The 965,466-nt window shown below is 43.1% G+C and overlaps 1 protein-coding gene across 1 annotated transcript; it reads right to left on the minus strand.

Moving 5' to 3' along the window:
• Positions 1-215,474: 215,474 nt before the first annotated feature.
• On the minus strand, positions 215,475-744,119 carry KCNIP1 (potassium voltage-gated channel interacting protein 1). The gene is made up of 9 exons (XM_044277299.1): positions 744,059-744,119; positions 607,552-607,596; positions 542,883-543,007; positions 497,760-497,829; positions 458,778-458,848; positions 359,412-359,519; positions 302,835-302,939; positions 217,192-217,254; positions 215,475-215,543 (listed from the first exon to the last, which is right to left on the minus strand). The coding sequence occupies exons 1-9, from the start codon at positions 744,117-744,119 to the stop codon at positions 215,475-215,477; spliced, it is 717 nt and encodes a 238-aa protein (XP_044133234.1).
• Between the last annotated feature and the right edge of the window lie 221,347 nt (positions 744,120-965,466).

The following is a 965,466-nucleotide window of genomic DNA, read 5'->3' on the forward strand; positions in this document are numbered from 1 at the left end:
ACTTATGTTGCGGCTGGATGTCATTGAGGAGTCTAAAAGTGAGTGGGCCAGTCCAATAGTGTTAATACCCAAGCCAGACGGGACATTGAGGTTCTGTAATGACTTCCGCAAACTTAATGAGGTGTCCAAATTTGACGCGTATCCCATGCCCCGAGTGGATGAGCTTATTGAGAAGTTGGGCCAAGCCCGGTATTTTTCTGTGTTGGACCTCACCAAAGGGTACTGGCAGGTACCCTTGACAGAGGCTGCCAAAGAAAAAACGGCTTTTGTCACGCCAGAGGGGCTGTATCAGTACAAGGTATTACCCTTTGGTCTACATGGCGCTCCAGCCACGTTTCAAAGGCTAATGGATATTGTACTCCGTCCACATCGTCGATACGCTTCGGCGTACCTGGACGATATTGTTGTCCATAGCACCGACTGGGAAAGTCACCTTCCTAAAGTACAGGCTGTAGTGGACTCCCTTCGAAAGGCGGGACTAACAGCTAACCCAAAGAAATGTGCAATAGGGTTAGAGGAGACTAAATACCTTGGGTATGTCATTGGACGTGGAGTCCTTAAACCCCAAGTGAGCAAAATAGAGGCGATACGGAATTGGCCCCGACCTGCCACCTCTAGACAAGTAAGGTCATTCCTGGGAATAGTGGGCTATTACATGAGGTTCGTTCCCCATTTTGCCACTTTAGCGGCTCCTTTGACAGGGCTTTTAAAGGGACGGAAGTCCGTGATAGTCCGCTGGAATGACCAGGCGGAAGAGGCTTTCTCCGCTTTGAAGTCGGCCCTGTGTGGGTCCCCGGTTTTGGTGACGCCCGACTTCAAGAGGGAATTTGTGGTCCAGACTGATGCCTCCGAAGTAGGCCTCGGTGCGGTACTGTCTCAGGAAGTCAATGGGGAGGAGCATCCCGTTGTCTTCCTAAGCCGTAAGCTCACTCCAGCGGAGACCCGGTACAGTATAGTGGAGAGAGAGTGCCTGGCCATCAAGTGGGCACTCGAGTCTCTCCGCTATTATCTGTTGGGGAGGAAATTCCGTCTGGTGACCGATCACTCCCCTCTCAAGTGGATGAGCCAGGCCAAAGAGAGGAATGCTCGGGTCACCAGGTGGTTCTTATCGCTGCAAAACTTCAAGTTCACAGTAGAACACAGGGCAGGCCGGTTACAGGGAAACGCGGATGCCCTGTCCCGAGTACACTGTCTGGCCTGTGTTCACCCCCTCAGGGTTGAACAAAGGGGGGAGGTATGTAGGAAGGCGCAAGGGTCCGTCATTGACGGAAGGTACGTGTCACCGAGGTTCCTGGCCTCGGTGAGATAAGAACTGGTTATTTTATGTGTCAGCCGCAGCTAGTGCTCGCTGACACTGTTTATTCTTAGTGTGGCTGAAAAGCCGATCCGGGCCGGTTCTCATTGGGAGCAGCCAAAGAGCAGGGTGGGTGGCTGTTCCCCGCGTCCAGGCCAGGTTTTGGGCTGGGGTTTAAAAGCTCAGCCAGAAGCTCAGCTGGGTGTGGTATGTTCCTCCAAGTGAGAGTAGAGCTGTGAAGGCTCTGGGTTTCTAGGAGCTGCATGAGAGCCACCAGCTGGAAGCCAGGCGCCCTAAAAGCCTGCTGTGGATATCCAGGTGACATGTTTGTTTGAGTTTGCTGGACTTTTTGCTGGGTGAAAAACCACGGAGGAATTCCTGCGGTGTGAATTAACACCAGGACAAGTGTTTGTGTTATTTTGTTCTTTGTTGTGTGAAAAAACACTGACTTTTGCTTTACAACCTTGTTTTTGCCTCTGTACTGCGTCCGCTTACCCTGCCTACCAGAGCGAATCCCTACAATAGATAAATAATAAATGACCTTCCAGTCATTTCTCTAGCCATATGCCTGTTTTCAAACACTGCAAAAACTTACCCTAGCCTCTCCGAAGAGAAAGCTACTCGGTTGTGTTATCTACATAGTGGGTTCCTCGCTCCCATAAATTGTGAGGTGGTGGCAGTTAAACTACCCTGTGTGTAGTTCCGGTCTGGTCGCTCACGCGCTTACTGGCGGTCAATCGGCGGTCCAATCCCTGCGCTTTCAGCCTATCGACTGTACGGACTCAAGTTAGACTGTCGGTGTGCTGAAAGTGGCCGGGAGGCCTGTTTGCGGATTGACCACTAGGGGCGCTGTGACGGTTTCGTGACGTATTGTGGCCGCGGCGGTCGCAGTTCGTCACATATTGGTGGCAGCAGTGGGATTCCTTTTTGCATGTGTTTAGAACATCTGAACAGAGATTAACTAATTTACCTCTGTCAGAACCAAACCAATTTGGTGGTGGTGTGGCTGAGTGCAATACATTTATCTGTGTGTACAGAGAGACTGTGTAGTCCAGTACCCTCCCCGAAATCTTGTTTTCTTTATCTATCTTTTATTTGGCGTGAAAATGTCCGGGGAATACAAGAAAATGGCTTTGGCAGATCTGGAAAATCTGTGCCAAGAACGGGGCATTGAAGTCGGTCGCAAGACGAAGACCGACCTGATAAAAGACTTGTTCCGATGGGATAACCAACAACTGCGGCTGTTGGATGTGTCTACTGCGGGAGACACCGGCCCATCTGACTCAAGTCCTGAGGAACCGGAGACTGAGAATCCTGACTACTCGGAGGGGGAACATCCTGCGGGCCCTGTTGGCCCCCCAGCGCAGTATTTCAGTATGGATCCTAATTTTTCTTTAAGTACTCGCCCGGAAGCGGCCAGTACCAGACTATCTATTTGTACGGACCCTATGATGCAGCAGGCCCTCCAAAAACTAATGGACACTGACCCGGTAAAGTACCTGCAGTACATGGCGGAGCGAGAAGAACGCCGAGCTGAGAGGGAGGCCGCTGCTGCAGAAAGCCAACGTCGGCATGAACTGAGCATGGCCAGAATACACCAACCCAGCCGAAGCTCATCACCCAACTTTCCTGCAGAAGGAGCAGCATCACACGTGAGTGCAAAATTTAAATTTGCTCCCATTGAAAAGGACACTGACATAGACTTGTTTTTGCGATCCTTTGAGAAAGCCTGCCGTCAGTATCGTCTGCCCCAAGAGCAGTGGGCCAGACACCTGACACCCCTGTTGCGCTACAAAGCGCTGGACGCGTTTGCGGAGTTATCAATGGAGCAGGATGAAGATTATTCCGCCATAAAAAACGCTATCATTGCTAAATACCAGCTGACCCCTGAAGTCTATCGGAAAAGGTTTAGGTCCTTACAAAAGGATCGTACGGACTCATCCGGATGTGGTCAGCAGCTTACGCACTACATTCCGCCACTGGACTTTAGGCCTAACAAAAGGGTCTTATGACATCCTAGAGGACTTGATGGTGCTAGACCAGCTTCTTTGTATTTGCCCTGCGGATGTGAGACAATTTGTGCTAGAACGGAAGCCTGCATCAGCAAACGCTGCTGCAGACTTAGCTGAGACTTTTGTCACAACCCGAGTGCCCGATCTGCGTAAATCTGCACCATCTCACTGGAGAGGAGGTCTGCCCAATGTCAGGGCAGACCCCCCTGCCTCTGTGGGCCGTCCACCACAGAGACCACCAAGTGCAGCTACTGCTTCCAGACCTGGGGCACCTAATGGAATCACCTGTCACTACTGCCGCAAGCCTGGACATATGAAATTCAACTGTCCTGAGCGGAGACAGCCACAGCCAGCATCTGAACCACCTGTACCTCGCCCACGATGGACACAGCCAGCCAGCGCATCCCAGCATGAACCATCATCTTCAACTGTTTTGTTCGCCGGTGGGGAGGAGATTCACCCCATCACCAGCAATCACCAGCTTGTTACAGTAAATGACCAGCTAGTCACCGGTTTCCGGGACACGGGAGCCGATGTCACCCTGGTGCGTCCGCACCTTGTGCCCACAAAGGACATCATCCCAGACAAGTATCTCACCCTCACTGGGGTGGGGGGCACTCTTTCTCACATTCCCCAAGCCCGGGTTTCCATCGACTGGGGGGTGGGTGTTCAAGAAAAGGTAGTTGGTATCCAAGACCAGCTACCAGTTCCTGTTTTGTTGGGGTCCGATCTAGGCAAGCTGGTATCCTATTATGAACCCGCCACGAACCCCTCGGGATCCCAAGAAGGGGGTCCGCCCTCTGCCCCCACCCAGGTGCTTGGCACCCGGGGGCAAAAGTCTGGGGGAGAGGGGTTGAATGTATCCAATATTAATGTTAATGATATGCATGATGTACCTGCTAATGTGATTTCTACATGTGATATTGAAAATGCTAATCTGCCTTGCTCCGAAGTCATACCTGTCCTAGCTGTGACTTGGAGTCGGGCAACCCAAAACTTGAACGCAGAACAGGGGGAAGAGGCTCCGGCCTCCTCCCACTCCTCTGACCCCAGGGAGGGTGACTGTCAGCCGCAGGCCTCATACGCCACGGGCCAGCTGGCTGAAACGGATCAGGCGGCCTTCGAGCACGCACTTCAAACCGATCCTAGCCTCGAGGGTCTCAGAAAACAGGCTGCTGAGCCCCTCGCGGATGGGGCGGGTTCAAAGTGTACTGGGAAGGTGGGAAGTTGTATAGCGAGGCGATACAACCCACCGAAGGCGAAATGACCGTGAGTACCAAGTCGCTTGTGGTACCTAGTGCCTTCCGGGGGCATGTGCTGAAATCCGCACATGACATCCCCTTGGCAGGGCACCTAGGAATTCGCAGGACACTTGACCGTATTCAGGGGCATTTCTACTGGCCTAGAATGAGGATAGATGTCATCAATTATTGTCGCTCCTGTACGGTTTGTCAGAAGGTTAAACGAGCTGGGAATCCGCGCAAGGCTCCCCTGTGTCCACTGCCAATCATAAGTGAGCCATTTCACCGAGTGGCAGTCGACATAATTGGACCTCTGCCCATTCCCAGCCTCAGCAGCAAGAGGTACATCTTGACACTGGTGGATTACGCGACTCGCTACCCAGATGCGGTCGCCCTCTCCTCCCTGAGGGCAGACAAGGTAGCAGACGCGCTAATCTCCATATTTTCACGTGTAGGGTTCCCTGCGGAGATGCTCACAGATCAGGGACCCCAGTTTATGTCTGAACTGATGGACGCCCTGGCGGCAAAGATCCAGATGACGCACCTCGTCTCCAGTCCATACCACCCGCAAACCAACGGCCTCTGCGAGCGCTTTAATGCGTCATTAAAGCAGATGCTGGCCACATTCGTTGAGTCGCAGGGTGGGGACTGGGAACGGTACCTGCCTCATCTGCTGTTTGCCTACAGGGAAGTACCGCAAGAGTCCACCGGGTTCTCCCCGTTTGAACTCCTGTATGGCAGGAACGTCCGAGGGCCACTACAGCTGATGCGAGAGACGTGGGAAGGCAAAGGTGATCCCACGGATGTCTCTGTAGTGGATTACGTCCTGAAGTTCAGAGACAAAATGGAGTCACTCTCTGCCATGGTAACGGAGAATCTGGCCCAGGCCCAGGCCAAACAGAAACTATGGTACGACCGCACCGCAGGAGACCGGGCATTTGAAACTGGAGACAAAGTCTATGCCCTTCTCCCCATACGGCACAATAAGTTACAGGCGGCATGGGAGGGGCCATACACCATAGAGAAGCGTTTAAACCCCCTGACATACTTGGTGAACATGGGGGGTAGAAAACAGAAAGCCTTTCACATTAACATGCTGAAGGCTCACCACGATAGAACCCAGTATGTACTCCCAGTGTGCAGCCGGTTAGAACAGGGCGAGACAGACCCTCTGGTAGATCTGCTGGCTGACACCCGGGAGACGGACGGGGACATAAATGTCAACCCGCAGCTCTCCCCGTCCCAGAGAGAGCAGTTACAGGAGGTGTTAGGTCGGTACCACCGGACCTTCTCAGGTATCCCGGGACGGACCAATCTGGTCGCTCACCGGTTAGATACCGGAGCACATCCCCCCATCAAACAATCCGCCTATCGCGTCTCTCCGGAGGTGCAGGCGGACATGCCGCGTGAGGTGGGGGAAATGCTAGAACTGGGGGTCGTTCAGCGGTCCTGTAGTCCATGGGCGGCACCCGTCGTCTTGGTACCCAAGAAAGACAAGACGACGCGGTTCTGCGTGGACTACCGGAAGTTGAACGCTGTAACCACTACGGACGCCTACCCCATGCCTCGCATCGATGAGATGCTAGATAAGCTGGCGGCTGCCAGCTATCTATCAATCATGGATCTGAGCCGGGGGTACTGGCAGATCCCTCTTGCCCCGGACGCGCGGCAGAAGTCAGCCTTTATCACTCCCTTCGGGCTCTTCGAATTTACGACGATGCCCTTTGGAGTGAAAAATGCGCCTGCCACGTTCCAGCGGGCTATGAACGACCTGCTGGAGGAAATGCAACCGTTCGCTGCAGCATATTTGGACGATATTGCGGTGTTTAGCCCCACCTGGGAAGAACACCTCAAACATCTGTCCCAGGTACTGCAACGGCTGGCTGCAGCCAATTTGGCAGTTAAGCCAAGTAAGTGTCAGATCGGCATGACGGAAGTCCAGTATTTAGGGCACCGAGTGGGAGGGAACACCCTGAAACCGGACACGGGAAAGGTTGACGCCATCTTAGCGTGGCCTCGGCCTATCACCAAGCGACAGGTTCAGGCATTCCTGGGGACCGCGGGCTACTGTAGGAAGTTTGTACCGGCCTATAGTGCCATCGCGAAGCCCCTGACGGATGCCACTGGTAAGAAGCACCCGAAAGTGGTTACGTGGACCCCTGAGTGTGAGAACGCTTTCCGGGCCTTGAAGCAGGCGTTAGCTAGCGCCCCTGTGCTTCAAGCCCCAGATTTCAGCCGTCGGTTCATAGTGCAAACCGACGCATCAGATTACGGTCTCGGCGCTGTCTTAAGCCAGGTGGATGGAAAAGGGGACGAGCATCCTCTTCTGTACCTGAGCCGGAAACTTCTTCCCCGAGAAGTCTCCTACTCAACTACAGAAAAGGAGTGTCTGGCGATTGTGTGGGCCCTGCAGAAGCTTCAATCCTATCTGTATGGCCGCTCCTTCACAATCATTACGGACCATAATCCTCTCAGTTGGCTGAACCGTACTGCGGGGTCCAACGGAAAGCTCCTACGTTGGAGCTTGTCGCTGCAGCAGTACGATTTTACCATCCAGCACAGGGCAGGCAGCAGACATCAAAATGCGGATGGCTTATCCCGGTGCAACAGCGATCCAGACCGATCAGCGCAGGTTAGCGGCGACGCCACCGTCTTGCGGACGGATGTCTAGCCACAGACGCGGGGGGAGGTGTCACGGATGATCCGCGAGAATATTGAACTGTCCTCCCAATATTATCAATATTACTCTGCCTTATTGATCAGTAGGTCTATTACACAGTAATTATTTCCATAGGCCCCAGAACCTACAATTTGATTATTCAGAGCGTCTCCTTCTGTCCTTCTGTTGTACCCAGAGAACAACATAGTCCTTTTGTTCAAGTCAGTCAATAGATGCCCAGCAGATAATGCAATTACAGCTGGCTTCCTCAGGTTGACAAAAGAACTTCCCTGTCTGCAGAGATATCACAGCTAGGTGTGAAGACTGCACCTGGGGGGGAGACATTTGGTGTCGCTGCCATAAGGGGTCTGTAAGCTGGCTTGCTGCAGACAGGCCGGCACCAAGGTTTTCCCAGACTGCAACATGAATCTGAGATATGATTTTTACCTTTTTAAGAGAGCCCATGCATCTTACGGACGTAAAAATTACATCATCGTGTCACTCAGAATTCACTGACATAGGACAAACATAACTCTAAGATGTACCCAGGTAAAGTTATGGTGTTACCCCCATCATAGAACCAGTTATAATAGTAATATTTGGTATCCCTGAACTCCATATTTTGTGGGGAATGTGAATATGTGCGTGTTACTTGTGTACAGCGGAGACATCCCACGATATGGCACATGCCATATTTCAGAACTGACATTCACCTCAGGAATACAGCCTGCCCAGCAGGCGGACTCTCAATTCCCCGCCTTGATTCTGAGACCCTTTATAACAAAGACCTAGAATCTGCTAAAGGAGTTCTCCACTTTTAACACCTAAAGAGGGCCTCAGCCAGAGAACCTGTGGGCTGTAGGCATATTACACTGGACAAAGGCTTCTTGGACTTTACCCCTGCAACGGACTATTTCACCAACAGACATCTTTTCTGCGGAAACTAAGTATTTTCTTTCTTTTCTCCCTTTTGTTTATTGGACTATACTTTCCTTGATTATTGTGTTAATAATTACTGTGCATCGTGATAATTTGTATTGTATATAGATATATAATAAATGACCTCCCAGTTATTTCTCTAGCCATATGCCTGTTTTCAAACACTGCAAAAACTTACCCTAGCCTCTCCGAAGAGAAAGCTACTCGGTTGTGTTATCTACATAGTGGGTTCCTCGCTCCCATAAATTGTGAGGTGGTGGCAGTTAAACTACCCTGTGTGTAGTTCCGGTCTGGTCGCTCACACGCTTACTGGCGGTCAATCAGTGGTCCAATCCTTGTGCTTTCAGCCTATCGACTGTACGGACTCAAGTTAGACTGTCGGTGTGCAGCAGTCACTTTCAGTCTGTGGTAGTTTCTATCCTAGGAAGGGGCAATAGTCTCGGAGCATTTAGGAGACTGATTGCTTTGGATTAAAAGCTGTTCTTTAGCCTAGTGGTGCAGACATGTAGGGCTCTAAGATGCCTACCGGAGGGGAGTGAAAAGGCTGTGGCTGGGGTGAGTTGGATCCCCGCAGATAATTTTTGCTCTGTTGCTGCAACAAGCAGTGAAGATGTCAACCAGTGATTCTTTAAAAGCTGCTTTTAAAAGTGCTAAACCCCATTTGCAGTTGTGCATCTATACAGGGGGGGGGGGGGAGAGAGCAGATCCTGCACTTGTGGTCCACTGCTAATGGCACTGTGCACCTGTCTTTGTTTTTGTTACATTATTTTTTACTGTTTATCACATCTACACATTTGCTATCCTGTGTAAGGTGTCCATTGTGGTACTTGTGGTCCGCTGCAGGCATCCTCCATTGTATGCATTTTTGCTGGGGATTGCCATTAGCAGCGGACCACAAGTGCAGGATCTGCCCCCCTTGTATAGCTGCACCACTGCATATGGGGTTGATCACTTCCTGCTTTTTATTACCACGCCAATCTATAGTTTGCATAATAAATTTTTTGGAGGTTTATAAACTCCTAGTCTGAATGTGCCTTTATTTCTATCCACAGGCAGCATTCTGGTGCACATGTGAGGCTGGGGCTATATCAGCCAGTCTTGGGTGGGGATCAGAGCTCTCTCCCTCCTCCCACTGTATGTATGGTCACATGCTGGAGAATACTGGGAGATTGACTGTGAGTCGTACCTTGCGCTTGTGTAATTTGCCCACTGGCTCCTGGTATTGCCCATACGGCCCAGGTAGGTTTAGCATTAGGTGCCGAGCTACTTGAGAAACCTTGGCGCGGTGCTCGGGCTCAGACATGTCCTCCAAGCAGGATATGTTGGCTAATCTCTCAATTTTACACCAGTACAATGGTTAGTAAGACCGCAGTGTGCACCTGTCTTTGTTTTTGTTATATTATTTTTACCAGTGATTCTTCCAGCCATTCTGATGATGCGCTTGAGGGTCTTCTTGTCCTCAGAAGAGCAGCCAGAGTACCACACTGTAATGCATTATGTGATAACAGATTCTATGGTGCACCTGTAAAAATTGACTAGCAGCTGTTTTGGGGGGTTGTGCTTTCTTCAGACTTCTCAGAAAATGAAGCCTCTGGAGGCCTTTTTTGGTAATTTCTGTTGTGGTTTTTATCCATGACAGGTCCTAACTAATATGAACTCCCAAGAATCTGAAACTATCTCCGCATTTCCACCATTTATGCTAATTGGATGGTGTCCCTTTAGTTTATTCTTCGTAAAATCCAGAATCAGCTCCTTTGTTTTCTTGGTATTGAGAATGAGGTTGTTCTTACTCCATCTCTCTAGGTTCTCAACCTCTTTCCTATAGGCTGTTTCATCATTGTTGGAGATTAGGCCTATCACGGTCATGTCATCTGCAAATTTTATAATGGTATTGGTATTGTGAATAGGTTTGTAGTCATTTTTGAAGAGGGACTAAAGAAGAGGGCTCATCACACAGCCTTGGGGTACCCCAGTGTTTAGTGTTAAGGAGGAAAAGAAGTGCTTACCCATGCATACGATTTGTGGTCTTCTTGTAAGAAAATACAGTATCCATTTGCACAGGTGTGAGCTGAGACCCAAGTTGTTCAGTTTTGTTGCCAACTTGTTGGGAAGGATGGTGTTAAAAAAAACATTCAGCATTTATGTTCTCCAGTACTTCTGTTGCTGGAGCACAAGTACCACAACAGGTGGGCAATACCATCCAGACAGTGTCAAAAACAACAAATATGCAGAACGTCCCAGAATCAGCGTCATCAATGCACTTAGGGACAAATACCTCCAGTATGACAGTACAGCAGAACTTGGGCCCTACATCAGCAAGGCAGCCAAATGTAAATATGTTTGCGGTAGCATCCACAGCCCCCCCCCTTTTTTAGGACAGAACGGTGTCCTACTGAGAGATAGGGAAAAATGGGGGTACAACGCAAAATGATAAATAATGGGGATCTGATTGGGCCCTACACCAGAGAAAATTCATGCCCACTATAAAGGTGTGGCTAGGACAGATAAAATGGTTAAGGAACCAAATAAGGCCCAGGTTATAAATCTGTCAACACTGTCTTTAACGGAGGCACAAATTAAATTACTACAAAAAGGTCTCACATTTACACCAGCACCAAGAGTTGATAAATTTACTTGGTTGAAGAATATAAAAAATTTTTGCACGAAAGTTAGAACTGCACAAGCAATTTGTAAACACAACGTTAAATACAGGTAAATTGATCCAGAAAGAACAACAAGCACTGATGACCCTGGAGAGTCTTCAAATGGAGAGTGAAGACTTTGTCTCTGAGATTGATTCTCCGTTAACAGATCTGAAACCCAGATCCAGATGGACGCCTCCCTTCTCACAGTATAAAAATATTGAAGCCTTTGTAGAATTGGTATCTCAAGAGATTGAGAAATTGCTAATAAAAACTGATAAAATTCTGAGAAACTCTGAGGAGTTGAAGCACTTGATGAACTGTAGGCAAATAAAAATATTGTTATAAAATCAAGCGACAAGGGAGGTAATATAGTGGTCCAAGATAGGATAGATTATGATCAGATGGTAGAAAGTCTGGTGGATAAAAAAAAACATGACATTTTGGGAGAAACCCTACAAATAAATACCTGAGTGAACTACAAAAAAATTTGAGGACAGCCAGGGATCAGTGCTTGATATCTAAAGAAGAATTTGAATTCCTGTACAATAAAAGTCCAAAGATTGCAAACTTCTACGAACTTCCAAAAGTGCATAAAAATAAGAGACCGATACCGGGACAACCGATAGTCTCAGGAAATGACTCGTTGACTCAACCTGCTAGTAAATACGAGGATTTTATATTGAGACCTTTCGTCACATCATTACTTTCATATATCAACGACACAAGCAATGTACTTGTAAAAATTACTGTTATTACTTTGACCAAATCCACGTTTTTAGCTAGCTTAGATGTACAGTAGAGTCCTTCTACAGAAATATCAAACATGAAATTGGCATTAAAGCAGTAAAGTACTTTCTGGATACAAAAAGCACATGTTTTCACAAGCACAATGAATCTATATTGATTTTGTTGAGATTTATACTCACTCACAATTATTTTCTATGCAACGGTACCTTTTATCATCAGACGAAAGGTACCGCGATGGGGACCACTTGTGCACCGACTTTCGCTAATCTTTTTCTATGGAAATGCGAAGATAAAATTGATTTTTTAGAGACACTTTCATAATTTACGAAGTCACATTTTATTTTTGGGAAGATTCATTGACGACGTGCTGTTGTTCTGGGAAGGAGAAAAGCCTGAATTTGTAGAATTTATTAAAAGACTGAATATCAATGACATATGTATGCATTTTACCTTTGAAATTCACCCAAATGAAATTTGCTTTTTGGATTTAAAAATAAAAGAAAGATGGAGATGGGCATCATAAGCCTACCTCAACGAATAGTCTCCTCCATTGAACAAGTTGTCACCCGACAGCACTAAAGAATGGAATACCAGTTGGGCAATATTTTAGAGCTAGGAGGAACTGTACCACGGAGGAGGCTTTTAAAAGAGAGGCAGATGATCTATTTAAATGCTTTAGGGCTAGAGGTTACCCACGGAAAACCCTTAAAAAGGTTTACAACCGATGGAAGAGTCTGAAGAGAGAGGATCTCTTATCACAAAAATAGGAATGACCGTACACATGAACCAAAGTAATAAGATGCATTGGAACATACGACGGTAACCACCAACAAATAATGAACATCTTGAAAAAACATTGGAAAATACTTACCAGTGATTCGTCCCTGAGTGTGGTATTATCACCATATCCCAGTGTAACCTATAGAAGAGGACAAAATCTTACGGACAATTTAGTTAATAGCTTCCTCCCTAAAATGCAATTGAGTAATGAATCTTGGTTAAAATCAAAAATTACGGTGTCATTCCTATGTGGGGAACTGTACTCTATGTAAATATTTACTCAAGATCAAGAAATTCAAAAACCCGGTGGATGGGTGTAAATATGTCATTCGAGATTTTTTTTTATTGTCGAAGTAGTGGGATAGTATATATGGCATCCTGTACCTGTCTGAAACTATATGTGGGCAAAACGGTGCAGGAACTAAGAAGAAGAATATCAGGACATATCAGTACCATAAATACAAAAAAGGATACTTCTCTTTACAGACATATTGCATATGCCCATAATAATAACCTACAACAACCTGCAAGATAGATCTATAGACTACAAACCTTAAGTCCAAAAGGCCTAAATGAGGGATTTTCATATGCGGCCTTTATTTAAGGAACTTCTTAAGAATAAAACGGATAGATATAATTAATAAATACATTTTGGTAGTGATAAGTTTGGATAAATTATGTTAAATAGGCCTGCACAATTGGTTTTCATTATCCCCGGGTTTCCATATAAAACCGTGATTCAATATAATATAAAAATAACATGATTGAGTATGATTTATTAAAATAGTGTTATAAATAATTTTATACGGTTAAATAAATTCATTATTCATTATTACAATACCATAAGCAATATCAAGTAGCAGTGAACATCACAATACACAATAGCATGATCATGTAAAAAATAATTTATGAATATATCAAACAATTATGAATTGACGTTACATCATAATAGATATGTTAAATAGGATATATAGATTAATTTGGTAATATAATAGATTATTGAATTAACTCTGTAACACAAATTGAGTTCACTGTAATCACATTAATTTGTGTATAATAAAGTGTTTTGAGTTTATAATGAATTAAATATATAGGATAAATTTTTCAATTTTATTTAATTATGTTTAATTATACTTTCACATCTTTTTTGCCCCATTGGATATGGGGTTAATGTAGTTTATATCAAATCCAATCATGTATCAAATAACGTAGTTCATGTTTAATCAGGTATTGTATAAGTATAAGTTAAGGTAGTTTATATCAAATTCAATCATGTATAAAATAATGTAGGTTACATCTGTATTTAATCAGGTACTGTATAAGTATGTCCCTCATTTATACTGTAATAAAGCTTATAGATGCCCCAAAATCCCTGAGCAGTCTACTTGTAGACACAATGTATATGCTGAGGTACTCTAGTATAAACGAGTTGAATGTATAAGGAATTTATTCAGCCTAGCTCCCCCCTCATTGAATATAGCGCGGTGAGCACAGAGAAAAGGGAGGGGGCAGAGCTGGAGTGAGTAGGAGACAGGTAGAGGGGCTGGAGCGCAGGCGTCACACTGACTGCCTGTCATTCATGGTAAGAGGGACAGCGAGTGGTTGATGGAATGAATGTTTATTTATCAGGGCTATGTCAAGTGTGCGGACGCCAGTACCTTTATCTCCCCTGACGAAGCCACACATGTGGCAAAACATGTCGGGAGGGGTGGTGTAGTGCATTTAGTTTTAGGCAGAGGACAGTGGAGGGTTTAAATTAATCAATACAGGGACAGTGAGAGGGCATATGTGCAATAGTAGGTGTGTGATATAGACACCCAGTGCTTAAATTGTGTGTGTATAGAAGACACGCTGTATCAGTGTGCTTGATCTGGTAGCCACATTGTATCAGACTGAGCAATGTAGGCTTGTATGAATATGTATTCAGCAGTGTGCGTTTATGATATGCAAGGCAATTGAAAAGAGAATGCAGCTTACAAGAATAATGAAGCTGTATGATAACAGACTGTCAGATAATGTGGTCTATCTGAACAGCACTGACAATTAGTAGAATTATCATGGTTATAGAATAGCATGGGTACAGGGGCGTAGATAGAAATGACTGGGCCCCATAGCAAAAAAATTATGGGCCCCCCCTCCCGGATCTCCCACCCCCACATACCTATTGGACCTCCCACCCAAACACTCCTCCCGGATCTCCCACCCCAACATCCCCCCAAGTGTCGTCCACAGATCCCCCCCCCAAGTGTCGTCCACAGATCCCCCCCCAAGTGTCGTCCACAGATCCCCCCCCAAGTGTCGTCCACAGATCCCCCCCCCAAGTGTCGTCCACAGATCCCCCCCCCCAAGTGTCGTCCACAGATCCCCCCCCAAGTGTCGTCCACAGATCCCCCCCCCAAGTGTCGTCCACAGATCCCCCCCCAAGTGTCGTCCACAGATCCCCCCCTTCAGTGTCGTCCACAGATCCCCCCCCCTTCAGTGTCGTCCACAGATCCCCCCCCCCTTCAGTGTCGTCCACAGATCCCCCCCTTCAGTGTCGTCCACAGATCCCCCCCCTTCAGTGTCGTCCACAGATATCCCCCCACCCCCTTCAGTGTGGTCCACAGATATCGCCCCCCACCCAGAGCCGCTTCCTAGCTAATTTTCTCACTGCACTTGCCTCTGTGAAATTGAAGAGAAGCGCCGTAATCTCGCACAGGTGCACTGGCAGAGGCCAGGAAGACGGTGCATGCGCACTTCGAGGCCTCTGCCAGTGCTCCTGTGCGAGATTATGGCGCTTCTCTTCAATTTCACAGAGGCAAGTGCAGTGAATAAATTAGCTAGGAGGCGGCGCTGGGCGGGGAGATTGCAGGCACAGGCAGCATCGCTTTGCTGCCTGTGCCGTTCGCAGCGCGCCCTGCGCTGATAAAGTTTGGTCACTGCGCGGGCCGCATGACACGGCTTTGCGGGCCGCAGGTTGGGCATCACTGTACTATACTGTATATGTGTGATGTAACTCTGTTGAGTTCTAGCTTGGCCAAGAATGCATAAGTAGCCAATGAGGAGGGGGGAGAACAAAACGATTGGACAGTTGAAATCCAATGTTCCCGATCCTTATTTCTCCCAACATCAGTCATTAGGGGAAAGTCAAGAGGCTGCATACACATTAGATGGTTGGCTTAACGCATGGAAATTGGCAGGTTCAGCTGTTAAAAGATTTAATGTGATGGCCACATTCAAAGGCTAATGTGAATACAGCCTTACATCACTGGTTTATCATTTGATACATATGTAAATCACAATATAAGCACAATCTTTAGATCCGCTTTAAAAATGACATTAGGTGATTGCATAACCAATAAAACCCTAATATAACATTAGTGGTAATATAAGAAGTGGCGTCTGATTGTAACGGTGAGGCATTTTCAGCATCTGCTTTGTCACCTGGAAGTCGTCGGTAAAATACTGGCTTCACTTAAAGCAGTATGTATTCGATAAAGGTCCTGTGCCTGCATGGTATTGATGGCACCTAGGCTGCGTACACCAGATATGTGATTTATCTGCCTCAAAGTGGCAGAACAGACGTGGAAATTAGCAGATATGCATCACATTGTAACATTTCACTCTTTGTAGGAACAATCAGAGCAGGGTACAAGGATGAAGTGATACAGCTACTGTATTCTGTCAGTGGAATATATACAGAGGAAAATCCACTTGCTGATTTTATGTACATTAGTGCAGTATGACATTCTCTCATTGTGCAAATCTGATTGTTAGGATGACTTCCATGTTACCAGCGTATGGGAATCCACAGTCCCACTAATGCAGATCTGCTTCATGAACAATATTATAGGTATCGTTGACTGTTAATTTGGGCATAACATAAGACATGGATACCAGCCAGGCTCTCATAGTAGTAAGTATTCTGACTATAAAGGGAACTCTAAGGAACACCATAGTGTAGTGACAATACATACTGATCGCTGTGGTCTGTCCCTTATGGATTTGTATATTGGTTTTTAACTTACATGTACATGTTATATGCCCCCTCTCCACTGCCTACCTCATCTTCTGCTTGTGCGGCAGTGCGCCCTGGGCCCGCCTGCTCCTGTCCTGACCTGACTACTCCTTCCTTGGCTTCCCCCCAGCCAGGCCCGAGCCGTGGACCGCCCAAGCCCCGCCCACTACAGCCACGGACCGCCCAAGCCCCGCCCCACCTGGCTGCCTGTGTTAAAAAAAAAAACTGAATGCAGTCCGGACGGGCCCCCAGTGGCGTAGGGCCCCATAGCCACTGCTATGGTTGCTATGGTGATCCCTACGCCACTGCATGGGTAGCACACATCTCAGACCAAATACAACTGGTGTATTTACACCCCCACCCAATATGATATCTGCTGAGTAGTAGCAGAGAGTGTATAAAGAAAGCGCTATATACCGCTATATAGACTCTAAGAGGTGTGACAGTGAATAAATACTCATAATAACAACACCACACAAACTAAATAAAAATAGTGTTTATTTAAACACAAATATTTCCCTCCAGTGGCATGCCCGGGGGCGGTCCACCCCAGGTGCCGGCTCTCACCGGGGTGCCAGCAGGCCCAGAAGCAATGAGCGCTTCCATCAATACAGATGGAAGCGCTCATTGCTGAAGCACTGACACCCACATACTGCGGCAGGGCAGGGAGCGGAGCCTGAAGCCTATGTGGTAGTGAAATCCCGGCGCAGGTGCACGTAATTACATCATCGCGCATGCCTGTGCTGGGGCTCAGCAGCAAAGTGCCAGGACTCTGCGAGCAAGCGCGGGTAAGTATTTAACTTTTTATTTTTTTATTTTATGTGCCAACTTTGGGGGACATGAGGGGGCTGGGGTGCACACAGGAGGACGTATGGGGGGAAAATATGGTGGGATACTGTGTGGGGGCAATTTTTTTATTTTATGTGCCAACTTTGGGGGGCATGAGGGGGGTGCACACAGGAGGACATAGGGGAGGATATGGTGGGATACTGTGTGGGTTCAAATTATTATGGGAGGGATTACTATGTGGGGGGAAAATTACTATATGGGCAATGTGGGGGACAGTACTGTGTGGGGGGCACTACTGTGTGGGGGCAGCGTGGGGGACACTACTGTATGGGGCCAGTGTGGGGGACACTACTGTATGGGGGCAGTGTGGGGTACACTACTGTGTGGGGGACAGTGTGGGAAACACTACTGTGTGGGGGCAGTGTGTTGGACACTACTGTGTGGGGGCCACTACTGTGTGGGGGGCAGTGTGGGGGACACTACTGTGTGGGGGACACTACTGTGTGGTGGCAGTATGGGGGATACTACTGTGTGGGGGCAGCGTGGGGGACGTTGCTATTGGGGAAGCACTGTAGGGGCCATTCTATTATTTTTGGGGACACTATACAGGGATTATTACCTGGAACACAATATAGGTTGTTATTATTACTGTGGGCACTCTAGAGGACATTATAGCTGCTGTAGACACAATAGGGACAATTTATCAAACTGGTGTAAAGTAGAACTGGCTTAGTTGCCCATAGCAGCCAATCAGATTCCACCTTTCATATTTGACAGCTCTTTTGGAAATCCAGTTCTACTTTAAACCAGTTTTATAAATGACCCCAATTATGTCTATTAGGGTCACTATTTTTTCAGCAGTATAGTACCTGGGACATTGGGGAGCACAACTGGCACAGTATTGGGAGTGGCAGCAGGATGACACTGTGGGGAAACCAGGATGGGGAGGTTGATGGAAAAATTGAGAAATCTAACGTGTCTGTGTTACAAACTCTGTAGAGACGAGATGTGGCTGAAAGAATTTGTCATGGCAGTCTAACAGAGGAGAAGAGGAAAGAGAAGGTCTACATGACAGGAGATGTCCCTGGATGTAAGAGGTATGTGGTCAAGTATTGGGGGGGGGGGCAGAGAAATGACCCGCCCCTGGTGCCAAACACCCTGGGCATGCCACTGTTTCCCTCGCTCCAGTTATTAATAATAACCATTGGTGACCCTGTTCCACTGTCCTCTGATAGTTTTATTTGCACATGATTTTCCTTTATTCACATTTATAATGTTTTAAGGATGAAAAAATAAAGATGTAGTTTTAATTTGTACATATATTGGGTTGGGACCCCTAAAGGAATTTCTTTATGGTCAATTTTGTTGAAATTATTTCAAGGGTCCCATCTAGGGCCTTCAATTTGATTAATTGGGCAGGCTATATCCAACCACCAAAGATCCCAGTTCCTGGTAGAGAGAGAGAGCGGAGATGCGAGGCAGCCGATGATGGGATGAGTGGCACAGTTAAAGCTTGGCACTAGTGGGCAGAGGGCAGTGGCAGAGAAGTGCTGTCATTGTGACTGGCAGAACCGCCACAGCAGTCCACAGCTGAACACCCGTGACGGTCCCGTCCCATTGCGATTCGCGCTCCTCTGTTGCCGACTAGTTCCCGCCAGGCTCCAGCACAAACCAGAATTAATTGGCCAATGCAGCTTGACGTCACTTAAGAGCGCAGCCAGTCACAGTGTGATCCAAACATGGCCCTGCCTCCTTGAAATGACCATGTCTGAGCGCCGCGGTACCGTTCTTAAAAAGAAGGACTTCTGGCCGTCTATTCTGGCATTGCGCTGGACGGAGGACCAGGAGTCTAAAAACCGGACAGTCCGGCCTAAATCTGGACGTCTGGCCACCCTACCATAGGGTCTGCAGGAACACCTCATATATTCTGAGCACTTCATATACAGGCCACAATATAGGGTCTGCAGGGAGAACCTCAAAGGAGCCATAATGGACTATATACTAGCTCTTTTGAGGTTCTCCCTGCAGCCCACATACTGTAGCCTGTTCAGTAGTGAGGTGCCTAAAATGTATCGGCTCCTTTGATCGTCGGTACATACATTTTAGCTTGTTCATTACTGGGAACTTGAGCACTCCTGAAGGAATGCTTTCCCTGCTCACCACATTAAACATCATATTTCCAATATTTCATCATGATGCAGGGAAGAAACGTCATGCTATGAAAAGCACAGTCAAACTAAAATAAAATGCTTAATCGGCAGCATTCATCTTGTCCATTATATATTAAATCTACTTTTTATTTCTTATTGGGTAAAAATCTATATTTGTATTTTGTGTTAAGCTAATTGAAACGAATTGCCTTCAATCTGAATTTCAGTAAAAATTAAGTTAAGTTAGAATGTACAGGTAATTAGACTTTCCAAGGATGCTGCATATTCTAGGCTCTTCAGCAAAGAACAGTCTAATATGTACAGGCTGCATGGAGAAGAATCAAAGGCGCCTATACATTCTAGGAATTTAAAGCTCTGAAGCAGCTACAATGTATGAGCTGCAGTGCAAAACTCAAAGAACTCTGTACATTCTAGGCATTTGACTGCTGAACTGGCCAGAATATATGGGCTGCTGTGAGCTACTCAACAAAGCCTGTACAATCTAGGAACAACCCATCAAGCACAGCCTCCGTCTGGGTACTTCCTGCTCCTCCAGAAACCTCCTCCCCTTACACAGGCAATAAGTGATTTGCTCAGTGCAGTGTCAAACCTGCATTTGCAGTTTGCTATCACACTTGAGTTAGCTATCTTCCTACCTTACAAACTAAATAGGTTAATAGTATTCCTCTAATAGGCAACTCCAATATAGACTTTTACCACCTTATGCTTTGTTGCCATCTACTGACCAAGGTAAGATGTTGCAGTAATTATGCAATAACAACATAACACAGAATAATACATTTAAGGTCCCTTGCCTCACATCCTTACACTTAGTTGACATGGTTCAGGAATTGCCTCTGTGCCCTCACGTGTCCTGAACCTGCCTCTTGCTTTTGCTGCTCCTTCTCCTAGCCAAGTAATGATAGCTGCTGGTTCTGCTCCGCTTTTCAGTGAGGATGAGCTTGGTGAGGACGGTCAGCAGTTACAGGCCAGCACAGACTTGGAGACTGTGGACTCCTCTAGGCTTGCATCTACCGATGATGACAGTCGGGTGGAAGCAGGGACATGTGCAAGAGACAGGTCACGATGATACAAGTGACGACCAAATTTATGTAGATGATGATGTAGGAATGCTTGTAGGAGCCAGGTGAAGAGGGTGCATTATTAGGGGTTGAGGGTGGCAGCATGCCAATGGAACAGTAGAGTGGAAGCAGTGGGAGATCTGCAGCCAAACACGGGAGGGGTACACTATCTGCTATTCAGGAGACTACCTGTGAGGAGCACACTAGCAATGCATGGATTCATAAAAGCAGTGGCAGGCAGACATCACTCAGTGGTAGTGCGGACATTTTTCAACAAGTCGCTGGGGGATATTATCGTGGCGATATGTAGGATATGTGGGCAGATGGTGAGGCGTGGCCAGGGTGCTAATGTTGGCACGACGGCCCTGCGTCAACACATGGATCGTCACCATAAAGTGGCCTGGGAAAACCGTGCCACTCATTTAGGCCCCTTTCAGATGAGCGAGTGTCTTGCTGCGGACTTGCAGCGAGGCACTCGGCCTAAACTCCCAGCACTGCCGGGGTCACATAGCATTATATAGATTTTTTGATGTTCTGTAACCCTTACAGTTCTGGAACGTATTAGATGACACTGACAGCATTATATCAGTGTTATCCAATACAACTATTTCTTAATGCAGCAGATGGACAAGTCTACTCCCCGGTGTCACTTCCATGTTAGCTATTGGCAGCTCATGCGTGACATGTACCATTTGTTCAGGCCTTTTGAGGAGGCCACTTTATTTGTCAAGATAACAATAAACAATTTAGAGAAGCTACACCAGCAACGGTTCCGAAACGCGTCTAGTGCGAACTAGTGTGAACTGGACCCAGCTAGTGGTGCGTTATCTCTGTCTCTGCTTAAAAGACTTTTGTTCATTTCATCTGGAGCCATTCTGTGAGTGAGCGCGGTACCGGCAGTGGTATAATACCATCATAGTGGACTGACTTATATCAATTGGTGCACTATCGTTCAACGTTTTTATTGAATAAGAAATGAATCCTGCACCGGCGCGGCTCTGCTACATCGATCTCCGCTACTCCGATCGGCGCAGGTGGATGACATCACTGACCTGGAAACCATTCTCAGGTCAGGTCACGTGAGACACCGAGAAGGACAAGCCGAGTGACTACCTCGTGGCAGGAGGTAGGAAACTAACGCCGATCGAAGGGGGTCCGGCCATAGCATCAAGTAATGTTTGGATGTCAAGACCTCGTACCGGTGACCGCAAACTGAACATTTTGTGAACGACTTGTGCTCAGATTATCGGCAAGTTAACATATAATTATCTGAACATTTATAGCTGCAGACAGACACCACGTAGTAAAATCAAGAGGTCATATTTGGAGTACTCCTGTCATTTAGGTATATGCGTGAGCTCTGCATTTAAAGTACCTATATAACCATACTGATATGTTGACATGCAATTAGGATATGTATAATAACATTTAGTAGGTAAATACATTTTAACAATTGTAATAATTTTAATATTTGTAATAAATGCAAAAATACTGTGAGCCAGTCTCATTGTTTTTTAAATTCACTTTATTTTTCAGTTGGCAGATCTACGGGATGAATCATTTAATTTCACTTCATGTCCTGGAGATGATCACAAATATGATTGGCGAGGGAACAGAAAACGTGGTACCTACATCTCACGGCCACCTGAGCACTATGGAGGATGAGGACGAGAAGGAAGACATAAGCTGGAGAGCGATGAGGAAGATGAGGAGATGACCCCGACAGACCATGACAGTATGCAGTGGAGATGGAGGCAGGGAGGCTCTCCGAGTCTCTTGTGCAAATGGCCAGATGCGTGCTTTCTTGTTTGCGTAATGACAGCCGCATTGTCAGGATTTGGCAGAAGGATGAATTCTGGCTATCTACACTGTTAGACCCTCGCCACCGGTCAAAAAGTAGGGGCGTTTTTTAGAACTTCTGAGGAATGCATAAATGGACTACTATAGAGATATGCTGTGTAGTTAGTTGGTCGCTGCCTGTGAGCGCCATTGCCCATGACTTATGTGGGATGTGGGAAGTTCTGGTGTATTTCTGTTTGATAAATGACCTCCTTTATCTCTGTTTTGAATCCATTGTTGTTTTTGGCTTACAAATACTGATAAAAAAATACTGACCAAATACAAACTGTGAGAAATAGGTTTTATTTCTTTATATAGAAGGTGAACATTCTGTAGTACACATTTTCGTCCACTAGATGGCCACAAACCAGATGTATGAGCCATGTGTGCATTCCTTTGTCTTAAGGTCACTAGGGGAGGGGAAAGGGGGGATTAGGTTGCAGTTTTCAAATCTACCTATGAACTTAGAGTTGAAGTTGCTGAAACCACTCCTATCAGGTTAAAGGGACACTGACAGGCCCAATTAGCTCATTTAGGTATATATATGTCAGTACAGGTCTTATAAAGTCTATTAAAATTATCTAAGTATCCCCCCTGTCCACCTTATAAATACCGAAATATAAAGTTTTATAACCTGCTTGTCCAGTCTCCAATCTGCCCAAGGGGCGGCGTTTCATCTCAAAATGCGCCCAGCCAGCCGCTCCCAACTGCCGTTCTGAAGCCCCGCCCAGCTCATCAATATTCACTTCGCTGGGCGGTGGCTACAACTCTCCCGACTCAAGATCCTGCGCACGGCCCATTTAATCCTCTGGGCACGTCCTCCGTCCAATCTTCAGCGCATGCGCCCGGCCGGGGTCACATCGCGCCTGCGTACAGAGCGCTGCAGCCCCTGCTTTATGCGCATGCGCCGGGCACTTGAGTCGGGAGAGTTGTAGCCGCCGCCCAGCGAAGTGAATATTGATGAGCTGGGCGGGGCTTCAGAACAGCAGTTGGGAGCAGCTGGCTGGGCGCATTTTGAGATGAAACGCCGCCCCTTGGGCAGATTGGTGACCGGACAAGCAGGTTATAAAACTTTATATTTTGGTATTTATAAGGTGGACAGGGGGATACTTAGATGATTTTAATAGACTTTATATATATACCTAAATATGCTAATTGGGCCTGTCAGTGTCCCTTTAAGGAGCCAAGGGTCTCTTCTTAAGGAACACTCCTTTTGTAATGTCATGTCTATTATTTAAGTGAATGTAACTTGAATAAAGGGTCTCTACTGGCTCAGGGGGATGAGGAGATGCTTTCATGAAACCAACTGGTGTGTCTGGTCTCATTATGAAAACAGTATGGTACGTACATACTTATACTTTTAATTGATTTGGCACCACACAAAGAAGATGAGAATCGCATGTATTACAATAACATTTTTGGCATCCCTGGTTGGACAGAAAGCTTGCATAACTTCAGATTCAAACGCCACAAGAGGACTTGCGCAAAACCATGACACGAGGTCACAAGCTGCAGCAAAGGTAAGAAGTCTTATTCTTACAATACCCTTTCTGAGCCTTTTGCCCAAGTAGATTCTCAAGAGTTGAATTGGTGTTTTTGCTATAGAAGGGTTACAATTTTAGCTGATCTGTCCTTTAGAATGAAAGAACCCATTTCAATATTCCTTCTTTGTGTGGCTTTTCATGTGGTAGGACGTGCTGAAACTAAGCGGGAATTGATAGACAGCTGAGTCGGATAGCCGTGACTTAGAATTGGACCTAAGCCAAGCTGTGATGAGAGTTTTTGGAGATTCATGAGTAGTGAACCCCCTGGGAATTGAGTAGGATTAACACCAATTGCATAGTAGTGTGTGTACCCTAATTAGGTTAGATAGCAGCCGAATATCTTTAAAACGGTGTGTTCCGTAGGATAAGATATCACTTGGATATCTTTAAGACTATATGAGTTCCAAAGGGTTGATAATGGCTGCATATCTTTAGGACTGTGTGTCCCTATTATGAAAAATAATAAGCAATTGGAAGTTATTAAGATTTTGTATCCCTACAGAGGTAAATAGGAGCAGGGGTCTTCACCAAAGGAATTGTAGGTTCGGTAGTGATTAGATAATTGTTAAATCTTTGGGTAACTGCTCAAGCGGGTTCGATAGTAATCAGATACCGTTTGATCTGTATATAACCACAAAAATGGGGCAATTTTAATGTCACAGGATATAATGAGGAGATGTTAACAGCGGCACAGCTAATGCAAGAGAGAGGAAAATGTTTCATTTAAAAAAGTTGAAAGCATTTTGTGGGGAGGGAGTAGTAGTTCTTTCCCACCTCTAAATAAAAATTCACTTGACTGTCTCCAATTAATAACCAAATTTGTGAGTTTCTGGTAGATAATTTCAGTTTCTTGGAAGATGGATCATCTCGGACAGGAGATGCTGTTCCTACTTAATCTGATGTTGTCAAGAAAGAACCACTCCCTCCAGCAATGTTAGTGCAGGAGACAGAGCTGAAGAAACTCGCTGAGGTTTGTAAGATGGCTGAGGGTAAGACTGCTAACATCAATATTAAGCCAGATATGCCTTCGGTATCACTCATTATTATGGTCTAATCTGGTGAAGCAGAGATTTTTTTTGATCCATGGGTAAGCCAATCAATAATGAATGCTGAGTGTATGAAAGATGTTTGATGCCCTGATGCTGCCGGAGAAGGTATTACCTGAAGCCTACACTAAGTGGAAGTCTGTGTGATACAAGATGGCTTAGGGCCAGTGGACTTCCAAAAGTTTGTCTTTTTCAGATACAGGCTACAAGGGCTGAAAGGAAACATCAAATGATAAAGGTAGAAGTGATGATTGAGAATGGACTCTGTATAGTTGGTAAGAAACTTTTCAAAAAGGCACTCTACCTAAAGAGGATGGATTTAGAACATGGGCAAATCAAGAGAGAGAAGGTGTGATTGGGTTCTGTGGTGGATGGCTCCTGCGTTCAACAATGCTGCCACTAGGTTAGTTAAAGGTGAATGCTGTAATAATGATGGGAAAACTATGGTAGTTCCAGTAAGGCATATGCCAAGGTCATCTTACCCATTTCAGAGACTGCAGATTTGCTACATTCAGAACAAAGGTAGAACAGTGTGAATATGTCTGTGGCTGTATTGATCTCTTTCCAGGATATTCAGAGATTTGGCCTGTAGCAAAGGCTACAGCTAAAAGATACTGACTGAGGTAAGAGTACCTACCCCTGGGGCTTTTCTCCATCCGGTACACATCTGACCGGAAGATAGGCCTAAGTCCTTATGAAGTACTCTTTGGGAATGCCCCTAGATTAGGTCTCTATTTCCCCAACAGCTCCAGATGCAGCATACCAACTGTGGATATTGGAGATTAACAGAATGGAGCATTAGTCTGAAGTGTTAACTTGGGAATATAAACCAGTGGAAACTACCTCTAGAGTCAGTTAATGTGAAGGTTTGTAGCAAAGTATGTCCTGAAGGGAACACCACCAAACAGTTGTAAACATAATGAGTGTAATCCTGCAATGTTGGTCAGGGAAAAACCTCCAAGTTCAGTTGCATCTTTGGCTCCTACATCCTTACCTATAATTGGCATTAAATATTTGGCCAATTTAAAAATATGAAGACAAACTGGCTTTAGAGACAGGATTTTATACAGGAAAGCCCTTTGGTGGTTTCCCTCCAAGACATTGTTCATGATCAAGTACTGATGCCATTTATTCTATTCTCACCTCCTGAGTGAGATCAAATCAGTAAGCAACACAATGTCCGGTCACGACTAAGGAGGTCACTCCCTACATCCTTTGACTCACATGGATGCCATAGGAGTCTGTAGAAGAGTTTCTGACTAATTTAAAGCTAAAAGTCAGATAGCTACAGGATTTGAGTCATTAATTCCCATGATTAGTAGCAATAAAAAAATGTAGATTGGGTTAACATCTCTATTGTCATCAACAGAGATTTGTGATTTACACCTGTGATGCTGTGAAGGGAATGGCGGAACAACTGAGCTCTTTTCCGGAAATGACTCTACAGAACCAACTGGTCCTTGACAGCAGAAAAAGGAGGGGTCTACAAGATGGTTGGAAGTTCCTACTGCATCTACATTCCAGACAACATTGCCCCTGATAGAAGGATCACTAATGATCTGAAGAAACTGATGAACTTTATCAAATGAACTGACTAGAAAAAGTCAGAAATGAATCACATCATGGCCAGAACAATGTTTTGGGAACTGGTTCAGCGACTACAATGTTTTTAGCATTTGGTTTTAAGAGGATGTTATATAGTTCTCCGTTTTAGAAAAATTGTTTTTAAAAATATTTAATGCCCACATTATGTATATGTGCTGTGCCCCTGTCAAAGACAAAGATTATTCCATCCTGAAGTAAATAAAATCTTGTTGATGGTTGCGGGGTAAATAGGACAAGGTGAAGGCAAGTTGAGGGAGTTGAGGGGACCTGGTGAAGCATAAAGGAAAGCCCAGCTCTTCGCTGTTAAGAGCGTTGGAAGAGTACCTTGCTTTGCCTATTCACCCTTGGTCTATTTCCAGCAAAAGGAGGGATTTGTGAGATATAGGTTTTATTTCTCGCTATATATATAAGGTGAACATTCTGTAGTACACAAACCAGATGTATTCAATGCGGAGTGGATGAGCCTAGGGCTTAAGAAAATAGGGCACAATAGGGTAGTACGTCATAGTTTATGGATAGGACAGAAATGCTTAGCGATAAGAGGCTCACCTTTTAGGGTTGTGCTATGGTAGGCACAACTCTACTGAAGTCATATCAAACAAGACACGATTGCCTTTTGGGTGTGCAGCTGCAGGATGAAGGATGAAGGAAAAGAGAGATTCTGCTCTTCGGTGCTCCAAAACCCAGTCACGACAAACTTGAGTGTCAAACTTCTGTTATTCCAATTAAAAAGTTATCATTATAAAACAACGCGTTTCGGGGAATTAAGATCCCCTTCCACAAGTTGGATAATTGGATACAAACTTAAGGTACATAAGGGGGTATATATAGTGTAAACAACTGCCAGAAAACCGCATGAAGGGGTGGGGTTGGTATTCAGGAAACACACCTAGTTTTTTTTCATGGACAAGGATTCAAAGCATACAGTTTAAAATACATTCGCTCAATTAAAAATGTTTTAATGTCTACTTGTATTCAAATCTTATTAAAAGATAAATATCACTGAGGTACGACTACCTAAAATTTAACCTTTATTTTGGTCAGTTAAAATTCCCTGGAAGAGGAACGACTAGTGCAACAAAACACAACACAAATACAGTCCAATTAACACACGGACGAGCAGGATCAGACAAGCGGATCAATATGAGAGGGAAAAAGGGGAGGAACGCATCAGGGCAACCCGTGCCATAACAGTATCTGTCCCTACGATATCCCTTTATAACTCCTCCTCAGCCCGGAGATGTGTCTTGATGGTAGGCACACTCCGTCCACGTACCTATGCTGTCTATCCTTATGGTGCCCTTTATATACTATCCCATATGGATATCTGGGTAATAGTATATATAGAAGATATCGGTTGTACAATCACGTGTCCCGACGCGTTTCCCCCCTTCCTCTCATTGAAGGGGTTCATCAGGGGACAAAAACCATGTCAGTCAAACACATAAAGTGTTCAACAGATATCAATGAAGATGGATCATAAGTCTGGAGGCCACAACCAAAACCAATTAACTGACTATACAAAAGTCCGCACGCGGTTATGTTAAGATAAACAGACTCCCCACCAGTAAAGAGTATACTTAGCTGGTCCACTGGAAGGATATCCAAGTCAGCGGTTCTAGGTGAACATCTTGAAAGGGCCTCCAGGGGGCAAGATATGTTGTAGCTCCAATTTCTGTGGAGTTCCCACCGACCCTAAATAGCCAGATGGGGCTTGTCCCAACTAAAGGGACCAATCAGGGATGCTGGTGTTAATCATGTGATCCTGCCATAGGGAGGGGCCAATCTAGGTTACAGTAATCCTGCTAAAAGTCCTCCTAAATAAGGGGGACATAACAAAATTAGATCTACCTCCTTAAATGTAGGACCGGGCTACCGGTAAGGCTGCTTTCACACTAGCGTTCGGGTGTCCGCTCGTGAGCTCCGTTTGAAGGGGCTCACGAGCGGACCCGAACGCAGCCGTCCAGCCCTGATGCAGTCTGAATGGAGCGGATCCGCTCAGACTGCATCAGTCTGGCGGCATTCAGCCTCCGCTCCGCTCGCCTCCGCACGGACAGGCGGACAGCTGAACGCTGCTTGCAGCGTTCGGGTGTCCGCCTGGCCGTGCGGAGGCGTGCGGATCCGTGCGGATCCGTCCAGACTTACAATGTAAGTCAATGGGGACGGATCCGTTTGAAGATGCCACAATATGGCTCAATCTTCAGGCGGATCCGTCCCCCATTGACTTTACATTGAAAGTCTGGACGGATCCGTACGAGGCTATTTTCACACTTAGCTTTTATATGCTAAAATAATGCAGACGGATCCATTCTGAACGGAGCCTCCGTCTGCATTATTATGATCGGATCCGTTCAGAACGGATCCGATCGAGCGCTAGTGTGAAAGTAGCCTAAGCCGCATAATTATTGTCAATCTACGTAGCCACTACGCTGAAAAACGATCGGGCCGTCAAAGATACAGATGGAACGCACGCCGAGAGGTAAAATGGCCGTGCGTTCCACCTCCAACCAATGGGGACAGAGCCCCATTAGTCCTCTGTCATGCGTCACCGGAAGTAGGTAGATGGAGCGCACGTCGCTCAGAGATGACCGCGCGCTCCATCTACAGCCAATCAGGGGCCACCGCCGCTTCATACAGTGGGGACGTAGAGGTAACAGCTGACCCTGTAAAAGCGCAGTGCCATTCATTGATAAATCCAGCATCCAATATATTTGAACAAGATGGGCAGCAATTGGGGATAAGTAATAGCAGACCTCATATATATATAATGACGGTCGTAGGGATATCGAAATATATGTCCGCCAGATAGTTACTTAATTAACCCTATTAATCACAGGATATAGAGATGGGGCAAGAAACCATAAGATCTTTGCGATCTGGATCTATCAATGAATACATATAATAACCGATCACTGTAATGGCATCATGGTGCCAAATGCACTTATCATGCACCGGCCACTTCATAGTTTTAACAGGACATCTTTAATGGTGAACTACCACATATTAATAAATAACGGTGTATTGTCCGTCGATGCTATGTTAATGGTGCAAAACCGGATATTGAATTGGATGTCATATGGGTAATAGATAAATGTCACCCCTAAGATAAACACGAATATGACACTTTACGTGTCGATAATAAATTCTATCCATTATAATAGGATCAAGTGCATGGGAGTATATCGAACATTTCCAATAGCGTCTGTATAAACCCAAAACTATCGATCTATAGAAAACATGTAAAAGCGAGTTTCTCATTCAAGCCCCTAGGGGACTGGGACCGCAACCGATGAATCCATTCGGCTTCCTTCTGTAGGATCTTACGGTCCCAGTCTCCTCTCCTAGGGGATGGTCTGATGATCTCTAAGGCCGCGAATTTAAGTGATTTTGGATCCCCCTTATGGCATTCCCAGATATGGTTAGTTACAGGGGTTTCTTTCCGCTTTTTAATATCATTGATATGCTCAAGGATACGTCTACGGAATTCTCTAAAGGTTTTTCCCACATAGTCAAGCGGGCATGTACACTGCGCCAAATAAATCACTCCTTTGCTCCTACAATTCGAAAAATCTCTGATGGCATAATTAATACCAGTCGCCGAACAAATGTTGATTTTTGTGTTGTTGATATAGCTGCAGGCCATGCATGCCCCACAGCGGAACGTTCCCAATGGCTTACGATCCAATCTGGGGTGTGCTCGGCAACAAAAAACGGTATTCCACATCCGAAATGACCTTTCTAGAGAGGCCATCCTTCAAAATATTTTCCAGTTCTTTCAGAAAGATATCTGTGGGGTCAGAGGGCAGTACTCGATAACAACAACGATCGTTCAATAGGCGTTCACACATGTGTTTGTACTCTATATGACCCATAATCACTAAATTCCCGCCCTGATTTCCTTAAAACCAGGGCTGTCTCACATAGATTTCACAACGATTTTGTGTTGACGCTTTTGGAATTTGTTCTTACTCATAACTTTTTTCTTTTCGATACGCGCGTCTTCCACTAGCTCAGGGGGACAGCGATGGGGAGTTCATGTGCCCCATCGTATGCTAATCTCTTCCTGGGCTGGTGGGAGGACAAAGTGGTTTTTCCAGACACACAGACCTGGTGGGTAGATAAGATCACACTATGGACAAGATGCATCGATGATGTGTTCATAATATGGAACGGTAATGATGAGGAATTTGCGCTATTTGTAAAGGCACTTAATATCAACGATTTAGGTCTGGCGTTCACATCCGAGTTCCACCATGAGTCTCTCACCTTTTTGGATATCAGAATCACCAAAAAAGGAGATAGACTAGTTACCTCCACTTTTAGGAAAGAAACCGCCACCAACAGCCTCCTTCACTGGGAGAGTCATCACCCCATGAGTCTTAAAAGGGGTATTCCACGAGGGAAATACTTGCGTATGAAAAGAAACTGTTCTAATCATGATAGTTTTTATCAAGAGTCAAGAAAACTACAAGATCGTTTCAAAACTAGGGGTTACCCACAGAGTGTACTCCGGGAAGCTTTCCAGAGTGCGGTCTCTAGGGATCGCGAGACACTATTGGTACCAAGGGATTTAAATAACAAAGATGGTGACATTATGAGGATTATCTCTACCTATGACACCATGAATAAGGAGGTCCGAAAAATTATCACTAAATACTGGCCTATCCTTCTGATGGACCCTGGGGTTGCCGATGTGCTTCCCTCACGCCCGAGCATTACCTTTAGGCGGGGCCGGAGTCTTCGGGATCGCTTAGTACATAGTCATTACGTACGACCAACCCCTGAGGGCACATGGCTGGATCGTAAGCCATTGGGAACGTTCCGCTGTGGGGCATGCATGGCCTGCAGCTATATCAACAACACAAAAATCAACATTTGTTCGGCGACTGGTATTAATTATGCCATCAGAGATTTTTCCAATTGTAGGAGCAAAGGAGTGATTTATTTGGCGCAGTGTACATGCCCGCTTGACTATGTGGGAAAAACCTTTAGAGATTTCCGTAGACGTATCCTTGAGCATATCAATGATATTAAAAAGCGGAAAGAAACCCCTGTAGCTAACCATATCTGGGAATGCCATAAGGGGGGATCCAAAATCACTTAAATTCGCGGCCTTAGAGATCATCAGACCATCCCCTAGGAGAGGAGACTGGGACCGTAAGATCCTACAGAAGGAAGCCGAATGGATTCATCGGTTGCGGTCCCAGTCCCCTAGGGGCTTGAATGAGAAACTCGCTTTTACATGTTTTCTATAGATCGATAGTTTTGGGTTTATACAGACGCTATTGGAAATGTTCGATATACTCCCATGCACTTGATCCTATTATAATGGATAGAATTTATTATCGACACGTAAAGTGTCATATTCGTGTTTATCTTAGGGGTGACACTTATCTATTACCCATATGACATCCAATTCAATATCCGGTTTTGCACCATTAACATAGCATCGATGGACAATACACCGTTATTTATTAATATGTGGTAGTTCACCATTAAAGATGTCCTGTTAAAACTATGAAGTGGCCGGTGCATGATAAGTGCATTTGGCACCATGATGCCATTACAGTGATCGGTTATTATATGTATTTATTGATAGATCCAGATCGCAAAGATCTTATGGTTTCTTGCCCCTCCTCTATATCCTGTGATTAATAGGGTTAATTAAGTAACTATCCGGCGGACATATATTTCGATATCCCTACGACCGTCATTACATATATATATGAGGTCTGCAATTACTTATCCCCAATTGCTGCCCATCTTGTTCAAATATATTGGATGCTGGATTTATCAATGAATGGCACTGCGCTTTTACAGGGTCAGCTGACCGAATGGGGGAAGGCATATGTTACCTCTACGTCCCCACTGTATGAAGCGGCGGTGGCCCCTGATTGGCTGTAGATGGAGCGCGCGGTCATCTCTGAGCGACGTGCGCTCCATCTACCTACTTCCGGTGACGCATGACGGAGGACTAATGGGGCTCTGTCCCCATTGGTTGGAGGTGGAACGCACGGCCATTTTACCTCTCGGCGTGCGTTCCATCTGTATCTTTGACGGCCCGATCGTTTTTCATCGTAGTGGCTACGTAGATTGACAATAATTATGCGGCTTACCGGTAGCCCGATCCTACATTTAAGGAGGTAGATCTAATTTGGTTATGTCCCCCTTATTTAGGAGGACTTTTAGCAGGATTACTGTAACCTAGATTGGCCCCTCCCTATGGTAGGATCACATGATTAACACCAGCATCCCTGATTGGTCCCTTTAGTTGGGACAAGCCCCATCTGGCTATTTAGGGTCGGTGGGAACTCCACAGAAATTGGAGCTACAACATATCTTGTCCCCTGGAGGCCCTTTCAAGATGTTCACCTAGAACCGCTGACTTAGATATCCTTTTTTTTTTTTATTTGATTATCTTTATTAATTAATATATCAAAACATTACATATAGAAAAAAGGATGCAATTCCCCCCCAACCCCAATTCCCTAACCCCTCCCCTCTCCCCCTACCTGTGGTGCGTCAAAAAAAAAAAAAAAAAAGGGGGATTTTTTTTTTTACAACTAATCAAGTCCTCCAACCACCCCATATCTTAGTCCACTTCTCCTCAGCTTCCCTCTGTTTATACATGATTTTCTCATAATTTTTTACTTTATCAATTAGATTTATCCATGTATTTATATCTGGAGTATATCGAGCGAACCAGGTCCGACTGACCAACACTCTGGCCAACATCAGTATCCTACTCAGGAGAAACTTTTGATACTTATGATTATTTATTTTGGAAAGATCATTAAGCACGAATACTTGTAGTTCAAAAGGGATTCGTATTTTTAGTTTATACATAATACAATTATTTATAGTATTCCAATAGTTTATGAGTTCTGGACAAGTCCATATCATATGAAGATAATCCGCTCCTGCAGCGTCGCATTTAGGGCAGTTAGACGTGTCTCTTAATCCACATTTATTCATCCATAAAGGAGTGATATATAATCTATGGCAAATATAAAATTGTACTAAAACATGGTTGAAGTTCTGGGATAGTGAGCCTAAGTTCCCAAAAATATTCTCCCACCCTTCTAATTGTAAATTCGGACAATCCACCTCCCACGCTCTTTGTCCTGGTGACTGTGTATCACTAAACCGTGCCTTAAGTAGTAACTTATATATATTTGAAATCTTTATTCTAGACAATGTACCCCCTACCCAATCATTCAAAAAAGATGAATTATCTATATCCAACACCAGTTTATCGTCCAGACTGGATAGTACTGAGCGCAATTGAAAATACCTAAACCATGAAAGGTTTTCTATATTATGTGTCATCTCTATAAATGGTTTAATATCTTTATCCTTAACTACCTGTGAAATATACAAAATTTTATTCTTCTGCCAAAATGTGTCGGCTGCAATATCATCTAGCCTTTGTAAATACAGATTATGCCAAAGAGGCGTAAATGTAAGTGAACCCTTAACCTTCAACCATGTCCTAGTTATAGCCCACACTTTCAGGAGTAGTTTTATAGTCTCTCTGTAGCCTCGCTCATAGCTCTTTAATAGCCCGGATTCCAACAGGGTAAATATATTATTGTGAGCGTGACTGGTTACCAACTTCCCCAGCAGTGCGCTGTTCTCTGATTCATAGCACATCAATAACTGGGCTGCGATAAAATACCCTTTAAGGTAAGGGAGATTTAAACCCCCGCACTCCACTGATTTATACAAATATTCCAACTTTATTCGAACTCGCTTTCTTCCCCATATTAAATCATTAATTATTCTTTCCATGAGTTTAAAATACTTATCTTGTATCCAAATAGGTGTATTCCTGAGCACATAAAGAAATTGTGGTAATATCACCATTTTAACCAGTGAAACTCGGTCAGCTCTGGATAGGGGAAGTCTCAGCCAGATCCCTATTTTAGCTTTAATCCTTACCATTATGGGGATCAAATTAAGTTGTACAAAATTTTCAACCCGGGGTGATATAATCAAACCCAAGTATTGAAAAGTGTCAACAATGTCCAACTGTGTCACAAGAACCTCTTTCTGTGGCAGGGGGTCTATTGGCATCAAACTGGTCTTGGCCCAGTTTATAAGAAGACCGGACACCTCACCAAATGCTTTAACCATTTGAATAATCCTAGGAAGAGTAATTTCCGTATGGTCTATAAAAAAAAGAACATCATCCGCATATAAGGAGATACGGTCTTGTGATCCTAGCGTACCAAATCCTTTAACCTGATCGTCCTGCCTGATGGCCATCGCAAGGGGTTCGATATAAATATCGAATAACAAGGGGGATAATGGACAGCCCTGTCGCGTGCCTCTATTTAAATCAATACTACTACTCAGGATTCCATTAAGACTCAGTTTTGCCCTTGGAGATCTATACAATAACTTGAGAGTACCTATAAACTTTTCCCCAAAGCCCATCCTTGCCAGGACCTTCCAGAGGAAGCGCCACTCCACCCTGTCAAAGGCCTTGGAGGCATCCAATGACAGGATGGAGCGAGCGGTCCCCCCAGGGGCCTGAATATTAGAAAAGAGCCGATGCAAATTATGATGTGTGCCCTTGTTTTGAATAAAGCCACTCTGATCAGGGTGGACAATAGAGGAAATGACCCTAGAAAGCCTTGTAGCCAGAACCCTCGCAAGAAGCTTTACATCTGCATTAAGCAGTGAGATTGGTCTATAAGATTCTAGATCTAAAGGGTCCTTGCCTTTTTTTGGAATTAATGTTATTACGGCTTCCATCATTGAATCTGGCAACTTCCCATCCTCCATTGATTCAGAAAAGACTTCCAACAGTCTAGGGAGAATACAGTCCCCATATTTACTATAGAATTCATATGGGAGTCCATCTGAACCAGGAGTGGAATTGGCTGAGCATAATTTAATAGCTCCCTCAAGTTCCTGAATTGAGACCTCTAGTTCAAGTGCTTTCTTTTGCGCCTCAGTAATAGTTGGAAAGACGATCCCGTCAAGATAGGAATCCATCTTATCATCTGTGATCTTAGATTCAGCTTTATACAAATCAAGGAAATAGTCCACGAAGGCCTTCTCTACCGGACCCTGTCTAGTGACCATCCTACCATCAATCAGTCGAACCTTATCTATATATTTTTTGGATTGTTGGCTTGAGATTACTCTGGACAAAAATTTACCAGGTCGCCCTGACTCCGTAAAGTATTTTTGCCCTTTAAAAAAAAGGCTCTGTTGGGCCTTGTCCAATAAAAAATTAGAATATATTTGTGTGGCTCTTTGCATATTTTCCCTATTCTCCTCCGTCTTATTCATATAGAAGGATTCTGTCGCCAGTGATGCACGTTCTTCTAGATTTTTCTGTTTTTTCCCGTACTCCTTTCTGAGGTTCGCAATGTTACTAACCATCAATCCCCTCATATACGCCTTGAAAGTATCCCATACCACTTGAATTTTTGCTGAGCCATAGTTATTATCCCAAAATCGGCCAATTTCATTTTGGATTATTTCATGTGTCTTTATAACTGATAACCAATAAGGATTTAGTCTAAAAGGAGGTTTTTGTGTGTATCTTTCCTGAGATAAGCAGAGTTCAAGTAGTAACGGAGAGTGATCCGATATTGACCTCGTTTCATATTTCATTCGCTTTACCAGTTTCACATGTTTACTACTTATCAGTGCAAGATCTATTCTAGACATCGATTTACCTGCTTTACTAAAACATGAAAAAGCCCTTTTCCCCTGTCCTAGATATTCCCAAACATCTTCAAAACCAGCCTCCAGGCAAAACCGTGCCAGGGGAGACCCCTGAACCGGACTATCACTCCTGACACTCGTAGAGACCCTATCACGTAGAGGATCAATGACACAGTTGAAATCACCAATAATCAGTGTTGGACACTCTGGCCATTTATCCATAAATAATACCAAAGAATTAAGAACCGAAAAGGAAAATGGCGGTGGAATATAGACAAAAGCCAAAATACATATCTTCCCCCTTAACCTACAATATAAAAAGATAAATCTCCCCTGATGGTCGACAGAGGATGCCTCACAAACGAAATCAATAAGTCTATGTATCAAGACAGTAACACCTCTCGAGTAACTGGAGAAAGTAGAATGATACGTGTGCGCAGCCCATCCCCTGTCGACCACCCTAGAGGTCTCTTCAGTGAGATGGGTCTCTAACAAGCATACTATTGCTGGTAAGTGGACCTGAGTCAAGTCAAAAACCGCTTGTCTTTTTCCTCTATCCCCCAAACCGCGTATATTCCAGGCAATAATTCTAGTCGACATTATCAACAGCGGTTAAATGGGAAAAAAGGAAAAAGAAAAAAATATATATAATTTGACGCACCACAGCCCAACCCCAACCCCCACCCCCCAACCCCCCGTACAGGTAATCCACCACATATTGTAGTAGATTTCTCTCCTATGACCATCCCTCCCGCACTCCCCCCACTCGGCCACTCCTATTAGGAAGCGGAGAGAAAGAAATTTAGGGGTATAAGCCCCTTATAACAATTATTGTTCCCACCACATCCTAAAACAATTAAGTCATAGATTATTTCGTTCAAGCCAATCCACGGCTTCTTCCGAGGTGTCAAAAAATAGAATATTGTCATTGAAAATAATCCGCAATTTTGCTGGGAACATAAGAGAATATTTAATATCCCTTTCTCTTAGCCTCTTTTTGACAGTCATAAATGTGCGTCTCTTTTCTTGTATGTCTTTTGAGAAATCTGGAAAAAAGGCCAATCTGTTACCATTATATACAACCGGTGAACATTCCCTCGCCCTTCTCAAAAGGATATCTTTATCCCCTGTGGCCAGTAACTTAACAAGAAATGTCCGAGGTTGTCTCCCTGGAATTGGTTTACCCCCTGGGACCCGATGAGCTCTTTCTATCATAAAAAAAGGGGAAAACAAATCTTTCCCAAAATTCTCAAAAATTAACTTCTGTATGAATTGGGTTGAGTTCTTCTCTTCTGCACCCTCTGGAATCCCTATTATTCTCACGTTATATCTTCGTGACCTATCCTCAAGGTCCACCACCTTTTTCTTCAGAAGGTTACACTCTAGTTTAAGTGTGGAGACTTCAGTGTTTATTTTTTTGGATTCATTCTGTATCAGGGCAACGGAGCTCTCGAGGTTGTTAACTCTGTCTCGCATTTTTGACAAATCATCTTTTATTAGTCCCACATCAACTTGGATAAACCCAAGTTGGGTTGTAACAGCCTGTATTAAATCCCCATTTTGTTTGACCGCTAGCAGTATTTCTTCTAGCGGAGAGGAGTTGTCATTAGGGATAACTTCCCCCATTATACCGTCTTCCTCTTCGGGGTATCTGGAGGCTTTTTGTGGTTCTATCTCAGTCACCTCTGAGTCGTCATTTTTTTTAGTGACAAGTTCCTTTTGTCCGCCCCTTGTATTAACCCTCGGAGACCTCAGGAACTGGTCTATTTTTGTTGTTTCAAAAGTTTTGGACCCCAATTTCTGACTGGAGAGGTCAACCGAGCGCCTACTAGCTTTTGGAGCCATACCCTGTTCCTGTATATCCTTTTTTTTTGCCTCTTTCTCTCCTTTTATATTTGTATCTCTTCTTTTTCTTTTTTTTTTTCCTTTCCTTTCTTCTTCCTTCTTTCTTCTCCTTTTCTTTTTTTTCTCCTTTTCCCTCTTTCCCCCCTTCCTTTTTTTTTAATTTTTTTATATTTTGTGTTCCTTTCCCCCTTTTTTTTTTTTTCTCTTCTTTATGCTCTTTCTCCCCTTTTTTCTCTTTTTTTCCACTTTCCACCTTATACTTTATAGTTTATTCCTTTTATATTTGTAGCCACCTCGCTTTTTTCCTCAGAAATGAGGATGGGTAACAATAAGCCTTAAATGTGTTTTAAGATGGTAAAGTAGTTTTAGTTAATAAGTAGCATCAGAGGGAGAGGACATAGGGGAGACAAAAGAGGGAGGACAAAAAAAAAGGAACAATCTCACCGGTTTTCAACCTTCCCCGACCATCCCAGGATTGGAAAGTCATGAAACGCACCGGCAGCAAAAAAGAAGAAATCACAATCTCCACCAGCCTGTCAAAGTAAGGTTTGTAAGGTTGATCCCAGCAGTGCAAAGGAGGAGGGGAGGATGGTCAACGAAATCTAGAGGCACGAGGAGGGGTTCGGATATAACAAGGAGATCATACAAAGCCCCCTGAAGAACCCTCCAGCAGCCCGTCAGTCTCCACACACGGTTAGTCACAATCACAGGGAGGTTAGTCACAACGGTAGCAAGCAGGAGGGGAAACGGATCGGTAGAAACTGGAGACACGAGGGAGAGGTCAGGTATATGTCGGACGATCAGCAGAAGTCCCAAATGAATTCCAACAACCGGCAGAAGCTGAGGACAAACTCCACACACGTTCAGCAATCTTCCAGTGGACCAGCTAAGTATACTCTTTACTGGTGGGGAGTCTGTTTATCTTAACATAACCGCGTGCGGACTTTTGCATAGTCAGTTAATTGGTTTTGGTTGTGGCCTCCAGACTTATGATCCATCTTCATTGATATCTGTTGAACACTTTATGTGTTTGACTGACATGGTTTTTGTCCCCTGATGAACCCCTTCAATGAGAGGAAGGGGGGAAACGCGACGGGACACGTGATTGTACAACCGATATCTTCTATATATACTATTACCCAGATATCCATATGGGATAGTATATAAAGGGCACCATAAGGATAGACAGCATAGGTACGTGGACGGAGTGTGCCTACCATCAAGACACATCTCCGGGCTGAGGAGGAGTTATAAAGGGATATCGTAGGGACAGATACTGTTATGGCACGGGTTGCCCTGATGCGTTCCTCCCCTTTTTCCCTCTCATATTGATCCGCTTGTCTGATCCTGCTCGTCCGTGTGTTAATTGGACTGTATTTGTGTTGTGTTTTGTTGCACTAGTCGTTCCTCTTCCAGGGAATTTTAACTGACCAAAATAAAGGTTAAATTTTAGGTAGTCGTACCTCAGTGATATTGATTGAATAACTCTACGACCACCCGCTTTATCTATAATTAGAGCTTTATCTTATTAAAAGATACATTCAAAAGGACCTTTGGTCTGGGTTAAGGACCTAGGTCATGTGATCGCATAATGAGGTCACATGTCTTGGTTTGGTACATGTGACCGCTGCTATGCAGAGAAGGGGGGTGGAGAGAAAGGGGAATGGGTTGAGGTAGATGGGACAGGCTTTGCCGTCCGTGCGATCATGTGACCGCAGTGTGGACTCGATCTGTGCAGGCTGGGATAGAGGGTGCTTTATCAGAAGAAACTGTGCTGGGCATATGATAGTTTCCTAGTCGCACTGTGTCTGTGTTAATCTGGTTGGAGGGGGGATGGGGGTGGAACTGAAAGTGTCTGTGTTAGGACACTGTTATCATGGTAACTCCGGTCACGAAGATACTGGAAGGATACTGGAACATTCTTAAAAAGAAGGAACTCACCGGTGAGCTCAGCAACACCAAAATACCCGGAAGACCGCGGAAAACAACTGTGGTGGATGACCGAAGAATTCTTTCACTGGTGAAGAAAACACCCTTCACAACAGTTGGCCTGATCAAGAACACTCTCCAGGAGGTAGGTGTATGTGTGTCAAAGTCAACAACCAAAAGAAGACTTCACCAGAGTGAATACAGAGGGTTTACCACAAGATGTAAACCATTGGTGAGCCTCATAAACAGGAAGGCCAGATTAGAGTTTTCTAAACGACATCTCATCTGTCCATAGAACAACATCCCATGGACAGATGAGAGCAAGATCAACTTGTACCAGAGTGATGGGAAGAGAAGAGTATGGAGAAAGGAAAGGAACTGCTCATGATCCTAAGCATACCACCCCATCAGTGAAGCATGGTGGTGGTAGTGTCATGGCGTGGGCATGTATGGCTGCCAATGGAACTGGTTCTCTTGTATTTATTGATGATGTCACTGCTGACAAAAGCAGCAGGATGAATTCTGAAGTGTTTTGGGCAAATATTATCTGCTCATATTCAGCCAAATGCTTCAGAACTCGTTGGACGACGCTTCACAGTGCAGATGGGATAATGACCCAAAGCATACTACAAAAACAAGCAAAGAGTTTTTTAAGGGAAAGAAGTGGAATGTTATGCAATGGCCAAGTCAATCACCTGACCTGAATCCGATTGAGCTTGCTGAAGCCAAAACTGAAGGGAAAATGCCCCAAGAACAAGCAGGAACTGAAGACAGTTGCAGTAGAGGCCTGGCAGAGCATCACCAGGGATGAAACCCAGCATCTGGTGATGTCTTTGCGTTCCGGACTTCAGGCTGTAATTGGCTGCAAAGGATTTGCAACCAAGTATTAAAAAGTGAAAGTTTGATTTATGATTATTATTCTGTCCCATTACTTTTGGTCCCTTAACAAGTAGGAGGAACATATGCAAACTGTTGTAATTCCTACACCGTTCACCTGATTTGGATGTAAATACCCTCAAATTAAAGCTGACAGTCTGCAGTTAAAGCACATCTTGTTTGTTTCATTTCAAATCCATTGTGGTCATGTATAGAGCCAAAAATGTTAGAATTGTGTTGATGTCCCAATATTTATGGACCTGACTGTAAATGAGAAATAATAATTATATATATATATATATATATATTGAATTCCACGGCACATCCAGAAAAACGTGAGTTTATAGATACAGCAACGTTTCAATCCTCTCAATGGGATCTTTCTCAAGCAATACTATTGCTTGAGAAAGATCCCATTGAGAAGATTGAAACGTTGCTGTCTCTGGTGAATAAACTCACGTTTTTCTGGATGTGCCGTGAAATTCAATATTATATATATATATATATATATATATATATATGTATATATATGTATATATATTGATTGCATGATCACAACCAGAATTGTATCATAAACAAAAAAGTGGGAAAATTGGCTATGGATAGATTGGATTTTGGAACTAATAATATAAAATATTGGCTGAAAGCAGAACCAACTAATAAAGAAAGGATTAGGGAGATTACATCTGAACAAGTTACAAACCAGAATTACATGCAATCAATCACCTTAACCCCTGAGAACCAAACATACCAGCAGATAAACACAAATAACAAATACAAAAAACATTATAAAAAACCTGATAACAACCACATATACACCAATAGCAACAGGCACAAGAACAACCGGAATTTCGGAACCAATGATAAACCACAACAACCAGTATATAACCAATCCTCAAAACACACCAGGAATATACCTCTGATCCAGAAATCATAGCGGAGTGTGCGCCACTAAATCTGCCCCCAACCCAGTTCACTGTTCACCCCAACTCATCTCTGGAATCCACGCTAACATCTCCATTGTGTCAGATCTGGAAGCAGATTCCCTCATTATCAGCCTTACTCCACCTAGAGGAGCAGCCCACACTAGACCAGGACCCAATATATTCAACTGCCAGCAGCATCAGTTACCAATCATTACTCCAGTTAAGACTCCCACCAAGATGTATCGGATCTTAAAAAGCCCCATAACGACCACCATAATCCAATTTTTTCATCTGCTAAAATACAAACCGGGAAAAAGAAAAAATGTAGAAAAGGACAGGGGAGGCATTGGCAGCAAAAAGAAAACAAGAGCAGAGACCAGGACGAAACCAACCTTACTGCAGGTATCTTCAATCTATCCAGTCATATGATCACTAAGAAGAAAAGGCCTCTTTTTTTTGTCCACCCTCAAAGACAGATGACTTCGGACTTTTTTGGGATCTCAATCACTTTTTTTAAAATTAAGTAATTTTTTTTATTAGCATTTAAATAATACAAACATAAGGCCCCAACCCCCACATACCCTCCCCCCAAAAACCATCATTGTGATGCCCTCCATCTTCCATAGCTTTAACATTCGGTTACACCATCACAACCGCATGATAAGTACACAGGCTCAGGCCCCATCCCTACCACAATCCCACAAAATATTGTCACCACCAGACATCTGAGAAGCTCTGTCAGACGTTCTTCAGAACCTCCTGCTTGAGGTTCCTTTTGTTTTGCTTTCGTTTTCTCATCTCATTAGCCTCTCTCAGCTGTCATGTAGTTGCACTGATTGCATCCCTTTAAATCCCTTCCCATACTGCATCATTTTGCGTTTTATACAACTTCCTGGAGTGTGTGCATGCTGGATGCTACTACTGAGTCTTCTACAGATAAGTTTTGTTCATTCATTTTTGTTTTCCTGTTTGCTGGATCCTAGGTGACCCTGACTCCCTCCGTATCAAGTGTAGGGAGCCGGTGGTCGTGTCCCCTCACTATTATAGGGTGTTCAGGTGTTATACAGTTGAGGAACAAGGATATGCAATCATCTACCATTGAGATTTTTGCATAGGTTGAGCAGTTAGGGAGAGAGCCAGGTCTATTGCAGGGCTTACCCTTTGGTTCCTTAGTTTTGGATCCAGTCAGTGGGATCTTCATTTTGTGTCTTCTAGTTTTCTGTGCACCTTCCGCGACAAATATTGAAAGAAAAGCTGTGATCTTATAATTGGAATATACATTTGTTATCGGCCTTAACCTCCCCACTTTACATTACACATCGTAGAAACATTCCATGCCTCCTGTAAGAAATCGCCAATCACCGAGCCATATATGTACAATAAGCGATAGTACCCTCACACTATTCCCAGACGGTATCTCTGAAGTTCCCTGGATGCCAGCCCGGGGGCATCAATCCAAAGAGTCCAGAGCTTTTCAAATATGGCAATTGCCCCCCTCTTCCTATAGACCCCTCGTTCCAGATTAAGTAACCAATTAATCTTGGCTATAAATTCGGTTTTACTAGGACTACCCTCCTCCAGCCAATGTTGAGCAATCAGCTTACAAGCCATATACAACATTCTGGCCACTGCTATCTTCCTGGGTTCAGTGATTGGCAAGTCCTCCACATACCCCAATATGCAGACAAATGGAGTCACATCCAGTGTAACTTCATACAGAGAGTTAATGAGATGCAGCACCTTGCACCAAAAACCTTCCAGTGCTGAGCATGACCACAGCATGTGCAGCATACTCGCATCCTCCTCCCCGCATTGCGGGCATTTGGAGTCCAACCGAAGTCCAATATTAAACAGAAACTGAGAAGTTCTATAAACCCTATGTATTAGATATAAATGCGGCAGCCTATGGGCCTCGCTGAGAGAGAGCTGCGGAATTCTCTCCGATATCTCTTGCCACTGAGTTTCCTCTAACGGCCCTATCTCTGCTTCCCATTTTGTCCTACTATTTATCGAATGGTCTTGCAGAAATAGATCCAGCAAAGTCTGATAGAGCAAAGAAATAACTCCAGAGGAGTAATCCCTCTTCTCTATAAACGCAATAATCTTGTTTTGAAGTACCGTGCTCAACATACCGCCATCATGGTCAGCCCGGAAGGCATGGCGCAGCTGCAAGTACCTATAGAAATCAGAGGACTGCAATCCAGTTTCCGTCTGAAGTTGCTCATAAGATTTGAGACCAGTATTATCAATAAGTTGGTGGATTCTAATAATGCCCCTGTTACGCCAACCCCCCATTTCCTGCAAAGAGCCTAAATGAGGCAACCACGGAGTGCCCCATATAGAAGTATACTGCGTTACGCCTTTAATGCCCTGCATGTCCCTCACTTTCCACCATGTTTTATGCAAGAGGCGCAGTGTAGGGAACACCACACCCGACAGCTTTAGCTTATCTGCCTCTAACGCCTCATAGAGATTTGATACCACCAAAATTTCTCTCAGTAGTAATGTTGGGTATCTCCCTCTCCTCTTTCCCAACCCCTTATATGCTGTAATTGGGATGCTAGGAAATACACCCACGGGTTTGGAAGAGCCAATCCCCCATTAGTTTTACCTGCAGTATTTCCAGCTGCAGTCGTGCTGAGCTCCCCCTCCATATAAGCTCCCTAAACAGCCTATTAATTGAGTGAAAAAACCTGAGCGGTAACCATATGGGGGAATTATGTAATAAGTAAAGCAGCTGCGGCATCCAGATCATCTTGATAAGATTAATCTGTCCTACTACTGACAGCGGCAGCTTAGACCAGACATTAAGTTTTTGTTTGAATCTGCCCATGAGGGGAGACAAATTTAGTTTCTCATAATCAGTAAGCTTTTTAGACACCACCACCCCTTAGATACTTGAATTCACTCAACACCTGTAATCCTGACTGAGCATAATCCGCCGAGTGATCTACACGATCTATAGGAAGGAGGGACGATTTACTCCAATTGATAACCAGGCCAGAGTATTGCCCAAAAGTGCCAATCACATCCATAACTACTGTAAGGGATTCTCTAGCCTCGGCCAAGAACAGTAAGGCATCGTCCGCATACAATGCTATTTTCTCCTGAGACCCGCCCCGATTAAACCCAATGATGCCAGCATGACTCAGAATCATAGCCGCCAATGGCTCTATAGCCAGGGCAAATAGCAACGGAGATAGGGGGCAGCCCTGCCTAGTTTCCCTATAAAGCCAAAATCCTTCTGATAAACATCCATTCACCCGTACTCGAGCTGTAGGCCCACTATAAAACAACCGTACCCATGCTATGAAGTTATCCCCCAAACCAAACCTCTCCAGTACCTCCCACAAATACTCACACTCTATACTATCGAACGCCTTAGCGGCATCTAAGGAACAAATGACTCTATCCCCTGGGTTATCTACCGGAATCTGCCTGTTAAGGTAAAGGCGTCGGATGTTAATCGCTGTAGATCTGTTTGGTAAAAATCCTGACTGATCTATATGTACAATGGAAGAGATAACCTTAGAAAGGCGCAGAACTAGCATCTTGGCCAGTATCTTTATATCTGTGGGTAACAATGAGATTAGCTGGTAGGAATCCGGAAGAAGTGGATTCTTCCCTGGTTTAGAAAGAACCACAATAATAGCCTCTTGCATTGAAGCAGGAAGCGACCCAGTCTCTGAGGCCTCCTGGTAAACCTTCAGCAGCTGGGGCAGTAAGATGTCTCCAAACTTCTTATAGATTTCCACCGACAGCCCATCAGTACCTGGTGATTTATTATTTGCCATAGAGGCTACTGCCTCCTCGAGTTCCAGCAATTGCAGCGGGCCATTTAGATATGCACTATCTGAGTCTGACAACTTAGGCAGGGATACCCCCTGCAAATACAGTGATATATCTTCCCTAGTATAATCTAGACGCGATTGGTACAGATCAGCATAAAAGGTCCGAAACACTGACACTATGGCCTGGCTATCCACTATGTCCCTTCCGTCCTCCCCCTGTAAAGCTGTAACATAAGCTGACGCAGACTGCGCCCTAGCCACAATGGCCAGTAGGTGGCCCGCCTTCTCTCCCTCATCATAATACTTCTGTCGCTGAAAAGATTGTTTTGTACGTGCAAGTTCCACAACGTGCGAGTTATATGCCTGCTTCCGGACGGATAGAGATAACTGATCAACCTTCTCCACATACTGTGCCTCCGTCACCCCCACCTGATCCCTCAAAAACTCTCCAAATGTCTACTTTTAAGCTTGGCCCTGCTAATCCCTTGATTAAGCGTACCCCTTGCAGCTGAGCCTACATTTAAAGTAAAATATTCCTGTATAGTGGAGCTAACATGGGAACAATCAATCACCTGCAGCCAAAAAGAGTTAAATGTCCACAACCGTTGAGAGACCGGAACCGCGGGTGTGGTGGACAATCGCAAAAGCAGAGGGGAATGGTCAGACAAAGCCCTAGCCAGGTATTTCACCTCCTCCACCTGCCTACACACCAACTCAGATCCCAGCGCCAGATCAATGCGTGACAAGGCCTCATGTGATCTGGTATAGCAAGAAAACGGATGCACTTTGGGATGACGGACACGCCACAAATCTATCAGGGCCACTTCCTCCAGCAAACTACCAAAGGATGAAACAGGACCCTCAGCGTCCACCTGCGTCCACCTGCGTCCCCCCACATCTATCCCAGTAGGGGTGTATAGTGTTATTGAAGTCCCGAACCATAATAACTGGAATGTCAGGGTTACTATTTTTTTAATCAAATCTTTATTTGTTATGATTTTCATCATAGATAAGACAGGTATAATGAATTATAAGATAACACAACAGCTCCATAACGAACATTTCTGGTTACATGTATCGTACAAAAGTTACATGCGAGGGTTTACTTGACAAGTTCAGACTAAGCAGCCACAAATAGCATACAAATAAGGCACTAGAAGGTTAGAAAACTATAGCTTGCCGTTATGTTTGACTAAGTTACAATGCACATCATTACATAGCCCACATAAAAATACACTCTACTTGTCACCTTACAAAATCACCCAATATCTCTGAGGTAGTATGTCCCAAATGATCATGTACCCCACCCGAATCCATATAAAACCTAGAGGTAGGATATGGGATTCCCTCTACGTAGTAGTTAAGATAGAAGCATACCATTCCCTCCATTTACCCCAGGACATTACAAACTTGTCATGAGACAAAGATTCCCAGCTGGTCAATTCTTCTAGCTGACATATCTCCTGGACCTTGCACATCCACTCCCGCAAACTCGGTACTTCCTTAGATAGCCAATATTTTGGTATCAATAGTTTAGCAGCTGCTATCAATTGTGCTGGAAGAGAGTGCTCTGCAAGTTTATAGTTGCAATCTGGCAGGTTGAGGATAGCTACTGAAGGATTCGAATAGAAAGTATAATCCCTTCTATCTCCATGAATCGACCGCCACACATCCACTACATGAATGTCCCGCAACCGTGTCTGAAGGGACTTCAGTGCCCTGAACGAGATAGCTGATTTCTTGGATGAAGAATCTAGTAGCGGATTTAAGGTCAGATTAAAATCCCCTCCAATAATCAGCCAACCAGAGGCGAAAGCGGCTATCTTGTCCAGGATGTCTATCAGCCAATGAACTGTTTTTATATTTGGTGCGTACAGGTTGCATATTGTATATTTGGTATGGCCTATCTCGCAGTTTAGCAGAAGATACTTGCCTTCCGGGTCTGCCAATTGTGAATGGAGGGTGAGCGGAACATTCTTTTTAAACCCTATACTGACACCCCTGGATGCAGCTGTATCAGAACACGAGTGATACCAGTAATGAAAAGCAGAGTTACCCAGATTGGGTATACGATGGGTTGTGAAATGTGTTTCCTGCAGCATGATAATATCTATCGCTGCTTTTTTAATGCTCCGGAAAACACGGCTCCTTTTGACAGGACTATTGCAGCCATGCACATTGTAGGTGGCAATATTAAGGACTAACGGTGCCATCTATATGCTATAGTATGAAATAGCATCCCTTGCTATTATATGAATAACCAGAAGGTGGAGCACAAAACAATAGTTGAAAATAACAACCAACCAAGTATGAATCTTGTACATACAAAACATAACAAGAAACCCGTAAAAGTTCCTATTTCGTGGAGGGGGTAGGGAACTAATGAACATCAGTATTCCCTGATTGGCCTAGATTCCCCCTACAGCCTATTGTTCTGATAATATGTAAGGTATAACCACCTATCATTAAACATATCATGTGGTCAACCCTTCTAACCTGAGAAAAGAAGCATTAGAGAAAATAGGATAACAATAGCTTCATAAACATACGAGTAGCTAGAGAATATGGAAAGCCTAAAAGGAGGGGAGGGTAAACTGCTATAGAAATAATACCCTGGAGAACAATGTCCCCTTTTGCTTACAAGGCAGCGAGCGTCCACTTGACGGTCTGAGCTTCCAGGTGTCCATATCTCTGATAGCTGTCTTCTTATTACGACCAATTCTCTGTTGCTTCGGCTTCTGCCAATGAGAGACTTGAGGCAATGGAGGTAAGTCCTCCTCAGCATGGACAGGGAGCCAGGAAGGGACATCCACTGGTGCCAGATCCAGCATTTCCCAGATTGGTGGTAAGTCTGCTGGTGTCCTGACAGTGAACCGGCGATTCCCTGCTGTAATCAAAATGCCAAAAGGGAACAGCCACCTATAAGGCAACTTGGAGGACCGGAGAAGATCTGTTAGCGGTTTAAGCATCCTTCTCTTTTGAAGTGTTGAAACCGCCAGGTCTTGGTAAATTTGAATGCTTCTCCCTTGTAAATGTACATCTTCTTTAGCCCTTGCTTTTTGTAAAATTTCCTCCGTGTCCCGGTAGCTTAATAAGCCACAGATGATGTCTCTAGGATTCTCAGAAGACCCAGGCTTAGGCCTCAGTGCTCTATGGACCCGCTCCACTGTAACTCCTTTAGCCCGGTCTGGACCTAGCAGAGAAGTGAATAGCAGACCCATGGTGCTCATCAAATCCTCCTTCTCCTCTGTTTCTGGTAATCCTCTAATTCTAATGTTGCACCATCGACTCCGATTTTCTTGATCTTCCATCTGGAGGAGTAAACTATTCATGGCTCTAGTATGCGCCCCTAGAGAATCTTTAACTGCTGTGTTGAAAGATAGCATGGCGTCTTGTACCATGCTATGGGACTCGACTCTGTCCCCAATATGGCGGACATCCGCCTTGATAGTAGCAAGATCTGCTGCGATCGGGGCCAGCGCTTTGTGGAGTGTTTCTTCCAGAATGTCACGGGTGAGTGCGGTTGAGTCGTCTCTAGTTTGTGACCCACATACCTCTCCCGACTCTGTGAGCTGAGTATCATGACTCGCATCGCTAGAGGCTCCGTCTTCCCCATGCCGCTTCTGCGCCATCTTGCTTGAGCGTGCGGGTGTCTGGGGAGTCGATTTCTGGAGATATTTCTCCATGTCAGGTTGTTGAGGAGGGTCCCTTTTTTGATCGGCAGAGGCTCTACCAGGATCCTTGGGTTGGATCTTCATGCCGACACTCAGGCAGTGATAATAAATAGGCTGGAGTGGAATCTAGTAGCGGGAGCTCCACTCTCAAGCAGCCGCCATCGAGCTTGGTCAGGCCACGCCCCCGTCAGGGTTACTATTAATTAATATCAGGGCGGCTCTCAACACCACACTACTATACGTGGAGGTATATATAGTGATACCAGAAGGTACTCCTGCGTGTAGATAGTGCAGTGTATACATAGAAAGCGGCAGTCAGGGTCGACACTGGAAGACTGAACCTGGAAAGAGATTGACTTATGAACCAGGATGCTAACCCCACGGGAATAGGTAGAGAACACTGAATGAAATGTATGGCTCATCCATGACCTATGGAATGCCTGTGCCCCTTCCTGCAGAAAATGGGTTTCCTGCAAACATTCCAGCTAACAATATTAAATACATTAGCCATATTTAAATACTAGGAACATGACCCAGCTAATAACATAACGTAACGTGGGTATTGTAGGTACAAAAAATACTATGGCAGTAGTGCACCGACAGGCAAGCATGATATCACAGATACAGAGCATCAACACAGATATACTGTAAATAATCCCCCCCCCCCAAAAAAAAATCGTAAAAACAAAAACTGGAACCAAAAAATCGTGCCTGCATTGCGTCCTCCAACAGACTGAGGCACAATTCCTCCATGAAACCGGGTACAACAGTAACGTTACAACCTCTCTACTTCTGCTGAGCGAGATTGACCCCGCCTTAAAAGGATACACGTGCTCCGTGGGCAGTTCAGTAGTAGAACAGTAGAGGGATAACCTTCCAACAGGTCACCTAGTAAAAACTAAGGATAAAAACTTGAAGTAAACGGACGACCATCATCTCTCCTCCTGTCGCAGCTGACGTTCATGCTGGTCGATCCACGTGGCTGCATCTCTCGCTGCATTGAAGAAATGAACAGATCCCAGAGCAGCCACCCGCAGACGTGCTGGGTACAGGGCCATCTTTAATATTGATTGGACCCTGGGCAAAAATTTACTTGGGCCCCCTGAATCCCGCCTTCCCACACCTTAGCAAGCAATCACGCCCTCCACCACAACACACACACACAAAAATCCACACATCTGGTAGAGTACAGTGAATGACTGTAAATACTTCCAGTTCTGAAGACTCCAGCAGCTCAGGATCAGTGCTCTGGGCTCAGGTTGGAAGTAGGCACCGCTCTGCAGGAAGGAAACCAGGGCTTGGCTCACGCTAGTGTTACAGTGCACCCCAGCACCCCACAGTATGCAGTATAGCACCCTATAGTATATAGCACCACACAGTATGCAGTATAGCACTCCACACTATACAGTACCCCACAGTATATTGTAGAGCAGTATAGCAGCCCACAGTATACAGCACCCCACAGTATAGCACCTCACCGTATACAGCACCCCAAACTATACACGATACAGCCCCCCACACTATACAGTACAGCAGTATAGCACCTCACACTATACAGTACCTCACAGTATATAGTAGAGCAGTATAGCAGCCCACAGTATACTACACCTCACAGTATAGCACCTCACTGTATACAGCACCCCAAACTATACACGATACAGCCCCCACACTATACAGTACAGCAGTATAGCACTCCACACTATACAGCACCCACAGTATACAGACCCCCACAGTATACAGTACAGCAGTATAGCACTCCACAATATACAGCCCCCCACACTATACATGCCCCCCACACTATACAGGCCCCCCCACACTATACAGGCCCCCCACAGTTTACAGCCCCCCACAGTATACAGCCCCACACAGTATACAGGCCCCCACACAGTATACAGGCCCCCACACAGTATACAGCCCCCACAGTATACAGCCCCCCACACTATACAGGCCCCCCCCCACAGTATACAGCCCCCCCACAGTATACAGGCACCCACACAGTATACAGCCCACCACACAGTATACAGCCCCCCACACAGTATACAGGCCCCTCACAGTATACAGTCCCACACAGTATACAGGCCCCCACACAGTATACAACACCCCACTATACAGTGTTTACAGTATATTAACATAACAGCCCCTGTCACCTTTTTCTGATGTAATCTTCACACAAAAAAGCTCCACAGTTAACTTCTGCAACACTCCTGCTAGGACCTGTGATGACCTCATAGCCATGTGACCAGTAATACTGCTAGGTTACTGGTCACATGGTGATGATGTCATCTAAGGTCCTAGATCACATTCACCGCTCTAACACAGTACGATGCCTGGACTCAGTGCCGGCAGGCATGGCATGGCAGCTCCCCCTGTGTAGCTGACAGCCTGACACCCGGGGCAGTGGCTAGCAGGGCTCAAGAGGCAGCTGCCTTGGGCCCCCCAGGAGCAACTGGGCCCGGGGCAGCTGCCCCTTTTACCCCTTGGTAAAGACGGCCCTGGCTGGGTAAATCATAGAGTAGGACACTTGTAAGGAATGAAATCGCCGCTTGACATCTAGGAACTGTCTCCGCTTCTTCTGGACCTCTGAGGAAAAGTCCAGAAAAAAACGCAACCTTTTGCCCATTGATAACAATGTCGGGGCGGTTTCTGGCTGCCCGTAATATGGCATCTCTGTCCCGGTAGTGAAGTAATATAATCAAAACAGGACGCGGGGGTGCTCCCGGTGGCAGCGGTCTGGTGGGAACTCGATGCGCCCGCTCTACCGCATACAACGGTGAAAGCACCTCAGTGCCAAATACTTCTTTAAGCAAATTTTTTCAGGGATCCCCAGAAGTCACACAGTCTGCCATGCCTCTTCACTGGAAGCGTGCCGGCGCCATCTTGTAACTCCCGCTGGGCACCACCAGCCTCCTCCTTGTGCTTCTTGCCGGCTCCTCCAGCCATGGGGCTTCTTTCAAATGCGGACCAGAGTAAGTATTCTCTCAAGGATTAACTTTAAATATGTTTGTGCCGCCGATAAAGCCCACGGAGCAGGCTATTTAAACAGTATGAGTGGGAGCCGACACACACTGCAGCCGCTCACATCCCTGGTCAGGCCACGCCCCTCATGGATCTCAATCACTTTGTAAGAAAATTAATAATCAAATGACATTTTGAAATACTCAACAAAACACAGAGTGGAATGAAACCTAAGGAACCTTTGCCCACCACTGAAAGGAAGGATGATACAACAGGATTTATACCATCAGGACTGAAACCCCTGTCTAACTTTTATCCGACCCACCATAAAGGGAACTTTGTAGACACCTTCTACACAATAGTGTCTGAAGAATTCCGTCATATTAATGACAAAGTTATCCTCAAACAGAACCTTAAACCATTTATAAAAACTAGGGAAACAAAAATATTATGAATCGTAACGCCGACAAAGGAGGGGCCATAGTCATACAAAACAGAGACGATTACATTAGGGAAGCATTAAGGATCCTATCTGACACCAACTACTACATTCCCCTCCAGGGGGACACCTCCACACAGGATAGAAAATAATTTACTGCACTAATAAAATCAGCATCGCACCTACTTTGAAAAAAAGAAAAAGAATATATCATGGTGAAGGATTCCACCCTTTCCACTTTTTACCATCTCCCTAAAATACACAAGGATCTAAAAAATCCCCCAGGCCGGCCTATAATCTCAGGAGTGCACTCACTTACTCGCAATTTATCCTACTACATAGATACATTCCTACAGAAATACGTGACTAACCTCACATCGTACCTAAGGGACACCATAGCCCTTATAACACAACTAAAGGACATCAAATGGGATGAGGAATACAGGTGCCTGACCCTAGATGTCTCGGCATTGTACTCCAATATCTAACATGAGTTGGGAAAAAAATGCACATACAAATTTTTTTATGCGGACCCGGCTATTCCTGTGGAATAAAAGAACTTTATCCTCGGCAGAATACAGTTCATCCTCACCCACAACGTGTTTAAATTCCAACACAACATCTACAAACAAATATGAGGGACTGCTATGGGGACGAGATTTGCACCAAGTTTTGCAAACCTCTTCATGGGGGCCTTTGAGGAATCATATATACACAAATCACACTTCTGGAATGATAACATAATCTACTATAGGCGTTATATAGACGATTTGATTTTCATCTGGAAAGGGGACGAAACGAGCGCGCGAAACTTCATTTCCCATTGAAACTTAAACGATTGAGGGAGTATCATTTACGGGCACCCAAGACACCTCACAAATCAAATTTTTGGACCTTGCAATTTCATTGGAGAATGAGAACATAATAACAAAGACATTCTTCAAAAAAGTAGACAGGAACAGCTATCTGAACTATACCAGAACTCACTACAAGAAATAGAAACGGAACATACCCTACAGCCAATTCAAACGAATTAGACGGAATTGCACACTGGAAGATGATTTCAAACAACTGAGCGCAATCCTGACTAACAGATTTTTAGAGAAAGGGTGCCCCATGAGTATTGTTACTGCAGCACAGAGTAAAGCTGCAAACTTAACACAATTAGAATGCTTGGAACCCAAACTAAGGCTACTTTCACACTTGCGTTCGTCGGTCCGCTCGTGAGCTCCATTTGAAGGAGCTCACGAGCGGACCCGAACGCCTCCGTCCAGCCCTGATGCAGTCTGAATGGAGCGGATCCGCACAGACTGCATCAGTCTGGCGGCGTTCAGCCTGCGCTCCGCTCGCCTCCGCACGGCCAGGCGGACAGCTGAACGCTGCTTGCAGCGTTCAGCTGTCCGCCTGGCCGTGCGGAGGTGAGCGGATCCGTTCAGACTTACAATGTAAGTCAAAGGGAACGGATCCGCTTGAAGATGACACCATATGGCTCAATCTTCAAGCGGATCCGTCCCCCATTGACTTTACATTGAAAGTCTGAACGGATCCGCTCAGGCTACTTTCAGACTTAGAAATTTTTCTAAGTTATTAATGCAGACGGATCCGTACTGAACGGAGCCTCCGTCTGCATTAATATGATCGGATCCGTTCAGAACGGATCCGATCAAGCGCAAGTGTGAAAGTAGCCTTAAAAAGTCTAATGGAACTGACAAATACCAATACAACTTCATCACCACCTTCAGTGAAGGTCATAATAAGGTCAGATCCATTTTAGCCAAATATTGGTATATCCTGAAAAAGGATCCCATTCTACTGCACCAACGCTGACCTACAGATGAGCACCCACACTGAAGAACTTATTAGCCCCAAGCAAACTCAGAGATACCATAAATAGAAAAGAAGAACCAAGAAACCCACTGAAAAATGGAAGCTGGAGATGCAAACAGCCCAGCTGTAGAATATTATGTGAAAGAAAAAATCCAGAGGAGTAATCCCTCTTCTCTATAAACGCAATAATCTTGTTTTGAAGTAGCGTGCTCAACATACCGCCGTCATGGTCAGCCCGGAAGGCATGGCGCAGCTGCAAGTACCTATAGAAATCGGAGGACTGCAATCCAGTTTCCGTCTGAAGTTGCTCATAAGATTTGAGACCAGTATTATCAATAAGTTGGTGGATTCTAATAATGCCCCTGTTACGCCAACCCCCCATTTCCTGCAAAGAGCCTAAATGAGGCAACCACGGAGTGCCCCATATAGAAGTATACTGCGTTACGCCTTTAATGCCCTGCATGTCCCTCACTTTCCACCATGTTTTATGCAAGAGGCGCAGTGTAGGGAACACAACACCGGACAGCTTTAGCTTATCTGCCTCTAACGCCTCATAGAGATTTAATACCACCAAAAATTCTCTCTGTAGTAATGTTGGGTATCTCCCTCTCCCCTTTCCCAACCCCTCATATGCTGAAATTGGGACGCTAGGAAATACACCCACGGGTTTGGAAGAGCCAATCCCCCATTAGTTTTACCTCTCTGCAGTATTTCCAGCCGCAGTCGTGCTGAGCCCCCCCTCCATATAAGCTCCCTAAACAGCCTATTAATTGAGTGAAAAAACCTGAGCGGTAACCATATGGTGGAATTATGTAATAAGTAAAGCAACTGCGGCATCCAGATCATCTTGATAAGATTAATCCGTCCTACTACTGACAGCGGCAGCTTAGACTTTCTCATAATCAGTAAGCTTTCTAGACACCACCACCCCTTAGATACTTGAATTCACTCAACACCTGTAATCCTGACTGAGCATAATCCGCCGAGTGATCTACACGATCTATAGGAAGGAGGGACGATTTACACCAATTGATAACCAGGCCAGAGTATTGCCCAAAAGTGCCATTGAGTAAACGATTGAGGAAGTATAATTTACGGGCACCCAAGACACCTCACAAATCAAATTATTGGACCTTGCAATTTCATTGGAGAATGAGAATGAGAATTAAACATAATAACAAAGACATTCTTCAAAAAGGTAGACAGCAACAGCTATCTGAACTATACCAGAACTCACTACAAGAAATGGAAACGGAACATACCCTACAGCCAATTCAAACGAATTAGACGGAATTGCACACTGGAAGATGATTTCAAACAACCGAGCGCAATCCTGACTAACAGATTTTAAGAGAAAGGGTGCCCCATGAGTATTGTTACTGCAGCACAGAGTAAAGCTGCCAACTTAACACAATTAGAATGCTTGGAACCCAAACTAAAAAAGTCTAATGGAACTGACAAATACCAATACAACTTCATCACCACCTTCAGTGAAGGTCATAATAAGGTCAGATCCATTTTAGCCAAATATTGGTATATCCTGAAAAAGGATCCCATTCTACTGCACCAACGCTGACCTACAGATGAGCACCCACACTGAAGAACTTATTAGCCCAAAGCAAACTCAGAGATACCATAAATAGAAAAGAAGAACCAAGAAACCCACAGAAAAATGGAAGCTGGAGATGCAAACAGCCCAGATGTCTCTGCTGTAGAATATTATGTGAAACAACCTTCTTTTGAATAAAAATAATGGGTCCTCACACCCAATCTCCACAAACCTCAACTGTAGCTCTACACATGTCGTCTATATACTAGAATTCCCATGCAACTAATATATGTGGGACGGACCATACAGACCCTACGGAACAGAATAGGACAGGTCAAATATAAGAAAACAATTCCCAAAACACAAGGTTACTCCCATCAAGCAAATCCCTGCCCACCAAAGGAATGATATCCAGTATATCAGGAGAAGAGAGATGTACCGGATCTTCAGCTTAAATAGTCTAAACCCATATGGCCTGAATGAGGCCCTTGAAATTAATCTGTAGGCCTCTCACGTTCCCAAATCTACAGGTCCCAAATAAACAATAACCCCCGACATTGAAACTCATCCATCAATCACACACACCACGCATCTGAGCAAAAGTGACAAACAAAACACATCCCTCAAGATACTTCAGTCCCACCATATCAATCCACGCGCACCCTCTCTCTACAATCATCCAAATATGTCTCCAAAATATATCATCCACGCATCCTCTATACTAACATCTTGTCCATTACATACATATATGAGGACACAATTGATACTCTTCTTTTATTCTCTTGTAACCCCTATTTATCCCACACATGGACACATAGTCAATACCCTTTAATTTCATATAAATATACCCTTTATTTAATTTCATATCACTCCCAATTTCCCACTTTTTAGCGCACAGCAAACAACATCCAGGTCCGCAATCCCGCACCATCATTTTGGTGCAAGAGAAGGAAGAGAAATGTGTGTGTGTGTATATATATATATATATATATATATTTATGCATATATATATATATATATATATATATTGTGAGAGAGTGACTGGAAAAATAGTAGAGAATCGTTATATTTCCCCTAGGTTTCTTTCATATACCATGTACTATGCTACAGGAGGTGGATATCTCAACTAGGAAACTGGGTGAGATATCAGAAATCCAGGAAAAGCTGGTCTGCCTTAGCAAAGCATAGTTTGCTGAGGACTTTGGTAAATGGTGTTGTCGGGCCTGGATTTTATTGGAATGAGGATGCAGGTTGGTAGCGGGGCTCCTCATTCCCTTCCTGTCCAGAACAGGTTTCATATAGAGCGTTTAGCCAGGCGATGGAGCTCAGCTCATTTCTGGGCTATAAAGGTTTGCACTATAAGCATGTCTGGGTGGGGACTGGTTGAACTGAATGGCTTTCACCATTGCTACAGAAGTCTGCTAAAGCAACAAAAAGGACACTGTGAGTTTATTTAGAATTGTGTTGTGTGGCTGGTAGTAGGCCGCCCGTATAGAAAGGGTGATTTTATGTTTAGTTAGTGCTCAGCCGAGCAGGAATTTATTTGGTATCTTTAAGTAATATTGGAGATATGGCACTCAATATCTGGAAAGTTTGCTCAAACAAGTCACTTTATTGATGCAATAACTTTTTTAAGAAATAATTAAAATGTCATACAAAGTACGTAATTTGTACAGAAATTAAATAACATAATGATAAAACGTCACAATTGACAATATAAAAAATCACTTATAGTGTATATATACACACATCAGACAGCGAATGGGTGCTTATCTGTAATCTGATTGAATGGATCCAGAAAGTTAAATTCCCAACACTAGAGCACTGAATATGTTATTGCTCAGTAGTTTTCAGTTGAGAAATTAATCGAATGTCACCATTAATTCGGTATAAAATAATCGCCGATTATCATTATTGTGGTGCCGTCGCAGGATTTTGGGATTTAATTGTAGAAGTTATTCCGAATATGCATATATCACAGTTCATGGAACTTATCGGATTAAAGTTCAGAAGTTGTTAGCTCTAGGTGGCGTCCCACCTTTTTTCAAGCTATTTAAATCCCTTACCTCCACTTCTCAGTACGGTTTGTTCAGTCACCGTTTCCTCAGCGTCCCAAATATTCGATTTCTCTTTACTTGTAAATCAGAGTGTATCACTCTGAGGAGTTTTCGAGCTTGATGTAGGACGAGTTGGTCACTTAGGAGGTTATTGGTAAGGGAGGTGTAGCTGTAGATCTCCTTGCGTACGCCAAAAATGGTGGTAATGTGGGATCCAGATTCCTCCCAGACGCGTTTCGAAGTCCCAAGGGGTGCTCACTTCTTCCTCAGTGGTGACCTGGCTCCCCCTAAACCACCTTTTTTATACCATCTTTGTTGATTGGTTCCAGATGTCCCAAAGATCAGTCCTGGATCACAATCCAGGTACCATAGTGACAAAATCTGGTCTGGATTATTACAATATACTATACTCAATGATAAAATTGAATATTTTTAATAATAAAGTAAATTCAATCAGAGATATAGCTCCCACATTTCTTCCATAAGTATAATACATCGAAATCTTGCTATTTTTGAAAAAAACGCATATGCGGTAATGATGCGGTTTCCATGTGTTTTTTTTGGGTCGATGCGTTTTTTTCGGAAAAGCTGCTGAAATTACATCCTTAATCATTTACATAAGGGATTTAATGTTATTTGCTTCCTTACTCTCATTATTCACAATAACATGAATTAAAATGTATAAATGAATATAAAAATATTTAATTAATAAAAAATATAGTAAATAAATGCACCTTCACATATTTTTTACATCTAAAAGTAGATGAATCAAACTGACTCAATCCAACATGGAGGACTGTTGTCAGATTGGATGAACACGAGATTGTGGCTGAATAGGCGGTGGGTGCCGTCCACCAAGACACGGTCCGATGTACATGATTATTATACCATCCGACCATGTGTCGGTGGAAGGCAACCACCCCAAGTTTTCATCTGCTACAAGAAGCCAAAGATTTCTAACTCTGCATTTAGTCCATGTGGTATAAGGGTGTCCAGTTCAAAGATCCATCTTGATTCTATTCTGGACATTTTCTCCACATGGTTACTGTAGAGGGGGAATATTAATCACCAATATTATGCGAATATCGATAATTAATATTCCTAAATAGGAGGAGCCACCTGGTGATGACTCCGCCTATTTATGCCTTTATATAATAAATAACAATATCTTCGCTATGCCTTACACTAATCACTATACTAACTGCATGCGCCTTACTCACTACCACTAACAAGTATACACTACACAAAGGGTACAAATATAACGGTATTTAATACACCAAGCACGCAATACAGTAATTACACAACACAAAATACAATACTCAACTACACTACACGTTCCCAAATTCCACCCACAAACTAACTATACAATACACACATACAAGTATAACAATCCACCCGCCTAGCTCTATACTGTCCCTACAGTTTGTTTGCAGAGCAGAAGCATGCTCTACAGCGCAGCAGTGCAGGGGTTCACCAGGGGTTGCAGGGGTTAACCAGCGGGGCTAACTGCAAGGGTTAACCAGGGGAATGGGTTAACCAGGGGTGGTACACAGTATAGGGGTCAGGGTTATGCCAGGGGTTAAGGGTATGGTTAAATCAGGGGCACAGGCACAGCAGGGAAAGGCCTGGCAGGAAATCAGGGGCGGGGGCACAAAATACCAGAACTGGGGTTCTGGCAGGGAAGGGGTTGAGGAATCAGGGGCACAGCAGGGGTTACTGGCAGTGCTGCAGAACAAGGGGCAGTATGGGGAACCAGAGGTGGAACAGGGTATGATCGTTGGTGGGGTAGCGGTATACTCAGCCCTCCAGGGATATCGTCTTCCGGGGGGGGGGGGGTCCGCTCTTCTTGAGCGCAGGATCGCGCTCTCCTTCAGGAGGGGTCCGCTCTGTTCCAGGTCAGCGGGCAGTGGGGGGGTCCCGAACCTCCTTCCGGAGCGCAGGACTATCATATCAGGTGGGGGTCCCAATCCCTAACTATTCGGAGGGCGAGACGCGCTCCTCCACGTGGGGACCCTGACTCTAACTAACCTCCTCTGAGCGCAGGACGCGCTCTCCTTCCACGTGGGGGCCCTGACTACTCTAACTTCCTGAGTGCCGGGCTGCCGGATATTTAAACCCGGCCGCCCGCACTCCCGCGCTGCTGAATCTGAGCTCTTTGTATCCATCAGGATGACCGGACCCTTGTCCAGTCATTCTGATGCAATTAGCCAGATTGCATCGGTTTGAATGCTTGGGGCACATTCAAACCGATGCACCTGGTTTCAGGTGTAGGAGGGGGGGATACGTATAATATACATGAGTATGGATGCTTGGGGCACATCCATACACATGTATATACATTAATGTTAGGGACATAAGGGGGCACATATATTATAAGGGGGCACAGATATTACAAGCCCCTACATATAAGGGGGCACAAGCCCCTATAGGGCACAGATACTATAAGGGGGCACAAGCCCCTATATATCATAAGGGGGCACAAGCCCCTACATACATTATCAGGGGGCACGGCTCCCAGGGGACACATATTTCCCACAGGGGCCAACATGAGCCCCTGGGGATCACCATGGGCAGACGTGCGCAGATGCTGGGCACATCTGCGCACATCATCCCATGATACTATGTCTAATGTATGCACATATATACCATACATGCCCGCACATGTTTGCGGGCATGCATGGATATATATGCATACGTCTCAACCGTTCCTCAACAGTTACCTCCTCTCCAATCTACTTCCACTTTCTCTATCGCTGCAAAACATAGATCTGTTTGTTGACCGTGATGTTCTTTGAAATGTTTTGACAGTGGGTGGTCCATGTGGCCTTTCCTAATATTATTAAGATGTTCTGCAATTCTTTTCTTTAATGTTCTTTTTGTCCTTCCCACATAGATTTTATTGCATGGGCAACTTATTATATAAATAACACTGGTAGTGTTACAAGTGAGGTATTCTTTTATTTTATGTCTGAGTTGGTTAGTCGGGGATATTATTTCCTGTGTCTTTCGTGGAAACTTAGTCGATCGGCAGTTAATACAAGTGCCGCATCTATAAAAACCTTTGATATCCAACATTGTCTGTATCGTAGGTTTGTTGGTTTTCTTCATTTTTATTGTCGGAGCTACCTTTAATCCTAAATTGGGGGCCTTACTATACACAATGTGTGGTGTAATCGGGATCAATGTGTCATGGAACCATGAACCAGACGTACAACAAGAGATAAGTGGAAATCAGAAGGCTTTATTGAAAATCAAGCTGTCAGGCAAAAGTCCAAACGGATGGCTAAACCGAAGCAGGGTCTTGCGAAGCCAGAGGTCAGGAACCAGAAGGGTAGTCAGACGAAGCCTGGATCAGGAACCAGCAGGGTAGTCAGACGAAGCCAGGATCAGGAACCAGAAGCAGCAGCAGTCTTAGAAGCATGTGAACACAGGAGGACCAAGCAAGGAACTGAAGCCACAGACCTCCTATATATATGAGCTAGGCATCCAGCTCCTCCCAGTGGGAAGGAGAAGCCGCAGGGTGGGAGGCTACAAGAAACCCAGAAACCAAGATGGCCGCCAGCACATGTCAAACGAAGGAGAACAGCAAGAAGGTAAGACCATGACAGTACCTCCCCCTCAAGGGCCCCTCCTCCACGGAGTAAAGAACGGTTTCTGAGGGAAGCGTGCGTGGAAGGCTCGGAGCAAGGCAGGAGCATGGACATCTGCGGAGGGAACCCAGGAACGCTCCTCTGGACCATAACCACGCCAATGGACCAAAAACTGCACCCGACCGCGGACCAAGCGTGAGTCCAGGATATTGCTCACCTCATACTCCTCACGATTGCCCACTTGGACCGGACGAGGCCGAGGAACCGAGGAAGTGAAACGATTACACACCAGTGGCTTCAACAGGGAGACATGAAACACGTTGGAGATCCGCATGCCAGGAGGAAGCGCAAGGGCATAGGCTACCGGGTTTACCCTGCGAAGCACTCGGAAGGGACCAACAAAACGAGGCGCCAGCTTGGGAGTGGGCACTCGAAGGTTGAGGTTGCGGGTGGACAACCATACGCGGTCTCCGACCTGGTAGGAAGGAGCGGGCGCTCGTCTGCGATCAGCCTGGAGTCTCTGGCGCCGCGCAGAGACCTCAAGGGACCTCTGGATCTGTACCCAAGAAGCACGTAGGACGGAAAGGTGATCCTCCACAGCCGGAATATCCTGGGGAGAGAATACCTCCGGTAACACGGCAGGTTGGAACCCATAATTGGCCATGAAGGGAGACGTCCCAGAGGAAGAGTTCACCGCTGTGTTCCTGGCAAACTCAGCCCAAGGCAGGAGGTCAACCCAATTGTCTTGGTGATCGGAGACATAGCAACGAAGGAATTGCTCCAAGGCCTGATTGGATCGTTCTGCGGCCCCATTGGACTGAGGGTGGTAGGCCGAGGAGAAAGAGAGATGAATTCCCAACTGGGAGCAAAAGGCGCGCCAGAACCTGGACACAAACTGACTCCCCCGATCCGACACAATCTCCTTGGGCAAACCGTGCAACCGGAAGACCTCCCTGGCAAAAATCGTGGCCAACTCTTGTGCAGAGGGTAACTTCTTGAGAGGAACACAGTGGCACATTTTGGAAAACCGATCCACAATCATGAGAATGACCGTATGGCCTCGGGATGCAGGGAGGTCCACAATGAAATCCATCCCCAGGTGTGACCATGGACGCTCCCCGGTGGCTATGGGTTGCAAAAGACCCAACGGAAGGTGCCGAGGGGACTTACTCTGGGCACAAACGGAGCATGCCGCTACATATGCGGCGATGTCGGAACGTAGAGAAGGCCACCAGAACAGACGTGAAACAGCCCAGGACAGCTGATTCTTTCCAGGATGCCCCGCGGCCTTGGAGTTATGGTAGGTTCGCAACAACCGAGTGCGCAACTCCTCAGGCACAAAACATCTGCCGTTGGGTCTCCCAGAGGGAGCACCAGATTGAGCCGCCAAAATCTGCTCACCCAGGGGAGAGGTCAGGCTGGTGCGAATGGCGGCCAGGATCTGATTCGGAGGTATGACCGAAGTCGGAATCGACTCCTCCCCGGACAGCTCGGAGTACTGCCGTGATAAGGCATCCGCTCTGATGTTCTTGGAACCGGGTAGGTAGGAGACCACGTAATTAAAACGTGACAAGAACAGAGCCCATCTGGCCTGACGTGGTGTCAATCTCTTGGCCTCAGAGAGGTAGGTCAGATTCTTGTGGTCCGTCAGGATGAGAACCGGAACCACCGAGCCCTCGAGCAAGTGCCTCCATTCTTTAAGGGCCTGCACGATGGCCAATAACTCCCTGTCACCAATCTGATAGTTGCACTCCGCGGAAGACAGTTTCCGGGAGTAAAACCCACAAGGAAGCAGAGGACCCTCTGGTGTTCTACGCTGAGACAGAAGGGCGCCTACTCCCGTCTCAGACGCGTCCACCTCGAGGACAAAAGGCAACCCAGGGTTGGGATGCGACAGAATCGGAGCCGACACAAAGGCGGACTTTAGAGCCTCAAAAGCTCGGATGGCCTCGAGCGGCCAGACCTGGAGATTACTGCCCTTCCTGGTCAGATCCGTGAGAGGCTTGGCTAGCATGGAAAAGTCCCTGATGAACTTTCGATAATAATTGGCGAAGCCCAAAAAGCGCTGCAGGGCACGAAGACCACTGGGCTGGGGCCACTGTAAGACAGCCGAAACCTTCTCAGGATCCATGGAGAACCCCTCAGCGGAAATGATGTAACCTAAGAAGGTTACCTGGGATCTGTGAAATTCGCATTTCTCAAGCTTACCGAACAGCTTGTTCTCTCGTAACCGTTGCAACACTCGTCTGACATCCAGAATGTGGGCCTCCATGGATTCAGAATATACCAAGATGTCATCCAAATAGACCACCACACACTGCTGCAACAGGTCACGGAAAACATCGTTGATGAATTCCTGGAAGACTGCGGGCGCATTGCACAACCCAAAGGGCATAACCAAGGATTCATAATGACCGGTCCTGGTGTTAAACGCGGTCTTCCACTTATCGCCCGCCTTGATCCTTACCAGGTTATATGCCGCCCTCAGGTCGAGTTTGGTAAAGACCGTGGCCCCTTTGAGGCGATCGAACAGCTCGGAAATCAAGGGTATCGGGTAAGCGTTCTTGATCGTGATGCGATTGAGACCCCTGTAATCGATGCAAGGCCTCAACTCACCGCCCTTCTTTTTCACAAAGAAAAATCCAGCCCCTGCCGGGGACGAGGATTTGCGAATGTGTCCGCGTGAAAGCGCCTCCCTCACGTACTCCTCCATGGCCTCATTCTCCGCTACCGACAGTGGATAGACCTTGCCACGAGGAGGAACGGCACCAGATTGTAACTCTATGGCACAATCGTATGGGCGGTGCAGAGGTAGGGCAACCGCACGCACCTTATCGAATACATCCCGGTACTCCTCGTATTCAGGAGGCAACAGAGAGTCCGAGGAAGTACACAGCAACTTGACAGACCCATGGATGCAACTAGCCCCACACTGCGGTGACCACGAGAGGATCTCGTCCGATCTCCAATCGAAAGTCGGATTATGCTTCTGGAGCCAGGGGTACCCCAAGACCACCGAGTAGTGTGGAGACGAAATAACCTGGAGACAGACCGACTCTCTGTGAACGGCACCAATGGCCATCCCCACTGGAAGGGTCTCCTGAGTCACGTGTGGCGGCAGAAGGGGTCTGCCGTCTATCGCCTCAAGAGCCAGTGGAGAACCTCGAGGCTGCAGAGGAATGGAATTGGCGGCAGCGAACACACTATCAATGAACAAACCACCAGCACCAGAGTCCACCAACGCCTGGGTCGTCACCGAGCCCCCGACCCAGGAGAGGACAACAGTAATCAGTGGTTTGTCAACACGGGAAACCGGGGACGAGGAGACTCCACCCAAGATCTGCCCCCGACAGGATCTCAGGTGCGAGCGTTTCCCGGACGGTTCGGGCATGCCAACCGAAAATGCCCACCGAGACCACAGTACATGCATCGGCCCTCGCGTCTCCGGAGTACCCTCTCCCCCTCGGACAGGCGAGCAAACCCCAGCTGCATGGGTTCACCCCCAGACAAGTCATCCCCAGGAGGCGTGGGAGGAGAGGGAGGCACGGGTGGGACAGCAAACGTAGGCGCCAATCTGTTAGAAGACCTCCGCAGGCTCTCCTTAAAGGAAGGTCTCTCCCTGAGTCTGGTGTCAATCAAAATCAGGAAAGAAATAAGAGACTCGAGCTCCACTGGTAGGTCCTTAGCTGCAACCTCATCCTTCAAGGCATCCGAGAGACCATGAGAGAAAGCAGCGACCAGAGCCTCATTATTCCAGCCCACCTCTGCTGCCAGGGTACGAAACTCAATGGCATATTCAGCTACGGATCGTGAACCCTGTCTGATGGACATAAGGAGCTTCGCAGCAGAGGCAGCACGAGCCGGCACATCGAATACCTTCCGAAGAGAAGCAACAAAACCGGAAAACTCGGCAACCACCGGATTGTTGTTCTCCCATAAAGGGCTGGCCCAGGCCAAGGCCTTGTCCGAGAGCAGCGAGATCAAGAAGCCCACCTTTGATCTCTCAGTAGGAAAGGCATGTGGCAGCAACTCAAAATAAATGTCCACCTGGTTAAGGAAACCTCGGCACTGAGTTGGCTCTCCCCCAAAGCGCTGTGGAAGGGGGGCATAACCGGTCATACCCCGAAACACCGCAGGCGCAGCAACAGGTGTCGGGGTAGACTCTGGCGCAACAACCGGAGCGGCAGTAGGAGCGGGCCCAGGAGCGACAACCGACCCATCGGCAACGGAAGCTAAATGAGCCGTGCGTTCAAGCAGGGTTTGCAACGCCACAGCGAACCGACCCAACAGGTGATCCTGCTGATCAAGTCTGGCAACCAGCGTAGGTAGCGAGGGTGGCCCTGTACCGTCAGAATTCATGGCTTGGTCCTAATGTCATGGAACCATGAACCAGACGTACAACAAGAGATAAGTGGAAATCAGAAGCCTTTATTGAAAATCAAGCTGTCAGGCAAAAGTCCAAACGGATGGCTAAACCGAAGCAGGGTCTTGCGAAGCCAGAGGTCAGGAACCAGAAGGGTAGTCAGACGAAGCCTGGATCAGGAACCAGCAGGGTAGTCAGACGAAGCCAGGATCAGGAACCAGAAGCAGCAGCAGTCTTAGAAGCATGTGAACACAGGAGGACCAAGCAAGGAAATGAAGCCACAGACCTCCTATATATATGAGCTAGGCATCCAGCTCCTCCCAGTGGGAAGGAGAAGCCGCAGGGTGGGAGGCTACAAGAAACCCAGAAACCAAGATGGCCGCCAGCACATGTCAAACGAAGGAGAACAGCAAGAAGGTAAGACCATGACACAATGAGCCTATCAATCTATCTTCTTTAAGAAAATGCCAATGTTTTTTAATTATATGTTGTATTTTTCGGTATTGGGCATTAAAGGGTAAGACCATTCTTATAGTCCCCTCATCTTTATTTTTCTTTTTCACTTTAGTTGGATTGAAGAAGGATTTTCTGTCTAATTCTCTAACCTTACTTAGAGATGAATCTACTAACATTTCTGGGTATTCTCTAGTTACAAATTGTTCCTTCATTTTGCATGCTTCCTCTTCAAATTGCTCCTCTTTAGTGCAATTACGTTTTATGCGTCGGAACTGTCCATATGGTATATTTAGCAGCCATCTAGGTAGATGTCCGCTGGTATAGGGGATCATACTATTTTTCGCAACCTCCTTCAGAAAGGTATTACAGATTACTTTTTCACCTTCAATTTGAATATTTAGGTCCAAGAATTCGATGTTTCCATCATATATCTTGGATGAATGGTGTATATTTCTGTCATTCCTGTTTAATCCATCTATGAAGGAGGTTAGCGAACTAGTGTCCCCATTCCATACTAGAATAATGTCGTCAATATACCTATACCATAGCACCAGGTCCGTCCCCAGTCGCGGTAAAACAGACCTCTCCTCCCAATCTGCCATGAAGAGGTGCGCATAACTGGGGGTGAACCTGGTGCCCATGGCGGTACCGCACTTTTGCACATAAAAATTCGAGCCAAAACAAAAATAATTGTGGGACAGAATGAAGTTAACACTTTCTTCTAGGAAGCTTATCTGTTCTTTTTTGAGTCTACCTTCCATTAATAATTGATCCTTCATAGCTATCGTCCCCTGTTGGTGGTCAATAATTGTGTATAATGACCGTACATCTAATGTACACATTGTCCACTTGGGGTCAAATTTTAACTTTTCTAGAATGTCTATAACTTGTGTCGTATCTTGGATGTAAGTTTTCATATTTTTTACTGTCGGCTGGAGGTGGGTGTCAATATATTTTGACAAATTACTTGTAATTGAACCAATCCCGGAAATTATGGGTCGACCGGGTGGTTGTATTGGGTTCTTGTGTAACTTCGGCAGACAGTAAAACATTGGCATTCTTGCCTGTGTATCACATATAAATTCATATTCTTGTCTATTTATTACATTTTGGGAGATTCCTCTTTCACACAGTTGTTTCAACTCCTCTTGATAGACTTTAGTCGGATCGACTTTTACTCTCATATATGTAGTCTCATCCTCCAATTGTTTAAGACATTCCTTATTGTAATCTTCCTCACCCCAAATAACAATGGCCCCTCCCTTATCTGCTGATCTAATCACTATTTTTTCTTTCATTTGTAGTTCCTTTATGGCTTTTATTTCCTGATTCGAAATGTTACATCCCCTATTGTTATTTTTGATCTTTCTTAGGTCATATTCAACTGATTGACGGAAAGCAATAATTTCCTGACTTAATTCCTGTATAGGATACTTCTTAGATTTCTTTTTTAAGTCTGTATGGGTATATTCTTGTGTAACCGTCACTGGTCTCTCCACAGGGTTTTTAAGGTGGTATTTTTTAAGACATAACTTTCTAACAAATTTCTCGACGCCAATATTTCTGCGTGGGTGCGAACTTTAGCCCCTTGTTTAATAATCGCATCTGTGTTTCTGTTAGTGTTGTATTACTTAAATTGACCACTAAGTTTTGTGTCATATCTTCTATCTGTGTTTTCGTGCCCCTCTTCCCCTTTCCCCGTCGTATCTTCTTCTTTTTCCCTCCCAATGTGTATCTCTCTGTTCCCGTATTGGGGATCTGTGTCTTGTGTTCTGAATTTCTTGTTGGCCTGGTGGTTTGTGTCTCACCCTGTTCTGTATTTCTTGGTGAGTTGGTGTCCTTTGTCTCATGTAATTCTGTGCTCTTTCTCCATAATTGTAAATCTGATCTGTCTGTGTCGTAAATTGTAATGGTGTGTCACAATCTCGTGTTCATCCAATCTGACAACAGTCCTCCATGTTGGATTGAGTCAGTTTGATTCATCTACTTTTAGATGTAAAAAATATGTGAAGGTGCATTTATTTACTATATTTTTTATTAATTAAATATTTTTATATTCATTTATACATTTTTATTCATGTTATTGTGAATAATGAGAGTAAGGAAGCAAATAACATTAAATCCCTTATGTAAATGATTAAGGATGTAATTTCAGCAGCTTTTCTGAAAAAAACGCATCGACCCAAAAAAAACGCATGGAAACCGCATCATTACCGCATATGCGTTTTTTTTCAAAAATAGCAAGATTTCGATGTATTATACTTATGGAAGAAATGTGGGAGCTATATCTCTGATTGAATTTACTTTATTATTAAAAATATTCAATTTTATCATTGAGTATAGTATATTGTAATCATCCAGACCAGATTTTGTCACTATGGTACCTGGATTGTGATCCAGGACTGATCTTTGGGACATCTGGAACCAATCAACAAAGATGGTATAAAAAAGGTGGTTTAGGGGGAGCCAGGTCACCACTGAGGAAGAAGTGAGCACCCCTTGGGACTTCGAAACGCATCTGGGAGGAATCTGGACCCCACATTACCACCATTTTTGGCGTACGCAAGGAGATCTACAGCTACACCTCCCTTACCAATAACCTCCTAAGTGACCAACACGTCCTACATCAAGCTCGAAAACTCCTCAGAGTGATACACTCTGATTTACAAGTAAGGAGAAATCGAATATTTGGGACGCTGAGGAAACGGTGACTGAACAAACCGTACTGAGAAGTGGAGGTAAGGGATTTAAATAGCTTGAAAAAAGGTGGGACGCCACCTAGAGCTAACAACTTCTGAACTTTAATCCGATAAGTTCCATGAACTGTGATATATGCATATTCGGAATAACTTCTACAATTAAATCCCAAAATCCTGCGACTGCACCACAATAATGATAATCGGCGATTATTTTATACCGAATTAATGGTGACATTCGATTAATTTCTCAACTGAAAACTACTGAGCAATAACATATTCAGTGCTCTAGTGTTGGGAATTTAACTTTCTGGATCCATTCAATCAGATTACAGATAAGCACCCATTCGCTGTCTGATGTGTGTATATATACACTATAAGTGATTTTTTATACTGTCAATTGTGACGTTTTATCATTATGTTATTTAATTTCTGTACAAATTACGTACTTTGTATGACATTTTAATTATTTCTTAAAAAAGTTATTGCATCAATAAAGTGACTTGTTTGAGCAAACTTTCCAGATATTGAGTGCCATATCTCCAATATTACTTAAATTTTTTACTTTCTGGTGTTTGGAGTTCACACCTAGATATTGAGCACCTCTCTATCCCACGGAGTAGTAGAGCCACTCCATTTTGCTAATTTTTAACTCTTTATAACTCCAATTGGAGTAGAGCTCACTAGGTCCACTGGGATGGATATCTGGAATCATGCTGAAAGCAAGAGACTAAATGTAGAGGCGTTTAATTTTGAGGTTTCTGAGGCAAGTGTGACCATTTGTAATCAATCAACCACTGATTTATTCAGGGAAGCTGAAACTCTGCTGTTAAAACAACTAAGGCAGAGATGGGAAATTAAATCCCTACAACAATATATCCATTGTGATATTATCCCAAGGGGACTGAGTTTGAGTGAGATACCAGCTCAGGACCTATGGGACCCTGAATTTGAAATCGAATGGAACACGTTGCTGAAAGAACAGTCTAAAATGTTGATATTGCTAATTATAAAAAGGAGGACTGTGATGTTGGAAAATATAATGAGTCAATTGAATCTAGTAAAAGATCAAATAGATAAATTGTCCAGGGATGATTAATACGAGTTGTGGCAACAAAGGTTAATAAAAAGTCTTGATAAAACAGAACAAGAAATTATAAGTAGGAAGTCCAAAAAAATAATGAAAAATTATTCGGACAACAAACAAGAGCCAAATAGACATATGACAACACAAAATAGTAATAAGGACATAACAAGGGAGAGACAAGAAAAAGACGACCGGAGTAATAAATACACTATCCCGGTTAGTAACAAATTTGATTTACTGACAGAGGAGCATTTTTTAGATGTGACCCCTTCACATCACAGGGTACGCACACGAGAGAGGTCACAACATTCCCCAGTACGGAATCACCAACAGAATTCACCAGGGACACACCATTACAATTTACGACACAGACAGACAGATCAGATTTACAATTATGGAGAAAGAGCACAGAATTACATGAGACAAAGGACACCAACTCACCAAGAAATACAGAACAGGGTGAGACACAAATCACCAGGCCAACAAGAAATTCAGAACACAAGACACAGATCCCCAATACGGGAACAGAGAGATACACATTGGGAGGGAAAAAGAAGAAGATACGACGGGGAAAGGGGAAGAGGGGCACGAAAACACAGATAGAAGATATGACACAAAACTTAGTGGTCAATTTAAGTAATACAACACTAACAGAAACACAGATGCGATTATTAAACAAGGGGCTAAAGTTCGCACCCACGCAGAAATTAAACCATTTCGATGCCTATATTGGCGTCGAGAAATTTGTTAGAAAGTTATGTCTTAAAAAATACCACCTTAAAAACCCTGTGGAGAGACCAGTGATGGTTACACAAAAATATACCCATACAGACTTAAAAAAGAAATCTAAGAAGTATCCTATACAGGAATTAAGTCAGGAAATTATTGCTTTCCGTCAATCAGTTGAATATGACCTAAGAAAGATCAAAAATAACAATAGGGGATGTAACATTTCGAATCAGGAAATAAAAGCCATAAAGGAACTACAAATGAAAGAAAAAATAGTGATTAGATCAGCAGATAAGGGAGGGGCCATTGTTATTTGGGGTGAGGAAGATTACAATAAGGAATGTCTTAAACAATTGGAGGATGAGACTACATATATGAGAGTAAAAGTCGATCCGACTAAAGTCTATCAAGAGGAGTTGAAACAACTGTGTGAAAGAGGAATCTCCCAAAATGTAATAAATAGACAAGAATATGAATTTATATGTGATACACAGGCAAGAATGCCAATGTTTTACTGTCTGCCGAAGTTACACAAGAACCCAATACAACCACCCGGTCGACCCATAATTTCCGGGATTGGTTCAATTACAAGTAATTTGTCAAAATATATTGACACCCACCTCCAGCCGACAGTAAAAAATATGAAAACTTACATCCGAGATACGACACAAGTTATAGACATTCTAGAAAAGTTAAAATTTGACCCCAAGTGGACAATGTGTACATTAGATGTACGGTCATTATACACAATTATTGACCACCAACAAGGGACGATAGCTATGAAGGATCAATTATTAATGGAAGGTAGACTCAAAAAAGAACAGATAAGCTTCCTAGAAGAAAGTGTTAACTTCATTCTGTCCCACAATTATTTTTGTTTTGGCTCGAATTTTTATGTGCAAAAGTGCGGTACCGCCATGGGCACCAGGTTCGCCCCCAGTTACGCGAACCTCTTCATGGCAGATTGGGAGGAGAGGTCTGTTTTACCGCGACTGGGGACGGACCTGGTGCTATGGTATAGGTATATTGACGACATTATTCTAGTATGGAATGGGGACACTAGTTCGCTAACCTCCTTCATAGATGGATTAAACAGGAATGACAGAAATATACACCTTTCATCCAAGATATATGATGGAAACATCGAATTCTTGGACCTAAATATTCAAATTGAAGGTGAAAAAGTAATCTGTAATACCTTTCTGAAGGAGGTTGCGAAAAATAGTATGATCCCCTATACCAGCGGACATCTACCTAGATGGCTGCTAAATATACCATATGGACAGTTCCGATGCATAAAACGTAATTGCACTAAAGAGGAGCAATTTGAAGAGGAAGCATGCAAAATGAAGGAACAATTTGTAACTAGAGAATACCCAGAAATGTTAGTAGATTCAATTCTAAGTAAGGTGAGAGAATTAGACAGAAAATCCTTCTTCAATCCAACTAAAGTGAAAAAGAAAAATAAAGATGAGGGGACTATAAGAATGGTCTTACCCTTTAATGCCCAATACCGAAAAATACAACATATAATTAAAAAACATTGGCATTTTCTTAAAGAAGATAGATTGATAGGCTCATTGATCCCGATTACACCACACATTGTGTATAGTAAGGCCCCCAATTTAGGATTAAAGGTAGCTCCGACAATAAAAATGAAGAAAACCAACAAACCTACGATACAGACAATGTTGGATATCAAAGGTTTTTATAGATGCGGCACTTGTATTAACTGCCGATCGACTAAGTTTCCACGAAAGACACAGGAAATAATATCCCCGACTAACCAACTCAGACATAAAATAAAAGAATACCTCACTTGTAACACTACCAGTGTTATTTATATAATAAGTTGCCCATGCAATAAAATCTATGTGGGAAGGACAAAAAGAACATTAAAGAAAAGAATTGCAGAACATCTTAATAATATTAGGAAAGGCCACATGGACCACCCACTGTCAAAACATTTCAAAGAACATCACGGTCAACAAACAGATCTATGTTTTGCAGCGATAGAGAAAGTGGAAGTAGATTGGAGAGGAGGTAACCATGTGGAGAAAATGTCCAGAATAGAATCAAGATGGATCTTTGAACTGGACACCCTTATACCACGTGGACTAAATGCAGAGTTAGAAATCTTTGGCTTCTTGTAGCAGATGAAAACTTGGGGTGGTTGCCTTCCACCGACACATGGTCGGATGGTATAATAATCATGTACATCGGACCGTGTCTTGGTGGACGGCACCCACCTCCTATTCAGCCACAATCTCGTGTTCATCCAATCTGACAACAGTCCTCCATGTTGGATTGAGTCAGTTTGATTCATTTTTAGATGTAAAAAATATGTGAAGGTGCATTTATTTACTATATTTTTTATTAATTAAATATTTTTATATTCATTTATACATTTTTATTCATGTTATTTATACATTTTTATTCATATTCATTCTTCTATTTCCCTCCCAATGTGTATCTCTCTGTTCCCGTATTGGGGATCTGTGTCTTGTGTTCTGAATTTCTTGTTGGCCTGGTGGTTTGTGTCTCACCCTGTTCTGTATTTCTTGGTGAGTTGGTGTCCTTTGTCTCATGTAATTCTGTGCTCTTTCTCCATAATTGTAAATCTGATCTGTCTGTGTCGTAAATTGTAATGGTGTGTCACAATCTCGTGTTCATCCAATCTGACAACAGTCCTCCATGTTGGATTGAGTCAGTTTGATTCATCTACTTTTAGATGTAAAAAATATGTGAAGGTGCATTTATTTACTATATTTTTTATTAATTAAATATTTTTATATTCATTTATACATTTTTATTCATGTTATTGTGAATAATGAGAGTAAGGAAGCAAATAACATTAAATCCCTTATGTAAATGATTAAGGATGTAATTTCAGCAGCTTTTCTGAAAAAAACGCATCGACCCAAAAAAAACGCATGGAAACCGCATCATTACCGCATATGCGTTTTTTTTCAAAAATAGCAAGATTTCGATGTATTATACTTATGGAAGAAATGTGGGAGCTATATCTCTGATTGAATTTACTTTATTATTAAAAATATTCAATTTTATCATTGAGTATAGTATATTGTAATCATCCAGACCAGATTTTGTCACTATGGTACCTGGATTGTGATCCAGGACTGATCTTTGGGACATCTGGAACCAATCAACAAAGATGGTATAAAAAAGGTGGTTTAGGGGGAGCCAGGTCACCACTGAGGAAGAAGTGAGCACCCCTTGGGACTTCGAAACGCATCTGGGAGGAATCTGGACCCCACATTACCACCATTTTTGGCGTACGCAAGGAGATCTACAGCTACACCTCCCTTACCAATAACCTCCTAAGTGACCAACTCGTCCTACATCAAGCTCGAAAACTCCTCAGAGTGATACACTCTGATTTACAAGTAAGGAGAAATCGAATATTTGGGACGCTGAGGAAACGGTGACTGAACAAACCGTACTGAGAAGTGGAGGTAAGGGATTTAAATAGCTTGAAAAAAGGTGGGACGCCACCTAGAGCTAACAACTTCTGAACTTTAATCCGATAAGTTCCATGAACTGTGATATATGCATATTCGGAATAACTTCTACAATTAAATCCCAAAATCCTGCGACTGCACCACAATAATGATAATCGGCGATTATTTTATACCGAATTAATGGTGACATTCGATTAATTTCTCAACTGAAAACTACTGAGCAATAACATATTCAGTGCTCTAGTGTTGGGAATTTAACTTTCTGGATCCATTCAATCAGATTACAGATAAGCACCCATTCGCTGTCTGATGTGTGTATATATACACTATAAGTGATTTTTTATACTGTCAATTGTGACGTTTTATCATTATGTTATTTAATTTCTGTACAAATTACGTACTTTGTATGACATTTTAATTATTTCTTAAAAAAGTTATTGCATCAATAAAGTGACTTGTTTGAGCAAACTTTCCAGATATTGAGTGCCATATCTCCAATATTACTTAAATTTTTTACTTTCTGGTGTTTGGAGTTCACACCTAGATATTGAGCACCTCTCTATCCCACGGAGTAGTAGAGCCACTCCATTTTGCTAATTTTTAACTCTTTATAACTCCAATTGGAGTAGAGCTCACTAGGTCCACTGGGATGGATATCTGGAATCATGCTGAAAGCAAGAGACTAAATGTAGAGGCGTTTAATTTTGAGGTTTCTGAGGCAAGTGTGACCATTTGTAATCAATCAACCACTGATTTATTCAGGGAAGCTGAAACTCTGCTGTTAAAACAACTAAGGCAGAGATGGGAAATTAAATCCCTACAACAATATATCCATTGTGATATTATCCCAAGGGGACTGAGTTTGAGTAAGATACCAGCTCAGGACCTATGGGACCCTGAATTTGAAATCGAATGGAACACGTTGCTGAAAGAACAGTCTAAAATGTTGATATTGCTAATTATAAAAAGGAGGACTGTGATGTTGGAAAATATAATGAGTCAATTGAATCTAGTAAAAGATCAAATAGATAAATTGTCCAGGGATGATTAATACGAGTTGTGGCAACAAAGGTTAATAAAAAGTCTTGATAAAACAGAACAAGAAATTATAAGTAGGAAGTCCAAAAAAATAATGAAAAATTATTCGGACAACAAACAAGAGCCAAATAGACATATGACAACACAAAATAGTAATAAGGACATAACAAGGGAGAGACAAGAAAAAGACGACCGGAGTAATAAATACACTATCCCGGTTAGTAACAAATTTGATTTACTGACAGAGGAGCATTTTTTAGATGTGACCCCTTCACATCACAGGGTACGCACACGAGAGAGGTCACAACATTCCCCAGTACGGAATCACCAACAGAATTCACCAGGGACACACCATTACAATTTACGACACAGACAGACAGATCAGATTTACAATTATGGAGAAAGAGCACAGAATTACATGAGACAAAGGACACCAACTCACCAAGAAATACAGAACAGGGTGAGACACAAATCACCAGGCCAACAAGAAATTCAGAACACAAGACACAGATCCCCAATACGGGAACAGAGAGATACACATTGGGAGGGAAAAAGAAGAAGATACGACGGGGAAAGGGGAAGAGGGGCACGAAAACACAGATAGAAGATATGACACAAAACTTAGTGGTCAATTTAAGTAATACAACACTAACAGAAACACAGATGCGATTATTAAACAAGGGGCTAAAGTTCGCACCCACGCAGAAATTAAACCATTTCGATGCCTATATTGGCGTCGAGAAATTTGTTAGAAAGTTATGTCTTAAAAAATACCACCTTAAAAACCCTGTGGAGAGACCAGTGATGGTTACACAAAAATATACCCATACAGACTTAAAAAAGAAATCTAAGAAGTATCCTATACAGGAATTAAGTCAGGAAATTATTGCTTTCCGTCAATCAGTTGAATATGACCTAAGAAAGATCAAAAATAACAATAGGGGATGTAACATTTCGAATCAGGAAATAAAAGCCATAAAGGAACTACAAATGAAAGAAAAAATAGTGATTAGATCAGCAGATAAGGGAGGGGCCATTGTTATTTGGGGTGAGGAAGATTACAATAAGGAATGTCTTAAACAATTGGAGGATGAGACTACATATATGAGAGTAAAAGTCGATCCGACTAAAGTCTATCAAGAGGAGTTGAAACAACTGTGTGAAAGAGGAATCTCCCAAAATGTAATAAATAGACAAGAATATGAATTTATATGTGATACACAGGCAAGAATGCCAATGTTTTACTGTCTGCCGAAGTTACACAAGAACCCAATACAACCACCCGGTCGACCCATAATTTCCGGGATTGGTTCAATTACAAGTAATTTGTCAAAATATATTGACACCCACCTCCAGCCGACAGTAAAAAATATGAAAACTTACATCCGAGATACGACACAAGTTATAGACATTCTAGAAAAGTTAAAATTTGACCCCAAGTGGACAATGTGTACATTAGATGTACGGTCATTATACACAATTATTGACCACCAACAAGGGACGATAGCTATGAAGGATCAATTATTAATGGAAGGTAGACTCAAAAAAGAACAGATAAGCTTCCTAGAAGAAAGTGTTAACTTCATTCTGTCCCACAATTATTTTTGTTTTGGCTCGAATTTTTATGTGCAAAAGTGCGGTACCGCCATGGGCACCAGGTTCGCCCCCAGTTACGCGAACCTCTTCATGGCAGATTGGGAGGAGAGGTCTGTTTTACCGCGACTGGGGACGGACCTGGTGCTATGGTATAGGTATATTGACGACATTATTCTAGTATGGAATGGGGACACTAGTTCGCTAACCTCCTTCATAGATGGATTAAACAGGAATGACAGAAATATACACCTTTCATCCAAGATATATGATGGAAACATCGAATTCTTGGACCTAAATATTCAAATTGAAGGTGAAAAAGTAATCTGTAATACCTTTCTGAAGGAGGTTGCGAAAAATAGTATGATCCCCTATACCAGCGGACATCTACCTAGATGGCTGCTAAATATACCATATGGACAGTTCCGATGCATAAAACGTAATTGCACTAAAGAGGAGCAATTTGAAGAGGAAGCATGCAAAATGAAGGAACAATTTGTAACTAGAGAATACCCAGAAATGTTAGTAGATTCAATTCTAAGTAAGGTGAGAGAATTAGACAGAAAATCCTTCTTCAATCCAACTAAAGTGAAAAAGAAAAATAAAGATGAGGGGACTATAAGAATGGTCTTACCCTTTAATGCCCAATACCGAAAAATACAACATATAATTAAAAAACATTGGCATTTTCTTAAAGAAGATAGATTGATAGGCTCATTGATCCCGATTACACCACACATTGTGTATAGTAAGGCCCCCAATTTAGGATTAAAGGTAGCTCCGACAATAAAAATGAAGAAAACCAACAAACCTACGATACAGACAATGTTGGATATCAAAGGTTTTTATAGATGCGGCACTTGTATTAACTGCCGATCGACTAAGTTTCCACGAAAGACACAGGAAATAATATCCCCGACTAACCAACTCAGACATAAAATAAAAGAATACCTCACTTGTAACACTACCAGTGTTATTTATATAATAAGTTGCCCATGCAATAAAATCTATGTGGGAAGGACAAAAAGAACATTAAAGAAAAGAATTGCAGAACATCTTAATAATATTAGGAAAGGCCACATGGACCACCCACTGTCAAAACATTTCAAAGAACATCACGGTCAACAAACAGATCTATGTTTTGCAGCGATAGAGAAAGTGGAAGTAGATTGGAGAGGAGGTAACCATGTGGAGAAAATGTCCAGAATAGAATCAAGATGGATCTTTGAACTGGACACCCTTATACCACGTGGACTAAATGCAGAGTTAGAAATCTTTGGCTTCTTGTAGCAGATGAAAACTTGGGGTGGTTGCCTTCCACCGACACATGGTCGGATGGTATAATAATCATGTACATCGGACCGTGTCTTGGTGGACGGCACCCACCTCCTATTCAGCCACAATCTCGTGTTCATCCAATCTGACAACAGTCCTCCATGTTGGATTGAGTCAGTTTGATTCATTTTTAGATGTAAAAAATATGTGAAGGTGCATTTATTTACTATATTTTTTATTAATTAAATATTTTTATATTCATTTATACATTTTAATTCATGTTATTGTGAATAATGAGAGTAAGGAAGCAAATAACATTAAATCCCTTATGTAAATGATTAAGGATGTAATTTCAGCAGCTTTTCCGAAAAAAACGCATCGACCCAAAAAAAACCGCATGGAAACCGCATCATTACCGCATATGCGTTTTTTTTTTCAAAAATAGCAAGATTTCGATGTATTATACTTATGGAAGAAATGTGGGAGCTATATCTCTGATTGAATTTACTTTATTATTAAAAATATTCAATTTTATCATTGAGTATAGTATATTGTAATAATCCAGACCAGATTTTGTCACTATGGTACCTGGATTGTGATCCAGGACTGATCTTTGGGACATCTGGAACCAATCAACAAAGATGGTATAAAAAAGGTGGTTTAGGGGTAGCCAGGTCACCACTGAGGAAGAAGTGAGCACCCCTTGGGACTTCGAAACGCGTCTGGGAGGAATCTGGACCCCACATTACCACCATTTTTGGCGTACGCAAGGAGATCTACAGCTACACCTCCCTTACCAATAACCTCCTAAGTGACCAACTCGTCCTACATCAAGCTCGAAAACTCCTCAGAGTGATACACTCTGATTTACAAGTAAGGAGAAATCGAATATTTGGGACGCTGAGGAAACGGTGACTGAACAAACCGTACTGAGAAGTGGAGGTAAGGGATTTAAATAGCTTGAAAAAAGGTGGGACGCCACCTAGAGCTAACAACTTCTGAACTTTAATCCGATAAGTTCCATGAACTGTGATATATGCATATTCGGAATAACTTCTACAATTAAATCCCAAAATCCTGCGACTGCACCACAATAATGATAATCGGCGATTATTTTATACCGAATTAATGGTGACATTCGATTAATTTCTCAACTGAAAACTACTGAGCAATAACATATTCAGTGCTCTAGTGTTGGGAATTTAACTTTCTGGATCCATTCAATCAGATTACAGATAAGCACCCATTCGCTGTCTGATGTGTGTATATATACACTATAAGTGATTTTTTATACTGTCAATTGTGACGTTTTATCATTATGTTATTTAATTTCTGTACAAATTATGTACTTTGTATGACATTTTAATTATTTCTTAAAAAAGTTATTGCATCAATAAAGTGACTTGTTTGAGCAAACTTTCCAGATATTGAGTGCCATATCTCCAATATTACTTAAATTTTTTACTTTCTGGTGTTTGGAGTTCACACCTAGATATTGAGCACCTCTCTATCCCACGGAGTAGTAGAGCCACTCCATTTTGCTAATTTTTAACTCTTTATAACTCCAATTGGAGTAGAGCTCACTAGGTCCACTGGGATGGATATCTGGAATCATGCTGAAAGCAAGAGACTAAATGTAGAGGCGTTTAATTTTGAGGTTTCTGAGGCAAGTGTGACCATTTGTAATCAATCAACCACTGATTTATTCAGGGAAGCTGAAACTCTGCTGTTAAAACAACTAAGGCAGAGATGGGAAATTAAATCCCTACAACAATATATCCATTGTGATATTATCCCAAGGGGACTGAGTTTGAGTAAGATACCAGCTCAGGACCTATGGGACCCTGAATTTGAAATCGAATGGAACACGTTGCTGAAAGAACAGTCTAAAATGTTGATATTGCTAATTATAAAAAGGAGGACTGTGATGTTGGAAAATATAATGAGTCAATTGAATCTAGTAAAAGATCAAATAGATAAATTGTCCAGGGATGATTAATACGAGTTGTGGCAACAAAGGTTAATAAAAAGTCTTGATAAAACAGAACAAGAAATTATAAGTAGGAAGTCCAAAAAAATAATGAAAAATTATTCGGACAACAAACAAGAGCCAAATAGACATATGACAACACAAAATAGTAATAAGGACATAACAAGGGAGAGACAAGAAAAAGACGACCGGAGTAATAAATACACTATCCCGGTTAGTAACAAATTTGATTTACTGACAGAGGAGCATTTTTTAGATGTGACCCCTTCACATCACAGGGTACGCACACGAGAGAGGTCACAACATTCCCCAGTACGGAATCACCAACAGAATTCACCAGGGACACACCATTACAATTTACGACACAGACAGACAGATCAGATTTACAATTATGGAGAAAGAGCACAGAATTACATGAGACAAAGGACACCAACTCACCAAGAAATACAGAACAGGGTGAGACACAAATCACCAGGCCAACAAGAAATTCAGAACACAAGACACAGATCCCCAATACGGGAACAGAGAGATACACATTGGGAGGGAAAAAGAAGAAGATACGACGGGGAAAGGGGAAGAGGGGCACGAAAACACAGATAGAAGATATGACACAAAACTTAGTGGTCAATTTAAGTAATACAACACTAACAGAAACACAGATGCGATTATTAAACAAGGGGCTAAAGTTCGCACCCACGCAGAAATTAAACCATTTCGATGCCTATATTGGCGTCGAGAAATTTGTTAGAAAGTTATGTCTTAAAAAATACCACCTTAAAAACCCTGTGGAGAGACCAGTGATGGTTACACAAAAATATACCCATACAGACTTAAAAAAGAAATCTAAGAAGTATCCTATACAGGAATTAAGTCAGGAAATTATTGCTTTCCGTCAATCAGTTGAATATGACCTAAGAAAGATCAAAAATAACAATAGGGGATGTAACATTTCGAATCAGGAAATAAAAGCCATAAAGGAACTACAAATGAAAGAAAAAATAGTGATTAGATCAGCAGATAAGGGAGGGGCCATTGTTATTTGGGGTGAGGAAGATTACAATAAGGAATGTCTTAAACAATTGGAGGATGAGACTACATATATGAGAGTAAAAGTCGATCCGACTAAAGTCTATCAAGAGGAGTTGAAACAACTGTGTGAAAGAGGAATCTCCCAAAATGTAATAAATAGACAAGAATATGAATTTATATGTGATACACAGGCAAGAATGCCAATGTTTTACTGTCTGCCGAAGTTACACAAGAACCCAATACAACCACCCGGTCGACCCATAATTTCCGGGATTGGTTCAATTACAAGTAATTTGTCAAAATATATTGACACCCACCTCCAGCCGACAGTAAAAAATATGAAAACTTACATCCGAGATACGACACAAGTTATAGACATTCTAGAAAAGTTAAAATTTGACCCCAAGTGGACAATGTGTACATTAGATGTACGGTCATTATACACAATTATTGACCACCAACAAGGGACGATAGCTATGAAGGATCAATTATTAATGGAAGGTAGACTCAAAAAAGAACAGATAAGCTTCCTAGAAGAAAGTGTTAACTTCATTCTGTCCCACAATTATTTTTGTTTTGGCTCGAATTTTTATGTGCAAAAGTGCGGTACCGCCATGGGCACCAGGTTCGCCCCCAGTTACGCGAACCTCTTCATGGCAGATTGGGAGGAGAGGTCTGTTTTACCTGCGACTGGGGACGGACCTGGTGCTATGGTATAGGTATATTGACGACATTATTCTAGTATGGAATGGGGACACTAGTTCGCTAACCTCCTTCATAGATGGATTAAACAGGAATGACAGAAATATACACCATTCATCCAAGATATATGATGGAAACATCGAATTCTTGGACCTAATATTCAAATTGAAGGTGAAAAGTAATCTGTAATACCTTTCTGAAGGAGGTTGCGAAAAATAGTATGATCCCCTATACCAGCGGACATCTACCTAGATGGCTGCTAAATATACCATATGGACAGTTCCGACGCATAAAACGTAATTGCACTAAAGAGGAGCAATTTGAAGAGGAAGCATGCAAAATGAAGGAACAATTTGTAACTAGAGAATACCCAGAAATGTTAGTAGATTCAATTCTAAGTAAGGTGAGAGAATTAGACAGAAAATCCTTCTTCAATCCAACTAAAGTGAAAAAGAAAAATAAAGATGAGGGGACTATAAGAATGGTCTTACCCTTTAATGCCCAATACCGAAAAATACAACATATAATTAAAAAACATTGGCATTTTCTTAAAGAAGATAGATTGATAGGCTCATTGATCCCGATTACACCACACATTGTGTATAGTAAGGCCCCCAATTTAGGATTAAAGGTAGCTCCGACAATAAAAATGAAGAAAACCAACAAACCTACGATACAGACAATGTTGGATATCAAAGGTTTTTATAGATGCGGCACTTGTATTAACTGCCGATCGACTAAGTTTCCACGAAAGACACAGGAAATAATATCCCCGACTAACCAACTCAGACATAAAATAAAAGAATACCTCACTTGTAACACTACCAGTGTTATTTATATAATAAGTTGCCCATGCAATAAAATCTATGTGGGAAGGACAAAAAGAACATTAAAGAAAAGAATTGCAGAACATCTTAATAATATTAGGAAAGGCCACATGGACCACCCACTGTCAAAACATTTCAAAGAACATCACGGTCAACAAACAGATCTATGTTTTGCAGCGATAGAGAAAGTGGAAGTAGATTGGAGAGGAGGTAACCATGTGGAGAAAATGTCCAGAATAGAATCAAGATGGATCTTTGAACTGGACACCCTTATACCACAGTGGACTAAATGCAGAGTTAGAAATCTTTGGCTTCTTGTAGCAGATGAAAACTTGGGGTGGTTGCCTTCCACCGACACATGGTCGGATGGTATAATAATCATGTACATCGGACCGTGTCTTGGTGGACGGCACCCACCTCCTATTCAGCCACAATCTCGTGTTCATCCAATCTGACAACAGTCCTCCATGTTGGATTGAGTCAGTTGATTCATCTACTTTTAGATGTAAAAAATATGTGAAGGTGCATTTATTTACTATATTTTTTATTAATTAAATATTTTTATATTCATTTATACATTTTAATTCATGTTATTGTGAATAATGAGAGTAAGGAAGCAAATAACATTAAATCCCTTATGTAAATGATTAAGGATGTAATTTCAGCAGCTTTTCCGAAAAAAACGCATCGACCCAAAAAAAAACGCATGGAAACCGCATCATTACCGCATATGCGTTTTTTTTTTTTCAAAAATAGCAAGATTTCGATGTATTATACTTATGGAAGAAATGTGGGAGCTATATCTCTGATTGAATTTACTTTATTATTAAAAATATTCAATTTTATCATTGAGTATAGTATATTGTAATAATCCAGACCAGATTTTGTCACTATGGTACCTGGATTGTGATCCAGGACTGATCTTTGGGACATCTGGAACCAATTAACAAAGATGGTATAAAAAAGGTGGTTTAGGGGTAGCCAGGTCACCACTGAGGAAGAAGTCAGCACCCCTTGGGACTTCGAAACGCGTCTGGGAGGAAGTCTGGACCCCACATTACCACCATTTTTGGCGTACGCAAGGAGATCTACAGCTACACCTCCCTTACCAATAACCTCCTAAGTGATCAACTCGTCCTACATCAAGCTCGAAAACTCCTCAGAGTGATACACTCTGATTTACAAGTAAGGAGAAATCGAATATTTGGGACGCTGAGGAAACGGTGACTGAACAAACCGTATCTGAGAAGTGGAGGTAAGGGATTTAAATAGCTTGAAAAAAGGTGGGACGCCACCTAGAGCTAACAACTTCTGAACTTAATCCGATAAGTTCCATGAACTGTGATATATGCATATTCGGAATAACTTCTACAATTAAATCCAAAAATCCTGCGACTGCACCACAATAATGATAATCGGCGATTATTTTATACCGAATTAATGGTGACATTCGATTAATTTCTCAACTGAAAACTACTGAGCAATAACATATTCAGTGCTCTAGTGTTGGGAATTTAACTTTCTGGATCCATTCAATCAGATTACAGATAAGCACCCATTCGCTGTCGGATGTGTGTATATATACACTACAAGTGATTTTTTATACTGTCAATTGTCACGTTTTATCATTATGTTATTTAATTTCTGTACAAATTACGTACTTTGTATGACATTTTAATTATTTCTTAAAAAAGTTATTGCATCAATAAAGTGACTTGTTTGAGCAAACTTTCCAGATATTGAGTGCCATATCTCCAATATTACTTAAATTTTTTACTTTCTGGTGTTTGGAGTTCACACCTAGATATTGAGCACCTCTCTATCCCACAGAGTAGTAGAGCCACTCCATTTTGCTAATATTTGGTATCTTTGCCTGAATGTAAAGGCCTTATATTTTGTTTGTGGACGAAAATAAAGAAAACAGGCAAATCCCTGTGTGAACTGTGCCATTGTGTCACCGTCTCTGATTGCTGTGCCTACTACTATTGCGCTAACCCCCACAATATGTATATATATGATTATATTTTTTTTTTTTCTCTCATTTATACTATTATAATTATTTTTTTCATTTTTTATATTATTATTTATTATATATCAACTCATTCATAACATTATTTAATATTTATTATTTATTTTTTACTTAATCTTCCATATATAACTCCACGAGTTTTATTATTTATTCCAGCCCTCAAACATACAATCTACCTACTGTCAAGCCACTCTCAAACTCCCCCCCTCCCCCTCCCAGTACAATACAAGAACACATATGCACATCCAACAACCCCCTTCCCCCTTCCAGTATCTTCGTGACCGGAGTTACCATGATAACAGTGTCCTAACACAGACACTTTCAGTACTTCTATCGCGGCGCTGCAACGATTCTTTCCTAAGCCAGTGGATGTGCGCTTGCACAGCGCCCGCGCACCCTCCTCCAGCTGATTATTGTGCAGCTGCGTCACTTCCGGTATAGACTTTTCGCAAGGTATAGAGATCTGGCAGAACACCTGCCTGCACAGATCGAGTCCATACTGTGGTCACATGATCGCATGGACGGCAAAGCCCGTCCCATCTACCTCAACCCATTCCCCTTTCTCTCCGCCCCCCCTTCTCTGCATAGCAGCAGTCACATGTCCCAATCCAAGACATGTGACCTCATTATGCGATCACATGACCTAGGTCCTTAACCTAAACCAAAGGTCTTTTTGAATGTACAGTAAATGCCCCGAAAATGAATATATCACTAATAAAATATGGATACAAGTTCTTTTGCACTTCTTTTAATAAGATTTGAATACAAGTACGCATTAAAACATTTTTAATTTAGTGAATGTATTTTAAACTGTATGCTTTAAATCATTGTCTATGAAAAAAACTAGGGGTGTTTCCTGAATACCAACCCCACCCCCTCATGTGGTTTTCTGGCGGTTGTTTACACTATATATACCCCCTTATGTACCTTTAGTTTGTATCCAATTATCCAACCTGAGGAAGGGGATCTTAATTCCCCGAAACACGTTTTTTAATGATAATCTTTTAATTGGTATAAAAGAAGTTTGACACTCAAGTTTGACTGGGTTTTGGAGCGCCGAAAAGCAGAATCTCGCTTTCCCTTCATGCAAACCAGATGTATGATCCACGTGTGCATTCCTTTGTCTTTATGTCACTAGGGGAGGGGGAAGGGGGATTAGGTTGCAGTTTTCAAATCTACCTATGAAATCAGAGTTGAAGTTGCTGAAACCACTCCTATCAGGTTAAGAAGCCAATGGTCCTTTTGTGATGTCATGTCTGCTATTTTAGTGAATGTAACTTAAATAAAGGGTCTCTTCCTGCTTTTGCTCAGGGGGATGAGGAGATGCTTTCATGAAACCAACTGGTGTGTCTGGTCTCATTATGAAAGCAGTATGGTACGTACATACTTATACTTCTAATTGATTTGGCACCACACAAAGAAGATGAGAATCGCATGAATTGCAATAACATTCATTTGAAAGAGACCATAATAGTCCGTGCAGGAGTTTTTTTCCTTGTTGAAAAAAACTGATTTCAGACGTAAATACCAAAACGGATGCAAATTGCGCATAAGGTCTCTTTAACACAGTCCCCACACAGACCCAATCCTGGTTTTGGCTTACAATTACTGATCAAATACTGAACGTCTGAAAGAGGCTTTATGTATACTTAAAATTCAGGCTTTGTATGTTTTTATTCTTCTGTCAGCTCAGAAGAACAAAAAAAAAAATAAACAGTGATGTGAAAACAGCCTTACTGTCAACTACTGCTGCCACCCTTCACACTCTGTCATGGGGCCACTACTTGAATCTTGGGGCACTGCAGGGTTAAGACCACAGCGATAAATTAGACCTCATGGTAATATTGGCCTGTAATTCTGACATAGTAACATAGTATATAAGGCCGAAAAAAGACATTTGTCCTTCCAATTCGGCCTGTTATCCTGCAAGTTGATCCAAAGGAAGGCAAAAAAAAAACTGTGAGGCACAAGTCAATTTTACCCACTTAAGGGGGAAAATATTCCTCCCCGACTCCAATCAGGCAATCAGAATAACTCCCTGGATCAACGACCCCTCTCTAGTAGCTATAGCCTGCAATATTATTACACTCCAGAAATACATCCAGGCCCCTCTTGAATTATTGTACTCATAATCACCACCTCCTCAGGCAGAGAGTTCCATAGTCTCACTGCTCTTACCGTAAAAAATCCTTTTCTATGTTTGTGTAGAAACCTTCTTTCCTCCAGACGCAGAGGGTGTCCCCTCATCACAGTCCTGGGGATAAATAGATGATGGGAGAGATCTCTGTACTGTCCCCTGATATATTTATACATGGTAATTAGATCTCCCCTCAGTTGTCTTTTTTCTAAAGTGAATAACCCTAATGTTGATAATCTTTCAGGGTATTGTAGTTGCTCCATTCCAGTTATTACTTTAGTTGCCCTCCTCTGAACCCTCTCCAGCTCTGCTATGTCTGCCTTGTTCACAGGAGCCCAGAACTGTAAACAGTACTCCATGTGTCATCTGACTAGTGATTTGTAAAGTGGTAGGGCTATGTTCTCATCACAGACATCTATGAACCTTTTGATGAAACCCATTATCTTATTGGCCTTGGCAGCAGCTGCCTGACACTGTTGTTTACTGCTTAGTTTGCTGTTTATTAAAATTCCTAGGTTCTTTTCCATGTCAGTGTTACCGAGTGTTTTACCATTTAGTATGTACGGGTGATTTGCATTATTCCTTCCCATGTGCATAACCTTACATTTGTCAGTGTTAAACCTCATCTGCCACTTCTCTGCCCAAGCCTCTAATCTATCCAGATCCATCTGTAGCTGTATATTGTCCTCTTCAGTGTTAAGTACTTTACACAGTTTAGTGTCATTTGCAAAAATTTATATTTTACTGTGCAAACCTTCTACAAGATCATTAATAAATATATTGAAGAGAATAGGGCCCAATACTGACCCCTGAGGTACTGAGTGTGTACCATTAATAACCACTCTCTGTTTTCTATCATTGAGCCAGTTACGTACCCACATACAGACGTTTTGTCCCAGTCCGAGCATTCTCATTTTATATACTAACCTTTTATGTGGTACAGTGTCAAAGGCTTTGGAGAAGTCCAGATATAAATGACATCCATTGATTTACCACTGTCAAGTCTAGAACTTACCCCCTCATAGAAACTGATTAAATTAGTTTGACATGACCAATCCCTCATGAAGTCATGCTGATATGATGTTATTTGCTTGTTTACATTGAGATCCTCCAAGATAGCATCTCTTAGAAAACCTCCATACAGTTTTCCCACATCAGATGTTAAACACGCCGGCCTATAGTTTCCGGGGTCTGTTTTTGCACCCTTTTTGAATATTGGCATCATTTGCGATGCGCCAATCCTGTGGAACACTCACTGTCAGTATAGAGTCTGTAAATATCAGAAATAAGGGTCTCGGTATGACATCACTTAATTTTCTTAGGATCAGGGGTGTATGCCATCTGGTCCTGGTGATTTGTCTATTTTAATCTTTTTAAGTCACTGTTGTACTTCCTGGGTCAGGCAGGGCACTTTTAATAGGGAATTTACTTTTACATTCTGCATTTCATCTGACAGTTTATTTTCCTCAGTGAATACAGTGGAGAAAAAAATATTTAATAGCTTTGCTTTCTACTCGTCGCTCTCTGCAACTTCCTCCTCATTGCTCTGTAGAGGGCCGACACCTTCAGATTTATACTTTTTACCATTTATATAATTGAAGACCATGCTCTCTTTGGCAATTAATCTCTTGGTCTCTAGTTTGGCGGCTTTTATTTGTTTTTTACATATTCTATTTTTTTTCCTTATAATTTTTCAGTGCTTCCTTGGTACCCTCCTGTTTTAGTGATGCAAATGCTTTCTTTTTGTCATTTATTGCTTTCTTTATAGTTTTGTTTATCCACATTGGTTTCTTCTTATTCCTTAACCCTTTATTCCTATAAAGGTATGTACCTCTCACAATTAGATTTTAGGATGCTTTTAAAAAGATCAATTTTCTGGCGGTATTTTGAATTTTGAGGACTTTGTCCCAGTTAGTTATGCCTATGGCCTCTCTTAGTTGGCTAAATTTAGCTTTTTTGAAGTTTGGTATTTTAATTCCTCCCTGTAGAAATGCTTGTTTGAAGGATAATTGGAAGGTTAATACTTTATGGTCACTATTTCCCAGGTGTCCCCCAACCTGCACATCTGTTGTTCTGTCAGGTCTATTGGTAATACTAAGTCCAGTATTGCCGTCCCTCTAGTTGGGTTCTGAACCAGTTGGGAAAGGCAATTGTCGTTGGTTATTGCCAAGAACCTGTTTCCTTTACAAGATGTACAGCTTTCAGTTTCCCAGTCTCTATCTGTTTAGTTGGAGTCTCCCATAATAACCACCTCATTATGATTTGCCGCCTCGTCTATCTCGTTTAGTAGTAGATTTTCTGTGGACTCTGGTATATTAGGTGGTTTATAATAAATTTATTAGTAATTTATTTTTGCTGCCATGTATTTCTACCCATAGTTCATGTCCCTCACTTATATCTTCTCGGACTGTGGGCTTTAGACAGGACTTTTACATAAAGGCAGACCCCTCCCCCTCTCAAGTTTTGACGATCCTTTCTAAACAGACTTTAACCTTGTACATTAACTGCCCAGTCATAGCTATCATCCAGCCATGTCTCAGTTATTCCAACTATGTCATAGTCCTCCTCACATATCACTAATTACAGTTCCTCAGTTTTATTAGTCAGGCTTCTGGCATTAGTTTACATACAGTTAAGGTTTATGTATATGTTTTACCCTACACCTTTCCTTCTGAACTGTTCTAGTCCCTCCTTCCATTCCTCCCCCCAGTCCCACTACCTTGCCCCCGGACTCTATCTGCACTATCTTTCCATCCTATAACATAATTACCCTCCCTCCCAGTCCCTAGTTTAACCACCTCCCGACCGTTGTACGCATATATGCGTCCGGGAGGTGGTTGCTTTATTCCTCCTGGACGCATATACGCGTCTTCTCGCGAGACGCGAGATTTCCTGTGAACGCGCGCGCACAGGCGCGCGCGCTCACAGGAACAGAAGGTAAGCGAGTGGATCTCCAGCCTGCCAGCGGCGATCGCTCGCTGGCAGGCTGGAGATCCGAATTTTTTAACCCCTAACAGGTATATTAGACGCTGTTTTCATAACAGCGTCTAATATACCTCCTACCTGGTCCTCTGGTGGTCCCTTTTGTTAGGATCGACCACCAGAGGACTCAGGTAGGTCAGTACAGTCCCACCAAACACCACACTACACTACACTACACCCCCCCCCGTCACTTATTAACCCCTTATAAACCCCTGATCACCCCATATAAACTCCCTGATCACCCCCCTGTCATTGATCACCCCCCTGTCAGGCTCCGTTCAGACGTCCGCATGATTTTTACGGATCCGATCCATGTATCCATGGATCCGTAAAAATCATGCGGACGTCTGAATGAAGCCTTACAGGGGGGTGATCAATGACAGGCGGGTGATCACCCATATACACTCCCTGATCACCCCCTGTCATTGATCACCGCCCTGTCAGGCTCCATTCAGACGTCCGCATGATTTTTACGGATCCGATCCATGTATCCATGGATCCGTAAAAATCATGCGGACGTCTGAATGGAGCCTTACAGGGGGGGTGATCAGTGACAGGGGGGTGATCACCCTGATTACCCTGATCACCCCCTGTCATTGATAACCCCCCTGTAAGGCTCCATTCAGACGTCTGCATGCGTTCTGTGGATCCGATCCATGGATCCATGGATCCGTAAAAAATCATGCGGATGTCTGAATGGAGCCTTACAGGGGGGGTGATCAGTGACAGGGGGGTGATCACCCTGATTACCCTGATCACCCCCTGTCATTGATAACCCCCCTGTAAGGCTCCATTCAGACGTCCGCATGCGTTTTGTGGATCCGATCCATGTATCCATGGATCCGTAAAAAATCATGCGGATGTCTGAATGGAGCTTTACAGGGGGGGTGATCAGTGACAGGGGGGTGATCACCCTGATTACCCTGATCACCCCCTGTCATTGATAACCCCCCTGTAAGGCTCCATTCAGACGTCCGCATGCGTTCTGTGGATCCGATCCATGTATCCATGGATCCGTAAAAAATCATGCGGATATCTGAATGGAGCCTTACAGGGGGGGTGATCAGTGACAGGGGGGTGATCACCCTGATTACCCTGATCACCCCCTGTCATTGATAACCCCCCTGTAAGGCTCCATTCAGACGTCCGCATGCGTTTTGTGGATCCGATCCATGTATCCATGGATCCGTAAAAAATCATGCGGATGTCTGAATGGAGCTTTACAGGGGGGGTGATCAGTGACAGGGGGGTGATCACCCTGATTACCCTGATCACCCCCTGTCATTGATAACCCCCCTGTAAGGCTCCATTCAGACGTCCGCATGCGTTCTGTGGATCCGATCCATGGATCCATGGATCCGTAAAAAATCATGCGGATGTCTGAATGGAGCCTTACAGGGGGGGTGATCAGTGACAGGGGGGTGATCACCCTGATCACCCCCTGTCATTGATAACCCCCCTGTAAAGCTCCATTCAGACGTCCGCATGCGTTTTGTGGATCCGATCCATGTATCCATGGATCCGTAAAAAATCATGCGGATGTCTGAATGGAGCCTTACAGGGGGGGTGATCAGTGACAGGGGGGTGATCACCCTGATTACCCTGATCACCCCCTGTCATTGATAACCCCCCTGTAAGGCTCCATTCAGACGTCCGCATGCGTTCTGTGGATCCGATCCATGTATCCATGGATCCGTAAAAATCATGCGGATGTCTGAATGGAGCCTTACAGGGGGGGTGATCAGTGACAGGGGGGTGATCACCCTGATTACCCTGATCACCCCCTGTCATTGATAACCCCCCTGTAAGGCTCCATTCAGACGTCCGCATGCGTTCTGTGGATCTGATCCATGTATCCATGGATCCGTAAAAATCATGCGGACGTCTGAATGGAGCCTTACAGGGGGGGTGATCAATGACAGGGGGGTGATCAGGGAGTCTATATGGGTGATCACCCCCCTGTCATTGATCACTCCCCCCCTGGTAAGGCTCCATTCAGCCATTTTTTTTGGCACAAGTTAGTGGACATTTTTTGTTTGTTTTTGTTTTTTCTTACAAAGTCTCATATTCCACTAACTTGTGTCAAAAAATAAAATCTCACATGGACGCACCATACCCCTCACGGAATCCAAATGCGTAAACATTTTTAGACATTTATATTCCAGACTTCTCACGCTTTAGGGCCCCTAAAAAGCCAGGGCAGTATAAATACCCCACATGTGACCCCATTTCAGAAAGAAGACACCCCAAGGTATTCCGTGAGGGGCATATTGAGTCCATGAAAGATTGAAATTTTTGTCCTAAGTTAGCGGAAAGTGAGACTTTGTGAGAAAAAAAAACAAAAAAAATCAATATCCGCTAACTTATGCAAAAAAATAAAAAATTCTAGGAACTCGCCATGCCCCTCATTGAATACCTTGGGGTGTCTTCTTTCCAAAGTGGGGTCACATGTGGGGTATTTATACTGCCCTGGCTTTTTAGGGGCCCGAAAGTGTGAGAAGAAGTCTGGGATCCAAATGTCTAAAAATGCCCTCCTAAAAGGAATTTGGGCCCCTTTGCGCATCTAGGCTGCAAAAAAGTGTCACACATGTGGTATCGCCGTACTCAGGAGAAGTTGAGGAATGTGTTTTGGGGTGTCATTTTACATATACCCATGCTGGGTGAGAAAAATATCTTGGTCAAATGCCAACTTTGTATAAAAAAATGGGAAAAGTTGTCTTTTGCCAAGATATTTCTCTCACCCAGCATGGGTATATGTAAAATGACCCCCCAAAACACATTGCCCAACTTCTCCTGAGTACGGCGATACCAGATGTGTGACACTTTTTTGCAGCCAAGGTGGGCAAAGGGGCACCTTTCGGATTTCGCAGGCCATTTTTTACACATTTTGATTGCGAGGTACTTCTTACACATTTGGGCCCCTAAATTGCCAGGGCAGTATAACTACGCCACAAGTGACCCCATTTTGGAAAGAAGACACCCCAAGGTATTCCGTGGGGGGCACGGCGAGTTCCTAGAATTTTTTATTTTTTGTCACAATTTAGCGGAAAATGATGATTTTTCTTTTTTTTTCTTTTTTCCTTACAAAGTCTCATATTCCACTAACTTGCGACAAAAAATAAAAAATTCTAGGAACTCGCCATGCCCCTTACGGAATACCTTGGGGTGTCTTCTTTCCAAAATGGGGTCACTTGTGGGGTAGTTATACTGCCCTGGCAATTTAGGGGCCCAAATGTGTGAGAAGAACTTTGCAATCAAAATGTGTAAAAAATGCCCTGCAAAATCCGAAAGGTGCACTTTGGAATATGTGCCTCTTTGCCCACCTTGGCAGCAAAAAAGTGTGACACATCTGGTATCGCCGTACTCAGGAGAAGTTGGGCAATGTGTTTTGGGGTGTCATTTTACATATACCCATGCTGGGTGAGAAAAATATCTTGGTCAAATGCCAACTTTGTATAAAAAAATTGGAAAAGTTGTCTTTTGCCAAGATATTTCTCTCACCCAGCATGGGTATATGTAAAATGACAGCCCAAAACACATTCCCCAACTTCTCCTGAGTACGGCGATACCAGATGTGTGACACTTTTTTGATGCCAAGGTGGGCAAAGGGGCACATATTCCAAAGTGCACCTTTCGGATTTCACCGGTCATTTTTTACAGATTTTGATTGCAAAGTACTTCTCACACATTTGGGCCCCTAAATTGCCAGGGCAGTATAACTACGCCACAAGTGACCCCATTTTGGAAAGAAGACACCCCAAGGTATTCCGTGAGGGGCATGGCGAGTTCCTAGAATTTTTTATTTTTTGTCGCAAGTTAGTGGAATATGAGACTTTGTAATGAAAAAAAGAGAAAAAAAAAAATCATCATTTTCCGCTAACTTGTGACAAAAAATAAAAAATTCTAGGAACTCACAGTGCCCCTCACGGAATACCTTAGGGTGTCTTCTTTCCAAAATGGGGTCACTTGTGGCGTAGTTATACTGCCCTGGCAATTTAGGGGCCCAAATGTGTGAGAAGAACTTTGCAATCAAAATGTGTAAAAAATGCCCTGCAAAATCCGAAAGGTGCACTTTGGAATATGTGCCCCTTTGCCCACCTTGGCAGCAAAAAAGTGTGAGACATCTGGTATCGCCGTACTCAGGAGAAGTTGGGGAATGTGTTTTGGGGTGTCATTTTACATATACCCATGCTGGGTGAGAAAAATATCTTGGTCAAATGCCAACTTTGTATAAAAAAATGGGAAAAGTTGTCTTTTGCCAAGATATTTCTCTCACCCTGCATGGGTATATGTGAAATGACACCCCAAAACACATTCCCCAACTTCTCCTGAGTACGGCGATACCACATGTGTGACACTTTTTTGCTGCCAAGGTGGGCAAAGGGGCGCATATTCCAAAGTGCACCTTTCGGATTTCACCGGTCATTTCTTACACATTTTGATTGCAAAGTTCTTCTCACACATTTGGGCCCCTAAATTGCCAGGGCAGTATAACTACCCGACAAGTGACCCCATTTTAGAAAGAAGACACCCCAAGGTATTCTGTGAGGGGCATGGTGAGTTCCTAGAATTTTTTATTTTTTGTCGCAAGTTAGTGGAATATGAGACTTTGTAAGAAAAAAAAATTAATAAAAAATCATCATCATTTTCCGCTAACTTGTGACAAAAAATAAAAAGTTCTATGAACTCACTATGCCCATCAGCGAATACCTTAGGGTGTCTACTTTCCGAAATGGGGTCATTTGTGGGGTTTTTCTACTGTTTGGGCATTGTAGAACCTCAGGAAACATGACAGGTGCTCAGAAAATCAGAGCCGTTTCAAAAAGCGGAAATTCACATTTTTGTACCATAGTTTGTAAATGCTATAACTTTTACCCAAACCATTTTTTTTTTTGCCCAAACATTTTTTTTTTATCAAAGACATGTAGAACTATAAATTTAGCGAAAAATTTATATATGGATGTCGTTTTTTTTGCAAAATTTCACAGCTGAAAGTGAAAAATGTCATTTTTTTGCAAAAAAATCGTTACATTTTGATTAATAACAAAAAAAGTAAAAATGTCAGCAGCAATAAAATACCACCAAATGAAAGCTCCATTAGTGAGAAGAAAAGGAGGTAAAATTCATTTGGGTGGTAAGTTGCATGACCGAGCGATAAACGGTGAAAGTAGTGTAGTGCCGAAGTGTAAAAAGTGGCCTGGTCATGAAGGGGGTTTCACCTAGCGGGGCTGAAGTGGTTAAACACTCTTCCAACCTTCTAGCCATCTTCTCCCCCAACACCGCTGCCCCTTCCCCATTGAGCTGCAGCCCATCCCTACGATAGAGCCTGTAGCTGATAGAGAAGTCGGCCCAGTTTTCCACGAACCCAAACCCCTCCTTCCTACACCAGTTGTTGAGCCACTTGTTAACCTCCCTAATCTCACGCTGCCTTTCTTGCGTGGCTCGTGGTACAGGCAATATTTTGGAAAACACTACCTTTGTGGTCCTTGACCTAAGCTTTTGACCTTAATCCCTAAAATCATTTTTAACCCTTTCATGACCAAGGGTCATTGATGCCCCAGTGTCCAGGTCAAAATTAAAAAATCTGACATGCGTCACTTTATGTGGTAATAGCTTTGGAACACTTTTACTTATCCACGCTATTCTGAGATTGTTTTCTCGTGAAACATTGCATTTCATGATAGTCATATATTTGAGTCAATATATTTCACCTTTACTTATGAAAAAATCCCAAATTTACCAAAAATTTTGACAAATTCACAATTTTCCAAATTTCAATTTCTCTGCTTCTAAAACAGAAAGTCATACCTAATACAATATTTATTACTTAACATTCCCCATATGTCTACTTTATGTTGGCATCATTTTGGAAATGTCATTTTATTTTTTTAGGATGTTAGAAGGCTTAGAAGTTTAGAAGCAATTCTTACAATTTTTAAGAAAATTTCCTTTTAAAGGACCAGTTCAGGTCTGAAGTCACTTTGTGGGGCTTACATAGTGGAAACCCCCATAAATGACCCCATTGTAGAAACTACACCCCTCAAATTACTCAAAACGGATTTTACATACTTTGTTAACCCTTTAGGCGTTCCACAAGAATTAAAGGAAAATGGAGATGAAATTTCTAAATTTCACTTTTTGGGCAGATTTTCCATTTTATAATTTTTTTTTCTTTAACACATTGAGGGTTAACAGCCCAAAAATACTCAATATTTATTCCTGATTCCGCGGTTTACATAAACACCCCACATGTGGTTGTAAACTTCTGTACGGGCACACGGCAGGGCGCAGAAGGAAAGGAATGCCATACTTTTTTTGGGAAGGCAGATTGTGCTGGATTGGTTTTCTGAATGCCATATGTTTTTTATTTTTCTGCCGATCGTCTTGTGCAGGGGCTTGTTTTTTGCAGAAAGTGTTGAGGTTTTTATTGGTACCATTTTTGGGTACATAGGATTTTTTGATCATTCATTATTACACTTTATGGGGCAAGGTGACCCCAAAATTGGCTGTTTTGGAACAGTTTTCATTTATTTATTTTTACAGCGTTCATCTGAGGAGTTAGGTCATATGATAGTTTTATAGATAAGATCGTTACGGACGTGGCAATACCTAATAAGTATACTTTTTCTTATTTATTTAAGTTTTACACAATAATAGCATTTCTGAAACCAAAAAAATGATGCTTTAGTATCTCTATAGAAAAAATAGTCGGCACTCACTCAGTATGCACGTTGCACGGGATAGGACTGAAATCCACATATATTCAAGGAAAATCCCAGCAGTCGTGTCTTCAATCAATAGGATATTTATTTCATCAAATTAGAAATGTCCACAATCCTGGACGCGTTGCGGCTAGAATGCCTTCATCAGCAGATACAGGTATACAAAATGACCTAGTTTATATAAAGGGATATACTCCTCCCCTCATGACAACATCTCCCACTCCCATTACCTGCACAGGTGATGGGAGGGGTGTATAATTAACAAAGAAAAAACGCCCATTAGTAAATCACAAAAAATGGGTCTGTGTCTCAGATTAAGCTTCACAATCACATGTATGCAAAAAAAATGATATTAAATCATATACACTTTTATATATATATATATATATATATATATATCATACATTGCCAGGTATATAAGGCCCCTCACCGAATATTAGAAGTCTGAAAAAAAGAACATAAGCATAATATTAGCTTATTAAATATGCATAATCTCATAGTCGCTATTAAGGCCTCTGGGATGTAAAGTGTCCAACGTGTGGATCCAATACGCCTCTCTGCGCAGTAACAGCTTCTTTAAATCACCTCCTCTCCTAGGTCTTTTGACCTGTTCCAAAACTTGGAATCTCAACTGAGAAATCCCATGTTTGCACTGTTAAAAATGAAATGGAATAGGTAACAATACATTTTTTGTGCGAATGGTCGATTTATGTTTCCCAATGCGATCCCTAATCATTTGTGTAGTCTCCCCAATATACAATAAGCCACACGGGCACTTTAATAAGTATATCACATTAGTAGATTCACATGTGAAAAAACCTTCAATAGAGAAAGGGCGCCCACTATGGGGATGAAAAAATGTAGAGCCTCTGATTATATGGGAACATTGGGAACAGTGCAAACATGGGAACGTGCCCTTGCGTTGCGTCGCTAATACAGATTGTTTCAGGGTCTTCTTTGTACTTCCAATATCTGAATGTACCAATTTATCCCTATAACTAGGATTCCTCTTATTGCATATCAGTGGATTTTTAAACTCCTCAATACAGGGGTAAGCCTTCTGTAACAGAGGCCAATGTTTCCGGATAATATTGTCTAATTTCTGGTTATAGGGATGAAATTTATGTACCAATGCCACCCTAGAAGATGTATCTCTAGATGATTTACCAGATTCCATAAGTGTTGTTTGTGTTTGACTCAGGATGGAACGGGGATAACCCCTTTGTTCAAATCGCTGAGTCATTTCATTCATCCTGACAAATTGCATGTCAGGGTCAGATACAATGCGACGCACTCGCTGATACTGAGATTTAGGGATTGCTCTTTTCAATGCTGGTGGATGAGAGCTTGTGAAATGAAGAATGCTGTTCCTATCCGTATCCTTCCTAAATAGATCTGTAGATAACCTACCATATTGATCCTTTATCACCATGGTATCTAGAAAGCTCACTCTTTCACTATCTTGAACCAGTGTAAATTTTAAACCCTCGTATGCATGGTTAAGATGGTCAAGGAAGGTTAAGAGGGTCTCATGTGGCCCCGCCCATATGCAAAAGATGTCATCAATAATTCTTTTCCAAACAAGGATAGTATTTGAATACCATACGGTGTTATATACTTTTAATTCCTCGAATTGTGACATATATGCATTTGCATAGGGCGGGGCCACATATGACCCCATCGCGGTCCCCCGCCTTTGTAGGTAAAAGTCATCTTCAAACATAAAGTAGTTTTCATATAATACTAATTTCAATAGTTCCAACAGAAATTCCTGTTCATCCTGAGTATACTGACTCCTACCTAATAATGATTTGACTGCTTCAACGCCAGTAGCATGATCTATAGAGGTATAGAGACTTACCACGTCTATAGTTACTAATAGACTGTCAGATGGAACTGTTTCTAAATTGGCTATTGTGTTGAGAAAGTGCTGTGTGTCAGACAAAAAAGATTTTGTATCCTTAATTAAAGGAGTCAAAGTTTTTTCCAACACAATAGCCAATGGTGATAATATAGAACCTACAGAAGCCACAATTGGTCGCCCTGGGGGGTCAATTAAGGTCTTGTGCACTTTGGGCAAAACATAGAAAACTGGGGTAATCGGTGTATGATTAATCAAAAAAGTGTGTCATTTACCATCAATAACCCCTAAAGGATAAATATTGGTTAACTAATTGCATAATTTTATCTTTGATACGAAATACCGGATCCCCTGATAATTTCATATAAGTCTCTTCATCCGAAAGTTGACGCATTATTTCTGTAACATATTTTGCCCGATCCATTAGTACAATAGCACCGCCTTTATCCGCAGGCTTCAAAATAAGACCTTTATCCTCCATCAATGACCGAATGGCCATATTTTCCTGCAATGTCACATTATGTGAAAAACGCAATTGTCCCCTCTTTATCAAATCCAGCTGGCTCTGAATGTCTCTGTTAACTAAATGAATATAAGTCTCTATAGGATGATACACCTTAGGGGGTATGAAGCGGCTCTTGATCTTAAGACTTAAATCAGCAAGACGTAGACCTGAGTGTCCCTCCTCAACCCCATGCACACTATGCGGTTTTTCTAGAGACTCCAAAAAATGTGCCTTGAGTCTCAATTTGCGAAAAAATTGATTCAAAACAATGTCAAACTGAAAGGAATCAAATGAAGTGGATGGACTAAACGAAAGTCCTTTCTGCAGCGCAGTCATTTGTTCAGTATTAAGACTTTTAGAGGACAGATTAATTACAAGAGACGGGCTCTTACCTGAGAGCGCGTCTGAATCATCTGGCTCGCTCCCATCATCTCGCCGGCGTCTCCGGTGCTTCCGGCCTGCGCGCCTCGTGTGTCTCTTCCCCCTCCACGCGGACGCCGACCGCCCTTCCGAAAAAAAAAAACGCGAGTCTCCTGTGGTCCCGTGGATTCGTTCCCTGAACTGGAGGTATATGATCCTGGTTTTGCAGGTCTTCTGTAGCCCCCTCGCTGGCGGGATGATGTGTCTTGCCATCTGTAAACTTTATTAAGATGGTAATCCTCACGGTCGCGTAGAAATTTCGATCGTTTTTCGATCCTCAGTCTCCTTTTTGTATATAGCAATCTGTGAATCAATGGATTCTTTAAGTTGTTGAAATTCCTCAGATGTTATCGAATCTCTCAGTTGTTGTTCAGTAGTGGCGATTTGTGTTTGTATCTCAGTAATAGCAATCTGTAAACGATTGTCAATAACTAGAGATCATAGGAGCATTTGTTTATAATGCGTTCAAAATCTTTACAATATTCAAGATCTTCTGGAAAGAAGGTCGGACGCAGATGCACCCTGAGGCCTCTTGGAATTCTTTTTACCTTTTGGTATTCGGCCAATGTAATAGCATGTAACTCATATGATGTGAGCCGTCTGAGTTCACGTTCCCAGTGTCGTTTTTTAAATTCACTAGTTGGTATATTCTGAAAATCTGAAGTCGATGTCACTTGGGAAAGGATCCTTTCAGCATCAGCATTATCAAAGCTTAATGTCATCGAGGTCGTCATTTAGGGTGGTGCACGGCTCAGAGAATAATTCACAGAAAAAATAGTCGGCACTCACTCAGTATGCACGTTGCACGGGATAGGACTGAAATCCACGTATATTCAAGGAAAATCCCAGCAGTCGTGTCTTCAATCAAGATATTTATTTCACTTTTTCGGAAGGGCGGTCGGCGTCCGCGTGGAGGGGGAGGAGACACACGAGGCGCGCAGGCCGGAAGCACCGGAGACGCCGGCGAGATGATGGGAGCGAGCCAGATGATTCAGACACGCTCTCAGGTAAGAGCCCGTCTCTTGTAATTAATCTGTCCTCTAAAAGTCTTAATACTGAACAAATGACTGCGCTGCAGAAAGGACTTTCATTTAGTCCATCCACTCCATTTGATTCCTTTCAGTTTGACATTGATTTGAATCAATTTTTTCGCAAATTGAGACTCAAGGAGCATTTTTTGGAGTCTCTAGAAAAACCGCATAGTGTGCATGCGGTTGAGGAGGGACACTCAGGTCTACGTCTTGCTGATTTGGGTCTTAAGATCAAGAGCCGCTTCATACCCCCTAAGGTGTATCATCCTATAGAGACTTATATTCATTTAGTTAACAGAGACATTCAGAGCCAGCTGGATTCGATAAAGAGGGGAAAATTGCGTTTTTCACATAATGTGACATTGCAGGAAAATATGGCCATTCGGTCATTGATGGAGGATAAAGGTCTTATTTTGAAGCCTGCGGATAAAGGCGGTGCTATTGTACTAATGGATCGGGCAAAATATGTTACAGAAATAATGCGTCAACTTTCGGATGAAGAGACTTATATGAAATTATCAGGGGATCCGGTATTTCGTATCAAAGATAAAATTATGCAATTAGTTAACCAATATTTATCCTTTAGGGGTTATTGATGGTAAATGACACACTTTTTTGATTAATCATACACCGATTACCCCAGTTTTCTATGTTTTGCCCAAAGTGCACAAGACCTTAATTGACCCCCCAGGGCGACCAATTGTGGCTTCTGTAGGTTCTATATTATCACCATTGGCTATTGTGTTGGAAAAAACTTTGACTCCTTTAATTAAGGATACAAAATCTTTTTTGTCTGACACACAGCACTTTCTCAACACAATAGCCAATTTAGAAACAGTTCCATCTGACAGTCTATTAGTAACTATAGACGTGGTAAGTCTCTATACCTCTATAGATCATGCTACTGGCGTTGAAGCAGTCAAATCATTATTAGGTAGGAGTCAGTATACTCAGGATGAACAGGAATTTCTGTTGGAACTATTGAAATTAGTATTATATGAAAACTACTTTATGTTTGAAGATGACTTTTACCTACAAAGGCGGGGGACCGCGATGGGGTCATATGTGGCCCCGCCCTATGCAAATGCATATATGTCACAATTCGAGGAATTAAAAGTATATAACACCGTATGGTATTCAAATACTATCCTTGTTTGGAAAAGAATTATTGATGACATCTTTTGCATATGGGCGGGGCCACATGAGACCCTCTTAACCTTCCTTGACCATCTTAACCATGCATACGAGGGTTTAAAATTTACACTGGTTCAAGATAGTGAAAGAGTGAGCTTTCTAGATACCATGGTGATAAAGGATCAATATGGTAGGTTATCTACAGATCTATTTAGGAAGGATACGGATAGGAACAGCATTCTTCATTTCACAAGCTCTCATCCACCAGCATTGAAAAGAGCAATCCCTAAATCTCAGTATCAGCGAGTGCGTCGCATTGTATCTGACCCTGACATGCAATTTGTCAGGATGAATGAAATGACTCAGCGATTTGAACAAAGGGGTTATCCCCGTTCCATCCTGAGTCAAACACAAACAACACTTATGGAATCTGGTAAATCATCTAGAGATACATCTTCTAGGGTGGCATTGGTACATAAATTTCATCCCTATAACCAGAAATTAGACAATATTATCCGGAAACATTGGCCTCTGTTACAGAAGGCTTACCCCTGTATTGAGGAGTTTAAAAATCCACTGATATGCAATAAGAGGAATCCTAGTTATAGGGATAAATTGGTACATTCAGATATTGGAAGTACAAAGAAGACCCTGAAACAATCTGTATTAGCGACGCAACGCAAGGGCACGTTCCCATGTTTGCACTGTTCCCAATGTTCCCATATAATCAGAGGCTCTACATTTTTTCATCCCCATAGTGGGCGCCCTTTCTCTATTGAAGGTTTTTTCACATGTGAATCTACTAATGTGATATACTTATTAAAGTGCCCGTGTGGCTTATTGTATATTGGGGAGACTACACAAATGATTAGGGATCGCATTGGGAAACATAAATCGACCATTCGCACAAAAAATGTATTGTTACCTATTCCATTTCATTTTTAACAGTGCAAACATGGGATTTCTCAGTTGAGATTCCAAGTTTTGGAACAGGTCAAAAGACCTAGGAGAGGAGGTGATTTAAAGAAGCTGTTACTGCGCAGAGAGGCGTATTGGATCCACACGTTGGACACTTTACATCCCAGAGGCCTTAATAGCGACTATGAGATTATGCATATTTAATAAGCTAATATTATGCTTATGTTCTTTTTTTCAGACTTCTAATATTCGGTGAGGGGCCTTATATACCTGGCAATGTATGAGATATATATATATATATATATATATATATATATATATAAAAGTGTATATGATTTAATATCATTTTTTTGCATACATGTGATTGTGAAGCTTAATCTGAGACACAGACCCATTTTTTGTGATTTACTAATGGGCGTTTTTTCTTTGTTAATTATACACCCCTCCCATCACCTGTACAGGTAATGGGAGTGGGAGATGTTGTCATGAGGGGAGGAGTATATCCCTTTATATAAACTAGGTCATTTTGTATACCTGTATCTGCTGATGAAGGCATGCTAGCCGCAACGCGTCCAGGATTGTGGACATTTCTCATTTGATGAAATAAATATCCAATTGATTGAAGACACGACTGCTGGGATTTTCCTTGAATTAGTATCTCTATAGTCTGAGAGCCATAGCTTTTTTTTTTTTGGGCGATTGTCTTAAATAGGGTATTATTTTTTGCGGGACGAGGTGACGGTTTGATTGGTACTATTTTGGGGGTCATACGCCTTTTTGATTGCTTGCTGTTGCACTTTTTGTGATGTAAGGTGACAAAAAGGGCTTTTTTTTTTACACATTTTTTTTTTAATGGTGTTTATCGGACTGGGTCTATCATGTGATTTCTTTATAGAGACGGTCGTTACGGACACGGTGATACCTAATATGTGTAGATTTTTTATTTTTTAAAGGAAAAGGAAATTTTTTTAATTTTACATTTTTATTTATTTATTTTAACTTTTATTTTTATTTTAACTTTTTTTTTTATCAAGTCCCTCTTGGATCTTGAAGATCCAGTGGGGCTGTACTATACTTTGCAATGCTCTTGCATTGCAAAGTGTAATACATTCAGATGCCCTGTAGGTGGCAACAGCGGACGCTTTTGCAAAGCGTCCGGTTGCAAGAGCCCCCTCCCACTATTAACCCCATGGATGCCGCTGCCGCGGCATCTATGGGGTTACAGAACTTACAGCAGAGTGTCAGCATAGAGCTGACACTCTGATGATGGCGGCAGCTCAGGAATGGAGCCGCCGCCATCAAACACAGCAGGGGGGCAGACGGGGGGGGGGGGGGGCAGCGCTGGAAGGGGGACGGGAGGGAGGGTGTCACGCCAGCAGGGGGCGGACTCAAGGAGGGGGCAGCACTGTGGAAGATGGGAAGATGGGGCACAGATGCAGGGGCTGCACAGATCGGGGGGGGCCTGCACAGATGAGGGGGGGGCTGCACGGATCTGGGGGGCACGAGGACACTGTGATTTCAGGCTCTCTGCAGAGCGCAGATCAGAGCCTGAAATCTGCATTTTTTTCACTGCCGCGATCCGATTGGTTAGTCTGCACAGACTAACCAATCGGATCGATTGCCGGCAAGGGGCCAGATTAAAGAGCTGCCCGAACGTTTATATACGTGGTAGCTGCACGGGGTATGTGCAGCTATCACGTATATATACAGATTGCGGTCGGGAAGGGGTTAAGGACTCTCCACCTTCCTCTAACTTTGTCATTGGTAAATCTACAGCTAACAGAAGGGATTAAAAAGCATGTATTTGGACTGCCACTACTATATTGGCGCTGCCTCCCTTTCTTTATTTTGTTCCACTAGGGAGCCATCGCACTGCAGGGGTGCACACAGATTTTCTGCTTTACTGAAAGGGTGCTGTATGCTTTTCTTTTTGTTTAACAGAAGGGATTAGCTATGAATCTTGGTGCAATGCACAGTGATGAAGACAGCAATAAATTAAACCTGTAATACTGATGGCACAGTACCTACAGAACAGATTATGAATGTGGATGCACTAAAATGAAATGTACACAGCGATACTCTTCACATTGAGATTTGGCCACCATGTGGGATAAATATGATTAGGCAGAGTGGCCTGGGTATACCTGATTTACTGCGATTCGTAGCAAATTATTTCGTAACGAATCAAATTTCGTGTCGAAGTTTGATCAAATAAAAATTTTCAAAACTTCAAAACCATGGCCACTGCAAAGGAGACAAGGCATAGTTAATTTTGAAGAGGAAGCAGCACAGGAGGGTGCTGGGAGTTGGACCCTGATATTGATTACCTATCCTGAGGAGAGGTCATTAATATTAAATCACTGCTCAACCTCTTTAAAGGGAATCTGTAACCCCGATTTTGGAACATTATCTACAGTAATACATGAGCAGTCCTGCAGATATGGAGTCCAGGTCACTATTTTTTATTTTCCTACTGCACCCATTCCCCAGCTGTCAGCACACAGAGCTGCATTGAAATACATTGTCAGGACTGCTGTGCATGTACAAAGGAATCCTCTCGATTATGTTAGAACACACAGCAGCTCAGACTAAGTATTTTTGCACAGCTTTGAGTTCAGAAAGTAGGGTAACGGGGCAGTAGGCAAATAAAAAATAGTGATCTGGACTACTTATCTGCAGGACTACTCATGTATTACTTAAGATAATTGCCCACAATCGTGGTGACAGATTCCCTTTAAATACAGGAAAAATATTTTTTTTCAAAAAAAGGGGGACAAAACTCAACCATACCAGTATTTTTAGTTGAGAAAGGTGGCAACTCTATTTGTGGCTTATATATACCTGTGCATCAACATGTAGGACAGATTTATTATTCAATCAAGGCATTTATGTAATTAACACCTATATAAATTAGGCTCCTTCTTAGACATCCATACACATGGGATCCAGCAATAATTGTCATTGGTTTGGTTTAGGAACCAATAACCTGTCATCGGAGTGACATAAGTCCATCATATTATGTCACTATTTGTAAATATTGATAACAATGAGAATGATCAATAACTCATAATGATATTATTTAACTTATTTATTCACAATGAAGATGACATTTATGAGAGCACTGAATATAAAGGATTAATATTCAATCATATCTGCAATTTTAACTTGAAAGCTGGTAAGTAAAATCTCCAAAGCCATGCCAATGCTGAATCTACAGTAAGAACTCCTGTTGCTGTGCCGAATCAGCGTTGGGGAATACAGCAATGAGTGTTGAATCTGTATCAGCGAATATAGCAATGAATGCTCCAGATCACGTGACCTAAACTGAATCCCTGTTTGATTATGCAGGGCTAGCAATGCGATCACGTGACTTTGGGTCCGTCCGATCATGTGACCTTCAGCAATTTCATCATTAGGTCATGTCTGTCCTCTACTGATACAGACAAGGCGTGGCACTCTTGTCTAATATTAAGGTGGTGCTTGTTGTGCTGGCTTCCCAGCCAGAATCGTACAATGACAGAAAAAACAACAGCACTCTAAAAAAATTATTTGCAGGCTTTTTAATTTCAGGCAACAATCTCTATGGTGATAATAACAGCAGCTAATTCAACTGTAGTAACTATAGCAATATTTGTACCAAAGCGCATGGTGGACTGAAAAAAGGAAATATGAGAGTCTAAAATGTAGACTTTATAGTGAAGCAAACACATGGGTGTGAATACACCATACAGCTCTATCAATTTTCCATATACTTCCTCAATGGCAACTTGGTAAGTGTTTTTGACATTATGGGGGCACCCGGTTCCGATTTAGTTTACTCTTTTGTAACTTCTATTTTTTGTTTACACATTTTAGACTCATATTTCGTTTTTCCAGTCCACCATGTGCTTTGGTACAAATACTGCTATAGTTACTACAGTTGAATTAGCTGCTGTTGTTATCACCATAGAGATTGTAGAATGTATCATTTTATATCTCAATATTTAACCTGAATGCTGATTCAACAGATATAAGACGTCGTCGGACCTCTGTTATGGCAATATATTCAATTGAATTAGGCTGAGATTGTTAAATATTCATATTTCCGCAACATTATGTAATGTCTTGTATTATGTATGTAAGGTACCGTCAAAATATGTTTATGTTCGGTATATACTACCTTGATGTTACATATACCTGTAACTTATATATTATTCTTGCCTTATTATCACACAGTGTTGGATGAAGGTCTTATGACCAAAACGTCACGTTTTGTGGAGTTGCTCTGAAATTAAAAAGCCTGCAAATAATTTTTTTTAGAGTGCTGTCGTTTTTTCAGTCCTCCACTGATGACAGAGGGGACCCAGTCGTTAGGCATATACATGTCAATCTTGTTAATGTATGTAGTCCCCTGATGATGTTGCTGCTTCAGCAAACCATGTTGGGGCGGGCAGTAGCTTGTCAATTGCTATTTTAATAGCACCACGTCGTATTGTTGCACAATCAACTAGGGCTCTGAAGCCTAGTTGTTAGATAGAATGAATATGTGATATAGAGATACAGTGCTGCCCATAATTATTATAATAATAATTTTTTTTACAGGAAATGACATAGGTGTCTCCCAAAAGATAATAAGACGGTGTACAAGAGGCATTATTATGGAAAAAAAAATATAATTCAGCTTTTATTTACATTTGAGCAAAAAGTGTGCAGTCCAAAATTATTACCCTTCTCAATAATCAATAGAAAAGCCTTTATTGGCTATTACAGCAATCAAACACTTCCTATAATTGTAGACCAGCTTTTTGCATGTCTCCACAGCTATTTTTGCCCATTCATCCTTAGCAATGAGCACCAAATCTTTCAGGTTGGAGGGTCTTCATGCCATCACCCTGAGCTTTAGCTCCCTCCACAGATTCTCAATTGGGTTATGGACTGTGGCTGGGCCACTCCAAAACATTAATGTTGTTGTCTGCTAACCATTTCTTCACTTTTGCTGTGTGTTTTGGGTCATTGTCATGCTGAAATGTCCACTGGTGCCCAAGGCCAAGTTTCTCTACAGACTGCCTGATATTGTCGTTGAGAATCCTCATGTATTGCTCTTTTTTCATGGTGCCCTGGTCCATTGGCTGAAAAACACCCCCAAAGCATTAGGTTCCCACCACTATGTTTGACAGTGGGGATGGTGTTCTTTGGGTTGAAGGCTTCTTTTTTACGCCAAATGAGGGAAACAAATTATGACCAAACAATTCAATTTTGTTTCATCTGACCATAACACAGAAGACCAGAAGTCTTCTTCTTTGTCCAGATGAGCTTTTGCAAAGGCCAAGCGAGCTTTTGTGCACCTGGTCTGTATCCGTGGAACCCAGCAGTGTGCAGTGCCCATTGGATTGTCTGCCTTGAGACATTGCCACCAGCAGAGCCCAGATTCCCCAGGGTGGCCTTGGTGGTGATCCTTGGATTCTTTTTCACCTCTCTAACTATCCTCCTGGCCAGCACAGGTGTCACTTTTGGCTTCCGACCACATCCTCTGAGATTTTCCACAGTGTGGAACATTTTGTATTTTTTTGTTTAAATGTAAATAAAAGCTGAGAAATGTATTTTTTTTTCTCCACAATAATGCCTCTTGTACATCTTCTTATCTTTTGGGAGACACCTATGTCATTTCCCGTCAAAAAATTACTTGCTGGTTGAATAAAAGTAACTTTAATTCAAAATTTGCCAGGGGTATGAATAATTATGGGGAGCACTGTAGGTAGTGATGCGAACAAGTAGGAGCCTCTAGTCTACGGAATAATACTGTGAGGCTATAAAACAAGTAGACTCTGACTCAGATACTATTAGGACGTAGGTGCAATAAGGTTTTAACATATTTAGTTCTGCTTTTGTTTCATTTAATTAAAGGATACATTTTAAAGGGCCTAATAGAGGGAGGCTGGTGAATTATTAGGCTGTGTCCTGTATATTGCTCTACTATATACAGGTATAGGCTGGACCCTTGTGTGCATGAGGCTGAACTAAACTGTAATTTTGGTTCCCTTCCAATCCGCATTTTCTCTAGATCGGACACAGACCCATTCATTTCAGTGTGGTCTCAAAAAATGCATACAGGTCATGGATGTCATCCCTGTACTGTCTGCATAAGTGCAGCCATTCCACAAATTATAGAACATGTCCTATTCTTGTCTGTTTTGTGGAAAAGAATAGCCATGTCTATAATAGGGACAGAGAAAAGTGTGCGATGCAGACAACCAGTATACCAATTTTGCAAATCCGCAGTTTGCGGACTGCAAAATACATATGGTCGTGCATGTATTCTTAGGTTTGCTGCAGTGCTAGTGCGGGTAACCATTCTGGCAGTGGATGTGCATTTGCTGGGCAGGTCATAGAACAGTTTTATCACAGATAAGAGGGCTTATGACTTTTATAACTCAGGCTTCATTTCTCATTCATATCATAAACGTATATAATTATTTTTTTATTTTATTAGTAATCATATTAAATTCCAATCTCAGTCAATGTCTGAAGGAGGTTTTAGATTTTTACTTATTCTAACAAGATCAGTTAATAAAAGCAGAAACATTTACAGGTAACAGAATATCTACAAATAACCTGGGAAATAAAAATAATCAGACATATTCATTCAAATAATGCATTCAGGTAGTAAATCCAAATTTAATGGAGGCGAACATGTGGAAGTTGTTGGTTCTGTGGATCTATATAAAATGGTTTTCTTCATTGAAAAATGTTTAAACTATCAGGATGATACATTTTTCTGAGGTTTCTTTTTGTTTTGTTTCACAAGGTGGAATATATGGTTGTTCTCCATAATAAACATTGGTCTTCATGCTACATAACATTCTCAAATAGTTGCAATGACCTCATAATATTGTGATCCTAAAAATAGAAAAAAAAGAAAGCAGTTAAAATGTGAAGAAAGACTACCTCACTGTAAATAAATAGCGCTTTATATAATAATTCAATATTTTCCTTAAAGAAAATTATATAAAGAAAGTGTTATTGTTTAAAATCTCATTTTTATGGTGATATTTTTTTTACTAATTTTAAGGTCTCTAAAATAAAAAAAATTACCCAGACACTTCTTGTTCTGTAGAGATCAGTTCTAAAAGTCATGGTCACTGTCTACACCACATTTTATAAAGTTGGATGTTGGAAAGTTGGAAAGATAGAGATAGCTCACGGGGCAGGGCAGTGAATATCAGGTGCGGGACTGCCTTGAGCAGCAAAGCTATTCAAAAATATGTCCCGAGTGGTAAAAAGACCTGAATATACAGGTACACATCTTTTAAATCTTGGAAGATCATAACATCTCTTGGTTTTAGGAAGGAAATCACCAACTTAAATTTTCTAGATCTTACATTTCTTCTGGATATGGTGATTAACATATCAAATCAATGATTATACTTTATTCCCCAGAGGGTTTTGGAATGAGCTACAGTACATAGAAAACACCCAACCTTCTCTTTAAATGATGTTTCTTAAAATTATTTTTGGTAGAAACTCTTATGTAAAGTTTATAAAAATGATTACCTTGAGGAAGCAAGGGGACACGTTGAATAAACCTAAGAGGAGAGTTCCAAAATCAATTCACAGACCGTAAGGATCATATTTTAAGATCCAAAGCAGAGATGGGCGAACCTGTCGAGATTTAGGCCAAACCAAATTGTTTCCAATTGCCCTGGAAATTGGTATAACATTCACTCGTCTCCTAGGACTTGGAATGTTTAGGAAATTTTTTTTCTCTTTGTTAATTTTCTATTAATTTTTACTTTTTCTCTCCCCCTCAACACTCCCTAAGCTCTTGAATGACATGACATCAATAGTAAATCTGTTCTATTATGTTGAGGAGACTGAACTGGCTTTTGCTGCTTGTGCCACAGTGAAATGGATCTCTCTGCAGGGGCAGAGAGCAAGCTGCATACACAGTGTTTCCTGGTAAAGTAATGTGTGCCCCTTTTTGGAGGGAGAAAAACATTTTGTATTGATAGTGAGGGTCTAAAAGTATGGCTATCCAGGAATCATCAGACTGCAGGATGTCAACAATATGCCTGTCAGTGAGTAAGAAAGCAAGCATACAGCTCGCCATTCTCGAGTGACGGTGCCATCGTCATCCTCATCCTCTTGCTCCTCTCACCCTTTCTCTAGTGGCAGCTCCTCAACGTCCTCCTCCATGGGAGTGTCTCTTTTAGTGTTGAGCGCGAATATTCGAATTACAATTTTTTTTCTCGAATATCGCAATTTCGAGATTTCGCGAATATTTAGAATATCGTTCTATATATTCGCGAATTCGAATATTCGTATTTTTTTTTTATTATAATATTTTTTTTCTTTCCCACTTCTCTAAAGTTGTTCTTACCTGTCCTTTGGATTCCTGGCTGCTCCAGTCAGTGGTGTTTTCAACTTACTGCTATATTCCATATTAGCTAAATTACAATCTAATCTATATGTGTATTTTACGAAATTTCGCAAGTTGCGATGCGAGTAATATAACACGAAATAATCGCATGAAGATTTCAATTTAGCACTGCTATATTCCATATTCTAGCCTAGTATGGAATATAGCAGTGCTAACTTAGCACAGCTATATTCCATATTAGGCTAGAATATGGAATATAGCAGTGCTAAGTTGAAATCTTCATGCGATTATTTCGTGTTATATTACTCGCATCGCAATTTCGGCTTTTGCAAATGTTCTTAATATTGCTCTAACTTCGTCTTTTAGAATATTACGAATATTCTAAAAGACGAAGTTAGAGCAATATTACGAAATTTCGTAAAATACACATAGATTGTATTTAAGCTAATATACTGCTATAGTAATATTTTTTAATAGTGTACATATTTTACAAAACTTAAGTTCAGAAGAGGCAAAAAAAAAATTAGAGGCAAAAAAAGGGATTATAGCAGTATATTAGCTAAATTACAATCTATATGTGTATTTTACGAAATTTCGTAATATTGCTCTAACTTCGTCTTTTAGAATATTCGTAATATTCTAAGAGACGAAGTTAGAGCAAATCACGAAATTTCGTAAAATACACATATTAGCCTAGCCATAGTCAATTAGCATAGGAACGTTGCCTTATACTATCAAGATAAATAATCGCAATACGCGAAAAAAAAAAAATCGTATATTATTCGCGATAATTGGAATAATTACGAATATTCGATTTCGACGAATATAACACGAATATTCATTCGAATATTCGTGAAATATCGCGAAATCGAATATGGCACCTCCCGCTCATCACTAGTCTCTTTGTGGGTCCCCAACAGCTAGTGTGTGGGCAGCAAGATGCTTTAGCGGTTCTTCTGCCGTCGTCCCCTGCTGCACGAGTCAGCATCTGTTCTAAGGTAAATATGAAGAGGGTGGTGATGGAGATTTTTCATGCCAGTTATCCCTGCTGACAAACTTTGTGGCCTCCTTTAAGGGCTTCAGCACTCGACAGGTGTCTTGGATGAGCTGCCACTGCCTGACCTAGAAACACATGCCCCATGTTACCTTAGCAGGCAGCATGACAAAATTGTTCATGGCTTTCCACTGCTCATGCAGACACTCTAACATGTGCAATGTTGAATTCCAGCAAGTTGGAACATTGTTGATTAAACAGTGTAGCGGAAGATTGTTCTGTTGCGGCAAGCCCTGGAGAGAGTTATTGGACAGTCTCCTGGACGTTGGTAGCAAGCAGTGGCGTAGGGATCACCATAGCAACCATAGCAGTGGCTATGGGGCCCTACGCCACTGGGGGCCCGTCCGGACTGCATTCATTTTTATTTTTTTTTTAACACAGACAGGCAGCCAGGCAGGGCGGGGCTTGGACGGTCCGTGGCTGTAGTGGGCGGGGCTTGGGCGGTCCGCGGCTCGGGCCTGGCTGGGGGGAAGCCAAGGAAGGAGTAGTCAGGACAGGAGCAGGCGGGCCCAGGGCGCACTGCCGCACAAGCATAAGATGAGGTAGGCAGTGGAGAGGGGGCCGGAACGGGGGCGTATAACATGTACATGCAAGTTAAAAACCAATATACAAATCCATAAGGGACAGACCACAGCGATCAGTATGTATTGTCACTACACTATGGTGTTCCTTAGAGTTCCCTTTATAGTCAGAATACTTACTACTATGAGAGCCTGGCTGGTATCCATGTCTTATGTTATGCCCAAATTAACAGTCAACGATACCTATAATATTGTTCATGAAGCAGATCTGCATTAGTGGGACTGTGGATTCCCATACGCTGGTAACATGGAAGTCATCCTAACAATCAGATTTGCACAATGAGAGAATGTCATACTGCACTAATGTACATAAAATCAGCAAGTGGATTTTCCTCTGTATATATTCCACTGACAGAATACAGTAGCTGTATCACTTCATCCTTGTACCCTGCTCTGATTGTTCCTACAAAGAGTGAAATGTTACAATGTGATGCATATCTGCTAATTTCCATGTCTGTTCTGCCACTTTGAGGCAGATAAATCACATATCTGGTGTACGCAGCCTAGGTGCTATCAATACCATGCAGGCACAGGACCTTTATCGAATACATACTGCTTTAAGTGAAGCCAGTATTTTACCGACGACTTCCAGGTGACAAAGCAGATGCTGAAAATGCCTCACCGTTACAATCAGACGCCACTTCTTATATTACCACTAATGTTATATTAGGGTTTTATTGGTTATGCAATCACCTAATGTCATTTTTAAAGCGGATCTAAAGATTGTGCTTATATTGTGATTTACATATGTATCAAATGATAAACCAGTGATGTAAGGCTGTATTCACATTAGCCTTTGAATGTGGCCATCACATTAAATCTTTTAACAGCTGAACCTGCCAATTTCCATGCGTTAAGCCAACCATCTAATGTGTATGCAGCCTCTTGACTTTCCCCTAATGACTGATGTTGGGAGAAATAAGGATCGGGAACATTGGATTTCAACTGTCCAATCGTTTTGTTCTCCCCTCTCCTCATTGGCTACTTATGCATTCTTGGCCAAGCTAACAGTGCATATGTATGGGAGGATAGGGAGAGAACTGTTGGCTGAATGATCCTTCAGCCGACATTAGAACTCAACAGAGTTACATCACACATATACAGTATAGTACAGTGATGCCCAAACTGCGGCCCGCAAAGCCGCGTCATGCGGCCCGCGCAGTGACCAAACTTTATCAGCGCAGGGCGCGCTGCGAACGGCACAGGCAGCAAAGCGATGCTGCCTGTGCCTGCAATCTCCCCGCCCAGCGCCGCCTCCTAGCTAATTTATTCACTGCACTTGCCTCTGTGAAATTGAAGAGAAGCGCCATAATCTCGTACAGGAGCACTGGCAGAGGCCTCGAAGTGCGCATGCACCGTCTTCCTGGCCTCTGCCAGTGCACCTGTGCGAGATTACGGCGCTTCTCTTCAATTTCACAGAGGCAAGTGCAGTGAGAAAATTAGCTAGGAAGCGGCTCTGGGTGGGGGATCTGTGAACGACACTGAAGGGGGGGGGGGATCTGTGAACGACACTGAAGGGGGGGATCTGTGGACGACACTGAAGGGGGGGGATCTGTGGACGACACTGAAGGGGGGGGGATCTGTGGACGACACTGAAGGGGGGGGATCTGTGGACGACACTGAAGGGGGGGGGGATCTGTGGACGACACTGAAGGGGGGGGGATCTGTGGACGACACTGAAGAAGGGGGGGGATCTGTGGACGACACTGAAGAAGGGGGGGGATCTGTGGATGACACTGAAGAAGGGGGGGGATCTGTGGACGACACTGAAGGGGGGGGATCTGTGGACGACACTGAAGGGGGGGGATCTGTGGACGACACTGAAGGGGGGGGGGATCTGTGGACGACACTGAAGGGGGGGGGGATCTGTGGACGACACTGAAGGGGGGGGGGATCTGTGGACGACACTGAAGGGGGGGGGATCTGTGGACGACACTGAAGGGGGGGGGATCTGTGGACGACACTGAAGGGGGGGGGATCTGTGGACGACACTGAAGGGGGGGGGATCTGTGGACGACACTGAAGGGGGGGGATCTGTGGACGACACTGAAGGGGGGGGAATCTGTGGACGACACTGAAGGGGGGGGAATCTGTGGACGACACTGAAGGGGGGGGAATCTGTGGACGACACTGAAGGGGGGGGAATCTGTGGACGACACTGAAGGGGGGGGAATCTGTGGACGACACTGAAGGGGGGGGAATCTGTGGACGACACTGAAGGGGGGGGGAATCTGTGGACGACACTGAAGGGGGGGGGAATCTGTGGACGACACTGAAGGGGGGGGAATCTGTGGACGACACTGAAGGGGGGGGAATCTGTGGACGACACTGAAGGGGGGGGAATCTGTGGACGACACTGAAGGGGGGGAAGGGGGGGGGAATCTGTGGACGACACTGAAGGGGGGGGGGAATCTGTGGACGACACTGAAGGGGGGGGAATCTGTGGACGACACTGAAGGGGGGGGAATCTGTGGACGACACTGAAGGGGGGGAATCTGTGGACGACACTGAAGGGGGGGAATCTGTGGACGACACTGAAGGGGGGGAATCTGTGGACGACACTGAAGGGGGGGAATCTGTGGACGACACTGAAGGGGGGGAATCTGTGGACGACACTGAAGGGGGGGATCTGTGGGCGACACTGAAGGGGGGGATCTGTGGACGAGACTTGGGGGGGATCTGTGGACGACACTTGGGGGGGGGATCTGTGGACGACACTTGGGGGGGGGATCTGTGGACGACACTTGGGGGGGGGATCTGTGGACGACACTTGGGGGGGGGATCTGTGGACGACACTTGGGGGGGGGATCTGTGGACGACACTTGGGGGGGGGATCTGTGGACGACACTTGGGGGGGGATCTGTGGACGACACTGAAGGGGGGGGGAATCTGTGGACGACACTGAAGGGGGGGAATCTGTGGACGACACTGAAGGGGGGGGAATCTGTGGACGACACTGAAGGGGGGGGAATCTGTGGACGACACTGAAGGGGGGGAATCTGTGGACGACACTGAAGGGGGGGGGGAATCTGTGGACGACACTGAAGGGGGGGGAATCTGTGGACGACACTGAAGGGGGGGGAATCTGTGGACGACACTTGGGGGGGGGATCTGTGGACGACACTTGGGGGGGGGATCTGTGGACGACACTTGGGGGGGGGATCTGTGGACGACACTTGGGGGGGGGGATCTGTGGACGACACTTGGGGGGATGTTGGGGTGGGAGATCCGGGAGGAGTGTTTGGGTGGGAGGTCCAATAGGTATGTGGTGGTGGGAGATCCGGGAGGGGGGGCCCATAATTTTTTTGCTATGGGGCCCAGTCATTTCTATCTACGCCCCTGGTAGCGAGCTGGTGTATTTTTCTAAAAAGTGTTGCTCAAGTAGGTGCACCATTCAGGGAGCATGTATTTCACCCAGGTTCAGGGCGGCCATTGTCGCTGACCACATTGCCCAGTTGGAGTCAGTGTGGGGTTGGTAGCAAGTGGGATGCTTGCTGCTTGATGCACTTTAGAAAATTAGAAACAGCTCCAACACTGCAAGGCAATGATTGACTTAACACGTTGACAGGAAGGAGGGGGAAAACATGCCATGTGATGCCCTGCTGCTGTTGGGGACAGAGTGTCCATGGAGGTGGAGTTGAAGGAGGCAGATAAATACCTGGTGTGGGAGCCAGGCTGACAATCGTGGGTGTGGGTGGGAGATCAAAAGGCCTTGTTGCTGGGGTGCTGCTGCAAAAAACATTGACCCAGTGGGCCATGAGAAACATTTACCGTCTCTGCCCATAACAGCTGCTCCAGGTATTCACCATGGTGTGCACCTTGCTACTTAGTGACAATCGCAAGGAGTGGTCCACGTTCACCACGTGAGAGTATAAGTCAGGGATTGCTTTTTAGGAGAAATAATGCTGGCTAAGTATCTTCTAGTGAGACTGAGCGCATTGTTGACAGTAAGGAGTTGTTTCCTGGCAATGCATTGCATTTTGTCCGGCAAACACAAACAGAGCTGAACGCTTATTTTACTCTTGCAAAACTTGCACATGGCAATGCTTCTGTGTTCCGGCAGTGTGGAGAAAAACTGTCAGGTGGGGGATACTCACACAGAGCTAGAAGCAGACAAGCTCTGGCATCTTTTGGGCCTGCTGCAACTTCAGTGTCAGTGGCATCACCAGATCACCGTCGCCTCTGCTTTTTATTGATGTCACTGCCACCACCCTCCTCCTCTGATTTTGCCTCCTCCATCAGACTGTGAGGTAACATGGTGGGGTTCCAGGCCACTGCCACTGACAATACTGTAGCTCTAGGTGCCACTATTACTACCACCAAATCAGCTAGGCTTAGGGTCCCCAGCTTCCTCCTGAACACACCTCCTCAGGGCACTCCAAATGCTGATTGCTCTCATACGAGTTAACAGGGAGACTCTTGACTATACAGTGTATGTCTTCGGGCATAGTGAGGTTTTGTTGCCAGTTTTTAGGGAAATGGAAGGTACCCTACTAGGATGGGTTAGAAAAGACAGACAGGACTCCCCTCAAAGCCTTCTCTGGGGCTGCAAGGAGGATCAGCTGGAGGAATACTGTGAACCCTGACTCCAAGGCACAGTGTCAGACTTAGAAGTTACCTCCACGTCATCCTGCTGTGACTGAGAGGAGGAATGAGTGAGCCATGCAATCCACAATCTCATCCTCTTTCTTCTCAGTGATAATACTGCATCTTACCAAACCAGGGACAATTTAGGACTAGGACTACTACGACGACTACTACTAGGACTAGGACTACTACTAGGACTAGGACTACTACTAGGACTAGGACTACGACTACTACTAAGACTAGGACTACTACTAGGACTACTACTAGGACTACTAATAGGACTACTACTAGGACTACTACTAGGACTACTACTAGGACTACTACTAGGACTACTACTACGATGACTACTACTACGATGACTAGGACGACTACTACGACTACTACTACTAGGACTACTACTACTACTAGGACTACTACTAGGACTAGGACTACTACTAGGACTACTACTAGGACTACTACTAGGACTACTACCAATCTGCTTTTGGGGAGACAAGGCCTGGCCCTGGGTCTTTCGTTTGGAACCCTTTCATATTACTGAAGTTTTTTTGGGCCTGATATACATAGTCACACAAAGTATGGAACGGTTTGCAAGTCTCTTTTATGGAACTTAAAGACAAAGAGGCACAATAAAATATCCTTCCCTTTACACAAAGGGATGAATCACTGCAGCACTCAGTGTCCTCAAAAGTATAGAGGTTTTATTCACCAACTGTGCAAAGTTTCGACTCCAAAAAGTCTTTCTCAAGCTATGCTAAGCTAAAGGATGAAATCCTTGCTCGTGTGGGGGTTAACATGAATGTCCGTGTGCAACAGGTGCACACTTGGACATTTGCAGAGCACCTACCTGCTCTGTCGCAGATGTCTGCACAGATCGTGGAGCACACAGTGCTAGACAAATACATCTGCTCCTTACCTCCTAGGATCCAGCACTGGGTTTGTCAAGGAGACCCAACAGATGATAATCAGCTGGTCAACCTGATTGAAAGATACAGAACGACAGAGGATCTACTCTTGCCTCCTGGACACATTAACCCCCAGAACAGCAAAAAGCCTGAATCGTATTAGTTTTCCTAAAGGGATAAAAAATGCCATTAAGCCCTTAAGGACCGGGCTAATTTTCACCTTAAGGACCAGGCAATTTTTTGCAAATCTGACCAGTGTCACTTTTTGTGGTGATAACTTTAAAACACTTTGTCTTTTCGTCACATATTGTACTTCATGACACTGGTAAAATGGAGTAAAAAAAAAAAATCTATAAAAAAAAAACAAAATGTACCAAAAATTTGGAAACATTTGCAAATTTTTAAGTTTCAATTTCTCTACTTCTATAATACATAGTAATACCTCCAAAAATATAGTTATTAGTTTACATTCCCCATATGTCTACTTTACTTTTGGATCATTTTGGGAATTATATTTTATTTTTTTGCGGATGTTACAAGGCTTAGAAGTTTAGAAGTTTCTCAGAAATTTTCAAAAACCAACTTTTTAAGGACCAGTTCAGGTCTGAAGTCACTTTGTGAAGCTTTCATGATAGAAACCACCCAAAAATGACCCCATTCTAGAAACTACACCCCTCAAGGTATTAAAAAAAACTGATTTTACAAACGTCGTTAACCCTTTAGGTGTTCCACAAGAATTAATGGAAAATAGAGATACAATTTCAAAATTTCACTTTTGGGCAAATTTTCCATTTTAATCCATTTTTTCCAGTAACAAAGCAAGGGTTAACAGCCAAACAAAACTCAATGGCCCTGATTCTGTAGTTTACAGAAACACCCCATATGTGGTTGCAAACAGCTGTACTGGCACATGGCAGGGCGCAGAAGGAAAGGAATGCCATATGGTTTTTGGAAGGCAGATTTTGCTAGACTGTTTTTTTTTTTGGACACCATGTCCCATTTGAAGCCCCCCTTGATGCACCCCTAGAGTAGAAACTCCAAAAAAGTGACCCCATTTTAGAAACTATGGAATAGAGTGGAAGTTTTGTTGGTACTAGTTTAGGGTGCATAGGATTTTTGGTTGCTCTATATTACACTTTTTGTGAGGCAAGGTAACAAGAAATAGCTTTTTTTGGCACCTTTTTTTGGTTTGTTATTTACAAAATTCATCTGACAGGTTATATCATGCAGTATTTTTATATAGCAGGTTGTCACAGACGCGGCGATACATAAATAAAAATATTGTATACATATTAGGTAAGTTTTACACAATTTCATTTTTGAAACAAAAAATAAATAAAAATAAATCATGTTTTAGTGTCTCCATAGTCTGAGAGCCATAGTTTTTTCAGTTTTTTGGGCGATTATCTTTAGGTAGGGTCTAATTTTTTGCGGGATGAGATGACGGTTTGATTGGCACTATTTTGGGGTGCATATGACTTTTTGATCGCTTGCTATTACACCTTTTGTGATGTAAGGTGACCAAAAATGGTTTATTTAGCACAGTTTTTATTTTTTACGGTGTTCACCTGAGGGGTTAGGTCATGTTATATTTTTATAAAGCCGGTCGATACGGACGTGGCGATACATAAATAAAAAAAAGTATACATATTAGGTAAGTGTTTACACAATTACAGCTTATTTAAAACAAAAAAAAATGATGTTTTAGTGTCTCCATATTCTGAGCCTTTTATTTTTGGAGGCGATTGTCTCAAGTAGGGGCTCATTTTTTGCGGGATGAGGTGACGGTTAGATTGGTACTATTTTGGTGGGCGTACACCTTTTTGATCGCTTGCTGTTGTACTTTTTGTGATGTAAGGTGACAAAATTGTTTATTTAGCTCAGTTTTTATGTTTTATGGTGTTCATCTGAGGGGTTAGGTCATGTGATATGTTTATAGAGCCGGTCGATACGGATGCAACTATACCCAATATGTCTATATGTATTTTCCCTATTTTTTGTTACAATTTTTTTTTTACTTTATTTTTGGAAAAGGACGCTCTTAGGCTTCTGTAAATAACAGGCCCCAAGCCTTGGAATGGCTTGGGGCTGCCATGGCAATGATCGAGTCCCCGCCACAGCACAGCGGGGACCCGATGCATCAGGTGAGGGCGGCATATGCATCAGTGCTGACCGCGGCATATGAGGGGTTAATCCACCGGCATCAGCATTATCACCAATGCTGGTGGATGCAGCAGGGATCCGGCGGTCAGTACCGGCCGGATCTCTGCTGCTGACCAGGGGGGTTCGCACGCAGGGAAGGGGGGGGGGGAGGGGGAAAGAACGACTGCAGGACGAGAGCCAGTTGACTGTCTTTGTTTGCATGTCCTGTTTGTTCTGCTGTTTATGAGACTGAAAATCATGTGCATGCAATAAAAGCAAATGGATGTACTATTAATGCTCTACTGGACCCTGGAAGTTTGGTTACCCTGCTGCATGCCAGTCTTACATTGGGGTCTTGTGTATTCACAGGGACACTAAAGAATATCCCGCTGCCTTGGTCACACTAGAGACTGAATATGGAACTGCCTGTCATGAAGTGGGCATGATTAAGTCTCTGATGCACAGTGGGATCCTAGGGATCACACTGTGATCCCTAGGATCACAGTGACCACTGAACCCAATAATTTTCCCTTAGAGGTTTTTGCTGGCGAGACAGAGGAGCTGGGGGGAAGGTGGAGATATGCCTGATTTAGAGGTACACTGGGATAATTTTGCCACCGTTCAACTCAGAGATCCCACGTTATTAAAAGCAAGGGAAAATGGTAGTCATAAATTGTGTGCCTCAATTTCTAAGGGTCGATAAAATATGCCCCCACATAGCTATTAACCAAGATTTGTTGTACCAGGTTGATAAAATAAGCGGGGAAGCTGTTGAGCAGCTGATAGTGCCCCAGATGTACCGTAGAATGGTGTTAGACCTGTCTCATAAGCATGTGCTTGGTGGACACCTAGGCTGTGACAAAACCAGAGAGCACCTTTTACAGAGATTTTTATGGCCCGGTGTGTCTACTGAGGTACAAAGGTACTGTGATTCATGCCCTGAGTGCCAGCTGACCGCACATATGCCACATTTCAGGAGTCCACTGGTTCCTCTACTTATAGAGGTTCCCTTTGACAGAATTGCAATGGATCTGGTTTGCCCTTTAGTAAAGTTCGCTAGAGAACATCAGTATATTCTGGAGGTGTTGGATTACGCCACTCGCTATCCTGAGGCGTTCCCATTAAGAAACACCTCTTCTAACACCATTGCGCTGGAATTCTTTAACATATTTACCCCTAATGGTATGCCTAAAAGGATACTCTCCGATCAGGGTACCCCCTTTATGTCCTATGAAGGAGTTGTGTAAACTGTTAAAAATTTAGAACACTTGCGTACATCTATTTATTACCCGCAAACTGAAGGTCTTGTGGAAAGATTTAATAAGACATTAAAGGGTATGTTAAGGAAGGAGGTCAGCAAGGATGGGAAGGATTGGGACTGTCTTTTGCCATATCTTATGTTTCCTGTCCGTGAAGTTCCTCAATCATCCACAGTTTTTGCCCTTTGAACTTGTGTATGGCAGACATCCACGTGGTCTCCTTCACATAGCAAAGGAAACCTGGGACCCCAGCGCTGCAAGGCACCAGTGCTAACCACTGAGCCACCCGTGCCGAGTATAATTGAACATATCTCCCTGATGCAAAACAGAATTGCTGCTGCCATGCCAATAGGGAAAATGCATTTAGAACAGGCATAAGAGGCCCAAAGCCAGGTGTATAACTAGTCCGTTACGATAAAAACCTTTAACGCAGGGGACCGAGTGTTGGTTTTAGTGTCCACGTTAGACAGCAAATTTCTCACTAAATGGCAAACTATAAAGGTGTGGGTGAGGTAAACTATACTATGTCTGGTAAGACAAAGCCAGACAGTTGTACTATGGGAACCTCATTAAGCCCTGGAAACACAGAGACTGTCAGCTGTGAGTGCCCCCTGCAGTGGTATTCCTGAAGTGCATGTGTCAGATTCTCTGTCGAAGTCACAGAGACAGGAGGCTAAGGAGCTAGTGCAGAGGAACACTAACGTGTTTTCAGAGCTGCTAGGGCGGACAAACATCATTAAGCACGACAGGTATTGGTCACCGAGCCACAGGTATGGGTCCATTTGAAACCTTACAAGGTCCCTGAAGCTCGCAGACAGGCCATATCTGAAGAGGTAAAGAAAATGTTAGACCTTGACGTGATTAAAGAATCAAAAACGTGCGTGGTCCAGTCCCATAGGGTTGATTCCTAAACCCGATGGCACATTACGCTTTTGTAATGACTTTCATAAGTTGAATGAGGTGTCAAAGTTTGATGCGTATCCTATGCCATGAGTTGATGAGCTCCCTGAGAGACTTGGTCATGCTAAATATTTCTCCACTCTTGACCTAACCAAAGGCTACTGGCAAGTTCCTCTCACTAACTGTGAGAAAGAGAAAACTGTCTGTTACTCTAGATGGGCTGTTCCAATAGGTCTGCCTACCCTTTGAGTTACATCGGGCTCCAGCAACTTTTCAAAGATTAATGGACATAGTCCTTAAACCCCATTGTCGGGAAAGTAATTTACTGAAAGTAAAAGCAGGGGTGCACCACCAATGAGGCCAGGTGAGGCGGTCACCTCAGGCAGCTCCAGGTAGGGGCAAGAGGGGGGCAGCGGAAGGGCAATGGGCAATGAGCGCTTTTATTGTGGAAAAGAGGTTAGGTTAAGAAATTGGCATGGGGGGGGGGGGGTCAAGCTGTACTAGACTCTCAAAGTGGCAGGTTTGACAGCAAACCCTAAAAAGTATACTTTGGGCCTGAAGGAAACTTGTTACCTGGGGTACATAATTGGCAGAAGGTGGTAAAGCCTCAGATAAAGTTGAGCCTATCCAACAGTGGCTGTAACCAAAAAGCAAGTAAAAGCTTTTTTTAGGAATAGTGGGGTACTACCTTATTCCACACTTTGCAAGCACAGCAGCCCCGTTAACAGACCTTACTAAGGAAACTAAATCTGTCATAGTCAAGATGTCACGCTCCCTACTGTGACAGAGATTACAAGATCCGAGAGACTGGCTCCTCATCCGAGTTCCTGCTCATCCATTTTCTATTGAAGATAAGTGTACTTTGTCACGAACTATGGATCCGATCGCTCCGGATCCCACAGCTCTGACGTAGTGGTCTGTGATGGAGTCTGCGCACACACAGAGATCTCACGTGACCGGGGTATTACCACTCGGCTAACACCCCCCACTACACTTCGGTAACTGCCACCACGTGGGTTCCCGGTCCACGAGCCGACTATCCGGGTCATTCACTATCACACAGATCAGTGGATGAACCGGATATCACTTACTGACCAACCGCAGTCAATCACCCCCAGCTACAATTCCTAAATGCAATTTAACTAACTACCTGGTAACGTCTCTTCAAAGGCAAGGTACGTTGTTCAGCAGCTTAGAATATGGAAGACTTGGCTATTTAGATTTTATCATCTTTAATAAGCGGTAAAAAGCAGTGCATACAAGTCTAATGAAAATGACTATAAAACTACAGAATAATAATAACAATATAAATAATCACGACAGTTCAAATGAAAGGGAAAAAGATGAAAGAATACTTAGTTTCTCTGCAGGGTTTCAGATGGTCGTTCATATGTCCTTTTTGAATCCTTGCTAACCCAGTTCAGTATGTATCAGGGGAGACCCTCAAAGTTCTTCTGATACAGGGATATGCCGTCAATGTCCAATTAAGTGTCTGGTGATGTTCCATGGGTCTCTCTCCTCTGTCCTTGTGCATGGATTTTTATGAACTCTGCCATGGGCAGGAGACTTACTCCTGTCAGCCAATGGCAGCAGAGTGACTGTGAAGCCTAGGGAATGGCCCCCAAGTGTTTTATGACCCCATCAAAGTTCAGTTCCTACAATGAGGATAAGACTTAAGCTCGTATCTTCTTGATACATCGGCATATTTTTATACAGAATACATATTTGCGATCCTTATTTATTTACCTACAGAATGAGACCACACACGGTAATGCTGGGACCTGTAGTTCTTCTACCACCCATAGGTCAGCTAAGGAATCACATCCTGTAGTCATATTTGATACCCAATTAACCACAATACTCTGTAGAGCCTGGATCTGGTGTCAGAAAGGGCATAAGTTGATTCATAAATTAAATATGAAAGTGGACTGGTTTTATGCCCAGAGCTAATTAAGGGCTATTAGCTCTCCTCAAACCAGACCTGGAAAATAATGACGTCACGCTCCAGCCAGGCTTGACAGCGAGCTTATCTTATCTCATAGGACAGGATGAGGCTACTTTCACACTAGCGTTCGTCGGTCCGCTCGTGAGCTCCGTTTGAAGGGGCTCACGAGCGGACCCGAACGCCTCCGTCCAGCCCTGATGCAGTCTGAATGGATGCGGATCCGCTCAGACTGCATCAGTCTGGCGGCGTTCAGCCTCCGCTCCGCTCGCCTCCGCACGGACAGGCGGACAGCTGAACGCTGCTTGCAGCGTTCGGGTGTCCGCCTGGCCGTGCGGAGGCGTGCGGATCCGTTCAGACTTACAATGTAAGTCAATGGGAACGGATCCGCTTGAAGATGTCACCATATGGCTCAATCTTCAAGCGGATCCGTCCCCCATTGACTTTACATTGAAAGTCTGAACGGATCCGCGCAGGCTACTTGCGCACTTGCAAAATTTTTAAAAGTTATTAATGCAGACGGATCCGTACTGAACGGAGCCTCCGTCTGCATTAATATGATCGGATCCGTTCAGAACGGATCCGATCAAGCGCAAGTGTGAAAGTAGCCTGAGCTGGGCCTGGTATAGCTTTTATGACCTTTTATTGCTGGCCTTACAGAGTAGTGGTAATAAAAGTGTCCATCTATATCATAGGCGACCCAGGCTTCAGAAAGATGAGCGTTCACAGTTTTTTACATAGGCCAGAAGCATATAAGATGGCTACCCAGAGGAATTATGTATGTATGCCGGCACATACTTCTATTTGTATTTTGTTGTTCCCATTTGCTCGTTGTTTACTAGGCCTCAGGGAGACGCTGGTTCGTTCATCTAGGAAGGAACCAGTGGTCTTAGACCCTGTCACTACTCCTAAGGATATTCAGTGTTACTAGGGCCTAGGTTTATGGTGTACATACAGGAGTCAGGGCTAGGTTTTGGGTTCCCTAGGTGGTGACCGTTACCGTTTGCCTTTCCCTAGCTGTGAGGCCTATTTTATGGTCATTTTCCTTCTGTTGTCATTCTATGTACCTCCCATCCCCCTACATTGTGACATTATCTTTTTTTTTTTTTTTTTTTTTAAATATATCTTTATTTTCATTTATACAAAAAGAAACGTACACATTCCAATCACATCATAGATTTAAATATCTTCAAGTCATATCTTCAAAAGTACGTTTCCATTTTTTCCTGAACAATTATTTTATGCTATTTTTCTCCCCCTCCCGCGTTACCCCCATTCTTTTCCTTTTACTTAAACCTTACCCTCCCCCCACCCTTATGAGAGGGGGGGGGGACACACGTGTATACCGAAGAAAAAATAAAAATAAAAAATTATAATAAAAATTAGGTAACTCCTGCCCTAAAGCATCCATTTTTTCCAAAGATCCTCAATATTTTTTTTTCCGTGGCCCTCCATCAATCGTTCTTCCTTAATAAAATGATCCACCATTTTCCTTTTATCTCACCATCGGAGGATCTGCCCCCACCCATTTCTTAAGTATAATGAGTCTAGCTTGAAATAGCACTTTACAAAGAACCACTCGTATATCTCTATTTAAATTCAGATGTTTAGTTGCCCCTAAAATGCAAATCACCGGATCTTCCGGTATATAAACCTTCAGAATTACATGTACTGTCTCCAAAATTTCCCTCCAGTATCTAATCAACCTGGGGCATCTCCAGAAACAATGTATTAAATCAGCATTCTCTCCTCCACATTTTGAGCATGCATCCGAGACTCTCACACCCCTTATCTTCAATAACCGTGGGGATCGGTGCAACCTATGCACTACAAAAAACTGTGAGATCTTATGTGAGCCCCTATTGGAAACCATTGAGTAACTTCTGAGGGCATCTTCCCATTTATCTTCAGTAAGGGATTGGAGTTCGTCCTCCCATTTTTTTCTAGCAAGTATTAGAATTAGTTTCTTTTTATTCTCCATCAATATCTTATATCTTCTTGCAGTTATACCTCCTCTTTCCCCTTCTTTAGTAAATTTATATATTATATCCGATTTTTCTATTTGATATTTACCCTCTTGAAGGGCTATCCGCAGGGCATTCCTAAGCTGAAAATATTTATACTTATCTTTTTGGGGGATCCCAAACTCACCAACTATTGTATTGAAGTCTTTCAATTTACCCTGTTCCAATATCTGACTAAGATATTTTATCCCTTTTTTTCCCCCAGTCTATGTAACTCTTAATCGTGTCTAATTCCTTAAGATTTATGTTTTTCCAAATGGGTGTGTAGTGCAGAAACCCTTTAATCTCTAATAATTTTTTGATCTCCACCCATATATAATTTAATAAATTCAGTATTCTATTACTTGTGCTCTTTTTAACCAACATACCAGATTCTAAAACCTCCAAGTGATTCCACTCTTCTTTCCACCCTAATCTATTTATGACTTGTCTAGCAACCAAACCATTCAAAGTACCTTTTATGTGACCATATTGTGTTATTAAATAATAAAAAAAAAAAATTTGGAACAGCCAAACCACCCTCACTTACTGGGAGCTGCAACACTTCTTTTTTTATCCTGGGGATGGCACCTTTCCAAAGAAAGTCCCCCATTAGACCAGTGTTTCCCAACCAGTGTGCCTCCAGCTGTTGCAAAACTACAACTCCCAGCATGCCTGGACAGTCTTTGGTTGTGCGGGCATGCTGGGAGTTGTAGTTTTGCAACAGCTGGAGGCACACTGGTTGGGAAACACTGCATTAGACTATCAAGTACCTTAAAAGTACTCTGCGGTAACCTCAACGGGGCATTTTGGAGAACATAAAGAATTTTAGGGAGAAAAATCATTTTTATCAAATTTACACGGCCCTGTATTGACATCGGTAAACGACGCCAAATGTGTATTTTAGTCCTAAGTTCTTTTAGTAAGGGGAGTATATTTAGTTTTTCATATTCAGCTATATTTCCGGAAATTTGTATACCTAAATATTTAAAGTTGTCATGTTTCTTTAACACATGAACCCCTAAATCCCTCTGTAGTTGTGCGTCACCTAACATCAACATATGTGACTTCCCCCAGTTAATATTTAAACCGGAAAAAGAACCGAACTTATCTATTATATCAAGCGCCCTATTTAACTGATCCCCAGTGTTATACATAAACAAAAGAATATCGTCTGCATACATCAGAAGTTTTTCTTCTCCACCCTCATATTGAAAACCTTTAATCTCTCTATCATTTCTTATTATACATGCTAATGGCTCGATTGCAATAGCAAATAGTAATGGTGAGAGAGGGCATCCCTGCCTAGTGCCCCGATGTAGGGCAAGAGGCAGGGACAAGCTCCCATCTACCATCACCCTAGCTCTAGGATTGTGGTATATTAACTGAATCCAACTTATAAATTCCTCACCTATACCGACCCTTTTTAATACAGCCCATAGGTAGTCCCATTCTATACAATCGAATGCTTTTTGGGCATCCAGTGAGAGCACAGCTTTTTCCCCAGACTGTAATTTATTAGCTTCAATATTTAAAAACAACCTTCTTATATTTGAAAAAATCGTTCTCCCCGGTATAAAGCCTGTCTGATCTAGATTTATAACTCCCCCAATCACTTTCGACAACCTCTCGGCCCAAATCTTTGCCAAAATTTTAACGTCCGTGTTTAGGAGAGATATTGGCCTATAGGATCCCGGGTCAAGTTGTTCTTTGTCCTTTTTTGGAATTAAAGTTATAATTGCCTCTTTCATGGATTCTGGTAAATTCCCCATTCTTTTGGCCTCATTCAATGTTGTTTTTAACTCTGGTAGTAACACCTGGGAGAACTCTTCATATATTTCAAAAGGAAGTCCATCACCCCCCGGTGCCTTATTCGGCTTTACCTTGCTCAGAACTTCCTTTATTTCTGCCATCTGTATTTCTTTTTCTAAGTATTCTTTTTGGGGCTGGGATATCTGTTTAAGAGGTATCTTATCTAGGTATAGGTCCAGATCTTGTTTTGAATATTGTGCCCTAGATTTATATAGTTCCTGGAAATAGTCTATAAACACTTCTTTAGTTCCTTCCGGTGTGGTGATTATTTCACCCATTTTATTTTTAATTGCCGCTATCCATGATTTCCCTCTTTGATTTCTTACTATACTTGCCAGAATTTTGCCTACCTTTTCTCCCTCTGAAGCTAAGCTAATCCCTTGAAAAAGTAGTTCTTTCTTACTTCTCTCCATTTGATATACCTTTAATTTTTCTTGATGTTCCTCCCATATTTTCCTGTTATATTCTGTAGGATGTACTATATAGGTCATTCTTGCTACCTCAACTTTTTTTTCTAGTGCATTACTCAATTCTCTAGTACTCTTTTTCCAATAGTTCACCTTTTTAAAAAGCAATCCTCTTAGATATGCCTTAGCAGTATTCCATACAATTAATCTAGTAGCAGTGCCATTATTCTCTAGAAAAATTTTTTTAGTTCTTCCATTATGTTCTCTTTATTTGTAATCCTTGTTAACCACTGGGAGTTAAATTTAAATGGTGGCAAGATATTTTTTTTTAATCAAATTTAATTCAATAACTACTGCACTGTGGTCTGATAGGGCCATAGGCAAATACTTTTTCTTAATCCCATTTTGAGATATTACATTTTTATTTCCGAAAACCATGTCAATCCTTGACCAAGTTTGGTGTGTTTTAGAGTAGCAGGAGTACATGATTCCGTCTGGGTTTTGAAGACGCCAAAAATCCACCCAGTTAAACTCTTGGGCTAATTTAGAAAAATCCACCTTTATTGCTCCTCCACCAGACGTTCTATCCCTGAGTGGGTCCATTACCACATTATAGTCACCTATCGCAATCATCTTAGCTTCTTTTCTATTCAGCATAAATCTATGCAATCTATACAAAACATCTGGTTTATATGGCGGTGGGATATATATATTTGCGATTACCATTTTAACACCTTCTATATTGCAATATAAGAAGAGGTACCTACCATAGTCATCCACCTCTACTGCCAGAAACTCAAATCTAATCTTATTGTGTATCAGAATTGAGACCCCTCTAGAATATGTAGTATACACTGAGTGGTAACCCTCCATTATCCATCTCTTCTGCAACCATCCTAGGGATTCTTTATCCAAATGTGTCTCTTGGAGGCAGATGATGGCTGGCAGGAACCTCTTCAACCACTCAAGGATAGCATATCTCTTTACTCTCTCACGTAAACCCCTCACATTCAACGAAAGGATCCTAAGCATCTAGCAGAGGCGGAGCAGAACAAAAAAAAAGAAAAAATATAAGAAAAAAAAAAAAAAAAAAAAAAAGAAAAAACACGTCCCCCTCTCCCCTCCCTCCCGAGATAACACCCCTCCCTCCCAAGATAGCACCCCTCCCGAGATAGCACCCCTCCCTAAATAGCCCCCCCTTCGACTATACAGCAGTCGGGGCGACTCCATATCTCAGCATATGGACTCTTTTAGCCCTCCCCCCTGCCTCAAAGACCCTCCTCGTCCGCCCACTCGCTAACTTCCTCCGGCGCCTGGAAAAAAAAACAGTCCTGCCCTTGTACTCTACCCTTAGTTTTGCCGGGAAAAGTAGGCTATATTTTAAACCTGCCTCCCTCAATCTTTTTTTAACTGTAATGTATTCTTTCCTATGGGCATTGGTATGCGCGGAATAATCTGGAAACAGTCTTATCTTTTTACCATCTTTTTGATATTTTTCCGAATTTCTAGCATCAGATAATATTGCATCGCGGTCCCTGACCAATAGGCATTTAACCAATATCTGTCTGGGGTGCTCCCCCGGAATCCTTTTTTTCATGGGGACCCTATGTGCTCTTTCAACACAAAAAAGCGGGAACCAGGCCTGTCCTGAATCTAAGGTCGCTCTCCCGGATAGATTTTCCAGGGTATCTGACAATTGTATTCATCCTAACTCTTCTGGGGACGAGAGTCAAAGAGTGGGTATAATCATTTAATTACTTAAAGGTGACACTCAGTCTTGGGCTTTTTCGTTGCCAACCGGATCACAGTCCCTCCGGTCAGTAGATTATTTTTTCAGAGCTCTAGGTCTTATCTACTATGACCCAGATCGGATCTCCCTGGCCGAGACCAAGTTGTGTGGCTTACGGCAGGGAGAGTGTTCTGCGGAGACCTATTGCTCTGAATTTAGGAGATGGGCTACGGATACGGAGTGGAATGATCCAGCTCTCCGTAGTCAATTCTTTCAAGGGTTATCTGAGAGCCTGAAGGACGCGTTGGCTTTTCACAAATCCTGACTCATTGGAAGCGGCCATGTCTCACTCTCAGGACGTACTATCATATACCCCTCCGACATTTTGGGTAGAGAGACACTTGAGTTCATGTCTGGTGATGAACCAATGCAGCTGGGGGGAGCTAATCCTGGACCTGGTGATAAGAACTTTAGGCTTAAAGGGGTTGTCCGAGTTATGAAAAAAAATATATATAGCACTGAAAATCTGATATATAACCGAGCTAAGCAAGTTTTATGCAAAAAAATAAAATAAAAATATATATATATATTTGCTAATTTCCCTGGTTCTTTTCTGGCCCTTGGTTTACGTGCAATAAAAACAACCTCTGCCCCTCCCCCTGCTCTGCTAAGGGAGTAATTACAAGAGCTGCCCTGAGTGACATGTCTGCCTGCTGGGAGACTGTAGCATGTTGTATGTGTAGGACTACAAGTCCAAGCTGTATAATGACACTGCTAAGGGAGTGGATACAAGAGCTGCCCTGAGTGCTGGGAGAATCAACAGCAACTTGTATGTGTAGAACTACAAGTGCCACTTGCATAATGACACTGCTAATACACACAGGATCTTTCCCCTACCTTCTTGTGCAATGCTCTCTCTAGTATGTCAGCTCCAGTGCCCAGCATTGTCTCCTCACTGCCTGCAGAGCTGTGCAGCTGAAGGGGTTAAGAATCCTAGCAGAGTAGACGGCAGTGAAGGAGGGGGCGTGGCCAGCACAGTGACATCTCGTTTATAGGCTTGTAAACAACCTTTATCAGAGCAGGGAAAGAAGCTGACATCACAGGTCATGTGATTCAGTGAAATCTGAGAAACCAGCCACTAGAGTTAAAGTAAGTTAATTGGAAAGCTGTTACTTTTGCTTAGTTAGGAACAGGCTCGCTCTGTTTCGGTTATTCCAGGTTGTCCAGGCTCGCTCTGTCTGTCATTCAGGATCACCCAGGCTCGCTCTGCCTCCGTCATCCTGGATCACCTAGGCTCGCTCTACTTCAGTCATCCTGGGTCGCCCAGGCCCACGTTGCCTCTCTCATCCTGGATCGCCCAGGACCATGTTGCTTCTCTCATCCTGGATCACCCAAGCTTGCTCTTCCGCTGTCATCTGGACCGTCACGTCACTAGCTACCCAGTGCCTTCCCGAATCGCTCAGGTCATTTAACAGCCCAGCTCCGGCCTGAATCACTCAGGCCCTTGTTACCTCCCGTGTCATTCGGTTCAATTAACTATTTCCCTCCTACAGCGTGGGTAGTCTCCTTGCCCACTTATTCAGGCCTACCCCGCACTGGCTCCAGGCACAGTTCAGCCAGATAGATCTTGGAGGGTGATAGGCATCCCTCCCGACTCCACGCCAATGTACACCTCAGCCCCTACCACAAATATATATATTAAGTTGGCTTATTGCTGCCTATTCAGACCCCCAGTTTTGTGTGTAAATATATATATATATACATATACACACACACACACACACACACACACACACACAGTACAGACCAAAGATGCTAAGCATCTCTGGGAACTCCTTCAAGACTATTGGAAGACCATTTCAGGTGATTACCTCTTGAAGCTCATCAAGAGAATGCCAAGAATGTGCAAAGCAGTAATCAAAACTCTTCTGATGACCACTAGTTTTTCTTTACTTAGAATTTGTATTATGGCAAGAAAAAAAGCAGCTAACAGTCTATTCATTAGGACTATCAGCTGTGTATCCACCTGACTTCTCCACAACGCAACTGATGGTCCCAACCCCATTTATAAGGCAAGAAATCCCACTTATTAAACCTGACAGGGCACACCTGTGAAGTGAAAACCATTTCAGGTGACTGCCTCAACCCCTGGACAGCGACCAATCAAGAATTAACCCCTGGACAATGAGCAGATAGGAATAAGTATCATTAACCCTTGCAAATCCCTATAACCCCTGCCCTATACCACCAATGCTGCATTAACCCCTGCATTCCCTATACCACCAACGATCCCTATACTGCATTAACCCCTGCACTCCCTATACCACCAACTAAGCATTAACCCCTGACATATACCACCAACGCCCTATACCCCTATACCCTTGCTTCCCTGCCCTGTATTCCATTTACGCCTGCATTGCATTAACCCTTGCTCCTCTGCCCTGTATTCCATTTACCCCTGCATTGCATTAACCCCTGCTGCTCCCTTGCCCTGTATTCCAACCCTTATTGTGTTATTAACCCCTTTGATTCCCCATAGGGACAGAGTGTAAAGCTAGGTTGGGATTGTGTTAGCGTAGTGAGGACCATATTAGTGTGGTATTATAGTGTGATTATATTATATTACTGTGTGCTGCTATAAATTTATATAGCTATTCCATTGATATAGATAGATAATTTATAAGCAAATTAGACTGTAGAATTGTAGTGTGTTAATAAATACCTTTTATTTAAGCACAGTGTGTAGTCTTTTTATTGTATTAGGCACCGCCGCAATAGCCGCAGGTAGTTCAGTATAGAGCAGGGCAATAAGAGTGTAGTTTGTATTTTAAGGTATAAATAGGCGGAGTCATCTCTAGATGACTCATGCCTATTTATGAATATTAATTATTGACATTAACCAAAATATTAATTAATACTCCCTTAACTTTGGCGAGCCAAGCACGCTGCTAATAATTTGTGCCTGTATTTGGCTTTGGTGAAAGAAGTCTTTTATTCTGTGAATTAGTCAGGCAAGAGAGACGCGGTCAGTGGTTTCTGAGCGTCCAGTGCCTGATAATTCAGACAGACCGCGGTTTTTCAATCAGAGCTAGACATGGGCCAAAATCTACCTCAGAGAATTTCAATCTTTTTGATTTGTGTAGTAAGTATTTTCTGATTCCCTTATGTAGTGTCCCACTAGGTAAAGGTGGGCACTACACAAAAGGGGTTAATGTGTTTTATTGCATTGAATGTCATGTGCATGTATTTCCCTGTATTTTCTGGGTGTCAGGCCTGTCAGGGTGCAGTTTAGCCTCCCAGACGTTAGAGGGAGCTAGAGAGCCCTGGATATATATAGGAAGGCCCAGACAGGGGAGTGTTAGTGTATTCCAGGGGACTAGAGGAGTTACCTCGTCAGCCTGAAGCTCCTGAGTAGAGTTGAGCGAACACCTGGATGTTCGGGTTCGAGAAGTTCGGCCGAACATCCCGGAAATGTTCGGGTTCGGGATCCGAACCCGATCCGAACTTCGTCCCGAACCCGAACCCCATTGAAGTCAATGGGGACCCGAACTTTTCGGCACTAAAAAGGCTGTAAAACAGCCCAGGAAAGAGCTAGAGGGCTGCAAAAGGCAGCAACATGTAGGTAAATCCCCTGCAAACAAATGTGGATAGGGAAATGAATTAAAATAAAAATTAAATAAATAAAAATTAACCAAAATCAATTGGAGAGAGGTTCCATAGCAGAGAATCTGGCTTCCCGTCACCCACCACTGGAACAGTCCATTCTCAGATATTTAGGCCCCGGCACCCAGGCAGAGGAGAGAGGTCCCGTAACAGAGAATCTGTCTTCATGTCAGCAGAGAATTAGTCTGCATGTCATAGCAGAGAATGAGGCTTCACGTCAGCCACCACTGCAACAGTCCATTGGCATATATTTAGGCCCAGCACCCAGGCAGAGGAGGGAGGTCCCGTAACAGAGAATCTGTCTTCATGTCAGAAGAGAATTAGTCTGCATGTCATAGCAGAGAATGAGGCTTCACGTCAGCCACCACTGCAACAGTCCATTGGCATATATTTAGGCCCAGCACACACACAGGCAGAGGAGAGAGGTCCCGTAACAGACAATCTGGCTTCATGTCAGCAGAGAATTAGTCTGCATGTCATAGCAGAGAATCAGGCTTCACGTCACCCACCACTGCAACAGTCCATTGGCATATATTTAGGCCCAGCACCCAGGCAGAGGAGGGAGGTCCCGTAACAGAGAATCTGTCTTCATGTCAGCAGAGAATTAGTCTGCATGTCATAGCAGAGAATGAGGCTTCACGTCAGCCACCACTGCAACAGTCCATTGGCATATATTTAGGCCCAGCACACACACAGGCAGAGGAGAGAGGTCCCGTAACAGAGAATCTGTCTTCATGTCAGCAGAGAATTAGTCTGCATGTCATAGCAGAGAATGAGGCTTCACGTCAGCCACCACTGCAACAGTCCATTGGCATATATTTAGGCCTAGCACACAGGCAGAGCAGAGAGGTCCCGTAACAGACGATCTGGCTTCATGTCAGCAGAGAATCAGTCTGCATGTCATAGCAGAGAATGAGGCTTCACGTCAGCCACCACTGCAACAGTCCATTGGCATATATTTAGGCCCAGCACACACACAGGCAGAGGAGAGAGGTCCCGTAACAGAGAATCTGTCTTCATGTCAGCAGAGAATTAGTCTGCATGTCATAGCAGAGAATCAGGCTTCACGTCACCCACCACTGCAACAGTCCATTGGCATATATTTAGGCCCAGCACCCAGGCAGAGGAGGGAGGTCCCGTAACAGAGAATCTGTCTTCATGTCAGCAGAGAATTAGTCTGCATGTCATAGCAGAGAATGAGGCTTCACGTCAGCCACCACTGCAACAGTCCATTGGCATATATTTAGGCCCAGCACACACACAGGCAGAGGAGAGAGGTCCCGTAACAGACAATCTGGCTTCATGTCAGCAGAGAATCAGTCTGCATGTCATAGCAGAGAATGAGGCTTCACGTCAGCCACCACTGCAACAGTCCATTGTCATAAATTTAGGCCCAGCACCCAGGCAGAGGAGAGAGGTCCCGTAACAGACAATCTGGCTTCATGTCAGCAGAGAATTAGTCTGCATGTCATAGCAGAGAATCAGGCTTCATGTCAGCCACCACTGCAACAGTCCATTGGCATATATTTAGGCCTAGCACACAGGCAGAGGAGAGGTTCATTCAACTTTGGGTAGCCTCGCAATATAATGGTAAAATGAAAATAAAAATAGGATTGAATGAGGAAGTGCCCTGGAGTCCAATAATATATGGTTATGGGGAGGTAGTTAATGTCTAATCTGGACAAGGGACGGACAGGTCCTGTGGGATCCATGCCTGGTTCATTTTTATGAACGTCAGCTTGTCCACTGCAGAAAGACGCAGCAGTTGGCACCTGTGTTTCGTCATCATCAGAGACATGCTGAGGTGGTATTCCCATGTCCACATCATCAGGAAACATAAGTGGTTGTGCGTCAGTGCATTCTATGTCTTTCACCGCTGGGGAAGGGCTAGGTGGATGCCCTTGGGAAACCCTGCCAGCGGAGTCTTCAAACAGCATAAGAGACTGCTGCATAACTTGAGGCTGAGACAGTTTCCCTGGTATGCATGGGGGTGATGTGACAGACTGATGGGGTTGGTTTTCAGGCGCCATCTGTGCGCTTTCTGCAGAAGACTGGGTGGGAGATAATGTGAACGTGCTGGATCCACTGTCGGCCACCCAATTGACTAATGCCTGTACCTGCTCAGGCCTTACCATCCTTAGAACGGCATTGGGCCCCACCATATATCGCTGTAAATTCTGGCGGCTACTGGGACCTGAGGTAGTTGGTACACTAGGACGTGTGGATGTGGCAGAACGGCCACGTCCTCTCCCAGCACCAGAGGGTCCACTAACACCACCACGACCATGTCCACGTCCGCGTCCCTTACTAGATGTTTTTTTCATTGTTATGGTTCACCACAACAACAAATATATTATTTGGCCCAATGTATTGTATTCAAATTCAGCGGGATATAAATTTGAGGCCTTGTATTTAGGCGCTGGGTGACCGGTATGGATTTAGTGACAGAATTAGACTTGGAAATGCACAGAAGCGTGTGTGTGAAGTTATTCTGAATGACCCTATGTGCACCTTGAATATTATATACCCTTTTAGGGATAGATTTCAAATAGCTCTGATATAGCAGAAACCACTAAATTATGAAATTGCTAAATTGGGAATTGTATTTCAACCCAGAACAAGAAATGTGCTTGAACGGACACTAAATAACTCGCCCAGCTACAGCACTAAGGACAGATTTAGCTGGATATAAATTTGAGGCCTAGTATTTAGGCGCTGGGTGACAGGTATGGGTTTAGTGACAGAATTAGACTTGGAAATACACAGTAGCGGGTGTGTGTGAAGTTATTCTGAATGACCCAATGTGCACCTTGAATATTATATACCCTTTTAGGGATAGATTTCAAATAGCTCTGATATAGCAGAAACCACTAAATTATGAAATTGCTAAATTGGGAATTGTATTTCAACCCAGAACAAGAAATGTGCTTGAACGGACACTAAATAACTCGCCCAGCTACAGCACTAAGGACAGATTTAGCGGGATATAAATTTGAGGCCTAGTATTTAGGCGCTGGGTGACAGGTATGGGTTTAGTGCCAGAATTAGACTTGGAAATACACAGTAGCGGGTGTGTGTGAAGTTATTCTGAATGACCCAATGTGCACCTTGAATATTATATACCCTTTTAGGGATAGATTTCAAATAGCTCTGATATAGCAGAAACCACTAAATTATGAAATTGCTAAATTGGGAATTGTATTTCAACCCAGAACAAGAAATGTGCTTGAACGGACACTAAATAACTCGCCCAGCTACAGCACTAAGGACAGATTTAGCGGGATATAAATTTGAGGCCTAGTATTTAGGCGCTGGGTGACAGGTATGGGTTTAGTGCCAGAATTAGACTTGGAAATACACAGTAGCGGGTGTGTGTGAAGTTATTCTGAATGACCCAATGTGCACCTTGAATATTATATACCCTTTTAGGGATAGATTTCAAATAGCTCTGATATAGCAGAAACCACTAAATTATGAAATTGCTAAATTGGGAATTGTATTTCAACCCAGAACAAGAAATGTGCTTGAACGGACACTAAATAACTCGCCCAGCTACAGCACTAGGGACAGATTTAGCTGGATATAAATTTGAGGCCTAGTATTTAGGCGCTGGGTGACCGGTATGGATTTAGTGACAGAATTAGACTGGGATATGGCCAAAAAATAAACAGACTATTGCTGGTTAAATACACTTGGTGTGACAGCTTCACCCTGATGTAGGCTTTAGCCAAAAAACAACCACACCATTGAGGGTTAAATGCACTTGGTGACAGGCGCAGCTTGCCCCTGATTTAGTATATGGCCAAAAAATGAACAGACTATTGCTGGTTAAATGCACTTGGTGTGACAGCTTCACCCTGATGTAGGCTTTAGCCAAAAAACAACCACACCATTGAGGGTTAAATGCACTTGGTGACAGGCGCAGCTTGCCCCTGATTTTGTATATGGCCAAAAAATGAACAGACTATTGCTGGTTAAATGCACTTGGTGTGACAGCTTCACCCTGATGTAGGCTTTAGCCAAAAAACAACCACACCATTGAGGGTTAAATGCACTTGGTTGCAGCTTGTGCTGGCGCACCACAAGACACAAAATGGCCGCCGATCACCCCAGAAAAATGTGACTGACAAACGGTCTGTGCAGCCTAAAAACAGTGAGCAATTGAGGATCAGCAGCTCAATGATCCACAGCTGCAGATCGATCAGTTAATCAAGTCCTTTGGAGGAGTTAATCTGCCTAATCTCGCCCTACTGTCGCAGCCGCAACCTCTCCCTACGCTAATCAGAGCAGAGTGACGGGCGGCGCTATGTGACTCCAGCTTAAATAGAGGCTGGGTCACATGGTGCTCTGGCCAATCACAGCCATGCCAATAGTAGGCATGGCTGTGATGGCCTCTTGGGGCAAGTAGTATGACGCTTGTTGATTGGCTGCTTTGCAGCCTTTCAAAAAGCGCCAAGAAAGCGTCACAAAAGCGCGAAGAAAGCGACGAACACCGAACCCGAACCCGGACTTTTACGAAAATGTCCGGGTTCGGGTCCGTGTCACGGACACCCCAAAATTCGGTACGAACCCGAACTATACAGTTCGAGTTCGCTCATCCCTACTCCTGAGGCTAAGCTTAGCGCAGTTGAGATACCCCAGTAGTAGGAGAGTACCTCCTGGGAGCAACCTGCAGTTTCTCTACCAAGAGAGGAGAACACAACCAAGTACAGATAAGTAACCTGATGGACAGAGACACTATAAAGTGAAGAGCAAGGGTCTATACTGGAGGAAGGAATTTATACCAAGGATTTAAGCCAGCACTTAGGCATCCGGGCCTTGGGATCCAGCCAGCTAGAATAGCTGAGGGGATAGAGCAGCATTGCACTGCAAAGCATTAACTGTTTGCCCTCCATGTATCTTGCATGATTTATACCTGCCATCATTGTGAAGTAAGCCTGCTTGGGACATTGTGTTCAAGGGACTGCATCATCTGTAACTTCTGTAATAGACTGTACAAAGTTGGACTACTTACCGTTTACCAAGTAAAGCAACGTTTGGTTCACCATACAATCTGTGTACCTCAATTTCTATCCCTACCAACCGGTGTGCCACCGTTACAGGCACTGGCGTCTCGATCCTTAAAGGGACCTTGCCTCAGGTACTCTAAACACCTGCAACAACCAGGGCACCTCACCCAACATCAGGCCAGGTCTCTACACCCAGAGTGTGCCCCAGAGGACCTAGTGTCTGCCTCTCATTCACTGCTGCATGCCTGCCCAGGGTCCTCCAAAAAGTGAGTAACCCTTGATTGCCCATACCGTGACCTCACTGTCGCTATACCCTGCAGGTCTGGCGTGCTGCACTTACACGCCCACTGAACACTGGAGAGAAGTCGTCACATACATCACTGAAGAGAGAACCATCATCATTGGAGCTGAACAGAAGTAGTCTGGCTGGTTGGGAGAAGGTGTTCCGGATATTGAAGGACCTCCTCCATGCAGCAACATAGGACAACAAATAACGGCACCAAAGAAGATGGCCTCTCGTCAAAAAGTGAGTATGGACTACTCCACACTGCAACACCTCAACAAACGTAGCACATACAACCCCATCATCCCCAACACTTACAAATCCACTGAGCTGCAATGGTCTACTGAGCTGCTCTCAGCCTTGATACTGCAATCCAGCTGAGGCCAGCTAGGGAGCCATCCCTTATGGATGTGGCTATGATTATTGAGCAGTGTAGACAGGATACACTGAACAATAAGAAATCCGTCAAAGTGAGGGAGCGTGTACCTGTACACGTTACATCTCAAGATGGACGGGTACAGCACACCAAGTCTAATTCAGCTGCTCGCCTCACGGCCCCGCCATTGGAAAGAACAGGAGGCATTCGATGCTTCCTGTGTTTACAATACAGGCACATAAAGATGAATTGTCCACAATGGCCATGTAATAACCGGACAAATCCTGAGAGAACGGGCAATAATAACGGCTTCAAGATGAAACCTAATTATGCCAAATCAGTGGGGGAATATGTTGATAAAAATCTGGGACATTCACAAGGCCAGAGACCAAAACGTGTGGCTGTTGTGAATACCCCAGTGCATTCAGTAAGGGGTGTAGAATCCAAGGAAGTGTCCAAGGCAAGATCCCACAAGTGGCAGTATGTACCTCACAGGTACTTACTGGGAGTCTGGTAGAAATTGATTGAAGATCAAGGGTCCCTAAAGATCTGGCGCCAGTATGTTCCATCATACTGGATTCTTCAGGGAGACCTCACATAAAAGCCAAAATAGTACATGTTCGGTGTACTCCCCCAGGGGTTCCACAGTAGTCCCACGTATTTTCACCAGGCATTGGCGGCCGTACTGAGTGTTTTTATGGCTGGAATGTCTTCTGCAATATGTGGACGACTTGCTCTTGCACACAGAAACCATAGAAGAACACTTGGTCCTGTTGTAAAAGCTATTGGGACTCCTGGCCAGGTCAGGACTCAAGTTGAGTCCCCACAAGGCAAATTTGGCCAAAATAGAGGTGACTTTCCTTGGGGTCCAAATTTATTTTGGAGCCAAAAGAATCGTGGCAGCCAAAGTGGAAGCCATGGTAAAGTTACCTAGGTATGGCACTCTACAAGATTTGAGAAAATTCCTGGGAGTCACCAACTTCATGAGGGAGTTTATAGAGGATTTCACTGCCAAAGCAAAAACCTCTCTATGAACTCCTCCGAGGAGAAGACCCTTCAATCAAAGGTTGGTCTGATGCACAGGAAGAGGCCTTTTCTACTTTGAAAAGGGACCTCTCCTCTGCCTCTGTACTGGCCACTCCCCATCCTGAAGGGGAAATTGCCATACAGGCGCATGCAGGGACTGACGGAGTCTATCTCAGCGGTCCTCCTACAGCAGATAGAGTATGAATCTAGACCGCTGGGATACTTCCCCAGGTTACTTTCGCCCGTCGAACGATGGTTCGATGAGTGGCAACTGGCAGCCATACACTATGCCGTCAAAACCACCGAGCATATTGTAGGCTTCAGGCCCCTCACCTTGCAGACTCCAGAATCTCCATTGGCCCTCTTGCTCCGTGATACACTCCCTAGAGTCTCCCAACAGAGATTCGGGAGGTGGATTATGGATCTCAGTGGCCGGAGTCTGCAGGTGAACCACAAAGCCAAGTATTTTCTGTCCCAGTTACTGAACCTGACTGGAACCGAACATGACTGTGGCCAACCCGTGCAAATCAACGCGCCACAAATGTTCAGGACCGATAGACATCCAGAAGACAGAGTCATCTTTGTTGATGGCTCTCGATTCTACATGGATGGGACCTATGTCACAGGTTTTGCTGTGCTGGATGAGACCACAGGTACCCAGAGTCTCGCCAGTTACCTGGTCACATGTCGGCACAGAGGGCAGAACTGGAGGCGGTCAAGGAAGCGCTGCTTCTTCAACCCCCAGGGAAACAAACTATATATAGCGACAGTTCATATGTAGTTCGTTCTCTCACCCTGCACCTGGACACATGGAAAAGACAAGGATTTGTGGACATCCAAAACAAACCTCTGGCTCATGTGTTGATTCTGAAGGAACTATGGGAATGGGGCATGGCACACACGACGGAAGCAGCCATCAATAAAATCCCTGCACATCAGAAAGGGGTCGAGCCTTTGATGCTAGTCAACAAGGCGGATGAATTGGCCAAACTAGCGGCAGTGTCTGGGATCCTTCAGGAAACAGGCACTGAGCCGCTACCAGCTTACCGGATTGCAGTTCGTACCAATCGGAAAAAAGGCCCGGTGTAATTTGAGGAGGAACAAGCCAAAGATCCTCTTCTAATGACACCTCACATCTGCACAGCATCCCTGGTCAACACAACAAGGGATCCTGTGTTACGATACCGGTACACAGCAACTTCCTCTTCCTGTGGTTCCGCAGCATCTGCAAACAGAGCTGACGAGATTGAACCACCAACTGTTTGGACACATTGGCCGAAATAAACTCTTGTCTCTCCTGAGAGACAAATTGTACTGGCGGGGGATGTCCAATACAGTAGAGGAAGTTACACAACAGTGCCTGGTATGTGCTCAGGTTAACCCAAGGGCGTCAGCCCTGAAGCCGGTGTTGCAGCGAATTCCTCCTGCAGATGGTCCATGGTCCGCAATACAAGTTGATTTTATTGGACCTTTACCAACAGGAAGTTGTAACTGTCGTTTTGCACTAGTGGTAGTGGATGTCTTCTCTAAATGGGTAGCAGCCATCCCCACAGTCAACGATTCGGCTGCAACCACTGCCTGTGTTCACTGGGAACAGGTTCTGTCATGATGGGGTATACCCAGAGTGATAGAATCAGAAAGAGGAACCCATTTCACAAGTAAGGTAATGAAAGCACTTTGTGGTCTTTTAGACATAAAGCAAAGGTTTCATGTGCCTTACCACCCTCAGTCTGCGGGCATCGTGGAGCGGATGAACCAGACCATTAAGACACGACTTTCCAAAGCACTACTGGAGAAAGGTACCTCATGGGTAACCTCTCTTCCAGCTGTGCTAATGGGAATCCGAGCTACCGAGGCTACCGGTATCATACCGATTGAACTCATGACCGGACACAAAATACCCCTATGCCTGCCCAATGAACCTCTAGTGTCTGAGCCCATGAAGAATCCCATCGCTAGAGACATGTTTCTCCAACAGGTTCAACAGAACCTGAAAGGGTTATTGCCTCATGCAGAAATATGGCTGCACAAACCGTATCTGGGGGGGGGGGGGGACACCAATGCCCTCTGTAGGAGAGCTGGTGATGGTAAAAATGTTCAGTCAGACCGGTCCATGGGACGTAAACTGGGAAGCACCCTATCAGGTCCTTGAAGTAATGGGTGACAATGCTGAAGGTGCAAAGGCATATGACCACCAAGAAAAAAAGTCACGTAGGTGGCAGGATGTTTTGTGGATCCATGTGGATGGTAGAAAATGGTGGAATCCATGTGTACTGATTTACATATACATTTAATTGATAGATCACGGGAGGGAGACTCGCCAAGGTTCCGACTAGCCAGAATAGATTTAGGAAACCTCTGAACATGGCACATCTCCAGCTTGTGACACTGGTGTTAAGCATAAAGATGACAGGCTCGGCCTCTTCGGGGGAGGGCCTGGGAGGTAATAATGGTATGGCCAACATATCAATTAGTAAACCCGGTCTTTTAATGGTGGAATGTTTGGATGGCAAAATCCTTGAACCATACGAGAACTTCTCCTTTACACCGGGACAGTGGTATCTGTATGGTTTTCAGAGGGAGGGTTTTGCCAAAGGTGTTACTCAACATTAAACTCTTGTGGAGAATGTGTCTGCTATACAACATGACTTACATGCTCTCTGCCTCAAGGAATTCAAATATTATCAGGACTCAGACCCTACCCCTATCAAATATTTAAGATGGGTGTCTAGGGACCCTCACAAGCAGGTGGAAGCCAACACTACCACGGTGTTCTGTACCAAGGAAGGGGTTCTGAGTCCTGAAGATGTCACTGGGGCAAAGTATAGTGGCTGGTATATCCTTAAAGCTACCTTCATAAGGAAGGCTAGCCATGATGGGTTTAAGGTAAGGACATTCCCAGATGATCATCACTAGAGAATCCAGTTATGTTCAGGGACATGTGTCCATGGATTACAGACAAATCAGTATAGTGATGTTAAAGTTAAACTGCAGTAACTCTGGTCAGGCCCTATGGAATGACCAGAGTGGTCCAGAAAAACTGGAAGGCTTTTACCGAGCTAAAATTTTAAAAAGGTACAGACTGATGCCAAGGATCCTAGGTATGCTCAGTTAAAGGGATCTCCATCCATATGGTCTTTAATGATCACCATCATGAGAGACAATAGTGTTCAGGAGGTGACTGGATACTATTTTGTCACCTATGCCTACTGGGAACAAGATACCCAGATGGTAATGTTGGACACTAATCCCTGGAGTTGGGATTTAGTGTGCAAAGGGGTTGATACCCCTACTGTGGATGGATGGTACCCCTATGATTGAGGAATACCGGGGTAGGTATGCATCTTCCGATTGGGAAGACCCCAGTGGCAGTGATATTAACTTTAACATCAATATAGATGGTTTGTTTAAATGGCCTTTTTGCGATGCAGTAGATGAAGGGTGCTGGACATTTACACAGAGGGTCTATCTGTCCAAATCCAAACCTGTAGGAAAACTAGCGTTACAGGCTGGAGAAAGTGACCAATGGTATCCGTTCAGAGGTAGAGGGCAAGTTTGTGTAACAATGGTGAGGATCCCCTATGAAATGACAGGTCTCCAACCTGTGAAATTGCATTCAGACTCTTGCAAGGCCCCTATCCATCAATTGGCAAATCCATCAGGATGACAGTTGAGGAGCTATAGGAAGATCATCACGGGTGCAAAATTAGTCCTATTTACCTGGAGAATTTCCATGGATGACTTCAGAGTTGATCATTGGGACCACAGATGTGGTGAGTTTGTGAGAAACCAAATTGACATAAGAGGTTGGATAGAGGCGGGGCAAGAGGTAAGAAAGGATGACCTCGGACACAGGAAACACAGGGGGAGAAGAGATCTGGTAGCCATGGAAATAGGCGGAGGTGCAGTGGGAGTAGGCGCCCTGAACACTATGGATATGTAAGTCCTGAGAAGTAAACTTGGGGATGTTGCGCGACATGCCGGGGAAGGATTCAAGACCCAGCTTGATGTAAACCACGTCCTAAAAGGGTTTACTGTATTCACACATAGAGGTCACTACCTCTCTATCTTCTGATGTACGAGAGAAGTTTAGAAGGTTAGTTGTGGGTCTCTTGGAGGAACAGGATAGAACTCACCTTGCTCTGGCCTGTAGGCAAGTCCAAAGTGAACTCTCGGACAACCTTAAACATATTGTATTATCATTGTACGGCGGCCACTTCCATTTCAACCTCCGTCAATGGGTAAGTTCTCTTATATCTCCTTTTGCAGCCAATTACACCAACTGGTGGGTAGTCCAGTGGCACAGATGTCGGAATCTCACTTGCACTGCTTCGTCATTGGCACCTGCATCTAGCCATCTTAGACAGGGATACAGTGCCATTAACCTAAGAATTGTTATAAATAACCGGACGGTACTTCATCCACAGCTCCCCTCGGGCATTCTAACCTATGAGAGAGGCCATCCTTATCTGTTAGACACAGAAGGATGTTGGGAGAAAGAGGATGCTATACTCTGTCAAGGTAGTCAGAATCTGGTGCTTAGACACTAGTGTTGGAACACTGAGGGGTCCTGTGAGATGAAGGCCAGCCCAATACCCTTTTCCCCATCTGAAATACTTGGGACGGGGGTATTAGTGTTGGTACCAAAAGCAAAATATGTCTTATGCAATTAATAGGACTAATTGCACAGAGAGAGGAGAACTCCCCGGAGCGTATTGCACCCTTAGTCCAGTCCTAGGTTTAGACGTCGCAGAGCAGCAAGGAAGGACACCGATCACCCCAGAGAAGAGACTCAACATCCGCCCTAATGTTCCAGAGAGACTCCAGAAGATTCCTCTTGGATTTGGGATTGAACTCAAGCATCTCCTGCTAGACTTCAACCAAGAGGATGAAATACTTCAGAATCTTTGAGAGACAGAGAAACAGGCCACCATTCAACGATTGCATGACAAGAGTAAAATAACTGCGATCGCTACCGCCTTAGACAAGGACTCCAAGGTTTCCTGGTGGGAAGGTCTGTTCGGCTACAGTCCGAAGGCAACATCCTTCTTCAACCTATTGATACACCCGGTGATAGTTCTTCTGGTTCTGGTAATCATCATGTACATGGGATTGTGTCTAATTTAGAGGAGGGTCAAGAGACTTGCGGACCAACTAAACCAGACAAAACTTCACGAAGTTAAATCGTAGGAGGCTCAGGACATAGCTCCAACAAAGTCCTGAAGCCAGGGATCTCATGGACACATTGTTTCTTATGAGGATACAGGATGAAAATCAAAAGCCATCCTGAAACCCCATGGTGTGGTGTGTGTATATGTATAGTGGTGGTGGGGGGGGGAATCAGCCCAAACAGTGACTTCAGGTGTCATTTAAACAATAGTCTTTTATTTTGTTAAACACAGACTTAAATGCTTGCTTACTTCAGCGGGTAAACACAAAGAAACAGTCCATATGAAATGGTGAAAGAAGAAGAAAGAAGAACTTATCCACAGCAACACACCACACAGCTTTATTCCTTGTCTGTTACACTTCCAGACTAGGAACCACACCCCCAGCTCTCCTGGGATTCCTGGCTTAAATAGGCCAGCCAACACCTTGCCTGGATACGTGGGAGTAGTCATCCCACCCTGCTCTTTGACTACTCCAATGAAACCTGCCCCGGATCAGCTGCAGCTAAACTACTTCTAGCAACTGTCAGTAACCTAGGGTTACTGACAAAACATTACCGGTTCATTTCACTGAGGCCAGGCACCTCAGTGACACGTATCTATCATCTATTATGGCACCTTGTGTCTTCTCACATATCCCCCCCCCTTGGTCCAAAGCTGGGGGCTTGGACATCTTTAGCCCCCAGACAGTGTACCCTTGACAGGGCGTCCGCATTCCCTTGCATCTTGCCTGGCCTGGCTCAACCTTCCCCCTGGAAGATGTGGTCAGCGTCAGAGGCTTCCCTTTATTTTGCCAGACACATGCCATCAGTGCTCGGTTTGTTACCCATACTGACATCTTGCCCAAGAGACATTGGGCCAGATTTATCATTAGCTCAGGTCAGAATAATGGAGTGAAAAAGTCCCAAACGCTAAAACTGCGCACAAATTTGCGACTTTTTTTCTGCTTTGTACTATGCTCGCCAGTTTTCTGAAAAGTGGGCGTGTTTTCTTATGTAAATTAATCTGTAGACAGATTTACTATTGGGGCTATTTAAAAAGTCGCAATTTCACTCCAGTGAGGACCATGCTTATCTTATGAGACTTTAATAGAACATGCGACTTTCATAAAAACGTGCAACTTTTTTGTAAGGATGTGCGACTTTTGTAAAGCTGCTTACTGATGGATAAACCGCTACCGTCAAACCACATTTATTACAGTCTTAAAGGGCCGATCATAAATTAGACTTGGCTAAAAATGACTTTAACCATATGTTAAAGTGGAGTGAGCTGTCAGAGTAAATGATAAATCTGGCCCATTGTCTACAAGGTTCCCATGTCCATGTGACAGGCAGACCATTTTTTTTAAAATATCTCTTTGACTTACACAGCTGCTTCAGCCGAGCACGCTTCTTACAACTCGCCTCTTTTTGTCTCTTTATTTTAACAGCAGATTGTACATTTCTTTTTCCTTTACCCTTAGAATTTCGATCTCGGCTTCTGGAAGTCCCTTCAGAATATATTTTTATGCAAACGACAGACTGTTTGACTTCGCTGGCTCTTGCAGATGCTTAGGCCTTTTCTTCTTGTCTTTGCAAAGCTCCGTCAGCAGAACTGGCTTGTCCCCGCTCGCTTCTTTTTCAGCAGTGGTTTTCTCAGATGGTGCCTCAGTTTCAGGGTCTTCTGCCTCTTCACTGGCTCTCCCCACTTCGGCTTTACCCTTGATCTCTGGAACATCCAAGGATTTCTCCCACTTCAAGAGCTTGGTCTTAGCTTCCTTGGCCTCTGTCTCTTTGCACGCTTAGGCTTCTCCAACTCATAGATGTCATCTTTTGAGCTCATGAGAGCTTCCATCTCTGCTCTGAGTTGCTTGTTCAGCCTCTCTAATTCATTTAGCTCATCAAGCACTTCTTCAAATGCTCTAGCCAAGGAGAGGACATTGGACTCTTTCTCCTGAGCATCAGCCTCCGCTGGATCACGTTCTTTGGCATACCGAGCAAATATGTATTTCTCTTCAGCCAGGAGCTGGCCAAACTTCTGTTCCTTCTTAGTTTTTCGCACTAGCTTGTTGGAAGCACCCCACTCTTAGGCCTCCTGTTCCAGCGGCTCTTTACTGTGTTCTGCTGCCGCATCAGACAAAGGAGTACCACCATTCTCCTTTAGACACTTTGGTCTTGAAGAGTCCCTGGGTGGAAATGCCACATTGTTGATGTCTACTACAGACTTGCGTGTCTTTCTGGAGTCTTTCCTCTTCTCCGGGACACCAGGCAGTAGACCCTTCAGTTCACTCATTTTTCCGGGGTCTCTTCTTTTGACCCTTGTGCAGCCTTCTTCAATGTCTTTATGATGACAACTAGTCCCTTCTCTATCGTATCTAGGGACCGTGTGGAGAGAGAGAGAAATCATCTTCATGATTGCAGCTGTACTGACAGGTCAGGTCATCTACTGCTGCCTCTCTCTCTGAGTTGCTATCGGCCACGGCACATGCGTCACTTATATTACTTGTGTCCTCATTATCAGTTCTGACCTCTAGGGGCACCGATGCGCTAATCCCCACATTGAACACTTCCCCAGCAACCATAAAGCCCTGTGGGTACTGCATATCCATATACGTGCTGTACACCCTCTGGGCTCACAACATTAACCAGCATTTTTGTATCACATATATTTTTACCAGGAGGGGGCACTTCTCTCCTGATCACATCCTGAAAGGGAAAAGGCATGTCATCATATACTTCACATGACCTCACATTTTCATTTTTCACTTCAACTACATCACTGTTTTCAAGAGTAGGCAACGGCAGGCTTATCCACAGCAACACACCACACAGCTTTATTCCTAGTCTGTTACACTTCCAGACTAGGAACCACACCCCCAGCTCTCCTGGGATTCCTGGCTTAAATAAGCCAGCCAACACCTGGCCTGGATATGTGGGAGTAGTCATCCCACCCTGCTCTTTGACTACTCCAATAAAACCCGCCCCGGATCAGCTGCAGCTAGCAGCTAAACTACTTCTAGCAACTGTCAGTAAACTAGGGTTACTGACAAAACATTACCGGTTCATTTCAATGAGGCCAGGCACCTTGGTGACACGTATCTATCATCTATTATGGCACCTTGTGCCTTCTCAATACATATAGTATTAGGTTTTAATATGAAGGTTCATGATGTAATACAATGTCCTGAAGCCTCATAGTATTGTACATATATTGTTTTTGTATGTTTGTCGATTGTGTACCCATAGACACTCTAGGTACAAATGTGTGACAGCCTATACCCAGGGAAACTCGTCCCACGCACTGCGGTGAATTATAATTTGGCTGTACACATTTCCATCCTATAGTCGTTTCCTATTGACACGGGGGTCTGTGACCTACCTGTGTCTTTGGAAGTGAAAAAGATATGCCAGGTTGCATGAGTCTCTATGGGTACACACACTAAATCTAATTTGGTGGTGTTGGGAGAGATGTGACCCGTTTTTGGGAATGGGGAAGAGTAGATTCCCTAGGGACAGGCCCCCTCCTTTACCAAGTTCATTTGCCACATTAACCCCAACAATGGTGACGTTTGTAAGGGTTGGACTGAATGGTAGAAGTGCAGTGTTCTTACCCTCTTACCAGAATTCCCAACCTGCCTTGTAAAGACCTACGTATCTGTCCATGGAAGAACCTCCCCAACAACTGATTCTTAAATCAAGATGGACGTCATACTTATGTTGACCTTATCCCAGAAGGAGGTGCTACATGAGATTGAGGGTAAAGTAATTCCAGAATCATTGGGAGTGACTGACGCCGGAAGATTGGCACTGACATTGGGGGTGGCTGACGCCAGAAGAGAAACACTAAACAGAAAGAAAGAAGGCCAGTCCACGGTTGTTGCGCCATTTCCATATGTTTTATTGGGAGTGGCTGATACCTGAAGAACATATTGAAAGATACCAAGAAAGTTCCAGACCAAGATCCAGAGAGAAGATGGTGTATTCTGTGGATAGAGATGGCTGGTTATGGTGAAGGGCAGGTAAGAGGTGTTGGTCACGATGGGTGATGTCTAAGTACCTAAGGAGCAGATTATACAGGGTGGGCCATTTATATGGATACACCTTAATAAAATGGGAATGGTTGGTGATATTAACTTCCTGTTTGTGGCACATTAGTATATGTGAGGGGGGAAACTTTTCAAGATGGGTGGTGACCATGGCGGCCATTTTGAATCCAACTTTTGTTTTTTCAATAGGAAGAGGGTCATGTGACACAAACTTATTGGGAATTTCACAAGAAAAACAATGGTGTGCTTGGTTTTAACGTAACTTTATTCTTTCAGCATATGCTGTGAAGATACGAGATGTGCAGCACCATAAACTACTGGAAGCCTGTGCTAGCATTTCTCCTGCGGTGTTGCTATCATTGTGTGAAGAGTGGGAGAAGAGGGTTGCATTGACAATCCAACACAATGGGCAGGACATTGAACACATTTTATAAGTGGTCAGAAACTTGTGAATAACTCAAGAATAAGGTTACGTTAAAACCAATTGTTTTCCTTGTGAAATTCCCAATAAGTTTGATGTGTCACATGACCCTCTTCCTATTGAAAAAACAAAAGTTGGATTCAAAATGGCCAACTTAAAAATGGCAGCCATGGTCACCACCCATCTTGAAAAGTTTCCCCCCTCACATATACTAATGTGCCACAAACAGGAAGTTAATATCACCAACCATTCCCATTTTATTAAGGTGTATCCATAAAAATGGCCCACCCTGTACTTCTGTCCTTCCTAAACTGTCACCAACAGTAAGTGCGGTTGAGGAGGCAAATACATCCCAACCCTTCCCCCAAAAGTTTATTTCTCAAAAGGCTTCATGTTGGAGCCGAAACGTCACGTCACCACTGGGTGAATAAACAGTTTCCTTTTTTCACTTTACTGGAGTGCTGCTCAATTTTTCATTCGCATTATCCTGGGATGCTATTCCCACTGGAGCTTGCACCCGATTTTCAAACTTTGAGGTTGGTGCTGCCATTATATATATATATATATATATATATATATATATATATATATATACATACATACATACATACATACATATACACACACACACACACACACACACACACACACACAGTCACCTAAAGAATTATTAGGAACGCCTGTTCTATTTCTCATTAATGCGATTATCTAGTCAACCAATCACATGGCAGTTGCTTCAATGCATGTAGGGTTGTGGTCCTGGTCAAGACAATCTCCTGAACTCCAAACTGAATGTCATAATGGGAAAGAAAGGTGATTTAAAGGGAACCTGTCACCGGGATTTTGTGTATAGAGCTGAGGACATGGGTTGCTAGATGGCCGCTAGCACATCTGCAATACCCAGTCCCCATAGCTCTGTGTGCTTTTATTGTGTAAAAAAATGATTTGATACATATGCAAATTAACCTGAGATGAGTCCTGTCCCTGACTCATCTCACATACAGGACTCATCTCAGGTTCATTTGCATATGTATCAAATCGTTTTTTTACACAATAAAAGCACACAGAGCTATGGGGACTGGGTATTGCGGATGGGCTACAACAGCAGAAGACCCCACAGGGTACCACTCATCTCCACTACAAATAGGAAAAAGAGGCTACAATTTGCACAAGCTCACCAAAATTGGACTGTTGAAGACTGGAAAAATGTTGCCTGGTCTGATGAGTCTCGATTTCTGTTGAGACATTCAAATGGTAGAGTCCAAATTTGGCGTAAACAGAATGAGAACATGTATCCATCATGCCTTGTTACCACTGTGCAGGCTGGTGGTGGTGTAATGGTGTAGGGGATGTTTTATGGGCACATTTTAGGCCCCTTGGTGCCAATTGGCCACGGGCTACCTGAGCATTGTTTCTGACCATGTCCATCCCTTCATGACCACCATGTACCCATCCTCTGATGGCTACTTCCAGCAGGATAATGCACCATGTCACAAAGCTCGAATCATTTCAAATTGGTTTCTTGAACAATGAGTTCACTGTACTAAAATGGCCCCCACAGTCACCAGATCTCAACCCAGTAGAGCATCTTTGGGATGTGGTGGAACGGGAGCTTCGTGCCCTGGATGTGCATCCCTCAAATCTCCATCAACTGCAAGATGCTATCCTATCAATATGGGCCAACATTTCTAAACAATGCTATCAGAACCTTGTTGAATCAATGCCACGTAGAATTAAGGCAGTTCTGAAGGCAAAAGAGGGGCCAACACCGTATTAGTATGGTGTTCCTAATAATTCTTTAGGTGAGTGTATATATATATATATATCTATAGGATCCATAAAAGAAGTTTCAGGCAGCACTCCTGTCGTTTTACTCAGCCGTAGCTGTGTGGTGCCGGCGGTGGTCCCTCGATTCGAGACGTAAAAAAATGAAGAAAATCCGCAGCACTCCTTGAAGTGTAGAAAAAAATGTGTAGTTTTATTCACACATGTCAAATAAGACAACGTTTCGGTTTTCTCACAGAACCTTTTTCAAGTCAAGTGAACATAAAGTGCATAAGTGCTAGTATAAATACATCATCACATTGTAGTCAATTAGTCATCAACCAATACAAAATCAGTGCACTCCCATATTTAGGGCATGTTACAATTCATTCCTTCTCTCTCTGTGCCTAGATAGAGACTAATCACAGTGCTTCTCCATTCATGATTCACATTTACTACATACAAGTGCCAAAATTAAAGTGCAAAGTGCAATATAAACCCTATTTCCTAAGTTACCTTGCTGTGGTTATATATGAAGGAACAGGAGGAGATGGCGTCTGAACTTGTGTGGAGGCACGCCACCGCTCGCGTCTCTCCCTCCTCAGTGCGCATGTGTCAATTCCATCCCCACTGACAACGCAGTACATAACCTCTCTGCGTCATCCGAAGGCGGAGATCTAACGTCATGACGTCAGATCCACTCCGTCAGCCACCACCACGCACGCATGCCTGCCAGTGAGCCGCGGCAGTGATCCACGCCAAGTCATAGATCTCTTCCGCCATTTTACTCTAGGGCAATCGTTTGGGCATTGTCTTGCGCCTTTAACTCCTTCTGTTCCTTCTTACCTCTTACCAACCAGCAAAGGTACAGGCTTGAACCATATTTTCAAAAAGAGCATAGAATATTCTATCATGAATTCGTCATGTAACATCCATTGGGTCCACCCCATACATTATAATGAATACACACAGAAGTTAGATCAGTGAAAGGGCATTATCCAACCATCCCTCCTGTCACCCTAAATTCGACATTTAACCCTTTGGGTTTCAGAGTATCTAACCGAAAAATCCATCTAAGCTCGGTTTTCTTTAAGATGGTTAAACGGTCCCCTCCTCTGTCCAATGGTTTTACATGATCCAAAAGCATGAATCTCAACTCACTCTCTTTATGATTTTTTTCGGCAAAATGTTTCGATACGGGCAAATCACGTCTTTTATTCCTGATAGATTGTCTGTGGTTATTCAACCTCGTTTTTACATCGCATGTGGTTTCGCCCACGTATAGCATCTTGCATGGACACCATAAAACATATATCACCCATGCTGAATCACATGTGAGATAATGCCTTATCTTGAAGATTTCTCCCGTGTCTGGATGCGCAAACGCTGATCCTTTTTGCATCAGTTTGCAATTAACGCATCCCAGACATGGGAAAGATCCCAAGCGCTTCGTCTTCAAAAAAGTCTGTCTCAACTGACCCTTTTCGGGCAATCTGGAACGCACCACTTTATCCCTAATATTGCCCGCTCTTTTATATGCCATCATAGGCTGTTGTTTAAAGGCCTCTATGTTGGGATGTCCACTGCTAAGCAGCCCCCAATGGCGTCTCACTATTTTTTCAATATTGGGGCTCAATTCATTATAAGTTGACACAAACGGTAATCTGTCATTGGCCTGTCTTGGTTTCAACATCAATAGTTCCCTTCTAGGGATATCCCTTGCTCTATCAGGCATGTTTCTTCACTAACCCGCTAGGGTACCCCCTAGTTATGAAGGATTGTTGCATCTTAGACAATGCTGAAGTCATATTTTCGTCCTTATCAACTATTCTCCGCACTCTCAACATTTGACTATATGGCAAAGAATTCAGCATTCTCCTAGGGTGTCCACTCGTAAAGTGTAACAATGTATTCTTATCGGTGGGTTTAACATTCAAATCCATGTGTAGTTGTTCATCCTCAATATACACCTGCGTATCCAGAAACTGGACCCGGTCAGCCGATGCCGTTAACGTAAATTGGATCTCCCGATCAAGGGAGTTCAAAAATGCGTGAAAGTCCATCAGCTGATCCATGGTGCCGGTCCAGATGAGGAAAATGTCGTCTATGTATCTCCACCACGTCAAAACTCGATTGAAGTGGGGAGATACATAGACGAGACGCTCCTCAAATGACCGTACAAATATATTTGCGTAAGTGGGCGCGGCATTGGACCCCATTGCCGCGCCCCTTACCTGCAAATAGAACTGCCCCTGGAACTCAAAGTAATTGTTCCTTAGGGACAACTCCAGTAGTGTCAGTACAAACTGCTGAACTGCAGCGGGATGTTCTGAACTTTGCAACATCTCCGCTACAGCCCTCAAGCCCTTTTCGTGATTGATCGAGGTGTATAATGACTATCAATATTTCGTCCCATATATTGAATGAGCATGAATTGAAGGTTTTAAACAAGGGATTGTCCTTCTGTCCACAGGCTAAGCCTGATTGGTTTCAGTTGGAACTGGACTTGAACCGCCTCTTCAGGAACCTTAAACTGAAGGTGTGGTTCGACTCCGGTTCCTCTGCAGCCATGCATACCAATGATGTGAACGTATCAGATATTGGGTTAACATTGAAACAATTTGGGTTACATCTTAAAAGTGATTTTTTTCCTATTGTAAACTCGCATGCTTTAGAGTGCTTCATCGAGGCTGTGAAGAGAGATGTCGCCCTGTTGAGACAACAAACTAAAATAGATGAATTTGCTAAACCTAATATTACGACACAAGAAATGTCCGCTTTGGAGGGATTGTCCAGGAACCACGATCTCACCATCAAGCCTGCGGACAAGGGTGGTGGGATCGTGGTCATGGACACCTCCCAGTATATAGGAGAAATAATTAGGCAGTTAAGAGAACCGGGTGTCTATGAGCCTTTGGCCCGGGACCCCAGGTTTGATATTGCCAGAAAAATCGATACACAATTGAGCATTGCGGAACAGAATGGTGTCATAGATAAACAACTTAAAGAGTTTTTGGTGGTGAAATCTCCGGTTACACCGACTATATATGTATTACCCAAAATACATAAAAGGCTGATCGACCCCCCAGGTCGGCCAATAATTTCTGGCAGGAATTCGTTTCTCTCAAACATTAATGTCTTTCTTGACAAAATGTTGAGGGAATATGCGTTGGGTGCAAGATCATATATTAGGGATACTGGGGATTTCATCACCAAAATTAGTGGGACACGGATCCCGCCAGGGGCGATTGTAGCATCTTTTGACATTGTGTCATTATACACCTCGATCAATCACGAAAAGGGCTTGAGGGCTGTAGCGGAGATGTTGCAAAGTTCAGAACATCCCGCTGCAGTTCAGCAGTTTGTACTGACACTACTGGAGTTGTCCCTAAGGAACAATTACTTTGAGTTCCAGGGGCAGTTCTATTTGCAGGTAAGGGGCGCGGCAATGGGGTCCAATGCCGCGCCCACTTACGCAAATATATTTGTACGGTCATTTGAGGAGCGTCTCGTCTATGTATCTCCCCACTTCAATCGAGTTTTGACGTGGTGGAGATACATAGACGACATTTTCCTCATCTGGACCGGCACCATGGATCAGCTGATGGACTTTCACGCATTTTTGAACTCCCTTGATCGGGAGATCCAATTTACGTTAACGGCATCGGCTGACCGGGTCCAGTTTCTGGATACGCAGGTGTATATTGAGGATGAACAACTACACATGGATTTGAATGTTAAACCCACCGATAAGAATACATTGTTACACTTTACGAGTGGACACCCTAGGAGAATGCTGAATTCTTTGCCATATAGTCAAATGTTGAGAGTGCGGAGAATAGTTGATAAGGACGAAAATATGACTTCAGCATTGTCTAAGATGCAACAATCCTTCATAACTAGGGGGTACCCAAGCGGGTTAGTGAAGAAACATGCCGATAGAGCAAGGGATATCCCTAGAAGGGAACTATTGATGTTGAAACCAAGACAGGCCAATGACAGATTACCGTTTGTGTCAACTTATAATGAATTGAGCCCCAATATTGAAAAAATAGTGAGACGCCATTGGGGGCTGCTTAGCAGTGGACATCCCAACATAGAGGCCTTTAAACAACAGCCTATGATGGCATATAAAAGAGCGGGCAATATTAGGGATAAAGTGGTGCGTTCCAGATTGCCCGAAAAGGGTCAGTTGAGACAGACTTTTTTGAAGACGAAGCGCTTGGGATCTTTCCCATGTCTGGGATGCGTTAATTGCAAACTGATGCAAAAAGGATCAGCGTTTGCGCATCCAGACACGGGAGAAATCTTCAAGATAAGGCATTATCTCACATGTGATTCAGCATGGGTGATATATGTTTTATGGTGTCCATGCAAGATGCTATACGTGGGCGAAACCACATGCGATGTAAAAACGAGGTTGAATAACCACAGACAATCTATCAGGAATAAAAGACGTGATTTGCCCGTATCGAAACATTTTGCCGAAAAAAATCATAAAGAGAGTGAGTTGAGATTCATGCTTTTGGATCATGTAAAACCATTGGACAGAGGAGGGGACCGTTTAACCATCTTAAAGAAAACTGAGCTTAGATGGATTTTTCGGTTAGATACTCTGAAACCCAAAGGGTTAAATGTCGAATTTAGGGTGACAGGAGGGATGGTTGGATAATGCCCTTTCACTGATCTAACTTCTGTGTGTATTCATTATAATGTATGGGGTGGACCCAATGGATGTTACATGACGAATTCATGATAGAATATTCTATGCTCTTTTTGAAAATATGGTTCAAGCCTGTACCTTTGCTGGTTGGTAAGAGGTAAGAAGGAACAGAAGGAGTTAAAGGCGCAAGACAATGCCCAAACGATTGCCCTAGAGTAAAATGGCGGAAGAGATCTATGACTTGGCGTGGATCACTGCCGCGGCTCACTGGCACGCATGCGTGCGTGGTGGTGGCTGACGGAGTGGATCTGACGTCATGACGTTAGATCTCCGCCTTCGGATTGACGCAGAGAGGTTATGTACTGCGTTGTCAGTGGGGATGGAATTGACACATGCGCACTGAGGAGGGAGAGACGCGAGCGGTGGCGTGCCTCCACACAAGTTCAGACGCCATCTCCTCCTGTTCCTTCATATATAACCACAGCAAGGTAACTTAGGAAATAGGGTTTATATTGCACTTTGCACTTTAATTTTGGCACTTGTATGTAGTAAATGTGAATCATGAATGGAGAAGCACTGTGATTAGTCTCTATCTAGGCACAGAGAGAGAAGGAATGAATTGTAACATGCCCTAAATATGGGAGTGCACTGATTTTGTATTGGTTGATGACTAATTGACTACAATGTGATGATGTATTTATACTAGCACTTATGCACTTTATGTTCACTTGACTTGAAAAAGGTTCTGTGAGAGAACCGAAACGTTGTCTTATTTGACATGTGTGAATAAAACTACACATTTTTTCTACACTTCAAGGAGTGCTGCGGATTTTCTTCATTATATATATATATATATATATATATATATATATATATATATATATATGTTTGTGGATGTGCCCCAAGCATCTATAATATATATATATATATATATATATATATATATATATATATATATATATATACACACACACACACACAGATGAAACTCAAAAAAAATTATATTATCGTGCAAAAGTCCATTTATTTCAGTAACGCAAAATAAAAGGAATTGCATTAATGCAGCTTAAAATTAGAATTTTGTGAAAAGGTTCAATATTCTAGGCTCAAAGTGTCACACTCTAGTCAGCTAATTAATCCATATCCCCTGAGCAAACGGTACCTCAAAATTGTGACTGGGGTTTCATAATCTATAAGCCAAAATCATCCAAATTAAAACAAATAAAGGCTTGAAATATATCTCGCTTTGCATGTAATGAGTCTATCTCATATGTTAGTCTTATCTTTTAAGTTGCATTACTGAAATAAATGAACTTTGCACCGTATTAAAATTTTTCGAGTTTCACCTGTGTGTGTGTGTATATATATATATATATATATATATACACACACACACACACATACATACACCCCCCAAACAGCGCCGGAGATGGCATGCCTAACAGGTACATGGGAACAAAGTTCCCATGGCCTTGTGGGCCGCTTACCTCCGGCGCTGTAATTAGCGCCAGAGTTATGCATTATCTTCGCAGGCAGGTGGATCAAAGGATCCCCCTGCCTGGAAGCGCACGCCAAAATGTGCGGGTTGGTGCAGTGATGTCATATCACAGCACCAGCCCACGTGGACTGGGCTGAGAGCAGGAAGACGGGAGCGAGCACGGCTGGGTTTAAATACCCTGGCCGTGCGATGCTCAACCCCTGGACAGCAAGCAATCGAGAATCAACCCCCTGGACAATGAGCAGATAGGAATAAGTATGATTAACCCCTGCATCCCCTATAACCCCTGCCCTATACCACCATCGCTGCATTAACCCCTGCATTCCCTATACCACCGATCCCTATACTGCATTAACCCCTGCATTCCGTATACCACCAATGCAGCATTAACCCCTACCCTATACCACCAACGCCCTATACCCTTGCATTAACCCTTGCTCCCCTGCCCTGTATTCCATTTACCCCTGCATTGCATTAACCCCTGCTGCTCCCTTGCCCTGTATTCTAACCCCTGAGCATTATTGTGTTAACCCCTTTGATTCCCCATAGGAACAGAGTGTAAAGCTAGGTGGGGTGGGCTGCTACTAAATAGGGTGTAAGTAATTGTAATTAGATTCTGGGGAGGACATGGGATTGTGTTAACGTAGTGAGGACCGTATTATAGTGGTGTTATAGTGTGATTACCGTATATTATATTACTGTGTGCTGCTATATATACAGTACAGACCAAAAGTTTGGACACACCTTCTCATTCAAAGAGTTTTATTTATTTTCATGACTATGAAAATTGTAGATTCACACTAAAGGCATCAAAAGTATGAATTAACACATGTGGAATTATATGCATAACAAAAAAGTGTGAAACAACTGAAAATATGTAATATTCTAGGTTCTTCAAAGTAGCCACCTTTTGCTTTGATTACTGCTTTGCACACTCTTGGCATTCTCTTGATGGGCTTCAAGAGGTAATCACCTGAAATGGTCTTCCAACAGTCTTGAAGGAGTTCCCAGAGATGCTTAGCACTTGTTGGCCCTTTTGCCTTCACTCTGCGGTCCAGCTCACCCCAAACCATCTCGATTGGGTTCAGGTTCAGTGACTGTGGAGGCCAGGTCATCTGGCGCAGCACCCCATCACTCTCCTTCATGGTCAAATAGCCCTTACACAGCCTGGAGGTGTGTTTGGGGTCATTCTCCTGTTGAAAAATAAATGAAACTAAACGCAAACCGGATGGAATAGCATGCCGCTGCAAGATGCTGTGGTAGCCATGCTGGTTCAGTATGCCTTCAATTTTGAATAAACCCCCAACAGTGTTACCAGCAAAGCACCCCCACACCATCACACCTCCTCCATGCTTCACGGTGGGAGCCAGGCATGTAGAGTCCATCCGTTCACCTTTTCTGCATAGCACAAATACACGGTGTTGGAACCAAAGATCTCAAATTTGGACTCATCAGACCAAAGCACAGATTTCCACTGGTCTAATGTCCATTCCTTGTGTTCTTTAGCCTAAACAAGTCTCTTCTGCTTGTTGCCTGTCCTTAGCAGTGGTTTCCTAGCAGATATTCTACCATGAAGGCCTGATTCACACAGTCTCCTCTTAACAGTTGTTCTAGAGATGTGTCTGCTGCTAGAACTCTGTGTGGCATTGACCTGGTCTCTAATCTGAGCTGCTGTTAACCTGCGATTTCTGAGGCTGGTGACTCGGATGAACGTATCCTCCGCAGCAGAGGTGACTCTTGGTCTTCCTTTCCTGGGGCGGTCCGCATGTGAGCCAGTTTCTTTGTAGCGCTTGATGATTTTTGTGACTGCACTTGGGGACACTTTTAAAGTTTTCCCAATTTTTCGGACTGCCTGACCTTCATTTCTTAAAGTAATGATGGCCACTTGTTTTTCTTTACTTAGCTGCTTTTTTCTTGCCATAATACAAATTCTAACAGTCTATTCAGTAGGACTATCAGCTGTGTATCCTCCTGACTTCACAACGCAACTGATGGTCCCAACCCCATTTATAAGGCAAGAAATACCACTTATTAAGGCTACTTTCACACTAGCGTTCGTCGGTCCGCTCGTGAGCTCCGTTTGAAGGAGCTCACGAGCGGACCCGAACGCCTCCGTCCAGCCCTGATGCAGTCTGAATGGAGCGGATCCGCTCAGACTGCATCAGTCTGGCGGCGTTCAGCCTCCGCTCGCCTCCGCACTGCCAGGCGGACAGCCGAACGCTGCTTGCAGCGTTCAGCTGTCCGCCTGGCCGTGCGGATCCGTCCAGACTTACAATGTAAGTCAATGGGAACGGATCCGCTTGAAGATGACACCATATGGCTCAATCTTCAAGCGGATCTGTCCCCCATTGACTTTACATTGAAAGTCTGAACGGATCCGCTCAGGCTACTTGCGCACTTGCGAAATTTTTCGAAGTTATTAATGCAGACGGATCCGTACTGAACGGAGCCTCCGTCTGCATTAATATGATCGGATCCGTTCAGAACGGATCCGATCAAGCGCAAGTGTGAAAGTAGCCTAAACCTGACAGGGCACACCTGTGAAGTGAAAACCATTTCAGGTGACTGCCTCTTGAAGCTCATCAAGAGAATCCCAAGAGTATGCAAAGCAGTAATCAAAGCAAAAGGTGGCTACTTTGAAGAATCTAGAATATGACATATTTTCAGTAGTTTCACACTTTTTTGTTATGTATATAATTCCACATGTGTTAATTCATAGTTTTGATGCCTTCAGTGTGAATCTACAATTTTCATATTCATGAAAATAAAGAAAACTCTTTGAATGAGAAGGTGTACCCAAACTTTTGGTCTGTACTGTATGACTTTTTGATCGCTTTTAATAGCAGGTAGGTAGGCAAAAATGGCAATTGTCACTTAAAAAACAAAATAAAAAAAATTGATGGGGTTCCTCTTGTGGTATATATGATATGATAATTTTAGTCTCTGAGTAGATATATTTACGGTGAAACCAGATTTATATAGTTTTTTTTAAAATTTACTATTTCATGAGCGAGCACCAAAGTGTTCGGGTGTTCGGTCCAAACACATAGCGATATTCATGCACTCGGACGAACACCCGGGTATAATTGAAGTCAAAAGGAGACAACCAGGCACCCACTGCTTGGATGAGGGGAGGGTGCCTGGTTCATGGGAAAAGGTCTAATAAGTGATGGAAACACCTCTGAAATCGATCAGGAACAGCAGAGGGACCATGTCTGAATGCACCTTGGACTCCAATGTCCCTGCTGGGAACCACGTTGTACGCCACTTTTACAGACTGCCAAAAAAAAAAAAAACACCCAAAACCCAGCCCCCCCCCCCCCCCAAAAAAAAAAAACTTTAGTGGAAAAATTGCTAGGAAACATTCTTTCCAGTATATTCAACTGTATATACAGTGTAAGTGCTGCCAAAAATTACAAGGAAGAAGCACTCCAATACAGCCTGTATATCACAGAAAGGAGGGCCTCATTCACATGGTGCTACAATTGTTCAGGTACACTGCTACACTCCTAAAGCCTATGCACTAAGTGAAAGGGCTGCCAAATATTACAAGGAAGAGGCACTCCAATACACCCTTTCGTACACATAAAGGAGGGTATTATATACACCCTTGAAAAATTATCCTTGATGGCCTGCTGGTGACCTTCAAAAACATTCAGAGTGAGGGTATGCTGGTGACCCTATAAAAAATTGGGGGCGAGTGCCTGCTGCTGAGCTGACCTTCTAAACCATTATAGGTGAAGGCCTGCTGTTCATCTGACGCTCTAAAACATTGAAGGTGAGGGCCTGAAGGTGAGCTGACTGCATAAAACATTGAAGGTGAGGGCCTGAAGGTGAGCGGACCCTATAAATAATTGTAGTGAGGGCCTTTTTGAAGCCAGAGGGAAAACAAACCAGGCTGGTGTAGTGAGCTGCATCTATATTTATTTATATAAGGAGCTATATAACGCGGGTTTGACCGCGACGCGTGGTTGATTAAGTCAGGGACTTTAGATTCAGGGACTTCAGTGGGGGATTGTAATTAGCCAGTTTCTTAGTACTACATTATATTGTATTTTTTGCTTTGCTGGTGTAATCCCCATTTAGTATGTGTTGCACAATTGACAACGCAGTCCAGTGCACATCTTGCATGATGTATGCAGTCCTGGAACAGGAGTTCAAGGGTGCATATCTTTGTTCAAGATGTAATCTTCAAAAACGTTTCCCTTCTTGGGACAGTAGGCCATGCTTCAGGGTGCGGTTGCTGGCGGGGTGTCATGAAAGTGTCCCATGCCTTGGAGAGTGTTGCCCTGCCTTTGTTGCAACTGGAGTGTGTTCCCGGCATCTGCCTTCCTCGTTTGCCTATGAAAGTACGGACTTTGCCACCAGCTTTGTCAGATGGAAATGTTTGGAGCAATTTCTCAACAAGGACCTTCTGGTATTGCACCATTTTACTTGCCCTCTCCACCACAGGAATGAGAGATAAGAAGTTCTCTTTGTAGCGGGGGTCGAGAAGGGTGAACACCCAGTAATCCGTGTTATCGAAAATGGTTATAACACGAGGGCCGCGGGAAAGGCAGCCTAACATGAAGTCAGCCATGTGTGCCAGAGTAGCAACAGGCAAGTCGTCTATGTCGACGTCAGGGTGACTCCATCTCCTCATCCCCTTGTGCCCATCCACATCGAACTGATGGAATGAAAGTTCTGTCAGTAGTACCCTCTGTAGCAGAGGCAACTGTCTCCAGCTCCTCCTCCTCATGGTCCAATTAGCGCTGAGAAGACGAAATGTGGGTGGTCTGGCTATCACCCACACTAAAGTCCTCCCCCATTTCCACATCTGCCACATTCAAAGCATCATCCTTAATTGTGAGCAGCGATCGTTTGAGTAGACACAGAAGTGGGATGCTTACGCTGATTAACCATCTGTGTAGATTCATCAAAGTTTCTTAAAACCTTACAGAAGTCTGCCATCAATGCACCCTCGCTTGTAAATAGTGGAAGTTGACTCGAAAGGCGACAACCATGTTGCAGCTGGTATTCCACTGCCCTCTGCTGCTCACAAAGCCTGGACAACATGTAGAACGTAGAGTTCCAGCACGTGCTCACGTCGCACAACAGTCGTTGAGCTGGAAGACCCAAGTGCTGCTGCAGCGTTGACGGACCGGCTGAAGCTGTGGACAACTTGCGGAAATGGGCACACACGCGGCGCGCCTTTACTAGTAGCTCTGTCAAATTTGGGTATGTTTTAATAAACTGCTGAACCACTAAGTTTAATACATGCGCTAGGCATGGCACGTGCATCAGGTTGCCGAGTTCTAAAGCCGCCACCAAGTTACAGCCATTGTCCCACACAACCATGCCTTGTTGTAGGTTGAGTGGCAACAGTCACAGCTCGCTCTGGTTCCTTAAACCCTGCCACAGCTCTGCAGCGGTGTGCTGTTTGTCCCCTAGGCAGATCAGCTTCAGCATGGCCTTTTGACGTTTTCCCACAGCAGTGCTACACTGCTTCCAGCTACCGACTGATGGCTGACTGCTGGAGGTAGAAGTGGTGGAGGTAGCAGCAGAAGAGGAGGAGGAGGAGAAGTAGGGGTTGGAGCCAGTAACATAGCTTCTGCGGACCCTGATGGATGTAGGGCCCGCAATCCTGGGCGTTGCTAGCACCTGTGCCATCCCAGGGTACAACTCGTTCCCGGCCTCCACAACATTCACCCAGTGTGCGGTCAGGGAAATTTAGTGTCCCTGGCCACCAGCACTTGTCCATGTGTCCGTGGTCAAGTGGACCTTCCCAGTAACTGCATTGGTCAGGGCACGGGTGATGTTCTGGGACACATTCTGGTGTAAGGCGGGCACGGCACACCGTGAAAAACAGTGGCGGCTGGGGACTGCTGGGGAAGCTTATATGGCAACATTTCAAGGGCCAGTAATTTTGAAAGTTGCGCATTTAGTGCTATGGACAGTGGGCGGGTGGAAGGGTATTTCTGCTTGCGTTCAAATGCCTGGGGTAAGGACAATTGGACACTGCACTGGGACAGGGAAGTGGATGTAGTTGCTGATGGTGAATGCGAAGGCCCAGGTGCAGGGCGCCTTCGACTGTGGATCGAATTTTGGACCCAGGCGTTCGGCCCACTGATTAGGGTGCTTGGATGCCATGTGGCGGATCATGCTGGTGGTGAGGTTGCTAATGTGAGCGCCCCGGGTCATTTTGGTATGGCACAGGTTGAAAACTACCACTCTTTTGTCGTCTGCACTTTCCGCAACAAAGTGCCATATTACGGAACACCTACCCTTGGCAAGGGAGGTTTACGCATGTGGGTGCTCCGTGTAACCATTGCGGGCCTGTTTGGTGTGGGCTGACTTCTCCCTTTTGCCACACCACTGCCTCTTACAGCTTGTTGCGGTGCTGCAGATCCCTCCTCGTCTGTACTGCTTTCCTCGTGCGGCTTTTCACCTTCCCAAGTTGGGTCAGTAACCTCATCGTCCACCACCTTCTCTTCCACTTCCTCATCCCCATCCTCCTGACTTGACCTAACCACAACCTCAGTGATTGACAACTGTGTCTCATCCTCATCCACCTCGTGAACAAATAATTGACGTTTACCACCCTCATCTTCTTGACCCTGTGATAGGTCAAGAGGTTGTTAAGCAGGGCACAAGATCTGTGCCTCTTCAAGCATACTTGGCCAGAGGGCCAAATATAGTGATGGCGATGAAAATAGTTCCCCGGAATGTCTGTGTGATGTATCAACTGTTTGTCCGACTCCTGACTCTACATGGTGGGAGGAAGGAGGATCAGAGTGGAGGATTCTATGGACCAGACTCTTTGCTAATGAGACTGGTTTTGGTGGAAGAGAGGGTGGAAGAATTATCTTCTGCCATCCAACCGACCACCCGGTCACACTGGTCCGACTTGGACAGTATTGTCCTGCAGCGCCCAGTTAACTGTGAAATCAAACTGGGTATGGTAGATTTTTTCCAGTTTCACCGGCAGCTGGCACAGTTTCATTGTGCCCAGGGCCACGGCCTCTGCCTGAACCGTCAGCAACACGCCCACTTCCCCGTCCCTTAGTGCTCGTCTTCTTCATATTAAAAGGTTTATTCAATAGATGTTGGACAGCTTATTTAAATTTGCCCCTAGCAAAATAATTGTCTGCTGAAATACTGTATATAATGTTCGTGGATTGAACGCACACACAGATGTGCCTAAAACTAGTAAAATTTGTCCCAAATAAAAGTGATTCTCTGCTGGAATACTATATATGCTGAACGCACACACAGATGTGCCTAAAACTACCGTATTTTTCGCCATATAAGGCTACTTTCACACTAGCGTTCTGCTTTCCGCTCGTGAGCTCCGTTTGAAGGAGCTCACGAGCGGAGCAGAACGCCTCCGTCCAGCCCTGATGCAGTCTGAATGGGTGCAGATCTGCTCAGACTGCATCAGTCTGGCGGCGTTCAGCCTCCGCTCCGCTCGCCTCCGCACGGCCAGGCGGACAGCTGAACGCTGCTTGCAGCGTTCAGCTGTCCGCCTGGCCGTGCGGAGGCGTGCGGATCCGTCCAGACTTACAATGTAAGTCAATGGGAACGGATCCGCTTGAAGATGTCACCATATGGCTCAATCTTCAAGCGGATCCGTCCCCCATTGACTTTACATTGAAAGTCTGAACGGATCCGCTCAGGCTACTTTCGCACTTAGAAATTTTTCTAAGTTATTATTAATGCAGACGGATCCGTACCGAACGGAGCCTCCGTCTGCATTAATATGATCGGATCCGTTCAGAACGGATCCGATCAAACGCAAGTGTGAAAGTAGCCTAAGACGCACCGGCCCATAAGACGCACCTAGGTTTTTGAGGAGGAAAATAAGAAAAAAATTATTTGAACCAAAAGGTGTGCTTTTTGTGGGTTTTGAACTAATGGTGGTCTGTGGATGACACTATTATGGGGGCATCTGTGGCTGGCACTGTTATGGGGGCATCTGTGGCTGGCACTGTTATGGGGGCATCTGTGGCTGGCACTGTTATGGGGGCATCTGTGGCTGGCACACATAGCATCTAGTTTTGTAATGGCAGCGGGGCCCGGTGCAGTCACTGTATTCTATTGCATCGGGCCCCGCTCACTGTAGTAATCCCATCTATAACTGTAGGCATTGTTTAACAATAATCTTCCACACATCCATTAATCTTCACTTACTAACGTCTGTATCAGACAGGAGGCCGGGCAGGCGGGCGGGCACTAGCAGCATAACTCACTATGTCACGCGCCCGTGCTGCCTGTTTCATTCATAAAGTGGGCGGAGCAGGCGCGTGACGTAGCGAGTTATGCTGCCAGTGCCTGCCCGCCCACCTCCTGCCTGATACGGACGTTAGTAAGTGAAGATTAATGGATGTATTGAAGATTATTGTTAAACAATGCCTACAGTTATAGATAGGATTACTACAGTGAGCAGGGCCCGCTGCAATAGAATACAGTGACTGCACCGGGCCCTGCTGCCATTCAAAACTAGATGCCGGTTCCCAGCCCCTCCTCACTGATACACCCGCTGGCCGTGCTGTGCAGCATGCGGTCGGTGGTGTATCATTGCAAACTGCAGCATTCGCCCCATAAGACGCACTGCAATTTCCCCCCACTTTTGGGGGGGGGGGGCATCTTATAGGGCAAAAAATATGGTAGTTAAATTTGTCCCAAATAAAAGTTATTCTCTGCTGGTATACTGTATATAACGTTTGTGGACTGAACGCACACACAGATGTTGCACAAATTAGGTTAATTTCCACCTATAAAAAATTCTATGATGGCGCGATGTATATCTCACTAGCAGGCACACTCTAATGAATAAGCCCCTTTTTATAATGTATCCTAAACACACTGCTATCTGATTGCGTACTGTAGATCTCATTTGCAGACACACTCTAGTGAATAAGCCCCTTTTTATGTCTCCTAAACACACTGCTTTCTGATGGCGTACCGTAGATCTCACTTGCAGACACACTCTAGTGAATAAGCCCCTTTTTATAATGTCTGCTAAACTTACTGCTTTCTGATTGCGTACTGTAGATCTCATTTGCAGACACTCTAGTGAATAAGCCCCTTTTTATAATGTCTGCTAAACTCACTGCTTTCTGATGGCGTACCGTAGATCTCACTTGCAGACACACTCTAGTGAATAAGCCCCTGCCTACTGTCTGCTCTCCCTGACACTGGATGTTCTGAGCACGGGTCATCGGCCCCTTTATAAACATGTGTTCCGGCCAGCCAATCAGTGTGAGGTTAAGCTAACATGGCTATGGCATTACACTGAAGGGAATTACTTACCTGAACATTGATTGGCTGCTTAGGAGGCGCCAAACGTGCGGGGAGGAGACTCGAGCAATGCGACAAGCACACATGGTATTCAGCCGAGTACTGCCACGTGCCGAGCATAGGGATGCTGGAGCCGAACCGGTACTCCACCGAGCATGCTCGCTCATCACTATATTTCATCATAAATCACTTTTGTGTTTAAAATAAATTTTGCATCACCATATACTAACATCCTTAACATTTTTATTTTTTCACCAAAGTAGCTGTGTGGGGGCTTGATTTTTGCGAGACAGGCTTTAGTTTTTATTGGTCTACATATGTCTTTTGATCACTTTTTGTACTATATTTTTTGGGAGGTGAGGTGGGCAAGAATAGTAATTCTGTCACTATTTAAAAAAAAAAAAAAATCATGGCGTTCACCACTTGGGATTAGTAACATGATACTTTTATGGATCAGGTCGTTACAGATGCAGCAATACCAATTATGTGTACGTTATTTTATTTTTTCATTTTCTAATCAATTGTAAATGTGTGAATATGGGAAAAGGCTATTTATTTTATTTTTATTTAATATTTTATTGTTTTTTTCATTTTTATTTTATTTTATCAAGACCCACTTGGATCTTGAAGATCCAATGGGCCTGATTTCTATACAGTGCACTGCAATACTTTTGCAATGCACTGTACACATGGCATATTTATATTTACTGAGCTGTGTGGGTGATCATTTTTTGCAGAACAATCTGTAGTTTTTATTGATAACATTTTGGAGCGTGTGTCACTTTTTGATTACATTTTATTACATTTTCTTGGGTAAGAGAAGCAATGAAAAAAATGGCAATTTGGCCATTTTGACCCTTTTTTCTGTTACGCCATTCACTGTATTGGAAAAATACTGGCAATTTTGGTTGCAGTGATACCCATGATGTTTATTTATTTAGGTATTTATTTTTTTATTATACTGAAAGGGGGGTGATTTAACTTTTATATTTTTTATTTATAAATTTTTTAATAGTTTTTCACTTGTTTGTAAAGATTTTGAAGCTCGTATTTGATCGTGCAAAATATATTTTTTTATTTTTTATTATGAACAATCAGGGTTTTTCTAAATGCCTTTTTTTACTTACTATTGCTCATTTCTTATGTTGGCCTGCCATCTGGTGGCCAAAATAAGAATTGCAGCTTTCATGCCCTCAGCCTCTTCAGCGAGGCGGAGTGCATTGAAACCAATTACCGGCATCCTCATTGGCCTCAGATGATGCTAATAAGAAGCCAGGAAGTGGGAGCTTCTGGGTTTTTGACCCTTTAGATGCTGTGATCTCACTTGATCACGGCATCTGAAGGCTTTAATTACTGCGATCAGCATTATTGCTGGTCGCGGTAATTAGCCAAGGGACTCTGCTGTTTGAAACAGCGGATAGCTGCTGGCCATGACACCCGCTGCACCTGAGAGCGGGCACCATGTTTGCCTATCGTTCCAGCGCCGTACATGTATGGCACTGGTAGCGAAAGGGTTAAGACTGCTGTGCTTTAGTTGGTTAGTCTCTGCATACTAACCAATCAGAGAAAATCTCTGGCAAGGGACCACTCTAGTCCCTTGCCGCCTTCTCCCGTGTCTCTGCTGTGACGGTCATGTACACTACCTACAGGGGGGAGGATAGTGACCACTGCGCTCCACCCTCACCCCTGGCCCTGCCTACTTGCCTCGCAAGTCCTAATGACAGGGGACAACTAGACAGCAGTCCCTAACTTAGGATACGTGCTGGGAAGACAGACAAGACAAATAACGGAATGTGAACGGACCGGGTCAATATCTACAGAGCTACGCAGTACTATTGAATGAGCAGAGAATAGTCAGGAAAAGCCAAGGTCAAATACCAGGAGAGAAACAAAGTACCAGAGGAGTCCGCAAAGAATCGTCAGGTGGAAGCCGGGGTCAGGATACCAGGAAAGATTCTCAGTACAGGAAGAGCAGGCAAAGGATTGTCAGGGAACAGGATCAGGTAGTATTCAGTAGTCCAACAAAATGCCAGGAACCTAGAATTAACAGGCAACCTGTGGCCAGCAGGCTGCCTGTATTTATAGTGGGGTCTGAGGGTCATGTGACGTGGCCAGCGTCACATGACCGTCAGACAGACAAGTAGAGCACAGAGTCATCAGCTCGGCGCTCAAGGCAGACCTAGGAGCAGGGAGCCTCCCAGCTAGCAAAGCTGCCCTGGGAACGAGGCCAAACACAGATCCTCGCTCCTGAAGCTAAGCAGCAGGTCTGCGGCTGATGGGAGACTGAGTGCGCCCTTGGCGCCCCGCGACATCTGCTTTATAAAGTGTCACAGCCCCTTTAAGCAGTTTGGACGTGACTGGACATCCAAATGTGCTAAGTTACATACATAGTTAATGCGGTTGAAAAAAGACAAATGTCCATCAAGTTCAACCAAGGGGTAGGTGGGGATGCGAGTCCCAGATTTCTACACGTTTTCATAAGCATTTATGTTTTTTACTTTTAAGAATTCATCTAAAGAATTCATAGAAACTGTCCACTGCTCCTGCTGTGACCACGTCCTGAGGAAGTCTATTCCACAGAATCACAGTTCTTACAGTAAAGAAGCTTTGACGCTTCTGGAGACTGAACTTTTTCTTCTTCAGTTGGAGGCAGTGCCCCCTTGTCTTTTGAGCACATTTTACATGGAACAGCTTTTCGCCGTATTTTTTGTATGGCCCATTTATATACTTAACTTGTACAGATTAATCATGTATTACATCCCTGCCCCACGAGTCCATGCCTCGTTTAATGAATGGCAATATCCTGGTGGCCTTAGAAGCAGCTGATTGCATACTATAATTTTATCTACCATCCATAAGGACACCTAATATTGTTATCCTGCTGCTACCCCAATATTGTACCCACTGTGCTCCCCAATGCCCCCACACACTATACTGCAGCAATAAAATTGCCATACAGATAGTCTCCCCTTCATACTAATACTGCTCAACAAAGTCCCACTAATACTAATAATTCTCTCCCAGAGTGCCCTCATTAGTAATAGTGCCCTACTAGTGATAATGCTCTCTAAAAGTATGTAGCCCTATTAGCAATAGTGCCCTCCATATTGTGCCAAATAATGACAACACCCCCCAATAGTACCTCCGGTAGTAGTAATTATGCTCCATAATAGAAATAATGTTTGTCATATTGCCTCCAGCAGATATAAAGCCTCCCATAGCAACAATGATAACCCCCCTTAGTGACCCAGAAGTAAGAATGCCTTCAAAGTGGTCCCAGTATTGGTAAAGACCCCCCCATAGTGCTCCCTGAAAGTAATAAAGGTCCCTATATAGTGCTTAGTTACAATGCTCCCATATAGTGCCCAGGGGCGTAACTACCATAGCGGCAGACCATGCGACTGCTATGGGGCCCAGAGCAAGAGGGGGCCCAGTTGGAATAATCCCCTCTTGGTCAGGACTCTACCCTCTAAAGGAACAACCTTTAGCAAATGAGGCAGTGGAGAAGATGGTCCAAGGGTCAGTAATAAGGGTTTAGGCCTGGCCTGGTTTGATCCTTGCGATGGGGCCCTTACTTCTCTATGTACGCCACTGATAGTGCCCCCAGTAATTATAATGCACTCAGTAACTTAAATGCCCGCCATAATGCCCCCAACAGCTTAAACATTCCTATATAATGCCCAGACATTTAAATTGTTCCTTATGGTTTCCCCAGTAGTTTAAATGGTCCCCTAACATGCCCCAAGTAGTAAAACTGGTCCCCTAATGTGCCTCCAGTAGTATAAATGGTCCCCTATAGTGCCCCCAATAGTACAAACGGTCCCCTATATGGCCCCAGTGGTATGTATCTCTATGCTGAAAAAATGAAAATGGTTTGTACTCCCTGTCGTGACTCCGTAAAATAGGGTGCACACCTCTTCCAGGCCAGCCTGTAGCCTGAGTTACTTAGCTGTGTTTCGGTGCAGGCAGTGTGCTGCGAGATGATATCATCACGTCTGCGTGCCCCAGATCACATCATCATGCTTCGCGCCGCTTACAGTTGCAAGAAAAAGTATGTGAACCCTTTAGAATGATATGGATTTCTGCACAAATTGGTCATAAAATGTGATCTGATCTTCTTCTAAGTCACAACAATAGACAATCACAGTCTGCTTAAACTAATAACACACAAAGCATTAAATGTTACCATGTTTTTATTGAACACACCATGTAAACATTCACAGTGCAGGTGGAAAAAGTATGTAAACCCTTGGATTTAATAACTGGTTGAACCTCCTTTGGCAGCAATAACTTCAACCAAACGTTTCCTGTAGTTGCAGATCAGACATGCTCAACGGTCAGGTGTAATTCTTGACCATTCCTCTTTACAGAACTGTTTCAGTTCAGCAATATTCTTGCGATGTCTGGTGTGAATCGCTTTCTTGAGGTCATGCCACTGCATCTCAATCGGATTGAGGTCAGGACTCTGACTGGGCCACTCCAGAAGGCGTATTTTCTTCTGTTTAAGCCATTCTGTTGTTGAATTACTTCTATGTTTTGGGTCATTGTCCAGTTGCAACACCCATCTTCTGTTGAGCTTCAGCTGGTGGACAGATGGCCTTAAGTTCTCCTGCAAAATGTCTTGATAAACTTGGGAATTCATTTTTCCTTCGATGATAGCATTCCGTCCAGGCCCTGACACAGCAAAGCAGCCCCAAACCATGATGCCCCCACCACCATACTTCACAGTTGGGATGAGATTTTGATGTTGGTGTGCTGTGCCTCTTTTTCTTCACACGTAGTGTTGTGTGTTTCTTCCAAACAACTCAACTTTGGTTTCAACTTCCAGGTGCTCTTGTGCAAACTGTAAACGTGCAGCAATGGTTTTGGGGACAACAGTGGCTTCCTCTGTGGTATCCTCCCATGAAATCCATTCTTGTTTAGTGTTTTACATATCATAGATTTGCTCACAGGGATGTTAGCATATGCCAGAGACTTTTGTAAGTCTTTTGCTGACACTCTAGGATTGTTCTTCACCTCATTGAACAGTCTGCGCTGTGCTCTTGCAGTCATCTTTACAGGACAGCCACTCCTAGGGAGAGTAACAGCAGTGCTGAACTTTCTCCATTTATAGACAATTTGTCTTACCGTGGACTGATGAACAGCAAGGCTTTTGGAGATACTTTTATAACCCTTTCCAGCTTTATGGAAGTCATCAATTCTTAATCGTAGGTCTTCTGAGAGCTCTTTTGTGCGAGGCATCATTCACATCATTCTTGTGAAAAGCAAACCCAGAACTGGTGTGTGTTTTTTATAGAGCAGGGCAGCTGTAACAAACACCTCCAATCTCATCTCATTGATTGGACTCCAGTTGGATGACACCTCACTCCAATTAGCTCTTGGGGATATCATTAGTCTAGGGATTTTCCACCTGCACTGTGAATGTTTACATGGTGTGTTCAATAAAAACATGGTAACATTTAATTATTTGTGTGTTATTAGTTATTAGCTGACTGTGATTGTCTATTGTTGTGACTTAGATGAAGATCAGATCACATTTTATGACCAATTTGTGCAGAAATCCATATCATTCCAAAGGGTTCACATACTTTTTCTTGCAACTGCTACATCCTGATAGAGCTGCACCAGGAAGTAACTCCGGCTGCAGGCTGGCCTGGAAGAGGCCTGCAACCTACTGTGCACAGCAGCCGCAGCATCAAATCCACAGTATTCATGGTGCATGCTTAAGATATTTCACAGACAGGCATTTTTCTGCCGGATGCTGTGGATGGCAGAAAAAAAAATACCCTGTTTTCCCTTGCGCCTCCCCAACGACACTGATAAGAAGATGATCTTGCCTCCCGAGGACAGGAAACAATACGGAGCCCCGGTACCTCCTCCTACCTGCACCAGTTATTGCTTCCTGTCCCTCAGGACGTGCGGATGCTCCTCTGATGCCAGCATGGAAATCACAGCCTGGATCTTCCAATTGTAAGGGAGGGATGAGCAGAGAACGGAGGCTCTGGGTGGGGTGTTGGCCCCCCTTCTCCATTCCTATGCATTAGTCCTCACATGGAGGCAGCCCGGGCTATTTGCTTTTGCATGAAAGGATCGGTGCAAGTGCTGGCAGGCGAGAATCCTCTGTGGGCAGGAGGATTCCCTACCTTGGCGAACAGGAAATTATGTGGTATGAAGCACCCTCCATCTGGCGTGCCTCTCACTGGAACTCGGAGAGCGCGAGCAGGGGGAGCATGCAGGGGGAATGTAGCTTCAGTTTCCGGTGCAAAATAAAAAGAGTGTTGGTGAAGGCCCCTTTTTATGTTTACGGGGTCCCAAACTACTCCCCCTTTTCAGGTTAGAGAATACAGTTTTCAAAGTCTAGGGGTGCAGAGTCTGCAAGAAAGAAATGTGCAGTCTGTATAAAAGGGTTGCCCTTCTCGTGTAAAAATCCACTATGTTTGCGATGTATAGAGAAGGTGGTAGCGGAGGACTTCCCATCCTTTATGGAAAATCTGAGAACCCCAATCAGGGACAAAGTAAACTCTGCAATAGAGTCGCGCACAACCCCAGCCTCTCCTTATCCCTCTATGTCTAAGGCTACATGCACACGACCGTGCTGTTTTTTGCGGTCCGCAAACCGCGGATCCGCAAAAAACGGAAGCCGCCCGTGTGCCTTCCGCAATTTGAGGAACATAACAGGCGGACCATTGTAGACATGCCTATTCTTGTCCGCAGAACGGACAAGAATAGGACATGCTATATTTTTTTTTGCAGGGCTACGGATGTGGACAGCACGAGTGCTTTTGCAGCCCCATTAAAGTGAATGGGTCCACATCCGAGCCGCAAAAACGGCAGCTCGGATGTGGACCAAAACAACGGTCGTGTGCATGAGGCCTAAGTCTGTGGACCCTTCTACTGATGCATTTGAATTCGATGAAGTGGAGCTTTTCTCGGAAGGAGACTCATTCTTCTGATGATGGATCAGGTCGTCCGTTATGTTTGCCAGAAGAGACATAGTGTGTCTTAGAAATATTTAAAAAAAAAAGCCAATTCAGAGCCACTATGAAGTTGGAAGACAATAATGGGGTTCTGCAGTTCTTTTACACTGATGACCTTTCCTCTGGATAGATCATCAACATCTAATCGGCGGGGATCCGATACTCGGGACCCCTGCCAATCAGTTGTTTGAGAAGGCAGTGGCACTGGCAGAAGCGCTGCAGCCTTCTCGCTGTTTACCCCAGGTCCAGTGATGTCACGACTAGTATAACGGGCCTGGGTGCAGCTAAGCTCCATTCAAGTGAACAGAGCTTATTCCCGCCCAGGCCAGTGATACTAGTTGTGACGTCACTGGACCTGAGGGAAACTGAGAGAAGGCAGCGGCCCTCCTCCACCGATCAGATGCCAATGATCTATCCAGAGGATAGATCATCAGTTTAAAAGACTTGCAGAACCCATTTAAGGAACATCGGTCAGTACAGGACCAGATGTTGCAGGGTTTAGGAGGGAGAAGGAAGAGAGTTTTCCCTATACATGAGAATATTAAAAAGCTCATTGCTAAGGAATGGTGGGATCCAGAAAAAAGGGCAGCAACATCTAGCGCTTTCAAGAGAAAATACCCGTTTGCTTTTTCTCAAGATAGATGCACCAGTAGCTAGAATTTCTAAAAAGTCCTCTCTCCCCTTTGAAGAAAATATGGGTAAAAGACCCTATGGACAAAAAATTTATTTTTATATTTTTAATTATTTATTAAAACATACTTGGGAGACGGGCACTGCAATGCTTAGACCTGAAATAGCCACTACTTGCACTGCTAGATCCTTGTGGGTTTACTCATTTAGAAAGGCACCTCTCCGCTGGAACACCTAGGGAAGAGATTATTTCTTCAATTCTAGTGTTAAAACAGGCATCAAACTTTCTTGCTGATGCCTCAGCAGACATGGTTAGGTTGTCGGACAGATCTACTGCCCTTTCAAACGCCACACATAGGGCTATTTGGTTGAGGTCTTGTGACTCGGGGTCAAAGAGTCGTCTGTGTTCTATTCCTTGTGAAGGAGATAGGCTCTTTGGCTCCGATTTTGATGATATCCTGGACAAGCCCTCAGACAAAAAGAAGTGCTTTCCATCTGAGTCCTGTTTTTTTAAACAAAGAAATAATTTTCGTGCCCAGAACCGTGTTAGGTAGGACCAGAGGAACCTTGGAGGAGAAGGGCTTCCTCTTCAATTCTGATGTGTCGTCTAAAAAATCCCAATGACGCCTGAAGCAAGGTGGGAGGCAGGCTAAAACATTTTCAGGAGGCCTGGTCAGAAATAAATGCCTCCCCTTGGGCATTAGATATAATAAAGTCTAGCTACAAAATAGAATTTCAGGGTCCTCCCACAGTAAGATTTATGGCCAACAGACACCCCCTGAATCCACTGCAGGGAGTTCTACTAGAAAAACAGATTATTGTAAAAATCCCGATAGCAGAGCAAAGACAAGGGTTCTATTCCCCACTAATTCTGATAAAAAGAAATAAAAACAAACAGGTCTTTCAGAGTGATAATAAACTTAAAAAGCTTAAACCGTTTTATTACTCACAAAAAATTCAAAATTGAATCCATCAGATCTACAGTAAATCTTCTAGGAAGAGATTAGTTCATGGCTAGCCTAGGCCTAGTGGATGCTTACTACCATTCAATATCCGGCTCAGCAATATCTAAGATTTGCAGTTTTCATAGGGGAACGGCTATGTCATTTCCAGTTCCAGACACTCTATTAGGTCTCTAACTTCAACAATATCCTCAGTAACATGGGCTCAAGCCCACACAAGGATTCTTCAGTCCTTCCTCTTGTCAAATAGGGACAGGCAGTAATTATCTTTGGAGAAGAAAGTCATGCCTAACCTCAGTAAAGAGATACTTCCATAGGTGCTTTAATTAGGGTGCTTAGACACAGTGCCGTTCTGACATGCAGTTAGGATGCAGTTGTTTTTATTGTAGCAATGCAGAACACCAAGGTTTAAAGAAGCAGCTAAACTAACTCAATTGAAAACTGCATCCTAACTGCATGTCAGAACTGCACTGTGTTCCATCATCCTTAAAAATAAAAAATGCTAAGTTTCCCATGCATGGTGTGATGTGTAAGGTAACTGCTAACTGCTAGACTGCATCTGTGCTTGCAGTAGTTTAAAGGGCAGGGGAGGACTGGGGACTTAAATTGGCCCTAGAAAAAAGAAACCTAAAAGTGGGCCAATGTTGTTGGTGTGTCCAAAATTATAGAAGGAGGGACAACAGGCGGGGCCAGCAATACCATAATTCAGCAGGACAAAATACCACTCCAGAACCAATACCACGGTGCAGCACAAAATACCCTCACAATGTCACAGTATTCAACTGTATCACTGTTCTGAGGACGGCGATGCAATTGATTTCAAGAGGGAACCTGTGGCAACCGGTAAGATGCAAAAGTACCTGATGCTCCTACATTAATGCTGAGAGATTCAGATCATTATGTATCTGGCTGGTGGCCATGAAAAGGGCTGACCTGGGCATTGGCCCATCAGGAAATTTTCCTGTACGGTCTATGGCTAGTCTGCCCCTGTTTAAGGGCATCTGTCAGCAAATTTGCACCTATGAAACTGGCTGACCTGTTGCATGTGCGCCTGGCAGCTGAAGGCATCTGTGTTGGTCCTATTTTCATATGTGCCCACATTGCTGAGAAAACTGTACTATATACTAGTACCATATACCAGTAATTTCCGTTTCATAAATCCTCCATGACATTATAGTGAGATGACGCTCCTCGAACCAGGTAGGGACAGAAAGAATAAATGTTACCCTCCTCCGGCTTCTCAGCGTCTTTCTGGACCAACAGTCTACAACGTTTAATATCACTCATACCCATTCATTCAACATACTGAATGTGGGAAATTAATTACTAACTAAAAATGTATGTTAACAAATGCCTGAATGCGAGGATTGATATGAAGTAAAGGGGCAATTGTGGGTGAGGATTTTGATGATGTTGAAAACTTATCGGTGGAATTACAAAGGCGATATTTTTTTTTATAATTGGTGTAATATATAGACCCCCAACATCATAGATGAGCTAGAAGTTTAGCTGTATTACTAAATAGAGCGGGCTACACAGGCTAGGTCTGTGGTCATAATGGGAGATTTTAACTTCCCAGACATTGGCTAGGTCATGGTTCTCTATGAACTGTTAAAGGCAGAAAATTCCTCAGCTTATTGCAACACCACTTTATGGGCCAGTTTGTAGAAGATCACAATAGAGATAATGCTCTGTTGGATCTGTTAATTTCTAACAATGCAGGCAGTGATGCACCACTAATGAGGCCAGGTGAGGCGATCGCCTGAGGCAGCACCAGGTAAGGGGAAGAGGGGGCAGCCGAAGGGTCATGGGCAATGAACACTTTCATTGTGGTGAAAGGGATAGGTTTAGAAATTGGCATGGGTGTGCGCATTTCCGTTTTTGCCTCAGGCAGCAGAAAGGCTAGGTGCATCCCTGAATGCAGGGCTTGTTTAAAATGTTACTATTTGTGAAACATTAATAGTGATCACAATATAATTATATTCCCAATAATATTGCTGATACTGCGCTTTCCCTACACTCAGAAAGCATGCAAGACCCCGCTGCTAAAAAGGTTACTGTGATGATTTGATCAGTCTAAAATACCTTGCTGATAACTTCAAATCCTTATTCCTTTAGTGCGCCGGTAGCGAGTTATTGCAGGCAAAGGTTTGGTGCCTGGACATGGAAGTAGCGCCCCGGCTGGTGGCGCGGCTCCGTCAGTGCATGATCATGGTTCGGGCTCACTCGGAGTATCCTGTGACGACACTTCTGCAACTACGGATTGTTGCAGAGACCACAATACACATCGACGCGTTTCGGACAGTACGTTGTCCTTCGTCAGGAAGATTGATTGATCATACTAGGCACTACCCTTATATCTGCTTGCTCCTGCCCTCACTCTTTTAACCTGTTGTGTGCTGTTTTCTCATAATCACTTTAATAGAGATTAATGAATTCAAATTTATTCTACCAAACATACTTTATATTTATTATTGCTTTGGGTGTTTTTACAGATTTTAGTCAAACATAAATAGTTCTATCTCTGTATTCAGACCAGATGGTACCAGGGTATTCATATTAAAGATCCATTTAGTTTCCACTCTAGACATATCTTTAATGAAATCTCCCCCTATTTTTCTTTACCACTTCTAACCCACAAAATCTTGATCCTAAAAAATTTCCCTTCATGTTTTTCCTTATAGTGACACGATAATGGGTGCCCCTCAAATTTCCTTTTGATGTTGTACATGTATTCCCCTATTCTTTTTTTAAGCTGTCTCTTTGTACGGCCAAAATACATTTTATTACAGGGGCATATTATAGCGTATATTACACCCCAACTTGCACAAGTAATCAATTCTTCAATATTTTGTATATACGATCCCTCCGTATTCTTTATTTGTGTCTGAGCACTATTTCTTTGTGATTTCTCGCACCCTAAGCATTTTTTTACATGGGAATACCTTTTAATAGGCCTTCTACCTTTTGGTGTTTAACCTTCATAATACTGGTAGTTGTGCAGTAGATGCAATCGCATATCCAATATTTTTTGCTTTGCGATAAATTAATTTTGGTGTAGAGGGGATAAATTCCCCTATTATTTTATCCTCCTTTAGAGTGTCCCAATACCTATAGACGTATAGACGAATCTCCGTACAGTATTAGTGTGAAGTTTTGAACGAAGCCACTTTGGATTAAGCATCCTAAGCTTGCTTTGCTCAGCTCTACTTAGAATCATATAAAAAACGTATGTATCATTGTGGTCATGTGAAAGCTTAGCGCTATAGTGGTTTACCATGCATGCAAAGATTCCAGGGTCAAATCCCAGGATAGATAGTTTTCTTTCTGTTATTTTTTTTTTTCTCTTACTTAAAACCATATTAAAAGGCTATACTATAATAAATAACAATTTGTAACAATCTGCGACTTATCCCCACTCACACCAGGTCTAAAATTGTGGGTGTGATATGGGCGTGGAAGGGGCCGGTAGGCCCATCCCATTTACCATTTTCTACACCTGTTTCAGGCGTAGAAAAAGGTCTAAATGTAACACAGCTCGTAAGCTGGCTTACATCTAGAACTGGCGGAGAATCCGCTGACGTTATGAAGAGGCCAGCTCCTATACTCTGATACCCCTAAATAAGATCCAGTGTGACCAAATGCCATCAGAAGTCAACTAATTAGAAAATAGTCTGCCTGCGTGTAATTTTTTCTCAGTATAACTACAGCCATTCTGTGAAGGCCTCTGAGGTTGAGATATATATATGTATATATCCCAAGCTCTGAACATCACAAGAAGCACTGTTTAATCCATCATCTGAAAATGGAAGGAGTATGGCACAACTGCAAACCTACCAATACATAGCCATCCAACTCAACTGACAGGCCAGGCAAGCAGAGCACTAATTAGAGAAGGAGAAAAGAGGTCCATGATCACTCTGGAGGAGCTGCAGAGATCCACAGCTCAGGGGGGAGAATCTGTCCACAGGATAACTATTAGTCATATACACCAAAAATCTGGCCTTTATAGAAGAGTGACAAGAGAAAAGTCATTTTTGAAAGCAAACCAAAATAAGTGCCATTTGCTGTTTGTACAAGCCATGTAGGGGACACAGCAAAAGCGTAGCTATAGGCTCATGGGCCCTGGAGCTAGAGTTCAGCTTGGGCCCCCCTTACCTCAGTCTTTTTATGTGGCATAAGGGTCTTTGGGCCCCTTCAGGCTCCTGGGCCCGGTAGCTACTGCTACCTCTGCATCCCCTATAGCTGCGCCTCTGGGACACAGCAAACACGTGGAATAAGGTGCTCTGGTCAGATGAGTCCAAAGTTGAATTTCTTGGCCTAAGGCAGGCATCCTCAAACTGTGGCCCTCCAGCTGTTGCCAAACTACAACTCCCAGCATGCCCGAACAGCCTACAGGTATCAGCCTACAGCAGGGCATTGTGGGAGTTGTAGTTTTACAACAGCTGGAGGGCCGCAGTTTGAGGATGCCTGGCCTAAGGGCTCTTTCACATGGGCGTCCCGTATTTGCTCGAGATGCGTTGCGTGTGCTTTGCAGGAAACCCGCACGAGTGCGCACACAATTTCAGCCAGTTTTAACTGCGATTGCATTGCATTGTTCAGTTTCTATCACGTGGGGGCAATGTGTTTTGCACGTGCGTGATAAAAAACTGAATGTTGTACCCGAACCCGGACTTCTTCACTGGTGGCCGTTCCGATCGGAGCCCCAGCAGTGTAAGCCTGGGGCTCAGATCGGTTACCCTGGCAGCCAGGACACTACTTGAAGCCCTGGCTGCCATAGTCGGCTCCCTGCTGCTGCGTGCACAAAGCGCAGAGCAGCAGGGAGAGTGTGAAGTCCTATTCACCGTGATAGAGCTCTATCAGGGTGAATAGGACAAGGGACGAAAGATCCCAGGTTCTAGCCCCTAAGGGGAGGAATAGTTACCGTATTAAATAAAAAGTAAAAAAAAAAAAATGTAAAAAAAAACAAACACCAAAATATTTAGTTTAAATCACCCCTTGCCCAATTTTACATATAAAATATATAAAAAATAAAAATATATACATATCGACACGGCCGAAAAAGTGCGTACTATTAAAATATTTAAAAATATCTCCTAAGCGGTGAACTCTGTAACAGAAAAAAAAATATATAAAAAACTTGCAATTTGCCATTTTTTTGTCACCTTGTCCCAACAAAAATTAGGTTAGGATTGTTCTATTATGGTTCAGACGTTCCATAAAATCTGGAATGCATGTGGCTTTTTTTGTGTTTTATTTTTTTTTTACGTGCACGAGTATTGCAATACTTTTTTATGGCATCGAAATAGAGTCAAATTTTAGTATCGTTACAACCCTAGGTAAGACTAGTGTGTTTTTATTACAACGTTATTATATGTATTTTAAATTTGGCGACTAAAAATGTTATTTTGGCTCCTAAATTTTTCAGGTTAGGAGCCAATAGCTCCTTAATATATTTTTTTGTCTGGAGCCCTGTGGTGAGCGCGATTACGTCATCAAAGGTCCTTTTGCAGGTGCTGAAAGAAGAAGAAAGAAGACGATGTCGGCTGCGACATGACCTGTTGCATGTGTACTTGGCAGCTGAAGGCATCTGTGTTGGCCCAGTGTTCATACAGTATGTGCATGCATTTATGAGAAAATTATGTTTTAATATGCAAATCAGCCTCTAGGAGCAACGGGGGCATTACCATTACACCTACAGGCTCTGCTCTCTCTGCAACTGCTATGCCCTATTCACTTTGATTGACAGGGCAAGGCGTTATATTTTTACTGCCTGGCCCTGTCAATCAAAGTGCATAGGATGTGGCAGTTAAAGAGAGAGCAGAGCCTCTAGGAGTAATGGCAGTGCCCCGTTGCTTCTAGAGGCTCATTTGCATATAATAAAGCCTAACACAGATGCCCTCAGCTACCAAGCGCACATGCAACAGGTCAGCCAGTGTCATGGGTAAAAATCTGCTGACAGATGCCCTTTAACCGCTTAGGGACTTAGGACGTACCGGTACGTCCTAAGTTTAAAAGTAGATTGCGTCGTAGCGGGGGTTAATTGTGAAATAATTCAGCGGGCATCATGTCACAACGCCGGGGGGGGTCATGTAACCCCCTCGTATCAGCGATCGTCGGCTTTTACCTGGTGCGGCGGCGGTGGTCGGCAGTGCCATCGGGTCCCCATGCGGCTGTGGAGGGGACCCGATAGCATTGAAGGCAGCGCGATGTCTAAGGAAGGCATCGCGCTGCCTTCCGGTGACGAGCCTGTGAAATCCAGCCCCCTGGATCTCACAGGCCGGAAGCAGTAGGAGTAATAAACACAGTATTACTCATACAGCCAATGCATTCCAATACAGATGTATTAGAATGCATTGTAAAGGATTAGACCCCCAAAAGTGCAAGTCCCAAAGTGGGAAAAAAAATAAAGTGAAAAAAAAAGTTGACAAAATAAAGTTTTCCCCCCCAAAAAAAACTGTGCTAAATAAACCATTTTTTGTCACCTTACATCACAAAAAGTACAACAGCAAGCGATCAAAAAGGCGTTTGCCCACCAAAATAGTACCAATCTAACCGTCACCTCATTCTGCAAAAAATGAGCCCCTACCTGAGACAATAGCCCTCAAAAAAATAAAACTATAGCTCAGAATATGGAGACACTAAAACATCATTTTTTTTGTTTTAAAAAAAGCTGTTATTGTGTAAAACTTACATAAATAAAAAAAAGTATACATATTTGGTATCACCGCATTCGTATCGACCGGCTCTATAAAAATATCACATGACCTAACCCCTCAAAGTGTAATACCAAGCGATCAAAAAGTCATATGCACCCCAAAATAGTGCCAATCAAACCGTCATCTCATCCCGCAAAAAATGAGACCCTACTTAAGATAATCGCCCCAAAAAAATATGGCTCTCAAAATATGGAGACACTAAAACAAGATTTTTTTTGCTTCAAAAATGAAATCATTGTGTAAAACTTACATAAATAAAAAAAAGTATACATATTATACGATTATACGATTATCACCGCATCCGTGACAACCTGGTCTATAAAAATATCACATAATCTAACCTGTCAGATGAATGTTGTAAATAACAAAACTTTAAAACGGTGCCAAAACAGCAATTTCTTGTTATCTTGCCTCACAAAAAGTGCAATATAGAGCAACCAAAAATCATATGTACCCTAAACTAGTACCAACAATACTGCCACCCTATCCCATAGTTTCTAAAATGGGGCCACTTTTTTGGAGTTTCTACTCTAGGGGTGCATCAGGGGGGCTTCAAATTGGACATGGTGTCAAAAAAAAAACAGTCCAGCAAAATCTGTCTTCCAAAAACCGTATGGTATTCCTTTCCTTCTGCGCCCTGCCGTGTGCCTGTACAGTAGTTTACGACCATATATGGGGTGTTTCTGTAAACTACAGAATCAGGGCCATAAATATTGAGTTTGGTTTGGCTGTTAACTCTTGCTTTGTAACTGGAAAAAAATTATTAAAATGGAAAATCTGCCAAAAAAGTGAAATTTTGAAATTGTATCTCTATTTTCCATTAATTCTTGTGGAACACCTAAAGGGGCAACAAAGTTAGTAGAATCAGTTTTGAAAACCTTGAGGGGGTAGTTTATAGAATGGGGTCATTTTTGGGTGGTTTCTATTATGTAATCCTTCGCAAAGTGACTTCAGACCTGAACTGGTCCCTAAAAATTTGGTTTTTAAAAATTTCTGAAAAATTTCAAGATTTGCTTCTAAAATTCTAAGCCTTGTAACATCCCCAAAAAATAAAATATAATTCCCAAAATGATCCAAACATGAAGTAGAAATATGGGGAATGTAAAGTAATAACTATTTTTAGAGGTATTACTATGTATTATAGAAGTAGAGAAATTGAAACTTGGAAATTTGCAATTTTGTACAAATTTTTGGTAAATTTGGTATTTTTTATAATTAAAATGATATTTTTTTTACTTCATTTTACCAGTGTCATGAAGTACAATATGTGACGAAAAAACAAGAATGGCCTGGATAAGTCAAAGTTATCAGCACTAAAAGTGACACTGGTCAGATTTGCAAAAAATGTCCAAGTCCGTAAGGTGAAATAGGGCAGAGTCCTTAAGGGGTTAATATTATATGGAGCTAGAAACTGAATCCAATAATTAAGATGTGGACTAACAAGGGAATCACAATAGGGTGATACATTGGGATGATGGGTTTTATCTCCCTTTTTATGCACCCTAAAAATCGCATTTGCTTTTATAGCTGCTGCCTGACATTGAGCTCTGTTGTTCTGAGTTTTATTCCATTAAAGGGTTTCTGTCATCAAATAAAATGGGTTTTATCTGGCTGACATGTCCTATGTCACTACGTGCCGCCGTTTTTAGAAAAACTAACAATTGTAATATGCAAATGAGCCTCTAGGAGCAGGGGGGGGGGGGGCGTGGCACCTGCTCCTAGAGGCTCCATTCGCTTACTTCTTTCCATGCACTTCTACACTTGATTGACAGGGCCAAGCCAGCGTGTGTCTCTTGTCTGACGGGGAAATCTCGTGCCTTAAATGTTTAAGTGTCTCCATAGTCTGAGCCATAGTTTTTATGTTTTGGGCGATTGTCTTAGGTAGGGGCTCATTTGGTGATAAGGTGATGGTTAGATTGGTTCTATTTTGGGGGGTATACGCCTCTTTGATCCCTTGGTGTTGCACTTTTAGTGATGTAAGGTCACCAAAAAAAGGTTTATTTAGCACAGTTTTTATAAAAAAAAAATTGACGATGTTCATCTGAGGGGTTAGATCATGTGATAGTTTTATAGAGTCGGTCAATATGGACGCGGCAATACCTAATATGTGTACCCCCATTTTATTTATTTTTTCCCTTTATTTTGGCAAAAGGATTTTTATTTATTTTTTTACTTGAAACTTTTAATTATTTTTTGGAAAACTTTATTTTTTCAACTTTTTGTTTCCCTTAATTTTTCTCCCACTCTGGGACTTTATCTAACTTTTGGGAGTCTGATCCCCTTTACAATGCATGACAATACTTCTGTATTGTCATGCATTGGCTGTAAGTGTATTACACACTGTAATACACTTACAGCCTTCCTGCCTGTGAGTTCTAGGGGGCTGAGTTTTCACCTTCTTGCTGCCAAGCTGCCTAAATCTCGTTTATACAATCTCTCCCAACCTGAAAGGGTCGCTATGGGTGCTTATATCTCTGAGAACCTGAGAAAAGGACACATACGACCCTCGAAGTCACATGTTGCCGCTGTTTTTTTCTTTGTTAAGAAAAAAGATGGTTCTTTAAGACCATGTCTGGATTTCAGGGAGCTGAACAGTATCACAATTCGTGACCCTTATCCGCTTCTTCTGATCCCGGACCTGTTTAACCAGATTGTTGGGGCTAAAGTTTTTTCCAAGTTGGATTTAAGAGGGGCATACAACCTGGTCAGGGTCAGAGAAGGAGACGAATGGAAGACGGCCTTCAATACCCCTGAGGGCCATTTTGAGAATTTGGTTATGCCTTTTGGTTTGACAAATGCTCCAGCCGTCTTCCAGCATTTTGTGAACAGCATTTATCATTTAATGGGGAAATTTGTACTAGTGTATCTAGATGACATTTTGATTTTTTCTCCTGATTTCAAAACTCATAAGGACCACCTACGTCAGGTCTTGCTCATTCTGCGGGAGAATAAATTGTACGCTAAACTGGAAAAATGTGTGTTTGCGGTTCCAGAAATTCAATTTCTGGGGTTTCTTCTCTCCACTTCTGGTTTTTGCATGGACCCCGAGAAGGTCCATGCTGTGCTTGAGTGGGAGCTTCCTGAGAATCAGAAGGCACTGATGCGCTTTTTGGGTTTTGCCAATTATTACAGGAAGTTCATTTTGAATTATTCCTCTGTTGTTAAACCACTCACTGATATGACTAGAAAGGGGGTAGATTTTTCCTCCTGGTCTCGGTAAAGGCGCGTAGAGCCTTTTCTAGTATCAATTATCAGTATCAGTATCAATATCAGTTTTCTTCCGCTCCCATCTTGGTACAACCTGATATTTCTCTGCCTTTCATAGTTGAGGTGGACGCTTCTGAGGTGGGTGTGGGTGCGGCTTTGTCTCAGGGTCCCTCTCCTGCTGAATGGTGACCGTGTGCCTTTTTCTCGAAGAAACTCTCCTCCGCAGAGAGAAATTATGATGTGGGTGATAGGGAGTTGTTGGCCATCAAGTTGGCTTTTGAGGAATTGGCTAGAGGGAGCCAGACACCCTATTACCGTGTTTACCGACCATAAGAATCTGGCCTACTTGGAGTCAGCCAAGCGTCTGAACCCGAGACAGGCCAGATGGTCTTTGTTCTTTTCAAAGTTTAATTCTGTTGTCACGTTCCGCCCTGGGGTTAAGAATGTGAAGGCGGATGCCCTGTCACGTTGTTTTCTGGGAGGGGGGAACTTTGAAGACCTGGGTCCCATTTTGGCTGAAGGGGTGGTTGTGTTGGCTCTTTATCCTGAATTGGAGGCAGAGGTTCAGGCAGCCCAGGCAGAGGCTCCTGATCTTTGTCCTCCTAGGAGGTTGTTTGTGCCTCTCGCTTTACGACACAAGGTTTTTAAGGAGCACCACGATACTGTCCTTGCTGGGCACCCGGGGGGTAGAGCCACAGTGGATCTCATTGCTCGGAGATTCTGGTGGCCGGCTCTTCGTAAGTCGGTTGAGGGTTTTGTGGCAGCCTGCGAGACCTGCGCTTGTGCCAAAGTCCCTCATTCACGGCCATCGGGTCTTCTCCTCCCGTTACCCATTCCTTCCCGTCCTTGGACACATCTGTCCATGGACTTCATTACGGACCTTCCTCGTTCCTCGGGGAAGACTGTGATTTTGGTAGTAGTAGACCGTTTTAGCAAAATGGCTTATTTAATTCCTTTTTCTGGGTTACCCAATGCTAAAACGCTGGCGCAGGCATTTGTTGATAACATTGTCAAACTGCATGGCATTCCTTCAAACATAGTCTCGGATAGGGGCACGCAGTTTGTTTCCAGATTCTGGAAGGCCTTCTGTTCTTGCTTGGGGGTTCAGTTGTCGTTCTCTTCTGCTTTCCACCCTCAGTTGAATGGCCAGACAGAGCGTGTCAATCAGAATCTGGAGACATATCTGCATTGTTTTGTGGCGGAGAATCAGGAGGATTGGTGTTCTTTTCTCTCCCTTGCTGAGTTTGCTTTAAATAACCGTCGTCAGGAGTCCTCTGATAAGTCACCTTTTTTGGTGCATATGGGTTTCATCCGCAGTTTGGGACATTCTCTGGAGAGGGGGCTTCTGGTTTACCTGATGAGGAGAGATTCTCCTCGTCTTTGTCATCTATTTGGCAAAATATTCAGGATAATCTAAAGAGCATGAGTGAGAGATATAAGCGTGTGGCGGATAAGAGACGTGTGCCTGGTCCGGACCTGAATGTTGGTGATCTGCTATGGTTGTCTACTAAGAACATCAAATTGAAGGTTCCCTCCTGGAAGTTGGGTCCTAAGTTTATTGGGCCTTACAAAATCTTGTCCGTCATCAATCCTGTTGCCTACCGTCTTGATCTTCCTCAGACTTGGAAGATCCATAATGTTTTTCACAAGTCCCTATTAAAACCTTATGTCCAACCCACTGTACCCTCCTCTTTGCCTCCTTCTCCGATTGTGGTTGATGGTAATCTTGAATTTCAGGTCTCTAGGATTGTGGACTCTCTCTCGTATTGTCCACGGTTCTCTTCAGTACCTCGTTCATTGGGAGGGTTATGGTCCTGAGGAGAGGATGTGGGTTCCAGTGGCGGACATTAAGGCCACTCGTCTTCTCAGGGCATTCCATAGGTCCCATCCTGAGAAGGTGGGCTCTGAGTGTCCGGAGTCCACTCGTAGAGGGAGGGGTACTGTCACCACCAGATCTTTGAGAAGTTCTGATAGACGCTCTTCAGTACCTCCTGCATGATCTTCTTTTGTTTTGATTTTGTTTTGACATCTCTCCTCCCTCTCCCAGCTGTCATCTATTAACAGTGATTGCCTCCCTATATATCTCCTCCCCATACTACCTCACCTTGCGGTTTACAACTTCCTGGAGTGTGCTCATGCTGCAAACTGCAACTGATGCTTCTACAGATAAGTCTGTTCATTTATTTGTGTTTTCCTGTTGCCTTGATCCTAGGTGACCCTGACTCCCTCCGTATTAAGTGTAGGGAGCCGGTGGTCGTGTCCCCTCACTATTATAGGGTGTTCAGGTGTCATACAGTCGAGGCACGAGGGCATGCAATTTTCTATCATAGAGATCTTTGCATGGGCTGAGAAGACAGGGAGAGTTTCAGGGATTAAATAGGGGTCACCCTTTTGTTCCTTAGTTTCGGATCAAGCCAGTCGGATCCTTATTTGTAACTTCTTGTTTTCTGTTACACCATCCGTGACAAAATCTGACATTTGTCACTTTATGTGGTAATAACTTTTAAACGCTTTTACTTATACAGGCCATTCTGAGAATGTATTCTCATCACATATCGTACTTCATGACAGTGCTAAAAATGAGTTTAAAAAAAATGTTTTTTATTTATAAAAAATACCTATTAAAAAAAATTTGGAAAACAATTCTCTACTTCTATAACAGATAGTAATACCTCCAAAAATAGTCATTACTTTACATTCCCCATATGTCTACTTCATGTTTGGATCATTTTGAAAATGACATTTTATTTTTTGGGGACGTTAGAGGGCTTAGAAGTTTAGAAGCAAATCTTAATATTTCCAAAACCCAAATTCTTCAGGACCAGTTCAGTTATGAAGTTACTTTCTGGGGATTACATATTAGAAACCACCCATAGGTTAAAAGCCAAACAAAACTCAAAATCTATTATGCTGAATCTGGGGTTTACAGAAACACCCCATGTGTGCTCAAAAACTGATGTATGGGTGCACAGCAGGCTTCAGAGTGGAAGGAGCACCATATGGCTTCTGGAGAGCAGGATTTAGCTGGAATGGTAATTGGGAGCTATGTCGCATGTGACGACACCCTGAGGTGGCCCTACAGTGGAAACCCCCCAAAAGTCACCCCATTCTGGAAACTAAACCCCTCAAGGAATATTTCAAGGTGTGTAGTGAGCACTTTGACCCATCGGGTGTTTCACAGAATTAGGAAACGCTTGGCTGTGAAAATGAAAAATGTAAATGTTTTCCCCAAACAAGTTGCTTTACACCCACATTTTTCACTTTCACAAAGGGTAACAGGACAAAATGCACCTCAGATTTTGTTCCCCATGTCCGCCCGAATACGCCAACACCCCATAGGTGCTGCAAAAATGATGTATGGGTGCATGTCAGGGTCCAAAAGGGAAGTAGCGCCATAGAGCTTTTGGAGAACAGATTTGGCAGGATTGGCTTTTGGGAGCTATGTCGCATATAAAGACATCGTGAGATACCCCTTAGGTGGAAATCCCCAAAAAGTGACCCCATTCTGGAAACTACACCTCTCAAGCAATATTTCAAGATGTGTAGTCAGAACTTTGTCCTCAAAGGTAAAACATGGAATTGGCTGTGAATATGCCAACACTCAAAATGTGCTCATAAAATGATGTATGGGTGCATGGCAGGGTCCTAAAGGGAAGTAGCGCCATAGGGCTTTTGGAGGACAGATTTTGCAGGATTGACTTTTGGGAGCTATGTTGCATATAAAGACACCCTGAGGTACCCCTAGAGTGGAAATCCCCCAAAAGTTACTCCATTTTCTCCCCATTTTGCCAACACCCCGTATGTGCTTGTAGCCTGCTGTATTGGCACACAGGCAAAGTGCAAAATATGTTTTTTGCAGGCCTGAATTGGCAGACATGGATTTTAGCTGCCATGTCGCATTAAATTTTTTTCCAGAGGTCCCCAGAGATGAAAAACCCCAAGAAGTGACCCGATTTCGGAAAGAGCACCCCTGTATGAACATTTTAAGTGGTGGAAAGGGTACTTTTTTACCAAACAGGTGTCTCACAGAATAGATTATGTAGTGGTTGTTGGAAAGTGGGTATGCAAGTGAGGTGGACTAAATCAGAGATATGGAAATATTACAGGGCGCATAAAGGATGAAATTAAAAATCCATGGATGAGTGGTAGGTTTGGAAGCAATCTTTCCTGCAGAGGCCTGGTTTCTCAGGGCAGGTGTCGCACTGATAAATGGTGTCCTTTCGTATTCCTCTTTTGTAACAAACCCGACATCTTTTTTGGGTCTTTCCCCTTTTTGCTGTTTGTGGCACTTCACCAGGGAAATGTTGTCCTGGTACAACACAGGCACCATGACCTCCTGAAGTACTTAGGCCCTCCCCTTCCTGACTTTGGAAAATTAGGGCCTTGATTACCGCCTCTTGGAATTGAAGATGTAAAATGTACGCATTGTAAAATGGTGCATTAGCTGGAGCGTTGTTCCAGCCAATTTCAGCGCTGGGAGGGGACATCAGTGTCTGATGTCCCATCCCTGACCTTGAAGGTGACATGGGCTGACCTCTAGCCGAGCCCGACTGCGGCTCCATACATTGCCGGCGCTGGGATGGGCTGGTCTTCACTAGCCAGCCCATCGTTCGTGGATCATAGTAGATGTCTACAGCCAGCTGAATGTTCAGCAGGCTATACCACCACATTTTTATTGTTGGTATCATTTTGTAAATGCCATTTTTTTGTTGTTGTTAGATTTAATCTACAATTAGATGTACAATTTTAGATGCAGTTTTTAACATTAAGAATTTCCAAAACCCACTTTTTAAAGGACCAGTTCAGTTATGAAGTCATTTTTGGGGTTGCCCACAGCAACCAGATTCCACCTTTAATTTTTGACAGCTCCTTTGCAAAATCAAGGGTGGAATCTGATTGGTTGCTATGGGCAACCACTTGTACTTTACACTAGTTTGATAAATGACCCCATTTGTGGGGCTTACATAATAGAAACCACGCACAAATTACCCCATTTAGAAACTACACCCCTCAAGTTATTCAAATATGATTTTACAAAGTTTGTTAACCCTTTAGGTGTTTCAAAAGAATTAATGGAAAAAAGGATACATTTCAAAATTTCACTTATTTTTGCCGATTTTTCATTTAAACCCATTTTTTCCTGTAAGACAGTAAGGGTTAACAGCAAAACAATATTTATTTCCCTGATTCTGCAGTTTACAGAAACACCCAATTTGTGGTAGTAAACTGCTGTATGGGCACATGGCAGGGTGCAAAAGGGAAGAAGCAACATATGGATTTTGTAGGGAAGATTTTACTGGGATAATTTTAAGTTGCCTTGTTGCATTAGAAGACCCCTGAGCCCCCTGTTGCACCCTACAGTAGAAACTTCCATTTTGGAAACTACAGGATAAGGTGACAGTTTTATTGGTACTATTTTGGGGTACATAAGATTTTTGATTGCTCGATACAGCCAAGGTAATTAAAAAAAATGGCTGTTCTGGCACAGCTTTTATTTTATTTCTTTTACGGCGTTCACCTGACAGGATAGATTATGTGTTTTTTTTGTAGAGCAGGTTGTTATGGATGCGACGTTACCAAATATGTCTATTTAATTTTTTTTGTTTCAGTTTTACCTGATAAATAAAATAATCATGTTTTTGCGTCTCCATTTTCTAAAAGCTATATTTTTTTATCATTTTTTGTGGGAAGAGTTGACATTTCTATTCGTACCATTTTACGTCATTCATCTGAGGGGTTAGATCATGTGATATGTTTATAGAGCAGGTGATTACAGATGCAGCAATACCTAATGTCTATTTTTTTTTATTATTTCATTTTTACACAATAAAGGTATTTAAAAAAAAAATCATCATGTTTTGTGTCTCCATTTAATTTTTTTTTTTTTATTTCTCTGCCGATTGTTTGTGTAGGGCCGGCATGCTCAACCTGCGGCCCTCAAGCTGTTGTAAAACTACAACTTCCACAATGCTCTGCTGTAGGCTGTTCGGGCATGCTGGGAGTTGCAGTTTTGAAACAAGTGGAGCGCAGCAGGTTGAGCATGTCTGGTGTAGGGGCTCGTTTTTTGTGGGATTAATTGACATTTCTATTGGTAAAATTTTTTGGGTACATATACATTTTTTTGATAGTTCAATATCATACACTTTTTGGGGGCAATTTGACCAAAAAAAATTCTGTTTCGGCAGATTTGTTTACGGAACTCATCTGAGGGGGTAGGTCATGTGATTTTTTATTAAAAATTGCTTGATAAAAGGAAAGGGGCACTTTTTTTTTTAGGTAAACCTTAATTTTTTTATTTTTATAAAGCACTGTTTTGTAACTTTTTTTTCACTTTTTATTTTTGTCCCAGTACAGGAACATTTCAGAGTCTGATCACTGTTTGAATGTAGTACAATACATGCTATATTGTACTACATTGACTTTCAGTGTAATACATTGACAGTGTGCATCACAGGCTTCTGTACATGGCAGACCGTGAGGCCATTGAATGGCCAATCGTATATGCCGCAGTCAGCGTTGATTGTGGAATATAAGGGGTTAATCTGTGGCATCAGCGTTTACAGCAATGCCGGCAGATACATCAGAGTCCTGGCTGTCATTCACAGCCTGACCTCTGCATTGATCAGGCACTCTCAGCTCCAGTGCCTGTCCTTGTATCAGTACGTTAAGCAGGAAGTTAAAAACACACTGCACCGTTGGATGTGTTATGATTTTTCGTATTCCAAAGCTTCCAAAAATTGTCCCCTATCATGGACAGATGGTGTTATGGAAAAAATAAAATGTGAATTGTTGGGGGACCAACCATATAAAAATTATGCCTTTCTGGGTCAGAATGCCTGCCATACGACACAAACGTATTAATTGTCAGTTGAAAAAGTGACTTGTTGCAAAATAGCCTAAAACCAATCCCCTCCTTTTTAACCCTTTCGCTACCAGTGATAGGCAATAATGCCTGCTCGCATGTTTCAAACTGCTGAGACCTGCGGCTAATTACCGCAACTGGCAATAATGCCAATCGCAGTAATTAAAGGCTTTAGATGCCATGATCAAGTGAGATTTCACTTCCGGGAGTGTTACTGGTATTCCCTGTGGCCAATGGGGATGCCGGTAATTGGTTTGAATGCGCTTAGCCTCTCTGAAGAGGCTGAGAACATTCAAACTGGAATTCTTGTTTTAGCCTCCAGATGGCAGGCCAACATAAGAAATGCAATATAATAATAAGCAATTCTCAGTAATAAGTCCAGTTTAAAAATACATAGATTGTTCAAAATTAAAAATAATAAAAAAATATATAGTTAGGCTTAAATATGAGCTTCAAAATCATTACAAAATGAAAAAAAGTTATAACAAAAGTAAAAAAATATAAAAGTTTAAATCACACCCCTTTCCGTATAAAAAAAAAAATGAATACCTAAATAACAAAAAATATAAACATCATGGGTATCACTGCAACCAAAAACTCCAATACTATTAAAATATAAAAATATTTTTCCAATACGGCAAATGGCGTATTAGAAAAAAGGGTCAAAATGGCCAATTTGCCATTTTTTCATTGGTTCTCTTACCCCAATTTTTTTCAATAAAATGTGATCAAAAAGTCACACACACTCCAAAATGATATTAATAAAAACTACAGATTGTCTTGCAAAAAATGGGCCTCACGCAGCTCAGTAGATATAACTATAAAAAAGTTATGTACTTTTTTCAAAGTTTACATTTACAAACCGGATACCAAAAAAGTTGGGACACTAAACAAATTGTGAATAAAAACTGAATGCAATGATGTGGAGATGGCAAATGTCAATATTTTATTTGTAATAGAGCGTAGATGACAGATCAAATGTTTAATCTGAGTAAATGTATCATTTTAAAGGAAAAATGCGTTGATTCAAATTTTCACGGTGTCAACAAATCCCCAAAAAGTTGGGACAAGTAGCAATAAGAGGCTGGAAAAAGTAAATTTGAGCATAACAAAGAGCTGGAACACCAATTAACACTAATTAAGTCAATTGGCAACATGATTGGGTATAAAAAGAGCTTCTCAGAGTGGCAGTGTCTCTCAGAAGCCAAGATGGGTAGAGGATCACCAATTCCCACAATGTTGCGCAGAAAGATAGTGGAGCAATATCAGAAAGGTGTTACCCAGCGAAAAATTGCAAAAAGACTTTGCATCTATCATCATCAACTGTGCATAACATCATCCAAAGATTTTGAGAATCTGGAACAATCTCTGTGCGTAAGGGTCAAGGCCGTAAAACCATACTGGATACCCGTGATCTCCGGGGCCCTTAAACGACACTGCACCACAAACAAGAATACTTCCAGAATCCATTCAATCACAACATCATGGCGGCGTAGGAGAAGGATCTGGGTACTGAAATGGCCAGTCTGCAGTCCAGATCTTTCACCTATAGAGAACATTTGGCGCATCATAAAGTGGAAGGTGCAACAAAGAAGGCCCAAGACGATTGAACAGTTAGAGGCCTGTATTAGACAAGAATGGGAGAGCATTCCTATTTCTAAACTTGAGAAACTGGTCTCCTCGGTCCCCAGACGTCTGTTGAGTGTTGTAAGAAGAAGGGGAGATGCCACACAGTGGTGAAAATGGCCCTGTCCCAACTTTTTGGGGATTTGTTGACACCATGAAATTCTGATTCAACATATTTTTCCCTTACAATGGTACATTTTCTCTGTTTAAACTTTTGTTCCGTGAGTTATGTTCTATTCTGAATAAAATATTAGAAGTTGGCACCTCCACATCATTGCATTCAGTTTTTATTCACGATTTGTATAGTGTCCCAACTTTTTTGGAATCCAGTTTGTATTTTTACACTATTTAGACATAAAAAACCAATACATATGGGGTATCGTTGTAGACATACTGACCCAAAGAATGAAGGGCATGGGTCAGTTTTGCCACAAACGGAACGCCTTGCAAACAAAACCCGTAAAACGGTGGAGGAATTGCGTTTTTTTCCAATACCAAACAATTTGGAATTATTTTACGGCTTCCCACTACATTGTATACCATAATTAGAAAGTACAACTTGTTCTTCAAAAAATAAGCCCTCATACAGATATATGAATGGAAGTATAAAAAAGTTATGGCTCAAGGATGATAGGGAAGAAAAATGAAAACAAAAAAACGAAAAAATAAATAAAATAAAAATAAAAAAATGCTGGTATCCTAAGGGTTAATTGGGAGCAGCAGCAGTGCAGTGTAGATGTGGAAACTGTTGGCTGGTGCAGATGATGCAGAGAATAATCAGACATATACTAGGATTCATTTGTATTGAAGAGACATACAGCAGAGAGCATGGTGCTCATGTTAGCACAGGAGATATAGAAAAACAACAACCATAGATAATAGGAAAATGCAATAACAGATAGTCAGCACATAGAACATTATGATAGAGTATTTGTGTATAGTGACATCTAGTGGTCAGACTCAATACTTCAAATACATAGGCATACAGGGAAATAAACCAAGCAATGTATAACATAGCATGAAACAATGTTCAGTCTCCAACACCCCTTCTCATTGTGAAGTGCTTAATTAGACAAACAGAGTCTTCTTGTTAGATCCATATGTCTCTTTGCAGGCAAAGGCTTAGTAAGGATGTCTGCTAACATTTCCTCAGTGGGACAGTATCGTAGATCCATCTGTCCTTGCTCTTGCAAGTCTCTTAAGAAGTGATATCTCACATCTATGTGTTTGGTTCTCGGGTTTATCCGCTCTGTCTGTGCGAGTGCTATACATCCTTGATTGTCCTCATAGATTGGCGTGGACTCTGTCTGGTTGTGATCTAGATCTTCCAGCAATTGTCTCAACCAGATTACCTCTTGCCCTGCTTTGATGCGTGTCACTGTGGACTGTTTTCTGGTGGTCCAGCTGATCATCCCGTCTTTGAATAGAAACAGGTGTCCACTGGTGGATTTCCGATCACTGGGGTCACCTGCCCAGTCTGCATCCACATATCCAGTCAGACCACTTTTCCCTGTTGATGAAAGTTTTAGTTTAAAGTCTATTGTTCCCTTCAAATAGCGTATGATCCTTTTTGCTGCGTTCCAGTCCATCTGGGTTGGCTGGGATACTTTTCTGCATAAGAATCCCACTGCTGTGGCTATGTCAGGCCTTGCCACTGTAGCAATGTATAGTAACTTCCCCATTGCTCTTCTGAATTGTGAGTCATCTTGCAAGGGGTTAATTGAGTTGTTTAATTCTTTAAGATAATTTGTCTCCATAGGCGAGTTGACTGGTTTGGCATCATTGAGCCCAAAAGTTTCAATTACTTCCTGTATTTTGTGACTCTGGTTAATAAGAAAACTACCATCTTCTTCTCTTTCTATCTGCATGCCTAGGAAGTGTTTGACATCACCTAGATCTTTTGTTTCAAAGTCCATGTTTAAGACCTCCAGCAGTCTGGAACAATCCCCTTCTTGCTCATAACATACTAACAGATCATCTACATAAATGAGTACAAAGATCCACCTACCATTTAGTTTCTTGGTGTATAGGCAGGGATCGGCCTTGCTCCTCTGAAAGGATTCTCTCAAAAGCGCCTCATTAATCTTCATGTTCCATGCTCTGGCTGCCTGCTTGAGCCCGTAGATCCCCTTCTTAAGTTTGCATACCTGTTCTGGCTTTTGTGGGTCTACAAAGCCCTCTGGTTGCTCCATGTAGATGTCTTCTGTTAAGTCACTGTGTAGGAAAGAGGTTTTTACATCAAAGTGCTTTACTAGCATTTGTTTTGTAGTTGCAACTGTGAGTAGAGCTCTGATTGTGGTAAGTTTGACGACTGGGGCAAATGTCTCATCGTAGTCTTCTCCATATTTTTGGGAGTATCCTTTGGCTACGAGTCTCGCTTTATATCTCTCAACTGTACCATCAGTGTTGTACTTGACCTTGAAAGTCCATTTACAGCCAATTGCCCTCTTTTTGGCCGGCAGTTGCGTTAGCACCCAAGCCTGCGTGTCCTGTAGTGAGATGATTTCTTCCTCAGCTGCCTTTATCCATCTCTTGGCTTCCCTCTCCGGGAGTTGTGTTATGTCTTTCCAACAAGTGGGTTCTCTTACGCAGGATGTTTCTACTTTGTACGAGTGTCTGTTGGGGGGTTTACCTTTGTTTTCCCTCATTGAGCGTCTTGGTTCAGCATCATTAGCTGGTTGTCATGGAACCATAAACCAGACGTACAACAAGAGATAAGTGGAAATAAGAAGGCTTTATTGAAAATCAAGCTGTAAGCAAAAGTCCAAACGGATGGCTAAACCGAAGCAGGGTCTTGCGTAGACAGAGGTCAGGAACCAGAAGGGTAGTCAGACGAAGCCTGGATCAGGAACCAGCAGGGTAGTCAGACGAAGCCAGGATCAGGAACCAACGGGGTAGTCAGACGAAGCCAGGATCAGGAACCAACGGGGTAGTCAGACGAGGCCAGGATCAGGAACCAGAAGCAGCAGCAGTCTTAGAAGCATGTGAACACAGGAGGACCAAGCAAGGAACTGAAGCCACAGACCTCCTATATATATGAGCTAGGCATCCAGCTCCTCCCAGTGGGAAGGAGAACCTGCAGGGTGGGAGGCTACAAGAAACCCAGAAACCAAGATGGCCGCCAGCACATGTCAAACGAAGGAGAACAGTAAGAAGGTAAGACCATGACAGTACCTCCCCCTCAAGGGCCCCTCCTCCGCGGAGTAAGGAACGGTTTCTGAGGGAAGCGTGCGTGGAAGGCTCGGAGCAAAGAAGGAGCATGGACATCTGCGGAGGGAACCCAGGAACGCTCCTCTGGACCATAACCACGCCAATGGACCAAAAACTGCAACCGACCGCGGACCAGGCGTGAGTCCAGGATATTGCTCACCTCATATTCCTCACGATTGCCCACTTGAACCGGACGGGGCCGAGGAACCGAGGAAGTGAAACGATTACACACCAATGGCTTCAACAGGGAGACATGAAACACGTTGGAGATCCGCATGCCAGGAGGAAGCGCAAGGGCATAGGCTACCGGGTTTACCCTGCGAAGCACTCGGAAGGGACCAACAAAGCGAGGCGCCAGCTTGGGAGTGGGCACTCGAAGGTTGAGGTTGCGGGTGGACAACCATACACGGTCTCCGACCTGGTAGGAAGGAGCGGGCGCTCGTCTGCGATCAGCCTGGAGTCTCTGGCGCTGCGCAGAGACCTCAAGGGACCTCTGGATCTGTACCCAAGAAGCACGTAGGACGGAAAGGTGATCCTCCACAGCCGGAATATCCTGGGGAGAGAATACCTCCGGTAACACGGCAGGTTGGAACCCATAATTGGCCATGAAGGGAGACGTCCCAGAGGAAGAGTTCACCGCCGTGTTCCTGGCAAACTCAGCCCAAGGCAGGAGGTCAACCCAATTGTCTTGGTGATCGGAGACATAGCAACGAAGGAATTGCTCCAAGGCCTGATTGGATCGTTCTGCGGCCCCATTGGACTGAGGGTGGTAGGCCGAGGAGAAAGAGAGATGAATCCCCAACTGGGAGCAAAAGGCGCGCCAGAACCTGGACACAAACTGACTCCCCCGATCCGACACAATCTCCTTGGGCAAACCGTGCAACCGGAAGACCTCCCTGGCGAAAATCGTGGCCAACTCTTGTGCAGAGGGTAACTTCTTGAGAGGAACACAGTGGCACATTTTGGAAAACCGATCCACAATCATGAGAATGACCGTATGGCCTCGGGATGCAGGAAGGTCCACAATGAAATCCATCCCCAGGTGTGACCATGGGCGCTCCCCGGTGGCTATGGGTTGCAAAAGGCCCAACGGAAGGTGCCGAGGGGACTTACTCTGGGCACAAACGGAGCATGCCGCTACATATGCGGCGATGTCGGAACGTAGAGAAGGCCACCAGAACAGACGTGAAACAGCCCAGGACAGCTGATTCTTTCCAGGATGCCCCGCGGCCTTGGAGTTATGGTAGGTTCGCAACAACCGAGTGCGCAACTCCTCAGGCACAAAACACCTGCCGTTGGGTCTCCCAGAGGGAGCACCAGATTGAGCCGCCAAAATCTGCTCACCCAGGGGAGAGGTCAGGCTGGTGCGAATGGCGGCCAGGATCTGATTCGGAGGTATGACCGAAGTCGGAATCGACTCCTCCCCGGACAACTCGGAGTACTGCCGTGATAAGGCATCCGCTCTGATGTTCTTGGAACCGGGTAGGTAGGAGACCACGTAATTAAAACGTGACAAGAACAGAGCCCATCTGGCCTGACGTGGTGTCAATCTCTTGGCCTCAGAAAGGTAGGTCAGATTCTTGTGGTCTGTCAGGATGAGAACCGGAACCACCGAACCCTCGAGCAAGTGCCTCCATTCTTTAAGGGCCTGCACGATGGCCAATAACTCCCTGTCACCAATCTGATAGTTGCACTCCGCGGAAGACAGTTTCCGGGAGTAAAACCCACAAGGAAGCAGAGGACCCTCTGGTGTTCTACGCTGAGACAGAAGGGCGCCTACTCCCGTCTCAGACGCGTCCACCTCGAGGACAAAGGGCAACCCAGGGTTGGGATGCGACAGAATCGGAGCCGACACAAAGGCGGACTTTAGAGCCTCAAAAGCTCGGATGGCCTCGAGCGGCCAGACCTGGAAATTACTGCCCTTCCTGGTCAGATCCGTGAGAGGCTTGGCTAGCATAGAAAAGTCCCTGATGAACTTCCGATAATAATTGGCGAAGCCCAAAAAGCGCTGCAGGGCACGGAGACCACTGGGCTGGGGCCACTGTAAGACAGCCGAAACCTTCTCAGGATCCATGGAGAACCCCTCAGCGGAAATGATGTAACCTAAGAAGGTTACCTGGGATCGGTGAAATTCGCATTTCTCAAGCTTACCGAACAGCCTGTTCTCTCTTAACCGTTGCAACACTCGTCTGACATCCATAATGTGGGCCTCCATGGATTCAGAATATACCAAGATGTCATCCAAATAGACCACCACACACTGCTGCAACAGGTCACGGAAAACATCGTTGATGAATTCCTGGAAGACTGCGGGCGCATTGCACAACCCAAAGGGCATAACCAAGGATTCATAATGACCGGTCCTGGTGTTAAACGCGGTCTTCCACTCATCGCCCGCCTTGATCCTTACCAGGTTATATGCCGCCCTCAGGTCGAGTTTGGTAAAGACCATGGCCCCTTTTAGGCGATCGAACAGCTCGGAAATCAAGGGTATCGGGTAAGCGTTCTTGAGCGTGATGCGATTGAGACCCCTGTAATCGATGCAAGGCCTCAACTCACCGCCCTTCTTTTTCACAAAGAAAAATCCAGCCCCTGCCGGGGACGAGGATTTGCGAATGTGTCCGCGTGAAAGCGCCTCCCTCACGTACTCCTCCATGGCCTCATTCTCCGCTACCGACGAGGTAGGAACGGCACCAGATTGTAACTCTATGGCACAATCGTATGGGCGGTGCGGAGGTAGGGCAACCGCGCGCACCTTATCGAATACATCCCGGTACTCTTCATATTCAGGAGGCAACAGAGAGTCCGAGGAAGTACACAGCAACTTGACAGGCCCATGGATGCAGCTAGCCCCACACTGCGGTGACCACGAGAGGATCTCGGCCGATCTCCAATCGAAAGTCGGATTATGCTTCTGGAGCCAGGGGTACCCCAAGACCACCGAGTAGTGTGGAGACGAAATCACCTGGAGACAGACCGACTCTCTGTGAACGGCACCAATGGCTATCCCCACTGGAAGGGTCTCATGAGTCACGTGTGGCGGCAGAAGGGGTCTGCCGTCTATCGCCTCAAGAGCCAGTGGGGAACCTCGAGGCTGCAGAGGAATGGAATTGGCGGCAGCGAACACACTATCAATGAACAAACCACCAGCACCAGAGTCCACCAACGCCTGGGTCGTCACCGAGCCCCCGACCCAGGAGAGGACAACAGTGATCAGTGGTTTGTCAACACGGGAAACCGGGGACGAGGAGACTCCACCCAAGATCTGCCCCCGACAGGATCTCAGGTGCGAGCGTTTCCCGGACGGTTCGGACATGCCAACCGAAAATGCCCACCAAGACCACAGTACATGCATCGGCCCTCGCGTCTCCGGAGTACCCTCTCCCCCTCGGACAGGCGAGCAAACCCCAGCTGCATGGGTTCACCCCCAGACAAGTCATCCCCAGGAGGCGTGGGAGGAGAGGGAGGCACGGGTGGGACAGCAAACGTAGGCGCCAATCTGTTAGAAGACCTCCGCAGGCTCTCCTTAAAGGAAGGTCTCTCCCTGAGTCTGGTGTCAATCAAAATCAGGAAAGAAATAAGAGACTCGAGCTCCACTGGTAGGTCCTTAGCTGCAACCTCATCCTTCAAGGCATCCGAGAGACCATGAGAGAAAGCAGCGACCAGAGCCTCATTATTCCAGCCCACCTCTGCTGCCAGGGTACGAAACTCAATGGCGTATTCAGCTACGGATTGTGAACCCTGTCTGATGGACATAAGGAGCTTCGCAGCAGAGGCAGCACGAGCCGGCACATCGAATACCTTCCGAAGAGAAGCAACAAAACCGGAAAACTCGGCAACCACCGGATTGTTGTTCTCCCATAAAGGACTGGCCCAGGCCAAGGCCTTGTCCGAGAGCAGCGAGATCAAGAAGCCCACCTTTGATCTCTCAGTAGGAAAGGCATGTGGCAGCAACTCAAAATAAATGCCCACCTGGTTAAGGAAACCTCGGCACTGAGTTGGCTCTCCCCCAAAGCGCTGTGGAAGGGGGGCAGAACCGGTCATACCCCGAGACACCGCAGGCGCAGCAACAGGTGTCGGGGTAGACTCTGGCGCAACAACCGGAGCGGCAGTAGGAGCGGGCCCAGGAGCGACAACCGACCCATCGGCAACGGAAGCGAAATGAGCCGTGCGTTCAAGCAGGGTTTGCAACGCCACAGCGAACCGACCCAACAGGTGATCCTGCTGATCAAGTCTGGCAACCAGCGTAGGTAGCGAGGATGGCCCTGTACCGTCAGAATTCATGGCTTGGTCCTAATGTCATGGAACCATGAACCAGACGTACAACAAGAGATAAGTGGAAATAAGAAGGCTTTATTGAAAATCAAGCTGTAAGCAAAAGTCCAAACGGATGGCTAAACCGAAGCAGGGTCTTGCGTAGACAGAGGTCAGGAACCAGAAGGGTAGTCAGACGAAGCCTGGATCAGGAACCAGCAGGGTAGTCAGACGAAGCCAGGATCAGGAACCAACGGGGTAGTCAGACTAAGCCAGGATCAGGAACCAACGGGGTAGTCAGACGAGGCCAGGATCAGGAACCAGAAGCAGCAGCAGTCTTAGAAGCATGTGAACACAGGAGGACCAAGCAAGGAACTGAAGCCACAGACCTCCTATATATATGAGCTAGGCATCCAGCTCCTCCCAGTGGGAAGGAGAAGCCGCAGGGTGGGAGGCTACAAGAAACCCAGAAACCAAGATGGCCGCCAGCACATGTCAAACGAAGGAGAACAGTAAGAAGGTAAGACCATGACACTGGTTCAGTTTGTTCCAGTCTCTTCTGTGACACAGTATCACTCTCGGGTGTTTGTTCCATAGGAAAAAAAAACTGCTCAGCGTTATCTGGTTCTTCTGCTCTTGGCATGGCTGGCTCCGTTACTTCATTTCTCAGGTCCTCGATAAATGTTACGCTGCTGCTGATTGTCACTTTATCGGTCTTTGGGTCTAGGATTCTGTATCCTTTGGTGTTTTCGGCATAACCAACAAAGACACCTTCAATTGCTCTATTTTGGAGCTTGCTGCGCTTTTCTCCCGGAATGTAAGCAAAAGCTTTGCTTCCAAATATCTTGAGGTGTCCTATGCTTGGTTTTCGACTGTGCCATAGCTCGTATGGAGTTTTGGTCGTTGCCTTGGAGTGTAATCTGTTTTGTAAGTAGGTGGCCGTTTGTGCTGCTTCTCCCCAATATTTTTCAGGGAGTCAACATGCATCTGATCATTTCAGTCAGAGATCTGTTTTTCCTCTCTGCTACCCCGTTCTGCTCTGGAGTATATGGGACAGTCTTTTGATGTTCTATTCCTAGTTCCCTGAGTGTATTCTCTACTTGAAACCCGGTGTACTCGCCACCATTATCACTTCTGAGTACTAATGGTTTTCTGTGAAATGTATTGCTTACTTTGGTAACATAGTCCTTCAGCTTGTCGAATACTTCTGACTTGTTCTTCATTAGGTATGTCACTGTAAACCTTGAGTAGTCGTCTATAAAAGTTAATATGTATTTATTTCCTCCTGGGGTGGTTGTTCTCATAGGCCCGCATACATCTGTGTGTATTAGGTCGATCGGTCTTGTTGCTCTGCTTTCACTTGCCTTTGGTGGGGTTACTCTGGTGGCTTTGGCCTTGATGCAGCATTCACACCTTAGCGTGTTTGGGCAGCCTGTTAACTTGAAGCCTTTCGTTAAATCCCGTCTGGCCAGCTCCTGTATGCTGTCAGGGTGCCTGTGGCCCAGACGTCTGTGCCATAAATAAATACAGTTCTTGTGCTTATGTGTGCAGAGCTTTGTTTCTTGCTCAACAACATCAAGTTCATAAAGGTGCTTACCCGCTTTAGCTGTTGCTATCACTCTTTCCCCATCTTGGATAGTGCATTGGTCACCTTTAAACATTGTGGTTAGTCCTTTGCTTGCCAGTCGCCTGACTGATATAAGGCCGCCATTGAGCCTGGGAACATACAATACATCCGTCATTGGTATTTTTAACACTTGTCCAGCCTCATTTTTACAAGTGACTATTCCATATCCTGTTCCTTCAGCAGTTGTGCAACTCCCGTCTGCAAGATATATGGTTTCTTTCTTGTCTGGATTGAGCTCTACGAAGAATTCTCTATCGTTAGTCATGTGACTTGTTGCTCCAGAATCTATATACCATTTATGGTTGGTGACAGCATCTGTCACTTTAAAAGTTCCGTGCCACGCTGCTTGGTCGCTGTTTTTTATCATGGTTATGAGTGCCTGATTGGGATCTTTTTCCCTCTGCTCATTCCTCCACAATGGACAGTCGCGCTTGAAATGCCCAGCCCTGTTACACCGGAAACATAGTTTGGCCTTCCAGCTTGGCATCTTAGTGTCTGTTGCTTTAAGAGCTGCTCCTGTATCGCTCTCTTGCCTGTGAGAAGTTTGCTCCTTTCTGCGCTTGTATTCATCTGAAAGTCGAGATTTCACCAACTGTAATGTGAGTTCTGCTTCAGATCTTGTCTCTAATGCATTAATCAGAGGGTTGTATGACTCTGGCAGGCTGCATAAAAGTATTGCTGTCACATGGTTATCTTTGATCTCCTCTCCGAGGTCCCTGAGTTGTGCAACAATCTCCAGCACGCTTCTTATATGTTCTTGCATATCCCCTTCTGGAGTCAGTTTTGACTGATACAGCTTCCTTAGTAAATATAACTTGTTGTTTAAGCTAGAGCTCTCATGTAATCTACGGAGTGCATTCCACATACCTTTGGCAGTATCTTCCCCTTTTATGTGGATAAGCTGTTCATCTTCTACCAGTAGGGCTATTGTGGCTCTTGCCTGTCTGTTTTTCTTATCCCACTCCTGGTTGTCTACATCCGGCCTGTCTGTGGTGAGGACATCCCATGTGTCATCTTTGCTCAGCAACATCTCCATCTTGAACTTCCACATCTGGTAGTTGTCACTATTTAGCTTAGTGATCCCCAGTTTAAGATCCCCGCTGCTAGCCATGTTTAATGTACCTTGCTCGTATTCCAAGCACCTGGATACCTCAGAGCAGATTTCCTCCGCAGCTTGATCAAAGATGGTGTGCAGATGAAGACTAGGCCTCTGTTCCGACTGTCTGATGATTCACGTTGTCTGGGCCCATAACCTTTGTTGGCTGGTGCAGATGATGCAGAGAATAATCAGACATATATGGATGGCTGTAGTTTACTAGGATTCATTTGTATTGAAGAGACAGAGAGCATGGTGCTCATGTTAGCACAGGAGATATAGAAAAACAACAACCATAGATAACAGGAAAATGCAATAACAGATAGTCAGCACATAGAACATTATGATAGAGTATTTGTGTATAGTGACATCTAGTGGTCAGACTCAATACTTCAAATACATAGGCATACAGGGAAATAAACCAAGCAATGTGTAACATAGCATGAAACAATGTTCAGTCTCCAACAGAAAGGGTAGGGTATTAGAGACATATGGCACATATTGGCAGTCAGTAGCAGTCTTACAGAAGATGATGGTCGGTTGGCCACAGCAGTGGCATGATGGCAGCGGTGGTATGATGGTGGCAGCAGCAGCAGCCATACACAACATGATGGTTGGCAGGCAGCAACAGTGGCAAGATGGGGCACCACCAGAAAGGCCAGATCTATTTATTGACCTCAGCAGACTGAATTAGAAAATCCTCCCATATCCAGGCTTGGTTTATTTTGACAAAAGTGATGTTTTAGACACTAGCAGAGGACAACTTGGTCTGTTTGGGTGTCACCACGGCTCTGAAAACCCTCTGAATTGACACAGGAGGCTTGACAAGAAAGATTGTGTATGCCAGCCTGCCTGTCCAAAAATCCATGGGGTCAGGGAAAAGGGTATGCACCACCTGGCTGTTGATGCGGGAACTGTAGGCTTCCACATGGCATGGGATATGGAAAAACTGCTCCATCATGTTGAGGAGACTGAAATGGCTGGGATCTGCAGCCACCTCCATCTCCTTCTCAGGGCAGTACAAACACTGACAGCTGTAACACAAGTCGTCAACATAGAGACTATCTGCTGTAGGGAGTAGTAGGCTTTCTACTAGGAAGGGGCAATGAAGACTAAGCAGACTCCATTGAAACTCTTTTCCGGGCTGCAAGGAGGAGGAGCAGGATAAAAACTGTGACCCCCTTTGCACAAGGCACAATTTTAGACTCCAAAGTTACCTCCACGTCATCCTGCTGCGAGAGGAGGAATGAGCCATATAAGCCACAATCTCATCCTCTTTCTCCTCAAAGATAATGTTGTGCCTTTCCGAAGCCAGCAGGAACGACTGTGGCCTACTACTTCTGGACGGATAACTGGTGCTGTTACTATCCACATTCTGGCTCTGGGTCTTTGTTTGGAACCTTTCTGTAGCCCTGACATATTTGGGCCTCTTAGACAATATTGTACGCTGCCCTGTATATTGGTGTAGTTATCTCGTATATGCTGTTTTTAATCATTTCAAATTCCCCCCCCCCCCACAAAAAAAATTGAAAAAATAAAATAAATTGGTGATTGAAAACATTTGACATAAATAAAGTAAATTGATTTTTGCCTAAATGTGTTATTACTCAGAGATAATTTTACACTGTGTATTGGTGTAGTAATCATGTACACTACTGACAAAAAGTTTGGAATATTTGGCTTTCGGGCAAAATTTATGGAAAACTTCACCCTACGGTGATATTATATCATGAAAGTAGGGCATTTAAGAAGAAGACTGCAATGGTGATTTACTCATTTCAAACAATTTATTGAAACAAAAGCCAACAACAGTGGCATTTATAGCTGCACAAAAAATTTCAGAGTCAAAAACTTGTCATGTGGCCTTGAGCATCAAGGCCACAACAACGTCCCATGACAACAACGTCCCATGCTGTTCACAAGTCAACTTATTTTCTGCTGAAGAAGAGTGGCCCTCAGGTCATTGAGGTGATGGGGTACAGAGTTACGAGCCTCATTGTAGCGACTCAGCTGATCCCATGGGATTCAGGACTGGAGAAAGTGCAGACCACTTCATTTGAGGTACCCAAGTCTCCAGCAGCCATTCCCTAATGATATGACCTTAATGAGTGGAGCATTGTCGTCCATGAAGATGAAATTAGGCCTGTATTGTTCATGCAGAGGCACAATGACTGGATTAATGATATTATTCAAGTAGTATAGGCTTGTCGCGGTACCATTCACATGTTGGGGATGCAACAGCATGTACTATTTACAGTATTGTGTATCAATATCACTTTACCAGTAGATGGCACTGTGTGTTAAGGTTAGCAGTTGTGTATATCTGTAAAAACTTGTTGGTTTCTCTTCTCTCTCTCTTTATTCCAAGATGGCTACTGTTACAGTTTGCTGAAATGTCTTTTAAGTTTGGACCTAATCCATACCAGTAAACCAAGTTCTGCCTCATCACAAGCTACTAGTGTCTTCTCTTATACATAACCAACAGGTTATGGGCCCAGCTCTAGACACTAGAAAAAGGAAAACTACAAGCAAGTAAGTACTGCATCTACGATCCTACCAAATCCTATGAGAGGAAACAAGAGCTGCATCCAATTCACTGAAAGATGGCAAGTGCTTCAGATATGAAGTTTACAATAGCAAAGCTCAACAATACCAACTACCAACTATGGAAGTTTAAGCTTGAAATGTTGTTATCCAAAGATGACTTGATGACTTGTGGCAGGTACTAGATACACACAGACCCAATGACAACCCAGAAGAATGGGACAGGAAAAACAGGCAAGCAAAAGCAGTCATAAGCCTGTTAGTGGAGAATGATCAACTCATTCATATAAGGAAAGAAAACACAGCTAAAGGTATGTGGACTGCATTACAAAAACTGCATGAACATGCAAGCCTAAACAGTAAACTATGTCTGCTGCACAAACTGTATAAGATGAGGCTGAAAAAAGGGCAGCAAAATGGGTGAACATGTAAAGACTATGCTAGAGATTGTGGACCAGCTAGGTGCAATAGGTGAAGAAATGAAAGACAATCATGTAGTAGCATTACTGCTATGCAGCCTTCCAGAATCATACAGTGCCCTTATAAATACGCTAGAAACTAGACCAGAAAATTAACTAAAATATGTAAAGGGAAAACTAATTGATGAATTTCATAAGCAGAAGAAAAGAAAAATCTGCATAGTGAAGAGAACAAGAGATCAGAGACAGCTCTGAAGGTGCATGAAGACATAAGACAAAGCAAAGAAACGTTTTTGTGGCAAAAAGGACGGTCATCTGAAAAAGAACTGTTCAATCTGGAAAGCTGAGCAGCGAAAGCGGGAGCTACCCACAAGAGAAATAGCTAAAGCGGTCATGAAAGAAAATGAAAGTGCATCATGGTGTGGTACTTTTAAGTGACTCAGAATAGTACCTCACACGTATGGTACATTGTTTCAGGGGCCACAAGTCACATGACAAGCGACAAGACATTCACAGAAATTGATTTTAGTGTAAAAGACAAAGTCTTCCTAGCAAATGGGAAAAGTATTACAGTGGAAGGTAATGGTCAGGGGTTTCTGAACTGCAAAACACCATCAGGGGGCAAGAAGAGCATCCTTGTAAAGAATGTTCTGCATATTGCAAGTCTAGAAGGAAGCCTCCTATCAGTTAAAACGCTTGCAAGCAATGGACTCACTCTCCAGTTCAGAGGTAATGAATGCACAATTCAAAATGGAAAGCAAATTCTAGCAATTGGAAGGTTAAATGAACATCTGTACAAACTTGTCACTGAAAGTAAGAAGGCTAAAGCGGAAATAACCATAACCCACATGACAAGTGCATCCACCTGTGGCATAGAAGATTGGGGCATAGAAACCCAGAATCTATAAAGGACTTTGCAAAGAGAGGTCTATCAGAAGACATGAAAATATAGCCTTGCCACACATTCAGCAAATGCACTTGTTGCATCAAAGCAAAGGCCACCCAAACCTCTCTTCCAGAGATCAGTCAGAGAAAAAACATTAAACCCATGGAACTGATACACAGTGATGTGTGAGGACCAACGAAAACCACCACACCCGGCGGGAACAGATATTTACTGACTTTCATCAACGATTATTCTAGGTATACAATAACGTATCTAATGAAGCACAAAAGTGAGACATTAGAAAAACTTCAAGAGCTTGTAGCTATGACAAGCAAAAAGTTTCAAAGGAAACCAGGAATAATGCACACTGAAAATGGAGGGGAGTACAGAGATGGAATCATACCTAAAGAAATAAGGTATTATACACCAAACAACTGTACCATACACTCCTGAGCAAAACGTCGTAGCAGAAAGAAAGAATAGCACTCTTGTAGAAATGACCAGATGTATGATTTTAGATGCTGCCTTACCTAACAAATACTGGGGAGAAGCGATAATGACTGCAACATACCTACAAAACAGGCTCCCATCAAAAGTTATTGAGAGTACACCATATGTAATTTGGAATGGATCAAAACCTAACGTAGTGAACATCAGAGTTTTTGTCTGTAAAGCATATGCCCACATTCCAAGTGAGAAACGCTCGAAGTTTGAGAACAAAGCCATAGAAGGCATTCTGGTGGGCTACAGTGAGCATAGTAAGAGATATAGAATCCTTTGTTCAAAAACCAACAAAAACCCACGCGAAACAGGACAAGAGCCAGAACAACAAGTGGAATTTACAATCAATGAGCCAGTAGAACACACTGAACAATAAATCATAAGATCCTCTCGCATGATAAAAGGGATACCACACCGCAGGTTATCATACACTGCTAAAACACATTAAACATAGGAGCCAACATCCTGGGAAGACATAGAAACTTTGCAGAGAAGGGAAGCAGATCAGTGGAGAAAAGCAGCTGAAGAAGAAACAAAGTCACTTCAAGAAAAGACTGCTGGTACCAAAATGAGGATGGGGCAAGGGAAAACTAGGAAAAGGAAGCCACCGGCCCCCCTACTAATTTTGAACAAATAAAACTCGGACAACTTAGTTTATAAACCAAACTTTTACTGGGTGATGATCGGCCACAGCAAATTGTTTCCTTATTACAAAAACGGTATCAAAACCCCACCTCCTCCACGAATCACTTCTCCGATGCGGTATACCACCCTGGGTCCCCAGGTCGTACGTTCGCCAATAACTGTTTACCACGATCTTTCTTTCAAATTCCGCCACGGAGGAGGACCGTGTCTCACACGGGATTCCGACCACCACCCAGCAAACTAAAAGCTTGTTCAATGCCATCCTGCAAACCCGACAAAAAGATATCCAGACCTATATCTGTGAGATGTACCCCATCCGGCCTCATCAGAGGTCTATTATCGCCCTCCAACTGCCAATGCCGGACCACTATTCCTCCCTTTGAACGCACAAATCGGGACATTCGGGCATTCAACGTCCTCCTGCATTTCTCCATAGCCTCCCCGTCCCTGGCGCCATGCCAAACTACTCTCGGCACAACCTCCGACCATACAATCACTAGCTCCGGGAAGAACGCCGGGAAGCGCTCCAAATCAGACCTCATCAAAGCCATTAGCTCCAACATCCTCTGGGAACACAGGTCATTTCCCCCCGCATGTAATACCACTATAACCGGCCCCACCGATCTACGCCCAATCTCCACCACTTCTGGCAACACTTGCGCCCATCTCAGCCCCCAAAGACCTCTCCATTGCACATCTACTTCCCTGAATCCCAGGCTGCGACCTCCAGGCCTGCATTCCGCCCTCTGCGCCGCCCAGAATATGTAGGAGTGCCCCACCAACCAAATCACCGGACGACCGACTCCTGCGAAGAAAAGAATCAGTAAAAACACCATAAGTCAAACACATCATATATATATATATATCATTTTTAATATTATTTTTTTTTATTTTTTTTTATTTTAACTAACTCACCAACAAATCCGGCCTTACATATCGCGCAAAGCAGGACGACCTCCACCGCCCAATTCGCATAACTTCCGATTCCGGCAATCCTGCCCTAGCCGCCTCCGTCGCCGCACCTATCCGAAAGGAGTGAGTACCGAATTCCCCCGGATCCAACCCCAACTGCTCCAAGCATTTACGCAACACTGAGGCGAACTGAAATTTCGTCAAGGGAAACCCGTCGGCATGAACGAAAAAATTCCTCCCACTCCCCCTTACAGCCATGTACTCCGAAACCAATCTAACAGGGCACGCCCCGCTATCAACCGGGTGGATAGGCAACCATACTCCATTACCGAACTGATCGGTCTTTGAACGACGAACCCGGACCCGCAACGCATTATTGTTAAAAATCACATCCGACCATAACAAACCTCCCGGCCGCGAGCTGGAAGGGGCAACCACTTCCCCCACCCGTAACGCTGCAAAAAAGGCCACGCTAAAACACGCCGCCACCAAAGCCCTCTCAAACCCTGAAGAACACACGACTCGACACACCTCTACCAATCTTCCCAGCAAGCTAAACGAAATTGGCCGTCTACTCTCCCGCACCACATATTCCTTCTGCCACCCTTTCAACGCCTGCCTGATCAAGAAATTCTTCGTCACATCAGGCAATCCCTGCAGCTTGAGATAAAAACCCACACCGGCCAATTTACGCCGGGCAACTGGAGCAGAAACCCCTTGACCCCATAACCATAACAGCCACTCTATCGTAACCTCCAGACACACTCCCCCCCCCTCCGACACTTCCCTATTACCTTTCACCGTCAACCACTCAGCCCAGGCCTTACCATGCGCCTGCCAGGTGGCAGGAGTCACCGAAGAGCTGACCAACGGCATCAATTGTTGAGCACCAGACGCCACAGGAAATCCGGGAACACTCGACCATCCCTGTCCGCCTCCGGAAGAAGATCCCGAAAAACCTGCCAACGGAACCGAGAAAGAGCGTCAGCGATCCTGTTATCCACCCCCGGAACATGGCGCGCCCTAAAATAAATATTGCGCTCCAAGAACCTTAGCACCAAATGCCGAAGCAATGCAAGGACCGGTAACGATGAAGAAGACAACCTATTAATACATTGAACCGTACCCAAATTATCCGACCAAAAGCACACATGACGATTCTCCAGCCTGTCACCCCAAATCTCAACCGCAACCACAATAGGGAACAACTCTAGCAACGTTAGGTTACTTACCAACCCCAAATCTCTCCACTCATCCGGCCACGGAGATGCACACCATTCCTTACCCAAAACCGTACCAAATCCATAAGAGCCAGCCGCATCTGACCACAGCTCAAGCTCGCAACTAGATATTTCCTGCAAAATATAACACGTGTGGCCATTGTAAGAACATAAAAATTCACGCCACACTACCAAATCAGCCTTGAACGACTTGGTCAGTCGAATGCGATGCCGCGGGGACACCACTCCCCGTGTTGCCAAAGACAACCGCCGCGAAAAAACACGCCCCATAGGCATAACCCGGCAAGCAAAGCACAACAAACCCAAAAGCGACTGCAACTGCTTAAGAGTCACCTTCCTCACCACCAAAAACCCCTCAATCAAAGACTTCAACCCAACGAACTTCTCCTGCGGTAAACGAAAGACCATGGCCACCGAATCTATTTCAATACCTAAAAAAGACAACCGCGTCACCGGACCCTCCGTCTTCTCAGCTGATATGGGGACCCCAAACCGCTCCATCAATGACAAAAAGGCGGATAACAGAGCCTGACAGCCCCCCCCCCACCCTTGGGCGCCACAAACAAGAAGTCATCGAGGTAGTGAATCACCGACGAACAACCAGACTCAAAACGCACCACCCACTCCAAAAACGAACTAAACAACTCGAAGTAGTGACACGAAATGGAACAGCCCATAGGCAAACAGGTATCGTAATAGAAGAAACCCTCAAAACAGCCCCCAAGCAAATGGAAACAATCCGGATGAATAGGCAGGAGCCTAAACGCCGATTCCACGTCCGATTTTGCCAACAGAGCCCCTTTCCCAGCTTCCCGTACCAACGCCACCGCCCGATCAAACGATACATACGACACTGATGCCTCCTCCGGAAGTATAGCATCGTTCACAGATGCGCCCTTCGGATGAGACAAATGATGTATCAGCCGAAATTTACCCGTTTCCTTCTTCGGAACGACCCCCCACGGTGAAACCCGCAAATTAGAAAAAGGGGGTTGCACGAAGGGACCCATAATCCTACCCGCTGCCACTTCCTTCTGCAGCTTATCCCGGAGAACCTCCGGATATTCCCTAGCCGATTTGAGATTTTCGGAAAACAAAGGGGACCTATTGAGAACAAACGGTATGAAAAAACCTTCCGAAAAACCCTTCCGCAAAATGTCCGCCGCCCCCTTATTGGGGTACCGGTCTAACCAAGGGGCCATCCTTACCACGCTGACCGGGGTCCTTCTGTTCAAATGGGGTCTACCTCTCCCCTGGGATCTAAGGCACCGACCCGCGGGATGGGGGCCCCCGCATGCTGAACATTCATGCCTGTACCTACACAACCCCGCGTATTAACAGTGCCCCTCGTTGTACAACCAACAAGCCCCCGGGCATCTAACGGCCACTGGCGCCTGGGCGACTGAGGCCACGGCTCCAGCGGCCGCCCCTGGAAAGGAAGGCGGCCGAGTCGCCGTCATCAAACGTAGCCAGACATCCGTGGCTTTCACACCCCAACCCATTCCCGGCTGCAAAGCAAGACGCCTCCGAAATTCTTCATCATACTTCCACCAAGCACTACCCCCATGCGCTTTGTACGCACTATAAATAGTGTCCATATAAATAAACAGTTCAGAGCACCGCTCCGGGTGCCGCTGACCCATCACACACCCCAAAACCGCAAACGCCTGTAACCAATTATTCATCGTTCTAGCCACCTTCATCCGTTTGTCATAAGGCTTGTCCACAAAACGCTTCTCCTTATCCACTCCATGCTGGTCCACCGACACCAGGGACCATATGTCCACATATTGGTGGGACCAGATCTTCTCCCTCACCGAATCCTCTAAATGAGCCCCCAAAGGACTAACGCCACAGAAACAGGAATCCTTATGGATCCCAGCCAAAACCACTGAAGGCTTCGTCACCTGACCAGAAGCCGTCCCAGGCGTCTCCGCCACTCCCGCCGGAACCGCAGAAGGGCCAGGGGGAACAGGCAACCTATCTAACAAAGATTGCAATAACGACTCCACACTCACATTAACACCTCCCCCTCCCCATGCCCCCGCATAATGACACTCACCAGAAGCCGGAACCGCCGGCGGAGCTATTGCAGGTACAGGCACCGCATCTCTGTGTACTGCCACCGAAGCCAGGCTAGGTGCCCTGGAACTCTCACCAATCGCTGGTCGTCTACGCCCGGACCGCGGTGTACAATCAGACTCTTCCGAGGCTCCCGAGGATCCCTCCGAAGATGACGGGGACCGCCACCGGGAAGATCTGGACCACCTACTGAACCGGGATGACCTGGATCGCCGACTGGAACGCCGCCGTCTGCGGCTGCGCCTCCCCCGACGCCTATCCTCTCTGGCGGGGGTGGGGGACAAAGATCTCTCCCTGCCTCTGCTCCGGCCCACCAAAGAAGCCGCTGTAGGAGGGGTGGGATGAGGTTGTAAAAGCGGGGAAGGGGTACCAGTGCCCAGGACTGCAGCACCAACCCCCAAAGAAGCACCCCCACTAGGAAGGGCCGGACTGACCTCCGCACCACCCATACAAGGGGGAGCTAAGGAAAGGACTGGCGCAGGTAAGGGGGGAGGAAGGGGGGGGCAGCCTGTGATGGCGGCGGGGTAATGGAGCGGTCATCCGCCGAAAGCGCGCCAGAGTGAGCAGCCCCCATGATCGCCAATGCGCTCGCCTGCCACGCCGCGACTCCTATATCCCGGGGTGAGGGGGGCGGAAGGGGAGGAGCTACACTGCGGCCTACTTCCGGTTCCAATCCCCGGCCTGGATCACAGCAGCCGCGTGAAGCGGCCGAACCGGAACGGCCAGAAGACACGTGCCGCAATCTCGCAGGAGGACGGCGACTACGCGCCGAGCGCCGCAGACCCCGACCCCTCCCAGCGTAACACTCACCCAGCGGCGTCTCTAGAGGAACCAGAGGAGCAGAAACAGGAGGAGCGGAGGCAGAGGAAGGATCAAAGCTGCGCAAAAAGGAGCGCAGCCATCCTTCCCCCTCCGCCTGAAAAAGCGCCAAGAGAGAAGCGCGCAGCGCCTCATCACCCGCGGACATCCTGGAGAGTCAAACCGGAGGTAAGCACTTACCAACACGGCTTACCCTGTCAAGAGGAAGTGACGACCACTGTCCTCCTCTATATAAACCTGCCTTACTCCTCCTACCACCGTCTCCTCCTCCATACCCTCTCCACCTACATTTTCCTTAACCCCTTATCTCCCTCAACTACTATAACCTAGGGGCCTGTTCCTCAACCCCGAGCCAGGGAAACTAAGGGAGGGGAAGGGGGGACCAACAGTCCCTCATCACCCTCCATACCCAGTCGGGTGCTCTCCATAAAACCTGGTCACTAACAGAACTCCCTACTGGTCGCAAAATGGACTTTTAAAGTGAATTACGATGCAGAAGGAAACATCTATAGATACAAAGCAAGATTAGTTGCCAAGGGATACTTTTAGAGATTATAATGAGACATTGGCTCCAGTTGTGAAACATTCCACTATAAGAACACTCCATAGCATTGCTGACAGAAAGGGAATGCAAGTGAAGCACCTAGACGTCAAAACTACTTTTCTGTATGGAGACATCAAGGAGGAGCTATACATGGAACAGCCACCAGGATTTAAGAAAGGAAAAGAACCTTGTATGCAAACTGCAAATGAGCATCTATGGGCTCAAGCAAGCGACAAGAGTGTGGAATGAAAGAGTGAACGAAATACTCACAAAATAAGGATTCTCAAGAAGTAAAGCAGATCCATGTCTGTATTCAAAGAATCAAGAGAACAAATGGACATACATCCTAATTTACATTGATGAATTCTTGACGTGTTTTGAACAAGAAGGGGACTATGACCAAATAGTTCACAAACTGAAACAAAATTTTGAAATGAAAGAGTTGGGGAACATTACTCACTACCTAGAAAGTCAAATCGAGCGGGAAGAGGATGGAATCTATCTACTTAACCAAAGTAGAAAAATTACAGAAATATTAGAACAGTTTCACATGCAAGATGCAAAGGAAGCGAGAACACCAATGGAATCAGATTAGCTGAAAAACAATGGAACAGAATACTTGTTACCTAACAATGATTATTATCAGAGGGCAATCGGAAATTTGCAATACATCGTGACAAGACTAGACATCGCCGTAGCAGTGGGAATACTTTGCAGGAAAGTCGCAACACCATATCAACGTGACTGGAACGCAGTAAAAAGGGTAATTCAGTACCTAAAGCAAACAAGTCTGATGGAGCTGCGACTTCCAGCATCGTCAAACCCAAAACTGATTGGATATGCGGACGCTGATCGGGCTGGAGACACCACTGACTGGAAATCTACAAGTGGTTACATCTTCCAGTATGGACAAGGAACAATAACCCAAGGTGTGGCATATCAAGGTGCTGATTAGACGCACAGGTGTGCCTTAGACTGCCCACAGTAAAAGGCCACTCTAAAATGTGCAGTTTGATCACACAGCACAATGCCACAGATGTCATAACGTTTGAGGGAGCGTGCAATTGCATGCTGACTGCAGGAATGTCTACCAGAGCTGTTGCCTGTACAATGAATGTTCATTTCTCTACCATAAGCTGTCTCCAAAGGCGTTTCAGAGAATTTGGCAGTACATCCAACCATCCTCACAACCGCAGACCATGTGTAACCACACCAGCCCAGGATCTTCACATCTAGCATGTTCACCTCCATGATCGTCTGAGATCAGCCACCCGGACAGCTGCAGCAACAATCGGTTTGCATAACCAAATAATTTCTGTAAAAACTGTCAGAAACTGTCTAAGGGAAGTTCATCTGCATGCTCGTTGTCCTCTTTGGGGTCTGGACCTGACTGCAGTTCATAGTCGTAACCGACTTGAGTGGGCAAATGCTCACATTGGATGGCATCTGGCATGTTGAAGAGGGGCTCAGTTCACGGATGAGTCCCGGTTTTCACTGTTCAGGGCAGATGGCAGATGGGGTTATGGTGTGGGCAGGCGTATGTTATGGACAACGAACACCGGTGCATTTTATTGATGGCATTTTGAATGCACAGAGATACCGTGATGAGATCCTGAGGCACAATCCACGACCATCACCTCATGTTGCAGCATGATAATGCACGGCCCCACATTGCAAGGATCTGTACACAATTCCTGGAAGCTGAAAACTCACTGGACATGTCACCTATTGAGCATGTTTGGGAAGCTCTGGATTGGCGTATACGACAGTGTGTTCCAGTTCCTGCCAATATTCTGCAACTTCGCACAGCTATTGAAGAGTGGACAAACATTCCACAGGCCACAATCAACAACCTGATCAACTCTATGCAGAGATGTATTGCACTGCATGAGGCAAATCGTGGTCTCACCAGATCCTGACTGTCTTTTGTGTATGTAGAAAATGTTTCAGATCTTTGAGTTCAGCTCATGCAAAATGGGAACAAAACCGAAAGTGTTTCGTTTATATTTTTGCTCAGTGTAAATTACAGCAAACAGAATAAATCAATCATAATAATATCTTACCTCTTGACATGACTCTATGAATTCATCCAAGGTTACAATTCCATCTTTATTTTTATCCATTTTCTAAATAAAAGCAAGAGAGAAAACCATTAAAACATTTTAAAGGATTTTAAAGTTTATAAAGAATGAAATGTGCACAGAAACCAAGCTTACTCCATATATGGCGTGGCCGTGTAATAATCTTTCTAATAAGCGCTGCCTGTGGTAAGGGCTGATCTTTGGGGTGTGCGACCTGTGCGATTCCTGAAGATGGTCCCCTTTTCCAGGCATCCAGAACGATTCATCCAGCTTCCAGGTGCCCCTTTACTAGCTGAATGCCATAGTGAAGCAGGGAGCTGTCAGCTCCCTGCTTCACTGTGAGTCAGCCTGTTCTCTCTACAGGGGCAGGCATGATGTAGTGACACATTGCGCCTGCAGAGCTGTGTACAAAGAGCACACAGGACTGGAATCTGCCTGTCCGCTCTCCAGTTCAGCAGGAGTGATGATGTCATCACATTGTGCCTGCTACTGGAGAGAGCGGGGTGTTCATTGCTCACAGGGGAAAGGAGGCTGCAAGGTATTTTTTTTATTTTTTTTATTACTGGATTGGGAGCACTTAGGGGACAGACCTACTAAATTGGGGGTATTAAGGGGGCAAAACTACTGGATGGGGCACTAAAGTGGGCAAAACTACTGGGTGGGACAATAAAGGGGGCAAAACTACTGGATGGGGCAATAAAGGGGGCAAAACTACTGGATGAGGCACTAAGAGTGCAGAACTACTGGATGGGGCACTAAGGTTCAGCATTACTGGATTGGGGGCATTAAATGACAGCACTACTGGATTGGGGCACTAAGGGGGGCAAAACTACTGGATGGAGGCACTAAGGGTCAGCATTACGGGATAGGGGGCATTAAGGTGGAAAAACTACTGAATGGGGGCATTAAGGGTCAGTATGACTGGATTGGGGGAACATACGAAGCAGCATTACTGGATGGAGCACTAAGGGGCCAGAACTACTGGATAAAGGAGGCACTAAGGGTCAGAATTACTGAACCCACTGTGCCACTGACTAGCAATACTCCAGAGGGGTGTGACTAAGCAACTACTCAGATTTCACTAAAGCCTCAGATGGTGAGGATAGGCTTGACCATGGGTAGTTGCCAGGGGCTACTCTGGAGCGTAAACTAGTCAGTGACAGCTGGTCCAGGCAGACCAGGAGGTACCTGCGAAGGTACCGACAGTACAGACGTAGTAAATCAGGCAGGGTCGTGACCAGGAGAAACAAGACAGGAACTGGAAGATGATGCAGAGACGTAGTCAGGACGAGCAAAAGGTCAAGGAAGGTGACAAAGGAGCAAGGTCAGACAATCACCTGACACAAATCAGCCCCGCCCAGGGGGTGATGCGTACTGCCACAACCGAAGCCGAGTTCAAGCAGTGTTCAGGTGAATGGAAGTTGTGGAGCAGAATCTTCAAAGGTAATACTAACCACACAGGCAGAACCCAAAGCTGCAGCAGAGACAGGGAAGCAAAGACCACGATCACAGATGAGTACGGTTCCTGGAACCGCAGAGGTAAGCAGAAGGACAGCATCGCACAGAGGACGCTGTTACAACTGGATTGGGGGCACTAAAGGGACAGGACTACTGGATGGGGCACTAAAGGGGCAAAACTACTGGATGGGGCACTAAGGGGGCAGGACTACTGGTTGGGGGCACTAAGGGTCATCATTACTGGATCTGGGGAACTAAGGGGGCAGCACTACTGGAGAGCGACAGTAAGGTGGCAAAACTACTGGATGGGGGCACTAAGATGCAGAACTACTGAATTGGAGGCACAAAGGGGGCACAATTTATGGATTAGGAGCAGTAAGAGGGCAGCACTATTGGATGGAACACTAAGGGGTCAGAAATACTGGATTGGGGGCACTAGGGGGTGTTGCTAGGGTCTGAAAACATCTGGGGCACAAGCCCACTGTATCACACCCCTGTGAAGCCATGCCCCCACCCCATGAAGCCACACCCCCATTGCCTGGGAAGGGGGGACTTCACAGTAGTTATTAACCCCTTTCAGCAGTCCCCCCCCCCCTTTACAGTAGTTATTAACCCCTTTCAGCAGTCCTCCCTTCAGAGTAGTTATTAACCCTAGCAGTCCGTGAATGGAGGACTGCTGAAAGAGGTTAATAACTACTGCGAAGGGCCTAGCCGTCTGGGCAACCCCACAGATCATCCCCCCCCCCCCCTTTGTACTTTAACCCCTTTCAGAAGTCCCGCCTTCACAGTAGTTATTCGCCCCTTTCAGCAGTCCCCCCTTCTGTGAATGGGGGCCTGCTGAAAGGGGTTAATAACTACTGTAAAGGGCCTAGCCGTCTGGGCAACCCCACAGATCATCCCCTCAGTAATCCGTATCCTGCAGTAACTAAATTTTAATTCAGCGCTCATCTCATTACTATCTTGACTTACACACTCAGATCCAGTAACAGGCAGTGCGCCTAGTGGGAGGAGCAGGCGCGTGACGTCAGTGAGCGAGCGCCGCCCGCACTGCATGTTTCTGGAGCTGAGTGTGTAAGATAGTAATGAGATCATGAGCGCTGTTTTAAAGTTCAGTTACTGCAGGATACGGATTAGGATGGCGGCCAGGGGCATTGCTAGAGCTGACTGGGCCCCACAACAAAATTTTGTATGGGGCCCCTCCTCCATGACTATCCTGGCATCCTATATGTGCATATGTAAGGGAAAGTTCACATCACATTTTTGCCATCTGTTTGATGTTTATATTGGAAAATGGGATACAAAAGCGCAGCACACTACTCTTTGTATCCTGCAAAGTCTGTTAAATGTATACATTAAGGTATCATTATATATTTTTTACAACGGGGCTCTATGGTGACAGATGCCACTGTATGGTGTGAGTCTGAGTCACCTGTTAACATATACATTTTATGTATACATTACCAGGGGTCAGCAGCCTTCGGCACTCCAGCTGTTGTGAAACCACAATTCCCAGCATGTTCCATTAATTTCTATGGGAGTTATGAGAAGAGCAGAACAATAATCCATGCTGGCAGTTGTAGTTTTACAACAGCTGGAGTGCCGTAGGTTGCCTACTCTTGCATTGGACCAATGGCAAAAGGGCGCTTCTCATGTTTCCAGGTCCACTGTACCAGCAGGCTATGTAGGTTTGGCTCTTGATATTTGACCTTATTTTGGTCTGTCTTTATCCTCATTTCTAGTGGTCTTACCTTACCTTACATTTGCTTCATGGGATTCATTGTATTGCTATTTATGCTGGTTGATAACGCATATATTTATTTGTGGTAACCCAGTGGACCTGTGTGTGTCGGTTACATTGATCTTATTGCATACCGCACTTTGTTCTATATTGTATACAATTTTTTAATGCGTGTCTGTTGTTGTGTCTAATAAACTTTATATATATTTTTAATATTCTCTTATTGTTGGATGTGCATCTATGGGGTGGTTCTTTTTGACTCTCTCTCGGGTCAGGTTATGTGTTACATGCAGTTGCACCACCCCTTGCACTCCCTGAACTATTTGGTGTGCCCCCTATCTCTTTAAATCAATGGCAAAACGTGATGTGAAACCAGCCTTAGTGTGCCAAGATAGTGCCAAGTGGCAAGCACTAAAGGAAGAGATGGGAGGCTGCAATGTACTGCATGCTGTAGTACAGAAGGCTGGCAAAGCGCACAGCCTGGTCCTGGCAATATGTAGTGTGGACTGTATTCTACAGTCTGGAATCTACAGTAAATACTGTAAAGATATTAGCCCTACCCTCGAATAATAATAGATTTAGTGACTATATAATCACCAACATATAGAGACTAAATAATACAGCTATATTGGATAATATATCATACCATGACTGGATAACAAAACAATATAACGATATAACGTTATAGCTCCATATCATGACTAGATAACACTGCCATTCAGTAACTGAATAACGCTGCCATACAGTGACTGGATAGCACTGCCATACAGTGACTGGATAACAGGGTATAAGGGGACACAATACAGTATGTGACCGGGGCACAGTACAAGGCAGGGGGCACAGTACAGCATAGCGGGCACAATACAGGGCAGGGGGCACACACAGTGCAGCATAGGGGGGACAGTGCATTATAGGGGGTACAGTACAAAGCAGAGGGCACACACAGTGCAGCATAGGGGGCACAGTGCATTATAGGGGGTACAGTACAGGGCAGGAGGCACACACAGTGCAGCATAGGGGCATAGGGCAGGAGTCAGAATACAGCATATGGGGCATAGTACAGGGCAGGAGGCACACACAGTGCAGCATGGGGGCACAGTACAGGGCAGGAGGCAAAATACAGCATGGGGGTACAGTACAGGGCAGGGGTATACACAGTGCAGCATGGGGGGTACAGTACAGGGCAGGAGGCACACATAGTGCAGCATAGGGGGTACAGTACAGGGCAGGAGGCACACACAGTGCAGCATAGTACAGGGCAGGGAGCACACACAGTGCACCATAGGGGGTACAGTACAGGGCAGAGGCAGAATACAGCCAAAACATGCACCTCAGATAAAGTATCACCAACACCTATGGTCTATCAATGTGCATAAAGAGACCAGTGGTTTATGGTTACTTTTTCCTTACTATACTGGGACAGTCCTAAATACAAGAAGCGCTGTCTTCCGTATCTACATCAATGCTAGAAATGCTCCATTCCCACGTCCTACTTCAGGAGATGATAGTTCCTAGTGCGCAAAAAGAGCTTTCATGATGTCACAAGCACATGATCAGTCACATGAGTGGGCGGAGTCAGGCTCCGGGGCTGTGCTAAGGTTGCCTCCTGTACGGGATTGACCCGGACAGTCCGGGTTTGTAATCCTGTGTCCGGGTACAAGCCTTTCTCAGACCCGGACACAGGATTAATTTTAAACTGCAGTGCAGACTGTCTGACTTGTTCGCTCACGGTCCTGACAGCTGGCTGTGAGTGAGCGTCGGCGAGCTGTGAGCGGCCGGCACTCCGGGACCGGCTCGAACCTGAATAGGACGAGGCTGCTGGTCAGCATGGATTGGAAGCTGGGGTCTGCGGGTGTTCAGGAACACGAAGACGCTTCTGAAGGAGAGCAGCAAACCCTCGCCCCACAGCAGGTAGGTCGTACCGGGACTGAGCTGCTCTCACTCCCAGATCAGGCTGGATAACAATGAGATGAGCCGCGGGCCTGTGCTCCTCCCGTCTCCCCGGCTCTTCTGCTGCTCTCCTTTCCTATCACGATACCTCCCCTCTCCCCCGATCTCCGTTACCGGGCCCAGGAAAGCTGCCGGACTCTCACACAACACTCTACAGTCAGTGTGCCGGCCCCGAGTGATGGTTCCCGGGGGATTAGGGCCACTTTACTCTAACTGGGGGTCACTAATGGGGCATTATTCTTATTGGGTGGCACTAATTGGGGCATTACTCTTACTGGGGGGCACTAATAGGGGCATTATTCATTCTGGGGCACACTAATAGGGCCATTACTCTTACTGGGGAACACTAGTGGGGGCATTACTATTACTGAGGGGGCATTACTATTAATGGGTGCATTACTATTACTGGGGGCTCTAATGGGGGAGGCACAGTATGACAGCGACTTCACACCTTGTGTTAAGCCACGACCCTACAACCACACCACCTTTGGGGTGTGGCTTAACGTGCCTGGTATTTTTTGTTGGGAAAGGTGGCAACCCTAGGCTGTGTAGGAGATTGTGTGGAAATGACTGCGCTGCTCAGATTCAGTCACACACAGGACGGGCGGTGATGATGGACAGGCCAGGCCCCCAATGTTGCCGGCGCAGCACTGTATGTAAAGGTGCATGGCATGAAAAACTGCATTAGATAATCAAGACACTTGGTGTCAGGATGCCGGGCCCTGAAGCAGCCGCTTCCCCTGCTTCCCTGGTAGTTACGGCACTTTGAGCCGGCATAACATTCGGGGGCACTGGTCAAAACATCCGGGGCTTAAGCCTCGAATGTTTTGACCTAACAACGCCCCTTCTAAGGGGTCAGAACTACTGGATGGGGGCACTAAGGGGGCAAAACTACTGGATTAGGAGCACTAAGAGGACAGATCTAGTGGATGGGGCACTAAGAGGGCAGAACGACTGGATTGGAGTCACAGAGGAAACAGCACTATCAGATGGGAGCACCAAGTGGGCATCACTACTTGAGGGCACCAAGGGGGCCTTTTACAGTGTAGGGACACTAAATAGGCATTTTACTCTTTGGGCACAATTAAGGGGATTAACTACTATCTGGGGGCACTAATGGGTCATAACTACTATGAGGTGAAACTACAGGGACATAACTAGTAGGGGGTGGCAGTATGTGGGCATATTTACTGTGTGTGGGCACTAAGGGGGCGTAAATACTGTGTGGGGGCATTATGGGGAATAATTGCACTAAAGGGCACTAAAGGGGCATAACTAATGTTCAGGGGCACAAAGGGGGCATTCTACTCTGAGGGGTCCCTTAAAAGGCATTCTACTGTGTGAAGGCACTAGCATTGCATTCTTACTATGAGGGAGCATAACTGCTGTGAAAGAGCAGGCACATGCCACAGTTGCAACATTCTGCAGATATCTTTATAGCCACCTTCTGGAAGGGCTTGAATCTGCAGACTGTTGAAGGTGGCGCCTACATCACAAAAAAGAGCGATATGGCGAGGCGGTAACCAGTAGTTCCCTAATGCACTATTTGGAGCCTTTTTTTTTCTGATGCCGATGGTAACATTCCACAGATGCAGGCCTGTGCAGGAGTGGTTATAGCATGAGGCACACTATAGGGGGCACAGAACATGAGGCACACTATAGGAGGGCTCAGAACAAGAGGCACCAAAGAGGAAAAGGCACTATATAAAGGGGGCATAGATCCTGGCATTATATAAAGGGACACTTTATACAGTGGGCACAACACATGTGGCACTCTATACAGGGGTTGCAGAGCATGAGGCTATATATACATGGGGCACAGAGTGTGTCTTACTACCATTAAGAGCACTGTTTGTGATGCTTTATTTTCAGGGAGCATAGCATGTGGCATGTTTTTAGGAGCACACTGTATGCTGCTATTATATTGAAGGTACAGAATGTGGCACTAAGATGATTTTGTGTTAGTATATAGGTTGCTGATGTGTTGGTAAAGCAAGAAGCTGAAGACATCTTTCTCTGCCAGTCAGGGGAATGTCAGCTCCAGTAAGCAGGGGACCAGGAGAGCAGGCCAGGCCAGACAGGTGCTAGTAGTGGGAGACTCAATTATTACAGGGAAATCTGTCACAAAGACCGGGATCGTCGAATGGTGTGTTGTCTTCCTGGCGCTCCAGTATGACACATTGCGGATCGGGTTGACGGATTACTGGGAGGGGCTGGAGAAGATCCAGCAGTCATGGTCCATATCAGAGCTAATGACAAAGTTAGAGGTAGGTGGAGCGCCCTTAAAAATGATTTTAGGGATTTAGGTCAAAATCTTAAGGCAAGAACCTCAAAAGGTAGCATCTTCCGAAATACTACCTGTTCCACGAGCCACATAACAAAGGCAGCAGGAGATTGGGGAGGTTAACAAGTGGCTCAAGAACTGGTGTAGGAAGGAGGGGTTTGGGTTCTTGGAAAACTGGGCTGACTTCTCTGTCGGCTACAGGCTCAGGATCTCAATGTCAGCCTTCCTCAATGGGGAAGGGGCAGCTGTGTTGGGGAAGAATATGGCTAGAAGGTTGGAGGAGTGTTTAAACTAGGGACTGGGGGGGGGGGGATAATTACATTATAGGGTGGGAAGATAGTGCAGATAGAGACCAGGGGCAAGGTAATGGGAATGGGGGAGGAATGGAAGGAGGGACTAGAACAGTTCAGAAGGATAGGTGTAGAGTAATAAAATATACATATATTATACTATATTATAATATACAATATACATATATGTATACTAATGCCTAACTAATAAAACTGGGGAAGTGGAATTAGTGATGTGTGAGGAGGACTATGACATAGTGGGAATAACTGAGACATGGCTGGATGATAGATATGAACGAGCAGTTACAGTACAGGGTTACAGTCTGTTGAGAAAGGATCGCCAAAACCGACGAGGGGGAGTGGTCTGCCTTTATGTAAAGTCCTGTCTAAAGCCCACAGTACGAGAAGATATAAGTGAGGGACATGAACATATGGAGTCACTGTGGGTAGAGATACATGGAGGCAAAAATAATAAATTGCTAATAGGAGTTTATTATAAACCACTTAACCCCTTAAGGACCAGGCTCATTTTCACCTTAAGGACCAGGCCATTTTTTGCAAATCTGACCAGTGTCACTTTAAGTGCTCATAACTTTAAAACGCTTCGACTTACCCAGGCCGTTCTAAGATTGTTTTTTTCGTCACATATTGTACTTCATGACACTGCTAAAATTGGGTCAAAAAAGTTAATTTTTTTGCATAAAAAAATACATTTTTTACCAAAATTTTTGAAAAATTAGCAAATTTCAAAGTTTCAGTTTCTCTACTTCTGTAATACATAGTAATACCCCAAAAAATTGTGATGACTTTACATTCCCCATATGTCTACTTCATGTTTGTAGCATTTTGGGAATGATATTTTATTTTTTGGGGATGTTACAAGGCTTAGAAGTTTAGAAGCAAATTTTGAAATTTTTGAGAAATCTTCAAAATCCCACTTTTTATGGACCAGTTCAGGTTTGCAGTCATATTGTGAGGCTTAGATAATAGAAACCTCCCAAAAATGACCCCATTCTAGAAACTACACCCCTCAAGGTATTCAAAACTGTTTTTTCAAACTTTATTAACCCTTTAGGTCTTCCACAAGAGTTGATGGCAGATGGAGAAACAATTTTGAAATTTCTATTTTTTGGAAAATTTTCCAATATAATCAATTTTTTCCAGGAGTAAAACAAGGGTTAACTGCCAAACAACACTCAAAATGGGTTGCCCTGATTCTGTAGTTTGCAGAAACATCCCATATGTGGTTGTAAACTACTGTTTGGCCGAACGGTAGCACATAGAAGGAGGGGAACACCATATGGGTTTTGGAAGGCAGATTTTGCAGGACTGGTTTTGTTTATACCATGTCCCATTTGAAGCCCCCTGTTGCACCCCTAGAATAGAAATTTCAAAAAAGTGACTCCATCTAAGAAAGTACACCCCTCAAGGTATTCAAAACTGGGTTTACAAACTTTGTTAACCCTTTAGGTGTTCCACAAGAGTTAATGGCAGATGGAGAAACAATTTTGAAATTTCTATTTTTTGGAAAATTTTCCAATATAATCAATTTTTTCCAGGAGTAAAACAAGGGTTAACTGCCAAACAACACTCAAAATGGGTTGCCCTGATTCTGTAGTTTACAGAAACACCCCATATGTGGTCGTAAACTACTATTTGGCCGAACGGGAGCACATAGAAGGAGGGGAACACCATATGGGTTTTGGAAGGCAGATTTTGCTGGACTGGTTTTGTTTATACCATGTCCCATTTGAAGCCCCCTGTTGCACCCCTAGAATAGAAATTTCAAAAAAGTGACTCCATCTAAGAAAGTACACCCCTCAAGGTATTCAAAACTGGGTTTACAAACTTTGTTAACCCTTTAGGTGTTCCACAAGAGTTAATGGCAGATGGAGAAACAATTTTGAAATTTCTATTTTTTGGAAAATTTTCCAATATAATCAATTTTTTCCAGGAGTAAAACAAGGGTTAACTGCCAAACAACACTCAAAATGGGTTGCCCTGATTCTGTAGTTTGCAAAAACACCCCATATGTGGTCGTAAACTACTGTTTGGCCGAACGGTAGCACATAGAAGGAGGGGAACACCATATGGGTTTTGGAAGGCAGATTTTGCAGGACTGGTTTTGTTTATACCATGTCCCATTTGAAGCCCCCTGTTGCACCCCTAGAATAGAAATTTCAAAAAAGTGACTCCATCTAAGAAAGTACACCCCTCAAGGTATTCAAAACTGGGTTTACAAACTTTGTTAACCCTTTAGGTGTTCCACAAGAGTTAATGGCAGATGGAGAAACAATTTTGAAATTTCTATTTTTTGGAAAATTTTCCAATATAATCAATTTTTTCCAGGAGTAAAACAAGGGTTAACTGCCAAACAACACTCAAAATGGGTTGCCCTGATTCTGTAGTTTGCAAAAACACCCCATATGTGGTCGTAAACTACTGTTTGGCCGAACGGTAGCACATAGAAGGAGGGGAACACCATATGGGTTTTGGAAGGCAGATTTTGCAGGACTGGTTTTGTTTATACCATGTCCCATTTGAAGCCCCCTGTTGCACCCCTAGAATAGAAATTTCAAAAAAGTGACTCCATCTAAGAAAGTACACCCCTCAAGGTATTCAAAACTGGGTTTACAAACTTTGTTAACCCTTTAGGTGTTCCACAAGAGTTAATGGCAGATGGAGAAACAATTTAGAAATTTCTATTTTTTGGAAAATTTTCCAATATAATCAGTTTTTTCCAGGAGTAAAACAAGGGTTAACTGCCAAACAAAACTCAAAATGGGTTGCCCTGATTCTGTAGTTTGCAAAAACACCCCAAATGTGGTCGTAAACTACTGTTTGGCTAAACGGCAGGACATAGAAGAAGGGGAACGCCATACGGTTTTTGGAAGGCAGATTTTGCTGGACTGGTTTATTTACACCATGTACCCTTTCAAGCCCCCTGATGCACCCCTAGAGTAGAAACTCCATAAAAGTGACCCCATCTAGGAAACTACGGGATAAGGTGGTTGTTGTTTTGGGACAATTTTTGGGGTAAATTAGATTTTTGGTTGCTCTATATTACTCTTTTTTGAGGCAATGTAACAAAAAAATTTAATTCTAAAATTGTTTCTACATTCGCTATTTAGTTTTGTGGAACACCTAAAGGGTTAACATAGTTTGTAAAGTAATTTTTGAATACCTTGAGGGGTGTAGTTTCTTAGATGGGGTCACTTTTTTGGAGTTTCTAGTCTAGGCTACATCAGGGGGGGCTTCTAATGGGACATGGTGTAAAAAAAAAAAACTGTCCATCAAAATCTGCCTTCCAGAAACCGTATGGAGTTCCCTTCGTTCTATGCCCTGCCGTGCGGCTATATAGCCATTTACGACCACATATGGGGTGTTTCTGCAAACTACAGAATTGGGGCAATAAATGTTTAGTTTTGTTTGGCTGTTAACCCTTGCTTTATTACCGGCAAAATGGATTTAAATTAAAATTTTGCCCAAAAATAGGTGTTTTGGCACCGTTTTTATTTTATATTTTTAACACCGTTCATCCGAGGCGTTTGGTAAAAAGTTATTTTTATAGCGACGACTTTTACGCACGCGACGATGCCCAATATGTATGGCTCTCAGACTTTGGAGACACTAAGCAGGCATCCTAAAACTGCGGCCCTCCAGATGTTGTAAAACTACAATTCCCACCATGCCCTGATGATGGCTGTAGGTTGTCTGGGCATGCTGGGAGTTATAGTTTTACAACATCTGGAGGGCCGCAGTTTGAGGATGCCTGCACTAAAACTAATATTTTTTGGGGAAAGAAAAATTGTTTTCGTGTCTCCAAAGTCTGAGAGCCATAGTGTTTTATGTTCTCTAGTGAACTGTTGGGGATTATAAAAATTTAGTACTCCATGGAAGTGTGATACTCCCTGAAGCAATCGATAATGCAGAGGCCCGGATGATCGGGGCACGTGTCACATTGAGTTGTGGTGTCCTTCCGTATCCCCCTCTTGTGACACACTCTGCACTTTTTTTGGGTTCGTCCCTTCTTTCCAGTATGGGGGACCACACCTGGAAAGTGTTGGCCAGGGACGATCCGGGCGCCTCCAGTTCCCGAGGTACTCCGGCCTGCTCTTTCCCGGTCCGAAAAGATCAGGTCTTTGAGGACTGCCTCATAGAATTGGAGGAATGTCCCTGTGCTGCCAGCGCTTCGGGATAGTACAAAAGAGTTGTACATGGCAACCTGCACCATGTAGACCGCAACTTTTTTGTACCATGCCCGGGTTTTGCGCATGGCGTTATATGGCGTGAGGACTTGATCAGAGAGATCAACTCCTCCCATATACCGATTGTAGTCGACGATACAATCGGGCTTGAGGACCGTTGCCGCGGTACCTCGCACAGGGACTGGGGTGGTGCTGTTACCGTGGATTGTGGACAGCATAAGGACATCCCTCTTGTCCTTATACCTGACCAGCAACAGGTTTCCACTGGTAAGTGCACGGGTCTCACCCCTGGGGATAGGTACCTGGAGGGGGTAGGCAGGGAGGCCGCGTTGATTTTTCCGCACGGTCCCACAAGCGAACGTGGATCTGGCGGCAAGGGACCTGAACAAGGGAATGCTGGTATAAAAGTTGTCCACGTACAAGTGGTAACCCTTATCCAGCAGTGGGTACATAAGGTCCCACACGAGTTTCCCGGTAACACCCAGAGTGGGGGGACATTCTGGTGGTTGAATCCGGGAATCTCGCCCCTCGTACACACGAAATTTGTAAGTGTACCCTGAGGTACTCTCACAAATTTTGTATAGCTTCACGCCATACCTCGCCCGCTTTGTGGGAATGTATTGGCGGAAACTGAGTCTCCCCTTGAACGCAACGAGAGACTCATCAACCGCGACCTCCCTTCCAGGTACGTAGGCCTGCTGAAATGTGGCCCCAAAGTGATCGATGACCGGCCGTATCTTGTACAGCCGGTCATAGGCAGGATCACCTCGGGGTGGACATGCTGCATTATCGGAATAATGCAGACATTTCCGGATGGCCTCAAACCGGTGACGTATCATGACCATACTGTACAGTGGGGTCTGGTACAGGACGTCCCCACTCCAGTATTGCCTGACACTGGGTTTTTGGACTAGACCCATATGCAGCACGAGGCCCCAAAATGTCCTCATTTCGGCTGCACTGACCGGCGTCCAGCCACCGGGTCTAGCCAAAACTGAGCCTGGGTTTCGAGCGACGAACTGTTGGGCGTACAGATTCGTCTGCTCCACCATCAAATTCACCAGTGGGTTACTGAAAAAAAAACTAAAAAAGTCTATTTCAGTAAACCCCACTGTGGGAATCTGGATTCCAGGATTGCCAGCGAAATCCGGAATCTCAGGCTCAAAGTCCACTGGGGGACACCAGCTAAGTTCATCGGCAGGGGGCTCCGGTGAACTTATTTGGTGGGCCGGGAAACCAGTACGAACCCCAGGGCGGCTCGTACTAGGGTGGGCCACAGGATCCCTAGCATGTGTGGCCCCTGGCTCCGCCTGGCGGCGTCTCCGCTGCCTTGGTGGCTCATCGTCATCCGATGATGATGAGGAGGATGCGGATGACAAAAGGAACGTGGGGTCATCCTCATCCTCACTGGGGCTCTCAGAGTCGGAGGCAATCTGGGCATATGCCTCCTCGGCCGAGAACACCCGGCGGGCCATGGGTGTGTGTGTGTGCGTGTGTATGTGCGTGCGTGTAAACCTTTATTCTATGTGCGTGTGTGTGGGGGCACGGGTGTTCACGTACTAAAAAGTCCAGGCAAAAAAAAGTGTTAGGAAAAAAAAAAAAAAAAAAGTTCAAACTTGCTGATCTGCGGTTCAACGCTGATCAGCGGTCGGTGGGGTGGTGGGGCGGGCGATGCGCTAACAGTGGACGGACGCTAAAAAGTGCCGGCCAGTCAGCGCACGCAGAAAAAAAAAAAAAGTGGTGGTGGGGGAAGGGTCTGGTGGTGGGGGGAGGGGGTTGGTGGGGGGGAGGGGGTTGGTGGGGGGGGGGGGGCTGGTGGTGGGGGGGATGCGGGGGGGGCAAGTGGCAGGGGGGGTCTGGGGTCTGAAAGTTGAAAAAAAAAAGTTTGGAATAAATGTGCTTTTTTTTTTTTTTTTTTTTCTAACTTTTCCCTTCTATCCCTGCCTAAAGGTGCCTCTCCCTCACTGACCCTAACCTACCTGGGTGGCGATGGGTGCAGGAGGGTGATGGATGCCGATTTAGGGGGACACAGGAGCTGGTGCTGGACGATGCTGCACGGTCAGGGTGCTGGACAGGAAGAGGAGGGGAGAGAGGAGCGCAGGAAGTTTGAATCTCGCGCCTCTCTCCCCTGCACCAATCAGCACCCTGGACAGCGGCGTTCAGCACCAGGGCCAGCTCCGCCTCTGCAAATCCTCGGACTGCGATTGGTGGTGTAAAATTACGCCACCGATCGCAGTCTTTTTCCGGTTCATCGGGTCACAGGACACCCGAATGGACCGGAAACGCAGAAAACCGCAGGTCTGAATTGACCTGCGGTTTTCTGCGATCGCCGATACGGGGGGGTCCAATGACCCCCCCCTGCGTTGTTACGGGATGCCGGCTGAATGATTTCAGCCGAAATCCCGTTTCGATTAACCCCCGCGGCGCCGGAATTCAGATTTTAAGTCAGGACGTACCGGTACGTCCTCGGTCCTTAAGGACTCGGGAAATAGGGCGTACCGGTACGTCCTCGGTCCTTAAGGGGTTAATATACCAGAGTCCACAGAACATCTACTACTAAATGAAATTAGGTTGTTATTTTGGGGGACTCCAAATACCCAGATATAGACTGGGTAACTGAAACCTGTATATCTCATAAAAGGAAACAGGTTCTTGGCAATAACCAAAGACAACTACCTTTCCCAACTGGTTCAGGACCCGACTAGAGGGACAGCCATACTGGACTTACTATTAACCAATAGACCTGACAGAACAACAGATGTGCAGGCTGGGGGACACCTGGGAAATAGTGACCATAAAGTAATAACCTTCCAATTGTCATTCAAAAGAGTGTTTCTTCAGGGAGGAACAAAAATACCAAACTTCAAAAAAGCCAAATTTAGCGAACTAAGAGAGGCCATAGGACTAACTAACTGGGAGAAAGTCCTCAGAAATAAAATACCGCCACAAAATGGGATATTTTTAAAAGCATCCTAAAATCTAATTGTGAGAGGTACATACCTTAAGGGAATGAAGGGTTAAGGAACGAGAAAAAATGATGTGGATAAATAGAACTGTAAAGAAAGCAATAAATGACAAGAATAAAGCATTTAAATCACTAAAACAGGAGTGTAACGAGGAAGCACTGAAAAACTATAAGGGAAAAAATAGAATATGTAAAAAACAAATAAAAGTCGCCAAAAAGTTGGCAAAGAGAGCAAAACTAACCCTAAAATGTTCTTCAATTATATAAATGGTAAAAAGTATAAATCTGAAAGTGTCGGCCCTTTACAGCGTAATGAGGGGGGAGTTGCAGAGAGTGATGAGGAGAATGCAAAGGCTATTAAAAATTGTTTTTCTCCACTGTATTCACTGAGGAAAATAAACTAGTATAGTTATACTATAGTTATAGTAAACTAAATAATCAGATAAAAATGCAGAATGTAAAAGTAAATACCCCATTAAAAGTGCCATATCTGACCCAGGAAGAAGTACAGCGGCATCTTAAAAAGATTAAAATTGACAAATCGCAAGGACCAAATGGCATACACCCCCATATCCTAAGAGAATGAAGTAATGTCATAGCCGGACCCTTATTTATGATATTTAAGGACTCTATACTGACAGTAAGTGTTCCAAAGGATTGGCGTATAGCAAATGTGGTGTGATCTTGTAAAAGGCTTGCACAGAAAAATAAAATTTTTGCAGATGACACTAAACTGTGTAAAGTAATTGACACGTAAGAGGACAGTATACTGCTACGATGGATCTGGATAGATTGGAGGCTTGGGCAGAGAAATGGCAAATGAGGTTAAACACTGACAAATGTAAGGTTATGCACATGGGAAGGAATAATGCAAGTCACCCGTACATACTAAAAGGTAAAACACTGGGTAACACTGACATGGAAAAGGACCTAAGAATTTTAGTGAACAGAAAACTAAGCTGTAGAAACCAGTGTCAGGCAACTGCTGCCAAGGCCAAGAAGATATGGGTTACATCAAAAGCAGCATAGATGCCCATGATGAGAACATAGTTCTACCACTTTACAAATCACTAGTCAGACCACACATGGAGTACTGTGTACAGCTCTGGGCTCCTGTGAACAAGGCAGACATAGCAGAGCTGCAGAGGGTTCAGAGTAGGGCAACTAAAGTAATAACTGAAATGGGGCAACTACAGTACCCTGAAAGATTATCAAAATTAGAGTTATTCACTTTAGAAAAAAGATGACTAAAATGGGAGATCTAATAACTATGTATAAATATATCAGTGATCAGTACAGAGATCTCTCCCATTATCTATTTATCCCCAGGAATGTGACTGTTACAAGGGGACATCCTCTGCATCTGGAGGAAAGAAGGTTTGTACACAAACATAGAAGAGGATTCTTTACGGTAAGAGCAGTGAGACTATGGAACTCTCTGCCTGAGGAGGTGGTGATGGTGAGTTCACTAAAAGAGTTCAAGAGGGGCCTGGATGTATTTCTGGAGTGTAATAATATTACAGGTTATACAGTGGGATGTGAAAGTTTGGGCAACCTTGTTAATCGTCATGATTTTCCTGTATAAATCGTTGTTTGTTACGATAAAAAATGTCAGTTAAATATATCATATAGGAGACACACACAGTGATATTTGAGAAGTGAAATGAAGTTTATTGGATTTACAGAAAGTGTGCTATAATTGTTTAAACAAAATTAGGCAGGTGCATAAATTTGGCCACTGTTGTCATTTTATTGATTCCAAAACCTTTAGAACTAATTATTGGAACTCAAATTGGCTTGGTAAGCTCAGTGACCCCTGACCTACACACACAGGTGAATCCAATTATGAGAAAGAGTATTTAAGGGGGTCAATTGTAAGTTTCCCTCCTCTTTAAATTTTCTCTGAAGAGTAGCAACATGGGGGTCTCAAAACAACTCTCAAATGACAAAGATTGTTCACCACCATGGTTTAGGGGAAGGATACAGAAAGCTGTCCCAGAGATTTCAGCTGTCTGTTTCCACAGTTAGGAACATATTGAGGAAATGGAAGACCACAGGCTCAGTTCAAGTTAAGGCTCGAAGTGGCAGACCAAGAAAAATCTTGGATAGACAGAAGCGACGAATGGTGAGAACAGTCAGAGTCAACCCACAGACCAGCACCAAAGACCTACAACATCATCTTGCTGCAGATGGAGTCACTGTGCATCGTTCAACCATTTTGCGCACTTTACACAAGGAGGTGCTGTATGTGAGAGTGATGCAGAGGAAGCCTTTTCTCCACCCACAGCACAAAAAGTGCCGCTTGAGGTGGGCTAAAGCACATTTGGACAAGCCAGCTTCATTTTGGAATAAAGTGCTGTGGACTGATGAAACTAAAATTGAGTTATTTGGCCATAACAAGGGGCGTTATGCATGGAGGAAAAAGAACACAGCATTCCAAGAAAAACACCTGCTACCTACAGTAAAATATGGTGGTGGTTCCATCATGCTGTGGGGCTGTGTGGCCAGTGCAGGGACTGGGAACCTTGTAAAAGTTGAGGGACGCATGGATTCCACTCAGTATCAGAAGATTCTGGAGACCAATGTCCAGGAATCAGTGACAAAGCTGAAGCTGCGCTGGGGCTGGATCTTTCAACAAGACAATGACCCTAAACACCACTAAGGCATTTATGCAGAGGAACAAGTACAATCTTCTGGAATGGCCACCTCAGTCCCCAGACCTGAATATAATTGAAAATCTGTGGTGTGACTTAAAGAGAGCTGTCCATGCTCGGAAGCCATCAAACCTGAATGAACTAAAGATGTTTTGTAAAGAGGAATGGTCCAAAATACCTTCAACCAGAATCCAGACTGTCATTGGAACCTACAGGAAGCGTTTAGAGGCTGTAATTTCTGCAAAAGGAGGATCTACTAAATATTGATTTCATTTCTTTTTTGTGGTGCCCAAATTTATGCACCTGCCTAATTTTGTTTAAACAATTATAGCACACTTTCTGTAAATCCAATAAACTTAATTTCACTTTTCCGGTGTCACTGTGTGTGTCTCCTATATGATATATTTAGCTGACATTTTTTATCGTAACAACCAATGATTTATACAGGAAAATCATGACGATTAACAAGGTTGCCCAAACTTTTGCATCCCACTGTAGCTACTAGAGATGGGTCGTTGATCCAGGGAATTATTCTGATTGTAGTCGGGAAGGAATTTTTTTCCCCTTAAGTGAGGAAAATTCGCTTCTATCTTACAGTTTTTTTTTTTTGCCTTCCTCTGGATCAACTTGCAGGATTACAGGCCGAAATGGATGGACAGATATCTTTTTTCGGCCTTATATACTATGTTACTATGTTACATCTCAGTGGCAAACTCAGCAGAGACAAGTTGTGGCAGGGAGAAGTCATCATGATGTCTGAAGTGGATGGAAAGATGAATGAGGAAAGACAAGAACTTAGGTGGAAATGTCACCTGTAAGTCACTAAATTTAAATGTTTATTCTGCCACTGTGTCTGATCAGTGCTGTAGTCACTTATATGGTATACAGGGTTTTGTGAATCTACCACTCCGAGCATACCTTTACACCTGGTTAGGCCATGTTGGGACCAGTAGTTTCACACCCTTATATGTCAAGGGCTAACATGAATATGTTGAAGAAAGGCAGGGACACAACAGTCTCTTCAACACGGTTTATCGCTTGTTCCAGCCAACTTACAGTTCAGTTACAGCCGGGTCAGGCAATCAGTCCACAGGCCAGTGTTTCCTTCACACGTGCCTTTCAGTGTGTGATCTGCAGCATCTCACTCAACAGACACACCCTGCCTCATGCTACTGACTTTTAAATGCAATCGTGGACATGGGCCAAGTATAAACCCCGGAGTGGATCGTGGGAAGTAAGCACCCACCAAGCTCTTTGCTCACTCCCAGTAAAAGCCAGGACCGGATTAGCTGAAACCAGCTATGCTAGTTAACAAGACCGTCCACTATCTATCCTAGTGGACGCACAAGCTAATGGCTTTTACTCCACCAAGGCCAGGTACCTTGGTGGCATGTCTCAGGTGCACCTCAGCAAACCTCAATATGCATCTCCTTAATAGGTTTCCTGCACCATTCTCAGAGATGCATACCGTACTTCATATATGAGGCCTGTTACTGCCTCACATACCCCCCCTCTACTCAAACCTGTGGGGGTGAACACCTACACCAAAACATTATGCTCGTGACAGGGCATCAGCATTACCCTGCTTCCACCAAGAAATTAAAATTCTGCAAGTAGAGAAACCACCTAGTTACCCGAGCATTTCTCTCCTTTGAATTCCTGATCTAGACCAATGGTGAATGGTCCCTCACCAGGCAAAAATGTCGCTCCAGCAGGTAGTACCCTAAGGACTACAAGGCCCACTTGATAGCTAGGCACTCCTTTTCTACTACGGTGTTGTTCTTTTCTGCTGGGGTAAGCTTTCTACTCAAATAAGTGATGGGATGTTCATCTCTGTTCACTTTTTGTAACAGAACGACTCCTAGCCCTACTTCAGACTCGTCCGTTTGGACAATGAATTCGTCCTTAAAGTTGGGGTTGGACAGGACGGGTTTTTCACATAGGGCCAATTTCAGGGCATGAAATGCTTCTTCTGCCTAAGGATTCCACCGAATCCTGACTGACTTCTTTCCTTTTAGCAGATCGGTCAGGGGTGCAGCCCTCCCGGCGAAATTGGGTATAAATGCCTATAATACCCAATTATGCCGAGAAATGTTTTGACTTGCTTTGTTGTGAGAGGTCAGGGCCAATTTTGAATGGCATCGACTTTGTTTATTTGAGGTTTGATGATCCCACGGCCAATCACGTACCCCAAATAACGAGCCTCCTCTAGCCCTGTGGTACTCTTTGGAGGATTTGCAGTCAAGCCCGCATCTCAGAGTGAGTCCACAACTGCCTGCAAATGGGACAAATGAGACTGCCAGTCGCCAATATGGATAATGATATCATTCAAGTAGGCTGATGCATACTTCCTATAAGGTTTTAAGACTATGTCCATTAGCATCTGGAATGTGGCAGGGGCCCCATGTAACCCAAAAGGCAAAACTACATAGTGGTAAAGTCCCTCCGGTGTGACAAAGGCGGTCTTTTCCTTTGCTGACTCTGTCAGAGGTACCTGCCAGTAACCCTTGGTTAAATCCATGGTTTTGAAGTACTGGGTCTGGCCCAGTCTTTCAATCAGCTCGTCAACCCGGGGCATTGTATAAAGGTCGAACTTCGACACTTCATTCACTTCAAAATCGTATCGACCTGTCTGGCTTTGGAATCAACACATTGGGACTGGCCCACTCGCTCTCAGATTCCTTGATAACTCCTAGGCCAAACATCTTCTATAATGGCTTGTCTCCAGGCCTCTGGCACACAGTACTGTTTTACTCGTACCCTTACCCGAAGCTCGGTGACAATGTCATGCTGGACCACCGATGTACGACCGGGCTTTTCTGAAAAGACATCGGTATTCTGCTGCACTAACTTCCTGACCTCCCATTTTTGTTGTTTGGACAGGGTTTTTGCTATTTTTACACAAACCTCTGTCGGGGCTGACATTGGAGCGTCTACACTAGGTCCCAACCAGCGCCTCATTGGCTTTTCTATTATACCCCCAGCTCTGAACTGCATGGGTATAGTTCTCGGACTCTATGTTGACCTCTCCCCGCTTGATCAGGTTCATGTCCTGAACCCGCTGAGGCTCTCTTTCATGTGCCTGGTTCACGCTGTATGTCACAACACCTTCATCAACCCTGCATCCGAGCTCACTAACCATAGAACACTATGGAGGCTGCTTATCCGCACCTTGTATGTGTGGTACACCCTGTAGCACTTCTTCACTTTCCTGCACATTTATCACAGTGGGTTCCCTCAGCTGGGTGCTTTCAACATCAATAAGCATCTTTAAATCACATACATTTTTACCAGCAGGGGGAGATTCTTCCCTGATCACAACATGCAAAGGAAAGGGGGTGTAATCATCATCATCATCATCTATTTTAGATGACCCCACACTTTTATTATGCATTACAGTTCATTTGACATGTTTACTCTGCACCTTATCTGCCACATTGTTTTCAATGGTTGTTTCACCTAAACCATTGTGTATACTGTGAATATCCCTTACACCTTCATTTAAGGGGATAGGTACAGGTTCTGCAGGAGTCTTGTCACTTACTGAAGAAGTGTCTCCATTTCCCCACAACAAGGGGAAATCACAGCCCAACATTACATCATGCATGAGCGTATTTGCAACATCAAGGTCATAAGTCCCAGTTCCCATTGGAGTCTCACACTCAACGAGAGCCACCGGATAGTTCTCGCTATCCCCATGTATCTCCAGCACACTTAGCATTTTTGTCCAACATGTCCCCAGCCACCAAGCTGGCATGTACCAGGCTCATCTGGCTCTCTGCATCCAACAATGCTTGGACTGGACTGCCATCCACCACCATGTCACGCATTTTTGTCGCTGGTTCTAGACCCAGTGTGTAACCACACCTACCAACTCCAGGATAGATGGGGCCTCTTGCGGCCTCACCGGCCAATACCTCTAGGGGAAACCTATCGAGGTTACACTCTATCCCTATGATGGGGACCCCTATAACCGGTACCCCGGAATCACGGTCTTTGGGTTTAGGACCTGGAGAGTCTTTCTCCACAAGAGATCTCGCTCTGTCCTTCCATGAGGACCAGAATATGGGTAAGTCTCTTCCCAAAATAGCCCCATATGTAAGATTCTTTACCACTCCCACCAGATGCTGTGTCTCCCCGCCCGGCGCGGCCATGACATCCATCGCCGCCAGACACTCTTGGGTATTCCCATGGATACCGATAACAGAGATCTTTTGTTCAGAGGGATTTTTCTGAGAAACCAGTGACCCGTGCACTAGGGACACTAGACTCCCGGAGTCTAAAAGCGTGTTAATCTGATACCCGTTAATGGACACATGGCACATGGGAGGTTCATTAGTGCTCAGCAGGGTGGCTGTGGTACAGACAGGCCTGGCGTAGAATAAGGAGCAGCAAGAAAACCCGCAGTCAATGGGTTTAGTGGTCATGGTGCAGTTATCGGCCCTATGTCCAAGCCCCTGGCACCACCAGCATCGGATAAAAGTGTCTTCACGAGCCCATGGGGCACGCTTAACCACTTCAGCCCCGCTAGCTGAAACCCCCTTCATGACCAGAGCACTTTTTACACTTCTGCACTACACTACTTTCACCGTTTATCGCTCGGTCATGCAACTTACCACCCAAATTAATTTTACCTCCTTTTCTTCTCACTAATAGAGCTTTCATTGGGTGGTATTTTATTGCTGCTGACATTTTAACTTTTTTTGTTATTAATCGAAATGTAACGATTTTTTTGCAAAAAAATGACATTTTTCACTTTCAGCTGTAAAATTTTGCAAAAAAAAACACCGATATCCATATATAAATTTTTCGCTAAATTTATAGTTCTACATGTCTTTGATTAAAAAAAAATGTTTGGGCAAAAAAAAAAAATGGTTTGGGTAAAAGTTATAGCGTTTACAAACTATGGTACAAAAATGTGAATTTCCGCTTTTTGAAGCAGCTCTGACTTTCTGAGCACCTGTCATGTTTCCTGAGGTTCTACAATGCCCAAACAGTAGAAAAACCCCACAAATGACCCCATTTCGGAAAGTAGACACCCTAAGGTATTCGCTGATGGGCATAGTGAGTTCATAGAACTTTTTATTTTTTTGTCACAAGTTAGCGGAAAATGATGATTTTTTATTTTTATTTTTTTCTTACAAAGTCTCATATTCCACTAACTTGCGACAAAAAATAAAAAATTCTAGGAACTCGCCATGCCCCTCACGGAATACCTTGGGGTGTCTTCTTTCCAAAATGGGGTCACTTGTGGGGTAGTTATACTGCCCTGGCAATTTAGGGGCCCAAATGTGTGAGAAGAACTTTGCAATCAAAATGTGTAAAAAATGACCGGTGAAATCCGAAAGGTGCACTTTGGAATATGTGCCCCTTTGCCCACCTAGGCTGCAAAAAAGTGTGACACATCTGGTATCGCCGTACTCAGGAGAAGTTGGGGAATGTGGTTTGGGGTGTCATTTTACATATACCCATGCTGGGTGAGAGAAATATCTTGGCAAAAGACAACTTTTCCAATTTTTTTATACAAAGTTGGCATGATGATGATTTATATAGAGGGAGGCTGCACTGGTCACATTTAATACTGGGGAGGGAGGGAGGGAGGGGGGCCGCACTGGCCACCAATGAGTTAAATACAGGGGGGGAGGGGGGTCTGCCCCCTGCTGCCTGGCAGCACCTGCCAGGCAGCAGGGGGCAGTCATGTACACAGTCGTCAGTATATTCTAACTTGAAGCGTCCCCATCACCATGGGAACGCCTCTGTGTTAGAATATACTGTCGGATCCGAGTTTCACGATGTAACTCAAATCCGATGGTATATTCTAACATAGAGGCGTTCCCATGGTGATGGGGACGCTTCAAGTTAAAATATACCATCGGATTGGAGAAAACTCCGATCTGATGGTATATTAATAGGGGACTGAAAGTCAATGGGAGACGGATGTTGAAATCGCCATGCGCTTACTTCGAGTTATATTAATCGCATTGCGATTTCAACTTGGACCTGGTTTACTATGGTTGGCTTGGTAGAATTAGCGAATATGACGAATATATTCGTTATATTCCACAAAACGAAAATAACGAAGTATTCGTCAACTTCGCTAATTCTAGCAATCATATAGGAAAGTTTACTATAGAGAAAGCTAAGTTTAATTCGCTATGCGATTATACGACTGCTTTTATTTAAAAATAAATAGAATAATTATAATACCTGATAATTATTATAATTATTCTATTTATAAAAAAAAGCTAAGTAATATAATCGCATAGCGAATTAAACTTAGCTGTCTCTATAGTAAACTTTCCTATATGATTGCTAGAATTAGCGAAGTTGATGAATAGGTAGCTAAAATGAAGATGCAGAATACTTCAGTTATCTTCGTTTTGTGGAATATGATGAATACATTCGTTATCTTCGTTTTGTGGAATATGACGAATACATTTGTCATATTCACTAATTCTACCAAGCCAACCATAGTAAACCAGGTCCAAGTTGAAATCGCAATTCGATTAATTCAAGTTATAATAATCGAATTTCGATTTTTAACTTAGCACTGCTATATTCCATATTAGGCTACAATTAACGAATATGGAATATAGCAGTGATGAGTTAAAATCGAAATTCGATTATTATAACTTGAAATAATCGAATTGCGATTTCAACGTAATTCTCAAATCCGACAGTACATTCTAGTATATGGAGACGTTCCCATGGTGATGGGGACGCTCCATGAGCACGGAAGTCGGCAGAAGCGGCAGCCAGGAAGCCAGGAATCCAAAGGACAGGTAAGAACAACTTTAGGGAAGTGGGAAAGAAAAAAATATAACAATAAAAAAAAAAGAATATTCGAAATATCGAATTTATATCACTATATTCAAAATATTTGCGAATTAGCGAAGTGACGATATTCGCGAAAAAAATTCGATATTTGAATATTCGCGCTCAACACTAGTAATGGTTCGTTAATTCGACAATGGTTAATCAATTCGACACACACGTCCCCGGATAGGGGATGTAACAGGGATCAAACTGATAGGAATAGTACTAGTTAAGACACCACTCATATAGGGTGTCACAGCACATTGCTCCGTGCACGCGCAGTGCCCCAAGTTGGGAGTAAGAGGACCTACCAAGCTGCTTTTTCCATCTCCTGGTTCCTAAAATCAATTCAGTTTGGTGTATCAGACCAGATTTGGTCTGTCACTGAAGAGGACAGTATACTACTACAGAGCGATCTGGATAGATTGGAGGCTTGGGCAGATAAATGGCAGATGAGGTTTAACACTGACAAATGTAAAGTTATGCACATGGGAAGGAATAACGCAAGTCACCCGTACTTATTAAATGGTAAAACACTCGGTAACACTGACATGGAAAAGGATCTAGGAATTTTAATAAACAGCAAACTAAGCTGCAAAAAACAGTGTCAGGCAGCTGCTGCCAAGGCCAATAAGATAATGGGTTGCATCAAAAGGGGCATAGATGCCCGTGATGAGAACATAGTCCTACCACTTTACAAATCATTAGTCAGACCACACATGGAGTACTGTGTACAGTTCTGGGCTCCAGTGAACAAAGCAGACATAGCAGAGCTGGAGAGGGTCCAGAGCAGGGCAACTAAAGTAATAACTGGAATGGGGAAACTACAGTACCCTGAAAGATTATCAAAATTAGGGTTATTCACTTTAGAAAAAAGATGACTGAGAGGAGATCTAATTAATATGTATAAATATATCAGGGGACAGTACAGAGATCTATCCCATCATCTATTCATTCCCAGGACTGTGACGAGGGGACATCCTCTGCGTCTGGAGGAAAGAAGGTTTGTACACAAACATAGAAGAGGATTCTTTACGGTAAGAGCAGAGAGACTATGGAACTCTCTGCCTGAGGAGGTGGTGATGGTGAGTACAAGGATTATATATAAAGGAATTCAAGAGGGGCCTGGATGTATTTCTGGAGTGTAATAATATTACAGGATATAGCTACTAGAGAGAGATCGTTGATCCAGGGATTTATTCTGATTGCCTGATTGGAGTTGGGAAGGAATTTTTATTCCCCTAAAGTGAGGAAAATTGGCTTCAACCTCACAGGGTTTTTTTTGCCTTCCTCTGGATCAACTTGCAGGATGACAGGCCGAACTGGATGGACAAATGTCTTTTTTCGGTCTTATGTACTATGTTACTATGTTACTGTGAAGGGAGTCGAAGGTACCCGGCCCAAATTTTTTTTCACAAAAGGCTATCCCTGATATGGGATGTAACAGGGATTAAACTGATGAGAATAGTACTACAGAAAATACCACTCATATCGGGTGTGACAGTAAATTGCACGGCGCAGACGCAGTGACCGTGCCGTGGATTCAAACAAAGGGGAGGGAGCCAGCGTTTTTTTAACCATCTCCCCGTTCGAAAAATCTATTTAATAAATGGATCCCAGATTGGGGACCATACAGGGATTAAACTGATGAGACTAGTACTACAGAAAATACCACTCATATCGGGTGTGACAGTAAACCATCTCCCCGTTCGAAAAATCAATTCAATTCACCTTTCGGGGACCCTTGGTGTTGTACGTGGCTGGGTGGAGGAAGAAACCTTCAATGACATCAACGGGACATGGCTAGCTTGGTATCCAACCTTGTGCAAATGGGAAGTTTTCTGTTGGACAAATGGACTGTTTGTGGTTGTTTGCGGTGCATTAAAAGGGGAGTATGGTCTGTCTGTGAAGCGGGCGTAACCCTTACACTACCTGATTGATACAACATCATACCTGATCGTATACACACACTGGATGTTTTAAACCACGTTGTTCAAAAAAATGTAGGATTGTTAGGTGATTTATGCCCTTTATGGATTAAAATCCAACTCTGCGTCAACTATGACATTTTCCATGGTAGTTTTGCCGTGGATCCCCCTCCGGCAGGCCACAGTCCAGGTGTTAGTCCCCTTGAAACAACGTTTCCATCACTACTGTAGCTAGAAAGAGTCCCTGTGGGTTTAAAAATTCGCCTGCCTATTGAAGTCAATGGCGGTTCGCCCGTTCGCGAACATTTGCAGAAATTTGCGTTCGGCGTTCGCGAATGGAAAATTTTATGTTCGCGACATCTCTACCATTGAATTCCATTATACAAACAGTATTTGTAGTCCCAAGGCCCATGGAGCGGGAGTAGATGGATGTGCTCCCTCATTCCAAGCTTGCTCAGCTAACTCACACTAGAGCTCTCTAGAACTCCCCATGCCGGAAGGGAGCAGACCAGAACACCCCTGCCAAGAGGGGAAGAAAAGGGTGGTTAGCCCAGTTCCTGCCAACCATTCATCCCTCTAGCTGGAATACAGGGCCAAAACATGAAAATACATAACACTACACAACTACATATATATAAACCATTGCAGATACCCCCAGGTTTTTCTCAAGAAAATTAGTGCAGATAAAGACAAAGGCTGGGCTACAGCTAGACTGTGAGACTTTAGATTTATTTATTGTGTGGCAGCTGTAGTCCAAAGAAGTAAACTGAGGTGGATGCAATCTTCTACAATGCAGCTGTCACTTGAACAGGTTGTCTCAATTCAGCAAATGGCATTTATCATGTGGAGAAAGTTAATACAAGGCACAAGGGAAGAGCCAGCTCTTTCCACTTCCACTCTCCACTGAGAAGATTGGGTGTAATGGCCGGTGTCACCACCATCATCATCATTCTTTATCTGCTCCAAATCCGACTCCTCTTTCTCAAGTGGCAGCATCTTCTCCTACTTCTCCATGGGAGTTTCTCATTGAGGGTCCTACAGAGCCACAAGTTGCATAAGCGTTAGTGTCTCTTCAAAAATACATATGAGGGGGGGTGAGGGACAACTGCATGAATGGTATGAGCTGCCACTGCCAAACTTGAAACAACTCATGCTACCTGCTAAGGTGCTCTGGTTCATGACCAAATCATTCATGGCTTTCTGCTGCTTGCACAGATGCTTAAGCATGTTCAAAGTTGAATTTCAGTGTGATGGAATATCGCAGATTAAGCAGTGTAGCTGCAGATCATTCTGATGCTGAAAGTCCTGGACAGCGGGACAGTCTCCTGGACATTGCCAACACCTTGCGCAAACCAGTGCATTTTTTTTAAAAGTCTACGCAGCGAGCATGTTTTATTTTTCCCAGGTTCAGGGCGGCCAGGATGTTGTGCCCATTGTTGCCCAGTTGAGGTCTGTGGCATGACAGCCAGTGGAATATTTGCTGCTTGATGTACTTTAGATGCAACTGCTTGCAGGTATGGCTACTGTCACCCAGGCCGATCAGCTCCAATACGGCATGGCAATGTGTGAATTAACACATCTGATAGGAAGGAAGGGTAGTGCCAGCGACGATGTTGCTGCTGTTGTGTATGGGACTATGTCCATGGAGAAGGAGGTGGAGGAGACAGATAAGAGCCTGATATGGGAGTCAGTCCAATGATATAGTGCAAGGGGGTCAAAAGGACCTGGCCATGTTGCTGAAGTGCTGTCTCTCTACTGCGGCAAAAAATATTGACCCAGTGGACCATACAATATATGTACAGTACCTGCACGTGTCCACCATTGAGTGCAGCTTGCCGCACAGCAAGAATAGCCGACATTATCTGCCACTTGAGAATGGGCACCTACTACAGTGGTACTGTAGCAACTGAATCGCCAGCAATGTGACCAGGTGGGGTTCAGCTTGTAAACAAGCTAAATGCTGGTGGAAAATGTTTTTCATTGCCAAACATTCCATTATAGATGTCTCATGATGGAGCCAAGGACAACAAGGAGTCTTAACAGGAGAAGAAGGTGGTTATGATTATGATGTTGGTTGGCTGCAACAAAGAGGACTAAGCAAAGAAGGACAAACTTGTTCTGATTGGAAATGCTGGCCAGTTGTATTTTCCCAAAGGATCTGGTGATGCCGCCTCATGTGCTGCAATAGACCTCTGGTACCTATGAATGTGTTTGAATGGCCAGGGCTTATTTTAATCCTGCAGATCTTGCACACGGCTCTGGTTTTGTGTGCTGGCCTTTGGGTGAAAAAGTGCCATACAGGAGTTGCTTGCAAAGAGCCACAGGCAGTCAAGCTGGGCTTATCTCTGGCACGCTTTGGGCCTAACCCACCCACAGTGTCAGCGGCATCAAAAGATCTAAAACCAGACGTGGCCCTGGCTGTTCTTTGGCCTCACCCTCCCTGTCATTTTTTTTCAGACTGTGTGATATCATGGTGGGCCCCAGGGCCCAACTCCCCTGCGCTGAGTTTTCCCCAACTGCCACTGTTACTGCCCCAACCACCAATGCTGTAGCTATGGGTGCCACTATTACCACCACCGTCAACACAGGTATTTAGGCCTAAATTCTTTATCCTTCACATTGTTTTGCTGGCCTATGTATTGGTGCTGAGCACCTATATGCTGGTTTTATTAAATTGAACTAAAAGTCCCAAAAAATTAAATTTCAACTGTACGGAAAAATAAATGAATGTTAACGGATGATTGAGGGCTTAGGCCTGACACTCAATTTTATGTTAACTCTCACAGGTAAATTGCTGCCCTAGCCTGGGTATTGTTGTACTGATCACCTATATGCTGGTTTAATTAAATTGAACAAGTCCACAACTGTGTGGAAACTGAATATACGAAAACGGAATATTGAGCTTGACCCTTAATATCTCATCAACACTCACACTGTTTTAATGAAATTGAAATTGAACCCCATGTGGAAAAGAAATTCACGTAAATGGACGATTGAGGCCTGCCACTGAATTTCTAGTTATCACTCACAGGTAGATTGCTGCCCTATCTTGTGTTTTTCTGCAGTAATCATGTGTATATGCTGGTTTAATTAAATTTTATATTTAACCAGAATAGAATAAGGAGCACTCACCAATATTTCAGCAGCTATATTGCCAACATTGTCCATAAAAAACATACTGGATGCAGGTACAGCACAGCTCACAGGCAACAGCCGCTTTGTGCACACTACGCTTCCTCAGGCCGCACGTGATGACGTTGGTGTATGCGTGTATTAACCCTCTCGCCGGCATCATCACCATAGTAACATAAGACAGCTTTAAAAACCGTTAAAATAATAGAAAGTTCGGTTTACACAAATACTACTGTCATTTTTATTGTTCAAACCAAGAGGGCCCATTGCGTTCAATTAATAAATATGCAAATATGCAAACAGAATCATGTTGGACAAAAGTTGCATTTGTTTGTAAAATATGTGACTATATTATTCACTGCGTTCTACACTTGCTTCCACTACGTTTGAGCCTTGGCTTAGCTGGTAGGGGGCTGGCCTCCCAGTGGCAAGACATATTCACAATAATTTACACCAGAAATAGTGTATAAAACATCAGTCTTAATAAATTTCTTGAATGTGTTAAATTTTTGTAATGAAGCTCAGTGGAAGAGGCAAATGTATGGGTTTACTGTGTGTCTGAATCTGTTGTATAAAAAAATAAGGGGGCATGGGTTGTGTAACTAAGGAAGCTTTAGGTTTAAAAATCTGCCAGAATTCTGGTGCAGAAAACTGGCATACCTTCCTTGCACCATGACCATATTTATTGTTTCAGATATTTTTTAGACATTTTTATGCTTCATCCGACAACAGATCTTGGATTAGAAAAAGGGGGCTTGCTATAAAATGTGACAGTGTGTGTCAAAAACAATTAGATGGTGTAAAGTTAGACTAGACAGTCTACGAATGTGCCTGTTTTATCATCAAGAATAAACTACGAAATCATAAACTACGAAATCTAACACTAAATCTGACACAGTGTAAAGGGCATCTGTAAGGAGATTTGTACCTATGAAACTGGCTGACCTGTTGCATGTGCACTTGGCAGCTGAAGACATCTGTGTTGGTCCCATGTTCATATGTGCCCGCAATACTGAGAATAATGATGTGTTAATATATGCAAATGAGTAGAGAGGAGATTTGGACGGTTCGCCGAATTTCCCAAAAAGATTTGATTTGATCCAAATTTATTGTTGTTATTGCTGTTGAAAAACATCTATTTGCTGGCTGTTGAGAGCCTGTATATTGGTGTAAAACACTGTGCATTGCAGAAACATGCATAGGTAGTCAGCTGTGGTAGTGAAACAATACTGTGAGTCAGTATGACACTCAGATGACAGGCATCACTCTTAGAATCAGTTCACATGTCACTTATTTGGTCATTAATGGGCCAAAACTGACCAAATAACTCACGTGTGAACCTCACCTTATGTTAGCGACAGGTTTAAAAAAACGTGCAGATTCTACTGTAAAGTAAAAGAGCGCACTCCTTTTACATCATCGTCAGCTGATTCCACATAGATTTCTACAGAACCTGTTCTGTCACACACTGATACAAGTAGCGTCCCCCTGACAGAGTGGAGAGGGTGTCAGGAGTAATTTTATGTTGACGTCACTGTTTATTTTGCCCTTCTTCTGATCTGTCATAAGAACAACCCCCAAAAATGGATCCTTTCTTTTGAGCATCTGCCTTCACATGGTCAGCATTTGGTCAGTAATTCATCAGTATTGCTAAAGCCAAAAAAGAAAAACAGGAGTGGATCCAAAACAGAGATGTGATTGGAAAGTTTGCATGTCTTCTGTGTTTTGTACTCACTACTGCTTTTGGCTTCCAAATCATGAGCAAATCCTGATGCAAAATAGGGACCGTACAGGCCTTACGGCTGCTCCAAAGGCAGGATTCATTGTGTTTCTCATTTTTCCGTTCGTCTGACAGATCATAAAAAGGGTAAAATAAATGGTGATGTCAGCAAGGCCAAACAAGAACAATAGCGGCTCTGTCATAGAGTAGTGAGGGTGGCAACAGCATGAGGAGTCCACACAGTGGCCCAGTGACAGAGTTGTGAGGGTGGCAACAGCATGAGGAGTCAACACACGGGGTCATCTGCCTGGTCTTTCTCATCACCCTCTAGTTCCCCTTGCTCCTCCTACTCCTCCTCTCCTGTCACTTCTGCAGAAAAAATACCAATTTCTGTATACATTGCTTGTAAATGTCTTCCTCCTCCAGTTGGACCCCCACAGGGCTCATATGGCTGTGAGATATAGGCGCCATGTCTCCTGCTCCCTGGCCAGATGCTGACCAGCTAGATTTAGCAGCTTCTGTTACAGGACATGAAGCAGTGGAATGATATTGTTCATCCCGTAGTCCTGGCAACTGACAAATAAAGTAGCCTCCTCAACGGGCCTGAGGAAGCGGCAGGTGTCACCACTGGCTAACGTCAAAGTTACACAGGGGAGTGCTCCTGTCTGCCTGCATCATCAATAAATTGTTTATGGCCTTCCTCTGCTCATATAGTCAGTCCAACATGTGGAGGGTGGAGTTCCAGTGGGTGAAAATGTCAGCCGTTGTTGGGGAATGCCATTTTAACTTTGCAGCTCAAGAAGGGTGTACTTTGCAGTGTAAGAGTGGCTGAAGTGCATGCACAGTTTCCTGGCCATTTTCAGGATATATTGCAGATGTGTGAAAGACTTCACGAACTGCTTTACAACCAGATTAAATATGTGCGCCATGCAGGCGCATGCCTCAGCCCTCCTTGACGCAGCACCAACACATTGCTCTTCCCATTGTCGATGACCATGGTTCTGATTTTCAATTGGCAAGGAGACGATTTCTTGATGGAGGACATGGAGCAGTTCCTCCTCTGTGTGACCAACCTACAGAACAGATTGACACTGCCATGCCCTGCACATGTGGTATGCTGGAGGAGCACTCCGAATTATGCCTGCAGTGGAGGCTGAGGACAAGGTGGAGGATAAGGAGGCAGGGGAGGACATTGGCGCAAGACCCAAAGCTTGAGAACTTGGAGGCGGCAGTGCCATCACCTGGCAAAGTTGCTGGCGTGGCTGGGCAGAAACCACATTTACCCAGTGGGCCATAAAGGACATAAAGGACATATATTGTCCTTGACTGTAGTTACAGCTCCACACGTCAGTGCTGCCGTGAACTTTAGCAGGCACCGACAGGCTCAAGGACTGGCCCACCTTCTGTTCAATATACGTGTGCAGGGCTGGTACTGCCTTTTTGGAGAAGTAATGATGGCTTGGGACTCACCACCATGGCTTGGCACAAGCCATCAGTTCTCTGAAAGGTGCAGACTCCACCACATGGAAAGGGAGGGATTGTAGTACCAGCAAATTGGCCAGGAGCACATTCAGCTTCTGCCCCGTTGGATGAGTGTGCACACTCTGTTGTCATTTTGCAATCATCTCTGTGATTGATTGCAGACAAAATGAGTGATGAGGAGTAGTAGGAGTAGTAGCAGGAGCATCAGGACCAGTAGATGATGGGAAGGAAACACAGCTCCCTTCTGCTGAGGTGGTGGAGCCTTGACTGCAGGAAAAGGGGTGTGGGCCACTGGGTGATAGCTACTTTTTTCTGGACATGTACACTTGTGTGTTGCGGGCAGTCTACCCCGGGCACGTTTGACTCCCGACCTCCCACTACTGCCACCCCGCTGACTCATGGCCACGCTACCACCATGCTGGCTCAGCCACTGCCTCACGCGCAAGCTGCCACCCTCCTCTCTGGATGATAATGAAGCCCCCTCTTCACCCAGCCCCCAGATGCGATTGGCTACATCATCACCACTTCTGTCTGCACATCACTGATGTCACCCTCGCCAGTCTCAGGGCCACGTGCCTGACCGCTCGCAGCACCAGCTCCCACATGACTCTCATCGTCACTACTTTCCCATCTACCGGAGAAAGCAGTGGATCTCTCCTCCACATCTTGGCTGGGCAGTAGCTGCTGACTGTCTTCTAGAAGCTTGTCCTCACTGAAAAGTGGAGCCGAGCTGACAGAATACAATACTTCTAGTGCTGAAGGAACAGAAAACGACAGAGGCAGATTAAGGACAGGTGGCAGCATGGAGCTTGTCCTCGGGCCATGACAACTAAGCATCGTGTCAGAGGAATCTACTGACTCCTGGCTGAGGGTGTCTGATGTCACTTGCGACGAAGTAGAAGACGGAGTCAACCATTCAAAGACTGGTGGGTTGCTGGTCAAAACACGACTGCTAGAGAACACTGGCAGCTCTGGCCTATCGCTGTAACTGCTGCTACCACCCCCCTTCTTCTGCTGCTTTTTGGCCACTGCCTGTTCCCTTAGAAGGGCCTGTCACCTGTCTGTCCAACATACTGTAAGTTAAAAGAAACTGCAAGGTTAAAAGAGCAATAGTATCAGGCCGCAACTTCACCCTAAAATCAAGGAGGAATGGATGTACTTATATATAAACTAAATACACTCTAAAACTGGTTGCATCAGACTGCAATTTCACCCCATAAGCAAGGATGAATGGAAGTACTTGTATATCAACTAAATACACCCTAAAACTGGTTGTATTAGACCGCACTTTCACTACAGAAGCAAGGTTGAATGGAAGTACTTATATGTCAACTAAATACACCCCAAAACTGGTTTATCAGACTGCAATTTCACCCCAGAATCAAGGAGGAATGGATGTACTTATATATAAATAGTGTTGAGCAAACCCGGACCGACATTTTGGTGTCAGTGTACCGAACCCAGATTTTGGTGCCAAAGTCCATGTCTGGGTTCGTTGTTCAGAGTTTAAATAAAGCTTGTTGAAAGGCTGCAGTGCAGCCAATCAACAAGCGTTTAAGCTGTGGAAACTTGGAGGCCATCACAGTCATGCCTTGTATTGGCATGGCTGTGATTGGCAGGTGCACCATGTGACCATGCATGCATAAATGCTGGATCCCATGATGCGCCACCATTCTGCTCTAACTAGTATAGGGACAGGAGGACGCGGCTGCAGGGAGAGTGTTAGGCCTTTATTACATTTTTAAAAAGTGTGCTGGTGACCTGTAAGCATTATTGATCAGTGCCATACAGCTCCTTTGCACCAGTGAGACAGAAATACCATACTTAATCATGCTGTTCGGTTTGAGGGTAATAGTTAATCAGTCTGTTAATTGTGTTGGTAAGACATACCTATTTTTTGGGTGAAATAATCTTTACTTGCCACTGTCACAGAGGAAAATAATAGTTAATCAGCCTGTTAGTTGGGTCAGTGAGACCTACTTATTTTTTGGGTGAAAAAACACTGTACTTGCTACATCACAGGGAAATATAATAGTTAATCTGCCTGTTAATTGGGTCGGTGAGACCTACCCATTTTTGGGTGAAAAAACACTGTTCTTGTCACTGGGAAATACAATAGTTAACAACTTCCAGACCTGGCCATTTACCCCTTTTCTTGACCAAGCCTAATTTAGCAAATCTGACATGTGTCACTTTATGTGGTAATACATTTGGAACGCTTTAACTTATCCAAGCCATTCTGAGATTGTTTTCTCATGACACATTGTACATTATGTTAATGGTAAATTTGAGTCAATATATTTTACCTTAATTTATAAATAAAAAAAATCCAAAAGTTTGCGAAAATTAGAAAAAAAATCACTGTTTTCTAAATTTGAATCTCTCTGCTTTTAAGACAGATAGTGATACCTAATAAAATACTTATTAGTTAACATTCACCATATGTCTACTTTATGTTGGCATCATTTTGGTAATGTAATTTTATTTTTTGGGATGTTAGAAGGTTTAGAATTTTTGAAGATTTTTATTTTTTTTACATTTTAAAGAAAATTTCTGGGGGCGGAGCCTAACTGCTGAACAAGACCGAGGTCTGAGAGAGAGCTCCTGCCTCACAGACCCATGCCTTCCAGCAAAAACATATCAGAGACATTGATAATATAGTCAAGATAGGACGATAGAGACCCAGGGATGCCACTGGAACACCCAAGGAATAGAAATATCAAACAGAAATGGATAGATTTCTCAGAAGAAAACTAGCGGCATCCCCAGCTCGTTCAGACAAGATGCCGCTACAGGCATATGGGCAGGACTCTGAAGGAGAAGAGGAAGCAGACTGAGACTGCACACAAGCACCAGGAGAAGCTGCGCAGGTGGAAGATAGGGGCGCACTTACAAAAGCCTTTGTCAAAGCCACACTGTCCCAGGCCATGGCTCTGCTGATTCAGGAAATCAGAGACTTTAGTCAAGATATGAGAGCTTTGGGGCATCAGGTGTATAACTTAGAAAACAACCAAAGCCTCGTCGTTGCACATAGCGCGGCCCTAGCACAATCATTAGAAACTCAGATATTCTCACTCAATAATGCCTACCTCATGATTAAGGATCAAAAAAACAGTAGCCGCTGGAAAAATATCAGGATAAACGGGCTGTGTTACCAGAGGATCTGGAAACTACTGCCATGAAGCATTTCATGGATCTACTGGGAGAAAACAGAGCAGAAGCCATCACTATAGAAAGGATCCACCTGCTCTCTCCGTCCCACGGCACCGCAAGGAGAACCACCTAGAGATGTTGTTTGTGGGCTGCTGAGCTTCAAAGACACCGCGGCCATGCAAGCTTCTTGCGAAAAGAAAGATCTCAGGTATGGCAGACTCAGCAGTTCTCCTCTTTCAAGATGTGGCCCTCTCAACTTTAGCTAAATGCCACACCCTGAAACCGCTTACCGACCATTTGCGGAATCAAAAGCTATTATACAGGTGGCTATTTCCTTTCGGGCTCACTTTTACCAAAAATGGATGCCGATGCGTCGTCCGCAGCCCCAAGATCTAGACACTGCCTAGAGCATATTGGAAATTTCCCCGCTGGCCATAGAACCTTGGTTCCCAGTGGATATTTCTATGGCTAAGCTACCATCACTACCTACCTTGGATCCCAGGGAGATAGTCTCTAAACATAAGGCCCCCAACAGTAACAGGTGCCTACAATGAGCCACAATAAATTCCCCAACATTGCTATGGAGATAATGGACAATTGTAGGGATCCCTAGAGTCCAGTTAAACATACCAGACACTTTTCAGTCTTATTAGTGATGGCCTTATTTTTCAAGTGCCATCAGATGCCTATATAATACTTGAAAGAATCAAGGATTCACAAGTTTAACAGAGACCAACATAAGACGATGCATCCATCAATATAGTTGTCTGGGACCTGGACTATTGCCACCAGTATCCATCCATAGTTTACTTCCTACAATGTCCGTGGAATCCTATGCAACACCTCGATGATCAGCAAAAGAGGTGCTACCACAGATATCTGTGAACTGACCTAATGTTATGGCATTATATACATCTCCGACATAATTTCTTCTCCCCACTACTGATACCTAATGTATAGCTGTGGGATTGCGGGTCTGTGGGATTGTGTGTTAGAGCTGATTTTAGCATGCCTCCCCTTCTCACCCTCAGCCCCCCTTCCCTCTGTTTTCTTTATTATCCCTCTGTCAAACAGGTATATTTGTTTCAAAGGCACGGGAGTAAGGATTAGGGTTAGGGTGATTGCCCATCTCTGCTAACCCCTACACACCTTGTAACAGTGGTCTATCTTAGGGACCACCCAGGTACTTTTTCTTCTTGCGCTCTGGTACCTGCTATGTGACGCAGAATATGGCGCTACTAGAAAACTGAAACTAATATTGTACATGGCACATAAAAGTTAGAACATGTTATTCTGTTCTTGTTTTATATTATGTTTTTATACATTGCTTTGCCTTGGATGACCTCTCTGAAGCTCAAAAAGACTATCACATCTGGTGTTAAATTGCGACTATAAACAACTACTTTTAATGTCTGGGGCTTCAACACCCCTCAAAAATGGTCACAAATCCTCACTCTCTTGAGAAGAAACAAGGCCGACATTTGTTTTCTACAGGAGACCCATATTAAAACAGGCAATATCCCCAGAATTTCTCATACACATTACTCACAAGGATTTCAATGCACATACCAAACAGCTGCTGGGGGGGGGGGGGGGGCAGTATTGCGATTGGGAAACATATACTATTTACCCTTATGGTAGTACAACAAGACCAAGATGGTTGATTCCTCTTTATTAAAGAGAAAATTGGGCAAGCTCTAGTATCTATGGCAGACCTTTACACTCCAAACACTCACCAGCACATCTAAGTTCCAGGAATTTGCTGAGGGAATCAAAATAATAGGAGGGGACCTCAACGTGTCACTGAATCCTTTATTGGATGCCTCTTCAAACACCTCAACCGAACCCCAAAACACATTAGCGGGTATTCAAAAGATATTCAAAAGATATTGAGGGATAATCATCTCATTGACACCCAGAGAACACTTAAAGGGGTTGTCCGGGTTCAGAGCTGAACCCGGAAATCCCTCCATTTTCACCCCAGCAGCCCCCTGACATGAGCATCGGAGCAGAACGGCCACTCCTAGGGAGAGTAGCAGCAGTGCTGAACTTTCTCCATTTATAGACAATTTGTCTTACCGTGGACTGATGAACAGCAAGACTTTTGGAGATACTTTTATAACCCTTTTTCAGCTTTATGCAAGTCAACAATTCTTAATCGTAGGTCTTCTGAGAGCTTTTTTGTGCGAGGCATCATTCACATCAGGCAATGCTTCTTGTGAAAAGCAAACCCAGAACTGGTGGGTGTTTTTATAGGGCAGGGCAGCTGTAACCAACACCTTCAATCTCATCTCATTGATTGGACTCCAGTTGGCTAAAACATCACTCCAATTAGCTCTTGGAGATGTCATTAGTCTAGGGGTTCACTTACATTTTCCACCTGCAATGTGAATGTTTACATGGAGTGTTAATAAAAACATGGTAACATTTAATTATTTGTGTGTTATTAGTTTAAGCAGACTGTGATTGTCTATTGTTGTAACTTAGATGAAGATCAGATCACATTTTATGACCAATTTGTATGACCAAATCCATATCATTCCAAAGGGTTCACATACTTTTTCTTGCAACTGTATATATGTTACACAGCTCTACTATAGGCCATATTACGGTTTCAGATCACGCACTAGTGACAACCCTGCTCTCCTTCACTAACCTATCTCCTCGAGAATGGATGTGGCGCTTAAATGAGACCCTTCTAGACTCCAATAAAAATCTATCAGATATCTCCTGTAAATGAACACATTACTTCCAAGACAACAAACCATCAGATACATCCCAGGCCATAGTCTGGGAAGCCCACAAGGCTTTCATACGCGAGGAATTTATAGTGCTGGGTCAAAGCTTAAAAAAGACAGACAGAAAAAACTTAAAGGGCTTCTGTCACCCCACTAAAGTAATTTTTTTTTGGGGGGGGGGGGATATTTAAATTCCTTATACTGCGATATATGAAAATATAATGCTCTTACTTACTTTCCTTCAGCAGTTTTTTCAAAAAATGAACTTTTATAATATGGAAATCAGGTCTCTACCAGCAAGTAGGGCGTCTACTTGCTGGTAGCCGCCGCAAAAAAACGCCCCCTCGTCCTGTTGATTGACAGGGCCAGCCGCGATCTCCTCCTCCGGCCAGCCCTGTCAGCATTTCAAAAATAGCGTGCCTGTGTTCATTCGGCGCAGGCGCTCTGAGATGAGGAGGCTCACCTCCCCAGAACTCCCTCAGTGCGCCTGCGCCAATGACATCACCGAAAGAGAAGACATCATCGGCGCAGGCGCACTGAGGCGAGCCTCCTCATCTCAGAGTGCCTGCGCCGAATGAACACAGGCACGCAATTTTTGAAATGCTGACAGGGCCGGCCGGAGGAGGAGATCGCGGCTGGCCCTGTCAATCAACAGGACGAGGGGGTGTTTTTTTACGGCGGCTACCAGCAAGTAGATGCCCTACCTGCTGGTAGAGACCTCATTTACATATTATAAAAGTTTGTTTTTAGAAGAAACTGCTGAAGAACAGTAAGTAAGAGCATTATATTTTCATATATCACAGTATAAGGAATTTAACTAGCCCCAAAAATATAAAAATGACTTTAGTGGGGTGACAGAAGCCCTTTAATTCTCTGCTGAGTCAAATTTGCTCTATAGAAATCATTCAGAAACAATCTAAATTGACGCTAGCTCAAGAAGAACTTCTTCAACAGCTAAAAGAGCTTCTTAACATAAAATGTGCAAAAGCATATCAATATGCCGAATTCAAGCAATACAAACATCGAGACAAGGGAAACAAACTAATGACTTATTTGATTAAAAAACGCACTAAAACACAATATATCTTGACCATAAAAACAAGGATAGGATTGATGACATAGCAGAGGAGTTCTGTGCTTGCTACACAACACTATACAACCTAGACACCACCCATCATACCTCATCAGATAGACATCAGGACACTGACAGGGAAACCCAAATTGACAAGTTCCTCAGCACCCTTAATCTTCCTACACTAAATGCAGAGGAGTGCTCACCCTTACTGGCTCCCATTACAGAGGAGGAGGTTAAACAAATTATCAAGACTATACCCATGGGTAAGGGTCCAGGACGAGGTGGTCTTATAGAATATTATAGAAAACTATTTCCCACACTGGCTCCCCACTTAACCAGTTGGTGTCAGGCTCTTGCTAAAGGAGTACCTCTCCCGAAGCAAGCACTTGAAGCTACTATTACCATAATCCCTAAAGAAGGTAAAGACAGCAACGAATGCAGCAACTATAGACTTATCTCATTACTAAATTTAGATATAAAAATATGGGCCAAACTACTAGCATCTAGACTTTATGCCATAACCCCTAATATTGTCCACCAGGAGCAAACGGGCTTTGTCGTGGGTCAAGAGGGAAATTTCCAATCATGTAGACTTATCAATGCTATCACTTGGGCCAAGAGACAAAAGTTACCCCTTGTGCTTCTAAGCACCGGTTCCGAAAAGGCCTTTCATAGAGTTGATTGGCTTTATATGCAGCGTGCCCTACACATATTTGGAATACCGGCCTCCTTTATTCAAGCGGTTATGTCCTTATACCACAAGCCTAGTGCTAGGGTAAGAGTTAAGGGAACTGTATTGAGGTCATTTAATATCACCAATGGGACACGCCAGGGGTGTCCACTATCCCTTTCGCTGTTCATACTGGTAATGGAAACTTAAAGGGATTTTTCATAATTTTACTATTGATACATCACAGATTATACAAAATATACAAGGCCTCATCTCTTATGGAATACAGTACCCCGAATTAGCACATCTCACATCCTTTGCAAGTTGCCAGACACAATAGCACCGTCCTCCCTTAGAAAAAGCTATTTAAAATCACACCTCACATACAATGACAGCAATCTATGACAAGTCATTAACTTATTAGCATTTAGATCAACCTGGTCAATATGTAAAATAACCCTTTCATGTATTGTATATAGCAGATACCAGATTGTTTAACAGAGTTTCACTTGTATCTTGCGAAACATTATGTTCCCCCCCCCCCCCCACCCCCCCCAAGTATGTGCTGTGAAATAAAGATTTCAGGTATTTGATAACCCAAATTCAGTCTGGGCTGCTCTCTATCTCCTGGCCAGAAGCAAACCGGATATTCGTTGTACAGGGAAATATTCACAGGTTGGAGGTCTGATGCCTCATCATATAACCATTATAAACCTGCCTGAAGGAAAAACGCTAACAGAAACCCTACTACAGGCTTTTCTAGACAACCCTCTTATAAAAGGCTTGAAAGTAGGCAAAACTGAACATATATGTGCTGATTTTGCAGACGACCTGCTACTATTGATTACAAATCCTATACAGGCATTTCCACAAATTGTAGAACTCTTTAATACATTTGGCAGTGTGAGCACCAAACCTGCATACATTAGAGCTTGGGAAAGAGATTTAGATAGAACATTTACCCCACAAGAAATAGACCGGATACAGATACACCAAAGATCTCATGGTTTTTCTAGATGTATAAAGATTCAAGAACACGCTTCCAAAACAATGACTCGTTGGTATAAAGATCCAAACAAACTATTTCAAATGGGGTTGGCAGGGTCAGGCACATGTTGGAGAAGCCAAAATAATAAAGCCACTGTGGGCCACATCATGTGGTACTGCCCGCTCCTACATCCTTATTCGAAGCAGATTGCGAGAAAATTCATCTAAATATTTGGGTCCTCGATCCAACTGTCCCCCCAATCAGTACTACTCCTTCAAAGCAATGGCAACCTGCATTATCAGATCTTCCAACTCTCTTAATTCAGGCGGCTAGACTGCTGATTCTATTGTACTGGCTGCAGACCAACCTTCCTACTTTGGAACAAAGGAACACAAAAATAGACCAGATATACTTGATGGAGGAGCTGGCGAGCTGGGCAACCAGAACACATTCTAATTTTACTCAATTATGGACTCCGTGGCGGGCATTTCGACATCCACATATAGGATGACTATATACCTCACCTTCAAATCAGCCTATATTAATTTAGCACTGACCTATCTGTGACCCACATGTTTCGATGTTCAGATATCTCAGGACTTTTCTGCAGACATGACACCAGACGACAACATACTATAAGAAAGAACAACACTAGTAATTTTCCTTAAACTTTTCAGTACTATGCTTGTTTAGAAGATATCCAAGGCTGTTTGTTTACTTGTCCTAGTTATAAGGACTTCTGTAGACCCCCCCTTCTTTTCCCAAAATCTTCCACCTTCCCCCCACCTTCCAACACATCTTACCCCCCTCTTTCAACCTCTTTTCTGGTGCAAAAGCGTGTAATGCTAATATTATACAGATGTACAATTTTTCAATGGTTGTACCACTTTGTTACTGTATTGTTAATATAACTGTATATCTGGAAACTTTAATAAAAAGAGACTTGTTAAAAATATTTTTTTCCAAAATCAACTTTTTTAAAGGACCAGTTCAGTTCTGAAGTCACTTTGAGGAGCTCACATAATAGAAACCACCCAATCTAGAAACTACACCTCTCAAACTATTTTATTTATTTTATACACTTATATAGCGCTCCTATATTCCCCAGCGCTTTACAGACACTAACATTCAACTGTCCCCAATGTAGCTCCCAATCTAAGTTCCCTATCAGTATATATTTGGAGTGTGGGAGGAAACTGGAGTACCTGTAGGAAACCCACGCAAACTCCATGCAGATGTTGTCCTTAGTCGGATTCAAACCTAGGACCCCAATCGAACCTAGGACACCTGTTGTCCTTGGTCAGCTTTTTGCAAGGCACCAGTCCTAACCACTTAGCCAATGTGCTGCCCATGAATTAAAGCAAAATAGATGTGAAATTTCAAAATTTCACCTTTATTTTGCAGATTTTGCATTTTATTTTTCATGCAACACATCAAGGGTTAACAACAAAACAAACCTCAATATTTATTACCCCCAACTCGGAAGTTTGCAGAAACACCCCATATGTGGTAGTGAACCGCTGTATGGGCACCCAGCAGGGCATAGAAGCAAGGTGCGCAATATGGTTTTTGGAGGGCAGATTTTGCTGGAATGGTCTTAGGGCGTCATGTTGCATTTAAAGAGACCCTGAGGTATCCCCACAGTGTCCTTATTTTTTTAAACTACACCACCCAAGGAATTTTAAGGGGTGTAGTGAACATTTGACCCAATAGGTGCTTCATAGAATTTATAATACTTGGCTATGAAAAATTTAAAAAATTTTTACAAGAAAATTGTGTTTTAGGCCCAAACTATCTTTTTTACAAAAGATAACAGGAGAATATCCCCCCACAATTAGCTACCCATTTTCTCCTGAATACAGTAACACCCAACTGTGGTCATAAACTGTTATTTAGGTATAAACCAGGGCTCAGAAGGGAAGGAGTAGTATTGTCACGAGGGTGTCAAGAGCCACGCCTGACTCCGTTGTACCCGGGGTCAGGAGGTCGCAGCGGTTGGCTGCACGCTCTATGTCAGATAGGGAAGTTTCCTTATTGTAGCTTTCTGGGTTTGCTTTACAAACCCTTTTGGCTCACTCAGGGATCCGTAGCTCCTTCTCTCAGCTGTTCCTTGTCCAGCACTCCCAATCCTCCTTATATTCCCCTCTCACACTTCTCTGGTTGCCAGATATAGAGCTTCCTGCCTGGACATCTATTCTGACCCACTGGAGCTGTGTTGCTGCGTTCTCTGAGTGTTGCCTTAGAACGCTACCCTCCGGATCCCTGTTGGACCTTTGTGGACATTGTTGCCGTCCACCTGGGTGTTTGTGTTTGTCTGTGTTTGTCTGTCCTCTCCCTGGTGTTTCCCTCTTAGTGCAGTGGTGAGGACTAGCGATCCCACCGGCCCGTTCATTATCTAGGGCTCATTTCAGGGAAAGCCAGGGTTTAGGCACGTGATCGCCGCACGGGTGAGGAACCCGTCTAGGGACGTCAGGGCAGGCAGGTGCCAGCTGCAAGGTGAGTTAGGGGTCACCACCTTTCCCTCTCCCTTGGGCAGGGCTTTCCCTGTTTTCCTCCCTGTGCGTGTTGCCGGTCATTACATTATATCTGGCCCTTATTTTTGTGTAGGTAAAAAAAAAAAATAAAAAAAAATTTTTTTTTTTTTTTACCTACTTAGAATCCAGTATGGATCCAATTGCTGCTCTGTCCGAACAATTTCATGGCCTGTCTTTGGAGGTGGTAGGATTGAAGGCGTCGGTCCTCCAGCAACAGCAGCAATTACAACAGACCGCAAGCCCAGCGGTTGCTACTGGTAACCAGGTTGTTGCGGAACCCAAGGTCCCTCTCCCTGACAGATTTTCTGGGGGAAGGGACAAGTTTTTGACGTTCCGTGAGGCCTGTAAACTATACTTTAAACTGCGTCCTTACTCCTCTGGTAATGAAGAACAGCGGGTGGGTGTTGTTATTTCCCTGCTGCAGTCCTGGGCGTTCTCTTTACCTACTGATTCCCAGGCTCTTCGGTCAGTGGATGAGTTTTTCGGGGCCTTGGGTCTCATATATGACGACCCTGACCGAGTCGCACTGGCTGAATCAAAATTACGGAGACTCCTACAAGGAGAGCGGCCGGTAGAGGAGTATTGCTCTGACTTCCGTAGGTGGGCTACGGATACCCAATGGAACGACCCGGCTCTCAGGAGTCAGTTCTGCTCTGGATTATCCGAAAGGGTTAAGGATGCGCTTGCATTGTATGAGACCCCCTTTTCCCTTGATGCAGTTATGTCCCTTTCTATCCGTATAGATAGACGCCTTAGGGACAGGTTGAAAAAAACGGAGCCATTGGTAACCCCTCCCAAGCAGCAGTTAGTCTGTACGGACTTAGACGAGCCTATGCAGCTAGGAGGAACTACTCGTCAGGTCCGTCCTCCTGAGGTTCGCCGTAGGCGTGGGGGTTGTTTTTTTTGTGGGGAGAGGGGTCATTTCATTAACGTCTGTCCTTCTTTCCTCAGAAACAAAAAAAACGTCGGAAAACTACTAACCCCAGGCTGTGTGGAGGATGTCAGCCGGGGGGTATACGTTTCCTCCATACGTACATCGCAATTTGTGTTGCCAGCGGTTATTGTTTTTGGTGATAAGACAGAGACTGTTTCTTTCTTTCTAGACAGTGGAGCAGGGGTAAATTTGATAGATGCCCATTTTGCCCGCACTATGGGTTTGTCTCTCTGTACATTACAGAGACCTATTCCCATATTTGCTATAGATTCTGCTCCTCTGTCTCAGAGAAACCTCACCCACATCGTTCATAATTTACACCTTCGGGTAGGGGACCACCATAACGAGATGCTCTCATGTTATGTTCTGGAGGGGCTTCCCACTCCAGTGGTGCTGGGCCTTCCCTGGTTGGTAGCGCACAATCCAGTGGTGGATTGGCAGGCCAGGGAGATATTGGAGTGGAGTGAGCCGTGCAGAGAAAATTGCTTAACCCCTTAAGGACACAGCCCTATTTCACCTTAAGGACCAGGCCATTTTTTGCAAATCTGACCAGAGTCACTTTAAGTGCTGATAACTTTAAAACGCTTTGACTTATCCAGGCCATTCTGAGATTGTTTTTTCGTCACATATTGTACTTCATGACACTGGTAAAATGAAGTCAAAAAAATTATTTTTTTTGCACCAAAAAATACCAAATTTAACAAAAATTTGGAAAAATTTGCAAATTTCAAAGTTCCAGTTTCTCTACTTCTGTAATACATAGTAATACCCCCAAAAATTTGGATGACTTTACATTCCCCATATGTCTACTTCATGTTTGAATTATTTTGGGAATGATATTTTATTTTTTGGGGATGTTATAAGGCTTAGAAGTTTAGAAGCAAATCTTGAAATTTTTCAGAAATTTACAAAAACTCAATTTTTAGGGACCAGTTCAGGTCTCAAGTCACTTTGCGAGGCTTACATAATAGAAACCACCCAAAAATGACCCCATCTAAGAAACTACACCCCTCAAGGTATTCAAAACTGATTTTGAATACGTTGTTAACCCTTTAGGTGTTGCACAAGAGTTATTGGCAAATGGGGAGGAAATTTGAGAATTTAATTTTTTTGTCAAATTTTTCATTTTAACCCATTTTTTCCACTAACAAAGCAAGGGTTAACAGCCAAACAAGACGGTATCTTTATTGCCCTGACTCTGCCGTTTACAGAAACACCCAATATGTGGCCGTAAACTACTGTACGGCCACACAGCGGGGCGTAGAGTGAAAGGTGCGCCGTTTGGTTTTTGGAAGGCTGATTTTTATGGACTGGTTTATTTACACCATGTCCCATTTGAAGCCCCCTGATGCACCCCTAGAGGAGAAACTCCCTAAAAGTGACCCCATCTAAGAAACTACACCCCTCAAGGTATTCAAAACTGATTTTACATACGTCGTTAACCCTTTAGGTGTTGCACAAGAGTTATTGGCAAATGGCGATGAAATTTGAGAATTTCATTTTTTTGCCTAATTTTCCATTTTAACCCATTTTTTCCACTAACAAAGCAAGGGTTAACAGTCAAACAAGACTGTATCTTTATTGCCCTGACTCTGCTGTTTACAGAAACACCCCATATGTGGCCGTAAACTACTGTACGGCCACACAGCGGGGCGTAGAGGGAAAGGTGCGCCGTTTGGTTTTTGGAGGGCTGATTTTTATGGACCGGTTTTTTGACACCAAGTCCCATTTGAAGCCCCCCTGATGTACCCCCAGATTATAAACTCCATAAAAGTGACCCCATCTAAGAAACTACACCCCTCAAGGTATTCAAAACGGATTTTACAAACTTTGTTAACCCTTTAGGTGTTGCACAAGATTTAATGGAAAATAGAGATACAATTTCAAAATTTCACTTTTTTGGCAGATTTTCCATTTAAATTTTTTTTTTCCAGTTACAAAGCAAGGGTTAACAGCCAAACAAAACTCATTATTTATGGCCCTGATTCTGTAGTTTACAGAAACACCCCATATGTGGTCGTAAACCGCTGTACGGGCACACGGCAGGGCGCAGAAGGAAAGGAATGCCATACGGTTTTTGGAAGGCAGGTTTTGCTGGACTGTTTTTTTTTACACCATGTCCCATTTGAAGCCCCCCTGATGCACCCCTAGAGTAGAAACTCCAAAAAAGTGACCCCATTTTAGAAACTACGGGATAGGGTGGCAGTTTTGTTGGTACTAGTTTAGGGTACATATGATTTTTGGTTGCTCTATATTACACTTTTTGTGCGGCAAGGTAACAAGAAATAGCTTTTTTGGCAGCGTTTTTTATTTTTTTATTTACAACATTCATCTGACAGGTTAGATCATGTGGTAATTTTATAGAGCAGGTTGTCACGGACGCGGCGATACCTAATATGTATACAATTTTTTTTATTTATGTACGTTTTACACAATGATTTCATTTTTAAAACAAAAAAAATGTTTTAGTGTCTCCATAGTCTAAGAGCCATTGTTTTTTCAGTTTTTGGGTGATTATCTTAAGTAGGGTCTCATTTTTTGCGGGATGAGATGACGGTTTGATTGGCACTATTTTGGTGTGCATATGACTTTTTGATCGCTTGCTATTACACTTTTTGTGACGTAAGATGACAAAAAATGGCTTTTTTTACACCGTTTTTATTTTTATTTTTTTACGGTGGTCACCTGAGGGGTTAGGTCATGTGATATTTTTATAGAGCCGGTCGATACGGACGCGGCGATACCTAATATGTATACTTTTTTTTTATTTATGTAAGTTTTACACAATGATTTCATTTTTGAAACAAAAAAAATGATGTTTTAGTGTTTCCATAGTCTAAGAGCCATAGTTTTTTCAGTTTTTGGGCGATTATCTTAAGTAGGGTCTCATTTTTTGCGGGATGAGATGACGGTTTGATTGTTACAATTTTGGCGTACATGCGACTTTTTTGATCACTTTTATTACCTTTTTTTGGGAAGTAAGGTGGACAAAATTTCAATTTCATCATAGTTTTTTATTTTTTATTTTTATGGCGTTCACCGTTCGGGTAAAGTAACATGACCGTTTTATAGATCAGGTCGTTACGGACGCGGCGATACCAAACATGTGTAGGGAATTTTATTTTTTTAATTTTTAATCAGTGATAAATGTGTTTTTTGATTTTTACCTTTTTTTCACTTTTTTTTTGACCCAGACCCACTTGGTTCTTGAAGATCCAGTGGGTCTGATGTCTGTATAATACAGTACAGTACAATATATATTGCACTGTACTATATTTTACTTACACTGAACAGATCTATGCTTTCAGCACAGATCTGTTCAGCACCATGGACAGCAGGACGCCTGAGAGGCGTCCTGTTGCCATGGGAACCTTCCCCGTCTGCTCAGTTATGGTCAGAACTGCGCAGACGGGGAAGGGTAAGGACGGGGCTCTGGGGGGGGCTGTCTGGGGGCTCTCTCCCTCTCCATCGGGGGGCTGCAAAGGCACTGCAGCCCCCCGATCGGAGAGGGAGGGAGCTCCCTCTTACTGTTAACTTTTTCCATACAGCGGTCCGTACGGACCGCTGTATGGAAAGGGTTAAACGGCTGACATCGCATCACCGATGTCAGCCGTTTATACCAGGGTGCCAGCAATGTGCTGGCACCCTGGTATACCCACTGTACACCAACGATTACGCAATAGGAGGCGGGCGGGGGATCGCGATCCCGCCTGCCGCACCGCCCGCCTCCCGCACCGCCCCCACCGCCCGCAACACCCCCCCTGCACCTCCCACCGGGCTAAAATCATTCAGAGGTGCAGGGGGGGGTGATAAATATATATTTTCGCCACACTAAAGTTTCTGATCGCCGCGGTCAGGGACCGCAGCGATCAGAAACTGCAGAAAGCGCAACAAACCGCAGGTCTGAATTGACCTGCGGTTTGTTGCGATCGCGGACATGGGGGGGTCACGGGACCCCCCCGCGCATTTAGCCGAGGTGCCTGCTCAATGATTTGAGCAGGCACCTTGTTCCGATCACAGCCGGCCGCACGGCAGTGATCGGAACAACACATGACGTACCGGTACGTCATGTGTCCTTAAGGACTCGGGAAACATGCCGTACCGATACGTCATGTGTCCTTAAGGGGTTAAATAGCAATTGCTTAGTCGCCTCCATAACTACCCTACCTACATTTGTTTCGGACTTTGAGGACGTTTTTTCTGAAAAGGGTTGTCAGAAGTTACCACCTCATCGTCCTTATGATTGCCCGGTTAACCTTATTCCCGGCGCAAAATTACCCAAGACCAGGTTATATAATCTTTCAGGTCCAGAGAGACAAGCCATGAAGGATTATATCTCCGAGAGTTTGGCTAAGGGACACATCAGACCCTCTTCTTCACCCGTGGCTGCAGGGTTTTTCTTTGTTAAAAAGAAAGATGGGGGCCTGCGTCCTTGCCTAGATTTTCGTGAATTAAATCGGATAACCATCCGAGACCCATACCCTCTTCCTCTCATTCCTGACCTGTTTAACCAGATTGCGGGTGCTAGGTGGTTCTCCAAACTCGATCTTAGGGGGGCCTACAATCTGATTCGTATTAAAGAGGGGGGTGAGTGGAAAACAGCTTTTAACACCCCTGAGGGGCATTATGAAAATCTAGTTATGCCTTTCGGCCTGACCAATGCTCCTGCCGTCTTCCAACATTTTGTTAATGACATTTTTAGTCATCTAATAGGCAGGTTTGTGGTAATATACCTAGATGATATCTTAATTTATTCGTCTGATCTGAAAACACATGAGGAGCATGTCAGACAAGTACTACAGGTCCTACGGACGAATGAATTATATGCTAAAATTGAAAAATGTGTTTTTGCCGTTCAGGAGATACAATTCCTAGATTATTATTTATCTGCGTCAGGTTTCCGTATGGATCCTAGGAAGGTCCAGGCAATTTTGGATTGGGATCTTCCTGAGAACCTCAAAGCACTACAACGGTTCTTGGGCTTCGCGAATTTCTATAGGAAATTCATTAAAAATTATTCGGTGATCGTAAAACCCCTTACTGACATGACTAGGAAGGGGACTGATTTTTCTAAATGGTCTGACGCCGCTAAAGTTGCTTTTTCCTCTCTAAAAGAGAGGTTTACCTCAGCACCTGTACTAGTCCAACCTGATGTCTCTCAGCCTTTTATTGTTGAAGTCGATGCATCAGAGGTGGGAGTGGGGGCTGTGCTGTCTCAGGGTCCGTCTCCTGGCAAATGGCGTCCTTGTGCTTTCTTTTAAAAAAAAAACTATCTGCAGCAGAACAGAACTACGATATTGGCAATAGGGAACTGTTAGCTATTAAACTTGCGTTTGAGGAGTGGCGTCACTTTTTAGAGGGGGCAGTCCACCCCGTCACTGTGTTTACGGACCACAAAAATCTGCTGTACCTCGAATCAGCTAAGCGTCTCACCCCTAGACAGGCTAGGTGGTCGCTATTTTTTGCCAGGTTTAATTTTGTGATTACCTATCGTCCTGGGGTAAAGAATACCAAGGCTGATGCACTATCTCGTTGTTTCCCTGGAGGGGGTAATGTGAGTGATCCGGTACCCATTCTACAAAGAGGAGTGGTTGTCTCTGCAGTACACTCTGTTTTGGAGGGGAAGGTGTTAGAGGCCCAGGGGGACGCCCCGGTCTCTTGCCCCTCAGAGAAATTGTTTGTACCGTTGAACCTACGTCTCGAATTATTAAAGGAACATCATAATTCGGCACTTGCTGGGCACCCGGGTAGTAAAGCAACCTTAGAGCTATTGTCTTGTCGTTTTTGGTGGCCAAGGTTGCGTCAGGATGTATTGGATTTTGTGTCTTCTTGTTCTACCTGTGCGCGCGCAAAAGTTTCACATACACGTCCTGCAGGGTCTCTATTACCACTCGTCATTCCCAGTAGACCATGGACACATCTGTCTATGGATTTTATCACTGACTTACCTTTGTCTGCGGGTAAAACAGTGATTTTGGTAGTAGTGGACAGGTTTAGCAAAATGGCACACTTTATTGCGTTACCCGCACTACCTAATGCTAAAACTCTTGCTCAGGTATTCGTCAGTGAGATCGTGAAGCTTCACGGGGTCCCCTCCGATGTTGTTTCGGATCGGGGAACCTAGTTTATTTCTAAATTTTGGAAAGCTTTTTGTTCCCGTTTGGGCGTTCACTTGTCCTTTTCCTCAGCTTTCCATCCTCAGTCGAATGGACAGACTGAGCGTACCAACCAAAACCTGGAGACATATCTAAGATGTTTTGTGTCTGAAAACCAAGAGTTGTGGTCGTCATATTTACCGTTAGCTGAGTTTGCCATAAATAATCGCCGTCAGGAATCCACTGGCAAGTCACCTTTTCTTGGTGCATATGGTTTTCATCCCCAATTCTGTACTTTCAAAGAGGGGGGGTCTTCTGGGGTTCCCGAAGAGGAACGGTTTTCGTCATCTCTTTCATCAGTATGGCAGAAGGTGCAAGCTAACTTGAAAAATATGGGAGGTAAATACAAATGCATGGCTGATAAGAGACGGTCGCCAGGTCCGGACCTAGGAGTGAATGACTATGTGTGGTTGTCTACTAGGAATATCAAGTTGAAGGTTCCCTCTTGGAAACTGGGTCCTAGGTTTATTGGTCCTTACAAGATTGTAGCCATCATCAACCCCGTGGCTTTTCGCCTGGAGTTACCTCAGACTTTTAAAATCCATAATGTCTTTCATAAGTCGTTACTCAAAAAATATGTTCCACCTCTAGAACCGTCACCGCTGCCACCCCCTCCTGTTGTCGTGGATGGTAGTTTGGAATTTCAGATATCCAAAATTGTTAATTCTCGTCGGGTCCGCCGCTCTCTCCAATATCTGGTGCACTGGAGAGGTTACGGTCCCGAGGAAAGAATGTGGGTTCCTGCGTCTGAGGTAAACGCCGACAGGCTAGTCCGGATTTTTCATGCCTCTCATCCTGAGAGACCTGGTCCTGAGTGTCCGGAGGCCCCTCGTAGAGAGGGGGGTACTGTCACGAGGGTGTCAAGAGCCACGCCTGACTCCGTTGTACCCGGGGTCAGGAGGTCGCAGCGGTTGGCTGCACGCTCTATGTCAGATAGGGAAGTTTCCTTATTGTAGCTTTCTGGGTTTGCTTTACAAACCCTTTTGGCTCACTCAGGGATCCGTAGCTCCTTCTCTCAGCTGTTCCTTGTCCAGCACTCCCAATCCTCCTTATATTCCCCTCTCACACTTCTCTGGTTGCCAGATATAGAGCTTCCTGCCTGGACATCTATTCTGACCCACTGGAGCTGTGTTGCTGCGTTCTCTGAGTGTTGCCTTAGAACGCTACCCTCCGGATCCCTGTTGGACCTTTGTGGACATTGTTGCCGTCCACCTGGGTGTTTGTGTTTGTCTGTGTTTGTCTGTCCTCTCCCTGGTGTTTCCCTCTTAGTGCAGTGGTGAGGACTAGCGATCCCACCGGCCCGTTCCTTATCTAGGGCTCATTTCAGGGAAAGCCAGGGTTTAGGCACGTGATCGCCGCACGGGTGAGGAACCCGTCTAGGGACGTCAGGGCAGGCAGGTGCCAGCTGCAAGGTGAGTTAGGGGTCACCACCTTTCCCTCTCCCTTGGGCAGGGCTTTCCCTGTTTTCCTCCCTGTGCGTGTTGCCGGTCATTACAAGTATCTAGATTTTCTAATATGGAATTTTCTGTCATCACTCAGATCTCCACCTCCTGGCTCAAGATATTTATGTCTTATATTGGCAGAGTAGAGAAATATACCGGCCACACCCCCAAAAATTGCTAAAGGACACACACAGAATTGACAGACAAATTAAAAAAAAAAAAAAAAAACAGTGTTGGCTTCTTCCTCCACCTCCACCACACAAAAAGAACAACAATAAACCAATGTGGATAAATAGAACTGTAAAGAAAGCAATAAATGACACAAAGAAAGCATATAAATCACTAAAACAGGACGTAGCGCAGAAGCACAGAAAAACTATAAGGAAAAAAATAGAACATGTAAAAAACTAATACAAACCGGATTCCAAAAAAGTTGGGACACTATACAAATCGTGAATAAAAACTGAATGCAATGATGTGGAGGTGCCAACTTCTAATATTTTATTCAGAATAGAACATAAATCACGGAACAAAAGTTTAAACTGAGAAAATGTACCATTTTAAGGGAAAAATATGTTGAATCAGAATTTCATGGTGCCAACAAATCCCCAAAAAGTTGGGACAAGGCCATTTTCACCACTGTGTGGCATCTCCCCTTCTTCTTACAACACTCAACAGACGTCTGGGGACCGAGGAGACCAGTTTCTCAAGTTTAGAAATAGGAATGCTCTCCCATTCTTGTCTAATACAGACCTCTAACTGTTCAATCGTCTTGGGCCTTCTTTGTTGCACCTTCCTCTTTATGATGCGTCAAATGTTCTCTATAGGTGAAAGATCGTGACTGCAGACTGGCCATTTCAGTACCCGGATCCTTCTCCTACGCAGCCATGATGTTGTGATTGATGCAGAATGTGGTCTGGCATTATCTTGTTGAAAAATGCAGGGTCTTCCCTGAAAGAGGTGACGTCTGGATGGGAGCATATGTTGTTCTAGAACCTGAATATATTTTTCTGCATTGATGGTGCCTTTCCAGACATGCAAGCTGCCCATGCCACAAGCACTCATGCAACCCCATACCATCAGAGATGCAGGCTTCTGAACTGAACGTTGATAACAACTTGGGTTGTCCTTGTCCTCTTTGGTCCGGATGACATGTCGTCCCAGACTTCCAAAAAGAACTTTGAATCGTGACTCGTCTGACCACAGAACAGTCTTCCATTTTGCCACACTTCATTTTAAATGATCCCTGGCCCAGTGAAAATGCCTGAGCTTGTGATCTTGCTTAAAAACGGCTTCTTCTTTGCACTGAGTTTCAGCTGGCAACGGCGGATGGCACGGTGGATTGTGTTCACTGACAATGGTTTCTGGAAGTATTCCTGAGCCCATTCTGTGATTTCCTTTACAGTAGCATTCCTGTTTGTGGTACAGTGTCGTTTAAGGGCCCGGAGATCATGGGCATCCAGTATGGTTTTACGGATGAATCTTCGGATGATGTTATGCACAGTTGATGATGATAGATGCAAAGTCTTTGCAATTTTTCGCTGGGTAACACCTTTCTGATATTGCTCCACTATCTTTCTGCGCAACATTGTGGGAATTGGTGATCCTCTACCCATCTTGGCTTCTGAGAGACACTGCCACTCTGAGAAGCTCTTTTTATACCCAATCATGTTGCCAATTGACCTAATTAGTGTTAATTGGTCTTCCAGTTCTTCGTTATGCTCAAATTTACTTTTTCCAGCCTCTTATTGCTACTTGTCCCAACTTTTTTGGGGATTTGTTGACACCGTGAAAATTTGAATCAACGTATTTTTCCTTTAAAATTATACATTTACTTAACATTAAACATTTGATCTGTCATCTACTTTCTATTACAAATAAAATATTGACATTTGCCCTCTCCACATCATTGCATTCAGTTTTTATTCACAATTTGTTTAGTGTCCCAACTTTTTTGGAATCCGGTTTGTAAAAGCGGCTAAACTAGAGACCAAGAGATTAATTGCCAAAGAGAGTAAAACTAACCCTAAAATATTCTTCAATTATATAAATGTAAAAAAGTCTGAAGGTGTCGGCCCTTGAAAAAGTCGCAGGGGGGAGAGGGGGGAGTCGCAGAGAGCGACGAGGAGAAAGCAAAGCTGTTAAATATTTTTTTCTCCAATGTATTCACTGAGGAAAATAAACTGTCAGATGAAATGCTGAATGTAAAAAATAAATTCCCCATTAAAAGTGTCCTGTCTGACAAAAATAGACAAATCACTAGGACCGGATGGCATACACCCCCGTATCCTAAGGGAATTAAGTAATGTCATAGCCAGACCCTTTTTTTTGATATTTGCAGACTTTATACTGACAGCGAATGTCCCACAGGATTGGCACATAGCAAATGTGGTGCCAATATTCAAAAAGGGTCAAAAAAGAGAGCCTGGAAACTATAGGCCGGTAAGTTTAACATCTGTTGTGGGTAAACTGTTTGAAGGTTTTCTAATAGATGTTATCTTAGGGCATCTCAATGGAAATAAGCAAATAACGCCATATCAGCATGGCTTCATGAGGGATCGCTCAAGCCAAACTAATTTAATCAGTTTCTATGAGGAGGTAAGTTCTAGACTTGACAGCGGCGTATCAATGGACTTCTCCAAAGCATTTGACACTGTACCACATAAAGGGTTAGTAAATAAACTGAGAATGCTCGGACTGGGAGAAAATGTCTGTATGTGGGTAAGTAACTGGCTGAGTGATAGAAAACAGAGGGTGGGTATTAACTGTACACACTCAGATTGGGTCACTATTCTCTTCAATATATTTATTAATGATCTTGTAGAAGGCTTGCATAGTAAAATATACATTTTCGCAGATGACACTATACTGTGTAAAGTAATTAACACTGAAGAGGACAGTATACTACTACAGAGGGATCTGGATAGATTGGAGGCTCGGGCAGATAAGTTGCAGATGAGGTTTAACACTGACAAATGTAAGGTTATGCACATGGGAAGGAATAATGCAAGTCACCCGTACATACTAAATGGTAAAACACTCGGTAACACTGACATGGAAAAGGATCTAGGAATTTTAATAAACAGCAAATTAAGCTGCAAAAACCAGTGTGAGGCAGCTGCTGCCAAGGCCAATAAGATAATGGGTTGCATCCAAAAGGGCATAGATGCCCATGATAAGAACCTACCACTTTACAAATCGCTAGTCAGACCACACATGGAGTACTAGAAAATAATCCAGCTTCCAGGATGGTAGTGGTAATATGTGATAATCTTTATTTCATAGGTGCAGAATAAAATCCAGCATGTACATCTACGCATTTCAGATCGTCAAGTTCTGATCCTTACTCATGACCACATGGAGTGCTGTGTACATTTCTGGGCTCCTGTGAACAAGGCAGACATAGCAGAGCTGGAGAGGGTCCAGATGAGGGTAACTAAAGTAATAACTGGAACGGGGCAACTACAGTACCCTGAAAGATTATCAAAATTAGTGTTATTCACTTTTTAAAAAAAGACGACTGAGGGGAGATCTAATTACTATGTATAAATACTGTCAGGTCCATAAATTTTGGGACATCGACACAATTCTAAGATTTTTGGCTCTATGCACCACCACAATAGATTTGAAATTAAACAAACTATACATGCTTTAACTGCAGACTGTCAGCTTTAATTTGAGGGTATTTACATCCAAATCAGGTGAATGGTGTAGGAATTACAACAGTTTGCATATTTGCCTACCACTTGATAAGGAACCAAAAGTAATGGGACAATTGGCTTCTCAGCTGTTCCATGGCCAGGTGTGTGTTATTCCCTCATTATTCCAATTACAATGAGCAGATAAAAGGTCCAGAGTTCATTTCAAGTGTGCTATTTGCATTTGGAATCTGTTGCTGTCAACTCTCAAGATGAGATCCAAAGAGCTGTCACTATCAGTAAAGCAAGCCATCATTAGGCTGAAAAAACAAAACAAACCCATCAGAGAGATAGCAAAAACATTAGGCGTGGCCAAAGCAACTGTTTGGAACAATCTTAAAAAAGAAGGAATGCACTGGTGAGCTCAGCAACACCGAAAGACTCGGAAGACCACGGAAAACAACTGTGGTGGATAACTGAATAATTCTTTCCCTGGTGAGGAAAACACCCTTCACAGATGGCCAGATCAAGAACACTCTCCAGGAGGTAGGTGTCATGGCGGACAAGCACTCAGACACACAGATAAACCAACAACCAGGCTCTAGGCGAGAAGCAGGGGAAGGGTCACCTCCTAGCTAATCCCTGACTTCTCTCCCTGCACTGCTCAGCCCACATTCAGACCTTGGTGGTAGGAATGATGTGTCCCCGTGCCTGGGCTAAAACACCCTAAATTCCCTGAGATGGTGAAAAGGGCAAATAGGAGCAGCCTGCTCGCACAGAACCTGGATGGGCAAGATGACACAAACACAACCTAGACAGCAAACAACATAAACTGAAACCACACTTATCTTTTCTGAGCTGGAACAGACAACCTTCCTTCCTTGCTTTCAAGGCCAGACTGATTTCTATACCCCGCCCAGATCACTGGAATTGAGAGCTATTTAAACTAATGATTCAAGACAATTAAATAAATCTCTGTATAGGATACCGGCCCCTCAAGCGCTGCAAATCCAAGGACAATGTGAGAAAGAGAGTCCACAATATGTTGTAATGCAAAAAGGATTGCGCTGCTAGAGGAAGTTCTTTTACTGTTTCAGTCGATTCTTATGCTTGTGTATTTGGAAAAAGCCTTCAATTAAATGGACCACATACAAACATCTGTCCCAGCAATAGCATGGAAACCTTTTTTTCACATTTTTTTCAGGTTTCCATGCTATTGCTGGGACAGATGTTTGTATGTGGTCCATTTAATTGAAGGCTTTTTCCAAATACACAAGCATAAGAATCGACTGAAACAGTAAAAGAACTTCCTCTAGCAGCGCAATCCTTTTTGCATTACATTTAAACTAATGACCCCACCCAGTGCACCTGATGGGAGGCGGATCCAGCACGACTCCAAAACAAAACACTAAACACGTGCTGCTATTCTGGCCGACCTCCGCACATAGTCAGAGCAGGGCATGACAGTACACCCCCTTCTACGGGTGACCTCCGGACACCCCGGACCAACCTTATCCAGATGGGATCTATGAAAAGCCCTCACCAGTCGGCTGGCACTGACATCCAGCGCCGGAACCCACATCCTCTCCTCAGGGCCGTATCCCCTCCAGTGTACCAGATACTGAAGGGAACCCCGAAGAACTCTAGAGTCGAGAACCCTGGAGATCTCGAACTCCAAATTTCCATCGACCAGAACAGGAGGAGGAGGCAATGGCGATGGTTCCACCGGTTTCACGTATTTTTTCAGTAAAGACCTGTGGAACACATCATGGATCCTCCAAGTTTGCGGAAGATCCAGCCGAAACGCTACTGGATTGATCACCGCAGATATTTTGTACGGACCAATAAATCTTGGACCCAGTTTCCAAGATGGCACTCTCAACTTAATATTTTTAGTGGACAACCACACCAGATCACCCACACACAGGTCCGGACCAGTCACACGTCTCTTGTCAGCCATTCGCTTATACCTCTCACCCATCTTCTCAAAATTCCCTTGGATCCTCTGCCAGATGGAAGACAAGGCAGAAGAAAATCTCTCCTCCTCTAGCATCCCAGAGGAACCAGTCCCAGAAAAGGTACCAAACTGAGGGTGAAAGACGCATGCGCCAAAAAACGGCGACTTACCGTGGACTCCTGCCTACGGTTATTCAAAGCAAATTCTGCTAGAGACAAGAACGAGGACCAGTCCTCCTGATTCTTGGCCACAAGGCACCTCAAGTAGGTCTCCAGGTTTTGATTAGTACGCTCTGTGTGTCCATTCGACTGCGGATGAAAAGCCAAAGAGAACGAAAGTTGAATGCCCAGCCGAGAACAGAACGCCCTCCAAAACCTGGAGACAAACTGCGTGCCCCTATCGGAGACCACATCCGAAGGAATACCATGCAATTGCACAATATTATCCACAAAAATCTGCACAAGAGTCTTGGCGTTAGGCAGACTAGTTAAAGATATAAAGTGAGCCATTTTACTGAAACGGTCAACTACCACCAAAATTACTGTTCTCCCGGAGGAACTCGGCAGATCCGTAATAAAGTCCATAGAAAAAAGGGACGAGACGGAATAGACAATGGAAGAAGTGAACCAGCCGGTCGAGTATGAGCAACCTTTGACCGAGCACAGGTTTCACAAGCTGCCACGCAATCCTCAATGCCCTTAAAGGGAACCTGTCACCGGGGTTTTGTGTATAGAGCTGAGGACATGGGTTGCTAGATGGCCACTAGCACATCCGCAATATACAGTCCCCATAGCTCTGTGTGCTTTTATTGTGTAAAAAACCTGATTTGATACATATGCAAATTAACCTGAGATGAGTCCTGTATGTGAGATGAGTCAGGGACAGGACTCATCTCAGGTTAATTTACATATGTATCAAATCAGGTTTTTTACACAATAAAAGCACACAGAGCTATGGGGACTGGGTATTGCGGATGTGCTAGCAGCCATCTAGCAACCCATGTCCTCAGCTCTATGCCCAAAATTCGGTGACAGGTTCCCTTTAAGTAACCCTGGCCACCAGAACCTCCGGGACACCAGATCACAGGTGGACTTACCTCCAGGATGTCCAGCAAGGACAGTATCGTGATGTTCCTTGAAGACCTTGTATCGCAGGCCCTCAGGAACAAACAACCTCCCTGGGGGACAAGAACCAGGAGCCCCCTCCTGGGCTCCCAACACCTCCATCTCCAATTCGGGGTACAGAGCAGAGACCACCACCCCATCAGCCAAAATCGGAGCAGGATCCTCTGAATCACCTCCCCCAGGTAAGCTGCGAGACAAGGCATCTGCCTTGACGTTCTTAACCCCTGGGCGAAAGGTAACCACAAAATTGAACCTGGTAAAAAACAGTGACCATCTGGCCTGTCTAGGGTTCAGACGCTTGGCAGATTGCAAGTAATCAAAGTTCTTATGGTCTGTATATACCGTAACGGGGTGAGACGCCCCCTCCAACCAATGACGCCATTCCTCAAAGGCCAACTTGATAGCCAGCAACTCTCTATCTCCAACATCACAATTCCTCTCGGCGACCGAGAGCTTCTTGGAGAAAAAAGCACACAGGACCCATTTGCCAGGAGATGAACCCTGCGACAGCACTGCTCCAACCCCCACTTGAGATGCATCAACCTCCACAATGAATGGCTGAGACACATTGGGCTGCACCAGAATGGGAGCAGACGCAAAACGCTCCTTAATAGCCGAAAAGGCCTGCAATGCCTCAACCGACCAAACAGAGACGTCAGCGCCCTTCTTAGTCATATCAGTGAGAGGTCTTACAATGGTGGAATAGTTCGAAATAAATTTCCTATAATAATTAGTAAACCCCAAGAACCGCATCAAAGCTTTCTGATTCTCTGGTCGTCCCATTCCAGAACTGCCCGGGCCTTTTCGGGGTCCATACGAAAACCAGAGTCAGAAAGCAAATATCCCAAGAACGGAAGCTCCTGCACCGAAAACAATTTTTCATTTTTCCAATTTAGCATATAATTTATTCTCCCGAAGGATCGTCAAAACCTGTCTCACATGATCCTGATGGGTCTTCAGATCAGGAGAGTAAATTAAAATGTCATCCAAATAAACCACCACTGAACCTCCCCACCAAATGATGAAAAATGTCACTGATGAATCGCTGAAATACTGCTGGCGCGTTCGTCAACCCAAAAGGCATAACCAGATTCTCAAAATGACCCTCGTGCGTATTGAAGGCCGTTTTCCACTCATCCCCCTCCTTGATTCTGATCAGGTTGTAGGCCCCTCTCAAATCCAACTTGGAGAACACCTTGGCTCCAACAATCTGATCAAAAAGGTCTGAAATCAAAGGAAGGGGATATGGATCCCGGACCGTAATACGGTTCAATTCCCGGAAATCCAAACACGGTCTCAGCGATCCATCCTTTTTTTTTGTTTACAAAGAACAAGCCTACTGCCACCGGAGACTTAGATGGCCTAATATGGCCTTTTGCCAAACTCTCGGCGATATACTTTCGCATGACCTCTCTTTCGGGTTGAGAAAGGTTGTAAAGCCAAGATTTTGGCAATTTAGCCCCTGGGATTAACTGGACAATCTTAGTCTCGATGAGGGGGCAATTCCTGAGCCCCACCCTCTGAAAAGACATCTGCAAAATCTGAGAGATACTGAGGTAAAGCCGTAGTGGACACACCAGAGATAGATGTGCCAAGACAATTATCCGAACAAAACTCACCCCAACCAATGATTTGTCTCGCTTGCCAATCTATAATTGGGTTATTTTTAATCAACCATGGCAACCCCAAAACTATAGGAGGTGGCAAATCCTTCATGACAAAACAAGAAATAATCTCAACATGTGAATCACCCACCCCTAAGTGAATACCATAAACAATGTGAGTAAGACTCCTTTGAGAAAGAGGGGAAGAATCAATTGCAAAAACTCGAATCTCATTCTCTAAAGTGCAAGTACTTAGTCCCAGATTTTGAAGAAAAAGAAAGTCAATTAGGTTTACCCCAGCACCACAATCAAGGAATACTTCAACAAAAAAAATTCTTGACTCTAGCGCCACCACAGCTGGAAGGAGAAACCGGGAACTGCAGAGAGCTTGCATACCTGCCTGCTCCACCACACCATTCACGCTACCAAGTGTCAGGGAATTTTTTTTTTTCTTTTCTCTTCCACCTGCGGTTTAACAAAAGGACAAGCAAAAATAAAATGACCACTCTTTCCACAGTAGTAACACAGTTTGTGCAATTTCCTAAAGTCTCTACTATCAGAATGGCAAGAAACCTGACCCAGCTGCATGGGTTCCTCTGCTACCCCAGAGTTACCTGTAACATCACCCGGGGAGGCAGTAGAGACGAAACCACTCACAGAAGGGATCCCTTGCGCAGAGAGAGCCCTACACCTTACTCTGATACGTCTATCTAACCGTACTGCTAAAGACATGGCATTCTCCAAAGAGTCTGGGTATTCATGAAAAGCAAGGGCATCCTTCAATCTCTGTGATAATGTGATGGATCGCTGGGTTGCGTTCCAGCCTGGAACGCACCGGCCGCTGGGCCGTCTAATCGCGCCGCCCACTCACACTCCGGCCGATAAATAGGAGTCAGTGGCTGTACAGGGTGTTCCACTAATGGAGTGCGCACCCTGTCAGCTCCATTCACGCAAGAGGACGGAATCGCTGAAGCGGGTCTGGAACCCTATACCTCAGGGAGGACTCACCACCATCTGCTACGGGCTCCCACACTGCTGCCTTCCTCTTGGAGGACTCACCACTATCTGCTACGGGCTCCCCTACTGCTGGTTCCCTCTCGGAGGACTCCTAAACTGCAAGTATATGCCTGTTAACAGGCTCCGCTGTTAATGTGGAAGTTATACTAACTTGAAGAATTGCTGCCACCCAGTGATGAGAGTTGATATTGCAGTTATATACTAACTTGAAGAATTGCTGCCACCCGGTGGTGAGAGTTGATATTGCAGTTATATACTAACTTGAAGAATTGCTGCCACCCGGTGGTGAGAGTTGATATTGCAGTTATATACTAACCTGAGGAATTGCTGCCACCCGGTGGTGAGAGTTGATATTGCAGTTATATACTAACCTGAGGAATTGCTGCCACCCGGTGGTGAGAATTGATATTGCAGTTAAATATTACCTTGAGGAATTGCTATAAAACTACCTCCTGGCCTTCTCAACTAACAGGAGACCTTCCTCCCCATTAATTAATCAGTTTATGTGTATTGCGGTACATGATTTTGGTAACCCCAACCTCTCCGCCTAAGACTGAGAGAGCCGCCTGGGGTTCAAATTGAGCAGCCGCAAAACACACAGCCAGCACTTAGGCAGTCTGGTAAATAGTTGATGTCCATTGACTCTGCAGTTGAGATCCTAACTAATCAACTTGGTGCGTTACATATTAGTGGAACCCTCATGGATCCAGCAGAGCTCGCTGGACACCTGGTCGCCCTCACAGAGAGGATGGGGACCCTCAATGAGACCGTACAAACCCTCAAGTTAGAAAATCAGACCCTACGGGAACTCGTCACTCAGGGCACGGGTCACCCCCGAGATGGACCAGAACCCAAGGTCAGCCCACCTGAACTATTCTCGGGAGACCGGAAGCAGTTCCGTGATTTCCTGAATGCATGCAAACTAATGTTTGAATTACGGCCCCGGACCTATCCAACAGACAGAACAAAAGTACTTACAATGATCTCGTACCTCAGGGGGAGCCCAGAGCATGGGCCAATACATATTTAGAAAAGGAAGACCCGGTCCTGGATTCCTTTCCCCTGTTCCTTGAAACAATGGCCCTCCTCTACGAGGACCATAGCAAACAGCTGACCGCAGAGACCGCCATCCGCAGCCTAAAGCAAGGAAGATGACCCGTAGAAGACTTCATTGCGGAATACACTCGTTGGGCCCGGGAGACTGAATGGAATGATCTCACTCTTAGGAATCAGTTTCGTCTCGGTCTCTCTGAGGCCCTGAAGGACGAATTAGCCCGAGGAGAGTTACCACATACTCTTGACGCCTTGATGCGTAAGGCCACCACCATTGACAGACGTTTGAGGGAACGCAGGGCCGAGAGACTCTCAGGGTTCATACCCACCCCGAGACAGTCCAGTCCGGGTCCTGCAGCAGAGATGATGGAGATCGGGGCGATTCGGGGTCCTTTGACTGAGAGGGAGAAAGCCAGGAGACGTAACCTCAACCTCTGTTTATACTGTGCGTCTGCCGACCATACAGTTGATGGATGTCCCGTCATACGAAAGAAACACGAAGGTAAGAGGATGACGTCGTGTACCTTAGGCAATAGGAATAATAGCACAGGTGGTTACATATACACGTCTCTCACCTTACAGTGGGACCAAAACCGAACTATCGTTGAAGCCATGGTGGACACGGGAGCTTGTGGGAATTTTATCGATATGCATCTGATAGAGCGAAATAAAATTCCCCACACGAGAAAAAACGTTCCGATATCCTTGAGTTTCATTGACGGTACCACTTCTAGACCTGTCCACAGTCAGACTCAACCCCTCCTGGTGACATGCGAAAATAACCACACAGAATTCTTATCCTTTGATATCATACACTCTCCTTTGTTCCCCGTGATTCTAGGGTTGCCATGGCTGCGGTTACATCAGCCGGCCATCCTGTGGGAACAGGGGAGAGTTGGGTTTACCTCACCCTATTGCATGGAGACCTGCTTCCCTCTCAAGACCCTCATGCATGTGGGAGTGAACCAGGTCCCCACCCAATACGCAGAGTTCGCGGAGGTATTTTGTGCAAAGAAGGCGGAATCCCTTCCGCCCCATAGATCTTACGATTGCCCCATTGACTTGTTGCCGGGCAGTGAGATACCCACAGGAAGAATCTACCCCTTGGCACAACCAGAACTTGTTCACCTCAAACAGTACCTGGAAGAGAACTTACGGAAGGGTTTCATTCGGCCTTCAACCTTCCCGGCAGCCGCAGGGATGTTCTTCGTAAGAAACAAAGACTCAAGCCTAAGGCCCATCATCGATTACAGAGCGTTGAACAAAGTAACAATCAAAAATCGGTACCCCCTGCCGCTAATATCCGAACTCATAGAAAGACTTCAAACATCCACAATCTACACCAAGTTGGACCTAAGAGGTGCATACAACTTGATTAGGATCAGAAAGGGTGATGAATGGAAGACAGCCTTCCGCACCCGGTACGGACTCTTCGAGTATACTGTGATGCCCTTCGGATTGTGCAACGCTCCTGCCACATTCCAAAACTTTATAAACTACATCTTTAGGGACCTACTGGACGTATGTGTAATCATCTATCTAGATGATATATTAGTGTATTCCGACACCTTATACGACCACCAGAGACATGTCCGTTGGGTACTTGCACGATTAAGCGCTCATCGCTTATACGTCAAACCGGAAAAGTGCATATTTGAGACTACTTCCCTTCCGTTCCTCGGATACATAATATCCCTCAGGGTATCCAGATGGATCACTCAAAGATCACTTGCATTCAAAACTGGCCGATCCCGACCTCCAGGAAAGCCCTTTAGCGATTCCTGGGGTTCTCAAACTTCTATAGGAAATTTATCAAGGATTTCTCAGCTACCACTAAACCGCTAACCCGGTTAACTAGTGTCAATACGAAATTTGTTTGGTCCATCGAGGCACAAACAGCGTTTGATTTACTAAAGAACAGATTCACTACGGCACCGATACTGACCCTTCCGAATCCGAACCATCATTACGTGCTGGAAGTGGACGCTTCCCAGGCAGCCATAGGAGCGGTCCTGTCCCAGCGAAGCTCCTTCTCAACCCCGTAACATCCTATCGGGTTCTACTCCCGGACGCTAAATAACGCCGAACTTAACTACCCCATAGGGGAAAAGGAACTCCTCGCCATAAAATGTTCTCTGGAAAACTGGAGGCATTTACTTGAAGGTTCAACACACCCCATCACAATATACACGGATCACCGTAACTTACAGTATCTGAAAACCAGTAAAACACTGTCAGGCCGTCAAGTACGGTGGAGTTTCTTTTTTGACAGATTCAATTTTCAAATTACATACCGACCAGGCTCAAAAAATGGGAAGGCCGACGCCCTATCACGCCTGGCTGAATGTTGCGCCGCGGACACGGCCCCCACATGGATCATACCACCAAAGAAACTCGTCCTCGCCACAGTCGGGTTGGAAACCCAGCTCAAGGATGCTTTGAATATGGACCATGCCAACACACCCCCAGGTCTTTTGCAGAACCAACAAGGTTTCCTCTACAAGGATAACCAACTGTACATACCACCCTCCCTCACCACCCAGGTGATCAAACTCTGCCATGACTCACCCCTCGCGGGGCACCCTGGCATAGCCAAAACCATAAACCTGATACGCAGGAACTTCTGGTGGCCAAAAATGTCCAAAGAGATTGAGGTATAGGTTTCCACCTGCGAGACCTGTGCCTCATGCAAAAGTGACAGGAACCGACCATATGGTCTACTAATGAGTCTTCCCATAGCCAACAGACCCTGGGAATGGGTTTCGATGGACTTCATCGTAGAACTCCCCCTTTCTAGAGGAAACAACACCATCATGGTGGTAGTAGATATGCTGACTAAGATGGCACACTTCGTGGCCCTCAAAAAGTTACCCTCCTCCAGGGAAACAGCCGAGGCCTTCCTGTCCAATATCATAAAGTTACATGGAGTTCTTAGCCAGGTCATATCAGACAGGGGTTCGCAATTTATATCCAAATTCTGGAGAGCGCTCTGTTCCAGACTCCAAATCGACCATCGGATGTCTAGCGCCTATCACCCCCAAACTAACGGGCAGACAGAAAGGGTGAATCAGTGCCTAGAACAGTTCCTCAGATGTCACTGCTCATTTCTCCAAGATGACTGGGAAGGCCTACTTCCCCTCGCCGAATTCGCCTATAACAATTCCATGAATTCCTCCACTTTACATAGTCAATTTTTTGCTAATTATGGATTCCACCCCAGGTCTCTTCCTCAAACCAGCCTTCCCACAAATGTTCCAGCAACAGACGATTATCTAACTACTCTGCAAACTACCCTCAAGACGCTGAAAGACAACCTCCAACGGGCAAAGGAAAGACAAAAGACCTACTACGACCGCCGCAGAAGAGGAGATCCTTCCTACCAGGTCGGGGACTTGGTATGGCTGTCTACGAGAAACCTTCGGTTGGGGGTACCTTCCAAGAAATTGGGAAAACAATTCTTGGGTCCCTTCCCAATTGAAAGGGTTATCAACCCCAACACGGTGAGACTCACCCTTCCCCCTCGACTACAGGTACATCCCACATTCCATGTGTCACTGTTGAAGCCGTTTAGACCTAGCCCGTTCCCATCACGGGATCCTCAACCCTCGCCCCCGATAGACGTCCAAGGTGAAGAGGAATTTGAAGTCGAACAGCTCCTCGATTCCAGGAGAAGACGGGGGAGGATCCAGTACCTCATTAGATGGAAGGGGTATGGCTTCCAGGATGACTCTTGGGAAGATGTGCAAGACGTTCATGCTCCCAGGCTCCAAAAGTTGTTCCACCGGAGGTTCCCCGACCGACCCTCCCCTATTAGGGTACCCCGGAGGGGTCCCCTTGGGGGGGGGGGTACTGTGATGGATCACTGGGCCGTCTGATCGTGCCGCCCACTCACGCTCCGGCCGATAAATAGGAGTCAGGGGCTGAATGGGGTGTTCCACTAATGGAGTGCGCACCCTGTCAGCTCCATTCACGCAAGAGGACGGAATCGCTGAAGCGGGTCTGGAACCCTATACCTCAGGGAGGACTCACCACCATCTGCTACGGGCTCCCACACTGCTGCCTTCCTCTTGGAGGACTCACCACCATGTGCTACGGGCTCCCCCACTGCTGGTTCCCTCTTGGAGGACTCCTAAACTGCAAGTATATGCCTGCTAACAGGCTCCGCTGTTAATGTGGAAGTTATACTAACTTGAAGAATTGCTGCCACCCGGTGGTGAGAGTTGATATTGCAGTTATATACTAACTTGAAGAATTGCTGCCACCCGGTGGTGAGAGTTGATATTGCAGTTATATACTAACTTGAAGAATTGCTGCCACCCGGTGGTGAGAGTTGATATTGCAGTTATATACTAACCTGAGGAATTGCTGCCACCCGGTGGTGAGAGTTGATATTGCAGTTATATACTAACCTGAGGAATTGCTGCCACCCGGTGGTGAGAGTTGGTATTGCAGTTATATACTAACCTGAGGAATTGCTGCCACCCGGTGGTGAGAATTGACATTGCAGTTAAATATTACCTTGAGGAATTGCTATGAAACTACCTCCTGGCCTTCTCAACTAACAGGAGACCTTCCTCCCCATTAATTAATCCGTTTATGTGTATTGCGGTAAGACTGAGAGAGCCGCCTGGGGTTCAAATTGAGCAGCCGCAAAACACACAGCCAGCACTTAGGCAGTCTGGTAAATAGTTGATGTCCATTGACTTTGCAGTTGAGATCCTAACTAATCAACTTGGTGCGTTACAGATAACCCCTGACAAAACTGACTACGTAACGTGGGATCATTCCACTCTGATTCAGTAGCTCATCTCCTAAACTCAACACAGTAAGCCTCTGCAGTACGTTCACCCTGAAATAAATTACATAATCTCGAGACCTGATCTGGGTCATCGTACATTAATCCCAGAGCCTTAAAAAATTCCTCCACCGACCAAAGGGCCCGAGAATCGGGCGGCAGAGAAAAGGCCAGGATTGTGCGTCCCCTTTAAGCAGAGAAATGATTATACCTATCCTCTGACTCTCATCACCTGACGACTGTGGCGAAACCAACCTCGCCACTGGGTTTTGGAGAGGGCTGTTTAAAAGCCTCTTGCCTCAGGATTATGGCCCATAGTAACTTGAAAGGAGAAGACAGACTGGCCGCACAGCTTAAATCTGTCTGTAGAATTGTATTTTATGTTATTATGCGTTCGGTTAAATTGTATGTTATGTGAGGGCACCCAGATAGCTAATAGTATTGTATTCGTGTATTCTGAGTGCCATTCACCTAATGATATGCACTCAGACTTGAGCTATCTGGGGATATGTTAAATGTCTGTGTTTGCTGTAGGGGTGTGCCATTGTGTGTGTAAATGGTGATGTCTATCCTGTTGTCTCCACATGTGTATTGGTGATCTCCCTTTGTCCTGAGAGATAATTGGATTGCTTCAGTTGTCTTTGGGACAGAGAGGAGGAAACCATGATGCATTGTGGGGATATGTTGTATCTGTCCTGTGTCGCAGTCTCCCTTCTGGTCCTCTAGGGGGCAGGAACGATTGGTTGCTGTATTTACATTGTGTGTGTTGTGAATTACTGATTGGTTGGATTTCAAAACCCTGTGGGCAGTACTATGTTTGTTTTTTTATCAATAAAAGAGGCTGTACTTGAAGTACAGTCAGATCACTGCTGACCCTCAAGACGGAGCCTTGTCTCGTTATTGGGGGGATTCCCTGTATGCTGTTGGAGACTGATTGCCAGGAGTGTAAGCTGACTGATACGCTTTTACTGTTCGTCTGCCGGCAGCTACTTGTGAGGTTCCAGTTTGGAGTGCTATGTTGTATCCAGTTCGGGAGGTTGGTGTTCTGCAGTAGCTGTGCCTGTCTCTCGGAAAGGGGCATATCGCCTAAACGGATTTTAACCCCTTGTCTGTTGAAACGGTCCGTTACATTGGTGGCAAGCAGCGGGATCGTTCCTACAGCCAGAAGGACAGCTACAGGAGACACCATTTCTGTGGATTCTACGCATGTCTCAGTACAGTGACCCTAAAAGCACCAGGATGGAACCAGCAGTGGATTACAGATACTCTGTGGAGGAATTTGACCGTATGATGTGGTTGCGGCTGAACTTCTTCGGACCCAATCCAGGTGAGAAATACGTGAAGTTCGTGAGGAGTCTAGTGTCTAAGACCCTACTATACCGGGCAGAAGGTGACGGTCAGCTGCCACGTTGGGTGGACCTCCATCGGAGGTTACGGTTGCGGGACAGTGGGAGCCTAGTCTCCATTCCCCAGCGGCAGTGTGAAGTGCAGGGAGAGGAGAGCAGCGGCCTCCCTCCCCAGCGGCAGGCTGAGTTACAGGGGGCAGAGGTAGTTGTTCCTGCCCCCCAGCAGCAGAGTGATGTGCCGGGAAGGCAGTGTGAAGTGCAGGGAGAGGAGAGCAACGGCCTCCCTCCCCAGCGGCAGGCTGAGTTACAGGGGGCAGAGGTAGTTGTTCCTGCCCCCCAGCAGCAGCATGATATTTTGGGAATTGGGAGCCTAGTCTCCATTCCCCAGCGGCAGTGTGAAGTGCAGGGAGGGGAGAGCAGCGGCCTCCCTCCCCAGCGGCAGGCTGAGTTACAGGGGGCAGAGGTAGTTGTTCCTGCCCCCCAGCAGCAGCATGATTTTTTGGGAATTGGGAGCCGAGTCTCCATTCCCCAGCGGCAGACGGAGTTACAGGGGGCAGAGACAGTCGGTCCTGTCCCCCAGCGGCAGAGTGTCCTACAGGGAATAGAGAGCCCAGTCTCCTTTCCCCAGCAGCAGGACACTGTATTGGGAGCGGAGGCGGTCGGTCACCCTCCCCAGCGGCTGGAAGTATGTATGGGAGAGGAGCTCGTTACCCCCTCCCCCCAGCAGCAGCATGATTTTTTGGGAATTGGGAGCCGAGTCTCCATTCCCCAGCGGCAGACGGAGTTACAGGGGGCAGAGACAGTCGGTCCTGTCCCCCAGCGGCAGAGTGTCCTACAGGGAATAGAGAGCCCAGTCTCCTTTCCACAGCAGCAGGACACTGTATTGGGAGCGGAGGCGGTCGGTCGCCCTCCCCAGCGGCTGGAAGTATGTATGGGAGAGGAGCTCGTTACCCCCTCTCCCCAGTGGCAGCTTAACGCACCAGGGGGAGACAGTAAGCCCCACAACTGTGCAGATGGGACCGTGGTCTCTGCACTTACAGCACAGGGGGTAGGGACAGTTGTTCCTGTCCCCCAGCAACAGGGCAGTTTAGCCAAAGGGGAGACAGTCGGTTTCCCCCTCCAACAACCAGACTCCAACCAGGCTTCTTCCGTGGTAACGCTGGCACCAGGGCAGAGTACCGCTGATCCCTGCCCACAAAGCAACCTCCACTCCAAGCCAGGGAGCAACTCAGAGACCGGGAGTACCAGCTACCAATATAACCTTGGTGGATTCACTGGACAGATACAGCCTACTAAATTCTACAGGTCCAGTATTGGGTTGTGGGTGGGCTGCCAGACTAACTCAGGCCGACCGGCGTGAGGTCAGGTATCTGGTTAGTCTTCTCTGGGGGGGGGGATGTGTGGCGAAACCAACCTCGCCACTGGGTTTTGGAGAGGGCTGTTTAAAAGCCTCTTGCCTCAGGATTATGGCCCATAGTAACTTGAAAGGAGAAGACAGACTGGCCGCACAGCTTAAATCTGTCTGTAGAATTGTATTTTATGTTATTATGCGTTCGGTTAAATTGTATGTTATGTGAGGGCACCCAGATAGCTAATGGTATTGTATTCGTGTATTCTGAGTGCCATTCACCTAATGATATGCACTCAGACTTGAGCTATCTGGGGATATGTTAAATGTCTGTGTTTGCTGTGGGGGTGTGCCATTGTGTGTGTAAATGGTGATGTCTATCCTGTTGTCTCCACATGTGTATTGGTGATCTCCCTTTGTCCTGAGAGATAATTGGATTGCTTCAGTTGTCTTTGGGACAGAGAGGAGGAAATCATGATGCATTGTGGGGATATGTTGTATCTGTCCTGTGTCGCAGTCTCCCTTCTGGTCCTCTAGGGGGCGGGAACGATTGGTTGCTGTATTTACATTGTGTGTGTTGTGAATTACTGATTGGTTGGATTTCAAAACCCTGTGGGCAGTACTATGTTTGTTTTTTTATCAATTAAAGAGGCTGTACTTGAAGTACAGTCAGATCACTGCTGACCCTCAAGACGGAGCCTTGTCTCGTTATTGGGGGGATTCCCTGTATGCTGTTGGAGACTGATTGCCAGGAGTGTAAGCTGACTGATACGCTTTTCCTGTTCGTCTGCCGGCAGCTACTTGTGAGGTTCCAGTTTGGAGTGCTATGTTGTATCCAGTTCGGGAGGTTGGTGTTCTGCAGTAGCTGTGCCTGTCTCTCGGAAAGGGGCATATCGCCTAAACGGATTTTAACCCCTTGTCTGCTGAAACGGTCCGTTACAACGACGATGGACGAAAATACAATTTGCAAGACTCTCTAAAACTGATAAAGTCATCCGTACCCCCTGCAAATCGATCAGGAAGAGCCACTTTGGGCTCCACACAAATTTGACCTGCACCTGATGCCAGAGCATTCTGACACCGTGTGACTGAACCACATAGCTCGGCAACCTCTAGGGATAGCCCCTGCATGCGGTCAACTAACGCATCAATTGACGCATCACAAAACCGCTGAGCAATTGTAACATCCCAGAGTATGTCACTAAAACTCTGTCACCCTGCTACATGATGTTAAAGTGTATATGTGTTATCATCTTGTGTAATCTGACATTACATTTGCATTATCTGGATTTCTTATGACTGTTTTAGGTAAATTGCTGTAATTCTTCATGTACACCAGTAGGTGGCGGCAATGTATAGGCAGTCTATAGAACAGTTTAGTATATCTAGACCGGAATAGTCCATTCCAGTCTAGGCTCCCCTGTGTGAGCAGAAGTTGGACGTTCCCATTTCCTGTATCATGAGGAGGAGTAGGAAGTCTAGTGAGTGTACCAGACACCCCTGTTGGGGTAGGTTGTGTGGATAGGAGCTCCCAGAACAAGGGATCCCAACCCCGGATCCAACCTCGGCTGAGGTTTAGGATCCATCTTCCCAGCCTGAGTCATCTACCTCAGCTGGACGACCAGAGAAGCAGCATCCACAGAACAATAGATCTCCAGGAAGAAGACACCATACCCTGCGAGCTGTCCTGTGAGTACAATTCCCAAGTCCAGGAGAAGCCAAATACCTCCTCAGCTAGTCAGGCCCACTACCAAACAGAATACAGACAGAGCAGAAGACTAATACCTGCCAGATCTATAGGCGTATGTACCAGAAGCATATGAGCCAGGATACAGGAGTCCAGCCGTACCAAGGTAGGAGACACCGTTGTTACTATACAGAGACATTATCCCCCTCTGGCATTCCTCGCCTGGTATGAGCTGTAACATCTTAAAGGGCCCTGCTACAGTACCTGCGCAAGCTGCAACTGGCGTCACAAACTTTTACTCATATAAACTGACCCACTGCATAGCAACTCCACTGACCCAGTGTCCTGCTCATTGCACAATGACAGTCAAAGTTTGGCGGGTTGTAATGTCACGGCAGACAAGTACTCAGACACACAGATAAACCAACATTCAGGCTCTAGGCGAGAAGCAGGGGAAGGGTCACCTCCTAGCTAATCCCTGACTTCTCTCCCTGCACTGCTCAGCCCACATTCAGACCTTGGTGGTAGGAATAATGTGTCCCCATGCCTGGGCTAAAACATCCTAAATTCCCTGAGATGGTGAAAAGGGGAAATAGGAGCAGCCTGCTTGCACAGAACCTGGATGGGAGAGATGACACAAACACAACCTAGACAGCAAACAACAAAAACTGAAACCACACTTATCTTTTCTGAGCTAGAACAGGCAACCTTCCTTCCTTACTTGCTTGCTTCCAAAGCCAGACTGATTTCTATAACCTGCCCAGAGCACTGGAATTGATAGCTATTTAAACTAATGACCCCACCCAGTGCACCTGATGGGAGGCGCATCCAGCACGACTCCAAAACAAAACACTAAACACGTGCTGCTATTCTGGCCGACCTCCGCACATAGTCAGAGCAGGGCATGACAGTAGGTGCATGTGTGTCAAAGTCAACAATCAAAAGAAGACTTCACCAGAGTGAATACAGAGGGTTCACACAAGATGTAAACCATTGGTGAGCCTCAAAAACAGGAATACTAGATTAGAGGTTGCTAACCGACATCCAAAAAAGCTTTCACAGTTCTGGAACAACATCCTATGGACAGATGAGACCAAGATCAACTTGTACCAGAGTAATGGGAAGAGAAGAGTATGGAGACGGAAAGGAACTGCTCATGATCCTAAGCATACCACCTTATCAGTGAAGCATGGTGGTGGTAGTGTCATGGCGTGGGCTGCCAATGGAACTGGTTCTCTTGTATTTATTGATGATGTGACTGCTGACAAAAGCAGCAGGATGAAATCTGAAGTGTTTCGGGCAATATTATCTGCTCATATTCAGCCAAATGCTTGAGGACTCATTGGATGGTGCTTCACAGTTCAGATAGACAATGACCCAAAGCATACTGCAAAATCAACCAAGGAGTTTTTTAAGGGAAAAAAGTGGAATGTTATGCAATGGCCAAGTCAATCACCTAACCTGAATCCGATTGAGCATGCATTTCACTTGCTGAAGACGAAACTGAAGGGAAAATGCCCCAAGAACAAGCAGGAACTGAAGACAGTTGCAGTAGAGGCCTGGCAGAGCATCACCACGGATGAAACCCAGCATCTGGTGATGTCTATGCGTTCCAGACTTCAGGCTGTAATTGACTGCAAAGGATTTGCAACCAAGTATTAAAAAGTGATAGTTTGATTTATGATTATTATTATAGTCCCATTACTTTTGGTCTCTTAACAGGTGGGAGGCACATATGCAAACTGTTGCAATTCCTACACCGTTCACTTGATTTTGATGTAAATACCCTCAAATTAAAGCTGACAGTCTGCAGTTAAAGCACATCTTGTTTGTTTCATTTGAAATCCATTGTGGTGGTGTATAGAGCCAGAAATGTTAGAATTGTGTCGATGTCCCAATATTTATGAACCTGACTGTATATCAGGGGTCAGTACAGAGATCTATCCCATCATCTATTTATTCCCAGGACTGTGACTGTTACGAGGGGACATCCTCTACGTCTGGAGGAATGAAGGTTTGCACACAAACATAGAAGAGGATTCTTTACGGTAAGAGCAGTGAGACTATGGAACTCTCTTGATATGAAAGCACAATGAAATTCCAGCACTCACGATTTTGGTAGCTAAAATCTTCGTCTTTTATTCAGGCAGTAGACATATAAACAGGACATCCACCCACAAGTGCAGCAACCTTGACGCGTTTCGAACAGAAGTTCTTAGTCGTAACAATGGTTATTTTTCAATACAATTTTTTTTTTAATAATCAGTGACTTTGTATAGATGCATGAATTTTCAATTGTGAAACACATGAGCAGTGCCTCACCTGGAAAACAAGAGGTTAAAATGTTCCCTGCCTCCTACACTCCCCCACCCCTCAGGTGAGGGGAAAGTAATTATTCTTTAGTTCAGACTGGTATAAAGGTGCCAGAGGAGACACTGCTCATTGTTACGACTAAGAACTTCTGTTCGAAACGCGTCAAGGTTGCTGCACTTGTGGGTGGATGTCCTGTTTATATGTCTACTGCCTGAATAAAAGACGAAGATTTTAGCTACCAAAATCGTGAGTGCTGGAATTTCATTGTGCTTTCATATCAAGAATATATGGGCTTGCCAGCCTTTTCCGTGCACGCAGGTGTTTGAACAATTGGGTGAGCTGGACTTTTCTTTGTGCATATGGAACTCTCTGCCTGAGGAGGTGGTTATGGTGAGTACAATAATGGAATTCAAGAGGGGCCTGGATGTATTTCTGGAGTGTAATAATATTACAGGCTAAAGCTACTAGAGAGTTGATCCAGGGAGTTATTCTGATTGCCTGATTGGAGTCGGGAAGGAATTTTTTATTCCCCTAGGGAAAATTGGCTTCTACCTCATAGTTTTTTTTTTGCCTTCCTTTGGATCTACTTGCAGAATGACAGGCCGAACTGGATAGACAAATGTCTTTTTTCGGCCTTATGTACTATGTTACTATGTTACCGCCACGGCCACAACCTCCTCAGCCTCTGATTGTTATTTTTTTTTAAATGTATTTTATCTTATTTTAAGCCATTTCCCTGTCCACATTTGTTTGCAGGGCAATTGTACTGCTCTTACACCCACTTTGGAGCCTTTTGCAGCCCTCTAGCCCTTTCTATAACTTTTTTACAGGCATTTTAGTGCCCCAAAGTTCGGGACCCTATTGACTTAAATTGTGATTATTATTCAGGGTCAAGTTTGGGTCAAGTTCGGAACCCGAATTGAACTTTGAAACAAAGTTTGGCCGAACCCCTCGAACCTGGACATCCAGCGGTCCACTGATCCCTATATATAAACTAAATACACCCCAAAACTGGTTGTATCAGACTGCAATTTCACCCCAGAAGCAAGGATGAATGGAAGTACTTATAGATAAACTAAATACACCCCAAAACTGTTTGTATCAGACAGCACTTTCACTACAGAAGCAAGGGTGAATCAATGTACTTATAGATAAAATAAATACACCCCAAAACGGTTTATAATCCAAAACAAGGAGAGACGTCCAGCTTCCCATAAAAATAGCCTTTATACTTTTTATACCTTTAAAGCGATAAAATATCCAATGATACAGTACAGACACACAGCGTCTACGCATTTTGGATCTTAAAATGTCAAGCTCACTCATGTCGTTTCTAAACACTGTCCCTAGTTCACTGGAAAATGGTGGAGACATAGCAGGCCGAGGCTTTTTATGGGGCTTTGACATCACAGGGGCTGGCTGATTGTCTGTCTTGCTGCATGCATGGCATTGTGGGTGATCCCTTGTTCCTGGGCTTCTTACCTCCTCGTTCTAACATGTGCAGCAGCCATTTTAGAAGAAATTCTGATTTGTTACCATGAAGCGCAAGGAAATTCGACTTCCGTACGAATAAATTTTTTCCTGAAATCCAGATCGAATTCTACTTTGTTAACTTCGATTCGCTTATCTCTACAAATGAGCCTCTTGGAGCAACAGAGGTGTTTCCGTTACATCTAGATGCTCCGCTCTCTCTGCAACTGCTGCGTCCTGTGCACTTTAATTGACAGAGCTGGGTGTTATGTTTTCACTGTCTCGCCCTGCAATTAAAGTGCAGAGGGCGCAGCGGTTGAAGACAGAGCAGACATTAGCCAGTTTCATAGATACAAATCTGCTAACAGATCCTTAAGCTGTCTAGACTAAGTATACACTGCTTAACTATTAGACAGTACTAGTAAATCTGCACCAGTGGTGTGCCAAAATATCGCCAGCATTTTGGCATAAAGTTGTGGTTTAAAATAAACCAGCTATATTGTAGTATAAACCTAGACTATACAGTCTAAAGATGCACCAAATGTATCCTCCAGCATCAGCTACTGTGATAAATCTAGCACACATTTTACCCGTAGGATACCAGCACCGTAGCTGTACGGCACTGGGAATTGGGTTTAAAATACCAGCGCCATAGAGCTACGGCGCTGTGTTCACCCGGTCCCTGAGAGAAATTGCTCAGTGACCGGGTGATGATGGATGCTCAGGACGGCAGGCAGCCATCTTCCCAGGGGGCATAGGGAGGTTTTTCCGCCCCCTGCAACATGGATTGCTGCTATTGGCCGATTTCTGCAGACTGACCAATCGAAGCTCCGGATCATTTTTTATTCATCCAGGAAGCTGCAAGAGGGGTGGAACATGGTATGTACAGGGTTGACTGGTGCTGAACTAGTCAGCACCTGTCTCCCCTGGGGCAGGCAGGGGACACCAGTGTTTGGCGTCCCCTGCCAGTGATGCTATTGGTTGGAACAATTCTCCAGCCAATGGCAGCGCTACAGCTGCACAGGAAAGGGCAGATCCTCCCTGCATGCAGCCATTCTAGCTGGTGACTGCATGCAGAGTGGACTTATGCCCCTCTGTGCTGTATCTGATCTGCTGGGATTTGTGGTTCCACACCACTGCGCTTTTCCTGTGATTCTACTTGCTGAAAAAAGAAGAAAGAAGCAAGAAAAAAGAAGAAAATAAGAACATCTGGAACTGCTGCAGTGACTTTTTTCCCCATTTGCATTAGTTCCAGGTCCCTAAACCACCCTCTGTTCCTGTCCCTGCCCCCCCCCCCCTCACTGTTTCCCATCCCCTATTTTTTTTTACGGATGCCAATTGGTCTGTGCGCTTTTTAGTTTTTTTTATTATTCTTTCTTTTCCAAGTAGAGCTTCAACATGCAACAAGAAGAGATGAGAGTGAGACAAAACATTTTTTGAGCATTCATACTGTTACGTCACACTGTGTGCCTTTCCTCCAGACTGAGACACACCTAAAATCCAGCAGCAGGATTAAATAGGATCCCTGGACATGAGCATGCCCCAAGTCCCGGACTGGAACCTGGGAAACAGGCACCCACCAAAAACATTGCCTGTTCCCAGTAAAAGCCTGCCCTGAACTAGCTGAACCCAGCTATTCTAACAATTTTCTGTGTCCACCAGCTAACTTAGTGGACACCTAGACTAGGACTTTTACTCCACCAAGGCCGGGCACCTTGGTGGCGCATTCCTGGTAAGCAAGCCGCTTTAGAATGCTTCCTGCAACATTCTGGGTGACACATATCTCCCCTCATAGATGACTCCTGTCACTAACTGAAATAAATCAATTTCAGTTAGTGTAAGTTTAGTGTCAGTTTAGCATTTTGCATGAACGTACCATCTGCGTGCATGCATTTTGAAACCTTAAAGCACTGTAGTGATTTTTTTATACAGTGCTTGCACACACGCACGATCTGTGTGCGTGCGTGCTGCGGAGCACCGATAAATATTTATATCAGCACATTTTTTAGTTTATTTTTTTTTCTGTGAAAAAAGACCTGCAGTTAGTGGTAGGTAGTTATATATATATATATATATATATATATATATACAGTCCTGATCAAAAGTTTAAGACCACTTGAAAAATTGCAAAAAATCTTATTTTACATTGTTGGATCTTAACAAGGTTCCAAGTAGAGCTTCAACATGCAACAAGAAGAAATGAGAGTGAGACAAAACATTTTTTTGAGCATTCAATTGATTGAAAATAACGATTAAACTGAAATAGGCTGTTTTTCAGCTGATCAAAAGTTTAGGACCACATGCCTTTAAATGGCCAAGTCTGTGCAAAGATGTGGATTCATTGTCATTTTCTGTCAGGTAGTCACACATTGTGAAGGCAAAGGCAAAAAAACTCTCCCTTTTTGAACGTGGTTGGGTTGTTGAACTGCATATGCAGGGTCTCTCACAATGCGCCATCGCTACTGAGGTGGGACGCAGTAAGACAGTCATTTGGAATTTCTTAAATGATCCTGAGGGTTATGGAACAAAAAAGTCAAGTGGAAGACCCCCAAAAATGTCATCAGCACTGAGCCGGAGGATCCAATTGGCTGTCCGTCAAGACACTGGACGATCCTCGACCCAAATTAAGGCCCTTACTGGTGCTGACTGCAACCCCATAACCATTGGACGGCATCTGAGACTGAAGGGCTTCAAAAACAAAAAACGTCTTCAAAGACCTCGTCTCCTTGAACGCCACAGAACTGCTCATTTGGACTTTGCAAGAGAGCACCAACCATGGGACATTCAAAGGTGGAAGAAAGTTTTATTCTCTGATGAGAAAAAATTTAACCTTGATGGTCCTGATGGTTTCCAACATTACTGGCATGACAAGAAGATCCCACCTGAGATGTTTTCTATGTGCCACAGTGGAGGGGGTGCCACAATATTCTGGGGTGCTTTTTCCTTCAGTGGAACAATGAAGCTTCAGGAAGTGCTGGGCGTCAAACGGCTGCTGGTTATGTCCAGATGTTGCAGAGAGCATTTCTCATGACTGAGGGCCCTCGTCTGTGTGATTTTTCAACAGGACAACGCCACAGTACACAATGCCCGCAGGACAAGGGACTTCTTCCAGGAGAATAACATCACTCTTTTGGCCCATCCTGCGTGTTCCCCTGATCTAAATCCAATTGAGAACCTTTGGGGATGGATGCCAAGGGAAGTTTACAAAAATGGACAACAGTTCAGACAGTAGATGACCTTCGTGCGGCCGTCCTCACCATTTGGAGAAATGTTCCCACTCACCTCATTGAAACACTTGCATCAAGCATGCCGAAACAAATATTTGAAGTGATAAACAATAACGGCGGAGCTACTCATTACTGAGTTCATGTTTGGAAGTTAGATTTCTGTTTTGGGGGGGTTTATATATTTTTTTGGAGGTGTGGTCCTAAACTTTTGATCAGCTGAAAAACAGCCTGTTTCAGTTTATTCGTTGTTTTCATTAAATTGAATGCTCAAAAAATGTTTTGTCTCACTCCCATTTCTTCTTGTTGCATGTTGAAGCTCTACTTGGAACCTTTTTAAGCTCCAGCCATGCTAAATATCATTTTTTTGCCATTTTTCAAGTGGTCTTAAACTTTTGATCAGGACTGTATATATATATCAATTTCAGTTAGTGTCAGTTTAGCATTTTGCATGAACACACCATCTGCGTGCATGCATTTTGAAACCACTGAGCACCGATCAGTAGTGTCCATTACTGATCGCGCCTGCTCATTTTTCACTGCTTTTTTTTGTGTGCAGAAGATACTTTTTTTTGTTCACAATTGCAATATTTTTTCTCCTTTTCTCCTTCTCCCTTTTTTCTCCTAAATTTAATTTCCAATTTATTACAAGCTGCTTCACGTGTGAAAACACTTCATACACACCCCACACTAAATAAAGTTTTACATATTTCACACGTTACACCCCAATAAAATAAAAATGGCCCATCCATTCCAACAAGTTTACTCAGCTGAAGGAGCATACGCCATGCTTGCTTCTGATACTGAGTCAGCCAGTGAGGGAGAAGAGAATGCCACATTCCTCTACTCCTCTACACCCTCCTCCTCATCATCATCCGGTGATGAGGGACCCTCTAGAAGGCGCCCCAGGGTAGCAGTGGAGACAGCCCCCCAGAGTGACCCCATATGGACCCCACCCCCTGAGGATCATCAGCCCCAAATTCCTGAGTTTGTGGGCAGCTCAGAAATTCTGATAGATTGTTCGGGCTTCACAGAAATTGCATTTTTTTAAATATTTTTCTCTGAAGATTTAATAAATTTGATGGTAACCCAAACAAATGTATACGCCCCAGCAATTTATTTCCCAGAACCCCACAACACCATACGCTAGACCCAAGGTTGGACCCCAGTAAATGCAGCAGAGATGATGACCTTTTGGGGGCTCTTGCTGCATATGGGCTTAGTAAAGAAAACCAAAGGTTAATCAGTATTGGAGTGCGGATGTCTTGTACCACACTCCAATTTACAGTAATGCCATTTTTGCATTACAACCATAATGCACAGTGCCCACCCCAGAAGGACCCCGCATTTGACCATCTGTTAAAAATTAAGCCCTTCCTTGACCACTTCAACGTAAAGTGCTCAGAAGTGTACACACCAGAACAAAATGTCTGCATAGACGAATCCCTATTACTTTTCAAAGGGTGGGTGAGATTCCACCAGTACATGCCCAGCAAGCGGGCAAGGTATGGCATAAAAATGTGAGAGTAGTCTGTGAGAGTAGCTCTGGGTACACTCACAAGTTCCAGGTTTACGAAAGGAGGGACACCTGGATTGAACCCCCAGAATGCCCCCCTGTCCTAGGAGTTAGTGGGAAGATAGTGTGGGTTTACTGCACCCACTGCTGGATAAGGGTTACCATCTCTACGTGGATAATTACTACACCAGTCTACCACTGTTCCAGTCCCTAGCTTCCAGCGGTACTGTGGAGTGTGGCACAGTACGCTAAAATCTGAGAGGACTTTTTAGATCCCTGGTAGGGCAACCACTAAGAAAAGGAGAAAGCCATGCTCTCCTCAATCAGAACACGTTGGCGGTTAAGTACAAGGACAAGAAGAATGTCCTTTTACTGACCACCATTCACAGTAACACAAGCTCCTCTGCCGCTGTATGAAGTACCACAACCACTGTCCCCAAGCCAGACTGCATCCTGGACTACAATAAACACATGGGGGGTTGATTTTTCAGATCACGTTCTGAAGCCCTACAATGCCACATGAAAAACAAAAGTGTGGTACAAAAAGCTGGCCGTACACATTTTACAGATGACGCTGTACAATGCGTTCTAGCTATTTAGATCTAGAGGCATAGGCGTGTGCAGCCTATTGCATTAGGGTGTGCACCCTAAAGCACAAACACACACACCATATGTATATATGTATATATATATATATATATATATATATATATACAGTTGCAAGAAAAAGTATGTGAACCCTTTGGAATGATATGGATTTCTGCACAAATTGGTCATAACAATAGACAATCACAGTCTGCTAACTAATAACACACAAAGAATTAAATGTTACCATGTTTTTATTGAACACACCATGTAAACATTGACAGTGCAGGTGGAAAAAGTATGTGAACCTTTGGATTTAATAACTGGTTGAACCTCCTTTGGCAGCAATAACTTCAACGAAATGTTTCCTGTAGTTGCAGATCAGACGTGCATAACGGTCAGGAGTAATTCTTGCCATTCTTGGGATGTCTGGTGTGAATCGCTTTCTTGAGGTCATGCCACTGCATCTTAATCGGGTTGAGGTCAGGACTCTGACTGGGCCACTCCAGAAGGTGTATTTTCTTCTGTTTAAGCCATTCTGTTGTTGATTTATTTCTAAGCTTTGGGTCATTGTCCTGTTGCAACACTCATCTTCTGTTGAGCTTCAGCTGGTGGACAGATGGCCTTAAGTTCTTCTGCAAAATGTCTTGATAAACTTGGGAATTCATTTTTCCTTCGATGATAGCAATCTGTCCTGGCCCTGACGCAGCAAAGCAGCCCCAAACCATGATGCCCCCACCACTATACTTCACAGTTGGGATGAGGTTTTGATGTTGGTGTGCTGTGCCTCTTTTTCTCCACACATAGTGCTGTGTGTTTCCTCCAAACAACTCAACTTTGGTTTCATCTGTCCACAGAATATTTTGCCAGTACTGCTGTGGAACATCCAGGTGCTCTTGTGCAAACTGTAAACGTGCAGCAATGGTTTTTTTGGACAGCAGTGGCTTCCTCTGTTGTATCCTCACATGAAATCCATTCTTGTTTAGTGTTTTACGTATTGTAGATTCGCTAACAGGGATGTTAACATATGCCAGAAACTTTTGTAAGTCTTTAGCTGACACTCTAGGATTCTTCTTCACCTCATTGAGCAGTCTGCACTGTGCTCTTGCATTCATCTTTACAGGACGGCCAATCCTTTGGAGAGTAGCAGCAGTGCTGAACTTTCTCCATTTATAGACAATTTGTCTTATCGTGGACTGATGAACAGCAAGGCTTTTGGAGATACTTTTATAACCCTTTTTCAGCTTTATGCAAGTCAACAATTCTTAATCGTAGGTCTTCTGAGAGCTCTTTTGTGCGAGGCATCATTCACATCAGGCAATGCTTCCTGTGAAAAGCGAGCCCAGAACTGGTGTGTGTTTTTTATAGGGCAGGGCAGCTGTAACCAACACCTCCAATCTCATCTCATTGATTGGACTCCAGTTGGCTGACACCTCACTCCAATTAGCTCTTGGAGATATCATTAGTCTAGGGGTTCACATACTTTTTCCACCTGCACTGTGAATGTTTACATGGTGTGTTCAATAAAAACATTTAATTCTTTGTGTGTTATTAGTTTAAGCAGACTCTGATTGTCTATAGTTGTGACTTAGATGAACATCAGATCACATTTTACGACCAATTTATGCAGAAATCCATATAATTCCAAAGGGTTCACATACTTTTTCTTGCAACTGTATCTATAGCCTTTATGCCTCATTAGCCCCTATTATAAGCCCTTATGCCTCATTAGCCCCCATTATGCGTCTCATTAGCCCCCATTATGCGTCTTATTAGCCCCCATTATGCCTCTCATTAGCCCTCATATGCCTCACTAACCCCAATTATGCCTCTCATTAGCCCTCATATGCCTCATTAGCACCCATTATGCCTCTCATTAGCCACCCATTATGCCTCTTATTAGCCCCCATTATGCTTCTCATTAGCCCCCATTATGCCTCTCATTAGCCTCCATTATGCCTCTCATTAGCCCCCATTATGCACCCAGCAGCCTAATTTTTTATAAAATAAAAAAACACTTACCTCACTGCTCCTGGACAGCCGAGAGCCAGGAAGCGGTAAGTACAGAGCGTTCACCGCTTCCTGGTCCTCCGGTACTAATGAGCGCTCATTAGTATTTGCCAGCCAGCGAGTTTAAGAGGCAGCTGTTGGAGGTGACATAATCTCAATTTTGAGGTTTGATTAGGGTGTGCCCAGGCACACCTGGCACACTCCGTGCACACGCCTATGTCTAGAGGCCATCCAAAAACATTCCTACAATTTCAAGAAGTGGTGATAAAGGCTCTAATTTTTTCAAACCAAGCAATAAAAGTAAAAATAAATTCCCAGTACTTCTGTAAGTTACCCTGCCCGAGTTGTACCAGGGCAACATTTCCCTGGTGAAGTCCCCCAAACAGCGAGAAAGTGAAGGACCCAAAAAAGATGCAGTGTGTGTTCCAAAAGGGGGATAAGGAAAAATACCATTCACCATTGCGAAACTTGCCCTGAAAAACCTGGCCATTGCATCAAGGATTGTTTCAGAATCTATCACTCATCCATGGAATAATTTCATCCTTGATGTACCATGTAATTTTACCACCTTATAACTGATTTTGTCCACAGAGCTTAAATATCCACTTTTCACCAACCACTACATATTCATTTCTGTAATACAACTGTTTGGTCAAAGGTGACCACTTAAAATGTTTGTACTGGGGGTTCTCTTTCCAAAATGGGGTCACTTCTTGGGGTTTTTTATTTCTAGGGACCTCAGGAATATTTTAACATGCGACATGGCACCTAAAATCCATGTCTGTTTATTCAAGCCTACAAAAAACATATTTTGCACTTTGCTTCTAGAGTCCAGCTATGCGCCCATACGGCAGGCTACAAGCACATATGGGGTGTTGCCGTATTCAGGTGGGAATGGGTAGCAAAATGTGGGTGCATTTTGTCCTGTTACCCCTTCTGAAAGTGAAAAATGTGGGTGTAAACAACTTTTATGGAAAAAAAAATAATTTTTCATTTTCACAGCCAAGTATTTCCTAATTCTGTGAAACGCCTGATTGGTGATTGGTGGAAAATTCACAAGTGTGAAGCTAGACCATTTTAGTGAAACAACTGGGGCTGTGAGTGTCCGGAACCTTGCATTGCGCAGGTGCCCGGTACTGCTAACAACCAGAGATCACACGTGGAACAGTCAGTGTCCGGAAAGCCGCACTGCGCAGGCACGCAGTGTTATTAGTAACCGGAGACTATTCGTGGAGCGGCCGATACCTGGACTGTATGCCAACAGACGTCACCGTGTAGATACTATCAACATCAGGCACGAAGCGCACAAGCGCTATAAAAGAAAACTACCCATTACACTACAAAGACGGCAAAGCGACTGGACACGTAAGTGGACTTGCGCTCCATCACTGTTTATCATTTAACGCAACTATCAGTGTGAATTGACACTGGACACTCACATATGCCCCATAGAACATTCCACCATCCTGTTGAAAATACATCAATTAAGAAAATTTAAATGAAAACAACATAGGGCTGCAGTCCAAATATTATAGAGTAAGCTGCGAGTGCTCCGCAGCTTAATAGAAAGGAGGGACCGTGACTATTATAATTTTATTGCTATTTTAGATTCATAATTGTATTTTGATTTTATACTGCTATTTAGTGTGCTCATGTCAGCACACCAGAGTGCATATCTTTATGTATGATTGGCCAATATCTGGCATAATTTTATAGGTTGGGTTTAAATTTGATGTAATTGACTTCTTGTGAGCTGGTCATCTTTTTGTATATTTATTGTCTAGCTATTGGATGGTAGCAGGCCGTGCTCTATTTTGGTGAGCTTTCCATAACTATTTTTTTATGTGGGGAATGTTGACTGATAACTATTTTATAAGGTATTATTATCTGTCTTAAAAGGAGAGAAATAAAAATTTTGAAAATTGAGAATTTTTCCAAATTTTTGGTAAATTTAGGATTTTTCATAAATAAAGGTGTAATATATTGACTCAGATTTATGACTGTCATGAAGTACAATGTGTCATGAGAAAACAATCTCAGAACGGCTTGAATAAGTACTGAAAGGGTTAACCTTCTACACTGGCCAACTAGGCAGGCGATCACTGAGAGCAAATTGGTCATTCCAGATAGTTGCCTCATCGTTGGAGAATGTGAGAGCAGCATATACGTACATAAAGCAATCACCTCCTCTGCATAGGGACAATCAATCACCACTGCAATAGCTCATCCACATACAGATTCAAGGTTTGCGGGTTACACAGGATGATTATGGGTGCCACATTAACAATGCTTTCACTTGGTGATCTGTGCTACATTTATACGTATCAATTATCAGGAATGAGCATTAATAAGAACTTCATTCCCAATAATCGTCCCATGTAAAATTAGAAAGTCTGCCCCTTTGTGTGTGTTGTGAACTCAAAGATGCACATTTTCTGATCAAAATGGAGGAGAATTCTGGCTCAGATCGATTGTTCTGAGTTCATAGTTATCCACTGAGGATGAATATACAGTATATTAAAGATACTATTACGGTTTCATGTTAAATGAGATTGGATTGCATGTCTTTTGTCACTTGACTACAATTCATTAATAACATTCAATAAAAGGAATTATATAGTAACCTGAAAAAATAATTCCACGTGTTGCTTGGGGGCATCTTCTTTGAGTACAGGGTAGGTATATTTACCCATCATGTCATATATGGCCTTAACTATATCCATCATTTCCTGTTTGAAAGAGACAGAGAAGAATTATTTATATGCAAATAGAAAGCAATTTTTTTTCTGCTCACCTGCCAAAACAAAGTGGTCTGTGGTCAAATGCACAGATCTCATGGCTGGCTCCCAAGAAGTATCCATTTGTAATGTCAAAAAAGTTCAGCCCAGCAGTTCAAAATACAATTCGTTATTATACATATACAGGTCCTTCTAAAAAAATTAGCATATTGTGATGAAGTTCATTATTTTCTGTAATGCACTGATAAACATTAGACTTTCATATATTTTAGATTCATTACACACCAACTGAAGTAGTTCAAGCCTTTTATTGTTTTAATATTGATGATTTTGGCATACAGCTCATGAAAACCCAAAATTCCTATCTAAAAAAATTAGAAAAGGTCATGAAAAGGTTCTCTAAACGAGCTATTAACCTAATTATCTGAATCAACTAATTAACTCTAAACACCTGCAAAATATTCCTGAGGCTTTTAAAAACTCCCAGCCTGGTTAATTACTCAAAACCGCAATCATGGGTAAGACTGCCGACCTGACTGCTGTCCAGAAGGCCATCATTGACACCCTCAAGCAAGAGGGTAAGACACAGAAAGAAATTTCTGAACGAATATGCTGTTCCCAGAGTGCTGTATCAAGGCACCTCAGTGGGAAGTCTGTGGGAAGGAAAAAGTGTGGCAGAAAATGCTGTACAACGAGAAGAGGTGACCGGACCCTGAGGAAGATTGTGGAGAAGGACCGATTCCAGACCTTGGGGGACCTGCGGAAGCAGTGGACTGAGTCTAGAGTAGAAACATCCAGAGCCACTGTGTACAGGCGTGTGCAGGAAATGGGCTACAGGTGCCGCATTCCCCATGTCAAGCCACTTTTGAACCAGAAACAGCGGCAGAAGCGCCTGACCTGGGCTACAGAGAAGCAGCACTGGACTGTTGCATGTCATTCGGAAATCAAGGTGCCAGAGTCTGGAGGAAGACTGGGGAGAGGGAAATGCCAAAATGCCTGAAGTCCAGTGTCAAGTACTCACAGTCAGTGATGGTCTGGGGTGCCATGTCAGCTGCTGGTGTTGGTCCACTGTGTTTTATCAAGGGCAGGGTCAATGCAGCTAGCTATCAGGAGATTTTGAAGCACTTCATGCTTCCATCTGCTGAAAAGCTTTATGGAGATGAAGATTTTATTTTTCAGCACGACCTGGCACCTGCTCACAGTGCCAAAACCACTGGTAAATGGTTTACTGACCATGGTATTACTGTGCTCAATTGGCCTGCCAACTCTCCTGACCTGAACCCCATAGAGAATCTGTGGGATATTGGGAAGAGAAAGTTGAGAGACGCAAGACCCAACACTCTGGATGAGCTTAAAGGGAACCTGTCACCGGGATTTTGCGTATAGAGCTGAGGACATGGCTTGCTAGATGGCATCTAGCACATCCGCAATACCCAGTCCCCATAGCTCTTTGTGCTTTTATTGTGTAAAAAAAACTATTTGATACATATGCAAATTAACCTGAGATGAGTCCTGTCCCTGAGATGAGTCAGGGACAGGACTCATCTCAGGTTAATTTGCATATGTATCAAATAGTTTTTTTTACACAATAAAAGCACACAGAGCTATGGGGACTAGGTATTGTGGATGTGCTAGAGGACATCTAGCAACCCATGTCCTCAGCTCTATACACAAAATCCCGGTGACAGGTTCCCTTTAAGGCCGCTATCGAAGCATCCTGGGCCTCCATAACACCTCAGCAGTGCCACAGGCTGATTGCCTCCATGCCACGCCGCATTGAAGCAGTCATTTCTGCAAAAGGATTCCCGACCAAGTATTGAGTGCATAACTGAACATAATTATTTGAAGGTTGACTTTTTTGGGATTAAAAACACTTTTCTTTTATTGGTCGGATGAAATATGCTAATTTTTTTAGATAGGAAATTTGGGTTTTCATGAGCTGTATGCCAAAATCATCAATATTAAAACAATAAAAGGCTTGAACTACTTCAGTTGGTGTGTAATGAATCTAAAATATATGAAAGTCTAATGTTTATCAGTACATTACAGAAAATAATGAACTTTATCACAATATGCTAATTTTTTTTAGAAGGACCTGTAGTAGGACACCCAAAAATTTTGAAAACCAAAAACTGATTGCGCATTTCGGGTGTATAAGCACCCTTAGGCCTTAGGTTCACATTTCTGTTTCAGTGTCACATCCGTGAAAAAAAGCGTACGCGTTTCATCCGTGAAGCTGTCCGTGAAGGATCTGTGGTTGGTCCGTGTGTCTGTTTTTACCATCCATGTGTCATCCGTAATTCACTGACGTTGCTTAGCTGAAAATTAAATTTCAAACAATCTCCTATTAGTCTTCAGTGAAAAACGGACGCAACACGGATGTGTGTCAGTGATTTTCACGGACCCATAGACTTCAATGGGCATGCTTGGTCTGCATCACGGATCAAGGTAGTGCTTGTCCTCATGATTTTTTTACTGACCCACAGTCGATAAAAAAATTATGAAATGTGAACAGACACATTTAAATCAATGGGTATGTGTATTGTCCGCAGAAAATGCAGATAGCACATGTCAGTGAAAAACGGAAATGTGAATGAAGCCTTAGGGGTGGGTCAGTAAAAAAAATCGTGACATGCACTACTTTGATCCGTGATGTGGACCAAGCACGCCCATTGAAGTCTATGGGTCCGTAAAAAAATCACCGACACACATCCGTGTTGTGTCTATGTTGCGGATGTTTTTCACTGAAGACTAATAGGAGATTCTTTGGAAATTAATTTTCAGCTAAGCAACGTCAGTGAATTTTGGATGACACACGGATGGTGAAAACTGACATGCGGACCAACCACGGATCCTTCACAGACAGCTTCATAGATGAAACACATACGCTTTTTTTCACGGACGTGACACTGACACGGAAATGTGAATGAGGCATTAGTCATAGCATAAAAATTACTGCACTCCAATATTTTTCTAATATCAATGCAAACAGGGAGAGGGGTGTTTCCACATGAGACAGGAGGTACGTTGAGGATACACAGGTTTATGCAATCCAGTAATTGGCCCATACCTATAATAATACAACACCTGATGAAGGGACTGGTGATGTCTTGAAAGCTCGCTATGTAACAGCATTACTTCTATTTTTGTTAGCCATTAAAAGGTATCAAACCTGCAATACTCATTTTGTTTCTCTTAATGAGAGCACTAAACTAGTTTTCTATTGGCTAACAAGGTACCAGACTTTTTCCTTTTTCTTATAATAATAATACTAATACATGCATGCATTATGTAAATACATTATAAACATAAGACAAATCTGTTTTGTAGGAAAAGATTCAGTAAAACCTGCAATTTATTCATTTGTATCTCTGCTTTTTGTACCTCCTGTGAACAGCACTGGTACAGGAGGGAGGAGTTATCAGTGATTGATGGCATTGGTGTATAAGTGTGTATATATAACGAGATAGCTCTCAGTCACTGATAACACCTCCCTCCCATACAGTGCCGTACCTACCATATAGGCAGACCACACAGCTGCTATGGAGCCCGTGAGGAAGAGGGGCCCGCAGTGGAGGAGAGGCCCCGCCCTCTAATTGCTCCTGTCTATCTTTCTAAAGCTAAAGGACCTTTGATGATGTCATCGCAGGTCCTGTAAGGGAACTGCACAGTGTAAAATGTAGATCGCAGGTTAAAACAGTGCATCTGCCAGGACCTGTGATGACATAATCTTCAAAATCACAGGTCCTGCAGGATCTAGCAAAGGAACTGCACCAAAAATGGCATCATCACAGATCCTTCAACCACTAACAGCAAGTATTAGAAGTTTACCCCCCCATGCCCTGTTTATCCATTGCTCACTAATGTATTATACTTCAGACAGTTACAATGACAACTACCTCATGTACCTCACACAGTGACCATATGTATAACTGACCACGTATTTCTGTAAACACTGCATCTATGCATCTACTGTATTATACATTGTATGTCTCACATCAATACACTGCTCTGTATGTATATATACAGTATATACAGTGGAATGCGAAAGTGTGGGCAACCTTGTTATTCGTCATGATTTTCCTATATAAATCGTTGGTTGTTGCGATAAAAAAATGTCAGTTAAATATATCATATAGGAGACACACACAGTGATATTTGAGAAGTGAAATGTAGTTTATTGGATTTACAGAAAGTGTGCTATAATTGTTTAAACAAAATTAGGCAGGTGCATATATTTGGGCACCACAAAAAAGAAATTAAATCAATATTTAGTAGATCCTCCTTTTGCAGAAATTACAGCCTCTAAGTGCTTCCTATAGGTTCCAATGAGAGTCTGGATTCTGGTTGAAGGTATTTTGGACCATTCCTCTTTACAAAACATCTTGAGTTCATTCAGGTTTGATGGCTTCCGAGCATCGACAGCTCTCTTTAAGTCACACCACAGATTTTCAATTATATTCAGGTCTGGGGACTGAGATGGCCATTCCAGAACGTTGTACTTGTTCTTCTGCATAAATGCCTTAGTGGATTTTGAGCAGTGTTTAGGGTCGTTGTCTTGTTGAAAGATCCAGCCCCAACGCAGCTTCAGCTTTGTCACTGATTCCTGGACATTGGTCTTCAGACTCTGCTGATAGTGAGTGGAATCCCTGCGTCCCTCAACTTTGACAAGGTTCCCAGTCCCTGCACTGGCCACACAGCCCCACAGCATGATGGAACCACCACCATATTTTACTGTAGGTAGCAGGTGTTTTTCTTGGAATGCTGTGTTCTTTTTCCTCCATGCATAATGCCCCTTGTTATGGCCAAATAACTCAATTTTAGTTTCATCAGTCCACAGCACCTTATTCCAAAATGAAGCTGGCTTGTCCAAATGTGCTTTAGCCCACCTCAAGCGGCAATTTTTTGTGCTGTGGGCGGAGAAAAGGCTTCCTCTGCATCACTCTAGCATACAGCATCTCCTTGTGTAAAGTGCGCCAAATGGTTGAACGATGCACAGTGACTCCATCTGCAGCAAGATGATGTTGTAGGTCTTTGGTGCTGGTCTGTGGGTTGATTCTGACTGTTCTCACCATTCGTCGCTTCTGTCTATCCGAGACTTTTCTTGGTCTGCCACTTTGAGCCTTAACTTGAACTGAGCCATTTCCTCAATATGTTCCTAACTGTGGAAACAGACAGCTGAAATCTCTGAGACAGCTTTCTGTATCCTTCCCCTGAACCATGATGTTGAACAATCTTTGTCTTCAGGTCATTTGAGAGTTGTTTTGATACCCCCATGTTGCTACTCTTCAGAAGAGGAGGGAAACTTACAATTGACCCCCTTAAATACTCTTTCTCAAGGCAATTTGAGTTCCAATAATTAGTTCTAAAGGTTTTGGAATCAATAAAATGACAACAGTGCCCACATTTATGCACCTGCCTAATTTTGTTAAAGCAATTATAGCACACTTTCTGTAAATCCAATAAACTTCATTTCACTTCTCAAATATCACTGTGTGTGTCTCCTATATGATATATTTGAGTGACTTTTTTTTATCGTAACAACCAACGATTTATACAGGAAAATCATGACGATTAACAAGGTTGCCCAAACTTTCGCATCCCACTGTACATACACACACCACATATATTACATAGTATTATAGATGCAATATGTACAGATATATAATATATCCAGCAGTGTACTGATAAGTCAGGTACGAGGTATAATATATATGCAGTGTTTACAGATATATTGTATATACAGCAGTGGACTGATATGTGAGGTACGAGCTGTAATTTATACCTCATACCTCATGTCAATACACTGCTGTATTTTCTATATACCTATACACGCTGCATGTATTATACCTCGTACCTCACATATTACACTACTGTATATACTATATACCTGTACACACTGCATATATTATACCCTGTACCTCACATATCAGTACACTACGGTATATACTATATACCTGTACACACTGTATCTATTTGACCTTGTACCTCACATAACAGTACACTGCTGTATATACTATAAATCTATACACACTGCATATATTATACCTCATACCTCACATAACAGTACACTGCTGTATACACTATACATCTGTACACACTGCATCTATTATACCTCTTGTGTGCCAGGGTTGTTTTGTAATCCCAAACCGGCCCTGATGACATAAATTATAAAACGCAGCAGCAAGAATAGTTCATGGAACAAAGAGAGAGGCCTGGAACGGGTAGTGGGAGGGGCTATAAAAGGGGAATGGGGGCCCAATTTAGATTCTTGCTATGGGGCCCAGTGATTTCTATATACGCCCCTGCTCCCATACCAGTGCTGTTTACAGGAAGTGGTAAAAGCAGATATATAAATGTTTTACTGAATCTTTTCCAACAAAACTATTGTTGAGGAAGGGTTGATACGCATGCGTATATATACATATATGCATGCAAACACGTGCATGCATGTATAATATATATATGCATGTGTTAATCACTTTATAGGAGGATGTGCGCAGATGTTCCCAGCATCTGCGCACATCTGCCCTTAGTGGCCCACAGGGGCTCATGGTGGCCCCTGTGGGCTATATGTGCTGTGTCCCTTTTAATATATATAGGGCTGTGCCCCCTTATAATATATATGCCCCTTTATAATATAATAGATCCCCCTTACAATAATACATGCCCCCCATATCCATAGGCCCCAATATCTGCAACCAGGTGCATCAGTGTGAATGTGCCCCAAGCATTCACACTAATACAATCTGGTTGATTGCATCAGAATGACCGGACAAAGGTCCGGTGGGCGGCCCGGGAGTGCGGGCCGCCGGGGATAAATATCCGGCGGCCCCGGCACTCAAGTAGTTAGGGTCGGGACCCCCACCTAGAACGCGAGCGCATCCTGCGCTCAGGAGTAAGAGAAGGATCGGGACCCCCCCACCTTAGAGGAGAGCGCATCCTGCGCTCAGGCAGGTCGGGAACGCGATCGGCGCTCAGGGGGACAGAGCGGTTTCCCCCTGTTGGAGATAATCACCCTGGACAACGAGCAGAACCCTAAGTATCACCCCCTTATTTCCTGACCCCCTGCTTAACCCTATAATCCCTGATCTATCCCCCTTATTAAACCCTTGCCGCACCAACGTTTAACCCTTACACCCCTGAGTCTGTGCCCCTGATTTACCCTGGTGGCCCTGATTCTGTGCCCCTGATTTCCCTGATACCCTTGCTGTGAGTTAACCCTTACACCCCTGAGTCTGTGCCCCTGATTTCCCTGATACCCTTGCCATTAACGCCTACAGTGCCCAGACCTCAGCAGCATTGCTGCTGTCCTTAACCCCTACCCTGCTGCCACAATACAGAGAGTTAACCTCTTCAGTGCTCTGTTCTCTGTAGAGCATGCCCCTGCTTTGCAAACAACCCTTTTACCCTGTATTCCTTGGCCTGCAGGTATTAACCCCTGCAGAGCCACTGTTGTGTTTAACCCTCGTCGTACCCCATAGGGATAGTATATAGTCAGGTGGGGTGGGCTGTTACTATACTTGTATGTGTGAACTGTATAGTTAGTTTATGGGTGGAATTTGGGAATATGTAGTGTAGTTTAGGATTGTATATTTGTAGTGCTGTGTATTTACTGTATATCGTGTGCGTCAAGTGTTAATAAATACCGTTATATTTGTACCCTTTGTGTAGCGTGTACTTGTTAGCGGTATTGAATTAGTTAGGCGCATGCAGCTAGCGTAGTGATTAGTGTAAAGTATAGCGAAGGTATTGTATTGTTATATAAAGGTATAAATAGGCGGAGTCATCACTAGACGGCTCCACCTATTTATGAATATTAATTATCGATATTTACACAAATATTGGTGATTAATATTCCCCCTTTACATTGGCGAGCCAGGCCTACTGCGTGGATTTTGCGTTTATTTTTGGTCTTGAGGCTGAGGGTCGCTGGTACTGTGAATTAGCAGGCAGGAGAGATGCGGTCAGCGGAGTGTCTGAGCGTCTAGGACCCGATAATTCAGACAGGAGAAGCGATACTTCCCTTAGAGTACCAGAAATAAAACAAAATCTTTTGCAGGGAATCTATAATCTATCTGTGTACTAATATTTTTGTATTTGCTTTACACGGTCACCGTCGCTGGGGTAAGAGAAGAAGGATACGTCACGGAAAGAGATCCATCTTCGTTGGAGGTACATATAAGTCCGGCTGGTCGGGAAGAAGCCATCCGGAAGAAAAGGACTTCTTTCAAGCAGCTGCAAGGGACGGAAAAGTACAGCACCAAAAAGAAGATGGAGGCTCAGAAAAATGTGAGTATGAACTTCTCCACACTCCAACACTTAGCCAAAAACAGCACATTTAACCCCATCTTCCCCACCACATACAAGTCAGCAGAAATGCTGTGGTCCGATTTGTTAGCACAGGCTTGTAGTTATGACAAGCTTTGTGTTAACAAACGGATGGTGTTTAACAAGGCCACCAAACGGCTTCAAATGCTAGCCAAACTCGTTCATACGTTTGAGGCTAGCATCTGTAAGCCAAAGGAAGTGGCGCTGGTGTCTCAGTCAACTGAGACAATTCCTCCGGCCGTTCACTGCCAGTGCTGTGCTAGTAATTCGGACCAGGTTTTGGCATTACGGGCACAGGTGGCGGAAAATGTGCAGTCTACTGTTGACCGAGATGCGCAGGTGGCTAGGATACAGTCACAGTTAGTAGAGCTGCAGAGGCAGAAGGAGGAAATTGAGGCTAAGTTGACTCAGTCTTATACTGAGGTCAAGGCCTTCAAGGAGCAGACTGCCTCTACTAATGTGACGGTAGCCAAAATGAAGGCTCAGGTTGCTGTAAGCTCCCAGATAATGACTGGCATGCAACAGGTCATCACCAAGTTGGTTCCGGCCCTTTCTTTTCCTGTAAAGTCAGGGTCGAAATCTCCCAAAACTTTGCCCTATGCAGGGAAAAAAGGGGGGAGAGTAGTCTGTGACTGTCACGGAAGGTGTACAGGAAACAAGACAGTGCAAAATGAATATATGACTCACTGGATCCAAAACTAAGGAACAAAAGGGAGACCCCTGCATAAGACCTGGCACTCACCCTGACTGCTCAGCCTATGCGAAAATCTCAATGGTAGATGATCGCATATCCTCGTACCTCGACTGTATAACACCTGAACACCCTATAATAGTGAGGGGACACGACCACCGGCTCCCTACACTAGACACGGAGGGAGTCAGGGTCACCTGGGATCCAGCAAACAGAAAATCACAAATAAATGTACAGCACTTATCTTGTAGAAGACAGGAAAATAGGATCAGCATGCACACACACTCCAGGAAGTTGTATAAGCCGCACACTAATGCATTATGGGGAGGAATTTAAAGGGATGCAATCAGTCCAACTACATGACAGCTGAGAGAGGCTAACGAGATGAGGAACTGAAAACCAGAACAAAGAAAACTCAAGGAGGAGGTTCTGAAAGGCTTCTGTCAGAGCTTCTCAGCTGTCTGGTTGTGACAGTACCCCTCCCTCTACGAGTGGACTCCGGACACTCAGAGCCCACCTTCTCAGGATGGGACCTATGGAAAGCCCTGATGAGACGAGTGGCCTTAATGTCCGTCACTGGGACCCACATCCTCTCCTCAGGACCATAACCCTCCCAATGAACGAGGTACTGGAGAGAACCGCGGACAAGACGAGAATCCACAATCCTAGAGACCTAAAATTTAAGATTCCCATCAACCATAATCGGAGGAGGAGGCAAAGGCGAGGGTACAATGGGTTGAACATAAGGTTTTAATAAGGACTTATGAAAAACATTATGGATCTTCCAAGTCTGAGGAAGATCAAGACGGTAGGCAACAGGATTGATGACAGACAGGATTTTGTAAGGCCCAATAAACCTAGGACCCAACTTCCAGGAGGGAACCTTCAATTTGATATTCTTGGTAGACAACCACACCAGATCACCAACATTCAGGTCCGGACCAGGCACACGTCTCTTATCTGCCACCCGCTTATATCTCTCACTCATGCTCTTTAGATTATCCTGAATCTTTTGCCAAATAGATGACAAAGACGAGGAGAATCTGTCCTCATCAGGTAAACCAGAAGACCCCTCTCCCGAGAAAGTCCCAAACTGCGGATGAAACCCATATGCACCAAAAAATGGTGACTTATCAGAGGACTCCTGACAACGGTTATTTAAAGCAAACTCAGCAAGGGACAAAAAAGAACACCAATCCTCCCAGATTCTGATTAACTCGCTCTGTCTGGCCATTCGACTGCGGGTGGAAAGCAGAAGAGAATGACAACCGAACCCCCAAGCAAGAACAGAAAGCCTTCCAGAATCTGGAAACAAACTGCGTGCCCCTATCAGAGACTATGTCTGAAGGAATACCATGCAATTTGACAATGTGATCAATAAATGCCTGCGCCAGCGTCTTAGCATTGGGCAAACCAGGAAAAGGGATGAAATGCACCATTTTGCTAAATCGGTCCACCACCACCAGAATCACAGTCTTCCCCGAGGAACGAGGCAGGTCCGTTATGAAGTCCATAGACAGATGTGTCCAAGGACGGGAAGGAATGGGTAAGGGAAGGAGAGGACCTAATGGCCTTGAATAAGGGACTTTGGCACGAGCGCAAGTCTCGCAGGCTGCCACAAAACCCTCAACCGACTTACGAAGCGCAGGCCACCAGAATCTCCGAGCAATGAGATCCACTGTGGCTCTTGCCCCCGGGTGCCCAGCAAGGACCGTATCGTGGTGTTCCTTAAAAATTTTGTGTCTTAAAGCGAGAGGCACAAACAACCTCCCAGGAGGACAAAGATCAGGAGCCTCTGACTGGGGTGCCTGCACCTCTGCCTCCAATTCAGGAAAAAGAGCAGAGACCACCACACCTTCAGCCAAAATGGGAGCGGAAGCAAAACTCTCCTTGATATTAGAAAAGGCCTTACGCGCCTCTACCGACCAGGAAAAAAAATATACCCCCTTTCTGGTCATATCAGTGAGTGGTTTAACAATAGAGGAATAATTCAAAATAAACTTCCTGTAATAATTGGCAAAGCCCAAAAAACGCATCAGCGCCTTCTGATTCTAAGGAAGCTCCCACTCAAGCACAGCGCAGACCTTCTCGGGGTCCATGCGAAAACCAGAAGCGGAGAGAAGAAACCCCAGAAATTGAATTTCTGGAACCGCAAACACACATTTTTCCAGTTTCGCGTATAATTTATTCTCCCGCAGGATGAGCAAGACCTGACGTATGTGTTCCTTATGAGTTTTGAAATCAGGAGAAAAAATCAAAATGTCATCCAAATACACTAATACAAATTTTCCCATTAAATGATAAAAAATGCTGTTCACGAAATGCTGAAAAACGTCTGGGGCATTCATCAAACCAAAAGGCATAACCAAATTCTCAAAATGGCCCTCAGAGGTATTGAAGGCCATCTTCCATTCGTCTCCTTCTCTGACCCTGACCAGGTTGTATGCCCCTCTTAGATCTAATTTGGAAAAGACTTTAGCCCCAACAATCTGGTTAAACAGGTCCGGGATTAGAGGAAGCGGATAAGGGTCATGAATAGTGATACTGTTCAGCTCCCTGAAATCCAGACAAGGTCTTAAAGAACCATCTTTTTTCTTAACAAAGAAAAAACCAGTGGCAACAGGTGACTTCGAGGGTTGTATGTGTCCTTTTCTCAGACTCTCCGGGATATAAGTACGCATAGCGACCCTTTCAGGTTGGGATAGATTGTATAAACGAGATTTAGGCAGCTTGGCGCCTGGGATGAGATTAATAGGGCAATCGTACTCCCTGTGCGGGGGCAAATCCTGAACTCCATTCTCAGAGAAGACATCCGAAAATTCAGAGAGAAAAGGTGGTTCAGTCTTAGTAGAAACCTCAGAAACAGATGTCGTGAGGCAATTCTCTCTGCAAAAGTCACTCCAACCATTTATTTGCCTCGCTTGCCAATCAATGGTGGGGTTATGTTTAGTGAGCCAGGGTAGCCCCAACACAAGAGGAGTAGGTAATCCGCTAAGGACGAAACATGACACATCCTCAACATGAGCATCACTCACAATTAAACGAATATTGTGAACTATGCCCTTTAATGATTTCTGAGAAAGTGGAGCGGAATCAATAGCAAAAACAGGAATATCCTTTCCCAAAGTGCATACCTGGAAACCATGAGTTATCGCAAAATGATTATCAATAAGATTGACAGCTGCTCCACTATCTACAAAAATCTCACAAAAAAATGTTCTTGCTCTCTAGCGCCACCCTGGCAGGCAGGACAAAACGGGAACTACAAGCAAACGGAAAACCTTCAATTTCTGCCTCAACCCTGACAATAGTAACAGATGGAACATTTTTTAAAGATTTTTTCCTTTTTGTTTCTTTATTACTCCCAGAAAACTGCCTGAATCTCCTAGACGGACAAACATTTCACAAATGATTTATACCTCCACAACAAAAACAAACCTTCCCATGCGGGCTGAATCTTCTATTGTCAGAGGCAATCAACCCCAGCTACATGGGCTCCTGCTCAGAAGGGGCTGACAGCGACTGAGACCCCTGCGCACAGAATGAGACCGCTGCACTGTCCTGGGACTGAGTATGACAGGAAGGAGAGATCTCTCCTCTCTCTCTAAGACGCCTGTCAATACGAACGGCCTAAGACATAGCAGAGTCCAAGGAGATAGGCCTCTCATGAAAGGCAAATGCATCTTTCAATCCCTCTGAAAGACCATGGCAAAATTGACTTCGGAGTGCAGCATCATTCCAACCAGTATCAGCTGCCCATCTCCGAAATTCTGAGCAGTATATCTCTGCGGATTGTTTACCCTGGCATAACAGACGTAGTCTAGACTCAGCCAAAGCAACACGATCCGGATCATCATATATCTGACCCAGGGCTAAAAAGAATTCATCCACTGAACGGAGGGGCCGTGTCCCCACCGGCAGCGAAAAGGCCCACGACTGAGCGTTACCCCTGAGCAGCGATATAATGATCCCCACCCTCTGTTCCTCATCACCAGAGGAATGGGGAAGAAGGCGAAAATGGAGTTTGCAAGCCTCTCTGAAACGCACAAAATTCTCACTACCCCTGGAGAACGTATCCGGGAGCGAGATCTTAGGCTCAGAACAAACTCCATGAAGGCAAGCTGAACCGGTCACTAGAAACTGAGAAAGAGTCTTACGGAGATCAGCTACCTCCAATGAAAGACCCTGTAAGCGTTCAGTCAAAAGTGAAACCGGATCCATGCTTGAGACGGTTTTGGCGGCTTAAAATGTCACGGAACGTGTACAGGAAACAAGACAGTGCAAAATGAATATATGACTCACTGGATCCAAAACTAAGGAACAAAAGGGAGACCCCTGCATAAGACCTGGCACTCACCCTGACTGCTCAGCCTATGCAAAAATCTCAATGGTAGATGATCGCATATCCTCGTACCTCGACTGTATAACACCTGAACACCCTATAATAGTGAGGGGACACGACCACCGGCTCCCTACACTAGACACGAAGGGAGTCAGGGTCACCTGGGATCCAGCAAACAGAAAATCACAAATAAATGTACAGCACTTATCTTGTAGAAGACAGGAAAATAGGATCAGCATGCACACACACTCCAGGAAGTTGTATAAACCGCACACTAATGCATTATGGGGAGGAATTTAGAGGGATGCAATCAGTCCAACTACATGACAGCTGAGAGAGGCTAACGAGATGAGGAACTGAAAACCAGAACAAAGAAAACTCAAGGAGGAGGTTCTGAAAGGCTTCTGTCAGAGTTTCTCAGCTGTCTGGTTGTGACAGTGACAGGCCAAATCACCAGACCAAGCCTGTCCAGACTAACAGAGATTTTTGCCTGACTTTGGGGAAAAGTAAGATTGTGAAAAGTGCCTCCCTGAAGATGGAACAATTCAGGGAGCGCGGTTGCAGTGTGGACGGACCTAAGCCATGCCGGGCAAACATCAAATGTTTTGCGTGTGGTGGCTTGGGTCATATAGCAAAGCACTGCAAAACACACAAGACAGTAAGCCCAATCAGGTGCTTCAGGTGTAGGAACAAAGGACACATTGCAAGGAATTGCCCTTGTGCAAGTAATTGCAATGTGTCCAGTGATGGGATTCAGGTAACAAATTGTGCAGTGGGGTCTAGTCAGCTTGGCCATAAAGGGGTTACCTCTCGGCAGCATCACCAGTTGCTGAGGGGTCAGAGTGGCCAAGCTAGGCTAGGCAACATTTGACACCCCTGTACTATTTGTTACACAGTTTGTTCCCTGTGTATGTCCATGTTGTGTGCTTTGTTATCTGTTTGTACGTTCTTCTTGATGTTGATGGTGGTAGTTCTTGTCTATGAATGTGTTCCATCATGCTGATTTATGTAGTGTTGTAAGTCCCGTCTGCTGTTTTTGTTTCATTCTGTGTCCCCTTGGAGTGGAACAGTGTTATACTGTGGATCGAGAACGTATAGGTTCGCGAGCAGATAATTTCACACAGGAAATCCTGCTAGTCGGGAGAAGGCATAAGGACCTTCTCCATGCGGCACTCAAAGGATGATGTGATATTATTCTGGGCAACCAGGGTCTCAGATCGATACGGATGACACTGTTGTGCTCAAGGTTTTCGGTAGGGCTGTGTTGCACTGGGGACTGGGGCAGACAGACAACATTGGTGTAATGTTGTGCTGCGCACTTAATTCTAGTCCGAGCAGGTAGCACAGCTCTGATAGGGATTGGACGCGGAGTGTTTGGCAGCAGAGTGTGGACTGTGTTCTTGTGTTGTGGGGTCCTGGGGAGCCAGGGCATGCCTACGCCATTGGTTCTGCGGGCCTCCACAAGATGGGATCACAGGGGGAAGTCAGCCTGGGTACACATGAGTGGACAGGGATGCGGTGCCATCAATAACAAGATGGTGCTTTGTCCACAGAACTCCAGTTATCCTAACCTAGTAGGGTGGCCATCCTTATCTGTTGGTGCAGAGGGATGTGTAGAAGAGGACACGATCCTCTGAAGGTAGGGTGTTCAGACACCAGTGTTGGGATAACGAGGGGTCCTGTGAGATAAAGGGCAGCCCAATACCTTTCTCTACCCATGGGTCAAAGGTATTGGTGCTGGGAATTTTTTACATTTAATTGCACTGTTAGGGAAGAAATTCCCCCGGGAGCGCCTGGTATTTTCTTCTGCCATAGATGTGATTTTATATGGAGCGAAAGAAAAACCCAGGAGATGCCACAGAAGAGGCCAGCTATTCCCCCTGACACTCTTGTGTTATTACCCAGTGAAACTTCTTCTGGTTCTGGTCATCGTCATCTACATTCAAGGTCAAGGGACTTATTGACCAAATACACCAGAACCAGACATAACTTTACAGAACTATCCGGAGGAGGAGGCTCAGGACATAACTCAAACATTGTTCCTGTAGCCAAATATTGTATGGACACACTTTGTTTTCTATGAGGGTTCGGGACGTATAACTTGTACTACCCTGAAACCCCATAGCACATTGTATTTTGTTTGTTGGTCGATTGTGTACCCATGGACACTCTAGGTGCAAATGTGTGACAGCCTATATTTGACTGTACACATTTGCATCCTATAGTCGATTCCCATTGATACGGGGGTCTGCGACCTACCGGTGTCTTTGGAGGTATAGAGATATGCCAGGATGCATGAGTCTCTATGGGTACACACATATAATGGAATTTGGTGGTGTTGGGAGGGATGTGACATGTATTTTGTGTGAATGGGGATAAGGTTAGGATAGGCACAGGCATCCTTTGTTTGCCATTTGCCACCTTTAACCCTGGAACGGGGAAGTTCTTAAGGGAAGGGCTGGATGTGTAGTGTGGCGGAGGTGTTCTGCGCAGTAGAATTTAGGTACTATGACATCACCGCTTAAGAGTCTGACCTGCCTTGTAAAGACCTATTAATCTGTCCATGGGAGAACCGCACCCATCAAGATGGAAACAGATGTTGGACGAAAGTGGTGATTGAAGAAAGTTGGGACTGAGGTTGTGAGGGTAAACCCGCTCCAGATTCCTTGGAGGCGGGCCATACCTAAAGATCGGCAGAACTACCAAGAGACTGTGGGGGTGTGGTCACTCCAAAGTGGGGGTGGCCGACACTGAAAGACTGTTAAAGAAAGGCCAGTTAAAGACTGCGAGGGTAAACCTGGTCCAGATTTAGGGTGGAGCGGGGCGGCGACACCTGAAGATCGGCAACTACCGAAAGACTGTGGGTGTGTGGTCACTCCAAACGTGGGGAGTCGAAGAAGTTCCCGCGAGAGACTGTGTATCCTGTGGACGGAGGAGTAGGTTACGGTGAAGGGCAGGTCGGAGAAAACTGGATGAGGGATGTCTAAGTACCTAAAGAACAGTGCACACTACAGTTCTTCCTGAACTTCCACCAAGGATGGGGTTGAGGGGGGCAAATATCTCAACCCTTTTTCCCCAAGATATTGTCGTAAAATTTCGACAACAGGGGGATTGTTGAGGAAGGGTTTATACGCATGCATATACAAACCGGATTCCAAAAAAGTTGGGACACTAAACAAATTGTGAATAAAAACTGAATGCAATGACGTGGAGATGGCAAATGTCAATATTTTATTTGTACTAGAACGTAGATGACAGATCAAACGTTTAATCCGAGTAAATGTATAATTTTAAATCAAAAATACGTTGATTCAAAATTTCACGGTGTCAACAAATCCCCAAAAAGTTGGCAATAAGAGGCTGGAAAAAGTAAATTTGAGCATAACGAAGAGCTGGAAGACCAATTAACACTAATTAGGTCAATTGGCAACATGATTGGGTATAAAAAGAGCTTCTCAGAGTGGCAGTGTCTCTCAGAAGCCAAGATGGGTAGAGGATCACCAATTCCCACAATGTTGCGCAGAAAGATAGTGGAGCAATATCAGAAAGGTGTTACCCAGCGAAAAATTGCAAAGACTTTGCATCTATCATCATCAACTGTGCATAACATCGTCCGAAGATTCTGAGAATCTGGAACAATCTCTGTGCGTAAGGGTCAAGGCCGTAAAACCATACTGGATGCCCGTGATCTCTGGGCCCTTAAACGACACTGCACCACAAACAGGAATGCTACTGTAAAGGAAATCACAGAATAGGCTCAGGAATACTTCCAGAAACCATTGTCAGTGAACACAATCCACCGTGCCATCCCCCATTGCCAGCTGAAACTCTACAGTGCAAAGAAGAAGCCCTTTCTAAGCAAGATCCACAAGCTCAGGCGTTTTCACTGGGCCAGGGATCATTTAAAATGGAGTGCGGCAAAATGGAAGACTGTTCTGTGGTCAGACGAGTCACGATTCGAAGTTCTTTTTGGAAATCTGGGACGCCATGTCATCCGGACCAAATAGGACAAGGACAACCCAAGTTGTTATTAACGCTAAGTTCAGAAGCCTGCATCTCTGATGGTATGGGGTTGCATGAGTGCGTGTGGCATGGGCAGCTTGCATGTCTGGAAAGGCACCATCAATGCAGAAAAATATATTCAGGTTCTAGAACAACATATGCTCCCATTCAGACGTCATCTCTTTTCAGGGAAGACCCTGCATTTTTCAACAAGATAATGCCAGACCACATTCTGCATCAATCACAACATTATGGCTGCGTAGGAGAAGGATCCGGGTACTGAAATGGCCAGTCTGCAGTCCAGATCTTTCACCTATAGAGAACATTTGGTGCATCATAAAGAGGAAGGTGCAACAAAGAAGGCCCAAGACGATTGAACAGTTAGAGGCCTGTATTAGACAAGAATGGGAAAGCATTCCTATTTCTAAACTTGAGAAACTGGTCTCCTCGGTCCCCAGACATCTGTTGAGTGTTGTAAGAAGAAGGGGAAATGCCACACAGTGGTGAAAATGGCCTTGTCCCAACTTTTTGGGGATTTTTTGACACCATGAAATTCTGATTCAACATATTTTTCCCTTAAAATTGTACATTTTCTCAGTTTAAACTTTTGTTCCGTGATTTATGTTCTATTCTGAATAAAATATTAGAAGTTGGCACCTCCACATCATTGCATTCAGTTTTTATTCACGATTTGTATAGTGACCCAACTTTTTTGGAATCCGGTTTGTAAGTCTATGGGCAGCATAACTGATCTTTCTTGGTTTCCATTATGCAAGAGTCCAGTCCTACATAACGGAAACCAGGACGGATCCGTTATGCTGCATATAAACTTCTATTATGACGGAATGCAAAACGATAGCTTTTATGAGGCATTCTGTTTTGCTTTCTATCATAAAAGAAGTCTATGGGCAATCATAACAGATCCATTTGGTCGACAGAACTTAGTTTTCCGTTTTGCATAACGTATGTCTTATGCTGTGAATTTATGTTCTGCTGTGAATTTACATTGCCATACAGAGATTTACAGGGTGTATTATTAGGAAATATATATATATTATTAGGAAATATATGTTCGCCTTATTAGCCGTTCTTATTAGCTGTTATTAGCCGTCTTGTTAGCTGTTCTATATGTACGTCTTATTAGCTGTTCTGCGGTGAATTTACATTGCTATACAGTTATTCACAGGGTGTATTATTAGGAAATATACGTACATCTTATTAGCCGTTCTGCTGTGAATTATATACATTGCTATACAGCCATTTACAGGGTTTATTAATAGGAAATATACGTAGGTCTTATTAGCCGTTCTGCAGGGAATTTAAATTGCTATACAGCCATTTATGGAATATATTAAACACTTCAGCCCCGCTAGGTGAAACCCCCTTCATGACCAGGCCACTTTTTACACTTCGGCACTACACTCCTTTCACCGTTTATCGCTCGGTCATGCAACTTACCACCCAAATGAATTTTACCTCCTTTTCTTCTCACTAATAGAGCTTTCATTTGGTGGTATTTTATTGCTGCTGACATTTTTACTTTTTTTGTTATTAATCAAAATGTAACGATTTTTTTGCAAAAAAATGACATTTTTCACTTTCAGCTGTGAAATTTTGCAAAAAAAAAACGACATCCATATATAAATTTTTCGCTAAATTTATAGTTCTACATGTCTTTGATAAAAAAAAAATGTTTGGGCAAAAAAAAAATGGTTTGGGTAAAAGTTATAGCATTTACAAACTATGGTACAAAAATGTGAATTTCCGCTTTTTGAAACGGCTCTGATTTTCTGAGCACCTGTCATGTTTCCTGAGGTTCTACAATGCCCAGACAGTAGAAAACCCCCACAAATGACCCCATTTCGGAAAGTAGACACCCTAAGGTATTCGCTGATGGGCATAGTGAGTTCATAGAACTTTTTATTTTTTGTCACAAGTTAGCGGAAAATGATGATGATTTTATTTTTTTTTCTTACAAAGTCTCATATTGCACTAACTTGCGACAAAAAATAAAAAATTCTAGGAACTCACCATGCCCCTCACAGAATACCTTGGGGTGTCTTCTTTCCAAAATGGGGTCACTTGTGGGGTAGTTATACTGCCCTGGCAATTTAGGGGCCCAAATGTGTGAGAAGAACTTTGCAATCAAAATGTGTAAGAAATGACCGGTGAAATCCGAAAGGTGCACTTTGGAATATGCGCCCCTTTGCCCACCTTGGCAGCAAAAAAGTGTCACACATGTGGTATCGCCGTACTCAGAATAAGTTGGGGAATGTGTTTTGGGGTGTCATTTTACATATACCCATGCTGGGTGAGAGAAATATCTTGGCAAAAGACAACTTTTCCCATTTTTTAATACAAAGTTGGCATTTGACCAAGATATTTTTCTCACCCAGCATGGGTATATGTAAAATGACACCCCAAAACACATTCCCCAACTTCTCCTGAGTACGGCGATACCACATGTGTGACACTTTATTGCAGCCTAGGTGGGCAAAGGGGCACATATTCCAAAGTGCACCTTTCGGATTTCACCGGTCATTTTTTACAGATTTTGATTGCAAAGTACTTCTCACACATATGGGCCCCTAAATTGCCAGGGCAGTATAACTACGCCACAAGTGACCCCATTTTGGAAAGAAGACACCCCAAGGTATTTCGTGAGGGGCACTGCGAGTTCTTAGAATTTTTTATTTTTTGTCACAAGTTAGCGGAAAATGATGATTTTTTTTTTTTTCTCTTTTTTCCTTACAAAGTCTCATATTCCACTAACTTGCGACAAAAAATAAAAAATTCTAGGAACTCGCCATGCCCCTCACGGAATACCTTGGGGTGTCTTCTTTCCAAAATGGGGTCACTTGTGGCGTAGTTATACTGCCCTGGCAATTTAGGGGCCCATATGTGTGAGAAGTACTTTGCAATCAAAATCTGTAAAAAATGACCGGTGAAATCCGAAAGGTGCACTTTGGAATATGCGCCCCTTTGCCCACCTTGGCATCAAAAAAGTGTCACACATCTGGTATCGCCATACTCAGGAGAAGTTGGGGAATGTGTTTTGGGGTGTCATTTTACATATACCCATGCTGGGTGAGAGAAATATCTTGGCAAACGACAACTTTTCCCATTTTTTTATACAAAGTTGGCATTTGACCAAGATATTTTTCTCACCCAGCATGGGTATATGTAAAATGACACCCCAAAACACATTCCCCAACTTCTCCTGAGTACGGCGATACCAGATGTGTCACACTTTTTTGCTGCCAAGGTGGGCAAAGGGGCACATATTCCAAAGTGCACCTTTCAGATTTTGCAGGCCATTTTTTACACATTTTGATTGCAAAGTTCTTCTCACACATATGGGCCCCTAAATTGCCAGGGCAGTATAACTACGCCACAAGTGACCCCATTTTGGAAAGAAGACACCCTAAGGTATTCCGTGAGGGGCACTGCGAGTTCCTAGAATTTTTTTTTTTTTGTCACAAGTTAGCGGAAAATGATGATGTTTTTTTTTTGTTTTTTTTTCTTACAAAGTCTCATATTCCACTAACTTGCGACAAAAAATAAAAAATTCTAGGAACTCACCATGCCCCTCACAGAATACCTTGGGGTGTCTTCTTTCCAAAATGTGGTCACTTGTGGGGTAGTTATACTGCCCTGGCAATTTAGGGGTCCAAATGTGTGAGAAGTACTTTGCAATCAAAATGTGTAAAAAATGGCCTGCAAAATCCGAAAGGTGCGCTTTGGAATATGTGCCCCTTTGCCCACCTTGGCATCAAAAAAGTGTCACAAATCTGGTATCGCCGTACTCAGGAGAAGTTGGGGAATGTGTTTTGGGGTGCCATTTTACATATACCCATGCTGGGTGAGAGAAATATGTTGGCAAAAGACAACTTTTCCCATTTTTTTATACAAAGTTGGCATTTGACCAAGATATTTATCTCACCCAGCATGGGTATATGTAAAATGACACCCCAAAACACATTCCCCAACTTCTTCTGAGTACGGCGATACCAGATGTGTCACACTTTTTTGCAGCCTAGATGCGCAAAGGTGCCCAAATTCCTTTTAGGAGGGCATTTTTAGACATTTGGATCCCAGACTTCTTCTCACGCTTTAGGGCCCCTAAAAAGCCAGGGCAGTATAAATACCCCACATGTGACCCCACTTTGGAAAGAAGACACCCCAAGGTATCCAATGAGGGGCCTGGCAAGTTCATAGAATTTTTTTTTTTTTCGCATAAGTTAGCGGAAATTGATTTTTTTTTGTTTTTTTCTCACAAAGTCTCACTTTCCGCTAACTTAGGACAAAAATTTCAATCTTTCATGGACTCAATATGCCCCTCAGCAAATACCTTGGGGTGTCTTCTTTCCAAAATGGGGTCAGTTGTGGGGTGTTTGTACTGCCCTGGCATTTGAGGGTCTCCGCAATCATTACATGTATGGCCAGCATTAGGAGTTTCTGCTATCCTCCTTATATTGAGCATACAGGTAATGAGATTTTTTTTTCCGTTCAGCCTCTGGGCTGAAAGAAAAAAATGAACGGCACAGATTTCTTCATTCGCATCGATCAATGTGGATGAAAAAATCTCTGCCAAAAAAAAAAAATGGAGGGGAAAGGCGTCTGCCAGGACATAGGAGCTCCGCCCTACATCCATACCCACTTAGCTCGTATGCCCTGGCAAACCAGATTTCTCCATTCGCATCAATCGATGTGAATGAATAAATCATTGCCGGGATTTTTTTTTTAATATATATATATATATATACAAAGTGCTTGCCAAAGCATAGGAACGCCGCCTCCTCCTCAGCTCGTATGCCTCGGCAAACGTATCTGTCACTGCAGAGGAGAAAATCCCGTCTTGCAGCGCCACATACACCGACTTGCGTGTAATCTGACAGCAGCGCAATGCTTCTGTCAGAATGCACATCGGTGCTGCAGCTACTATATCGGTTGGTCCACCTGGAAGGTAAAAAAAGAAAAAAAAAAAAAAAAAGAAAAAACCAGGCCACAACGCAATAATTTTATTAACTTTGGAACAGAACATGTAACTTTAACTTTTGGAACTAAACATTAACCTGTTTGCTTACCTGTTTTTTTTTTTTTGTTTTTTTTTTGTTTTTTTACCTTTATAGAACAAACCTCTCCTTCCCCATGGGTCAATGTGCAAAGCGCAAATCGCCCAAAGATGTGGCGAAGTGCGTTATGCACTTTGTCCCATGTGAAAGGAGACGTTTGCAGCAGCTGTGAGTGAATGGGCCCTAATAGCCCTGTGTGCCTATCCTGGTGAGATGATCCCTATGCTAGGTGTACCTGTGTGTGGTACTTTCGAAAACACTCCCCTAAGCATAGGGCAGGGTGGTCGGGACAGTCAGGACAGAAATAGCGGGTGTCACGCCTTATTCCACTCCTGCTACAGACACAACATTTTTTTCGGGGTGGCGGTCGGTTTGAGGTACCAGCAACGACACTGGGGAAGTGTCGCTCGTGTAGACGGCTAACTACACTGGTGGATGGGGCCACGGAACCTCCTGGATACAGGAGGTTCGCGATGATCTCTTCCTGAAATTTGAGGAAGGATCCAGTTCTCCCAGCCTTACTGTAGAGAACAAAACTATTGTACAGAGCCAATTGAATTAAATATACAGACACCTTCTTATACCAGCGTCTGGTGCGTCGGGAAACTAAATACGGAGCCAACATCTGGTCATTGAAGTCGACCCCTCCCATGTGGAGGTTATAGTCGTGGACTGAGAGGGGCTTTTCAATGACACGGGTTGCTCGCTCAATTTGTATTGTCGTGTCTGCGTGAATGGAGGAGAGCATGTAAACGTCACGCTTGTCTCTCCATTTCACCGCGAGCAGTTCTTCGTTACACAGTGCGGCCCTCTGCCCCCTTGCAAGACGGGTGCTAACGAGCCGTTGGGGGAAGCCCGCGCGACTAGTTCGCGCGGTACCACAGGCGCCAATCCGTTCTAGAAACAAATGCCTAAAGAGGGCCACACTTGTGTAGAAATTGTCCACATAAAGATGGTACCCCTTGCCGAATAAGGGTGACACCAAGTCCCAAACTGTCTTCCCACTGCTCCCCAGGTAGTCAGGGCAACCGACCGGCTCCAGGGTCTGATCTTTTCCCTCATAGACCCGAAATTTGTGGGTATAGCCTGTGGCCCTTTCACAGAGCTTATACAATTTGACCCCATACCGGGCGCGCTTGCTTGGGATGTATTGTTTGAAGCCAAGGCGCCCGGTAAAATGTATCAGGGACTCGTCTATGCAGATGTTTTGCTCAGGGGTATACAAATCTGCAAATTTCAGGTTGAAATGGTCTATGAGGGGCCGAATTTTGTGGAGCCGGTCAAAAGCAGGGTGGCCCCTGGGACGGGAGGCGGTGTTGTCACTAAAGTGCAGGAAACGCAGGATGACCTCAAATCGTGTCCTGGACATAGCAGCAGAGAACATGGGCATGTGATGAATCGGGTTCGTGGACCAATATGACCGCAATTCATGCTTTTTTGTCAGGCCCATGTTGAGGCCGGCAGGCTGCTGACGAATTACTTTGCTTCGAAATGCCGGCCCGCGATGCGCATGCGCGGGCCGGCTGTGACGTAATCTCGCGTCTCGCGAGAAGACGCGCCGATGCGTCCAGGAGGAACAAATCAACCACTTCCCGGACGCATCGGTGGGTACAGCGGTCGGGAGGTGGTTAATAGGTATTATACGTACTTATTAGCCGTTCTGCGGTGAAGTTACATTATTCTACAGTCTTTTTTTGGTGTATTAGTGGAAACAAAAGTATGTTTTATTAGCCGTTCTGCTGTGAAGTTACATTGTTCTGCATCTTTTGTTAGGGTGTATTAGTGGAAAAAAAAGTATGTCTTTTTAGCCGTTCTGCGGTGCTTAAATAGTTGACTCGGTCTTTGACTTGGTTGCAAGTGACATCAGACACCCCCAGCCAAGAGTCAGTGTTTTCCTCTGACTCGATGCTTAGTTGGCATGGCCCTGTGCCCCCAACTGTCCTCAACCTGCCTCTGTCATTTTCTGCTCCCTCAGCGTGAGAAGTATTATATGCTATAGAAATATAGGAAAAATTACAGAGGCTCTACTGATAACAAAAACACGGATTGGTGCTCTCTCCAATATGGCAGTACCTAATGCCAAATTTTGGATATATTATAGAATTACGCAGGATGGAGGGCACTCAGATGGCTGGGTATATATAAGGAGTCAGATATAGTATATAACTTATTATTTATTATTAGCATATAAAATTAGTCATATAGGGTTAAAACCACTCAATCATTCAATAGTGGTGGTGTGGTGGTCACAAGATAGAATGAATATACCCTGTATAACTCACAACTAGATAAAATATTGGGGTGTATAATGTATACACATTAAAAAGGAGGACCTGCTTATGCAGGTGATCAGTCTGCATACAGGTCCTAGATAGGATTTGTAGACGTGCACGGTATATTAAAATCAGATAAAAATCGTGCTGATATAAGTTTGTTTGTATCCCAAGGGAGCAGTCACTTTACAGAAAGGAAAAAAAGAGAAGGAACAGTCTTACCCCGTACAGCTGGATCCAGAGAGCTGTTACAAAGGGGTACCTGTGTTGACGATAGTCCGATCCTGTGTAGAGTTGGTGCGCACGTGGTCCTCGGCGTCCTCGGCGTGTTCTTCTTTCGCGGCTTCCAGGGTCTATGCTGTCTTTCTCGTGTTCCAGGAAATTTCGGTTCTGTATAACCGGAAGTGACGATCTTTTGTATCAATCGATAAGCCGATTTTTTCAGCGGGTTATAATCTGAATATTCGCCTGTAGTTTGTAAGACGGGTCTCTCTCGATTTATTCAAAGTCCATATACTATCCTTTAAACCAAACTGCGTTTTGGTGCACTCTTGCACCTTCATCAGTGGTGGATAGCACTGCTGATCTCCTTCCTTTTTATAGGGGAGGGATCATTGGGATATCTGAGTTGGACTGAAACTGTGGAATGGATATGATATCTTGATAAGCCAGTGGGGTATAGAAATTGCCTATAATTTTGGCCATAAAGTTGTATTCATGTAATTATATAGAAAATGTTGATAACTTCTAATTGCTATTGATTACATGATATCAAAAAGTATAGCAGTTATGAGTAGTCATCAGATTATTTGATATAGAAAAATGCATCAGCATAACAGTCAGCATCAGAACAATTAATAGGGTATAGAAACAATTGTGTCTAAACGATAATAAATGTATAAAATCGGAAATATAATATTATCATAGAGGGAATTATAATCGACAGCATAGAATATTTAGTATATAATTAATAGAAATCAATAAAAATATAAAAAAGGAAATTCGATGACAGATAAAAATTCAATATAAATATCCAATAAAAAATTCAATAAAAAATAATAAAAAATTGATAAAAAATTCAATAGAAAACTCGATAAAAAAATTCAGTAGAAAATCACATAACTTCCTCTTGTTGGTCGAGATAGTCATTGGATATGTATATTGGTTTTTAGATATGTGGATGGGGAGAGGGGCCCAGCGGGGAGAGGCCGTCGAGATGCTGATAGACAGACAGAACTCGACGGACCGTCCCCGGAGGGCACATCCCCCTAAATATAGATGAATATAATTTTGAAGTACTATCCGATACTCAAAATATGATGCCACAATATAGATCAACTTCAGATCTGTTCAAAGAACTTGAGAAATTATTGCATCGCCAATTAAAACAAAAATGGGAAATTAAATCCCTAACTGATTATCTTGGGAGAGACATTATCCCAAAAGGTCTTCAAATAACAAAATAATTGGCCAGCGATTTATATAATGAAGATTTCTACATTGAATGGCAGTCCTTCTTCAAAAATCAATCTAAAAAATTAATACAAATGATTATACAAAGAAGGACACAAATACTTGAAGAAATTGTCAAAGATATTTTGCAGCAATTATTCAATTGCCTCAAGATGATGAATATGCTAAATGGCAGGAAATAATCTGCAGAAGTTTAGATGACCTAGAGAGGGAAATAATAAAGAAAAAATCAAAAAAATTTAAATATACTAAATATGATAGAACAACAGCAAGAAATGCGCACATTAGAGAAAGAACACCAATGACACAAATAGACAGTAGGGAAAAAAGTATACAGGATAATAGAACACACAACCAATACAGTATACCCATAACAAATCGGTATGAAGCACTATCGACCCCGAACTTTTTAGACCACACCCCACCTCACCACAGAATGAGAACACGACAGTCACCTCCACAGTCCCAACACAGGGGACAAGAAAATCACCAAGATCTCGAATACCAAATACACGATTACAATTTACGACAGAGACACCACAATCACCAATACAACATGAACAATCATCCTCAGTTTCGACACAATCACGAACAGAGACACATGAAAGACCAACACAGGAGACAATCGCCACCGAGAACACGGTCTCAAAGAGACACAAGAAAACACGAAGAGGACGTACACAAAAGAGACAGGGAATACAGGACACACAGATAGAACAAACTTCAATTGTGAATCTTAGCCAAGTAAACCTTTCTAATGCACAAATAAAATTATTAAACAAAGGAATTCAGTTTTCACCAACAACAAATCTAGATACATTTTCTACATATATCGGCATAGAAAAATATATTAGGAAGTTATGCCTAAACAGATATTATATGAAGAATCCCATAACTCAAACAACCACAGTATCTAAATATGAGCATACAGAGTTAAAACCCAAGTCAAAAAAACTTCCAAGGCAAGAAATAAGTCATGAGATTGCGGCATTTAGGAAAAATATGGAATCAGACATAAGAAAATTGAGCAATAAATCTACATATAACAATTTAACAAGATTGGAGACAAACGCTATTAAGGAATTACAAACCACTCATAATATCACAATTAGACCAGTCGACAAGGGTGGAGCGATAGTTGTATTAGACACAACCCTGTACAATTCAGAATGCCAGAGGCAATTATTAGATTCTACCATATATAGAAAATTAAAATCTGATCCAACAAATACTTTCTACAATGATTTAATTAAATATTGTAATAAAGGCCATATGAATGGTATACTCCTGGAACAGGAGCATAAATTTATTATTAACACCCCAAAACGTCTACCGGTTTTCTACTGTCTGCTGAAAATTCATAAGGATCCTGTATTATCACCACCAGGCAGGCCTATAATATCGGGGATAGGCTCCATAACATCAAACCTCTCACAGTATTTAGATAAATTACTCCAACCTGCGGTCAAAAAGATTCCTTCGTACATAAAGGATACAACGGACATAATTAAAACATTAGAGCAACTGGAAGTCCAAGAACACTGGTATTTGGGCACAATGGACGTAAGCTCATTGTATACCATTATAGACCATGAGCAAGGCTTAGAAGCCCTCAAACAACAATTAATAATAGCCAATACACTGAATTTAGAACAAATAGAATATTTATTAGAGGGAGTAAAACATATTTTAACACATAATTATTTTTACTATGATTCAAATTTTTATATTCAAGAAAGAGGTACAGCCATGGGCACCAGGTTCGCCCCCAGTTACGCAAATTTGGGGGGCGGGCCTGGTGCTCTGGCGTCGGTATATCGTAGACATTATTTTTATCTGGCAGGACACTAAGATACTTTTAAATACATTTTTAACTCAAATTAATATTAACGATAGAAATTTAAAATTTATCACCAAAATTAGCAATTCTGAAAATTTAATTTCTCGATCTAAAAATAGAAATTAAAGGGAGCAAATTTGTATGTAGCACATATTATAAGCCTGTAATGAAAAACGGATATATACTTTATACTAGTTGCCACCTGCCCCGCTGGCTACTTAATATTCGAACAAGCCAGTTTAGAAGGCTAAAAAGAAACTGTACTCTGAATGAAGACTTTGAGAAAGAAGCCGTAGCACTACAGGAACAGTTTCTAACAAAACAATACCCAACAGAAACTATAGACTCAGCCTTAACTAAAGTCAGAGATATGGAGAGGAAATCTTTCTTTGAAAACAAAAAGAAACAGGAAGAAACCGGGGAAAAAACACAAATAATTATTCCGTTCCATGGACAATATAAGAAAGTTAATGCATTGGTGCGCAAACACTGGCACCACTTACAAAGGGACAAGATTATAGGCCCTTCTCTCCCAAATAATCCTTTAATTTCCTACACCAAAGCACCTAATCTAGGTCTGTTGATTGCCCCCACTATAAAAAATTTGAATAAAAGTATTAAATCTAATTGGCTCAATCTAAAGGGCTTCTATAGATGCGGGAGTTGTAACAATTGCAAACTAACACACTTCCCAAAAAAAAACACACAGGTCCAATCAAGGCAAAACTCTTTTCAGTCATACAATCAAAGATAGTCTGTCCTGCAATTCCTCAGATGTTATCTATATTTTGGAATGTCCGTGCCACAAACAATATGTGGGGCGGACTAAAAGACTTTTTAAAAAGAGGGTAGCCGAACATATTGGCAACATCAAAAAGGGCTATAAGAACCATATATTGTCTCATCATTTCAAAACACATCATAACAAAGATCCCTCCGGACTAACCTATATAGCATTGGAAAAAAATAAAAAATCTTGGAGAGGGGGAAACCATATATCAAGTATGTCAAGAGCAGAATCTCGTAAATTTTTTTAATTTGAGACCATTACCCCGGCCGGTTTAAATGCAGAATTAGAATTATTTGGATTTTATATGGGGATGTGCCCTCCGGGGACGGTCCGTCGAGTTCTGGCTGTCTATCAACATCTCGACGGCCTCTCCCCGCTGGGCCCCTCTCCCCATCCACATATGAAACCAATATACATATCCAATGACTATCTCGACCAGCAAGAGGAAGTTATGTGATTTTCTACAGGATTTTTTATCGAGTTTTCTATTGAATTTTTTATCAATTTTTTATAATTTTTTATTGAATTTTTTATTGGATATTTATATTGAATTTTTATCTGTCATCGAATTTCCTTTTTTATATTTTATTTCTATTAATTATATACTAAATATTCTATGCTGTCGATTATAATTCCCTCTATGATAATATTATATTTCCGATATTATACATTTATTGTTTCTATACCCTATTAATTGTTCTGATGCTGACTGTTGCATTTTTCTATATCAACTAATCTGATGACTACTCATAACTGCTATACTTTTTGATATCATGTAATCAATATCAATTAGAAGTTATCAACATTTTCTATATAATTACATGAATATAACTTTATGGCCAAAATTATAGGCAATTTCTATACACCACTGGCTTATCAAGATATCATATCCATTCCACAGTTTCAGTCCAACTCAGATATCCCAATGATCCCTCCCCTATAAAAAGGAAGGAGATCAGCAGTGCTATCCACCACTGATGAAGGTGCAAGAGTGCACCGAAACGCGTTTGTTTAAAGGATAGTATATGGACTTTGAATAAATCGAGAGAGACCCGTCTTACAAACTACAGGCGAATATTCAAACAGATTATAACCCGCTGAATTGATACAAAAGATCGTCACTTCCGTTTATACAGAACCGTAATTTTCTGGAACACGAGAAAGACAGCATAGACCCTGGAAGCCACGAAAGAAGAACACGCCGAGGACCACGCGCGCACCAACTCTACACAGGATCGGACTATCGTCAACACAGGTACCCCTTTGTAACAGCTCTCTGAATCCAGCTGTACGGGGTAAGACTGTTCCTTCTCTTTTTTTCCTTTCTGTAAAGTGACTGCTCCCTTGGGATACAAACGAACTTCAGCACGATTTTTATCTGATTTTAATATACCGTGCATATCTACAAATCCTATCTAGGACCTGTATGCAGACTGATCACCTGCATAAGCAGGTCCTCCTTTTTAATGTGTATACATTATACATCCCAATATTTTATCTAGTTGTGAGTTATACAGGGTATATTCATTCTATCTTGTGACCACCACACCACCACTATTGAACGATTGAGTGGTTTTAACCCTATATGACTAATTTTATATGCTAATAATAAATAATAAGTTATATACTATATCTGACTCCTTATATATACCCAGCCATCTGAGTGCCCTCCATCCTGCGTAATTCTATATTATATGCTATAGGCTCGGCTCCACTTTTCAGCAAGGATAAGCTACTAGAGGACAGTCTGCAGCTACTGCCCAGCCAAGATCTGGCGTAGACATCCGTCGCTTCCTCCGGTAGGCACGCAAGTAGTGATGATGAGTCTCGTGTGGATGCTGGTGTTGCGACCGGTCAGGTTCCTGGCCCTAAAACCATTGAGGGGCACATCAGTGACGTGCAGACAGTAGTGGATGATGATGTATCTGATCGCACTTGGGAGCCAGGTGAAGAAGGGGCTTCATCATTATCAGGAGAAGTGGGTGGCAGCTGAGCCAGCAAGGTGGTAGCGTGGCTGTGAGTCAACTCCACCCGCTATGTAGGAGCCTACCTGTCACGATGGTGTCAAGAACCACGCCTGACTCCGTTATACCCGGGGTCAGGAAATCGCAGCGGTTGGCTGCGCGCTCTATGTAGAAAGATAGGGCTGTTTCTTTATGGTAGCTTTCTGGGTTTGCTTTGCAACCCTTTTTGGCTCACTCAGGGATCCGTAGCTCTTTCTCCTCAGCTGTTCCTTGTCCAGCACTCCCAACCTCCTTATATTCCCTTCTCCCACTTCTCTGGTTGCCAGATATAGAGCTTCCTGCCTGGACTTCTATACTGACCCACTGGAGCTGTGTTGCTGTGTTCCCTGGTTGTTGTTCCAGAACGTTACCCTCCGGATCCCTGTTGGGCTTTTGTGGTCTGCTGTTGTCGCCCACCTGGGATTATATGTTTGTCTGTATTGTCTGTCCTCTCCTTGGTGTTTTCCTCTTAGTTTCAGTGGTGCGGACTAGTGATCCCACCGCCCCATTCACTACCTAGGGCTCATCTTAGGGAAAGCCAGGGTTTAGGCACGTGATCGGCGTACGGGTGAGGAACCCGTCTAGGGACATCAGGGCAGTCAGGTGCCAGCCGCCAGGGGTCACCACCTTTCCCTCTCCCTTGGGCAGGGCCTTCCCATTTCCCTCCCTTTGCGTGACGCCGGTCATTACACCCTGCCCGGAAAGTAGTGGTGCAGTGGTTCACGGAGGCAGTGGTAGCTGGCCATCCTGATGCTGCTACTACCACCACACTATGTCACCTTGCCACTCTGTAGTCTCCTGATGCTGCTGCCACCTCCACACTATGTCACCTTGCCCATCTGTGGTCTCCTGATGCTGCTGCCACCTCCATACTATGTCACCTTGCCACTCTGTGGTCTCACGATGCTGCTGCTACCTCCACACTGTCATCTTGTCACTCTGTAGTCTCCTGATGCTGCTGCTACCTCCACACTGTCATCTTGCCACTCTGTAGTCTCCTGATGCTGCTGCCACCTCCACACTATGTCACCTTGCCACTCTGTGGAAAAGGGCATTTTTTAACTTGAAACAGCCTAAGAGCTGGATCTCACAGGCTTCCATAGAAGGCAAGCCCGGTTGCAGTGCGGGGACCCCATGGAGATGCAGAGGGCACCCGTACCCTACGCAAACCCTCCTCATGCCACTGTCAGCTTTGACCACGGCATACAAGGTGTTAATACGTCGGCATCGCTGTTTTCACCGATGCCCGCGTATGCAGCAGGAACCTGGCTGTCAGTGACTGCTGGATCCGTGCCGCTGATCGGGCAGGTGTAGGTCACAGGTCCTTATGCCACGTCCACCAGCTCCGTACATGTACAGCACGGGTCCTTAAGGGGTAAATCTTTGCTCATAACTAAGATCTTCCAGGCTATTTCTGAGTTTAGTTGCCCTCCTCTCTACTTTTTCTAACTCCAGGGCATAATTTTTATGGACTGATGCCCAGAACTGAACTGTGTATTCCAGTTGAGGCTGCATCAACACTTTGTATAGTGGCAATATTACACCCCTGTCCTGTGAGTCCATACCTCTTTTAAGACAAAATTCTGTTGGCCTTAAAGGCAGCTGACTGGCATTGCATTCTTTATATACCCGACAGCATGCTGTTATTTAGACTATGATCTACTAATACACCCAGATCCTTCTGAACAAGTGACTCTCCCAGTTTTACTCCCTCTAGGACAGATTCACCGCACAACAATGATTTTGCTACTGAGAGAAAAATGTGATTTATACTAAAATGAGTGCGCTGATTCCAAATATGAACTCAGAATTTGCCTGACACATCTAGATTTTAACCCCTTAAGGACCCTGGGATTCTTCATTTTGGCGTTTTTGTTTTTCTCTCCCTGCCTTCCCATAACTTTTTTTATTTTTCCATTCATAATTTTTTGCAGGACAAGTTGTACTTTCTAATGGCACCATTTACAGTTGCATACCATGTAGTAGGAAGCAGGAAAAAAAAATCTAATGGGGTAGAATTGGGAAAAAAACCAATTCTGATAATGTTTTTTTTTTTTTTCATATCGCAAATTTTTTGCATGCATTTTCCGATTACCGATTTTCGCATTTAAGAAAATAATGACTGGCGATCACAAATTCGCAAATTCGCGAATATATGACGAATATTTGCCAAATATCGCAAATTCCAATATTGCCCCTGCCGCTCATCACTGATCCTTGGATACGATCATGAAGCCAATTTTCTCTCACCTCTTTATAAAAACAAATCAGGCTAGTTTGACAGCTTCTGTTCTTAGTAAAACCATGTTGGCTATAACTTATTATATTATGGACAGTTACATAATCCTGTATGTAGTCCCATAGAAGGCCCTCAAATTTTTTTTGTGGTGAAGACCTAGCACCCTTTTTGAAAATGGGCACCACATTCGCCTTGCGCCAGTCTCTTCGTACAATGCCTGTCATTAAAGAATCTGTAAATATTATGAACAAAGGCAAAGCAATAACTGAACTGAGCTCCTTTAGAACTCTAGGGTGCAAGCCATCTGGACCTGGGGCCTTGTTCACGTTAAAGTTTTTTTTTTTAGCATATTAAGGACCATATCAACAGGCAGCCAGGTAAGTATGTTATTTGAGGTATTTCCACCAGTTGCACCACCCTCATCTAACTGAGCCACTGTGTCGACTGCTCATGCGGTTGCCACCTCACCACTCTGTGACTGGGCCACTGTATTGACTCCTCATGCATTTGCCACCCTCCCCACTCTGTGACTGACCACTATGTTAACTCTCATGCAGTTGCCACCCTCCCCATACTGTAACTGGGCCACTGTGTTGACTCCTCATGCAGTTGCCACCGCACCACTCTGTGACAGGGCCACTGGTGTCTCTGTTTGGCCTTGTTGACATCACCATTTAGTTTACCCATCTTCTGATCTGTCAGGACGGAAAAATGATAAACACAATGGATCCTGTCTTTGGAGCATCCATTAGGCCAGTATTACACAGTCCCTATTTTGCATCAGGATGTGTTCATGGTTTGGAAGCCAAAAGCAGGACTGGGTGCAATACACAGAAAAAAATAACTATATCGATTCACATTGATTCCTTTCTACAAGATAAGGTTAAAAAACTAAATAGATGCCTGTTAGACACTACTGACTTCCTAGAAAGATTAAATACAGAAACCAGCGAAGGGGTAACATATTTATGTACCCTTGATGTACAAAGTCTATATACTAAGATTCCCCAACAGGAGGGTCTGCAATGCATCAGGGAGATCCTTATGCAGGATGCAACAATGGATAACAGGACCATAGCTTTTCTTATGACCCTCCTAGAATTCAGCCTCACTAAAAACTACTTTCAATTTGACGATTCCTATTACTTGCAGCTGCGGGGGGACTTCTATGGGGTCCTCCGCAGCACCAAGTTTTGCAAATATTTTCATGGCCATGTTTGAGGAAAATTATATTTTCAGTACAGGAAAATTATCTGCCACAACCACATGGTTACGTTATTTGGACAATATTTTCCTTCTATGGAGAGATACTGAACAATTCCTATTGACATTTATTGAATACTGTATCTCAATTCATGTCACTAAACAATTACATTTCAACTACACTACCATCCTACCACAATACAATTCCTAGATGTAGAAATCATAAAAGAAGAAACAGGAGGTTTTAACACCATATTATACTCCAAACCTACCGATCAAACAATCTATTGCTTTACACTAGCCACCACACCCCATATATTTTTAAAGGTATACCAAAAAGTCAGCTAATACGAGCTAAACGTATAACTAAAACAAATCAAGATTATTAAAAACAAAAAAAAGCCATATCTAAAAAATTTCTAGACCGAGGATACCCAAAAAATATTATCGATACAGCAGAAAAAGAATTTGAACATATTCCAAGAGATACCCTATTTATCAGGAAAAAAAATTAAAAATGCAAATGAGCACCCAGTATATATAGGCGTCATGCGACTTTAATTAAAAAAACTATTAATAAATACTGGGATATCTTGCAACATGATAAAAAAATATGATAACCTTTTTAAATCAAAACCTAACTTTGCTTACCAAAAAGGGTGAACAATAGGTGATAGATTAATTAAGGCAGATGTAAAAATACAAAAAAAAGGATCGACAATCCTTCCTAGACACACAAAAAAGAGGCACATTCCCATGCTTGTCATGTATGAACTGCAGCCAAATTATAAAAGGAGAGTTCATCAATCATCCCAGGAAAGTATATAGAATTCCTATGTGCCACTATACTACATGCATGACCAAAAATACCTTGCAGCATGTGGTATATAGGACAAACTAAAAGAGGAATACGGACAAGACACAAATCCAACATAAAAAGATACGTGGAATCCACTGATAGCATAAGAGAAGAATAAAATTTATACCAAGAAACTACATTGTTGCAACATTGTTATGAAAGGAAACATATATGGAACGAAAAAAAACGGGCAATGCTAGAATATATTAAACCTGGATCTACTCCAGAAAATAATAAGAATAAATTGTTGCAGCATGAAACTAGATGGATTACAGAAATGGAAACATTAAAACCAAAAGGTATGAATGACATCTGTAATTTTAAAGTATTTTTGTGAAATGTCAATTTATAACCAAATAAATGTTTTTAGACACAAATTGAAATTCGAGACAGACTACGCCCATGCCCTAGAATATTTAAGGCTGTTGGTTACACCTGATCTTCACGCATGAGTAAAGGGGCGTGACCCCCGAAACGTTGCGCTTGAATATCTGGTTTACAACTCGGCGAACTCTGAACAAGTGGGCCTGAGAGCCATGCAACAATTTTTTATTGTGAAAAATAAAGTAAAGAAAGTACTATGAGGTCTTCTGAAGTGTGAGCAGTATCCTTCTCATCTAACAACAAATATTCAAAATGTTATATGGCTGAATTGTATATGAAGTCTGCAAAACACAGAAGACATGCAAACATTCCAATCACTTGTCATCTCTATTTTGGATTCACTCCTTTTTCTTTTTTACCTTAACAATACTAATGGATTACTGACCAAACGCTGACCATGTGACGGTGGATGCTCAAAAGACAGGATCAATTTTTTGGGGGTTGTTATTATGAGGGACCAGAAGAAGGGCAAAATAAACAATGACATCAACACAAACTTACTGCTGACACACTATCCACTCTGTCATGGGGCCACTACTTGTATCAGCGTGTAACAGAACAGTTTCCTTAGAAATCTATGTGGAATCAGTTGTGTAAAAGGTGTAAAAGGAGTGCTCTCTTTCACTCTAGTGTACAATCGTAGGCCACTGCGTGGTTCTTTATACCTGATGCTAACATTGACCTGTAAGGATAAGTTCACACTTGAGTTATTTGGTCAGTTTTAGCCACGTAACTGACTAAATAAGTGAAGTGTGAAGTAATTCTAAGAGTGACGCCTGTCACCTGCCTGTCATACAGATGCAAAGTAACTGATTCACTACCACAGCGGAATACCTATGCATGTTTCTGCAATGCACAGTGTTCTACTCCAATATGCAAGCTCTCAACAGTCGAGAAATAGCTGATTTTTAACCTTATTCATCACAAATAAATTCAAAAATTCCAAACCGTCCAAATCAATTTTTTTTTTTAATTCGCTCATCTCTAGTTATTATACACATAGAACAAATGCAACATGGTTGCGTATAATGATCCCAAACCACAAAGTGAACCACAAATGTGATAATTGTTCACACTTTAATCCAATGCATACTAGGAAAATGTTCCGTGCAGGTCCCATATTAAAAACAGTGAATCAGCTGATTACATGCAAGTTGGATTTTGTTGTGTATGTAGTGTTTTGCACATGTGACATTTATCATATTGGCAAAACTATTTTCTTATTACATAGGTGATTTCATGAGCATATATATTCAGTCTGAGCCAGGAGGAATTGCAGCAGCATCTTAAAAAGATTAAAATAGACAAATCGCTGGGACCAGATGGCATACACTCCCATGTCCTATGATAAATAATCAATGTCATAAACAGACCCTTATTTCTGATATTTAAGGACAGGGAGTGTTCCACAGGATTGGCACTTAGCAAATGTGGTGCCAATATTCAAAAAGGGGTCAAAAACAGAGCCCGTAAATGATAGGCTGGTAACCTTGTTGAGGGCTTGCACAGTAAAATATTAATTTTTGCAGGTGACACTAAACTGTGTAAAGTAATTAACATGGAAGTATACTGCTACAGTTGGCTCTGGATAGATTGGAGGCTGTGGCAGAGAAGTGGCAGATGAGGTCTAACAGTGCCAAATATAAGGTTATGCACATGGGAAGGAATAATGCAAGTTATCCATACATATTAAATGGTAAACACTTATTAACACTGACATGGAAAAGTACTTAGGAATTTTAGTGGACAGCAAACTAAACTGTAGAAGCCAGTGTCGGGCAGCTGCTAAGGCTAATAAGATAATGGGTTGCATCAAAAGGGGCATACAGTCAGGTCCATAAATTTTGGGACATCGACACAATTCTAACATCTTTGGTTCTATACACCAGCACAATGGATTTGAAAAAAAAAACGAACAAGATGTGCTTTAACTGCAGACTGTCAGCTTTAATTTGAGGGCATTTACATCCAAATCAGGTTAATGGTGTAGGAATTACAACAGTTTTCATATGTGGCTCCCACTTGTTAAGGAACCAAAAGTAATGGGACAATTGGCTTCTCAGCTGTTCCGTGGCCAGGTTTGTGTTATTCCCTCATTATCCCAATTACAATGAGCAGATAAAAGTTCCAGAGTTCATTTCAAGTGTGCTATTTGCATTTGGAATCTGTTGCTGTCAACTCTTAAGATGAGATTCAAAGAGTTGTCACTATCAGTGAAGCAAGCCATCATTAGGCTGAAAAAAAAACAAAAAACATAAGAGAGATAGCAAAAACATTAGGCATGGCCAAAACAACTGTTTGGAACATTCTTAAAAAGAAGGAATGCAGCGGTGAGCTCAGCAACACCAAAAGACCCGGAAGACCACGGAAAATAACTGTGGTGGATGACCGAAGAATTCTTTCCCTGGTGAAGAAAACACCCTTCACAACAGTTGGCCAGATCAAGGACACTCGCCAGGAGGTAGGTGTATCTGGGTCAAAGTCAACAATCAAGAGAAGACTTCACCAGAGTGAATACAGAGGGATCACCACTAGGTGTAAACCTTTGGTGAGCCTCAAAAACAGGAAGGCCAGATTAGAGTATGCCAAACGACATCTAAAAAAGCCTTCACAGTTCTGGAACAGCATCCTATGGACAGATGAGACCAAGATCAACTTGTACCAGAGTGATAGGAAGAGAAGACTATGGAGAAGGAAAGGAACTGCTCGTGTTCCTAAGCATACCACCTCATCAGTGAAGCATGGTAGTGATAGTGTCATGGCGTGAGCATGTATGGCTGCCAATGGAACTGGTTCTCTTGTATTTATTGATGATGTGACTGCTGACAAAAGCAGCAGCATGAGTTCTGAAGTGTTTCAGGCAATATTACCTGCTCATATTCAGCCAAATGCTTCAGAACTCATTGGACGGTGCTTCACAGTGCAGATGGACAATGACCCAAAGCATACTTCTTTTTTAAGGGAAAGAAGTGGAATGTTATGCAATGCCAAGTCAATCACCTGACCTGAATCTGATTGAGCATGCATTTCACTTGCTGAAGACAAAACTGAAGGGAAAATGCCCCATGAACAAGCAGAAACTGAAGACAGTTGCAGTAGAGGCCTGGCAGAGCATTACTAGGGATGAAACCCAGCGTCTGGTGATGTCTATGCGTTCCAGACTTCAGGCTGTAATTGACTGCAAAGGATTTGCAACCAAGTATTAATAAGTGAAAGTTTGATTTATGATTATAATTCTGTCCCATTACTTTTGGTTCCTTAACAAGTGGGAGGCACATATGCAAACTGTTGTAATTCCTACCCTGTTCACCTGATTTGGATCTAAATACACTCAAATTAAAGCTGACAGTCTGCAGTTAAAGCACATCTTGTTCGTTTCATTTCAAATCCATTGTGGTGGTGTATAGAGCCAAAAATGTTAGAATTGTGTTGATGTCCCAATATTTATGGACCTGGCTGTAGATGCATATGATGAGAACATAGTCCTGCCACTTTCCAAATCACTAGTCATACCACACATGGAGTAATGTGTACAGTTCTGGACTCCTGTGAAAAAGAAACAGAGCTGGAAAGGTTCAGGAGGAGGACAACTAAAGTAATAACTTGAAAGATTGAACAACAGAACCTAGAAAGAGTATCAAAATTAGGATAATTCAGTTTAGAAAAAATGACGACTGAGCGGAGATCTAATTACCATGTACACTGGGTGATTAGGAGTGATGAGACAAAAGTCAATAGACTGAGGTCTGATGGGTGCAAATGGGTCTGGAAGAAACAAGGGAAAAGGGGGCTAACGGATCAAGAAATTTAAGGAACTGTCACGTTCGGTGGAGGAAGCATGATAATATTGGGTTATTTCACAGCCAAAGGCTTTGGATACGTGATCAGGATTGATGGTGGTCTCAATGCTGAGTTATACAGTGCCTTGCAAAAGTATTCACCCCCTTGACTTTTTTTTCGTATTTTGGTGCCTTACAACCTAGAATGAACATGGATTGTTTGAGGATTTGCATCATTTAATTTACAGAACACGTCCACAACTTTGAAGATTTTTTTTATTTTATTGTGAAGTAAACAACAAATAGGACAAAATAACAGAAAAAGTCAATGTGCATAACTAGTCACTTCCCTAAAGTCAATACTTTGTAGAGCCACCTTTTGCGGCAATCACAGCTCCAAGTCACTTTGGATAAGTCTCTATGAGCTGGGATGTTTGCCCATTCCTCCTTGCAAAACTGCTCCAGCTCCTTCAAGTTGGATGGTTTGCGTTTGTGAACAGCAATCTTTAGGTCTGACCACAGATTTTCTATTGGATTGAGATCTGGGCTTTGACTAGGCCTTTCCAACACATTTACATGTTTCCCCTTAACCACCTCCGGACCGCCTAACGCACATGTGCGTTCCGGAGGTGGCAGGCTGGCGCACAGTCACGCATATATGCGTCATCTCGCGAGACGCGAGATTTCCTGTGAACGCGCGCACACAGGCGCGCGCGCTCACAGGATCGGAAGGTAAGCGAGTGGATCTCCAGCATGCCAGCGGCGATCGTTCGCTGGCAGGCTGGAGATCCGAATTTTTTAACCCCTAACAGGTATATTAGACGCTGTTTTCATAACAGCGTCTAATATACCTCCTACCTGGTCCTCTGGTGGTCCCTTTTGTTAGGATCGACCACCAGAGGACTCAGGTAGGTCAGTACAGTCGCACCAAACACCACACTACACTACACTACACTACACCCCCCCCCGTCACTTATTAACCCCTTATAAACCCCTGATCACCCATGATCACCCCATATAAACTCCCTGATCACCCCCCTGTCATTGATCACCGCCCTGTCATTGATCACCCCCCTGTCAGGCTCCGTTCAGACGTCCGTATGATTTTTACGGATCCACGGATACATGGATCGGATCCGCAAAAAGCATACGGACGTCTGAATGGAGCCTTACAGGGGGGTGATCAATGACAGGCGGGTGATCACCCATATACACTCCCTGATCACCCCCTGTCATTGATCACCCCCCTGTCATTGATCACTCCCCTGTAAGGCTCCATTCAGACGTCCGCATGATTTTTACGGATCCATGGATACATGGATCGGATCCGCAAAACACATGCGGACGTCTGAATGGAGCCTTACAGGGGGTGATCAATGACAGGCGGGTGATCACCCATATACACTCCCTGATCACCCCCCTGTCATTGATAACCCCCCTGTAAGGCTCCATTCAGACGTCCGCATGCGTTTTGTGGATCCGATCCATGTATCCATGGATCCGTAAAAAATCATGCGGATGTCTGAATGGAGCCTTACAGGGGGGGTGATCAGTGACAGGGGGGTGATTACCCTGATCACCCCCTGTCATTGATAACCCCCCTGTAAGGCTCCATTCAGACGTCCGCATGCGTTCTGTGGATCCGATACATGTATCCATGGATCCGTAAAAAATCATGCGGATGTCTGAATGGAGCCTTACAGGGGGGGTGATCAGTGACAGGGGGGTGATCACCCTGATTACCCTGATCACCCCCTGTCATTGATAACCCCCCTGTAAGGCTCCATTCAGACGTCCGCATGCGTTCTGTGGATCCGATACATGTATCCATGGATCCGTAAAAAATCATGCGGATGTCTGAATGGAGCCTTACAGGGGGGGTGATCAGTGACAGGGGGGTGATCACCCTGATTACCCTGATCACCCCCTGTCATTGATAACCCCCCTGTAAGGCTCCATTCAGACGTCCGCATGCGTTCTGTGGATCCGATCCATGTATCCATGGATCCGTAAAAAATCATGCGGATGTCTGAATGGAGCCTTACAGGGGGGGTGATCAGTGACAGGGGGGTGATCACCCTGATTACCCTGATCACCCCCTGTCATTGATAACCCCCCTGTAAGGCTCCATTCAGACGTCCGCATGCGTTCTGTGGATCCGATACATGTATCCATGGATCCGTAAAAAATCATGCGGATGTCTGCATGGAGCCTTACAGGGGGGGTGATCAGTGACAGGGGGGTGATCACCCTGATTACCCTGATCACCCCCTGTCATTGATAACCCCCCTGTAAGGCTCCATTCAGACGTCCGCATGCGTTCTGTGGATCCGATACATGTATCCATGGATCCGTAAAAAATCATGCGGATGTCTGAATGGAGCCTTACAGGGGGGGTGATCAGTGACAGGGGGGTGATCACCCTGATTACCCTGATCACCCCCTGTCATTGATAACCCCCCTGTAAGGCTCCATTCAGACGTCCGCATGCGTTCTGTGGATCCGATCCATGTATCCATGGATCCGTAAAAAATCATGCGGATGTCTGAATGGAGCCTTACAGGGGGGGTGATCAGTGACAGGGGGGTGATCACCCTGATTACCCTGATCACCCCCTGTCATTGATAACCCCCCTGTAAGGCTCCATTCAGACGTCCGCATGCGTTCTGTGGATCCGATCCATGTATCCATGGATCCGTAAAAAATCATGCGGATGTCTGAATGGAGCCTTACAGGGGGGGTGATCAGTGACAGGGGGGTGATCACCCTGATTACCCTGATCACCCCCTGTCATTGATAACCCCCCTGTAAGGCTCCATTCAGACGTCCGCATGCGTTCTGTGGATCCGATCCATGTATCCATGGATCCGTAAAAAATCATGCGGATGTCTGAATGGAGCCTTACAGGGGGGGGTGATCAGTGACAGGGGGGTGATCACCCTGATTACCCTGATCACCCCCTGTCATTGATAACCCCCCTGTAAGGCTCCATTCAGACGTCCGCATGCGTTTTGTGGATCCGATCCATGTATCCATGGATCCGTAAAAAATCATGCGGATGTCTGAATGGAGCCTTACAGGGGGGGTGATCAATGACAGGGGGGTGATCAGGGAGTCTATATGGGTGATCACCCCCCTGTCATTGATCACCCCCTGTCATTGATCACCCCCCCCCCCCCCCCCCCGGTAAGGCTCCATTCAGACATTTTTTTTGGCACAAGTTAGCGGAAATTTTTTGTTTGTTTTTGTTTTTTCTTACAAAGTCTCATATTCCACTAACTTGTGTCAAAAAATAAAATCTCACATGAACTCGCCATACCCCTCACGGAATCCAAATGCGTAAACATTTTTAGACATTTATATTCCAGACTTCTTCTCACGCTTTAGGGCCCCTAAAAAGCCAGGGCAGTATAAATACCCCACATGTGACCCCATTTCGGAAAGAAGACACCCCAAGGTATTCCGTGAGGAGCATATTGAGTCCATGAAAGATTGAAATTTTTGTCCTAAGTTAGCGGAAAGTGAGACTTTGTGAGAAAAAAACAAAAAAAAATCAATATCCGCTAACATGCAAAAAAAAAAAGAATTCTAGGAACTCGCCATGCCCCTCATTGAATACCTTGGGGTGTCTTCTTTCCAAAGTGGGGTCACATGTGGGGTATTTATACTGCCCTGGATTTTTAGGGGCCCGAAAGTGTGAGAAGAAGTCTGGGATCCAAATGTCTAAAAATGCCCTCCTAAAAGGAATTTGGGCCCCTTTGCGCATCTAGGCTGCAAAAAAGTGTCACACATCTGGTATCGCCGTACTCAGGAGAAGTTGGGGAATGTGTTTTGGGGTGTCATTTTACATATACCCATGCTGGGTGAGAAAAATATCTTGGTCAAATGCCAACTTTGTATAAAAAAATGGGAAAAGTTGTCTTTTGCCAAGATATTTCTCTCATCCAGCATGGGTATATGTAAAATGACACCCCAAAACACATTGCCCAACTTCTCCTGAGTACGGCGATACCACATGTGTGACACTTTTTTGCAGCCAAGGTGGGCAAAGGGGCACATATTCCAAAGTGCACCTTTCGGATTTCGCAGGCCATTTTTTACACATTTTGATTGCAAGGTACTTCTTACACATTTGGGCCCCTAAATTGCCAGGGCAGTATAACTACGCCACAAGTGACCCCATTTTGGAAAGAAGACACCCCAAGGTATTCCGTGAGGGGCACGGCGAGTTCCTAGAATTTTTTATTTTTTGTCACAAGTTAGCGGAAAATGATGATTTTTCTTTTTTTTTTCTTTTTTCCTTACAAAGTCTCATATTCCACTAACTTGCGACAAAAAATAAAAAATTCTAGGAACTCGCCATGCCCCTCACGGAATACCTTGGGGTGTCTTCTTTCCAAAATGGGGTCACTTGTGGCGTAGTTATACTGCCCTGGCAATTTAGGGGCCCAAATGTGTGAGAAGAACTTTGCAATCAAAATGTGTAAAAAATGCCCTGCAAAATCCAAAAGGTGCACTTTGGAATATGTGCCCCTTTGCCCACCTTGGCAGCAAAAAAGTGTGACACATCTGGTATCGCCGTACTCAGGAGAAGTTGGGGAATGTGTTTTGGGGTGTCATTTTACATATACCCATGCTGGGTGAGAAAAATATCTTGGTCAAATGCCAACTTTGTATAAAAAAATGGGAAAAGTTGTCTTTTGCCAAGATATTTTTCTCACCCAGCATGGGTATATGTAAAATGACACCCCAAAACACATTCCCCAACTTCTCCTGAGTACGGCGATACCAGATGTGTGACACTTTTTTGATGCCAAGGTGGGCAAAGGGGCACATATTCCAAAGTGCACCTTTCGGATTTCACCGGTCATTTTTTACAGATTTTGATTGCAAAGTTCTTCTCACACATTTGGGCCCCTAAATTGCCAGGGCAGTATAACTACGCCACAAGTGACCCCATTTTGGAAAGAAGACACCCCAAGGTATTCCGTGAGGGGCATGGCGAGTTCCTAGAATTTTTTATTTTTTGTCGCAAGTTAGTGGAATATGAGACTTTGTAAGGAAAAAAGAGAAAAAAAAAAAATCATCATTTTCCGCTAACTTGTGACAAAAAATAAAAAATTCTAGGAACTCGCCATGCCCCTCACGGAATACCTTGGGGTGTCTTCTTTCCAAAATGGGGTCACTTGTGGCGTAGTTATACTGCCCTGGCAATTTAGGGGCCCAAATGTGTGAGAAGTACCTTGCAATCAAAATGTGTAAAAAATGGCCTGCAAAATCTGAAAGGTGCACTTTGGAATATGTGCCCCTTTGCCCACCTTGGCAGCAAAAAAGTGTGACACATCTGGTATCGCCGTACTCAGGAGAAGTTGGGGAATGTGTTTTGGGGTGTCATTTTACATACTGTATACCCATGCTGGGTGAGAGAAATATCTTGGCAAAAGACAACTTTTCCCATTTTTTTATACAAAGTTGGCATTTGACCAAGATATTTTTCTCACCCAGCATGGGTATATGTAAAATGACACCCCAAAACACATTCCCCAACTTCTCCTGAGTACGGCGATACCAGATGTGTCACACTTTTTTGCTGCCAAGGTGGGCAAAGGGGCACATATTCCAAAGTGCACCTTTTGGATTTCACCGGTCATTTTTTACACATTTTGATTGCAAAGTTCTTCTCACACATTTGGGCCCCTAAATTGCCAGGGCAGTATAACTACGCCACAAGTGACCCCATTTTGGAAATAAGACACCCCAAGGTATTCCGTGAGGGGCATGGCAAGTTTTTAGAATTTTTTATTTTTTGTCGCAAGTTAGTGGAATATGAGACTTTGTAAGAAAAAATAAAAAAAATAAAATCATCATCATTTTCCGCTAACTTGTGACAAAAAATAAAAAGTTCTATGAACTCACTATGCCCATCAGCGAATACCTTAGGGTGTCTACTTTCCGAAATGGGGTCATTTGTGGGGGTTTTCTACTGTTTGGGCATTGTAGAACCTCAGGAATCATGACAGGTGCTCAGAAAGTCAGAGCTGTTTCAAAAAGCGGAAATTCACATTTTTGTACCATAGTTTGTAAATGCTATAACTTTTACCCAAACCATTTTTTTTTTTTGCCCAAACATATTTTTTTTTATCAAAGACATGTAGAACAATAAATTTGGCGAAAAATGTATATATGGATGTCGTTTTTTTTGCAAAGTTTTACAGCTGAAAGTGAAAAATGTCATTTTTTTGCAAAAAAATCGTTACATTTTGATTAATAACAAAAAAAGTAAAAATGTCAGCAGCAATAAAATACCACCCAATGAAAGCTCTATTAGTGAGAAGAAAAGGAGGTAAAATTCATTTGGGTGGTAAGTTGCATGACCGAGCGATAAACGGTGAAAGGAGTGTAGTGCCGAAGTGTAAAAAGTGCTCTGGTCATGAAGGGGGTTTCACCTAGCGGGGCTGAAGTGGTTAAAGGGGTTATCCGACTTAAATAAATCTATTCTAATTGCTTTTATTGTAGACCAGTGAATGATTCTTAAAATCACTTTCATCACCTATCTATCACTATTTGGCCAGTTCAGTTCTGGGTCATGTGACCCCCGACATCAGCAAGCTGGCTCTGCTGATGACGTTTCGTTTACAGCCTTTTCCCTGCTTGAGGGAGTGTCCAGGCTCTGTAAACCAGACGTCAGAGCCTCTGGTGCCCTCCCCCCTCCAGCACTCCTCTCACTGCCTCGGCTCTGCTCTGCTGATGACGTTTCGTTTACAGCCTTCTCCCTGCTTGAGGGAGTGTCCAGGCTCTGTAAACCAGACGTCAGAGCCTCTGGTGCCCTCCCCCCTCCAGCACTCCTCTCACTGCCTCGGCTCTGCTCTGCTGATGACGTTTCGTTTACAGCCTTCTCCCTGCTTGAGGGAGTGTCCAGGCTCTGTAAACCAGACGTCAGAGCCTCTGGTGTCCTCCCCCCTCCAGCTCTCCTCACACTGCCTTGGCTCTGCTCTGCTGATGACGTCTCGTTTACAGCCTTCTCCCTGCTTGGGGGAGTGTCCAGGCTCTGTAAACCAGACGTCAGAGCTCTGGTGCCCTCCCCCCTCCAGCTCTCCTCACACTGCCTCGGCTCTGGTATGCGATCTCTCATGCTCAGTACATACCAGAGCCGAGGTGATCTCTTCTCCGGCAGCAGGGTATGTCATTCCCTCCTGCATTCACTGGGGCTAGAGGTGGCAGTTTGTAAACGTTCCCCTCTGCATCTGGGGATCGTTATTACAGCCCTGGTCCCCCCCCCCCCACTAGTACACATTGAACACCCCCTGGGAAATATAAATAAATATATCTCTATATATGACAGCTGCCCCAGCAAACCCAGCTCTACTACATCTATACACATGACAGATGCCTAAACACACCCAGCTCTGCTACATCTATACACATGACAGCTGCACCAGCACACTCAGCTCTGCTATATCTCTATATATGACAGCTGCCCCAGCAAACCCAGCTCTACTACATCTATACATGACAGATGCCCAAACACACCCAGCTCTGCTACATCTATACACATGACAGCTGCACCAGCACACTCAGCTCTACTATATCTCTATATATGACAACTGCCCCAGCAAACCCAGCTCTACTACATCTATACACATGACAGCTGCCGAAACACAGCCAGCTCTGCTACATCTATACACATGACAGCTGCCCCAGCACACTCAGCTCTGCTATATCTCTATATATCTATCTACTGTATAGATGTAGCAGAGCTGGGTGTGCTGGAGCAGCTATCATATCTAAAGATATAGCAGAGCTAAGTGTGCTGGGACAGCTGTCATATAGAGATATAGCAGTGCTGGGTGCGTTTGGGCAGCTGTCATATGCATAGATGTAGCAGAGCTGGGTTTGCTGGGGCAGCTATCATATATAGAGATATAGCAGAGCTGAGTGTGCTGGAACAGCTGTCATATAGAGATATATCTGAGATACTGCTATATCTGTATATGACAGCTGTCTCAGCACATTCAGCTCTGCTATATCTCTATATATGAGCAGCTGTCATGTGTAAAGATGTACACTTAGCCAGCTATAACAGTAGAAGTCTCATATTTTTTCAGTCAGCTGCAAGGCAGCTGGTATGGTCTAGTGGTTAGCTGCTTTGCCTCTGAAGCAGAAGGTCGTGGGTTCAAATCCCAGCAGAATCTTTTCTCAAATACAAGGACTGACTCCATATAAGGACATACAGGGCGGGACAGAATACAAGGCGGGACACAGGAAGAGGCTGCATCGCATCGCTGACATGGAGGTAAGTAGAAGTGTTTATTATTATTTTTTTAATACCCGACTGTTACTGCCATGGGGGAGCGGGAGGCACCTGATACTGGCAGTGGCACCTGATACTGGCAGTGGCACCTGATACTGGCACATGGGGGGAGGGGGGTTGGCACCTGATACTGGCACCTGGGGGGGGAGGGGGGTTGGCACCTGATACTGGCACATGGGGGGGGGGGAGAGGCACCTGATACTGGCACATGGGGGGGAGAGGGGTTGGCACCTGATACTGGCATATGGGGGGGGGAGGGAGAGTGGCACCTGATACTGGCAAATGGGGGGGGGGAGGGAGAGTGGCACCTGATACTGGCACCTGGGGGGGAGGGGGGTTGGCACCTGATACTGGCACATGGGGGGGAGAGGGGTTGGCACCTGATACTGGCATATGGGGTGGGGGGGGGGAGAGAGGCACTTGATACTGGCACTTTTTTTGTGGGGGGGGGGAAGATGGCACTATGATACTGGGACATGGGGGGGGGGAGGCACCTGATACTGGCACCTGGAGGCACTTGATACTGGCACATGGGGGGAAGAGAGGAAGCTGATACTGGCACATGGGGAGGGGGAGGGAGAGAGGCACTTGATATTGGCACTTTTTTTGTGGGGGGGGGGGAGATGGCACTATGATACTGGGACATGGGGGGGAGGAGAGAGGCACTTGATACTGGCATGTGGGGGGGGGGGTTGGCACTATGATACTGGCACATGGGGGGGAGAGGCACTTAATACTGGCACTTTTTTGGGGGGGAGATGGCACTATGATAATGGGACATGGGGGGGAAGAGAGAGGCACTTGATACTGGCACATGGGGGGGTTTGGCACTATGATACTGGCACATGGGGGGTGGGAAGGAGAGAGGCACTTGATACTGGCACATGGGGGGAGATGGCACTATAATACTGGGACATGTGGGGGGGGAGGCACTTGATACTGGCACATGATGGGGGGGCATCTATGGGGACACTTACTGGCACATTATTGGGGGGCATTATGGGGGACACTAGGCCGGCAGCCTATGAGAGGCCGGACACTGAGGGGCATCTACTGGGGCACTATATATGGGGCATTTTATACTGGTACATTATAGGGGGGCACTAGCAGGAAGGGGGAGAGGAGCACTATGGGGGAATTTACTGGGGGCACTATATAGGGGTATTTTATACTGGCACATTATGGGGGCACTATGGGGACATTAGCTCAACTGGGGGCATTACAAGGGGGTATTTTTGCACTGTCACATTATAAGGAGAATTATTACAACTGGGTGGGCATTATGGTGGGCTTTATTACTCCCCCATGGTATGACCCCCTAGTAGCAGCACCAGCCTCTCCCTGCTCTGTGACCCGTCTGCCCCTTCTCCAAATCCTTATTATGAAATCTTTCTCATTAGGATAAAACACAACATCAGCTCCGCCGAGCCCCCGGCCAAAGTGTGGAAGTGGTGTCCGAGATCCCCAAGGGCCAAGCCAAGAAATTGTAAGTGTTCATATGAAATATGTTTATGTTATACACATATAGCCTACACTGTGCCCCACAATGTACAGTATACCTCTATATTGTGCCCCACAATGTACAGTATACTGCTACACTGTGCCCCACAATATACAGTATACCGCTACACTGTGCCACACAATATACAGTATACCTCTACACTGTGCCCCACAATATACAGTATACCACTACACTGTGCCCCACAATATACAGTATACCACTACACTGTGCCCCACAATATACAGTATACCTCTACACTGTGCCTCACAATATACCTCTACACTGTGCCACACAATATACAGTATACCTCTACACTCTGCCTCACAATATACAGTATACCTCTACACTGTGCCTCACAATATACCTCTACACTGTGCCACACAATATACAGTATACCGCTACACTGTGCCACACAATATACAGTATACCGCTACACTGTGCCAAAGGAGCGGGGTTTACACAGGAGGAGGGAGATGCGAAGCGCGCTGAGTGGGCCCTTACAAATATTTTCTGTGGGGCCCAGTCACTTCTAGTTACGCCCCTGGCCTTGTTCACAGGAGCATAGAACTGTACACAGTACTCCATGTGTGGTCTGACTAGTGATTTGTAAAGTGGCAGGACTATGTTCTCGTCATGCGCAAGTCAGTGTTACCTGGTGTTTAACCATGTACTGGTGACATGTATTTTTCCTTACCATGTGCATAACCTTACATTTTTAAGCGTTAAACCTCATCTGACACTTCTCTGCCCAAGCCTCCAATCTATCCAGATCCATCTGTAGCAGTATACTGTCCTCTTCCGTGTTAATTACTTTACACAGTTTAGTGTCATCTGCAAAAATTGACATTTTACTGTGCAAGCCTTCTACAAGATCATTAATAAATATATTGAAGAGAATAGGGCCCAACACTGACCCCTGTGGTACCCCACAATTGACAGTGACCCAATCTGAGTGTGTACAGTTAATAACCACCGTTATACTGATAATACTGATAATGCAACCATCTGCACCCGGTATGAACAGATCCGGTTGATTTATCTTTAACATACCCAAGGCGGATCAGTCATGAACTCCATTGAAAGTCAATGGGGGATGGATCTGTTTTCTATTGTGTCAGATTGTGTCAGAGAAAATGTATCTGTCCCCATTGACTTGCATTGTGGGTCATGATGGATCTGTCTTGCTCCGCATGCCAGGACGGAAAGCAAACCGCGGCATGCTGCGGTTTGCTCTCCGGTATGAGAACAGAACGGAATGCACGTGATGTGATCTGACAAAATCTTTGGTTTCACTTGTTTTCAGTCTTGTTGCTGGTAATGACCTTCTTCCCTGCAGATTCCTGCGAGGGTGCAACCGCAACAGGCTTACCCGCCTGACACTGCTTTTTCCACATAGTCACATCCCCTTGCCAGAGTTCCTGGCCTCTGCAACTTATCACCTACCGACCCAGCAGGTAGCAACTTGTATCGGCTCACTGTCACGGGGTCTACTGGACCAATAAACACAGGAACATTCTTACCGCCTGACGTCGTAGATTCGGTAGTCTCGGGAGACGAAGATATTCCCAGCATGTCTCTACTAAGATCACCAGCCTTCTCTTGGTTCCCGGTATCCCGAACACCGGCAGACTCCTTACTGCAACCGTTTCCACAGGAAACAGCATGGCCTGGAGTCCCGACTTTTCCTGGACGGTCACTCCAGCCGCACTTTTTAGGACTCTGTGCATAGTCGCAGGTAATATAGGAACTCCAGAAAACTGCACTGTTCTCCATCTTCTTGTCTTCCTGATGGTTCCCCTTGGCAACGGCATACATCCGCTTTTTCACCAGAACTCTGACCGTAGAACAAGAAGTACTCTCCCCGTACCATATCTGCCAAAATAAGCGAAGATCCTTGCCCAGCATGAATTCTGGCCTCAGGGTCTCGCACTTTAATAGCTCCCACTGCATGGAGCCATAGTCCGTCACAAAGGTCAGTGACACCTTACTTTTTGTCTCTTGCACTCTTGTTATAAAGTTCAGAATTTCGGGCAGGACCCAAGATACTTGCTGGCAGGAGTTTGGTATAATCCCCGGTGGGATTTCCCAGATCACCAGTTTGCACCACAGAAAAAAAAAAGTCCAGATTATCACCAGCAGCAGATGCTCCAATGAACAAACAGGCTCCTGAGTTGTTGTTGCCTCTAGCAACCACGTTGCCTTTTACTTTTCAGCACGGACGCCTGCCTGTATCCTTCACCAATTGTGAGGGATTAGCTCTTTTTTGGGGGTCATTCTCACAATTATGTTCACAACAGCCGGAGGTTTATTTTCACAACAACAAAGCATAAATGAAGCAAAACAAACAGCTGCCCGTCTAGGCACTTGCTAATACAAAAACACAAGCCCTGACTCATCTAGATTGAGCGCTGTTCACATGTGGAAAATAAATGCGGCTTTCTCCAGCCATACAGTCCAGGTGATCCTTCAACACCTTTTTAGGGGATTGTGGCCCAGTAGTCCTCCCGACTCTGGCCTTGCAACCCTTGTTCCCAGGTGCTACAGCGGCCCACAATGTCCCGGCTAGCACCTAGCCCTGTGGCCCCTCAGCAAGATGAAAATGGAGATTTGATCAATTCCCTAAGGAAGATGATCAATTCACGGAAGAAGATGTTCCCTAAACAAAGTAAGTTATTTGATCATCAAATCCCTTATCTGTTTTAGTGAAAAGTTTAATATTTTTGATAATATAATAATAATATGAAATAATATTGTTTAGATATTAAAAGTATTTATTTAGTAAACCATGCATTAATAAATGAAGAGTAGGTAATACAACAATAGTCATTGAAACACAAATTATTAAAGAAAGTAACTGATTTGATCATCAAATCCTTTAACTGTTTTAATGAAAAGTTTAATATTTTTGATAATATAATAATATTAAATAATATTGTAAGAAATAGGTACTTAAGCAGATATTTTTAAAAACAAAAAGGATATTTTTTGTGAAATTTTAAACATTTTTAGTGAATGTAATTAATAAATAATAATGTTCATTCATTTTTATTAAAACATGTTGATTTGTGGCATCTCGAGTTACTTATTTTTACAGGCACATCTTTTTGTTTTACATTGTATTTTGGATTGTTTACAAGAACACTTCATAATTTCTTGACCTCCAAATAAGGTTAATTTTCCTGCAATCTCACACAGACTTAGGTTAGTTCTGGGAACTGTTTTGGTAAATGTTGTAGTAGCTATTTGAAGAACATCTCTAGGTAGCCAATCTTTTATAATTCCAATTGAGGTACCAATTTGGTATAAATTATTTTTTAGATCTAATACGATCCCCACAATGTTATTTCCATCTAATGGACCTCTAGCTACCTTAAAGGGACACTGACAGGCCCAATAAGCATAATTATCTCTCTCTCTCTCTCTCTCTCTATATATATATATATATATATATATATATATATATATGCACAGGTCTAATGTGTATTAAAAACATATAAGTATAACCCCTGTCCACCTTATAAATACATCAAACTCATTAATATTCACTTTGCTGGGCGGCTTCTGCTGTTCCCGACTTTCCGAGATCCCACAGCTTTCTACTGGGCATGCGCGGGATCTGTTGTAATTCCTACACTGTTCACCTGATTAGGATGTAAATACCCTAAAATTAAAGCTAACAATCTGCAGTTAAAGCACATCATGTTAGTTTCCTTTCAAATCCATTGTGGGGGTGTATAGAGCCACAAATTCTAGAATTGTGTCGATGTCCCAATATTTATGGACCTGACTGTAGCTGTATGATGGCTTATTTTTTTGCGGGACAAGTTGTACTTTCTAATGCCACCATTAATTATGGCATAACTGACCCATGTCCTTTATTTTCTGGGTCAGTATGATTATAACAATACTCCATATGTATAGGTTTTTTATGTCTAAATAGTGCAAAAATAAATTTAAACTTTGATAAAATTATTATTTTTTTTACCTCACCATATTCTCACCCCATAACTTGTTTTTATACTTATGTCTACTGAGCTGTTTAGGGGCTCAATTTTTTTTAGGACAATCTGCACTTTTAAAAAAAATAGAAGAAAACCTGCACTCCAATAATCTTTGCTGGTAAGGAATTTATTGGTCACTCATATTAGGGTGACGCATGTTTTGGCACTCACAGGTGCCTTTTTCAAACAGAAAGTGAGCAGCTCAGAGGACTCATACTAGCTGCTCACTTTCTGCTCACTTTCTGTTTCAAAAAGGCACCTGTGAGTGCCGAAACACGCGTCACCCTAATATGAGTGACCAATACATTCCTTACCAGCAAAGATTATTGAAGTGCCGGTTTTCTTCTATTTTTCTGATTTCCGGGATTACATCCACACGAACCGAGCACCCATCGACCAGCACGCAGTGCCGCCTGACTTTATCACACAGTAATGTGTAGTTTTTATTGATACCATTTTGGAGTGTGCGTGGATTTTTGATCACATTTTATTAAATTTTTGGCTGCAGTAGAATTTTTTTTATATTTTAAAAGTATGGACGTTTTTGGTCACAATGATACCATTATGTTTATATTTATTGTTATTTAGGTATTATTATTTTTTATTATACAGAAAGGGAGGTGATTTAAAGTTTTATATATTTTTATATATTTTTTACTTTTTTATTTTTTGTGATGATGTTCAAGCTCATATATGAGCCTATAAATAATGGTTTTTAACTTTTGTTTTTGTTCTATCAGGGATTTTTAAAATTAGATTTACATTCGAAATTGCTAATTTCGTATCCTGGCCTGCAATCTGGTGGCCCAAATAAGAATTACAGCATTAACAATATAAGCTTCATTAGCGAGGCATACAGTATTCAGCGCAACTACCGATGCACACATTGGCCGCATGGGGCATCAGTAGGAGCTTCTGGGTTTTTGCGCATTTAGATCCTGTGATCTCACTTGATCATGGCATCTAAAGCCTTTAATTAGCCGCAAGTCTCTGCTGTTTGAAACAGCAGAGATCTGCTAGCCATGGCAGGCACCATGTTTATGCAGCGTCCCACATATGTGTGTAAAAGGGACACTGTAAACATCTGCCTATTTATCTAAGGTATTTGCAATGTATGGTATTTCCTAATTATCAGGCTGGCAATGTCATTACACCCATTCGCCGTTAGGTGGTGCTAGCATCACATAGTATATATAGCTTGGGGTGTGTTAATAAAGTTGGTTGAAGTAAAGTAGTTAGTGTGAGAGAGGAAAGCAGGTGTATGGAGGAGAGAATCAGGCCTTATCCACCATGTAGCTGCAATTTCTTTCCTCCAGGACCTGATCAATCCTGGAGAGGAAAAACTAAGGGTACTTTCATACTAGTGGCAGGGGACTCCGGCAGTCGGGGGACACACGTGAACTAGCAGCAGTACGGATCCAACAGGTTGTTTACCCGCCGAAACAGCCTGCCGGGGTCCCCTGCCGCTAGTGTGAAACTAGCCTAAGAGTAGTTACAGCAGCTTAGCACTGGACAGTAAGTCTACGTTTAAATATGAGGCAAGCATAGTGAAGGTTAGAGCTGAGTCTGGCCTATGGACTTCACAAGCACAAGTGACCAAGAGTAACTTTCCAAGTTCCTGGACTCGACTGGATTAAAGGCCTTATTCACTAGAAGCCTTCCCGGATATAGTGAACCTGAATACCTCAGGAGAGCATCCTGCAAATAATGTTGCAGAGAGTTTGCCTGCTTCGAGGGAGAAACGCCCTTATTGGATAGCTGAAGATAAGTACAAAACAGCATATTTAGTACCAGAGTGCTATAGTTTGGACTAAGAATAATTACAGAAGTCTTGCCTGTAAAGTGTCAGCCTTAAAGAGAACTGCTCAACTGACAATTGCCTAAACCTGATAAAAGGAATACTATTGAAGCTATTTCTGAGTCATCACTCATGCCATACAAATGAACTGTATCTGTACTGACTACCTCAAGACAATTGATCCAGTAAATATTCAACTGTTTGATTACAACTGACTCCTCATGATTACTACTAATACTCTCAACATTTGCACCTCACGGTGCTGGCGTCCCGAACACAGGGGCCCAGCCACCAAAGCACTCTAAACACATACACCATCAAGGACACCTCAACTTCTATCTGGCTGGTGTTCCCTGCAATAGAGAGTGCCCCGGAGGATTTAGTGCTGTCTTCCCATCCACTGCACTGCCGGCCCAGGGAGGCTCTGCTAACCGTGAGTACAAACAACTACTACCCCCATCAGCCCACCGTATCCTCACGTGTTTGCCCTGCGGTACAGCTTGTTCCATTTATACATCGCTCCACCGGTTAAATGTGAAAATAATAATACCTTATGGCTGTTGGAATGCAGTGATGCAAATTGGTGGTCCAGACTAAGGTGTCATGCACACGGCCATTGTCAGCCGTGGCCCGCAAATAGCGGGTCCGCAGTATGCGGGCACCGGCCGTGTGCACCCCGTATCATGGATGCGGACCCATTCACTTGAATAGGTAATCCGGAGCTGCGGTGTGTAACGGAAGCACGTAACCCCACTAAAGCACTATGGTGTGCTTCTGTGGTGTTTCTGTCCGTGCCTCCGCACTGCAAAAAATTGTTCTATTTTTGTGCGGTGCGGATGGATCACGCACTCATTCAAGTTGAATGGGTCTGGAACCATCGCGGCTGCCGCATGGATGGGGCCCGTGCATTGGCAAATTGCGGTCCCCAATGCACGGAACGGGCACACAACGGCAGTGCGCATGAGGCCTAACTTATATTACCATTAACGCCACATAATTATTTGGTACATTTAATTTACTACACCTGGACATGGGTATTCATTAAATAATGATAACTGATAGAGCCCACTCCAAATGACATAACATATTAACACCAATTTCATACTGGGCCTGTCCTCTGATCAATTTCGCATCAGACTTGCCAAAGTATAGACAACCCTAGAAGTGCACTTCCATAGATGAGTCCTAAGGAATGCATTTTCCAAATATGGGGCCACTTATTAGAGTTTTCAACTGTACTGGTATCTTAGTGGCTCTGCATAAGCAACATGGCACCCATAAATCCAGCAAAATCCATGCTCCAAAAGCCAAATGGTGGCTCCTGTGTTCTCAGCACTAAAGTATGCTTAAAAATTTGGTTACATTCACATATGACATAGTTATATGAGATGTGTGTATTTGATGGCACAAGCTGGGCACAAAAGAGCGCACTGCAACCCTAGATAAATGACTTGAGGATTGTAGTGTCCAAAATGGCTCTGCAACTGTTGGCCAATGTATAAATCATCAAATTAGACTTCATGCGCATGGTGCTGTTTTACTCCTGAGAAATCCATTATAATATATACCTCTTTGTTGATGTATCCATCTTTGTTTAAGTCATACAGATTGAAAGTCCACCTCAGCTTTTCACGAATCGTTCCTCTTAACAAAATTGACAAAGCAGCTACAAAATCCTACAAGAAAAATACTTTAAATTAGTGGTGTGGTAACAGTCATGAGAGTCAGCAATTGTAAATCAGGTGTTCTCTCAATTCAAAAATGATAGAGATAAATATGTCTGCAGGCAATACTAACGATGGAAAATCTGCTAATCTAATATTAACCTAACTACCTAGAACTAAATCATTGCTGGCTACATGTATGAAACAGAATCTGAAAAGCCACATGAACCATTAAATTATTAAAAAACTATCATTTCAAATATCTTTATTGAATGAATACCGATAAAATGCATACAATTAGAAAGGTCAGTGAAGAAAAAGGAGGAAAATTTGGAAACTCTGTATCAGCGCTGTCAGCAGGAGTCTGGTACTAGGTAAGTATTGGTAAAAGCAGGAAGTCATTTATTTTCAGTCGATGCATTTCAAGGGCAGAGCGCCCCCTTCATTAGGACAGTAATACAGATGACATACATATACAGAGATTTTTTTTAATGATTTTTAGCGCGCAGGCCAAAAGGGGGAAAAACCTGGGCGTGTTTTTGCATAATCCTCTATGTTAGTAGTCCAATGGAGGAGTTTCTGTTGTGTGAGTAAGTGTTTGTAAACATAGAATCTATTGAGTTTGTTCTTATTTACATTCTGGTTCGGCGGTATGCTCGTATAATAGAGATCATGAGTGATCGTGTGTTTCTCTTGTTGCACAAAAGATTCTGCGGTCCGCTATGCGCAGGGGTTCATTAATGAATATTGGACTGGTATCATGATATTTCATGCTTATCTAAGGTAAGTTACAATGTTACATGGGGCCGTATAGGAAGTATCAAAGCTCCAGAGTTCAAGAGACGTTCTTGTTTCACCACGGCAGCACTAGTTTTTCTCCCTTAGGCTGGGGCTGGAGGCTCTCAGTTGTGAAGCTGGGTAAAGAATAGGCTCTATGTAGGAAAGGGAAACTGGGTACACCATTATATTATATTATATTATAATGGGAATATATGTTAATTCAAAAATTAATCTGAAACTGGGGCTGTCGGCTGTCAGATGGAGCCGGTGCCCAGAAGTTTTGACGCTGGGTGAAGGACAAGCTCTGTGTAGGAAAGGAAGCTGGGTGAGGTATCCGTACTATACTGGGAATATGTTCTAGTTCATAAATCAATCAGCATCAGTGGTTCAGGGGAGCCTACCTGCGCAAAGAAATAGCTGCTACAGGAGGTGGAATAGGGTGTAAAACATCAGTTTTCTTTGTACTATATAGGCAGGGGCGGATTAAGTGCATGATGGGCCCAGGGCTGTCTACCTACTCGGGCCCACCCTCCCCCCTCTATTTTAGTTTTAGTTTAGTTTTTTATATGAAGAGGCTGCGGTGCATCGTAAGCGCCACAGTCTCTTCCTAGGCGCAGCTCTGTCCCATATGGGTGATTGGGACTGAGCTGCAATACCAAGCACAGTGCTATCAAATGGACAGCGCTGTGCTTGGTAAGGAGCAAAGAGGCTGCAGTGCTCACTGGAATGTTGTGGTCTCCTCAAACAGCTGATTGGCTGTGGTGCCAGGAGTCTGACCCCCACCATCTCATAACTCTCTGAGTACAGATATCATAGATAATTACCTGCATCCCTATGTAACACCCCACATAACCCAGTGAATATAACACATAACACAGTGAACTATTGTGTTATGTGTGGTGTTGCATAGGACTGCATGGAACATCTACTACATTAACTGCACACAGAAAGTTATCACTGTTATCTGGGCTATTACATAGGACTGCAGGTAACAAAAAAAATTGTTCCCAAATTTAAAATACATATGATTATGATAAAAAAAAAAAAGACTTGGAAAAGAAGATGAGACACAGGTCACAGTAGTGAGCCAGGTCTACATATAGGGGAATACAGAATCACATACCTGTTACATCCAGTGACATCTCCTGTCATGTAGATCTTCTCTTTTCTCTTCTCCTCCGTTTGACCCAGACCGCCATAACTAATTCTTTCAGCCACATCTCGTCTCTACAGAGTTTGTTACACAGACACGTTTGAGTTCTCATAATTGGGGTAATTTATTAAACTGGTGTGAAGCAGAACTGGCTTAGGTGTCATATAGCAATCAATCAGATTCCACCTTCCATTTTCCAAAGGGGCTGTCAAAAATGAAAGGTGGAATCTGTTGCAATGGGTAACTAACCCAGTTCTACTTTACACCAGTTTGATAAATTACCCAAAAGGTCCCTATAGTGTGTACAGCAGTTATAAAGTCCCCTAGAGTGCCCCCAGTAATAATATTATCCTATATTGTGCTCCAGGTAATAATGCCTGTATAGTATCCCCAAAAATAATGTCCCCTAATAGAATTTCCCCCACATTACCCTATATAGTGATTTCCCCCACACTGCTCCATATAGTAACATTCTTCCACACTGCTCCATATAGTAAATTCTTCCACACTGCCCCATTAACCCCTTAAGGACCGAGGACGTACCGGTACGCCCTATTTCCCGAGTCCTTAAGGACCGAGGACGTACCGGTACGTCCTGACTTAAAATCAGAATTCCGGCGCCGCGGGGGTTAATCGAAACGGGATTTCGGCTGAAATCATTCAGCCGGCATCCCGTAACAACGCAGGGGGGGGTCATTGGACCCCCCCGTATCGGCGATCGCAGAAAACCGCAGGTCAATTCAGACCTGCGGTTTTCTGCGTTTCCGGTCCATTCGGGTGTCCTGTGACCCGATGAACCGGAAAAAGACTGCGATCGGTGGCGTAATTTTACACCACCAATCGCAGTCCGAGGATTTGCAGAGGCGGAGCTGGCCCTGGTGCTGAACGCCGCTGTCCAGGGTGCTGATTGGTGCAGGGGAGAGAGGCGCGAGATTCAAACTTCCTGCGCTCCTCTCTCCCCTCCTCTTCCTGTCCAGCACCCTGACCGTGCAGCATCGTCCAGCACCAGCTCCTGTGTCCCCCTAAATCGGCATCCATCACCCTCCTGCACCCATCGCCACCCAGGTAGGTTAGGGTCAGTGAGGGAGAGGCACCTTTAGGCAGGGATAGAAGGGAAAAGTTAGAAAAAAAAAAAAAAAAAAAAACACATTTATTCCAAACTTTTTTTTCAACTTTCAGACCCCAGACGCCCCCTGCCACTTGCCACCCCCCGCATCCCCCCCACCACCAGCCCCCCCCCCACCCACCACCCCCTCCCCCACCCACCAACCCCCTCCCCCCACCACCAGACCCTTCCCCCACCACCACTTTTTTTTTTTTCTGCGTGCGCTGACTGGCCGGCACTTTTTAGCGTCCGTCCACTGTTAGCGCATCGCCCGCCCCACCACCCCACCGACCGCTGATCAGCGTTGAACCGCAGATCAGCAAGTTTGAACATTTTTATTTATTTTTTTCCTAACACTTGCCCATTTTTTTTGCCTGGACTTTTTAGTACGTGAACACCCGTGCCCCCACACACACGCACATAGAATAAAGGTTTACACGCACGCACATACACACGCACACACACACACCCATGGCCCGCCGGGTGTTCTCGGCCGAGGAGGCATATGCCCAGATTGCCTCCGACTCTGAGAGCCCCAGTGAGGATGAGGATGACCCCACGTTCCTTTTGTCATCCGCATCCTCCTCATCATCATCGGATGACGATGAGCCACCAAGGCAGCGGAGACGCCGCCAGGCGGAGCCAGGGGCCACACATGCTAGGGATCCTGTGGCCCACCCTAGTACGAGCCGCCCTGGGGTTCGTACTGGTTTCCCGGCCCACCAAATAAGTTCACCGGAGCCCCCTGCCGATGAACTTAGCTGGTGTCCCCCAGTGGACTTTGAGCCTGAGATTCCGGATTTCGCTGGCAATCCTGGAATCCAGATTCCCACAGTGGGGTTTACTGAAATAGACTTTTTTAGTTTTTTTTTCAGTAACCCACTGGTGAATTTGATGGTGGAGCAGACGAATCTGTACGCCCAACAGTTCGTCGCTCAAAACCCAGGCTCAGTTTTGGCTAGACCAGGTGGCTGGACGCCGGTCAGTGCAGCCGAGATGAGGACATTTTGGGGCCTCGTGCTGCATATGGGTCTAGTCCAAAAACCCAGTGTCAGGCAATACTGGAGTGGGGACGTCCTGTACCAGACCCCACTGTACAGTATGGTCATGACACGTCACCGGTTTGAGGCCATCCGGAAATGTCTGCATTATTCCGATAATGCAGCATGTCCACCCCGAGGTGATCCTGCCTATGACCGGCTGTACAAGATACGGCCGGTCATCGATCACTTTGGGGCCACATTTCAGCAGGCCTACGTACCTGGAAGGGAGGTCGCGGTTGATGAGTCTCTCGTTGCGTTCAAGGGGAGACTCAGTTTCCGCCAATACATTCCCACAAAGCGGGCGAGGTATGGCGTGAAGCTATACAAAATTTGTGAGAGTACCTCAGGGTACACTTACAAATTTCGTGTGTACGAGGGGCGAGATTCCCGGATTCAACCACCAGAATGTCCCCCCACTCTGGGTGTTACCGGGAAACTCGTGTGGGACCTTATGTACCCACTGCTGGATAAGGGTTACCACTTGTACGTGGACAACTTTTATACCAGCATTCCCTTGTTCAGGTCCCTTGCCGCCAGATCCACGTTCGCTTGTGGGACCGTGCGGAAAAATCAACGCGGCCTCCCTGCCTACCCCCTCCAGGTACCTATCCCCAGGGGTGAGACCCGTGCACTTACCAGTGGAAACCTGTTGCTGGTCAGGTATAAGGACAAGAGGGATGTCCTTATGCTGTCCACAATCCACGGTAACAGCACCACCCCAGTCCCTGTGCGAGGTACCGCGGCAACGGTCCTCAAGCCCGATTGTATCGTCGACTACAATCGGTATATGGGAGGAGTTGATCTCTCTGATCAAGTCCTCACGCCATATAACGCCATGCGCAAAACCCGGGCATGGTACAAAAAAGTTGCGGTCTACATGGTGCAGGTTGCCATGTACAACTCTTTTGTACTATCCCGAAGCGCTGGCAGCACAGGGACATTCCTCCAATTCTATGAGGCAGTCCTCAAAGACCTGATCTTTTCGGACCGGGAAAGAGCAGGCCGGAGTACCTCGGGAACTGGAGGCGCCCGGATCGTCCCTGGCCAACACTTTCCAGGTGTGGTCCCCCATACTGGAAAGAAGGGACGAACCCAAAAAAAGTGCAGAGTGTGTCACAAGAGGGGGATACGGAAGGACACCACAACTCAATGTGACACGTGCCCCGATCATCCGGGCCTCTGCATTATCGATTGCTTCAGGGAGTATCACACTTCCATGGAGTACTAAATTTTTATAATCCCCAACAGTTCACTAGAGAACATAAAACACTATGGCTCTCAGACTTTGGAGACACGAAAACAATTTTTCTTTCCCCAAAAAATATTAGTTTTAGTGCAGGCATCCTCAAACTGCGGCCCTCCAGATGTTGTAAAACTATAACTCCCAGCATGCCCAGACAACTTACAGCCATCATCAGGGCATGGTGGGAATTGTAGTTTTACAACATCTGGAGGGCCGCAGTTTTAGGATGCCTGCTTAGTGTCTCCAAAGTCTGAGAGCCATACATATTGGGCATCGTCGCGTGCGTAAAAGTCGTCGCTATAAAAATAACTTTTTACCAAACGCCTCGGATGAACGGTGTTAAAAATATAAAATAAAAACGGTGCCAAAACACCTATTTTTGGGCAAAATTTAATTTAAATCCATTTTGCCGGTAATAAAGCAAGGGTTAACAGCCAAACAAAACTAAACATTTATTGCCCCAATTCTGTAGTTTGCAGAAACACCCCATATGTGGTCGTAAATGGCTATATAGCCGCACGGCAGGGCATAGAACGAAGGGAACTCCATACGGTTTCTGGAAGGCAGATTTTGATGGACAGTTTTTTTTTTTACACCATGTCCCATTAGAAGCCCCCCCTGATGTAGCCTAGACTAGAAACTCCAAAAAAGTAACCCCATCTAAGAAACTACACCCCTCAAGGTATTCAAAAATTACTTTACAAACTATGTTAACCCTTTAGGTGTTCCACAAAACTAAATAGCGAATGTAGAAACAATTTTAGAATTAAATTTTTTTGTTACATTGCCTCAAAAAAGAGTAATATAGAGCAACCAAAAATCTAATTTACCCCAAAAATTGTCCCAAAACAACAACCACCTTATCCCGTAGTTTCCTAGATGGGGTCACTTTTATGGAGTTTCTACTCTAGGGGTGCATCAGGGGGCTTGAAAGGGTACATGGTGTAAATAAACCAGTCCAGCAAAATCTGCCTTCCAAAAACCGTATGGCGTTCCCCTTCTTCTATGTCCTGCCGTTTAGCCAAACAGTAGTTTACGACCACATTTGGGGTGTTTTTGCAAACTACAGAATCAGGGCAACCCATTTTGAGTTTTGTTTGGCAGTTAACCCTTGTTTTACTCCTGGAAAAAACTGATTATATTGGAAAATTTTCCAAAAAATAGAAATTTCTAAATTGTTTCTCCATCTGCCATTAACTCTTGTGGAACAGCTAAAGGGTTAACAAAGTTTGTAAACCCAGTTTTGAATACCTTGAGGGGTGTACTTTCTTAGATGGAGTCACTTTTTTGAAATTTCTATTCTAGGGGTGCAACAGGGGGCTTCAAATGGGACATGGTATAAACAAAACCAGTCCTGCAAAATCTGCCTTCCAAAACCCATATGGTGTTCCCCTCCTTCTATGTGCTACCGTTCTGCCAAACAGTAGTTTACGACCACATATGGCGTGTTTTTGCAAACTACAGAATCAGGGCAACCCATTTTGAGTGTTGTTTGGCAGTTAACCCTTGTTTTACTCCTGGAAAAAATTGATTATATTGGAAAATTTTCCAAAAAATAGAAATTTCAAAATTGTTTCTCCATCTGCCATTAACTCTTGTGGAACACCTAAAGGGTTAACAAAGTTTGTAAACCCAGTTTTGAATACCTTGAGGGGTGTACTTTCTTAGATGGAGTCACTTTTTTGAAATTTCTATTCTAGGGGTGCAACAGGGGGCTTCAAATGGGACATGGTATAAACAAAACCAGTCCAGCAAAATCTGCCTTCCAAAACCCATATGGTGTTCCCCTCCTTCTATGTGCTCCCGTTCGGCCAAATAGTAGTTTACGACCACATATGGGGTGTTTCTGTAAACTACAGAATCAGGGCAACCCATTTTGAGTGTTGTTTGGCAGTTAACCCTTGTTTTACTCCTGGAAAAAATTGATTATATTGGAAAATTTTCCAAAAAATAGAAATTTCAAAATTGTTTCTCCATCTGCCATTAACTCTTGTGGAACACCTAAAGGGTTAACAAAGTTTGTAAACCCAGTTTTGAATACCTTGAGGGGTGTACTTTCTTAGATGGAGTCACTTTTTTGAAATTTCTATTCTAGGGGTGCAACAGGGGGCTTCAAATGGGACATGGTATAAACAAAACCAGTCCTGCAAAATCTGCCTTCCAAAACCCATATGGTGTTCCCCTCCTTCTATGTGCTACCGTTCGGCCAAACAGTAGTTTACGACCACATATGGGGTGTTTCTGCAAACTACAGAATCAGGGCAACCCATTTTGAGTGTTGTTTGGCAGTTAACCCTTGTTTTACTCCTGGAAAAAATTGATTATATTGGAAAATTTTCCAAAAAATAGAAATTTCAAAATTGTTTCTCCATCTGCCATCAACTCTTGTGGAAGACCTAAAGGGTTAATAAAGTTTGAAAAAACAGTTTTGAATACCTTGAGGGGTGTAGTTTCTAGAATGGGGTCATTTTTGGGAGGTTTCTATTATCTAAGCCTCACAATATGACTGCAAACCTGAACTGGTCCATAAAAAGTGGGATTTTGAAGATTTCTCAAAAATTTCAAAATTTGCTTCTAAACTTCTAAGCCTTGTAACATCCCCAAAAAATAAAATATCATTCCCAAAATGCTACAAACATGAAGTAGACATATGGGGAATGTAAAGTCATCACAATTTTTGGGGGTATTACTATGTATTACAGAAGTAGAGAAACTGAAACTTTGAAATTTGCTAATTTTTCAAAATTTTTGGTAAACTTTTTTGACCCAATTTTAGCAGTGTCATGAAGTACAATATGTGACGAAAAAACAATCTCAGAACGGCCTGGGTAAGTCGAAGCGTTTTAAAGTTATGAGCACTTAAAGTGACACTGGTCAGATTTGCAAAAAATGGCCTGGTCCTTAAGGTGAAAATGAGCCTGGTCCTTAAGGGGTTAAGTAATTTGCCCCCACACTGCCATCCATTAAGTAATTTGCCCCCACATTGCCCTTCATTAAGTAATTTTCCCCCACAGTATTAATTTATTCACACTGCCCCCACAGTATTAATTGTCCCCCACATTGCCCCCACAGTATTTATTTCCCCCACACTAGTAATTTGCCCCCTCGTAGTAGTTTTCCCCCCACTGTCCTTTCAGTAATATTCTCCTGTGCCCCCCAGTAATGTCCCCTAAAGTTGGCACACAAAAAAATAAAAGCTAATACTTACCTGTGTCCCAGTCGGCGCTTACTCGTAAATGCTGCACGTCAGTGTGCTGCGACCTGGCACAGGCGTGCGATGACGTCATCACGCCTGCCTGCTCCAGGATTTTACTACTCGTAAATGCTGAACGTCAGTGGGCTGCGTCCTGGCACAGGCGTGCGATGACTTCATCATGCCTGCCTGCTCCAGGATTTTACTACCACCTAGGCTTCAGGCCTACTAGGCCTGAAGCCTATAGTGGTTATCAGGAGGCAGGGAACTATGTGCTCCCATGCCCCGCCGCAGTTTGTGGGTGTTTGGGTCGGCGTTGGGCCCCCCCAGCGATGCCGGGCTCCGGGCTACAGACCCAAACTCCCCAATTATATTCCGCCACTGTATATAGGGTTCACCTAAGTATTGTGTTGAAATATGGGGCGCATTTATTTGGGGCATATCTCAAATACCCTATTGTTATAAAATAATTAATAGAGAAGGTGGGGAATGCAAAAAGAAGACATAATAAATAATAATAAAAAATAATGAATATAAATAGTAAATATAAATAATAAATTAATAATGAAAGGTCTGTATATATTGGTATGTTTTGGTGTGTTATTTGGATATATTTTGGGCTACTAGAAGGTTCAAGTATTGTGGGACCATTCATATTTCAATAGAGATAATTTTATAGTTATTATTGTGGTTATAATTTCATATCTAGTTATCTTCAAATAACAAATAGTATCACAGTAATTATTTCATATTATATTATTATTTTTATTTATTATTAAAGCGCCATTCATTCCATAGCGCTGTACATATGAACAGGGGTATACATATATAGGGGTAGATTATCTTCAAAAATTATAATAAAAACATAGTATGATTAGCCCAGGTTAAAAAGATATATTAAAATATACATTAAAAGATGATTTCACTAATCTCATTTGTAGATCCAGTATACGGTACCTCACATTTTTGGAGGTTGCTGAATCTATTAAATGGGTTTTCAGGTATGTAGTGTGAGGGATTAGCTCTATCTCTGGGAGTTTCGGCCGCAGATATCTATCTGAAAACCGTGTAGCAGTCCAAACAGTGCATTTATTTTGGCACACCAGCAATACAGAACAACTAAACAATCAGGCTTGTACATACAGGGGTCGCAGTTGCAACGGGGCTGGCACTCCAGGGGGCCCGGCCGCCTGTGGACCCCTGGCCCCTGCAGTAGTGCTGTATGTACCCAGGGCTCAGTATTCCTGGATTCTGCACGGCTCGCCCCTTACCCTCCCCGCCCGGCGCTTCACTGTCCTGAGCGCATACAGCGTAAGGACGTAGTGCGCGCACTATGACTTGACGCTGCGCCCGGCCTGGAAGACAGAAGAGCGAGCATGACTTCTGCCGGAGAGGAAGAGTAGCCGCGGCCCGCGGTGCAGAGCAGGTAAGTATGTTAGGGACGATGATCAGGGGAACTGCTGCGGGACCCACACTGATCCCCAAACTGACTGCAGTGGAGGGGAGGTGTTTGGTCAGATTGCCCCTGGTCTAATGATTTGGTTTTGGCTAAGTCCCAAAGATGCGGCAATAATCATGGGGTTACTTGTGGGGGCCAAAGAACAAAGGAGAAGAGGCAGCACCAAATGCACACCTCTGCGGTGGGGAAAATGGAGCATGGGATGAAGGCTGAGCACCAGGGGGCACAGACCGCTCCGCCCACTGACACGATTTACCTGGCCACGGACGTGGTATCACCTCCTTATCTGGACACAGTGGGCACTATGTAGCAGTATTTATCTGGGCACAGTATGACTCTGTCAGTGGGCACTATAAAGCAATATTTATCTGGGCGCAGTATGACCCTGTCAGTGGGCACTATATAGCAGTATTTATCTGGATCCAGTATGACCCTGTCAGTGGGCACTATATGGCAGTATTTATCTGGATCCAGTATGACCCTGTCAGTGGGCACTATATAGCAGTATTTATCTGGATGCAGTATGACCCTGTCAGTGGGCACAGCAAGCAGTAGTGGGGGGGGGGGGGTTGGAGGCAAGTTGGGGGGGCGGAGGTGGGTCGGGGGGGCAGCGACAGGGAGGGGGCCCCTTGGATCAGTTTTGCACCGGGGCCCCATGGATTGTGTGTACGCCACTGGAAACAATAAACAAACACCTGCCCGGCTGGGCTTTAACTAAACTTACGATACTGGGAAGGACTGGAGAAGATCCAGCGGTCATGGTCCATATCGTAACCAATGACAAAGTTAGAGGTAGGTGGAGAGTCCTTAAAAATGATTTCAGGGATTTATTTCAAAAGCTTAGAGCAAGCACATCAAAAGGTAGCATTTTCCGAAATACTGCCTGCACCACGGGCCACACAAGAAAGGCAGCAGGAGATTAGGGAGATTAACAAGTGGCTCAAGAACTGGTGTAGGAAGGAGAACTGGGCCAACTTCTCTATCGGCTACAGGCTCTATAGTAGGGGTGGGCTGTACCTCAATGGGGAAGGAGTGTTTAAACTAGGGACTGGGGGGAGGGAAATTACATTATAGGACGGGAAGATAGTGCAGATAGAGACCGGGGGGCAAGGTAGTAGGACTGGGGGAGGAATGGAAGGAGGGACTAGAACAGTTCAGAAGGAAAGGTGTCGGGTAAAAAATATACCTAAAGCTCTCAAATGTATGTATACTAATGCCAGAAGCCTGAACTAATAAAACTGGGGAACTGGAATTAGTGATGTGTGAGGAGGACTATGACATAGTGGGAATAATGGAAACATGGCTAGATGATAGCTATGACTGGGCAGTTAATGTACAAGGTTACAGTCTGTTTAGAAAGGATCGTCAAAACAGGAGAGGGTGGGGGGTCTGCCTTTATGTAAAGTCCTGTCTAAAGCCCACACTCCGGGAATATATAAGTGAGGGACATGAACATGTGGAGTCACTGTAGGTAGAGATACATGGAGCTAAAAAGAATAATAAATTACTAAAAGGAGTTTACTATAAACCACCTAATATACCAAAGTCCACAGAAAATCTACTACTAAACGAGATAGACAAGGCGGCAAATCATAATGAGGTGGTTATTATGGGGGACTTTAACTACCCAGATATAAACTGGGAAACTGAAACTTGTTTATCTCATAAAGGAAACAGGTTTTTGGCAATAACCAAAGACAATTACCTCTCCCAACTGGTTCAGGACCCGACTAGAGGGATGGCCATACTAGACTTAGTATTAACCAATAGGCCCGACAGAACAACAGACGTGCAGGTTGTGGGACACCTGGGAAATAGTGACCATAAAGTAATAACCTTCCAATTATCATTCAAAAGAGTGTTTCTACAGGGAGGAACAAAAATACCAAACTTCAAAAAAGCTAAATTTAGCCAACTAAGAGAGGCCATAGGCCTAACTAACTGGGACAAAGTCCTCAAAAATAAAAATGCAGCCACAAAATGTGACATCTTTAAAAGCATCCTAAAATCTCATTGTGAGAGGTACATACCGTGTGGATATAAAAGGTTAAGGAACAAAAAGAAACCCATGTAAATAAATAGAACTGTAAAGAAAGCAATAAATGACAAAAAGAAAACATAAATCACTAAAAGAGGAGGGTGGCACAAAAGCACTGAAAAACTATAAGGAAAAAAATAGAACATGTAAAAAACAAATAAAAGTGGCCAAACTAGAGACTGAGAGATTTATTGCCAAATAGAGTAAAACTAACATTAAAATGTTCTCCAATTATATAAAAATTATTATTATTTTTTTTTTTTATCATATTTTATTTATAATGCAAAAATACATATCCACATAACATTTATAATATTATAAAGTCTAAGATCGTCCCCAACCCACCCCACCTATCCCCCCCCCTCCCAACCTTGCAGGAAAAAAGAAAAAAATATAATAAAAAGAAAAATTCCAAATTAATTAAACCATATCCCAGTCTTCCCACAGTTTACCCCATTTTAAATAGGATCCTCTTTATTTATACAGAATCCTCTCATAGCTTTTCACTTTCTCGACCAAGGACAGCCAGTTACTGCAATCTGGAGCGGAGGAGCTAAACCATAGTCTGGAGACAAGAAGCCTGGCCAAGAACATAACCTTAATCAATAATTGACGTTTTATGGGCTGATAATTAACCTCCGATAAGTCTCCCAAGACCCATATCCTGGGAGACAGAGGAACAACAATGTTAAGTTTACGAGCCAAGGTGGTCTGGACCGATCTCCAGTAGCTACCCACCATTGGGCAGTCCCAAAACAGGTGTAAGTGGTCTGCCTCGGAGTCGCCACAACGTGGGCAATCGGAGGAAGCTCTAAGTCCTCTTCTATATAACCACATAGGTGTCACGTATATTTTGTGCAAAATGTTAAATTGTACAACAGTGTGATTGAAATTATGTGAAACATGTTTTAAACTTTCCCCTATGTTCTCCCAATCTGGGGGACCCACCTCTAAGAGTAACGAAGACCAGGACCTCTGTCCTGGTGAAAGAAGACCCAAGAAAAAATGTTTCATTAAGTGTCTATAGCAATGTGATATTTTAATTTTCGTGACAGCTTTCTTAGTAATTAAATCGTGTAAGAATTCAGGAGTATCTATAAGAAAAAGGTGACGATTCAGAGTGCTAGAAAGTGCAGACCTCAATTGGAAATATGCGTACCAAGCCACCTCACCCAAATTTGCCCTTTGCCCTAATTCCATCGAAGACAGAATTTGTCCACCACTAACCACCTGATGTAAGTACTCAACATTCTTAGTCCTCCAATACTGGCAGCAATTCAAGTCCCCTAAGTTCAAAAGCTTTGGATTATGCCACAATGGGGTGCAAATAAGTGATGCCTTAACTCCACACCAGCTCCTAATAACCCGCCAGGTCTTTATAGCCATTCTGCAGAAGAGTGTATACCCGGTCTGTATATTTGATAGGTAGTCGGACTCCAATACAGTAAAGAAATCCGTAAAACCTGAGTCTTTCACCACTTTACTGCAAAAACGGCTAATTTCCCAGTCGTTAAAAAGGCAGAGTTGAGAGGCCATAAAATAACCCCTAAAATAGGGGAGGTTAAGGCCTCCCTGGTTATAAGGCATGGAGAAATAAAGCGCCTTCAATCTAACACGCTTCCTCCCCCATAGTAGGTCGTTAAGCATCCGCTCTATCAGTCTAAAATACTTATCTGCAATCCATACAGGCGAGTTGCGCAGGACATAAAGAACCTGTGGCAGTACTACCATTTTTATTAAAGAAATTCTATCAGCTCTTGTATGCAGAATTTTTTTGCCATATCTTGATTTTAGCCCTCAGCTTTATCAGCAGGGGAATCAAGTTAACTTGTAGATATTCCTGAGGTTTGGCAGAAACTGAAATCCCCAGGTACTTTATTGATTCGGAGACTGTTAACTGGTTATACCAATCGCCTCGCAGCTTGTCTATAGGGAGGAGAACAGTCTTCTCCCAATTGATCTCCAGGCCAGACGGAGCAGAGAAAAAAACAACCAAATCCATTATGCGAGGGAGAGTGGTTTCTGTTTGATGAAGGAAAACCAAGATGTCATCTGCGTAAAGAGATACACGGTCATGCTTCCCCATTATACCGAAGCCGGCCACCTGCAGATCCTGCCTTATACTGGCTGCTAAGGGTTCAATATAAATATTGAACAAAAGAGGGGAGAGAGGACAGCTTTGGCGGGTGCCTCTTCCTAGGGTGAAGCTCTCTGTAATCGTATCGTTAATCCTGATCCTAGCAGCTGGGGAGCTATATAATAACTGAACCATCGCCATAAATCTAGGGCCAAAGCCCATTTTTTTCATCACCTCCCAGAGAAAAGTCCACTCCACCCTGTCGAAGGCCTTAGTGGCATCCAACGACAGGATGGAGCGGGCACTGCGCCCCGGGGACTGAATATTCATAAATAGCCTATGCAAATTATGATGGGCGCCCCTTTTTGGCATAAAGCCATTTTGGTCTGGGTGGATAATAGCGGATATGACCCGTGAAAGCCTCCTGGCCAAAACTTTGGATAATAGCTTAGCGTCTGTGTTTAGTAACGAGATTGGTCTATAAGAGCTCATTTCTATCGGGTCCTTGTCCTTTTTAGGAATTAAAACAATAAGAGCCTCCATCATAGTGCATGGTAAGCTCCCTGCCTGTATTGCCTGGGAAAAGACCTCTAACAGCTGAGGGAGAATCACATCGCTATACTTGCGGTAGACCTCATATGGAAGGCCGTCCATACCTGGCGACGAATTCCCCGAGACAGATTCCAAAGCCTCCTGGAGCTCCGAAAGAGATAACTCCTCTTCCAGATATTCTATTTGGGCTTCGTTTAAAGTAGAGAGTGAAATCCTCTCCAGGAACCGCGTCGCCAGGTCGGGTGACAGGCCAGAAGAGGGACTGTATATCTGAATAAAGTATTGTAGAAAGGTGTCCCTGATTCCTTCTGGATCTGTTATAATTTCCCCCGCTATATTGCGAATCGAGACAATAGATTGATTTTTCTTGTCTTGTTGTGTGATTATCCTAGCTAACAACCTGCCAGGGCGTCCAGACTCCGAAAAATATTTTAAGCCCTTGAAGAATACTCTATGATTTGCTTTCTCTATTATATATTTATCCAAGGAGCAGCTGGCCTTCTGCATCTCTTTACCTGTTATACTCGGTAGGTTGGCTAGTGAATCGCTCAGTTGTGCATGCAACAGCCTTGGCCAGTTCCTCCTCTTTTTTTTTAAATGTTCTCTTTACTGCAGCAATCTCGCTTATAAAGACCCCCCTCAGATATGCTTTCAGGGCATCCCATACTATATTGATGTTGGCAGAGGGGCGATTCACCTCCCAAAAGGAGGATATCAAAGATTTAATGGACTGAAGATTATCCATAATAGTAAACCAATATGGATTCAACTTAAATCCTAGCCCCATATTATCCTTGTTCTTCCCAGTGCAAACCTCAACCAGTACGGGTGAGTGGTCCGAAATTGTTCTTACCCCATATCGTATCTTACGGATGTTGCTCAGATTACTCTCATTAGTAAATGCTAAATCAATTCTAGACATTGCTCTACCGCCCCTACTAACACAAGAATATACTCGCTTACCTCCGCCAAGATATTCCCATATATCCACCAGTCCAACCTCCAGGCAGAATTGTGGCAGCGGGGAAGTACATAAATTCCTCACGCGTTCTGCATCTAATGTGAATCTATCTTTATTGGGGTCCATTACTGCATTAAAGTCCCCCATCAGAACTAGCCGGCATTCTGATCTCCCTTCAAAAAAAGTGTTAGCTGGATCAGTGGATACATTGAGAAAGGCGGAGGTATATAAAAGAAAGCAAGGATATAACTATAGCCATGCAGCTTACCATGCAAAAAGATAAATCTACCCTGGTCATATATATAGGATTCTATAAGGGTAAAGTCCACAGAATTATGAATCAGAACTGAGACGCCCCTAGAAGAGCTACTAAAAGTAGAGTGATAAGATTGAGAATACCATCCCGTTGTCAAACGGGACACGGTTTCTTTAGTAAGATGAGTTTCTACCATGCAGATAATTGCTGGAAGATATCTTTTAAGTGCATCCATAATAGCTTGTCTCTTGACCCTTTCCCCAAGCCCTCTGATATTCCAGGTTACAATTCTAGTGGACATCCTTCACTGTAGCAAGAAAAAAACAAAAACAAAAAAGCACAAAAGCAAAAAAAAAACAAAAAAAACACACAACCCCAAACCTGCAAGGTGGGTTCCCCCTTCCCCTCTCCCCTCTCCATTGATCCACCCGATCTAGTCAGCGAACCTCTAAACCTCCGGCCATTCTCCCCTACCCTAGCCCCCCCCTCCCCTCCATAATGATATTGCGCAGTTTCATATGCCCATTTGCTCCATCCAGTCTAGCGCTTGTTGTGGTTTTTCAAAGAATTGGGCAATTCCCTTGTAAATCACTCTTAATTTCACTGGATACTGTAGAGAATATTTAATGTCCTTAGACGCCAAACGTTTTTTAATCTCTATAAAAATGTCTTCTTTTTTCCTGGGTCTGCCGAGAAAAGTCTGGAAAAAAGAGCAATTTAGTGCCCTGATATTCAATAGATGTGCATTCTCTTGCTCTTTTCAATGCCATATCTCTATCAGCAGACAATAATAATTTCATTATAATTGCTCGCGGCGGCCTCCCTGGGGTAGGTTTCCCCCCTGGTATTCGATGGGCTCTTTCTATTTGATACATCGAGGAAAAGTAATCACTGCCAAGATTGTTCAAAACCACATCTTTAAGTTGTTCCTCTAGCTGTCGGCCTTCGACTCCTTCTGGAAAGCCAATTATACGGACATTATTTCGCCTTGCCCTGTTTTCCAGATCCTCCAGCTTATTTTGTAATGATTGATTTTCTGAGGCCAGGAGCGCGGTTTTGGATTTTAGCATTTCCACATCGGTTTGCAAGGAGTCGACTATTTTTTCAACATTATGGACTCGCTCCCGGATATTTACAAGGTCTTCTCTTATTGAGGCAATGTCACCCTGCACTAAACCCAGCTGGGTAGCCATCCCTTGCGCTAAGGTGCCGTTATTTTCCACGGCGCACAAGATTTTAGTCAAAACTGAAGGATCGTATTCAGTTCGCATTTGTGCAGCTTGCGTTTGTGCAGAGAGACTTTCCTCTCCAATCTCATGACCTGCCTCTACTGATCCGTCATCGGATAGTTCATCAGTTTGGGGAATTTTCGCAGGTTTTTTTAAGTTCGCAGTCACTTTTATTTTAGCTGTATTCTTTTCATTTGGGAGGGGTGATTTCAGGAACTTATCTATTTTATTCTCGGGGGTCTTAGACACCATCTTTGCTGCAGAGGAATCCACTGACCGTCGCTTTGGGGCCATTTTCTTCCCCCTCCCCCTTTTCTTTTTTTTCTTCCCCCTTTCTCCCCTTCCCCCTCCTCTTTACTCCTCTCGTCTTTTTCTACCCCTTTTTCTCCCTTCCCTTGCTTTATCGCCCTTCTATCACCTCTTCTCCAGACACCACAAGGGGGAGCAAGACCAAAAAGATTTTTACTGCGGTGTAGCGGGGAACTTAGCGAAAAAAAAAAAAAAAAAAAATAATAGAGTCACAAACAACAAATAGCAGTGTTCTCACGTGTCCGGCACGACCGCGGTCCCAGTATGCGCCTCGAGCCTAACAGAAAGTCCAGGGCCGGCCAAAAACGAGGGTACACGGAATCCTTGCTGGTCGCCCGGATGGTTAAGTAAGCCAGATGATGAGCCAGGGAATCTTCTCCAGAAATAGCCGTCCAAATGCCTGCCTCTGACCGCAAATGAAAGCCCAGGTCCTTGAAATAGAAGCTTCATAGATGCCTGAAGTCCCGAGAACCACCAGCAGAGGGCAGGCTGCAACAAGCTACAACAAGCCGAGAAGCAGCTGATTACAGGCGAGTGCCGCGCGCCAGGATAGAGAGCCGGGAACAAGCAGAGAAGAAGACCGCAGAATCCTCAAGGGAAAATCAGAGGACGAACCCCCAGGCAGCGACACCGGCCAGCGGCTAGTAGAACAGCCGGCAACCCAGCCAGCAAAGAGGGAGGGACGCCGACACCAGCGAAAGTAAGCCAGGGAGCTGCCACGTTCGGGGCATCAGCTGTTTCGGCAGGAGCCCGGAGGGAGGAGGCTAGCGAGGAGGGAGAGCGAGACGCGTCGCTCACATCACGTCATCACGCCAAAGGCTAAGGTTAAGGAACAAAAAGAAACCCATGTAAATAAATAGAACTGTAAAGAAAGCAATAAATGACAAAAAGAAAACATAAATCACTAAAAGAGGAGGGTGGCACAAAAGCACTGAAAAACTATAAGGAAAAGAATAGAACATGTAAAAAACAAATAAAAATGGCCAAACTAGAGACTGAGAGATTAATTGCCAAATAGAGTAAAACTAACATTAAAATGTTCTCCAATTATATAAATTTTAATAAATCTGAAGGTGTCAGCCCTTTAAAGAGTAATGGGGGGGGGGGGGGGAAGTCGCAGAGAGTGACGAGGAGAAAGCAAAGCTGTTAAATATTTTTTTCCCCAATGTATTCACTGAGAAAAAAAAAAATGTCAGATGAAATGCTGAATGTAAAAATAAATTCCCCATTAAAAGTGTCCTGTCTGACCCAGGAGGAAGTACAACAGCGACTTAAAAAGATTAAAATAGACAAATCGCCAGGACCGGATAGCATACACCCCCCGTATCCTAAGGGAATTAAGTAATGTCATTGCCAGACCCTTATTTCTGATATTTGCAGACTCTATACTGACAGGGAATGTCCCATTGGATTGGTGCATAGCAAATGTGGTGCCAATATTCAAAAAGAGTCCAAAAACAGAGCCTGGATACTATAGGCCAGTAAGTTTAACATCTGTTGTGGGTAAACTGTTTTAAGGTTTTCTAAGTGATGCTATATTAGAGCATCTCAATAGAAATAAGCAAATAACCCCATATCAGCATAGCTTCATGAGGGATCGGTCATGCCAAACTAATTGAATCAGTTTCTATGAGAATTGACAGAGGCGAATCAATGGATGTCATATATCTGGACTTCTCCAAAGCATTTGACACTGTACAACATAAAAGGTTAGTATATAAAAGGAGAATGCTCGGACTGGGAGAAAATGTCTGTATGTGGGTAAGTAACTGGCTAGAGTGATAGAAAACAGAGGGTGGTTATTAACGGTACACACTCAGATTGGGTCACTGTCACTAGTGGGGTACCTGAGGGGTCAGTATTGGGCCCTATTCTCTTCAATATATTTATTAATGATCTTGTAGAAGGCTAGAATGAGGTTTGACACTGACAAATGTAAAGTTATGCACATGGGAAGGAATAATGCAAGTCACCCGAACGGCAGACTAAGCTGCAAAAAACAGTGTCAGGCAGCTGCTGCCAAGGCCAATAAGATAATGGGTTGTATCAAAAGGGGCATAGATGCCCGTAATAAGAACATAGTCCTACCACGCTACAAATCGCTAGTCAGACCACACATGGAGTACTGTGTACTAGGGATGAGCGAACTCAAACTGTATAGTTCGGGTTCGTACCGAATTTTGGGGTGTCCGTAATACGGACCCGAACCCGGACATTTTCGTAAAAGTCCGGGTTCGGGTTCGGTGTTCGTCGCTTTCTTGGCGCTTTTGTGACGCTTTCTTGGCACTTTTTGAAAGGCTGCAAAGCAGCCAATCAACAAGCGTCATACTACTTGCCCCAAGAGGCCGTCACAGCCATGCCTACTATTGGCATGGCTGTGATTGGCCAGAGCACCATGTGACCCAGCCTCTATTTAAGCTGGAGTCACATAGCGCCACCCGTCACTCTGCTCTGATTAGCGTAGGGAGAGGTTGCGGCTGCGACAGTAGGGCGAGATTAGGCAGATTAACTCCTCCAAAGGACTTGATTAATCGATCGATCTGCAGCTGTGCATCATTGAGCTGCTGAAATTCAATTGCTCACTGTTTTTAGGCTGCCCAGACCGTTTGTCAGTCACTTTTTTCTGGGGTGATCGGCGGCCATTTTGTGTCTTGTGGTGCGCCAGCACAAGCTGCGACCAAGTGCATTTAACCCTCAATGGTGTGGTTGTTTTTTGGCTAGAGCCTACATCAGGGTGAAGCTGTCACACCAAGTGCATTTAACCAGCAATAGTCTGTTTATTTTTTGGCCATATACTACATCAGGGGCAAGCTGCGCCTGTCACCAAGTGCATTTAACCCTCAATGGTGTGGTTGTTTTTTGGCTAAAGCCTACATCAGGGTGAAGCTGTCACACCAAGTGCATTTAACCAGCAATAGTCTGTTTATTTTTTGGCCATATACTACATCAGGGGCAAGCTGCGCCCGTCACCAAGTGCATTTAACCCTCAGTAGTGTGGTTGGTCAAGCTGTCACACCAAGTGCATTTAACCAGCAATAGTCTGTTCATTTTTTTGCCATATACTACATCAGGGGCAAGCTGCGCCTGTCACCAAGTGCATTTAACCCTCAATGGTGTGGTTGTTTTTTGGCTAAAGCCTACATCAGGGTGAAGCTGTCACTCCAAGTGCATTTAACCAGCAATAGTCTGTTTATTTTTTGGCCATATACTACATCAGGGGCAAGCTGCGCCCGTCACCAAGTGCATTTAACCCTCAGTAGTGTGGTTGGTCAAGCTGTCACACCAAGTGCATTTAACCAGCAAAAGTCTGTTCATTTTTTGGCCATATACTACATCAGGGGCAAGCTGCGCCTGTCACCAAGTGCATTTAACCCTCAGTAGTGTGGTTGGTCAAGCTGTCACACCAAGTGCATTTAACCAGCAATAGTGTGGTTATTTTTTGGCCATATCCCAGTCTAATTCTGTCAGTAAATCCAAACCGGTCACCCAGCGCCTAAATACTAGGCCTCAAATTTATATCCCGCTAAATCTGTCGTTACCGCTGTACTGTTGTGGCTGGGCAAGTTATTTAGTGTCCGTCAAAGCACATTTTTTGTTCTGGGTTGAAATACAATTCCCAATTTAGCAATTTCATAATTTAGTGGTTTCTGCTGTATCAGAGCTATTTGAAATCTATCCCTAAAAGGGTATATAATATTCAAGGTGCACATAGGGTCATTCACAATAACTTCACACACACGCTACTGTGCATTTCCAAGTTTAATTCTGTCAGTAAATCCATACCGGTCACCCAGCGCCTAAATACTAGGCCTCAAATTTATATCCCGCTAAATCTGTCATTACCGCTGTACTGTTCTGGCTGGGCAAGTTATTTAGTGTCCGTCAAAGCACATTTTTTGTTCTGGGTTGAAATACAATTCCCAATTTAGCAATTTCATAATTTAGTGGTTTCTGCTATATCAGAGCTATTTGAAATCTATCCCTAAAAGGGTATATAATATTCAAGGTGCACATAGGGTCATTCAGAATAACTTCACACACACGCTACTGTGCATTTCTAAGTTTAATTCTGTCAGTAAATCCATACCGGTCACCCAGCGCCTAAATAATAGGCCTCAAATTTATATCCCGCTAAATCTGTCGTTACCGCTGTACTGTTCTGGCTGGGCAAGTTATTTAGTGTCCGTCAAAGCACATTTTTTGTTCTGGGTTGAAATACAATTCCCAATTTAGCAATTTCATAATTTAGTGGTTTCTGCTGTATCAGAGCTATTTGAAATCTATCCCTAAAAGGGTATATAATATTCAAGGTGCACATAGGGTCATTCAGAATAACTTCACACACACGCTACTGTGCATTTCCAAGTTTAATTCTGTCAGTAAATCCATACCGGTCACCCAGCGCCTAAATACTAGGCCTCAAATTTATTTCCCGCTAAATCTGTCATTACCGCTGTACTGTTCTGGCTGGGCAAGTTATTTAGTGTCCGTCAAAGCACATTTTTTGTTCTGGGTTGAAATACAATTCCCAATTTAGCAATTTCATAATTTAGTGGTTTCTGCTGTATCAGAGCTATTTGAAATCTATCCCTAAAAGGGTATATAATATTCAAGGTGCATATAGGGTCATTCAGAATAACTTCACACACACGCTACTGTGCATTTCCAAGTTTAATTCTGTCAGTAAATCCATACCGGTCACCCAGCGCCTAAATACTAGGCCTCAAATTTATTTCCCGCTAAATCTGTCGTTACCGCTGTACTGTTCTGGCTGGGCAAGTTATTTAGTGTCCGTCAAAGCACATTTTTTGTTCTGGGTTGAAATACAATTCCCAATTTAGCAATTTCATAATTTAGTGGTTTCTGCTATATCAGAGCTATTTGAAATCTATCCCTAAAAGGGTATATAATATTCAAGGTGCACATAGGGTCATTCAGAATAACTTCACACACACGCTACTGTGCATTTCCAAGTTTAATTCTGTCAGTAAATCCATACCGGTCACCCAGCGCCTAAATACTAGGCCTCAAATTTATATCCCGCTAAATCTGTCGTTACCGCTGTACTGTTCTGGCTGGGCAAGTTATTTAGTGTCCGTCAAAGCACATTTTTTGTTCTGGGTTGAAATACAATTCCCAATTTAGCAATTTCATAATTTAGTGGTTTCTGCTGTATCAGAGCTATTTGAAATCTATCCCTAAAAGGGTATATAATATTCAAGGTGCACATAGGGTCATTCAGAATAACTTCACACACACGCTACTGTGCATTTCAAAGTCTAATTCTGTCAGTAAATCTATACCGGTCACCCAGCGCCTAAATACTAGGCCTCAAATTTATATTCAGCTGAATTTGAATACAATACATTGGGCCAAATAATATTTTTGTTGTTGTGGTGAACGATAACAATGAGGAAAACATCTATTAGGGACGCAGACGTGGACATGGTCGTGGTGGTGTTAGTGGACCCTCTGGTGCTGGGAGAGGACGTGGCCGTTCTGCCACATCCACACGTCCTAGTGTACCAACTACCTCAGGTCCCAGTAGCCGCCAGAATTTACAGCGATATATGGTGGGGCCCAATGCCGTTCTAAGGATGGTAAGGCCTGAGCAGGTACAGGCATTAGTCAATTGGGTGGCCGACAGTGGATCCAGCACGTTCACATTATCTCCCACCAAGTCTTCTGCAGAAAGCGTACAGATGGCGCCTGAAAACCAACCCCATCAGTCTGTCACATCACCCCCATGCATATCAGGGAAACTGTCTGAGCCTCAAGTTATGCAGCAGTCTCTTATGCTGTTTGAAGACTCTGCTGGCAGGGTTTCCCAAGGGCATCCACCTAGCCCTTCCCCAGCGGTGGAAGACATAGACTGCACTGACGCACAACCACTTATGTTTCCTGATGATGAGGACATGGGAATACCACCTTAGCATGTCTCTGATGATGACGAAACACAGGTGCCAACTGCTGCGTCTTTCTGCAGTGTGCAGACTGAACAGGAGGTCAGGGATCAAGACTGGGTGGAAGACGATGCAGGGGACGATGAGGTCATAGACCCCACATGGAATGAAGGTCGTGACACTGACTTTCACAGTTCGGAGGAAGAGGCAGTGGTGAGACCGAGCCAACAGCGTAGCAAAAGAGGAAGCAGTGGGCAAAAGCAGAACACCTGCCGCCAAGAGACTCCGCCTGCTACTGACCGCCGCTATCTGGGACCGAGCACCCCAAAGGCAGCTTCAAGGAGTTCCCTGGCATGGCACTTCTTCAAACAATGTGCTGACGACAAGACCCGAGTGGTTTGCACGCTGTGCCATCAGAGCCTGAAGCGAGGCATTAACGTTCTGAACCTGAGTACAACCTGCATGACCAGGCACCTGCATGCAAAGCATGAACTGCAGTGGAGTAAACACCTTAAAACCAAGGAAGTCACTCAGGCTCCCCCTGCTACCTCTTCTGCTGCTGCCGCCTCGGCCTCTTCTGCTGCTGCCGCCTCGGCCTCTTCCTCCGCCTCTGGAGGAACGTTGGCACCTGCTGCCCAGCAAACAGGGGATGTACCACCAACACCACCACCACCTCCGTCACCAAGCGTCTCAACCATGTCACACGGCAGCGTTCAGCTCTCCATCTCACAAACATTTGAGAGAAAGCGTAAATTCCCACCTAGCCACCCTCGATCCCTGGCCCTGAATGCCAGCATTTCTAAACTACTGGCCTATGAAATGCTGTCATTTAGGCTGGTGGACACAGACAGCTTCAAACAGCTCATGTCGCTTGCTGTCCCACAGTATGTTGTTCCCAGCCGCCACTACTTCTCCAAGAGAGCCGTGCCTTCCCTGCACAACCAAGTATCCGATAAAATCAAGTGTGCACTGCGCAACGCCATCTGTAGCAAGGTCCACCTAACCACAGATACGTGGACCAGTAAGCACGGCCAGGGACGCTATATCTCCCTAACTGCACACTGGGTAAATGTAGTGGCAGCTGGGCCCCAGGCGGAGAGCTGTTTGGCGCACGTCCTTCTGCCGCCAAGGATTGCAGGGCAACATTCTTTGCCTCCTGTTGCCACCTCGTCCTTCTCGGCTTCCTCCTCCTCTTCTTCCACCTGCTCATCCAGTCAGCCACACACCTTCACCACCAACTTCAGCACAGCCCGGGGTAAACGTCAGCAGGCCATTCTGAAACTCATATGTTTGGGGGACAGGCCCCACACCGCACAGGAGTTGTGGCGGGGTATAGAACAACAGACCTACGAGTGGTTGCTGCCGGTGAGCCTCAAGCCCGGCCTGGTGGTGTGCAATAATGGGCGAAATCTCGTTGCAGCTCTGGGACTAGCCAGTTTGACGCACATCCCTTGCCTGGCGCATGTGCTGAATTTGGTGGTGCAGAAGTTCATTCACAACTACCCCGACATGTCAGAGCTGCTGCATAAAGTGCGGGCCGTCTGTTCGCGCTTCCGGCGTTCACATCCTGCCGCTGCTCGCCTGTCTGCGCTACAGCGTAACTTCGGCCTTCCCGCTCACCGCCTCATATGCGACGTGCCCACCAGGTGGAACTCCACCTTGCACATGCTGGACAGACTGTGCGAGCAGCAGCAGGCCATAGTGGAGTTTCAGCTGCAGCACGCACGGGTCAGTCGCACTGCGGAACAGCACCACTTCACCACCAATGACTGGGCCTCCATGCGAGACCTGTGTGCCCTGTTGCGCTGTTTCGAGTACTCCACCAACATGGCCAGTGGCGATGACGCCGTTATCAGCGTTACAATACCACTTCTATGTCTCCTTGAGAAAACACTTAGGGCGATGATGGAAGAGGAGGTGGCCCAGGAGGAGGAGGAGGAGGAGGAGTAAGAGGGGTCATTTTTAGCACTTTCAGGCCAGTCTCTTCGAAGTGACTCAGAGGGAGGTTTTTTGCAACAGCAGAGGCCAGGTACAAATGTGGCCAGCCAGGGCCCACTACTGGAGGACGAGGAGGACGAGGATGAGGAGGAGGTGGAGGAGGATGAGGATGAAGCATGGTCACAGCAGGGTGGCACCCAACGCAGCTCGGGCCCATCACTGGTGCGTGGCTGGGGGGAAAGGCAGGACGATGACGATACGCCTCCCACAGAGGACAGCTTGTCCTTACCCCTGGGCAGCCTGGCACACATGAGCGACTACATGCTGCAGTGCCTGCGCAACGACAGCAGTGTTGCCCACATTTTAACGTGTGCGGACTACTGGGTTGCCACCCTGCTGGATCCACGCTACAAAGACAATGTGCCCACCTTACTTCCTGCACTGGAGCGTGATAGGAAGATGCGCGAGTACAAGCGCACGTTGGTAGACGCGCTCTTGAGAGCATTCCCAAATGTCACAGGGGAACAAGTGGAAGCCCAAGGCCAAGGCAGAGGAGGAGCAAGAGGTCGCCAAGGCAGCTGTGTCACGGCCAGCTCCTCTGAGGGCAGGGTTAGCATGGCAGAGATGTGGAAAACTTTTGTCAACACGCCACAGCTAACTGCACCACCACCTGATACGCAACGTGTTAGCAGGAGGCAACATTTCACTAACATGGTGGAACAGTACTTGTGCACACCCCTCCACCTACTGACTGATGGTTCGGCCCCATTCAACTTCTGGGTCTCTAAATTGTCCACGTGGCCAGAGCTAGCCTTTTATGCCTTGGAGGTGCTGGCCTGCCCGGCGGCCAGCGTTTTGTCTGAACGTGTATTCAGCACGGCAGGGGGCGTCATTACAGACAAACGCAGCCGCCTGTCTACAGCCAATGTGGACAAGCTGACGTTCATAAAAATTAACCAGGCATGGATCCCACAGGACCTGTCCGTCCCTTGTCCAGATTAGACATTAACTACCTCCCCTTAACCATATATTATTGTACTCCAGGGCACTTCCTCATTCAATCCTATTTTTATTTTCATTTTACCATTATATTGCGAGGCTACCCAAAGTTGAATGAACCTCTCCTCTGTCTGGGTGCCGGGGCCTAAATATATGCCAATGGACTGTTCCAATGTTGGGTGACGTGAAGCCTGATTATCTGCTATGATATGAAGACTGATTCTCTGCTGACATGAAGCCAGATTGTCTGTTACGGGACCTCTCTCCTCTGCCTGGGTGCTGGGCCTAAATATCTGACAATGGACTGTTGCATTGGTGGCTGACGTGAAGCCTGATTCTCTGCTATGACATGCAGACTAATTCTCTGCTGACATGAAGCCAGATTGTCTGTTACGGGACCTCTCTCCTCTGCCTGGGTGCTGGGCCTAAATATCTGACAATGGACTGTTGCATTGGTGGCTGACGTGAAGCCTGATTCTCTGCTATGACATGCAGACTAATTCTCTGCTGACATGAAGACAGATTCTCTGTTACGGGACCTCTCTCCTCTGCCTGGGTGCTGGGCCTAAATATCTGACAATGGACTGTTGCATTGGTGGCTGACGTGAAGCCTGATTCTCTGCTATGACATGCAGACTAATTCTCTGCTGACATGAAGACAGATTCTCTGTTACGGAACCTCTCTCCTCTGCCTGGGTGCTGGGCCTAAATATCTGACAATGGACTGTTGCAGTGGTGGCTGACGTGAAGCCTGATTTTCTGCTATGACATGCAGACTGATTCTCTGCTGACATGAAGCCAGATCCTCTGTTACGGGACCTCTCTCCTCTGCCTGTGTGCTGGGCCTAAATATATGCCAATGGACTGTTGCACTGGTGGCTGACGTGAAGCCTGATTCTCTGCTATGACATGAAGACTGATTCTCTGCTGACATGAAGCCAGATTGTCTGTTACGGGACCTCTCTCCTCTGCCTGGGTGCTGGGCCTAAATTTATGAAAATGGACTCTTACAGTGGTGGGTGACGTGAAGCCTGATTCTCTGCTATGATATGAAGACTGATTCTCTGCTGACATGAAGCCAGATTGTCTGTTACGGGACCTCTCTCCTCTGCCTGGGTGCCGGGGCCTAAATATCTGAGAATGGACTGTTCCAGTGGTGGGTGACGTGAAGCCAGATTCTCTGCTATGGGACCTCTCTCCAATTGATTTTGGTTAATTTTTATTTATTTAATTTTTATTTTAATTCATTTCCCTATCTACATGTGTTTGCAGGGGATTTACCTACATGTTGCTGCCTTTTGCAGCCCTCTAGCCCTTTCCTGGGCTGTTTTACAGTCTTTTTAGTACCAAAAAGTTCGGGTCCCCATTGACTTCAATAGGGTTCGGGTTCGGGACGAAGTTCGGATCCGGTTCGGATCCCGAACCCGAACATTTCCGGGAAGTTCGGCCGAACTTCTCGAATCCGAACATTCAGGTGTTCGCTCAACTCTACTGTGTACAATTCTAGGCTCCTGTGAGCAAGGCAGACATACCAGAACTGGAGAGGGTCCAGAGGAGGACAACTAAAGTAATAATTTAAATAAGGCAACTACAGTACCCTGAAAGATTATCAAAATTAGGGTTATTCATTTTTTTTAAACTTATCTACTAGGTATAACAATGGTACATCACACCCAAAAATTGGTGAATTTGAACAGAAAAATGTAATTGACAAATTTTTATTTTTACCAGTCTACTAGGTATACCAGTGGTACATCACACCCAAAAATTGGTGAATTTATAAAGAAAATATAACTTACAATTTTTATCTATTTTTTCCAAGTGTACTAGGTAAAGCAGTGGTACTTCACAACCAAGAATTTGTGAATTTCACCCAAAAATGTAACTGACAATATATTTTTTACCAGTCTACTAGGTATAGCAGTGGAACATCACACCCAAAAATTGGTGAATTTCAACTGAAAATGTAACTGACATTTTTTTTTTACCTGTCTACTAGATATAGCAGTGGTACATCACACCCAAAAATTGGAGAATTTGAACAGAAAAACGTAATTGACAAATTTTTATTTTTACCAGTCTACTAGGTAAAGAAGTAGTACATCACACCCAAAAATTGGTGAATATCTCAAGAAAATGTAACTGACAAGTTTTTTTTTTTTTCTGTCTAATAGGTATAGAAGTGGTACATCACACCCAAAAATTGGAGAATTTTTCAAGAAAATGTATACTGACAATTTTTTAGTTTTTTAACTAATCTACTAGGTAAAGCAGTGGTACATCACATCTAAAAATTGGTTAATTTCACCAGAAAATGTAACTGAAAATGTAACTGACAAAGTGGTAAATCACACCCAAAAATAGTTGAATTTGAACTAAAAATGTAACTGACAATTTTCATATATATATTTTCTTGCCTAATAGGTATATAAATGGTACATCACACCCAAAAATTTGTGAATTTCTCAAGAAAATGTTACTGACAAATATTTATTTTTACAAGTCTACTAGCTATAGCAGTGGTACATCACACCCAAAAATTGGTGAATTTATCAAGAAAATATAACTGAAAATTTTTATATTTTTTTACTGGTCTAAAATTTATAGAAGTGGTAAATCACACCTAAAAATTGGTGCATTCATAAAGAAAATGTAACTGACATTTTATTTATTAACCAGTCTACTATATATAGCATTGGTACATCACACCCAAAAATAGTTATATTTCTCAAGAAAAAGTAACTGACAATTTTTATATTTTTTTCCCCTGGTCTAATAGGTATAGAAGTAGTACATTACACCCAGAAATTGGTGAATTTCTCCAGAAAATGTAACTGACAAGTTTTTGATTTTTTTTCCTGCCTAATAGGTATAGAAGTGGTACATCACACCCAAAAATTGGTGATTTCCTCAAGAAAATGTAACTGACAAATTTTTATTTTTGCCAGTCTACTAGGTATAGCAGTGTACCATCACACCCAAAAATTGTTGTATTTCTCAATAAAAAGTAATTGAAATTTTTATATTCTTGTTTTCCTTGTCTAATAGGTATTAAAGTAGTAAATCACACCCAAAAATTGGTGAATTTCTCAAGAAAATGTAACTGACAAATTTTTATTTTTACCAGTCTACTAGGTATAGCAGTGTACCATCACACCCAAAAATTGTTGTATTTCTCAATAAAAAGTAACTGAAATTGTTATATTCTTGTTTTCCTGGTCTAATGGGTATAGAAGTAGTACATCACACCCAGAAATTGGCGTGTTTTTCAAGAAAATGTAACTGACAAATTTGTATTTTTACCAGTCTACTAAGTATAGCAGTAGATCATCACACCTAAAAATTGGTGAATTTCTCAAGAAAATGTAACTGACAAGTTTTTGTTTTTTTTCCTGCCTGAAAGGTATAGAAGTGGTATATCACATCCAAAAATTTGTGAATTTTTCAAAAAAATGTAACTGACAATTTTTTTTCCTGTCTAATAGAATAGAAGTGGAACATCACACCCAAAAATTTGTGAATTTCTCAAGAAAATGTAACTGACAATTTTTATATTTTTTTTACTGGTCTAAAATTTATAGCATTTATTACATCACACCCAAAAATTCTTGGATTTCTCAAGAAAATGTAACTGACAATTTTTATATTTTTTTTTACTGGTCTAAAATTTAAAGCATTGGTACATCACAGCCAAAAATTCTTGGATTTCTCAAGAAAATGTAACTGACAATTTTTATATATTTTTTTCCTGGTATAATAGGTATAGCATTGGTACTTCACACCCAAAAATAGTTATATTTCTCAAGAAAAAGTAACTGACAATTTTTATATTTTTTTTTCCTGGTCTAATAGGTTTAGAAGTAGTACATTACACCCAGAAATTGGTGAATTTCTCAAGAAAATGTAACTGACAAGTTTTTGATTTTTTTTCCTGCCTAATAGGTATAGAAGTGGTATATCACACCCAAAAATTAGTGAATTTTTCAAGAAAATGTAACTGACAATTTTTTTTCCTGTCTAATAGGTATAGAAGTGGTACATCACACCCAAAAATTGGTGAATTTTTCAAGAAAATGTATACTGACAATTTTTTTGTTTTTTAACTAATCTACTAGGTATAGCAGTGGTACATCTAAAAATTGGTTAATTTCACCAGAAAATGTAACTGAAAATGTAACTGACAAAGTGGTAAATCACACCCAAAATTAGTTGAATTTGAACTAAAAATGTAACTGACAATTTTTATATATATTTTTTCTTGCCTAATAGTTATAGAAATGGTACATCACACCCAAAAATTTGTGAATTTCTCAAGAAAATGTTACTGACAAATATTTATTTTTACAAGTCTACTAGCTATAGCAGTGGTACATCACACCCAAAAATTGGTGAATTTATCAAGAAAATATAACTGACGATTATTATATTTTTTTACTGGTCTAAAATTTATAGAAGTGGTAAATCACACCTAAAAATTGGTGCATTCATAAAGAAAATGTAACTGACATTTTATTTTTTAACCAGTCTACTATGTATAGCATTGGTACATCACACCCAAAAATAGTTATATTTCTCAAGAAAAAGTAACTGACAATTTTTTTTTTCCTGGTCTAATAGGTATAGAAGTAGTACATTACACCCAGAAATTGATGAATTTCTCAAGAAAATGTAACTGACAAGTTTTTGATTTTCTTTTTTCCTGCCTAATAGGTATAGAAGTGGTACATCACACCCAAAAATTGGTGAAATTATCATGAAAATATAACAGACAATCTTTATATTTTTTTTACTGGTCTAAAATTTATAGAAGTGGTAAATCACACCTAAAAATTGGTGCATTCATAAAGAAAATGTAACTGACATTTTATTTTTTAACCAGTCTACTATGTATAGCATTGGTACATCACACCCCCAAAATAGTTATATTTCTCAAGAAAAAGTAACTGACAATTTTTATATTTTTTTTCCTGGTCTAATAGGTATAGAAATAGTACATTACACCCAGAAATTGGTGAATTTCTCAAGAAAATGTAACTGACAAGTTTTTGATTTTTTTTCCTGCCTAATAGGTATAGAAGTGGTATATCACACCCAAAAATTAGTGAATTTCTCAAGAAAATGTAACTGACAATTTTTATATTTTTTTTTTACTGGTTTAGACATTTTCTTGAGAAATTCACCAATTTCTGGGTGTAATGTACTACTTCTAAACCTATTAGACCAGGAAAAAATAAAATAAAAATTGTCAGTTACATTTTCTTGAGAAATCCAAGAATTTTTGAGTGTGATATAATAAATGCTATAAATTTTAGACCAGTAAAAAAAAAATATAAAAATTTATAGCATTGGTACATCACAGCCAAAAATTCTTGGATTTCTCAAGAAAAAGTAACTGACAATTTTTTTTTTTCCTGGTCTAATAGGTTTAGAAGTAGAACATTACACCCAGAAATTGGTGAATTTCTCAAGAAAATGTAACTGACAATTTTTATATTTTTTTACTGGTCTAAAATTTATAGAAGTGGTAAATCACACCTAAAAATTGGTGCATTCATAAAGAAAATGTAACTGACATTTTATTTTTTAACCAGTCTACTATGTATAGCATTGGTACATCACACCCCCAAAATAGTTATATTTCTCAAGAAAAAGTAACTGACAATTTTTATATTTTTTTTCCTGGTCTAATAGGTATAGAAATAGTACATTACACCCAGAAATTGGTGAATTTCTCAAGAAAATGTAACTGACAAGTTTTGATTTTTTTTCCTGCCTAATAGGTATAGAAGTGGTATATCACACCCAAAAATTAGTGAATTTCTCAAGAAAATGTAACTGACAATTTTTATATATTTTTTTACTGGTTTAGACATTTTCTTGAGAAATTCACCAATTTCTGGGTGTAATGTACTACTTCTAAACCTATTAGACCAGGAAAAAAAAATATAAAAATTGTCAGTTACATTTTCTTGAGAAATCCAAGAATTTTTGGGTGTGATGTAATAAATGCTATACATTTTAGACCAGTAAAAAAAAATATAAAAATTTATAGCATTGGTACATCACAGCCAAAAATTCTTGGATTTCTCAAGAAAAAGTAACTGACAATTTTTATATTTTTTTTTCCTGGTCTAATAGGTTTAGAAGTAGTACATCACACCCAAAAGTTCTTGGATTTCTCAAGAAAATGTAACTGACAATTTTTATATTTTTTTTTACTGGTCTAAAATTTATAGCATTGGTACATCACAGCCAAAAATTCTTGGATTTCTCAAGAAAATGTAACTGACAATTTTTATATATTTTTTTCCTGGTATAATAGGTATAGCATTGGTACTTCACACCCAAAAATAGTTATATTTCTCAAGAAAAAGTAACTGACAATTTTTATATTTTTTTTCCTGGTCTAATAGGTTTAGAAGTAGTACATTACACCCAGAAATTGGTGAATTTCTCAAGAAAATGTAACTGACAAGTTTTTGATTATTTTTTCCTACCTAATATGTATAGAAGTGGTATATCACATCCAAAAATTTGTGAATTTTTCAAGAAAATGTAACTGACAATTTTTTTTCCTGTCTAATAGGTATAGAAGTGGTACATCACACCCAAAAATTGGTGAATTTTTCAAGAAAATGTATACTGACAATTTTTTTGTTTTTTAACTAATCTACTAGGTATAGCAGTGGTACATCACATCTAAAAATTGGTTAATTTCACCAGAAAATGTAACTGAAAATGTAACTGACAAAGTGGTAAATCACACCCAAAAATAGTTGAATTTGAACTAAAAATGTAACTGACAATTTTCATATATATTTTTTCTTGCCTAATAGGTATATAAATGGTACATCACACCCAAAAATTTGTGAATTTCTCAAGAAAATGTTATTGACAAATATTTATTTTTACAAGTCTACTAGCTATAGCAGTGGTACATCACACCCAAAAATTGGTGAATTTATCAAGAAAATATAACTGAAAATTTTTATATTTTTTTACTGGTCTAAAATTTATAGAAGTGGTAAATCACACCTAAAAATTGGTGCATTCATAAAGAAAATGTAACTGACATTTTATTTTTTAACCAGTCTACTATGTATAGCATTGGTACATCACACCCAAAAATAGTTATATTTCTCAAGAAAAAGTAACTGACAATTTTTTTTTTCCTGGTCTAATAGGTATAGAAGTAGTACTTACACCCAGAAATTGATGAATTTCTCAAGAAAATGTAACTGACAAGTTTTTGATTTTTTTTTTCCTGCCTAATAGGTATAGAAGTGGTACATCACACCCAAAAATTGGTGAAATTATCAAGAAAATATAACAGACAATCTTTATATTTTTTTTACTGGTCTAAAATTTATAGAAGTGGTAAATCACACCTAAAAATTGGCTGCATTCATAAAGAAAATGTAACTGACATTTTATTTTTTAACCAGTCTACTATGTATAGCATTGGTACATCACACCCCCAAAATAGTTATATTTCTCAAGAAAAAGTAACTGACAATTTTTATATTTTTTTTTCCTGGTCTAATAGGTATAGAAATAGTACATTACACCCAGAAATTGGTGAATTTCTCAAGAAAATGTAACTGACAAGTTTTTGATTTTTTTTCCTGCCTGATAGGTATAGAAGTGGTATATCACACCCAAAAATTAGTGAATTTCTCAAGAAAATGTAACTGACAATTTTTATATTTTTTTTACTGGTTTAGACATTTTCTTGAGAAATTCACCAATTTCTGGGTGTAATGTACTACTTCTAAACCTATTAGACCAGGAAAAAATAAAATAAAAATTGTCAGTTACATTTTCTTGAGAAATCCAAGAATTTTTGGGTGTGATGTAATAAATGCTATAAATTTTAGACCAGTAAAAAAAAAATATAAAAATTTATAGCATTGGTACATCACAGCCAAAAAATCTTGGATTTCTCAAGAAAAAGTAACTGACAATTTTTTTTTTCCTGGTCTAATAGGTTTAGAAGTAGAACATTACACCCAGAAATTGGTGAATTTCTCAAGAAAATGTAACTGAAAATTTTTATATTTTTTTACTGGTCTAAAATTTATAGAAGTGGTAAATCACACCTAAAAATTGGTGCATTCATAAAGAAAATGTAACTGACATTTTATTTTTTAACCAGTCTACTATGTATAGCATTGGTACATCACACCCCCAAAATAGTTATATTTCTCAAGAAAAAGTAACTGACAATTTTTATATTTTTTTTTCCTGGTCTAATAGGTATAGAAATAGTACATTACACCCAGAAATTGGTGAATTTCTCAAGAAAATGTAACTGACAAGTTTTTGATTTTTTTTCCTGCCTAATAGGTATAGAAGTGGTATATCACACCCAAAAATTAGTGAATTTCTCAAGAAAATGTAACTGACAATTTTTATATATTTTTTTACTGGTTTAGACATTTTCTTGAGAAATTCACCAATTTCTGGGTGTAATGTACTACTTCTAAACCTATTAGACCAGGAAAAAAAATAAAAAAAATTGTCAGTTACATTTTCTTGAGAAATCCAAGAATTTTTGGGTGTGATGTAATAAATGCTATACATTTTAGACCAGTAAAAAAAAAATATAAAAATTTATAGCATTGGTACATCACAGCCAAAAATTCTTGGATTTCTCAAGAAAAAGTAACTGACAATTTTTATATTTTATTTTCCTGGTCTAATAGGTTTAGAAGTAGTACATTACACCCAGAAATTGGTGAATTTCTCAAGAAAATGTAACTGACAAGTTTTTGATTTTTTTTCCTACCTAATACGTATAGAAGTGGAATATCACATCCAAAAATTTGTAAATTTTTCAAGAAAATGTAACTGACAATTTTTTTTCCTGTCTAATAGGTATAGAATTGGTACATCACACCCAAAAATTGGTGAATTTTTCAAGAAAATGTATACTGACAATTTTTTTGTTTTTTAACTAATCTACTAGGTATAGCAGTGGTACATCACATCTAAAAATTGGTTAATTTCACCAGAAAATGTAACTGAAAATGTAACTGACAAAGTGGTAAATCACACCCAAAATTAGTTGAATTTGAACTAAAAATGTAACTGACAATTTTTATATATATTTTTTCTTGCCTATTAGTTATAGAAATGGTACATCACACCCAAAAATTTGTGAATTTCTCAAGAAAATGTTACTGACAAATATTCATTTTTACAAGTCTACTAGCTATAGCAGTGGTACATCACACCCAAAAATTGGTGAATTTATCAAGAAAATATAACAGAAAATTTTTATATTTTTTTACTGGTCTAAAATTTATAGAAGTGGTAAATCACACCTAAAAATTGGTGCATTCATAAAGAAAATGTAACTGACATTTTATTTATTAACCAGTCTACTATATATAGCATTGGTACATCACACCCAAAAATAGTTATATTTCTCAAGAAAAAGTAACTGACAATTTTTATATTTTTTTCCCCTGGTCTAATAGGTATAGAAGTAGTACATTACACCCAGAAATTGGTGAATTTCTCCAGAAAATGTAACTGACAAGTTTTTGATTTTTTTTCCTGCCTAATAGGTATAGAAGTGGTACATCACACCCAAAAATTGGTGATTTCCTCAAGAAAATGTAACTGACAAATTTTTATTTTTGCCAGTCTACTAGGTATAGCAGTGTACCATCACACCCAAAAATTGTTGTATTTCTCAATAAAAAGTAATTGAAATTTTTATATTCTTGTTTTCCTTGTCTAATAGGTATTAAAGTAGTAAATCACACCCAAAAATTGGTGAATTTCTCAAGAAAATGTAACTGACAAATTTTTATTTTTACCAGTCTACTAGGTATAGCAGTGTACCATCACACCCAAAAATTGTTGTATTTCTCAATAAAAAGTAACTGAAATTGTTATATTCTTGTTTTCCTGGTCTAATGGGTATAGAAGTAGTACTTCACACCCAAAAATAGTTATATTTCTCAAGAAAAAGTAACTGACAATTTTTATATTTTTTTTCCTGGTCTAATAGGTTTAGAAGTAGTACATTACACCCAGAAATTGGTGAATTTCTCAAGAAAATGTAACTGACAAGTTTTTGATTATTTTTTCCTACCTAATATGTATAGAAGTGGTATATCACATCCAAAAATTTGTGAAATTTTCAAGAAAATGTAACTGACAATTTTTTTCCTGTCTAATAGGTATAGAAATGGTACATCACACCCAAAAATTGGTGAATTTTTCAAGAAAATGTATACTGACAATTTTTTGGTTTTTTAACTAATCTACTAGGTATAGCAGTGGTACATAACATCTAAAAATTGGTTAATTTCACCAGAAAATGTAACTGAAAATGTAACTGACAAAGGGGTAAATCACACCCAAAAATAGTTGAATTTGAACTAAAAATGTAACTGACAATTTTCATATATATTTTTTCTTGCCTAATAGGTATATAAATGGTACATCACACCCAAAAATTTGTGAATTTCTCAAGAAAATGTTACTGACAAATATTTATTTTTACAAGTCTACTAGCTATAGCAGTGGTACATCACACCCAAAAATTGGTGAATTTATCAAGAAAATATAACTGACGATTTTTATATTTTTTTACTGGTCTAAAATTTATAGAAGTGGTAAATCACACCTAAAAATTGGTGCATTCATAATGAAAATGTAACTGACATTTTATTTTTTAACCAGTCTACTATGTATAGCATTGGTACATCACACCCAAAAATAGTTATATTTCTCAAGAAAAAGTAACTGACAATTTTTTTTTCCTGGTCTAATAGGTATAGAAGTAGTACATTACACCCAGAAATTGATGAATTTCTCAAGAAAATGTAACTGACAAGTTTTTGATTTTTTTTTTCCTGCCTAATAGGTATAGAAGTGGTACATCACACCCAAAAATTGGTGAAATTATCAAGAAAATATAACAGACAATCTTTATATTTTTTTTACTGGTCTAAAATTTATAGAAGTGGTAAATCACACCTAAAAATTGGTGCATTCATAAAGAAAATGTAACTGACATTTTATTTTTTAACCAGTCTACTATGTATAGCATTGGTACATCACACCCCCAAAATAGTTATATTTCTCAAGAAAAAGTAACTGACAATTTTTATATTTTTTTTTCCTGGTCTAATAGGTATAGAAATAGTACATTACACCCAGAAATTGGTGAATTTCTCAAGAAAATGTAACTGACAAGTTTTTGATTTTTTTTCCTGCCTAATAGGTATAGAAGTGGTATATCACACCCAAAAATTAGTGAATTTCTCAAGAAAATGTAACTGACAATTTTTATATTGTTTTTTTTACTGGTTTATACATTTTCTTGAGAAATTCACCAATTTCTGGGTGTAATGTACTACTTCTAAACCTATTAGACCAGGAAAAAAAATATAAAAATTGTCAGTTACATTTTCTTGAGAAATCCAAGAATTTTTGGGTGTGATGTAATAAATGCTATAAATTTTATACCAGTAAAAAAAAAATATAAAAATTTATAGCATTGGTACATCACAGCCAAAAATTCTTGGATTTGTCAAGAAAAAGTAACTGACAATTTTTATATTTTTTTTCCTGGTCTAATAGGTTTAGAAGTAGTACATTACACCCAGAAATTGGTGAATTTCTCAAGAAAATGTAACTGACAAGTTTTTGATTTTTTTTTCCTACCTAATACGTATAGAAGTGGTATATCACATCCAAAAATTTGTGAATTTTTCAAGAAAATGTAACTGACAATTTTTTTTCCTGTCTAATAGGTATAGAAGTGGTACATCACACTCACAAATTGGTGAATTTTTCAAGAAAATGTATACTGACAATTTTTTTGTTTTTTAACTAATCTACTAGGTATAGCAGTGGTACATCACATCTAAAAATTGGTTAATTTCACCAGAAAATGTAACTGAAAATGTAACTGACAAAGTGGTAAATCACACCCAAAATTAGTTGAATTTGAACTAAAAATGTAACTGACAATTTTTATATATATTTTTTCTTGCCTAATAGTTATAGAAATGGTACATCACACCCAAAAATTTGTGAATTTCTCAAGAAAATGTTACTGACAAATATTTATTTTTACAAGTCTACTAGCTATAGCAGTGGTACATCACACCCAAAAATTGGTGAATTTATCAAGAAAATATAACTGAAAATTTTTATATTTTTTTACTGGTCTAAAATTTATAGAAGTGGTAAATCACACCTAAAAATTGGTGCATTCATAAAGAAAATGTAACTGACATTTTATTTATTAACCAGTCTACTATATATAGCATTGGTACATCACACCCAAAAATAGTTATATTTCTCAAGAAAAAGTAACTGACAATTTTTATATTTTTTTTTCCTGGTCTAATAGGTATAGAAATAGTACATTACACCCAGAAATTGGTGAATTTCTCAAGAAAATGTAACTGACAAGTTTTTGATTTTTTTTCCTGCCTGATAGGTATAGAAGTGGTATATCACACCCAAAAATTAGTGAATTTCTCAAGAAAATGTAACTGACAATTTTTATATTTTTTTTACTGGTTTAGACATTTTCTTGAGAAATTCACCAATTTCTGGGTGTAATGTACTACTTCTAAACCTATTAGACCAGGAAAAAAAATAAAAAAAATTGTCAGTTACATTTTCTTGAGAAATCCAAGAATTTTTGGGTGTGATGTAATAAATGCTATACATTTTAGACCAGTAAAAAAAAAATATAAAAATTTATAGCATTGGTACATCACAGCCAAAAATTCTTGGATTTCTCAAGAAAAAGTAACTGACAATTTTTATATTTTATTTTCCTGGTCTAATAGGTTTAGAAGTAGTACATTACACCCAGAAATTGGTGAATTTCTCAAGAAAATGTAACTGACAAGTTTTTGATTTTTTTTCCTACCTAATACGTATAGAAGTGGAATATCACATCCAAAAATTTGTAAATTTTTCAAGAAAATGTAACTGACAATTTTTTTTCCTGTCTAATAGGTATAGAATTGGTACATCACACCCAAAAATTGGTGAATTTTTCAAGAAAATGTATACTGACAATTTTTTTGTTTTTTAACTAATCTACTAGGTATAGCAGTGGTACATCACATCTAAAAATTGGTTAATTTCACCAGAAAATGTAACTGAAAATGTAACTGACAAAGTGGTAAATCACACCCAAAATTAGTTGAATTTGAACTAAAAATGTAACTGACAATTTTTATATATATTTTTTCTTGCCTAATAGTTATAGAAATGGTACATCACACCCAAAAATTTGTGAATTTCTCAAGAAAATGTTACTGACAAATATTCATTTTTACAAGTCTACTAGCTATAGCAGTGGTACATCACACCCAAAAATTGGTGAATTTATCAAGAAAATATAACAGAAAATTTTTATATTTTTTTACTGGTCTAAAATTTATAGAAGTGGTAAATCACACCTAAAAATTGGTGCATTCATAAAGAAAATGTAACTGACATTTTATTTATTAACCAGTCTACTATATATAGCATTGGTACATCACACCCAAAAATAGTTATATTTCTCAAGAAAAAGTAACTGACAATTTTTATATTTTTTTCCCCTGGTCTAATAGGTATAGAAGTAGTACATTACACCCAGAAATTGGTGAATTTCTCCAGAAAATGTAACTGACAAGTTTTTGATTTTTTTTCCTGCCTAATAGGTATAGAAGTGGTACATCACACCCAAAAATTGGTGATTTCCTCAAGAAAATGTAACTGACAAATTTTTATTTTTGCCAGTCTACTAGGTATAGCAGTGTACCATCACACCCAAAAATTGTTGTATTTCTCAATAAAAAGTAATTGAAATTTTTATATTCTTGTTTTCCTTGTCTAATAGGTATTAAAGTAGTAAATCACACCCAAAAATTGGTGAATTTCTCAAGAAAATGTAACTGACAAATTTTTATTTTTACCAGTCTACTAGGTATAGCAGTGTACCATCACACCCAAAAATTGTTGTATTTCTCAATAAAAAGTAACTGAAATTGTTATATTCTTGTTTTCCTGGTCTAATGGGTATAGAAGTAGTACTTCACACCCAAAAATAGTTATATTTCTCAAGAAAAAGTAACTGACAATTTTTATATTTTTTTTCCTGGTCTAATAGGTTTAGAAGTAGTACATTACACCCAGAAATTGGTGAATTTCTCAAGAAAATGTAACTGACAAGTTTTTGATTATTTTTTCCTACCTAATATGTATAGAAGTGGTATATCACATCCAAAAATTTGTGAAATTTTCAAGAAAATGTAACTGACAATTTTTTTCCTGTCTAATAGGTATAGAAATGGTACATCACACCCAAAAATTGGTGAATTTTTCAAGAAAATGTATACTGACAATTTTTTGGTTTTTTAACTAATCTACTAGGTATAGCAGTGGTACATAACATCTAAAAATTGGTTAATTTCACCAGAAAATGTAACTGAAAATGTAACTGACAAAGGGGTAAATCACACCCAAAAATAGTTGAATTTGAACTAAAAATGTAACTGACAATTTTCATATATATTTTTTCTTGCCTAATAGGTATATAAATGGTACATCACACCCAAAAATTTGTGAATTTCTCAAGAAAATGTTACTGACAAATATTTATTTTTACAAGTCTACTAGCTATAGCAGTGGTACATCACACCCAAAAATTGGTGAATTTATCAAGAAAATATAACTGACGATTTTTATATTTTTTTACTGGTCTAAAATTTATAGAAGTGGTAAATCACACCTAAAAATTGGTGCATTCATAAAGAAAATGTAACTGACATTTTATTTTTTAACCAGTCTACTATGTATAGCATTGGTACATCACACCCAAAAATAGTTATATTTCTCAAGAAAAAGTAACTGACAATTTTTTTTTTCCTGGTCTAATAGGTTTAGAAGTAGAACATTACACCCAGAAATTGGTGAATTTCTCAAGAAAATGTAACTGAAAATTTTTATATTTTTTTACTGGTCTAAAATTTATAGAAGTGGTAAATCACACCTAAAAATTGGTGCATTCATAAAGAAAATGTAACTGACATTTTATTTTTTAACCAGTCTACTATGTATAGCATTGGTACATCACACCCCCAAAATAGTTATATTTCTCAAGAAAAAGTAACTGACAATTTTTATATTTTTTTTTCCTGGTCTAATAGGTATAGAAATAGTACATTACACCCAGAAATTGGTGAATTTCTCAAGAAAATGTAACTGACAAGTTTTTGATTTTTTTTCCTGCCTAATAGGTATAGAAGTGGTATATCACACCCAAAAATTAGTGAATTTCTCAAGAAAATGTAACTGACAATTTTTATATATTTTTTTACTGGTTTAGACATTTTCTTGAGAAATTCACCAATTTCTGGGTGTAATGTACTACTTCTAAACCTATTAGACCAGGAAAAAAAATAAAAAAAATTGTCAGTTACATTTTCTTGAGAAATCCAAGAATTTTTGGGTGTGATGTAATAAATGCTATACATTTTAGACCAGTAAAAAAAAAATATAAAAATTTATAGCATTGGTACATCACAGCCAAAAATTCTTGGATTTCTCAAGAAAAAGTAACTGACAATTTTTATATTTTATTTTCCTGGTCTAATAGGTTTAGAAGTAGTACATTACACCCAGAAATTGGTGAATTTCTCAAGAAAATGTAACTGACAAGTTTTTGATTTTTTTTCCTACCTAATACGTATAGAAGTGGAATATCACATCCAAAAATTTGTAAATTTTTCAAGAAAATGTAACTGACAATTTTTTTTCCTGTCTAATAGGTATAGAATTGGTACATCACACCCAAAAATTGGTGAATTTTTCAAGAAAATGTATACTGACAATTTTTTTGTTTTTTAACTAATCTACTAGGTATAGCAGTGGTACATCACATCTAAAAATTGGTTAATTTCACCAGAAAATGTAACTGAAAATGTAACTGACAAAGTGGTAAATCACACCCAAAATTAGTTGAATTTGAACTAAAAATGTAACTGACAATTTTTATATATATTTTTTCTTGCCTAATAGTTATAGAAATGGTACATCACACCCAAAAATTTGTGAATTTCTCAAGAAAATGTTACTGACAAATATTCATTTTTACAAGTCTACTAGCTATAGCAGTGGTACATCACACCCAAAAATTGGTGAATTTATCAAGAAAATATAACAGAAAATTTTTATATTTTTTTACTGGTCTAAAATTTATAGAAGTGGTAAATCACACCTAAAAATTGGTGCATTCATAAAGAAAATGTAACTGACATTTTATTTATTAACCAGTCTACTATATATAGCATTGGTACATCACACCCAAAAATAGTTATATTTCTCAAGAAAAAGTAACTGACAATTTTTATATTTTTTTCCCCTGGTCTAATAGGTATAGAAGTAGTACATTACACCCAGAAATTGGTGAATTTCTCCAGAAAATGTAACTGACAAGTTTTTGATTTTTTTTCCTGCCTAATAGGTATAGAAGTGGTACATCACACCCAAAAATTGGTGATTTCCTCAAGAAAATGTAACTGACAAATTTTTATTTTTGCCAGTCTACTAGGTATAGCAGTGTACCATCACACCCAAAAATTGTTGTATTTCTCAATAAAAAGTAATTGAAATTTTTATATTCTTGTTTTCCTTGTCTAATAGGTATTAAAGTAGTAAATCACACCCAAAAATTGGTGAATTTCTCAAGAAAATGTAACTGACAAATTTTTATTTTTACCAGTCTACTAGGTATAGCAGTGTACCATCACACCCAAAAATTGTTGTATTTCTCAATAAAAAGTAACTGAAATTGTTATATTCTTGTTTTCCTGGTCTAATGGGTATAGAAGTAGTACTTCACACCCAAAAATAGTTATATTTCTCAAGAAAAAGTAACTGACAATTTTTATATTTTTTTTCCTGGTCTAATAGGTTTAGAAGTAGTACATTACACCCAGAAATTGGTGAATTTCTCAAGAAAATGTAACTGACAAGTTTTTGATTATTTTTTCCTACCTAATATGTATAGAAGTGGTATATCACATCCAAAAATTTGTGAAATTTTCAAGAAAATGTAACTGACAATTTTTTTCCTGTCTAATAGGTATAGAAATGGTACATCACACCCAAAAATTGGTGAATTTTTCAAGAAAATGTATACTGACAATTTTTTGGTTTTTTAACTAATCTACTAGGTATAGCAGTGGTACATAACATCTAAAAATTGGTTAATTTCACCAGAAAATGTAACTGAAAATGTAACTGACAAAGGGGTAAATCACACCCAAAAATAGTTGAATTTGAACTAAAAATGTAACTGACAATTTTCATATATATTTTTTCTTGCCTAATAGGTATATAAATGGTACATCACACCCAAAAATTTGTGAATTTCTCAAGAAAATGTTACTGACAAATATTTATTTTTACAAGTCTACTAGCTATAGCAGTGGTACATCACACCCAAAAATTGGTGAATTTATCAAGAAAATATAACTGACGATTTTTATATTTTTTTACTGGTCTAAAATTTATAGAAGTGGTAAATCACACCTAAAAATTGGTGCATTCATAAAGAAAATGTAACTGACATTTTATTTTTTAACCAGTCTACTATGTATAGCATTGGTACATCACACCCCCAAAATAGTTATATTTCTCAAGAAAAAGTAACTGACAATTTTTATATTTTTTTTTCCTGGTCTAATAGGTATAGAAATAGTACATTACACCCAGAAATTGGTGAATTTCTCAAGAAAATGTAACTGACAAGTTTTTGATTTTTTTTCCTGCCTAATAGGTATAGAAGTGGTATATCACACCCAAAAATTAGTGAATTTCTCAAGAAAATGTAACTGACAATTTTTATATTGTTTTTTTTACTGGTTTATACATTTTCTTGAGAAATTCACCAATTTCTGGGTGTAATGTACTACTTCTAAACCTATTAGACCAGGAAAAAAAATATAAAAATTGTCAGTTACATTTTCTTGAGAAATCCAAGAATTTTTGGGTGTGATGTAATAAATGCTATAAATTTTATACCAGTAAAAAAAAAATATAAAAATTTATAGCATTGGTACATCACAGCCAAAAATTCTTGGATTTGTCAAGAAAAAGTAACTGACAATTTTTATATTTTTTTTCCTGGTCTAATAGGTTTAGAAGTAGTACATTACACCCAGAAATTGGTGAATTTCTCAAGAAAATGTAACTGACAAGTTTTTGATTTTTTTTTCCTACCTAATACGTATAGAAGTGGTATATCACATCCAAAAATTTGTGAATTTTTCAAGAAAATGTAACTGACAATTTTTTTTCCTGTCTAATAGGTATAGAAGTGGTACATCACACTCACAAATTGGTGAATTTTTCAAGAAAATGTATACTGACAATTTTTTTGTTTTTTAACTAATCTACTAGGTATAGCAGTGGTACATCACATCTAAAAATTGGTTAATTTCACCAGAAAATGTAACTGAAAATGTAACTGACAAAGTGGTAAATCACACCCAAAATTAGTTGAATTTGAACTAAAAATGTAACTGACAATTTTTATATATATTTTTTCTTGCCTAATAGTTATAGAAATGGTACATCACACCCAAAAATTTGTGAATTTCTCAAGAAAATGTTACTGACAAATATTTATTTTTACAAGTCTACTAGCTATAGCAGTGGTACATCACACCCAAAAATTGGTGAATTTATCAAGAAAATATAACTGAAAATTTTTATATTTTTTTACTGGTCTAAAATTTATAGAAGTGGTAAATCACACCTAAAAATTGGTGCATTCATAAAGAAAATGTAACTGACATTTTATTTATTAACCAGTCTACTATATATAGCATTGGTACATCACACCCAAAAATAGTTATATTTCTCAAGAAAAAGTAACTGACAATTTTTATATTTTTTTCCCCTGGTCTAATAGATATAGAAGTAGTACATTACACCCAGAAATTGGTGAATTTCTCCAGAAAATGTAACTGACAAGTTTTTGATTTTTTTTCCTGCCTAATAGGTATAGAAGTGGTACATCACACCCAAAAATTGGTGATTTCCTCAAGAAAATGTAACTGACAAATTTTTATTTTTGCCAGTCTACTAGGTATAGCAGTGTACCATCACACCCAAAAATTGTTGTATTTCTCAATAAAAAGTAATTGAAATTTTTATATTCTTGTTTTCCTTGTCTAATAGGTATTAAAGTAGTAAATCACACCCAAAAATTGGTGAATTTCTCAAGAAAATGTAACTGACAAATTTTTATTTTTACCAGTCTACTAGGTATAGCAGTGTACCATCACACCCAAAAATTGTTGTATTTCTCAATAAAAAGTAACTGAAATTGTTATATTCTTGTTTTCCTGGTCTAATGGGTATAGAAGTAGTACATCACACCCAGAAATTGGCGTGTTTTTCAAGAAAATGTAACTGACAAATTTGTATTTTTACCAGTCTACTAAGTATAGCAGTAGATCATCACACCTAAAAATTGGTGAATTTCTCAAGAAAATGTAACTGACAAGTTTTTGTTTTTTTTCCTGCCTGAAAGGTATAGAAGTGGTATATCACATCCAAAAATTTGTGAATTTTTCAAGAAAATGTAACTGACAATTTTTTTTCCTGTCTAATAGAATAGAAGTGGAACATCACACCCAAAAATTTGTGAATTTCTCAAGAAAATGTAACTGACAATTTTTATATTTTTTTTACTGGTCTAAAATTTATAGCATTTATTACATCACACCCAAAAATTCTTGGATTTCTCAAGAAAATGTAACTGACAATTTTTATATTTTTTTTTACTGGTCTAAAATTTATAGCATTGGTACATCACAGCCAAAAATTCTTGGATTTCTCAAGAAAATGTAACTGACAATTTTTATATATTTTTTTCCTGGTATAATAGGTATAGCATTGGTACTTCACACCCAAAAATAGTTATATTTCTCAAGAAAAAGTAACTGACAATTTTTATATTTTTTTTCCTGGTCTAATAGGTATAGAAATAGTACATTACACCCAGAAATTGGTGAATTTCTCAAGAAAATGTAACTGACAAGTTTTTGATTATTTTTTCCTACCTAATATGTATAGAAGTGGTATATCACATCCAAAAATTTGTGAATTTTTCAAGAAAATGTAACTGACAATTTTTTTTCCTGTCTAATAGGTATAGAAGTGGTACATCACACCCAAAAATTGGTGAATTTTTCAAGAAAATGTATACTGACAATTTTTTGGTTTTTTAACTAATCTACTAGGTATAGCAGTGGTACATAACATCTAAAAATTGGTTAATTTCACCAGAAAATGTAACTGAAAATGTAACTGACAAAGTGGTAAATCACACCCAAAAATAGTTGAATTTGAACTAAAAATGTAACTGACAATTTTCATATATATTTTTTCTTGCCTAATAGGTATATAAATGGTACATCACACCCAAAAATTTGTGAATTTCTCAAGAAAATGTTACTGACAAATATTTATTTTTACAAGTCTACTAGCTATAGCAGTGGTACATCACACCCAAAAATTGGTGAATTTATCAAGAAAATATAACTGAAAATTTTTATATTTTTTTCCTGGTCTAATAGGTATAGAAGTAGTACATTACACCCAGAAATTGATGAATTTCTCAAGAAAATGTAACTGACAAGTTTTGATTTTTTTTTCCTGCCTAATAGGTATAGAAGTGGTACATCACACCCAAAAATTGGTGAAATTATCAAGAAAATATAACAGACAATCTTTATATTTTTTTTACTGGTCTAAAATTTATAGAAGTGGTAAATCACACCTAAAAATTGGTGCATTCATAAAGAAAATGTAACTGACATTTTATTTTTTAACCAGTCTACTATGTATAGCATTGGTACATCACACCCCCAAAATAGTTATATTTCTCAAGAAAAAGTAACTGACAAATTTTTTTTTCCTGGTCTAATAGGTTTAGAAGTAGAACATTACACCCAGAAATTGGTGAATTTCTCAAGAAAATGTAACTGAAAATTTTTATATTTTTTTACTGGTCTAAAATTTATAGAAGTGGTAAATCACACCTAAAAATTTGTGCATTCATAAAGAAAATGTAACTGACATTTTATTTTTTAACCAGTCTACTATGTATAGCATTGGTACATCACACCCCCAAAATAGTTATATTTCTCAAGAAAAAGTAACTGACAATTTTTATATTTTTTTTTCCTGGTCTAATAGGTATAGAAATAGTACATTACACCCAGAAATTGGTGAATTTCTCAAGAAAATGTAACTGACAAGTTTTTGATTTTTTTTCCTGCCTAATAGGTATAGAAGTGGTATATCACACCCAAAAATTAGTGAATTTCTCAAGAAAATGTAACTGACAATTTTTATATATTTTTTTACTGGTTTAGACATTTTTTCGAGAAATTCACCAATTTCTGGGTGTAATGTACTACTTCTAAACCTATTAGACCAGGAAAAAAAAATATAAAAATTGTCAGTTACATTTTCTTGAGAAATCCAAGAATTTTTGGGTGTGATGTAATAAATGCTATACATTTTAGACCAGTAAAAAAAAAATATAAAAATTTATAGCATTGGTACATCACAGCCAAAAATTCTTGGATTTCTCAAGAAAAAGTAACTGACAATTTTTATAATTTTTTTTCCTGGTCTAATAGGTTTCGAAGTAGAACATTACACCCAGAAATTGGTGAATTTCTCAAGAAAATGTAACTGACAAGTTTTTGATTTTTTTTCCTACCTAATACGTATAGAAGTGGTATATCACATCCAAAAATTTGTGAATTTTTCAAGAAAATGTATACTGACAATTTTTTTGTTTTTTAACTAATCTACTAGGTATAGCAGTGGTACATCTAAAAATTGGTTAATTTCACCAGGAAATGTAACTGAAAATGTAACTGACAAAGTGGTAAATCACACCCAAAATTAGTTGAATTTGAACTAAAAATGTAACTGACAATTTTTATATATATTTTTTCTTGCCTAATAGTTATAGAAATGGTACATCACACCCAAAAATTTGTGAATTTCTCAAGAAAATGTTACTGACAAATATTTATTTTTACAAGTCTACTAGCTATAGCAGTGGTACATCACACCCAAAAATTGGTGAATTTATCAAGAAAATATAACTGATGATTTTTATATTTTTTTACTGGTCTAAAATTTATAGAAGTGGTAAATCACACCTAAAGATTGGTGCATTCATAAAGAAAATGTAACTGACATTTTATTTTTTAACCAGTCTACTATGTATAGCATTGGTACATCACACCCAAAAATAGTTATATTTCTCAAGAAAAAGTAACTGACAATTTTTTTTTTCCTGGTCTAATAGGTATAGAAGTAGTACATTACACCCAGAAATTGATGAATTTCTCAAGAAAATGTAACTGACAAGTTTTTGATTTTTTTTTTTCCTGCCTAATAGGTATAGAAGTGGTACATCACACCCAAAAATTGGTGAAATTATCAAGAAAATATAACAGACAATCTTTATATTTTTTTTACTGGTCTAAAATTTATAGAAGTGGTAAATCAAACCTAAAAATTGGTGCATTCATAAAGAAAATGTAACTGACATTTTATTTTTTAACCAGTCTACTATGTATAGCATTGGTACATCACACCCCCAAAATAGTTATATTTCTCAAGAAAAAGTAACTGACAATTTTAATATTTTTTTTCCTGGTCTAATAGGTATAGAAATAGTACATTACACCCAGAAATTGGTGAATTTCTCAAGAAAATGTAACTGACAAGTTTTTGATTTTTTTTCCTGCCTAATAGGTATAGAAGTGGTATATCACACCCAAAAATTAGTGAATTTCTCAAGAAAATGTAACTGACAATTTTTATATTTTTTTTTTACTGGTTTATACATTTTCTTGAGAAATTCACCAATTTCTGGGTGTAATGTATTACTTCTAAACCTATTAGACCAGGAAAAAAAAATATAAAAATTGTCAGTTACATTTTCTTGAGAAATCCAAGAATTTTTGGGTGTGATGTAATAAATGCTATAAATTTTATACCAGTAAAAAAAAAATATAAAAATTTATAGCATTGGTACATCACAGCCAAAAAATCTTGGATTTCTCAAGAAAAAGTAACTGACAATTTTTTTTTTCCTGGTCTAATAGGTTTAGAAGTAGAACATTACACCCAGAAATTGGTGAATTTCTCAAGAAAATGTAACAGAAAATTTTTATATTTTTTTACTGGTCTAAAATTTATAGAAGTGGTAAATCACACCTAAAAATTGGTGCATTCATAAAGAAAATGTAACTGACATTTTATTTTTTAACCAGTCTACTATGTATAGCATTGGTACATCACACCCCCAAAATAGTTATATTTCTCAAGAAAAAGTAACTGACAATTTTTATATTTTTTTTTCCTGGTCTAATAGGTTTAGAAGTAGTACATTACACCCAGAAATTGGTGAATTTCTCAAGAAAATGTAACTGACAAGTTTTTGATTTTTTTTCCTACCTAATACGTATAGAAGTGGTATATCACATCCAAAAATTGGTGAATTTTTCAAGAAAATGTATACTGACAATTTTTTTGTTTTTTAACTAATCTACTAGGTATAGCAGTGGTACATCTAAAAATTGGTTAATTTCACCAGAAAATGTAACTGAAAATGTAACTGACAAAGTGGTAAATCACACCCAAAATTAGTTGAATTTGAACTAAAAATGTAACTGACAATTTTTATATATATTTTTTCTTGCCTAATAGTTATAGAAATGGTACATCACACCCAAAAATTTGTGAATTTCTCAAGAAAATGTTACTGACAAATATTCATTTTTACAAGTCTACTAGCTATAGCAGTGGTACATCACACCCAAAAATTGGTGAATTTATCAAGAAAATATAACTGAAAATTTTTATATTTTTTTACTGGTCTAAAATTTATAGAAGTGGTAAATCACACCTAAAAATTGGTGCATTCATAAAGAAAATGTAACTGACATTTTATTTATTAACCAGTCTACTATATATAGCATTGGTACATCACACCCAAAAATAGTTATATTTCTCAAGAAAAAGTAACTGACAATTTTTATATTTTTTTCCCCTGGTCTAATAGGTATAGAAGTAGTACATTACACCCAGAAATTGGTGAATTTCTCCAGAAAATGTAACTGACAAGTTTTTGATTTTTTTTCCTGCCTAATAGGTATAGAAGTGGTACATCACACCCAAAAATTGGTGATTTCCTCAAGAAAATGTAACTGACAAATTTTTATTTTTGCCAGTCTACTAGGTATAGCAGTGTACCATCACACCCAAAAATTGTTGTATTTCTCAATAAAAAGTAATTGAAATTTTTATATTCTTGTTTTCCTTGTCTAATAGGTATTAAAGTAGTAAATCACACCCAAAAATTGGTGAATTTCTCAAGAAAATGTAACTGACAAATTTTTATTTTTACCGGTCTACTAGGTATAGCAGTGTACCATCACACCCAAAATTTGTTGTATTTCTCAATAAAAAGTAACTGAAATTGTTATATTCTTGTTTTCCTGGTCTAATGGGTATAGAAGTAGTACATCACACCCAGAAATTGGCGTGTTTTTCAAGAAAATGTAACTGACAAATTTGTATTTTTACCAGTCTACTAAGTATAGCAGTAGATCATCACACCTAAAAATTGGTGAATTTCTCAAGAAAATGTAACTGACAAGTTTTTGTTTTTTTTCCTGCCTGAAAGGTATAGAAGTGGTATATCACATCCAAAAATTTGTGAATTTTTCAAGAAAATGTAACTGACAATTTTTTTCCTGTCTAATAGAATAGAAGTGGAACATCACACCCAAAAATTTGTGAATTTCTCAAGAAAATGTAACTGACAATTTTTATATTTTTTTTACTGGTCTAAAATTTATAGCATTTATTACATCACACCCAAAAATTCTTGGATTTCTCAAGAAAATGTAACTGACAATTTTTATATTTTTTTTACTGGTCTAAAATTTATAGCATTGGTACATCACAGCCAAAAATTCTTGGATTTCTCAAGAAAATGTAACTGACAATTTTTATATATTTTTTTCCTGGTATAATAGGTATAGCATTGGTACTTCACACCCAAAAATAGTTATATTTCTCAAGAAAAAGTAACTGACAATTTTTATATTTTTTTTTCCTGGTCTAATAGGTTTAGAAGTAGTAAATTACACCCAGAAATTGGTGAATTTCTCAAGAAAATGTAACTGACAAGTTTTTGATTATTTTTTCCTACCTAATATGTATAGAAGTGGTATATCACATCCAAAAATTTGTGAATTTTTCAAGAAAATGTAACTGACAATTTTTTTTCCTGTCTAATAGGTATAGAAGTGGTACATCACACCCAAAAATTGGTGAATTTTTCAAGAAAATGTATACTGACAATTTTTTGGTTTTTTAACTAATCTACTAGGTATAGCAGTGGTACATAACATCTAAAAATTGGTTAATTTCACCAGAAAATGTAACTGAAAATGTAACTGACAAAGTGGTAAATCACACCCAAAAATAGTTGAATTTGAACTAAAAATGTAACTGACAATTTTCATATATATTTTTTCTTGCCTAATAGGTATATAAATGGTACATCACACCCAAAAATTTGTGAATTTCTCAAGAAAATGTTACTGACAAATATTTATTTTTACAAGTCTACTAGCTATAGCAGTGGTACATCACACCCAAAAATTGGTGAATTTATCAAGAAAATATAACTGAAAATTTTTATATTTTTTTACTGGTCTAAAATTTATAGAAGTGGTAAATCACACCTAAAAATTGGTGCATTCATAAAGAAAATGTAACTGACATTTTATTTTTTAACCAGTCTACTATGTATAGCATTGGTACATCACACCCCCAAAATAGTTATATTTCTCAAGAAAAAGTAACTGACAATTTTTATATTTTTTTTTCCTGGTCTAATAGGTATAGAAATAGTACATTACACCCAGAAATTGGTGAATTTCTCAAGAAAATGTAACTGACAAGTTTTTGATTTTTTTTTCCTGCCTAATAGGTATAGAAGTGGTATATCACACCCAAAAATTAGTGAATTTCTCAAGAAAATGTAACTGACAATTTTTATATTTTTTTTTACTGGTTTATACATTTTCTTGAGAAATTCACCAATTTCTGGGTGTAATGTACTACTTCTAAACCTATTAGACCAGGAAAAAAAAATATAAAAATTGTCAGTTACATTTTCTTGAGAAATCCAAGAATTTTTGGGTGTGATGTAATAAATGCTATAAATTTTATACCAGTAAAAAAAAAAATATAAAAATTTATAGCATTGGTACATCACAGCCAAAAATTCTTGGATTTCTCAAGAAAAAGTAACTGACAATTTTTATATTTTTTTTCCTGGTCTAATAGGTTTAGAAGTAGTATATTACACCCAGAAATTGGTGAATTTCTCAAGAAAATGTAACTGACAAGTTTTTGATTTTTTTTCCTACCTAATACGTATAGAAGTGGTATATCACATCCAAAAATTTGTGAATTTTTCAAGAAAATGTAACTGACAATTTTTTTTCCTGTCTAATAGGTATAGAAGTGGTACATCACACCCAAAAATTGGTGAATTTTTCAAGAAAATGTATACTGACAATTTTTTTGTTTTTTAACTAATCTACTAGGTATAGCAGTGGTACATCTAAAAATTGGTTAATTTCACCAGAAAATGTAACTGAAAATGTAACTGACAAAGTGGTAAATCACACCCAAAATTAGTTGAATTTGAACTAAAAATGTAACTGACAATTTTTATATATTTTTTTTCTTGCCTAATAGTTATAGAAATGGTACATCACACCCAAAAATTTGTGAATTTCTCAAGAAAATGTAACTGACAAATTTTTATTTTTGCCAGTCTACTAGGTATAGCAGTGTACCATCACACCCAAAAATTGTTGTATTTCTCAATAAAAAGTAATTGAAATTTTTATATTCTTGTTTTCCTTGTCTAATAGGTATTAAAGTAGTAAATCACACCCAAAAATTGGTGAATTTCTCAAGAAAATGTAACTGACAAATTTTTATTTTTACCAGTCTACTAGGTATAGCAGTGTACCATCACACCCAAAATTTGTTGTATTTCTCAATAAAAAGTAACTGAAATTGTTATATTCTTGTTTTCCTGGTCTAATGGGTATAGAAGTAGTACATCACACCCAGAAATTGGCGTGTTTTTCAAGAAAATGTAACTGACAAATTTGTATTTTTACCAGTCTACTAAGTATAGCAGTAGATCATCACACCTAAAAATTGGTGAATTTCTCAAGAAAATGTAACTGACAAGTTTTTGTTTTTTTTCCTGCCTGAAAGGTATAGAAGTGGTATATCACATCCAAAAATTTGTGAATTTTTCAAGAAAATGTAACTGACAATTTTTTTTCCTGTCTAATAGAATAGAAGTGGAACATCACACCCAAAAATTTGTGAATTTCTCAAGAAAATGTAACTGACAATTTTTATATTTTTTTTACTGGTCTAAAATTTATAGCATTTATTACATCACACCCAAAAATTCTTGGATTTCTCGAGAAAATGTAACTGACAATTTTTATATTTTTTTTACTGGTCTAAAATTTATAGCATTGGTACATCACAGCCAAAAATTCTTGGATTTCTCAAGAAAATGTAACTGACAATTTTTATATATTTTTTTCCTGGTATAATAGGTATAGCATTGGTACTTCACACCTAAAAATAGTTATATTTCTCAAGAAAAAGTAACTGACAATTTTTATATTTTTTTTTCCTGGTCTAATAGGTTTAGAAGTAGTACATTACACCCAGAAATTGGTGAATTTCTCAAGAAAATGTAACTGACAAGTTTTTGATTATTTTTTCCTACCTAATATGTATAGAAGTGGTATATCACATCCAAAAATTTGTGAATTTTTCAAGAAAATGTAACTGACAATTTTTTTTCCTGTCTAATAGGTATAGAAGTGGTACATCACACCCAAAAATTGGTGAATTTTTCAAGAAAATGTATACTGACAATTTTTTGGTTTTTTAACTAATCTACTAGGTATAGCAGTGGTACATAACATCTAAAAATTGGTTAATTTCACCAGAAAATGTAACTGAAAATGTAACTGACAAAGTGGTAAATCACACCCAAAAATAGTTGAATTTGAACTAAAAATGTAACTGACAATTTTCATATATATTTTTTCTTGCCTAATAGGTATATAAATGGTACATCACACCCAAAAATTTGTGAATTTCTCAAGAAAATGTTACTGACAAATATTTATTTTTACAAGTCTACTAGCTATAGCAGTGGTACATCACACCCAAAAATTGGTGAATTTATCAAGAAAATATAACTGAAAATTTTTATATTTTTTTACTGGTCTAAAATTTATAGAAGTGGTAAATCACACCTAAAAATTGGTGCATTCATAAAGAAAATGTAACTGACATTTTATTTTTTAACCAGTCTACTATGTATAGCATTGGTACATCACACCCAAAAATAGTTATATTTCTCAAGAAAAAGTAACTGACAATTTTTTTTTTCCTGGTCTAATAGGTATAGAAGTAGTACATTACACCCAGAAATTGATGAATTTCTCAAGAAAATGTAACTGACAAGTTTTTGATTTTTTTTTCCTGCCTAATAGGTATAGAAGTGGTACATCACACCCAAAAATTGGTGAAATTATCAAGAAAATATAACAGACAATCTTTATATTTTTTTTACTGGTCTAAAATTTATAGAAGTGGTAAATCACACCTAAAAATTGGTGCATTCATAAAGAAAATGTAACTGACATTTTATTTTTTAACCAGTCTACTATGTATAGCATTGGTACATCACACCCCCAAAATAGTTATATTTCTCAAGAAAAAGTAACTGACAATTTTTATATTTTTTTTTCCTGGTCTAATAGGTATAGAAATAGTACATTACACCCAGAAATTGGTGAATTTCTCAAGAAAATGTAACTGACAAGTTTTTGATTTTTTTTTCCTGCCTAATAGGTATAGAAGTGGTATATCACATCCAAAAATTTGTGAATTTTTCAAGAAAATGTAACTGACAATTTTTTTTCCTGTCTAATAGGTATAGAAGTGGTACATCACACCCAAAAATTGGTGAATTTTTCAAGAAAATGTATACTGACAATTTTTTTGTTTTTTAACTAATCTACTAGGTATAGCAGTGGTACATCTAAAAATTGGTTAATTTCACCAGAAAATGTAACTGAAAATGTAACTGACAAAGTGGTAAATCACACCCAAAATTAGTTGAATTTGAACTAAAAATGTAACTGACAATTTTTATATATTTTTTTTCTTGCCTAATAGTTATAGAAATGGTACATCACACCCAAAAATTTGTGAATTTCTCAAGAAAATGTAACTGACAAATTTTTATTTTTGCCAGTCTACTAGGTATAGCAGTGTACCATCACACCCAAAAATTGTTGTATTTCTCAATAAAAAGTAATTGAAATTTTTATATTCTTGTTTTCCTTGTCTAATAGGTATTAAAGTAGTAAATCACACCCAAAAATTGGTGAATTTCTCAAGAAAATGTAACTGACAAATTTTTATTTTTACCAGTCTACTAGGTATAGCAGTGTACCATCACACCCAAAATTTGTTGTATTTCTCAATAAAAAGTAACTGAAATTGTTATATTCTTGTTTTCCTGGTCTAATGGGTATAGAAGTAGTACATCACACCCAGAAATTGGCGTGTTTTTCAAGAAAATGTAACTGACAAATTTGTATTTTTACCAGTCTACTAAGTATAGCAGTAGATCATCACACCTAAAAATTGGTGAATTTCTCAAGAAAATGTAACTGACAAGTTTTTGTTTTTTTTCCTGCCTGAAAGGTATAGAAGTGGTATATCACATCCAAAAATTTGTGAATTTTTCAAGAAAATGTAACTGACAATTTTTTTTCCTGTCTAATAGAATAGAAGTGGAACATCACACCCAAAAATTTGTGAATTTCTCAAGAAAATGTAACTGACAATTTTTATATTTTTTTTACTGGTCTAAAATTTATAGCATTTATTACATCACACCCAAAAATTCTTGGATTTCTCAAGAAAATGTAACTGACAATTTTTATATTTTTTTTTACTGGTCTAAAATTTATAGCATTGGTACATCACAGCCAAAAATTCTTGGATTTCTCAAGAAAATGTAACTGACAATTTTTATATATTTTTTTCCTGGTATAATAGGTATAGCATTGGTACTTCACACCCAAAAATAGTTATATTTCTCAAGAAAAAGTAACTGACAATTTTTATATTTTTTTTCCTGGTCTAATAGGTATAGAAATAGTACATTACACCCAGAAATTGGTGAATTTCTCAAGAAAATGTAACTGACAAGTTTTTGATTATTTTTTCCTACCTAATATGTATAGAAGTGGTATATCACATCCAAAAATTTGTGAATTTTTCAAGAAAATGTAACTGACAATTTTTTTTCCTGTCTAATAGGTATAGAAGTGGTACATCACACCCAAAAATTGGTGAATTTTTCAAGAAAATGTATACTGACAATTTTTTGGTTTTTTAACTAATCTACTAGGTATAGCAGTGGTACATAACATCTAAAAATTGGTTAATTTCACCAGAAAATGTAACTGAAAATGTAACTGACAAAGTGGTAAATCACACCCAAAAATAGTTGAATTTGAACTAAAAATGTAACTGACAATTTTCATATATATTTTTTCTTGCCTAATAGGTATATAAATGGTACATCACACCCAAAAATTTGTGAATTTCTCAAGAAAATGTTACTGACAAATATTTATTTTTACAAGTCTACTAGCTATAGCAGTGGTACATCACACCCAAAAATTGGTGAATTTATCAAGAAAATATAACTGAAAATTTTTATATTTTTTTCCTGGTCTAATAGGTATAGAAGTAGTACATTACACCCAGAAATTGATGAATTTCTCAAGAAAATGTAACTGACAAGTTTTGATTTTTTTTTCCTGCCTAATAGGTATAGAAGTGGTACATCACACCCAAAAATTGGTGAAATTATCAAGAAAATATAACAGACAATCTTTATATTTTTTTTACTGGTCTAAAATTTATAGAAGTGGTAAATCACACCTAAAAATTGGTGCATTCATAAAGAAAATGTAACTGACATTTTATTTTTTAACCAGTCTACTATGTATAGCATTGGTACATCACACCCCCAAAATAGTTATATTTCTCAAGAAAAAGTAACTGACAAATTTTTTTTTTTCCTGGTCTAATAGGTTTAGAAGTAGAACATTACACCCAGAAATTGGTGAATTTCTCAAGAAAATGTAACTGAAAATTTTTATATTTTTTTACTGGTCTAAAATTTATAGAAGTGGTAAATCACACCTAAAAATTTGTGCATTCATAAAGAAAATGTAACTGACATTTTATTTTTTAACCAGTCTACTATGTATAGCATTGGTACATCACACCCCCAAAATAGTTATATTTCTCAAGAAAAAGTAACTGACAATTTTTATATTTTTTTTTCCTGGTCTAATAGGTATAGAAATAGTACATTACACCCAGAAATTGGTGAATTTCTCAAGAAAATGTAACTGACAAGTTTTTGATTTTTTTTCCTGCCTAATAGGTATAGAAGTGGTATATCACACCCAAAAATTAGTGAATTTCTCAAGAAAATGTAACTGACAATTTTTATATATTTTTTTACTGGTTTAGACATTTTTTCGAGAAATTCACCAATTTCTGGGTGTAATGTACTACTTCTAAACCTATTAGACCAGGAAAAAAAATATAAAAATTGTCAGTTACATTTTCTTGAGAAATCCAAGAATTTTTGGGTGTGATGTAATAAATGCTATACATTTTAGACCAGTAAAAAAAAAATATAAAAATTTATAGCATTGGTACATCACAGCCAAAAATTCTTGGATTTCTCAAGAAAAAGTAACTGACAATTTTTATAATTTTTTTTCCTGGTCTAATAGGTTTCGAAGTAGAACATTACACCCAGAAATTGGTGAATTTCTCAAGAAAATGTAACTGACAAGTTTTTGATTTTTTTTCCTACCTAATACGTATAGAAGTGGTATATCACATCCAAAAATTTGTGAATTTTTCAAGAAAATGTATACTGACAATTTTTTTGTTTTTTAACTAATCTACTAGGTATAGCAGTGGTACATCTAAAAATTGGTTAATTTCACCAGGAAATGTAACTGAAAATGTAACTGACAAAGTGGTAAATCACACCCAAAATTAGTTGAATTTGAACTAAAAATGTAACTGACAATTTTTATATATATTTTTTCTTGCCTAATAGTTATAGAAATGGTACATCACACCCAAAAATTTGTGAATTTCTCAAGAAAATGTTACTGACAAATATTTATTTTTACAAGTCTACTAGCTATAGCAGTGGTACATCACACCCAAAAATTGGTGAATTTATCAAGAAAATATAACTGATGATTTTTATATTTTTTTACTGGTCTAAAATTTATAGAAGTGGTAAATCACACCTAAAGATTGGTGCATTCATAAAGAAAATGTAACTGACATTTTATTTTTTAACCAGTCTACTATGTATAGCATTGGTACATCACACCCAAAAATAGTTATATTTCTCAAGAAAAAGTAACTGACAATTTTTTTTTTCCTGGTCTAATAGGTATAGAAGTAGTACATTACACCCAGAAATTGATGAATTTCTCAAGAAAATGTAACTGACAAGTTTTTGATTTTTTTTTTTCCTGCCTAATAGGTATAGAAGTGGTACATCACACCCAAAAATTGGTGAAATTATCAAGAAAATATAACAGACAATCTTTATATCTTTTTTTACTGGTCTAAAATTTATAGAAGTGGTAAATCAAACCTAAAAATTGGTGCATTCATAAAGAAAATGTAACTGACATTTTATTTTTTAACCAGTCTACTATGTATAGCATTGGTACATCACACCCCCAAAATAGTTATATTTCTCAAGAAAAAGTAACTGACAATTTTAATATTTTTTTTCCTGGTCTAATAGGTATAGAAATAGTACATTACACCCAGAAATTGGTGAATTTCTCAAGAAAATGTAACTGACAAGTTTTTGATTTTTTTTTCCTGCCTAATAGGTATAGAAGTGGTATATCACACCCAAAAATTAGTGAATTTCTCAAGAAAATGTAACTGACAATTTTTATATTTTTTTTTTACTGGTTTATACATTTTCTTGAGAAATTCACCAATTTCTGGGTGTAATGTATTACTTCTAAACCTATTAGACCAGGAAAAAAAAATATAAAAATTGTCAGTTACATTTTCTTGAGAAATCCAAGAATTTTTGGGTGTGATGTAATAAATGCTATAAATTTTATACCAGTAAAAAAAAAATATAAAAATTTATAGCATTGGTACATCACAGCCAAAAAATCTTGGATTTCTCAAGAAAAAGTAACTGACAATTTTTTTTTTCCTGGTCTAATAGGTTTAGAAGTAGAACATTACACCCAGAAATTGGTGAATTTCTCAAGAAAATGTAACAGAAAATTTTTATATTTTTTTACTGGTCTAAAATTTATAGAAGTGGTAAATCACACCTAAAAATTGGTGCATTCATAAAGAAAATGTAACTGACATTTTATTTTTTAACCAGTCTACTATGTATAGCATTGGTACATCACACCCCCAAAATAGTTATATTTCTCAAGAAAAAGTAACTGACAATTTTTATATTTTTTTTTCCTGGTCTAATAGGTTTAGAAGTAGTACATTACACCCAGAAATTGGTGAATTTCTCAAGAAAATGTAACTGACAAGTTTTTGATTTTTTTTCCTACCTAATACGTATAGAAGTGGTATATCACATCCAAAAATTGGTGAATTTTTCAAGAAAATGTATACTGACAATTTTTTTGTTTTTTAACTAATCTACTAGGTATAGCAGTGGTACATCTAAAAATTGGTTAATTTCACCAGAAAATGTAACTGAAAATGTAACTGACAAAGTGGTAAATCACACCCAAAATTAGTTGAATTTGAACTAAAAATGTAACTGACAATTTTTATATATATTTTTTCTTGCCTAATAGTTATAGAAATGGTACATCACACCCAAAAATTTGTGAATTTCTCAAGAAAATGTTACTGACAAATATTCATTTTTACAAGTCTACTAGCTATAGCAGTGGTACATCACACCCAAAAATTGGTGAATTTATCAAGAAAATATAACTGAAAATTTTTATATTTTTTTACTGGTCTAAAATTTATAGAAGTGGTAAATCACACCTAAAAATTGGTGCATTCATAAAGAAAATGTAACTGACATTTTATTTATTAACCAGTCTACTATATATAGCATTGGTACATCACACCCAAAAATAGTTATATTTCTCAAGAAAAAGTAACTGACAATTTTTATATTTTTTTTCCCCTGGTCTAATAGGTATAGAAGTAGTACATTACACCCAGAAATTGGTGAATTTCTCCAGAAAATGTAACTGACAAGTTTTTGATTTTTTTTCCTGCCTAATAGGTATAGAAGTGGTACATCACACCCAAAAATTGGTGATTTCCTCAAGAAAATGTAACTGACAAATTTTTATTTTTGCCAGTCTACTAGGTATAGCAGTGTACCATCACACCCAAAAATTGTTGTATTTCTCAATAAAAAGTAATTGAAATTTTTATATTCTTGTTTTCCTTGTCTAATAGGTATTAAAGTAGTAAATCACACCCAAAAATTGGTGAATTTCTCAAGAAAATGTAACTGACAAATTTTTATTTTTACCGGTCTACTAGGTATAGCAGTGTACCATCACACCCAAAATTTGTTGTATTTCTCAATAAAAAGTAACTGAAATTGTTATATTCTTGTTTTCCTGGTCTAATGGGTATAGAAGTAGTACATCACACCCAGAAATTGGCGTGTTTTTCAAGAAAATGTAACTGACAAATTTGTATTTTTACCAGTCTACTAAGTATAGCAGTAGATCATCACACCTAAAAATTGGTGAATTTCTCAAGAAAATGTAACTGACAAGTTTTTGTTTTTTTTCCTGCCTGAAAGGTATAGAAGTGGTATATCACATCCAAAAATTTGTGAATTTTTCAAGAAAATGTAACTGACAATTTTTTTTCCTGTCTAATAGAATAGAAGTGGAACATCACACCCAAAAATTTGTGAATTTCTCAAGAAAATGTAACTGACAATTTTTATATTTTTTTTACTGGTCTAAAATTTATAGCATTTATTACATCACACCCAAAAATTCTTGGATTTCTCAAGAAAATGTAACTGACAATTTTTATATTTTTTTTACTGGTCTAAAATTTATAGCATTGGTACATCACAGCCAAAAATTCTTGGATTTCTCAAGAAAATGTAACTGACAATTTTTATATATTTTTTTCCTGGTATAATAGGTATAGCATTGGTACTTCACACCCAAAAATAGTTATATTTCTCAAGAAAAAGTAACTGACAATTTTTATATTTTTTTTTCCTGGTCTAATAGGTTTAGAAGTAGTAAATTACACCCAGAAATTGGTGAATTTCTCAAGAAAATGTAACTGACAAGTTTTTGATTATTTTTTCCTACCTAATATGTATAGAAGTGGTATATCACATCCAAAAATTTGTGAATTTTTCAAGAAAATGTAACTGACAATTTTTTTTCCTGTCTAATAGGTATAGAAGTGGTACATCACACCCAAAAATTGGTGAATTTTTCAAGAAAATGTATACTGACAATTTTTTGGTTTTTTAACTAATCTACTAGGTATAGCAGTGGTACATAACATCTAAAAATTGGTTAATTTCACCAGAAAATGTAACTGAAAATGTAACTGACAAAGTGGTAAATCACACCCAAAAATAGTTGAATTTGAACTAAAAATGTAACTGACAATTTTCATATATATTTTTTCTTGCCTAATAGGTATATAAATGGTACATCACACCCAAAAATTTGTGAATTTCTCAAGAAAATGTTACTGACAAATATTTATTTTTACAAGTCTACTAGCTATAGCAGTGGTACATCACACCCAAAAATTGGTGAATTTATCAAGAAAATATAACTGAAAATTTTTATATTTTTTTACTGGTCTAAAATTTATAGAAGTGGTAAATCACACCTAAAAATTGGTGCATTCATAAAGAAAATGTAACTGACATTTTATTTTTTAACCAGTCTACTATGTATAGCATTGGTACATCACACCCAAAAATAGTTATATTTCTCAAGAAAAAGTAACTGACAATTTTTTTTTTCCTGGTCTAATAGGTATAGAAGTAGTACATTACACCCAGAAATTGATGAATTTCTCAAGAAAATGTAACTGACAAGTTTTTGATTTTTTTTTTCCTGCCTAATAGGTATAGAAGTGGTACATCACACCCAAAAATTGGTGAAATTATCAAGAAAATATAACAGACAATCTTTATATTTTTTTTACTGGTCTAAAATTTATAGAAGTGGTAAATCACACCTAAAAATTGGTGCATTCATAAAGAAAATGTAACTGACATTTTATTTTTTAACCAGTCTACTATGTATAGCATTGGTACATCACACCCCCAAAATAGTTATATTTCTCAAGAAAAAGTAACTGACAATTTTTATATTTTTTTTTCCTGGTCTAATAGGTATAGAAATAGTACATTACACCCAGAAATTGGTGAATTTCTCAAGAAAATGTAACTGACAAGTTTTTGATTTTTTTTTTCCTGCCTAATAGGTATAGAAGTGGTATATCACATCCAAAAATTAGTGAATTTTTCAAGAAAATGTAACTGACAATTTTTTTTCCTGTCTAATAGGTATAGAAGTGGTACATCACACCCAAAAATTGGTGAATTTTTCAAGAAAATGTATACTGACAATTTTTTTGTTTTTTAACTAATCTACTAGGTATAGCAGTGGTACATCTAAAAATTGGTTAATTTCACCAGAAAATGTAACTGAAAATGTAACTGACAAAGTGGTAAATCACACCCAAAATTAGTTGAATTTGAACTAAAAATGTAACTGACAATTTTTATATATTTTTTTTCTTGCCTAATAGTTATAGAAATGGTACATCACACCCAAAAATTTGTGAATTTCTCAAGAAAATGTAACTGACAATTTTTATTTTTGCCAGTCTACTAGGTATAGCAGTGTACCATCACACCCAAAAATTGTTGTATTTCTCAATAAAAAGTAATTGAAATTTTTTATATTCTTGTTTTCCTTGTCTAATAGGTATTAAAGTAGTAAATCACACCCAAAAATTGGTGAATTTCTCAAGAAAATGTAACTGACAAATTTTTATTTTTACCAGTCTACTAGGTATAGCAGTGTACCATCACACCCAAAATTTGTTGTATTTCTCAATAAAAAGTAACTGAAATTGTTATATTCTTGTTTTCCTGGTCTAATGGGTATAGAAGTAGTACATCACACCCAGAAATTGGCGTGTTTTTCAAGAAAATGTAACTGACAAATTTGTATTTTTACCAGTCTACTAAGTATAGCAGTAGATCATCACACCTAAAAATTGGTGAATTTCTCAAGAAAATGTAACTGACAAGTTTTTGTTTTTTTTCCTGCCTGAAAGGTATAGAAGTGGTATATCACATCCAAAAATTTTTTCCTGTCTAATAGGTATAGAAGTGGTACATCACACTCACAAATTGGTGAATTTTTCAAGAAAATGTATACTGACAATTTTTTTGTTTTTTAACTAATCTACTAGGTATAGCAGTGGTACATCACATCTAAAAATTGGTTAATTTCACCAGAAAATGTAACTGAAAATGTAACTGACAAAGTGGTAAATCACACCCAAAATTAGTTGAATTTGAACTAAAAATGTAACTGACAATTTTTATATATATTTTTTCTTGCCTAATAGTTATAGAAATGGTACATCACACCCAAAAATTTGTGAATTTCTCAAGAAAATGTTACTGACAAATATTCATTTTTACAAGTCTACTAGCTATAGCAGTGGTACATCACACCCAAAAATTGGTGAATTTATCAAGAAAATATAACTGAAAATTTTTATATTTTTTTACTGGTCTAAAATTTATAGAAGTGGTAAATCACACCTAAAAATTGGTGCATTCATAAAGAAAATGTAACTGACATTTTATTTATTAACCAGTCTACTATATATAGCATTGGTACATCACACCCAAAAATAGTTATATTTCTCAAGAAAAAGTAACTGACAATTTTTATATTTTTTTCCCCTGGTCTAATAGGTATAGAAGTAGTACATTACACCCAGAAATTGGTGAATTTCTCCAGAAAATGTAACTGACAAGTTTTTGATTTTTTTTCCTGCCTAATAGGTATAGAAGTGGTACATCACACCCAAAAATTGGTGATTTCCTCAAGAAAATGTAACTGACAAATTTTTATTTTTGCCAGTCTACTAGGTATAGCAGTGTACCATCACACCCAAAAATTGTTGTATTTCTCAATAAAAAGTAATTGAAATTTTTATATTCTTGTTTTCCTTGTCTAATAGGTATTAAAGTAGTAAATCACACCCAAAAATTGGTGAATTTCTCAAGAAAATGTAACTGACAAATTTTTATTTTTACCAGTCTACTAGGTATAGCAGTGTACCATCACACCCAAAAATTGTTGTATTTCTCAATAAAAAGTAACTGAAATTGTTATATTCTTGTTTTCCTGGTCTAATGGGTATAGAAGTAGTACATCACACCCAGAAATTGGCGTGTTTTTCAAGAAAATGTAACTGACAAATTTGTATTTTTACCAGTCTACTAAGTATAGCAGTAGATCATCACACCTAAAAATTGGTGAATTTCTCAAGAAAATGTAACTGACAAGTTTTTGTTTTTTTTTCCTGCCTTAAAGGTATAGAAGTGGTATATCACATCCAAAAATTTGTGAATTTTTCAAGAAAATGTAACTGACAATTTTTTTTCCTGTCTAATAGAATAGAAGTGGAACATCACACCCAAAAATTTGTGAATTTCTCAAGAAAATGTAACTGACAATTTTTATATTTTTTTTACTGGTCTAAAATTTATAGCATTTATTACATCACACCCAAAAATTCTTGGATTTCTCAAGAAAATGTAACTGACAATTTTTATATTTTTTTTACTGGTCTAAAATTTATAGCATTGGTACATCACAGCCAAAAATTCTTGGATTTCTCAAGAAAAAGTAACTGACAATTTTTATATTTTTTTCCCCTGGTCTAATAGGTATAGAAGTAGTACATTACACCCAGAAATTGGTGAATTTCTCCAGAAAATGTAACTGACAAGTTTTTGATTTTTTTTTCCTGCCTAATAGGTATAGAAGTGGTACATCACACCCAAAAATTGGTGATTTCCTCAAGAAAATGTAACTGACAAATTTTTATTTTTGCCAGTCTACTAGGTATAGCAGTGTACCATCACACCCAAAAATTGTTGTATTTCTCAATAAAAAGTAATTGAAATTTTTATATTCTTGTTTTCCTTGTCTAATAGGTATTAAAGTAGTAAATCACACCCAAAAATTGGTGAATTTCTCAAGAAAATGTAACTGACAAATTTTTATTTTTACCAGTCTACTAGGTATAGCAGTGTACCATCACACCCAAAAATTGTTGTATTTCTCAATAAAAAGTAACTGAAATTGTTATATTCTTGTTTTCCTGGTCTAATGGGTATAGAAGTAGTACATCACACCCAGAAATTGGCGTGTTTTTCAAGAAAATGTAACTGACAATTTTTTTTCCTGTCTAATAGGTATAGAAGTGGTACATTACACCCAGAAATTGGTGAATTTCTCAAGAAAATGTAACTGACAAGTTTTTGATTATTTTTTCCTACCTAATATGTATAGAAGTGGTATATCACATCCAAAAATTTGTGAATTTTTCAAGAAAATGTAACTGACAATTTTTTTTCCTGTCTAATAGGTATAGAAGTGGTACATCACACCCAAAAATTGGTGAATTTTTCAAGAAAATGTATACTGACAATTTTTTGGTTTTTTAACTAATCTACTAGGTATAGCAGTGGTACATAACATCTAAAAATTGGTTAATTTCACCAGAAAATGTAACTGAAAATGTAACTGACAAAGTGGTAAATCACACCCAAAAATAGTTGAATTTGAACTAAAAATGTAACTGACAATTTTCATATATATTTTTTCTTGCCTAATAGGTATATAAATGGTACATCACACCCAAAAATTTGTGAATTTCTCAAGAAAATGTTACTGACAAATATTTATTTTTACAAGTCTACTAGCTATAGCAGTGGTACATCACACCCAAAAATTGGTGAATTTATCAAGAAAATATAACTGAAAATTTTTATATTTTTTTACTGGTCTAAAATTTATAGAAGTGGTAAATCACACCTAAAAATTGGTGCATTCATAAAGAAAATGTAACTGACATTTTATTTTTTAACCAGTCTACTATGTATAGCATTGGTACATCACACCCAAAAATAGTTATATTTCTCAAGAAAAAGTAACTGACAATTTTTTTTTTCCTGGTCTAATAGGTATAGAAGTAGTACATTACACCCAGAAATTGATGAATTTCTCAAGAAAATGTAACTGACAAGTTTTTGATTTTTTTTTTTCCTGCCTAATAGGTATAGAAGTGGTACATCACACCCAAAAATTGGTGAAATTATCAAGAAAATATAACAGACAATCTTTATATTTTTTTTACTGGTCTAAAATTTATAGAAGTGGTAAATCACACCTAAAAATTGGTGCATTCATAAAGAAAATGTAACTGACATTTTATTTTTTAACCAGTCTACTATGTATAGCATTGGTACATCACACCCCCAAAATAGTTATATTTCTCAAGAAAAAGTAACTGACAATTTTTATATTTTTTTTTCCTGGTCTAATAGGTATAGAAATAGTACATTACACCCAGAAATTGGTGAATTTCTCAAGAAAATGTAACTGACAAGTTTTTGATTTTTTTTTCCTGCCTAATAGGTATAGAAGTGGTATATCACACCCAAAAATTAGTGAATTTCTCAAGAAAATGTAACTGACAAGTTTTTGATTTTTTTTTCCTGCCTAATAGGTATAGAAGTGGTATATCACACCCAAAAATTAGTGAATTTCTCAAGAAAATGTAACTGACAATTTTTATATTTTTTTTTTACTGGTTTATACATTTTCTTGAGAAATTCACCAATTTCTGGGTGTAATGTACTACTTCTAAACCTATTAGACCAGGAAAAAAAAATATAAAAATTGTCAGTTACATTTTCTTGAGAAATCCAAGAATTTTTGGGTGTGATGTAATAAATGCTATAAATTTTATACCAGTAAAAAAAAAATATAAAAATTTATAGCATTGGTACATCACAGCCAAAAATTCTTGGATTTCTCAAGAAAAAGTAACTGACAATTTTTATATTTTTTTTTCCTGGTCTAATAGGTTTAGAAGTAGTATATTACACCCAGAAATTGGTGAATTTCTCAAGAAAATGTAACTGACAAGTTTTTGATTTTTTTTTCCTACCTAATACGTATAGAAGTGGTATATCACATCCAAAAATTTGTATATTTTTCAAGAAAATGTAACTGACAATTTTTTTTCCTGTCTAATAGGTATAGAAGTGGTACATCACACCCAAAAATTGGTGAATTTTTCAAGAAAATGTATACTGACAATTTTTTTGTTTTTTAACTAATCTACTAGGTATAGCAGTGGTACATCTAAAAATTGGTTAATTTCACCAGAAAATGTAACTGAAAATGTAACTGACAAAGTGGTAAATCACACCCAAAATTAGTTGAATTTGAACTAAAAATGTAACTGACAATTTTTATATATTTTTTTTCTTGCCTAATAGTTATAGAAATGGTACATCACACCCAAAAATTTGTGAATTTCTCAAGAAAATGTAACTGACAAATTTTTATTTTTGCCAGTCTACTAGGTATAGCAGTGTACCATCACACCCAAAAATTGTTGTATTTCTCAATAAAAAGTAATTGAAATTTTTATATTCTTGTTTTCCTTGTCTAATAGGTATTAAAGTAGTAAATCACACCCAAAAATTGGTGAATTTCTCAAGAAAATGTAACTGACAAATTTTTATTTTTACCAGTCTACTAGGTATAGCAGTGTACCATCACACCCAAAATTTGTTGTATTTCTCAATAAAAAGTAACTGAAATTGTTATATTCTTGTTTTCCTGGTCTAATGGGTATAGAAGTAGTACATCACACCCAGAAATTGGCGTGTTTTTCAAGAAAATGTAACTGACAAATTTGTATTTTTACCAGTCTACTAAGTATAGCAGTAGATCATCACACCTAAAAATTGGTGAATTTCTCAAGAAAATGTAACTGACAAGTTTTTGTTTTTTTTCCTGCCTGAAAGGTATAGAAGTGGTATATCACATCCAAAAATTTGTGAATTTTTCAAGAAAATGTAACTGACAATTTTTTTTCCTGTCTAATAGAATAGAAGTGGAACATCACACCCAAAAATTTGTGAATTTCTCAAGAAAATGTAACTGACAATTTTTATATTTTTTTTACTGGTCTAAAATTTATAGCATTTATTACATCACACCCAAAAATTCTTGGATTTCTCGAGAAAATGTAACTGACAATTTTTATATTTTTTTACTGGTCTAAAATTTATAGCATTGGTACATCACAGCCAAAAATTCTTGGATTTCTCAAGAAAATGTAACTGACAATTTTTATATATTTTTTTCCTGGTATAATAGGTATAGCATTGGTACTTCACACCCAAAAATAGTTATATTTCTCAAGAAAAAGTAACTGACAATTTTTATATTTTTTTTTCCTGGTCTAATAGGTTTAGAAGTAGTACATTACACCCAGAAATTGGTGAATTTCTCAAGAAAATGTAACTGACAAGTTTTTGATTATTTTTTCCTACCTAATATGTATAGAAGTGGTATATCACATCCAAAAATTTGTGAATTTTTCAAGAAAATGTAACTGACAATTTTTTTTCCTGTCTAATAGGTATAGAAGTGGTACATCACACCCAAAAATTGGTGAATTTTTCAAGAAAATGTATACTGACAATTTTTTGGTTTTTTAACTAATCTACTAGGTATAGCAGTGGTACATAACATCTAAAAATTGGTTAATTTCACCAGAAAATGTAACTGAAAATGTAACTGACAAAGTGGTAAATCACACCCAAAAATAGTTGAATTTGAACTAAAAATGTAACTGACAATTTTCATATATATTTTTTCTTGCCTAATAGGTATATAAATGGTACATCACACCCAAAAATTTGTGAATTTCTCAAGAAAATGTTACTGACAAATATTTATTTTTACAAGTCTACTAGCTATAGCAGTGGTACATCACACCCAAAAATTGGTGAATTTATCAAGAAAATATAACTGAAAATTTTTATATTTTTTTACTGGTCTAAAATTTATAGAAGTGGTAAATCACACCTAAAAATTGGTGCATTCATAAAGAAAATGTAACTGACATTTTATTTTTTAACCAGTCTACTATGTATAGCATTGGTACATCACACCCAAAAATAGTTATATTTCTCAAGAAAAAGTAACTGACAATTTTTTTTTTCCTGGTCTAATAGGTATAGAAGTAGTACATTACACCCAGAAATTGATGAATTTCTCAAGAAAATGTAACTGACAAGTTTTTGATTTTTTTTTTCCTGCCTAATAGGTATAGAAGTGGTACATCACACCCAAAAATTGGTGAAATTATCAAGAAAATATAACAGACAATCTTTATATTTTTTTTACTGGTCTAAAATTTATAGAAGTGGTAAATCACACCTAAAAATTGGTGCATTCATAAAGAAAATGTAACTGACATTTTATTTTTTAACCAGTCTACTATGTATAGCATTGGTACATCACACCCCCAAAATAGTTATATTTCTCAAGAAAAAGTAACTGACAATTTTTATATTTTTTTTTCCTGGTCTAATAGTTATAGAAATAGTACATTACACCCAGAAATTGGTGAATTTCTCAAGAAATGTAACTGACAAGTTTTTGATTTTTTTTTCCTGCCTAATAGGTATAGAAGTGGTATATCACATCCAAAAATTTGTGAATTTTTCAAGAAAATGTAACTGACAATTTTTTTTCCTGTCTAATAGGTATAGAAGTGGTACATCACACCCAAAAATTGGTGAATTTTTCAAGAAAATGTATACTGACAATTTTTTTGTTTTTTAACTAATCTACTAGGTATAGCAGTGGTACATCTAAAAATTGGTTAATTTCACCAGAAAATGTAACTGAAAATGTAACTGACAAAGTGGTAAATCACACCCAAAATTAGTTGAATTTGAACTAAAAATGTAACTGACAATTTTTATATATTTTTTTTCTTGCCTAATAGTTATAGAAATGGTACATCACACCCAAAAATTTGTGAATTTCTCAAGAAAATGTAACTGACAAATTTTTATTTTTGCCAGTCTACTAGGTATAGCAGTGTACCATCACACCCAAAAATTGTTGTATTTCTCAATAAAAAGTAATTGAAATTTTTATATTCTTGTTTTCCTTGTCTAATAGGTATTAAAGTAGTAAATCACACCCAAAAATTGGTGAATTTCTCAAGAAAATGTAACTGACAAATTTTTATTTTTACCAGTCTACTAGGTATAGCAGTGTACCATCACACCCAAAATTTGTTGTATTTCTCAATAAAAAGTAACTGAAATTGTTATATTCTTGTTTTCCTGGTCTAATGGGTATAGAAGTAGTACATCACACCCAGAAATTGGCGTGTTTTTCAAGAAAATGTAACTGACAAATTTGTATTTTTACCAGTCTACTAAGTATAGCAGTAGATCATCACACCTAAAAATTGGTGAATTTCTCAAGAAAATGTAACTGACAAGTTTTTGTTTTTTTTCCTGCCTGAAAGGTATAGAAGTGGTATATCACATCCAAAAATTTTTTCCTGTCTAATAGGTATAGAAGTGGTACATCACACTCACAAATTGGTGAATTTTTCAAGAAAATGTATACTGACAATTTTTTTGTTTTTTAACTAATCTACTAGGTATAGCAGTGGTACATCACATCTAAAAATTGGTTAATTTCACCAGAAAATGTAACTGAAAATGTAACTGACAAAGTGGTAAATCACACCCAAAATTAGTTGAATTTGAACTAAAAATGTAACTGACAATTTTTATATATATTTTTTCTTGCCTAATAGTTATAGAAATGGTACATCACACCCAAAAATTTGTGAATTTCTCAAGAAAATGTTACTGACAAATATTCATTTTTACAAGTCTACTAGCTATAGCAGTGGTACATCACACCCAAAAATTGGTGAATTTATCAAGAAAATATAACTGAAAATGTTTATATTTTTTTACTGGTCTAAAATTTATAGAAGTGGTAAATCACACCTAAAAATTGGTGCATTCATAAAGAAAATGTAACTGACATTTTATTTATTAACCAGTCTACTATATATAGCATTGGTACATCACACCCAAAAATAGTTATATTTCTCAAGAAAAAGTAACTGACAATTTTTATATTTTTTTCCCCTGGTCTAATAGGTATAGAAGTAGTACATTACACCCAGAAATTGGTGAATTTCTCCAGAAAATGTAACTGACAAGTTTTTGATTTTTTTTCCTGCCTAATAGGTATAGAAGTGGTACATCACACCCAAAAATTGGTGATTTCCTCAAGAAAATGTAACTGACAAATTTTTATTTTTGCCAGTCTACTAGGTATAGCAGTGTACCATCACACCCAAAAATTGTTGTATTTCTCAATAAAAAGTAATTGAAATTTTTATATTCTTGTTTTCCTTGTCTAATAGGTATTAAAGTAGTAAATCACACCCAAAAATTGGTGAATTTCTCAAGAAAATGTAACTGACAAATTTTTATTTTTACCAGTCTACTAGGTATAGCAGTGTACCATCACACCCAAAATTTGTTGTATTTCTCAATAAAAAGTAACTGAAATTGTTATATTCTTGTTTTCCTGGTCTAATGGGTATAGAAGTAGTACATCACACCCAGAAATTGGCGTGTTTTTCAAGAAAATGTAACTGACAAATTTGTATTTTTACCAGTCTACTAAGTATAGCAGTAGATCATCACACCTAAAAATTGGTGAATTTCTCAAGAAAATGTAACTGACAAGTTTTTGTTTTTTTTCCTGCCTGAAAGGTATAGAAGTGGTATATCACATCCAAAAATTTTTTCCTGTCTAATAGGTATAGAAGTGGTACATCACACTCACAAATTGGTGAATTTTTCAAGAAAATGTATACTGACAATTTTTTTGTTTTTTAACTAATCTACTAGGTATAGCAGTGGTACATCACATCTAAAAATTGGTTAATTTCACCAGAAAATGTAACTGAAAATGTAACTGACAAAGTGGTAAATCACACCCAAAATTAGTTGAATTTGAACTAAAAATGTAACTGACAATTTTTATATATATTTTTTCTTGCCTAATAGTTATAGAAATGGTACATCACACCCAAAAATTTGTGAATTTCTCAAGAAAATGTTACTGACAAATATTCATTTTTACAAGTCTACTAGCTATAGCAGTGGTACATCACACCCAAAATTGGTGAATTTATCAAGAAAATATAACTGAAAATTTTTATATTTTTTTACTGGTCTAAAATTTATAGAAGTGGTAAATCACACCTAAAAATTGGTGCATTCATAAAGAAAATGTAACTGACATTTTATTTATTAACCAGTCTACTATATATAGCATTGGTACATCACACCCAAAAATAGTTATATTTCTCAAGAAAAAGTAACTGACAATTTTTATATTTTTTCCCCTGGTCTAATAGGTATAGAAGTAGTACATTACACCCAGAAATTGGTGAATTTCTCCAGAAAATGTAACTGACAAGTTTTTGATTTTTTTTCCTGCCTAATAGGTATAGAAGTGGTACATCACACCCAAAAATTGGTGATTTCCTCAAGAAAATGTAACTGACAAATTTTTATTTTTGCCAGTCTACTAGGTATAGCAGTGTACCATCACACCCAAAAATTGTTGTATTTCTCAATAAAAAGTAATTGAAATTTTTATATTCTTGTTTTCCTTGTCTAATAGGTATTAAAGTAGTAAATCACACCCAAAAATTGGTGAATTTCTCAAGAAAATGTAACTGACAAATTTTTATTTTTACCAGTCTACTAGGTATAGCAGTGTACCATCACACCCAAAAATTGTTGTATTTCTCAATAAAAAGTAACTGAAATTGTTATATTCTTGTTTTCCTGGTCTAATGGGTATAGAAGTAGTACATCACACCCAGAAATTGGCGTGTTTTTCAAGAAAATGTAACTGACAAATTTGTATTTTTACCAGTCTACTAAGTATAGCAGTAGATCATCACACCTAAAAATTGGTGAATTTCTCAAGAAAATGTAACTGACAAGTTTTTGTTTTTTTTTCCTGCCTTAAAGGTATAGAAGTGGTATATCACATCCAAAAATTTGTGAATTTTTCAAGAAAATGTAACTGACAATTTTTTTTCCTGTCTAATAGAATAGAAGTGGAACATCACACCCAAAAATTTGTGAATTTCTCAAGAAAATGTAACTGACAATTTTTATATTTTTTTTACTGGTCTAAAATTTATAGCATTTATTACATCACACCCAAAAATTCTTGGATTTCTCAAGAAAATGTAACTGACAATTTTTATATATTTTTTTACTGGTCTAAAATTTATAGCATTTATTACATCACACCCAAAAATTCTTGGATTTCTCAAGAAAATGTAACTGACAATTTTTATATTTTTTTTTACTGGTCTAAAATTTATAGCATTGGTACATCACAGCCAAAAATTCTTGGATTTCTCAAGAAAAAGTAACTGACAATTTTTATATTTTTTTCCCCTGGTCTAATAGGTATAGAAGTAGTACATTACACCCAGAAATTGGTGAATTTCTCCAGAAAATGTAACTGACAAGTTTTTGATTTTTTTTTCCTGCCTAATAGGTATAGAAGTGGTACATCACAGCCAAAAATTCTTGGATTTCTCAAGAAAATGTAACTGACAATTTTTATATATTTTTTTCCTGGTATAATAGGTATAGCATTGGTACTTCACACCCAAAAATAGTTATATTTCTCAAGAAAAAGTAACTGACAATTTTTATATTTTTTTTTCCTGGTCTAATAGGTTTAGAAGTAGTAAATTACACCCAGAAATTGGTGAATTTCTCAAGAAAATGTAACTGACAAGTTTTTGATTATTTTTTCCTACCTAATATGTATAGAAGTGGTATATCACATCCAAAAATTTGTGAATTTTTCAAGAAAATGTAACTGACAATTTTTTTTCCTGTCTAATAGAATAGAAGTGGAACATCACACCCAAAAATTTGTGAATTTCTCAAGAAAATGTAACTGACAATTTTTATATTTTTTTTACTGGTCTAAAATTTATAGCATTTATTACATCACACCCAAAAATTCTTGGATTTCTCAAGAAAATGTAACTGACAATTTTATATATTTTTTTACTGGTCTAAAATTTATAGCATTTATTACATCACACCCAAAAATTCTTGGATTTCTCAAGAAAATGTAACTGACAATTTTTATATTTTTTTTACTGGTCTAAAATTTATAGCATTGGTACATCACAGCCAAAAATTCTTGGATTTCTCAAGAAAAAGTAACTGACAATTTTTATATTTTTTTCCCCTGGTCTAATAGGTATAGAAGTAGTACATTACACCCAGAAATTGGTGAATTTCTCCAGAAAATGTAACTGACAAGTTTTTGATTTTTTTTTCCTGCCTAATAGGTATAGAAGTGGTACATCACAGCCAAAAATTCTTGGATTTCTCAAGAAAATGTAACTGACAATTTTTATATATTTTTTTCCTGGTATAATAGGTATAGCATTGGTACTTCACACCCAAAAATAGTTATATTTCTCAAGAAAAAGTAACTGACAATTTTTATATTTTTTTTTCCTGGTCTAATAGGTTTAGAAGTAGTAAATTACACCCAGAAATTGGTGAATTTCTCAAGAAAATGTAACTGACAAGTTTTTGATTATTTTTTCCTACCTAATATGTATAGAAGTGGTATATCACATCCAAAAATTTGTGAATTTTTCAAGAAAATGTAACTGACAATTTTTTTTCCTGTCTAATAGGTATAGAAGTGGTACATCACACCCAAAAATTGGTGAATTTTTCAAGAAAATGTATACTGACAATTTTTTGGTTTTTTAACTAATCTACTAGGTATAGCAGTGGTACATAACATCTAAAAATTGGTTAATTTCACCAGAAAATGTAACTGAAAATGTAACTGACAAAGTGGTAAATCACACCCAAAAATAGTTGAATTTGAACTAAAAATGTAACTGACAATTTTCATATATATTTTTTCTTGCCTAATAGGTATATAAATGGTACATCACACCCAAAAATTTGTGAATTTCTCAAGAAAATGTTACTGACAAATATTTATTTTTACAAGTCTACTAGCTATAGCAGTGGTACATCACACCCAAAAATTGGTGAATTTATCAAGAAAATATAACTGAAAATTTTTATATTTTTTTACTGGTCTAAAATTTATAGAAGTGGTAAATCACACCTAAAAATTGGTGCATTCATAAAGAAAATGTAACTGACATTTTATTTTTTAACCAGTCTACTATGTATAGCATTGGTACATCACACCCAAAAATAGTTATATTTCTCAAGAAAAAGTAACTGACAATTTTTTTTTTCCTGGTCTAATAGGTATAGAAGTAGTACATTACACCCAGAAATTGATGAATTTCTCAAGAAATGTAACTGACAAGTTTTTGATTTTTTTTTTCCTGCCTAATAGGTATAGAAGTGGTACATCACACCCAAAAATTGGTGAAATTATCAAGAAAATATAACAGACAATCTTTATATTTTTTTTACTGGTCTAAAATTTATAGAAGTGGTAAATCACACCTAAAAATTGGTGCATTCATAAAGAAAATGTAACTGACATTTTATTTTTTAACCAGTCTACTATGTATAGCATTGGTACATCACACCCCCAAAATAGTTATATTTCTCAAGAAAAAGTAACTGACAATTTTTATATTTTTTTTTCCTGGTCTAATAGGTATAGAAATAGTACATTACACCCAGAAATTGGTGAATTTCTCAAGAAAATGTAACTGACAAGTTTTTGATTTTTTTTTCCTGCCTAATAGGTATAGAAGTGGTATATCACACCCAAAAATTAGTGAATTTCTCAAGAAAATGTAACTGACAATTTTTATATTTTTTTTTTACTGGTTTATACATTTTCTTGAGAAATTCACCAATTTCTGGGTGTAATGTACTACTTCTAAACCTATTAGACCAGGAAAAAAAAATATAAAAATTGTCAGTTACATTTTCTTGAGAAATCCAAGAATTTTTGGGTGTGATGTAATAAATGCTATAAATTTTATACCAGTAAAAAAAAAATATAAAAATTTATAGCATTGGTACATCACAGCCAAAAATTCTTGGATTTCTCAAGAAAAAGTAACTGACAATTTTTATATTTTTTTTCCTGGTCTAATAGGTTTAGAAGTAGTATATTACACCCAGAAATTGGTGAATTTCTCAAGAAAATGTAACTGACAAGTTTTTGATTTTTTTTCCTACCTAATACGTATAGAAGTGGTATATCACATCCAAAAATTTGTGAATTTTTCAAGAAAATGTAACTGACAATTTTTTTTCCTGTCTAATAGGTATAGAAGTGGTACATCACACCCAAAAATTGGTGAATTTTTCAAGAAAATGTATACTGACAATTTTTTTTGTTTTTTAACTAATCTACTAGGTATAGCAGTGGTACATCTAAAAATTGGTTAATTTCACCAGAAAATGTAACTGAAAATGTAACTGACAAAGTGGTAAATCACACCCAAAATTAGTTGAATTTGAACTAAAAATGTAACTGACAATTTTTATATATTTTTTTCTTGCCTAATAGTTATAGAAATGGTACATCACACCCAAAAATTTGTGAATTTCTCAAGAAAATGTAACTGACAAATTTTTATTTTTGCCAGTCTACTAGGTATAGCAGTGTACCATCACACCCAAAAATTGTTGTATTTCTCAATAAAAAGTAATTGAAATTTTTATATTCTTGTTTTCCTTGTCTAATAGGTATTAAAGTAGTAAATCACACCCAAAAATTGGTGAATTTCTCAAGAAAATGTAACTGACAAATTTTTATTTTTACCAGTCTACTAGGTATAGCAGTGTACCATCACACCCAAAATTTGTTGTATTTCTCAATAAAAAGTAACTGAAATTGTTATATTCTTGTTTTCCTGGTCTAATGGGTATAGAAGTAGTACATCACACCCAGAAATTGGCGTGTTTTTCAAGAAAATGTAACTGACAAATTTGTATTTTTACCAGTCTACTAAGTATAGCAGTAGATCATCACACCTAAAAATTGGTGAATTTCTCAAGAAAATGTAACTGACAAGTTTTTGTTTTTTTTCCTGCCTGAAAGGTATAGAAGTGGTATATCACATCCAAAAATTTGTGAATTTTTCAAGAAAATGTAACTGACAATTTTTTTTCCTGTCTAATAGAATAGAAGTGGAACATCACACCCAAAAATTTGTGAATTTCTCAAGAAAATGTAACTGACAATTTTTATATTTTTTTTACTGGTCTAAAATTTATAGCATTTATTACATCACACCCAAAAATTCTTGGATTTCTCGAGAAAATGTAACTGACAATTTTTATATTTTTTTTACTGGTCTAAAATTTATAGCATTGGTACATCACAGCCAAAAATTCTTGGATTTCTCAAGAAAATGTAACTGACAATTTTTATATATTTTTTTCCTGGTATAATAGGTATAGCATTGGTACTTCACACCCAAAAATAGTTATATTTCTCAAGAAAAAGTAACTGACAATTTTTATATTTTTTTTCCTGGTCTAATAGGTTTAGAAGTAGTACATTACACCCAGAAATTGGTGAATTTCTCAAGAAAATGTAACTGACAAGTTTTTGATTATTTTTTCCTACCTAATATGTATAGAAGTGGTATATCACATCCAAAAATTTGTGAATTTTTCAAGAAAATGTAACTGACAATTTTTTTTCCTGTCTAATAGGTATAGAAGTGGTACATCACACCCAAAAATTGGTGAATTTTTCAAGAAAATGTATACTGACAATTTTTTGGTTTTTTAACTAATCTACTAGGTATAGCAGTGGTACATAACATCTAAAAATTGGTTAATTTCACCAGAAAATGTAACTGAAAATGTAACTGACAAAGTGGTAAATCACACCCAAAAATAGTTGAATTTGAACTAAAAATGTAACTGACAATTTTCATATATATTTTTTCTTGCCTAATAGGTATATAAATGGTACATCACACCCAAAAATTTGTGAATTTCTCAAGAAAATGTTACTGACAAATATTTATTTTTACAAGTCTACTAGCTATAGCAGTGGTACATCACACCCAAAAATTGGTGAATTTATCAAGAAAATATAACTGAAAATTTTTATATTTTTTTACTGGTCTAAAATTTATAGAAGTGGTAAATCACACCTAAAAATTGGTGCATTCATAAAGAAAATGTAACTGACATTTTATTTTTTAACCAGTCTACTATGTATAGCATTGGTACATCACACCCAAAAATAGTTATATTTCTCAAGAAAAAGTAACTGACAATTTTTTTTTTCCTGGTCTAATAGGTATAGAAGTAGTACATTACACCCAGAAATTGATGAATTTCTCAAGAAAATGTAACTGACAAGTTTTTGATTTTTTTTTTCCTGCCTAATAGGTATAGAAGTGGTACATCACACCCAAAAATTGGTGAAATTATCAAGAAAATATAACAGACAATCTTTATATTTTTTTTACTGGTCTAAAATTTATAGAAGTGGTAAATCACACCTAAAAATTGGTGCATTCATAAAGAAAATGTAACTGACATTTTATTTTTTAACCAGTCTACTATGTATAGCATTGGTACATCACACCCCCAAAATAGTTATATTTCTCAAGAAAAAGTAACTGACAATTTTTATATTTTTTTTTCCTGGTCTAATAGTTATAGAAATAGTACATTACACCCAGAAATTGGTGAATTTCTCAAGAAAATGTAACTGACAAGTTTTTGATTTTTTTTTCCTGCCTAATAGGTATAGAAGTGGTATATCACATCCAAAAATTAGTGAATTTTTCAAGAAAATGTAACTGACAATTTTTTTTCCTGTCTAATAGGTATAGAAGTGGTACATCACACCCAAAAATTGGTGAATTTTTCAAGAAAATGTATACTGACAATTTTTTTGTTTTTTAACTAATCTACTAGGTATAGCAGTGGTACATCTAAAAATTGGTTAATTTCACCAGAAAATGTAACTGAAAATGTAACTGACAAAGTGGTAAATCACACCCAAAATTAGTTGAATTTGAACTAAAAATGTAACTGACAATTTTTATATATTTTTTTTCTTGCCTAATAGTTATAGAAATGGTACATCACACCCAAAAATTTGTGAATTTCTCAAGAAAATGTAACTGACAAATTTTTATTTTTGCCAGTCTACTAGGTATAGCAGTGTACCATCACACCCAAAAATTGTTGTATTTCTCAATAAAAAGTAATTGAAATTTTTATATTCTTGTTTTCCTTGTCTAATAGGTATTAAAGTAGTAAATCACACCCAAAAATTGGTGAATTTCTCAAGAAAATGTAACTGACAAATTTTTATTTTTACCAGTCTACTAGGTATAGCAGTGTACCATCACACCCAAAATTTGTTGTATTTCTCAATAAAAAGTAACTGAAATTGTTATATTCTTGTTTTCCTGGTCTAATGGGTATAGAAGTAGTACATCACACCCAGAAATTGGCGTGTTTTTCAAGAAAATGTAACTGACAAATTTGTATTTTTACCAGTCTACTAAGTATAGCAGTAGATCATCACACCTAAAAATTGGTGAATTTCTCAAGAAAATGTAACTGACAAGTTTTTGTTTTTTTTCCTGCCTGAAAGGTATAGAAGTGGTATATCACATCCAAAAATTTTTTCCTGTCTAATAGGTATAGAAGTGGTACATCACACTCACAAATTGGTGAATTTTTCAAGAAAATGTATACTGACAATTTTTTTGTTTTTTAACTAATCTACTAGGTATAGCAGTGGTACATCACATCTAAAAATTGGTTAATTTCACCAGAAAATGTAACTGAAAATGTAACTGACAAAGTGGTAAATCACACCCAAAATTAGTTGAATTTGAACTAAAAATGTAACTGACAATTTTTATATATATTTTTTCTTGCCTAATAGTTATAGAAATGGTACATCACACCCAAAAATTTGTGAATTTCTCAAGAAAATGTTACTGACAAATATTCATTTTTACAAGTCTACTAGCTATAGCAGTGGTACATCACACCCAAAAATTGGTGAATTTATCAAGAAAATATAACTGAAAATTTTTATATTTTTTTACTGGTCTAAAATTTATAGAAGTGGTAAATCACACCTAAAAATTGGTGCATTCATAAAGAAAATGTAACTGACATTTTATTTATTAACCAGTCTACTATATATAGCATTGGTACATCACACCCAAAAATAGTTATATTTCTCAAGAAAAAGTAACTGACAATTTTTATATTTTTTTCCCCTGGTCTAATAGGTATAGAAGTAGTACATTACACCCAGAAATTGGTGAATTTCTCCAGAAAATGTAACTGACAAGTTTTTGATTTTTTTTCCTGCCTAATAGGTATAGAAGTGGTACATCACACCCAAAAATTGGTGATTTCCTCAAGAAAATGTAACTGACAAATTTTTATTTTTGCCAGTCTACTAGGTATAGCAGTGTACCATCACACCCAAAAATTGTTGTATTTCTCAATAAAAAGTAATTGAAATTTTTATATTCTTGTTTTCCTTGTCTAATAGGTATTAAAGTAGTAAATCACACCCAAAAATTGGTGAATTTCTCAAGAAAATGTAACTGACAAATTTTTATTTTTACCAGTCTACTAGGTATAGCAGTGTACCATCACACCCAAAAATTGTTGTATTTCTCAATAAAAAGTAACTGAAATTGTTATATTCTTGTTTTCCTGGTCTAATGGGTATAGAAGTAGTACATCACACCCAGAAATTGGCGTGTTTTTCAAGAAAATGTAACTGACAATTTTTTTTCCTGTCTAATAGGTATAGAAGTGGTACATCACACCCAAAAATTGGTGAATTTTTCAAGAAAATGTATACTGACAATTTTTTGGTTTTTTAACTAATCTACTAGGTATAGCAGTGGTACATAACATCTAAAAATTGGTTAATTTCACCAGAAAATGTAACTGAAAATGTAACTGACAAAGTGGTAAATCACACCCAAAAATAGTTGAATTTGAACTAAAAATGTAACTGACAATTTTCATATATATTTTTTCTTGCCTAATAGGTATATAAATGGTACATCACACCCAAAAATTTGTGAATTTCTCAAGAAAATGTTACTGACAAATATTTATTTTTACAAGTCTACTAGCTATAGCAGTGGTACATCACACCCAAAAATTGGTGAATTTATCAAGAAAATATAACTGAAAATTTTTATATTTTTTTACTGGTCTAAAATTTATAGAAGTGGTAAATCACACCTAAAAATTGGTGCATTCATAAAGAAAATGTAACTGACATTTTATTTTTTAACCAGTCTACTATGTATAGCATTGGTACATCACACCCAAAAATAGTTATATTTCTCAAGAAAAAGTAACTGACAATTTTTTTTTTCCTGGTCTAATAGGTATAGAAGTAGTACATTACACCCAGAAATTGATGAATTTCTCAAGAAAATGTAACTGACAAGTTTTTGATTTTTTTTTTCCTGCCTAATAGGTATAGAAGTGGTACATCACACCCAAAAATTGGTGAAATTATCAAGAAAATATAACAGACAATCTTTATATTTTTTTTACTGGTCTAAAATTTATAGAAGTGGTAAATCACACCTAAAAATTGGTGCATTCATAAAGAAAATGTAACTGACATTTTATTTTTTAACCAGTCTACTATGTATAGCATTGGTACATCACACCCCCAAAATAGTTATATTTCTCAAGAAAAAGTAACTGACAATTTTTATATTTTTTTTTCCTGGTCTAATAGGTATAGAAATAGTACATTACACCCAGAAATTGGTGAATTTCTCAAGAAAATGTAACTGACAAGTTTTTGATTTTTTTTTCCTGCCTAATAGGTATAGAAGTGGTATATCACACCCAAAAATTAGTGAATTTCTCAAGAAAATGTAACTGACAATTTTTATATTTTTTTTTTACTGGTTTATACATTTTCTTGAGAAATTCACCAATTTCTGGGTGTAATATACTACTTCTAAACCTATTAGACCAGGAAAAAAAAATATAAAAATTGTCAGTTACATTTTCTTGAGAAATCCAAGAATTTTTGGGTGTGATGTAATAAATGCTATAAATTTTATACCAGTAAAAAAAAAAAAAAAAATTATAGCATTGGTACATCACAGCCAAAAATTCTTGGATTTCTCAAGAAAAAGTAACTGACAATTTTTATATTTTTTTTCCTGGTCTAATAGGTTTAGAAGTAGTACATTACACCCAGAAATTGGTGAATTTCTCAAGAAAATGTAACTGACAAGTTTTTGATTTTTTTTCCTACCTAATACGTATAGAAGTGGTATATCACATCCAAAAATTTGTGAATTTTTCAAGAAAATGTAACTGACAATTTTTTTTCCTGTCTAATAGGTATAGAAGTGGTACATCACACTCACAAATTGGTGAATTTTTCAAGAAAATGTATACTGACAATTTTTTTGTTTTTTAACTAATCTACTAGGTATAGCAGTGGTACATCACATCTAAAAATTGGTTAATTTCACCAGAAAATGTAACTGAAAATGTAACTGACAAAGTGGTAAATCACACCCAAAATTAGTTGAATTTGAACTAAAAATGTAACTGACAATTTTTATATATATTTTTTCTTGCCTAATAGTTATAGAAATGGTACATCACACCCAAAAATTTGTGAATTTCTCAAGAAAATGTTACTGACAAATATTCATTTTTACAAGTCTACTAGCTATAGCAGTGGTACATCACACCCAAAAATTGGTGAATTTATCAAGAAAATATAACTGAAAATTTTTATATTTTTTTACTGGTCTAAAATTTATAGAAGTGGTAAATCACACCTAAAAATTGGTGCATTCATAAAGAAAATGTAACTGACATTTTATTTATTAACCAGTCTACTATATATAGCATTGGTACATCACACCCAAAAATAGTTATATTTCTCAAGAAAAAGTAACTGACAATTTTTATATTTTTTTCCCCTGGTCTAATAGGTATAGAAGTAGTACATTACACCCAGAAATTGGTGAATTTCTCCAGAAAATGTAACTGACAAGTTTTTGATTTTTTTTCCTGCCTAATAGGTATAGAAGTGGTACATCACACCCAAAAATTGGTGATTTCCTCAAGAAAATGTAACTGACAAATTTTTATTTTTGCCAGTCTACTAGGTATAGCAGTGTACCATCACACCCAAAAATTGTTGTATTTCTCAATAAAAAGTAATTGAAATTTTTATATTCTTGTTTTCCTTGTCTAATAGGTATTAAAGTAGTAAATCACACCCAAAAATTGGTGAATTTCTCAAGAAAATGTAACTGACAAATTTTTATTTTTACCAGTCTACTAGGTATAGCAGTGTACCATCACACCCAAAAATTGTTGTATTTCTCAATAAAAAGTAACTGAAATTGTTATATTCTTGTTTTCCTGGTCTAATGGGTATAGAAGTAGTACATCACACCCAGAAATTGGCGTGTTTTTCAAGAAAATGTAACTGACAAATTTGTATTTTTACCAGTCTACTAAGTATAGCAGTAGATCATCACACCTAAAAATTGGTGAATTTCTCAAGAAAATGTAACTGACAAGTTTTTGTTTTTTTTCCTGCCTTAAAGGTATAGAAGTGGTATATCACATCCAAAAATTTGTGAATTTTTCAAGAAAATGTAACTGACAATTTTTTTTCCTGTCTAATAGAATAGAAGTGGAACATCACACCCAAAAATTTGTGAATTTCTCAAGAAAATGTAACTGACAATTTTTATATTTTTTTTACTGGTCTAAAATTTATAGCATTTATTACATCACACCCAAAAATTCTTGGATTTCTCAAGAAAATGTAACTGACAATTTTTATATATTTTTTTACTGGTCTAAAATTTATAGCATTTATTACATCACACCCAAAAATTCTTGGATTTCTCAAGAAAATGTAACTGACAATTTTTATATTTTTTTTACTGGTCTAAAATTTATAGCATTGGTACATCACAGCCAAAAATTCTTGGATTTCTCAAGAAAAAGTAACTGACAATTTTTATATTTTTTTCCCCTGGTCTAATAGGTATAGAAGTAGTACATTACACCCAGAAATTGGTGAATTTCTCCAGAAAATGTAACTGACAAGTTTTTGATTTTTTTTCCTGCCTAATAGGTATAGAAGTGGTACATCACACCCAAAAATTGGTGATTTCCTCAAGAAAATGTAACTGACAAATTTTTATTTTTGCCAGTCTACTAGGTATAGCAGTGTACCATCACACCCAAAAATTGTTGTATTTCTCAATAAAAAGTAATTGAAATTTTTATATTCTTGTTTTCCTTGTCTAATAGGTATTAAAGTAGTAAATCACACCCAAAAATTGGTGAATTTCTCAAGAAAATGTAACTGACAAATTTTTATTTTTACCAGTCTACTAGGTATAGCAGTGTACCATCACACCCAAAAATTGTTGTATTTCTCAATAAAAAGTAACTGAAATTGTTATATTCTTGTTTTCCTGGTCTAATGGGTATAGAAGTAGTACATCACACCCAGAAATTGGCGTGTTTTTCAAGAAAATGTAACTGACAAATTTGTATTTTTACCAGTCTACTAAGTATAGCAGTAGATCATCACACCTAAAAATTGGTGAATTTCTCAAGAAAATGTAACTGACAAGTTTTTGTTTTTTTTCCTGCCTTAAAGGTATAGAAGTGGTATATCACATCCAAAAATTTGTGAATTTTTCAAGAAAATGTAACTGACAATTTTTTTTCCTGTCTAATAGAATAGAAGTGGAACATCACACCCAAAAATTTGTGAATTTCTCAAGAAAATGTAACTGACAATTTTTATATTTTTTTTACTGGTCTAAAATTTATAGCATTTATTACATCACACCCAAAAATTCTTGGATTTCTCAAGAAAATGTAACTGACAATTTTTATATTTTTTTTTACTGGTCTAAAATTTATAGCATTGGTACATCACAGCCAAAAATTCTTGGATTTCTCAAGAAAATGTAACTGACAATTTTTATATATTTTTTTCCTGGTATAATAGGTATAGCATTGGTACTTCACACCCAAAAATAGTTATATTTCTCAAGAAAAAGTAACTGACAATTTTTATATTTTTTTTCCTGGTCTAATAGGTTTAGAAGTAGTACATTACACCCAGAAATTGGTGAATTTCTCAAGAAAATGTAACTGACAAGTTTTTGATTATTTTTTCCTACCTAATATGTATAGAAGTGGTATATCACATCCAAAAATTTGTGAAATTTTCAAGAAAATGTAACTGACAATTTTTTTTCCTGTCTAATAGGTATAGAAGTGGTACATCACACCCAAAAATTGGTGAATTTTTCAAGAAAATGTATACTGACAATTTTTTGGTTTTTTAACTAATCTACTAGGTATAGCAGTGGTACATAACATCTAAAAATTGGTTAATTTCACCAGAAAATGTAACTGAAAATGTAACTGACAAAGGGGTAAATCACACCCAAAAATAGTTGAATTTGAACTAAAAATGTAACTGACAATTTTCATATATATTTTTTCTTGCCTAATAGGTATATAAATGGTACATCACACCCAAAAATTTGTGAATTTCTCAAGAAAATGTTACTGACAAATATTTATTTTTACAAGTCTACTAGCTATAGCAGTGGTACATCACACCCAAAAATTGGTGAATTTATCAAGAAAATATAACTGACGATTTTTATATTTTTTTACTGGTCTAAAATTTATAGAAGTGGTAAATCACACCTAAAAATTGGTGCATTCATAAAGAAAATGTAACTGACATTTTATTTTTTAACCAGTCTACTATGTATAGCATTGGTACATCACACCCAAAAATAGTTATATTTCTCAAGAAAAAGTAACTGACAATTTTTTTTTCCTGGTCTAATAGGTATAGAAGTAGTACATTACACCCAGAAATTGATGAATTTCTCAAGAAAATGTAACTGACAAGTTTTTGATTTTTTTTTTCCTGCCTAATAGGTATAGAAGTGGTACATCACACCCAAAAATTGGTGAAATTATCAAGAAAATATAACAGACAATCTTTATATTTTTTTTACTGGTCTAAAATTTATAGAAGTGGTAAATCACACCTAAAAATTGGTGCATTAATAAAGAAAATGTAACTGACATTTTATTTTTTAACCAGTCTACTATGTATAGCATTGGTACATCACACCCCCAAAATAGTTATATTTCTCAAGAAAAAGTAACTGACAATTTTTTTTTCCTGGTCTAATAGGTTTAGAAGTAGAACATTACACCCAGAAATTGGTGAATTTCTCAAGAAAATGTAACTGAAAATTTTTATATTTTTTTACTGGTCTAAAATTTATAGAAGTGGTAAATCACACCTAAAAATTGGTGCATTCATAAAGAAAATGTAACTGACATTTTATTTTTTAACCAGTCTACTATGTATAGCATTGGTACATCACACCCCCAAAATAGTTATATTTCTCAAGAAAAAGTAACTGACAATTTTTATATTTTTTTTTCCTGGTCTAATAGGTATAGAAATAGTACATTACACCCAGAAATTGGTGAATTTCTCAAGAAAATGTAACTGACAAGTTTTTGATTTTTTTCCTGCCTAATAGGTATAGAAGTGGTATATCACACCCAAAAATTAGTGAATTTCTCAAGAAAATGTAACTGACAATTTTTATATATTTTTTTACTGGTTTAGACATTTTCTTGAGAAATTCACTAATTTCTGGGTGTAATGTACTACTTCTAAACCTATTAGACCAGGAAAAAAAAATATAAAAATTGTCAGTTACATTTTCTTGAGAAATCCAAGAATTTTTGGGTGTGATGTAATAAATGCTATACATTTTAGACCAGTAAAAAAAAAAATATAAAAATTTATAGCATTGGTACATCACAGCCAAAAATTCTTGGATTTCTCAAGAAAAAGTAACTGACAATTTTTATATTTTTTTTCCTGGTCTAATAGGTTTAGAAGTAGTACATTACACCCAGAAATTGGTGAATTTCTCAAGAAAATGTAACTGACAAGTTTTTGATTTTTTTTTCCTGCCTAATACGTATAGAAGTGGTATATCACATCCAAAAATTTGTGAATTTTTCAAGAAAATGTATTCTGACAAATATTTATTTTTACAAGTCTACTAGCTATAGCAGTGGTACATCACACCCAAAAATTGGTGAATTTATCAAGAAAATATAACTGAAAATTTTTATAATTTTTTACTGGTCTAAAATTTATAGAAGTGGTAAATCACACCTAAAAATTGTTGCATTCATAAAGAAAATGTAACTGACATTTTATTTTTTAACCAGTCTACTATATATAGCATTGGTACATCACACCCAAAAATAGTTATATTTCTCAAGAAAAAGTAACTGACAATTTTTATATTTTTTTTCCCTGGTCTAATAGGTATAGAAGTAGTACATTACACCCAGAAATTGGTGAATTTCTCAAGAAAATGTAACTGACAAGTTTTTGATTTTTTTTCCTGCCTAATAGGTATAGAAGTGGTATATCACATCCAAAAATTTGTGAATTTTTCAAGAAAATGTAACTGACAAATTTTTGATTTTTTTTCCTGTCTAATAGGTATAGAAGTGGTACATCACACCCAAAAATTGGTGATTTCCTCAAGAAAATGTAACTGACAAATTTTTATTTTTGCCAGTCTACTAGGTATAGCAGTGTACCATCACACCCAAAAATTGTTGTATTTCTCAATAAAAAGTAATTGAAATTTTTATATTCTTGTTTTCCTTGTCTAATAGGTATTAAAAAAGTAAATCACACCCAAAAATTGGTGAATTTCTCAAGAAAATGTAACTGACAATTTTTTTTTTTACCAGTCTACTAGGTATAGCAGTGTACCATCACACCCAAAATATGTTGTATTTCTCAATAAAAAGTAACTGAAATTGTTATATTCTTGTTTTCCTGATCTAATGGGTATAGAAGTAGTACATCACACCCAGAAATTGGCGTGTTTTTCAAGAAAATGTAACTGACAAATTTGTATTTTTACCAGTCTACTAAGTATAGCAGTAGATCATCACACCTAAAAATTGGTGAATTTCTCAAGAAAATGTAACTGACAATTTTTATATTTTTTTTACTGGTCTAAAATTTATAGCATTTATTACATCACACCCAAAAATTCTTGGATTTCTCAAGAAAATGTAACTGACAATTTTTATATTTTTTTTTACTGGTCTAAAATTTATAGCATTGGTACATCACAGCCAAAAATTCTTGGATTTCTCAAGAAAATGTAACTGACAATTTTTATATATTTTTTTCCTGGTATAATAGGTATAGCATTGGTACTTCACACCCAAAAATAGTTATATTTCTCAAGAAAAAGTAACTGACAATTTTTATATTTTTTTTTCCTGGTCTAATAGGTTTAGAAGTAGTACATTACACCCAGAAATTGGTGATTTCCTCAAGAAAATGTAACTGACAAATTTTTATTTTTGCCAGTCTACTAGGTATAGCAGTGTACCATCACACCCAAAAATTGTTGTATTTCTCAATAAAAAGTAATTGAAATTTTTATATTCTTGTTTTCCTTGTCTAATAGGTATTAAAGTAGTAAATCACACCCAAAAATTGGTGAATTTCTCAAGAAAATGTAACTGACAAATTTTTATTTTTACCAGTCTACTAGGTATAGCAGTGTACCATCACACCCAAAAATTGTTGTATTTCTCAATAAAAAGTAACTGAAATTGTTATATTCTTGTTTTCCTGGTCTAATGGGTATAGAAGTAGTACATCACACCCAGAAATTGGCGTGTTTTTCAAGAAAATGTAACTGACAAATTTGTATTTTTACCAGTCTACTAAGTATAGCAGTAGATCATCACACCTAAAAATTGGTGAATTTCTCAAGAAAATGTAACTGACAAGTTTTTGTTTTTTTTCCTGCCTTAAAGGTATAGAAGTGGTATATCACATCCAAAAATTTGTGAATTTTTCAAGAAAATGTAACTGACAATTTTTTTTCCTGTCTAATAGAATAGAAGTGGAACATCACACCCAAAAATTTGTGAATTTCTCAAGAAAATGTAACTGACAATTTTTATATTTTTTTTACTGGTCTAAAATTTATAGCATTTATTACATCACACCCAAAAATTCTTGGATTTCTCAAGAAAATGTAACTGACAATTTTTATATTTTTTTTTACTGGTCTAAAATTTATAGCATTGGTACATCACAGCCAAAAATGCTTGGATTTCTCAAGAAAATGTAACTGACAATTTTTATATATTTTTTTCCTGGTATAATAGGTATAGCATTGGTACTTCACACCCAAAAATAGTTATATTTCTCAAGAAAAAGTAACTGACAATTTTTATATTTTTTTTCCTGGTCTAATAGGTTTAGAAGTAGTACATTACACCCAGAAATTGGTGAATTTCTCAAGAAAATGTAACTGACAAGTTTTTGATTATTTTTTCCTACCTAATATGTATAGAAGTGGTATATCACATCCAAAAATTTGTGAAATTTTCAAGAAAATGTAACTGACAATTTTTTTTCCTGTCTAATAGGTATAGAAGTGGTACATCACACCCAGAAATTGATGAATTTCTCAAGAAAATGTAACTGACAAGTTTTTGATTTTATTTTTTTCCTGCCTAATAGGTATAGAAGTGGTACATCATACCCAAAAATTGGTGAAATTATCAAGAAAATATAACAGACAATCTTTATATTTTTTTTACTGGTCTAAAATTTATAGAAGTGGTAAATCACACCTAAAAATTGGTGCATTCATAAAGAAAATGTAACTGACATTTTATTTTTTAACCAGTCTACTATGTATAGCATTGGTACATCACACCCCCAAAATAGTTATATTTCTCAAGAAAAAGTAACTGACAATTTTTTTTTCCTGGTCTAATAGGTTTAGAAGTAGAACATTACACCCAGAAATTGGTGAATTTCTCAAGAAAATGTAACTGAAAATTTTTATATTTTTTTACTGGTCTAAAATTTATAGAAGTGGTAAATCACACCTAAAAATTGGTGCATTCATAAAGAAAATGTAACTGACATTTTATTTTTTAACCAGTCTACTATGTATAGCATTGGTACATCACACCCCCAAAATAGTTATATTTCTCAAGAAAAAGTAACTGACAATTTTATATTTTTTTTTCCTGGTCTAATAGGTATAGAAATAGTACATTACACCCAGAAATTGGTGAATTTCTCAAGAAAATGTAACTGACAAGTTTTTGATTTTTTTTCCTGCCTAATAGGTATAGAAGTGGTATATCACACCCAAAAATTAGTGAATTTCTCAAGAAAATGTAACTGACAATTTTTATATATTTTTTTACTGGTTTAGACATTTTCTTGAGAAATTCACCAATTTCTGGGTGTAATGTACTACTTCTAAACCTATTAGACCAGGAAAAAAAAATATAAAAATTGTCAGTTACATTTTCTTGAGAAATCCAAGAATTTTTGGGTGTGATGTAATAAATGCTATACATTTTAGACCAGTAAAAAAAAAAAAAAAAAAATTTATAGCATTGGTACATCACAGCCAAAAATTCTTGGATTTCTCAAGAAAAAGTAACTGACAATTTTTATATTTTTTTTCCTGGTCTAATAGGTTTAGAAGTAGTACATTACACCCAGAAATTGGTGAATTTCTCAAGAAAATGTAACTGACAAGTTTTTGATTTTTTTTTCCTGCCTAATACGTATAGAAGTGGTATATCACATCCAAAAATTTGTGAATTTTTCAAGAAAATGTATTCTGACAAATATTTATTTTTACAAGTCTACTAGCTATAGCAGTGGTACATCACACCCAAAAATTGGTGAATTTATCAAGAAAATATAACTGAAAATTTTTATAATTTTTTACTGGTCTAAAATTTATAGAAGTGGTAAATCACACCTAAAAATTGTTGCATTCATAAAGAAAATGTAACTGACATTTTATTTTTTAACCAGTCTACTATATATAGCATTGGTACATCACACCCAAAAATAGTTATATTTCTCAAGAAAAAGTAACTGACAATTTTTATATTTTTTTTTCCTGGTATAATAGGTATAGCATTGGTACTTCACACCCAAAAATAGTTATATTTCTCAAGAAAAAGTAACTGACAATTTTTATATTTTTTTTTCCTGGTCTAATAGGTTTAGAAGTAGTACATTACACCCAGAAATTGGTGAATTTCTCAAGAAAATGTAACTGACAAGTTTTTGATTTTTTTTCCTACCTAATACGTATAGAAGTGGTATATCACATCCAAAAATTTGTGAATTTTTCAAGAAAATGTAACTGACAATTTTTTTCCCTGTCTAATAGGTATAGAAGTGGTACATCACACCCAAAAATTGGTGAATTTTTCAAGAAAATGTATACTGACAATTTTTTTGTTTTTTAACTAATCTACTAGGTATAGCAGTGGTACATCACATCTAAAAATTGGTTAATTTCACCAGAAAATGTAACTGAAAATGTAACTGACAAAGTGGTAAATCACACCCAAAATTAGTTGATTTTGAACTAAAAATGTAACTGACAATTTTTATATATATTTTTTCTTGCCTAATAGTTATAGAAATGGTACATCACACTCAAAAATTTGTGAATTTCTCAAGAAAATGTTACTGACAAATATTTATTTTTACAAGTCTACTAGCTATAGCAGTGGTACATCACACCCAAAAATTGGTGAATTTATCAAGAAAATATAACTGAAAATTTTTATATTTTTTTACTGGTCTAAAATTTATAGAAGTGGTAAATCACACCTAAAAATTGGTGCATTCATAAAGAAAATGTAACTGACATTTTATTTTTTTAACCAGTCTACTATGTATAGCATTGGTACATCACACCCAAAAATTCTTGGATTTCTCAAGAAAATGTAACTGACAATTTTTATATATTTTTTCCTGGTATAATAGGTATAGCATTGGTACATCACACCCAAAAATAGTTATATTTCTCAAGAAAAAGTAACTGACAATTTTTATATTCTTTTTTTCCTGGTCTAATAGGTATAGAAGTAGTACATTACACCCAGAAATTGGTGAATTTGTCAAGAAAATGTAACTGACAAGTTTTTGATATTTTTTCCTATCTAATAGGTATAGCAATGGAACATCACACCTGAAAATTGCTGAATTTCTTAAGAAAATGTAACTGACTAGTCAACACAAGAACATCCCGTTTGTCCTTGTATTTTAGCAGCATCAAATTTTCTGAGCAAACAGCCCTGCTTTCCCCACGACGCACTGTCTGATCTATAAAGGATTTAGGGAGCCCTTTTTGATTTCTTCTAATTGTGCCACATGTGACTATGCCTCTGGCAGCAAGGCACTTCAGGAGAGGGACACTTTTGTAAAAGTTGTCCAAATACAGATGGTATCTGGTATTTGGTCCAGCAGGGGGTGGACTAAATCCCATACTATCTTCCCACTTATACCCAGAACCGGGGGACAATCTGGTGGCTCAATTTTGGAATCTTTTCCCTCGTAAATACAAAAGCGCAGTGTATACCCAGATACACTTTCACAGGCCTTATACAACTTCACACCATACATAGCCCTTTCATTGGGCAGGTACTGGCGGAAATGTAATCGGCCTTTGAAGTGGACCAATGATTCATCCACTGAGAGACATTTTTGGGTGGTATATACTTACCAAATTTGGAATTGTAGTGGTCAACCACTGGCCTAATTTTAAAGAGTCTCTCATAACTGGGGTTGCTTGGGGGTTGGCATTCATTATTATTGCTGAAGTGTAGGAATCTTAGAAGAGCTTCGAAACGGGCCAGGGGCATGGCAAGACTGTGAGCGACAAATTTGGGCCTAAAGCGAGATATTCTTGTAAAAAATGACATTTTTCATTTTCACTGCCAAGTCTTTCTAAATTCTATGAAACGGCTATTGGGCCAAAGTGCTCAGTGCACCCCCTGAAAAATTCCTTAGGGGGTGTATTTTCCATAGTGGGGTCACTTTTGGTGTTTTTTAACTGTTGGGGTGCCTCAGGGTGTCTTCAAATGCGACATGGTACTTGAACATTATCCCAGCGAAATCTGCCTTCCAAAAGCCACACGGTGTTCCTCCCATTCTGAGCCCCACTGTGTGCTCATACAGCACTTTACAACCACATATAGGGTGTTGACGTATTCAGGAGAAAATGGCTAACAGATTATGGGGTGCATTTTCTCCTGATACCCCTTGTTAAAATGACAAATTTGGGCCTAAAGCGTGATATTCTTGTAAAATATGAAATTTTTCATTTTCGCTGCCAAGTCTTTCTAAATTCTATGAAACGGTTATTGGGCCAAAGTGCTCAGTGTACCCCTTGAAAAATTCCTTAGGGGGTGTATTTTCCATAATTGGGTCACTTTGGGTGTTTTTTAACTGTTGGGGTGCCTCAGGGTGTCTTCAAATGCGACATGGTGCCTGAAAATTATTGCAGCAAAATCTGCCTTCCAAAAGCTATACGGTGTTCCTCCCATTCTGAGCCCCGCTGTGTGCTCATACAGCACTTTACAACCACATATGGGGTGTTTCTGTAAACTTAAGAATCAGGGTAACAAATATTAAGGTTTATTTTGCTGTTAACCCATGCTGAATTGCAGGATAAATGGATCTAAAGTGAAAAATCTGCAAAAAAAGTGACATTTTTAAAATTCACCTCCATTTTCCATTAATTCTGGGGGAACACTTAAAGGGTTAACAACGTTTGTAAAATTAGTTTTGAATACCTTGAGGGGTGTAGTTTCTATTATATAAGTCTCACAAAGTGACTTCAGACATGAACTGGTCCTTAAAAAGTGGGTTTTGGAAATGTTCAGAAATTTTTTTAAAACTTCTAAAACATTTCTAAACTTCTAAGCCTTCTAACATCCCAAAAAAATAAAATTACATTTACAAAATGATGCAAACATGAAGTAAGCATATGGTAAAAGTAAAGTAATAACTATTTTGTAAGTTACCACTGTCTGTCAGATAACCAGAGAAATTCAAATTTAGAAAATTGCGCATTTTTCCAAATTTTCTGTAAATTTTGGCTTTTTTTTTATAAATAAAGGTGAAACATATTGACTCAAATTTACCACTAACATGAAGTACAATATGTCACGACAAAACAATAAGTAAAAGCATTCCAGAGTTATTACCACATAAAGTGAAACATGTCAGATTTGCAAAATGTGGCTTGGTCCTTATGGTGAAAACTAGCTTGGTCTTGAAGGGGTTAATAATTGAATATGACTGCAGTATATAACCCTGGAATTTCAAACATCTTGATGCTGCAAGGGCGCAACAATTGTGTATTTTGCCCAAAAAAGGGTGTTTTATTAATAGAAGAATATAACCCCTGCATATAAAGGTTGTATCTCACACGCCCTGACCCACACTAGGCTGCAATTAAAGATTTGTGCCAAAAATGGGTATTTGATTAATAACGAAATATTACAGCAGTATATAACCCTGGAATTTCACACGTGCTGATGGTGCAAGGCCAGAAAAATTGTGTATTTTGGCAAAAAAGTGTGTTTTAAAAAACTCAGAAAAATATGGCTGTATTTCTAGCTCAAATTGCACACTGACTAATCCTGCAAATGCACCAGATGTTGTATATTGCCAAAAAAGGGTGATTTTATACAACCAGATAATTAGTGCTGTTTTCAAGCTTGGATTTCAATGTCACAAAAGCTCAGATGCAGTGATGGTGCACTGATCTTGCATAAAATGGCCACTGGGCTCAGGGCAGGATAAAAAAATTGTGCCCTGCACCCACACAACAAAATGTATGTAGATCGCTGAGTTAGATTCACGTTTTGAACAAAGATTCTCTCCTATTCTCTCCCTGAAATCACCAGCCGCCTCCTCTCCCTACACTGTTAACAGCAGAGTAATGTGCAGCGCTACGTGACTCCAGCTTATATAGAGGCTGGGTCACATGCTACACTGGCCAATCACAGCCTTGCCATTAGTAGGCATGGCTGTGATGGCTTCTAAGGGCACACAGTTAAACTCTTGTTGATTGGCTGCTCTGCAGCCTTTCAAAAAGCGCCAAGAAAGCGCCGAACACCAAACCCGAACTTTTACTGAAATGTTCGGGTTCGTGTCCGGGGTCCAAAAATCCTAAAGTTCGGGTTCGCTCAACCCTAATAACAATCACAATTCACCGCAGATGTCACGAGGGTGTCAAGAGCCACGTCTGACTCCGTTATACCCGGGGTCAGGAAGTCGCAGCGGGTGGCTGCGCGCTCTATGTCTAAAGATCACGTGGTTTCTTAGTGATTGTTTTATGTGTTTGCCTTGCAATCCTTTTTGTCTCACTCAGGGATCCGTAGCTTCTCCTCCTCAGCTGTTTCTTGTCTGCCACTCCAAACCTCCTTATATTCTCCTCTCACACTTCTCTAGTTGCCAGTTATAGAGCTTCCTGCCTGGACTTCTATACTGACCCACTGGAGCTGTGAATCCTGGTTGTTGTTCCAGAGTGCTACCCTCCGGATCCCTGTTGGGCTTTTTGTTGTCTCCTGTTGTCGCCCACCTGGGATTATATGTTTAGTCTGTATTGTCTGTCCTCCCCTTGGTGTTTTCCTTTAGAGCTAGTGGTGCGGACTAGTGTTCCCACCGCCCTGTTCACTATCTAGGGCTCATCTTAGGGAAAGCCAGGGTTTTAGGCACGTGATCGGCGTACGGGTGAGGAACCCGTCTAGGGACGTCAGGGCAGCCAGGTGCCAGCCGCAAGGTGAGTCAGGGGTCACCACCTTCCCTCTCACTTGGGCAGGGCCTTCCTCTTTCCCTCCCTCTGTGTCACATATGTGATAGTCAAGCCGATCGTGATAGCAGAACGGCTAATGGGACGTACGTATATATTGCCTTTTTATACACCACGTAAATGGCTGTAGTACAATTTTACTTCACCACTGAGTGGCAATTAAGACATACCTTTTTTTTCTGATTAATAACCCCCCCCCTTCCCAAAAAAAATATATTGTCACAATTCACCACAGAACGGCAATTAAGACGTATTCTTTTTCCTATTACTACACCCCCAAAAAACAAAATATATCAATCACAATTCACTGCAGAGCGGCTAATGGGACGTACATACATTTCCTTTTAATACACCATGTAAATGGCTGTAGTACAATGTAACTTCACTGCTGAAAGGCAATTAAGACATATATTTTTTTTTCTGACCGCAGAAAAGATAATAGGAAGTAGGTTTATTTTCCTTCAATACACCCCATAAATGGCTCTATAATGTAAATTTACTGCAGAACAGAAATTAAGACCTATTCTTTTTCTTATTTCTACACCCCCCAAAAAAAAAATATAACAATCACAATAAACCGCAGAACGGCTAATTTCCTTTTAATACTCCAAGTAAATGGTTGTAGTACAATGTAACTTCACAGCTGAATGGCACTTCAATTTTTTCTTTTCTTTTTTTCCTATTAATACACCCCCCCCCCCCCAAAACGGTAAAACAATGCAAAATCAACGCAGGACAACTAATAGGACGTACGTATCTTTCCAATTAATACACCCCGTAAATGGCTGTATCACACAGAACTTGCACCCCACTCACAAACAAGGTTTGCTGGAATTAGAGTAGTGCAAACAACCTAAAAGCAACAGTATAACTGCAATTTGGATCCCCAATTAGTGCAGCAAGGTGTAATAGAATCTCTCCTATTACCCAGGCTGTACACTCTCCTATTGCACCCTGTTCTCCTTTTATAGTGTAGACCAGGGATGCTCAACCTGCGGCCCTCCAGCTGCTGTAAAACTACAACTCCCACAATGCCCTGCTGTAGGCTGATAGCTGTAGGATGTTCGGGCATGCTGGGAGTTGTAGTTTTGCAACAGCTGGAGGGATGCAGGTTGAGCATGCCTGGTGTAGATGATGCCTCCCTATCCTTTCCCCACACCTTGACTATCTATCCCTGAACTTGTAAATCATTTTTTCAGCACAATGAAGTCTTTCCTAGCACTGTCCCTAGCGCCTGCTGACGTCTCTCCTTGCACTAAGCACACTGGAAAATGGCAGAATCCAAAATAGCTGATCCGCCATTCCCAGAGTTCTTTGCTCCATGTCCTAACACGTGCAGCAGCCATTTTAGGAAAAAATGAGATTCTTTACCATGAAGCGCTAGGAAATTTGGATTCGGTGCGAATCAAATTTTTCCTTAAATTCAAATCAAATTCCACTTCGTCAACTTCTATTTGCTCATCTCTAGTGAAACCAGCAACAAGAGTTCTTCTCTTTCTCCCGGTGAACCTTGCTGCTGCCAGGCCGAATCCACAGGTAGTACAGTGTCACATCAGTGTCCTTCACATCATCGTCATTGCTTTCTGCTTTTCCTGCTCAGAGTCCTCCTCCACTACTTTGTCAGCCATCGATAATGGTATGCGGGGTGAAGAGGATGCCAAGGTTGGGTCCTCAGTGACAGATATGTATCACCATTATTTGGGTTGTAGTGCCTTTAAGAAAGCACTACCTGGGATCCAGTACCCACAGGGTTAACTCACTCTCCTGATAAGAAGACAAGGAAGTGAGTGAGGGGTGGTGTGGTGGACAAACTGCTGTGGCTGGCTGTGAACAGAGCTGGAAACTTTGGCAGGAAAGCCGACTGAAATCTACTACGGATTAAAAAGAACCCAGGGTAAAAATACCTTTATTTTGAACGGACTGTTCTACTGATTATGTTGTGCTGAATGAAGCAAACTTTAAGTTTGGTTTGTTTTCCCCTTGGCTGCTGGAAGCTGTACCTAGTTTTGTTTTGGAAAATAAACATCCGTTTTCTTTAACCCTGGGCTGGCTCATGCACCTGGTTTATTGGAGCAATCTTCCCCCATATTACAGCCACTGAAATCCGAAGGTGCACAAGCTTAATTTGCACCTGGCCAAGTTGCTAGAGGTGCAGTAGCTGCCATACCATTAGAGTCCAGTCTGCTGCCTTTAGGGATCTGATCATGTGGGGTCAGCTTCACTGGAAAATACCTAGCCTCCATTATTTCTCCCAAAAAGCCATCTGTACCTTATACTCTCAATGTTCCTTTTGGCAGAAATAAGGCAGCACCCCAGCAACAAGGTTGGGTCTTTTTGACCCTTCCATGTCTGTATCAGCCTCTATCCCACACCAGGGACTTATCTGCCTCCTCCTTCTTCATGAACAGCCTCCTGTCCCGAACAGCAGCAGTGCACAGTATCGCTCCCACCCCCTTCCTTCCTACTACATGTGTCAAGTTAAGGGTTGTCATGTAGTGTTGGAACTAATCTGCCTAGTAAACAGTAGTTGCACAGGCAAGAAAACTGCTTTAAGCAGCAAACAATTCTGCTTGGCTGTCACCCCGCCAAATCCAACTGGGTAAGGTAGAGGTAAAATAGTGGATGCACTAGACCAGGGGGAAATAGCACATGTTCCCTGCATGGCTCACATAATTAACCTAGTCATCGCTTTTTAAAAAGTACACTTATAAATAAGAAATGACTTACCTCAAATTTTACTGACCCAGACTGGGCAGCATCAAATGCATTAAATAGATAATGTGCATACATGCTTGCATCTGTGGAGTAAAAATACAAAATATAGGTTATTAGGGAAAATAACATATTTTATACATATAATATGTTATACATAACTCTTCAGGTAAAAGCTGACAATAGTTATTTATTAAGGTTATAGACACATGTAGCAGCTGAAAACCAAAACATCCTCCAGTTCTACCTCAAATCAGCTTGGTTTTCAAATGATTAATAATGTTTATTGTACCACCTGAGGAAGCAGGTGTGAAATGAGTAGAAACTGATGTGGACCCTGCTGTAGTATACCCATCATGTCTCTGCTTTTAAAACAGATAGTGATACCTCATATAATAGTTATTACTTTACATTTCCCATATGTCTACTTTATGTTTGGATCATTTTGTGAATGCCATTTTATTTTTTGGGGACGTTAGAAGGCTTAGAAGTTTAGAAGCAAATCTTGAAACTTTTCAGAAAATTTCCAAAACCCACTTTTTCAGGACCAGTTCAGGTCTGAAGTTACTTTGTGAGGCTTACATAATAGAAAACACAAAAAAATGGCCCCATTTTAGAAATTACACCCCTCAAAGTATTCAAAACTGATTTTACAAACGTTGTTAACCCTTTAGGTGTTCCACAAGAATTAATGGAAAATGGAGATGCAATTTCCGAATTTCACTATTTTGGCAGATTTTTCATTTTAATCCATTTTTTCCAGTAACAAAACAAGGGCTAACAGCCCAAAAAAAATTATTCTGTAGTTTACAGAAACACCCCATATGTGATCGTAAACTGCTGTAGGGGCACACAGCAGGGCGCAGAAGGAAAGGAGCGCCATGTGGTTTTTGGAAGGCAGATTTCACTGGGATCATTTTAGGTTGCCATGTCCCATTTGAAAATCCCCTGATGCACCCCTAGAGTAGAAACTCTAAAAAAGTTTATTTTAGGGTACATATGATTTTTGGTTGATCTATATTACACTTTTTGTGAGGCAAAATAACAAAAAATTGCTGTTTTGGCACGGTTTTTATTTTTTGTTATATACAATGTTCATCTGACAGGTTAGATCATGTGCTATTTTTATAGAGAGCAGGTTGTTACAGATGCAACAATACCAAATATGCCAACTTTTTTTGGTTGTTTGTTTCAGTTTTACATAATAAAGCATTTTTGAAAAAAATTATATATTTTAGTGTCTCCATATTCTGAAAGCTATAGTTTTTTTAATTTCTTTTTTGGGCGACTGTCTATTGTTGGGGCTCATTTTTTTTCAGGATGAGATGATGGTTTGATTTGTACTATTTTTAGGGTGCATATGACTTTTTGATCGCTTGGTATTGCACTTTTTGTGCTTTGTTAACAGTTTTTTTTTTCCGGTGTCCAAATGAGGTATTAGTTCTTGTGATATTTTTATACAGCAGGTTGTTACAGGCGCGGCAATACCTAATGTGTATTTTTATTTAAGTTTTACACAGTAAAAGCATTTTGGAAACAAAAAAATAATAATCATGTTATCATGTTTTAGTGTCTCCATAGACTGAGAGCCATAGTTTTTTAAATTTTTTGGGCGATTGTTACAGGTAGGGTATAATTTTTGCATGATGAGATTGACAGTTTGATTGACACTTTTGGGGTGCATATGACTTTTTGATCTCTTGCTATTACACTTTTTTGTGATGTAAGGTGAAAATGGCATTTTTTTTACAGTTTTTACTTTATTTATTTTGTGTTCACCTAAGGGGTTAGGTCATGTGGTATTTTTATAGAGCAGGTTGTTACGGACGCGGTGATACCAAATATGTCTGTTTTTCATTTTTTTCCGATTATTTTTGTTTGTTTTCTAGTGATTGTTCTCCTTTCTTATGTAAAAAATAAATAATTACATTTACATAAGAAAGGAAAATAAAATCAATGCATCATGTGAAATTTAGGCCTTTAATGGATCTTTTTCAAATGAACATGATTATAAAGACAGTAAAATGAATATGGAGAACTGTTCACAAAAAATATTAGAAATCACATAAAAAACGCACAGGTGATTTTTGTGTTATGGTTTTATTTTAGTTTGGGTATATCTTTGCATTATGTTTTTATTTTATGTTCTTTTTATGTTGCATACTATCATCTGATAATATATGATAATGTAAAATGCCCTTTTAGGAGGTCCACCATCTAGTTAAGTATAGATTTAATTCCAGTCCAGGTATTGGAAAATATATCAATTATGGCAAATACCGCCCTCCTAATTAATGAACAATCTTATAAAAACTCAATCAAGCAAACACTTATCTATTACCACTGAGGAAGGAGCATGTTAGCTCCGAAACGCATTTGGTAAGTAGAAGTGCGGTTTTCTGCGGCCCTTTACAATTGTCACTCCTATTTCTATGCATCTTTCTTAGTTTTCTACATCCTAGAAGTACATCGGAATCCTCCCTTTGTAGTTCAAACAGAGGACCGCTTGACCAATAGACGACAGAGGCAGGCTGAGGATACTGCCCCCAACCATGGGAGAGAGGAGTTTTGAGTAGCTCAGCGGCCCAAATACAGTGAGCCTGCATCAGCATAAGCAGGGCACGGATCGGAAAAGACCCCATATCGGCATATAGAATTTGCAGTGGTAGCGTACAATTACAGCATTTTTCCCTAGCAGGTTAACATTTTGTAATGTCATTGATATGGAACTTGTTTCTGTAGTTCAAGGCATGGAAGGATTTTATGACAATGGCAGCACATCAGGCCAAATATCCAGAACAATCTAAGAATTTTAAAAAATTGTAGCACTCTCCCAAAAAATTTGTGAAAAGAAAAAACGCTTTATTGCCCCTGTGGTCACAGTTAGGGATGAGTGAACTTGTGTTTCAAATTCGGCGTACAAGGTTCGGGTTATCTAAGAATTTTGTTATGGATTCCGCTACCACAGACCATAACTTATGGACCGTGGTAGAGGAATCCATAACAGAATTCTTAGAGAGTCTGAACCTTGTACGCCGAACTTTAACCCCTAAGTGACCACCCATACGCCTTTTTACTGCGGTCACTAAGGGGCCTTAGGCTGGGCCGCCGCTTTTTTACGGTGGCCCAGTATAAGCGATGCACTGGTCTCCCATGCAGTGGGGAGCGTGGGCTTGGCTCTCACAGGAGCGCCGATCGAAGCTGTTTAACACTTTACATGCCGTGGGCAATGGCGCACGGAGCATGTAAAGTGCTGACAGAGGGAACAGACTCCCTCTGTCTCCCATTGGCACCCCACAAATGCGATAGCAAGGTGACGATGTGCGTGAAGGCTGGCTGGGGCCTCTCTGGCGCAGCCTGTTGGTCAATGTCAGAATAGCACTGACATTAAAATGCAATGTACTATAGGGATAATACATTGCATTTTTAAATCAATCAAAATGGTGTCTGTTATAATCCCCTTGTGGGACTATTGTGGGACTATTAAGTGGTAAAAAAAAACACACAAAAACCCCACATTTTTTCAATAAAAAACTCCCATTAAAAAAATTATGCTTTTTTCTCCATTAAAATAATAAAAAATAAATTGAAAAAAAATCTCCCCCATATGTTTGGTATTGCCGTGTCCATTACGACTCGGACTACATAAATATCACATAAATTATCCCCTACGGTGAATGACGTAAAAAAAAATGAATTGCTAATTTATTCTTAGTTGCCACCGAAAAAACGGAAATAACAAGCGATCAAAAAGCGTCATTTACTCTAAAATGATACCAATGAAATTTGTCCCACAAAAATCAAGCCCTCACACAACTCTATAGAAAGAAAACTAAAAAAGCTACGGGTCTTGGGAAGCGGCAATGCAAAAACATTTTTTTCTTTAAAAAAAAAAAAGTGGGTTTTATTGCAAAAAAGTAGTAAAACAGAAAAAAACTATATGTGTTTGGTATTACTGATCCAGAGAATAAATATATTATGTTAATACCGAAAAATTAACGCTGTAAAATTTATAACGTAAAAACACTGTGGCAGTATTGCTGTTTTTCCCATCTCCCTCATAGAAAGAGTTAATATAAGTTAAACAAAGTTATGTGTACCCCAAAATGACGCCATTAAAAACTACAACTTCTGCTGCAAAAAACAAGCCCTCATAAAGCTATAAAACATTGCAACCACAGGGGTGAATGAGTGCTGTAATTTTATATATATATATATATATGTGTGTGTGTGTGTGTATATATATATATATATATATATATATATATATACACTCACCTAAAGAATTATTAGGAACACCATATTAATACAGTGTTGGACCCCCTTTTGCCTTCAGAACTGCCTTAATTCTATGTGGTATTGATTCAACAAGGTGCTGATAGCATTCTTTAGAAATGTTGGCCCATATTGATAGGATAGCATCTTGCAGTTGATGGAGATTTGAGGGATGCACATCCAGGGCACGAAGCTCCCGTTCCACCACATCCCAAAGATGCTCTTTTGGGTTGAGATCTGGTGACTGTGGGGGCCATTTTAGTACAGTGAACTCATTGTCATGTTCAAGAAACCAATTTGAAATGATTCAAGCTTTGTGACATGGTGCATTATCCTGCTGGAAGTAGCCATCAGAGGATGAGTACATGGTGGTCATGAAGGGATGGACATGGCCAGAAACAATGCTCAGGTAGCCCGTGGCATTTAAACGATGGCCAATTGGCACTAAGGGACCTAAAGTGTGCCCAAAAAACATCCCCCACACTATTACACCACCACCACCAGCCTGCACAGTGGTAACAAGGCATGCTGTATGCATGTTCTCATTCTGTTTACGCCAAATTCGGACCCTACCATTTGAATGTCTCAACAGAAATCGAGACTCATCAGACCAGGCAACATTTTTCCAGTCTTCAATAGTCCAATTTTGGTGAGCTCGTGCAAATTGTAGCCTCTTTTTCCTATTTGTAGTGGAGATGAGTGGTACCCGGTGGGGTCTTCTGCTGTTGTAGCCCATCCGCCTCAAGGTTGTGCGTGTTGTGGCTTCACAAATGCTTTGCTGCATACCTCGGTTGTAATGAGTGGTTATTTCAGTTAATGTTGCTCTTCTATCAGCTTAAATCAGTCGGCCCATTCTCCTCTGACCTCTAGCATTAACAAGGCATTTCCGCCCACAGGACTGCCGCATAATGGGTGTTTTTCCCTTTTCACATCATTCTTTGTAAACCCTAGAAATGGTTGTGCATAAAAATCCCAGTAACTGAGCAGATTGTGAAATACTCAAACCGGCCCGTCTGGCACCAACAACCATGCCACGCTCAAAATTGCTTAAATCACCTTTCTTTCCCATTCTGACATTCAGTTTGGAGTTCAGAAGATTGTCTTGACCAGGACCACAACCCTACATGCATTGAAGCAACTGCCATGTGATTGGTTGACTAGATAATCGCATTAATGAGAAATAGAACAGGTGTTCCTAATAATTCTTTAGGTGAGTGTATATATATATATTTGTGGTCAGGGCGACGGTCCCTGGATGCGGAAGCTAGTGCCAACCTCTGGCTGGTGAATGCCGGAAGCCTGTAACGAGGATAAGCCTAAAAGGGGCCCTATCCCAAGGGAAGAGCTAATAAAAGGGGAAGGGAGGGAGGGGTACCTGGCTGCACGTCCCGTCCCTCTGCACTCCTCCTCCTCAAATAGCCAGGAGGCGGGGCCTATGCCCCTCCCACAAATACAGGCTGCACGGCAGCCTTAACTACTTGTGGTCAGGGCGACGGTCCCTGGATGCGGAAGCTAGTGCCAACCTCTGGCTGGTGAATGCCGGAAGCCTGTAACGAGGATAAGCCTAAAAGGGGCCAAAAAGGAGACACAATCGAACCATGAAAAATTTATTATCTCATTACAAGGCAAGGGAACAGAAGGCATCACGGATTTCGGATTGGGGGTTCGGGACGTACCTGGCGAAACACGATGACCTCCAGCGCCCCATGCACCTTATGACATGAGGGGGTATCTGGTGCCTGGATGCCGCCGAGGCTGCCCCAATACGAAAAGAATGCCCCGAGATGCCCTTAGGGTCGTGACCTAAACCGGTCACCAAAGCACGTACATGTGACATGAATTGAGGTGTGGACAATGGCCCTCCATTGAAAGGGAGTAGGGGGCTGTCCGCTGCCGCCGCCTACAGGGCCACAGATAACTGATGCAGTACCTTGACCGGGCACCAGGCGTTGTGCGAGGGGTAGAAAGACACCAGGGTTGGAGGCCCTGTCTGGGAGGTCTTGGTAGATGGAATGCTCAGCACAAACAGATCGCGGTGCCAGGACAAGTGCTGCTTCTGGAGATGACGGCCATTGCGGACAGAGGTGGTGAATTCCCCTGGACGAAGGAACCCGTAAAACCCTAGATAAAGGGCGGCCTTGATGATAGTGCTGATTAATGGCCCAAAAGGATCACCATCCAGAGCCAGGGACAATTGCCTAAATAAGGATCCAGACATGGGTTGTCGGACCACCGGCCTGCTTGCCCCAGTTTTCTCAATGCCCCGGAGCGTGGCCTTGATGGCTTGTGATGTGAAGAATGAAATCCGGCCCGGATTGTCCAATGTAAACTGGTGTTGCACTCCCGCCAGATACAGGCGGATGGTATTGTGAGCGAGTCCGGAGTCCGAGGTTGGTATGGCAATGAGCGATGAAGGCCATGATGAATGATACGTCATCCACATCGCCCTGTGGGTGACTGTCGGCAAATTTCTTAAACAGATTACAGCCCGTACGGTAGTTCCTGATTGTATTGTCAGACAAGCTCCGGTGCAACAGATCCTTCGCCTTGCTGATCAGCGATGTCAGTCCCACACCAGGTCGCTGTATGCCGGAACCTCCGCCCCTGTTCCATCCGCGAGTGGCATGTTCTGAAAGAAGATATCGATGTTAAACCTGGATAGCGCATCAGCAGCCGTATTCTTGGAACCCTGAATGTGCGAGCACTCGAAGCAAAAGTTGTGTACCATGGACAACCACACCAGCCTACGCATAAGGGACATGATCTTTGGGGATTTGGCTCTGCCATTGCGGACAATGTCGACCAGGTCCTGACTATCGGTAATGAATAGAACCCTCGAATTTGCCCAAACGTGACCCCATACATGAGCTGCTGCCACTACTGGATACATCTCCAACAAGGGAGAAGACCGAAGGGCATGCACGTCCAGCATAATCTGGGACGGCCAGGCCCCGGCTAGCCAGTGATTACCAAATATGGCCGCAAAGCCCTTGGATGCAGCCGCGTCAGAATAAACCGTGGGCGAGGACGGGTCCCGGGGGGGAATAAATAACCTGATGCCGTTCCATGAGGACATGAACGTGCTCCACATGGACAGGTCTGCCATGGCTTGTTGGTCCAACCGGACAACACTGTCCTGTTCCGGGGCTGATGGTAGGAGCAACAAGAGCCGAGACACAAAGGTGCGCCCCTGGGGCATGACCCTCATGGCAAAGTTCAGCCGGCCCAGCAATGATTGGAGACTTGATTTGGTCAGGAAGCAGGATCTTGCCGCCTCCTGGATGGCCAACCGGATCTGTTGCAATTTTTCCTCAGGGAGCCTTGCTTCCAACTTCACTGAATCCAGAATGACCCCCAGGAAGGTGATTGTTGAGGAAGGACCGACAGTCTTCCCTGCGGCGACCGGAACCTGCAGCGCCAAAAACAACTCCAGCAGGGAGGATAACCCGGAGGGCTGACAGGAGGGGTATTCCACCAGCAGGAAATCATCCAAGTAGTGGATACACATAGGAGCCTGGCCATGCTCCACCAGGATCCAGTGCAGGGCCTGGGCCAGCCGGTCAAAAAGCCAAGGACTGCTTTTCGAGCCAAACGTAAGACGATTGGCAAAGTAGTATTTGCCTGCCCATTTGATGCCATAATATTGCCACAGTTGTGGGAGGATCGGGAGCAACTTGAAGGCATCAGCAATATCAGTTTTTGACAACCAGGCCCCCCTGCCGGCTTTGAGGATGAACTGAATGGCCTCATCGATAGAGGAGTATGTCATGCTGAACTCTTCTGAAGGTATGAGAGAGTTGATACTAGGGATATGCGAGGAATGAGGAGCCGAGAGATCGTAGATTAGCCTCTTTTTATTTGAGCCTTTCTTGGCCACCACTCCAATCGGGTTGACCCTCCATACTTCAAAAGGGATCGAGTCGAATGGGCCGATGATGAACCCTTTATCCAACTCCAGGGATAACGCCGCTTGCACCGCCTCAGGATTTTGTCTGGCAGAGAGAAGGTTCTCACATTCCCAATTTGCATGTGGCAGGGCCACCAATCCCGTGTGGAACCCTAGAGACAGTCCAGAGATCAAATGACGCACGAACTGCCGATCGTCATGACCTTCCAGGAGCACCTCCAGGAGCTCCACATTGACGTCGGTCAGTCATGCTTGCTTGGCAGTTTTCTTGGGACAGGTGGACCTGGGATGTGCCCGAAAGCAGATCGTGCATACGTGCAGGGCCCTGCACCCACTGAACATGCAATGACCGAAGTTGAAATTATTGCATATCTGGCTCTTGCCCAGATATACAATAGGCCTGCCAAATTTGTCCATGAGGGCCGGGCCCCTGGGAACACCCGATGTTCCCGGCAGGGCTCTGTCCGGACGCGCTGACGCCTCGTTGGGGCACCATTCTGTCGCATGAAAAATCGACTGACATGCGCCACAAGTGGGGGCTCGGAGACCAGCAAAATGCCTGCAGAAAAGCTCCATATCCAGCACAGCCCAATTGGTCATGAACTGGAACTGTGCTAGGGAGGCTGCGGCCTTTGCCGCGAAGGACCGGTGGTAGTCATAAAACGCCGAGCCCCCATACTTGTGACCCAAATCAGTGACTTGGTATAAATAGGCGTCGAGCTCCTCCCTCCTACTCGGCTGCGCCGAGCAGATGACGTCTCGGAACAAGCTGAATGCAAGAACAAATTCTGGTATGGATAATTTGCGGTTCAACCTGGCATCTTTGGACCTCATGACCACAGACACTTCCCCGCAATCAATTGTTCTGTGCTCGTTGGCATCGTGTGATGCTATGAGGATAGATGCCAGGTTCACCTCGTTGCCCGCCAGTATGTCTTTCCTAATGTTCTCGGCCACAAAGTGAGCTGGGACAATGGCCGGCGGGTTAGAGGACATACCTGAGGAACCCGCCACTGGCCCCGATACCGCAGTCACGGGTGCCACCGCCTGTGAAGTGGAGGCGGCCCTGGACTCCAGCTCCATGACCCTGTGCTGGATGTCCGCTACTGAGGTCGCCAGACTCCCCATCGTGGCATTTAACTGGGCCAGAGATGCCTGTATGGTAGGCACTGCCAGCTGCTCACTGGGTGAAACCGGGCTAGACACCAGTAGCCTGTAAAGTTCGGCTTTCCTGGCCGAAGCCGGGTGACTGATGCCCCTTCTATTTAGCTCTGCCACGAGCTTCGGAATGGTCCAGCTCCTTAGGGATCCATGACCTGCCAGACTGGAAACCACGGACCCGGAGATGGACGAGGCGTCATCGATGTCTGAAGCCTGGGACATGTTGACCGTGTTGTGATAAAGCCCTGGATATTACCTGAGGACAAAACCCTTGTTACTCGTGTGAATACCAGGCGTGCCTAGAACATCCCGGTGGTCCGCCCCTTTAATACCCCTACCAGTGCGACTGCCCCTGGACTAAGGCCGGCCTAACGGACCAGAATTGCTACTTACCTGGTTATGGAATTTGATGACAAAAAAGGGGGTACCGAAACCGTACTGGAGGCTCGTACCACTGACCGAGGTGGAGGCCTTTTTTTTAAAGGAAGCCGAAGGCACTGAGACCCCAACGTGCTGCCGTAAAAATAAAGCAAATATGAAAACCAAATGTGCCGGTACATTACCAACCTGGTTGCGACCGGCTGTACCATCTACCTCTGAGGGAACACACAAAACAACAACATGGCCTTTTTTTTTTTTTTTTTTTTTTTTTTTTTTAAAGGCTGCAGACTGAAGTGCCGTCAACCAGTTAAGCAGGCCGCTAAGGGAGGATGCGAGCCCACCCTGGCGAAAAGACCCTGTGGATGTGCTAGACAGGACACCATGCCACCGAGGTGGCTGACGTGACATTGTCTGAACGCTTCAGACAGACGTGCAACGAGACGAGGCAGACAACCTGGACGTACCAGGCATGACCACGTGCCACCGGGGTAGCGGACGTACATTTGACCAACGTTTAAAAGCACCTGTGGCAGACATACTTTGCCTGAACGTTTCAAGCAGACATGTAACAAGAGACGAGTATGGATCCTGGACGTTCCAGGCGGGCCCCCGCTGTCCCGGAGTGATCACCACAATAACACTTGAACGCTTCAAGCGGACGTACCACATAAGATGACAGACACCCTGGAGCTCCAGGCAGGACATGGAGTGGAGGACGTATTACTGCCCGACTGCCACCAGCAGACGTACCATGATAACCAAGTAACCAGCCTGGGCTCCAAGCAGGACCACATGCCACTGGAGTGGCGGACGCACCGATGCCTGAACGTTTCAAGCAGATGACCACGATTAACAAGGTGACAACGTGGGGTCCCAGGCAGGACCACATGCCACCGGCGTAGCGGACGCAACGATGCCTGAACGTTTCAAGCTGACGCACCACAATAAACAGGTGACCCACAATGAACGACGAGACACCCTGGAGGTTCAGGCATGACACGGATTAGAGGACGTACCATAGCCTGAACGCTTCAGGCAGACGTACCACAATAAACAGAGCGACAACCTGGGGTTCCAGGCTGGACCCCATGCCACCGGAGTGGCGGACGCAAGGATGCCTGAACGTTTCAAGCTGACGCACCACAATGAACATGCGACTTACAATGAACAAGTGACACCCTGGAGTTCCCTGCCACTAGTAGAAAAGCAACATTTCAAGCAGACGAGCAACAAGAGAGACGGGTATGACAACCTGGACATGCCAAGAGGGCCCAAATGTCACTGGTGCGGCGGACATCACATATGGGAGACGTGTGAACGTGCCTGCGGCCAAACCCCCGTGACATGTACCATACCCGTGTAGCAATCATGACGTACCACCTACTGCAAGTAAGGAATCCTTGGAATGGCGTGGAGCGTCAGATAACCGACCAGAATCAGATACTGGTTGTGACTGTGGAGCGTCGGATAACGAGCCGGGAGAACCCACCAGACCGAGGCTTGCGGGAACGGGACGTGCAGGAGCCAGACGAAAACCGGAAGTACCAGGTACCTGGCTGCACGTCCCGTCCCTCTGCACTCCTCCTCCTCAAATAGCCAGGAGGCGGGGCCTATGCCCCTCCCACAAATACAGGCTGCACGGCAGCCTTAACTACATATATATATAATCACACTGCTTGTCCCAAAAAATAGTCGCCACCTGGATTTAACTAAGCAAATAGTTATGAGCCTTCTATTGGATAATTACTACATGGGCGATTATCTTTCAGCTGGCAACAAGTTATTTAACCCCAACTGGTGCAATGAGTTGCTTCTCATTTCTTAAACAACCATGTCGAAAGACACATCTTGTGGTCGTGGAAAAGATGTTAATCTGTTTGAGAAGGGTCAAATCATTGGCATGCATCAAGCACAGAAAACATCTAAGGAGATTGCAGAAACTACTAAAATTGGGTTAAGAACTGTCCAACGCATTATTATAAAACGGAAAGGATAGTGGGGACCCATCATATTTAAGGAAGAAATGTGGCGGGAAAAAAATCCTGAATGATCATGATCCGTGATCACTTGAACGTTTGGTGAAATCAAATCGAAGAAAAACAACAGTAGAACTCAGGTCTATGTTTAATAGTGAAAGTAAGAGCATTTCCACACGCACAATGCAAAGGGAACTCAAGGGATTGGGACTGAACAGCTGTGTAGCCATAAGAAAACCTCTAATCAGTGAGGCAAACCAGAAAAAAAGGCTTCAATTTGCTAGGGAGCATGAAGATTGGAATCCGGAGCAATGGAAGAAGGTCATGTGGTCTGAGTCCAGATTTACGGTGTTCCAGAGTGATAGGCGTATCAGGGAAAGAAGAGAGGCAGATGAAATGATGTACCCATCATGCCTAGTGCCTACTGTACAAGCCTGTGGGAGCAGTGCTATGATCTGGGGTTGGTCAGGTCTAGGTTCAGCAACAGTATGTGCTCCAAGAATAACGTCAGCTGACTACCTGAACATACTGAATCACCAGGTTATTCCATCAATGTTTTTTTTCTTCCCTGATGGCACAGGCACATTCCAAGATGACAATGCCAGGATTAATCGGGCTCAAATTGTAAAAGAGTGGTTCAGGGAGCATGAGACATCATTTTCACACCACACTAGAAAACACCACAGTATCCAGACCTTAACCCCATTGAGAATCTTTGAAATATGCTGGAGAAGGCTTTGTGCACCAGTCAGGCTCTACCATCACCAATACAAGATCTTGGTGAAAAATTAATGCAACACTGGATGGAAATAAATCTTGTGACACTGCAGAAGCTTATCGAAACAATGCCACAGTGAATGTGTGCCGTAATCAAAGCTAAAGTCGGTCCAACTAAATATTTTTTGTGGCGACCTTTTTTGGGGACGAGGAGTGTATATCTCTTATATTTATAAAAATGAGGTTCTGTCTATCTGTCTGTCTAGATGTCTAAATGTTCTTTATGTGTGACCAAACGACTGGACAGATCTTCACCAAATTTGGCACCCAGGTGTACAGATAGGTTTTAGTCTCAGCTCTCTAGGACTTACTGTTCCTGAGATATTTCTAAATAGCAAGCCTTTCACTCAAAATCCGAATTGCCATTTACACGGTCACATGTCCCTTATTAGCCAATAGAAGCTCGCAGTTCCTACTCAAGGTTATCATAACAACTGATCAGAGGTTTTAGCAGGTCCTTAAATATTCAGTCATTTGCAATTGCACTGCTACATGCATGAAGGGAAGGGACCACTATGGGGCGGGCACTGTGGAGGTCACTGTTTAAAGGTGAGGTCAATGTTAAAGGGGCAGGCACTGTGGAGATCACTGTTAAAGGGGTAGGCATTATTAAAGGGACGGACAATGTGGAGGTCACTGTTAAAGGGGCGGTCACTGTTAAAGGGGTGGACATTGTGGAGGTTACTGTTAAAGGGCATAAAGAAGAAATTCAGCTTTTTGGCGCTCCAAAACCCAGTCAAGGCAAACTCGAGTTTTAAACTTCTTTTTATTCCAATAAATAGGTTTCCAATAAAAACAACGCGTTTTGGGGAATTAAGATCTCCCTTCCAAAAATGAGTATGTATATAGGGTCATGTATATAGTAAAAAAAGAAAAACACCAGAAAAACACATCTGGGTGTGGCATTAGCATTCAGGATACACCCACAATTTGGACAATGCATGCAAATTTAAAATACACTCTCTTGATTAAAAGCATTTTTATACATACTGATGTCAAGGTTTTATTAAAATCAATCCGAATGAACTTATTCTCATGTTTTTATATACTGAAATATTGATTTTCAGGGCTTTTATTGTATATTCTAGAGGACCTTTGTAGTAGGCAAAGGACCTTAATCATGAGATCACATCGTCGAGTCACGGGTTTTATGTTGGGAGACATGACCGTTGTTATGCAAAGGATAGGAGGTAGTTCATCCAGGAGAATGGTAGAGTCAGTGGGACGGGCTTAGGGAAGGCCCGTGATGTAGGAGAACTCCTGTCCTATCATGGTGTTGTCATGTGATCGCAGTGCATGACCAGAATGATAATTCAATCTATGACAGCGGAGATAGATGGCGCTCTATCTATGGAGAATATAATGGACACATGATACCTTCCTTTACCCTCACTGCGCTATGTTTCTAATTTAATGGTAGGAGAAGGGGAAGGGAGTATGGTAGCTATGGTGGAGTGTCTAAACTCAGGTTGTATTACCATGGTAACTATAGACACTTGCGAGATGTAGGTATGCATATTTATTCTATTGAAATGAAAATGTCATTTAAATAGTACAAACCGGATTCCAAAAAAGTTGGGACACTAAACAAATTGTGAATAAAAACTGAATGCAATGATGTGGAGATGGCAAATGTCAATATTTTATTTGTAATAGAATGTAGATGACAGCTCAAACGTTTAATCCGAGTAAATGTATCATTTTAAAGGTAAAATACATTGATTTAAATTTTCACGGTGTCAACAAATCCCCAAAAAGTTGGGACAAGTAGCAATAAGAGGCTGGAAAAAGTAAATTTGAGCATAACGAAGAGCTGGAAGACCAATTAACACTAATTAGGTCAATTGGCAACATGATTGGGTATAAAAAGAGCTTCTCAGAGTGGCAGTGTCTCTCGGAAGCCAAGATGGGTAGAGGATCACCAATTCCAACAATGTTGAGCAGAAAGATAGTGGAGCAATATCAGAAAGGTGTTATCCAGCGAAAAATTGCAAAGACTTTGCATCTATCATCATCAACTGTGCATCCGAAGATTCAGAGAATCTGGAACAATCTCTGTGCGTAAGGGTCAAGGCCGTAAAACCATACTGGATGCCCGTGATCTCCGGGCCCTTAAACGACACTGCACCACAAACAGGAATGCTACTGTAAAGGAAATCACAGCATGGGCTCAGGAATACTTCCAGAAACCATTGTCAGTGAGCACAATCCACCGTGCCATCCGCCATTGCCAGCTGAAACTCTACAGTGCAAAGAAGAAGCCATTTCTAAGCAAGATCCACAAGCTCAGGCGTTTTCACTGGGCCAGGGATCATTTAAAATGGAGTGTGGCAAAATGGAAGACTGTTCTGTGGTCAGACGAGTCACAATTCGAAGTTCTTTTTGGAAATCTGGGGCCCCATGTCATCCGGACCAAAGAGGACAAGGACAACCCAAGTTGTTATCAATGCTCAGTTCAGAAGCCTGCATCCCTGATGGTATGGGGTTGCATGAGTGCGTGTGGCATGGGCAGCTTGCATGTCTGGAAAGGCACTATCAATGCAGAAAAATATATTCAGGTTCTAGAACAACATATGCTCCCATCCAGACGTCATCTCTTTCAGGGAAGACCCTGCATTTTTCAACAAGATAATGCCAGACCACATTCTGCATCGATCACAACATCATGGCTGCGTAGGAGAAGGATCCGGGTACTGAAATGGCCAGTCTGCAGTCCAGATCTTTCACCTATAGAGAACATTTGACGCATCATAAAGAGGAAGGTGCAACAAAGAAGGCCCAAGACGATTGAACAGTTAGAGGCCTGTATTAGACAAGAATGGGAGAGCATTTCTATTTCTAAACTTGAGAAACTGGTCCCCAGACGTCTGCTGAGTGTTGTAAGAAGAAGGGGAGATGCCACACAGTGGTGAAAATGGCCTTGTCCCAACTTTTTGGGGATTTGTTGACACCATGAAATTTTGATTCAACATATTTTTCCCTTTAAAATGGTACATTTTCTCAGTTTAAACTTTTGTTCCTTGATTTATGTTCTATTCTGAATAAAATATTAGAAGTTGGCACCTCCACATCATTGCATTCAGTTTTTATTCACGATTTGTATAGTAACATAGTAACATAGTACATAAGGCCGAAAAAAGACATTTGTCCATCCAGTTCGGCCTGTTATCCCGCAAGTTGATCCAGAGGAAGGCAAAAAAAAACAAAAAACCCTGTGAGGTAGAAGCCAATTTTCTCCACTTTAGGGGACTATAAACTTCCTTCCCGACTCCAATCAGGCCATCAGAATAACTCCCTGGATCAACGACCCCTCTCTAGTAGCTATAGCCTGTAATATTAAGCTCCAGAAATACGTCCAGGGCCCTCTTGAATTCCTTTATTGTACTCACCATCACCACCTCCTCAGGCAGAGAGTTCCATATTCTCACTGCTCTTACCGCAAAGAATCCTTTTCTATGTTTGTGTACAAACCTTCTTTCCTCCAGACGCAGAGGATGCCCCCTCGTCACAGTCACAGTCCTGGGGATAAATAGCTGATGGGATAGATCTCTGTACTGACCCCTGATATATTTATACATATTAATTAGATCTCCCCTCAGTCGTCTTTTTTCTAAAGTGAATAACCCTAATTTTGATAATCTTTCAGGGTACTGTAGTTGCCCCATTCCAGTTATTACTTTAGATGCCCTCCTCTGGACCTTCTCCAGCTCTGCTATGTCTGCCTTGTTTACAGGAGCCCAGAACTGTACACAGTACTCCATGTGTGGTCTGACTAGCGATTTGTAAAGTGGTAGGACTATGTTCTTATCACGGGAATCTATGCCCCTTCTGATGCAACCCATTATCTTGTTGGCCTTGGCAGCAGCTGCCTGACACTGGTTTTTGCAGCTTAGTTTGCTGTTTATTAAAATTCCTAGATCCTTTTCCATGTCAGTGTTACCGAGTGTTTTACCATTTAGTATGTACGGGTGACTTGCATTTTTCCTTCCCATGTGCATAACTTTACATTTATCAGTGTTAAACCCCATCTGCCACTTATCTGCCCAAGCCTCCAATCTATCCAGATCCCTCTGTAGTAGTATACTGTCCTCATCAGTGTAAATTACTTTACACAGTTTAGTGTCATCTGCGAAAATTGATACTTTACTATGCAAGCCTTCTACAAGATCATTAATAAATATATTGAAGAGAATAGGGCCCAATACTGACCCCTGAGGTACCCCACTAGTGACAGTGACCCAATCTGAGTGTGTACCGTTAATAACCACCCTCTGTTTTCTATCACTGAGCCAGTTACTTACCCACATACAGATGTTTTCTCCCAGTCCGAGCATTCTCATTTTATATACTAACCTTTTATGTGGTACAGTGTCAAATGCTTTGGAGAAGTCCAGATATACGACATCCGTTGATTCGCCGCTGTCAAGTCTAGAACTTACCTCCTCATAGAAACTGATTAAATTAGTCTGACATGACCGATCCCTCACAAAGCCTTGCTGATATGGCGTTATTTGCTTATTTCTGTTGAGATGCTCTAATATAGCATCTCTCAGAAAACCTTCAAACAGTTTACCCACAACAGATGTTAAACTTACCGGCCTATAGTTTCCAGGCTCTGTTTTTGGCCCTTTTTTGAATATTGGCACCACATATTCCATGCGCCAATCCTGTGGGACATTCCCTGTCAGTATAGAGTCTGCAAATATCAGAAATAAGGGTCTGGCTATGACATTACTTAATTCCTTTAGGATACGGGGGTGTATGTCATCCGGTCCTGGCGATTTGTCTATTTTAATCTTTTTAAGTCGCTGATGTACTTCTTCCTGGGTCAGACAGGACACTTTTAATGGGGAATTTATTTTTGCATTCTGCATGTCATCTGACAATTTATTTTCCTCAGTGAATACATTGGAGAAAAAAATATTTAACAGCTTTGCTTTCTCCTCATCGCTCTCTGCGACTTCCCCCTCATTACTCTTTAAAGGGCCGACACCTTCAGATTTATACTTTTTAACATTTATATAATTGAAGAACATTTTAAGGTTAGTTTTACTCTCTTTGTCAATTAATCTCTCGGTCTCTAGTTTGGCCGCTTTTATTTGTTTTTTACATGTTCTATTTTTTTCCTTATAGTTTTTCAGTGCTTCCGTGCTCCCCTCCTGTTTCAGTGAATGATATGCTTTCTTTTTGTCATTTATTGCTTTCGTTACAGTTCTATTTATCCACATTGGTTTCTTTTTGTTCCTTAACCTTTTATTACCATACGGTATGTACCTCTCACAATGTGATTTTAGGATGTTTTTAAAGATATCCCATTTTGTGGCTGTATTTTTATTTTTGAGGACTTTGTCCCAGTTAGTTTGGTCTATGGCCTCTCTTAGTTGGCTAAATTTAGCTTTTTTAAAGTTTGGTATTTTTGTTCCTCCCTGTAGAAACGCTCTTTTGAATGATAATTGGAAGGTTATTACTTTGTGGTCACTATTTCCCAGGTGTCCCCCAACCTGCACGTCTGTTGTTCTGTCCGGCCTATTGGTTAATACTAAGTCCAGTATGGCCGTCCCTCTAGTCGGGTCCTGAACCAGTTGACAGAGGTAATTGTCTTTGGTTGTTGCCAAGAACCTGTTTCCTTTATGAGATATACAAGTTTCAGTTTCCCAGTCTATATCTGGGTAGTTGAAGTGTCCCAACTTTTTTGGAATCCGGTTTGTAAAAATGAGTAGCCAATAAATGATGAATGGGCTAAAACAACAATCCAAAGAGGAATAGCCTAAAAATAATGGAGAGGCTAAAAAACAAAACAAAGAAAAAAAAACAATACAAGGCTGCATAATAAAAAAGATACATGAGTTAAAATTCTATGTATGACGATATAAATAATCTATTTGTATATATGTATATTACAAATGGTACTAAGAAAGAGAGCGAATACTTGGATATTGTATACTGTGCGTTATAAATAGAATGTAGGATATCAATTATATAGTTTATAAATGATGGGCATGGGACAGGCATTTTATGCAAGCTCAGTGCACCAGCACTGCATCTGAGCTTTTGGGACATTGCAAATCACAATTTTTTTGGGCAGTCTACAACATCTGGATTAGTCAGTGTACAATTTAAGGAAGAAAAACACCCATCATTTTCTGGGGTTTTAAAAACACACTTTTTTTTTTGCCAAAAAAACAGTATTTTCCTGATCTGCAAGTGTTAAATTCAAGTTTAATATATACAGCTTTCATATTCTGTTACCAAAAAAACTATTTTTTGGCAATCTACAACATCTGGATTAGTCAGTGTGCAATTTAAGCTAGAAATACACCCATCATTTTCTGGGGTTTTAAAAACACACTTTTTTGACAAAAAACACTATTTTCAGGCCTTACAGCATCAGCACGTGTAAAATTACAGGCTTATATACTGCTGTCAAATTCAGTTGCTAAACAAACACTCCTTTGGGCAATTTTCTTTTTTTTTGTTGCCAGCCTTTGATGCAGATGTCATTGTGAGATAAATTTGGGTTAGATTCTGAGATTTTTAAATACCGCCATTTGGTGCACCAATATTAAATTCAGGCCTAGACTGATTCAAGCCGTGTGAGATACACCCTCTAGATAAAGGGGTTTGATTCAGGCATTTGAAATACCGCCATTTGATGCCCAAATATTGAATTCAGGCCTATACTGGTTCAGGCTGTGTGAGATAAACCCTGTACATACAGGGGTTTGATTCAGGCATTTAAAATACAGCCATTTGAAATGCAGCCATTATGTGCAAATAAATCTTTAATTCAGGCCTACAGTGGGTCAGGGCGTGTGAGATACACCTTTACATACAGGGGTTTGATTCAGGCATTTGAAATACAGCCATTTTGGGCAATTTTTTTTATTTATTGAGGCCTAGTCTGGTTCAGGCCATGTGAGATACACCCTTTACATACTGTTGTTCTATTCTACTATTAATTAAACACCCATTTAGGGCAAGATCCTAAATTCGAAAAATATGAGGAGAGCGTCAAATAAGGGACGTGGCCCAGGTCATGGTGCTGCTGGTAAAGCTCCTGTTGCAGGGAGATGACGTGGTCGATCTGTGCCAGCTACACGCACAAGTGAAAACCCTTCCTCAGGTGCGAGTAGGCGACAAAACCTGCAGCGGTATTTGGTCGGGCCTAATGTGGCTCTACGAATGGTGAGGCCTGAACAAGTACAGGCAATAGTAGATTGGGTTGCTTACAGTGGATCCAGTTCCTTCACATTGTCTCCCACCCTGTCTCCTGCTGAAAGACCACAGTTGGCACCTGCAAGCGATGTCCATCAGTCTTTCACCTCACCCCCTTGCAAATCAGCCAAGCAGTCTGAGCCCCAAGTCATGCAGCAGTCTCTTCTGCTTTTTGATGACTCTGTTAGCAGGGTTTCCCAGGTTTGCACCGATGCCCAACCACTATCTTTCAAGATGAGTACATGGGAGAAACATTGCAGCACTTCTCGGATGATGACAAAACACAGGTGCCAACTGCTGGGGCTTTTGAAAGTGTGCAGACCGACAAGGAAGGCAGGGGTGAAGACTAGGTGGAAGATGATGTGGAGGACGATGAGGTCCTCGACCCCACATGGAATCAAGGTCATGCGAGTGACCTATGTAGCTCGGAGGAAGAGGCGGTGGTCGCACAGAGACACCAGAAGAGGAAGCAGGGTGCAAAAGCGGAGCGGCCGTCCACTAGACAGTACGCCTGCTACTGCCCACCGCAGCAAAGTAACGAGCACACCAAAGCCAGCTCCAAGGAGTTCCCTGGCGTGGCAGTTCTTCAGACAATGTGCTGACGACAAGACACGAGTGGTTTGCACGCTGTGAAATCAGAGCCTGAAGTGATTGACGTTCTGAGCACAACCTGCATGACCAGGCATTTAAGTGCAAAGCTCGAGCTGCAGTGGAGTATACACCTCAAAAACCAAGAAAGGTCTCTGGCTCTTCCTGCTTCCTCTTCTGCTGCAGTCTCGGCCTCTTCATCCACCTCTGGATTGACAGTGCCACCTGCCACCCCGGAAACAGAGGATCTGCCAGCAACACCAACACCTGGGTCACCAAGCATCTCCACAATGTCCCAAGGAAGCATTCAGCTCTCCATCTCCCAAACGCTGGAGAGGAAAAGGAAGTACCCCCCCCCCCCTACCCACCCGCGATCTCTAGCCCTGAATGCCAGCATTTCTAAATTACTAGCCTTTGAAATGCTGTCATTCCGTCTGGTAGAGATGGATAGTTTTAAAGGCCTTATGGTGGTGGCTGTCCCACAGTACGTCGTGCCCAGCCGCCACTACTTTTCAAGGCGAGCCATCCCTTCCCTGCACAACCAAGTAGGGGACAAAATCAGGTGTGCACTGCGCAACGCCATCTGTGGCAAGGTGCTTCTGACTACGGATACGTGGACCAGTAAGTACGGTCAGGGACGTTATATCTCCATAACAGCACACTGGGTAAATGCAGTGGCGGCTGGGCCTGAGGCGGATAGAAGTTTGGCGCATGTCCTTCCACCACCGAGTATTGCAGGGCGCTTCAGTTTGCCTCCTGTTGCTTCCTCCTCCTACTCTGCTTCCTGATCCTCTACCAGCTCCTCATCCGGTCAGCGTAACACCTTCACCACTAACTTCAGCACAGCCAGGGGTAAACGACAGCAGGCAGTTTTAAAATGTATCTGTTTGGGGGACAAACCCCACACCGCGCAGGAGCTGTGGACGGGCCTTGAACAACAGACCGATGAGTGGTTTGTGCCAGTCAGCCTAAAGCCCGGCCTGGTGGTGTGCAATAATGGGCGAAATCTCGTAGCAGCCCTGGGACTAGCCGGTTTGACGCACATCCCTTGCCTGGCGCATGTGCCGAATTTGGTGGTGCAGAGATTCCTTAAAACTTACCCCGATATGTCAGAGCTGCTGCATAAAGTGCGGGCCGCCTGTGCGCGCTTTTGGTGTTCTCACCCTGCTGCTGCTCGCCTGTCGGCGCTGCAGCGTCACTTCGGCCTTCCGGCTCACCGCCTCATATGCGACGTGCCTACAAGGTGGAACTCCACCTTGCACATGTTGGCCAGACTGCGAGCAGCAGCAGGCGATAGTGGAGTTTCAGCTACAGCATGCACGGGTGAGTCGCTTGGCGGAACAGCACCACTTCACCACCAATGACTGGGCCTTCACGTGAGACCTGTGTTCCTTGTTGTGCTGTTTCGAATACTCCACCAACATGGCCAGTGACGATAACACCGTTCTCAGTGTTACTATCCCACTTCTATGCCTCCTTGAAAAAACACTCCTGGCGACGATGGAAGAGGATGTGGCACAGGAGGAGGGAAGAGGGATCATTTCGTAGGGTTTCCAGACAGTCATTACCAAGTGGCTCCGAGGGTGGGTTCCTGCACCCACAAACCCAAGGTACACAATTGTCCAGCCAGGGCACAGTTCTGGAGGATGAGGAGGTGGAGGATGAGATGGAGGAGGAGGAAGAGGAGGAACCATGTTCACAGCAGGATGGCACCCAGACCAGCTCATGGCCATCACTGGTGCGTGGATGGGGGATACAGAGGACACAGACGATACACCTCTCACAGAGGACAGCTTTTCGTTGCCTCTGGACAGCCTGGCACACATGAGCGATTACATGCTGCAGTGTCTCCGCAACGACCGCCGAGTTGCCCACATTCTAACTTGTGCTGATTACTGGGTTGCCACGCTGCTGGATCCCCGTTACAAGGACAATGTACAGTCCTTAATTCCCTCACTAGAGCGTGATCGTAAGATGTGCGAGTACAAGCGCACGCTGGTAGATGCGCTGCTAGTGGCATTCCCACCTGACAGCTGGGGCACAGTGAAAGCACAAGGCGAAGGCAGAGGACGACGAAGAGGTCGCCAACGCAGCTGGGGCACCGCCAGCACCTCAGAAGGCAGGGTTAGCATGGCCGAAATGTGGAAAAGCTTTGTCAGCACGCCACAACAAACAGCACCACCAGCTGATATGGAACATCTTAGCAGGAGGCAGCAGTATGTGTGCACACGCCTACACGTACTGAATGATGGGTCTTCTGCCTTCAACTTCTGGGTCTCCAAATTGGGCACATGGCCTGAGCTTGCCCTTTACGCCTTGGAGGTGTTGGCCTGCCCTGCAGCCAGTGTATTGTCTGAATGTGTGTTTAGCATGACTGGAGGGTTATATTTCCCAATATTTTGGGGTGTACCATAATTTTAAAAAATATAAATAAATTTTTAAAACAAAAAGCGGGTTACCTCCTCCTCCTCCACTTCCACCTACACCGCCTCCTCAACCGCCTACTCCATATGGACCTGGACCTCTTAAATCAAGATTATAATTGTTTTATTTTTACGTATTTTATGTTATTTTAAGTAATTTCCCTATCCACGTTTGTTTGCAGAGCAATTGCCATGCTCTTAACAACATTTTGACGCAATTTTCAGCCTTCTAGCCTTTTCCATGACATTTTTACAGCCATTTTAGTGCTCAAAAGTTTGGGTTCCCATTGACTTCAATGGGATTCGGGTTCGCGGTCAAGTTCGGGTCCCGAACTCGAACTTTTTTTCTGACGTTCGGCCGAACCCGTCGAACCAGAACATCCAGGTGTCCGCTTAACTCTATAAAAGCAATAAATGACAAAAAGAAAGCATTTAAATCACTAAAAAAGGAAGGTAGCAAGGAAGCACTGAAAAACTATAAGGGAAAAAACATATATGTAAAAAGCAAATAAAAGCCGCCAAACTAAAGACCGAAAGATTAATTGCCAAAGAGAGCAAAACTAACCCTAAAATGTTCTTCAATTTTATATAAATGGTAAAAAGTATAAATCTGAAGGTGTCGGCCCTCTACAGAGCAATGAGGGGGAAGTTGCAGAGAGCGACTAGGAGAAAGCAGTTATTAAATCTTTTTTTCCCCTACTATATTTACTGAGGAAAATAAACTGTCAGATGAAATGCATACTGTAAAAGTAAATTCCCCATTAAAAGTGCATTGTCTGACCCAGAAAAAAGTACAACAGCGACTTAAAAAGTTTAAAATGGACAAATCACCAGAACCACATGGCATACACCCCCGTATCCTAAGAGAATTAAGTAATGTCATAGCCAGACCCTTATTTCTGATATTTACAGACTATACTGACAGGGAGTGTTCCACACAATTGGCGAATAGCCAATGTGGTGCCAATATTTAAAAAGGTTGCAAAACCAGACCCAGGAAACTATAGGCCGGTAAGTTTAACATCTGTTGTGGGTAAACTGTTTTAAGGTTTTCTATGAGATGTTATCTTGGAGGATCTCAATGAAAACAAGCAAATAACATCATATTAGAATGGTTTAATGAGGGATCGGTCATGTCAAACTAATTTAATCAGTTTCTATGAAGAGGTAAGTTCTAGACTTGAGAGTGATGAATCAATGGATGTCGTATATCTGGACTTCTCCAAAGAATTTGACACTGTACCACATAAAAGGTTAGTATATAAAATGAGAATGCTCGGACTGGGAGAAAACATCTGTATGTGGGTAAGTAACTGGCTCAGTGATAGAAAACAGAGGGTGGTTATTAATGGTATATACTCAGATTGGGTCACTGTCACTAGTGGAGTACCTCAGGGGTCAGTATTGGGCTCTAGTCTCCAATATTTTTTATTAATGATCTTGTAGAAGGCTTTGACAGTAAAATATCAATTTTTGCAGATGACTATAAACTGTGTAAAGTAATTAACACTGAAGGGGACAATATACAGCTACAGATGTATCTGGAAAGATTAGAGGCTTGGGCAGAGAAGTGGCAGATGAGGTTTAACACTAATAAATGTAAGGTTATGCACATGGTAAGGAATAATGCAAATCGTCCATACATACTAAATGGTAAAACACTCAGTAACACTGACATGGAAAAGGACCTATGAATTTTAATAAACAGCAAACTGAGAAGTTAAAACCATTGTCAGGCAGCTGCTGCCAAGGCCAATAAGATAATGGGTTGCATCAAAAGGGGCATAGATGCCCGTGATAAGAACATAGTCCTACCACTTTACAAATCACTAGTCAGACCACACATGGAATACTGTGTACAGTTCTGGGCTCCGGTTAACAAGGCAGACATAGCAGAGCTAGAGACGGTTCAGACGAGGACAACTAAAGTAATAACTGGAATGGGGCAACTACAATAACCTGAAAGATTATCAACATTAGGGTTATTCACTTTAGAAAAAAGAAGACTGAGGGGAGATCTAATGACTATGTATAAATATATCAGGGGACAGTACAGAGATCTCTCCCATCATCTATTTATTCCCAGGACTGTGACTGATACGAGGGGACATCCTCTGCGTCTGGAGGAAAGAAGGTTTGTACACAGGCATAGAAGAGGATTCTTTACGGTAAGAGCAGTGAGACTATGGAACTCTCTGCCTGAGGAGGTGGTGATGGTGAGTACAATAAAAGAATTCAAGAGGGACTTGGATGAATTTCTGGAGTGTAATAATATTACAGGCTATAGCTACTAGAGAGGGATCGTTGATCCAGGAAGTTATTCTTATTGCCTGGTTGGAGTCGGGAAGAAATTTTTTCCTTTTTAAGTGGGGAAAATTGGCTTGTACCTCACAGTTGTTGTTTTTTTGCCTTCCTCTGGATCAACTTGCAGGATAACAGGCCGAACTGGATGGACAAAAGTCTTTTTTTCGGCCTTATATATTATGTTACTATGTATGTTACTACAATACAATAGCAATTACATTTATATTAGTTTTAGACATGCTATGTCATATTTTATATCAATATATCAAATTAATCCACATATATAATTAAAAAACAAAAACAATGAATATACACCCTTTAAAAACCATGCCAATTTTTTGGGGTTGCTGACTGATGGGAGGCAAAACATCACAGAAGCAAACCTTTTCTTAAGAAATAGGGTGACTTTATTAATGCTTTTTGTTCTCAATCAGAATCTACTGACATATTTTCTGCTGTTACATGTTAGCAGTTCTTTTATGTGTGTATCATGTAGACAGAGTTAATACAATCCACTTATTAACGTATTGTTATTGTCCCTATTGCTTTCTTTGCTGGCTTGATTCCTTTTTCCATCACATTATACCTTCTCATATCCAGGGGTTACGACCACCCAGCAATCCAACAGTCGTGACCGTGCTTGCTCACTATAGGAAAAAGTGACAGCCTCTCTGGTGGTAATTTTTCTTATAGTGTGCAGGCATGGCCAACACTGATGGTTTGCAGGGTGGTCGTGACCATGGATATAAACAGTGTATAATGTGATGGAAAAATGTATCAAGCCAGCAAAAGAAGCAATATAGACAATAACAATACATTAACCTGTCGGGGACACAGGGCGTACAGGTACTACCTGATGTCCTGGTACTTAAGGACACAGGGAGTACCTGTACGCCCTGTGTATTTCCGATCACCGCCGCGTGGCGGGCGGTGATCGGAACTGAGTGCCTGCTAAAATCAATCAGCAGAAACCCTGCGACAATGCCGAGGGTGGTCCTGTAACACACCCCCCCCCCCCCCCCCCAGTATCGGCGATCGCAGCAAACCGCAGGTCAATTCAGACCTGCAGTTTGCTGCGTTTCCGGGTCTCTGGTGACCCGATAACCCGGAATAGGATGGTGATCGGTGGTGTGATAATACACCACCAATCACCATCCTGCGATTCTGAGAGGTGATGGCGACATCACCTCTCAGAATCGCTTCCGATTGGCTGCAGGGCGGGCGAGAGGTTTAACTTACTAGAGCTCTGCTCTCCTCCTCCTTTCTGTGTCCGGAGCCGTGGAGAGAGGAGCAGCGTCCAGCCCAGCACCCCCCACTGAGCCACCATAGTGCCATCTGGCAATAAAAAGGTACAACTTCTCCCTACACTGACAAAAGAGAGAATGTAAAATGGCAGCCAGATCAGGTCTATTTATAAGGTAGGGGGTATGTCCATGTGCTGAAATGTCTAAATTGGCTGTCCTGTGCCACCTGATGGATGTGTCATGGGTCAAAGAGATATAGAGATCTAGCAGAGCTGAGTGTGCTGGGGCAGCTGTCATGTGTATTAGATGAAACTAGCTATCAAAGCTATAAACGAGTCTACAGTAGAAGTCTCATATTTTTTCAGTCAGTGGCTACGCCACAAGATTAGCTTGCACAGGGAGCCTGAATACCTAAGGCCAGCCCTGATAATACACTGATAATATACTTTCTAATAAATTTCTTGTATACTAGTAACGGACGACATTAAGCTATTCAACATGACGTGTAACTGGGTGAGTGACGTTTGCACAGTGGACATGGAGATGTCATCTTGACACGGAGCCACTGAGTCTTTCAACAGCCGGTACAACTCAGCCTTTCTGGCGGAAGCCGGGAAAGGAATACCCCTCTTCATTAGTTCCGTAGTAAGCATAGGTATATTCCATGCACGCAGGGACGGAATACTGCCCCCTTCAGACATTCCCACAACATCCTCATCCACGGAAGCCTCAACAATATCTGAAGCTCGCGACATTTCAGCTGTAGAGACAATATAACACGAAACAACGGACAGCGAATGAGACATGAACACCACTTGCCACCTCTCTCCTCCCCCCCGACGTGTACGTGTAAGCCAAGATCCTGGACGTAACTTGAGAGAAACGCTTGAACCTAAAAGCCAACAATTATGCCGTCAACACTGGATTACACACCACGCCGGGAGGAAACCACAAACAAATGGTAAGAAGAGGGTGAGCAAATGAGACTAGCGAGTAGAATTGAGAGACTATGTTAACTTATATTGTTTACTCTTTAGATCAACTTTCCCCTTCCTTTTTTTTTTTTCCCCTTCTTTTTTATCATTTTTTTTTTCCCTCTCCAAAAAGTTTCCCTCACAACAAGAACATGACACTTCCTCTAAGACCCCCCGCCCTAACTCCCTACCCTACACTCCTCCATATTAATCCACTACCCTCCCTTGACACAGTTATTTTTCCCCTTTTTTTTTTTCTTCAATTGTTTATATACAGTGGGATGCGAAAGTTTGGCCAACCTTGTTAATTGTCATGATTTTCCTGTATAAATCGTTGGTTGTTACGATAAAAAATGTCAGTTAAATATATCATATAGGAGACGCACACAGTGATATTTGAGAAGTGAAATGAAGTTTATTGGATTTACAGAAAGTGGGCTATAATTGTTTAAACAAAAAGGCATTTATGCAGAGGAACAAGTACAACGTTCTGGAATGGCCATCTCAGTCCCCAGACCTGAATATAATTGAAAATCTGTGGTGTGACTAAAAGAGAGCTGTCCATTCTCGGAAGCCATCAAACCTGAATGAACTAAAAATGTTTTGTAAAGAGGAATGGTCCAAAATACCTTCAACCAGAATCCAGACTCTGGATTGGAACCCTACAGGAAGCGTTTAGAGGCTGTAATTTCTGAAAAAGGAGGATCTACTACATATTGATTTCATTTCGTTTTTGTGGTGCCCAAATTTATGCACCTGCCTAATTTTGTTTAAACAATTATAGCACACTTTCTGTAAATCCAATAAACTTCATTTCACTTCTCAAATATCACTGTGTGTGTCTCCTATATGATATATTTAACTGATTTTTTTTATTGTAACAACCAACGATTTATACAGGAAAATCATGACGATTAACAAGGTTGCCCAAACTTTCGCATCCCACTGTACATTTTTTCTCCTCCTTCTACCCCTGGAAAAGACTGGCACTCAGGGCACTAACCGACCTGGTACAGGGCTCCACACACACACACTGGCTCACAACCTGCCATTACTGATAACGCGACAGACCGGCGACAACCCTGTGACTTTTCAAAACCCCTCGATAAGCACCCCGTATCCCTGCTTATCTAACGGCACGGCGGCCCGTGCCAGACATTAAACAGACTGCTGAGCGGGGACACATTGCCCCCTGCACCTTAACGTGTCGTGCCGCGTGCCGAGCTAGCGTTGCTCCATGGCAGACCGCTCTGGTGCGGGGGGGGGGGCTGACCCACCGCCGGCCGGACTCAGAAGCGCTGGGCTGCAGGACGTGGCAGCTACTTACCGTAAAGGTAGCGGTGAGTCGACCAGCACACGCTGAGATGCACGCCGCGCGGGATAGGACCGATTCCACGTGCAACTATATAGAAAATCCCAGCAGACGTGACTTGATCTTCAAGGAATTTTATTGTCACAAATCAATATGTCCCATCATCTAGGACGCGTTTCGGCAACTGCCTTTTTCAACAAGTAAATTTACATGGTCAGAAGCAGATATATATACAGACATCAATGATTAAGGATAGGGAACCTCCCAGTGACATCCACGCCTATAAGGGGCGGTACATTTCTAATTGACATACAAATAAGGGGTTAATCAATCAAGTGGACGGCACTGGTGTTAGAACACATACTGATGGTATAGATAATAGATGGTAAATACCAGTGTAGCTGAGAAAATTTTTCAATGGATAGTGGATGTCTAGAAAATAATAATATATAAATTAATAGATGACAAACAGAAAGTGCATGAGTAAACAGAACCAGAACTTAAATATGCATAATTTCATAATCTCTATTGAGACCCCTTGGATGAAGGGTGTCCAGGGTGTGGATCCAGTAGGCCTCCCGACGCAGTAAAAGTTTTTTAATGTCACCTCCCCGCCTGGGCCTAATGACCTGTTCTATAACCTGAAACTTTAGTTGGGCAATTGTATGATTATGTTTCTCAAAATGGGAAGGGATAGGCAAAAGTAAATTTTTGGTCCTGATGGTTGACTTGTGCTTCCCAATGCGATCCCTAATGCTCTGTATTGTTTCGCCAATATATAGCAACCCACATGGACATTTGATCAAGTAAATAACATTAGCTGAATCGCATGTAAAAAAGCCGTTCACCGGGTATATACGTCCAGTATGTGGGTGATATATATTGGGCCCTTTGATTATATTAGAGCACTGGAAGCAATGCAGACATGGAAAAGTCCCCTTCCGCTGTGTAGCCAGTACACTCTGTTTGAGGGCACCATGAGTACTCCCAATATCCGAGAGGGTGGGTGTGCACTGGTGAAGTGGAGGATGCTGTTCCTGTCTGTCTCTTTACGGTGTAAATCAATAGAGAGATTGCCTATAAAATCCTTAATCACCCTAGTATCCAGGAAACTGACTGTGTGATCATCACATGTAACCGTGAACTGTAGACCAATACATGCTTGGTTCAGATGTAAGGTGAAGGATGCAAGGGCCTCCTGTGACCCCGCCCATATGCAAAAGACATCGTCGATAAATCTTTTCCACAACAAAATGTGGTTGTGGTACCATTGGCTATTGTATACAAATTCGTCCTCGAATTCCGACATATATGCATTTGCATAGGACGGGGCCACATTCGACCCCATCGCGGTCCCCCGCTTCTGCAGATAGTAGGAATCTTCAAACATACAGTAATTCTCGTACAGAACCAGGTGAAGAAGTTCTATAAAAAATTCTCGTTCAATAATAGAGTAATCACTTTTTTACAAAAATGTTTTGACGGCCTGTATACCTCCACTGTGTTCAATGGAGGTATACAGGCTAACCACATCAATTGTCACCAACAAACTGTCCGCCGGTACCGGACCTAATTCAGAAATAGTACTGAGAAAATGCTGTGTATCAGCTAAATATGATGGGATATCCCTAATCAAGGGTGTGAGTATTTTCTCAAGTACTATTGCCAACGGAGATAAGATAGATCCCACTGAGGCCACTATTGGGCGGCCTGGGGGGTCTATTAAGGTTTTATGGACTTTAGGGAGCACGTAGAACACAGGTGTTATTGGTGTTTGATTTATCAAAAAAGTATACATGTTTTTATCAAAAATACCTAATGTGGCAAAGTGATCCACAACCCTCAGTATTTTTTCCTTAATGCGAAAAACCGGATCAGTGGTCAAAGGCTCGTATGTATTATGATCTGAGAGTTGTTGATTCACCTCTGCCACATATTTTGTCCTATCCATAAGGACAATAGCGCCCCCTTTGTCGGCTGGCTTTAAAACAACCCTCTTATCATCCATCAAAGATTTAATTGCAGTTCGTTCTTGTGGTGTCACATTGTGTGTGAGTCGCAATTCACCTTTGTTGATCCCATCTAAATGCTTCTTAATGTCTTTATAGACCAGTTCTATATAAGTCTCCACCGGGTGATAGAATTTGGGGGGCATAAATTTACTTGGATTCTTCAAACCCAAATCATGCAAACGGAGGACGCACGGTCCCTCACCATCATCCGGACCAGCTGTCCTATTGCCTTGATCCAGGAAATTAACTTTCAATCGCAATTTGCGGAAAAAATGATTCAGATCGATATCATATTGGAAAGTATCAAAGTGGGTAGAGGAACTGAATGAGAGTCCCTTCTGAAGTGCCGACATTTGTATAGGACTTAGAATCTGGGAGGAGAGGTTGATTAGCAGTGACTGATCCTTACCTGCGAGCGGGTTTGGATTGCTTGACTCGATCCCGGCCTTACTGCGGTGGTTGCGGTGTTTGCGTCCCGCGCGCCTCCTTCTCCTCGTGGACGCCGGCTGTCTCTCCGAAAAAAAGAAGAAGAGGAGCGGGTGTCTTGTGCACCTACGGATTCGCTTCCGGAACTGGAGGTAAAAGATCCGGGTCTGGCGGGCCTTTACTTACCGTAAAGGGACACTGCTGACAATGAAACACCGCTCCCTGCAAACAGTACGAACGCAAGTACCGCTCCAAAACGCTGAACGACGTACAAAGTGGGAGGGACACCGGCTGAACATAAAGGCAGCAGTGCCCCTCCCACAAATACAATCCAATGAATCAGCCTTTAAACATAGCACCCCGCTTTAATCTATCGTTTTGGGTGACAACTGGCATATCACACCAGTTATAATACTTTTTTTCCAGTAACGTTTGTCACTGTGTGACAAACCAGTAACCAAATACACTATTATGAAAGTATATTGGTATATAACACTCCGCTTCAATCTGTCGTTTTGGGGGCCACTGGTCTATCACACCAGTTATAATACTTTTTACACTAAGAGCAGCCCGTAGCTGTTCGATCAGATGGTTAAGGCCATCCATTGAGTATTTGAGAAAAAAATCCACTGTGAGCATGTCATCCACTACTTGGATGATTTCCTGCTGATCGAGAGGCCAGGGCTGGTCCCCCTGGGTGTGGGGAAACTTTTGAGTTGTTTTTCTCAGATGGGCGTCCCTGTATCCCCCAAGAAAGTTGAGGGCCCATCCACAGTCATTACTTTCCTAGGCATAGTGTTAGATTCGGAAAACATGTTAGCCAGAATGCTAGTTAGTTAGGATCAGGGAAGTCGGACAAGTTAGGATCAGGGAAGTCGTTCACAGGTTCTCAGTTACCGCCGTGGTCACTAAGGGCATGTTAAATTTTGCTATGAGGATCATCCCGCAAGGCAAGTCATTCATTTCCCGCTTGTTGGCCCTTCTTGCTACTGCTCCAAATCAGGACAGCCTGGTATGCCTGGATAGTTAGGTCTTATCTGGCCTACACATGTGGGACCACTTCCTCAGTGGAATGGGGTGTCCTTGTTTATTCCCGAGTTGTCTAACCTGTCTCCAGTAATCTTCTCGGACGCAGCTGCTGGCACAGGTTTTTCTGCTATTATTGGCACCCACTGGGTCGCAGGTGAGTGGCCAGTTGAGGTTAGACGGATCCCGGGTTTCCTGCAAACCTCAGCACTCTTCGAGCTGTACCCCATAGTGGCGGCCGCCTTTATCTGGGGCAGCCGCTGGACAAATCTCACTGTGTTATTAGTAACAGACAACGCCGCAGTGGTAGATATTATAACCAGTGGTTTGTCTAAGTCATCAGATGTCATGTGTCTCATGAGGCGTCTAGTTCAACTCTCGTTGCAACATCATTTCTGTATTACTAGTACTCATGTACTAGGTTCTCAAAATGTGGCAGCTGACGCCTTGTCAAGGGATAATTTTTCCCTTTTTTCGCAGGTCATGCCAGAGGCGGATGTTAAGGGCGCTGCTGTCCCTCCCCGAGAGTTGCTAATATTGGTTTGACTAGTCACCTGGCCACAGCCCATACCTTATTAGCCGAGCCGATTTAGGCTGAGCTATTAAACTACAACAGAGCAATCAGACAAACAAACAAAATGACCCAGGGTGTCCCTGGGACAGGTGAGAGACAGTGCCCACCCAATGCGACCACAGGGGACACACCAAAAGTATAGAGCTCCCGAGTGAAACAGCAGAAACAAAGAGGAATAGAGCTCATAGTACCAAAAATATAAATTTTATTAGAGCATGGTTAAAATGACAGAAATAGAAAAAGCTAGTACATGTGATGCCGTTGAACATAATAAGAGCGGAGAACAAAAAAGAGCGCCACCCCGGGAAGAAAAGCACACGAATGAAAGAATACAATAATGGAATATACCATGGGAGAAGAAAATACTGGGTACAGTGCCCAACCCATGCAATAAATAAATGATGGAGCCAGTAAGTGCCAGATAAAACAATGGTCAACACATAGTACATAGTACATAGTACACATAGTACCCCCAATGGCATGAAGGATATGCAAGCACAAGTAAAAGATGGAAGTATGTTGCATAAAGTAGACCAAGTGTAAATAAACAGGATCATGTAGCCAGAGGGGGGCAGCAGGAGACCGGAGCTCACCTAAAACAAAACGTGTGCAAAGAGACCCAGGGTGGCGCTACCCCAATGCGCGTTTCTGTCATTTTAACCATGCTCTAATAAAATTTATATTTTGGTACTATGAGCTCTATTCCTCTTTGTTTCTGCTACAACAGAGCAATATTACAAAAAACAAAATACACGTTATAACTGTATAAACGATTTATAAAACTTATTAGAAGAAAAAAAGAATGATGGCAACTTTTCCAATAGCAGGAGCCCCTTCATGGCCTGGCCTTGCCTCTCCTCCATGGCCTTCATGCACTCCTGAATGGCCCACAAATCGTGGCGGTGCTTCTTCTGCTTTTTGGACAATTTGGCCTTCAATGTCTTCAGTACTGTTTGAAAAAATATATATATGAACATTATTTGCAATTCTTATTAAACCTTTATCTTGTGGTGCAACTGACTTTATGATCGCTTGCTAATACACCTTTTTGTGATAAAAGATGCCCCCAAAAATGCCTTTTTGGAGAGTTTTTAAAATTTTTGTTTTGAAAGTTGTCTACCTGAGGGTCTAGTTGGTATGGTATTTTTATACAGCTGGTTGTTACAGATGTGGCAAGACCTAATGTTTCCTTATTTTTTTAGTTATTTCTGTTTTACACAATAAAAGCACTGTTGAACCAAAAACAATTCATGTTTTACTGTCTCCATAGTTTGAGAGCCATATTATTGTTTTTATTTGGCGATTGTCTAATGTTAGGGTCTCATTTTTGGCAGAATGAAATGACCGATTGTTACTATTTGGGGGGGCATATGTCTTTTTTGATAGCTTGGATTTGCACTTTTAGTGATGTTAGGTGACTAAATTAGTGTGACAGGCCGAACTGGATGGACAAATGTCTTTTTTTCGGCCTTATGTACTATGTTACTATGTAACTATGATATATATATATATATATATATATATATATATATATTTTTTTTTTACAGTGTTCATCTTAGGGGTTAGATCATAGGATATTTTTATAGAGACGGTCGATATGTACACAGCGGTACAAAATATGTCTGTCTATTTTTTACCTTTTTTTATTTTTTTTATGTTTAAAGTCTTTATACACATTGACAATTTAAATCTCAATACGTTAGTGATATTTATGATGATTATATAGTTTATTAGTTAGTGATATTTCAGTACAGTATCATTTTGTTAGTGATAGTTCTATAGAGTTTAATATTATTTATTAAATCAATATGTTTTTATTGACTTTTGACATATTAATATTATTTATTAGTTAAGTTAATGGTTTTAATGTAGATTAAAGAGTTAATGTCCAGTGTTCTTTTTTGTATTACTATAGTGTATGTTGTCCCCTCATTGTTGGCCCTTTTAATGCTTATGTACATGTTATGGATACATAATCATATTGCTATGTGCACATATTTACTCTCCTGGCGGGGGATGGTGATCGCCTCCTCTTCCCCCGAGTCCTGAGATGGGGCAGTGCTGGAGGGTCTAGCACTTTTCACCTCCTTTACTTCTCCCACATCTGGTGGGGGTGGCTCAATAAGCTGGGAGGGTCCGGCCTCCTCCTCCTCTTTCTCCTCTTCCTCCTCAACCTCCACGGCCTCTACCGATCGCCTTCTCCGAATGGAAGGAATAGGAACTTCTGTGATCACAGAATGTTCAGATTTTAGATAAACAACTCAGAAATCTTAACATTAGATATAAAGAAATTCCAATATGGAGGGATCTATATATAATTGCAGTGACTGCCAACTTTATGACGCATAACTCAATAAAAAATGAACAGCATGCAAAAAGACATCCCTTCCACAGTGTCTTGATGAAACAATAGGGCGAGAGGAGACCCCATGTGATGGGATTATCTCCTGAGTGTATCATAAGATGATCTACTTCTCTACGCCAGAGTTGGCTACTTCTTGATCCCATCACTAACACAATAGAGCAAAGGGACAAATAAACTAACACATTCATTGGGAGTCTCAGAGCAGAGTTAACCCTTATTACGTTCATGGATTCACAGCATGCAACTTTAATGGGGAATAGGAAAGATGTGGCCTATAAACTCAACCCCAAAAAATCTTGGTTTATAGTTCCCTCTAACCCAAATAGAACAGAGTGGAGGTCTCCATAGTCCTGGGTCCATAGCCTGTAGGAAGGAGGCTAGCCCTCAGGCTTCTACTGCAGACACAGTAACGGTTTAGTCCATCACTGGTCTGGCACAAACCCAACACATCATATCACCCAAAGAACACCATCCCCACAATGAAACATGGTGGTGGCAGCATCATGCTGTGCGGATGTTTTTAATTAGCCGGGACTGGGAAACTGGTCAGAGTTTAGGGAAAGATAGATGGTAGTAAATACAGGGATATTCTTGAGCAAAACCTGTCCCACTCTGTGCGTGATTTGAGGCTAGGACGAGGTTCTCCTTCCAGCTGGATAATGCCCCCAAACTCACTGCTAAAGCAACACTTGAGTGGTTTAAGGGAAACATGTAAATGTGTTGGAATGGCCTAGTCACAGCCCAGATCTCAATCCAATAGAAAATCTGTGGTCTGACTTAAAGATTGCTGCTCACAAGCACAAACCATCCAACCTGAAGGAGCTGGAGCAGTTTTGCAAGGAGGAATGGGTAAAAATCCCAGTGGTAGGATGTGGCAGGCTCATAGAGACTTATCCAAAGCGACTTGGAGCTGTGATTGCCGCAAACGGTGGCTCTACAAAGTATTGACTTTAGGTGGGGTGAATAGTTATGCACATTGATCTTTTCTATTATTGTGTCCTATTTGTTGTATGCTTTACAATTAACCAATTAAAAAAAAGGTCTAAGTTGTGGGCATGTTCTACAAATGAAATGATCCAAATCCTTAAACAATCAATGTTAATTCCAGGGGGTGAGGCAACAAAAAAAAGAACGAAGTCAAGGGGGGTGAATACTTTTGCTTAGCACTGTAAACATTACAGAGTGTTGGCAAAACATGCAAAAGTTATTTACGCTTCTACCTGGGCATTTTTCTTTTTAGAAACCGGGGGTGTCTTCGCTTCATGTCTGAACATTTTTCAATGATAGCCAGACGTTTGTGTTTTATACCCGTTTGGTGCCAGATCTCAAATGCCAGCTCCCGTACAATCCGCTGCTTCTCGGCGTGGGACCAGGTGGGGTCATATCCCTGCCCCAACATCCGCTGCAAGATAAAAATGCAAGCATATAATCCCAATTTTTAACAATAATAGTATTGAAAATAATTTGCTATCAAGTAAACTGCAAAAAGTATTTAATGCTTTGAAATGGAAATATTAGATTTAGGCCATCTGCCCACAGGCGTGTTTTTTCACAACTACGGACCGTACAAACCTGTCCTGCAATGTAGACAAGCGCACGGCGTCATTGGTTGCTATGACTACGTGAGCTTCCGGCCACCACCGCTGTACTGTGATACACTTGTATGATCTATACAAGTGTATTACTGTACAGCGGTGGCAGCCAGAAGCCTTCCTGGGATGCACCCTGGGTAACTCTAAATGAACCAGCAAATACTGGCTGTCTGACAAAGAAAGACTCTTCTCCTGAGTCCTGACCAACAGGATACAAACTTTAATGTATAGACTCTGTGTGTGTCTGCGGTATATAGTGTGTGTGTGAGTGCGGTTTATAGTTTGTGTGTGTGTGTGGTATATAGTGTGTGGCATGACAATGGATGTGCAATGTGCATGTGAAATATATTTCTATGCTTTCCATACAAATATAGTGGGTGTGATGTCACACGAATACTTAGTGCAAAAATCTATAATATCTAGTGAGACCTTCTAAAATGTGAAGTTTTGAGCACTTAAGAAAAATTAGAATTGCATTTTAAATTTTTTTTTTATAACCCTCTTTATGCATATAAAGCGATTGTTCAGACATGCAGGTGAAATGTAATCAAATACACTACTTTAATGTAAGATTACTTACAGTCACCAGGAGTTCTTCCTCTTCGTTGCTGAACTTCGTTCCAACCATCGCATCCATCTAATTTCTAGTCGGTGCAAACCAGTTGCTGTAGGCCAAGGCTTTCTAGCACATGTGCTCTTGCGATTAATACTTTGCCGAAATTTCGCAGATAAAAAAATAATGCATGTAGATCACAGATTCACTTAATACTTCTGGTATGTCAGTGTCCATGTTGTGCACATCTAGTAAGTATTTTGTGGCTGCAAATATGATCTGGAGGTATTTCAGGTGAGCCTTCCATTAAAATGAATGGGACCCGCCGCGGTTCGCAAACATTTGATCGCCCATCACTATTCGTAAGGCAACTTCATATTCAAGTGACATGTCGGTCAAAAATTACCTTTTTCAAATACAAGTTGCCAGAGAAGTAAGTAAGAGGGAGATGGTGAATATAGAGAAACGAGCTTGAGAATGGTGTATACACGCCTGTGTGAATGCAGAACTGGTGCAGAAAAGAAATAGCAAGAAGATGAAAAACAATGTCACTAGTAGCTCAATATATGATTATATGAGGGTTAAGATAGGGAGATTGAGAGAATATATAATTATGGTGTCTGTGACAGCCATAATGATTCCCTGACGAAGGACAGCATACTGAGCGAAACGCGTTGGAAGTTTGGCACTCGCAACCATTAGTTAGCTCTAACAGTGACATCAATAGTTGCTCTACGAGAGCGTCAGCTTTTTAACTTACAGGAATGGAGCGACGCCACCAGCCAGGGTGTGCTCCATAACATAGATACCAGACCCGATATACCCTGGATTCAAGGCTGCATTAAAGGAGAAAGTACAGACCACGGAAATAGAATCAGTAACAAGGTAATCTTGGTTTTATATTGGTACTTATCTATAGTTGTTTCTAGCATAGGAACCAGCAATAGTATCGGGAAAGGTAGTACGCAGTATCTCTAATATTGGTTTACTATTATAATATATGCTGTTACTCAATAGAATCAACACTTTTTTTTATTTATTCTGGATAAAGCCAGCTCTGATAAAAGATGAAGCAGATAGCGATAGCCTGAAAGGCTAGTTTGTATTTCAAGTATCTCTTGAAATATCTTTTAACATATAAAATCTGTGTTTTGCATTTCTCAATATATACTTCAAAATGTCATGTTGTTTTGTATAAAGCAAAAACAGTGCAGATTTATCATAAGGGTAATATTTGAAGTCAGTTTTGCCTGTGTCAGCATTGGTGTACTTTGCAACAAATGTATCAAATGTTTTTATGACCCTCTCTGCCAGAGACTGGTGTAAAAAAAGTCTCAATCTACAGTTTGCGACTTCTTGAACAGCACTGTGCCTAAATTTAGGTGTACGTGCCAAGGGCAGGCTGGGCATGGTGGGTTGGGGCCACATTCACTATAACTTATGCCAGTGTTCTGGCATAAATAATGATTGAACTCTACTCCAGATACTTTAGTCTGGGAGCACAGACTGCCAGAGGATGCACTTAATTTATGATCAGGCCTGCGTATCGTCATAAATTAAGCGCATTTTCCATAAGTGTGGGGAATATCTAAGACCGGGTAATACGCAGGTCTTTAAAAAAATCCCGATTTGTCTAGAGATGCAACTCCAGTTTTTTTTACTTCACTCCCCTACTGTAGTGAGGTTGTGATTTCTTTAGAAAACTATACATCTGAAGTGAAGCTAATTTACATAATTTACCATGCCCACTTTACCACCCACTTTTCAAAACTGGAGTGAGTGGTGTAAAAATGAGAAAAGGTGCAACATTTGTGATAAATTCCCCCTTTGTGCATAGAAAGTACACTAGGGAAGGCAATGCCAATATAAGAAAACTACCATTAATGAATCTTATGCAACATAAAATACTCACCTCCATGTGGAAAGAATTGGGAGTAGATTTGCTTAAATGTATCTTCATTAACAACCCCACTAGGACATTCCTATGTAAAACAAAACACACACAAAGTGTATACATATATAATTGCTAAAAATACTTAGTTAATATGCAACTGAATCTTGAAACAATAATAGCAGACATTTTCAGAACATATACAAATGTGAACTGATCATGTAGCACCATTTTCATGAAGAAAAGTCCCATAGGACACTTTTTGCATTCTCTCAGGGTTTAGTGTGTATACCACTAGTATTCTGCTGGCAATAAACACGAATGTGATATTTTTTGACACTTTCATAAACTTCTGTTAAAAACAAAAAAACAATAGCAAAACCTTTGCCAAATAATGAGACTGTAAAACCCATTGCATAATATTTATTATTGCTACATATTATGCGCTGAAAATCAAAGTATCTACATAGGATTTACATAAACATGTTTTATTTGCAGATTTCTGTGGTTTATAGTCAGAATCCATGGTGAATTTGCATAACACAAAACCCGATCCTATGAACATGTCCTAATGCAGCCTGCTCTGCTGTGTTCAACTTTCCCCCCTCCGTTGTTAGTAGATGATGGAGAGTTTTAAAAACACAATGACCGCAGCTGTCCCATGGTATGTGGTTTCCAGCCACCACTACTTTTCCAGGTGGGCCATCCCTGCCCTGCAAGAACAAGTGATGGAGAAAATCAGGTGTGCACTGCACAACGCCATCAGTGACAGGGTCCATATAACCACCAACACGTGGAACATTAAGTACAGGCAGAGAAATATCTTCCTAACTGCCCTCTGGATAAATGTAGTGGCGGCTGGGCCTGAGGTGGACAGCGGTTTGGCGCATGTCCTACCGCCACTGAGAATTGCTGGACATTTCTCGGTGCCTCCTGTTGCCTCCTCCTACTCCACTTCGTCCTCTACCACCTCCTCATCACGTCAGAGCAACACATGCACCACCAACTTCAGCACAGCCAGGGGGAAACTACAGCAGGCTGTTCTGAAACTCATATGTGTGGGGGAAAGACTCCACACCATGCAGGAGCTGTGGGGGCAGGAATGGAAGAACAGACCAATGAGTGGTTGGTACCATTGATCCTCAAGTCCAGCCTGGTGGTGTGCGACAACGGGCAAAATCTCGTAGCAGCTCTGGGCCTAGCCAGTTTGACGCACATCCCTTACCCGGCGCATGTGCTGAACTTGGTGGGGCAGAGGTTCCTGAAAAATTACCTTGATATGTCAGAGCTGCTGCAGAAAGTGAGGGCTGCCTATGAGTGTTCTCACCCATGCTGCTGTTCGCCTGTCTGAGCTGCAGCGTAACCTCGGCCTTCCCGCTCACCTCCTCATATGCGACGTACCCACAAGGTGGAACTACACCTTGCACATTCTGGAGAGACTGTGGAAGAAGCAGCAAGTGATAGTGGAGTTTCAGCTGCAGCACGCACGGGTGAGCCGTTCTGCGGAACAGCACCACTTCACCACCAACAAGTGGGCCTCCATGCGGGATGTGTGTGCCACATTGAGCTGTTTCGAGTGCTCCACCAACTCGCCTGAACCATCCCACTTCTATGTCTCATTGAAAAAACACTTCAGGCACTGATAGATAAGGATGTGGCACAGGAGAAAGAAGAGGAGGAACAGGGATCATTCCCACAGTTATCAGGTCAGTTGTCCATAGGTGGTTCAGAGGGTGGGTTCCTGCACCTACAGTGGCCAGGTACCCAACTGTCCAGCCAGGGCACAGTTTTGGATGATGATGATGATGAGGAGCTCACGGACATCACTGGAGAGGGGCTGGGGGAATATAGAGGACACAGACATTACACCTCCCACCAAGGTCAGATTGCCGTTGCCTCTGGGCAGTCTGGCATACATGAGTGACCTCATTCTTACCAGTGCTGATTACTGGGTGGCCACCCTACTGGATTCTTGCTACAAGGACAACATGCCTTTACTTCCGGCACTGGAGCGTGATTGGAAGATGCACGACTACAAGAGAGCACTGTTAAAGGCGCTACTGATGGAGTTTCCACCTGACAACTGGGGTTCACTGGAAGCACGAGGCGGAAACGGAAGAGGAAGTGACCAATGCAGCAGGGGCACGTCAGCACCTCAGAAGGGAGGGTTAGCATGGCGGAAATGTGGAAAATCTTTGTCTCCATGCCACAATATCCAGCACCATAATCTGATATGGACCATCTTAGCAGGAGGCAGGGTTTCAGCAACATGGTGGAACAGTACATGCCCACATGCCTGCACGTACTGCCTGATGGGTCTGCCCCATTTATCTTCTGGGTCTCCAAATTGGGCACATAGCCTGAGCTTTCCCTTTATGTTTTGGAGGTGCTGGCCTGCCCTGCAGCAATTGTATTGTCCGAACGTGTGTTTAGCACGGCGGGGGGGGGGGGGGGGGGGGGGTTAATAATCACAGAAAGACACATCTGCCTGTTCACAGCCAATGTAGACAAGTTCACGTTCATTAAAATGAACCAGGAATGGATCCCACAGGGCTTTTCTGTACCTTGGCCAGAGTGGAGAGGTATACTGGCGGCACCCAGCTATTGTTATACGCCAGCACAGTTTGTGCATTCTCTTTGTAATTTTTTTGTTTTGGGGCCTCCACAAACCAACAAACAAAACAAAAAAAGTAGGTGACCTCCTCCGCCTCTTCTGCCTGCACCCCCACGTCTGCCTCCTCTACTATGACCTCTGCCTCCTGGCTCAAGATTATGCTGCCTTACAGGGGCATAGCTAGGTTAAGACTTTCGGGGCCTGGGCCCCTGATGTTTTGCCCTCGGGCCCGAATGTACTGCCTGCCACCTAGATACAACTGTATTGCCGTCCTCAGGATGCCAATACAATTTAATCTAATGCATTGGAAGAGCTGAAGGACCTGTGATGACATCACAGGTCCACGTGACCAATAAAAGTGGTTGAGAAGGACCTTCGATGATGTCACCATCATGTAACCAGTGCAGTAGAGGATGGCAGTGAAGAGGAGAAGTCCTGGGGGAAAAAGCTGTGGTGAGGTCTGTACATGAGGAGAAGTGAGTGAAGGGATAGGCAGAGGAATGCTGGGAGTTGTGGTGGGGAGGGATGTTATTTACATCGAACTGTGTGTTGGAGGTGGCTGGGGAGGGGGTCATGTTTATTTACATGCAGAAATAAATACAGTCATCCTTCGGCGCAAGACGAATTAACCAATCAGAAGTTGCAAGTTGCAGGAGTCTTCATCAAATGTTTTCACCTGAGAAAAGGGAAGTATTCCCCGAAACGCGTTGTGAAGTGTCTTTGGAAGAAAAAAAGAAGAAGAAACATTTGATGAAGACTCCTGCAACTTGCAACTCCTGATTGCTTGGTTCGTCTTGCGCTGAAGGATGACTGTATATATTTTTGCATGGCAACTCTCCGTGAGGGTTCAGGCACATCCGTGGCTGCACACACCGACCTTTTCAGGGAATTGAAATTATTCCCTTCACGTCTACAATAGGGTTGTGCCTATCACTTTCACAACCCTCTAAGGTGAGCCTCCACTTGGAGTATTCATTTTTTACTCGTGCATACGGTATTCACCTTATGGTGTGTCTTTCTTTGTTTATTTAGTAAACGCGTGTTTAACACATGTTATTTACATGGGACTGTATGTTGATGGTGGCTGTAGGAGCGAGTGATGTTATTTACATGGGACTGTATGTTGATGGTGGCTGTAGGAGCGAGTGATGTTATTTACATGGGACTGTATGTTGATGGTGGCTGTGGGAGGAAGTGAAGTTATTTACATGGGACTGAATGTTGAAGGCGGCTGTGGGAGGGGATTATGTTTACATGGGACTGTATATTGGAGGCAGAAGTGGGAGGGAGTGATGTTATTTACATGGGACTGTATGTTGGAGGAGGCTGGGTAAGGCAGTGATGTTATTTACATGGGACTGTAAGCCGATGGCGGCTGTGTGAGGGAGTGATGTTATTTACATTGGACTGAATGTTACAGAGGTCTGAGGGAAGGAGTTATGTTATTTACATGGGACTGTATGTTAAAGGTGGCTGCTGGGAACGAATGATGTTATTTGCGTGGGACTAAATGTTGAGGGGGTGATGGTTACATGGGATTGCATGTTGGAGGCGGCTGGGGAGGGGGTGATGTTATTTACATGGGACTGTATTTTGGAGGTGGCTGTAGATAGAGAGGGCTGTTATTTACATGGGACTGTATATTTGAGGGAACTGGAGAGATGGTGTGATGTTATTTACATGGGACTTTATGGCGGAAGGAGGAATATAACTACAGAGGGCACTGCAGGGGCATTATAAATACTAAGGGCACTATAGGGGTATTATAAATCCAAGGGACATTTATAGGCATTCTTATTATTACTGGGGGCGCTATAGGAGTGATGTATAGATCCGTCTTATTTTTACTAAGAGCACTATGTGGGCATTATTACTTCTGAGGGGTCTGTAGATAGCTTTATTACCACCGGGGAAACAATAGGAGGCCTTATTTCTACTGGGGGCTCTGTGAGGGTATTATTAATACTGGAGGGCTCTTCTACTAATGGGTGTACTATTAGGTAGCATTATCACTGTTGGGGGCACTGTAGGGGGCAGTATTACTAATGAGGGTATTCTAGAAGGGAATTACTATTGGTGGGACTATGAGGAGCACTATTACTATAGGGGCAGTCATTTTTCTTCAGGATAGTATTTGGGGGTATTGGGGAGCACAGCGAGCAGCAGAATAACACTGGGGACTCCAGGTTGGGAGATGCTGATAGAAATGTAAGGAAACTAAGATGTCTGTGTGTCACACTCTGCAGAGACGAGGCATGGCTGAAAGAAGTTGTCCAGACCGAATGGAGAAGATTATTTACATATAGTTAATGCGGTCGAAAAAAGACATACGTCCATCTAGTTCAACCAAGGGATAGGTGTGGATGCGAATCCCAAAAGGAAATGAGACTCAGATTTCTACATGTTTTCATAAGCATTAATGTTTTTTACCTTTTAATAATTCGTCTATACCCTTTTTGAAACTGTTTACTGTTCCTGATGTGACCACGTCCTGAGGAAGTCTATTCCACAGCATTACAGTTCTTACAGTAAAGAAGCTTTGACGCTTCCGGAAATTTAACTTTTTCCTCTCTAGTGCCCCCTTGTCTTTAGAGCGCATTTTACATGGAACAGCTTTTCACCGTATTTTTTGTATGGCCCATTTATATATTTGTATGGGTTAATCATGTCCCCCCTTAGACGTCTCTTCTCAAGAATAAAATTATATTCTTGTAATCTTTGTTCATAACCAAGACCCTCCATTCCCCTTATCAGTCTAGTCGCTCTCCTCTGTACCCTCTCCAGCTGCAGTGCGTCCTTTCTTTGTGCTGGTGCCCAGAACTGAACTGCATATTCCAGATGAGGCTGCACCAATGCTGTCTAAAGTGGTAATATTGCATCCCTGCCCCGCAAGTCCATGCCTCATTTAATGTATGACAATATCCTGGTGACCTTAGAAGCAGCTGATTGACATTGTATGCTGTAATTTAATCTACCATCCACAAGGACACCCAGATCCCTCTCTATGTGACTCTCCCATTGCTATATCACCTAGGACATATAAAGCACAGAGATTACTACCAAGAAGCATAACTTTACATTTGTCCACATTGAACCTCATTTGCCAGATTGATGCCCAATCACTCAGAGTGTTCAAGTCAGCTTGTAGTTTATGGACATCTTCCATAGACTGTACAGTTCTACACAGCTTAGTGTCATCTGCAAATGGCTGTATTTCAAATAACTGAATATAACCCCTGTATATAAAGGGTGTATCTCACACGCCCTGACCCACTTTAGGCCGCAATTAAAGATTTATGTTCAAAATGGCTGTATTTCAAATAACTGAATAAAACGACTGTATATAAAGGGTGTATCTCTCACGCCCTGACCCACACTAGGCCGCAATTGAAGATTTGTGCAGAAAATGGCTGTATTTAAAGGGTGTATCGCACAATGACATCTGCAGCAAAGGCTGCCATATATTTATTTTTTTTCCCAAACAGGTGTTTGTTTAATAACTGAATATGAAAGCAGTATATAACCCTGGAATTTCTTCGTCTTGATACTGCAAGGGCGCAACAATTGTGTATTTTGGCAAAAAATTGCACATTGACTAATCCAGATGTTGTATATTACCAAAAAGGTGTGTTTTTTTACTAACAGAATGTGAAAGCTGTATATATTAAACTTGAATTTTACACTTGCTGTAAAATAGTGGATTTTGGCCAAAAAAAAGTGTTTTGAATAACCCCTTACAGGTTGCACACAGAATTGACACATATATAAAAAAAAAACTAAACAGTTTTGACTTCCTCTCCCGCAACTCCACATCTTCCGCCTGTACCACCACGTCCGCCTCCTCCTCCACTCGGACCTTCATCTCCTGGCTCAAGATTTTTATGCCTTATATTGGCAGAGTAGAGAAATATACTGGCTACGCCCCCAAAAATGGCTAAAGGTCACAAACAGAATTGACAGACATATAAAAAAAATTAAAAAATGAGAGTGTTGGCTTCTGCCTCCACGTCCTCCACCTCTTCCACCTACACCTACACCTCCACAGCGTCCTCAACTTCCTACCTCACTTGGACCTCCGCCTCTTGGTTCAAGATTGTTATTTTTTTTTTATTTTTATGTATTTTATGCTCAGAGTTAAGTTCAGAACCCGAACTGAACTTGAAATGAAGTTCGGCCGAACCCACAGAGGTTACTGTGTGGGATTAGTGGGATTAGTAACATGATACTTTTATAGATCAGGTTGTTATGGATGCAGCAATACCAATTATGTGTAGGGTTATTTTTTTCCATTTTTTTAATGACTGTGGGGATTCGATCTGATGGTTAGGACTAGCGGATGCAGTATTGGGGCAAAGTACACAGTTCTATTTTATTTATTTATTTTTGAAAATATATCTTTATTAATACCACATAAAAGTATTTTTTTTAAAACATATAGGAATCCACAAAGTACATGAAGAAGGGACAACTGGAAAGGGGCTGGCCAAATGTCCTACTCTGTGTATATCAGTGATCAATTTCTCTATTGGTGACATAACATAATGGAAGTAGTACATAGCCTTTGTATCAACAATGTAACGTGCATATCATAAAAAAGCACCAAAGGCTATAATGCATGCAATCAAAGATGTAATTATAAATGTAATTATAAAGAGGACCCATTAACAGTAACAGGTAGGTATCAGTTTCATGAAAATGTTAAATCAAGGACACAAAGTATTTGTGTAAGAGATCCAACATACAAATTATAAGTGCAAAAGGACAAAGATACAGTGGGATGCGAAAGTCTGGGCAACCTTGTTAATAGTCAGGATTTTCCTGTATAAATCGTTGGTTGTTACAATTAAAAATGTCAGTTAAATATATCATATAGGAGACATACACAGTGATATTTGAGAAGTGAAATGAAGTTTATTGGATTTACAGAAAGTGGGCTATAATTGTTTAAACAAAATTAGGCAGGTGCATAAATTTGGGCGCAACAAAAAAGAAATGAAATCAATATTTAGTAGATCCTCCTTTTGCAGAAATTACAGCCTCTAAACGCTTCCTGTAGGTTCCAATGAGAGTCTGGATTCTGGTTGAAGGTATTTTGGACCATTCCTCTTTACAAAACATCTTTAGTTCATTCAGGTTTGATGGCTTCCGAGCATGGACAGCTCTCTTTAAGTCACACCACAGATTTTCAATTATATTCAGGTCTGGGGACTGAGATGGCCATTCCAGAACATTGTACTTGTTTCTCTGCATAAATGCCTTAGTGGATTTTGAGCAGTGTTTAGGGTCGTTGTCTTGTTGAAAGATTCAGCCCCGGCGCAGCTTCAGCTTTGTCACTGATTCCTGGACATTGGTCTCCAGAATCTGCTGATACTGAGTGGAATCCATGTGTCCCTCAACTTTGACAAGATTCCCAGTCCCTGCACTGGCCACACAGCCCCACAGCATGATGGAACCACCACCATATTTTACTGTAGGTAGCAGGTGTTTTTTTTGGAATGCTGTGTTCTTTTTCCTCCATGCATAACGCCCCTTGTTATGGCCAAATAACTAAATTTTAGTTTCATCAGTCCACAGCACCTTATTCCAAAATGAAGCTGGCTTGTCCAAATGTGCTTTAGCTCACATCAAGCGGCACTTTTTGTGCTGTGGGTGGAGAAAAGGCTTCCTCTGCATCACTCTCGCATACAGCATCTCCTTGTGTAAAGTGCGCCGAATGGTTGAACGATGCACAGTGACTCCATCTGCAGCAAAATGATGTTGTAGGTCTTTGGTGCTTGTCTGTGGGTTGACATTGACTGTTCTCACCATTCGTCGCTTCTGTCTATTCAAGATTTTTCTTGGTCTGCCACTTTGAGCCTTAAAGGGAGTCTGTCACCAGATTGTGACCTAATAGACCGCTTACATAGCGCTCTAGCATAGCAGTCTATGATTCTAATGGTACCTTTGATGTGTGCTTGTGATGTTCCCCCAAGGCAAAAACTTTTATTCATATGTAAATTAGGGCTCGCAAGTGCCCAGGGAGGGGTTCACCTCGTTGGAGCCCAGGCTGTTCTGCCTCTTTTCGTCATATCCCCGCCCCAGCCTCTTCCTCTGCCCGCCCCGCTCTTCCTTTGCGTCCTCCTTCTCTGCAGCCGGATCCCGCGCCTGCGCTATCCATTGCTTGGCCGGGGCATGCGCACTGCGATGCCCATTGTGAGCACGGCATCGCAGTAGCTACTACGCATGCGCCGGCCAACGGCGAGAAACAGCGGCGAGGAGGCGGACCAGAGACACCCACAATGGGCATCGCAGTGCGCATGCCCCAGCCAAGCAATGGATAGTGCAGGCGCGGGATCCGGCTGCAGAGAAAGAGGGCGCAAAGGAAGAGCAGGGCAGGCAGAGGATGAGGCTGGGGCGGGGATATGACGAAAAGAGGCAGAACAGCCTGGGCTCCAACGAGGTGAACCCCTCCCTGGGCACTTGCGAGCCCTAATTTACATATGAATAAAAGTCCGTTTTGCCTTGGGGGAACGTCACAAGCACACATCAAAGGTACTATTAGAATCATAGACTGCTATGCTAGAGCGCTATCTAAGCGGTCTATTAGGTCACAATCTGGTGACAGACTCCCTTTAACTTGAACTGAGCCTGTGGTCTTCCATTTCCTCAATATGTTCCTAACTGTGGAAACAGACAGCTGAAATCTCTGAGACAGCTTTCTGTATCCTTCCCCTAAACCATGATGGTGAACAATGTTTGTCTTCAGGTCATTTGAGAGTTGTTTTGTGACCCCCATGTTGCTACTCTTCAAAGAAAATTAAAAGAGGAGGGAAACTTACAATTGACCCCCTTAAATACTCTTTCTCAAAATTGGATTCACCTGTGTATGTAGGTCAGGGGTCAATGAGCTTACCAAGCCAATTTGAGTTCCAATAATTAGTTCTAAAGGTTTTAGAATCAATAAAATGACAACAGTGGCCAAATTTATGCACCTGCCTAATTTTGTTTAAAGGGCTTCTGTCACCCCACTAAACAGTTTTTTGTTTTTTTTTGTTTACTTATAATCCCTACACTGCGATTTATGCCTACATAATTAATCACTTTGGTCCAGTAGATTTTGTTTAAAACGTGCTTTTAAAATATGCAAATTACCTTGCTACCAGCAAGTAGGGCGGCTACTTGCTGGTAGCAGCCGCATCCTCCGATCCTAAAGACACCCCCTCTGCATGTTGATTGACAGGGCCAGGGAACGGGATCGTCCTCTGCTGGCCCTGTCTGCTATAAAGAACTCGCGCCTGCGCCGTAACGGTATTCAGTTGGCGCAGGCGCACTGAGAGGCGCCGCTCGCTCGGCCGCTCCATCCTCAATGCGCCTGCGCCGGGTGTAGATGTGACATCATCGGCGCAGGCGCATTGAGGATGGAGCAGCCGAGCGAGCGACCGCCTCTCAGTGCGCCTGCACCGATTGAAGACAGGTATGGCGCAGGCGCGAGATTTTGAATGCAAACAGGGCCAGTGGAGAATGATCCCGTTCCCTGGCCCTGTTAATCAACATGCGGAGGGGGCGTCTTTAGGATCGGACGATGCAGCAGCTACCAGCAAGTAGCGGCCCCTACTTGCTGGTAGCAAGGTAATTTGCATTATTTAAAAGCACGTTTTAAACAAAATCTACTGGACCAAAATGATTAATTAGATTATGTAGGCATAAATCGCAGTGTAGGGATTATAAGTAAACAAACAAACAAAAAACAACAACGGTTTAGTGGGGTGACAGAGGCCCTTTAAACAATTATAGCACACTTTCTGTAAATCCAATAAACTTCATTTCACTTCTCAAATATCACTGTGTGTGTCTCCTATATGATATATTTAATCGTAACAACCAACGATTTATACAGGAAAATCATGACGATTAACAAGGTTGTTCAAACTTTCGCATCCCACTGTATATACTATTTAAATCTGCTATGCAAAAGCCCATACACCAAGAAAGGCTCAATTCATATTATATAAAGTGCAAGTGCATGTCTGGCCTTAAGGGTGCCAGAATCGGCCCGACTATTTCACAAGCCAGCACAAACCATCCCAGTGTCCCTCACTTACTCAACGCATTTCGAATTTACAGTAAACCATCAGGTCAGAATGGGAGCCTTACAACAAAAGGAGTTAATCTGACTTAACAATTTTTTTATGACTAAAATAGGAATCATTTTACATGCACAGTTTACTAGACTGCAGACATCCCATCCATCAAATAGGGAACCCGTCAAATTTGAATCCCACCTCTGCTTGATAGTAAGATCAGGTGGTGGTTTCCTATTTACTTCAATGGAAAGGGACTACTGTAGAGGAGTATTGAAAACCAGTTCAGTGACCCTATTATTCAAGTGACTTATGGGATCCTACCAACTGATACCTACAACATGAGAGAAAAACATCTGTTTTTTAGAAAGCTAAACAAATATATTATATAACTTTGCTATGTGGCAAAAGGCAGCTGAGATATCATCATTCTTCCTATCATTAGCTATGGTAAAAATGAAGATACCCGGGGCACCATAGAGGAATTGTGGAAGGGAAGAACACAGAAACAGTTAAATGATCAGTAGGGATCCATGATGCTTTCCTATATTGTAATGACTGCAGGTAGGGACAGATGAGGACAAAGAGTCCCTGAACTAGAACCCATTCCGCTTTCCCTACCTACTTGCAGTGCAGCCCTAAATAGCAGAACTGCAACTGGACGACAGTCCCTACACTAGTGTAGGTGCAGAACAAACAACACACAGAACACGGACAACACAAAAGCAGAGTAGTATGAAATGGGTCAGAAACAGACGGACTATGCAGTACCAAAACGTGCAACAGAGGGCGGTCAGAAGACAAGCCAGGGTCAGGAACACTGGAAACAAATAGCAATACAGGAACAAGGGATTCAGCTAGAGCCAAGGAAGACTATCACTGGCATCGGTGTATGGCCAGGAAGGGATTTAAATAGAGCTCTGAGTCCCTGGATCAGAACCTGACAGGTCCATTGACTCTGCACTCCATTAGTCAGAAACCCTAGTACACAGTAATAGAGCCCACAGTAATCAGCCCACTGCTAATCTCCACCAGCAGATGCCCACTGCAGGGAGAAACAGCATTGCATTTTGTTACTAAGGATGTGGTTGTGTCACCAGAAGCGAATCCCTTCCACCGCTGGAGCCTGGACAGGTAAGTTTATTACATTAACTCCCTCTTAGGAGAGGCCACTGGACCCTCAACATAAGAATCAGGTTTTGATGGAAACTCAAAATAAAACCTTTTTATACAAGGTGCATGAACATCCAGAGCAGAAACCCATGTCCTTTCTTCAGCACCATATCTCTTCCAATGGATAAGGTACTGAAGGTAACTCTGGACTCACCGAGAGTCAAGAATTTCTTTCTACCTTGTACTCTAAATCGCCTTGAATTACAACTGGATCAGGAGGTTTAGTTGGAGGAATCGCAGGAGAAATTTACTTCTTAAGCAAAGATTTGTGGAACACATTATGTACCTTGAACGAAGAAGGTAATTGAAGACGGAATGATACAGGGTTTATTATAGAGGTGATCTTATATGGACCTATAAATTTAGGAGCAAATATACCAGATGGTACCCTAAGGCGCAAATTCTTAGTAGAAAGTTATTACAGTTGTCCCAGACTAAAATTTGGACTTAATGAACACTTTTTATTAGCTTAATTATACTGGATGCTCTGAGCTTTTTTAGGCTCTTATGAGCCTGTGCCCAAACTGGGCTCTTCGGAATCCACAGAGGCTTGAGGGGAAGAGGAAATGGCAGAAGGATGGGCCAGGACAGATTGTTCCCGCTTATATTCCCTAAGACATCTGTTGAGTTGAATAGCTAAAGCCATAGCCTCATCTAGGGACCCTAGTATAGGGTGACTAACTAGGAGGTATTTCAGAGTGTCAGAAATACCCAGTCTGAACTGTGATCTAAGGGCCAAATTATTCCAGCCAGAGGCAGTACACTGTTTACTGAATTCAGAGCACTAATCTTCCACTGGTTGTCTGCCCTGACGTAAGGAAAGAAGCTGACTTTTAGTGCAAGGTGCCCCATCAGGCTCATTATACAGAAAATAGTTCAGGAGAGTTGGGTGATGGCAAAAAACACCCACTTCTGAGGGTCCCCCTGAAGCAGAGACATGACGATGCCTACTTTATGTGATTTAGTACCCAATGAAATTTAGCTTTCACAGAAGGCTACAAAATGTTTACAGTCAGCAGAGAAGCGGTCAGGGAGCTTAACCTTAGGCTCCACCAGTGACGGGGCTGCGGAAGCAGGGAAGCAAGTCTCTCTGCTAGATCCTGCACCATCTGGTCAATACCCTCCATCTGTGAGGCTAAGGCTGACATTGCGTTTTTAATAGTGCAGTTCAACTAACTTTTTTATGGCCAGTGATAATTTAATGACTGTATGTAGGGATAGACAAGGACAGGGAGCCCCAGAACTAGAACCCAACCTGCTTCCCCTACCTACTTTCAGTGTAAGCCCTAAATGGCTGAACCTCAACTTGGCTACAGTCCCTACACTAGTATAGATGCTTAGGTGCAGGACAAACAAGAACAACATGGACAACACAAAAGCAGAATAGTATAAAATGGGTCAGAACCAGACAGGCTGTGTAGTACCAAAATGTGAGACAGAGGGTGGTCAGACGACAAGCCAGGGTCAGAAATAGATGGGCTACTCAGTACCAAAATGTGAGAAATTGAGTGGTCAGAAAACAAGCTGGGGTCAGGAACACTGGGAACAAATAGCAATACAGGAACAAGGGAACCAGCTGGAGCCAACAAAGGCAATGGTGTATGACCAGGGAGGTATTAAAGTAGAGCACTGAGGATCGTGCCACTGAAGTCCAGACAGGTAAGTTTATTACATGGAAGGTCCCCAACAAGAAAGAAAGAGCATTTCGATTTTCAGTACAAATGGGTTTACTTTTCACGAGGTATCCCCATAAAGGTTTCTCAGTTACCTCATCAGTTGGCTTCCTTCTAGCCAAAGGTTGTTCATCTTGACTGGAAAATGCCTAGATAGTAGCATATTTTAGAAACTATTGTGATCTTCCTTGATTGTATGGATGTTCTATGAAATCTTAGACCAATAGGTCATCCTGTGGCTCCATACTGTGGAACCATAGGCGCCATGTGCTATCATAGGATGTCCATGGCCAATCTTAATGGTGTTCAATCTGTTTGCACCTGTCTCTGTTGAAGGGTAGTAATTTCCTTGGCACACAAAAATTGCACCTTCAATCCAATACTTGGTGCTAGAACTGTAAATAACAGGAATAGTATGGTTCTGGTAATGGATGACAGTATGGTAATGGAACAGATGGAAAATGATAACCAGAGACGAACAGACAATTAACTCTATCTCCCCTTGAATCTTTCCCTATAGCTCTTTCTGAACACTGGCCCTGGCACCAACACCACTGACCCTCACTCTCCCTAAAGATATCCCTACTGAAAACAATAATCTGCAATACCGACTCGAAGACAACAGCAGCTGAATACAAAGAAAAAGCTAACTACAAACAAGAAGATTCAGAAACAAAAATTGGGTTTAAATACTGCATTGAGAAGAAGTAATTAAACAAGAAACTAGATATCATAACATTTCTAAAAATTTGATTCTGATCCAATTTGTCCAAATCACCTGCTCTGATTGCCTGGGAAAGTACATTAAAGGGGTTCTCCAGGCTTTTAATATTGATTACCTATTCTTGGAATAGGTCATCAACATCAGACCAGTGGGGGTCTGACTTGCCAATCAGCTGCATGAAGGGAAAACACGCACCATGCACAGGCGCCGTCTCCCTTCTCTCCTCCCGCTCACTGCTCTTATGAAAGTACACAGTTCTTGAATCAAACAGCAGTGTTTATTCACACATTGGTGTATAACAAAATTCAGATAAGGTGCATCACAAAACGCAGGTGGCTTGGTGTTTCTTCACACACAATGAAAAGTCACCTTTTCTCCTAAGTGTTAATTCATAGTTAGCAGTTCAGCCTCATCAAGTCCATAGGCGGCCTGTTCGCCTTTAGAGGGGCCTGAGTCCTGCAGTCTGGCTCAAACCTCAAATCCCAGCACAGCCCTCAGTTCACAGCACACAGACTCCTGAGCTCCACGGTCAGAGGGAGGTAAATCCACCACACCTGGCAGTGCTGGCTGGTTTTTATGCCTGGCAAAACTCAGCCTGGAACATGGGGAGTAGTCACCCACCCAGCACTTTGACTACTCCCTGTAAGAGCCGTCCCGGATCAGCTATGACAGCCATGCTAAATCTCAAGTTGTCAATTAACAACAGCTGCTGCTGACACATAAAATACAGACTCTTACTTCACCGAGGCCAGGAACCTCGGTGACACATATCTTCCATCCCCGATGATTCCAGGTACCTTCTTACATACCCCCCCTTTGTTCATCCCTGAGGGGATGAACACCTGCCATACAGTATACACGGACCAGGGCATTCGCGTTTACCTGCAACTGGCCTGCCCTGTGTTCCATGGAGAACTTAAAGTTCTGTAAGCACAGGAAACACCTGACTCTGGCATTTCTCTCTTTGGCCTGGCTCATCCACTTCAGGGGAGTGTTCATTCACCAGGCGGAACTTTCTCCCCAACAAATAGCAGCGGAGAGACTCGAGTGCCCACTTGATAGCCAGGCACTCTCTCTCCACTATACTATACCTGGTTTCAGCTGGGGTGAGCTTGCGGATTAAAAAGACAAGGGGATGCTTCTCGCCATTGACTTTCTGAGAGGGTACAGCACTGAGGCCTACTTCGGAGGCATCTGTCTGTACCACAAACTCCCTATTGAAGTCGGGCGTCACCAAAACTGGTGACCCGCACAGGGCCGACTTCAAAGTGGAAAAGGCCTCTTCCGTCCCGCTCATCCTAGTGAACCATCATGGATTTTTATCCCTTTAAGAGCTCTGTCAAGGGCGCGGTTATAGTGGCAAAGTTGGGAACAAATCTCATGTAATAGCCCATCATTCCTAGGAACGACTTTACTTGTTTAGTGGTGACAGGTCAGGGCCAATTTCTTATCGCCTCTATTTTGTTTACTTGGGGTTTGATCACTCCGCGCCCAATGACATACCCCAGGTATTTTGTCTCCTCTAATCCTATTGCACATTTTTTGGGGTTAGTGGTTAGTCCAGCTTTTTGAAGGCAGTCTACTACAGCCTGCAGTTTGGGAAGGTGACTTTCCCGGTCGGAACTGTGGATGACAATGTCATCATGGTAAGCCAAAGTGTACTGACGATGTGGTCGCAGCACAATGTCCATTAGACTTTGGAAAGTGGCGGGGGTGCCATGCAGACCAAAGGGTAACACCTTATACTGGTACAGCCCCCAAGATGTGATGAATTCCGTTGTCTCTTGGCAGCCTCCGTTAAGGTTACTTGCCAGTATCCTTTGGTGAGGTCCAAAACGGAAAAATACTGGTCTTGTCCTAACCTCTCAATCAGCTCTTCTACCCGGGGTATGGGATACGTGTCGGACTTAGATACCTCGTTTATTTTTTGAAAATCATTACAAAAACCGGAACGTCCCGTCTGGTTTGGGTATCAGTACTACAGGGTTAGCCCACTCACTTCTAGACTCCTCAATGATGTCTAGTTGCATCATAAGTTGTACTTCCTCAGAGATGGCCTGTCGCCGAGCCTCTGGTACCTGGTATGGTTTCAACCGGATTTTGGCCTGAGGCTCAGTGACAATGTCATGCTGGATTATGGAAGTTCGTCCAGGGAGGTCCGAGAACACATCTGTGTTCCTGCTGATGAACTCCCTGGCCTCCTGAGTCTGTGTAGAGAAGAGTCTGTCAGCAATTTTCATTGTGGCAACCACATCCCTTACATCAGACTTAGGGGCCGGAACCTCTCCCCCTAGCAAACTCGTCCACGGGCTATCGTCAGTACTGGTCTCCCTATCCTTCCACGGTTTGAGTAAATTCAGATGGTACACCTGCTCCAGCTTTCGCCGTCATAGCTGGTGTACCTTGTAGTTTAGTTCTTCAACCTTTTCGGGTACCTCGTAGGGTTCCTGCCACCTAGCCAGTAACTTACTGTCCACTGTAGGTACCAGAACCAAAACCCGATGATCTGGGTAAAAGATCCGGACCAGAGCCTGCCGATTATACACCCGACTTTGAGCTCGCTGAGCTGCCTCCATATGTTCCTTTACCAGCGGCAACACCGTTTCCATACGTCCCTGCATCTGGGTGATGAACAACACTTATATGGTGTGGGTTGTTGCTCCCACGCCTCTTTGGCTATGTCCAACAGACCACGTTGATGTTTGCCAAATAGTAGTTTGAAGGGAGAGAACCCAGTAGAGGCCTGGGGCACTTCTCGCACTGCGAACACAAGATAGGGCAGAAGGAGGTCCCAGTCCTTTCCATCCTTAGTTACTACATGTTTTAACATAGTTTTTAACACTTGATTAGGCCGTCAGTTTGCGGGTGATAGACGGATGTCCGTATCTGTTTGATATTCAGCAACTTACAGAGCTCATGCATGACCTTGGACATAAAAGGAGTCCCCTAGTCAGTCAGAACCTCTTTGGGTATCCCCACTCGGGAAAACATCTCAATTAACTCTTTTGCTATGAGTTTGGTCGATGTATGTTTCAGTGGTACTGCCTCCGGGGACCGAGTGGAGTAGTCCAGGGCTACCAAGATGTGTTGGTGCCCTCTAGTGGACTTCAGTACTGGGCCTACAAGAGCCATAGCGATTCTATCAAATGGTAACTCGGTAGGGGCACTAAGGGACTGCAGAACAGGTGTTGGGGGCTAGTGGTTTGGCAGGTCTGGCAAGACTTACAAAAGTCATCCACCTCTCTAAAGACACTAGGCCAGTAAAACCGTTGTAGTATTTGGTCCTGTGTCTTTTGCAGTCCTAGATGACCCCTGAGAACATGATGGTGGGCTAACTATAACACTAGTTTTTGATTGGCCCTTGGCACCACCAACTATATCGGTTTACCCGATATAGCATATTCTGGTGGACCACAAAAAGGGGAAATATCGACTCGGCCCCAGGTTGTTGGGGTACACTGTCAAGTATTACCACATTCTCCCAGGCCTGGGATAAGGTTGGGTCTCAGCGTTGGGCTGTACTGAAATTCTCACCAGAGATGTTGAGGTCTGCCAACCCTGGACCCTTTGGCAACTCCTCCATGTCTCCCACCATTACCCTGCACAGAGTTTCCCCCCCCTCTTCCACTTAAATGCCAGTCATTCCTACTGCTAGCCCTTCGGCCTCAGGTTAACTGGGTTCTGGCCGTCCCCCTGAACAAGGCCCATCTCCTGGGCTTATTCCTGTCTCAGGGGTATCCTTAACTCTCAAAAACGGCCATAGGGCAATGAAACCTGGAAAGGCTCTCCCTATTATGAGTTCATAGTGGAGATTTGTGGCGACTGCCACTTCGTGGGTCCACCTGCTGGCCACCGTGGTTAGAGACACCAGTGCGGTGGGGTAGTTATTCAAGTCTCCATGAATGCACATCACCCCAACTTTCTGGCCAGTATGCTCAGCAGACCGCACCAAGGTAGCTCTTGCCAGGGTTACCAAGCTCCTTGAGTCCAGCAGTGCCTCCGCTTGAGCATCTTAAACTTTCATCTGGCTCAAGTGGTCTAGAGCCTCCGGGGTACCTGTGGCACACAGTTTCCTAGCATATAGCGATTGTCCGTAACCACAATTCGTGTCCATGGGCTCAACCTGATGAGGACACTCAGCCCTGGTGTGGCCAGGTTCCTGACACTACCAGCAGATTAATTGGTTCCAGCCCATACGGGGAACCTCCCAGGGGTGTTTCAATGGCTCATACCAGTGGGCCTGGGGTGGGGAGTTCTGGAGTTTTCCTGCCCGCCTCCCAAAAGAACCCTCCTTGACATTCTTGGTGGTCTCATAGCATTTCACCAGGTCAACATTTCCAGGAGAAACCTGGCTTATCCAGTGCTGGAGAGGGGATGGCAGCGCTCCCCAGAATATGTCAGCTAATAGTCTATCCAGCATAGCCGTAGGACTGTAGCCACTTTTGCAAGAGGTGGAGTAAGTCATAATACTGGGGTTCTGTGGGCTCATCCGGCATAAACCCCCACTGATGTACACTCTGACCCAGACCAGACACATTCACCCCCAGTCTTGCCAAAATATCACCCTTTTACCTTCGGGTAGTCGGCCGCTTGATCGTCCGGCAAGTCGAAATACACCCGCTGTCACGGCGGACAACCAGACTCTGAGCGAGAAGCAGGGGAAGGGTCACCTCCTAGCTAATCCCTGACCTCTCTCCCTGCACTGCTCAGCCCACAGGCAGACCTTGGTGGTAGGAATGCTGTGTCCTCGTGCCTGGGCTAATACACCCTAAATTCCCTGAGATGGTGAAAAGGGGAAATAGGAGCAGCCTGCTCGCACAGAACCTGGATGGGAGAGAAGATACCAACACAACTAAAACAGCAAACAACAAGAACAGAAACCACACTTATCTTATTAGAGCTGGGACAGAAAACCTTCCTTCCTTGCTTGCTTGCTTCCTAGGCCAGACTGATTTCTATAACCCTCTCAGAGCACTGGAATTGAGAGCCATTTAAACTAATGACCCCACCCAGTGCACCTGAGGGAGGTGGATCCAGCACGACTCCAAAACAAACACTAAACACGTGCTGCTATTCTGGCCGACCTCCGCACATAGTCAGAGCCGGGCATGACACCCGCTGGGACTCTGATGCCAGGAAAGGAGCAACAACCTCAGCCCACTGGTCTCGGGGTAGCTTTTCCCTGGTGGCCACTTTCTCGTACATCGCCAGGTAGGTTTCGATGTCGTCTGCGGGTGTCATCTTAGAGATCGATGCACGGACTGCTTTCCGGACATTGTGGATGCTTGGGGTTGCTCCTGCTGTAAGCAAAGCCATCACGTGGTGTAGCAGCAACTGGTTGGTCTCTTGCTGCTGCTTATTTGCCTCCCATTGGTGCAGGTTGGTCTTTTGCTGCTGCAAATTAGCCTCCATGAGGGCCTTCACAACAGCCTCCATTTAGTCGTGGGGCACAGGTTGAAATACAGCTGGTTTGATGTATGACATACAACTGTGCTAAAAAAATGCAAACCCAAAAATATATTGGCGTTCAGCCTCACCGCGTTTGCACGCATCCTCCACCAATTGTGGGGATTCGCCCTGGTAGTTAGGACTAGCGGATGCAGTATAGAGGCAAAGTACACAGTTCTTGAATCAATCAGCGGTGTTTAGTCAGACATTGGTGTATAACAAAATGCAGATAAGGTGTATCACAAAATGCAGGTGGCTTGGTGTTTGTTCACACACAAGAGAAGAGCATAAACAATAAAAGTCACCTTTTCTCCTGGGTGTTAATTCACACCCTATTAGCAGTTCAGCCTCATTAAGTCCATAGCCGGAACTGCTGGCTGGTTTTTATGCCTGCCAAAACCTGGCCTGGAACATGGGGAGTAGTCACCCACCCAGCACTTTGACTACTCCCAGTAAGAGTCGTCCCGGATCAGCTATGACGGACATGCTAAATCTCAAGGTGTCAATTAGAAATAGCTGCTGCTGACACATAAAATACTGGCTCTTACTTCATCGAGGCCAGGAACCCCGGGGACACATACCTTCCATCCACGATGATTCCAGGTACCTTCTTACATGACTTATAAATGAACGGATCTGAGAAAATACAATTTTTATTTTATTTTTATTAAAATTAATTTTATTTTTTTCTACACTTTTTTTTAAAATCAAGACCCAGTTGGAATTTAAAGATCCAGTGGGCCTGGTGGCTATTCAGTGCATTGCAATAGTCATCTATTGAAATGCACTGTATTTCAGTATTATGCCTAATGCACACAAACGTATTTTGTTTCCGTGTCCGTTTTTTGCAGACCATTCATTTTAATAGGTCCTCAAAAAAAACTAAGTTACTCCGCATACATTCCGTTTCTGTGTGTCTGTATTTCCGTTCCACCAAAAAATAATACATGTGCTATTATTGTCCACATTATGGACAAGGATAGGACTGTTTTATTAGGGGCCAGCTGTTCCGTTCCGCAAAATACGGAATGCACACGGACATCATCCGTATTTTTTGCGTATCCATTTTTTTGTGGACCGCAAAATACATACGGTCGTGTGCTAAGACTAAGCCTGATCAGATCAGGTACATGGCAAGCCAGAATGCATTGTAAGGTGTCCGGTTGCCATGGAAACCATTGGACAGCTGCCACTGAACCATCGGCGGCCTGATGGACGAAAGAGGTAGCTCCCTCCCTCTCAAATGCCATGGGTGGCTACTGACAGCGGGATCTATGGGGTAAAATGGCTGAGATCCGCGCCAGCATAGATTTCAGCCATTGCAGCAGAGTGTCAGCTGTAAGTTGCAGCTGACACTCTCTCCAGATGGAACAGCTCAGTTCCTGAAATGCTGTCCTCTTAGCCGGCACAGAGGAGCAGGCTGCATGGGGCATCTGGGTGAAATTGGCGGTATTTGGGGGAGAATTGGGGCATATGAGGGGCAATACAGGAATCAGGGGCACTGCGGCACGCAGGGGATTTTGCCTGATTTCAGGCTCTGATCACAGCATTCTTACTGAAGTGATCCAATTGATTAGTCTGCAAAGAATAACTAATCAGAGCGCTTTCCGGCAAGGGATCACTCTTACTGGTCCCTTGCCACCTTCTCTGGTGTCTCTGCTCTCTTTATAGTGTCACAGCCCCGGTAAGCAGTTTGGATGTGACTGCTTACATGCGATTTGGATGTACAGTTACGTCCAAATGTGTGAAAGGGTTAAATAGACTTCAAATGTTTGACAAACAACAGAGTGTCAATGAGTGGGGTAATGAAAAAAGAAAGATCTATGCTACATTATTTGCAAATGAGAAAGTGGGTGGCTTCACTAGTTCAAGCAGCACAGTGGACACCAGCCATCTAGCCAGTAGTAGTAGCAGGTTACATTTCTCTCTTGATTCCTGTAGGTGACATATTAATGGCTGAGGAAGTAGATGACATTGTAGACTGGATTGCTTACCTCTGAACCAGACACCATGCCTTTTAGCCAATATTCAGTGCGCTCCTCAGGTTCCTCCCCCTTTCAGTGCCAGACAAGCCTTTGATTTCAATTATCTGTGTCTTGATTGCCCCCTCCTTGATTTACCTACGAGACAACACCCCGGATGCTAGGGAAGATATGCAAGATACTGTTCTTGTTGATGAGTTGTGTGGGAACAGTTCGGTGCTTGAACTGCTATCAGGAGAAGATTCCAGCAGAGGCAAAGGACTTTATGACTGAAAAGCATAGCTGTGTTGATGCTGGTTGTAGTAGCACTGGTAGCTGTAGTAATAAGGACACTGGCAGTCATGGTGGTGGTGGTGGTGGCACTTGGGTAAGAGGGAATCATGGGAAGGGGCAAGGACCCCATGACATAGCATAGTCGGCGAAAAGTGGCAGAGATGATACCTATAATGAAGACTGTGTGTTGAGCAACTGCAAAAAAAGGGGGTCAGTCAGCACATCCAATGCGCAGGTGCACGCTGCTATGGCTAGAAACACAAAGAAAAAAACACAATGCAACAGTACTCTGCAAACCAAATAAAGTACAATAATGCCATTGTTATAGAAAATACTCCGGTGTGAATGCTATGCTTATTTAGTAAATTTTAGATTCTTGGCAAATACATTTTTTACAAAAAATAATTTGGGCTTGTCTGCCAAACGTCAAGGCGATCTCTATAAGATGGGAATCTAACACTAAATACTACCTGTTATGTGCCATACTGGCCACCATAAAATCCAGGGAGTGCAGGTTCCACATGCATGCTGGGTCCACTCTGCCTTTTACCATTTTTGGTGCCATAATGGCCTCCATTAAATCCAGGGAATGCGGGTACCAATATACATGCTGAGCCTACTCTATACCTCTCCTGGTGCCAGACGGCTTCCAATGAATGCAATGAGAGCAGGCTACAGCTTTATACTTACACTGATTAAATCAGCCTATGGGGCAGACAGGATGGTCAGGAATGGAAGACTAACTGGAGTCAGCCACACCTCCAGCTCCAGTACAACTGCAAAAAAGGGGGGTCAGTCAGTACATCCCATATGGGCCCAAATAATTTTGTACAAAATGTATTTGCCAAGAATCTCAAATTTACAAAATAAGCATAGAAAGTAGAAGGTACAGGACACTATGGGCCGAAATGTGTCCTGTACTTTCTGTATGAAGTAATACAATATAGAAACCCTAAAGATCAAACAGTGGCTAATGGATTTGGACTGGTTCCTTCCCACTGCATCACTGCAACAGAATTGTGTGCTGGGCAATTCCTATACTAAGTTAGCCAAATGACTGCACTTGCTCATTCTCAACGCAAGATACCTAGTCACCATTGACAAAAAAACATCCCTTCCTTGTACTCTGCCAGGTGCTTTTGACACCTCCACTTTTGTGCCATTCTGAATTACCCAAGCGCTTATTCATCTCCTCCATATCATCCTCAATGGGCAACCTCCCATCCCCAATAGAAACAAGTCACAGCATTGCTTCCTCCCCCCCCCACCCTTTGTTATGGAGTACTAAGGTCATCGTTTGGACCAGTGAACCCCAAAACAGCTACCAGCCTTCCAAAACCACTCCAGGTGGTAGGAAACTAAGGCTTAGGTTCCCTTAGGTCCTTCACTAGAGCCTACCTACGGAGCTGATAACAGAAAACTGGTTTGGCCCACTAGTGGCAGATCTTCTAGAATGACCAGCGAGATACAAAGGGAAGTTAACAAAGTGGGTCAAAATTAGGATAGACAGACATGATCAATCTAGTACACAATGCAGTACTTAATCCAGAGTTAAGGTCAGGTACCAGGAGAGTCTACAGTATATAACCAGCCACAAGGTAAACCAAAAACAAGCCAGAAGTCAGTTCACCAGAAAAGTCAGTAGGAAGTCGCACAGTATAGAACTTTGATACAAACATAATCACAGGCAAGTTAACCTCTTCCCGACCGCAATCCGTATATATACCTGATAGCTGCACATACCCCGTGCAGCTACCACGTATATAAACGTTCTGGCAGCTCTTTAATCCAAGCGCTGCATAGCGCTTGGATTAAAGCTTCTGCCCCTGCCCTGCTGCTGTCACGGACAGCATACAGTGCAGTAATGCCAGCAAGGGACCAATCAGTGTGGCCCCTTGCCGACAATCGATCCAAATGGTTAGTCTCTGCATATCAGAGCATGAAATCAGGTAGGGTCCTCGTAATACCCCCCCGATCTGTGCCCTCGATCTGTGGCTGTGCCCCACATCTGTGCCCCTCATCTCCTAGAGGCAGCTGCTCTGATGCGGTCCCCCCCTCCCCGCCCCATGCATTTATTCTCACCCGCCCCTCCTGCCCCAGCCTCCCTTAATATTGGCGGCCGTACCCCCCGATTCCCCCCCCTTTCCAGAGCTGCACCCGATCCCCCTGCTGTGTGTGATGGCGGCGGCTCCATTACTGAGCCGCCGCCATCGGCAGAGAGTGTCAGCTCTATGCTGACACTCTCCTGTAACCCCATAGATGCCGCGGTTGCAGCATCCATGGGGTTAATAGAGGGAGGGAGCTCCCTCTCTCAACTATCGGGGGTGCAGCACTGTGATTGCAGCACCTGATGGTTGCCATGGCAAAGGCGTCCAGTGCTGCCACCTACAGGACATCTGGAAGTATTATACTTTGGAATGCAAGAGCATTGCAAAGTATAGTACAACTATCAGCCCCACTGGATCTTCAAGATCCAAGAGGGAACTGATAAAAAAAAGTGAAAATAATAAAAGTAAAAATAAATAAATAAAGAAAAATGCAAATTAAAAAAAGAAATTGCCTTTTCCTATAAAAAAATGAAAACATAAAATAAAATACACATATTAGGTGTCACCACGTCCGTAATGACCGTCTCTATAAATATATCACATGATAGACCCCGTCCGATAAACACCATAAAAATAAAATTAAAAAAAGTGCCAAAAAAGCTATTTTTGTCACCTTACATCACAAAAAGTGCAACAGTAAGCGATCAAAAAGGATTATGACCCCCAAAATAGTACCAATCAAACCGTCACCTCGTCCCGCAAAAAATGATACCCTATTTAAGACAATCTCCCAAAAAATTAAAAAGCTATGGCTCTCACACTATAGAGACACTAAAACATCATTATTTTGGTTTCAGAAATGCTATTATTGTGTAAAACTTAAATAAATAAGAAAAAGTATACATATTAGGTATTGCCACGTCCGTAACGATCTTCTCTAAAAAACTATCACATGACCTAACTCCTGATAACAGTGTGCAGGCCACTAACATTCCTAGTTAACACCTGCTAAACCCAAAAAAAAAGCACTCAGCATCCTTCAGTAAAGAAAAAAAAAAAACGCTGTGTACCCCTGCAGGTGTCCCAACAACTCTTTGGTGGAACAAAAAGACATAGAGGCAGCTTTAATAAAGTAGTAGAGAAAAAAAGGTTCTTTCAAAATGTTCTGGCAATGCAAACACATGCGTTCGAATCCCTTCTGTTAGCTATAGAAAGACTGTGCATCACTATTAGGCCTGCACACGACTGCAAATTGGCGTCCGTGTGCGTTCCGTAATTTGCGGAATGGCACGGACCGCCAATTATATAACTGCCTATTCTGGTCCGCAAAACAGATAAGAATTTTATATTTTTTGCACACCACGGAACGGAGCAACCTATGCGGACAACACACAGAGTGCTGTCCACATCTTTTGCTGCCCCATCAAAGTGAATGGGTCAGCATCCTAGCTGCAAAAACTGTGGCTCTGATGCGGACCAAAACAACGGTCGTGTTCATGAGGCCTTAGGCTTACTTCACACTTAACTTTTTTGATCAGTTATACTCATCAGTTATTGTCAGCCCAGCCCAAAGCAGGTGCAGGTCAAAACCACAGAGCAGGTGTAGAACTATTCAAGATACCCAATCCAAAAGTAGACTTTGCTCCTGAATTTGACTCACACAAAGTGATGGAAATAACTGACCAAATAACAGAAGTGTGAACTTACAGGTTAATGTTAGAGTCGGCTCTAATTTATCGGCATGGACTTAACAGTGCAGTGGCCCAAGATTCAAGTAGCAACCCCATGATAGTGGGGAGGGTGTCCTGTACTTTGAGCATCCACCTTGCCAGCATTTAATCAGTGTTAGCAAGGCACAGCAGTGTGTCTAAAACAGAGATAACATGTGATAGAAATATTTACATGTCTTCTGTGTTTTGGACCCACTCCTACTTTTGGCTTCCAAATCGTGTTCAAATCCTGATGCAAAATACTGACCATGTGATAGAGGCCTTATGGATGCTCAAACAACTGGACCTGTTTTTCTTGTTATTTTTTTGTTCTTCTGATGGAAGATCATCCAGGTTAAAATTCAGAACCTGAGTCTACCGGTTATAGACTCTACTCTGGGCTCGCTGAGCTGCCTCCATATGTTCCTTAACCAGCGGCAATACTGCCTCCATCCGATCTTGCATCTGAGTGACATGCTCAATCACACTTTTTATGCGGTGTGGGTTGTTTTTTCCACGGCTCTTTGACTATGTCCAACAGACCACGCAGATGTGGGCCATACAGCAGTTCGAAGGGCGGGAACCCAGTAGGGGCACCTCTCGCACTGCAAACATGAGATAGGGCAGTGGAGGATCCCAGTCCCTCCCATCTTTAGACACCACCCGCTTTAGCATGTTTTTTAAGATTTGATTAAACCTCTCTACCAGGCTGTCCGTTTGCAGGTGATAGATGGACGTCTGTAACCGTTTTACTGTAGTAGTTTACTGAGTTCCCTGATGAATTTTGACATAAAAGGGGTCCCCTGGTCGGTCAGAATGTCCTTAGGTAGGCCCTCTCGGGAAAACACTTCCATTAACTCTTTGGCTATGAGTTTGGCGGAGGTATGTTGCAGTGGCATCGCCTCCGGGTACCGAGTGCCATAGTCCATGACTACCAAGATGTGTTGTGCACTCTAGCAGACTTCAGTACTGGGCTTATGAGATCCATAGCAATCCGCTCGAATGGAACCTCAATAATTGGGAGAGGGACCAGGGGACTACGGAAATGTGGCTGGGGGCTGGTTATCTGGCAGGTTGGGCAAGACTTGCAATATTCTTCTACCTCTCTGAACACACTTGGCCAGTAAATCCACTGTAGAATCCGGTCCTGCATTTTCTGCTGGCCCAGGTGTCCGCCAAGAACATGTTGGTGGGCTAACTCCGACACGAGCTTGCGATACCCCTTGGGCACCACTAACTGTTCAATTTGCTCACCCCGTAGTTGATTTACCTGGTAAAGCATCTGCTGTTGAACCACAAAACGGGGAACATAGCCTTGACCCCAAAATTATCTCTGGAGATGTTGAGGTCTGCCAACCCAGGACCTGATGGCAAGTCCTCCACGTCTCCCACCATCACACTTAGCGGGGTTGTCTTCCCCTCTTCCACTAAAGTGGCGGTCACCCCTACTGCTGGCCCTTCGGTCTCAGATTTCCAGGGTTCTGGTCACCCCCCTGAGCCAGGCCACTCTACTAGGGATACCCCTGTCTCATGGGTATTGGTGACTCTCTCCTCAGGCCACAGTAAAGGAAAAACAGGGAAATCTCCCAATTACAAACCGGATTCCAAAAAAGTTGGGACACTAAACAAATTGTGAATAAAAACTGAATGCAATAATGTGGAGATGGCAAATGTCAATATTTTACTTGTAATAGAACGTAGATGACAGATCAAACGTTTAATCCGAGTAAATGTATCATTTTAAAGGTAAAATACATTGATTTAAATTTTCACGGTGTCAACAAATCCCCAAAAAGTTGGGACAAGTAGCAATAAGAGGCTGGAAAAAGTAAATTTGAGCATAACGAAGAGCTGGAAGACCAATTAACACTAATTAGGTCAATTGGCAACATGATTGGGTATAAAAAGAGCTTCTCAGAGTGGCAGTGTCTCTCGGAAGCCAAGATGGGTAGAGGATCACCAATTCCAACAATGTTGAGCAGAAAGATAGTGGAGCAATATCAGAAAGGTGTTATCCAGCAAAAAATTGCAAAGACTTTGCATCTATCATCATCAACTGTGCATCCGAAGATTCAGAGAATCTGGAACAATCTCTGTGCGTAAGGGTCAAGGCCGTAAAACCATACTGGATGCCCGGGCCCTTAAACGGCACTGCACCACAAACAGGAATGCTACTGTAAAGGAAATCACAGAATGGGCTCAGGAATACTTCCAGAAACCATTGTCAGTGAACACAATCCACCGTGCCATCCCCCGTTGCCAGCTGAAACTCTACAGTGCAAAGAAGAAGCCATTTCTAAGCAAGATCCACAAGCTCAGGCGTTTTCACTGGGCCAGGGATCATTTAAAATGGAGTGTGGCAAAATGGAAGACTGTTCTGTGGTCAGACGAGTCACGATTCGAAGTTCTTTTTGGAAATCTGGGACGCCATGTCATCCGGACCAAAGAGGACAAGGACAACCCAAGTTGTTATCAACGCTCAGTTCAGAAGCCTGCATCTCTGATGGTATGGGGTTGCATGAGTGCGTGTGGCATGGGCAGCTTGCATGTCTGGAAAGGCACCATCAATGCAGAATATTCAGGTTCTAGAACAACATATGCTCCCATCCAGACATCATCTCTTTCAGGGAAGACCTTGCATTTTTCAACAAGATAATGCCAGCCCACATTCTGCATCAATCACAACATCATGGCTGCGTAGGAGAAGGATCCGGGTACTGAAATGGCCAGTCTGCAGTCCAGATCTTTCACCTTGAGAACATTTGGCGCATCATAAAGAGGAAGGTGCAACAAAGAAGGCCCAAGACGATTGAACAGTTAGAGGCCTGTATTAGACAAGAATGGGAGAGCATTCCTATTTCTAAACTTGACAAACTGGTCTCCTCGGTCTCCAGACGTCTATTCAGTGTTGTAAGAAGAAGGGGAGATGCCACACAGTGGTGAAAATGGCCTTGTCCCAACTTTTTGGGGATTTGTTGACACCATGAAATTTTGATTCAACATATTTTTCCCTTAAAATGGTACATTTTCTCAGTTTAAACTTTTGTTCCGTGATTTATGTTCTATTCTGAATAAAATATTAGAAGTTGGCACCTCCACATCATTGCATTCAGTTTTTATTCACGATTTGTATAGTGTCCCAACTTTTTGGGAATCCGGTTTGTAGTTCATAATGTAACTTTGTGGCGACGGCCACCTCATGAGTCCACCTACCGGCCACCATTGATAGTCACCAGGGTGGTGGGATGTCCTTTAAGTCTCCATGGAGGCACACAATGACGATTTTTCGGCCAGTATATTTAGCGGACTGCATGAGGGCAGCTCTTACCAGTGACACCAGGCTCCCCGAGTCCAGTAGTGCCACCGCCAGGGTATCTCCCACTTGTAACTGGCAGAGGTGACTATTGTCTCGCAGTTACCAGTGGCACATAGCCTCCTAGCATACATTGAGGGGCGGTAGCCAAAGTTAGTGTCCATGGGTTCCCCCCGATGGGGACAGTCGGCCCTGATGTGACCAGGCTCTTGACACTGCCAACAGACCATCGGAGCTGGGTCTGCAGGGAGTACATCAGGTTTTGCTGGCACTAGCTGCCTGGTTGAGTGTGGATATTTCCGGGGTTTAACTGGCCCTCTCCCAAAATAACCCCCCTGTAGATATCTGGTGGCCCCATAGCGCTCCACCAGGTCGACCGTCTCTAGGGCATTACAAGGAGACACCTAGCTGCAGCCATTTATTCCACTTTTGTAGCAGACCATAATACTGCGGTCTGGCAGGTTTAGCGGGTTAAATTCCTACTGATACACCCACTGGGCCCGGACCAACACATTGACCCCCAGTCTTGCCAGAATCTCACCCTTTAAAGTCGGGTAGTCAGCCGCTTTATCATCTGGTAGGTCAAAAAACACCTGCTGGGGTCCGGATGCCAGGAACGGAGCAACGACCCCAGCCCATTGGTCTCGGGGTAGCTTCTTCCTCATGGCCAACTTTTCAAACACCGCCAGATGGGTCTCGACATAGTCTACAGGGGTCATCTTGGGGATCGCTGCACGGACAGCTTTCCGGGCATCATGATCATTCTCAGATGCTCCTGCCGCTTGTAACGCCATCAAATGCTGTAATAGCAGATGGTTGGTTTCCTGCTGCTGCTTGTTAGCCTTCCGATGCTGCAAGTTAGCCTCCATGAGGGCTTTCACGACTGCCTCCATTTTGTCAGGGGACATAGGTCGTAACCTTGCCGGCTTGATATGAGACATACACCCAAGCCCGGGAAAAAACAAAAACTTTTTGGCCTTCAGGCCAGCCTTACTGCATTTGCCCACATCTGACAGCAATTGTGGGGAGTTACTCTAGTAGGCAGGTTAGCGGATGCAGTATAGAGGCAACCACAAGGTTTTTAACTTAAACAGTTCAATGTTTATTCACACAAAAGGCAAAACAAAATGACAGTTCGCAGCCACCCACCACACTAAACACTTGCTCTGATGCCACACTACTGGCCGGGCAGGAGAGCTTTTACTAGTGGGATCTTAGATCTGGGGCGACAGGGTGCAGTCCAAGTATGCCACCACCTGCTGGTTCAGGTTTTACTCCATGTCCTGCTGCTGTTGGGTGGTTTCTTGAGTACGCAGGTGAAGAAAAGTGCTCATTAGAGACTCAAGACTTAAGTTGCTGCTGATGGAACTGGTGCTGCTCCCCCCCCCCCTTCCCTCCAGCAGTAATGGCAGTAGAGTGCAAGCTCAGAGGGTTCCCCGATTAGACCTTCATGAAGATTGGCGATGGGGCACGTAGGCAGTGACCAACCGACTACAAAGTAGTTTTTATCCCTCCCAGAAGGTGGAAAAAAAGACCCCTATCTTGGACCGATAGCGAGGGTCTAACATTGTGGAGAGCCAATAGTCATCCCTCTGCTGAATGGTGATAATGTTGCATTCACCTATGCAAACAACTCAGCATTAGGGATGAGCGAACTCGAACTGTATAGTTCGGGTTCGTACCGAATTTTGGGGTGTCCGTGACACGGACCCGGACATTTTCGTAAAAGTCCGGGTTCGGGTTCGGTGTTCGTCGCTTTCTTGGCACTTTTGTGACGCTTTCTTGGCGCTTTTTGAAAGGCTGCAAAGCAGCCAATCAACAAGCATCATACTACTTGCCCCAAGAGGCCGTCACAGCCATGCCTACTATTGGCATGGCTGTGATTGGCCAGAGCACCATGTGACCCAGCCTCTATTTAAGCTGGAGTCACATAGCGCCGCCCGTCACTCTGCTCTGATTAGCGTAGGGAGAGGTTGCGGCTGCGACAGTAGGGCGAGATTAGGCAGATTAACTCCTCCAAAGGACTTGATTAATCGATCGATCTGCAGCTGTGCATCATTGAGCTGCTGAAATTCAATTGCTCACTGTTTTTAGGCTGCCCAGACCGTTTGTCAGTCACTTTTTTCTGGGGTGATCGGCGGCCATTTTGTGTCTTGTGGTGCGCCAGCACAAGCTGCGACCAAGTGCATTTAACCCTCAATGGTGTGGTTGTTTTTTGGCTAAAGCCTACATCAGGGTGAAGCTGTCACACAAAGTGCATTTAACCAGCAATAGTCTGTTTATTTTTTGGCCATATACTACATCAGGGGCAAGCTGCGCCTGTCACCAAGTGCATTTAACCCTCAATGGTGTGGTTGTTTTTTGGCTAAAGCCTACATCAGGGTGAAGCTGTCACACCAAGTGCATTTAACCAGCAATAGTCTGTTTATTTTTTGGCCATATACTACATCAGGGGCAAGCTGTGCCTGTCATCAAGTGCATTTAACCATCAATGGTGTGGTTGTTTTTTGGCTAAAGCCTACATCAGGGTGAAGCTGTCACACCAAGTGCATTTAACCAGCAATAGTCTGTTTATTTTTTGGCCATATACTACATCAGGGGCAAGCTGCGCCTGTCACCAAGTGCATTTAACCCTCAATGGTGTGGTTGTTTTTTGGCTAAAGCCTACATCAGGGTGAAGCTGTCACACCAAGTGCATTTAACCAGCAATAGTCTGTTTATTTTTTGGCCATATACTACATCAGGGGCAAGCTGCGCCCGTCACCAAGTGCATTTAACCCTCAGTAGTGTGGTTGGTCAAGCTGTCACACCAAGTGCATTTAACCAGCAATAGTCTGTTCATTTTTTGGCCATATACTACATCAGGGGCAAGCTGCGCCTGTCACCAAGTGCATTTAACCCTCAATGGTGTGGTTGTTTTTTGGCTAAAGCCTACATCAGGGTGAAGCTGTCACACCAAGTGCATTTAACCAGCAAAAGTCTGTTTATTTTTTCGCCATATACTACATCAGGGGCAAGCTGCGCCCGTCACCAAGTGCATTTAACCCTCAGTAGTGTGGTTGGTTAAGCTGTCACACCAAGTGCATTTAACCAGCAATAGTGTGGTTATTTTTTGGCCATATCCCAGTCTAATTCTGTCAGTAAATCCATACCGGTCACCCAGCGCCTAAATACTAGGCCTCAAATTTATATCCAGCTAAATCTGTCGTTACCGCTGTACTGTTTTGGCTGGGCAAGTTATTTAGTGTCCGTCAAAGCACATTTTTTGTTCTGGGTTGAAATACAATTCCCAATTTAGCAATTTCATAATTTAGTGGTTTCTGCTGTATCAGAGCTATTTGAAATCTATCCCTAAAAGGGTATATAATATTCAAGGTGCACATAAGGTCATTCAGAATAACTTCACACACACGCTACTGTGCATTTCCAAGTTTAATTCTGTCAGTAAATCCATACCGGTCACCCAGCGCCTAAATACTAGGCCTCAAATTTATATCCCGCTAAATCTGTCGTTACCGCTGTACTGTTCTGGCTGGGCAAGTTATTTAGTGTCCGTCAAAGCACATTTTTTGTTCTGGGTTGAAATACAATTCCCAATTTAGCAATTTCATAATTTAGTGGTTTCTGCTATATCAGAGCTATTTGAAATCTATCCCTAAAAGGGTATATAATATTCAAGGTGCACATAGGGTCATTCAGAATAACTTCACACACATGCTACTGTGCATTTCCAAGTTTAATTCTGTCAGTAAATCCATACCGGTCACCCAGCGCCTAAATACTAGGCCTCAAATTTATTTCCCGCTAAATCTGTCGTTACCGCTGTACTGTTCTGGCTGGGCAAGTTATTTAGTGTCCGTCAAAGCACATTTTTTGTTCTGGGTTGAAATACAATTCCCAATTTAGCAATTTCATAATTTTGTGGTTTCTGCTATATCGGAGCTATTTGAAATCTATCCCTAAAAGGGTATATAATATTCAAGGTGCACATAGGGTCATTCAGAATAACTTCACACACACGCTACTGTGCATTTCCAAGTTTAATTCTGTCAGTAAATCCATACCGGTCACCCAGCGCCTAAATACTAGGCCTCAAATTTATTTCCCGCTAAATCTGTCGTTACCGCTGTACTGTTCTGGCTGGGCAAGTTATTTAGTGTCCGTCAAAGCACATTTTTTGTTCTGGGTTGAAATACAATTCCCAATTTAGCCATTTCATAATTTAGTGGTTTCTGCTATATCAGAGCTATTTGAAATCTATCCCTAAAAGGGTATATAATATTCAAGGTGCACATAGGGTCATTCAGAATAACTTCACACACACGCTACTGTGCATTTCCAAGTTTAATTCTGTCAGTAAATCCATACCGGTCACCCAGCGCCTAAATACTAGGCCTCAAATTTATTTCCCGCTAAATCTGTCGTTACAGCTGTACTGTTCTGGCTGGCCAAGTTATTTAGTGTCCGTCAAAGCACATTTTTTGTTCTGGGTTGAAATACAATTCCCAATTCATCAATTTCATAATTTTGTGGTTTCTGCTGTATCAGAGCTATTTGAAATCTATCCCTAAAAGGGTATATAATATTCAAGGTGCACATAGGGTCATTCAGAATAACTTCACACACACGCTACTGTGCATTTCAAAGTCTAATTCTGTCAGTAAATCTATACCGGTCACCCAGCGCCTAAATACTAGGCCTCAAATTTATATTCAGCTGAATTTGAATACAATACATTGGGCCAAATAATATTTTTGTTGTTGTGGTGAATGATAACAATGCGGAAAACATCTATTAAGGGACGCGGACGTGGACATGGTCGTGGTGGTGTTAGTAAACCCTCTGGTGCTGGGAGAGGACGTGGCCGTTCTGCCACATCCACACGTCCTAGTGTACCAACTACCTCAGGTCCCAGTAGCCGCCAGAATTTACAGCGATATATGGTGGGGCCCAATGCCGTTCTAAGGATGGTAAGGCCTGAGCAGGTACAGGCATTAGTCAATTGGGTGGCCGACAGTGGATCCAGCACGTTCACATTATCTCCCACCCAGTCTTCTGCAGAAAGCGCACAGTTGGCGCCTGAAAACCAACCCCATCAGTCTGTCACATCACCCCCATGCATATCAGGGAAACTGTCTGAGCCTCAAGTTATGCAGCAGTCTCTTATTCTGTTTGAAGACTCTGCTGGCAGGGTTTCCCAAGGGCATCCATCTAGCCCTTCCCCAGCGGTGGAAGACATAGAATGCACTGACGCACAACCACTTATGTTTCCTGATGATGAGGACATGGGAATACCACCTCAGCATGTCTCTGATGATGACGAAACACAGGTGCCAACTGCTGCGTCTTTCTGCAGTGTGCAGACTGAACAGGAGGTCAGGGATCAAGACTGGGTGGAAGACGATGCAGGGGACGATGAGGTCCTAGACCCCACATGGAAGGAAGGTCGTGCCACTGATTTTCACAGTTCGGAGGAAGAGGCAGTGGTGAGACCGAGCCAACAGCGTAGCAAAAGAGGGAGCAGTGGGCAAAAGCAGAACACCCGCCGCCAAGAGACTCCGCCTGCTACTGACCGCCGCCATCTGGGACCGAGCACCCCAAAGGCAGCTTCAAGGAGTTCCCTGGCATGGCACTTCTTCAAACAATGTGCTGACGACAAGACCCGAGTGGTTTGCACGCTGTGCCATCAGAGCCTGAAGCGAGGCATTAAAGTTCTGAACCTTAGCACAACCTGCATGACCAGGCACCTGCATGCAAAGCATGAACTGCAGTGGAGTAAACACCTTAAAACAAGGAAGTCACTCAGGCTCCCCCTGCTACCTCTTCTGCTGCTGCCGCCTCGGCCTCTTCTGCTGCTGCCGCCTCGGCCTCTTCCTCCGCCTCTGGAGGAACGTTGGCACCTGTCGCCCAGCAAACAGGGGATGTACCACCAACACCACCACCACCTCCGTCACCAAGCGTCTCAACCATGTCACACGGCAGCGTTCAGCTCTCCATCTCACAAACATTTGAGAGAAAGCGTAAATTCCCACCTAGCCACCCTCGATCCCTGGCCCTGAATGCCAGCATTTCTAAACTACTGGCCTATGAAATGCTGTCATTTAGGCTGGTGGACACAGACAGCTTCAAACAGCTCATGTCGCTTGCTGTCCCACAGTATGTTGTTCCCAGCCGCCACTACTTCTCCAAGAGAGCCGTGCCTTCCCTGCACAACCAAGTATCCGATAAAATCAAGTGTGCACTGCGCAACGCCATCTGTAGCAAGGTCCACCTAACCACAGATACGTGGACCAGTAAGCACGGCCAGGGACGCTATATCTCCCTAACTGCACACTGGGTAAATGTAGTGGGAGCTGGGCCCAGGCGGAGAGCTGTTTGGCGCACGTCCTTCTGCCGCCAAGGATTGCAGGGCAACATTCTTTGCCTCCTGTTGCCACCTCCTCCTACTCAGCTTCCTCCTCCTCTTCTTCCACCTGCTCATCCAGTCAGCCACACTCCTTCACCACCAACTTCAGCACAGCCCGGGGTAAACGTCAGCAGGCCATTCTGAAAATTCATATGTTTGGGGGACAGGCCCCACACCGCACAGGAGTTGTGGCGGGGTATAGAACAACAGACCGACGAGTGGTTGCTTCCGGTGAGCCTCAAGCCCGGCCTGGTGGTGTGCGATAATGGGCGAAATCTCGTTGCAGCTCTGGGACTAGCCAGTTTGACGCACATCCCTTGCCTGGCGCATGTGCTGAATTTGGTGGTGCAGAAGTTCATTCACAACTACCCCGACATGTCAGAGCTGCTGCATAAAGTGCGGGCCGTCTGTTCGCGCTTCCGGCGTTCACATCCTGCCGCTGCTCGCCTGTCTGCGCTACAGCGTAACTTCGGCCTTCCCGCTCACCGCCTCATATGCGACGTGCCCACCAGGTGGAACTCCACCTTGCACATGCTGGACAGACTGTGCGAGCAGCAGCAGGCCATAGTGGAGTTTCAGCTGCAGCACGCACGGGTCAGTCGCACTGCGGAACAGCACCACTTCACCACCAATGACTTGGCCTCCATGCGAGACCTGTGTGCCCTGTTGCGCTGTTTCGAGTACTCCACCAACATGGCCAGTGGCGATGACGCCGTTATCAGCGTTACAATACCACTTCTATGTCTCCTTGAGAAAACACTTAGGGCGATGATGGAAGAGGAGGTGGCCCAGGAGGAGGAGGAGGAGGAAGAGGGGTCATTTTTAGCACTTTCAGGCCAGTCTCTTCGAAGTGACTCAGAGGGAGTTTTTTTGCAACAGCAGAGGCCAGGCACAAATGTGGCCAGCCAGGGCCCACTACTGGAGGACGAGGAGGACGAGGATGAGGAGGAGGTGGAGGAGGATGAGGATGAAGCATGGTCACAGCGGGGTGGCACCCAACGCAGCTCGGGCCTATCACTGGTGCGTGGCTGGGGGGAAAGGCAGGACGATGACAATACGCCTCCCACAGAGGACAGCTTGTCCTTACCCCTGGGCAGCCTGGCACACATGAGCAACTACATGCTGCAGTGCCTGCGCAACGACAGCAGAGTTGCCCACATTTTAACAAGTGCGGACTACTGGGTTGCCACCCTGCTGGATCCACGCTACAAAGACAATGTGCCCACCTTACTTCCTGCACTGGAGCGTGATAGGAAGATGCGCGAGTACAAGCGCACGTTGGTAGACGCGCTACTGAGAGCATTCCCAAATGTCACAGGGGAACAAGTGGAAGCCCAAGGCCAAGGCAGAGGAGGAGCAAGAGGTCGCCAAGGCAGCTGTGTCACGGCCAGCTCCTCTGAGGGCAGGGTTAGCATGGCAGAGATGTGGAAAAGTTTTGTCAACACGCCACAGCTAACTGCACCACCACCTGATACGCAACGTGTTAGCAGGAGGCAACATTTCACTAACATGGTGGAACAGTACGTGTGCACACCCCTCCACGTACTGACTGATGGTTCGGCCCCATTCAACTTCTGGGTCTCTAAATTGTCCACGTGGCCAGAGCTAGCCTTTTATGCCTTGGAGGTGCTGGCCTGCCCGGCGGCCAGCGTTTTGTCTGAACGTGTATTCAGCACGGCAGGGGGCGTCATTACAGACAAACGCAGCCGCCTGTCTACAGCCAATGTGGACAAGCTGACGTTCATAAAAATGAACCAGGCATGGATCCCACAGGACCTGTCCGTCCCTTGTCCAGATTAGACATTAACTACCTCCCCTTAACCATATATTATTGTACTCCAGGGCACTTCCTCATTCAATCCTATTTTTATTTTCATTTTACCATTATATTGCGAGGCTACCCAAAGTTGAATGAACCTCTCCTCTGTCTGGGTGCCGGGGCCTAAATATATGCCAATGGACTGTTCCAATGTTGGGTGATGTGAGGCCTGATTCTCTGCTATGACATGCAGACTAATTCTCTGCTGACATGAAGACAGTTTCTCTGTTACGGGACCTCTCTCCTCTGCCTGGGTGCTGGGCCTAAATATCTGACAATGGACTGTTGCATTGGTGGCTGACGTGAAGCCTGATTCTCTGCTATGACATGCAGACTGATTCTCTGCTGACATGAAGCCAGATTGTCTGTTACGGGACCTCGCTCCTCTGCCTGGGTGCTGGGCCTAAATATATGCCAATGGACTGTTGCACTGGTGGCTGACGTGAAGCCTGATTCTCTGCTATGACATGAAGACTGATTCTCTGCTGACATGAAGCCAGATTGTCTGTTACGGGACCTCTCTCCTCTGCCTGGGTGCTTGGCCTAAATTTATGACAATGGACTGTTGCAGTGGTGGCTGACGTGAAGCCTGATTCTCTGCTATGACATGCAGACTGATTCTCTGCTGACATAAAGAGAGATTCTCTGTTACGGGACCTCTCTCCTCTGCCTGGGTGCCGGGGCCTAAATATCTGAGAATGGACTGTTCCAGTGGTGGGTGACGTGAAGCCAGATTCTCTGCTATGGGACCTCTCTCCAATTTATTTTGGTTAATTTTTATTTATTTAATTTTTATTTTAATTCATTTCCCTATCCACATTTGTTTGCAGGGGATTTACCTACATGTTGCTGCCTTTTGCAGCCCTCTAGCCCTTTCCTGGGCTGTTTTACAGCCTTTTTAGTACCGAAAAGTTCGGGTCCCCATTGACTTCAATGGGGTTCGGGTTCGGGACGAAGTTCGGATCGGGTTCGGATCCCGAACCCGAACATTTCCGAGAAGTTCGGCCGAACTTCTCGAACCCGAACATTCAGGTGTTCGCTCAACTCTACTCAGCATGCATCTGGCCATTTGCAGGAGGGACTCTCTGCCTCCATCTCTACTGTATACTTCCATGGTCTGTGGGGGTCATCTGCATTGTTGCCCTCTAGCTCCTCCTGCTCCTCTGCTGTCACTTGGGCAGATAAACTGCCTAGGACTTGTGACACAGTGTAGGGTATGGTCTTGGAGGACAGGTTTTTTTCCTCCCAGTGTGTGCTGCTGGTCTGATTTGCAGCCAGGCGGGGTAAAACACTGGACTGGATTTTAAGTGCCGGTTCGGTTTTGATAACACCTAGCTGTCGGATTATACTACACAGATAGTGGGCCGTTGGGATTTAGGTACCTAGTGATTGAGTAAACAAATTTGGAATAATGGTCACCTTTAATATATAACTTTTATTAATATTCTAGATAAAATAGATGCCCTAAGATGAGCTGCAGAAAAATTTAAAGGAGCACGGTGGGATACCACCCCGCTCTTGGTGAGTGTACTGAACCTCTAGGGAGGGAGGGAGGAAGGGGGGGGGGGAGGGATGCTGGGTCTCAGCCCCTATTAGCGCCCTATTAAATAGAGCCCTATTCCCGTACTCCACGGCCCCCTACCAAAAAAACCTCAGTTCTCCCTAAGCCGTGCTCTGACTGCCCAGCTTCGTCCTGACAAGGGACAAGTGAGGGGGAGGGGGATTCCCTAGACGTAATTATGGTACATCACCTGCAGATACGCCACCAGGTCCCTGGAGGCGACCGCCAATGGTACACTTGACCTGTGAGGATAAGTGTCCTGAAGATAATGTATGTGTGGGTGTCGAAGTTAAACACCCCACTCACATAATATATAGAGGATGCTGAGAAGCTCAATAACCATGAGTGGCCCGACGCGTTTCCCTGTTATTTTACAGTTCGTCAGGGGCCCAGAGAAATGGATGTCAGCAACAATACGGGTGATTTGTCCACCAGTTGGGACAGTTCACCAAGTCACAATTAAACTGTAGACAGCAACGGTTATTAACAGCTGATATGTATCATATTTCTTTCAAATAACCCCCATAGTGTGGCATTATAACAACAAGCCGCAGTCACAAATGGGGGTGAAAGGAGGTACTTAGCTCGTCAGGAGTCACCGGTCAGTGGACCTGTCCCTGCGATGCAGACTGATTCCTATTCTTACACAGTCTGTGTGCTGGATCCCGCGTGTGGCAGTGCAGCAAGAGACGCCGGCTCAGCTGCACCATTTGAGCCGTCGGCGTCATCTAAGCTCCGCCCATCTGCGCCGTCATGTGACCCATCACGTGACCGCAGCGTCATGGTCACGTGGGGCATCACATGATCGCAGGTCCTAGGACCATAGTGAGATGGGGCGACATTTACAGCAGGTTATTGAAGTATGCAAGTGTGCTTACTGTATGTCAAGCACAACCGCTAAACCACTGTATTAGGACCTAACACCTAGCTGTCCTTAACCTTATTTTCACCTTAAGGACCAGGAAATGTTTTGCAAATCTGACCAGTGTCACTTTATGTGTGAATAACTTTAAAACACTTTTACTTATCCAGGCCATTCTGAGATAATTTTTTAATCACATATTGTACTTCATGACACTGGTAAAATGGAGTAAAAAAAAAAAAAATTATTTATAAAAAAAAAATCTAAATTTTAAAAAAATATTGAAAAATTTGCTAATTTCCAAATTTTAATTTCTCTACTTCTATAATACATAGTAATACCTCCAAAAAATAGTTATTAATTAACATTCCCCATATGTGTACTTCTTGTTTGGATCATTTTGGGAATGCTATTTTTCCAGGACCAGTTCAGGTCTCAAGTCATTTTGTGAGGCTTACATAATAGAAACCACCCAAAAATGACCCCATTTTACAAACTACACCCCTCAAGGTATTTAAAACTGATTTTACAAACTTTGTTATCCCTTTAGGTGTTCCACAAGAATTAATGGAAAATAGAGATAACATTTCCAAATTTTTCACTTTTTTGGCAGATTTTCTATTTGAATCCATTTTTTCCAGTTACAAAGTAAGGGTTAACAGCCAAACAAAACTCAATATTTATGGCCTTGATTCTTTAGTTTACAGAAACACCCCATATGTGGTTGTAAACTGTTGTATGGGTACATGGCAGGGCACAGAAGGAAAGGAATGCCATATGGTTTTTGGAAGGCAGATTTTGCTGGACTGGTTTTTTGACATCAAGTCCCATTTATAGCCTCCCTGGTGCACCCCTAAAGTAAAAACTCAAAAAAAGTGACCCCATTTTAGAAACAACACCCCTCAAGGTATACAAAACAGATTTTTTACAAACTTAGTTAACCCTTTAGGTGCTCCACAAGAATTAATGGAAAATAGAGATAACATTTCAAAATTTCACCTTTTTGGCAGATTTTCTATTTTAATATATACTTTCAAGTTACAAAGCAAGAGTTGACAGCCAAACAAAACTCAATATTTATAGCCCTGATTCTGTAGTTTACAGAAACACCCCATATGTGGTTGTAAACTGCTGTACGGGCACACGGCAGGGCGCAAAATTAAAGGAATGCCATGCAGTTTTTGGAAGGCAAATTTTGCTGGACTGGTTTTTTGACACCATGTTCCATTTAAAGCCCCCCTGATGCACCCTAGAGTAGAAACTCCAAAAAAGTGACACTATTTTGGAAACTACGGAATAGGGTGGCAGTTTTGTTGGTACTATTTTAGGGTACATATGATTTTTGGTTGCTCTATATTACACTTTTTGTGAGGCAAGGTAACAAGAAATAGCTGTTTTGGCACAGTTTTCATTTTTTTTATTTACAACATTCATCTGTCAGGTAAGATCATGTGGTATTTTTATACCTAATATGTCAACTATTTTATTTTTTTTATGTAAGTTTTACACAATTATTTCATTTTTTAAACAAAAAAAATCATGTTTTAGTGTCTTTATAGTCCAAGAGCCATAGTTTTTTCAGTTTTTGGGCGATTAACTTGGGTAGGGTATGATTTTTGCGGGATGAGATGATGGTTTGATTGGCCCTATTTTGGGGTGCATATGACTTTTTGATCGCTTGCTATCACACTTTTTATGATGTAAGGTGACAAAAAATGGATTTTTTTTTTACAGTTTTCATTTATATAACCCAGACCCACTTGGTTATTGAAGATCCAGTGGGTCTGATGTCTGTATAATACAGTACAGTACACTATATAGTGTTCTGTACTGTGTTTTCACTTTACACTTAGTCTGATCAGACTTCCAATACACCTTTTATTACACATAAAGGAGGGCATCATACACACCCTTGAAAAATTATGATTGATGGCCTGTTGGTGACCCTCAAAAACATTAGGAGCAAGGACCTGCTGGTGACCCTCAAAAACATTAGGAGCAAGGACCTGCTAGTGACCCTGTAAAACATTAGGGGCGAGGGTCTGCTGCTGATTTGACCATCTAAAACATTAGAGGTGAGGGTCGGCTGCTGATCTGACCATCTAAAACATTAGGGGTGAGGGTCTGCTGCTAATCTGACCATCTAAAACATTAGGGGTGAGGGTCTGCTGCTAATCTGACCATCTAAAACATTAGGGGTGAGGGTCTGCTGCTAATCTGACCATCTAAAACATTAGGGGTGAGGGTCTGCTGCTGATCTGACCATCTAAAACATTATGGGCGAGGGCCTGCTGGTGACCCTCTAAAACATTAGCAATGAGGGCAGCCTAATAAGCATGTTTATATGATGGAGGAGGACGACTAGAAAAGGACAATTGAACCATATACCCTTTTTCATGGTGGAAGTGGTGCATGGAAATACAGTGAATTCAATACACCATAAAAGCCACATTTAAAGTGCATTTATGTTCAGCCGCTTTCCTCATGTGGAGTAGAGAAGTCAGGGGCAATCCAGGCCTTGTTAATTTTGATAAGAGTCAACCTGTCACCATTTTCAGTTGACAGTCGGATGCGGTTATTAGTTATTATGCCCCCACCAGCACTAAACCCCCGTTCTGACAAAACGCTGGCGGCGGGGCATGCCAGCCCCTCCAAAGCGTAGAGCACCAGTTCTTGCCACGTGTCCAGCTTGGACACCCAATAGTTGTAAGGCTCAGAGGCAGGGGCGTAGCTATAGGGGGTGCAGAGGTAGCAGTTGCTACCAGGCCCAGGAGCCTGGGGGTTGCAGCCACTAATGTAGGTGGTGGCGGAAATCCAGATGGAAATAGGGCCCGCAATCCTTGGCGTCGGAAGCACCTGTGCAATCCCAGGTTACGACTCGCTCCCAGCCTCTAGAAATTTCACCCAGTGTGCCGTCAGAGAAATGTAGCGTCCCTGTCCACAAGCACTTGTCCATGTGTCAGTCGTTAAGTGGACCTTCCCAATAACTGCGTTGGTCAGGGCACGGGTGATGTTACGGGACACATGCTGATGTAAGGCGGGGATGGCACACCGAGGAAAATAGTGGCAACTGGGGACTGAGTAACTGGGGACTGAGTAACTAGGGACGGCCACCGACATCAGGCTGCAGAAAGCCTCTGTGTCCACAAGCCTAAATGGCAACATTTACAGGGCCAGCAATTTGGAAAGGTGCACATTTAGTGCTAGGGCCTGTGGGTGGGTGGCTGGATACTCCTCGGAATATCCGAGTGTGGGATCACTTGTTAGCCAAGACTCTCCAAGGTGAGAGTAAGGAGGATCAGAGTGAGGATTCTGTTGACCAAACTCTTGGCAACTGAAACTGGACTTTGTGGAAGACAGGGTGGTGCTTAACCGACTGGAAGCATTATCTGCTGCAATCCAACCGACCACCTGGTCGCACTGCTGTGACGTCAAGAGTGGTGTCCTGCGCCACCCGTCAAACTGGGATATGAAGCTAGGTATCATGGATGAGTGTGTTTCTTGTGCTCTGGCAGCAGGCAGTTTCATCGCCCACAGGGCCACGGCCTCTGCTTGCACCATCAGCAGCATGGCCACTTCTCCGCCCCTTACTGCTCGCCTTCAGCATATTAAATGGTATATATGCTTGCAAGTATGTCACACGTACAGTAGCTCAGGTTTTGTAAGTGTATGCGCAAATAAATTAGACTGTCACTGATATTTAGGATGGGCAAACGTTATACAGGAGATGTAGCGCAGGTAATGTCGCTGTCATCAGCGGCCAAACAATTGCGCTGAATTTCACAGTGCAAATGTAACACAACAGATGTATCAGAGGATGTGTCTCTGTCATTAGCGGCCAAACAATTGCACGCAATTTAGCGCAGATTGCGCTAATAATATATATGGCAGCCAGATGAAATATCTGTCTCTTCTGCTGCAGCTCTCCCTGACTAAGACTGAGCCGATTCACGTGTCATCGGGTGCTATATAGCACCCGATGACGCGTTTCGGCCAGCCAATCACTGTAATGCCAATTGCCAACATGGCTACGGCATTACAGTGAGTGCCAGTACCTCCACGCATGTTTGTTGCGTAGCAGCCAACAAATGTGCGGGGAGGAGACTCGAGCATCGCGCTCGAGCACACGCAGTGTTCAGATTGAGCATCGCTATGCTCGAGTACAAAAGTGTTCGGCCGAGCATTCGCGCCTAACACTAATGGCTACGTTTCTGACTGCTCGCATCAGGTGCTCCCACCGGACTGTCATCTTCACTAGTTGCATGCCTAACGGAGGACACAACAGACCTCTCCAAGTCTGTGCTGCCCTGTAGATGCTGACTGTCCTCACTAAGCTCATCCTCGCTTAAAAGCGAGCAGAACCTTCTGCATGCATTACTTCCCGAGCAGAAGGAGCAGCGGAAGAAAAAGGCAGTTTGAGGACAGGTGAGGGCACAGAGGTTGCATGTGAAGAGCCAGCCGTCATATGATTAAAAATACCATGCAAAATCTCTGTGATGACGTCATCATGTCAACGTGAGACATTTCGCACAGTGTCTTCAATCAAGATGGCTGTGGCAGGCTCTTTGCGATCAAATCGATAAGGTGAGTATTTTTTTTATTTTGTTTTAACTGATTAACCCCTGAAAGCCATAATTTTGAATTCGTCACAAAGCAAATTTATTTGTAAAATTTGTCGAAGCAGCCAAATTGAATTTTCCATAACTTTGCTCATCAACAAATACAATAAATACAGTATTTGTATTTTCTTGATAACATCAGTCCTGTTTAAGTTTTCCAAAAAAGGATTCCTTTTGAACCACTTGCTAAGAAAAAGACATTGGGGGTCATTTATCAAACTGATGTAAAGTAGAACTGGCTTAGATGCCCATAGCAATATATCAAATTGCTCTTTTTATTTTCCACAGGAGCTTGAAAGGTGGAATCTGATTGGTTGGCATGGGCAACTAAACCAATTCTACTTTATACCAGTTTGATGAATGAACCCTATTGTCTGGTTCAAAGCAGACCCAGAAAAAATTTCAAGAAATGTGCTCATCTTTAGGCCTCATGCACACAACAGTTGTTTTTCTCGGCCTCCGTTTTTTTTTGTTTTTTTTTGCAGATAGGATGGGGACCCATTCATTTCAATGGGTCAGCAAAAAAAATGCTGATAGTTCATCCGTTTGTGTTCCGCGTCCGTTGTCCGTACTTCCCTTCAGCAAAAAAAATTGTGTATGTCCTACTTTTTTCACATTTGCGGACAAGGATAGGCATTTATTACAAAGGATCTGTGGAAAAAAATGGATCCTCCCCAAAAAACGGATGCCGCATCCGATTTTTGGGCGGACACACAATTTCCAGACGCAAAAAACAACAGTCGTGTGCATGAGGCCTTAATCACAACATTTTACTTTCACAATATCCATTTAAAAAAAACTAATTAGTACCTCTTTATTAAACATTTATAATGTTCTAAACTGTAGAAATATAAACTTACATTTTTGAAACCCCGGTAAAGAACTTGGAGTTCTCGTTTTGAAAAATTTGTTTGTGCTTCTAGTTGTTCTAGTCCTTCTGGGCGATAACAGACTGTTGCCATTTCAAGCTCATCTTCAACTTTGTCTACAAAAAAGAAAATACAATATGATAATTTTAAGAATTAAAATATTTTATAGTTTGATCCTTGACATAATTATATTAATTAAAGCAGACAACATTAATATCAAGTGTTTAAATATGAAACATACATTGCTTAACCCCTTAATCTCCTCACCTTTTGTACTGATTGACATACCAGCCTTTTCCCAGTCTGGTGTCCCAGTCTGAAATCTTGTGCATGCGCCATTTGTTTCAGGCCCACCACACGTGTGGCACACTTTCACAGCTGTTGTACACAGCATGAAGCCTACCTACCAACATAAAGCTGGACCACACATGTATGTAATCTCCGTGTGCATACTAGTGAAGTGGGAAAAGGTCAGGGACTGTCAATCAGGGAAAAAGAAGGGAGGCCCACTTTGCAACTGAGACCTGTAGCACTTGCCAGGACTGGGACCACCCTAGGGCACTTGCCAACTTTTTCCCTGCAATCAAAAACAATGAACACCACAAAGATATGTGTGAATGCTTTCAAGTATCCTACCATATGTTGGGAGATATTTGGTAAGCATACTTTTTTGACAGACTGCTTTTAATAATTACGATTTTTTTTTTCTTCCATCTCTACATTGTAAGAGGCAAAACCTAAGCCAGACTGGGATTCAAAGGTAACTCTGGCACCAAAAATCCACCAGCCAATGTACAGTATTGCTGTTTTCCCTCCCATATCGTCCACTGCATCCTACAATAAATTTTTGCTTCACTAGGTCCCAACTCTCTGCACCCTCAATAATACATTAATTTACAAAAATATTATGCACCAAGAAGGATTTGTAGGAATCAAATGAAACTTGTGCGAATATAATGATGATATATGTAATTCATTTCAATATTAGAAAGAAAGCATGCATTTATTGTGGAAAACAGTACACATGAAATGAAATTCTAGCACCCCATTTTTCTGCCTGTAGTCTGGATACAAGATGAGATATGGTTGGGCATGCAGGCTTTGTATGTCCACATTTGCCCATAGATGACGCAGTTGGGACTGTAGAGCTTACTTAGGCTACTTTCACACTAGCGTTTTTGCTGGATCTGGCAGAGTTCAGCAAAAATGCTTCCGTTACTGATAATACAACCATCTGCATCCTTTATGAATGGATCCGGTTGTATTATCTTTAACATTGCCAAGACGGATCCGTCATGAACTCCATTGAAAGTCAATTGAGGACGGATCAGTTTTCTATTGTGGCAGAGAAAACAGATCCGTCTCCATTGACTTGCATTGGGGGTCATGCCGGAACAGTCTTGCGCTGCATCCCGGGAAGGAAGGCAAACTACAACATGTTGTGGTTTTCTCTCTGGTATGGGAATGCAACTAAACGGAACTGAATGCATTTTGGAGTACTCCGTTCTGTTCAGTTAGTTTTTTTACCCATTTACAATGAATGGGGACAAAACTGAAGCATTTTTTCCGGTATTGAGCCCTATGACAGATCTCAATACCGGAAAATTAAAGTGTGAAAGTAGCCTAAGATGCAGCCAAAGTTAGCATCCCAGCTGGTCCCATAAATGCTTGATTGGTGATACATCTGGTTACCAGGCAGCCCAAGGAAGTGTTGCAATCTGGTGAAAACATGCTTAGTAAACTCTTGCTGTATGTGAGCGAACATTATCTTGCTGAAAAATACCAGCTGGAAGGCATGCATGGGAGGCAACACATGTAGCCGCATGAAATAATGCACATATCTCTGAGCTATTAGGGTCCTTCATATAACAATAGGGGTGACCGAATGTCATATGGGATGGCTCCCCAGATCATCCTACCAGCAGTTGGGGCAGTGTGTCGCTCCACAGCAAAGGCAGGATTAAAACACTCACCACAAGGCCTTCATATTCGAACCCAGTCGTTGTCAGATTCCACACTGAACCTGGATTTGTTGCCAAACATGACATGGTTTTATTTTGTAGCAGTCCAGGCTTCTTAATCATGACACCACTGCAATCGAAGGCGACAGTGGCTGGTTGTCAATGACAAGACACATAATGGGTGCCAAGACACCAAATTTCCACCTGCTAAGCACCTATAAATGGTCACCTGCGTCTGCATGGGGATAACGAAAGTGGAAGCTGCTTGTGCTTGCTGGTAGATCAAGCTGTCTGGAGCCAGTTCACCCTAATGTAACCACTGCCCCTATCACCTCCTAACAGCTATCTCAAAATGTCCTAGATGGCGGGCAATTCATTAAAACAACTATCCTCTGTCAACGGGGTAAAAAGTGCAGCAAATCATTTTATTACCAAACACAACAGAAATGTGGATAGCTTTCGGGTATATGCGATTGAGAAAGTGTCACTTACTTTTAGGGGTGGTAATCTAAAGAAAATATTATTACATGAGGCTTTCTTGATATTTAGATTAGGTACCCGTTTCCCGTTAGGAATCAATCAGAAAAGGGAATTGATGTACCTGTATCAATAGTCTTTTACATGTATGTAAAATTCCCTATATTCGTTTCCACTTTAGATAGACAATAAAAAAAAAAATATATATATACATATATATATTTTTTTCCTTTCTTTTTTGGGGGAATGAGGTGCATTGTCAGCACACACAGGCCATCTGTGTCTCAAGATCTACACACACATTGTCAGTATGGGATCTGCTTCTTCACTGCAGGGTGGCAGATCGCTGTCTACACATCACAGCACTATGGGTCCCAGTACTGGCTTACCTTGAAGGAGACGCAGGTGCCCGCCAGCATACTGCCGCATCCATCCTCTCTGCCAGGTGTCTTCTGATGCGCACCTCTCCCTTTCTTATAGGAGTAGGCAGCTGGTTCCTGATTACCATCCCCACCAGGAGGCGGGTCTCTTTGTATTTAAGGCAGCTTCACTCATCATGAAGTACCAAAGTGTGGTTGTTGTACCTCTTGACTCCCGCTGAAGCATCCCACTGTGTCTGTTTATTGGATTTCCTGGATTCTGACCTCCGCTTCATTTGACTACGCATCTGCCTGCCGTCTGTTTATTGGATCACCTGGATTATAGACCTCTGCACTGTCTGACTACGTATCTGCCCATCACCTCCTGTAAGTCTGCCTGGATCCAGACCCTGCTCTGCACTGCCTGACTACTCGTTTGCCCATCTCCTCCTGTAAGTCTGCCTGGATCCAGACGCTGCGCTGCCTATGAGACTGCTTATATCAGCATGCTATATTGCTCTGAACTTTGTGTTGCCTGGATCTGTCAAGTGACTTTTGAATACTGTCTGCCAGTAAAGACCATCTGTTCCTTTATTCTGCCTTTGTTGGACTCTGTTCACACTACTGCAGGTAGCTGCATTCAAGGTAACAGGTTCAGACACCAGGGTCCTGACTCTGAGAGTGAGCAGTCAGCAATATTGGACTAATTCCCAGTCAGCTGACACAGAGGATCCACATCCTCTGGTCGTAACACACATTAGTTGAAAAGCCAGTCATTTATAGTCTGATCACCTACCAAGATTAGGGTTTTAATTGATCTCCGCCTAGATCTGGAACTAGGAGACTGTTCACACATTGCGGCTTTCCTGGAGGTGCTCTTTTTTGATTGTATTCAAGATACGCCTTCGTATTTTTATATTGTGTTTTTAATTTCACTTGTCTGCGGAGTAGCTTTGTGTATATGAGCAAGCTAGTTAGCAGAAAATGGTATTACATATATGCACCGAATTTGAGATGTTAAATATCATGGTGCTGGCAAGTAGATTTTGAGGTGTGCAACCCAGGGTTACTAGTTCCTCTGTCCACACACACCTGTTTCCCCCCCTCCCTTTCCTTTCTATTGGTGGTCGATGACTATTTCTCCCTAGGTGTTGCACACGTCAGAAGGTTCTGATTAAGAACATTGCGTTTGAAACATGTTAACCTGTGGTGGAGGGTGGTGAAGTCTTACCTACGTACTTTTAACCTGAATTAATACGATGCTGATTTTTTCAGATGCTGGAGACTCCAGAATTTGTTCAACTACCCAAAGGACGAGTCCAGTCCGCTCCGTGCACCGAATATATATGGTGAGCTGGCACTTTTTTACTTATGAAGATTAATAGACTTTTGTCTTTTTCCAACCTTAACAACTACTATGTAAGTATAGCACACTTCAGCCTTGATAAATAAGAATCATATAATGAATTCACTAATACTGACTATCATATCTGTGACACACAAACAATGAGAGCAGTAACTTTGACAGCACAACTTAGCCCATGCTGCCACATAATATACCTTCTTTCACTGATGCAATTCTCATGGCAGATTTAATCGATCTTCCAACTAAAAAAGTGGTGAATACAATTAACATATCACCAAATTGATCACTAGATAGTTTCTACTAGAGATGAGCAAACCATTTTACATCCAACAGCCAACCATGAAGCTTTTCATGTACGTTTTAGACTAATCCAGTAAAACGGCACACATCACCATTTTACTGCGCGTCGACGGGAAAAAGCACTAGAGAGGAAGAAGAGGGATGTGGAGAGAAAGGGGGGAAGGGCTTGTCCTGTGTCACAGTGCGGTTTACTGTGACAATTTTGGCCATGTAGGCTGGCTGCATGCTCTCTTGTGTACTGGCTGCAGGCCGAAACCTGTGTATGCGGGTTGCTTGGGGCTGCGTGCTGGCTGCGGTGTCTTTTTGGTAGTCAAACTGTGCTATCTGCATTTCCGGAGCACGGCCCCAATCTTCCGATCCACAGCTCCACAAGAAAATAAAGAATTTCCTATTCTTGTCCGCAATTGTGGACAAGCATAGGCATTTCTATGGGGTTGCCGGCTGGGTGTATTGCAAATCTGCAATGCACTATGGACGTCTGAATGGAGTCGTTATGCATTGGTGATGTTGTTGTCTTGTCTGATCTTCGTTACCTGTTCTGTCTAGATCCATTCTTTTCCATGTTAGCCTAGCAGTGCTCTAACTGCATCTTATAGCTTGCTAGCGTGCTAAACTGCTTCTGTTCCTCCCTGTTCCATGTCCAGCCTGGCAGTGCCTACTGCTTCTGATCTAGTCTGTTTCTTGTCTGTCCTGCAGTGCCTTACTGCTTCTGTTCCTGTGTTTGTCCTGCCTTCGTGAGAGGGTCCCTGAGTTCTCCAGAGGGAGGATATCTAGTCTGTGTGCAGCTCTGCCTGAGACCGCCATGCTTCCATTCCGCTTGGGGTCCAGGCATCTGCTTCTGTGCTGGTTCCCGTTTGTTGTCTGAACCATGTCCTGTGTTTGCTTGGGTTTTAGTTTTGTTGTCTGTTCCGCTGGTGCTTGCATGGTTCTCTGCAGGTAGTGGCCAAGTTTACTGGGACCTTCCTGGAGGTGCAACCAGTGGGCCCTCGTTCCAGTTCATCCCCACCATCAGAGGCTCTGTGAAGAACGGGGCTCAATGGCTCTCCACCCTCTGGGTTTTGTCTCTGGTCTTCCAGTGCACTTGGTCCTGTGGTAGTGCTACCACTGTTGCTTAACCTGCTTTACTGTTATGTTCTTTTATTACATTGTAAGTACTCTGCTGGTCCGTATCTGCCTGTGTCCTGTTAGCATGATGTCCTGGAGGTCTGCCTTGGGCCTCTGGCACGTGACACCCTGATTGGTTCACAGGCCGCCAGGGACCCTGGATGAGCCAATCGCTGCTGAAGCAGGCAGGGAGGTGAACTTGCAGAATGACTAGAATGTAATTCTGTGTTGTCTATGAATGAGGATGGATGGGTGTAGCAGTCTCTGGCAGAAAAGGGTCTTATAAGGACAATGTACGGTCACAATCAAGCTTCTATTCTAGTGCCAGGAACAGTGAAGAGAAAGACTAAAAGAAAAATAATTGTGTACAATAGGACAAGATGGGGTAAGCTTTCAACCTGGGAGTGTGATGTGAAGAGCTGCCTTATAAAACAGCAGCTGTTGCAGAGCATCAAAAGTAGCTACCTGCAAGGATATTTCTTTTATTTTTTCCATTTTAACAGAATTTTTGTGTGTGGTTGTGGGGGGAGGGGGAGTACAGCTGTACAAGATGTGTTTTAACATCCAGAGGATAGATATACAAAGCTGACAATACTATGAATGACTTATAATGTGACATAGTAGGCAAAAATTTGTGTTGGCACATAGTTCAAATTTAACCCCTTCAGTACTGAGACATTTTTCACCTTAAGGACCAGGCAAAATTTTGGAAATCTGACGTGTCGTAATAACTTACTTATCCAAGCCATTCTGAGACTGTTTTCTCATAACACATTCTACTTCATTATAGTAGTAAATTTGAGTTGATATAAATCATGTTTATTTATTAAAAAAATCCTAAATTTACAGAAAATTCAAAAAAATCACAATTTCTCTGCTATTAAGGCAGTTAGTAATACCTCACAACATAGTTATTACCTTATATTCCCCACATGTCTACTTTATGCTGGTATAATTTAGAAAATGTTATTTGTTTTTTAGAAAAAGAAGGCTTAGAACTTTAGAAGCAATTCTTAAAATTTTTACGAAAATTTCCAAAACCCACTTTTTTAAGGACCAGTTCAGTTATGAAGTCACTTTGTAGGGCTAACCTGGTAGAGACCACCAATAAATAACCCAATTTTAGAAACTACACCCTTAGGTTAGTTAAAACTGATTTTACAAACTTTGGTAACCCTTTGTGTTCCAAATGAGATTACATTTCTAAATTTCACTTTTTTTTTTTTTTTTGCAGATTTTCCATTTTAATCAATTTTTTCCTGTAACACAGCAAGAGTTAACAGCCAAAGAAAACTCACTAGTACCCTGATTCTGCAGTTTACAGAAACACCCTATATGTGGTCATAAACTGCTGTATGGGTGCACAGCAGGGCTCAGAAGGAAAAGAGCAACATATGGTGTTTGGAAAGCAGATTTTGCTCGACTGGCACCATATCACATTTGAAGCCCCTTTAATGCACCCCTACAGTAGAAACTACCAAAAAGTGACCCCATTTGACAGTTTTATTGATACCATTTTTGGGTACATAGGATTTTTGATTGCTCTACTATTTGTAAGGCAAGGTAACCAAAAAATGGCACAGTTTTTATTTTCAGTTTATTTTCAAGATGTCCACCTGACAGATTAGATCATGCACCATTTTTAGCAGGTAGCAGGTTACTGACATGGTGATACCTAATGTCAATTTTTTTATTTAAAAATAATGTTTTTGTGTCGCCATTTTCTGAAAGAGATATACTATTGTGGTCCGTATCTGACTTTTTGATCGCTTGGTAATAAACTTTTTGTGATGTATCGTGACCCAAAATTGCTTTTTTGGCACCGTTTTCATTTATTTTTATTTTTTTACGACATTTGTACAGACTAGCCAATCAGAGTGTACTGTAGCCACACAGGTGAGTAGTTGATAAAGGACATCAAGCATCAAACATCCCACTGGCTGTCACCACACCAACTCCAACTGGGAAAGGTGGTCAGCAACAATGTATGCAACATCATGGCCTCCCTGAACCTGAGGGAAAAGCATGCTCTCTGGATGGTGCATGTCATCAACCTAGTCATGCAATGCTTTTTCCTTAAAAATTATTTTAGGGACTTATGGGGTCATTTATCAAACTGGTGTAAAGTAGAACTGGCTTAGTTGCCCACAGCAATCATGATTCCACCTCTCATTTTTGAAAGCTCCTTTGGAAAATGAAAGGTGGAATCTGATTGGTTGCTATGGGCAACTAAGCCAGTTCTACTTTACACCAGTTTGATAAATGACCCCATTAGATTGAGCGAATTAAAGTCCACAAATTTCTGGATAAATTTGATTTGCCGCAAAGCAAAATGTCCTTGTGCTTCGTGGTAGTGAATGGATTTAACCTGAAATAATGTTAAAAAAACAAACTAAAATGACATACTTACCTGATCCATTTGTTTGCGATGGGTAGGCTGCCGCCATCTTGGAAGATACTGTAGATAGTGAGATGGGATGAGGAGGGTCTAGAAGAGTTCATAAAGAAAGGTGTAGGGCAGAGATGGCAAACCTGCGGCTCTCCAGCTGTTGTAAAACTACAGCCCTCCCCCCCATGCCCTGCTGTAGTCTGATAGCTGTAGGCAGTCTGGGCATGCTGGAAGTTATAGTTTTACAACTGCTGGAGAGCCGCAGGTTGGCCATCCCTGGTGTAGGGTAAAAAATATCCAAAAACCTTAACCCCTTAAGGACTCAGCCCTATTTCACCTTAAGGACTTGGCCATTTTTTGCAAATCTGACCAGTGTCCCTTTAAGTGCTGATAACTTTAAAACGCTTTCACTTATCCAGGCCATTCTGAGATTGTTTTTTCGTCACATATTGTACTTCATGACACTGGTAAAATGAAGTAAAAAAAATTGCACATTTCCAAGTTCAATTTCTCTACTTCTATAATACATAGTAATACCTACAAAAATAGTTATTATTTTACATTCCCCATATGTCTACATCATGTTTGTATCAATTTGGGAATGATATTTTATTTTTGGGGGATGTTACAAGGCTTAGAAGTTTTTTTAGAAAAAGAAGAAATTTTTAAAAACCCACTTTTTAGGGACCAGTTCAGGTCTGAAATCACTTTGTGAGGCTTACATAATAGAAACCACCCAAAAATGACCCTGTTCTAGAAACCGCACCCTCAAGGCATTCAAAACAAATTTTACAAACATCGTTAACCCTTTAGGTTTCCACAATACTTAATGGCAAATGGTGATAAAATTTCAGAATTTAGATTTTTTTTTGGGGGGGGGGCAAATTTTAAATTGTTATCAATTTTTTTCCAATAACAAAGCAAGGGTTAACAGCCAAACAAAATGCTACATTTATTGCCTTGATTCTGAGGTTTGCAGAAACTCCCCATATGTAGCCGTAAACTACTGTACTGGTGCGCTCTATGGTTTTTGGAAGGCAGATTTTGCTGGACTGGTTTATTTACACCATGTCCCATTTGAAGCCACCCTGATGCACCTGTAGAGTACAAACTCCCCATCTAAGAAACTACACCCATCAAGGTATTCAAAACTGATTTTTACAAACTTTGTTAACCCTTTAATGTTGCACAATATGTTATGGAAAATAGTGATACAATTTCAAAATTTCACTTTTTTGGCAGATTTTCCATTTTAATATTTTTTTCCAGTTACAAAGCAAGGGTTAACAGCCAAACAAAACTCGTTTATGGCCCTTATTCTGTAGTTTACAGAAACGCCCCATATGTGGTCGTAAACTGCTGTACGAGCACATGGCAGGGCGCAGAAGGAAAGGAATGCCATACGGTTTTTGGAAGGCGGATTTTGCTAGACTGTTTTTTTTGTGTTCCATTTGAAGCCCCCCTGATGCACCCCTAGAGTAGAAACTCCCAAAAAGTTACCCCATTTTAGAAACTATGGGATAGGGTGGAAGTTTTGTTGGTACTAGTTTAGGGTACATATGATTTTTGGTTGCTTTATATTACACTTTTTGTGAGGCAAGGTAACAAGAAATAGGCAAGAATTGGCACCGTTTTTTAATTTATTTTTATTTACAACATTCATCTGACAGGTTAGATCATGTGGTATTTTTATAGAGCAGGTTGTCACGGACGCAGCGATACCTAATATGTATACAATTTTTTTTTATTTATGTAAGTTTTACACAATGATTTCATTTTTGAAACCCAAAAAAATCAGGTTTTAGTGTCTCCATAGTCTGAGAGCCATATTTTTTTCATTTTTTGGGTGACTATCTTAGGTAGGATCTAATTTTTTGTGGGATGAGATGACGGTTTGATTGGCACTATTTTGGGGTGCATATGACTTTTTGATCGCTAGCTATTACACTTTTTGTGACGTAAGATGACAGAAAATTGCTTTTCTTACACCTTTTTTTTTTTTTTTTTTACGGTGTTCGCCTGAGAGGTTGGGTCATGTGATATTTTTATAGAGCCGGTCGATACGGACGCGGCTATACCTAATATGTATACTTTTTTTTATTTATGTAAGTTTTACACAATGATTTCATTTTTAAAACAAAAAAAATCACATTTTAGTGTTTCCATAGTCTAAGAGCCATAGTTTTTTTAGTTTTTGGGCGATTATCTTGGGTAGGGTATTATTTTTGCTGGATGAGAAGACTGTTTGATTGGTACTATTTTGGCATACATGCGACTCTTTTTTGATCACTTTTATTACCTTTTTTGGGAAGTAAGGTGGGCAAAATTTCAATTTCCTCATATTTTTTTTTTTTATGGCGTTCACCGTGCAGGGAAAGTAACATGACCGTTTTATAGATCAGGTAATTACGGACACAGCGATACCTAATATGTGTAGTGTATTTTATTTCTTAATTTTTTATTCAGTGATAAATGTTTTTCTTTCTTTACTTTTTTCACTTATTTTTTTACCCAGACCCACTTGGTTCTTCAAGATCCAGTGGGTCTGATGTCTGTATAATACAGTACAGTACACTATATAGTGTATTGTACTGTATTTTACTTACACTTTGTCTGAACAGATCTATGCCTTTAGCACAGATCTGTTCAGCACCATGGACAGCAGGATGCCTGAGAAGGCCTCCTGTTGCCATGGGAACCTTCCCCGTCTGCCACAACTGAGCAGACGGGGAAGGGGAAGGGGAAGGAGGGGGGCTCCCTCCCTCTGTGACCCTATCCTGTCTGGGGGCTGCAAAGGCACAGCAGCCCCCCGATGAGAGAGGGAGCTCCCTGACTGCAAACCCTTTCCATACAGCAGTCCGTACGGACCGCGGTATGGAAAGGGTTAAACGGCTGACCTCTCAGCACAGATGTCAGCCGTTTATACCAGAATGTCAGCAATGTGCTGACACCCTGGTATTCCCACTGGACACCAATGAATATTCAAGAGGAGGCGGACGGGGGATCGCAATCCTCCCGCAACGCCTGCAACCCCCCTGCACCACCCGCTGGCATAAAATCATTCAGGGGTGCAGGGGCGGTGAAAAAAATATTTATTTTGGGTATTTTAAAGTTTATGATCCCCGCGGTCAGGGACCGCGGGAATCAAACTGCAGAAAGTGTCTGAATTGACCTGCGGTTTGCTGCGATCGCCGATACAGGGGAGTCATATGACCCCCCCCCGCGTTGACAGGATGCCCGCTTAATGATTTCAGCGGGCATCCTGTTCCGATTAACCCCCGCAGCACCGCATTCGCGTTTTAAACTCATGACGTACCGGTACGTCATGGGTCCTTAAGGACTCGGGAAACATGCTGTACAGGCACGTCATGCGTCCCTAAGGGGTTAAAAGGATTCTGTCACCAGATTTAGCCCTATTAAGCTAGCTGACATTAGCAATGTGCTAATGTCTGATAAACCTAACTAGCCTATTCCTACTTTTATCTATGCCCCCGTTAAGCCAGAAATCTAACTTTTATAATATGCTAATTAGCCTCTAAGAGCAGGTGGGTGTTGTTCCTGCTCCTAGAGGCTCCGTTCTTCCAACTTTTGTCACCTCCCTCCAAGTCCTGATTGACAGGGCCAGGCAGCACTCACATCTGTCTGCCAGCCCTGTGCTCTGGTGAAATCTCGTGCCGTTCAGCATTTGGCGCAGACGCGGTGAAGGAAAGACACTCGCAAGCTGCCAGCTTTCTCACCGTGCCTAATATTGAAGGGGGCGAGATTTCACCAGAGCACAGGGCTGGCAGACAGATGCGAGCGCTGCCTGGCCGTGTCAATCAGGACTTGGAGGGAGGTGACAAAGGTGGGAGAACAGAGCCTCTAGGAGCAGGAACAACGCCCCCCTGCTCCTAGAGGATAATTAGCATATTACAAAAAATTGATTTCTGGTGTAATGGGTGCATAGATAAAAGTAGAAATCGCAAATCGCTAATGTCAGCTAGCGTAATAGGGTTACATCTGGTGACAGAAACCCTTTTAATAAATTTACATTTATTAATGCAAGAAGCCCAAATAATAAAACTGGTGACCTGGAATTAGTAATGTGTGAGGAGGACTATGACATAGTGGGAATAGCATGGCTGGATGATAGCTATCACTATGCAGTTAATGTACAGGGTTGCAGTCTGTTTAGAAAGGACCATAAAACCCAGAGAGGTTTGCCTTTATATAAAGTCCTATCTAAAGCCTACACTCCGGGAAGATATAAGTGAGGGAAATGAACATGTGGAGTCACTGTGGGAAAAAATAAATGAAGGCAAAAACAATAATAAAATACAGATAGGAGTTTGTTATAAGCCACCTAATATAACATAGTCCACAGACAATCTACTAGTAAGTAAAAAAAAATCATAATAAGGTTGTTTTTACGGGGGGCATCAATGTCCCAGATATAGAATGGAAAATTGAAACCTGTGGATGTCATAAAGGGAACAGGTTCTTGGCAATAACCAAACACAATAATTTTTCCCAACTGATTCAGGATCCAACTAGAGGAACGGCCATAATGGACTTAGTAATAACTAATAGGCCGGAAAGAACAACAGATGTGCAGGAAGCCATAAAAGACAAAAAGAAAGCATTTAAATCACTGAAATAGGAAGGTAGTAAGGAAAAAAATGGAACATGTCAAGGACAAAAATAAGCAGCCAAGCTGGAGACAGAGAGACCTATTGTCAAAGAGAGTAAAACTAAGGGAGCATTCACACGAACGTGTTTTTCTTCAGTGTCCGTTCCGCGTCAGTTCCGCAATTTTGGCGGACAATGCACGGACCCATTCATTTCTATGGGTCTGCGAAAATTGCGGAATGCCTTTTATTCTCATCCGTGTGCTGACCGTTCCGTGTGTCCGTTCCTTTTATTTTAGAACATGTCCTATACTTGGCCGCAAATCTTGGTCCGTGGCCCCATAGAAAGTCACGGAAATGCATCCGTATGTCATTCATTTTTTGCGGACCCCTGGACTGAAAACATTCTAGGAAACCCCATATCATGCCGACTTCCATGCTCATGGAGCGTCCCCATCACCATGGGAACGCCTCCATACTAGAATGTACTGTCGGATTTGAGAATTACGCTGAAATCGCAATGCGATTAATATAACTTAAAGTAATCACATTGCGATTTCAACTTAGAGCTGGGTTTCTAATGGGTCAGCTTGCTAGAATTAACGAAATTAACGAATATGGAATATAGCAGTGCTAAGTTGAAATCGCAATGCGATTACTTCAAGTTATATTAATCGCATTGTGATTTTAACTTAGCACTGCTAGATTCCATATAGCAAGCTGACCCATTAGAAACACAGCTCTAAGTTGAAATCGCAATTCGATTAATATAAATTTAAAGTAATCGCATTGCGATTTCAATTTAGACCTGGTTTACTATGGTTGGCTTGGTAGAATTAGCGATGATGAGGAATGGACATTTAATTTTAACCCTTTTTTTTGCGGACCGTGAAAAACGGATGACACACGGAAGCACCACGCCCGCATTATATGGACTTACGGAACTGAAACAGAAACCTAACTGAAGACATACGGAACACACGGATCCGTGATTTACGGACCGCAAAACCAACACGGTTGTGTAAATGCTCCCTAACTCTACATTTTTCTTCAATTGTATTAATGGTAAATAGTTTAAACTTGAAAGTGTTGGCCCTTTACAGAGGGATAAGCAAATCTATTAACTATTTTTTTTTCTCCACTGTATTCACTGAGAAAAAAAAAAAAACTGACAGATGAAATGCAGAGTGTCAAAATAAACCCACCATTTAAAGTAGCCTGTCGGACCCAGGATTAAATGCAGCGACATCTTAACACCTTAAGGACCCGGGACGAGAGTGCTCATCCTGCGGCCCTTTCCGTGCCTCACATGCAGTGCTGCAATCAGACTAACACCTCTTATGTCATGGTCACCGCTGACTGCAGCTTAAGTAAGGGATCCATTGGGTCCCCGCACTGCAGAGCAGCCCCAAGCCTTTCAATGGCCTTGAAGTCCGGCAGCTACAGAGGCCTGCGAGGCGCAGCCGCCAGGCTGGGTCTCATAGGCAAACTATCAGTGTATTGCACTATGTAATAGGGTTGTAGCGGGTATTGAATTATCGATACCCAATGAATACTTTTGTACCGGTATCAATTCGATACCAGGATTTGAAATTTACCGATACTACACAGCCTAGTATTAGAGAACATGGCTCACGCTGCTCTCAGCGCCCGCCATGTTCTCCCTCCCCTTCTGCCAATAAGAAGAGAGGGCCGGAGGAGGGGAAGGGGTGTGGCCCTTGGACCACCAATGATAATAACTCACCTATTAATACAAATATAGGCGGTGGGTGCCAGCGGCAGAATCATATACCCGACCTCTAAGACAGGGCACTGCGATCCAACACAGTTAACCCTCTTCATTCATTGGTGGTGCAGTGGCAGCTTCTGATCGGAGCCCCAGCAGTGTAATTCTGGGGCTCTTATCGGTTACCATGGCAGCCAGGACACTACTGAAGCCCTGGCTGCCATGGTAATCTCCCTGCTGCTGTGTGTACTATGCACAGGGCAGCAGGGAGAGTGTGAAGTCCTATTCACCCTAATAGATCACTAATAGTTATTAAATAAAAATAAATAAAGTTTTAAAAAAGCTAACACCAAAAATATTGCGCTTAAATCACCACATATCTCCACGCCCCAAAAAGTGTGAACTATTAAAATACAAAAAAATCTCCTATGCGGTGAACGCTGTAACAGAAAAAATAAAAACCACGCAATTCACGCAAAAAATAGGATCGGAATGTTCGATTATGGTCCGGACGTTCCTTAACCCCTTAGGGACATAGCTTTATTTCACCTTAAGGACCAGGCCATTTTTTGCAAATCTGACCGGTGTCACTTTAAGTGCTGATAACTTTAAAACGCTTTGACTTATACAGGCCATTCTGAGACTGTTTTTTCGTCACATAAAAAATACCTAATTTACCCAAAATTGGGAAAAATTAGCAAATTTCCAAGTTTGAATTTCTCTACTTCTGTAATACATAGTAATACCCCCACAAATTGTGATGACTTTACATTCCCCATATGTCTACTTTATGTGTGAATTATTTTGGGAATGATATTTTATTTTTTGGGGATGTTACTAAGCTTAGAAGTTTAGAAGCAAATCTTGAAATTTTTCAGAAATTTACAAAATCCCAATGTTTAGGGACCACTACAGGTCTGAAGTCACTTTGCAAGGCTTACATAATAGAAACCACCCAAAAATGACCCTATCTAAGAAACTACACCCCTCAAGGTATCCAAAACAGATTTTACATACGTTGCTAACCTTTTAGGTGTTGCACAAGAGTTATTGGCAAATGGGGATGAAATTTGAGAATTTCATATTTTTTTCTAATTTTCCATTTTTAACAATTTTTTCCACTAACAAAGCAAGGGTTAACAGCCAAACAAGACTGTATCTTTATTGCCCTGACTAAACTACTGTACGGCCACACAGCGGGGCATAGAGGAAAAGGTGCGTCGTTTCGTTTTTGGAGGGCAGATTTTTATGGACCGGTTTATTTACACCTTGTCCTGTTTCAACCACCCTGATGCACCCCTGGAGTAGAAACTCCCTAAAAGTGACCCCATTTTGGAAACAGCGGGATAAGGTGGCATTTTTTGGGGGGACTATTTGTAGGGTACATATGATTTTTGGTTGCTCTATATTACATTTGTGTGAGGCAAGGTTACCAAAGATTGAAATTCTGAAATTTCATCTCCATTTGTCATTAACTGTTGAGGAACACCTAAAGGGTTAATAAAGTTTGTATAATCATTTTTGAATACCTTGAGAGGTGAAGTTTCTTAGATGGGGTCACTTTTAGGGAGTTTTTACTCTAGGGGGCATCAGGGGGGCTTCAAAAGGGACATGGTGTCAATAAAAAAGGCCATCAAAATCGGCCTTCCAGAAACCATGTCGGTCCTTTCCTTTTGCGGCCTCCCTTTTACTGATACAGCACTTTACGACCACAATTGTGGCAGTTTTGTAAACTGCAGTATCAAGGTAATAAATATTAACTTTTGTTTGGTTGTTAACCCTTGTTTTGCTACCGGAAAAAACGGATTGAAATGGAAAAGAGCCAAAAATAGCGGTTTTGGCACCGTTTTATTTATTTTTGACCGTGTTATTCTGGGGGTTAGGTCATGGGATATTTTTATAGATGAGATTCTTACGGACGCGGCAATACCTAATAAGTCTACTTTTAATAAATTATTTTAGTTTTGTTTGGTGTCTCAAGTCTGAGAACCAGTTTTTTTTATCCGATGTCAGTGCTAAATTGGGATATAAATGTAGTTTTCCATGGAAGTGTGATACTCCCTGAAGCAACAGTCAATGCAGAGGCCGTATCCCCCTCCTGCGACACACTCTGCACTTTTTTTGGGTTCCCGATGTACTCCGGCCTGCTCTTTCCCAGTCCGAAAAGATCAGGGCCTTGAGGACTGCCTCATAGAACTGGAGGAATGTCCCTGTGTTGCCAGCGCTCCAGGACAGCACAAAAGAGTTGTACATTGCAACCTGCACCAAGTAGACCGCAACTTTTTTGTACCATGCCCGGGTTTTGCGCATGGCATTATATGGCTTGAGGACTTAATCAGAGAGATCAACTCCTCCCATATACCGATTGTAGTTGACAATACAATCGGGCTTGAGGACAGTTGCCGCGGTACCTCGCACAGGGACAGGGGTGATGCCGTTACCATGAATTGTGGACAGCATAAGGACATCCCTCTTGTCCTTATACCTGACCAGCAACAGGTTTTCAGTGGTAAGGGCACGGGTCTCACCCCTGGGGATAGGTACCTGGAGGCACAAGCGGACGTGGATCTGGCAGCAAGGGACTGGAACAAGGGGATACTGGTATAAAAGTTATCCACGTACAGGTGGTAACCCTTATCCAGCAGTGGGTACATAAGGTCCCACACAAGTTTCCCGGTAACACCCAGAGTGGGGGGACATTCTGGAGGTTGAATCCGGGAATCTCGCCCCTCGTATACACGAAATTTGTAAGTGTACCCTGAGGTACTTTCACAAATTTTGTATAGCTTCACGCCATACCTCGCCCGCTTGGAGGGCACATACTGGTGGAAAATGAGTCTCCCCTTGAACGCAATGAGTGACTCGTCAACCGCGACCTCCCTTGCAGGTACATAGGCCTCCGTGAATTTGGCCCCAAAGTGATTGATGACCGGCCTTATCTTATACAGACGGTCATGGGCAGGATCACCTCGGGGGGGGGACATGCTGCATTATCGGAATAATGCAGACATTTCCGGATGGCCTCAAATCGGGAGTGTGTCATGGCCGTACTGTAAAGTGGGGTCTGGTATAGGACGTCCCCGCTACAGTACAGCCTGACACTGGGTTTCTTGACCAGGCCCATATGCAGCACGAGGCCCCAAAATGTCCTCATTTCGGCTGCACTGACCGGCGTCCAGCCACCGGGCCTGGCCAAAAAGGAGCCCGGTGTTGAGCGATGAACTGTTGGGCGTACAAGTTTGTCTGCTCCACCATCAGATTTACCAGTGGGTCACTGAAAAAAATGACAAAAAAAGTAATATTCAGTGTAGCCGACTGTGGAAATCTGGATTCCTGATTGGCCTACAAAATCAGGAATCACGGGCTCGTATCGCTCTGGGCTACACCAGACTAGTTCACCGGCAGGGTGCTCCGGTGGATTTAACTGGTGGGCTGGGAAACCAGTTTGAGCCCCAGAGCTGCTCGTACTAGGCTGGGCCACAGGGTCCCTAACATGGCGGTCCCCTTGCTCTGCCTGGCGGCTTCTCCGCCGCCTTGGGGGCTCATCATCATCGCTAGATTATGAGGAGGACGCGGATGACAACAGGAATGTGGGGTCATCCTCGTCCTCACTGGGACTCTGTGATGGAACGCACCGGCCGCTGGGCTGTCTAAGGGCGCCGCCCACTCACGCTCCGGCCAATAAATAGGAGTCAGGGGCTGTACAGGGTGTTCCACTAATGGAGTGCGCACCCTGTCAGCTCCATTTGCACAAGAGGACGGAATCTTGATGCGGGTCTGGAACCCTGCAGCTCAGGGAGGACTCACCACCATCTGCTACGGACTTCCACACTGCTGCCTTCCTCTTGGAGGATTCACCACCATCTGCTACGGACTTCCACACTGCTGCCTTCCTCTTGGAGGATTCACCACCATCTGCTACGGCTCCCCCATTGCTGGTTCCCTCTCGGAGGACTCCTAAACCGCAAGTACATGCCTGCTAACAGGCTCCAATGTTTATGTGGAAGTTAACCTGAAGAATTGCTGCCACACGGTGGTGAGAGTTGATATTGCAGTCACATACTAACCTTGAAGAGTTACTGCCACATGGTGGTGAGAGTTGATATTGCAGTTACATACTAATCTGAAGAATTGCTGCCACACGGTGGTGAGAGTTGATATTGCAGTCACATACTAACCTTGAAGAGTTACTGCCACCCGGTGGTGAGAGTTGATATTGCAGTTACATACTAATCTGAAGATTTGTTGCCACACGGTGGTGAGAGTTGATATTGCAGTCACATTCTAACCCTGAAGAGTTGCTGCCACCCGGTGGTGAGAGTTGATATTGCCGTTATATATATTCCTGAGGAATTGCTATAAAAATACCTCCTGACCTTCGCAACTAAGAGGAGATCTTCCTCCCCATTAATTAATCTGTTTATGTGTATTGCGGTTCATGATTTTGGTAACCCCAACCTCTTCGCCTAAGACTGAGAGAGCCGCCTGGGGTTCAAATTGAGCAGCTGCAAACACACAGCCAGCACTTAGGCAGTGTGGTAAATAGTTGATGTCCATTGACTCTGCAGTTGAGATCCTAACTAATCAACTTGGTGCGTTACAGACTCTCAGAGTCAGAGGCAAGCTGGGCGTATGCCTCCTCGACTGAGAACGTCCGGCGGGCCATAGGGGAGTGTGTGTCTGCGTGTGGATGTGCGTGTGTTGAAATCTTTATTTGGTGTGCGTGTGTGTGGGGGCACACTTGTGTGAAATAGCCCTAAAACTAACAGAAAAAAAAAAGAACTAAAAAGGGCAAAATGTTGATCAGCAGTGGGGTGTGCGATGCGCTAACAGTGGCCAGAAGCTAAAAGTGCCGGCCACAGTCAGCGTACACAAAAAATAAAATAAAATCCTGCACCCCAAAAAAGTTGGGGGGGGGGGGGGCAAGCGGCAGCACCCCTGGGGGGGTCTAGGGTCACACAGCTGTGCTGTGGACCCCAGACACCCTAACTTAGTTTTGTTAACTTTTATTGCATCACCCTAACTTTCCCTTTAGTTTCCCTGCCTAACCCAAACTTTCCCTATGCTTTCCCTATGTACCTGATGGGGGGTGCTGGGTCACAGATCGGGTCCTGGGGGCACAGATTGGGTGCTGCTGGCAGCGATCCACGAGACGGGTGCAGGCAGCTCTTCTCTCCTCCGGCTCCGGAACACAAAAGGAGGAGGAGAGGAGCGCCTGCATCATTTGAATTTCACACCGTCCCGCCCACCAACCAATCAGAGGCGATCGTGAGAGGTAATGTCACCATCACCTCTCAGGATCGCTGGATGGTGATTGGTGGGGTGAAATCACACCACCATAACCATCCTGTTTCGGGTTATCGGGTCTTCTGAATTGACCTGCAGTTTTCTGCGATTGCACACATGGGGGGGGGGGGGTCACAGGACCCCCCGGCGCATTTGCCCCAGGTGCCTGCTCAATGATTTGAGCAGGCACGGGGTTCCGATCGCCGCCCGCCGCGCAGCAGTAGTTAAAGTGATGCCGTGCCAATAATGGACTACGCAGTGCGCATGCTCCGGCCCGTCGAGGCACTGTACAGGTCGCGGGATCTCGGCCGGACCTTAGGATTATACAAGGGAATAGGAGGGTGAGCATATGCAGAGGCTGGGGCGGGGGAACAATGAAAAAAGGCAGGGCAGCCTGGGCACAAACACAGTGGACGCCGCTCCTGGGCACTTTCGAGTGTTCATTTGCATATCAATCAAAGTTCGTTTTTCCAGATTCTGCAAGTCTAAAGACAAAGGTACAATAACATTCATGTATAGGTGTGCTATAGGGCAATCTAAGCACTGTATATGGCCATATAGAGGTGACAGACTCCCTTTAAGTCTGATTACATACAGCCACCACCTGGCAAATATACCAAAGAGGATTGATATGCCAAAAGGAGATGGCAAAGAGTTCAATATCTATCAGAACAGTTTTGGAATAGAATGAGGAAAGAGTACTTAGTCATTCTGATGCTAAGAAGTAAATGGCAAACACCCAGAAGAAATGCCCAAGTTGGTGACATAGTGTTAGTGAAAGAAGAAGATTTAACTAAAAGTCAATGGAAATTGGCCAAAGTTCTAGAAGTTAAAAAGGATGAAGCTAGACTAGTAAGAAGAGTGTTAATACACTCTTCTTACTCAAGTTGGAATGTCCTATACAGAAGTTAGTTGTTCTACTTTAGAGTGATAAAAGACACTTGGAAGTTGAGAACCTGATGGAAAATTCCTCAAATTCTTGTTCAAGTCCTACCACTAAGAACATAGAATTATAGATAATTTTGGTGGGAGTGTAGCTGGCCAGCGAAGACCTGTCCTAGGTTGCTAATATAGCTGATACGTTAATACAGCTAAACCTGCCAATAACCTTAATATAGTTCCTATGTTTGTGTGTTAAAAGCAGAGTTATTTACAGTGACTTTGTCAACGCCACAACAAGGTCTGTTCTTCTCTACCTGCATGAAGTTCTTTGTTTTGGTTTCACTTTGTCATCTCCTTTCCTTCTCCCATCTGTCACCTATTTACACTAATTATCTCCCTTTATATTCCCTCCCATACTGCCTCACTTTATACTTTTATACTTCTTCTTGGATTGTGTTCACTGCTGGATGCTGCTTCTGCTGATTCTTCAGATAAGTCTGTTTCCTTTATTTGTGTTTCCTTGCTGGCTTGATTATAGGTGGCTCTGACTCAGTTTGTATTAAGTGCAGGGAGCCAGTGGTCGTGTACCCTCACTATTATAGGGTTTTCAGGTGTCACATAGTATGAGGTACGTGGACATGCAATCGTCTACCATAAAGACCTTTGCATGGGCATAGCAGTCAGGGAGAGCTCTAGGGGTTTTATAGGGCTCATCCATATGCTCCTTAGTTTGGGATCAAGCCAGTCGGATGTTTATTTATAAGCTCCAGCTTTCTGCAACACCATCTGTGACATTATAAACCGCCATAACAGTCTTGTCTTAAGCATGGATCCGGTTTCAGCCTTGATTGACCTCATGCAGGGTCTTTCACTGGTGGTAGCAGATCTCCGTAAAACTGTCTCAGTTTCAGGTGACCGGTTCTGCTGGCGTTCATGGAGTTTGTTCCGAGCCTAAGATCTCGCTTCTGGATACGTTCTCCGGGGGTAGTGAGAATTTTGTTCGCTTTAGAGAGGCTTGCAAACTCCATTTTCGCCTACTTCCCCACCCTCTGCTCCTCATCACCAGAGGAATGGGGATCTTCATCTAGCTGCTGAGGAATAACGCTCAGTCTTGGGCCTTTTCGCTGCCCTGGGGCAGATATATGATGACCCGGATCGTATTGCTCTGGCTGAATCTAAACTGCGTCTTTTGTGCCAGGGTAAACAGTCCACAGAGATATATTGTTCAGAATTTCGGAGATGGGCAGCTGATACTGGTGAGAATGATGCTGCACTCCAAAGTCAATTTTGCCATGGTGTTTCGGAAAAATTGAAAGATGCATTTGCTTTTCATGAGAGACCAGCCTCATTAGAATCTGCCATGTCTCTAGCTGTTCGTATTGACAGGCGACTTAGAGAGAGAGAGAGAGAGAGAGAGAGAGAGGAGACTACTACTTCCTGTCATATTCAGTCCAAGGACAGTGGGGCTGTCTCATTCAGTGCGCAGGGGTCTCAGTTGGTCTAAATCCCCTCTGAGGAGGCCATGCAGCTGGGTTTGCTTGCCTCTGATAGTAGAGAATTCAGCTCTCAGAGGAGGGTTTGTTTCTGTTGTGGGGGTATAAATCATTTGGATAATGTTTCCCCCTCTAGGATATTCATGGAGTTTTCTGAGGGTAATAAAAGAAAAACAAAAAGAAAAAAACCCTCTACAAACTTTCCATTTGCTACTATTGGCAAGGTTGACGCGGAAATTGAAGGTTTGCCATTTACTTATAGTTCCCATTTTCTCCTACCTGCCAGGGTGGCACTAGACAGTAAGAACATTGTGAGATTTTTGTAGATAGTGGAGCAGCTGTCAATCTCATTGATAATCAATTTGCAATAACGCATGGTTTCCAGGTATGCACTTTGGAAAAGGATATACCTGTTTTTGCTGTCGATTCCGCTCCACTTTCTCAAAGATCGTTAAAGGGCATAGTTCACAATATCCGTTTGACTGTGGATGACTCTCATGTTGAGGATATGTCATGTTTCTTCTTAAGCGGATTACCTACTCCTCTAGTTTTGATGAATGATCCGGCCGTCTTCCAACATTTTGTGAACAGCATTTTTCATCAGTTAATGGGGAAATTTGTACTGGTGTATCTGGATGACATTTTGATTTTTTTCTCCTGATTTCAAGACTCATCGAGACCACCTACGTCAGGTCTTTCTGATTCTGCGGGATAATAAATTGTATGCTAAACTGGAAAAATGTGTGTTTGCGGTTCCGGAGATTCAATTTCTTGCTTTTCTTCTCTCCGCTTCTGGTTTTCGCATGGACCCTGAGAAGGTCCGCGCTGTGCTTGATTGGGAGCTTCCTGAGAATCAGAAGGCGCTGATGCGGTTTTTGGGTTTTGCCAATTATTACAGAAAGTTCATTTTGAATTATTCCTCTGTTGTTAAGCCAATCACTGATATGACTAAAAAGGGGGTAGATTTTTCTTCGTGGTCGGTAGATGCGCTTAAAGCCTTTTCTAGTATCAAAGAGCGTTTTGCTTCCGCTCCCATTTTAGTACAACCTGATGTCTCTCTACTAGGGATGAGCGAACCCGAACTGTATAGTTCGGGTTCGTACCGAATTTTGGGGTGTCCATGACACGGACCCGAACCCGAACATTTTCGTAATAGTTCGGTGTTCGTCGTTTTCTTGGCGCTTTTTGAAAGGCTGCAAAGCAGCCAATCAACAAGCATCATACTACTTGCCTCCTACTAATGGCATGGCTGTGATTGGCCAGTGCAGCATGTGACCCAGCCTCTATTTAAGCTGGAGTCACGTAGCGCCGCACGTCACTCTGCTCTGATTAATGTAGGGAGAGGTTGCAGCTGCGACTGTTAGGGCGAGATTAGGCAGTGATTTACTCCACCAAGTCCATTTAACCATCAATAGTGTGGTTATTTTTTTGCTATATCCTACATCAGGGGCTTGGCTGTGCTTGCTATTTTATTGAGGGGTGAAACACAATTGCCAAAATAGCAGTACCCTAAATCTGGTGTTTCAGCTGTGGCCAGCCAATTGTAATGCTGTCTGCTGTCTGGCAAAGGATATATTTTTGTTCTGGGTTGAAATACAATTCCCAACTTAGCAATTCCCTAAATTAGTGGTTTCTGCTGTATCAGGCCTACGTTAAATCTATCCATAAAAGGGTAAATTAGATTCAAGGTGCTGATAGGGTCATCCACAATAACTTCACACGCTACCGTGCATTTCAAAGTCTAATTCTGTCCGTAAACGTATACCTGTCACCCAGCGCCTAAATAATAGGCCTCAAATTTATATTCAGCTAAATCTGTGGTTATTGCTGTAGCTGGTCAAGTTATTTTGTGTCCGTCAAAGCACAGTTTTTGTTCTGGGCTGAAATACAACTCCCAACTTAGCAATTCCCTAAATTAGTGGTTTCTGCTGTCTCAGGCCCACTTTAAATCTATCCATAAAAGGGTATATTAGATTCAAGGTGCTGATAGGGTCATTCTCAATAACTTCACACACAAGCTACCGTGCATTTCCAAGTCTAAATCTGTCCGTAAACGTATACCTGTCTTCCAGCGCCTAAATACTAGGCCTACAACTTATATTCAGCTAAATCTGTCGTTACTGCTGTGCCTGTATTAGTGTAATACGGTACCTAAATAGATAGCCAGACAGTGTTAGGTGTCTGTAAAAAAAAAAAAAAAGGCCTTAATTTGAATTCAATACATTGGGCCAAATAAAATTTTTGTAATTGTGGTGAACGGTAACAATGAGGAAAACATGGTCGTGGTGGTGTTAGTGGACCCTCTGGTGCTGGGAGAGGACGTGGCCGTTCTGCCACAGAAACAAGTCCTAGTGTACCAACTACCTCAGGTCCCAGTAGCCGCCAGAATTTACAGCGATATTTGGTGGGGGCCTAATGCCGTTATAAGGATGGTAAGGCATTAGTCAATTGGGTGGCCGACAGTGAATCCAGCACGTTAGCATTATCTCCCACCCAGTCTTCTGCAGAAAGCGCACAGATGGCGCCTGAAAACCAAGACCATCAGTCTGTCACATCACCCCCATGCATACCAGGGAAACTGTCTGAGCCTCAAGTTATGCAGCAGTCTCTTATGCTGTTTGAAGACTCTGCTGGCAGGGTTTCCCAAGGGCATCCACCTAGCCCTTCCCCAGTGGTGGAAGACATAGAATGCACTGACAGACAACCACTTATGTTTCCTGATGATGAGGACATGGAAATACCACCTCAGCACGTCTCTGATGATGACAAAACACAGGTGCCAACTGCTGTGTCTTTCTGCAGTGTGCAGACTGAACAGGAGGTCAGGGATCAAGACTGGGTGGAAGACGATGCAGGGGATGATGAGGTCCTAGACCCCACATGGAATGAAGGTCGTGCCACTGACTTTCACAGTTCGGAGGAAGAGGCAGTGGTGAGACCGAGCCAACAGCGTAGCAAAAGAGGGAGCAGTGGGCAAAAGCAGAACACCCGCCGCCAAGAGACTCAGTCTGCTACTGACCGCCGCCATCTGGGACCGAGCACCCCAAAGGCAGCTTCAAGGAGTTCCTGGCATGGCACTTCTTCAAACAATGTGCTGACGACAAGACCCGAGTGGTTTGCACGCTGTGCCATCAGAGCCTGAAGCGAGGCATTAACGTTCTGAACCTTAGCACAACCTGCATGACCAGGCACCTGCATGCAAAGCATGAACTGCAGTGGAGTAAACACCTCAAAAACAAGGAAGTCACTCAGGCTCTCCCTGCTACCTCTTCCGCTGCTGCCGCCTCGGCCTCTTCTGCTGCATCCGCCTCGGCCTCTTCTGCTGCTGCCGCCTCGGCCTCTTCTGCTGCTGCCGCCTCGGCCTCTTCCTCCGCCTCTGGAGGAACGTTGGCAACTGCCGCCCAGCAAACAGGGGATGTACCACCAACACCACCACCTCTGTCACCAAGCATCTCAACCATGTCACATGGCAGCGTTCAGCTCTCCATCTCAAAAACATTTGAGAGAAAGTGTAAATTCCCACCTAGCCACCCTCGATCCCTGGCCCTGAATGCCAGCATTTCTAAACTACTGGCCTATGAAATGCTGTCATTTAGGCTGGTGGACACAGACAGCTTCAAACAGCTCATGTCGCTTGCTGTCCCACAGTATGTTGTTCCCAGCCGCCACTACTTCTCCAAGAGAGCCGTGCCTTCCCTGCACAACCAAGTATCCGATAAAATCAAGTGTGCACTGCGCAATGCCATCTGTGGCAAGGTCCACCTAACCACAGATACGTGGACCAGTAAGCACGGCCAGGGACGCTATAACTTCCTAACTGCACACTGGGTAAATGTAGTGGCGGCTGGGCCCCAGGCGGAGAGCTGTTTGGCGCACGTCCTTCCGCCGCCAAGGATCGCAGGGCAACATTCTTTGCCTCCTGTTGCCTCCTCATCCTACTCGGCTTCCTCCTCCTCTTCTTCCACCTGCTCATCCAGTCAGCCACACACCTTCACCACCAACTTCAGCACAGCCCGGGGTAAACGTCAGCAGGCCATTCTGAAACTCATATGTTTGGGGGACAGGCCCCACACCGCACAGGAGTTGTGGCGGGGTATAGAACAACAGACCGACGAGTGGTTGCTGCCGATGAGCCTCAAGCCCGGCCTGGTGGTGTGCGATAATGGGCGAAATCTCGTTGCAGCTCTGGGACTAGCCAGTTTGACGCACATCCCTTGCCTGGCGCATGTGCTGAATTTGGTGGTGCAGAAGTTCATTCACAACTACCCCGACATGTCAGAGCTGCTGCATAAAGTGCGGGCCGTCTGTTCGCGCTTCCGGCGTTCACATCCTGCCGCTGCTCGCCTGTCTGCGCTACAGCGTTACTTCGGCCCTCCCGCTCTCTGCCTCATATGCGACGTGCCCACCAGGTGGAACTCCACCTTGCACATGCTGGACAGACTGTGCGAGCAGGAGCAGGCCATAGTGGAGTTTAAGCTGCAGCACGCACGGGTCAGTCGCACTGCGGAACAGCACCACTTCACCACCAATGACTTGGCCTCCATGCGAGACCTGAGTGCCCTGTTGTGCTGTTTAGAGTACTCCACCAACATTGCCAGTTATCAGCGTTACAATACCACTTCTATGTCTCCTTGAGAAAACACTTAGGGCGATGATGGAAGAGGAGGTGGCCCAGGAGGAGGAAGAGGGGTCATTTTTAGCACTTTCAGGCCAGTCTCTTAGAAGTGACTGAGAGGGAGGTATTTTGCAACAGCAGAGGCCAGGTACAAATGTGGCCAGCCAGGGCCCACTACTGGAGGACGAGAGGACGAGGATAAGGAGGAGGTGGAGGAGGACGAGGATGAAGCATGGTCACAGCGGGGTGGCACCTTACCCAGCTCGGGCCCATCACTGGTGCGTGGCTGGGGGAAAACGCAGGACGATGACGATACGCCTCCCACAGAGGACAGCTTGTTCTTACCTCTGGGCAGCCTGGCACACATGAGCGACTATATGCTGCAGTGCCTGCGCAACGACAGCAGAGTTGCCCACATTTTAACGTGTGCGGACTACTGGGTTGCCACCATGCTGGATCCACGGTACAAAGACAATGTGCCCACCTTACTTCCTGCACTGGAGCGTGATAGGAAGATGCGCGAGTACAAGCGCACGTTGGTAGATGGGCTACTGAGAGCATTCCCAAATGTCACAGGGGAACAAGTGGAACCCAAGGCGAAGGCAGAGGAGGAGCAAGAGGTCGCCAATGCAGCTGTGTCACGGCCAGCTCCTCTGAGGGCAGGGTTAGCATGGAAGAGATGTGGAAAAGTTTTGTCAACACGCCACAGCTAACTGCACCACCACCTGATACGGAACGTGTTAGCAGGAGCCAACATTTCACTAACATGGTGGAACAGTACGTGTGCAAACCCCTCCACATACTGACTGATGGTTCGGCCCCATTCAACTTCTGGGTCTCTAAATTGTCCACGTGGCCAGAGCTAGCCTTTTATGCCTTGGAGGTGCTGGCCTGCCCGGCGGCCAGCGCTTTGTCTGAACTTGTATTCAGCACGGCAGGGGGCGTCATTACAGACAAACGCAGCCGTCTGTCTACAGCCAATGTGGACAAGCTGACGTTCATAAAAATGAACCAGGCATGGATCCCACAGGACCTGTTCATCCCTTGTGCAGATTAGACATTAACTACCTCCCCTTAACCATATATTATTGTACTCCAGGGCACTTCCTCATTCAATCCTATTTTTATTTTCATTTTATCATTATATTGCGGGGCAACCCAAAGTTGAATGAACCTCTCCTCTGTCTGGGTGCCGGGGCCTATAAATATCTGCCAGTGGCCTGTTCCAGTGTTGGGTGACGTGAAGCATGATTCTCTGCTATGACATGAAGACTAATTCTCTGCTGATTCGCTGACATGAAGCCTGAATCTCTGTTATGGGACCTCTCTCCTCTGTCTGGGTGGGGGGGCCTAAATTATATGACAATGGACTGTTCCAATGTTGGGTGACGTGAAGCATGATTCTCTGCTATGACATGAGGACTGATCCTCTGCTGACATGAAGCCTGAATCTCTGTTATGAGACCTCTCTCCTCTGCCTGGGTGCCGGGCCTAAATATCTGACAATGGACTGTTCCAGTGTTGGTTGACGTGAAGCATGATTCTCTGCTATGACATGAAGACTGATTCTCTGCTGAGTCGCTGACATGAAGCCTGAATCTCTGTTATGGGACCTCTCTCCTCTGCCTGGGTGCCGGGGCCTAAATATCTGACAATGGACTGTTCCAGTGTTGGTTGACGTGAAGCATGATTCTCTGCTATGACATGAAGACTGATTCTCTGCTGAGTCGCTGACATGAAGCCTGAATCTCTGTTATGGGACCTCTCTCCTCTGCCTGGGTGCCGGGGCCTAAATATATGACAATGGACTGTTCCGGTGGTGGGTGGCGTGAAGCCTGATTCTCTGCTATGACATGAAGACTGATTCTCTGCTGACATGAAGCCTGAATCTCTGTTTTGGGACCTCCTCTCCTCTTCCTGGGTGCCCGGGGCCTAAATATATGACAATGGACTGTTCCGGTGGTGGGTGACGTGAAGCCTGATTCTCTGCTGACATGAAGCCTGAATCTCTGTTATGGGACCTCTCTCCTCTGCCTGGGTGCCGGGGCCTAAATATCTGACAATAGACTGTTCCAGTGTTGGGTGACGTGAAGCATGATTCTCTACTATGACATGAAGACTGATTCTCTGCTGACATGGAGCCTGAATCTCTGTTATGGGACCTCTCTCCTCTGCCTGGGTGCCGGGGCCTAAATATATGACAATGGACTGTTCCAGTGTTGGGTGACATGAAGCCTGATTATCTGCTATGACATGAAGACTGATTCTCTGCTGACATGAAGCCAGATTCTCTGCTATGGGACCTCTCTCCAATTGATATTGGTTAATTTTTATTTATTTTATTTTTATTCATTTCCCTATCCACATTTGTTTGCAGGGTATTTAACTACATTTTTTTGCCTTTTGCAGCCCTCTAGCCCTTTCCTGGGCTATTTTACAGCCTTTTTAGTGCCGATAAGTTCGGGTCCTCATTGACTTCAATGGGGTTCGGGACGAAGTTCGGGTCGGGTTCGGATCCCGAACCCAAACATTTCTCGGAAGTTCGGCCGAACTTCTCGAACCCGAACATCCAGGTGTTTGCTCAACTCTACTCTCTACCTTTTATTGTTGCGGTGGACGCTTCTGAGTGGGTGTGGGTGCGGTCTTATCCCAGGGTCCCTCTACTGCCAAATGGTGACTGTGTGCCTTTTTCTCAAGGAAACTCTCCTCTGCGGAGAGAAATTACAATGTGGGAGATAGGGAGTTGTTGGCCATCAAATTAGCTTTTGAGGAATGGCGCCATTGGTTAGAGGGAGCCAGACACCCTATTACCGTGTTTACAGACCATAAGAATCTGGCCTACTTGGAATCGGCCAAGCATCTGAATCCGAGACAGGCCAGATGGTCTTTGTTCTTTTCTAGGTTTAATTTTGTTGTTACGTTCCCCCCCGGGGTTAAAAATGTGAAGGCGGATGCCCTGTCACGTTGTTTTCCGGGAGGGGGGAACTTTGAAGACCCGGGTCCCATTTTGGCTGAAGGGGTGGTCGTCTCTGCTCTTTATCCTGATTTGGAAGCAGAGGTTCAGGCAGCCCAGGCAGAGGGTACTGATTTTTGTCCTCCTGGGAGGTTGTTTGTGCCTCTTGCTTTGCGACACAAGGTTTTTAAGGAGCACCACGAAACTGTCCTTGCTGGGCACCCGGGGAGCAGAGCCACAGTGGATCTCCTTGCTTGGAGATTCTGGTGGCCGGCTCTTCGTAAGATGGTTGAGGGTTCGTGCCAAGGTCCCTCATTCACGGCCATCGGGTTCCCTCCTCCCGTTACCCATTCCTTCCTGTCCTTGGACGCATCTGTCCATGGACTTCATTACGGACCTGCCTCGTTCCTCGGGGAAGACTGTGATTCTGGTAGTAGTGGACCGTTTTAGCAAAATGGCGCATTTCATTCCCTTTTCTGGGTTACCCAATGCTAAGACACTGGCGAAAGCATTTGTTGATCATATTGTTAAATTGCATGGCATTCCTTCAGACATTGTACTCTTCTGCTTTTCACCCGCAGTCGAATTGTCAGACCGAACGCGTCAATCAGAATCTGGAGACATATCTGCGCTGTTTTGTTGCGGAGAATCGGGAGGATTCCTTCAGACATTGTTCTCTTCTGCTTTTCACCCGCAGTCGAATTGTCAGATTGAACGCGTCAATCAGAATCTGGAGACATATCTGCGCTGTTTTGTCCCGGAGAATCAGATGGATTGGTGTTCTTTTTTGTCCCTTGCTGAGTTTGCTTTAAATAACCATCACCAGGAGTCCTCTGATAAGTCACCATTTTTTGGTGCATATGGGTTTCGTCCGCAGTTTGGGACATTCTCTGGAAAGGGGTCTTCTGGTTTACCTGATGAGGAGAGATTTTCCTTGTCTTTGTCATTTATTTGGCAAAAGATTCAGGGTAATCTGAGAGGATGATATAAGCGTGTGGTGGATTAGAGACGTGTGCCTGGTCCGGACCTGAATGTGGGTGATCTGGTGTGGTTGTCTATGAAGAATATCAAACTGAAGGTTCCCTCCTGTAAGTTGGGTCCTAAGTTTATTAGGCCTTACAAGATCTTGTCCGTCATCAATCCCGTTGCCTTCCGTCTTGATCTTCCTCAGACTTGGAAAATCCATAATGTTTTCCACTGGTCCCTATTAAAACCTTATGTCCAACCCACTGTACCCTCCTCTTTGCCTCCTCCTCCGATTGTTGTTGATGGTAATCTTGAATTTCAGGTCTCTAGGATTGTGGATTCTTGCATTATCCACGGTTCTCTCCAGTACCTCGTTCATTGGGAGGGTTATGGTCCTGAGGAGAGGATGTGGGTCCCAGTGGCGGACATTAAGGTCACTCGTCTAATCAGGGCTTTTCATAGGTCTCATCCTGAGCAGGTGGGCTCTGAGTGTCCGGGGTCCACCCGTAGAGGGAGGGGTACTGTCACTGCCACTTCTGTGAGAAGGTCTGTTAGATGTTCTTCTCTACCTGCATGAAGTTCTTTGTTTTGGTTTCACTTTGTCATCTCCTTTCCTTCTTCCAGCTGTCACCTATTTACACTAATTGTCTCCCTTTATATTCCCTCCCATACATCCTCACTTTGCGGTTTATACTTCTTCCTGGATTGTGTTCACTGCTGGATGCTGCTTCTGCTGATTCCTCAGATAAGTCTGTTTCCTTTATTTGTGTTTCCTTGCTGGCTTGATTCTAGGTGACTCTGACTCCGTTCGTATTAAGTGCAGGGAGCCACTGGTCGTGTACCCTCACTATTATAGGGTTTTCAGGTGTCACATAGTATGAGGTATGTGTACATGCAATTGTCTACCATAAAGACCTTTGCATGAGCATAGCAGTCAGGGAGAGCTCTAGGGGTTTTATAGGGCTCACCCAAATGCTCCTTAGTTTGGGATCAAGCCAGTCGGATGTTTATTTATAAGTTCCAGCTTTCTGCAACACCATCTGTGACACTTTATGTTTGGATGTCATGTGGCTGTTGTGTTTTGTGTTCACAGAAACAGAAAAGATAATATGCCTTTAAGATTCATTATATGGATGTGAGGTAAGCTCAATGGCACAGCAGAAACAACAGAAAGCATAGAGTTAAACTGTTGTTGCTGGGCAGGAGTCTAGATCAATCACAGCCAGCCTCACGCACAGCAGGGGTCTTGGTCATACAGCCAGCCTTTTTTTTGTACATGGACTATCTGCTGTGGAGGTAAGAGTGTTATATGAAGAAAAGCTGAAGTTAATAAGGAAGTTATTTCAAGCATTTGGTGTGCTCTTTAAGCCTACTGTTTACATAGAACGGTGCTAGAGGAATTACAGAGTAATAGACAGTCTGGTTAGACTAATAGTCAGAGATATCAAAAATTTTCTAATACCACAGCATAAAAGGCACTTCATAGTGCTGCGCCTGCCACACTAAAGATGTTCTGACTGACCAAAGGACCCCTTTTATGTTCAAGGTGATGAGGAAACTCTGTAAGTTGCCGCAAATAAAACAACTACACACGTCCGTTTACCATCCACAAATGGACTGTCTAGTAGAACGGTTTAACAAAACATTAAAAAATATATTGAAAAAGGTAGTGTCTAAAGATAGGAAAGACTGGGACCTCCTTCTGCCCTATCTCATGTTCGCAGTGCAAGAGGTACCCCAGGCCTCTACTGGGTTCTCGACCTTCAAACTGCTATATGGCAGACAGTAAGTTCCTGGATAGGTGGCAGGGGCCCTACGAGGTACTCAAGAGAATTGGAGATGTAAACTGCAAGGTACACTAGCCAGGGCGGGAAAGCCAGAGCAAGTTTCCCATGTGAATTTACTCAAACCATAGAAAGATAGGGAAACCTGTACAGAAGAGGGTACTGGACCCTCCTTCTGAGACAGCTGCCACAGTAAAAATTGCTAAGAAAAAAAGGGGGTTAGTCAGCACATCCCAGTGTGCAGGTGCACGTCGACATGGCTGAAAACACAACCTAGAACAAAACGTACAATGCAACAGCACTCTGCAGACCAAATAAAGTACAAAAGTACAAAAATGAATTATATTGCTTATGCTATGCTTATAAATTAGAGACACTTGGCAAATCATTTTGCACAAAACTATTTGAGGCCGTCTGCCGCACGTCAAAGCGATCTCTGTAAGACGGGAACCTAACGCTAAGTTCAACCTGTTAAGTACCATGACAGCGACCATGAAGTTCAGGGGATATAGGTTCCACCTACATGCTGGACTACAAGTACCAACATGCATGCTGAGCAAACTAAGCTTTATACTCATGCTAATTAAAATCAGCCTATGAGTAAAAATTGCTGACAGCCTCTCCTCTAAACAGACTCAGGAGGCCAGGGAGTTCGCTAGTCAGAACACTGTGTTCTCGGACCTCCCTGGACGCACTTCCATAATCCAGCATGACACTGTCACTGAGCCTCAGGCAAAAGTCAGATTAAAACCATAACTGGTGCCCGAGGCTCAGCAGCAAGCCATATCGGAGGAGGTGCAGCTATTGTTGCAGCTAGACGTCATTCAGGAGTCAAAAAGCTAGTGGGCCTATAGTATTGATTCCAAAGCCGAATGGGACGTTGCGGTTTTGTAATGACTTTCGAAAAACTTAACAAGGCTTCCAAATTCGATGGAATCGCCACACATGTACACAGCCAAATTGAAGTCCGGTTCAGTGCGGGTGTAATGCGTTCAACTCAAGCATTGCACCCGCACAAAATTCTTGACTGTGTGAATGGGGCCTAAGGGAAAAATTGAATATGTAAAAAACTAATATAAGCAGCCAAACTAGAGACTGAGAGATTAATTGCCAAAAAGAGCAAAAACTTTAATATCTCTAAAACTTTAAATGGAACAACAAAGCATGGACCTAATTTGTAGGAGGGTACTTTAAGCCAGATGTATTTAGCAGATAGCCAGATCTTATCTCTGGGATGAAATTGAGGAGGACTCCTGCGCCTCCTATCTGCAAAGTACTTCATTCTTGCAGATGCTTCCTTCAAGGAAGTCTCCATCTCATTCCAAATCTTTGAAAAATCTCCAGTGATCTTATCAACTACAGGAAGACCTGAAGTAGACAGTACTAGATGTGGGATATTGGGTTGCTGGCCATAAAGAATGAAGAACAGTGATTTCTGGGAGCCTTTGCCGACATGATTATTATAGGAGAGTTCCGCCCAGGGCAAGAACTCGACCCACTCGTCATGATGGTGATTAAAGAAATGGAGTAGAAAATTTGGCCCTTAGATTGAGGATAATATGCCGATGAGAAGTCCCTCCAGAACCTAGAAGTGAATTGAACACCTCTGTTGGAGACAATACGATGAGGAAAACCATGAAGACAGAAAATGTGCTAGATGAATCTTTCGGACAGTTGAGGAGCTGAAGGAAGACCTGGCAGAGGGACAAAATGAGCCATTTTGGAAAAGCGGTCCATGATCCATACCCAAAGGATGGAACAGCTGAAAAAACAGGCAAATATGTGGCTATTTGCTGCCAGGGAGCCTCTGGAACAGAAAGAGGAAGTAGGAGACCAGCAAGGTGTTGTTAGGTGATCTTAGCCGGATCAATGATATGTTGATGTTCCTTCTCCTGATCAGTAGAATCAAAGGACCAGGAAAGTTCTCCGAGTTAGGCCCCTTTCACACAAGTGAATTTACAGCTCGGATTTAGCGTAGTCAGAGGCCGCAGTCGTTGGGGCGCACGTCGCTCCACATCTTCATTGGACTCTGTCAGTAGCATATCTTGCAGCCGGAGCACAGTCCGTAAGTCTCACAGCAGGAGGTCAGGCCACGGTGGACAGTCGCATTTTGGTCGCAGACACCGCAGTTCCCATGGCTACAGAAGGCACAGAGATTGGTCAGTTTCCTCACGTTTCAGTGTGGAATTTTGTGGTCGTTCTTTTAGGAGGGACCGTCGCAGACTGAGACGAAGTTGGGGGAGGTGTTTTCGCAGCCCTTCACAGGTAGCTAGATCAGCACCTGTGTTTATGGCTCCTAACGCTCCTGTGCTGCGTTCCCCTCCCCGCCAAGTGGTGAGTCTGCCTGCTCACAGGCGTGGGTAGGTGGGAATGTATCTGGTTCTGGCGATATGCTGGACGCATTAAAAACATTGGTTGCAAAGTTGAAAAGTTCAGTGGCGACGCCAGAGGTGGCGCCTCCACTGCCGGCAAGTTGTGTGAATTCATCCGGCCTTTTGTTTCGCAATGCTTTTTTTTGTGAAGTGGCCCTGTTAGGTGGTCAGGTCACTCAGGAGGTTAAGGAAAAAATTGTCAACTGTGAGTACGTGGATATTTGGTCCTTTTTAGCAGTCGATCAATTGAGCCCCAAGTCATGCAGCAGTCTCTTCTAGAGTTGAGCGGACACCTGGATGTTCGGGGTCGAGAAGTTCGGCCGAACTTCCCGAAAATGTTCGGGTTCGGGATCCGAACCCGATCCGAACTTCGTCCCGAACCCGAACCCCATTGAAGTCAATGGGGACCCGAACTTTTCGGCACTAAAAAGGCTGTAAAACAGCCCAGGAAAGGGCTAGAGGGCTGCAAAAGGCAGCAACATGTAGGTAAATCCCCTGCAAACAAATGTGGATAGGGAAATGAATTAAAATTAAAATTAAATAAATAAAAATTAACCAAAATCAATTGGAGAGAGGTCCCATAGCAGAGAATCTGGCTTCACGTCACCCACCACTGGAACAGTCCATTCTCAGATATTTAGGCCCCGGCACCCAGGCAGAGGAGAGAGGTCCCGTAACAGAGAATCTGGCTTCATGTCAGCAGAGAATCAGTCTTCATGTCATAGCAGAGAATCAGGCTTCACGTCAGCCACCAATGCAACAGTCCATTGTCAGATATTTAGGCCCAGCACCCAGGCAGAGGAGAGAGGTCCCGTAACAGACAATCTGGCTTCATGTCAGCAGAGAATCAGTCTTCATGTCATAGCAGAGAATCAGGCTTCACGTCACCCACCACTGCAACAGTCCATTTTCATAAAATTAGGCCCAGCACCCAGGCAGAGGAGAGAGGTCCCGTAACAGACAATCTGGCTTCATGTCAGCAGAAAAACAGTCTTCATATCATAGCAGAGAATCAGGCTTCATGTCACCCACCACTGCAACAGTCCATTTTCATAAATTTAGGCCCAGCACCCAGGCAGAGGAGAAAGGTCCCGTAACAGACAATCTGGCTTCATGTCAGCAGAGAATCAGTCTTCATATCATAGCAGAGAATCAGGCTTCACGTCAGCCACCAATGCAACAGTCCATTTTCATAAATTTAGGCCCAGCACCCAGGCAGAGGAGAGAGGTCCCGTAACAGAGGATCTGGCTTCATGTCAGCAGAGAATTAGTCTGCATGTCATAGCAGAAAATCAGGCTTCACGTCAGCCACCACTGCAACAGTCCATTGTCAGATATTTAGGCCAAGCACCCAGGCAGAGGAGAGAGGTCCCGTAACAGAGGATCTGGCTTCATGTCAGCAGAGAATTAGTCTGCATGTCATAGCAGAGAATCAGGCTTCACGTCACCCAACATTGGAACAGTCCATTGGCATATATTTAGGCCCCGGCACCCAGACAGAGGAGAGGTTCATTCAACTTTGGGTAGCCTCACAATATAATGGTAAAATGAAAATAAAAATAGGATTAAATGAGGAAGTGCCCTGGAGTACAATAATATATGGTTAAGGGGAGGTAGTTAATGTCTAATCTGGACAAGGGACGGACAGGTCCTGTGGGATCCATGCCTGGTTCATTTTTATGAACGTCAGCTTGTCCACATTGGCTGTAGACAGGCGGCTGCGTTTGTCTGTAATGACGCCCCCTGCCGTGCTGAATACACGTTCAGACAAAACGCTGGCCGCCGGGCAGGCCAGCACCTCCAAGGCATAAAAGGCTAGCTCTGGCCACGTGGACAATTTAGAGACCCAGAAGTTGAATGGGGCCGAACCATCAGTCAGTACGTGGAGGGGTGTGCACACGTACTGTTCCACCATGTTAGTGAAATGTTGCCTCCTGCTAACACGTTGCGTATCAGGTGGTGGTGCAGTTAGCTGTGGCGTGTTGACAAAACTTTTCCACATCTCTGCCATGCTAACCCTGCCCTCAGAGGAGCTGGCCGTGACACAGCTGCCTTGGCGACCTCTTGCTCTTCCTCTGCCTTGCCCTTGGGCTTCCACTTGTTCCCCTTTGACATTTGGGAATGCTCTAAGTAGCGCGTCTACCAACGTGCGCTTGTACTCGCGCATCTTCCTATCACGCTCCAGTGCAGGAAGTAAGGTGGGCACATTGTCTTTGTAGCGTGGATCCAGCAGGGTGGCAACCCAGTAGTCCGCACACGTTAAAATGTGGGCAACTCTGCTGTCGTTGCGCAGGCACTGCAGCATGTAGTCGCTCATGTGTGCCAGGCTGCCCAGGGGTAAGGACAAGCTGTCCTCTGTGGGAGGCGTATCGTCCTGCCTTTCCCCCCAGCCACGCACCAGAGATGGGCCCGAGCTGCGTTGGGTGCCACCCCGCTGTGACCATGCTTCATCCTCATCCTCCTCCACCTCCTCCTCATCCTCGTCCTCCTCGTCCTCCAGTAGTGGGCCCTGGCTGGCCACATTTGTGCCTGGCCTCTGCTGTTGCAAAAAACCTCCCTGTGAGTCACTTCGAAGAGACTGGCCTGAAAGTGCTAAAAATGACCCCTCTTCCTCCTCCTCCTCCTCCTGGGCCACCTCCTCTTCCATCATCGCCCTAAGTGTTTTCTCAAGGAGACATAGAAGTGGTATTGTAACGCTGATAACGGCGTCATGGCCACTGGCCATGTGGGTGGAGTACTCGAAACAGCGCAACAGGGCACACAGGTCTCGCATGGAGGCCCAGTCATTGGTGGTGAAGTGGTGCTGTTCCACAGTGCGACTGACCCGTGTGTGCTGAAACTCCACTATGGCCTGCTGCTGCTCGCACAGTCTGTCCAGCATGTGCAAGGTGGAGTTCCACCTGGTGGGCACGTCGCATATGAGGCGGTGAGCGGGAAGGCCGAAGTTACGCTGTAGCGCAGACAGGCGAGCAGCGGCAGGATGTGAACGCCGGAAGCGCGAACAGACGGCCCGCACTTTATGCAGCAGCTCTGACATGTCGGGGTAGTTGTGAATGAACTTCTGCACCACCAAATTCAGCACATGCGCCAGGCAAGGGATGTGCGTCAAACCGGCTAGTCCCAGAGCTGCAACGAGATTTCGCCCATTATCGCACACCACCAGGCCGGGCATGAGGCTCACCGGCAGCAACCACTCGTCGGTCTGTTGTTCTATACCCCGCCACAACTCCTGTGCAGTGTGGGGCCTGTCCCCCAAACATATGAGTTTCAGAATGGCCTGCTGACGTTTACCCCGGGCTGTGCTGAAGTTGGTGGTGAAGGTGTGTGGCTGACTGGATGAGCAGGTGGAAGAAGAGGAGGAGGAAGCCGAGAAGGAGGAGGTGGCAACAGGAGGCAAAGAATGTTGCCCTGCGATCCTTGGCGGCGGAAGGACGTGCGCCAAACAGCTCTCCGCCTGGGGCCCAGCTGCCACTACATTTACCCAGTTTGCAGTTAGGGAGATATAGCGTCCCTGGCCGTGCTTACTGGTCCACGTATCTGTGGTTAGGTGGACCTTGCTACAGATGGCGTTGCGCAGTGCACACTTGATTTTATCGGATACTTGGTTGTGCAGGGAAGGCACGGCTCTCTTGGAGAAGTAGTGGCGGCTGGGAACAACATACTGTGGGACAGCAAGCGACATGAGCTGTTTGAAGCTGTCTGTGTCCACCAGCCTAAATGACAGCATTTCATAGACCAGTAGTTTAGAAATGCTGGCATTCAGGGCCAGGGATCGAGGGTGGCTAGGTGGGAATTTATGCTTTCTCTCAAATGTTTGTGAGATGGAGAGCTGAACGCTGCCATGTGACATGGTTGAGACGCTTGGTGACGGAGGTGGTGGTGGTGTTGGTGGTACATCCCCTGTTTGCTGGGCGGCAGGTGCCAACGTTCCTCCAGAGGCGGAGGAAGAAGCCGAGGCGGCAGCAGCAGAAGAGGCTGAGGCGGCAGCAGCAGAAGAGGTAGCAGGGGGAGCCTGAGCGACTTCCTTGTTTTTAAGGTGTTTACTCCACTGCAGTTCATGCTTTGCATGCAGGTGCCTGGTCATGCAGGTTGTGCTAAGGTTCAGAACGTTAATGCCTCGCTTCAGGCTCTGATGGCACAGCGTGCAAACGACTCGGGTCTTGTCGTCAGCACATTGTTTGAAGAAGTGCCATGCCAGGGAACTCCTTGAAGCTGCCTTTGGGGTGCACGGTCCAAGATGGCGGCGGTCAGTAGCAGGCGGAGTCTCTTGGCGGCGGGTGTTCTGCTTTTGCCCACTGCTCCCTCTTTTGCTACGCTGTTGGCTCGGTCTCACCACTTCCTCTTCCTCCGAACTGTGAAAGTCAGTGGCACGACCTTCATTCCATGTGGGGTCTAGGACCTCATCGTCCCCTGCATTGTCTTCCACCCAGTCTTGATCCCTGACCTCCTGTTCAGTCTGCACACTGCAGAAAGACGCAGCAGTTTGTAACCTGTGTTTCGTCATCATCAGAGACATGCTGAGGTGGTATTCCCATGTCCTCATCATCAGGAAATATAAGTGGTTGTGCGTCAGTGCAGTCTATGTCTTCCACCGCTGGGGAAGAGCTAGGTGGATGCCCTTGGGAAACCCTGCCAGCAGAGTCTTCAAACAGCATAAGAGACTGCTGCATAACTTGAGGCTCAGACAGTTTCCCTGATATGCATGGGGGTGATGTGACAGACTGATGGGGTTGGTTTTCAGGCGCCATCTGTGCGCTTTCTGCAGAAGACTGGGTGGGAGATAATGTGAACCTGCTGGATCCACTGTCGGCCACCCAATTGACTAATGCCTGTACCTGCTCATGCCTTACCATCCTTAGAACGGCATTGGGCCCCACCATATATCGCTGTAAATTCTGGCGGCTACTGGGACCTGAGGTAGTTGGTACACTAGGACGTGTGGATGTGGCAGAACGGCCACGTCCTCTCCCAGCACCAGAGGGTCCACTAACACCACCACGACCATGTCCACGTCCCTTACTAGATGTTTTACTCATTGTTATCGTTCACCACAACAACAAAAATATTATTTGGCCCAATGTATTGTATTCAAATTCAGCTGAATATAAATTTGAGGCCTAGTATTTAGGCGCTGGGTGACAGGTATAGATTTACTGACAGAATTAGACTTGGAAATGCACAGTAGCGTGTGTGTGAAGTTATTCTGAATGACCCTATGTGCACCTTGAATATTATATACCCTTTTAGGGATGTATTTAAAGTAGGCCTGATACAGCAGAAACCACTAAATTAGGAAATTGCTAAATTGGGAATTGTATTTCAACCTAGAACAAAAAATGTGCTTTGACGGACACTAAATAACTTGCCCAGCCAGAACAGTACACCAGTAACGACAGATTTAGCGGGATAAAAATTTGAGGCCTAGTATTTAGGTGCTGGGTGACAGGTATAGATTTACTGACGGAATTAGACTTGGAAATGCACAGTAGCGTGTGTGTGAAGTTATTCTGAATGACCCTATGTGCACCTTGAATATTATATACCCTTTTAGGGATAGATTTCAAATAGCTCTGATACAGCAGAAACCACTAAATTAGGAAATTGCTAAATTGGGAATTGTATTTCAACCCAGAACAAAAAATGTGCTTTGACGGACACTAAATAACTTGCCCAGCCAGAACAGTACAGCAGTAACGACAGATTTAGCGGGATATAAATTTGAGGCCTAGTATTTAGGCGCTGGGTGACAGGTATAGATTTACTGACGGAATTAGACTTGGAAATGCACAGTGGCGTGTGTGTGAAGTTATTTTGAATGACCCTATGTGCACCTTGAATATTATATACCCTTTTAGAGATAGATTTCAAATAGCGCTGATACAGCAGAAACCACTAAATTATGAAATTGCTAAATTGGGAATTGTATTTCAACCCAGAACAAAAAATGTGCTTTGACGGACACTAAATAACTTGCCCAGCCAGAACAGTACAGCAGTAACGACAGATTTAGCGGGATATAAATTTGAGGCCTAGTATTTAGGCGCTGGGTGACAGGTATAGATTTACTGACAGAATTAGACTTGGAAATGCACAGTAGCGTGTGTGTGAAGTTATTCTGAATGACCCTATGTGCACCTTGAATATTATATACCCTTTTAGGGATGTATTTAAAGTAGGCCTGATACAGCAGAAACCACTAAATTAGGAAATTGCTAAATTGGGAATTGTATTTCAACCTAGAACAGAAAATGTGCTTTGACGGACACTAAATAACTTGCCCAGCCAGAACAGTACACCAGTAATGACAGATTTAGCGGGATATAAATTTGAGGCCTAGTATTTAGGCGCTGGGTGACAGGTATAGATTTACTGACGGAATTAGACTTGGAAATGCACAGTAGCGTGTGTGTGAAGTTATTCTGAATGACCCTATGTGCACCTTGAATATTATATACCCTTTTAGGGATAGATTTCAAATAGCTCTGATACAGCAGAAACCACTAAATTAGGAAATTGCTAAATTGGGAATTGTATTTCAACCCAGAACAAAAAATGTGCTTTGACAGACACTAAATAACTTGCCCAGCCAGAACAGTACAACAGTAACGACAGATTTAGCGGGATATAAATTTGAGGCCTAGTATTTAGGCGCTGGGTGACAGGTATAGATTTACTGACGGAATTAGACTTGGAAATGCACAGTAGCGTGTGTGTGAAGTTATTCTGAATGACCCTATGTGCACCTTGAATATTATATACCCTTTTAGGGATAGATTTCAAATAGCTCTGATACAGCAGAAACCACTAAATTAGGAAATTGCTAAATTGGGAATTGTATTTCAACCCAGAACAAAAAATGTGCTTTGACGGACACTAAATAACTTGCCCAGCCAGAACAGTACAGCAGTAACGACAGATTTAGCGGGATATACATTTGAGGCCTAGTATTTAGGCGCTGGGTGACAGGTATAGATTTACTGACAGAATTAGACTGGGATATGGCCAAAAAATAACCACACTATTGCTGGTTAAATGCACTTGGTGTGACAGCTTGACCAACCACACTACTAAGGGTTAAATTCACTTGGTGACAGGCGCAGCTTGCCCCTGATGTAGTATATGGCCAAAAAATGAACAGACTATTGCTGGTTAAATGCACTTGGTGTGACAGCTTGACCAACCACACTACTGAGGGTTAAATGCACTTGGTGACGGGCGCAGCTTGCCCCTGATGTAGTATATGGCCAAAAAATAAACAGACTATTGCTGGTTAAATGCACTTGGTGTGACAGCTTCACCCTGATGTAGGCTTTAGCCAAAAAACAACCACACCATTGAGGGTTAAATGCACTTGGTGACAGGCGCAGCTTGCCCCTGATGTAGTATATGGCCAAAAAATAAACAGACTATTGCTGGTTAAATGCACTTGGTGTGACAGCTTCACCCTGATGTAGGCTTTAGTCAAAAACCAACCACACCATTGAGGGTTAAATGCACTTGGTCGCAGCTTGTGCTGGCGCACCACAAGACACAAAATGGCTGCCGATCACCCCAGATAAAAGTGACTGACAAACGGTCTGGGCAGCCTAAAAACAGTGAGCAATTGAGTATCAGCAGCTCAATGACCCACAGCTGCAGATCGATCAATAATCAAGTCCTTTGGAGGAGTTAATCTGCCTAATCTCGCCCTACTGTCGCAGCCGCAACCTCTCCCTACGCTAATCAGAGCAGAGTGACGGGCGGCGCTATATGACTCCAGCTTAAATAGAGGCTGGGTCACATGGTGCTCTGGCCAATCACAGCCATGCCAATAGTAGGCATGGCTGTGATGGCCTCTTGGGGCAAGTAGTATGATGCTTGTTGATTGGCTGCTTTGCAGCCTTTCAAAAAGCGTCACAAAAGCGCCAAGAAAGCGACGAACACCGAACCCGAACCCGGACTTTTACGAAAACGTCCGGGTTCGGCTCCGTGTCACGGACACCCCAAAATTCGGTACGAACCCGAACTATACAGTTCGAATTCGTTCATCCCTAGTCTCTTCTGCTTTTTGATGACTCTGTTAGCAGGGTTTCCCAGGGCCATCCACCTATCCCTGCTAACAGAAGTGGAAGAGATTGAGTGCACCGATTCCCAACCGCTTATGTTTCAAGATGAGTACATGGGAGGACCATCGCAGCACGTCTCGGATGATGACGAAAAACTGGTGCCTACTGCTGGGGCTTTCGAAAGTGTGCATACTGACAATGAGGGCAGGGGTGAAGACTGTGTAGAAGATGATGTGGAGGACGATGAGGTCCTCGACCCCACATGGAATCAAGGTCATGCGAGTTACCTCTGTAGTTCGGGGGAAGAGGCGGTGGTCGCACAGAGCCACCAGCACAGCAGAAGAGGGAGCAGGGTGCAAAAGATGAGCGGCTGTCCCCTAGACAGTACGCCTGCTACTTCCCACTGCAGCAAGGAACCAAGCACACTAAAGCCAGCTCCAAGGAGTTCCCTGGCGTGGCAGTTCTTCAGACAATGTGCTGACGACAAGACACGAGTGGTTTGCATGCTGTGCGATCAGAGCCTGAAGCGTGGCATAAGCGTTCTCAATCTGAGCACAACCTGCATGACCAGGCATTTAAGTGCAAAGCATGAGCTGCAGTGGAGTAGACACCTCAAAAACCAAGAAAGGTCTCTGGCTCCTCCTGCTTCCTCTTCTGCTGCAGTCTCGGCCTCTTCATCCACCTCTGGAGTGACAGTGCCACCTACCACCCAGCAACACCACCACCTGGGTCACCAAGCATCTCCACAATGTCCCATGGAAGCGTTCAGCTCTCCATCTCCCAAACACTGGAGAGGAAGAGGAAGGACCCCCCCCTACCTACCCGCGATCCGTAGCCCTGAATGCCAGCATTTCTAAATTACTGGCCTTTGAAATGCTATCATTCCATCTGGTGGAAGCTGACAGTTTTAACGGTCTGAGGCGGTGACTGCCCCACAGTACGTCGTCCCTAGCCGCCACTACTTTTCCAGGTGAGCCATCCCTTCCCTGCACAACCAAGTAGGGGATAAAATCAGGTGTGCACTGCACAACGCCATCTGTGGCAAGGTGTACCTCACTACGGATACGTGGACCAGTAAGCACGGTCAGGGACATTACAGGGAGTGCAGAATTTTTAGGCAAATGAGTATTTTGACCACATCATCCTCTTTATGCATGTTGTCTTACTCCAAGCTGTATAGGCTCGAAAGCCTACTACCAATTAAGCATATTTGGTGATGTGCATCTCTGTCTCACACCCTATATCAGGTGTGCAAAATGAGTCAAAAGAAGGACTTGACGGGCTCAGAAAAGTCAAAAATAGTGAGATATCTTGCAGAGGGATGCAGCACTCTTAAAATTGCAAAGCTTCTGAAGCGTGATCATCGAACAATCAAGCGTTTCATTCAAAATAGTCAACAGGGTCGCAAGAAGTGTGTGGAAAAACCAAGGTGCAAAATAACTGCCCATGAACTGAGAAAAGTCAAGCGTGCAGCTGCCAAGATGCCACTTGCCACCAGTTTGGCCATATTTCAGAGCTGCAACATCACTGGAGTGCCCAAAAGCACAAGGTGTGCAATACTCAGAGACATGGCCAAGGTAAGAAAGGCTGAAAGACGACCACCACTGAACAAGACACACAAGCTGAAACGTCAAGACTGGGCCAAGAAATATCTCAAGACTGATTTTTCTAAGGTTTTATGGACTGATGAAATGAGAGTGAGTCTTGATGGGCCAGATGGCTGGATTGGTAAAGGGCAGAGAGCTCCAGTCCGACTCAGACGCCAGCAAGGTGGAGGTGGAGTACTGGTTTGGGCTGGTATCATCAAAGATGAGCTTGTGGGGCCTTTTTGGGTTGAGGATGGAGTCAAGCTCAACTCCCAGTCCTACTGCCAGTTTCTGGAAGACACCTTCTTCAAGCAGTGGTACAGGAAGAAGTCTGCATCCTTCAAGAAAAACATGATTTTCATGCAGGATAATGCTCCATCACACGCATCCAAGTACTCCACAGCGTGGCTGGCAAGAAAGGGTATAAAAGAAGAAAATCTAATGACATGGCCTCCTTGTTCACCTGATCTGAACCCCATTGAGAACCTGTGGTCCATCATCCCAGTGTCTGGGAGGCTGTGGTTGCTGCTGCACGCAATGTTGATGGTGAACAGATCAAAACACTGACAGAATCCATGGATGGCAGGCTTTTGAGTGTCCTTGCAAAGAAAGGTGGCTATATTGGTCACTGATTTGTTTTTGTTTTGTTTTTGAATGTCAGAAATGTATATTTGTGAATGTTGAGATGTTATATTGGTTTCACTAGTAAAAATAAATAATTGAAATGGGTATATATTTGTTTTTTGTTAAGTTGCCTAATAATTATGCACAGTAATAGTCACCTGCTCACACAGATATCCCCCTAAAATAGCTAAAACTAAAAACAAACAAAAAACTACTTCCAAAAATATTCAGCTTTGATATTAATGAGTTTTTGGGGTTCATTGAGAACATGGTTGTTGTTCAATAATAAAATTAATCCTCAAAAATACAACTTGCCTAATAATTCTGCACTCCCTGTACTTCCTTATTACCACTATTGGTTGTACCACCATTAACGGTACTGGCGTCACGACAAAAACCATCAAGGGACTCAGCCGCAACAAGCACCCCGAACATCAAGGGCACCTCAACAATCATCTTGGCTGATGCTTCCCTACCACAGAGCGTTCCCCGGAGGATTTCGTGCTGTCCACCTCAACACTGTGCTGCCAGCCCAGGGAGGCTTTCTGCTAACCGTGAGTAAACTGATGAACTGTGTCTTATTATTTGTCCCCTCATCGGTCCACTGTGCACCTCACGTGTTGCCCCTGCGCTACTGACTGGCTGTATTAACCTTCCTACCTACTGCCTTTCTGTTGTGGCTTGTGGTACAGGTATCATTTCAGAAAACACTTTGAAGTCCTTGCCCTAATCTTGTGACCTAAATCCCTAAAATAATTTTTAAGGATGTCCTGCCAATCCTTCTCAGTGTTTAAATTAGCTTGTTTAGATACCAATTGTGTGATTCCAAATGGGCAATTTGCTCACATTTTAAACACAGATATTCACCCTCAAAAGTTTTTTACCTCTGGATTCAAAGTTGGTAGTAATGACACATGCAGTATATAGTACACAGCCAGTAGTGAGGACTGTAATGTATAGTACAGTCGTGGCCAAAAGTTTAGAGAATAGCAATTTTCATATACTCCAGAATGTTATGAAGAGTGATCAGATGAATTGCATAGTCCTTCTTTGCCATGAAAATTAACTTAATCCCCCAAAAAACTTTCCACTGCATTTCACTGCTTTCATTAAAGGACCTGCTGAGATCATTTCAGTAATCGTCTTGTTAACTCAGGTGAGAATGTTGGTGAGCACAAGGCTGGAGATCATTATGTCAGGCTGATTGGGTTAAAATGGCAGACTTGACCTGTTAAAAGGAGGGTGATGCTTGAAATCATTGTTCTTCCATTGTTAACCATGGTGACCTGCAAAGAAACGCGTGCAGCCATCATTGCGTTGCATAAAAATGGCTTCATAAAAAGTGGCTACTAAGATTGCACCTCAATCAACAATTTATAGGATCATCAAGAACTTCAAGGAAAGAGGTTCAATTCTTGTTAAGAAGGCTTCAGGGAGTCCAAGAAAGTCCAGCAAGCGCCAGGATCGTCTCCTAAAGAGGATTCAGCTGCGGGATCGGAGTGCCACCAGTGCAGAGCTTGCTCAGGAATGGCAGCAGGCAGGTGTGAGCGCATCTGCACGCACAGTGAGGCGAAGACTTTTGGAAGATGGCCTGGTATCAAGAAGGGCAGCAAAGAAGCTACTTCTCTCCAAAAAAAACATCAGGCACAGATTGATCTTCTGCAGAAAATATGGTGAATGGACTGCTGAGGACTGGGGCAAAGTCATATTCTCCGATGAAGCCTCTTTCCGATTGTTTGGGGCATCAGGAAAAAGGCTTGTCCGGAGAAGAAAAGGTGAGCACTACAATCAGTCCTGTGTCATGCCAATAGTAAAGCATCCTGAGACCATTCACGTGTGGGGTTACTTCTCATCCAAGGGAGTTGGCTCAATCACAATTTTGCCCCAAAACACAGCCACGAATAAAGAATGGTACCAAAACACCCTCCAACAGCAACTTCTTCCAACAATCCAACAACAGTTTGGTGAAGAACAATGCATTTTCCAGCACGATGGAGCACCGTGCTATAAGGAAAAAGTGATAACTAAGTGGCTCGGGGACCAAAATGTTGACATTTTGGGTCCATGGCCTGGAAACTCCCCAGATCTTAATCCCATTGAGAACTCAAGAGGTGGGTGGACAAACAAAAACCCACTAATTCTGACAAACTCCAAGAAGTGATTATGATGGAATGGGTTGCTATCAGTCAGAAATTGGCCCAGAAGGTGATTGAGAGCATGCCCAGTCGAATTGCAGAGGTCCTGAAAAAAAAGGGCTAACACTGCAAATACTGACTCTTTGCATAAATGTCATGTAATTGTCGATAAAAGCCTTTGAAACGTATGAAGTGCGTGCAATTATATTTCACTACATCACAGAAACAACTGAAACAAAGATCTAAAAGCAGTTTAGCAGCAAACTTTGTGAAAACTAATATTTGTGTCATTCTCAAAACTTTTGGCCACGACTGTACACAGTTGATAGTAAAGACATGCAGCCTGACTCCACTACACTTCCCTGCAGTCTTGTTCTCCATGTTTCTCTTTTGCTCCACCCTTTCCTTCTTGCCCCACTGTCTCCTCCTCCCCCCCTTCTGCAGCAGAACATCCAAGGTTCCTTCTCTTGGGGGCCAAAGATGTAGACATCGGCAAGGGGGTGGGGCTGCAGAAATTCCTCTGTGATGTTTGTTAGTACTATGACTCCTCTGTCCAGTGCTCAGCAATAGTATCGCAGTGCTGGACTTAGGAGTCAGACTGTAGGGTATGCCTGGTGACAGACCCTGAACTAAGCAATAGTGTCCTGTAGCAGCCGTCCCTGGTGGTTTCCACAACTGTTCCTCTAGGGGGCATATTGCTACCAGAGGAGAAGGGTCTGAATTAACTTAACAGTCTAGTCTGGGGTATGGGACATTCTGGGCACCTCATATATGAATATGGATCTTTTTTAAACTTTGAAGTGGATTTTCTTTTCATATGGTTCTGTACTTCCCAGTTTGGGGTCTCCAGTGATGTGGACTGTTAATTGCAGTGAATCCCTCATTCTTGTCAAAAATCTGGAATATATTTAGTGGACGATTGTACCAAATGGATGTACTCATTCAATAGTCAATACGGGAAGAAGATTACATGGGACAAAATTGTCAATGGATAATTTAATTGCATTCTATTTGAATTATTTATATTTCCAAGAGTTTATAGAAAATGATTAGGCTAATTTTACATGGGTGAGTGTGGTCCAGGAAAAACATTCCATGTGAGGGTCACCTTCCTGATCAACCATGGCTCACTGGATCCAAACTCACAACATCATGTTAGTCTAAAATGCTGTGAGTTCTAACCTAAGCGTGGGTGTACAGTACCTTGCTTAATGCTGGGAGTACAGTACAGTAGACCCATGGTCAAGGTGGCTCTCACAGCATCACAGATCAATAGTATATATTTTCTTAATTATTAAGCTGTATCTTATTTAAAACTGTGGTCACATATTTGTGTTTATTCTATCTTTATTGAAGAAAATAGACAAATCTGTACAATGAGCAAGTAATTCCATTTATAAACAAGCCATGGAAATGGGAACAATTCGTAGCCTTACATAGGGAACTGGGAAGTACAGAACCAGATGAAAAAAAAAATCCACTTCAAGGTTTAAAAAAGATCCATATTCATATATGAGGTGCCCAGAACGTCAGCCAATGTCATGGTTGTTCCTTCGTAAAGCCAGCTACAAGAAGAATAGAGGGAGTGGAGGGCAAACATAGAAACAGGGTGCAAATCTGAGTGTTAATTTTGTCTGTATCTCTAACATATATATCTACTGTATATCTACTGCATTTGTACTAAGCAGGTTGTGTGCATAGATTGACTAGGCCAGTATAAAATTGGTCTGGTGTAGGTCCTTTGTTTGGCAGTATTAGGGAGGGGCATCAGTGATGGTTACTGGTTTTTTGGGGGTCTCTCCAAGGGTTCTAAATTTTTACAAATCTATCCATAATCCCTAGACAACAATTTCTAATAGACCAATTGCTCCATTCTGTGGATGAATTGCACTTTATTGGCACATTGTTGTATAGTGGGTGCATCTGATTAGCGCCACATGAGGGATTTGAGTAGTTTGGCAGTGGTGAGTAGAAGGGTATGTAGATTAGGTTTGTGGGGTTTAAATGTGGGATAGAGTTTCCACAATAGGATAAAAGCAGAGTCTAGCTAGATAGAAGTTGAGCAAATGTATTTATATTAGATTGTATAGCTTCCCAGAAATCCGTAATTCCCGGATATGGGAGATGTCTGTTACATCTTCATGATATTGCCAGCAAGATTCAAGTTTTGTTTTATTCCAGGGAGAAAGGCAGATGTTCTGTGCCATCTGGTTAACAATTTGAATGAGATCTCCTGATTTTTTATGTATCTTGAAAATACATGATACAGTATCATACTGTAGAGCGGACACCAGTATTTTGTGCTGCACTGTGGCATTTGTTGAGGCAATATTGTTAGTGTTTTGTCCTATTTTATTTCTATATTCTGTTTTATTTTATTCAAACACACTGCACCTACAAACTCTCACTATTTTAAGATTAGATGGAAGGTGCAGTGTATCTGAAGAGAGGAGACATCACAGAAAGATGATTTGCCTAACCACATGACCATCCATCAGCAGCCATTTTACGGACAGAATCTCTATGTGGACAGCACAAAAATATAGAAAATGGCATAACATTTTAACAAAGGCTATATTAGTAAGATCAAATGTAAGGCAACTCTCACCTGTGGTTGTTTAATCACCCTCTGGGCATGGATGCCGCACCTGGATGCAGAAAGATAAAGTCCAGCAAAAAAGGAGATAATCCAGCTCAGTTCAGGTGAAGTAATATTGACTTTATTCCAGCGATAAAAATTTCCGTATAACAAGAAGAGTACAGTGACGCGTTTCAGACCTCTAAGACATATGGGTCCTTCCTCATGACAAACACAAATGTGAAATGGGAGCACCTTCAGATATATTCCCTACTAACCCCAGGTTAATGAATATCACCTGGGAGGAGGAGACATCGGAGGGCGGTCCCGTGCTAGCTTTAATTAAAATACCTGCAAGCCAAAAAACTAAAGAGTAAGCTGAGGTATAAGTTTTAACACTAAAATAATAGTGAGTAGAATCAAGTGTTCACAAATCATCAGGGCAGATGTATGCACAAATAGAGAACAGCAGCATATAATCATATTCAGTATTGCAAGATGAGATCGTGCCGTTTTTTTAATCCCTCTGCTTGACGGGATCCAAGTTGGAAGATCCAGAAGGCTTCTCTATTGAGAAGTTTACTTCTGTGATCCCCCCCCCCCCCCCCCCCTCGGTGGTAAGAAAACCCTTTCTATGCCCTGCACTTTTAAACCGGAAACATCTCCCGCATGTAAAACTGCAAAATGTAGACATTGCGGTCTCTGTAGTGCGGTACGTCAGATATGTTTACGTATCCGTTTTTTTTATGGTTTTACAGTACAGCCTACTACATATTGCAGGGAGCATGTTTCACAGGTGATGAGATACACTACATATCTAGCGTTACAATTAATGTAAGAATGTATTTTATATTATTTTTTTGTAGGGGAGCGGAAGATTTTGTCAATGGTTGTATGTTCACAGCAAATGCATTTTTTATGTCCACATTTGAAACTACCCTTGTAATAGAGCCATGTTGGTTGCGAGATTTTTTTTGTCTGAAAAAAAGCTCGGACTAATTAGGTTACCAAGGATAGGTGCTCTCTTAGCCACACATCTCATTCCATCAGATATAATTCTTGACCATCAAAATTCAGGACATGAAGATATTTTTTCATAATTTTGCAAATGGCAGGGAATTTTTGATTGTATTGTGTGACAAAGTAGGTGGCATGTTTTATTATCAGTATTCTCAGGATGTCCATGTTCCAGAGAGGGTTTAGGGAAAACTAGAGAGTGTCTATTCATATCAGAGACTACTTTTTTAGCCTGCTCTATGTTGTTATATGGGTATGCCCTACGCAATAATCTGTTTCTTATATTAGAAGCTTCCTTCTCAAAGGCTTCATAGTCAGAACAATTGCGACGGGCACAAATTAGTTCTCCCTTAACCCCTTAAGGACATAGGACGTACCGGTACGCCCTATTTCCCGAGTCCTTAAGGACCGAGGACGTACCGGTACGTCCTGACTTAAAAATGTAATTCCGGCGCCCCGGGGGTTAATCGGAACGGGATTTCGGCTGAAATCATTCAGCCGGCATCCCGTAACAACGCAGGGGGGGGGGGGGTCATTGGACCCCCCCGTATCGGCGATCGCAGAAAACCAGTTCAGACCTGCGGTTTTCTGCGTTTCCAGTCCATTCGGGTGTCCTGTGACTCGATGAACCGGAAAAAGACTGCGATCGGTGGCGTAATTTTACACCACCAATCGCAGTCCGAGGATTTGAGGAGGCGGTGCAGGCCCTGGTTCTGAACACTGCTGTCCAGGGTGCTGATTGGTGCAGGGGAGAGAGGCGCGAGATTCAAACTTCCTGCGCTCCTCTCTCCCCTCCTCTTCCTGTTCTGCACGAGCACCCGGCAGCATCGTCCAGCACCAGCTCCTGTGTCCCCCTAATCGCCATCCATCACCCTCCTGCACCCATCGCCACCCAGGTAGGTTAGGGTCAGTGAGGGAGAGGCACCGTTAGGCAGGGAAAGAAGGGAAAAGTAAGTTAGGAAAAAAAAAAAAAGTACTTTTATTCCAAACTTCCAAACTTCCATCTATCCATCTAACCCTAACCCCGACCCCCCCTGCCACTTGCCCCCCCCACCCCCCACCAGCTCCCCCCCCCCCCCCACAGCCCCCCCCCACCAGCCCCCACCTCACCACCACTTTTTTTTTTCTGCGTGCGCTGACTGGCCGGCACTTTTTAGCGTCCGTCCACTGTTAGCGCATCGCCCGCCCCACCGCTGATCAGCGTTGTACCGCTGATTAGCAAGTTTTAACTTTTTTTTTCTATCACTTGCCCTTTTTTTCTTGCCTTTTCTAGTACGCGAACACCCGTTGCCCCCACACACACGCACATATAATAAAGTTTGCCACACACGCACACCTACACGCACACACACCCATGGCCCGCCGGGTGTTCTCGGCCGAGGAGGCATACGCCCAGATTGCCTCCGACTCCGAGAGCCCCAGTGAGGATGAGGATGACCCCACATTCCTTTTATCATCCGCATCTTCCTCATCATCATCGGATGACGATGAGCCACCAAGGCGGCGGAGACGCTGCCAGGCGGAGCCAGGGATCCTGTGGCCCACCCTAGTACGAGCCGCCCTGGGGTTCGTACTGGTTTCCCGGCCCACCAAATAAGTCCACCGGAGCCCCCTGCCGATGAACTTAGCTGGTTTCCCCCAGTGGACTTTGAGCCTGAGATTCCGGATTTCGCTGGCAATCCTGGAATCCAGATTCCCACAGTGGGGTTTACTGAAATATACTTTTTTAGTTTTTTTTCCAGTAACCCACTGGTGAATTTAATGGTGGAGCAGACGAATCTGTACGCCCAACAGTTCGTCGCTCAAAACCCAGGCTCAGTTTTGGCTAGACCCGGTGGCTGGACGCCGGTCAGTGCAGCCGAAATGAGGACATTTTGGGGCCTCGTGCTGCATATGGGTCTAGTCCAAAAACCCAGTGTCAGGCAATACTGGAGTGGGGACGTCCTGTACCAGACCCCACTGTACAGTATGGTCATGACACGTCACCGGTTTGAGGCCATCCGGAAATGTCTGCATTATTCCGATAATGCAGCATGTCCACTCCGAGGTGATCCTGCCTATGACCGGCTGTATAAGATACGGCCGGTCATCGATCACTTTGGGGCCACATTTCAGCAGGCCTACGTACCTGGAAGGGAGGTCGCGGTTGATGAGTCTCTCGTTGCGTTCAAGGGGAGACTCAGTTTCCGCCAATATATTCCCACAAAGCGGGCGAGGTATGGCGTGAAGCTATACAAAATTTGTGAGAGTACCTCAGGGTACACTTACAAATTTTGTGTGTACGAGGGGCGAGATTCCCGTATTCAACCCCCAGAATGTCCCCCCACTCTGGGTGTTAGCGGGAAACTCGTGTGGGATCTTATGTACCCACTGCTGGATAGTGGTTACCACTTGTACGTGGATAACTTTTATACCAGCATTCCCTTGTTCAGGTCCCTTGCTGCCAGATCCACGTTCGCTTGTGGGACCGTGCGGAAAAATCAACGCGGCCTCCCTGCCTACCCCCTCCAGGTACCTATCCCCAGGGGTGAGACCCGTGCACTTACCAGTGGAAACCTGTTGCTGGTCAGGTATAAGGACAAGAGGGATGTCCTTATGCTGTCCACAATCCACGGTAACAGCACCACCCCAGTCCCTGTGCGAGGTACCGCGGCAACGGTCCTCAAGCCCGATTGTATCGTCGACTACAATCGGTATATGGGAGGAGTTGATCTCTCTGATCAAGTCCTCACGCCATATAACGCCATGCGCAAAACCCGGGCATGGTACAAAAAAGTTGCGGTCTACTTGGTGCAGGTTGCCATGTACAACTCTTTTGTACTATCCAGAAGCGCTGGCAGCACAGGGACATTCCTCCAATTCTATGAGGCAGTCCTCAAGGACCTGATCTTTTCGGACCGGGAAAGAGCAGGCCGGAGTACCTCGGGAACTGGAGGCGCCCGGATCGTCCCTGGCCAACAAAAAAAGTGCAGAGTGTGTCACAAGAGGGGGATACGGAAGGACACCACTACTCAATGTGACACGTGCCCCGATCATCCGGGCCTCTGCATTATCGATTGCTTCAGGGAGTATCACACTTCCATGGAGTACTAAATTTTTATAATCCCCAACAGTTCACTAGAGAACATAAAACACTATGGCTCTCAGACTTTGGAGACACTAAAACAATTTTTCTTTCCCCAAAAAATATTAGTTTTAGATCAGGCATCCTCAAACTGCGGCCCTCCAGATGTTGTAAAACTATAACTCCCAGCATGCCCAGACAACCTACAGCCATCAGCAGGGCATGGTGGGAATTGTAGTTTTACAACATCTGGAGGGCCGCAGTTTTAGGATGCCTGCTTAGTGTCTCCAAAGTCTGAGAGCCATACATATTGGGCATCATCGCGTGCGTAAAAGTCGTCGCTATAAAAATAACTTTTTACCAAACGCCTCGGATGAACGGTGTTAAAAATATAAAATAAAAACTGTGCCAAAACACCTATTTTTGGGCAAAATTTAAATTTAAATCCATTTTGCCGGTAATAAAGCAAGGGTTAACAGCCAAACAAAACTAAACATTTATTGCCCCAATTCTGTAGTTTGCAGAAACACCCCATATGTGGTTGTAAATGGCTATATAGCCGCACGGCAGGGCATAGAACGAAGGGAACTCCATACGGTTTCTGGAAGGCAGATTTTGATGGACAGTTTTTTTTTTTACACCATGTCCCATTAGAAGCCCCCCCTGATGTAGCCTAGACTAGAAACTCCAAAAAAGTGACCCCATCTAAGAAACTACACCCCTCAAGGTATTCAAAAGTTACTTTACAAACTATGTTAACCCTTTAGGTGTTCCACAAAACTAAATAGCGAATGTAGAAACAATTTTAGAATTTAATTTTTTTGTTACATTGCCTCAAAAAAGAGTAATATAGAGCAACCAAAAATCTAATTTACCCCAAAAATAGTCCCAAAACAACAACCACCTTATCCCGTAGTTTCCTAGATGGGGTCACTTTTATGGAGTTTCTACTCTAGGGGTGCATCAGGGGGCTTGAAAGGGTACATGGTGTAAATAAACCAGTCCAGCAAAATCTGCCTTCCAAAAACCATATGACGTTCCCCTTCTTCTATGTCCTGCCGTTTAGCCAAATAGTAGTTTACCACCACATATGGGGTGTTTCTGCAAACTACAGAATCAGGGCAACCCATTTTGAGTGTTGCTTGGCAGTTAACCCTTGTTTTACTCCTGTAAAAAACTGATTGTATTGGAAAATTTTCAAAAAAATAGAAATTTCAAAATTGGTTCTCCATCTGCCATTAACTCTTGTGGAACACCTAAAGGGTTAACAAAGTTTGTAAACCCAGTTTTGAATACCTTGAGGGGTGTACTTTCTTAGATGGAGTCACTTTTTTGAAATTTCTATTCTAGGGGTGCAACAGGGGGCTTCAAATGGGACATGGTATAAACAAAACCAGTCCTGCAAAATCTGCCTTCCAAAACCCATATGGTGTTCCCCTCCTTCTATGTGCTCCCGTTCGGCCAAACAGTAGTTTACGACCACATATGGGGTGTTTCTGCAAACTACAGAATCAGGGCAACCCATTTTGAGTGTTGTTTGGCAGTTAACCCTTGTTTTACTCCTGGAAAAAATTGATTATATTGGAAAATTTTCCAAAAAATAGAAATTTCAAAATTGTTTCTCCATCTGCCATTAACTCTTGTGGAACACCTAAAGGGTTAATAAAGTTTGAAAAACAGTTTTGAATACCTTGAGTGGTGTAGTTTCTAGAATGGGGTCATTTTTTGGGAGGTTTCTATTATCTAAGCCTCACAATATGACTTCAAACCTGAACTGGTCCATAAAAAGTGGGATTTTGAAGATTTCTCAAAAATTTCAAAATTTGCTTCTAAACTTCTAAGCCTTGTAACATCCCCAAAAAATAAAATATCATTCCCAAAATGCTACAAACATGAAGTAGACATATGGGGAATGTAAAGACATCACAATTTTTGGGGTTATTACTATGTATTACAGAAGTAGAGAAACTGAAACTTTGAAATTTGCTAATTTTTCAAAAATTCTGGTAAAAAATGTATTTTTTATGCAAAAAAATTAACTTTTTTGACCCAATTTTAGCAGTGTCATGAAGTACAATATGTGACGAAAAAACAATCTCAGAATGGCCTGGGTAAGTCGAAGCGTTTTAAAGTTATGAGCACCTAAAGTGACACTGGTCAGATTTGCAAAAAATGGCCTGGTCCTTAAGGTGAAAATGAGCCTGGTCCTTAAGGGGTTAAGGATATTGCAGATAGTATGGGGAGGATGGCATAAATGAGCCAATAGTGTGGTATTGCCGGCCAGTTCTTTACGATAAGTGGATGTGTTTACCCTGTGGGTGAAAATATTCCCTCTCAAGCACAGATCCAAAAACTGTATTTCAACGGCATCAAAATGAAAGACAAATTGTATGGAGTCCACACAGGAGTTAAAGTACGTAGTAAGCTCCGGTATGGACTCCACCCCATCAGACCACACCATCAATAGGTCGTCAATATAACATCTATACCAGAGCAGACGATCCAAAAAGGGAGAGGTTTTGATGAGGAGAAAGTGACCCTCCCACCACGCCATAAAAAAATTAGCAATGGAGGGAGAGAACTTTGCCCCCATCGACACCCCCTGACACCTGCAAATAAAATGTGTCATCAAATAAAAAATTGCTGTGCCTGAGAAGGAAATCCACCACCAGGGCAACATATTCCCTAAGTTCCACTGTATAATCGCTATAGTGGTCTAAAAACCAACGCAATGATGTGATTGCCAAATTGTGGTGAATGTTGGTATATAGGGATGCGATATCCACTGTATTCCATAAATATCACTCTTTCCATTGAAAACCAGAAAAAACCTGGAGTACGGACCTTGTATCCCTTAAGAATCCAGGAATCAATGGCACTAGGGGTTGTAGGAGGGAGTCCACCCACTCAGAAAAACGTTCAGAGTATGAACCAATTCCAGCCACGATGGGTCTGAGAGGGGGAGGGAAAACATTTTTGTGGATTTTAGGTAGCACATGGAAAATAGGGGCTATCGGATGCTCCACAAAAATGTAATCCTTTTCTCTGATACTGAGACAACCAGAGGATATCCCTAACTCCAAAATGTTCCTCATTTTTGATTGAAAAGACAGAAGAGGGTCACCGGACAAACAAGTATAAACCCGAGTGTCATGTAGCATGGTAGTTACAAGGTGTTTATATAGTCCCCTATCCAAAACGACCACCGACTTGGGTGGTCTTGGGTGACCTCCTTCCCAGAGAAAAAAGAGAACTACCTCCCAACCTGGTAGAAGAAGTATTAGGGAGGGGCTACAGTGATGGTAACTGGGTTTTTGGGGGTCTCTCCAAGGGTTCTAAAAGACAACAGTTTCGAAAAAAAAAAAACAATTGCTCCATTCAGGAGGATCCAGATGGGAAGAGTCTGAATAAGGTAAATGATTTTAAAAGATTTAATCAAATTAGTTTGGCCCATCCACAGCAAGGTATTTTCAGGGAATATAATTGATTCTGAATGTCTGCAAGAAGTGAAAAGTAGTTCAGGTTATACAATTTTAGTAGAACCTGCTGGCCAGAAGAAAGAAGAGTTTCCTATTACCATACATAGAGTATGGTTAAGAAGCAAGATATTAAGTGCTTCGCAATTACTCAAATTAATTTTAAAATTGGAAATCGGCCTATATATATTGAATAGTCGAGTAAGGCTACTTTCACACTAGTGTTTTTTGTGGATCAGTCATGGATCTGCATAAATGCTTCCGTTACAATAATACAACCGCATGCATCCATCATGAACGGATCCGGTTGTATTATGTCTTCTATAGCCATGACGGATCAGTCTTGAACACGATTGAAAGTCAATGGGGGACGGATCCATTTTCTATTGTGCCAGATTGTGTCAGAGAAAACGGATCCGTTCCCATTTACTTACATTGTGTGCCAGAACGGATCCGTATGGCTTTGCTTCGTCAGGCGGACAGCAAAACGTTGCAGGCAGCGTTTTGGTGTCCGCCTCCAGAGCGGAATGTTGACTGAACGGAGGCAAACTGAAGCATTCTGAGCAGATCCTTTTCCATTCAGAATGCATTAGGGCAAAATGAATCAGTTTTGGATCGCTTTTGAGAGCCCTAAACGGATCTCACAAACGGAAAGCCAAAATGCTAGTGTGGAAGTAGCCGAATGTGTGGGAGAGATTTTAGGAGTTTTGTACTTAGTATTAATACATTGTCTGTGCATGCTATTTGTAGGTCTTGAATCTACAGTATCTTGTTGTAGAGTAACGTCTCCATAACCATGATGAGGATAGAGGGGGAAGGGGGCAACCTTGTTGGGTCCCCATTTTCAATTTCAAAGCCGTTGGAAAGGATGGTGTTAATCCTAATCTTTGCCATTGAGCAGCTGTAGAGAGAGTGAATGGCTTTAAAAAAATGTGCAGTGTGATTATCATATAAGGCTAACTGATCCTGTCAAAAGCCTTCTCAGCATCTGTGTCAAGAAGAACCAGTGTTATTTCTATGTGTTCTGATATGGTGAATTAATCTTACAACTCTAGAGGTAGTGAGGGACAATTATGAAATAGTTTATGCCAAAATTGTAGAGAAAAAAACTCAGTCTCTTAATAAGTTAGGTGCATCTCATGCAAGTGCAGGGAGAACAAGGCTGGTGTATGGGAACACCAGTTTTAAAAAATCTCACCTTTTCTCCCCTTCATAAACCCAGTCTGCTCTTTGTAAATTATTTTAGGGAGAATAACACTCAGCCTCCCAGCTGGTGCCTTAACCACCACTTGATATGCATGTTTAATAGCGAAATTGGTCTATAACTACTGAATGTGGGTTCATTTCCCTCCTTTGAGAGAATGACTGTGTGCTTCCAGGGCTTGTGGGGGGAAGTTGATCCCCATTCAGAAGAGTATTAAAGAAGGATGCGAAGTTGCGGGAGGAGTATTGATTTTATAAAATTTATGGTAAGGCCATCTGGGCCAGGACTTTTCCAAGATGGAATGGATATTAACATTTTACACATTAACAATTTACCTAACTGCTGATCATTGAAGGACCATGTCAATAAAAAGCTGTCATCCTCTAATATATTGCGGATGTTAACAGGGTAAAAATGTTTTGTAGTGGTTTGTAAATTAATTGGGTTCTGAGGGTTATGTGCTTCTGATTCCAGCCTGCAGATTGGAATAGAATACAAGAAAAACCTCAGCAATCTTATTGGAGTTTGATGTTAAAGAACTGTGTAGGGTAGTGATCTTATTAATACATGCTTTTTCTTTCTATTTTTTTTTATAATGGCAAACATGATGTGATTATTTTTATTGCCATGTTAAGAGTATTTAAATTTAGAATGGAAGTATTTTTTGCAGACTTGATGTTTAACCCCTTAGTGACCAGCCTGTTTTTGGCCTTACTGACCAAGTGTTTATCTTCCTTTTTTCATTTTTTCCAAGAGCAATAACTTTTTCTGTCTATATAGCTGCTTGTTTTTTGTAGTTTTTAATGGCGCGATTTTCGGGTACACATAACTTTCTTATTAACTCTTTCCTGGAGGGAGATGGGAAAAACAGCAATTCTGCCACTGCGTTTTTACATTATAAATTTTACGGTGTTCATTTTTCGGTACAAATAACATAATATCTTTATTCTCTGCGTCAGTACAATTACAGTGTTACCAAATACATATTTTTTTTTTTTTTTTGCATCGCTCCTTCCTAAAACATTTTTTTTTCTTTCTATGGAGTTGTGTGAGAGCTTAATTTTTGCGGAACGACTTGCATTTTTTATTGGTTTATTTTGGAGTAAACTACACTTTTTGATTGTTTGTTAAGTTTTTTGGGGGGCAACTAAAAATAAACTAGCAATTTTTATTTTATTTTATTTTTTACAGCATTCACCATACGGGATAATTTACATAATACTTATGTAGTCCTGCTGGTTACGGGCGTGGCAATACCGAACATATGGGGGAGATATTTAAAAAAAAAACATTTCAATGAAAAGTGTATTTTCAATGGGAAAAAAAGCTTATTTTTTAATGGAATTTTTAAAATTTTCATAAATGTGTTTTTTTACCACTTAACAGTACCACAAGGGGACTATAACAGACAGTATTTTGATTTCTTCCAAAATGCAATGCACTATCCCTGTAGTGCATTGCATTTTAATGGCAATGCTATTCTTTCGAGTAGCCTGCTGGAAATTACTGAAGACCCCATGACCCCAGCCAGCCTTCGCACACATTGGCACCCCGCGATCGCATTTGCGGGGTGCCGATGGTAGACAGAGGGAGTCAGATTCCTCTGTCAGCACTTTACATGCGGTGGGTGCCATTGCCCACGGCATGTAAAGATTTAAACAGCCCAGATTGGCACTCCTACTGGTCCAGGCTGTTAGAGCAGGGCCGCGGCTCTCATGTGAGAGCCAGGCCCCCACTCCTCACTGAACGGGGGATCCGTGCAGCGCTTAGACTGGTCCACCGTAAAAAAAAGCTGCACCTAAGGCCCCATAGTGACCGCCGTAAAAACACATACTTTTTTATGTAATATGAAAAGTTTGTCTAGCGTTGTGAGGGCATTTAATTTTTTATGCATAGCTTCTAGCTCAGGTATCTGGGAGGACAATGAGTTCAGAAGTGAGGTCCTTTGCTGTTTGATTCAAGTCATTATTGATATTAGTTCTCCTCTGATCACAGCCTTGTGAGCTTCCCATAAAATTGAGGAGGACACTTGGACCTTTTCAGTAAATGTAAAATATTGAGTCAGATGATCTTTGACTTGTTCAATCGCCAGCACCAGTTGACCTTGGACAAGTCTGTAACAGTAAGGGTTGCTGAAACAGGGACATGCCTGGCCATATTAATTGATAAAAAAAATAATGTCCTGCATACACATATAAGAAGTAAACCTAAAAAATGGGGATCATTCTAAATTAAAGTGGTATTATACCTACTATAAATGGATCAATGAAAGCTCTTAGCACACATTTTGATCAAACTGCCCTGAAAATGTGGACTTGGATAAGTCAAAGAGAGGCGGTATATTAGTGACAGTGACCCGTCTGCGGAAGCCACGCTAACGCTTGGTAGATGGGCACGACACAAGTTTGATCAAAATGTGCGCCAAGAGCTTCCATTGATCCATTTATAGTAGGTATAATACCACTTTAATTTAGAATGATCCCCATTTCTCAGCTTTACTGCTTATACAGTCAGCTCCATAAATATTGGGACATCAACACAATTCAAACATTTGTGGCTCTATACACCAGCACAATGGATTTGAAATGTAACAAACAAGATGTGCTTTAACTGCAGACTGTCAGCTTTAATTTGAGGGTATTTACATCCAAATCAAGTGAACAGTGCAGGAATTACAACAGTTTGCATATGTGCCTCCCACTTGTTAAGGGACCAAAGGTTATGGAACAGAATAATAATCATAAATCAAACTTTCACTTTTTAATACTTGGTTGCAAATTCTTTGCAATCAATTACAGCCTGAATTTTGGAACGCATAGACATCATCAGATGCTGGATTTCATCCCTGGTGATGCTCTGCCAGGCCTCTACTGCAACTGTTTTCAGTTCCAAGTTGGGGCATTTTCCCTTCAGTTTTGTCTTCAGCAAGTGAAATGCATGCTCAATCAGATTCAGGTTAGGTGATTGACTTGGCAAATGAATAACATTCCACTTCTTTCCCTTAAAAAACTCTTTGGTTGCTTTTGCAGTATGCTTTGGGTCATTGTCCATCTGCGCTGTGAAGTGCCGTCCAATGAGTTCTGAAGCATTTGGCTGAATATGAGCAGATAATATTGCCCGAAACACTTCAGAATTCATCCTGCTGCTTTTGTCAGCAGTCACATCCTCAATAAATACAATAGAACCAGTTCCATTAGCAGCCATACATGCCCACGCCATTACACTACCACCATCATGCTTCACTGATGAGGTGGTATGCTTAGGATCATGGGCAGTTCCTTTCCTTCTCCATACTCTTCTCTTCTCATCACTCTGGTACAAGTTGATCTTGGTCTCATCTGTCCATAGGATGCTGTTTCAGAACTGTGAAGGCTTTTTTAGATGTCGTTTGGCAAACTGTAATCTGGCCCTCCTGTTTTTGAGGCTCACCAAAGGTTTACACCTAGTGGTGATCCCTCTGTATTCACTCTGGTGAAGTCTTCTCTTGATTGTTGACTTTGACACAGATACACCTACCTCCTGAAGAGTGTTTTTGATCTGGCCAACTGTTGTGAAGGGTGTTTTCTTCACCAGGGAAGGAATTCTTCGGTCATCCACCGCAGTTGTTTTCCGTGGTCTTCAGGGTCTTTTAGTGTTGGTGAGCTCACTGGTGCATTCCTTCTTTTTAAGAATGTTCCAAACTGTTGTTTTGGACACTCCTAATGTTTTTGCTATCTCTCTGATGGGTTTGTTTTGTTTTTTTCAGCCTAATGGTGGCTTGCTTCACTGATAGTAACAGCTCTTTGGATCTCATCTTGGGAGTGGACAGCAACAGATTCCAAATGCAAATAGTACACTTGAAATAACTTTGGCCCTTTTATCTGCTCATTGTAATTGGGATAATGAGGGAAAAAACACACACCTGGCCATGGAACAGCTGAGAAGCCAATTGTCCCATTACTTTTGGTCCCTTAACAAGTGGGAGGCACATATGCAAAGCTGAGAGTCTGCAGTTAAAGCACATCTTGTTTGTTTCATTTCAAATCCATTGTGGTGGTGTATAGAGCCACAAATGTTAGAATTGTGTTTGTGTCTCAATATTTATGGACCTGACTGTATGTGTGTGCAGTCATGAATTTTTTTATCAATTATGTTTGCTTTATGGTTATACACTTATGACTATGAATAAGAATGTGCCAGTCTAAATTTTCTTGTAGTATTTATTGAGGGTAGCGCCTCTTTTAGACTGAGCAAATGCCTATCTGCCTGGGGCTTCTGAGAAAAGTACAAATGTAGCTGGTTCCTACACTGCCCTAAAAATGTGGACTTGGATAAGTTCAAGAGAGTGATAGGTACCCGTCTGCGGAATCCACCTTAACGCTTGGTAGATGGGCCTGATACAAGTTTGATCAAAATGTGCGCTAAGAGCTTCCATTAATCCATTTATAGTAGGTATAATACCACTTTAATTTAGAATGGTCCCCATTTCTCAGCTTTACTGCTTATATGTGTGTGCAGCCATTATTTTTTTTATCAATTATGTTTGCTTTATGGATATGCACCTATTACTATGAATAAGAATGTGCCAGTCTAAATTTTCTTGTAGTATTTAGAGAGGCGGTATATTAGTGATAGTGACCCGTCTGCGGAAGCCACCTTGACGCTTAGTAGATGGGCCCGACGCAAGTTTGATCAAAATGTGCGCTAAGAGCTTCCATTGATCCATTTATAGTAGGTATACTATATTATATTTACTATAGTGAATATTTTTACCATTGGCACTCTTATAGTACATAATGGTCCTCATGAGAATTATTTTAGTATCAATTTGGTATTTACAGGTTGGATGGTTTATCATATAAAGGTGGATTTAGAATGCCAACAAGCAACACATTGTCAGGAAGGAAGCGATCGTTCCCCACAGTCGGCTGCTTGATAAGCGGAGGTGAAGAGCTGCATTTATATGCAACAATCACCCACACAGTATGAGGACAAGGGATTGCTATTGCGATCGCTCGTCCCATACAGCTGCATTTTTTCTGTGCAGCAGATCGCTGTTTAGACAACGATAATTTAGGAGCCTGCACAAACAACAGTCTCACCCAATGAATGAGTGTTTTGTTTATTGGGTGATCTATTGCACCTTTAGAGGGGCAGATTGTCAATAAATTTCACCAAATGAACAAGCGTTTCGCTTGTTCATTGGTTGATCTATAATCAGATATTGATGACCCTTCCTGATAATAAGTCATCAATATAAATGGCAGGGCAGCCTCTTTAATCTCCCTAAATCAGGTAGAATTGATTTGTATCCATATTAACTTTCTTTACAGGTTTAGACAAATCAGAATGGAATGAATTTTGAGAAATTCGCTCATCCTTGGCACCCACAATTCCTCTTGATTGCAGCACAGGTTGCCTATGGTGCCCCTCAGTTCTATTTTATAGTGTTTCCAGTTGTCCAGTTACCTTGCTTTTATTGGCCTGAGCCAATGCACATGCACAACTTTTCTAATTAGGAAAGTGAAAGTTTTTGGTCTGCATCAGAAGTCTTTGTTGCTTAGTCACAGTCCACAATAGTATATACCATCCTGGCACCATTACTACATAGTTATATCATTGTGCCCCAGTAGCATCAAAAGCTGCCAAGCAATAATAGTCGAACCACTGTGCCATATGCAGTTTAGAATTTTAATGTAACCATTCACTAATGCCTTGCAATCATATTTTATTATTTTTTCAATACACATGATTGAGTATTTTATTGTTAACCATTAATTACTTTCTGTAATCCCTCCTCTTATATGCTACTGCCTTTATGGTGTGTATATATAGAGTGTGCCATGCATATTGTTTTAATGTCTAAGCAAGGAGCTTAACTATGAAATGTATAAATATTAGACTGTCTCTAGTAATAAAGTCTTTCTTCTCAATTTGGTGGCGCTGCTACTGTGAGAGTTGGACTGTTTATATGCGTACAGTTGTTGTGACTCTGCACATGAGAAATACCATAGGTGAGCATTCACCACATTTGTTCGTTCAGAATATGTTTCCTCTATGGTATTACCCTATGTAATGCACTGTTTCTTTCAATTAGAATAATAGAAACATAAGGAGAACTAATGCAAGTGTGAGCAGTATCAGTATGCATAGTTTTTTGTTATAATAAAATAAAACAAACTATCCCAATGTCACAAGAACATAAAAAGATGACACAAATATATGAATTTATGCAAATGGCTTCCATAAAACATGTTGTGATTCGAATGCCAATGAATAAGCCAGCAAGTCAGAAATACAAAAATCCAATACCTGACTTGTTTTGGCGAGGGGCGTAGTCCAAAACATACAGTTGACCTGTAAAAGATATAATGCACAGTAGAACACTTATTCTTAGCAAAATACTAGAAGGCCCGTACAGCAAAACTTCCATGTTTAACTAAAGAAAACAACTGTGCAGTCTTATAAACTGTATTGTTAATACCAGAAATGTCTAACACATGCATTATGTACAATTTCAACAATTCTTTGTGGTTTGTGCACACATGGCAAAAATCTTCAATGAAGTTCAATGCATGTAAATTAGTCGTACAAAGCCACATTTTCATGCTATAGAAAAATTGATGTGAATATGACGCCATTATCTACCCTGTGCAAATGCTGTCGATTTTATCAATTGTAAATGAGTAGAACCAACATATCACTTCACGCAGATTTAAGAGTAACATAAAAAGCAGTTATATGGACTCTTAGGAGAAACAAAACCAAATGCTTTTCCAGGTGCCCGTCTTATATCCGGTCCCTCCAGTAGGTCCATATAGTTCAGCATTTCTAGCCTCACCACATATCCTATGGAAAGTACTAAATTGGGAAAAATCATCTGTAGACACTGGAATATCCTGAGTAAAGAGATACCTAGAAATTTTCCACAATAAACCGATGATAGCATACAAATGCACCAAAACATAGGGATATACTTGTACTGTTTAAATCAGACATTGGCCCAGAGCACAGTAGTGTACAGACTACCATCACTGGTAGCCCTAACCATGGTACATATCCTTGTGCTCAGTATGGCAATATCACAAAAGGACCCACATTTTCCCATCAAAACACTGGAAAAATATATACCTTCAGAGGACACTTCACATGTCATGGCAACTCTGATATCTGATCAAGTGTCTTTGTGGCTTGGGTTATATTGGTGAAATGACCCAAAAGGAGTACAGTATGCCAACATAAATCAAACATTATGCTGAAAAAAGACCTTTCGTAGAACAATTCCTGAATTTAGTCAGTTAAGATAACAAGTACTACGGTTAGGGGCAGTCATTAAAAAGTATTATAGGAGAGGGAGATGGAATAGATTAAATGATTAAATTCACTGAATCAAATTGGTATATGTAATGTTTTTGTTATCACTATTCATATCACTTTTCTTCTATTCTTTTTCCGAGCCAGAGCTATCTAGTATCTGGTATGCTACACCCGAGAAACACATAAGTTGCCGTCTTATTTTTCCACTCAACCACCTTCAGCATGAATTTACAGTAAGGTCCATAAATATTGGGACATCAACACAATTCTAACATTTTTGGTTCTATATCCCACCACAACGGATTTCAAATGAAACAAGCAAGATGTGCTTTAACTGCAGACTGTCAGCTTTAATTTGAGGGTATTTACATCCAAATCAGGTGAACAGTGTAGGAATGACAAGAGTTTGCATATGTGCCTCTCACTTGTTAAGGGACTCAAAGTAATTGGACAATTGGCTTCTCAGGTGTTCCATGGCCAGGTGTGTGTTATTCTCTCATTATCCCAATTACAATGAGCAGATAAAAGGTCCAGAGTTCATTTCAAGTGTGCTATTTGCATTGGAATCTGTCGCTGTCAAATCTCAAGATGAGATCCAAAGAGCTGTCACTATCAGTGAAGCAAGCCATCATTAGGCTGAAAAAAACAAAACAAACCCATCAGAGAGATAGCAAAAACATTAGGCGTGGCCAAAACAACAGTTTGGAACATTCTTAAAAAGAAGGAACGCACCAGTGAGCTCAGCAACACCAAAAGACCCGGAAGACCACAGAAAACAACTGTGGTGGATGACTGAAAAATGATTTCCCTTGTGAAGAAAACACCCTTCGTAACAGTTGCCCAGATCAAGAACACTCTCCAGGAGGTAGGTGTATCTGTGTCAAAGTCAACAATCAAGAGAAGACTTCACCAGAGGGAATACAGAGGGATCACCACAAGATGTAAACCATTGGTGAGCCTCAAAAACAGGAGGGCCAGATTAGAGTTTGCCAAATGACATCCAAAAAAGCCTTCACAGTTCTGGAACAACATCCTATGGACAGATGAGACCAAGATCCACTTGTACCAGAGTGATGAGAAGAGAAGAGTATGGAGAAGGAAAGGAACTGCTCATGATCCTAAGCATACCACCTCATCAGTGAAGCATAGTGGTGGTAGTGTCATGGCGTGGGCTGCCAATGGAACTGGTTCTCTTGTATTTTTTAATGGTGTGACTGCTGACAAAAGCAGCAGGATGAATTCTGAAGTGTTTCGGGCAATATTATCTGCTCATATTCAGCCAAATGCTTCAGAACTCATTGGACGGCGCTTCACAGTGAAGACGGACAATGACCCAAAGCATACTGCAAAAGCAAACAAAGAGTTTTTTAAGGGAAGGAAGTGGAATGTTATACACTGGCCAAGTCAATCATCTGACCTGAATCCGATTGAGCATGCATTTCACTTGCTGAAGACAAAACTGAAGGGAAAATGCCCCAAGAACAAGCAGGAACTGAAGACAGTTGCAGTAGAGGCCTGGCAGAGCATCATCAGGGATGAAACCCAGCGTCTGATGATGTCTATGCGTTCCAGACTTCAGGCTGTAATTGACTGCAAAGGATTTGCAATCAAGAATTAAAAAGTGAAAGTTTGAGTTATGATTATTTATCTGTCCCATTACTTTTGGTTCCTTAACAAGTGGGAGGCACATATGCAAACTGTTGTAGTTCCTATACCGTTCACCTGATTTGGATGTAAGTACCCTTAAATTAAAGCTGACAGTCTGCAGTTAAAGCACATCTTGTTCGTTTCATTTGAAATCCATTGTGTATAGATAAGTAACTGTTATGAGACGCACAGGAGTGAGTGGATCCACAGAGGGAGGTGCTCACAGTAAAAAAGGATTCGCCCCTCCTTTACAAGTAAAACAATATCAATTAGTATACTGGGCACTCACACTATAGGTAGAACCATAAATAGAATGGAAACTGTATTATTTATTAAATTGATAGATTTATTAATAGCTTGACGTTAATAATGATAAAATACAATAAGCTGGGCTATCTAAAAGTCAATAGAATGCATTGGTATAAAATACAATAGACATTAAACTGCAAGTATCTAAAGGTGAATAGAATATTTAATAAATAGACAATAATATAGAGTAAATAAACAAGGAATTAATAATATGCGGCTACAATAACATCTAATGATATATCCTAAAAAAAAGGTCTGGTTCCAAACCAAGGAAATAATGAATAAATACTGGGGCAAAGTCTCCGAAAAATCCAAAGTCCAATGAGACAATGAGAAGCAATGTTATGTTGCAGTGAGTGTTTAATGCGGCGTCCCGCTTCTACTCACTGTTCGGTGATTGCTGGTGTAGTTTTCACTGCTGTGGTTCCGATTCTCTGTGTCACCAAATGCTCATTCCTAGGTTATCTCCGCTGCCGGTTTAAATGGCTCTGGGCATCACTCCATATGATTGAAGAGCCGATGTCCTCCAAGCCTATGTTTGCCTGCTTCCACGCTGGATTGAATATACGGTCACAAAGTAAAGATGTGCTCGTTCTCTGGTTTTGAGAGGTTCGAGCTTCTGATGAATCAGCGTGCCAGGTCCTCTTAGAAGATATTCTGTTTTTTTAGCGTCAACCTGGGGAAATTTCAACACTAGGTGCAACAAGAGTTCGTATAAAAATAAGCTGGGGGTCTTGGATAAAACGCGTTTCCGGGCTTCACGTTGCCCCTTCCTCAGTGATGAACAATCCCCCTTACAAAAGACCTTTTTATGTGAAAAGTTATGCTGATTCCAATTATCCAATTTGAGGTTACTCCTCCTATTTTTCATTCTATCATTTTTCGGAGACTTTGCCCCAGTATTTATTCATTATTTCCTTGGTTTGGAACCAGACCTTTTTTTTAGGATATATCATTAGATGTTATTGTAGCCGCATATTAATAATTCCTTGTTTATTTACTCTATATTATTGTCTATTTATTAAATATTCTATTCACCTTTAGATACTTGCAGTTTAATGTCTATTGTATTTTATACCAATGCATTCTATTGACTTTTAGATAGCCCAGCTTATTGTATTTTATCATTATTAACGTCAAGCTATTAATAAATCTATCAATTTAATAAATAATACAGTTTCCATTCTATTTATGGTTCTACCTATAGTGTGAGTGCCCAGTATACTAATTGCCATTGTGTATAGAGTATAGTGTAGTGTATAGAGACAAAAATGTTAGAATTGTGTCAATGTCCCAATATTTATGGACCTGACTGTATATTGATTTTGTGTAATTTCTGCATTCCAATCTGTCACAACATACTTGACTATTAAATATACCCCTGAGGAAGCTGACGATACACGTGAGGCAGTCTTTCCGACATTGGCCTACATAAAGGTCCGGGATCTATGTGATTTATATTTTATTTCTGCAAGTATTGTCTTATATTTATTGATGCTGCATTATTATAATTATTTTGATACTAGATCTGATTGTGTATTGTCCCGGACTTTACATGTTTGGTCCATATTTGTGGACTTTGGTGGGCTGGTTGTCTGTGCCTTGTTTTATTGATACAGGCACATCTTCCATTGTATAAAATTTTGTTTGTTTGTCCATTACAATAAAAATGCTTTATAGATTTTACAATTATTGGATGTGCAATTTTTGGGCGGTTTTCTTGGTCTTTTCGTTACTCGTTACGATGTTCAAACTGTTTTTGCACTCCTTATTATGGTGAGTGTGCCCCTCGTGTCTATTGTTTCTTAATCCATGACATTATGTACATGGGCGGACCGCTTTGGTTTGTTATAGCGCATGCACATGCAGCACATTCAGATTCACAGAAAAAGAATGGTGTCCTTTATTCACCCATGTAGTCACATTTCAGTCCTCTTACTGGGACTGTTCTCAACATTTTTTTTTGCTGGATGGTTTATCACATCGTAATCACTGGCACTCCCACTACTTTAACATTGAACATTGACAGTGTTGCCTTAATTCTTTGTATGATCTATACAGTTGCAAGAAAAAAATATGTGAACCCTTTGAAATGATAAGGATTTCTGCACAAATTGGTCATAAAATGTCATTTGGCAGCAATAACTTCAACCAAACGTTTCCTGTAGTTGCAGATCAGACGTGCACAATGGTCAGGAGTAATTCTTGACCATTCCACTTTACAGAACTTTACCAGACTGGACCACTCCAGAAGGTGTATTTTCTTCTGTTTAAGCCATTCTGTTGTTGATTTACTTCTATGCTTTGGGTTGTTGTCCAGTTGCAACACCCATCTTCTATTGAGCTCCAGCTGGTGGACAGATAGCCTTAAGTTCTCCTGCAAAATGTCTTGATAAACTTGGGAATTGATTTTTCCTTCGATGATAGCAATCCATCCAGGCCCTGACGCAACAAAGCAGCCCCAAACCATAATGCCCCCACCACCATACTTCACAGTTCGGATGAGGTTTTGATGTTGGTGTGCTGTGCCTCTTTTTCTCCACACATAGTGTTGTTTGTTTCTTCCAAACAACTCGACTTTGGTTTCATATGTCCACTGAATATTTTGCCAGTACTGCTGTGGAACACCCAGCTGCTCTTGTGAAAACTGTAAACGTGCAGCAATGTTTTTTTTGGACAGCAGTGGCTTCCTCTGTGGTATCCTCCCATGAAATGCATTCTTGCTTAGTCTTTTACATATCGTAGATTCGCTAAAAGGGATGTTAGCATATGCCTGAGACTTTTGTAAATCTTTAGCTGACCCTCAAGGATTCCTCTTCACCTCATTGAGCAGTCTGCGCTGTGATCTTGCAATCATCTTTACAGGACGGCCACTCCTAGGGAGAGTAGCAGCAGTGCTGAACTTTCTCCATTTATAGACACTTTGTCTTACCGTGGACTGATGAACAGCAAGGCTTTTGGAGATACTTTTATAACCCTTTCCAGCTTTATGCAAGTCAGCAATTCTTAATCATAGGTCTTCTAAGAGCTCTTTTGTGTGAGGCATCATTCACATCAGGCAATGCTTCTTGTGAAAAACAAACCCAGAACTGGTGTGTGTTTTTTTTTATAGGGCAGCGCAGCTATAACCAACACCTCCAATCTCATCTCATTGATTGGACGCCAGTTGGCTGACACCTCACTCCAATTAGCTCTTAGAGATGTCATTAGTCTAGAGGTTCACATACTTTTTCCACCTACACTGTGAATGTTTACATGGTGTGTTCAATAAAAACATGGTAACATTTGATTATTTGTGTGTTATTAGTTGAAGCAGACTGTAATTGTTTATTGTTGTGACTTAGATGAAGATCAGATCACATTTTATGACCAATTTGTGCAGAAATCCATATAATTCCAAAGGGTTCACATACTTTTTCTTGCAACTATATATATAAAGAAAAAAAGCAGCACACATTAAGAACGGGTGCAAATCCTTTCAAGGACCTGTGATCAAGGTCCCATATAAATATGTTAAAGAAAAAAGGCAGCACTCCAGATTTGTGATGAGGAAAATAGGTGGATGGTTTATTAACCCATCTAACAGCAACGTTGCTGTTAGATGGGTTAATAAACCATCCACCTATTTCCTCATCACAATTCTGGAGTGCTGCCGTTTTTCTTTAACACACACACACACACACACACACACACACACATATATATATATATATATATATATAAATATACACACACACACTCACCTAAATAATTATTAGGAACACCATACTAATGCGGTGTTGGACCCCCTTTTGCCTTCAGAACTGCCTTAATTCTACGTGGCATTGATTTAACAAGGTGCTGATAGCATTCTTTAGGAATGTTGGCCCATATTGATATGATAGTATCTTGCAGTTGAGGGATGCACATCCAGGGCACGAAGCTCCCGTTCCACCACATCCTAAAGATGCTCTATTGGGTTGAGATTGTCACAGCCAGACATCTGAGAAGCTCTGACAGATGCCTTTCAGAACTTCCTCCTTGAGCTTTTCTTTGTTTTGGTTTTCAGTTCCTTATCTCGTTAGTCTCTCTCAGCTGTCTTGAAGTTGGACTGATTGCATCACTTTAAATTCCTCCCCATAATGCATTAGTGTGCGGTTTATACAACTTCCTGGAGTGTGTGTGCATGCTGATCCTAGTTCCCAGTCTTCTACAAGTTAAGTGTTGTACATTCATTTGTGATTTTATGTTTGCTGGATCCCAGGTGACCCTGACTCCCTCCGTGTCTAGTGTAGGGAGCCGGTGGTCGTGTCCCCTCACTATTGTAGGGTGTTCAGGTGTTATATAGTCAAGGTACGTGGATATGCGATCATCCACCATTGGGGTGTTTGCATAGGCTGAGCAGAGTCAGGGAGAGTGCCAGGTCTTATGCAGGGGTCTCCCTTTTGTTCCTTAGTTTTGGATCCAGTAAGTCATATATTCATTTTGCATTGTCTTGTTTCCTGTACACCTTCTGTGACAGAGATCTGGTGACTGTGGGGGCCATTTTAGTACAGTGAACTCATTGCCATGTTCAAGAAACCAATTTGAAATTATTCGAGCTTTGTGACATGGTGCATTATCCTGCTGGAAATAGCCATCAGAGGATGGGTACATGGTGGTCATGAAGGGATGGACATGGTCAGAAACATTGCTCACGTAGCCCGTGGCATTTAAACGATGGCCAATTGGCACTAAGGCGCCTAAAGTGTGCCCAGAAAACATCCCCCACACCATTACACCACCACCACGAACAGCCTGCACAGTGGTAACAAGGCATGATGGATACATGTTCTCATTCTGCTTGCACCAAATTCGGACTCTACCATTTGAATGTCTCAACAGAAATCGAGACTCATCAGACCAGGCAACATTTTTCCAGTCTTCAACAGTCCAATTTTGGTGAGCTCGTGCAAATTGTAGCCTCTTTTTCCTACTTGTAGTGGAGATGAGTGGTACCCGGTGGGGTCTTCTGCTGTTGTAGCCCATCCGCCTCAAGGTTGTGCGTGTTGTGGCTTCACAAATGCTTTGCTGCATACCTCAGTTGTAACGAGTGGTTATTTCTGTCAACGTTGCTCTTCTATCAGCTTTAATCAGTCGGCCCATTCTCCTCTGACCTCTAGCATTAACAAGGCATTTTCGCCCACAGAACTGCCGCATACTGGATGTTTTTTCCTTTTCACACCATTCTTTGTAAACCCTAGAAATGGTTGTGCGTGAAAATCCCAGTAACTGAGCAGATTGTGAAATACTCAGACTGGCCCGTCTGGCTCCAACAACCATGCCACGCTCAAAATTGCTTAAATCACCTTTCTTTCCCATTCTGACATTCAGTTTGGAGTTCAGGAGATTGTCTTGACCAGGACCACAACCCTACATGCATTGAAGCAACTGTCATGTGATTGGTTGACTAGATAATCGCATTAATGAGAAATAGTACAGGTGTTTCTAATAATTCTTTAGGTGAGTGTATATATATATATATATATATATATATATATATATATATATACAGTACAGACCAAAAGTTTGGACACACCTTCTCAGAGTTTTCTTTATTTTCATGACTATTAAAATTGTAGATTCACACTGAAGGCATCAAAACTATGAATTAACACATGTGGAATTATATACATAACAAAAAAGTGTGAAACAACTGAAAATATGCCATATTCTAGGTTCTTCAAAGTAGCCACCTTTTGTTTTGATTAATGCTTTGCACACTCTTGGCATTCTCTTAATGAGCTTCAAGAGGTAGTCACCTGAAATGGTCTTCCAACAGTCTTGAAGGAGTTCCCAGAGATGCTTAGCACTTGTTGGCCCTTTTGCCTTCACTCTGCAGTCCAGCTCACCCCGCATGACTGTGGAGGCCAGGTCATCTGGTGCAGCACCCCATCACTCTCTCCTTCATGGTCAAATAGCCCTTACACAGATTGGAGGTGTGTTTGGGGTCATTGTCCTGTTGAAAAATAAATGATGGTCCAACTAAACGCAAATCGGATGGAATAGCATGCCGCTGCAAGATGCTGTGGTAGCCATGGTTCAGAATGCCTTCAATTTTGAACAAATCCCCAATAAGTCACCAGCAAAGCACCCCCACACCATCACACCTCCTCCTCCATGCTTCACGGTGGGAACCAGGCATGTAGAGTCCATCTGTTCACCTTTTCTGCGTCGCACAAAGACAAGGTGGTTGGAACCAAAGATTTCAAATTTGGACTCATCAGGCCAAAGCACAGATTTATACTGGTCTAATGTCCATTCCTTGTGCTCTTTAGCCCAAACAAGTCTCTTCTGCTTGTTGTCTGTCCTTAGCAGTGGTTTTGTCACGGCAGGCGTGCACTCAGATTCACAGATAACTCACCAACCAGGCTCTGGGCAAGTGACAGGGGAAGGGTCACCTCCTAGCTAATCCCTGACCTCTTTCCCTGCACTGCTCAGCCCACATGCAGACCTTAAAGCTAGGTATGATGTGTCCCCGTGCCTGGGCTGACAAAACCCTCACTTTCTTGAGATGGTGAAGAGGGGAAATAGGAGCAGCCTGCTCGCACAGAACCTGGATGGGAGAGATGACACAAAACAACCAAACCAGAAATAACTCTTATCTTTCTGAGCTGGAACAGACAGACAACCTTCCCTCCTAGCTTCCAAGACCACAATGATTAGTATAATCCGCTCAGAGAACTGGGCTGGTGTCCTATTTAAACTAATGAGCCCACCCAGTGCACCTGATGAGAGGCGGATCCAGCACGGCTCTAAAACAAGCACTAAACTCGTGCTGCTATCCTGGCCGACCTCCGCACATCGTCAGAGTGGGGCATGACAGGTTTCCTAGCAGATATTCTACCATGAAGGCCTGATTCACACAGTCTCCTCTTAACAGTTGATCTAGAGATGTGTCTGCTGCTAGAACTCTGTGTGGCATTGACCTGGTCTCTAATCTGAGCTGCTGTTAAACTGCAATTTCTGAGGCTGGTGACTCCACAGCAGAGGTGACTCTTGGTCGTCCTTTCCTGGGGAGGTCCGCATGTGAGCCAGTTTCTTTGTAGCGCTTGATGGTTTTTGTGACTGCACTTGGGGACACTTTCAAAGTTTTCCCAATTTTTCGGACTGACTGACGGCCACTCGTTTTTCTTTACTTAGCTGCTTTTTTCTTGTTATAATACAAATTCTAACAGTCTATTCAGTAGGACTATCAGCTGTGTATCCACTTGACTTCTCCACAACACAACTGATGGTCCCAACCCCATTTATAAGGCAAGAAATCCCACTTATTAAACCTGACAGGGCACACCTGTGAAGTGAAAACCATTTCAGGTGACTACCTCTTGAAGCTCGTCAAGAGAATGCCAAGAGTGTGCAAAGCAGTAATCAAAGCAAAGGGTGGCTACTTTGAAGAACCTAGAATATGACATATTTTCAGTTGTTTCACACTTTTTTATGTATATAATTCCACATGTGTTAATTCATAGTTTTGATGCCTTCAGTGTTAATCTACAATTTTCACAGTCATGAAAATAAAGAAAACTCTTTGAATGGGAAGATGTGTCCAAACTTTTGGTCTGTACTGTATATATAGATATATATATAGATAGATACACACACACACATCACATCACATTTTTTGCTTTATAAAATGCACCCCAGGTTTTAGAGGATCCTCAGATCAGACCCCCATATCAGATCCTCAGATCAGGCTCCCATATCAGAACATCAGATAAGACTCCCATATCAGGACATCAGATCAGATACCCATATCAGGACATCAGATCAGATACCCATATCAGAAACTCAGATCAGACTCAAATGTCAAGACATCAAATCAGACCACCATATCAGGAACCTAGAACAGACCCCAATCAGACTTCCATGCCAGACCCCTGTATTAGACCTCAGATCAGAGATAAAATAAATAGGTTACATCTCCTGCTCCACTGCTATACTCCAGTACCAGTGGTCTCTGCAGCAGTCGCACACTCTTGTCTTCAATGACCTGCGCTGCACTGTCCTGACTTGCCCCAGGGAAGAAGATCAGGGTGGGTGAGTACAGACAGTGCTTCACATCCCGCTCACCAAAACCTACTGCATATTAGTGAGTGCTTCTATAATAGAAGTGCTCACTAGTATTCACTTTACAAGACACACTTCCATTTTTCTCCCTCTTTTAGGAAAAAAGCATTTCTTATAAAGCGAAAAATGCGGTATACATATACCGTATTTTTCACTTTATAAGACACACCCGATGATAAGACTCACACCAGGTTTTAGAGGAAAATAAGAAAAAAATATTTTTCATCAGACCTCATATCAGATTGACACCCATAAATATCAGGACATCGGATCAGACCCCCATATCAGGACATGACATCAGATCCAAATATCAGCCCTTTATTTCAGACCTCCATCAGACCTCATATCAGCACTCAATGTGAGACCCCCATCAGACCTCAGATAAGCCCTTTATTTCAGACCAGACCCTTTTTAGACCTCAAATAAGCCCTCATTATCAGGCCTCCCCATCAGAACTCAGATCAGCCCTCATTGTCAGACCCCCCCAATCATAGTTCCTTGCCAGAACCCCCATCAGAATAAAATAAAAAAACTTAAATTACTTAAGCGTGAGATCATAGTGCGTTCACTATGTTCTGATGCTGTACGGGGTCAGGATAATGCAGCCCCGGCCCCAGGAATGAAGACCGAGAGGGTGAGTATTACAAGAGCTTGCATCGCTTCACTCCCTATAAATATCCAAATCTTTGATAATCCCCAGGAGTACCATAAAATCTACCATAACCAAATGGAAAGAACATGGCACAACAGCAAACCTGCCAAGAGACGGCTGCCCACCAAAACTCACGGACCGGGCAAGGAGGGCATTAATCAGAAAGGCAGCACAGAGACCTAAGGTAACCCTGGAGGAGTTGCAGAGTTCCACAGCAGAGACTGGAGTATCTGTACATAGGATGACAATAAGCTGTATGCTCCATAGAGTTGGGCTTTATGGCAGAGTGGCTAAAAGATGGCCATTACTTTCAGCTAAAAATAAAAAGGCATGTTGTGAGTTTGCAAAAAGACATGTAGGAGACTCCCAGAATGTATGGAGGAATGTGCTCTGGTCTGATGAGACTAAAATTTAACTTTTCGGCCATTAAAGAAAATGCTATGTCTGGTGCAAACCCAACACATCACATCACCCAAAGAACACCATCCCCACAGTGAAACATGGTAATGGCAGCAACATGCTGTAGGGATGTTTTTCATCATCCAGGACTGGGAAACTGGTCAGAGTTGAGGCAAAGATGGATGGTGCTAAATACAGGGATATTCTTGAGCAAAACCTGTACCATTCTGTGCGTGATTTGAGGCTAGGACAGAGGTTTACCTTCCAGCAGGAGAATGACCCCAAACACACTGCTAAAGCAACGCTTGAGTGGTTTAAGGGGAAACATGTAAATGTGTTGGAATGGCCTAGTCAAAGCCCAGATCTCAATCCAATAGAAAATCTGTGGTCAGACTTAAAGATTGCTGTTCACAAGCGCAAACCATCCAACTTGAAGATTCTGGAGCAGTTTTGCAAGGAGGAATGGGCAAAAATCCCAGTAGTAAGATGTGGCAAGCTCATAGACTTATGCAAAGCAACTTGGAGCTGTGATGGCCGCAAAAGGTGGCTCTACAAAGTATTGACTTTAGGTGGGGTGAATAGTTATGCACATTGACCTTTTCTGTTATTTTGTCCTATTAGTTGCTTTACAATAAAAAACAAAAACAAACATCTTTAAAGTTGTGGGCATGTTCTGTAAATTAAATTATGCAAATCCTCAAGCAATCCATGTTAATTCCAGGTTGTGAGGCACCAAAATACAAAAAAAGTCAAGGTGGGGGGTGAGTACTTTTGCAAGGCACTGTATATGTACCATATTTTTCACCATATAAGATGCACCAGCCCATAAGACGCACCTAGTTTTTTTTTTTTACCAAAAGGTATACTTTTGGTGGGCTTTGATATAATAGTAGCCTGTGAATGACACTATTATGGGGGATCTGTAGATGACACTGTTATGGGGGATCTGTGGATGACACTATTATGGGGGATCTGTGACTGACACTGTTATGGGGGTCTGTGGATGGCACTGTTATGGGCATCTGTGGATGGCACTGTTATGGGGGCATCAGTGGATGGCATGACACTGCTATGGGGGGGGATCTGTGGATGACAGATAAATAGCATCTTATGCTATGTGTCATCCACAGATCCCCCCCATAACAGTGTCCCTCTGTATTGTGAATGACCCCCAATACAGGGAGCGGGTGCTGGCATCTACACTAGTTTTGTAATGGCAGCGAGGCCCAGTGCAGTCATTGTATTCTTTTGCACCGGGCCCCGCTCACTGTATTATTTGCATCTAACTGCAGGCAATGTTTAACTATCTTCAATCCAGCAGCCTGTAATTACGTCCGTAGCAGGCAGGAGGCAGGAGACTGGGCGGGTGGGCGGGCACTGGTAGCGTTACTCACTACGTCACGTGACCGCGCCGCCTGTTTCATTCGTAACGTGGGCAGAGCAGGCGCATGACATAGTGAGTTGTGATGCCAGTGCCCGCCCGCCCACCTCCTGCCTGCTACGGACGTAAGTACAGGCTGCTGGATTGAAGATATTCTATAGTTAAACAGTTAGGTACGATTAGTACAGTGAGCGGGGCCCGGTGCAATAGAATACAATGACTGCACCGGGCCCCGCTGCCATTACAAACTAGATGCCGGCCCCCATCCCCTCCTCGCTGATACACCTCCGACCGCTCTGTGCAGCAAGCGGTGTATCAGTGTAAATGGCAGAATTCGCCCCATAAGACGCACTGCCATTTCCCCCCCACTTTTGGGGGGGGGGGGGGGAAATGCATCTTATAGGGCGAAAAATACGATATATATATATATATATATATTGTGGTGATTGGCTCTGGTAGTTGGGATAAGTGGGTGCAGTACAGAGGCAAAGTACAAGTTCGTTATTCAAATGTCCGTATTTATTTAAACTTAAGGTCAAACAAAAACACTCTTTGCAAAGTTGGTGTTTGTTCACACCAAGTAGAAAGTTTGTGCATAAAAAAAGTCACCTTGTCAGCGGTTCTGCCTCCAGCAGTCCAAATGCAGGCTTTAGGTGGCCTGCGCTCCCAACACATAGGCCTCAGCCTTCCAGCCCAGCAAAGAGCCCAGTTCCCACACCAGTGATTGCCAGAGCTCCTCTGTCAGAAAGAGGTAATCACTTTCAGCTGACACTTATAGGCCAGTCAAGACCCGGCCTGGAACATGGGGAGTAATCACCCACCCAGCACTTTGCCTACTCCCAGTAAGAGTTGTCCCAGATCAGCTATACAGCCATACTAAAATTGTAAAGTGTCAATCAGCATTAGCTGTTGCTGACAACTGAAAATACCGGCTCTTACTTCACCGAGGCCAGGAACCTCGGTGACACATACCTTCCGTTAACTACAGACCCTTGTACCTTCCTACATACCTCCCTCATTTGTTCAACCCTGAGGGGTCGAACACTTTCCAGACAGTGTACCCAGGACAGGGCTTTTGAGTTTCCCTGGAAGCGGCCTGCCCTGTGTTCCACTGAGAACTTGAAGCTCTGTAATGACAAGAACCATCTGGTGACCCGAGCATTCCTCTCTGGTTGGTACGGGAACTTTTTCCCCAACAGATAACAGCGGAGCGACTCGAGTGCCCATTTGATGGCCAGGCACTCTCTCTCCACTATACTGTACCTAGTCTCGGCTGGGGTGAGTTTGCGGCTCAGGAAAACAACAGGATGTTCCCCCCATTGATTTCCTGAGAGAGTACAACTCCGAGGCCTATTTCAGAGGCATCGGTCTGTACCACAAACTTCCTCTTGAAGTCGGGCGTCACGAAAACCGGTGACCCGCAAAGGAACAGACTTCAAAGCGGAAAAAGCCTCTTCTGCCTGGTCATTCCAGGGAACCATCACAGACTTCCCTTCAAGAGCCCTGTCAACGGAGCCACTAAAGTGGCACGACTTAACTTGCCTCGTGGTGACAAGTCATGGCCAATTCTGAATCGCCTTTTATTCACTTGGGGTTTGATAACTCCACGTCCAATGATGTACCATAGGAATTTAGTCTCTTCTAACCCTATCGCGCATTTCTTTGGGTTAGCGGTCAGTCCGGCCTTCCTAAGAGAGTCCACTACAGCCTGCACTTTGGGTAGATGACTTTCCCAGTCTGTACCGTGGATGACAAAATCATCCAGGTAAGCCGACGCGTAACGACGATGTGGACGAAATACAATGTCCATGAGGCACCATGCGTCGTTGGAGCACCATGCAGACCAAAGGGTAACACTTTATACTGATACAGCCCCTCAGGGGTGACAAAGGCAGTTTTCTCTTTGGCAGCCTCCGTTAAGGGCACCTGCCTGTTGCCCTTGGTGAGGTCTAAAACAGAAAAATATCGGGCTTGTCCTAACTTCTCGATAAGCTTATCTACCCGGGACATGGGATAGGCATCGAACTTGGAGACTTCATTTAGTTTGCAAAAATCGTACGTAACTTCCAGTCCAGCTTTGGTATTAAGATTATCGGACTGGCCCATTCACTTTTTGACTCCTCAATGACGTCTAGTTGCAGCATTAACTGCACTTCCCCCGTGAATGCTTGTGGCCGAGCCTCGGTTACTCGGTATGGTTTTAACCAGACTTTTGCCTGAGGCTCAGTGACAATGTTATGCTGGATTATGGAAGTGCGTTCAGGGAGGTCCGAGAAGAGGAGAGGCTGTCGGCAATTTTAACTGTGGCAACTGCTTCTCTTGCATCAGACCGAGGAACCTAAACCTGTTCTCCTACAAAACCTGGCCATAGGCTGTCTTCAGTAGAGGACTCCCTATCTTTCCATGGTTTTAGTAAATTCACATGGTACACCTGCTCCGACTTTCGCCGCTCCAGCTGGTGTACCTTGCAATTTACCTCTCCCACTTTCTCGAGTACCTCGTAGCGCACCTGCCACCTAGCTAGGAACTTAATGTCTACGGTTACTACCAGAACCAAAACCCGATCACCCGGATACGTCCTTGAAAATCGCTAAATAGTTCTCCACGTTGTCTGCGGGGGTCATCTTGGGGATTGCCGCACGGACCGCTTTCCGGGCATTGTGGACACTCTAGGATGCTCCTGATGCTTGTAAAGCCATCACATGTTGTAACAGCAGCCGGTTTGTTTCCTGCTTATGCTTATTAGCCTCCCGCTGTTGCAGGTTAGCTTCCACGAGGACTTTCACGACACCTTCCATTTTGTCGAGGGACATGGGTTGTAATCTCGCTGGTGTGATGTAAGACATACAACTGTGCCTGGAAAAACAATGATATTTTGGCCTTCACGCCAGCCTCAATGAATTGCGCGCATCCTCCACCAATTGTGGGGATTCGCTCTGGTAGTTGGGATAAGCGGGTGCAGTACAGACGCAAAGTACAAGTTTGTAATTTAAATGTCCATGTTTATTCACACATAAGATCAAACAAAAACAAACATTCTTTGCAAAGTTGGTATTTGTTCACACCAAGTAGAAAGTTTGTGCATAAAAACAAAGGCGGTTCTGCCTCCAGCAGTTCAAATGCAGGCTTTAGGTGTCCTGCACTCCCAACACACAGGCCTCAGCTTTCCAGCCCAGCAAAGAGCTCCGTTTCCACACCAGCGATTGCCAGAGCTCCTCTGTCAGAGAGAGGTAATCACTTTCAACTGACACTGCCGACAGTTTTTTTTTATAGGCCAGTCAAGACCCGGCCTGGAGGTGGGGAGTAGTCACCCACCCAGCACTTTGTCTACTTCCAGTAAGAGCCGTGCCGGATCAGCTATACAGCCATATTATAATAGTAAAGTGTCAATCAGTATTAGCTGCCACTGACACTTGAAAATACCGGCTCTTACTTCACCGAGGCCAGGAACCTCGGTGACACATATCTTCTGTCAACGACAGACCCTTGTGCCTTCCTACAATATACTGTGTATATATATATGTATGTATGTATATATATATATATATATATATATATATCTATCTATCTATCTATCGATACACAGTTGTGTTCAAAATAATAGCAGTGTGTATAAAAAAGTGAATACAGCTCAAAATCCTTCTAATAGCTTTTATTTCCATGCACACAAATGCATTGTCAACACTACACATTCTATTCCAAATCAAAACATGAAGAAAAATATATCAAATTTGTGTTGTTCCTCTAAAAAAAAATTGAAGAAAAGTGTATTAGACTGTTCAAAAAAATAGCAGTGTTTGTATTCTTCTTTACAAACTCAAACATTCACTATATAAACTGAAAAATGTTTGAATATTTTGTTTTCCTCACAACTAATATTTAGTTATATAACTACTGTTTCTGAGAACTGCTGTACATCTATGTTGCATGGAGTCAACCAACGTCTGGCACCTGTGAACAGGTATTCAAACCCAGGATGATTGGATTACATTCCACAGTTCTTCTCAATTTTTTGGTTTAGCCTCAGAAACTGCATTTTTTTATGTCACCCACAAGTTTTCTATTGGATTAAGATCTGGGGATTGGGTTGACCACTCCATTACGTCAATCTTGTTGGTCTGGAACTAAGATGTTGCACGTTTACTGGTGTGTTTGGGGTCGTTGTCTTGTTGGAACACCCATTTCAAGGGCATTTCCTCTTCAGCATAAGGCAGCATGACCTCTTCAAGTATTCGGATGTATTCAAACTGATCCATTATCCCTGGTATGCGATAAATAGGCCCAACACCGTAGTATGAGAAACATCCCCACTGTCTTCATAGCGTACTGTCGCTTGAATTCAGTTTTTGGGGGTCATCTGACAAACTGTCTCTGGCCACTAGACCCAAAAAGAACTATCTTACTTTCATCAGTCAACAAAATGTCTCATTTGGCCAGTCAATTTGCTCTTTGGCAAATTGTAACCTATTCAGCACGTCTTTTTTTTTCAACAGTGGGACTTTGCGGTGGCTTCTTGCAGATACAGTAGCTTGGCTTCACATAGGTGTCTTCTAATTGTAACAGTACTCACAGGTAACTTTAGACCTTCTTTGATTAGCCATTTTGGCTATTCTACCATCCATTTGAATAGTAGTTTTTCACTTTCTTCCATGTCTTTTCAGGTTTTGGTTGCTATTTTGAAGCATTCATGATCATTTTAGCTGAGCAGCCTATAATTTTCTGCACCTCTTTATATGTTTTCCCCTCTCTGAACAACTTTTTAACCAAAGGTACGCTGTTCTTCTGAGCAATGCCTGGAACGACCCATTTTCCTCAGAATTTCAGAGAGAAATGCACTGTAACCAGCATGTACAACATTTACTGCCTAACTTCTTTAAATAAGAGCAATAACCTGTTTTTCAAAGAATGAATGACCTCACTAATTGAACTCCACACTGCTATTATTTTGAACATGCTCCTTTCAATAAGTGATTGAATTACAGAGAATCAGCAGCATGCATGGCATGACTGTTGGGTCTGTTGGATGTCTATTACTTTTCTACGCCTGCTAGTAAATTATTTGCCATGTGGAATTCTACCAAAAACAGTGATTGATCAGGTTAGTGATGTCTAACTGCTATTATTTTGAACACAACTGTAGATATATATATATATATATATATACACACACACATATATATACACACACACACACTATACACAAACACACACAGTATCTCACAAAACTGTCTCACATTTTTGTAAATATTTTATTATATCTTTTCATGGTACAACACTGAAGATACAACACTTTGATACAATGTAAAGTAGTCAGTGTACAGCTTGTATAACAGTGTATATTTGGGGTGCCCTCAAAAAATAACTTAACATACAGACAGTAATGTCTAAACCACTGGCAAAATAAGCGCGTACACCCCTGGCCAAATTGAGCCCAAATGTTTTCTGCGGTCACCATTATTTTTCAACACTGCCTTAACTCTCTTAAGCATGGAGTTCACTAGAGATTTACAGGTTGCCACTGGAATACTCTTCCACTCCTCCATGAGGACATTGCGGATGCGCCATCAGATGCTCAATATGGTTTAGGTCTGGATACATGCTTAGCCAGTCCAGCACCTTCACCCTCAGATTCTTTAGTAAGGCAGATGTTTTTTTGGTCATTACCTTGGAATACTGTATAAAATAAATGGCGGTACCAGCGCTGGAATAAAGAGAGGGTATACAGCAAAGCTATTAGAAAGTACTTCTTCCGGTGAAGCGATAGCTTGATGTTGGTGTGTTATATAGCGAATGTTCAATCCATCGATGTTGCAGGATAAATCACAGTACTTCTTGCTCAACTTCAAAGCTTCAAAGCCCCCGGCCGGTAGCTGGCATGCGCGCGAAGGAGCCAGTTGGCATGGGATTCCGGAGCGAGGAATGTGCCGTCACAACGGTCCTACGGTAATTTCCAGAGCCCAAAAACAATACTACGCGTTTCGAAGCCTACAGGATTCTTCGTCAGGGATGGCTGCCGTGCTTGGTCCCCTGGAATAAATAGGTACCCGGTTCCCATGGCTACTGCTATAACCTTCATTGTCAATATTTCCGCATACATTCCAAAATGGATTGGTAGTAATGTACGATAGTCTACAGGTTGAACAAAATTAATCACTATATCTCATGTAACACTCGAGGAGTAATATACTTCATTAGATGCCCCTGCCTTAAAATATACAGTACAGACCAAAAGTTTGGACACACCTCATTCAAAGAGTTTTCTTCATTTTCATGACTATGAAAATTGTAGATTCACACTGAAGGCATCAAAACTATGAATTAACACATGTGGAATTATATACAGGTCCTTCTAAAAAAATTAGCATATTGTGATAAAGTTCATTATTTTCTGTAATGTACTGATAAACATTAGACTTTCATATATTTTAGATTCATTGCACACCAACTGAAGAAGTTCAAGCCTTTTATTGTTTTAATATTGATGATTTTGGCATACAGCTCATGAAAACCCAAAATTCCTATCTAAAAAAATTAGCATATCATGAAAAGGTTCTCTAAACGAGCTATTAACCTAATCATCGGAATCAACTAATTAACTCTAAACACCTGCAAAAGATTCCTGAGGCTTTTAGAAACTCCCAGCCTGGTTCATTACTCAAAACCGCAATCATGGGTAAGACTGCCGACCTGACTGCTGTCCAGAAGGCCATCATTGACACCCTCAAGCAGGAGGGTAAGACACAGAAAGAAATTTCTGAACTAATAGGCTGTTCCCAGAGTGCTGTATCAAGGCACCTCAGTGGGAAGTCTGTGGGAAGGAAAAAGTGTGTCAGAAAACGCTGCACAACGAGAAGAGGTGACCGGACCCTGAGGAAGATTGTGGAGAAGGACCGATTCCAGACCTTGGGGGACCTGCGGAAGCAGTGGACTGAGTCTGGAGTAGAAACATCCAGAGCCACCGTGTACAGGCGTGTGCAGGAAATGGGCTACAGGTGCCGCATTCCCCAGGTTAAGCCACTTTTGAACCAGAAACAGCGGCAGAAGCGCCTGACCTGGGCAACAGAGAAGCAGCACTGGACTGTTGCTCAGTGGTCCAAAGTACTTTTTTCGGATGAAAGCAAATTTTGCATGTCATTCGGAAATCAAGGTGCCAGAGTCTGGAGTAAGACTGGGGAGAGGGAAATGCCAAAATGCCTGAAGTCCAGTGTCAAGTACCCACAGTCAGTGATGGTCTGGGGTGCCATGTCAGCTGCTGGTGTTGGTCCACTGTGTTTTATCAAGGGTAGGGTCAATGCAGCTAGCTATCAGGAGATTTTGGAGCACTTCATGCTTCCATCTGCTGAAAAGCTTTATGGAGATGAAGATTTCATTTTTCAGCACGACCTGGCACCTGCTCACAGTGCCAAAACCACTGGTAAATGGTTTACTGACCATGGTATTACTGTGCTCAATTGGCCTGCCAACTCTCCTGACCTGAACCCCATAGAGAATCTGTGGGATATTGGGAAGAGAAAGTTGAGAGACGCAAGACCCAACACTCTGGATGAGCTTAAGGCCGCTATCGAAGCATCCTGGGCCTCCATAACACCTCAGCAGTGCCACAGGCTGATTGCCTCCATGCCACGCCGCATTGAAGCAGTCATTTCTGCAAAAGGATTCCCAACCAAGTATTGAGTGCATAACTGAACATAATTATTTGAAGGTTGACTTTTTTTGTATTAAAAACACTTTTCTTTTATTGGTCGGATGAAATATGCAAATTTTTTTAGATAGGAAATTTGGGTTTTCATGAGCTATATGCCAAAATCATCAATATTAAAACAATAAAAGGTTTGAACTACTTCAGTTGGTGTGTAATGAATCTAAAATATATGAAAGTCTAATGTTTATCAGTACATTACAGAAAATAATGAACTTTATCACAATATGCTAATTTTTTTAGAAGGACCTGTACATAACAAAAAAGTGAAACAACTGAAAATATGTCATATTCTAGGTTCTTCAAAGTAGCCACCTTTTGCTTTGATTACTGCTTTGCACACTCTTGGCATTCTCTTGATGAGCTTCAAGAGTTAGTCACCTGAAATGGTCTTCCAAAAGTCTTGAAGGAGTTCCCAGAGATGCTTAGCACTTGTTGGCCCTTTTGCCTTCACTCTGCGGTCCAGCTCACCCGAAACCATCTCGATTGGGTTCAGGTCCGGTGACTGTGAAGGCCAGGTCATCTGGCGCAGCACCCCATTACTCTCCTTCATGGTCAAATAGCCCTTACACAGCCTGGAGGTGTGTTTGGGGTCATTGTCCTGTTGAAAAATAAATGATTGTCCAACTAAACGCAAACCGGATAGAATAGCATGCTGCTGCAAGATGCTGTGATAGCCATGCTGGTTCAGTATGCCTTCAATTTTGAATAAATCCCCAACAGTGTCACCAGCAAAGCACACCCACACCATCACACCTCCTCCTCCATGCTTCACGGTGAGAACCAGGCATGTAGAGTCCATCCGTTCACCTTTTCTGCGTCGCACAAAGACACGGTGGTTGGAACCAAAGATCTAAATTTTGGACTCATCAAATCAAAGCACAGATTTCCACTGGTCTAATGTCCGTTCCTTGTGTTCTTTAGCCCAAACAAGTCTCTTCTGCTTGTTGCCTGTCCTTAGCAGTGGTTTACTAGCAGATATTCTACCATGAAGGCCTGATTCACCCAGTCTCCTCTTAACAGTTGTTCTAGAGATGTGTCTGCTGCTAAAACTCTGTGTGGCATTGACCTGGTCTCTAATCTTCTAATCTGAGCTGCTGTTAACCTGCAATTTATGAGGCTGGTGACTCGGATGAACTTATCCTCTGCAGCAGAGGTGACTCTTGGTCTTCCTTTCCTGGGGCGGTCCGCATGTGAGCCAGTTTCTTTGTAGCGCTTGATGGTTTTTGTGACTGCACTTGGGGACACTTTTAAAGTTTTCCCAATTTTTCAGACTGACTGACCTTCATTTCTTAAAGTAATGATGGCCACTCATTTTTCTTTACTTAGCTGCTTTTTTTCTTGCCATAATACAAATTCTAACAGTCTATTCAGTAGGACTATCAGCTGTGTATCCACCTGACTTCTCCACAACTCAACTGATGGTCCCAACCCCATTTATAAATCAAGAAATCCCACTTATTAAACATGACAGGGCACACCTGTGAAGTGAAAACCATTTCAGGTGACTACCTCTTGAAGCTCATCAAGAGAATGCCAAGAGTGTGCAAAGCAGTAATCAAAGCAAAAGGTGGCTACTTTGAAGAACCTAGAATATGACATATTTTCAGTTGTTTCACACTTTTTTGTTATGTATATAATTCCACATGTGTTAATTCATAGTTTTGATGCCTTCAGTGTGAATCTACAATTTTCATAGTCATGAAAATAAAGAAAACTCTTTGAATGAGAAGGTGTTTCCAAACTTTTGGTCTGTACTGTATGTGGGTCGAGCTAAACCGGAAATTAAGATTAGAATGGGGGAACACTTAAATAACATAAAGAAAAAATATGACAGTTATCCTTTGTCCCGTCATTATGCCTAACACCATGGAGGCATTTTTTCTGGTTCCGTTTTTGGGGGTATAGAAAAAGTTAAATTAAATTAGGTATATAGCTTGCTGCTTGTCCAAGACTGCTTTGCCAAGAGCTGATCTACAAGAGCATTGGAGATATTCAGGAGATACTCAGGAGGTAATCTGGAGGTGGATACAATCTAAACAAGCAAGATTTGTTTGTTTAAAATCTTTCCCCTCTTTACAATGGCAGACCTGGTTATGTGCAGGAATTGTTGTGCTTTTATTTCAGGTTCCACTCTTCAGAGGTTTGGATACTGTCTGATTTGTTGACAGCTCTCCATAATGCAGCAGGAAATTACCTTTTTGAAATATGAGATTTTTAAATTAACCACTAAACAAACTCAGGCTAAAAACATTGCAATGCCACTGCGACAGAGGCCCCCTAGAAATGGAAGATGGGATACTGTAGGTTCTGGTAGACTGAGAGTTGTGGATAGAAGGCATGTCCCACAGTCTGTGGCTCTCCATAATTCATTTGCAGCACTTTCAGAGTGCAAGAGCAACATGGAGGATGGCTCAAGCACAGTGGGTGAGAAACAATCATCTCCCATGCCTAAAGTATGTAAGACTGCAGCCAAAGACAAAAAGGAGAAGGTAAGGATTGATAGTAAGCAGCTGTTGGTGGGCGATTCCATCATAGAAGGTGTGAAGTTTGAGGAGAATGGTGTTGTGAGAGGTCTCCCTGGTGCTACCGCTAGCAGGGATAGACGGCGGATCCTTAATATTGTTAGGCAAGCAAAGCAGGACATCTTGGGACAAACGATCTGGCTTAAAATGAGGTTTCAAAAGGTGAAAGAAGCTTTTCACACACTTGGAAAGGATATACGGGAGGTTGCATCAAATGTTTCATTCTCTGCAGTTTTGCCTGTGCATAACCTCCAGCATGACAGTAAGATGTGCATTAAGGAATTCAATGTATGGCTTGGTGAATGGTGTCTGAACCAAGGGTTTGGCTTTGTGTCTCATGTTAGCTCTTGTTGGAATGGAAAAGAACTGTACAAGAAAGATGGTTTGCATCTTTCTCTCAAGGGAACGAATGTCCTCGGTGAACAGTTCCAAGTATTTGCTAAGAAGCATTTAAACTAGGAAAGGGGGGCAAAAGAGTGATAATCCAGCAGTCCGACTGGCCCCGAAACAATGCCAGAAGAGGCCAGTAGCACAAAGGTTAAGAAATGACAAGCTTAGAGTCTTGTCTACAAATGCTCGCAGTCTAGGGAATAAGATCAATGAACTTGAGGCTATAATGGCATCTGCGAATTTAGATGTAGTGGCTGTTACTGGAATGTTGGTTCAAGGGGAGTAATGACTGGGATATATCAATACCAGGGTTCTCTCTATACAGGAAAGACAGAGAAGGCAAAAAGGGGGAGGGGTGGCCCTTTATGTGAAAGATAGCATAAAATCTAATTTGATACAAGTTAGCGAGAACAATTTAGAATCAGTTTGGGTTACCTTGCAGCTTGATAATCATAAGGTAACTCGTGTAGGTGTGATATATAGACCACCTAGCCAAGTCAAAGAATTAGATGATCTACTAGTTGAGGAAATAGCTAAAATGACATTGAAGGGGGAAGTTATCATTATGGGAGACTTCAATCAAAATAGCTAGTTCTGCCAGGAGTACAGATATTCTAAATTCCCTACTGGGATTATCTCTACAGCAAGTAGTGGAGGAGCCAACCCGGAAGGAGGCCATTTTAGATTTAGTCTTCACAAATGGGAATTTGATATCTGATATTACTGTAGGGGAAAGCTTGGGATCTAGTGATCACCAGTCAGTGTGGTTTACTATAAGTACACCACACAAAAACAAAAGTTTTAGATTTGAGAAAAACTGATTTTTCTAAAATTAGATAAGTGGTATACAAGTCCCATTCAGACTGGAACAGTTTCATTGGAGTCCAGGAGAAATGGGACTACTTAAAAGTGGCACTATTGAAGGCAACAGAAAATTGCATTAGGCTTGTCAGTAAAAGCAAAAAAAAAAAAAGGAAGAGACCACTGTGGTACTCAGCAGAAGTGGCCAAAATCATTAAAAACTAAAAGATAGCATTTAGGAATTATAAAAAAAAAAAAAAAGAGGATGATCGGCAAATTTATAAGATTAGGCAGAGAGAGGCCAAACAAGTTATAATAGCTTCTAAAGCACAGGCAGAAGAGAAATTAGCTCAGTCAGGGAAAAAAGACGATAAGGTATTCTTTAGATACAGAAATAAAAAAAGAAAACTAAAACAAGGAATTACCAAATTAAAAACAAAAGAAGGAAGGTATATGGAAGAAGATAAAGAACTAGCTGACTGCCTCAATGAATACTTCTGTTCAGTTTTTACAAAGGAAAATGAAGGAGAAGGACCTCAGTTAGGAAAGAAGACTAATTAATCTTTTGATGCATGTGTCTTTACAGAGGAAGAGGCTCTAAGTCAACTGTCTAAAATTAATACAAATAAGTCACAAAGGCCTGATGGGATACACCCAAAGCTATTAAAAGAGCTCAGCGGTGAACTAGCAAAACCATTAACAGATTTATTTAACCAATCACTGGCAACAGGAGTCGTCCCAGAAGATTGGAAATTAGCAAATGTTGTGCCCATTCACAAGAAAGGTAGTAGGGAGGAATAGGGCAACTATAGGCCAGTAAGCCTGACATCAATAGTGGGGAAATTAATGGAAACCATACTTAAGGAGAGGATTGTGGAACATCTAAAATCCCATGGATTGAAAGATCAAAAACAGCATGGGTTTACTTCAGGGAGATCATGTCAAACTAAAAAATTTTGATTGGGTGACTAAAATAATAGAGGAGGTGCAGTAGACATCGCTTATCTAGACTTTAGTAAGGCTTTTGATACTGTCCCACATAGAAGGCTTATCAATAAAGTGCAGTCTTTGCACTTGGACTCCCATATTGTTGAATGGATTAGGCAGTGGCTGAGGGACAGGCAACAGAGGCTTGTAGTCAATGGAGTATATTCAGACCAAGGTCTTGTTACCAGTGGGGTGCCTCAGGGATCTGTTCTGGGACCCATATTGTTTAATATCTTTATCAGCGAAATTGCAGAAGGCCTCAATGGTAAGGTGCGTCTGTTTACTGATGACACAAAGATTTGTAACAGGGTTGATGTTCCTGGAGGGATACACCAAATGGAAAAGGAAAACTAGAGGAATGGTCAAAAATCTGGCAACTAAAATTTTATGTTGATAAGTGCAAGATAATGCACCTGGGACGTAAAAAACCCAAGAGCAGAATATAAAATCAGTGCTAACCTCAGTATCTGAGGAAAGGGATTTAGGGATCATTATTCCAGAAGACTTAAAGGTAGGCAGACAATGTCATAGAGCAGCAGGAAATTATAGCAGAATGCTTTGGTGTATAGGGAGAGGAATTACCAGTAGAAAGAGGGAGGTGCTCATGCCACTCTACAGAGCACTAGTGAGACCTCATTTGGAGTATTGTGCTCAGTACTGGAGACAATATCTCCAGAAGGATATTGATCCTTTGGAGAGAGTTCAGAGAAGAGCTACTAAACTAATACATGGATTGCAGGATAAAACTTACCAGGAAAGATTAAAGGACCTTAACATGTATAGCTTGGAAGAAAGACGAGACAGAGGGTATATGCTAGAAACTTTTAAATACATAAAAAGAATCAACAAGGTAAAAGAGGAGAGAATATTTAAAAGAAGAAAAACTGCTACAAGAGGACATAGTTTTAAATTAGAGGGGCAAAGGTTTAAAAGTAATATCAGGAAGTATTACTTTACCGAGAGAGTAGTGGATGCATGGAATAGCCTTCCTGCAGAAGTGGTAGCTGCAAATACAGTGGAGGTGTTTAAGCATGCATGGGATAGGCATAAGGCCACCCTTCATATAAGATAGGGCCAGGGGCTATCCATAGTATTTAGTATATTTAGTATATTGGGCAGACTAGATGGGCCAAATGGTTTTTATCTGCCGACACATTCTATTTTTCTAACAGGTGGAGACTTTATCCAACAGATGTCACGGTGCGAAAGCAAATGGATTTTTAGATTGAATAGCCTAGTACCAAATGGTTTAAATCAAGAAATTGAACTGTTTGCATTTTAATATCAAGCATCTGAAGACTGATTGGACTTAAAACCCTTTTGTTCAACCTGTAGACTATCGTACTTTACCACTAATCCAGTTAGGAATGTATGCGGAAATATTGACAATGAAGGTTATAGCAATAGCCATGGGAACCGGGTACCTATTTATTCCAGGGGACCAAGCATGGCAGCCATCCCTGATGAAGAAGCCCGTAGGCTTCGAAACGCGTAGGTTTGTTTTGGGTCTCTGGAACTTACCGTAGGACCGTTGTGACGTCACACTCCACGCTCCAGAAACCCATACCAACTGGCTCCTTTGCGTGCATACCAGTTACCGGCCGGGGCGGCGCTCGCGCTTTGAAGTTGAGCAAGAAGTACTGCGATTTATCCTGCAACATCGATGGATTGAACATTCGCTATATAACACACCAGCATCGAGCTATCGCTTCACTGGAACAGGTACTTTCTAATAGCTTTGCTGTATACCCTTTCTTTATTCCAGTGCTGGTACCGCCATTTATTTTATACATTTTTTGCATGTTTAATTGGATCGGGGCAGCGACATCCTTTTAGGTACCTAGCAGCGGCTCTGTTTACTATTGATTTATAGAGTTAACCACCCACTGACAGCGCAGGTACAACTATACTATACTTTTTACTTTGGAATACTGCCCTGTGGCCCAGTTTCCAAAGGGAGGAGATCATGCTTCAGTATCTCACAGTACATGTTGACATTCATATTTCTCTCAATGAACAGTAGCTCCCCACGCTCAGCAGCACTCATGCAGCCCCAAACCATCACATTCCCACCATCATGCTTTACTGTAGGCAAGACACACTTGTCTTTGTACTTCTCACCTGGTTGCCGCCACACACGCTTGACACCAACTGAACCAAATAAGTTTATCTTGGTCTCATCAGACCACAGGACATAGTTTCACTAAGGGCTCATGCACATGACCGTATGCCCTCTGAGACATAAGGTGGGGCCGTATGTCCCGAAGTGGCATACATTATGCGCATTGGGGCGCACAGCATCATAGGTTACTATGATACTGTGCACATAGGGCCGCCCGCGTGGCTTTTGTCCCGCACTCATATGATCATATGAGTGCAGGACAATAGTCCCACGGGCGGCTTGATACGCACAGTATCATAGTAACCTATGATGCTGTGCGCTCCCGTGCGCACGATGTATGCCACTTCGGGACATATGGCCCGCTCACGGACATTATGTCTCGGAGGGCATACGGTCGTGTGCATGAGCCCTAATCCATGTCCTTAGTCTGCTTGTCTTCAGCAAACTGTTTGCTTTCTTGTGCAACATCTTTAAAAGAAGCTTCCTTCTGGGAGGACAGCCATGCAGACCAATTTGTTGCAGTGTGCGGCGTATGGTCGGAGCACTGACAGGATGACCCCCCCCCACACCTTTTAACCTCTCCAGCAATGCTGGCAGAACTAAATTTAACACACCTGCTCCCCATTTATACCTGAGACCTTGTAACACTAACGAGTAACATGACACCGGGGATGGAAAATGGCAAATTGGGCACAATTTGGCTAGTTTCACTTAAGGGTGTACTCACCCTTGTTGCCAGTGGTTTAGACATTAAAGGATGTGAGTTGAGTTAATTTTGAGCACACACCAAATTTACACTGTTATATAAGCTGTACACCTACTACTTTACATTGTATGAAAGGGTCATATCTTCAGTGTTGTCACATTAAAAGATATAATAAAATCTTTACAAAAATGTGAGGGGCGTACATTTGTGAGATACTATATATTTTATATATAGATATATATATATATATATACACACACAGTACAGACCAAAAGTTTGGACACACCTTCTCATTCAAATATTTTTTCTTTATTTTCATGACTATGAAAATTGTAGATTCACACTGAAGGCATCAAAACTATGAATTAACACATGTGGAATTATATACATAACAAAAAAGCGCGAAACAACTGAAAATATGTCATTCTAGGTTCTTCAAAGTAGCCATCTTTTGCTTTGATTACTGCTTTGCACACTCTTGCCATTCTCTTGATGAGCTTCAAGAGGTAGTCACCTGAAACTATTTTCACTTCACAGGTGTGCCCTGGCAGGTTTAATAAGTGGGATTTCTTGCCTTATAAATGGGGTTAGGACCATCAGTTGCGTTGTGGAGAAGTCAGGTGGATACACAGCTGATAGTCCTACTGAATAGACTGTTAGAATTTGTATTATGGCAAGAAAAAAGCAGCTAAGTAAAGAAAAACAAGTGGCCATCATTACTTTAAGAAATGAAGGTCAGTCAGTCCGAAAAATTGGGAAAACTTTGAAAGTGTCCCCAAGTGCAGTCACAAAAACCATCAAGCACTACAAAGAAACTGGCTCACATGCGGACCACCCCAGCAAAGGAAGACCAAGAGTCACCTCTGCTGCGGAGGATAAGTTCATCTGAGTCACTAGCCTCAGAAATCGCAGGTTAACAGCAGCTCAGATTAGAGACCAGGTCAATGCCACACAGAGTTATAACAGCAGACACATCTCTAGAACAACTGTTAAGAGGTGACTGTGTGAATCAGGCCTTCATGGTAGAATATCTGCTAGAAAACCACTGCTAAGGATAGGCAACAAGCAGAAGAGACTTGTTTGGGCTAAAGAACACAAGAATGGGCATTAGACCAGTGGAAATCTGTGCTTTGGTCTGATGAGTCCAAATTTGAGATCTTTGGTTCCAACCACCGTGTCTTTGTGCGACGCAGAAAAGATGAACGGATGGACTCTACATGCCTGGTTCCCACCGTGAAGCATGGAGGAGGAGGTGTGATGGTGTGGGGGTGCTTTGCTGGTGACTTATTGGGGATTTATTCAAAATTGAAGGCATACTGAACCAGCATGGCTACCACAGCATCTTGCAGCGGCATGCTATTCCATCCGGTTTGCGTTTAGTTGGACAATTTTTCAATAATAGTTTAGTTGGACCATAATACAAATTCTAACAGTCTATTCAGTAGGACTATCAGCTGTGTATCCACCTGACTTCTCCACAACGCAACTGATGGCCCCAACCCCATTTATAAGGCAAGAAATCCCACTTTTTAAACCTGACAGGGCACACCTGTGAAGTGAAATCCATTTCAGGTGACTACCTCTTGAAGCTCATCAAGAGAATGCCAAGAGTGTGCAAAGCAGTAATCAAAGCAAAAGGTGGCTACTTTGAAGAACCTAGAATATGACATATTTTCAGTTGTTTCCCACTTTTTTGTTATGTATATAATTCCACATGTGTTAATTCATAGTTTTCAGTCAGACTTCCGTCTGAATCTACAATTTTCATAGTCATGAAAATAAAGAAAACTCTTTGAATGAGAAGGTGTGTCCAAACTTTTGGTCTGTACTGTTTATGTGTGTGTGTATATATATATATATATATATATATATATATATACACACACACACACACACACACACACACACACACGTACACGTACCTTAGATTGTGCGCCCCTTTGAGGAGAGTGTGATGCTAATGTAAAGCACTGCAGTATATGTCAGCGCTATATAAATGAGTATAATAAAAAGGAAATGGCAGCACCGGCTAGAAAAAAGCATTTGGATGCAACATCCCTGAAGAGAGGTTGAAAGAAATCCAGCTCCACTTGAATAAAGGAATGTAGATTTATTTTTCTTGCGGTAAAAACTCATCCATGAATTACAAAAATAGCAGTCTTGTCTAAGCTTTTTGGGCTACCAGAGACAATTCCAGCCCTTCCTGGTGTCATGAGGAAGGGCTGGAATTGTCTCTGGTAGCCCGAAAAGCTTAGACAAGACTGCTATTTTTGTAATTCATGGATGAGTTTTTACCGCAAGCAAAATAAATCTACATTCCTTTATTTAAGTGGAGCTGGATTTCTTTCAACCTCTTTTCGCATTTGCTGCCCGTTACCTGACATCGGGCCTTCACAGCTGAAGGAGGGGCAGGTGAGAGCTGCTGAATTTCCTTTTTCTTCAACATCCCTGAAGGGGATAAGCAAACTCCAATATAGACAGTCCAGAGGAACGGGCAGAACTCCCAAAAAATTTAATGAATTTTTTTTTTTATTCACCCATATGGAAAATGCTACATTTCAGCTCAGCAATAGAGCCTTCCTCAAGCAAAGTGCTAGGACAAAGTGCTCAGCATATATAGCAAACACAATCAATGTAAAAATTACAACTAAGATATAATCAATAAAACCAATTAAGAATAAAAAGTGACATATAATGAATAAAACAGTATTGCAAAGAACTAGTGCAAAAGTAATTACAATGCATGATCCAATTCATGTTTCATGTCCAAAATCTGTGTACGATGATAAGTGACATGTGCAACCAATTTCTTGTAATAAAGTGACGTGTGTGTGTTGGATGATGTATCAACCAAAGGGACGAGAGAGGAAAAACTCAGGAAATGACAAAGTCCACTGACCAGATGAATGGTGGCGTCAGGTTGTCAAGCTCCTGCTTCAGCGTGTCCCATACAGCAATGCGCATGTCCGGGTGACGTATCTAACCTGTGTTGCATCAGTACGTCGGACGGCAGTTCGGGCATGCGCTGAACCTCCCTGTGACGATCGCAGCCATGTTAGTTAATGGAATACACCGCAATCCACCTGGCGCATGCGTACACACGCACCATAGTTGACAGATCGCAAAAGAGCTACCAGATGTGTCCAAGGTACAGAACTCTAAAAAAGAGCAACCTTTAAATATTATGAGGGCAAATGACTCTACGGACCTGGGAGATGGCACCCACATCCCTTGTTTAACGCGGCACCCTCCCCTATGGACGCAGATCGGACAAGATTCCCCATGTCGATGCGGGGCCATGTCCAATCCACACCCTGATCCAAATTGCCATTAACACCTAGGAGGGTTCTCCTCCAGGAGGGTTCTTCTCCATAAGGGACACCATATAGAGGCTCACTAGTATAAACAAGAATAAACAGTGACGCCAGGCATGAGAATAATCATAAGGCAGTCCGTATATTTTCATAAGAAAAGACGCAACATCCAGACATCTCGTCAGCCCCTGTCGACTCCTTACTTCCCTCCACGATACACCATCTGAAAAGTAAGACAAAATAATTAGAAAAAGTTTTTTGTAAAAAATTCCCATACATCCGTATGTATATATTCTTTGTCCATAACAATGACAACCACATACACAGGGATCACGCAGTTTGAATTACAAGGGGAATAGGGGGCAAGCCATCTCATCACAATAGGTAAATCCAATATAAAATTCTCTTTTCTTTAATAAATTAGATGTATTGCCGCCTGTCGTGGGCATTGGCACATGATCCACAATACACCATTTCAAATCCCTTTCTGAATGCTTAAACTCAGTAAAATGCTTTGAAACCGGTAAGTCAAGTCCTTTCTTTCTGATAGTGTAACGATGATTATCGAGTCGCGTCTTAAAATCAGTTTCACCCACATATGCAGTGTCCTACTCAACTAACCGCGGGCCCCCCAAATGTATCTTAATTATGTATTACTGTCATGTGATATGCCTGTATTTTGTATTTTATCTCCTGTCATATTCTCCATGTCACAATGTGATTCCATATGCAAATATCCTTTACACAGGCCTAGTCAGGGTGCACTACACTTGTTTCTCCAACAGCAGTGTCAGTGGAGCGGTGTCAGTGTGTATATATAGCTTAGCTCAGACCTAACTTAGGCTGTGCAGTTCAGTTCAGTTCAGTTGCTGGTTGAGGTCAATCCAAGTGAGAGTTCAGTTCAATGCAGTTCTCACATGAGCCTGCAAGAAAGCAACAGCCATGTAGCTGAATATCTGGAGGGAGGTATATTCCTGGCATCTCTACTCTGTCCCTGTGGGCTTTATAGCCCAGGGTTAAGGCCTGCAAGTATTCTACCTAGAGGTGAGCAATCCACTCCTATAGATCGCTCTTCCAGGGTGACCAATGTCTAAACTGTATGCAGCCGAGTATTTAAGGAATTATCATGTTTATGCAAGACAAAGGATTAGCAAGATAGTCATTACCTGAGGACTTATTAGGCACCTTTGTAATAGGTGTAGGAGGTAGCTTGAAGCATCTACATCTCCTGTTTAAATCCTGTGGACAGTCAGGCCAACTGTCAGAACAACATTAGAATAGAAGTTTCAGGATTCAAAAAAGCACCTTTAATCAAGGATTAGAATCAGTCCGGAGTTGTTACCAGTGTAAGACTTTCATTATTACCAGCCTAGTCTGAGCAGTAGCTTTCTTATGTATTACAAGAGCCTGTACTTCATTGAGGATTTGCATGTAGGGAGATTGTGCTTAATGCCGGATTGTATAAAGAGACTGTTTTAATGCCATTGGATGTATTGTTATCAAGAGTCATCTTCAGTAAAGTGCCATATTGAGTTTCATACTGCTTGCTTCAGACTCAAGTTCCTCAGTTAACACTATAGTAAATGGTTTACCTCCGTACAAAAGGTACTGGCGTCACGACTACAAGGGACCTTGACACTTGCACATTAATACAGACCACCAAGGGCACATCAAACCACCATATGGCCAGTGTCCCTTACACCAGAGTGTGCCCCAGAGAATCCTTGTGCCATTCTCCTTTTCACTTATGCGAGCCTGCCCAGGGACAACATAACTGTGAGAAACAAGAACTGTATTTACCTCGGCCCACCTATTGCTCACACCGTGACCTCACACATAATTCCCCTGCAAGGTCTGGCATACCGCACATATACTAGGTTACATGGACATGTGAGGACGTAAATGACATAACTATAAGCACACGTCAAATGGTGTCGGATCTGGTATAGGGTACCTGTACTTGGATATACAAAAGTTTCCCTTTTCATGACATATCTGCAGTTAACACAGGCCAGGCAAGGATAACACCCAAGGCACGCCTGTGTCAATGTTGGTTGTCTATTGGTTTTTAATGGCCCAACATCAGCCTTGACAAGCTGATCCTGTAGACTTTTGGATCTACTATATGACATCAATGGAGGGGAATGAAATTCAGTAACTGACTTATGGCACCCACTTAGTATATTCCAATGGCGCCAGATGATATTTCCAATCTCCATGCTATACTCATTATAGGTGGAAATGAAAGGAATTCTGGCCGGTTTAGTATGGGTCTTCTTCTTGGATAATGCTCTAGCTCTATCTAATTTAGAGACCATATCCTTATGCTGTTGAAGAAGTCTAGATGGATAACCACGCTCCCGGTATTTATCCACCATCATGTCAAGAGTGCTGTCTAGGGTTGAGCGAACCCGAACTATAAAGTTCGGGTTCGTACCGAACATTAGGATTTTTGGACCCCGGTCCCGAATATGAACATTTCAGTAAAAGTTTGGGTTTGGGTTTGGTGTTCGGCGATGTATTGGTGCTTTTTGAAAGCATTTAACTGTCTGACCTTAGAAGCCATCACAGCCATGCCTACTAAGGGCATGGCTGTGATTGGCCAGTGCAGCATGGGACCCAGCCTCTATATAAGCTGGAGTCACGTAGCGCTGCACGTCACTCTGCTGTTACTAGTGTAGAGAGGATGCGGCTAGTGATTTCAGGGAGAGTATAGGACTGAATCTTTGTTCAGAACGTGAATCTAACTCAGCCATCGACATACATTTAGTTGTGTGGGTGCAGGGCACAATCTCTTTATCCTGCCCTGAGCCCAGGGACTGAAAAAAATTAACTTTTATCAGTCTGTTAGTTAGGTGGGTGGCGGCGGTGGACATTTTATGCAAGCTCAGTGCACCAGCACTGCATCTGAGCTTTTGTGACATTGAAATCCGATCTTGAAAAACTGCAATTAATAATCTGGTTGTAAAAAATCACAATTTTTGGGCAATATACAACATCTGGTGCATTTGCAGGATTATTCAGTGTGCAATTTATGCTAGAAATACAGCCATAATTTTCTGGGTTTTTTAAAACACCCTTTTAGTGCAAAATACACTATTTTACATCCCTAGCTGCATCTGGACGTGTGATATTCAAACGTTATATACAGCCTTCATATTCTGTTAGTAAAAAAAAAAAAAACACTTTCGGCAATATACAACATCTGGATTAGTCATTGTGCAATTTAAGCCAGAAATACAGCCATAATTTTCTGTGTTTTTAAAAACACTTTTTTGCCAAAATACACAATTTTACAGCCCTTGCAGCATCAACACATGTGAAATTCAAGAGTTATATACTGCTGTCATATTCAGTTATTAAACAAACACCCGTTTAAGGAAAAAAGTTTATTTTGCAGCCTTTGCTGCATATGTCATTGTGAGATACACCCTTTATATACAGGGGTTATATTCAGTTATTTGAAATACAGCCATTTTTGGTACAAATCTTTAATTGCGGCCTAGTGTGGGTCAGGGCGCGTGAAATACACCCTTTATATACAGGGGTTATATTCAGTAATTTTAAATACAGCCATTTTGGGCAAAAAACTTTAATTGCGGCCTAGTCTGCATCTGTATGTGTGAGATAAGCCCTTTACATACTGTGGTTATATTCTTCTATTAATAAAACACCCTTTTTGGGCAAAATACACAATTTTACAGCCCTTGCTGGATCAGCACGTGTGAAATTCAAGGGCTATATAGTGCTGTCATATTCAGTTATTAAACAAACACCCATTTGGGGCAAAAAACTTTAATTGCGGCCTAGTCTGCATCTGTACGTGTGAGATACACCCTTTACATAGTGTGATTCTGTTCAATTATTTGAAAATAGTCATGTTGTGCACAAAACTTAAATTCCGGCCTAGTCTGGATCAGGACGTGTGAGATACAACCTTTATTTACTGTTATTCTATTCTGCTATTAATTAAACACCCATTTAGGGCAAGATCCTAAATAGGAGGAGAGCGTCAAATAAGGGATGTGGCCCAGGTCGTGGTGCTGCTGGTGGAGCTCCTGTTGCAGGGAGAGGACGTGGTCGATCTGTGCCAGCTACATGCACAAGTGAAACTCCTTCCTCAGGTGCGAGTAGGCGACAGAACCTGCTGCGGTATTTGGTCGGGCCTAATGCGGCTCTACGAATGGTGAGGCCTGAACAAGTACAGGCGATAGTAGATTGGGTTGCTGACAGTGCCTCCAGTTCCTTCACATTGTCTCCTACCCAGTCTCCTGCTGAAAGATCAGAGTTGGCACCTGCAGCCCATGCCCATGAGTCTTTCACCTCACCCCCTTGTAAATCAGCCAAGCAGTCTGAGCCCCAAGTAATGCAGCAATCTCTTCTGCTTTTTGATGACTCTATCAGCAGGGTTTCCCAGGGCTATCCACCTAGTGGAAGAGACTGAGTGCACCGATGCCCAACCACTTATTTTTTAAGATGAGTACATGGGGGACCATCGCAGCACGTCTCGGATGATGACGAAACACAGGTGCCAACTGCTGGGGCTTTTGAAAGTGTGAATACCGACAAGGAGGGCAGGGGTGAAGACTGGGTGGAAGATGATGTGGAGTACGATGAGGTCCTCGACCCCACATGGAATTAAGGTCATGCGAGTGACCTATGTAGTTCGGAGGAAAAAGCAGTGGTCGCACAGAGCCACCATCACAGCAGAAGAGGAAGCAGGGTGCAAAAGCGGAGAGGCCGTCCACTAGACAGTACACCTGCTACTACCCACTGCAGCAAGGGACTTAGCACACCAAAGCCAGCTCCAAGGAGTTCCCTGGCGTGGCAGTTCTTCAGACAATGCGCTGACGACAAGATACGTGTGGTTTGCACGCTGTGCAATCAGAACCTGAAGCGAGGCATACACATTCTCAACCTGAGCACAACCTGCATGACCAGGCATTTAAGTGCTAAGCACAAGCTGCAGTGGATTAGACACCTCAAAAACTAAGAAAGGTCTCTGGCTCCTCCTGCTTCCTCTTCTGCTGCAGTCTCGGCCTCTTCATCCACCTCTGGAGTGACAGTGCCACCTGCCACCCTGCAAACAGAGTATCTTCCAGCAACACCACCACCTGGGTCACCAAGCATCTCCACAATGTCCCACGGAAGTGTTCAGCTCTCCATCTCCCAAACACTGGAGAGGAAGTACCCCCCTACCCACCCTCAATCCCTAGCCCTGAATGCCAGCATTTCTATATTACTGGTCTTTGAAATGCTGTCATTCCGTCTGGTGGAGACGGATAGTTTTGAAGGCCTTATGGCGGTGGCTGTCTCACAGTATATTGTGCCCAGCTGCCACTACTTTTCCAGACGAGCCATCCCTTCCCTACTCAACCAAGTAGGGGACAAAATCATGTGTGCACTGCACAACGCCATCTGTGGCAAGGTGCACCTCACTATGGATACTTGGACCAGTAAGCATGGTCAGGGCCGTTATATATCCATAACAGCACACTGGGTAAATGCAGTGGCAGCTCGGCCTAAGGCGGATAGCAGTTTGGCGCATGTCCTTCCACCACCGAGGATTGCAGGGAGCTTCAGTTTGCCTCCTGTTGCTTCCTACTCCGCTTCCTCATCCTCTAACGGCTCCTCATCCAGTCAGAGTAACACCTTCACCACCAACTTCAGCACAGCCAGGGGTAAATGACAGCAGGCAGTTTTAAAACTTACCTGTTTGGGGACAAACTCCACACCGTGCAGGAGCTGTAAACTGGCCTTGAACAACAGACCAATGAGTGGTTGGTACCAGTAAGCCTTAAGCCCGGCCTGGTGGTGTGCGATAATGGGCGAAATCTCATAGCAGCTCTGGGACTAGCCGGTTTGACGCACATCCCTTGCCTGGTGCATGTCAGAGCTGCTGCATAAAGTGCGGGCCGTCTGTGCGTGCTTTCGGTGTTCTCACCTTGCTGCTGCTCGCCTGTCAGTGCTGCAGCGTAACTTCGGCCTTCGCGCTTACCGCCTCATTTGTGACGTGCCCATAAGGTGGAACTCCACCTTGCACATGCTGGCCAGACTGTTCTAGCAGCAGCAGGAGATAGTGGAGTTTCAGCGGGTGAGTCGCTGTGCGGAACAGCACTATTTCACCACCAATGACTGGGCCTCCACGCGAGACCTGTGTTCCTTGTTGCGCTGTTTCGAGTACTCCACCAACATGGCCAGTGCCGATAACGCCGATCTCAGTGTAACTATCCCACTTCTATGCCTCCTTGAAAAAACGCTGCTGGCGATGATGGAAGAGAATGTGGCACAGGAGGAGGAGGAGGGAGAGGGATCATTTTGTAGGGTTTCCGGCCAGTAATTCACAAGTGGCTCCGAGGGTGGGTTCCTGCACCCACAAACGCCAGGTACACAATTGTCTGGCCAGGGCACAGTGGTGGAGGATGAGGAGATGGAGGAGGATGAACCATGTTCACAGCAGGGTGGCACCCAGACCAGCTCATAGCCACCACTGGTGCGTGGCTGGGGGGATACAGGGGACACAGACGATGCACCTTCCACAGAGGACAGCTTTTCGTTGCTTCTGGGCAGCCTGGCAAACATGAGCGATTACATGCTGTAGTGTTTCCACAACAACTGCCGAGTTGCCCACATTCTAACTTGTGCTGATTACTGGGTGGCCACGCTGCTGGATCCCCGTTTCAAGGACAACGTCCTTAATTCCGTCACTGGAGTGTGATCGTAAGTACATGCGCACGCAGGTAGACTCGCTGCTGGTGGCATTCCCGCCTGACAGCGGGGGCATGGTGGAAGCACAAGGCGAAGGCAGAGGAAGAGGTCACTAAAGCAGCTGGGGCACCGCCAGCACCTTAGAAGGCAGGGTTAGCATGGCCGAAATGTGGAAAAGCTTTATCAGCATGCCACAACAACCAGCACCACTAGCTGATATTGAACGTCTTAGCAGGAGGCAGCATTTCACCAACATGGTGGAGCAGTATGTGTGCACACGCCTGAATGACGGATCTGCCCCCATAAACTTCTGGGTCTCCAAATTGGGCACATAGCCTGAGCTTGCCCTTTCCACTTTGAAGTTGCTGGCCTGCTCTGCAGCTAGTGTATTATCTGAACGTGTGTTTAGCACGGCAGGGGGCGTTATCACAGACAAGCGCAGCCGCCTGTCCACAGCCAATGTGGACAAGCTCACGTTTATTAAAATGAACCAGGCATGGATCCCACAGAACTTGTCCGTACCTTGTGCAGAATAGACATGTATACCGGCCTTAACCAGCCATTGTTATACTGCAGCGCAATTGCTCATTCTTGTATTTTGGATATTTCACACTCTTTTGTTGTGTACCCTAATAATTTTTTTTAATAATATTTAAAACTAAAAACCAGTGTTGGCTACCTCGTCCTCCTCCACCGCCGCTTCTACCTACACCGCTACGTCCACCGCCTCCTCAAACTCCTACACCATATGGAACTCCACCTCATAAAACAATTTTTTTTATTTTTTATTTGTACGTATTTAATTTGATGTCATTTCACTACCTTGTCAGTTAAATTTTCTGTTGAAATTCACCATGTTTTGGGTTTGATGTACTACTGCTTTACCTAGTAGACAGGTTAAAAAAAAAATAAATTGGTCTCATATCTTCGGGTGAGATTCACCAATTTGTGGGTGTGATGTACCACTGCTATACCTACTAGACAGGTAAAAATAAAAATAAAAAAATTGTTACATTTCTAGGTGAAATTCACAATTTTTTGGGTGTTGACAACTTAATAAATTTCAATCATTTTTCTTTTACATTTTCGGGTGACAATAAACATTTTTTTTATGTCATAGAACCCTGCTCTACCAAGTAGACAGGTGAATACATTTCTGTAATTTATCTTGGGTTCACATTTTACAATTTTGGACATGAATAAACCTCTGCTCTGCATAGGTGACAGGGAATAACATTTCAGAAATACTTCTTTAATTGATGCGCACCACCTCCTTTCATTCAATGCTTAAACTTTAACAAGCTGTCCCACTTTTACACTTTAATACTTTGTCCCATATTTCCGCTCTATAATTTTAAATTTGAAAAAAATGAATCCTCCCTTTGATGTGGTCTCTCTTTCCTCTCCGTGGTGAAACCCTGATTTGCCGATAAGCGTAATCAACATGGTAGGCTCAGAAAAGAACATCAAAAGTTGATAGAGAAGATATCCAAATGGATGGTGGACATCACAGGTACGTGCGATCAGGCAGAAGTTAGCTAGAGTCAATAAAGCGGCAGTAGGGCCTCTCCTGGCTAACGTTTACAAATCAAAAATACCACAGTGACAATCCCGAAAAATGTTTTATTAATCATTCCAATAACAGGGCATCTTAAGAGTCCTGTATTGTTATTTATTGTCACTACCTCTCCGAGTGGGGAGTGGGTAATTGCCGCGCGCCCCCTCCTTAACTTGGAAGCTTATGCTTCAATACTTTGTCGCACATTTCCACTCTATTACATTTAATTTCATCCATTGACCTCCCTTGAATGTGGTATCCTTTTCTCAGGATCCCTCTCTGGCCTGGAACCCTGATTCCCCACCACCCGTGATCACCATGGTACGCGCATGAAAGAACATCGAAAGTTGATAGAGCAGATATCAAACTGATATATCGTGAACATCATGGGGACGTGCGACATGGTGGGGCAGTAACTGTGCACACGTCTACGCGTCAGCCCCTGCAACTTCTAGGTCTCCAAATTGGACACATGGCCTGAGCTTGCCCTTTACCCCTTGGAGGTGCTGGCCTGCCCTGCAGCCAGTGTATTGTCTGAACGTGTGTTTAGCACGACTGGAGGGGTTTATCACAGGTTATATTTTAATATATGTTTTGGGGTGTACCCTCATTTATCAGAACCAACCAAAAGCAGTGTAGGCTACCTCCTCCTCCACATCCACCGCCTCCTCAACCTCCTACTCCATATGGACCTCGTCCTCCTAGATGAAGATTATTATTTTTTATTTTTACGTATTTTATGTTATTTAAAGTCATTTCCCTATCCACATTTTTTTGCAGAGCACTTGCTCTTAACCACATTTTGATGCCATTTGCAGCTCTCTAGCCCTTTCCATGACATTTTTACAGCCATTTTAGTGCTCAAAAGTTTGGGTCCCCATTGACTTCAATGGGGTTCGGGTTCACGGTCAAGTTTGGGGCTCAAACTCAAACTTTTTTGTGAAGTTCGGCCGAACTCATCAAACCCGAACATCCAGGTGTCTGCTCAACTCTAGTGCAGTCTAATACATTAGTGTCAAATACAATGCACCTTGCTCCAAAAAACTGTGAGCGAGGTAGTGACCTTACCATCGGTCTCGGATGGCTGCTACTGTATGCTAAAATAGTATTTATATCCGTTGGTTTGGTATATAAGTGTGTGCGCAATTGACCATCAACCAAGACTACTTTGGTGTCCAAAAATTGCATCTCAAATTGGAATTGCACCAGAGTGAACTGAAGTGCACTGTCAATATGATTCAAAAACATATGGAAATCATGTAGCTGTGATACAGTCCCAGTGCAGATGAGGAAGATGTCATCTATGTAATGGCACCATGCCAAAACATGGTGGAAATGGTGGGACACAGACTCCTCAAACTGTCGCATGAAGATGTTGTCGTAAGTTGGGGCCACATTGGACCCCATGGCCACGCCCTGCTTCTGTACAGAATAACTGTCCTGAAAAAAAAAAAATTGTACCTCAAAACAATCCCCAGAAGTGATAATACAAATTTACGAGCCTGTAGTGAGAGAGAAGACTTCTCAAGCAAACATAAAACAGCAGTTGCACCCGATTGCTTTTTTCTAGACAGTGCTGCCATTTCCTTTTTTATTTTAGTATATATAGCATTTTTGGCTTGTGCACGTCGTTTTTTCAATCTTTTTCAGCATGTCTATTACTGAATTCGAGACACCCTTTGGTTTTACATATACACAGATTCTATAGGGGATAGAGGGAGATGCCACTTTTCTCAACACGCCATCAGCAAAGGAACTAAAGAGGAAATTAGAATTTTTATCTAAACAATCAATTTCTCTTTGTCTGCAGATGACCACACTTGGGGAATACTATAAAGTACAGCGTATCCCCAGAGGTATGAGATCGCATTTATGTCCTAATTTATTTGCCAGCAGTTTACCTTTTTGCAAGAAATTTGAGACTTTGTCGAATATTTCATTTCAAAGATTTTCAAAGATTTCATTTTTATTGAATGTGGAATATCTACAGGGTGGGCCATTTATATGGATACACCTTAATAAAATGGGAATGGTTGGTGATATAAACTTCCTGTTTGTGGCACATTAGTATGTGTGAGGGGGAAACTTTTCAAGATGGGTGGTGACCATGGCGGCCATTTTGAAGTCGGCTGTGAAGGTACGAGATGTGCAGCACCTGAAACTACAGCTACTGGAAGCCTGTGCTAGCATTTCTCCAGCGGTGTTGCTATCAGTGTGTGAAGAGTGGGAGAAGAGGGTTGCATTGACAATCCAACACAATGGGCAGCACATTGAACACATTTTATAAGTGGTCAGAAACTTGTAAATAACTCATGAAAGAATAAAGTTACGTTAAAACCAACCACCATTGTTTTTCTGGTGAAATTCCCAATAAGTTTGATGTGTCACATGACCCTCTTCCTATTGAAAAAAACAAAAGTTGGCTGACTTCAAAATGGCCGCCATGGTCACCACCCATCTTGAAAAGTTTCCCCCCTCACATATACTAATGTGCCACAAACAGGAAGTTAATATCACCAACCATTCCCATTTTATTAAGGTGTATCCATATAATATGAATTGACCACTGTATTGTCGGATTTAGCGGATGTTGAACAACAACTCACAGCTTTGTTTTCCAAGAAGAATTAATGTAAATATCATGATGCATTATCCACACAATTACAAAGGTTCCAGGTGGATATTGAGGAGGGAAAACGTATCAAGTGGTACCGTGATTTGGAGAATTATAAGAAAGGCAATATTTACATATGGCAATCTGATGATAAACATAATTAGAACATTAGGATATTAGGAAGAAGAAAAAGAGGAATGTACAGGCGACCATATCCGCTAAACAATCTTTTTTAGAGGACAAGGAGTCACTGGGGAGAGAAGAAAACAACGTATCAGACGTGGTGGCTGCAAGCATAAAAGAAGGCAAAAAGATGCGCAGCAACAAGATCCGGTTTCCTGTGGACAAAGCTCCATCATCCAGAAAGAAATGAGCGTGATAAATTTTTCATCAAAGGAACTGACTGATACTCAAGTGAGTGTTTTGCGCAAAGGACTTTCTTTTTGTCCTTTGAACTTGAGTTTGATCTATTTTCTTTTTTTCGTTCTATCAAGTAAAAAAATGTGGTTCAATAACAGGTAACGGATGGAACATACTCAGGCTAGTGAATTCTCCCTGAGGACGGAGCAATGGAGCGGGGCGCAGACAGTAGCGAAGTGTAAATTGACTTAGGGGGAAGTATGTAGGCAGGAAAGGGTTAAGTATGTGTTTTCAGGTTAGGTGTCTGTATGGTTAAGAAAGGGGGCGGGGGTTAGATAAATTTGCAGGCTGTATATAGTCTAGTTGGAGTGGGATCTGCATCAGTGTCCAGGGTGATTTGGGAGCTCTTAGTTAGTGATTATGGCTTCCCTGGATGAGTTACTAGTTGCAGTCAGGGCTCCGGCAGAACAGCATGGTTCTGCTTGGCTTCAAAGGAGCTTGCAGGCAGCTTTGGAGGCGCCTGCTGCGCCTCTGGCTGCGCTAGGTAGGGTTAGTTCCCGCCTTTCATCCCTTGCTCGGCTGGGGGGGGGTTTGCGGGGTGGTGCAGTGTTTTCACCTCAGAATGTCCCCGGGCGAGGAGCACTCCGGTGCTGGCGACTTACCTGGACGGGCGGCTGGAAGTAGATCTGTGGAGAGGATGTCGGGTGATGCAGCCTCACTGTCCTGTGAGAGGAAGACGGTCTGGTATTAGGTGGGACCATAAGGACATCAGCCCATGGATGCGGCTGATGTCCTGCTCCGAAAGGGGGTAACCAGCCCGGGGGTTTCTCGGTGTCAGACTTAAATAGTGGGAATAACAAGGGATGCTGTTGGCAATTTAATGAGGGGTACTGTAAGTACCTGGCCGATTGCCGGTTCAAGTACGAATGCTCAGGTTGCGGCGGGGCTCACAGCTTGTTTTAAGCGTGGAAAAGGCAAGGAATACAAAGTTATGCAGAAGAGGGGTGATTCCAGTGAAGGTGGTCGAGATGGAGCCTTTTCTAAAGATTTATCCAAATAGGGAGGCGTCAGAGTTTTTGTTATCGGGTCGTAGGGACGGTTTTAAGATCCTGTGTTTTTCGGAGGGGGTTGTGGTCGCAGATCGCAACTTGTCTTCCGCGTTGTCTCACCCAGTGGTAGTTTCTGACAAGATTGCCAAAGAAGTGGTAGCGGGGAGAATAGCGGGCCCGTTTGCGGAGATTATGAATAAGCCGAAACTTGTTCGGCTCCTTTCTTGGCGGGTTTGTGGGTGTCGCCTTTCGGGTTGGTACCAAGAAAGGAGCCGAACAAGTTTCGGCTTATTCATAATCTGTCATTTCCTGCGGGGAGTTCCATAAACGATGGTATTGACGACGATTTATGTTCAGTGTCGTATACGCCTTTTGGCGTTGTTGGCGAAGACAGATATTGAGGCTGCTTTTCGTTTGTTCTCCATTCATCCGGATAGTTTTCATTTACTCGGTTTTAGATGGGAGGGGCAATTTTACATTGATTGCTGTTTACCAATGGGTTGTGCTATTTCTTGTAACTAGTTTGAAACGTTTAGTTCATTTTTAGAATGGGTTGTGAAGCAAGAAGCGGGATGGAGTCGCCTCAATTCTTGAAGGCAGATAGTGTGCATCTCAATTATGTGGGTATGGATTTGTGGGCCTTGGGGTTACAGGAGGGTATAGAGACAGCTCTGAGAGTGTGGCAGGACGTCCACAGGTGAGATGTCTCCTGTGTTTGTTTTTGGCCTGGAAGGCAATACAATGTTTAAGAGGTGCATGACACGTTGGAGCGTGCATCTCATGAGGTTCGGTAAGCTGATGGCTGGGGCTCCTGTTTGGGCTAAAATGCCTACAGGGGGGGATGGAGATATAATTTTGGAGGATTTGGTACCTTTGGGTCGGTGACTGAGGCCAAGGGTAAGGTGGAAAGTCAAGTGGAGATGGAAGTGAAGAACGCAGCTTGTTTGGGTTGCCTTCTAGGATCCTTTCTCAATGTGTTGGAATTTATTGCACTTTATTTATGTGTTTATTATTGTGATCATTACAAAAAAGTCGATGAAGAATTTGTTTGCTTAATAAATGGGCTGCTATAGTCTTTTATACCAAGACATTGGCTTTGGAGTGTTATTTGGGGAGTGAGGGTATTTCGTGGTAGGTCTGGCAGCTGACGGAAGTGATCTTCCATCCTATTAAGTCAGTTTATTCTTTTCTCCAGAAGTAACTTCAATCCTGTGGTTAATGAACCAGCGATAGAGGCTTATGTATCTGCTGTAAAATCGGATATGGAGGCACTCAAATCCACATATTCTGAGTGATTATTTAGGCATCCTAATATGACTACAGAGGAGGTGATTGCTTTAAGTGAATTGAAGCATGACCCTGACCTCACGGTGAAAGCTGCCAACAAAGGTGGGGCGGTGGTTGTGTTGGATACCCATAAATATATTGCAGAAATTTTCAGACAACTTAGTGACACCACCATCTATAGTAATATTGATGCTGACCCCAAATTTAGGATTGCTGAAGTGATTAGGGAAGAACTATCTAATGCGGTTATGGCTGGTATTATTGATAATTATGATGTTGATTATCTCATGGTATCACTCCAGTAATATATGTGCTGCCGAAGATCCACAAATCACTTATTGATCCACGAGGGCATCCCATCGTGTCAGTCTCTGATTCATTTTTCAGCCATATCGCTATATTTTTGGACAAGTTATTGCGCAGCTTTGCCGGGGGGTAATTCGTACATTCAGGATACATCCTATTTTTTTTTGTTGCAGAAATTACAGAATTTGGATTAAATACATAGAGAGAGCGTCGTTTTGGCGTCTTTCGACATCACCTCACTCTATACCTCCACCGATCATGCTGTTTCATGTATACTTGACAGGTCTTCTCTCTCACCACAGGCTTGTAAATTTGTATTATCACTTCTGGGGATTGTTTTGAGGTACAATTATTTTCTTTTTCAGGTCAGTTATGTACAGAAGCAGGGCGTGGCCATGGGGTCCAATGTGGCCCCAACTTACGCCAACATCTTCATGCAACAGTTTGAGGAGGATGTTGTCTATGTGTCCCACCATTTCCACCATGTTTTGGCATGGTGGTGTTACATAGACGACACCTTCCTCATCTGCACTGGGACTGTATCACAGCTACATGATTTCCATGTGTTTTTGAATCATATTGACAGTGCACTTCAGTTCACTCTGGTGCAATTCCAATATGAGATGCAATTTTTGGACAACAAAGTAGTATTGGTCGATGGTCAATTGTACACACACATATACCAAACCAACGGATAGAAATACTATTTTAGCAGTAGCAGCCAATACAGTAGCAGCCATCCGAGACCGATGGTAAGGTCGCTACCTCGCTCACCGTTTTTGAGAGCAAGGTGCATTGTATGTGACCCTAATGTATTAGACATTAGACTCTTGACATGATGGTGGATAAATTCCGGTTATCCATCTAGACTTCTACAACAGCATAAGGATATGGTCTCTAAATTAGATAGAGCTAGCTCATTATCCAAGAAGAAGACCCATACTAAACTATACTGAGTATAGCATGGAGATTGGAAATATCATCAGGCACAATTGGAATACACTAGGTGGGTGCCATAAGTCAGTTACTGAATTTCATTCTCCTCCATTGATATCATATCGTAGGTCCAAAAGTCTACGGGACCAGCTTGTCAAGGCTGATGTTGGGCCAATAAAAAACAATAGACTACCAACATTGACACAGGCGGGCCTTGGGTGTTATCCTTGCTTGGCCTGTGTTAATTGCAGATATGTCATTAAAATGGAAACTTTTGTATATCCAAGTACAGGTACCCTATACCAGATCCGACACCATTTGACGTGTGATTATAGTTATGTCATTTACGTCCTCACATGTCCATTTAACCTACTATATATGGGTGAAACTACAACAGATTTTAAGACGCGACTCAATAATCATCGTTACACTATCAGAAAGAAAGGACTTGACTTACCGGTTTCAAAGCATTTTACTGAGTTCAAGCATTCAGAAAGGGATTTGAAATGGTGTATTGTGGATCATGTGCCAATGCCCAGGACAGGCGGCAATACATCTAATTTATTAAAGAAAAGAGAATTATATTGGATTTACCTACTTAATACTTTGAAACCGCATGGTCTGAATATTGACTACAAGATTGGAGTTATATTGTGATGAGTTGGCTTGCCCCCTATTCCCCTTGGATTACAAACTGCGTGTTCCCTGTGTATGTGGTGGTCATTGTTATGGACAAAAAATATATACATACGGATGTATGGGCAAACTATTTCTGAAGGAGTCGGCGGGGACTGACGAGATGTCTGGATGTTGCGTCTTGTTTTATGAAAATATACAGACTGTCTTATGAAACAGACAGATTATGCTCATGCCGGGTGTCACTGTTTATTTATTCTTGTTTATGCTAGTAAGCCTCTATATGGTGTCCCTTATGGAGGAGAACCCTCCTGGAGGAAACCCTCCTGGGTGTTAGTGGCAAGTTGGATCAGGGTGCGGATTGGAGATGGCCACTCATCGACGTGGGGATCTTGTCCGATCTGCATCAATAGGGGAGGGTTCTGCATTCGACAAGGGATGCGGGTGCCCTCGCCCGGGTCCGTAGTTTTCATTTGCCCTCTATAATATTTACAGGTTGCTCCTTTTTTTTAGAGTTCTGTACCTTGGACATATCTGGTAGCTCTTTTGCGATCTGTCAACTATGGTGCGTGTGTTCGCATGCGCCAGGTGGATTGCGGTGTATTCCCTTAATTAACATGGCTGCGATCGCGACAGGGCGGTTAGGGCATCCCCGAACTGCCATGTGACATACTGACGCAACACAGGTCATATACGTCACCCAGACATGCGCATTGGTGTATGGGACATGTTGAAGCAGGTGCTTGACAACCTGACGCCACCATTCATCTGGTCAGTGGAATTTGTCATTTCCTGAGTTTTTCCTCTCTCCTCCCTCTGGTTGATACATCATCCAACACACACACACGTCACTTTATTACATGAAATTGGTTGCACATGTCACTTATCATCGTACACATGGTATTCTATGCATTTTAATAGGCAATTATGTTTTACATGATCTACAACTGTAAGTTGATGTAAGATTTTGGACATGAAATATGAATTGGATCATGCATTGTAATTACTTTTGAGCTAGTTCTTTGCAATACTGGTTTATTCATTATATTTCACTTTTTATTTTTTTAAATATTTTATTCGTTATCATACAAAAACTTCATATCCATATTACATTTACTATATTATGAAATCCATAAGTCTGTCAATTCTGATTTATGAGCATAATTAACAATAATTTCATGTAAGTGTCCATGATTATGTGCATGTTAAAAATCAAGTGGAGATCTCACTTCCTGGGGGAGAAAGCAGGACCCATCCGGCATCCAAAGCTTAATAAAGCAGATATACAAAGCATCTCATTTAATGTTGTTTTATCTATAAGGGGCAGGGATCAGAGGCCCACAGCCCAGACGGCCACCAGGCAGCGAACGCGCACCACGTACGCCCTCCTTCAAACATAAGTGAGCACGATCGACAGGATCAACACTCATGTGGCAAATCATCTGGTGCTCACATACACCGTGCGAAGCGGGCTCACAGCGATCTTTAATCGCAAACTTTCATAGAACAGAAGAAAAGGGGGTCCAGGTGTCTTCTATCACAGTGGTATAAAACCCACTCACATGTTTTACCGCCTCATCCCCGTGTGATTAAATTGAGTATTAATGCCCTACTTAACCGTACCTCACATGTGTTCACATTGGTGTCTCGTGTGGCAAAGGACTCGAGTCAAATTTTTATTTTTAATTGGTTTTATTGATTATATCTTGGTTGTAATTTTCACATTGATTGTGTTTGCTATATATATATATATATATATACTGAGCACTTTGTCCTAGCACTTTGCTTGAGGAAGGCTCTCTGTTGCTGAGCCGAAGCGTTGCATTTTCCACATGGGTGAATAAAAGTTTTTTTCATTTAATTTTTTAGGAGTGCTGCCCATTTCTCTGGACTGACTATAAAGAGGTCAGTCAGCACCATAGATGACAGAAATTAAAGCAGGCCCTGCATGCATGTGGGACATTTACTCCCTGAATTGTATGGTAGCCAACATAGCCCATAAAGGGTACTATTTAGTGTTAGAACCAGTCTTACAGAGATCGCCTTGACGTGCGGCAGACGGGCTCAAATAATTTTGTACAAAATGTATTCGCCAAGCATCTCTAATTTATAAGTATAGCATTAGCAATTATTATGCATTTTTGTACTTTATTTGGTTTGCATAGAGCTGAAAATTGATGTAAGATTTTAGACATTAAATATGAATTGGATCATGCATTGTAATTACTTTTGAACTAGTTCTTTGCAATACTGTTTTATTCATCATATGTTACTTTTTTCATTTTTAATTAGTTTTATTGCTTATATCTTGGTTGTAATTTTGACATTGATTGTGTTTTCTATATATATATACACTGAGCACTTTATCCTAGCACTGCTTGAGGAAGGCTCTGTTGCTGAGCCGAAACGTTGCATTTTCCACATGGGTGAATAAAGGTTTTCTTCATTAAATTTTTTAGGAGTGCTGCCCATTTCTCTGGACTGATATATATATATATATATATATATATATATATATATATATACACACACACACACACACTCACCTAAAGAATTATTAGGAACACCATACTAATACGGTGGACCCCCTTTTGCCTTCAGAACTGCCTTAATTCTACGTGGCATTGATTCAACAAGGTGCTGATAGCATTCTTTAGAAATGTTGGCCCATATTGATAGGATAGCATCTTGCAGTTGATGGAGATTTGAGGGATGCACATCCAGGGCACGAAGCTCCCATTCCACCACATCCCAAAGATGCTCTATTGGGTTGAGATCTGGTGACTGTTGGGGCCATTTTAGTACAGTGAACTCATTGTCATGTTCAAGAAACCAATTTGAAATGATTCAAGCTTTGTGACATGGTGCATTATTCTGCTGGAAGTAGCCATCAGAGGATGGGTACATGGTGGTCATGAAGGGATGGACATGGTCAGAAACAATGCTCAGGTAGCCCGTGACATTTAAACAATGGCCAATTGGCACTAAGGGGCCTAAAGTGTGCCCAGAAAACATCCCCCACACCATTACACCACCACCACCAGCCTGCACAGTGGTAACAAGGCATGATGGATACATGTTTTCATTCTGTTTACGCCAAATTTGGACTCTACCATTTGAATGTCTCAACAGAAATCGAGACTCATCAGACCAGGCAACATTTTTCCAGTCTTCAACAGTCCAATTTTGGTGAGCTTGTGCAAATTGTAGCCTCTTTTTCCTATTTGTAGTGGAGATGAGTGGTAGCCGGTGGGGTCTTCTGCTGTTGTAGCCCATCCGCCTCAAGGTTGTGCGTGTTGTGGCTTCACAAATGCTTTGCTGCATACCTCGGTTGTAGCGAGTGGTTAATTTAGTCAACGTTGCAGGACCACAACCCTACATGCATTGAAGCAACTGCCATGTGATTGGTTGACTAGATAATCACATTAATGAGAAATAGAACAGGTGTTCCTAATTATTATTTAGGTGAGTGTATATTGCAAAGAAAAAGGGGGTCAGTCAGCACATCCCAATGCGCAGGGGCACGTTGCTATGGCTGAAAACTACACTGTAAAACAAAACATGCAATGTTCAAAAGTAATTACAATGCATGATCCAATTCATATTTAATGTTCAAAATCTTACATCAATTTTCAGCTCTCGGCAAACCAAATAAAGTACAAAAATGCATAATAATTGCTAATGCTATACTTATAAATTAGAGATGCTTGGCAAATACATTTTGTGCAAAATTATTTGAGCCCGTCTGCCACACGTCAAGGCGATCTCTGTAAGACTGGTTCTAACTGGTTCTTACAGAGATTACCTTGACGTGCGGCAGACGGGCTCAAATAATTTTGTACAAAATGTATTCGCCAAGCATCTCTAATTTATAAGTATAGCATTAGCAATTATTATGCATTTTTGTACTTTATTTGGTTTGCAGAGAGCTGTTGCATTGCATGTTTTGTTTTACAATATATATGTATATTATATTATTATACTCATTTATCTACAGTTGTGTTCAAAATAACAGCAGCGTGTTTAAAAAAGTGAAAAGCTTAAAAGCCTTCTAATATCAGTTATTTCCATACACAAATAATGAACACTACACAATGTTTGAAGATTTAGCTTTAGCTTTCCTTTGAATCACTTAAGTAATATTTAGTTGTATAAACACTGTTTCTGAGAACTGCTGGAGTCAACCAACTTCTGGCACCAGTGAACAGGTATTTCAGCCAAGGATGATTGACTACATTCCACAGTTTTTCTCTATTTCTTGGTTTAGCCTCAGAAAGTGCATTTTTTTATGTCACCCACAAGTTTTCTATTAGATTAAGATCCAGGGATTGGTCTGACCACTCCATTACGTCAATCTTGTAGGTTTGGAACTAAGATGTTGCAGGTATACTGGTGTGTTTGGGGTCGTTGTCTTGTTGGAACACCCATTTCAAGGGCAGTTCCTCTTCAGCATAAGGCAGCATGACCCCTTCAAGTATTCTGATGTATTCAAACTGATCCATGATCCCCGGTATGCAATAAATAGGCCCAACACAGTAGTATGAGAAACATCCCCGTATCATGATGCCTTCACAGTGTACTGTGGCTTGAATTCAGTGTTTGTGGGTCATCTGACAAACTGTCTCCGGCCACTAGACCCAAAAAGAACAATCTTACTTTCCTCAGTTCACAAAATGTCTCTTTACACCAGTCAATGTGCTCTTTGGCAAATTGTAACCTCTTCAGCACGTCTTTTTTTCAACAATGGGACTTTGTGGGGGCTTCTTGCAGATACAGTAGCTTGGCTTCACATAGGCGTCTTCTAATTGTAACATTACTCACAGGTAACCTTAGACCTTCTTTGATCTTCCTGAAGCTGATTGTTGGCTGAGTCTTTGCCATTCTGGCTATTCTTCTATCCATTCAAATGGTAGTTTTTCACTTTCTTCCACATTTTTCAGGGTTTGGTTGCTTTTTTAAAGCATTTGTGATCATTTTAGCTGAGCAGCCTATAATTTTCTGCACTTCTTTATATGTTTTCCCCTCTCCAATCAACTTTTTAATCAAGGTACGCTGTTATTCTGAACCAACAGAATTTGTCCTCTCCCTCAGAATTTCAGAAGGAAATGCACTGTAACCAATATATACAACATTTGCTTCCTTCCTTATTTAAATAAGGGCTATACTTGCAACCTGTTTTTCAAAGAATGAATGACCTCACCACTTGAACTCCACACTGCTATCATTTTGAACATGCCCCTTTCAATAAGTGATTGAATTACAGAGAATCAGCAGCATGCATGGCATGACTGTTGGGTCTGTTGGATTTCTATTACTCTACTACACCTGCTAGTAAATTATTTGCCATATGGAAATATTATTTCTACCAAAAACAGTGATTGATCAGGTTAGTGATGTTTGACTGCTATTATTTTGAACACAACTGTAGTGCTGCCATATTCTGCAGCGCTTTACATACATTAGCATCACACTGTCCTCAATGGGGCTCACAATCTAAGGTCAATGTGTCTTTGGAGTGTGGGAGGAAACCAGAGTACCCAGAGAAAACCCATGCAAACACAGGGAGAACATACAAACTTCATGCAGATGCTGTCCTTGGTCAGACTTGAACCCAGGATCCCAGTGCTGCAAGGCAACAGTGCTAACCACTGAGATATATTTTATCTTTTTTTTTAATGTTAAGATATAATATAGTAGTTTGTGTGTATGTATATATATATATATATATATATATATATATACACACACACACACACACACACAAAGTTGAAACCAAAAGTTTACATATACTATATAAAAAGACACATATGCATGTTTTTCTCAATATCTGACATGAAATCAGAATAAACCTTTCCTTGTTTAGGTCAATTAGGATTACCATAATTATTATTATTTGCCAAATGCCAAAATAACGAGAGAGAGAATGTTTTAAGGCATTTTTATTAATTTCTGCAAAGTCAAAAGTTTACATACATTTCATAAATATTTGATACCATTGCCCTTAAACTGTATGACTTGGATCAAATGTTTTGGATATCCTTCCACAAGCTTCTCACAATAATTGGTCGGAATTTGGGCTCATCCCTCCTGACAAAACTGGTGTAACTGAGCCATGTTTGCTGGTCGCCTTACTCGCACCTGTCTTTTCAGATTTTCCCATACATTTTGAATAGGATTGAGATAAGGGCTTTGTGATGGCCACTCCAAAACATTGACTTTGTTATCCTTAAGCCACTTTGTAACCAGTTTGCCAATTGCTTCGGGTCATTGTCCATTTAGAAGACCCATTTCCGCCCAAGCTTTAACTTCCTGGCTGATGTATTAAGATGTTGCTTAAGTATTTCCACATAATCTTCTTTCCTCATGATGCCATCTATTTTGTTTAGTGCACCAGTACCTTCTGCAACAAAACAACCCCACAATATGATGCTGCCACCCCTGTGTTTCACAGTTGGAATGGTGTTCTTAGGCTTCCAAGCTTCTCCCTTTTCCCTCTAAACATAACGATGGTCATTATGCCAAAAGTTTGATTTAAGTTTTGGCAGACCACAGGATATGACTACAAAAATGTAGTTCTTTGTTCTTGTGTGCATTTGCAAACATTTATCTGGGTTTTTTAGGTTTCTTTTGGAGTAATGGCTTCTTTTTGGCAGAATGGCCTTCCAGCTCATGTTGATACAGTACTCGTTTCATTGTGGATATTGACACAATCTTACCAGCTTCCGCCATGAGCTTCTTGGGTTAATATGCACATGTTGGACCAAACCCGTTCATCTCTGGGCCACAAAACTCATCTCCTTCCTAAGCTGTATAATGGCTGGACATTCCCATCTTTTTTGTACATATGTATAATTGTTTGTACAGATGAACAAGGCACCTTCAGGTATCTTAAAGTTGCAACCAAGGTTGAGCAAGACTTGTGCAAGTCCACAATTCTCTTCCTGATATCTTGGCTGATTTCTTTAGACTTTCCCATGATGCTACACAAAGAAGCAGTGTGTTTCAGGTGTGCATTTAAATACATCCACAGGTGTGTCTTTAATTAACTCAGATGTTAACAACAAACCTAACTGAACCTTTCAAACACATGTCATCATCATATGTGCAGTTCAGAATTGTTTAACCCGTAGGATACCAGCTCCGTACATGTACAGCGCTGATATCCGGGTCTGAAATCCCAGCGCAGTAACACTACGGCGCTCTGATTGGGCGGGCGTAGGAGCTGCGCCCGATCAGATGAAGGGGTCCAGCAATCACTGATAGCCGGACCCCTGCTGTATGTGCCAGCATTGGTGAAAACACTGATGCAGGCACATTAATCCTTGCACTGCCGCGGTCAGCGCTAACCGCGGCACGTGGGGGATCCTGGCGTCGCTGCTGTGACGGGGACCCGGTGGCAGGGAAGGCAGCTGGATGCCTTCCTTAGGCATCGTGGCTGCCTTCGGTGACAACCTGTGAGATCCAGCCCCCCGGATCTCACAGGCAGGAAGCTGTAAGTGTATTACAGTGAGTAATACACTTACAGCCAATGCATTACAATACAGAAGTATTGTAATGAATTCTAAAGGGAATCAGAACACCAAAAGTTGAAGTCCCAGAGTGGGACAAAAAATAAAGTGAAAAAAGTTAAAAAAATAAAGTTTAGCAAAAAAATGTAAAGTTTCAAGTAAAAAAAAATAATAATTTTGTGTTCTCGAAATAAAGTAAATTTAAAAAATAAAAAAACAGGGAAAAAAAATTAAGTAGACTTATTAGGTATCGCCACGTTCGTATCATCTGGCTTTATAAAAATATCACATTACCTAACCCCCAGGTGAACACCGTCAAAAAAATTAACAATTTTTTTTGTCACTTTACATCACAAAAAGTGTAATAGCAAGCGATCAAAATGTCATATACACCCCAAAATAGTGCCATTCAAACCATCATCTCATCCCGCAAAAATGATACGCTACCTAAGACAATTTCCCCCTAAAATAAAAAAAAAAAAAAAAAGGATCTCGGACTATGGAGACACTAAAACATGATTTTTTTTTTTTTAAATGATATTATTGTGTAAAACTTAAATAAATAAAAAAGTATACATATTAGGTATTTAATACCAAGCGATCAAAAAGGTCTTATGTACCCCAAAATAGTACCAATCAAACCGTCACCTCATTCCGCAAAAAATGAGCCCACACATAAGACAATCACTTAAAAAATAAAAACCAATGGCACCCATAAACCTACCCATCAAAATCTGCCCTGCAAAAGCCATATGGCACTCATTCCTTTCTAAATTCTGCCATGCGCCCCCACAGCAGTTTACCAATACATATGAGGTGTTGCCGTATTCAGGAGAAAATAGGAAACAAATTATGGCTTGCTTTTTCTCTTGTTACCCCTTGTGAAAATGAAAAATTTGGGGCTAAAGCAACATTTTATTGGAAGAAACAAAACTTTTCCTTTTTACAGCCGAGGGTTTCCAAATTCCGTAAAACGCTGAGGGGGGTCAAAGTGCTCAGTACCATCCTTAATATATTCTTTAAGGGGTGTCGTTTCCAAAATGGGGTCACTTTTTGAGGGTTTCCACTGTAGGGGTACGTCAGGGTCTCTTCAAATACAAAATGGTGCCTAAAAACCATTCTAGCGAAATCTGCCTCCAAAATCCATATGCGGCTCCTTTTCTTCTGACCACTGCCATGTGCCCATAAAGGAGTTTACTGCCACATATGGGGTATTTCTTGAATCAGAGTAATATATATTGAGGTTTATTTTGCTGTTAACCCTTGCTGTGTTGCAAGAAAAAATTGATTAACATAAAAAATCTACCATAAAAGTGAAATTTTAATTCTTGTGGAACACCTCAAGGGTTAACATTAGTTTTGAATAATTTCAGGGGTGTAATTTCTAAAATGGGGTCATTTTTGGGTGGTTTCCATAACGTAAGCCCCTTGAAATAACTTTATAACTGAATTGGTGCTCAAAAACATGGTTTTGGAAATTTTGTTGAAAATTTGAAAAATTGCTTCAAAACTTCTAAACCTTCTAACGTGCTAAAAAAATCAAATGACATACAGTGGGATGCGAAAGTTTGGGCAACCTTGTTAATCGTCACGATTTTCCTGTATAAATCGTTGGTTGTTACGATAAAAAATGTCAGTTAAATATATCATGTAGGAGACACACACAGTGATATCTGAGAAGTGAAATGAAGTTTATTGGATTTACAGAAAGTGTGCTATAATTGTTTAAACACAATTAGGCAGGTGCATAAATTTGGACACTGTTGTTGTCATTTTATTGATTCCAAAACCTTTAGAACTAATTATTGGAACTCAAATTGGCTTGGTAAGCTCAGTGACCCCTGACCTACATACACAGGTGAATCCAATTATGAGAAAGAATATTTAAGGGGGTCAATTGTAAGTTTTCCCCCTCTTTTAATTTTCTCTGAAGAGTAGCAACATGGGGGTCTCAAAACAACTCTCAAATGACCTGAAGACAAAGATTGTTCACCATTATGGGTTAGGGGAAGGATACAGAAAGCTGTCTCAGAGATTTCCGCTGTCTGTCTCCACAGTTAGGAACATATTGAGGAAATGGAAGACCACAGACTCAGTTCAAGTTACGGCTCGAAGTGGCAGACCAAGAAAAATCTCGGATAGACAGAAGCGATGAATGGTGAGAACAGTCAGAGTCAACCCACAGACCAGCACCAAAGACCTACAACATCATCTTGCTGCAGATGGAGTCACTGTGCATCGTTCAACCATTCGGCGCACTTTACACAAGGAGATGCTGTATGCGAGAGTGATGCAGAGGAAGCCCTTTCTCCGCCCACAGCACAAAAAGTGCCGCTTGAGGTGGGCTAAAGCACATTTGGACAAGCCAGCTTCATTTTGGAATAAGGTGCTATGGACTGATGAAACTAAAATTGAGTTATTTGGCCATAACAAGGGGCGTTATGCATGGAGGAAAAAGAACACAGCATTCCGAGAAAAACACCTGCTACCTACAGTAAAATATGGTGGTGGTTCCATCATGCTGTGGGGCTCTGTGGCCAGTGCAGGGACTGGGAATCTTGTCAAAGTTGAGGGACGCATGGATTCCAGTGGCGTCGCCAGGGGGGCCCAGAGGGGGCCACGGCCCCCCCTACATCATGCTGGGCCCCCCCATGTGCCCCCCCAACTAAAATGCGCCCCCCCCCCAAAGTGAGCCGCCGCCGGGCACAGGGAGATGAGCGCATCATCTCCTTACTACTGCCTGTGCCAGCGGCGGTGCAGGGGAGGGAGAGGCGTGTCCCTTCCCCTTGCTCTGATAGGCTGCCGGCCTAGTGCCTGCAGCCTATCAGAGGCCGGCGCAGGCGGCGCGATGACGTCATCGCGCTGCCTGAGCCATACAGCGTGGGACACAGGCCAGAAGAGGCCTGCATCGCATCGCTGACACTGAGGTAAGTATAAGTGTTTTTTGTTTTGTTTTTTACAATAGTGATACTGAAGGGGGGGGGGGGCGACTTAATAATGGCACATGATGGGGGGGACTTAATAATGGCATACGATGGGGGGGACTTAATAATGGCACATGATGGGGGGGTCTTAATACTGGCACATGATGGGGGGGCTTATTACTGGCACGTAATGGGGGGCTTATTACTGGCACGTAATGGGGGGCTTATTACTGGCACGTAATGGGGGGCTTATTACTGGCACGTAATGGGGGGCTTATTACTGGCACGTAATGGGGGGCTTATTACTGGCACGTAATGGGGGGCTTATTACTGGCACGTAATGGGGGGGCTTATTACTGGCACGTAATGGGGGGCTTATTACTGGCACGTAATGGGGGGCTTATTACTGGCACATAATGGGGGGCTTATTACTGGCACGTAATGGGGGCTTATTACTGGCACGTAATGGGGGGCTTATTACTGGCACATTATTGGTGGGCACTATAGGGGCATCTACTGAGGCAACACAAAGAAGGGGTGTTTTATATGGGGGGCTCTGTACAGTAGCATTTTATACTGGGACACATTATGGTGGGTACTATGGGGAAGAGGGGAGAGGAGTACTATGGAGTCATCTACGGGGGCACTAAGAAGGGGTAATTTATACTTGCACAATTATAGGGGACACTGAGGGCATCTACTGGGGCATTTTATACTGGTACATTATGGGGGGCACTAGGAGGAAGGGGGAGAGGAGCACTATGGGGGCATTTACTGGGGGCACTATATAAGGGTATTTTATACTGGCACATTATGGGGGACATTAGCTCAACTGGGGGCATAAGGGGGTATTTTTTGCATTGTCACATTATAAGGAGAATTATTTCTACTGGGGGGCATAATGGTGGGCTTTATTACTCCCACATGGTATGACCCCCTAGTAGCAGCACCAGCCTCTCCCTGCTCTGCTATCCCTCTGCCCCTTCTCCAAATCCTTATTATGAAATCTTTCTCATTAGGATAAAACACATCAGCTCCGCCGAGCCCCCGGACAAAGTGTGGAAGTGGCGACCGAGACCCCCAAGGGCCAAGCCAAGTAACTGTAAGTGTTCATGTGAAATATGTTTATGTTATAGACATACACTGTACCACACAATATACAGTATACCGCTACACTGTGCCACACGGTATACCTCTACACTGTGCCACACAGTATACCTCTACACTGTGCCACACAATATACAGTATACCTCTACACTGTGCCACACAATATACAGTATACCTCTACACTGTGCCACACAATATACAGTATACCTCTACACTGTGCCACACAATATACAGTATACCTCTACACTGTGCCACACAATATACCTCTACACTGTGCCACACAGTATTCCTCTACACTGTGCCACACAGTATACCTCTACACTGTGCCACACAGTATACCTCTACACTGTGCCACACAATATACAGTATACCTTTACACTGTGCCACACAATATACAGTATACCTCTACACTGTGCCACACAATATACAGTATACCTCTACACTGTGCCACTCAATATACAGTATACCTCTACACTGTGCCACACAGTATACAGTATACCTCTACACTGTGCCACACAGTATACCTCTACACTGTGCCACACAGTATACAGTATACCTCTACACTATGCCACACAGTATATCGTATACCTCTACACTGTGCCCCACGATATACAGTATACCTCTACACTGTGCCCCACGATATACAGTATACCACTACACTGTGCCACACAGTATACAGTATACCTCTACACTGTGGAGTCTGTTCTATAAGCACCCTTGTTCTGTGGCGGCGGACAGAAAATAATCTGGAAGTGCCTCTCCCGAGACCAGGCTCTGGATCCGCCACTGGTCTGGACCACTCCCAGGAGTGTACATTTCTTCTAAACTGTAATCCGTATCCTCTGACCTGCAGAAATCAGCACTCGCTCGGTAACAACTAACAGGCAGTGCCTGTAGGCTGTAGCCTGGCCCTGTTACCGAAGCTAGCCGAGTGGTGTAAGGTTAAGGTACTAGTAGAGATGAGAGGCTGCTGAATCCTGATTTATAGTTAAAGTTACTGCAGGATATGGATTACGGTTTAAAAATGTCAAATGTACACTCCTGTGAGAGGCGGAGAGGGAGATCTGTGGATGACACTGTTATGGAGGGGGAAATGGGGATGACACAGTCATGGGGTGGATCTGTGGCTGACACATATAGCATAAGATGCTATACACGGTATGTGGCATCCACAGATCCCCCCCGTAGCAGTGTCATCCACAGATCCCCCTCTCTATAAAAGTGTCATCCACAGATCCCCCTCTCTATAAAAGTGTCATCCACAGACAGCTGGACTTTTCTTCCCTGTTGCGGTTTTAGGTATTGGGTAAAGTATCGCAGCATTTCTAAGCGTACTTGTGTAAATGTATCGTTGTTATAGCTGCCCCCCCTACTTTTGTCCTGGCCCCCAGTGTGCCCCCCCAAAATTTGAAAGCTAGAGACACCACTGATGGATTCCACTCAGTATCAGCAGATTCTGGTGACCAATTTCCAGGAATCAGTGACAAAGCTGAAGCTGCGCCGGGGCTGGATCTTTCAACAAGACAACGACCCTAAACACTGCTCAAAATCCACTAAGGCATTTATGCAGAGGAACAAGTACAACGTTCTGGAAAGGCCATCTCAGTCCCCCGACCTGAATATACAGGTCCTTCTAAAAAAATTAGCATATTGTGATAAAGTTCATTATTTTCTGTAATGTACTGATAAACATTAGACTTTCATATATTTTAGATTCATTACACACCAACTGAAGTAGTTCAAGCCTTTTATTGTTTTAATATTGATGATTTTGGCATACAGCTCAAGAAAACCCAAAATTCCTATCTCCAAAAATTAGCATATCATGAAAAGGTTCTCTAAACGAGCTATTAACCTAATCATCTGAATCAACTAATTAACTCTAAACACCTGCAAAAGATTCCTGAGGCTTTTAAAAACTCCCAGCCTGGTTCATTACTCAAAACCGCAATCATGGGTAAGACTGCCGACCTGACTGCTGTCCAGAAGGCTATCATTGACACCCTCAAGCAAGAGGGTAAGACACAGAAAGAAATTTCTGAACAAATAGGCTGTTCCTAGAGTGCTGTATCAAGGAACCTCAGTGGGAAGTCTGTGGGAAGGAAAAAGTGTGGCAGAAAACGCTACACAACGAGAAGAGGTGACCGGACCCTGAGGAAGATTGTGGAGAAGGACCGATTCCAGACCTTGGGGGACCTGCGGAAGCAGTGGACTGAGTCTGGAGTAGAAACATCCAGAGCCACCGTGTACAGGCGTGTGCAGGAAATGGGCTACAGGTGCCGCATTCCCCAGGTCAAGCCACTTTTGAACCAGAAACAGCGGCAGAAGTGCCTGACCTGGGCTACAGAGAAGCAGCACTGGACTGTTGCATGTCATTCGGAAATCAAGGTGCCAGAGTCTGGAGGAAGACTGGGGAGAGGGAAATGCCAAAATGCCTGAAGTCCAGTGTCAAGTACCCACAGTCAGTGATGGTCTGGGGTGCCATGTCAGCTGCTGGTGTTGGTCCACTGTGTTTTATCAAGGGCAGGGTCAATGCAGCTAGCTATCAGGAGATTTTGGAGCACTTCATGCTTCCATCTGCTGAAAAGCTTTATGGAGATGAAGATTTCATTTTTCAGCACGACCTGGCACCTGCTCACAGTGCCAAAACCACTGGTAAATGGTTTACTGACCATGGTATTACTGTGCTCAATTGGCCTGCCAACTCTCCTGACCTGAACCCCATAGAGAATCTGTGGGATATTGGGAAGAGAAAGTTGAGAGACGCAAGACCCAACACTCTGGATGAGCTTAAGGCCGCTATCGAAGCATCCTGGGCCTCCATAACACCTCAGCAGTGCCACAGGCTGATTGCCTCCATGTCACGCCGCATTGAAGCAGTCATTTCTGCAAAAGGATTCCCGACCAAGTATTGAGTGCATAACTGAACATAATTATTTGAAGGTTGACTTTTTTTTGTATTAAAAACACTTTTCTTTTATTGGTCGGATGAAATATGCTAATTTTTTGAGATAGGAAATTTGGGTTTTCATGAGCTGTATGCCAAAATCATCAATATTAAAACAATAAAAGGCTTGAACTACTTCAGTTGTGTGTAATGAATCTAAAATATATGAAAGTCTAATGTTTATCAGTACATTACAGAAAATAATGAACTTTATCACAATATGCTAATTTTTTTAGAAGGACCTGTAATTGAAAATCTGTGGTGTGACTTAAAGAGAGCTGTTCATGCTCGGAAGCCATCAAACCTGAATGAACTAAAGATGTTTTGTAAAGAGGAATGGTCCAAAATACCTTCAACCAGAATCCAGACGCTCATTGGAAACCTACAGGAAGCGTTTAGAGGCTGTAATTTCTGCAAAAGGAGGATCTACTAAATATTGATTTCATTTAATTTTTGTGGTGCCCTAATGTATGCACCTGCCTAATTTTGTTTAAACAATTATAGCACATTTTCTGTAAATCCAATAAACTTCTCACTTCTCAAATATCACTGTGTGTGTCTCCTATATGATATATTTAACTGACATTTTTTATCGTAACAACCAACGATTTATACAGGAAAATCATGACGATTAACAAGGTTGCCCAAACTTTCGCATCCCACTGTATATAAAATGATGCCAACATAAAGACATATGAGTAGAGTTGAGAGAACCCGAACTGTAAAGTTCGGGTTCGTACCGAACTTTAGGGTTTTCGGCACCAGGACCCGAACATTTACGTAAAAGTTTGGGTTCGGTGTTCGGCGATTTTTATGGCGCTTTTTGAAAGGCTGCAAAGCAGCCAATCAACAAGCGCCATACTTCTTGCCCCAAAAGGCCATCACAGCCATGCCTACTATTGGCATGGCTGTGATTGGCCAACTGCAGCATGTGACCCAGCCTCTATTTTAGCTGGAGTCACGTAGCGCTGCCCGTCACTCTGCTCGGATTAGTGTAGGGAGAGGCTGCAGCTGCTGTGATGGAGAGATCAGGGAGAAATCTTATCAATAACTGTTTTTTGTACTTAGCAATCTACAGCAAATGTGTTTTGTGGGTACAGTGCACAATTTTTTTAAGCATGCCCTGAGCCAACTACTACTGAAAACATACTTTTTTTTCTTCAGTTAGTCAATATCAATACATAATCGGCAGCCATTTTATGCAACGATAGTGTACCAGCACAGGCTACCTGCATGTCTACAAGTCCAGAAATACAGCTGTTTGCTTACTGGGGTAAAAAAAAATTACATCTGTTAAATATAGTGCCCATCTGGGATTACATGTACATAAGTGATTGTCAAATTTTGGCCAGAAATACGGATTTGGCATACTGGGGTGAAAAAAGCCTCTAATATACTGCACATCTGGGATAAGACGTGCATATGTGACTGTCACATTTTGGCCAGAAATACGGCTTTGGCATACTGTGGTGAAAAAAGCCTGTGATATACTGCACATCTGGGATTACACATGCATAAGTGACTGTCACATTTAGGCCAGAAATATGGCTTTTTGGTTACTGGGGTGAAAAAACCCTCTAATATACTGCACATCTGGGATAAGACATGTGTAAGTGACTGTCACATTTAGGTCAGAAATACGGCATTGGCATACTGTGGTGAAAAACCCCTCTAATATATTGCACATCTGGGATTACACATGCATAAGTGATTGTCACATTTAGGCCAGAAATACGGCTTTTTGGTTACTGCGGTGAAAAAACCCTCTAATATACTGCACATCTGGGATAAGACATGCATAAGTGACTGTCATGTTTAGGCTAGAAATACGGCTTTGGCATACTGTGGTGAAAAAAGCCTCTGATATACTGCACATCTGGGATTACACATGCATAAGTGACTGTCACATTTAGGCCAGAAATAAGGTGTTTTGGTTACTGGGGTGAAAAAACCCTCTGATATACTGCACATCTGGGATAAGACGTTCATAAGTGAGTGTCACATTTAGGCCACAAATACCGCTGTCATATAGAGTTAAAAAATAAAAAATTTAGTGCAATACCCTACATCAGGGTTTTTATTGGCGGTTCATAATTTTTAACAGACTTAACCACTTTTTACTTTGCTTTGTAAACGCTAACTAAATGCTAACAAACGCTAAGACTGGGTGGAAGACGATGCAGGGGACGATGAGGTCCTAGACCTCACATAGAATGAAGGTCGTGCCACTGACTTTCAGAGTTCAGAGGAAGAGGCAGTGGTGAGACCGAGCTAACAGCGTAGCAAAAGCGGGAGCACGGTGCAAAAGCAGAGCAGCCGTCGCCAAAACAGTTTGCCTGCTACTGGCCACCATCACCAGGGACCGAGCACACCAAAGGCAGCTTCAAGGAGTTCCCTGGCATGGCACTTCTTCACACAATGTGCTGACGACAAGACCCGAGTGGTTTGCATGCTGTGCCATCAGAGCCTGAAGCGAGGCATTAACGTTCTGAACCTTAGCACAACCTGCATGACCAGGCATCTACATGCGAGACATAGGCTGCAGTGGAGTAAGCACCTTCAAAACCAAGAAAGGGCTCAGGCCCCTACTGCCCCCTCTTCTGCTGCTGCCTCGCCCTCCTCCTCTGCCTCTGGAGGAACGTTGGCACCTGCCGCCCAGCAAACATAGGATGTGCCACCAACAACGCCACCTCCGTCACCAAGCATCTCCACAATGTCACACGGAAGCGTTCAGCTCTCCATCTCACAAACCTTTAAGAGACAGCGTAAATTCCCACCTAGCCACCCTCGATCCCTGGCCCTGAATGCAAGCAGTTATAAACTGCTGGCCTTTGAAATGCTGTCATTCAGGCTGGTGGAGACGGACAGCATCAAACAGCTCATGTCGCTTGCTGTCCCACAGTACATCGTTCCCAGCCGCCACTACTTCTTCAGGAGAGCCGTGCCCTCCGTGCACAACCAAGTATTGGATAAAATCAAGTGTGTACTGCGCAACACCATCTGTGGCAAGATCCATCTAACCACAGATAAGTGGACCAGTAAGCACAGCCACGGATGCTATATCTCCCTAACCGCACAATGGGTAAATGTAGTGGCGGCTGGGCCCCAGGCAGAGAGCTGTTTTTTGCACGTCCTTCCGCTGCCAGGGATCGCATGGCATCATTTTTTGCCTCCACTTTCCACTCGGCTTCCTCCTCCTCTTCTACCACCTCCTCATCCGGTCAGTGACAGACCTTACCACCAACTTCAGCACAGGCAGGTGTAAACGTCAGCAGGCCGTTGCAAAACTAATGTGTTTGGGGGACAGGCCCCACACCGCGCAGGAGTTGTGGCGGGATATAGAACAACAGACCGACGAGAGGTTGCTGCCAGTGAACCTCAAGCCCGGCCTGGTTGTGTGCGATAATGGGCGAAATCTTGTTACAGCTCTGGGACTAGCCGGTTTGATGCATATCCCTTGTCTGGCGCATGTGCTGAATTTGGTGGTGCAGAAATTCATTTACAACTACCCCGACATGTCTGAGCTGCTGCATAAAGTGAGGGCCGTCTGTGCGCACTTCCGGCGTTCTCATCCTGCCGCCGCTCGGCTGTCTGCTCTACATCGCAACTTCGGCTTCCCTGCTCACCACCTCATATGCGACGTGCCCACCAGGTGGATCTCCACCTTGCACATGCTGGAGAGACTGTGCGAGCAGCAGCAGGCCATAGTGGAGTTTCAGCTGCAGCACGCACGTGTAAGTCGCACTGCGGAACAGCACCACTTCACCACCAATGACTGGGCATCCATGCGAGACCTGTTTGCCCTCTTGCGCCGTTTCGAGTACTCCACTAACATGGCCATTAGCGATTTCCTTGAGAAAACACTTAGTGCGATGATGGAAGATGATGTAGCCCAGGACGAGGAGGAGGAAGAGGGGTCATCTCTAACACTTTCAGGCCAGTCTTTTAGAAGTGGCTCAGAAAGAGGATTTTTGCAACAGCAGAGGCCAGGTACAAATTTGTCCAGCCAGGGCCCACTACTGGAGGACGAGGAGGAGGATGGAGATGAAGCATGTTCACAGCGGGGTGGCATCCAAAGCAGCCTGCGCCCATCACTTGTGCATGGCTGGGGGGATACGGAGGACGCAGACGATACACATCCCACAGAGGACAGCTTGTCCTTACCTCTGGGCAGCCTGGCACACATGAGCGACTACATACTGCAGTGCCTGCGCAATGACTGCAGAGTTGCCCACATTTTAACGTGTGCTGACTACTGAGTGGCCACCCTGCTGGATCCCCGTTACAAAGATGCGTGACTACAGGCGCACGCTGGTAGACGCGCTCCTGAGAGCATTCCCGACTGATGCCGGGGGACAAGTGGAAGCACAAGGCGAAGGCAGGGGAGGAGGAATAGGTCGCCAACGCAGCTGTGTCAGCACCAGCACCTCAGAAGGCAGGGTTAGCATGGCCGACATGTGGAAAAGCTTTGTCACCTCGCCACAAAAAACGGTCCCAACTGCTGATATGGAGCGTGTTAGCAGGAGGCAGCATTTGAACAACATGGTGGAACAGTACCTGTGCACACGCCTACACGTACTGACTGATGGTTCTGCCCCATTCAACTTCTGTGTCTCCAAATTCTCCTCATGGCCAGAGCTTGCCCTGTATGTCTTGGAGGTGCTGGCCTGCCCTGCAGCCAGTGTACTCTCTGAATGTGTATTTAGCACGGCAGAAGGCATCATTACAGACAGAAGCAGCCGCCTGTCCACAGCCAACGTGGACAAGCTCACATTCATTAAAATGAACCAGGCTTGGATCCCACAAGACTTGTCTGTACCTTGTGCAGAATAGACATTTATACCACCATCAAACATACATTCTGGTACTCAAGTCAAGTGCAATGATTCTTTGGTTTATTTTTTTTTTATTTGTCCCAAAATTTGGGGGGCTATCTACCCCAATAAAAAATAAATAAAATAAACATTGTTGGCTACTTCCTCCTCCTCCATTGCTGCCTCCACCTAAAACACCAAATTCACCGTCACCTCAACCTCCGACTCCATATCCACCTCTCTGAGTTGCAGGTTAATAATTTATAATTTTTAGGTATTTTATTTAATTTTAAGTTATTTCACTATCCGCATTTTACTGCCTTTTAAAGGAATATTTTAGAGCCATTTTAATGCAAAAAAGTGCCAATTTTAGTGCCCTAATTTGAAAAAAATCTTATTTTCAATTGTTAGATGACATTTTACCATTTTTGGCATATACAAACCCCTGCTGTGCCTGGGTGACAGGGGCCTAAATCTCTCAAAATCCTCTGTTCTATTGTTGGGTTACAAGAAGCCCTTTTTCCGTGAATGAACCCCTGCTGTGCCTGGGTGACAGGGGCCTAAATCTCTCAAAATCCTCTGTTCTATTGTTGGGTTACAAGAAGCCCCTTTTGCCGTGAATAAACCCCTGCTGTGCCTGGGTGACATGGGCCTAAATCTCTCAAAATCCTCTGTTCTATTGCTGGGTGACATGAACCCCCTTTTGCCGTGAATGAACCCCTGCTGTGCCTGGGTGACAGGGGCCTAAATCTCTCAAAATCCTCTGTTCTATTGTTGGGTTACAAGAAGCCCCTTTTGCCGTGAATAAACTCCTGCTGTGCCTGGGTGACATGGGCCTAAATCTCTCAAAATCCTCTGTTCTATTGCTGGGTGACATGAACCCCCTTTTGCCGTGAATGAACCCCTGCTGTGCCTGGGTGACATGGGCCTAAATCTCTCAAAATCCTCTGTTCTATTGCTGGGTGACATGAACCCCCTTTTGCCATGAATGAACCCCTGCTGTGCCTGGGTGGCAGGGGCCTAAATCTCTCAAAATCCTCTGTTCTATTGTTGGGTGACAAGAACCACCTTTTGCCATGAATGAACCCCTGCTGTGTCTGGATGACAGGGGCCTAAATCTCTCCAAATCATTTGTTCTATTGCTGGGTGACATTAACCCCTTTTGCCGTGAATGAACCCATGCTGTGCCTGAGTGAAAGGGGCCTAAATCTCTCAAAATCATCTGTTCTATTGCTGGGTGACATGAACCCCCTTTTGCCGTGAATGAACCCCTGCTGTGCCTGGGTGACAGGGGCCTAAGTCTCTCAAAATCCTCTGTTCTATTGCTGGGTGACATGAACCCCCTTTTGCCGTGAATGAACCCCTGCTCTGCATTGCTGACAGGGGCCTAAATCTCTCAAAATCCTCAGTTCTGTTGCTGGGTGACATGAACCCCCTTTGCCGTGAATGAACCCCTGCTGTGCCTGGGTGACAGGGGCCTAAATCTCTCAAAATCATCTGTTCTATTGCTGGGTGACATGAACCCCCTTTTGCCGTGAATGAACCCCCTTTGCCATGAATGAACCCCTGCGGTGTCTGGGTGACAGGGGCCTAAATCTCTCAAAATTATCAGTTCTATTGCTGGGTGACATGAACCTCCTTTTGCCATGAATGAACCCCTGCTGTGCCTGGGTGACAGGGGCCTAAATATTTCAAAATCCTCTGTTCTATTGCTGGGTGACAAGAACCCCCTTTTGCCGTGAATGAACCCCTGCTGTGCTTGGGTGACAGGGGCCTAAATCTCTTAAAATCCTCTGTTCTATTGCTGGGTGACATGAACCCCCTTTTGCTGTGAATAAACCCCTGCTGTGCCTGGGTGACAGGGGCCTAAATCTCTCAAAATCCTTGGTTCTATTGCTGGGTGACATGAACCCCCTTTTGCTGTGAATGAACCCCTGCTCTGCATTGCTGACAGGGAACTACATTTAGTGAAAACGTATGTTACTGATCGGAAGATGCGCCACTACAAGAGCACGCTGCTGATGGCATTTCCACCTGACAGCGGGGGCACAGTGGAAGCACAAAGCGAAGGCAGAGGAGGAGGAAGAGGTCGCCAACGCAGCTGGGACACCGCCAGCACCTGAGAAGGCAGAGTTAGCATGGCCCAAATGTGGAAAAGCTTTGTCAGCCTTGGGGGTGCTGACCTTCACTGCAGCTAGTGTATAGTGTGAACGTGTGTTTAGTACGGCAGAGAGCATTATCACAGGCCGCAGCCAATGTGGACAAGCTTACATTTATTAAAATGAACCAGGCATGGATCCCACAGGACTTGTCTGTACCTTGTGCAGAATAGACCTTTATACCAGCCTCAACCATACATTCTTGTACTCAAGTGCACTTATTCTTTGTTTTATTTTGTTATATGTCCCAATATTTGGGGGAATACCCCAATTTAAAAATAATAAATAACACAAATCAGTGTTGGCTACCTATTCCTCCTTCACCAACGCTTCAACCTACACCGCCACGTCAACCTACACCGCCACATCAAGAAAAAGAAGAAAATCCAGCTCTCTCCAGTGAAAAAATGAAAAACTTTAATCCAGCAAGTTTAAAATCCGTACAGGTGTACAAATAGCAGTCAACGCGTTTCAGACCTCAGAGAAATATGGGTCCTTCCTCATGACAAACGTGTTTATGAAATGGGAGCTCCCTCTTAAGTAGCACATACTAACCCCAGGCTGATAGGTATCACCTGGGAGGTGGAGACCCAAGGGGGCGTTCCCATGCACATGACACAGAAGAAAACCCTTTTTAATCAAGGGAAAACACCAGCAAAAAGGAAAAAAAAGGAAAAAAGGAAAAGAACCTTACATACAGGTAAATTAAATCACGATGGCTACTTTTACACCTGCGTTCGGAGCGGATCCGTCTGGTATCTGCACAGACGGATCCGCACCTATAATTCAAATGCTCAGATCCGTTCAGAACGGATCCGCCCGCATCACCATGAACAAACAAACAAAAAAAAAAAATCTCTCTTCTCCCTTCTTTCTTCTCCCTTTTTTTTTTTTGTTCATGGTGATGCGGGCGGATCCGTTCTGAACGGATCTGAGCATTTGAATTATAGGTGCGGATCCGTCTGTGCAGATACCAGACGGATCCGCTCCGAACGCAGGTGTAAAAGTAGCCATCGTGATTTAATTTACCTGTATGTAAGGTTCTTTTCCTTTTTTCCTTTTTTTTCCTTTTTGCTGGTGTTTTCCCTTGATTAAAAAGGGTTTTCTTCTGTGTCATGTGCATGGGAACGCCCCCTTGGGTCTCCACCTCCCAGGTGATATCTATCAGCCTGGGGTTAGTATGTGCTACTTAAGAGGGAGCTCCCATTTCATAAACACGTTTGTCATGAGGAAGGACCCATATTTCTCTGAGGTCTGAAACGCGTTGACTGCTATTTGTACACCTGTATGGATTTTAAACTTGCTGGATTAAAGTTTTTCATTTTTTCACCAGGAGAGAGCTGGATTTTCTTCTTTTTCTTACAGTATATACCGCATCCAGGAGCGGCATCCGTGCACCTCTGGTGATTTTACTACTGCAGGTGAGAGCTGCCTTACGTTTTCTTCTACACCACCACATCCACCGCCTCCTTAACCTCCTACTCCTAGAACCAGATTGTTATTTTTAATTTTTCTGTATTTTATGTTATTTTAAGTCATTTCCCTATCCACATTTGTTTGCAGAACAGTTGTCATGCTCTTAAGCACATTTTGAGGTCTTTTGCAGCCCTCTAGCCCTTTCCAGGACTATTTTAGAGCCATTTTAGTGCCCAAAAGTTCAAGTTCGGATCAGGTTCGGGTTCGGGGTCAAGTTCGGGTCCCGAACCCGAACTTTTTTTTCAAGTTCGGCCGAACTCGTTGAACCCGAACATCCAGGTGTCCGCTCAACTATACATATGAGGAATGTTAATTAATAAATATCCGATCATATTAATGCAGACGGAGGCTCCGTTCAGTACGGATCCGTCTGCATTAATAACTTAGAAAAAATTCTAAGTGTGAAAGTAGCCTGAGCGGATCCGTTCAGACTTTCAATGTAAAGTCAATGGGGGACGGATCCACTTGAAGATTGAGCCATATGGTGACATCTTCAAGCGGATCCGTTCCCATTGACTTACATTGTAAGTCTGAACGGATCCGCTCGCCTCCGCACGGCCAGGCGGACAGCTGAACGCTGCAAGCAGCGTTCAGCTGTCCGCCTGTCCGTGCGGAGGCGAGCGGAGCGGAGGCTGAACGCCGCCAGACTGATGCAGTCTGAGCGGATCCGCTCCATTCAGACTGCATCAGGGCTGGACGGAGGCGTTCGGGTCCGCTCGTGAGCTCCTTCAAACGGAGCTCACGAACGGACCTATAAACGCTAGTGTGAAAGTAGCCTTATAAGGCAAGAAATCCCACTTATTAAACCTGACAGGGCACACCTGTGAAGTGAAAAGCATTTCAGGTGACTACCTCTTGAAGCTCATCAAGAGAATGCCAAGAGTGTGCAAAGCAGTAATCAAAGCAAAAGGTGGCTACTTTGAAGAACCTAGAATATGACATATTTTCAGTTGTTTCACACTTTTTTTTTGTTATGTATATAATTCCACATGTGTTAATTCATAGTTTTGATGCCTTCAGTGTGAATCTACAATTTTCATGTTAATGAAAATAAAGAAAACTCTTTGAATGACAAGGTGTGCCCAAACTTTTGGTCTGTACTGTATATACACAGTTGAAACCAGAAGTTTACATGCAGTATATAAAAAGATACATTCATGTTTTTCTCAATATCTGACATGAAATCAGAATAACCCTTTCCTGTTTTTAGTCAGTTAGGATTACCATAATTATTTTATTTTTTTGCCAAATGCCAGATTGAGAGAGAGAATATTTTAAGTAATGTTTATTACTTTCTGTAATATCAAAAGTTTACATACACTAAGATTACTATGCCTTTAACCCCTTCAGTACCAAGCCACATTTCACCTTAAATCCATGACACATTGTACTTCATGACATTCATAAATTTAAGTCAATATATTTCACCTTTATTTATAAAAAAATCTCAAATTTACAAAAAATTATGAAAAATTAGCAATTTTCTAAATTTCAATTTCTCTGCTTTTAAAACAGAAAGTGATACCTCATAAAATATTTATTAATTAACATTCCTCATATGTATAGTTGAGCGGACACCTGGATGTTCGGGTTCAACGAGTTCGGCCGAACTTGAAAAAAAAGTTCGGGTTCGGGACCCGAACTTGACCCCGAACCCGAACCTGATCCGAACTTGAACTTTTGGGCACTAAAATGGCTCTAAAATAGTCCTGGAAAGGGCTAGAGGGCTGCAAAAGACCTCAAAATGTGCTTAAGAGCATGACAACTGTTCTGCAAACAAATGTGGATAGGGAAATGACTTAAAATAACATAAAATACAGAAAAATTAAAAATAACAATCTGGTTCTAGGAGTAGGAGGTTAAGGAGGCGGTGGATGTGGTGGTGTAGAAGAAAACGTAAGGCAGCTCTCACCTGCAGTAGTAAAATCACCAGAGGTGCACGGATGCCGCTCCTGGATGCGGTATATACTGTAAGAAAAAGAAGAAAATCCAGCTCTCTCCGGTGAAAAAATGAAAAACTTTAATCCAGCAAGTTTAAAATCCATACAGGTGTACAAATAGCAGTCAACGCGTTTCAGACCTCAGAGAAATATGGGTCCTTCCTCATGACAAACGTGTTTATGAAATGGGAGCTCCCTCTTAAGTAGCACATACTAACCCCAGGCTGATAGATATCACCTGGGAGGTGGAGACCCAAGGGGGCGTTCCCATGCACATGACACAGAAGAAAACCCTTTTTAATCAAGGGAAAACACCAGCAAAAAGGAAAAAAAAGGAAAAAAGGAAAAGAACCTTACATACAGGTAAATTAAATCACGATGGCTACTTTTACACCTGCGTTCGGAGCGGATCCGTCTGGTATCTGCACAGACGGATCCGCACCTATAATTCAAATGCTCAGATCCGTTCAGTCCCCAATGCTCAGATCCGTTCAGTCCCCAATGTAAGTCAATGGGAACGGATCCGCTTGAAGATGTCACCATATGGCTCAATCTTCAAGTGGATCCGTCCCCCATTGACTTTACATTGAAAGTCTGAACGGATCCGCTCAGGCTACTTTCACACTTAGAATTTTTTCTAAGTTATTAATGCAGACGGATCCGTACTGAACGGAGCCTCCGTCTGCATTAATATGATCGGATCCGTTCAGAACGGATCCGATCGAACGCTAGTGTGAAAGTAGCCTAAATGGGGTTGGGACCATCAGTTGCGTTGTGGAGAAGTCAGGTGGATACACAGCTGATAGTCCTACTGAATAGACTGTTAGAATTTGCATTATGGCAAGAAAAAAGCAGCTTAGTAAAGAAAAACGAGTGGCCATCATTACTTGAAGAAATGAAGGTCAGTCAGTCTGAAAAATTGGGAAAACTTTAAAAGTGTCCCCAAGTGCAGTCACAAAAACCATCAAGCGCTACAAAGAAACTGGCTTACATGCGGACCGCGCTACAAAGAAACTGGCTTACATGCGGACCGCCCCAGGAAAGGAAGACCAAGAGTCACCTTTGCTGCGGAGGATAAGTTAATCCGATTCACCAGCCTCAGAAATCGCAGGTTAACAGCAGCTCAGATTAGAGACCAGGTCAATGCCACACAGAGTTCTAGCAGCAGACACATCTCTAGAACAACTGTTAAGAGGAGACTGTGTGAATCAGGCCTTCATGGTAGAATATCTGCTAGGAAACCACTGCTAAGGACAGGCAACAAGCAGAAGAGACATGTTTGGTCTAAAGAACACAAGGAATGGACATTAGACCAGTGGAAATCTGTGCTTTGGTCTGATGAGTCCAAATTTGAGATTGTTGGTTCCAACCACAAGTGCTAAGCATCTCTGGGAACTCCTTCAAGACTGTTGGAAGACCATTTCAGGTGACTACCTCTTGAAGCTCATCAAGAGAATGCCAAGAGTGTGCAAAGCAGTAATCAAAGCAAAAGGTGGCTACTTTGAAGAACCTAAAATATGACATTTTCAGTTGTTTCACACTTTTTTGTTATGTATATAATTCCACATGTGTTAATTCATAGTTTTGATGCCTTCAGTGTGAATCTACAATTTTCATAGTCATGAAAATAAAGAAAACTGTTTGAATGAGAAGGTGTGTCCAAACTTTTGGTCTGTACTGTATATATATATAAATATTTAACCACCTCCGGACCGCCTAACGCAGATGTGCGTTCCGGAGGTGGCAGCCCTGCGCACAGTCACGCATATATGCGTCATCTCGCGAGACGCGAGATATCCTGTGAACGCGCGCACACAGGCGCGCGCGCTCACAGGAACGGAAGGTAAGCGAGTGGATCTCCAGCCTGCCAGCGGCGATCGCTCGCTGGCAGGCTGGAGATCCGAATTTTTTAACCCCTAACAGGTATATTATGAAAACAGCGTCTAATATACCTCCTACCTGGTCCTCTGGTGGTCCCTTTTGTTAGGATCGACCACCAGAGGACTCAGGTAGGTCAGTACAGTCGCACCAAACACCACACTACACTACACCCCCCCCCCGTCACTTATTAACCCCTTATAAACCCCTGATCACCCATGATCACCCCATATAAACTCCCTGATCACCCCCCTGTCATTGATCACCGCCCTGTCATTGATCACCCCCCTGTCAGGCTCCGTTCAGACGTCCGTATGATTTTTACGGATCCACGGATACATGGATCGGATCCGCAAAACGCATACGGACGTCTAAATGGAGCCTTACAGGGGGGTGATCAATGACAGGCGGGTGATCACCCATATACACTCCCTGATCACCCCCCTGTCATTGATAACCCCCCTGTAAGGCTCCATTCAGACGTCCGCATGTGTTTTGTGGATCCGATCCATGTATCCATGTATCCGTAAAAATCATGCGGACGTCTGAATGGAGCCTTACAGGGGGGTGATCAATGACAGGCGGGTGATCACCCATATACACTCCCTGATCACCCCCTGTCATTGATCACCCCCCTGTCATTGATCACCCCCCTGTAAGGCTCCATTCAGACGTCCGCATGATTTTTACGGATCCATGGATACATGGATCGGATCCGCAAAACACATGCGGACGTCTGAATGGAGCCTTACAGGGGGTGATCAATGACAGGCGGGTGATCACCCATATACACTCCCTGATCACCCCCCTGTCATTGATCACCCACCTGTAAGGCTCCATTCAGACGTCTGCATGTGTTTTGTGGATCCGATCCATGTATCCATGGATCCGTAAAAAATCATGCGGATGTCTGAATGGAGCCTTACAGGGGGGGTGATCAGTGACAGGGGGGTGATCACCCTGATCACCCTGATCACCCCCTGTCATTGATAACCCCCCTGTAAGGCTCCATTCAGACGTCCGCATGTGTTTTGTGGATCCGATCCATGTATCCGTAAAAAATTCATGCGGATGTCTGAATGGAACCTTACAGGGGGGGTGATCATTGACAGGGGGGTGATCACCCTGATCACCCCCTGTCATTGATAACCCCCCTGTAAGGCTCCATTCAGACGTCCGCATGTGTTTTGTGGATCCGATCCATGTATCCATGGATCCGTAAAAAATCATGCGGATGTCTGAATGGAGCCTTACAGGGGGGTGATCAGTGACAGGGGGGTGATCACCCTGATCACCCTGATCACCCCCTGTCATTGATAACCCCCCTGTAAGGCTCCATTCAGACGTCCGCATGTGTTTTGTGGATCCGATCCATGTATCCATGGATCCGTACAAATCATGCGGATGTCTGAATGGAGCCTTACAGGGGGGGTGATCAGTGACAGGGGGGTGATCACCCCCTGTCATTGATAACCCCCCTGTAAGGCTCCATTCAGACGTCCGCATGTGTTTTGCGGATCCGATCCATGGATCCGTAAAAATTATACGGACGTCTGAATGGAGCCTTACAGGGGGGTGATCAATGACAGGGGGGTGATCAGGGAGTCTATATGGGTGATCATCCCCCTGTCATTGATCACCCCCCTGTCATTGATCACCCTCCTGTCATTGATCACCCCCCTGTCATTGATCACCCCCCCCCCCCCCCCCGGTAAGGCTCCATTCAGACATTTTTTTTGGCACAAGTTAGCGAAAATTTTTTGTTTGTTTTTGTTTTTGTTTTTTCTTACAAAGTCTCATATTCTACTAACTTGTGTCAAAAAATAAAATCTCACATGGACGCACCATACCCCTCACGGAATCCAAATGCGTAAACATTTTTAGACATTTATATTCCAGACTTCTTCTCACGCTTTAGGGCCCCTAAAAAGCCAGGGCAGTATAAATACCCCACATGTGACCCCATTTCGGAAAGAAGACACCCCAAGGTATTCCGTGAGGGGCATATTGAGTCCATGAAAGATTGAAATTTTTGTCCTAAGTTAGCGGAAAGTGAGACTTTGTGAGAAAAAAAAAAAATCAATATCCGCTAACTTATGCAAAAAAATAAAAAATTCTAGGAACTCGCCATGCCCCTCATTGAATACCTTGGGGTGTCTTCTTTCCAAAGTGGGGTCACATGTGGGGTATTTATACTGCCCTGGCTTTTTAGGGGCCCGAAAGTGTGAGAAGAAGTCTGGGATCCAAATGTCTAAAAATGCCCTCCTAAAAGGAATTTGGGCCCCTTTGCGCATCTAGGCTGCAAAAAAGTGTCACACATGTGGTATCGCCGTACTCAGGAGAAGTTGGGGAATGTGTTTTGGGGTGTCATTTTACATATATCCATGCTGGGTGAGAAAAATATCTTGGTCAAATGCCAACTTTGTATAAAAAAATGGGAAAAGTTGTCTTTTGCCAAGATATTTCTCTCACCCAGCATGGGTATATGTAAAATGACACCCCAAAACACATTCCCCAACTTCTCCTGAGTACGGCGATACCACATGTGTGACACTTTTTTGATGCCAAGGTGGGCAAAGGGGCACATATTCCAAAGTGCACCTTTCGGATTTCACCGGTCATTTTTTACAGATTTTGATTGCAAAGTACTTCTCACACATATGGGCCCCTAAATTGCCAGGGCAGTATAACTACGCCACAAATGACCCCATTTTGGAAAGAAGACACCCCAAGTTATTCCGTGAGGGGCATGGCGAGTTCCTAGAATTTTTTATTTTTTGTTGCAAGTTAGTGGAATATGAGACTTTGTAAGGAAAAAAGAGAAAAAAAAAAAATCATCATTTTCCGCTAACTTGTGACAAAAAATAAAAAATTCTAGGAACTCGCCATGCCCCTCACAGAATACCTTGGGGTGTCTTCTTTCCAAAATGGGGTCACTTGTGGCGTAGTTATACTGCCCTGGCAATTTAGGGGCCCAAATGTGTGAGAAGTACCTTGCAATCAAAATGTGTGAAAAATGGCCTGCAAAATCTGAAAGGTGCACTTTGGAATATGTGCCCCTTTGCCCACCTTGGCAGCAAAAAAGTGTGACACATCTGGTATCGCCGTACTCAGGAGAAGTTGGGGAATGTGTTTTGGGGTGTCATTTTACATATACCCATGCTGGATGAGAGAAATATCTTGGCAAAAGACAACTTTTCCCATTTTTTTATACAAAGTTGGCATTTGACCAAGATATTTTTCTCACCCAGCATGGGTATATGTAAAATGACACCCCAAAACACATTCCCCAACTTCTCCTGAGTACGGCGATACCAGATGTGTCACACTTTTTTGCTGCCAAGGTGGGCAAAGGGGCACATATTCCAAAGTGCACCTTTTGGATTTCACCGGTCATTTTTTACACATTTTGATTGCAAAGTTCTTCTCACACATTTGGGCCCCTAAATTGCCAGGGCAGTATAACTACCCCACAAGTGACCCCATTTTGGAAAGAAGACACCCCAAGGTATTCTGTGAGGGGCATGGTGAGTTCCTAGAATTTTTTATTTTTTGTCGCAAGTTAGTGGAATATGAGACTTTGTAAGAAAAAAATAAAAATAAAAAATCATCATCATTTTCCGCTAACTTGTGACAAAAAATAAAAAGTTCTATGAACTCACTATGCCCATCAGCGAATACCTTAGGGTGTCTACTTTCCGAAATGGGGTCATTTGTGGGGTTTTTCTACTGTCTGGGCATTGTAGAACCTCAGGAATCATGACAGGTGCTCAGAAAGTCAGAGCTGTTTCAAAAAGCAGAAATTCACATTTTTGTACCATAGTTTGTAAATGCTATAACTTTTACCCAAACCATTTTTTTTTTTTGCCCAAACATATTTTTTTTTATCAAAGACATGTAGAACAATAAATTTGGCGAAAAATTTATATATGGATGTCGTTTTTTTTGCAAAATTTTACAGCTGAAAGTGAAAAATGTCATTTTTTTGCAAAAAAATCGTTACATTTTGATTAATAAAAAAAGTAAAAATGCCAGCAGCAATGAAATACCACCAAATGAAAGCTCTATTAGTGAGAAGAAAAGGAGGTAAAATTCATTTGTATGGTATGTTGCATGACCGAGCGATAAACGGTGAAAGTAGTGTAGTGCCGAAGTGTAAAAAGTGCTCTGGTCATGAAGGGGGTTTCACCTAGCGGGGCTGAAGTGGTTAAATAAACCAGTAAACTATTTTAGGCTACTTTCACACTAGCGTTCCTATTTACCGATATTGAGATCCGTCATAGGGTCTGAATACCGGGAAAAAATATTTCCGTTTTGTCCCTATTGATTGTCAATGGGGACAAAACGTAACTGAACAGAATGGAATGGTCCAAAAAGTTTGGATGCGTTCTCATACCGAAGAGCAAACCGCAGCATGCTGTGGTTTTCTTTTCGTCATGGGGTGTGGAGCAAAGTCCCACAATGCAAGTCAATGGGGGTGGAACCGTTTTATCTGACACAATAGAAAACTGATCCGTCCCCCATTGACTTTAGAGTTCATGACGGATCTGTCTTGGCTATGTTAAAGGGGTTGTCTCACTTCAGTAAGTTGCATTTATCATGTAGAGGAAGTTAATACAAGCCACTTACTAATTCTTATTATCCATATTGCTTTCTTTGCTGGCTGGATTCATTTTTCTATCACATTACACACTGCTCATTTCCATGGCTCTTTTTCCTATAGTGTGCAAGCATGATCACTACTGATGAATTGCAGGGTGGTCTGTGACCATGGAAAACACCAGTGTATAATGTGATGGAAAAATAAACCCAGCCAGCAAAGGAAGCAATAGGGATAATAAAAATACATTAGTAAGTGGCTTTTATTAACTTCCTGTATATGATACATGCAACTGAATTGAGATGACCCCTTCAAAGATAATACAACCGGATCAGTTCATAACGGACACAGCATTTCGCGCGGGTGCAATGCGTGATTTGAACACATTGCGCCTGCAAGGAATCTGGACCCATTCATTTCAATGGGGCTGTGTACATGTGCGTTGGTTTTCCCACATCACTTCTGCGTTGCGTGAAAATCGCAGCATGTTCTATATTCTGTGATTTTCATGCAACACTGGGCCCATAGAAGTGAATGGAGCAGAGTGAAAATTGCATCGCATCCGCAAGCAAGTGCGGATGCAATGCTTTTTTCACGGATGGTTGCTAAGAGATGTTGTTTTTAAACATTCAGTTTTATCACACGCGTGCAAAACACATTAAATCGCATTGCACCAGCGCTATAAAAACTGAACAACTGAACGTGATCGCAAACAAAACTGAATGGACTTGCTTGCAAAATTGCGCAGTTATCACTGAACGCATCTGGACCTAATCCGGACACGCTCGTCTGTAAGAGACCTTAGTAGCAGCACTTGTTTATCTCCACGGAGTGCTGTCCGCATCTTTTACGGCCCCATTGAAATGAAACGCTTGTGTGCATGAGGCCTTAGTGTAAGTATAGCAATGACTAAACAGTGCATTGCGATAGATGTCTATTGCAATGCACTGTATAGCCATCAGGCCCACTGGATCTTCAAGAACCAAATGGATCTTGATTTAAAAAAAAGTGTAAAATAAATAAATAAATAAACTAAAAAAATGTTAAATAAATAAATAATAAAAATTGAAAGGGGTTCTGCACTTTGTTTAAACTGATGATCTATCCTCTGGATAGATCATCAGCATCTGATTGCCGCGGGTCCGACACCGGTTCCAGTCACTGGGCCAGTGGTAAACAGTGAGAAGACCATGTGACATGGCACCTGAAAACCATTCCAGCAAAATCGGCCCATCGTTAACAATATGGCTCTCCTTTCCTTCTGTGCCCTGCAGTGTGCCAACACAGCAGTTTTACAACCACATATGGGGTGTTTCTGTAAACTTCAGCATCAGGGTAATAAAGATTGAGGCTTGTTTGGCTGTTAACCCTTGCTGTGCTATAGGAAAATTGATCAAAATGGAAAATCGACACAAAAAAATCTAATTTAAAACTGTAGACTCCATTTTGCTTTAATTCTTGTGGAACACCTAAAGGGTTAATAAAGTTTGTAAAATCAGTTTTGAACAACTTGAGGGGTTTAGTTTCTAAAATGAGGTCATTAATTGGTTGTTTCTAATATGTAAGCCCCAAAAAGTGACTTCAAAAATTAAAAGTGAGTTTTGGCAATTTTCTAAGCCATGTTCTCCTCAGCAGCACAGAAGAGAGGTAGTCTTTCTTTTCCTCCTCCCTGTGCCACTGCTGCTGCCAATAAGAAGAGAGAAGGCAGAGGAGGGGATGAGCTGTGGCCACTGTGCCACCAATGATGATAAATCACCCAAAAATACAAATACAGAAGGCGGGTGCCGATGGCAGAATCACATAGCCGGCACCCGACCTCTATAACAGGACGCTGCCATCTGCGGCAGTTAACCCCTCAGGTGCGGCACCTTAAAGGGGTTAACTGCCACAGATCGCAGCGCTCTGTCATAGAGGTCGGGTGCCGGCTATGCGATTCTGCCACCGGCACCTGCCTCCTGTATTTGTATTAAATGTTAGTTAGTGTGCCCCTCTCCCCCAGTACTAAAAACATTGGTGGCGCAGTGCGCCCCCCCCCAACCCCCCGGTATTAAAGTCACTGGTGGCAGTGGCCACAGGGTACCCTCCCCTCCTCCTCATTGGTGGTGCAGTGGCAGCTTCTGAGCCCCAGCAGTGTAATCCTGGGGCTCTGATCGGTTACCATGGCAGCCAGGACACTACTGAAGCCCTGGCTGCCATGGTAATCTCCCTGCTGCTGTGTCTACTATGCACAGGGCAGCAGGGAGAGTGTGAAGTCCTATTCACCCTCATAGATCTCTATTAGGGTAAATAGGACAAGGGGTGAAAAGATCCCAGGTTCTAGCCCCTAAGGGGGCTAATAGTTATTAACAAACAAACATCAAAATATTAAGTTTAAATCACCCCCTTCCCCAATTTTACATATAAAATACATAAACAATAAATAAATAAACATATTACATATCGCCACGCCCAAAAAAGTGTGACCTATTAATTTTTAAAAATATCTCCTAATCGGTGAACGTGATTTGCCATTTTTTTGTCAGCTTGTCCCCCCAAAAAATAGGATGGGACAGTTAGATTATGGGCCGGACGTTCCATAAAATGCAGAATCCATGCTGCTTTTTGGTGTTTTCTTTTTTCGAGTGGTATCGAGTATCGCAATACATTTTTATGGTATCGAAATCAAATCTAAATTTTGGCATCGCAACAACCCTAATGCAAACATAAAGTAGACATATGGGAAATGTAAAGTAATAACTATTTTATCAAGTATCACTATCCGTCTTAAAAGCAGAGAAATTCAAATTTTGAAAATAGCAACCCCAAAAATATTTTCTGCAAATTTTTTTTTATGCATAAAGGTAAAGTGTATCAACTAAAATTCACTATTAACATAAGGTACGATGTCTCACGAAAAAACAATCTCAGAATGGCTTGGATTAGTTAAAGCATTCCAAAGTTACTGCCAGATAAACTGACACATGTCATATTGGAAAAATGGGGCTCCGACATTTGGTCAAAACTGTCTGTTGCTTAAAGGGGTAAAAGGCTATGTACACCTTTAGGGGATACTTTTTTTCATTATTGCATTGTACTCATTTTGAGCTAAAAAACATTTTTTAAATTTGTCTTAAAAAAAATATATATGGAGCTCTTTTTTGTACATAGCTTGCAGCATTCTCAAAGTGCACCATTACTAAGTGCATCTGACTTCAGCTGTGTTTTTGGTGGCTACTCAAACACTGTGCTTCAAAACAGGTAAGGAATTTGTTAGACAGGTTTTTGCTATTGTCTGATTCCAAATGAGCATAGGGTGATTAAGGTGTTAAATTTGTTGTTGGGAGAGGAGCTTTTGTGGGAGTGTGTGTATATATAGCAACATAGTATTAGCTTGCCTAATTATAGCTTGCAGCATTACTAAGTGCATCTGAGATATTCAGGAGATACTCAGGAGGTAATTTAGAGGTGGATGCAATATAAAAAAGTAAGATTTGTTTCTTTAAAATCTTTCACCTCTTTAAAATGGCAAACCTGGTTCTGTGCAGGAATTGTTGTGCTTTTTTCAGGTTCCATTCTTCGGAGGTTTGGATGCCGTTGGATCTGTAGACAGCTCTCCATAATGAGGCAGGAAATTGCATTTTTGAAATCTGAGATTTGTAAATTAACTGTTAAGCAAACTCAGGCTGGGAATGTTGCAATACCACTGCCACAAAGGCCCCCTAGACATGGAAGATGGGTTACTGCAGATTCTGATAGACTTAGAGTTGCTGATAGAAGACGTGTCCCACAGTCTGTGGCTCTCCATAATTCATTTGCAGCACTTTCAGAGCGCAAGAGCAACATGGAGGATGGCTCAGGGACAGTGGGTGAGGAACAATTATCTTCTAGGCCTCAAGTATGCAAGACTTCAGCCAAATACAAAAAGGATAAGGTGAGGACTGATAGTAAGCAGCTGTTGGTGGATAATTCTATCATCTATAATAAGAGGTATGAAGTTTGAGGAAAATGGTTTTGTGAGATGTCTCCCTGGTGCTACCGCTAGCAGGGACAGACGACGCATCCTTAATATTGTTAGACAAGCAAAGCAGGAAAGGGAGGTGGATGTTATTGTCCATCTTGGGACAAATTATCTGACTTGCAATGAGGTTTCAAAGGTGAAGGAAGCTTTTCACACACTTGGAAATGATATACGGGAGGTTGCATCTATTGTTTCATTCTCTGCAGTTTTGACTGTGCATAACCTTCAGCATGACAGTAAGATGCGCATTAAGGAATTCAATGTATGGATTGGTGAATGGTGTCTGAACCAAGGGTTTGGCTTTGTGTCTCATGTTGGCTCTCGTTGGAATGGAAAAGAACTGTACAAGAAAGATGGTTTGCATCTTTCTCTTAAGGGAACGAATGTCCTCAGTGAACAGTTCAAAGTATCTGCTAAGGAGCATCGTCCCCTTTCACTGAGCACTTTGACCCCCTGACCACTGACTTGGGGACTACCTGGCAGTGGCACCTGGCAGCTACCTTACGGCCCAAGCCTATCCCCACCATCAGGGGCTCTAGTGACTACCAGGTAGCTGCTTAGTTACGCCCCTCCGGAGTATACCCAGTCAGTGGCGCAGTGGGTCCACACCCTCATGCATAACAGTTTGCTCAGGCCATGGACCCCGCTGATCCAAACCCTCCAAGTACCACCAAGTTACACCAGGAGTTGGCTCAGCAGCATGAGAGTCAGGATCAAATATTATCCTACCTACGCAATGTGAATATGCATCTAAATGACCTGACATCTGCTAGCCCAGCCTCATCAAGCTTCTCTAGCCCAGCTAACGCAACTTCTGCTACGCCATCTTCCTACATACAAGGATCTGGACCTCGTCTTTCAGCTCCTTCACGTTTCAATGGTGACCCCAAGCAGTGCCGGGGGTTCATAAACCAATGTACCCTTCATTTTGAACTTTTGCCTCACCAATTTGTCTCAGACCGAGTCAAAGTGGCTTTTCTTATGTCACACACCACAGGGGAGGCACTGGCCTGGATCAATCCCCTCTGGGAAAGAAACGACCCAGTCATAATGGATCTTCAGGTCTTCCGAGAGACCTTCCACAAGGTGTTCGATAAGCCAGGACGCACTACTTCTGTCACATCTTCCCTACTGCGGTTGCGTCAAAGGACCCAATCCGTGGGCCTGTATGCAGTCCAGTTCCATACGCTAGCCTCTAAACTCAGCTGAAATAATGAGGCACTGGTGGCCATTTTTTGGGAAGGCCTCTGTGGGAGAATTAAAGATGAGCTGGCCGGACTGGATGTTCCTTCGACTCTGGATGACCTCATCTGCTCGAATTGACTTACGGTTCCAAGAACGTGCCAGAGAAGTGGCACGTCAGGGGAAACCTTGTCATCTGGCATCTTCTCTTCACCAAGCTCCTAACCCTCTGCCTTCCATGTTGTCTGCAGTTCCTGAACCTATGCAGGTCGACCGAGTTAGGCTGTCTGAACAGGAACTTGATCACCACCACGCCAAAGGACTTTGTTTCTAATGTGGTGGTTCTGATCATGTGCTCCGTGTTTGTCCCCTGAAGCCGGGAAAACTCCCGAGCCTAGGGTCCATTGGAGAGGTGAAGATAATTCCTCTCCACCCCTGACTCTGCCGGCAACCTTGTCGTTTGGAGAAAGTTGGTTCACAAAGACGGCTCTTCTGGATCGGCAGGAAACTTCCTGCAGCAAGCCATTGTGGATCAATATCGTATTCCAGTCCGACGCCTGCAGAGACCATTGATGGTGTCATCCGTCGATGGAAGGGCTCTATCTGAGTCCATACTATTTTGTACTGAACCTGTAAGACTACAGGTGGGAGCTCTTCGTACAGAAGAGATTTAATTCCTGATTCTTCTAAGTCTTTCTCCCTCTCTCCTTTTGGGGCTTCCATGGCTCCATACCCATTAACCTGTTCTTGATTGGAAGTCTGGAGAGGTTCTTCGTTGGGGACAGTACTGCCTTGGAAAGTGTCTTTCTCCTGTTTGGCCTGCTCAGTTACCACCAAATCTTGAAAATCTGCCTGCAGCATACCATGCCTATGCCGACGTCTTTGATAAGAAGGAGGCTAAGACGTTACCTCCACACAGGCCCTATGCTTGTCCTATTGACGTGGTTCCCGATTCTTCACCTCCCCATGGTCGCATTTATCCTCTGTCACCTGCAGATATTAATGCCATGTCTTTGTCAAGAAAAAAAGACAGCTCTCTCTGGCCATGTATCGATTACAGGGGCCTCAATAAAATCACAGTCAAGAATAAATATCCTCTTCCCCTTATCCCAGAGTTGTTTGATCGCCTCAGAGGAGCTAAGATCTTCTCCAAACTCGATATGCGTGGGGCCTACAACTTGATTCGAATTCGTCAAGGGACCGAGTGGAACACCGCCTTCAACACTCGTGACGGTCACTACAGATATCTGGTGATGCCCTTTGATATCTGGTGATGCCCTTTGGACTAAGCAATGCCCCTGCAGTGTTCCAAGAATTAGTGAACGACATCTTTAGAGACTTGCTATATTCTTGTGTTGTGGTGTTAGAGATGATATCCTTGTTTTTTCTCCAGATTTGGCTACTCATCGGAAGTAGGTTCGTCTGGTTCTTCAAAGACTAAGACAAAATCGTCTGTACCTCAAGTCTGAGAAATGTACCTTTGAGAAGTCCTCCCTTCCATTCCTAGCATACATAATATCAGATACTGGCCTGCAGATGGATCCAGAGAAGCTGTCAGCAATTTTAAAATGGCCTTGTCCTTCGGTTTTAAAAGCAATCCAGCGGATCCTGGGATTCGCCAACTACTATCGCCAGTTTGTGCCGCACTTCTTGTCCTTGACTACTCTGATCTCTGCCTTCACCCGTAAGGGAGCGAATCCTATGAATTGGACAGCGGAGGCACCTTTTCTACTGCTTCGGCTCTCCATCGCCCTGATGCTAACAAGCAATTCTACCTGGAGATGGATGCATCGTCTCTTGGATTGGGGGCGGTGCTTTCACAAAAGGCTCCTTCCGGTAAGATGGTAACCTGTAGTTTCTTCTCCAGGGTCTTCTCTGCTCCTTAGCTCAACTATTCTATTGGGGACAGAGAGCTATTGGCCATCAAAATGGCACCGGAAGAATGGCGTTACCTTCTAGAGAGAGCATCTAATCCTGTGGTGATTTACACCGACCACACAAATCTAACCTATTTGCAGTCCTCACATAGACTGAATCCTCGTCAAGCCAGATGGTCCTTATCCTTTGCTTGTTTTGATTTTGTTCTTCATTTCTGTGCCGCAGAGAAGAATATCAAAGCAGATGCTCTCTCGAGGTCCTTTGATGCTACTGATCGAGAGGAGGAGCCTCAACGCATTATTGATCTCGCAAAAATTGCTGTTTGTCCTGTCAAGTTGTCTGAGATTCCGCCCGGAAAGACTTTTGTGGCACAGAACCTCAGGAAGCAAATCATAGTCTGGGGTCATTCCTCTAAAATTGCAGGTCATGCCGGAAAACAAAAGACTTTCAAATTCATTGTTCAACGGTACAGGTGGCCATCCATGCGGCAAGACATCCAAGAGTTTGTCGCTGCCTGTCCATCATGTGCACATTCTAAAACCTCCAAGCAACGTCCTGCGGGCCTCTTGCTTCCTCTACCTGTTCCTCAGGCTCCTTGGCAACACACAGCCATGGACTTTATCACTGATCCACCCTTGTCCTCTGGGTGTTCTGTGATCTGGGTAGTGGTGGATCGTTTTTCCAAAATGGCGCACTTTGTCCCTCTGCCTTGTCTTCCCTCTGCTCCTCAGCTATTGAACACATTTTTCGCCTCCATGGTTTTCCTCTCCATATTGTGTCCGATAGGGGTGTACAGTTCACGTCAAACTTCTGGAGAGCTCTCTGCAAGCTATTAAAGGTATCTCTGGACTTCTCAGCGTATCACCCTCAGTCCAATGATCAGGTGGAACATGTTAACCAAATTCTGACTAACTTTGTGCGCCACTTCACTAACAGTCATCACGACAACTGGGCCGAACTATTGCCTTGGGCTGAGTTTTCATACAACAATCATGTCAGTGAGTCCTCCAAGAAATCGCCATTTTTTATTGTTTTTGGCCAACAGCCGAATATCCCACTCCTGGTGTCTTCTTCTTTCGGTATCCCTGCTGCAGATGCTACCTCAAGAGAATTCTGAAAAATCTGGCAGGGGAGCTCTGAATGAGTCCACGAATAAAAAACATAGAGATTCTCCTAAGTTCCGTCCTGGTGATAAAATGTGGCTCGCCTCCAAATACATCCGGCTCAAAATACCCTCCTACAAATTGGGTCCACACTTCATTGGTCCATTTGAGATTCTCAAACAAATCAATGATGTTTCCTACAAACTTAAGCTGCCAGCCTCCTTCCGGGTACCGAATTCCTTCCATGTCTCCCTGCTGAAGTCAGTCGTCCTAAATCATTTTTTCAAGAAACCTGTGTCTTCTCCTGTTATGGTCAGTGATGAAAACGTCTACGTCTAGGTAAAGGCCATTCTGGGGATGAAGAAGAGTAGAGGGAAGACCCTGTTTCTGGTGGATTGGAAGGGGTTTGGCCCTGAGGAGAGATCTTGGGAACCCAGAGAGAATATCAATACCCCTCTTCTTCTGAAAAAATTATTGTCCAGGACCAGCCCTGAGGAGAGGGGGCGTAAGGGGGGGGGGGGGGGTACTGTTAAGCAAGCAGTCTGTGCCGCCGCCACTGCCCCTAACCGCAGGCACGAAAGGCAGGCTTCCTCTATTTCCTCCTGTCGTCCTGCAGCAACTTGCTTAACTCTGCAATATATGTTCCATGCCAGAGTTTCCTTCCTGCTGGAGACTTGCATTAGTGTTGAAGCTTGCATGGGTGTGTCCCTCTTCACCTAAGAGGCAACACACACACGCCCTCTGTCTCAGCAGCCTATGGCTGGATTGCAGAGGGCATTTAAAGGTACTTCGTACTACAGAAAGCTGGCTGAGCAACCTCAGTGTCTAGCCTGTCTAGTCCCTGTGCAAAGGTGTTTATCTTGTCTGCCTTCCTGTGTACCGAATCCTGCTATTGTACTCCTGGACATTGCTTTCTGCAACATGCCTCTGAACTCGAACCTTCATTTATAGCCTCGTACGTCCCTTTGGTGCTTGACCGAGCACTCTGACCCCCTGGTCAGCTACCACTGACTTGGGGACTACTCTGGAGTGGCACCTGGCAGCTACCCTACAGCCCAAGCCTATCCCCAGCATTAGGGGCTCTAGTGAATACCAGGTAGCTGCTTAGTTATGGGAGACTTTAATCTTCCTGATGTAAACGGGAAAACCAAAATAGCCAGGAGTACAGATATTCTAAATTCCCTACTGAGATTATCTCTACAGCAAATAGTGGAGGAGCCAACCCGGAAGGAGGCCATATTCGATTTAGTATTCACAAATGGGAATTTGGTATTTTATATTACTGTAGGGGAAAGCTTGGGATCTAGTGATCACCAGTCAGTGTGGTTTACTATAAAGTACAGTGACTGAGTCACACCACACAAAAACAAAAGTTTAAGATTTTTGAAAAACTTACTTTTTTAAAATTTGATTAAGGGTATACGAGTATTAAATGAGGATAGAAAAGAAGAAATGAATCGCACATCCACTGCTAATGCTATGATCTCATCCCTGCGTTCCTGCAGGAGACAGCACTAAATAGCGCATGTGTACCACCTCCAAGCTACATGCTAAATGAGGCATTGGTGTACATTTTGATCAAAAGGCAATAAGCCCACTTACCACGCCAAGGTTGCCTCTATGAGTGGGTCCTAACCTAAAATTGGCGCGGCGCTACACGGCGACCACCAGCGCTGCGGCACCATCCCGGCCGGTGGCGGGACCCAGTGGCCAAACAGCACCCCTGCTGCTTGACCATGCCACACCTAGCTCTGGGCCCCACCAACCAGCCAGAAAAACAGCACAGTGGCCCCCATGCAGCACTGCACCATGTGAACAGTTGTCAAAGCACACCTGCTCTGAAGCTCACAGGAACTCCAACTGAGAGCATGATAGGCTAATTTAACCCCTACTACTGAATACTAGGCTAATTAAAATCACCTGGCTAGTGGAAGGAGTGCAGATCCAGGGACAGAATTCTATGTATTAAATAAGGAGAGAAAAGAAGAAATGAATCGCACATCCACTGCTAATGCTATGATCTCATCCCTGCGTTCCTGCAGGAGACAGCACTAAATAGCGCATGTGTACCACCTCCAAGCTACATGCTAAATGAGGCATTTGTGTACATTTTGATCAAAAGGCAATAAGCCCACTCACCACGCCAAGGTTGCCTCTATGAGTGGGTCCTAACCTAAAATTGGCGTGGCGCTACACGGCGACCACCAGCGCTGTGGCGCCATCCCGGCCGGCGGCGGGACCCAGTGACCAAACAGCACCCCTGCTGCTTGACCATGCCACACCTAGCTCTGGGCCCCACCAACCAGCCAGAAAAACAGCACAGTGGCCCCCATGCAGCACCGCACCATGTGAACAGTGTGCTTTGACAACTGTTCACATGGTGCGGTGCTGCATGGGGGCCACTGTGCGGTTTTTCTGGCTGGTTGGTGGGGCCCAGAGCTAGGTATGGCATGGTCAAGCAGCAGGGGTGCTGTTTGGCCACTGGGTCCCGCCGCCGGCCGGGATGGCGCCACAGCGCAGGTAGTCGCCGTGTAGCGCCATGCCAATTTTAGGTTAGGACCCACTCATAGAGGCAACTTTGGTGTGGTGAGTGGGCTTATTGCCTTTTGATCAAAATGTACACAAATGCCTCATTTAGCATGTAGCTTGGAGGTGGTACACATGCACTATTTAGTGCTGTCTCCTGCAGGAACGCAGGGATGAGATCATAGCATTAGCAGTGGATGTGCGATTCATTTCTTCTTTTCTCTCCTTATTTAAGGGTATACGAGTCCCTATCAGATTGGAACAGTTTCAATGAAGTCCAGGAGAAATGGGACTACTTAAAAGTGGCAGTATTGAAGGCAGCAGATAATTGCATTAGGCTTGTCATTAAATGCAAAAAAAATGAAGAGACCAGTGCGGTACTCAGCAGAAGTGGCCAAAATCATTAAAAACTAAAAGATAGCATTTAGTAATTATAAAAAAATAAATACAAAAACAAGGATGACAGGCACCTTTATTAGATAAGACAGAGAGAGGCCAAGCAAGTTATAAGAGCTTCTAAAGCACAGGCAGAAGAGAAATTAGCTCAGTCAGTGAAAAAAGGAGACATTCTTCAGATACATAAATGAAAAAAGGAAACTAAAACAAGGAATTACCAAATTAAAAACAAAAGAAGGAAGGTATATGGAAGAAGATAAAGACTGCCTCAATGAATACTTTTGTTCAGTTTTTACAAAGGAAAATAAAGGAGAAGGACCTCAGTTAGGAAGAAAGACTAATGAATTGTTTAATGCATGTGTCTTAACAGAGGAAGATGTCCTAAGTCAGCAGTCTAAAATTAATACAAATAAGTCACAGGGGCCTGATGGGATACACCTAAAGCTATTAAAAGAGCTAATGCTACTTTAACACTGGCTTTTCTGGGTCCGATTGTGAGATGCGTTTCAGGCCCAAAACGGATCAGTTCAGACCCAATGCATTCTGAATGGATAAAGATCCATTCAGAATGCATCAGTTTGGCTCCATTCTGCCTCCTTTCTGCTATAGAGGAGGACACTGATGATGCAGAGCCAAACGGATCCATCCTGACTTATAATGTAAGTCAATGGGGATGGATCAGTTTTCACTGACACAATATGGTGCAACTGAAAACGGATCCGTCCACGATTGACTTTCAATGTAAGTCGGGACGGATCCGTTTTGACTTAGACTTTTTTTTCAAGAATAATGCAAACAAATCCGTTGTGAAGGGATATAAGCTTTTGCATTATCGGTGCAGATCCGTCTGTGCAGATACAAGACAGATCCGCACCGAACGTAGGTGTGAAAGTAGCCTTAGCTTTGAACTAGCAAAACCATTAACAGATTTATTTAACCAATCACTGGTAACAGGAGTCATCCCAAAAGATTGCAAATTAGCAAATGTTGTGCCCATTCACAAGAAAGGTAGTAGGGAGGAATCGGGCAACTATAGGCCAGTAAGCCTGACATCAATAGTGGGGAAATTATTGGAAACCATACTTAAGGAGAGGATTGTGGAACATCTAAAATCTCATGGATTGAAAGATCAAAAACAGCATGGGTTTACTTCAGGGAGCTCATGTCAAACTAATCTTATTGATTTTTTTGATTGGGTGACTAAAATAATAGATGGCGGAGGTGCAGTAAACATCGCTTATCTAGACTTTAGTAAGGCTTTTGATAATGTCCTACATAGAAGGCTTATCAATAAATTGCAGTCTTTGCACTTGGACTCCCATATTGTTGAATGGATTAAGCAGTGGCTGAGGGACAGACAACAGAGGGTTGTAGTCAATGGAGTATATTCAGACCAAGGTCTTGTTACCAGTGGGGTACCTCGGGGATCTGTTCTGGGATCCATATTGTTTAATATCTTTATCAGCGAAATTGCAGAAGGCCCTTAATGGTAAGGTGTGTCTTTTGGCTGATGACACAAAGATTTGTAACAGGGTTGATGTTCCTGGAGGGATACACCAAATGGAAAAGGATTTAGGAAAATTAGAGGGATGGTCAAAAATCTGGCAACTAAAATTGAATGTTGATAAGTACAAGATAATGCACCTGGGGAGTAAAAACCCAAGAGCGGAATATAAAATCAGTGATACAGTCCTATCCTCAGTATCTGAGGAAAGGGATTTAGGGGTCATTATTTCAGAAGACTTAAAGGTAGGCAGACAATGTCATAAAGCAGCAGGAAATGATAGCAGAATGCTTTGGTGTATAGGGAGAGGCATTACCAGTAAAAAGAGGGAGGTGCTCATGCCACTCTACAGAGCACTAGTGAGACCTCATTTGGAGTATTGTGCGCAGTACTGGAGACCATATCTCCAAAAGGACATTGATACTTTGGAGAAAGTTCAGAGAAGAGCTACTAAACTAATACATGGATTGCAGGATAAAACTTACCAAGAAAATTAAAGGACCTTAACATGTATAGCTTGGAAGAAAGAGGAGACAGAGGGGATATGATAGAAACTTTTAAATACATAAAGGGAATCAACAAGGTAAAAGAGGAAAGAATATTTAAAAGAAGAAAAACTCCTACAAGAGGACATAGTTTTAAATTAGAGGGGTAAAGGTTTAAAAGTAATAGCAGGAAGTATTACTTTACTGAGAGAGTAGTGGATGCATGGAATAGCCTTCCTGCAGAAGTGGTAGCTGCAAATACAGTAAAGGAGTATAAGCATGCATGGGATAGGCATAAGGCCATCCTTTATATAAGATAGGGCCAGGGGCTAATCATAGTATTCAGTATATTGGGCAGACTAGACGGGCCAAATGGTTCTTATCTGCCGACACATTCTATGTTTCTATGCTCTAGTAGCATCCTCAGAATTTTGTATCTCTTCCGATATTTACTACCCTGATTCTGCAATTTAGATAAACACCCACATATGTGGTTGTAACCTGCTGTATGGGCACACTGCAGGTCTCAGAGGGGAAGGAGCGCATATGGTTTTGAAAGGTGGATCTTGCTAGACTTGATTTTGGGGGCCATGTTGCAATTAAAGAAACTCTGAGGTACCCCTACAGTGTAAATTCCCCAAAAGTGACCCCGTTTGGGAAAACTACACCCCAAAAGGAATTTATTGAGGGGTGTACTGACCACTTTGGCCCTACATGCATTTCATAGAATTTGGAAATACTTGGCTGCCAAAATGAAAACTTTAACCCCTTAAAGACCCGTGACGTACATGTACGTCATATTTGGACGTGACTTAAGGTCCAGCGACGTACATGTACGTCATGCTGATCGGGCAGGTGCAGGACCTGCACCCGCCCGATCAGCGGCATGAACCCGGCAGTCATTGACAGTCGAGTCTCTGCTGCATACGCCGGCATCGGTGAAAACAGATGCCGGCGCATTAACCCTTGTACTGCTGCGGTCAGAGCTGACCGCGGCACATGCGGTATCCTGCCAGGTGCGGGGTGTCCAGAAGTATTGTAATGCATTGTAAAGGGGATCAGACTCCCAGAAGTTAAAGTGCCAGAGAGGGACAAAAATAAAATGTTAAAAAAACGGTGTTTTCCATAATAAAGTTTTGATTCAATAGTTTTTTTATTAAAGTTTTTGCAGCATACAAGAAACATACTGGGCATACCCGGGAAACACAGGTATAAGGAAGGTAACATAGTAACCAACAAGAAAAGAACAAAAGTGGTGCAATTGGAGGGTATAATCCAATAAAATATGAATATCATGCTTGGAGAAGGAGAGTGTTAGCTGCACTAAGGGGCGTTGCTGCCTTAAATATTAGCCAAGTGGCAAACAAATGGATTGAGGCAAAATATCAGTGAGTAACCAGCTCTAATCACTAAGGCCTGGTGAGGGCCTAAGGAAGGGAACAGTATGGGGATGCCGACTAATGGCACCAATTTTGTTGACATTGCATAAACCCACCATTACCCATAGAGAGAATCTTCTCATAGGAGTAAGTAATGTTAAGTTCAGATATCAGTTCGTCAAGTTCCAGCGTGTCAGAGGTTTTCCATCTCCTTAGCAAGAGCAATTTTTCCGTAATACAGAATATACATATATATATAACAAAGCCCTATGAAAGACCGATACCAGGTTGACCCCAATAAACAAAACGACCAATTGCGGAGACCAATCTATCTCAGTCTGCAGAATCTGGCCCAACAGGTCTCGGCATGCTGACCAGTAAGACTGAATGATGGGGCATAACCATAGGTTATGGAACAGGGTTCCCTTACTCCCGCATCCCCTCCAACACTTATTAGAAACAGAAGTATAAATGAGCACCAATCTGTCTGGTTATAATACCAAAGTAGGACCGTTTTTATCACCGATTCTATATGAGATATACATTTCAGATGTTGGTACATCGCTCTGAGGGCCCTGAGCCATTCTATGTCAGTGAAGGACGGGTTCAAAATTTTTTTTCCAACTAGTCATGGAGTGTTTAAAGTGGGTTGGTTGGAGAATGGAGTTATACAGGGACTTCAGACCTTTCGGGTTACAAGAAATATACATTTTAGCTAAGTTGTCCATTTTTAGCCCCAATGGTTGCAATCCCTGCAGCAGGTGGTGGACATGGAGAAATTTATAGAATTCCGCTGCTGGGAAGGAAAATTGGTCACAGAGAGACTGGAACGGCCGCAATACACCCTGGTCAAACATGTCCCCAACTTTCTGGATATCCCCGTGGACCCACAGGGACAACACAGAGTGCGGGAGTAGAGTCTGAAGGAGAGAAATGGTTAAGGAAGCAGGGGAGGGAGGATTATCAGCATTAGCTAGGGTGTGGTACTTGGTCCATGCGTTCAGGGACGCCAGCACCGTCGGGCTAAGACCTTTAGGGAGGGGAGCTGCCAAAATGGTAAGTGTAGCAAATCTAACAGGGTGTACGGGGAAACCTGTGAGAGTTCTAGATGAACCCAAGGTAAATCTGTGGACGACTGTGCCCAACCCCGCAACATAAAACCAGAGTGGCAATATAATACAATTTCAGATTCGGTAATGCTAAACTCCCTATATGTTAATCTCTAGTGATGATGAAAAAAATAAAGTTTCAAGAAAAAAGCTCCTTTCCCCAAATAAAACACATTAAATTGTAAAAAAAAATAATAGAAAAACAGACATATTTGGTATTGCCGAATCCGTAAAGACCGGCTCTATAATTATAAAAATACTACATGACCTAACCCCTCAGATGAAAACCGTCAAAAAAATAAAATATAAACTGTGCTAAAAAACATTTTTTGGTCATCTTACATCACTAGAAGTGCAACACCAAGCGATCAAAAAGGCGTATGGCCCCCAAAATAGTACTAATCTAACAGTCACCTCATCCCACAAAAAAATGAGCCCCTACCTAAGACAATCACCCAAAAAATATAAAAACTTTGCCTCTAAGGCTATGGAGACACTAAAACATGTTTGTTTCAAAAATGTTTTTAGTGTGTTAAATGTAAAAAAAAGTATACATATTAGGTATTGCCACGCCCATAACAACCTGCTGTATACAAATATCACATAACCTAACCCCTCCGGTGAACACCATAAAAAAAGGTGTAACAAAAGCCATTTTTTGGTCACCTTTAGGGATGAGCGAATCCGAACTGTATAGTCATTTTCGTAAAAGTCCGGGTTTGGGTTCGGTGTTCGTCGCTTTCTTGGCACTTTTTGAAAGGCTGCAAAGCAGCCAATCAACAAGCGTCATACTACTTGCCCCAAGAGGCCGTCACAGCCATGCCTACTATTGGCATGGCTGTGATTGGCCAGAGCACCATGTGACCCAGCCTCTATTTAAGCTGGAGTCACGTAGCGCCGCACGTCACTCTGCTCTGATCAGCATAGGGAGAGGTTGCAGCCGCGACGTTAGGGCGAGATTAGGCAGTGATTAACTCCTCCAAAAGACTTCATTCAGAGATCGATCTGCAGCTGTGGATGATTGAACTGCTTCTATTGAATTGCTCACTGTTTTTAGGCTGCCCAGACCGTTTTTCAGTCACTTTTTTCTGGGGCGATCGGCGGCCACTTTGTGTCTTGTGGTGCGCCAGCACAAGCTGCCACCAAGTGCATTTAACCCTCAATGGTGTGTTTTTTTTTGGCTAAATCCTACATCAGGGTCAAGCTGTCACACCAAGTGCATTTAACCAGCAATAGTGTGGTTATTTTTTGGCCATATACTACATCAGGGGCAAGCTGTCACCAAGTGCATTTAACCCTCAATGGTGTGGTTGTTTTTTGGCTAAATCCTACATCAGGGTCAAGCTGTCACACCAAGTGCATTTAACCATCAATAGTCTGGTTATTTTTTGGCCATATACTACATCAGGGGCAAGCTGAGCCGGTCACCAAGTGCATTTAACCATCAATAGTGTGGTTATTTTTTAGCCATATCCCAGTCTAATTCTGTCAGTAAACGTATACCTGTCACCCAGCGCCTAAATAATAGGCCTCAAATTTATATCCAGCTAAATCTGTCGTTACTGCTGTGGCTGGTCAAGTTATTTAGTGTCCGTCAAAGCACATTTTTTGTTCTGGGTTGAAATACAATTCCCAATTTAGCAATTTCCTAATTTAGTGGTTTCTGCTGTATCAGAGCTAATTTAAATCTATCCCTAAAAGGGTATATCAGATTCAAGGTGCAGATAGGGTCATTCTGAATAACTCCACACACACGCTACTGTGCATTTCCAAGTCTAATTCTGTCAGTAAACCTATACCCGTCACCCAGCGCCTAAATAATAGGCCTCAAATTTATAGTCAGCTAAATCTGTGGTTACTGCTGTGCCTGTATTAGTGTAATATGGCACCTAAATAGATAGCCAGATAGTGTTAGTTGTCTTTAAAAAAAGGCCTGAATTTGATTTCAATACATTGGGTCAAATAATATTTTTGTTGTTGTGGTGAACGATAACAATGAGGAAAACATCTAGTAAAAGACGCGGACGCAGACATGGTCGTGGTGGTGTTAGTGGAACCTCTGGTGCTGGGAGAGGACGTGGCCGTTCTGCCACAGCCACACGTCCTGGTGTACACACTACGTCAGGTCCCAGTAGCCGCCATAATTTACAGCGATATTTGGTGGGGCCCAATGCCGTTCTAAGGATGGTAAGGCCTGAGCAGGTACAGGCATTAGTCAATTGGGTGGCCGACAGTGGATGCAGCATGTTCACATTATCTCCCACCCAGTCTTCTGCAGAAAGCGCACAGATGGCGCCTGAATACCAAGCCCATCAGTCTGTCAGATCACCCCCATGCATACCAGGGAAACTGTTTGAGCCTCAAGTTATGCAGCAGTCTCTTATGCTGTTTGAAGACTCCGCTGGCAGGGTTTCCCAAGGGCATCCACCCAGCCCTTCCCCAGCGGTGGAAGACATAGAATGCACTGACGCACAACCACTTATGTTTCCTGATGATGAGGACATGGGAATACCACCTCAGCATGTCTCTGATGATGACGAAACACAGGTGCCAACTGCTGCGTCTTTCTGCAGTGTGCAGACTGAACAGGAGGTCAGGGATTAAGACTGGGTGGAAGACGATGCAGGGGACGATGAGGTCCTAGACCCCACATGGAATGAAGGTCGTGCCACTGACTTTCACAGTTCGGAGGAAGAGGCAGTGGTGAGACCGAGCCAACAGCGTAGCAAAAGAGGGAGCAGTGGGCAAAAGCAGAACACCCGCCGCCAAGAGACTCCGCCTGCTACTGACCGCCGCCATCTGGGACCGAGCACCCCAAAGGCAGCTTCAAGGAGTTCCCTGGCATGGCACTTCTTCAAACAATGTGCTGACGACAAGACCCAAGTGGTTTGCACGCTGTGCCATCAGAGCCTGAAGCGAGGCATTAACGTTCTGAACCTTAGCACAACCTGCATGACCAGGCACCTGCATGCAAAGCATGAACGGCAGTGGAGTAAACACCTTAAAAACAAGGAAGTCACTCAGGCTCCCCCTGCTACCTCTTCTGCTGCTGCCGCCTCGGCCTCTTCTGCTGCTGCCGCCTCGGCCTCTTCCTCCGCCTCTGGAGGAATGTTGGCACCTGCCGCCCAGCAAACAGGGGATGTACCACCAACACCACCACCTCCGTCACCAAGCATCTCAACCATGTCACACGGCAGCGTTCAGCTCTCCATCTCACAAACATTTGAGAGAAAGCGTAAATTCCCACCTAGCCACCCTCGATCCCTGGCCCTGAATGCCAGCATTTCTAAACTACTGGCCTATGAAATGCTGTCATTTAGGCTGGTGTACACAGACAGCTTCAAACAGCTCATGTCGCTTGCTGTCCCACAGTATGTTGTTCCTAGCCGGCACTACTTCTCCAAGAGAGCCGTGCCTTCCCTGCACAACCAAGTATCCGATAAAATCAAGTGTGCACTGCGCAACGCCATCTGTGGCAAGGTCCACCTAACCACAGATACGTGGACCAGTAAGCACGGCCAGGGACGCTATATCTCCCTAACTGCACACTGGGTAAATGTAGTGGCAGCTGGGCCCCAGGCGGAGAGCTGTTTGGCGCACGTCCTTCCGCCGCCAAGGATCGCAGGGCAACATTCTTTGCCTCCTGTTGCCACCTCCTCCTACTCAGCTTCCTCCTCCTCTTCTTCCACCTGCTCATCCAGTCAGCCACACACCTTCACCACCAACTTCAGCACAGCCCGGGGTAAACGTCAGCAGGCCATTCTGAAACTCATATGTTTGGGGGAAAGGCCCCACACCGCACAGGAGTTGTGGCGGGGTATAGAACAACAGACTGACGAGTGGTTGCTGCCGGTGAGCCTCAAGCCCGGCCTGGTGGTGTGCGATAATGGGCGAAATCTCGTTGCAGCTCTGGGACTAGCCGGTTTGACGCACATCCCTTGCTTGGGAGAATGAATTTGCTGAATTTGGTGGTGCAGAAGTTCATTCACAACTACCCCGACATGTCAGAGCTGCTGCATAAAGTGCGGGCCATCTGTTCGCGCTTCCGGCGTTCACATTCTGCCGCTGCTCGCCTGTCTGCGCTACAGCGTAACTTCGTCCTTTCCATTCACCGCCTCATATGCGACGTGCCCACCAGGTGGAACTCCACCTTGCACATGTTGGACAGACTGTGCGAGCAGCAGCAGGCCATAGTGGAGTTTCAGCTGCAGCACACACAGGTCAGTCGCACTACGGAACAGCACCACTTCACCACCAATGACTGGGCCTCCATGCGAGACCTGTGTGCCCTGTTGCGCTGTTTCGAGTACTCCACCAACATGGCCAGTGGCGATGACGCCATTATCAGCGTTACAATACCACTTCTATGTCTCCTTGAGAAAACACTTAGGGCGATGATGGAAGAGGAGGTGGCCCAGGAGGAGGAGGAAGAGGTGTCATTTTTAGCACTTTCAGGCCAGTCTCTTCGAAGTGACTCAGAGGGAGGTTTTTTGCAACAGCAGAGGCCAGGTACAAATGTGGCCAGCCAGGGCCCGCTACTGGAGGACGAGGAGGACAAGGATGAGGTGGAGGAGGAGGAGGATGAAGCATGGTCACAGCGGGGTGGCACCCAACGCAGCTCAGGCCCATCACTGGTGCGTGGCTGGGGGGAAAGGCAGGACGATGACGATATGCCTCCCACAGAGGACAGCTTGTCCTTACCTCTGGGCAGCCTGGCACACATGAGCGACTACATGCTGCAGTGCCTGCGCAACGACAGCAGAGTTGCCCACATTTTAACGTGTGCGGACTACTGGGTTGCCACCCTGCTGGATCCACGCTACAAAGACAATGTGCCTACCTTACTTCCTTCACTGGAGCGTGATAAGAAGATGCGCAAGTACAAGAGCACGTTGGTAGACGCGCTACTGAGAGCATTCCCAAATGTCACAGGGGAACAAGTGGAAACCCAAGGGCAAGGCAGAGGAGGAGCAAGAGGTCGCCAAGGCAGCTGTGTCACGGCCAGCTCCTCTGAGGGCAGGGTTAGCATGGCAGAGATGTGGAAAACTTTTGTCAACACGCCACAACTAACTGCACCACCACCTGATACGCAACGTGTTAGCAGGAGGCAACATTTCACTAACATGGTGGAACAGTACTTGTGCACACCCATCCACGTACTGACTGATGGTTCGGCCCCTTTCAACTTCTGGGTCTCTAAATTGTCCACGTGGCCAGAGCTAGCCTTTTATGCCTTGGAGGTGCTGGACTGCCCGGCGGCCATCGTTTTGTCTGAACGTGTATTCAGCACGGCAGGAGGCGTCATTACAGACAAACGCAGCCGCCTGTCTACAGCCAATGTGGACAAGCTGACGCTCATAAAAATGAACCAGGCATGGATCCCACAGGACCTGTCCATCCCTTGTGCAGATTAGACATTAACTACCTCCCCTTAACTATATATTATTGTACTCCAGGGCACTTCCTCATTCAATCCTCTTTTTATTTTCATTTTACCATTATATTGCGGGGCAACCCATAGTTGAATGAACATCTCCTTTGTCTGGGTGCCGGGGCCTAAATATATGCCAATGGACTGTTCCAATGTTGGGTGACGTGAAGCCTGATTCTCTGCTATGACATGCAGACTGATTCTCTGCTGACATGAAGCCAGATTCTCTGTTACGGGACCTCTCTCCTCTGCCTGGGTGCTGGGCCTAAATATATGACAGTGGACTGTTACAGTGGTGGCTGACGTGAAGCCTGATTCTCTGCTATGACATGCAGACTGATTCTCTGCTGACATGAAGCCAGATTCTCTGTTACGGGACCTCTCTCCTCTGCCTGGGTGCCTGGGCCTAAATATATGCCAATGGACTGTTGCAGTGGTGGCTGACGTGAAGCCTGATTCTCTGCTATAGGACCTCTCTCCAATTGATATTGGTTAATTTTTATTTTTATTCTTATTCATTTCCCTATCCACATTTGTTTGCAGGGGATTTATCTACATTTTGCTGCCTTTTGCAGCCTTCTAGCTCTTTCCTGGGCTGTTTTACAGCCTTTTTAGTGCCGAAAAGTTCGGGTCCCCATTGACTTGGGGTTCGGGACGAAGTTCGGATCGGGTTCGGATCCCGAACCCGAACATTTCCGGGAAGTTCGGCCGAACTTCTCTTACCCGAACATCCAGGTGTCCGCTCAACTCTAGTCACCTTAGATCACTAAAAGTGTAATACCAAGCGATAAAAAGTCATACGCACCCCAAAATCATACCAATCAAACCATAATTTCATCCTGCTAAAGATGAGACCCTACCTAGGACAATTGCCCAAAAAATAAATATAACTATGGCTCTCAGACTCAGACTTTAAAAACCACAACCTTCATATTATTTACCAAGGAGTGCATTGAGCATTTATACTCCACAGGTGTTTTGAAAAAGTTAAAGTGTACTTAAACTTTCAACTAAAATTTGTTCAAAGTGTTAGAAATACCTTAAAATATATGTAAACCTTTGGTGGCAATTTTTTATGATTGCATTTCACTCTTTTTGATCTTGAAATTATTTTTCAATTGGTCTTTATTAAAATTATTCATCAGATTTGTCATAAAGGGCTAACTTTTGCCAAGCTGTGAGAATCATACTTTCACTTTGCGCCGATCGCGTAATAAGGCTACACAAATGCGTTTTTGATGTCCAGTTTTGAAATCTGGCATGGGATTTCAAAACCACAGAATAACGCATCCACTTGAATAATAAAAACGTCTGCATCCATACAGAACAGATCCGGCACCGTTGACTTACATGGTTTACGGTGCCGGATCAGTTCAGTTTTTCATGCCGCAACATTGCTTGCAGTGGTTTGTGTCAGGCATGGGAACGCAGCAAACCGGAACAGATTGCATTCTGGTGGACTCCGTTCTGGTTTGTTTAGTTTTTTTCCCCCGTTGACGATGAATGGGGACAAAACTGAGATGTTTCATTCCAGTTCTGAGATCGCATTGGGCACTGAATGCCATATCTGTGGGAAACTAGCAATTTTCTATTTTGCACCATCCCTGCCTATTCATTTCTGCAAAATACCTGTGGTGTCAAAAGGGTCTCACTCTACCCTTAATAAACACCTTGAGGGGTGTAGTTTCCAAAATGGGGTACTTCTCAGGATTTTCATTTATTATTTTACCCCAGAGCTTCTACAGTTGTCAGCACAAGCAATATAAATCACCCCCATTGGGCCTGAAATGTACATGGTTAATTTACTGCCCTGAGACCTATTGTATGTCCATGCAAAACATTAGGGAAACATGAAGGGTAATTATGAAACCAGGAAGCACAGCATAATAATAGGGCTTCCTTTTCACACTGGCGCATGATGGGCACAACATATTGGGCATTCAAATAGCATATCTGTGCCATTATAGCCATTGATAAATTCTGAGACAAGAAGAATACTGAAAAATACTGGAAATACTGGAACCACTTGTCCGGCGCTGTCAGACACGATGTCACAGGGAGAGCATATATTTTCACACAGATTTATTGAGGTCTACGCATTTCAAGGACATACAGCCCTCTTCATCAGGACAATATTCTACTGAGCATACATACAAAACATGAAGTTCTATTTAAAACACAGTTTGGGCGCGCTATTGCAGATAGAAGGGGGTGTGGTTCCGGGCAGTCCCTTGCTGAGTGGCAGCGGGACAGCTGTAAGAGGATTTCCTATGCAACTCATCATAGTTAGTGACCAGGTGCACTCCGAGGTCATAAGTTCACTGTCATCTCCGGAGCATCTCCAAGCTGGAGCTCCAGGGGTGATGAGTCTACTGCTCGCTGCTGCAGGGCAAAGGGGTGTCTCAGTTCCACGGCTGTCTTTAGGCGGGTAGCGCAACTGGAGAGCGGTGCGCACATAGGTCTATTTTTCAGGAGACATTAGGGGAGTATTCCATGGGAGGATGGGCAGATATATACATCAAAAGGGAGAACACAATCATTCATAAGGATACAGATACAATTGAAATGTAACAATTATATAGGGGTAACTAAAACATGTATCATAATAAAAAATGTATCATAAGAAACTATAAAAGAAACAAGTTTATCTCATTCACGTTCTAGCTGGTGGGGGTGATACCAGCTTATACATGCCTGCATGTACATGCATCTACATGAAAAAAACATGCAATGATCTACATGCAACCACGTGCGTCCCCATCCTCTGAGCCAAAAGAGGATATATATATATATATATATATATATATATAGATTAGCGAACCATATACTATACACATACTATATACCTTATGATATATATATATATATATATATATATATCAAGAAGAGTCCAGCGGGAGCACCATCCAAGGTGTGGGTGCAGAGTCCAAGGTGGGGTAACGGCAATCCCCAATAGTATAAGCAGAAAAAGTAGGACTGCACTCCAAAATAGTGGTGAAAGCAAAAAAGTTTTGTTCACCCATAATGTGGCAAATCTTGCGACGTTTCAGCTCACAAGAGCCTTCCTCAAGCATAGAGATAGTAACATAGTAACATAGTACATAAGGCCGAAAAAAGACATTTGTCCATCCAGTTCGGCCTGTTATCCCGCAAGTTGATCCAGAGGAAGGCAAAAAAAAAAAAAACCCTGTGAGGTAGAAGCCAGTTTTCTCCACTTTAGGGGACTATAAACTTCCTTCCCGACTCCAATCAGGCCATCAGAATAACTCCCTGGATCAACGACCCCTCTCTAGTAGCTATAGCCTGTAATATTATTAAGCTCCAGAAATACGTCCAGGGCCCTCTTGAATTCCTTTATTGTACTCACCATCACCACCTCCTCAGGCAGAGAGTTCCATATTCTCACTGCTCTTACCGTAAAGAATCCTTTTCTATGTTTGTGTAAAAACCTTCTTTCCTCCAGACGCAGAGGATATCCCCTCGTCACAGTCACAGTCCTGGGTATAAATAGCTGATGGGATTGATCTCTGTACTGACCCCTGATATATTTATATAGGTACCACTGACGAAGGGATAGGATTCCCGAAACGCGTCTGGGCCGCACACCTGTAGCAAGAAGCACCTCCGCACTTATGCATGGCCATGCAAATTCTATTCTGAACGGAAAAGACCGGGACAACTAATAAGCACAGTGGAGAACTTGCAAACTGCCGTTTAGTATTGTCTGGACACAGTTCACATTTGAAATCCCGCGAGATTTGGGATTAACAGTAGAGTTGAGCGAACACCTGGATGTTCGGGTTCGAGAAGTTCGGCCGAACATCCCGGAAATGTTCGGGTTCGGGATCCGAACCCGATCCGAACTTCGTCCCGAACCCGAACCCCATTGAAGTCAATGGGGACCCGAACTTTTCGGCACTAAAAAGGCTGTAAAACAGCCCAGGAAAGAGCTAGAGGGCTGCAAAAGGCAGCAACATGTAGGTAAATCCCCTGCAAACAAATGTGGATAGGGAAATGAATTAAAATAAAAATTAAATAAATAAAAATTAACCAAAATCAATTGGAGAGAGGTTCCATAGCAGAGAATCTGGCTTCCCGTCACCCACCACTGGAACAATTCTAGTAAGAAGCAGGGCGGCAATACCAGAGGGTTAGACGGATCGTTAGTGATAGGGATATGTGTCAAACAAGATTAGACGATATGACCAATAAATTTAGAGAGCGAGGCTACCCCCCTGATCTATTGAAAATACAGCGTAATAAAGCTGAGATTACACCACCAGATAGAACTAAGAAAGAAACAAGGATCCCCTTAGTGATTAAATACCATCCCTGGTCCCAGCGCCTTAGGACTATTGTTAATCAACATTGGCACATATTATCTAAGTCCTATCCACGGATAGGAGAGTTCCAGAGGCCACCCATGATATGCTATAAACGGGCAGAAAATATTAGGGATAAAATAGTCCGGGCGGATGTGGGAAGTAATAAAATAGAAAGAGGACAGAGTACTTTATCTACACCTAGACGGGGCACTTTTCCTTGTTTAAACTGTGTCAATTGTTCCAGCGTTATAAAGGGTTCATGTTTCTCCCACCCTCACTCAGGTGAAAATATTCCAATAAGGGGCACGTTCACTTGTGATAGTAGATTTGTGGTTTACATTCTTAAATGTCCATGTGGATTACTATATGTGGGGGAAACCTCAATGAGAATGAAGGACAGACTAAGTAAACACAAATCTACTATCCGTAAACAGAATTTATTACTCCCAATACCCCTTCATTTTTATGATAAAAAACACAACATCTCGCAGTTGAGGTATCAGATTATTGAAGGTGTATCATTACCCCGTCGAGGGGGTGACAGAAATAAATTGTTATTGAAAAGGGAGGCTTACTGGATCCATCGTCTTCAGACAATGGAGCCCAGGGGCCTCAATCGTGAGTACAATGTGTCCTGCTTCCTATAAGGCATTCGGCCTTATGCAATCTGATAAATATATTTCTTTTTTTCTTCAGCGTGATTAATCACTGCAAGAATGGACTATGTGACTGAAAATCTTCGCCAGTATAGAGTGGATATGTTTTTTGCGAATTTTCAATTGCGAATTTTCAGTTGCGAATTTTCAGTTGCGAATTTTCAATTTTCAATTGCGAATTTTCAGTTGCGAATTTTCAATTGCGAATTTTTCAATGCGAATTTTTCATTGCGATTATTTGATATGCGAATTTTATTTAATGAGGGAGGCGGAGCTTCTTTGATGATGTCAGTTCCTTTGTGTTTCATTTATGTATAAATAGCTGGAGTGTAAGATGTTTTATGCAGTCTGATGAAAGCACATCTGTGCTGAAACGCGTCACTATGCCATTTTGAATATGTGACTGAATAAATCTACATTGTGATCTACATCAGCGAAGTGCCGGTCCTTTCCTTTGAAACCACCACTGGAACAGTCCATTCTCAGATATTTAGGCCCCGGCACCCAGGCAGAGGAGAGAGGTCCCGTAACAGAGAATCTGTCTTCATGTCAGCAGAGAATTAGTCTGCATGTCATAGCAGAGAATGAGGCTTCACGTCAGCCACCACTGCAACAGTCCATTGGCATATATTTAGGCCCAGCACCCAGGCAGAGGAGGGAGGTCCCGTAACAGAGAATCTGTCTTCATGTCAGCAGAGAATTAGTCTGCATGTCATAGCAGAGAATGAGGCTTCACGTCAGCCACCACTGCAACAGTCCATTGGCATATATTTAGGCCCAGCACACACACAGGCAGAGGAGAGAGGTCCCGTAACAGAGAATCTGGCTTCATGTCAGCAGAGAATCAGTCTGCATGTCATAGCAGAGAATGAGGCTTCACGTCAGCCACCACTGCAACAGTCCATTGGCATATATTTAGGCCCAGCACACACACAGGCAGAGGAGAGAGGTCCCGTAACAGAGGATCTGGCTTCATGTCAGCAGAGAATCAGTCTGCATGTCATAGCAGAGAATCAGGCTTCACGTCAGCCACCACTGCAACAGTCCATTGTCATAAATTTAGGCCCAGCACCCAGGCAGAGGAGAGAGGTCCCGTAACAGACAATCTGGCTTCATGTCAGCAGAGAATTAGTCTGCATGTCATAGCAGAGAATGAGGCTTCACGTCAGCCACCACTGCAACAGTCCATTGGCATATATTTAGGCCCAGCACCCAGGCAGAGGAGGGAGGTCCCGTAACAGAGAATCTGGCTTCATGTCAGCAGAGAATCAGTCTGCATGTCATAGCAGAGAATGAGGCTTCACGTCAGCCACCACTGCAACAGTCCATTGGCATATATTTAGGCCTAGCACACAGGCAGAGGAGAGAGGTCCCGTAACAGACAATCTGGCTTCATGTCAGCAGAGAATCAGTCTGCATGTCATAGCAGAGAATGAGGCTTCACGTCAGCCACCACTGCAACAGTCCATTGGCATATATTTAGGCCCAGCACACACACAGGCAGAGGAGAGAGGTCCCGTAACAGAGAATCTGGCTTCATGTCAGCAGAGAATCAGTCTGCATGTCATAGCAGAGAATGAGGCTTCACGTCAGCCACCACTGCAACAGTCCATTGGCATATATTTAGGCCTAGCACACAGGCAGAGCAGAGAGGTCCCGTAACAGACAATCTGGCTTCATGACAGCAGAGAATCAGTCTGCATGTCATAGCAGAGAATCAGGCTTCACGTCAGCCACCACTGCAACAGTCCATTGTCATAAATTTAGGCCCAGCACCCAGGCAGAGGAGAGAGGTCCCGTAATAGACAATCTGGCTTCATGTCAGCAGAGAATTAGTCTGCATGTCATAGCAGAGAATCAGGCTTCATGTCAGCCACCACTGCAACAGTCCATTGGCATATATTTAGGCCTAGCACACAGGCAGAGGAGAGGTTCATTCAACTTTGGGTAGCCTCGCAATATAATGGTAAAATGAAAATAAAAATAGGATTGAATGAGGAAGTGCCCTGGAGTCCAATAATATATGGTTATGGGGAGGTAGTTAATGTCTAATCTGGACAAGGGACGGACAGGTCCTGTGGGATCCATGCCTGGTTCATTTTTATGAACGTCAGCTTGTCCACATTGGCTGTAGACAGGCGGCTGCGTTTGTCTGTAATGACGCCCCCTGCCGTGCTGAATACACGTTCAGACAAAACGCTGGCCGCCGGGCAGGCCAGCACCTCCAAGGCATAAAAGGCTAGCTCTGGCCACGTGGACAATTTAGAGACCCAGAAGTTGAATGGGGCCGAACCATCAGTCAGTACGTGGAGGGGTGTGCACACGTACTGTTCCACCATGTTAGTGAAATGTTGCCTCCTGCTAACACGTTGCGTATCAGGTGGTGGTGCAGTTAGCTGTGGCGTGTTGACAAAAGTTTTCCACATCTCTGCCATGCTAACCCTGCCCTCAGAGGAGCTGGCCGTGACACAGCTGCCTTGGCGACCTCTTGCTCCTCCTCTGCCTTGGCCTTGGGCTTCCACTTGTTCCCCTGTGACATTTGGGAATGCTCTCAGTAGCGCGTCTACCAACGTGCGCTTGTACTCGCGCATCTTCCTATCACGCTCCAGTGCAGGAAGTAAGGTGGGCACATTGTCTTTGTAGCGTGGATCCAGCAGGGTGGCAACCCAGTAGTCCGCACAGGTTAAAATGTGGGCAACTCTGCTGTCGTTGCGCAGGCACTGCAGCATGTAGTCGCTCATGTGTGCCAGGCTGCCCAGGGGTAAGGACAAGCTGTCCTCTGTGGGAGGCGTATCGTCATCGTCCTGCCTTTCCCCCCAGCCACGCACCAGTGATGGACCCGAGCTGCGTTGGGTGCCACCCCGCTGTGACCATGCTTCATCCTCATCCTCCTCCACCTCCTCCTCATCCTCGTCCTCCTCGTCCTCCAGTAGTGGGCCCTGGCTGGCCACATTTGTACCTGGCCTCTGCTGTTGCCAAAAACCTCCCTCTGAGTCACTTCGAAGAGACTGGCCTGAAAGTGCTAAAAATGACCCCTCTTCCTCCTCCTCCTCCTCCTCCTCCTGGGCCACCTCCTCTTCCATCATCGCCCTAAGTGTTTTCTCAAGGAGACATAGAAGTGGTATTGTAACGCTGATAACGGTGTCATCGCCACTGGCCATGTTGGTGGAGTACTCGAAACAGCGCAACAGGGCACACAGGTCTCGCATGGAGGCCCAGTCATTGGTGGTGAAGTGGTGCTGTTCTGTAGTGCGACTGACCCGTGCGTGCTGCAGCTGAAACTCCACTATGGCCTGCTGCTGCTCGCACAGTCTGTCCAGCATGTGCAAGGTGGAGTTCCACCTGGTGGGCACGTCGCATATGAGGCGGTGAGCGGGAAGGCCGAAGTTACGCTGTAGCGCAGACAGGCGAGCAGCAGCAGGATGTGAACGCCGGAAGCGCGAACAGACGGCCCGCACTTTATGCAGCAGCTCTGACATGTCGGGGTAGTTGTGAATGAACTTCTGCACCACCAAATTCAGCACATGCGCCAAGCAAGGGATGTGCGTCAAATTGGCTAGTCCCAGAGCTGCAACGAGATTTCGCCCATTATCACACACCACCAGGCCGGGCTTGAGGCTCACCGGCAGCAACCACTCGTCGGTCTGTTGTTCAATACCCCGCCACAACTCCTGTGCGGTGTGGGGCCTGTCCCCCAAACATATGAGTTTCAGAATGGCCTGCTGACGTTTACCCCGGGCTGTGCTGAAGTTGGTGGTGAAGGTGTGTGGCTGACTGGATGAGCAGGTGGAAGAAGAGGAGGAGGAAGCCGAGAAGGAGGAGGTGGCAACAGGAGGCAAAGAATGTTGCCCTGCGATCCTTGGCGGCGGAAGGACGTGCGCCAAACAGCTCTCCGCCTGGGGCCCAGCTGCCACTACATTTACCCAGTGTGCAGTTAGGGAGATATAGCGTCCCTGGCCGTGCTTACTGGTCCACGTATCTGTGGTTAGGTGGACCTTGCTACAGATGGCGTTGCGCAGTGCACACTTGATTTTATGGGATACTTGGTTGTGCAGGGAAGGCACGGCTCTCTTGGAGAAGTAGTGCCGGCTGGGAACAACATACTGTGGGACAGCAAGCGACATGAGCTGTTTGAAGCTGTCTGTGTCCACCAGCCTAAATGACAGCATTTCATAGGCCAGTAGTTTAGAAATGCTGGCATTCAGGGCCAGGGATCGAGGGTGGCTAGGTGGGAATTTACGCTTTCTATCAAATGTTTGTGAGATGGAGAGCTGAACGCTGGCGTGTGACATGGTTGAGACGCTTGGTGACGGAGGTGGTGGTGGTGGTGTTGGTGGTACATCCCCTGTTTGCTGGGCGGCAGGTGCCAACGTTCCTCCAGAGGCGGAGGAAGAGGCCGAGGCGGCAGCAGCAGAATAGGCCGAGGCGGCAGCAGCAGAAGAGGTAGCAGGGGGAGCCTGAGTGACTTCCTTGGTTTTAAGGTGTTTACTCCACTGCAGTTCATGCTTTGCATGCAGGTGCCTGGTCATGCAGGTTGTGCTCAGGTTCAGAACGTTAATGCCTCGCTTCAGGCTCTGATGGCACAGCGTGCAAACCACTCGGGTCTTGTCGTCAGCACATTGTTTGAAGAAGTGCCATGCCAGGGAACTCCTTGAAGCTGCCTTTGGGGTGCTCGGTCCCAGATGGCGGCGGTCAGTAGCAGGCGGAGTCTCTTGGCGGCGGGTGTTCTGCTTTTCCCACTGCTCCCTCTTTTGCTACGCTGTTGGCTCGGTCTCACCACTGCCTCTTCCTCCGAACTGTGAAAGTCAGTGGCACGACCTTCATTCCATGTGGGGTCTAGGACCTCATCGTCCCCTGCATCGTCTTCCACCCAGTCTTGATCCCTGACCTCCTGTTCAGTCTGCACACTGCAGAAAGACGCAGCAGTTGGCACCTGTGTTTCGTCATCATCAGAGACATGCTGAGGTGGTATTCCCATGTCCTCATCATCAGGAAACATAAGTGGTTGTGCGTCAGTGCATTCTATGTCTTTCACCGCTGGGGAAGGGCTAGGTGGATGCCCTTGGGAAACCCTGCCAGCGGAGTCTTCAAACAGCATAAGAGACTGCTGCATAACTTGAGGCTGAGACAGTTTCCCTGGTATGCATGGGGGTGATGTGACAGACTGATGGGGTTGGTTTTCAGGCGCCATCTGTGCGCTTTCTGCAGAAGACTGGGTGGGAGATAATGTGAACGTGCTGGATCCACTGTCGGCCACCCAATTGACTAATGCCTGTACCTGCTCAGGCCTTACCATCCTTAGAACGGCATTGGGCCCCACCATATATCGCTGTAAATTCTGGCGGCTACTGGGACCTGAGGTAGTTGGTACACTAGGACGTGTGGATGTGGCAGAACGGCCACGTCCTCTCCCAGCACCAGAGGGTCCACTAACACCACCACGACCATGTCCACGTCCGCGTCCCTTACTAGATGTTTTTCTCATTGTTATGGTTCACCACAACAACAAATATATTATTTGGCCCAATGTATTGTATTCAAATTCAGCGGGATATAAATTTGAGGCCTAGTATTTAGGCGCTGGGTGACCGGTATGGATTTAGTGACAGAATTAGACTTGGAAATGCACAGAAGCGTGTGTGTGTGAAGTTATTCTGAATGACCCAATGTGCACCTTGAATATTATATACCCTTTTAGGGATAGATTTCAAATAGCTCTGATATAGCAGAAACCACTAAATTATGAAATTGCTAAATTGGGAATTGTATTTCAACCCAGAACAAAAAATGTGCTTTGACGGACACTAAATAACTTTCCCAGCCACAACAGGACAGCGTTAACGAGAGATTTAGCAGGATATAAATTTGAGGCCTAGTATTTAGGCGCTGGGTGACAGGTATGGGTTTAGTGACAGAATTAGACTTGGAAATACACAGTAGCGGGTGTGTGTGAAGTTATTCTGAATGACCCAATGTGCACCTTGAATATTATATACCCTTTTAGGGATAGATTTCAAATAGCTCTGATATAGCAGAAACCACTAAATTATGAAATTGCTAAATTGGGAATTGTATTTCAACCCAGAACAAGAAATGTGCTTGAACGGACACTAAATAACTCGCCCAGCTACAGCACTAACGAGAGATTTAGCAGGATATAAATTTGAGGCCTAGTATTTAGGCGCTGGGTGACAGGTATGGGTTTAGTGACAGAATTAGACTTGGAAATACACAGTAGCGGGTGTGTGTGAAGTTATTCTGAATGACCCAATGTGCACCTTGAATATTATATACCCTTTTAGGGATAGATTTCAAATAGCTCTGATATAGCAGAAACCACTAAATTATGAAATTGCTAAATTGGGAATTGTATTTCAACCCAGAACAAGAAATGTGCTTGAACGGACACTAAATAACTCGCCCAGCTACAGCACTAACGAGAGATTTAGCAGGATATAAATTTGAGGCCTAGTATTTAGGCGCTGGGTGACAGGTATGGGTTTAGTGACAGAATTAGACTTGGAAATGCACAGTAGCGGGTGTGTGAAGTTATTCTGAATGTCCCTATGTGCACCTTCAATATGATCTACCCTTTTAGGGATAGATTTCAAATAGCTCTGATATAGCAGAAACCACTAAATTATGAAATTGCTAAATTGGGAATTGTATTTCAACCCAGAACAAGAAATGTGCTTGAACGGACACTAAATAACTCGCCCAGCTACAGCACTAAGGACAGATTTAGCTGGATATAAATTTGAGGCCTAGTATTTAGGCGCTGGGTGACCGGTATGGATTTAGTGACAGAATTAGACTGGGATATGGCCAAAAAATAACCACACTATTGCTGGTTAAATGCACTTGGTGATGGGCGCAGCTTGCCCCTGATGTAGTATATGGCCAAAAAATGAACAGACTATTGCTGGTTAAATGCACTTGGTGTCACAGCTTGACCAACCACACTACTGAGGGTTAAATGCACTTGGTGACGGGCGCAGCTTGCCCCTGATTTAGTATATGGCCAAAAAATGAACAGACTATTGCTGGTTAAATGCACTTGGTGTGATAGCTTGACCAACCACACTACTGAGGGTTAAATGCACTTGGTGTGACAGCTTCACCCTGATGTAGGCTTTAGCCAAAAAACAACCACACCATTGAGGGTTAAATGCACTTGGTCGCAGCTTGTGCTGGCGCACCACAAGACACAAAATGGCCGCCGATCACCCCAGAAAAATGTGACTGACAAACGGTCTGGGCAGCCTAAAAACAGTGAGCAATTGAGGATCAGCAGCTCAATGATCCACAGCTGCAGATCGATCAGTTAATCAAGTCCTTTGGAGGAGTTAATCTGCCTAATCTCGCCCTACTGTCGCAGCCGCAACCTCTCCCTACGCTAATCAGAGCAGAGTGACGGGCGGCGCTATGTGACTCCAGCTTAAATAGAGGCTGGGTCACATGGTGCTCTGGCCAATCACAGCCATGCCAATAGTAGGCATGGCTGTGATGGCCTCTTGGGGCAAGTAGTATGACGCTTGTTGATTGGCTGCTTAGCAGCCTTTCAAAAAGCGCCAAGAAAGCGTCACAAAAGCGCGAAGAAAGCGACGAACACCGAACCCGAACTTTTACGAAAATGTCCGGGTTCGGGTCCGTGTCACGGACACCCCAAAATTCGGTACGAACCCGAACTATACAGTTCGAGTTCGCTCATCCCTAATTAACAGGTCACAGGAACTACAAGCGAGACGCCGGGAGCGTCTCACGCCGCTCACCTCCCCACACGCCCAGAGTGAGATCCACGAGACGCATTGAGGGGAAGGTAGGACTATTGCGGTGTGATGTTTATGTGACAAACGAATTGTTTGAACAAGTGCGACAACACTATTGAATCTGCATTTAAGGACATATACAGACATACAAACAGAGCCGCTCAGTATATTCGTTAGATGAATGCGCAAGAGCGCACAACTCGATTTTCACGTATAGTGTGCTTACTGGACTTTGATACAAAATAAAAGAACCAGGAATTTGCTATTTAATAATTCAGAGTATACAATTCTATTATTATATACAGTGTGCTGACTGGATTTTGATACAAATTAACAGCACCAGGAAGTTGTCATTTAACCATTTGATTGCGCACCTTCTAACTTCAGCACAGCAGTCCAATATTGGATATTAAGGGACTGTTTTTCCTATTACCTCTTTTGTGGAGCTGAATATTTTTAGTATATATTTTAATTTTTATTGTAGTTTTTTATCATACGCGTTGTAATATTGTGATTTAATTAAATTTTACATTCAAGTACTATCAGTGGTCCAAGTGTTGAGTGCTCGCCCTAAACCTTGAATTTTTCCTATTATTACTACTAGAGGGAGGGTGTTCCTCTATATAGGGCTAGTAGCACCTATTTCCATTAGACCGCCTGAAGTGAGCCACCATCTTGAGTCTTTGTAATCCTGATATATTTATACATATTAATTAGATCTCCCCTCAGTCGTCTTTTTTCTAAAGTGAATAACCCTAATTTTGATAATCTTTCAGGATACTGTAGTTGCCCCATTCCAGTTATTACTTTACATGCCCTCCTCTGGACCTTCTCCAGCTCTGCTATGTCTGCCTTGTTTACAGGAGCCCAGAACTGTACACAGTACTCCATGTGTGGTCTGACTAGCGATTTGTAAAATGGTAGGACTATGTTCTTATCACGGGAATCTATGCCCCTTCTGATGCAACCCATTATCTTGTTGGCCTTGGCAGCAGCTGCCTGACACTGGTTTTTGCAGCTTAGTTTGCTGTTTATTAAAATTCCTAGATCCTTTTCCATGTCAGTGTTACCGAGTGTTATACCATTTAGTATGTACGGGTGACTTGCATTTTTCCTTCCCATGTGCATAACTTTACATTTATCAGTGTTAAACCCCATCTGCCACTTATCTGCCCAAGCCTCCAATCTATCCAGATCCCTCTGTAGTAGTATACTGTCCTCTTTAGTGTTAATTACTTTACACAGTTTAGTGTCATCTGTGAAAATTGATACTTTACTATGCAAGCCTTCTACAAGATCATTAATAAATATAGACGGTGACAATATGGTGAACAAGGATCATAGAAGTTCGAGATTAGAGGAAGTTCTGACATTCGCGGCCCCATGGTCTGGTATCCCTCCTGGCAGGATGGGACCCCGGTCCAGATACTGGTTTATGTAGGAGATCCCTACTGCGGTCCTCTATATATCCCGGTCTACATCTTGTTCAGTAAGCATTCTATTTAGCCAACATTCATGTAATAAATAAGAACGGATCTATAGAGTATGTTTCCCATAAGCAAAATGGCGATTTCAGGTTGACCTTACAGAACGCATGCGCACGACCTTTACACTGTGATTCACATGATGATGCTAGCCTGGACATGCGCAGTGAGGTGATGGAGACGCTCAAGGAACGCGATGGTATATGCGGGCCCCATGGCTACCTAATCTCGAACTTCTATGATCCTTGTTCACCATATTGTCACTTTCTAATTATGTTTCAAATTGAAACAAAGTTGTGTACATGTTTTGTTCTACACAATAGGGACTATATCCTGAAGTTGTAGATCGTACGGCACTGGTCACTTTATGCACATGCACTTTATTTATTTGTATCAGATGGATGTAATTCAAGTTGATTGTAACCACACCCTGATTGGTGGGACACTTTTTGTAATGCCTTTATATGTTTTCTCTTTCACTATCTCTATGCTTGAGGAAGGCTCGTGTGAGCTGAAACGTCGCAAGATTTGCCACATTATGGGTGAACAAAACTTTGCTTTCACCACTATTTGCAGTCCTACTTTTTCCACACACACACACATATATATATATATATATATATATATATATATATATATATATATATACACACACACACACACACATATACACTATATATATATATATATATATATATATATATATTCAGTGGCACTTATTGGTGTATATATATGTATTGATGATAATAATTATATACATGGGTAGGAAAGGATGTTTAAGTGTTGTTATATGTTTCATTCAAACTGTGCAGAGTTAGGGTGTCAAGTTAGTAAATCCAGAAGACTTCCCGCTTTTGTAAGTTAACTCGATTAAATGGGTTTTCTGGTATGTGCTCTATTAGGGTGACTTTAATGGGATGCTTTTCTTTATAAGGTGTTGAGGCGCAGTGCCTTGAAAGACTGTGTTTGTGATAGTGGCATTGTATGTTATATCTGTGCTGGTTCATACAACAGTGTAACGCTTGTTTGGTATGCCCCACGTACTGTAGGCCGCACCCGCATTCGATCAGATATATGACGTACATGGACTGGCACGACATATGTTGTTTTATGGAAAAAAATCATTCCATTGTATTTTGAAGTGAACATCGTTTGTTTGTGGGTGATAATTTTACAGCACAGACACCGATTTGATCTGCATCTAAAACTCCCCAGTTCTGTTGATGTTATTAATTATCTTATAGCTCATTTTTCTTGATATTCTGTTGTTTGGGTTTGCTAGGGGCTAGGATGCTCTTAATGGTTGGGGTCCGTCTTTAGGTAATTTTGGGGGTACAGTAGAGATATGTTTTGCTAAGTGCAGGTCCTAAAGTAATATGTGCCAATGTTTGGCAAGTTTCTCTTTGATGTATTTATTTGAGGTGCTGTACTGTTATAAAATTTATATAATCTGGTCCTTCGTTTTTCTTGATGTTTTTTTGCTAGATATTCCTCTTGGGATGACGATAGGCTTTTTGTTATTGATAAGTTTTTTATAAGTTGGGTGGGATATCCCTTATCTGAAAACCTTTTTTTTTTATGATGTGGCTTTGCTGTATGAAGTCATTTTCATTAGTGTAGTTCTGCCTTATACGTTTGCATTGGCTATATGGTATTTTTTTTGTTTTGTAACCATTTTTTGTGATGAAAGCTTGAATAATGGATGTAACTGTGTCAACAGACTTAAAATAGGTTTTTGTAGCTACAGTCCTGATCAAAAGTTTAAGACCACTTGAAAAATGGCAAAAAATCATATTTAGCATTGCTGGATCTTAACAAGGTTCCAAGTAGAGCTTCAACATGCAAGAAGAAATGAGAGTGAGACAAAACATTTTTTGAGCATTCAATTTAATGAAAACAACGAATAAACTGAAGTTTAGGACCACACCTAAAAAAAAAAAAAAACTAACCCCCCCCCCCCCCCAAAACAGAAATCCAAAAGAGTGATGTTATTCTCCTGGAAGAAGTCCCTTGTCCTGCGGGCATTGTGTACTGTAGCGTTGTCCTGTTGAGAAACCCAGTCGTTACCACACAGACGAGGGCCCTCAGTCATGAGGAATGCTCTCTGCAACATCTGGACATAGCCAGCGGCCGTTTGACGCCGCTGCACTTCCTGAAGCTCCATTGTTCCACTGAAGGAAAAAGCACCCCAGACCATTATGGCGCCCCCTCCACTGTGGTGCATAGAAAGCATCTCAGGTGGGATCTGCTTGTCATGCCAGTAATGTTGGAAACCATCAGGACCGTCAAGGTTAAATTTTTTCCCATCAGAGAATAAAACTTTCTTCCACCTTTGAATGTCCCATGTTTGGAGCTCTCTTGCAAAGTCCAAACGAGTAGTTCTGTGGTGTTCAAGGAGACGAGGTCTTTAAAGACGTTTTTTGTTTTAGAAGCCCTTCAGTCTCAGATGCCTGTAAGGGCCTTAATTTGGGTCGAGGATCGTACAGTGTCTTGACGGACAGCCAATTGGATCTTTCAGCTCAGTGCTGGTGAATTTTTTTTGGGTCTTCCACTTTTCAGTTCTATAACCCTCAGGATCATTTAAGAAATTCCAAATGACTGTCTTACTGCATCCTACCTCAGCAGCGATGGCGCCCTGTGAGAGACCCTGCACCCAACCACGTTCAAAAAATATATCCAAAAATTATATTTCTGTTTTGTTAAAGTTTGGACTAAAAGTGATGCCCCAATAAGTGCGGTTAAGGGACTCACTGAAGGACTTGGCAGATACTTCATCTCCGTTCCATATGATGAATATAACGTCGATATATCTTTTGAAGTATACAATGCGATCTTTATAGATGGAATGGTTGGCGGTATGTTTTTTCAAATTCCCCCATAAATAAATTTGCGAACGACAGCGCTACTCGTTTCCCCATCGCTGTCCATTTACACTGACGGTATGTGGTACCATTGTATATAAAGCAGTTATTTTCTAGTGTGAAGCGTAAACTGTATAATTTTAATTGACTAGGGCACCTCCTTTGTCTGTCGGACGGATAATTAATTCCCTATTATTTTTTAGGTTATTAAGATCTTTTTGTTCTACTTTGGTTAGATTACCCTTGCAGTTTAATTTATTGGCTTCATTTGTGGCTTTTTTTTAGGTCTGTAGAGATTAGGTAAAAAAATGTTGGGATGCAATGGCCTTGGCTCTGTAACGGAAAAAAAATTTGATTTGGGACGTACATCTAAATTTCTGAAATCTTCATTGGATGGACTATTTTTATCTCGCTCAGTGGAGGGTACAGTGGGTCCATGATTTTAGGTTATGGAAGTTTCGATTTCAAAATATCTTTTTGTTGGTCAGGTTTCTTCTAAACTTTTGAATATCCATGAATAGCTCAAATGCATTCACTTTGTTATATGGGCAGATTGAGATCCCTTTTTGTAGTAGATTATTTTTGTGTGCATTTCATTGATGTGTGGACAGATTGAAGATTTTTACAGTTTTATTGGCACCAGAGTCACCATTTGTTGGTTCTTCATGTGTCGATTCGCCCTTTTTACTTCTTAGTTTATTTTTTAGGTTAATTTTCCTTTTTTCTGTTCCCCTTCTCTTTCCCCTTGTTCTAATTTTCTTTTTAGTGTTGTTGGTTTGAAAAATGTTGCTAATGGTGGGTGATTCTTCAGGATGGGGTGCCTGTTTTTTGGTACCCCTAAAAAAGGCATCTCGATAGGTAACGATCTAGGGACTTGGTCGAGAAATGGGACCAGGCCTTCTACTTCTGACCCTGTATTGTCAATGGTAATGATATCCTCCCTAAGTGGTTCAACTATAGAATCCTGTGTTGGTGATAAATGAAGAGAGAAATTTAGTTCTACTGGTGATATGTTTGCTTTTGAGATTTTTATACTTTTGACTGGATAAAGGTGAAGAAGATTGATAGATTTATTTATTTTTTGTTGAATAGGGGGGACTTCTACTGTGGGTGTGAAGTTCGTGAGTTCTGAAGTGGTAGGGAAACATCTAGATGGTTTCATGTGTGGCTGCTGATTTTTGGGGACTGGAAACTCGTTTTATAACCAACATCAGAGATTTGGCTATATTGTTATCTGGCAAACAGTGAAAAATCCAGGCCCTCCCCCTGATGCTGGTCGGGGATCATTTTTGCTAGCAAGGCTATCCAAGCTATATTTACATGAATCACTCGGAACTGTGATTTTCACACTGACCACCGGAGGATTCATAGACACATATAACCTGAATAGGAAGAGAGGATGAGCTGCCTAAAAATAGACATTGTCGTGCAAATCGCATTGAACTTTAATGGTAAATAGCATCAAATCCAAGGTAATGGACTATTTCACGCACCGTCTACAACAACGAGAAAAAATGGTATCCCATTACACTGCCAGTAATAAGGCCCCCCAAAACAACAGCAGACCAACCACTGACATTTCAGCAAATTATACCCCAGAGGAATCTGAGACTATGTTAGACCTTTTTTAAATCATTAGAAAACAATTTGAGGAATTAATTATTCCATCACTTAAATATAATGGGTCAGATTTATCATTACTCTGACAGCTCACTCCACTTTCACATGTGGCTAAAGTCAGATTTAGCCAAGTTAGATTTATGATCAGCCCTTTAAGACTGTAATAAATGTGGTTTGACGGTAGCAGTTTATTCGTCAGTAAGCAGCTTTACAAAAGTCGCACATCTTTACGAAAAAGGCGCATGTTCTAATAAAAAGTCTCATAAGATAAGCATGGTCCTCACTGGAGTGAAATTGCGCATTTTGTTGGGACTTTTTTTTTTTAAATAGTCCTAATAGTAAATCTGTCTAGAGATTAATTTACATAAGAAAACACGCCCACTTTCAGAAAACTGGCGAGCATAGTGCAGAGCAGAAAAAAGCTAATTTGTGCACAGTTTTAGCATTTGCGCATTTTTTTGCGACTTTTTCACTCCATTATTCTGACTTGAGCTAATGATAAATCTGGCCCAATGTTTTTAGACATTTACTTGAAAGAAAATTTAGCCCCAAGAGGCTTAAGATTACAAATCGCACCAATGTTTCCTAATGATCCGGTCTTTTCATTTGAGTGGAACAACTATTTGGATCTATGTGCCTCGTGTTTAGTAAGACTCACCATTAATAAAAGGAAGTCCCTCACCGATATATATACACAAATGCAATAGAAAAAGATATATAATCCCTGCAGTATTTTCCCACACACAAGATTTTGCCAATCACAATCTCACTAATAGAATATATCAAAATGAACAATATATTGTTGCTAACAAGTCCCATAAATTACAAAGGAATAGGAAAGACAGGGAACGAGGTCCAAATCGTCTTCCAAAAAAAGGTCACCAGCCCTCTGAAACAGAACAGACACCCCCCACTAGCCATCTAGGACTACAGGATGGGAGTGGACGAACAGACACCGTAGGAACAAAAACAGATAACCGCACATACGAAGTCAGAAATAAAACACGTTTTTCCAACCACCATAACAACAAAAAGCTAAACCAAATAAAAACAAAAATTAACCATTACAATCACCCCAGTCCATTCGGAGGGCAAAACTGTTGGAATCAAACAACTTAAACACCCCAACCCATACCCAGATAACAATAAAATAAAAATAGCCAAATCATTGATGTCAGTTATAAAACAAATTTTTATTCCCCAAAAATCAGCAGCCACACATCAAACCATCTAGGAAGTTTCCCTACCGAATTTGAAAAAACACACATCGCCAAACATTCCATCTATAAAGATCGCATTGTATACTTCAAAAAATATATTTCGACAATATATTCATCATATGGAATGGAGATGAAGTATCTGCCAAGTCCTTCAGCGAGTCCCTTAACCAAACTGATTGGGGGTCAGATATGGGATACCCCACCCGACTTATAAAAAATTAAATAACAAAAGCGAATAGTCATCCCAAGGAATGTCTAGCAAAAACCAAAAAGAAAAACGAGGGACCGGATTATATAAATATTATAACACAGTAGATGTAACAGCGTCCTTGGTGCGACGCTGTCCCCCTCCTCGCCACCGCGGTTCCGGGCGCCATGCTCACCTGTGATTATGATCTGTGCTTCCCTGTCTCTGCTGCTGCTCTGGAGATTCCGCTCTGCAGCTTCCAGTCCACCTGAACGCTGGTTGTGCTTGGCTGTTGTACGCATCACTCCTTGGAGGGGGCTGTGTTGTGTCAGGCGATTCCATTGACCTCCTGGAGGTATTTAAGTGGGTCAACCCTCTACCCAAGCGCCTCAGAATCAAGGTCCTATCCTGTGCAATTGAGCTTGCTAACACTTATGTTCCTGACCACGTGCCTTGTTCCTAGACTACACTCTTCGTCTGATCCCTGCTTGCCTGCATCGCTCCTCCTGTTGCCTACCTGGATTGTCTGACTTCGCTCCTGTGGCACCCCCCTTAACCTCATTGCTTATCTCACTACGTCTCTTCCTCATCGGTCCTGTCTGGTTGCTCCTGGTAACGACCCTGCCTGTCTAACTACGTCTATACTGTCGGTACCTTCGCAGGTATCTCCTGGTCCGCCCAGACCAGCTGCTACCGACTCTAGAACTGCTCTGGAGTAGTACCTGGCAGCTACTCTAACGGCCCAAGTCTATTCTCACCACCAGAGGCTCTAGCGAAGACCAGGTAGCTGCTTAGTCATGCCCCTCTAGGGTACAGCTAGTCTGTAGCACAGTGGGTCCACCTCCACTGATTCGTGACAGTACTCTGAAGCCATAGACCACCGTTCATGATCTCTTACAGGAATTAAAGGGACCCTGTCATCTCCAAAACACATTTTAAACTGACATCATTACCTTACAGTAGCCCCCAGTGTGTTCCTAATCATGTTTTTCATTCCTCCACTGGTTGTTGTATACTTTATAAAAACGCTGTTTCAATCTGTGTTTTTTGCTATACTCAGAGTCAGATCAAGGGGGCAGCGGCCTCCTTGCTTCAAGTCAAGCTAAGCCAGCCCCTTACCCCTACATCCTGCTGTGAAGCTGGGATCGTGCAAGTCTCGCGCATGCGCGGTGCGCTCCTTGTCACTTCCCGATCACGTCTCCGGCTCCCACACTTAGCTGGCCGCTTTCCTCTCTGCGCATACGCCGGGCTTTTCCATCATGAGCGTGCGCCTGATGCATGCACAGAGGGGGGAAGGCAGCCTGCTGAGTGGGGAAGCCAGAGACGGGATCGTGCAGTGACAAGGAGCGCACCACGCATGCGCGAGACTTGCACAATCCCAGCCTCACAGCAGGATGTCAATTACAGTGAAGGGAGGATGGGTAAGGGGCGGGCTTAGAGGGACTTGAAGCAAGGAGGCCATTGCCCACATGACATCAATCTGACTCCGAGGATAGTGAAAAGACAGATTAAAACAGCGTTTTTATAAAGTATACAACAAACAGTGAAGGAATGAAAAACATGATTAGGAACATACTGGAGGCTACTGTAAGGTAATGATGTCAGTTTAAAATGTGTTTCGGAGGTGACAGGTTCCCTTTAAAGTGCAAGTTTGAATGACCTGATTACATTGGCTACAGGGGTTTATGTGCATTTCAGGGAATGTTCTAAACAGGTTGCATGCACCAGAAGACCACCTCATCTGGCTCCTTCATTTCAGAGGCTGGTCCTTCCAATAGCATCCCTTCCTCCTGAAGAGCCCAAGCAGATTGAGCGCCTTCGTCTAACTGACCAGGAGCATCTATGTCGCAAGGCAGAAAATCTATGTGGAGGCAAGGCCCATTTTGTAACTGTCCTCAGAGGCCAGGAAACGCCATTGTCTAGGATCAGTTGGAGAGGTGGTTCTAGACCAGGAGAAGTCTTCTCTGAAACTTTCAGCTCTGGTAACTCTCTTTCACAAGGGAGTTACCCTATCTGTGACGGCATTCATAAACTCTGGGTCAGCCGGTAACTTAATTCAACAAGCGCCGGTTAATCAGTATCGGCTTCCCACCATCTGACTGGAAAGTCCTTTGTCAGTGACTTTAATAAATGGACTACCACTTCCTGAACCAGTACTCACTGTTACTGTGCCCCTTAAATTACAAATTGGGATCGGAGCTGATCTCTTTCTATGTCCTGCCAGCCTCTGTGAATCCAATTATTCTTGGGATAGCCTGGCTATGTCTTCATTTACCAATTGTGGACTAGCACTCCCGCGAAGATTCTGCGATGGGGATCATCTTGTCTCTTCACCTGCTTAGTGGAGGTCAGACCGGCTTCTCCGCCTACGGTACCAGTAGACCTGCCTGGACTACCGCAGCAATATGCCAACTATGCGGATGTATTTAGTAAAGAGGACGCCGAGACTCTGCCTCCTCATAGTCCATATGACTGTCCCATCGATCTTCTGCATGGTGCCACTCCTCCTTGTGGTCCAGTCTACCCACTCTCACTACCCACTCAGGCAATGACCAATTACATCAAGGAGAATCTTGAGAGGGGGTCCACTTCACCAGCCGAGGCCGGGTTCTTCTTCATGCAGAAGAAAGATGGATCCTTATGGCCTTGTATCGATTATCAAGGTCTGAATAAGATCACAGTGAAAAACCGATATCCTCTGCTGTTGATCTCCAAACTTTTTGACAGGATCCGGGGAGCTAAAGTCTTCACTAAACTCTACCTGCGCGGTGCATATAATCTGGTTCGCATTCGAAAAGGTGATGAGTGGAAGACCGCTTTCAACACTCGTATTGGACACTACGTGTATCTGGTCATGTCCTTTAGTCTATGCAATTAGAAGTATTCCAAGAGCTAGTTAATGATTTCTTCCGGGATCTGCTCTATACCTGCATGATTGTGTATCTAGATGAAATACTGGTTTTCTCCCCTGATTTGATCACTCACCGGAGGCATGTCTTATAGCACCTGAGGGGAAATAGGCCCTATGCTAAACTCGAGAAATGTACCTTCGAAAAAACTACAGTACCATTTCTCGGATAAATTATATCAGATGCTGGAATACAGATGTATCCTGTAAAACTGATTGCAGTAAAGAACTAACCTCGCCCACAGGGTCTTCGTGCTGTACAGAGCTTCCTGGGATTCGCCAACTTTTATCGGCAGTTTATTTCGAACTTTTTATCCCTAACTAGAGTTGAGCGGACACCTGGATATTCGGGTTCGATAGGTTTGGCCGAACATCACAAAAAAAGTTCGAGTTCAGGACCCGAACTTGACCCCGAACTCGAACCCCACTGAAGTCAATGGGGACCCGAACTTTTGAGCACTAAAATGGCTGTAAAAATGTCATGGAAAGAGGGCTGCAAATGGCCTCAAAATGTGGTTAAGAGCATGGCAATTGCTCTGAAAACAAATGCGGATAGGTAAATGACTTTAAATAACAGAAAATACGTAAAAAAAAAAAATAACTATAATCTTGATCTAGGAGGACGAGGAGGCCCATATGGAGTAGTAGGTTGAGGAGGCGGATGTGGCAGCGTAGGTCGAAGCGGCGGTGGAGTAGGAGGAGAAGGTAGCCTACACTGCTTTTTGGTTTTACATTTATTTTTATTTTTTTAAATTAGGGTACACCCCAAAACATTGGGAAATATAACCTGTGATAACCCCCTCCAGTCGTGCTAAACACATGTTCAGACAATACACTAGTTGCAGGGCACCTCCACCTCCAAGGCGTAAAGGGCAAGATCAGGCCATGTGACCCATCAGTCACTGGTGGCTAGGCTTGATAGAGGGAGTTGCCAGTCCACACCCTTCCAGTATGGGTTTTCCTTTCTACCTGAGGTGATCGCAGGTGAGGCATGCTGTAATCAGGCTGGTATAAAGCGCCTCAGAGTAGGTCAGTCTGGGAGGAGGGAGAAGTGTGTGTGATAATGGAGCAGGGGCTCTGTGTGTGGTCTCAGTCAGGAGGACTTGGGGGCCACAAGGCTACGCGAACCCTGATCTCTTCCCTCTGTGGACTGACGCTTTATGAGTGGAACCTGCTAAGGCTTGGAGCCTGAGACCCTGACAGTAAGCGGTACTTAGAGGCGAGTCAGGGAAGCCTGTATGTTTAGGTAGAGCCCAGATGGGCAGGAGTTTATTTTGTAAAACTGTTTATGTTTACGCGGACGTGCCGCAATAAAACACAGTTTTAGCCCTTAAATCCTGGTGTCTGTGAAGATGTCTGTGAGTGTGACCCCCTGAAAGAGACGATCCCCTACAACACATACTGCTTCATGTTGGTAAAATGCTGCCTCCTGCAAAGACGTTCCATATCAGCTGGTGGTGCTGGTTGTTGTGGCGTGCTGACAAAGCTTTTCCACATTTCGGCCATGCTAACCCTGCCTTCTGAAGTGCTATGGTGTCCCAGCTGCGTTGGCAACCTCTTCCTCCTCCTCTGCCTTTGCCTTGTGCTTCCACTGTGCCCCCGCTGTCAGGTGGGAATGTCTACCAGCGTGCGCTTACGATCACACTCCAGTGACGGAATTAAGGACAGTACGTTGTCCTTGTAACGGGGATCCAGCAGCGTGGCCACCCAATATTCAGCACAAGTTAGAATGTGGGCAACTCGGCTGTCATTGCGGAGACACTGCAGCATGTAGTCGCTCATGTGTGCCAGGCTGCCCAGAGTCAACGAAAAGCTGTCCTCTGTGGGAGGTGTATAGTCGGTGTCCTCTGTATCCCCCCCAGCAATGCACCAATGATGGCCATGAGCTGGTTTGGGTGCCACCCTGCTTTGAACATGGTTCCTCCTCCATCTCCTCCACCTCGTCATCCTCCAGAACTGTCCCCTGGCTGGACAATTGTGTACCTGGTGTTTCTGGGTGCAGGAATCCACCCTCGGAGCCACTTGTGAATGACTGGCCGGAAACCCTACAAAATGATCCCTCTCCCTCCTCCTCCTCCTGTGCCACATCCTCTTCCATCATCGCCAGCAGCGTTTTTTCAAGGAGGCATAGAAGTGGGATAATTACACTGAGATCGGCATTATCGGCACTGGCCATGTTGGTGGCGTACTCAAAACAGCGCAACAAGGAACACAGGTCTCGCATGGAGGCGTTAAGTCATTGGTGGTGAAGTGGTGCTGTTCCGCACAGTGACTTACCCGCTGAAACTCCACTATTGCCTTGTCTGGCCAGCATGTGCAAGGTGAAGTTCCACCTTGTAGGCACGTAGCATATGAGGCAGTGAGCGGGAAGGCCGAAGTTACGCTGCAGCACTTACAGGCGAGCAGCAGAAGGGTGAGAACACCGAAGGCGCGCACAGACGGCCCGCACTTTATCCAGCAGCTCTGATATATCATGGTCATTTTTAAGGAACCTCTGCACCACCAAATTAAGCACATGCGCCAGACAAAGGATGCGAGTCAAACCGGCTAGTCCCAGAGCTGCTACGAGATTTCACCCATTATCGCACACCACCAGGCTTGGCTTGAGGCTCACTGGCACCAACCACTCATCGGTCTGTTGTTAAAGGCCCGTCCACAGCTCCTGCGTGGTATGGGTTTTTTCCCCCAAACAGATAAGTTTTAAAACTGCCTGATGTCATTTACCCCTGGCTGTGCTGAAGTTGGTGGTGAAGGTCTTACGCTGACCGAATGAGGAGCTGGTAGAGGATGAGGAAGCGGAGTAGGAGGAGGAAGCAACAGGAGGCAAACTGAAGCGCCCTACAATCCTCGGTGGTGGAAGGACTTGCGCCAAACTGATATACGCCTCAGGCCCAGCCGCCACTGCATTTACCCAGTGTGCTGTTATAGAAATATAACGTCCCGGACCATGCTTACTGGTCCACGTATCCGTAGTTAGGTGGACCTTGCCACAGATGGCGTTGCGCAGTGCACACCTGATTTTGTCCCCAACTTGGAGGGAAGAGATGGCACTCCTGGAAAAGTAGTGGCGGCTGGGCACAACATACTGTGGGACAGCCTTTTAAAACTCTGCATCTCCAACAGACGGAATAACACTATTTTAAAAGACAGTAATTTTGAAATGCTGGCGTTCAGAGCCAGGGATCGCGGGTGGGTAGGAGGGTACTTCCTGTTCCGCTCCAGTGTTTGGGAGATGGAGAGCTTAACGCTTCCGTGGGGCATTGTGGAGATCCTCTGTTTGCAGGGTGGCAGGTGGCACTGTCACTCCAGATGTCGATGAAGAGGCTGAGACTGCAGCAGAAGAGGAAGCAGGAGGAGCCAGAGACCTTTCTTGGTTTTTGAGGTGTCTACTCCACTGCAGCTCATGCTTTGCACTTAGATGCCTGGTCATGCAGGTTGTGCTCAGGTTGAGAACGTTTATGCCTCGCTTCAGGCTCTGATTGCACAACGTGAAAACCACTTGTGTCTTGTCGTCAGCACATTGTCTGAAGAACTACCACGCCAGGGAACTCCTTGGAGCTGGTTTTGGTTTGCTCGGTCCCTTGCTGCTGTGGGAAGTAGCAGGCATACTGTCTAGGAAACGGCCGCTACGTTTTTGTACACTGCTCCCTCTTCTGCTGTGCTGGTGGCTCTGTGCGACCACCGCCTCTTCCTCCGAACTACACAGGTGATGATGATGTATAGTCTTGTGTACACGCAGTCTTACCCTTCGGGCCTCGATGCGCTTAGCTGACTAATTCAACATGCGAGAAAAAAAAAAAAAGAAGGCATGACACTTTGCCATGGGCCCCAAAGGCCTAGAGAACAAGGCACCAATTCCCTAGCACTTATCAAATGGAGAGTCAAGAAAAAGGGGAGGAAGGTAGGGGGATCTCAAGGTTCAAAGGGTTCAGACGAGATAAAGAGAATGCGAAGAGAACAAATTAATAAACGTGGGAAAAAGTATCTTTAAAATAAAAGAACATTTACCAAACGTGAATTTATAGACTAAGATTTAAGAAAACCCCCAAAATTATATAAACCAAACAAGTGTTATATAGGAAGATAAAACTCACATGACATTGATTCATGTGGGGTTGAGGACCTCATTCTCCTCCACATCATCTTCACCCCTGCCCTCCTTGTCGGTCTGCACACTTTCGAAAGCCACAGCAGTTGGCACCTGTAGCCATAAGTGTTTGGGCATTGGTGCTCTCAATCTCTTTCACTTTTGGAGCAGGGCTAGGTGGATGGCCCTGGGAAACTCTGATAGCAGAGTCATCAAAAAGCAGAAGAGACTGCTGCATGACTTGGGGCTCAGACTGCTTGGCTGATTTGCAAGGGGGTGAGGTGAAAGACTGATGGACATCGGCTGCAAGTGCCAACTCTGATCTTTCAGCAGGAGACTTGGTGGGAAACAATGTAAAGGAACTGGAGGCACTGTTAGCAACCCAATCTACTATCGCCTGTACTTGTTCTTGCCTCACCATTCATAGAGCCGCATAAGGCCTGACCAAATACCGCTGAAAGTTCTGTCGCCTACTCGCACCTGAGGAAGGTGTTTCACTTGTGCGTGTAGCTGCCACAGATGGATCACGTCCTCTCCCTGCAACAGGAGCTCCACCAGCAGCACCACGACCGAGGCCACATCCCTTATTTGACGCTCTCCTCATTTTTTTAAATTTAGGATCTTGCCTAGAAAAATTTTAATACCAGAATAGCACAGCACCAGCTCCAGCTTGGAGATGCTCCGGAGGTAGAGCGCATCATCAACTGACGTCAGGGAGGTGTGCCCTGCACTGACAGTCAGCTGATGACCTCGGAGCACACCCAGTCACTATCTATGATGAGTTGCAGGGGGAATCCTCTTACAGCTGTCCCGCTGCCACTCAGCAAGGGACTGCCTGGAACCACACCCCCTTCTATCAGCAGTAGCGCGCCCAAACTGTATTTTAAATAGAACCTCATGTTTTGTATGTATGCTCAGTAGAATATTGTCCTGATGAAGAGGACTATATTCCCTTGAAATGCGTAGACCTCAATAAATCTTTGTGAAAGTATATGCTCTGCCTATGACATCGTGCCTGACCGCGCCGGACAAGTGGTTCCAGTATTTCCAGTATTTTGTCTGTTTTCTCCTTGTCTCATCTTATCACTGTACTGAACCCAGAAAAAGTGCAGTTGGGAACCAAGGCTGCAGCCAGGCCCTATCCCAGATGCTGGTCGGGTTATATAAATAACACCAGCAAGGCAATTTACTGCATCACAACAATCTTCGGTAATCGCAACTAACTATTTCACTATATCTGTCTGTAAAGCAACACCACACATGAGACGCTGCCTCCTCTTTCTGTTTTTTATATTCAAATTGATAAATTCTGTGAGGGGTGTGGTTTCTAAAATGGGGTCATATCTTGGAGGTTTCTTCTTTTATTTCACCTCAAAGCCTCTGCAGTTGTCAGCCAGTGCTGTATAAATCATGAAATACACATGGTGCTCCTTCTCTTTTGATCCCTGCAGTGTGCCCACACAGCAGTTTATTACCACATATGGGGTATTGCTATATTCTGGAGAAAATGGGTAACAAATTATGGGGTTCATTTTCCCCTTTACACATGGTGCTCCTTCTCTTTTGATCCCTGCAGTGTGCCCACACAGCAGTTTATTACCACATATGGGGTATTGCTATATTCTGGAGAAAATGGGTAACAAATTATGGGGTTCATTTTCCCCTTGTGAAAATTAAAAATATGTCCCAAAGAAACATTTTCCTGTAAAATATGTAATTTTTCATTTTCATGTCAAAGTGGTTCTACATTCAATGAAACGTCTGTTAGGGTAAAGTTCTTACTGCACCCCAATCCTTTGGAGGGTGTAATTTTAAAAAAGAGGTCATTTTTAAGAGGTTTTCACTGTAGGGGCACCAGGGTTTCTTCAAATGCAACATGGCACCTGAAAATTATTCCAGTGTAATCTGCCCTCCAAAAGCCATATTGTGTTCCTACCCTTCTGCCCTTCCCTGTATGCCATTGTTTGTTCCCCAACTTGCCTTTATTCTGACCCCTGGTCTGCCATCACTCTGTCCCCCTCCCCTTTCATATACCTGCTCCTAAGGCTACTTTCACACTAGCGTTCGTCGGTCCGCTCGTGAGCTCCGTTTGAAGGGGCTCACGAGCGGACCCGAACGCAGCCGTCCAGCCCTGATGCAGTCTGAATGGAGCGGATCAGTCTGGCGGCGTTCAGCCTCCGCTCCGCTCGCCTCTGCACGGACAGGCGGACAGCTGAACGCTGCTTGCAGCGTTCGGGTGTCCGCCTGGCCGTGCGGAGGCGTGCGGATCCGTCCAGACTTACAATGTAAGTCAATGGGGACGGATCCGTTTGAAGATGCCACAATATGGCTCAATCTTCAGGCGGATCCGTCCCCCATTGACTTTACATTGAAAGTCTGGACGGATCCGTACGAGGCTATTTTCACACTTAGCTGTTATATGCTAAAATAATGCAGACGGATCCGTTCTGAACGGAGCCTCCGTCTGCATTATTATGATCGGATCCGTTCAGAACGGATCCGATCAAACGCTAGTGTGAAAGTAGCCTAAGTTGTGTCTTTTTCTGCTACCGCTGGCTGTTTCGTGATGCCTAGTAAATAACACATACTAGCCATCTGGATCCTCCATCACTCATTAAATGGCAGAGCAGATACCCCTCTGTGACTGGCTGGGCACTGATGATGCCTCATTTGATGTTTGAATTCAGAAATGCACCCAAAACAGAGCAATCTCTGGATTAGAGAAGTGACTCCATCATTTTATTGGGCCTTTGCTTTAGTAACATTGCAATACCATCTGTTAGCTTCTCAACATTGGGAAGCAGAAGCCTTGCTCCTTTAACACATTAAGCCCTGTGTGCTTTGGCTGACAATATATATATATATATATAAAAAAAAAAAATGTTATTTCTGAACCTAAGCCCCCAGCTCCTATTGATCTCTCCTTTTGTTTGGAAATTTGTTTACATGCAAATCAAACTCATGGTATAGAATAAATCTCATTCTGTCATTGAGGTGAGTGAGAGGTCACGTCCTGTCCTCTGCTCCTCTAACAGGACGCACAGCATTATACTGATTTATAATGCTCTGTTGGGCCTCATGCACACGAACGTTGTTTGGGTCTGCATCCGAACCACATTTTTTGAACATGTCCAATTCTTGTCCGTATCAGAGTCAAAAATAGGACTGGTCTATAGAGGGCTAGACCTTCCATTCCGCAAAATGCGGAATGCACAAAGCCGGTATCCTTGTTTTGTGGATCCGCAATTTGCGGACTGCAAAACATGGTATGGCTGTGTGCTTGAGGCTTAAACCTGAGAGTCCTGGAATCTACTGTATTACACTGACAGCATTATGTAATGCAGTAGATATAAGTCTTCACAGTAGGGTTGCACCAGGTATCGAATTATCGATACCCAATATATACTTTTGTACCCGGATCGATTCAATACCGGAATTTGCCTTTTACCGATACTAGGCTGCGCTACTGCACAGCCTAGTATCAGAGAACATGGCGTGCACTGTTCTCATCGCGCTCCATGTTCTCTTCAGCAGCACAGTGGAGAAGGAGTCCCACCCTGTGCCGCTGCTGCTGCCAATAAGAAGAGAGACGGGAGGAGGAGGGGAGGGGCTGTGGACACTGCGCCACAAATAATGATAACTAACCCATTAATTCAAATACAGGTGGCGGGTGCCGCTTTTTTTCCAATTACACCCCATTTGGAATTTTTTTACTGCTTCCCACTACATTTTATGCCATCATTTATGGTGGCATTAGAAAGTACAACCTGTCTCACAAAAAATAAGCTCTCATAGAGCTATGTGACCGGAAATATAAAAAAGTTATGGCTCATAGAAAATAGGGAAGAAAAGTGAAAACGTAATAACGAAAAAACCTCCGGTATCCTAAGGGTTAAATCACCCGCTTCCCCAATTTTACATATAAAGTATATAAACAATAAATAAGTAACAGATTACATAATGCCACGCCCGAAAAAGTGCGAACTATTAAAATATAAAAAAACATATCCTATGCAGTGAACATCGTAACAGAAAAAAAATAAAAATAACGTGATTGGCCATTCACCTTGTTGTCCCCCACTAAAATAGGGTAGGACTGTTCTGCCATGGGCTGGAGGTTCCATAAAATGCGGAATGCATGCAGCTTTTTTTTTTTTTTCGTGTAGGTATCAAATGCTATCGAGTATTGCAATACTTTTTATGGTGTCGAAATTGAATCAAAATTTTGGTATCATGAAAACCCCACTTCACAAATAGCGAAATTTTCTTCAACAAAATCCGCAGGTGTGGATTTTTCAAAGTTGTGGGTTTTTGTTGCAGATTATGGTGCAGATTTGATTTCGTGTGTGAATAAGGGCTCATGCACACGAACGTATTTTATTTCCGTTTCCATTCCATTTTTTTTTTGCGGACAGCATGCAAACCATTCACTTAAAAATAATGGAAGGCACTCTGTGCGCATTCCGTTTCCGTATTTCTGCATTTCCGTTCCGCAAAAAAGTTGTGCATGTCCTATTATTGTCCGCCAATCTTGGTTCGAGGCCCCATTCAAGTCAATGGGTCTGCAAAAAATACAGAACGCACACGGAACACATCCATATGTCACCTGTATTTCATCCATATTTTGCGGATACATACTGTAGAAATGCTATGCCCAGCCCATATTGCTCATGTGTTTAGTGATTAACTGTTAAGTTACCATTTCCGATCCACAAAAAACGGATCGCATACGGGAACCATACGGATATGTTTTGTGGAATAACGGAATGGAAGAGGACTTAAATCAGAGAAAAAAAACTGAGATACGCAACAACGGTCGTGTGCATGAGCCCTAATGCTGAGGATTACTGTGCAGCTAACATCATTGAAATCAATGGAGACATTCAGCTACAGGAAATCCACAGCAATGTTAATTTTGCAGCGGAATAGAACGCAGGTATTGACACTTTTCAACCCCATAGACTTGCATGGGGGATGTCTTCATAGTGTGTATTTTGTTGCCGAAAATGTGAAGGCACCCTAAGGATTAGGCATTATAAATTATTATTAGGTCTCATGCACACTAACGTATTTTCTTTCTGTGTCCGTTCCTTTTTTTTTTTTTTGCGGACTGTATGCGGAACCATTTGTTTCAATGGGTGTACAAAAAAAACAGAAGGTACTCCATATGTCCGTATTTCCGTCCTGCAAAAAAATAGAACATGTCCTATTATTGTCCACATTAGGCCTCATTCACACAGATGAGAATTCCGCGCGGGTGCAATGCGCGAGGTGAACGCATTGCCCCCGCACTGAATCCGGACCCATTCATTTCTATGGGGCTGTGCACATGAGCGGTGATTTTCACGCATCAATTGAGTGTTGCGTGAAAATTGCAGCATGCTCTATATTGTGCGTTTTTCATGCAACGCAGGCCCCATAGAAGTAAATGGGGCTGAGTGAAAATCGCAAGCATCCGCAAGCAAGTGCGGATGCGGTGCGATTTTCACGCATGGTTGATAGGAGGTGATCGGAATGGGGACCCGATCATTATTATTTTCCCTTATAACATGGTTATAAGGGAAAATAATAGCATTCTTAATACAGAATGCTAAGTAAATTAGGGATGGAGGGGCTAAAAAAAAAAATTATATATATAATTAAACTCAACTTATCCACTTGTTCGCGCAGCCCGAATTGTCTTCTTTCTTCTTCTTTGATGACCTGAGGGAAAAGGACCTTTGACGTCACTGCACTCATCACATGGTCCATCACATGAGCCATCAAATGGTCCATCACCATGGTGGCGCAGTGACGTCATCAAAAGGTCCTTTACCCAGGTCCAGAAGAAGAAAAAAAGAGGAGATCCGCTAAGCGACCAAGTGGATGGGGTGAGTTAAATTAGTTTATTATTTGTAACCCTTCAATGGACATTTTACTAAGCATTCTGGGCCTTGCGGATGTGCTAGCGGCCATCTAGCAACCCATGTCCTCAGCTCTATACACAAAATCCCGGTGACAGGTTCCCTTTAAGAATGCTATTATTTACCCTTATAACCATGTTATAAGGGAAAATAATAAAATCTACAGAACACCTAACCCAAACCCGAACTTCTGTGAAGAAGTCTGGGTTCGGGTCTGGGTACCAAACATGCCGATTTTTCTCACGTGCGTGAAAACGCATTAAAACGCTTTGCACTCACGGGTAAAAATCGTGCATTCCCACAACGCACCAGCATCTTTTCCCGCACATCACCCACAACGCCCGTGTGAACCCAGCCTTACGGACAAGGATAGTACTGTTCTATTAGGGGCCAGCTGTTCCGTTCCGCAATATATGGAATGCACATATTTTTGGCAGATCTGTTTTTTGCAGACCGCAAAATACATATAGTCGTGTGCATGAGGCCTAATGCTGTGCGATTCTGTCAGAGGAGTGGAAGCCAGAACAGGACCGCTGCCTGACATGCTGGAAGTTTATCACATTCATCCCACTTGTGTGTGTCTGGCATTAGTAACAGAGACATGGATGTAACTACCAGGATAGTGAATACAGTAGGTGCTATGGGGTCCAATAACTAAGGGGGCCCATCTGCACTGAAAAGTTGCAGTTAGTGGTGAAATGTATGTAGGTGGAATAGCACAATTAAAGTGTCCCTGTTCTAAATTTTATTCCAGTTCAGCTCCCCCTTCTGTGAGCAGAGTGGCTGTGCCCACATCCTGCCTCATGGGAAGGAAGGAAGTTATAGTCAGTGTGCCAGCCACCCCTGCTAGGGCAAGGCTGTGTGCATGTAGGAGCTCCCCGATATAGGGATCCAAAGCCAGGATCTTGTCTCAGTTGAGACAAGTGATCATCATCCCCAGCCTGAGCTTTGCAGCTTTAGCTGGAAGAAAGCAAGCAGCCACCTTCAGTTACAGGAAGAAGCATACCCTTAGACAATAACTGTGAGTACCGTCCAGAGACCCCCAGGAGAAGACATATTCCTCCTCAGCTAGTTAGTCCCCAAGACAGCAGAAGATAGTGCAGAAGATAAATTCCTGCCACATTACAGAGCTACTAAGCAGACGTTCCCTTTCCTGCAAAGCTCCAAGCACATGATAGAGCAGAAGAAAATTTCCTGCCAACCATTGCCAATACCTGTTGGGACCAAAGACTAATGCTGTATCTTGCTTGGATGAAAGCTGCAACTAGTAAAGACAAGTTTGAACTTTACCCAAAGTCTGGATCTCAATTACTGCTGCAAGTTCCTCAATTACTCCTACTAGCACCACACTCAATTTATTGCAAGTGAGCCAGGATCCAGGAGTCTAGTCGTACCCAGGTAGGAGACACCGCTGACATCATTACCACTACCATACAGAGACATTATACCACACTATTATATCTCTATCCTGACCCACTGCATAATTTGGCGTCCGTGTAACCGTACCACGGTCCTGCTCATTGCATATGTCTGATCTGAGGTCTGATGAGGATTGGGCGTCTGATCTGAAGTCCAATAAAGATTAGGGGGTCTGATGTGAGGTCTGATACAGTTTGGTGGGTTCAGATTGGGGATTCTGATCTGAGTAGTAATAAAGTTTGAGGGTCTGATCTGTGGTCTTATAAAATTTGGGTGTCTGATAAAGATTGCAGCTCTGAACTAAGGTCTGATGAAAAATTAGGTCAGGGATGCTCATCTGCGGCCCTCCAGCTGTTGTAAAACTACAACCCCCACCATGCCCTTCTGTAGGTTGATAGCTGTAAACTGTCTGGGAATGATGGGAGTTGTAATTTTCTAACAGCTGGAGGGCCGCAGGTTGAGCATGCCTGACATAGGTGAATCTTATAATGAAGTGTGTCTTATAAAAGGAAAATATGGTATATTACAATAGAATTAAACCAAAGAGATGTGATTAAAAGGGTTTATCTAGGATTTTAGGGTAGGATATCAATAGTACAACCTATCAGTCTGTCAAATACATTTCAATTTTGGTTGGCCAATAGCATGCCTTCAATTAAGTCAGATGACACAACTGCTATGGGGATCAGTGGGAGGGGCGCCCAGGGCTGAACTCCTAAGGCTTCTTTCACACTTGCGTTTGGGGTTCCGCTTGCGAGTTCCGTTTGAAGGCTCTCACAAGCGACCCCGAACGGATCCGTCCAGCCCCAATGCATTCTGAGTGGATGCGGATCCGTTCAGAATGCATCAGTATGGCTCCGTTTGGGCTCCGCTCCGCTCAGCAGGCGGACACCCGAACGCTGCATGCAGAGTTTTCGTGTCCACCTGGCCGTACGGAGCCAAATGGATCCGTCCAGACTTACAATGTAAGTCAATGGGGACGGATCCGTTTGACGTTGACACAATATGGTGCAATTTCAAACGGATCCGTCCCTCATTGACTTTCAATGTAAAGTCTGGACGGATCCGTCTGACTACAAATTGGACTGGGAATGCAACCAAACGTAACAGAATGCTTTTTGGAGCATTCTGTTCTGTTACGTTTTGTCCCCCTATGATGGATCTCAATACCGGAAAATAGAAACGCTAGTGTGAAAGTAGCCTAATTCTGTCCACAAGAAAGCACTAGGTGTAGCTCAATGCAAAGAGAGTAAATGGTAACTGTATAAATTCCTATGCACTGAGCTCCCCCTGGTGGTGGCTGCAGGCAGAAAGCTTTGTAGATTTATCAGTGTATTTATGTCAGCCATCTGCTGTGAATACATTGAGAAATATGGTTCTTCAGAATGAAGTTACAAGTTGGTTAAACTGGGTGAGGTGGAGGGCGACTTTTTGATTACAATTTTTTTAAATTAAAATTTCTATTTAATAAAAAGAAAAAAGTAACTGTCAGAAATGTGGGTCATAGCCCAGGAGAGACTGTGATACTGGTACTGGGCAGGGGGGCCCATACTATGTTATGCTATGGGGCCTCAAGAGATCTGTGTGCACCCATGTGGTAGGTTGTGGGAAACAAGGCATACATTGTATTAATGATTTAGTAGCTTTTACAGGCAAAAAGTCTATGATAAAAAATAAATCACACTGAGCTGACCTGATGCCAGAACACAATCACCATCACAAGCAAAAAAAATAATCAGCAAAGAAAGATTAGTGAAGACTGCAAGAATCAACAATTGTTAGAAGAATCATACACTCAGTTATTATATGCCTCCCGGCACAAGCAACAGTTTCACACTGGAATCCACCATATTAGAGACCCTATTCCCACCAGTCAGTGAATCCAACCAGACCATGTATAAGAAGATAATATCTTGTTGCATCACAATCCGTGCACACCTGAGTGATGCTGCAGCACAGGGCAGCCTGGGTGTTAGGAGATGTGATGCAGCTACACACATACTAATCTCTGCATCACCCGTCATCACGCGCACACAAAGGATCATGTGTGTATCTGTCACATCGCGATTATTTTTCAATCCGAAATTCCAATTTAAGTAGCCATAATGAAATATGGCGGAAGATGAGAGAGATACAGCCTGCCATGATTAGAACAGCAGTTCAGCATCAAGACGCCCCCCCAACATACTGATCATGCAGGCTGCCTAGAGACTGCACAGTGCGAGGACCTAGCAGAAGGCTCTTACCTTTGGAGGGTCTTCTTTGCTTTGTCTGCAGGGAGGAGAAGGTTCCCATCACGGCGCCCATCCTGGAGACGACACCTGTCACTTGTCTTGATCCGCTTACCCTGTAAATGGAGCGGGTGCAGTGGAGCGGAGCGGGTGTAGTGGAGAGGGTGTAGTGGAGCGGTGCTGAGCCCTCGGCTGACGGCTGGGCTGTGCTCTCCCCCTCTCTCACAGCACACACTGACTCACACTGTGCTGCTCCCAGCAATTATCCCTAGCAGCTCCATCCACATGGACAAGCACATGAGAGTGGACCACCTTGTTATTACTACAGTACTACAGCCGTTCTCTGGTCCACACTGGCATGAACACAGTGACATCAAAGCAGCAGACATGTGCCAACCGTGTATGGTGCGTGTACTGGTTACCAATCAATGCAATGATGTCAGTAACACTAGAGTGCATGTGCACTTTCCAGGTGACTGGCCTCAGGGTTTAACCCCATACCTTCCATTTTTTCAGGTTTATTTTAAGGGGTATATTCAGGTTTATTTTTTCAGGTATATTTAATGTGATTAAATTAGAAAAACAGCCACACTGTGCTGTTAGTTTTCTGGAGCTCCAGCATTGACACTTTGGTGGCCCTTAGGTCTCATGCACACAAACGTTGTTTTGCTCCGCATCCGAGTGCATTTTTTGCAGCTTAAAGATGACCTTTCACTAGAATAAAGCATCTAAACTAACTATACAGACATGTAGAGCGGCGCCCAGGGACCCCCCTGCACTTACTGTTATACCTGGGCGCCGCTCCGTTCGCCCGGTTTAAATGTGGACCTATTCACTTCAATGGGGCCACAAAAGATGCGACAGCACACAGAGTACCTCTGTTCCGCTGCCCAAACAAAAAAAAAATAGAACATGTCCTATTAATTTCCATATCACGGACAAGGATAGTACTTGTCTATTGAGGGCCAGACCTTTCGTTCCGCAAAATGTGGAACGCACAGGGCCGGTATTTGTGATTTGCAGACTGCAAAACACGTTATGGCAATGTGTATGCGGCCTTAGGCTAGGGCTACACGACAACATGTGTCGTGCGACATTTTTTATAATGATAGTCTATGGAGTCGCATTGCGACATGCTGCGACTGTGACACGACAGTCACCAAAAAATCCATCCAAGATGTCGTCGTGTAGCCCTGGGTCTCAGCAGTCGGATGTTGTACATCATTGCTGGCGGCAGCGAAGTCTGGGGGGGAGCACCAGAGTGTGGCTTTCAATCCTCTGGGGATCTAACAGTGCAGTATTGGTTCTTTTGTTATTTTATTGCACTACCTGACCTAACCTGTCTGTGTATCTACCTGTGTACCTTTGTGTACTCTAGTTTTTTCCCACACTCCAAAGACATACTGTAAGGAACTTAGATTTAGAGTCCCATTGGAGACAGCAAGTGATGCTAATGTCTGGAAAGCACTGCAGAATATATAAGTTAAATAAAACTAATAAATGTGTCTCTTGATGACCTATTCTATTTGATATCTGTGTGAATGTCTTTTTATCCTCAATAGTCATCAAAGTTTGGCAAATAGGTAAATCAGGTGTCTAAGAGGGTTTTCATAAAAGGTTCCAACATTGCTGGACATTATGGAAGGAGTGACAGGCGGGAACAACAACAATGTCTCCATCTTTCTTTTAATATAATCTCATAGGCAACCATATTGGATTAGCAATATGGCTCACCCGCATGCAACCTGGTTAGTTTATTTCTCATTAGTATTCTGCCACTGAACGTCAGGCTATGTTTTAGGGTACATTCACCCGACCGTGCTGCCACCGCACTTGGGTTGCAGACTGTAAACAGTGGGTCTGCAAAACACAGACACCAGCCATGTGAAAACTGCATGGTGGTACAGACTCATTGCATTCAATGGGTCTGTGATCTGTAAGAAATGACAAAAGATAGGACTTGTCCTATCTTTTGTGCCGCAGAGGCACGCAACCAGAAACTCACACAAATGTTTACATGGGCTTCCGGGTCGGTGCCTCCACACCGCAAAAGATAGAAAATGTCCTATCTTTTGCCATATCTTGTGGATTGCGAACCCATTGAATACAGACTGCAACACGGGCATGGCTGCAGCACGGTCGTGTGAATGTGCTCTCATTGGACAGTTTTTCCAATGACAACACTTTTGTTCTCTGTTACCCCATATGGGTTATATAATCTTTTTCATTCTTTTGTAATCGGTAGACGTCTGAGCACTCACCAACACATGGGCACAATTTCATAGGCACCTTGCTGAGTTTGGTCAGTGAGGAGTGCTAAAAAATGTGTTAGATTATTTATTTTATTTGAATGTATCCGTACGGTGGGCCCCCAAAATACATTTTACTGGTGGGCCCTAAGTACTCTGGTCCGACACTGACCTTGCCAGTCTTTATACAAGATTAAACACCTTAACAGTTGAGCTAGACTGATTTTATGATCTGCAAGTGTTTCATTATACACAATATTGTTATTATTTATTATTAAAGCCCCATTCATTCCATGCCGCTGTACATATGAAAAGGGGTATACATACATAATACAGACAATTGCACTAAGTATGAACAAGACAAGTTACAGACTGGTACAGAAGGAGAGAGGGCCCTGCCCGCGAGGACTTACAATATCGTACTGTATAGAGGGCAAACATATCTATTGGCATGGTATGAAATCCAATTTTTTTACACATCTAATCTAATATATAAAGCTGAGTGTGTGTGTGTGTGTGTGTACTAAAGGAATTCGCACCGTCGCATTTACAATCATGTAATTTGGCACACAGGTACATCAGGTGTCCGGGAAGGTTTTAGACCAGGTCTCAGCTCTTTAGAACGTACCGTTCCTGAGATATCCCCCAAAAAAATGCATTAGCCAATAGAAGCTTGGTCACATGACCCTTATCAGCCAGTAGAAGCTCGCAGGCCGTTAGCCTCCACCTACACAGTTTTACTCTAGGTTTCCATAACAACCCAGCCTTTTATCTTCACTGCTGTAGGAGAGCTTTAAAGGGATTCTGTCACCTCTCATAACACAAATTCAGATTTTAAACCAGTCATGCTCCACAGATTACCTTGAATCGGCTTTGCTGTTCTATACTGTAATCCGTCTAGTAGTTTTGCTGAAAAACGACTTTTATTATTATGCTAATTAATCCTGAAGGTGCCCAGAGGGGCGTTATGTTACACTCTGTGTGCCCAGTAACGCCCCTCTGCAGTGCCCAAAATGCCTTCCTCCTGAATCCCTAACCGCCCACAGAGTCTCATCCCTCTCCTCCCCCTCCCTGACGGCCGAGCGAAGTCTCGCTCAGACGCAGTACCCACTGAGGGCTGCGCCAGTGCGATTTGCTGGAGCATGACTGGTTTAAAATCTGAATTTGTGTTATGAGAGGTGACAGAATCCCTTTAAAGAAAATCTGTCACAAGGATAATTGCTATTGAAGTAAAGCCATGGCCTAATAGCAACTAGTACCTTATTTCCAGATGTGCCTTTGTTCCAGCAATAGATGTTTTTATCCTCTGAAAATCCCGTTAATTTAGTATGAAAATGAGCGAATAAGGTGCCCAGAGGGGCGTCACTCTGGCAGGAAGGAGCCCAGACACGCCCCCTGCCACAATGTGTCCACCCTCAAAAGACTTAAAACCACGCCCCCAGGTCCCTGCTAAGCATCACCCCTGATCTGGTTAGGTCATGCCCCCTCCCACTCCTGAGCCACTGGGGATCGAAAAAATGAAGGTAAAAATCAACTTCTACGTCCCGATAAGCCACGCCCAGATCTGGTTAGGCCATGCCCCCTCCCACTCTTGAGCCGACAGGGAATGAAAAAATGAAGGCAAAAATCAACTGCTGTCAGCTGCAGGGGTGGGAGGGAGGGTGACTTTCTCCCAGACAGCACAGTACTGCTCTCTTAGAGTGAGCTGTTGAAAAGGACACCCCCCCCCCCCGATCCGATTAGGCCACACACCCTACCACTCAGGCGACTGAGATTGAAAAAATGAAGTTAAAAATTAACTTCTAGGTCTCGCTAAGCAGCGCCGCGATCTGGTTAGGCCACACCCCCTCCACTCCTCAGCCAACAGGGATTGAAAAAAATGAAGGTAAAAATACACTTCTGTCAGCTGCAGAGGTGGGAGGGAGGGTGGCTTTTTCCCTGCAGCTCATACTCAGACAGTACAGTGCTGCTGTCTTAGAGTGAGCTGTTCAAAAGGACAAGCCCCCGATCCAGTAAAGGCCACTGTTAAGGGGGCGGGCTCCTGTGGAGGTCACTGTCAAGGGGGTGGTATGCTGTGAAAGTCACTGTTAAAGGGGAAGGCTGCTGTAAAGGTCAAAGTTAAGGTGGTGGGCTGCTGTCGGGGGGTCAGTGTTAAGGGGTGGGGGGCTGTGGAGGTCCCCTTTTTTTGGGGCGGGGTGGTGTAGATGTCACTGTTATAGTGGATACTGTCAATATCTTTTAACGACACACACAAACATTTAATTAAATAGATTAAATATACCCGAGCGAAGCCGGGTCCTTCAGCTAGTGTATTTATAAAATGTAATGACCCAACCACTGATATGGGTGCACTCTTAATTATGCAATGTTTATGGATTTTGGGGATATTGCAATCATGAATTATTGATGAATTGATTAAAAGGCATCTGTCGACAGATTTGTACCTATGAAATTGGCTGACCTGTTGTATATGCACTTGGCAGCTGAAGACATCTGTGTTGGTCCCCATGCAAATGAGTCGCTAGGATCAATAGGCTCAGGTTTCTCTGCTTTCCCTGGAACCATACGGACTAAACCAAAGTCTAGAAAGCAAGTGCTTCTTATCCCCTCCAAAGGTTCTCCCTCTTTATCTTCCCCCCTCAGTCACAGCTAATTTTACACCTCATTCTCACCACCCCTACCAATGGTCCCAATCCTATTAATTCCCTCAATTTACCCACCCCATCTTCCTTCAATCCCTCTCATTCGCCCTGTCACCATCTGTTACATTTTTTCCCTTGATACAATCATAACGTTTCTCTCCCCTTTATCCCACCAGAAGATATGTGGCATCATTCATTCAGATGTTGCCATCATTATCTACCTGATCCTCTCATCATCCTTTCATACACACTAGTGGTTTCAATGCCCTAAACAGCCAGTATCCAGTGGTACACAATCCGCTGCCGCACAAACTGCCGCCCTAGCCCCACCCCCCCACGGATTCTCCTCCAATGGAGCACCGCCGTTCCTCCTCACTCCTCCTTATCTTGTGCAGCAGAGAGCTCGCGCTGCGAGTGTCAGGCTGGGTTCACACCTGAGCGTTGTGCAAACGCGCGTTTTAGTCGCGCATTTTTATGCGCGTTTTTTGTAATAGTAAACGCGCGTTTGACGCGCGTTTGTGTGATTGACTACAGTGTCCTATGGCCACAAACGCGCGGCAAAACGCCCTAAAGTCGCTCATGTACTTTTTTGAGCGTCGGGCGTTTTACAGCGCGATCGTACGCGCTGTAAAACGCCCAGGTGTGAACCATTCCCATAGGGAATCATTGGTTTCTCCTTGTTGAGCGTTTTACAGCGCGTAGGAACGCGCTGTAAAACGCTCAGGTGTGAACCCAGCCTCAGTGTTGTCCATGTGCTGCTGAAACACCGGCCGTGCCACCCGCACCACTGACCCAGACATGGTAATTCAAGCCCTCCCCTTTGTATACCTAATACTGGCCATGGTATAATACCTTCTATCCATCATTACTTTTATCCCCAGCATTAGTTATAGAACTCATCTAATGTTCTCATGTGAGTCTTGTCAAATCACTATAAGCGCAATTCCCTCTGTACATGTTGCTCCTTCCAGAGTTCTGTATGTACACATATATATACATATCATGTACCTTTTAGCTAACATCCGCACATGAGTTGCTTTTTACATGCTTATATATACACACATATATGTATATACACGTTTCCATACTCTATATGTAGTTTTGTTATGTATGGTTATATGTATATCCCCACACTCACATTTTTAAACCACACAGCATTTGGTATTAATTAATTATTTTTCTTATCAAATAGGTTTTTATTAATGATCCTCCAAAAAACCCCGGTATGTACAAGCGATCTTCTATACCTTATATTAAGTGTCACAGATATTATCATTTAAAAAAAAAAATCTTTTGGGTCAGCGTTTACATTTTACATAAAATAGGATTAATTTTGAGCACTCTAGATAAATGGTTTTCCCCAGTTTTTATCTATTTTTACTTTAATGTGTTTATGCACATTTTTATATATTTTTATATATACAGTCAGGTCCATAAATATTGGGACATCAACACAATTCTAACATGTTTGGCTCTATACACCACCACAATGGATTTGAAATGAAACGAGCAAGATGTGCTTTAACTGCAGACTGTCAGCTTTAATTTGAGGGTATTTACATCCAAATCAAGTGAACAGTGTAGGAAATACAACAGTTTGCATATGTGCCTCCCACTTGTTATAGGACCAAAAGTATTGGGACATAATAATAATCATAAATCAAACTTTCACTTTTTAATACTTGGTTGCGAATACTTTGCAGTCAATTACAGCCTGAAGTCTGGAAAGCATAGACATCACCAGACGCTGGGTTTCATCCCTGGTGATGCTCTACCAGGCCTCTACTGCAACTGTCTTCAGTTCTTGCTTGTTCTTGGGGCATTTTCCCTTCAGTTTTGTCTTCAGAAAGTGAAATGCATGCTCAATCGGATTCAGGTCAGGTGATTGACTTGGCCATTGCATAACATTCCACTTATTTCCTTTAAAAAACTCGTTGGTTGCTTTTGGGTCATTGTCCATCTGCACTGTTAAGCACAGTCCAATGAGTTCTGAAGCATTTAGCTGAATATAAGCAGATAATATTGCCCGAAACACTTCAGAATTCATCCTGCTGCTTTTGTCAGCAGTCACATCATCACTAAATACAAAAGAACCAGTTCCATTGGTAGCTATACATGCCCACGCCATGACACTACCACCACCATGCTTCACTGATGAGGTGGTATGCTTAGGATCATGAGCAGTTCCTTTCCTTCTCCATACTCTTCTCTTCCCATCACTCTGGTACAAGTTGATCTTGGTCTCATCTGTCCATAGGATGTTGTTCCAGAACTGTGAAGGCTTTTTTAGGTGTTGTTTGGCAAACTCTAATCTGGCCTTCCTGTGTTTGAGGCTCACCAATGCTTTACATCTTGTGGTGAACCCTCTGTATTCACTCTGGTGAAGTCTTCTCTTGATTGTTGACTTATACACCTACCTCCTGTAGAGTGTTCTTGATCTGGCCAACTGTTGTGAAGGGTGTTTTCTTCGCCAGGGAAATAATTCTTTGGTCATCCACCACAGTTGTTTTCCGTGTTCTTCCTGGTCTTTTGGTCTTGCTGAGCTCACGGGTGTGTTTCTTTTTTTAAAGAATATTCCAAACAGTTGTTTTGGCCACATCTAATGTTTTTGCTATCTCTCTGATTTTTATTTTTTAGCCTAATGATGGCTTGCTTCACTGATAGTGACAGCTCTTTGGATCTCATCTTGATAGTTGACAGTAATAGATTCCAAATGCAAATAGCACACTTGAAATTAACTCTGTACCTTTTATCTGCTCATTATAATTGGGATAATGAGGGAATAACACACACCTGATCATGTAACAGCCTTGAAGCCAATTGTTCCATTACTTTTGGGCTCTTAACAAGTGGGAGGCACATATGCAAACTATTGTAATGCCTACACCGTTCACCTGATTTGTATGTAAATACCCTCAAATTAAAGCTGACAGTCTGCAGTTAAAGCACATCTTGCTCGTTTAATTTCAAATCCATTGTGGTGGTGTATAGAGCCAAAAATGTTAGAATTGTGTCGATGTCCCAATATTTATGGACCTGACTGTATTTATGCATTCATTTGTTTGTATCTATTTTTATCGACCTATATACAGTACAGACCAAAAGTTTGGACACACCTTCTCATTCAAAGAGTTTTCTTTATTTTCATGACTATGAAAATTGTAGATTCACACTGAAGGCATCAAAATTATGAATTAACACATGTGGAATTATATACATAACAAAAAAGTGTGAAACAACTGAAAATATGTCATATTCTAGGTTCTTCAAAGTAGCCACTTTTTGCTTTGATTACTGCTTTGCACATTCTCTTGAAGAGGTAGTCACCTGAAATGGTTTTCACTTCACAGGTGTGCCCCGTCAGGTTTAATAAGTGGGATTTCTTGCCTTATAAATGGGGTTGGGACCATCAGTTGCGTTGTGGAGAAGTCAGGTGGATACACAGCTGATAGTCCTACTGAATAGACTGTTAGAATTTGTTTTATGGCAAGAAAAAAGCAGCTAAGTAAAGAAAAACGAGTGGCCATCATTACTTTAAGAAATGAAGGTCAGTCAGTCCCAAAAATTGGGAAAACTTTGAAAGTGTCCCCAAGTGCAGTCACAAAAACCATCAAGCACTACAAAGAAACTGGCTCACATGCGGACCGCCCCAGGAAAGGAAGACCAAAAGTCACCTCTGCTGCGGAGGATAAGTTCATCCGAGTCACCAGCCTCAGAAATCGCAGGTTAACAGCAGCTCAGATTAGAGACCAGGTCAATGCCACACAGAGTTCTAGCAGCAGACACATCTCTAGAACAACTGTTAAGAGGAGACTGTGTGAATCAAGCCTTCATGGTAGAATGTCGGCTAGGAAACCACTTCTAAGGACAGGCAACAAGCAGAAGAGACTTGTTTGGGCTAAAGAACACAAGGAATGGACATTAGACCAGTGGAAATCTGTGCTTTGGTCTGATGAGTCCAAATTTGAGATCTTTGGTTCCAACCATCGTGTCTTTGTGCGACACAGAAAAGGTGAATGGATTGACTCTACATGCCTGGTTCCCACCGTGAAACATGGAGGAGGAGGTGTAATGGTGTGGGGGTCCTTTGCTAGTGACACGGTTGGGAATTTATTCAAAATTGAAGGCATACTGAACCAGCATGGCTACCACAGCATCTTGCAGCGGCATGCAATTCCATCCGGTTTGCGTTTAGTTGGACCATCATTTATTTTTCAACACGACAATGACCCCCAACACACCTCCAGGCTGTGTAATTGCTATTTGACCATGAAAAAGAGTGATGGGTGCTGCGTTAGATGACCTGGCCTCCACAGTCACCGGACCTGAACCCAATCGAGATGGTTTGGGGTGAGCTGGACCGCAGAAAAAAGGCAAAAAGGCCAACAAGTGCTAAGCATCTCTGGGAACTCCTCCAAGACTGTTGGAAGACCATTTCAGGTGACTACCTCTTGAAGCTCATCAAGAGAATGCCAAGAATGTGCAAAGCAGTAATCAAAGCAAAAGGTGGCTACTTTGAAGAACCTAGAATATGACATATTTTCAGTTGTTTCACACTTTTTTGTTATGTATATAATTAAATGTGTTAATTCATAGTTTTGAAGCCTTCAGTGTGAATCTACAATTCATGAAAATAAAGAATACTCTTTGAATGAGAAGGTGTGTCCAAACTTTTGGTCTGTACTGTACCTATATATTCATGTATGTCTATTTATTAGTATGGACGATATTTTCTCTTTTATCATCATGGGTTTTATTCTTCTCTTAGACCATCACGAGTATATTGTCGTATATTTTGTACATGTATCTCTGGTACTTTTTAGACTTGATAAAGGGGCCAGGAGTACCCTGGAACGCATTGTCTACCAATAAACCTGAAAATTGCAAAATACCCAGTTGTGAAACTGAGCCTCCTACTGTTCATATGTTCGACTATAAAAGTCAAGCGTCCTTTCATCCCTACTGTCTCACCTGAGTGGTGGGGTGGCTCCCACCTAAGGTGTTTGGACAACCCCGGGCTGCACCAACTGTGAACCATCTACATTTAAACTTCATTGTGGTTGCACCCAAATAGGTGCAACCCAAATAGGTGAGCAAACTAATTTTTATTGTGGATCATTCACTTATCTAACATACTCACCCTATGAGCGCCTCTCTCTACCCTCTGGTCATTATTTGCTGTATTGCCCTGAGCTCTCAGGTAAAGAGTTTCTAAAACAAACTCTGACATACGGCGGCTCTAGGTGTTCTTCCTCTAGTCAACTCGCTCAACCAAAAATTTGCCAATGGAGTACAGTCAACACCATCTATCTGAACGCCAGAGACTGACACACATTTAGATGGCACCTGAAGCAAGTGATCCCAGCGGAAAAGAACTGGAAAAAGATGCATTACCTAAACAAGTGATCGGATCAAAAGAACTAACGAACCTCTATTTCACATTAGAATCATCCCTCAAAGAGGAAAGCCAACATCATCTGGATCTGATACTACTCAAGGCCTACGTCAAAGAATCTCTGGTTCCTCCTGGTCTGCAATGGGAATTGGAGAGCCCTTTCAAAATCGACCCTAGTTTTATTAAGGATTGGGACAATCAAATGTTAAACTGTGCCAGGGGTCTGATGGAACTCCTATGTAATAAACGAGAAACACTATGTCACCACTTAATGGAACAGATTCACAAACAAACATGCCAATTGACCAATTTTTATACACACTCAGAATGCACCAAGTATGATAAACTCATCACAGACCGACTGCTCCAACTCAAGTGGGAAGTTAACGACAAAAAGACCATACAGCTGTTAAGGGACAGCTCCGATTTCCAAAACAATAATATCAAGTTTTGGTTAAAAGATAACACAAGAACTAACAATAGGACACAGCCCTAGAGAACTAGTGAGCCTGCGGGTTCCAACATCCCTAAGCATCATGCTAAACCATCTATCTACAGACCTCAAACTTACACCAGATCTCACAATGATCACTCCAATCGCAAACGTGCTCCACACCCACCCCCTAGGGCTCATTCCGCCTGCAAGGATATCAGTTCAGGGCCCACCCAGCCTCTTAACAAACATAATGTTCCTCACAATAATCAGGATCAATTATCCACTAAACATACTAATCCCATTAAACCAACTAACCCACATACATCTCCCTCTACTGACAATAAAACCAGCACAATACACACACATTCCTTATCCTCTCATACTCTACCCCAATCTGACATTCTCATTTGGTTAACCCCGCCATCCATCCCACCACTACCACGGCCTCACCCTTTCTCTAGTCCCCCTCTTGAACCATCAACCTGCCCCAACTTCATTTCCTTTGTTATCCACAATCCAACGGAGACCAATGCGTCCATGTTGGAAGACTCTTTGATCACTGTCCATAATATAAGTTCATCAGAAGATGTGCAGACTTCTCCGAATCATACCAACAACCAATCAGAGTCTTTTTTATTGCTACCCGGGGCACTGACCCCGCAAGCAACGTATGCTTTAAAACATCCGTCAGGCCGAACAATAATCATATCGGATTTCTTCAGACCAAGAGCAGGTTTCCCCCTAAAAGGACAAAAAAGAAATAAAACATGGAAGAAAACAGACAGAACCCACACAGCCCAAAGAGGAACAAAATCATGCCACAGTTAAATTGTTCAACCTTTCTGGATTCAGTCTATCTTTTGTACAAACATCAGTTCTCCAGAGAGGCTTGTCCTTCCGTCCGGCTCAGAAATTCAATGAGTTTGAACTTTTCGTTGATTTTAATTAATCAGGAATATTACACTCCAAAGGCACTTCGGCATCGAGTCCAGACAAACTATGGCTGATGACAAAGAGGAGGCCCCTGGGAGTACTGCCAATATATCTACCCCTCTCACTAGTCTGAAGCCCAAATCCACCTTTAATTCCACATACCACAGGGGTAATCACATCAATACCTTTTTTTCTCTGGTCACCAGAGAGATGAAAAACATCAATAAGAGCACTAAGGTAAAAAAACAACCTGACTAAAGAGGAAAAGGAAGCATTGGCTGAAATCAATAACAACGATCTCCTGGTTATTAGGAGCGCAGACAAGGGAGGTGGAATTGTCTTACAAGATAGAAAAGACTATATAACTGAAGCCAACAGGATACTAGATGACCCGTTCTACTACGAACCGCTTCAGGCCAATTCACTTATAGAGGATAAGAAAAATCTGAGCATCCTTTTAAAACAGGCCGAGGAGAACCACATTCTAACCAAAAAAGAAAGGGAGTAAATAACGATTGACCACCCAAATACCGCACCGTTCTACCACTTACCAGAAAATACACAAAGACACTAAGAACCCTCCCGGAAGACCAATCATATCTGGGATTAATTCTCTCACCAGCAATCTTTCTCATTATGTGGATATATTCCTACAAAAACATGTTATGAATAGTGATGGATGAATATCTACCGGGGCGGTTCGCAAACGCGATCAAATGTTCGCGAATTGCAAGTTCGCGGCGGGTCCCATTCATTTTAATGGCAGGCAAACCTGAAAAACCTTCAGATCATATTTGCAGCAAAAAATAATTACTAGAAGTGCACAAATAGTCCCACAACATGGACAGTGACATACCAGATGTATTATTCGAATTAGTGATCTCCATTAATGTTTTTTTTCAATGCCAATATAATTTTCGCCTTCGCGCATGCACAAATGCACTATACAGTACCCAAATGCACTATAAAGAAAGTATATTGGTATATAACACCCCTCTTCAATCAGTTTTTTGGGGAGGTTACTGGTATATCACACCAGTTATAATTATTTTTTTCAATACCGTTTGTCACTGTGTGTAGCAGAGGGAACACAGCAAAACCGCAAGCAAATGCTGCAGTACCCAAATGCACTATATAGAAAGTATACTATTGGTATATAACGCCCACCTTCAATCAAACAAAAGACTGAACGTAAAATGGCGGCCAGGTCGGGTCTATTTATAAGGTAGGGGGTATGTCCATGGGCTAAAATGTCTCAATTTGCTGTCCTGTACCACCTGATGGATGTGTCATGGGTCAAAGTTCTTCACAATGTAAAAGAATATGGCGGGCACGAATATCTCCATATGTTCGCATGTTCGTCGAAACGTGCAAAGTTCGCCGCAAACTGAACGCCGGGCGAACAGCAAGGCCATCTCTAGTCATGAACCTTCCATCCTATTTGAGGGACTCAACTCAATTGATCACCTTATTGAAATATATTAACTGGGAACCGCATTACAGCTGGCTTTTGCTTGACATAGCCACCCTCTATTCAAACATCCCACATATAGCAGAAATCAAAACTACAAGCCACTATCTGGAAACTGATAGCCACCTTTTTTCCGACCATAAAAAGTTTATATTGGACGCTATCCATTTCATCCTGACACACAATGTGTTCTCATTCGAGGGGAAGAGCTATAGACAACAGAATGGGACCGCGATTTATCTATGATGCTCACTGCTAGAAAGACAATATTGTTTTCTATAAACAATATATAGATGAAGAAGCCCAAGCATTCGTATCCTATCTCAATACAAACTCATGGAATCTCTCTTTCACTTCCAATCTGACAGCCCTGTATACTGAATATTTAGATTTGATACTATATTCAGATAACAACACCATTAAGTCTAAGACATATTTTACGAAAGTGGATGGTAATAGTTATCTTCATTATGGGAGTGCCCACTATAAACAATGGAAAGACAACATCCCATACATCAGTTCAAACGGATCAGAAGAAATTATGCGGACACTAGCGACTTTCTCTCTCAGAGCGGGCTATTATGGTCCAGATTTACAAACAAGAAATATCCCAAGGGGATCATAGAAAACGCCTTTCTACTAGGGATGAGCGAACTCGAACTGTATAGTTCGGGTTCGTACCGAATTTTGGGGTGTCCGTGACACGGACCCGAACCCGGACATTTTCGTAAAAGTCCGGGTTCGGGTTCGGTGTTCGTCGCTTTCTTCGCGCTTTTGTGACGCTTTCTTGGCGCTTTTTGAAAGGCTGCAAAGCAGCCAATCAACAAGCGTCATACTACTTGCCCCAAGAGGCCATCACAGCCATGCCTACTATTGGCATGGCTGTGATTGGCCAGAGCACCATGTGACCCAGCCTCTATTTAAGCTGGAGTCACATAGCGCCGCCCGTCACTCTGCTCTGATTAGCGTAGGGAGAGGTTGCGGCTGCGACAGTAGGGCGAGATTAGGCAGATTAACTCCTCCAAAGGACTTGATTAACTGATCGATCTGCAGCTGTGGATCATTGAGCTGCTGATCCTCAATTGCTCACTGTTTTTAGGCTGCCCAGACCGTTTGTCAGTCACATTTTTCTGGGGTGATCGGCGGCCATTTCGTGTCTTGTGGTGCGCCAGCACAAGCTGCGACCAAGTGCATTTAACCCTCAATGGTGTGGTTGTTTTTTGGCTAAAGCCTACATCAGGGTGAAGCTGTCACACCAAGTGCATTTAACCAGCAATAGTCTGTTTATTTTTTGGCCATATACTACATCAGGGGCAAGCTGCGCCTGTCACCAAGTGCATTTAACCCTCAATGGTGCGTTTGTTTTTTGGCTAAAGCCTACATCAGGGTGAAGCTGTCACACCAAGTGCATTTAACCAGCAATAGTCTGTTTATTTTTTGGCCATATACTACATCAGGGGCAAGCTGCGCCCGTCACCAAGTGCATTTAACCCTCAGTAGTGTGGTTGGTCAAGCTATCACACCAAGTGCATTTAACCAGCAATAGTCTGTTCATTTTTTGGCCATATACTAAATCAGGGGCAAGCTGCGCCCGTCACCAAGTGCATTTAACCAGCAATAGTCTGTTCATTTTTTGGCCATATACTACATCAGGGGCAAGCTGCGCCCGTCACCAAGTGCATTTAACCCTCAGTAGTGTGGTTGGTCAAGCTGTGACACCAAGTGCATTTAACCAGCAATAGTCTGTTCATTTTTTGGCCATATACTACATCAGGGGCAAGCTGCGCCCATCACCAAGTGCATTTAACCAGCAATAGTGTGGTTATTTTTTGGCCATATCCCAGTCTAATTCTGTCACTAAATCCATACCGGTCACCCAGCGCCTAAATACTAGGCCTCAAATTTATATCCCGCTAAATCTCTCGTTACCGCTGTCCTGTTGTGGCTGGGAAAGTTATTTAGTGTCCGTCAAAGCACATTTTTTGTTCTGGGTTGAAATACAATTCCCAATTTAGCAATTTAAAAATTTAGTGGTTTCTGCTGTATCAGAGCTATTTGAAATCTATCCCTAAAAGGGTATATAATATTCAAGGTGCACATAGGGTCATTCAGAATAACTTCACACACCCGCTACTGTGCATTTCCAAGTCTAATTCTGTCACTAAACCCATACCTGTCACCCAGCGCCTAAATACTAGGCCTCAAATTCATATCCAGCTAAATCTGTCGTTAGTGCTGTAGCTGGGCGAGTTATTTAGTGTCCGTTCAAGCACATTTCTTGTTCTGGGTTGAAATACAATTCCCAATTTAGCAATTTCATAATTTAGTGGTTTCTGCTATATCAGAGCTATTTGAAATCTATCCCTAAAAGGGTAGATCATATTGAAGGTGCACATAGGGACATTCAGAATAACTTCACACACCCGCTACTGTGCATTTCCAAGTCTAATTCTGTCACTAAACCCATAGCTGTCACCCAGCGCCTAAATACTAGGCCTCAAATTTATATCCAGCTAAATCTGTCCTTAGTGCTGTAGCTGGGCGAGTTATTTAGTGTCCGTTCAAGCACATTTCTTGTTCTGGGTTGAAATACAATTCCCAATTTAGCAATTTCATAATTTAGTGGTTTCTGCTATATCAGAGCTATTTGAAATCTATCCCTAAAAGGGTATATAATATTCAAGGTGCACATTGGGTCATTCAGAATAACTTCACACACACCCGCTACTGTGTATTTCCAAGTCTAATTCTGTCACTAAACCCATACCTGTCACCCAGCGCCTAAATACTAGGCCTCAAATTTATATCCAGCTAAATCTGTCCTTAGTGCTGTAGCTGGGCGAGTTATTTAGTGTCCGTTCAAGCACATTTCTTGTTCTGGGTTGAAATACAATTCCCAATTTAGCAATTTCATAATTTAGTGGTTTCTGCTATATCAGAGCTATTTGAAATCTATCCCTAAAAGGGTAGATCATATTGAAGGTGCACATAGGGACATTCAGAATAACTTCACACACCCGCTACTGTGCATTTCCAAGTCTAATTCTGTCACTAAACCCATACCTGTCACCCAGCGCCTAAATACTAGGCCTCAAATTTATATCCAGCTAAATCTGTCCTTAGTGCTGTAGCTGGGCGAGTTATTTAGTGTCCGTTCAAGCACATTTCTTGTTCTGGGTTGAAATACAATTCCCAATTTAGCAATTTCATAATTTAGTGGTTTCTGCTATATCAGAGCTATTTGAAATCTATCCCTAAAAGGGTATATAATATTCAAGGTGCACATTGGGTCATTCAGAATAACTTCACACACACCCGCTACTGTGTATTTCCAAGTCTAATTCTGTCACTAAACCCATACCTGTCACCCAGCGCCTAAATACTAGGCCTCAAATTTATATCCTGCTAAATCTCTCGTTAACGCTGTCCTGTTGTGGCTGGGAAAGTTATTTAGTGTCCGTCAAAGCACATTTTTTGTTCTGGGTTGAAATACAATTCCCAATTTAGCAATTTCATAATTTAGTGGTTTCTGCTATATCAGAGCTATTTGAAATCTATCCCTAAAAGGGTATATAATATTCAAGGTGCACATTGGGTCATTCAGAATAACTTCACACACACCCGCTACTGTGTATTTCTAAGTCTAATTCTGTCACTAAACCCATACCTGTCACCCAGCGCCTAAATACTAGGCCTCAAATTTATATCCTGCTAAATCTCTCGTTAACGCTGTCCTGTTGTGGCTGGGAAAGTTATTTAGTGTCCGTCAAAGCACATTTTTTGTTCTGGGTTGAAATACAATTCCCAATTTAGCAATTTCATAATTTAGTGGTTTCTGCTATATCAGAGCTATTTGAAATCTATCCCTAAAAGGGTATATAATATTCAAGGTGCACATTGGGTCATTCAGAATAACTTCACACACACCCGCTACTGTGTATTTCTAAGTCTAATTCTGTCACTAAACCCATACCTGTCACCCAGCGCCTAAATACTAGGCCTCAAATTTATATCCTGCTAAATCTCTCGTTAACGCTGTCCTGTTGTGGCTGGGAAAGTTATTTAGTGTCCGTCAAAGCACATTTTTTGTTCTGGGTTGAAATACAATTCCCAATTTAGCAATTTCATAATTTAGTGGTTTCTGCTATATCAGAGCTATTTGAAATCTATCCCTAAAAGGGTATATAATATTCAAGGTGCACATTGGGTCATTCAGAATAACTTCACACACACCCGCTACTGTGTATTTCTAAGTCTAATTCTGTCACTAAACCCATACCTGTCACCCAGCGCCTAAATACTAGGCCTCAAATTTATATCCTGCTAAATCTCTCGTTAACGCTGTCCTGTTGTGGCTGGGAAAGTTATTTAGTGTCCGTCAAAGCACATTTTTTGTTCTGGGTTGAAATACAATTCCCAATTTAGCAATTTCATAATTTAGTGGTTTCTGCTATATCAGAGCTATTTGAAATCTATCCCTAAAAGGGTATATAATATTCAAGGTGCACATTGGGTCATTCAGAATAACTTCACACACACCCGCTACTGTGTATTTCCAAGTCTAATTCTGTCACTAAACCCATACCTGTCACCCAGCGCCTAAATACTAGGCCTCAAATTTATATCCTGCTAAATCTCTCGTTAACGCTGTCCTGTTGTGGCTGGGAAAGTTATTTAGTGTCCGTCAAAGCACATTTTTTGTTCTGGGTTGAAATACAATTCCCAATTTAGCAATTTCATAATTTAGTGGTTTCTGCTATATCAGAGCTATTTGAAATCTATCCCTAAAAGGGTATATAATATTCAAGGTGCACATTGGGTCATTCAGAATAACTTCACACACACCCGCTACTGTGTATTTCTAAGTCTAATTCTGTCACTAAACCCATACCGGTCACCCAGCGCCTAAATACTAGGCCTCAAATTTATATCCTGCTAAATCTCTCGTTAACGCTGTCCTGTTGTGGCTGGGAAAGTTATTTAGTGTCCGTCAAAGCACATTTTTTGTTCTGGGTTGAAATACAATTCCCAATTTAGCAATTTCATAATTTAGTGGTTTCTGCTATATCAGAGCTATTTGAAATCTATCCCTAAAAGGGTATATAATATTCAAGGTGCACATTGGGTCATTCAGAATAACTTCACACACACACGCTTCTGTGCATTTCCAAGTCTAATTCTGTCACTAAATCCATACCGGTCACCCAGCGCCTAAATACTAGGCCTCAAATTTATATCCCGCTGAATTTGAATACAATACATTGGGCCAAATAATATATTTGTTGTTGTGGTGAACCATAACAATGAGAAAAACATCTAGTAAGGGACGCGGACGTGGACATGGTCGTGGTGGTGTTAGTGGACCCTCTGGTGCTGGGAGAGGACGTGGCCGTTCTGCCACATCCACACGTCCTAGTGTACCAACTACCTCAGGTCCCAGTAGCCGCCAGAATTTACAGCGATATATGGTGGGGCCCAATGCCGTTCTAAGGATGGTAAGGCCTGAGCAGGTACAGGCATTAGTCAATTGGGTGGCCGACAGTGGATCCAGCACGTTCACATTATCTCCCACCCAGTCTTCTGCAGAAAGCGCACAGATGGCGCCTGAAAACCAACCCCATCAGTCTGTCACATCACCCCCATGCATACCAGGGAAACTGTCTCAGCCTCAAGTTATGCAGCAGTCTCTTATGCTGTTTGAAGACTCCGCTGGCAGGGTTTCCCAAGGGCATCCACCTAGCCCTTCCCCAGCGGTGAAAGACATAGAATGCACTGACGCACAACCACTTATGTTTCCTGATGATGAGGACATGGGAATACCACCTCAGCATGTCTCTGATGATGACGAAACACAGGTGCCAACTGCTGCGTCTTTCTGCAGTGTGCAGACTGAACAGGAGGTCAGGGATCAAGACTGGGTGGAAGACGATGCAGGGGACGATGAGGTCCTAGACCCCACATGGAATGAAGGTCGTGCCACTGACTTTCACAGTTCGGAGGAAGAGGCAGTGGTGAGACCGAGCCAACAGCGTAGCAAAAGAGGGAGCAGTGGGCAAAAGCAGAACACCCGCCGCCAAGAGACTCCGCCTGCTACTGACCGCCGCCATCTGGGACCGAGCACCCCAAAGGCAGCTTCAAGGAGTTCCCTGGCATGGCACTTCTTCAAACAATGTGCTGACGACAAGACCCGAGTGGTTTGCATGCTGTGCCATCAGAGCCTGAAGCGAGGCATTAACGTTCTGAACCTGAGCACAACCTGCATGACCAGGCACCTGCATGCAAAGCATGAACTGCAGTGGAGTAAACACCTTAAAACCAAGGAAGTCACTCAGGCTCCCCCTGCTACCTCTTCTGCTGCTGCCGCCTCGGCCTATTCTGCTGCTGCCGCCTCGGCCTCTTCCTCCGCCTCTGGAGGAACGTTGGCACCTGCCGCCCAGCAAACAGGGGATGTACCACCAACACCACCACCACCACCTCCGTCACCAAGCGTCTCAACCATGTCACACGCCAGCGTTCAGCTCTCCATCTCACAAACATTTGATAGAAAGCGTAAATTCCCACCTAGCCACCCTCGATCCCTGGCCCTGAATGCCAGCATTTCTAAACTACTGGCCTATGAAATGCTGTCATTTAGGCTGGTGGACACAGACAGCTTCAAACAGCTCATGTCGCTTGCTGTCCCACAGTATGTTGTTCCCAGCTGGCACTACTTCTCCAAGAGAGCCGTGCCTTCCCTGCACAACCAAGTATCCGATAAAATCAAGTGTGCACTGCGCAACGCCATCTGTAGCAAAGTGCACCTAACCACAGATACGTGGACCAGTAAGCACGGCCAGGGACGCTATATCTCCCTAACTGCACACTGGGTAAATGTAGTGGCAGCTGGGCCCCAGGCGGAGAGCTGTTTGGCGCACGTCCTTCCGCCGCCAAGGATCGCAGGGCAACATTCTTTGCCTCCTGTTGCCACCTCCTCCTTCTCGGCTTCCTCCTCCTCTTCTTCCACTTGCTCATCCAGTCAGCCACACACCTTCACCACCAACTTCAGCACAGCCCGGGGTAAACGTCAGCAGGCCATTCTGAAACTCATATGTTTGGGGGACAGGCCCCACACCGCACAGGAGTTGTGGCGGGGTATTGAACAACAGACCGACGAGTGGTTGCTGCCGGTGAGCCTCAAGCCCGGCCTGGTGGTGTGTGATAATGGGCGAAATCTCGTTGCAGCTCTGGGACTAGCCAATTTGACGCACATCCCTTGCTTGGCGCATGTGCTGAATTTGGTGGTGCAGAAGTTCATTCACAACTACCCCGACATGTCAGAGCTGCTGCATAAAGTGCGGGCCGTCTGTTCGCGCTTCCGGCGTTCACATCCTGCTGCTGCTCGCCTGTCTGCGCTACAGCGTAACTTCGGCCTTCCCGCTCACCGCCTCATATGCGACGTGCCCACCAGGTGGAACTCCACCTTGCACATGCTGGACAGACTGTGCGAGCAGCAGCAGGCCATAGTGGAGTTTCAGCTGCAGCACGCACGGGTCAGTCGCACTACAGAACAGCACCACTTCACCACCAATGACTGGGCCTCCATGCGAGACCTGTGTGCCCTGTTGCGCTGTTTCGAGTACTCCACCAACATGGCCAGTGGCGATGACACCGTTATCAGCGTTACAATACCACTTCTATGTCTCCTTGAGAAAACACTTAGGGCGATGATGGAAGAGGAGGTGGCCCAGGAGGAGGAGGAGGAGGAGGAAGAGGGGTCATTTTTAGCACTTTCAGGCCAGTCTCTTCGAAGTGACTCAGAGGGAGGTTTTTGGCAACAGCAGAGGCCAGGTACAAATGTGGCCAGCCAGGGCCCACTACTGGAGGACGAGGAGGACGAGGATGAGGAGGAGGTGGAGGAGGATGAGGATGAAGCATGGTCACAGCGGGGTGGCACCCAACGCAGCTCGGGTCCATCACTGGTGCGTGGCTGGGGGGAAAGGCAGGACGATGACGATACGCCTCCCACAGAGGACAGCTTGTCCTTACCCCTGGGCAGCCTGGCACACATGAGCGACTACATGCTGCAGTGCCTGCGCAACGACAGCAGAGTTGCCCACATTTTAACCTGTGCGGACTACTGGGTTGCCACCCTGCTGGATCCACGCTACAAAGACAATGTGCCCACCTTACTTCCTGCACTGGAGCGTGATAGGAAGATGCGCGAGTACAAGCGCACGTTGGTAGACGCGCTACTGAGAGCATTCCCAAATGTCACAGGGGAACAAGTGGAAGCCCAAGGCCAAGGCAGAGGAGGAGCAAGAGGTCGCCAAGGCAGCTGTGTCACGGCCAGCTCCTCTGAGGGCAGGGTTAGCATGGCAGAGATGTGGAAAACTTTTGTCAACACGCCACAGCTAACTGCACCACCACCTGATACGCAACGTGTTAGCAGGAGGCAACATTTCACTAACATGGTGGAACAGTACGTGTGCACACCAATCCACGTACTGACTGATGGTTCGGCCCCATTCAACTTCTGGGTCTCTAAATTGTCCACGTGGCCAGAGCTAGCCTTTTATGCCTTGGAGGTGCTGGCCTGCCCGGCAGCCAGCGTTTTGTCTGAACGTGTATTCAGCACGGCAGGGGGCGTCATTACAGACAAACGCAGCCGCCTGTCTACAGCCAATGTGGACAAGCTGACGTTCATAAAAATGAACCAGGCATGGATCCCACAGGACCTGTCCGTCCCTTGTCCAGATTAGACATTAACTACCTCCCCATAACCATATATTATTGGACTCCAGGGCACTTCCTCATTCAATCCTATTTTTATTTTCATTTTACCATTATATTGCGAGGCTACCCAAAGTTGAATGAACCTCTCCTCTGCCTGTGTGCTAGGCCTAAATATATGCCAATGGACTGTTGCAGTGGTGGCTGACATGAAGCCTGATTCTCTGCTATGACATGCAGACTAATTCTCTGCTGACATGAAGCCAGATTGTCTGTTACGGGACCTCTCTCCTCTGCCTGGGTGCTGGGCCTAAATTTATGACAATGGACTGTTGCAGTGGTGGCTGACGTGAAGCCTGATTCTCTGCTATGACATGCAGACTGATTCTCTGCTGACATGAAGCCAGATTGTCTGTTACGGGACCTCTCTGCTCTGCCTGTGTGCTAGGCCTAAATATATGCCAATGGACTGTTGCAGTGGTGGGTGACGTGAAGCCTCATTCTCTGCTATGACATGCAGACTGATTCTCTGCTGACATGAAGCCAGATCGTCTGTTACGGGACCTCTCTGCTCTGCCTGTGTGCTAGGCCTAAATATATGCCAATGGACTGTTGCAGTGGTGGGTGACGTGAAGCCTCATTCTCTGCTATGACATGCAGACTGATTCTCTGCTGTCATGAAGCCAGATTGTCTGTTACGGGACCTCTCTGCTCTGCCTGTGTGCTAGGCCTAAATATATGCCAATGGACTGTTGCAGTGGTGGGTGACGTGAAGCCTCATTCTCTGCTATGACATGCAGACTGATTCTCTGCTGACATGAAGCCAGATTGTCTGTTACGGGACCTCTCTCCTCTGCCTGTGTGCTAGGCCTAAATATATGCCAATGGACTGTTGCAGTGGTGGCTGACGTGAAGCCTCATTCTCTGCTATGACATGCAGACTGATTCTCTGCTGACATGAAGCCAGATCGTCTGTTACGGGACCTCTCTGCTCTGCCTGTGTGCTAGGCCTAAATATATGCCAATGGACTGTTGCAGTGGTGGGTGACGTGAAGCCTCATTCTCTGCTATGACATGCAGACTAATTCTCTGCTGACATGAAGACAGATTCTCTGTTACGGGACCTCCCTCCTCTGCCTGGGTGATGGGCCTAAATATATGCCAATGGACTGTTGCAGTGGTGGCTGACGTGAAGCCTCATTCTCTGCTATGACATGCAGACTGATTCTCTGCTGACATGAAGACAGATTCTCTGTTACGGGACCTCTCTCCTCTGCCTGTGTGTGTGCTGGGCCTAAATATATGCCAATGGACTGTTGCAGTGGTGGCTGACGTGAAGCCTCATTCTCTGCTATGACATGCAGACTGATTCTCTGCTGACATGAAGCCAGATTCTCTGTTACGGGACCTCTCTCCTCTGCCTGTGTGTGTGCTGGGCCTAAATATATGCCAATGGACTGTTGCAGTGGTGGCTGACGTGAAGCCTCATTCTCTGCTATGACATGCAGACTAATTCTCTGCTGACATGAAGACAGATTCTCTGTTACGGGACCTCTCTCCTCTGCCTGTGTGTGTGCTGGGCCTAAATATATGCCAATGGACTGTTGCAGTGGTGGCTGACGTGAAGCCTCATTCTCTGCTATGACATGCAGACTGATTCTCTGCTGACATGAAGCCAGATCCTCTGTTACGGGACCTCTCTCCTCTGCCTGTGTGTGTGCTGGGCCTAAATATATGCCAATGGACTGTTGCAGTGGTGGCTGACGTGAAGCCTCATTCTCTGCTATGACATGCAGACTGATTCTCTGCTGACATGAAGCCAGATTCTCTGTTACGGGACCTCTCTCCTCTGCCTGTGTGTGTGCTGGGCCTAAATATATGCCAATGGACTGTTGCAGTGGTGGCTGACGTGAAGCCTCATTCTCTGCTATGACATGCAGACTAATTCTCTGCTGACATGAAGACAGATTCTCTGTTACGGGACCTCCCTCCTCTGCCTGGGTGCTGGGCCTAAATATATGCCAATGGACTGTTGCAGTGGTGGCTGACGTGAAGCCTCATTCTCTGCTATGACATGCAGACTAATTCTCTGCTGACATGAAGACAGATTCTCTGTTACGGGACCTCTCTCCTCTGCCTGGGTGCCGGGGCCTAAATATCTGAGAATGGACTGTTCCAGTGGTGGGTGACGGGAAGCCAGATTCTCTGCTATGGAACCTCTCTCCAATTGATTTTGGTTAATTTTTATTTATTTAATTTTTATTTTAATTCATTTCCCTATCCACATTTGTTTGCAGGGGATTTACCTACATGTTGCTGCCTTTTGCAGCCCTCTAGCTCTTTCCTGGGCTGTTTTACAGCCTTTTTAGTGCCGAAAAGTTCGGGTCCCCATTGACTTCAATGGGGTTCGGGTTCGGGACGAAGTTCGGATCGGGTTCGGATCCCGAACCCGAACATTTCCGGGATGTTCGGCCGAACTTCTCGAACCCGAACATCCAGGTGTTCGCTCAACTCTACTTTCTACTAGCAAACAGTCAGAGCCAGGAATGTTCGAACAAACCCGCTGAAATAACAAGTACCAAAAAATACAAAACTTCATTTATCACCACTTATAATTCCAACCACGAGGCTCTAAGAACTATTCTAATAAAACACTGGCATATACTCAAAAACAATCCACACCTCAAAGACATCATACCACCTAAACCACAGATCACCTTTAGATGAGCAAGAACGTTAAAAAACATACTTGCACCAAGCAAGCTAAAAAGGAAGAATACCACTGTGACGATTCGCGATCTCAGCAATACGAAGAAATCCTGTTTTAAAATCACAGAATCACCAGAGCCTTCGCCTGCACACAAAGAGTTAAAATCTTTCTTCAACCCAGAAGTAATTCAACTTTCAGTTACTGTTCACAGATCAGAGGTACAATTAGCACCTCCTTGCCAAAGACTCTTCCTGCCCCCATGCCAGGTTAAGTACCCATTAGGGTTGAGCGAACCCGAACTGTAAAGTTCGGGTTTGTACCAAACTTTAGGATTTTTGGACCCCGGACCGAACCCGGACTTTTCAGTAAAAGTTTGGGTTTGAGTTCAATGTTCGGCAATTTAATGGTGCTTTTTGAAAGGCTGCAGAGCAGCCAATCAACAAGCATTTTACTCTTGCACCCTTAGAAGCCATCACAGCAATGCCTACTAATGGCATGGCTGTGATTGGCCAGTGTAGCATGTGACCCAGCCTCTATATAAGCTGGAGTCATGTAGCGCTGCACATCACTCTGCTCTGATTAGTGTAGGTATAGAATGCTGCTTCTGTGAGGGAGAGAATAGGAAAGAATCTTTAATCTGAAGCGCTTGTTAACTATCTACATAGATTTAGTTTTGTGGGTGCAGTGCACAATCTTTTTACCCTGCCCTAAGCCCAGTGACACAGAAAAATAACTTTGATCCATCTGTTAGTTAGGTGGGCAGTGACGGCGATTTAATGCAAGCTCAGTGCACCAGCACAGCATTTGTGACATTCAAATACAAGCTTGAAATACTGCAATAATAATCTGGGTTTAAAAAATCACCCTTTTTTGGAAGACCCTACATCTGGGGCCTTTGCAGCATTTGTCAATGTGAAAGACAAGCTTGCAATACTTCAATAATTTTCTGGATTAAAAAAAAATAACATTTTGGGCCAAATACTAAATTTGCGACCTTGGTTGCATCTGTCAGTGTGAGATACAAGCTTGAAATACTGCAATAATATTCTGGGTTTAAAAAAACACCCATTTTGGGCAAAATACTACATTTGCAGCCTTGGCTGCATTTTTTTCAGTATGAAAGACAAGCTTTAAATACTGTAATAATATTCTGGGTTTAAAAAAACACGCATTATTTGTAATACCCTACATCTGGTGCCTTTTCAGCATTTGTCAGTGTGAGAGACAAGCTTGAAATACTTCAATAATTTCCTGGGTTTTAACAAAAACACCAATTTTTTGCAATACCCTACATCTGGTGCCTTTGCAGCATTTCTCAGTGTGAAAGACAAGCTTGAAATACTTTAATAATTTTCTGGGTTTAAAAAAACACCCATTTTTGGCAATATCCTACATCTGGTGCCTTTTCAGCATCTGTCAGTGTGAAAGACAAGCTAGAAATACTTAAAAAATTTCAGGAATTTGTCTGTTACATTTTCGAGTGAAACTCAACAATTTTGGGCTGTGATATACCCCTGCTCCACTAGTAGACAGGTTAATACATTTCACACATTTTTCTGTTACATAGTTGGGTGACATTCACCTATTTTTGGCTGTGATATACCCCTTCTCTACCTAGTAGACAGGTTTATAAATTGCACAAATTTTTCTGTTACATTCTTGGGTGACATTTTAAAATTTTTCCCGCAAATAAACCCCGAAATTTTTCAAAATCATCTGTTCCATTGGTGGGTGACATTAGCCCATTTTTGGCAATTAAAAACCCCTGCTCTGCATAGGTGACAGGGACTTAAATTTCTAAAATTCATCTTTAATTGGCCCTTTCTTTCAATCCTTCTGCTTTAATAATTTGTCCCACATTTCAGCTTGATCACATTGCAGCCATTGACCTCCCTTAGATCTCTTTCGCACGCTCCCTCTCCGGCGTGGAACCCTGATTTACCGCTAACCGTGATCAACATGGTAGGCGCAGAAAAGAACATCGAAAGTTGATAGAGCAGATATCCAATTGGATCGTGGACATCACGGTGACTAGTGTTGAGCGCGAATATTCGAATATCGAATTTTTTTCGCGAATATCGGCACTTCGCTAATTCGCGAATATTTCGAATATAGTGATATAAATTCGATATTTCGAATATTCTTTTTTTTTTTTTTTTTTTTATTGTTATATTTTTTTCTTTCCCACTTCCCTAAAGTTGTTCTTACCTGTCCTTTGGATTCCTGGCTTCCTGGCTGCTCCAGTCAGTGCCCGTTGCCGCTTCTGCCGACTTCCATGCTCATGGAGCGTCCCCATCACCATGGGAACATCTCCATATACTAGAATGTACTGTCGGATTTGAGAATTACGTTGAAATCGCAATTCGATTTTTTCAAGTTATAATAATCGAATTTCGATTTTAACTTAGCACTGCTATATGCCATATTAGTTAGCCTAATATGGCATATAGCAGTGCTAAGTTAAAATCGAAATTCGATTATTATAACTTGAAAAAATCGAATTGCGATTTCAACGTAATTCTCAAATCCGACAGTACATTCTAGTATATGGAGTCGTTCCCATGGTGATGGGGACGCTCCATAAGCATGGAATATGGCTTCAATGGCTTGGTAGAATTAGCGAATTGACGAATATATTCGTTATATTCCACAAAACGAATATAACGAATGTATTCGTCATATTCCACAAAACGAATATAACGAATGTATTCGTCATATTCCACAAAACGAAGATAACGAAGTATTCTGCATCTTCATTTTAGCTACCTATTCATCAATTTCGCTAATTCTAGCAATGATATAGGAAAGTTGACTATAGAGACAGCTAAGTCTAATTCGCTATGCGATTCTATGACTGCTTTTTTTTATAAATAGTATAATTATAATAATTATCAGGTATTATAATTATTCTATTTATTTAAAAAAAAAGCAGTAATATAATCGCATAGCGAATTATACTTAGCTGTCTCTATAGTCAACTTTCCTATATCATTGCTAGAATTAGCGAAATTGATGAATAGGTAGCTAAAACGAAGATGCAGAATACTTCGTTATCTTCGTTTTGTGGAATATGACGAATACTTCGTTATCTTCGTTTTGTGGAATATGACGAATACATTCGTTATATTCGTTTTGTGGAATATAACGAATATATTCGTCAATTCGCTAATTCTACCAAGCCATTGAAGCCAACCATATAGTAAACCAGGTCCAAGTTGGAATCGCAATTCGATTATGTCAAGTTATAATAATCGAATTTCGATTTTAGCTTAGCACTGCTATATGCCATATTAGGCTAACTAATATGGCATATAGCAGTGCTAAGTTAAAATCAAAATTCGATTATTATAACTTGAAAAAATCGAATTGCGATTTCAACGTAATTCTCAAATCCGACAGTACATTCTAGTATATGGAGATGTTCCCATGGTGATGGGGACGCTCCATGAGCATGGAAGTCGGCAGAAGCGGCAACGGGCACTGACTGGACAGCTAAGTTTAATTCGCTATGCGATTATATTACTGCTTTTTTTTAAAATAAATAGAATAATTATAATACCTGATAATTATTATAATTATACTATTTATAAAAAAAAGCAGTCATATAATCGCATAGCGAATTATACTTAGCTGTCTCTATAGTTAACTTTCCTATATCATTGCTAGAATTAGCGAAATTGATGAATATGTAGCTAAAATGAAGATGCAGAATACTTCGTTATCTTCGTTTTGTGATATATGACGAATACATTCGTTATATTCGTTTTGTGGAATATGACGAATACATTCGTTATATTCGTTTTGTGGAATATAACGAATATATTCGTCAATTCGCTAATTCTACCAAGCCATTGAAGCCATATTCCATGCTTATGGAGCGTCCCCATCACCATGGGAACGACTCCATATACTAGAATGTACTGTCGGATTTGAGAATTACGTTGAAATCGCAATTCGATTTTTTCAAGTTATAATAATCAAATTTCGATTTTAACTTAGCACTGCTATATGCCTTATTAGGCTAACTAATATGGCATATAGAAGTGCTAAGTTAAAATCGAAATTCGATTATTATAACTTGAAAAAATCGAATTGCGATTTCAATAGGAGAGTAGCCTTAAAGTTAAAATCGAAATTCGATTATTTAAATCGCATATTAATCGCGATAACAAGAATAATGACGAATATTCGATTTCGACGAATATAAAACGAATATTCTATCGAATATTCGCGAATTTAGTCGAAATCGAATATGGCACCTGCCGCTCATCACTAACGGTGACATGCGACATGGTGGAGTAGTATGTGTGCACACGCCTAAACGTACTGACTTATGGGTCTGCCCCCTTCAACTTCTGGGTCTACAAATTGGGCATATGGCCTGAGCTTGCCCTTTATGCATTGGAGGTGCTGGCCTGCCCTGCAGCCAGTGTATTGTCTGAATGTTTGTTTAGCATAGCTGCAGGTGGTTATATTTCCCAATGTTTTGGGGTGTACCCTAATAAAAAAATGTTAAAATAAAACCAAAAAGCAGTGTAGGCTACCTCCACATCCACCGCCTCCTCACCCTCCTACTCCATATGGACCTCGTCCTCCAAGATCAAGATTATTATTTTTTATATTCATTTCTCTATCCACATTTGTTTGCAGAGCACTTGCCATGCTCATAATCACATTTTGCTGCCATTTGCGGACCTCTAGCCCTTTCCATGACTTTTTTACAGCCATTTTAGTGCTCAAAAGTTCGGGTCCCCATTGACTTCAATAGGGTTAGGGTTCGGGGTCAAGTTCGGGTCAAGTTTGGGTCCCTAACTCGAACGTTTTTGTGAAGTTTGGCCGAACCCATCGAGCCCGAACATCCAGGTGTCCGCTCAACTCTAGTACCCATCAATCTGGTATTCTCCTGACAGAACCTCATAAAAACTCCCTTTCTGTAGTCGGAGCGGCTCCAACCCAGCATGAATCCTCACACCTTAAGTCTCGTCAAAAGCTTAAAATAAAAGGACAGATCTGTATCAGACAGCTGGATGATACAGGGAGAAAGGTGACTTGCAGTCACCGTCCATTCCATAGATTTCATAATTCTTCCCATGTTTCCTCATATTTAATGGGTTAGGAAAATAAGAAATGAACCATCTCTTCAGAGGTTGTTCAGGTTATTCTAACCCACCTTCCAGGAAACCCGCAGGCAAATCAGAGATTCCCCCTCTGAGATATAAAGGTTCTCAGGCACACTGCATTGTTGTCCAGTCATATTAGGTATCAGATGATGTGTAAAATTGTACTGATTATCAATATGAACTCTACTTCTTAATTTGACCTATGGGTAATGTAGGAAAATACCTGGGGTGGTGGTAGACGGGAGGTACGTGCCACCGGGGGTCCTGGCCCCGGTGGAGTAAGAGCCAGAAAAGTGCATTTTGCAGCAGTTATGCTGTTAACAGCGGATCCGGGCCGGCTCTTATTGGGAGCAGGTAGATATGCGGGCGGGTGCCTGTCTCCCCACAGTCCAGGCCAGGTTTTGCAGGGAAGGGTTAAAACCTGACCAGCAACAAGGGTGTGGTGAGCAATGTGGAGCGTGTGTGTTCTCTGGCTGTGAGAGTAAGAAGTGGAGGTGAGCTGGGCTGTGTGCTGAGGCCTGTAAAGGACTGTGCAGGATCCTGAAGCCAGGAGGGATCCGTGTCCTGTGGCTAGAAGCAGGACCCATGGACTTACTTCACCAAGAAGAAAAAGGTGACATTACTCCTGGCTTTAAATAGAATTTGCTTTATGTGACTGAAACAAGCCTCAAGTAGCCTGCAGCAGGGACTTGCTGTGTTTGAACTATTATTTTGCTGTTGTGTGAGACCACCCTCCCTATGAACTGCACCGTCTTTCACAAATATGCACCGTGTGAATAAACAAAGCATCGTGTTTTACACCAAGACCGGTCTGTGTTGCCTCTATACTGCACTCTCTACCACTGCCTACCAGAGCGGATCCCCACAGTAAGGAGAAACTGGCACAGGAAAGATTCTGCCAGATTTTCTCTGTCCAGGCAGGAACTGCCCCTATTCCAATTACACAAGGCGGGACTTGTGCGTGTCACAGCCACTCACAGCTACAGAGTGGCTAAAACACAGTGACACTCAGGTCCTGGGGTCCTTCATCTACCATCTGACGTCTACTAGCATCACGACCGCCCGCTGGACACGCTGGCACCCCGCCATCTTGGATTATTCCTTAAAAAGATTCAAAAACTGTTCAAGGAGTCACACAGGAATGGCCATAGTCAAGAAATGGTCTGACCTTACGAGGAGGCACCATGACTGGATCAGAGAGATCAGTGAGAGAGTATGCCAAGGTACAATGCTTACATTAATTTTGTTTCTCTCGCCAACAATCTGTAATGTATATATACACCATTTACAAATGATTACTTAGTACCTTGTGGGGCACGTAGCAAATCATCCATTTACCTTATACATCTCTACCTTGCTCTGAGTGTATATATATTTATCCACACAGCGCGGTAATGTATGATGTAACAGGCTGATTTTGTACTTTGCATACACACATAATAATAAATATACGTGTGTGTGTATATGTAGTGTCCCACTAGGTAAATGTGGGCACTACACAAGGGTCAATTGGGCCACGTGGTACTCCTGAGGGACAGTGGCAGTATATTTAACCGTCCATTTTAATGTATTTTCTATATGCTTTTGTGTGTATTGTTCCCTTGTGATATGTGCAGCAGGCCTATTAGGGTGTAGTGTAACATCTAGAGAGATTCCCTAGTATAAATGTTCAGGCCCAGACAGGGAGGAGTTGGTCTGTAGTCAGGAGTCTGTGGAGACAGAAGTGAGAGGGTACCAGCCAGAGACATGCTGAGGGCCCCCTCCTGACATGCAGCTAGACAGCCCAGGCTTCTAGTTGCCACCAGGAGGCTAGTGCAGAAGTCTAGCCTGCCTGAAGTTTGCCTGAGCCTATGTTAACTCAGAATATCCACCCCAAGAGAAGAGTATACCTCCTGGGAGAAACCTGCAGTTCCCACAAGCCAAGCAGAGCCAGTGTACCAGCTAACCAAGTAAGCTGAAGGGCAGAAAGATTATAAGTGTAAACCAAGGATAAATTCAGGAGGAAGATTTCTACCAAGGATAAAGCCAAGGATAAAGCCTGCTTGTGAAGTGAACCTGATATATGGAACTGTATTGACACCCAACTGTACAAAGTTGAACTGTTTCACCAGTAAAGTAAAGTTTGGTTCACCATACCATCGTGTTCCTCATTTACTACAACTATAAATTGGTGTGCCACCGTTACAGGCACTGGCGTCACGTTTCTTAAAGGGACCTTGCCCCAGGAACATTAAACACCTGCAACATCCAGGGCACCTCATCCACCATCAGGCCTGGTCCCAAAATACAGAGTGTGCCCCAGAGGTCTCCTGTGCCAGCCTCTCCTTCACTGCCGTATGCCTGCCCAGGGTTTTCCTACAAAACTGTGAGTAACCCTCGCTTGCCCATTAACCGTGACCTCACAATCGCAATACCCTGTGGGTCTGGCTACAGCATATATCTACATAAACAGCAATTATCATTATGTATTATAGGAAAAGGCCCTGTCCACCATTACATTACATACATCCCCCACTAATTTGCATTTGTTATGAGTTCAGAGCTGTTTGTCTAAATTCGTACGTTGTGTGATTACATGTGTTCCCGCTCCAACTGTCCACCGCAGGATTTCCACTAATGATTTGGAGGTGGTGGAGGTCTCCGCAGAGGAGGAGGAGGATGGAGAGAAGACGGGCCCCTCACAGAATGTGGATGCCTCTACCCCACCTGGTGTGGCTGAGGTGGATGCAGAAGAGGCTGGACCCTCCAAACTGCAGGATACCCCCACCCCAGCTCCTTCTGAGGAGGAGGAGTTAGTCACCACCCTGTGCCAGGAGGGTAAATATGTTCACACATTAATTTAATTCTGTATACATAACATATTCAGAAACATTAACCCTTTCTACCCCAGGCCAGTTTTTACCTTAATGCTCATGTCATTTTTTTGTAAATCTGACATGTATCACTTTATGTGCTAATAACTTTAAAACACTTTTACTGATCATGGGAATTGTTAGATTTTCTCTTCACACATCGCATTTCATGACAGTGGTAAATCTGAGTCAAATAATTCATGTCGTATTCTTATTTAAAAAAATCTAATTTTCAAAAAAGTGGGAAAAAAAAAAGTGGGAAAGAAGAGAATTTAAATTTTTTTTTTTTTATAATAGTTTAGTAATACTGACAAAAATAGTTATTATAAATAAAATTTAGAGGGGCACTCTCTAAAACAATGGGAGCAGTGGATATTGGTAAATAAACTTTTATTGATATAGGCAACGTTAATATTCAATTAATTCACAGTATATTGTACTTATATATAGCAGCATATATTATAAATAGCATGCTAAAAACCAAATTGTGAATAAACCAAAGTAAAAATACAAAATCCAACAGTAAAAGATGCCAGTCCAGCAATAAATTTATCCAGAAAGATCGACCTAAAAATCGATAGAAATTAGTAAAAGATGCCAGTCCAGCAATACAAATTAATCCACAAAAATCGATAGAAATTTTGCATCTAAAAAAAACTTTGACCATGAGCATATGGGACCATGTGCATATGGGACCATGTGGAAATGAAAAAACAAAAAGTAGATAATTTTTCTTTCAATGTTAATGATACTACTACCGATATAGATGTGATGAATATTAGAGCTATATTCAAGGAATTGGAAACACTTTTAATCAAACAATTAAAACAGAGGTGGGAGGTCAAGACATTGACCAGATATATAGAAAATAACAGAATCCCAAAAGGCCTGACGTTGGTTAAAGTTTCAGCTCAGGACCTATGTAACCAACAAAATGTTGTATAAACACTCTACCTCACTTGTGAGATTAATTATTAAGAGGAGAGTTGAAATCTTGGAAGAGACAACTAAAAAAAATAAATGATATCAGGCCAATGGTGGATAAATTAACAAAGAATGATGAATTTTACAGACTTCAGACCAGATTATGTAATAATTTAGATAACATAGAATGGGAGATTATGGATAAAAAAAAAAAAAATATTGAGTTATGACAATAAATCAACTAATAGAAAGAACACAAGGGGTGAAACACAAAAAACACTGGAAGTAGTGAGAATAAAATAAATATAGCACAAGGTGGGGACGTATATAAAAGAGACACATTAGAGAATGCAAATTTTTCTATACCAACACAAAATAGGTTTAAAGTTTTAGATGTGCACATACATTTTTTAGACAGGACCCCTCCCCACCACAGGAGTCGAACAACACAGAAATCACCAGAGAGGGGACGAATACGGAGTATGGAATCACCCATAGATCACCGTTACAATTTAAGACACAGACCACAAATCACACAGCGGACACACAGGTCTCAATACCAGAGACCAGAGAGACCTTACACATCACAAGAATATCACAACAATCAGAAACACAGACCAAGAAAGAGGCAATATGACAGAAAACATGTGGCGGGGGGGGGAGAAGAAGGGAGGTACACAGGTAGAAGAATTAATTACTAATGATTCTTAACATTAACTTAAGCACGAGAACACTTTATTACATAAAGGCCTAAAGTTTGCTCCCACCACAAAACTCAATAAATTTTACACATTTATCTGAGTAGAAAAATGTATGCAACATCTTTGTCTCAAAAAATATTTTCTAAAAAATCCAGTCAGTCGTGAAATGATTAATAATGAAGAATACGTCCATACGGAATTAAAAAACACACAGAAAGAAAAAGAAATTGTTATTCGACCAGCTGACAAAGGAGGGTCAATAGTGATACAAGACACAAGCAGATATAACAGGGAATGTTTACGACAATTGTTAGATGATAAAGTTTACAAAAAATTGCCCAGTGACCCGACGGAACAATTTAAATTGGAATGAATGCGATTGTGCACCAAAGGGAAAGAGATAGGGATTTCAAATGAAAATTAATCTGAGTTTTTAATCCAGAAATATCCACGTATCCCAATATTTTATTGTTTGCCAAAGGTGCACAAGAATAAAAATGACCCACCTATTGTGTCCGGGTTTGGATCATTGACCTCAAATTTGTCTAAATTTATTGATACGTTATTGCAACCACAAGTCAAAAAAGTCCCATCATATGTTAAGGACACTACGCAAATTATCAAGATTGTAGAGGCATTAGATTTAAATCAGGATTGGATAATGGGTACCCTTGACGTACAATCTCTTTATACAATTATTAGACACGATCAGGGTAAGGAAGCAATCATATCCCAATTATCCCTGGAAGGCAGACTCAATCAGACCCAAATAGAATTTGTAGCCGAAGGAATAAACTAAATTTTTTTTTATTTTTTTTTATTTTAACTCTTTTATTGAGTAATATCACAGATGCAAAAATAAAGTTTCATGAAAGTAGAGACGTCAATGAGTCTCTTATCAAATTACAATCAGTTCTTCAATGAGCAATATTGCAATAGACACTACTTCAATAATGGGGATAGGGGAGAACATCTGGTCACATGTTAATGTGTTGATTTAGGAAAGAGTCCACTGATAAGTGGGTACACCTTCCTTAAGATAAATTTATCATCTGAGGCGGGTTAGGCAAGCAATCTCCAGTAGTCGCGAAACTGCTATGTAATATGTAAGTGGCTGAAGTTGACAAACTGTCTCAAAAGCTTTATCTCTCGTCAGAGGGAGTAAGCCCTCATGAGTTTTGGGCCGTATATCCTCTAAAGGACTTCCACTCCTTCCATGTCTTGTCGAATTTATGTTGAGATCTTTCTTCCCAGGAGGAAATCTCCTCAAGACAAAATATCTGATCGATCTTAAGGAACCATTGCTCCATGGTTGGGACCTCAGGAGAAAGCCACATAGTTGGGACCAAGAGTTTGGCAGCACTTAACAGGTATTTAAACAGTTTTAAATTGGGATTAGAGGGGGTTGAAGGAAATAGGTTCAGAAGAGCTATTTCAGGAGAGGCAAGGTAGCTGGATCCACAAATCTGATTACTTCGTCTGAATATTTTTTCCCACCAGGTTAGAATTTTAGGACACCTCCACCATATATGTATGTATGAGCCCCTGTCCTCGAGCATCTCCAGCACGTATCCGAAGCCGAAGCAGAGTATAGACAAGTTTTATCAGGAGTTTTGTACCACCTTGAGATTATATTGTAATTGTTCTCCTGAGTCCTCACGCATCTAGACGCTTTGTGTGGGGAGATATAAATCTCATGGATTTCGATCTCTAGAAAGGTTTTGTTCAGATCTTTTTCCCACAAGCGAATAAAAGCAGGTACTAGCAAGGAAGGAGGATCCCTTAGTCTCTTATACAGTTGAGAGATGATTTTACGTGGGGTCTGGGCTTGAGAAATAACACTCTCAAACCACGTAAGAGGTCTGAAAAGATTGCTCAATCTACCATGTTGGGCCATGTAAGCTCTGAGGAAGTATATTAGATTAAATCTCGAAGAGGGTATCTCTAGTAAATTGTGCTTATCTTCAACGGAGATAAGAGAGCCTTCTTGATATAGTTCTATGATCCTTACTCCTGACATTCTAATCTTAGCTGGGATACTGTCTCTCAGTGCTTGGGGGGCCAGGTCAAAAATATCTTTAACAGATAGGGTTGGAGATGGAAGAGGTATACCATTATAAGATCTCTGCAGGGTGTTCCAAGGTTGAAAGGTTGCTTTCATGGCCGGCGAAATGTTAGGTCCTGGAGGAATACAGGATAAATTACCCAATAGAAAACCTGAGAAAGGTGACCCCAATAGGGATTGCTCCATTGCGACCCAAGATTTATGAGGAGGGCATCTCAACCAATCCACCACTCTTGCCAAAAGAACCGCTCTGCCATATATTTCCGGGTCTGGCAGTGAAATTCCCCCTTTCTCTTTAGAGTGCGTTAAGGCTCTATATGAAATCCTCGCTCTCTTCCCTGACCAGATAAAGGATCTGAACAGAGAGCGAAGGGAAGCATAGTAGGTAGAGGGTATGGGTATTGGGAGTATTTGTTGAAGATATGTCAATTTAGGTATGACCAAAGACATTAGTATGTTCTTCCTCCCGAACCATGAAAGGATAGGGATGTCTAATGTTGCCAGATCAGTTTTGATTTTCTGTAGAAGGGGAAGATAATTCAAGTTGAAGAATTGACTGGGATCTGTGCCAAGTTTAACACCTAAAAATGTTAAATGGGGGGAGGACCAGTTAAAGGGTGAATTTTGGATTAAGTGCTTCTTTAGAGTATTAGAAATGCCTGTAGAAATTATGAGTGACTTATTATGGTTAATTTTAAGGTTGGAAAAGGAACCAAAGTTTTCTATATGTTTATAGAGCCTAGGCAGGGCCAAGGATGGGTTATGGATCATTATTAACATATCATCCGCGAATGCGGCAATTTTGTGGTGCTGGTCACCAAGGGTTATACCATGTATGTCATTGTCTAACCTAATAAGTTGCAGAAGGGGTTCTAAGGTCAGTACGAATAGGAGGGGTGATAGGGGACATCCCTGTCGCGTGCCATTACTTATTCGGAAGGGGGCTGAAAGGGTGTCATTAACTATTATGGAGGCTGATGCATTCAGATACATAGCATGGACTGCTTGGACGAAGTGGGGAGGAAAGTTGGCAGAGTTTAAAACCGAAAACATGAAGGCCCAGTTAACCCTATCAAAGGCCTTCTCAGCATCTGTGCTGAGAAGGACCAGAGGTAGAGCTCGTTTCTTAACAAAGTGGAGGATATTAAGAACCCTGGCTGTGTTGTCTTTTCCCTCTCTGTTTTTAATAAAACCAACCTGGTCTCTATGGATCAGAGTCGGAAGGATTTTAGCTAGCCTATTAGCCAGCAATTTTGTTAAAAGCTTAAGGTCTATGTTGAGTAAGGAGATGGGCCTAAAACTGGAGCAAAGAGTGTGGTCTTTGCCTTCTTTTGGGATCACTGTGATGTTGGCTCTGGTCATGTCTCCCGTCAACGGAACTCCCTGCAGAGATGCATTAAAAATAGGCAATAGGTGGGGGATTAGTATGTCATGAAAAGTGCTGTAATAAGGGATCGGTAGCCCATCTGGACCTGGGCATTTTCCTTTGGGGGAATCTTTGATGACCCCTAGTACTTCTTCCGGAGTAAAAGGGGCAGAAAGCTGGAGCCTATCCAAATCCGTTAATTGCGGAAGATTTAAGCCTTTTAAAAAGAATAAATGTTCAGGGTCAGTCTCTATTCCCTTCTCGGACTGGACCGATGGATGTAGGTTATAGAGGGAATTATAAAAGTCTCTAAAGAGGGAGGCTATATGATCCGAATTAAAGGTCAGGGAGCCATCTGAGGTCTTCATTTTATGAACATGGTTGGCGAGTTTCCTCTGTTTAAGTCTTTGCATCATGAACCTAGAGGCCTTATTACCATGCGCGAAAACTTTTTGTTGTGAGTGTAAAAAATACCTCGCGGATGATTCGTTCAAGAGGTTTTTAAGTGAGGCTCGACAGGCATTAAGCTCAGCTAAATGTGATTGCAGTAGGGATTTCTTGTGGGTGCTTTCCAAATATCTTATTTTCTCATGCAAATCATCTATTTGTTTCAACCTCTCTTTTTTTATATGGGATCCTATACTAATGCAGTGACCTCGAATGAAAGCCTTATGGGCATCCCAGATTGTATGAGCTCTAACATCTGGAGTGCAGTTTGTGTCAAAGTAGTTTACCAAAAGGGTTTTTAAGCGACTTTTGGTATCATTGAGGCCCAGGAGTCTTTCATTAAGGCGCCAGTTTCTAATAGGGCGGCTTTTAGGTAGGATTTCAAAAGCTAAGAATATAGGGGCATGGTCCGAGATGGTGATGGACCCAATATCCGCTTCAGAACAGTGCTGGAGATGCTCCTTAGAAACAAACACGTGATCTAGGCGCTGATATGATCCGTGGACCTGGGAAAATAAAGTATAATCCCTTACCTCCGGGTGGAAGGTGCGCCAAACATCAACCAGATGTGACCTGGCCAAACTGTTTAAAATAGATCTAAGGGCCTTTTGGGATTGGGCTGACTTGTGTGACGAAGAGTCTAGGAAAGGATTGAAAACTAAGTTAAAGTCACCTCCCAGAAAGGTAATTCCTTCCCTGAATGACTCTAATTTCTTCAACACTGTGATCATCCAATGGATTTGATTGGTGTTAGGGGCATATATATATTTATGAAAGTGAATAGATTCGGACCTATTGTGCCTTTAATCATGAGAAATCTACCTTCCGGATCACAGATTTGATCTCCCAGTATAAAAGGGACTTTTTTGTGGAACCCAATACTAACACCTCTAGAATTGGATGAGGGGGAGCCGCTATGGAACCAGTTGGGGAATATAGAGAAGGAGAGGTTGGGAAGGTGGTTTAATCTGAAATGCGTCTCCTGGAGAAAGGCAATGTTTACTTTATCTCTTTTCAGGATCCCAAAGATGTGGCTCCTCTTTGAGGGAGAGTTACAGCCCTTTACATTAAATGAGGCTAGTTTAATGGCCATCATAAGAACATGTAAAGGTCCTGCAAAGCTGAATCAACACCTTCATGACATAGACTTGTAAGGAGATTTTAGAGTGGTACTTATCTCTTGCAGATCGCCGGATTCTGGAGAAGAGCTTCCGCCTCAGATGATTATTGGAGATTCTGTTGATGAACCAAGAAAAACAAAACATAAGAAAAACATAATTGACAGGGAAAACTTGAGAACAGGGGTGAGAATGCGGCATGTTAATGCCAGTATAAGATTGGAGGGGGAGAATGGTTTAACACCAGTACATGACAGCCACTTTACGTGGAGTAAAGGTGATTAGGCCGTAGTCTACCTGTAACAAGTAAAAGTTATCTAAATAAGGGCCATGGACATAAAAAATGGGACTATATGAAGAAAGGAGGGGAGACGTACGGAAACATGAGGAAAGATATTGGGGGGTAAGGGAGGAGGAGGGGGGTTATGGGAGATAGAGGGGTAGGGGGTGCATAAGGATAAGGGAGAGGAGATGAGTAAGAGAGGAGGAAAGTAATGCAGTGGATCCCTTTCCCTCAGAGAAAACTTAATCAGGACCATAGAAGAGGTTCCATATTAGACAAGCTAATGTATATATCCCAGAATGGTTTGAAAAAGGGGGGAAAGGGGGGAACTCCTGCGACTAACTAGGATGAGTAGTGCGGATGGGGGTATGGTGTCCCCTGCAGGACAGTCTTGAAGATGGAGGTGAGACCGTCTCTTAGTTTAAGAAAAGCTTGCATCAAAAAACACAGAGTATAGCACAGGTGCTGTACGTATTACTAGGGTCTCTTGCAGGAGATCATGAGAGGGATTAGTCGCATGTAGTAGAAAGAGGATCATCGATCTTCTGAGGCGATGCGTCTTGGTGTAAGGGATTGATTTCTTTTCTTTTGTCGGCGCGACTTCGGAGTGTCTTTAGTTTCAAAGGCGGCATATTTAGGTGTCGCCGGTAACATCGCCAAATCTCGCACCAAGTCCCAATCTTCTATATCCAAGGGGGGAATGTCCAGCAAATCGTAGATTGGATCCAAGTCAGAGTGGGCTCTGATGTTGATTCTCCTGCCATTAAACGAGAAAGACAGTCCGAACGGAAAGTTCCATCTGTACAGAATTTTGCGATTTCTAAGCCACTCCGTCAGGGGTTTTAAAGCTTTTCTTTTCTGAAGGGTGATAGGAGCCAGATCCTGATAAATTGTGATGGTCTCTCCGTTGAACTTAACTCCTTCAGGCCTGCGTGCTTTACTCAAAATGGCCTCTTTATCTTGAAAACTGTAGGAAGCGGCATATGATATCCCTGGGGGGATCGTTTACGCCCGGTTTTGGGCGAAGAGCGCGGTGGGCCCTTTCAATTATAAGAGGGTCCGGGCAGTCCTGGCCTAATAGATCAAGGCAAATGCTTCTGACAATGTCCGGTACTTCGCGCGGGGAGTCTGCTTCAGGGACGCCTCTGAACCTGAGGTTATTCCTCCTACCGCGGTTTTCCTGGTCTTCCAGGGCATTATAGACCGCGTTGAGGTGAGTCTGACATGTAAGTAAGCTTGAAGATGATGCAGCTTGGAAGTCTAACATGGCTGCTTGCGTTTCTTCTAAAGCTTCGACTCTGTCTCCTACGTGCTTAATGTCTTCCCTCAGGGAGGAGATTTCACCTACCAGGGGTAGCATTGCTTTCTGTAGGGCCAGGTCAAGGTACTTCCTCGAAATCGGAAGATGTTTGCGGCTTTTGGCACCGTCAGTGTCGCTCGTGTCTTCCTGCGCATCGAGGTCTTGCTCCGGCGTTTCTCTGCAGGGAGTCGGCGCCATCTTAGATTCTTTGGCCACATAGATAGCGGCTGCTTTTTTAACGAAGCGATCCATGTCTCCGCTAGAACTCGGGTTTTTTTGGTGCTGGGATGAGTCACCGGTCCTCTGCTGACCTATTTTTCCCATTTTTTAGTCCGGGGTCTTAAGTAAGCTGTTGTGAAGTGGCGTCCTTCTCACAGAGCTCAGACGCAGACGTCCATGTCGGTCTGGCGCTAGCTCCGCCCCCCAATAAACTAAATTTTAACTCACAACAATTTTAATTTTTTTAGGGGATTTTTATCTTCAGACGCAGGGGATGGCCATGGGCACCAGGTTCGTCCCCAGCTATGCCAATTTATTTATGGCACAATGGGAACAAGAACATATCCAGTCAAGGTTGGGGACGGACCTGGTGCTCTAGCAAAGATATATCGACAATGCATTTTTATCTGGAAGGCGGGAAAAGAAAAATTGGATAAATTTTTAGAATCCATCAACTCCAATGAGTGGAATTTGACCTTTACAGGCACTACCAGTCAGGAAGTAGTGGAGTTTTTAGATATATGTATTTCAAACAAAAATGGTTAATTATATTGCAATACATTCATTAAACCCACAGCATGCAATAGTTATATCCTATTTAATAGCTGTCACCTCCCGAGCTGGTTAATCAATATCCCGCAGGGACAGATGCGGAGAATAAAATGGAATTGTACATCGGAGATGGAATTCGAAGCAGGTATAATGACCCAACAGTTTCTCAAAAAAGAATATCCCGCCGAGATTTTAAATACAGCTCTAACAAAAGTTAGAAATATGAACAGGGAAGAATTTTTTATTGAAAATAATACAAGAGCTAAAGACATAGGAAATACGGATCTACGTCTGATTTTACCCTTTAATGGAGATTTTAGGAAGATTCAACACATTGTTAAAAAGCACTGGCACCTTCTGAAGAAGGACAAAATGTTAGGGACCCTGGTATCTCCGAATCCTAAAATCACATTAACAAAATCTTCAAATTTAAATATTAAAATAGCACCTACCTTAGAAAAGAAAGACACAAGACTATCTATTCAGAGTTGGGGAGGCATTCAGGGCTTTTTTTGTTGTGGAAAGTGCAACAATTGTAAGATCACATCTTTCCCTAGAAAAACAACAGAATTAGTGTCCTTTAGTAATAAATACTGCCATAAAATCAGTGAATTTCTTACATGCAGCACGGAAGATGTTATTTATGTGATGGAGTGTCCCTGCGGTTATCAATATGTAGGCAGGACTAAGAGACCCCTTAAAAAACGGATTGCGAAGCATATTGCGAACATAAAAAAGTGTTTTGAGAATCATTCTGTGTCAAGCCATTTTAAGATAGCTCATCAACAAGATCTCACATGCTTGAAATTTATGGCCATAGATCGAGTTCATAGAGATTGGAGAGGCAGCATCATATGGAAAAAATGTCCCGACTAGAAACCAAACGCATTTTTGAATTAAATACTCTTTTACCACAGGGCTTAAATGCTGAGTTCGAATTGTTTGGTTTTCTATAGATGTCCGCTTCTTGCAGATGATCAACTGGGCAGTTTTCATATATCTGTCCAGTTTTTCCTCTGTGATGGGCCCCCATCTACTCCCCACTTAAAGTCTCAGACTCAGAATCTATTGGGAAGGCCTTAATATATGTTGATTGTTGAAACATGGAATTGGAAGAACATTTTGTATAATTTTGATTTTATGTCTTGCTGTAATCTTCATTTTAAAATACCTATTTTATCTATTTTAACAGTTTTTGCAGATTTTTATAGAAATCAAAACCGCATAGGTACCGCAAAGGGTTTGGTGCGTTTTTTATACCATATGATTTGGGACTGATTTATCAACAACTATATGTAAGGATTTTTATTTTTGAGACTGCCAAATACCAGATTTGGAAAATCTTAAATTGATAATGATAATGACAATATATGTCCATAAGAATACTTTGTGATGCATAATCAGACAAGCACAAACCAGCATGATAACCATTTGCTCTGATTAGACTCTACAGAGTTCGGATAAAAAAAATCGAACAATCCAGGTCCAGGTTTTTTCAATAATCAATAACCCTATAAAGGAGGGGCCAAAACAGGGGGACACTAGCCACTGATGAAGGGGTCAATTGCTCTAACCCCAGAACGCGTTTGGTAAATGGACCCCCGCACTTGAAATTGAGACTTTCAATCTATCGATTTTGGAGGTGAACACTTTAATACTACAACGACCCTGAGAACGCCGACTGCAGGACGTCTTTGCTGGATAAGGGAAGCTCACCTTCAGCGAGATTACGTGGACTTCCGGCATTGGCGTGGGTCTCCATTGAAGATTAAACAGCCCTTGAGACCGTAACACCAATACATTTAACAGGTGCATCGAGACGAGGGTAGGAGATCTTTGTCGAAAAATCCTCCTGGTAAGATCGAACTGTCTTTGAAAATTAAGCGATCGCTTTTGCAAATTACAGTGGGATGCTGCTGCTTCAGGCTAATGAGTGGGAAGCCACTCTGTGTACAGCTACCATTAAATCGAGACTTATTATTGGAAAATGAATGCTATTAATTGAAACCTGAGACCGAAGTTTTAATAATTGAGATTGAAGTTTTTTTCAGATGCAAAATTTCTATCGATTTTAATAAATTGCGCACTTGAGTGCGGCTGATCTATTTATCTCGCAATTTATTGAAATTCTGTTCAAGCCCTGCACCCCGCTTTCTGGATGGTCGGAGGAGGCCAGGATTGGGTTCCTTATAATTTCAGGTGGGAGAAAGGTGCCCTCAGTAACTCTTGTTATATTTCTATCGATTTTAGATCGATTTTTGTGGATTAATTTGTATTGCTGGACTGGCATCTTTTACTAATTTCTATCGATTTTAGGTTGATCTTTCTGGATAAATTTATTGCTGGACTGGCATCTTTTACTGTTAGATTGCTATATACGTTATATTTGTATTTTTACTTTGGTTTATTCACAATTTGGTTTTTAGCATGATATTTTTAATCTATGCTGCTATATACAAGTACAATACACTGTGAATTAATTGAATATTAACGTTGCCTATATCAATAAAAGTTTATTTACCAATATCCACTGCTCCCATTGCTTTAGAGAGTGCCCCTCTAAATTTTATTTATATTAACCCCCTTCTCAGACTTGGTGATCTGCAAGTGGGTGCACCTCACGTGGTCCGCTGATCACTCTAGTGTGACATAATTCTTTTTATCCAAAAATAGTTATTGCTTTACATTCCCCATATGCCTAATTCATGTTTGGATCATTTAGAAAATCAAATTTTTTGGGATGTTAGAAGGCTTAGAATTTTTTCTTGAACAGTCCATTTACGAAGTCACTTTTTTGGCTTACATAGTGGAAACCACAAATAAATCACACCATTTTAGAAACTACACACCCTCAAGCTAATCCAAATTGATTCTACAAACCTTGTTAAGCCTTTAGGTGCCCCACAAGAATCAAATGAAAATGGGAATGAAATTTCAAAATCAAAATTATTTTAACAAATTTAAAATGTTAATCTATTTTTTCTTAAACACATTAAATGTTAACACCCCCCAAAAATCTAATTCTTTAACCCTGAATCTGGATTTCACAAAAACAACACAGGTTTGCACTATAAATGATGTATGGGCGCACAGCAGGCTTCAGAGTGGAAGGAGCACCATATGGCTTTAGGAGAGAGGATTTAGCTTGATAGTAATTGGGAGCTATGTCACATGTGAAGACATCCTTACGTAGCCCTACCGTGGAAAACTACAAAAAGTGACTCCATTACGGAAACTACTCCCCTCAAGGAATATGCTAAGCACTTTGCCTAATCAGGCACTTCACAGAATTAGGAAACGTCTGGCTGTGAAAAAAAAATGTGGGAGATTTGTGGTACATGTGACAACAATCTCCTGTATTCTTCATATGTCTGGGCTATGGGGTAGAGTGGCAAGGCGAAAGCCTTTTCTTATGAAGAAAAACATCCAAGCCAGGGTACATTTTGAAAAAACATGAACTGAAGTCTCCCAAAAGCATGTGGGAAAAGGTGTTATGGTCTGATGAAACCAAGGTAGAACTTTTTGGACATAATTCCAAAAGATATGTTTGGCGCAAAAACAACACTGCACATCACCAAAAGAACACCATACCTACAGTGAAGCATGGTGGTGCCAGCACCATGCTTTTCCTCAGCTGGAACTGGGGCCTTAGAGGGAATTATGAACAGTTCCAAATACCAGTCAATATTGGCACAAAACCTTCAGGCTTCTGCTAGAAAGCTGAACATGAAGAGGAACTTCATCTTTCAGCATGACAACGACCCAAAGCATACATCCAAATCAACAAAGGAATGGCTTCACCAGAAGAGGATTAAAGTTTTGGAATGGCCCAGCCAGAGCCCAGACCTAAATTTGATTGAAAATCTGTGGGGTGATCTGAAGAGGGCTGTGCACATGAGATGCCCTCACAATCTGACAGATTTTGAGTGTTTTTGCAAAGAAGAGTGGGCAAATCTTGCCAAGTCAAAATGTGCCATGCTGATATACTCATACCCAAAAAGACTGAGTGCTATAATAAAATCAAAAGGTACTTCAACAAAGTATTAGTTTAAGGGTGTGCACACTTATGCAACCATATTATTTTATTTTTATATTTTTTCTTCCTTCTACCTAAAATATTTCAGTTTGTTTTTCAATTAAGTTGTACAGTTTATAGGTCACATTAAAGGTGGAAAAAGTTCTGAAATGATTTATCTTTGTCTCATTTTACATCACAGAAACCTGACATTTTAATGGGGTGTGTAGACTTTTTATATCCACTGTATTATGGCACTGGTTGTGAAGGGTATGAAAGGGCCAACAATGAAGGGACAACACAAACTACAGTAATAGAAAACAACAGCACTGCACAATAGCGCTGTAATCTACATAAAATAATATTAACTAACCCAAAAAATAACATTATACTCTAGTAAACTCTCAATAAATAACCAACTATATAATTATTGTAAATATTGTTAACTAAACAATTGAGATCGTCAGCGCTAAACCAAATATTCCACAAAATGCACTAGATGCCTCTTATTCTGAATTGTAATTTTTATTTTTATTTTTTTATCTTAACAGTAATCAATAAAATTTCCAAAAAAATGCAGCAGGATCAAAAAGCAGTGGTGAACGACATCAGAGCTAAGCTGCAGAAAGTGAATGAGAAGCTGCAGTAATTTGAAAAGATGTTGCATAAGGACCTGCTACAGTTGGTGAAGCTGCAGGACCAACTTCAAAAAATGCCTGTAATGACCGACGTCACGCACAGGGAGGAAAACAGGGAAAGATCTGCCCAAGGGAGAGGGAAAGGTGGTGACCCCTAACTCACCTTGCGGCTGGCACCTGACTGCCCTGACGTCCCTAGACGGGTTCCTCACCCGTGCGGCAATCACGTGCCTAAACCTTGGCTTTCCCTGAAATGAGCCCTAGATAGTGAACGGGCCGGTGGGATCGCTAGTCCGCACCACTGACACTAAGAGGAAAACACCAGGGAGAGGACAGACAAACACAGACAAACACAAACACCCAGGTGGGCAACCACAGCAGTCCACAAAGGTCCAACAGGGATCCGGAGGGTAGCGTTCTGAAGCAACAATCAGAAAACGCAGCAACACAGCTCCAGTGGGTCAGAATAGATGTCCAGGCAGGAAGCTCTATCTCTGGCAACCAGAGAAGTGTGAGAGAGGAATATAAGGAGGTTTGGGAGTGCTGGACAAGGAACAGCTGAGGAGAAGGAGCTACGGATCCCTGAGTGAGCCAAAAGGGTTTGCAAAGCAAACCCAGAAAGCTACCATAAGGAAAACAGCCCTATCTTAAATAGAGCGTGCAGCCAACCTCGCGACTTCCTGACCCCAGGTATAACAGAGTCAGGCGTGGTTCTCGATACCCTCGTGACAGTACCCCCCTCTCTACGAGGGGCCTCCGGACACTCAGGACCAGGACTCTCAGGATGAGAGGCATGAAAAGCCCGAACTAACCTGTCGGCGTTTACCTCAGACGCAGGAACCCACATTCTTTCCTCGGGACCGTAACCTCTCCAATGCACCAGATATTGAAGAGAGCGGCGGACCCGTCGAGAATTAACAATTTTGGATATCTGAAATTCTAGATTCCCATCCATGACAAGGAGGGGGTGGCAGCGGTGATGGTTCTAGAGGTGGAACATATTTTTTGAGTAACGACTTATGAAAAATATTATGAATTTTAAAAGTCTGAGGTAACTCCAGGCGAAAAGCCACGGGGTTGATGATGGCTACAATTTTGTAAGGGCCAATAAACCTAGGACCCAGTTTCCAAGAGGGAACCTTTAATTTAATATTCCTAGTAGACAACCACACATAGTCATTCACTCCTAGGTCCGGACCTGGCGACCGTCTCTTATCAGCCATGCATTTGTATTTACCTCCCATATTTTTCAAGTTAGCTTGCACCTTCTGCCATACCGATGAAAGAGATGACGAAAAACGTTCCTCTTCGGGAACCCCAGAAGACCCCCCTCTTTGAAAGTACAGAATTGGGGATGAAAACCATATGCACCAAGAAAAGGTGACTTGCCAGTGGATTCCTGACGACGATTATTTATGGCAAACTCAGCTAACGGTAAATATGATGACCACAACTCTTGGTTTTCAGACACAAAACATCTTAGATATGTCTCAAGGTTTTGGTTGGTACGCTCAGTCTGTCCATTCGACTGAGGATGGAAAGCTGAGGAAAACGACAAGTGTACCCCCAAACGGGAACAAAAAGCTTTCCAAAATTTAGAAATAAACTGGGTACCCCGATCCGAAACAACATCGGAAGGGATCCCGTGAAGCTTCACGATTTCACTGATGAATACCTGAGCAAGAGTCTTAGCATTAGGTAGTGCGGGTAACGCAATGAAGTGTACCATTTTGCTAAACCTGTCCACTACTACCAAAATAACTGTTTTACCCGCAGACAAAGGTAAGTCAGTGATAAAATCCATTGACAGATGTGTCCATGGTCTATTGGGAATGACGAGTGGTAATAGAGACCTTGCAGGACGTGTATGTGAAACTTTTGCGCGCGCACAGGTAGAACAAGAAGACACAAAATCCAATACATCCTGACGCAACCTTGGCCACCAAAAACGACGAGACAATAGCTCCAAGGTTGCTTTACTACCCGGGTTCCCAGCAAGTGCCGAATTATGATGTTCCTTTAATAATTCGAAACGTAGGTTCAACGGTACAAACAATTTCTCTGAGGGGCAAGAGACCGGGGCGTCCCCCTGGGCCTCTAACACCTTCCCCTCCAAAACAGAGTGTACCGCAGAGACAACCACTCCTCTTTGTAGAATGGGCACCGGATCACTCACATTACCCCCTCCAGGGAAACAACGAGATAGTGCATCAGCCTTGGTGTTCTTTGCCCCAGGACGATAGGTAATAACAAAGTTAAACCTGGTAAAAAATAGCGACCACCTAGCCTGTCTAGGGGTGAGACGCTTAGCTGATTCGAGGTACAGGAGATTTTTGTGGTCCGTAATCACAGTGACGGGGTGGACTGCCCCTCTAAGAAGTGACGCCACTCCTCAAACGCAAGTTTAATAGCGTTCGACTTCAACAATAAAAGGCTGAGAGACATCAGGTTGGACTAGTACAGGTGCTGAGGTAAACCTCTCTTTTAGGCCCCATGCACACGGCCGTGTTTCACAGCCGTGTGCGGGCCGTGGAACCGCGGCCTGGATCCCTCCTGAGAGCAGGAGCCCACGGCGTCACTGGTTGCTATGACGCCGTCCGCTCCTTGCTGCCGGCACAGTACAGTAATACACTGGTATAGATCATACCAGTGTATTACTGTATTGCGGCAGCAGCAGGGAGCGCACGGCGTCATAGCAACCAGTGACGCCGTGCGCTCCTGCTCTCAGGAGGGATCCAGGCCGCGGTTCCACGGCCCGCACACGGCTGTGAAACACGGCCGTGTGCATGGGGCCTTAGAGAGGAAAAAGCAACTTTAGCGGCGTCAGACCATTTAGAAAAATCAGTCCCCTTCCTAGTCATGTCAGTAAGCGGTTTTACAATAAGTGAATAATTTTTAATGAATTTCCTATAGAAATTCGCGAAGCCCAAGAACCGTTGCAGTGCTTTGAGGTTCTCAGGAAGATCCCAATCTAAAATTGCCTGGACCTTCCTAGGATCCATACGGAAACCTGAAGCAGATAAAAAATAACCCAGGAATTGTATCTCCTGAACAGCGAAAACACATTTTTCAATCTTAGCATATAATTCATTCGTCCGTAGGACCTGCAGTACTTGTCTGACATGCACCTCATGTGTTTTCAGATCAGACGAATAAATTAAAATATCGTCTAGGTATATTACCACAAACCTGCCGATTAGATGACTAAAAATGTCATTAACGAAATGTTGAAAGACGGCAGGAGCATTGGTCAGACCGAAAGGCATAACTAGATTTTCATAATGCCCCTCAGGGGTGTTAAACGCTGTCTTCCACTCATCCCCCTCCTTAATACGAATCAGATTGTAGGCCCCCCTAAGATCAAGTTTGGAGAACCACCTAGCACCCGCAATCTGATTAAACAGGTCAGGAATGAGAGGAAGAGGGTATGGGTCTCGGTTGGTTATCCGATTTAATTCGCGAAAATTTAAGCAAGGACGCAGGCCCCCATCTTTCTTTTTAACGAAGAAAAACCCTGCAGCCACGGGTGAAGAAGAGGGTCTGATGTGTCCCTTAGCCAGACTCTCGGAGATATAATCCTTCATGGCTTGTCTCTCTTGACCCGAAAGATTATATAACCTGGTCTTGGGTAATTTTGCGCCGGGAATAAGGTTAACCGGGCAATCATAAGGACGATGAGGTGGTAACTTCTGGCACCCCTTTTCAGAAAAAACATCCTCAAAATCCGAAATAAATGTAGGTAGGGTAGTTATGGAGGCAACTAAGCAATTGCTATTTAAGCAATTTTCTCTGCACTGCTCACTCCACTCCAATATCTCCCTGGCCTGCCAATCCACTACTGGATTGTGCGCTACCAACCAGGGAAGACCCAGCACTACCGGAGTGGGAAGCCCCTCCAGAACATAACCTGAAAGCATCTCGTTATGGTGGTCCCCTACCCGAAGGTGTAAATTATGAACAATGTGGGTGAGGTTTCTCTGAGACAGGGGAGCAGAATCAATAGCGAATATGGGAATGGGTCTCTGTAACGTACAGAGAGACAAACCCAAAGTGCGGGCAAAATGGGCATCTATCAAATTTACCCCTGCTCCACTGTCTAGAAAGAAAGAAATAGTCTCCGTCTTATCACCAAAAATAATAACCGCTGGCAACACAAATTGCAATGTACGTATGGAGGAAACATATACCCCCCGGCTGACATCCTCCACACAGCCTGGGGTTAGTAGTTTTTCCGACGGTCTTTTGTTTCTGAGGAAAGAAGGACAGACATTAATGAAATAACCCCTCTCCCTACAAAAAAAAAAAACCCACGCCTACGGCAAGCCTCAGGAGGACGGACCTGACGAGTAGTTCCTCCTAGTTGCATAGGCTCATCTAAGTCCGTACAGACTAACTGCTGCTTGGGAGGGGTTACCAATTGCTCCGGTTTTTTCAACCTGTCCCTAAGGTCGTCTATCTATACGGATAGAAAGGGACATAACCGCATCAAGGGAAAAGGGGGTCTCATATAATGCAATCGCATCCTTAACCCTTTTGGATAACCCAGAGCAGAACTGACTCCTGAGAGCCGGGTCGTTCCATTGGGTATCCGTAGCCCACCTACGGAATTCAGAGCAATACTCCTCTACCGGCCGCTCTCCTTGTAAGAGTCTCCATAATCTTGATTCAGCCAGTGCTACACGGTCAGGGTCGTCATATATGAGACCCAAGGCCCCGAAAAACTCATCCACTGACCGAAGAGCCTGGGAATCAGTAGGTAAAGAGAACGCCCAGGACTGCGTGTCCCCCTGTAGCAGGGAAATAACAACCCCCACCCGCTGTTCTTCATTACCAGAGGAGTAAGGGCGCAGCTTAAAATATCATTTACAGGCCTCACGGAATGTCAAAAACTTGTCCCTTCCCCCAGAAAATCTGTCAGGGAGAGGAACCTTGGGTTCCGCAACAACCTGGTTACCAGTAGCAACCGCTGGGCTTGCGGTCAGTGGTAATTGCTGCTGTTGCTGGAGGACCGACGCCTTCAATCCTACCACCTCCAAAGACAGGCCATGAAATTGTTTGGACAGAGCAGCAATTTGATCCATACTGGATGCTAAGTAGGTAAAAAAAAAAATTTTTTTTTTTTTTAACCTACACAAAATAAGGGCCAGAGATAATGTTATGACCGACGTCACGCACAGGGAGGAAAACAGGGAAAGATCTGCCCAAGGGAGAGGGAAAGGTGGTGACCCTTAACTCACCTTGCGGCTGGCACCTGACTGCCCTGACGTCCCTAGACGGGTTCCTCACCCGTGCGGCGATCACGTGCCTAAACCCTGGCTTTCCCTGAAATGAGCCCTAGATAGTGAATGGGCCGGTGGGATCGCTAGTCCGCACCACTGACACTAAGAGGAAAACACCACGGAGAGGACAGACAAACACAGACAAACACAAACACCCAGGTGGGCAACCACAGCAGTCCACAAAGGTCCAACAGGGATCCGAAGGGTAGCGTTCTGAAGCAACAATCAGAAAACGCAGCAACACAGCTCCAGTGGGTCAGAATAGATGTCCAGGCAGGAAGCTCTATCTCTGGCAACCAGGGAAGTGTGAGAGAGGAATATAAGGAGGTTTGGGAGTGCTGGACAAGGACAGCTGAGGAGAAGGAGCTACGGATCCCTGAGTGAGCCAAAAGGGTTTGCAAAGCAAACCCAGAAAGCTACCATAAGGAAAACAGCCCTATCTTAAATAGAGCGTGCAGCCAACCGCTGCGACTTCCTGACCCCAGGTATAACAGAGTCAGGCGTGGTTCTCGATACCCTCGTGACAATGCCATAGAGCTAATTTATTTCTATTGTTGTAAATAAAAGTTGCTTTCAGTTCTATTGTTTCCTTTAGTTTTTTAATTATCTTATGTTTTGGTGTAATTTTAACCGAGAACTTTGCAGTAACGACCCTTTAGTCCAGGGTAAAACTCAGCAGGGTCAGGAAATACAGTAGCAGGAGGTACATGTTAACAGTGTTGTATAAGGCCAACACATAAGGCTACTTTCACACTAGCGTTCGATCGGATCCGTTCTGAACGGATCCGATCATATTAATGCAGACGGAGGCTCCGTTCAGAACGGATCCGTCTGCATTAAAATGGCAAAAAAAAGCTAAGTGTGAAAATAGCCTCGGACGGATCCGTCCAGACTTTCAATGTAAAGTCAATGGGGGACGGATCCGCTTGAAGATTGAGCCATATTGTGTCATCTTCAAACGGATCCGTCCCCATTGACTTACATTGTAAGTCTGGACGGATCCGCACGCCTCCGCACGGCCAGACGGACACCCGAACGCTGCAAGCAGCGTTCAGCTGTCCGCCTGTCCGTGCGGAGGCGAGCGGAGCGGAGGCTGAACGCCGCCAGACTGATGCAGTCTGAGCGGATCCGCTACATTCAGACTGCATCAGGGCTGGACGGAGGCGTTCGGGTCCGCTCGTGAGCCCCTTCAAACGGATCTCACGAGCGGACAGCCGAACGCTAGTGTGAAAGCAGCCTAACTCAGCTTTAACAGGACAGCAACAGGTAAAGGTAATGGTGTAGTATAAGGCCTACAACTAAACTCAGCTTGATCAGGACAGCAGCAGCAGCTAAAGGTAATGGTGTAGTATAAGGCATACAACTAAACTCAGCTTTATCAGGACAGCAGCAGCAGGTAAGGTAATGGTGTATTATAAAGTCTACACATAGCTACTAAGGATCATGACAACAGCAGCAGCATGTAGAAGTTAAGTTTACGACGTAATTTAAGGTCTACACATAGCTTGGCCTAACTCAGCAGGAACAGACAGCATTATGTTCTTATTTTGCAGCAGGAAAGTGTTCCCAGGAATGTGCCACTGCCATACCGGAGAAACAACAAAAATAAACTAATGCAACCCCATCAGCAGCATGTTTGTTCATCACGTACATCATGAATATCCTACCCTACCATAAAAAATCCCCGAATGTACATTTAACATTTTAAAATTTACTTTTTATTATTATTATTGTGAAGGTCACAATTAGGTAAAGTTTGAGTTCGTACCGAATTTTAGGATTTTTGGATCCCGGACCCGAAGATTTCTGTAAAAGTTTGGGCTTGGGTTCGGTGTTCGCCGATTTCTTGGCTCTTTTTGAAAGGCTGCAGAGCAGCAAATCAACAAGCGTTTAACTGTGTGCCCTTAGAAGCCATCACAGCCTACTAATGGCATAGCTTTGATTGGCCAATGCAGCATGTGACCCAGCCTCTATTTTAGCTGGAGTCACGTAGTGCTGCACGTCACTCTGCTGTGCTTAGTGTAGGGATAGGATGCTGCTGCTGTGAGGGAGAGAATAGGACAGAATCTTTAATCAGAACTCCAAGTGAACTCAGCGATCTACGTAGATTTTGTTGTGTGGGTGCAGTGCACAATCTTTTTACCCTGCCCTGAGCCCAGTGAAAGAGAAAAATAACTTTTATCCGTCTGTTAGTTAGGTGGGCGGTGGCCATTTTATGCTAGCTCAGTGCACCAGCACTGCATCTGTGCTTTTGTGACATTCAAATCCAAGCTTGAAATACTGCAATAATAATCTGGTTTTAAAAAAACACCCAATATCCTACATCTAGTGCCTTTGCAGCATTAGTCATTGTGCAATTTAAGCTAGAAATACAGCTATAATTTTCTAGGTTTTAAAAAACACCCTTTTGGGGAAAAATATACAATTTTACAGTCCTTGCTGCATCTTCATGTGTGAAATTAAAGCGTTATATATAGCTGTCATATTCTGTTCGTAAAAAAAAAACACCCTTTTTGGGTAAAATACTTAATATTGCAGCCTTTGCTGCATCTGTGATTGTTAAAAACAAGCTTGAAATACAATAATTTTCTGGCTTTGAAAAAAACACCTATTTTTGGCAATAACCTTCATTTTGGGCCTCTGCTGCATTAGTCAGTGTGCAATTTAAGCTAGAAATAAAGCTATAATTTCCTGGGTTTTAAAAAACACCCTTTTTGGGCAAAATATACAATTTTACAGCCCTTGCTGCATATGCACGTGTGAAATTCAAGTGTTATATACAGCTGTCATATTCTGTAAGTAAAAAAACACCCTTTTTGGGCAAAATACTTAATATTGCAGCCTTTGCAGTATGGGTCATTGGGAGATACAACCTTTACATACTGTTGTTCTATTCTGCTATAAAAAAAGTACCCATTTATGGCAAAAAAATTAATTTTGCAGCCTTTTCTGAATAGGTCAATGTGAGATACGCCCTTTAGATACTGTTGTTTTATTCTGCTATCAAAAAAAAACACCCCTTTTGGGCAAAAATCTTAAATTGAGGCCTAGTCTGCATCTGTACGTGTGAGATACACCATTTAGATACTGTGGTTCTATTCTGCTATTAGAAAAACACCCATTTAGGGTAAAAAAATATATATATTTTTGCAGCCTTTGCTGCATATGTCATTGTGAGATGTACCCTTTAGATAATGTTGTTCTATTCTGCTATTAGAAAAACACCCATTTTGGGTAAAAATCTTAAATTGTGGCCTAGTCTACATCTGTATGTGTGAGATACACCATTTAGATACTGTTGTTCTATTCGGCTGTAAAAAAAACCCCACCTTTTTAGGGCAAACAAATTAATTTTGCAGCCTTTGCTGTATATGTCATTATGAGATACACCCTTTAGATACTGTTGTTCTATTCTGCTATTAGAAAAACACCCATTTTGGGCAAAAATCGTAAATTGCGGCCTAGTCTGCATCTGTACGTGTGAGATACACCATTTAAATACTGTTGTTCTATTCTGCTATTAAAAAAACACCCATTTAGGGCAAAAAGCATAATTTTGCAGCCTTTGCTGCATCTGTACATGTGAGATACACCATTTAGCTACTGTTGTTCTATTCTGCTATTAGAAAAACACTATTTTTTTGGGCAAAAATCTTAAATTGTTGCCTAGTTTACATCTGTACGTGTGAGATACACCATTTAGATACTGTTGTTCTATTCTACTATTAAAAAAACACCAATTTAGGGCAAGATCCTAAATTTGAGAAATATGAGGAGAACGTCAAATAAGGGACGTGGCCCCGGTCATGGTGCTGCTAGTGGAGCTCCTGTTGCAGGGAGAAGACGTGGTCAATCTGTGCCAGCTACATGCACAAGTGAAACACCTTCCTCAGGTGCGAGTAGATGACAGAACCTGCAGCGGTATTTGGTCGGGCCTAATGCGGCTCTACGAATGGTGAGACCAGAGCAAGTACAGGCGATAGTAGATTGGGTTGCTGACAGTGCCTCCAGTTCCTTCACAAGAGCCACCAGCACAGCACAAGAGGGAGCAGGGTGCAAAAGCGGAGCGGCCGTCCCCTAGACAGTACGCCTGCTACTGCCCACCGCAGCAAGGGACCAAGCACACCAAAGCCAGCTCCAAGGAGTTCCCTGGAGTGGCAGTTCTTCATAATATTTGGATATTTCACACTCTTTTGGAGTGTACTCTAATAAAAAAAAATATATATTAAACCAAAAAACTGTGTTGGCTACCTCGACCTCCTCCACCGCTGCTTCCACCTACACCGCTACGTCCATCGTCTCCTCAAACTCCTATTCCATATGGACCTCCACCTCATAAATCAAGTAGTTTATTTGTACGTATTTTATTTTATGTCATTTCACAAATTTGTCTGTTACATTTTTGGGTGAAATTCACAAATTTTTGGGTGTGATATACCACTGCTCTACCTAGTAGACAGGTTAAAAAAAAATCGCTAATTTTCTGTTACATTCTTGGGTGCCATTTTACAATTTTTGCCATGAATAAACCCCTTCTCTGCATAGGCGACAGGGACTGAAATTTTTTTAAATAATCTGTTCCATTGGTGGCTGACATTAACCCATTTCTGGCGATAAAAAACCCCTGCTCTGCATAGGTGACAGGGACTTAAATTTCTAAAATTCGTCTTTAATTGACCCTATCATTCGCTCCTTATGCTTTAATAACTTTTCCGATTCATCCCATTGCAGCCATTGACCTCCCTTGAATGAGGTCTCCCTTTCTCACGCTCCCTCTACGGCGTGGAACCCTGATTCACCGATAACTGTGATCAACATGGTAGGCTCAGAAAAGAACATCGAAAGTTGATAGAGAAGATATCCAAATGGATGGTGGACGTCAATCAGGCAGAAGTTATCTAGAGTAAAAAAAACGCAGCAGGGCCTCTCCTGGCTAATGTTTCCAAATCCAAAATACCCCAGTGACATTCCCTATAATTTTTTATTAATCATTCCAATAACAGGGCATCTTAACCCCTTAGGGACGCATGACGTACCGGTACGGCATGTTTCCCGAGTCCTTAAGGACCCATGACGTACCGGTACGACATGAGTTTAAAACGCGATTGCGGCGCTGCGGGGGTTAATCGGAACAGGATGCCCGTGGAAATCATTCAGCGGGCATCCTGTCACAACACGGGGGGGGGGTCATATGTATCGGCGATCGCAGCAAACCGCCGGTCAATTCAGACCTGCGGCTTGCAGCGCTTTCTGCAGTTTCTGATCCCCGCGGATCAGAAACTTAAAAATGCCCAAAATAAAGATTTTATTCCGGAGGGTGGTGCAGGGGGGGGGGGTTGCGGTGCGGGAGGCGGGCGGTGCGGTAGGCGGGATTGCGATCCCCCGCCCGCTTCCTCTTGAATATTCATTGGTGTCCATTGGGTATACCAAAGTGTCAGCACATTGCTGACACTATGGTATAAATGGCTGACATCTGTGCTGTGATGGCAGCCGTTTAACCCTCTCCATACCGCGGTCCGTACGGACCGCTGTATTGAAAGGGTTAACAGTCAGGGAGCTCCCTCCCTCTCCCATCGGGGGGCTGCTGTGCCTTTGCTGCCCCCAGACAGGATAGGGTCACAGAGGGAGGGAGCACCCCTCCTTCCCCTTCCCCATCTGCTCAGTTGTGGCAAACGGGGAAGGTTCCCATGGCAACAGGACGCCTTCTCAGGCATCCTGCTGTCCATGGTGCTGAACAGATCTGTGCTAAAGGCATAGATCTGTTCAGACAAAGGGTACATACTGTATTATACAGACATCAGACCCACTGGATCTTCAAAAAAAATGTAAAAAAAGTGAAAAAAGTAAAGATAAAAAAAACACTTATCACTGAATTAAAATTAAAAAAATAAAATACACGACACATATTAGGTATCGCCGCGTCCGTAACGACCTGATCTATAAGACGGTCATGTTACTTTCCCCACACGGTGAACGCCATAAAAATAAAAAAATAAAAACTATGAGGAAAATGAAATTTTGCCCACCTTACTTCCCAAAAAAGGTAATAATCGTACCCTACCCAAGATAATCGCCCAAAAACTGAAAAAACCATGGCTCTTAGACTATGGAAACACTAAAACATGATTTTTTTTGTTTAAAAAATTAAATCATTGTGTAAAACTTACATAAATAAAAACAAAGTATACACATTAGGTATCGCCGTATCCGTATCGACCGGCTGTATTAAAATATCACATGACCTAACCCCTCAGGTGAACACGTAAAAAAATAAAAATAAAAACGGTGTAAAAAAAGCAATTTTTTGTCATGTTACGTCACAAAAAGTGTAATAGCAAGCGATCAAAAAGTCATATGCACCCCAAAATAGTTCCAATCAAACCGTCATCTCATTCCACAAAAAATTAGACCCTACCTAAGTTAATCACCCCAAAACTGAAAAAAACTATGGCTCTCAGACTATGGAGAAACTAAAACATGATTTTTTTTTGTTTAAAAAATGAAATCGTTGTGTAAAACTTACATAAATAAAAAAATTGTATACATATTAGGTATTGCTGCATCCGTGACAACCTTCTCTATAAAAATACCACCATGATCTAAGAACGGTGCCAAAAAAGCGATTTCTTGTTACCTTGCCTCACAAAAAGTCTAATATAGAGCAACCAAAAATCATATGTACCCTAAACTAGTACCAACAACACTTCCACCCTATCCCGTAGTTTCTAAAATGGGTTTCTTCAAATCTGCGTGTGCCCGTACAGCAGTTTATGACCACATATGGGGTGTTTCTGTAAACTACAGAATCAGGGCCATAAAAAATGAGTTTTGTTCGGCTGTTAACCCTTGCTTTGTAACTGGAATTTTTTTTTTTGAAAATCTGCCAAAAAAGTGAAATTTTGAAATTGTATCTCTATTTTCCATTAAATCCTGTGCAACACCTAAAGGGTTAACAAAGTTTGTAAAATCTGTTTTGAATACCTTGAGGGGTATATTTTCTTAGATGGGGTCACTTTTGTGGAGTTTCTACTCTAGGGGTATCATCAGGGGGGCTTCAAATGGGACATGGTGTCAAAAAAAAACAGTCCAGCAAAATCTGCATTCCAAAAACCATAGGGTGCACCTTTCCCTCTACGCCTTACTGGGTGCCCGTACAGTAGTTTACGGCCACATATGGGGTGTTTCTGCGAAGTAAAGAATCGGGGAAATAAATATAGCATTTTGTTTGGCTGTTAACCCTTGCTTTGTCACTGGAAAAAATTTATTAAAATGGAACATTTGCAAAAAAATCAAAATTCGGAAATGTTAACACCATTTGCCATTAACTCTTGTGGAACACCTAAAGGGTTAACCACGTTTGTAAAATCAGTTTTGAAGACCTTGAGAGGTGTAGTTTCTAGAATGGGGTGGTTTCTATTGTGTAAGCCTCACAAAGTGACTTCAGACCTGAACTGGTCCCTAAAAAGTGTGTTTTTGAAAATTTCTGAAAAATTTCAAGATTTTCTTCTAAACTTCTAAGCCTTGTAACGTCCCCCAAAAATAAAATATCATTCCCAAATTGATCCAAACATGAAGTAGACATATGGGGAATGTAAACTAATAACTATTTTTGTAGGTATTACTATGTATTATAGAAGTAGAGAAATTGAAACTTGGAAATTTGCAATTTAAAAAAAATGATTTTTTTTTTTTACTTCATTTTACCAGTGTCATGAAGTACAATATGTGACGAAAAAACAATCTCAGAATGGCCTGGATAAATCAAAGCGTTTTAAAGTTATCAGCACTTAAAGTGAGACTGGTCAGATTTTCAAAACATGGCCAAGTCCTTAAGGTGAAATAGGGCTGAGTCCTTAAGGTGTTAAGAGTCCTATATTGTTATTTGTCGTCACTATCAAGGGGTAATTGTCGCGCGCCCCCTCCTTAACTTGGAAGCTTACACTTCAATACTTTGTCCCACATTTCCGCTCGATTACATATAATTTCAACCATTGACCTCCCTTGGATTGGGTATCCCTTTCTCAGGCTCCCTCTCCGGCCTGGAACCCTGATTCCCCGCCACCCGGGATCACCATGGTAGGTGCATAAAAGAACATTAAAGGTTTATAGAGAAGATATCCAATTGGATCGTGGACATCACTGGGAAGTGTGACATGGTGGAGCAGTATGTGTGCACACGTCTGCACGTACTGAATGATGGGTATGCCCCCTTCAACTTCTGGGTCTCCAAATTGGGCACATGGCCTGAGCTTGCTCTTTACGCCTTGGAGGTGCTGGCCTGCCCTGCAGCCAGTGTATTGTCTGAACGTGTGTTTTGCACGACTGGAGGCGGTTATCACAGGCTATATTTCCCAATGTTTTGGGGGGTACCCTAATTTAAAAAAATATGAATAAATTTAAAACCAAAAAGCAGCGTAGGCTACCTCCTTCTCCTCCACCGCTGCTCCAACCTACACTGCCACATCCACCGCCTTCTCAACCTCCTACTCCATATGGACCTTGTCGTCCTAGATCAAGATTATGATTTTTTATTTTTACGTATTTTATGTTATTTAAAGTCATTTCCCTATCCACATTTGTTTGCAGAGCACTTGTCATGCTCTTAACCACATTGTGATGCCATTTGAAACCCTCTAGCCCTTTCCATTACATTTTTACAGCCATTTTAGTGCTCAAAAGTTCGGGTCCCAATTGACTTCAATGGGGTGTGGGTTCGGGGTCAAGTTTGGGTCAAATTCGGTTCCCGAACTCAAACTTTTTTGTGAAGTTCGGCCTAACCCGTCGAACCCGAACATCCAGATGTCCGCTCTACTCTAGCCACAATAAATTTGTCCACTATATTGGTTGGTATATATATATATATATATATATATATACACAGTATACCTATGGTAGCGGTGGTGGTGTGGTAATGGTGTGGGGGATGTTTTCTGGGCACACTTTAGGCCCCTTAGTGCCAATTAGCCATCGTTTTAATGCCACGGGCTACCTGAGCATTGTTTCTGACCATGTCCATCCCTTCATGAACACCATGTACCCATCCTCTGATGGCTACTTCCAGCAGGATAATGCACCATGTCACAAAGCTCAAATCATTTCAAATTGGTTTCTTGAACATGACAATCAGTTCACTGTACTAAAATGGCCCCCACAGTCACCAGATCTCAACCCAATAGAGCATCTTTGGGATGTGGTGGAACGGGAGCTTCGTGCCCTGGATGTGCATCCATCATATCTCCATCAACTGCAAGATGCTATCCTATCAATATGGGCCAACATTTCTAAAGAATGCTATCAGCACCTTGTTGAATCAATGCCACGTAGAATTAAGGCAGTTCTGAAGGCAAAAGGGGGTCCAACACCGTATTAGTATGGTGTTCCTAATAATTCTTTAGGTGAGTGTATATATATATATATATATATGTAGAGAGAGAGAGAGAGAGAGAGAGAGAGAGAAACTATTTGCCGGATTTATAATGTGTTTATAAATTAATTACTCTGTTACAAATAATGTACAGGGTGGGCCATTTATATGGATACACCTTAATAAAATGGGAATGGTTGGTGATATTAACTTCCTGTTTGTGGCACATTAGTATATGTGAGGGGGGAAACTTTTCAAGATGGGTGGTGACCATGGTGGCCATTTTGAAGTTGGCCATTTTGAATCCAACTTTAGTTTTTTCAATAGCAAGCGGGTCATGTGACACATCAAACTTATTTGGAATTTCACAAGAAAAACAATGGTGTGCTTGGTTTTAACGTAACTTTATTCTTTCATGAGTTATTCGCAAGTTTCTAACCACTTATAAAATGTGTTCAATGTGCTGCCCATTGTGTTGGATTGTCAATGCAACCCTCTTCTCCCACTCTTCACACACTGATAGCAACACCGCAGGAGAAATGCTAGCACAGGCTTCCAGTATCCGTAGTTTCAGATGCTGAACATCTTGTATCTTCCCAGCATAGACAATTGCCTTCAGATGACCCCAAAGATAAAAGTCTAAGGGGGTCAGATCGGGAGACCGTGGGGGCCATTCAACTGGCCCACAACGACCAATCCACTTTCCAGGAAACTGTTCATCTAGGAATGCTCGGACCTGACACCCATAATGTGGTGGTGCACCACCTTGCTGGAAAAACTCAGGGAAAGTGATCAGAAACTTGTAAATAACTCATGAAAGAATAAAGTTACATTAGAACCAAGCACATCATTGTTTTTCTTGTGAAATTCCCAATAAGTTTGATGTGTCACATGACCCTTTTCCTATTGAAAAAATAAAAGTTGGATTCAAAATGGCTGACTTCAAAATGGCCGCCATGGTCCCCACCCATCTTGAAAAGTTTCCCCCCTCACATATACTAATATGCCACAAACATGAAGTTAATGTCACCAACCATTCCCATTTTATTAAGGTGTATCCATATAAAGGGCCCACCCTGTGCTTAATGTACAAGTATAAAATAAATTGACGAGAATAATAACTTGACTAACAGTATGTGGATAAATAATATGTGCATCATTTATCCAAGTGACAAGTTTTAAAAATTGGTCCCAAACCAATAGTGTAAAAAAAAAAACACTGCTGTGGTGATTAAAAACAATGGAGTGGGCTAAGAACTGACCAACATGGATCAGATATAGCATCCCGTTTTGTTAACAGTGCATGTCAGAGCATAGCTTCCCCCTTAGGCCTCTTTCACACGGGCGTCATGTTTTTTGCCCGGATAAGAGGCGGGTGCGTTGCGGGAAAATGCGCGATTTTTCCGCGCGAGTGCAAAACATTGTCATGCGTTTTGCACTCGCGTGAGAAAAATCACGCATGTTTGGTACCCAAACCCGAACTTCTTCACAGAAGTTCGGGCTTGGGATTGATGTTCTGAAGATTGTATTATTTTCCCTTATAACATGGTTATAAGGGAAAATAATAGCATTCTGACTACAGAATGCTTAGTATAATAGTGCTGGAAGGGTTAAAAATAATAAAAAAGTTAACTCACCTTCTCCTCTTGATCGCGTAGATCCCGGTCTGTTCTTTAGCTGTGGATTGAATGACCTGAGGTGATGTCAGATCACATGCTCCAATCACATGGTCCATCACCATGGTGATGGAGCATGTGATCTGACGTCATCAAAGGTCCTTCAGCCACAGCTAAAGAACAGACCGGGATCTACGCGAACAAGAGGAGAAGGTGAGTTAACTTTTTTATTATTTTTAACCCTTCCAGCACTATTATACTAAGCATTCTGTATTCAGAATACTATTATTTTCCCTTATAACCATGTTATAAGGGAAAATAATACAGTGAATAGACTGTCACCTAGAACCCATGTGTGAAAATCGCACCGCATCCGCACTTGCTTGCGGATGCATGCGATTTTCACGCAACCCCATTCATTTCTATAGGGCCTGCGTTACGTGAAAAACGCACAAAGAGGAGCATGCTGCGATTTTCACGCAACGCACAAGTGATGCGTGAAAATCACCGCTCGTGTGCACAGCCCCATAGAAATGAATGGGTCAGGATTCAGTGCGGGTGCAATGCGTTCACCGCACGCATCGCACCCGCACGGAAAACTCGCCCGTGTGAAAGGGGCCTTACAGAAAGTAAGTTGTGATGCAATTATGGGTTCCAATCAAATGTCGAACGCACAAAGGCCGTGAGTGTCCAAACACAGATCGTTCACATGATAAAAAATAACATTTTCGCACCTGAAATTGAATGCTAATGGAGCAAAAAATGCATCATTTTAAAGCGGTCACATGATCACAACCATGGAACTGAGTAGAATTACTCGCAAAATGGTGACATGGATTCAAGAACTTTATATACTCCACAGTTTATACTGTAAAGTTTAAAGTAGTGTTTTTTTTAAAATATCATGTGCAAATTATCATTACATATTTGTCAAGAATTAACTACAAATATAAATGTATATATCAATATCTACATTTAGCAATAATGCTCCATTCCAAAAAACGGATTAGGCTACTTTCACACTAGCGTTCGGCTGTCCGCTTGTGAGCTCCGTTTGAAGGGGCTCACAAGCGGACCCGAACGCTTCCGTCCAGCCCTAATGCATTCTGAGTGGACGCGGATCCGCTCAGAATGCATCAGTCTGGCGGCGTTCAGCCTCCGCTCCGCTCAGCAGGCGGACACCTGAACGCTGCTTGCAGCGTTCGGGTGTCCGCCTGGCCGTGCGGAGGCGTGCGGATCCGTCCAGACTTACAATGTAAGTCAATGGGGACGGATCCGTTTGAAGATGACACACTATGGCTCAATCTTCAAACGGATCCGTCCACCATTGACTTTCAATGTAAAAGTCTGGACGGATCCGCTCAGGCTACTTTCACACTTAGAAAATTTTATACAATATAATGCAGACGGATCCGTTCTGAACGGAGCCACCGTCTGCATTATATGAGCGGATCCGTTCAGAACGGATCCGATCTGAACGCTAGTGTGAAAGTAGCCTTACCACACGGATGAGTATAATGTCAGTCACACCCACCCATGTAGAGAGGTCAACAGGGAAGTCAGGCATACTTTCCAGGACGGCAGACAACACCCTGTTCGAATGTAAATTCGTATGTAAACAAAAAAGAAAGTAATAAAATTTTATTAGGTTCATTAATCAGTTCTGTGCAATGTTAACATGCAGTCCCTATCTTGCTACAGTGAGAACCACAACAGGGCTGCCCCAAAGCCAACTTTAGCAAAATAATAAAATATAAAATAAAAAAAGGAAAAAAAAATACATTTTGTGAATGCAGCATAACACTGCATGATTGTACTTTATCAAGATATAATTATATAACTATTGACAAATGAATACATAATGAACAGCACATGCGTGAATATTAAAAATGCACACCAGCTTAAAGGGCTTCTGTCAGCCCACTAAACCGTTTTTTTTTTTTGGTTAATAATAATCCCTACACTGCGAGCTCCCTATACATAAGCTAAATATTCATTTTTGTTCAGTAGATTTTGTTAAAAAGCAATTTTTATAATATGTAAATTACCTTGCTACCAGCAAGTAGGGCGGTTACTTGCTGGTAGCAGCCGCATCCTCCTCTCATAATGACGCCCCCTCCGCTGTGTGATTGACAGGGCCAGGGAACGGGATTGTTCTCTGCTGGCCCTGTTTGAATTAAAAATATCGCGCCTGCGCCGTACCTGTCTTTAATCGGCGCAGGCGCACTGAGAGGCGGCCGCTCGCTCGGCTGCTCCATCCTCAATGCGCCTGCGCCGATGACATCACATCTACACCCGGCGCAGGCGCATTGAGGATGGAGCGGCCGAGAGAGCGGCCGCCTCTCAGTGCGCCTGCGCCGATTAAAGACAGGTACGGCGCAGGCGCGATATTTTGAATTCAAACAGGGCCAGCAGAGAACAATCCCGTTCCCTGGCCCTGTCAATCAAACAGCGGAGGGGGCGTCATTATGAGAGGAGGATGCGGCTGCTACCAGCAAGTAACCGCCCTACTTGCTGGTAGCAAGGTAATTTACATATTATAAAAATTGCTTTTTAACAAAATCTACTGAACAAAAATGAATATTTAGCTTATGTATAGGGAGCTCGCAGTGTAGGGATTATTATTTACCCAAAAAAAAAAAAAAAAAAGGTTTAGTGGGATGACAGAAGCCCTTTAAGAAAATTCAAATACTCAATAGTTGACAATAGTTGCCATTGTCAATTAATAAAAAAAAAGGTATTTTAAGAAAGCACACTATAAATTTGTACAAAATTAACTAGACATGCCACCTGCACCGGTCTGCTCGCAGTTTCCATATCGGGCACATCAAGACTGGAGCAGAACTCTGCAGTAACACAGACAGCCACACCGTGTGCTGATTCATCCAAGTCAGAGGGCAGTAGGAGTGGCAGTGTTTAGCAGCGGCTCTCTCATCCTCCTTTTGTCTGAGAGGAGGCATGGGTACCGCCACTCTCCCCACCCATACACGATCGGCACCGCACACATGCTGGGCTCTGGACAATTGCAGGACCCATCCGTCCTCTGCCCGTCTGAGCACAGAAGGCAGTGATGAGCCAGCTTGCCTCGGCCAGGGTCTGGAAGTATCCCCGGCTCTGCCGCCAGGATTAGTTCACCTTCCCATCAGTGAAGACTCAGCCACGATCCACAGTTGCTGGCGTGGTCCGCAGGTCATGGTGCAGAATAAGCCTTTAGATGTGTGGCTTGGCTACACACGGGGGGTAGTGTCACACAGCCTGTAGCAGACTTCACCAGGAAGGGGCTGACAGGCACAGTGGAGCACCTACACTGTCATTCAGCATAGCAGAGTGAAAAAAGTTTAAGACCACTTGAAAAATGGCCAAAAATCATATTTAACATGGCTGGATCTTAACCCCTTCACGTCTGCAATCTGTATATATACGTGATAGCTGCACATACCCCGTGCAGCTACCACGTATATAAACGTTCTGGCAGCTCTTTAATCCAAGCGCTGCAAAGTGCTTGGATTAAAGCTTCTGCCCCTGCCCTGTATGCTGTCACAGACAGCATACAGTGCAGTAATGCCGGCAAGGGACCAATCAGAGTGGCCCCTTGCCGGCAATCGATCCGATTGGTTAGTCTGTGCAGACTAACCAATCGGATCGCGGCAGTGTTAAAATGCCGGTTTCAGGCTCTGATCTGCGCTCTGCAGATCAGAGTCTGAAAGCAGATAGTGTAATTCATGCCCCCCGATCTGTGCCCCTCCAAGCACTTAGTGCAGATCTGTGCCCCCCCATCTGTGTCCGGTGATCTGTGCCCATCTCCTGCACTGATGCGGTCTGCCCCCTCCCCGCCCCCTGCATTAGATTTCATGCCGCCCCTCCTGCCCCAGTCTCCCTCGATATTGTGGGCAGCCTCCCGGAACCCCCCCCCCTTTCCAGCGCGGCCCCCCCCCCCCGATCCCCCTGCTGTGTGCGATGGCGGCGGCTCAATTACTGAGCCGCCGCCATCAGCAGAGAGTGTCAGCTCTATGCTGACACTCTCCTGTAACCCCTATAGATGCCGCGGTTGCGGCATCCATGGGGTTAACAGAGGGAGGGAGCTCCCTCTCTCCACCATCGGGGCTGCAGCGCTGTGATTGCAGCACCCGATGGATGCCATGGCAACCGGACGCTTTGCAAAAGCGTCCGGTTGCCATGGCAAAGGAGTCCAGTGCTGCCACCTACAGGCAATCTGGAAGTACTATACTTTGCAATGCAAGAGCATTGCAAAGTATAGTACAACTATCAGCCCCACTGGATCTTCAAGATCCAAGAGGGAACTGATAAAAAAAAAGTGAAAATAATAAAAGTAAAAATAAATAAATAAAAATGTAAATTAGAAAAAAGAAATTGCCTTTTCCTATAAAAAAATGAAAAAATAAAATAAAACACATATTAGGTGTCGCCGCGTCCGTAACGACCATCTCTATAAATATATCACATGATAGATCCCGTCCGATAAACACCATAAAATTAAAATTAAAAAAACTGCCAAAAAAGCTATTTTTGTCACCTTACATCACAAAAAGTGCAACAGCAAGCGATCAAAAAGGCGTATGACCCCCCAAAATAGTACCAATCAAACCGTCACCTCGTCCCGCAAAAAATTATACCCTATTTAAGACAATCGCCCAAAAAATAAAAAAGCTATGGCTCTCAGACTATAGAGACACTAAAACATCATTTTTTGGGTTTCAAAAATGCTATTATCGTGTAAAACTTAAATAAATAAGAAAAAGTATACATATTAGGTATTGCCACGTCCGTAACGATCTTCTCTATAAAACTATCACATGACCTAACTCCTCAGATGAACGCTGTAAAAATAAATAAATGAAAACTGTTCCAAAACAGCCAATTTTTGGGTCACCTTGCCCCATAAAGTGTAATAATGAATGATCAAAAAATCCTATGTACCCAAAAATGGTATCAATAAAAACCTCAACACTTTATGCAAAAAACGAGCCCCTGCACAAGACGATTGGCACAAAAATAAAAAACATATGGCGTTCAGAAATCCAATCCAGCACAATTTACCTTCCAAAAACCATATGGCATTCCTTTCCTTCTGCGCCCTGCTGTGTGCCCGTACAGCAGTTTACGACCACATGTTGGGTGTTTATGTAAACCGCGGAATCAGGGTAATAAATTATGAGTTTTGTTTGGCTGTTAACTCTCAATGTGTTAAAGAAAAAAAATATATAAAATGGAAAATCTGCCAAAAATGTGAAATTTTGAAATTTCATCTCCATTTTCCTTTAATTCTTGTGGAACGCCTTAAGGGTTAACAAAGTTTTTAAAATAAGTTTTGAGTAACTTGAGGGGTGTAGTTTCTACAATGGGGTCATTTATGGGGGTTTCCACTATGTAAGCCCTACAAAGTGACTTCAGACCTGAACTGGTCCTTTTAAAAAGTGGGTTTTGGAAATTTTCTTAAAAATTGTAAGAATTGCTTCTAAACTTCTAAGCCTTCTAACGTCCTAAAAAAATAAAATGACATTTCCAAAATGATGCCAACATAAAGTAGACATATGGGGAATGTTAAGTAATAAATATTTTATTAGGTATGACTTTCTGTTTTAGAAGCAGAGAAATTGAAATTTGGAAAATTGTGAATTTTTCCACATTTTTGGTAAATTTGGGATTTTTTCCTAAATAAAGGTGAAATATATTGACTCAAATATATGACTATCATGAAGTACAATGTGTCACGAGAAAACAACCTCAGAATGGCATGGATAAGTAAAAGTGTTCCAAAGCTATTACCACATAAAGTGACGCATGTCAGATTTGAAAATTTTGACCTGGACATTGGGGCATCAATGACCCTTGGTCATGAAAGGGTTAACAATGTTCCAAGTAGAGCTTCAACATGCAACACGAAGAAATGGGAGTGAGACAAAACATTTTTTGAGCATTCAATTTAATGAAAACAACGAATAAACTGAAACTGTTTTTCAGCTGATCAAAAGTTTAGGACCACACCTCCAAAAAACGCCTAAACCCCCCCCCCCCCCAAAACGGAAATCCAACTTCCAAACATGAACTCATTAATGAGTAGCTCAGCCGTTATTGTTTATCACTTCTAAAATTTGTTTCGGCATGCTTAATGAAAGCGTTTCCATGAGGTGAGTGGGAACATTTCTCCAAGTGGTGAAGATGGCCGCATGAAGGCCATCTACTGTCTGGAACTGTTGCCCATTTTTGTAAACTTCCCTTGCCATCCATCCCCAAAGGTTCTCAATTGGATTTAGATCAGGGGAACACGCAGGATGGGCCAAAAGAGTGATGTTATTCTCCTGGAAGAAGTCCTTTGTCCTGTGGGCATTGTGTACTGTAGCGTTGTCCTGTTGAAAAACCACACAGACGAGGGCCCTCAGTTATGAGGAATGCTCTCTGCAACATCTGGACATAGCCAGCTGCCGTTTGATGCCCCTGCACTTCCTGAAGCTCCATTGTTCCACTGAAGGAAAAAGCACCCCAGAACATTATGGCGCCCCCTTCACTGTGGCGCGTAGAAAACATCTCAGGTGGGATATGCTTGTCATGCCAGTACCGTTGGAAACCATCAGGACCATCAAGATAAAAAAAATTCTCATCAGAGAATAAAACTTTCTTCCACCTTGGAATGTCCCATGTTTGGTGCTCTCTTGCAAAGTCCAAACGAGCAGTTCTGTGGCATTCAAGGAGACGAGGTCTTTGAAGACTTTTTTTGTTTTTGAAGCCCTTCAGTCTCAGATGCCGTCTGATGGTTATGGGGCTGCAGTCAGCACCAGTAAGGGCCTTAATTTGGGTCGAGGATCGTCCAGTGTCTTGACTGACAGCCAATTGGATCCTCCGGCTCAGTGCTGATGAAACTTTTGGGGGTCTTCCACCTGACTTTTTTGTTCCATAACCCTCAGGATTATTTAAGAAATTCCAAATGACTGTCTTACTGCGTTCCACCTCAGCAGCGATGGGGCGCTGTGAGAGACCCTGCTTATGCAGTTCAACAACCGTTCAAAAAGGGAGAGTTTTTATTTTCCTTTGCCATCACAACGTGTGACTACCTGACAGAAAATGACAATGAATCCACATCTTTGCACAGATTTGGCCTTTTAAAGGCATGTGGTCCTAAACTTTTGATCAGCTGAAAAACAGCCTGTTTCAGTTTAATCGTTATTTTTAATTAATTGAATGCTCCAAAAAGTTTTGTCTCACTCTCATTTCTTCTTGTTGCATGTTGAAGCTCTACTTGGAACCTTGTTAAGATCCAACAATGTAAAATATGATTTTTTGCCATTTTTCTTAAGTGGTCTTAAACTTTTGATCAGGACTGTATTTGCATGCTAAATCACACAACCAAAGAACGTCTATTGCTGAGCTTATAACTCTGTGCTTAAAATTCTGTAAGCTAACACATTACAGTGTTGTATGAGCACATAGCTGTTAGCTCAGTGGTAATGCAATTACCTCATATCCAGTGTTTCTGCGTTCAAAACCCTTTTCAGCCTATAAAAAATGTAACTTTTTATTAAGCCCTAGATCAGAGGCAAATTCAAATGATGTGTGACGCTGATATCTGACTTTGTTCACTTGTCAGGGTCACAAAGACTTTTAGGTTTGCTGTGTTTTTGGTATACTACATCTCATAGATAAAAAAAAAAATTACAATCTTTGTTGTCTAAAGCTAAAGCTCAGTGGAAAGGCACTTGCTTTGCATGTAGTGTTCATAAGTTCAAAACCCCTTTCAGGCTTTTAATACAATTAATATATTATTAATATTATTTTATATTATTTTTTTGAGCTCTAGATCAGAGACAAATTGAAGTGGTGTGTGATGTAAGTAGTCCTTTTTTATTTTATAAATAGTACATGGGCAGCACTATAGTAAAGGGGGCACTAATTTACTGTATCTTCATCTATTTCCAGGTGACTGAGGGTTTTTTCATTTTTTGTTGTCTTGAAACAGGTACTATACAATATAATAATGTATTCTTATTTCTTAGGAAGGAATTATCTTGTCTAATTATCAGATCTGTAAATCACTCTATTGATATTATTTGTCGGCATCCAGCCAAACATAAGCTTCAAAGATATGACCACTAGGGGCAATAATAGGCATTTTAGGCATCCTATAAGCCACTTTTTTTTACCAGTTAGGAAACACAGCATGCTACCTACTGTACCTATAAGTCCCTCTATCACTTTTTGCAACGTATAAAAGATGTCCGAGTTCAGCTTTGGGCCCCTGTATCCACTCCTAGCCTGTATTAGTGGAGCATCAGAGCTCCCACTTGCCCTTCACTGCATAGCCCGGGACAAGGGCTTTTTCTTTTCAACCGGTGACGTACTAGCAGTGAGTCAAGTGATGTCACTGTCACAAATGGCGATATATAGCGCTGCCCTAGGCTGTTTTAGAGCCTAGGGCAGTACTGTAGACTGCCCATTTGTGCCAGTGACATCACTGGGCTCACTGCTAGTCGGAAGTCTCTACCTAGCATACTCAAATGAAGCCCTTTAAGAAGTGTGTGTAAAATGGCTGAAAATATCCATGATGGTTTTTAGATTTTTTTTGTACTTGTGAAGTTGCATTGATGTGATGTGTAGCAATACCCTAAGGCCCCTTTCACATGGGCGAGTATTCCGCGCGGGTGCAATGCGTGAGTTGAGCACATTGCACCCGCACTGAATTCTGACCCATTCATTTCTATGGGGCTGTGCACATGAGCTGTGATTTTCACGCATCACTTGTGCGTTGCGTGAAAATCGCAGCATGCTCTATATTCTGCGGGGACCGCGTGAAAATCGGATGCGATGCGATTTTCACGCATGGTTGCTAGGTGACGTTCGGGCTGGGGACCTGTTCTGTATTATTTTTCCTTATAACATGGTTATAAGGGAAAATAATATCATTCTGAATACAGAATGCAAAGTAAAATAGTGATGGAGGGGTTAAAAAAATAATAATAATTAACTCACCGAGTCCACTTGATTGCGTAGTTGCGGATCTCTGTCTTCTTCTGTAATGTTGAGCTGCCGGCTAAGGACCTGTGGTGACGTCACATCACGTGATCCAATCACATGGTCCCTCACCATGGTGATGAACCATGTGATTGGACCATAGTGACATCACCACAGGTCTTTTGCCAGGTCCTGAAGATAGAACAGAGACCGTCAGCTATGGAGCAGGTAAGTTAACTTTATTTAATTTTTAACCCCTCCATCCCTAATTTACTTTGCATTCTGTATTAAGAATGCTATTATTTTCCCTTATAACAATGCTATAAGGGAAAATAATAAAATCTACACAACACCTAACCCAAACCTGAACTTCATTGATGAAGTCCGGGTTTGGGTCTGGGTACCAAACATGGTGATTTTTCTCGCATTAAAACGCCTAGCGCAGTGCTACAGACTACCCGTTTGTGCTGGAGGTGTCACCAGGTTCACTGCTGAAACAAACACAGTCTTGCAAATGCTCTGATGCTCCTAACGCTTTTCTCGCATTAAAAATTGCGCATTTTACCGCAACACACCCGCATAGGCCTAAGGGTAAATGCACACTATCAGGTTTTCAGGTTTTCGTGAGGATTTTCTGTGCCGATTTCAATCAAGTCAGCACCGTAGGTCATGTACATTGTATTCTATGAGAGATTTTAAATTCTCATGCACATGAAGAAGATTTTTTTCTGTGTGGATTTTGACCTGTGGTGCAGCTTTTAAAATCAATATAATTTCAATTTATTTTATTTTTGCTGACTGGATTTTCTCCATTCCCTTCAACGGGGAAAGTAAAATCTGCATCAAATCTGCCCATAAATCAAATTATTGAGCAGGACAATGCGCTGTGGGACTTGCGATTTGCGGCTTTTACATGTCGCGGCGGCCGTGGGCGGCGGTGCCATCGGGTCCCCGTGGGGCTGTAGGGGGGACCCGATGGCATGGAAGGCAGCACGATGCCTTCCTTAGGCATCAGCACTGCCTTCCGGTGACAAGCCTGTGAGATCAAGCCCCCTGGATCTCACAGGGCGGAAGCTGTATGAGTAATACACACTGTATTACTCATACAGCCAATGCACTCCAATATAGAAGTATTGGAATGCATTATAAAGGGGATTAGACCCCCAAAAGTTGAAGTCCCAAAGTGGGACAAAAAAGAAAGTAAAAAAAAGTTGAAAAATAAAGTTTCCCCCCCAAAAATAAAAGTTTCAAGTAAAAATCAACAAAAATGTAATTTTTCCCAAATAAAGTAAAATAAAATTGGTAAAAATTAGGGGAAAAAATTAGGTATCGCCACGTCCGTATCGACCGGCTCTATAAAAATATCACATGACCTAACCCCTCAGATGAACACAAAAAAAATATATAAACACTAAAAAAATATAAAAACTGTTCTAAATAAACAATTTTTTTGTCACCTTAAATCACAAAAAGTACAACAGCAAGCGATCAAAAAGGTGTAAGCCAACCAAAATAGTATCAATCTAACCGTCACCTCATCCCACAAAAAATCTGCCCCTACATAAGACAATCACCCAAAAAAAAATAAAAAATATGGCTCAGAATATAGAGAGACTAAAACATCATTTTTTGGGGTTTAAAAAAAGCTGTTATTGTGTGAAACTTAACTGAATTAAAAAAGTATACATATTAAATAATCGCTGCGTCTGTAATAACCTGGTCTATAAAAATATTACAGGACCTAACCCCTCAGGTGAACACCATAAAAAAAGTGTAAAAAAAGGCATTTTTTGTCACCTTACATCACAAAAAGTGTAATAGCAAGCGATCAAAAAGTCATACGCACCCCAAAATAGTGCCAATCAAACCGTCATCTCATTCCACAAAAATCATACCCTACCCAAGATAATCGCCCAAAAAATGAAAAAACTATGGCTCTCAGACTATGGAAACACTAAAACATGATTTTCTTTCTTTCAAAAATGAAATCATTGTGTGTTTTACACAATGATTTCATTTTTTAAACAAAAAAATCATGTTTTAGTGTTTCCATAGTCTGAGAGCCAAAAACCGTATGGCATTCCTTTCCTTTCCTTAAACAGTGGTTTACAACCACATATTGGGTGTTTCTGTAAACTACAGAATCAGAGCCATAAATATTGAGTTTTGTTTGGCTGCTAACCCTTGCTTTGTAACTGGAAAAAAAATATTAAAATGGAAAATCTGCCAAAAAAGTGAAATTTTGAAATTGTATCTCTATATTCCATTAATTCTTGTGAAACACCTAAAGGGTTAAAAAAAGTTTGCAAAATCAGTTTTGAATACCTTGAGGGGTGTAGTTTCAAAAATTGGGTCACTTTTTGGGAGTTTCTACTTTAGGGGTGCATCAGGGGGTCTTCAAATGGGACATGGTGTCAAAAAACCAGTCCAGCAATATCTGCCTTCCAAAAACCGTATGGCATTCCTTTCCTTCTGTGCCCTGCCATGTGCCCGTACAGCAGTTTACGACCACATATGGGGTGTTTCTGTAAACTACAGAGGTAGGGCCAAAAATATTGAGTTTTGTATGGCCGTTAATTCTTGCTTTGTAACTGGAAAAAAATTATTAAAATGGAAGATCTGCCAAAGGTGAAATTTTGAAAAGGGTTAACAAAGTTTGTAAAATCAGTTTTGAATACCTTGAGGGGTGTAGTTTCTATAATGGGGTCTAGGTGGTTTCTATTATGTAAGCCTCACAAAGTGAGTTTAGACCTGAACTAGTCCTTAAAAAGTTGGTTTTTGAAAATTTCTGAGAAATTTCAAGATTTGCTTCTAAACTTCTAAGCCTTGTAACGTCCCCCAAAAATAAAATGTCATTCCCAAAATGATCCTAAAATGAAGTAGACATATAGGGAATGTAAAGTAAAAACTATTTTTGTAGGTATTACTATGTATTATAGAAGTAGAGAAATTGAAAGTTGGAAATTTGCTAATTTTTCCAAATATTTGGCAAATTCTGTATTTTTATATAAATTAAAAAAAACTATTAATCCATTTTACCAGTGTCATAAAGTACAATATGTGACTAAAAACTATCTCAGAATGGCCTGGATAAGTCAAAGCGTTTTAAAGTTATCACCACATAAAGTGACACTGGTCAGATTTTCAAAAAATGGCCTGGTCCTTAAGGTGAAAATGAGCCCAGTCCCTAAGGGGTTAAGCTATGTGTACACATAGTTTTTAAATAGCTTTTAAAGTTCTCTTTTTTTTTTATTTACTGATGATCTATTCTCTGGATAGATCATATGTTTGAGAACGCAGTGGTGCTTAAGGAGCGCTGCAACCTCCTCTCTGTTTCCCTCAGGCCCATTGACGTCACAACTAGTATCACTGGCCTGGGTGCGGCTAAGCTCCATTTTAGTGAACTTGGCGTAGCTGCACCCAGGCCAGTGTTGCTAGTTATGGGCCTGCGATAAACAGTGAGAAGGCAGCGGTGCTCCTGGAGCATTCGCTTGCTTCGATGCTCCCCTTTGTCATGCTGCATTACACTGTGCTAGTTTTTGTGCATTTGAGCTGGTGATGCACTGAGCTTCACATCACTATGTTAGTCGGAGACTTCCTTCCTCCAAAACAGCCTAGCGCAGTGCTACAGACTACCCGTTTGTGCTGGAGGTGTCACCAGGTTCACTGCTGAAACAAACACAGTCTTGCAAATGCTCTGATGCTCCTAAAAGAATAAAAAAAACACTGGGTCTGGGTTCAGCCCTGAAACTGGAGAACCCATTTAACACACAGCGAGAAACCATAATAAAGCACAAGTGCCATACAACATCATTCCACAGAAAGCAAGAAATGTTTATTGCATTTAATAATGTAAACTATTATATAAAAAAAGACAAAGAAAAATGTTTTATTTAATTTTTGACTGATGCAATAAACACCACCATTGTTTTATTAATGTAAAAATGACATGCAGTTTGTTACAGTGCTTTGCAAAAGTATTAACCCCCCTTGACTTTTATCGTATTTTGGTGCCTCACAACCTGGAATTAACATGGATTGTTTAAGGATTTGCATCATGTAATATACAGAACATACCCACAACTTTGAAGATGTTAGTTTTTTTTATTGTGAAGCAAACAATAAATAGGACAAAATAACAGAAAAGGTCAATGTGCAGAACTAAACACGCCCCTAAAGTCAATACTTTGTAGAGCCACCTTTTGCGGCAATCACAGCTCCAAGTCACTTTGGATAAGTCTCTATGAGCTTGCCACATCTTACCACTGGGATTTTTGCCCATTCCTCCTTGCAAAACTGCTCCAGCTCCTTCAGGTTGGATGGTTTGTGCTTGTGAACAGCAATCTTTAGGTCTGACCACAGATTTTCTATTGGATTGAGATCTGGGCTGTGACTAGGCCATTCCAACACATTTACATGTTTCCCCTTAAACCACTCAAGTGTTGCTTTAGCAGTGTGTTTTTCGGGTCAATGTCCTACTGGAAGGTGAACCTCCGTCCTAGCCTCAAATCACGCACAGAATGGTACAGGTTTTGCTCAAGAATATCCCTGTATTTAGTGTAACATCCCAGAGTTATGTTACTAAACTCTTTTTCCCCGCTACTATTTGTTGGTAACATGTGCCTTGTCATCTAATGTGATTTTATGTAATATCCCTCACAAATGTGCTTTTTCTAAGGGCTCTTTCACACTTGCGTTGTCCGGATCCGGCGTGTACTCCACTTGCCGGAATTACACGCAGGATCCGGAAAAACGCAAGTGAACTGAAAGCATTTGAAGACGGATCCTTCTTCAAAATGCGTTCAGTGTTACTATGGCAGCCAGGACGCTATTAAAGTCCTGGTTGCCATAGTAGTAGTGGGGAGCGGGGGAGCAGTATACTTACAGTCCGTGCGGCTCCCAGGGCGCTCCAGAATGACGTCAGAGCGCCCCATGCGCATGGATGACGTGCCATGTGATCACGTCATCCAACGCACGTGGGGCGCCCTGACGTCACTCTGGAGCGCCCGGGAGCCGCACAGATGGTAAGTATACTGCTCCCCACTACACTTTACCATGGCTGCCAGGACTTTAGCGTCCCGGCAGCCATGGTAACCATTCAGAAAAAGCTAAACGTCGGATCCGGCAATGCGCCGAAACGACGTTTAGCTTAAGGCCGGATCCGGATTAATGCCTTTCAATGGGCATTAATTCTGGATCCGGCCTTGCGGCAAGTCTTCAGGATTTTTGGCCGGAGCAAAAAGCGCAGCATGCTGCGGTATTTTCTCCGGACGAAAAAACTTTCCGGTCCGGAACTGAAGACATCCTGATGCATCCTGAACGGATTTCTCTCCATTCAGAATGCATTAGGATAAAACTGATCAGGATTCTTCCGGCATAGAGCCCCGGCGACGGAACTCTATGCCGGAAGAAAAGAACGCAAGTGTGAAAGAGCCCTAAGCCTGTTACATGTAATTTGCTGTAATTTCCATGTACACCAGCAGGTGGCAGCAATGTGTTTAGCAGGGCCTTAGTAACAGTTTAGCATATCTAGTCTGGAATAGTACATTCCAGTTTAGCTCCCCCCTCTTTGAGGAGGTGTGGAATGTTCCCACATCCTGCCTCATGGGGAGGAAAGGAAGTTAGAGTTAGTGTGCCAGCCACCCCTGCTAGGGGAAGGCTGTGCTGGTAGGAGCTCCCAGTTCTAGGGATCCCAACCCAGGATTGTGTCTCGGCTGAGACCAAAGATCTTCTTCCCCAGCGTGAGCCCTTCAGCCTCAGCTGGTTGACAAGCAAGCAGCCATCTCCAGAACTCCAGGATGAACCATTCCCTGTGAGCATAACTGTGAGTACCATCCAGAGACCAGGAGAAGCCAAATTCATCCTTAGCTAGTCAGTCCCATACACCACAGAAGATAGACAGAGCAGAAGACAGAGTCCTGCCATATTCTCCAGGCACATGATAGGAGCAGAAGAGATATGGATCCCTGCCATACATTGCCAATACCTGCTGGGACCCAAGACTATTGCTGCATCTCATGTTGATTGATGCTGCCTCCAGTAAAGACAAGTTGAATTATATTTCAAGTCTGGATCTCATTCATTGCTACCAAGTTCCTCAATTACTCCTACTAACAACACTCATTTATTGCAAGTGATACAGGATCCAGGAGTCCAGCCGTACCAAGGTAGGAGACACCGTTGACACTATACCTACTACTACACAGAGACATTACACCACTCTGGCATTCCTCACTTGGTACGTGAGTTGCAACACCTTAAAGGGCCCTGAGACTGTACTGTGCGCATGCTGCAATTGGCTTCACAAACAAAACCTATAGACTTATATACCCATATCCGGACCAACTGCATAATTTGGCGTCCGCGTAACCGTACACCGGTCCTGCTCTATTGCATTAGCACCATCCATCTTTCCCTCAACTCTGACCAGTTTCCCAGTTCCATCCTCCCAGCACGATGCAGCCACCACCATGTCTCACTGTGGGGATGGTGTTTTTTGGGTGATATTATGTGTTGGGTTTGCGCCAGACATAGCCTTTTCTTTGATGGCCGAAAAGTTCAATTCTAGTCTCTTCAGACCAGAGCATCTTCCTGCATACATTTTGGGAGTCTCCCACGTGCCTTTTCGCAAACTCACAAAGTGCCTTTTTGTTTTTAGCTGAAAGTAATGGCTTCCTTCTGGCCACTCTGCCATAAAGCCCAACTCTATGGAGTGTACGGTTTATTGTCGTCCTATGTACAGAAACTCTAGTCTCTGCTGAGGAACTCTGCAGCTCCTCCAGGGTTACCTTAGGTCTCTGTGCTGCCTCTCTGATTAATGCCCTCCTTGCCCTGTCCGTGAGTTTTGGTGGGAGGCCGTCTTGTGCTGTTCCAGCCTTTATTCTTGTATTCTACAATTTGTGTTTGCATTATATTATCATTTACCATGTTGTGTAACGCTGCCACCCTGTGGTTATTCTTATAATACCATTTATAGTGTGTTATGTAAATTTCCATTGCATTGCTCTCCTCCCTCTTTTGTGACATCACATCCTCTGTAAGGTCCTTCATACTTCCTCTTTGTCGCAGACCTTCAAGATGGTGAGAGCTATTCTTTTTGATCTCTAATATCCTCTAGCATACCCTCATTTCCCTGCATTTGTTTTCAAGACAAATCAATAAATGATCAAAGCTTCACCATTGTATTCTCCTCACTGGATCATCACATGCAACTGGTGCCTATACCTGGAGATATTAGTGAGTTCAGCTATCTACCATTGCTTGTACAGGGGCTATCACTCACAGCCAATCAGGGGATAATCTCTAACGTACATCTGTGGCAGAATAGTCAAAAAGAAGCTTAAATCTACAGTCTTGCATGTCTACATACAGTCTGCCTGCGAGCTTAGAGCTGTCCGCCATCTTATACGCACGTGGCTTCATAAGCACAGTGCACAAGCTGGAATACCCTCTTAAAGAGACAGTACCGCTTAAATAGGAATAACATGTCCACAAGAGGCTTAGTGGATCTCTCAGTAACTGAACATACAGAAAGTCACCCTGCTCCCAAAAACTCAGATATGCAGGAAGCAGAGTCCATGTTAACTGAAGAACAAGCAGTACGATCTAAACGTGTTATTAAGCCAACACAAAAGATCAGAGAGAACTTTGAGGCGAACAAAGAAGAGTTCAGTGACAATTTAAATGATTTATGGCAGAGAACTGAACACTATATAGCAGCTCTTTTACGATATAACAACGACCCAACAAAGTTAACCACAACGTTGAATCGCTTAACTAACTCCTACGTCCGCTATCAGCGACTCTCTGCTAAGTACATCACTTTCCTGAGCGACTCTGATTTTGACGAAGCCTCTGATGAGCTGAGTGAGAGAAAGAATCTCCTTGAAGAGAAGGATGCCCTAGTACAAGATGCTAAGAGCAAGGCAGAACTCCGCATCGCACACTTACAGGAGGCGAGATCCCATCGGTCAACTTCAAGTAAACATACAAAATACACCCTTTCATCTTCCAAAACCTCTCGTTCCGGAAGGTCAGCTTTGCATGACAAGCTTATAGAAGTCCGGGCAGAAGCAGAGGAAGCTAGCGTAAGAAGTTCCTTTGCTAAGAAGGAGGCGGACATTACGAAGAAGAAAGCAGAAATGGAGGCTAAGAAAGCAGAAATGGAGGCTAAAATGGAGGCTAAGAAAGCAGAAATGGAGGCTAAGATGGCAGAAATGGAGGCTGAGACAGAAGCCCAGCTAAAGATCCTCCAGACAGAAAGGGAAGAAGCAGCTACCTTAGCTAAACTAAAGGTCCTCGAGCAAGCATTAGGCCAAGGTACCGACCCAGACTGTTTCGTCCCAGGAGAAGAGGAAGACCCAGCCGACCGCACTGCCAGGTATGTGCTAAGGCAACCATCGCCTACTCCTTCTGTAAAATCGCATGCACCAACGCCACTTCTAACTCACCAACTGGGCGAACCCCCAGAGTACCAGAAATCATCACAGCCCAGTAATAAGGTAATATCTAGCACCAAGCAGGCTGATCATCCAGAGACTAAACCGCAGCTTAATCCTTATGCCACATCATTCCATCCTGATCAATCTCAACCTTATCTGCCAGAGCCTCCACATGCTCTAAAGACACCACAATGCAATACAGCAATATGGAGTGGGAGATCAGACATGTCAGACTTTGCCAGATACATGATGCGCAGGGAGCTGATTAATGTTAGTCTCTCAAGGTTTGATGACCGTGCCGAAAACTACAGGGCCTGGAAATCGACCTTTAAAGCAGTAATCGGTGACATAAACCTCACTGCCATGGAGGAACTTGACTTGCTCATCAAATGGTTAGGCCCAGAATCTGCAGAACGCATAAAGACATTAAGAGTGGTTCATGCAGGCCACTCAGAGGAAGGTCTCGCTGCAGCATGGGAGAGACTTGAACAGACCTATGGCAGTCCAGAAGCTATAGAAAGTGCCCTATTCAGGAGACTTCAAGCCTTCCCAAGGATAACTGGCAAAGACAATCGCAAACTTCAGGATCTAAGCGACCTACTAAAAGAACTTGAGTTGGCAAAAATGGACCCACGTCTGCCAGGACTGAGTTACCTTGATACCGCCCATGGCGTCAATCCAATAGTGTCGAAACTACCACATGGCATGCAAGAGAAATGGGCAGACCAGGGCTCCAGATACAAGAGAGAACACAATGTGTCTTTTCCCTCTTTCTCTTATTTTACCAGATTCATCAGTGACCAAGCTCGAAAGAAGAATGACCCCAGCTTTGACTTCACTGAATCCACTCTACCTGCTTCATCCTCATGTTCAAGGTATGACAACACCATAAATAAACGTAGAGACTTAAGGGGGACAGTATCCGTTAGGAAAACCAATGTTCCACTCATTTCAACCTGCACTACTAGGAAGGAATACCCTGTCCTCAAAGAAAAGGACCCTAACCACATGTGCCCCATCCATAAAAGACCTCATCCTTTAAAGGAGTGTCGTGGGCTCAGGGCAAAGACCTTGCAAGAACGCAGAGAGATACTCAAGGAGCTTAGAGTGTGTTACAAGTGTTGTGCCTTATCTAATCATATGGCGAAAGGCTGTAAGGTTATTATCAAGTGTACAGAATGCAGCAGTGACAAGCACGTTACAGCAATGCATCCTACCTTGCCTTCAGACAACGCACCATCTCAAGCTGCGACCAATGCCGTCGCACTTCATGGCGGGGAGCCACCGGCTCAAGAATTAGCTACAACTACTATTTCCTCTTCCTGTATGGCGATATGTGGCAAGGAGGCTGATTCTAAGTGCTGTGCAAAGGTGTGTTTGGTCAACGTCTACCCAGAAGGGCAATCTGAAAGAGCCATCAGAATGTGCGCAATTATTGATGAACAAAGCAATAGGTCTCTGGCAAAACCTAAATTCTTTGAGATTTTCGGCATAGCAGGAGAAGCAACGCCATATACCCTCAACACTTGTTCTGGTCGTGTAGAGACCTATGGCAGAAGAGCCACTGGATACCTTATCTCCTTCATAAAGGGAACGTTCATATACCCTTGCCAACGTTAATTGAATGCGACCAAATACCAGATGAAAGAGATGAAATTCCTACTCCAGAAGCTGCATATCATCATTCCCACTTGAAACATCTAGCTAGTGAGATCCTCCCTATGGACAGGAATGCTGACATCCTACTTCTGCTCGGGAGAGACATTCTGAGGGTCCACAAGGTGCGTCAACAATGCAACGGTCCTGATAACGCCCCATATGCACAGAGACTCGATTTAGGCTGGGTAATCGTGGGCGATGTACAGTCATGTGAAAAAATTAGGACACCCTTTGAAAGCATGTGGTTTTTTGTAACATTTTTAATAAAAGGTTATTTCATCTCCGTTTCAACAATACAGAGAGATTAAAGTAATCCAACTAAACAAAGAAAACTGAAGAAAAGTCTTTTCAAGATCTTCTGTAAATGTCATTCTACAAAAATGCCTATTCTAACTGAGGAAAAAGATAGGACACCCTCACATGTATTCCCTCTTAAATTGGCTCAGATCTCACACAGGTATATCACACCAGGTGCACATAATTAGTAGATCGTTACTCTGCATGTTGAATGAGGCTTGCCCTATTTAAACCTCAGACATTTAGTTTGGTGTGCTCCTGACTGTTGAAGTGAGAGTGAGCACCATGGTGAGAGCAAAAGAGCTGTCAGAGGACTTCAGAAAAAAGATTGTAGCAGCCTATGAGTCTGGGAAGGGATTTAAAAAGATCTCAAAAGATTTTGAAATCAGCCATTCCACTGTCCGGAAGATAGTCTACAAGTGGAGGGCTTTCAAAACAACTGCCAACATGCCCAGGACTGGTCGCCCCAGCAAGTTCACCCCAAGAGCAGACCGCAAGATGCTAAAAGAGGTCTCCAAAAACCCTAAAGTGTCATCTCGAGAACTACAGCAGGCTCTGGCTACTGTTGATGTAGAAGTACATGCCTCTACAATCAGAAAGAGACTGTACAAGTTTAACTTGCATGGGAGGTGTGCAAGGAGGAAACCTTTGCTTTCCAAGAGAAACATCGAGGCCAGACTGACATTTGCCAGAGATAAAGTTGACAAAGACCAGGACTTCTGGAATAATGTTCTTTGGACAGATGAGTCCAAAATTGAATTATTTGGACACAACAGCAGAGGACATGTTTGGCGTAAACAAAACACAGCATTCCAAGAAAAGAACCTCATACCAACTGTGAAGCATGGAGGTGGAAGTGTCATGGTTTGGGGCTGCTTTGCTGCAGCAGGACCTGGTCAGCTCACCATCATAGAATCCACGATGAATTCTACTGTGTATCAGAAGGTGCTTGAAGAACATGTGAGACCATCAGTTAGAAAATTAAAGCTGAAGCGGAACTGGACCATGCAACATGACAATGACCCAAAACATACTAGTAAATCAACCAAAGATTGGCTGAAAAAGAAGAAATGGAGAGTCCTGGAATGGCCAAGTCAAAGTCCAGATTTGAATCCCATTGAGATGCTGTGGGGTGACTTGAAAAGGGCTGTACGTGCAAGAAACCCCTCAAACATCTCACAGCTGAAAAAGTTCTGCATTGAGGAGTGGGGTAAAATTTCCTCAGACCGATGTCGAAGACTGGTAGATGGCTACAAGAACCGTCTCACTGCAGTTATTTCAGCCAAAGGAGGTAACACTCGCTATTAGGGGCAAGGGTGTCCTATCTTTTTCCTCAGTTAGAATAGGCATTTTTGTAGAATGACATTTACAGAAGATCTTGAAAAGACTTTTCTTCAGTTTTCTTTGTTTAGTTGGATTACTTTAATCTCTCTGTATTGTTGAAACGGAGATGAAATAACCTTTTATTAAAAATGTTACAAAAAACCACATGCTTTCAAAGGGTGTCCTAATTTTTTCACATGACTGTATGTATAAATAAGAGCCACAAACCATCTCAAGTGAACTCCTTCAAAACCTTTGTGCTCAACAATGGTCGCACATCTCATTTTAAGCCATGTGTTCATCATTATGAGGTGAAGGAAAGGCTTTCTAACCTTTTAAAGACACCAGACATCATTCCTACCAGTTATGACAACTTAGGAAAAACTGTGTTTTGTACAACACCAGACGACGACAAACTGGCCTTGTCCATGGATGACAAAGAGTTTATTAAAATAATGGACGATGAATTCTTCAAAGATGCATCTAACCACTGGGTTGCACCTTTACCTTTCCGTGCTGTAAGAGCCAGACTTCCTGACAACCGGGAACAAGCACTCTCCAGATTCATCTCCTTGCAACGTACGTTAAAAAGCAAACCAGAAATGAAAAGTCATTTTGTGGCCTTCATGGAAAAAATATTTCGCAATGATCATGCAGAGCTGGCTCCACCCTTACAAGAGCATGAAGAATGCTGGTACCTTCCATCCTTTGGGGTATATCACCCACGGAAGCCAAACCAAATAAGAGTGGTATTCGATTCAAGTGCCAAACATAATGGCGTATCTCTGAACGACGTCCTTCTCACCGGTCCGAACCTGACCAATAATCTGGTGGGAGTGCTCATGAGATTCAGAAAGGAGCCAGTAGCCATTACTGCTGATATTGAACAAATGTTCCATTGCTTTATCGTGCGGCAAGATCATAGAAACTACCTCAGGTTTCTTTGGCATAGAGACAATGACACCAGCAAAGAAATGGTTGAATGCCGCATGAAGGTGCACGTGTTTGGTAACATTCCTTCACCTGCGGTTGCTACATATGGCCTACGGAGGGCTGCCTTAGATGGTGAGTCAGAATTTGGGGAACATGCCAGAAACTTTGTCGTGAGAGACTTCTATGTGGACGACGCACTCAAATCCTTCCCTACAGAGGAGGAGGCCATAGATCTGCTCAAAAGGACACAAGGTATGCTTTCAAAGTCTCGTCTAAGGTTACATAAGATAGCCTCTAACTGCGCTGCCGTAATGAAAGCCTTCCAGCCCAGCGATCATGCCACAGAATTCAGAGATTTGAATCTAGGGATAGACAATCCACCAGTACAGAGAAGTCTGGGCCTGAGGTGGGACTTAGCAAATGACTCCCTTGGATTTCAAGTTAACTGTGCAGATAAACCATTTACTAAACGGGGAGTTCTCTCAGTGGCGAACAGCCTATATGATCCCCTGGGATTTGTGGCACCTTTGACTGTACAAGGCAAATTCCTGTTAAGACAGTTCTCAGAGTCTGTATCTGACTGGGATGCTCCACTGCCCTCTGACAAACAACAAAAGTGGGAGTTGTGGAAGGAATGCTTGCATGCATTAGACAGTATTCACATACCAAGGTGTTACACTCCAACATCCCTTACAGCCACTCGGAGGAGAGAAATCCACATCTTCTCAGATGCGTCTACTGAAGCCATCGCAGCTGTTGCTTATTTAAAGGTAATAGACTATTCCAATCAAGCACATGTTGGATTTCTATTTGGAAAGGCAAAATTAGCTCCAAAACCTGAGCACACCATTCCTAGACTCGAACTTTGTGGGACTGTGCTAGCCGTAGAGATTGCAGACTTTATACAACGTGAGCTGGATATTCAGGTGGATGACATTCAATTTTACACAGACAGTAAGGTTGTCCTGGGTTACATCTACAACCAGTCAAAACGCTTCTACGTTTATGTCAGTAACCGCATCGAAAGGGTTAGAAGATCCTCTAAACCTGAACAGTGGCACTATGTTCCATCTCATCTCAATCCTGCAGATTGCGCCACCAGACCAGCATCTGGAAGAGTCTCTGCAACTTCTTCTTGGTTGACAGGTCCAGAGTTTCTGCTGAACCAGAATGAAGAAACTCCTATCCAAGACGTCTTCAGTCTCCAGGACCCTCATGAAGATCCAGAGATTCGGCCTAAAGTTAGTACCTTCATCACCAAGTCTGAAAGGAGCGCTGGCTTGGGCTGTCATCGCTTTGAACGCTTCTCTAGATGGTCAAGACTCATTCACATCATTGCAAGGTTAGTCCACATTGTTCGTTGTTTTCATGCTGAGAAGCATAACACTGACTGTCGCAGTTGGCACCTGTGCCATAAACCTCTAACGGCAGAAGACATTATTCTAAGTGAATTGCTTGTGATACGTAACGTACAGCAGAGTGCCTTTAAAATGGAACTGAAATGTATACATGACAAGCAAGATATACCAAAAGGCAGCCCCATTGTCAACTTGAAACCAGTAATTGATGATCGTCTCATGCTGAGAGTTGGTGGTCGCCTAAACAAGGCTAAGCTAGAGATTGCAGAAATGAATCCCCTTATTATTCCTGCCAAACACCACGTTACTACACTGTTGATACGGCATTATCATGAAAGAGTCCAGCATCAAGGCCGACATTTCACTGAGGGCGCTTTAAGAGCCGCAGGTCTTTGGATAGTGGGAGCAAAAAGACAGGTTGCTCATATTATTCACCATTGCATTAACTGTCGCAAGGTGAGAGGAAAATTACAACATCAACAAATGTCTGATTTACCAGTTGATAGGACAAGCACCGAACCACCGTTCACTTATGTTGGTCTGGACGTCTTTGGGCCATGGACAGTCACTGCACGTAAGACCAGAGGTGGTCATGCAGAAAGCAAACGATGGGCAGTGTTGTTTACATGCTTAAGTGTACGTGCTATACACATTGAAGCAATAGAATCCATGGACGCTTCTAGCTTCATCAATGCTTTAAGACGATTCCTCGCCATCAGAGGACCAGTAAAGCAAATAAGATCTGACTGTGGAACCAACTTCATAGGAGCCTGTCAAGAGTTGCAAATTGACTCTAAACCAGTTCAAGACTACTTAGCAAATAATGGTTGTACATGGATCTTTAACCCCCCACATGCCTCTCATATGGGCGGTTCATAGGAAAGAATGATAGGCATCACCCGCAAAATATTGGACTGTATGCTTATGAACTCAAACTTCTCAAGGCTCACCCATGAGACTTTGACTACTTTCCTGGCTGAGGTATCTGCTATTGTCAACTCAAGACCTCTTGTACCTGTATCTATGGATCCAGAATCCCCTGCCATTCTTACTCCAGCAACTCTTCTCACTCAGAAGTTTGGATCTGTTCCTAATCCACCTGAAGAGTCTTCTTCTAGTAACATATATCTGAAACAGTGGAAGCACGTTCAACATCTGGCCGACTGTTTCTGGAGCAGGTGAAAAAAGGAGTATTTAACGCTTCTGCAAGCACGTAGAAAGTGGCAACAGGTCAAGCCAAACTTACAGATAGGAGATCTCGTACTCATGAAAGACCAAAAGGTGGAAAGAAACTCCTGGCCCATGGGACTCATCTCAAAGGTCTTCATCAGTGAAGATGGAAAAGTTCGCAAGGTGGAAGTGACCATTGCAAAGCAAGGCCATCCCAAATCCTTTATCAGGCCTGCATCTGAGATTGTTCTCCTCTTACCCGTGGAGGAATGATTCTTTACTTGAGGAACTTTATTCCTGGCAACCAGAAGACTCAAGGCGTTGGACTGTTCCAGTTCACCATTTCTAGTATGTTTTTTTGTTTGTTTTTTGTCTTTCAGGTTCCAACATTTCATGGACATTTCGGTAGTTGCATATATAGTGAAATCCAAGGATTTCAGACGGGGAGTGTGCTGTTCCAGCCTTTATTCTTGTATTCTACAATTTGTGTTTGCATTATATTATCATTTTCCATGTTGTGTAACGCTGCCACCCTGTGGTTATTCTTATAATACCATTTATAGTGTGTTATGTAAATTTCCATTGCATTGCTCCCTCTTTTGTGACATCACATCCTCTGTAAGGTCCGTCATACTTCCTCTTTGTCGCAGACCTTCAAGATGGTGAGAGTTATTCTTTTTGATCTCTAATATCCTCTAGCATACCCTCATTTCCCTGCATTTGTTTTCAAGACAAATCAATAAATGATCAAAGCTTCACCATTGTATTCTCCTCACTGTATCATCACATGCAACTGGTGCCTATACCTGGAGATATTAGTGAGTTCAGCTATCTACCATTGCTTGTACAGGGGCTATCACTCACAGCCAATCAGGGGATAATATCTAACGTACATCTGTGGCAGAATACGTCTCTTGGCAAGTTTGCTGTTGTGCCATGTTCTTTCCATTTGGTTATGATAGATTTGATGGTGCTCCTGGCGATCATCAAATATTTAGATATTTTTTATAACCTAACTCTGACTTCTACTTCTCAACAACATTGTCCCTAAGGCTACTTTCACACTGGTGTTTTGAATTCCGTTTGTGAGATCAGTTTCAGGGATCTCACAAACGGTTCAAAACGGATCAGTTCAGCCCCAATGCATTCTGAATAGATAAGGATCCGTTCAAAATGCATCAGTTTGGCTCCATTCCGCCTCCATTCCGCTCTGGATGCGGACACCAAAATGCTGCTTGCAGCGATTTGGCGTCCACCTGGCAATGCGGAGCCAAACGGATCCGTTCTGACTTACAATGTAAGTCAATGGGGACTGATCCGTTTTCACTGACACAATATGGGCAGTTGAAAATGGACTTTCAATGTAAGTCAGGACGGATCAGTTTTTTAAGAATAATGCAAACGGATCCGTTCTGAACAGATACAAGCATTTGCATTATAGGTGCGGATCCGTTTGTGCAGATACCAGATGGATCCGCTTCTAACGCAGGTGTGAAAGTAGCCTTACTTGTTTGGACAGTTCCTTGGTCTTCATGGCAGTGTTTGGCTAGTGATGCCTCTTGCTTAGGTGTTGCAGCCTCTGGGGCCTTTAAAAAAAAAAGGTGTGTATATGTAATGACAGATCATGTGACACTTAGATTGCACACAGGTGGACATCATTTCACAAATTATGTGACTTCTCAAGTTAATTGGTTGCACCAAAGCTTTTTATGGGCTTCCTAACAAAGGGGGTTAATGCATACGCACATGTCAATTTTCTGTTTTCTATTCCTAAACAATTTTTTCAATCATATATTTTTCTCATTTCACTTTACCAACTTAGACTATTGTGTTCTGATCCATCACATAAAATTCAGATTAACAAAACAAAAAACGAAAAAAGTCAAGGGGTGTTATTACTTTTGCAAGGCACTCTAAATCACAGTCCTATAGTTGCTTGATTATTGTTTTTATTGTAATATTTTTAAGCAGTTATGAATATTATGCTGCCTGCCTGGTAGCATTCCAGGGCTGCAGCCGGCATGGCAGGGCTTTTAATTGATTGGTCCCGACTCCCTAGCCTGGGCAGCCAGTGGCGAATCCTGCAAACAACCCCCCCACCAGTACCGCGGCGCGCCCACACTTACCTATGGGCTACTGGCGCCGGGCGGAGGTTAACTCATTCAGGAGTGGACTCTGCAGCGCAGCGCATCGCACACCCACTGACTGCATGGGGGGAGGGGCGGACCCGGTGGAGGCAGAGCGTGCAGGCTGGTGGCAGAGTTGAAGACTCACGTCACGCTGCGTGCCTGACTGCGCGCCTGCTGGTAGCAAGGTGAGGGCGGCAAGAGGCCAAGAGTGTCAGCCAGAGCCTGGTCAACTAGTTAGAACTGTGCTATCTCCCCTCACCCTGGCCCCAGTGCCCCGCTGAGCCTGTGACTGGAATAAAAAGTATGTACCTTACCCAGCCCTACCTACGTCTGTCCCTGCAGTGCTACTTCAGGGGGTAATAATAACTAGGTGTATCTGGGTACATGAGGGGTAATATAACTGAGGAGGGGTATCAGACATTATACAGGGGTAATATAACTTATATATCACCCCTGTATTATGTCCCTGATACTTATAGCCCTCCTCAGTTATATTACCCCTGTTACCCTGTATAATCTACCCTTATACCCCTTAGTTATATCACCTGTATAATATACTCTGATACCCCTGTACAACTGATAGATACCCCTCAGTTATATGATATAACTGAGGGGTATCAGGGTACATTATTATACAGGGGTAATATAACTGAGAAGTCCTATCAGGGGACATTATACAGGGGTTAATATAAGTTATATTACCTCTGTATTATGTCCCTGATATTGATAGCCGCCCTCAGTTATATCACCCCTGTATAATAATGTACCCTGATACCCCTCAGTTATATTACCCCGCCCTATACAATTAAGGCTACTTTCACACCTGCGTTTGTGCGGGCCCGTACTGTACTTGTACAGGGCGGGTCCGCACCGATAATACAAACAAATCCATCCGTTCAGGACGGATCCGTCTGTATTAGACTTAGAGAAAAAATTCTAAGTCCAATATGGATCCGTCCTGACTTACATTGAAAGTCAATGGGGGACGGATCAGTTTACAATTGCACCATTTTGTGTCACTGCAAACGGATCCGTCTCCATTGACTTTCACATTAGAAGTCAGGACGGGTTCGTTTGGCTCCGCACGGCCGTGCAGACACCAAAATTCTGCTTGCAGCGTTTTGTGGTCTGCCTCCTAAACGGAACGGGGGCTGTACGGAGCTGAACGAATGCATTCTGAATGGATCCGCATCAGGGTGGATAAAAATCAATGATTTTTATTTTTAAAAAAATCTTTTTTTTTTAAATTTAAATCAGATTTTTTTTATTTCAATTGGATTATTTTTTTTTATATAAAATGCTTTTTGAGGAAAATATATTGCCATCCAAAGGTTATTCCACCATGAAATAAAGATTCATTTTTTAATTATATAGAATAAGGCTGTATATGTTTAATTTTTTTGGTAAATAAATTCCATTAAAGGAGTATTACCATCTTACACAATGGGGGCATATCGCTAGGACCCGCACCTACAAGGAGAATGGAGCGGAGAAAGTTGAGCACTGTGCATGCGCAGCCGCCCTCCATTCATTTCAATGGAGTCGGCCCCATAGAAATAAATGGGAGCTATGGCCGTGCATGCGCAGTGCGCTCCCATTCACCTCAATGGGAGAGGCGGGCAGCTGTGCCTGGTGGTGGAAATGGCTCTCACAAGCGTATCCCCAAACGCCAGTGTGAAAGTAGCGTTACCCTGATACCCCTCAGTTATATTATATAACTGAGGGGTATCGGAGTAAATAATGCAGGGGGTACTATATATAAGGGGTATCAGGGTACATTATTATACAGGGGTAATATAACTGAGGAGGGCTATCAGGGGACATTATACAGTGGTGAATTACCCCCTGTATAATGTCCCCTGATAGCCCCCCTCAGCTATATTACCCCCTGTATAATGTCCCCTGATAGCCCCCCTCAGCTATATTAACCCCTGTATAATGTCCCCTGATAGCCCCCCTCAGTTATATTACCCCCTGTATAATGTACCCTGATACTCCTCAGTTATATTACCCCTGTATAACTGATACCCCTCAGTTATATTATATAACTGAGGGGTATCTGAGTAAATTATACAGGGAGTTAATATAACTAAGGTGTATAAGGGGACATTATACAGGGGGTAATAAAGGTTCTTCTAAAAAAAATTGCATATTGTGATAAAGTTCATTATTTTCTGTAATGTACTGATAAACATTAGACTTTCATATATTTTAGATTCATTACACACAACTGAAGTAGTTCAAGCCTTTTATTGTTTTAATATTGATGATTTTGGCATACAGCTCATGAAAACCCCAAATTCCTATCTAAAAAAATTAGCATATCATGAAAAGGTTCTCTAAACGAGCTATTAACCTAATCATATGAATCAACTAATTAACTCTAAACACCTGCAAAAGATTCCTGAGGCTTTTAAAAACTCCCAGCCTGGTTCATTACTCAAAACCGCAATCATGGGTAAGACTGCCGACCTGACTGCTGTCCAGAAGGCCATCATTGACACCCTCAAGCAAGAGGGTAAGACACAGAAAGAAATTTCTGAACGAATAGGCTGTTCCCAGAGTGCTGTATCAAGGCACCTCAGTGGGAAGTCTGTGGGAAGGAAAAAGTGTGGCAGAAAACGCTGCACAACGAGAAGAGGTGACCGGACCCTGAGGAAGATTGTGGAGAAGGACCGATTCCAGACCTTGGGGGACCTGCGGAAGCAGTGGACTGAGTCTGGAGTAGAAACATCCAGAGCCCCCGTGTACAGGCGTGTGCAGGAAATGGGCTACAGGTGCCGCATTCCCCAGAAACAGCGGCAGAAGCGCCTGACCTGGGCTACAGAGAAGCAGCACTGGACTGTTGCTCAGTGGTCCAAAGTACTTTTTTCGGATGAAAGCAAATTTTGCATGTCATTCGGAAATCAAGGTGCCAGAGTCTGGAGGAAGACTGGGGAGAGGAAAATGCCAAAATGCCTGAAGTCCAGTGTCAAGTACCCACAGTCAGTGATGGTCTGGGGTGCCATGTCAGCTGCTGGTGTTGGTCCACTGTGTTTTATCAAGGGCAGGGTCAATGCAGCTAGCTATCAGGAGATTTTGGAGCACTTCATGCTTCCATCTGCTGAAAAGCTTTATGGAGATGAAGATTTCATTTTTCAGCACGACCTGGCACCTGCTCACAGTGCCAAAACCACTGGTAAATGGTTTACTGACCATGGTATTACTGTGCTCAATTGGCCTGCCAACTCTCCTGACCTGAAGCCCATAGAGAATCTGTGGGATATTGGGAAGAGAAAGTTGAGAGACACAAGACCCAACACTCTGGATGAGCTTAAGGCCGCTATCGAAGCATCCTGGGCCTCCATAACACCTCAGCAGTGCCACAGGCTGATTGCCTCCATGCCACGCCGCATTGAAGCAGTCATTTCTGCAAAAGGATTCCCGACCAAGTATTGAGTGCATAACTGAACATAATTATCTGAAGGTTGACTTTTTTGTATTAAAAACATTGGTCGGATGAAATATGCTAATTTTTTGAGATAGGAAATTTGGGTTTTCATGAGCTGTATGCCAAAATCATCAATATTAAAACAATAAAAGGCTTGAACTACTTCAGTTGTGTGTAATGAATCTAAAATATATGAAAGGCTAATGTTTATCAGTACATTACAGAAAATAATGAACTTTTTCACAATATGCTAATTTTTTTAGAAGGACCTGTATAAGTTATATTATCCCCTGTATAATGTCCCCTGATGGCCTTTCTCAGTTATATTACCCCTGTATAATGTAACCTGATACCACTCAGTTATATTACCCCATTACCTCTTGTACAGAGTCCAAAGAAAAGAACCAAAAAACCATAGTGGCATCCGAGATCCCCAAGGTCCAAGCCAAGTAATTGTAAGTTTTCATGTGGAGTATGTGTATGTTATACACATATAGCCTACACTGTGCCACACAATATACTGTATACCTCTACACTGTGTAGGGGTTATACTGTTTATTATACAGCATGGCACAGAGGTTATATTGTCCGGCATGGTGTAACCTCCATACATTTTATGTACAGTATACAGTGTAATCATTGCACCATGCCATACAATATACAGAATAATCCCTACATCATGCTATACAATGTACATATAATCCATACACCATGCTGTACAATATATAGTATAGTTCATACACCATGCTGTACAGCATGTATTATATACTGTACAGCATTGTGTATGAATAAAATAAATGAATAAAAAGGTATCTCTGCATACCGCAATACTCGTATTATATCTTATTTATAGATACTTATTAAATTTTTTTCAATAGTATGATTAATTGGCGAAAATTATTAGTGCCTCCCATTTTTGACTGTGTATCTCCCCCCCCCCCCCATTATTGATCCTACAATTGCCACTGGTCCTGGGCAAAAGATCATCCCCCCAGCCCCCATGTATTTGTGCTCCTCTGATGATCGGATGATCCGCTAATGGCAGGCCATTGCCGGCATGAGTACTTCAGTCAGTTCCGTGCGCAATCTGGTCCTGCGGCGCATGATCCCGCAAGACCCATGACCTCCCGTGTCGCGTCTAGCGGCCTCACGTGCTGCAGAATGGGATTGCGCACGGAAGTGACTGAACTCATGCCCGCGCAGCCCACAAGTAGCGGATCATCTGATCAGCAGAGCAAGAGTACAAGGGGGGATGATCTGTGGGGTTGCCCAGGGTCTACTCCACGCCCATTAATATTAAAGGGACCAAACTTTGGGCGCCCAAAGATTTCTGCAGAAGTGCCAGTGACAGTGGTGAGGAAATCAAATATACATATATATATATATATATATATATATATATATATATATACATATTGGAAACAATGGAAAGTTACCAAATGTTGTATTATATATATGACAGCACTTCATTTGCGTAACCAGAACACCCCTTTAAGCATGTCTTTAATGTGCATGACTGTGCACACATCTTCCATGATGGCATGACAGCCTGTAAGTGTAAATGACATAGTTTTTCACCTCCACTAACAAGCAGCAGACAGTTATCAGGATGGAGCTGTTCCTTCCTGATAACTGTATGCAAAGTTTGCAAGGGACACAAAACACACCTTAACATTTATGTTTTTACAAATTTTATTTCAGCATTAGGGATGAGCGAACTCGAACTGTATAGTTCGGGTTCGTACCGAATTTTGGGGTGTCCGTGACACGGACCCGAACCCGGACATTTTCGTAAAAGTCCGGGTTCGGGTTCGATGTTCGTCGCTTTCTTGGCGCGTTTGTGACGCTTTCTTGGCGCTTTTTGAAAGGCTGCAAAGCAGCCAATCAACAAGCGTCATACTACTTGCCCCAAGAGGCCGTCACAGCCATGCCTACTATTGGCATGGCTGTGATTGGCCAGAGCACCATGAGACCCAGCCTCTATTTAAGCTGGAGTCACATAGCGCACCCGTCACTCTGCTCTGATTAGCGTAGGGAGAGGTTGCGGCTGCGACAGTAGGGCGAGATTAGGCAGATTAACTTCTCCAAAGGACTTGATTAATCGATCGATCTGCAGCTGTGCATCATTGAGCTGCTGAAATTCAATTGCTCACTGTTTTTAGGCTGCCCAGACCGTTTGTCAGTCACTTTTTTCTGGGGTGATCGGCGGCCATTTTGTGTCTTGTGGTGCGCCAGCACAAGCTGCGACCAAGTGCATTTAACCCTCAATGGTGTGGTTGTTTTTTGGCTAAAGCCTACATCAGGGTGAAGCTGTCACACCAAGTGCATTTAACCAGCAATAGTCTGTTTATTTTTTGGCCATATACTACATCAGGGGCAAGCTGCGCCTGTCACCAAGTGCATTTAACCCTCAATGGTGTGGTTGTTTTTTGGCTAAAGCCTACATCAGGGTGAGGCCTCTTTCACACTACAGTTTTTTGCGTTCCGTATACGGTCCGTTTTTTGCGTTCCGTATACGGTCAGTATACGGAACCATTCATTTCAATGGTTCCGCAAAAAAACGGAATGTGTTCCGTATGCATTCCGTTTCCGTATTTCCGTTTTTCCGTTCCGTTGAAAAGATAGAACATGTCCTATATTTGGCCGCAAATCACAGTCCGTGGCTCCATTCAAGTCAATGGGTCCGCAAAAAAAACGGAACACATACGGAAATGCATCCGTATGTCTTCCGTATCCGTTCCGTTTTTTGCGGAACCATCTATTGAAAATGTTATGCCCAGCCCAATTTTTAATATGAAATTACTGTATACTGTATTTGCCATAGGGAAAAACGGAACGGAACAACGGAACGGAAACGGAACCACAACGGAAGCAAAAAACGGAACAACGGATCCGTGAAAAACGGAACGCAAAACACTGAATGCAACATACTGTAGTGTGAAAGAGGCCTGAAGCTGTCACACCAAGTGCATTTAACCAGCAATAGTCTGTTAATTTTTTGGCCATATACTAAATCAGGGGCAAGCTGCGCCCGTCACCAAGTGCATTTAACCCTCAGTAGTGTGGTTGGTCAAGCTGTCACACCAAGTGCATTTAACCAGCAATAGTCTGTTCATTTTTTGGCCATATACTACATCAGGGGCAAGCTGCGCCCGTCACCAAGTGCATTTAACCCTCAGTAGTGTGGTTGGTCAAGCTGTCACACCAAGTGCATTTAACCAGCAATAGTGTGGTTATTTTTTGGCCATATCCCAGTCTAATTCTGTCACTAAATCCATACCGGTCACCCAGCGCCTAAATACTAGGCCTCAAATTTATATCCCGCTAAATCTGTCGTTACCGCTGTACTGTTGTGGCTGGGCAAGTTATTTAGTGTCCGTCAAAGCACATTTTTTGTTCTGGGTTGAAATACAATTCCCAATTTAGCAATTTCATAATTTAGTGGTTTCTGCTATATCAGAGCTATTTGAAATCTATCCCTAAAAGGGTATATAATATTCAAGGTGCACATAGGGTCATTCAGAATAACTTCACACACACGCTACTGTGCATTTCCAAGTCTAATTCTGTCACTAAATCCATACCGGTCACCCAGCGCCTAAATACTAGGCCTCAAATTTATATCCCGCTGAATTTGAATACAATACATTGGGCCAAATAATATTTTTGTTGTTGTGGTGAACCATAACAATGAGGAAAACATCTAGTAAGGGATGCGGACGTGGACATGGTCGTGGTGGTGTTAGTAGACCCTCTGGTGCTGGGAGAGGACGTGGCCGTTCTGCCACATCCACACGTCCTAGTGTACCAACTACGTCAGGTCCCAGTAGCCGCCAGAATTTACAGCGATATATGGTGGGGCCCAATGCCGTTCTAAGGATGGTAAGGCCTGAGCAGGTACAGGCATTAGTCAATTGGGTGGCCGACAGTGGATCCAGCACGTTCACATTATCTCCCACCCAGTCTTCTGCAGAAAGCGCACAGATGGCGCCTGAAAACCAACCCCATCAGTCTGTCACATCACCCCCATGCATACCAGGGAAACTGTCTCAGCCTCAAGATATGCAGCAGTCTCTTATGCTGTTTGAAGACTCCGCTGGCAGGGTTTCCCAAGGGCATCCACCTAGCCCTTCCCCAGCGGTGGAAGACATAGACTGCACTGACGCACAACCACTTATGTTTCCTGATGATGAGGACATGGGAATACCACCTCAGCATGTCTCTGATGATGACGAAACACAGGTGCCAACTGCTGCGTCTTTCTGCAGTGTGCAGACTGAACAGGAGGTCAGGGATCAAGACTGGGTGGAAGACGATGCAGGGGACGATGAGGTCCTAGACCCCACATGGAATGAAGGTCGTGCCACTGACTTTCACAATTCGGAGGAAGAGGCAGTGGTGAGACCGAGCCAACAGCGTAGCAAAAGAGGGAGCAGTGGGCAAAAGCAGAACACCCGCCGCCAAGAGACTCCGCCTGCTACTGACCGCCGCCATCTGGGACCGAGCACCCCAAAGGCAGCTTCAAGGAGTTCCCTGGCATGGCACTTCTTCAAACAATGTTCTGACGACAAGACCCGAGTGGTTTGCACGCTGTGCCATCAGAGCCTGAAGCGAGGCATTAACGTTCTGAACCTGAGCACAACCTGCATGACCAGGCACCTGCATGCAAAGCATGAACTGCAGTGTAAACACCTTAAAACCAAGGAAGTCACTCAGGCTCCCCCTGCTACCTCTTCTGCTGCTGCCGCCTCGGCCTCTTCTTCTGCCTCTGGAGGAACGTTGGCACCTGCCGCCCAGCAAAACAGGGGATGTACCACCAACACCACCACCACCTCCGTCACCAAGCGTCTCAACCATGTCACACGGCAGCGTTCAGCTCTCCATCTCACAAACATTTGAGAGAAAGCGTAAATTCCCACCTAGCCACCCTCGATCCCTGGCCCTGAATGCCAGCATTTCTAAACTACTGGCCTATGAAATGCTGTCATTTAGGCTGGTGGACACAGACAGCTTCAAACAGCTCATGTCGCTTGCTGTCCCACAGTATGTTGTTCCCAGCCGCCACTACTTCTCCAAGAGAGCCGTGCCTTCCCTGCACAACCAAGTATCCGATAAAATCAAGTGTGCACTGCGCAACGCCATCTGTAGCAAGGTCCACCTAACCACAGATACGTGGACCAGTAAGCACGGCCAGGGACGCTATATCTCCCTAACTGCACACTGGGTAAATGTAGTGGCAGCTGGGCCCCAGGTGGAGAGCTGTAAAGCGCACGTCCTTCCGCCGCCAAGGATCGCAGGGCAACATTCTTTGCCTCCTGTTGCCACCTCCACCTTCTCGGCTTCCTCCTCCTCTTCTTTCACCTGCTCATCCAGTCAGCCACACACCTTCACCACCAACTTCAGCACAGCCCGGGGTAAACGTCAGCAGGCCATTCTGAAACTCATATGTTTGGGGGACAGGCCCCACACCGCACAGGAGTTGTGGCGGGGTATAGAACAACAGACCGATGAGTGGTTGCTGCCGGTGAGCCTCAAGCCCGGCCTGGTGGTGTGTGATAATTGGCGAAATCTCGTTGCAGCTCTGGGACTAGCCAATTTGACGCACATCCCTTGCTTGGCGCATGTGCTGAATTTGGTGGTGCAGAAGTTCATTCACAACTACCCCGACATGTCAGAGCTGCTGCATAAAGTGCGGGCCGTCTGTTCGCGCTTCCGGCGTTCACATCCTGCTGCTGCTCGCCTGTCTGCGCTACAGCGTAACTTCGGCCTTCCCGCTCACCGCCTCATATGCGACGTGCCCACCAGGTGGAACTCCACCTTGCACATGCTGGACAGACTGTGCGAGCAGCAGCAGGCCATAGTGGAGTTTCAGCTGCAGCACGCACGGGTCAGTCGCACTACAGAACAGCACCACTTCACCACCAATGACTGGGCCTCCATGCGAGACCTGTGTGCCCTGTTGCGCTGTTTCGAGTACTCCACCAACATGGCCAGTGGCGATGACGCCGTTATCAGCGTTACAATTCCACTTCTATGCCTCCTTGAGAAAACACTTAGGGCGATGATGGAAGAGGAGGTGGCCCAGGAGGAGGAGGAGGAGGAGGAAGAGGGGTCATTTTTAGCACTTTCAGGCCAGTCTCTTCGAAGTGACTCAGAGGGAGGTTTTTGGCAACAGCAGAGGCCAGGTACAAATGTGGCCAGACAGAGCCCACTACTGGAGGACGAGGAGGACGAGGATGAGGAGGAGGTGGAGGAGGATGAGGATGAAGCATGGTCACAGCGGGGTGGCATCCAACGCAGCTCGGGTCCATCACTGGTGCGTGGCTGGGGGGAAAGGCAGGACAATGACGATACGCCTCCCACAGAGGACAGCTTGTCCTTACCCCTGGGCAGCCTGGCACACATGAGCGACTACATGCTGCAGTGCCTGCGCAACGACAGCAGAGTTGCCCACATTTTAACGTGTGCGGACTAATGGGTTGCCACCCTGCTGGATCCACGCTACAAAGACAATGTGCCCACCTTACTTCCTGCACTGGAGCGTGATAGGAAGATGCGCGAGTACAAGCGCACATTGGTAGACGCGCTACTTAGAGCATTCCCAAATGTCACAGGGGAACAAGTGGAAGCCCAAGGCCAAGGCAGAGGAGGAGCAAGAGGTTGCCAAGGCAGCTGTGTCACTGCCAGCTCCTCTGAGGGCAGGGTTAGCATGGCAGAGATGTGGAAAACTTTTGTCAACACGCCACAGCTAACTGCACCACCACCTGATACGCAACGTGTTAGCAGGAGGCAACATTTCACTAACATGGTGGAACAGTACGTGTGCACACCCCTCCACGTACTGACTGATGGTTCGGCCCCATTCAACTTCTGGGTCTCTAAATTGTCCACGTGGCCAGAGCTAGCCTTTTATGCCTTGGAGGTGCTGGCCTGCCCGGCGGCCAGCGTTTTGTCTGAACGTGTATTCAGCGCGGCAGGGGGCGTCATTACAGACAAACGCAGCCGCGTGTCTACAGCCAATGTGGACAAGCTGACGTTCATAAAAATGAACCAGGCATGGATCCCACAGGACCTGTCCGTCCCTTGTCCAGATTAGACATTAACTACCTCCCCTTAACCATATATTATTGTACTCCAGGGCACTTCCTCATTCAATCCTATTTTTATTTTCATTTTACCATTATATTGCGAGGCTACCCAAAGTTGAATGAACCTCTCCTCTGTCTGGGTGCCGGGGCCTAAATATATGCCAATGGACTGTTCCAATGTTGGGTGACGTGAAGCCTGATTCTCTGCTATGACATGCAGACTAATTCTCTGCTGACATGAAGCCAGATCCTCTGTTACGGGACCTCTCTCCTCTGCCTGTGTGCTGGGCCTAAATATCTGACAATGGACTGTTCCAATGTTGGGTGACGTGAAGCCTGATTCTCTGCTATGACATGCAGACTGATTCTCTGCTGACATGAAGCCAGATCCTCTGTTACGGGACCTCTCTCCTCTGCCTGTGTGCTGGGCCTAAATATATGCCAATGGACTGTTGCAGTGGTGGCTGATGTGAAGCCTCATTCTCTGCTATGACATGCAGACTAATTCTCTGCTGACATGAAGCCAGATTGTCTGTTACGGGACCTCTCTCCTCTGCCTGGGTGCTGGGCCTAAATTTATGAAAATGGACTGTTGCAGTGGTGGGTGACGTGAAGCCTGATTCTCTGCTATGACATGAAGACTGATTCTCTGCTGACATGAAGCCAGATCCTCTGTTATGGGACCTCTCTCCTCTGCCTGTGTGCTGGGCCTAAATATATGCCAATGGACTGTTGCAGTGGTGGGTGACGTGAAGCCTGATTCTCTGCTATGACATGAAGACTGATTCTCTGCTGACATGAAGCCAGATTGTCTGTTACGGGACCTCTCTCCTCTGCCTGGGTGCCGGGGCCTAAATATCTGAGAATGGACTGTTCCAGTGGTGGGTGACGGGAAGCCAGATTCTCTGCTATGGGACCTCTCTCCAATTGATTTTGGTTAATTTTTATTTATTTAATTTTTATTTTAATTCATTTCCCTATCCACATTTGTTTGCAGGGGATTTACCTACATGTTGCTGCCTTTTGCAGCCCTCTAGCCCTTTCCTGGGCTGTTTTACAGCCGTTTTAGTGCCGAAAAGTTCGGGTCCCCTTTGACTTCAATGGGGTTCGGGTTCGGGACGAAGTTCGGATTGGGTTCGGATCCCGAACCCGAACATTTTCGGGAAGTTCGGCCGAACTTCTCGAACCCGAACATCCAGGTGTTCGCTCAACTCTATTCAGCATTGATTAAAGGATTATTCCAATTTCCAGCTGCAGCATGGCAAACAAGCTGAGCGACGGCCGGTCAAATACCGCAGCATGCTGTAGGTTTGTCCAGCCGCCTCTCGGCATGTCCATCCTCTCCATATAATATAGAGACATAGTGGAACAGGGTGTAGTTCACTTAAATAGTCTTTTCATAACATTTTTCAGAATATCATCCATAACATTTCATACTTTTATTACAGAACATCATCTGCAGTACTTCCTATTCATACATTGAAAGTAAAATCTTCTCATCTTGTCCTATTTCCATGAATGTGAGTAATTAACTTAGTTTTGCTTTTTGTATCTTTTACTTCATATATAAATATGTTTCAACAAACCATATATAGATTATATAAGTGTCTGTGCAGGTTCTCATTTATCCAGGTCATAGTATATCATTAGCAATTAGTCAGAGCAACTGGACTTATTATATTCTCTATTGAAGACATTTTACCAGTCATCCGACTGGCTCTCAAATATAAATTGGGAAAGCCAGTTGGATGAGTAGCAAAACACGTTTAAGAGAAAATATAACAAGACCAGTTGCTCTATTATAGTATATAGTGTGACACAGTGAGGGGTTGGTTGGTAGATGGGAGGTATGTTCCTCCCAGCATGTGCTGCTGACACTGATTGACAGGCAGGTGACGTCAAGCACCAGGATCTCAAATGCCGTTCCAGGCTTTGCAGACATCTAACGGTCTTAAAATCAAGCTGGAGTGCAGTAGGTATGTCAGTGCTAAGGTGCTTGTGCCTGTATACATATTTGTGACCTGTCTAGAGGAAAGGTCGAAGATATTGAGGACTTGAACTCTTTAAGCAGATCTGTTGCAAGGTGGGAACACACACCAAGATTTGACCTCTATACGTGGTACCCGTGGCACAGTGTGAACCGAACATCAGGACTTAAAACTAAGGTGTTTCTGTTCTGTTAAACCTGCAAAGTGTGAATAAAACTCTGAGTTCTGGTTAAGAATTGTTTTGTGCCTCTGTACTACTCTACATCCGCTCACCCTGCCTATCAGAACAAATCCCAATAGGTATTAGGTCCCAGCCACCCATTGCATTCAGGGGTTTCATTCAGGGCTTTTGATACAGGTGTATAAAATCCAGTCCCTAACCATACAGTCACCTTTACAAATATCTGCAAATGAAAGGCTCATTCTAAAGAGCTCATTAAATTCCAGTGCGGTCCTGTAATAGGAGCCACTGCTACTACAAGTCACTTCCAGCAATATCTTCCCTACTAGATCTTCCACCATTGCCTGTGAGTAGTATAATTGTAAAATGGATTGAACCACAGCAAATCAGTCCCAACCTCATTTGCCATAAACATCTGCAACTGTGTACCGTGAAATTCCATTGCCTAGAAGCTGCATGCCAGCCTTATATCACCAAGCACAACGCCAGGCATCAGATGGGGTGGTGTAAAGCTGCCACCACTGGACTCTGGAGCAGTAAAAACATCCTTTGTGGAATGATGAATCGCTCTTCTCTTTCTGGCTGATGGATGACTTTGGTGATACCAAGAGGAGGATATTACCTATCTGACTGCATTGTGCCAGGTGTAAAGCTTGGTGGAGATGGGACAATGGTTGTTTTCTTCATCTGAATAAAGGAAAATCGTAATGCTTCAGCACACACCAGACATTTTGGACAATTATATCCTTTAAACTTTGTGGGAACAGTTTGGTGAAGGCCCTTTTCTGTTCCTGCATTATTGTGTTCCAGGGCACAAAGCAAGGTCCATGGAAGTATGGTTGGGGCAGTTTAACTGGCAGCATAGAGCCCTGACCTCAACCCACTAAACACCTTTGAGATGAACTACAACAGAGAAACAGCCCTTCTCATCCATCATCAGTATCTGAATGTATGATGTCAAAAATGCTTACTCCAAAATCTTGTATTAAGCCTTCCCAGAATAGTGAAGTTGCAACAACTCCATATTAATACCTATGGATTTAGGATGGGATGATAAAAGCTCATGTATGTGTAATCAGACATTTATTTATATACGATAGAAATCACTTCATAATTTCATTAGAGGATGGCCTTCTCAATAAGAGAAATTAGTTCTTCTTCTCTTTCCATTTATACCAGATAGTGGAAACATCTTGATGTAACAATGGACATCAGAAGATTTTTTCATGGAAAAGACACAGTCAGAGGCAACCTTCATCAAACGGAAAGCAGCAAAAATGCACAACAGCATGGTAGCTCTACTTCTGTGACTGAGACAGAAGAAACAGAGGAAAATGTTTCCTCAAGCTCTGGAAAAGAACAACCAAGCAGTTCCGAAGCAGTGCAAAGCACAATCATACCTTCTGATCTAGGGCAATGTGAAAATGGTCCTGTACAGCCAAAACTGGCACAGTTTCCATATGAACGTTATGGCCTAAGTAAGAGAGCTTTCAACTACAGTTGGTTTGAAAAGCATAACTGGCTTGAATATTCTGTGCAAGAAAATGCAGCATTTTGTTTCCCATGTAGACATTTTGGACACCACCAAAAGCAGAGTAATAAGGATGCCTTAATTAGTTCTGGTGGCTTCAAAAACTGGAAACGAGCATTGGATTCCTTTAAAGAACACAAGACGTCATCAGCTCATATATCAAGCACACAGGGATGGCTTGCCTTCAAAGATTTCCCAAAACATGGAATTATTATGGATCAGCTATATATTGCCACAGAAAGTAAAATAAGAGAGAGACGTGACTATATGGCAAAAGCATAATAGGATTTTTGGCACGTAATGCAATACCTATTCGTGGACATGATGAGACAGAAAGCAGCCTTAATAGAGGAAACTTTATGAAATGCTTGAGTTTATTACAAAAATTTGATCCATTTCTACAACAATACACCCCCCCCCCCCCCCCCCGGCAATGCTACATATATATCTCCATCTTCCCAGAATGAAATCATTGATTGTTGTACCGAAGAAGTAATTGCCAGAATAATTACAGATATAAAAAAATCTGGGATGTATTCTGTTATGGCAGATGAGGCCAGGGATGGTCGTAGAAAACGATTAGCTCTTTGTATACGGTGTGTCAGCCCTGAAAGTTGTACAGTTCCAGAATATTTTCTGGGATTCAAAGAGCTAAGGGAATTTGATGTAAAGACTATCACAGATTCCATGGTGAACAGCCTTAGAGAGCATGGACTGGACAGAATTCTCTGTATTGATCAAACTTACAATGGAGCTGCTGTTATGAGTGGGGCGAGTGGTGGTGTATAAGTCCTTTTTCAAGACAATCACCCAGAAGCCATATATGTGCATTGTTATGCTCATGAGCTAAATCTTGTTCTATGTTACACTTGTAAGGCATTACATGAGGCAAGTGATTTCTTCGACACCTTAGAGACATTGTATACATTTTTTACTACATCTCTAGTGAACCACAATAAATTCATGGATGTTCAGAGCTCTTTAGGTTTAAGAGAAAGCCAACTTGTACAGCTTTCAGACACGCGCTGGGCTTGTCAAATCCGGTCTGTCAATGCAGCGATTTCCAATTTCTCTCCAATAATTCAGTGTCTTTTAGAAATTAGATCACTGGTTGCAACTGGTTTACTAAATACCTTGAAGAAGCTGTCTACAGTTTTCAGACTTTTTATGTTTCAATCTCTACTTTCAACAACTGAAGGTTTCCACCGATTGTTGCAAAAAGAAGATCTGGAATTTGCAACAGCAGTCGATTGTAAAGAGGCTGTGTATAATACGTTAAAAGATGTGAGAACTGCTGAAAAGGGAAAGGAAATATATGATAAATCAGTTGCTTTACTTAACGTCAACAATATTCCAATTCCAGAGGCTGGGGCACGAAGGAGAAAACTGAAAAAAATGGATGACTTTGTGGTTCAGACACGCTGTGTCATGAGGGAAGAGCTTAATATGCCAGATAAACTAAAAGATGCTTTACCCATGTTTCAATAGGATGTTATCTGAACTGGATTTTCCAGCATAAAACCAGAACTTTTGAATGGGATTCAAGCATGTAATCCAAAGTTCAAATAATTTTCTTTCATCTGACCTACGAGCATTAGCTGAACATTATAAAATTGATTTAAAAAATGAAGAAGTACTTGTGGCCAAGAGTTACCTGGCAAGAAAGCACAAAGGTGCAGAAAAGTACACACTGAACACTCTTTATGAAGACATGGATCCACTAATGTTCCCATCTTTTAAAAAAAAAAAGTCATTCAAGTTGGCCTAACTATTCCAGTAAGCAGCTGCAGCTGTGAAAGATCATTTTCATTATTACGACAACTCCATACCTGGCTAAGACAGACGATGGGCCAAACAAGACTGAATCATCTTGCCATCCTAGCACTTGAGAAAATAATTCTGCTTTCAGTTTCAGAAGAAGCAGTTATTGACCGTTTTGCTGATAAGCACATAAGACGCCACTTACTGGTGCATAAGAAATAGAAATGTTTTCATTAGTTCAATAGTTTTATCGAACTTTCACGTAACCAAACAGTATAGATGAATATAAGAAACTTTGTAATATATCTTAAATAATATATTGCAAAGAAAATGCCTCTTTGGCTAATAAGTTGCCACTCCTCCTCTCCACTGCTTATTGCACTGATTATTCACTCTCAATTGACTGCGGAATGCTAGCTGTACCAAACCCTCATAAACAACAGAACTGTGGAGAATTCTGCAGAATTAAGCAGTGTAGTATAGTATGTAACCTAATCTATCTGTGACCTGCTAATCCATCATCGTTAAGATGAATATGAAAGTACCATAAATGACCAATAAAGGAAGTTGGGAGAATACAGAAAAAGAGGCCGTAATAACATTTATTACAAAGTTTTTATTTCATCATGTACATCGCTCACCTTATCTGTGTATTTCAATACAAGTAATAGCAGAATTTATTTCTCCTATAAGCTGCTTTGGCTATTATTCAAACTAGAAAATTCCTTCTGTTTTATGTAGCGTATTTATGTTTATGGAGGTTTCTTGTAAACTCATTGTTTTCAATATTTCAAACAGTTAATATTCTGTATGGAAGAATAAAATCTGTTATTTAAGTACGTTGGCTTGTATGTTAATTCTTATTATGCAAATTTCAACACATTGGGCTTCTGCCCTGGATGTTTTCAGACCCTAGCAACGCCCCTGCCTCTAACAAGGTAAAATAACTGCAGGAACGATGTTTTGAAGAGTTGTACAAATTGACAGTTGATTTACGAGTACAGATGATTCTGCTGATTATTTAGAAGAAACCAAATGTTAATCCGATAACTGCATGATCATCAGTGGAGATGAAGGCAGTATTTACATTCATGAATCTTTTTTTTCTATATTTTTTTTCTATATGTCACAGCGCGGTTCACTGTGATAGTTGTGCCCGTGTAGATTGGCTGCCTTCTCTCTTGCGTACTGGCTGCAGGCTGATTCCTGTGTGTACTGTTTGCTTGGGGCTGTGGTCCTCTGTTTCTGCACTGTTGCCTGTGTTTGTGTCCTTGAGCCTTGCTAGGTTGGCCCAGAGGAGTTTTTTCCATCAATGGCTTTGCCTGTTAAAGTATGAATGTTTCCTTGCTTTTATGTCTGCCTGCTCTGTTTTACCATGTCTTGCCAGTATCCTTGTTCATGTCATCCTCGCAGTGCTTAACTGCTTCTGATCCTGTCCTGTTTATGTTTTACCTTTGGTAAGAGGTTGTAGCATGTTCTTTACATGCTTGTCTTGTAGCCTGGTCATGTTGGTTCTCCAGAGGGAGGACATTTTAGTCCATGTGTGCAGCTCTAACTAGGAACACTATGTAACAGTGTCTTCATAGTATAGTTATCTGTCTGTTCTGTGTTGTGTTCTCTTGTTGTGCAGCTATGTCTGTTTGCCCATGGAATAACTCTAAATAGAGAACGGGCATCTGCTTGTCTGGTTCTGTGTCTTGTCTGGTTCCTGTTCTGTCTTTTATGAACTGTGTCCTGTGTTCTGGTTGGTTTCCTGTTCTTGTGCCTGGGTTCCAGTCTAGTCTTGTGTTTGTCTGGACCACTGGTGTCTGAACCAGCATCTGTCTCTGCAGGTGAGTGGCCAAGTGCATCGGGACCATCCTGGACGTGCGTCCTGGTGAGCCCTCGGCTAAGTGTTTCCCCACCACCAGGGGCTCTGTGAAGAACGAGGCTCACTTAGTGTCCACCCTCTGGGTTTGGCCAGCTTCTTTGTAAAAATGTTTGCACTGTGACCCATAACACTATAGCTACACCACTGGTAGGGGAGGTAGTGGGGGGAAGCTTGGAGGCAGGTTGGGGGGGTGACGGGGAGGGGGCCCCATAGATCAGTTTTGCACTGGGGCCCTATGGATTGTATGTACGCCACTAGTTACTATCATGATCGTTTATTGCATGTGTAATAAAGTTCTCGGTAGGTTTTATGGTCTGTTATCTGTCTCGTCATGCCTGTCCTTCGTGACAGGGGACAACCAATCAATACCGGAATTGGTTGTCCATATAGAAATTCATTATTCCTGCAAAGCTGAGCATTGTTTGAACAGGACGATCTTCTGCATAGGAACCATCATTTTTGTTGTTGGACGGAATGACAGTCACCTGTTGAACGATCGTTTGCTCATTCACCAGGTGATTGCCAGCCCATTTTTACACAGGCCAATTATTTGGAACAAGCGTTTCTATAAACATTTATCTTCAATAATCTGATATACACTCACCTAAAGAATTATTAGGAACACCATACGGTGTTGGACCCCCTTTTGCCTTCAGAACTGCCTTAATTCTACGTGGCATTGATTCAACAAGGTGCTGATAGCATTCATTAGAAATGTTGGCCCATATTGATAGGATAGCATCTTGCAGCTGATGGAGATTTGAGGGATGCACATCAAGGGCCACGAAGCTCCCATTCCACCACATCCCAAAGATGCTCTATTGGGTTGAGATCTGGTGACTGTGGGGGCCATTTTAGTACAGTGAACTCATTGTCATGTTCAAGAAACCAATTTGAAATGATTCGAGCTTTGTGACATGGTGCATTATCCTGCTGGAAGTAGCCATCAGAGGATGGGTACATGATGGTCATGAGGGATGGCTAAATTCGGACTCTACCATTTGAATGTCTCAACAGAAATCGAGACTCATCAGACCAGGCAACATTTTTCCAGTCTTCAACAGTCCAATTTTGGTGAGCTCGTGCAAATTGTAGCCTCTTTTTCCTATTTGTAGTGGAGATGAGTGGTACCCGGTGGGGTCTTCTGCTGTTGTAGCCCATCCGCCTCAAGGTTGTGTGTGTTGTGGCTTCACAAATGCTTTTCTGCATACCTCGGTTGTAACGAGTGATTATTTCAGTCAACGTTGCTCTTCTATCAGTTTGAATCAGTCAGCCCATTCTCCTCTGACCTCTAGCATCAACAAGGCATTTTCGCCCACAGGACTGCCGCATACTGGATGTTTTTCCGTTTTCACACCATTCTTTGTAAACCCTAGAAATGGTTGTGCGTGAAAATCCCAGTAACTGAGCAGATTGTGAAATACTCAGACCGGCCCGTCTGGCACCAACAACCATGCCACGCTCAAAATTGCATAAATCACCTTTCTTTCCCATTCTGACATTAAGTTTGGAGTTCAGGAGATTGTCTTGACCAGGACCACAACCCTACATGCATTGAAGCAACTGCCATGTGATTGGTTGACTAGATAATCACATTACTGAGAAATAGAACAGGTCTTCCTAATAATTCTTTAGGTGAGTGTATATATAATTCTCAATTTCAGAGATTCTCCTACTCTGTGACATTAAACATGGTGTATAATCTGGAGACGACAAGTTACAAAGTTCTGTATAATATCTTTTTGAAGAAGCACCTACCAAAAAACTAGTTGTTACACCACTTTACACACATTAAAGTGGTTTTCTGGGATTATAATATTGATCAGAGTGGGTTTGACTACTGGCACCTCTGCCAATCAGCTTTTTGAGGAGACTTCAGCACTCCTGTAAGGCTTTTACATTAGTGTTAGCAGTATCCAGCAGGCTGTTCCGGCAGGGGAACAGACTGCCAGATCTGTATTAACGCTAGCCCACATGTGCCACTGGAAGTCCCCTCTGGCCCCATTCACTATAATGCGGAGATCCAGCCGCAGCATGGCAAACATGCCAAAAGGCGTCCGGACAAAAACCATAGCATGTTTGCTGTGCTGCTGCCGGATCTCCGGCTCGTCCCCATTATAGTGAATGGGGCCGGGCGGACTTCGGGCGGCACACATGGACTACCGTTAGTACAGATCCAGCAGGCTGTTCCCCTGTTGAAACAGCCTGTCGGACAAGCCTAATGCTAATGTGAAAGTAGTCTAAGTGCTGCAGCTTTCTTGCAGCTTACCTAGCACAGTGCCATACATTGTATAGTGGCTGTGCTTGGTATTGCAGCTGAGTCTCACTTCAATGGTGCTGAGCTGCGCCTAGGCCACGTGACTGATGAACGTGATGTCACTGGAGTAGGAAGGGGCCTAAGCGCTCACCAAATTCTGCAGACTGTTTATATAGCTGATTGTCAAGCGTCCTGACAGTCAGACCCCCACTAATCTCATATTGATGACCTATACTGAGGGTAAGTAATATTCAAAATAGATCCCTATTTCTTCGTCAGTGGGTTTGAGGAAGAAATAGGGATCTATTTCGAAACGCGTCTGGGACTTAAGGTTTATTCATAAAGAGTCCAGTACATCAGCATGGCCATGCACTACTGAAAGAATACCTACGAAAAGATTGTTGTGGTGTCAAGGTAATACTTTGCGATAAAACGAGCGAAGACTCACTGCGGATCAAAGTTATTCACGGCATTGCACGAAAGTAAGGTAATCTCCCACTTTTGCGATAATATGAACGAAGATTCACTGTGAATTGAAGCAATTCAACATACCATATGAAAGAAAGCAAACAGTTTATCTCATGAGAATAGGAAAAAGTCATCGGTGTTCCGATCTACTTTATCAGCGAGCAACTACATTCTGACGTATGTATCTCATCCACCTTGCATCGAGGTAAGCGCTCTTACACGTACGCGCACTACCGAACAGTGAGTACTAAAGAGCCATACATTGTTATTTATTAATTTATTTATTATTTATTTATTTATTTATTATTATTTATTACCACAAACTAAAAAGTTACCAATGTAATGGGACCGTTTCTCCACACTTGCACGCTATATTTGGCATATTTATCTAAGCAGCTGTAACAACCTGCAGATCTCCCAGCGATAATTATCAGCACGCGCATTGCAGATTCTATATATGAGACTGCGTATCTATGTTTATGTTATTGTATGTTTTAATTAAATTTTAATGCAATTTTATTTTAATGCAATTTTATTGTGCTTCTAGTTATTAAATTGTATTTTATCACATATCTCCTGAGTCTCCTACGTGATTACTTATGTTTGAGTGTCGGTCTATTTTATTATGTGTTCTTGCATAGCAAGACCACATACTATTATCTCACATATATATTATTATTATTATTATTATTATAGCCAAATTTGCCACCCTAACTCCTCCTACAGTTTTTACACTACATAGACAAAAATTTACCAAAACGTGCAGATTGTACCCGATCGGATTGCTATTACTTTGTGGAGCGATCCCACCCCCGGGGCCCCCGTGGCGGGCCCCGGAAGCCCCCTTTTTTCCCATAGACTTTGACAGGGTAAATTTTCAAATCGCTCCCACTCGCCAGGCTTTGACGCTAAAGTCACCAAACTTGGGTCACTTAGTCATGGAGTCAACCCGAAAACTTTGGGCACATTTCGGGGACCCCAAAAAGTGGGCGGGGCCATACAGAACCAATCAAAATCTCCCCATTGACTTTAATGAGAACTTCAAATTGCTACTCCTCCCACATTTTTAGGAGTACAAATTCCAGACTTTGCAGACTTGGTCGGCACCCACCCGAGTACCTTGCTTTTGCTTTGTTACCCGATCCCACCCTCCGGGCCCCTGGGACAGGGCCCCCAAAATCCATGTTTTTCCCATTGACTTTGACAGGGACAATTTTCAAATCGCTCCCAGTCGCACAGATTTTAAACTAAAGTCACCAAACTTGGGTCACTTAGTCATGGGGTCAACGCGCAATTTGTTAGCACATTTCGGAGACCCGAAAATGTGGGCGGGGCCACACAGAACCAATCAAATTCTCCCCATTGACTACAATGAGACGTTCAAATTGCTACTCCTCCCACAGATTTAGGAGTATAAATACCGAACTTTGCACTCTTGGTCGGCACATACCCGAGTATCTTGCTTGTGCTTTGTTAACCGATCCCACCCTCCGGGCCCCTGGGACAGGGCCCCCAAAATCCACGTTTTTCCCATTGACTTTGACAGGGACAATTTTCAAATCTCTCCCAGTCGCACAGATTTTAAACTAAAGTCACCAAACTTGGGTCACTTAGTCATGGGGTCAACCTGAAAATTTCTGTCACATTTTGGGGGACATTAAAAAGTGGGCGGAGCTACAAACCACCAATCAGATTTTCCCTATTGACTTCAATGAGAAACTTTTAAATTGCTGTCATTCTCACAGTATTTAAGCCAGAATACCCAAACTAGGCACCGTAGGTCATTGGGTGACTGGGGTCAAAAAAAATTTAAAAAGGGGGCGGGGTCTACAACGGCCAATCAAATTTCAGCCATTTGTTTAAATGGGAAAAATTCAAACTGCCGCTGCTCTTAGACTGTTAATGGCAGGGTTCTGAAACTTGGCACAGTTGGTCACTGGAGGACTGTGCCAATGTATATCTCATTTTGGGGATGCTAAAAAGTGGGCGGAGCCACAAACAACCAATCAGATTTTCCCTATTGACTTCAATAAGAAACCTTTAAACAGCTGTCATTCTCACAGCACCCAAACTCGGCAGGGTGGGTCAGTGTGAGACAAAGGTCAAAATTTATAAAAGTGGGCGGAGTCTACACTCCACCCAGTTACTCCGCCCACTCCAGTTGTAAGCTACTGGTGGAGGCAAGAACACATCACACAATTTCCCCAGAAATTGTACCTTTTCTAGTTATTATTATTATTATTATAGCCAAATTTGCCACCCTAACTCCTCCCACAGTTTTTACACTACATAGACAAAAATTTACCAAAACGTGCAGATTGTACCCGATCGGATTGCTATTACTTTGTGGAGCGATCCCACCCCCGGGGCCCCCGTGGCGGGCCCCGGAAGCCCCCTTTTTTCCCATAGACTTTGACAGGGTAAATTTTCAAATCGCTCCCAGTCGCACAGATTTTAAACTAAAGTCACCAAACTTGGGTCACTTAGTCATGGAGTCAACCCGAAAACTTTGGGCACATTTCGGGGACCCCAAAAAGTGGGCGGGGCCACACAGAACCAATCAAAATCTCCCCATTGACTTTAATGAGACCTTCAAATTGCTACTTCTCCCACATTTTTAGGAGTACAAATTCCAAACTTTGCAGACTTGGTCGGCACCCACCCAAGTACCTTGCTTTTGCTTTGTTACCCGATCCCACCCTCCGGGCCCCTGGGACAGGGCCCCCAAAATCCACGTTTTTCCCATTGACTTTGACAGGGACAATTTTCAAATCTCTCCCAGTCGCACAGATTTTAAACTAAAGTCACCAAACTTGGGTCACTTAGTCATGGGGTCAACCTGAAAATTTCTGTCACATTTTGGGGGACATTAAAAAGTGGGCGGAGCTACAAACCACCAATCAGATTTTCCCTATTGACTTCAATGAGAAACTTTTAAATTGCTGTCATTCTCACAGTATTTAAGCCAGAATACCCAAACTAGGCACCGTAGGTCATTGGGTGACTGGGGTCAAAAAAAATTAAAAAGTGGGCGGGGTCTACAACGGCCAATCAAATTTCAGCCATTTGTTTAAATGGGAAAAATTCAAACTGCCGCTGCTCTTAGACTTTTAATGGCAGGGTTCCCGAAACTTGGCACAGTTGGTCACTGGAGGACTGTGCCAATGTATATCTCATTTTGGGGATGCTAAAAAGTGGGCGGAGCCACAAACAACCAATCAGATTTTCCCTATTGACTTCTATAAGAAACCTTTAAACAGCTGTCATTCTCACAGCACCCAAACTCGGCAGGGTGGGTCAGTGTGAGACAAAGGTCAAAATTTATAAAAGTGGGCAGAGTCTACACTCCACCCAGTTACTCCGCCCACTCCAGTTGTAAGCTACTGGTGGAGGCAAGAACACATCACACAATTTCCCCAGAAATTGTACCTTTTCTAGTTATAATTATTAGACATATTTTAAGCCTGCACATTTTTCTTAATGACTGGGGAAATATATTACATTTTTAAAGTGGTTGTCTTACTTCAGCTAATGTTATTTATCCTGTAGACACAGTTAATACAAGATACTTACTAATGTATTGTGATTCTCCATATTGCTTCTCTACTTTTTTTACCTTCCCTCTAACCAATGGAGTCCTGTAGACATGTCTAGCATGTTCTTCAGGAGGTTTTATGACATACACGCTAAAACTAGTGGAAAAACGTAATGTGAACAGCCCATTTGTTTTAAGCTACTTTCATATTAGCGTTAGCAGGGTCCAACATACTATTCCGTCCTGAGACCTGTCGGAATATTTATGCTGTCTCCGATTGACAGTCTATATTATTTATGTGAATAAATAAGAATTTGTAATGAAGGAGATTCTAATCTATTATCATAAATACCAAGCTAAAACGAGCTTGTGATCTGCACTAAGTTAGACAACAAAAAGAAGGCGGTGGTAAATCAAAATATATATTTATTAAATAAAAATAATACGGTGCAAACTAATATATAAGAAAATTGGTGACAATTGAAATTCAAACAATGATATGCAAAATAGTAAGAAAGTCAAAATAATCGAGTATATATACATACAATTATGCCTTATTATAACAATAGCCCTCAATTATATTTTAAATCAATTTGATACCTGATTTCTCTCAGCCGACAAATATCTGGTTAAACACAGATCTGGTTTATCTTTTATCAGATATACAGATATATATATATATATATATATATATATATATATATATATATATATACATAATCAACCGTACCAGTCTAGAACTGAATTCAGTTCCTTGGAGATGATACAGTGTTTTCACCAGTATATTTTCAATCTCCCTGGATGGGATTAAGTTTTAGGATGATGCTGCAGGTACACCCCAATCTTATTCCAAAACAGATACTATACACAAAGTATGGTTATATATAATATTACTTAATTATCCTATAAAATATAGGTAAGGTTATACTATACAAAAAATGTCAGCTAGCAGAAATCAGGTTCAATGGTTCTAAGATGGCGCCTCCAATGACTGAAAAGGTGGTCAGGGCTGGATCTGATGGATATTTAAGATCCTCAAGATAATCGGATGATGGTCTGGTCTGATCTGAAGATGAAGGGTTCTCTCTCTCAGCCCATACCATCTTTTTATCCTATCTTAGAAAGGGCTTGGTCATGTTTTATCTTTAACTAGTGACATAATTTTATAATTAATAGGATCTCCCCCTAGGGATAATACACTCTAAACCTTAATGTTACCTTAACACTAGATTGCACTAGTGCTCCATACAAAAGTCGAGGCAATTATAGCTAGGTCCTATATATATTCTTTTAATTTGAAGAAGGGATACATTTTAACTAAGGTTTCATACAGACCTTAAAGAGACTGGAAATAAATAATTATGTTTATCTTTTGTCAAACATCTAGACTTTCTAAATCTCTGACTAAACCCAATTCATTCCAAACATACACTACATCACTTGTGGTCATTGTTTAGTAAAAAGACAGGGTTTGTTTATGATCACTTGTGTCTACATTTTTCCATTCAAGAAATCTTCAGGGAAATAGATCATTAACTTGTTTTAGTTCCTGTCATGTATTGTCACGAGGGTGTCAAGAGCCACGCCTGACTCCGTTGTACCCGGGGTCAGGAGGTCGCAGCGGTTGGCTGCACGCTCTATGTCAGATAGGGAAGTTTCCTTATTGTAGCTTTCTGGGTTTGCTTTACAAACCCTTTTGGCTCACTCAGGGATCCGTAGCTCCTTCTCTCAGCTGTTCCTTGTCCAGCACTCCCAATCCTCCTTATATTCCCCTCTCACACTTCTCTGGTTGCCAGATATAGAGCTTCCTGCCTGGACATCTATTCTGACCCACTGGAGCTGTGTTGCTGCGTTCTCTGAGTGTTGCCTTAGAACGCTACCCTCCGGATCCCTGTTGGACCTTTGTGGACAATTGTTGCCGTCCACCTGGGTGTTTGTGTTTGTCTGTGTTTGTCTGTCCTCTCCCTGGTGTTTCCCTCTTAGTGCAGTGGTGCGGACTAGCGATCCCACCGGCCCGTTCATTATCTAGGGCTCATTTCAGGGAAAGCCAGGGTTTAGGCACGTGATCGCCGCACGGGTGAGGAACCCGTCTAGGGACGACAGGGCAGGCAGGTACCAGCTGCAAGGTGAGTTAGGGGTCACCACCTTTCCCTCTCCCTTGTGCAGGGCTTTCCCTGTTTTCCTCCCTGTGTGTGTTGCCGGTCATTACATTATATCTGGCCCTTATTTTTGTGTAGGTAAAAAAAAAAAAATATATATATATATTTTTTTTTACCTACTTAGAATCCAGTATGGATCCAATTGCTGCTCTGTCCGAACAATTTCATGGCCTGTCTTTGGAGGTGGCAGGATTGAAGGCGTCGGTCCTCCAGCAACAGCAGCAATTACAGCAGACCGCAAGCCCAGCGGTTGCTACTGGTAACCAGGTTGTTGCGGAACCCAAGGTCCCTCTCCCTGACAGATTTTCTGGGGGAAGGGACAAGTTTTTGACGTTCCGTGAGGCCTGTAAACTATACTTTAAACTGCGTCCTTACTCCTCTGGTAATGAAGAACAGCGGGTGGGTGTTGTTATTTCCCTGCTGCAGGGGGACCCGCAGTCCTGGGCGTTCTCTTTACCTACTGATTCCCAGGCTCTTCGGTCAGTGGATGAGTTTTTCGGGGCCTTGGGTCTCATATATGACGACCCTGACCGAGTCGCACTGGCTGAATCAAAATTACGGAGACTCCTACAAGGAGAGCGGCCGGTAGAGGAGTATTGCTCTGACTTCCGTAGGTGGGCTATGGATACCCAATGGAACGACCCGGCTCTCAGGAGTCAGTTCTGCTCTGGGTTATCCGAAAGGGTTAAGGATGCGCTTGCATTGTATGAGACCCCCTTTTCCCTTGATGCAGTTATGTCCCTTTCTATCCGTATAGATAGACGCCTTAGGGACAGGTTGAAAAAACCGGAGCCATTGATAACCCCTCCCAAGCAGCAGTTAGTCTGTACGGACATAGACGAGCCTATGCAGCTAGGAGGAACTACTCGTCAGGTCCGTCCTCCTGAGGTTCGCCGTAGGCGTGGGGGTTGTTTTTTTTGTGGGGAGAGGGGTCATTTCATTAACGTCTGTCCTTCTTTCCTCAGAAACAAAAAAAACGTCGGAAAACTACTAACCCCAGGCTGTGTGGAGGATGTCAGCCGGGGGGTATACGTTTCCTCCATACGTACATCGCAATTTTTGTTGCCAGCGGTTATTGTTTTTGGTGATAAGACAGAGACTGTTTCTTTCTTTCCAGACAGTGGAGCAGGGGTAAATTTGATAGATGCCCATTTTGCCCGCACTATGGGTTTGTCTCTCTGTACGTTACAGAGACCTATTCCCATATTTGCTATAGATTCTGCTCCTCTGTCTCAGAGAAACCTCACCCACATCGTTCATAATTTACACCTTCGGGTAGGGGACCACCATAACGAGATGCTTTCATGTTATGTTCTGGAGGGGCTTCCCACTCCGGTGGTGCTGGGCCTACCCTGGTTGGTAGCGCACAATCCAGTGGTGGATTGGCAGGCCAGGGAGATATTGGAGTGGAGTGAGCCGTGCAGAGAAAATTGCTTAAATAGCAATTGCTTAGTCGCCTCCATAACTACCCTACCTACATTTGTTTCGGACTTTGAGGACGTTTTTTCTGAAAAGGGTTGTCAGAAGTTACCACCTCATCGTCCTTATGATTGCCCGGTTAACCTCATTCCCGGCGCAAAATTACCCAAGACCAGGTTATATAATCTTTCAGGTCCAGAGAGACAAGCCATGAAGGATTATATCTCCGAGAGTTTGGCTAAGGGACACATCAGACCCTCTTCTTCACCCGTGGCTGCAGGGTTTTTCTTTGTTAAAAAGAAAGATGGGGGCCTGCGTCCTTGCCTAGATTTTCGTGAATTAAATCAGATAACCATCCGAGACCCATACCCTCTTCCTCTCATTCCTGACCTGTTTAACCAGATTGCGGGTGCTAGGTGGTTCTCCAAACTCGATCTTAGGGGGGCCTACAATCTGATTCGTATCAATGAGGGGGATGAGTGGAAGACAGCTTTTAACACCCCTGAGGGGCATTATGAAAATCTAGTTATGCCTTTCGGCCTGACCAATGCTCCTGCCGTCTTTCAACATTTCGTTAATGACATTTTTAGTCATCTAATCGGCAGGTTTGTGGTAATATACCTAGATGATATCTTAATTTATTCGTCTGATCTGAAAACACATGAGGAGCATGTCAGACAAGTACTACAGGTCCTACGGACGAATGAATTATATGCTAAAATTGAAAAATGTGTTTTTGCCGTTCAGGAGATACAATTCCTAGGTTATTATTTATCTGCGTCAGGTTTCCGTATGGATCCTAGGAAGGTCCAGGCAATTTTGGATTGGGATCTTCCTGAGAACCTCAAAGCACTACAACGGTTCTTGGGCTTTGCGAATTTCTATAGGAAATTCATTAAAAATTATTCGGTGATCGTAAAACCCCTTACTGACATGACTAGGAAGGGGACTGATTTTTCTAAATGGTCTGACGCCGCTAAAGTTGCTTTTTCCTCTCTAAAAGAGAGGTTTACCTCAGCACCTGTACTAGTCCAACCTGATGTCTCTCAGCCTTTTATTGTTGAAGTCGATGCGTCAGAGGTGGGAGTGGGGGCTGTGCTGTCTCAGGGTCCGTCTCCTGGCAAATGGCGTCCTTGTGCTTTCTTTTCTAAAAAACTATCTGCAGCGGAACAGAACTACGATATTGGCAATAGGGAACTGTTAGCTATTAAACTTGCGTTTGAGGAGTGGCGTCACTTTTTAGAGGGGGCAGTCCACCCCGTCACTGTGTTTACGGACCACAAAAATCTGCTGTACCTCGAATCAGCTAAGCGTCTCACCCCTAGACAGGCTAGGTGGTCGCTATTTTTTACCAGGTTTAACTTTGTGATTACCTATCGTCCTGGGGTAAAGAATACCAAGGCTGATGCACTATCTCGTTGTTTCCCTGGAGGGGGTAATGTGAGTGATCCGGTACCCATTCTACAAAGAGGAGTAGTTGTCTCTGCGGTACACTCTGCCTTGGAGGGGAAGGTGTTAGAGGCCCAGGGGGACGCCCCGGTCTCTTGCCCTTCAGAGAAGTTGTTTGTACCGTTGAACCTACGTCTCGAATTATTAAAGGAACATCATAATTCGGCACTTGCTGGGCACCCGGGTAGTAAAGCAACCTTAGAGCTATTGTCTCGTCGTTTTTGGTGGCCAAGGTTGCGTCAGGATGTATTGGATTTTGTGTCTTCTTGTTCTACCTGTGCGCGCGCAAAAGTTTCACATACACGTCCTGCAGGGTCTCTATTACCACTCGTCATTCCCAATAGACCATGGACACATCTGTCTATGGATTTTATCACTGACTTACCTTTGTCTGCGGGTAAAACAGTGATTTTGGTAGTAGTGGACAGGTTTAGCAAAATGGCACACTTTATTGCGTTACCCGCACTACCTAATGCTAAAACTCTTGCTCAGGTATTCGTCAGTGAGATCGTGAAGCTTCACGGGGTCCCCTCCGATGTTGTTTCGGACCGGGGAACCCAGTTTATTTCTAAATTTTGGAAAGCTTTTTGTTCCCGGTTAGGGGTTCACTTGTCCTTTTCCTCAGCTTTCCATCCTCAGTCGAATGGACAGACTGAGCGTACCAACCAAAACCTGGAGACATATCTAAGATGTTTTGTGTCTGAAAACCAAGAGTTGTGGTCGTCATATTTACCGTTAGCTGAGTTTGCCATAAATAATCGCCGTCAGGAATCCACTGGCAAGTCACCTTTTCTTGGTGCATATGGTTTTCATCCCCAATTCTGTACTTTCAAAGAGGGGGGGTCTTCTGGGGTTCCCGAAGAGGAACGGTTTTCGTCATCTCTTTCATCAGTATGGCAGAAGGTGCAAGCTAACTTGAAAAATATGGGAGGTAAATACAAATGCATGGCTGATAAGAGACGGTCGCCAGGTCCGGACCTAGGAGTGAATGACTATGTGTGGCTGTCTACAAGGAATATCAAGTTGAAGGTTCCCTCTTGGAAACTGGGTCCTAGGTTTATTGGTCCTTACAAGATTGTAGCCATCATCAACCCCGTGGCTTTTCGCCTGGAGTTACCTCAGACTTTTAAAATCCATAATGTCTTTCATAAGTCGTTACTCAAAAAATATGTTCCACCTCTAGAACCGTCACCGCTGCCACCCCCTCCTGTTGTCGTGGATGGTAGTTTGGAATTTCAGATATCCAAAATTGTTAATTCTCGTTGGGTCCGCCGCTCTCTCCAATATCTGGTGCACTGGAGAGGTTACGGTCCCGAGGAAAGAATGTGGGTTCCTGCGTCTGAGGTAAACGCCGACAGGCTAGTCCGGATTTTTCATGCCTCTCATCCTGAGAGACCTGGTCCTGAGTGTCCGGAGGCCCCTCGTAGAGAGGGGGGTACTGTCACGAGGGTGTCAAGAGCCACGCCTGACTCCGTTGTACCCGGGGTCAGGAGGTCGCAGCGGTTGGCTGCACGCTCTATGTCAGATAGGGAAGTTTCCTTATTGTAGCTTTCTGGGTTTGCTTTACAAACCCTTTTGGCTCACTCAGGGATCCGTAGCTCCTTCTCTCAGCTGTTCCTTGTCCAGCACTCCCAATCCTCCTTATATTCCCCTCTCACACTTCTCTGGTTGCCAGATATAGAGCTTCCTGCCTGGACATCTATTCTGACCCACTGGAGCTGTGTTGCTGCGTTCTCTGAGTGTTGCCTTAGAACGCTACCCTCCGGATCCCTGTTGGACCTTTGTGGACAATTGTTGCCGTCCACCTGGGTGTTTGTGTTTGTCTGTGTTTGTCTGTCCTCTCCCTGGTGTTTCCCTCTTAGTGCAGTGGTGCGGACTAGCGATCCCACCGGCCCGTTCATTATCTAGGGCTCATTTCAGGGAAAGCCAGGGTTTAGGCACGTGATCGCCGCACGGGTGAGGAACCCGTCTAGGGACGACAGGGCAGGCAGGTACCAGCTGCAAGGTGAGTTAGGGGTCACCACCTTTCCCTCTCCCTTGTGCAGGGCTTTCCCTGTTTTCCTCCCTGTGTGTGTTGCCGGTCATTACATGTATTTTGGAATGATATAGGAATAGTTACTATAATTCTAACTTTAAAATTAAATATATCTATAAGGACCACACTCTTATATATAAAGCACACATATTTAAATTGATGATATAAAAATAAAAATCCACTTGTACATTGATTAATATAAAAACCCCAAAGAAAATTAGAGTCTCTTTCTATTCACTGAGAATCATCAAAACTTAGCACATTTCTAATACATTGTCTTATCTAGGTAAATACTTTTCATTAGACCTTGGGAAACCTCCTTCTCACAAAAACAGACTTGGGTAAACACTCTGGTACAGATTGCTAATCTTAGGTTAGTAATCCTGAGTTCAAAGGGCTTTGACCTCATCCTGCCCTTTTAAAATAAGACAAAATGGTCGTTCTTAAGGTTCATTTCCATACATCTATATAGGCCTTATACTTATGGACATTATTTATACCTAATAGTTCTGACAGAACAGCCTGTCGGATCTGTGCTAACAGCGCTGCCGGAAGTCCGTGAAAAGGAGGATGGTTACGAGCAATTAGTTAAAAAAGGAAAGGATTTATATTGGCCAAATCATAGCAATAAATAGAGTTGAGCGAACACCTGGATGTTCGGGTTCGAGAAGTTCGGCCGAACATCCCGGAAATGTTCGGGTTCGGGATCCGAACCCGATCCGAACTTCGTCCCGAACCCCATTGAAGTCAATGGGGACCCGAACTTTTCGGCACTAAAAAGGCTGTAAAACAGCCCAGGAAAGAGCTAGAGGGCTGCAAAAGGCAGCAACATGTAGGTAAATCCCCTGCAAACAAATGTGGATAGGGAAATGAATTAAAATAAAAATTAAATAAATAAAAATTAACCAAAATCAATTGGAGAGAGGTTCCATAGCAGAGAATCTGGCTTCCTGTCACCCACCACTGGAACAGTCCATTCTCAGATATTTAGGCCTCGGCACCCAGGCAGAGGAGAGAGGTCCCGTAACAGAGAATCTGTCTTCATGTCAGCAGAGAATTAGTCTGCATGTCATAGCAGAGAATGAGGCTTCACGTCAGCCACCACTGCAACAGTCCATTGGCATATATTTAGGCCCAGCACCCAGGCAGAGGAGGGAGGTCCCGTAACAGAGAATCTGTCTTCATGTCAGCAGAGAATTAGTCTGCATGTCATAGCAGAGAATGAGGCTTCACGTCAGCCACCACTGCAACAGTCCATTGGCATATATTTAGGCCCAGCACACACACAGGCAGAGGAGAGAGGTCCCGTAACAGAGAATCTGGCTTCATGTCAGCAGAGAATCAGTCTGCATGTCATAGCAGAGAATGAGGCTTCACGTCAGCCACCACTGCAACAGTCCATTGGCATATATTTAGGCCCAGCACACACACAGGCAGAGGAGAGAGGTCCCGTAACAGAGAATCTGGCTTCATGTCAGCAGAGAATCAGTCTGCATGTCATAGCAGAGAATGAGGCTTCACGTCAGCCACCACTGCAACAGTCCATTGGCATATATTTAGGCCCAGCACACACACAGGCAGAGGAGAGAGGTCCCGTAACAGAGAATCTGTCTTCATGTCAGCAGAGAATCAGTCTGCATGTCATAGCAGAGAATGAGGCTTCACGTCAGCCACCACTGCAACAGTCCATTGGCATATATTTAGGCCCAGCACCCAGGCAGAGGAGGGAGGTCCCGTAACAGAGAATCTGTCTTCATGTCAGCAGATAATTAGTCTGCATGTCATAGCAGAGAATGAGGCTTCACGTCAGCCACCACTGCAACAGTCCATTGGCATATATTTAGGCCCAGCACACACACAGGCAGAGGAGAGAGGTCCCGTAACAGAGAATCTGGCTTCATGTCAGCAGAGAATCAGTCTGCATGTCATAGCAGAGAATGAGGCTTCACGTCAGCCACCACTGCAACAGTCCATTGGCATATATTTAGGCCCAGCACACACAGGCAGAGGAGAGAGGTCCCGTAACAGAGGATCTGGCTTCATGTCAGCAGAGAATCAGTCTGCATGTCATAGCAGAGAATCAGGCTTCACGTCAGCCACCACTGCAACAGTCCATTGTCATAAATTTAGGCCCAGCACCCAGGCAGAGGAGAGAGGTCCCGTAACAGACAATCTGGCTTCATGTCAGCAGAGAATTAGTCTGCATGTCATAGCAGAGAATGAGGCTTCACGTCAGCCACCACTGCAACAGTCCATTGGCATATATTTAGGCCTAGCACACAGGCAGAGGAGAGAGGTCCCGTAACAGACAATCTGGCTTCATGACAGCAGAGAATCAGTCTGCATGTCATAGCAGAGAATCAGGCTTCACGTCAGCCACCACTGCAACAGTCCATTGTCATAAATTTAGGCCCAGCACCCAGGCAGAGGAGAGAGGTCCCGTAACAGAGGAATCTGGCTTCATGTCAGCAGAGAATCAGTCTGCATGTCATAGCAGAGAATCAGGCTTCACGTCAGCCACCACTGCAACAGTCCATTGTCATAAATTTAGGCCCAGCACCCAGGCAGAGGAGAGAGGTCCCGTAACAGACAATCTGGCTTCATGTCAGCAGAGAATTAGTCTGCATGTCATAGCAGAGAATGAGGCTTCACGTCAGCCACCACTGCAACAGTCCATTGGCATATATTTAGGCCTAGCACACAGGCAGAGGAGAGAGGTCCCGTAACAGACAATCTGGCTTCATGTCAGCAGAGAATCAGTCTGCATGTCATAGCAGAGAATGAGGCTTCACGTCACCCACCACTGCAACAGTCCATTGGCATATATTTAGGCCTAGCACACAGGCAGAGCAGAGAGGTCCCGTAACAGACAATCTGGCTTCATGACAGCAGAGAATCAGTCTGCATGTCATAGCAGAGAATGAGGCTTCACATCACCCACCACTGCAACAGTCCATTGGCATATATTTAGGCCTAGCACACAGGCAGAGCAGAGAGGTCCCGTAACAGACGATCTGGCTTCATGTCAGCAGAGAATCAGTCTGCATGTCATAGCAGAGAATGAGGCTTCACGTCACCCACCACTGCAACAGTCCATTGGCATATATTTAGGCCTAGCACACAGGCAGAGCAGAGAGGTCCCGTAACAGACAATCTGGCTTCATGTCAGCAGAGAATCAGTCTGCATGTCATAGCAGAGAATCAGGCTTCACGTCAGCCACCACTGCAACAGTCCATTGTCATAAATTTAGGCCCAGCACCCAGGCAGAGGAGAGAGGTCCCGTAACAGACAATCTGGCTTCATGTCAGCAGAGAATTAGTCTGCATGTCATAGCAGAGAATCAGGCTTCATGTCAGCCACCACTGCAACAGTCCATTGGCATATATTTAGGCCTAGCACACAGGCAGAGGAGAGGTTCATTCAACTTTGGGTAGCCTCGCAATATAATGGTAAAATGAAAATAAAAATAGGATTGAATGAGGAAGTGCCCTGGAGTCCAATAATATATGGTTATGGGGAGGTAGTTAATGTCTAATCTGGACAAGGGACGGACAGGTCCTGTGGGATCCATGCCTGGTTCATTTTTATGAACGTCAGCTTGTCCACATTGGCTGTAGACAGGCGGCTGCGTTTGTCTGTAATGACGCCCCCTGCCGTGCTGAATACACGTTCAGACAAAACGCTGGCTGCCGGGCAGGCCAGCACCTCCAAGGCATAAAAGGCTAGCTCTGGCCACGTGGACAATTTAGAGACCCAGAAGTTGAATGGGGCCGAACCATCAGTGGAGGGGTGTGCACACGTACTGTTCCACCATGTTAGTGAAATGTTGCCTCCTGCTAACACGTTGCGTATCAGGTGGTGGTGCAGTTAGCTGTGGCGTGTTGACAAAAGTTTTCCACATCTCTGCCATGCTAACCCTGCCCTCAGAGGAGCTGGCCGTGACACAGCTGCCTTGGCGACCTCTTGCTCCTCCTCTGCCTTGGCCTTGGGCTTCCACTTGTTCCCCTGTGACATTTGGGAATGCTCTCAGTAGCGCGTCTACCAACAGTGCGCTTGTACTCGCGCATCTTCCTATCACGCTCCAGTGCAGGAAGTAAGGTGGGCACATTGTCTTTGTAGCGTGGATCCAGCAGGGTGGCAACCCAGTAGTCCGCACAGGTTAAAATGTGGGCAACTCTGCTGTCGTTGCGCAGGCACTGCAGCATGTAGTCGCTCATGTGTGCCAGGCTGCCCAGGGGTAAGGACAAGCTGTCCTCTGTGGGAGGCGTATCGTCATCGTCCTGCCTTTCCCCCCAGCCACGCACCAGTGATGGACCCGAGCTGCGTTGGGTGCCACCCCGCTGTGACCATGCTTCATCCTCATCCTCCTCCACCTCCTCCTCATCCTCGTCCTCCTCGTCCTCCAGTAGTGGGCCCTGGCTGGCCACATTTGTACCTGGCCTCTGCTGTTGCCAAAAACCTCCCTCTGAGTCACTTCGAAGAGACTGGCCTGAAAGTGCTAAAAATGACCCCTCTTCCTCCTCCTCCTCCTCCTCCTGGGCCACCTCCTCTTCCATCATCGCCCTAAGTGTTTTCTCAAGGAGACATAGAAGTGGTATTGTAACGCTGATAACGGTGTCATCGCCACTGGCCATGTTGGTGGAGTACTCGAAACAGCGCAACAGGGCACACAGGTCTCGCATGGAGGCCCAGTCATTGGTGGTGAAGTGGTGCTGTTCTGTAGTGCGACTGACCCGTGCGTGCTGCAGCTGAAACTCCACTATGGCCTGCTGCTGCTCGCACAGTCTGTCCAGCATGTGCAAGGTGGAGTTCCACCTGGTGGGCACGTCGCATATGAGGCGGTGAGCGGGAAGGCCGAAGTTACGCTGTAGCGCAGACAGGCGAGCAGCAGCAGGATGTGAACGCCGGAAGCGCGAACAGACGGCCCGCACTTTATGCAGCAGCTCTGACATGTCGGGGTAGTTGTGAATGAACTTCTGCACCACCAAATTCAGCACATGCGCCAAGCAAGGGATGTGCGTCAAATTGGCTAGTCCCAGAGCTGCAACGAGATTTCGCCCATTATCACACACCACCAGGCCGGGCTTGAGGCTCACCGGCAGCAACCACTCGTCGGTCTGTTGTTCAATACCCCGCCACAACTCCTGTGCGGTGTGGGGCCTGTCCCCCAAACATATGAGTTTCAGAATGGCCTGCTGACGTTTACCCCGGGCTGTGCTGAAGTTGGTGGTGAAGGTGTGTGGCTGACTGGATGAGCAGGTGGAAGAAGAGGAGGAGGAAGCCGAGAAGGAGGAGGTGGCAACAGGAGGCAAAGAATGTTGCCCTGCGATCCTTGGCGGCGGAAGGACGTGCGCCAAACAGCTCTCCGCCTGGGGCCCAGCTGCCACTACATTTACCCAGTGTGCAGTTAGGGAGATATAGCGTCCCTAGCCGTGCTTACTGGTCCACGTATCTGTGGTTAGGTGGACCTTGCTACAGATGGCGTTGCGCAGTGCACACTTGATTTTATCGGATACTTGGTTGTGCAGGGAAGGCACGGCTCTCTTGGAGAAGTAGTGCCGGCTGGGAACAACATACTGTGGGACAGCAAGCGACATGAGCTGTTTGAAGCTGTCTGTGTCCACCAGCCTAAATGACAGCATTTCATAGGCCAGTAGTTTAGAAATGCTGGCATTCAGGGCCAGGGATCGAGGGTGGCTAGGTGGGAATTTACGCTTTCTATCAAATGTTTGTGAGATGGAGAGCTGAACGCTGGCGTGTGACATGGTTGAGACGCTTGGTGACGGAGGTGGTGGTGGTGGTGTTGGTGGTACATCCCCTGTTTGCTGGGCGGCAGGTGCCAACGTTCCTCCAGAGGCGGAGGAAGAGGCCGAGGCGGCAGCAGCAGAATAGGCCGAGGCGGCAGCAGCAGAAGAGGTAGCAGGGGGAGCCTGAGTGACTTCCTTGGTTTTAAGGTGTTTACTCCACTGCAGTTCATGCTTTGCATGCAGGTGCCTGGTCATGCAGGTTGTGCTCAGGTTCAGAACGTTAATGCCTCGCTTCAGGCTCTGATGGCACAGCGTGCAAACCACTCGGGTCTTGTCGTCAGCACATTGTTTGAAGAAGTGCCATGCCAGGGAACTCCTTGAAGCTGCCTTTGGGGTGCTCGGTCCCAGATGGCGGCGGTCAGTAGCAGGCGGAGTCTCTTGGCGGCGGGTGTTCTGCTTTTGCCCACTGCTCCCTCTTTTGCTACGCTGTTGGCTCGGTCTCACCACTGCCTCTTCCTCCGAACTGTGAAAGTCAGTGGCACGACCTTCATTCCATGTGGGGTCTAGGACCTCATCGTCCCCTGCATCGTCTTCCACCCAGTCTTGATCCCTGACCTCCTGTTCAGTCTGCACACTGCAGAAAGACGCAGCAGTTGGCACCTGTGTTTCGTCATCATCAGAGACATGCTGAGGTGGTATTCCCATGTCCTCATCATCAGGAAACATAAGTGGTTGTGCGTCAGTGCATTCTATGTCTTTCACCGCTGGGGAAGGGCTAGGTGGATGCCCTTGGGAAACCCTGCCAGCGGAGTCTTCAAACAGCATAAGAGACTGCTGCATAACTTGAGGCTGAGACAGTTTCCCTGGTATGCATGGGGGTGATGTGACAGACTGATGGGGTTGGTTTTCAGGCGCCATCTGTGCGCTTTCTGCAGAAGACTGGGTGGGAGATAATGTGAACGTGCTGGATCCACTGTCGGCCACCCAATTGACTAATGCCTGTACCTGCTCAGGCCTTACCATCCTTAGAACGGCATTGGGCCCCACCATATATCGCTGTAAATTCTGGCGGCTACTGGGACCTGAGGTAGTTGGTACACTAGGACGTGTGGATGTGGCAGAACGGCCACGTCCTCTCCCAGCACCAGAGGGTCCACTAACACCACCACGACCATGTCCACGTCCGCGTCCCTTACTAGATGTTTTTCTCATTGTTATGGTTCACCACAACAACAAATATATTATTTGGCCCAATGTATTGTATTCAAATTCAGCGGGATATAAATTTGAGGCCTAGTATTTAGGCGCTGGGTGACCGGTATGGATTTAGTGACAGAATTAGACTTGGAAATGCACAGAAGCGTGTGTGTGTGAAGTTATTCTGAATGACCCAATGTGCACCTTGAATATTATATACCCTTTTAGGGATAGATTTCAAATAGCTCTGATATAGCAGAAACCACTAAATTATGAAATTGCTAAATTGGGAATTGTATTTCAACCCAGAACAAAAAATGTGCTTTGACGGACACTAAATAACTTTCCCAGCCACAACAGGACAGCGTTAACGAGAGATTTAGCAGGATATAAATTTGAGGCCTAGTATTTAGGCGCTGGGTGACCGGTATGGATTTAGTGACAGAATTAGACTTGGAAATGCACAGAAGCGTGTGTGTGTGAAGTTATTCTGAATGACCCAATGTGCACCTTGAATATTATATACCCTTTTAGGGATAGATTTCAAATAGCTCTGATATAGCAGAAACCACTAAATTATGAAATTGCTAAATTGGGAATTGTATTTCAACCCAGAACAAAAAATGTGCTTTGACGGACACTAAATAACTTTCCCAGCCACAACAGGACAGCGTTAACGAGAGATTTAGCAGGATATAAATTTGAGGCCTAGTATTTAGGCGCTGGGTGACAGGTATGGGTTTAGTGACAGAATTAGACTTAGAAATACACAGTAGCGGGTGTGTGTGAAGTTATTCTGAATGACCCAATGTGCACCTTGAATATTATATACCCTTTTAGGGATAGATTTCAAATAGCTCTGATATAGCAGAAACCACTAAATTATGAAATTGCTAAATTGGGAATTGTATTTCAACCCAGAACAAAAAATGTGCTTTGACGGACACTAAATAACTTTCCCAGCCACAACAGGACAGCGTTAACGAGAGATTTAGCAGGATATAAATTTGAGGCCTAGTATTTAGGCGCTGGGTGACAGGTATGGGTTCAGTGACAGAATTAGACTTAGAAATACACAGTAGCGGGTGTGTGTGAAGTTATTCTGAATGACCCAATGTGCACCTTGAATATTATATACCCTTTTAGGGATAGATTTCAAATAGCTCTGATATAGCAGAAACCACTAAATTATGAAATTGCTAAATTGGGAATTGTATTTCAACCCAGAACAAAAAATGTGCTTTGACGGACACTAAATAACTTTCCCAGCCACAACAGGACAGCGTTAACGAGAGATTTAGCAGGATATAAATTTGAGGCCTAGTATTTAGGCGCTGGGTGACAGGTATGGGTTTAGTGACAGAATTAGACTTAGAAATACACAGTAGCGGGTGTGTGTGAAGTTATTCTGAATGACCCAATGTGCACCTTGAATATTATATACCCTTTTAGGGATAGATTTCAAATAGCTCTGATATAGCAGAAACCACTAAATTATGAAATTGCTAAATTGGGAATTGTATTTCAACCCAGAACAAGAAATGTGCTTGAACGGACACTAAATAACTCGCCCAGCTACAGCACTAAGGACAGATTTAGCTGGATATAAATTTGAGGCCTAGTATTTAGGCGCTGGGTGACAGGTATGGGTTTAGTGACAGAATTAGACTTGGAAATGCACAGTAGCGGGTGTGTGAAGTTATTCTGAATGTCCCTATGTGCACCTTCAATATGATCTACCCTTTTAGGGATAGATTTCAAATAGCTCTGATATAGCAGAAACCACTAAATTATGAAATTGCTAAATTGGGAATTGTATTTCAACCCAGAACAAAAAATGTGCTTTGACGGACACTAAATAACTTTCCCAGCCACAACAGGACAGCGTTAACGAGAGATTTAGCAGGATATAAATTTGAGGCCTAGTATTTAGGCGCTGGGTGACAGGTATGGGTTTAGTGACAGAATTAGACTTAGAAATACACAGTAGCGGGTGTGTGTGAAGTTATTCTGAATGACCCAATGTGCACCTTGAATATTATATACCCTTTTAGGGATAGATTTCAAATAGCTCTGATATAGCAGAAACCACTAAATTATGAAATTGCTAAATTGGGAATTGTATTTCAACCCAGAACAAGAAATGTGCTTGAACGGACACTAAATAACTCGCCCAGCTACAGCACTAAGGACAGATTTAGCTGGATATAAATTTGAGGCCTAGTATTTAGGCGCTGGGTGACAGGTATGGGTTTAGTGACAGAATTAGACTTGGAAATGCACAGTAGCGGGTGTGTGAAGTTATTCTGAATGTCCCTATGTGCACCTTCAATATGATCTACCCTTTTAGGGATAGATTTCAAATAGCTCTGATATAGCAGAAACCACTAAATTATGAAATTGCTAAATTGGGAATTGTATTTCAACCCAGAACAAGAAATGTGCTTGAACGGACACTAAATAACTCGCCCAGCTACAGCACTAACGACAGATTTAGCTGGATATGAATTTGAGGCCTAGTATTTAGGCGCTGGGTGACAGGTATGGGTTTAGTGACAGAATTAGACTTGGAAATACACAGTAGCGGGTGTGTGTGAAGTTATTCTGAATGACCCAATGTGCACCTTGAATATTATATACCCTTTTAGGGATAGATTTCAAATAGCTCTGATATAGCAGAAACCACTAAATTATGAAATTGCTAAATTGGGAATTGTATTTCAACCCAGAACAAGAAATGTGCTTGAACGGACACTAAATAACTCGCCCAGCTACAGCACTAACGACAGATTTAGCTGGATATGAATTTGAGGCCTAGTATTTAGGCGCTGGGTGACAGGTATGGGTTTAGTGACAGAATTAGACTTGGAAATGCACAGTAGCGGGTGTGTGAAGTTATTCTGAATGACCCTATGTGCACCTTGAATATTATATACCCTTTTAGGGATAGATTTCAAATAGCTCTGATACAGCAGAAACCACTAAATTTTTAAATTGCTAAATTGGGAATTGTATTTCAACCCAGAACAAAAAATGTGCTTTGACGGACACTAAATAACTTTCCCAGCCACAACAGGACAGCGGTAACGAGAGATTTAGCGGGATATAAATTTGAGGCCTAGTATTTAGGCGCTGGGTGACCGGTATGGATTTAGTGACAGAATTAGACTGGGATATGGCCAAAAAATAACCACACTATTGCTGGTTAAATGCACTTGGTGATGGGCGCAGCTTGCCCCTGATGTAGTATATGGCCAAAAAATGAACAGACTATTGCTGGTTAAATGCACTTGGTGTCACAGCTTGACCAACCACACTACTGAGGGTTAAATGCACTTGGTGACGGGCGCAGCTTGCCCCTGATGTAGTATATGGCCAAAAAATGAACAGACTATTGCTGGTTAAATGCACTTGGTGACGGGCGCAGCTTGCCCCTGATTTAGTATATGGCCAAAAAATGAACAGACTATTGCTGGTTAAATGCACTTGGTGTGATAGCTTGACCAACCACACTACTGAGGGTTAAATGCACTTGGTGACGGGCGCAGCTTGCCCCTGATGTAGTATATGGCCAAAAAATAAACAGACTATTGCTGGTTAAATGCACTTGGTGTGACAGCTTCACCCTGATGTAGGCTTTAGCCAAAAAACAAACGCACCATTGAGGGTTAAATGCACTTGGTGACAGGCGCAGCTTGCCCCTGATGTAGTATATGGCCAAAAAATAAACAGACTATTGCTGGTTAAATGCACTTGGTGTGACAGCTTCACCCTGATGTAGGCTTTAGCCAAAAAACAACCACACCATTGAGGGTTAAATGCACTTGGTCGCAGCTTGTGCTGGCGCACCACAAGACACAAAATGGCCGCCGATCACCCCAGAAAAATGTGACTGACAAACGGTCTGGGCAGCCTAAAAACAGTGAGCAATTGAGGATCAGCAGCTCAATGATCCACAGCTGCAGATCGATCAGTTAATCAAGTCCTTTGGAGGAGTTAATCTGCCTAATCTCGCCCTACTGTCGCAGCCGCAACCTCTCCCTACGCTAATCAGAGCAGAGTGACGGGCGGCGCTATGTGACTCCAGCTTAAATAGAGGCTGGGTCACATGGTGCTCTGGCCAATCACAGCCATGCCAATAGTAGGCATGGCTGTGATGGCCTCTTGGGGCAAGTAGTATGACGCTTGTTGATTGGCTGCTTTGCAGCCTTTCAAAAAGCGCCAAGAAAGCGTCACAAAAGCGCGAAGAAAGCGACGAACACCGAACCCGAACCCGGACTTTTACGAAAATGTCCGGGTTCGGGTCCGTGTCACGGACACCCCAAAATTCGGTACGAACTCGAACTATACAGTTCGAGTTCGCTCATCCCTAGCAATAAACACTATGAATTCATTTTGTGCAATCCGAATGGAACAAGATGGAAAAAACTGGATTTTTAAATTGAGCACAAAACACTAGGAGAAATTAGAGAAGTTTGGAAACGTAACTTTTATATTGGTATGAAAAATAAAAAGGTAGGCGTTAACAATATGTATGTATCCTTGAAATAATATTATTTATCAATATTGAGCATAAATAAATACAAATTTATTTTATAAGAAATTTCCGCTAATGTCATTCCAAGTTTTGCAGTAGAGGCGTGTTCGTCAGAAAATTCTGATAATTTCTCCAAGAGGAAGCGTTAAGCGAAACGATCGTCGGGCGGCTGCTCCAGACCAGGGTCAGTAGTGAAATTTTGCACTTGCACTTTATTTGTGTTTCTTCTTTCCTTTCCTTTGCCGTCTCTGCCTTGTGAGGACTGCACCCAGGTATACATTCCCTTAATTGGTTTGAGTGTCTTTTTACATATGACCTGGGTGCTATTGTCGCCATAGGCGCCCCACTAGGCCGATACTTCTTCATCTGTGGATGGGGGGATACTAGTCCCTTATTGATCTGGAGTTTACTCTGTTTTTATACAAGTAATTGTAACACCGTAGTGTTCCCATAATGTACTGTCTTTTGTATATGTTTTAATAATGATATGCCAGTTGTTTGGATATCCAATAAAGGAATTAATTAACTAAAACTATTCTGTGTGTGGATGCTTTTTGAGCTTTATAGGTGATAATACGAATAACTCCATGCAAGATATTTATGATACGTTGTTTTTGGTGTTTTAGTAAATCAAATCACCAGTGACCTCCCTATCCAGTTGTTTGCATAGATACATAAGCACTGATTCACCTGATTAAAATTCTGTGTTTCTTTTGCTGATCCGAGGCCCCGTTCCTGAGTTATAATACTTTTTCTTATTATACAAACTAGACCTTTGGTGCAATTATGGCTTGTTGTTTTGCCACTGCCTGGCCCTGTCAATCAAAGCATTGAAGAAGGGTCTGGCCATCGAAAGGAACGGAGCTTGGATGTAACAAAAGCAATAGTGATGCATCAATGGCCTAATTTGCATATTAAGGAAAAATATCATAATTTGGGAACGGAGTTATGTCCAAAGAAAAATAATGTATTTATTAATTTAATCACAGCTATGTGTCTACACCAACAGTCTGATAGGAAGGTCGCTGGTGACAGATTCCTTTTAATATATCCACATTTCATATCAAAATTATTATACTATTAAACTAAAATACACCTATATTAGGTATATTTCAGTTTTATTTTGTGGTGGAACAGTTAATTGCGCTGCAATCTGTGACTTTTCCCCACTCGCACCAGGTCTAAAAATGTGGGCGGCGAAGGAGACAGACCAGTAGGCCTGTCACATTTACTATTTCCTACACCTGGTTTAAAGTGTAGAAAATGATAGCAACTGCAGAAATTATGAAGAGACCAAAGATCCTCCTCCAGTTTAGGAGTTTATTAAGATTGGCGTCTAAAACACCGGTCTTAATAAATGTGCCCCTATATGTCTAAGCGGCTGTTGTGTGTTAAAATAATGTTGACAAATTATATGGGGGATCTGCTGCTGACAATATTATGGGGGGATCTGCTGTGACACACTTATGGGGGATCTGCTGGGGGTAATGTTATGTGGGGTAATCTGCTGTGATGCACTGTAATGAGGAGATCTTCTGTGTTGCACTGTTTTGGGGATCTGCTATGATGTACTGTTATGGGAGGAATCTGCTGTGACGTACTGTTATGGGGGAGAATCTGCTGTGAAGCAACTGTTATGACGGGATCTGCTGTGACTTACTGTTATGGGAGGGATTCTGCTTTGACGCACTGTTATAGGGGATCTGCTGTGGCGCACTGTTATGACGGGATCTGCTGTGAGGCATTGTTATGGGGGGGGATCTGCTGCTGACACACTTGTGGGAGGAGGATGTCCAGTGATAGGTTTTTTGGGGAAACTTCATTAGGGGGACACTGTAGGTACCTTTTGTCAGTAATTTAGCTGCACTCCAGATAATTTTTCACAGCAGCACAGTCACCAGGGGACACAGGTACACAGGAGCAGGCAGGTGGGAAGACATAAGGACAGAGCAACCATGTGTGACAGGAAAGGCTGACCCCAACCATCGTCTGCCTGCTCCAGCACACCAGCTTCTGGTCTCCCTGCTACTGTGCATCTGCCGGCTCAGACACATGCTCTCCTACCTCCAACTGCAGCAATTCATTCAGCCTCCTCCTGCCATGCTCTCCTGCAACACATAAAATACAAATGTTACATATTGTTGTTCTTTTATATGTCTTCATAGTTTTTCATTTAAACCAATTCAAAATGTTCTTTAAATAAAATAAAATAAATGATTTAATACCTAGTGTGATGTAAATACTGGTTTCATATGAACTTGATCATTTGGGTCTCCAATCTTAACATGTTAACTAAAATCACTTTAAAGTATGTTATAATTCATAGGGAGATGATATGAGAGGGACATGATAGTATTCTATCATATATGTACACAGCTATTAACTCGATACAAATAATAAAAAAGCCAGTGAGTCCTACTGCCCAAAAGCAACTGTCATTGACAACTTTTCATGTTTAAGTTTATATTTAGGAGAGGCTGTCAAGCACTATTTGTGGCTGCACTTGGATGTTTTCTCTGTAATTCCATGTAGCCTATAAACATTACATGACGATCATAGCTCAAATTATAGAACATCTGAAATTCCATATGTTTCATATAAGTCATTTAGACTGATATACTGTGTTACTGTATTAGGGTTAATATGTTTTAATGCATGCATAAATAATGTTGTACAGAAGATGGATAAGACTTTTTACTTTTTGTCGAATTTTAATTCTATTTATAATAATAATTGTGTTTATCTTTATAGAAATTGAAAACATTGGACATACCAGGTATAGCTGGATGGTATAACTACCATATAGTTTCCTCTTTATATAACTATACACATTTAAAGTTTTCCATCATAAAAAATGTTTTCTTGATGCTGGTGGTGAGGGATTGCTTGAATTACATCAATGATCTGCTCAGAAATAATCCTTAAAAAAAAAATATAATAATAATAAATCCTCTCCTTTATAGAAACAAATTTTCTCAACCATTAAAAATAATGTATGTTATATACACTAGGCTGTAGTTAGATGTTTTGAGCAAACATATTTTCCATTGGCCATGGTTTAGAGAACTAGATCTGCCCTTCACTGAAGAAGAAACTATTACTGTTCTAAAAAAACAAGACTTTTTAGCTAGATCATAAAAACAGATCTAAGGATAGTTTGGTCTGTAGGACATGCCCTCAGTGTCTGAAAGGTGCAGGTGCCAACTTTGGGACCCCCCTATACTTAGACCAAAGCACGCAGAGTGCCAGACGGAACACCGTGCATGCAACGTCACCTTCCAATTGCCAAGCGGGCTATTTTCACAAGTCCAATTGAAAAGAATGGGAAACCCACTGTGCAATCCTTCGGATAGGTTATGGTTGAAAAATATTGTGAATGCCTTTTGAGTAGGGATGAGCGAACTCGAACTGTATAGTTCGGGTTCGTACCGAATTTTGGGGTGTCCGTGACACGGACCCGAACCCGGACATTTTCGTAAAAGTCCGGGTTCGGGTTCGGTGTTCGTCGCTTTCTTCGCGCTTTTGTGACGCTTTCTTGGCGCTTTTTGAAAGGCTGCAAAGCAGCCAATCAACAAGCGTCATACTACTTGCCCCAAGAGGCCATCACAGCCATGCCTACTATTGGCATGGCTGTGATTGGCCAGAGCACCATGTGACCCAGCCTCTATTTAAGCTGGAGTCACATAGCGCCGCCCGTCACTCTGCTCTGATTAGCGTAGGGAGAGGTTGCGGCTGCGACAGTAGGGCGAGATTAGGCAGATTAACTCCTCCAAAGGACTTGATTAACTGATCGATCTGCAGCTGTGGATCATTGAGCTGCTGATCCTCAATTGCTCACTGTTTTTAGGCTGCACAGACCGTTTGTCAGTCTCATTTTTCTGGGGTGATCGGCGGCCATTTTGTGTCTTGTGGTGCGCCAGCACAAGCTGCGACCAAGTGCATTTAACCCTCAATGGTGTGGTTGTTTTTTGGCTAAAGCCTACATCAGGGTGAAGCTGTCACACCAAGTGCATTTAACCAGCAATAGTCTGTTCATTTTTTGGCCATATACAAAATCAGGGGCAAGCTGCGCCTGTCACCAAGTGCATTTAACCCTCAATGGTGTGGTTGTTTTTTGGCTAAAGCCTACATCAGGGTGAAGCTGTCACACCAAGTGCATTTAACCAGCAATAGTCTGTTCATTTTTTGGCCATATACAAAATCAGGGGCAAGCTGCGCCTGTCACCAAGTGCATTTAACCCTCAATGGTGTGGTTGTTTTTTGGCTAAAGCCTACATCAGGGTGAAGCTGTCACACCAAGTGCATTTAACCAGCAATAGTCTGTTCATTTTTTGGCCATATACAAAATCAGGGGCAAGCTGCGCCTGTCACCAAGTGCATTTAACCCTCAATGGTGTGGTTGTTTTTTGGCTAAAGCCTACATCAGGGTGAAGCTGTCACACCAAGTGCATTTAACCAGCAATAGTCTGTTCATTTTTTGGCCATATCCCAGTCTAATTCTGTCACTAAATCCATACCGGTCACCCAGCGCCTAAATACTAGGCCTCAAATTTATATCCAGCTAAATCTGTCCCTAGTGCTGTAGCTGGGCGAGTTATTTAGTGTCCGTTCAAGCACATTTCTTGTTCTGGGTTGAAATACAATTCCCAATTTAGCAATTTCATAATTTAGTGGTTCCTGCTATATCAGAGCTATTTGAAATCTATCCCAAAAAGGGTATATAATATTGAAGGTGCACATTGGGTCATTCAGAATAACTTCACACACACCCGCTACTGTGTATTTCCAAGTCTAATTCTGTCACTAAACCCATACCTGTCACCCAGCGCCTAAATACTAGGCCTCAAATTTAAATCCCTCTAAATCTCTCGTTACCCACCGCTGTACTGTTGTTGCTGGGCAAGATATTTAGTGTCCGTCAAAGCACATTTTTTGTTCTGGGTTGAAGTACAATTCCCAATTTAGCAATTTCATAATTTAGTGGTTTCTGCTATATCAGAGCTATTTGAAATCTATCCCTAAAAGGGTATATAATATTGAAGGTGCACATAGGGTCATTCAGAATAACTTCACACACACGCTTCTGTGCATTTCCAAGTCTAATTCTGTCACTAAATCCATACCGGTGACCCAGCGCCTAAATACTAGGCCTCAAATTTAAATCCCTCTAAATCTCTCGTTACCCACCACTGTACTGTTGTTGCTGGGCAAGATATTTAGTGTCCGTCAAAGCACATTTTTTGTTCTGGGTTGAAGTACAATTCCCAATTTAGCAATTTCATAATTTAGTGGTTTCTGCTATATCAGAGCTATTTGAAATCTATCCCTAAAAGGGTATATAATATTGAAGGTGCACATAGGGTCATTCAGAATAACTTCACACACACGCTTCTGTGCATTTCCAAGTCTAATTCTGTCACTAAATCCATACCGGTGACCCAGCGCCTAAATACTAGGCCTCAAATTTAAATCCCTCTAAATCTCTCGTTACCCACCGCTGTACTGTTGTTGCTGGGCAAGATATTTAGTGTCCGTCAAAGCACATTTTTTGTTCTGGGTTGAAGTACAATTCCCAATTTAGCAATTTCATAATTTAGTGGTTTCTGCTATATCAGAGCTATTTGAAATCTATCCCTAAAAGGGTATATAATATTGAAGGTGCACATAGGGTCATTCAGAATAACTTCACACACACGCTTCTGTGCATTTCCAAGTCTAATTCTGTCACTAAATCCATACCGGTGACCCAGCGCCTAAATACTAGGCCTCAAATTTAAATCCCTCTAAATCTCTCGTTACCCACCACTGTACTGTTGTTGCTGGGCAAGATATTTAGTGTCCGTCAAAGCACATTTTTTGTTCTGGGTTGAAGTACAATTCCCAATTTAGCAATTTCATAATTTAGTGGTTCCTGCTATATCAGAGCTATTTGAAATCTATCCCAAAAAGGGTATATAATATTGAAGGTGCACATTGGGTCATTCAGAATAACTTCACACACACCCGCTACTGTGTATTTCCAAGTCTAATTCTGTCACTAAACCCATACCTGTCACCCAGCGCCTAAATACTAGGCCTCAAATTTAAATCCCTCTAAATCTCTCGTTACCCACCGCTGTACTGTTGTTGCTGGGCAAGATATTTAGTGTCCGTCAAAGCACATTTTTTGTTCTGGGTTGAAGTACAATTCCCAATTTAGCAATTTCATAATTTAGTGGTTTCTGCTATATCAGAGCTATTTGAAATCTATCCCTAAAAGGGTATATAATATTGAAGGTGCACATAGGGTCATTCAGAATAACTTCACACACACGCTTCTGTGCATTTCCAAGTCTAATTCTGTCACTAAATCCATACCGGTGACCCAGCGCCTAAATACTAGGCCTCAAATTTAAATCCCTCTAAATCTCTCGTTACCCACCACTGTACTGTTGTTGCTGGGCAAGATATTTAGTGTCCGTCAAAGCACATTTTTTGTTCTGGGTTGAAGTACAATTCCCAATTTAGCAATTTCATAATTTAGTGGTTCCTGCTATATCAGAGCTATTTGAAATCTATCCCAAAAAGGGTATATAATATTGAAGGTGCACATTGGGTCATTCAGAATAACTTCACACACACCCGCTACTGTGTATTTCCAAGTCTAATTCTGTCACTAAACCCATACCTGTCACCCAGCGCCTAAATACTAGGCCTCAAATTTAAATCCCTCTAAATCTCTCGTTACCCACCGCTGTACTGTTGTTGCTGGGCAAGATATTTAGTGTCCGTCAAAGCACATTTTTTGTTCTGGGTTGAAGTACAATTCCCAATTTAGCAATTTCATAATTTAGTGGTTCCTGCTATATCAGAGCTATTTGAAATCTATCCCAAAAAGGGTATATAATATTGAAGGTGCACATTGGGTCATTCAGAATAACTTCACACACACCCGCTACTGTGTATTTCCAAGTCTAATTCTGTCACTAAACCCATACCTGTCACCCAGCGCCTAAATACTAGGCCTCAAATTTAAATCCCTCTAAATCTCTCGTTACCGCTGTACTGTTGTAGCTGGGAAAGTTATTTAGTGCCCGTCAAAGCACATTTTTTGTTCTGGGTTGAAGTACAATTCCCAATTTAGCAATTTCATAATTTAGTGGTTCCTGCTATATCAGAGCTATTTGAAATCTATCCCAAAAAGGGTATATAATATTCAAGGTGCACATTGGGTCATTCAGAATAACTTCACACACACGCTTCTGTGCATTTCCAAGTCTAATTCTGTCACTAAATCCATACCGGTCACCCAGCGCCTAAATACTAGGCCTCAAATTTATATCCCGCTGAATTTGAATACAATACATTGGGCCAAATAATATATTTGTTGTTGTGGTGAACCATAACAATGAGAAAAACATCTAGTAAGGGACGCGGACGTGGACATGGTCGTGGTGGTGTTAGTGGACCCTCTGGTGCTGGGAGAGGACGTGGCCGTTCTGCCACATCCACACGTCCTAGTGTACCAACTACCTCAGGTCCCAGTAGCCGCCAGAATTTACAGCGATATATGGTGGGGCCCAATGCCGTTCTAAGGATGGTAAGGCCTGAGCAGGTACAGGCATTAGTCAATTGGGTGGCCGACAGTGGATCCAGCACGTTCACATTATCTCCCACCCAGTCTTCTGCAGAAAGCGCACAGATGGCGCCTGAAAACCAACCCCATCAGTCTGTCACATCACCCCCATGCATACCAGGGAAACTGTCTCAGCCTCAAGTTATGCAGCAGTCTCTTATGCTGTTTGAAGACTCCGCTGGCAGGGTTTCCCAAGGGCATCCACCTAGCCCTTCCCCAGCGGTGAAAGACATAGAATGCACTGACGCACAACCACTTATGTTTCCTGATGATGAGGACATGGGAATACCACCTCAGCATGTCTCTGATGATGACGAAACACAGGTGCCAACTGCTGCGTCTTTCTGCAGTGTGCAGACTGAACAGGAGGTCAGGGATCAAGACTGGGTGGAAGACGATGCAGGGGACGATGAGGTCCTAGACCCCACATGGAATGAAGGTCGTGCCACTGACTTTCACAGTTCGGAGGAAGAGGCAGTGGTGAGACCGAGCCAACAGCGTAGCAAAAGAGGGAGCAGTGGGCAAAAGCAGAACACCCGCCGCCAAGAGACTCCGCCTGCTACTGACCGCCGCCATCTGGGACCGAGCACCCCAAAGGCAGCTTCAAGGAGTTCCCTGGCATGGCACTTCTTCAAACAATGTGCTGACGACAAGACCCGAGTGGTTTGCACGCTGTGCCATCAGAGCCTGAAGCGAGGCATTAACGTTCTGAACCTGAGCACAACCTGCATGACCAGGCACCTGCATGCAAAGCATGAACTGCAGTGGAGTAAACACCTTAAAACCAAGGAAGTCACTCAGGCTCCCCCTGCTACCTCTTCTGCTGCTGCCGCCTCGGCCTATTCTGCTGCTGCCGCCTCGGCCTCTTCCTCCGCCTCTGGAGGAACGTTGGCACCTGCCGCCCAGCAAACAGGGGATGTACCACCAACACCACCACCACCACCTCCGTCACCAAGCGTCTCAACCATGTCACACGCCAGCGTTCAGCTCTCCATCTCACAAACATTTGATAGAAAGCGTAAATTCCCACCTAGCCACCCTCGATCCCTGGCCCTGAATGCCAGCATTTCTAAACTACTGGCCTATGAAATGCTGTCATTTAGGCTGGTGGACACAGACAGCTTCAAACAGCTCATGTCGCTTGCTGTCCCACAGTATGTTGTTCCCAGCCGGCACTACTTCTCCAAGAGAGCCGTGCCTTCCCTGCACAACCAAGTATCCGATAAAATCAAGTGTGCACTGCGCAACGCCATCTGTAGCAAGGTCCACCTAACCACAGATACGTGGACCAGTAAGCACGGCCAGGGACGCTATATCTCCCTAACTGCACACTGGGTAAATGTAGTGGCAGCTGGGCCCCAGGCGGAGAGCTGTTTGGCGCACGTCCTGCCGCCGCCAAGGATCGCAGGGCAACATTCTTTGCCTCCTGTTGCCACCTCCTCCTTCTCGGCTTCCTCCTCCTCTTCTTCCACCTGCTCATCCAGTCAGCCACACACCTTCACCACCAACTTCAGCACAGCCCGGGGTAAACGTCAGCAGGCCATTCTGAAACTCATATGTTTGGGGGACAGGCCCCACACCGCACAGGAGTTGTGGCGGGGTATTGAACAACAGACCGACGAGTGGTTGCTGCCGGTGAGCCTCAAGCCCGGCCTGGTGGTGTGTGATAATGGGCGAAATCTCGTTGCAGCTCTGGGACTAGCCAATTTGACGCACATCCCTTGCTTGGCGCATGTGCTGAATTTGGTGGTGCAGAAGTTCATTCACAACTACCCCGACATGTCAGAGCTGCTGCATAAAGTGCGGGCCGTCTGTTCGCGCTTCCGGCGTTCACATCCTGCCGCTGCTCGCCTGTCTGCGCTACAGCGTAACTTCGGCCTTCCCGCTCACCGCCTCATATGCGACGTGCCCACCAGGTGGAACTCCACCTTGCACATGCTGGACAGACTGTGCGAGCAGCAGCAGGCCATAGTGGAGTTTCAGCTGCAGCACGCACGGGTCAGTCGCACTACAGAACAGCACCACTTCACCACCAATGACTGGGCCTCCATGCGAGACCTGTGTGCCCTGTTGCGCTGTTTCGAGTACTCCACCAACATGGCCAGTGGCGATGACACCGTTATCAGCGTTACAATACCACTTCTATGTCTCCTTGAGAAAACACTTAGGGCGATGATGGAACAGGAGGTGGCCCAGGAGGAGGAGGAGGAGGATGAGGAAGAGGGGTCATTTTTAGCACTTTCAGGCCAGTCTCTTCGAAGTGACTCAGAGGGAGGTTTTTTGCAACAGCAGAGGCCAGGTACAAATGTGGCCAGCCAGGGCCCACTACTGGAGGACGAGGAGGACGAGGATGAGGAGGAGGTGGAGGAGGATGAGGATGAAGCATGGTCACAGCGGGGTGGCACCCAACGCAGCTCGGGTCCATCACTGGTGCGTGGCTGGGGGGAAAGGCAGGACGATGACGATACGCCTCCCACAGAGGACAGCTTGTCCTTACCCCTGGGCAGCCTGGCACACATGAGCGACTACATGCTGCAGTGCCTGCGCAACGACAGCAGAGTTGCCCACATTTTAACCTGTGCGGACTACTGGGTTGCCACCCTGCTGGATCCACGCTACAAAGACAATGTGCCCACCTTACTTCCTGCACTGGAGCGTGATAGGAAGATGCGCGAGTACAAGCGCACGTTGGTAGACGCGCTACTGAGAGCATTCCCAAATGTCACAGGGGAACAAGTGGAAGCCCAAGGCCAAGGCAGAGGAGGAGCAAGAGGTCGCCAAGGCAGCTGTGTCACGGCCAGCTCCTCTGAGGGCAGGGTTAGCATGGCAGAGATGTGGAAAACTTTTGTCAACACGCCACAGCTAACTGCACCACCACCTGATACGCAACGTGTTAGCAGGAGGCAACATTTCACTAACATGGTGGAACAGTACGTGTGCACACCCCTCCACGTACTGACTGATGGTTCGGCCCCATTCAACTTCTGGGTCTCTAAATTGTCCACGTGGCCAGAGCTAGCCTTTTATGCCTTGGAGGTGCTGGCCTGCCCGGCAGCCAGCGTTTTGTCTGAACGTGTATTCAGCACGGCAGGGGGCGTCATTACAGACAAACGCAGCCGCCTGTCTACAGCCAATGTGGACAAGCTGACGTTCATAAAAATGAACCAGGCATGGATCCCACAGGACCTGTCCGTCCCTTGTCCAGATTAGACATTAACTACCTCCCCATAACCATATATTATTGGACTCCAGGGCACTTCCTCATTCAATCCTATTTTTATTTTCATTTTACCATTATATTGCGATGCTACCCAAAGTTGAATGAACCTCTCCTCTGCCTGTGTGCTAGGCCTAAATATATGCCAATGGACTGTTGCAGTGGTGGCTGACATGAAGCCTGATTCTCTGCTATGACATGCAGACTAATTCTCTGCTGACATGAAGCCAGATTGTCTGTTACGGGACCTCTCTCCTCTGCCTGGGTGCTGGGCCTAAATTTATGACAATGGACTGTTGCAGTGGTGGCTGACGTGAAGCCTGATTCTCTGCTATGACATGCAGACTGATTCTCTGCTGACATGAAGCCAGATCGTCTGTTACGGGACCTCTCTGCTCTGCCTGTGTGCTAGGCCTAAATATATGCCAATGGACTGTTGCAGTGGTGGGTGACGTGAAGCCTCATTCTCTGCTATGACATGCAGACTGATTCTCTGCTGACATGAAGCCAGATTGTCTGTTACGGGACCTCTCTGCTCTGCCTGTGTGCTAGGCCTAAATATATGCCAATGGACTGTTGCAGTGGTGGGTGACGTGAAGCCTCATTCTCTGCTATGACATGCAGACTGATTCTCTGCTGTCATGAAGCCAGATTGTCTGTTACGGGACCTCTCTGCTCTGCCTGTGTGCTAGGCCTAAATATATGCCAATGGACTGTTGCAGTGGTGGGTGACGTGAAGCCTCATTCTCTGCTATGACATGCAGACTGATTCTCTGCTGACATGAAGCCAGATTGTCTGTTACGGGACCTCTCTGCTCTGCCTGTGTGCTAGGCCTAAATATATGCCAATGGACTGTTGCAGTGGTGGGTGACGTGAAGCCTCATTCTCTGCTATGACATGCAGACTGATTCTCTGCTGTCATGAAGCCAGATTGTCTGTTACGGGACCTCTCTGCTCTGCCTGTGTGCTAGGCCTAAATATATGCCAATGGACTGTTGCAGTGGTGGGTGACGTGAAGCCTCATTCTCTGCTATGACATGCAGACTGATTCTCTGCTGACATGAAGCCAGATTCTCTGTTACGGGACCTCTCTCCTCTGCCTGTGTGTGTGCTGGGCCTAAATATATGCCAATGGACTGTTGCAGTGGTGGCTGACGTGAAGCCTCATTCTCTGCTATGACATGCAGACTGATTCTCTGCTGACATGAAGCCAGATTCTCTGTTACGGGACCTCTCTCCTCTGCCTGTGTGTGTGCTGGGCCTAAATATATGCCAATGGACTGTTGCAGTGGTGGCTGACGTGAAGCCTCATTCTCTGCTATGACATGCAGACTGATTCTCTGCTGACATGAAGCCAGATTCTCTGTTACGGGACCTCTCTCCTCTGCCTGTGTGCTAGGCCTAAATATATGCCAATGGACTGTTGCAGTGGTGGCTGACGTGAAGCCTCATTCTCTGCTATGACATGCAGACTAATTCTCTGCTGACATGAAGACAGATTCTCTGTTACGGGACCTCTCTCCTCTGCCTGGGTGCCGGGGCCTAAATATCTGAGAATGGACTGTTCCAGTGGTGGGTGACGGGAAGCCAGATTCTCTGCTATGGAACCTCTCTCCAATTGATTTTGGTTAATTTTTATTTATTTAATTTTTATTTTAATTAATTTCCCTATCCACATTTGTTTGCAGGGGATTTACCTACATGTTGCTGCCTTTTGCAGCCCTCTAGCCCTTTCCTGGGCTGTTTTACAGCCGTTTTAGTGCCGAAAAGTTCGGGTCCCCATTGACTTCAATGGGGTTCGGGTTCGGGACGAAGTTCGGATCGGGTTCGGATCCCGAACCCGAACATTTCCGGGATGTTCGGCCGAACTTCTCGAACCCGAACATCCAGGTGTTCGCTCAACTCTACTTTTGAGTACATAATCTGTGCACAGTTATTTATTTATTTTTAACAAGTATTATATTAATAAAAAGGGGCTTGCACATATAAAGTTTTTCATACGTCTACAAATTAAAAAAATGTTAATGTCATATATTTTTTACATTTACAATGAAAGATATGCAGGTACAGTACTATATTATTGCAAGTGCATTTCATATAAACTTTCAATATTGATTGATATGACTAACTTATAATCATTTATTTTGATTTTCGATTTTTTTTTTTGTAGGATAATCAAACTGTGTTATTTGGTTTTAAAGTAAAGTAAAAACAAAAAAAGAATCCAAACACTAAACTGCTAGTTAACTATAATAGAGTCTCTTCTCTTTGAATTTATCTTACATTTTTACTTAACGCAACATTTATGAATTGTCTGCTGTTTTGGTCCTTTTTTTGCCCTATGATATAGTTCTCTTGAACTCTTCTGTCAACATGGTTCTGGCCTTGCAGGGATATGCAATGCTGTAGGGGAGCACCAAGAGCATTATCTTCTTAGATGGTCCTTGTGTAGTTGCCACCTGACGCACTAGTGTCGGACTTCGTTGAAGCTCAGGATACATACAGTGCTGGAAAGCCACAGGAGCAGTATGTAAATTAACTAAGGCTTGAATCATCAGCGCAACAGTGTGGACAAGATAAAAGAAATTAAAGCCAGCAGTGGAAAGCAGATATGCATGCTTCCCTCCACAGGTCCAGCCAATTTGGCGTCCTCCCAATATGCCCCTAAAGATATGCAACCCCTTTCTATCTCATGCTATCATGGTTTGATAGCAAGAAAATTTTGGCTAGCTCATCCAAAGTGACAGGTGCACATCCATAAAGCTAACATACAGAAAGCATACAAAATAAGGAAGCACACTATGATGCATACAAACAGTGGAAATAGGAATCAAAAATGATTCTAGATTACACTGTTACTATACATGAAAAATAAAAATTTTGTGCACATTTTTAATCAAGTTTGTCATGCCTATCTACTAACATCAAGGCTTTATGCAGATTGGTAGCTAACACTAACAACAGATGTGCCTCTCCTGGGCATAATTTAATTTTGCAATATTTGGGCATTGTAGGAACCAGCCATTATAGTCTGGGCAGATGGGCAGGGAGAGCTTAATCTAAAAGGAGGCAATTTAGATATCCGATTTAATGGTATCTTTATCTAGATAGATTTAGATATGCCATATTGGTGAACTTTGCCCTATGTATCACATGACTAATTGACATGATGTGAGGGAAGGTGGGTAAATGACCATTTGGGCAAGATGCCTAAAGAAATGTTTAAACAGCAGTACCATTTAAGGAGCAAAGGAGCAAGTATATTTCCTTCTACCCATACAGCCATATTGGGGGGGGGGGGGGGGGTTACCTGAAAGGCCCTTGAAGATGGATAGCCTGTTTACATATTTTTTATGAAAATCAATCATATATTTAAACTGTATTAATTTATTTTTCTTTTATCAGTTTAATTTTTCAGAAGTTGAGAAGGTAGTATCCTCGAGAAATGAAGAACCTGCAAGCAAAAATTTTGATCCCTGTATGTAAATTTTAATTATATCTCAATGCTTTATGGATCTTCACAAACATTGTTAGATTGCTAATACATGCAGATGATAGAATATATTCTAAAAGGATTGATTTCATTACAGATTTCGCAGAACACTAGCGAGGGAAACGGGACAGAAAAGATTAAAAGAGAAGATCACATGACCCTGGACGGGAATGTGTCCAGCAGGCTTGCCCATAATGTATTTCAGTCAGCATGGCAGTCAATCAAGAGGGAGTATATTGACTACTCTATCAGACACTATGTTAGCTCTAAAGTAGAGAAGTCATTCTGAGCTCATCCACATACAATCAGGTCCATAAATATTGGGACATCGACACAATTCTAACATTTTTGGCTCTATACACCAGCACCACAATGGATTTGAAATTAAACGAACAAGATGTGTTTTAACTGCAGACTATCAGCTTTAATTTGAGGGCATTTACATCTGAATCAGGTGAACAGTGTAGGAATTACAACAGTTCGCATATGTGCCTCCCACTTGTTAAGGGACCAAAAGTAATGGGACAGAATATTAATAATCATAAATCAAACTTTCACTTTTTAATACTTGGTTGCAAATCCTTTGCAGTCAATTACAGCCTGAAGTCTGGAACACATAGACATCACCAGACGCTGGGTTTCATTCCTGGTCATGCTCTTCCAGGCCTCTACTGCAACTGTCTTCAGTTCCTGCTTGTTCTTGGGGCATTTTCCCTTTTCGTCTTCAGCAAGTGAAATGCATGCTCAATCGGATTCAGGTCAGGTGATTGACTTGGCATTTGCATAACATTCCACTTCTTTCCCTTAAAAAACTCTTTGGTTGCTTTTGCAGTATGCTTTGTGTCATTGTCCATCTGCACTGTGAAGCGCAGTCCAATGAGTTCTGAAGCATTTGGCTGAATATGAGCAGATAGTATTGCCTGAAACACTTCAGAATTCATCCTGCTGCTTTTGTCAGCAGTCACATCATTAATAAATACAAGAGAACCAGTTCCATTGGCAGCCATACATGCCCATGCCATGACACTACCACCACCATGCTTCACTGATGAGGTGGTATGCTTAGACTCATGAGCAGTTCCTTTCCTTCTCCATACTCTTCTCTTCCCATCACTCTGGTACAAGTTGATCTTGGTCTCATCTGTCCATAGGATGTTGTTGCAGAACTGTGAAGGCTTTTTTAGATGTCGTTTGGCAATCTCTAATCTGGCCTTACTTTTTGTGAGGCTCACCAATGGTTTACATCTTGTGGTGAACCATCTGTATTCACTCTGGTGAAGTCTTCTCTTGATTGTTGACTTTGACACACATACACCTACCTCCTGCAGAGTGTTCTTGATTTGGCCAACTGTTGTGATGGGTGTTTTCTTCACCAGGGAAAGAATTCTTCGGTCATCCACCCCAGATGTTTTCTGTGGTCTTCCGGTGCTTTTGGTGTTGCTGAGCTCACCGGTGCGTTTCATCTTTTTAAGAATGTTCCAAACAGTTGTTTTGGCCACGCTTAATGTTTTTGATATCTCTCTGATGGGTTTGTTTTGTTTTTTCAACCTAATGATGGCTTGCTTCACTGATAGTGACAGCTCTTTGGATCTCATCTTGAGTGTTGACAGCAACAGATTCCAAATGCAAATAGCTGTCACGGATGTAGTAGGGGAAAACACCAAAAGACAACAAGAAGGAAGGGGAAAGACACTAGGCCTCACTGATAGGGAAGGAAAGGGGTCACCACCTATAAAACCCTGCTCCTGGCCCTAACTCCTATCCGTATGGGCACCTCTCGATGGTAGAGATGCCCATTCACAGGAACCTAGAAAACCCTGGTGACCCTCAGATGCCCTAAAGATAATGACAGGGCAGAGACCACCCATTCCTTCCCTGGTGAAGGAGCTAGCATCTCACTGAGGCCTAGTAAACAACCGGGGGGGAAGGGGGATACAAAACACAACAAGCAGAACACTTAACTTCAGAGGATGAAAGATGAACAGGACTTCAACATGAATCACACTCCAGCTCTTCCAAGACCAAATGAAGCCATCCAAAGCAAGGGGTGATGGAAAAAGTCAGACTAAATAGGGCGAGGTAAAGGTCACATGATCCACACCTGAACAGGAGGTGTGGACATACCAGCAACACACAGACAAAGTGAAACCGAAAGAGGCTGTCAGATCACTAATGCGTAGATAATCTTTCAGACCTTCTGAGACCTGTCACAGGTGTACCCCCCCCCTTCTACAGGTGACCTCCGGGCACCCAAGACCAACCTTATCAGGATGAGCTCTGTGGAATGCTCTCACCAGACGACTAGCATTATTATCTGTCGCTGGAACCCTCATTTTCTCCTCTGGCCCGTACCTTCTCCAATGAACGAGATACTGGAGGGATCTCCGGAGAGCTCGGGAGTCCACAATCCTGCTGATCTGAAATTCTAAATTGCCTTCCACCATGACAGGAGCGGGAGGCAAGCAGGACAGCTCAACAGGTTCGACACATTTCTTTAGCAACGATTTATAAAATACAGTTATGGATTTTCAATGCCTGAGGAAGTTCAAGACGGAAGGCTACAGGGTTAACAATGACAGTGATATTATATGTACCAATAAATCTTGGGCCCAACTTCCAAGAAGGTACCTTAAGTTTAATGTTTCTTGTAGACAACCACACAGAATCACCCACTCTCAGGCCCGGACCACTCATACGTCTCCTGTCAGCCGCACGCTTATACCTGTTGCCTATCTTTTTCAGGTTATTTTGGATTTTCCGCCAAATAGAAGACAAAGAAGAGGAAAAATCGATCCTCCTCAGGAATGCCGGAATTTTGAGCACCAGAAAATGTACCAAACTGTGAAAGGAACCCATATGCCCTCAAAAATGGCAACTTATCAGTGGATTCCTATCTACGGTTATTTATAGCAAACTCAGCTGATGACAAAAATGAAGACCACTCTTCCTGATTCTCTGAAACATCTCAAGTATGTCTCCAGATTCTGATTAGTGCGCTCCATCAGTCCGTTCGACTGAGGACGAAAAGCCGAAGAGAAGGACAATTGTACACCCAGACGAGTACAGAACGCTTTCAAGAATCTGGAAACAGAGTCCCTCTATCAGACACCACATCAGAGGGAATGCCATGTAGTTTCACGATGTTGTCGACAAACACCTGTGCAAGAGTTTTAGCATTGGGTAGACTAGGTAATGCAATAAACCAGAATACAACCACCAGAATCACAGTTTTTCCCGAAGAATTCGGTAAATCTGTGAAAAAATCCATGGACAAATCAGTCCAAGGTCTGGACGGGATGGGCAATGGAAGCAGAGATCCGGAAGGCTGAGTATGTGTCACCTTAGCACGTGCACAGGTACCACAGGCTGACACATAGTCCACAACACACTTACGCAACCCCGGCCACCAAAATCTGTGAGAGATGAGATGTGGGTGCCCAGCAAGCACCGTACAGATATGTTCCTCAAACACCTCGTGACGTAATTTGGAGGGAACAAACAACTTCCCCAGAGGACAAGAGTCCGGAGCATTCTCCTGTGCCTCCAAAACCCTGGCCTCGAGATCAGGATAAAGAGCGGATATGACTACCCCTACAGATAAAATGGGACTAAGGTCATTAGACTCACCCCCCAGGAAAGCTACGCGACAAAGCGTCCGCCTTGAGGTTCTTACCCCAGGGCGGTAAGTGACGATGAAGTTAAATCTGGTGAAAAACAATGACCATCTGGCCAGCCTTGGGTTCAATTGCTTAGCAGACTCCAGGTAGGCTAGATTCTTGTGATCCTTAATTACCGTAATAGGGTGAATTGCTCCTTCCAACCAATGCCGCCATTCCTCGAACGCCAACTTAATGGCCAGCAATTCCCTATTCCCCACATCATAATTCCTTTCAGCAGTAGAGAGTTTTTTTAGAGAAAAATGCACATGGGCGCCATTTACTAGTTGAAGGACCTTGCGACAGGCATTTTTGGGTGAGAGGTGCTGAGTCAATTGCAAAGACAGAAATACTTTTCTCTAATGCATTAGTAGTCAACCCATGAATGCAATTTCAGGATTAAACGTTTTTTCCTTGTTGTTTATGCTGCAAGTGCGGACAAATATTCACAAAATGTCCCTTCTTGCCACAATAAAAGCAGACTCCTTTCACATGATCCAAGTTTTTGCCAGGAGTAGCTCCTCCTAACTGAATAGGCTCATCACAAGGTGCAACTACCAGTATCTCTCCACCCTAAGTGTCAAAGGAAGCAGTTCCCTTATTGGACAGTACGTTCTGAAGGTGAGGACCCCTAGATCTCTCCCTCAGGTGTCTATCTAGACGTACAGCAAGGGACATAGCTGCCTCCAATGACACAGGATTTTCCTGAAAAGCCAACGTGTCCTGCAGTCTCTCAGAGAGACCCTGATAGAATTGGCTACGGAGCTCAGGATTGTTCCACTCAGTATCGGTAGCCTATCGCCTAAATTCAGAGCAATAGGTCTCTGCGGAATGTTCTCCCTGCCGCAAATTCCGTAACTTGGTCTCGGCCTGAGACATCCGATCCGGGTCATCGTAGATGAGACCCAGGGCTCTAAATAATTCATCTACCGACCGAAGGGACGGCAATCCAGTCGGCAGAGAAAAAGCCCAAGATTGGGCGTCCTCTTTAAGCAATGAAAAAAATCATACCCACACGTTGACACTCATCCCCAGAAGAGTATGGACGCAACTTAAAGTATAATTTACATGACTCCCTGAACCGGATGAAATTGTCACTACCCCCGGAAAACCTGTCCGGGAGAGCCACCTTCGGTTAAGGACAGGCCTGGGACCCACCACCGGAACCATCAGCCTGTGGACTCTAAATCTGCAAGACAGTTGCGCAGAGGTCTGCTACCTTCAAAGTCAGATTCTGCAGCTGTTTGACCAGAACAGACATAGTATCCATAGCTGCACAGATCAGAACAAAAATGGCGGTATCGGCTTGGGATAATGTCACGGATGTAGTAGGGGAGAACACCATAAGACAATAAGAAAGAAGGGGAAAGACACTAGGCCTCACCGCTAGGGAAGGAAAAGAGTCACCACCTATAAAACCCTGCGCCTGGCCCTAACTGCTATCCAAATGGGCACCTCTCGATGCTAGAGATACTCATACACAGGAACCTAGAAAACCCTGGTGACCCTCAGATGCCCTAAAGATAATGACAGTACAGAGATCACCCGTTCCTTCCCTGGTGAAGGAACTAGCATATCACTGAGTCCTAGTGAACAACCAGGGGGAGAATACAAAACACAACAAGCAGAACACTTAACTTCAGAGGATGATGGATGAATAGGACTTCAACACGAACCACACTCCAGCTCTTCCAAGACCAAATGAAGCTATCCCAAGCAAGGAGTGATGGAAAAAGTCAGACTAAATAGGGCGAGGTAAAGGACACATGATCCACACCTGAACAGAAGGTGTGGACATACCAGCAACACACAGACAAAGTGAAACCGAAAGAGGCTGTCAGATCACTAATGCGTAGATAATCTTTCAGACCTTCTGAGACCTGTCACAGATGTGACAATAGCATACTTGAAATGAAGTCTGCACCTTTTATCTGCTCATTGTAATTGGGATAACACACACCTGGCCATGAAACAGCTAAGAAGCCAATTGTCCCATTACTTTTGGTCCCTTAACAAGTGGGAGGCACATATGCAAACTGTTGTAATTACTACCCCGTTCACCTGATTTGGATGTAAATACCTCAAATTAAAGCTGACAGTCTGCAGTTAAAGCACATCTTGTTAGTTTCATTTCAAATCCATTGTGGTGGTGTAAGATCCTCACCTGCTTTGCACTCCAGGGGAACCAAGAGGGGTCCTCGTGGAGTTGCGGGACAGGTTATGCGTGTCTCTGATGCACCAGCGCTGACCCCTTTGCGAGCCAGTGCGGAGATGCGTTCGCGTGGACATCGGAGGGGAGGACCGTCGGAGTCCCGGGGACAGAGTGGCCAGGCGAGTGACAAGACGCCGCGGCCAGGGTTGCCTCCGGTGTCTCCTGCGACTTCCGTTTCCGCATCTGGGTCCACGCGCTTGCATACTCGCGCTGAGTCAATCATGCGTCCGTGCGTACGCACGAGGGCAGGTTCGCAAAGGGATACACGGTCGCGAGTACGCGCTTCTTATGCACTTCGTCGACCAGTGGCGCATATTATACTGACTCACAAGAGCAAAGTGGATTAGGGAGCCAGCCATGGGTTAATCAACTTGTGATTGCCTTAGGCCTTGTACTCAGGTGCAGGGCAATTTGTTCACCTATGGTAGTGGACACTTGGCACCCTGGGATTGGTCAGCAGGCATTTAAAAGGAGGTCTCTCAGGGTGATCAGTGCCCACTGTTATTTTCCCTCAACCAGGTATAGGTCACAACTCCTAGTGACTGAAGACTGCCAGGAACTTTGTCCTTTACAGCGGACCCAAGATCTGGAGTGACTCGACTGCCAAGTGCACAGCATCATTCAGCACTGGTTGGGACTATTCCTGGAATCTCCTTGCCTGTTTTTTTGTTATTATTCCTTGTTACCAGCAAGTGTCCTGGACGTTTATGTTTCTGGTGAATAAACACCTTTTTGCTTTCATCACTGGTCTGTTTGTTGGTGCCTTGCATTACAGGTGGTGTATAGAGCCAAAAATGTTAGAATTGTGTCAATGTCCCATTATTTATGGACCTGATTGTATGTGGTAGGATATACCTTTCAAAGATGCAGTAATTAGGCTGGGCTCACATCTCTTTTACTCCAGCAGTCTGTTCCAGCAGAGGATCTGTCTGCTTTATGGCATATGTGCCGGCTTTTGGCTGTATGTAGCATTTTCTGTGTGACTGAGGGACAGCATGTACGCCGGATATAGTGAATTCTGGCAGTCTTTTTACCCGACAGAACAGACTGCCGGTTTAAGGGTGCAGATATGAACCTAGCCTAAAGCCTGTATTACTTTCCTTTTTTTGGGCAGATAATCGCTAATGAGCATTGTTATGAACACTAGTTGGCGATTATCTGTAAGTGTCATAAAGCCACTGATAGCCCAATGAACAAGCAAACGCTTGCTATCGGACAATATAAAACTTTTTTTGGGGTGGGGAATTCTGTATTTTTGCTAATTTTTTGTAAAGAAGCCAATTGACATGATAAACAAATACAGTGTAACATGCCCGTTATTAGGTCTCCTGTTCTAATTTGTGAAAAAGCTGTCCAAACCCCAGGGAGGCCTTCCACTGTGAGGCCTAGCAGATCCGGAAGGAGATTACCTGGCATAAAGGGAGATGGAAGTGGAGTCAGAACTCCACCTAGAGTCTTCCACGTTTCGCATATACCCTTTAGCATGGGATCTAAATCTGTTGTCTTGTGCATGGTTTTATTAGGTAGTCACAAAAGGCTCTGGAATAACGGGCCTGCGCTATATTCACATATGTCCTTAACATCAATTTGTCTCTTTGGCTCCACCAGTTCCAGCCACCTATTTAGTTGTATGGCCTTGTAGTATATAGTCACAGCTGGCAGTCCCAGCCCCCCTCCCCGTCTGTGTCTAGTCATGATATTATAGGGAATGTCTCCTTCCGTTCCACAGGTATCTAGCGAACATCTTTTTAATGTCTAGGAAGAACTTTAATGGTACATGTATGGGGACCATTTGAAATGTGTACAGGATTTTGGGCAGTGCATATGCCTTAATGACATTCTTCCTACCCATCCACGATAGGAACGGCTTATTATATTTCTGAAGGAGTTGCCTGATATTTTCTAGAAGGGGTGAATAGTTGTATTTATATAGATCATCGAGACAAGATATTTTATGAGTCCTAAGGACCAGTGAAAAGGTAATATAGCCTTCAACTGAGCCACATGTGCCTCTGGTAAAGTGATGTTCAATATCTCTGAATTGGTATGGTTCACTTTAAAATTTTCCAAAAGACCCATCCCCTCACTTGGGTTTGTCACCAGGAATAATAAGTCATCTGCAGATGCTGTACACTTCACCTCTCTTGTCCCATACCTAATCCCTGACATGATAAACAAGGAAGGAGAAAGGGGGCACCCCTGGAGCTTGTTCTACTAATATAGCTGGACTTCTCCAAGGCTAATATGCCTTGGGAAAAACCCCTACCAGTACAAAACTTAAGGAACTAATCTGTGAATTTGAAATTGAAGTTCAAATCAATTCTGGGCGGAGGGAGAACAGGGAGGAGGATATCCTCCCAGAATAAGAATCAATCAGCAGGAGGGGGGTATAGGGAATTTATAAAAATTTACCTCCTAGTCACTGGCCCCAAGCTTGTCAACCAGACCTATAGATAATTGTTTTAAGTGACCTTCTTTTCCGTCTCCGGAGGGAGGGTGGTGGAGGGTGGGAAATGAGGGGTGTGGAGGGGAGTAAGGAAGAGGGGCGAGAGTAAGGGCGAAGGAGGAACGTGGGGGAAATGGGGGGAGCAACCAGCCCCCATGCACTACCCCCCATCATCCCATGAGGGCCCACAATGCACCCTTCCTTGGGAGTATATTGAAGTAAAGTAAATGCAGAGAGAGTTAAAACAGGAACTATTCAAGAAACCAATAAAGTGCACACTAAAGGCTCAAGTTATGCAAGACTTGCAACTCGCAACTTATCTTTAACACTCAAACTATTGACCAGTGTTCTACTGTATACAGTCACTGCACCCACTTCTTTCAGCTCTACTAATCGCATCCAGTGGGTCAGTTATGTATGATAGCGGTCTGTGTCTCTTAAAGGGATAAACCTTCTTCTCTGCCACAAGTTTTCAAGTCTGGGGAGTCATCGGTTGGTTCCCAACTTTTGCCATCTTGGCATTCTTGGCTTTAGACGCCTTCCTCCAGGGTTCTACCTGTGGCAGTCGCGGTAATGTAGCCAGTTGTACTACTGGCATCCAGGTGGGTACATCTATAGGCAGAATTCCTAGGACCGGCCAGGCTTTTTCTGAGTCCTCACGTATGTCGAGACAAGATATTTTATGAGTCCTAAGGACCAGTGAAAAGGTAATATAGCCTTTAACTGAGCCACATGTGCCTCTGGTAAAGTGATGTTCAATATCTCTGAATTGGTATGGTTCACTTTAAAATTTTCCAAAAGACCTATCCCCTCACTTGGGTTTGTCACCAGGAATAATAAGTCATCTGCAGATGCTGTACACTTCACCTCTCTTGTCCCATACCTAATCCCTGACATGATAAACAAGGAAGGAGAAAGGGGGCACCCCTGCCTGGTCCCATTTGTAATTTCAAATGTCGGAGAGAGCGTGCCATTTACTGTCAGCCTGGCATGGGGTTATCCATACAGGGAAAATATTGACTGGATAAAGGGTTCTGGAATGGCGAACTTTCTCAGGGTCAATCTCATAAAGTCCCAATTAACCCTGTTGAACGCCTTCTCAGCGTTTATGCCCAGTAACACCAGCAGAATTTTTTTTGTACTCGCCAGGTGAATGGTATGGCATATTCTATGGGAGTTGTCTCCCTACTCCTGACAAAACCTGATTGTTCATATCCTATCAGAGGGGGTAATACGTTGCCTAACCTGACAACTAATACCTTCACCCAGATCTTTAGATCCAGATTTTACAGGGATATTGGCCTATAGCTGCCACACTTCTGTGGGTCTTTGCCTTCTTTGTGTATTAAAGTCACATACGCATTATTCCTGTGTTTGTCTAGGGAATGAATCTCCCTGTAATAATGCATTACATACTTCGGTGAATCTGGGGATGAGGATCTTCTGGAACTTCTTATAGTACAGTAAGGGTAAGAGGAGGCCGTCTGGGCCTGAAAAGCTATGTATTATCTGTCTTACTTCTGCGTGTGTAGTAGGGTTGGTTAAGTAGGAAGTCATGTCAGGTGATAATGTGGGTAGATTTAGGGATTTCAAGAACTCAGAAATGCGTTCCTGTCTTAGGTTCTTCTGGTCCTGACTCTCTTCTTAATTGAGGTTATACAGTGCAGCATAGAATTCTTGAAATGCTTTTGCAATTGCTGGTGTTTCCTTTCAGGTGGAGCTATCTGCTCCTTTTACATTGGGTATATACGTCACCTCTCTTGTTTTTTTAATTAGAGAGGACATCATCCTCCCTCCTTTATTACCGTGAGCATACATTTTATGCTGAAAGTATAGCATCTATTTAGCCACCCTCTGAGATAAGAGCCTACGTAGTTGGAATCTGAGTTCCATAAGGTCCCCCTGATAGGCTCTGCTTGTGGATTGTTTGTTTTTCTACTATGGCTATCTGTGCTAGAAGCGAGTCTATAGCCTTCAGTTGGTATTTTTGACTTTAGTACCCAAGAATATGAACATACCCCTTATGTAGACCTTATGGGCCTCCCAGATTATTGGGTGTGTGCTGTGTGCAGGAGAGTTATTTTCAAAGTAGGCCGCCTCCAACTGAGTTCTAACCTGTTCAAAATGTTGCTTGTTATTAAAAAGAGCTTCATTGAGTCTCCAGCTCCATTCCCGTCTAGGCAGGGAGGCCAGGGTGAGAGTCACGTTACATGGGGCATGGTCCAAGATGGTAATGCTTCCCATCCCAGCGGCACTGAAAAGAGGCAAGAGAGAGGCAGATGTTAGCACATAATCCAACCTCTGATAAGATCTGTGTGGGTTGGAATAGAGCGAGAAGTCCTTCGCTGTTGGGTGGTGACATCTCCAAACGTCCACCAAGTTGAATTCTTGTAGTTTCCCATGGAGTTTGCTAAGATGTTTTTGGGCTATATGTGACTTAGCGGTAGATTAGTCTAATGCAGGATTCAAGACTAGGTTTAAATCAGCCCCTAATATTATGGGTCCCTCTTTGAAAAGCTTAACTGTATCCAAGGTTTTTAACAACCATTGTACTGTTGACGTGTTTGGAGCATAAAGGTTAACTAGTGTGAATTTCTAAGGCGCTATGTCTCCTTTCAAAACCAACATTCTGCCTTCAGCATCTGACAGCTGTTGTTTCAGCACAAAAAGGACAGTATGATGTATGGCTATGGATACTCCTTTGGAAGCAGATGTGGGGTGTTTGCTGTGGAACCATGGTTTGTATGGGTGTGCTGGTAGCTTTGGTATCTTTCCCTGATGGTAATGAGTCTCCTGCATAAACACTATGTGAGAACGTAGTTTGCGCATGGTAAGCATCACTTGCTTACGTTTGTTAGGGGAGTTCATCCCCTTCACATTAAGTGTGGTTATCCTAAAATCGCTCATAGTAAGAAGATACTCTTGTATCCTGCTTGGGTAATAGGAGAAATAATTTACCGTAGGAGGGGAGGGTTGTTAGAGCGGGATGGTGAGAGTGGGGTGGGAGAAAGGGATGGTGGGTTGAGCAATAAGAGAGAGAGCAGAATCAGAAAATAAACAATTTTATACAATAACAACAGATAACTGTAAAGCTGGCTAGGGTCTCCTCTGCTGGTGTAAGGAGCTTGTTCTACTAATATAGCTGGACTTCTCCAAGGCTAATATGCCTTGGGAAAAACCCCTACCAGTACAAAACTTAAGGAACTAATCGTTGAATTTGAAATTGAAGTTCAAATCAATTCTGGGCGGAGGGAGAACAGGGAGGAGGATATCCTCCCAGAATAAGAATCAATCAGCAGGAGGGGGGTATAGGGAATTTATAAAAATTTACCTCCTAGTCACTGGCCCCAAGCTTGTCAACCAGACCTATAGATAATTGTTTTAAGTGACCTTCTTTTCCGTCTCCGGAGGGAGGGTGGTGGAGGGTGGGAACTGAGGGGTGGGGAGGGGAGTAAGGAAGAGGGGCGAGAGTAAGGGCGAAGGAGGAACGTGGGGGAAATGCGGGGAGCAACCAGTCCCCATGCACTACCCCCCATCATCCCATGAGGGCCCACAATGCACCCTTCCTTAGGAGTATATTGAAGTAAAGTAAATGCAGAGAGAGTTAAAACAGGAACTATTCAAGAAACCAATAAAGTGCACACTAAAGGCTCAAGTTATGCAAGACTTGCAACTCGCAAATTATCTTTAACACTCAAACTATTGACCAGTGTTCTACTGTATACAGTCACTGCACCCACTTCTTTCAGCTCTACTAATCGCATCCAGTGGGTCAGTTATGTATGATAGCGGTCTGTGTCTCTTAAAGGGATAAACCTTCTTCTCTGCCACAAGTTTTCAAGTCTGGGGAGTCATCTGTTGGTTCCCATCTTTTGCCATCTTGGCATTCTTGGCTTTAGACACCTTCCTCCAGGGTTCTACCTGTGGCAGTCGCGGTAATGTAGCCAGTTGTACTACTGGCTTCCAGGTGGGTACATCTATAGGCAGAATTCCTAGGACCAGCCAGGCTTTTTCTGAGTCCTCACGTATGTGTATTGCAAACCTCCTCCGATTTTTAAGGATGGAAAGGCCAAAAGGGTATAGCCAAGACTATGGACTTTTGTGCTTTCTCAGGGCCTCCAGCAGCAGCTTCATGATGCAGCATTTTGACAATGTGGAGGGCGCAATTCCTGGTATATGGCTATTAGAGTTGAGCGGACACCTAGATGTTCGGGTTCGAGAAGTTCGGCCGAACTTCCCGGAAATGTTCGAGTTCGGGATCCGAACCCGATCCGAACTTTGTCCCGAACCCGAACCCCATTGAAGTCAATGGGGACCCGAACTTTTCGGCATTAAAAAGGCTGTAAAACAGCCCAGGAAAGGGCTAGAGGGCTGCAAAATGCAGCAACATGTAGGTAAATCCCCTGCAAACAAATGTGGATAGGGAAATGAATTAAAATAAAGATAAAATAAATAAAAATTAACCAATATCAATTGGAGAGAGGTCCCATAGCAGAGAATCTGGCTTCACATCACCCACCACTGGAACAGTCCATTCTCAGATACTTAGGCCCCGGCACCCAGGCAGAGGAGAGAGGTCCCGTAACAGAGAATCTGGCTTCATGTCAGCAGAGAATCAGTCTGCATGTCATAGCAGAGAATCAGTCTGCATGTCATAGCAGAGAATCAGGCTTCACGTCACCCAACATTGGAACAGTCCATTGGCATATATTTAGGCCCAGGCACCCAGGCAGAGGAGAGAGGTCCCGTAACAGAGAATCTGTCTTCATGTCAGCAGAGAATCAGTCTGCATGTCATAGCAGAGAATCAGGCTTCACGTCAGCCACCACTGCAACAGTCCATTGTCATATATTTAGGCCCAGCACCCAGGCAGAGGAGAGAGGTCCTGTGACAGAGAATCTGGCTTCATGTCAGCAGAGAATCAGTCTTCATGTTATAGCAGAGAATCAGGCTTCACGTCACCCAACATTGGAACAGTCCATTGGCATATATTTAGGCCCAGGCACCCAGGCAGAGGAGAGAGGTCCCGTAACAGAGAATCTGTCTTCATGTCAGCAGAGAATCAGTCTGCATGTCATAGCAGAGAATCAGGCTTCACGTCAGCCACCACTGCAACAGTCCATTGTCATATATTTAGGCCCAGCACCCAGGCAGAGGAGAGAGGTCCCGTAACAGAGAATCTGGCTTCATGTCAGCAGAGAATCAGTCTGCATGTTATAGCAGAGAATCAGGCTTCACGTCAGCAACCACTGCAACAGTCCATTGTCATATATTTAGGCCCAGCACCCAGGCAGAGGAGAGAGGTCCCGTAACAGAGAATCTGGCTTCATGTCAGCAGAGAATCAGTCTGCATGTCATAGCAGAGAATCAGGCTTCAAGTCAGCCACCACTGCAATAGTCCATTGTCATATATTTAGGCCCAGCACCCAGGCAGAGGAGAGAGGTCCCGTAACAGAGAATCTGGCTTCATGTCAGCAGAGAATCAGTCTGCATGTCATAGCAGAGAATCAGGCTTCAAGTCAGCCACCACTGCAACAGTCCATTGTCATATATTTAGGCCCAGCACCCAGGCAGAGGAGAGAGGTCCCGTAACAGAGAATCTGTCTTCATGTCAGCAGAGAATCAGTCTGCATGTTATAGCAGAGAATCAGGCTTCACGTCAGCAACCACTGCAACAGTCCATTGTCATATATTTAGGCCCAGCACCCAGGCAGAGGAGCGAGGTCCCGTAACAGAGAATCTGGCTTCATGTCAGCAGAGAATCAGTCTGCATGTCATAGCAGAGAATCAGGCTTCAAGTCAGCCACCACTGCAACAGTCCATTGTCATATATTTAGGCCCAGCACCCAGGCAGAGGAGAGAGGTCCCGTAACAGAGAATCTGGCTTCATGTCAGCAGAGAATCAGTCTGCATGTCATAGCAGAGAATCAGGCTTCACGTCACCCAACATTGGAACAGTCCATTGGCATATATTTAGGCCCAGGCACCCAGGCAGAGGAGAGAGGTCCCGTAACAGAGAATCTGTTTTCATGTCAGCAGAGAATCAGTCTGCATGTCATAGCAGAGAATCAGGCTTCACATCAGCCACCACTGCAACAGTCCATTGTCAGATATTTAGGCCCAGCACCCAGGCAGAGGAGAGAGGTCCCGTAACAGAGAATCTGGCTTCATGTCAGCAGAGAATCAGTCTGCATGTCATAGCAGAGAATCAGGCTTCATGTCAGCCACCACTGCAACAGTCCATTGTCATATATTTAGGCCCAGCACACAGGCAGAGGAGCGAGGTCCCGTAACAGAGAATCTGGCTTCATGTCAGCAGAGAATCAGTCTGCATGTCATAGCAGAGAATCAGGCTTCACGTCAGCCACCACTGCAACAGTCCATTCTCAGATACTTAGGCCCCGGCACCCAGGCAGAGGAGAGAGGTCCCGTAACAGAGAATCTGGCTTCATGTCAGCAGAGAATCAGTCTGCATGTCATAGCAGAGAATCAGTCTGCATGTCATAGCAGAGAATCAGGCTTCACGTCACCCAACATTGGAACAGTCCATTGGCATATATTTAGGCCCAGGCACCCAGGCAGAGGAGAGAGGTCCCGTAACAGAGAATCTGTCTTCATGTCAGCAGAGAATCAGTCTGCATGTCATAGCAGAGAATCAGGCTTCACGTCAGCCACCACTGCAACAGTCCATTGTCATATATTTAGGCCCAGCACCCAGGCAGAGGAGAGAGGTCCTGTGACAGAGAATCTGGCTTCATGTCAGCAGAGAATCAGTCTTCATGTTATAGCAGAGAATCAGGCTTCACGTCACCCAACATTGGAACAGTCCATTGGCATATATTTAGGCCCAGGCACCCAGGCAGAGGAGAGAGGTCCCGTAACAGAGAATCTGTCTTCATGTCAGCAGAGAATCAGTCTGCATGTCATAGCAGAGAATCAGGCTTCACGTCAGCCACCACTGCAACAGTCCATTGTCATATATTTAGGCCCAGCACCCAGGCAGAGGAGAGAGGTCCCGTAACAGAGAATCTGGCTTCATGTCAGCAGAGAATCAGTCTGCATGTTATAGCAGAGAATCAGGCTTCACGTCAGCAACCACTGCAACAGTCCATTGTCATATATTTAGGCCCAGCACCCAGGCAGAGGAGAGAGGTCCCGTAACAGAGAATCTGGCTTCATGTCAGCAGAGAATCAGTCTGCATGTCATAGCAGAGAATCAGGCTTCAAGTCAGCCACCACTGCAATAGTCCATTGTCATATATTTAGGCCCAGCACCCAGGCAGAGGAGAGAGGTCCCGTAACAGAGAATCTGGCTTCATGTCAGCAGAGAATCAGTCTGCATGTCATAGCAGAGAATCAGGCTTCAAGTCAGCCACCACTGCAACAGTCCATTGTCATATATTTAGGCCCAGCACCCAGGCAGAGGAGAGAGGTCCCGTAACAGAGAATCTGTCTTCATGTCAGCAGAGAATCAGTCTGCATGTTATAGCAGAGAATCAGGCTTCACGTCAGCAACCACTGCAACAGTCCATTGTCATATATTTAGGCCCAGCACCCAGGCAGAGGAGCGAGGTCCCGTAACAGAGAATCTGGCTTCATGTCAGCAGAGAATCAGTCTGCATGTCATAGCAGAGAATCAGGCTTCAAGTCAGCCACCACTGCAACAGTCCATTGTCATATATTTAGGCCCAGCACCCAGGCAGAGGAGAGAGGTCCCGTAACAGAGAATCTGGCTTCATGTCAGCAGAGAATCAGTCTGCATGTCATAGCAGAGAATCAGGCTTCACGTCACCCAACATTGGAACAGTCCATTGGCATATATTTAGGCCCAGGCACCCAGGCAGAGGAGAGAGGTCCCGTAACAGAGAATCTGTTTTCATGTCAGCAGAGAATCAGTCTGCATGTCATAGCAGAGAATCAGGCTTCACGTCAGCCACCACTGCAACAGTCCATTGTCATATATTTAGGCCCAGCACCCAGGCAGAGGAGAGAGGTCCCGTAACAGAGAATCTGGCTTCATGTCAGCAGAGAATCAGTCTGCATGTCATTGCAGAGAATCAGGCTTCACGTCAGCCACCACTGCAACAGTCTATTGGCATATATTTAGGCCCAGCACCCAGGCAGAGGAGAGAGGTCCCGTAACAGAGAATCTGGCTTCATGTCAGCAGAGAATCAGTCTGCATGTCATAGCAGAGAATAAGCAGAGAATCAGGCTTCACGTCAGCCACCACTGCAACAGTCCATTATCAGATATTTAGGCCCAGCACCCAGGCAGAGGAGAGAGGTCCCGTAACAGAGAATCTGGCTTCATGTCAGCAGAGAATCAGTCTGCATGTCATAGCAGAGAATCAGGCTTCATGTCAGCCACCACTGCAACAGTCCATTGTCATATATTTAGGCCCAGCACCCAGGCAGAGGAGCGAGGTCCCGTAACAGAGAATCTGGCTTCATGTCAGCAGAGAATCAGTCTGCATGTCATTGCAGAGAATCAGGCTTCACGTCAGCCACCACTGCAACAGTCTATTGGCATATATTTAGGCCCAGCACCCAGGCAGAGGAGAGAGGTCCCGTAACAGAGAATCTGGCTTCATGTCAGCAGAGAATCAGTCTGCATGTCATAGCAGAGAATAAGCAGAGAATCAGGCTTCACGTCAGCCACCACTGCAACAGTCCATTATCAGATATTTAGGCCCAGCACCCAGGCAGAGGAGAGAGGTCCCGTAACAGAGAATCTGGCTTCATGTCAGCAGAGAATCAGTCTGCATGTCATAGCAGAGAATCAGGCTTCATGTCAGCCACCACTGCAACAGTCCATTGTCATATATTTAGGCCCAGCACCCAGGCAGAGGAGCGAGGTCCCGTAACAGAGAATCTGGCTTCATGTCAGCAGAGAATCAGTCTGCATGTCATAGCAGAGAATCAGGCTTCACGTCACCCAACATTGGAACAGTCCATTGGCATATATTTAGGACCAGGCACCCAGGCAGAGGAGAGAGGTCCCGTAACAGAGAATCTGGCTTCATGTCAGCAGAGAATCAGTCTGCATGTCATTGCAGAGAATCAGGCTTCACGTCAGCCACCACTGCAACAGTCCATTGGCATATATTTAGGCCCAGCACCCAGGCAGAGGAGAGAGGTCCCGTAACAGAGAATCTGGCTTCATGTCAGCAGAGAATCAGTCTGCATGTCATAGCAGAGAATAAGCAGAGAATCAGGCTTCACGTCAGCCACCACTGCAACAGTCCATTATCAGATATTTAGGCCCAGCACCCAGGCAGAGGAGAGAGGTCCCGTAACAGAGAATCTGGCTTCATGTCAGCAGAGAATCAGTCTGCATGTCATAGCAGAGAATCAGGCTTCATGTCAGCCACCACTGCAACAGTCCATTGTCATATATTTAGGCCCAGCACCCAGGCAGAGGAGCGAGGTCCCGTAACAGAGAATCTGGCTTCATGTCAGCAGAGAATCAGTCTGCATGTCATAGCAGAGAATCAGGCTTCACATCAGCCACCACTGCAACAGTCCATTGTCAGATATTTAGGCCCAGCACCCAGGCAGAGGAGAGAGGTCCCGTAACAGAGAATCTGGCTTCATGTCAGCAGAGAATCAGTCTGCATGTCATAGCAGAGAATCAGGCTTCATGTCAGCCACCACTGCAACAGTCCATTGTCATATATTTAGGCCCAGCACACAGGCAGAGGAGCGAGGTCCCGTAACAGAGAATCTGGCTTCATGTCAGCAGAGAATCAGTCTGCATGTCATAGCAGAGAATCAGGCTTCACGTCAGCCACCACTGCAACAGTCCATTGTCAGATATTTAGGCCCAGCACCCAGGCAGAGGAGAGAGGTCCCGTAACAGAGAATCTGGCTTCATGTCAGCAGAGAATCAGTCTGCATGTCATAGCAGAGAATCAGGCTTCATGTCAGCCACCACTGCAACAGTCCATTGTCATATATTTAGGCCCAGCACCCAGGCAGAGGAGCGAGGTCCCGTAACAGAGAATCTGGCTTCATGTCAGCAGAGAATCAGTCTGCATGTCATAGCAGAGAATCAGGCTTCACGTCAGCCACCACTGCAACAGTCCATTGTCAGATATTTAGGCCCAGCACCCAGGCAGAGGAGAGAGGTCCTGTAACAGAGAATCTGGCTTCATGTCAGCAGAGAATCAGTCTGCATGTCATAGCAGAGAATCAGGCTTTACGTCAGCCACCACTGCAACAGTCCATTGTCATATATTTAGGCCCAGCACCCAGGCAGAGGAGAGAGGTCCGGTAACAGACAATCTGGCTTCATGTCAGCAGAGAATCAGTCTGCATGTCATAGCAGAGAATCAGGCTTCACGTCAGCCACCACTGCAACAGTCTATTGTCAGATATTTAGGCCCAGCACCCAGGCAGAGGAGAGAGGTCCCTTAACAGAGAATCTGTCTTTATGTCAGCAGAGAATCAGTCTGCATGTCATAGCAGAGAATCAGGCTTCACGTCAGCCACCACTGCAACAGTCCATTGTCATATATTTAGGCCCAGCACCCAGGCAGAGGAGAGAGGTCCCGTAACAAAGAATCTGGCTTAATGTCAGCAGAGAATCAGTCTGCATGTCATAGCAGAGAATCAGGCTTCACGTCACCCAACATTGGAACAGTTCATTGGCATATATTTAGGCCCTGGCACCCAGGCAGAGGAGAGAGGTCCCGTAACAGAGAATCTGTCTTCATGTCAGCAGAGAATCAGTCTGCATGTCATAGCAGAGAATCAGGCTTCACGTCAGCCACCACTGCAACAGACCATTGTCAGATATTTAGGCCCAGCACCCAGGGCAGAGGAGAGAGGTCCCGTAACAGAGAATCTTTCTTCATGTCAGCAGAGAATCAGTCTGCATGTCATAGCAGAGAATCAGGCTTCACGTCAGCCACCACTGCAACAGTCCATTGTCATATATTTAGGCCCAGCACCCAGGCAGAGGAGAGAGGTCCCGTAACAGAGAACCTGGCTTCATGTCAGCAGAGAATCAGTCTGCATGTCATCTTCCTATCACGCTCCAGTGCAGGAAGTAAGGTGGGAACATTGTCTTTGTACCGTGGATCCAGCAGGGTGGCAACCCAGTAGTCCGCACACGTTAAAATGTGGGCAACTCTGCTGTCATTGCGTAGGCACTGCAGCATGTAGTCGCTCATGTGTGCCAGGCTGCCCAGGGGTAAGGACAAGCTGTCCTCTGTGGGAGGCGTATCGTCATCGTCCTGCCTTTCCCCCCATCCACGCACCAGTGATGGGCCCGAACTGCGTTGGGTGCCACCCCGCTGTGACCATGCTTCATCCTCATCCTCCTCCACCTCCTCCTCATCCTCGTCCTCCTCGTCCTCCAGTAGTGGGCCCTGGCTGGCCACATTTGTACCTGGCCTCTGCTGTTGCAAAAAACCTCCCTCTGAGTCACTTCGAAGAGACTGGCCTGAAAGTGTTAAAAATGACCCCTCTTCCTCCTCCTCCTCCTCCTCCTGGGCCACCTCCTCTTCCATCATCGCCCTAAGTGTTTTCTCAAGGAGACATAGAAGTGGTATTGTAACTCTGATAACGGCGTCATCGCCACTGGCCATGTTGGTGGAGTACTCGAAACAGCGCAACAGGGCACACAGGTCTCGCATGGAGGCCCAGTCATTGGTGGTGAAGTGGTGCTGTTCCGCAGTGCGACTGACCCGTGCGTTCTGCAGCTGAAACTCCACTATGGCCTGCTGCTGCTCGCACAGTCTGTCCAGCATGTGCAAGGTGGAATTCCACCTTGTGGGCACGTCGCATATAAGGCGGTGAGCGGGAAGGCCAAAGTTACGCTGTAGCGCAGACAGGCGAGCAGCGGCAGGATGTGAACGCCGGAAGCGCGAACAGACGGCCCGCACTTTATGCAGCAGCTCTGACATGTCGGGGTAGTTGTGAATGAACTTCTGCACCACCAAATTCAGCACATGCGCCAGGCAAGGGATGTGCGTCAAACCAGCTAGTCCCAGAGCTGCAACGAGATTTCGCCCATTATCGCACACCACCAGGCCGGGCTTGAGGCTCACCGGCAGCAACCACTCGTCGGTCTGTTGTTCTATACCACGCCACAACTCCTGTGCGGTGTGGGGCCTGTCCCCCAAACATATGAGTTTCAGAATGGCCTGCTGACATTTACCCCGGGCTGTGCTGAAGTTGGTGGTGAAGGTGTGTGGCTGACTGGATGAGCAGGTGGAAGAAGAGGAGGAGGAAGCTGAGTAGGAGGAGGTGGCAAAAGGAGGCAAAGAATGTTGCCCTGCGATCCTTGGCGGCGGAAGGACGTGCGCCAAACAGCTCTCCGCCTGGGGCCCAGCTGCCACTACATTTACCCAGTGTGCAGTTAGGGAGATATAGCGTCCCTGGCCGTGCTTACTGGTCCACGTATCTGTGGTTAGGTGGACCTTGCTACAGATCGCGTTGCGCAGTGCACACTTGATTTTATCGGATACTTGGTTGTGCAGGGAAGGCACGGCTCTCTTGGAGAAGTCCAAGAGAGCTGCCGTGTGACATGGTTGAGATGCTTGGTGACGGAGGTGGTGGTGTTGGTGTTACATCCCCTGTTTGCTAAGTGGCAGGTGCCAATGTTCCTCCAGAGGCGGAGGAAGAGGCCGAGGCGGCAGCAGCAGAAGAGGCCGAGGCGGCAGCAGCAGAAGAGGTAGCAGGGGGAGCCTGAGTGACTTCCTTGGTTTTAAGGTGTTTACACTGCAGTTCATGCTTTGCATGCAGGTGCCTGGTCATGCAGGTTGTGCTAAGTTTCAGAACGTTAATGCCTCGCTTCAGGCTCTGATGGCACAGCGTGCAAACCACTCGGGTCTTGTCGTCAGCACATTGTTTGAAGAAGTGCCATGCCAGGGAACTCCTTGAAGCTGCCTTTGGGGTGCTCGGTCCCAGATGGCGGCGGTCAGTAGCAGGCGGAGTCTCTTGGCGGCGGGTGTTCTGCTTTTGCCCACTGCTCCCTCTTTTGCTACGCTGTTGGCTCGGTCTCACCACTGCCTATTCCTCCGAACTGTGAAAGTCAGTGGCACGACCTTCATTCCATGTGGGGTCTAGGACCTCATCGTCCCCTGCATCGTCTTCCACCCAGTCTTCCTCCCTGACCTCCTGTTCAGTCTGCACACTGCAGAAAGACGCAGCAGTTGGCACCTGTGTTTCGTCATCATCAGAGACGTGCTGAGGTGGTATTCCCATGTCCTCATCATCAGGAAACATAAGTGGTTGTGCGTCAGTGCATTCTATGTCTTCCACCGCTGGGGAAGGGCTAAGTGGATGCCCTTGGGAAACCCTGCCAGCAGAGTCTTCAAACAGCATAAGAGACTGCTGCATAACTTGAGGCTCAGACAGTTTCCCTGGTATGCATGGGGGTGATGTGACAGACTGATGGGCTTGGTTTTCAGGCGCCATCTGTGCGCTTTCTGCAGAAGACTGGGTGGGAGATAATGTGAACGTGCTGGATCCACTGTTGGCACCAGAGGGTCCACTAACACCACCACGACCATGTCCACGTCCGCGTCCCTTACTAGATGTTTTCCTCATTGTTATCGTTCACCACAACAACAAAAATATTATTTGGCCCAATGTATTGAATTCAAATTCAGGCCTTTTTTTACAGACACCTAACACTATCTGGCTATCTATTTAAGTACCGTATTACACTAATACAGGCACAGCAGTAACCACAGATTTAGCTGAATATAAATTTGAGGCCTAGTATTTAGGCGCTGGGTGACAGGTATAGGTTTACTGACAGAATTCGACTTGGAAATGCACAGTAGCGTGTGTGTGAAGTTTATGAGAATGACCCTATGTGCACCTTGAATCTTATATACCCTTTTAGGGATAAATTTAAAATAGCTCTGATACAGCAGAAACCACTAAATTAGGAAATTGCTAAATTGGGAATTGTATTTCAACCCAGAACAAAAAATGTGCTTTGACGGACACTAAATAACTTGACCAGCCACACCAGTAACAACAGATTTAGCTGACTATAAATTTGAGGCCTATTATTTAGGCGCTGGGTGACAGGTATGGGTTTACTGACAGAATTAGACTTGGAAATGCACAGTAGCGTGTGTGTGTAAAGTTATTCAGAATGACCCTATGTGCACCTTGAATCTGATATACCCTTTTAGGGATAAATTTAAAGTAGGCCTGATACAGCAGAAACCACTAAATTAGGAAATTGCCAAATTGGGAATTGTATTTCAACCCAGAACAAAAACTGTGCTTTGACAGACATTAAATAACTTTACCAGCCACAACAGTACAGCAGTAACGACAGATTTAGCTGGATATAAATTTGAGGCCTAGTATTTAGGCGCTCGGTGACACGTATAGGTTTACTGACAGAATTAGACTTGGAAATGCACAGTAGCGTGTGTGTGTGAAGTTATTCAGAATGACCCTATGTGCACCTTGAATCTTATATACCTTTTTAGGGATAGATTTAAAATAGCTCTGATACAGCAGAAACCACTAAATTAGGAAATTGCTAAATTGGGAATTGTATTTCAACCCAGAACAAAAACTGTGCTTTGACGGACACTAAATAACTTGACCAGCCAGAACAGTACAGCAGTAACGACAGATTTAGCTGGATATAAATTTGAGGCCTAGTATTTAGGTGCTCGGTGACAGGTATAGGTTTACTGACAGAATTAGACTTGGAAATGCACAGTAGCGTGTGTGTGTGAAGTTATTCAGAATGACCCTATGTGCACCTTGAATCTTATATACCTTTTTAGGGATAGATTTAAAATAGCTCTGATACAGCAGAAACCACTAAATTAGGAAATTGCTAAATTGGGAATTGTATTTCAACCCAGAACAAAAACTGTGCTTTGACGGACACTAAATAACTTGACCAGCCACAACAGTACAGCAGTAACGACAGATTTAGCTGGATATAAATTTGAGGCCTAGTATTTAGGTGCTCGGTGACAGGTATAGGTTTACTGACAGAATTAGACTTGGAAATGCACAGTAGCGTGTGTGTGTGAAGTTATTCAGAATGACCCTATGTGCACCTTGAATCTTATATACCTTTTTAGGGATAGATTTAAAATAGCTCTGATACAGCAGAAACCACTAAATTAGGAAATTGCTAAATTGGGAATTGTATTTCAACCCAGAACAAAAACTGTGCTTTGACGGACACTAAATAACTTGACCAGCCACAACAGTACAGCAGTAACGACAGATTTAGCTGGATATAAATTTGAGGCCTAGTATTTAGGCGCTGGGTGACAGGTATAGGTTTACTGACAGAATTAGACTTGGAAATGCACAGTAGCGTGTGTGTGAAGTTATTCAGAATGACCCTATGTGCACCTTGAATCTTATATACCCTGTTAGGGATAGATTTAAAATAGCTCTGATACAGCAGAAACCACTAAATTAGGAAGTTGCTAAATTGGGAATTGTATTTTAACCCAGAGCAAAAACTGTGCTTTGACGGACACTAAATAACTTGACCAGCCACAACAGTACAGCAGTAACGACAGATTTAGCTGGATATAAATTTGAGGCCTAGTATTTAGGCGCTGGGTGACAGGTATAGGTTTACTGACAGAATTAGACTGGGATATGGCCAAAAAATAATCACACTATTGATGGTTAAATGCACTTGGTGTGACAGCTTGACCAACCACACTACTGAGGGTTAAATGCACTTGGTGACAGGCGCAGCTTGCCCCTGATGTAGTATATGGCCATAAATTAACCAGACTATTGCTGGTTAAATTTACTTGGTGTGACAGCTTCACCCTGATGTAGGATTTAGCCAAAAAACAACCACACCATTGAGGGTTAAATGCACTTGGTGACAGCTTGCCCCTGATGTAGTATATGGCCAAAAAATAACCAGACTATTGCTGGTTAAATGCACTTGGTGTGACAGCTTCACCCTGATGTAGGATTTAGCCAAAAAACAACCACACCATTGAGGGTTAAATGCACTTGGTGACAGCTTGCCCCTGATGTAGTATATGGCCAAAAAATAAACAGACTATTGCTGGTTAAATGCACTTGGTGTGACAGCTTCACCCTGATGTAGGATTTAGCCAAAAAACAACCACACCATTGAGGGTTAAATGCACTTGGTGACAGGCTCAGCTTGCCCCTGATGTAGGCTTTAGCCAAAAAACAACCACACCATTGAGGGTTAAATGCACTTGGTGGCAGCTTGTACTGGCACACCACAAGACTCAAAATGGCCGCCGATCACCCCAGAAAAAAGTGACAGAAAAACGGTCTGGGCAGCCTAAAAACAGTGAGCAATTCAATAGCAGCAGTTCAATCATCCACAGCTGCAGATCGAATGAATGAAGTCCTTTGGAGGAGTTAATCACTGCCTAATCTCGCCCTAACGTCGCGGCTGCAACCTCTCCCTGCTGATCAGAGCAGAGTGACGTGCGGCGCTACGTGACTCCAGCTTAAATAGAGGCTGGGTCACATGGTGCTCTGGCCAATCACAGCCATGCCAATAGTAGGCATGGCTGTGACGGCCTCTTGGGGCAAGTAGTATGACGCTTGTTGATTGGCTGCTTTGCAGCCTTTCAAAAAGCGCCAAGAAAGCGACGAACACCGAACCCGAACCCAGACTTTTACGAAAATGTCCGGGCTCGGGTCCGTGTCACGGACACCCCAAAATTCGGTACGAACCCGAACTATACAGTTCGGGTTCGCTCATCCCTAATGGCTATGTCTGCTGATGCATATGTGAGCTGACCTTTCTCTCTGGCTGTCGAAAGAATACTTGCAGTGTCAACAAATGATAAAATCCCACACACCACATCTCTGGGTCTTTCAGACGGTTTCAGGGCTGGTCTAAGTGCTCTGTGGATGCGCTCTATAGTTATCGATGATGCAGCCTCTTGACCTAGCAATTCACTGAACATCTCCGTGGCCACTTTGCATAGCGATTCCGCTGCCCATATCTCTAGTAGCCCCCTTAATGTGTATGTTTCATCTCCTGCTGCAGTTCTCTAACATTATCGTTGCCCTATTAAGCTCTGCTGTCTGCAGAGTGTGTCACAATTTCCTGGACTGTGTTCTCTAGGGCCTCTACTCTGTTGCCTATTTGCATGAGCTCCATTTTGATGTCCGCCAATTCTGTGAGGAGTTCAGGAGATTGTCTTGACCAGGACCACAATCCTACATGCATTGAAGCAACTGCCATGTGATTGGTTGACTAGATAATCGCATTAATGAGAAATAGAACAGGTGTTCCTAATAATTCTTTAGGTGAGTGTATATGTCAGTCACTCTTACATTACTTACCAATGCTGTATTTTGTGTTAAAGAGCTCAAATAAAAAAGGGAGACAAGTACAAGATATAAAATTGCACATCCAAGGATACCTCGTAGTGTCCTACACCAATTGTTAGCTCAATTTGTATCAGCTTTGATTTGGTTTTCTAGTGTCTACTTACCAGTAAGGATGTGATCTATTGTCTGACTATATACCATACCTTGCCTGTCTACAGATTCAGCTCCTTGCCGCCTGACCCCACAATGGATTTGTTATGTGAATTACTCATATAATCAGCCCTGTCTTGCACTGTGTTTAGACTACACCTTGCTTGATCTCTCTCTCAGCTACTCTCTTGCATCGTGATCGACACCCGTGGCAGGCTGTTCCGGCAGACAATGCTTGTTAATATGGATTACTTTAGGTGACAATTGTGTAAAATCTTTGGGACTCTCACAAATCCACAAGTCTGAAATAACAAATTGAGTATGATTATTTAAAGTGGCAAAGCCCTATTGAAACTATCAATCAGTTTTTTAATGAGTTACATGGGGTCTGAGGCTAAGTAAATTAACATTGTTGTTCAATAGTTAAATAGTTTTATAACAGTGAATAAACACAACTTTCCGCAAATGAATAATTTGCTTCATTATTTTGAACAGCAGTGTATTATCCACGACTAGCATATGTCCCGAACCATTTGATCAGTGTGGGTCCTTCCTCTGGGACTACCACTGATCACGAGAATGGGGGCCAGGTCCCCCCTGCAGGCCCCTTGCAGCTTCCATGAAATGACCTGAGTGGCTGGTGGCACATGTTCGCGGCCACTGCGTTCATTTCTATGGGAATTCGTGAGGCTGGTTAGTGCTATAATCCGCTATCTCCAGAACTCCCATAGAAATGTATGGAGCTGCAGCATGCATGTGCCGCTCCAAGCATTTCAGGGGAGCTGCAAGGGGCCTGCAGGGATTACGAGGCCACCATTCTTGTGATCAGTGGGGGTCCCAGCGGTAGGACCCACTTTGATCTAATGGTTATCCCCTATTTGTCACAACCAGACAGCTGAGAAGCTCTGACAGAGGCCTTTCAGAACCTCCTCCTTGAATTTCTGTGTTGTGGTATTCAGCTCCTCCTCTCGTCAGCCTCTCTCAGCTGTCATGTCTTAATTGCTTCCCTTTAAATGCCTCCTCAGAATGCTTTTCTGAGCGGCTTATATTTCCTCCTGGAGTGTGTGTGCACGCTGATCTGTCCTCCTCTTTGCTTCAAAGCTAAGTGTACTTTTATATGTTTATATCTGTTTGCTGGATCCCAGATGACCCTGACTCCCTCCGTGTCTTGTGTAGGGAGCCGGTGGTCGTGTCCCCTCACTATAGTAGGGTGCTCAGGGCTTTATAGTCAAGGTTCGTGGATATGCAAACCTCCACCATTAGGATCTTTGCATAGGCTGAGCAGCCAGGGAAAGTGCCAGGTCTTCTGCAGGGGTCTCCCTTGGTTCCTTAGTTTTTGGATCCAGCGAGTCGTTTATACATGTTGCTTTGCCTTGTTACCTGTACACATTCCGTGACATTATAAGCCGCCAAAACCGTCTTAAGCATGGATCCGGTTTCACTTTTGGCTGAACGCTTCCAGGGTCTTTCATTGGAGGTAGCTGACCTCCGTAAGACTTTGTCTCAGCTTCAAGTGACCGGTTCAGCTTGCGTTCATGGAGCTTGTTCTGAGCCTAAGATCTCGCTCCCGGATACGTTCTCCGGGGGTAGTGAGAATTTTGTGCGTTTTAGAGAGGCTTGCAAACTCCATTTTCGCCTTCTTCCCCATTCTTCTGGTGATGAGGAACGGAGGGTGGGGATCATTATATCGCTGCTCAGGGGTAACGCTCAGTCCTGGGCCTTTTCGCTGCCGGAGGGGGCACGGCCCCTCCGTTCAGTGGATGAATTCTTTTTAGCCCTGGGTCAGATATATGATGATCCGGATCGTATTGCTCTGGCGGAGTCTAGACTACGTCTCCTATGCCAGGGTAAACAATCCGCAGAAATATACTGCTCAGAATTTCGGAGTTGGGCAGCTGATACTGGTTGGAATGATGCTGCACTCCGAAGTCAATTTTGCCATGGTCTTTCAGAGGGATTGAAAGATGCATTTGCCTTTCATGAAAGGCCTATTTCTTTGGACTCTGCTATGTCTCAGGCCGTTCGTATTGACAGGCGTCTTAGAGAGAGAGGAGAGATCTCTCCTTCCTGTCATACTCGGTCCCAGGACTGTGCAGCGGTCCCATTCTCTGCGCAGGGGTCTCAGTCGCTGTCAGCCCCTTCTGAGCAGGAGCCCATGCAGCTGGGGTTGATTGCTTCTGACAATAGAAGATTCAGCCCGCATGAGAGGGTTTGTTTTTGTTGTGGAGGTATTAATCATTTGGCAAATATTTGTCCCTCTAGGAGATTCAGGCAGTTCTCTGGGTATAATAAAGAAACAAAGAGGAAAAAATCTTTGAAAAATGTTCCGTCTGTTACTATTGGCAGGATTGAGGCGGAAATTGAAGATTTTCCGTTTGCTTGTAGTTCCCGTTTTGTCCTGCCGGCTAGGGTGGCGCTAGAGAGCAAGAACATTTTTTGTGAGATTTTTGTGGATAGTGGAGCAGCGGTTAATCTCATTGATAATCACTTTGCGATAACTCATGGTTTCCAGGTGTGCGCTTTGAGAAAGGATATTCCTGTGTTTTCTATCGATTCCGCTCCACTTTCTCAGAAGTCATTAAAGGGCATAGTTCACAATATCCGTTTAATTGTGAGTGATGCTCATGTTGAGGATGTGTCATGTTTCGTCCTTAGCGGTTTGCCGACTCCTCTAGTGTTGGGGCTACCCTGGCTCACTAAACATAACCCCACCATTGATTGGCAAGCAAGGCAAATAAATGGTTGGAGTGACTTTTGCAGAGAGAATTGCCTCACGACATCTGTTTCTGAGGTTGCTACTAAGACTGTACCATCTTTTCTCTCTGAATTTTCGGATGTCTTCTCTGAGAGTGGAGTTCAGGTTTTGCCCCCGCACAGGGAGTACGATTGCCCTATTAATCTCATCCCAGACGCCAAGCTGCCTAAATCTCGTTTATACAATCTTTCCCAACCTGAGAGGATCGCTATGCGTACTTATATCTCTGAGAGTCTGAGAAAGGGACACATACGACCCTCAAAGTCACCTGTTGCCGCTGGTTTTTTCTTTGTTAAGAAAAAAGATGGTTCTTTAAGACCTTGTCTGGATTTCAGGGAGCTGAACAATATCACAATTCGTGACCCTTATCCGCTTCCTCTGATCCCGGACCTGTTTAACCAGGTTGTTGGGGCTAAAGTCTTTTCCAAATTAGATTTAAGAGGGGCATACAACCTGGTCAGGGTCAGAGAAGGGGACGAATGGAAGACGGCCTTCAATACCCCTGAGGGCCATTTTGAGAATTTGGTTATGCCTTTTGGGTTGATGAATGCCCCAGCCGTTTTTCAGCATTTCGTGAACAGCATTTTTTATCATTTGATGGGAAAATTTGTATTGGTGTATTTGGATGACATTTTGATTTTTTCTCCCGATTTCAAAACTCATAAGGAACATTTACGTCAGGTCTTGCTCATCCTGCGGGAGAATAAACTATATGCGAAACTGGAAAAATGTGTGTTTGCGGTTCCAGAAATTCAATTTCTGGGGTTTCTTCTCTCCGCTTCTGGTTTTCGCATGGACCCCGAGAAGGTCCGCGCTGTGCTTGAGTGGGAGCTTCCTGAGAATCAAAAGGCGCTGATGCGTTTTTTGGGCTTTGCCAATTATTACAGGAAGTTCATTTTGAATTATTCTTCTATTGTTAAACCACTCACTGATATGACCAGAAAGGGGGTAGATTTTTCTTCTTGGTCAGTAGAGGCGCGTAAGGCCTTTTCTGATATCAAGGAGAGTTTTGCTTCCGCTCCCATCTTGGTGCAACCTGATGTTTCATTACCCTTCATAGTTGAGGTTGATGCTTCTGAGGTGGGTGTGGGGGCGGTCTTGTCTCAGGGTTCCTCTCCTGCCAATTGGCGACCGTGTGCCTTTTTCTCAAGAAAACTCTCCTCCGCAGAGAGAAATTACGATGTGGGAGATAGGGAATTGTTGGCCATCAAGTTGGCTTTTGAGGAATGGCGCCATTGGCTAGAGGGGGCCAGACACCCTATTACCGTATTTACTGACCATAAAAATCTGGCCTACTTGGAGTCAGCCAAGCGTCTGAATCCGAGACAGGCCAGATGGTCGTTGTTCTTTTCTAGGTTTAATTTTGTTGTCACGTTCCGCCCTGGAGTTAAGAATGTGAAGGCAGATGCCCTGTCACGTTGTTTTCCGGGAGGCGGGAATTTTGAAGACCCGGGTCCCATTTTGGCTGAAGGTGTGGTGGTCTCTGCTCTTTTTCCTGAATTGGAGGCAGAGGTGCAGGCAGCCCAGTCAGAGGCTCCTGATCTTTGTCCTCCTGGGAGGTTGTTTGTGCCTCTCGCTTTAAGACACAAGATTTTTAAAGAACACCACGATACGGTCCTTGCTGGGCACCCGGGGGTAAGAGCCACACTGGATCTCATCGCTCGGAGATTCTGGTGGCCTGCGCTTCGTAAGTCGGTTGAGGGTTTTGTGGCAGCCTGCGAGACTTGCGCTCGTGCCAAGGTCCCTCATTCACGGCCATCAGGTCCTCTCCTTCCCTTACCCATTCCTTCCCGTCCTTGGACACATCTGTCCATGGACTTTATCACGGACCTGCCTCGTTCCTCGGGGAAGACTGTGATTCTGGTGGTGGTGGACCGTTTTAGCAAAATGGTGCATTTCATCCCTTTTCCTGGTTTGCCCAATGCTAAGACGCTGGCGCAGGCATTTGTTGATCACATTGTCAAGTTGCACGGTATTCCTTCAGACATAGTCTCTGATAGGGGCACGCAGTTTGTTTCCAGATTCTGGAAGGCTTTCTGTTCTCGCTTGGGGGTTCGGTTGTCATTCTCTTCTGCTTTCCACCCGCAGTCGAATGGCCAGACAGAGCGCGTCAATCAGAATCTGGAGACATATCTGCGTTGTTTTGTGGCGGAGAATCAAGAGGATTGGTGTTCTTTTTTGTCCCTTGCTGAGTTTGCTTTAAATAACCGTCGTCAGGAGTCCTCTGATAAGTCACCATTTTTTGGTGCATATGGGTTTCATCCACAGTTTGGGACTTTCTCGGGAGAGGGGTCTTCTGGTTTACCTGATGAGGACAGATTCTCCTCGTCTTTGTCATCTATTTGGCAAAAGATTCAAGAGAATCTAAAGAGCATGAGTGAGAGATATAAGCGTGTGGCTGATAAGAGACGTGTGCTTGGTCCGGACCTGAATGTTGGTGATCTGGTGTGGTTGTCTACCAAGAATATCAAATTGAAGGTTCCCTCCTGGAAGTTGGGTCCTAGGTTTATTGGGCCTTACAAAATCCTGTCTGTCATCAATCCTGTTGCATACCGTCTTGATCTTCCTCAGACTTGGAAGATCCATAATGTTTTTCATAAGTCCTTATTGAAACCTTATGTTCAACCCATTGTACCCTCGCCTTTGCCTCCTCCTCCGATTATGGTTGATGGGAATCTTGAATTCCAGGTCTCTAGGATTGTGGATTCTCGTCTTGTCCGCGGTTCTCTTCAGTACCTTGTTCAGTGGGAGGGGTATGGTCCTGAGGAGAGGATGTGGGTCCCAGTGACGGACATTAAGGCCTCTCGTCTCATCAGGGCATTCCATAGGTCCCATCCTGAGAAGGTGGGCTCTGAGTGTCCGGAGTCCACTCGTAGAGGGAGGGGTACTGTCACAACCAGACAGCTGAGAAGCTCTGACAGAGGCCTTTCAGAACCTCCTCCTTGAATTTCTGTGTTGTGGTATTCAGCTCCTCCTCTCGTCAGCCTCTCTCAGCTGTCATGTCTTAATTGCTTCCCTTTAAATGCCTCCTCAGAATGCTTTTCTGAGCGGCTTATATTTCCTCCTGGAGTGTGTGTGCACGCTGATCTGTCCTCCTCTTTGCTTCAAAGCTAAGTGTACTTTTATATGTTTATATCTGTTTGCTGGATCCCAGATGACCCTGACTCCCTCCGTGTCTTGTGTAGGGAGCCGGTGGTCGTGTCCCCTCACTATAGTAGGGTGCTCAGGGCTTTATAGTCAAGGTTCGTGGATATGCAAACCTCCACCATTAGGATCTTTGCATAGGCTGAGCAGCCAGGGAAAGTGCCAGGTCTTCTGCAGGGGTCTCCCTTGGTTCCTTAGTTTTTGGATCCAGCGAGTCGTTTATACATGTTGCTTTGCCTTGTTACCTGTACACATTCCGTGACACTATTCTTCTGATAGCAAAAAACTATTACCAACCGGAATACCCCTTTAATGTTATCTAATGCAGTTTAGATAAATTATAAACTGTATATATTACAGATTTCTTTAATTTTACTAATTAAATACCATTTTACTGCAACTCCTGATATCTTAAGACGAGTATTATACATGTACTGGAGTTTTGCAGGTATTATTCAACAATCTTTTAATTAACTTTTCATTAGACAATGAAGATGATTTTCATAACAGTAAATAGCTCATATCACTAAGGGCTTGTTATCACGACTGTGTGCTGCCCATGCCCATGCTTTGGACCGCAAATTTCGGTCCGCAATGCACGGGCACTGACCGTGGGGCAGCCGCATGAGGATCACGGACAAATTCACTTGAATGGGTCCGCGATCCGTCCATTCCGCAAAAAGATAGAGCAAGTTCTATCTCTTTGCGGTGCGGAGGCACGGAATGGAACCCACCAAAGCCCTCAATAGTGCTTCCGTAGGGTTCCGTGGTTCCGTTGCATTCAGCACCGCATATCCGGATTTGCGGACTCATTCAAGTGAATGGGTCCACATTCGTGATACGGAATGCACACGGCTGGTTCCCCGTGTATTTGTTTGATACTTACATCAGTGATTTTGAGAAAAAAAAACAGGTTTCTGTCAAAACACATAACAGGTGCGAAAAAATAGTGTAAAAAATAAAATAAAAATAAAATAAAACATACTTACCTGATCCATTTTATCGCAATGATCCGCCCGCTGCCAGCATGAATGAAGATCTTGTTCAAAATCCTGTGCATTGCGACGTATGGCATCATGACGACCAGCATGAGATTTCGTTCCAGACCCTCAATCAAGATGGCAGAGGACGGCCCTTTGCGATCAAATGTATATATATACACACTCACCTAAAGAATTATTAGGAACACCTGTTCTATTTCTCATTAATGCGATTATCTAGTCAACCAATCACATGGCAGTTGCTTCAATGCATGTAGGGTTGTGGTCCTGGTCAAGACAATCTCCTGAACTCCAAACTGAATGTCAGAATGGAAATGAAAGGTGGGCTACAACAGCAGAAGACCCCACCGGGTACCACTCATCTCCACTACAAATAGGAAAAAGAGGCTACAATTTGCACAAGCTCACCAAAATTGGACTGTTGAAGACTGGAAAAATGTTGCCTGGTCTGATGAGTCTCGATTTCTGTTGAGACATTCAAATGGTAGAGTCCGAATTTGGCGTAAACAGAATGAGAACATGTATCCATCATGCCTTGTTACCACTGTGCAGGCTGGTGGTGGTGTAATGGTGTGGGGGATGTTTTCTGGACACACTTTAGGCCCCTTAGTGCCAATTGGCCATCGTTTAAATGTCAGGGGCTACCTGAGCATTGTTTCTGACCATGTCCATCCCTTCATGACCACCATGTACCCATCCTCTGATGGCTACTTCCAGCAGGATAATGCACCATGTCACAAAGCTCGAATCATTTCAAATTGTTTTCTTGAACATGACAATCAGTTCACTGTACTAAAATGGCCCCCACAGTCACCAGATCTCAACCCAAAAGAACATCTTTGGGATGTGGTGGAACGGGAGCTTCTTGCCCTGGATGTGCAATCTCCATTAACTGCAAGATGCTATCCTATCAATATGGGCCAACATTTCTAAAGAATGCTATCAGCACCTTGTTGAATCAATGCCACGTAGAATTAAGGCAGTTCTGAAGGCAAAAGGGGGTCCAACACCGTATTAGTATGGTGTTCCTAATAATTCTTTAGGTGAGTGTATAAATATATAGATATATACGCATGAAAATGGACAGCACTCCAAGACTTGAAAAAAAACCTGATTTCTTTATTTACCCATGTGGAACAGTAGCAACGTTTCAGCTCACAACTGAGCTTTTCTCAAGCAAAAGAAAGTTTTTTGCTTGAGAAAGGCTCAGTTGTGAGCTGAAACATTGCTACTGTTCCACATGGGTGAATAAAGAAATAACATTTTTTTCAAGTCTTGGAGTGCTGTCCATTTTAAGTAATTAGTTACAAAGCCAATTTTCTTTGTAAAATTTGCCGAAGCAGCCAAATCAAATTTTCAGAAACTTTGCTCATTTATTGTTACAATCCCTGATGTAAATAACTGATCAAATACTTAAGTCTGAACTTAGCCAAAGATATCTTACGACCATTTGATAAGTGGTGTTACAAACTCTGGATCCCACATTAATCCTAAGTAGGGATGAGCGAACCCGAACTGTATAGTTCGGGTTCGTACCGAGTTTTGGGGTGTCCGTGACACGGACCCGAACCCGAACATTTTAGTAAAAGTCCGGGTTTGGGTTCGGTGTTCGTCGTTTTCTTGGCGCTTTTTGAAATCAACAAGCGTCATAATACTTGCCCCAAGAGGCCGTCACAGCAATGCCTACTATTGGCATGGCTGTGATTGGCCAGTGCAGCATGTGACCCAGCCGCTTCCACATGTATCCATAAACATACCGGACAGCATCACACTGTAAGGGGAACGCTCCCACATGCATACATAAACATACTGGACACAGTCACACTGTAAGGGGCACACTCCCACATGTATCCATAAACATACTGGACAGCATCACTCTGTAAGGGGCACGCTCCCACATGTATCCATAAACATACTGGACAGCATCACACTGTAAGGGGCATGCTCCCACATGTATCCATAAACATATCTGACGGCATCACACTGTAAGGGGAACGCTCTCCCACATGCATACATAAACATACCGGACACCGTAACACTGAAAGGGGCACGCTCCCACATGCATACATAAACATACCGGACAGAGTCACACTGTAAGGGGCACGCTCCGACATGTATCCATAAACATACTGGACACAGTCACACTGTAAGGGGCACGCTCCGACATGTATCCATAGACATACCGGACAGCATCCAACTGTAAGGGGCATGCTTCCACATGTATTCATAAACATACTGGACACTATCACACTGTAAGGGGCACGCTCTAACATGTATGCATAAACATACTGGACACAGTCACACTGTAAGGGGCACGCTCCGACTTGTATCCATAAACATACTGGACACCGTCACACTGTAAGGGGCACGCTCCCACATGTATCCATAAACATACCAGACACCGTCACACTGTAAGGGGCACACTCTCACATGCATACATAAACATACTGGACACAGTCACACTGTAAGGGGCACGCGCTGACATGTATCCATAAACATACCGGACACCGTCACACTGTAAGGGGCACGCTCCCACATGTATCCATAAACATACCGGACACCGTCACACTGTAAGGGGCACACTCCCACATGTATGCATAAACATACCGGACAGCATCAAACTGTAAGGGGCACACTCCCACATGTATCCATAAACATACCGGACACCGTCACACTGTAAGGGGCACACTTTCACATGCATACATAAACATACTGGACACACAGTCACACTGTAAGGCTACTTTCACACTAGCGTTCGATCGGATCCGTTCTGAACGGATCCGATCATATTAATGGAGACGGAGGCTCCGTTCAGTACGGATCCGTCTGCATTAACAACTTAGAAAAGATTCTAAGTGTGAAAGTAGCCTGAGCGGATCCGTTCAGACTTTCAATGTAAAGTCAATGGGGGACGGATCCGCTTGAAGATTGAGCCATATGGTGACATCTTCAAGCGGATCCGTTCCCATTGACTTACATTGTAAGTCTGAACGGATCCGCTCGTCTCCGCACGGCCAGGCGGACAGCTGAACGCTGCAAGCAGCGTTCAGCTGTCCGCCTGTCCGTGCGGAGGCGAGCGGAGCGGAGGCTGAACGCCGCCAGACTGATGCAGTCTGAGCGGATCCGCTCCATTCAGACTGCATCAGGGCTGGACGGAGGCGTTCGGGTCCGCTCGTGAGCTCCTTCAAACGGAGCTCACGAACGGACCTATGAACGCTAGTGTGAAAGTAGCCTAAGGGACACACTCATCTATATATATATATATATATATATATATATACACAGTATAGACCAAAAGTTTGGACACACCTTCTCATTCAAAGAGCTTTCTTTATTTTCATGACTATGAAAATTGTAGATTCAAATTGAAGGCATCAAAACTATGAATTAACACATGTGGAATTATGTACATAAAAAAAAAGTGTGAAACAACTGAAAATATGTCATATTCTAGGTTCTTCAAAGTAGCCACCTTTTGCTTTGATTACTGCTTTGCACACTCTTGGCATTCTCTTGATGAGCTTCAAGAGGTAGTCACCTGAAATGGTTTTCCAACAGTCTTGAAGGAGTTCCCAGAGATGCTTAGCACTTGTTGGCCCTTTTGGATTTACTCTGCGGTCCAGCTCACCCCAAACCATCTTGATTGGGTTCAGGTCCGGTGACTGTGGAGGCCAGGTCATCTGGCGAAGCACCCCATCACTCTCCTTCATGGTCAAATAGCCCTTATACAGCCTGGAGGTGTACTTGGGGTCATTGTCCTGTTGAAAAATAAATGATGGTCCAAATAAACGCAAACCGAATGGAATAGCATGCCGCTGCAAGATGCTGTGGTAGCCATGCTGGTTCAGTATGCCTTCAATTTTGAATAAATCCCCAACAGCGTCACCAGCAAAGCACCCCCACACCATCACACCTCCTCCTCCATGCTTCACGGTGTGAACCAGGCATGTAGAGTCCATCTGTTCACCTATTCGGCGTCGCACAAAGACACGGTGGTTGGAACCAAAGATCTCAAATTTGGACTCATCAGACTAAAGCACAGATTTCCACTGGTCTAATGTCCATTCCTTGAGTTCTTTAGCCCAAACAAGTCTCTTCTGCTTGTTGCCTGTCCTTAGCAGTGGTTTCCTAGCAGATATTCTACCATGAAGGCTTGATTCACACAGTCTTCTCTAAACAGTTGTTCTAGAGATGTGTCTGCTGCTAGAACTCTGTGTGGCATTGACCTGGTCTCTAATCTGAGCTGCTGTTAACCTGTGATTTCTGAGGCTGGTGACTCGGATGAACTTATCCTCCGCAGCAGAGGTGACTCTTGGTCTTCCTTTCCTGGGGTGGGTCGGCATGTGAGCAAGTTTCTTTGTAGCGCTTGATGGTTTTGGTGACTGTACTTGGGGACACTTTCAAAGTTTTCCCAATTTTTCGGACTGACTGACCTTCATTTCTTAAAGTAATTATGGCCACTCGTTTTTCTTTATTTAGCTGCTTTTTTCTTGCCATAATACAAATTCTAACAGTCTATTCAGTAGGACTATCAGCTGTATATCCACCTGACTTCTCCACAGCGCAACTTATGGTCCCAACCCCATTTATAAGGCAAGAAATCCCACTTATTAAACCTGACAGGGCACACCTGTGAAGTGAAAACCATTTCAGGTGACTACCTCTTGAAGCTCATCAAGAGAATGCCAAGAGTGTGCAAAGCAGTAATCAAAGCAAAAGGTGGCTAGAATATTACATATTTTCAGTTGTTTCACACTTTTTTGTTATGTATATAATTCCACATGTGTTAATTCATAGTTTTGATGCCTTCAGTGTGAATCTACAATTTTCATAGTCATGAAAATAAAGAAAACTCTTTGAATGAGAAGGTGTGTCCAAACTTTTGGTCTGTACTGTATATAAAAACATATTTTAAGTTAAACCTTATATACTGACCTGGCAATCAGTTGAAACCGATGTATAACCACATTGAAAGTGAAATGCACACACTACAACTCCAAAAGTAGAAAGTCCAAAACACAAGTATGGGGCTAAAAAAAACTATATATTTTCAACTAGACAAAAGCAGCCTCATTACATAAATAGGATTATCAGTTTATTTCAAATCAACAAATAAATAAATAGAGCAGACTAATTGCACTAATATTATTACCTTTTCTTTCAACTGACCCTTTGTTTCATTATTGTAACGGTCACGTACACAAACAGGGGGGAGGATAGTGACCACTGCGCGCCGCCCTCACCCCTGGCGCTGCCTACTTGCCTCACGAGTCCTGATGACAGGGGACAACTGGACGGCAGTCCCTAACTTAGAATACGTGCGGGAAGGACAGACAAGGCAAACGCAGTACAGAGGGATAAGCAAAGAATGGTCAGGAGAAACCGAGGTCAAAATACCAGGAGGGATGCGCAGTACAGGAGGAGCAAGCAAAGGATCATCAGGGAACAGGATCAGGTAAGTATACAGGTATCCAACAAACGCCAGGAACCTAAATTAACAGGCAACCTGTGGCCAGCAGGCTGCCTGTATTTATCGTGAGGGTCATGTGACGTGGCCAGCGTCACATGACTGACAGACCGATCAGTCGAGCACCGAGTGATCAGCTCGGCGCTCAAGGCAAACCTAGGAGCAGGGAGACTCCCAGCTAGCAAAGCTGCCCTGGGAACGAGGTCAAACACAGATCCTCACTCCCGAAGCTAAGCAGCAGGTCTGCGGCTGATGGGAGACCGAGTGTGCCTTCGGCACCCCGTTACCTTTTACGAGGGGCCACCGGACCCAAGACTTCAGGCGATGGCCTTTCAGGGTGTTCTAAATTAAATTTTTTGAACAAGTCTAGGAGCATGAAACTCCCTGGCAGGTATCCAAGATCTCTCTTCAGGTCCATACCCCTTCCAGTGAATCAGGTACTGCAAGGAATTACGCACCTTCCTGACATCCACAATTTTAGACACCACATACTCGACAGCATCATTAACAAGAACCGGCAGAGGCAAGGCTTTCGATGGTACTACCAGTTCAAAATATTTTTTAAGTAGAGATTTATGGAACACATTATGAATGTGGAATGATTCGGGCCGCTAAATGATACCAGGTTAATCACCTCCGTGTTTTTATATGGTCCAATAAAACAAGGAGCAACATTTTTAGAATCTACCTTAAGAGAGAGATTCTTGAAGGACAATCATACCTTATCCCAACCTGAAAATTCAGCCCCCTTGAACGTCTCCTATCGGCCTTGAGTTTCTGAGAACTTTGAGCCTTTTCTAAGGTCGATTGAACCCGGGCCCAAACTGTGCACAGTTCAGAGGAGCGCCTATACCCCTCAGGGTTAGAGGAGGAGACGGATGGCCCAGAATAAAAACGGGGATGGAAACCATGGTTACAAAAGAAAGGTGAAACCCCAGCAGAAGAATTGACATGGTTATTCAAAGCAAATCCAGCCAATTAAAGAAATTTAACCCATAATTGCTGGTCATCAGCAACATACAACCTCAAGAATTGTTCCACAGACTGGTTAAGGCGTTCAGTCTGCCCATTACTCTCAGGGTGGTAGGCAGAGGAAAAAGACAATGAAATTTTACATTTTTGACAGAAGGCCCTCCAGAATTTGGACACAAACTGCACACCCCTGTCAGAAACAATAGTTTCCGGGATACCATGCAATTGAACAATTTCTTTCACAAAAATAGACGCCAGGGTTTTGGCATTCGGGAGTTTAGACAGGGGAATGAAATGGACCATCTTGCTAAACCTATCGACCACTACCCAAACCACAGTCTTACCGCTGGCGGTAGGTCAGTTATAAAGTCTATTGAGATATGGGACCAGGGTCTACTGGGAATGGGTAGGGGTCATAGGTTACCAGCAGGGCGAGTCTTAGGTGTCTTGGACCTGGCACAAACCTCACAGGCTGACACGTAGGACTTGACATGCCTATTTAGAGTGGGCCACCAATAAGATCTAGAAACCAGATCATTAGTGCCCTCAACACCCGGACGACCATAAAAAGGCAGAATCGCGACACTCACCCAACAGCTGGAGACTAAATTGTACGGGAACAAACAACTTATCTGTTAGGGTAGATACCTGTGCCAGATGTTGTTCAGACCTAATGCGAGCCGAGATATCCTGGGTTAGAGCTGCTATGAAGATTTTTCCTGGTAGGATGGATTCAGGTAATACATCAGTAGGTGGAAAAGCATGGAAGCTCCGAGATAATGCCTTCACATTTTTACTTTCCGGTCTGAACTTAATGGAAAAATCAAAACGAGTAAAAAACAGAGCCCATCTGGCTTGACGGAGATTCAACCTCTTAGCAGACTCGATAAACATAAGGTTTTTATGGTCAGTGACAATAGTTACACAATGCTTTGCCCCCTCCAGAAAATGCCTCCACTCCTCAAATGGCCATTTAATGGCCAGCAGCTCCCTATTCCCTATGTCGTAGTTTCTCTCCGTGGGAGAGAATTTCCTGGAGAAGAAGGCACGCAGTCTCAGGTTAGTGAGGCTAGCAGGACCTTGTGAAAGGACTGCTCCGGCGCCGACCTCGGACGCATCCACCTTCACAATAAAAGGTCTCTCCTGATCAGGCTGGATTATAATGGGAGTGCTACTGAATGCCTTTTTTAATTTTTCAAATGAAGAAATGGCCTCAGTAGACCAATTCTCCAAATCTGCCCCTTTCTTAGTAAGGTCGGTCAACGGTTTAGCAATTACAGAAAAATTCATAATAAATTTACGATAGTAATTGGTGAAACTTAAGAACCGTTGTAAGGCCTTTAAGGATGAAGGTCTTACCCATTCCTTAATTGCTAGTACCTTACCAGGATCCATCTTGAAGGCATGAGGAGGTAGAACATGCTCTAGAAACAGAATCTCCTGTACACCAAAGACACATTTCTCTTGCTTAGCGGATAGCCGATTCTCCCTCAACACCTCTAATACTTGTTTAACATGAGACACATGGGATTCAAAGTCAGGAGAGAATATCAAAATGTCACCAAGATAGACAATAAATTTACCTAAGAACTCATTCATAAAGTTTTGGAACACAGCTGGGGCATTGCTGAGTCCAAAAGGCATCACCTGATATTCTAAGTGTCCTGTCGGAGTACTTAACGTTGTCTTCCATTCGTCTCCCTCCTTGATTCAGATTAGATTGTATGCCCCTTTCAGGTCAATCTTGGAAAACCAGGTTTCCCCCAGAACCTGGTTAAATAAATCCGTAATCAATGAGAGGGAGTATCTATTCTGGACAGTGATTTTATTTAATCTCTGGTAATCGATACATGGCCTAAGACCACCATCTTTTTTCTTAACAAAGAAAAACCCCGTCCCCATAGGAGAGACAGAAGGTCTAATATGCCCTTTACCAAGGCTCTCCTTAATATAATCTTCCATGGCCTTGCGTTCGGGCTTAGAAAGATTATAAATTCGCCCTTGGGAAACTTGGCCCCCTCTACTAGCTCTATAGTACAATCATAAGGTCTATGGGGGGGTAGAACCTCCAGGGTTGGTGATGAGAAAAAAACAGAATATTCCCTAACAACAGTGGGTAAAGTATCAGACTTTACTGAGACCCCAGCCTGTACCACAGACAAACACGAGTCACACTTAGGCCCCCATCTCACCAACTCCCCCTTGGACCAATCTATAGTGGGGTTATGTAGTCGGAGCCAAGGCAACCCTAGTACCACCTCAACCGGTAGGTCCTCCAGGACTAAAAGGGAACATCTCTCTGAGTGGCACCCACCCACGGTTAGAGAAATCTCTGAGGTACATGAGCTCACCGTACCACCAATAAGAGGAGTAGCATCAATATCCAAGACATGGATAGGAGTTGGTAAAGCAAACATTGGAATACCCAATCTTACAGCGTACTCAGAGTCAATAAAGCTGGCTGCTGAGCCAGAATCAATACAGGCCTTACCCGGCCATTTATCTACCCCCAGAAAAATCGTAATGGGTACCAAAAGCTTACATTTAGAAAAATCAGGGTGTACCTGGTCTTTAGGTTGCCTTGCCTTAGTAGGCTTGACAGAGAGGACCTTCTTAGGACACAGTAAAAGCATTCTGCACATCTGCGGCGAAGATTCCTGATGGGAGACCAAGTGTGCCTTCGGCATCCCGTTACATTTATCTTTTTTTCTTTTTTTTTTTTTACACAATCAACATGCCATTGTCTAAATGCAATGTATGCAATTAGCATGGCCATGTAATCCTGTGGTGCTGTGGTGAAAGGAATTCCTCTTTGCTAATGCCATCTGCCCCATTAGCAAGTAATTCAGGTGGGAGTAGTTTTCTATGCTAACAAGCATAGTAATCCTCCTCCATTCATGGTAATGCTGAAGGCACTGAAGATAAGAAAACACTCAGTTCCGGCCAAGAGTTGAAAGGAGGAAAATGGGCCTTCAGCAATATGTTCTAAAGGTACCACTTGCATGTTTGTAATGTTTATGTTATTAGATTACCATTAGACAAATGTCCCCAATCCCAGACAACCCCTTTAACAATAGAACTTACATGTGTATAGGGTTTGATATGTCTATATACCACTTCCAACCATCAGCTAAAAAGAGTTAATAAAATTGTTGATACATATAATGAAAATCTTCAGTCTATATGCAAGATGTGAATATACCATCATTTTTTATATCATTTTTTTACAACATATTTGTTTAAATGTTAGGAGGAAAGCATGTTAATACAAAATATTTAAATTATTATGGTCAACTCAAATCTTTCTTGCCATAGGCAAATCCAGGATTTTTTTTTAATTAATTAAAACTTTCTGCTCTCTAGAATTAAAAAGGAAATTAGACTTCCGGTTCCGGCGCCGACATTTGAGCCAGGCATAATAGCTCCGCAGCGATAGAACACCAAAACGCTCACATTGCCTGTGCACCGTTGGGAACCGGACAAGCATTGATATCCAGATACTAACCTTAGAGTATAGATCGATTCCTGACCAGCATGGGCAAGAAAACAAGAGGCAGAGCATCTTCTCCCGCATGGCCAGAAGACCAGGTCCCTCCAATAATGGCGCCTAACACACACGAGGTGGAGGTGAACTCAGCACCACCGGGAAACGCCACCAATTGGCCGGGGTGAAAGTAGCAGAGGTGCAGTCACACCAGATCGACTATAAAGAACTAGCGGTGGAGATGGCCATGCAACTACCCCCGGATTTGTGGGAAACACTGGCGACATCGATTGCAAATGTGATGCAACAGCTGCAAGAAGCAGTCCCACAACATGAAGGCCGGTTGGATGAGGCGGAAAGCCGCATATAAGTAATAGAGGATACCACCAAATCGATCCTACAAAAGCTTCAAAACAGCCCTGGCTAATAACAAGCGCCTATGGGAAAAGCTGGAAGAACTAGAAAATCCAGGCGCAATAACGTAAGACTGGTGGGTCTTCAGGAATCTATACCGCAAGGGGACTTAATTAACATATGTGAACTTGAGCTGCCACATGTCCTGGGAATAACACGACATTGCAAGGTGGAACGTGCTCACAGAGTGGGACCGTCTCAACCCGCTAAAGATCGCCAGCTCAAGATATTTGGACTATACAGACAAGGAAGCAGTTCTCAAGGCATTTAAAGCCAGCAAAAATCCGGTCATGTTAAGGGGAATGAAGATTCTTATATTCGGAGATTACTCCGCGGAAGTTACAAAAAAGCGCAAAGCCTTCTCCCCTTTATGCATGCAACTTCATTGCGGGGGGAGTTAAATTCACCCTTCTATATCCAGCCACTTTAAAGGTCTTTAAGCCTGACTGTTCCAGCTCAACATACACCTCGCCCGAGGAGGCAGCGGTTGATCTGGACGAAAAACCCGGCCCCACAACACACGGCCAACGAACCATGAACAAGAAAGTTCCGGAAAGATTCTCCTCAGATCCAAGATCAGATGTCCGTCCGTCAATAGATCCAATAGAGGTTCGGGAACAAGTGGGACTGCACGATAGAGATCGCTGAGGACATCTTCAAGTCTAATGGAGGATTTTCAAGAAGAGGCGATGGACTCTAGCGTGGGCCCCCAGTGGTGACTATAAGGATGTTTTCTTTTTTTAGGGGAGGGAAAGGGAGACATGATACTGTCCGGCCTGACATTGGGGTCTTACGGTTTTTAGAATTGTTTCACTTGACACTGTGGGAAGTGGGTCAGTTCATGTGCTCTCAAGAGTTGTGCCTTAACGTTTTCTTATCCCATCTATTGTTTCTGTTGCTGGGGAGCATTGTGGCAATGCTGTATTTGTAGTATTGTGGGATAGGAGATACTAAAGTGCCTGACGTCACATGAGGAAAAAAGTGAAGTCTGGGTGAGCCATGAAGAGACCACTAGCAAGATCTGTGGTGCTCTTCGCTCTTGATATGTTAATGTTCAATATTGTTTGCTATTGCAATATGGGGAATTTGAGGGCGGGTAGAGGGAAGCAATGTTGGGAAAATGTTAGTTATCTGCAAATAATCGCCTCAGGAAGATATCTTATTCTCTTTATACTGTTATGAAAATTGTGTCGTGGAATGTTAAGGGGTTGCGCTCCCCACAAAAGCGCAATATGATACTAAAACACCTAAAACACTTAAGAGCTGATATCGCAATGCTACAGGAGACCCATTTAATAGAAGGTGATTTTCACAGGGTGGATAAATCTTGTGTGGGGAAAGTGGTGGGATCACAAGCAGTACATCATAAGGTGGGGGTATTGATTCTCCTTCATAAGAATCTAGCCTATGACATACTTGGGATTGAGTCAGACGACATGGGATGGTGGTGTACCTTACACCTAAGTACAGACGCAGGAGAGATCAAACTATATAATATATATGGCCCTAATAGTGACAACAAACAGTTCTTTGCAGACCTGGCAGTCAGACTGAATAGAGACCCTGTAACAAGATGGCTAGTGGGGGGGAAGACTTCAATACTGTAGTTAATATGGCTGAGGATAGAAGAAGACCGGCTTTCCGATCTGACTTACCTCACACATGACAAATTACTAGAGCCATTTCTACAAGACACTGCCCTGACTGATATATGGAGATTTGCAAACCCAGATAACAGAGATTTTACATTTTATTCCCCTCCCCATGATTCATGGTCCAGGATCGATTGCTTTCTGGTTTCAGAATCCCTGAAATCTAGAGTAGTAGACCCAAAAATTCATGACATGGTGATATCGGACCATAGCCCGATTTCTGTAGTCCTCTTAGAACTCCAACCAAAAGGCCAAGATATTATATGGAAATTCCCCTCTTACTTATACAATGATGAACATTTTAAAGATACTCTCCAAGGCTGGTATTTGGAGTTTAGTGAGGACAACATATCGAGTGTAGACAATCCCTCCTTATTCTGGGACACTGCTAAAGCGGTACTTAGAGGATACTGGCTTACGTGAGGGGGCTAAAGAAAAAAAATTAGCACAACAGCTGCAGGGTCTTAGTATTTCCCTACGCAACGCATATACAACTCATCAGGCTTCCTTGACTGAGCAGACAAAGGAGGCCTGGCAGTCGGCAAAAAGGGAATATGAGCTGTGGTATGAAAGAAAGATGCGGTGTGACATTTCTAGGCTGGAGAACACGTTTTTTAGGGGAGGGAACAAATCTGGAAGACTATTGGCCAACCTCATAAAAAACTCTGGACGACAACCCCACATACTGAAAGTAGCCGATGCTGGTGGCGCCATACGAGTGAATTCTTTCAAATGTTAGGAGAGGATCTTAAAGGACCACTGGCGGCGGTGTTTAACGGCATATTAACAGACACTCCATTATCGGCGACAGATAACTTGGCATATATCAAACTGATCCCATAACCAGAGAAGGATGTATTACATCCCTCCTCGTATAGCCCAATATCGCTGATTAATGTAGATCTCAAGCTGGTGGCAAAGATCATGGCTGACAGACTCTCTTATATCATGCCGGGCTTGGTGTCCTCACCCTAATCCGGATTTATTAAGGGCAGATCTGCAGTATCCAACATACGAAAGGTTCTGACGGTTCTGGATGCAGTGCAGTGGAATCTGCAGCCATCACTGATGGCAATAGACGCAGAGAACGCATTTGACAATGGGAGGAGATATTGACTAGGATGCGATTCAGCGGTCCATTTAGAACCTTTGTTTTCGGCACTTTATACAGCGCCCAGGGTCCGAATAGCGATTCCAGGTTTTTTATCATCCCACTTTCCATTGTGCAGGGGAACCCGCCAGGGATGCCTGCTTTTCCTACTTCTGCTTAACCTAGCGCTCGAGCCACTGGCTCGCATGCTGGAAGGTGAGGATATCTTTAAGGAAATAAAAGTAGGTCAACAAGAAATACACACTTTCCTCTTTGCAGATGATATATTGTTATTCATGGCGGACCCATCTGAAGACCTGGAGAAGGTTTTACAACTCCTAGATTCCTTTGGTCCGTTTTCGGGCTTCAAAATAAACGTAGACAAGTGCATATTACTGCCATTGACATCTTTGAGGATGAGAGAACTACTCCCAGAATCGTGTAAAGGTATCTCGTGAGCGATTCATACATCACATATTTGGGAATCAAGATAGGAAAGTCTCCTTCATCCCTCTACAATCTGAACTATCCTCCCCTGTTTAAAGCAATCACGAGTGATCTTAACCAGTGGCAGGGTCTCCCATTATCCTTAACGGGCAGAAGTCATCTATTGAAAATGGTGTGTTTCCCCAATTGCTATACCCCCTACAGACGATTACAGTACTCTTAAAACATTCTGATATCCAGGAGCTCCACTCGGTGTTTACCAGATTTCTGTGGTCAGGGAAGAAGCCTCGTATAGCCCTTTCAAAGCTGATGTTACCAAGAGATAAGGGAGGTCTAAATGTACCAAATATTAAAATATATAATTTAGCGTGTCTCTTTCGGCACTGTCTGAATTGGATACATGGGACTCCTCACTATTCCAATTTTGAGCTGGAGACCCAACTATCCCACCCATGGCCACTAATTAATCTACTACATACGAGGAGACACACTCTGACATCGTGTCTGAAACATTCTATTATAATACGTGACACGATGGTAGTATGGAAGGAAGCACGTACGTTAGCAAAGAAATCATTCTTAGCTTCTAGAGTTATGAATTTGTGGCAACATCCAGAATTCCCACAAGGGAACACAAATAAAATGTTCAAGGTTTGGAGAGCAAAGGGTATCATGACCTTACTTGACCTTTTGCATATCTCAGAAAAAAGATATCTTACCTTTTCAGAGTTTTGTCATAAATATGATCTGGGTGGGTCACACAATCTTCCCTTCCACCAAGTGTATCTTTTTTGCAAAGGGAGGCTGGGCGATGTCACGAGCGAGTGTGTTGGAAACTCATTGATATTCTCACTGGGGGCTACCAACTCCAAACTCTCTATATCCCACATATACCAGGTGTTGCGGGAATCGGGCAATAAAGCATCAGCGCAGGCTCTTTTTTAAAAAAATGGGAGAGGAAGCTTACTATAACAATAACGACTGAAAAAGTTCTGCAGGGATGGCTTAGAGTGTGTAGGGCAGTGCCTTGCGAAACGTGGAGAGAGTCAGACCTCCGGCTAATTCACTCTGCTATATACGCCTTCACTTTTCCCAGGAAGGCAGACAATCCAGCTTTCCTTACTGCCTGCCCAAAATTTGGACTAGATAGAGCAGACTTATCACACTGTATATGGCAATGCCCATAGGTACAACAATTTTGGGAGCAGGTCATGTTTGGATTAAAGACACCTGAGGGTATAGCATGGGACTAGTCCCTGAAACTTTGCTCTTCCATGTTTTTGAAGAGTCACCCCCCCCCTCCCCCCGATGGTGTCATTACGCTGTCTATTGCAGTGGTGGCTGAGGCCAGAGATACCTCGGTTCCAAGAGGTAAAGGCGCAGATGACACACATTATGTACATAGATAAAATGAACACGGAAATAAATAAAGATAAAAAAACTAAATGGTTTTTCCAAAGGTGGAAGACTTTTATTGTGAATCACTTTGCTCAAGAGGAGATTAAGAATATTATGCAATCATTCAAATACACGGAATGGTATAGCCTAGAAGCGCTCAAGGGGAAGCTATATGTTGAGTAGTCAAGGGGGGTGGGGTGGAAGGGAGACAAAACTGAATAAGGTGACGCTCAACCCAATACAATGAATGACTAAATAAAACACGACTAGATAGTGAATAAGTACTTAATTATAGTAGGTGATTGTTGCAGATGTGACTCAGTTGGGAGGGAGGGTGGGGGTGGAATGGGGGGAATGTTCTTATGTTCTTATTAAAAAATAAGAAACATCAGAACAAAGTGTCTGTGGATCGCTACAGCTGGGTAATTAGGATTTAACCCCTTAGTGACCAAGCCTGTTTGGGCCTTTATGACCAAGCGTTTTTCTTCCTTTTTTCATGGTCTCATTCCAAGAGCTATAACTTTTTTATTTTTTTGTCTATATAGCTTTATGAGGGCTTGTTTTTTACAGGACAAGTTGTAGTTTTTAATGGCACCATTTTGGGGTACACAAAACTTTCTGATAAACTTTTATTAACTCTTTCTGGGAGGGAGATGGGGAAAAATAGCAATACTGCCACTGCGTTTTTACATTATAAGTTTTACGGCGTTCATTTTTCGGTACAAATAACATAATATCTTTATTCTCTGGGTCAGTACGATTACAGTGATACTAAATACTTATAATTTTTTTTTTTTTACGTTTGACTACTTTTTTTTCCAATAAAACCCCTTTTATTAACCAAAAAAATGATTTTGCATTGCCACTTCACAAGACCCATAACTTTTTTTTTCTTTTTCTATGGAGTTGTGTGAGGGCTTGATTTTTGAGGGACAACTTGTATTTTTCATTGGTATCATTTTGGAGTAAATGGCGCTTTTTGAACGCTTGTTATTACGTTTTTTTCGGTGAATGTTAAGAATAAATTAGAAATTCTGTCTTTTTTTTTTTACGGCGTTCACCATAGGGGATAATTTATGTCATATTTATGTAGTCCGGGTCGTTACGGATGCGGCAATACCAAACATATGGGGGATATTTTCTTTTTGCAATTTTTTTCATTGAAAAGCGTATTTTCAATGGAAAAAAAAGCATATTTTTTATTTTATGGAATTTTTCTATTTAATAAATGTGTATTTTTTTTCATTTTTTTTAACTACTAAAAAGTCCCACAAGGGGACTATAACATACAGTATTTTGATTGCTTTTAAAATGTAATGCATTATCTCTATAAATGCATTACATTTCAATAGCAATGCATTTCAAACATTGACCAGCAGGCTGCGCCAGAGAGGCACAGCCTGCTGGAGAGAACTGAACACAGGCTCGAGGCCCTGAACAGAAGCAAGGTAAGCTTCCGAACACATCAGCACCCCGCGATCTTATTTTCGTGGTGCTGATGGGAGACAGAGGGAGTCCGCTCCCTCTGTCACCACTTTACATGCAGCGGGCGCCATTGCGCCCGACATGTAAAGGGTTAAACAGCCCGGACCGGCACTCCTGCCGGTCCTGGCTGTTAGAGCAGGGCCCCGGCTCTCATGTGAGAGCCAGTTCCGCGCTCCCCGCTGCACGGGGGAGCCGTGCAGTGCTTAGACTGGGCCGCCGTAAAAACACGGCGGCCCAGCCTAAGGCCCCTTAGTGACCGCCGTAAAAACACGCATGGGTGGTCACTAAGGGGTTAAGGTGCTCTTGGTTTATGTGACCCACCCAGTCACAGAAGAAAATTGCAAGAAATACCAAAAATAAACCAGGCACTCAAGTATGGAGTAATTGGTCAAACTATTTAATAAAGAAATATTCCCACGATAGCAATAAAATATACCAATATGATAAAACAATGTATAATATAAAAATCAAATGAATGAAACACTAGGTAATAGCAATAATATAAATCACGTAATTGTAGCAGCAATATGCGCGGCTTGGGATTCAAAATACAGCAAACCTTATATCACTCTGAAAAAAACGGCAGTTGCATATAATATGGAAAGTCTTATGGCCCACTTTTGAGCGTGGGTAAATATTTGCCGGTCTCAAATCGGTAGTCACAAAGACATAGTGCATTTTATCATATTGGTATATTTTATTATTGCTATTGTGGGAATATTTCCTTATTTAATAGTTTGACCAATTACTCCATACTTGAGTGCCTGGTTTATTTTTGGCATTTCAAAAAATAAGAAAACTCTATATCACCAATGTACTGATTCTGCAACCAAAAGCTTATGTTTTTTTCTTGATATGCTGGTAAAACGAACAAAATACATTTATACAAAAAAAAAAAGGAAATTAATTATAAGTTGTAGACATGTACACAATAAATATGCAACTTGCTAAAATATATCATGCCTTCAGTTTATTTATCAATGTTGACTGTTGTGTATACTTGTGTATAAGCAGTGATTTTATCGGGGAACAGACTGGAGTTGGTACACAGGCAAATTTATATAGCACAATTTGAACTATGATACTAGAGCCTATTGCTCAGCAACACTGCTATTGGAAGCTGTACTAAATAAATGTATCCCTTATCCATGTGGATGGAGCAGCCGATATCTCCATTAATTTCAATGACAGTTCTTGAAATAGCCGAGCACTCTACTCTGCTGTGTCTAATTTGCAATAAAATTAGACAATTTTCTACCTAATTTTCATAATTATTTCTGTAATATTATTATTATTTCTTTTTAAAGCGCCATTCATTCCATAGTGCTGTACGTATGATAAGTGGTGCACATGCATAATACAGACTATTGCACTAAACATGACGAGTTACAGACTGGTACAGAAGGAGAGAGGGGCTTACAATCTACATGGTATGGGAGAAGGACACAGTAGGTGAAGGTGAAGTTAGTCATGGCAGTATAGAGGCAGCAGGATCACTGGTTGTAGGCTTGTCTGAAGAGGTGGGGTTTTAGGTTTCTTTTAAAGTATTCCACTGTAGGTCTATAGGTCAGAGTCTGATATGTAGGGGATGCACGGGAGGAATCTTGAAGGTGACTGTGGGAAGAGGTGATAAGAGGAGAGGAAAGAAGGAGGTCTTGTGAGGATCAGAGATTGCGTGTGTGGATGTATCGGGAAAGTAGCTCAGAGATGTAGGAAGGTGAACGGTTGTGGACAGCCTTGGATGTAATTGTTAGTATTTTGAACTGAATTCGCTAGGCAATGGGGAGCCATTGAAGGGATTGGCAGAGGAGAGAGGCAGAGGAGCAACAGGGGGAGAGGGGGATTAGTCAGGCAGCAGAGTTGAGGATAGATGGGAGGGATGCAAGAGTGCTAGATGGAAGGCCACAGAGGAGAATGTTGCAGTAGTCTAGGCGGCAGATGATGAGGGAATGTAGAAGAATTTTCGCAGACTCAATGTTGAGGAAAGCACGGATGCGGGAGATGTTTTTGAGTTGAAGGCGGCAGGTGTTGGAAAGGGCTTGGATGTGCGGTCGGAAGGAGAGGGCAGAATCCAAGGTCACTCCAAGGCAGTGGACTTGGTTGACCGGGGAGAGTGTGCAGTTATTGATCATGATAGATAGGTCTGTTGAGGGGGTTGAGTAATATGGGGGAAAGATGATTAATTCTGTTGTATTCATGTTAAGTTTTAGAAAGCAAGAAGAGAAGAAGGAGGATATGAAAGATAGACATTGTGGGATTGTGGATAGTAAGGTGGTGATGTCTGGAAGAGAGAGGTAGATTTGTGTGTCATCAGCATAAAAGTGATAGTGAAATCCATTAGACTCTATGAGCTGTCCCAGGCCGAGAGTGTAGATAGAGAAGAGCAGGGGTCCTAGGACAGAGCCCTGCGGGGACACCAACAGAGAGGCAATGAGACGAGGAGGTGGTGTGAGAGTGGGAGACGCTAAATGTCCGGTTGTTTAGGTGTGATCTGATCCAGGAGTGGGCCAGGTCAGTGATGTAATGTTTGCAAACATATAACTCTTACCTGATTGTGCACTGATTTGCCATATCTAAAACTGTGGATTCCAGCCAAACTGTCACAATGGCGTTTTCGGAATGAGGTCTGTAACAATGCCACTAATTGATTTTCTTTTCCTCTGTCTGCTCTTACAAGTCATGGACAACCTTTTATAAAAATAATAAAATAAAGTGAAATATTTTTATATAGGTATTAAATAAGTACATATAGTTATTAAATGTAAAAAAAAAAAAAATTAAAAAAAAGTTATTTTCTTTCTGTAGAAGGGTTGTTGATTCAAGGAGTTATTACCTGTAAAGGATCTCCTGCCACCTGACCGGGTACCTCCGTTGATGGATGCTTCCAGTGCCTTCCGAGGACTCCAAGCACTCCGCTTGACACCGATACCACCACAGGAACAGCTCTTACAAGAGCTAGAAGTAATAGCCAGGGGAGTATACACGTATAGCAATCCGCACACACATGAGACGAGGCTCTATGTTGAATGTAAAACAGCAACTCTTTATTTGAACACACAGCATTGATTTATACACATCTTCCAACAAGGTTAACATCCACAGGGTTTTGTAAAAACAGCCAATCACATGCATTTACAGTATTGACACCTTCCCAGCAATTGTACACAAAACCCCCTTCCCTCTGTCTGCAACGCAATCAACAAAATACAATGAGTATTGTCTTTGACGCAATTAACTAACACACTGGCATTGTCTGAGACGCAATCAACAAAATACAATTACCAAGCATAATGGGCTAACTTAATCACTCACAGACAGAACACACACAGTTTTCCCAAAACACAGAAAACACCTCAAAACCCCACATATCCCCATAATGTATACATCCATGGATAGCTCTGATCTGGGTGAACAACATATACAAAAATCACCCAGATCCAAGCAGGGGTTCCCGAATTCCATGGAAGTCACATTTGGCCAGCCGCAAGCATGGCTTTCCTGCCCAAAACAGTTCCACAGATTTAAGCTGTGCGGCCGGTCTGTCTTCTCCTTGAAAGTTAGTATGGGCCATAATCCTGAGGCAAGAGGCTGGCAAACAGACCCCTCCAAAACCCAGTGGCGAGGTTGGTTTCGCCACACATATCCCCCTCCCAGGGAAGACTAACCAGATACCTGACCTCACGCCGGTCGGTACCTGAGTTAGTCTGGCAGTCCACCCACAACCAAATACTGGACCTGTTGAATTTGGTAGCCTGTCTCTGTCCAGTGAGTCCACCAAGGTTATGTTGGTAACTGGTACTCCCGGTCTCTGTGTTGCTCCCTGGCTTGGAGTGGAGGTTGCTTTGTGGGCAGGGATCAGCGGTACTCTGCCCTGGTGCCAGCGCTACCACATAAGAAGCCTGGTTGGAGCCTGGTTGTTGGAGGGGGAGACCGACTGTCTCCCCTTTGGATACTCAGCTCTGCTGCTGGAGGGGGAGACCGACTGGCTCCCATTTGGCTAAACAGCCCTGTTGCTGGGGGACAGGACCGATTGTCCCTACCCCCTGTGCTGTAAGTGCAGAAACCACTGTCCCATCTGCACAGTTGTGAGGCTTACTGTCCCCCCCTGGTAAGTTAAGCTGCCGCTGGGGAATGGAGACTAAGCTCCCAATTCCCAACAAATCCTTCTGTTGCTGTGGGATGGAGACTGGGCTCCCAATTCCCAACAACTCAATCTGCTGCTGGGGGACAGAACCGACTGTCTCTGCCCCCTGTAACTCAGCCTGCCGCTGGGGAATGGAGACTGGGGTCTCAATTCCCTGCAGGAGCGGTGGAGAGACCTCGGTCCCATCTCCACAGGCCACCTGGGGTTCTTCCCAGTACACATCCACAATATCCTCCCAGCTGAAGGGCTCTGGACCTGGGTCTGACACTCTGCTCTCCTGCCGAGCCTTCTCACTGGGGTGGAACAGCTGCTGGTAGCCCTGTTCCAGCTCCATCTCTCGGGTCACCAGGTGGACCAGGTCCTTCTCAATCTCATGAGTGTCGTCCAAGTCATACCTGCTCTCCCTCCATTCCAAGAGATCATGGAACCGGGCTTGTGTAGGGCTCCCAAACTCCAGCTCTGAAAAAGTCTCCCATAACAAGCCAGGATCATCAAACTCCTCTCCCTCTGGATTGTCATTCTCAGCTGTCCTGGGTAAATACTGTGCCCCATACCACCAAAGCGCCTGGTAGGCATCTTCCAGCCACAGCTCCTGCCATGCTAGAAGTTCCAATTCCTTTACCCATTCCTCCAGGAGCTGCTCTCCCAGGAAGGGCATCCGCAGGGCTACTCGCTTCTGCAACCGCTGGTCTTCCGTGGGAGTCTCTCGTCCCACAGATACTCCACAATACCCAGGGCCTGGTACCAGATGCTTTTGCGGGCTGTATCTCGGTCATCCATGACACCCTCATCGTACTCAACTGCTGTTTTCATTCTGGTGCTGTCAGCGTCGCTGTACTAGGACATGCGTTGCCCTCAAATTGTAAAATCCATGCAATGGTGTCTCCTGTAGCTGTCCTTCTGGCTGTGGGAACGATACCGCCACTTGCCACCAATGTAAAGGATCTCCTGCCACCCGACCGGGTACCTCCGTTGATGGATGCTCCCAGTGCCTGCCGAGGACTTCAAGAACTCCGCTCGACACCGATACCACCACAGGAACCAGGTACAGGAACAGCTCTTACAAGAGCTAGAAGTAATAGCCAGGGGAGTATACACGTATAGCAATCCGCACACACATGAGACGAGGCTCTATGTTGAATGTAAAACAGCAACTCTTTATTTGAACACACAGCATTGATTTATACACATCTTCCAACAAGGTTAACATCCACAGGGTTTTGTAAAAACAGCCAATCACATGCATTTACAGTATTGACACCTTCCCAGCAATTGTACACAAAACCCCCTTCCCTCTGTCTGTAACGCAATCAACAAAATACAATGAGCATTGTCTTTGACGCAATTAACTAACACACTGGCATTGTCTGAGACGCAATTAACAAAATACAATTACCAAGCATAATGGGCTAACTTAATCACTCACAGACAGAACACACACATTTTTCCCAAAACACAGAAAACACCTCAAAACCCCACATATCCCCATAATGTATACATCCATGGATAGCTCTGATCTTGGTGAACAACATATCCAAAAATCCGAGCAGGGGTTCCCGAATTCCATGGAAGTCACATTTGGCCAGCTGCAAGCATGGCTTTCCTGCCCAAAACAGTTCCACAGATTTAAGCTGTGCGGCCGGTCTGTCTTCTCCTTGAAAGTTAGTATGGGCCATAATCCTGAGGCAAGAGGCTGGCAAACAGACCCCTCCAAAACCCAGTGGCGAGGTTGGTTTCGCCACATTACCTTAAAGGGGTTGTGCATAATAATGATGATAATAATCATCAGGATAGCTTATCAGTATGTGATCGGTGGAGATACAACTACCAACACGTTGTTCAGCTGTTTTAATAGACCATAGTGCTCTGGTGAGTGCTGTGGCCTCTTCCTAGGGAAGAGATGCCATATTCATTAGACACATGGTCTAAGCTCAGCTCAGATCCATTGAAGTGAATGGGGCAGAGCTTCCACACCAAGCACAGCCACTAGCCAATGGAGGCGGTGAGCTTGTTAAGCTGCAAGCATGCTATGGTTTGTACCAGGGTGCCGCAACCTATTCAGACAGCTGATCGTCAGGGGTGCAGTAAGTCAGGTTACACAGGTCACATATTGATGACTTATCCAAAAGATAACCATAGGCATTAAACACTATGACAATTCTTTAAGGCCTCATGGACACAGCCGTATGACCGTGGTGCACATACTCAGGGCTAAAAACAGGCGGAATGCAATATATGGGCACCAGCTGTGTGTGCACTGTATCATCATTCCGGATGATACGGTGCGGTGTGGAAAAGAACGTAGGCATGGATCTGAAGCGCATGGAAGCACTAGGGAGCACTCCTGTGTTTTCTTTTTCCATAACTCGGTACCGCAAAAAAGTAGTTTTTTCACTAATTTTTTTTGTAGTGCGGACTGTGAGATGTGGATCATGGACCAAATTCAAGTGAATGGGGTCCACAGATGAGGACCACACGAAGGGTATCCATGAATTGTGGACTGCAATTTGCATTCCACAGCATTGACATAGTCGGGTGCATGATACGTGTAAGGCCGATTCATTGGCCTGTATTTGTGGGAGGGGCTCAGCTGCCTACTTCAACGGCCAGCGTCCCTCCCACTTTGTACGCCGTTACAGCGTTTGAGGAGCCACACCTGGCTTCCCAGTGAGAGGAGTGCGGCATACCAGGATATCCTGACGTCGGCGAGGGTAAGAAGCTGCTTCTCTGCAGCGCGCAGTGTTACGGTCTGGCCGGCGGGGGCTCGCCCCCCTAGGTGAGAGGGGCTCCCCCGCACTGGAGCATAATGCCAGGGAGTTGCGCAGCTCCCCACGTGGTACGGGTGTCCAGCCGGTGGTGGGTCGGCCCCTGGCTGAAGGGGGGCTCCCCGCACTGGTGCACTCTGCCAGGGAGCTGTGCGGCCCCCCACGCGGCACACGAGTCAAGCCGGCGGGGGGCGGAGCCCATGGTGAAGAAAGAGCTCCCCCTACCCCGATGCACAATGCCAGGGAGCTGCGCTGCTCCCCGCGCGGCACGGGTGTCCAGCCAGCGGTGGGTCGGCCCCTGGCTGAAGGGGGGCTCCCCCGCACTGGTGCACTCTGCCAGGGAGCTCCCCACACGGCAATTGGGTATAGGTGCAGGGGACAGTGTGTCCCCGCTCCTCGTTTCAATAAAGTCTGGCACGGGCCGCCGTGCCGTTAGTTAGGCAGGGTTCAGGGGTGGGAGAACTAGGCTTGGTCAGGGTGATCAGGTTATAGGTGGTGGCTGCCTTCCTTCTGCCGACCGTACATAAGGTTTCCCAGGGGGTTATTTAGGTACAGGGTGTTGATGAGTCCATGCAGGTGATTTATTTTTAATTAGCAAAGGGTTTATTTAATTAAATAAAAAATAATAATTATGCTGCGATTTTGGAGTCCGCCGAGTCTCGCGGCTCGGTCATTCCTGTTTCTCCCCCTGTGTTACCCCTTGCCGCCACCTCCGCAGCGGGGGGGAACACGTACTACCCTGGCTGTTCCCAATGTTTCTCCTTCTCATTTTGTTCCGGCCAATATCAGGAAGGATATCTTAGAGGGTAGGGATGTTAACCTTGCTTCTTTGCTGATAGCCTCAAGGGACTTGTCCGACAGCAAAGTTATTGCTTGCGGGGAAGTCTCGGTGGTGCTGAGAGGCCGTGACCACAGGCTCAACTGCAAGTTGACCATTGCAGAGTTTGTCATGGCGTTCAGCCTTTTCAGAGATGTGATATGTTCTGTTAGGCCTGACAGGAGGGAAGAACTCGATCTGTATCTTTTCGATGTCACAGAGTTGGGATATAAGTATGGAGGGTGCTCGTTTTACGATTACCATTGCATCTTTTGCAGCCAAAGCAGAGGCAGCATTAACTCAGTTTCAGTTTGTTACAGATTGGTCCAACTTAGACACTGAGTTATTTTGCAGGCATTTTGCTGACCTAAAAGCTCCTTCCTGTTCTTCATGTCAGTCCATCTTTCACTCAGCCAAGTGGTGCCACAAATCAGCCGCCAGTACGCCGTCCTACCCTTCCAGTTTGTCGGCCGGGCCACTTGATGTCTTCAGGGCTCCCAGCTCAGTTGACAAGTTAGGCCGGCCCATTGTTCAGTTGGGTAGGGCCCAGATTTGTAATAATTACAATTACGCATCTTGTAATTTTGGTAATTGCCGTTTGCTGCACATATGTTCCAACTGCTTCAAGGCCCATCCCAGATTTGCATGCACATTAAAATCATTTAAAGCCTACATGAGTGTGGTCAATACCGATTGTTTACGGGGGTATTTGCAGGGTTATCATAATCCGGGATTTGTACAGTTTTTGATTTCAGGGTTTTCGGAGGGTTTTCATACTGGGCTAATCACAACACCAGAATTCACGTATGAGTGCAGGAACCTTGAGTCTTCCGAGAGGAATCCTAGTGCTATAGACAAACTAATTGAGACCGAGTTGGATAAGGGTTTTTTGATCGGTCCTTTTAAAGTGCCCCCCTTTCAGCGGTGGAGAGTTAGTCCCGTTGGGGTAGTCACGGGTCACGGGCAAGAAAGAGAGACTTATCATCATCGACCTGTCAGCCCCACATGGTTCCTACGTCCCTAGTCTTAACTCCCTCATTCCTTCAGAGGAAGTGGGCATGAGGTATTCTTCTATTGAGCAGGCCATCGCCATCATCACGCAGTTAGGACCCGGAGCGATGTTGTCTAAGGCTGATATCTCTGATGCCTTTAAATTACTTCCCATTATGCCAGCGCTCTGGCAATGGCACAGCATTAAGTGGAACGTACTATACTACTTTTCCACCAAACTCACTTTTGGTTCTAAGAGCAGCCCGTGGCTCTTTGATCAGTTGGCCCAGGCCCTCCATTAGGTTTTAGAATATAAGGTACGCTGTGAATTTGTTATTCACTATTTAGATGACTTCCTGCTGATCGAGAGGCCAGGGTCAGCCCCCTTAGCGCTGGGGAGATTGTTGAGATGTTTTTCCCAGTTAGGTATCCCGGTCTCCCCCAAGAAAGTCAAGGGCCCGTCCACAGTTATCACCTTCCTGGGCATTGAGCTAGATTCGCAGTGTATGTTAGCCAGGTTGCCGTTGGACAAACTAGTTAGGATCAGGGAAGTTATTCACAGGTTTTCTGTAACAACCGTGGTCACTAAGGCTGATTTACCGTCAGTAACGAATTTCGCCATGCGTATCATCCCTCAAGGCAGGTCGTTCATCTCTTGCTTACTGGCGCTACTGGCCACAACTCCGGAACAGGACAGCCCAGTACGTCTGGACAGTAAGGCCTTAGCTGACCTACACATGTGGGACCACTTCCTTTGCCACTGGAACGGGGTGTCCTTGTTTATTCCCGAGTTGTCTAGCCAATCTCCGGTAGTCTTTTAGGACCTGGCTGCGAGCTCAGGTTTAGATACTATTTTTAGGCACCCACTGGGTCGCAGGCGAGTGGCCTGCTGAGGTGAGACAAATCCCAGGGTTCCTGCAAACCTCAGCACTTTTCGAACTGTACCCCATTGTGGTGGCCACCCGTGTTTGGGGCAGCCGCTGGGTAAATCGCACTGTTTTGTTCGTAACCAACAATGCTGCGGTGGTAGAAATTTTAACTAGTGGGTTATCTAAGTCGGCTTATGTCATGGGTCTCTTGAGACGTCTAGTTTAACTTTCCTTGCAACATCAATTTTGTGTTAGTAGTACGCATGTGCCAGGTTCTCAAAATGTGGCGGCTGACACTTTTAGAGAGCTAATTTCTCCCTTTTTTTGCAGGTTATGCCAGAGGCAGATGTTGTGGGCGCTACCATCCCCCCTCACGAGTCACTAATACTGGTTTAACTGGTTACCTAGAGATGGCCCACGTTTTACTGGCCAAGTCCCTTTCGCCAAATACAGCTAGGGCGTATCGCACTGGGTGGAGGGCATTCTGCAGGTTTCAGGAAATATGCCCTCAAAGGGAGTACAGTTTCGTGGAATACATCCTTGCCTTCATTGGCTACTGCCACTCAGAGCTCAAGCTGTCTCACAACACTGTGAAGTCATACTTGTCGGGGGTACAGCATTTCCTCTCTGTCAGTCATCCTGAACTGGCATCGTTGTTCTCTGTGCATAGTGTCAAAGCTACGTTGAGGGGTTTGAGCAGATGTGGACCAAGAGGCCAAGTACGCAGATAAGCTGTTAGTGGACTGCTTTTCCGTAACCTATCTGACATACTGGATAGGAATCCTTTCGGGGTTTTGCCCAGCCTGATGCTTAAATCTGCTGTTTATTTAGCCTTCTATGGCTTCTTGAGGCCTGGAGAGTTTACTTGTTCCCCTGATAGTAGCAAGTTTCTCACAGTCAGCCAGTTGGTCCCGAGTCCCAAGGGTTACGTATTGCTGCTGGGGACGTCCAAGACCTCGCAGATGGGTCCCCCAGTCCCAGTGTCCTATTTCCCTACGTCTCATCGATGGTGCCCTGTCAGAGTTCTTCGTCAGTTGCAGACAGCCTTAACTGGGTTCAGGCCAGATAGTACACTATTGCCTTTCGGGGTGGTACCACTTACTACTCACAAGTTCGTGTCTCATATACGCTCCTTAGTTGCCAGTTTGGGTCGCGACCCAGCTCAGGACATTCATTCCGTATAGGCACAGCATCCGCGGCCTCCAAGAATCAGGTACCAGCGCATGTCATTCAGAAGTTGGGTTGTTGGCGCTCCTCGTGCTTTAGCCGCTATATACCTTACCCCAAAACTGAGGTATCAATGGCTTTCCAAAGCCTGGTTTTGTGATTTATGCTGTAATAAATTACTCCTGCTACTCAGTATGTATTTTTGCCCTCTTTCAGGTGTCCCTACTACGGCGCGGTTGAGGCATAACTCTAACCGCTTAGGGGCAGGGTAGTCTCAGGTGGGATGGGGTGCATTCTCTTGGTTGCCACGACCACAAGTGTAAAGCAGATTCATTGGCCTGTATTTGTGGGAGGGGCTCGGCTGCCTACTTCAACGGCCAGCGTCCCTCCCACTTTGTACGTCGTTACAGCATTTCCCCACTGTGGCAAAACCAATCTCGCCACTGTGTTTTGGAGGGGGCTGTTTGCAAGCCTCTTGCCTCAGGATTATGGCCCATACTAACTTTAAAGGAGAAGACAAACCGGCCGCACAGCTTAAATCTGTCTTTGGAATTGTATTTTATGTTATTATGCGTTCGGTTAAATTGTATGTTATGTGAGGGTACCCAGATAGCTAATAGTATTGTATTCGTGTACTCTGAGTGCCATTCACCTAATGATATGCACTCAGACTTGAGCTATCTGGGGATATGTTAAATGTCTGTGTTTGCTGTGGGGGTGTGACATTGTGTGTTTGGGTGGTGATTCCTGTCCTGTTGTCTCCACATGTGTATTGGCAATTTCCCTTTGTCCTGAGAGATAATTGGATTGCTCCTCGGGTGTCGCCAGGGCAGAGAGGAGGAAATCATGATGCATTGTGGGGATGTGGTGTGTCTGTGTATCCTGAGTGCTACATATCTGTCCTGTGTCACAGTCTTCCTTCTGGTCCCCTAGGGGGCATGTCCATCAGATGGGGACCTGCATAAATACGGGCGAGTAGCCCACAATAAAGTGTTCCTGTTTTATCCTTCATCATGTTGAGACTGGTGTTTGGATAACTGATCAAAACTGAGGGATTGCTATACGCTGAAGATTTGCTATACTCCCCTGGCATAACTACTAGCTCTTGTAAGAGCTGTTCCTGCTCTCTGGTTTTAGGAGAGGTTCACCCACTGGAGCCTGGAGCCTTGTCGTAGGTCCAGGGTGGGTAGGAGACGGTGAGACCTCAACCAAGCTACGGCGGTTCGTGGGGTCTGCAGTGCGTACGGTATCAAGTGGAGTGCTTGGAGTCCTCGGAAAGCACTAAGAGCATCTAGCAACGGAGGTACTCGGTCGGGGTGCTAGGCATTCCGTTACACCCACCCTTACCATCCACTACTCTCAAAGGGGGTGCCCTCTTTCAGGTGTCCCTACTACGGCGCGGTTGCGGCATAACTCTAACCGCTCAGCAGCAGGGTAGTCTCAGGTGGGATAAGGTGCATTCTCTTGGTTGCCACGACCACAACTTAAGGTTACAAATTATGCTATTATATTAGGGCATTCATTGTTTTTAACATTACCATTTACTGCATCCAGATAGTATCTCACTATAAATTCAGGCTTTCTATTGGAAGTTCCGGCTTGCAACCAAATTATGCGACGAGAGTATCTATATAGAATTTAAATCAAATCTGGTTATTTTTAAAAAATCTATACAAAATTTTAAAACAGTCAAATATTACTTACCCATCTATACCCAAGTGAACCCAAATTCCATAAAATTAAAGTTTGACGTTGCCTAAAAAAATTTAACATTTGATCCAATTTATACAATGTGTAGCTTATATGAATACAATGTGTGTGTAAATGAAAAATGTTATGAGGAAAAAAAAAATGACCCTTACCATCTATGTGCCAAGTATCATTAGGATCTTTAGAGAAATAATTATTTCTCTCTACTTTCCCTGGTGTTCTCAACCGTAAGCCTGTTGCATCTAATTCTTTCATTGCCTGATTTACATCCTTTCTGTCAATGAAATGATATACATAAAAAAAATTATAATATCCACTGCCTCCTTGTTTCAAATGTTTGCGTTGCTTTTTACTACCGTTTATACTGTATGTATACTTTTTTTTAGCTAGCAGGGATATAAGACAGCTGGACGGCTGCTTATAGCCCTCTCTCACTAGATAAATCGCATATATGCATGAATATATTTATTGACACACAATATTCACAGTGGATGCAATGTTCTCAGTGGCAGTGGCTGTTGAGCAGGTTAGCACAGGACCCTCCTTATGGATGGGAGCCCTGGGCAATTGCAATCCAGTCTATTGTGTTTACTGTACTTACCTCTAGCACTATTTGCGATCGACTACTACAATCTCGTTTGTGCGTCGCAAGTTGTTATTTGGGATACAGCCCCCGATAATTGGGATCTACATTTGACTATTTATATATAATTGATTTTTGAACAGTATATTTGTTTATTATTTTGATATTCCCCTCTTTTCCCTCTGGCAACATATATATTTCTAAGCGGTGGTGGTTCTATCCCTGTATCAGGGCCTTAATATGGTCTCTAGGAGGTTCCTGGGATCGCCCCTATCGGGGAGGCTATTCCATCTTGTAGGTAGGGCACAATGGAATAGGGATATTGTAGGAAGAGTTTTTCTTTACCTTCCCTAGCCCAGAATTGGTGCCTCTGCCCACCTGAGACTCACATAGCACTATGGTTCCAATTTTTATTTTTATTTTTTAGTTCTTTGTACATCTATTAAAGGCTAAGTTTTAATAATGGTGTATTTGTGATATTATGGTCTTCATACACCATTCCTTTATACCCACCCTCTGACAGGTGATTTGTCAGGACTGTGAAAATATTGTGTACCACAACAGATAGAAACTGTAATATAGATTTGAAGCTGGCCTAAACAAGCTACTACAGCTTCCCCTCTGCTTCAGAGTTTTAACAAAGAGCGTAAAATACTTCAGAGTGCAGATTGAGGAACAGTCTTTTACCTGCAATTACATGGGTAGCATGCGTTGGATTACTATAAAGGACCTCTTTCAAATAATGGTGATAATGAAACATCTCAGTGTGTGACACCACCATCACACATGATCATCATGCCCACTGCCTCTTGTTATGTTTGAGACTGATCTTTCTTTCACCCCCTATATTTAATCTTTTGTCTGTTAGTGCCACCTGTACCTCAAAAATATCTCTAGAATCTTCCCCAAACAAACTCGTATTGTTGTCCTGATCCATTCCCATTTCAATTACTGTAACTCATTACTAATTTGTCAACCCCCCCCCCCCCCTCCCCTTCCCCACCAGACTCTCCCCTCTCCAATCTATACTGAACGTAGCAGTCAGGCTAATCTATCTGTCATTTGTCTAACCAGGGGTCAAGTCCTGGGAAAAAAAGTGTGGGAACTCACCCAAGATCCACTGCAACCCCCCCCCCCTCCAAAAAAAAAAAAAAAAAGCACAGAAAATCTAGCACGCTGTAATTTGTGTAGCTGCGGACTGAGCCAAATGTACACATTGTGATCAAAACACAATATCACAGTGCCATCCTCTCCCCCTGTCCCCTAATGTGCCAGTATCAAGTTCCTCTCTCCTACCCCCTTCATGTGCCAGTATCATGGCGCCAATAGCCCGCCTCCCCCGTGGCAGTAAAGTAACAGTCCGGTATTAAAAAAAAAAAAAAAAAAACACTTTTAGAAAAGTTTGTCATGGGATTCGAACTCATGACCCCTAAACATCAGAGGCAAGGCATTTACCCTCACAGCCATGAATGCTGTCTAGGTAGTTGCTTAAAAAAAAATATATAAGACTTCTACTGTAGGTAACTTTGCCCACTGTGTGTGGATGTAGCAGAGCTGGGTGTGTTGGGGCAGCTGTCATGTGTATGGTTGTACACTAGGTATCAGTACACTAGGTATCAGTAGGAGTCTTAAAAAAAAAAAACACTTTTAGAAAAGTTTATCCTGGGATTCGAACTCATGACCTCTACACATCAGAGGCAAGGCATTTACCCCCACAGCCATGAAAGCTGTCTAGGTAGTTACTTAAAAAAAAAAAAATAAGACTTCTACTTATACCTAGTGTACTGATACCTAGTGTACAACCATACACATGACAGCTGCCCCAACACACCCAGCTCTGCTACATCCATACACAGTGGGCAGCTGTCATGTGTATGGTTGTACACTAGGTATCAGTACACTAGATATAAGTAGAAGTCTTATATTTTTTTTTTTTAACCAACTACCTAGACAGCATTCATGGCTGTGAGGGTAAATGCCTTGCCTCTGATGTGTAGAGGTCGTGAGTTCGAATCCCAGGGACAAACTTTTCTTAATGATGAACTTCTAAATGATCTCCTATGTGTCAGCTGCGAAGTGACTGAACATACTCGCAGCGTATTAGGCCGACAGAAGAAGTGAAGGAGATGAGGTCAGTAGGGGGCGGGGCGCCATGAGAGGAGTCACAGACAGCAGCAGCACCGCACAGACAGCTGTGAAGCCGCTTAGCCTGCCCTGCACAGTGCGCTTCACCCCCTGATTTCTCCTGGCTTGAGGCTTGAAAGGGAACGGCGTTCCTGCCATGAAAAAAGTGCAGGAACGCCGTTCCCACGCGTTCCCCCTCCACTCGACCCCTGTGTCTAACCCAGTGATAGCAAACCTTTTATAGACTGAGTGCCAAAACTGTAACCCAAAGCCCACAAATATTTATCCCAAAGTGCCAAAACAGCAAATTAACTTGAATACTACAGTCCAGTATAGTATATCTTGCATGTACTTTATCATTTAGCAATAATAGCCTGCCTACATTCGATGTTTTGCTTGTGCCGTTTATAAAGGGCCCTGGGCTGATGAATGGCAGGAGAAGTTTTTCATGAGTGTGGTTGCCCACAGAGAGGCACCCGTGCCATAGGTTTGCCACCACTGGTCTAACCGCTACTACGATGCCTTCACCCTGTGCCAGTCATTAAGCCAATGTCTCTGCTCTATGCCATTTGTTATTGTGATGCCTCTGCCCTGTGACAGTCATTGCACTGGTTGCCCATTCAGTACAGGATTTAAATTAAACAGTTCTCATCCACAAAGCTCTCCCCAGTGCTGTACTCCTACTTCTCTTCCCTTATTTCTGTCTGCCATCATACCCATGCTCTCCGTTCAGGCAATGACTTACAACTTACATCCACCATAATCTGAACCTCTCACTCTCATTTCCAAGAGTTCTTTTGAGCTGTACAGGTTCTCTTGAGTACCCTTCCCCAATACCATACCGTATTGTTTGCCTTATAAAACACACTTTTACCTCCTCTAAAGTGGGGGACAATGTCAGTTCATCTTATGGGACAAACAGTACTAAGCTCTTCCATTATAGAAACGTTAATTAGTACAGGACGAACGAGAAGCAGTGAATGCAGTGCTCCCTGGGCTCGGTACTCACCACTTCCTTGTCTCCCTTCGCCGTTCACTGTGCTGTGATTGCACACTGGTAAGGAATGCAGCAAAAAAATAAAATAAGAAGAGCATTGATGTCAGGAGTGGCATGTGGAGCAGGAGAGTTATGTTGCTTTATTTTCTTTGTTTGCTATGATCATGGGGATCTGATCTGCTTAGGGGTCATTCACATTGAGAGTCTAAATGGGGGGGGGGGGTTTCTCATTCACGTTGGTGCTCTGATCTAAGATCTGAATGGGGGTCTTTTTCATTATTGGGGCCTGATCCGGGGTCTGATAGGAGGTTTTATGAATATTGGTGCTCTAAACAGATGTCAGATTAACATTTGGGGTCGGATTGGTGGTGGGAGCTGATGTCTAATTAAAACTAAAGGTCTGACTGGGGCTCTGAGTTATGGTCTGATGATGAATATTTTTTTTCGTATTTTTCTCATCTAATATCTAGTTGCGTCTTATGGGCAGGTATGTCTTATATTGCAGAAATATTGTAAGTCACAAGATCAACAGTTTCAGATGCTCCCTAAAAACTCATATTTTTAGGTTGGTCTATTACACCACCTAATCTAACTCTTCTTCATTCACTTTCATGACCTCATCATCATTCTTCAGAACTGGATCCAACACTATCCACCACACTCCATACGCTCAGAAGCACTACAGATATTGGCTGGTGACTACCTCATGCAACTTTATTTATAATGGTCTCTTTACACAGGATGACGATCTAGCAGATTGCTGGGAATTAAGCTTATTGCTAGTGGAGGAGAGCGGTATATTTACATGGAGCGATTTCTCTGGAGTATTGGGAGGAGGACTTGCTAATGTCATCGCCCATCCCTATACTGTCTTATTATTTCCCGGCAGTAGGTCATGTTTACACAGCAAGATCTGCAACTGGGAACAATCTTTTGTGCTGCACAAAAAAAATACAATTACCTTATGACCGAGCATTTTGCGCGTTCATCGGTTAATTGGCGGTGCATTTGCACCACAAGATAATAGCTAAAGAGTTTTACTAATAACACTCATTATATATGAATGGATCAATTGTCAGGCTGTGTAAATGGACCATAATTCCCTATTATGTTAAGATGGCCGGACCATTGTAAAAGATCTGCACTTGTTATCTTCTTTGTCACCCTTGTCTCCTCATAGATTGTAAGCTCTTGCGAGCAGGGCCCTCATTCATCTTGTTATATTGTTGACCTATTTGCTGCTATGTTATTTATGACTGTTTTTACTTGAACCCCCTGATTGTAAAGCGCTGCGGAATATGTTGGCGCTATATAAAGATTAATATTATTAACATACATAGGTATCTTTAAACTGCTTGCAAGGACTAGTACCAGGTGCAGTTATCAATTTTGCGGACTCAAAACAGACAGACTACTTTTTGTTACTCAATAGTAGAGCTATAATTTAATAGATGTAAAAAAAAAAGAATTTTGAATAAAATTACTTACCTGTAGCATGGCTGTAGTTTCCTCTCTTCTCTGATTCTTCTATGCATAGCACGGATACCTTTAGCTGGTGACCAGTTCTGAAGTTCAACCTTTAATATACAGAGACATTTTACCAAGAAAATTATAAATCATACACAAGACAGTGGTTAAGTGCCCAATTGCTGAGGGTCCTACTAATCAGGTTCATTAGCTGCTCCATAAGGACCGTAATTACAGTAGTCATGTTAAAATTAAACCATGATGGAACCCAACAGAGGTGAAAAAGCCTTTAAGATAAAATAGTTGCCTATGATTTGCTAAAAGAACAAATGGCTGTATGAAATTAAGCCCAAAATACTTGCTATTAACCTTTTATATGTCCTGCCACTCCCATGTGAAATTTTCATTCACTACTGCTCCAATCACTGCTGGGCCTGACCCTGGCACTTTTGTTTTTGTTTAACAAATCTTGCACAATCCCCTTTAATATATTCACTACCTTTCTACTGCTGAACTGTAGGATCATTTGAATCAATGAAGAAAAAGGAAATGACTAATGAGTGTTTATTGGTTGGCCACAAGTAACTTCTAGCATCCTGCAGAGAAGATTGATTAATTCCCTTTGAAAATACAGAAATAAATAAGGGATTGGTCTACCAAACTGTAGGTGACAAATTCAAAAAGTATATGGGGCATCATGGACCTGTATTGTAACATACTAAGCCACAACTATTCAGTGAAGTGACGTTACACTATATATGGGGCACTCACTCTTCATAGAAGCATTGTTTGCAATGCAGTATATTGGGAAGCTATGTCTAACAATGCTGGAACGTGGAATGACTGTGTGGCCATGTTTCATTTAAAAAATGTAAGTATACTAATCAAATTGCACTTGTATCCAATATGATAAATATGAATCAGTTATAAAACCGTTGAGTAACTAGATATATGAGCTTATTAGCAAACATTAATAATTTTCATTTTTCCATGTAACCACCGCGATGCCACAGCCAATATTGAGAAATTATTGTTAAAATAGTTTTTTAAATATATTTAATAAAAATTGAAAACCATAATGTAATATTAATTTTACACAGAGTACCCATAGGAGTAGATATGTGCATTCTCCTCTGCGAAAAATTGGATAGCTATGACTACATCTGCCAGCTGTGAATAAATGACTACTATGAATTTTGAATTATTACGCTTTAATTGAAAATTATATTACTGGACCTCTTTAGCCCCACATTGGAAGGGCCCCATTTAGCCACAACAGAGGTAAAGTCATCCCTCAAAGTAAGTGTGTCCTGCTTTGTGGGTGCAATCAGTTTTGATGCTTTTCACGAGTGTAAAAAAAAATAAGACTTACAAACAACTTCTCCTAGAAACCATCAGTAAAAAATGCACGTATCCGGATGTAATGCGTTTTTCACTGAAGACCCATTCACTTCTATGGGGCCAGGGCTGTTTGAAAAATGCAGAATGCTGCAATTTTCCCACAACGCAGAGATGATGAATCAGATACAACTCTCATGTACACAGACCTGCATTAATTAATGGGTCAGGATTCAGTGCAGGTGCAATGTTTTCACTTTACTCATTACACATGTTTGCCCCCTCCCCACTTATCAGACACAGCACACACGCCAGGGTTTCCCCAGAGCTTAGTTTTGCCCTGCACTGTGGGACTCTAGCAGAATTAAGCAGCACCTTCACTCTCAGGATCAGTGGGGGTCCATGCATTTGGAGTGCTTTGATGAGAAAGTGAATGCATAGCCAAACAAAATTACAACACTTTAATCTATCTATCTATCTATTCGGATGGTTCTCTGCTCCACTATGGAATTCATCTTCATCTTGGGGAAACAGGTAAAGTTGAGTGTTGGAGTGCTGGGCCACCCTGATACTGTGAGCCCCATAGTGGCTGATATATGTGGAAATGATACTGCTTTGCTGAAAATGCTATTGCAGAGTGACAGAGAATGGTAGTTCTTCTAAGCTCCACTTTGTTTCTCAAGGGGCCTAAACATATCAAACTATTGTCCAATGAACATGTTTGTCTGCAATAAAGAAAAAATGAACTAGAGTGGACAGAGATGATGTGTCAAATTTGTTACAGTATGAAATCTCAAGATCAGCATTATGCACCAAAAGTTTGGATGAAATCATTATTTGATTAATTTAGGAACTCCAATAGTCCACCATCTATTAGACACCTTTTGGTGTCTAGTAAGGGTCAAAGTCAAAATATTACTCAAGATATTGTCATGGTTTGGAACATTTGCTATAATCAATCTCCTCCTATTTAAAGAAGATGGGTCGGCACTGTGGTTTGCACGTGGTGCAGGATCCAGGGAAGGTGTCCCACTAGTATATAGCAAAGAAGAACCAGCACTCACTTTCTGGATGATATGAAGAGACGTTTAGTCATAATAGCATCATCAGTGACCTCTCTTACATACACACCTGCTTTAGCCAGCAGCTTCCTGCCAGCCAATCAGATTTGTTGAGAGACACACCTCCTCACTCTATAGCCTAATGCAGGCATGAGTTGTGGAGGACCGCACCTCTGTCTTCTGTTTACACTGAAGGGAAGACAGAAAAGCCCTAGCCAAGTAATTACAGATATTTTGTATGATTTGTTGCAGAAAACTGCAACTGAAAATCTGTTCCATTCATTTGAATGGGTTGTTGTGATGGTAAGCACATAGATTTGTACAAGTTCCAGTCTACTGAAATGCACATTTTAATTTTCAAAATTTTCTGCAACAAAATCTGCCATGTCCGTTTTCACTGATCGGTAGCCCCCATACAAGTGAATAGGACCATTTTTAGCATCCATTTCTCAGAAAGACATCAGTGGAAAAAATGTGTGTCAAAAAATGACAGTTTTTGTGTTCTTAATGGCTCACGCACATGAACATATTTTCTTTCCGTGTTCGTTCTGTTTTTTTGTGTGGACTGTATGCGGAACCATTCATATCATTGTGTCTGCAAAAAAAAACGTAAGGTACTCCTTGTGCATTCTGTTTCCGTATGTCCGTATTTCCGTTCTGCAAAAAAATAGAACATGTCCTATTATTGTCCGCATTACGAACAAGGATAGGACTTTTATATTAGTGCCCACAGTTTTGTTCCGCCAAAAAATACTGAATGCACACGGATGTTATTTTTTGTTGATCCGTTTTTTTGTGGACAGCAAAATACATACGGTCGTGTGCATGAGCACTAACTGACATTTTATTTTTTGCTGTCATGTATGTGCAGTGTTAGGCTGTACTGAGTTTGTTATCTATTAACACAGAGATGCATAATTCTGCCTAGAAGCTGTGGTTATGTAAGAATCGAATATTTTAATGCAGATCTGTTTTACAGTTACTTCATTTTCTAGTTAAAGCATTTGGTACAATTAGAAAATTATTGCAAAGGTGAAGATAGTAAACAGTATATCAAGAAAGTTAGGCTTTAATGGTCTGTGTGACCAACATCTATGATATGTAATAATTTAGAAATACTTACTAGTGATGAGCAGGAGGAGCCATATTCGATTTCGCGATATTTCGTGAATATTCGATTGAATATTCGTGTTATATTCGTCAAAATCGAATATTCGTAATTTATCCAATTATCGCAAATAATATGCGATTTAATTAATCGCAATTTTTTTTCTTTTAATAGTATAAGGCAACGGTATTTTACGAAATTTCGTAATATTGCTCTAACTTCGTCTTTTAGAATATGACGAATATTCTAAAAGACAAAGTTAGAGCAATATTTCGAAATTTTGTAAAATACACATATAGATTATAATTTAGCTAATATAGTGCTATAATCATTTTTTTTCTCAAATTTTTTTTGCCTCTTCTGAACTTAAGTTTTGAAAAATATGTACACTGTTAAAAAAAAATTACTATAGCAGTATATTAGCTAAATTACAATCTATATGTGTATTTTACGAAATTTCATAATATTACTTTAACTTCGTCTTTTAGAATATTCATCATATTCTAAAAGACGAAGTTAGAGCAATATTACGAATATTCTAAAAGACGAAGTTATAGCAATATTAAGAATATACATAAAAAGTTGAAATCGCAATTCGATTATTATAACTTGAATTAATCGAATTGCGATTTCAAATTGGACCTGTTTTACTATGATTGCTGCTATATTCCGTATTTGTTAATTCTAGCCTAATATGGAATATAGCAGTGCTAAGTTGAAATCGGCATGCGATTACTTCGAGTTATGTTAATCGCATTGCGATTTCAACTTAAGCACTGCTATATTCCATATTCGTTAATTCTAGCCTAATACGGAATATAGCAGTGCTAAGTTGAAATCGCAATGCGATTACTTCGAGTTATATTAATCGCATTGCGATTTCAACTTGGACCTGGTTTACTATGGTTGGCTTCCATGGCTTGGTAGAATTAGCGAATATGACGAATGTATTAGTCATATTCCACAAAACGAATATACGAATGTATTCGTCATATTCCACAAAAAGAAGATATTCTCCATCTTCGTTTTAGCTACCTATTCATCAACTTCGCGAATTCTAGCAATCATATAGGAAAGTTGACTATAGAGACAGCTAAGTTTAATTTGCTATGCGATTATATTACTTAGCTTTTTATTTAAATAAATAGAATAATTATAATACTTGATAATTATTATAATTATTCTATTTATAAAAAAAAGCTAAGTAATATAATCGCATAGCGAATTAAACTTAGCTGTCTCTATAGTCAACTTTCCTATATGATTTCTAGAATTCGCGAAGTTGATAAATAGGTAGCTAAAACGAAGATGGAGAATATCTTCGTTTTGTGGAATATGACGAATACATTCGTATATTCGTTTTGTGGAATATGACGAATACATTCGTCATATTCGCTAATTCTACCAAGCCATTGAAGCTAACCATAGTAAACCAGGTCTAAGTGTCACGACCACTATCCCAGCAGCAGTCGTGTCACACCAGACGGAGGGGAAGGGGGACCCTTATCTACGGATGGGAAATAGAACGGTCACCCCTGACCAACCCTAAGCTGGCACCTGTCTGCCCTGATACCCTAGACGGGGTGTGAACCCGTGCGGCGAGCAGGATGCCTAAACCCTCAGTCACCCTAACAAGACTAGACTGGGGAAAGGCAGATGGGAGCACTAGTCACCATCACTCACGTCTAGGAGAACAACAGGGGAAGACAGCAACAAATAAACAAACAATCTATAATATAGGTAGACTTATCCAGTCACGAGCAGAGAAGGTGATCCCAATAACGACAGTCCACGCCTGACCAGAGCTCCACAGCAATACCGTCAAACGATCTCCTTCAAAGGTCAGAATAGCACTGGAAGTAAGGACTATATCTGGCAATGACTGCAAGTGAAACTGAAACTAATATAGTAGCTGGGAGTGTCAGACAGGACTCACCTGAGAAGGATGCCTACAAACTCCCAGTCAGGACAAAAAGGTTCACAAGGCAAAACCCGGATGACATACCCTGAACCACGGAGCAGACTCACAAGCTATCGCGAGTAGCAAGTCGCTGCGACCTTCTCCTCCCAGACCTGTCTGGATTAGTCACAGTCGTGACACCAAGTTGAAATCGCAATGCGATTAATATAACTCGAAGTAATCGCATGGCGATTTCAACTTAGTAATGCTATATTCCATGCTCATGGAGCGTCCCCATCACCATGGGAACGTCTCCATATACTTGAATGTACTGTCGGATTTGAGAATTACGTTGAAATCTCAATTCGATTATTTCAAGTTATAATAATCGAATTGCGATTTCAACTTAGCACTGCTATATTCCATATTAGGCTAGAATTAACGATAACGAATATGGAATACAGCAGTGTTAAGTTGAAATCGCGATTCGATTATTATAACTTGAAATAATCGAATTGCGATTTCAACATAATTCTCCAATCCGACAGTACATTCTAGTATATGGAGACATTCCCATGGTGATGGGGACGCTCCATGAGCACGGAAGTCAGCAGAAGCGGCAACGGGGCACTGACTGGAGCATTAAAAAAAAAAAAAAAAGAAGATTAGATTTCGTGAATATATAGCACTATATTCTAAATATTTGCGAAATCTCGAAATCGCGATATTTGAGAAATAAATTCACTAGTGCTCTGCAGCACGTGCACACGCACACAGATTGTGCGTATGTGCAAAAACTGTAGTATAAAAATTTACTAGAGTGCTCAGCAAAATGCACGCACGCAGATGGTGCATTCGTGCAAAAAGCTAAACTCACACTCACTGAAAATTATATAGACACTATATTTCTCTAACTTACTACCACTAACTGCAGGTCTTTTTTCACACAAAAAATAAAATAAAAAAATAACTAAAAAATGTGCAGAGGCTACTGAGCACACTGCTGTACAGTGGTACAAACCGGATTCCAAAAAAGTTGGGACACTATGCAAATCGTGAATAAAAACTGAATGCAATGATGTGGAGGTGCCAACTTCTAATATTTTATTCAGAATAGAACATAAATCACGGAACAAAAGTTTAAACTGAGAAAATGTACCATTTTAAGGGAAAAATATGTTGAATCAGAATTTCATGGTGTCAACAAATCCCCAAATGGCCTTGTCCCTTGGGACAAGGCCATTTTCACCACTGTGTGGCATCTTCTTACAACACTCAACAGACGTCTGGGGACCGAGGAGGCCAGTTTCTCAAGTTTAGAAATAGGAATGCTCTCCCATTCTTGTCTAATACAGGCCTCTAACTGTTTAATCGTCTTGGGCCTTCTTTGTTGCACCTTCCTCAAATGTTCTCTATAGGTGAAAGATCTGGACTGCAGACTGGCCATTTCAGTACCCGGATCCTTCTCCTATGCAGCCATGATGTTGTGATTGATGCAGAATGTGGTCTGGCATTTTCTTTTTGAAAGAGATGACGTCTGGATGGGAGCATATGTTGTTCTAGTACCTGAATATATTTTTCTGCATTGATGGTGCCTTTGAAGACATGCAAGCTGCCCATGCCACACTCACTAATGCAACCCCATACCATCAGAGATGCAGGCTTCTGAACTGAGCGTTGATAACAACTTGGGTTGCCCTTGTCCTCTTTGGTCCAGATGACATGGCGTCCCAGATTTCCAAAAAGAACTTCGAATCGTGACTCGCCTGACCACAGAACAGTCTTCCATTTTGCCACACTCCATTTTAAATGATCCCTCGCCCAGTGAAAACGCCTGAGCTTGTGGATCTTGCTTAGAAATGTCTTCTTCTTTGCACTGTAGAGTTTCAACTGGCAAACAGGAATGCTACGGTGGATTGTGTTCACTGACAATGGTTTCTGGAAGTATTCCTGAGCCCATTCTGTGATTTCCTTTACAGTAGCATTCCTGTTTTTGGTGCAGTGTCGTTTAAGGGCCCGGAGATCACGGGCATCCAGTATGGTATTACGGCCTTGACCCTTACGCACAGAGATTGTTCCAGATTCTCTGAATCTTCGGATGATGTTATGCACAGTTGATGATGATAGATGCAAAGTCTTTGCAATTTTGCCGCTGGGTAACACCTTTGTGATATTGCTCCACTATCTTTCTGCGCAACATTGTCGGAATTGGTGATCCTCTACCTGTCACGGCGGACGTGCACTCTGTACAAAAGATATCACACCAACCAGGCTCTGGACGAGAGACAGGGGAAGGGTCACATCCTAGCTTATCCCTAACCTCTTTCCCTGCACGGCTCAGCCCACAAGCAGACCTTGAAGGTAGGTGTGCTTGTGTCCTCCAGCCTGGGCTGACAAAACCCTGAACTCTCTAAGATGGTGAAGTGGGGAGATAGGAGCAGTCTGCTCGCACAGAACCTGGATGGATAGAAGACACAAACAACCGAACTAGAAATGACACTTATCTCTGAGAGCAGGAACTGTCAGCCAGCCTTCCCTCCAAGCTTCCCAGACCAAATGAACAGTATAATCCGCTCAGGGCACTGGGCAGTGTGCTATTTAAACTAATGACCCCACCCAGTGCACCTGATGAGAGGCGGATCCAGCACGGCTCCAAAGCAACCACTAAACACGTGCTGCTATCCTGGCCGACCTCCGCACATTGTCAGAGTGGGGTATGACACTACCCATCTTGGCTTCTGAGAGACACTGCCACTCTGAGAAGCTCTTTTTATACCCAATCATGTTGCCAATTGACCTAATTAGTGTTAATTGGTCTTCCAGCTGTTCGTTCTGCTCAAATTTTTCCAGCCTCTTATTGCTACTTGTCCCAACTTTTTGGGGATTTGTTGACCGCGAAATTTTGAATCAACGTATTTTTCCTTTAAAATGATACATTTACTCAGATTAAACGTTTGATCTGTCATCTGCGTTCTATTACAAATAAAATATTGACATTTGCCATCTCCACATCATTGCATTCAGTTTTTATTCACGATTTGTATAGTGTCCCAACTTTTTGGGAATCCGGTTTGTAGAAAAGTGAATACTGGCTAAAAATTTAACACACATATATATATATATAAATATATATATTGTAGGGGATTAGCTCTTTTCCAGGGGTGGCAAACACACACTTCTTCACAGACACCAGGATTTAGGGGCCAAACTGTGCTTTATTGTGGCACACGGCATAAAGCAAAAACACACAAAGCCAAAATAAAATACCTTGCCCGTCAGGGCCCTATCTAAACACATAGGTTTCCCTGACTCACCTAAAGCGTAACACAGTTCACACCCGTGATGAGATGCGGCTTTCCGAGCCCAACCTCCAGCAGCCTCCAGGCTGCTACCACACCAGGGTCTCTTGGGGGATAGTGGTCTCTCAGCCCTCCCGGCTCAGACCACACAGAGCCACTCCAGCCTTCTGTGTGCAAGTCCCCTCCCCCTCTCACTCTGAGGATTCCTTTATCCCCAGGTGATTACTGCACCTGGTCTTTCTTCAGACCTGGTGATTCTGGGGAAGACACAGCAAATCCTGCCATATATCTCCCCTAACAACCATGAGGCCTGTCACTTCCTCACATAATATATATATATATATATATATATATATATATAA

Source organism: Bufo gargarizans, chromosome 2 (genome assembly GCF_014858855.1).
Source record: "Bufo gargarizans isolate SCDJY-AF-19 chromosome 2, ASM1485885v1, whole genome shotgun sequence".
Lineage (NCBI taxonomy): Eukaryota > Metazoa > Chordata > Amphibia > Anura > Bufonidae > Bufo > Bufo gargarizans.

Coding starts and splice junctions, on each gene's coding strand:
- KCNIP1 (XM_044277299.1), bottom strand. CDS start 744,119: ATGGGCGCCGTGATGGGAACCTTCTCCTCCCTGCAGACAAAGCAAAGA. Junction 302,940..359,411: donor ATGGATACATCAACAAAGAG/GTATATATTATA, acceptor TCTTTCAAACAG/GAAATGATGGATATAGTTAA. Junction 215,544..217,191: donor TCATAGAGTCATGTCAAGAG/GTAAGATATTAT, acceptor ATTTTGTTTCAG/TTTGTGAACTATTTGGTCAT.